Here is a 1153433-nt window from a genome sequence, read left to right on the forward strand (position 1 = left end):
TGGCATAAAGGCTTTTTTTTTTTTTTTTTTTTTTTTTTACTATTAATCCTTCTGTGACAGTTTGCCGTGATACAAGAGTCTCAGCGGCGGTTGTAAGTTCTCAGCGTAATTGCTCAGCAGTAAATTTCTTGTTTCGACGCGCAGTTATTTGTCAGATATCGATATTGAAAAGCAGTTGTTATTTGCTCGACACGTACGAGCTCTTTCGTTCATGAGTTAAAAGTCAAATCCATATGAACCTCTGTTTGCTTTACATTTACGACCTAAATACAACAGTTACACAGTTTTGAAATTGTTTCCAAAGCGTACTATCTTGAAATATTCACACATCTGAATGCTTATTTGATTGTCTACCCTTCGTCTAAACGGCCATGATTCGTCATTCACAGAGTCATTCAGATGATACTTCCAAACCATAACAAACCATTTTGAGTTCTTACACACTGAAACCAAACGCTGTATTGCAGAAATTCACTCAGATATTCACTCCTATGCACATTCTCTGAAAAAACGGATCACCTCGATTAGATATTTAATAGAATATCATTACCTTGGGTATGACCAGATAAAATTGGAATATACTGATGGGTAGTTAAACTGACTATTTTGAAAGAGAATTTGAAAACATTAGCACAAAAGTTGGGTATTGAAAACAAATCTGTTATATTTCAAGATAATAACGCTAGGCACAGCGGCTTAAAATGTTCGCTTGCGTTTATTGTATTATTTTTCAGAGAAAATTAAAACACCTTCCTTTCCTGATTCAAATCCAGTTGAACATATCTGGAAATTAGAATTAATGTAGCATTTCATCGAACCATTGAATTTAATAAAATGGGTAACACAAGATTGGAATAAAATTAATGTAAATGTTACAAAACATTATTTTCTACAATACTAAAATATGTGCAATATGTAAAAAATGCAAAAGGATGACTCCCAAATTACTATGCATTTTAAAATTTAAACATTTTAGTTTTTTTTTTTTTTTTTTTTTTTAATTTTTCGCAATGTTTGCGGACTTTTTTCGTTAATTTTTTTATTATTTCAGAGATTGTTAAACTTTTTATGTCACTTTGTAAAGAATAAAATATACATAATACCTAAAATATACAATTTCATTTTTTTTAACAAATGTTATTGTTACAATACAGGAGAGCACTATTACGCTGATTTTGTGGTATCCCAATACTTTCGGGAACCACTATAGATATAATAAACACGAAGTGCGTGCATATTGCTTTTAAATGTCTCACTTCTTTTAAAAATGTATATTTTAAATTTGAAAGGCAAATTAAAGGTTTTACATAAGGAGGAATGATAAAATTCATTGATATCTGATATATCAATCTACTAGGTCACATGGAAGATATATGCCAAGCAAATGTAACAGGACGAGAAAAACCGAAAAGTTAAACTCTAGATGTTACTAATCTTAAGCATCTTTTCTGCTTTGTAAACCAGATATACTTTCTTTGTTGATTATTTTATCCCTCACTTTCAATGACAGTTTGCTTTACATATGTTATTAAACATTTTCTGTGTATGAATCAGTGATCTATAAAGAAATCTGCAATTTTACTTCCTAAAAAAACAAATTACTATTTTCTTTTAAATTGCGACTTTTGCTCTAGTTATACCTCTGTATAGGTTTGATAAATATATTCATCGGTATTGTCTAAGATTAACCCATTTTCTAATGATTTAGAACTGTATTGTGACTTCTTTTTTACGTTAGATCTCACAGGATGTGAAAGAGATACGCGTATTTAAGACAGATTTCTTGAAATTTCAGAGCAGAGGTTCCCAATGGAGTCGATATTGACCCCTTGAGAGGTTGGGGTCGGTGAAATTTTAAAGGGTTCATCAAAGATCAAGGCGTCGAATGGTGGTCGACGGCGAATGTGCATCAGAAGTTGCTAGACATGCTCAAAATCCCATTGATAACAAAAAAATTATTAATAAAATTGATAATTAATTATTTATTGATATAAAGCTGTATCACGTAGTATGGAAGAAATCACATAAAATAAATATAAGATGGTGTATTTAATTATGACAAAGCACACTAGGGCTATCTGCCTAAGGGAAGGGATGCCTTCGTGGAGGACTTTCTGAGGGAAACTGGCTCGTATACACGTTACACATGGGGAAAGCCACGGAAACACCAATGCAGCCAGCCCGTTTGCGGGATTCAAACCTCGGACCGAACTACCAGTGTTCAGCGATTTTACCGCTCGGCCGCTGGTGGGCCAAAATAAATATAAGGAAAAACACATTAAAATTATTTAATATATTTTAAAAATCAATAATATGTTTACAAATATATGCATTTTTTTGTAGCAAGTGCAATATAAAAATGTAAAACGCAAAAACACGAGAAAACACAATTAAAACAATACGAAGACCGCAAAACTAGAATGTAGAATAAGAAACAGGTTGAATGTTTTAGAATGAGGGGATTTAAAAATCAAATTAAGCAGTTTATGCCAAATAAATAAAACAAATTATGCATACAGTGACCAACAACAAATGCACGTGTGCTGCAGAAAACAAGAAAAATGCGAATGTAAATAAGCATCATATGTAGCAAAATGAATTCACTTAAAAATAACAAAGGTAATGTCTATATCCCCATTGTAGTAAATAAAACAATAAACTGTACAACTATACTATTCAGTAAAACAGGAAGTTACCCAGATGAACATGTACTGCGGAATATATAGTACAGTAAAAAGAAGCTGAAGAGTACCTATATGCTAAATAATACTATGTACATGGTAACTAATGCAACACTTGATAGAGTTCAAATGGGAATGCTTCCATCTACACTCAGCAGTTTGTACTAATGGTCCATTGTGGGGTTAATTCTGAAGATAGCTTGTTGGAGCGCTAGATGTGTGATTACGGTGAAGTTTTCTGGTACTCCACTCACTTCTACCTACCTATTGTGATAGTTACCTGTAGTTTTTCAGAGAAGTTTACTACTTTTCATTTGTTAAATCCTTATTGTAACCGCATCATTCGAAAACTATATTATTCACAAAATTTTTCCCTCTCGATTTTCCGATGATATAATTAGAAAAAAAAGGGAGAGGAGGGAAATACGCGAGGACGGGTACGGTATTCTTAAATGAGTCCGCTTATAAGAAATACATTTTTGGCTAAACGTTTATTGTAATTTATCTTTCGCGTTTGCCAGTCGTATTGTACAATTATACTCGTATATTACTTTATTTGTGTATTTTTATACGAGATTCCTTTACAAACGGCATTTAAAAAATTCTTCAACCCGAATAAGCCGTCTCAAAAATTTCTTACCTTCATAAAACCTCACAATTCTTTCAACAAACAATTGAGGGAAGATAAAAGTTACTCAGCCAAAGTAAATAAGAATAAGAAAAAGAAAAGATCCGGCATTTCTTAGAATTAAGTCGCAATAAATCCTTAAGCCGCGAAGCAACGAGCGCTGACGGGATGTATTTTCTTCAGCATTTCCAGACTTTCCTGAAGGTAATCTCTAAAGAAAGTAGGAAGCACTCCGTCCTTAATCCCAGATTGGTTTACTCTTGAAGTTCGAGTCCATACAAACCTTATAGCATATGGTCAGTTGAGTGGGACGTCGTCAAATTTACACTGTCTCCGAGGAAAAGAGAAAGTATTCGGTCAAGATGCAAACAGTGTCGTCCAATCTCGCTTTGCTATGTTAAAGAAAAATTGAAGCTGCTTTCTGACTGAATATTTTGAAATATAGAAGTTTGGTTTGCTTACATAAAATGTAAATTACATGAATTTAAACATTGTGAACTTTAACTAATTTACATAATATTTAGAACTACTAAATTTCTTTCCTTTTATAGCACGTAACTCTTACCTAACAAACTTCACTTAAAGGTAAAACTTAGAATCAATTTTTTTTAATTACTCATTAATCCAGTGCAATACTTTTTAAAATTATTAATTGAAACAAATACAATATTGTCAGAGAGTTGCAGGTGACAGGTGACGGAGAGCAGGAAACTCGAGGTGGCGACTAGAGGTTAGTAGGATTTGTTTCCTCTCTCCCGCGAGGAGTTTATTGCATCAAAAATAGTTTTGATATAGCTAAGCAAGGACTACGTTTTTTCCCCCAGTACCTAATGTTTCGTCCTACAGAAGTTAAGTGTGTTTTCTAAATAAATACGTAACGTTAGAGCATAATATGTAACATAAGTTAGCGAAATTCAAATTAATATGATAATTAAACTAAAAATAAAAATAAATTAAACTAAAAAAATAAAAATAAAAATAAATTGAACTAAATCTAAAATAAAATTAAACTTTCTTTCTTTCCACCGACAGCGAGGCAGCCGGTCCACTGGGTAGTTAGCATATCGGCCAGGTAGCCCCGCTGACGGAAATAACTTGAACAAAAGACACACTTATAAATACATATTGTGCTCAAGACGACTGCTGGGGGGCAGGGCAAACAAATGCTGGACGAAGACGATAGTGCATGATGGAAGAAGGGTGCATTGCGGGCGTGAAGAACAATTCCAGTTACATATTTACAGAGTAATGGATAGGTGGTTACAAATACTAATAAGAAGTAAAATACTAGAAAGTAAAACAATGCATAAAATAAAATAAAAGGCAAAACAGTGGAAACAATACATAAAATAAGGCAAAATACATAGTTCAAGGTTCATAATTCAAGGTTTACAGTTCAAGAAGATAAATATATACAGGGAATAAGAAAAGCTGAATAAGCTAACTTAAGATAAAATTAGTTCGCTACAGGTACAGAGCATACAGGGGCTGTGCTGGTGACGACGATGGTGGCTGAGAATTACTCCAGCCTGTCTGAGATTATGCGTGCAATGTTTATGCAATCGCATATGCGTTTCAATGCATTGCGATTTTTTGAAGTAGCTTCGGCCCATGCATGGATGTGGTTTGCTACTGGTTGCCTAAGATGATATTTAGCGGTCTCTCTGCAAGCGAACAGATAGTGGTCCGGATCTCCTACCATCCCGCATGAGCAATGCTCGTTTTCGCGTCGTCTGAAGCGATGCAGGTTAAGTCATGAAGGGACCATGTCCTGTTAGATACTGAGTGAAGTGAGACGAGCCAGATTTTAGAAGCCGGCAGACTTTTGGAAAAAATCTGTAAACTCTTCTGCCGGTGGTTTCTGTCTCCCACAGATGTTGCCAACGTTTGAGTAATTCTCTCTCGAGCTCAGCTTTTAAGAACGAACCCGGGAGAGGCACGTCAAGTGTGCGAACGTGGGGGTCAGATGCTGCTCTTTTGGCTATTGCATCTGAAATTTCATTACCCAGTATTCCAGTGAGGGCAGGTACCCACTGGAGTTCAGGCCTATAGTATTTAGGTGTTCTTAGTAAGAGTTTTTGTATGGCCCTGACGAGTGGATTTTTACTACATTTGCCTTGGATTGCCTGGAGGCTAGAGGCTGAGTCTGAATATATACTGGAATAGTTATTTTCCAGTGCGTAGACAAGTGCAGCTTTTAATGCAATCAGTTCAGCCTGAAAAACTGAGTTGTGGTGCTTAAGCTTTCTTTCCCAGGTCTTTAAGATCTGGTTCTCAAGTAGAACACAGTATCCGCTACCGGTGCCCCATTCTCCTTTGGAACCATCGGTGTAGATTGCAGTGGCGTTGAACCACGTTGGTGACCTGCAGTTAATCGAGATATTGAATTCGGCCGGGTGGCAAGGTGGCTCGAGAATGTCAATGTGTCGTCAATTATAACTCCAAGGTACCTCAAGTTTCTGACTATTTTAATATTTTTCCCATGAAGGTTGATGCACGGGGTTCTTCGATGGCGCTTACCTAGACAGATAAGCATACCTTGGGTTTTTGAGTTGGCAATAGTTAACTTATGGTCATTGGCCCATTTGGCCATCTTGTCCATTGCTTGTTGTGCCCTAGTCTCATATGCGTTGCGGCTGTGCCCTTTGGTTACCAGCAAAAAGTCATCGGCATAAGCCAGTATTTCCGTGTGAGGATCTGTGTTAAAGAGAGTCCGCGCTGTGTCCGCTACAAGATTCCAGAGCAGTGGACCCAGACAGGATCCTTGAGGACAGCCTCTATTGATGGAACGTGAGTGCACTCCTGCGTCCGTAGTGGCTTGTAAGCGGCGATCACTTAGGTAGCTGTAAATAAGGTCAAAGAGAATCTTAGGGCTACCCATGTCCTGTAATCTCTTCAGTACATCGGGCCACCACAACGAGTCGAAAGCGCCCTGTATATCCACAGAGATAATGAGACTATGTTGGTTATTTATTCTGTTATTTGCTATTAATTTTCGTAGGTGCTGCAGCGCGTGATCCACCGATCTGCCAGGAATGAAGCCGTATTGTTTGTCATTTATGCTTTGTCCAGACAGGATATAGTGTTTAAGTCCTTGAAGGACGACTCTTTCTAATACTTTACCCAAGGCAGGAAGAAGGCAAATAGGCCGGTAAGACGTTGGTACATTAGGGTCTTTTTTCGCTTTGAGGAAGAGCACCACCTCACCAAGTTTCGTGCCGGCTGGGAAATATCTGTTGCGCCAACACGCAGTGATGTAGGCATGCAGTAAATCCGGATGCATACTGTTAATGGCTTGCAGAATGCCATTATCTATCCCATCAGGATCTGGTGCTTTATTGGTGTTTAACGCTTTAACAATGTCGCTTATTTCTTTGGCGTTAGGCAGTGGTTCAAAATCTGTTTTCTTGGTATTGTAATATTGCTCAACGCTGGCTCTGATATTTCTTTGTGCGGGATTATCTGTGTCTGCGTTATCAGGTCTAAAGATATTGTCCAAAATGTGCGCAACTACTTCTGTACTAGTTGCTGCTCCGTGGCTTATTGTGGCAGTAAGATTAGTAGGTGTAAACATCTTCTCATGTGCAATACGGAAGACAGTTCCGAACTTATTCGCAGTGTTGGTACAGTACTCTTTCCAGGATGAAAACTTCGCTTTTGCAATCTGTCTTTTGTAAGCAGCTCTGTGCTTTCGAAAAATTAGCGAGTGTGTCTCTCTTTCTAAGGGATCCTTGCATGCTTGCATTTTGCGCCTTAGGGCACGGACTTTGCTGCGTTCAGCAGTCAGCGTGGTGCTCCACCAAGGAGTGCATTTCGGGGCTGTGTAATGTTTCCTTTTCAAGACTTTTTCGCACACTGAGAGCAGTGTTTGCATAAGATCTTCATGCATGGCGTCGATGTCTTTACTACTGTTGCAATTGTTACATTGTGCCACGAGACTTTCAATATGGGTTGAAAGTGCATCTTTAAATTTGTTCAGGTTTATATACTTCGTTTTCCATCTGTTCTTTGTTATAAATTGGTGCTCCGAATCTATTCTGAACTCAATGTAGCGATGGTCACTGAACGAGGGAGTTTCGCTAACCTTCCAATTGTGAATATTATTAAGAATAACAGTGGTGGCTAAAGTGATATCAGGCCATAAAATTAAACTAAAAATAAATTCGGCTGGAAGCCCTTAAGTGCACAATTACAGAAGTGTGTTAGCATCACACATATTTTTGTTATTGTAACTATTCGCCTGGTAAAAGGAAGTTAAACTCAGAGGATGTTCCTGAGTGCTGCTGGCGGTGTAACGTCACCGAAATTTCAGGATGGAAAAACTCAGACCAGTTTTCTTTTTTTATATTAATTTTAAAATTTAACATAACTTTTCTTAGTTAATTAAAAAGTAACATTACAGTATTATTACATAAGGGGAATGATAATAGCTTTCCCGACGCGTGATGCGTCTTAATACCTCGACATTTCTCAGACAAAAGCCAAGTTTCTGTTTCACTTACTAAATCTGTAACGGATATTCCACCAAGGGAGGTGTCCTTGACGCGTCTTTCCTTAAGCACTCTCATCGGCCATTCCGAAGTAGTTTCTAAGAAGGTGGGAGAAATACCTTATGATATATCTAACAATAAACGCCAAGAACTGCTTTTACATACCCCAGAAAGTAAGTCATACAAAGAACAAAATAAAGATGTAACCACTGTTTTTTTTTTTTTTTTTTTTTTTTTTTTTTTTAAGTAGAAATACCTTACACATTTATTTTTCCTTACATCTTAAGTGATGATAGTGATGATGCATAAACGATAACACAATCGGTAAGTAATGAATAAATATTTTTCAAATACATAACATACTTATTTGTCTACTTGATACTTATGCTTAGGTGACACAAATGATAACATAATCGTAAGAAATAAACAAACGTTCTGAAACGCCTTACATATTTACTTCCCCTTGCATCTGAAGTGCTGATAACAAGGTTCACGAATGATAACTTAATCAGTAAATAACGAGCAAATGTTTATGAAACGCTTTACAAATTTATTTTCTCTTAAAAATTATGATAGTGCTTAGGGTGCACATATGGAAACAAACCGACAATTAATAAACAACGGTTTCTGAAAAAATCTTACATATTTACTTTCACTTGCACCTTAAATAATGATAGTTCTTAAAATGCACAAAAGCCAGGGTAATCAAAAACGTATCAACGAATATTTCTGAAGATTCCCTATGTATTTACTTTGCTCTGTATCCGAACTAATTATACTTTGAACAGTTACAGATTTAAGACTCCAAATATTTTAACTGATTAATGCATTTTGTATGTATAATTAGCTAACTTAAAAAATATTATTGTATTAACCTTCTTGCATTTTGCAATTACAGGTTAGTGTTGAATCGCATAAACCTCAAATCATTTTGTGCATTTATACAGGAAACAATAACTATGTTGGAAACCTAAACAATATAACAACAGCTAAAGATTATTTGCTAAAAAGGAAAGCGAAGTGAGTGTTGAAATGCCATTAAGAAGGGAAACATGAAAATCATTAGAAAATTAATCATGGCTAAGTAACATATTTCATATTTTTCCCTCTCTCCCTTCTCTATTTTCTACTTTTTTATTTTTTGTTGCAAGGAAGACAGATCTTCTGTTACTCTAAAAAAGAAGTATATAATTTAGTTATAGCTGGAAAGCGAAATAATAATAATGGATGCTATTTAATGGATGTTTGAATATTTTTTTAGTTTATTTTAATAATCAGAGATTTTCTTTTATGTCAAATATTTCTTCAAAATATCTGGATTCAAAATGTTATTTTGTTTGTTTCTTATCGAAAATTATCAGTTAATGTACGAGATATAAAAATTGCAAGACTAATTATTTTTCAAGCTATGTAATTAAGATTTACTATACTTGCATTCATTCTTTTTATTGTATTTAAACGAAGATGAGTATTTAAATACAACAAATAAAAGCGGTATAATGAATAAATTTCTGCATTGTGGAATAAAGAATATTTTTTTAAACCAAAGCAATTTTAAAATGCAACATAATACATAATCTTTTGTACTTTCCCAGAAACCTTTTCCTCTTTATAACGCGGAAAAGAAAAATGAATATCACGAGCACTATAATCATTAATATGAAAAATCACGATTTTTCTAATGGTACAAATATTGAAAATTTTCACCTAACAAAGTAATTATGCATTCATGTTGTAGAGACATTAGGTTATTTTTAAAGAGAGATGAAAAATGAACAACGCCCTCGCCAGGAATCGAACCACGGACCTCCGGAATACGCGCCCCGCGTGCAGACCACTACACTACGAAGGCATGCTAAGAAGGTGGGAGAAATACCTTACAATGTATCTAAAAATAAACGCCAAGAACTGATTTTACATGTCCCAGAAAATACGTCATACAAAGAATAAAATAAAAATGTAATCACTTTTTTTTTTTTTTTTTTTTTTTTTAAGTAGCTTTTAGCTATAACATCATCGAGATTCGGATTCTCACCATTTGCGATTGTTATTCTCAGTTACTCCGTGAAGGCAAGTGGGAAGGAAGGCAAAAAAACCTTACATTCCCTCCTCCACCACCACTTAAAAGGCGATTGCTGGGCTTACCCGTCAAATCTTGGGGTTGAGGAATAATCATCTAACGCTTTTTAGTTCAGGAATTTCCGGAGTTGACCTTACCGGGATTCGAACTCCGAATTTTCCGACTTTTAGCCAGACGTGCTTTATAGTTACATCACGAATTCACGGAGTAAAGAGGGAACAAATCTTTACAAAACCTTATAAAGTGCAAATAATATGAATAGTAAAAAAAAATATATAAATAAAAACCTTTCAGATGTAGGATGAATCATAAACTTTCTTAACTCCGAAGCCTAAAACCTTTCGAATCTCAAATTTCCTGAAACCTTTGCATAAAAATAAAGCATTTACCTGACGTTAAAAACATTTTAATTGCGGCAAAATTTGAAATCGGAGTACGAGAAACAAATTTCGAATACAGTTTTTAAGAATACATTTACTGTTATTATGAACATAGGAATGAAATTTCATAAATGATTAAAACATAAAAAAATTCATTCTTCTGATTTTCTCATTATAATTCGATGAAATCATTTGAGCAAAAAATTCAAACTTTTTCAGACATTTGAGCAAGATTTCAGAATCTTTTTAAATCAAAACAGTGAGGAGACAGGGATATATATTTCACGATTCAGATTATTCAGTATTATTATTATTTATTAGATATTCAGTAGATAAACATTAAACATAGAACTCTTTATTTTCTCCAGAAAATTAAGAATGTGTTATTCACGATCGCCAGGAAAGGTGTGATCTCGTTTCACTTACTTTTATAATGAATATTTGTACTGGACTTCTATGAAACAAATCCTTCACAATTTTTAGTTAAAACTGTTAATGAGTTTTAAAATTCGAGTAGTGAAAAAAGCATGCGAATCTTTCTAATACTTCGTCGTGAGTTCTAAGATTCGAATGTTAACTTTTTCAGCATTCACGGAAATCAAGAATTTGGGAATTCGAACCTCCTATTTCTAGCATTTATATTTAGAAAATCTCAAGATAATGTTATGTAAACACATCTTATTTAAAAAAAAAAGAAAGAAAGCCTCAAACCACAAAATACTGTTAAAGTATATAAAACTATAAATAGATAGTTGCTTGTGAAAAGTCATGCTTAAGAAAGAAAGATAGCATTACGTAAGCATATTTTACAATATTAATTTCATGAAAAATTTCCAATGTTTTGGAAATATTTTTATAATTTTTGACAGCAGCCATGTTATATGTAAAATCAGAGCATATTGAGCTGCATTTTAGCAGAAAAGCCTATGGTATATACAACATTTCAGATCCCCAAAGTAATATATAAACTGAATTTGTTAATGAGTAACCCTACGACACAAATGGATAACAATATCGCAAATTTTATGCATTCTGATGAACTTATAAATATATACTTATTAATAAAGATATCAAAGAATTAAACAAAAGGTAATTTTCTCTCCTAAAAGGATCAAAATGTCAAAAAAATTATCAAAGCTAATAGCCACTAAATATTCGTTTTAACAGTAAAACTGCATACGGAAATGCGTTCGCAAGTGTAAGTAATCCCTTCTTAACTCATTTAACTCAAGAGTATTAAATCTCGCGCGTTTCAAAGCATCAGTTTAATTCTTCATTAATTTGACATTCATAAACCCTGGATTTGAAAGCGTAACGTAAACTGTTGCGATCTAACCCACACAGTTGTGTTTACTTTTAATCTCCAGGAATAATTATTTTGTGGCAATCTTTTGAATTCACTCCGACAAAGATTTCAGATTTAATGTACTTAAGTTATTATTATTAATTATCTTATCTTTCACAAATCGGTGGAGCTAAGGTTGGAAGTTGACGTAAACAATAAAATATATTATAAAATGTACCTTTCATGAAAAATAACTAGCAATTAATGTTATACCTAACAGGATTTTAAGTTTTTTTAACTGAATAAGCCATGCTATAGAATGTTCAGTTTCATAAAAAATAATGCTATTAACATTTTATATATATTTCTTTTTTTATGTCAACGTATTTGTGGTGTGGTAATTTTGATGTTAAAAACATATATACTGTAATAAACATATATAAAACCATAATAACGTCAAGAATTTAACGTTATTATGCTGAGTCAAGCCATGTCTCCTTACGCTACTAGTCATTTTACCATCCATTATACTTTGCAAGGATTACGCTGCACCAGACATATCTTTAATTTTTTTTCTTTAAGTAACCTTTCTAAACTCAGTTCTCAGAATATTGCCGCGTAATATTTTCACGTCCTAAATGTATATGCTTAATATACTAAGGTATTTAAAAACAATGATGGCACTTTTTAATAGTTTATGCAATTTATTTTTTTAGAAATGCATCTAGTTTTTATAATTTCTGATACATTAATTAATAGCCTATTTTATTGCTTTTTCTCATAAATATTTAGAGTATTTACTGTAATTAGATTTCTCCACTGTTCACCTGTACATAACCGCGAGATTTCACTTTAAATCAAGAAAGTAAAGTAAATTTAAATCAAGGAATCTTTGAAAAATGTTCAAGATAAAGTCAATGCTGTTGTTGTGACATATCTCACTTTTCTGGTAATAGCATCCGAACAAGCCCAAGAAATTCATCGTGGCATAGAATGCAAGATTGCGCCTCCCACACCTCTTCCCCTACCATCAACATCTCCATAGGAGTTTCGGCTCACCGCGCATTTAGAGCGCCCCATGCCGCACAGACACTATACATTTACAAACATAATTGCCTTCTATTTGATTCCAACCCAGGCCCTTCAGTACAATAGTCGCTAACAACTATCCCGGTTGGGGGGGGCTTCGATCGATGTTTTGACTGTTAAGGAATTTATGGAAGCCATACCCACTGTTATATAGCAAGTCTAACCGCGACTGAAGGAGAAACTTTCACACCACCTTAACACGTTAAGCGCGGTGCCGGTCCTTGGGGATCGGCCGTGAACTTTTCGTGTGGCCGGCGTTGGTCCCTGGGGACCGGCACTGGAATTTTCGTTTGGCCGGCGTCGGTCCCCGGGGACCAGCACTGGAAGTTTCGTTTGGTTGGAGTGGGTCCACGGGACCGACAGTATTAAAGTTAAAAAATAAATATAGTCTCAATGAAATGTGATCAAATTTAGTTTTAATGAAATGTATTGAAACATTCTAAACAAAAATACGGCTTAGCTCGCTGCCGGCTGAACGGAAAAGACAGCAAATTCGGGGCCGCGCTCAACGTGTTTACCAGTTCTTTTTTCAATTATTTATTATTTTTATTTTGGAATATATTTCAACAAAGAAAGGAGTTTCAGAACAAAAAAAGTCATTAAAATGTAGTCATAGCCCTTCTTGCTATCGAACGTGAGATCATCGCATTAAGGGATCAGCGTTCTGTCTATTGCAATGCAATATCAAATATGTTAATTTGCTACAGTGTTAGGAGGATGTGAAACAATGTGTTATTGAATTGAGGGCCATTTTAATACGTAAGAAAGAGCGTATCTAAAAATATATGAAATCATGTTGAAATGAAGAAATAAATTATCCAAATATTTCTGTATAAAATTAAGCCTTAAAAATCTGAATTTAAAAGCACGTTTCTTAGTGTTTTTATAGATTTGCATATTCAAAATAAAATACTAAATTAGAGCATATCATTTTAATTTCCTTTTCATTTGATAATGAAAAGACACATTGACAACCTTGATGAATAATTAAAATTTTTAAAATTAATCACAGGGATTACCTTATTGGCATAATACAATAAAACTCCGATTATGTGGATTGCAGGCATCCCGAATTCCAGATAATTAAACATCTGATTTTTAAATGTTTCAGAGTTTTTTCTTGCATTTAAATCATGTCAAAAGACAATGAAAGAATGATTTCCTTATTTTAAAACAAAATGCTTAGTTTAATTTTAGTTTCATAAAAACAGGTTACGAGCTTTATTTTAAACAAATGAGAAATACATTCTTTATTTATTTTTATTACACTAGAAATAAGAGCAAAATTATGTTTAATTTAAGGGAGGATCTTATATTGATTTTGATTTTGTAGCAAAACTATGTTTTAGAAGAATGCAGATTTAGAATCCCTCATATTCAAGGCACATAAACATTCTGCAGAAGAGAACACTTCCCTGTTTCTTTCGAAATGCGTAAAGCATTTTTCTTTTAAACCAATCTCAATCTGATAATATTTAATTTTGCTAAATTAATTCAATAAACTTTAATTTAATCAAGGCAAAACAATTCACTTGCTAACTGTCTAAAGGGAGAGATGCATTCTAAGAATTTTTAGCAAAAGTGTTTGATATGTATGTAAAATATGGAGAATGTTAAATATGAACATCTGATTTGGTGCAACAAAAATAGGAGATAAACATAATTAATAAACAAATAAACATAATGAGATAATTATAATTATTACTGGCAACACAATGTTAAATGAATTGTTATAATAATGCTAAAGAGGTAGGTGTCCATGGATTATTTCAGATATATTGGTTTATTGCAGTTTATAAAGTTCAGTTCACGAGCGGATCCATTTTGTCCATAATTACAGCGTGTAAAAGTTCACTAAGTTTAAACTGTATGTGGATTTACACTTGACAGAGATCTACGCCGTAGGAAGAGAGTCGTTGCATAATTTTCTGAAACTTTGGATATTGATGTTTATCTTTAATTAAAAATCTTTGGAATGCCAGGAGGTCAGTTCTTGGGAATTTTATGTGAATATCCTCAGTTAAGGGGCATGAGAAAACGTAGTGATCAGGAGTTCCCTGTTCCCCACATATGCAGATGTCAAGAGTTTGCCAAATTTCTTGCGTAGAAATATGTGGGGAAGAGTCCATGTCCTGTTATAAAGTAATTTAGGGAAGGATTCGAGTTCAGAGATGCTAAGCTTACATTGGGCATCAAGTTATATGTGCGTCTTCCCTGTGGAGCATTGTTTCACAAATCTTGCCAAGATTTTGAAGCAAGTTGTTTTAGTTGGTACTTGAAATTCGAGCGAAGCCAGGAATGATGATTTCAGTACCATCTTGATTAATAGCTGCTTCTTTGGCTAATTCATCTGCCTGATCATTACCAAAATGGCCACTATGTCCTTTGATCCATGAGATTTGAATTTTGTAGTTTGGGATTTTTCCAAGAAGAGAATTTATGTCGGATATCAATGGAGAAACTGAAAACAAAAATAAAGGGCGAGAAATATTTAACTGAAAACTGTTTGGTTAAATTATTAAACTATAAAAATCATTAAAAAAGGCCATTTTAAAATGGCGTAAGCTTTGAATTTATGCTATTTTAAAGTTAAAGGGTGATCTAACAAACTCCATCTTCTCCAGAAGCAAAAGGAATTTGCCCAGAAGGGAGATGGAACAACAGAGTTATAGGAAAATCAATGAGCGATGAAAGAAAATGCGTTTTATCTTCATCAAAGTTTTATCTTCATCTAAGAACGTCAAGGAAAAGAATATTGAGACGTGGAAAAAACTAAAATAGTAGAACCTGAAGACGTTGGGCGATTGGAATTAATGTTACTAATGTAAGAACATAAATTTTTGTGAAAGGCTTTAGAAAAATTTCATTTTATTCTTTTGTTTAGTAAATAAGATATTTTCTCCCTCCTTTCCACATGCCTTCGTGGTGTAATTTGAAGCACACTCGACGGGTATTTGGGAGGTTCAGGGCTCGAATCCCGGCAAGGGTACTGCACATTTTTCACGTCTTCTGCTTCAAAACAAACAAAAAAAACCTTAATGACTCTACAACTATTTTCCTCTCAAGTGAAATTCGCTTTCACTTTCTCATTCCTTCACCAGTTGATTTCCCTACAAATTTGTTGTTGCTCATCAACATTTTGCAAATTCCTTTCGCTCCTGGAGAACAAACGATTTTGTTAGATCTGTCTTGAAATCGATAGAATTTTTTCTGTGTCTACGTAAATTCAAAGCTCTTTTCTGATTTAATATTAACTATTGCATTGGTGCTCTAATTACGTTTCTGTCCTAATTACAAAATTATATTGCAAGAGAAAGACATAGCTGAATACAAGTTGGTTAACTGTCGTTGTTATTGCTGTTATTATTATTATAAGAAAATTTTCATCTAAATATCAAAGTGTTTTTTATAAAATTTTTATTAACAGCAAAACTAGTCATGATTCTTGAAAAACTGAATATATAGCTACTTAACAGTATTCTGTTCGAAAATTCTGCTTCTTTCATCTTCGTTTCCCATCCAAACAAATACGTAAAAGCACTGCTATAAATATATGTCCGCGAGTATTTGTATGGAAAAATACATGTTCGTGAAACAGGAAGTCTCCAGGGAGGAAAAATCCCAGCAATATCGTCATGGCCATTTCCCTTGACGATATTGCTAAAACATAGTTCCCTGCATCACGAATCAAAACCCTGTTTTCTAAATGCGATTTATTTTCCATCCATCATTCCCTGTGATTTTTTTTTCTGTTCTTCATCAATTTTGCAGCAAATGTAATTCTGTATTTTTGATGGTTTTGACGATAGTTCCGTTGAGTTTCCCTCTAAAAATTGCAATACTTGCATTACATTTCTAGACTTCAAAGGCTTTTACAGTCGAGTAGGAAATAGTTATATCAAATAAAATTATTCTACAAACGCTCAAAAAATGAGAAGCATTTTCATTCCCATAAAATGTAGCAATTTTTTTTTTTTTTTTTTTTTTTTTTAAATTTGCTGCAGCATGAATAGAAAACTGAAAATTTAAGGCAGTAACTTATAACAATAAAAACCTAGTAGCGAAACAACGTGCTGAAATTTGTATAATTTAGTGGTTTTGCAGAAGTTGTTATGTGCCTGCAATGTTCTTTTTTCTATTTGTATTTTATTCCTGTTGTTTCAATAAAATATAATTTCAAAATTAGGACTAGTTTTTACTTATACTTACATACTAGGTATAGACTAACAATTAACACATGGCTTTACATTAACTATAGCAAACAAATCTCCAAATACTTTCAGAGGATAAAGTTATTGACATTGCAAGTCATATTTTATAATATAACTTTTAAATTAGAAGCTATAGTCTTCTAATTAACATCCTAATTCAATCATCGTATTAAGAAACTCCCATTATTCTTATCCTAATTATTACTTACGTGTTACGGCCTAAGGCTCTATACGGAAGGGAGGGATGCCTCGTAGAGGACATTCTAAAGGAAACTAACTCGTATTAACACGTTACACGTATGAAAAACCATTAAATTCCCCATGCAGCCAAACCGCGAGATTCGAGCCTCACGAAACTACCAGTGTTTTGGGACTTTACCGCTCAGCCGCTGGTGGGCCAAGAAACTCCCATGAATCGAACATTTTAGTGCAATCAGAATATTACTGTGCGAAAGGAAATTAAATTGCTTTCATTTTTAACTATCAAAGTCAAAGAGACAATTAACTGCTTTCATTCGTAACATAGGTAAAATTAAGCATAATTTTACAATTATTAATATTGTTTAAGCTTTCTAGATTACATTCGACTTACCGAGCTCTCTTTAAAACCTAAAATACTGCTTTAGGAGAAGAAGAAGAATAAAGTCAAACTAAAGGTTTATTGCCCCTAGCACTTTAAGTTACAACTAAATATATGATAACTTAACTATCGTTTCTTGCGGATCTAAAAATTCAAAAACGTAAAATATGTACAAGAAAATAGCAAATAAAATTTTCAGTAGGCTGGATTCTAAAGCGTAAGCGTGATATTTAAGTTTAATACTAGCAAAAGCCAAAAACCACTCACCGAAATCGGCACGTCAGAGATGGTTAGAAAGACAAGAGAACACAGTGTTTGGTACTGTTTGCAAAACTCTCTTTCTAACTCGCTTTCTCGTCGCCATTTAAACCTGTCTAATTTATGCTTCTAATGGAATTGACGGAAGACCAAGGACAAACAGGATAGATTTAACATAAAAAAGGATATTAATTAAAGTAGACCTATTCTACCTTTTAGTTATAATTTTGTACGCAATAAACCCACGTTCAGCTGAAAATGTAAAGTCAATTAAAATTGGATCGGTAATCTCCAAACGCTGTTCCTAAATATTTTTAAATGATCATTTTCCACTCATTTTTCAGATGTAAATGCATATTTTATAACATAAGAAAAAGACTGTAGCGTTTCTTTATGAAAATAACTGCACTATGAAATCTGTAGCCTAGAGATGAACTTAAGTATTTACTGTTATTGATGAATTATTTCGATTAAATTTTCATCTGTGTTGAAAGTTATCTCTGAAAGTGAAAAATTACAGAAACATAAAATATTTCACAAATTTATGAAACAAATACTGTAGTGCATTTCATTTGAATTTCTGCCATTCTGTAAAGAACGTTTTTCTCTTCTTCTCATCCAAAATGGCGGAAAAAATAGTTGAAATAACTGTTTTTCTCAGCTCTCCCTTTATAATTTAACATGATTTGTTTATCATATATTCACCAGTTTATTTCATTTCCTTTATATGATGTAGTAAAAGATAAAATTTAAAATTAATTTCATTAAAAATGTCTTCAAAAGTAATTTTATTGCCAAAAAAAAATCAAATCGAAAACGATCGAATAAATGGGTTTCTACCGTAAATAAAATGCAACAGTTTAAAGATTATCCCAGGCGCGTGGACCGATGCTATCACAGACGAAAAAAAAAAAAAAAAAAAACTCAGGGGAAAAAAGGCTGTATTTCTCCAAACGTATGGTTAAACACTGACATTGCAAGACTTAAAAAGAAAGTTAGTAGAAAATTGAAATTTACGGAATGAACAGACATATTAATCACAGTTTTGGCAGTTACACGGCCATGTAATCAGAAAAATGTCAACACTCTGTCTCTCTCTTTGAAAACTGGTCTAACTTATATTACTCGATTAATGATATAATTCGCCTTACGAAGGTCGCTTTGCTCCTCTTGGCTTTTAGGAAAAACTTGTATTAGTATAATTTTTTCGTTTACGAAAGAAACTAAAGTAAGGATTTTTTCTTCACCGAAGAAAGAAGCAAACGTAGGATCAGAAATATTTTAATCTTATATTATAACAAAAACAGGATTAAAAATTATGGCTTAAAAACTTTAATCTTCAAAGGAGATTTTCGTAAAAATGAGTATTTTAAGCAATCAAATATATTGCGATATTCCAAGTTTTTTTCACTTCAGACAGAGCAGATAACAAATTGTGGAATTTAATAACATGACAGGTAGACAGAGGACCTTAAAATTATAAATGACAGTTCTCTTTCTGCTATCCGATAAGTCTCCTACATCTTACATTAACGAATATCCAGCCGTTACACCACAGACGTTATTTCTGTTTTACTGAACTTAGCATTTATCTTACAACTCTCGGTTTTAACGTTATTTTAGATTTATTTGAGATTTTAGATTTATTTGAGATTTTAGATTTACTTTAGATTTATTTAGATTTATTTTATTGATAGTTACAACAGACGTGCATTAGTGCACTGAAACATTAATCATCCATTACATTTTAATCAATAGTTTATACTACCCCTCGAACAATGAGGAATCCCAACAGAATAAACAACTCTAGAAAAAATTTTAAAAACTATTAAATTAAATAAAAAATAATTAAAAAAATCTGAAAGGGTTACAGATTTTAATGATCGCCCAAAAGTATTTGTTAAGTTTTTTACGCTGTAGCTGAGCTCGCAGTCTACCAGTCTGCTTTTGCACTCCACTCTTGCTAACGCACTTTTTTTTTTTTTTTTTTTTTTTCTTTTTTGCTTTACTATTAAGCATCGTTTACTTCGTCGGTACGCCATATACAATTCAACGCCAGAAACACAAAAATTTAAAAGCATCATAGCAGCATATGTTTAAATTTCCCGATACAGTGTTAAGTGTTGGCTTATACTTTTCTACTATTTTCAGTCTTTTCTCAATTCATCATTTCGATGTTCAGTTTCCTTATTAAGATGGATTGCAAATCTTTTATTTTTGTCTTTTTATTATTCACGTTTTGTTTGTTAACTTTGTATATGAAAACTACTTATATCACGTTCTTCTCACAAAATCTTTAAAAAAATCGTATTTTCAGAATTTCCGATAGATAGTTTCGCGGGCTGGAGATAAAAATGTTTTATACCTTATAGTATTGCCACTGATGGCTTTCAAGTTGTTGAAGTTTTACAAAATATGAAACATAAAATTCGAAATTCAAAATTCGGGCTTTCAGGTGCACATCTTCCAGTAGCGAATTACGTTATTCAAAGTTTAATGACTCAAGTTACGACCCTTTTTTCACAATGCAAGCAACATGTTACATAAATAAATTCAGAATCTTCTTTATTTAATTTCTTTATAAATAGTACACGGCGATAATATTTGGTGGGAACAACCTGAAAAGTGTTACAGCCGCTAATCGTAAACGAAGCAAAATTCCGTTTCGAGAATAATAGGCCATTTAGGCTACCGCCCTTTTAGTCTAATATTAAAAGAAAGAACATAAATAAAAAATTTTCGCAATCAAAATAAGCGATAATTTGTAAACAAATATATTTTATCTGCCTAAGAATGAAAGTCTAAATATTATTTTAAAGAACACAGCATTACTGAGCTTAAATGACAAGTACAAGTACAAGTGACGGGGGACGTGGGCACTGTGCCTCTACCATACTGATTAATCAGTACAGCACCACGTCCACCATTAACTAGAACAGTCCCACATGTCAAGAAGGGGGCATATTGGCGCCTCGCCGATTTAGTATGCATTGATTACTAAAAAAATATATTTACAAATACAGGGTCTTATACGCCGTTCAAGATACATGTTACAAGATTTCCTACGGTGACCTTGATAACAATTATAATTACCCGCACAAATTTATAGTTACACATATTGTTACATTGAATAATACTTTGACAATATATGACTTTCTTATAATATACCTTGAAGTACGTTTAAATATGCATAGAAATATGAACGCTGATAAGCATGATATAACACGGTTTATATACATTACATATATATGCAGTAGCTACTTAATATAATACAGAGTAAATGCATAACATTATGCGGTTCAGGATACATTAGCACATAGTAGAGAATACAGGACTCGTCGCAAAATGTTATAATCATAGTGATTTGTCTTGAATATATAAAATCACCTATAACTTGGATTACACTAATATTACACATGCATAGATAAGTAAAGAAATACTGTAAACAGGGATAAATAAATATGCATACATTAAATGCATGTTGGAGACGCATTATGCATTAAGTATATAGTACATGAGCTTAAATGACAGAGGAAAAACTAATCTTCCGTTAGATACAATCCTGTAAGCTCGGCCTATGAAGTTGTACATTTATAACATTATACTCATAGTAAACCCGGCGTATAATGTAATAATAAATAACACTATATATAAATAACACTATATGCTGGGCTTACAAGGTTACATGTTATTTATAACATTATACCAGAGGTGTGCAATGTTAAATTTTGGTTGTGTAAACTTCAGACCAGTTCAACATTTTTCATATATACCATATGATTACTGTAATAAGTAAAAAATATAATTGTCTTTTTTAAATTAACTCGTAAACCAAGCAGTAAAAAAAAAATATTTGACATCTGGGACTAAAACAAATTTTGAATTCATTTTAAATATATTGCCGCGTTCTACAGTTTCGTGGATTTGGAGTATTTGACCATAACACTTAATCAAGAATCAAAACACAATTTATTCGCCAGTTATACACAGGACAGTTCTAAAGACACGGTTATAGTCGTCGAATAACTACGATAAATAAGCTGAAACAATCAGTAACGCAGCCTTCAGGCTATGACGGTGAAGTCAGCTTAACGGCAGAACACTAAAATACAGCTCCTAACTTGGTGAATCGCTCTCAAGCTAACCTCTGAACTCTACTACTCTGCTACTGAAATCAAGATATTACTACTATGTGTATAGACTGGATATATATAGCTTTAGCCTACTTTCGAGAACATTCTTGAAAAAACCGCTAAGAATGTGTTCTAGAATGTTCTCGCTACGTCTATGGAATATCGCCAGTTTTGTAGCCAAATGTAACCAAATGAGCGGTTTCGTGACTTATCTAGCAACCTGCTTTTCCCTGCCAATTTTTGGCAACCCTAATCCCGCTTTGCGAGGAAGCTATCTTACCAAAAGTGGGCATTTCGCAACGATATTTTTAGTACACATAATTATAATCGAGCCTGGGAGATATGTGACAAACTTTCAAGTTCTTTTCGATTTTCATACGTATAACATAGTGTTCTGTACAAGGACTGAATAACAGTACATTTTTTCCATAATTTTCGGTTTCTATAACAGATAACAAATATAATATTACGTTAGGATTCATTTTAATAGATTTTTTTATTTTATATAAATGTGAGCGAATGGTTGAGCTTAATACGACAAAGTCACAATTCCACTTTTAACATTTAACCTTATTATACAATATTCTGTTCTAAATCTGGATCTTCATTACTGTTGTAAGTAATGAAGTAAGGATCTTCATTACTATTGTTGCTCATTATTATTTATTACTATTTACTACTTCATTACAATATATAATGGAGGTGGAACTTCTGTCATTTTGTTATTCCCTTACCCGGTTTAGAGATTGTTATTGATGACTGCGGTTCTACGATGCCTTCTAAGTATCTTCCGAAAAGCATTATTTGCTAGGAATTGGATTATTTTAGATACTTAAGGGAGTCCATACATTTTTCCATATGAATTAACATTTCAGTGCTTCTTAGTTATTTTAGCTAACAAAAGATTTCTTAGGAGTAAATCACTCTTGTACCCCAAAGGGAAACTGTACTCAGAGAACAAAATGTTAATATTAAATGAGTCTAAATAATTTCAGCTGGTTTAAAAAATCTGAGGATAAAGAAAGCGCTAAACTACATAATGTTTTCTATGCACAATTTTGCCTGTGCAAATTTTTTAATCAGGGAGGAACATAAAATTCTACCTTTTTTTCCGTCATGTGCTTTTTGTAATTTATTAGTCCGTCAAAATATAAAGAACTATCATATATTGATGTATGCATACAGTGCCGAAAAATAATTTCTTTTTTAATGCTTATAAATCTTTTACACTTAATTCTAATTTTTGTTAACATGTAGAAACGAAGTTATTTATGATGTTTATTAATTAATTTAAGTTACGCGTAGATTTCAGTGAAAAGGATGTGTTGAAGAAAAGGATGTGTTCAAAGAAAACGACTTTTTGTTTGCACTAAATTAGTTTTCTTGCTTGGTTAGTCAGAATTTCTCGAGAAGTTTTCTGCATAGCTAAAAGCATAAAGCTTTTTGCTTTTTAGGGGAGGGGAAGAATCTTTTTGCTAATCATTTTAATGGATATCATTTTTCGTTAATCATATCTCTTACAAGAAAGTAAAAAATATTTAAAAAATTTCTTTTTTATCATCAACAAATTTAAATTTTTTAACAACAGCAGTCATTTCAGAAAGTCTTTTTTTTCTCCATGTCAATTTAAGATATGTCTGTATCAATCAGTAGTTATCAATAAGGGAATCAATTGATAATTATTAAAGTTATCAGTCAGTAACCGAAGTTCTTGGAAAACTGAGTTATGGAGAGTGATAGGCTTTTTAGGTCAACAACCCATTCTGTTTTCTTAGATTATGCTATTTAAAGGTGAGCGATTGGTAAAAAAGTGAAGTAAATATTTACTCCGGCCCCTTGATCTGAGATGCACCGATGCATTAGAGGCGAGGAAAGGCTCCAGGGACAAGCAGCGCACTACATCTCCTTCCGTTTATACTTTCAGCAACCACCTATTTGAGATGGACCATGTAAGAAACTTTGATACTCTCTTTCTGCTTTCCGCTTATATGTACTGTACGCATAGAGTGGGCAGAGAAGCCACTAGTATCAGTATTTGGGGTAAAAAGATATTTTTTCCTTTTATCTCGTTTTGTGGATCTAACAAAGGTAGAGGAAAAAGGGTGTTTAAGGTTCGCTTTAGGGGAAAGGTGATCTTGATGTAAAAGTGGAATGACTATTGCAAAAATATTTCTGCTCCTGAAGAACTCTTGGTGAGCTTGAAAGGCCATTTGTTCGTCAGATATTAAGATGCCAAAACGATAAATCTCGTACCCTAAGAACATTTATCCCTTTTCCGATACCTAAACTTTTATGTATTTTTATATAATTCCAGTGCATAAAATTTATTGCATTATTAATGCGGTAATTTGGATACTATATGGAGAGATACTTTATAACTTTCATATTTTTCTTGGACTTACACAGAGAAACAACCTTCCCGATCTTCAGGATTTAAGTGTTTTGTGATTATTTTATAAATTTAGTATTTTCAGCATTTATTTCAAAAAGGTGAAAATTTTCTTTTAAATCTAATGGATAGTTATTGTCTTTAATATCATAAAAAACACCTATATCGGAATTGGTTGGGTGACCTTTCTGTAGATGGTAAAATAATCATTTCATCGTTCGTGACTATATTAAAAAAAACTAATTAAATTTTTGTAGACCATTGATAAATGTTCTATGCAGAACTATATTCCTACAGTTTCATTAACATCTCTTTTTTTATTATACTTTTAAAATGATTTTATTTATTTATTCTGTCAATTAGCAAAAAGACATGATTTAAAAGTTGGAAATTTCTGAAGAATTGTCCATTTACGTATTTGCAAATACAAGATAACAGGACAATACTTTAGTTCTTCTTTAGCGAATGGTTGACAGTTGCTGCTCTCTTTTGAAGACAAAAGTTTACGATTGTAGTACCTTTTGTGTTACCTGTTTTGTGTTAAATTAAAGGCGAGCGGTTAACACCATTGAATTCTAGAAATTTGACCCCAGGTGAATCGGTTGCCAATATAGTTGGTTTTTATGGTTTTTCCCTTATGTAATGGGAATATGCGTCAGTTTCCCTTAGGAAAGTCCTCCATGAAAGAATCTCTTAGTCTTAAGCATATGTTCCTCGTTTGCTTTGTCAAATTCAGTTAATCTAATCTAATCTTCTTACTACTGTAACGTCATTTCAAAAGAGTTCTTGGAAGTTGTAATTTCAAAAATACCAATAATACACCGTCAATTGAGCAGAAATTTATAATGATTTTCTCACAAATTTTGCTGTAGTATTTGCTAGGAGAATTAATCAATTTTAATTTTTCCAACATCAAATCAATATATCAATAAATAGAAGTATTTTTTGGCTGTACGTTTTTGGTTTGGTAAGAAAGAAATCTCGTGAGCTCCGTATGCAATTCCAATAAATTTGTTTTACCCTTTACTTCTAAAATTCTCTCCTTAATGAAAATAACTCTGAATTAAGCTAGAAAATGTTTCGTCTATTTTTGAAAAGTGTTTGATGTGAACTAAAATGAGTATGGCATCTTTGCATGAATCCTCGAGGTTTAATAACTTCAACGCTTCCAGAAGCAAATCAACATTTTCCGCCTTTTACAGCTAAATATAAAAAAAATTACTTACATATTACTCCAGAAACAGAGATATTTCAAAATTTTCCCTTAATTTTTAAGTTCCAAAGCCCGTAACACTCGAATTTGTTGTAAATGTTCAGCAAAGTCACTTGAAAAAGGTAATGATACCATTCCATTAATCATTTTCAATATGGTGAAAATACTTACATACTGGCTGAAAGCTTATTTTCAAGAATTAATCAAAATAAAATGTCAAAAGTAAGTTTAAGGAGGATTCATTGAGCTTCCACAGAGAAATACTTCGTCTATAGTTTGTTACAGTTTCAAAAGTCTATGTGAGAAAGAACATTAATCTGCTTGACAGGATGCAGTTCTAAAAGGAACAAAGATGCTTTTAACAGCAACGAATGCTATGATAGATTAAGATCCATTTGATTATTCTACTTTGAGAAGAGACTTTCCAGAAGGCAATTAGCACAAGTACTTACAATGTCCAAGGCGCTTGCGTTAGTGGTGAAACTGTACATTATGCTTTTGTTAAACTCGTGTGATAGAATAAATATCCACTATGGCAATACATAAGGAAAGTTCGTGATCGACTGAAGCGAATATTATACATCTCATTTTTAGGAATAGTGTTGTTGAGTTATGGAATGAGTCATCTTGTCAACTGTTAAAACTCACATGACTGATAACGTCAAGCTGCAACTGAAACTTTTGGTTATTCATTGCAAATTAATCTAGTTGTTTATACCAATAGTTTCATCATGTATTCAGGTTATAATTAATTATCATGTTTATTACATAAATTTAATTCACAATTATGCTTATTATTTGTGATTATTAATTTCAACATTATATTCCAGAATTTCTTTCTGTTTTTCTCAAAATAAAAATTAGTCCAAATGAGCCTATTAGATGTAACACTTTATGAAGGATAAAATGGTTCTAGCTTGTTACACTACGAAGTACCCAGCACACAAAAATAAAGTATTCTAAGTTACAAAATTAGCTGTTAAGCTGTGCACGTTCTGCCACTGAATGTACAATAATTAAAGGGTCTTCCAACAAGAATTATACGATTTTAAAATGAAATAAAAATATTGAAAATGAGAAAGTAATTAAGTTTAAAATGAAACGAAATATCGTATTTACTCGCGTAATCCCCCATTTTTTATTTATTTCAGATAAAACCAAACGTTTTACATTATCTTGATGTTTTGAGATACCTTTTATGACATTAAGATTTATGTAGAATAAACATCATTCAAGTGTCTAAATGCACAGAGCGAATTCATTGAGCCTAGTTTTCAATGACTGTATGCAATTACTCGGGTCTGATGATTGCATAATTCGAGGTTTCTCTTAATCCTTCAAGGTCTGCGGTTTTTTTTCGAAAATACCATTATATGACTAAAATTTCAAAACATTATTTGCATTTTATTTTTCTATTATTGTTTCATCAATCAGAACCCATGCACCCAAAATCCGCGAGGAATTTAGATTCGTACAGCGAAAATAAATACTTTTCCAAATTTAGGACAGCTCGATTTCTGAGTACCTTGAATAAGGTGAAAATTACGTGAATAATTAAAGATTTTCAGAACCTTGTACTGAAATGCTAAAGGAACATTACTCGAGTAAATTCGGTAATATACGTGGTATTATGCTAGTAAATAAAAATAAAATTCTGGCTTACATTATTTAAATATTATATAAAGCTTCAAAACATCATTTAGTTTAATTTTCCTATTATTGCTTTGGGTCCACCAACGGCCTAAAGATGAACTCTGGTAGTTTGGTTCCAGAGAATGATCTGGCTGCATGGGCGTTTTCGCGGTTTTCCCATGTGTAAAGTGTATACGAGTCAACTTGCCTTAAAACATCTTCCACGAAGGCGTCTCTCTTCTTATACAGCTGGCCTTTATGTGCTTTGCGATAATTAAATGTACCATACGGTACCTATTACTGCTTCATCAGTCAGAGCACATGCACACAAAATCTACAAACAAAATCAACTCGTATAACGCAAACAATAACTAAGTCAACAAATTTATTTTAAAACTTACGGAAGTTCGTTTTCTGAACTATTTTTAGGGAGGGAAAAATTATGTAAATGTTTTAAACATTTTCAGAACTTTGTGCTAAATGTCAAAGAGGAAAAAACGGAAGAACAGAAAATAACTCTTTAAAATCCGGTATTCCTCTTTTAGCTAAGGTGCAGAGTGTGTAAGTATGTTAACCATTTGTTCGCCATTTCAGTTGCTCCTGCCGAATACCAGTTTTATCTATCGCTGACAGACTCTCAATAAAGTTAGATAAATCATTTTGAGAATTATTTATTCAGGGTAGTCTTGCATATTAGGAAAGACTGAATCCAAAGATTGAAGAAGTTAATTCATGGATGTCAGGGTACTTTAGAAGCAATTCGTAACAAACCATAAGAGTTTTAACTCTTTAAAGACCTGAACTGATGCACATGATATTTTATTATATTAGGCTACTTACGTAAAATCAAATGATTGCATAAATTTCTTTCTAATTATTCTGCTTCATCAATTGGTCCCCTTTTTCTTCTGGGTACAATTCGTAATCATTATACTAGCTCTCAGCTAGTACACAGGCTGTCACAAAAGGTAATGTCCAACGGCGCATATGGTTGTTTCAGGTCATGAGGAATCAGAATTACATAGGAACAAGGGGTCGGAAACGCGATCGTGACAGTGAAATAGCATCGTGAAAGTCACGCAAAGAAAAGATAACAAACGGTGTAAGTAAACTTTATTTTGGAACAAAAAAGTACTAAATACGAAGGAAATGTGAGGGAGTCCTATCATGCTGGAACCGGAGGCGTGCCGTTGCGGGATCAACCACTAACAACGTGTGCAACACTTCTTCCAAAACATGGCCCACGAAACCAGTCGAGGCATTGAAACATTACGTATTGACCGATCAGTATGTCACCAATAATTATAGCCCAGATGTTAACGATGAAACGTTGTTGGTGATTGTGCGACAGTGGGATATGTGAATTTACAACCAACTACATATGCACATTATGCTGGTTGAGGACACCATCCAGAGAAAAGGAAGCTACATCGGTCAACAGTATCCGTGATGGAAATTATGGGCCTGCGACCCTTGCCTGTAAATACCAAAAGGAAAATGCCACGCGTTAGGGATAATCCGTATCGCTTAGTGCCTGCACACGTTGTTTGTGGTACGGATGTTGGTGATCCTTCCGCAGTATTCGCATAATGGAGTAGCGATCAAACATGTAGGTCACGTTCTACGAGGCGGATACTTGTATGCGGTTTCCATCTCATTGCGTCTAATACAGCGCTCACGGTGTCCGCTGTCCGCGTCTTGCGTTATCTGCTGATTCTGAACGATCCTGCCTCCTGCAATCGGCGATGTAATTATCTAAATAGTCTAAGGCCAGGTACACGTCAGTTCGGGAACCGTTGTCGATACAATTTGCCGCGTCCATTGCATCCACAGCGCCATTGCCATCCACATTACGTGTATGACGCGTCCATTGCCATCCACAGCGCCATACACGTTATGCATGTCTACCAATCCTGCATTGCTGTATTGATTGATCCTTTCCCTGCGACGTCCGCGATTCGACTGCTCCGAATGCCCGCAATTATCGCGGCTTACAAGTGCGTTTCCGATCCCTGTTCCTATATAATTCTGATTACTCAATACCTGACACAATCATATGTGGCATTTGGACATGATCTTTTGTGATACCCTCTATATGCATATGGACCTCTTCTTTCAAAAGCTGTTTGAATTTATTCTTTGAATGCTCCATTATATCTAATGTTGATCTTGCTCTTTATGCCATTTGAGTATAGGCAAAATTGAAATTTTAGATTGTATGTCAACCTTATCCTGATCAATAGTTTTATGTCTTAGTTCATTCTAAGTCAGCTTTTGTGTGTGTGTTGTATGCATATCGTGAAGTGCAAACTTATTTCCACCTTACAGTCTTGCTTCAGATATTTATCTGATTAATTTTCCCATGTTTACTCAAAATCTTATATGCAGAGATTCTTTATTAGGAGAGCAGAAAGAAAAACATTTTACTGAAATCTCTACATTGACTAGAAGAGAAATTTGTCAGTGTTCTCTACTTGTCAAACTGTTGTGTGCCAGTTCATCAAAAGACTTTAAAGAAAGATTTAACAACGCACTTCTTAACGGCTGCCATATCTTCATACTAGATATGTAGAGACTATGAGATACTTTGGATAAAAACAAACATGAAAAATCCCCTATCCGCTTGTCATTCTAGATTCGAGTCATCGACCTTCCACTCGTCAGATGTATGTGCTAATCACTTACACACCAAGAGTACCTACGCGCTAAAGCGATAATTCTTTACAGTATCCCCTTCTTAATGGGCGAATATGGAGAAATAGGATACAATCAGTTGATAAATTACAATCTACCTAACGCAACTAACTTTATTAACACAACTACAGGAGTCACAGAAGCCATACATACAGAAGTTTTAATCACAGAAGCATCCAAAAAAGACAGCACACTCGAAATCTCAGTAGATACGAGTAATACACCTGGACTAGAAAACATTGACGCCTGCCCGAAGAAAATCAAGAACGACGACGGCACTGAACATTTTTCACGACACGTTTATTAATAAACATAATGACTCTACAGCTATAGCATATAACAGAAAAGTTGATTTGTACACGGTAATAAATATCGGTAGATATGTGCATTTCATTCTCTCTGATGGCCAGATTTTGTTGGATGCCTTAATAATCACAACAGTGTCCTAGAAATAATAAATATCGTTAGAAGTTATTTACAAGATACAGCAGTCCAAATAACAACGGATAACAGAAAGAACTAAACATAATGTTGCCACAGGGCTCACGCTTTGGAATTTAGTGGATTTTTTGGGATCTATGGATTTAGTTGGCATGCAGCCTTCCTATATTTTTACAACTCGAAATATGTAAACCTGCCAGCAATCATTTCCTACTAATGGTAGCTGGGAAAACAGATGCAGAAGCAAGAGCACAATATTATCTTGACATTTTTGCAAAACGGGCAAACGGAACAGATTTCAGCAACCATGCCCAAAAACCTGCAATTTGCCAGAAAGGGGATTCCGAGAAGGAACCATCAGTTTGCGGTACTCTGATAAAATATAATATTTGGCAATATACGCCGCATACATTTCTAACAAGACAATTTGCTATCGAAAGGAATATTTTCACGTGTTGATTGTGTTACCATTGCCGAGAAGGCCGTTAATTTTCGCTCTTTTCAAGAAAATTTAGGCATTAAATCAATTATAAACTGTAATTGACGCATGAAATGAAATGAAATTAAAGTGAAAATGTTTAGAGACATCAGCTTATTTCAAAAGCAGGAGAGATGAAAAATGAGCAATGCCCTCGCCGGGACTCTAACCACAGACCTTTCGAATACGCCCTGAGTGTGCTGACCACTACACCACGAAGGCATGCTAGGAAGGCGGCAGAAATACCTTTTAAGGTATGAGTTAAAATTTAACTTCCTGAAAATGCTTTCAAATATTTAAGAACATTCACTCATTTACATTTAATGTGTATTATTAGTGCATTTTAGGTTGGAAGCAATTTTGCTTTTGTTTTCAGTGCTGAATATCTAAGGCATCTGAACATTACCCAAGATTATTTTTTTTTTTTAATTAGATGGAAATACCGTATTCGCTCGCGTATTTTTTCTTCACCCTTTTTTTTACTAATATTATCGCTCGAAAATAACGATTGTAAATTATGCGAATAACTCAATTTTAGAAGGACGCTTAAAATAAGAACATAAAAACTGAAAAGTAGTCATAGGTAAACTACAGGTAACAATCAATATATTATTTCTTTAAAAGAAATGTACATTCCAAAAAGAACACAAAGTAATATTAACATTAGAAAATCTAATGAGATATCTTCATTTCTACTTCCCTGTAACTTGGATCTCAGTTTTTATTGTTGTCTCTGATACTCCCTTAATCGTCAAATCATCCGTAAATAATTAAAGGAGGTAAATGTGCAGCTATCTCAGCGGATCGTAGACTGAATTTCAATTCACGTTCAGTTTGCTGTGGCATGAATGAATTCTTCTATTAGGTAAAGCTAAGTATTTAGAAAGGAAAGTTTCGGCGTGTCCTTCGCATGTAGTTTGCGAGTATTCAGCTTTGTGAGTAAGAGGTAAACAATCATTTCTTTGACGAATCCGTTTTAAAATTTAGGAGACCTCGTTCTTTCAAGACACTGAGGAAGGGAAAAGCTTCGAAAATATTTATAACATTTTCAGAACCTGACGCTAAAATGCTAGGGGAGGAAACTACACAAAAAAATACGATATATGTTTTATCAAATAACGCACAAAATTCAATTCACGACTAGCTTTAAAATACGTATAATCGCTGTTATTTAAAGATGAAAACGCTGTGTTTTGAGAAAAGTTGTTCCTTCCTTTGTAAATCGAAAAGATGATTTATAATTTATTACTTCTCGTAGACGTTTATGCAAAAAATTCAATTTAGGCTTCAACATTTTATGTTTAGGGCATCTCATAAAGTGTTCTTTTGATGAAAGAAGTAATTTATATTTCATTCCAAACATCTAAAATCATTCCTGTTTACTTGTTTAGAAACATTTAGATCTCAGAATTTCTGTATATGTATATATTTGCAGAAACCTATCATATGTATTAATAACATATTAGACTTCTAAGTAACTAGTTAAGGTGACTTAATGCATAGATCACATATGACGTACTAAACATCAAACCATAATATACGCTCAATGTGACGTTTTCTTCTTTCATGGAAAACACAAATAAATACACGTACAACGAAACAGACTCAGATAAAAAAAAATGTATCTTGATAATAAACAAACAAGAAATACAGTATTGAGAAATATACAAATGGGAAGGAAGTCGGGACGGAAGAAGGTATCCCTAAGGGTTTTATAACATGTTTACTTAAGAATCGACTTGTATAAATCCAACTTATTTTGTGAATTGGAAGAGCTTTATTTTTGTGTTTTCTCCAAAGAAAAAATATATTTTCAGGCTTTTCTATACTTAAGAGACTATGATATATTATAGCACTTTATTTATCTGATTTCCTAAACTATTCCTTTAAAATCAAAATCTACTGCATTTTATATATGTCTATTGAATTACAAGAAAGTGTATCTGAACTAACCGGGATCACAGTCGTGAACGAATATTTTAAAGATTAAAATAGTTCACCCCCCTTTCAGCAAATTTTATAATTTAGTCTTTTCTTTTTTCCCTTGGTTACAGATGAAAAGAAGAAAAGGGGAATATTTTTATCTTTATATTTTGCATTTTTATGTTAATTAATGAATTTTGAATTAAATCCCATGAAGGAAACGTAAGCATTCATATCTGAAAATAAGTAGATATTAACGGGACATATAGCAGCTAACAGAATTCTAAACTTACGCAGTTAATATTAAAATTCGTTATTTAATTCATTTCTTTTATAGAGTAATAGAAATGTTTCGTGAAAAATATACTGTTACGAATTTTGCATTTAGTTAGAAATTTTTTAGAATAATTATAACTGAAATTATTTTATTTCCCTGCGAAATGCAGCGCGAGACGAGGTTTAAGAGAAAGCTATGCTTGAAAAGTAAAAATACCGGAGCCTGTGCATTTAATATTGAATAAAAGTTTACCTCGGTAATTTATATTTAATTTGAATAAATTTTATTGACTGCTATTTTAGCTGTAACCGTAAGTCTACTCTTTTGCTTTCCAGAAATCTCGAGAAGCAGAAATTACTAGAACTCTCTCACGACCGATTGAAAGTTTAAAAAGCCGGAGAGAGACATCAGATCAGTTGTTTAGTTAGCTGCTGTTGTCATTTTATTTTATTTATATTTTTAATTCAGCGTGAAATCGGGTTAGCTTTCGATATGACATAATCTTCTTCCCTCCGCCTAACAATAATATGAGGTCTGAACTAATTCATTTAGAAACTTGACTCAGAACATTAGCTCTCTGAAGTTTAAAAAAGAAAAAGAGGTCAAAGGGTCATATTTGAGTAAATATTCGAAAGCTTCTCTTCCCCCCCCCCGCTAAGCTCTAAATACTTATTAGTAACTATAGGATGGAGTTTAAATTAATCTTCGTGAATCCGAAACTGAGCCCTAAGAGGTTTCCGAATATATTTAGTTCTCTAAATAAGAAGAAAATTTGGAGAGAGAAAAATATTTAATAATACTAATTTTTAAGTAAAGCAAAATTTTTAATTTGGGCGTCATATAAACAATTTAAAAATACAGTTTTTAAACTTAAGCAAATACAGTTGATACTTAGCAAATGAAATATTACAATTCGATCTATTAAATTAATTTTTTCAGTGCAATTTCCAAAATATTGTTTGCGTAACAACATAAAATTCAACAGCCTTATCTGAATATTCCAGTAACCTGGTGGGCAGCTAGGTTCATTTATGGTAAATTACATTTATATGCTATGGTATGAGTTGGTATAAAAACTCAGCATTTATTAGTAGCAGATTATCTACATATTCAGAATTATCAAGATGGCTCTAGAGTTAGTTTCAAGAACATTCATTGAATATTCAAGAATATTCTTTCATTTGCTAAATGCCGATCAAAAGCAAATGCGGAAATGATTTCGGCAGCAATCCTTGGACTGATTCAACAATCTTTGGACTAATTCGACCGATTTTGTGCGGCAAGGTTTCACCGTGGATGAGACATGGATCCACCACTGCATTCCAGAAATGAAACAGCAGTCCAAGCAGTGGATGGAAGCCGGTGCTTCAGCGCTGAAGAAAGCGAAGTCGGTCGCATCTGCTGGAAATATAATGGTCAGTGTGTTTTGGGATGCGAAACGGATCCTGTTAATTGATTACCTTGTAAAAGGCAGAATAGTTACAGGCGAATATTACTCCAATCTCCTTGACCAGCTAGATGCCAAAATTCGCGAGAAGAGGCTTGGCTTGAAGAAGAGAAATATCATCTTTCACCAAGACAACGAACCTATGCACTAATGTGCGTTGGCGATGGGAAAACTGCGGGATTCGGGGTATGATTTGTTAGGCCATCCACCCTATTCTCCTGATTTGGCAAACTTAGACTTCCATTTCAAACTTAAAGAAATTTGTTTCTGGGAAGCGCTTCGTATCCAATGGAGAAGTTGAGAGGTTTGTAGAGGAATATTTTCACATCCTTCCAGACTCTCACTTCCGGGAAGGAATACTGATGCTGGACCAAGTGTGTTCAAGTCAAGGAAGATTATGTACAAAAATAAAATCATTTTTTTAACTGAAAGGCGCGGTCTTTTATTGTCAGGCCAAGAACGTTTCACTTTATGCACTTTATTTAGAATTGTTAAATATAATAGAGGGTTATAATATTTGGCGGCAACAATATGAAAAGTGATACACTGTTTTTAGTAATTCAACGCAAAATGCCCTTTTGAGACTAATGTCCTTTTTGGGACTAACGTTCCTTTTGGACTAACAATTATGAAAATAAATTAGTGTGAGAGTTAATTTAAGTGATAAAATAAGGGAAAATTTACTTAAGTGGAATGTAAAATTCATAATGTTCTAACACTTTATTTTATTATGAAAGTTTTTTCATCATTCATTAATGTTGTTGACCGAGCAATGTGTTACTGTTATACAACTGAAATAAGTTGTTGACCGAGCAATGTGTTACTGTTATACAACTGAAATAAGTTGTTGGCACACCACAATGAGCTGAAATGAAATTATTTTCTTCAATCAATGTTGTCACATTTCGCTCGACGTGGATTTTGAGTGTGCCTTGTCGCCCCGATACTATACTCCTACAAACATCCATAGCTTCTACGCGATACGATGAGCTTTTGTTCCAATCCCGAAAGAGGCAGGGATGTTTGTAAGCGCTGTCATTATGTGGCAAGGGAGCACTCAAAATACACAGCGAGTTGAAAGTCCTTTCGAGAGGCTACTAGTATGGGGAGTAGGGAAGAAACCATCAGACCGTCCCCCCCGGAAAGTTAAGGAGGCAGAACTATATCTGTACAACCAATGGTGAAATTCTGGTGTTTTTCTCACTCGCTTCTACCTGTACCTGTACGTTCTCGTTACCTTTTAATCTGAAGAGAAGAATGCGTACTCTGACTACAATTTTAAATGCAGAGTTCTGGGTTATAAAGAGTAGCACATCGTGGTGGGACAGACTAACGAGGATAATTGCATCTGCTGTTTTACAAATATCTAAAATTTAGAATTTAGATACATGAACGGCAGGCACAGCATTGCTGACCCTTGATCTAAAATATAATATATGAAACAAACACTGAGAAATACAATCTATGACCCCAAATTTAAAATTAAACATATTAGGCACCAAAATAAACATAACATTACTAAACAAAATGCAGTATTTAAATAAATTGTTAAAAATAAATAAATAAGTAAATAAATAAATCAAGTTTAAGAAAATAAATGAAAATATTTACAAAAATATACGGTAATATATACTTATAGAAATTAAGACATTTAACACAGATAAAAACAGGTGATTAATATTCGCAGTGGCAGATAAAGAGTTGATACTGCACGTTTTGAAAAGTCTTTGTATTCCTAAAGTCGGGCTTTTTATTTTGCGGTCTAAAAATGAAGGTTATTTTTTTTTTTTTTTTGAAAATTATTAATTTTAGACAATGATCTATATCTCTAAAATAATTACTTGCCACTGGTTTAGAATAAATTGCGTTTTATTTGAGTTTCAACCTTCCTCAAAAATTGAAGAAAGGGGAAAAAATAACTTTTTATTTATTTATTTATTTATTTATTTTCTATTTTTTTATTTCGTGATCATTCGAGAGAGAGAAAAAAAGTATAAATTAAGTAATGCAGCTCAACAAATAGCAGTATTATTCATTTTGAAGTCCCAATCCAATGAGCCAGGATAAGTAATAGATTTTTGATATAGGGAAGTATTAAAAATAGGTTTACAGCAGAAACAAGTTGTAAATCATTAAAGAAATGTGAATAGTAAATATGTTTACAAGTTCCAAAATAAAAAGGGGAACTTCAAAACTAATCATATTTAGTTTTTATATATGCGTATTGCATTCGCGAAAATTACATCATAAAAGTTACAAAATATTCAGTGAATAATGGCAAAATTTTAAGAAGACATATTTTCGTAGTTCTGTTCATGTTCATAATTTTCAAGATTCTCGTATTTAAGAAATTTTCTAAGAGAAATCTCTCATTTTTCGGTTTCCAGTCATTTTGAATTCTTGCTTCGTGTGAGCAGAAAAATTTAAGCAATAATCTTAAAACGGATATAATATATACGGATTTTTTGCGAGATTTTCCGTATGTGTAATGCGAGTACGAGCCAATTTCTCTTTAGAAAGTTCTCCACGAAGGCTTCCACTCTTTCTATAATACTTCTCAAATTCTTCTGCTGCTTCGAATCATACACCGTTTCACTGAATAGGCCACAGTAGCTGAGTGGTTAAGACCGCTGAATACTGGGAGCTCGACCCGGGTTCGGTAGCAAACAAACAAGCTGGCTGCATAGTTAGTCTTCGCGGTTTTCCCTACGTGTAATATAAATACGAGCCATTTTCCTTAGAAAATCCTAATCAAAGGCTACCCTTACTTTAGGCAGATAGCTATCATGTACTTAAAAATATTCATATAACGTAACCTTATCTTTTGACTGTAAAATCCAAATTCCGTTTTTTATTTCAAAATAAAATTAGTTCTGTAAAAAACTGCAATGATAATAAACAAAATGAAATTTTAAACACTTGTTTTACGTTTGTATTTTATTGCAAAATGTCAGAAAGATATTATAAAGGAATTTATTTTATTTTGAAATATGCAGTTTTATATTATTTGTCATAAGGCATGACTGGAGTCATCTTGTGCTTTTTCTGTGCAATACAGTATTCAATATTTCTACTATATGAGTGGTATAGTTTATTCACATCCGGCTACGTGCATATTGCCTTTTTCCAGAAGCTTTTCTCACTAGAGAATAGGGAGCTTTCCTTTATCATCTTTTTTGCTAGCTTTAAAAGAAAGAATCTTTCTAAGACTTTGAAAGTACTGTTCATTTCCCAAACTACTTCAGTTGCAGAATATTCAGTGCAATAAAATGCTTTTCTGTGACATTTTAAACCTAAAAGACATTTCTTCATATGTTAGAAATTGCCAAAATAAGATAACAATTTTGTATTTTTCTATTTTAATATCGGCTGAACTAATAAAACAATAGCAAGTATTTCGCAATGTGAATTAAGATAGTGAGAAAACTACTATTTTACACCGAAATTGCATTTCTAATATGATATGTGTTGACATTAGAAATGTCTAACTTAGTCTGTCCATTTGTCGTGATATATTACGTTACTAGAGCAACATTTTCTAGTGCAATAAGCAGCAGAGAATGGGATATTTGAAATTTTAATGAATTTCTATCATTAATGTAACATAAGATTTTAAATTTACTTAAAAAACTGTAACAGTTCTTTCTAAAGTTATTGCCCCACCGGTGATCAAGGGGTTAAAATCGCTGCATACACTAGTTCGGCGTTTGAGCTAGATCTTGGATGAATTTGTTGGCTACGTGGTTCGTTTTCTGATTTTCCCCATATGCCATGGAATAAGAGCCAGTTTTCCTTAGAACGTCCTCCCCGAACCCTTAGGCAGATAGCCGTTACGTGCCATATCCCAATAAACAAACCATATTCTCTAAATGTACTAAATCTTAACACTAGGAAATTTTGCTAATGTGATTCACCATTACCTGAACTTCAAGATACTTCAACGCATGCGCGAAAAAAACCTCAATCCATTTTCAGAAAAATGTAGTCAATTTTGCTGTAACGTCGGTTTATTTCCTGTTTTGCTAAATCTAGCGGTCTCTAGCTTTTTAAATACTTCATGGGTCACATATTAAAGAAGCGAGAACGTTTTCAGTAAATCAAATAAAAAGAATCTCATTGTTTACATGAAAAAGGAAGTTTTAGAATCGACGTTTTCTGGCACAGAAGCTATATCATCAGTAGGGGGACTGTAGACCAGGGTTTCTTAAATGTTTTCAGATGCGATCCCCTTTTATCACTGATATTTTTTTTCGCAACTCCCCAGCAGCCCATAGTATTTTCAAAAAATTTGTTGACCCCATAAATATTGCGTAAATCCGACACACGCGTGAATGGAACTGTCAATTTTTTCGCTTGTACTGCAATATACTATTGCAGTTTTAGAAGATTACCTTTAATTTCTAATTTTAAGACACAGAACAATGTGAATATTTTAAATAAGTAACAAACTAAATGTGTGTGTGTGAATATGGCAAAGCCTCGAGGGCTATCTGCCTAAGAGGAGGAGTGCCTTCGTGGAGGACTTTCTAAGGGAACTGGCTCGTATACACGTTACACATGGGAAAAACCACGAAAACGCCCATGCAGCCAGCCCGTTCGCGGGATTCGAACCTCGTACCGAACTACCAGTGTTCAGCGACTTAACCGCTCGGCCGCTGGTGGGCCCTAACAAACTAAATGACAGCGTCAAGTGCAAAGCAAGGAAAATGAACGTTTATATTATAAAAAGAACGCGTTGAAACGTTTTCGTTTCTTTTTCTTTGTCTGTATTGCCTAATCTTTATCTATTTTCAGACAAACTGTGTAAAAGTATTTGGTAATTGTAAAATTATTTTAATAAGTTAAAGAAATTTTATAACTGTTAAAATTCTTGGCACATCCTGCTGCAGGTCCCGCGACCCCCTTGGGAGTCGCAGCCCACAGTTTAGGAAACCTTGCTGTAGACTATCGGCAAACTAATTTTTGTTCAAACTACAGTCTAACAATGTGAAATAATAGCTGCAATTGTATAAAAATGCATACAGATAGCAATAAATTATATTAATAAAATTGTAATATAATATATTGGTAAAACGGTTAGTGATGCCACAGAGAATGAACCAAATTTCTTGTATATACTTGACGTTGCGTAATTAAGAATTAACAAAATTTTACGTCCGCTGCTGGCAATCTGTGAATATAGTAATTTGAATTGTTTAATATTTTTAGTAAAGTAGGAAAACAAGAAGAAATGCGATAAAGATTCATCGAAAGAAATAAGGTGTTAATTAAAATAAACAACACAGATTTGATTGTAGCAAAGATCTTAAGAAACTTAAGTCAGATCTTCGAAATGTCCTCCATTTGCTTTGATATGATATTATTCTTCTGAAAACAAAAGTTCAGAGGTTGCTTCGGCTTTCAGAAGCAAGGCTCACCAAAACAGCAACTGTCAAACCTTAAAAACTTTATCGCTTTTCGGATACCCACACGTTTATGTATTTCAGATAATTCTAGTAGGTATTGCATTATTTATGCGGTAATTTTGCATACTATATGCAGAGATAGTTAATATGTTTCCAATTTTTCCTGAAAATTCCACAGAGAAACGAGTTTCCATTTGAGCTGTGATTTTTTATGCTGTGATTACAATTTAAGCATGTTTTGATCAGTTTATGAAATTATTTAGTACTTTCAGTAAATTGTACAAGAAAATAGATAGATATCAGTACCAATAATCTTTTAAATCTATTGGATAGTGTTTGCCTTAATTTGCGTATTCATTTAAAAGGTTTAAATCTAAGAATATCATTGGCTGACCTTTCTGTAGACAGTAAAATAATAATCATTCACGATTAATTAATTGATCACCATTGATTAAATGTTCTATGCAGACCGACATGGCAACAATTGCATTAACTTCATTTTCTACTTCCGTGCTCGAAATAAAGGAAGTATTGCAATTGCGGAAAATTTCGGGTATGATATTTCAACTGAAATACCCATTTGACCGTTCCTGAACCCATTTGGACGATATTTTGCGCCACATCTATACGTACAGACAGAATAAAGAATTATTTTCCCAAAAAGGATTGTAGGATGGATTCGAAAGGTAGTTTTTTTATGTCTGTACTTACGAACATTATGTACGTTATTTATCTCCCATAACGCATAAACAATTAGACGTAGAAATTTGAAATTTTGCATATGGAACTGCTATAACAACTAGTTGTGCACATCCTCTTTTTATTGAAATCGGCAGTACAAAATATACCTTGTTACGTGTCTTAAATGTCCTTATTTCGCATCCGATGACAGAAGTGTTTTAAATGATGAAAATAGTCATATTTTGGCACTGTTAAATTAAAAAAAAAAAAAACTAATTTTCGACAAATAACGAAATCTAACTACATAAATAATAGCCGCTCACATATGCAGTTAGTAAATACCTAATAATAGTTGTTAGTAGTAGTACCTAATAGTAGTAGTAGTTAAATAATACATTATTTTATTGATGTAAATATTTAACAGTACATAATATCAGTTAATTATTATTCTAAAATAAAATTTAATAAGCTGTACAAGGAAGTCGCGGTGTCCACGTCAGGTGTTGTAATTTAAAAAAGCGCTCTTTAAACTGACATAAGTCACATATTTTTTTTTTTTTATATTAAACGTTAGTTTTACAGATTAAACTAAGGATAATTAATGTTTATAAAGTTTTATTTTGCACGCTATTATAATTTAAGTGCGTGTACACAATTTTATTCAAGTTGCAACTAAGTTATTCACATCTAGGATTATTAAAAAAATGTAATTAGGTAAATTAATATAAAATATCATTTGGTATACTATTAGAAGAAACACATACACAAAAAATCAAAATATTTTTCAAGTTCTGTTCAAATGAGCGAGAAATGTATTTAAAAGTTTTCATTTAGATGCGTCTTTAAAAAATATAAATTTTCCACATTTTTAGTCATACCTTCATTAGCAAAACTATCTTGTAAATTTCACGTAGATGTAATAATTAGAATGTTTCTTAGAGTTGCTTTATCGAGTGCCTATCTATATTTACAAGAATACTTTATCATGTGTCCATCTAACTAGATAGACACTTAATGAAACGATACTCGATAAAGTATCTATTTAGACAGAAACATTTTTTTAATTGTCTATCTAAATATATGCACACTCGGTAAAATATCCATCTTAAATAGATATACACTCGATAAAACGGTTTCAACATGCTTTCTAATCATCGACATGAAATTTACAAGACAAACATTTATATCAATGAAAGTTTAACACAATATATGCAAAATCTGTATTATTAAAGAATTTTATCAAGAATTGATAAATATGGAAACACAGAGGTTATTAAAATTTACATCTTTAGTAAAATTTGTAAAAGATGTTCATAACACATTTTATCCAAAATCTGTAGTTTTTCACAAATCTCTTTACTTACATTTTATTTTCTTCTATGGGGACTTTTATTTTAGAATCGTGCTTCATTTAATTTTTATTCTTACTCCGTTAATCTACGAGTCCATAATTTCTCCGGTTTAAATATGCAGTTTCTTTTGAAATAGCACGCACTCTAAAACACAAACGAGAATTGTTTCAGACAAGAACAAGAGCGGAACTTGACCTTTTATCTTAATGACAGAACGCAATTAGAGGGACCAGAAAAATCATTCACTTCCGCTACATCGCGATTGCTTAGAATTCGAGAATCTTTTGAAAAGGAATACCATTGGGAAAACCCAATGGGAAACGGGTGTGGTCGGTATTGTAATTGGAGTTCTAATATTTCCTCCAAATTAACATCATTAGATTCAACTGACCCCCATGAGCTTCCCCGTCTGATGTTCCACAACGAAGTTCAGAATCTTGTTAAATGCTCTGCATGACTAGCTGCTCTTGTGACTGGCTACACGCCATTAAAATATAACTGTGTTTTTCCAAAAATGAAAATGAGAATGTGATCATTTGTAATTAATTTGGAACATCATTTATGGTAATTAGAATTGCATTTTTCTTCATTTTTGTTTCCTAATCAGTGTTATTTCTGCTACGATACTTAAGTATAATTATTCTTAAGTATATCTTAAGTGCACAAGTATATATTATCTTAAGAACATAAAGGAATTTATGTAATCAATTTTGTCTCAAAGGTTTTTACCGCATCCTATTTAATACGTTTTAAATAAAAAAAGGTAAATTTTAGTTTGTTTTTAAATTTCTTAACGTTATTATTATGATATACTCTAGGATTTTATGTTAATTAACTAATTACTATGATTTGAAACTTTACTATAACTTCTCACCATAGTGTTCACCAGATTGCATATTAGTTGCAAAGTATTTGAGCCGAGGGTTTGCAGGTTTTAGTGTCAGAGCTTCTGGCAGCATTCCTTGCAGTTAACGTCCTGTTGTCATATCTGACGAAGTTTATTCTAGCTTTGAGCCACCATGTCCTATGTTGTAAGACGGGGCGTGATATATGTAGCAAACAGTAAATGTACATGTAAATCATGTGCTAAAATGTAATTATGACCTTTATTGTGCGATACACATGTATGGGGAACATACATGTACAAACAAGAACTACAGTCGAACTTCTTTCATTAAGAAAATTGATTTAGAAACAAATTCTAAGGAACGATCTCCACAATACTCAGCATGTAAGCACAATAAAAACAAGTTCTTACCAAGTTCCAGTCAACATTTGAAGAACTTATGTGATCTGACGCGTTCTCTTGACGGATTGCACATGGACGAAATCGCCACAAACATCAAACGCAGCAAGGGGACTGCCTTCATTTCCCTCTTGCATGAAATACCGACGTAAAGTTTCAATGCATTTCCTCGCATCCTGTGTTGTCACTTGCACCAACTTATTAGCGGCATCATCGTCATCACTTTCTTGGTCTTTCAATGCTGTTTTGTGTTTTGCTGCAAATCGAGCAACGATTGCAGCGTCGTAATCTTCATTTTCATTGTTGCTCGTTGTCGATGGACAAAAATTCTTCGCAGTTTTTTACCTGTTGAAGTTCCATATGTCCGTCATCATTTTAACTTTCAATGAACATGTCCACATCCATCTCCAAAATCAAGTGCTTAAAGACACAGTGAGAAATACAGTTCTGAATTGTCTCACAGCTCACTTTTTGCCAGCTGTCGGCCACAAATGTAACTTCTTGTAAGATGTTGAACTTTGCACTGACTTCGCTGGTTTTTGACGATGAGGTCAGAAAATTTTCTTCAATTGCTTCAGGGATCTAATTAACCAACCTTGCACGATAAAGGGTCTTCAAATTTTTGATGATGCCCATATCCATTGACTTGACCAAAGCTGTGGTCCTGAGAGAGAATATAATGGTAGAAATTCCAGTAGGATGCTCTTCAAGCAATCTATATGACAATGTGCGGCGCAATTATCAAGAAGAAGCAGCACTTTTCTCGACTCTCTGTCCCAATCCTTCAGCCATTCTTTAAAATGTTCAGAGGTCATCCGCGCATTTCTGTTCGCACGATACACAATTGGTAAACTGTCCATCCTAGGTCCTTTAAAACAGCGCAAGTCTTAGTGTTTTTTCCTATCACCAACAGCTTCCTCTTGTCCGTTCCTGACATGTTTGAGCAGCACAAGACAGTTACGCGATTCATCGCTTCTGTGGAGCTAGAGAGTTCATAATGTTTGTAACTCGACGAGCCGTCCGGTGTACCACGATAATACAGCCCAGTTTCATCAGCATTGTAGATGTCATCTGCTGAAAAAATTTTCAAGGAGCTCGGGCAGTTTTGTTCATTACCATTCTTCAGCACCTGCATTATCAGCACTTTCTTTCTCGCCATGTGCTTTCTTGAATTTAATGTTATATCTAGATTTCCATCGAGACAACCAATCGTCCGTAGCTTTAAAGTCATCGAGGCCCAGCTTTTTAGCGAGTTCTTCTGATTGCATTTTAACATTGGGCCGCTTACTCGCACAGCTGGTCCAGTAACAATGGCAAACCATCTATTAAGGGCCTCAGCGACGTCTGAATCCTTGCCTCCATGCTTCCGTTTTTTGGAAGTTCTTCCTCGTCCTTCACAGTGTCCCCATTCTTCTCACAGCTCATTCTCTTGTTTTATCAAACGCGAAACTGTAGTTTTTGCCAATCCGGGTAATTTCCACCAACCGACGCTGATTAGTTTTTCGTGGTTGTTGCTTGATCTTATCCAGGAAACCATTTTTTTCAGCTAACGCCAAGTCCCGTCGTGCCATTTTGGCAGTAGAGATAAGACACGCGCAAAGTTCACTGACTAAAGTGGTCTGAAGAAGCCTTGGTGTTTCGGGGTCAAGGTTTTCCGGTCAAGAGGTTGCCATTCAAAGCTTTGGCACTAAAATCATCCCAAAAGAGTGGTGAAATGATACCTTTCTCGTGTAAACTTTAATCATAGTTGACAGGCAGGAATTCCTTTCAGGTACAGCCGAATACTCTATTGTTCATTTCCTCGAAACTCGGAGACTCAGTGGGACCAATAACTGATGGCTCTGTTTTAAGAAAGGTCAAAGAAAATGGTGCGCGTGTTCACCTCCCACTGGTTTTGCTCTTGTCATGCACTTTAAGGAATTCCTGACGTTTGATAAAGCATTCTCCTGGGAAGCGCAGCTACAGATCCTTCCATATGTCGCGGACCACCTGTACATCCACTGTACGCGGCCGACTTATGGATTCTCTTCCTTATTCGTACTAACGTTTTTTGGTCCGATTAAACGGAATTTTGGTCCAAATAAGCGAATAATATTAGGCTTATATACATAGTATTTGTTTCGGCACTTTAGGATTCGGTCCGAAAACGCAGCTGGTCCGATTATCCGGTGGTCCAATTAACCGGATTCGACTGTATTCGCAAATAGCAGAGAACAAATAACAGCGGTTCTATGTCACAAGTGGGTCATCTGTTAATTTAAAGAGTTCAATAAAAAGGTTTTCAACCGTCGTAAGACTTTGTCATCTTAATTCAGACTAGAGTGATAACTTGCTTGCCAGTCTACTATGGCCTAAAACATTGATTAAAACTTCTATACAAGCAGTATTTCACAATACAACGGAATATAAGATTTATTAAGATTCGTAGAGAGAATGGCAATAGCTAATGGCAAAAGCAAAAATTATAAAAGTAATGCCAGAAATACGAAGTGTCCATATTTGTGCGAATTACAGTAGTTTATAATGATATAAAATTCCTAAGGCTAGCAAGCCAGCAAAGATATCAGTTTATTATTTGAACAGTCGTAAATAGTCCTGAAAATTCTGAGCCTCAACTACCTGTGCAAAGAAGTTGCTTCCAGACAGTTACTTTGTACTGCAGACTCAACGTACTTTTCTTAAGTCAGTGGATTTGAAATTGCAGATAAGGTGTTTTAACAACCTCCCTGGTGTTAAAGTACCACTAAAATTTAATTAAATCATTACAACATTTTATTTAAACAGATGCAAGGACGTTTCTTACTTAAAGGTCCACACAAAGGCAATTATGCCTTTGTAAGGTGAAATTACTGACGAATAAAAACTTAAAATTAGCAAGTAACTTTTGTGATTTTTAATAAATTTTAAAAAAGTATATTTATAAGAAAAAGAACTGAACCCGGCCTGGAAAGTTATATTACGTGCTTCAGAGTATTGAAAGCTGACCCCTTTTTTATAAGAGTTAAATAAAATTATTTTACTTAATTCTAATTACCATTTGCAAATGTTTCATGGAAATGACTACAATATTAATTTAGGGAAAATTAAGCTTCCTTTTAAATTTTTGTCTTTTATGGCGAGGAAGGTGGAATAACTCATTTTTTGTTTTGTTCTTGAAAGGTCCTTTTTAAGTAACTCTGTCGTCTTTATGAGTCAGTTTATCCGCAATACTTTTCTGAAGTGAATTTACTACTTCCTTAACCCTTTCGCCGTCCTCTCCTGTCCGCGAAAATTTCTCCCCAGCGGCCGTCTGTTTTTCGTAGCGTGTAATGTTGTTTTCTCCGTGCATCATAACTTTCTATGCATAACTTTGTAGTGGATGAATGTCAATGAATATTAAGTAAAATTATAAGGAAATAAAGCATAATGGAAAAATAATATCTCTGCTTATTTCTAACAGCAGGATCATTTGATAACATCTGTTCTGGGCGGTCCACTCCTCCCATTTTTTTGTTGTAATCTTTTGCAATTATTGTTTTTTTACAGTTCTTTTCCGTGTTCTAACATCAATCATCGAGTTATTATTGACTGCACTCATCAAATGTATATCCTTCTTGTCTTTCCAATTCACAACCTCATTTTTCTCTTTTTCTGCTGAGTAGACGTTGAAGCCATCTTTCACTGTCTTGTATCTTATATAAAATGGCGCGAATATTCATAAAACCCGGGGCAAATTTAATTAGAAATAGAATGCCTGATTAGTGCTGCCCTCTAGGAGGTATTAAAACAAACAAAAATAAAAAATCAAACAAGTAAACATTTAGAAAGTGTTTTAAAAGTTTAAAAGATTTTAAATGTAGAAGAACGCTTGTAGCGGGTTACGGCTGCCCTGCGGAAGTTTCACTTGAACGGGCTAGACGCGTTACGGACGACAAAGAGGTTAAGGCTATATCGGTAAGTGAATGAAGAATAAACATAATTTCCAATAGAAATTTTCTTAAAGTTTGAAATGAGAATTAACTAGAGCAGTACCAAATTTTATTTGCACTTGCATTAATAAATGAGTATTCATATTTTAAAATTTAAATCAAGGAACATTAAAATTAAATGTTCCTTGATTGTTACCTATATATGAACGCTAAAAAAAATTCTTACTCCATATCACCAATAGTCATAAACTAATAGTAATTCAATAAGCATACAACTGTTACGTTCAAGATGGTTATCTTACGTGATTGTTACTTAAACTAATTAATTATTAGCAATTGCTTGTCGTTATATAAACTCATTCATGAAATAATGATGCACATGTAATATAACGATACTTCTGTAAAAACTGATATCTGTAAGAAACTGATATCTTTCATGTACTACTTTAAGTAAGCGTAGGCAGCGATCATATATCTCATAGTAAGAAAAGTATTGTGAAGATGTACATATATATATATATATATATATATATATATATAATAGTAGGTACAAACATTGCAGCGATCTTGCTAAAAAGTTACCAGGAGCTGTTGCTCCACGAAATAGTTCAACGCTGTATTACTAAAATATTTTAGTAATATTTTAGTTCAACGCTGTATTACTAAAATATTACTAAAATATTTTAGTAATACAGCGTTGAACTATTTCGTGGAGCAACAGCTCCTGGTAACTTTTTAGCAAGATCGCTGAAATGTTTCTACCTACTATTATTTCATATCTTTTTGCAGCATTATGCGCAAAAACTTTTTTGAGACCAAATAGGTCTTACGTCTCATTACTAGTTAGCTTTACAATTTCTATTTCAATTATATATATATATATATATATATACATCGCATTGATATAAGAGGAGATCATGTTAACAAAAGATAATATAAATACACTAGGTACTCTTTTTTTCTGGAAACCTATTTATCTAGATCATTTGTCCCCTGTTAGTCCAAAATAAATTACTTTTGTTGCTAATTTATTAACATGTTTTTCACTTTATTTAAGTTATTTGCAGACAGAATGTAGTTTAGTGCATATTTTTAGGAAATATAAAATTAATTTTGCCGAAAGTAAACGAGTTTAACTTTGCAGGAAAAACCGGGCTTTGCGTTTTGTTTTGTGGAAACAGAAAGCCGATCAAAGTGAATAAAACAGATAAGTTCTTATAGTAATCCATCTGGGGTTCGGATCTCAACCTAACGGGTTAGTTTCTTGGGAATTTTGAGATTTTCTAAATGTAAAACAGCTAAGAGAAGCTTTATTCTTAAAGCAGTCCAGTTAAGTATTTTAAGGAAAATTTTCTCACGCTTTTTCTCATTACAATTTAATCAGTGGGAATAAATATATTTATTTTTTAAGTTTCATAGTCTATGTTGTAATAGGTTACTAAGGAAATATGATTCTCTCATTTATACTACAATAAATATGTACTTGTTATATAGAAAGAAAAAATTCAGTTTTCGGAAGATTTTACTTAGTTCATTACAAATTTTGTTTAGTTAGAATATTTGTAGCTATGCTATGCTTTGTTGACAAACGTAGAAACAACTTAATGAAGTTATTAAATGAAGTGAAACTCTTATATTCGACAAAGTACATGGCCAATTCTCTTGCAGCTATTACATCAAACTTTATCTAACATTAAATCCAATTAACACATCAAAGCTAATCTAAGGCTAGTATATTTTCTTAATAATACAATAGAGACTGATAATTACCCTGTTGGGCAGAGTAAGAATGTAATAAATGTAGAGTAAGAGAACATTCTATACGAAACATGAATATGAATTAATATACGAGGACGCTAGTTTTCACAGTTTTGTAAAATCTGCTAAAGAAATTAAGAATTCCAAGTAAAAAAATAAACTTACGCTCTATAACAGAAAATATTAAACAACTTGTACTTATTCTTTTACTTTAGACAAACTCATATTTCTTAAATAACTAATGTAGGAAGCTTGTGAAACTACAAGCTTAAAAAAATATGATTATTTTGCAACCCATCTCACATTAGAGTAAAAGATCCTAAAACTTTGATACAATTTGAAAGTTAGCTGCTAATTAAAAGAAAATACAGTATATTCTATCTGTTCTACAAATTAGAGTCATGTCTACGGTATCGCTAAATAGTACGTCTATGTTACAACATTTATTAGAGAAAAGTTCTCGACAGTTGTTTTGTTTGCCTTTGAAAGGATAATTTGTGAAAAGTTTCCTAAAGAAATTATCTTGCATTCACATCGCACGTTAACAGTAGCCATTAATAATATGGTTAAGAAAACATAAAATGTTGATAATTAAATGCTTAATATGCACACAGTGACAATTTTCAGTGCAAAGAGAGACATTGTACTTTTTCCTTTTTAGGAATCAATACATGCAGAAAAAAAAAAACAAATAAATGTTAAGCTTGACAATAAAAAATTAAGTTATATTCTCGTATATAAAGAGAATGAGATAAATACATAGTAGCTAGCGCTCATTAAAGTCATTTGCGTAACAAACATATGTGAGTCTAATAAGAGGCTGAGTTTAATAGTCGGCGATTTATGTAATGCAAATCATGATGTGAGTTTTAAAATTTTCTAGTAAATAATAACTACCAACAAATACAGTAAGGCATCGTAAAATAAAAATTAGTGCTGAAATTAAACTATTTACGAAATTGAGAAATTAATTTTTAAAAATCTTTTACAAAAGTATTTTTTTAATTACGTTTTATGAAGAAATTTTATAGTCTGCATATAACTAGTATTTTAACTGTGTTTACTTCATATCGTTCAACAAGAGTTTCTCAATTGCATTCTTAATATCAAAAAAACTGTGGGTTTTCTTTTGTCAGCACCTTCCAGTTCAAAAGTCGTACTTACTTGCCATTGCTCGTTTTCAGATTGCTGAGTTTATTATTCTCAATTGCATTCTTAATGTAATAAAACTGTAGAGGATTTTGACCGGCATCTTTCAGTTCAAGAGTTGTTCTCAGACTTGCCAATGCTCGCTTTCAGATCGCTGAGTTCATTATTTTCAACTGCCTTCTTAATATTATAAAACTGTAACGGTTTTTTATTAGCAACTTTCAGTTCAAGAATTGTTCTTAGACTTGCCACTGCTCGCTTTTAGATCGTTGAGTTTATTATTCTTGATTACATTCTTAATACTGTTGCGTTTTACGGGTTTGTGGATTTGGAGTGATTGATGACAACACTTGATGAAGAATCAAAACAGAATTTATTCCCCAGTAAGCACTTTTACACAGGACAGTGCCAAAGATATATTACAGTCATCGAAAAACTATGACAAACACGCTGAAACAATCAGAACACAGACTTCAGGCTACAATGGTGAGGACAGCTTCACGGCAAAGCACTAAAGTACAGCCTCCGATGCCCTCTCAAGCTAATTTTTGAACTCAACATACTACTTACTCCGCTTACAGCGCGGTATATATAGATTTAACCCACATTCAAGAACATTAACAAACACCGCTAAGAATGCGTTCGAGAATGTTCTTGCTCCGTCTATGGCATATCGTCAGTTTTGTTGGCGAATATCGGCAAAAGAGCGATTTCGCGCCAAATGTGACAACTCTACGTTTTTCTACCACTTCCTGGAGAGCTTAACCTCGCTTTGCGGGGAAGTTTTCTCCCCGCAGCGTGGCTTTTCGCATCATAGAACTGTAGGGGTTTTTGACCAGCACCTTTCAGTTCAAGAAAGCCACTGCTCGCTTTCCGATCAATGATTTCATTATTTTCAATTACATTCTTAATATCATGAAACTGTAGCAGTTTTTTTTATCAGAACCTTTCAGTTTAAGAATAGTTCTTAGACTTGCCACTACTCGCTTTCAGGTCGCTGTGTTTATTAAAATTTATTAAATTCGTATAAAATACGAAATAAATCCAAAACAAATTCGAAATTGAAAGTTCTGTCTTCGAGATGCACATGTTCGGGTTGAGGACATCGTGTGGCATCAAGTTTGGTAGCTGTAAATGTCGTCTTTTTTTCGCAATGCAAGGAACATACAAGGAAATAGATTTTTTATTATTTAATGGTACAGATTTATTCCTAAAACTTTAGAGTAATACTACATATTTTTTTAAACATTAGTATCTTTGCAGTATTCAAATAATCAAAAGAAATAGAAGAAGTTTTTGTTAATTTTTAAACAAAGGGAAAAAACGAGAAATTTATATAAAATAATAATAATAAAAGGAAAGTGAGAGAATTAAATTTTGCTTAAATAATTATTTCTTCCGAGTTAGCATATAAATAACATTCGTATCAAAACACACGTAGTAAAGTGTGTATAGCAATAGCAAATATCCTTTCACTTAGAGTTAATTGCATTGAGAACTTACACAATGCTTGTCTTGGAAATTTTCAGAAATATTGAAAGAAACCAGACTATTGTTATGCATAAAACTGAAAACATTATTCCACCATTTTCTTCTGGTAGGTTAAAACGAAAACAATATGAAAATATGAAACGCAGACTAATAAAATCAATATAGCTCTAAAATAAGATTCCAGACATCGAGTAAATTCGGCTTTGTTAAAGTAAGAGCCATAGGCATATTTCAGACTAAGTACATCAAAGAAATTTTATTTATTATATCTCTGTAGTCTTTGATTAACTGTTTTCTTAAATAATTATTTTCTTTTAAGCACGTATTATAAGTTAAATATCGCATACTGTTTTCTCGTTTAGCATCAAATGTGATTGTTTATTCAATCAGTTGATTTACGCAATTCTTATACTATTGTATTTTGCTTTATTGTCGTTCATATTTCAGAATTAATAGTAAATTCTAATTTGTATTCTTAATAAAAAAAACTATATTGATTTTGGAGCTAGAAAAATCACTACCCAAGTAGTATGATTTCTGCATACTACTTGACCTTAAAGACTCCTTGATATATTACAGTTATAGTTATACTACTTTACCTTAAAGACATGAAACATTCCGCGGGCATAATGTTGCAAAGACGTCCCATTATGTAATCCTTAAGGCTCCCAGATGTCTGCGAAATTCCATGCATTTGCGACCGTTGCAAATACGTCGATTCCACGTCTTTACATTTATTTCCAATGACGCAAAAACATCGCTTTAGTGTTTTTATATTCTACATTCTTATCTCAGAAAGATTGGGATCTTAGGTTACATTCACGTCGTATTGCGAGGTTGCTGCAACTTAAGATCCCGTTTTGGCATATTGTCTTACATATTTTGCGACTATCGTGATTTCTAAAGACGTCTTTTAATAACATAATTCCGACTCAACAAAACATTATACTTACAGTTTAATGCAAGCCGAGGAATTTTCTGATTCTTTGGCTTTTTACTTCTTGAAATTTCTTTTTCCATGCTTGCTAAAATCCTGAAACTTATATACTTAACGATTTTTTGGAATATTCATCTGAAACTGTATGATGATGCGCCTTTAGTTTTATATATAAAAACTAAATGTGTATGCATTTAGTTTAATGCATAAAAATAAATGTGTATCATTGTAAAGGAGAAGTAGAGTTCAATTACCTCAGAAAATGTAATCAAAATAGAGTAAAAAACTCTCGTAATTGGCATGTAATTAACCGGTAATTTCAAAATGACTATTTTTTTCAAGCCATGACTTCGGTCGTTTTGTTCTTAGTTCTATTGTTTGTAACCTCAGTTTGTAAGCTTTTAGTTCTTTGTAACTTTTTGTCTAGCCATTGGAAATAAAAAAAAAATTGCAAGTCAAAATTAAAATTCAAAGTTTAGGCCTATGAGACAAACAAATTACACCAAAGGTAACAATCTAAGGAGTTAAATTTGAGATACATTGTGTTTTGTTCCTGCCGCCCAACGCAACAGCTCTAATTCAACCAATGAACCAAGGAATTATCTAGAATATAAAGAGGAACTGCCATTCATTTTTGTGCGTCGACGTTTTTGTGCGTTGACGTAAATTGTGGCCTATGATTATGTCATTTGATAACGACTCGAGTGACGAAAATTCACTTGGTTTTGAAACACGTCCGTCGAAAGGATCCGACATTTTGGATTTAGTTACACGTTTGGAGATGTCTAATATTAGCAAAAAGCAGTTCTGAGTGGATGTAGACAATTGCGTTCCATTTTCCTTCTCACAGCATGCCGACGAAGTAATCGAACATGTGCTAGGAAAGGAGGAAGATGAGGAGAAGAACGGAGAATGAAGATGGTAAAGAAGATAAGCACAGAACGAAAGCTCTGTCCAACTAGTCCTATTTCTTGAGGTATTATCACTTTAAGCTCCTTTCTGCATTTTTTTTTCATGGTTCTTTGAGAGTTCTTTAACTGAGTGGTTCTTTGAGACTTTTCATTGCATAGGTATAAAAAAAGGAATTTTTCAGCATGAAATAATATAAATAATAACTACTGCAGAGTGACCATTGTGTGCCAAGCAAATAAAATGAAATAATTAATATCTGAGATAATGTCAGTGCAGTCAAACGTTTGTTTAGCGGAGTCATAAGATCTCGGGAAAACTTCGCTAAATTGAGGAATTCGCAAACCTTATGTTATGCTCCCAAAACATTTCGCTTTTTTGGATGTTAATATTCTCTGCGGTAAGCACTGATAAAATAAGCCAGTTTCGTCGGTGTTGAGGATATCGTTTTGCCTCATATATTTATATTATTTAGTTTTCGATCAATTCATATTAGACAGTCATCTTCATTAACATATTTGCTTTCGCCGCATACAATTTCTTTAACTAGTCCCTGTTTTTTTTTTTTTTTTCTACAACAACCATTGCTTGCATGGAATTCACCTTGTACTAAAGCTTCGGCAAACTTCCGAGCTTTTTTCCAGTATTAGTAACACTGATACCAGTACATGTTTTCTCTGTGCCAGTATCAGTAACCCTGATACCATAATACAGTTTCTCTGAGTTTCTCTGTGCGCAACCGTTTTAACTTTGCTTCATCAACGTATTCATAAATTCACGTTTTCTTGCGTTTGGCACTTGGATCAATTTTTTTTTTTTATATAGTTCTTGAATCAAAGCTTAAGGAAATTTATACTGATTTTTCAAGATTGTTTATGAATTGTTTTGTAAAACACCAAATTTTATAGCAATGACCCTTTTCTTTGCACCTTATAAAATTTGGTATATTTTATAATAATCGAATATGTCCAAACTCTTAGTAAACGTTAAGAGAATTATTGTCACGCCTAAGTAACTGAAAACTTAAGAAGGCTGTAAAAGACCCTTTTATTTAAAACGAAGAAGAATAGAAGGCACACTTGGTGCTTACAATTCAGCCAGAACTTTTATCGAGATAATTTTAAATAACAATAAGTTCAAAAATAAAATTTAAATTTAAATAAGCTAGTAACCAAAGGCTACACAGATCAGTTTAACACGAAGTTGGCTTACAAATCTAACAGACTTGGAGATTCAATATAAGCAATTATAACAAGAGGCCGAAGACTACAAATCTTATCTGAGCTTAGGCGGCACATGCTCTGTCTTACAATCTAAAAACCTCATGTTAAATACATGCGAGGTAATTTGTATTCTGGCGAGGAAACGAAGAGAAGAACTGATAGAAAATGTCTAATTTATAATAACCGGTTAATTAAAATAATAAAAACTACAACTTTTGTCCTGTTCAGCAAGAACCATAATTTTTTCTTGAAGTGTTAGACACTTTCGTTTCGACAATATTATCATTTGATACACAACTAACTATAGAAAGGTATGCAAAAGATTATTTAAAAAGGATTTTGCAATTTAAAATCCCGAAAAGAAGAAAAAATAATATATAGCTGTTTCCCAACCTTAAACTGGTTTGCGAAACAAAATTGGTAGGGAATTTTTAAAAACAGAATAGGTAAATGCTTTCTTATTCGAGAATCTATTTCTCCTTACTTTATTCCTCATGCAGAATGGAATAGATAAAGAGCCACTTGCTTTTTTAGGACCATTACTACACTCATGTGCGTGTTGCAGCAATCGAATTAATAATTTTAAAGTAGGAAAAAAATCTCGAAAAATCATCCATCAAAAACTTCATTAACTAAAGAAAATACTTCGTTATTTGGACACTTTTATTCAAGGCAATTCACACCTCGGGCAGAATCCCACGAAAAATTTCATTAAATAGATGAATTCATAAAATGGAGTGTTCATTAAATAGCGGTTTACTTTATAATGTGTACTGAAAAATAAATAACATATCAAAAATAATAACATAATGAATATGATGCAGAATGTCTGAAGGAAAGACATAAGCTGATCCAATTCGTATTCCATATTTAATTGTTAAACAATTAGATGCTTTTACGCACTGAAAAATAAAATACTTTGAAACGTTTTTATTCATTCGAGGCCTTTGTATTTAGCTGTCGTAAACTTTATATTTCATATAAAATTCAGAACGATTGGTTAAAGTAGTGTAATAAAAAGCAGTATTTTTCATTTATTATCAATTAGTCAGTCAATATAAATCATTAAATATGTTCATGAAGTTATTCTAACTGAATGTAATGATCTTTTCTGACAATGTAATCAGTAACCAAACTTTGCGATGATGATTCTATTTATTTTTTATATAGTTCTTGATATCGAACTTGAGCTGAATATGGCTATCTCACAGTTCGAGTCATTAACGATTTCCCAGTTAATTGCAAAGTTGAAGAGCTTCTCGAATTAATTTTGCCGTTACGGAGTATGAGATTTCTGCTACATTCTCGCTTTCCAGAGCTTTGATGATATTTAAAGTTGTATCACTGTCACTTAGGACAGTGCTTTCAAACTCACAGCATCCGAAGAAGTTTTGTGCGGTCAGCAGATATTTATTAATTCAGTTTTTGTTGCAAAATTATTTCAGAGATATAAAATTATGGACTGATCATATTTGCAGGACTGTTATTGAATAAGAAAGAAAAAGACAGAATGGATATGTTGGGACTGTGTCTTTGTCATTACACGTGACTAAGGTAATATGGAAGAACTTTGGTACAACCAGTAAATTTAGTTTACCAGCCGACAGCTGGTGGAGCTTCAGTATTCTGAAATCTAGTTTTCCGGGCCAAGTTAAGAGTAAGTTATTTAGTGTGCGAGGATTTATTTATTTATTTGACTAATAGTTAATTTTTAGTTAAAGCAACTTTCCTTTTCGCCCATGCTTTCCAGCCAGCATGTCAATCAATTAGCACACGGTTATTCAAATTAAGGGAGAAAGAAGTGCTATCTAAATTGATTTTAGAGCATGTTATGCCTGCTTGAAGGCCACGTTGTTACTTTGACTTAATAGTGATTTGCTGTGGCGAGTAGCAAATCACTATTAAGTGCTGTGAACCGTGAGTGCTTCTAGCTATTACGCTTGTTTCGCCGGCATCTACGAGTCAGAGCCTTCCTGTGCGATTAAATTATCCTGTGAGCCGTTAGGCGAGTTTCATTACATTTTATTTTAAGATCAGCATTACTTGTTTAAGTTAAGCCAGACGTGTTGGCTTATGGAAACCCAAGTGGGGTCGTCTGTAAAACTGTGCTTAAGAAAAGGGTCATTTACATCCTTCATCTGACTTTGTCTGCTGTCAAGACCAGAGAGTAATTCTTCTACAGACTTTCTAGAGCTCGTTAGTTAATGTTACCAAAGAAGACGAGACTCTATAAATGGTTAAAATAATACCGGAATTACCTGAAATAAATGTCAGTCCAAAAACATTTAGTATTTAGTTGGCAATATGTTTGAATTAGAAGGTATAACCAACAGAAATTTCTTGCAGGTACCAGACCTTTATTTTTCAGATAGAAAATATATATTAATTTGAAGTTTTTCTTTGTGTTATTATTGTGATTGTTTATGTTATTTTGACAAGCATTTCATTCAATTTGACAAGCATTTTATAGGTTATTTTGACATTAAAAAAAAGTGAAATTTAAAATTTATTTGATTTCACTTCTTTTAACAAAGTGTTCTAGCCCGACAGCCTTTTAGATTAAATAATTTGAGTTTCAGACCACACTGACTTAGGATCTTAAGCAATTCGTTTAAAATCGTCAAAGCTTTCTCCATCAATTTCATGAGGCGAATTACTGGTTTCATTTGATGATTTCGATCTTAAAAGGGCTGCATAGTTTACAATATATCAGATGCAAGATGAATTAAACAGTTAAAAAATAAAGGTTTTAGTATTTTCAAATGGCAGTTACTGTTAACGGCTCATGTACTTGTTTATCCAATTTGAACTAATAAGTGCATTTATAGTAATATATTTTAAATATAACAGCTATACATTGATCAAGTGCTTCAAAAACTCTTGAGCTTTTGTTCTGTACAATGGTTAAAAACACTATAGTTGAATACAGGCGAGGACGTAAGTGCTTAACTGAGGGGTCAACAGGTGCTATTCTATATATATACAATTTTCTGAAAGTTATATGCTCTGTAAAGGTTGAATACTTCTCACACTTTAATGCTTAAGAAGATGTGAGAACGAAGTATATGTGAAATTTTTGTAATTATGACAATTCAGTGCTTGCATGGAATGTAACTTATAAGAGATATTGTAACAGGAAGCTAATGACTTAATGTGCATTTTATGTGTTCAGAAGACTTGAAGGGAACTGTTAACGAAATGAAGTTTTTCTTCAGATGCGAAAATTCTGCATCAGCGATTGCATAAATAGTGCGTATGTTTCCTACCATATTCATTATTTTCATGACATTTCTTCTGTGTTCTTTGCTTTTCATAAGGAAGTATATATACTTTGGATTTATTTCTGATGAAAAACGGAAGTAGAAATCTTTTGTTATTTAGCAATTGAACAGATAATGCAAACCATCTCCTTGTCCGCAGATGCAGGTATGTGTTGATGAAATGCTTCTGGATTAAAGGTAGGTAGGAAATGGATCATGGCCTGACAGAAACCAATTTATTGGTTGAGCAGCTGTAAGTATATTGGTATCAAAAGGTGAAAATGTATTGAAAGCCGTCCTTTTCTTCTGTATAATATTTCATTCCATTTGCCATGCCACTACTTATCTGTTTCTGGGGAAAAGTTAGGTGACTTCTTGGCCAAGGTAAGTGTAGTATGTCTCTCTTTGTTGTTGCTGTGCATAGTGCAATTTCTTTCGTAAGTTAACACGCTTATTTGTGTCCATCATATCCTTCGGATCCTTTGCCCGATGAAATAATAATTTACCGTTATTTGTATCTTCTTAATAATTGCTGAATTTTGTTCAATATCGGGCAATTATTTTTGTGCATTTATAATAACTTGTAATGCTGATTGACGGCCGGATGGGTTGTGCATTTTGTTGATGTGGTTTTTTTCTAGCATATTCTAGTATCTTCTGTACTGTAGTCTATTATGCGTGGAATATACTTATTTCGCTCGCTATGTGTCCGTTCAATGTTTTAATAAGTTCTTTGTGCCTCTTGAATACATATGCACAACCTATATTTTCTGCCATCCATTAAAGATAAATTACAAGCAGGTAAAGATACTAATGTCTTTGTGGTGATGTGATGGAGTTCATTTTGAACTGGGTGGCAATGCAAGGCTCATAGTTGCCTGGCTGAAGCTGTTACCAAAGTTATTGGTCGGAGTATTAAGTTGGAAGACTCTGGCTCTAGTAGCTTCTACTTGTGCTCTCAATATGCATAGGTATTGCCAAAGTTATACGCTGGATTATTAAGTTGCAGGACTTGGACTCAAGTAGCTTCGATTTGTGCTTTGATATGCATAGTTGTTATTCCTGTCAAATGTTTTAATGCGAAGTTATAGAAGTAGTTCTATGCATTCTTGATACATTGAGAAGAAAAGGTCATTTTATACTATGAATGGGCAGTCTGTACTTTTCTGACACAAAAATTGCACAAGCTGATATAGCACATGTGACCATTTTTTTTTTTAAAATACAGTGCTACATAAAATGTTTTGATCTTATAGGCTTAAACCCCAACTAGAACTCGACGTTCTACGGAATATTGTGGAAATTAGAAATTGTTTTCTTTTCAGCTCATTAAGGTGGGAAATTCATGAAATCTTATCGATTATTTCGAGGTATTTAATTTCTTTATGAGTTTTGATATTTTCTCCATTTATCATTAATATTGGGTTACGAGTGATTGATTGTCATGGTCTGTGAGATAACTGCTTGAGATTTGTTCTTTGGGAATGAATAATTTTAATTCTTTGCAAACGTTGCTGAAGATATTTATGGATTTTACTATTATTTTGCAGAATATCACAAGTGTGACCACAGGCAAAAATGCTATGTCATTGGCGAATGTATTCTCTGTCGTGTGGGATGGCAATATGTGGGATGTAATCTAATTAAAATGTTAAAATTCAAAGGTATGCACTCGTGCATGAACCTTAAGGTCATCCTCTTTGCTGCTGTCTTCGTATGAAAGTGTTTTTGTAATGGATGAAGTTAGCTCTATTTTTGAAATAATCTTTAATTACACAGAATAATTTGATGGACAATTGACTTTCCTGAGTGCTTCTAGAACACTTGGCCTAAAGAGCGAGTTGAACGTATTCTGCAAGTCTAAGTAGAAAACTGAGGAGTTAAGTTTATCAACTTTGTTCTTTTAACACAACCTTTGAGAAGATGAATTGCGGGCAGAATGGAGTATCTTGGGTAAAAACCGAACTGTTTCGAGCCTTGAGTTTTTATTTTGTAAATATTATGTTTTACTCTTGTGATGATAGTTTTTTTCAAGTAGTTTGCCTATTGAGGAAAAGAGAATAATGGGACGATAAGCCATGGGGTTGGAAGGACCTTTGTTCAATCTTTGCAAAAAGCACAAATTTGGCCGACGTTCAGGCAATCTGGAAAACTAGAAAATTGTTGGCATTTGCAAAGAAATTTTATGGATAAAGGTGGGAAAGCTTTACAGATCAGTTTGATTATTTGATTATGGATTGCTTTGGGTCTTGACTCTTTTTTCTTAATTAAGATTCATATTATTGCATTAACTTCGCTCTGAGATATTTGTGGATCTTCGTTAATATCTGGGATTGAGGAGTCGTTGTCTATATTCTGATTATGATCCGTGTCATCTTCCTAAACGTCTTTTATAAAAACAAAATTTATATTTTTTGAAGTCTTTATTACATCTGCGTTATGATGTAAACCATATTTTTCAGTAGGGAGTATAATCTGAGTGTCGCAGGAAGATCGTGTGCATGCCAATATTTGATACTCTACCATATTTTTCTGAATTATTATAACAATACTCTTGCCAGATTTTTAGTTTTGCTTCCCTTACTTCTTTTTTATAGATTGCTCGTCCTTTGTGAAATTAGCGCAATATCTTCTTGCGATCTATCTTCATCGTTTGTTGCTAGGTTTAGCTTCTGTCTTATTGTGCGGCTATAGATAAAACTAGCTATATAACAGGCTTTATGTTTATTATGGTTTAGGCTTTGTAATTCTTTTGTTCACCAACTGCATTTAAAAACGCTTGTGCTTCTTCTTGTTTTGAATGCTTCATTCTATATATTTTGGGTTGTTTTCATAGTGCAGTTCGTAATTTCATTCAAACTATTATAGTTATTGGACATGCTGATGTTATTGTCCATTGCCAGCCGTTCAATGTCGGAATTTATTATGCAATTTTTATCTGAGATTTAGGGGAATTTGTAACTTTTAACGATTTCTTGGAGACAGGGCACTTTTAGCACACCTTCTAGCCTAGCACACCTTCTAGCCTAGCACACCTAAAATGCTGCGTATGGTGAGGTAGTTGTTTGCAATGAAGTCTTCCAACCTGTTTTCTTCTTTCGTTATTGTCTGAGTACCCCAAGACAGCATTATTAAAGCAGAATAAAATACGTAGGCATTATATGATGGGCAATGACTGAAAGTAACGTTTGTTTTATTTGTTGAAATGTTTCTTCTGCTTGTTTATTGGGGATATATATGCTAATGATATGATAACTTAAGTATCCTTCTTGATCATCGCTTCTATTGCAACAAAAACTCTGTTTGTAAATATTATTGTTGTGTTGGATTCCATTTGCTGGCTGGTAAGATTATTCCACTACGTGCATTCTTGTAGCTGAGGGTGGGATATAAATTACATTCAAAATATTTGGTATTTTGCTTATTATACGATCTTTTTTTCAGTACGTTTTTGGTGACAAAATGAAATCATTTTTTTTTTCTTGCGTCGAGGCGAGATAAGAAGTATGGAGGCTTGTTAAATGTTTATTTTTAGAAATTTTATACGTTCGGTACTGATGCCTTCACGAATGTGGATTACTGGGGAATACTTAGCATTACTGAAAGTAGCTTGTTATCCTTTGTATTCGTTGAACATGTGTTCTGTATGTTGCACAAGTGGTTGAGTAGGCTGAATGTTCTGTGCAAAGATGAAGGTAGTTGGCTCTTGAGCAGATGATACAGCGGATGCGCAATGCTCAGCGTTCATGAATGCTGTAGGGACCGACACAATATAAGCAATAAAAACAGTATTTGCTGTTATCCCTGCAGTGATCATTTATTGCGAGATATGTAACACTTCAATTTTTTTTCGAGAAATTCAAAAGCACAAGTGGAAAAAGTTACAAGAAATGCAACTGATGACACTGCAAAAATGTAATACGTAATATGTTGCAAAAATGTAGCATATAAGATGTCTCAAGAATGCAATTAAGTTTATGTAATGAATTCTTGTTAATTCGAACTTAGTTAACCGGAAAATTCGGGAAACTGGAAGTGGAAAAGTTCTACTAGGAAAGAATGATTTCCAAATCTTGGGAAACTTGAATTTTTGATAATTTGAAGTTTTTCTAACACTTAACAGTTCGATTTATCTTAACCTTGTATCTTATTTTATTGTTTAGTCGTCAGAAAGCTATTGAAATACATTAGCTGTCTAAACATAGCCATGAGATAGGTAAATAAACCCTGTTTAGAGTTATATGAACAGCGGAAGTGTATTAATCAAACAACTGCTGAACTCTGAAAACTTTACGAAAGAAAGAGATATTTCAGGCAAATGCAAGTGCATCAATGGCAGATATTCGGTTTAATTAAATCAAAATTTTTAAGCTTACGCCTGTATTAAAACTTTATCTATATGTTTATATAGATAAAGACTTTTAAACAATGTAAATTTATTTTTAATTACCTATTTCATGTGCACGATAGACGCAATAAGAGCGGTATATGTAAACTTCAACTATTATTAAATTTCTTAGTTAATTTCCTACTCGTATTTCTTCGAATAATTTGAATCTGAAACATTTGGAATATTGAATTACATGTACTTTACAAGGAAAATTATTTAATTTTTACAAAATGTAGCAGAACTAAATTTATTTAGAACTGGTGTAGAACATTTTCAAGTAAATGCTATTGACGAAAAGTTTAGAAAAATGTGAATTCGCTAATAGAATATATTATTTACTTAAAGTAGATGGAAAATTTCTCATCCTGTCTTATCAAAAATCTGTGATTTTATCTTCTCAAAAATCTCATACGTGAGAGACAGAAATGTCTTTATACTGAAAGGAATTTAGAAATATATTTTGCATAGCAATATTTTACATTGCAAAGTGAAATGCATCTTTCTACAACATAAAATCTACTTTGAATCATACTTATATTTCCTTTTAAAGGATTAATAATGACGAGCGCAGTAGAAAATTTCGAGTAACAATATTAAATCAGAAATATAATAAATTATCACCTTAATTTCGAAACATCACTTTTAGATGTATTTTAAGTACTCCTGAATTATGGAATATATGTATTAGTTTTTAAAGATAGCAATATTTAAATATAATGATATTATGTTTAAAAATGTTTATATTCTGTGATGCATTTACTAAATCTAAAGTATATTAATAACATAGTAGAGAACTTCTTTTTATGGTATCAGCTTCCAACAAATATTTATGTATCGTAAATAGCTATTAGACTCCAAATATAGATGACTTTATTTAAAATATTTTAAATTACTATAATAATGTCATTTAAATAGAAAATGATTAATTTCTATACTGTTATGTAATACTTCCAGTATGTTAAAAATGCGAATACTTTTAACAGCAAAGTATCTAACGTTATATTAGAATAATTAAAGTTTTCTGGAAATCAAAGCTCACATTTATATTATAAAAATGACTTGAATGTGATAGACTAATTGAAAGAATTGAAGTTTTGAAGTCTTGAGTCTTGAAGGGTAAATGAATTTTTTTATGAACAATTATTTAAATATGCTGCAATATTCAGAATTTATTAAAATGTCATAATTATAGAAAATTATGTAAAATTAATGCATTCAATACGTTCAGAAACATTTTTAAAAATACATTTAATGTAAAGAAATATATCCACTAAATCTTCAAAAGAGAAAATAATTATTTTTTTCAGATAAATTTAAATAATTGACATTTATAAATGCTGTGTATACTATTCAAAAAATTCCTAACATTATTTCCCCCCTATAGAACTCTTATATAGCATTAATTCAATTGGAATATTTATTAAACATAATTTTCCGCTTCTCCTCCTATTCTGAGAATCATAATGAATATTAGAGAATTATTATGCATTTATGAAATGAAAACTTTAATTTTTTCTTTCTCTGTAAAACGTAAATATTTATTTTCTAGAAAAGAGCTCTTCTGCATAGAACACATTTTTATTAGTTCTAGAAATATATCTGACAACACACCTAGTCTAAATTTTAAGCACAGTAAATAGAAGTTAAACGTCATTCATTTTATAGTACGCAGGGTTCATATAACATGTGCAGACCGCTAGTGGCTGAGTGATAAAGTTTGAGCACTGGTAGATCTACCCAGCCCAAACTTTGGCAAAGACCGACCAACGGTCGTGCTATAAAATCGCTGTACACTGGCAGTCCAGTCCGGGTTTCGAATCCCAGTAAATGGCTGCGTAAGGGTTTTGGTAGTTTCCCCACGTGCACAGTGTATACGAGACAGTTTCCCTTAGAAAGTCCTCCTCGAAGGCATCCCTCCCCTTGGGCAGACAGTCCTGGAGTGCTTTGCCATAATTAAATAAACCAAGCCAAATTTTATCAAATGCTGGCTGCATGGGTCATTTTATGGTTTCCCCCATGTGTAGTATGATTACAAGCCATTTTCTCCAAAACGTTCCTCACGAAAATATCCATTGCCCTAAGCAGATATCCTTCATGTGCTTTACTCTGATCGTCTAATCCAAATAATTCAATCATTTCTACATAGCATGTATTTATTCTCTGTCAATAACTTGAATAGGTTTTGGAAGAATAATTGCTATTGGCAATTTATATTTTGAAATGGAAAGTGTAATAATCATTGACAGGTTGAAAAGTTATAAAGTTGGTAAAATGACAGAATGCAAGTCCTTTTCCAGAAATCTTCCGTGAAAGAAGGAAACTTATGCAATTTTCGCAAGGATTTTTTTTTTCAGTTCTTATTTTATATTTCACATCATATTAAACCTATAATTTGAAATGTTAAATAAAACCTTATATTTCCTGTGGTGTAAGTGTAGATAAATGAATTAATTAATGATAAGGAACACTGACGAAACAGTATGAAGTACGGTAAGTTAATAAAATAGAAGTTAAAGACTAGACATACGCTTGATATAACAAGAGGAGTCAACATTCATTATTAACATGTTAAATCAGTATTTCCTTACTCTTTTCTGGATGCCTTTGTGGCGTAATGGTAGCATATTCAGCGCGTATTCCAGAGGTCCAGATTCAAGTCCCGGTGAGGGCATTATCTAATTTTACGTATCTTTTGTTTAAAAAATTCCTAATTTCTTTACAGTAGTACCCTGTGGTGTTGGTGTAAAACACTAACTAGATACATACAAGTATCAAATCAAAGTACATGTGCCCAATATTTACTCATTATCTGGATTAAATATACCAATTTGATAACATATCACACAAAAAAACACAACAATATAATAGCATAAGAATGGAAGAACGGCGCCGTCTATAGAAGATCGAAAGCAAAATTTATATCTTACTTCATTGTTCTCTTTTCGTATTGGAAATACTTCCACGTTATCTAAACAACTTGGAGATGTTCCTTTATATACGCGTATATTATTCTTTTCTTTACACACATTCTTCTGGTCAGCATAAGGTAAAATCCACGAGAAAACGAGCGGATGACAATAGCAGCAATTTCTTAATGCGAAACACACATTAGCACTTTACTTCAAGACGGTTCAAATTTTAGCATAATTATTTTATAGCTGGATTAATTTTCAACATAATTTTTCAGGCTAATTTGTGCAATTCTCATGCTGCTTCGCTCCTTCTTCTCCATAAAAAAAAAGACATTCTTCCATGTGTGTGAGATATGCGCAGCCTCGCATACTCGTGCGAGCCGTAGTCAGCAAAGAGAGAGAAAAACCTGTTTGGAGGGTATTTATATGCACGTGTAGTTCTGCGATTGCGATTAATGTTACGATAGTGTCCAAGATGATGAACTGCGTGGTGTGAGAAATTTTCATTCTCACACGCGCGAACTAAACAAGGTGGTAGATGATGATTCTTTACCACCAGGATTTGGTGACTCGGTCTCTTAATCTCCAGCTGCCCTTTAAAAGGAAGAATATATAAGGTATTTTCTTCCTCCTTTCCGAATGCCTTCGTGGTGGGTAGCAGACTCGGTGCGGTTTCGAAAAGTCCTGGTTCTAGTCCCGGTAAGGGCATTGCTCACGTACTCCTGCTTCAAAATAACCTAAAGATTCTACACCATTATAATCATAATATAGCTCCCACAAACACAACAATTGCCTATTTCTAATATATATATATATATATATATATGAAATAAACACGAGGAAATTTCAGTGCAATGTAGATGCCTACTTAGATCCATACTGAAGAGGTAGAATTCTGATTGCGTAGTATGCTAACATGTTGACTTCGTAGTATCTAAAAAACTTGGCAGTCGAGGCGATTTTAATTCCATTTTTATTTGCAACTGACATTTGTGGCCAAGGTACGCTTAGCACGCTAGTCGTGCCTATTCAAGAACACTTTACATTTTTGACATTATTGCAATAGGAAGCAGCATAGTGAAATTACGTCAAGCAGAGAGAGAGAAGCTGAAGTACGTAGTTATGCAAGATGGAAGCACACAAAGAGTAAAGTTTTGGTTTGAGTTAAGTTTCAGTTTCCAATTATTACGTCATCGGCGCTGCGCAGACCATGCAAAATGGAATGATCTAGAAATGACGCAATTCAGAGAAGTCATTACGATTTTTAGAACCGAGAGAAAGAATTAAAGATGTACTGTTAGTTTAAATTATAATTTTTATTCACATATTTTTTATCGTACACACACACACACTCTGCCTTCCAAAAGTTAAGGAATAGTATATTTTTCGTGTCTAAGTTGAGAATGAAGCAACATACATACAATTAACTTAGAGGACATGTTCACTAAACAGTGTGTGTGTGTATGTATATATATGTACTCGTAAGATATAACAAAATACGATAACTGTTTCAAAAAAAAAATTGGCGACCGCAAAATTAACATTCTAGATTTGAATTCGAGATCCTTCCATGTTACGTAACGCTTGATTCAGATACCTCCTAACCACTGAAATAATTTTATACCAAAACCTTTTTCTAAATACTAACATTTCCATCAATTGGCAGTTATTGTAGAAAAGACCTCAGTTCCTTGGATAGAGGAAACTGGCATTTTTCGAACTGGTATATCATTTCATTATAAAAAATTAAATTAACAACACACTCTATTTTGTGAAAAATACAAATACTTAGATTTTAAAAAAATGTATTTTTTCATAAGGTGAGAGCCTTCAACGTTTATCTTGAAAACATTAAAGAAATTCATACAATTTAAAATTTGCAAACAATAATTTCATTCTTAAAATACCGCAAAAATTCAAAAATATAAATTCAGAGACATTTAAAACAATAGCACAAAAATAATTACTCGTATTAGGAGCCTTCCCTAAGTAAAGTCTTCAAGCGCTTTACCTAATTTTTATCAAATTTAGTATTTTTCCCACTTGAATTTTTCGTGTATTAATTGAAATACACGAAACTACATTTTAAATAAATAATAAAATTTTTAAATTATTAACTTTCGTCTTAAATTGACTTAAGCAAAATATTATCATCTATAAATCATAAAACAATGCAATTACTTATAAATGCAAAATAACTTAATTAAAAACTTTGGCTTTCTATAGCACTTCAGCATCACTTTTGATCATATTCTATTCTTTGAATAAGAGCACTGAAATTTCTGAAAAATTTCCCGAATAAAACACTGAACACGCAAAAGAACACAAAATACTATTTGGTATTTCATATTTCACTAATAATCGTTGTGGAACTTCGAAGCACTCTGGATTTCAATTTTCTCATATGCGATGATCATCAGGTCAGGAAACGTGCGGTCTCTTCGTATACTCCAGACACGCACACGGCCATCAGAATGCTGCACGTAGAAATGGGACTCGTTTGAAAAGACGACAGTGTGCCACTCCTGTATCCAACTGTGTCGTTTGGCGCACCAGAGTCGCCGTTTCTCTCTATATTGCACTGTCAAGAAAAGCCGAAGTAATGTTCATCGTGCTGATAGTCCACGAGGCTGCAAACGTTCAGCACCTTACGAGATGATATGTGATGAGTATGTGAAACGCAATTCGAAACCTAGTTAGGTTAATAGCAATTCTTGTTTAATGGATCTAAGAGAGGCCGTATTGCTTAAAGAATTCTGCTCTAGTCTATTATTTGCTGGAATCTGCAGCGTTTCTTATTTGCTGCATGAGATTGGTAGGTGTCTTCATAGCGATTATATAAAGGGGGATGTGTAATTGGCAAAATACTTTGTGATAATTATAATACTCCAAGATAAATCGCCCAATTTTTCCTGTTATTGCCAAAACCTTTTTTTTTTACTTTTTGAGTTGCTTATTCCAGCTGTAGCAATAACCAATCAGTAAAGGTTAAATAAAGTTTTGTTGAACTTTAAATCTACATTTGTGTTCAATTTAATTGTAGTAAAAGCGATATTAACTACAGTAAATAAGTAATTCTGCATGAAGTATATTAGGCAAGAATATATTGGAACAATGTATCCAGTAGTAGAGTGGTAACTGAAGCAGTAGGACCAGGACATGACCAAAATGTGCCAAGTTATCATCCTACACACGCTTTTCATTTTCATGTTACACGAAACGTGAAAGAAACATAAAATAAACCGTAGAGGCATTAGGTTATTTTGAAGCATAATTTATGAAAAATGAACAATGCCCTAGCCAGGATTCGAACAAGGAACTCTCGAATACGCGGCGAGTGTGCTAACCGTTACACCACGAAGGCATGCTTGAGGAGGGAGAAAATACTGTATAAAACGTTTCTTAGAAACTTTATTCTCTTCATTTTCATCACTTACAAAATAGACATTAAAGCAAATCTTCCTAATTTCATAGAATGGAAAATTCATTTACATGGAGAAACTAAATCTAAGCTTTTGTTGCTGTTAATGAGTCTGATTAATACTAAATTGTATCGCACTTTCAATTTGTACTGGTGTTGCCAAAGGCAATATCCAAACTATACAGGAAAAAATAACACACAACTTCAGTTAACGGAAAGGCGTAAGGACAATACATCGACCTCACAAACGTTGTTATCGTTCTCGAAGAAGAATAATGTTTGTGTTTCACACATCGCTGGGGTGGGTTTCTAGCCTGTAGGCGACAAAATAAAATTATTACCTTTTCTCTCATGTTCGAGCAAGAATCTACGCGTCAAAGATAAACATTAACCTTATAAAATAGAAAGTACATAAGTTTCGACTCTTCTTTGAAAATGTCAAGTCTGTCCTCTTGAATTAATAGAACACTGCTTAATTAATGCTTCATGGCTTAATTCTTTTTAATTTCATTGACGTATTCCAAAAGATAGCTGATTCTAGATCAGCTATCTTTTGAATAATCTTTTGAATGGCATAATTAAATAATTCAAGAAAATTTTTAAAAAAAATTCTGATTTGAAGGCTCATATGTGATAATAGGAAAATTTAAGTTTATAAGAATACAGTGTCAAAGATGAAAAGTATCAGACGGAGCAGAAACATAATTAACTTGCGTTAGTTTTGTTTTACTTTGCTGAGGAGTGAATAAACATTAGACAAGAAAAATACAAGAGACATAGGGGATGTATAATTAATTTGTTTAATTTGGTTTTGTTTCTTTATGACATAAATGAATATATCTAGTAAGTTATTTTCTTATTCGAAGTATTTTCAGTTAGTCATTTTTATTCTTCCCTTAATTTATTTTGCAGAGTAAAAACGAAATGCATTGTTTTCGTAGCAGGAATGTAATAACGCAGGCACAAAATTTAGTTCAAAAGTCTTGGAAACCAGAAATCAAAAATTAAAAAAGACTTTAATTAACGTTTATAAATTTATTATTTATTTAGTTATATTTGTTTAAATATTTCCAAGTATATTCACCAGTATTCCTAAAACATTCAAGTAAACAAATTAATAAACTTATAAAGTTGTGCCAAAATTAACATTGGGCTGAAGTAAATTTTATATAAAACTATCTAAGAACAAATTTAATTTAAAATTACAGATGAATCTAAACTTAAGAACCTCTGCTTCAGATATTTTAAACGAAGTTTATTTTAAACATAATTCATATGTAGATATGAAAATAAAAATGAAAAGATATAATATGATTATTATCAGAACGTGCCTTTTCTTCTGCACTTGGTATGCCAAAAAACCTTTTTTTATGCCATTAAAGCATCTTGGAATATTTTTTATTAAAATGTTTAGTTGCAAATTTATTAGGTACTTACATAGTTCCCCGTCAACCTATTTAACAAACAAAACATGTCACCAAATAGTATTACTTAGCATTAGTACTGAACACGTGTGAAGTTAAAACACTTATAAGATATTCACATTAGTTTTATGTAACCGCAATCCTCAATAATTCAGTTTTTTTTTTTTTTTTTTTTTTTTTGTAAAAGCGAATATAAATTAACTACTATTTCTTTGTTTTGCGCTTGCATTTTGTAAAAGAAAAAATACTAATATTTTTTACCACCTTCTCTTGAACAGCAAGCACAGTAGTGTTTCTAAATTACAGAACTTGTTATATATGGAGCGGGTAGATTCTGGGGTTTGGTTAGACGGAGAGGTAAAAAGCATAACTCAACTGTCTGAAGCCAATTAGATTTAAAAGTATGTATTTTTCAGGTCTTTCATCAAGAAGGTGGCTATTTTGTTGTAATTTTAAATGCTATTAAGGAATTTTGTCGCCGAAAAGATTGGCATAAATTTATTGAATTTGTATTTAGATTATAAGGTATTTCTCTCACCTTCTTATCGTGCCTTTGTGGTGTAGTGGCCTGCATGCTGGGCGCGTATTCCAGAGGTCCATGGTTCGATTCCCGCCGAAGGCGTTGCTCATTTTTTCATTTCTCCTGCTTCCAAAAAATCCTGATGTCTCTACCTTGGCACCCGAACTAAAACGGGTGGTGGTTTATGATTCTCAACACCCAGGATTTGCGTTTGGGTCTCCTAAAACTACAGTCACCCTTTAAAAGAGGGAGAATGTAATTTATTTCTCCCGTCTTCTAAGCGCGCCTTCGTGGTGTAGTGGTCTGCACACTGGACGCGTATTCCAGAGGTCCGCCGTTTGGTTCCCGGAGAAGGCGTTGCTCGTTTTCCATGACTCCAGCTTCAAAAAATACCTAATTTCTCTGGCGGCCGAATTAAAAGGGTGGTGGATGATGATTTTCTACAAGATTTCTATAAGGTATTTCTCTCGCCTTTTAGAGTGTCTTCGTAGTGTAATGGCCTGCACGCTGGGCGCGTATTCCGGAGGTCGATTCCCGGCGAAGGCATTGATCATTTTTCATCTCTCCTGCTTTAGTACCTAATGTCTTTAATGTCTAATATCTTTACAAGATAATCTCAAAGATTCAAGCTATTATTTATTTAAGTATTTTGTGTGCTATATTCTTAATTTGTACCTGTTGATTATTTAATTAATTAAAGTTTAAAACTAAATAAAGTATAGTCTGTTCTTTCAAACGTTTGCTGAAATGATTGGTTTGAATTTGGAGGGGTACTGCCAACTTTCACTTCTGAAGGGGAAATACGCGAACATCATTTGTTATATTTTTTGTTAAGTACATGTTTCACTAAGAAAAAACAGATCGCTCTGTACATTCATCGGAAAAAAGCGAAAAAAATCAAACCTTATCCATTATATTGTAACTAAAATACGGAACTGCCTATACATTACTCTCAACATCATAACAAGAATTAAATTAGAAAATTTGTATTGTAATATGGAATACGTTAAACTTGTAAAATTTGTGATTGTAAGTCAAATATTTATGAAGAGTTGTTTTGATTTTGATTTGTTTTATATTTTTCCAATATTTTAATGATAATGGTTCAGAAGAAACCACAATGAATATGAATCAGTGATTTTTTTTTATACTTAATTTGCAGTTTATCTAAGATATTTTTATATTAGCTAAGTTAATGTTTAAAGACCTCACTAATATCTAGTAAATTATTTAATTTATCAAATTCTGAAAAATGTTACATTTTTGTTCAAATTTTAATTATTAGTATTTGGTTAACAGTTGCAGTAGTATATTTTTTATGTTCTGTTCAGTTTTCCTTTTTGAAAGCTGTGTATTTATTACTATAAATACTTTACTTTTTTTTCCTTCAATCAGCTTTTTATTATTAAGAAGCTATAATAAAGATTAAGAGAGTTTTTAGTTTTCTTTGTAGTGAATCTGTTTTCTTAGCATAACGTCTAGAGTAAGAAAACGGAAATATCATTAAACATTAATTCATTAAGATTTTCTTTACGTAAAAATAATAGCCTTTAGATTATTAACTCTCGTATTAATTTCGTTAATTAATAAGCATTTTTATTTTAAATATAGTGGGTAATATACAATTATAAAGATTTTAATTTTAAAAGTTTTCAAATTATTAATTCTCTTAATAAATTATGATTTTCCCGTAAATTTCGAATTTGTTATATTCTGTTCAGTACGAAAACTTTTGCCTCATGCCAAAATTATTTCAGCTATTCCAAGTTGTAAAACGAAACATTAGAATACGAACTACAAACAAAGCTAAAGTATGTAAATTGTGACAAATAATAGTAATTTTGGAATATTTAAGACTGAAGATTTGACAACACTGCAAAATTAACTGATATGAAATTTTTATCTAAAACTAACACCTTTCTGCAGTTGAAGAAAATTCAATCCTTTATTTTATTGGTTTATCGTCAGATTATTCTAGGATAAGAGATGAGAGAAAAAGAAAATTAATTGTAGAAATAATAACAAACGGATTATTCAAATAAATAAGAAAGCTTTGTAACAAAATTTCTACCTTTTCAAACTTCAAAGCACGCACCCAAATTTACTCTTATTCATTACCATTTATATTTACATCTAGCCAAGGAAGCAGGAGGGAAATTTACATTCAACAAGTTTTGCCACTTTTATCACAAGATATACTCTGCCTTAATAATTATCAGACAGCTATCTGCTATGTGTTTTGTTTCCATTTTCCATCACTGCACTGTTTGCTCACTGAATAAGCAATCAGGAAGTAGTAAATCTTACAAGCTTTGACGCTTCCTCAAAGAGCATAACAAATACGTCCCATTACGAAAAACAAGCCATTATCCTTCCTTCACAATTGTTAGGGAGGGGCTGAAAGGGAAAAGGAAGGCCAAAATAAGGGAGCTAATCCATAAAGACTCATTTGGCAGACCCTCCCCTTTAATTAGGCAAGGGTCCGAAAACGTCACGCTAACTTGGACTATCGGTGTGGGGCAATTTACCTTTCGTTCTCTCCTCGCACAGTTCTCCCTTCGTTCCCTCTTTAATCCCAACCTTTTCTAACAGCAGATGTCGTCTCCAAGCTTGGTGGAAATACTTCAATCTTTCATTTGAAGGCCATCGCAGGGAAGCATTATTCTAAAATTATTAATTTAAAACGATTATATCAATGTTTCTTTAATTAATTTTGTGTTAAATATTAGTATAAATTTTATTTATCCCAATAGTTGTAAAGCAAAGATAAACAGTAGAACTATCTCCAGCTATTCGGAATCCCAGTCACAGGCATCGTTTCTTTCATTCTTTCTAGTAGAAGTAAAATTAAACTTGTTGTTAATTTATTCACACGTTTTTAATTAGTTTCTGTTGATTTAAAGTATACAAAAATGATACAATATATATTCTTCATTAAAAAGGGTGATTAAATCAGTTTAGAAGAACATGTACGACATGTAGAGTAGCTTAAAATATTCAGCAAACACGAATTAATAAAAAATGTCTAATCCTTCTAGCATTTAGTTTATTTTTAATTCAATAGAAATCGGCTATGCCTTTTATTTATTCAAATAAAAGATAATTACTTTATTTTCATTTAAGTGCAAATATTATAGTTTTTGAACTAATAAAAATTCTAATTGTATAATTTTATTAAGTTGGGGAGAAATTATTTCTGTATTAATAGAAATAAAGGAAATTTTCATCTGTAATTCTGCTGGAAAAATGCTTTTCTTATCTTATTTTAAGGAAATAAAAATGTGTTCTATTTTTAACTGCATAATTTTTACCGAAATGAAATTCGATGAACGAAAAACGTTAATTCTAGTATCTCTTGTTCTGCAGTAAATATGATAAATATATATCTGACTATCCGGAGAACTATAAACACAGATTGTATTTTAATATTGGTAATACCCTCTAATCTGTATATTTGAAGTTTAACAACATTTTCTAAGCTCCTAAAATGAAGTAAAGAAGAATTCTGTAGGCAATTTAAGTTAATTGAATCACATAAATAAAAAAATAAAAAGATGATGAGGTATTGAAACGTTTTGCTATTTTCAGTGTTAGGCTTAAAAAAGCAAATTTTTGTTTACCAGAACAAATAATAAAATATTTACTAATATATTCTGAGTACGCCTTCACAAAAAGTAATTACCAAACTTGAAAGCAGCTTTTGTCGAGGGATCTTTTTCATTACAAATTTTTATTAATTACTTTACTCTCAATAGGTTTTGTCATATCTTTCACTTCCCCTCCACGGAAATTGCTAGGACTATTTTCTATAAATGCTAATTTATAATTCAGTCGATCAGTTTCATTCTAATTATTAAAATATAATGAATTCAAACAGTAACTATTTACTATAAATAATGCCGTAAGACAATTTGCCTGAATAAAAAGTAATGAAAGCCAAATACCCCTGATTGTAATAAAAATAATGTTAACTGAACTATAATTTGCTTTAATAAAAGCGCTTTCAGGAGTTTAATGTTATTGCTTTCTCCAGTTACAATTAAATGAAAGATAAGTACCACACACAGAAAGACAGGTTCGCTTGATTAATCAACACGAGATTAATATGCAAAAAAACCTGATTCATATAAAATATTAGATAACAGGGACCCCACCCCCCCCCAAAAAAAGAAAGAAAGAAAAAAAGAAGAAAAGAAAAGACAGTCGCTGGAAAGACACAATGATAAGGAGGGCACACTAAAGTTTGTGGAAATTGAACCAAACTTATAGGAAATGTAAAGTGAGGCATGATACGTAAATGGTTAGAATTACAAAACAATTGTGCATGCGTAGAATGAGAACCGGGCGCTTGTTCCATGTAAAGTTGCGTTGAAATGTGTTCATCGTTCCCTACCTGCGGTGAATGTTTAATTAGTGGTCAATATGCCTCTTCGGTATGCGAGACGTCGGTATGCGAGAGGGTCAGCTTTTGTATAGAGCAATCGCAGCCCGCACGCAGCGTAATGAAATAACAGGGAGGCGTCTTTGAAAAAAACGAACAGAGGAGAACCAAATACAGCAAAATCCTAGAACTCCGGCATGCAATACCACAATGCCACGGGACGACAGACTCCTCATCCGCATGGCTGTGACGGATCGTACAGAGTCCTTTTGTATGTCAGCATAACGTTCGTGAGCACGGCTATAGGTACTGTGTTATCTAACTCCAAGGTTCGTCTTCGTCTGCTGCAGCATGAACTACGTGCAAGGGTTCCTCTACGTGGCATGCCTCTGTCACTGAATCGCAGACAATTCCGACTGCACGGTGGCAACAAGTTGTTTTTTTCGATAAATCTCGCTACAATCTAGAGTACAGTGATAAAAGAGTACGTGTCAGACGTTATAAAGGAGAATGTTTACTCCCACAGTGTGTTATCCAGCGCCATACCGCACAAACGCCTTACATCAAAGTATGGACAGCTATTGGGTATAACTCTCGATCCCATTTAGTGCGGGCTACGGGCAATCTCAACAGTGATTGCTTCGTAAGGGATGTTGTGGAGCCAAAGGTCCTCTCCATTCTTCGACGCATGGCGGGCGCTGTATTTCAGCATGATAATGACCGTGTACATGTTTCTCAGACCGCACAAGCATTTTTTAAGGCAAAACAGATTTCCTTTCTTTCACGGCCTGCTTATTCCCCGGATATGTTGCCCATTGAGCATGTCTGAAATTTCATCAACTGGCGACTCGTTCCTACAGCTGGCTAGCCACAGACTAAAACTGAACTTTGGTGTTAAGTCGAAGTCATATGAAATGCCATTCCCAAGATCACATGTAGAATATATATAATTCAATTCCATTACATGTACGGGCCCTCATCCTCGTGCAGCGGACACACAGAATACTTATTTCCGACATTCATTTTCTTGTGTTGTAAATTTGATTGCTTATTTGTACTACTATCAGTAATATGTGGAACAAATTTCATTCATTTCTGGCAATTCTTTCATTAAGTTGCAATTTTCACAAACATTAGTGTAAAAGTAAATTGGAAATAAAGCGCAAAATATTAAAATCTTTTGAAATGGAAAACAAAGCAAATAAATTACAGCATAATTAAAGTAGAAAACGTACCGAAGCGAGCATTATATGAACTAAATAATAAAATCAATTAATTTTATGTTTTCTATTGTTGGGCTGCAAACACAAAAATTTATTTTCTACAAACAACAAGGCTGTTTTTACAGAAAAAGAAGGGATTTTGTTTGTACTAAAATCACCCAAAATGGCTTTCCATATTAACAACGTCTCTCTACATTATTTAATGCCTCAAATTCTAGCTCATTTTCCCCACCTATCTTTACGTACATCCTTTCTAGTTCTATTTTCCATTCTAAGATGGCGCTATTTGTCTTTCATCATAGAAGGTGTCATAGTTAACTACTACTAAGTTCTTGAAAATTCGTCAATCTCTCCTTGTATAACTTGTCTTTCATTTAGATGCACTTAAGAAGGCTATATTATTAAGTCGATGAAACTGTTCCTGTTAAAAACAAACTTATATCAATCAATCCTGTTTCTCTTACATTCAAGACAGTCGAATTTCATTATTATCTGTCAGTATGTTTCTTTCCAGGATACAGCATTCGCAGTATTCGATTATGCATTTAAGATTAGACCCTACCAGCTGGTCTCTAAGTTCAGGGATTTCTGGCTATTTATGGCCATATATCTCCAGTTTGGCCAGATAAACATTTATCTCAATCATTATGCTCAATATTTTTAACCCTGTTACCTTATTTTCGAATGATGCTTTGCTTCCTGAGGAATTTCAGTTGCATTATATGATAGATATTATATGATATTATATGATAGATATGCAATTTACATATAATTTCACTAAAACTATTCATATAAGTTCAAAATGCGCAATACTGACCTTTTCCCAAAGATTGCACTTCCGAGCACTACTATCCCTGGAAACGAAGCCATAATTACAATCAGCATACTAAATTAATAATTAATAATAGGATTTACGAACTTATATACACATAAAAACGTGGTTATAATAGACTAGTTACGCTACACACACAATAAAGACTACGTAATATGTCCAGAATAAGGGACTAGGCTGACGTAATGAGGTACTTTAGGCTTAGAATTTGATGACTTACGGATCCCAACAACGACGACGTTCATCTTGCTTAGAACTGTATAATTCATCTTGCTTAAACTGTGCAAAAAGACATTCCAGGGTTACTGATATTTAGAGTAAAGTCTTTTCCGTCCATTCGGACATCAAGGTCACGATCGAGGAGCATCTGAGATGGGGAATAGACGGTAGTCTTTTGGACAGTACTGTGGTAGGCCCAGTAAGAACAGAGGTTAGCTTCTAGTCCCAGTCCTGTGTATTTCTGGAAATCATCAACGAGAGAATATTAAGGATGACTCCATTAAAACCTCTTTATCATGCCGCCTGATTCGGACGTAAAAGTGTCCTTTGAGAATAGTCTATGCCGAGTAGTTTACAGAGTTCTTTAATTACATAAGAGATAAAAGTCCTTTCTTAATCGGAATGTAACTAAAGTGGCAGGAAGCCAATCAGAATTGAAGAGGATGCAATTAGCTGCAGAGGTAGATGGAAGTATGCAAGTATGTTAGGTAACAGCCAATCGAGCTTTCATGTCAAGAAATATGCAAAAAAGACAGTCTTATAAGAAGCCAGCTTTATGAAGGGTTACAGAAGTTGATTGTAAGTGCTGATAGGTGTTTGAAACATTCGTACAATTTGTTTTCAAGACATACGTGTTTCTATGACTTCCAGAAGATGAATGGAAGATTCTGAGTGCTGGGGGGGGCGCATTGAAGCAGGACAGTTGATTTCTTCGGCGTTTATCACTCTGTAACTTCACGTTTATGAAAACAATTCCAAACCACACAGACAGTTGTCCGAAGGCCCGTAGCCGGTCGTCCAAAGGTTACATTCCCCGCGGAAGATAGATATATTGCTATTGTAGCCAAGCGGAATCGCAGAGCGACCTTCACACATATTACATCTATGGTTACAGCGTCCATTGGTAAGGAGATATCTGCAAATACTGTACGCCGAAGATTACATATGAGTGTAATGTACGCCCGGGTACCTTGAGTTTGTGTTCCTCTATCCGTCTAATCAAGAGGGGCACGATTACAGTGGTGCCGAGAACATGCCGAGGTTTGCTCTGGAGCCAGATGTATAAGGATATGGCGTGAACAACGAACAGTAACAAAACATCACAGAACATCCGAGGCATTCCGAGGCGAAAGCATTATGGTTTGGGCAGGGATTTCATTAGGATACCGCACCGGCCTGCACATCTTTAAACGGGGTTCTTTGACGGCTGTCCGGTATCGAGATGAAGTTCTAGAACCCATTGTGAGATTGTACGCTGGAACAGTTGGCTCTACTTTTGTTTTAATGGATGATAACGCAAGTTCCCATAGAGCTGACATCGTCGATGACTACCTGGAGAGTGAACGGATTGCGCGTATGGCGTGGTCAGCATATTCGCCCGACCTTAATCCCACTTAAAATCTTTGGGGTGCTCTCGGCCGTACTGTATCTTCATGTTTCCCACATCCAGCCACTCTTATTGAGCTGGAACTGCTCTACAAGAAGAATGGCGATTTCTTAATTCTGCGGTGGTTGACCACCTAATTGAAATTATGGTCACAAGTTGTAAACTTTGTATACAGATGAGGGGGGATCACATACCCTATTAATGTCCTTTTTTTCATTTTATGCTGTTTATTTTCACTTTATACATAATTCTGTGTAAGTCTCCAGTATGTCATTATCTGATAACTTACAAAAATTTAGTATTTTTTTCATTTCTGTACATAATTATCGATTTTGTTTTATGCATAAATATATATGCTACTTTCCTGCTGAATTTTGTGTCAACCAAAGCGGTATTTGTTGATTATTTTGCATTTTACATCTTCGTGCTTAACTTTCGGAAGTGCGTGTATATTAACGTTTGGGAACAAAACCCTCATCATGGTGAAATACATCTATAAGGATAAAATGTAATCAAATTAAACTTCACTTACGAATATCTCTAAAGAGAATGTGAAGAAATGGCTATAAAATATATTACGAAAAACTTGAACCAAATTTGTTTTCCCACTGCTAAATATCAACTTTAGCAATCGAGGCAAATGCGTGAAATTTGAATTCATCATTGTTTTCGCTTAACAAGTGTGCAGTTTCATCACACTGGAAAGCGTTAAAGTCGTTTAAAAGCCCTATATTCTCATTTAGCTTTGCTGTTTAAAAATATACCGCTGGGTGTTAGTGAGTAAAATGCATTGGAAGCAGGTTTTACATTCTAGTGACTAATATGGAATGGAGACGTTACAGTAAAGGTTAAAATCATAATAACTGGTTAATTAAGATTTGTTACACCTTTTTTTTCCGGAATTTCTGAACCTTTCATCTAAACATTTACTGATTTATAAATTCATCTTGTGTTATATATTAAAGTAAGGAAAAACAACTTTAATATACTGTTCTCCATCTTCATCTCCACCTCTCTCTGTATTCTTAACAAAAGGCTACGCAAAGCAAGCTTAGCACCCATTTCTTGGAAAACGAGGACATACAATAAACATATCTTAGAAGCTAAAGAACTGAGCTAAAGAACTATTAATCCAATAATACAAAGAACTTGAATCTGCTGTTTGATTCTATTGGAGATTTTTGACTGAGATTTTAGACAGTACTACATTCAAGGATGATGTCTATTCACAATCGTAAATACATGTATTAGGTGAAAATATGTAATTAGAGGGACGGATTAAACCACAACTTGTATGCTAAGTAATTTTTGGGTTTAAATTATTAACGTACGGTAAAAGTAATAGAATGCGAAAAAAATTTCGCGATGTACGTATGCATATAATAATAATAATTTTAAGTAACTTTTAATTGTAAACAGAGTTACTTAGATTGAAGTTGTTATTACTATCTTTTGCAAGACGTGACACTACGAAACGCTTCTTTGTACGATTCACTGCTAAATTTTTACATTACTTTGTGAGGTAATCACTGCTTTTCTCATCAGATTGGATATAACGAACCAAATTTTCAAGCTCCTGAATTTCGTTATAGCGAGGTTTACTGTAATAACAAAAAAAATACAGGCAGCGAAATGCAATCTGACTTCTCGCTATCCCATTGATATCTTCCTCACCAATCTCGAGAGAATTATTCGTTACAAGCGTATATACCATGAAATTTCTGATACTGAGAAATGATTATTGTTCATTTCTTTAGTTGAGTATGTCAAAGCATGCATGGGCTATCAGCTGTTGTTGTTATTGTTGTAACTTATCTCACCTGACTGAGTTTAATATCAGATTATGTCTCCGAAATTAGAGGAAGCCCACAAAATTCATAGTGGCAAGGAGTCAAGATTGCTCCTGTTGTTGGCAAGAACTTCGACCATAATACAGGTAAGAGTATGACTTTGCTCAGTTCCGTCCCCAATTTAGGTGAAGAGCACCCCGGTGAGACAGGTCCGAGGGTCTCGCACCCCCTCTTCCCCTACCACCAATCTCTCGATAGGACTTTCGGCTCACCATATATTTAAAGTCCCACCAGGCTGCACAGGTACTATACATTTACAAACAACTATGCCTTCTCTGGGATTCGAATCCGTGCTCTTCGTTGCGGCAGTCAGCGTCGCTAACCTTTACCCGGTTGAGCGATGCATATAGTATCTACCTGAGACAGGATAGGGTTTTACAGAGAAATTTATAAGAGGTGTGGTGGTGTGGTGTATTTAATTATGGCAAAGCACACTAGGGCTATCTGCCTAAGAGGAGGGATGCCTTTCGTGGAGGACTTTCTAATGGAAACTGGCTCGTATACACGTTACACATGGGGAAAACCACGAAAACGCCCATGCAGCCAGCCCGTTCGCGGGATTCGAACCTCGGACCGAACTACCAGCGTTCAGCGACTTTACCGCTCGGCCGCTGGTGGGCCTGAAATTTATAAGAGAAAGTGTATTGCGTTTATACTACATATTGAGAAATTCACTAAAAACACTTTGACGGACTTGAATTCTAGTAGAACTATCAGAGTTTAGTATACTTATTCTGTAAGCAGCTCTATAGTATGTATGCAAACAGCATGTTTTAATCACTAATGGACACTTTTTTTAGGTAAAAAGACATAACTCTATCTTTTATTCAAAAGAAAACTGGATCAAAAAATGCCTTATTTTTAACAATTTTTTATTTATTTATAAATTTTTCTTTAAACATAATTCATGAACAACGCAATTAAATTATGCATTACCGTACTAAAGTACCGTTGCTAAAATACCGTTGAAAAGAATAAAATGTCAGCGTGGTTGGCTCTTAACTGCGAAATAATTATCGAACATGACATACATTCGTTTAAATTTTAAGGTTCAAGGAAAAATGTCGACAAAGGACTCTGCAAAGGATTAAACTCGCAGATTTTTTTTTTTTTTTTTTTTTTTTTTTTTTTTGCCTCATTTAATGTTTCACTCTTATTTTAAACATGTAAAATATTTTAAATTTTTTTTTCAAAACTTTATTCAAATACTCTTTTTTACGTTTGAAATTGATGTTATATTTTGAAATAAGTCAGAAGGCTCAGAATACGGATTACATAATTATTGCACCAAGTACATTTGCACCAAGATAAAATGCAACTTCAGTATTCAGAATTAAATAATATACTACGCTAATTAAAAGAATAAAAATACAGCAAAAAATTCGTCATTTTTTTGGCTCTACAGCAAAAGCCGAATTCATCTAGAAACTTCCTTCTTTCGCTATTTTTAACAAAGCTTGTGAAGCAATATAAGATCTCAGTACATCACCCCCTACTTCCTTTGTGACTGCTCATCGTTAGTTGCTATTGATCCTATGAAAGATTGGGAAAGAAACCTCATCTATCCCGGGAAGTCAAACTCGTGAGCAACCTCTCCCACACTCGCAGCAACATTCCTTCCTTCCTTGCAAAAACAGGGAGAACCTAATGACTTGAGAGGGATTTTTATACAGAGGTGGAAGTAAAGATAATTGTTGAATGTTTATCAACGAAAATTATCTCCTTTTTCCCTCTTAAAGTTTGCAGAAAAAGTTTGGTGGAAGCTTTTTCCAAGTTCAAAGCTAATGATCTCTGAAGGGAAGGGAGAAAGTTTTTCGTTATCGTTTGTAACCAGAAGTTATTAAAATTTGCAAAACTTGTCAGAAGTGCGTATGGGATAGAAATTAAAGTGACCATCGGAATGAAAAACCGTGGGATTTTAAACCTAATTAGGAGGATTAATTTTAACATTGCACTTTTAAAGCACTTTGATTATTTTTATTAGTCCAAAGGGGCTTTGTCCCTGAAGGACTATTGTTTCCGTTTTGCGATTTTGCGTTGAATCACTATAAATGCCCGTTTCACTTTTCAAACTGCTGCAACCAAATGTTAGAGTCTTGCATTATATTTGAAGAAATTAAGCAATGAAAAATCTGCATAAATGTATGAATAATTCTCGCATTGTGATAAAATAACGGTACATAGAGCCATCGAATTTTGAATGACGTAATCTTCCTACGAATATGGTCATGTGGAAGACCAAATTTGGAATTTGTTTTATTATCGATTTCATATTTTGGAAAAATTTACGAATTTTTGAGTAACAAACTCAACGATTTGAAAACAAGCAATGGCAACAATCTATGGGGGGGATGGGCGGGAACCTTTTTATCTCCAGCGCGCGGAACTGTGTATCGGAAATTCTAAAGATAGGCTCATTTTAATATTATTTTGCGATATTGCCATTGAACTGAAATTTATGGTTTAAGTGCGAAGAACATGATATTTAATAAATAAAGGTAACACACAAAGCGTTTAAAAAAACTCCCCTTTGGACGTAATTTAAAATTAATTTCTTAATTGTCGTTGTCTTTTAATTTTCATTTTGAAATGTTTGCAGAGCAAACAATCATTTAGATATAATTCAGAATTGGAGCTTTGTTCGAATTCTTTCCCTACTACTCAAAAAAGACCATGTAAATTTCAACAATGTTTGATATTTTTATATGTTTTATTAACTTCAATAATTTTTTATATAAGTTTCATTAACTTTATTATTTTATATAAGTTTTGTTAATTCTATTGAATTGTTTTTGCTTCAGTTCTGAAACGTTTTTGTTTTAATTTTGATATATGTGTTTCCTGTTAGAATTTTTTTCTCCTTTCCTGATCTAATCTTTTACATTACGTTAAAATTAGCCCTTTAATTCCTCTTTTTGAGTTGGGTACCTTCTCTGTCTATTCCAAAACTGGTAACGTTTTCGGAACTGCCTCTAATCTGAAAACAAATTCCGCAGTACGTGATCTTAATCTTCTGCGCTTCATATAGTCCTTAGCCAATCATCTCAAAGAAACATTTTACTATAAATGCCACTGTAATCGAACTACGCTCTCTCTTTCATTCTTCTTTCTAGCTAGCACACCCCTTGGTATTGCCGTATTGACCGTTGTTCGAAGATGAGCTAATTAAAATGCAAGGCATTTTAAAGAATGCTATAAATGTTAAGTTTAAAAATAAAAAACCAACTATTAAGACATAATTTGCTAATAATACTTAATTAATTATTAAGATATAAAACTATGGGATGCATACAGCAGCCATATTTCTGTGTGAAATATATATTGTGTTTCCAAAAATGCTTTATCCAGTAATAAAATTAGGATGATTTCGGCCACGCAATTCTGCAAGTCCGTCATTTAGATCTACATGGCTCTATCGGTCTATCTACGCAATTTGGGAATCAAAAAGGCATCTACACCATCGAATCATTACATACATACATATACTATATATATATATATATATATATATAATTTATTTCCTAAACAGTATTGATTAATTGATTATATTATCTCCTAAATATATATATATATATATATATAAGTATAACTTATTTTCTTGTACATTTATATATATATATAGATATATGTATATATACATTATTTCTTAATTATATATGTAATAAAAGCACAAGGAAAAGCCGGAGCAGTGTCGATGCGTGATTAGACCCATATTGAAGAAGATTTTTGATTGCGTAGTATTTAAAGAACTTGGCAGTCGAGGCAGTTTTAATTCCATTTTTATTTCCAATTGATATTTGTGGCCACAATCACTTGGCACTCTAGTCGTGCCTTTCCACAGAAGATTTACATTTTTGATATTGTTGGGATAGAAAGCAAGCCAGCGAAATTACATTTTAGCACAGTAGAGAGCAAAAGCTGAAGTGCGTAGTTATGAAAGATGGAAGCACGCGAAGAGAAAAGTTTTGGTTTACAATTCGGTGATTGGTCGTCAAGAGGCATCTGGTATTAACGGTTTCGTAAGATCGCATGATTAATTTGAATGACGCAATGCAGATAAGTTATTACGATTTTAGAATAGAGAGGAAGAATTAATGTTTATATTTATATTACAAATCTGATTCATACATTTTTATCTTACATATATATATATATATATATATATATATATAAAATCAAGAGATAATAATTTAAACTAAGTACTTTTACTAAATTTCATTAAGTTATACATATATTTATCTAAAAAATACTCATTCCAACTTCCAAAATAGTTTATTATTTAATTTGTTTTTAAATGAATTTTTCCTTACTTTTCTCATTCTCTTATTATTATCTCATTAAGTTGAAGGCTGCCTTCTCTGTGGTTAATCTTCAATGATTTCACATTCACATTTAAAGCGGATGTACCACTCATAAACTTGCGTTCTTGATTACGATGTATACATTGTTCGAATTATCTCTTAAATTTTCGGTAGCCGAATTTCCTAATTTATAACAAATTTAATATTCTTCCAGCTCGCAAATGTTTTGTGCAATAACATCTCAGTAAATGAAAATGACGTTTTGATATGCGTACGACAAAATAAGAATTTAAACTGGCTTTGGCAATAACGTGAATCGCTCTTTTTAAACATACATTTATTCTTTTTCATTTTTTATATTACCGTTTGGTCTTTTAATTTGTCCTTTTACTTTATGAGCGCTCATTGTATTAATTTAGTTAACTGCTTTTAATTACATCATTTGTTTTTCCGTTTTGCAATTTCAAGAATTCTTATTTTAAAACCTTTCATTTTTATGTACTCTAGAGACATTAGGTATATTTTTGGAAGCAGGAAAGATGAAAAATTAGCATCCGCCTTCGCTGGGAATCGAACCACGGACCTCTGGAATACCGGCCCAGCGTGCGGAACAACTACACTACGAAGGCACGCTAGGAAAGTGGGAGAAATACTTTATAGTACTTTTATTTGTTTAGGCTCTTGTCTGATCAAATTATATTTTAATAATTAAGGAATTATTTTTTAGTTTTAAACTTATATTTAAATTTCAATTTTATTAAATTTATTTATTTTTGCTATTACTTTTGAATCATTTCTAATTTTGTCGTATAATCATCAAGACATGATCCAGAAACGTGACTCTGTTCAGAATGTTTCAACTGCTCCACTAAAAAGACCGAAGAATTTTAAACTGTTTATTTTATTGTTATATTTTTATTTTTATTTATTGTTTGATTTTCTTTTCAATTTTGATTCGTGTGCTTGCTATTAGATATTTGAACACAGATTTTGATTGAATTATATTAAGATAAATGGTCAAAATTAATCATGAATGGAGAGTGAGTTAATTGCCAACTTCATTCTTATATAGCTGCAGAATGATTGGGAAAACATTTTAGAAATGAATCATAAAATATGAAAGATAAAAACATGCATTCATGTAAACGCCGTCGAACTGTCCATAAGGAGACTTGTTGTCCTGCACATGAGCCAACTTCCTGATACAGGATGCGTGACATGGCTGACCCACAATACCGAGTGGACAAGAAGTCTGTCCTCTTGCGCGTTAGTACTTCACGCGCGAGGCAGCTGTGATTATGCTTAGCATTCAGTATGCCCTTCCTAGACTCATCGATTTCATACTCGCCTGACAGCCGTGGGATCCCGATCAACAGGAGTAACAATATCGCGAAAAGATAAACCATAGTTCTGACAGGCCGAGATCCTGCCGCCTTCGAATTTCCACTCGTATTGGTAGGAGTTTCTTCTTCTTATACGAGGCTTAACATAAACTTTACACAAACAACCAACGTTCAAAAGTGATTTCCAAATGAGAAAATAAATTATCAATTCCTAGTTCTGACAATAAGCTGCGAGTGGCTTGCTATACTGCAAGCTATGTTCCGACATCCTAAATTAATATGCCATTAGGGTGATTCAAGGAAATGAATTCTGATGATGTGTCCCGGAGGATAGGCTAATAGTTGAGGAGAGGGATGTCACCACTTGTCACGTGTGCAAATGAGAAACACACTGCAGACTTCCCATTTATACAGAGTGCGAATGACGGTACTCAAATCTGTTTTGTGTGCATGCGCTGTAATGCTACTCATTTGCATATCTCAGCATGCTGTACCTTTCGTTCAAATTTGCAGTTTTTTACATGCCAATTTCACGGTGTAGCAATTTTAATCGCCAGCAGTGTCTCTATGTGACTGGTGACTTTAAAAGTGATACACCGTTAAAAGTGATTAAATGCGAAAGGAAAACTGAGAGCAATAGCTTTTCTGGTGCTAATAATAATGCAAGTGTATCTGAATTATTTGACGAAAACAGACCATGTCTGTCTTTCAAATCAAAAGCTAGGAAGGATATTAATTCCTTCCTAGTTAGGATTCTTCCAATTTTTTTTTAATTATGTAAAAATTGACGAAAGTATAGCGAACGCAAAGATAGGCCTCAAAATTTGCCTTTCTGCTCCAAACTGTAAGGCAAATAAAATGTTCTGGCAGAAAATTAAAACAAAATTCTGTGGAAAGCACAACTGATGAGAAAGCGGATTAGTCTTTTTGTTTCATAGACGTATAAGGAATTTCTAACACCTTCTTGGCGTGCCTTCGTAGTGTGGTGGTCTGCACACTGGGCCGGTATTCCAGAGGTCCGCGACTCGATTCCCGGCGTTACTCATTTTTCATCTTTCATGCTTCCAAAAAATACCTAATATCTCTACAAACATAAGATGTAAACTTTACTTAACTTGGAAACCAAAATAATTTATAAGACATTTTTCATTGCGATATTCATTTTCTTTTCGATCACTAGAAACAAACCTACGATGTATGGCTTTGCGGCCGAATAAACCTGTGTTCGTTTCAAATAAATTATAGTCGTATGTCACATTCACGCTAGCCATGTTCATCCGTGTTTTAATTCAGAACTGAGAGATTTTAATTTTCTACGTTTTCTTGCAATTAAAAATATTTCTTATCAAATTTCCTGATAACACGGTGATATTCCTTTTATTATGTTCTACATTAAAGCATACTTTATTTATAAAAGGAATGAAGTAAATAAAAAATGCTATTGTCGTAAATTTATTTTACATAAGAAGTGTTACTCAAAGTTTGTTAACAATAAGTTTGCACAAGAAAAACCATCAGCAAATATTTTGGCAAAATAAAGCAGTATGAAAATTTTTGACATATCATTCCTGTATTGATAATAGCAGCAGACATAAAGCATATGTTTTCTTTACACCCTTTCATTACGATGCATGGTACAAAATGTCATCATCTGATCTGATCAGAATATTCTGAATCTGTTTTAGATATAGGGACCTCCCATTATTTTACTTTTTGCTGTAAGATGCTATGTGTCGCTATAATGAATATTATTATGAATGTCGATATTTATTTGCATCTCAGAAATAATGGTCATTTTCAGAGACGTCGGTTGGGAGAGAACGTCGCCATAAGAAGTTCATTATATTCTATTATTTGAAATTTTAGATATAATAAGCCAAATAGCAAAACATTTAATTCTAGAAAATGGCAGGAAAATAAAGGCCAATCAAATTTTTGAAATTCCTTGAATTAAGTTGGATTTTCATCATTCAAATAATATCTTTTTATATTTATACACAAATCCTGATATATACATTATCCTACTGTCTGACCGGAATGCGGTCTCAAATTTTGTTTTCATTCGAAAAACGTCTAGCACTTTCTGCGACTGTGCCTAAAAGTATTTTATGGAATAAAAACCACGCTACTCTCACACATGACTCTGTCCACTGGCACCTCGACCATTTTAGAGATCTCCTTGAGAGTTAAATCTACTGTTGCCTCTTTCTGGCATTCTCTTCCGGCTCATGATTGGTACTGTAGTAGGCAGCAGAGATGCTATTGCTTTTGGGAATAATTGTGCTCAGCAGACTACTTTGACGAGGCTCCTAAGTAGACACCTTAAATGCAACAAATTTGACCGGGAAAATAAGATCCACCTCATCTGTAGGAAATGTAATACTGATTATTTCCCTCCTGGACATCTAAAAGAGGACCTATTGAAAAGATATACCTTCGTATTGGAAATATTGTCGAGTCTTGGACTCGTGGATCTGGTCTAGCCTAATGGCTAATTAGGATAAGTAACAGCAACAATACTCTTTTTAGCTTAGATCTCATTCTAGGAAATTTAAAATACCACCGAATGCCAAATAGTCAATTGCAAAGGATGAGGGGCCACAACACTCTATGAAGGTAGCAAAAAAAAAAAAAAAGAAAAAGTAAAAGAAAAAAAGATAGAAAGACAGATAAAATGAAAAAGAAAAGAAAAGAAATTATAAAGAAAAAAGAGAAAATGTACATAATATATGTAATTTGTAGAGTCATAAATTTGTTTTGAAGCAGGGGACGTGAAAAAAAATGTGCTGTGCCCTCGCTGAGACTCGAAAGCTGGACCTCTCAAACACGTGTGGAGTACGCTTCCAATTACACTACGAAGGTATGAGAAAAGAAGGGAGAACATTATTTATATAACCTTTTTAAATGATGACTGTTGATTAAGGAACCCATTCGCCATATCCTGGTGGTGACGAGTTATCGTCCACCACCTTCTAGTTCGGGCGCCACTTGTAGAGTCATTAGGTTTTATGAAACAGAAGAGATGAAAGATATGCAGTGCCCTCACCGAAACTCACCCTGGACCTCTCGAATAAGCGTCGGATTTACTTCCACTTACACCACGAGGGCATGCGGAAAGGTAAGATAAAATACCTTATAAATTATTCCATTTTTAATACAAATTGCCATTTATTTGCACTATGTAACCAGAATACGAGCCATTTTCCCTTCTTCACGAAATCATCCCTTCATTTGAGTAGAATTGTCAGAAACAAAACAATCTAGTCCATTTTTGGAAAACAGTGCAATCAGTAATTATTGCAGCTGCTGATTTCGTCTACTAAATCATTAAAAAAAAAACTAAATTTCGTTTAAAATCTAAAAATATTAATACACTCCCCTTTTATCACCTCAGGTTTCATATAAAAAGAATGTTGCCCATATATATAATGTTTAAAGAAACAGTATAGAGAATATTAAAAAGCGTAGGGATCACTTAAAACTCTAGCAGAAATTGATAGGCCTTTTTTAAAATATTTTGTTATTTTGTTGATGAATTTTATGTAGTATATTATATTATATATTATATAAATATTAAGAAATATTAATATATTAAGAAAGTGATGTTTAAAAATAAAAGTAAAAAGACAGAAAACAAAGTTTCGTAAGTGATCTTGATAGGAAAACTGAACATTGATACGATAAATTGAAAAAAGACTAAAAAATAGAAAAATGTTGAACTTCACTTAATGCTGTATTCGAAGTCCAAAAATATTCTCCTATTAAGAATTATGGGATTTTACTCTTGAATTTTATCTGGCGTAAGTGCGAAGGAAACGATGTTTAATAGCAAAGTTAAACACACAAAAAAGTTAGTCCTTTTGCATATTGGTAAACTGCGAGCTCGGTGAAAGCATTAAAAAAACCCTAAAAACCGTCTGGTGCAGCTTTAAAAAATGAATCCTTACTGATTATTTTATTTTTTCAAATTTATTTTTTAAACTGAAGATCATTTACTACTGCTTTCAAAAAAAGAAACATCTAAAACTTTGTACGCAGCTGACATCTTGAGATAAATAAGACCTAAACATAGAAATTAATAAATATATTAATACGTAAGAAAACAACGCACATCATCAAACCTGTCGAAAATATAAATTCTGAAGTTATTTTTAATTATCAGAAAAATGTTTGTTTTTACAAAATTAGACGCAAATTAATTCCACGTATATTTAATCTTCATTGCCGAAACTAATGAAGATCAGAAACTAACTTTCTTAACGAAGTGCAGCTAATCAACGCTGAAACCCGAAACTGAAACGCCAAGCCACAAAATGGCGGAGACTGGAACTTCGATCTCGTGAAAAGCTTTTGACACTTTTAAACACTGGTACTTAAATAATTACCGATAAAATCTTTTCAACACGATATCTGAAAGCAAGTCGGCCTCTTAATTAAAGAGGAAGATTGTTGGGCATTTCCTGCCGAGCTTCAGATTGTAATTTTAACGGCTAAGCAACGAAAGAGAAATTCCTTTGGCAATGAATTCTTTTCAGAGTGTTGTGAAGGAATTTAACCAATCAACGGCGCTTTAGGCTCAGATTAATGTCTTTTAAATGCAGGATCATACTGTACTGTATAGCGAGACTCAATATAAATGACATTAAAGTTGAAAGCTTTCGGTAGCAGATATGTACATCAGAATTTAGTTTAAGAATATGTATATATATATATATATATATATATATATATAATTTTATAATATATTTATATTATAAAATTAAATTTTGATATATATATATATATATATATATATATATATATATATATATATATCAAAATTTAATTTTATAATATAAATATCGGAACTCAGTTTCAAAAATAAGTACATCAAAATTTAATTTTAATATATGAGTATCAGAATTCAATTTTAGAATATGTCTATCGAAATTTATTTTTACAATGCATACAAAAATATATAGCAGAGTTTAGTTTCACCATACGAACACACCCACACATGTATAGAGAATGCATACCGGAATTTAATCTTAGAATAAGCATATTAGAGTTTTGTTTCATAATACATAAGCCGCAAGTTATATTTAGAAGTTGTATATCAGAATTTAATTTTAGGATATTTAACCCAGATATTATTACGTTATCTTCTTCCTTCACGTTCGTACGTGGTTCGTTGATTTGGAGTGAATAATGATGACACTATTTGATGAAATATCGAAACACAATTTATTTAACAAATACTAATTAGGACAGCTCCAAAATCACGTTTTACAATCGTCGAAGAACTACTATAAACATGCTGACACAATCAGCGACACAGTCTTCACAGTATAAGGCTATAACGGTATAGACAGCTTCTCTGCAAAGCACCAGAATACAGCTCCCGACTCTGCTCGGTTGTTCTCGGAACTCCTCGTACTCTCGAGACTCTGGACGTTTTCGAGACTTCCACGAACTGGCGAAGCACTCAGTCTTTCTCGGAGCTCAACACACTCTCTCGAAGATGAACCAACCGCAATACACTAAAAGATTCTTTCGGTACACTCGACGACCCGATCGGCACTCGTTGACCTTCTATCAACTCGATCGACTCCACACAAACTAACTGACTCAATACTGACGAGACACATGCACTCTCCGCGTACCAGCAGGGTTTATATAGCTTTTCGCTTGTGTTCGAGAACATTCTGAACTAAACCAGTAAGAATTTGTTCCAGAAGGTTCTCCATCCGTCCATGTCATATAGCCAATTTTGTCGCCAAATGGACGATTTCTTGCCAAATGCGGCAACTTTTATGGCAAACCTAAACCTGCTTTGCGGGGAACGCGACCTCATACCTCATCATTCTTACCGCGCTCGACATTTCGTAACAATATTATATCCTCTCAGACGGGACAGTGACTCTGACTGCCGTATTGAAGGGTTCGTGTTCGAATCCTGGAGAAGGCGTGGATGAAAACTGTCTGTTTCTTCACAGGAGGCAACGGTGGCTAACCTATTAGTTGCCTCTACATTAATGTGACCACAGCGTCCGACCTTAGTAGTGGCAACGCCTATTGTGGCTTTGCTCGCCATTGGAATATATACATACATATATATAATTTATTTACTAAAGTAATATTGATTATATTACCTCATAATATAAAGTTAGTAGAATCTGTCTGAATGAAGTAACACAGAAGCTTTGAAATTTAATCCCGAAAATAATATTTTTAAAGAACTTGAATTTAAATCATGAAAAATAAAAGTGGAACCTTTTAAAATGAAATTTAATAAACCAAGCAATTATCGTCATTGATCGGAAATTGGTTGACTTTTCAAGAGAAACAAACCAAGCAGGGCACAATCAATACTTATCATTCAAAATGCTATGAGCATTAAACACAAAGCAATGCAGACCGCATCTAAAGCGCGAAGTACGGACGGAGATCTCTCAGTGCTCCGAAATCTACACAATTAAAAACTCTGAACTTAATTAACTGAGAACTGAAGTTCTCTCTGGTCTTATATATTTTTCTTTTGATCGACAAGAAATTCCCAGTCCTTTCATTTCTCAAATTTACTGAAAGCCGTTTACAGTATCAGTTAAATATAGGGATTAATTACTGTTATTCAGTTACAGTACCAGTTACAGTTTAGAAAGAACAGGTGCAAAATATCGCCAAGTGTTTACAAAATTTGACAGGAAAGGAACTTTAACTTAAAATTTAACCTTTTAATAAAATTAACGTAAACCTGAGACAGCGACTATAAAATATGAGCGGCAGTTAGTCTATCGGGAAGATATGCTGTTTTTAATATTTTGGGATTCTGCTGTTGAATTGAACTGTGAAGAACATAATATTTAACAAATAAAGTTAACAGATAATTAGTTAATAATAAAAGAACAAAATAATTGTTAGCCTTTTTACTAAGAAACCTAAATATTCATATGATGAATCGAGAAAGTTGTATGATGAATTAAGTAAATAAAACACTGTAACGAAAGTAATTATAAGGCAAGGAATTTTTCATCATAATTTTTACCTTTTCCCAACCCGAAGTATAAAATGAAAAAGGAATGTTGTTTATTTTTGTTATAAAATAAAAAGGAATTTTGTTATTTCTATCTAAAGTACAAATTTTTCGTAGTATGGAGTAAGTGCGAAGAAAAACGATGCTTAATAATAAAGAAAAAATACAAAAAAAAAAAAGGTTTAATAGGAGTGAGTGCAACAGCAGACTGATAAGCTCTGCGACAGCGTAAAATACCATAACAAACTCTTTTTGATGACCATTAAATTCTGAAGCCTTTCAGACGTTTTTAAATGGTTTTTGTATTATTACTATTTAAATTTTACAAATATAAACAAGTTTTCAGAAACGGAAATATATATTTTAATTGCACAAAAGTTCGGCTTTGATAAACGTGATGGCTGAGTTTGATTTATGCAATTGTTTTAATATATGACATAAAATCACTTAGCTCTTAAATCACTTCTTTCAAAAGTAGTCAACCTCTCGCTTGTTATATAGTAACACTAAGCTCCCACTAAGCCTCCTGTTTTCACTAAGTATAAAAAGGAAAACATTAATGTTGGTTCGGTAATAACTTTTATTGGGGAATATTTCTCTCGGACGACTTTTAAATTCCAAAACTTAGAACACTTTCTTAATTGCAAAAATTTTTAAATTCCAAAACTTCAAACTCGGATAATATTAAATCCAAAACTTATGTGTTTCATTAAAAACTTGTGCTTGAACACCTTCCTTAAATGCAATCAACTTTTGTTGCGTCATAAAATCAAGATCATAGATATCACATTTAAGCGGTTCAATGAGACATGCTGTCACATTCAAATTTTAAGTACCCTGAAAGCGAGCATTAAGATCTTCTTTCAAATTTTGCGAGTAACTTGTATATAACAACATATTTTCTGATCCTGGAGCCCCAGTGATCTATCCTCTTTTCCGTCTCCTCTCCTTTGACCTGATACTTTTTTCCTTCCATTCTCCCTTGTGGTTTGCCTCTTCGGAGATTGGGGCTTGTCATAAGAAACTGGAACAGCCCTTGTCTCAAGTTTTCGAGTGGCGAGAAAACTGCCCACATGTTCGCCGTGAGTGGAGATCCATGTCGCTGAAAAGGAGGGTCTTGGTAGTTCAGCGGCGAGGTACTGTCCCCAACGCACTACTTTGGCCTCTGCTTCAGCTAAACGAGAGGCACCTTAGTCGTCCTCACGGGTGTCAATCGGCTGGTCACTAGTCCTTGTGTCAGTGGCTTGGGGATAAGCTCTCGGGAGTACCTGCTTTCGAGAAAGCCGACTGTGGGGCTTCAGTCTGCGTATAGGTCTGGCTAGCCCTAACACGGGAATCTGTGTTCCCTTGTTGAGCTCCGTGGTGGGCGGAAGTTTCGGACCCGAATCTTTTATTTTTCAATCATGGCTTCTATTTTTATTAAAAAAAACCTGAGTCAAATGACATCAATCAAGATATCGAAATCATTGACAAATCTGTTAGCAAGAAAATTCGTACCGATGCAAATGCCAAAGAAACTACTGAATGTCCTCGCTTTTTTGTTGTTTCCAGTGCCTCTGAAGAAATGAAAAAGATGTCTCCTTTCCTTATAAGCAAATTTATTCGTGCACAGGTAAGCCAAGGAACCTAAAGCGTCACCGTTCTGGAAACCTGCTTATTGATACCGTTTCGGCAACCCAGTTTGCTCCACTTTTACGACTAACCAAACTTGGGCAGGTATCTGTAACTGTGTTAGCGCACAAAACACTTAACTTCTGTAGAGGCGTGATCTCGGAAATCGACCTTCTGTGTGTTTCAGAAGAAGAGTTCGTCTCCGAGTTAACTGACCGAAAGGTTTGTGCTGCCAAGCGGATCAAGATGCGTAAGGAAGGTCAGTTGATTGACACAAAACACGTGATCCTGACCTTCAAATCGCCTGATCTCCCGAGGAATATCAAGGCTGGATATCTAAATTGCCCCGTAAGACTTTATATTCCAACCCCTATGCGATGCTTCCAGTGCCAGCGTTTTGGCCATTCCAAGATGTCCGGTCGTGGGACCCTGACCTGCGCTCGGTATTCGTCAGTTGGCCACAAGAGCGATAATTGCACCGCTGCAGCACTGTGTATTAATTGCAAGGGCGACTATCCAGCCTTTTCCCGTTCATGTCCAAAATGGAAAACAGAAAAGGAAGTACAGACGGCAAAAGTCTCCAGGAACATCTCATATCCTGAAGCCAGAAAACTAGGTCAAAGCACACATCTGCAATCAAACAAATCATATGCCAGTGCCGTTAAATCTACACGTACCATTGCCACCCAAACTTCAATAAGTACACAGACTCCACCAAATAAAACCCAGCAGACTGCAAGCAAGAAAAAGGAAAATCCAGCACACGTCATACAAAATAAAAAACAGTTATTTCAAGCAAACCAAAAAATATCCCAAGAAAAACAGTTAACAAAAATAGAAGCCCCAGCAATAGTTCTCTAGATAGAATGATCTCTAAATCTCTAGATTCAGATAGTATGGAAGTGGAGGAGGGACTGGAAGGCCCTAAACATCTGCTTCCGCTCAAAACTAAAAAGCAACACAGAAAGAACAAACATCAATCGTAATGGCCACCTTCGTCTCATAGAACTGTCGCGGTTTCCACCGAAATTTCCTTGACATCAAAGCTATGATCAATGCTTATCATCCTGTGTGCTTGGCAATACAGGAAACAAATCTGAAACCAGATTAACAAGCAAAACTTCGGAGGTTTTCTTTCGACAGGAAGGATAACATTGCAGCTGAACGTGCTAGTGGAGGTGTAGGTCACCTCACCTCACTGGACTATCCCTCAAGTTCCTTTCCTTTGACGACATGTTCAAGTTCAAGTTCATTTCCTTTGACGACATCCCTCCAAGTTGTCGCTGTACAAGTAAATTTTCATATTGTAGTTTCAGTCGTTTCTCTTTATTTGCCTCCTAATGAGCGCATTGATCAGCGGGATTTAAATGACCTTGTGACTCAGCTGCCTCAGCCTTTTATCATAATGGGTGATTTTAACGGCCATAGTCCGTTGTGGGGAAGCAAAGACACCAATTCACGAGGAAGACAAATTAAACAGGTAATTGAAGACCATTGCTTTTGTCTCCTGAATAATGGGCAGGACACATACTTCTATGAACCTACAAGGACATTCCACGCTGTTGATCTAACCATCTGTTCACCATCTATATTGCCAATTTGCAATTTTAGTGTTGGAAGTGATCTGTACAACAACTATCATTATCCCATTCTTTTAACTCTTCCACGAAGAGGAGCAAACCCCATGTCGATAATCTCTCGGTTTATAATGAATAGGGCAGACTGGGAACTCTTCTTTTACTCCGCAGAGCTCACAGAGAAAATGGTAGAAGATGTGCTTATTGATGATGCAGTGGAAGCACTTACAACTGATATTACTCAGGCAGCTATGCTCTCCATTCCTAGAACATCAAGAAAAATACTATAATTTTCGAAACCATGGTGGAATCGTGACTGTCGTGAGGCACTGAAAAAAGAGAAAAAAGTATGGGGAATATTTCGTAGATAAACTACTCGGCGAAATCTTATGGCTTTTAAAAGAGCCAAAGCAAATGCACGAAAAGTAAGAAGGCAGAGCCAGAGGGATTCCTGGATTTCATATGTGTCATCAATAACATCTTCTACGCCTAGTAAGCGGGCTTGGGAAAACTTTCGGAAAGCATGCGGAATATGTAAAGACTACTCACTTTCCTTTTTGGAAAAAGATGGCCGAGTGATTAACTCCATAGAAGAAACTGCGAATACTATTGGAGAGACATTTGCTGCCGTTTCTTCCAGCAGAAACTATTCACCCGCATTTCTCTCTATCAAGCTGCACTCTGAAATAAATCCCATCGCATTCAATTCTTCCAAATCTGAGCCTTAGAATAGAGACTGTACTATGCTTGAATTAAGGAGAGCTTTGTTGCCGACACATACGTCTTCTCCGGGTCTTGATGGCATGAATTATGCATGAAATGCTAAAGCATCTGTCCTATAAGTCACTGAATGCCCTTCTCACTCTTTACAAAAGAATGTAGAAGGAGCGTACTTTTCCCAGTGCGTGGAGGAGAGGTGTTGCAATTCCTATTGCTAAGCCAGGGAAAGATCCAAGGAATCCCTCCAACTATCGGCCAATTGCCCTTACGAGTTGCGTATGCAAGCTGTTTGAAAAAATGGTAAACAGCCGCCTAGTCTACTTCGTGGAAAATAATAATATTATATCGCCTTATCAAAGCGGTTTTCGAAAGGGGAGAACAACCATAGATAACATGCTCCTCTTAGAGACATCCATTCGAAAGCTTTTGTAAGAAGAAGTCACCTTGTTTCGGTATTCTTTGATATTGAGAAAGCTTATGATAAGGCATGGAGATACGGTATACTTCGGGATCTTCGCGAGAGTGGCTGGTGCGGCAACCTACAAATTTTTATACAGAATTTCTTGAACACTAGAACTTTTCAAGTAAGAATTGGCTCTGTTTTGTCGGGCGTTTTTGAACAAGAAGGGAGTCTGCCTCAAGGCTGTGTGCTTAGTGTAACGCTGTTCAGTTTAAAAATAAACTCTGTATTAAAAGAACTTCTTCTCACCATCTTGGGATCTCTTTATGTTGATGATCTACAAATTAGCTGTCGAGGGGCAGACATGCGATACGTAGAGAGGCAATTGCAGATGGCTCTGAATAAGATCCAAGAATGGTCAGACAAACAAGGATTTACATTTTTGAAATAGAAAACTTTGTGCGTGCACTTTTGTAGGAAGCCACGTCGCCTGAATTATATCTGAATGGTACAATTCTTCCAGTTGCGCCTGAAGTAGAATTTTTAGAAGTGACGTTCGACCGAAAATTGACTTTCCTTTCTCATGTTTTAAACCTGAGAAAGAAGTGTTAGAAAATACTAAATATTTTAAAAGTGTTGGCCAACACCTCCTGGGGTGCAGAGTGGTGCTCAATGCTTCGCATTTACAGAGCACTTGTTCGCTCTAGACTGGACTATGGCTCAGCTGTTTACGGATCCGCCCGGTCATCAGTATTGTTAAAACTAGATCCTGTTCACCATCATGAGCTCTGCGAATTTGTTCAGGAGCTTTCAAGACTCTCCTGTCCAGAGCCTGTATGTTGACTCTAACGAACCATCACTTATCTGAGGAGTGAGCAATTGTCCGTTTTGCAATGTTTTGATATTCTATCGCAACCTGAACATCCTAATAAGCTGTGCTTACTTGATAACGTGTGTAACACTTTATTTGAAAAACGTCCATCCTATGTTCCTTTCTTTCCTTTAAGAGTTCGCCCTGTCGCCTGAGGAACTTTTTCTCTCTGATATGCTCCCCCAAATAGTGCAGAACTTTGAAATCCCACCTTAAGAAAGTGCACTAATTCAGCTTCTTGATGTTTTCAAGCATCACGTGAAGGCAAGCACCAACGAGATCATTTCCAGACAACTCTTCTCTGAGCACAGGCACAAATATCGCAGTTATTACCCGATATATACAGATGGATCCAAATCAAATGATCATGTCGGGATGGCATTTATATTTGAAGATTACATAGAGGGTAGATGCCTGCACCATGCTTTGTCAGTCCTAACATCTGAACTAACTGCAATATATTGTACATCTCTTTACTGAAAATCGTAAGGAGGAAGTTCTTTTGACTCGCCTCAGAATTGGTCACACTAGAGTGACACTTAACTACCTTTTAAAAGCTGAGAATGAGGCTGTTTGTTTATATTGTAATGTTAGTCTATCAGTCCGTCATATTTTAATTGAGTGTCCATGTTTTAATAGTCTTCGTCAGAAATATTTTAATAGCTGTGACTTACCTCTCGACCGTTTAATCGGAAGAGAGGTCAATTGTAATTTATTTTATTATTTAAAAAGAGACTGGCTTGTATTGCTTAATGTAATCTATTCTGCAGATTGTGTATTGTATTTTCATGTGTACTTTTACCTGATTTTTATATGACTTCATCCTCTGGATTTAGTGCATTTGTCTGTCTTTTTTTTAGTTATTAATAAATATTTGATTTCATCAAATTAGACCATCTCACCTTGTGTTTGGCACATCATAATCATCTTTGGGTTTTGCGCCAAAAATCTCTCTCACTCAACCACTTAAGCCACTTGACAGCTAGAAGTCACTTTATTTTACCACAAAAAACTAAACCGAAATATTTATTTCAATTTATCAGATTTCTAAATTAAACTTACAGCAATGTCTCGAGTTGGGAGGCAGAAAAAATACAATGCAGCTTTCAATACCATTTCTGGCCAAATTTAAATTCATATTTGTCCATATTGTTTGAAGAAAAAAAAATAAAACGTGAGACTGTATCCCTATAAATCTGAATAGTTCTGGAATTTCATTAAATATTCACTCATTTAAAAGAATTTCGGAAGCAAGGAAAGAACATTCAGAAATCGACATTTTTCCTGTCATATTAAATTTAAGTTCTTTATTATGTAAACCTAATAAACATAAAAGAATTAATTATAAAATATTATTTTACATGAAATCCAAGAAATGACAAAACCACCAAATAAAGAAAAATGAGAATTATTTTTCAAAACATTCCGCGCTTTGTTCAAGCGCTGAAATATGAATAAAACTGAATAAATAATGGCATGCAAAGTTTCATCATAAGTAAATGAAATACTGTAACGAAATTAATTACAAGGCAAGCAATTTTTCACCGTAATTTTTTCTTTGGTCAGAAACGGCATACATCTTATGCCTACTCTCTCCCACCCTACAATATAAAATGGAAATGAAATGTTGTTGTTATTTCTGCCTAAAGTCCAATTTTTAATATGACTTTATAATATTAAACTTCTAACAAATTCAAATACTTTCATTATTAATTATACTATATCTAAAATTGCTGCTCGGTTTGTATATTAGCCATTCGGAATGTAATTTCCAGTATGTTGTTCACTATGATTTTTTTTTTCTTTTTTTCCTCATTAATGAATTTTAACGGGTTAAAAGAAATTTATATTCTTAAAAACAGAAACATATAAAATGATATCATTTTTCGGTTTCAGTTATTTATTTATCGAATCTGTATTTTCGACAACAAATATCGCAACATCAAAACAAAATACACCTTAATAAATTTAATAAGAAACAAGACTAATATGGCCAGCACATTGTAGGGTTTATATTTATTTTAAGTTTAAACTATCTTTCCTGTCAAGCCTTACTTTCCCCTGGAACTGCCAATACCAGAGTATGTAAATTTTAGTAGAACGCGCAAGGATTCAAATTATCAGGGAAGTATTCTGATTTAAATAGAAAGGAAACGAGTTCGAGGTGTGATATTCTTACTTCACGAGCGCGGAGGTAATTGGCCAGAAATTAAAGAACCCCGCGTTTCGGCCTGTGTGCTTGCCTGGAAGAAGTGTTAATCGTTCAAGTGATCTTCAAGTTTGCTGAATTAGCAGCGGTATTGTAAAACGCGGTGAGTTAGTTACTTTTAGAGAGCCTCGTAGTTAGAGTCTTGCCTTTAGTATCTTTTCAGGTTATTATTTTTATTTGACCGCCGAGTTGGCGCAGTTTGTGAGCGTCAAGAGCACGCACTTGTAATTTATTACATTGAATAAAAAGGGACTTAAACTGTTATTACTAAAACATAGTCTTATCATTAAATATCATTAAAATAAAAATACTTCCTTCACTCATTCCAGATACCGAGCAATCCAGAAAAACTAAAGACAAAACTTGCTCACTTACCTGGGTAGTGTGATGTTGAATCTGTAATAAAAACTCTAATATGTTTATTTATCTAATTATATTCTCTCTATACTACAAAATATATACATTTTTTAACAATTGTCAGGAAATTTTCCTGGCCCCGAAAGTTATTTCACATCTTAATCAGTTCACGTCACGAGGTCGAAAAGGGAAATCCCCTTTTTTTCTTCCTACTTCAATGACAGCCAACGCCATCTGTGTCTCGTACATCAAAATGAAGAGATTTGTTTTTAATATTTGTTAGATACAGCTAATCAGTTTCACAACACTCCCACCTTTTTGATTTTCAGAAGGAAAATCAAAAATCAAATAATGGTATCCTTAGTACAGGAACACACTTCTAGAGGGTACAGTTTACGTACAGGACGAATCAGTATGCCATTTCTAGTTTTCACTTTTACAACTCTTACACGTCCATCTCTGCTTGTACAAAGTTCTTGGACACGAGCAATTGGCCAGTTCACTCTTTTAAGCTTCTCACAACCTATTAGCACGATGTCTCCAACTTTTAATTCACAGTCCGTCTGTCCATGCTTTTGTACTAACTGTCCAAGGTACTCCTTGCGGAAACGGCTACGAAATTGTTCTCGAAGTTCCTGGCAGAAACGCTGACGAGCCAAGAGTTTATTTCGATCTAAAGCATCCAAATCTGCTGTACCTGAAACCTTAATGTCCTGTAAAAACATGGAAGGCGTTAATGGTAGAAGATCCTCAGAGTCATTTGACACATAAGTAAGTGATCGACAGTTTATTACGGCTTCCACATCACAGATGACGGTGAGTAACTCTTCGTAATTGACTGCAGCTAGTCCTAAGACTCTCACAATCAAATTCTTGGCTGTGCGGATTAGACGCTCCCACCATCCGCCCCACCAAGCAGCAGTGGGCGGAATGAACTTCCAAGTGATGGGATGCAAAGTTTCCTGAGCAATTACCTTTACCCAGTCAACCTTTTTCAGCAATGCAGATGTACCGACGAAATTTGTGCCGTTGTCTGAATAAACTGTAGATGGCCGACCTCTTCTGGCTATGAAGCGACGAAACGCTTGAATGAAGCATTCGGTACTTACGGATGTCACTAGTTCCAAATGTACACATCTATATACAGCACACGTAAACAGTACTACCCAGGTTTTGTTTTTATTTTTGAGAATCAGAGGGCCACATAAATCTATGCCGGTAACTTCAAATGCGAAAGCATCTCGAACTCTGTTTAATGGTAACTAAATGGGTGCAGTAGTTGGAGGTTTTGCTGAAAATCGTTTACAACGGATGCACTGTTTCACCACCGATCTAATTCGGCGTCTTGTACCAATGATCCAGAATTCTTCTCTAATTATAACAGTTAATGCTTGTACGCCGGCATGAGAATGCTTTAAATGGTAATCTCTAATTAAACAGTCAACAATATAATGCTTAGAAGGTAATAAAATCGGGTACCGGAATGCATAAGAATCATCTCGTTCGGTGATTTTCGTTTTTACTCTTCTTAAGCCACTCTGATCTCGTACGGTCAAAAGACCATTGATGGAGTCTCCAGTCACTGGAAAACTCTCCCCCTGAACAAGTGAAAGAAGTATAATTTTAGATTCCTTTATCTCGGAAACAGACAGAAAAGGCTCTTTATTTACAATTTTCTTTTGACAATTTTTGATAAATCTCTTTATCCAACCTAAAACTCTTAACATTTTTGAAAATTTAGAGAACTTCTCACACCACTTAACTTTATCCGCTTTTGTAGTTATACTAAGATTTACATTTAAATTTATGCCTTTCCTGCGCTCTGAAAAAACTAAAGTTTCATTTGGCTTAACCTCTAATTTTGGCCAGCTATCTCTAGGGTCTTTGAGCCAAACAGGCCCTCTCCACCAATTTAATTCGAAAAACTGAAGAGGGGAACAACCACGAGAAGGTAAATCAGCTGGGTTAGAATAACCCTGTACATATGACCACTGATTTGCTTTAGTGAAAGCGCAAATTTCCTTCACGCGATTGCCCACAAGTCCCCCACGCATCATTTCTTTGAATCCAAGATATGGCCGTGGTGGAATCGGTCCAAAAATATTTCGGGATGTCATCCAATGTAAGAGCTTCTGTCACATATTTGGAAAGACGCACGCCCAAAAGACAGGCCATAAGTTCTAGACGGGGAATAGTAAGTTCTTTTAAGTGTGCGACTCTTGACTTAGCCATTACAAAACTGACTAATGTTTCTTCTTTAGTTTCGCATCTCAAAAATATTACCGTGGCATAAGCATGCTGGCTAGCATCACAAAATATATGAAGTGTCCAGGAACTTCTATCTCCAAAACCTATACGTCGCGGTATTCTCAACTTATTCAAAATTTGTAATTTATTATACCACCTCGAAAATTTACTTTTGATACTATCTGGTAATGGAGTATCCCAGTCTGCTTTTATCGCCCAAATTTCCTGTAGCAGTAACTTTGCAGGCAATAAAACAGGTGTCAAGAAACCCAAAGGATCAAACATTGTCTGCGTTACTGACAAAACCTCTCTTTTAGACAAATTATCCGAAACCAATACAGTCTTAATTTCAATATAAAGGTTATCTTCTATTCTGTCCCACATAATTCCTAAAACTGGTACAGAATTCTCCATTGTGGACTCAGTGCACAAAGTACTTTGGGTTAGTTCCACATCTTTTTCTACTGGGCCATAGGTCCACATACGTAAGTCCATTTTTGCTTCAGCTAATATTTCAGTAGAAGATTTCACAAAATTCACAAGCTCCTTTTCGTTATCAACAGAACTCACACAATTATCAATATAAAAGGATTTATTTAATTTCTGAGCAATAGAACTTTGTTCCTTTGGTACTTGTGCCAAATGAACTGAAATAACCGCTCCTAATAGAAAAGGGCTAGACTTTACTCCAAAAACTACCCTAGTATGGCGGAAAACCTTCAGTACATTATCTTTCTCCCACCATAAAAATCTTAAAAAGTCCCTATCTTCTTTCCGTAATTCAATCTGTAAAAATGCACGCCGGATATCAGAGGTTACGCCAATGCATTTTTCTCTAAATCTTAACAAAATTGAAGGGATTTCTTCTATTAAATTTGGTCCTTTTACTAAATAATCATTAAGGGAGGGCGATCTATTAACTTTACATGATGCGTCAAAAACAGGTCTTATCTTAGTTGAGACACTGTCTGGTTTAAATACTGGATGATGCGGTAAGTAGTGCCCTTTATAATTCAGTTCATTGTCTGGTACTATTTCAATTACACCCTCCTCCATCCATTCATTAAAAATTCTATCATATTCTTCATATTTATGTAAAGACTTGAGTTTTCGGGTGACACTGAACAATCTTTTTTCTGCTACATGACGATTTGATGGCAATTCTGCGTTATATACTAACCAAAGTAATCCGACACAATAACGACCATCTTCGTTTCTGGAAAGAGAGTTTAAAAATTGTTCGTGGGCAATTTCTTCCTCAGCAGCGTTAGTTGAATTCTGATGAGCATCTAATATTCCGATCGTTTCTAAGCTCCAAAGATCGGAGATTTTAAAGTCCTGACCCACTAAACTTGCACACAAAATGGAAGCATCTTTATCTTTGTGATTAACAAATTCCTCCGATACACCACAAACTGTCCAACCAAGTTTTGTACAAACTGCTGTTAGTCCTCCTTTTAATTGTTTTACTGATCCCGTGAGAATTTTTCCATAAATATCACTACCGATGAGCATTTCTATTTTTGGACAATCTGCTCCCAGATCCGACAACCAAATGTTATTTCGTTTTAATTCTTTCAATATTGGACCCTTGGGTACCCGAGATATATCCCCACATATTATGTCTTGATCTAAAAATTCAAATTCTAGATCTGAATACTTACGCGGACTGGCTGAACATAATTTTACCAAATATTTGTTATGCATCTTTGCCTCTGTTCTGGCACCTCCAAATAAAGTAAGAGCAACATTTTCTTCGGAAATAATTGGTAACCCCAATTCAGTGGCTAATGATTTCAAAATATACGATTTCTGGGAACCACAATCTAAGAGTCCTCTAACATCTTTATGCTTTTTGACACCAGCTACTCTTACGCGTAAAGTCATTAAAGCTACGTCAGCGGTACAAGTTTGCCTGGCTGTAGCCGTATGTATGTTGTCTATTTCTGATTTTTCTGTAGGAAGTTCAGTTTCATTATTAATGTCCGGATACAAAATAACTGAGTGTGATTTACCACAAGCAAAACACCTAACAAACTGTTTACAGAACTTTGCCATATGATTTGGTTCCAAGCATTTTAAACAGCATTTTTTCTCCTTAACTTTAGAAATCCTTTCATTAAGAGATAATGAACGCGCATCGTAACAATTTTTACTATCATGCATTTTACCACAAAAAATACATGCATGTTCTCTGGTTGTAGGAAAACCTGTGGCAGTGGGAACATTTCCCTGTTTCTTCAATTTAAATTTACCTTTTGTTTCCCTCTTTGCTTTATCATGATATCCTTCTTTACGACTAACACCATCGAGTCCATTACGCGCCAATTTTAATCTCTCCTCACCCTCCACTTCAGACTTTAAAAATTTCATTAAGTTGGTAAGGCGAGAAAGATCAGTTCCTTCAGGCTGGTTAAAGAGCGAAATCCTTTGCCACGCCTTTAAAACATCCTCTGTGAGACACGATTCCACCATCGGAAATAACCACGATGTGTTTTCGCTCGATTTAAGACCTAAAGACTATAAGGCTCTCAACTGAGCTTCAGTTTTATCATACAGTTTATCAAGAGGTAATTTATCCTTTTGATCTGCCTTCACATTAGAAACAATTAATTTAATTAGTTCCCTAACATACACTTCTACTAATAATTCAGGTTTCCCAAAACGTTCCTTCAAAGCTAAAACAGCTTTATCATAATTTTCCGAAGTCACCGGATAGCTTTCAATGAATTCTTTAGCACGTGATCCGGGCTTCATACACTGAATCAAATAGGAAAATTTGTCACTTTCATATAAATCAGGGTCAGTGTGAATTTTCTCAAACTGCGACCAAAACGGTAACCAATTTATCAATTCCCCATCAAACTTCTTAAGTTCGATTTTCGGAAGTCTATACTGTTTAATCTTACTACAACAAATACCAGCACCATCATTTGGTCTTGTTTCTAAATTGATTTCATCTGAAAATTGCAATTTTTCATTAATTTGCCGAGTTAGTGTTATGAAATCATCAGAATACACCTCGCGACTTTCGATTTCTTTAGTAACATCATCCTCTAAAGTTTTCCCGTCTTCAGCTAACAAATCAAGAATTTTATCATCTACATTTTTTATATCTAAATATACATTTTGTAGTTTAGTAAGTTTATCTCGTACTAAATCTACAGAAAAATCTTCTTTTACTAATTCCGTTTTTAAAATATTAGCAGTTTTTGCAAAAGAAGTGCGTAAACCTGCCCGTTTAAGTTTCAGAGCCTTTAAAGCTTCCATAGTTAACTTTCAAAATAAAACAAACTGCTTTACAAAAAAATAGTTTCGAATTTAAACTTAATTATACTTTAATACATCAAAAACTATCTATAACCATTAAAATATTTTTTTTAAAGTTTATTTCTTAAGAGTCCTGTCACGGAACGCCACTTTATGTTATTACTAAAACATAGTCTTATCATTAAATATCATTAAAATAAAAATACTTCCTTCACTCATTCCAGATACCGAGCAATCCAGAAAAACTAAAGACAAAACTTGCTCACTTACCTGGGTAGTGTGATGTTGAATCTGTAATAAAAACTCTAATATGTTGATTTATCTAATTATATTCTCTCTATACTACAAAATATATACATTTTTTTAACAATTGTTGGGAAATTTTCCTGGCCCCGAAAGTTATTTCACATCTTAATCAGTTCACGTCACGTGGTCGAAAAGGGAAAACCCCTTTTTTTTCTTCCTACTTCAATGACAGCCAACGCCATCTGTGTCTCGTACATCAAAATGAAGAGATTTGTTTTTAATATTTGTTAGATACAGCTAATCAGTTTCACAACATAAACCCTTAACAAGACTCTGTCTTTTATCCAGTTTTCACAGTCACCTCTTGGTTGCGTGCAAGTTGGAGGCGCGCAACGCTACAACATAACTTCCCGCCAATTCCATGCTGAGATATGCCCTCGAAGCGTTATGGACGTAAAATTCCGTATAGAAGAATGGTTTCAAATTCATTACATGTGAAAATGTTTCCAAGATTCTAATGCATCCTTTCGGGTTGAATGCACATTGGATGGAACATCGTCAAGGTACAAAGTTAAAGGATCGTTTTTAAATTATAATCAAGAAAATAATATTATTTTTCCTTTAATATTATTTTATGACATTTTTAGGAAACTTTTAAATTTCAGGAAAAACTTCGTAACGCTAAAAGGAGCGCCAAACAGGTAAAACATCTCTTCCGCTTGTTAATAAAATCTAACTTGTGTATAAACTTTACAGCTTATTGGTAATAATAAACATTACATGTTTTTATTATTCTCTTCTCGCATGCAATGGATATATAAGTATACGTGCATATAAGTATACGTGCTTACCTACACATTCGTTTACCCGTTTTGATTCGAAAATATCACATCGACGTCATATATCCTCTGGTCATATTGCGGTACGGATTCGCAAATCAGTGACTTAACAATAAATTTTTTTTTAAGAAAGTACATCTTAAAAATTCCCAATAGGCTGTTAACTGTTGCCATACATTTCTTTTTATGTTAGATATACTATTTCTTTAAAAATTATATTCCGTGATAATATATGGTGGCACCATACTTTTATTTGAAAAGTGATTGAGTGAAACGAATAGAAAGTTGAGGAAACAGACTAATGATTTCAGAGCGAGAGCTCATCTTCTTGACCAGCTTATTCTCGCTGCATTTAGCATAGTCCCAAGAATACGTTTAGTGCTTTTTAATAAAATACTTGTTTTCAGTTATATACCTTTTTTAAATATCAAATTTTAGAAGTTTTGGATTACTTCGTACTATATTTTTTCATAAAAAGTCTCTTTAGAGATTCATGTAAAATATCACTTATGATTTATCTACTATGGACAAAATGAAATATATTATTTCCATTGATATAAAAGGCTTCAATACCAACATTGAAAAGCTTTTGGATTACATTTTAATATACACTCATGTCCATAAATTAAGGATAATGCAAAATCAGGCAAAGGAAGAGTTAGAAGCAAAAGCAAATTTGACTTATTTGTAAAGCTTATTTATTAAACAAAAGGCAAAGAGTAAAAAAAGATGCTATATGTTTGATATTATTAAAAAATTTAGCGATTTTTCCCCTTGGAGCAAATTACGAAAAAAACCTATTCACAAAAAAAAAAAAAAAAAAAAAAAAAACAAATTGGTATGAGTGTTAATACATTGTTTGTCTCCCAGACGATGCAATATAGTCCGTACAACGCCTAGGCATGTTGAATATCAAATTATCGATCTGATCTGGGGGGATATTACACCACTCAAAAGGCAATGCTCTCCGAAGTTCCGGTAGACATGTAGGAGGAGGTTGACGGGCTGTAACTCGTCGGCCAAGCACGTCCCACACGTGCTCTACTGGATTCAAGTCTGGTGAGAATGCTGGCCAGTCCATACGGGTGATATCCTCCGATTGAAGGCATTCGCTTACGATGTTTGCAGGGTGAGAACGGGCGTTGTCATCCATAAACACAAATTGTGCGCCCATGGCGCCACGAAACAAACATACATGTTGTTCCAGAATGACGTCCCGATAGATTTGGCTTGTCATGGTTCCAATTTGAACTTGAAGGTCAGTTCTGGAACCCAGAATAATACCACCCCAAACGAGCACTCCTGCACCACCGTAACGGTGTCGTCCAATGATGTTTTCTTTGTGGTAACGGGTACCTGGAGTTCTCCATATGAAAGTCCGGCGAGAATCGGACTGCAAACTAAACCTGGACTCCTCGGAAAACATCACACAAGCCCACTGTTGCGGTCTCCACTATGCATGCTCTCTACTTCACGCTAACCGCAGGCGACAGTGAGTTGCAGTAAGTGGAACGCATCTGACAGGTCTACGAGCATATAGACCAATCTGCCTTAAGCTTCTGTACACGGTCTGCCTTGAAATAGTCATACTAGTGGCTGAAGAGAGCTGACGAGACAGCTCTGAGGCTGTGCTCCGCCTGTTTCTTTTGCAGTAACTGCCAAATACCGGTCCTCATTCAGCGTTGTAACTCTGGGGCGACCTGTGCTGTAACGTCTACTCACATTACCATCATCTTGGAATTGTTGCCAAAGCCTGGAGATGACACTCTGGGCAACTCCAAGTTCGCTGATACTTCCAGTTGGGTACGCTGATACTTCCAGCTGATACTTCCAGTTGGGATCCTTCTTATAAAGAAATTGCAAATATTTCAAAAAACGTTCTGTCTGAATGCAAATATTTTTCAGTGCAAATATTTTTAATTTTATATTAATCAAGATTGCACACGATATTATTTATTTGCACTTCAATTCTTAACGTCAGTTCTAGTAGAAGTTACAAATCAATTATATTTAATTAAGGATTGGATTGGATTATTTAATTATGGCAAAGCACACGAGGGCTATCTGCTTAAAGGGAGGGATGCCTTCGTGGAGGACTTTCTAAGGAAAATTGGCTCGTATACACGTTACACATCAGGAAAACCACGAAAAAACCCATGCAACCAGCCCGTTCGCGGGATTCGAACCTCGGACCGAACTACCAGTGATCAGCGTCTTTACCGCTCGGCCGTTTGTGGGCCTTTATGAAATGGAAGGCGATAACCTTATTTAAAATGATTGTCAGAAATACCAAAATGTTTCGAAAAGTTGGATACTTTTTAATATACTTTCAGAATGCTTAAAGAAAATGAGAAGAAAAATAAATTTTTTCGTAAAATTTAGTATTTGTATTTTTTTTTTAATTTAAGTCTTTTCAATGTTACGATATTTGATTCTTGCGATTTCAAAAATAAAATATTTGACTAAAATATGAATAACATTTTAAGAAACCAAATGTAGGATAAAATTGTGTAAAGCAATGGGCACAATGATAAAACTGTTTAAAGCAGTGTATGCAAGCCATCCTAAGTTAAAATGTCGGTTATACATCTCTCTTATTTATATATATCTTTTCTGAACGGAACATTGAAAGGCGTGTAAAACTGTGCTTTACTGTATTTTCTCTTTTAATATAGTATGCAGTTTTCAAACTCAGTCTGGTTTAGTAGTCTGGGTTACAAAGTATTCTTCCGAAAGAAACGCAGTTCAAATAAATAAAATCAAATTCTGGAAAATTGATATTAATAAATATATTTAAAATGCTCAGTTCGAAGGAATAAAATAGAAAATTTTAAAACAATTATCTGAAGAGACAATGCAACACAAACAATTAAAATAAAAGTATAAAAATTTAAAAATGACCTAAAATAATAACTATGACGAAAAATATATATAAAGAAAACTATTTGAAAAAAAATAAACGCTGCACCTTTATTTACGCAGTTCGAATAGGTAAATAGAAATTTTTAAAACAGTTATTCGAAAAAAAAAAAAAAAAAAAAAAAAAAAAAAAAAAAAACGTGCAACTTAAAGAATTAAAATGAAATTCGAAAAAGAAAAAATTACTTAAAATAATAAGTTATAATTAAAAATATAATATAAAGAATATTATTTGGAAAAAAGGATCGATGGTGACTTTTTTCCCTCTCACGGGAAAGGAAACTAGCCATATATTAAGAAGTTCGCCAAGTTTAAGTATTCTTGGCGCAAACTGACAAAAAAGTGCCAACATAAATTTGTGAATTTCTCCGTAAATTTCGCTCCAAATTTTACAAAATTTCATATTTAGGCGTAATTTGAGTCGTAGAATCGAAATATGTAAAAAAATTGGTATGTTATTTCAGAAAAAGTCCGATTTTGTGTCAAAATACCTATGTTAAAATAGTGCTATATATAAATCTAATATATATCCTAAGTCGCGCTTTCGAGACATGAAGAACGCAATTTGAATTTTGTCAATCGGCCCAGTAGATCGGGAGATATAGGACTGTCCCATTTTTTTTTTTTTTTTTTTTTTTTTTTTTTTTTTTTTTTTTTTGAGCAGTGTACATTGGTTCGCGGGAGGTAAAATGGGTGACAAAACAAACGGGTAGTTAAAACACCACTGGTTTTAAACCTAGCACAGCACGTTGCAACATTTAAACTGTAACTTTGACTTCTGCCAGCAAAATTAGATAGATGGTCGATGATGGAACAAAATTCAGAAAGAAAATCCTCATCAGGTTCTACCCAAAACTGGCAAAGAGGCTCCGATTAAACCACTCTACGATCTTAGGCACATCGGTCTATCTTATTTCCACAAAGTTCTCTTTCTTTATGTTTTACAACTGAATAACAAAGTTATACTGGACTATATGCTGATTTGGGACTACCTAAAATGCAGGTTGTAAAATTCAAATTCAAGCGTTTCTGATAGTCCAAAGTCGGTAAGAAACGAAGAATTTTATTGGCAACTAAAGATGAAAAGTTCAAAGAAATTTATCAGAATTAAATTGTTTAAAGATTAAGAGTACATAAATGTAGTTACTTGGTAGAGACTCTTATGATAATTAACCAGTTATTATGAATTCAACCTTTACTACAACGCCACCTTTTCATATTCCTCACCAGAATGCAAATTAGTTCCGAATACTTAAACAGAGATTTTGGATTTGAGATTGAGTTTGTTTCTGGTATCGTTAGTTCCCTGCCAGCTCTAACAGTTATGATTATTCGGTTTTGCGGTCTTTCGCTACTTACATTTTAATTCTGACTCGCCCGTAAAGTTATTGAGCTAGCTTCCAGTACAGTATTTAGCTGTGCAGTCTTCGACTGCTCTTCAACGTTTAATTTATAGAGTTTGGCTTTCTTTGGTAACATAAATTCCTATCAAATTCCCAAGAGATTCGGAGCGGATTACTGATTGGTCTTAAGTAACAACGGAGTCTTGGAAACGTTTAAAACATCCTTTTTATTAAATCAGAACTTGAACACAAAATGCAAGTCTCATGCTTACAAATAAACCAACACCTGTAGCGATGGAAGTTAAAGAAACAGTTAAATACAAATTTAAACTAAGCCTAGTAGTCAAAGACTATGCAATAGATTTATCGGGAAGTTGACTGAAAACTTCTAATCGCCGTAATAAATTAAATGACGGAATGCGCAAGCCGAAGAAATATAATCTTATCAAAGTTAGCCAAACTCAGTGACGCGGCCTAAAGAGGCAGAACGCTTTCTCTCTTACAATCGAAAACTCTTAATATGAATACTCTCAACCGATTTACATTTTGGTGAGGAAAAGAGAAGGAGAAGTGATAGTCTAGATGAAATTATAAATAACTGATTACTTAAAATACTAATAATAATCCTAAAAATTAAAATTTGAATGTTCTATTTAATTGCATCACCGAGAGTTAATAATTTTGTTATTAAAAAGACTAAATATGTTGAATTTGTTTATCTTAAAATTATTTATATCATTAAGCAATGTATATTTTCCTCCTGAAGTAAACATTACTTAAACACTCCTTGAGAAATGATAAAATTTTGCATTGACTTGCATATGAATTTCCTTATCAAAATTGTAAACACGGTAAATTTGTTTATTTTATCATTTGCGTCGATTAAATTAGTACATTTTAATGTAATCTATGCCTTTTTTGTTCTTCTCTATCAAAATTATTGCTAATTATATAAAACTGTAAATTTGCTGTGAAAAAATCGGTAGTCGAATATTACTTAATTGCTTACAGTCATGAAAAAATTTGTTTTGATTTGCAGACAAATTCTGTTGTTAAAAACAAATATAGCCTTAAATGTTAAATTTGTTTAATTTAAAGTTTTATTTACAATATTTGCATAGGTTTACATGTTAAATTAATACAGCTTTTAGCTAATTTATATTCCTTCTGTTTTTCTTTATCAAAGTTATTATTAATTACAAGTAACTGTAAATTTGCTATGTGAAAGTTAATAGTGACCATTGCATTATAAGTAATTTTAATTGCACTCTACTACGGTTTTAACAAAACAGAGAAGAAGATTTGAAACTTTTGCTGGGGAGGGCTTCTGTATGCCTATTCTCGAATGATCTTAGCTAAATTAATACATGCAAAATAAAAATTAATTTTAAATCAGCATCATAATTACCTTTTATGCACAGAAAAAAGTTGAAATACGACTCATTGCAAAACTATACGATTGGAATCAATAGCAAAAGTCAAAAAATGGGGGCGGGGGAAACGGAAAGGGGAAAAAAACACATTTCTTGTTGTTTATAAGCGAAAAGATAACAGGAGTTGCAAGATGTAATTAGTTTTTCTACAAAACTGGTTTCAGATTTTAAACAAAAAATTAGGTCCTGCGTACTTCTCAAGATTCCTTTGTTAGTGAGCTCAATAACCAAGATCTTGACTCCTTCCATGAAAGCGCGTTCAATATCTGCAGCAACGTACTCAGCTGCAGTGCTCTCTTGAGTGAAGTAATGAATATACTATACTACCATGAAATCTCAAGTCATCGATGGCTTCGGCAACGTTGCTGACTATATGATGATACTGTTCTTAATGGTCTAAATGGTTTAAATGTAATAGGTATATCTTAAGATTTTATTATCTTTAACAGTCATGTCCGAAATATTTGCATGAATAAAGCTTTAAATAAATCCTTATATATATGTGCAAGCAATATTATTATTTTAGCTGAGTAAATGTAGAATGATTTACTTTGGTAACTTAAACTTCACTAAAAAGGAGCTAAAAATTGAGCACAATGACATATGACTAATTCTAACAGTAAAACTTCTAATTAAATAACAAGGATACTTGAAAGATTTAAAATCCGTGATATTTCTATATAAACTTTCGATTCTATTAAAAAGTATTTCTTCTGACTCCTTAGCATGCCTTCGTGGTGTAATGGCCAGCAAACTAGACGCATATTCGAGGGGTCCGTGGTTCGAGTTCCGGCGAAGGCATTGCACATTTATCATGATTCCTGTTTCAAAAAAATCCTAATGACGCTACACTATAATTGTGAAATTGTGATACTGAAGTTAAGAATAATTAGTTTAAACGATTGTAGAAAGTTATAACATTTATACATTTATAACGTTTAACAAGTTAATAATATTTATTTGTTAATTTAAAAATAATGGATAAAAACTCTACGTCCTCCTGAAAGTTTTAAATTTTCCCCCCTGTGCATTTATTATTAAATCACGAAGGGAAAAAACTATGACATTTTTTTTTTCATCTGCGTACTAAGTGGGTGATTTCTATAACTCTTTGAAAGATAATTATAATAACAGCTTTTTAAATTTAGGCCCCCCCAAAAAAACACCTTAGTTTGGCGTAGTTTTGAACATATATGTCAATTTTTTTTCTGCAGCTATTGAAGAGGAACTTATGTTTGACTGTTATTGAAATGAACAGATTTATTCAAAAATTAACTAATCTATAGTCGGGACCACCAGCGGTCGAGCGGTAAAGACGCTGAACACTGGTAGTTCGGTCCGAGGTTCGAATCACGCGAACGGGCTGGTTGCATGGGCATTTTCGTGTTTCGCCATGTGTAACGTGTATACGAACCAGTTTTCCTTAGGAAGTTTTCCACGAAGGAATCCCTCCCTTTAGGCAGATAGCCCTCGTGTGCTTTGCCATAATTGAATAATCCAATCCTATAGTCAAAATTTGATCTAATCTAAGACTGTTTTTTGGGGGGACCTGATCATGAATTTTACATTGGCGTGTTTCTCTTCCGATTTAATATAATAACAGATATTTTTTTTTAAATTGTCTAACTCACGTTTGTGCACATTACATTTAACTAAATACAGGACCATTCTCTTATCAAACAGCTTTGTTCACAGTATCTAAAGAGAATTATTTAATCTTTCAAAACAGCGCCAAAACAGGAAGATCCTTAGTATGCGAAATAACTTTGACGTTTTATGCCATTATAAATTATTTAAAATGCTGAGCTAGCTTTGTTTTTTACACATTATCGATACAATCTTGTTTATTTTCACAGTTAAGGCATTCAGCAGTATTTACATTCTCATTTGTTAGTTCTATTTTAAAATCATTCGTACCTGATTTATTATGTCTATCATCATTTTCATAAGCGGCCTCAAAATCAATTTTCTTCAAATTTAAGTCGAATAGTCTTCTAAAAGCACTCTGCATTAATTTTAATTTTCTTGACATAGTATTGGATTTCTACAGTTTCTTTTGCAAACAATCTAAGCAAGCGATATTTCATTTCATCTTCGCAGTCATGTTCGCTGCAAGTTCTTACGTTCTCCACGTTAACAGAATCCTGCTTTCGAGACATGCATCCATTTTTTTAACCTAAAGCAAACTGTCCTTTTTAAATATAGGAAATACAATATCCCTATATTTCTCATTTCCGTGAATTTTATGACGCATTGCTACAACGCAGGAAGACATGTTATATAAACGATATTTTACAGCATTGGTCTCAAACTTGCATTGCAGAAGGGCCAATGCACAATTTGAAAATACCCAATGGTCAGCAATTTAAAAAAACAACAAAAAAAGAAACAAAAAACAAAAAAAAAATATAAAAAATCTGAAATGTTTTAGATTTTAAATTACGTCCAAAGTCAGTTTTTTTAACATCTTTTGTGTTACCTTTATTTATTAAATATTATGTTCTTTGCACTTAAACCATAAAATTCAGTTGAACAGCAATGTCAGAAAATAATTTTAAAATGAGCCTAGCTTTAGAATTTCCGATACCCAGTTCCGCGCGCTGGAGATAAAAAAAAGTATTTTTCCCCCGTAGAGTATTGCCATTGCTCGCTTTGCAATCCTAGAGTTTGTTAATAAAAAATTCCTTTAAGTTTTACAAAATATGAAATCGATAATAAAACAAATTCCAAATTTAAATTTGGGCTTTCAGATGCCCATATTCGCAGTAGGATTACGTCATTCGAAATTGGATAGCTTTAGGTACCGTTGTTTTATCACAATGAAAGAAACATACATACATTTATGGAGATTCTTCATTATTTAATTTCTTCAAATATAACACAGGGTGATAGTATTTGGTGGCAATGATTTGAAAAGTGATACGCCGTTTATAAAGTTCCGACGCAAAATCGCAAAACGAAAACAATAGTCCTTCAGAGACAAAGGCCCTTTGGACTAAAAAAGTGGGATTTTTTCTTTTTTGAACAAACCAAAATGTAATACAGAAGTCAAACAAAAAATATCTGCGTTATATTTTCAAATTTTCACAGGACTAGTTTCGATGGTTTTACCGAACCACCATCGTCAGCTGCAAAAGCGCAAATGAACGAGTACGCGCTGATTTTTGTTTTTTGACTTCTGAATTAGTATTTGTTCGGTGTGTTATTGTGTCTTAATGAAACCAAAATTTGTTAATTAAAAACTCTTCACTTGATATTTGTAAAAAAATAAGAATAAAAATAACGGAAAAAATATCAAATTTATACTTATATTTTGCTGAAATCTAAAAGTTAGTATTTGCAAGACATTTCTGGTGGTCCCAGTCTGGAAGTCAAACAGACAGATGAATATTAAAATTTGACTGGCATTTATTCAACTATTTGTAATACATTGAACTACTTAGTAACTTACTTTTAATTTAAACTAAAAAGAAATATACGAAAGCTTCCCAAGAGGGACAAAACTTGAGAATAAATAATGACAACCTATTTATTCTCTTTCTTTTATTTATTAGATTTTTCTATTATCTAAAATAGAAAAAATAATATTTGTATGTAAATTATTTGTTTTTTACCACACCTTTCAGCTACACCACCTCACGACATTTATATTTTCATGAAATTTGTAATCTTGGAGGAAAATTATTAAAAGGTATTACCAAAAATTGTAAATACTCATTGGCAGTCTGGCTTTTCTCGTAGAGTTATTAATTTTCATCCATGGAAAAAAAAGCTGTTCTGATGTAAATGTACTCAAAAACAAAGGGAGAATTATTACTGCAAAAATTCGTAACATAAGATATTTATCTTTTGATAAGTACTAATAAAAATTAAAAAGACTGACATTCTAAAATCTTTGAACAAAATTTATATCACAGTGTAAAGTAATTAGCCCTATTTCTAGATTTTCCGGAAAGTTAAGCTTATTTCATGATTGAAATCTTAAACTTTTTTCTTCATGTTCTCGTCATAATAATGCTAATTAATTTACGAGAAATATATTCACAGGCAGCATAAAATTACTTTGAAGGCCGCATATGGCCAGTGGGACACCAGTTTCACACTGCTTAACCAGAAAACAATATACATGATTAATGGTAATTTGGGATGTTCAGATAGTTTTAAACTGGCGAAGTCAGAGCAAATGCAACATGGTGACATCAGACTGCTTTCTGTTAACTCCCACTACGAGGATCGCTTCGACGAGGTGTCATACAAAGGAATGATCTAGCCTTTCTTTTTAAACCTGGGTTTGACTTTGAAAGAACATATGTTATGTTTGATTCATTCTTCAAAACGGAACTAAGTCGACTGAAAAATTCTCAAACTCTAAAACTTAATTAGCTAAAATCATAAAATACAAATAGCTAATAAAGTAACGGACAAAAAATTCCGCTTTTCTGAATTTTTATTATGAAAATGATATTTTTTAAAACAATTTTACATACATTTTTTAATTACAGACATACAAAAAATCTTTATTTTTTAAAGTACTTTCACAAAACATTTTGAAACAACATTTGCAAGAATGACAGAAGCTTTATACAATGCTTAAGCTATAAAGGCAGCATTTCCTACTTTACATGAAAAATTACACATAGCAGCTTATGAACAGTGAGTAAAAAGGAAGGATGCACCCATGATACATCAGATTTCATCACAATGCAGGTAAACATACAGTTTTAAGATTCTCGAGTAGGATCTTTGCTAGAACAATGCATACATTAAAAAATCGGCTATTTTTCAATATGAACAAGGATATAGTAACAACGGGATGCCTCAAATTAAAGTGTACCCAAATAAAAATCGAAAAAACATGCTTAAAATGATTTGTGTTGTTAGGGACATTCTTTTTCCGTTTATTCTTTGTAATTCTGAGGCAGAAGTATTAGAGGAAGTATTATTAATAACTGTGATTCTTTTTTCGCGTGACAGCAATTTAGGCGAATGAACTGTGCATGAAGCTAATATTAAGACTTAAGCAAAAACAGTTTTATCATAGCGTCGTGTGCTAAGCATACTTCCTTCCTAATTTGTCATGATAATGTTCATGCTAAATTTCACGTTGTATCGCCAACTTGAAGCCGTTGTGAACAAATATATTTAAGAAAAGTCAGACTAGAATAAGAAATCTGATTTAAGTCTACAGGCAGTAGAAGTCGAGTTCCATGACTTTCTGCATCAAAATTGCCCTTACAACTAGTTCGACCGTCTCAAGCGCAACCCTGGTTGGCATTCTGCCAAAACACATAGACTCGTCCAAAAGGGACGTTATTACTTGCAGCGACGTGAAAGTTCTTCTCTTCTCTGGAAAGATCTATGCTGGAGAGAAAGAAAGTTCCCATTCTTCCACTCTATTTTAAGAATAACTCGGTCCGAACAGCGCATGCGTGTTTGCGCTCATGGTCGCGGATGAAGCGGTCGAACTATACCACTAGTACCGCAGTATCGTTAGTAAATCCATGGTTTACTAGCAAAAAAATGTGTCGGACTGAAGTTCGATTTGGGAATTCAATTTTTTGGGACAGCGTAAATGTAAATAAAGAAGTATTTTCTAGTTCAGCTTTCTGTCATATCGGATCATGTAAAAATAGATAAAGTTTACTGCTTTAATTTGTGCCTTTCAAACAAATTTCGTTGTTTAACCCTTTGAGGGGCGGTATATAAAACAATTTTAACTGTGGTAAAATTTTGCATGAAATATAACTTATGGACCCTAAGGACACAAAATTGAGACTTAAAAAAAATCTAGAGCGAAATCCCGAATTTTGAGAGCCGGTATATATTTTATACCGGCGCCCCTCTAGGACATTATTTCCAGGTAGCTGCCAACTGTTAATCTTTGTTTTTAAAATTAATTTTGGGTACTTTTGATGTGCGTCTGCAGTGGTGAATGCTTGAATACAGTTATGTAAGTCTAAAGACAATTTTTTTAAAAAAAATTTGGCAGAAATTTAGAATTTCAAAAATAAAATTTATGTTTTTTATGCACTTTGATGAAGCAACCCAGCTGAACATACTTATGTAAAATATGGGTAAAATGCTTTTCAACTTGATTTAAATTCAATATTATTTTATAAAAAAATTTAGCAAATATAACACTGCAGTGTAAATCGTATCATGCTGTAACTGAACTAGTATAATATTACAAGCAGATGTAACTCAGCCGAAAATTAAAAAAATTGAAAAATGAAGCACTACGGCCGACTCAGCTGAGAAAGTATGTTGCATTTTTGAAGTTGTATTTTATACTTTAGATAATATGTGAAAAAACAACCATGCTTCATACTATGATACGAAGAATCGCCCCCCCCCCTCGACGCACACACACTTAAGATCATCAAGGACCGTAAGGGTCCCTTTTTTATTTTTTGTAAATATAGTTGTAATGTATCTTTTTGTTCAGGAAGAAACGCCGTTAAACAATTTTATTATTTGATACACTTGAAAGGTCTTATTCTGATTTTCAACCCCTTTGGCTTCATAGGGGCTCCTTTTCAACTTTTGGATAAATTTTAGTTTGCATCTAAAAACGGGCCTTAGAAATATTTTTCCTTCTTTCACCAACTGTCAAAATTTATTTCAGAAACAACCTATTTGTATCAACCAGAGCGCAGATTTCTCTCGTGTTCTCTAGTCTTTCATCTGAAATTAACAAAGAATTTTCCTAAAGAATAAAAGCATGCTTTCAAAGCAGCAGTTTTTGTGATTATGCTATGAGATAGACCTTAAGTACATTTCCATTTTAAGTGAGCTTTCCCTTTGTGTGATCTTATCACACCTCACAAAGGAAAAAGGCGCGACTCCCGAATGACAAATTAGTTGTCAATCACCTCTTTCATTTTCCTTGCATTCTAGAATTTTGGAAATCTCGAAGCAACGGGTGTCTTTTTGGGGCTAACATGCCACATTTAACCCCTACAATTGTGTAAAGTTTTGACCCCAGATGGCAATTTTGAAATCGATGAGTCTTTCTCTTGGGAAAGAGGTAAGTGCTGAAATAAAAATTTTAGCTAAACACAGACGAATGAAACTCGAGCTGAGTACACAAAGAATAAATAAAACTAATATACTTGTATTCAGTCCTAGCGCAGGGTCAATAAACTCCCCATTCCTCCATGAACATAATATTGAATCCTAAACAACTTATAAATTAATCATGAAAAATTATTATATCATAAACTGTTATAATAATAAAGAAATTCTGTCATGTCACAGAGTATAAAAGGAGAAGACTCGTGCTGCCATCTATTGGCGTGGTACCCTCAGTGTGGGCGCCGGTATATATAATATACCGGTTTTAAAATCGTATAAATAATCTTCTGTTAATTATCATTTCTGACAAAAGTGAAGTAAATATATAAGATTCAGCATGTGTACGTCATATATTTGCAGATTTTGAATTTTTTCTTTCCCTCCAATAGAATTTATCAATCTTCCAACATGATACCTTGCAAAGAGGTATATTAATTTCATAACTGCAAAATATTGAGCATTCATAAGGTGATGCTACCATTTAGAATTGAAAGGAAACACTAGACACTTAAGATTATAGCTTTGGTGCAGAAAAATTAGCATTTTTTCGGAGGTTAAAAAATTAACAAACAACCGGTATATATTATATACCGGTGCCCTTCAAAGGGTTAAAACAATGTACATTATTTTTAACGCGTCTGAATCTTTTTTTAATATTTTTTTATTTAGATATATAGTGAGAAAAGTTGGTTGGTTGGTTGGTTTATTTTATTACGGCTAAGCACTCGAGGCCTATCTGCCTGAAGAGGGGATTCCTTCGTGGGGGACTTTCTAAGGGAAACTGGCTGGTATACACGTATACATGAGAAAAACTAGGAAAACGCCTATGCAGCCAGCCCGTTCGTAGGATTCGAACCTCCCATCGAATTACGAATGTTCAGCGACTCGCTGTTAAGCCCATAGTGAGAAAGGATTTTGATTAAATATTTCAGTAAACACTGGCATTATATTTTCATTCAGCAAAAGAGTATGCATTAACGAGAAGTCATTAAAAATTAATTTTATAAATTCGCGTTGTAACGGATTATACGTGGTAACGTTTATAGTACAAATTAAACTTAATATTAATTAAATTTTCTTTTTATGATTATTTTGAATTTATAAGAGAAATATAAACAGCTTTTATCAGAAACAAATATATGTTAAAACGTTTTCACTCTCAGCGTCCATTAGACAATGAACTAAAAATGTTGATCTCATTAGCTTTTAATTCAGTAAAAATTTTTCTTTCAAATGGGAAAGAAATATATCAATGAAAAATATATAACTGCGTAATTTTAAAGTTTGCTTCATTTAACTCTTAATGTTCCAATGAAAAGCTAAATTAAAATTAAATAAACTGATCAAATTTGATTGCTGCAATTTTTAAGTAAATTCATATTGCTATACTAAAATACAGATATTTTGTTGCTAAACATTAAAAACCTTTAAAGAAATATTGATGTTTCCAAGAAGATATCATCGGATCATTTAAGAAATATTTCTCGATAATAATTAAGAAATATTTCTCGATTCATGATTTAAATATTGCCTTATAAATGTGATCATAATTGGCTCATTATTCTCAAAATTAAGACAGATTATTTTAATGCGATACGCTTCTACGAAAATAAGAGATACACCTTTAACTAAAGTTAGATATGTTACTTCGAATTTAATGAATCAAATAGTTTTTCTGCATGCTGATTTGTTTAAGGAGTTTATTTACGATATTTGCTATAGATATAAAATGTATATACAATATTTAAAAACGTAAATCATATATTTTTTTTTTATTTTGGGAATTTTTTTTTTTATTTTGGAAGATTCATTGCGACAATGCATGATATTTTTATGACATCACAACTGATTCTCTTGCATCGTAGAAATGAAGATTTTAATTTGCTTTAAATCAGGATTTTATTCGAGTACTTTACAGTATACTAGAACACTTTAGCAATGTATAATAACAAGAGAAATGAAACGCAATGAATTCTCTCTAAAGCAACTTTCTGCAGTTCCAGATCGTCTCGATTTTATAGTCATTTTAAGAGGTTATGTTCAATTGCAATATTTATTTAATGTGTTTACGAGTAATGGTTACTTACAGAAGAAACACTCTCATGATATGCTTCACTGTACTTATTTTTACAACAGTATGTTAAAGAAAACACAGGAATATTTATAATTTTTATACATACATGAAAAGAAAATAGTCGAAAGAAATTATTTTACACCTTTAACTCTGCAAAGCACGTATAAAACATTATGTACCTCGTTTTTAGAGTTTCAGAATCGATTATATTGATGCATTTCCTAAAGTTCTACCTTCTTTAGATGTTTAAATTTCAACAAAAACTTCCTGATCAGAAAAAGAAAAACATATCAGTTAAAGCAAGACAGATTTCTATTGCTCACAGGAAGAAGAATTTAATAGCGTAAATCAATAATGTCATTTCAAATCAAAAATCATTATTGTAGAAGCTTGTTCTTTTACTTACTTATTTTATAAGAACAGGTTTACAGACCAGTGTGCTGTAGTTTCTTCTCGTTCTCCTCCCACCGCTGGGAACGTTCAGCAATTTTTATGCTAATCTCTGACAGACTGAACTTGTCCTCTTTGCTTGTTAGACCTCTAATCCTTAAATAGCTGGCAAACTTTCCATCTTTATATATGCATATTTGCTTTGTTTCACAAGGACAGATACATGGAACATCCTACGACGTCAAAGTACACAATAGATGTCTGTTCCATTATTGGTAGAAAAGCAATTCACTGGTACTTGTCGCTGACACTTTAAAAATTTTCTAGTCAGGTTAACTATCCCTTAAATATTAGGTTTCTACAGATTAACTATCCAACAGATTAACAGAGATAATTAAAAGAGATCTTTATTTCATTGAAACAAAGACTAGAAAGAGACTAAGGGACTAACTATGACTGCACCATTGTTCAAAAATAATCATCGCCTTACATTAGATTGTAAGGCTGGATATATGACTATACGTGCCATTTGGAAAGCCACTTGAAGATCATGTATACATGTCTGTTTGATTGTTAATACATCTATGAGATAATCCACGTTTAGTTGTAATAAAGGAAAAAAAGATTCTTTCACAAAAATAAGAAAAAAAACAATCAGTTCAAATACTAGCACGCTTTAAAAATATAGAAACGCATATTTAAATGGTTATACTGAATGTGCATTTGGACAGAAAGCGGATTTGTTTACTACAGTTGTTTAAAACTCTGTAAGGTTTATCCTAAGTTTTAACTGTTATTTAAAGCTACTTTTCTGTCCATCCTAATTTCAGCTTAAAATTTTCTACCAGAATATATTCTTAGACCCGCGTTTAATGCAAATGAAGAAGGGTAGTATTTATGTCGAAGTTCCAGTGACTTCTAGAGAATTATTCATTTTATTATTCTTATACTTTCCTGGCAAAGCAGAATAAGGACTTTGCAGCCGTCAAAGCGGGTACAGACTTCAAGAATTGTATGATAATGTGCCTAAAATTACGCTAATCGCCGATTGGTCAGATCCGATTAAGCTCCGCTCACTTCATCTACTTACGAAGACCTACATTACGATGTTCAGAAGATCGCTACATTCGTAGCGCTCATGATATGCCAAAAAGATGTACTAATTGCCATAATTCATAATTGCTAATTGCCTGTATAATTGCATCTATTACAGATGCAGCACGGATTGTGTATAAGTAAGTTCCAAAAAATTTGGATTTTTCAATTTTCTCATTTAGGATTCCCCAAAGGGACAAATATAGAGTGGTAAATATAGAGTGTCATACACCACTAATACAAGTGATGACCTAAAACCTAAGACTTCGAGAGAGAACGTCAGAGTTTCTGACTAGCGCGCGTTTGCCTTCCGGCCACGTCTCTCTAAGCTGTTATTACGCTCGGCCGTATTACAGGCCCTTGATATCTTCGCTAGCTTAGTCGATATTTAGGGGCCAATTACTTAGAATTTTGATAACTTCGGCTATATCTATCTTCGGCTATATATATTAGTTAAGTATTAGTTAAGTCTTATTTCTCACTATTTTGAGTTCAAGCCTAAGTGGAGGCTTTGCTGTACGCCCGGAGAAAAAGGCCACATGTCAACTCTTATTTTGAGCAATTAAGCGAAATTAACCCTTCTCGAGTTTACGTTTCTGTTCCTGAACTTAAGCGATTATTCTCTCACTAGATTCCTCCACATTTAGTTGTTAGATAAAAGGGTGGAACTCCACAAATTTATAATACATTTTTTAACTATTCGAGAAATTTCAGGAAAATCTGACAAGGAAAAATACGGCTTTAGTACATCCAATTGCGTTGTTTACCACTACAATAGAATACGAGGTTTATCATCCAAACGCAACAAGGTTTGAATTTAAACTTTCTTGTGTTTGGAAACTAATTTTTATAAAATTTTCTAATAAAAATTATTTCAGAAATGATAATAAGGTTAAAAAAGTTACGATGTTTATAAATAGGTTTCATTTTAATCGTAATTCTTATTTTCTTTCTAGAACTTAAAATCTCAATGACTTATTAAACAAATGACGCAAATTCACAGAAAATATTAGGAAATTGCATATGCTTTTTAAAATAAAATTTTCTTTTCTTCACGGAAGGTAGAACTTTAATATATATACACAACATATTGCAACAAAGTTTCCAAACTATATTCTTATTTCTTTTATTAAATCGAATATACAAAATAAAAACATTAAAAAATAATACAAATTTATTTTACAAATTCGGCAAAATACATAAATTATAAAACGAAAATCATTAATATTTAAGATTCTTTAATATAAAAAGCATAAAAGTGGAAATATATTTTTCATCTTATGGTATAACTGAATGTTAACAATGAGCAAAAAATATCTTATTCAATATCATTTTGATGAATTATGTAGTATTTTCTGTGCCATAAGTTTATTTTTCGGGAACATGTTCATTCCAGCGACAGATTTCAGTACGAAAAATACAAATTAAAGAATTGAATGTCATTATTTTTTCTTCGACTAAAAGTAAATACATCTATACAATATAGATTTTTAAAAGACATATTTAATTTACATTGCATACAGTTCAGCGTTGGAACTGTGTTACTAAAGTATTCGAAACAGTAACAGTTTCATAACGTCCTTTACAACCACATTCAAGCGAACAACTATAGCTGCATAACACGAGCATGAAACTCTGAACTGAGGCAAACAGCACAACAATTGCAGGCGGGATTTTTATATCTTCATTTTAGTCTTCAGTACATGGAATACAAGATACAATTTTTAGGATTTCTTCCCACTAACAAGAGCATTCAAGACACCGAGTAGTAACTTTTCACAAATCATTTCATCAACAGACATTCAGACACTTACTTTGAATGCAAAACGTAGACGATGAGTAGCACACAAACGAAAAACAGCGCATGTTAATGACTTGATAAATAGGTGACAAGTCTTTCTTTCTTAGCAAGTTCACAATACATAGTTTATATTTATAAAAGAGGAAACTTCTGATAATTATCAAAATATCAATTTCTTATTTAATCGATCACATAGAACAAATACTGATTTCGGGAATATTGTGATTGCACAATTTTTATAACTTTACTAAATAAACAAAATCATAAATAAAGTCATTAGTTATTCAAAACGTTTTATCAAGAAATTTCTTGCAATATAACGGGATTCTATCATTTTTATAGAGACTGGAATTATTTCTGGAATGAAAAATATATATTTCTTACATTAATGCCATTGTTAAAAAATGAAAAGCATTTTTATGATTGTGCACGTCCATAACGGGGGAATAAACACATAACCTTAAACATTATTAATGATGAATTAAGAACGTATAAAGGATTTGTGTCAAAGCAACCAATGGAAAATAGTTATAGAAATGAATATGTGTTTTACAACCATAAGCAGTAGTGCATTCAAAAACATCTCACTGGAGTACGTGCGTTGCCAATAAGATAAAATATTACCACATTTTGAATATTTAAAAAAAGAAATGCAGTGACATCACGTTTAAAGGTACCTTCATGGAAAATCATGATTGATTCTAACAATTTACAGCTTTTCCAAATTTTCAGGAGATTCAGATAACTTGTAAATTGACATTAAAACCTTTTATAATCTAATAAACATTAATTAACCCTCGACAATACCAAATGGAACATGCAAAAACTGAAATGTTTGAAAGAAGATAAAAGATACTAGTTGATAAATGGTGAAAGGTGAGAAAACTTAGCTTTGTCGCAGATCTTTCACAAACATTACTTACTTCTGTTGAGGTAAAGCAAAAACATAACTACTGATTGCAGAAATAAGTGTATTTTTTGCCACAATAACAACAAGAGAAAATTAAAGCAACCTTTACATTCAACTTGCGATAATCTTATCTGCTACAATTACATTAATCAAAAGATAATTTTCTGAAATAATAATTATAGGAAAACTAGCATAATTTTTCACTAGTTGTTAGAAAGCATCACATTTAGAGATATAAATTATAAAAGAAAATTAAATATTCCTTTCAAAATTTTAGTCTTAAGTTTTTGTTTGATCAAACCCAGAATAAACAGATCAGTGAATCTGGATCATACAGTTAATAAGTAAATATATTTTTATCTCATTACGCATTCTAAATGCTAAAGCTAATTCCAGATCATGTGAATAAATTGCAAAAGATATAGCAAAACATTTTCAGTTTTAACAATGGACCAATTGTATAATTTTGAAAAATATTAATCTAGTGTAATCATAAGAACACATTTTGCTTATCCGCCCATCAGATTGTAAATATATGAAATGATTTCTAGATTATGAATAAATATAAACTGTTACGAATGAATGTAAAATATAAGAAAAGCTACAAATAATGTAAACTATAATAATTTCGATGCAAAACTGATTTATCCATAACGATAAAATATTGTAAAATAACATCTATAGTGCCAAACATTAAATAATTACTATAAATTTGCAAGGTTCCAACTTGTTTGAAATATGCTAAAAAGTATGCATAACAAATATAAAAACTGCAACCAAATTTCAAATTCAAACTTAGATGTAATTGTACAAGTTCTAATAGATCACGATGGTGTTACTAACTAATATTCATTAAACTAGGTATGTTGTGGAAATATCAAATAAAGGCTTCATGTTCATATTTTTCCAGATTCAAAGATAAAAAATATGATCTAAAAGCACATGTGATTTTAGCGGATTGTTAAAGAAATCAGAAAGTTATGCTATTTACAGAATAATAATCCCTGAAACAAATATTAAATATTTCATTTTTAATGATAACATAAGACATATGAGAACACACAGCACCGACATTTGTCTTTTAATGCCACTGCAAACACTTACTGTAAACTTACTAAATTCATTCTCAGAATTGGAATTAGTCGAAACATACTGTTCAGCATTAAGCAAGTTCATATAAGTATGTTGATGTTATTTTTTCATAAGAACAAATACTGCTAATTGAAAATTCTTTTAGAAAATATAGTTTACATTGAATATTTTACAATTTAAAATGTACGCATTTAAACCTGCTGGAGCAAAGCCACATATCTGTTACAATAACTGACATCAAGTTTGCAGATTTTTGATATAAAATGAGAAAGCTCGGTAGTGACCAAAAATTACAAACGTGATTTTTTTAAAAAAATGTATCACCTACCGACTACTTTGAGCAATATATATACATGCATACACATACGCATCCATAGGCATTCAGGCAATCAAGTCATATCATATTTAGTAACAATCAGCATGCATACCACACATGAGAACATAAACATTTCGTTCACACGAAGGATGCACAACATACATACACACACATCACATGAACTAACTGTAACAAAAAAGTGCTAAATACTGTTGATTTTTTACGTGGTATAATTCCATCAAAAGTTTGAATTTGAAATACTTCATGATTGTTGATGCTACTTAGAACTTACATGCGAGAGCTAGAAGATGGCATAAATTTAAAACAATATTATAAAACTTGAATATCTTTATGCGAATGATATAGCAAATGAAATTGTAGCATATATACACACTTAGAGAATCCGACATCATAAGCAATGTGTTTTCTGTGGAACACGAACTAAATGTTTGTCTCTATCAGATACAAGCTCTGGGTTCCTGGTGGTCCTCATTCTGGAAGCCCACACGGCATGGAATGTACAAGTTCTTCAAATGTATTCTTTTGGAAATATAAAAAGAGCACACATGGATTTCACTGGCAAAATAGACACTAGAGAGAAGCTTGTTCGTAAGTCTTCGGCTGAAATTGTATCTCTGCGTATTCGGTTCTGTCCCTCCGAGGTAGCGGCTGGTGCCTGACTTTTGACTGTCCATTTCTTGTTTGAGGAACTGGATTCGGCAGATCCAAACTAGCATAGACCAGTGAACTCTCGTTTTGGTTATCGTTCTGGTCAGGCTAAAAATAAAACAAAACAAAATGAGATACAGAAAAGACATTTAAATATGAAATCTTGATAGTTAAAATGTGTTAAAAAGAGTAGTTAATAAATCTTAAAAGAACCACAAGGAAAAATTACACACTACGGAATTTGAAAAGTTTAAAATTCCCTTATATTTAAAGTGCATTTATGAAAATTTAAAAGTTCTGGGGATGGATGGAATTACATTAAAGACGATGCTAACTGATAAGCCTACTACTTGTCGTGGCAAAAATATCGAAAATGCATCACCGAGTATTAACGCATACAAGGATGTCTGGCAGATGTATTGCAAAGCTTTCGATTTGTATGTCTGGAAGACGCCATACTCTGGACTCTCCGAGGACTCTTTTCTATGAAAATTCCTGACCACATTCATCCATCGTCATGAAATATTTTATGGCTCATATGGGAGTTGTAGTCTTGAATCCTCTACTGCACTCATCTGATATTGCTCCAGTAGATTTCCTTCCGTTGCTGCACTTTAAAAAGCCCTAAAAAGGAACGATTTTCGGATATTCCGGACATTCAAAGCCCCGTGACAAGGATTCGCCATGGAATACCGAAAGAGGACTTTGCCCGCAGTTTTTAGAAACTATGCAATCATTGTTAAAAATGCATTCGAAACGATGAGCATTACTTCGAAGGAATATTAAGCATTTTACTGATTTAGGTTACAGTCATTTGTTTAAAAACACATTCACTGAAGTTTCTGCAAACCGAAATTTAATTTTGAAAATTCTGAATAAAATCAAAAACGACCATAAAATGTAATCCTAAGAAACCATTTACTCATCCCAACCATAGCGAAAGATACAATTTAATGATATTTTAAGAGGAAAAAGAAGCGATAAAACATATTGTAAAGAAATACTTGTAGCAGCAATCCAATGCTTTTATAAAACCACTTTAAACATACAGAAGCAGCTTAGACAAATCTTACCAAAATTTCTTGCATTACCTTCATCAACATTAGGATACTATTTAAACGAGATTTTCTACGAAATTTCCACGAAAAATATAATTAAATTAGACATACGAGGCATAAATTGATGAGGAAAATTAACACCATGATAAAGGAAGTCTATCGTCTTCGATACATTTACTGGAAATGAGAATATTAAAAAAAAATTCTCGTACTGTTCGAAAAGTAAATTAACCTGCATTAAAATAGTGTTTTGAAACTTTCTGCACTTCGATTACTAATTGATTATATTAGTGTTGATGAGGCAATTATGCGTAACTAATTCCGTAACAGAGATTTTTTTTCCCTTCAGATTTTTGCAATCTGTGAAGCAACCTTCCCTCAGAGCTTGCAGTTATCACAGGAAAAGTGATTTAAGTTTAGCATGTAAATTTGGTATGGAGCATAAGCCTGCTTCTACAAGGAAACGGCCAATCTAATTAAACCCCGGAAAGAAATACCTAGTTATTCATGCATAAATCTGGAAAGAGATTGAAGCAATAAAGTTAGAAATGTAAAAGACTTTTTTTTTTTACTGCGAAGGTACTTCGCATCTGATAATATGTGCGTAATTAACAAATAAACAGTTTATAAAGCGAAGCCACATGCCTCAGTTTGTTTCGTTCTCCGGAAATAATAACTTTGCTGAAAAAAGTAACTAATGTAAAAGTAACCACATTCTAATACACTGAACATGATAAAGTGTTTTAAAATATTTTTCAAATTATACGATTTTAGGTAAATTCATTGAATGTTTTTAAAACCAATATTTATCTCTTATAATATTCTCTTATAATATTCCATATGCAATTGAAAATAAAATCATTGAGCTACAAACAAATGCAGATTTTGAATGAAGATTGTCAAAGAAAAATTTAAGTATATTGAATGCAATCATCCTTATACGTATACGTATCCATTATGAATTCTCAAATGATGTCAAACATTATCATTAACGTTTCAGCGTTGTATTCAGGTAAGGTTAATTTTAGACTAGAAGAGAAACACGCTAATGTGACAATCAAAACCGTAAAAAACAACCTTATATTTAGCGTAGGTATAATGAAACACTCAATCGATTTCGAGGGCAGCTAAAGGTCCCTCCTCATCAGGAGAAAGAAATACATAGAAAGAAGAAAAAAAGGTTAATTTTGCTTGAGACAGCAATAACTGAGAAAATAATAAGCTGTATGTAGTAGATCTGAGTTTCTTCAATTTGTTAGGAAGAATGTTACTTAATTGCTGTAAAGAAGCAGTTTAAAGAAAAGTAAAAGTGAGAACTAATTAAATTTTTATTAATAAATCGTCATATATACATTTTGAAAATTAAAAAATAAATCTTCATTCTGAAAAGGATTTTTTAAAGAATTCATAGTTTGAGGAGTTTTCATCTCACAAAATAACTCGAAAACGGAATATAAAAAATATTTCGCTACATGAAATCTACTCTTATGAAATCTGAGAGAGTTTGTGGAGGTATTGGTCTCACTGGAGATGCTAGGTTACAGGCGAAAACATTTCGGACATAAATTGCATAGAAAACAACGCAAGATGAAAACGTCGTTGTACAAAATATCGTGTGGGGGAATACAAAGCAAGGAGAGAACATTGCAGTTCTAAAACATTGTATTACCAAACATCGTCGTCGAAAATAAAGCTATTCATAAACTTCGCAGTTTAAAATTGTCGTCATCGAATCGTGGTAAAAGCTAAAGCACCTCAAATCATTGCATGATTATAACAGCGCAGGCATGTGTTTTTCAGGCTTTAAAAGTTGTAAATGCATATTTGCATAACCATTTGTGAGCGCAAGAATGAATGAGGAACATTTTTGTTTTTATATTTTTGAATTAATTAATAACTTTTTTGCTGAAAAATTAAAAAGCTTTCAGAAACAGAAAATGAGTAGAAAACTAAGGGCAATATTAACAACTGACAAAATTTTATAACTTGATAATTAATTAAGCAGTTTTGATAGAGGTAACCCCATGCAGTTACTCATTTTCCTTTTCCCAATCTTTTTAATTTTTTTTTCATTTTGAATGAAATTTTACCAATTAAACTTTGTAAAAGAGATTAATTAATGACCTTCATCAATAAACTATATAAGTTTAAAACTCTATTAACTGTTATACTTAGGATTATTTTTCTACTCATTTTCAGTTTTTCAGGAAAAATTTCGGTAAATTCGAAAACATGAAACATATATATAAATATTTACAACGTTTACATATTTTAACACCTTAGAAACGCATGTTTGCGATGTTATCGTTATGCGATGATTTGTAGGTGCTTTATGTTTTACCACGATATTTTTGAGGACTGTTTACAAACTGTTTTTAACCACTTTATTTTTGATGATGACGTCTTGTGCTACGATGTTTTCTTCTTGCTTTATTTTCTTCCACGACGTTTTGTACTACAACGGTTTCGCCTTGCGTTAGTTTCCTTCCGACGTTTCCGCCCGCGATATATTTGCTGCGAAATGTTTTTTTTACGGACACATAGGAGCTGTTAAGCTTGAAGGGTTCTTTTAAGTGTTGATACAAAACGTGATTCATGAGCCAAACCTATGTCTCCTGGAAGCTGTTTTATATTAGTTTTGATAATGATTCTAGTTTGCGTACGATGCTACTGTGATGATTGTCTGACTACAATAGTTTCCACAGGCCTGGCTTCCAAAACGTGATCCTTGACCAATTGTATGTTTTCTGGAACTGACTAATCGCTTTGATGTTGATTCCAGTCTATGTATGTTTCTACGGTGAATATTGTCTCACTGCAATAGTTTCTGTTTGACATGTCTTCGAAATCGTGTTCCTTGAACAAAACCTATGTCTACCCTGAAAACCATCTGATGACTTTTATGATGATTCCAATCTGTGTATGATGCTACAATGAACATTGTATCACCAATATAATTTTTGATTGAGCAGCCTTCAACATTCTTGAAGCCACCTAATGCATTTCATTTTTTTCTCATACAGTTCTTTCTACTCACGATTTACAGCATAGCTATCTCATTTTTCATAAAATATCCAGATGTAATTTTAACTGTACATTTTAATCTGGTACTCTCTCACAATGCTTCATTTTGATTGCAAAAATTCAACCATACTTCTTTCTCGTATTCGCTATATTTTATACGCCATATATAACTTTTACTTTTCAATATTAAATTAGATATGACAACTCTACGGTTTTTCTGCTTGTTAGCAATACACTTATCACACTGGGTAGCCTATAAGATTGCTTCCTCCAGAAGATAACTTAGCATTTCTCATCGTTTTATACAACTGAAAAAAAAGAGAATTTGCCTCACGCAAATACTCTTTGTATATTGAACATATTCAACAAGAAAGACCAATAACGGAACTAAATACTATGCCTTTAGATGAAAACAGTAAATGTTTTCCTGCTCGTGTACCCTGTCTTGCAGTAAGCCTAGTATTTTCTTACAGCAAGAAAGAAGGAGCTTGTATATAAGATGGTCTCACATACATGAGTTTTGTACATTGAACACATTCAATACGAAACATATTTTGTTAATCAATTACCATTCTTGGAATGAAACTACTAAATGTTTTCTTTTTCCCAACGAAGGAAAGGTGCATGGATGTAAATGACCTCATATATACAGGGTGGTCATAAACACTCTTCCCCCATATATGAATCTCTAACGACCTATCCGCTCAGAAATGAAATTTCAGATATAATTAGTTATTAGTTATTTAAAGGTATACGCTCGAGATGATGACTTCAAATTACACAGCGCTCATAGTTACGATTACAGTGAAAACATTCAAAATTTTTTTAAAGATAACAACCACTTTTTTTCTTTTGCGTATTGAAAACTCACAAATGGCTTGACGAAAATTGCCAGTGTAAAACATTAGCAAAGGAGAGCATTGTGGAAAGCCAAACACAGCTCAGGAGAGGACAGGGGGTAAAACTTTCTATTCTAATTACAAATTTTCATTGTGTACAACGTTTCACTATAGAGTCATTTCCCGTAACTTTGCAATTTGGTGGTCACCACAAAGACCTCCTTCGATGAATTCCTCAACCTCACTTCGATGAATTTTTGCTTCTGTGATTATCTGAAATCTAAGGTGTACATATCAAATCTACGAGATATGCCAGACTTGAAAGATGTCATAAAACGTGAAGTTATACATACGTGAAGTTCTCCAGCGATGTTACATTCATCATTGTTGTCAACAATCTCCTGCATGCAATGGATTATCCTCTGCGAAAGTGGGCATGTTGAAAACTGGTAATTCCAATAAAACCTTTTTTTAATCTCCTCTCTTGTGTTGTCACTGGTACTTGACAATGATGTTCTTTGCAAAGGTTACGTCGGCAATTTTCGTTACACTTGTACCGTTTCAACACCATTTAGGGTTTTTCAATCAGCTTATTAATCTCCAAAGGAAAAGAATGATGGCAATATTCCGAAACGTTTTTACTGTAAACGTAAGAGCTGTGTTATTTTAAATCATCACAGTCTCGAGCGCATACTTTCAAATAACAATAGCTGAAATTTCATTTTGATTGGTTCGGCGGATAGACCATTAGGGGTTCATATATTGGAGAAGGTTTTTTATGACGACTCTGTATATACTAGCTCATATTCAACAAGAAAGATAATGAATTGATCCGAATTACCATGCCAAACTAGTAAATACGTTTTCATTTTACAACGAAGATATCAAGACTCTTGTACATAAAGGTCTGCCGTATATCAGAATGGTGCATTGAACTGATTCGATAAGAAAAATATTTAATTGATTAGAGTAACATATCTTTAAGTAAAATTAGTACAATGTTCTCTTAATTCATGTAAATGTAGATAAAGTCTCTTAATTCAAAAGTAAATGAAGAGATGAATTAACCGAATACATTCTTTTGTCTATCAAGTGCGCATTTGGTAGTACGTCTTTCAGAAGGAAATTGAAAGAAACAAATATTATCTTATACTTGGAGTAGCATTATATCACGTATCTTATAATATAATAATACACCTTTAAGTTCATTTAAAATCACACTTTCTTGTAAGTACGTTTTCTTTCTTTTCGGAGCCTACTTTTATTTTATACCATTAAATTCAACTTCGTGGGCAAAAATGCATTAACTGCGAAGCATCCGTAATCCAATTAACGAAAGCATTAGCGTCGTCTAAAGTTCTGATTTTGATACTAATAAAAATGCCTTTAACAGTTTATTGATAATTGAAAATAAACTGAATAATTTATCCAAGACATTAAAGCACCTACCTGCGTGTTTCTCTTAAATCTTGTTATACAGAAACCATAAAGTTTTATCGCCTAGAAAAAGGATTTTAAATGCATGTTTCCCGAATATTCATTTTGTCGACAAATTTGGAACACGAAGTGCACGCTTTGGCTTATCAAAAATTTAAATCTGTTCTTTGTTTACATGAACTAATATTCATCATTTCCGAAAGCATATTTTAAAACATTCATTTTACTAACCATTATATTCAAGGAAAATGTCTTAAGCTACTAATGAAAAGCTTGTGAGTATTAAATTGATTACTTGCAGCCAATATATTTTCTAAAGGACGCCGGTTTACTTCACACAAAAAATGTGCTTATTAAGAAGGATAAAAGCGAAGATTCCACAAAATATAAAAATAGATACAGAAGTAGAAATAGGGAACAGCACTAAGCATACTAATTAGAACTATTTGTATCCTTTTAAAAATATAGTCATATGTCGATAATCTTCTATTTAAAATTGAAATCAGGACGACCAAAGCACAGTTGCTACCCTCCCCCTTGATTATTTCGCACAAACCTTTATTAGTAATATTATTGGTTGAAACACAGTATGCAAGATATTTATTAAGCTCTTAATACTCTCGTGAGCTTTTAAAGTAGAAAAATACATACTTTTAGGTTGCTTGTTCTTATTATAAAATATCTTAAATAAACAAAATGTAATTAAAATCTTAATAAAGGATTTTCTCATACAGTAATTTTTATTGCTTTTTTATCTTTTAAATAGTTCAAATAGATTAGTTAAATAAGTTATAACTCAGGGAATTACATTCCGTTTTTTATGTAGATTTGCTACTGCCATAATCTACATACATCTTGACGGAAGGTTACCAAATTTAAACACTTTTCTCTCTCTTACAACTGATCTCTTAGGTAAAAATCAAATACAATGAAATAAAAAGGCTGCATTACACAAGGCAGAGATACAATAATTCTGAGTTACAAGGGGCTCGATAGACTGGGCAATTACAGATAAACCAATTATAGATAAAAATCACATATAAATAACTCTTTCCTGGAACTAAAGCGAAAGAAAAAAAAAGGAAACTGGAAAAGAATTGCAAGATAATGCAGACAAAAATGGCAACTGCAAACTGTGAATGAAAGCTGTGGATAAATTGATGCAGATGCCCGCTTTCGATAAAAATCCATCTTATAATCTTTTGAAAATGGGTGACTATCCGCAGAAAAATTTTAATTTAATAAACAGATCTCTCTCTCTCTCTCTCTATATATATACATATATATATCACAGTACTAAATTTCATGTCTTTGTGGATCTGGTTTTACATTTCTTACTATTTTGTCTCTCTACATATATATCAAGAAATAATAATTAAATAACAATTAGATCATGAAAGGGAACAACATTTTATTAAGAAATGCGTTATACACATGCATTTTTACTCGATAAATATACATGCATTCTAACTCGAGTATCACGTCAGAGCAAATCGAATCTTGACAATGAATTATATTAAATAAAAATATTTAATTGTTTAAAATTTTTGCTCTATTGACCTTTAAGATCACTTTGATTGTTTTAAATTAAATTAAATACCCTTAATTGACATTTTCTTCTAATTTTTATTTTGAAATGTTTCAAGAATTCACAATCATCTAGATATAATTCAGAACTGCGGCTCTGTTGAAATTGAAAAAGACCAATGAAATTTAAACAGTTTACATATTTCATATCAATTTTATTATATTTATTTATTTTACTGAATTATTTTTGTTTTAATTTTGAATCGCTTTCATTTTAGTTTTTTAATATGTAACACCTATTAGAATGTCGCCCCCTTTCATGATTTAGCTTTGATTTAATTATTTTCTCTTGATTGCTTAATTAATTAATTAACTAATTTTGCGGAATACTTTTCGATTTTAGTAATATATTATACAAGGGCTATCTGCCTAGAGGAAACACGGCTTTGAGGAGAACCTTATAAGCGAAACTGACTCCTTTTCACGTTATACAAAAGGAAAACTACAAAAACCAATCATGCGGCCAGTTTGTTCGCCTGGGTTTGAACCCAGATCGAACTACGAGAATTCAGCGGTCTTAACCACTCGGCCACTGGTAGAATTCGTTAAATGTAAAACCGGAATAATTTGTTATTGTTTGTCAAATTTCGACTTCTCACTGAATTCACCAAAGTGAATGCCAATGTTGGAATCCTCCTAACGGCCGAATACTTTATATTAAGTGTTTTCGAGAATGGGCATAACCAACGGTTATTTAATCATCTCATCACCGATAACGTTCTCCAGGATGTATCACATGGGACGACCGAATTACACTCACGTAATAAGTAAAGCCAGCTCAAGTTTTAAAGTGCAACTAAAAGAGCAACGGATTCGTAGGTCTCAACAACCTCCTACCAACAACCAACCACTCGAGAAGATTTCGGATGGAAAATATTTTAAACGACGCAATGCCACAATCACATTATACTCTTATGATGCAACTTTTTATAAATAAAAAGTTGTTCAGGCAAAGACGTACAGGGGTTGGACAAAAATATGGAAACACCTTTTAAAAAACATGTTTCTTTGCTTAATATGATGTAGGAAACCCGTTGGCATCCAAAACAGCTTGCAGTCTTCTCGAAATGGATAAATACAGTTCCTGTATGTTTGCCAAGGGAATATTATACCATTCTTCCTGCAAAACAGTGGAAAGTTCAGATAACGATGTTGGCGGTGGATAACGAGAACGCACTTTCCGTTCCAATGTAGATCTCAAAGGTTCGATAATATTCAGGTCTGGTGACTATGGTGGCCAGGGGAGATGGGGCAACTCATCCTCGTGCTCAGAAAACCAGTCCTGGACAATGTGAGCTGTGTGAACAGGGGCTTTGTCGTCTTGGAAGACACCATCACCATCGGGGAACAAAGTTTGTACCATGGGATGAACTTGATCGGCCAAAATGTTCACATAAGTCTTGTCAGTCATGTGCCCTGACACAGTTATCATGGGGCTAGCAGAGAACCACGATATAGCTGCCCAAACCATAACAGAACCCCCGGCCATGTTTCACTCTTGGCAACAAGCAGTCTGTATTATAGGCTTGAGATGGCGTTCTCCAGACGTAAACTCGGCCAGAAGTGGGAAACAATGTGAAAGAAGACTCGTCAGACCATATTACTCGCTTCCACTGTTCTATAGTCCAGGCTTTATGACTTAAACACCACCTTTTCCTGTTACGGGCATTAGCATCACCGATGAGTGGCTTCTCAATTGCAGCACGGCCAACAATTCTCTGTTTATGAAGCTCCCATCTAATTGTTTTGGTACTCACAGGGTTCGATAACACAGCATTCATTTCAGCAGTAACTTTTGCAGCTGTGGTATTCTTATTTTTCGTCACAATCGCCCTTAATGATCGTCTGTCACGTTCACTCAGGACACACTTTCGTCCGCGCTGTGATTTAGCAGATGATGTTTTTACGCTTTTCAAATACGCGGAATAAATCTTCGATACAGTACCTCTTGAAACACTAAACACCTCGGCTACCTTGCTTACGGAAGCACCTACCATACGTGCTCCAACAATTTGCCCACGTTCGAAGTCTGTTAACTCTGAAATAATGCAATGACAACCTCACATAACAGTACTCCAACATCAACTGAACTGTTTAGCACATTTACGAAGTTGTATAGGTGGCGTCAGTAGTCAAAAACGCCAGCGCCACCTACATATATCATTAAAATCAATCTTTCTTTTCAAACATGCATTTCACAAGGTGTTTCCATATTTTTGTCCATCCACTGTATATTCCAGGAATTTAGTAGGTTACAAGTAATAGGTTAGTAGTAGTAAGTAATAGGTTAGTAAATTACAATGAAAATTAAAAGTATTAAATTTAGTTTTCATTCGAAACAGAAATGATACAATAGATTAAAAGCAGATGTTAAATCCTTAAAAACCAGGAATAGGAATGGAAATGACACTCCTAAAATTTATTTATTTATTTTTTTAACCTAAGCAAACTACATTTTTTCTTTTTTTGCCTTTCATAATGCTAGAAATAATACGTATAGTAGTTTTTTAACTACGGGAAAAAACTCAATGATTAATTTCACTGGAGTTGTTTTAATTTTGCAACCGAATATTTTTATTAATCCCATACAGACATCTTGTATGTATGATAGAGGATATCAAGCCTTTTAAATTTTATAACACATAAAAAAGAAAACATATATCTACCAAAAAGGATGCCATTTTATATTCATTCTGAACATTTGTTTAAAGTTTTCGTTTTAAGATTTTACCACAAAAATTAATATGATATAACATTACTGGTAGACGTATCACAATTTGAGAAATCCTATGGAGAGAAAAAAAAGCGCGAGAGAAGAAAAGAAAGATATTAAAATTCTAGTTAAGGTACTCCACTTCTTTGATTAGAAATGCCTGGAAACTAATATTTCTGTTTTTAGCGCAACACACTATGAATTATTCACAATATGACACTATAAGAATTATTTATGTTAGTTATTGCAAAAATCTAGTCTTTGGCGAAAGGCAGAATTCTTTAGTTTGTTTTGTAAATTAACATTATAAATCAGGCGAAATAAAAAATTACATATGTATTTTTTATTAACAGTTACCTTCAATTTTTGCATTTATTGTATTTTAATAATGTTTATCGCTATTAAATTTTATGAATTTTAATAAATATAAATAATTTTTATAAACATTTTCGTCATTAGCGTAATTAACAAATCATTCTTCTGACGCCATATATTATGCGCTTGCCAGCACAATTACCATTAAAGCGCTATATAGTGAGACTCTTCAGCATCTTTTTGTGTTCAATTAAAAAAAGAGGGAGAGAAAAGAAAGGGATATTGTTGAAACAAAAAAGAAGCAGGAAGCCTTCAACAGAAAAACACTTGATTAAATTTGATTTTTTATGACTACAGGCTAGGAGTGCTGAAACAGAACTTGCTAATTAGTTAATATAAACAATTTTGTAAACATTTAGGAATAACTTTTATTGCTAGAAAGTAATTGCGAATAAATATAAAACTACTAACATATTCGTTGAGAAAAATATCAACGCCTTACTGAAATAACTAAGCCCGGTAATCTGAATTTTAAAATATAGCAAAAGACCCACAGAAAGGAATTAATTTTATAATAAAAGCTTTATACAAGCTAAATTTAAAAAAAATATAAAATTAAATTTGCTTATTGTATTAAATATTAAATTAAATTACGTGAAATGCCGATATTTTGTGTCATTTATAGCGTATTTCGCGGCTAATCCTTAGAATATGGTAGCAGGTAGTTTGGCGAAATTTTGATAAGGCGATAAATGTTACTAGCTAGGACTTTAGCAATAATCTGAGAAGTACACAGTTCGAATAACAGATTATTTTGTCTCAGAGAAATGAGAGATCATGAGACATGTTAAGTGACATTTTCCGGTAAATTCCGATTGTGATTTTAGCTAATAAGCACTTAGAAACAATTTCGCTGCTAAAGTGCAGAATCGTCCACTTATTTGTTTGGCGCTTTAGAGTAAGAAGAATTGGATTTTTGTCAATTTTCTTTGACTTTTTAAGTGAAAATAGGTGATGTGTACATGGATAAAGTCAAGAGTGTGAGCAATGTCATTTTTGTGCAATTCTGGGATGTTTTTTTAAGTGAAAATAGGTCGACGTGTACATGGATACCGTGTATATGCAATTCTTATAAACACGGCAAGCAGTGGGCAATTCTACACTTTCTCCCAATTTCGCACCTAATCTTTGTCATGATTAAAAACTTTTGTTACATAAAAGTTCTAGCATAAGCGTAATTCGGCTAGCAGATTGTTAAAAAAAATGTTGAGTAAAAAAAAAGCCTTTACTTCGTGAAAACAAAATGGCAAAAAAAAAAAAAAAAAAAAAACTAGCAGGTTGCTGTAGCAAGGTTTGTCGCCAAAAAATCGGCAAGTTACCATAATTTAAAGATTCACCTATTTCGCTATGCTATATGTAAATTCGGTTTCTCCAAGGAAGTCGTGAAATGCAGTTTTTTTTTTTTTTTTTTTTTTTTTCTATTTAGAAGAAGAAAATAAGGTAAGTAAAATGAAAAGAAGAAAAATAACTTTAAAAATATAAATATTTTTACGTGACTTAGGAAAATATAAATAAGTAACAGCTAGGTTGTAAATTATTCAAATTACTTGTTTCCTAAAACTAAAACGCTCGCTTAATGCTTTATGTGAAATGACAGAAATTATTTCAAGATGAATAAAAATGAGTTTAAAAGTACAGTAAAAAATTGTATGTGTTCTCCTCACGGCAAAAACCTCAAGTTTATTAATTTGTTTATATCTGCTTTGTTGATTTAAAAAATGTAAAAGTATAAAAAGGAAATTACATATCTCTTAGGAAATATTAAGTACTCAGGTGAATGTACATGATTAAATAGGCGTAAAATTCTCAGCGTATGTGTAACCTATAAATATAAACAAAATAATCACTTACGAATTATATACACATCTGTTCTATGTTCACTCCGTGAGTCATTTAATAATAAATAATTACATAATTTACAAGCTTGTTTTAAAAGACTTAACCGTTGTAAATTAAACGAATACATGGCTTGATAGCTATGAAAGAACAGACGATGCCTTTGATTTTTGTCATTAAAACCATTAATTTATTAAAAATTATAAGGGAAAATAATAATAGCATATGCCCTATTTTAATTGCATTATTTTGTTTTTCAGTTCATGAAAAATACTTATACTATATATACTTACACTATATATATATACTTATACTATATATATATACTTATACTATATTATATACACATACTATAGTTATTAGCCCAAAGAGGCGATTTGCCCACAAGGGCTATTACTTTCGATTTGGCATTTTGCGTCGTCCACTATTAAACGGCGAAAAATTAGTTGACTGAATTTTTTAACAATGTCTGAAATAGGGAATTTTGTGAAAGTGTTTTAGCCCAAAGGAGAGTTAGCTCAGAAGAGCTATTAGTGTCAAAACGGGATTTTGCTTTGAATCAGTCTGAATTAATTTTCAATGTGTTGCCACCAAATATTAGAGACCCGCATTACATTTAAAGAAATTAAATAATGAAGAATCTGTATGAATGTATGTATATTTCTCGAACCGTGAAAAACAACGGTACCTAGAAATTGCAAATTCTGAATAACGTAGACCTCCACTCGAATATAGACATCTGGAAGCCAAAATTTGGAATTTCGAGTTTTTTTATTACCTGTTTCATATTTTGTAAAACTTTAAAGAACTTTTTATTAATAAACTCAACGATTTTAAAGCGAACAATGGCAACACTCTAAGGAAAAAAAAAACGAAAATTTTTATCTTCAGCTTGTGAGACTGTGTATCGGGAATTCTAAAGATATGCTTTTGTTATATTACTGTTGAACTGAATTTATGCTTTAAGTGCGAAGAACGTGATATTTAATAAATAAAGATAACAATAAATATAAATTAAGATACAAAATCTGAAAACTTTCAGTTACTTTTTAAATATTTATTATATTATTAATTTACTTTTAGTTGAACAGAGAAAAGATTGTTAGTTTTGCTTTATGAAAGTTTAAAAAAGTAAATACTAAAAATAAAAACAAGACTATATAATATAATAAATAGTACGTTAATTTTAGACCTTATATTAAAAAAGCGAGTTGTTTTATTTTAATTAAAATAAACGTAATTTAGTACAGTAAACGAATAAAAATACTTTCATAGCTTTAATATTATGCGAAAAAGTATGATTCATATGTTATTTCAAGGGAATGTGTGATAAATTTGAACTGTGTAATTTCTGTTAAAATAAAATCTATATCTAATTAAAAATAGATATTTACTTATTTGCATCTCTATAAATACGCACGTAGTTTATTAAGAAAACATAACTCATTACATGGACTTTTCTAATATCCGAATTGGCTACTGTCACAGTTAGCATAGATACTTTTAATTGCATTGCATAAAATTAATACCAATTATTGTAGTGAAAGATGTACTTAAACTATCTTTCAAAATATTCGAAAGTTTTTTTAAAACTTTTAATAATTCAATGATAAAGTGTTGTATCAATTTTATACATGATTTCTTAAAACATTCGCAACGTTTTATCTTAAAATTATTTTGTACAAATGGCTTTCCATTAATGCCTATGTCAGTTGTCTTTAAGATATTTTGTAGAAAAAAACATAAAAGGCAATGTGTTTAATATAGTACTTAGCTTCAAAAAATATTATTTCGTAAGTTTTAGAAATAAATAAATAGATAAATAAATACAGTAAAAAGCTAAAATAAATTTTAAAAAAAATTAATTTTCCAGTTTAATATCATAAAATCGTCTCGAATCATAAAATTTTAAACACAATCTTTTTTTCCCTTCCAGAACTTTCCATCAGGCAGAATACGGAAAGAACATTTTATCTATGAAAAGCCAGCTATTCAATAAATAAATAATCTTAGTATCATATTAAGTAAACGGCTCATCCCAATATAGATTTTGGTTTGATTTATTGAGATTACGGCAAAGCACACTAAGGCTATCTGCCTAAGGGAAGGGATGCCTTCGTGGAGGACTTTCTAAGAGAAACTCGCTCGTATACACGTTACACATGGGAAAAACCACGAAAACGCCCATGCAGCCAGCCCGTTCGCGACATTCGAACCTCGTACCGAACTACTAGTGTTCAGCGACTATATCGTTCGGCCACTGGTTGGCCCATTCCAATACAGGAAAATAAATTTAAAAACAAAAAATGAACGAACGATATCCATCAGCTTATAATATAAAATAACGCTTAGACATTTATTTTAAATGCGCGTATATTTTGCCAGTAAAAAATACTTAAGTTCTATAAGTTAGAAAACATAACATTCCTTGTCTGCTAAGATTTATATATATATATATATATATTTTAAGCTTCAGATTTTAAATAAGATTAATGAATTTTTAATGACGTGTATACGTGCATCACGAAACCTACATACATACGTATGTATGTATGTATGTATCTCGCATAACTCAAAAATGATTAGCTGTAGAACATAATTAGCTGAAAAATGAATAGCTGTGAATTTCGATATGCTATAACATCTACTTGTGCACTTCTCTTTTTTATTATTTCCCTTTTAAAATAAAGGCAACATACTAATAATCCCGAGATATGTGATAATTACAATAATTATAAAAAAGTTCTTAATTATTAAATAGATATATTGCAAATTGAATTTTCTTTAAGCTAATAAAATGTTTTAACTTATTAAAATTGCATTTATTAGTAAATCTTTAGGTCTTTAGGAGACTCAATCTGCATCTCATAAACGAGATTCTATGTCTTGGTGATGACTGTATTGCAGTCATCCTTTACCTTAACATTATTGTAACTATTTTTTGTAAATATTCGTGAACTAAACAACGTTTTATTTTCCATGTCTTTTTTACTCATTGTCGAGCACGAAATGAAATAAATGCATACCAAACACGAACGAAAATGATTGGCGTACATTCTGGAAGATGTTACATCATGTTACATACTTCTGCAGCAAAGCTATAATTTCTGGCGACGAAATCTGCATCAGTCAACCTGCGTGTCGTAAACGAGATTCGTCATGCTTGTGATGCAAGTATTGTAGTTTCTGGTCTTTCATTTGAATAATTCACGTAAATATCAAACACTGTTTCTTGAGAATATTCATGAATGAAACAAATTTTTCTTTTTCTTGTTTTGTTTTTCTTTTTACTGTGTTTCCGCATTTCCTACGCTATGTATTATGAAAATTTATTTTTGGCATGTTCTATCAGCTCTACGTTCATCAAACCTGTTACAAGCTGTATAGCATAACGATCCAATAATTCTGAAAAGGATCCCGAAAATAATATTTTAACATTAAAACACAATAAATGACAACGTAAGAGTTCTGAATACATAACAAATAATTTAGATTTTGAATAATGGATTTAAATACAAATTAGCAAATCTTAACTTCAATACTTGTCAATTACTTAAACCGGTAAGTCAGTTAAATTGTTTACACAATTAAAAGTGATTACAGAATCAGACTATCTGCGTAGCATTTACAAACAGAATTAAGAAAGAGAAACAAATAATAAACACAAAGGATATATTTGTTAGTGTGAAGTTTAAATTACAATCCTTACCAGCCACAACGCCTTTAAATTATGTAAGGAATGCAACCTGTCTTCTTTAACGTTTTTAAAAAGATTGTTTTAAGGAAACAGAACATAATTCAATATATTTAACTTGTTAGAAACAGACTTCAATTCCTAAGCAGATAATTACAGTTGCTACAGAAGAGGAATTGAGTCGCTACAGGAAAAGCGAAAGGGGAATTGGAAGTGCAAATCGTGTACCTGTGGAAAACATACAAATTCCTGACATTCTGAAATGGAATAGAATAAAGGTTAATAGCATTAACCTCCCTCCTCCTCCGTTCATGAGGTATATCAATAAACCTTTAATTTTATATTCGCATTTAAGTATGACGCACATAAAATGAAACTGAATCTTCTGTTATTGGAATATATTTTTAACGTTATAATATTCTAAATTAAACAGAAACACTAGCTTATAAAAGTAAATTTCGTTTAAATTTTGTATGCAGTAAAATCTCTCGTAACCGGCACACAGTTAACCGACAATATAAAAATAACGATGCAGAGTCATTAAGTTACTTTGAAGCAGGAGACATGAAAAATGAGCAATGCCCTCGCCCGGACCGGAATCTGGACCTCTCGAATACGCGCCAGAGTGTGCGACTGTTACACCCCGAAGACACACTGGAAGGAGGGAGGAAATACTTTATAACAGCGTTTTTGAAAGTCTAGATTTAAATTCAAAATTTACGCCATGAAATAAATAAATATGTAATAGCCCTGCTAAAAATGCCCCGTAGAAACCCATAAATTTTTTTTTACTGGGAATTGGCCTACGGGTACCCGTACAGCTCTATGGGTACCCGTAGGCCAAATCCCCGTAAAAACCCACAGACAGAAACCCGTACAACTGTACGGGTACCCGTAGGCCAAATCCCCGTAAAAACCCATAGAAAGAAACCCGTACGGTTGTACGGGTACCCGTATGCCAAATACCCGTAAAACCCATAAAAAGAAACCTGTACGTTTGTACGGGTACCCATAGGCCGAATACCCGTAAAAACCCATAGAAAGAAACCTGCACGGCTGTATAGGTACCTGTAGGCGAAATACCCGTAAAAAACCTCTAAACGGAAACCCGTACGATTGTACGGTTACGAGTAGGCCAAATCTCTGTAGAACTGTAGGCACTATAAACAAAATCCCAGTAAAAACCCATAGCCAAAAATCAAAACTTTATATGCATATCCATTGGCCAAATTTCCATTAAAAAAATGGATATTCCGTAGGTCTATGCCTTGTAAAAACCAGTAAACAAAAGCATGTACACCTGTACAGGCACCCATACGCCAAATCCTGTAAAAACCACTACACATAAATCCACAGACCAATAAAGGTACCTCTTGGAAAAATCGCTGCACAAAACCCATAAACAGAACCAATAGCATTATACCATAGTGGAGTATCCATACATAGAATCGTACATAGAACGGGTATCCATATACAGAATCCCTATAAAAAACAATACACAGAAATAGAAATGTAAATCAAATTTCCATAAAAACATAAACCAGCAGAAGTACATAATTAGCACTGATGAAATGTACAGAACTAAATTGCGGAGAAAGCATGTAAAGTAATTTTAAATAAAACTCAATGAGAATAAATAAAAATTTTAAAATATCTAGAAGCCTACAAGCCCGTCCTTCTTAATGCACGTCAATATCTATAAACATATTACAAAATATTTGTATAAATTCTCTTTACAAAATTTTAAACTACCTTTATATAATTCTGAAAATAAAATGAATAGAAAGATAATAACCAAAGTCATGATTCACAACCATCGAATGATATATGTACATATATATATGTAAGAAAAATAAGGAATATGCAAAAGATTAAATTAGCAGCGTAAAATTAATTTTCCTTCTCTATTCTAAAAACAGTAATCTTTCTGCACTGCATCATTTGGAGATTAATTCATGTCATATGACTATTACATAATTTGATGTTGTAAAAGAAACTAAAACTCAAACAGCCAATAGTAATTTTACAGCAGTATTAACTATCAAAGATGAGTAAAAATGCATCGAGAACCAAAATTAACTCGGTCTGAATTAAGATTTCACCCTTAACGTAACGCATTTGCTTTTTACGCTTTGTATTAGCTGGATTGCAGTCTGTCTGCTCCTTGTTTCTTACTACACATTTATCAAAAATGTTAATTTTTGGAATAGGCATAAATAATGTGCCAACTTGTTTGTGGCTGCAACATATTTGCTGAAAGAAAAGTTGAATTAAATCTACCTCGACTGCCAAATTTCTTATTCATTGTGGATTGGAGTTTCAACATCTCTAAGCCATCAAAATTCTTGCTGTTCATTACGGATTCAGCTGCTTGTATTCGACTACAGAATCTATTACATATATATATAATATCATTTCATTTGATGGTTGCGAATCATTACTTTGACTGTATATATATTATTGATTTCATTATAAATATATACATATAGTACTGTACCTCACTGCATATATTTGTATTTCAGTTCTTTAATTGGGAAGTTAAACAATTGTATTTAATCACATCAGCTTGTTTAACAATTTGATACCTAATGAGAAATGTATTGCCAAAGGATGGTACTTTCTAGCATCTTCTTAAATTTTAAGTTACCTACAATGCACTAAACCAAATTAAAAAACAAAACTAGAAGAAACCCAAATTTTCAGGAAGAGAAACATTATTAACAAGCAAGCAAAAAGAATACGGGACTTGCAAATTAGAAACTTAACACAGAGTTCAAATTTAGCATACTTGCTATCCCCTTAAAGCTCGCTTACCGATGATAGTAACACCCTGCAGCTTATTATGACATGCATACACATAGATGTTTTGCGTGGAAGAAAGGATGAATCCAAGAATATAATGTAGTGAAGAAATAATAATATACAAAAACTGTGTCGACCCCTTATTACAATACTTTGAATTTTTAAGAATTGCACATACTTGGTATCCATGTACACATCGACCTATTTTCACTTAAAAAAACATCTCAGAATTGCACAAAAATGCCATTGTGCACTCCTTTGACTTTATTCATGTACACATCAACCTATTTTCACTTTAAAAGTCAAAAGAAAATTGACAAAAATCCAATTCCTTTTACTTTTGTACAAAGTGCCAAATAAATAAGTGGGCGATTCTGCACTTTACCCGAAAAAATATATAAAAATACTATTTACCTATATATATTAATAATTTATTATTACACAAGGTTTTTCATGTATCATCTCAAGGGAACATAAATTTAATTAAAGCGATGCATTATTGGAATAAATTTGAGTCAGTGTTTTAGGTGCAAGTTATTTAGATTTCTATTATAGAAAGAATACTTGAAATAATGTATAGAAATATTATTTTTAACCATAAAAATTTTCAATAGTAAAATTTAAAGTACTGAAAAGGTAGATATTGTTTTTGACAGTAGATTATATAATATAAAAATACCTCATGCTGAGCATTTTCTGAAATTACAATGGCAAATGAAATTTATATAGTGCAGTATTTAGCAATAATTGTAATATTGTTTTTTGTAAACATTTTTGTAAACAAATGTGGCTATATTCGCTTAATTGTAATGACAGTAATTTTAACTGCATTTGTATAAGGCTGTACAGAAGATTTATTTATATGGGTTTTCATCCGCAGAGAAAAACCGGATTCCCTGTGGAAGTGATTCCGAAAATAAATGTTTAAATATTACTCTAACTATATTTGAAAGCAATGCTATAACAGTGCCCTTATAAGACTCATGATCCGAAAAGCTTTGGTTTTAAATGTCTCGTAAAAACTTTCAATTACTTCTGCAAAATTCATACCCACGTAAAAATTACTACACCGAAGTCAATTGATTATACAGCAAAACGTTCCTAAAACAATCAACTCCACAATTCGAGATAATGCGAGTTTCCTGTAGCTTGACAAAACTATGAATGATTTTTAAGTCCTGTTATTTAATTATTGTCCTGACAAATGTGCCATTATCAGAGGTGGTCATTTAAGAAAATAACCACTATATGAGGTTTCAACTAAATGTAATTTTTTTCAAATAAATAATTCACTTTTTATACTCCCAAGACTAGTACATTTAATATTACATAAATCTTATTCACAAATCTACTTCTATTTCAAAAGCAATTTATGAAAACCACATTTGAAATTTTCTTCATCAAACTAATAATAATGAAAATTAAAGTATGCATAAAAATTATTATATGTGTTTTAACAAAATAGCACAAAATATTTAATGTAAAAATGTGGTTCTAGTCTCATACTTGTAAAGAAAAATAGACCAAAAAGAAAAAACAATGTAAGCTACTATGATCATCAAAATTTTCACATAATTTTAGTAGTGGAAAAAAGATTCCTTACGCTTGTATGTCTTGTCTACCCCATTCAATAAGTAATAAACACATTAAATACTTCAATGTTTATTTCATTTATAAAACTTACCTTTTTTGCTCGCGAAATATAATTAGTACATAATTTTTTAAAACATAAAAAAAACATTCTTTTTGCTCGGCTACATCACATTAGGCGAAAAATTCAAAATTGAATCATGCAAGTTCATTTTTAAGTAAGGTATGCTCAAATTTATTAGTACATAATATTCAAATGATAAAGCATCTACATGAACAAGCTTTAAAAAAGTATTTCTAAACTGTAATAAAAAAAAAAATTTTCCAAAATACAGTTTCAGTAGAATGCAAAAACTACATTTCTGCATCTGCACACTAAAACAAATTAGCAAGCCTGAAATTATCACTTTTCAGTCTTTAAGCACATTGTTTTTCAGAATAAAAGTAAAGATGGAAAATCAATTTCACGCTCAGAAACTCCATTTCACAAATAGTCAGTTATCAGGAACGTTCTCTCAAACATTAGACACGATTACACGTGCATGGCTTTAGTGGTATATTCATAGTCAGTGCTGGTATTTTATTATTTATTACTAATTTCTAAACAGTAAAACATAGTAAAATTTGTAATACAGTAAATCCTAGTAAATAATATATTGCATTACTACAACCACGAAGAAAATAACACCACCATCGCACAACAATAACTAGAGCGGCGCCATATTCCTTGTTTGGGAAACTTCTGAGAGTGGGAGAGGGAGGGGGGATTTTTTTCTTCACGTCAGCGTTAACAGGGAGAAAAGTTTTGCGATTGTGAATGAACTTGTTCGCGTTAAAGAGATGTTGGTTGATACCGGTGTTTATTTGTAATATCAGAAATGTAAGTGCTTATGTGTGTGTATTCAGAGAACCAACTCGTAGCAAAAACCACCTCCCTACGACGACCGCCTCTGAAAGAAACCAGTATTTCTGAAAACATAAGTATACTTTGGTATTGAATATTCCCTCTGTAAGGCGACCATTCACAAAGAAAATTCTGCAAGTGTGTCTGGTCGCCTTAGAGAGATTCATTCCGTAGATGCAATCTCCCTAAGACGACCACCTCTAAAAGATAAACGTATCTCTGAGAACGTGAGTATCTATTGGTATTGAGAATCACCTCTCTAAGGCGACCACTTGCAAAGATGAATTTTTATTTGCGGCTGGTCGCCTTGGAGAGACCTCGTTGTGTGTGGTGTATATGATTACTGTTATTGTTTCCGAAAAAAAAAATTAAATAAAAAAAAATAGCATATTTAGTAAAAACCCTTTCTAAAACGACCACCTGCGTTTACAGGTTACTCTGGTGATCTTAAAGAGATCATATTTTCATAATTTTATTGTTTACAAGAAGTATATTAACGTCAGATAAAAAAATAGCACAAACCCATATAAACCAACAGAAGATTTATTATTATATTGATACCAGTAAGAAAACCAGCAAAAGTCAATATAAACCTATACAAACCAGTACAAAGTTCTGCCATTGAATGTTGGTTGTATGGGTGTCAATTGATACCAGTAAGAAAAACCCACAGAGATCAATAGAAACCAGTAAAAGTCAATAGAGACCATCGAAAATTCTATAGGTACCAGTAGAAAGTTTTACTGGTTTCTATGGGTCATTTTGAAACCAGTAAAAAAAACCCACAGAGACCAACAGAAACCAGTAAAAGTCAATAAAAACCCATAAAATCTTATGGGTACCCATAAAAAGTTTTATTGGTTTCTATGGGGCATTTTTAGTAGGGAGGCTAACAATCTAAAGACTGAAGTATTGAAAACATTTGTGGTATGATTCTCCCGCTGACCTACCAAGCCATTTTCAACTAGTGAATCAAGAAGATTTTCAGAGTATAATGTACCACTACCTTTTTAGGCGCCCATGTGGGAAATTTGAAAGCAGTGCCCACGGTTTTCAGAAACAATTCACACTGAATGACGTCATATTTGCTTTGTTTCTTTTCTGGGAAGATTTAAAGAACATTAATTTACGTTGCTGTTGTGTATATTGTGGCCTATGATCCTATTCGTACATGGAAAATAGAGTTACAAAGATTTTCTGAGTACTACAATACGCCCAGGGATCTTCGATTTGCTTACATATTCTGAAAAGTAAGTATTAGTGAACAGAAACAGTCTTGGACGGATTTGGATAATTCTCCTAGGTATCGCCTAGGTATGTGGCGGGGATAATTCTTCCGTCACATTCTTTCTAAGTATCCACGAAATAATCAGAAATTTGCTAGGAAAGAAGTAAAATGATGAAGAGGAGAGGGAATGAAGATGAAGACGAAACGCAGAGCAAGAAAATTCTTGAAAGGAAACTAACGAAGAATTGCAGACTTTTATAAAATTTACCGAGAAATGTTCGTATATAATAATATTGTTACCTTTTTCTCTTCCTGACACCAGTTGTTACGTTATTTTCTTCCTTCACGTTCGTACGGGGTTCGTAGATTTGGAGTGAATAACGACGACACTTGATGAGATATCGAAACACACTTTATTTAGCCAATATTAATCAGGACAGCTCCAATAACACTTTTTACAGTCGTCGAAAATCTACTATAAACACGCTGGAGTAATCAGCGATACAGCCTTCACACTGTCAGGCAATAACGGTGGAGACAGCTTCCTACAAAGCCCCCGACTCTGCTTTCCGGAGTACAGCTCCCGACTCTGCTTGGTCGTTCTCGGAACTCCACGTATTCTCGAGACTCTCCTTGCTATTACTCGCGATGCACTCGACGACACACGAGCACAGCTCCCGACTCTTCGGTTCAGTCGTTCCCGGAGCTCAACACGCACTCTCGACGAGGCACTGCGCTACACTAACAGACTTCTTCGGTGCACTCGACGACGCACTCGGCACTCGCTGCCTGGCTGTCAATTCGATCGACTCCGCACGGCTCGCTAGACGAGGCACACTCTCTGAGACACACACCCTGATTGCGAGCCAGCAGGGTTTATATAGCTTTCGGCTTGTGTTCGGGAACATTCTGGGCTAAACCGGTAAGAATTTGTTCCAGAAGGTTCTCCATCCGTCCATGGTATATCGCCTATTTTGTCGCCAAATGAAAGATTTCTCGCGAAATGTGGGAACCCTACCTTCCCTTGCCATTTTATGGCAACCCTAAAACTGCTATGCGGGGAAGCTACCTTACATTTCCTATATATTTCGAGAAATGCTTAACACTAACTTTTCCGAATAGCGTTAAAAAGCTCAGGCTTATGAATGCTTTCCCTTTTTGAAATGCTTCCTTTTTTTTTTTTTTTTTTTTTTTTTTTGCTTACCCCTAAAAGTGTATCAAATTTTATATTTGTATGTACAGTTAAAAGCGTACTAAAAATTTATATTTGGATGTACAATTCAAAGTGTATTAAATTTTACTTTCGGATGTACTTATTTTGTTATAAGTCATATGTCGAAAATTAAAATTTTTATTTTGGTATATAAAGTTTGACTTGTTTTGGTAGCATAAATAGCTTAGTACAGACTCATAACAGACTGGGAGGGAATTGGTGTTGCGTCGTACATTAACGGAAAAGACCTGAGGAAGTTAATCAAATCCTTTTATTAAATCATACCTTTGAGCATCAATACACGCATCGTGCTTACAAATCGGCCAACCACTTGTGGTGATGTAATTTAAGAAATAAAAAATTCAAATTTCAAATTGAAGCTAAGTCTAATAGCCAAGGGTTACACAAAGGTTTTAATGCGAAGGTTAGCTCAAAACTTCTTACCTGCGTAACAGTGTAAATACACAGCTGGCCACCGTAAATGCAACACCCACCCTGAAGGAAGTATGCACATAACATGAAATTTAAAACATGCATTAGCGGAGGTGAGATATGCAAATGATTAGAATTTCAGCGCAGACGTACATCACGCACGCCTGTGGCGCCACTTCAAAACGCTATTGAAGGCCTGGAGTTTTGTTCGGCAGTTGTGTTTTTCTTTGGTTTCTCAAACAAAAAACAAAAACCAAAAAAACGATCAATTATGCCTCGTAGTAAACAGCGATCATCGTTTCATCAAGTATCCGAGTTCGACAGAGGAAGGATAGTGGCCTACTGAGGGTGCGGATTATCTTTCAGGGAAATCGGTAGTCGTGTTGGACGAAATCAAACAACTGTAATACGGATATGTGACCGTTAGATGCAGGAGGGTACGACAGACCGACGTGTTCGATCGCATCCACCTCAGTGCACCACTTCACGTGATGACAGGAACATTGCGCGCATGGCAGTGACGGATCGAATCACATCACGAGCCACAGCACAGCACATTCAGTCTGTAACGCATCATCCAGCTTCTGCGCGTACCATTCGACGCCGTTTACAGCAGAGTGGTCTGTCTGCAAGACGTCCATTGCTTCGTCTACCCTTGACGCAGAACCACAAACGTCTCCGGCGCATATTGTGCGATGAACGAAGGATGTGGACGGCAAAATGGAATGAAATTGTCTTTACTGACGAGTCACGCTTCTGTCTGCAACACCACGATGGTCGGATTCGAGTCTGAAGACACCGTGGAGAGAAGATGCTGAAGAGCTGCGTTATGCACAGCTACACTGGTCCTACACCGGGTATTATAGTATGGGGAGGTATTGGATATCACTTTCGCACTCCTCTAATACGCATTGCCGGTACTTTAAACAGCCAGCGCTACATCTCCAAGGTGTTGGAGCCAGTTGTCCTTCCTTACCTTCAGGGCTTGCCCACAGCCATATTTCAACCGGAGATAATGAACGACCACACGTGGCACGCATTGTCCAAGGGTTCTTCGCCAATGGCCAGATTGAATTGTTTCCCTGGCCAGCTCGCTCTTCGGATTTTTCGCCGATAAAAATTTGTGGTTCATAGTTGCTGAACGATTGACGCAGATTACATTCCAAGCTGCCACACCAGATCACCTTTGGCAACGTGTGGAAGCTGCTTGGTCTGTTGTACCCCAAGAACATATCCAAAGTCTCTTTGAATCAATGTCGAGGTGTGTGGCAGCGGTGATTTCTAGCAATAGGCGGCTACTCTGGCTACTGATTCAGGAAGGAACCACACTTCACAGAAGTCTATAAATTTAATTTGATACTTGGTCAACATGTTATCTACTAAATAAATTTTGTTGTTATATCTCTTGTCTTTCTTGGTGTTGCAATTTGGGTGGCCACCAGTGTATCTCCAAATGTAATGCAAAGCCGAATAATACAATCTTATCTGAGCTAATATCGTGGCCTCGAGAGGCTGAGCATGCTCTGCCTCAGAAACCAACAATCTCGGCTCAAGTACCCTAAACTATGTTGAATTCTGGTTAGGAAACGGAGAGGAGAAGTGACAGTAAAGATCTAAATCGTAATAACTGGTTAAATTAACGTAAAGGAACGTTATGTTGTTCCCCACTAGAATTTAAGTAATCTAAACGAAGGTCTTTAATGACCTTGGCAAGATTTTAAATTCTAAACCTGAATGGAGTTCACATATTACAATCAACAACTTACAGGTTTTTATTCCTTTTAAGAATTCGTAAATAAAGACTATACAAGAATAGATCTTCGTCGTGATATCTCGTATCAGAGGAGTAAAATTTAAAAAAGCAAGAGAAAAATTTCAAAACAAAAAAAATTAATAAACCCGGGTTTACACAAAAAGCGATTCCTAAACTTGTGAATATATTTAAAAGAACTGAATCTGTACATGGCAAGGTAAAAAGAAGGCAAACAAGAATAAATCCTAATTAACCTGAGTAAATTCGACAATTATTCAAAACTGAAACAATACTTCCTTTTAGGACATAAGACTTTTTACTTTCTTGTTGTTTTTTATGAATCTATGCCTGCTGTAATCAAAACTGAATTTGGAAAATAAACAGAATTATCTTTTTAAAGTACAAAAATAGGCAGTTAATTCTGGATCATATAACAAAAATTTTGGACATTCTGTACATTCAAAAATAAAATTTAGTACATTTTTAAAGTGTTCGATTTCACAAAAATAGGTACTTTTTTTAAGGGGCCCCTGTATAATATGATATGCGAAGACCAGATACTGAAAAATCTGAAATAATTAGTAATCTTCATATATTCTTTTCTAGATAAAAAGTTGCATTTATCTTTTTCATCTCTCAAATAGCCATTTCTCACGTGTGCTGCCATTCGGAAAAGCGAAATATTTTCATATTCTCTTTCAAATTTAATTAACTTGTAATTGCTTAACAGAGTGAGATATTCAAAGGCAATAAAGCACTTCTTAGTAAATTCTTTAATTTTTATTTTTTTTAATAATATGCCAAATTTGAAATTAATTGAGAATACGATCGACTGAGAATTTTATGAACATTTCCAGATTAATATGACAAGCAAAGGAAGTTTTAAACTAGGCACAGAAGCAACTTTAGAGTAGATATTAAATAAAACTCTTCTAATTTTATAAGGCTTAATCATATGTCCTTCTTCTTCAGAAGCAAAAGGTATATTGCAAAATGGTAGAAACGACGACCGTCTTTTGCATCGAAAGCAATGAATGGGACGAGCAGAGCGCAGATGAAATCGCCCTCGTAACTGATTAACATTAGCGTATATTTCTTTCATTTAGTAGCAAAGGGAGATTCCGATGTCATGTATTGTATACCTGCGCGGAAGACAGAAAAAAACGAATTTTTTTCGCATTGAACCTTTTGTATTGTTTTCGGACAGCTGCGGATAAAGCAATAATTAATGTACAGCGTTTTAATTATTAAAAAATGTTTCTTTTATCCCATATAATACCTCGCAATTAAATAACTATTCTTGCAAATATTAGAAGATATTTTAAACCCCTGTAATGCATAACGTGGTGCAGGATAGCAGTTGCACTATTATAAAATTTCATAAAAATGTTTCTGATGTTATACATGATATAGTTCCGAATCTAATAATAATTTACATTTTAACATACATTATAATGCAAGATTAGAAATTTTCCTTTTCACTATTTCACATTCATACGACGTCAGAGCATTTTAACCTGCCTTTCCAAACTGAATTCTGTTTTCAATCCCAATGCTTTTTAGAACGAAGTATATGTTGAATAAATATTTACAGCACCACAATTTAAAGGTAACAAGATTTAAAAGGAACATGAATATTTCAATGTGGATCACCAAAAAATTTTTCCTCGCCGAAACTCTAGTAATATAAGTCTATCCTTCACGTTGTAGAACAGAAGAAGGGAAAAAAACCGAAAAAAATTTACATCGGAATTTAATTATTCAAAACAACGTCTTCGTTGTGACAGGCGACGCTGAAAAGCAATTGCAGGAAACGGCTGCCTGGAAGGAGGGCAGAGGAGAAAGAAAAACAAAAGAATTCAACAGCTCGGTGCACGTGTCTTTTAAACGCACTGAAACGTAACAAGATGGCGTCTGCATTGAACAGACAGTTTTAGTTAAAGCTGAATAATTAATGAAGCTTCCATTAAGGAAGAAGGGCCTTAATTGGATATCCCCCAATGCTGCTTTCTCAAATGCATGTTCGTTCTTTAGGTTTAAGAGCGTGCCCCTAGTGGGGTTTACAGGTCAGCACTCTCACATGAATACCGGAAAATGAAAAATAGTTTTCTGCTTTTACAGAAAGAGATAAACGCTTCTCTTTTACCTTTTTCTATCTTATAAACATCTGATTCGATTTGCTTGTTTTACATTTTATTCAGAAACTTCATACAGTCATTTCATACAATACGTTTTCTTTCTTTCCTAAAGAAATGAATTTAATTTTTGGGTAATTTGCATTCTTCTTAATAAAGGTACTTGAAATGTATTGGTGTAAATTTATGTAAATATTTTACTGCAATTATGTGAATATCGTTTCAGATTTAATTTGCATTCGTTTATTTTAAAGTTTATTTGATAACTTATTTGATATTGATTTTCTTGTCTAGCTTTAAATCTTATTTTCAACCTCGAGCTTTACGTGTATTTATTTGATTTCATTTAAGGGCGAGGCCCCGACTCATCAAGCCAAATGAATGTTTAGCAAAATGTCCGCACTGGGACCATCCAAAATAAACTCCAACAACGTTATACCCAACGTTATACAACAACGCTCTAACAACGTCATACGTTATACCGTCACGCTAAATGATGAAATCTCCCGGCGCAGGAGCCGAAGACGTTTCTCATAGGTCGCCGTGAGATCTTTCCTCGTGCAGACACAGCAGACGTCGAGAGATACATATTCGGATGTATGTCTCCTTGTGTATATGAGCTTCCACATGTGATTCGACAGTAGTAACTTCGAAAGCGAAGTTTACTAAAAATTATTCTAAGTAACTAAACTTTCTACAAGCATTTTCGGTGATTGTTGTGAATACAAGATTGCAATGAACTGTTTACCTGCATTATAACAGTATTAAGTGCCCTCCCTCTATGTATATCACCTATATCACAAAACTGTACATGAGTAGGAGACAATAAACAGCATTTTTAAGTTCAAGGAGAATTGAAATAATATTTTTAATTGAACTAAAGTCTCTGTTGCAAGAAAATAGTTTCCTTTTTGTTACCAATGTTTGCTCCTTTATTTATCTACAAAGCTTGAGATCATACTTAAAAAGCATAAAGTTGTGAATGTTAAAAATTTGCTGAAAGGAATTCCATTGTGTTTATATTGAAGAGTATTCGGCCATAGATTAGTAGCCTAGTGTACAAATTTCAGTAAAGGTAAAATTTCATCAAAATAAATAAACAAATAATAGTGAATTATAACTTTTTAAATTAATTTCTTTCTAAATAAAATTGAAAATATCTTACTTTCACGTTTTCGTAGAGCGGTCTATTATCGGGCGAAGCATTACCATCCCGTTTGCTTGCAGTATACAGCGCATCCGGTGGTATTGCCCCAGGTTTGGATCTTCCATTTCGGATCAGCTCTGCAGAGCGTGCACTGCTATCGCCGTCACTAAACAGAAAAACAAAATTTAAATTAAAGCTCACAACAAAAATCGTTACAAATGGAAAACACATTTTAATCCTTTATGGCCAAAAATTTTTCATTATATTCGTATATTCGTTTTCATTGCCAAATATTAAATCAATGGGTCTTAACTGCCAGTGAGTAGAACAACAATAGAAATATGAGTTAACTAATTGGGAATGTCTCCAACATATTTTAATCAGTCACACCGATTTTATACTGGGAGTTATTATATTCCCCCATCTCATCATGAATTGCTAATAGCAAGAATAAATGCCATTCAGTGTAATTACTGGTAAGCTTATGCTCTGTTTATTACAGATTAGTAACAAGACATTGTTGAGAATGATTCATAATTGCACGAGAAAGCAGTTTTTATAGCTTTTTTCGGTATCCTCCGAAAATATCCCGGCATAAACATCGCGAACGCAAACGTCGCAGAGAAAACAGCGCAAGGCGAAAACGTCGTGATACAAAACATCGTGGGAGAAAAAAAAACAAAGAGCATCGCAGTTCTAAAACATCGCGGCACAAAATATCGTCGTCGAAATAAAGCGGTTAAAGAACTTCGCAGCTTAAAAACATCGCCGTCGAATATACCGTAGTAAAAAATAAAATACCTACAAATCATCTCACACATGTGTTTTTCCTGTAAATCCATTTTCGCATAATGATTTGGGAACGCAAGAAAGAAAGGGGGATATTTTTACTTTTATAGTTCATATCTTTGAATGAACTAATAAATTTTTGCTGAAAAAGTAAGAAGGAAACTTAAGCATTTAAAAACTGAAAATGGGTAGAAAATTAATCCAACTCATAGAAATTAATAGAATTTTAAATTTACATAGTTAATTAACAAAGGTCATTAATAAATTAATCTTTCCCATAAAGTTTTACTCATAATTTTTCATGAAAAATACAGCTTAAACATGCTTACAAAAGGAAGCTAAATAACTGCATGAGGTTACCTCTATAAAAATTGCTTAGTTAACTATAAAATTATTTTCTTTCACATTTGATAATCTGATATTGTTTTGGTAGAAATTGTATCTTGTTTTATTTCCGTTTATTCTAAAAGTGTCGTTAATATTTCTTGAACTTCCAAATCTTTATACGAATATGCATTTACAACTTTTAAAACATAAAAGCGCATGTGTGCGATGATTTATCGTCATGCGATGATTTGTAGGATATTTATTTTTTACCACGATATTTTCGACGACGGTGTTTTTAAGTTGCGAAGTTTTTGAATTGCTTTATTTTCGACGACGATATTTTGCACCACTAGGTTTTAGAACTGCAATGTTTTCTCTTTGCTTTCTTTTCTCGAACGATGTTTGTACCACGACGTTTTCTCCTTGCGTTGTTTTCTCAGCGACGTTTTCGTCCGCGATGTTTACGGCTGTAACCCTTTTCACATAATCATAATTTTGTGGATTTAAATGCTGTCGAATGCTTCACTTACTATAAGAAATTCTTAAATGACTTCATTCCAAAAGAATGGTTTTCTTTTTAAAACTGAAGTAATTTATTCAATAAATGGCGATCCAGCATTATTTATGAGGGTCAAAATGAATAAATTAATTATAACAGAACTGTTTCATTAAATCAAATGAAAAAGTATATTATGAAAGGATTTAGATTTCTTATAGAGAGCAGTTACACAATAAAGATGCCAATAGGAAAAAGTTGTATTATTGTTTTGCATTCTTTCTCATAAATTTATTTCGATAAAAAATGCTTATCTGAGTTTGATTTGGCTTAAAAAGAAGGATTTTTGCCTCATAACAACTGTTACATGTTTCATAAATACTGTTACATTCATTATAAACAAGAAAAAGAAAGCTAATTTGTGTGTGGAAAATTAATTATTCATTCACAGGAACCGAACTTGTATCTTTGAGTTACCTGACACATGATGTTTATCTTTGTATCTTTGAGTTACCAAACACATGATGTTTCTTTACAGCAAGAGCATTCAGTAATTTCTGTAATTCCTCCCATCCACACAAAAAGTAGCATTTGAAATACATTTGAATACGGACTCTGGAATTCCAGTTGATGCACATAATTTGTTCTTACTGGACCAAAGCAATCAAATTGGATATTACTTTATTTATAGAATTATGTAAAATTTCAATCCATTCCAGTTACAAAACCCCTTTATTTGCAGAATTCTAGTCCATTTCAGTTTCATGATTTCATCTTCCACATTTCGGAACTTCAGTAAGTGCGGATTGCTTTTCCTTACTGGGACAAAAAAAAAAAAAAAAAAAAAAAAAAAAATCAAAATTGTTATTATTGTATTTGTATGATTATACAGCATTCCAATCCAATCCAGTTTCAAGATTTCTGTCTCCCGGATTCCAGAAATGTGAATCACTTGTTTTTATAAAAAATAAAACTTGTTATTACTTTATTTAGAGGATTATATAGGCTTCCAATCAATTCGAATTTCAGGATTTTTTTATTTACGGGATTCGAATTTCCCGAATTCCAGACTCTGGAGTTTCAGTAAATGTAGATAGTGCGTCAGGAAATAACCAAGCTTGTTATTGTTTTATTTATAGGGTTATATATCCTTCCAATCTATTACAGTTCCAGGATTTCTTTATTTACAGGATTTCAGCCCATTCTAATTACAGGCATTCTTGATTTTTACAGAGTTATTTATTTTAAGGCTTTCGATCCATTCTAGTTTCATGATTCCTGATTTCTTTGTTTACAAAATTCCAGTTTCCTAGTTACAAGATTCCTATTTAAAAGATTACAAGATTCCAGATGTTGGAACTCAAGATTGCTTGCTTTTAACCGGCGAAAAAAATCAAAGTTATTATCACTGTATTTACAGGATCCCAGCAGAAATCCCTTTATTTGCAAAGTTCTAATCAATTTTAGTTACAAAATTCTTTTATTGACAGGATTCTAATGTAGGAATTTTTCATGGATCGAATTGCAATCCATTCTACAAGCTTTCAAGATAAAGGTCTCCGGATCTCCACTAAACGTAGACCGTTTGTCATTAAACAGCCAAAAACCTAAACTAGTGATAATCAAATATTTACTTATTTAATTAATAAAACTCATTGTAACTTAATATTAAATCTTGTAACTAAATTAAATGGTGATAATTAGACAAGCTGAGGGTTTTAGGACTCGATTTATAATAATTGATATGATTTCTAAAACTTATAAATTTGCTTCGAATCAGAAATGCAAGAAATGAAATACACTACACATTTTATTATTTCATGTTACACTATATAGTTAATTGTGCAATTTTATCATTAAAATATTCTTATTTTCATTACAGGTAATACTCACAGAAGAAAAGACAATCTAATTCATATTTATGGAATCAGCTGCCCGGTTAGCCTGATACCTGATGTTTCACAACTTTTGCATTCTGAATGTTTTTTATTTAACAAATTATGCACGTCAAATACTCAGATATATGACACTGTGCCTACAATTTACAAAAGAATTACTATGCTCCTTCAGTTACAACGTGCTGAAATATATCATAATATTTTGAAAACATGAGTCATTATAATAATAAAGTACAAGCAGCTAAATACACTGCCCTCCAAAAGTTAAGCAACAGCAAGTTTCCCAAGGCTTGCATTACAAAATATCAGTAACATTTAAATTCATAAATTTTATGTACGATAGTAACGAAGTTTAAGAAAATAATGCAAAAAGAATGGCTACTACTTTTATTGTATACAAATGAATACTTACATTGAAGTTGGAGAAAAAATGCAAAAATTGTAAATTTTGTTCACGAGTGTTGATCTTCAATAGTTATTAGCAATATCCAGGAGAGTCTATCAATGTGCAGAAGGAGTCTTTTGCACGATTCGTTGAAGTGGCGGGCGGTCGGATGGATGGAAATGGGGATGTCACAAGCTGATGCTGCTAGACGTCTCAATCAATGTCTCTGCTAGTGTGGTCCACTAACTACGAAAACAGTTTGAATACAAGGATGAATACAAGGATGCTGTATCTAGAAAACCAAGAGTTACAACACCTGAGGGAGACCGTTTTTAGCTCTTTTTGTCCGAAGGAAGAGCAACAGTACCGTGCCTTAGCTCATAGCAGATTATTTAGTGGCAACTGGAAGAAGAATCTGAACAAATACGGCGCGTAGACGCCTGCACAGTAAAGTTCTGCATGAAAGACGACCAGTTGTTTTTGCCCCCTTGATCCAAGGACACCGAGGCGCCCGTTTATGTCCGGCAACAAACACGTCTCCTGAACCAGTCAACAGCGAGCGTCTGTTCTCTTCACAGACGAGCCAAAATTCACATTGGAGAGTGCTTCAGGTCATCAGCTGATCTGGAGGGAAGAACGTACCAGATACAACCAAGGACACATTGAGGAAAAACAGTTATAGTAATGGTGAAATGATGGTTTGGGCTGGGCCGCTGCTATCGGTCCTGGATTTCTTCTGATGGACAACAATGCGCGACCGCACCGAGCTCGGGTTGCTGAAGAATATCTTGAGAGTCTCGGTATGGAGAGGATGGAGTGGTCAGCTCAATCCTCAGACCAGAATCCCATAGAGAATCTTTCGGACTACATCTGAAGACAGGTTGCTACTTTAAATCCTCCCCCAAAGCCGTTAGATGAGCTTGAACAAGAATTACTTCATTTCTGGTCATTGCTCCCCATTTCAATGATCTACAACTTAATTGACAGCATGAAACATCCCTGCCACCAATGTACTGAAATTAGAGGCGGACAGATTTCTTATTAGAACCCATTCTTGTAATGTTACATTACCACAACATTTTTCGTCAAAAACCTGTGTTGTACTGTTTCTCCAGGACTGGATTTCTCTACCAAGAATGGAATTTTTTATTTTAATTCATGTTTGAGTTTAGCTTTAGAAACATTTTATGTCGCATTAATTAAAGAACTGTTTAGTAGACATGTTCTCTAAATTTATTTGTTTGTTGCTTTATTCTCAAATTAGACACAAGAAAAATGTTGTTCCTTAACTTTTGGAAGGCAGTATATATGCAAAATTGCATACAAACAAAAATAACAGGTAAAAAATAATAAAGCACGAACAATATAATGATTTAGAAAAAATAAACATGATCTCACCTTTCGCTGTCTGGTTTAAACCTCTTTCCTGAAAAATAAAAGTTCATTAGGGAGATATAAATTATACTCAAATAATAATAAGTTTCGTGATTGTTGTTCTTAAAAATCCAGATAACTTCTTTCAAGTATAATATTCCAGAGAACAATATTTTTATACTTTGTTCTAATTAAACTTTATCAACTCAGCTTAATTAACGAGTAAATTAACGTCATCGTTTAGAATTTAAAATACAGCATTATTTGCTTTACTTCCATTTCTTAAGAAAATAAGAAATATGAATTTTCCCTTTAAAGATTGGCAAAATAAATACGAGTAATTCTCATATTAGTAACAACATGATACTACGCATTTTAGACGGCAAGTAAGTGAATAATTAGGTAAATCTGCAAGATAATTGAAAAAATAATATAAAAAAGCAACTTTTCAATTCGAAGTAATAGAACTGCTTTACTCAAAAGTGGTAAGTGTTTTATACCACCTTCTCAATTTAATTTGCTGCGGAACATTTTACTTTCAATAATAAAAATTACAAAACTCCAGCTAGAATTATTCTTCGTGATATAATAAATAATCTTTTTTTAAGAAAGAAAAAACAGTTTTTAACAAACTTTAAACCTTGCAACGTATGTAAAACTATTTATAATAAAGACCAAAAAAATCATAAAAATACTTTACAAAACACAATAAAAATATGTTTATTAATAGAATAAGTTATTTTTATTGAGAAAATCATCAAAATCTGTACTATTAAAATCTGTGCGCGTCTTTCCAACTGTCTGTTTGTTTGTTGTTTGCGGCATCATTTCCTGCGGAACGGGGGAGAGTTGAGTTTCGAGAGAGATACCCAACGAATTCTAAAAATTAGAAGGAAACCATTTAGACCATTCTCATCTCTGTACGACTATAATCAGCTTAGATATTAATTAAAACTATGAAAACACTAATTTTCGCTCTCATTTTTACGAGCGCCAATCGTCTCGGGGCTCGCTGGAGATAAAAATGTTTTGCCACTGCTTTCTTTCAATTCGTAGAGTTTGTTAACCAAAAATTTTTAAGTTTGACAAAATATGAAATAGAAAAAAAGAAGAAAAATCTGAAAGGTTTCAGATTTTAAATTACGTCCAAAGGGGCGTTTTATTTAACGTTTTGTGTTTTACCTTTATTAATTAAATATCATGTTCTTTGCACTTAAACCATAAAATTCAGTTCAATAGCAATGTCGCAAAATAATTTTAAAATGAGCCTATCTTTAGAATTTCCGATACACAGTTCCGCGCGCTGGAGATAAAAGAGGTTTTTTTCCCTCGTAGAGTGTTGCCATTGCTCGTTTTGAAATCGTTAAGTTTGTTACTCAAAAATTCGTTAAAGTTTTACAAAATATGAAATCGATAATAAAACAAATTCCAAATTTCAAATTTGGTCTTCCACATGCCCATATTCGTAGAAGGATTACGTCATTCAAAATTTGATGGCTTTATGTACCGTTGTTTTATCACAATGCGAGAAATAGACATACATTTATGCAGATTTTTATTATATAATTTCTTCAAATATAATGCAGGACTCTAACATTTCGTGGCAACAGTTTGAAAAGTGAAACGGATATTTATAAATGATTCAACGCAAAATCGCAAAACGAAAATAATAGTCCTTCAGGGACAAAGCCCCTTGGATTAAAAATACCATGGCCAAATATTAAGTATATTATTATTTATATAAGGTCATAGTCTGACGTTGAAGAAAGCATACGATTACTTGTGACGTCATTGTGTGTCGAAAATTTTTGTTAATGTTAGCATTTTCAATAAATAGCTGCTTTTGGCAACTTTTTGTTTCAGGTTAGGATAATTGATATTGAGGAAAAGATTTTATATTACATCAAATTTAAACCATGACGTCATGCGTATGTGTTTTAATCTGGAATGTCAAAGGTTTTCGTTTCCTGGTTTGGCAACAAGAAAATTATTTACGAGTTGGTTGTTGCATGGAAAGAATGAACTGATTTTATTCATATGAATTTTTTTCAGGTGTATATAGAACTTATCAATTTTGCTTTGGCCGCAGCCCGCTCATCTGGCGAGCTTGCCCGCTAGTGCAATTTAACTTAGGTTTTACACAAAATGGCTCCATGTCTGCTGAATGACATTATATGAATTCCTGATTTAGTTTTATCAGTGTAAGAAACAATGTTCACTTAAATACGTAATACCAAATAATAAAGAAAAATTTAATATCAGGTAATACACTCTCAGTCATGTCGCATTAAAATCCATTTAAAGATGGACATCGAGTTTATCCCTTAGTTGAAAAAAATCACATTTCAAAATGCAATTGATTAGGGGGGAAATTGTGTACTATGTACAATGACGTTTCACATGATAAAAGCCAAGAATATGATTAGAAAAATGGAATGCTTAAAATTTGTGTAGAGTTGAAATGCTAACTAAGTCGTCAGACCCTGAGTTACGGAAACACATAACAGAATGGGTATCAGGAAAGTAGGAAAGAAGTCATCTGTTAACAGCACACAATCATCAGTCAAGTTGGAACACTAACAAATCTTCTAATTACCCTCAACTGCGAGTAGAAAGAAACATTTCCGGGAACCTTCGGTTCCAGGATATCTGACTGGTTGACTTACCCGAAAACTCGTTCTTTCGTGAAGACCTACGACAGACAAATCTGAAAACCAAACATTCCGTCCGGTTTCGTAAAGCATTCCGGGTATGTAACCGCAACACATTGTCCAGCGCAAGTGTTTCGGCTAGGTAGGTGCTTCCTCGGAAAAGTTTCTTTTATTGTCGCGTGTAGATATATAGGTGATAATTCTATCAGTATTTTTTAAAATTTTAAGTTTGTGTACTTTGAACCGGATGTTGATACACACCACCTGCAATGACTGATGAGTTAACTTCAAATAAGACAGTGCACTTTACTACTGAAACTCAGCTATTATTCATAAATTCCCTCATAGAAGTCTATCCTAAATTTACATGGTTATTCAAAATTTAATTATAAAAATTAAGCGCTAGTGTTAAGTCTCTCAATGACAATTGTTTTCTAAGTCAAATTTCCAAACGTCTTTATAAAAATGCAGTCTCATTTTACAAAATAGCACGAATTTTAATATTTCGTTAAAAATAGCAAATGATTCGCTTTGAGTTTGTTTCTTGAAATTAATTTTCCTTATTTTGTAAGTTTATATTAGGAGGTATTTCTCCCGCCTTCTTAGCCCGCTGCAAGCTGGGCGCGTATTCCAGAGGTCCTTGGTTCGATTCCCGGCGAAGGTGTTGTTCATTTTTGAAGTCTCCTGCTTCCAAATAGCCTAATGTCTCTACAATATATATATATATATATATATATATATATATATATAAACTTATGCACATATACGTAGTGCCGGGAGATGTAATATTCAGATAATAAAACGAATTTAAATTAATAATTAGTTAAAAAATAGCTAATTTAAACATTCAAAAAATTAATTATGCGCAAATGCAGCAATAATTAAAAGGAAACTTATTTTTAAAATTTTTCAAAACAAACAACTTTAAATTCAAACTTTCAATTCTTAAATCTAACAAAGTCACTAAAAGTACGAAGTACAAACTGAAGTAAATGATATCGAAAAAGGTTAAGCAAAAACATTTATTAAATTTTAATTAAATATTAAAAAAAAATGGGAAAATGTAATGTTTCAGAATGCTGAGTGCTGATGACAACAAAGTTAATAACTTAAAATCTTAGAATGGGGTTAGTTTGATTGCTTTTATTCCGTTCTTTATGAAAGGGATGGATAAAATTAATACAATTTATATTGTTCTAATTTCAAACAAATACAAAAAAAGTTTCTGAAAGCCATGAAATGTCTAAATTTTAAAACCGGCAATTACAATAATTGCAAACATTTTTAACATTATAATTATTTTGCATATCTCCCACCCTCAACGTTATTTTGCTTCTTGAAAATACGGCAAAATAAACAAACAGCAAATGTATACATATATAAACATGAATTAAAAAAGTCTCAAAATGAGCAAAACATAAACGCTTAATATTCATATAATTTATTTTAGATTTTTCCCTCTTTAAGTCATAACAGTGTTTATGTAATTTATTTTTACATATATTACATTTACTGTCGTAAATATTATACACTTCTACTAACTTATGATTAATGTTTCAAATTGCTTGCAAAGACTTTTAATCTAACTACAGTTTGCGAAAAAAGTTTCCAAAGCAAAAGGATGAATGCAGTTGAACTGTTAACACCAAAAAATAAAATAATTACACGAAAACCAAATCGCTGTTAATGTAGGTTATTTCACGTATACATTTATGTATTGTTAATGTAATTATCTGACGTGAAAAATGGTAGAGATAAAATCGAACGCACAAGAATTTTTTTTTCGGCCAATTCTTTTTCAAGTGCTTCTCAATCACGAAAACTACAAGAGAAAAATTGAAAACTTATGCAAAATCGATAAAACTGTTTTTATTTTCGTCATTTTTGTAATAAGGTCACACAATAAGAATTTAGAAAATTGGGAAAAAAAACCGCTCAATGTCAAAATCACTTCTTATAAGCTTTAAATGGATAGCTGCAAGGTAGGAGAAGCGAAAAAAAAGAAAGAAAAATTTAACGTTGCCATTCCGGATGCGATAAAAAGTAATAAAAATATAATAAATCGATAAAAGCCTCCAAATGGAGGTCTTTCCTGGGGTGACTTATAAATTGCGATTAATCAATTAAAATTTCCCCAATCTGTTATTAGCCATATTAGGAACGGGCTTTGATGTTCACCTTTTTTATTATTATGTCATTTTCTAAAGCTTTTTATTATTTTACTCAGAGCTAAACGCTAATGGAAAATCAGTAATGACTGTACAAGGTCATAAATTATTTCAACGCACCAATAGGAGATTATTCAGAGAAATGTTTGAAGCCTTTTAAGTATGTCAGCCAACACATTATCTAAAAAGCTTCTGAACATAAAATTGCTCGGTTTCCTTCAATCGGTTTCATGAAACCATTCTGCAGCGAAGTGGACTTAAGTAAGTAGGTAAACATATAAGTTACTGGTGTTCTTCATGAATTGGTAACGAGTTATGTTGAGATATATTTTAAGTGTTTTCTAGAAACTTATCTGAAAGATATAAAATAAATGTATAAACATAAAACACTTTAGGAGGAAATGAAATACCTTTCAGGAAAAATTGCTTTGAAATGAAGATTTGACAAAGGGCTATTATGTCGAATTATACGAAAAATTGCATGTGATTTAAGAGCTGTTTCTTAGCATTGTCATTTCACAAACTGACAAGAAAAAGCAGTCGTTCTTTTTAATTAGAAATTGCTATAGATTAAAAGTTCTCTAATATTATTAAAAATATAAACACAATTCCTATTAGTCATTATCTTTACCAAACTGCTTAAAAATATCTAATGTGCAAACAGCTGGTATTGTAAAATAGTTGAATTGAATGTTAGAAAGACAGAAATAATTTGAAGTTTAAATTTTTATGACGTCTTTTGTTGCGTTTTTATTATCTTGGAATATTTAGGAAATATGTAACAATAGTTTGTATATTCATAAAAAATTACTTTATAAATACATAAATTTCTCTTGAGAAACGTAACTAACTAATCAGGATCCTTTAATGATAAAACTCAATGTAATATTTAAAATAATTACTAAAGCATAACGACTATTTATATTTAGAAGCAAATTATGAGTTCAAAGAAAAATACAATTTTTTTTTTTTTTGCACAACGACTGTATGTAAGGTCAGAATAAAGGACTGTTTTTTTTTTCGAAAACGAATTGTAAAATACAATTAAAGTGTATTCAAAAGGGTATTTTCATGACGTACGTACAGACGTCCGTACAAACGGACAGATGTACGCATAAACGTCCGTATAGACGTACATACATACATATGTATGCATGTATGTATCTCTCATAACTCAAAAGAAGATTAGCCACAGAACCTTGAAATTTTGTATATGAGGCTGCTATATAACATCTAGTTGCGGAACTCCTTATTTTACTGCAATCGGCAAATCCAAGAATATATATATCGCTGTCGTTTACCATTCACATTCCTTTCTGTTGCTAGTGGCTATCAGGCTTACTTTAAAGTTACGTACCAATTGTGAGCTACACTTTCAGGCCATTTTGGGTAGAATTTCTAAATTTTTATTCATTCAAGCTTACAAGTATTGAGTTGTGGTATCTGTGCAAATCAAACTACTGAACTAAATGAAAAGGAAACAAATTAGCATGACAATGGACATGAAATTGGAAAAAAAAGCTAGACAAAGAGTAAAGGGTGTCCACTGAAAAAAAAAAAAAAAAAAAAAAAAAAGGCAAGGATGGTCTTAAAATATCGTCGTCCCAAAATATATCTATATATGTGTGTGTGTGTGTGCGCCAAAAAACGATCAAAAACGTTGTCGTCCAAAACATCGTAGAAGAAAGGAGAGCAAACAGAAAACGTGGTATAAAACATCAATGCCGAAAATAATGCTGTTCAAAAACATAGCAGTTTTACATCATCAGCATAAAAATTATCGTCGTATAAAAATCGCATGACGATAACATGGCAGAGATTTATTTTCGATGAGGTTTTAAATTTGTAAATGTATGCTCGCATAACGATCCGTGAGCGAAGGAAGGAATGAAGAATATGTTTACCTCTATATTTTATATTTTTGAATTAATTAATAATGTTTGCTAATAAAGCTACAAAGAAACTTGAGCATTCAAAAACTGACAATGCATGAATCCTACCTATTGGGCAGTTAAACTGAACTCTACATATATCAGTGAACAGAGGTTTAAATATACGCACTTAACTATTAAAAATCATGGTTTAATAAAACTCTTTTAAGAAGTTGTTATTGACAGTAAAATGTAGTTTGAAAAATGCAGTTTAAAATTAAATTAGAAGAAGCATTAGAAAATGGAAGAAGCGTAATTGCATGAAGTTACCTATATTAAAAGTATTTATCTACTCAAGACAAAACAAGATTTAATTTTTACTAGAACATTATCAAACAAACGAAGTGAAAGAAAAATAATCCTACAATTTGCCGAATAATTAAACAATTTTAATACAGGTAACCTCATGCAGTTACTCATCTTCCCTTTTTACCTTTTCAATTTTTGGACTATATTTTTCACGAAAATCTGACAATACAACTTCATAAAAGACATGAATTTTAAGAGTCAAGTACATAAGTTTAAATTTCTATTAACTGTTATATGTAGCAATAATTTTGTACTCGTGTACAGTTTTTTGAATGCTTAAATTTCCTTTTCGCCTTTTAGCAAAAAAATTATTAATTAATCCAAGAACATGAAATATAGAGGTAAACATAGTCGTCATTCCTTTTTAGATCACAAATTGTAACAAACATAGTCATTAGGTATATTTTGATGCTGCAGACGTGAAATATGTACAATACCCTCGCCGGGACTTGAACCTAGACCTCTCGAACACACGCCGAGTATGCTAACTATTACACCACGAAGGCATGCAGAAAGAAGGTAGAAAGAATCCCCTTTTAAAGGGCGACTGGGGATTAGGGGACCCTGTCGCTAAATCCTGATGGCGAAGAATCCTCATCCACCACATTTTTAGTTCGGGGGCCACTGTAGAGCAATTAGACTATTTTCGAAAAGCCTAATTGGTAAAGAATCATCATTAAACACATTTTTTAGTTTGGGTGCCATTGTAGATTTATTAGGTTATTATTAAAGCAGGAAATGTCAAAAAATGTGCAATGCCCTCTTCTAAACTCGATCTGGACCTCTCGAATACGGGCTGAGTGCGCTAACCCTTACATCACGAAGGCATGCTGGAAGGAGAGAGAAAATACCTCATAAAATCATTACGCGAATATACATTTACAACTTTTAAAGTCTTCGATGTTATCCGCATCCGATGATTTCTAGGTACGTTACTTTTTATCATATTCTTTATGATGATGTTTTAAAACTGCGATATTTTTAAACTACTTTTTTTGACAACAATGTTTTACACACGATGTTTTCTCCTTGATTTCTTTTCTCCCACCACGTTTTGTGGGCGATGTTTCCGAATTCCATTTCTTCTCTCCGTGGCGTTTTCAACCTCAGTGTTTTCGTCTGTAATCAGAGTAAAATATTAATAAAATTACTATGGACTTAGGTATAGGACAAAACACAATGAGTTGTGAATAATGTATTGCGTAAATCTTGCCATTTTCGGTGTCACTCTGCCAGTCTCCATTAGGTTAAGTTTGCGATACTCTACTGTACTTCATTTATTAGACGTATTTAATATCCGTCACCCACTTAAAGTAAATATTATAAAAGAGATGGAAACATAAACTAACCACCATCCCTGAAAGTACTGTAAAATAGAAAACAAAAAGGTATTCGTTTATGATTAATTTACGTAGTCAGCTAGGAATCATTATTTGAAGTTTAACATTAAACACAAAGAGCTCTTTACTACCATTTGTGTGAAATTTCCCATCGAACAGTATTTCTCTTAAATGAAAATAATTACGTTTTTTTTTTTTTTTTTTTTTTTTTTTTTGTATTAATAAAACTGGTGACTTGTTCTTGTTTCTTATAATTTTCTCTAAGTAATCTCGAAAATACTTAACTATTATTAACTTCTTCAGGAACTTTCCCAGATCATATACAAAACTATCCTTTCCGTAGCTGCATGCTTTCGCACAATTCTCCTTCTCCAAATCACCTCTTACCGAAAAAAGTGCGCATCCTTAACGAAAACCAAATAAATTACTCCGCTCCTTCATCCTCTACCAAAACAAGGCCCAAATCCCAGGTTAGTTACACAACAACCCTTAAACCCGAGGGAAAGCCACCTTATGCCCGTTGCTGCCTTCCACCTTCCCCCCTTTTAAATCTCCATTCCAAGGTTTTCTCATCAGCCGCAGGAGAAACATTCTTTTCCTCTGGCCAACTCATTAACTAAGCGAACCGCACTACCCAGACGGCAAAAAGTTTTCTGATTAAAGAAGATACGTCATTGCGGAATAGACACCCCATGCTCCCGTGGGAGGTTTAAGGAGCGCAGGAGAGATTGTTGGTCGAACACATAACTGATGTGCTGGTGGTGTACCTTTCGCCGGTTGCCCTTTTTTATATTGTTATTAGAGAGAGCCTCCCTGAATATCTCATTCAATCACGCTCAGAATGATAGAAAAAGAAAGAGAAATCTCGATGGATGGTTACTCAGTCAGCAGTCTCTTACTTATTTACTTTAATAAATGAGACTGGCATCATTCACTACCTTAAACTGGTGTGTTGGTTAGAAATGCAGTACTATACAATACAAAGTTTCGGATATTACGCAACTGTTGGTTAAAACGAATAGATAAGTAACACATTCTCGGAATAAATGTCCGAAGGTTAAACAAATCAAATTAATATCAAAGAAATGTAACATTTTCTAACAAAAATAAGAGCTGAGACAGAGAGGCAGCAGGGAAAAATAAATCACTTTGAAGCCACTACGAATTACCACTTGTGATGGACTAAGAATCAGTGGCATGTATTTCATAAAGTGTATTTCTTTAAACTTGTGCCATTTTATCTGAGAAAATACTGCAATTATTACCAAATATGAATCTAAAATATCTAAAATAGCTGATGAATATACAGCCAAAATAGCTACTTGATTTCATCACGAAGCTAGTGGTTAAGAAAATGTTTAGAAGCACCATAAATCCTTTTGGATTCGATATACCTATTACTAAATACGAAGCTTTGTTCCAAGCTGAAAATGTTCACTCTAAAGGGCATCTCCTGAAACAGACTGAGAAACATGAATCTGTCTATTGCATATGTATGCTACTAGAACATTCTCGCATGGGAACTAGACGTTTTGGTCTACTATATCAAGACAATTAGGCTCCGTTCATATGATAGCGTTTTTGTCCAAAGATGAATAGATTCTGTCAAAGTTTAGATCAAATAGATTTCTGTCAAAAGAGCTCCGTTGTTAGGCAACCAGGCCGTGATACTTTGCCAAAAACTGGATGCTCTGATTTCCCTGTTTAATGACAACGTGATATAAGACCCGACCAATCACAGGGAAACAAACCAGACTTGACATTTGGTTGACAGATTTGTTGAGTCAGTTGCTCATTTAGGCATGAGCAACTTTACCTTTGAAGATTGTAACTAAAAACCTGTTGCACAAGTGTAAACTGATTTAATACAATTATGCCTTAAGCCAAACCCATGAGGTATTTTTCCCTCCTTTCTGCATGCCTTCGTCATGTAACGGTTAGTACACTAGGCGCGTATTCGATAGGTCCAGGTTCGAGTTTCGGAGAGGGCATTGCACATTCTTCACATCTTCTGCTTCAAAAAAAAAAAAAAAAAAAAAAAACTATGAATCTACAAGCCTTATGATCACAAAGCTTTAAAGACTAAAGTATAATGAATAAGCTGGATAAGCTAGTTTTACTTTTTCATTTATTAAATACACATATACATTCCATTCTTGTAATACGTTTCGAACACGTCTTTCAATTTTTCATAATAAGATCTTTTCTGCCGCCGTTTAGTAATCTCCGTGCCTGATTCTGGTTTCGTTAAATAACTTCTTTAAATTTTATCACAGGAAATAGCAGTTTTTTTTTCCGTTGGCACTTTTATTTTTATAGCTCCCCATATTTTTGCTTTATTGTCATTTATTCTTTTATTTCTTTATTAGTACAAAATATTTTTCCTTCATCTTAAGGTTTTGCTTTGACTTTTTCGTTCATGTAATTGAATTTTGAAAAGGAAATCTGCTAATCCAGTCGACAACGTTTTCGTAGCGAATTTCTCAGTCTCGCCTTTTAGAAGAAAGTTTATTTTCTTTACCAAAGAGAAGTTTTGACCTATTCAGAAGCAAGAGTTTAAAATCCACTGGTCACAGAGATAAATTTTTGCAGATTTAGCTGAAGTAAAATTTTCGGTTTTAAATATTTCTGACTTTTCATTAAACTCTGACTAATGACAGCAAATCGGCTAGCGTTAAGTAATAAAAATGTAATTAAAATATCATTACTATTTCCAAGAACAAACACACTTTTGCTTACAAAATGCAACACATAATTTACAAACGAAACTTAGGTTTGTACCTTTATTTTATAGTATAGTTCTTCAGATACTTCATACTTTTCCACTCAACGAGAAAACAATTCGGCAATTTTTAATCTTGTGAAAGCTATGGCTCAGTTTAGAATAGTTTTACAGCTGGTTTATATATATTATACAAATAGAATTAAAGCAAATAAGAATAAAATTCAAGAGAACTTTCCGAACCAATTAGAAAAAGATTGAAAATAATAAATTAATTTGAATTAAACTACTAAGATTTAAGTTACGGAACAAGTCATATAACATACGGATCTTTTGGGAATCGATTAATCCTGTAATCATTCCTAAAGCTATTAATGCTTACAGTATTATTGTTAATAATACCATTAAAGTTTATACCAGAAATACATATGTTAATATTAGATATGTGCCTGGATTAATCGTTCCATTTTCGGATCACTTTATGCTTGGTACAGTAATTAGTGTGGCTGCCATACGTTAGGCTCGATTTGAAATCCCTTTGAAAGCATGGGTGCTTGTAATTATGTACCCCTATCTTGGGGGTATAATGGCTATTCGTCCCTTGTGGTGCAACTTGGGCAACTTTGTCGAAGAAGAGAAGGCTAAATGCTTCGTCGGTTTGACTTTTCCTGACGAATTATTAAAGAAATTAAGAGGTCTAATTTATATTTAATAATTATGGTTTTAGATAATTTGTCGATACGCTACCATGGCATTTGTCTACCACGTGGCCTAGAAATTTAGGCATTCCTAAAGTCATAAATTTTTCCAGTCAGCCAGGGAGATTACCAATTTTCAATAGTGTTGCTATTCAACGTGGCTTTGATTTTATAATATGCAAAACTGGTCTTAAATTGTCAGGTTCATATGAGTGAAAGTTTTTCTAGCCGATGGCTGAAACGTCAGTACTCGGGATCGTATAAAATCCGAATTTCATTACAGAAAACATTTCGAGTTTTGTCAGTTCTGCCAACATCCGTACTTCTTTGCCTATGTTCCTATGAAACAAAAATTTCACAAAAAGGTGACAATCTGTTTTAAAAAAAAAAACATAACATGTGACATAACTATCTTTGCAATATTTGTACATGACTCAATGAATTACAGAGGGGGAAAGAAAGAAGCCACAAAGGAAGTAGTTACTTTTGAGCAAACTAGGAGTCAGTGACGTCACACAAGATCAAATCTTACAGGGTAATAACATTGATTGGCTCACAAACCTAAAGTGGTAAACACCAAAATCAGTCGACAGATAACGTTATGCTCTTTCAAAGTCAAACCTTTCTCTTTTTTGCGCTTGCGACAATAACGTCGCCCCATTATAGAAGTCAGTTCGTTCGTTGACTGGAAAACTGCATACGCAACGCATTCATATTGCACTGATGGAAATTGGGCTTTAGGAGTCAAGTATGTCACCATCATAACGATAGTTGATTTGATCTTGGTAGAGAAAAGTAAACCTTCTAGTATAATAACCTCTGAGTGAAGTTGCAGGATAGGGTTCTAAAACCGCAGTGCCCATCTGATTGATTCACTAGTAGCGTGGGCAAAATTGACGAAATTAATGGTGGTATTATCATGCCATTATCGCGTGCAAAGCAGAGGGAAAGATTGGTATCAATGCCAATTGACAACTTTGGTCAGTATTATCAAGTTGTTGCCTTGCGCAAAGCCGCGGTCGAAGGTATTACCAAACTTCTATGGTATACAAAGCGACGGACAAAGACCAGTGTTACTAGTGTCGCATACAAAACCGGCGACACGTAGTTTGTACATCAAATTGTCTAGACTCTAACGTTTGGTAAACAATTTAACCATACGATAATAGCAAAGTGAGAAGGAAATATGTTTTTGCAAAATGAATCTATTGTTCTAGTTTAATTTCAGGATTCCGAAAAGAAAAATGAATACGTAATACATTCAGATAAAGATGTGGAACTTTTGAACTCCTCCGAAATTGATGGAAAAGGAATTCGACAAATCCTGCCGTTGCTGAATGATACAGTAGAATCAGATGAAGATATTACCATACACAAACCAAAACGAAATAGCATAAGTGAATGTCAAAGTATTAACAGAAATACTAGCTTCAGAGATGAGATGCAAGAGCAAGAGGGCGAAGTGGTACCATTAGCAAGATTCCAATCGGAGAGCGATAGCAATATTTATAGCTAATTATTTACTTCTGAATTCAGTCTAACGCTTTTTATACGCATAAAATCTTAGTAAGGTAGTCATATTTATACTTCCAGCTGAATTTTACCATTTAATAATTCAATAAATAATTCCAGAATAATAATCGACGAAATCGTTCAAAAATCTTTAAACAAATGCCTCAATTGTCGTTTAATGCTTTAGAAGGCAAACAGAAAAATTTTTAATGTTTTTGTCCTTTTCTTCTTTGTTCTTACGTATGCATGTGAGACCTATTATTTTATATCCTCCTCTAACAACATTCTCTAAGAATGCAAATGATAATACCAATTGTTTTTAAAACAAAGTATTTTACGTTCGGTGTCGGCATTTTATACTTTCTCTTTACTATTCATATTCCAACGTCATAATGAATATAACAAAACACAGCGGATGAAACTAAGAATGACAAAGTTTGTTACTATGACCGTTCTTACTTTTATTCACTATTACGAGGCATATTCTTCACAATATTGTAAACGTTTCTTCGTGTGATTTAAAATGCTATTAGATTTGCTCATTTAGCAGAATCTGTTTTCTGTTCAGCGTGTCTTTGCTTAATTTCGAAGCAATCACAAACACCTTTTTTATATTGAAGTATTATAATAAATTTTTCTGCTGTTGTCATGAATGTACCTTAACATGATGGAAATTTTTATTTATAGTATTCTATCTAATCAGTATTAAAATCAACATATTTTTAAGTGGCTGATGAAATTTATAAACAGGTAGCATGAATTTTCAATTAATATCCAACAAATCCATAATAAGTATAAAAGTCATTTTAAATGTGACACATAGTAATTTAATTTATAGTATACGGATATTATCTGTAGATTGGCGGAAATTTTATGAATTTTGTGTTTCAGGGTTTCTTCTTCAGGGTTTCAAGTCTTTTATATATATTACATTAAATTAATTTAGCTTACCAAGCCCATATGAATGATAACACGACGTGTGGAATCATCAGTTGATTCAGGGCAATCAAACCAAACATAGATCAATAGAGTACAACCCAGTTTCTTGTCAGTGTACTTAAGTTCAAAACGTACAGAAGAAAGTGACGCAGCAATGCATAGAATATTGACTTGCTAAAATCACTGATAAAAGGCTGGCTGGCCCTGATATAATGTACAGAATACTGACTGACAAATATGCAAAATGTCTTGCATTAGCTGCAGCCAATTCAAGAAATCAATTGGCGTGCTTCAGATAAAATTGCTTGAATAGTTTGGTAATAGGGTAGGTATTTTATTTAATGGTGAATTCATGTTTATTTTCAGAGTTACTGCTGCCTCATCTTCATTTGTAGAATGCCAGAGACTCGGTGCAGGACATCCAGCTTCCACGATTTGATGGTAGTGCTATACTGTAAGCCGTCATAATGTTGAGTTCACGTACATTGCGAAAAACAAAAGAAGGGACACTTTGTATATCTCCCGTCCTACTGAGCCGACTGACGAAATTCAAATTGCATTTTGCATGTCTCGAAAGCGCGACTTAGGATATATATTAGATTTGTATACAGCAACTATTCAAACATAGGTATTTTGACACAAAATCGGACTTTTTCTGAAATAACATTTCAATTTTTTTCCATATTTGGATTCTACGACTCAAATTATGCCTAAATATAAAGTTTTGTAATTTTTTGTGAGACATTTGCGGCGAAATTTAAAAATTTATTTTGGCGAACATTTTTTCAGTTTGCGCCAAGAATAATCAAATTGGCGAACTTCTTAATTTATAGCAACTTATTTTCCATTCTTTTTTCATTACATAAGAGCGGAGAGAAGGTCATCGTAAACCACATTTGGCGTTATTATTGTTTATAAGGAATTTGAAAAACTTCAAAACGCCCCAAAATGTAAATTCACATATATCTTAGGAAGTTTTGAACAAAAAAACTCTCATTTTTTGCAGGTTTGCTTAAAAATATATCTAGTTTAAGATGATGATAAAAAAAATTATAATTTATAAGGTTTTTCGAAAAAATTATAAAAATTATTTAAAAATACAAATTTTTAAAATAAATCAAAAAAATTGGGTGAATTTTATTTGTAATGAATCTAATTTTCGAAATGTGAAAGGAAGGATTAAATAAGTTTAATAGAAAAAGAGGTATTTATAAATGTATACCAAATTCAATTAACAATGAGGAGCTAAAATTTGAGTGCGAGTTTTACAAAACTTGGCAGTTTGGCATAATTTGAGTCGTAGAATAGAAAAATGGAAAAAAAGTGGCAATTCAATTAAGAAAAAGTCCGATTTGGTGTCAAAATGCCTATATTAGAAGAACGCTATATAAAACTAATACATATCCTAAAACGCGCTTTCGAGACATGAAAAACGCAAGTTGAATTTCATCAATCACTTCAGTAGAGCGAGAGATATAGAACTGTCGCCCCCCCTCTTTTTGCGCAGTGTACATCTCTTTGCTATCTATGTATGGAGACATACCAGTTCGGAAGTAATACTATGCCTTTTCATAATAAGATGTTGAACTCTTTATAGACATTACCGGGACACAAATTCCAGTTTATAGATAACAACAGCTTCATCGAATTTAGAGGAAATAGAGGAATGTTTTAAAACGAAATAATCGAAAATCGAATTTAGAATTTTCTCTATTTATTAAAAATAGAGGAATGTTTTAAAACAAAGATATCACATATTTACAAACGCCAACACTTGAAACTCGCGAATATCTGAAAATCGCAAGCATGTGATAGAGTCAGAAAATGGTTTGGAGAATGTCTTCCACTTTTTAGAATTTTGCTGGAAATTTTGATAGTACTGCTGTAAAAGTGAAACCCTGTACTTCAAGAATTGTTCTATATATCTAAACGCTACTTAGTATTAAATAGAACTAAACGCTACACAAGCGAACAAATTTCATTACAGTATCCTAATATATTCCTTCCAAGTAGCACGGCTTTTCGGATCTGCCCATGAAGTCCACAAGTTAAACAATTGCTATTAGCTATATTTTTATAATTACTTATTTTAGTCTCTGTTTTCATAAACTTGCATTCATTAAGATGATGTCTACATTATTACAGAAAGTAGGAAAGTACGCAAAATGTTTTTAATTGTAATCTAATATACAGTGTATCATGTGACAAAAAATGTCATAACCAGAAAAATGCTGTCATTCCCCTCAGAAGTTAGCATAAATCCATTTATGCCTAGCATGATGATGAGCATAATGCATAATAATTGAATTACTAATTAGCTTCATAGAACTGTGAACTGTTTTACCTTATTTTTATCACCATTGATGGAATCGGTGTTTTACTATTTTAAATTACTTTTTATAGATTGTATAATGCTTATTTAATGTAATGTAATTAAAATGTTTAGAAATTTTAATTGCAGCTTTAGTACAGATAGCATATTCAATTTTTGAGCATAAATGTGTGCAATGTAAGACATTTACTCCGAAAGTACTTTTTAGATTACAAAACAAATGTAATTTTAATAACAAACCATGATTATAGAAATAACTGTGCGTAAATTCAAAAATCACTCAAATTTTAGAAATATATTTTCAAATAAATAATTAATTTAGCAGCCAAATTCTGCAATTTTTAATAGAAAGGCGTGAACTAATATCATTCTACACAAAAAAATGCCGTTTTATAGAATGAGTTACTTCATTAATATGCAGTCGTTCACTGGAACAGGGTTCCAATAAAGAACGTTCATAGTCGAGAATATCCGTTTTCTACATTCTTTATAATAGATGCAGATATACCTGTCTAATTTATCAAATAAGACATACGTCTAAATTATCAAATAAGACATACGTCTAAATTATCAAATAAGGCATACGTCTAAAATATTAAATAGTATTATAAAAATATTGGGTTCCAGAGAAATATTTAATATACCTCTTTCAACAACATCATTCTATTGCATTTTACCTATTCCTCATCTTTGTGCAGTCACAGGCAATTTATCGTACCGTATCATTTTATGTCAAAATGCATATCGCTTTATTTAAAAGTAAAATCCTAGCATCAAATACTTTCGTATCATTTTGATAATATTCGAAAAATCTGCATATAATCTAAATGAATAGAAATCAATTTGAATATCACTGAAGCAGTAAATATAGAGATATCGTAGATAAATTTAAAACTTACGATACCTGTTCAATGCTATTAATATGAATAATTCATCCTCTGAATTTCCCAACTAATATTTTGATTCCGCGGAAACAAATTTGCTTTTAAGCTTAAGGAAATTAAATATTCTCTTTGCAACAGGATTTAAAGAATTCCTCGGTGATTTGAAGATTTAAAGTACCCGTTACATTCGAGATGTTTATTTGAAACTACAGCAGAACTCAAAATATCTGAACTTTAGGTTGCCCGAGCTCCAATTATCCGCATTCTTTGACTATATGAACAGGCTCTGCTCCGATTTAATCTAGATATTTATTAATCTATCGTATTGAAATTGAAATGAAGAAATAGAAATGAATTCATCATAAATGTATTTGAAGTGTTTTGAAAATTAGGAATCTAATATTCATAATCAATTATAACAGCAGTCAAAAATTAACACTTCAACATTTACAAATTATACCTATTTGCTCAGTAATCAGAATGCAAGAACTAGAATCTACTAGCTATGAACATATTTTAATTCATATATATATATATATATATATATATATAATATAAGAAAGGCATACTAACTAAAAAGGACCTGCGAGGTCAAGAATTTTGCGAATTGAGCTGCAAAATTTGAAATAAAATTAAAAGGTAAATTCTTTTAGCTATAGCCTACGAGCTACAGTGATACTTCGTTCTTTTGCAAAAAGTATAAACACAAAATAAAGATCCAATAGTAATGCAAAATGTAAAAAAATATGCATGAAATATTAATTAAGGGATTATGGAATTATTCAGTTATGGCAAGGCACACGAGGGCTATCTGCCTAAAGTGCCTAAAATATTTCATAATGCCTTCGTGGAGGACTTTCTAAGGGAAACTGGCTCGTATACACATTACACATGAGGAAAACACCGATGCAGCCAGCCCGTTCGCGGGATTCGAACCTCGGACCGAACTACCAGTGTTCAGAGTCTTTACCGCTCGGCCGCTGGTGAGCCAATATTAATTAAGAAAAATAGCAAAAAATAAATGCTTAAACTGATTCAAATTTAAAAGTTACAATGTAAGCAGAATAAAGTGTAAGCTATCTCAAAACATATTAGAAAAAAACAACAAATACATCATATTAAAAAACAATAAGTACTGCAAGCAGCGGTAAATGGAATAATTAGCCTAATTCGAATATCATTATGGACGTTTCAAAGGAAATGCATAGTGACACTCGAACTCTGCTAAATTCCAGAACGCGTTTCGTCGAACAGGCATTGAGACTGATAGCTAAAAAATTTTTATTAAAAAGTTAAAATATTAATTTTAACCTAACAGATCTCAATTTCCCTGTTCCATTTCCCGCCGCGTCCGTTATTAACAAGTATAAATGAAATACTTAATTTGTGAAGTAAAACTATAGAAGAAGCCTGGTAAGGCAAATTTACAGCATTAAAATATATAGCGAAATTGCTATTAGTCTAAAATTGCTATAAGCACGAACTTTATGGGTAAACCTTCTCTCTCTCTATATATAATTTTAAATGTATAATTTTAAATATATATAACTAATAAATACAAATAAGTTGCAAATCAATGTTGGGAGTGGGAGCTATGAAACAACCAAATATTTCATAATTTGCTTTCAGCTGTAGTCATTAGGTTTTCTTAATGCGCTCTCCGGGACTCAAATTTGGAACTCTCAAATTTGCGCCGAATATGCTACCGTTACACCACGAAGGCTGATGTACTAATAGGCTTGTGTAGGGTTGCTTATACTTAGTAGCCAGTATTTCCTTAAGAAATACCATGCGATTACTCCCTGATCTCCGCACATAATTCCTAGGATCATACATTTAAGTGACAGGGCAAGCCAATCTTTGCACATACCTCCTTGATCAATCGTTAAGTGAGAAGAAAAAGCCAATTTAAGTAAACAACTTCTGTCATTAACCGTCAGGTGAAAGGACAAAGCCAATTTCTATGCATAACTTTTATGATCACCGTTATTTGAGACGAAAAGTTCAGCCTCTGTATGTAACTTCTGTGATGAACGGTTATATTAGAGGACAAGGCCAATTTCTGTACATAGTTTCTGTGATCATCCATTAGGTGAAAGGATAAATCCAATAGTTATACATAACTTTTATGATCATTGTTGAATGAGGTGACTAGTCCAATTCCTGTAAATAACTTCTATGATCAGCAGACAAGTGAGATGGTAAAACCAGTTTCTGTATATAGCTTCTGTGATCATCCATTAGGTGAGAGGACAAAGCCAAAACTTCTACATAACTTTTATGATCATTATTAGGTGAGACGACAAAGGTCAGTCTCTCTATGCATAACTTCTATGATCAGACCTCAGCTGATTCGACGAGGTCAATATTTATGTATAACTTCCATTTATAAAGGACATAGGACTTCTATACATATATAGGACAAAGCCAATTTCTGTACATAACTTTCATGACCAGCGTTAGGTAAGACGACAAAGTAAATCTCTGTACATAACTTGTATTGATCAGCCGTCAGGTGAGTGGATAAGATCCATTTATGTACATAACTCTTGTGATCATCCGTTAAGGGAGGCAAAGGCTATCTATGTGTATAACTTCTGTAATCAGTCGTTAAGTGAAAGGACAAGCGGTCTAAGTTAGTGTAACGTTACAAAATTCATAACCAAACCATGCTTATTTTAGTACACTGTTGTAAACTGTTAGCAGAATTTATGTTTTCAGATACATAAACTGGCTTTCATATTAAATTTCTTGACATATAACAAACTATAAAATGTAATAGAAGTAGTTATAAAATGTGTAGAGACATTAGGTATATTTTTGGAAGCAGGCAACATGAAAAATTATCAAACGCTTTCACCGGTATTCGAACCACGGACTTCTGGAATACCGGCACAGCGTGCAGAACTACTACAGCATGAAGACACGCTAGGAAAGCAGGAGAAATATTTTTTAAATGTCTCTCGCTTTACAAAAAGATGACGCTTTCAGTTTTAAAAAAGTTTGAAAGGAAAACAACGAATGCTGATAGTAGGAAAATAAATACTCTAAGAAAACCTATTCCGCAAACCCACCTTAGGAAATTTAAGAATGCTTTAAAGTATAAAATTGAAACCACGAAACTTCGTGAACAGCAAGAAAATAAAAGAAGGTACATAACGCACATTTTTAAATAGTTCAGGAACAAATTTATTTATATCCACAGGAATTCAAGTATCAAAAGGTGAAACAAATTAATTATTTACACTTTAAATATAACTGAGCGCATAAAGAAAAAAGCGCTATACGTAGAACAAGCAGAATAAACAGACTAAGAAACGCGATTCGAATTGCCTTTAGAGGCGGAAAAATAACCATTTCTAAAGCATTTATATTAAATGAGAAGAATGTGGTAACGTCTTAGCATCACGTAGTTTTATAAAGCGGAGAAAATAATTTAAGGAAGAATACGAAACAGTGCTTGACTTTCTTTACAAAAGTCGTCTATTTTAGAAGACTTTAGAAGAAGAGTGTTTAAGTGTCAGTTCAGAATCTAACTGGAGAAATTTATTTCAAACAATTTAGCGCACTCGCAAACTAAGTTATTTTTCTTTATTTTTCTTCTGCTCTTAAATGAAAGAATTTCTTTAACTTTTAAAATTTCTCATAAACATAATTTTTTTACAAGAAAGGGAATTTCTTACCAAATTATAGAAATTAAACAAGAAATATGTGAGCTTTTCTCAAAAAGGTTTAACAGCAACTAATATAAACACAAGAATGAAAACCGTGACCATAATATAAACACAGGAATGAAAACTGTTACGTGTATAAAATAAATTTTGTTTCAGTTTAAATTATTTCATTGTATTTACGCAATTGTCTCTAGATGAATTTTTTTCTGCCAGAAAACACATAGAAATCTCATCTTCATAAATAAAAACTTTGTTTTTAAATGATTTAATTTTTATTTCACCCAGTTAATAAACCTAAAAAAACAGTTACCGTCATTTTTAAAACGACTATATTTCATTGCTTCATACCTGAAATGTGGGTTACCAGCGGCCGAGCGGTAAAGTCGCGGAACACTGGTAGTTCGGTCCAAGGTTCGAATCCCGCGAACGGGCTGGCTGCATGGGCGTTTTCGTGGTTTTCCCCATGTGTAACGTGTATACGAGCCAGTTTCCCTTAGAAAGTCCTCCACGAAGGCATCCCTCCCCATAGGCAGATAGCCCTCGAGGCTTTGCCATAATCACACACACATACCTTAAATGGTATAAAAAACATGCAAGCAAATGGTCGCAACATACTGTGTACAAAAACAGCAGAACGGTTTTAAAAATTTGAGAACCAATTTTTAATTCCAAAAAATTATATTCCTCATAAAAAGGTGTAGTTAGTCCCAAATGAATATTTATTATTCTACGAGGAAATCTGTCATCGCCTTAGCAATGATAGTAACTATGATGAAGATTTCCGAAACTTGAAATATACTATTATTTAGCTGGTATGAATTTTTAAATTTAACGTTTTGCAAACAATAGTGCAGTTAAACTATAATACTATTTATTAATTAATATTTTGTAACAAATTTTTCTTAATTATATATAAACATTGTTTCTTTCATTTGAACTGACTTTATTCGCTTTTCTTCCCCACAGAAAAATATAAGCAATCAACATTCTTTTAGAAAATATTTCTTAGTTTTGCAATTTTTGCGTTCATTTCAGTCCAATGAGATTTTTCCTTTCGGGGGAGGCGATTCATTTCGCTTTATTAAATTTTAAAGAAATTATGTATTTTTCATATCTTTTCTTTAATGAATTTTTTTAATTTTGGCTTCTGGCAAGGTCAGTAGACAAATGTTCTTCCCAGTGACGTTAATAAAGGCTTACAAAAGCTGCAGTAACGAAGACACAAAGAGTGCAGGAATAGTTGCTTTGGAGCAGACTATCAAGTCAGTGACGTCACACGTTCAAAGATTTTCTAGTCGGAAAGAGCAAACCTTGTAGTATAATAACCTTGGTTTCTGCTGTTACTTATCTATGTTAATATTTAACCTAAAATTTACCTTTTGTTTTACTAATATTTTAACAATATACATACAGCCTATTAAATTTCCCAACCAAGAAATTTTAAAATCAAGCGAAGGCTCCGCCAGCATTCGAATACCGGACATTTCTTTATACCATGAAGGTACACAGTACAAGGAGAGAAATTCCTTGCATATACACCTGCTTAATTTACTTTCATAGAAATATGTCAATGATAAATTGTTATCTTGATATATTTTCAAATTCCGAGTTGCAAAAAGCAGAGATTTTTCACTCATTTAAAAGAGATGTTAGCATACATGCAGCGCATTCTCTAAATGCTGTGGTTTTAATGGAATAGTTATGCATATATATATATATATGTAATGAAAGCACACCATATTTGAATAATCGATGATATTTAATTTTTAGAATAATAAACTTGCAAATACTGTTTTACAGAAATACAACTGAGGATTAAATGTTCCACTGAGGTTAGTAGCAGATAATCCAATCCTGTCGGGCTAAAAATGTAATGATAGCACAATTTTGGAAGCACTGATGTAAGAGCACTAAGACGTAGAAAAGCAGAAATACTGATTTCGTAGATACTAGATGCTTAGAACATTGACTCATATTAGAGAGGAACAAGTCAAGCCAGATTAAATTCCTCTTTTTACTTAGATTCACATTTCTGGCAACAATCACTTGGCACTCTACTCGTGCCTATCAAAGAACATTTACATTTTTGATAACTGTTGCGAAAGGAAGCGAGCACAGCGAAAACACGTCCAAGCAATGCGTAGACAGAAGCTGAAGTGAAAAAGGATGCATCATTTCAGAGAAAGAAGGGGATAGTCAAGAGTTTCAGTTCGAGTTAAAAAAAGTTTTGGTTTATATTTATTTGATTGGGCAAGAGGCATCTGTATTATGTGTTACGGAATACCGCATGATTAATTTGAATGAAGCCGCTAAGAATTATAGCGCTATTTTTAAGACAAAGAGCTGAAATCTCCAAATTAAATTAAAAAAATCGAAGATGTTATAGCCAATTAAAATTAGAAGTTTGCTTTTATAATTTTTATCTTACACAAAAAATTATGAAAGCAAACTTCTAAAAACCAAAAGTATCACATTGGCAAGAAAGTAATTTTACACTTTTAGAGTGAAATAGAACTGTTTCTTTCTATATAAAAATTAAACTTTAATCATTCAAATATCTTCCATTCTGTTCAATGATCTTTTGTCATCTTTCAATGATTCCGCGCTCACAGAACTTCTGGTCTTTATCAGAAAAACACTCAATAAATTGTTTAAGATCATGGTTATTACTCAAACTTTTACCATTTAAGAAGTTTTGAGAACTTCAAAATAAATGATAAAATGCTGATAGTAGGTCGGAGATATATGGGGGATGCGACACTACTTCCCAACCAAGCTCTAATAGTTCCGTACGTGCTGTGTGGTCTCGCACTGGCGTAGTGAAACACGATTCCTTTACTATTTTTCAGTTCTGGCACTTTCTCTGGGATTACTTCCTTGAGTTTCGTGAGTTCTTGACAGTAAACACCTGAGCTGATTGCTTTTAAGCATCTCAAAGTACACAATACCTTTGCAATCCCACCAAATTGGCAGCATGTTTTTTATGCAATTTAGATTTCTATAAGATTTGTTCTAATTCATCATGCTTAGATCATCATCTCTTTCAATTAAGATTATTGCAGACGATTTATTTTTCATAACAAGTAATAATTCATTTATAAAAATTGTCAATTGTATTACGTTTGAAATGCGTATCGCAAATATTGATTCATTGTGTTAAGTGAATTTCTTTCAATTCATGCGAAACTCAAATACAGAACGAGTCCAAGATATTTTATGAAATTTTATGTTATGTGTAAATACATTTAACCTTTTTGTAATCTCTCGGATAATTATATGAATGTTATGTGTAAATACATTTAACCTTTTTGTAATCTCTCGGATAATTATATGATGATTGGATTCAATTAGGGCTTGAATGTTTTTAACACCAGCTTCATAAGATCGGCCAAAATACTGGATATTTTCAAGCGAAAAATCTCCAGAACGAAGTATTTTAGACCACTTCTGACATATGCCTTCTCCTAAGCAATCAACAACATAAACTTCACACACTTTTTTGCGAGCCTCAGCCGCTATCTGGCCTTTAAAAAAATAAAATATCTCAAAAAACAATTCCCCCCTCAATGTTAATTTTAACCTTAAACTAACAGTTGTAAGCAAAAATACACGAAATTTGTTTCTATATTAACCTAAAAGTTGCCAAATCTTAAAAAAAATATTAAGGTTCACTGAAGAGCTGCAAAACGAGCATAACGATATCGATTTGTGCAAGAAGAAATTACTTTTTTTACCAACCCGATAATTAGCATCTTTCCCTAAATAATTTAATTTTTTACGTAATGAATCCAGCTCTATTTACCACAGTTTCTAGTCCTAACTGCTAACAAATTCAAAAATCAGTTATCAAGATTCATTTACGGAACAGGAAGGAACGACACAAATAAACTGTTTCCTGGGGCCCACATATTCACATGCTATTTAAACTCAACATAATTTGCATTTTGGCGAGGATTATTGGAAGAAATAAAAGGAACAGAAAAGAAATAACTTGTTCGCCAAAATAACTTCTACTAGCAGATTGTGCTAAGGAATGATGATACTCGTTTCATTTCTTTTAATGCACAAGCTAGATTATTCACACAAAACGAAATAAGATTGCAAATGGTTAAATGAGAATATTACAGACCGTAAAGCGGGTTTAAGCTATTTACAACATAAATTATAATGTCTATTTAACGAAATCTTCCGAAATGCTTTAAGTAAAACAATCGATAGGTAATTTCGGAAAAATTATAGAAGCCCCAAACACTCAATCAATCTCCCATAATGGCCTTTTACTACAAAAGAAGTTATTACCTGCTCCATTATTTTGGAAACTAAATCACACGAAAACCAGTGTACCTTTCAAATATTTACATAAGACACATATCAGTGAATCCAGAGAGGTATACCGCACGATCTAACGTGTCTCCATGAATAATTTAATTGCGTTAACTAGATTTAACGCCGATCTAAAAGCCCATTCGAATCATTAACAGCTAATTTTGGAAGAGGGTTCAAAGTAACGCCCCACTAATGGTTCCAAACTAAATCATTCATCTTAGGCTTTTAATTTGAAAGATGACTGAAGGGGAGGTCCACTGTCACATTATTCTTTTCTGTAAAAATCTCTTTTTGCAGTAGCTCCGTTTCCTGTCTCAAAATACTACCACCACACAAAGGTCATTAATTTTCGCAAATAATACATTGCAGTTAGCTTGTTATTCCAAAGAGTTGAGGTGATAGGTTTTATTTTTTTTATCTTCTTGATGGAGTTCAGCCACTTACAGAAGCAGAATTCCAAAACTGCCGGGGAAGAACCTTCTTTATTTATATATAGAATTATACAGAACTGAGAAAGCTTAGAATCAGGGAGTCTTGGAAAACGTCACCTTCGAATTGAAATTTAGGTCTCCGAATTACAAGATCATTGCATTATTACTGAACATTGAAAAAATATCTTAATTCCACACTTCCCCGAATTTAATTGTGCTTGGATGGATTAAGTTCCTTAGATAATAGCAAAGGAGACCTGCCTTTGTGAAGAACATTTTAAGGGAAACTGACTCTTAATTTACAACATGGGGAAAACTATGAAAACTCTCGAGCAGTTAGCATAATCTTCGGCATTTGAAATCAGAATGAACTATCAATGTTCAGCGAACTTACCGCTCGGACGGTGATGAATATGACGTGGATGAATCAAATCCGGATTGGTGTACTGGAAGATGATTTCGATGGATCACTTTCCAATGGATAAATTCATATAGGTTTTGAACTCCTGTTTGGCCCATTAGACGATGACTTGGATGGATAACTTTACAGTGGATCAACCAAATCGGGAATGAATTAACATCCACTATTTGTACTATCCATGTTAGATACACAGAAGAATAAGAGTTTAGGTCTTTGACCGATATCTAACTCGGAACTTTTGAATTATTAGACCGAAGTGTTTAACTTTAGTGAGTAGTATGCCTGCATTCATTGCAAAATTACAAACAAAATTCGCGAATACAAAGACAGATCTTAAAATTTAGTTAACCTCATCAACTTCAGTTTTTCTTTCACTTTCTCTCATTTCAGCTCAGTCCTGCTCAGCATATTCTGATTTACCGCATATTTTAAGAATACGCAGCGATAATCGAAATAGATCTACTACTGACAGAGATTCTCTTGACTATAACATTTGTACTTCTATAGCTGCCTAAATGGAAGGAAACAGTGTGCTTAATATAAGAATAGTTATTCCTGGCAATGAGTAATAGCCAACAACTATAAAATCCGAACCTTCTAAGAAAGTGAGTTGACATACTTATATTTTTTCGCAACATAAACTGTGCAATGTATTTTCGCATCATGCAATAACCACTTTGGTCCAAATAATAATCGATTTGTGGTGTTGTTGGCGTGACCGCCTAAAAGTAACGATACTAAGTGTATCAATTACGAATTAATTCCGCGTAAATAGTTAAACTAAAATTTAGTGGTTAGTACATTGTATGATCTTTACTAATAAGAATAAAATGACTTACCCAATAGTGCATGCATGAGTCGGTAACTCTCTTTTTCTAATCTCACATTTATTTTAATAACACATTTTCTGGATTAAATATGGAACATTTATCACACACATATAAAATATCAAACTATCATAACTTAGATACACAAAACGTGATAAATTAACATGGAATGGTCGGAAAATGCCGAAACGTGACTACTCGTAGATAAACTGCAATCCTCTCTCATCAAAATAATATGCAGTCGAAATTTTCTCATATTCATTTCGTATTGTCGCGCAATCTTATTACACACGTGCAAGCTCTTCATTTTTCACACTCACTTTTTTTAACACACTTATCATCACGTGGTGAACCATCGCTGGTCAAGCACATCTTGGAATCGAACACCTATTGATAATCTGCTTGAGCGTTTTTTTTTTTTTTTTTTTTTTTTAAATGTTATTTACGGCAGCAGGACGTAGTGAGTCTCAAAACAAGCATTTTCCTCTAGATATTACATCTCTTAACTCTGCTTCTTTCCATGCATAATACGACGACATTCCACGTGAAAATATGCAGGAACGATGGCGAGAGCTGTGTGTGGCCCGAAATCCCACACACTCGTTAACACGACGTCAGGCAGAAAGATAAGGGAGGAGGCAAACCAGTCCTTTCAGTTTTTATACACTGCGACGTCGTGGTAGCGCGCGATAATGATTCAAGCATCGATGATGACACTGTAAGAATTCTGTGTTCTCACACGGTTATAATGCTGTATGATAATGATAGTGATTAACATGATAATGGAAATGAAATTCGATGCTTTAAGAAGGAATACAAAGAGTATATATAATGTATTAATAAAAATTTCTAGATTTAGGTGTTGAAGGAAATAATGACTTGTGAACAATTAATCCCTTCTTTTGTACATTTAATGATATTTTCGGCAACTCTTCACGTTCATTACATCAGTAAAATCGTCGACCTAATGTATCTTTCAATCTAACTTAGGTCGAGTTTGCAGAACTCTACGTAACTGCCTCCTCTTCTTTTTTAAAGAAATTATTTTTCATCTAGGATCAGAAGAGAAGTAGAGTCGAATTATTATTTGGCAAAATAAACACGCTTCGTATATTTTACGGAAAAAAAGCAATATGTATTCATGAATTAACATAATATAATAGCTTACAGTAAGCGCAGAATGATATGATGGGTTATGATAGCTTATTCATCTAAAGACAGGAAACTCCATAAGCCCAAAATTTATAGAAAATTTTAGAAATATTATGGAAAATTCGCCAGTCCGTAATTATGTAATGATACCGGAATCTGCAAAAAAAAAAAAAAAAAAAAAAAAAAAACCTCTCTCCAAGTAAATTGTTTTTCCTGAAATTGACACTTGCGTTCAATTACAATCTTCAGTATTTTTAATCGCTTGCCTAATTTTTTAAAAGAAAAACTTTGTAATTTGTCTCTCTAAACATATCGAAATTTTTTGCTTCAAGTTAAATACGAAGGAATGTTGTTAACAAAGAATAACTCATTTTAGAAATGAGCTGAATTCAATATTTTATTTCATGTTTCTAAATTTTATTGATTTATATTGTTACGGATTTTATATTTATTTAACTAATTTTAGAAGAATTTGCAATTAAAATTCTTTCATATTTCCGTGCAATACAGCACGAGACTTATTTGAAGAGAAAGCTTCGCCTGAAAAATTAAAATACGAGAGCACGCGCATTTAACATACTAATAAATAGATATCTCGTAATTGTACTGTTTTGTTATCGAGAAAATACGAGACGTTCTTCGTGCATGATTAAGAATCTTATAAATGCTGGAGGAAAACATCTCAATTCAGTTATATACTAAGTTTTTGTAATTGATTGTAGCGAATTCGCAGTGAGATGTTTGTGAACGTAGAAGTGAGTTTTCTCTGTGTTTTTGAATTGAATTCTACTTATATTTTAGTAGTTCAAAATTTAACTACTGTGAGATTTTGCGATATTGTACGGATAGATCTGAAGAAATTTCAGCATTTTGGTTTACTTCTTGGGTTAAGAATAAATTTTATTGACTTTATCGACTTGTGCATTCAAAAACACGTACGCACGCAACAATATAATACTCAAAACGCCTTTCTTTCACTGGTGCAGACTATTAAGTTTTCCGAAACAAGATACCTGTAAAAATTAATGATGTCCTCGCCGTGATTCAACCCGCTCAGCTATCACTTTGCGAAAAAAAACGAGCTAACTTCTCATACCACAACAACACGCACAGGGAAGGCAACAATTCCTAACATTCATCTCCTATTTAAAACAAGGCTGGCGTAGCCACGAGACAAAATCTGCCAGATCCGAAAGCTGACTATTTATCGTCCACCATATTTGATCTCTGGTGGCCATGTAAAAAGTATGAAATTTGTTGGAGCAGCAAATATGAAAACTGAACTGTGTCTTTGAGAGGATTTGAACCACGGTTTTTCAAATCAGCTAGTTAAATGTAGTTAATCACTTACACCGAGAAAGCACTCAAGGACTAATGCAACACTTCCTTACAAAGTATGCATTCAAAATCTATTGTTGGTAGAATTCAGTTTCAAAGAATAATAACCTCAAATTATAAAGTAAAATTAGCACAGATTTTAACCGGAAACGTCTAATCATCGAAACTGCAATAACTTCCAAAATTTTCATGAATGCTTTCAGAAAATGTTTTCAAATGAGTAATAATCGAAAGACTACAATACATACTTCTAGAGTACTAGGAATTTCGAAATAATACACGAATATATGTTTCACAACACTTCAAAATATTGCTTAAAAGGGGAGTTTCAAGAGGGATGCGCAATTTCAAGTAATGAAACAGAAATAAAATAATTTTAATTACTAAACAGCATTTATTAAATGGTTTCGATAACTGTATTGTTAGATGTTTTCGGTTATCTTTCACTGAATGCATTTGAGAAACTGAATTTAGACTTCAGCTCTGAGGATATTCGAAATCCAGACAATTTATTCAATTGTTGAAAGGCATGAAGCGATTATTTCCAACTAAAACGACGCGTGGTAACTCAGAAATAAATTAAACAGAGTTAAGAGCTCACAATCGATAGTATATCTCATTATTAATTTCCTAATATGCCTTAAAATCGCTAAATTCGTTGCGATTTAATTTCTTCTAATTAGGGATAAATTTAACGATTTAGCAGAAAGCAGAGAGCAACTACCGAGAATTTTATTGGGAATTCAGTTCTCTGAATTCAATTGTTAAAGGCACTTATTAGTTAATAAACTAACATATTTTAGTGCTACAAAATGCTACTGTAGTAAAGTTAGCATACTTTGTTGCAAAATGTACAAAAATATGCTGCATTATTTAAATATAATTTAAATCATTAGTAACATAAGTGCAAAAACTACTGTTTATTAAACTGACACATACTTGTGTTGTTAACGTATGTTTAATATAACAGTCTGTCTTTTGACAGATTAATATTAAAAGAATAAAGATGTTCTTAAACTTTAAATTTAAAAGAAATTGTAGTATTCTCCCCTGCATACCCTCTTATAATAAGTGGTTAGCACGTCTGACTCGCACTGGATGATGATGATTTTATGGTTCCAATGTCAGTGGGTGCAAAGTTCCTGCTTCGCTTCTTTCGTGTTTCCTGCTCCAAAAATCGTATATTGTCTGTACCGTGTCAACCGAACAAAAATATTTATAGAGTCAAACGTTTATTTCGGAGCTGGAAATACGAAAAAAATCAGCAAAGTCCTTGCTAGGGTTCGAACTTCGGATCTCCCTATTGCCAGCCGAATCTGCTTTCAGTTACAGAAAGAGACCAAGAAGGTAGAAGAAAAACTTTAGACATTTGCAGAATAATTCCTCAACACTTGCATTTGGTAAAATGAATCACACGCCTTTTTCTCAGTCGCGTTTGGGGAAGAATCTAAGGAATTAGAGCATCTTCCCCGTGTGTGCTATTGTTACATCAGTGGTTTCAATGGTGTGGTTAACACTCGAAGATAGATCGTTCGGATTTCCCCGAGGGTACAAATGATTTTTTTATCTCTGCCCCCCAAAAAACGAATGATCTGTAGAAGTTAGCAATAAAATAAAGTCTGGACTAAAAAAAATTATTAAACAGAACTAAACTTAGTGGCTCAAACAACCTTAATGTGCCAAGGCCTGCAGTGCCCGAAATCTGCTTTCTTGACCGTGGGCCCAGGAGTGCGTAAGCATATGCCCTGAACAAGTGGTCAGCTCGTGCAGGACCCCCAGTGTTTAGTCTCCACGTGAACTTGGCACTCATTTTATCGACCCAAGGGATGAAAGGCTGAGTCGACCTTGCCCAGCCCGGGGTTCGAACCACGGATCTGTGGTGCTGCTGCGCGATGCATTAACCACTGCGCCACCGGGCCTATTAAACAGAACATATTTCCTAATATTAATAGCCACCATCCACTCAAATTAATAGCCAAGAGATCACTTAAGATGGTGTTGTGGTTGACAGGATGGCAGAGCTATCATACCCAAGATAAATCTATTTTAAACATTTTTATTGTCTGTTTACACTTTTATGCATAAGAGATTTCATAGAGGTTGATAAAATATAGTTTAAAACATATAGTTTAAAAGTGTATATAGTTTAAAATATATAGTTTATATTTATATTTTAAACTATAAGAGTTTGATAGTTTAAAATATTTAGTTTAAAAGCTTTTAAGTCAGGTGCTATCTGAGCACCCTACAGAGTTATACCAAGCATGCCAACTAAAAACAAACTCATATGCAAACATACTGCTAAGGTTCTTGTAGACAGATCTAAACTTCAACTAAAATTTTGTCTCTCTTGCTGGTTCTTCGCTCGTTTCTTCTTTAAAATTTTATTTCTTTGATAATAATTAAAGCTTTTATCCGTACATCTACTATTATTAATTCTACTATTATTCAACTACTATTCTTCTTCTTCTATTATTACATCTACTACTACTAGAAAATATTAAATAGTTTTATTGTATCGTATATCGTAAACTATCTCACGCGTTTTTTCTGATTTTTTTTTTTTTTTTTTATTATTATTTAGCTATTCTAAGCAAATATCTTTTAACCTAAATTTCCAAAGAACATTTGACACTTTTATGGCCATAACATACTGTAAGATTATACTCTTTTACAACACACTGTAAAATTTATAATTTACTTTTCAAATTTTAACATTGTTTAGAGTAATTTTAATTATTTAAAAGTTATACACATACTTCTTAACGATTACAGCATTAGCATCTTGAATAAAAGATATTTATAATGCAATAAATTAAATACGTGTGGTACAAAAATTTTAAAAACAAATTTTTTACTGACGATAGAAAAACCATTATCGGATTCTTTCCAAAATGTTTGAACCATTATGTTGCATTATGTTACCATATATTTATCATCCGCGTGGCTTGTCAAGTGTTGGCTTTGTGCTTAAAGGTAAAATCTTCAATTTGTTTTCCATGCTATTCCCAAGTAGTCTATTCTCAGAATACGATCATTCGATAAATGTTGAGATCTTCTATTGGAGCATTAATGCCATAAACGTAGTATTCATAAATCTGCAGGATTGGTTTCGAAGATGTAAATATAGGACCTCTTTTCATCAGCTGCAGAAGTGCAAATGACGAAAAAGAAGCCAGTGGTGAGATAAGGAGATAAGAATGAGGGGAAGGAAGTCGCCATCTAGTGACGAAAAATGCAACAACTACAAACTAATATCTTTAAAAGCTGAGGGTCAAGAGGGATTGGAATTGGGATCGTTAAATATAATCTGAGCCTTTAAGGAAATATGTTTTGTATATATATATTATATAGTTATTCTCATTTTTCATCAATAGATGGTGCCAATAGCTCGATTTCCATCCTCTCATTCCTACCGCTTTATCATATCTTAGCACTAGCTTCTCTTTGGCCATTTGCATTTCTGCAGTTGGATAAGAAGGTTCTATATTTAAGGTTTCGAAACTAATCCCGCCAAATTTATGAATATTATGGTGATTCGTTTTGCTTTAGCTCCTCCAGTAATCGTTACTCAGCGCGTTATTTTAACTCAAACTAAGATCTTTTAAACACCTTTTTGATTTAATTAATCTTCAATTACAAACAGGAGAACATGGAAAGATGTCTTAAAGTATTTTACGTATTTTTTTCATAAAATGCTTAATTTGTATAATTTAAAACATGTCGAATTTATAATATCTGAACTGATAATTTTATGTATTTTGTGTTAGTCGAAATTGCAACCATATGTTTTCTATGTAAGTATTTATTTCTTATATATAATTATAAATCCTTCAATTATGAGTCCAACAACGTTTAAAATCTAAACATAACTCAAGTAGAAAGCGAAATATAGGAAAATACGCTCCTCACGTGCTAAAGACATAGATTTCGCCAAACTGGCGACTATGACAGTTTTTCGCAAACTTTCTATTTTTTGGAAGATTCGGGAAAACGTACTTTGGAAGCCCTCCGATCTACTCTTCCCGAATCCCGTAATAGCGGTAAGAATTGCTTACCCTTACTTTCTTATGATATGTAAACATTAAAATAATTGAATATATTACAAAATTTTGTACTTGAAAAGAGGATTTGCTCATTTTTAGGTGATAATCAGTTCCTTGCGATAATTGATTTTACAGCCCTATTGCAAAGAGCATGATTAACAAAAATAAGTACTTTAAATATGCACACATTAAGTAAATACGTTAATAATAAAGTGTCTGAATGAGTTTAAAAAGCGATTAAAGAAACATACATGTCAGTTCTTTTTTCTCTGTAATGATGGTTACAGTTACCTTTCATGATTACTTTGTTTCCGCCTATACCTCAGAAACATAGAGAATCCATTCTGAATTATTGCAACATTTTGGTTGACTCTTAAAAAGAATAGCGGTAAACCTCATAAGAAAGCGAAGAAATTGTTAAGTTTATCTGCGCATGACCCTAAGACGATTGCGGTTTTAGCGAATTGCTCCTATTTTTTCATACCCTAAAAGCTTTTCTAACGTTTCGACGTGACTTCTAACGACGTGGAAGTTGGAAACAAAGCCACGCAGTCGTACTTCTTTTTTGCTTTTTTTACCCATTTTGAGAAAGTATTTTTTTCCTCAGCAGAAAAACTTGGTCAGATTACCAGCCAAGGATTTTCACTTAGTATAAAAAAATAATATCCAATGCCAGTGAGCTGGATCAATTAGTACAAATGGCATTAATTGTGATATTTAAATATTTGATTCATAAGCACACATTCATTTTTCATATCAATATGTTTTATGACATCTTTAAAAATATTAAAAATAATGTCGAATCATCAGTGAAGATTTAATAATTTTAGATATAATGAATAACTAAAATCTTAGTACTTCACTTTTAAATATCTACGATCATTAGTAAAATATAACAACTTATGTTATAATAAATATGCGAATACGTATCCTTCATTTTAATCAACCATTTTCTTTTTAATCTTCTTTTTCTCTTTATTGTACCTTCTTTTTCTCTTTATTTCTCTTCTTTTCTCTTTATTTATTTCCGCATGTATTGGCGAGCCAGATAACCTGACTTTAACCCTATACAGCATATCTGGGACGTTCTTGGGAGGACAATTTCATGTCGTAATCTCCCTCCAACAACTATCGCAGAGGTGGAACACTGCCTTGTAGAGTCATTAGGTTAATTGGAAGCAAAAAAGATGACAAATATGCAACCGCCTTCCCCGGGAATCGAACCACGGACCTCTGGAATACCGGTTCAGCGTGCAGAACCACTACATCACGAAGGCACGCTAGGGAAGTGGGAGAAATACCTTATAGCCTTGCTACAGGAATGGGATCAACTGCCACAAGGACCCCTCAGCTGCCTCCTGTCCAGTATGCCGTCCCGCTTGTCTGGCTGAGAGAGGGAGTCATACCCCTTTTTAGATATTTGACACATACCTTTCTTTAAAAACTTAATTTTCTATTTTCCCCATCGGACAAAACAGAAATAATATATTTTGAAAGAAATTGGTATGGCATTTCTAACATCATTGCTGATTTTTTTAACGCATTAGATTTTAATTTGGAAGACAGAATAGTGAATGCGACAGACAGAATACTTAAACGAAGGTTAATATGCAGAAGAAGAATGCAAAATTATGGGTTTGTATTTTGAACCATCTACATTTTTACGTACAGTAAATAAATGACAATCATATTCTATAATGTTTTATAATTAGAATGTGTAAATTAAAATAAAAGAAAAAATTAGCAAACATCTGATTTATTTCAATAACTTCTTTTCATTCAATAAATACCAATATCAGTTCAGATTATTAAAATCAATGAAGCAGAATCGATTTTATTTCAGTAGAAATTTCTTCATTTGGAGCTTTATAAAACACATTCCAAAAGGCAAAAACATTTGTTTCATGGTAAATTAGCTTCGTTTGGATAACGAATATTGATAACGATCTATAATCGGAAGTGGTTCATACTTAGTCCCCGTAATTATCTGACTATCGATATGACGAATGATTTTTATGAAGCGAAGAGAAAAATGACTCATTAAGTAATTTATCAATACTTTGCAAAAGCGGCAGAGAATAATGAACATGCTAATATTTTTATGTTTAATAAGTAATGAATTTTTTTGAATTTATTCTACAACATAAAAATATCCTACAACATAAAAATATCACTGAAGTGCATCAAAATAGTGGTGCAATGCATTTAACTGACATCTTACATGAAAATAAAAAGATATAGTAACCCACCAGTTTATGATAAATAATAACGGAACAGGACTGTAGTGGATTCTTTGACTTATGGCTGTATGTTATAATGGAATTCACTGAATATGGCACACAAAAGCTCTATGCTTAAGCGATACCTTCATGGAAGTTGTTTCTAAGAGAAACAGGTTCCTCTGGAATTGTATCCAAATCGAAATATATGTGTTTATCGCTTTAATCACCAGGCAGCTGATAGGTATAACTGAATGCAATATGAAGATAAGATATGGCATGTACAGTCTCATGAAGGATTCTATCTTTTCAAACAGTGGCCTGTTTGCATAAATGTGGCAGCATCTTTACGACAGGACAACATTATTAAGGTCTCCCTCGCAGGACAAGCATATGCTACATCAGACACTTGAAAACTCACCAGGGCTGAAAAACAGAACCGCTGTAATACTACTAAAACAAAACGTGCTTCCTTTCACAATGGTGCAACAATAGGGTAAAAAAAAATCATAACTGTTCTATCATGTACTCCCATGGGTTTCCTGTATTGTGCAATATATTTGAAAGATCCTCGCAATGTAGAATTTTTTTCTCTATTCTCACTTCAAATGTCTCATTAATTTTTATTTAAAAGATCAAGATTTCGAATTTCCCACTTCCGTACACAAACACCATAAATGAGATTTTAGTATGTGAATAGTGATCTTGTCATAATAGTAAGTGAAACTAAAAGAAATAACCGTTTTTCTTCTATTATCAGATGAACATTTCCCCAAAATAAACGTTTCTGAAAAGCGGTACGTATTACAATTGATGACATTATACAGTCAGAGAAAGTTTCTTTTAAATTTGCAATTATATCAGCTTTCGACTTACGGTTTCTCTGACACTGAACATTCTGAGGTTAATCTTTCCAGTTTCATTTGTATGTCACGTAGACTATTCTTCGTATTTTTGATACAACAAACCACTGTTATTGTATAATAATAGATATCAATCACCAACGGCTAGGATATTTTGCTGCTATTTTTCAAAATACGTAAGCTCAATTACTGTATTTCTTTCACTTTGATTCTTTTTGCATATTAAATTGTTGTCAAAAAGAAGTTGCGTAACAACAGCAGTTAATGTGCGTGCAGAAGAAGGAAATACACAGGGTTCATCAGATAAAATGTATACACACTTTTTACACACGGTATCTGCGTATTGGTTTTGAATTGAATTATCGTTATAATACACTGGTGGGCAAAAATTAATGACAAGACGGTTTTTTCAATATAACTTTGCAAAAACGCTTTCCAAATCAACACATTTAATACCGTAAGATCCCCAATACGTAAGGACATGAGTAATGTAAGCAACACTTACTAAAAAAGAAATCAGAGGGATAAAAAGAATCTTTATTGAAAAAGTAGCATGGAGCGCAATGTGACTGAAGGCCGAAACATCCCTGTGATGGGTGTCCAGCAAGAAACATCCTGTCTTTAATAGGGGATATGATCTCCCCTGACTGCTAGGCAGGTTTCACAGTGTCTGCCCATGCTGAGAATGAGGGTATCAATAAGTTGTTGAGGCATTGCTGCCCATTCGTCTTGCAGCGCCAATCGAAGCTCCGGAATCGTTACTGGTGGTAAGTTACGAGCTGCCAAACGTCTTCCTAGAAAATCCCTTACATGCTCGATGGGACTGAGATCCGGAGATCGTGCCGGACAATCCATACGTTCAATATCCTCACTCTCTAAGAGCTGTTCGGCAGCTACTGTGCGATGACATGGTGCATTGTCGTCCATGAAAAGGAACTGCGGACCCATAGCGCCTCTAAAAAGACGCACATATGGAAGAAGAATCTCGTTCCAATAACGGGTCCCGTTGACTGAACCGGCGTCGAAGATGTGAAGGTCTGTACGACTACCAAGCATGATGCCTCCCCAAACGAGAACACCGCCACCTCCATACCTGTCCCTCTCAATGATGTTCGAGAGATGATTGCTGCTTCCCCGCTCTCTCCAGATGAGTATGCGATGAGAATCGCTACTCAGACTGAATCTGCTCTCATCTGTAAAGAGTACTTGTCCCCATTCATTGTCTCTCCAATTCCGGTGTTCCCGGCACCACAGAGAACGCCTTCTCCGATGGGCAGGCGTTAGAGGTACACACCGTAGAGGGCGTCGTGCAAACAGACCACCACCGTGCAGTCTTCTGGCCACGGTAAAACGCGATAACGGTCGTCCAGTCGCCTGTGTTGTGTGTCTAGCGATTTCTCTCGCTGTCTGCCGCCTGTTTCTTCTGGCCTTTAAGGCAATATACCGGTCATCTGCGGGTGTGGTTCCTCGTGGACGACCACTACTAAACCCCTGGATAGCTGTTCCTGTAGTTTGAAATTGTCTCCAAAGTCGTGAAACGATGCTGTGAGCAATTCCGAACTCTGCAGCCACACTTGTCACACTGCGGCCTTCCACCAACTTCCCAATGATTCGACCTCGGGTAAAAGCATCCAGATGTCGTGTAACAGATTGATTATTCGCCATTTCTCGCTGAGGCACCAACTCGGTGTGATTTTAACTGCTGTACGGCGTGCAATCTCTTTGCCAGAAATACTGATCTTACACCGACAACATGCTTTGTATTACTCAGACACTTCCCCATCACCTCTACCTGCATATCTGCGCATGTGCTACCGTACATCACCTTACTTAATCTCCTGATTGGTCTTTCTGTCCGCTCTGCCTCTTCGTTCAGCTGATATGCTAATTTTCGACTTCGTCCTTAATTTTTGCACACCTGTGTATGTAGTAGGAGTTTTGCTCAACACAAGTCAGAATTCTCATGATTGTAATATCTGACGTGTGATGCATGATAGTGAAGCAAAATGGTCTTGAGTGACCTTAAACGACGTCGTATAGCACAAGAAATCGGTTATGTTGGAAATCCTCCGTTACGAAATTACAATGCTATGTGCAGCAGTCCCGGCGGAAACACCAACCATTGTTGTCCAAACGTCTAGTCGCCGTTATGCTACGTGTCTGGCCGTTAATAGCCACTACACTGATACTCTGAGCATTCTAAATTACTGCAGATACAGGTGTAGGCGTTTATACTTTTTTTGCCGACCCTGCATTTGGGGTTCTATATGTTGGTGTTACAGAAGTAAGCATTCTTTAATGGCTAAATGATTCCCAATTGCACATTCGTACAAAGAATTTAAGCGCGTCTTATAATAGAATAACTCGCTGTTGTAGTTCCTTGATTAAAAAACACATTTTACTCGTATAAAGTAGAAAACGGAGAGCTTCATATAACCGATGATGTTTTATAACATAAAATATTGTATTTCACGTGATACTGCGTTAGGCAAAAAAAAAAAAAAAAGATATACACTTTTTCTCCAACTACGAAAAATTGAGCAGGAATTCCTTTTCAGTTTTTAACTATCTACTTCAATATTGATAATTTCTAGTAAAGTAACTAAACTAAATTTCTTCTACGCTTGGTACAAAAAGAGAAACCTTGTTCCTCATATGTTCTATCATTTAAAATGTCAAACGATATTTAAAACCATCTACGATGATTGTACCATTTTCAAACTTTCACAAAAACGGATATGATCTTCAAAACTATTTTCATAATATTTTTACACAGGAATTATTATCTTCAGCGTAATCGTTCCTCATGAACGTTTTCACAGATCAAAATGCGACATTCATCTTTATATAGCAACTTTGCCTGTTCATCAACAATATCAGTTGTATCTCACAAGAACAACAAACCTTCTATCTCATAAGAACAACAGTCTTTCTACCGTATTCTGTATGCTTTATAGGTATATAAACTGGTGGTTTTCTTAAATCTACATAACTCTCTTATACTGACTTGGGTAAAATACCTGATAAAATATGCATTTTAGTAGTGTAGCTTCGCAGCCTGTTAAACAAAATGCCATAAAATTAATCTGGCGTTTGTGTTTCACGCCGAAAACAAATAATTTTGGATGGATATAATCTCAAAATGATTTGAAATATTTGATCGAAGACGTCTGCAGCTGGATCCCTCGATTATCTAATCTTAATGTATTTTTTATTGATATGAGAAAACCTATTTCTTGAGGAGTCTTTCTTATTTTCGCTGAAAATCTTCTAATATAAATATAAAAATTTCAGGTTTACATTTAATAGTTTAACATAAAGATGCAAGTAAATGCGTTTAATATATTCCCTCAGTGTCGCGTAATGACAATATGAAACAAGCATGAAGTATGTTTGTCTGCACAATGTTTTTAAAATAATCTTGAATATAATACTTTATGAGAATTTATTGCGTAAAATACCACACACATAATAAATTATCACAAAACACAGCATTCACAAATGATTTGAAATTAGTATACGGTAAAAAAAATAATGCTTATATAAGAAGCAGCTATGGTGATTTATGCTTATTGCTGTATTTTCATGGTATAATAATTGATAGCAAAATGCATACTTAAGTTTTAATTAAAAAACACAACCTGATTGCAGTTTTATTTCTAAGTTATATGAAGGCAAGACCACACTGAAAACTTTGCGCTATAAAAGTAGCCTGCGGGTGCTAATAAGGCGTAGTTGAGAACTACGATACCTTTGTTTACTAGACCCTGCTTGATGAAAATAGAATTGTGTGACTTTGCATTATTGTTCTGGGGAAAAAGAGGAACAAATTATTCTTTCTGGTCAGCTCTTATCCGCGAATATCCTGAGCAGTGTCTTTGCTTTATTTACTCACTAGCTATCATTCGAATAGGAAAACGTCTTAGCAACAAATGACGAACGTTTTCCATATTCACATCCGTTTGAACCTGCGACCATTTCTAAGTTTGCGGTGGGCGTTGGCTTGTGTGTTTCCTTCTGTTGATGTTTGCTCGTGACGTATAACGTCATCTGTTAGCTCAGTCAGATGGGAAGTGCAGCGCTACGAGGCCCGTGTCCTTGAATATTGTAAATGACCTTAGCATGGGTCTATTTCGTAACAGTCAAGCATCTTACCATCATCGGGATAGTGCATTCATGCCTCGGACTGACCGTCGGGAACGCGTTTGATTGGTCTTAGGAATTCAAGCAGTCCAAACATTTTTTAATGCAATATAAGGAGATGAGAATGGTTGTCGCGACTGAGCGCGTGCGTGGGTAATTGCGAGCTCTGTGCGCCGATGTTACTGATCTTTGCATCCTGGGCTGCACCTCAGCAAGTGGCCGTGCCTACTGGGGCCCGTTGTTCACTGTGAGATGTGCCACTTGTGACACCGTTCGTGATTTGCCCCAAGTAGGCGGAAGCCAACTTTCTTGTCACGTTCGAAGCACCAGAGCGGCAGATCCAGGAATTAATTTATGTATTCCTTGTGTTTGTTACTCCATTTAGTAGCCCAAATGAGGATTCTGTATCTTTGATAAATGGTCTTGAAAGTTAAACGTAGGTCTGTTTCGTAAGAGTCACTCATCTTGCCACCATGGCAAAAGTGCACCTATGAGATTGCAATGGATACCTGAATTATTTCGCGGTGATAACACCTGATTGACTCTCAGAACCGCTACAAGTTCATCCACATGTTTACATTTATCACAAAATACGTACGTATCAATAAAAATCATTGGGTTATGTTAACGCTTGATCCCTGTATACATTACATAGCATTTTATACATCTCCGTTTCAGTTTTCCGCATTTTGCAGCAAAGATTTATTGCTACCCTTTATTTAACTTTCGGATTCGTTCGAGCAGACGTTCACTGGATCAAAACACACGATTTATGGCATACAGAAAATTCCTTCTGAATGCCGACGATATTTTAGGAAAAGCATATGGAGGTATTATTATAATGAAAGTTATCAATTATTGTTTGGCAAGTTAACGTTTAAATCCCTGAAAGTATTATTTGATCTGAAATATGTTATTGCTTATTATATCAACTTTGGCTGCATTTTGTTTATTGATTCTCTTGTGTTAAAAAATCTGAAGTTTTCTCATGGCAATATTTTAAAATTTTATTTCTTCTCTTTCAAGGCAGATAAAATTTACAGAATGATGCAGAGGAGGCCATAACATCCGATGTATCAAATACGAATCTACCTCTAAAAGTCCAACTACCATGTTTCTATTAAATAGCTATTGCATAGGAATTACAATAATTCTAAATTGAGGATATTTCTAAAAATAGTAAATCATTTTCATCTCTTTAAAAGTACGTACATTTGACAGCCGCCATTAATTCACTTAGCTGTAATATATTAAATTAAAGTTTATACAATTCACAGCTGTAAGCTTTCCAGCAATCGGAATTGAATATCTGTTTGACTTGCAAATTTCAACCACGTGAAACTGCGGGACGAAGATCATTAAGCTTTTCACATTCCGAGCTGTTTCACATATTTTTAAAGTTCTAGAAACTCATAGAGTCAATGATATTTCTTCCAAATGCCATCCGCACTCTTTCTTAATCAATTCACTCTCAACTAAGTCTCGAAATTATTTAAATTCTGTAAAGTTTCAGACTTGAAGGGATGTTACTGGCGTCGTGTTGCCTGAAGATATGATCCTGTCTGGAAACATGCACTTACTTTTATCCTTAAAAAAAGTACCACACTGGATTACATGCTGACATGGTGGGGTACAGCATGATACTTTTCACCAATAAAAATTATGTAGAAACGTATCATATTCAAGTTTATTGGAGTTATTAGTTTTACATCACAAAAGGTGCTTGTTATAAATACGGTTTATTAGTGAAAAGTATCCATATTTGCACATAATGACTTGGGGTGACCCAGTATGATACTTTTCGCCAATAAAAGCAGTTGTTAAAAAGTATTATATTCACGTTTATTGTTGTTATTTGTTATGCATCAGTTTATTGACGAATGGTTATTCCTTACACATAAAGTTTACTGGCGAAAACTATCAAACTGGAAACAAAGAAAATTTGTTTCATATGGCTTTACAGTCAATTTTATATGTTACTGATAACAAATCAAAACAGCACTGATTTCTTAAGCAGTCCTTTGAAATGGTTAGCTCATTATTAGCTGATTGCTAATAATTCATTGTCCCATGTGCATTCATATGTGTATCATATCCATCACAGAGATATTTGAAGAAAAGCCGTGAAATCATTGAGAAATAACTAGTAAAATGGGAAGTAACTTAGCTTAGAAAAGTGCAATACCGTAATTTGAAGATTGCTATAAATTTATTGCGATGATCATCGGACAAATCGAGATTATCCTCATAGTAAAATCCACCAGAATTCGATCCTTCCTAGTAGCTAAAGATGGATCCGTGAATGATAAGTTCAACAACCCACCACTCAATTGTTCATAAAACTCATAAACCGGAATGTGTACATGCGATGTGCGAAGGCTATAAACGTTTCATTCGGAAATAATCGGAAGATTTCGTCATTTGCTTCGAGACCACCATGCCAAAATGATCCTAGGATTGGTCACTCTAAACTTCGGAAAGCATTTCAAACTATTTCTTCGAAATATACAGTCGTATTTTGGCAAACATTTTGAAAAGAACGCCATCGATTTCAATGCTGATGAGCCATAATTCCTACGTTTTTAGAAGCAAGAAGCGTTTGCTCCTAAAAAAAAGAACAAAAAGCAAAAAGTACTACGTCGAAATCGACACTTGCTACTTTAAATTTACTTGCTACTTTAAATTTGCTTTGTCACTTGTCAAATGTCAATTAAAATATTATTAAAGATATACAACATTAAAACGTTTATGTTTTGATCTGTTAAATAGTATATTGTTTTAATTTGACAGGCAAAGATCGTATGTCTGTCGACTGGCAATATCTCACAGAACTGGCAGCTTGAATACTGCCTGTTATGTGAGTTCCTCAAAACTGGAAATTCATTTGGATTAAAATACCGGCAGTTCATGGAGGATAAAAGAAAAAAAAACCGTACGTTTCGTGGAATGTCAACATTTACTAGTCCAAATTGGTAACTATCCTGGTTGGGTAGCATATCGAAATGGTTTTATAAAAATCCTAAGAATGATTTCTGGAGATTTGTAATGTCAAAATTAGCAAACCCTAAAACATTACACGAAGGGAATATAGGATTCAATTCATTGTAAAATAAAGAACTCTGAAGCATGATTTAAATTGCTTTCACAAATTAAATTTAAAACTCATAAATAAATTCAAAAATAATTTTTTTATTTTCAGAATAAACTGAGCGAAGTTATTGAAAAACAATTTTTCTTCCTTTAAAAGTTTCAAAACATTTGTCATTATGATGCTCTACTTGGACTGCAGCCCATTCTGGATTAAAGAAGAGCAATTTTTCAGAAGCTAATTACTGTAAAACCTGGCCATTATGCTATTCACAACTTAGCTTGCGCTACGTGCACGTGTACGAGATGGAGCTTTCCCTAATATCACATTTCGTTACCATACTAAGGATGATTTCATTGATTTCCGAGAGAAAAATATTACCTTGCAAGATGACTTCAACAGTCGGATCGGGAATGATTTATGATCTGTGCGCGGAATGTTGATAAGCATTTCTTACAAGCTTTTACGCGAGGTCATTTCATGAGTCACAATTTATTTATAAAGTCAGTGGATCAGACCAAAAATAAATATGTGACTATTTATGTTAATTGATGATATACATAATTTGTGAGTTACAAAGTGTCGCGAGTTTAACTGATGATGACTGAAAGTAATTTAATTAAATGGCTGTGCGTTATTTTCATGGTTATTTTTATCTTTCGTCAAGTTATTTGTTATCCAACTCTGACTGTCTTTAATGCTAATGTAATAAGTTTGGCTAACGTTTTATTAGATAGCGAATAGTTTCGCTTAATTCTATTGAATTTTTTAATTCTGTTTTCAGAACCCTTAAATTAATTTATTACCAGCTAATACACATACTTGAGTTTTAATTTTAAGAAGAAACAAACTATTTAAACTGTGAGAATGATCAGTTATAATAATTTAGTAGGCATTAACAGGAAGCAGAGATGAAATGAATTATAATACTAACATAAAATAGTACACTGCCATAAAAACGCTTTAGAAATAAATATGTGCTGTACAGCATCTCGAGTAAAAAAAAGATAAATTTGAAAGTTTGAAAAAAAAAACAGTATAATTCATATAAAAATTAAATTTACATTAGAAAAACTATTGAATTAGTTCATTTTTGAAGTGCACATTTTTAACTGAGGCGTATATTGCTTTTGAGCCAATATTTTAAGCTTTACTCTGACTTATGTGCTCTTGACAAATGTTTGAAACTTTTAAAAGAAAAAAAAATTGGTTTTCTAAAAAACTGACTATGATTTCGAACATAATTCCTCTATAATCATTATAAACTGGATTTAGATTTTTTAAATTTAATATTAAAACGATTTTTCGCACATATCTTTGCTTAATGCAAAATCTAAAAACTCAGAAATTTACTGCTTGCATTATTGGATATAGCGGAAGAAAACGTCCAAACCTAATTTGAATCAAATATTTTAAATTCTGATTGTTTATCAAAAATTCGAAAATTGCTCTATTACTTGACAGCAACTATTTGATATAAATAAGGGAATGAATAATCGAATAGCACTGCCAAAAGTATAAGAAAAAGTATTCTTTTAAATTTATCAAGGGCATCAGATACTTTTATTATTCATGATACAAAATTATGTATTTGTGAAGAAAAATATTTAATCTCTTGTTTTCAATAGATTATATAATGATAAACTATTAGTCCAAAAGAGCAATTTCCCAGAAGGACTATTGATTTCGTTTTGGCATTTTGCGTTAATTCACTTTCTGCGTTGTTTCACTTTTCAAATTGTTGCCACCAAATATTATCCCCTGTATTATATTTAAAGAAATTAAATCATGAAAAATCTGCATAAATGTAAGTATGCTTCTCGCACTGTGATAAAACAGCGGTGTACCTAGAGCCATCAAATTTTGAATAACGTAATCTTTCGCCGAATATGGGCATCTGGTAACCTTAATTTGGAATTTGTTTAAACCTATATTATATTTTGAAAAACGTAAACGAATGTTTGATTTAGAAACTCAAGGATTTAAAAGCGAGCAATGGCAATGATGTACAGAAAAATAATTTTATCTCTAGCGCGCCAGACTATGTATCGGAAATTCTAAAGGATATGCTCATTTAAAAATTATTTTGTGATATTGCTATTGAACTTAATTTTATGGTTTAAGTGCGAAGAACATTATATTGAATAAATAAAGGTAACACACAAAATGTTAAAAAAACGCTACTTTGGACGTAATTTAAAATCTGGAGCCTTTCAGGCCTTTTTTTTCCTTCTTTTAATTCATTCATTATTTTTAAGTATTAAATAAAAGCTTATTTTATGACAAATTTTTATTTTTATTTTTAGCACTACCTATTGGTTTCTATCCTCACCTTATTGTCTGTATCACGTTTGTGTCGATATTGATTATCAAATAAAAAGTTGTGGCTACCAAATGTTATCGTCATGTATAGTTTATAAAGCAATAATGTAGCGAATGTAAAAAATGTTACAACACTTTATCCGGAATTCTAAAGATAAGCTATTTTAATATATTTTGTTATTTTGCTATTGAATTTTATGCTGCGTCACTTCGAAGAAAGTGATGTTTACTAAATAAAGCTGAGTAGACAAAAAGTTGATAATGGAAAGGCAAAAGAAGTTGGTTGTGCAAGTCATCTTATTAAGAAAGCTGAACATTGGTGACGAACTGAGAAGAAAACTGAAAAAAATTAACTTTAACATTTAAGATTGCATTGGGAGTTCTAAACATATGCTGCTTTTTAAATTTTTTTTTGTGAATTTGCTGTTGAATTTTATGTCGCAAGTGAAATAAAAGTAATGTTTAATAATAAGAATAAAAAACAATTATGCAGGTTATCTTGTTAGGAAAACTGAAAATTGATATGATGAACCCAGGAAAGACTGATAAAAGTAGAAGAATGTGTGGACACACTTAATGCTCTACCGGTAATTCTAAAAATATGCTGCCTTTAAAAATGTTGTGATTTTACAATTGAATCTTACGTGACGTAGTGCGAAGAAAGCGATCTTTAATAATACAGTTAAAAAGACAAGAAAAAACTTGTGTTAGGAGTGGGTCCAACAGCAGATGGCAAACTGCGAGCTTCGCGGGGGCATAAAAATTGTGATAAATCTTCTAGTGCGACGCTAAAGTCTGAATCCTTTCAGAATTTTTCTTTATTATTATTATTTCTTTTCTCACATGGGTGTTTGCTTTTCATAAGAAGCCAAAATCTTTTGTATCTGTATTTTGGGGCTAGGATCGTGGTATTATTCGATTTGCACACAAAAAAAATTTTCTAGTTTTTAAAATAATTAATAATATTTTTCATACTAAGGGATTAGCTAAGTCCGGAAAAAATCATTTTGATTTTGATGGAAATAATCAAAACGTTTTTAATGGCTTAATTTAAATAAACGAATCTATTTATATTTCCTTGAAATATATTGATTGAGAGCATTGTTTTATTAAGCAGTGATAATTTTTATTAATTTTAATTTTTATCTAATTTTTATTAAGGCCTATAAATGGATTTATGAAATTCTGCCCACTTCTGGAGTGAGTGAATTTCTTATAAATTTCAAGCCTCCCCTCTCGAATTTCCTACCTTTGTTTCATTTTGGAACCATCTTTTTATTTTCCTTTCTCTTTTTCATGGAATTGTTTAAGCCTAGATCTTTTCTAATTCAATGCATAGGAAATTTTCAACTTCCTTATCGCATGCTTTGTAAGTGTAACTGGAAGCATGCTCGGATAACAGTCCGGAGTTCATGCTCCGGAGAAGGCATCACTGATTTATCACATTTACTGCTCCAAAATAAATCTCATGGCTACATGTTGCGTCCGAATTAAAATACGGTAGTCGATAATTCGTCACCACTTGAATTTTATGAGTGGGTCCTCTCCTGCTCGGTTGCTTTTAAGAGTGGGGAGTGAGGGATGTAAGGAATTTTATCCTTCTTATTGCCTGCTTTCGTGCAGTAACTGGCATCCCGTCCGGTTGAAAATCAGAAGGTCCGGAGTTCTTTGCCCGGCAAGAGCATCCCTGATTTTTCATCTTTTTTTGCTCCAAAATTACTTCGTTTACAAAACAGCTCTTCATATTGCGTTTAAAAATCAACGTTGATTTTGTTTTCAGTTATAATTTTGCAAATATTAAACATAGAAATATTTGCTTTTTTTTGGCATCACAGTTATACAAGCGTGCAATTTTATTCTTAATAGCCTTCGTTAAATCGGTGCCATTCTTACTTATTTTTAGCATTTAAATGAAACTGTTTTTGTTTTGAAGAAAATAAATTGCTGTTGCCATGGCAACTTGAAAAATACATATCAAATTTAATCATTGTATTAGTCTCATTAGGTTCATCTCTTAGATGCTCTTTATTCGATCTTTCCTCAATGTGCGATATCTATTACTATAGTTCTAAGTCTTAAAGAAAAAGCTTGTAAGTCACTTAAAGAGCAGATAAGCTAGTTAGCATATAATAAAATATTTCGCGATGCATTTAATAAATCTATGCAGTAAAACATATTTACATGAATTAAAGAATACTAATACTGGCAATAAAACAAATCCCACAAAAATTTAATAATATTTTTGAATGCAAAACTTTAACTGTGCGAACACAATGGAACCATGACTTGGAAACGCATCGATGAAAACACAAGACAGTTAGCTGCTTAATAAATACGCCTTATATCTTTATATCATTGATATTGTTACTTATATGATAAAAATGATAGAAACGAACACCGGCGAGACAAAACATCTACCAAATACGGCTGACTTTATTTACATAGTATACATATTTCTCTATCGAATACTTGATTTATAAACACCAATACAGTTCACGAATACTTATTATATAATGAATGATGCAAATTTTGAAATTTTACATTACTTTGCAGAGACATTAGGTTAGTTTCGATTCAAAAGCTGTGAAATATGTGCAGTGTCGTCGCCGTGACTCGAACCCGGACCTCTCGAATATGCGCCGAGTGTGCTACCGTTACGCAATGAAGGCATGCTAGAAGGAGGGAAAATTATCTTATATACTTCCCCAATTAAACGGCTACTGGAGATTAGGGGTACAAACGCCAAATCCGGTTGGTGACGAACTGTCGTACCCCCTTTCAGTTCCCGTGCCACTGTAGAGCCATTAAGTTATTTTTGAAGCCGAAGACATAAAAAATAAGCAATGCGCTCGCCGAGACTCGAACCTACACCTCTCGAACAGGCGTTGATTATGCATCCAATTACACCACGAAGGCATACGGAACGGGGGAGAAAATACTTTACATACTCCCCCTTTTAAAGGGCAACTGGGGATTAGGGAACCCAGTCGACAAATCCCGCTGGTGATGAATTATCGTTCAGCACCTTTTAGTTTAGGCTCCACTTGTAGAGTCATTACTTTTTTTAAAGCAGAAAACGTGAAAAAATGTGCAATGCCCTCGCCAGAACTCGAACCTGGACCTCTCGAATAGGTGTCGAGTATGCTTCCAATTACACCAGGAAAACATACGGGAGAAAATACCTTTGCTATTTTTACTACTGCTATTTTTAACGGGCAACTGGGGTTTAGGGAACCCAATCGGCAAATCCTGGTGGTAACCAATGATCGACCAACACCTTTTAGTGTGGGGCACTTGTAGAGTCATTAGATTTGTTTCTTGAAGCTGAAGACGTGAAAAATGTGCTATGCTCTCACCGAGACTCGAACCTCTTGAATACGCGTGCTAACGTTACACCACGAAGGCATGCTGGAAGGAAAAGAAAATGCCTTAGAACTTATTCGATGGATTGTATCATAATGTACCAGTATGTAAATGCATTCGTATATTTGCGTCAATCACTTATTAGTATCTCATTTAATTTCATATGATAACATCAGGTGTAAAAAAACCCCTAAAAACGTAATCTGCATCAGTACGCGGTAGAATTGCCAAATTACCGGCATCCCTGTGAAAAAATGGCTGGATTTTAGCTGAAGTCGCAGATGCTACCCTTTTTGTTTCTTCCAGCTTAATAACTGAATAGATTACTGCAGCGGCATGGTAGACTCCTATGTCGTTGCCCACTCCTACGAAGACGGCTTCTACGAGAAAAGACTTTGATTTTCCAGGGATTGTACATGTATTTACATTCCTTGGAAGAAGTTAAACAGTCTGATAAGCCTCATTTTTAAGCGAACCAACTGCCTTGTTTGTGGAATATATTAAGAATCCGTTTTTAAGTTAGCAATAAGAATTAAACAATCTAAACTTGTTTATATGTTAAGATTAAGTATTTAGTTGGGTTTAATTCCAAGTAGGGGACAATCCTTCGATAGTTTTGAGTTTTGTAAAAACGACGAGTTGTAGCAATAAATGTAAGTTGCATTTCATTTTATGAGATATTTCAGAAGTTCTAATAGAGTGTAGAATTTGTATGTCAGCATTAATTCACCTGGAATAATATAAAGTTGTTATAATTCGTTAAAATGTAACGAATATAAAACTTATAACATTATCCACTGTTTTGTTTTGATTAAATGAAATTTTATTAGACCATATGACACCATCTAGAATAGACTAATTTTACGCATTTTATTCTATTCATGCATTAATAAAAATATCAATTTTTATTACTAGTTTATTCAAACATTTTAATTTTGATTAATGATCATGAAAATGGATTATTTTCCTGAATAATTTCGTCGCATTATTCAAATGAACAGAACGGCTTCTTTCAACAAAGAATTAACATTTTTAATGATTCCATTCTTTATAGCCAAATGTATTTTACAATACAATTATGACAGATAATGTAAAACTTGGAAATAAATCAGATTTGCTGAAGAAGTGATACAATTCGAATTCTTATTTCTATCGAGTACACGTAAACGCATACCTATTCCAGAGTAAATAATTTTCATGTATCATACAAATTTTCTCATGTAATGTTTCTTTCAAATAAAATTGGAAAAAATGGAAATATTTAAACTTTGTTGAATTAAACCTCATCGTCAGCAACACCAACTTCAGTACTTTAATAAATTATGAAAAACTATATTTAAAATTTAATATAAAATTAATATAAATTTATAATTAATAAATTTTAATTGAATTATAAATAAAAAAATGGATTTTTCTTTTCCACACTTTTTAATATTTTACCAAGAAATAGTTTCAATTTAAAAAGAAGTTTAAGAAACTGTAGAAAAAAAGCTACAATATATCTAAATTATGTATGATAGTCAAACATTTTTTTTACTCCCTTGTACGAACTAAAAAGGAAGTATTGTAATCACGAAAAATTTCGGGTATCATATTTCAACGAAAATATCCATTTTGACTACTTTCGAATGCAATGTAACGATATTTTTACGTGATATCTGCACAGTGTTCCCAAGACGCGTTGCATAAAGGATTAAAAATTGATTCAGAGCAGATTTTGTTTCGTGACGTATGTACGTACATATGTATGTATGAACGTAACTCACATAACTCAAAAACGAGTAGCTTCAGAACGTTGAAATTTTTTATATAGGACTGCTATAACATGTAGATGTGCTCCTCCCATTGCAATCGGCCGCACCATTCTTTATTCTTATATGTTTGTAAATTGTGAATTTTTTGCTTTAAAAATGATTGAATTATGTTGTTCTGGTTAAGATTTTTACGCCTTTAGTTAACCTGCATGCAACAATTGTGGAATTATCAACAGTTTAAAAGTTTTTTAAGTGCAGCTAAGCCTAATTTTTGATTACCATAGCAGCCATATTTGTTCACATTTGAAACTTAGAAGAATAGTGGATTTGTTGACAATATAGAGAAGCTAAGCTTTGCAACAACAAAGTAATGTCTTCTTTTATTATTGCGAATTAAATAATGCTTAATTCATTCTGGAATTATTGTTTAAGTTATTAGCTAGTTTTTGCGTAGAAACTAATTTTAATTGTAAAACTTGTTCTTTAAATTGTTTTAAGTGTACTTGGTGTTTCATATTTTAACATATCTTTTACATTTGAATGAAAATATTTTGAATTTTTATGTGTTTTTGCCTTGCCGCGAGAACTGATTTAATTAGTAGCGCTTGCGCATTAGGTAAGCGGAGCTGAATCGTCTGCGAAAAACTCTTTCCTTTTTATTTGTTTAATTTCTTTTATACATCGTTCTATATTTATTATAGTATTTGAATAAAACTTGTGGTAATTCTTCAGTAGATATAATTTTTGTGCACTCTGTGTTATGAAATGAATGTTACCGTTGTTAAGTGAACGTAGCGCCGAAGTGTCATCAAGGTAAATAAATATAGTGAACTTTAAACAGTGCATTTATTCTATTGTGGTGTCAACGAAGTAGATTTAATTCAAAATTCGTTAGCTTTACTTTAATATGTTTAAATGAAATGCAGGAAAATTGCCTATAATTTAATATTCCGTTCAAGTAAGTCATGTGGTGTACAGATCAGATTTTTAATTAATAAACATACGAAATGTATAACTTTATAACTTTAATAACTTATTTTAGGTATAATAAATAAACCAACTTGTTCTATCGAAATGAATCCTTAACTTTGGATAAGGCTTCCAAGCACTTTTGGTTCCAGTTCTCACCATTCTTAAATCTTAATATAATGTCTTACAGAAATTACAGTAGGATATAAAAAGTAAAAGATCATATTTTTATAAATTCTGTTAAGTTCTCTAAAAATGAATTTGGGTATCAAAAAAGGTATTTAAAGGAACAAAATTGCTGTGCATTATTTCCGATTATCGTAAAACGTTTGTTTCTCACATTAATTCCGATTTCAAATCAACGAGATTTTTTAAGAAAATATTTAAAAATTTTTAAACCCATTATGAAATGCAACAGAACAATCAACACTTTTAAATTTAATAATTTAATCTCTACGTAAAATTTCTGTAGGAGTCAAATTTGAAAATATATAAAACCAAAGTTTAAAATGTAGAAAGAAACATCCGAGCAGTATAGACACGGATATAATAAAAATATCTAGATGCCTATTATATTAGTAAAATTTAAAAAATGCAATTACATTTTGAATGATAAACCACAGCCATACAGTTACTTCCGCTCAAAATATCGGATTTATGGTTAGAAAATTGCCATTAACTCAGCATTATAGCGATAGTTCCGAAAAACAAATTATGTTATCTCTGCTAAATAAATAAACTAACTACACGTTGTTTGTGTAAGTACATGAATTAGAAATCTAAATAGTCAGTTTCTATGTTCGTTTTAATTAAAAATATTATTATGTTACGAAAACGCAACTTTCAGTTAACGTAGTTACTCTATTAGGCGAAATTATGGATGATTAATTAAATTTTTTCCTGTTGAGAAAATCTATTGAATTACATATAACCGCCGCAAAATATTTGTTTGTAATTGATTAAATTAAAATAGTAATCTACTGCGAAAATAAATGCGATTGATTAATTAAAGCTATCATTTAATATAGAAAATAATTAATTAAAAATAACCTTACAGTGGGCAAAACTTTTCTTAATTAATTAAAGATATTCTGATACGAAAATAATTACCTTTGACTAATAAACGACGTTCTGTTTGAAAAAAAAATATCCGTAATTAATTAAAGTAGACTTCTAGAAATAATGAATAATGGTATTGATCTTATTGAGAAAACATTACTCTAGATTAATAAAGTTTCCATTCTGCCGGGAAAACATTACTCAACTAAGTGAACGAGAAGGTAATTAACTCGAAAATGCATATCATTTTTATAAACATATCTGTACGTTAAGAAAATATTTAGACATGTAATAACATTGCATTTAAATCTGATTAGAATTTTAGATTTTAAATATTAAATAAATCGAACACGCACAACAATAAAACTGTTGAATACAACGGTTAGAAAGTTTTAAAGGAAATATTATTAAAAAAAGGACGAAGAGAGTAAGACTCGGCTTTACAAAATACGTAATACCCCTCAAATAAAGGATTCCCCCACTTTAAAAAAGTTAGCTTGCTATCAATTCAGTTTGAAAAAATTCAAAAAGTCATAATATAAGTACTTTTTTCAATTCCGAAAGCAAAAGACAGAGAGAGAAAGAAGAAGTAGAGGGAGTTTTCGCCGTTGAGTGACAAACTCTGGCGGAAAGAAATGTAGCAATTTGCATTTTTTTTTTTTTTTTTTTTTTTTTTTTTTGTACAGTGATAGTACTTTACATATATTAATAATAATCGATCGCACATTGTGCAATAAAGCCTATTACGGAAGTATGAAAAATATGTGCAATGCTAATAATGTAATAAACATCGAATAAGAAAATTGTCAAACTATTGGACAAACCTACAACTGCACACACGTATATTTTAGAAAATACAAAGACTTCAGGCAAACATCTAGCTTAAGCAAAGGGAATAAGATAATTTTGTTGAATATTTGTTTCAATTTATTAATTCTAAGATTACCTGTTCAACGTTTAATAAATTCTACATAATATTTACAATTAAGAATTGTCAAAAATGGTGTAAAATACCAGTAATTATTTTCAAAAATTACCAAAATATCGCTAAAGAAATTTTTGCTCATGATAATTACTAATGAAAAATTTTTTTAATTAATTTATACAAATGTACAACGCAAAATTTCAACATACAAGAAATTACTGTAATTAAAACATAAAGCCAAATTTCGCTGACTCAAGTACAGTAATTCAAAAATACGATCACCTAATTGCACTGCATCAAGTATAAGCGTACTTCTTACTACTCTCGCGGCCGATGTCACAAGCATTCTTTAGAGCCAAAAATATGTGGGATATTAAGCATTCTTCATCTATTAGTATCACTATACTATACATTTGAGTAACACAAAAGTATTATTATAATCGTATTAAAGTATACACGTTATTTTTGTGTGGTGTTTCAATTCCTTATGATGAACTGTATGGAAAACAAAATTTGATTGTTTAAAAGTCGAATATATACTGATGTAATTTTAAACATTTTCACATCAAACAAAGACTACAGCACATCTTGACATTTCAGATTGAAGCAAGACGACAGAAACTGTACACATAATGAATGACCTGACAGATTGAAGCGATGACGAAATATTAAGAAACGATCTCTGCCCTCTTGCACTTGTATCCTAACCTTGTACTTAGATTTCTTGCACTTAAATCACCTCGTACGAATTATCAGTACAGCAGTTATTATCATAACCAAAGCCTCTAAGACCTTCCATTGTGTTGCTACTTATGAATTTCGAAAGGATGCGCTATGTAATTTCTGCATGTATGGGCAATGTTATTTCTGCGCGTACGGGCAATTTAAAAATGTTATGATCCTTATTTTTTATATCATGTGTCTTGATTTGACAGATATGTTTAAATACTTTGAAGGAAACATCTTCGACGTGCTTGTTTTTATTTGCGGATTTCAAGTCCTGGAGGCCCATTAATATTTGTTGCAAGCACATGCAAGCAATCCAGTGACACACATGCTCAGCAACTCCTTCATTTAATTGTTTTTACGATTAAATAAGTGCACAAGGATTCATTTGGGGTTAATATGTTGTGAAATAACTCCTTGATTTAATTGTTTTTATCACTAAATAAGTGCGCAACCGCAGTATGACAACGCCAAAAGTATGGAACAATTGGTTTCCCCCTCTCTTCTGCTGCTGGAGTTCGGAAGTGGAGGATGGTCTTCTGGCCTGTTCCTCTCCTGCCGACGTGACGTGCCATTTTTTTTCTTCCTCTGCTGCCTATTAATATCATGCAAACTTTTGTGAGAGGAATTCAGCTTGATGTTACAACGCAAGAAAAGCATTTCTTCAGATTTGTATAATATTGCTGCTGTTGATAATTTTCTTCCCAGCTACATCATCTATTAAGATCTCTTCGCCTCGCGAGTGATCTCCGTGCACACGTGTTTCCTCTTCTTTCGATAAAAATAATTGCAATCGTTTACCGAATATGCTTATTGATGCCCTAATTTTGATGGTCCCAATTCCTCCAGAACTTTCATTTTGTACAGATGGAAGACGATTGACTGTAACAATGAGCTCGGCGTTATATTCTTAATGTTCGGGAAGTCACGTGTAACATGTTCTGGGTGTGAATTTGTATAAGTACCTGTTATCGTCTGTCTGGCAAATACCTTCTTTTTTCATTATTTAGTGCTTATTCTGAAGTAGTGATGCTAAAAGAAAAATAAAAATAATTGATTTTCTTGTGATATATTTTAGTTATCGTCTTTTAGGGTAAGTTTACTTTGATTTTATATTTCCCTTCATAGATCACACATTTCTACACACATTTCTATTCTCTTATTTTTTATGTATCTATAGGTTATTGCAGACACAAAGTAATCTCAGTAATCTTTATTTTAATTGACGATTCAAGAATTTAAATAATTTTTACCTTTAGTACCCACTTTTCCAAATTCTATTACATTTGGTCTAATATTATAATACAAAGAGGATTCATTTGAGGAGCTATGTTATGAAATAATAACATGGCAAACGTTTTTACCGAAACTGGCTTTGCAGTTTTGAACAGTTCCTTATCAAAGTTTTTTCCTAAAACTTTAATTTCAGAGATATTAATTCCCAAACTACGAGTAGCAGACTTATTGAAACAGCTTAAAATTGTTTTTGGTGTTAAAACTGGTTAAAATTGATTTTATACATTAAGAACACATTGGAATTCCTTTTCGTTCTTAAGATTTTCTCTTTTTTTAAATTTGTAAACACCTTAAATTTTAACGATAAATTCTTCGATGCATTAAAGTACACTGGTGAAATAAATTAATAGAATTTGCATATTTTATCGAATTGCATGAGAAGAACTAAACTGAAGGAAAAACCACTGCTTCTAGATAAAAATGCAAATCTTGTACGGAAAATACATAAGGCTACACGTGTGTGTATGCGGAACCAGCAGAAAAACAAGCTTTATAAGCGCGTGGAGAGTAAGACGAATTGCGTTCTAGCACACCTCGGCGAATTTCTTGAAGTTATCTTGCAGCAATCGGTTAAATTCACATCGGAACAGTAAAAATGAGTAACCACCAACGTTTAGATCATGGAATGAGGTGGAGAATTGTGGGGAGGCTAGAGGCAGGTCAATCGCAAGTCCAGATATGCAGAGAGTTTTTTTAACGCCCAGCGTCGTGTGTAACCTACGAAAACAGCTCCAGGATACTGGATCCATCCAGATAAAGCCTGGACAAGATCGTCCAAGAGCCACGACAGCCAGAGAAGATCGCTATTTGTCCATTTTAGCGAGGCGTAACAGAGGGGCTACTGCTTCTCAGCTCTCTCGGGACCTGTATGCAGCCTTAGGAACCCGTGTAACAAGGGTGACTGTTTCCAAAAGACTGAATGAGAGAGCGTTGTTTGTCAGAAGACTGGCTGTTTGCGTCCCGCTCACGTCTACGGACAGGAGAGTTCTATTAGAATGGTGCAGGCAGCATAGTGACTAGAGTACGGATCAATGGGCGTTCGTTCTGTTCACCGATGAGTCCCGTTTTAGCCTAAACACCGATTCTCGCCGTACTTTCATATGGAGAAATCCAGGGACTCGCTATCTACTCTCCAATGTCCGCGAAATCAACAGTTATAAGGGTGGCGGTGTAATGGACTGGGCAGGCATCATGTTGGATGGCCGCTCACCTCTCCACGACTTTGACAGAGGATCTGTGACTGGTGTGAGGTATAGGACTGAGATCTTGGGGCCCTATGTTCGCCTTTTCCGGGAAGCACTGCGCTCCGAGTTCATCTTACAGGACGATAACGCGAGGCCACATAGAGCTCTTCTGGTCGACGAATTTCTCGAGGATAAGGATATTCGCCGGATGGATTGGCCAGCCAGGTCTCCAGATCTCAACTGTATAGAGCATGTCTGGGACGCTCTGAGAAGGGCAATTTCAACTCGCAACACCCCCTCCGGGAACCATCCAGGAACTGAAAACAGCGTTGCTGAATGAGTGGGACCAATTGCCACAGGCACTGAACTGCCTTTTTTCCAGTATGACATCACGCTGCGAGGCCTATATGGCTGTAAGAGGGGACCGTACCCCCTATTAACCGATTTCTTTGTGTCTTCTCCAGCCGCTGTTTCAGAACTTCAGACTCCCATGAGTGTTATACACGAACATGTGTGTCTATTATAACTGTTGAATGTTTATTTTGTTTGTATTATATCAACCAATGTTCACACCAAATTTTATTAAAATATGTCCAGTAGTTCTCGAGATCGTAGATCAAATATGCAAATTCTCTTAATTTATTTCATCAGGGCATAATCTAAAATTTCCCGATTGCAGTATTTCGTTTGAAAATATTCTAAGCTTTTCTCGTTATAACTTAATATAATTATTATAATTTATTCTTCCCTTTATGACGTAATTATTATATCCCTTTATCCCTTAATTATAATTCTCATTATAATTTATTCTTTTCTTTATGACATTTCGATTTACGAAAGATTTCCCATAAAAGTTGTGCTTTCATAAAGTCTGTATTTTAATAGTGTTCTTATTCCTTCAAGATATTGCCCTCAAAGACAACAATATGCTGAGGGTATATTTGTAAATATATCTTAATTATAATTTCTTGAACATTTTATTATCGTCACAAAATAAAAGAAATAAACACAGACCATAACATACAACTTTATAAGCATTTTATACACTGCAGAAATATTAATCACAACAAATCATCGAAAACGTTTATAAAAATTTACAGATAGTTTCATTGATTTTTTACTTGCAGAGTAGTAGAAGCACATTTGCATTCTACTCAGCTCTCTCAATCATTATAATTAACGGTACGTACAGATTTACATATCTTTCTGACACAAAATACAATTTACATACGTAAATTCTTGTTTAGTTGCATCTTTTATTTACAATTATTCTTATATATGATATAATCTTGTTAGTAATATTTCACTAATACAATTATTAAAAAATACTCTTAATATCTGACTTGTATTCATTAAATTATAAAAAATTCTGCATATTAGAAATAATTAATCGCATATTATTTTAACCATTACTGTGCATAATATCACATAGTTATCAATCATGAGATTATTCAGGAAGATATTTAAGCTGGAGAGGAGAAGCAATACAAAAATTACTTTTGTAAAAAGTAGATTTTACTTTATGAATTTACCAAAATTCATAACATAAATTGTTAATTTCAAATATAAATTAAAAAGTCTTGATTTAGAGAAGAAATGTTATTAATTTAGATGCATTTAAAACATAAAAACCTTACTCCCGCCTTTACCACATCTACCAGGCAGAAATGTAATTGACTTCCACAAAAAATTTATTATTGATAATTTTCTAATTTACATAACAAACTGCTCTCTGCGTAAACTAAATAAAATGCATATCATTTTAACTTTTTTCAGACTTGAAGCAGGTATATACTTATTTGAAAATAATTGGAAGTTATGTATATTTCAATTAACAATCTAAAATTGAAAGTCTGCAAAATAAATCTTTTACGCAAAAAAGAAATACAAATTACTTTCGCATACAGCATTCGAATTAGTATATGAATAATGTAAAATGCACTCACTGTTAAATAAAACCATTCTGATGAAATATGCATCATGAGAATAAATGTGCGTTTGAAAAAGTTACCATATTTCTTCGAAATTACACCGTACTTTTTGTTTTTGAGACATGTACGGCTTTAATTCAAAGTGAATATTTTAGCATTATATTTTTGCTGATCTCCACTTCATAACATTAGTTTAAATTAATGCTGCATTACTAATGCTTTAATAGGTAATGAAGATGACGTACTCTTGTGCAATAGTAAAGATGAGAGTTTTGAAAGAGAAGAATCAAGAGTAATAAATTACCTGAAAAAATTCTCAATACATTATGCAGCTTACTATATTGATATTACTACTAATTTTAAGTAACCAAACTCTTTCTTATTTTTAAATAACTGTTGTAAAATCATTTTTATATTTTATTATTTTTACATATTTCAAATTTTAAAAACCCACTGGGCTTGAATTCGCGGAAAGCTTATCTTTATTACTTTTCACAAATGTCTGCTTTTAAAATTTTACTGTGGCTGATATTCGAAGTAATATGGTAATTAACATGCAATGAAATATCTAGTTAATGCGTAATTTCCAGAAATTTGTCATAGCCAATTTATCTATTCTATTTTGCAATATTTTCCTAATTAAAATCGGTTTAGCAATGTTAAATTACTTCTAACATTTTTGTAGTAAAATCATTAATTTTACTCTAAATTATTCTGCAATTGTGCAATATTACCTGGATTAAATACGTAACTATAAAATGCTGAATTCAGTAAAATATTTGTAAATAAACAAATAATATATTACTTTACTACAAAATGGATGAATTTTCTAATTTGAAATTAATTTGTAAATATATTGCACATTTCTTTTCAAATGATATCTGAGCATCAAAACATATCTTTTGCCTATATACAATCAATTTTCTTGTTATCGTAAATATATTATTATTTTTTCTAGTATTTATTATCTATTATAAATACATTAGTTTTAATTTTGTGTTTTCATCGCTAAAGAAAAATGAAACTGTAAGATATGTAAACTTTCATTGAAACTCTTTATTCGTGTACTATTTTTAAATAGACACGTTACAAATAGACACAACATTTTTGAAACGCATGTGAAACAGCGTTCAGCGTAATTACATACGCTAATTTAAGTGCATAATTTCCCGCTTCGCACACGGAATGTAATCAAAATGTCATTTATAAGTTAAAAAAAAAATAAGAAACCGCTAATAAAAATTTACAAAAACATTTAAAATAATATTTTCGCAGCCAATTTTTTAAAAGCTCTTCAAAAGAAGGAAAAAGCTATATAAGCTTCATTAAAAGACTTGCAATGAAATTTATGCTATATTTATAATTTATGAAATCACCTATGAAGCTATTGTTTTAAATTTGAAAATGCTGTTTGTATCGATCATATTGTCAATTATTTCAATAGTAATTTGCCAGTAGTTCAAATAACGTATACAAAAGCTGAATACGAACAAACACATTGATTACATTGAACATGACGTACATATTAAGCAAAAAATACCATCATCAGTACACTGGAGTTCATTGTTTACAATATAAAACTTGCACCCACAAGATATAATACTTTCAACATTAGTTTGGTACATATAGCACATACCTTGATTCAAACGTAACGAACTCTAACTTTCATCAAATATTTTGTTCAAAGCACAATAACACTGATTTCTTAGTTCTCGATACACAACAATCACTTTTTACACTCAAATAAAACACTTGCTTAAAACAGTGTAACGTTGCTGACACTCCGATTTGCAAAATCACATATGATTTACTTTTAGGAGTGCTTAGCATATATATGATAATTTAAAGCAAACCACGTTTCATAAGACATCACAAAAACTTCGATTCTAAGCATAACATTTGCTTAGGTAAAAATAAAAGCACTGTTCTTTATTTGCGCTAATAGTTTATGCGCTTCTTAGCATTTTCCATGACACTTTAAGAATATAGCAGCTGGTATCATTACCATGCACGTCAGATATCAGAATTCAATGTCCATTCAGTTTTATTCCTCGAAATGTCACAATACTGAGTCAACAAGCAAGTCTCTTCTTAAATGTAGAATTTTGTGCAATTTTAATTAAACTTGTAATTCGAAAGAGAGCGGTATTCACATATTAAGTCAACTGAATTTCCGAGCGAATTCTTTAGTATATTGTCTCACAAACTCTTGAGAAAAATGTAGCAGTTTTGTGTGACATGAATTCGATTAAAAGTGTTTCCCAATGTCCGGTCTGCCACGAGATGTAGTTTCCTAAACGATCTTAAATGTGATGTGTGGTCATATAATATTTATCACCTGTTATTCAGGTAAGTAGTTAGCAATCAAAAGCTCTCAGTTTCTGCGTCAGTACCATGTTATATAAAAAACGCTATCTGAAACTTAAATAGTTACGACTTTCGGACGGGTGTTCTATTTTCTTCATCTTGAGTTAAGGGTAGGGCAGCAAGCTTCGTTCCTATGAAATACAGAATACACAGCTAAACAACAACTAACAACATGGTGAGAGGAATCATACCAAGTGTCTCACACATTATGTATTTATGATTTATTAAATAATAATGTAAGAAAGAAAACGTAATAAACGTTAAAGACAAAATTAGGTTGAGCAAATGTTTAGTGTTCTACGGAATATAAAAAAAAAAAATTATTTTTGTATAATGCCAAATAACTACCCGAAAACAGATTTTCAAGTTATATTAAATGTAAATTTAAAGGTATATTAAAATCTATATACTGTTTTAGTAAGCAATAATTAATCATGTTAGAAAGGCAAGCATAAAATTTATGATTTTTTTCCTTTTCCCATGCTTTTTAATAAATGCACAAGAGTTACTTTTTATTATGTAACGACTTTTACCACACATGACTATGTAATATTTTATAAAAAAATACAAGCGTGAATACATCTCGATACTAAATGATGTAAATACTCAACGAATTGTATTACGTACTGTCCACATTTAATACTCATTTCCGTAAAAAAAAAAATTCTTATAAAAATATTTTAATATCTCCTTTAAAAATTTTCGAAAAGAAACTTTCATTTATTGATTCAAAACAGTAGATAATTTTCGCAATTTGAGTACTGAAAATCCTATTAACTGCTACACTCATTTTGTTTCTGTTTTCTGTACTAATATTTAACAAGAATATTATGTATGGAATCGGCCTATTCTTCGCATGTGTTTTAATTTCTACCAATTATTTATATTTTCAAAATAAAATAAAAACCTCTAAGCTATCAGAAAATACGTCTATTGCCTTAAAATCCCTTAAGTTGTTTAATTATTACAAAACAATTAAGTTGGAAAGATAAATTAAAGGACATATATTTTGACGAATGGCAATAAATACTCTAAGAACTGGTCATACTCAAAGGTACATGGTAGATGATGTTCTGCGCTATACTGTAAAACATTATTATGAAGACTAGAGAATAATATGACCACTACTGAGTAACGCATGTAACGTAATGTAACAATATCAAAAATTTCGGAAAGACATTGTTAAGGGACATTTATAAAGTTAATGTTAAAAAATCTATTTAAACTTTATTTTCAACAGAGAGGCTAACTGCGTGAGAAATGAAAAAAATGTACATTCAGCTTGCAATAACTTTTAATTTTTATTATTGCTAATTCTTCATTTAAAGATAGTCGCAAGTTATCAGATATTAAAAAAATTCACATTACAAGTTTATACATTTTTATTAGAAAGGTTCTCAGTGAAATCCTTCCAAAACCCCTTTGGATCCTGTTTTACAATATGTGAAGCTATTAAGTTATACATCATGTACTAACCTTCGCAGATGTAGCCACAAGCCGAAACAAGGTCTTTATTTGATGCATTATTTCTTTAATTTATATGTGCAATTATTTTTTGATGCGGCTTCATGCACATCTAATTTTCAAACAGTAGCTATACAGCAGAATGTAAGATCTTAAATATATTTTTCGAAATTTAGGCTATATAATTGACTGTGTTGCAAACAGAGCGATTTAAAAGCAATAAGTGTATTTAATAATTTAAAACTTCACTTTATTTTTAATAATGAAACTCACTCATAGAAGTTGAAATTAATTTAATGTACGATATTTCCAATTGGTAATTTTTATGAGGAAGTGCAAGTGTTTTAATGCGATACATTTCATATAGGATATAACACTTTTTTTTTCGAAATTCTTTACCATGGAAATTTATTCATCTAAATTTGCGCATCGTAATTCGAAAATATTAAGTTATGAAGGTAATTTTAACATTTGATACAATAAATTGCTTGAGCCTGCCAAATTTTTGCAGTAAATATTTCTTCTTTAAGGAAAACAAAGTAAGCTTCGTTGAATATTTAAGTAAGGGAATTGGAAAATATTTGAACTACGTGATGAAAACTCGAATATGAAATTAAAATATTTCTAATAAATTCTCCACAGTTTTAATAACATCCGTTGGATCATACGCGGTGCTCATGAAAGAAATGCAGTTCATCCAAATAAATCATTAATAATTCCTTAACATAAACTACAATTAAAAGCAGGCGATTGTGGACAGCAGCAAACTTCTAATAAATTATTAAATTTGGGTGGAAGTTTTGAACTTGTGAACGCCGATGTCTTTTTATAATTAATGATATCTGTTTCTTACATTTGAAGAGCAGATTACTTAATAAGCCCCTCTTCACTGAATAATTTATTTCTTATTTATAATTAAGCCATTGAGGTTGATAATTTTTGCATTTAATTTTTAAACAATGCCTCTCTTACGTAATTTCGCAATTGTTTAAAAATTTATGAACAAAATATTGTGATTCGTTATTGGTTTAGAAATTAAATGAAGTGAAAATAAGTAGTTTTTTAACTCTTTCGCATCGAGAGACGACCAAATCTGTTTCCAACAAACATCGAAAACGCCCGTGTTTACGAATTTGTCTTGGAATAGTTTTCCTTTCCCCCTTTTGCGGTTTCATCCATTCATCCATTGTGCGCAGTTTCACCTTAGGGCCGGATTGCACCTGCGAACGTCAATAGCTTTCCGTATTTCTCCTTTATTTGCTTCAAAAGAATGATTGACATGTCTTTTAACAACTCGCGAAACCAATGAGCCATACACTAACGTGGAGGGGAAAGAACTAGGTAGAAAATAAACGAGGCGTTCGGGCGGTTTGCCGTTGCCTGAATGAATAGGCGCTACGGGCGATTTCGATGCGAAAGAGTTAAACGCATGAACACTGACATGCTGTGAAAGATTACGATTTTTTTCATGTCATTTCTTTATTCAGAGGCATAAAGAACCTACTAAAAAGATACATACATATATATCTCCTACATACATTGTTATATTAAACAAAAACGTTATTATTCTAATTTACGTTTATCTATTGGAGTAATTTTATTCAGTATTTGTGTATATAATTTATATATTGCACTACAATGGAAAGTAATTCATTACCTGTGAATTTTATGCAATAAAATCAGAAGACATAGAAGAATAAATCGAGGTATTTCCATCGTTTAGAACTAATAGTGAAGTGCAAAGAAGTAATCGGAAAAATGAATATGTATGAGACACTCAGCATGACAACAGTAGTTAAATACTGTCACATTTTGAGCATAATTACAATAATAGAAATAAAATAACTGCACATTATTAAGTAAAAGTGTATTAAAAAGCTAACTTGTATATAACTAATTCATTATCTTTAATTTAATTAAATATAATTGACTAAAAAGTCAAATTTCAAGTATTTAACTCAAATCTGCTTAAAACAACATTTATTGATAAAATTACAAGTAGAATTAAACTAAAATATTCTGAGCTAATTTAATTTTATTAAATATAATACAATACATATACATCGAATATACTGGTTATTAATATTTTTAATAGCAAGACTAGTAGATTAAAAAAGTTTCACAGTAAATGTATAGTAAGCACAGATTTATTGACAACAACACGAAATTTTGTTTTTTCCCCATGGAATTAAACTGAAAGAATTATATTGATTGAAGCTTGTGATTTGCATTCATGGTATCTATTTTAATACCAAAGACAATCAATAAATCAACGGTTAATCAATTAATCCATCAATTATATTAATAGGGATGTTTATATGAATATGTAGTTTTACATAAACTATTATTAGTGTATTAAGTTATTATGATTAGTTGATTTATTTATTATTTTTGTGTAGGAGAATGTTAACTATGGTAACATGATACTTATTTCCTTCCAGTATTTTAATTAGGCTACTTTCTGTTTAAAATTATAAATTCAGATTAAAAATATCTTTATATTTATACAAGTTAAATACAAATGCGTTGTTCTCTGAAAATAAATTTTACTCAAATTATAATGAATCTCATTAAATATCAATGCAATTAGCGTCTCAGAGAATGATTTTAAAACACTTAAAAACTTTGCACACACATATCAGAAATCTATGCATTTGAATGCGGTGAAAAAGTATATTACATAAGTCATTAAGCTTACGGCGAATTTCAATGAAAAAATCAAAAAGAGTATAATATGACTTAACAAGTACTACGACTTACAACGCTAAAAAACTTGCATATGCTTATAAAGGGAAAAACCTCTAATGCAACTTTAATTGAGTACATTTAATTTTCAGGTGCCGGTCATTTTTTAATTTTAGTAATTTTAATACCTTCTAATCTTCTTTTAAACTAATAACAGATATGTTTCTTGTATAGAAATAGTCCTAACTGGTGTCCATTTGATGTTTATTTAGTATCATTTTGGCAAAATAAGCATAACTATTAGTTCGGAATTTTTTGTTAGTACTAAGGCGTTATATTTAATTATTTACTCCAATGATTACTTACATTAGAATTTACATAGAAATTGTCAACTAAAATCTTCAGTTTGATTTATTAGTACTTTTTCTCAGGCTAAAATATGCAAATGTGTAATAAAACGAATATTACTTAGCATAGCAACCAAGCAAAATGTATTCTGCATCAAACATGTTAATACAAATTTAATCTCATCCATATAAATAGTAATAATATTTTAGTACTTAACTGTAATCTCAACTTTCGTGGTAATAATGATCTAACATTTCATGCTTTAAACATGTAAATAAATATACTTCAAAATTATTTTAAACCTTGATGCAGGTTTCCATTTAAGTTTTAAAAAAGATACGATTGACTGAGCTAAATTGGATTTCTAAGCAATATCTTCCAATTTATTACCTCGTTGTTTTCGTATTACTTATATTTATATTTAATGCTTATAACCTTACTCTCCGTGTTCGCAATAAAAAATATATTTTCAAAGGTGTTTAAAATTGTATTTACAATTTACAATAATTATGTTTATATTCCTAAATTTAATATCTACTTTATAGCTAAAACTTATAACAATTTATTTACTACTTACCAAATTTATCTAATTTCATTTACAAAATTTACTATAATAAGAATTAAGGAATATTTAAAACAAAATAACATACAGTTAACAAAGAAGCTGCACTATGTTAAAATTTCAATAATTATTAAAAATCGTTAATTTTACACAACACGAAGCATGCTGATACAGAAAGCTAGATTTTTATTCATTTCATAAATAAATAAACATTCAGACATAACTAGTATTTACGATATATCACTTAAAAATCTAGAAGAAATACATTTACTTAAAAATAATAATTATTTATTATTTAAGCAGATTATCTAGCAGTCAATGAATTACGTGCCGTTCAAATACATTTTTAAAACAAAAGAATATAGTGCATTCATAAATATTTTAAAATAGTAGTCATTCTTTAAAATATATTCCTAACATTAAACACTTTAAACAGCAAACACTGAAATTAAGAGTAGAGAATATGTAATTTCAAATTTTTCTATGTTTTCATAAATTATGAATTTTCGCACTGAATAAAGTTTATGCATATTTATTAAGCTTCATAATAGCGTATTAAATATTATTTCATGAATCGCAATTTTTTATACAAATCTAATTACATACGTTTTTAGGTAATGTCGTGTATTTAATATTACAATATTTTCATAATACTTATTTACTAAAACCCATATTTAAAAATTTTTCATAATTATGTGTGAAAATATTATTGGTGTGTGCATATGATAAACAAGCGTATAACTTATTATAAATATTTCTTATTTTTCTCGTCTTATTCCTCTCGATGTCAAAGCAATCACAAGAGAAAGAAATACTAGATTTTTGAAATATTTTGCTCTTGCTTATGTGCTGCTTTATAACTGCCAAAGGAAAATCACTTAGAATCCACAAAACATTTAAGTACCATTCATTTTTACTTCCTTGTACGAAGTAAAGGAAGTATTATAATCGCAAAAAATTTCGGGTATCATATTTCAATGAAAATACTCACTTTTGACCGCTCTTGAATACACTGGAGTGACACTTTTTGTGTAACATCTGTATGTAAGGACACAATAAAAGATTCTTTTTTCTCCAAAACGGATTGTAAAATGAATTTAAAACGGATTTAAAAAATATTTTATTTGTCACATCTGTATGTACGCACGTACGTACGTATCTCGCATAACTCAAAAACGAGTAGCCTCCAAACATTGAAATTTCATATAACATTCTTGAACTGCTATAACATGTGGTTGTGCGCCTCCCCTTTTTGGTTGCAACAAAAGTATATATATACTCCCTCTGTTACCCGGCTCGGTGAGGTCAGTTTTTCAAATCTTATCTGTTAATAACTAGTGAATTTTTGGCTTTAAATTGATTACATTAGGTTGTTCTTATATTCCGGTTGTATGCTTTTAGTTAATCTGCATGGAATGGTGATAGAATTATCAACATTTTAAAAGTTGTTTAAGTGCTACTAAGCCTAACGCAGCCACTATTTGTTTACATTTGAAACTCTTTAGTATAATAGTGAATTAAGTCAGTTTTTGCAATTTCAGTGTCTTTTTGCCGAGTGGGATCAAAAGTAAACTTTCACTTTGCTGCACCGAAAAAATCCGCCTTCTTGCCCACTGGCTATTAATTGCTTGTTTTTGTGTAGGAACTCTAATTTTAATCGTAAAAATTGTTTTTAACTGTGTTTGGTGTTTTATGTTCTTCTGTATTTTACAATTTTTAATAACGATGTTTTGAGCTTTTATGTGTTTTTGCCTTGCCGCAAGGTGAGAACTAAATTAACTGAATTCGAGGATATAGTTTAAATGAAATGCAACAAAAATGTGTATAATTTTAAAGGCCTCACAAGGAAGTCATGTGCTGTCCACATCAGATTTTTAAAATAGTGATGGCCAAATAAATACGAACCGAAAGACAGGTGTCTCAAACGACAGTCTACGCTGAACAATTTTGTATGGACAATATTCATCGTGCTTTGGGATGACGTACTGATATTTTCCCTTCTATTGAAATCCCTGTGCATGTTTACACAAACGAAATATTACGCTATTTTAATACATTACAAATACAACTCTGGAAACCGCAAATTTAGGTTCATGAAAAAGAATTCAATTTTAGGCTAAACCTGTAAGTTTTTGAAAAACATTTAGAAAAATTCGGTATTATCGAAGAGAGAAACAGGAAAAGTCAACGATGCCTTCACCGAGGTTCAAATTCAAGGCTTATCGACTGCCAGCACAACTTGCTTACAGTTACACTAAAATGGAATGAATTAAAGAAGAAAATTCCTTACATTCCCCTCCACTTAAAGGGACCGGGAAGAAGGTACTCAGTCGCCAAATTCAGGTGGTGACAAATTATAGATCACACACATTTCTAGTTTGGGTGCCACTTGCAGATTCATTGTTTTCTGTTTCGGAGCAAAAAACATGAAAAATTAATTGTGTCCCGCCGGAATTCAAACTCCTGCCCTTCCAGCTGCCAGCAAGACGTGCTTCCAACTGTACCTCGAAGGATGCACAGTAAAGAAGAAGAAAATTCCTTGCATAATTAATAAGAGTACATTTAAAAACTTTTTAGAATGTTAATTATATATATATATATATATATATATGTTTGTATGTATGTATATTGCATGTACTAGACACTGAATATATAATTAATTACATAAGCAGGCATGTTCTCTAGAAATTAAATATATACAGTCCCACTTTTTTTTTTATCACAGGATTTTATTTCGGTTGCTTTGAAAATATATTACACTTATTTACTGTTTTAGAACGTAAAATAGAATGCTTAAGGCTTTTGCGTTTTGAGGAATGCATCAATTTTTCTTGTTTGAGAAAATAACGAAATATTAGTTAGTTTCTTTTAAAACTTTCTGTTACATTACGTAATGCACAACAATTTCAGATTTTTTAAACCGTTAAATTGATTTCTATTTAGAATCTAAAATCTGAGCCAATACAGTACGAAGTCCAAAATCTGGACGTCCATTATCCGTAATGATCTAAAATCCGGACCTCAAAACCGTTTTTCTCGTAGGCTTTCGATTTCATAGGATTTCATGCGCATTCGATTCCCCCCTCCCGCGCATAATAAAACATCTGGAGAGTCCCCATTCTTAATTTCACTTCGACACTAAATAAAATAACTTGCTACTGAAGAAACAATTATTTTAGCATATATTTGTGCGATCAGTAATTTGGCTCCGTTGCTACGTGTGTGCTTGGCATATACATCTCAAAACCAAACATTCCACACAGATACATCGCTGATCTGACGCCAACCTGGCGAATCATTATTTATTATACTTTCCTTTTATCACCGCACGTTTATCAAAACATGACAACTTCTGTAATGACTCATGTAGCGATGCCTAAACAATTTTTATGTTAGTAATTGAATAATAAAGGAATATGGTAACCTTGTATGTTGACATTACACTTGGCGATGATTACAGATTTAAGTTAAATGCGCTAAAAAATGTTGACGAGGAAAAATTTAACAAAACGTTCTTTTTATACGCTAAAAATAGATTTTGTTCGTGATACTCATAGACCCAAAGATTACATTTACGGCTATTTTGATTAAGAATAACTGATTTGTTATTCACATAAACCCAGAACCAACGCCAGGGCTTGTATGGTCACACCGAGTCGCAGAATTTAGGACCCACAGAGACTGCATCAGGCGGTAAGATACCTAGCGCCGGCCCTCAATAAGGCTTAAGTAAATGTGGGAATTTATTTATTCAGAACTCTGAGAAGCCTTAAGCATGTGCAAGAAATAGACATAAGTATAATAAGAAACTAAACTAATACAATTTAGGCTTAATTGTCTCGGTGCGCGATAGAAGCAAGATAAAATTTAAGGAACAACTTGTCATTAGTCGCCAAGCTCATGATGCATAGCCAAATATGTATAGTGAAAGATAGCTAAATTTGATGATGATAGCCGCTAATTTTAAAGGTTTTCGGATATCGCAAAGATGAAATTTCCCAATTAACGGATTTTGTAAAAAAATATGGAGATGCGGTAATAAATGAAGATGACATAAAAGATGATTTTCATTGTGATGACAATGCTTCTTAATCACCAATCAATTAATGAATGGCGAAATCTGTAGTATGGTTCTAGATCCAGAAAATACCGCTACCGATAGTGAAGAATGTGACAGAGACGTTACTAAAAAAGAGAAAATTTCGATTGACAAGGTAGTCGGAATTCTCGAAACAGCAGTTACAGAATTTCAAAAATGTAACTAAACAAGATATTATTTCTGTCTACAAAATTAAAAAGAATGTATTAGCACAAAAGAAAAAAACGAAGCAACTTAAACAACTTACTTTGAAAGAAACTTTTAATAAGGTAACCAAATAAATATTAGGCTTTTTTTGTAAATTTTGATACTCTTTAGATATGTACTTCATTACGTCATAAATCACGATTTCATATTTTTAATTTTACATTTTCTACATGGCATCTTACTATATTTAAATTGATAATCTAATATCAGGAAAAATCCCAGATCCAGAATCGCCGGATTTCGGACTTTGTACTGTATTAAAAAAATTATAAAACATTTTCCCTTAATTTAATTTCTGAAAAATTATGTAACAAAGTGTATTAAATTGTTAAACTGATATTTTTATTTTTGCGTTAAAACTGGAAATAGCACAAGAATGCAATTTCTTAATTCTACCTACTTTTACATTTCACTTTTTAAATACGGAAATAATAACTTGAAGACTATACTAGATGTTCACAATAAATATTATAACAAGTTGTTTTAAGAAAATTTAGACATATCTTTTTTTTTCATAGAATAGATTGCAGAATTGAAATATAGATTAATGCATGTCAAATATAAGATATGATACTATCATTTTAAGAATAGCGGAGCTTAAATCCTAAAGCAACCACAGCTTAGATCTTAAAGAAACCATAGAATTCAAAACTATTTCAGATTTGGATGGAATATTTATATTAGTCAGCGAAACTTCTAGGTCTACAATAGCTATAATTCTAGTTTACAGAAACGCATTAAGACCTTATTTAGTACATGTCACTCTTTAGTCTTCTATTACAAAACGCGTACTGTACTAAACGTTCAAGAATAGGAAACAAGGAAACACCGAGATGTAAAAGGTTATAAATATGATATATTGCAAACTTTAAGAAGTTAGTCATTGGAGAAGATTCGCGGAATTTGGCTTTATAGCTCTGTCTACTCTTAAGAAGAATTCAGAATACATATATCTAAGCTAAAATTCTTGGAATAATAATCGCAAGCTGCTACCCAATGCATATGCAGAATACAAATTGGCTAGCAGCAACAAGATGTGTGCAACGATAAATCAGGCTTTTAAATTACAACTTGTACAACACATTTAAGCTACTTCTAAATGAGGTATCTCAGACTGTAATCCTCTTCATCGCTCTCATCAGGGTTTCAGCGAAGCATAAACTCTCGAAATGATATGCCAACCTTTTCTATGTTGAAACTAGGATAAAGATATTACGCAAAAAGTATTACATACAACAAAACATAAGCAGAAATGTATTAAGTGTTCCAAAAGCTTCGGTCTCAGAATCAACGAAACATTTTTTTTTTTTTTTTTTTTTGTTTCGTAAAAATAAGTCGTTTTTAAAAAAATATTGTGTTACTAATTAACTTCACATCTTGTTCAATATAATACGCTCATAATCCCCAATTAAACAACTCCTATAGTTATTTTTATTTATATATATGCACTGTACATACCAACTACAAGGTAAGGTTTAGTTTAAACAACAGACCTTGTGTCACTTTATTATCTTTCCCGCAATTTTCCGTTAATCGCACCAAACTGCAAATTAAGTGAATTTAAATAATAAACAACAATGGACGTTTACAGACAAAGTAATGGCGAAACGAACCACTCTTTAGTGGTTGCCAATGGCACTTCATTTACTTATGCCACTTGTGGTAGTAGCTACCCTACTTTTCAAATTTTGATTCTTGCTAGCATTTACATTAAAAATCGCACTTGACTTAGGGAGCCGGGTTTTGGTCCACGTTCCGTTCAGACGGTGGTATAAATGCCATAACTGGTTTAAGCCGAGCTTCGTTGCTAGGTGCCGATCCTTGTTACGACACAAAAACTGGTTTAGGGATTTTGGTATAAAATTCGAAGTTTTCAACCTTATGCCGACGTCACAGAGACATCACCGAGTCGACCAGTCACAGAGAAATCTATTGAGAGGGAAAGCTGTAGACACATTTATGCATGCACAAATTTAGCTTCTCTAATTGGCTACGGCTAAGACTCTGTCTCGCAGGTGTGAATGGAACTTGCGCATTTTTATACCTTATGACTATGCTTCTCTGGCATTTACACAACCGTCTGAACAGAGTCTGATGTGCGTTTTGATTTATAAATAATTAAAGTATTTTGCATTCTGAGACGGCAAGAAGTGGTTCTTAAATTTTATTAACGTTTTAGCTTGTAAACTAACATCCATTGCATACAAATAAACTTTTAACTGACTTCACGTTTATTATATTCACTTAGTGCATGTGAATTCCAAGGTAAGACGAAACGATAGCTCCTCCTCATTCTAAGCTGATTCAATAATTGCTAAAGTGAAAATAAGTTTAATAAATACGAAATGATAATTAGTTCGCACCATTCTAGAAATGTTAAATAAGTATTAAGGTGAAATTAAGTTTAATGAAGACGGGATGATAATTCGTCCACATTCAAGGAAGGTTAAATAAGGATTCAGATGAAATTATGGTTCATAAAGACGGGATGATAATACCTTCGCATTCTAGTAACATTGTTTACGTGTTTAGGTGAAATTAAATGTAATAAAAACGGGATGATAATTCGTTCACATTCTAGGAAAGTTAAATAGTGTTTAAGAGATATTAGGTTTAATATAGCTGGAATAGTAATTTCGCGCTCTGATAGGATTAAATAAGTTTTAAGTGAAATTAGGTTAATGAAGACGATAAAATTAAATAAGCGTTCAGATGAAATTAGGTTTAGTAAACGCAGGATAATAATTAATCCTCATTATAAGAAAGTTAAATAAGTGCTTAATTAAAACTAAGTTTAACCATACAATCATAGCAGAACTACTGAAGAAGCAAATTTCAGCAGTTAGGTAAGTGCATACATAGGCGAATGAGACACGCCACAGATAAAATTACTTACGGTAGGCGATAATAGCAATAATGATTTCCTTGGTAAGATTAAGAAAAGCACTACTTATCTGATTAAGATGCAGGCGTATTCAAAGCAAATATGATGATGGAGAACTTCACATAATTTATCAGATAATTAAGGCTGATCGTGTTACATTTCCCTCCCGTTTTTTCTTCATAATATAATGTTTCGATGGGAAAATTATCACCTTCAAGTTACGGAGTTTTAAAACTGCATCAAAGGAAAAAAAAATCTGCAGTCGGCGCTTTATAAGAAATTTTGTACATCAAAAACTCGTTTTCTCAGACTTTTCTTTAACATATTTTGCGAGGCTATAAATTAAACTGCGATCATTCATAGTTACAGCATGGATGATAAGTTGTATACAATGTTTTCTTTTTAAGCTCTGAGAAATGACGCAGAAAAATTTAATGTGGCGAGAAAAGTAGGCTATTAAATAGATATTGGGTAGCAGATATTTTTGTTAAAAAAATATGTGCACGCCTAATTAAAACAAGAAGTTTTTGATACGTTGTCTGCCAGACGCCTTGAAGGAAATGAAAAATGTCTGCAACAGAAGTGCAAAGTATTGATATAAAAATGTTACATTTATTAGATATTATCTCTTCGCATTATAATCAAACGGTCTAACACATGTTCAGTAATATGTAGTGATTCTCGTTTGGCTAACTTCATTAATAAAATTAATTTTTGCTTAGTAATTAGTTAGTGCGAAACTATATTCTTTACTAAAATTTGCAGGCCGCTTTTTAAGTTTTCTGTTTATTTATAACACTGATACTTTTAGTTATATCTATTTCTTTACCGGATTTAAAAGAACTTAATTATTGCATATCAATTATATAGTAAGTAAAATAGACATGCTATTGTTAAAATAGATTCTTTAAGCTCTATTACACTAAATTTCATCACAGAGCTTAAAATATATACATCGTTGATTAGAAGAAATATTTAATTTTATTCATATTTCCTTCAAAATTTTCCAAACTATTATACATTTAATTTGAAATAACTTGATTTTAGCTTATCCATACTTTTAAACACACTTTTGATTATTAAATCCTAGTAAATAGCGTTTCTAGAAAGTTCTATGCATCATCTTTCCATATGAAAACACAAAGCTTTTTCATAACACAAAATATAGCCATTTTATCGGCTTATAGTTATAAAACATTACGAGGAGTTTTATATTTTTATCGGAAAAATTTTAATAATTCATATGAAAGTGTTATGAATTTCAATGAACAAAGAAATTTATGTTTCTATAACCTTCTTCATAATACGCATAACTGGGCATTTTAATAAGATAATGCGTTGAACATATGCATAATTTTTTAGAGATAGTAATGGATAGATTAAGCGGTAAAAACATTATCTCTCTCTTATTATATATATAATCGGGAAAAGCAAAAATCTGTACTGCATAAAATTACATAGAAAATAAATAATAATTTATTAGATGAAATGCAATTTTCACCAGTTTATACAAAAATTTCCAAACTAACATGGCTTTAATGGCCTTAGGAAGTTGTCAAGATCAGACTGAATTTTCACCAGTTTCAATGAAAGGATTCACGTATAGAAAAACTCTTACAAAATTTACAAAATTACACTTCAATATTTCCTTGTAAACTTATTGGCAGGAACTTAAAAACAAGAGGCGCTGTCTTGTTAAAATATGTTAATAAATTATAAATTTGTTATGAATGTTTAAAAAACTATTCTTTTGATATATTTAAGCAGGATTATTATAGAGATGTTACTGAAAAAAAATATTCAATGTCGAATTCAGTACATGGTTGATAGTTTGTTATAATTATGATCACCAAGCTCATAACTATAATTTGTTTTTTTAACTGAAATCTGCTTTAAACATTTTATAAATATTTTTAAGGATTTTTGCTCTTATTCAAATAAAAACTAAACAAAATGTATCCTGTTAACAGTATAAAATCAAAACTAATGCATTAACCTCACATAATATTTATGAATGCACACAATTTCTATGAAACTAATATTGATAATAATATTAATAATATATAAGATAAATAACACTTGCAAATATCATAAATCCAGAAAGAAAATAAAATCCAAACTGATAAATTTCATACAGTCAAAAATACATAAAATTACAAAGCTACAAAAAAATAACATTCATGCAAAATAAGATGAACTTAACGTTGCAAAACGAAAACATTAATATATCTCGAAAACAGAAGTCGCATGCATTGAATTAAAAAAGAAATAAAAAAACTTAACTCAAACATTGCAGAGAAGTGTAACGACAGCCTTTATCAACAATTGTGTAAGGGGACTTTTATATACATTTTAACATCCTAATACCAAAATTTTAATGAGCAAAGAAACGAAATCAGATATGAAGGAAATATTTAACGTGGTATTTTAAACCACATATTTAAATAATGATGATACATTATTTATGGTCAAATTATGCTTAGTGAAACAGTCCAAACTAGGATAAAACAACGGAAGTTAGATGAAACATTTAACCATATTTTGCATAATATAAAAAAGCTTGTGAACTGTTGGAATTACATTTAAAATAATGACTGAAAATGATATATTACCATTTATAAAGTATTATTACAAAATGTCCATAAACGGTAAGATGGCTTTCCCGCAAAGCAGATGTAGGGTTGCCATAAAATGGCAAGGAAAGGCAAGGTTACCGCATTTGGCGAGAAATCGCCCATTTGGCGATATTTAGCTACAAATGTGGCGACATGCCATGGACCTTCTCGATGGAGAACCTTCTCGAAAGAATTCTTACAGGTTTAGCCCAGAATGTTCTCGAACACAAGCCAGAAGCTATATAAACACTGCTAGCACGCAGCGAGTTAGTATCGAGTCATTTAGCTAGTCAGTCCGTACGGAGTCGATCGAGTTGACAGTCGGTCAGCGAGTGGCGAGTTGGTCGTCGAGTGCGCCGAAAGAGTCTCTTAGTGTATCGCGGTTAGTGCATCGTCGAGAGAGTTTGTTGAGCTTTGGGAACGGCTGAATCGGTGCTGTACTCTAGGGTACCGTCCAATGCATCGCGAGTTGTAGCGTGGAGAGTCTCGAGAGTATGTGGAATTCCGAGAACGACCGAGCAGAGTTGGGAGCTATACTCTGGTGCTTTGCAATGAAGCTGTCTTCCCCGTGATAGCCTGGTAGTCTGAAGGTTGTGCTGCTGATTGTTCTAGAATGTTTATAGCAGATCTTCGAAGACTGTAAACGTTGTTTTGAAGCTGTCCTGAAAATATTGGCCAATAAAGTGTGTTTTGGTACTTCATCAAGTGTCGTCGTTGTTATTCACTCCAAATCCTTACAAACCCCGTACGCAACGAACGTACTAAAGGAAAGAAAATAAAATAACGTAACAGTATATTACATCTGAATACAGGCTGAATGTATCGGGGAGTTACACAAGCAGTCACCCGAAGCACTGAGGTTTACGGAGCACCAAATCCAACAAATGAGTCAGAATCAGAGATGCCTTCCACCCAAGAAATTTCGAAAATTTCTTCTCGACACTGTCTGTATCAAATGAAAGGTATTCCTCATATGAAGAAAAAAATTTTCCTAATGGTTCTTCACACAAAGCAGATATTAGAAAGTCATTCTTATTTGCTTTTTATTGTTATTTGCTTTTTATTGTTATTTGCTTTTTGCTTAACCCTTGAACTACCAAGGCCTTTGAAAAGCTCGTAATGGTCAAAATTTGGTTCGATATAATTCAAACTTCTTCTTCCTTCCTAATAACTGAACAAAAAGATTTAAAGCTTTCATCCAAGAAAGCGATGCAGAGATTTATAACATTTCTGTTAACAACAACCAGAACCACCCCCCCCCAAATGTTTTCAAATGAAAGGGAAAGAATGTTTGCTAGATGAAGGCCGAGAGGGCAAACTTTTAAAGGTTTTCTTATAAATTCGATGATTTAATTCAGGCAATTTTGCTATGAAATTAAGCAAATTTCTTAGCGCAATAGTTAAAGCAATAAATAATTACTAAATACCTTCTGAAATTAGTTTCCCTTTTACAATGAAACTATACTGAAACGTCCTTGAAATATGAGGTGTTTTAATCCAAGACAAAATTTTTAAAATAGAATGTAAAATATGTCTAAATACAGAACTACTAAATAGGAAACAATTGGGCACTTTTCGATCAGTGATGATTAATGAAAGGAAGGAACACATCATATGGTACATAGCCTTTCTCTCAAGTTCACAAAAACGAAAAATGTTTGCAGGTCAGTCTTCAGATGTCGAGATTCATGTAAAGCATCGCAGGTAAAACTGCGATTCGTCCTAAGATTTGTTAGAGTTCTTAAATAGCCATATACAGTTGTCGCTGTACATACTGTGCCTAAGTGAAACACTGCATATAATATTATATATACATTGTTTACTGCTATACAGATCAAAAGCAATTTCTCAACATGTCCCTGATCTTTGTTTGCTAATCGATTTAACCTCCTTCGCGCAACGTGAGTCTTAATACCGTCTTCGTGTTGCATAATCATGAATACCGTCGCTCTCAGCATACTGCATGCAGCAACCCAGTACCGGATGTGCATGCCATTTTCATACTTTTCAACAATTGTTTTGCACTTCTGTTCAATTAGGCAATCAAGGGTAGGGCAAACAAGACGTTTAAAAGAGCTGGATCATCTCGTATGTTACATCTTTTTATATTACCTTATATTTCAGCCAGATGAAAGATAATGAATTGTATGGAAACATTTGCAGTCACTCCACGAAAGAGATTCAAATTTGAGCCATTCAATTTATTTAAGGTTAAATAATCCTGCCTTTTCTATTACCACTAGAGCAAAAAGGCCTTTGTAAAGTATTACGATAACATAATTAATGTATTTTCAACAGACGTGATACAAAAAGGAAGAAATTCGAAGTAAAACTAGTACAGGGAAACGCTAAAATAATTATCCTTGGGATTGAATTAAAATTAATTACCAGTAAATGAAAAGTAATATTACCCAAGGCTGTTTTAAATTTTTGTTAATTATGTACATACAGCATTTTAATATTTTCCCCCAGGAAAGAACTTTTACGCTTATGCAAACTCTTCTTGAAAATGAAGTACTTTTTTCTTACATCACATATTACATACAGCGTTTAAATCAAACCTAAAGACTTAAAATACACATATTTTTAAATTAGTATTTTATAAATCTGAAAATTTTAAGCAAATCTTTAATGAATGAACTAAAAATATTATGTTACTATAAATTACCAAAAAGAGACAACTGGCATAATTTAAGATTCTGTCAGACTGTCCATTAATTTTCCAGTACCATAATTAATGAATAAAAATGTTTATCATTTCTGGAATATTTTGTAACTCAGATATAAAATGTACGGTCTACCTTTACTTTTCCAATATCTGACCAGCAAAATTAAATTACAGAACTTCATCATAATAATGCGCATCTTCATAGAAAGCTAAATTAATTCAAGTATCATCTATAATTTAAGTTATTTTAAGAAATTGCATACAAAGCTAAAATTTATGAATGTTTCATGTAAATGTCAGCTGCTTATAATATATAATTTAAATCATAAATAAAGGGAAGTAATATAAACGGGGTCAACTAAGCCAGCCTGGGGCTCTAGGTACAGTGCTCTTTGAAAAGTCTCAAGGAGGCATTCAAAATACAAGGCGAATTGAAATGTTCTCGTGGTAGTAGGGGAAGAGACTCGAACTGGCTCTCCCTCGGAATTCCATCCCAGTGGAAGCTTAGCAACTAGCAAGGGGGCATCTATCTAGGCATGCGGGGACATATCCCGCATGCCTAGATAGATGCACAGATGCGGGCCTTGCTTAAACGTTTACCTACAATTTCGGAGCTCCTAAAAATCTAAAAACCATACCCTAAATATAGAAGCGTAAAACCAATTTTCCATACGGATGCGAATTAGTTTTTTTTGTCATCATAAAGTATAATACATTTCCAAATTAATTCTCAATTCATAATTAGTTATGCGTAAGCATTTACAGTTAAAGATGTTTTAGTTATCAATTACTATATTTATTCATCATTATTTTGAATACTTAGTAGAGTAATTATCTCTCATATGAATACACGTAAAACAAAATAATAATTTTAATTCGTGTTTAAACAATAAAAAGAAACTAATATTGTTATGTCGACATTACCATTCACGAAAGTAAAGAATAAATTCTTAATTTTAAGAACTAAAGATTACAATCAACTGTAGAAGGTATGAATTATGTTTTAAACCAAAAGCACAGTTCAAACTTTAAACCAAAGAAAATATCTTGAACAAAAAGGCAAATGTAGACAAAATGAAATATTCTCTTTGGAACATTTTTTATTCTAAACGCAAAATTTACATTTTATTAGAATAATGAAAAAAAATTAATTACGTTTTTAATTTTCATAAACTTAAAGTGAATTTAATAAAAATAATTTAATTCTAAAACGTATATGTCATTATAAAACATTCTTATGACTCAAATAGTAATTTTAATAATTATGTGGATGCAAATTTAATTATTTTATTAAACATTGAAATACTTGAATTGGAATAAACCATTTCATATCATTTTAAGGAATTGAGTTATTTAATAATAATTGCATGAGTTATTTTTACTTTGAACTGGCTATTTTAGAACCACAATTCTGATTGTTGGTACCTTCTTTCATTCATATTCATTTTAAGTAGTTCACGTGCACCATAAATTATTTAGTGAGGCTTGGACAATTTTGAGCAAATGCAATAATTAAGTTAAACGTACAATTCTTTTATTATTAAAACATTTGAAACATAATTTATGCTTTGCACGAACTTTATAAATCCTATGAATACCAAATTTGTTGCAGGTAACAAAATTTAAGTTCCTTCTGTTTATTCATTTATGAAAGCTAATTGCATAAATGTTATTCTGAAATTAGAAAATTAAAAATAAAATGAATTAGGAATCAGTCATTTCAAAGAAGCAAGTGTCTAAGTAATTTTAATGACAATGAAATGCATTTAAATTTTATTGTCATTAATAAATCACCCTTAATTTTTAATTATCTTAAATTAGAATTACTTCTAAATACGAGGAGACAAAAATAATTCATTTATTCTATTTCACAGCATATAAAGTTCTTTGTTCAGAAATTAATACAAAACATTCTTCTTTTGTTTTAATATGTAATTAAATAATCATAATACATTATATTTGCATTGTCTGTGTTAATAGATTACAAATTAAAAAGAAAATCAAATACGCCATTCCTACGCCTGCATTTTCAATTTAGATTTACGAAGATATTAAAATTTTTGAAAAGAAAATTTATTTACCAAATAATAACATATATTTCGCGATGGAAAACTTTAAAATTACATTGGTTGTAAGTAGACGCCCACAAATTCTAAACGCAGACTATTTAATACTGACTATCTGAGTAGAAAGTTATTTTGATTTTGCATATTATACGAATGAAATCGTAAATAAATATATTTCAGTCAGTTTATGATGATATTAAAATATCAAGTAATGATATGCTTGAAATTACTGAAGAAAATGTAAATGAAACATTTCGATGAATTTATGAAGTAAATATTGAAATACAAGCCTTATATTACTGAAACGAAATTGACTGACGAAATAACAAACAGACATGTTTTCCAACTCTGCTACATTTGCAAATTTATATGGAATTCACCGTATTAGATCAAATATAAAATGGCCATACACTTAAAATAAACCAACATTTTCTACACCTTGAAGATGATGCATTACTTTCAGATAACAAATAAAATATCGTCCTATTTTAATACAGTCTGTAAACATGATCACGCCTCAGAAACACATTAAAAAAGAATGGAAATTCAAGAGGCAATAGTTATCATCAATGAAGTTCAAGAAATGTTGCCACTGCGCGTAGCATTAAACCTATATAATTCACCTTTCATACACATTTCCGTGTAACCGGATACCTGAGAACCGATATTCAGGAGAACAAATAATCTTCCATTTATTTTCCAAATTTTAATTTATATTGATTAACACATTGAAGTATTTAAAAACACTAAACGCCTTTTGTAATAAATGTGAGTTCTTATTTTGTATTTTTAATTATGTATCTAATTAATGCAAATTAAAATACATTCAACTCATGCCAAAGTACATTTTATGAACGCTTTAGTTCTGTTGTAAATAATATTTAAAAAATGCTTCTAACGCCATAACTTACATAACTCGTATGATTTTTAAAACGTTTTATGATTTTCGTTTTTAAATATTTTTTTTTATTTCTGAAATTTATACTGATGATCTCTTTTTAGAAATGTTAGATTGTACTCTGAAGTTTTAAGACCACAGCGTTTTTGAAGAACCCGTTCTATCAGAAAAATAAAAGGCAAGCTTCACATAATCAAACCTCAAAATACTTTACGATTAGATTAATAGTTTTATTTGGGCCAATACGGAAGTACATTTTTCTGACTTCTTTCGTAATTCAATGTGAAACGGTTTGAATCACAGAAAGACAATACTAATTCTAAACTCTAAGTACACAAAAGTGACTTGAATTCCTAAGAATATCATGTAGTAAAAAATTATGACATCTAGCAAGACACTATTTCATCATTACTTCATTCAAAATGCCAATACAGAAATTCATAGAAACTATAGAGTACAACCAACTTGCACTGCGTATTAATAAATAAATCCAGAAAATCTGAAGCGTATTGGTATAATTTTCACTCTATCTTCTTGGCAATTAACGCGTAAGTCTAAGATGTTAATTAATTTACGTTATGAAATATTCCAGACTTTTAATTAATTTAATACAAAATCAATATAATTTACTTTTTTGCTTTTGAAAAATTTCTAGACCCTCGAAATACATAACGTGTTAATTAATACACACACAGAACTATTTTAAATAAAATGTTGATTTCGAAGTAATAAGCAGAGTCCTCATAATGAAACTTTCCTGATATATGGACACCTAGGAGCCTATCCGCTAAACCAATCGGAATGAAATTTCAGATATTGGTTATTTGAAGTTATGTGTTATTGTGATGATTTAAAACAGAGTTCGATAAGCTGCGGCCCAAAGCCTGTTTTTATTGCTACCGCTTGTTTTTAATCCGTTCATTAATTTATACATACATGGTAGTGGATTAGTATATATATATATATATATATATAATATATACTAACCCGCTACTCATACGGTATTTACTCGAGTAATTCATGACACTACTTAAATTTTATCATGAAATACGGAGACAAATATATCCTCAAATAAGTTTGATATTTTTAAATTTTGCATCATGAATTAACAAGTATGCATAATGATGCTTCAGCAGCCTTCTAATGATGTTTAATAGCAGTAATATGTTAATTAAATTTTCTGTAAAGCATATAATAATTATTTTAATCGTTGAAAATGCACCCTTCATCTCAAAATTTAAAATTTTAGTAAAACTAGCACAAAAAGCCTTGCAGGAATTTACACACATATAAGGAAATATCAAATTGCCCTAATCTGCCATATATAATTTGTATATATTTTAAATACAGACAAATAAATAATATCTTGATTTGAGGATAAGGATGTACAATATTAGAATTCAGATATGCCACTGAAAACTTTTCTAAATACAACAGAGCACGCCTATGTATATGACTTCACTGTGAAAATACTATATTTGCGGAGAAAGCAATATTTAAGGAACCTGAAATCATAAGTTTGGTTAACTTTAGAGATTTAATTTAGCTTTAAAGAAAGCTTTCCGCTATCCCAATGTAAATGCAATAATTATTATAACGTTCGCGTGTCTAAAACTTTCGCTTTTCAATACTTATAAAAGTGATCCCAGTAACGCATTTTATTTGTCTTTAACACTGATATATTCTGTACCTCAGTCCTCTTTGTGATCTTAGATTACAGTAAATGAAATCTTAAGATAAAACAGCATGAAAAATTCGTAATATGAACAGAATCTTCGTATCCTTGAATCACAACAAAAGGAAATCTTATATTTAAAAAAAATAACATCGGACGTGTTTCTAATACCCCGTTTCTTTCAGTTTTGCGATTAACAATCTGTAAATATTAATAAACCCTCTTCAATAAATTTTCGTCGCTAGTTGTTGTTGAGTCTCTAGAAAAAGTGCAGTGTCAAATTTTAAATGCAAAACTTGACAAACTGAAGTAAGCTAGGGAAAAATTAATTATTTATGAAATAAAATTTTAAAAAATATAATATTAATCAGTGTAGTAATAATTTAGTTTATTATTAGCTAAGTAAGCTTTATAATAGTTAATGGAGTTATGCAGGATTATTTTTATTTATTTTAAACTTAAATATGCCTAATTTCAATGCTTATCCAGATACATAATATGCATACCAACAAACGCGAAATTCATAGAGCACAAATTTTTATCAGGTTAACTTTAAAAAAGTATTTACAGGATATCCAGCAAATGACTACCTGATTTCGAAATTAAAAATTGCGAAAACAAAGATCGATAGAGGAATAAAATAAACAGTACATCTATTGAAAAAGCTGTGAGATAGTCATACTGAAATTTCAGAATAATAGGTACAAAAGCTGCCAACAGATAGCGCTGGACATTGGCGCCTGATAACTTTGAATTTTGAATGAAACACGTTTAGGATGTTTTTCAGTATTTTGTGCATACCGGAACTCTCCAAACCAGTCACTGCTGCAATTCTTCGGGCAGATTTCCTTGGATTTTGCTGATTGATTCTAGAAACTGTTGTGACATTTTCAGGAGTGACTAGATTTTTACTGCGACCAAACCTGGCTCCCAAATCATCGGCCAAGCTGACCTGTCCTTTGGACATTTAACCAAGAGCTTAAGAACTGTTTTCACAACGGGTCTTTTGAGAACATTTAATCGTATTTGAAAACTACGCCTTGTTGCCACAGAACTGGGATCTAACCTCTGGCTCAATGGAATACATGATTTGAACCAATTTCTTCTATACGCTGACTTCCTGTTACATTGCTATTTTAAGGGTAGAACTGGTCTTTTGAAGCGCTATTTAAACGCACTATGTATTGCGATTACAGCAACATCTGTTAGCGTCTCTCGTAAGCATTATTTGGAAACTTCTGTTTAACAATCTTGCAGCTTTTACAATAAATGTACCACTTGTCGTATTTTTCTATCGACCTTTGTTTACAAGAGTTTTAATTTTGAAATCAGGTACTTCTTTGCTGGACACCCTGTAATACATTCCATATAACTATATACATTTTAAATGTAGAACTGTTTTCCGTTAATTTCTTTATTACCTTCACCAGGTTAGAGAAGTTTCATTTCAAATTATTTAAAATTTTTAGAATAGTTCAGTGGGTTAAATGAAGTTATTTTTATGTCATTTTTTCATTTATTTATTTTTCATTTTTAGCCCAAAAAGCCCAAATTTTTAGCCCAAAATTTCACTTTTCATTTTTGTCCCCGAAGGACTATTGTTTTCGTTTTGCTATTTTGCGTTGAAGACTTTAAAAGGCTGTATCACTTTTCAAAACGTTGCCACCAAATACTATCCCCCTGTATTATATTTGAAGAAATTAAATAATGAAGAATCTGCATTAACGTATGTATGTTTCTCGCATTGTGATAAAACAACGGTATCTAGAGCCATGCAATTTTGAATGACGTAATCCTACTGCGGATATGGGTATCTGAAACCCAAATTTTAAATTCGGAATTTGTTTTATTATCGATTTCATATTTTGTAAAACTTTAACGAATTTATGATTAAGAAACTCAACGATTTGAAAGCGAGCAATAGCAACAATATACGGGGGGGGACATTTTTATATTTTATTTTTTATCTTTTTATTTATGTTCCCTTCAGCCATTTTTCCGGTACATTTAAAAGCCAGACGAAGGCTGGCAGCGAAGCTGCTAGTATTTGATAAATAAAAGTAACACACAAAACGTTAAAGAAACGCCCCTTTAGACGTAATTTAAAATCTGAAGCCTTTCAGATTTCTTTTTTTTTTCCCTTCCAAATTTGGAAAGGCCTTGTCACACAAATCTTAAACGTGTACCGCAGCTATAAAATATTGTGTTTCTCAGCTATCCTTTAATTTAATTAATAATAGTCTGCAATTTATGTAAATTAAAATTAAACATTTAACAATGAGTGTTCTTTAATTTAATTAATAATAGTCTGCAATTTATGTAAATTAAAATTAAACATTTAACAATGAGTGTTCTTGAGGTTTATCATGAAACACGTTTACCTAATTAACATATAACGTCTTCCATTTCGTTCATCGTGTATTAGAATTGGCATTAAGACAGAACAGAATATGAATCTGCGTATTTCTTTAATCAAAACGATAAATAGTTGCTCGTTCGGATATTCTCTCTAGAACTGAATATTTCTGAAACTCTCAGTACATTTAATTAAAACAAATCGAATATTCTCCCTTGTAAAGATAGCTAAAGCTATTGGATACTAGAACCGGTTTATTTTTTCAGTATTGATATAATTCATAAATTAATAGTTCTCTGCATTTTTGTGTTCATCTTATTACGACTTTTTGTCTTTTTTCATTTAGCTTTCGAAAGCACAAAATTAAAACAAAGCAAATTTAGCGAGCGTCTGTAATTTAGTTTATCAGTAAAGAGATATATAACTCATTATCTTTTAATATTTTTGTGCCCCATAAATGAAGTGATAAAATTTTTACTAGCTGCTCGCAGAAATCGAGTTCTCGCTCATACCTAGTATGTGATTTCATAAATAATGAACAGCAGATCCATCACGTAAAATTTAAAAGCTAGAATTAAAATTATCGGCAAATGTTAAATCTTTTTTTTAGATAATTATATCATGGAAAAATATGGTTGAATTTTATTTGGTACATGAATTTAGAAGAGAAAAAAGACAACTACAATAATTTATTTTAAATAAAACATTTAATGTTAAGCCACAATAATTCAATTTCACTGTTTAACAAAATAAATCTTCATAGATTTTTATCCCGATATAACTGAAAACTGTAGTTTATGGATATGTGAGATAATGAAGGTTTTGATGACAAATTATTAAAAGGAAAAACTATATTTCTTTTTATATATAAATTTAAATATATATATTATTTACACTTAAAACCAATTACATGTTCAGCTACAAAATATAGACAGATTGATGTATACTTTCTTATGGTAACACGTATGAAAATGATAAACATAAATCTTAGCCCTTTTATCATACAAATTTTGAATATAACAGTTTTATTAATATCAAACACATAACATACGCATTCTTGAGCGGTAAAAATAGTTCGTGTATAAATATGCAAGTATTACAAGCATTTTCCCATAATATTTTAAGATTTAATATATATATATATGTTAATTATTTTTAATATATTTAGTTTATTATATTAACAAAATTAAAGCATTTATATTTAATACAAATTATTCATTGAATAACAAAAACACACTGCAGATCATTTTAATATATCATTTAGTTTTGATTATACGACAAATTTGGAAATATGATTTATTTCCTTTTGAATATTACGAACAATTCAAAACTTATTAAATGGTAAATTACTGGTAAATTAACATTCTTATAGCTCACATTTCCTAGTTATTCACTGCATATAAAAGAAAATAACATTTAACATTTACTAACGATATAACAACTAAAAGGAAACAATTTTCTGAAATGGTTTTGTTTGGAAACATATTCGAAAATTATAAATTTTCCTATGTACTTTTTATCTAAATTGTGATGCTTATGTAAAACGTTTCAGAATAAAACATTTATTATGGAGTTCATCACTCTTAATTATTAAGGAAGTAACCTCAGATAAAGGGAAAATATTTATAGACAAAGCCTCTACCCGAGAACATAAGCTTATACCATTTATATAACATTTTATTAACTACATAAAATTGCTAAATATTTATGATCAAACAATAATCAAAGTCTCTTATACTCTTAAATATTTCAAAAATCATATTTCTGAATTTGATGTCAACATTCATTAAGTAATTTAAATATTTGAATTTCATATATTAACAATGTATCCATCTTAGTTACGATAAGAACTAGGCAACCATCAAATGCTTATCAAACATTTGCTGATTCAATATGTATACAAGATATGAAAGAGATTAAGTCTATATTACATTCCTTGTCTGATAACAACTGTTAGAGTCAAGAGACTGAAGACTGAGTTATCTTTCTCTTCACTTAATTTAAGGCAGCTGCATTCCTCTAATTTCAGACTGTATTAATTAATGATTTAAGATTGTGGTTACTTTGGTAATATGATAACGACTGATAGAACCAATATATTTTAAATTTCATAACATATTATTACCAGCAAAGTACATTACTTCTTATGCTTCATTTTTTGTCTTTATTTGTATGATATGCTTGCAAGTCGTTTCTCTATATTATAATGAATGATTATGAATTTACAAATCACTTTCTTTAAACAAGCTAAATTATAAGAATTGCAAAAGAATTAAAACGTTTTGGAATTACTGCATGAGTTAGAAAACATTAATGTAAAGTGTGATTACCAGTTCATGAACAGAAATGAATTTTAATATCTTCTTTCGAGAAATTGATATAAATATAAAATCTCTACGGTTTTCCCCTGATCAATAAGGTACATATATATATATCCCTGATCAAATAGGCATATATATATATCCCTGATCAAATAGGCACATATATATATATATATATATCAGGGGAAAACTGATAGTTTATTGTTGCCACTCGGAAAAATGAGCGCGAAAATTAACGTTATCTCACATATCCATCATATATATATATACACATTTTTCTGGACACATTCAAGTGAAGAATATTTCAAGGAGGGAAATGTAAAGTCATTTACGTTTCTGATTTTAAAAAAAATTCTGTTTACGACATTTCTCGATTTTATTAAATTGTGTTTACATCGAATTACGTTTTGAATTAGCTGTGCTGTATGTGAATATAATTTTTGAAATATATCTGGGCTTAAATTGTATGACAAAATTATTTAATTTAAAAGAATTTCTTCAACTTATGTAATATCGTGCAGTGATTAGTTATACTGTTTTGATGTAATTTCGTTTCTGTTTTACTTTGTTATATCTCAATAGGATCTTTAAGCTTATTTTTAATTTTACTTTTAAATTATCACCACTAGCCTTCAGCAGCTCTCAGAGCGTTATTTAGCTGCCGGTTTATTAAAATTAATAATAATAATACATATATATATTTAAAATATAAAAAATAGGACGGCTTTGCTCTATGCGAACAAGCAACCTCTAATTAACTTTCCGCAATTTCAGGATCTTCCCTCTAGATCAGTACTTTCGAGAACATTCCAGCCTATTACGAAACCGCTTCTATAAATACAGAACTCGCACCATTTTGCGTGGAGAGACCGCTTCTGCCTCTACTGCTGTTAGAATCTATGCTGCTGCTGTCATCTTCCCCCCTTTGTTAGAATACTATGACGCATTGAATTTAATATTATTTAATAAAGAATAATAATATGCCTTTTGATTTGAATAAAGACATGGAGCTGCAAATTTAAATCCTTCTGTATCATCATTTCATTGCCAAGCTTCATTCATGTGTCCGACTGCCAAAATGTTACACACACAGATATATATATATATATATATATATATATATATATATATCTTAATTCTACCTCTCTATTCTAAAAATAGTAAAAACTTTTTTGCACTGCGTCATTTCTAGATCAGTCCATATCATTGCATAAGGCTGATGACGTAACAAATTCGGAACTTAAACAAACCTCTCTATAGGCTGCCATATTGAATAACTGCGCATGTTTCTTCTATCTCTGTTGTTACTAAGATGTTGCTTCGCTATTCTCTTCCTATCACAACAATATCAAAAAAATAAATGCTCCTTAGGCACGATTAGAGTGCAGAGTGAACTGTCATCGCAAATGTCAAATGAAATAAAAGCGAATATTTAATCTTACTCGGCTGTCAAGTTTTCTTTTCAATATGAACCAACATTTTACACCATCAATTACTCATAAGTTTGTTTTATTACACACACATATACCTTTATATCTATAAATATATATATATATAAACGGCTTAAGTGTTTGTCGCAGATAGTTTATTGTTGCCACTCGGAAAAATGAGCGCGAAAATTAACGTTTCCGCAATTTTTAATTAATATCTCGGCCGATTAAAGTCGTACGGTATCGATGGATTCGGAGAATTTTTTGAAATCCGAGGATACGCGTCTCGAATTTCAACTCGGCGCCGTTCCGTAGATATTCGAGAAAAAAGGAATTTGACACGTAGCCAAATCCCTATAATAAAGAAAACCCAAGAAAGAAAGTGGAAAATGTAGGGAAAACGTTTTTCATTAATATTTCGGCTAATTAAAGTGCCAAGAAGACGCGAATGGTCAAAATGGTGTGCCACGGACCTGCGGAATCCAAAGGTGTGTTTCGTTAAGCCCGGGAGCCAGATGTTTCGGAGGAGATGATGTTACTTCATCCCATATATATATATATATATATATATATATATATATATATAGTAGTTATATATATATATATATATATATATATATGCGGCTTAAGTGTCTGTTTGGTTGCTTGCGTAACTGTACTATCCAATGCGGTGAAGTTGCCACGGCACAGGGTTGCCGTTTCAATTGTGACGTAGACAATTTCCTGTAAAACTTGCCTTTGCTATGACCATCAATAAGTCTCAGGGCCAAACGTTTAAGGGTGTTGGCATTTTTTTACCTGAGCCGTCATTTGGACTCGGTCAACTTTATGTTGCCTGTTCAAGAGTTCCGGAAAGAACAGACGTAAAATTAAAAATAATGGATGGTGCTCTGCAAGGCGAGCTTACAAGAAATGTTGTGTACAAAGAGATCTTTGACATGTGAATTAACATTTTATTATTTAAATCACCTTTATTTATAGAGATAGCAATGGCTCTTAAGAAATGCACCGCCAGTGGTTTCCTTCATTGCATTCTACGTTAAGCAATTAAGCAAGTAGAAGGGGGAAAGCCCGTGGGGCAGTAAGCAAAGGGCGTCCTCGCCGCCTGCCCTGGATAATTCAATTTGAATTGGCAGACACCTTTGCACAAATAATTTTAATTACAATTTATAATATCTAAAACAGCGGTCATTTCGTATGACCGCCGGGATTTCTAGTGTATATATATATATGAATAAATACAAAGTAAAAAGCAACTTAAAACCTAATCCATTTACCCGTTGAAAGCAGCAACACGTGATGCTAATAATTCAAAATAAATTAAAACAAATAATGCATTTAAAATTTATATCATATTCAATTTGGAATAAACCATACACAAAAATCAAGAAATAATCTACGTAATTCGATGCTTTTTCCTTTTACAAATTATTCATTTTTGCTGCAACAAGTTTAGGATTACAATAGAAGTTCCGTTTAATTGATATTTATGGTATTAGTTTATTTATCAGTCTAAAATTCGTGGTTTATCTAAATTCACTACTTAACCCGTTTTAGGCTTAGGAAGAATATTTTACTATTAAAGACGATGAATGCAATTTTTCACTTCAAAACGTTTGTTACTCTAATGTTACGAACTATTCCCTCTCTTTATGTTATATGTTTTTAGTTAAAATTATCATTTTTCCCCATATGTCGGACAGCTTCTGCTTTACATGTTTTCTGGACTCGATCCACATAAGTTGTAAATTGAGGGAGGGGAAAATTGTGTGAATATTTTAAAATTTTTCAAAACCCTAGCGATAAAACGCTAAGGAGGGAAATACGGTATATGCCGTCAACAACAGAAACTTGTTATAATACTGTTACGTGAGTACGGGTTCCTAATAGATAGAATGCACAAGCCCAATAAAAGATTAAGAAAATTTATTATTATCAAAAGAAATATAACAGAATGCTGGAGATTTCCTCAGAGATATTTGTACAAGTCTAATATATTCAGTAGTAATGCTTCAAACTACAAAAAGCGTTAAAATACAACGCAAAGCAAAGAGAAACAAAAAGCTAATTCAGATGTCTCAGTTCACGAGGAACGAAACTCGCAACAACCGTAACTAAGCAATGTCTCTCTCCGTCTTTAAGTAGTTTTTAACCGCCCATGCGAGATAGTTCTAGCATTTTCTGCTTCTCCAGATTTCTGGAAACCAATACGAAGATGGAATTACGGTTACAGTTAACATATTGGTCAATTACATTTATTCAATTTGAAAGCAAATTACCAAATTATCCACTTATTCAATGTTACATTCATGTGCTCCTGTATTTTTACTATTCCGGCATAGCTTTCTCTTAAAATTTGTCCCGCGCTGCATTGCACGAGGAAGAAAAACAGTTTTAATTATAATTCTACTAAAATTAAATATTTGAATACAAAATTCTTAGCAATACTTAATGAGAACATATTGCATTATTTAAATTCGCCCATAGCTTTATTATACATTTTGATCCATTATTTACCTTCTTTTTGCCATTAACGTTTCAACTGTGGCAAGACAGTCGTGTTTTAAAATTAAACTAATTTGAAATGACTAGAACTCGCATTAAGTCAAATAAGTAACCAGAAAAATCTAGAGTGAATTTCGTACAAAAAAATCTACTAAAATGTTAAAGGTTTCCCGTTTATCTATTCATTTCAAGACTTTAAAATGCGATTTTTATTAAACAACGCATTAATTAACAATTTAATAACATCTTTCCTAGAAAGTGTTAATATATAACATGTACTTGAAAATTAATTTTCTGAAGTCTGGACATCGTAATTTGGTGTTTGTTATAACATGGGTTTCCGCTTTATTGTAAGACTGTTCGCAAATTTGTTAGAAAATTTTCATTGCATTTGAAAAAACATTTTACCAACAATTTGTGCGTTTTGAATGTTTTATTTGATAACTCTTATTTTTCACTATCGTTTTATACCATAATTTCGAAGACAATAAAATTTTATTTAGTAATGAAAGAGATACGTTATCCCGTTCCTTTTGAACAGCTTTCTAAACTCCAAGGAGAATTGTAGGTTAAAGTCTTGAAAATCCGCTTTTTAAAAGTCCAAAAGTGCAAACATCGACGGATGATATATCAAGAGATTTAGTCGGGATGTAAGGGAAGGGTATAGCCTTGATACACGATTCTTGTTCCGTTTTTTCCAGGATATTGACAGTGGATTTCCACCTGCATGTGCTTGCTTTGTCTTGCAGTTCTACTGATTGATGGCCCTATGGCTAAATCGAAGGTATTTCCTATTGAAAAAGTGGATATAACATATATTCCTGATAATATGCGCAGTTGACTTTAACAGTTTTCTGCAATTTCTTTAATTTTTATTTGTCGTTTAATCAAAAACTAACAACAATAATAAATCCCTTAGAAAAACTTTCTTTAGGTTCTTTGAACCGCGTTCAATGATTTTTTCCTTCTCTTTAATGATAATAAATGGATCTCTTTTTATCGTGGTCATTTAAATATACCCAATATCTCTGTATTGTAACAACATTTTTCCATTTTTGTCCGAATAATTGCTTCTCATAGAGAATACTCCAGTCTGTTTTGCTTTCGGCGATATGTCGTGGATAAAGATGATGCACATTACGTTTCTTCGCCTTTTTAAGGTTCAAATCGATATTAATCACTTTGTTTGCAGTTTACACCGAGCATTTTAATGATTATTCAACAGTCCTTTGACTTAGAAGATTTTCTTTTAACATTAAAGTTCTTATCTTTGTAAAATTCTAAACGTTACGTTGTTTCCTTGAATACGTACACTGGTTATCATAAATTAAGGAAAAATCACAAAAATCACGATTACTGAAAAAGTTACATGTAGAATTTTATGAAACGTACCCACAATATACAACACACAGTGAGGTATCAAATAACATAAAAATAAATTACCAGATAATTATGGTAGTATAGAAATTAGCCCATGTATAAAATAAACAATTCGAAGGTGTCAGTTTGCTATAGGAAAAGTACCTTCAATATGGAATATGGTCGCCTCTAGAAGCAATGCAGCACATACAGCGATGTGTGATGGTTTCAATTATGCGGTCTATCAGTTCCATAGGAAGCGAGAGCCATTGCTCCTGCAATGCAGTTGCAAGAGCGGCAAGGGTCTGAGGGGGCGGATTGAGAGCAGCTAGACGTCTCTCTAAAGCATCCCAAACGTGCTCGATAGGATTCAAGTCCGGGGATCGAGCTGGCCACTCCATGCGCATAATTGTTTCCTGTTGAAGATAATCAACTACCAGGCGAGCCCTGTGTGGTCTTGCGTTATCGTCCTGTAACAGGAAAGCATCACCTATTGTCCCGGCACATGGGCGTACATAAGCATCAAGGATGTCATCTCTACAAACCGGAGCCTTCACGGTTTCCGTTGGAAAGACATGGAGGTCTGTGCGTCTACCCAAAGAGATGCCACCCAAACACAAACACTGCCTCTTCCGTATGCATCTCTTTAACGGATGTTAGACGGATGATAACGGGTTCTTTCCATATCAAATAACGCCTACTATCGCTTTCTACACTAAACCTGGACTCATCCGTAAAGAGAATAGCCCTCCATTGCTCAGGCGTCCAGTAGACCTGTTGTCGTGCCTATTGCAAACAGTCTCTCCTATGGCGTGACGTGAGCAGCACGCAAATGGTTGTTCGCCTCGTATACAGATCACCTTCGTGAAGCCTTCTACGCACAGTTGACGTTGACACAAACCTTCCGGTGGCTGCAGCAAGGGAGGATCTAAGAAGAATCGAAGCAGTGGTTCTATTCCTAAGTGCACATAATGTCAAATATCGGTCATCGGCGCTCGTCGTAGCAGTTGGCCGCCCTTGGCTGAACCTCCTAGGTGCTGAATCTGTGATTTGAAATAGCCTCCATTGTCTATGAATCACAAAAAGACTCACATTTAGCCATCTGGCCACTTATGTTTGACTTTGTCCTGTCTCTAGTCTCCCAATGGCTCTCCATCGTAGTTCTGCAAGCAAATGATGCCTGGAGGTCATTGTTACGAATTGGCTATCTCAGATTTCTGATGTCACTATCACAGTGAAATATGTGGGCTTGCTCTCAAACATGGACTTTTATTCTCTTCGCATATGACGTATTCGGAGTGCAGCGCCACTAATTTGCATGTTGCAGTTTTACTCAGCTACTCTTAATTGGGAACATATTCAAATTTTACACGGTTTGGCTTATTTTTGAGGGAGTTATCGCTATTTTTGTGATTTTTCCTTAATTTATGATAACCCGTGTACTTTGAAAAATATTTCACCTTGAAGCGAAACTTTGACTTCTTTTCCCTGTCTTATTGAGATTACTATTTATCATTGCTTTATGTATCAAAATCTAATGGCTTTCACAACATTTTGTAATAAATAGATGTGAATAATTTTCTTGAAAAAGAGCACAAACATAGCCGTCCGTGCATTGCTTCTTTAAATGCGTCATTTTGCATGAAAACAAAATTCTCAAGCAGTAGATGATAATTTAGACTTTCAAAAATATATTTGCAGTTAAAAGTGGTGGTGTATTTAATTATGGCAAAGCACACTAGGGCTATCTGCCTAAGGGGAGGAATGCCTTTGTGGAGGACTTTCTAAGAGAAACTGTCTCGTATACACGTTACACATGGGGGAAAACCACGAAAACACCCATGCAGCCAGCCCGTTTGCGGGATTCGAATCTCAGATTTTCTAAGCAGGCGATTGTTTTATAGCAAAGCAAAATCGTTTAAAACGTGTGCGAACAACCTCTGTGTTTCGCTTAAAATGCATATGGCAGTCGAAGCTTTTCTAAGCTGCAGTGAATTACCGCCTGCTGTTAAAGAAATTTACGGAAGTTGATCACCTTCAAAAGTTCGCACGCTTTGTTTGCAAATCTTTTAATTCTCCTAAGTAGCAAAATGTATCATGGGAGCCTGGGTTTGAATGACTGCATATGAATTTAACTCGAAGTTTATTTATATTTGATTTATATACATATAAAAACATTTCTAGTAAATTTATGTAGTCAGTTATGAGAATGAATTAATTTCTTCGAAGCGTCTTCAAAATTTTGACAAATACATTCTCGTATACTAATGTTTAAATAAATTTCAGAATAAACTGAAATTAATTACTTTGGAATTAGTTTCCGAAACGTATTTATAAAATTCAGCTTCATTTCTCTTCAGTGTCGTTTGTTCAAGGCTTAGAGCTTTAAGCAAGGTTTATTTTAGATCCATATGATATAAGGCTTATTATAAGACGTAATTATACAAGTGCTTACATTCATTTAGTAAATGCTAACAATTCTAATTCTAACAAAATAGTCTGGAGAAACTCTTATTTACACTAAGCTGCGAACTTTATTTACATTTAATAAAAGAGTTTTCTAAATTTATTCTCAAAGTTTCCTTTTAAGTTATTCCAAACTTTCATGCATCAATTCAGTTAATTTAAACATACATTTCTCTGAAACATATCCTTCATTAAAAATCTAATTCTGAACAATTTCTAAACTACGGCATATAATTAATAACATGATTTATGAATTTCGAATTTTTATCGAAAAATTAAAATATTATTAATAATATATAAAACTTATATTTTCAAGTGTTTTTATAAGTATTTTTCTCAGTAAAACTTGTGTCTTAATTATAAATCTTTAACAAAAACTAATTTTCAATTTCCATTATCATTTCTTAATAAACTTAGAATTCAACATTTTTAATATCTATTAAATCTACTTCAAATACAACAAATTGGATTCATTTCAGTTCCCCTTACAGTTCTTTAAAAATATCGTGTTTTATTACAAATATCAGGGAAATTTGCTCACGCTGTCTCCTAGTGGAAAATAATGCTTTGACGCTTGTCAAGAAGCCAGTTAGTTTTCGTATTTTTTTTTTTTTTTTTTTTTAATTATAGATTGAAAAAAACGTTTTTTACACATTGACATATAACTGCTATTTCATGTTTAGCACCATTTTAAGAACTGTATCTCAAATACAATTATTACAATCACGATAAAAAATTTCGTCAAAATTATACTATGTACCAGAAACCATGAGACTTGGTGTACATTTTTGTCATATGGTAACCATTTTATTATAGGCAAAATTTCTTCATGTTATATACAGTTAGACAGGCCAGCAAGACTAGCTGCACCTAGAATGGATCTCAGAATATATACACATACACCGTGCATACAAGAGTTCTTATACGACCTCTAAACTAGCAACCGTTGGTCCTAGACATATTGATGCAAATATTCATGATTTGGCTTTTTTAAATTAAAAAAAAAATTTTGTAAAAACTACAAAACTTAAACTTTTATAGGTTACAATTATCCTAATCGAAATTTATACCTCTGAGAACACAAAAAGTTTGACTTCAAAAAGTTAAGTTAAGACAAAACAAAAGGTTAAGAAAAAACTTGACCGAGGTACTTAATTTCGAAATATGCGATTTTTGACGACATATTCAAGTTGCATTGAGGGGTCGATTAGAGTAATTCCAAATTCATTTTTTCACCTTAAATGTTTTTCAATTATATTTTTATGATTTATTAATGCCTTTAATTTTTAATATATTACATTTGCTATGCCGAAAAATGCTATATGTAATATATTATCAATTAAACACACTAATAAATAAAATAATTTATAGGTAATAAATAATAATTTAGGGCTCTCAAAATCTGAAAATGCGTTACTAATATCCTTATGAAGTTTTATTTCTTTAGAATCATAATATGATTATAGTATTAAAACTCATTAAACTACGTATATTTTAAATTTTTAAAAACTGCAAATAATATTACGGTTTGAAGGCTGCGAGAGTTTTCTAGAACATAAATTCTGTAGGATTCTATGAATCAGACTTCCATTTTGAAAACAATAGCATTGATTAAGGGGTGTTGGAACCCCAAAATCTTCAAAAAAATCGTGATTTCGGATTTTTGCATTTTCAAATTCTCTATACTTTCATCTTTCTAAAAATACCATTCTTTAATCTCTATGAAAATTAGAACTGTAAAAAAAAATCTAGTTATAATTTGTCATCTACTGCTTTGATCAATGAGGATTTTTACATAAAAATGCGTTTTTATCCAAACGTGATTTTTTATACTCGATGTACCTTTTCTCAGGAACTACTGCTCGCAGGTATCTAAACTTTTTATGGCTTATTTATTAGGTTCCCTAATATTTACTGAAATGAGCGTTTTGTAATAAACTTAGGAAAAAAAATTTAATTTTTTGTGTGAGAAAAGTGCTAAATTTTACTATGTCTAACAAAATATTCTGTAATTTACTCTAAAATTCAAAATGTTTCAAAAGCTCATTTCAGTATAATCAGATAGGTATACTTTAATTACAGAAAAAATTTCAAGCTTGTATCTACAGCAGATTTTGAGAAAAGGTTCATCGAAAATGGCCAACTTAACATTGTCGGTATAGGTGTTTCTGATACCCCTTAATATTTTTCATAATAATTTGCATTGAAATGCTTGTTACCTAATCTCTTAACATCAGAAACCTTTCTCTTGGCTCCTATTTTCATTTTATATACACAGAAATGCGCACATTTCGCTCTTCAATTTGTATGCGGACCCTAAGTATGATACTGGCAGATAGCCTTCGTGTGCTTTGTTATAATCACACGGACCAGCCTAAATACGATCACCGATTTTAATACGAAAAAATATCGCTGTCGTACGGGAGTCATGATTTTGTCTTCATTTTTATAACGTTTATATTTTAAGTTATGTGAATAAAGTCAACACTTTCCTAAATATAAGTAAAAAATTTATATTTCATAGCTATTCTAAATCTAACCAATTAAATTTAAAAATACCAAAACACGTAACGCTTAAAACATAATTTAAAACATTTTCTTAATTGGAAGTATATGTCTCCCAGTTGCTAAACTAAAGGACTGGTAAGGATTTCTTGGACACGGTGTATATGAATATACGTTTTTAGCTGGTAGCCTTTTCACTTAGCAAAGGTAAAATAATGACTTGATTTCTTAGAGAAAATACCCTTTTATTTAAAATACCTGGCTTACTAATAAAAATAAATTTCACATCCAGCTGCTTAGCGTAGATTATTTAGAGTGCATAACGCATACTAAACACATATTAAAACCATAAAATTATGTAATTAAAAATATCATTTATATTCATGCAATGAGAAAAAGGAATCCTTTAGGTACTTGAGAGACAGAATATATTTTACCATACATTTTACCTCTATGAACTGTTCTAAGAAAAGCGCGTAGTATAATTTTATTTTTCGACAGAAATCTATTTAAAATACTAATTACATTTTATGCAGAAATATAAGTAAAAATGCGGTATGCGATCTACCGGTTTTAATCAGTTATTTATGGGCGATTATATGTAAAACTGGAAGGAATTTAAATTAAATGGAATTAAAAATTTACTAGTTTTTAAAATGTATTAACACAATCATTTTCATTAATGTATTATAAATTATATGTATTTATTTTTATATTTATAAAATAGCATTTTAATGTTCCTATCTAAGGAATAAATAACAAACTAAAGGAGGAAGATCGCATACTACATCATTACCGAGGTATATTTTAACTAACTGTCTTAACTTATATTCCAATAAAATCTTCCTGCATAAAGAGATTAGTTTCTTAAGTGTGTTATGGGAAACTCACTGTGATTTTTATATTTGGTATTACTATAACACTGTTTGAAGAAAACGTAACGCAAACCTCCTTACGAACTTTCGCACATACGAGCAAACGTGTTCTTAAAGATTGAAATTTGTTCACATTCGGAAAGTGTTCGGAGCATAGTCTTTTGGAACACCAACACCCAAATTCTGAGAGGTTTGCTAAAGTTAAATCTGCTGAGCGTGATGCCATACAGTGTTGTCGTCTTATTTACGGCTAAAGAAAATGAAAAGCTGTTCAAACGCTTATTTTATTCAGGAAAACACTTCAGAAATCACTGTTGTTGTCTCATCTAACATGACAACTCCTCCCACTCCTCATCGCAAATGTCCCTTTTCCTTGTGGAATGAGTATTCAGAGGGAAACTCACACAATGACCCTTTACACCTATCTAAAGATCTACTAGCGTCATATTCACCCCAGCCACACATGACTCAAAGACAAAAATACAAGGTACGTATTGAATGGTAAAGTAATTCTTTACTTGCTTCTAATTTTTTATAATGTACTACATTTAAAATTTGAAATGTGATATTTAAATGTTTAAAGATTTTTATTTGTTTATTTGATAGTATTTATAGTTCCTACCTCATGATCATTGTTAGGAGATATATGAGAGAAACTAATGACATTTTACGAACAAATTCATGGTACAAACAATCGTTCAGGACGTAACTCGTTCGTACGGTGGGAAACGTCTGTACACGTAAATGAAGACTACTGATATGCATCATTCCACATTATTTTTTTCTGTTTCTAAGAATAAACGAAAAGGTATTCTAATCTTATTGGTCATTTTTACATTAAATTTCAATTTCGTAATTTCTATAGGCTAATTATCTTTGTGTAGTTGTCACAGCTATGTTTATTAATTTACTGTTAAATAATTAATTTCTTTAAATTTAATTTTTTATTTGAAACAAATAATTCATCTCCACAAAAACCTAGTTTCTTTATCAATTTTCTTCAGCAGGTTGGATGTCTCGAGCTTGAATTTGTTTTACATAAAGTAATGATACATTTTCTTTCCAAATAAGGTTTTTCATACAGAGTAACTTCAAAACAAATTACCCAGTTACCTTAGCTAGTATTTCATCCACAGTAAAAATATCCCTAATTCTTGTGTAGCCATCACGGTGTAAAAATATTCTGCAAAGAATTTAATTATCTCGTAACAGAAAATTTACAACATGACAAAATAGAAGACAGTATAAAATTTCTGCCTTTAAGTTACTTAATGAGAACGCAGAGTAAAAGACTTTATTTACTTGGTCGTAAGTGTACAGATATAAATCATCATCATTAACGTTTCTTCTCACGAACAAACGTATGAGTGTTATATCTCTGTTGTCTGTTTTTCGCCAGCTTCATCAGAAGTTCCGATCACGGAGGTAATAAATGTCTCCAATAACGGGGCACAAAAATCTGGGATACTCCAGGACCATCTGTTACCAGACGCTAACTTTCTTAGTTTGTTATTTGGTTTTTCAGCTTTAATGAATTTGTCAAGGCAGCGGAATGACGCTTGCTGCTGAAAATGTAATTGAATTGTTTTCATAGTGAGTAATTCATAGTTCTCCAGCATGGGTGTCAAATTTTTAATTTAATTTAACAACGAGAGGAGAAAATGTGCGTTTTTGATTAGGTATTTTTCTTTAATCTTGGGTGATGGATTGCTTAGGTTAATTATTAGAGTGTAGAATGGATCGAATGATGCAGGTAAAAATAAACAGAAAATAAATAAACCAAAGATAATTTTCCAGGCAAAAAGTAAAAATACGTAAACATAGCAAACAAAGAGCTGGCAACTGCAAAATTAAAACGTGAGATAATAACAAGTAGTAATTTGTAAAGAACTTACGGTTGAAGCACATTCTTTCAGCTTTCAAAAGGTAGAGAATAACGAGAGTTATAATAAGTAACAATACGATGCATCCAACGACGATTCCGATGACAACAGACATTGCTACGGGTTCTGAAAACGTAAAATAAAAGTATTAATAAGAATATTTTAGACAAATAAAGGATCTAATCATTAGAAAAATAATATTAATAAACGTAAGAGAGCAAATGTTTCGGCATGGAGCTTTTAAAACATAAGAAAATAATATACAGAATGTATCTTATACAGGACAGAAACACACTAGTTTAAAATGTTACATTAGCCCCAAAACTACTTTAACTGGCAATGATTTTAAATACTTAAGCACTCATACTTTAGTACTGATTTTGAATGAATTATCAATAGTTTTTTAATTTTATCTACAAATCTAAGTCGATCTAAGGTTTTTTATTTCATTTATTATTTTTATTTTATGATTTAGAATACATTAACAAAGTTGAGTAGTTTACCACAGTAGTAACAATAAAGACCCAGATTACACAGAATAAGAGACTTTCTTATTTTCGCACAGATTTCCTGGCAAACGTCTAAAAAGTATGGACCCGAAAAATCACGAGGTTTTGGGCATCAGTAGATAATGATAAACTGGTGAATCATTCTGATAAGATCTTTCAAAGTACTTGCAGGAACAAATAGTATTCGAATTAAACAGAATTATTTAACTCTCGAAATACGAGCTTATGGAAAAAAATTAGGATCATTAAAGAACCTTATGCAGCTACCACATGATTTCCTTGTACGGCCTAATAAATTATACTTATTTTTCCTGCACTTCATTTAAACGTATTTCCTCGAATTTCATTAGAGATACATTTCTCATTCAATCAATTCAGTTCTCATTTCGCGGCAGCATAAAAATACACAAACATCTTCAATAAAAATTATAAAATTCAAAAACACCAAATATAGTTAAAAACAGCTATTTTTTTAATTGAAATCTGAGTTTTTACAAGAAAACAAAGAATGCGTCCAACAGGCAAAAAGACAAAATTTTCGTGAACAAAAATTTACACTTCCGCTCCCACTGGAGAAAATGACATTTAAATTGGTGCACCAACCGACTTAGTACACTATGCTACTAAGAGTTTCAAATGTAAGCAAATGGGCTTACCGCCACTTCAACTTTTAAACTATTTATAATTCTAGAACTCTTGCGTGCAGATTAACTAAAGGCATACAAAACCTTAACCAGAACATAAAAATAACATAATTTAATCACTCTTAAAACAAAAAATGCCCAGTTTACAACATATAGGAAAAATAGCACAGAGCTCACTGAGGCGGGTAACGGAGTGGGTATATATATACATATCACTAAACGCATAAAGTAAGAAATTAGAACCAATTTTACACAAAGACCAAACATTGAAATTCCTAGGTAATAAATTTCCAAGAATCCTATAAACATATAAAAAGTTTTAATATACACTAATATATATATACTATAATATATATATATATTTGATGCGGCCGATTGCAACCAAAAAGGGAGGTGCACAACTTCATGTTACACAGAACAAAATTTCAACATTCTGAGGCTACTCGTTTTTGAGTTACGCGAGATACATACATATGGATGTACTTAGGTATATACGTTAAGAAAAAAACCCTTCAAACCTTTCTCCGTATGTACAGTTGTAACGCAAAAAATCGTTCAAATGGATCCGACAGCGATCAAAATGGATATATTCGTTGAAATATGATACCCGACGTTTTTCGCGATTACAATGTTTCCTTTACTTCGTACAAGGAAGTAAAAATAATAAATTGCTGTATCAATTAACAGTGATCACTAAAATCGATTTATAAAATGAAAAAAAAAACATGTACGCAAATGTTTTTCATTATTCATTATCCTTCAAAGGTCGTAACAATTGTGCTTTGCAAAACCTATGCGCACAGTGATAACGATGATATAAATTCGTTATAATAGGTTGTGTGAAATAATTTTAAACAGTGGAGAAATAACAAAGAACCGAACTGCACAAGTGTACGCAAAATATATAATTATTTCATGAATCGTTTATTTCCAAGCACTTTTATTTCATGTAAAAATTATTTACGAAAACATGAAAATGTACTCAATAAAATCTTTATTCGTACTTTTCGGAAACCCGTTTCGCAATTATTTCATCATACAAATATTATATAAAAAAGTATTTCTATTTGCAGTTAGAAAAAAAGCAATAAAATGTAGACACTTTTAGTAAAATTAAAGTAACAATAAGTACACCCTCAAAGAAGAAATAAAATTCATTTAATAATTGTACATTAGTTATGCATTAGTAAGTCATTATTATGCGTTGCACAAATGTAGACATAATAACAACTGACTGAATTTTGCTTTTATGTCTTAATGAACAAATAATTACGATATCGAAAAAATTTATTCCTAAGAATAAGTTAGATGAAATATTGCGCTTAACAGATTCAAGTTCTTGATGACTGCTTTCGCATATTAGAATGAAAAATAGAACTCCTAGCAAAATATTCCTTTTTTAGATAACAAAGAAGAAAAAATGTATACAATGCACTACTGATCTTTGCATTATTATTAATATATGGAAACTTAATAATAATCGAATCTTTATTATCTAATTAATTAAATCTCTACATTTGTACATAATAAATTAAACGCAAGTAAGGAAACTTCCTGAATTTAATTAGTGTTATAAATAGAGACTTATGTAATAAGTAAATTAACGAATTGCGAACTTTAATGTTTTCGTATCATTAATAATTCGTCGCTTTGATCTAACGTGATTAATATAATTGCATTGTAACTCAAAAAAGTGTCCTAGATAAATATTAATGCTAATTAAAATTTAAGACGAAGACATTAGCTTAGTTAATTCCTTTAGGGAAGGAAATTTATTCTTCTCATTGTAATAATAAATTTTTGTCAACGTCATATACATATTATTAATAATTATAAGTTGCATAAACTTTCTACTTTTCGAATGTCTTGATTGCTGACGCCGAATTATTTAACTGTTACAGTTATAAACAAATTAGTTCTTATTTTATAACATGAATTTTATAAAATGATTTTAATTAAAATGGAAGTAAACATTAGTTTGTTTTAGGATAGTAAACTAAAGTTTTAAAAACTAATTGTTTGGTCAGTGATAAAATGTTATTATCCTTGAACTAAAGCAGTAATTAGTTATATGCACCTGATGGCAAATATATACATTGCTTAGCAAATATAAAACGAGATACTTCACGAAGAAATTGTTCCTAAAACATAATTTTATAAATTATAATTTATATTATATAGAAGTAGATAAATATTTTAGCTATAAGTTTCAAAAATAAACTATTAGTAAAATGTAGAAAATACTGTTGCGTGCGTACGGGTTCATAATAAATTGAATGCACATGTCCGATGAAAATACAAAAAAAAATGTATTCTTATCACAACAAATAAAAACAAAATGCTTAAATGTCCTCAGAGATAGTCGTACAATATCCCAATATCTCACAGTAGTTATCATCTTTTAACTACTACGTTCAACAGAACTCAATTCAAAATAGAGAAAGCTAATCCGATTTCACTGCGAATTCGCTACAGTCATTAACATCAATAAGTAAACAACTGAATTGAGAAATCGAGTGAATGGTTAGGCGGCATTTAGTAGCCTCTGCTACTTTAACCGTCTCTGTTGGAGCTATGCCCTAAAACGTTGGGAAGAATTAAAAATTAAGGTGATTTACACCGCACCTACAAAGGTGAAGCAGGGACATGTGCTAATGCAAGTGAGTTGGTCAAGTAGACTTTGGAGAAGGAGGGTTCAAGCATCTGGCCGCCGTACAAGCTGTGATGTATCTTCACTAGTTGAAGAAAGATGATACGTCGAGGCCAGTCACGTGGGTGGTCACCCACCCAAGTACTGACCCCGAGCTCTGCTGCTGTAAACAGGGGAACCTGTATGTTAAAAAAGTGAAAGAAATCGTAAACATAGTGAAATTCCCTCAAATGCTTTTAAGCTGGTGATTACTCTTCGCTTTCAGCAGATCTCATCAGTTTCATGGCTGCTTTGAACCCGGCAGTAAACTTCTCAGCCGTGGCTTTTGCAGCGCGGATCTTTTCAACGTGCTCAACCATACTGTTCAGAAATTTTTTTTATTTTAGGATCTTGGATCCAGTTTATGATATGCTTGTACTCTGTGGGTGGGTTTTCCAATTTTTTCTTTACTTTATCGCTGTAGAGAGGTTTCATCTGGGTTTTACTGCTGTCTTTCTCTGTTTCGATGAATTTCGAAAAATCTGCCGGCGTAGGGATCTTAGCTGCTGGCTTCGCCTGCTGCTTCTTTGCTTCGTATCGCTTCTTGTACACGGGGCAACCCCTGTATGAACTTACATGAGGTAGTGAGCAGAAGATGCACTTAGGTTTTTCTTCTAACTGAATTGAGATGTTTTCCTCCAGCTTTTATAAGTTTTTTAAATCACACGCGAGACACTTCTCATATTTTCTCGCTTTCTCTGGATATTAAAAGAGTACAATTTCGAGATATCTATTATTAAAATGTTAGATGCGCGTGCTCCTGTATTTAATTTTTCCGTCGTAGATTGCTCTTCAAATAAGTCTCGTGCTGCATTGCACGGGAATATAAAACAATTTTAATTACAAATTCTATTAAAAATAGCTAAACTAAATAAATACAAAAACCGAAACTCTATATTATAAAACTTAAAATTAACCTTTCAGAATTTTGATTTGTACTGAGAACGCTTAAATTTAATTAAATATATTTCCAAAATTAATTTGGCATAAGTTTTAAACATTTTAACTGAAACGGAATATAAAAACAGAAGTAAAAAAATTGGTGTTGCCATTATATGACCTCCTGCAAATTTTAAGATTTAAATAGCAACGAGCGTTAATTAAAATATTACTTCTGATTGATCATTTGGTAAATAAAATCTAATTTGTTGGCAAACTTTATGGCTCATTGTTAATTATAAACACTTCTCAGGTTTTGTTGCCCTGTTCTCATATATAATAGACAATGATAACTATACGTGTTCGTGAACACATTCATTCTCATGCTTTGATTTGAAAATATTGCATCGATTGCAGTATACGCAGATCAAAGCATTAACACTCACGCAACAGAACTTTAGAACTCCAATTAGAGTGTTAAATATTCCCATACTTTTTCCCTTCGTTTATGATATCAGTGATCAGTTTTCTTAATAAGATAACCAACCCTTTTATTTGTGTTTATTCGTATTTTCTTTCCACTCAAGCCACAGAAATTTCAACCAAAAAAAGTCACAAAATCTTTAAGAGCAGCATGTCTGTAGAATTCTCAGTATAGTGTTGTGTTGCAACTCTTTTTTTTATATTCGCTATATCTTTTATATTTGTTACATTACTTTTTTAAAAAAAGCATTTAAGAAATAACATTTGATGGTAGCATCCTTTTATTTGAAAAGCGGTTCGACACAAAACTGAGTATTGAGGCTAATAAATTATTTAAATGCATTAAGCAAATATTTATATGAGTTTAAATACCAAAGCTGACATTTTGTATTTATAATATAATTTTTTACGAAAGTCTGTTCAAAACTTCAAATAAAGTATCACTTCCGGTTTATCAATTTAAGCCAAAATCTAATAAGTTGTTCTCATTAATTGAAAATTCTGGAAAATTTTGTATTATATTTTAATATAATTTTTCATTAAAATTGTTACGGGCTTCAAGTAAACATCTGGGTGTCCATTAAAGATTGTTATGGACTTCCTGTTAAGCATCACTTCCATTTGTTTAAATGATATGAATGTAGAAAGCTTAAATTTGGAATACAGAACTTTTTGGAGGTTTCATTTAAGAGTTATCGTAGACAAAAATTCTTCACACACGTAAGCTTTGTAAAAATAGTAAAAACATATCGTGGGGACTCTAGTTCATGCTTACTCACTGAAAACATAATATAGAATTTTTGAACCGGAAATATTCCTTCCCTGATATATAGGTTGGCGGGAAGGAAAAATAAATTTACTTTAATGAAAAATATATATATATATATATTATAATGCTTCTTTTTCACAAAATCTGAAAAAAAAAAACAGTTCACATTTAATAATTTTCAGAAAACATATTTTAATATTTTTCTTATTATAAATACATAAACGATAATAGTAGTTATTATTTTAATCTCAATTATTATATGTTTTTTTTTTCAGTTTATCTTGTTATTTTCATATTGGTACGATGTGTGGTTAATAATCTAAGAAAAGAGTTTTAACAATAAATCGATAGTAAAATATTTTCAGATTAATCTCACAATGAATACATGACGAATGTCGAATGAAGCTTGCGTTACATGTACAACTCAATAAAATTCTTTGCCAATATGCATTTTTCGATATTATTCTTCAAAATTCTGTTCTTATTGCATTTGTTATAGTATATAAACAAATACGAAAAATTCCAAAACGAGTTCAAAATATGTTTGTGATAAATTACTACACATTTTAACGACTGCTTATCATTTCAACAGTGATTTTGAAGAAAGAAACTCCTTCCATTATTGAAAGCTTAAAAATTCAAAATCTAAAATAATCTGCAATGTAAAATACAGCAGATCTTCAATCATACGATTTTTGCATCATTGAGGATAATTGATTTTCAGATTTAAAATAACATTATTTCAAAAAAATCATTTATTCACGAGTAAAATGTTATTTATATTAGTTAAATATAAATTTAATTTTAAGCCTTATGTATTTTACTTTGATATTAAACTGTGCTTTTCAGCAAAATGCACAGAAAAATATTGTTGTGAATTTTCTTACATCAAACACTCTTGCTGTTTTACCTTTTTAAAGCAAGTAGGTACCGATAACATGCTTTTCAGTTATAATATCCATTCTTTTGCGTTTTAGAAGCATACTTGAGAATATATTCACAATAAAATGGAAGGGTGGGGACAAAAGGAGCGAAATGAGAAGAGCCGGATAAAGCAGAGAAGTAATTATAACAAAAACGCAAATATAGAAATTATGTAAAATTACCACAAAATGGTGACTATATAAGAAAAACTGAACAATATTGATTATCACTAGAGATATCAAAAATACAAAAACAAAATTATGATATACTATAAAAACAACAAATGGAAGATTTAAAAGAATTTTAACCAACATGCACGTACTTAATGTCCACTTCTCCAAAAGTATTCATTAACGAGTCCAAACAAGTTTTAAAGAGTTCAAGTAATGCAAAAACAGTGATTCGATGACTTGAAGAAATTTAAACATACGTGTACTTAATTTCCAGACATTTTCTGAATATATCTATTAAGAGTTCAAATAAGTTTTAAAGAATTTAAGTTCCACAGAATCAGCGACTGGAAAATTAAAAGAATTTAAAATTTCACTCAACATACACATATCTAATTTACCAATTTCCAGAAGTATTCGATAACGAGTCCAGATAAGTTTAAAAGAATTCAAGAATTTCAGAAACAGCGATTGGAATATTTGAACAAATTTCACGCAACGTACATGTACTTAACTTCCAGACATTTCCTGAAATGCTTAATAAGAATCTAAATAAGTTTTAAAATTCAAATACTACAGAAACAGCGACTAAAACCTGAAAGAATTTCAAAGAATTTCATTCAACATACGTGTACTTAATTTCAAGACATTTCCTGAAAATTTCAATAACGAGTCAAAATAAGTTTTAGAGTTCAGATAATAACTGTTCGGATAATTGTCGCCCTAAAGACCATCAAGAATCTTATGATTTTAAAGAATTTAAGTTTTAATTTCTTTTTAAGGAATTTAATTTCTATTTTAAAATAGTGTAGAAGTTCAAATGAATTTTGTTCTGATTTTAATGAATGTACGAATTACAAACTGAGGATATATATTGCAAACAATTAAAGCCTTTTAACGCTTTAAGATAGGAAAATAAGGAAAAATCATAGAATGAACAATATAGAAATAGGCGCCTCTTAAATACCTGGCATGTAAAAGATGTGTTTTCAAGCTATGCCGTGTAGAAAAGACTTCGTAGACAACTTCCTCGCTTGATATAAACAGCAATTAAATGTGAAGCATCTTCTCTTCTAGTTAGGCGTTTTCTAAAAACCCAATCCCGACTGATTCAGAAAAACCTCACACGGAATTTTACGTTCGAGTTGTTAATGAAACCTAACATAATAATGGTCACAGTTACGTAATCTTGACTATCGTTAACAAAGCACAAGCAAGGTCACATATTGTACTCACCTGAAATACAATGCAGTGTTGCATATCAAATAAAAATATATATTTAATTAGTTACTTCCTGGAATTTTCTATAGATATCCTGCATGGTCTGCAGATTGCTTTCAACTGACCGAATTCTCAAACAATTTGAAGTAAAAATATAACCACTCATTTGCTTAAATTAAAACTAGTATTTTAAAGATGCTTGCGCACAATTCTGAGCTTCTATGAGCTAGTTACCGGAATTCATCTACATGGCTACACCGCATCAAAAATAAATAAATAATCAAATTCGTGTTATAAAAATAGCAATCATAAACAATTACTAAGAAAATTTTTCGTATATTATTTCTACGTAATTCATAAAAAATACTACGACAAACGTCTGCTATCAATATTGGAAATGTCATTACCGACCTTGTAGAACACATTTGGACAAATTATCAGAAATAATGTTTGAAATGCATGCATAATAAATAAATAAATAAACTTAAAACATTAAAAATTTCAGATTAAGTTCTAACAGTTGGAAAAAGGAGTTCATAATTAAAGTAATTTTTAAGCATCAAAAATTAAAAGCACTCTTTTGTTGCCAACTCATAAAACAATTTTTGTTGTTGAACAAAACTTAATTTCATATTAGGAGCTCCAGTGTTTGATTTTCGATTTCGTTTTTAACATAATCCGGGAAATATTAAAAAGGGTACTACCGTTTGAATAAAATTTTAAAATGAATTGCATAGCCAATTTTCGTTATGAGATCCCCCACACGTTTATAAAGTCCCATTGTAAAGTTCTAATATTTGTGTTTATAACATATAGTGACAAATTTAGCTAATTGATTTACAGGTAAAAAATCAAAAATTGATTTATAAGTAAATTTATAGACAAAACAACTGATTTACAGACAATAACTTCTGATACAATATTTGCTGTTTAGAGAGAAGATGGTGGTGCCAGGGAAAACTTAGCAAACATGGGAGCCTAACGCATCAAGTATTTTATGCTTTTGACAGGACTTTTCAGCGACAATATGCAATTATCTTGAACATCATTTCAAAACGCTTAATATATTAGACAGAGTAGTTTAGGATTGAAAAAGAAAGAAAACCTGTCATCCTTTTGTCATCAAGTAGTGATTTCAAATATTGTAAAATTTAATTCACATTTCTATACCGTGATACGCATAAATAAAACATGCGAACCTGATTTTAAATGTAATGTCACTATTTATTTAAATTTTAACTGTACTTATTGAGTTATATGCCGAATATTTAAAATTTCACATTATTTAAAAATATGTTTTTCGTCTGTGCTATTGCCTAATTTAATAATTACATTGTTCTAAACCATTTTGTATTATTAGTCAAGTATCCAATTATCTTTCTTTTACAACAACTTTTGCTGAATCCATTTGTTAAATGGTCTTCTGCAAGAAGACCCCTTATAACGAGTTTCCAGTCTATTTTTATTATAAGTTGTATAGTTGTAATAATTGTTTTTGTAATACATTCCTAATGCTTAATAATTTATTGGAGTTACGCTATTTCTACAAGAAGAATTTTGTTTTCCTGAAGAATCTTGTCTGTACGCAGCAGTTATTAAAGGCTAAACTGCCTTACAATACATTTTTGTTTAGCGTCTAGGGCACTAGGCGTAATTATTCTGGCACCAGGCGTAAACTGAAGGTACCAGACGTAATTATTTTGGTTGGTAAATATTTACAGGTGAGCAATTATAACTGCAGTGATTTAAAGCAAACCAAAAACACATTAGAAATGCTGTGAGTTATCCCACCATACAAGCATTTTAAACTAGCACAGAGGACACAAGAAAATGAGCTAGAAATTTTACTCGACTTATTATGGAGCAAAGCAACACAAATTTTCCAAAGAAATTTACTTTAAATGAAAAACCAACTTAAGGAATATCAACTGTTTATACATATATGATTAAAAATAAATTAAAATTAATAAGAAGTGCATTTATTATCCGAAACTTTTTTAAATTAATTTTTCCGTTAACTTCGGGATTTTCAGTTAACACAAATTTTAAAAAACAGATAAATATCTTATGTCAAATCAAACGCCAGCATAATTCATTTTTTGTATTTTCTATTTTTTTCTGCCAACTTTCAGTCGAATATCAATTATTATTAGTTTTTAAAAAGAGCAAAATTGCATTTACAGTGAACATTGTGGCAACTATTCAAGTAGTTTACTTCCTAGTCTGCAAAGCATACCATTACATCGAGCAGACTTACAGTTTGGTGAGTAAATTTTATTTATAATTAAAATGTAGAGTACCCATTAACTACATCGAGTTAGAAGACTGAACGTAGATTAATGTGTTTCTGAAATTCCGAATGCAGAGGTTACGATTGTTTCTTAACTTAAAGTTTTAAATAAACTAAAGCGTTATTCTAATAAAGATTTTAGATGAGTTTTACTTCAGTTCTGAGCATTTCAAACTTAATTTCAGATTTTATGCACAGGTGTAGAGAAAATAACTTGTCGGAACAAAATAGGGTTAAATAAGTACAATTAGATAGTTAATTATGTTTAATCTTTATAAACGTAATGTAATGCAATATAATTTTATGTAACGTAATATAGCTAACCAAACACTTTGGAAAAGACTTCATTATGGGAGTTTTTTATGTCAATAAAATTTTGAAGTGACAGCTTAAAAAGGCTGAAAGAGGTTTTTATTCTTTACGAAAAGTCACTATATTAGAAACAAAACAGGAAAAGTAGTTTACAAAATACTAAAATTTTCATACTAAATTTGGGAAAAACTTAAAAATTAAAATTCTCACAGCTGCGCATGTTTTTGAATGATTTATTACAATACACTGAACATTAGTAAGTGTTCTCAAATTATTTATAATAGCATTTGATAAACAATTAAAAAAATTTAAAAAATTTTATCTGATTTCGTGCTGCTGTTTAAAAGTTGAGAAATAAGTTTTCAAATGAAAGTTTTTTTAAAAAATAAAGTATATTTAAATTCAAATTCCCTAATAGATCTAACAGATATGACATCTAAATTCATACATGTCATTTTTAAAATAAAAGAACGTTTTTAATAATTTAAGATAAAATTGCAAAATGCGCTTCGGGGGTACTTGCTAAATTTTACATAAATTTTAAAACTCAGCATAAGTAAGAGTTTTCCCAGACTAGAATAATATTATTAGCATCTACTGAAAAGAACATAAATATGTATTTTAATATGTTTCACATTAATCTTTAAAAGAACTTATGGTAATTTATAAATCTAAAACAAATCTTACGTAAAGCATAAACTCTAAATTAATGGCACTGAAAAAAATTTAACTGAGTTTTATGCATAAGTTTCGAAAATTGATCAAGAGCAACTAATTTAAATTTTTTATGAGAAATTTTCAAAAAGATGTTCATTGTTTCTAATAACTTCATTCATTTTTAGAATTCGTAATAAGTGTATATTACATAGTTTCGATTGATATGTATATAAATAGCATGTAAATATTCTTCTCCAAGTTGAATTCAAATTACATCATTCAAAAGCAGACGACCGTGATATACTATACTACTTCAGAGAATTGAAAGATTCCCGCAAACAAAGCAAGCGAACTTTTGAAGATAATCAAATTCAGTAAATTTCTTTAACCGCGGGCGGTAATTCAATACATTCTCGGAGAATTTTGATTAGCATGTACATCGTAAGCGGTAAAATAAAGTGCAAGCTTATGTGATAATAAGGAGCTTCAAATTACGATGAAAGGAATGACTTCCAAAATTAGTTTTGAAATAAACAGTGTATTGTAACAATTTCACTAAGAAATAATTCGAGAAATTAAAACTAAATTGTTTCCAGATCTGATAAAAATTTGATCAAATGCTTTGTTAATATTTTAACAAATATATTTTAAAGTTTCTTAGCAAATACATAAGTGCTAAAATCTTCAATACATTTAATATTTTAGAACATGTAATGCAATAGTTTCAGCAGATCTTTCAGCAATTCAATTTCGATTTAATTGGAAATGCTTAAAAAAGTAATTACACAAATATTTATGAATTCTTTTAAGTATATATTTTTGTGTATAAATCGAAAGATTTCAGCACATGTCTTATTACTGAAGCTTACGGCTCGGTTTATATGCATGTTCTAAATGACTTGCATATTATTCGATCACAAAAGTTATATCAGAGTTTAAAATTTAAATGGATATATTTATTTTATTTTATCATTTTATACTTGAATCACACTTTTCAATATCAGTATCCAATTGTAATTTCTAGTATTCTTGGAGGTCTTAGCTACACACAAGTCCGGGGAGGTGCATACCAGCGTTCTCCATTTGACAATTACTTACCTTACCTCCCCATTCTCTCAAATAATATCATCTTCAGTCCGGTCCATAGCATTCCTCAGCAACATTCAGAATTTTTGGTTTCAATATTTCAGTTATTGCTTTTTCTAGATATCTTTACAACATACTTAAAATGAAGCGTTGCATTTTACTCATAAAACCGAAGTGCAACTGAGAGAAAGCAAACCTAGTGATAGTTTAACAATGGTTTTTTACAACTGAAAACCAAAATACAATTCACTACATTATTGCCAAAACGTCAAATAATGAGCATATCCCAAAATAAACGGAAATGAGAATTGTAGATGAAAGTGTCTTTCGATTAATGAAGTTCCTCACATTTATTTTTCGAATGCAAGATAATCACTTTCAAATGGTCTGATAGATCTAAGTTAAATTAGCAATTATTTTCACTTTTGACGCAATACATACGTAAATGTAATGTAATACATGAATGTGTTAGGACGACTTTAAATTTGGATTACATATGGATTATCAGTTTTGACTGAATTTTTGTAGCAAAACATTTCCTGCCAGCTTTGTGTACGAATAGATTTGTATTCAGAAATACACCGTAATCTGTTTTAAAGACAGACAAATATCATAATGTGTAAAAGTAAGATCTTATACTGCTTTAATGAAGTTCCTCACATTTATTTATTTCACTTCGATGAAATGAATCGTCATCGCTAACCGCGAAAGCATAAAGTAGGACCGAACCGGTTTTATAAAACATTATTCCACCGAGATCTGGAAGGGATGAACGCCCTCTTCGCCATTTCTCTTTTATGCGCACGTTGAAGTGAATATCTCGTCGATATATTCTTCAGATTCAAATTTTTCTGCAAATGCATCATGGATGAATAAATGAAAAATCTTCATTGTTTGATTTCCAATGAAAGTTGAGACTAATTATTAGAGTTTAAACTCAGCTTCTTCCATCGTTCACCATGTGCTACAGGTATTGTGAAAGCATACGTAATGCCTAAATAATTCTTCGTACAGGCTAAAATATCACTTGTGATTTGAAAAACATATATTTCGCTGCGATGTGTCAACGTATTTTGTGTTTTCTTAATTCATTAATCAAAATGTTTCAAGATGTGGATCTGTGCATGTGCAAGTTTGCAAACCGAGGCCATGAATTCAAACACTATGTGCCTTCTCTTTCATTCAGTTATGAAGGATAACTTCTGTATAATGATAAAGTGTTATATATATATTCAGAAAAAAGCTACACAACTAACAAAATTACCAAAATGTGCAAAAAATATGTATCTTCTGTGTATCATTTAGATCAAGAATTGGCACTATTCGATAAGTAACATGCTTAATTATAATTGAGGTATTAGTCAATAACTGAGGTATTTTAGCAATTGGGTTATTTCGTCCTCACAACTAGTTGAGATTTGTTTTCTGGTTGAAATATCTTTGCTTACTGGTCACATTCCTTTACACTTTAAGTAATTATTCGTGGAAACGATATCTTGCATGTTAAAATTAACTTCTGCTACAACATTTGGCCGTCTCCATTACATAATATCCACGGAATTTCAAACTAACACTACAACAGGTTATTATGCCAGGAGGAGAATGGTGACAAGCTATCTGTGTCATTCTCACTATCCTAATTTTACGCATATTGATAATAGCGAGGTTACTGTACTACAAGGTTTGCACTTTCCGACAAGAAGTCTTTGAGCGTGTGACGTCAGTGCCTCATAATCTGCTCAGAAGAAACTACTGCCTTGGGGAACTAAATGCAATTGTGTCTTATTTCTCTCATTCATACAAGTGACATCACTGAACTAAAGCGTTATTATATTCATCTAACGACGGATTGTAATACAAATTTAACGGGAGACTTGAGATTCATCATTGAGTTTTACTGCTATTTAATTGGTCGTATTCCATAAGAGCCATCACTTACAAAATAGATCTTCTGCATCGTTATTTTCAATACCATTTCGAAATAGTAAGATCACGGGAATGTAACATTCGGTTTTTATTTTGTATTGCTGTGTTGATCTCTCATATTGCGAAACGCTCGAATACCAAGTATCATTTAAATCTTCGGAGTATTTTATAAAAAAATTTACAGTTAGTATCTCCTACCTTAATTATGAACATAATTGCATTAGAAGGTACAATAGCGTGCGGTGTGAAATATATAGGTATTTCCTCCCTCCGTTTCGCATGCTTTCGTGGTGCAATTGAAAGCATAATCGACGCGTATTCGAGACGTCCAGTGTCTGAGTCTCACGAGGGCATGGCACATTTTTCATGCTTCCTGCTTCAAAATAAACCAATGACTCTACAGTGGTTAATGATTCTACAGTGGATGATGATTCGTCACCACCAGGACTTGACGATTGGATCCCAGAATTCCGAGTCTCCTTTTAATAGGGGTAGTACATAAGGTATTTACTCTCTTTCTCAGTATGCTTTAGTGGTGCAATTGGAAACATACTTGACGTGTATTCGAGAGGTCCCTGCATAAAAAAAAACCAAATGACTCTCAAAATAAAAAAGTCTGATGTGTACACCACATGACTTCCTTGCACGGAATATTAAATCATACGCATTTCTTCTTGCATTTCATTTAAACTTAGTGGATTGAATTAAATCTACTTCGTCGATAGCACTTAAACCACAATATAATAAATGCACTCTTTAAAATTCACTATACTTGTTTGCCATAGCGACACTCTGGCGCTAGGTTCACTTAACAGCGTTACACTTCGTTCATATTATAACTCAGAATGCATATAAATTTATATTATTTGAAGAATTATCTAACCGTTGCCACATGTTTTATTCAAATCCTATAATAAATCTACAACGATATATAAAATAAATCAAGCAAACAAACAAAACAAAAAAGACCCAGTTTTTCACAGACGATTCAGTATTTCTCATTCAATTAATTCAGTTCTCACTTCTCGACAAGACAAAACTACATAAAAACTCAAAGTATCTACATTAAAAAATGACGAAGTAAATCTTAAACACTTATTTCCTCGAATAAATTCCAGAATGGATTAAGCATGATTTAATTCGCAATAATAAAAGAAAATGTTATCTTTGTTGTTGCGAAGCTTAGTTTCTCTAGATTGGCAACAAATCTGCTATTTTGCCAAGTTTGAAATATAAACAAACATGTACGCCATAGCAAAATCAATTAGGCTTATTTGCATTTAAACAACTTTTAAATTGTTGATAACTCCATAAATATTGCACTCAGATCTACCAAAAGCATAAAAACGTTAAGATAAGAACAACATAATTCAATCATTTTTAAAGCAAAAAAATGCACACTTTACAAACATATAAGAATAAGGAAACCGAAATCACTGAGCCGAGTAACAAATTGGATATATACAGTGGTGGCCAAAATTGTGGACACTTTTGGAAATTTTTATGTTTTTGAACTTTGTATGCTTATAGAAAACGTTACGTTTCACAAAATGCAAACTTGTATATATCATTTTAAAGAGATTTTATTACTGAATTCAATACAAAACCCAAAATTCAATTATTTGCAATACAAAAAAGTTAAACGATAATAGTTATCGATATACATTAGATAGTAATGATTGCAGTGAGTTATCAGTACTTAGTAGGGTACCCTTTATTTTTGATTACAGCTTCACATCGACGTTTCATTGAGCTGACAAGAGTTTTAAGCTCTTCTTTCGTTATCACATGACGCCAGGAAACAATAATAGCCTCAATTAGTTCCCTTTTATTTGATGGGCGCCTCATTCGGACAAGAGATTTCAAACGGTGCCACAAATTTTCGATAGGATTGAGGTCAGGACTGCTTCCTGGCCATGACAACAATTTAATGCTCTTTGTACGAAACCACTCTTTCGATATTTTGGCCGTGTGGCAAGGAGTAGAATCCTGCTGAAAAATAAACGAAGCATTGTTGGGAAAGAGATCTCTGATGGAAGGTAGAAGTTTTGGTTCTAGAATAGTGTCAATGTATTTTCTGGCATTCAGTGTCCCATCGATGATATGAAGGCGACCAATACCATCTGCTGACATGCATTATCAAATCATAACACTAACTGGATGCTTCACTGTTGTTTGAATGCAGTCAGGATGTAGCTCTTCTCCTATTCTACGTCTTAAATATTTTCGCCCATCACTACCGAATAACGATATCTTAGTTTCATCACTCCATATAACTTGTGACCACTGATCATCTGTCCAATTAATGTGTTCCTTTGCCCACTGTAGTCTTTTTTTTTTCGTTGCTGAAAATTAAGATAAGGCTTTTACCGTGGAATTCTACCTCTCAGTCCAACATCTGTTAATCTTCTCCTGATTGTTCTTGAACTGACAGAAACACCAGCATCATTCAGATCACTTCTGATGGCCGCTGATGACATTTTTCTATCTTGGAGACATAGTCTTTTTATTCTTCTGTCATCAATAGATGGGTGCACCTTTTTCGGCTTTTTCCTTCTTTGTTTTTAATTGATTTTTTCTCCTGATATCGTAAACAAAACTTTCGGACTCCAGATGTAGTCACTGAACCACCTACCTGCCTTGCAATTTCAGCATAGGAAAGACCATTTTCGCGTAACACAATAATATCACATCTCTTTCTACGTGTCCAATCTACTCTTTTATTTGATGTCATTGCTTCTTCACTAAATATTAAAAATTTTTACAAAAATTCCTACTTATAATTGCAGTGTATAAGAAACAGGTCCTCCTTCTACAGAAGAAAGCAAAATAATGAATTGTTTCAAGTGTAAACATGATGTCAGCTTCTAATGGCAGTTACTAACAGTTGACTGGTTCTCAGAACAAGAACAGTGATTGACCATGAAATCTAGACATTATAAACCACTTCATAACTGTGTTTTTTATTTATATTAAAGTATATGTAACTGTTTTTGCATTGCAAATAATTTAATTTTTTGTTTCGTATTGAATTCAGTAATAAATTCTCTTTAAAATGATATATACAAGTTTGCATTTTGCGAAAAGTAATATTTTCTATAAGCATACAAAGTTCAAAAACATAAAAATTTCCAAAAGTGTCCACAATTTTGGCCATTACTGTATATATATAATTCTACTAAAATTAATCTTAGAAGATAATATAATCAATATTTCTTTAGTAAATAAATTATATATATATATATACTTTTGGTGCGGTCGATTGCAACCAAAATATGAGGTTCACATCTACATGTTATAGCAATCCTATATACAAAATTTCAACGTTCTGAGGTTACTCGGTTTTGAGGTATGCGAAATACGTGTACGTACCTACAGGCGCCACGAAGAATTCTCTTCAGAATTCATTTTAAATCAGTTTTATAATTTTTCTGGGGAAAAAGTCTTTTATTATATCCTTACGTACAAATGTCACGCAAATACATCGTTAAATTGCATGATGTAACTGAAACTTTTCGCGATTACAATACTTCCTTTTTACTTCGTACAAGGATGTAAAAATTAAATATAATAAGTAAAAGAAAGACATCCTAGTAGCACAATACATATTGACGTATTTATTTGGATATACGCTTGTTTCGTATTGTTACCAGAACATTTCAAGTGAATGTTAAGTTTATTATTATGTACCAATCTTCAAACCGTCTTATACACTACAGATACAGTGAGCATTATCACATTTGATTCAGATACTTAAAGTTTTGCTTTCTTCTTTTCAATAAGACATAACTTAAATGTGAAAGAGCTTAAGAACGATAGGCTCTTAAAAAAAGTGCTTTCGATTTCCGCTGTCAGTGTAAGTAGATCTTTTTTTTTAAAGAAATATTCCATAAAAGTAACATTTGCACCGCAGATAGCGAAAATTCAGTAGAACTACAAATCTCTGAAGAAAAAAACTATAACAACCGTAATAGAGGGTCAAAAAAGGAAAACGGAAATCCATCTGAGAGCGACATGTAATTTAGCAAGGATATTCCATCCGCAAACCAAAGGCTACCTTTCCTTGACGCCTAATTGAGTTTTCAAATTCCTTCCGAAAGCTATATCCGCATTTAATGGATGTTGCATGAAATTATTATGGCAATATTATTTACAGTTTGAGCTGACATAAAGACCTTGGATGATTGTGGATTTTTAACATTTTATGCAGAATTTAAACGCATCCACTAGAAAAGTCTTGAATTTTGAGTGTTTTATTTTCAAACAACATCTCTAAAGTAAAAAAAAATATTTGGGGGAAAAACTCATAAAAGCCACACACTTAATAAAACTTCATGAGCTGAAAGGCCAATTTCCACATTTCCAAATCCGCCACTATAATGCTTAAAAGAAACAACGCGCTAGGAAAAAAACATAAAACAAGACGGGAAACATCGAACGAAAAATTACCAGTCTTAATAAAATTAATTGCCTTAAATTTGATGCGTTACGTTGTTGAAGCATGTAATTGGCAATAAATTCAGTTTTCAGCAATGCGCAATAAAAATAAATTAAATTTCCCCATAAACCGAAGCCTTCCCACTAAATTACAAGAGGATTCAGACTCCGGGATCAAGGGATATTTGGAGAAAGTTAAAGAGGGAAAAAAATAATTCCCAGCTAAAATAAAAATTGCGTGAAACGTTATTTTATAAGTCTTTCTCAACAGCGAAATCCGTCGAGTAGGTTCTGGTTCATAAAACGAGTAAATTACGAGTTACAAAAACGGTTGTGGTTGACGCGCGCCATATCCCTGCGATAAACGGGTTATTGCGATAATAGGGATAATTTAAGTGATTATCCTTATTATCGCAATAAGCCATTAAGTTACATCACTAACCTGTGAATGATTAAACGCTGAAATGAGATGGAGACACCGTGAATTATTTAAAACAGAGAATGGGTCATACCAAGATCTATACTTCGTTTTTCTTTCTTTTAAATTAATAAATCTGCTTTTGCATAAATGAAGAAAAATGCATGTATTTGGTACTTTATAATGTCCCTAGAATCTATTATGAAATGCTTTAATTCCAAATAAAGTTTTAGGCCGTTATAAAGACCTTTTCACATTTAATAATGCTTACATATGTACATGCATACGAATAGTTACATATCTTTTTTTCGAACAGAGACAAACAAGGAGATAGATAGATGATTCAGATGCATCAGATAGATATTTAGATATCTCACCAATATAAACTAAGCGTTCGGATAAGTATATCATAGCGAGGAACAAATTAAAACAACCAAATGAAAAAAGGTTAAATATAATGAAAAAGAGAAATCAGATAGATATATTCAAGAAAGCTAAATGTTGTACCTCGCCAAATTTAGGTTGGCAACCAAATTTAATGATCACATCTAGTTTTACTTTTATTTTTCATTTTTATTTAGCATTATTATTTTTTTAGATTTTCTTTTATATAATATTGTTGCACGCGCAAGGATTCGTAATAGATTGAATGCACACAGGTTCGATGATACGTTGATAAAATTTATTTCATTAAAAGAACACTTCAGTTCTGGAAGAGGTGTTTACAGTAACGCAGAGCACAATCAGTAGTTACATTTCAAACTACTAAAAACATTACACACAAAGGCAAGCAAAGAGCATCTAAAAGACGAACCTTTAAGTACTGCGAAAACGCTCTAAACTAATAATTCACAACGACAACAACTCAGAACTGCTGCTTTTTCCTGTCTTACATAGTTTTTACCCAATAGCCGAGACATGTCTCGTACTTTATGCTTCTCGAAACTTCTGGACAGCTTATGAGATCCAGATACGGTTACATATAATATAGTGAGCAATTACAGTTATTAAATTACAACACCTATTATGGTGATACAGAGACCGGACCAAAATGTTGCCAAGTTTTGCGACTTTAGTCAAATAAACCGTAATTTTTTAATTTTAATGTATGTGTTTGTGTTCCCTAAAATTAATTTGATAAATTGTAAGAGTGTGCGAATTTTGAATATGAAATTTTTCTTACAACATCAAACCAGCTATCTTAGTTAAATTTCTCAGAAGATGAAACTAGCGGATTATGGCGAATATGAAATACGTTTATTTGTTACAGTCCGCTAATTTATACACGAATCTGATTACGATACACTAATCTCAATTGACTAACTCACATATATTCAAAAACTGATAAATAATACTCTAACAACGTAGTTCGAGTGGAGGTCTAAGTTTGAGATTCTGTTTAAAGGTACATTACCTATAATTTAGAAGTTTAAATTATATATATATATAATTTAAATTAGCAAATTAATTGAGTATATAATTTGCTAGTTTTGGTTAATGTCAAGGCCTCTCACGTTGGTCAATGAAAAAAAATTATATTTTAGATCAGCTGTTTAAGTAAAAAGCTATATCTCTAAACTCTTGCAAGAAAAATAATCAAGAGAAAAATGAAATCGATAAACGCAAGCATAAATTACAAAGTTTCTTTATACGATTACAACGGAAATTAAAAAAAAAATAAACTTAAATTTATTTACTGAAAGAGAATAGGGAAACAATGAAAATAACAATAATTATTTGGAATTCATGTATATACTAAGACAAAAAATATAGTAGCAATGATAGATGAAATTGCTGAATATTTGGGAAACACGTACGCTAGAGAATTTCATATTTCTTCATTTCCATTTTAACTGAAATGGCTTTCTGTCCCCGCTTTATATTTTACATGCCAAGCAAAGTGTGCCAAGTTTCAAAAATAAACCTGAATGAAAGCTGATTTGATCACTCAAATTCGAAATCTGAAAACACAAGAACGCACAAAACACAAGTACGCACAACAAAACTTCAAGATATTATTTTAGTATTCATACATCAGTTTTCATATTTTTTATTCCAAACTGAGGAGAACAACTCCCGAACAGTAATATCAAGATGGAAGAATCTTAGAATCTCTGCAGCATATGAAATTGTAGAATGCAAATCCTTTAAATTCTGAACAAAATGGCATAAAAAAAGCTCATATAGCAATAAAATCGCAATTTAAATTTCGAAATTTCTACAAAACTGATATTTTTTACTCCGGTAATTCTTAGTTTTAAATTTTATTTTAACTTTATAAGCAAAATATCGTTATCTCACTATCCGTTTTGAGTGCCAGCAATTAGTTTGAACACATGCCATTGTCATATCAAGAGCAAGCTGATATTTTTAGATACAGAAAATGTCACACAGATGAACGTTTTCCATTCGATTGTCATTAGCAAGCTCATTAGGCGAATATAAAATCAGCAGCGACGAAAAGTACATCATTTTCCAGCATTCATTACAGTGCTCTTTCCAGACACAAAAGAGAAAAAAGAAAAGAAAAAAATCCAGAAATGTAAAATCCTTCTTACGCATCGTCCAATCATATTTGACCGCCATTGTATGCAAATAGGAATACATCTAATTAGGGATCACAGAAAATTTTAAGTTTATTTTTTACTTTTACTTTCGTTCAGATATTTGAAATATCTGACGAAATTTTAATTACACTAAGTATTTTCGTAACCATCGAACACTAAATCAATAGTTCTTTTGATTTTGTTGCAAAGCTGCGGTGAAAATACCTTGAAGTTTATCATCTAAGCAGTTTGACGGATTGTCGCCACGGGGAGTTATAGAGATGAAAGATAAAGACATTTCGTCTTTGTTCTTTCCCAGGATCCCAGAGGAAATTATCATCATAAATCTCAGGCAAATTTTAAATGATGTATAAGTAAGAATAGATGGATGATTATTTAATCAATGTTGCAGTCCGTATACATATCTGCTACATTTATTTATTAAAAGACATTTTATGAACAAATCTGTTTACTTTGGTTTAAAAACAAATAAAAATTGTACATATTATAATAAAATTTAAACACAGTATATTACGGTAAAGCTATGATAAAATGTTTAAATGTCCTACAAAGTAATAATAATAATAATAATAATAGGTAATCATGCTTCCTTTTTCTTTTTTAAAAGCTCACAATGAAACATAATAAGATAGTATAAGTTACTGCAGAAGGAAAACGGGGCGATGTATTGGAAATAGAGTGGCTGAGATAGAACTTACAAGCCCAAAGTCTCGATCACCTCTTTGCTCTTTGACGGTGGCATCGTGGAGGAGAAGAACTCCTCATCTATTGACCAGTGCTACGTTCTTCTGGCGCAGTGCAGCCAAAACGCTTTGCAACTGTGACGACTAGACTCTATTGTTACAGTTTTTTATCTTCCTAGATATTCAAAGTAGACTACGTTAGCACTGGTCCACCAAACAAACAGCATTACTTTCTTTTGGTGAATGTCCGAAATAGCGGCCAAGGAGACAGAACCAGAAGTCGATCAATGATATTTCCTCTTCCGGTTATCATATATGATCCATATTTCGTCACATGTCAAGATTTGGTCCATGAACGAGACTTATTATTATGGTTATTATGAAAAAACAGCCACACGTTCAACCGTTGAAGCTTGCTTTTCTCGGACCAAACATGAGGCACCCACTTGCTTTGTTTCCATATCATCCGAAGGTTAGGACCATTTTTGAGCAGTTCATTCACTTTCTCGTAGTCTCTCCAAACGCAGAGTATATTCTTCTAGCAGCATCTGTAGCTATGTATTCTAATCTATACTTGTAAAGGAAAATAGGCCTCAAAATCTCCTTTTCCAATGACGTGTTCTTTCGGAGATCGCGCTTCCTATAAAACCAATAGCGAAACATGCGATGCGCTGAAGAACTCTCTACCGAATAAGGTTTGAAAGGAAGAACTCTCTACTGAATGAGGTTTGAAAGGAATGTAAACATCAGAATCAATTTGACCACCATGCGCCAAAATTAACTCTTCTCAAAAACCGCACGAAAGTTCTTGGTTATCTGGTATAAATAGGATATACAGAAAAATGGAATATCATAGAGAAAGATTATGAAGACTAGTAATTAAAGAGTGGTTGTGAGTTTAAATGGCACAATAAGTGTCGGGAGGACAGTGTTTCAGTGCAATCAAACAGTGCTCAGGTATACAAAGGCACATGACACTTAAAATGTGGAAGATGTAAGGAACATATTTTGTAAAGGCCGTCATGAAAATCAATGAACAACATATGCATTGAACGGGATGCAGATACCTGTCACTAGATTTTATGAGTAAGGGAAACAAAAATTAAATGCAAAAATCGTTCCTCACACACTGAAAGAAATTAAAGGAAACCAAAAGAACAATTATCGTCAAAATGCTGGATAATGCCAAAAATAATCCACATTCTCGTTCAATACTATTGCCAAACATGATGTTAATATCACAAATATGATCCTCAGAGAAGAGAATAAGCCCCGAATGGGGAGATGATATTTCACCAAACTCATAGTATCCAAAAAGGCAATTAATGAAAACATAGTCAAAGTTTTATAAATCGCTTTGTAGGGTTTATATTTATTTTAACTAACATTTATTTTAAGTTTAAACTATCTTTCCTGTCAAGCCTTACTTTCCCCTGGAACTGCCAATGCCAGAATATGTAAATTTTAGTAGAACGCGCAAGGATTCAAATGATGAGCGGAAGTAGTATGATTTAAATAGAGAGGAAACAAGTTCGGTGTGTGATATTCTTACTGCACGAGCGCGGAGGTAGTTAGCGAGAATTGAAGAACCCCGCGTTGCGGCCTATGTGCTTGGCGGGAAGTAGTGGTAATCGTTCCAGTGAGCTTCAAGTCTGCTGAATTAGCAGCGGTATTGTAAAACGCGGTGAGTTAGTTATTTTAGAGAGCCTCGTAGTTAGAATCTTGTCTTTATTTTCTTTTCAGGTTATTATTTTTATTTGACTGCCAAGTTGGCACAGTCTGTGAGCGTCAAGAGCACGCAATTGTAATTTATTACGTTGAATAAAAAGGGACTTAAACCCTTCACAAGGCTCTATCTTTTATACAAGTTTTCACAGTCACCTCTTGGTTGCGTGCAAGTTGGAGGCGCGCAACGTTATATTGGCACCCGAACACTTATCGAACTGAAATGGCCGAAAACTGGATGGAAGCCGCTGGACAACACCAAGAAATGACAAGTCAGTTAGAAGGATTTGGATACCTGGTTCAGACTTTGAGAGCGTCAATCAAGCCAAACGTCTATTTCGACGGAAAAAATTCGGTGTCCGTATTTTTAGAAGGTCTAGAAAACCACTTTTAAGCTCTACCCTGTGCCTGAAAGACAAAAAGTTGCCATCGCCACATCAGCACTAAGAGGACAGGCCGCGCTATGGTGGAAAAACATAGGAAAATTTCTACTAGGTGAATTTGGAAGCCCGACATATATATTTGACAATTTCAAAAAATCGTTAGTAAAGGCCTTCCCCATAGCACGGCTGGAAGCCGAACTATATAGTTTCTACCAACGGGATACAGCAGAATTGACGGACTTTATTTTACGAAAAATCAAGCTAACGGATATGCTGTATGGAAAAAAACCCGATGCGGAGATTATTGAAATAATATTACCAAGATTGTTACCCGCTGTCCAAGACTACTTTGAAATTAGAAACGCAAGCACATTGCAGGAACTTTTCGAATTGGCGGTGAAGTTTCAAAATCGCAGAATAGCGGAAAAAGCGAGAGGGGAAACATATTTTCAACATACCCGAAGGAAGGAGGAAACCAGAAATGGAAATCGCTCATATGGGGGAAAGAACTATCAAGCTAACGCATCGAAACTCGAAGGTCAAGGCCCAAAAAGAAAATTTGAAAATAAGCATCCGCGTACCCAGAAGACACAGATTGAAAGGAAAGCTTTAAACGACTAGAGGGGCCTGTGAAAGGGAGGGTCCAGACCCCGGAAGTTTTAAAAAAACCCTCAAATAGACATTTAAACACGGTCATCGTAAAAAACTCACAGCTAACAATTATACAAGTCCTGGTTGGCGATGTACCAGTAGAAGCCCTCATCGATACAGGAGCAGAAGGAAATTTTATGAGTGAAAAGATCTTCAAAAAGAATTTTTATAGGATACGACTATTTAAAACCAAAAATACGGAAATTATAGCGGCGCAAGGAAAAACATGTCACTGCATCGGGAAATTATCATTAAACTTACAGGTAAAAGAGGAAAATCTCAAAGTATTAATTTTTGTGGTGAAAGACCTACAACACTCTCTTATTTTAGGTATGGACTTTTTAAGGGCCGCGAGGGCCAAATTAAATTTTCAAGATAGTTCCGTGGTGTTGGAGATGGACCAGAGGGTGGTGGAACCGGTGGAGACACCTGAAGTGGACCTTAGCCATCTGAATGACCATGAAAGTAAAGCAATACAGCAAGTGGTGAGTAATTTTTCTCATTTGTTTTCAGAAAAACCAGGAAACTGCCAGATAGTAACTCACAAGATTCAATTAAATGCCGAAAAACCTTGTAGGACTAAACCGTATCGTTATGATAAACAAAAAGACCTAATCATCGAAGAAAATATTCAGGAGATGTTAAAGAATAAAATAATAACGCCCATAAATAGTGAGTACGCGAGTCCAGTCGTACTATGTAGGAAAAAGAACGAGTTTCCTCCCTCGGATAAAAGGGCTTGGAGGTTTGCTATCGATTACAGAAAACTAAATAGTATTACTAAATTTACAGTTTACCCTTTGCCGGTTATAGACGAGATCATTAGACAGATCAAATCGACAAGATATATGTCTACTTTGGACTTAACGTCTGGCTACTATCAAATAGCTATGAGACCCGAAGATATACATAAAACCGCGTTTATAACAAAATCGAGCACTTATGCATTTTTACGCATGCCCTTTGGGTTGTGTGGGGCCCCATCAACATTCCAGAGAGCTATGGACATTGTTCTAAAGCCTGTTCTAGGAAAATCAACTTTAATTTATCTAGATGATATAATTATAACGAGTAGTACGTTGGAACAACACATTAATGACCTCGAACAAGTTTTTAAATTATTAAAAGAGGCCGGTCTTACAATTAACGCCTCAAAATGCAAGTTCGCAACTAAAGAACTTAAATATCTCGGTTATAAAATTTCGCAAAAGGGTATAGAAACGCAAGATTCAAAAATAAAAGCTATTAAGAATTTCCCACCGCCCAACACCGCCAAGAAACTTTCTTCTTTCCTTGGATTATGTTCTTACTATCGATCTTTCATAAAAGATTTCGCTAATATTGTTGAACCACTCTTAGTAATCAAAAGAAAAAAGAGTAAGTTTACGTGGACAGCGGAAGCTAACACAGCTTTTGAAAGATTAAAAGAAGCGCTTATTAATGTCCCTGTTTTAAAATTCCCTGAGGGGGACGAAAACCTGGAAATTGCAGCAGATGCGTCAGACTATGCGGTGGGTGCGGTTCTTATGCAAAATAACCATCCGCTGGCATTTTTTAGTAAAACATTGAATCAGACACAAAGGAATTATACAGCTACAGAAAGAGAAACATTAGCCGTATTAATGGCTGTACACAAATTTCGAGTTTATTTCGGCAAATCGGCAGTAACAGTCTTTTCGGATCATGCGGCTGTTGGTAGACTTTACTCGGGAAAAAACCTAACGCCCAGGTTAATAAGATGGGCTTTAAAACTCCAAGAATATAATATCACAATAAAATATAAACCGGGTAAGGAAAACAATGTAGCTGACGCACTTTCTCGTATAAAACTGGACGATGAAGGAAATGAACTTAAATGCGCTGTGTTGACTTCAAAAATTTTAGATTCTAGAGATACGGTTATTACTGAACTGAAAGCTGATCCTGAATTTGGAAATATCTATGCTTATTTGAAAGACCCCGAAAGCTTTGAGCATACAGATATCGATGCGATAAGAAATAGAGCAAAAAACTATATATGAAATAATAGATAATTTATTATTCTATACGAAAACAACAAACGAAAATCTTGAGTATAAGCCAGTCATCCCAGCCTCGCTTCGATTAAGCATTTTGAAGGAGTTGCACGAAGAAAAAACAGCGGGCCACCTCGGGGTCAGAAAGACTATAAAAAGGGTACGCGAGGCGGTATATTTCCCGCAATTATACAAAATAGTAACGGCGTATGTCAGGTCCTGCAATCAATGTCAGTTAATAAATGATATTAATTACAGCCCAGCCGGGTACTTAAATAGCATTCGCGCTACATTTCCGAATGAAATTTTAGGCATAGATCTCCTTGGTCCCTTCCCCCAGAGCGAGTTAAATAAAAATCGTTTTCTTTTAGTAATAGTAGATCATTTTTCAAAATGGATAGAAATTGTTCCTCTTAAACGCGCGTCAGCCAAAACAGTCGCAGATGCATTCTTACACAGATACATTTTAAAATACGGTGCACCGATAAAAGTCATTAGCGATAACGGAAAACAATTCATTAGTCAAGTATTTGAAAACATATGCAATGGACTTGGCATACGCCATATCAAAATGGTTCCGTATAGACCACAGGCTAACATAGCAGAAAGAGTTAATAAAAACATAGTAAAAATAATTCGCAGTTACGTGAGCACACATCACAAGCGCTGGGATGGCTACATAAATGAATTAGCTTATGCTTTAAGAACGGCACATCATGATACTACGGGAAAAACTCCAGCAGAATTATTCTTAGGCCGAAAATTAATTACGCCTTTAGATAAATTATTCTTTGTGCAACAAAGAGAGCAGGAAATTTAACAAAAAGATGTGCAAAAGTTGATTGATCAGGCGTTTAAAACCTCGGATACGGCAAGAAATAGGCAGAAACTATATTACGATAGAAAACGCCGTGAAGCAGATTTTAAAGTTGGGGATAAAGTATTGAAGCGGAAATTCTCTTTATCAAGTGCCCCAGACAATTTTATGGCAAAGCTAGCTCCAATGTTTGAAGGCCCCTATGTAATTCAGGAAATCAAAGGAGTAGTCTTATATCTTAAGAACGAGAGAGGGGAAATCTGTAAAGCAAGTCCCGACCAGGTGAAAAAATACTATAATCCAAATGATTTGAAATCCTTAAAAGTTTCTTGCAGGACTCAAGTCTAAACGAAGTAGAAGAATCAGAGACTACAACAACTATTCCACCACCCAAGAAACAGAGAACTGAAGAGAGACCTAGCACTTCTACAACCCGGACGTCGGTATCAAAAAGAAAAAATAATTTTCAAACTCCAGCGTTTAAGAAAAACAAAAATACAGATGCACCGGGTAAAGAAACCGTGGTAAAGAGAAAAACACCACCTACAAAGGATAGCAGGAGAAATTACACATCAAGGAGAACGCGCACACGGCCACAGAGTCAGGTGCCAGCAAGGCCGCCGTTCCGGAAACTGAAACGCCAGCAGGAGGCACAAAAATACGAGGAACAGGAGAAATTCAAGAAGGACTCAAGACCGGAGGACGTCAAGACCAGCCGTCCCAGGCAGAAACGGAAAGGCCAACAACCAGACGATTACTCCGTCAAAAGGCCAGCATGTGGAGGACGCAAAAGAAAAAGCAACCTGGACGACACTCGGAGATCAATAAGGAGAAGATTGACATCCATGAAACCTCTAACTTGGGACCAATTTTGCCAAAAACGATTGACGGAGTTTCAAGCATCGAAAACTCAAAGATAAGTTAAAACCTTCTATAATTTTTTTTTCTCTTTTGTTCCGAAATGTTATGCATAAGTACGAAGTTCTATGTTTTGACGAAAGTCAATATGTCTCGGTTGAGACTTAGTTTTGTTTTACTTTATTTAGCTAAGGCAAAAGTATTATTTTCTTTAAGTGTAAAAGCTAAAAACAAGCATTTTCTGTTTGTCGAAAGACTAATTCTGTTATGTTAAAGCCAAAATTTGGCCGAAGATAAAAATAACTTCGTATTCTTGTTTTAATAAGAATTTTAGTTTCAGTGCCGCCAGCTTGGCGAAGAATGAGTAAAGTAAAAATTTATTTTCTCTTATTCATTTTATGGTAAATTGTAAAAAGCATATGTATTAAAATTTTGTAAATGTACGTAAATCCTCGAAGGTTATGTAAAAGTAGAATTTAATCTAGAAGCATAAAATTGTAGATGCTAAAAGTGAATGCTTAAAAGCAATGAAGTCAAAATTTAAGTAGTAAATTGTAGATAAAGTCATGCTTTAGAGCGAAAGCCTGCATGTTTAAAGATGAATGAGGGGGAAGTTAGAATGAATGTGTTTTGTAGGGTTCTCCACCTACATTTGAATTTTTAAGAATATTAAAGTAGCTCATTGAGTTGTAGAATGTCGAGTAAGGTGTGTCTATTTGGTCGTTGAATTCTAACAAATCATGGTGGTTAGGGGAAGTGTTGTAAGACTAAAACACGAATATTCCCGTTTGACACCACACACGGTGGAGAGCCAGGGTAAAGTTAAATTAATGCTTGAAAAATTGAATGAATGTGAAGTAAGCAATAACTAAGAAAAACGAATCGTTTAAAAACAAAAATTTATTGTGTCAAGAAAGTGTAAATTATAATGTATTTAGAAAGATACTGATACTTATTCCTTCCAGATGCTGGAAGGAAAGACCAAGATTGATTGATGAAGTCCAGGAAAAGTTGCTGTAAGAAGAAAGTTATAACGAGCAACAGAATTTTAGTATAGAATTGTTACACAAGATTTTTTTTTGTGTAAACGAGGTTCTCGCCAGTTAGTTCAGAATTAGAGAAACTTACAACAGGTCGTTTGTAGGACCTGCTTCCAAGTTTTCCAAATTCTGGCAGCGGCAAATGTAGGGTTTATATTTATTTTAACTAACATTTATTTTAAGTTTAAACTATCTTTCCTGTCAAGCCTTACTTTCCCCTGGAACTGCCAATGCCAGAATATGTAAATTTTAGTAGAACGCGCAAGGATTCAAATGATGAGCGGAAGTAGTATGATTTAAATAGAGAGGAAACAAGTTCGGTGTGTGATATTCTTACTGCACGAGCGCGGAGGTAGTTAGCGAGAATTGAAGAACCCCGCGTTGCGGCCTATGTGCTTGGCGGGAAGTAGTGGTAATCGTTCCAGTGAGCTTCAAGTCTGCTGAATTAGCAGCGGTATTGTAAAACGCGGTGAGTTAGTTATTTTAGAGAGCCTCGTAGTTAGAATCTTGTCTTTATTTTCTTTTCAGGTTATTATTTTTATTTGACTGCCAAGTTGGCACAGTCTGTGAGCGTCAAGAGCACGCAATTGTAATTTATTACGTTGAATAAAAAGGGACTTAAACCCTTCACAAGGCTCTATCTTTTATACAAGTTTTCACAGTCACCTCTTGGTTGCGTGCAAGTTGGAGGCGCGCAACGTTATAGCTTATTGCAGCAAAATATATTGTCCAGGAATTTCTCTTTCCGGGATAAGCAATGAATCTCGACTTTTTGAAAAACTTTGCATCAGATAATTCTGCTTTCTCGAACTGACTTATGTATATCTAGGCAACAACCACGATTTCATTGACAGAATTTTGACACAAACATAGCATTACTATAGTTCACGATCCTTCATATAAATCAGTTTGTCCCTTCGTAATTTCCTTTTGTTTCGCAGAGTGAAATTGTCGTTCAAAGGGAAGTGACAAGAAGATATTGCAGCAATGTTTACAGCTGTGAGAGATATGCTGAGAAGCATCCTAGTAGCTTTTAATACTCAATTCCGAGATTTCTAGAAACGTTGGCATCTGTGTATAGATAGATATAAGAAAGGACTAAGTTTGACAGAATTTAGAACTTTATTATTGAGATGAAAATGTTATATTCTGTAATAATACTCTCGGAACCTTTCTGAAAAATACAGCAGATAGGAAGAAAACCCCAAATTTATAATTGGTGATCCAAAATAATAAAACTGTGGATGAATATTAATTAACTTAATGTGTCTGTATCGTATCATCACTAAATACAGTAATAATACAATTAAAAATCATACGTTTAAAATGAATGCATGTAAAAATCACCTAAAATGTGACAAAATGTGTTAGCGTTTGAAAATCAAACTGAATACAGATCTACAAAGCAGTTACGCTTCTCGAACATTTAAAATACAAAACCAATTCAAGAAATATTCGAGTATTTTCATCAGCTCAGCCGTCTCCTGCAGGTTTCTCACATCAGAAACAGACAATAGCTTTTTTATATTTGAGCCAACTAAGAAAAATAAAGTCATGCGACCATAGTAACTGTAAACCGCGTCTTGCGAACCTATGGCATGTCGTAACTTTGACATGTCCCTCGAGCGGGTGCACTTGACAAGCACTTTTCTTATTTTCCTTGCGGCACTCTTCGGAACGAAATCGAAATTCTTACTTCAGCAGCCACACGCAGAAAGATCTCATGCATTTTCGTTGAAATTCTTTTAACTATTAACTCCACGTATCACAGATATTTAAAAGTCTTGCTTTATTAATCTAAGATTGCGACGAAGTCTCGCAAGCGATATCAGAAGCAACTCAAAAAGTTGTCGCTCGTAATGAATTATATGAGCGAGATAAAAAGAAAGAAGCGACAGTTACAGTGATTGATCAGATTCAATGAATAAAAGAAGTCGAGTAAGAAAGGATTTTCTATTAAAGATTGGGAGATTAGTGGAAAACATAATGGCGGAATCAATCTTCATTTATTTCGAATTATAAAAGCAAAATCGGTTATTTAATAATAAATATCCCTTTCAAGGAGGCATTATTCAAAATATTCGTATTTAAATGCGATATTAAAAAGTGATTTGAATACTTCTGCACTGCCAGTATGATAACTATAATTACTGCAGTTAAATGTTTAGAGTAAGTTACTTTATTGCATAGATTATTGTTAGAATTACCTCAAGGCAGCCCGTAAAATATTATTCTGCACCCATCTATGCATTATATAGCATTAGAATTATTTTATTAATTACAATAATGTTCAAAACATTTCTTATTGGTATAAAATCTAATTGTTTGCGAATTCAGTTATATGTATTATTAAGAACATCATATGATTCAGGACACGTATACTTCTTCAAAATTGCTTAATTAGTTAAGCAAGGTAGAGTTTTCATGTGGAAAGTCAACTATAAAAATCGTTCCCTATTGAATGGAAAAGCTTCTGGGGACTATTAATTTCACTAAAGATTTTATTGATTACTGTAGGTAAAAGTTGCAAGTTCATGTGGATAATAAATACTTTGGCAGCAAAAAAATAATGAATATATCATAACTAATGTATCTTAAAGAAAACTGGAAAAGATGAGAAAACTAAGTAACAGAAATTTTAACGTTTAGCTTTTTTCAGAAGGATTACAATGTGCATGCTGATATTGTAAAGTATAATATATACACAAGAGGATATATAGACAGACTGACTGACTGCAATCATTATTTACTGATCAATTTTAAATAAATAATAAGGTTATATGATTAACAGTTTTTAAAATAAAACTTTTGTATTGCTTTAATACTAACAGTATTCATATGTATATAGCTTTGATATGGTAAAATTAATGAACACTTAGTACTCAAAAGAAATTTAACAATAGATATAATTTCAGAAAAATTCCAAAATTATTATTATTATCTGTTTCATTGACTAAAATAATGCAGCAAACGTTCTTAAAATTTATTAGTTGCTCATAATATAAGTTCATTATATTAAAAATCACTAGAAATTAAACATTTTTTCACAACTGAAAGCCATAATACGATTACATAGAAAATTAATTATTAATAAGGAATTTCATTTTTTTAATTGCTATGACCGTTAAGCAGTCACAATTATAATCCGAAAAATTTACATCTTTTAGTAAAAGGTAATAAAGATTGGAAATATTCTAAATCATAGGTCACAGGAAAGATGAAGCAGCAACTTTATATCTCGGACTAAAGATAAAACTTGCTTAGCGATACCGATGAAAACTGCCTGGTGCTGTAATACAACATGGAGTAGAGGCTTGACACTTGAAAAACTTCTAAAGCCGAAATTAATTCGCCCGAAATCAAGAAACTCTTTAGTTTCCAACGCCCATTACATTTTCTTTGAGCAATACTTGATAGCATGCTTAAAGCTTATGAAATTCAAAAGTTTCACATTTATACGAAAATCTAGACCCAAATTGTGTTTATAAAAATTTGCCAATCAATCAAAATGCTCCTATCACTTTTGGTGAAAAGTTCAGAATAAAACATTTAAAAACTTTTCCATCACATCAATACAAATAAATATATCATTCAATAATTTTTCGTTTTGTGAAATTCAAGCACATCATCTTAAAGCAGCTTTATTGAATTAACATTCTTTCTCTATGCACTATGCAAATTAAACAACAGATTCCGCAATGTTATTTCATTTAAATGAATATCTGAATACCATATTAAAACATATATTCATTGTCAGATACAACTTAACCAGAATTCGTTCCATCTTAACGAAGCAACGATCCATTAAATGAATACAAAAGCAGTTTGAAACGACACCTGCCATTTTCAGAGAAAACATTAACTTTCGTGATTCCTTTACTGTTCCAGCTGTCCTCTGTGAAAGCAACTCTCATAAGAATATGATTTAAACTTTTATTTTCCAGCTGGGTGACTCTATGACTAAGTAGCAGTGCAGTTAAAACTAAAGTTTAATCTTAATGCAGTTTAACTACTTTAACAAACTGTCTACTTACTATCTATTTATATATCTCATAGCATGACATTCTGCAATATTCAGGTTATGTGTAGACTTCAAGGAAATATCATACATTTCTGGATTAAGTTGTTTAATAAAGCAATGCTCATTTTCTAAAGAAGAGTTGAATATGCAGTGGCGTAGCTAGAGGAAGATGGAGGAGGCGGTCCGCCCTGGCGGCAGATTTCTAGAACCGGCACTTTTTGTGTGAAATTTTATTTTATAGGGGCTAGTCAGGTGGATCGCCAAGGCAGGTGATTGGTTTGGTTTTGATTTGTTAGTTCTGGCAAAGCCCTCGAGAGCTATGCCTTCGTGGAGGACTTTCTCAGGGAAACCAGCTCGAATACATGTTATGCATGAGGAAAACCACGAAAACGCCCATGCAGCCAGCCCGTTCGCCCAGATCCGATCTTTGGACCAAGCTACTAGTAGTTACCGGTTTTACCCCTCAGCCGATTGTGGGCATTAGATCGCTTACACGCAATTAATTAAAAAAAAAGGAAGTTTTACTGTACATAATATACTCAAAGAAATCACCACATGATTTCAACAGCTGCATACTTTTGTTATATCTTCTTTATTTCACCGAAACATTTGACTGCAAATTATAAATATCAATTAAACTATGATCACGGTGACATTAATAAGGAAAAATTTCTTATTAAGAAAATTGTACTTATAAGTTTTCTTTTCGCTATTGCACGGGAAATCGAAATAGGAACGTGTTAAAATAAAACACGAACGATAGTTCTTTTGAGTTTTATTATAAAACACTATTTCCAGAACAAAATTGTTAATATCGTAATACAACTGCGAATTTTCTAATTGCTACAAGTGTTGGAACTACAAATATATATTTCGCATTTAAGAAGTCTTTCATTGGTATCTACATAAGAGCTATCAAACGGACATCTACAATGTCATTGGATGGCTTTGCAAACAAGAAAGCAAGCAACATAAGAACACACTTTTAATAGACTGGAATTAAAATTATTTCCCTACATATCGTTTTAATTTTTTATAGTTACTTCTTTGTATATCAAGAGAGGCAGAAAATTCAGGAACTGGCTCAGATAGCAAATTCAGGTATTACTCCAGGCTCTAGCAGCGCCACTGTGAATATGTTCTGTATGCCCTAATACCAGACGTTCAAGATTAGCCCAGACAATCCGGGAGTTATAACTGTATCATGCATTTTTTCAAATACTGAAAAATGCGCGGGATTTTTAAAAGAGACTGATTACATGTCTAGTTAATCAGCTTCGCTATTAAAAGCAACAGATCTAATACATTTTTTTTCCAGCTATGAACAACATTTGATCTTCAGAAAGAAGTTGACTGCTGGTTAAAAGAACACGCTGAATAACAGTTATTGGACATGTTATGGTGACAAGAATCAGACTGTTATTTCATAAATTTGCAAGACTTGTTTCGAAAGCTTAAGTATAGAAACTTGTTGTTAAGCAGCAAAAGTGCAAATGATGATAGAGGAGACTGTGTTTAGGCGATAACAATGAAGAGAAGAATGAAGTCAAGCTACTGACGCCATCTATTGTTGAAAAAGGAAAACAATGAAATAAATTCCTTAAAAACTGAGTAATATGGAGTGGAATTGTCGTTGATGGATAAATTTCGTTAACTAGAACTGAAAGATTTTTATGAATGTCAAAAACCTCTAGAAATCTAATTGGCCAACAGAAGATGTTCTTGGAAAATGGAAAATGTGATTTTTAACCAACATTATTGGGCAACAGAGGTCTCTTTCTTCCTCTACATGCCCGAAATTTTAAGGTTCTCCTAATTTGACCATGGTAAATTAAACCTGATTGGTACAGAATCATGTATATATTCCAGAAGTTCGTATCTGAAATGAAGTCTTTAAGTACGGAACTGCGAATTTATGAATTTTTCAATATTACGCTGATTTTTGTTGCCTCATTACTTCCAATAAGAATATTAAGTCTTGGAAGTGGATTCCAAATATTCATGCAGTGATTTAAATAATCATATAAAATCTAACAAAACATCATAGCATTAAACAAATTAAAGAATAATAAAAATGAAAGGAATTCAATAATTGTTTCAAATGAATAATATTATGACCTGCAGAAATAATTTAATAATAACTAATATTTAAGCCAATACTTCTGCACCTGCGAGTACATTTGCTCTTTGTAATAGAAAGGATATATAAAATAAAATTTTTACATAAAAAAAAAACACATACACAGTTTCAGAATTTAGAAAACTTCAGGGCGAAAAACTGATTTATACTGAAAAATAAACTGCTTGATCTTACATAAATTTTTACATATTTTATTTTTTATATATAAAACCTGTGCAATATTCTATACAGCACATGTCATATGGTTTATATCTTAACAATTTGAACACAGAGCAGATATTCAATATTTTTTGTACATTTCAGTATATATATTTTGAATTGAGAGGAAGAGTAAAAATAACAAAACCATAAGGAACATACTCTTCGAAATCAATACCATGAAGAAGAAAATATTAAATATATTTAAAACGTCAGCTATTTTCACAGATGTCAGCTAGTTTTACAGATCTCAGCCGTTTCTGCCAGACGTTGGCCATTTTGAAGCTTTTGTATGAGTTACAATCGCATATAAAACGAACACGCCAGCGAAAAACGGTACGTTTGCTTATTGGCCACTCTAAAATTTCCGGATCTGATCTGGATAGTTTCGTATCAGGAGGATTAGAAATAACAACAGCATTTTCATCTTTGATGTAATTAATGAAAGAACTTTTAACACTGTATGTTTCGTACTTGTTTTGTGGCTTATCTCACTTGCCAGGCCTAATCAGAACAAGACCACGAATTTTACCCTGGTAAGGAGTAAAAAATTGATTCCACCGTTGGTATGAACCTTGAGTACGGTATAGGTGACAATGAGAATCTCAAATTACGCCCCAGTTCTGAAGAAGAGCATCGTGGCGTTGGATATGAGATTCCTACTCCTCTTTCCCTAGTACCAATCCACTCGAAAGGACTTTCGACACACCGTATATTTTGAATACCCTCTGCCGCAAAAAGACTATACATTTACAGATATCCATGCATTTTGTGGGATTTGAATCCGCGTCCGTCGGTACAGCAGTCAGTGTCACTAACCAATATACCCTCTGGGTGGCACATTTCATACTTAGTTCATATATAATAATTTTTTTAATTTTATTATTATTGTTATTACTGTTGTTGTTGTTATGTTATATTTTACTTTTTTAATTTCTGTTTTATTTTTTTTTTCTATTATTAGATGTTTTATTGTTAGTATTCTGAAAACTTTATTGTTAATTTATTTGAGTAATTTTATAATCTTAAATCTTCAGACTTTTTTTGCTTATTTTGCTTTGTATTTATTTAAACGCAAAGTAAAAACTGAATTTTCGTTAGTATTAATTACTTTAAAAAAATGTTTGCAAAATGTGCACAGTGAAAGACCTTTTTATGCCATGTATTATTATGTATGTAACTTATTTACAGACATTCTCTCGAGTCCATATCTTTACTGCTTATGTTTAAAATAAACCTTTATAATAAAAGTAATAGCATTCTGTCATGGTATGTTACATGCACACTTCTTTTTTTGCAAGCTTTAATAGTAAACTGTAAATTTACTTACGGCAGCAGTCGGTAGAGATTTACAAAGAGAAAAACAGCGTGTTCTCTTTTCTCTTAACGTTCAGCAGAGATGCTTCCTTAGGATTTAGAACCTTCACATTTAAAAACTATTGAAAATATCAGGTTAATTTACGCATATTTTACGAATTCTAAATCTTTTTCATTTTTAGATTCTTAGATTTTTTTTAAGATATGTGATTCTAATTTTGAGACATTTTATTTTGCGAATTTTAGTGCAAATTTAAAATGTCTTCTCTTCAAAATATTATAATTTTCTGTCACATAGTAATTTCAGTACCTATGTTAGTCAGTTATCAACGGGTTAAGACTACTCTTACAAGGTATATCTCAGGCCTTCTTGGCATGCCTTCGTGGTGTGGTGGTCTGCACGCTGGGCGCGTATTCCAGAGGTCCGTGGTTTGATTCCCGGCGAATGCGTTGCACATTTTTCGTCTTGCCTGCTCCCAAAAAATACCTTATGTCTCTACACTCTGATTAACATTGTATATTTTTGTTCAATTATGGTAATCCTCTCAGCTGATTTAATTCAACCGTACAACGTAAATATGTTGCAGCATGTAATATATATGTTCCTGGGTGAAACAGGTTAACAAATTGCAAGGAGTTAATATTCATTCGGAACACAGCATTTACATTTTATCTGCATAATGTTAATTCACATTTTAATTCAAAACATTCAACATATTAAACTTGAATTAATTTTTAAAAAATTACAATTACAATTATTTGCATTATTTTTTTATTGTCACAACTGGCATATCCGAATTAATCTAAAAAATTTGCATTGTGAAACCTTCAACTTATAATCTATCTTTTTACAATGAATTTTGAATTAAATCTAATAAAGATAATACCTACATTTACAAGCTGATCAACTAAAATCTTTATTATTATATAAACTAAAAAATTCACACTAAAATTAGAACTTCAATTTTGAATGTCATGGCGCTTGTTTCGCCATTTCGTTTTTGAAGGCAAAATAGTGTAAGCAGGTGATTGTTCAACGTTAAAAAGCAGAAACTGTTTGAGAAAATGATCCACTTTGAATCAAATAAGAGACAGACAGATAGAAAGGTTTGCATTCAGTTATAAAATTTCATCTTTATCATTAGATTTAATTTTTGATGCAGACATTTTCAAAAATAAGATAATACAATATTTACAAGATTAAAAAAAGAACGATTTAGAATTAAGATTTAGAAATATAAAATTTTATAATCGATATATTACATGGCATTATAAACGTATTTCATTTACGACGCTGATAATATATAAAACAAGAGTTATAGCAATTTATTAGTAAGCAGTACAGACAGAATTTGCTATGATGATGAATACTTTACACTATACAAGATAAATGAAAGATATTGGCAACATCTTGTAGGAGACCAAAACTGTTAACTTAAAATAAGCAAGAATTCGAGTTACACGTAGTGGTCCAAAATGGCGAAAACAGTAGCTTGGTATTTCTTCTGCTCTCAAAAACACAGCCAACTATCATCACTGTTTCGACTCAGAATATCCTTTACCAAGCTTCAGAATATTGTTACAGTTACCTGTGATTTGTTACTCCTCTATTTCATGATGATGACTATTCGAAATAAGTTTCACATAACGTTTGTTTTTCATTTCTTCAGCTGTGCTGTCATATTTGCATGTGAACTTATTCTTTTCTCCTATTCCGTATTATCCCCATCTCTGTCAGATGTGTTATTATGGAGGGTAATCAAGAAATTCTCCAGTCTTGGGAATAATGTATGGGAGAAATATTCGAATCATGCTGTATAAGCTTCAAGGCAAAAGAGCTTCCGGGAGGAATTTTTTTTTCATCCCAATTCCTTTCATGATTCATTTTGTTCGCAGGTTACATATAACATCAAAAAGATAGTAAATTCAAGAAATGTATCTTAAGAAATAAGTGTTCGAATAACTCATACTTCCTTTCAGGAAATTCCCTAGCTTAATCAAGGCTTCACAGAAAACTGAACGCATTCTTTATCTGCGAAGTACAATGAATCTTAAGTACGTATACTATTCATTACAGCCATTGTAGTTATTCATCAAAGGAAACAAAAGTTTGCTTTATTAAAAGGGTTGCCAGTGTTACTTTCTTTGAAACCACTTTCAGAAGTTATGTTAATATCCAGATACACATGTTCATATGTATATGTTGAATTAGTTCCTCAAATACTGGGAAACGTGACATTATTTAAATGTAATAATATCACATAGGAAAAGGGAAAGTTATCCAAAGGAAAGATAAAATTTTTTCATAAATGTATTATTATATAAAGCTCTTATCAATAGCAAAAATTAAGGTTACTTAAATAACCCACATGTAACGAATTTTTTTTTAAATGTTTTGCTGCATTTGCATTCAAAACGACTGCGGTGATGAAATCCAAATTGTCATCAACATGCGATTTCCAGAGAAGTAAAACCATCGACCATAACGTAACTGGAAACCGTGGATTTACTGAAGTTCTCATCTGAATTTTATGACTGGAAAAAGAAACAGATTTCCTAATGTAAGCTAATGTTCTTCGTGTATAACACAGATAAAGTGAAACGGTTCAACTTAGACTATTCGGAAAGATGACACTACTTAGAAGAAAGTTCTCCCGTGTTTTTGTTTTGTCAATATATGTTACTTACTTATTATGTTTAAAATCAAAAGCATAACTAAAATTAATTTCAACATAAAATAACTGAAGTCTGAACTGAAATATTCAAACTAGCTTTTAAAATATAGGATTTATGAGAATGCCACATAGGAAATGTACACCTGAAAGTTTTCAGATTTTAAATTACGCTCAAAGAGGAGTTTTGTTAACGTTTTACGTGTTACCTTTTTTTTATTAAATATCATGTTCTTCGCACTTAAACCATAAAATCCAATTCAACAGCAATATTACAAAGTATTTCAAAACAGCATATCTTTAGAATTCCTGATACACAGTCTCGCGCGCTGGAGATAATTTTAATTTTTTTTTTTTTTTTTTAAATTTAATTTTTTTTTTTTTTTTTTTTTTTTTTTTTTTTTTTTTACGTACAGTGTTGCCATTGCTCGCTTTAAAATCGTTGAGTTTGTTAATCAAAAATTCGTTAAAGGTTTACAAAATATGAAACAGATAATAAAACAAATCACGAATTCCAAATTTGGGGTTCCAGATGCCCATATTGGAGTTGCGGACTATGGTACTCCAAATTTGATGCCTCTAGGTACCGTTGTTCTTCCACAACGCGAGAAACATACTTTGCATACATTATTTAATACATACCATACATTATTTAATACACTATACATTATTTACTTTCTTTAAATATAATGCAGGGCTCTAAAACTCCGTCTTATAGCGGGCGACGCAAAATGCCGTAACGAAATGAATAGTTCTTCTGGGCAATTGTCCCTCTGTGCCAAAAATTTAAAAAAATAATAAATTGAACGGGTTCTTGTAAAATGACAAAATATGATTAACTACATTAAAAATTCTGAAAAGTCCTGCTTTGGAAAATTATATTTGGATCTAACTGATAATATACATACGGAAATTCTCCAATATATAATTTTTTTATTAGAAAGGATGTGTGAGAAAATATTAACACTAAATTTAGAAAAAATCTCGCGTCATAATTTACAAAAAATTCTTGTGATGTATTTTATTTCCATCGTAAATACTTATATTCGAAATACTCTGAGATGTCTGGTCAGTAAAGATGTTCAAATATTAATTTCGCAATATAACTTTAGCAAGGAAATAGAGACCTTCCATTTAAACACGATTTAAATTTAAAAAAATATGCAACAAAAATAGAAACAAATTGATTAAAATCATAATCGTGATCTAATTCATCGTCATGTGCCAGAAAACGATCATGCGCAATATAAGTAGTCAAGCCGAAAATGAACTTAGCATTCGATGTATTTATTTCATTCATCTTTCATCCGTTGGAGATATTTTTCTTACTAAATTCCGTAAATTACGATCATCTTTTCACGTTATAGCATTAATATTTCTAAGCGACGAGATTAAATCTCAGCTAAGCTAAATCTCAATGAATTTCTCATTTTCTCTTTTTAAAAAAATATTGCAAGAAAACAAAATAACTGTTATTACATCTTCCTCCGAAAGCCATCATAAAGTCATCAACGAAAATGCTTGCATAACATTTAAATCGACTTCTTCCTGAAAAGTAACCAACAATTAATCACTCGACAGAACTTCTTGAAGTCACAATTAGAGACATTTTTACGCAGCGCGCATTTCAGTGGCAGAGAGGAAAAGCATTAACAATAATCAATAAAACAAGAAAATGGTTGACGGCGGGCAGAAAATGTCTTTATTTGCTTAAGTAGAGGTATGGGACAAAAACATATAATTAAGTTTGGATTCAGGAAATGAAATGAAGGGGAGAAACTGGATTACTTCGACAAATATATCCCGCAAGAAGGGCAAACATTTTAAATCAAATATAACGAAATGATGAGCATTAATTATGACAAAAATGTTGGCATCGGTGAATGGGGATTTTGTTTTATTTAGTTATTTATTTATTTATTTTAGTTTTTGGTTGAAGATTCTTTATTATAATTCAGAGCCGTCGTCTTTGAGATAAAGAGAAAAATGCAGATTCCAGCTTTCATGTTTGATTTACTACTTTTTAACCCAGTTAAATGACATTCGGCTTCTGTTTGTGAATCTCTTTTAACATAGCTATATTCTATTCAGGGAAGCTGGAAAGCATTAAAAAATAGAGCCTATATACAGACAAACGCGTCTCTCTCGACTCCACCGGGAGATTAATTTAATAGAAAAGGGAAAAGTAAATAGAGTTCCGACGTTAGAGGGAATATTTATAGCTCGAGCTCAGGAAAGTTTGCAAATAACGATCCCAGTCTTTTATTCAAAGGATTGGTAAATATCTTACTTAAGAAAATGTTTTGTCTTATAAATCATACATGGAACGGATTCTGGAAATGAAAGAAGTTTTTGATATCATCAACTCTAAACATGCATTTCTTTCCGAACATAATGGAGAAACGTTCCTTTCAATGCATTTAGTCACGCACAGATTTCATGATTAGAATCATAAACCGCAGGCAAGTTAAAGAAAATCTATGATGAATTCGTAATTCAAAATTATTTTTACAGCTCTCACATCAAAGTAATATTTTCAGTAACGTTAATATTGTGGCTTACATTTCTCGAAGCTGAAAAGAAATACCGCATATTTTTGTGCATATTCTAGAAATTTTTGCAAATATTTAACTCCTGAAATTTGGCGGTAGGCTTTTATGTGCGATTTCAAAATGATTCTCATATTGCATACTGAATATTCAAATTCAAGTTCAAAACAATTTGCGTGTAATTCACTCACGGAAGTGATATTTCATGTTAAATAACTGATTTTTTTATATGAATCCTAATATAAATTAATCAATTAATATACATTAATTAATTCTTTAATGCGAATATCCTACTTGAAATGTTTTAAGAATTCTCAAAAGTCTCTCTTTCTGTATAATAGAAATCCGGGAGAATGATATCGTCCTGCATTTTATAATTTCACATTAATTACGTTGTCATCACTTCCTAGAAAATGTCATCTTCAGTTCCGTCCATAGCACTGCTCAGCAAAAATGATACGTTTAAGACTAGCAGATTAACGACTGCTTTTAGATAAAAACAACCTTTCATTCAGCAACGTCCCGTCAACAGACTAAAGAGATTAGGCTCGTCCCGTAACATTTTATACATTATCACTTTCAAGTATATTTTTACTTAACATTCAAAAGCATTCATAGGAACAACATTTTACCTCCAATAAAACCCCGCGCCATTCGAGTATAGTTGGATTTTCATGTAAATGGAATGCGTGAATGGCTTCAATTACGTGAATAAAGCTCGAGTTGCGTTGGTTCTACGTAAAGGCGGACTAATTCGTTTCTGCATATTCCCACAGCTGTCGTAGACATGCTGTTAACTACTGGTGGTAAGTCATAAGAAATGTGATTTTTCAAATGATTTTTATAAGCGAAATTAAATCAACTTTTAGTGCTATATTTTAAGATTTGTCTTCGTAAAAGAATCCAAAGTAAAACATATTGATGCAGTAATTCTAAGTTTATACTATCTAGAGGGAAGCGTTACAAAACACTAATCCTCACACAAAATGTCATTAAAGAGCACACGCCAAGCAACCATTGAAGCCACTTCATGGTAATGCGTTTCATCAGTTGTCAGTGTCACAACTGTAAGGTTTCGATAGTTTTCCTATCATGTGTTTTAGTATATAACATACGTTTCAAAGACACAAAATTGATGACAAAAAGTAGAGCTACTCTACGTGTTATTTGTCCAATTATGAAACATTATACATATTATTCAAAAGTGAAATATTATATAATTTCAAAATGATTAATGATACGCAAACTAAAAAATAATCTGTTTTGCTGGCCTTATCCTCTTTCCAAGAAAATTTTATATTGACGTGTTTCTCTTCTAGTTTGATAAGAACCATTTTTTCACTCATTAGTATTTATATTATATAATATGTCGTTGTACAGTAATCAATAAACTTCGTGAAAACCAACTTCCTAAGATGATTACTTCTGAATAACACCAGTATTTCTGAGAACATAAATAAATACCCGGATGAATTTTACCTATCTATAACGACCACCACCACTATTCGTGCGCAGTCCTCTCTGGCACAAACCCTGCTTTCGTTACATAGCAAAAATAAAGACTTGCATTTTACTTCTAAATGCGAGAGTAACCTGCGGAAGAGGGGAATAGCGACTGTTTGAGAATATTTGCAATATTTATATAGCGAGATATATGGAGAAATTTTAAATTGATGTTATAACAGATTTTCAACTTTGTTTAAATTTGCGAAGTAAAACTTTGCTTTTATACACGACTCGTCATTTGGAATTCACCTGCAAAAGCTATAATTACGGCAGTCTACACATTTTCTCAGCTGAAGCACAATTAAAGTAAACTAGAACTCTACGTTGCTTTTTAATTTGCTCCCATCTCTAATTTCCCATGCTTTCATGAGGCAGAAAGGTTATTAGAAATTACACATGAATTTGAAATCTCGTAAAATCTAAGACCTTAGACCACAGCTTCGCTGTCCTATGCAGTAAGGCCCTGTTTCCAAATCAACAAGATATATTTAGCTAAAAAGGACTATTAACCTCAAAATGGGGTTTTTACGTCTTTTGATCAATGGATTGGTTCACTATGAATGGTGCATCGCTTTTCAAATTACTGACATCAAATATCGTTGTCCTGTATTTTTTTTAAATTAAATAATAAAGAATCTGCATGTATGTATGTACGTTCCTTGCAGTATAATAAAAAATTACGGTTTTTTTACAACAATCAGAGTTATAATAACATAGTTCTCCCCCCTCCCGAGCATGTACACCTGTAAGTCCGAATTTTGAATTTCGAACTTATTTTATTATTTATTTCGCCTTTTGTAAATTTTTAACGAATTCCTGATTAACAAACCAAACGATTTGAAAGCGAGCAGTGGTAACACTGTTTGAAATATTTTTATATTCCGCGTGCGACACTGTTGCCATTCGGAAAAATGTAAGATATTTATCTTTCACGTTTAGTAAACAAACTAGGTTCTACGTCAGTAATGCGTTGCCGCGGCTGGAAATAAAATATTTTTATGTTCACGTGACAGCGTGTTGTAATTCATTAAATCAGGCCCTGTTTCTGAGTCAACAAGATATTTTATTCCGTTTATAGCCTAATTCCACTTAATATGAAACCTATCAAGTTATTGCTAATAATGTTGAGTTATACAGTTATGATAGTAAATTACTGTGAGTACTAGACGATACCTCACGCTTAAAGGAAATCCCTAGTAACCCGCACCCAGTTAACTGGAAATATCAAAGTAAAAGCACTTTTGAAAGTTCTAAAAATTTAAATCCGAATTTTAAGACTATAAGATAAAATATATGTAATGAGTTAACAAATTAAATAATTAAATGTACAAAATATTTGTACCGTGTTTCTCCCGCCCAACGTGACAAACCTTATGCACCAGAACATAAAGATGAAGTACTGTCTGTCCCTTTGTATCCGTCAAATTGTGAAAGCCAATTCGCATCGATAGATCCCATATTTATTTTAGATCTTGTCTGGAAAATGTATTTTATGTGACTATATTTGTAAATTGTGGCCTACGATCATGTTCGCAGATGAAAGTCGAATAACAAAATTTCTTTTGATTTTAAAACAAGTCCGTCATTTTGGATTTAGTTACGTGTTAGGAAAAGTTTAGTGTTAGTGAAGAGGAGATGCAGGCTTTCTGTCATAGTCTGTAAGATGACGACGAAATAATCGGACACCTGCTGGGAAAAGCGAGAGATAAGGAACAGAGAGAGAAGGTGGAGATCAAGTTACGCAAAGCAAGAGAGTTACGTGAAAAGAAGTTGACGAAAAGTTGAAGATTTTATAAGATTTGCCGAGAAATATTCACTTATGTGCATCTATGATGTTATGAAGCTTCAGTAAATTTTTTTAAATTATGACGACTTTCTTGTCAGCACTCATATATTCGAAGTTATATGCCTTTATACAAAAACATTCATAGGAATCAAGTGATGACATGTATGGTAATTTTAAATTATTAATTAAAAATTTGTTTTTCTGAAACATAAAAAAATCATAAGTTTGTGCTTGAATTTTAAATAATCTTAATGATTTTCGATATTTTGGTTTAATAATGGCCGACAGAGCATACGGAATCAGTGAGGTTTCGTTGTTGCCGGTTTGGAGAGATTATAGCTTATACTCTAAAATATCAGAACTTAAAGAAGTTTTAATAAAAATAATAAAAAATAAAAGCTAATTACTAAATATTAGGTTTAAAAGAGTTTTTAATCTCTGTATTTTAATTATTTAAAGAAATTTGTTACTGTTTTAAAAGAAAGGAAGAAGCATTTTCGCTTTCCATTAATAAATATAAAAAATATAAAATAAGAAGCTATGCAGGCGTTGCTTCTCTTGCCTTTACATCTAAGTCGTGAATGTTAAAAATTGGCAGTACTACGTTACCAAAATTAAAAATAATTCGAAAAGGTTATATCTTAACTCACTCTAAATTGCTAACATTTTCTTCAATCATTTAATCAGACACTCGCTATTTATAGATATTTTCTAAGGAGTTTCTTAAAGAAAATTTATTATATTTATTATAGTTCTTTGGAAAAAATAGTTATATAATGTTAATATAATTGTTAAATAGTTTCTTAATTTGGTTAAAAAGCAATTCATTTTTATTATAATTTTAAACGTAAAAGAAAATATACGCACAATTGAAAATTATTATTGTTATCGAATAACATGGCAAAACATAAAATTCACACTAGCAACGCTTCTCATCAAAATTATTAACTATTCTCGAGAGAGAATAAAATGAATTTTTCGTGACGAAAATTTATGACTTTTACAATTCTCAGTGGAGAGCGAGCAGTAACAGTAAACGATATGCTAATGAGTCATAGAATGAAAATGAGTACTATCTAAACTTTAATGCAAATATAGGGATGATCTACATATTACAGTATCCACAAAAGGATCATATTCAGTGATACATATACATGTAAATATTGCCCATAGCAGGCAGCCAACTAAATGTACCCTTTGCAGAACTCATTGTTGGAAGAAATAAAGAATTATCATTAAAGCATCTTCATTAATGAAAAACGCTTATACATTGCCTGAATGTTTGTTACTCATGCGGATAAATATTATTTTAAAAAATCAAGTAATGAAAAGCTGCATGTCTTTAAATAAATAGGTAAATTTAGAATACAAGCAGTGAAATACTCCAAAATGTATCCTTGATGCCGATACAAGTCCAAACAATTAACACTTGTGTCAGAAATATTTCTGATTTTTTAGATAAGAGTAAATACCGCGCATGTTTCACATTTAGCGCATATATTTCTCAATTATTGGACCCTCCCATAAATAATGCAGTTTCTTTTTATTTTTCAAACATAAGCTAAACAAAGTTATTGTTTAACCTAAATACATTTTCTTTCATTCTGTGGTGGTTCCTCGACAGTTAACGATCGGATGTTGTTCCAGCAGGATTGAAAGAACGTTCTCATCGAGATTCTATACATCTTCCAGGACGAGGGTCATCTTCCAGGCTGTGATTTCCTGCTCGTAATTTCTGAACCCGTCTTTGACACCGGTTTACACTTATTGTCATACTGCGTTTATAGTCCTTTAAATAATTGTTTAACTGAACTCATAAAGCAAAATATGGCGAATATTCTCATTTGTCGCTTCCATTATAGCTTTAAAATTACCTATTAGAATCCACTAATAATTTTAGTAAGATTAAAAACAAGGTAAAATTACTACTTGCTTTTATAGCAAGTTGATGCAGGTAGATCTTCTTAACCCCTCTTATTTTCCCTGCAATTCAAGAAACAGCATTACTTTGGGGATAACTCAATATCTCTAAGCGAAAATAATGTCTCAAAACTCAGTCCATTGGGGATGTGACAATCCAGTGGATATAGAAAAATAACATTAAAATCAATTGTAATGCCCATAACCCGATCATTGTAGTTGACTGTGGTAGTCGTGCCGAGACAGATAAGCATCGTTGTGTTAAACCGTAGCGTAGGGTTCAGTTGCTTCACACATGTCACCATCGATCGACGCATAGATGACACCCATTTTTTGTTTGTTTAACAATAAACTTTAATAAGTAAACAATTCTTGATTATTATACATTATATGTACAAGCATGAATAGGTAAGTCCGGCATGGTCTCCGCCGGATGAGAAAAACAATCTCTGCATCACGGAAGAAAATGGCGACTCTCCTCCGCCCAAAAAAAAACTCCGACCGTCCCGTCCGACAACCAGGGTGCAAAGTCCTCTTCGCCCCCCTCGTCTTCTTGTTTGTCCTTTCTACTTCCGTCCAACGAACCACCTGCTCCGTCGGACTAATTATTCCGTCGGGTTTTCCTTCTCCTTCTCGGGTTATTGGCATTACACGCCCCCACCAAGATGAAGATTTGCCTCTTAAAGGCTAATTTTCACAACAGGTTCAACCGAACCGTTCAGCGTTCATTAGAAATAATGTAGAGTTCATTAGATACAAAACCCAGCGTTCATCCTAAGCAATTCCGAATTCGTCAGAATCATAGTTCAGAGGTTTATTAGTTGACACACTTGATTTCATACAAAATGTCAAAGTTCCTGATGGCTGACATGGATACTGAAATTTTTCAGCCTCCTACCCGACCAAGTGCAGGGGGTACTTAGAAACGAAAATCTGATCAGGATACAAAAGTCTTCTTACCAGTTTTTTTTTTTTTTTTTTTTTTTTTTTTTTTCGTTTAACAAATACCAATATTACACTAAACATAACTGCATAAATACATTCTACATTAGACAAACATTTTTATTTACCAACATCATTTAAACAAATTATCTCGAAAAGTATTTTAAGGCAAGAATTACGAACTTCTGAATATCTGTGGTTCCCTTTTTTCTTTTTCTTTTTTTTAAATATTACTATTATTCACACCAATCGTGACAACGCATCTGCGGCTCGATGTTGTACTCCTGGACGATAAGTGATTTTTAAATTCCATCTTTGCAAAGAGAGAGCCAAACGCGTTAATTTTGGACTTCTAGGTGTAATTTCAGTGAGATATTTCAAAGGATTATGGTCCGTAATGATTTCCACCGTTCCCCCGAAAATCCACTTATCAAATTTCTTGAACCCGAATAACACTGCCCAGGCCTCCTTTTCTATGGCTGCCCAATTTTTTTGAGCCCCAGAAAATTTTTGGGATGCAAAAGCTATTGGTTTAAAATGCCCTTGTGCATCTCTCTGAGTTAGACAACAACCGACGGCCACATCTGATGCATCAGAATGCACCTGAAATGGAAAATTAAAGTCAGGCGTGGACAGAGACGTCACCTGACACAGCATATCTTTCAACTTCTGGAAAGCCGCGTCTTCAACTTGACCCCACCGTACATTATTCGGCGCATTCTTTTTCGTCAAATCCGTCAAAGATCCAGCTATCTTGGCATAGTTCGGGATATATGTGCGATAAAATCCCATGAGACCCAATACCGAACGGACTCCCTTTTTATTCGTGGGCCTTTCTAGCACTTTAATTGCTGCAATCTTACTAGGATCTGGGCCGTGTTTGCCGTTTCCTATCTTATGTTCTAGGTAATCTATTTCCTTAGCTGCAAAATCACACTTACTGAGCCTGACAGAAAATTTTAACTGTTCCAGTATCTTAAGGATCGTTTCTAGATGCTTCAGGTGTTCTTCAAACGTGTTTGAAAAAATTATAATATCGTCTATATATGCTTGGGCGAAATCGCTGTACCGGAAAAGAACCTTATTCATTTCTCTTTGAAAGGTACCTGACGCTCCTGCCAAATCAAACGGCATGACGTTCCACTGAAACGTCCCGTTGTGCGTTGAAAACGCTGTCAGTGATTTACTTGATTCCTCCATTCCGATTTGCCAGTATCCTCTGCGCATATCTAAACTTGATAGCCATTTTGAATGCCCAGCCACATATATTAATTCATGCATATCCTTCATAGGAAATGCCGGCACTTTAGTGATCGAATTCAATGCCCTGAAATCAACGCACATCCTGATTGTCGCGTCTTTCTTGACCACACACACAACCGGATGGGCTATGTCCGCTTCCGACGGTTCAATGAGACCCAGCTCTAGAAGTTCCTTGACTTGTTTGTCCACCTCCTTGCGATATGCCATCGGAATGTCATAACAGTGAGGTTTTTTCCTGTCTGCTCCAGGCATAAGATCAATCTTATGCTGTCCTACTCTAGCAGGTTGAACATGTCTCAAAAATAAGTTCTTGTACCTTCCCAACAGTAGTTTTAGATCATTAATCTGCTTGTTGTTAAGATTAGCGGTACTTAGATTATTTAACCTGCTTTCAAAACTACTATCCTGGTCTAAAGTAGAGGGAATATTGTCTACCTCCCCGAACTCTTCCCCGTCAAACATTACATTGATTGCATTTGACCGCACAATGAATTTCCTTATTTTATTTTGATGTACATGCTTAATGCTCCCGTCTGCCAATTCTACTAAACAAGAGTGTGGGTTTTTCCTTTCCTTTATCACTGCATCAATGAAATCAGAGATTGCATCAAATCGATACAACTCGAATTTTACGAATCAACACAGCTCAAAATTTATGTCGATAACTGCAGTCACGAGAATAATAATTTTAATAACTAGAATGTAATTCTATAAATGTCTTGATTTTTTTTCCACAACTATGAAGTTAAGATCGTTATTGTCATAGCATAGAAACAAATATTATCATTTACAGCATTCGAATATGATATATACATATATTCCATTTCTACACCAGTTCCAAAACTTATTATGCAACACACAAATGCTGCAATGCTGCACTGTACTATGTCGAGAAGGCAAACACAGTTTGCGTGAAATCCGATGCCTTACGCTATGGTAGACTTTTTTTTTTTTTTTTTTTTTTTTTTGGTGGTAAAATAACATAGAGCGCAGTATGACACTACGATCATTTAGAAGAATACGAACTGTTCTCATACTAATAATTAATTGTAAGCTTAGTTGCAATATATCATTATTAATTTTTGATAAAGTTGAAGATCGAATGTTAATGCTGTAGCAAAATATTTTTACTGCGAAAATATGGTCATTTTGTTTATGTGAATAAAGGCAGTTAACATTTTCTAAATAGAAAATCTGTCACTGGGTTTTGAAAAACTTTTATGATTTTGAAGCTAGTAACATAATATTGATTTTATGCTACTAGCGTGAAGATTTGACGCTAGTAGCATAAAATCAACTTCAAAGTGCATGCACAATCTGAAAGTAGCTGACGGGTCGAATACTTTTTTAATAAAATTTAAAACTTTCTTAGAAAGAAAAATCACATTTTAAATTGTCATTTACTAAATATTTTCAAAACATGTAGAGAAATTAGGATTTTTTGGGGGGCGGGAGCAAGAGTGATGAAAAATTAGCGACCGCTTTCGCGGGAATCAAACCACGGATCTCTGGATACACGTTAAAGCAAGGAAGCCGCCTTTGCATCCAAATAGGCATATTAGGTATCGTTAGCCTTGCTAACTGCTAAGCTTACCTCGGATGGAATTCTGAGGGAGAACACCCGTTGCTGAGGTCCGAATGTCTCGCACCCTTTTCTCCTGTCACTCACCTCTTAAAAGGATTATTTACCCTCCTCAATGCCCGTTTGCCGAACAGATAAGTTACACTTACAAATATCCCCGCCTTCTCCGGGAATTAGACTCATAGAAGGCGGGTACCCTTTGGTACAGCAGTCAGCGTCGCTAACCACTGTCCCATCTTGTACTGACAACAAAACATTACTTTTAAATTGACATTTATTTCAATTAATTTTAAAACGTTAATGAACCACCTAATAACTTACTTTTAACCTAAACCAGAAACGTCAGAATATTTAAACGGCACTAGCTATCGGCTGGCAAACTAAATTTACTGATTGTACCAACAAGGGAACTTCTTAAAGCTTATCCTAATCACGTGGCCTGGCCTGTTGTAAGTATACAGGGACAATTCATGGTATCTTTCTATTCCTTTTTTTTAAATTCATCATTCTATCTTTTTTATTCTACTTTTTTTTTCAACAAGCCATCTTTTTATGTCTGAAATTTAAAGCACCATATTAGTAACAAATACATAATTAAAACCTAATCGCGAGGCGCATTAAATTGTATCGGGGGCCGCGAGTTTGAGACCACTGGTCTAAGCTTGTTTTTGCTGAATAATCTGTTAACCAATATTTTCGAAACAAAAATGTTTTCATAGTCCAGAATAAAAGCCTATAAATGCGATATAAAGATTTAAAGCAATGTAATGAGAAAAGTAGCACTTATAATATACAAAACAAAAAATAAATAAATTTCCAAATATATGTAAATATCTTCCTCTTACCTCTAACTTCTAAAGTCACTGCGAAAGCTTCACTTCCTCTTTCATTTTCCACATTTAGTGTATACTTCCGGGAATCAGTTCCGTCCACACCCCTTACTATCAGCCTGGCCTCGTAGCAGTCTTTTGCTCCTTCATCCTACAAGAGAAAAGTGTTTCTTAGAGTATCGCAACACAGACAGAAAGCAATACTTTTTGAGAAATTAAATGCGTTTCGTTAAAAAATGGAAACAGTAGGATAACACTGCATAGGCATTAGTACATACACTCATACTCATACATTACTACATACATTCATACTCATACATTACTACATACATACATTCATGCATATTCATTACTACATACATACATTCATACACATACATTACTATATACATACAGTCATAGTGTTTTTTTGGATGAGTTTTGTTTTCAGATTTTAACTTCGACAAGGCCGAAGATATCCTTGGCCACGAATTAGTTGCTGCCGTTACATTCCCAAAACTAGTAGTGAGGTCCTCAAAATTATGTTTTGATAAGACAGAGACGAGATTCTTCGAGAACTCTGACAGCGACACGTGGCACGCAATCCTACTGGAAAATGACTTCCGATTGACGGATGGGCAATTGTAATTAATCAATATATTGAAGTAAACTCCGCCTGCTATTGTTTGTTCATGGAAAGAAAAATGGTCTTAAAGTCTTGTCATGCAGCATTGCACGACAAGCAGTCAATTTTGGGGTTGTCACTCTTCACGTTCTTTGTAGCATGAGGATTTTCGGATGCCCAAAACCTTACGATATGTGTATATAAAACCAATACAAACTCTTACGAAAACACTTTGATATACGTGTAATAACACGAAAACGTACCTACCGAACTACCTCTTATAGAGTGACCACAATATTAGGGTGAAATTGTTCAGAACCTTTGTGGAAATCCTTTAGCTTTGATTGTGGTATGAACGAATATGAACTTCCTATTTTTTTTCTTTTTTACTTTCACTGAAATGGGATGTATCTTGACTTTGTTTATTAATGAGATGAAGTCCAAGACTTTTGCACAGTCTGGCATTTTTTTCCCAATGATGGGCTCTAACCGTTTAGAGGCGTTGGCCACTACTAAGGCCGGAAGCGGTGGTCTCTTTATTACGGAGGGAACTAAATGATGGGCTACCGTTGTTTTCTATGAAGGAATGGAGAAATTACGTCCATGCCTTCTCCGTGATGTTAATTCGGGCCCTTCGATACAGCAGCCTAAGTCACTAACCACTTTCCCGTTTGGACGGCACAGCCTGTCATTACTTCGCGAATCTTAGGTCTCAAGAGCATTTACTTCGCGCAAAGCTGTTTTTTTTAATCAATTTTGGTAGTTTTCCGTTTTGCCGGCGCAGGCGATAAAGTCGCCAATAAAGGTACAACTGATGTCAAACGGAATAACCTCTCTGGTAACCTTTTATGTCTCATTTTCAAAAGAAGTCGTGGCCATTTCTTATCATATTGATTGTTTCTTTTAATACTGGCATAAAATTACATAGAATTTTTACAGGATAGCTCAATTTTATGCCCTAAAGCCATTCGCGCCGGCAAAAGGGAAAAGTACCGTTTTATCTAAGAAGCATGAATAAAAACAATATCTTAAATGCGTTATTTTTAGATTTTTTGTGATAATAAATGAGTTCCTTGATAAGATCATTCATAAAAGTAAAAATTATGTGCACATTGAAATGATCATTCTGATATCTGAAGCAAATTAAGGATTTCTTAATTCTGACAAAATTTGTATGTAAAAAACGAAAATAGAATAATAGGTACTTTTCTAATAGGTTCTATGTACATAAAATAACATAGAAATTTTACCAGATAGCTCAATTTTATGCCCTAAGGCCATTCGCGGTAATTAAGTCAATTAGGATGTAATCATACCGCTCACTTGAAGGCCAACATATAGAAAAAGCAAAGTCAAGAGTTAACTTCATCAATTCTAATGAAAACGCACTAGCTAAGTAAAGTACTGCGCTTTTAATTAATTTCTCAGTAAGCTAATCATACGAATTGAAATAATTCTTGCATTTTAAACTTGTATTCAAATTAAGATTTAACTTGAAATTAATGTAGATAATTACTGAAAGTGTTACATCTAAACTCCGGACTATCAGCGCCACCACATCTAAACTCCGCATTATCAGCACAATTACATCTAAATTCGAGAATAATCCTACGTAAGAACGTAGTTAGAACTCTGAACCCGAACTTGAATGACTGTTAGTAGAGCGCGTAAATTTCATATAACCTAATAATTTTATATAAAATGTATAAATGTATCTAAATATAATATCTTTATTTATACAGAAGTGTCAGTCTTTATGCAAAAGCTTGCAATTATTTAGATATTTCATCGAATAAGAATTTGGAATGGAACAAGCTCGGCTCCCGGGTGAAAGAAAAGGTAAGAGATCTTTTTTTACCTTCTAGAATTCTATTGAGAGATACAACAAACATTTTTGGCATCCCTTTTTGGCATTCCTGTCGTTCTGTTGGAAGACAGCCAGAGACGACGCATACATTGGCCTTTAGCCAAGATAGTCGAGCTTTTCCCCAGTAAAGACGGAATAGTTAGACTAGCGAGGGTCAAGACAAGAAATGGAACTCTGCTTCGTCCAGTGCCCCGGCTTTTCCCGTTGGAGATCTCTACTTCTGAATCCGTTGGGGCCCTCCGTTCCCAAACAGAGCACCTCGAGATAGAAACGACCATGCAACTGGCCAGGCTGATCAGGCTGCTAGTATTCCAGAATCTACTTCAAGTCCTCAAGTGATGACCAGAGCAGGACGAGTGTTTCGGCCACCTCATCGACTGGACCTGTGTGTATTGAGTTCCTCTGCATCGTCGGATGTCAATGGTGGGAGGTGATGTTACATCTAAACTCCGGACTATCAGCGCCACCACATCTAAACTCCGCACTATCAGCACCATTACATCTAAATTCGAGAATAATCCTACGTAAGAACGTAGTTAGAACTCTGAACCCGAACTTGAATGACTGTTAGTAGAGCGCGTAAATTTCATGTAATCTAATAATTGTATATAAAATGTATAAATATATCTAAATATAATATCTTTATTTATACAGAAGTGTCAGTCTTTATGCAAAAGCTTGCAATTATTTAGATATTTCATCGAATAAGAATTTGGAATGGATAAGCTCGGCTCCCGGGTGAAAGAAAAGGTAAGAGATCTTTTTTTTACCTTTTAGAATTCTTTTGAGAGATACAACAGAAAAAATTAGATTTTTGTAGCGTAGTTTACGTGAGATGAGATCACTTGGGGGTCACGTGATATGAACCGGCGAATCAGGATGTTGAACCATGAAAGCATTGTAAATTCTTAAATTAATGTATTTTTACAAATTTATTGTCTTTATTGGCCTTTATAAAATTTTAACCGATATTAAAATGTTATGCCTTCAAAATAAAAATTCTTAGAACTAACATTTGTTAACATTTTTTATGTGTATACTGTAACGTATCACCAATAAAGTCTGCTTGGCGAGACTTGCGCCGGCAAAACGGAAAAGTACCTCAATTTCTATGAAGGAAGAGTCCGTGAGAACATATGAAAGCGCGAAACAATGAGGGTGCATATAGCGACCAGCGATAAGTTGCATCGGATATTGGTGCCAATCCATAAATGTAGATTAGGAAAGCAGTGACTGTGTATTATTGATAAATATGTGTTTCCTAAAGATGCAACATTACACACGTAAACTATAAATAAATTTTCTTCGTAAGCGTAAAAAAGTAAGGGTATCTATAGCAACTATCAGTGATAACAGAAATACGAAAACAAGTCACTTACTATGTCCTAAATAAAAGTTTATGAGCGGGCAACACTCCGTTAGTATCCTATGAAAATTATTACAAATCACTGCGTATACAATCTCATTGCTAGAATGAATTTGCATCCATCACTCTTCACGGTACGCTGTGATTCGAAAACATCAATTAAAAATTTTAATTACGTTAAATTCTTTAAAGATTTTTAAAAATTGAAGCTTCTGATCTCTAAACTACAATCATATGACAATGAAAATGCGTAAGCTATTTTTCTCCTCTTTACTGCGTGCTCTCATGATGTAATTGGGTAGCACGTTCGGCGGTTAGCAATCAGAAGGCCTGCATTCGAGAACCGGCGAGGGCACTGCACATGTTTAATGATCTTCTGTTCCAAAATAAACGTAATTACTCTACACATGGAACTCATTTACCGAAAGTAAGTGAACATTTCAGAAGCAAACTGATTAGCAAGCTTCCGCAACCTGAATAGTTCGGACTTATTACTAGTTCCGGATGATTAGTGTACTGGTTGCGTACTGTATTCTATTTGTTTGTTTGGTTATTAGCTCATGCGATTCTTCAGTAAACTTTAGTCAGACATGGTTTAAACTGGATGTAAAGTTTATATCTTTACAAACAATTTAAAGAAAACCTTTCGCTTAAGATCAGCATGCCTATGAGGCAAACAGCCAGAATAAATTAACACGAACTCGCTTAAAGCAAACATTTTAATTTATCGTTTTTAAATTTTATTGGTTAACGCAAATTTCGGTTAGCACGAATTACAAACTGTTTTTTAGGATTTTCAAACATTTAAAATGAAATTTCAAAGTGTTTCATACATTTTTCCTGTTGCTTATATGCTAGAGCTGCGTTAGAAAACCTCTTATGATAGTAAGTGTACATAGCCTATAGCATACATGTTTTGAAATTAATCAATATAACGTTTCACTTTTTCCTCCCAAATGCAACATATCGTTCAAAGCATTACTGTAGTTATGAAGAGCTTTCATTACAAGTGACATGGGAGCTGCAATTCGCACTGCTGAGAATGAGACGGAAACAGCAGCCTGAAGCGCGCTTCATGCAATGAAAGCTATTGCCGCACTCTGAGAATCCCTGTCATCATATTACATACAGAATTGTTTTAGCAGAGCCTGGAGACATTAAGATGCTATTTCCGTTTATGAGTTAGATGGTGACAATGATACCACTTCACCTAGCGAATGGAATAGTCTGCAAGATAGTCTCTGACGTTAATTTTGAGAAATTTGCTCGTTCACATGACGATTTAACCGTGTGTTCCAGTGTAATCTGTCGTATAAGCAGTTATGCCTGAGGTTAAGACTTGTTATAAGAAAAAAGTGAGGGACACAATATTAATCCGCCCACCCGCCAGGAAATGTTACACCCCTTGGACACTGCATAACGTTTTGCTGCAGTATCCGAATTTACCTCTAGTTTTACGGAAACCATAGGCATAGTTGCTCATAAAGTACTAGGCAGTTTTGTTCATGGCTGCGACAGCGCAATATACAGAAGTTTCGCGCCCAAAATTGTCCGTAAGAGACATTTTTCAAGTTGCAGTACAGATGTTAGTGTAGTACTGTAGTCTTTTCTGTGGCGACATACATTATATATTATAGTACTTTGTAACTATATACTGTAAATGGTTAATGTGTAAAAAAAATATTCGGAAAAAAAATTGAGTCACCAGTTAACGAGAATTTTCAATACGAACTTGATTTTTCTGTCCATTGAGATTCGTGTTAACGAGAGTTTACTGTACATTTAATCTATTAATTCGATTTCTTTATGTATTGTTATACATCTCTACGACATTTAATACTCTTCTACAATTTAGAAGCAAAAATGAAACAAAAAATATAACGCACATAAATAATAACGGAGCTTGATCTGCTATAGAAATGCCATTTCACCTTTTTTAAGCTTCAGTACTACATCTTTAGCAAATATAATAAAAAATTACGCACATATACAAGGAATTACTTTTTTCATCTCCAAAGAATTAAAATATGTGATTGAAAAAAAAGTATTATAATTGAGTTTCGACCTCTTACTTATAAGTAAGTCATTAAGTTTTTCTAAAAGCTTTCGACGAAATCATAACACGGTTGATTAAAATTTTTGATCAAAGATTTAAAAAAACAAGGTTTCTTTAAGTTAGCTTTGTAAAAAAACACAGGCATTTAAAGCCATTATTTTTTTTAAAGATTACGAAAGAAAAGTTATTTGATTAGATTTTCTCTTTTGCAGATATAATTTAATCCTCGTAATTCGAATATCAATTTCAAGTTAATTAAAGTAAGCAAAAATGTGATTTCTTACATTTTACTCCTTTTATCTACAATATTAAAAAACAGTCATCGTGGACAAAAAAAATTGCAGAACTTCATAACTCTAGTGCACTTTGTTGTAATCCAAATAAAATATTCTCGTTTAAGCCAGTTTGTGGAAAATATGGCTAAATTTTTTTACAATACTTAACACCACGTTTAGGACATATATGGCACTGAAAATTATGAGTACAACGTTTTGGAGGATCCGTGATTGTCATCAACGAGCTTCAGAACCGAATGTTCTGAGGGATACAAAGAAATGGAAATTATTTGAAGCCGGGTACATAAGAACACTGGATACCATATATCATAAATTACTATCAATGCAGTTTCATAAATATGAATCTGGTAACTCGCAGGCCCTTTAACATATGTTCACAGTAGTTAAGAGCACAGAACGGAACAGCAGCGCAATGAGACACGGTATCTTTTGTTGAAAACAGTAAATTAAGACACAGCGTTGATTTCGTGAATCAGATCAGCTACCCTGACAAGATACTGGTTTACGATATTGCCTCTTAAATACTGTAGAACCATGAAAATTGTGTAAGCATATAGAGTCATGTGAGAATTAATCATGAAAAACCAACCAGGAGCTCGTTGCGAACTAAATCTCAGACGGCCCAGTGGAATTATCTGGAGTGCTGACAACTAAAAAAGTATTCTTTTTAACTCCTTGGAGAAGTATCGATATGGTTGTCGAAGTGAATCTGAGGAAGATGTGTGCTGAACAGTCATGCACAGCTTTAGATACAAATTATAAAACCCCTCATTCGAAAAATACATATAAAGAAGGCCGGGAAGTGGTCATACTCCTTACTGAAATCACCGTTACTCATTATACCATTTCTGACAGTCATTTCTCAACGTCAAAACAACGATTTGATTTAACCACATCTGAATACAGGGTTTTTTAATATTTTTAATGCATTGCTGATCTCATTATTCTGATATCTTCAACGTAGTTTTAGGATGATTTTCAAGCATTCTCGTTACTCCAGCTTCATAGAGGAAAAAGTTAATTGTATCTTAATTTTTGCACGTCAGTAAATAATGAACCATTTCTTGTAATATTAGCTATATCATATAATACAAAAAGAATAAAAAATAACATATACAAAGACTAAAAAAATATAAATACAGAAAGAGACAAGCATATCGAAAGACTGCCATACGTCTGTATCGATTAAAAGTTTGAAAACGATCTCTTCTGGGAAATGGATACCTTCATTGATATGCAATTATAGCAGTATCCTTAGCACAGCCCGTTGGAACGTTACTGTAGATTATATGAAGATATATTTATTACATGATAAAATAAGCATGCACACAAACCGTAATTTTCAAAGTAGTACTTACGTGAACACTTGAGATAAAACGAAATGAAAGATAGATGAGACGAGATTGCATGAATAGGAAAATGAGATGGAATAAAATGAATAGAGGAAAGTAAAAAAGTAACAGGATAGAGGCTGTACGGTCGTACAAAACAAAACTAAACGCACCAAGAGATGGTTCTGAAATTATCATCTTGGAGCCTTTTGCAGCACACATAAAGGCTTCTCGTTATTGCTTCTCGCTATGTTTCGTCACGAATTGCATAAAAGCAAAATTTTACATTAAAACCTAAATGCGATAAAATTAATTGCCATGAAACTAGCTGGAATTTAACTACTTGAAATATCTTAGACATAAACATAATGCAGAATCGATGAACCAAGAGCAGTTTTCAAAGCATAAAAATTTGAAATAAACTTATAATTAAACAAGGGAAAATCAAAGCATTTTTCGAATAAGATGAAATAAATACTTTTCTTTAAGGTTAAAACAAACATTAAAATATTTAAAGTTACCACTTTCGATAACAAAAATAAACTACTGTAACATAGCTTTTGATAACAAGACTGAAAGAGATGCATAATTTTTGATAACTGAATTCTCTTAATATGTATTTTCACGATATAAATAATATACTTAATGCTCTTAAATAGGAAGACATCTGAACACTTGCATGATGAAATAAAGATTAAATTACTGACCTAATGCCAAATCTGCCAAAGCCCCTATTTTAACGTTTCTAACTATACTGATACTATTTTGTGACTAATTCCTAAATCGAATATAAAACTCAAAAATAAATGAATTCCACTTCAGGCGAGTATCTTATCATCTGACGCCTAAAGTCAGTCATTTCGTGGCGGCGTCATCATTGTGACCATCACTGAACTGTCTTGTTCCTGCGCTCGTGATGTGTCATTCTCTGTCTCCCTCGTTTAAGTCTCTTGTAGTTAATTAGACCTGCCAACTGGAGATATCTAGCAGTTTCTCGTAGCTTTAGAATCTTCTGAATAATTTCAAAATGGCCTTGTAATGCTATGTTATTCATTACGTTTAGATTCGACTGCGCGTTGCTTGGCCATGGGGTATCCGAGAGTTCTATCTGTATTGGATTAAAGGATCAGACATCTCAGAGAAACTGACAGATAAGTTTTGTAACTTCTCGAAGTGAGGAAATTGGTGTCAGTCTGAAGTGGAACTTGTCAGCTATTGTTGATTAAAACGTTTGAGATTCGTTAGATTAATTGGAGGGTTTCCAGTTGTAATGTAAGTGGTAGTTATGTATATGCCGTTCACTGAAAATGTTGAAAACAAGGCGGAGATACGACAGATGTCATTTTAGGTAACTTTGAAATTTTGAAAGCATGTATTTGTCTTGGCAAACACTCCTTGTAATTTCACAGTAAATAATTATTATCTTGCACCACTTTAAAAGCTATTCACGTTTCAAAAAGCTATTCAGTCAAATAAATGGAAATTAACAGAAAGGATATCTTTTGATCATTTAATGAAATATTTCGTCAGACTTTAATTTTCCTTTAATTGGAAAGTTACTTATACTTTTAAAATTTTTTATTTAACTTTCACTGCATAATTCATATAATATTTATTTAAATAATGAGAGACAATTTAAATTTAGAGAAGGAATTTTGGTTACAGCCGAAAACATCGCGGACGAAAACGTCGAGGAGAAAACAACGCAAGGCGAAAACGTCGTGCTACAAAACATCGTGGGAGAAAACATCGCAACGAGAAAACATCGCAGACCTAAAACATCGTGGTACAAAACATCGTCGTCGAAAATAAAGCGGTTCAAAAACTTCGCAGTTTAAAAACATCGTCGTCGAAAATATCGCGGTAAAAAATAAAGTATCTACAAATCATCGCATGACGATAACATCGCAGATATGCTTTTTTCAGACATGCTTTTCGCCGACATTCTTTAATAACTGTAAATGGATATTCCTATAATGATTTATGAGCGCAAGATGGAAAGAAGGATAATTTTTACTTTCATATTTTTTTATTAACTAATAAATTTTTGCTGAGAAAATAAGAAGGAAACTTAAGCATAGAAAATTAATGCAACTTATAGCACTTAATGGAATTTTAAACCGACATAGCTAACTAATAAAGGCCATTAATAAATAATTTTTGTAATGCTTTTACTGGTAATTTTTCATGAAAAGTATAAGCTATAAATTGCATTTAATTATCTATGCTTAAGTTTCCTTCTTACTTTTTCAGCAAAAATTTATTAGTTATTTAAAAAATGTGAAAGTAAAAATTATCTTTCTTTACATCTTGCGCTCACAAATCATTATGGGAATATCCATTTCCAATTATTAAAACCTGAAAAAAAAATGTCTGCGATGTTATCGTCATGCGATCATTTGTAGATACTTTATTTTTTACCACGATATTTTCAACGATGATGTTTTTAAACTGCGAAGTTTTTGATCCGCTTTATTTTCGACGACGATGTTTTGTTCCACGATGTTTTAGAACTGAGATTTTTTTTCTTTGCAATGTTTTTTCCCACGATGTTTTGTAGCACGACGTTTTCTCCGCGACGTTTTCGTCTGCGATGTTTTTACCGCGATGTTATCAGCGGACATCGGAATTTTGGCCACCTTGGCGGAGACACGATGATCCTGTCTCTTCCGTCTGGTATATTGAATGCTGATAGGTGAAATTTGCTCTGGTATTTACATGAGAAGACACTTTATTTCAGGTTATACTTACTCTGATTACGGAAGAGTACTCGAAAGGGAAAGATGCCTTCGTGAAGGATTTTCTAGCGTTATCTCACGAGTCAGGAATTAACGCTTTGTATTGTAAATACCGAATAACTATTGCATCATCAAACCACAAACAGTTTTAAACAATTTCAAATAAAAGGGTAACTTATTGCATTTATTGCTCTAAAATAACTCAGTTTCTTCAGCAGCTCAGTTACAAATTAGACATAAATTAAAATCCATATACCCCAAAAAATGTCAATATTCTGAAAACTAAGAAATTTTTTAGACCGCGTGAAATTGAAAACTTTGGAACATCCTAGATAAATTTCCTGGAACATACTGTAATATCATGTGTTATAAGAATTATAGAAGTGTTATAGGAGTATCAAATGTTGTAAAAGTTGTTAAAACAGTTTACAACATCTTCGTAAAATTAAAACCCTTAGAAAATTTGCATACACGCGATTTTAAAATTACCTATGTCTAATCATCTGGCTATATAGTTTCTTGAAGAATAATTTTACATTATAGAGGCTTGATGAAATTTATTTACAAGTCATCAATTTAGATAAAATTATAAGCGTGAAAAATAGAACTCGCAGAATAATTAAATCGTTCAGAAGCTCCTGAATATCCATTAAGCGAAGAGGAAATTCTTTTATGGTAAATTTAGTGGCGAGAAATCATTTGGCCATACTCAAGGCGTGCTACCTACCATTTATGAAACTAAGTCCAAAAGTAAGCTAACAGCGTTCAGTATTTATGAAGAATTAACATTTTTTGGTGCAAACGGTTTTCTCAGTCTGTTTGCATCACAGTTTTATTCCGATATTTGAGGGCGAATCTGGTGCTTCGCATGCTTAGTGAATAATAGATAACATACATATTACGCCTCGACTAGAAGAACCTTCAAAGAGCATCCATTTTAGCAATAAGGGTGTGCCTGGAAATCTCATCATAAAGGAAAAGTGACAGATGAAAGGTTTCCGTTGGCCAGCTGCAATTATCAGAAACTCTAGAAATCAAATGTTGTTATTACAAAAATGTCAATGTTCATAAAGTTAGGCTTGGCACCAGATGCGAGAACATTTTTGCAAAGTTTTATAACGCCTACACAATGATGCCGCGCTCACAGCAGTTGTGTACATGTTTTTAACCTGAAAGTTTGTTCCTTTTTCCGCATTTGCAGGTGCATCCGACGCATAAGGTGATATGAAGTATGTCCCCAAAAAAGCGCAACATTTAAGATGCCGAATAAAATATTTTTAGAAAACGGAAAATACTTTTGCATATGTAACAACAGGTTCCGAATTAAGAATGAAAAATAATGTTCTCCACGACTTGTTCTCCACACAGCACTTTTCGATGAAATTTATAATCACTTTTTCTCATATCTGCCTATCGCCGGTGGCTAATGACACACTGAATGTCCTCCTTAAGTCTTTCATTGATAGTCTTTTTAGGATTCTAAGTTCGAAGTTTTTGGGGACACTCAACAACACTGTCTCGTAGAAACGCGACGTTCTTATAAGTTTGGCTGTATCTAGAACGTGGTCATTTAATGTCTGCTGTTCAGCTTAGGTCCTCAAATTTTGATATTAGTCTGTGAACTGTTATTTCATTAGATGTACTTTCACGATCAAAGATTTCACGAAACTTCCGAATTCTCTGATTACCCCGCCTGGCATTCTAATATATGAAGCACATTTTTGCAACTTAAATTTTGTGAAAATTCACAAGTGACCACATATTCCATTATTTATGTTTTACAGCTTATAAACTTCATGAAATTGTTGGGTCAGCATCCTGAAGATTTCCAGTTATTGGGAGTATCAATAACTGGCTAACTGCAAAACTGATCTTTCAGTATAAGGAAAACTGGAAATCTAGCCTTTCGATACAGTCTAACGAAAATTGAAAATCTAATCTTTCAAATATAATGTATGAAAAACTGGAAATCTAATTTTTTAATTAAAATCTACAGAAAGCTCATAAATTTAATCCTTTAAATGCAATACTTTGAAAACGGATTACCGAAGACAAGTAAGCTATTCTTTCAACATAATCTACAGAAAACTCGAAACATACTCTTTCAACATAATCTACAGAAAAGAGGAAATTAAATTGTTCAGATATAATCTATGGAAAAGTGGAAATATAATATTTTAAATGCTATCTGTGGAAACTGAAAATCTAATCTTTTAATATAGCCTACAGAAAGCAGAACATTTATTCTTAAACTAGCAGCTTCGCTGCCAGCCTTCGTCTGGCTTTTAAATGTACCGGAAAAATGGCTGAAGGGAACACCAAACGTTAAATTTAAAAACTGCATAGAATTTTACTCTGCAGAAAAATTTCATAAGAAAAAGTTACTCGTATTACGTATAACAAAATTACAATGAAAGAAGCAATATTCTTTAATACAAATATTAATTATCCTAATAAATAAATTAACCAACTTCCCTTTGCAAAATCTTAAGAACTCAAATGGTATAAAGGAGGTTAAGATCTTTGTTTCCTAAAAAAATCACTCAAAACTTTTCAATATCTTAAAAACAGTGAAATGAGCAATAAATAACATAAAAGAATACAAAAAACAAAAAATTCTGAAAAGCAAAGTATAATTAATGATATTTTATGTTATATTTTCAAGAGAAAAAAATTAGGTGCTACTTTGGTAGACGGTTGCACGGAATTTTGGCGATTTACATAGTCGCAATTGTTGGCGCGGTTTTTACAGTCATCAGGCATCTTGAAAAATGCTGTTTTTACGTATTTTACGCATACAGCAAAAGTATTCGAAACTTTAAAAAAATATCGTTAAAAATAATGGATTAATTTTTTGTTGAAAACGTTGTTTTTTAAGATGGCTGGCAAATGTAAATAAATACATTTACTAAGAGTATAAAATGCTAAAGTAAGGTTAAATTATTACTTTCATATAATAGAATAAAAACATTGCGCCAACATTTAATTGGATTAAAATATTACTTAAATTGAATATCAAATTAAAAACATCATACCAACGTTTAAAAGAGTTAAAATATTACTTAAATACTTTAAAATAAGTTTTATAGGAATTAATTGTTTAACATTAAAACATATGTGGCAATAAATATCTCAGGAATTTTTGGAAACATTGTATTAATTTTTTATTAAAAGTTGAAGTATACAATTATAAAGTGAAAAAAATTATGTACTTACATTTTTTAAAGTATTTTACCTGTCGTATATTGATAAGTACCACAAAAAAAAAAGTCTTCTAACGATCTTCATCAGTGATCCACATCTCTTGCACTTCATTGAAGAAGCAATTAGCGAGGTTTTCTCCAAAAATTTAAAATAAATCTCCTCTGACGCTATTAACAATTTATAAACAAATCTTTGATTAGAAAAGCCAGGTTGGCCAAAATAAGGTCTCAAAGGTCAATTTTTTTATTCCGATACCACTAATTCTTGATAATTACCAATAACAACATTCATCTTCGAAACGGACATATCCATTCCAGTTGAAATCTGAGGAATTCGAAGAGATGAATAATAAAATTTTAAAATGGCGCGGTAATTCACAAATATTCAGTAACCAATCAGGGAGCTGATTACATCACGCATAGAATTAAAATTATTTAAATAATCATTCATAATAAAATCATTTTTAAAATAAATGCAAAATTAAATTTTATTTTAATACTTAACAGCCATAAATAATATTTAAAACATTAGATTAAATTTATAGATATTAATAAAACCAATTACTTTTTAAGTAAGGTGACGTCATTGATTATAAATTATATAAAATATTATAAATAGCAAAATTATTTCAAATAAAAATGCAAAATTAAATTTATTTTTTATATTTAGAAGCCATAAATAATATTTAAAACACTGAATTTATGCATAATAAAACACATTACTCTTTAAATAAAATGACAACAAAGTATCGGTTACCATAAGTAACTTATCCAGTAAAGGGTTTACGATAAGTCGTATTACTCGCCAAACGAAAAATCGGCAAAATCCGTGCAACCGTCTACCAAAAAAAAAAAAAAAATGACAATAAAAAATAATAATAAAATGAAATACGCCAATCTCTTAAAAACAGTGACATAAGAGATACGATGAAATATTGTTGCCAAACCCATATTTCTAAAAGAATGAAACTATTAAAAATAATGCGATTTCATCAAAAATCTATCAACAACAATAAGAAAGGAAAATTGTTGCCAAAATCACATTTTTAAAGATGTGCGATGTGAAAAGTGTACTCGGAAGCTTTATTAAAAAAATTTTTAAATACAAAATATTATCATTTTTCCAAAATTCTTTTTGTAAAAGTAGTCGCAAGGATGAAAGTTTAACGTGTCCAAAAATCAAAGAAAAATAAACTGTACATTTTTAAACATAAACTTTTTTAGAAAAAATCACGCTGAAAAGGTGTTAAGCTCACTTTGTTAAATAAATTCTTATTTAATCGATTTATTGAAACACGAAATTTATTTTAAGTTCGTAAAATAGCTAAGTGCCTACGTTTCATGACGATGTGAAAATGGAGTGCGTAGAGTAAAATCTCGCTTTCCTATAGCCCATTATGTCTCAAAATGATGCGATTTCATCACAAAACATAAGATTTAAAAAATTCTAATTCGAATTTCGAAAAACTCGTTTCGAGGTGCACTGGCTCTTGTCTAGATGCACACATGTACAAAATTTCGTAGCCGTGGGTCTATTAGCTTACGCGCAGTGCGAACGAAAAACACATACACACAGACACACACACACCATCACAGAGACAGACTCTTTGTTTTATTATATGTAGAGAAGACTACAATATACGGAAAACGTATTTGTTAGTGGTGTGGTGTGGTGTATTTAATTATGGCAAAGCAGGACTTTTTAAGGGAAACTGGCTCGTATACACGTTACACATGGGGAAAACCACGAAAACGCCCATGCAGCCAGCCCGTTCGCGGGATTCGAACCTCGGACCGAACTACCAGTGTTCAGCGCCTTTACCGCTCGGGGGCTCGTATTTGTTAGAAACGGTAAATTTAATCTCTGAAAATATTATGTTTTGAATATAATCGAAGAATAATTCATTATTATGTTAACAACTATAATAATTATATTTACACGCGTTAAATACTAAAGAAGCCATTGAATTCATTCCACAATTTCTTTTGTAAGTAAAGTAACTGATTTTAAGTGTGCTGCTTGAGTTATGTGTTTGGAACTATATGACTACGACCAACAAATGCGAAAATAAAGGCTAGGTAAAAGCTTTTAAGCCGAGTAAGAGGGTGGATATGTGCGTGTACTTAGATATATAAGTAAAGTACTGGCGATTGCAATAAAAAAAGTAAGCGCACAATTAGATGTTATAACACTCCCATATATACGGCTAACCATTTTTGAGTTATGCGATATACATACATTCAATCTGCATTGAAGGGACGGATATGTCATGCAAACAAACAAATTAAAATTAATTTAAATGTATTTTCACCCTCTAATTGCCATTCAATGATATTATTTCATGATTAACTGAAGACTTACAATTTTATTACATTTAGCTTGAAAAAAGAATTTTCATACAAATAATTTATAAAATTGCAAGATCTACACTGCATTAATTTTCTCTTGAAGTCTTACCATTTTAGAATCACATTTTTTTTAAATCTTGCAAAACTCATTAAACTCAAATATTTTCTCATTTAATACATGAAAATAATATTAAGAGTTTGCTACATGTATATATTCAACCTACCGGTGTTTTCTGCAGCATGAATTTTATATGATTATGTTAAAAATAATATTGCAAAAAATTAATTGTTTTTAAATATTGTATTGTTCAATAATTTTTATAATAATCTGTTTACTCTTCACTCTATCCTCGCTAACCGTTCTTGATTTACTCCTCATTTCCAACGTTTTTCATCAGAATTACTGTTAGTGAGATGTGAGTTAATGAAAGAACAGATTCATTTCAGTGATCAAACAGTCCTGATCCGATCCCATTAAAGAGCGGGTTTGCCCTTCTCTAAGCCACCTCGTCGATGTAAAAGAAAGGTTTATTAAAAAAAGCCTGTCAATCCGTCTCGGCATTGTCGGTGGAAAGGTCTACGTCTGTCATTTTAATAGCAGTTGTCTTTGATTTGTCTTCTTATATTTGTACCACTTTTTAGCCGGTATTGTGGTTAGTGACGATGAGTGCCTGACCCATGGGCCCGGGTTCGAATTCCAGAGAAGGCATAGATGTTTGGTTCTGAGCGCCATGGGGGGCCCTCAAAATACCCGGAGAACCGAAAGTCCTTTCGAAGTTAGATGGTAAGGGAAGAGACGTGGCATACCGTCGGACAGTCTTCAAAATTGGGGCGAGAACTTAGCAGTTAGATAAATTCAACAATACCTCAATCACCTGTGTTATTACAGAGGTGCTGGTCTAGCTTTTAACTGTACTCGTGCTACTCTTTTCTTTCTTCATGTGCGCCATGCGATTGTTATATACTACAACATAAGACGTGAAAATTATTTCTTTTAATTTTGCAGAGTAAGAAATGTGAAAAATCAAATTTGCCCTAGCCAAGCTTCGAATCACGGATCTTTCACTTGCCAACTGAACACGGTAAGTACACGCATCAAAAAAACACGCACAGGAAAATGCAACAAGCAACAATTCGCACTTGAAATTACATAAGGAAACGCAATAAATCCTTATTTTCTCCAGAATTAAAGAGTAGCAGAGGCGAAGCAGATGATCTAGGCTCCACTTCTATGTGGCGATGAATTATTATTCTCCAAATTTTATATCGGAGCCGCTATTATGCTTTTTCGTAGTAAGAAACGTGAAAAATCAGCTTTGTCCTCGCAGGGATTCAAATCATGGATCTCCAAGCTGTTACCTAAGCGATGATTACTTAATGCTTTTCCATCTGACACATCTAAACGGAAATGGGACAATTTCTTAAAACTACCCCGACACAGAAATATAAATTAGAGATACTAAGAATTTCAATATATATATATAATATGTCATGATTCTGGGAACATGGAATAAGCTTGCAGTCGTCGTAGCTGAGCGTGAAGGCTTACAGATAACGATAACTAAACAAGAACTTGAAGAATTTTCAGTCTTTATTTTCACACATATAAAATAATCTCAATAGATGTTTATCCAATCATAATGAAATCCGATACATTTCTATGATTCAATCATAATTAAATACGTTAAATTGTTATTTACATTGATTCTTAAATTTAAGACGCAGGCACTTTAGACGAGGAAACAAAGCGAGGAGATATCAACAAGATGGGAGCTAGCAGAAGTAGTGACGCAATTAACTTCTATGGATTAATATACCAGAGTAGGTGCGATTCTAGAGATAAGCAATGATTGGCTAGTTATTAGTTTTGGTTACCATTTTCAAGCAGCATTACGTAACGTAGAAAAATCTCGATCTTGGGAGAACAGATGAATTTAGGGGTAGAGCACTAAATATAGAATGTTAATTTTGAGGTCGTCAATTATTTATTTAAAGTAGCTATCGTATTTTGTTATATCTTACATATATATAGTGATATATCTAAAGAAAAATACAATGGTTTAATTTTAAAAATTCAAGGAATAGTTTTTCGTCTTACTGAAGAATTAAAAATATCGAGTTTGACTATAGTGAAGAAATAAAAGTACCTAAATAATTATACTTGGAGACTGAAAGAAAGAAATCATATGATTTTACATCTTACAAGTAGCTTTAAATTATATCCGTCTCACACGCTGTAGCAATGAGTTGTAGCACTAGCCATGGTTCAACAGTATGTGCCGGATAATGTGAGTGTAGAGAGTACAAGAAACGTCTAAGATTCTTTTTATTATCTATGGTTGGATAGTAAGTCTCGTAAACGCATGTGTCAAGTATAAATAACATCCAAGTTCTCTCATATTATCCGTGATTAGACAGTAAGTATCGGAAAATACGTGTGCCAAGTAAAAATAATATTCAAGTTCGCTGGAATTATCTATAATTTGAAACTAAGTATCGGAAAATGCGTGTGTAAAGTGTAAATAACCTTTAATTTCCCTTGCAATTATCCGTGGTTACAGAGTTAAATATTGGAAAATGGATGTCTACAGTGTATAACATCTAAGTACTTTTTTTCCAATATTAAGAGAAGAGATAAGTAAAAAATACAATGAAAATAGCATTTCAAGTAACATGTAAAAAATTATATAAATGAAGATAAAACTATTTTCTAAACGATTATTACTTACTTTCAGTGGTTATACGGAACTGTTTTTTAAGTACTATTCTTACCCGAAAAAGCTGTTTTTTACTATTTGCATTCGCTTTAAAAGCTTTTTGTCATCGCTCTTTGAAAGGTTGCTCTAATTATTAATAAAGAAAGAGCATTTTTAAATGCAGATTCGTCGTGCTATATATATATATATAAAGAAACAGTTAATTCTTTTTTCAGCTCTCTTAGATTAATTTCTGGTCTGTAAATGCATTCTATTTCTTTTATATTTTCGTGTCTTTTGTTTTTAGAGCGCAAGTCATCCGCTTAAGGAGATAAAATATCATGCAAAGGTGTATTTTTCTTTCTTTCTTTTATGAAATTGCTGGTTTTTATAGCTCTTGCAATTTAAAGCTCTTTAATTTGATAAAATTCCGCGAGGCGCGCTGTTTCCCCTTTCGCGATTTAGTCGGTTAAAAATGTTTTTCCATTTGTCGGGTCATTTTCGGTTTTCTATGCACTTTTTTTAATTGTTTTTATACACTTAAGTGCCTCTTTTAAGAAGCTTTTTATTCAGAATATTCTGCCTTTTTATTATTCTCATGTGCAAGTAAATGAATAAAACATTCATTGGTTCAAATTCGTTGTTATAAATTCGGTAAAATAAATTTCTTGACATCAGCAGTATTTACAGGGAAAAAATATTTCTTTCATTTAACTTTTTTAAACAGTTGTACATTCAAGTGGAAGATAAAATAAAAGCAAGTATTAAATATATCTTATTACTGATTACAAAGAAGAAAGCTACGGAATTGCCACTTGCATAGAAATTATTTGTCAGACAAAATTACAACTTTAAAAATGGGTGTATTTTTCGTTTTAAAGTCCTATTGTAATATTTAAACTGCACATTCTGCATAAATTTTGCACACGTTCTGCTCTTCATGAAAATGTTCTTTGAAAAGCGCTAGGCAGTATCAAATGTGGGAGATTAAGCAAACAGGAAATAGAATTAATGTAAGTTTAAAAAAAATTGAAAGCTTTCAAATTTTATATTACGTCCAAAGGGGTCTTTTTTAACGTTTTGCGTGTTACCTTTATTTATAAAATATCCTGTTCTTCTCACTTAATTCATAAAACTCAATTCAACAGCAATAGCAAAATATATTTAAAAACAGTATAGCTTTAGAATTTCGGATACTTAGTCTCACGCGCTGGAGATTTTTTTTTTTTTTTTTTTACAAGGTTGTCATTGCTCGCTTTTAAATCCTTCAGTTTGTTAATAATAAATTTGTTAACGTTTTACAAAACATGAAATAGATAGTAAAACAAATTCGAAATTAAAAATTCGGGCTTCCATGTCCCAATGTATGGGTGGAGGATTACGTTATTCAAAATTTGACAGCTCTAGGTACCGTCTTTTTTCCTCTTTGCGATACACATTCCTATTTTCATGACACTCTCCTTTATTTAATTTCTTTAAATATAATACATGGCGATAATATTTGGTGGCAACAATTTGAAAAGTAGTTCAGCCTTTTACAGTGATTTAACACAAAATCTCGTTTCGAGACTAATAGCATTTTTGACGTAACGTTCCTTTGGTTTAATAAGCCTATAATTTTGAATGAGTGTTATCTAATATTCACTTCTCTTACTAATTTTGGGCATTTGATAATGGTACACTCAAATACAGAATTTATCATTTTAATTAAGACGTAATTCTGATATTTTAAGGCATTACTAGATCAATTAAAATCATCGAGCATTAGGATTTTAATCCGTTTTCTTTTTTCTTGATTGATAAATGAGCTGGTGAATTGGATTTTCTTAACTTTTTTATGCCTAATATAAACTGACTATAACGTTAAAATAACCTCTAAGAATGCTTTGAATTCCGCACACAGGTAACTCTTTCATGCTTTGTCATTATAATAGAATCTAATCTAACTTAATTTTAATTAACTCTTTCATAAGGAATTATTGCTTTCCTCTGAGTGTGCTTCCGTCGTGTAAGCGATTAACACTCAAAGAGTACAACTGATTTTTCATACTTCATGGATCGGAAAACTCATTACTCTCTACGTTAATGCCTGAATTAAACTGTGGTCGACTATAGATTGCCCTACCTGTTACTGGTCGACTGGGCTTGTTTCTCTCCCCTGTCGTTCTTTAAGTGGAAGGAATGTAAGATGTTTTCGTATTTGCCCATGCCTGCTCCCGTGATGTAAGTAGTTAGAAAGTTTACCTAACAACTGGGAAATCCTTGGTTCGAATACAGACTGGGAGATTGACTTTTCGTGTTTTCTGCTTCGAAATATCTGATAGTCTTTACAGTTTTTCATGGAAGTTTAATATAAAAATAATACATACACATACACTGTGTCCACAAAAGTTTTTATGTGGCTTTTGTTTACGAAAACGTTGGTCGTAAATATACACTATTTACGGTTAGATAAATATTTTATATGATGCAAATATCCCTGCGAACAAATTTTAAAACGTTAGGAAACCTAACTTTTTAGTCGCTCCCCGTGATCCCTATATTTAACATCTGAGAGCATTTTATGCTGATCAGAAGTCAACAAATTTGAGAACTAAATTCGATAATTCAATCAGAAAAGAATGCTCTATTAATATTAATTGTGCAGTAATATTAGCATTAATTTACATAAATAATTACTATTAATAATACTGGGTCTTAATAATATTAATGCTACTAATCATTTAATATTAATTCTGCGCAACATTCATATTAATAATTTACGTAAATAGCCGACTACATAATGTAACTATTATTCTCAAAGCATAATTTATTATTGTGTCCACCTATGCTGCATTAGCTTTAACCATTGTGTCTCCAGCCATTACAGGAATTTCCGTTCCTAACTAGATCATGCATATCAACAACATAACATGTGTAATTCGCTTCAATAGCCTTTGGTGACTTAAGCGAATCAGAACTGCTAACAATTCTCCAGGAACTTCTACATTCCGTTCCTTGAATAAATTACATGAAGCGTAACATAACGAAAATCAATGCAATTGCATTTAACAAACACACAAAGGAAAATAAATGGGGAGAGCGTTCCTGCTCAGACTCACAACAGAAGATAACATGCATTTTACAGGTCACGTATAACTCTACATAAATGGCTCAAACGTTCTTTCTCATGTTAATTTATTTACTCATAGAATATTAACTAATGTAACTAATTAACGAATGTAACTGTATAAGTTACCGATAAAGTTTGAAACGCATCCCATTGTTTAAAAATGTAAAATGTTTTTGTGAGAAAAAAGTAATTAATTAATTCAAAATGCCATTCAATCCTACTATGTTGCAACAAAGAGGTTAATTTTAATACCTAAATTTTAAAGTAAAAAATTTGCATTTTTTATATTTTCTCGTTTAATGTGTGTATTTTTAATAAAGATCTTTTCATGATTCTGTTTTTACGTTAATAAGGAACAAAAATACTTGCAATTTTGTTCAGGATTTGAATACCTTGTAGACACATTAGGATTATTTCGAAGCAAGAGAGACTGAAAAATGAACAAACGCCTTCGCCGGGAATCTAAAGACGGACCTCTGAAATGCCGGCACAGTGTGCTGACCACTACACCACGTAGGCATGCTAGGAAAGTGGGATAAATACCTTATATACTCCTCATTTTAAAGGGCGACTGGGGATTTTAGAGGACACAATGGCCAAATCCTAGGTGTGGAGAATCCTCATCCAACACCCTTTTAGTTCGGGCGCCACTTTAGAGACATTAGGTTAATTGAAAAAGCTGGAGAGATGAAAAATTAGCAATCGCCTTCGCCAGGAATCGAACAGCGGACCTCTGTAATACCGGCTCAGCGTGTTGACCTCTACACCACGAAGGCACGCTAGGAAAGCAGGAGAAATACGTTGAACCTGACCGAACTACCAGTGTTCAGCGACTTTACCGAGAAATTGTGCCTCTATATATTATAATTTTGACATCATCATACGAAACGTCGTGGGAGAAAAGAAAAAAAGGAGGAAACGCAATTTTAAAACAACATAGCATTAAATAACATCGTAGGAAAAAAATGCGATTGAAAAATTTAGCAACATTAAAACATCGTCGTATTAAATAATATGGTAAAAATAGAGAGCACACAAATCATCGTGTAATGATAACTATTAAAAATTATTATTTAATTAAATCTCCCTTATAAATGTGTATATATAATTTTTCATGAAAAAGTTAATGAAAATATAATTAACGAAAATTAATGTATATATATATATATATATATATATATATATATATTATTAATGTATATATATTATAATTAATTATAATTAATGAAAATATAATGTATATATAATTTCATGAAAAAATTAATTAATGAAATTAATAAATTTCATGAAAATTTTTCATGAAAAAATAGAGTATTAAAAAATTGAAAAAAGTAAAAGGAGTAATAGCAGGGGATTATCTATACTAAAATAGTTTAATTAAATATTAAATTGTAAAATGAACTGTAATTAATTCATACATAACATTAATTTCAGATTTTTAATGTTTAATCTTTCTTCTTGCTTTTTCAGTAAACATTTATTAGTTATTTCAAAGGAATAAAAACTACAGAAAAAATATCAGGCTATTATCATCACACGATAATTTGTAGGTGCTTTATTTTTACTAGATATTTTGAACAACGATGTTTTAGAACTGCTAAGTTTCTTAACAGCTTTATTTTCTATACAATATTGTTATAACTCCATATTTTAAAACTGAAATGTTTTATCCTTGCTTGATTTTCTCCCACGAAGTTTTGCATGGTGATGTTTTCAATTTGCGCTGTTTTCTCCGAGACGTTTTAATCTGCAATGTTTTTGCCACGATGATTTCGCCTGTAACCGTCGCATTACGTGATATCAATGCTGTAATTTGTATTTCATTTGAGCTTAACACTCGCGGTAAAACTGACTCGCTGTCATATTTGTTTCTCATTAAGCGGTTTCTTAAAAATTCTTTGATGTTTAAATTTATTTCATCTCTGAAATTCTTCAGACTAACAGCAAGAACAGCTGAAATTTGGGACGCTTGATGATATAGTAATAGAAACCCATTCCCTACTTAAATGCTTAATTTCTAATAAATCTATAAGCTAGTCTTTGCGAGAACAGTGTCAAAATCTAGATGCTATTTCATTTTCTTATAGTTATATAAATATAAATATTCATTAAAGTTGCAGAGTGAAAAAAAGCTATTTTTTAAAAAGGGTTGAAGCCTCAGCCTTAGTTTAATAATGTCAATATTATTAGTAAACACAACTGTAGACATGAAAATACAGAATATTTCCTTTCTAACCCGCGCATCTTAAGGGGGTTCATACACCTTAAACGCCTTATGATCTTCGAATTATGTGACTGTTGCAAGAATTGGAATATTTTATTTATTTTAAAAGCAATTACTTCCAACTTTTTACAGCTACTAATATAGCTGCTTTAGAAACTAGTAACCAGAAAGTTTGTGTTGCCACAAATATTTTTGTAATTTAACCCGATTTGTGACAAAAGTTTCCGTCATGTTTCCACCTTGCGCGCATAATATTTTAAAAATGGCTAATGGTACGTACTTGAAATTGGATGGAATTCTTTATATGGGCTCTATTTTCTAACTGAACCAAAAATCTGATGAACATTTTAATATTAAAAAATTTCATATACGAAAACATTGCAGATTTTTTTAATAAAATACATTTTATAAACTGAACTCGAAATAAAGTAAAAATTTAACATGGAATTCTTAGAATTTTTGGTTCGCAGTAGTTTCCAAATTTTATAAAAGCTATATATTAAATATGGAATTAAATTTTGCAACAAAATGTTTTAAGCAGTGCGTGCAAAGTGGATACATGTCGAAAAAAGGTTGTCACAAAGCGGATTAAATTATAAAAATATTTGCAGCAACACAAACTTTCTGATTACTATTTCAGAAAGCAGCTATATTATGTAGTCAGCTGTAAAAAGTTGGAAGTAATTGCTTTTAAAATAAATAAGTTATCCCAATTCTTAGAACAGTCACATATTCGAAGATCTTATGGGTTTTAAGGTGTATGAGTCCCCTTAATATCGTTTTCTTCTTCTTTGAATTCTTATACAATATTGTTGCTCTAATGCAAATCAATCAACAAATGATTTAAATTTATTATTAGTTTCATTTTCTTTAAAACCCTTATTCATACATGCTACCCACTTATAAAACTTACTATATTTAGTAATACATTTCATATTTTATTTCAATGCAACAAGCTGAAAAAGTAAAAACACTTACATTGTGCAATTTTTCCGCAATATATCTAATATGGACTTCGCCTGACTCTAGCTTGATGCTTCCCCATTCCCAATATGTCCTCACCGGGCTTGGATCAGAACAAAAGTAGACGGCGATGACAGCGTCCTCATCCTTTTCTACGACGACTCGTTTTTTCGTTCGAGCTGTGTCAGTCAAAACTTGAGGTGCACCTGAAAAGCACAAAAGAATGTCAATTTCCGAAGACGTCATACGGGAATTTGTAGGAATCAATCAGATGGCAGAAGTAAAAGATTACTTCATCATACGTAAAAATACCTTCTCTACATATATGTAACATAATTTATAAGGATAGATGTAGAACATGATGTTGAGTGCTGGGTGATATTTTCTTTAACGGGAAGGTAAACCTCAGCTATTTATTTAAGTATAATTAGAAAAATAATATAATTCAAGTGTCGGAACGGACGCACCGGCTGTTCAGAAATTTCTAGCACACGTTTCAAATATTTGTTGAATTATACCAACGGAAAGAAAACAGCAAGAACATATTTATTGGTTATGTCCCATTTGAGTCTTTCTCAAATCAGGTTTTTTAAAATCGTTACATTTCAACCTCTCTCGATGGAGGGCTGTGCCACACTTTAAGATTTCCCAGATAAGAATTTCTTGAAAACAGTTCCAATTCAGCCTCTTCACGATGGAAGGTTATGAACCCAGGGTTTCGCAGATAAAGCATTTTTGAAAATCTTCCTATTTTAGACTTCGGAAACGAAATGGGTAAGAAAGGTTACTATTTCCGCCTTTTCATTCATGTTTCAAGTTAAAGCGAAAACGCAATGCGATACGACTGACAAGTATGTATAACGTGTTGTTACTATTAATCTCCACCCTTTAAAGATTCTTTTCAGATACTATTTAGATACAGCTTTTAATTTTCCTGGCGTTGGCGTACAATAGGGTAACATGCAAAAAAGTATTAATTAAAAACACGTGATGAATCACATGTTATTATTTCGTCTACCATCTATCTTTGCGCATTTGCTGCCCAAACGCCCTTTACGACGAACAGAAGAGATGGAAAAAATAATTGAAATAGTTCGATTCCTGATCTCGAACATCTATAGAGAGAAGAAGCACGGAATGGCATGTTACCGCTTCCAGAAAGCCTGAAGTGGGAAAAGTTGAAAGGAGACATACATGATGGAGTAGGTTAAAGCATTTGCCAAATCATACTTTCTTTTAAGGGTTGATCCTGAATCTGAAAATGTAACAGGAAGTCATGTGACTACAAAATATGTACGAAATGATGTCACTATTGTGAATTCCTTTAAACTTTGTGTTTAACTAACGTTTAAATGTAATATCACAGCTAAAATATTTTGACAATTCTAAATCTAAAATGGAAACTTTTGCAGATTGGACTAACATTAAACCTAGTTTAAAATAAAATAGCACAAAAAGAGTTTTTATATATTAAGTTTTTATTTAAAATTTGTAAAATAATTATTGAACAGAAAGAATAAAAATAATTATCAAAGATAACAGCTTAAAAATTAGAACCCATTTTCTTCCCTAAAACGAGAATTGAATTTTTTTCGCCCGCTTCTAACAAGAGGTCTTCGATCGGTGCGTAGACTATAGTGTTCTGCTGTTGAGAGATAACAGGGAATAAGAATTCATCCGACAGTTTATAAGATTAGAATAATGTTTAGTTTATGTCAAAATGCGCTTAATCATAACACTACGACCATTTACGTGAACTCGTTTAGCGAAATCAGTTTTCACTGACATTGTTGACATTTAAGTACTGTACACAGTTTTTAGGCACGGCTAAAAGTATAAAAATATATGTATATTCGGAAATCAGCATTCAGTAATAATACATTTTACTAGCCATCAGTTGCCCTTTACCTAATACAAGAATCAGTTGCCCATTACTACCTAATAGCACAAAATATAAATAAAATGAAGAATTTTAAAATGTCATTAACGTCTGTTTCAATGAAACTTTTGTTTAGCATCAAAGTTTTCTTTAAATTGGAGTTTATCCAATAACGTTACGGTTAATCTAATCTTATGCTATGTCTCGCTTTAAACAATTAATTCAACTGTACTTCTTTCCTTAATCTTTTCCGCCTCCAGTTTATCAAGAGTAATTAGCGAAGGAGAAATGAAATGCGTCAACAAAGAACATACAACATTTACACGCAAATTCAACAGCAAATTATTAACTAAACAGGAGATGCATTGCAATTTGCCGGAACACTTAGAGAAGGCTGCATAATGGAAATAATCTCTCAGACAAATAAAGAAATACATACAAATTATTATTAATTTTGACTGTTTAGGTAAATAATGCATACCATAACAGTTTGGTGATGAGAAGATAAATCCTATTACACTTTGCTCTTACTAAACTCTAATAATTAATCAATTCTCTAATGAAATTAGTTAAAATCTCTACTTAATTCCCGTTGATAGGAACTTAATTTAATTATTTCGAGTTTAGATGAAGAGACGGAAGAGCTAAGCTAAGCCTAACTTTCTCTTAGATTTGATTGGGTGTTATTAGATTTGATTAAACGCTAAATTACTAAAATAGTGTTTTAAGAATCGAGGAGTTTAAATGGAAGCGACACTTAAAAACTGGAATTTTACTTCGAGCTATAGTTTGGATGAGAATCATAATAAAAGATCTATGAAATTTTTAAGAATATATTTTTTCATCGATACTAATTGCAAAAGTAGTAATAATAAAAGAAATTTTTAGTTAGCAAGTAGCAGCTCTCGTAGTAATAATAAAAATAGCAGTTAATTAATTAACAATAAGCAACTGTCGTAAGAGTAACAATAGTTATAGCATAGTAGCAATTAGTTGGTTAGTTTTAAGCATAAATCCAAATCTAATTTACTCCTGAACATCATCATAATAAAAATAGTTACAACAGTATAACAATTAATTGGTTAGCGTTTAGTTGGGAGGTGAAACTTTAGTAACTCTTGAACTATACACTTGTTTAAAGGAACTTTTTACAGACTATCTCTCCCTTTAAACTGAAGTCTGGAACCCTAATGAATACAAGCAAGAGTAAAACTTAATTAAAACTTTATTCGCAACTAAGGGTTATAGATAGAAGTACAAATATAGTAAATTTATTTACCACTTCGTGAGAGGTCTTGTAACACAAAAGGCATAAATATAAACAAAAAAATACTATACTATATAAACACTATCGAATTCCAAAAATAGTCAGAGCCATCTAAGATTACAGGTGATGGTTTAAGAAAGAACAGCTTTGCAAAATTCCCTCTATCAATTTAAACCCTTGTCTGCTATTTAAATCCCACCTTATTTATATTAATGTTTACAAAACATACAATAACAGGAGAGAATTAACATGAAAATAACATGTTATTTAAAATAAATCACAGATGAATAGTTAGTTCATTAGCAGTAATAATAAACAAAAGTAGTCGTTACAGTAAAACAAGTAGATAGTTTTAGCTGCTAAATAGAAGCAGTGACTGGTTAACGTATTAAGACAAAACATATCTGGATATGGTTAAGCATTTGAGGGTAGTTGCCTAAGAGGAGGACTTTCTAAGAGCAACTGGCTCGTATTCATATCGGATATGAGGATATCTACGAAAAATACCCATGCGGCGTTTTACCTGGAATCGAATCCGGTTCGAACTCTCGATCAGTGATCTTAATCCCTGAATCCCTGAGCCAAAAACACACAATGACATGCAGCGTTTGTATGCGTCTGCCTAAGATTAGCCATGGAGCAGAAAGTTCTAAGAGAAACACGTTCACCTTTAATATATATATATATATAGGGAAAGCACTAAAATAAACAAGTAAGAACCTAGTTCGCAGGGATTTGAGCCCGGGTTCAGTTAGAAACGTTCATTGGCCTGTCTTTTCGACCACTGGTAGATAAGTAGCAGCGATAATAATGATTATTAATTCGTAGTAATAGTCAAAGAGTAATAAGGAAAGGCAGTCGTAACAATAATTTTAATAGCACAAAAAAGCAACACCAGATAACTAGTTGTAAGAAAGACAACTTTGATCGTAGTAAATAGTAATAATAAAATGTTGTAAGTTAGATAGCAGTAGCAGTAATAATAGTTATTATTATTAATATCAGCAGAAACACAATAAAAATCTCATGAGCAGCCATTATAATATTTCTACTTATAATATTAATAACAGTTACTATTAAAACTAACTATTAGTTTAGCCAGCGAAAGCATCGGAAATCGTTAAGTGCAATTAGTTTAGTTGATAGGAGGGTAACAGCAGTGGTTCTGTTGTAATACGACTAACTAATAGTTATTGCACTAACTAGTAGTTAGGTATTAGGAGTAGATCTAACCTTACTACTTAACTGAGATTACTCACAGAAAAATCTCTATGTTAATAGAATATCATTTGCTAATTTCATAATGTTCTGGTGTTAAGCAATATTTTATCTGTCAATACCAAGTATCTGTAATTTTCAGTTACTTCTATAGTTTAAGGTATTCTTAAAAGCAAAAAGAATAACAGTCTTAAAAAATATAAACTCTGTTAGGTTCTTAAAAATAACTCACCTAACTTTAGTACATTTTCTAGGTTGTTGACTCAAAAGCCGCAAGCAAAGAACAGATATCAATTTCATCTTGAAAATAATAAGAGTCGACAAGTTTTCGGTTCTCTCTTTGCTCCCCTACTCTCTCCTTGTCATCTATCCCACCCCGACCATGAGTCAATTGACGTAAAATGTATCGATTGCAAAGAAGTTCCCTCGGCAGGCCACTGTTCTGGAACCAGCTCCACTCATGATTCGATGTGTAAAATCTCCAATATGTCAGCAGGGTACTGCGAACTTTGTTCTATTCTTTTTCCGATATTCAAAATATCTATCATTGTAAGTTTCGCGAAAACAGTGTTTCTCCGACAATAGGTAATAAAATATATCGGTTTTTCAATACAAAAATGTATATTCTTTTGCCATTGGTTTAGATTTTTAACATTCGCTGCTCGCGCAAAATTGTAACAATGGTTGCGCGGCAATGCAATTTGTGCAGACTTCTTATATTGATGGGGCGTAACTTCAAAGTTCAGAAATCGATCTAAGCTAGCTGTGGTTGTAACATGCCTCTTCTGGTAATAATAACTGAGAAATTTAAAGGTAAAATGATTAGTTTATAAGGTATTTCTCCCACCTTCGTGATGTGGTGGTCTGCACACTGGGCTGGTATTCCAGAGGTTCGTGGTTCAATTCCCGGCGAAGGCGATTGCTAATTTTTCATCTATCTGGCTTTTCCAATTTACCTAATGTCTCTACAGTGGCGCCCGAACTAAAAAAGGGTGGTGGATGATGATTTCTCCCCACCCAGGATTTGCCAATTGGGTCCCTTAAAACCCCAGTCTACCTTAAAAGGGGGAGTATATAAGGTATTTCTCCCAGCTTCTTGCCGTGCCTTTGTGGTGTGGTGGTCTTCACACTGGGCCGGTATTCTAGAGATCCGTGGTTCGATTCCCAGCGAAGACGGTTGCTAATTTTTCATCGCTCCGGCTTTTCCAATTAACCTAATGTCTCTACAAGTTAACTATACTATGAAAAGTAATGTTAAATATGTGGAGGAACACAGTATTTTCGGATGGAATATTTCAACAATTTTAAGTTAAAAAATGTTTAAGCAGTAAGGTAGATATGTTGCATATTTTCCAACCTTAACGAGATAATGCAGTTTATACCGCCTTGCAAACTGATTTACGATTCATTCACTACGTATAACATATACTGCACAGCATTGACACGAGGTAGACTCGACACCGGCACATGATCCGTACCAATTACAATGGATGGGGTACAAAAGCAAGTTTTTCAGTATCGTAGTAATGAGTTAAAGGTTTAATGCACATTTTGTCCCTTCCCCCACTGAATATCACAATTGTATGACTTGAAATTGCACAGGTTCAACATCGGTACATTATTGACATTACGTAGGATCCAAGCAGGCGTAAGTCAGATACTGTACAGAATCGACACGGTGTAAGATACACAGACAAAAGGACAGACTCTGCGTAGGTTTGAACAAACATATTATCGACACCATATGACGGATACAGACATATAATCTACACGGCGAAGGATTCTCATAGGCATATGACAGATACTGTGTATGAACGACACCGGAATAAGATCGACATGACGAAGCATTGACACATCACATCATCGAAACGGCTAAGGATCGAAACGTATAGGAATGTCACTATACAATTGGCAGAGTGATCCATATAAGTATAGTAATTGATCCATATAAGCACATGGCTGAGACTGACACACACATAGGCATAAGATTGATTGACATTGTGTAAGATCGATATCGGCAAGTGCAGGTGAAGGTTAAAGTTGATAGGACATCAAAATGTCACTACTAGTAGTATATGTACAGCACTACCGTACTAACTGTGCAGCTCCGTACCAATTTCGATGAAGAAAAGTCCAAGGGTCCCCTACCAGCAAACCATTCCACAGACCTTTCGGATTTGCAGAAATTTAAGTGCCTGAATGTTCCACACACATTATACACTTACAAAAAAATCTATGTTTTCTCCGGGACTCGAACCCGGGTCCATCGCTACGGCAGCCAACGGTGCTAATACTGTAGAGATCATGGTGTCACGGACAATCATCAAGACATACAATCAATGCAAAACATAAGATCCACACAGACATAGGACCGACAGAGTGCAGATCGATACTGGCATGCAGTCAGTAATGGCGTAACGACGACACAGGTTTCATATAATTAGCTTTGGAACATAATCAAAAGATGGATACTGTCATAAAATCAAAACCGAATTTGAGCTGCTAAGTTGATCAGGCGCCAGCAGAGAAGCTGTCGATCCTGCGTTAGTGGACAAGAAGTCAATTTCATACGCATTATATAAAAATACAAAACTTTGTCACAATGAATAAATTTAGCGTTTTTAGAGGGCATACTTTAAAAAAATACTATAAATTCAACAAAATTATCCTAAAACTAATGATTTCATTCCACTTTTCTATAGGTCTGGTCTCATTACTGAGGTTTGCAATACATCATGCATATGCATTAAATTTAATGAATCGCCATAAATGTGTGACAGGTACGTTTGTTAATTAACAATCCTCACAACATCAGTTGATAATATATTAGCGTAAATTCATGATTACCATGAGCAATTATTTCAATCTCAATGTGCACGCATTTTCCGTGATATATAATTATAGGCATAAACTGTTATTACTCTGAATTCTAATAATCTTCTATAACGTATAAATAATTAATGCTTTTGAAATTGCACTAATATATCTAGGTCATAACTATTAGAGCAATATTTGCAATTGCTTTAATATATCTAGGTCTATATATTACGCACTAACTCATTTTCATTCGATACATGTTAATGATAAATCTACATTGTTTTTGAAACACATGAGGTAACTTAGCACCAACGTTAAAGTAACATGAATTAGTTGATCTTTGTTAACAGATAATGAAGAATCTGTAGGTATGCATGTATGAATCTTCGTTGCATTGACAAAATCAAAAACGACAGCGCCTAGAGTCACCAAATTTTGAGAGCACATAGGTTTCCACCGAAACATGTTTAACTCAAAGCCCGAATTTTGAATTTCGAAATTTTTCATTTATCTTATGTTCCATATTTAATCACAAAATCCAGTGATTAAGAATAATAGTGTTGCTACGCTTCTCTAAGTGTAAGATATTTGTGTTTCAGATTTAAGCAACAGACTCAACGATTTAAAAAACAAATATTGTGCCACTGCCCAAAACCAAATATTTTTATCTACCATGCGCTATTGTCTTGCCATTCGGCACAGCGTAAGATATTTAATTTATCTTTTTCAAATTTTACCTATCTGTTATTGGTTAACAAACTAAGCGATTCAAATGAAAAACAAAACGCAATTATTCATGTCTATTATTATTAATTACTAGTTGGAGCCGTGATACAAAACCAGCTTAACTGATCAAAATCATTATACACCTTTTTCTTTTTCCATAATAATTATTTTAGGAGACTGGCCTCACGAGCGGAAAGTAGTAAAATAAAAATAACAAGGTTCTGCTATACACTAATTCTCGCATATCCCTCTTCTTTTTTTACTCATTTTAAAGTGCGAAATTTAAGTGGGTAAATTACGAGAATAATTTAATTTCCGAAGGACGCGGTTTGAGTAAGATCATAAAAATGAAAAGTAGTCAAGGAAAAAAAATGCACGTTAACTATCATAATATCATTTCTTTAAAAAATCCTACATTCTATTAAGAATACATAGTAATATTTACATTTTAATATCTAAAAATATATCTTCGTTTCTATTTCCCTGTAATTTGAATCGCGGCCGTTCTTATTGTTGTCTGTGCAAATCCTTAGGTATCAAATTATCCATAAATAATTAGAGAAGGTGAATGTGCAATTGACTGATCGAAAATCGTAGAATGAAAATCAGTTCATGTTTGCTTTGCTGCGATGACTTCAGTTCATGTTTGCTGCTTCTCTTAGGCTGGCATTAAGTTCAACAGTTAGAAGTGAAAGATTCGGCGTGAACATCGCAAGTAATTTTCTAGGGTTTGTCTTTGTTAGTAAGATGAAAACAATGACTACGTGAACGAATCTCTTTTACAATTTAGTAACGCTTGTTCTATAAACGCATCGAGGATAGGGAAAAATTACGCGAATATTTTTAAATTTTTAGAACCTGGCGCTAAAACGCTAGGAGGGGAGAAATACGCGAGAAAATACGACGTTTATTCATTTGAAATAAAAGAAAAAGTTTTAATGCACTGAACACAGAAATGAACATTTTTTTGCCGATTGGTAATATAGAGAGTGTTAATATATTTTCCCCAACGATCCAATACGGATAAAAACTGTGTTCTACAAAAATTAATTTTTGTAGAACACAGTTTTCGAACAACAGCAATGAAATGAGAATTATCGCCAGCTACATTTATATTCTTCTTTATAAAAGTCGCATGCAAACAAACTGTATATCGACGGATTTGTTCTTGCTTTTTCCAAACAGAAATATTCTTGTTCCAACAAATTCAAAACATCATGAAACACATGGTTTTGCACCATCGGAAAGAGCGGAACAAAATTTTTAATGACATTTTTATAAGGTATTTTAACGTGATTTCCGGTTGTTTAGCAAAATCTCTGGATTGACGTAAGAGAATGATTGGAATTAAAAGAATGATTATTTATTGTTGAAAAAGGATTTTTCAGTTGAATAATTTGGTTCATAACGTATCACTAAGACTAAAACATTTTTTTAAAATAAGGAAAAAAGGTTTTAGTAAAAAAGTTTCCATTTATAACTGCTAAAATAATTAGAAAACGGAAAATAATCACTGATTTAAAAATTTAAACTCGTAATGTAATTAATGAAATAAACGTAATCATTAATTTTAAATTTAGAAAATAAGTAATGAAATAAAAATAATAATTTATCATATAGTTTAAAAAGAACAGGAGATTAAATAATTTTTCTACTTTTAGTTTATTAATTATTTTGTGAGCTTTAAATAAAATCCCAGTTTATAAAACTTTTTAAATTTTTTATTTATAACCAATTCTGAGAACGATACAACATTGAGTTTTCACTTCGTATACCACTTTTAAACGGGTCAATACATTTTCTAAAAATACTGTCAACTTCTTCTAATAAAAATCGAATCAAAACACGCTTTAAAAAATTAATGTAATTATCTCATGTATATATAGAACTGTTTTATTTTTCTTTGGCATTCTGTTATAGCTCATTCAATCATTTTCTTCCTAGATACACATTTACTAGTATTTAAACAGAGCAATAAAACATAAGCCTTTGAACATTTCAAAGCTGTTGGGAAAAAAAAAAAAAAAAAAAAAAAACAACGTTACTCAAAGCGCCAGCTGCGAATGTTCTTACTTAGTTTCTTACGCCTTTTATTTACTTACTACAGAAAAATAAAATCATTTGAGTAAAAGGTTTCTTTCACGGTGGCAACATGGATTTTAGGGCAGCAAATAAAGGTGCCATAATGGACGAGTTCGAACGAAGAAACCAAACACTACTTTCTTCGATTTTTATTTTATTTTATTTTCATTGTGACCGTGACTAATGGTTCTTGCTTCTATAAATATCGTCTGCTATAAATGTGTGGCAGTACGAAAACGCAAACCTTCGATACAAGAACGGAAAAAAAAAATTGGTCAAAAAATTCTTGGACTTAGCAAAAAGAAAGAAAATGCGATTTGCAGATATAATCCAAGTCCAGTGATTGTTTTATCTTGCTTTTTTCTTTTCACTCGGATTTCTATTCCTTTCGGAGGTTTTTTTCAGAGAGTTTATTCAATAGATGTCACATAGAACGTTTTTTATCGACTGCCCTGTAAGGTTCCTTCTACTTACGCGTTTATTTTATTTTATTTGCTTTTGTTTAAGAACTGGGTGAAGTGGACATAAGGCAAAGTGTTTCTAAATCAAAAGAAATAAAGGGTGAGTTTTGTCCTATTATTATCCCAGACTGCGAGCTATTCTATTTTTATAAAAGACTTGAATTTACTTCAGTTACAAAATTCCGTGATAAATTTCTTCTTCCTTAAAATACAAACACAATCTAAATTATGACATTTTTTTCTATTATCAGATGTCAAACGATGTAAGCATATCGAATTATTTTACTTCATGTTATATTATTTTTTAAGTAATAAATGTTTTAAATAGCTTGGAAATAAAATAGATAACTCATTTAGAAACATAAAAGTAACCTAATATCCAGAATTACATTCTAAGTGATTTACAGTGAACACATATGCAATTTAAAATAATGTAAATCATCCAAAGCATATTTTGAATATATATATTACAGACTGTTGTTATAAAATTTGAGAACGATTTCGATAGAGAATTTATAGAAAAAAGTGTTTTGGAATGAAAGTTTCTAGCAAGAGCTTAGTGCATAAAATGAAAAATATCGTATGCTACTTAAATAAATAAATGTATTCTTCCAAAATGACGCATATAGACAAGATGGATTACAGATGGGTTTTCGCGCTTTCCAAAGAGAAATATTCCTATTTCGTGATTCAAAAACGTTACAAAAAGTAAAATTTAAAACTTCTAAGTGCAAAATAAATAACATTATTAATTGGAAACAGAAAAATAGTGAAACAAAAAATAAATAACATTATTCATCGGAAAGGGAAAAGCAATCAAATATTACTTTTACATGGAAAAATGACCTCAAACAAATACTTAAAAATGGTACATGTTGCTTTTAATGTTTCTAAAGTTAAATCTTTTGTACCAAGAGAATCTACGCTGACGCAGAAATCAATTGCAATCAAGTCTATAAATACAACTGTAGCAACACTAAATAAAATAATAAACCGAGATTTACAACTTGCGGATTCTACACTCTGTATAATTCTGTATGAAAACGATTTAGCAGAAGATAAATTGAAATACATTGTGAATACTGCAATAAAAATGATCCAGTCACTGTCGAAAGCGAAGACACAAAGTGACAAGTCATGCTTCGAAAAGTACCACTGCATTCCTTGACAAAATGAAGACTGACTCACGTATTGCACACATATCTTTACAACGTAGTCCTGAGAAATACCGATCGGTATATCGCCGATTTTGTCGCCAAATGGGCGATTTCTCGCCAAATGTGGTAACCCTAAAACTGCTATGCGGGGAAACCATCTCATTTCGTAACATTTCGTACAATATTACATGTATAATTTTAATGTTGCACGCAAATATATGTCATAAATGTACATTTAAGTTTGGAAATGTTTTTAATGACGCAAAATATTATGTTTTGACATTTTTAAGTTTAAAGAAATAATTTTGAAAAAATTACAAAATCAAATTTTTTATAACGCTTTTTCGATCCCTACATTTATGCGTAGAAAGTCTTAATAGAAATAGAAATAAAATTTTAATTTCTGTACGTTTAATAGAAAATAAAACGTACAGAGTGACTCCCCTACCATAAAAATTGACGGAGATATTTAATTTCAAAATTTGCGATTTTCGACGTCATATTCAATTTTCATTGAGGGGGACCGGTTCATAAACAAATTAAAATAATTCGAGGCTGATTTTTCCCTCCTAAATTCCTAGTAAATGAATTGTTTTGTGATTTACTAGTGTATTTAATTTATAAATGTATTATAAATGTTATGCCGGAAGAATACTCACACAAGTAATTTACAAGTTTTTAATGTCAAAAATACAGTATTATCTCAGGAAATGTTATTACTTTAGAGTCATTATCTGGTAATCATACAAAAAATTCATTAAACTACAAGCATTTTTCACTTTTAATTGTTACAAAATAATATTGAGAGTTGCCTCCGCGCCGATACTGAAGCCTGAGGATCTCTATATGTTGAAAAATCTTATACTGATCAATACGTTTCACAATATTTTTTACACCGATATGCTGAACATTCAGTCTTTTAAAATCAGAAACTGTTTAGCTAAACTGATAATTTATTTTTAGTTACATTCACATGCAAACATTTCGCTCTTCGATTTGCGTACGTCCTCTAAAGTTTGATCCGCGACTTTAATGACAAATATATCGATCAATTCGTGTCGCATGAGAGTAAAACGTTATGTATTTAATTTTTTTATTACTACTTCAAACTATTCTTAAATATAAATATAGGGACCGGAAAAATGCAAAAAAAGTCTGATTTCGTACTTTATACAAAATGAGTTCCTTTAATCTAAAAATGCCAAAACATGAATCTTTGCGTCTTTTAAAGCGTTTTTGTAGCTAAAAGTATAATTCTGTATACCAAGGATTGTGAAAATAAAGGATAGGTAAGGCTTTTGTGGACATAGTGCATACCGCAGAATTTAAGGGGTGGATTCTAAAAACTACCTCAACCAAGAGTGTATTTAAATAGCTAATGAGAAACGAAGTAAATCTATAGTGCAACAGTGTATTTTTAATTGTGGTCAATTGAGCTCATTTGTTAGTTTCATTTTCTCTTTAACCGAATACAACAAATGATACAAGATCTATCTGCCTAAGAAGAAAGAAACTTTCGTGGAAAGATTTTCTGGAAGAACGAATTTAATTCAACGCGAGTTTAATTAAAGTCTCAAATTCGTTGTTTTAATGAGAAAGTGCTAAAGAATAGAAATGGAGCTATCCGAAATTCAAATTATCACAAGTGCTTTTCTGGGAGCAATTTAAAATCAAGAATACTATTAATTTATAACTAAGAATTTTTAATGTCAAAGAAAAAAGTTTAGAAGAAATAAGTTTTTATTTCTTCGTTAATCTACATAATACAATAGTACATAGCAGTGTAATGTATATTTTAATAATTTGTTAAATTAACTATAATGAACGTGTATGACATAATTGGATTGCAACAAAAATAGGTTATTGTCGCTAAGTAAACTCGCCTTATAAACTTAATTAATTTAGCAACATATTATCAAATACCATGTCACTGTACAATACATGACGTGATTTATCAAATATGTAGCTTATAAATAGACAAACAATTAATGCACTGTATATAAGGCTACCTTTCTTTACAATACGACTTGACAATATTAAGTGCATTTTTGTAAGCAAACTAAGCAATCGTAGTGATATTTTATATCTGGTTTCTCGACATGCAATGAATTTCTGTCTTATATTGATATATAAGTTACGTATCATTACAAGACGTAAGATAATTTTGCCCGTTATTCTCTATAACCTTTGTGAGGTCCGTTGTCATGTGATTTTTACGTGAGCCTTCTTATTCTAGAAAATAATGGGGAAAGTTTTTCTTAATGTAAATAATGCTTTCCATACCATTTTATTTATGAAACGCTTGTTTTCTGAACACGAATTTTGAAGACATCTTTAACTATGTATGGACCTTACATAATAAACTGGTTAATATGGAGATTACATATTAATTGGTTATAAGGACGTTATAAGAAAATAATCTAATTTTGTAAACCCCCTATATAACTATTAATATATTAATAATAATTTAAAGTTAAGTAGTAAGAAAAAACGAAAAAAGACCTATGTGGTCAAAAATTTTGCGCATTGTGCTGCAAAATCAAGGAAATTAGAAGATGAATTTAGTACGCACGCTAAATGTTACCAAAAACTGTGGCTCCGTGAAAACTTCAACATAAGCATATTTAGTTGCTATGAAATGTGTGAAAAAAGAGAAACATACAACATTTGAATATTTACACGTAAAATTAATAAAAATAGTAAGCTATATGTTAAACGAATTAAGTAGATTTAAAACACAGTAAAATACTAATCAATTGATTCAATATATTAATATATATATATATATATTTATAAAAACAGCTTTCTAAATATTTAATGTTGTAATCTTTATGAAAATAAACCAAGGGAAAAAAATATTGCCCTACCCCCCATTATTTAGATTTTGTAATTATGTCGAAGAAATGAAGTGTCAATAAGTAAATAGAATTCGATCGCTAAAAATACAAAATTAAGTGATATGCAGACTCTGATATTTCTTCAAACTTTTACCAAATTTTGTTCATGTTTTCCGTGCTTATGGATAATTTGTACTCCGAACAAGAATCTTGCGGATTTTCGTTATCTACTAATAACAGACTTTATGAAAGGAAAATAATTATAAATTGGTTAATGTAGATACTTTTTTAGCTTAGGATAAAGTTTCGCCCTAATGAATTTATAAATTAAGAATACCAAAATGCCTCTGATGCACCTAATCTAAAGAACTAGTCTTAATTTATCTTAAACAATTTACATTACCCTACAGTCGGACATAATCATTAAAGTTAAATTTATATTACAGTAAATGCTCGACTATCCGGCAATCAACTAATTGGAAAACTCAAGTAACCGAGATATATTAGAAATTTTAGAAACTCTGAAAAGGTAAGTGAGCGCGTATTGGGCACTGAATTCAAAAACAGTATGAACTAGTGTCTATAATAGATAAGTGCGACGTCACAGAAGATCTTGGCCATTGTTTTATGTAAGCCCAATATATTCAAGTTCATAACAAACACAATTCTAGAACGGGAATTTTCTTATTCCATTCATTTGGCTTCTCCACTGTGACTGGCTCAACAATTCACAACCTTGCCTTACTTGGCATTTGACTCTTACCGAGCTTTCCAAAAGGTCTAGCCCAGGGATGGGCAAACGTTTTCGGTCGCGGGTCAAAAATCGAAAACAAAAAGTTTGGCGGGCCAAGGTAAATTTTTCTAAAATTTTAAAAACGGTATACAAGTATAATGATTTAAATAGGTTAATGAGATGCATGAAATTGAAATTTCACTTTTAAAAGTTCCTTATATTGAGTTTCGAAGTGAGATGTACTGATTCTAAGGAACGAGGCTAAATACTCATCTTTCAGTCTACTTTTGAAATAATTCTTTCTAAGTTCCATAGTTAAAGACACTTGTTCACATATATAAGATGAAAAAACATAGCACTGATTTTCTGGGCGTGAGATATTAAATTTGGGAAGCTTACTTTCGATAATGATTTATAAAACTCTTAACTTTAGCACATTTAGAAAAAAACTGCTTGAGATGATTGTTAGATTGTAACTCAATTAATTGAAGCTGCAAATCTGACCTCACTGCTTCACAGTTTACGTTGAAAGGCATGGTAAAAATATCCAGTTCTGTTTGAATGACGCTGCAATCTTGAAATCTGCTTTCGAACTCAAAATACAGTTTTTTTCAAACAATCTTTATAATTCTTAAGTTTCTCTTCATTTACTGGGGGTATTGAATTTAACCTCGGAAAATGAGACAAGGCGTTCTTAGCTAGCTGCCCAGAAAGCAGGTTAAATTGTCTTATCTTATTTCTTATTCTTTTTTAAGTTAAAATAATTAAGTTAAGATTAAGTTAAAATAATTAAGTTATCAGGTTCAATGTTTCTTCTAACCTTCTTCGGAAACATACAATGACCTGACTAGAACAGAGAGCTTACTAAAGCTATGTTCACTAATTGTAGTAAGTAGACAGGATACAGACGAAGGGTATACAAAACCCTTTATTTTTTTCTTTATATACAATGACTTCCGTACTTCGGAATACAATGACCCTCCACTCGGGGTCTAACTTAAAAGATATCAAAATAAAACTAAACTCTAATTTAACTTTAGAATAAGATTGGCCTTATAATAACAGAAAGCGTATGTAGCACAGAGACTGTGAACACTACAATACGTTTAATTTATCAAGAGGATTAAAACCTCTGGCCTGGAAGGCAAAGTAGCAACTGCGTAACTTCTAAGGTAAGCGGCCTGCTTCGAACTCACGGCTTCCTCTCTTCTGCTTGGCAAAAAGGCCACACTTAAATACTTGGCGTTCGCCAGACAACTTTGCATAAACTCCTTCACGCTTATAATTCTGGCCGGAAGTAGAAAATAAGAAGTGATAGTAAAGATTTAAAATAAAATAAACGTTAGTAAAACTTAAGATCCTTACAAAGTTACGATTAAGAAAACAGGTTAAATTGTCTTATCTTATTTCTTATTCTCTTTTAAGTTAAAATAATTAAGTTAAGATTAAGTTTTTTCTAAGAGGTCTAATTCACCTATATTGGATTCCCATATGTCTGCTCCCCGAGAAAGTGATAACGCTTGTTGGCGCCAATCTACAGCTATAACTAACAAGGAACTTCCACTTTTAACACTTTACCAATTGAAAGCTGTCTGTGCTTGCTATTTCCGTCAATTTTTGTTTTATAGAACAAAAATAGAGAAAATAAAAATATCATCAACACTTTGGAGGAAATTAAGAAAAAAATAATATTTAAGCAAAGTAGAAAATGAGATGGTATATATAATAAATAAATACATATTTCTTTTAATTTACCCCAGATCGGCAAATTAAAATTATATCCGCGGGCCGGATAGAGACTTCCGGCCGGCCATAGTTGGCCTATCCCTGGCTCTAGCCTTTACTATAAAATAAAATATTGAATAGTATACTTAATTTTCCGAATACTGCATAAAAAGTGAAAACTCTCATGACTCAAAAGGGGCCTAAGAATGCTTGATGTAATCAATTTCCTTGCTGGACGATGGTACTGAAACAGATAGCTAATCAATTTACCTCCCATATGATTAGACTCAAGAACAGATAGTTGAAAGCACTGGTGAAGTTTTACTCAGCGTTTAACAAGCATTAGAGTTTTCAGAAAGATATAGAGAATCGATTGCACAGTTTGCAAGCAAAAAAATTCTATATATGATTGCTGCATGATTACCCGTATACAATGTATATTTCCTATAATACGGCTTACAGGAAAATTCCAAACTGAATTATGGTTTCCTTTGAATTCGCATAGCTTTCATATATTAAAAAACGTGCGAAATGAATCCCTGTAAGTCAAAGACTACCTGTACCTTAATAAATCATTACACTCATATCAATCTGCTATTAATCATTACAGTATATTTTATCCGTTCCTAAATATGCCCTGAAACTGGGAATCCTTAAAGACTGACATGCAGTTACAAGCCATTAAACAATAACTAAAAATATGAAATTGAATGTTCCAACACCACGATGGATTAGACACTGACATGCAGACATGGTGAAACGCTCCCAATCATCACGCATCACATCTAGCAAAAGAAAGCGACAAGCTGCTAACACCCAATCACTACAACATCCGATAAATCAGCTTCTGTAGCACGCGGCAAATCAGTTTCCTCAAAATATTTTCATAGCACGCTCTCTTTAACTCAATTTACTCCTCCCCACTTTTCCAAGAAAAAAAAAGGAATTTACTCCTTGACAAATGGAAGCAAAGTAAATGAAAAGACTCCGTCGGTGCTCAGTTAGTTCTCCACAGACTCGAAGCTGGGACAAGGTAAAAATGAAAAGAGACGCAGTAATGGAAGAAGGAATGAGCCCTGATTTATGGTCACCTCAGTCCAACCCCTCTTTCTTTCCCACCTTCCATTACTGTCAAGCCACGTGATTAAGGATTTTAGTAGCCAGAACCCGGCGGAATGAAAAGCTTTCCCCGGACGCTTAGCAGGCTAAATTCGTCAAATCCAAAGCTCAGTTTTTGAAGTAGTTAAGCTCTTTTAAGTTTTTGACAGCTTTGTATTTATGGGAGTCGGGAAGTAACGAAAAACATGGCAAACGTTAAAGATAATTGATGCAGTAAAAAAGTCTCACTTTTCTATTCGTTCCATAGGCTTAACTTGCAAACATCTCTCTTGCATTCAGCTGCAATAAGCCTTAATTTATATTTTACTTTATTTGGGTTTTATATTACATACAAATGCATTAAGTACAGTAAAATGAAGATTAATAATTATGTTCAATTAACAGCGGTTTCACCGAAGCCCAAACTTTGTAATCAGCATAATTATGCCTTAACGTTTTTCCATCGGATGTTTTGATTCCACAAAGTAACAATAAAACCAACTTAGTTTGGTTTCTTGAGAGACTTTTGTGGTTCCTCTTCAAGCATTCTGGCGATAGTCAGCATCTAAATTTACGATTCGCTTCGTAAGACAACAAAATGTGATCAAAATTTCAGCTTCAGTGTCCACTATTCATGAGTTAAAACTCCGTCGAAACACGTATAGTTAAACATTGTAAGTATTATCAAAATGGTTAGAGATATCATATAGGAATACATAACAAATACATTAATATAGCGGGCAGTACGACTTCCAAAACGATGAATTTGCAAAACTGTTATTCCAAGAAAAACGTTTCGAAGCTTTGGAAAAAGCCGATGTCAAGAATGTTACACTGTAATTAAGCTGTGGAGGCACCCCAACATCGATGGGCCAATTTTCCAAGGTAGGCAAAGTGTGGAACATTATGACTATGTAATCTCTATTTAATCTTTTGTCAATAGGTATATTAAAATTCCTTCCACAGCTATGAAAATCTTTTCGAAAGGGCTGATGCTACAGACAGAGAGAGGTACAAGATTATTGTATTCTACTCCATACTGGTGTATTCTACTCCACTGCTCTCAAAATCAGGAATTTTTAAAATTGCTATTTGAAGAAAAACATTTCGACATCTTGTGAAAAACAAGTTCAAGAGGTTAACACTGCATTGTAGGCCAAGGTGAAGGTTGCCCCTATGCCGATAGTTCAGTATTCCAATCCACATATAATATGGACCTTTAGATCTTAAATCTGTTTTCTGGACTGGAAAGCTGGAATATTAAAATTCCTTCTCCTGGTCTGGAAGTGTTTTCGGAAGGGCTGATGCTACAGAAAGAGAGGAAGAACTACAAGACCCTTGTAACCTCTCTTCCGTGTTCTATACTAGGAGTAACAGTGAGTTAGTCAAAATCGTAGAGTCATTATAATTTGTCATAATGCGCCATGAGCGTTTACGCTACGTTTTAATTAAATTACAACAGACGCAAATGACCAACGACGGCAAAACGTTTTCACCCACATAATTACCCATGACTCTGTGCCGAGGACCAGATTGAGTGAGATCTCACTTATCATTGGGATTTAGTAATATGAAACAACATCATCATACTAAATATATTTTTGTATATGTATATCGTTATTTTAGGCATATTCTAATGCACTGGAAAACAGCTTAGAAACTAAATTTAAGAGAAAGGAGACAAAAATTGTAGTTTCGAAGACTCTTCGGATGAAATAAATCCAAAAGGGCATTAACACATATTCTATATGTTAACTCAAAGAATATTTTCAAACACAGTCTTATTAATTTGTTTCTAAATTATTATAAATTTAATGAAAGTAATTCATTTCAATTCTTCTATTCAGAGGACACATCTCAATAGATCGCAATATGGCAGCTGATTTAAAGAGTTACAAGAGTTCCATAGAATTTACTATCGATGCAAAAGTGAGGATAAATTATAAGCGTCGTTGATAAAATTTAAATTGTCACAGTGAGTACAAGTTATAAGAGTTATATATGATAAGATTTAAATATTTACAGAAATCTACAACAAAATCAACAAAATCAATTCTATTAGCGATTGTATAGCTATAGGTTGGTCCACAGCGGCGTGTACATTATATACGAGCGCGTACATTATTCGTATATGATCTGAAAAATGATACGGACAAAAAACGTAACAGCCTTTTTGGTTTTAATAAATCTAAGGTGAGATTAATGTAAGTTAAGATCTCTTAATAAACCATTCTACTCGTTTTTTTTTTAATTCTATTAATGTCACAATAGAATAATAGAATACTTTCAAAAGTTGTTTGTTTACATATCATCAAAAATGTTATAACTAAATATATATATATATATTACCTTTTGGTACATTTTATAAAACTTTCATGAATATTATTTTACGGTACAAAATATTAATGAAACAAAATCACTTTAGAAACGCAGAAAAACTACCTGCTGTATAACACTGCAACGCAATTTATGATATCACGTTTCTGCTAACGTTTACGGTTTTCTAGCGATATTACGTGAGCAACGTAAACCTTTACTGTTAAAACTTAACTGCTGTTAATACGTCTCCTGATCTGAGCATCAGCGAAATCAGAAGCACAAACTGCATACTTTACAAGAAGCAAGCAATTAATCAACAACGCCGATGAATAAGGCCTCAGGTACCTTATAGGTGACAGAGTGATTGCCAAATTCCGTTCATGGAAGTTTTGATGGAAGATATTCCAGAGGACAGATCCGAATTTTCCTATCCTTATTCTCCTACTAGCAACCTCTCTACAGTAATGCAAGCGAAGACATACTGCAAAGACATATTATATTTTCACATATGAGTGCCCCGTTTGGGATTCGAAATTGGAGCCAAAGCTGTGGTACCTGCCCTACCACCACGCCAACTAGGAGGCACTGTTAAACAATAATATAAAATATTAAAATAAGTAGAAAATATCCTAATTAATATTTTATCATTAAAAAGCGGGCGAAGAGAAGACTTTGTAATCTGCGAAAATTCAAAATGTTAAAATGACTGTTGTTCTGATGTAGAAAATTTGGATATCTAATGATAAAGAAAAAAGCGAATTTTTGGAGAAATCGCCAAAAAATCGGTAAATTAAGCTCAAAATAATTTTTATGGCAAAGGAGCAAAATTTTTTAAATATTATTTTTTCCTTATGCATGCAAAATTCTCAGAAAAATTCTTTCAATATTAAATAAAGATATTTATTTACTGAGAGATAGGATTCTGAAAGATTATTTATAAATTTACCGCTTATTTTCACTGCATTTTAGGATTTTGAAAAAATTATTTATAAAATTAACTAAATCTTATATCGTTAGAATTGTTTTAGAAATATTGCGTAAGTACCGTAAATACACGTATGTGACAAATTTCAAGAAACTTGGCTGGATAGTTTTTGTAGTTTCATTTGACTACGAGCAAAGCATACGAGGACTATCTGCATAAAGGGAAGTATGTTTTCGTGAAAAACTTTCTTCGAGAAACAGGCTCATATCCAAGTCACATATGGGTAAAATTAGGTAACGGTTTCGGTTTATTTCAACATGACAAAACATTCGAGGGTTATTTGCCTAAGGGGAGGAATGCCTTCGCGGAAGACGTTTTAAGAGAAACTGGCTCATAAATACGTTACATATGGGGAAAACCACGAAAACATCCACAAAATTAAAATCAATGTAGGAACTTGGAAGGAGTTACTCTAAATGAATAAAACGGTGATGAAAAGTTTCCTCCAAATTGAGCTTCGCATTTTGGTGTCCGGCGTACTGAATGGCTGGTTAGGTCATAGCGGTAGAGTAAAGGAAGTGGGGTTACCCAGACGGTACAGTGATTAGGAGAGCCTACTACGGTGCCGAAGGGCCTGGGTTCGAATTTCAGAGAAGACATGGATGTTTGTAAATATGAGCCGAAAGTCCTCTCGTGTGGATGGGTGGAAGGGGAGAGGGGTGCTCATGTTCAAAATTGGGGTGGAAAGTAGAAGTCCAACCTCTCTTGGAGTAGGCTCTCGCAACCAATGTTCTATGTAATTATGGAGTAAACAACAACAATAAAAGAAGTGGGGAACGAACTACCAGTGCACAGCGACTTCACCGCTCGGTCGCTGATGGGCTGCCACAGTATTAAATTAACAGTATTTTCAAACGGTTTAATCTAGAAAATAATAATAAAAAAGCAGTGTAAATATAATAAAAATAATAAAATACACATAAATTATGTCCAAAGAAGCGTTTTTTTAACATTTTGTGTATTACCTTTATTTATTAAATATCATGTTCTTCGCAATTAAACCATAAAATTCAGTTCAAGACAAATATGGCAAAATATTTTTTTTTTTTTTAAACAACGTCACCATTGCTCGCTTTGAAATCCTTGAGTCTGTTAATCAAAAATTCGTTAAAGTGTTACAAAATATGAAATCGATAATAAAACAAATTTGTCTTCCAGATGCCCATATTCTCAGTAGGTTTGCGTCGTTCAAAATTGGATGGCTCTAGGTACCGTTGTTTTATCACAATGCGAGAAACCTACATATATTTATGCAGATTCTTCATTATTTTATTTCTTCAAATAGAATACAGAGCGATAATATTTGGTGGCAACAGTTTGAAAAGTAAAACGGACATTCAGAACGATTCGACGCAAAATCGCAAAACGAAAACAAAAGTCCCTCAGGGACAAAGTCCCTTTGGACTAAAAATTATAATAATTCAGTTATGTTTGGCATTAAAAACAATATTTACAGGAGAATTTGAATAATGTCATTGAGTTAAATCTACCGTTATATAATCGGTTAGAAGACTTTGTTTTGTTTGGCAGAATTTACCTAGCAGATACCGTCTGCTACCATCGCTATCATTCCATGCATTTGAAGTTTCCGAAAACAGTTTTATTTTTCATTTATGGTTTTTTATCATTGTTCCGCTATTAGCAAATTTTCCTTTTAATAACTAAGGCTCGGTTAAAGGAAATTTAACAGTAATTTTCAAAACAATATTCAATTTATTTTAAATTATTTTCTAATATCGTTGAAGGAAATTAACTTTTGTCATAATACCTATAAAAAATTAAATGAATGCCAACAGAAATATATTTCCTTAGGATGCTTTTTAAAAATATTCAGTAGGATTTTTTAAAAGTCGCAGGGAAAATAATCAGACAGCTTTAGTTTAGAAAACGAAATTTCCGCAGAACATAAGAAAATCAGAAAAAAAAAATAGTAATAAGGTATAAAATAAAGGGAAAAAAATTGAAATGCAGAATTTTTGAGAATGTATACTTCGAATTTTTCAGGTAAAAAATTAAACAGAAACCGTTTTCAAGTACGTTGCAAAGTATTTAATATTTCAGTTTAATTAACGTGGAAGAGGAATACAAAAAACCATTTTCCTACATTAATTATCAAGAACACTAAATTCCTTTTCCATCTCCAGCAATCTTTTAAATGCTCTATTGTTGCGTGTTCAAACTCTACACTTTTTCTTTTCCTTTTTTTCCATTTATATAACATACAAAATTAAAAAAGTAGTTTAATATTTCTTTCATAAAGTTAAGCTTTAATGAAAAGGATAAGGTAATTTCACGCAGTGTATTATAACAAAAAGTGAAAAAGAGTGGGTTTAATTTCATATAAAGAAACAAAAAGGCGGATAATTAAAATTTATTACTTTTTGTCTTAAATTACCTTTATATAACTTGAGACAAAATTCTTAGTTGTATCTCCGAGCATTAACTCAGTTGGGTATGAAAGAATATAATGTGAGACTAAATCTCAAGATAAAGTTCAGTTTTAATTAACTTCAAATGAATAACAACAACTTGCAACCTATTCTGCACTAATATTCATCATCCTACATTTTTTAATGTTTAATCTTACGAATTTGAATCATTATTATGTTTGCTCGGCGCTAAGCGTTTTTTAAGTTTTCTTAAGGTATTAGAATTTGTGCAATGCACAAGGAAAATATTTCTCCTGATGAAGAAGGTTCACGGTTTACTTCGAAATACTTTATTTATTTATTCTTTAAAAACATTGAAGTTAATCTTGCAACAAGAGTAAATTTTGCAATTTATGAAAAACAAAGTCACATTCTTACGTTTACTAACACAGAAACTAGGTATGCAATTGTTGTGAATAGTTAAAGCGTTTCATCTCAGCACGGGAATAGATATGCAAAAGCCTGATTATAAAAACAATGGAGGTGAGAGGCTGTTAAAAGACCACCTTTGAATTTTTTCAATGTAGCAGACGCCACTGATGCAAATTACATAAATAACTTGAAAATGAAAAATATTAAATGGTACGGTCATTTAACAAATTATCTTTATTGAGATACTATAAAGTACTAAGTTTCCTCGCGTATTTCCCCCTCCTTTTGTTTTCACTAATTTTGTCTTCTGAAACTTCACAATTAGTTTTATAGGTACAGTTGCACCGTACCAACTACACCCTTCCACCCCAATTTGGATGCAAAATACCCCAAAGAAAGGATTGGAGAGTCTCAGACCTCTCTTTCCCCTGCCAACGAACCACTCGAGAGAACACTCGGCTCTTCAGCATTTTAAGTGTTACGCAGACACTATACACTTAAATACATCTATGCGTTGCCCAGAAGTTGAATCCAGACCCATCGATAAGGCATCTAACGTCGCTGACCACTATATCAATCAGGGCGGTAGTCTAATATTACAGTGTCCGAGAACAAATTCTCTCACACGCTAAATCTAGTTATTTCTTCCAATTAATCTTTTAAAGTCACTTACTAAACTCGAACGGCAAACGAAAACCACTACAGGCTTCTACTAGTGCTACATTTTTAAGGCACTCTACATAAGCTTGAGCTGAATGTTACTTACCTAGCTTTTAAACTCTCTTCGGCGTACTCTTAATTTACGTTCTGTTCTGAGTGAATATATGCAATGTGAATCAAAGAGAAAATAGGATATTTAAATTCAATTTCAATTTAAATTCAACATTTAAATTCAATTTAAACATTTACAACACTTAAAAATAATTTTCTTAAATAAAAAAGAATTTTCAACAAAAATAAAAAAATATTTCTTTAAAAACAGAAAATAAAATGATGCAAGTACGAACTATTTATTTACAGCAGATAATTCAGGAAGGTTCAAAATGTAATTTATTTATTTATGCAAAGCTGAAAATGTAAATAAGCAATTTGTTTTTATTTATTTTGTTTTGAGTAATGAAGATGGAAATACGCGACCAAATGTGAAACATAATTTATCTTTGATAGTATAGTTTAAAGAGAGAAAATTTAGTTAATTATCTTGATCATTAATTCTTCAGAAATGAAGTTTTTCTTTCCACTACAATCTTTTCTAATGATATACTTTTCTCTTTCATTCATCTAAGTTAATCCTCTGCACATTTATCATAATGCAGAAAAACAATTCGTGGAAAAAGTATTAAAATATGTGCTAGCTAATCAACACAATAAATATATCAATAATATACATGTAGACTGAATTACATAAATATGATTTCGTAAATTTGAATGAAATAATTTAACCAATTAAGATAATGAAGCAAGTAGTGACAATGAAAAGTAATGGTGTCCAAAAGTGATTTAATATCTCAGGAATAATTTAAGCATCCTGCTATTTCCTATTCATACGGTTCCTTACGAAATATTAATTAAAGAACACTTTTCAATTAAATTCCTGTTGACTGCATGAAGAAACACGATTAATAACTTTCAAATTGAAAGATTTAACTATGTATTTAATGTTTTTCAGTCTATTAAAGTGTTTTGAGATATTTTTTGTTACACTCTTAATGTAACGAAACTGTGTTAAAAATAGTCCATGGTTTGAGCGAATTTCCCATACGGATTTTGTATCTTTCATGAGGTCTAAAAGGAGTGTAGCGATTACAAGCCTTTTCTAACTTTTAAAAATAAATATATAAACGCAAAAACAGATCTAAATGTTTAAACAATAGATGCATACAAGCATGAAAGGGTTTAACGCATTAAATAATTACTATTCTAATATCATCTTTTAATTTCCCCCTCCAATGGCCGAGTGGATAAGATCGCTGAATGCTGACACTTCAGTCAGGTAAACATTAAGAAAGCCAGGCAAAGGTTAAGAAAACTAGGCGAGGCTTCACGGTTGATTTTTCCGTTGAGTGACGTGAATACAAACCAACGTTCCTTAGAAAGTCCTCCACGAAGGCATTCTTACTTTAAAGCAAAGCATGCACTTCAAATGCAAGAATTTCAGGAGCAGAAATTTAAAACTTGTGTATAAAACTGACATCACCATAAATTCGAATTTTTCCTAATATGACTTGTTTCTTTTCGCCTTTATTAGTATTAATCCATCATGCTATTACCATTTTCCCACATCGTTGATTTATATTTTATTTCAAATATCTTCTATTCCTTTTTACTACGTCTGCTCCCAAATAAGCGATTTCTCTATGCAGTTTTATACTACTCGTAAAATGTTTTCACCATTCTTATTAGAATCGTAACGTTTTATTCTGCGGGGCAAATACATAACACACCACTAAACAGCAAATATTATACTAACACCTCTCAAAAATCAACGAAATATTTGCTTCATAAAAATACAAAATAATACTCTGGAACCTTTAAAACATTCCCCCGTTCTTTGTTTTAAAACCTAAATGCATGTTTAACCATCCGCTCCCAGCATAAACATGTTCACTGAAACCCTTAAAAGCAACATTAAATTGGAACATGTACGTCGAATAGAGGGTTTAAGCTTGTTTTCCTGCATCTCTATTCTTCAGTTACGGCAATTTTCTGTACTTAGGAACATAATGCGCAGTTAAAGAATTGTTACGACTTCAATTTCCTGAATATTTCATGTTATACAAAGGGAAGAATGTGTTCGTTGTATCATTTCTGTACAGGTAGTTCAGACATAGTTTGCTGACTAAACACGCTCAAGTTTAAAGAAGAGTCTTCATATAAATGTTGATGGCTGCGTGAAAGATTTCAATGACTAACTTTCACGATTTTAAAGTGGCGGATTCAAAGTATATCGCTCCTTGAAATGAAAGCATCGAAGAAATATCCAGGAAAAATTTCACACAACAAAATTGCTTTTTAATAATACAATGAGTCCATAAGTCCTTACTCCGCCTTAATTTTCACAATCGTTGATCGCAGACTTGAAATGCAATTTTTTTTTTTTAAATATCGCAAGTATACATGTTTTCTTAATTTTAAAAAATTATTTTATAAATAATTAATTTTACATAAAATACGAAACTATAGCTTTCATACGTTTCTTTGGTACCTGTACTTATGTTTATGAACATTTTCTAGGCGTTATAAAAAATTAAACACAAAATGGCTGACACTCGTATGACAAATTTGACAGAGATATTTAATTTTAAATTTGCGATTTTTGCTACCATAATTAATTTTCATTCAGGAATCAGTTAATAAATACATTAAAATAAGTCGACGTTGATTTTTTTCTCTTAAATGACATTTAATGATGTTCATTTTTGATTTACTGGTGTGTTTCATTTTTCTTGTCTTTCATTTATAATTTTGTTGCATTTTGCATACCAAAGTAATTTGCACAAAAGTGTAAGTTTTTAATGTCTAAAATCATGTCATTGATATTTTTCCGCTACGACATATAAAAAAGATGAAGCTTCCCTAAATTTTAAAATGGATTCGTCCCCGCAGTGATTAGTTTCCTGTTATTAAATTAATTGTTCGTTGATTTTTGGATGCACGGACTCTGATGTAACAACAATAGTGAAGAGCTTCAAGAAAACGGATGATCTTTTTGGTTCTGAAAATCATTCATTGCACGAAGAAACATAAACTAAACGGCGAAGAGGAAGACTATGATGGCCTGAACTTGGCAGCTTGTTGCAGACGATATAGGGGCTAGAAGAATAGCAGTGAACAACAATAACAGCGACTGAGATTCAAGATACATGAAAGCAGAAATGAAATATCTTATTAAGTACTGTAATATAATCTTATTGGAAGGCAAGATTTTAAATAAATAATATTGCCATAGTTACCTTTTGTTTATCCATGAATAAAGTTCATTTGCTATGTTCGTATAAAGGGGGGAAATACGCAAGTAAATGACTACTTATTTTACAAATAAAATACCTATCTGCCTTTTACAATGTGTCTGTTTCTGATTAAACAACTTATGAATTCTAAATAATTTCTAAATACTAAACCTTATGGTAATATGATTGAATACAATAGCTTTTTTAATAAATATACTTCTAGACATTTTTAGGCTCTAGAATCGTCAGATCCTCCCGTTCAAGTTCAAAAGAAATAAGTTTAAAAGGAAGGGGGGGGGGGGAATAATTTTAAATATTTCTTCCTTCACATTAAAAAATGCCTATAAGATAGAGTTAGTGATAAAAATGGTAAACTCAAGAAATTAATTCATATTACGTATAAAATCATTCTCTTTCTAAATATAGCTATTGTTAAAACAGAAATAAATATGCACGCAATTTCCAGGCTTATTGAAAGCAGCAGTTATTTTTAACTAATCGCGACTAAATTCCTGTGAGAAGTTGATGCTAACTTTTATTTTGTTAGTATTTCGTTATTCTCTTGATTCCATTCAATATTTTGCATTTGTGGGACAATGCAGATAAAAATTACACATTGTGAAAATGCATGTTTTTTTGTTATACACAAATATCGCGATAAAAGTAGAGATATACGTAGAAAAACTGATACCGTCCAAGAAACGCACTGGTATTCAATTACAATTCGGATTTAGCACGCATACGATTTTCTCTAACATTGAAAAAGGCCAAATATTTTATTTTCTTCACATTTTTTAAAGTGAATAAAAATGTCTTTTAATCTAAAAACCAATTTTTTAAGCTCAGAGGAATATTTCCTTTATTAAGAAAAGGAGACCCAGAAATAAAAAAAAAATTACATAAACGCAACTTCCTCGGCTAAATTAAATAGAATTTTTTCTAGCAATAACACAGCAACTTTCCTTCGCAGACGAGTTTAAAACAGAAAACAGAACTAAATTCTTTGACAAGCACTGCAACTTTCACTTCCCGTTGAAATCCGAAACTATCACCAGGGCAATTACGTGATTAAAACACCGAGACAGCCACGGCTATATAGCCAGGCTTGACATCATTTTTCACAAAACAATGACGTTGTCCGTTTCGTTTTTCGGAATTATTAGTCTCCTTTACGATCCCAAGTGGCAACGAAACGCCGTTGCCACTCGAGAGAAGACTAACTATTTCCACTTAGCATAATTTGATTCCGTTCTCGGAAATTCCAGTTATTCTTTCGAAATGCGTCTGTTGTATATGCCAGACACGGAACGGCAACAGCATCTAGCAAAATAGTCTTGATATAATAGACCTAATCTGCAAAGAACCGTTTGTAGTCATCAGCTGATACTAAGCCACGCCTTACGGTCTGAATACCCATTATGTTTAGAAGTAATCAATACAACTCACGTACAGAAAACAGGAATTTATATAATTTACATAACTAGCCGCTTGTGAGGGCAGCCACTTAAAATGCTTATTGTAAGATATAAACTTTACTGGTTCAGCCTGTAATAATAATAGTGGTGGAGACCTGCGCTTATTGCTTTTAAATTCCCTTCTTTGTTAATCAAGAACAAATTAAATTTGCAAAAAATAATTAACTATCTTATGTTTTGCTAAATGACAACACACTGGTACGTCGAAAAAAAGTATTTTATTTCGGTCTGTGTAAAACATTTCTTTTAAATCGCTGAGTTTGATTAAATTTGAATGGCAAATATCTTAACGCTTTGCCGAGAAGCAACACATTTCTGTTAAGTGGGTGAGTTTGCTGATCAATGGATTCAGTTTGTTCAAAACATAAAATAAATAAAAGAATCGGTATTCAAAATGTATGCTGGAGTTGCGCATACTCTGGTTGAGGACTAGATCTGTTTAAAATTTTGAATACTCGATGAAATCCAATTTTTAGAATGATGAATTTCCTAAAAATGTAAAGAAGCATAAGTTAAGAGTAATAAAAAACAAATTTGGAAGCAATGATGTAAGAACACTGAGATGTAGATTATTTGCAGTGTTGCTCAGCGTAGATAGTTGATGCTAAGAACGTCCATCCATTTAGATGAAGAAGTAGTCGCGTCAGGTTAAGTTCCATATTTATTTAAATTCACATTTTGTGGCCACAATTCACTTGGCATTCTAATCGTATTTTTTTCCAGAACACTTTACAATTTTGATACTATAGCGACAGAATCGAAAAAAGATGATTACAGCAAAGCGTCTGGCCATGAGAAAAGCAGAAGCGAGAAGAGAGAGTGTGTCGCAGTACTTCAGAGGAAGAAGAGAAAGAGATAAAAAAAGGTTTACAAATTAGTTTGACTGGGCAAGAGATATCTGCATTAAGGTTCATGTTCTTTTGATGTGACTGTACCTCATCATCTTAATATAATGTAGATCAACAGCTCTGTCATTTCTTTCGTGTTGCGTTGTCGTGATCAATTCTCGTGATGGAATCATAATGCAAATCAATGACTGATTATTAGAATTTTCCTCATATTTCGCTCTTCACGTTCTATTGTTGCGACCAGTCTTCGTGATCTCAACGTAATCCAGACCTTCGGCCACTCACTGTATAAGGTATTTCTCTCACTTCCCTTGCGTGCCTTCGTGGTGTAGTGGTTCTGCACGCTGGGCTGATATTCCAGGGATCTATGGTTCGATTCCCGGCGAAGGCGGTTGCATATTTTTCATCTTTTCTGCTTCCAATTAACCTAATGACTCTACAACTGTACCCTCTTATATCTCTATTAATAGTGTGTTGCTGATATCAATGCTTGCGACTAAAATATAATCCATATAATTCGCTGAACACTAGGTTCTCTTGTTCATCTATTCATTTTGTGTTGTTGTGACCAATCCTCGTGATCGGAACATAAACTAAATCACCGGATCTCTCATTTGTCTCTTCATGTTTTATTGTTATGCCCAGTCCTCGTGACCGAAAAATAATCTAGATCATCGGCTGATCACTAGGCCCTTTTATTTCTATCTTCATGTTGTTTTGCTGTGACAAATCGTCAAGATCGGAACATAAGCTAAATAAGTAGCCCTATATGTAATAGGTTTTCAAGTTATACTACTATGGCCAATCCTTGTAATCGGATAGATCATCGGTTGATGACTAGGCTCTTTTATTCATCTCTTCATGTTCCATTGTTGTTACCAATCCTCGTGATTTGAATATAATCTAGATCAAGTCCGTGAATTCATAACAGCCAGGCTGTTACGAATTTGAGGGCTTAAGTTGTCGTTGGCAAAGGCCTTGGGCACCGTGCAGGTTACCGTGCAGGCTACAGTATTGCGTAGTTTCGGTGAACAATTTCCAGAAGACAGATCCATCGATTTCTCATCCTTCTTCCTTTATCACTTCGTTTCATTTTGCTGAGAAGAGGAAATTCGACCCTATAGATGTTAGGCCGCACGGAAATCTTACCAACTCATCGGAATTTTATGGCAGTTACTAATTTCTTTACGTTTTTAGATTTCTTTACATTTACTAGATTAAACGTTACGGTATTATATTCATCAATATAAAAACGCACTAATAATAACATAAAAATAAATAAATATATCTAATTAACTATGCAAGGTAGAAATATCAACAGATATGCTTTAAAGGTTTGAGGTAAAATAACAAACAGAATATTAGTAATTGCAGTCTTACACCTAAATGCAGTTAGTCCATGTCACAGAAATTACCCATTTCATGATTTCAAGTCACTCATTTCAGTTCCGAAAATAAAATATAATATATAAAATTAAATTAAGAAACATATAAACACTCTAAGTTACATATATTATGAAAAGAACACTTGAAGAATACATGTAAAATTAAACCGAAACTTTATAATAACTATAGCTAATAATAACTATATTTTGTTTGATTACAAAGTTGCAGTAACGAATATGAATTTTTATTAAAAAAAAATAAAAGCTTGTAACATAATTTCAAGGAGAAATCTATGAGACTGCAACGTCGGTACGTAATCCATAATTCCAAAAAACTGGTTTTGTCATTTTGTCCGCATACGGTTCAACTTATAAATGGGAGCAAATATTTTCACACATGAAACTCATTTTCAGTAAGAACAGGAGCAGCTTAGTTACTGAAAATTCAGATGCTTAAATTCGTCTTAAGACGAAACTATAAGCCAGACCATGACTAAATTGGCGTTACAAGTTCAAAATTAGGGAAGCCATTGATATCGAAGAGAAAAATTTCAGTTCAGAGAGTTTATTCAGTTATGCTTGTTTTTATTTTAATTAAAATTTCAGTTTTTATGTTTAAAGTTTAAACCGTATTGTAATAATTTTCTCAATTAATTTTATTTTATTATTCACCAAGAAAGACTGTTTTAAAATGAAAATGCCACTAACCCGAAACGTCTTCTTATTACACACATTTTGGTTGATTTTGACTCGCAGCCAGAAAACGCGACGGCTACCTTACATTGTTAACAAAAGATTAAAAGAAAAGCAAGCATCCTCGAATATATGCAAGGAATTAAAATTGGAGGTATTTTTGAAAGAAATATTTTGCTATGCATAGTAACAATAAAAATAGGCAAATGAACAATTTTGTTCATGTAAATGACAGAGAGAACAAAATTGTTTATTATGATAGTTTATTCTTCCCCCTCCTACAAAAAAGAAAATAAGTGCTGGTTTAAAAAGTCTAAATTATGGCAGAACGAGCAGCTATTTGATTCGTCAGCCAATACACTATTAAAAACAATCGACAGCATTTATTCCAGCGTTTTTTAACCAAATACGCAGAAAGAACAGCTATAGTCATTGTAATACGTGCATTGACATGCCGTACATTGCTGAAAGCTCAAAAACAATACACGTAAATGCTTCTATTTAATTTTGAGATTACCCAGTACTAAAGAAAATGCCTAAAAACATCGAAAACACCGGAAGGATCAGAGAAAAAAATTATTTTTTACAGCATCATAAATCTTACTTTTACCGCCAATGCATTTCTCCACTTTATGGATAGTAATTGATCCCAAGGAAGCTATAACACTCAATAAGCGACTGAAAAAGGACGTTTGAGGATACATTCCCAGTGTTTTAGATACAGAAAATCCCGTTTCATTGGATATTACACCTGAATGTTGAGAAATAATTGGCAGTAAGAAGCGCGTCTGAAAGGGGAAAGTTAAGCAAACTCAGTTAGAAAACAGAAACTGAAAAGGCAAAAATAAAGCTGGCTCTCAAATACAGCTTTTAATTTCCATGTCAGAAAATGCAGCTGCTTTTTTATATTTCGCAAACATTTTATTCTCCGAGATATTTTCCAGAATACATGCTTTTAAATATTACATAATGTAATATGCTTTTAAATGTTACATAATGTAAAATATATTAAATAATATATAAACAGTAATTATAGATATCAATAACATAATACATTATAAAGCACAGCAAGACGTTTTCATTTTAAATTCTGCGGAAAGAAACCTTTTAGACGTAGATCTTCCAATTTTCATTGCAAAATAATGGAAGATGTGAGTTATTTTATTCTTGATTTAAAAGCAAAGCATAACTCCAAATATCCGGGCTCTAAACATCCGCATTATCCGTTTCTCTATACTTCATTTTAGACGACAATATTAATTTTATTTACAATTTCTTTATGCGTTTTCAGTTTCTTCATCAATTTAAATTATATATATATTATTTTACGAAGCGAATTTATGACTTTTATCTATGAAGGAAAAAGTTAATGTATCTAAACATGCAAACGTAAAAAGGCTGGCTTTCAGAATCCAGAATTTATGGGAATTCTTCAGAACGTGTTAAACGGAAGTCACAGCGTTAACCAATCTATAAAGTATTACATAGCATAAATCAAAAACAGACTTCACGTAAATTATTTTAGAAATTACAAACATTTCTTTTGAACATCGCTCATCATAACTGTCAAGTAACTTTTAGCAGTAGAATTAAAGAACAGCAAGGAAAAGACTTACCACTAGATTGCTCTCGTGTCTAAATTTGTAAGAAAACTGATCTGCATTTTTGTTCGCATATCACAAAAACATCGAAGTTACTTCTGCAGCTACTGTTTCCTTCAGAGTTCAGTGGCTTCAACTACTTTGCGACAGTATTGCAGATCAGACGTCTTCAAGTACAGTTATACATTAAAACTTCTAAGATGACTAAATGTATGCTTGATACGTTTTGAGATTATATCTGCACATTGTAATGATATATTTGTAGAGTTATTAAATTTATTTCAAAGCAGGAAAGCAAGAACAAGACATTGCTGAACGAAGATATTGCTGAATCGTCAAGATTTGAACTGGACCTCGGAATCTTAAATTGCCATCAGTTACTCCACGAAGGAGGAGAAAATTCTTTAGATATTTACATAAAGCAGAAATCCATAAGATGATTCTCATGTACCAAGCAAATTCAACTAAAAATGCTTTGGCTGGAAACCAACTATTAGAAACAAGATTTTTAGCTCAAATATTTTCTTCTTTCATTAACTACACCTGAAATTAGCTTTTCTCCCTCCTCCCCTCCCCCAGAAAAAAATGCTAATGTGAAGAAGAAAAAACGCATATTTTTGTTCCATTAAATTACTTTGTAAGTGTCAGTAGCCAAAAGCATTTTGGAGAAAAGAATTTCATTTATGAGAACCATTTAAAAATGTCCGATAAGTTACAAAGCTGGAATTAACTTTTAAATTTTATGTCCAAAATGTTTAAACTCTCATAAGTCTTCGGAATTAAAACCACCGAAAACTCTTTTCCAGGGTGCAAGTAGTAAAACCCAATTAATGCTGCCATTCTTCTTCAAGGAAAAAAAGGGGGAATATTCATCGTGAGAAAGTTTACGCTGCCACACAGAATATTCGTTAGTTGTTTCAAGACCAGAGGTTAATTCTAACCAAGTTTGATCCTCATTCAACTGCAGAAAAAAGCTGAGTTAATTGGACTTCATCTGCTTAATTCATTTTTCTAAGTTCCTAAATCCGCTGGACCGTGAATGAAAAAGACTGGAAAGGGGAAGCGGACCAGAATGTGACTCTCCCAAAACGAAAATGTCACAATGGCGGAACAGTCATTTGTAAGAGAGAAATAATAAATCCATTAACGCACGTTTCTGCAGATGATTTCGGCGTTGCCTGTTTCGAACAGAAGTTGCGCATTTCACTTCATTTATCACGCAAAAAAAAAATTGCAGCACAAATGCACTTCGCATTACACCCCATAAATCAAAGCAGATTTGCCGTTAGTTGCAAAGGAATAAATTGTTTCAGAGCGGAGTTGGAAAAGTTGTTTTCTCCCATTCTTATATGTAATAATGATTAGCTTCAATTTGTGTAAAAGTTCGTGGATCGAGGCTTCGTAATAGTGCCAAACCAAAACTGAGTCATACAGTTTTACCTCTTTTCTGAACTAAAGGGGAAAGGGATCATAGAATCTAACGATGAAAACTGCATTTTAGGTTGCGTAAAACAAGCTTAAGGTATTGTTAAGTACAAACACACAAGCACACTTGAGATACTTTTAGAGTTTCCTTTAAAAATTATTCTTCAAAGCGAAGACAACGTGAGTCAAACAACTATGAGCATAATATCATTTAATACAAAGAATGTTGCCTTTGTAGTAAAAGTGGAAAATATCTGAAGCTTATTTTGCAGTTTTATACCTTGAAATTTTGTTATTTTTCCAATTTAAATCTATTTAAAATACTGTTATTTTCCAATTCTTAGTTCTTGAAAACTTGGCGCCCATAAAAGCTTCAAATCTCCAGAAAAACAGGATTAAATTTTTCTCCTTTTCATAAAGAAAAAATTACAGTTGAAATCTTCTTTCAGATAACCACCTAAACAAAAATATGGACAGAAAACGGCTTGATGCTAGAAACTAAATTTATTTTATAGTAGAATTCCAATATTAATAAGATATTGGAATATAGCTCATTAATTAAGTCTACTGCCATAATCAAAATACTCTTTTCTTCTAAGTACTTTTCTTCTTAATTTGATTAACAAAATGTCTTTGGTTATTCATTCAGCTTTTATTTAAGTGATGAACTTAAGCGGAACAAATTATAAAATTCTTGCTTCTTCAAGAAAAGAGGTCCATGTCAAATTTTCTCTCAATGGATAGATCATTTCCTTTTAATGCAAGCGAGTGTTTAATTTTGCCCATAAAACAAACAGATACAAAAATGGCGTCTTACGTTTTGTTATTCCAACATATTGAACTGATTAAAACCTTAATTTTTATAGTACCAAACCTTTAGAATCTGTTTTTTAAATAAGAATGTGCCGTCACATGTCATTTTCTTACATGAGCTATCAGACTAAGAATATTATAATAAATATAATATCGAACATTATAATGACGGCAATAATTCTACAACTGATTAGATATTGAGACTGTTGAAGTTTTATGGAATAAAAGCGATTTAATACTAGAAGTTCACTGATAGGATATCAATGAATGATAGTAGAAGAATGATTTGATATTAGAAGTTCATTAATAGGATATGATATTAATTAATCGTAACACGACTGTCAAAACACTTTTTGCTTCTTTCTGCTTTTCCTTTCTGTTCCCATAATTTCTATTTCCAATAATAGTTTCGTTGTTGATCTATGTCTGTCTTTACACAAATTGAATTTAAAAAATTACAATAGCTCTTACATTCCAATTAAATGAAACAAAAGAAAGATTTAAGAAGATTATATCGTATTTCTTAATTTTGCTTATTTGCTTAATTTTAAAACATTGGCAAGTTCTCTTCCAACGAGGGATGAACTCCGAGTATTACGTTTACAGGTGCACCATTCGCCAAATAATTTCCAGAAACTTTAACTGTTCATAAATGAACCTTTTCATTATGTTATGAACAAGTCATAAACAAACTTTTGTATCTTCCTAATTAAAATGCTATGAAAGTATTTATTTATATGCTTCTAGTTATATTTATATTAAATTAGTTAAATTCCATTGTTGTTGAAGAATATTTTTTCTCGGCGTTTAATGTTATGATTCCGTCAATGTGTAAAGTACTTTACGTTAATTAACTAGTTATTATAATTTTGATCTTTACTACGACATATTCCTTCCATATTCCACACAAGAATGCAAACTAGCTTTAAATATATATAAGCTGAGGGTTTTAGAATCTTTACAGACCTTCTGACACTAGCGTAGCACTGTTAGAATTGTGCCAACTTTATTAAAAATTGCTTATTTCGGTTTTGGCACTTTTTGCAATGCGATTGTTTTGAATTTATGTACCGGTAAAACTAGCTGAACCAGCCTGTAGCTAACTTTATTGACTCTGTACTCTTAGACTGTTGTTTTCGTTTAAATTGAATTTAAAACACGAACCCTTCTTAAATATTTCTACGCAAAAAATAATGTGAACTCCAACACCTGCATATGTGGGGAACAAGAAACTCCTGATCATTACACTATCTCATGCTGATTAACTGAGGGTAATCACATAAAATCCCCATAAACTAATCTCCTGGCATTCCAAAGGGTTTTTTTTTAATTACATATAAGCATCAGTAACCGATGTTTCAAAAAATTATGCAACGATTCTCTTCCTACGGTTTGACATTTGTCAAGTATGAGTTTTCATACTTCATGTATTTAATAAACTTTTACATGCTATGAATATGTTCAAAATGATTCCACTTACCACCTACAGTTTATTAACTGTAATAATCTTTTATAACTGTAATAACGTCGTGGACATCTCTTTAGTACTTATTATTATAGTTCATTATAACACAGTGTTTGTTCCCAGTACTTATTATTAGTTCAAAAGGGCTTTGTTCCTGAAGGACTATTGACTTCTTTTTGCGATTTTGGGTTGAAAACTTTAAAAGGCTGTATCAATTTTCAAATTGTTGCCACCAAATACTATCGCCCTGTATTATATTTGAAGAAATTAAATAATGAGGGACATGCATAAATGTATGTATGTTTCTCGCATTGTGATAAAACAACGGTACCTAGAGTTATCCAATTTTGAATGGCGTAATCCTACTGCGAATATGGGCATCTGGAAAGCGCAAATCTGAAATTCGGAATTTGGTTTATTATCTATTTCATATTTTGTAAAACTTTAAGGAAGTTTTGAGAAACAAACTCAAAAAAAAAAAAAAAAAAAAAAACGAGCAATTACAACACTCTACGAAGGGGGAATACCTTTTTTATCTCCAGCGCGCGGAACTAGGTATCGGAAATTCTAAAGATATGCTCATTTTAAAATTATTTTGCAACATTGCTGTTGACCTGAATTTTATGATTTAAGTGCAAAGAATGCGATATTTAATAAATAAAGGTAACACACGAAACGTTAAGAAAACGCCCCTTTGGACGTAATTTAAAATTCGAAACATTCAGAATTTTTATAGAATTTTTTAAATTATTTTTTATTTATCTTATTATGTTTCTATGTTATTTTTCTTACACTAAAACAGATGTTCAATTTAATTTGCGAATTTCAAACTTTATTGAAACTATATTGTAATATCTTTATGTCTTAAATAATTATTTTTAATAAATACTGGATGCGAGGTGTACAGTAGGATAAATAACACAACGTACTATAATAGGTAAAAACTAGATCCTTTGGAAAGTTTCAGTTGCTCATTTCCTCAACATTTCTTTGTAAACTCAAAGTACCTGTTATTTTTTAATTTACACTCATGTCCATAAATTAAGAATAATGCAAAATCAAGCAAAGGAAGAGTTAGAAGCAAAACAAATTTGACTTATTTGTAAAGCTTATTTATTAAACAAAAGGTAAAGAGCAAAAAAAAGATGCTATATGTTTGATATTATTAAAAAAATTAGCTATTTTTTCTCCCTGGAGCAAATTAAAAAAAAAAAAATATATTTACAAAAAACCAGTATTACATGGTTGGTATGATTGTTAATACATTGTATGTCTGCCAGACGATGCAAAACAGTCCGTACAACGCCTAGGCATGCCGGGTATCAAATTATCGATCTGATCTTGGAGAATATTACACCACTCAAAAAGCAATGCTCTCCGAAGTTCCGGTAGACGTGTAGGAGGAGGTTGACGGGCTGCAACTCGTCGGCCAAGCATGTCCCACACGTGCTCTACTGGATAATGCTGGCCAGTCCATACGGGTGATATCCTCCGATTGAAGGCATCCGCTTACGATGTTTGCACGGTGAGGACGGGCGTTGTCATCCATAAACACAAATTGTGCGCCCATGGAGCCCCGAAACAAACGTCCATGTTCCAGAACGACGTTCCAGAATGACGATAGATTTGGCTTGCCATGGTTCCAATTTGAATATGCAGGTCAGTTCTACGCCAAACGTCCAGAATAATTCCACCCCAAACGAGCACTCCTGCACCACCGTAACGGTGTCGTTCAATGATGGTAATGGGTACCTGGAGCTCTCCATATGAAAGTCCGGCGAGAATCAGACTGCAAGCTAAACCTGGACTCGTCGGAAAACATCACACAAGCCCACTGTTGCGGTGTCCACAATGCATGCTCTCTACTCCAGGCTAACCGCAGGCGACAGTGAGTTGCAGTAAGTGCAACGCATCTGACAGGTCTACGAGCATATAGACCAATCTGCCCTAAGCGTCTGTACACGGTCTGCCTTGAAATTGTCGTACCAGTGGCTGAAGAGAGCTGAAGAGACAGGTCTGAGGCTGTGCTCCGCCTGTTTCTTTTGGCAGTAACTGCCAAACACCGGTCCTCATCCGGCGTTGTAACTCAGGGGCGACCTGTGCTCTAACGTCTACTCACATTACCATCATCTTGGAATCGTTCTCAAAGCCTAGAGATGACACTCTGGGCAATTCCAAGTTCGTCTGATACTTCTAGTTGGAAACGCCCACATTCCAGAAGGTCGATAATTCTACCACGTAAAAAATCATCCAAATACGTCCTTTCTGTCGTAACTATTCGGTTATTGCACTGAAATGCTTATAAAGCGCCTGCGAACAATTTTACTTCTTTATATATCACTCTGTATTCCTTATATATCACTCTCTTACACTCTCGTCATTGTGACGCACCATCGGTGTCATCTGGTTACTTCCTGAAATTTGCATATGATTCTTGAAGATGTGTGTAGTGATTTTACAGGTGATATATTTATTTTAGACTTCGATTTCCGCGTGACTCCGAATTATCCTTAATTTATGGAAATGAGTGTATATCGCCACAGTAGGGGATTATCTGTAGCAGAAGTCGTGCCTTTTATGCTAAACGTTCAGACTAAATAAAAAGGTTATTTTAATACTCGCAAGTATTTTTCATACTATTTCAGAGGCTGTTATAATTCACTAATTTGTCTAGTAGAGTTGTAGGATTTAAATTCAGTTTCCAGATGAATACCAGCCTTACAAATGTTATTAAAATAGCCGTGGAAAACTTTAAAATAACAACAAAAGAATCCCCTTTGTTATTATTCCCTTTTACTGCGTGCGTAGATAACTAATCTTTTCTGAAAGCGAGCATTTACTGCAGCGAATTCTTAATAAGAATATCAAACAGTCACGTGAACCTAAGTATACCTTATAAATACTCAAAACTGAAAGTAACAAGCCATTACATCAAAACAAAACATCAGAAAAATTTATATGCACTTTATAACACACACGATAAATATTCAAAACGGTGTCATCAATAACATCATCTTTCGCGGTTGAGTAAGCGTTCCATCAGAGCTGTTACTTTTTTTCGCATAAGGAATCAAACGCTCGAATTTTGTCGGCAGTTACACGAAGAAGAAATAAATCACAGATCCCGAAGCGCTGCTGAAATTACAGTAATTGAAAAGTTTCTCTCGTTCTCGCCCTGCTATCCAGAACTGCAACATAGCAGGAGGTTCATCAATCACGAAAACTATTGCGGTTGAATAAATAAGTTTTCGCCAGGTTTTCTCTCATCATCTTTTAACCAACTCAACTTTACTCAACTTTTAAGGTAATGAGAAACAATCACGAGGGAAGACTTTCACTTTTCATGCTGGTTTTAAAGAAACAAGCGATAAAAATGGTATAAAATATACTTTTTTCCCCTGATAAATGACAAAATTTGGTAAAAGATTGGAGTTCTTACCGGTTACATCCAGGATTATTTCGTTTGAAGTGGCTTTGTATTGGTGGCCATTGATTACATTTGATGCTTCGCATACATATTGACCTTGGTACTGGTATGTGACGTTCTGTATGTGAAGAGAAGCTGTATGACCCCTCAGTTGCCAAGCGATCGGATCTCCACCCATCTTTTGTAGCCACGAGTACCTTGAACATAATTCATAACCTCAGATTAATAAAACTTTAATTATTAAAATAAAATACAGAATAATTTAAATTAGCTATTCCATTCACTAATTACCTTACATAGTACCTTGTTATACATAATACTGTAGTTCTAAGAATCAATATTCTAAGAATATTTTTAAGAAAGAAAAGAAAATTTATTCTGCCATACCTGGAGCAGAGTGCTGTTGACAATATATCCAAGGTTCATGTTGTGAAAGCATGCAACTTATTAGATTTGGTGATGATATATAATAGAATGATTAATTCGCGATCAACGCACTTTGCATATCGTAACGTATAACTGAATAACGTATCGTAACTTTGCATAACAGCATATAGTAACTCTGCAAGTCGTATCGCATTGCGTTCAATAAATGGTACATTTACTCCTGACCTTTAAAGTCTAAAGTACAACCTTCGAACTAATGCTTTCAAAGACAGATCTGCATTCTTTTCGCATCATCTACTGATAATTTTGCCGTATTTTTACTTCCTTGTTCGAAGTAAAAAGGAATTATTGTAATCGCGAAAAGTTTCAGGCAGCATATTTCAACGAAAATATACATTTTGACCGCTATCGAATGCAATTTAAAGATGTTTTTGCGTCATATCTGTACGTAAGGACAGAATAAAAGACTCTTTTTCTCCAAAAAAATTATAAAACTGCTTTAAAATGAATTCTGAAGAGAATTTTTCGTGGCGTCTGTACGAACGTATGTATGTACGTATGTACGTACGTATGTATCTCGCATAACTCAAAAACGAGTAGCCTCAGAACGTTGAAATTTTGTATATAGGACTGTTATAACATGTAGATGTGCACCTCGTATTTTGGTTGCAATCGGCAGCACCAAACGTATATAAATATATTTATATATATATATATATCCTCTCTGTTACCCGGCTCAGTGATCTCAGTTTCTTTACTCTTATATGTTTGTAAATTGTGCATTTTTTGCTTTAAAAATGATTGAATTATGTTGTTTTTATCTTCCGGTTAAGGCTTTTATGCCTTTAGTAAATCTCTAAGGAACATTTTTAGAATTATCAACAATTTTAAAGTTGTTTAAGTGCCGCTAAGCCTTTTTTTATGGCGGCCATTGATTGTTTACATTTGAAACAGCAGACTAGTGGATTTGTTGCCAATCTAGAGAAACTTAGCCTCGCAACAACAAAGATAACGCCTTCATTTATTATTGCCAATTAAATCATGCTTAATCCTTTCTGGAATTTTTTTCGAGGAAATAAGTTTTTAAGATTTACTTCGTAATTTTTAATATAGATATTTTGAGTTTTTATGTATTTTTGCCTTCTCGCGAAGTGAGAACTGAATTAATTGAATGAGAAATACTCAATCGTTTGTGAAAAACTGTTTCTTTTTTGTTTTGTTTGCTTAATTTCTTTTATACATCATTCTAGCTTTATTATAGTATTTGAATAAAACATGTGGCAACGATTAGATAATTATATTCTTTAAATGATATAAATTTTGTGCATTATGATTTATAATATGAACGAAATATAATACTGTTAAGTGAATTTAGGGCCAGAGTGTCGCTATGGTAAACAAATACTAGAGTGAATTTTAAAGAATGCATTTATTCTATTGTGGTTTATGCGCTGTCGGCGAAGTAGATTTAATTCAATCCAATAAGTTTAAATGAAATGCAAGAAAAAATGCGCATAATTTAATATTCCGTACAAGGAAGTCATGTGGTGTACACATCAGATTTTTTAAGAGAGGAATATAACTAAACCGTAGTTACAATTCATATCCAATATTTCAGCTTGAAAATAATTTGTAAGAATAACTTTAGAATGAATTTTAAATTATGAAATTTCGTCTCTTGAAAATACTGCTTCTCTGCGTATTATTTTCAAACCCATTGAAAAAAGGCCTTGTTTGACCAACAGCATCCACTTCAAAATGCTGTCTCATTGTATAATTTCTTAACTTGCCTCAATACAAAGTCTCATAAAAACATCGAATTTTCATCTGAACAAAATTAGCCAACATTTTATAGAGATATTAGATTTTGTTTTAAGCAGGAGACATGATAAATGAGAAATGATCTCAAATGATCCTCAATGAGCAATGATCCTCAAATTTTGGTCACAAAACATTTGTTATCATCACGGTGTCGCTCACATCTCCTCTCCCCTTTTTTAATAGTCACGAAGAGTAAAGATCCTTTCACATTTTTCAATGATTTGACGAATGCATACCACAGAACAGAGATTATGTTGATCATAGTTTCACAAAGTGTATGTTGAGTATTCGCAAAAGAACATTTATTTTCATAAAAGTTTTGGATAATAATCAAACATTCTTGAAGCGTGTATCTAGCCACGATAAATTCTCAAAGCATAATAAAAAGAAATAAAAATTAGTGGCATTTTAAACATGATTTGTAATATTAATATTATATTATTCTTATTTTAATATCCTTTACATCACAAATAAAATCAACTAACAATATATAATAAATTTCACAAAAAGTAGACAAATTATCAGACTTCTGTCAAGCTGTCATCTGCTGTATGTCCCATAGCATTTCACAGCGGAAAAATGATGCCTCGAGGCAACATTTAAGGTCAGATGTTTTTAATCTCCTTCTCCAAATGTTCCACCATTTTGCAGTAGGTGCAGCGTTCACTATGGCAGCTTTCAACAATATATCCAATACATATATTGTTGTATTGGATATATTGTATCATATCGTATTGGATATTGGATATATTGTATCATATGTTGTATTGGATACAATACAATATCATAGCGACAGGTAGCTTCATGACGATCGAAGCAAAGGCTCCGCAAAATCTTTCCAACAAACCTCAAATGTAAATGAGTTCAGCGATGGTGGAATCAATCTCTGTATTCAGTCACGTTTCACGGTCATTATTAAAACAGATGACTTTCGTTTCGCCGAAAGAACAGCCGCCGGTTTAAAGAGGCATTAGCATAGAATGTGGCCGAAAATAACCATTGTTGTAACTGTCTGCAATACAATTTGCTACGATGTGAATACTTAGAACAGTCTTTTCCGAATACATATATACTCAAAATGTCGAAATTAAAGTAAATAATTGAACAAGATTGTAAGATGTTAGAAGATATAAATAAAGTTTTTACCGAATACATAGTGATAAAATCAAACTCAGAAGTAATGACCAGCAGGAATTTTGATGGCGTAGAAATGTTGATTCATGATGAATAGGAAATTAGAGTCGAAGGCAGATTAAATCTTCATTTTTTTAATTTCAGCAAACATCTTGCGGCCACAAACAAGTTGGCACATTAATTGTGCCTATTCCAAAAAAATACGTGTTAAATAAATTTGCAGTAAGAAATAAGGAGCAGACAGACTGCAGTCCAGCTAGGCCAAAGCGTAGAAAGCAAGTGAATGTTCAGAGTGAAATCTTAATTCAGACTGAGTTAGTTTTGGTTCACAATGCATTTTGATTGGATAGTTAATATTGCTGTAAAATTACTATTGGTTGTTTGAGTTTTAGTTCCATTTACTGTTGTGTAGATAATTCTCTGATCGCGTTATAAAAACTAGGTGAATGATTTTCTGATTTAAGAAAATCTTAATTTTATTTGATTCTGAATTATTTATTTTAATGCTTTAATTTTGGGGAAAAACAGATGCTTCTGGGAATATTATTTAGTTTCAAAGAATATTATTTATTTTTCCTTTATTTGCAATTTTTGTCCAAGCTTTGATTCATTGTGAAAAGAAGCAGGGAAAGGAGGCGATTTTGCTAAGTCATGATTTCGCGCGCTTTGTCCTTTAGAATGTTCTAGAAGAAATTTCATTGTGCAATTGACCTTAGGACAGGAAGTACGTGACAGAAGGGTCAGAGGTTGCCACTTAATCTTCGATGTAAGTCATTCAGGTTTTGGCGATCGAGGGTCCGGTTGTTGGCTAACTGAAGAAGGGCGCGCATGCGCGATCACCCTTATTTCCTCATTCAGGGGCTGAAACGCAAATTTTGCCCAAATTAAGGGGGCGATAATTGAAGCCATTGTGGAAGCCCGCGTCTGTGAAGGAGACGAAGAAAGTTCGAGTTTGAATCACTTACTTCCTAGACTTACTCTTTGGACGTTACTTTTGAAACTTGCTCTTGGGTTGAGCGATAGAAAGGACGAGATGTAATTTAAGTCGTGAGATTGTGCTTCCGGCGGAAAACGGCAGTTATGCTATCCGGCCGCCGACTTGCTATCGGAAAAACCAGGGATGATGAGGACTTTCTCCAGTATCTTAAAAATAAGAAAGTTTCCTCCAGCGTGTATTAAATTCTTAACATTTATCGGTCAAGTTCCACCACGTCAATGTGAGAGTCTATCCTCGACAGCCGGCCAGCGAACTTTGAAGATTCTGCTCGGGTGCTTGTTCCAGTGGCAAATTTTCTTCGATGCTGAACTTGCGGATGTGTTGCTGAAAAATGATGGAGGCGGCGTTCTACTATATTTCGGTCAGTGATCCTGAAAAACGTGAGACTCATTAGACGTCAGTGTTCCCCTTACGGAATGTATTACTCCCAGGACTTAAGGAGGACTATTTATCCCTGATTTCTCCTAGGATGCAAGGCCAGCCCGAGACATTTCCGGGGGCGTTTCAAGTCGTCTACATAACAGATAAGTTTTGTTTTGTTATCAATTTTCCTGTGAACTTTTGGGAATTGGAACTTTACTTTAAATTGAATCTTTAAATTAATTCTAAAGGACTAAATTGCCTCCCTTTTCCCCTTCTTAATTTACCAAGACAAACCTTAAAGTCTCTTATGAAATAGGATGTAATAATATAATTTGTTTGTGTAATCTTCCTTAGAACAGATGTTGAATTGCAGATAATATGTTTCCTTTAACCTCTTAGAAATTACTGCACGGGTACCTGTTAAATTAAAAGAGTCATGTAATAGATTTGCAAATCATGGATTTAAATGTAACAAAAGAAAATGATAAATTGAAGAATTCACCTGTGTCTAAAATAAGAAAATTGAACTGTAACAAAAATAAGAAATTTGAGTTTTTCATTAGGATAAGATTTAATTTTAATTGTTGAGGAATTTGAATAAACTTGTATTTAATCTGGAAACCTATTACTTATGTTTTCTTTATATCTTTTATGTGTTTTTCTCATATATATATACATAGATTGATTTACATCTTGTTTATTCGATCCTCTCACAGCGCGGTCCCGGATGCATTTTCACAATGCAATGCACTAAAATTTCACTTATACGATCACTAAAAGTGTGGTAATTAGCTAACTCTTAATAGTTTAGTTCTCAGTTGATATTTAGTTAGTTACGGTTTCACCTGTCTGTTTCTGCATTAGTTTCCTCCCTAAGAGAAAGTAGTAACACAGCATTGGTGCCATGATTGTCATGGCACGATCAAGAAACAGAACATTACTTCATCAGAATTGCGTAAGAAACATACGACATGGATTAGTCTCGAAATGACGCAGTGCATATAGAGGTTACTATTTTTAGAATAGAGAAGGAAAATTAATTTACGCTGATAATTTAATCTTTTACAAATTATTTATTTTACTTACATATATAATCCAACTGTCGAAGTTAAAGTGAATAACTGAACAAGACTGTAACAAATTTCTAACGACTAAAGGTCGAAAATGGCAAGTGAGTAAATAGTCGCACTAAGCAAGCATATTAATAAAAATAATCAGTTTTTTTTATTTCACATACGCTTAGACGTACTCCAGTCTACTTATTTATAAAACAACTATTATATATAAATGCTAACATTTACTTACTTTGGCGGTGGGTTGCCTTCAGCTTCGCACGTAAGCGTTGTGCTGTTGTAGACTGTAACAGTTGCTCCGGGATTAGGAGAAATCTTCATGATCTGAGGTTTATCTGTGTAAACAAATTACTTGTTAACAAAAACTTCTTAAAACACAAACTCGAATGAAACAGAACTCATTGTTTAAAAAAATGTTGAAGTACAGAATGATTAACATAATTGCGATCCTGACAAAGATATCGCAAATTACTGGGACCACTTAATTCATTCCTATCAAATATTAAAATAAAAAATAAAAAAAAGCAACACAACATTTTTTCCAGGTGAACTTCAACACAAAGACGCTGAATCTAAAGAAAAGTTAGGGAAAAAAATTAACCTAAGTTTTCAGGCTTTGTGCCGATTAAAATAAAGAAGCGGTTGGTTCTAGAAAAAAAAAAAAAAAAAAAACGTTAAGTTAAAAGGAGTAATTAATCTTCTCCAGTTTTTCTTTCATCCCGAAAAATGGATAGCGGTACTTTTACTTCAATTAAAAGAGAATTAGGGTTTGAGATTATGATTATAAGAAAAGTGATGTAAGTTCAACAGCTCCTTAACGAGTAAACACAGCTGCAGAATTTGTAACACTAATTGAGATAAGCGTCATATCTCACTTTGCTTGGTTTTAAAAATAATGTTTTAGACCACAGTGGGTTTGGGAGCCGGAGTGACACGGCACAAAGACCACGAGACATAATTGGTACTGTGAACGAAATAATAAATTGGAGAGTCATTCACAAACATTAAAGGCTACATCAGTTCTACTTCCGACGCTACCATATTCAGCACTACTTTATATCACACGTATATTACTCTATACCATTTATACGGTCCATACACTACTTTATATCATTTACCATTAAGTAGAGTATGTTTCTAGTATTTATAGTTTATTAATAATTTGAGGTATTGAATAAATTCTAAATTTTCTCAAATCTTTCAATGAATCAGCAGTTTGAAATCAATCCTTTATGAAAGGATAAAAGAAGCAAGTAAAAAATGACTTTTTAAAAGAGACCTTTTAAAAGGTCAAAAGTGTAATATTAAAAGCAAATTTTGAAATTTGGTTTAATAAAAAATAATTTTAAGATTACAGTGTTTGCATCTATATTTATCACGAAATTATTTTTATTTATTTTATTATTTTATGTTTTGATTTTTTATTAGATTAAGTATTATTTATGAGATTAAGTCTAAATATAATTTGACAAAGAACATTTTAGTAACAAATCAAATTTTTATTTTTAGTCCAAAGGGACTTGAGTCCCGAAGGACTATTGCTTTCGTTTTGGCATTTTGCGTCGGACTCCTATAAATGTCGGTTCACTTTTCAAACTGTTGCCATAAAATGTTAGAGTCCTGCATTATATTTGAAGAAATTAAATAATGAAAATCTGCGTAAATGTATGTATATTTCTCACATTGTCATAAAATAACGGTACATAGAGTCATCGAATTTTGAATAACGTAATCCTCCAACGAATATGAGCATGTGGAAGACCAAATTTGAAATTTGGAATTTGTTTTATGATCGATTTCCTATTTTTTAAAACTTTGACGAATTTTTGATTAACAAACTCAAGGATTTCAAAGCGAGCAATGGCAACGTTGTGCAGAAAAAACATTTATATCTCCAGCGCGTGAGTCTCTGTATCGGAAATTCTAAAGATATGCTCGTTTTAAAACTATTTTGCGATATTGCTGTTGCACTGGATCTTATGGTTTAAGTGCGAAGAACATGATATTTAATAAAGAAAGGTAACACACAAAATGTTAAAAAACGCCCCTTTGGACGTAATTTAAAATCTGAAACATTTCAGATTTTTTTTTTAATTTATTTATTTTTAAGAATATTTGAAATCAGAACAATTGGATAGAGGAGATAATTAATTTTAAAAATGTTAACGTAGATGAACACTAAATTTTCTTCAATAAATTAAGAGTATGTAATCAGCACGACCATGAGGTGATACTGGTGATATAGTTTCACTAAATCAGAAATAGTCCCTTTTTTCTAATGAATTCTTCTGATGGATATCATAAAATTGTTATTTCCATACAAAATTGCTATTCTATATTATTTTATTATTTATATATTTATTCCTTTTATTTTTTTATTCTTTATTTGTTGAATTGGAAAGGTAAGAATGACAAAAAACTGAAAAGATTGTATTTTTCGACTTTTGAATATTTCTCAAAATTCTTTGGATCGAAAGATTTTTACCTAACACAGCGAAAAAAAATTTTTTTCGAATTCCATACGTTTAAATTTCTTTCTTGAAAGATATCTACGCTTTCAAATGAAAGCATAAGGTTTATGTTTCTTAATATTTATATATAGTATACGATGAACGTAATGGTTTAAAGAAGTTTTTCAGATTGGATTCAAATAGTAATGAACTATAACACTGATAATATTTATGATGTGTTGAATGTTGAATATATGATATATTCGCAAGATCTTATAATCTCTCGGTTCAGCGAACCATTAATGATGAGTATATCCTTTCGTAGTTTGGATGATGTTTTCTTTTGAAATTAATACTGCTGATGTAGATATCGCTTTATAAAAGATTCTTATTGAATTACAGAGAAACGAAGTAACTCCAACAACGTTCAAAGTTGAGAAGCGTGATATGTGGGAAAGAGATGACGCTGCTAAAAATATTTATTACTCTGAGAAAAACGAAGAATATATGCTATTGATTATTTATTTCCTTACCTTTTCCCTATTTATTATTAAATCTGGATTCAGCCTCATATGATTTCGCATGAGATGTTCATAATAGACTTCACATTGTAAAAATACGTCATTTTGATCTAACAAAAGGTCTTTCAATATGAATATTGTAATTTTAAAATGAAATAAAAACTATTTTATATACAACTATTTTATATACTTTTTAAGTACAATTTATGACATTAAGTTTCGAATAAAATATCATTTACGTATCCACCTCAACCCAGCGCACATGAGCGAATTCGCTCAACCAAATTTTCGATGTCTGTATGCTAGAATTCGGGCCCAGTGTCACGCATTTTCACTTAAAAGGCAACTGAAAGGGGAACCCAGTCGCTGAGTCCTAATGCTAACGATATCACATTTTAGTTCAGAAACCACCTGCACAACGATTTACCGGAGCAAGAAATAGGAAAAATCAATCCTATCTTCGCCGGGATTTGAACTCCGTACCTCTCAATTGCTAGCCGAATGTGCTTCCAATTACATCAAGAAGACACACGGTAAGGAAAGCCAAACATTATAACTTGGGTCATTTTATTAGCTCTATACCATAATATTAATACAGGTAACGCGTTATTGGAAAACGTCCTTAGTCGATGGCGCGAAGGTCTTTTCTTCCTCAGCATCGAAATACAAAAACGGAAAACATTTTTATACAGTCTGCGTGTATTATATTAAATAAACGTTTTCGCTTACGGAATACCAATTTCGCAAATAAAACTCTTGTCTCCCGTTCGTCTGGATCTTTTCCAAAAAAGAAGCGGGGATTTTTAATTCATCCCGAAAGCAAAAAGGAAGTGTTTCCCCCAAGATTTCAGAGAGTTAAGAAAAATCCCTCTCTTTTGATTGTCTTTGGAAAAGCCTGGCAGTTCGGAGATTGCCTGCCAGAAGAAGGATCTCTGTTTCAAGCTTTAGGGAGGCTAAAATTTCTTTTTCCCTTTCTCTTTCGTTCAATTAAAGAAAAAAAGGGTAAAAGAAAACTAAACACACTTACGGCTGAGACGAACATATAGCTCTGGACAAGAGCATTATTTTGGAGACATTTTTTTTGGTATGTGTGTAAGAGAATACTTGTAAATTCAGTTACCAGCAAATCTTCTAATTACAATTTTAAACATTTTCGATACCTCAACGCAAACGCTGAGGGTTTTTGAATGTCGCGCAAAGGCTTATGCGGTAAAAAAGTAATAACAAAGCTTTCGGAAGGAGATTTTTTAACGCTTTTTTTTTCAACAATTCTCTTTTTTAACTTACTTTAATTTTTTCTTAATAGAGGAATGAAACACACTTTCCCGCCGTGAAATAGAGTAAAATTTACTACTTTGTTTATTTACAAACCACCGGCTCTTCAGCCCATATTCAATGCTTACCCTATTTACTCGCGTATCCCCCTCCTTGCTTTAACACGAGGTTCTGAAAATGTTTTAAGTATTCACTTAATTTTCCTCTTTCTCAAAGTGTTCAGAAAGCAAGCTCGTCTGAACTTTAAAATGGTTTCATCCACGTAATGATTGTTTCGTCGTCTTAATTGATTTTCTCGTGGACTTTGCATAGATTCTGACTGATGGAGCAGTAATAGTAAGCCTTGAAGAAAACAATAATATCTAATGCCCTTGATAGTGTTGAAAATCATTGCACGAGGGAAGATAGATTGAACAGTGACAAAGCTGATGACAACGGCGACGACTTGCAAGTTGCAGCAGACGACACAGACAGCAGTTCATGCAGCACTGAATGATTTGAGGGCTAAGAATTAGCAGTGGACAACAATAACAAGTATTTATATGTTCTCTGTCCATGAATTGTTCACAGTCACAAAGAGAATCCGCAGAAGAATTCCTGAGGCTGATGTAAAACTGATGAGTGTTAAATCAATCATATGTAGTCGACAATGATGTAGTTGTAACATGAGAAAGGAATCTGAGGTATCTGTTCTGCAGAAGACACTGCCTTATCCTCTTCCTACAAAGTTGAACCACAACTCTTGCTAAATGCCATGTTTGTCAGTGTCTTAGTAAAATGAAAGTCAGGAAATACATTGAACTTGTTACAAGTTTGGGAATACCGGAGAGGGAGCGAATGTTTATAAGTGATTAGTCCTTAAGTCTTTTTAATGCATAAATAAAAATCACTATTATCTGAACTTCACACTACTGAAGTAACTATTACATTACCGCGAATAAATGTTCATATATTTTACCGCCGTGCTTGGTACAGTGGTGAGCGATGCTGGCTGCCTTATCGTTGGGCACGTGTTTGAATCTTGGAGAAGGTTTGGATATTTAAAAGTGTGTCTGTGCGGCATGAGGGCATTTAAAATATTGGCAAGCTGAAAGTTCTGTCGAATTGTTTGTTGGTAAGGGAACAGGAGGGAATACTCTTGGAACCTCTCCCCGAAATGTTCTGCATCAAATTATCAAAGGTGGGTGATTAATGCGATGTGATTATACCTATAATGACCAACGGTGAAATTCTTGTGTCCTACCACTTTCTGCTCGTATCTATCCCTGCTGGCAGTAATATATGTTATAACGCCCATGTGTTATAACGTTGTTTGTTATAACGCCTATATGTTATAACGTTGTATAAATATTGATAGCATAGATATTGAAGATGTTAACCCATAATGAATAGGAAACCTGGCAGTCAAGGTAGATTAGATATTCATTTTTATTTCATGATATTAGCGGCCGCAAATTCTTGAGCTGTTCGAGAACAGTTGCATTTTTGATATTGTTTCAAATAAGATGCAAGCAGCGCAGTGGGAGTCTAAACACGCCGAAGACGGAAAGGAAGTATCTTGTGTCCAGGCTGAAATATTAATTCAAAGTAGGTTAATTTCGGTTTCAATGCATTTGATTGTACATTAATAATGTTCTAAAATTAGTATTGACTGTTTTAGTTCCATTTACGTCACCAGAGTTAAGTAAAAGTCATAGCGCGTTATGGATTACTCTCCAAATGAAGCAGTGCAGAAAAAGGTATTAGAAAGGAGAATTTTTAATTTTTTTAAGAATAGAGAGGGAAGTACCCAAATTAAAAAACAGGAATTAAAGGGTTGTTGCTAATTTAAATTACGATATATTACCCCCGCCCTTTCAAAGAGAAAAAGGCTTGGCGACAGAGAAGCCGTTTTAAGAGGTAAACCTCGAAAGCATTAACAAATAAAGAGAAACATAATTTGAAAAATACAAATCCTAAAATGTTGACCAAAATATACACTTGAATAATTGCAAAATATATAATCAGAAGATACTTTCATGCTTAAAAATGTTTTTAACATTAAAAATATGGTAATAATATTGCTCAAATTATGGTTTCTATGCTATTATCTTTCATTTGCAATTCTTTGTTTTACCAACGGTAAACCTTTCAGTACTTCAAATTAAACATTTCCATCAACTGGGCATATCCACGTGAACTAACTGATGCATTGATATTCATCAGTGGTTAAGGGCGGGCCGCTAGTCAGTTACTAAAGATCACCGTTCCTTGCATAAGGTGCCTTTGTGAATTGTACTAATACATTCCAATAAAAACATAAAATAATAATAATATATAAAACAAATTATATTTAATCACAAAATAACAGCCTTCAACATTATCTTGTAAGAGTATGGTAGAAGGAAAAATTGCAAAGAGGTTATAATAGGCCTCTGTTTAGAATTAGAATATGCAGCCGAATTTTTTAATAAACAAACACTCGTTACAATAATATTCCTTTACAATGACCTGTCAAAAAGTTCGAAATTGATACGAACGTATTAAATAGATTCTCGCTATAGCAACTTCTTGTTATAATTTTCATTGCGTGGAGAACAAAATGAGGTTGTTAACAAGATTGGTATATTCTGAATATGTCAAAGAACGCGAAGGCTATTTTCCTAAAGAGAGAGAAATGTATGTGGAGGACTTTCACACCGGACCCCCCCCCATGTAAAGTTCATGGCTCATAGCTACGTTCCACATAGAAAAATTCATAAACTACTGGATTGACTCCCGACCCAATATATTTTCTGTTTAGATTTTGTACACTTTCAAATAACAATAATGCATTGTTTATCCATAAACACAGATCTATAACATGATTCACAGTCATAAAAAAAGTATAGCTCATAGTCAGTCTGTATATTTTATAGTCATTTTGATAAAATGCGACAAACCCCGAAAACGCATATAAACGTCTAAGGAATAAGGAGTTTCATTAAAAACATTAAACGTAATGCAGAAATTTCCTGTTAAAAATGCGTAAGCTAGCTCCATTTTTTAAAACTGGAATACAAAACACCTCTGAATTTTTTCCCTTCTTGGAAACTAATTTTTACAGATGTTAATTTAGCCCATTCGCCTAGAATCGAACCTAGGTACCATTGTTCGGAAACGTTACTGCTCGGCCGGTGGTTTGCCGCTATTATGCTAATAATAAGAATCAGCTATTAGAACCAAGAAATTTAAATGAACCGTCTCAGGGGAAAACAATGAATGGTGTTAAAAAAATGGTTCTTAACCATATATACAATTAAATATGCGCTATTTGTTACACAGAAATCACAGGTATACATTACTGTATTCATATAGTTCTTTCAGTTTGCAAGAAGGTGTAGAATATCTCTAATTGATTCAAACGGTACCTATGTACTGAAATCTAAATTTTCAAATGATATCCAACCAAAAATCATTAAAACAACCTAAAAAATTTACATTTAAGAGATGTTAAATTTCTTTTGAAATTTTAAATCGTCAGATCAAATGTTTAGCGATGCATGTTTATTAATCACCCTAATTCTCATAGTGCAGTTTTCAGTCGCTCTGCCTTTACTTATCAAATTTCAAAAGCCAACTCTGCACGCAGAATTTGCATCTCACAAACATTTTCACATCTCCTAGCTCCATAGAACTCATCTTTACAACACTTCGATAATGTATACAGTATACTACTTACACTTATACGCATTGATATTGCATGAGTAATGTTGATTGTACATTGCTTTTACCGAATTTAAACTAAGGTTAATGAATATAGGCAGTTTTGACTACAAAATCTGTAATTTGCATCCTCTTTTATATGCATCCATACCTACCTACTCACTTATTTTTAGTGTGGTTTTAAATCTAGGCAAAACTGATAAAATATAACGTCGTTTTAGAGCTTATTTAAAAGATTTATCAGGTTGTTGTTAATTTTCTATAGGAAACTGATCAAGAATTTCAGTATTTAAATCAGAATCTTTTATACACAAAAATTTTAGAAAAAGAAAAATTTAGAATATCAAAGAGCAAATCCTTTAGAGAAGAAAATTATCTTCTTAACAGAAAGCTACTCAAACACCGTTTAAATACTAGAATCAATTAGGTGGAAATTTGATCATACAGCATAGATGTAAAATGAAACTTATACAAACCAGCACTGGCATGGAAAGTTTTATAACTGCAACTGTGTCGTAAAAGATAAAGAAAAAATATCGAAGCTTTCGAAAGTCAAAAATTTTAATTACCCCAGTGCAATAAGTTTAAAGGCACAGCACTCTAAAATAAAATATCTATAGTTTAAATAAAAGGAACTTCAGAATGACTATATATTGATAGTTCGACCAGGGTTCAAATCCATAAGAATGTGGTGGCTGCCTAATTGGTTTCGTCTTCTTTTCCTGCTGTAACATGAATACGAGTCGGTTTCTCTTTTAACTTTCTCCACGAAGACATCCCTTTCCTCAAGCAGGTAGCCCTCGTATGCTTTGCCCCATTCAAATAACCTAACCAACCTACTTGGAGAGAAATTAGAATTATTTCGGAGCAGGAATGCTTTCATCGAGATTCAAACTCTGGATCCCTCCACTGCTAGCTAGGTACGCTTTCAATTATACTATGAAAGCATGCGTTAAAGAAGGAGAAAAATTCTTTAGATGCTCTCCTATTTAAAGGGCAAATGGGAAGATGGGGACAAGATCACCTAATCCAACGGATTATCCTACACCACATTTTAGTTTAGGCGCCACTTGTAGAGTCATTAGGCTTCGTTCAGAACTGCAACCACAGGATGTGTATCCAAATCACACAATGAAGACAAGCAGTAAGAAAGGAAAAAATAAGCTTATATATTCAGAAAGAGTACTTGACTAAATGTGTCTTTATGATTGCTCGTAAAGCTACGGTTATAGCTTGGAAAATTAAATAAGTAATGGAAACTTTTAGATTAATGCAATTTCGGTTACCTTTTAGTAAAACTATAAGAAATTTAAATTTCATACACGGCTTTCTACTACAGAGAAAATTTTAATATTACCAATGTGGTTCTTATGTTACCGAAAACCTTTAAATTCAGTTTTCTGTATTATTCAATATTCCCTTGAAATATGACAAAATTTCATGATTTAAACCATTTCTCTCCAAAATGAAAAAATTTTGGAAACTACTAATTTTTTGCTTTCTTTTCCGTAAAATCCGGAATCTTTCTTTTCAAAGAATAGAAGCAAGAAACGCGGATTTCAGGCGCTTAATTTAATTAGTGATTAGTTATTCAACTGGAACTTCAATATTTCTATAAATAATCAAATTTAAGTCACTGTTTCAATATTGATGTCTTTCTGTTATAAAAATTATCTTTTGTAAATTTGTATTGAGTGACTTATATAAATGATTGTTTTCTGCGTTATATGCTAACGATTCTCAGATTTGTTTTTATTAACAGTATCTTAGATGAATTTGATCGTGGGAATGAGAAGCTTTTTTTCAGGGACGGCAAATTCAACTAAAGAAGAATTTTTAACTTTTTCTCATCAAGGAAGACTTTTTACACCTTATGAAGCCCATATAAAAATATATGTTTCGTATACTTTTAGTCAAAGATATCACGCAACAAAACTTGTCACAGAATAGCAGACTATCTTACTTACAGAAGACACCATTTATTATGATAGCGGTTAACGCTATCAAACGGCTATTGTTATTGAATTGCTGAAGTACATTCCTTTAATATACGAAGATATGTAAAATACATGGTTTTTGTGATCAACAATTCTATCAATATGATCAAAATATTATAGATAAAATAAAGGTTTTAAACTGATTTACTTTAAACTTAAGCCAAATAAAAGATAAAATCATTAGAAAAGTTTAAAATGCATCAGAAAAGTAACCAAGCTGTAAAACAAATATGTCGCCAAGTAAGGGATTTAGTCGCAAAACATCCTGGTTTCTATTTTAGTCAACCATTTAACGTTAGACCGAAAATAAAACGTAATTTTACATAGATTTTGAATAACTCTTCGGATTCTGAAATGATCAGACACAGTTCTCTCTTCTTCAAGAGCAAGCAAAAAATTTGCAAGATGGAAAAATATTTTCTGAAAACATTTACCCCAAATTAAGGCTGGTTGTCTGTCTAATTTTAAATTTTACATTGGCAAGTTCTTCTCCAAAGAGAGATACCCTCTGAGTATTAAAAGTAGTAGTTCCGCATCGATCAAATAATTTCCAGAAATATTGTGAGCCATTCATAAATTAATTTTTGCATTAAAAGCATAACTAACAGTTCATAAGCAAACTTGCCCACCAGCGGCCGGGCGGTAAAGTCGCTGAACACTGGTAGTTTGGTTCGAGGTTCGTATGCCGCGAACGGGTTGGCTGCATTCGCGTTTTCGTTGTATTCCCTATATGTAGCGTGTATACGAGCCAGTTTGCCTCAGAAAGTCCTCCCTTACCTTACGCAAATAGCCCTCGCGTGCTTTGCCATAATCGCATAAAGCAAATTTTAAAGAAACTTATGCATTTACCTAATTAAAATGCTGTGAAAGTGCCTATTTATGTTTTTCTGGTTATACTTTCATTAAATTAGTTAAAGTGTATTCCTATTTTGAAGACATTTTTTCTCATCCTTTAATCTTATTATTTGGATAATATGATGAAAACACATTTGGACTACCGCGATCGCATTAAGCAGCGCATACTTTATTGCATTTCATAACGTGAAGCAATGCATCTACAACCAGTCATCCAAAAACTTTTAATTACGAAACCCTTTTCAAACACCTCGAACACAAAGCCTGCGAAAGAATCAAGAGCAAAGCAATATAATGAAATTAGAAAAAAAATTAAACTATTACTAATTAGAAGGCAAATATTTTTGTGCAAAGATACCGAGTTTTACAATTCCATATAAAAAAAAACGAAAAGAAAAAGGAAAGAAATAAAAAGAAGCTCAACTTCATTTCACTTTGCTTTTACATGACATGTATGACTTCTATGCTTTGCAAATTTAAATATGCATAATAAAAACCTTCTTATGAAAACCTGAAGGAGAAAAAAATTTGGCTTATTTTCCTTTTCCATTTCCGGTTCTAATTAATAAGTTAATGGCGTTTTTATAGATCTGCATAAAATACCATTTAACATTGGATTAGCACACATTTCACGAAAAATTGTACATAAATAAATAATAAAAGAAAATCAGAATTCTTCTGGAAACCAAAAAATGATTCTTTTCTGAAAAAGTTAATCTTTTAATAAGCCAAGACTCATTTTTTTTTTCGGAAAATAAAAGCCATTTTGATATGAAAGAGAGAGGAATAAATTCCGTTTTCACCTTAGTTAAATAAAAGGATATGCATTTAAAAAACAGAATTATTTTTCACTGCTGATCAGCTCGAAAAGTCTCATTAAGCAAAGAATGCAAACACAAATTAAATGCAAAAAAATAATAATCATTAACTTTTACTTCTAAGCAAAAAAATTAAATTATTTATCAGTTTCCTATTCTAAAACACATGTCATGTACTACAACACCACTGGAAAAGTTGTAATTGTAAAAAAAAGAAAAATGAACAAAAAAGGGATGATCTTTGTGCTCTTTAACAAGAAACCCTTTTCCTCCAAACTTCGAAAAAATATACAAACAAAAAAATTCTACAAAACGATTTAGTGCTCAATAATGGGAGAATCGAAACTAATTTAGGCGCATTTGGAATTAACTAATTAAAGCTGAAGAAAGCGAAAAGAGTTATTCGAGTTTTAGGTGCGATGTTTAAAAAAATGCACCTTTTTCTCCATTAATTTCTGCATTTCGAGTTTTCATCAATAAATAAGGAAGGAAAAGTACTTACAGAATATTAATAGGAAATACATTATTGACTAGCCAGAATAGAGAAATCAATTTTTGGTCTGTTCAGGTTACTTCAAAAAATAAATAAAATTATGAAAATCTTTAAAATACTTTTTTCTTGAAAAGAATAGGGCAAAGTAAAAGAACACTAATGCAATCTGAAAGATAAATAATTACAAATAAATGTCGATATAAACGCTCTTTAGGCTGCTATCACGCGTCGGTTTGTTTCGGAAGAACAACTGTTTGGAACAATTTTTCTGCTTTGTCACAACAGCCAATCATCATAGATCGCTTTGGGGTTAACACAGGGAAAACTGGTTCCCCATTACAAACAAGATGATAGCATTCGAAGCTGACAGCTGATTGGTTGAAAACGAACAACTTGCAATTTTTTTGGAAAGGAAGGAAAAAGTCGCACGTCTTTCTTTCAATAGTAAACCAGTGAAAAATATTGTCCGAAACAGTTGTTCGAGTGAAACAGTTGTCCGTGTGATATGGGCCTTAAATATCCTTAAATCTAGAGTCGTAGCTAGGGTTTTCAGCGCCCAGGGACAACTGAAGATTTCGCGCCTCCTACTGCTTGCCAAGGATGGAAAACATTTAATTCTAAAATGTCGTAACATCTGTTTGGCGCCCCTTGGATTCTGCGCCCAGGGACAGATGCCCCCCTTGCCCCCTCTAGCTACGCCCCTAGGTTTTCTGAATGTATAAATTGGATATAAGTTATATCCAATTTATACATTCAGAAAACCTTTCTTATTTCCTAATAAAAATAGCAAAGAAGAAATAATACTAAAAGAATATAGAAGCTAACGAATATCGAGCACTGGCTGGTAAGAAGATACACGATTACAAGATGCCTTAAGATACTAAAATCTACTAGCATTTGGACTGAAAGATTCAATAATAATAGTTCATCATCGCATATAACTTCATTTAAAATATCATGGATACATATATAGTTAAAGAAATCTCAACGAGCGACAAAGTAAAAATATAAGCGCAGAAATAAGTTAATACAATTTCTCATCAACACTTTCAGTAAACATAATTTAACTTACTAATATACTAATATACACATTTACGATCACTAATATAATTTGGATTTAGCATTTGGATCACTTCGGTTACTGATACGTATGCCATCCTGCAAAAAAATATATAAATATATGAAAATGATACTGATAAAGAAAGAATCCAAATCAAAATAATATGTAATAAGTTTGATTGTTAGTGATTTTAATATTACTGTATTGTAGGGATGTACTATTCGCTCTCGAATTAATTCAAAAAATAGATTCACTTTACAGAGCTAATGAATATCGATTCATCAAAAAAGAGAGGTAGACCTTTTTGAATTCACTCATCGAAAACTCTTGTTGGAGGCACACCAGAAAAGTTTGAAGATCATTTTAGGTTAAAAAATGAGAAGTTTATCCTCTAGTGCTAAAAACGAGTTTAAGATTTATCATTTCCCAATGTTCTTAAAATGTTTTTATTCTGCAATTTTATCGTTAGTTTTATATTAACAGGAGGTTTTAGGGAATCTTAAAATACAGTTGAAAGCAATCAATCCACGAATTACAGATTCTTCTGATCTCTTTGCTCGTTCGATTATCTGCACTCCATCTTCGTTAACCGTTTCTGATCCCTCTGCTCGTTCTTCAGCTCTTCGTTTCTCTTTCGCTAACCGTTTTGATTCATTCCCCGTTCCCGATCTTATTCATCAAAGTTACTGTTAGAGGAAAGTACGTCATGAAAAAGAAACGATTCAGCTCTTCTGATCTTGCCCCATAAAAGAAGGGTTTTGCCCACTTCCCCTCCTGCAACATTGGCGTGTATTATCTAGTGCTGAAGATGGAGATAAGAATACCGAATTTCATTTTTTCACATTTTGAAAGATAAATAAAAAGACTATCAAACATTCAAAACTTGAAAACCAAAGATAATCAATTATAAGTGGAAGATAACTGCCTCAGGTTTAAACTTAAAACTAAGTAGAATTCAGTTTCAAATTGGTATTAGTTTACACTTGTAAAAAAATAAGAAAACAAAAACAAACAAAAAAACAGGGGGGAAAGCTTTCAGATTTGACGTTACGCCCAAAGGAGCATTTTTGTAACATTCTGTACGTTACCTTTATTTATTAAATATCATGCTCTTCGCACTTAAACCATAAAATTCAATTCAACAACAATATCGCAAAATAATTTTGAAACAGCATATCTTTAGAGTTTCCGATGCACAGTCAAGCGCGCTGGAGATAAAAATGTTTCTTCCTTCCGTAATAGTGTTGCTATTGCTCGCTTTGAAATCGTTCAGTTTGTTAATCAAATATTCGTTAAAACCGTTACAAAATATGAAATAGATGATAAAAAAAATTCCAAGTTCCAAAATTTGAGTTTCTAGATGTCCACATTCGCAGGAGGATTACGTTATTCAAAATTTGATGGCTCTAGGTACCGTTGTTTTATCACCATGCGAGAAACATACATACTTTTATGCAGATTCTTCATTATTTAATTTCCTTAAATATAATACAGGTATATAATATTTGGAGCAACGATTTGAAAAGTGAAACGGATTTTAAAAGTTTTCAATGCAAACTGCTGAAATGAAATTAATAGCCTTTCTGGGGCTAACGCCCTTTGGGCTGAGAACATTAACCCTCATGAAAAGAAACATTCAAGGTAGCAAAAATCAAAATTCTTAAAAACAACTTCTGTAGCCCAAGTTACACAATGAAATCCATCTCATAAAGCATAAAATCAAACGAGTTTTGATGAAACAAAATGCAAAATGAAAGTTTCTACAGGACAACATTTTGTCATCTTTTCCGGTTGCTTTCTTTAAGCTGCTTCTAAACGAATTTATAATAAACTAAATTAAGCAGGATAATTTGAGTGCAAAATTTTAAAGTATATTTTTTTAATTATAATTACATCCTTTTGAATAATGTTGCTGTTTCAGCGTCCAAAAAATGCTTATTGCTGAATTTTGAAACTTTGCTCGTTAACTTGAATAAAAAGTCTAATTTTTGATTTAAGATTAATTTAATTTCTGAATTGTTCATATGTTAGTTCAGAAATAAACCTTCTCTTTTTGCATTTTAAAGTATATCATTTCCCTGAAGGAGACGTGTCGGGAGATGAAAAATCCATTTACCTTTATAATTTTTACACCTTTCATATAATTGATGAGATTTTTCGTTGATATTTATTTTACACTCACTTAATATAGCAGCTGTTTTCATTTTCCATAATTTCGCAATTTTTGTAATATTTTATATTGCTAAACTAAAGACGATATTTACATTTGCTTCGACCTTCTTTTGATTTTAATTATATATATAAATATATATGTGTGTGTGCGCAGAATCTTTCTATGCTATTTTTTCTAATTTTAATTCCTACTTAACAAAAAATAATCGAAATCGTAATTATCGCAGCACAAGCACGTGTTATCATATATAGCGGCAGATTTCACTCTGGCTTATTTTTCAAGGCTACATAAAAGACTATTAAATTCTTAGAACTCTTAAACTAATTATAAATGAAAGAGAAGCATTTCAATTTTGAATTTACAGCTAATCAAAATTAAGCTTCAGATTGTTGTTGATATACAGGAGTAAAAACACATGCGTAAAAATTTCGTATGAAATCGTTTGCTAATTTTCATAAACTGTAAACAAAAAGGATAGGATAGTTAATGTTGTTTAAAAATTAGAAAATTTTCTGATTTCAGGTCTAGTAAAAAATAAGCTGAATGTGTAGAGCTTGAAAACGATAATTATGTAATAATGTCATCTTAAGTCTACTTCTTGGAAAGCATTTTTTCCATTTCAAATGGATTTTACTATGCCGCCACAATAAATAATAAACTCAAGATTGGACTATTTCTGCAGACTCGAGGGCTGGTTTAAATTGTACCCGAAAGTCGTGGTCACATGATACGCTTTCACGTTCAAATATAAGACCGGTCATTTCAAAATCACTGTCGAATTGTCTTGAAGTATGTTCCGTATGAAGACACATACATGATGATTAGAACAATGAAAATATATACAAATTCAGAAATTTCACTAATACTAATAAATATTTTTAACATGACAGCGTGATGCAAATGGCCTGCAGTCTACAAATAGGCCATTAGTGATCTAACTTAATAAAATTGATGTCAAAAACATTTAAGTATAAATTGTTTCAAAGAATGATTGGTATTTCTGTGTGATAAACTTCGAAAGCAATCTTGATGTGTGTCAACTGGGTTCATCAGCAGCAAAGTGGTAAAATTGCTGACCACTGTTTATGAAATTCGGGTTCAGGTGTTGGTCAACTAACAGACCACATGTCATGTTTCGTGGAGATTTTGTGTGTAACTTAAGTACGAGCCAATTTACCTTAAAAAGTATTTCACGAAGACATCCATCTCGCCATAGGTACTTTGCTATAATTAGTTAAAAGTAGGGAGGCATATTAGGTAAAGATTCAAAATTTGTCTTTATTTGAATCCTTCAAATTTTAATCCGATAACCATTAATGGTTTTACCAATTATTTTTAAACATTACTTTTACTGAAGTCCATTACAAGAATTAATTAAAAAATCTGACGTGTACACCACATGACTTCGTAACATGGAATATTAAATTATACGCATTTTTCCTGCATTTCATTTAAAATTATTGAATTGATTTAAATCCACTTCGATGATAGCGCATAAACCACAATAGAATAAATGCACTCTTTAAAATTCACTATATTTATTTACCAGAGCGACATTCTGGCGCCAGTTCACTCAATAGCGTTACATATCCTTTATTTTATAGCTCAGAATGCACAAAAACTATACCATCTGAAGAATTATCTAATCGTTGCCACATGTTCTATTCAAATACGATAATAAATCTAAAACGATGTATAAAAGAAATTAGACAAATGGAAACGAAACAGTTGTTGTTGCGAAGCTTTTAGATTGGCAACAAATCCACTATTCTGCTAAGTTTCAAATGTAACCAAATATGACTGCTATGGTAAAAAAATAAGCTTAACCGCACTTAAACAAATTTTAAATTATTGATAGTTCTATAAATATTGCATGCAAGTTAACTAAAGGCATAAATACCTTAACCGGAAGATAAGAACAACATATTCAATTATTTTTAATCCAAAAAATGCACATTTAACGAACATATAAGAATAAAAATGCTGAGCTCTAGAAGCCGATTAACAGAGTGGGTATATGTATATATTTATTTACTTTTGGTGCGGCCGACTGCTACTAGAAAGGGAGGTGCATAACTACATTCTATAGCTGTCCTATATGCAAAATTTCAACGTTCTCAACGTTCTCTAATCGTTTTTGAGTTACGCGAGATACATACATACACACGTACGTATGTATGTACAGACGCCACGAAAAAATCTCTTCTGAATCCGTTTTAAATAAGTTTTATAATTTGTTTTGGGAAAAAGAGTCCTTTATTCAGTCCGTACGTACAGATGTCACGCAAAAACATCGTTAAATTGCATTCGATAGCGTTCAAAATGGATATTTTCGTTGAAATATGGTACCTGGAAATTAAATGTTTGTTAAATGTTTTATGGTAAACTCTGATAAATTTGAACTATTGAAATAACTATGTTCTTACTACACTTACTTAAGACTCTGAAATATTGTATTTTGTGTTTTAAATTGAGAGAATGAATTTAAAGATTCCAATTTTAATTATGTACCTCTTTTATGAAATTTAATTTGTATTTTCTTTAGAGATATAAGCTCAATTAAAAAAAATATGTTCTTAATTTTTTCTCTTTTAACTAAAGATTTCAAATTTTGCTTTAATAATAAACTTTTACGATTAAGTGTAGTTTTTTATTTTCTTTATCGTCATCCTAATTATCATATTCATCATTATTATTATTATCATTATTATTATTATCATCATGACCATTATTATTGTTATTACTTTTATTACCATCAGTATTGTCATCAATATTTTTACTATTATTATTTTTTATCATCATCATCATCCTGACCTTTACTATTATTTATTATTTTTATTATTACCATCAGTTTTGTCATTTGCATCTTTATTATTATTATCATTATTAATATGATTTTCATTATTATTATTATAACTATAATTATTGTCATTATAATTATTAATAGTGTAGGATGACATCGTCCGCAATAATGAGATGAGTTTGCAAGCTGTGTGTGTGTGTGTGTGTGTGTGATTATGGCAAAGCCTCGAGGGCTATCTGCCTAAGGGGAGGGATGCCTTCGTGGAGGACTTTCTAAGGGAAACTGGCTCGTATACACGTTACACATGGGGAAAACCACGAAAACGCCCATGCAGCCAGCCCGTTCGCGGGATTCGAACCTCGGACCGAACTACCAGTGTTCAGCGACTTTACCACTCGGCCGCTGGTCAGCCAGTTTGCAAGCTGTGTGAGAGAACTTTCTTTTCGCGTGATAAGATTCAGACGATTCCTCCATTAATAAGACGATGACGTGATTGAAAGATGTCCGCATGTAAAAGACGGTTACTTCATCTGTAAATAAACTTCATCTCTTCATCTGTAAATAAACTCATGTGTTTCCTACCACGCATGTAATCATTTTGTAGTTTGTATCAACTATTCATTTTGCTGTTAAATTTTCGATTTTTTCATAAATTCGATTAGTTATTGAAGAACCCCTAGACAGACATCTCAGAAGTAAATCCTTTAAACGTCATACTCCTAGACCAGTGGTGGCGAACCTTTTTGGAACCGCATACCCCAAACACTTTTTTTTTTTTTTTTTTTTTTTTTTTTTTTTTTTTTTTTGCGGGGGAGGGTGTGCCCTAAACCTCTTTGATTAAATTTCCATCACAGATAGGTTTACCATGTTTTGCCAGGAAAAGTGAAATTTGATAGCTGGTCGTTGTTAGATGATTTGTTTTAAAAAGATAATTGCAAAAACGAACTTTCTGGTAATTATAATTCCTCAATTTCCCTTCAATAAACACCTTCCGTTCAGCTTCATCAAATTCAGCAACGACCTTGTAGTTGGTGTTTAAAGATGACACTAGATGTGCGAACACTTTCCCTGCACAGAATTTATAATGCTTTCCTGATGCCTTCAATAACTCCAAATGATTCTGTCCGGGTCTCTTGAAATGATCTTCCACTATCAATGTTTCATTTTGCTCTTTTTGTTGGACTCATTTGTGAGGTTTCAAGACCTGAAGTATAGAAAATCTTCAATAAATTTGAATTTGTTTAGAAAGCATTAGCTGCTTCAACTTTGGCGTATTCTTTGCCATGTAACAAGTAATATGATTGGCATAAACAACTGAAACGTTATAAATTGGGTCAATAAATATGTATATCATTTCTATGGCGATATATGGAAATCTTATATCTAGGCTCAGACCCTATGCCAGTGGCATTATGCGATACGTAAGTGAAACGTTCAAGAACAGACTACAACACTTATTTAAATTACATAGTATCATGTTATTGTGATTATTGATCAAGGAAGAAATATTTTAGTCGAGTGCGGCTAATGAGGCTCCGAGTGCCGACTGTGGCACGCGTGCCATAGGTTCGCCATCACTGTCCTAGACAGTAAGTATCGATTCTACAATATTATTATCATTGTTACATAAAGCCCATCAGAGTTTCGAGAGCTGAAATACTCAAGAAACTTAGTATTATTTCGCCTTCTAATTAAACAAACAAACGAACAAATCATGTCGTTTCCCTAAGGTTTTTGTGTAATTATTTAATATGCTCTTTATTAATGCACCCTTATAAAATAAATTAGAAAATATTTTATTACATAAGATTAATTTTTGCATTTTTACTGTTCGCATTATTCGAATAGTAACTTCATTGAGCTGACAATTATCAAAAATATTGGATTTAATTGTATTTCGCCTCGATGCATTTTAAGTTAAGTTTGCACACGTCACTGCTCAAAATGTCATTCACAGAATGCAATTTAGATTGAGGATCATTCAAAAATCGACGCATTACACTTTTTTCCTCAAATTTTCTGGAATATTTCCCTAACAAATTCCATGGATATAAAACAAGGGGGAAAGAAGCCTTAAATAATGGATTGTAGAAGGCACTTGACATATTGATTATAGCAGAAATGGGTAAAATGGGTTTTCACTATCGAAAATGGAAACCGCATTAGTGAGAAATGACAAAAGAAAAACGTTCTTTATTTTTTTTTTAATACTCCCTCCCGAATCTATGGAAAACTTCAGTATCATGCCATAAAATCCCCCCTAACAAATTCTTTAGTTCTCTCGAACTAAAATAAAATATAATAAAGTAAAGCAAAAATAAAATAAAAAATGGCATAAAGAAAAAGAAATCCTTTTAGTCAGAATCCATTATGCAAAACTGGTAAAAAATGTCAAATGTTACTCAAAGTCTTTTTTTTAATATACATAATTTTGAGAAGAAATAAAAATAAAGCACAACAGGAGAATCAGTACGTTATACGCTATTTTTGCTAGATGTATTATAATTACTCAGGCATGATACAGTTACAAAAAAAACAATGAGAACAGTAATTCATAATTTAAGGGCTCATTACAAAATGTGCAGTGACAAAAAATATCTAAACATCAAAACACTTTTAATGCAATTTTTGAAAAACTGGAAAGCCTTCGTTCGCTCTCAATTAGTAATGAAACGGAGATATTATTTAAAACCCAAAGAAACAAAGATAAGTAATTAGTTTCACGTGTCGGATCCTTTTATTATAAAAAATGTGCCATGCAACTGTATCGAAACGCAAATATTCCTGAAATATTTTAATCAATTCAAACAAGCAATGTAAACTGTTATATTTTTTACTTATCACATAAAATTTATACGCTTTTTTAACTTATTTTACTTGTTTGTTAGCATTTTCGTTGTTTATAAATGTATTAATCTAAGTGTAGTCTTAAAAAATATGTCGGTATTGCTTACCGGATAATGATTAAAAATACATACATCTTATGGCATAGCAAAATTGGATAAAATAATATAAATAGCAAAATCGGATAATTCGACATATTCGGGATTTTAAAGATGACAAATTTTATCAGATATGCCGATTATCAGACTAAAATGTAACGAATGGTACACATGGCACACATTATTTATTTATTTATTTATTGCATTACTGAATATATACAGAAATGAAAACTATATGTAATATAATAATTATGAAAACTATTTAATGCGTTAAACGAACTACAGCGGAACCTCCCTATAACGAATTTCAGGGGACTGGAAGTTTGATTCGTTATATCGGATTCGATAGGTAAGTAACATATTTTTCAAAATATAGAAACTGTGTTCTTATATTTGTATGAAAACAAATAGAAAAAAAACACTTTTAACTTTTATGTAAGATATGTATGGTTGTAAAGGAAAGGTTCAATAACTTTAGTACAGAATATATTATGTCTTTCAAATGACCTAGAGAATGCAAAACCTCGACTCGAAGGACTGAACTTAACTAGCATTCATAGTTAAACATAACTAAGCAACCTAAATAAATAAAAACTTGAAAAGATACGAATAAAAATACTTATTGCTACAAGATGAATCAACTGTATAATCCAAGCTCACAAGAATCACTACTTCCCCTTTCCTTGAATAGTGAAGCTTTCAAAATTCCTCAGAAATTCTCGTATAGCATACGTTTATATATATTTCTTGATAATAATTCAAAATTTATATAGTTCTTGATAGTTTAAAAGAAAAGCAAATTTCTAGACAGATTTTTAAAAATTATGTTTCTAAGAGGAAGTTTTAAATTTTGTACTTCTAGAAAAACTTTTAAAATTCATTTTATTGTGAAACAAGAATGGACTGAAGTTAATTATCAGGAAATGATAAGTTTTAAATTAATTTTTGTAATTTCTCAAGTAACCTCTTTTTTTCATTCAACTATGTAGTCTCAATTTCAGTATACCAGTTCTACTGTTGCTACTACTGCTAATAATAATAAAACATTTATTCGAAGAAAATAAAATCAATGGCAAAAAAACAAGCATCGCTAAAGGAAATCTAGGGCCTAATTTTAATAATAACCTTTCTTTAATAACAGGAGCAGTATTTTTACTTAAACTAGCAAAATGGGGAAATAACTGTTTCGGGTACTTGGAGAAAAATATAAAAAATTAAGATACTAACTGTTCTTAGCGCTGATTAGTAAACAATGTATCTGAGTATTTAAATAATTAACAGCTCAGAAAATTTTGTTCCTGAGCAAATTTTGATGCCTTCGAAAGGGTTTTCGTTAACAGTTTTTATTCCATACACAGAAAAATCAGAAGTATTTAATCAGAAGTCAATAAGGCATTAGATCTGTTCATTATCTTCCAGATTAAAAACGAGCGTTGCTAATTAGCATAACAAGTATAATTATAATATAGTAGTTATATATGTATTACTTAAGCATATTTTTATAAAACTTATTTTACACCATTACTTTAAAAAATACAGCTTTCTATCACTACATATCATGTCAACAGCAAAATTTCTAATTTTTATGCATTCTATATCATATGCAGTCAAACAAAAAGCTAAAACTAAAAACAAGAGAGAGAGAAAGAAATAAAAAACAAAAAGAATAAAATTTTTTGGAAAGATATAGTTTAGAATCTTGAGCATATATTTCTTTTATTTAACTTTATTCAAAAAGCAACCTTCTTTTACAATCGGAATGCACTTTTTTCACATTTTCTATTCGCAGAAATTTACATTCTAAAATGAAAACAAATATAGATGGTTTGGAAATTGAAATTCGCTTTTTTAATGGAGTTTTAATTTAATTTAACGTTAAAGATTTAATTTTATCACTTGACAATAGCAAGTATTATTTTCATATATTTAATGTTATTTTTTTCTCTCTTTTTGGTTAGGCTGCAAACTGAAGTTCCCAGACGTAAAAGCTTTATTTAAATAAATTTAAAAGGTAAACAGTTTCTACAAATAGATTTTCTATCCAGCGACATTTTGCGTTAAATAATATTTCGCTAACTGAGATTTTTTTATTTGTAATCATATCCAGTGACTATTTCAATAGTGTGCTTTGAATCTGCTCAAGAATCTTGAACTTTCTGACGTTCTTCTTTTCTTTTTTTAATTATTATTTTGAATTCGTATTGCAGAATTAAGGGTAGCAATATATTATTATTTATATATTAAATAACATTAAGTTCATTATTGCTTATATAATGCATTATATATGTAAGTGCTGGCTGGATAAAAAATCATTATAATATTAGATCAAAACCTATATTTTTGGCCAGTTTTAGACCATCTGATGCAGGTTGTCATGCCTAGCTTATTTACTTAGTTTTATGTTGTGCTTATATAATAATTTTAATTCTTAGTTTGTTGTGTTTATACTTGAAACTTAAATAACACATATTGGACATAAATATAGACCAACATTCAAAATATTGGACTATAATTAAAAATTTTCAGATTAAAACTGTTTTATATTACAAATCTTGATTGCTCGTTTTCATGTGAGTTTCATTATAAGGTATTTTCTCCTTCCTTTATGCATGCTTTCGTAGTGTAAAAATAGCACACTCGGCGTGTATTCGAAAGGTCCAGGTTTGAATCCCAGCGAGGTCATTGCTCTTTTTTCACGTACTCCGGATCCCCCAAAAATTAATGTCTCTACAGTGGTGACCGAACTAGAAGATGGTGGATGATAATTCTTCACCACCAGTATTTGGCGATTGGGTCTACTAATTTCCAATTGGCATTTAAAAGGAGGAGTATATAATGTATTTTGTACCTCCTTTCTGCATGCCTTCATGGTGCAACGGTAGCACACTGGGCGCGTATTCGAGAGGTCCAGGTTCGAGTCCCAGCGACAGCATTGCACATTTTTCACGCCTCCTGCTTAAAATAACACAATGTCTCTACAACGTTCATTAATCTTCTAAAATCTTTCCAACAAACTTATTGGGAAAACATCTTCATATAACTGGTTCTTTGAAGCTCAAACCCACATTGTGAAAGAGGCTGCTAAATTTACACATTCTATTTCACTATAACACTTCAACTACCTCACGTCTCTTTCACTTAATCTTGATAGCCTACCTTTTTCATAAAAATAAGTCAGTATTAACTGAAATATGACCTATTATACGCCTCCAAATAAAAAGCCGCAAAACCAGGAATACACTAAAAATTTTAATAATCAACAAGCCCTTAAACATTCAACAGATGTGTTACGTACGAATCAAAGTAGTCATCATAGAGTTAATATACTCGTTAAGAAGATTCCAGATAAACTAATGTAAAGGACCTGTTAACCTCTACGCTTTCGAAATCAAAGATGCTAATTCTGCTCTCCAAACTTGCAAATGTATCTGCCGGACCTCCTCTTTCCTCAAGTACATCGAGTTCTTTCCTTATTACCTAATTAAACAATTTCCGTTGCATATAATGTATGCTTCGTAGCTCGAATTTCATGGATAATTATCAGATAATACATCCTCTCACAGTATGATAATACAAATCTATGCAATATTTCATTCATGTTAATACATACCTTAACTCTCAGACAAAGGCCAATGGTGCAATTATACAAATGGAATACAGAAACTTGTCAACTTTAATGTATACCATATTAAGTCACTTGTGACAGAATTCAGATAGAAATCGTTCCATTCCTGGCATAGCATATTTCATAAACCACAGTTCCGGTAATGAATTTTGCCAAAATCCAGCGCTTTTAAGAGAATTCGTTTTGATTCTGCAGCTTTTTTGATACGAATAATAAGCCAATTTTCAATTGGTTATGGAACGAGGAATTATCTTCTTTAGTATATTTATTTGCAGTTAATGTAACTTTATTTGGAGCCCATAAGTTTTTGATGAAATTAAAATATAACTCAAAACTATAATCCACAAGTTTCTTTTTGAAGTTCTGAACAGATTTTCACGGAATAATAAATTATGCTATAATCCCAAACTTCTCAGATCTTGTATTTGAAACTCGGATATGTTTAAGAACATATTAGATTTTGGCTATGTATAATAAAACTGAAATGGTACTTTACATGGAACTCTTAACAAATTTTTATGGAAAAATATAGAATCATTATAATAAAAGTTTGTAAGACAAGTTTGTCCAGTTGTGTCGCTTGGTGATTGGTTCCGCTATCTATATTCAGACTTCGAGCAGAGGCAACCAGTCACATTCAAGGATAAGATTCAAGGAAGTAATCCATTACGGCAGCGGTTGTCAAGATTTTGATTAACGTGTATCATCTAAACAAAAACTGAAAATATTTTGTACCACCACCTACATTTTACAATCATTATTTTTCAATAAAAATATTTAAAGAATATGTATATTTTGCCATTTCCACAACCTGTTGGCTATTTGTAATAAATGTGCACACATAAAAATATTAGATTAAAACGTTATTACCATTTTAATTATCAAACTTTAAGTTATAATACTTTAATTATAAATTTAGTGTGAAATTTGAGCCTGTTTAAGAAATATTAGTTTCTTTATGTCTGATCTTATTTTACTTAGTTTTATTCGTAAATTAGGATCCACTTTTAATTTTGCACTGGGTTTATTTTTCAAATATAACATGGAAGAAAATCTTTGTTCACGCAAATAGGTTGTGCAAAATAACAAAGTACAAAAAGGCAATAAAAATTTAATAGTTTTATTTGAAATGTCTTTAAATTTTTTTATCGGTTCAGCCAAAAGTTAAAGAGAGTATTATTTTTGAAATCTTCATTTAGAGTTCGATTACAGGAAATTTCTATCAATTGTTCTTTTACTTCACGAGATTTTTGAATTTAATAGTTAAAAATACTTTATTTCTTTGCGTTCCACCTATTTTTCACTTGAGTACCACCAGTTGAGAATCGTTGCATTACGGGATTAGCGAAAGAAGGGGTCCCGAAAATAGGATAAAATTTAATGTCAAAATGCCAAAAATTTGGTTTATAAAAACACTGTCTTCCACAGTGAAAACAGATAAACTTTTTATTTACATTTTTTTGTGTCGAAAAATAAGGATCGGATACAATTTTGGATTGGTAAATCATAATAATTTTGCATAAATATAAAAAGGCGATGTTTCCTTGATCGACGATCTAGCTGAATCATAAATAGGCAATGCATGTATCCCCGGGTTCTAATTCGAAAAACATAACCTTAGTTTCAAGTTTCAAATATACCTGTCTGTATTTGTTTTAGATACAATAGTCATTCTTTCGACAGGGCCCAAAAGGAAATGGTGGAAAAGTAAAATTTAAGACCCAAATTTTTATAAAAAAAATCCGAAAAGGTTATTTAATAACATGCAGTGCTTCTGCTAAACTTGAAGAAACCTGCCATAAACTGCACGGATGTCCTAAATCGTTACTTTACGTATTTGCAAATATTTAAAGCCAATTCATAAATCAAAAGACACATGTGAGGCTGACAACGATGGAAACGCTTCAGACATTATGAAAGCAATTGGTCGCGTAGATGCTTATAACTGGTAATTCGGTTAAAGACTGTGGTTTCAAGGATGCCTCAAAGGGTTATTTGGTTAAAGACCATAGTAGGTGTTTGGGGTAAAGTTAACATTAGTAATGACACCTTCAGGGGTTGTGTCGCGTTAGTTAGCTAATGACTTGACAACATTCCGAGGTGACTGTAAATTATATCCTGAATTTCGAGAAACTACACAGACGTTCTGAGCGACACTGAGTTTAAACATTATGCAAAGACTAAACAATACAGCTTGCATTGCAACAATTTATGCAAATTCAATACACGATAGCTTATATAAAAATTCGATGTGGCCAGCATATGACATCCTGCCAATTTTATGTTTCAGACAGCAACAAGCTTTAAGTAAAGTATAACTTCAGGCTGATCGTTTATAAATAATATTCTCCAATAAACAAAGAAAAGTTTGTAATATGAAATTTCGGATTGTATTTTACTAGATATAACTGGCCATGTATAAAAATTGGTTTTCTAAATTTATATAAACATAGACTTATCTCAATTTTTTTATGTTTTTCTGAACATTTTCGGAGATTTTTTTAAAATTTAATATTTTAGTTTTCCCTGATTTTCTTTTTTGCTTTGTCAGAAGAAAGATTGTTGAATCTATAACCTTTACAGACTGGCATTGTGATAGTTGAAAAAGGTTATATTTTTTAATGTGATTGGTTGCCTCGGCTCGAAGTCTGAATATAACAACACCAATCACCGAACAACACAATTTGACAAATTTGTCTGCCAAACTCTTATTATACTGATTCTATATTTGTCCATAAAAATCTGCTATGACTTCCAAATAAAGAACCACTTTCAATTTATCACATAAAATCAAAATTTAATATGTGGCTTTTAATTATATATAATTTTAAATACCAAATTTGGGAAGTTTTGCATTAAATCATAATGTAACTTTCCATGGAAATCTATTCAGAACTTCAAGTAAAGTTTTAATTCTAGGTTATCAGTTTTAACCAAAATCTAATGTTGTTTTCATTGACACAGAAGTCTTAAATATTAAAATTGAAAAATTTTGGTTTATATTTTAGTATAGGGTTTTATTAGAACCTGTTACGGACTTCAAGTGAAGTATCACTTCCAGCTGTTTACTGAAAACGGTTATGGACTTAAAGTAAAGTACCACCGGTTGCTAAATTTTACCTAATACCTAATCAATTCTATATATAAGTGCAGAAAGCTTATGTAGAGAAAACAGAAATTTTTGGAAGTTTGATACAAGAGTTTTTGAGGACAAAAAATCGTCACACACATATAGACCCATAGATAGATAGATATCATTGTAAAAATAGTCAAACCCTGATGTTGAGACCTTAATTCATGCTTATTCATTGAAAGCACACCATCAGATTTTTGGACCGAGAACGTTACCTCCAACTGTAAATATAGGTTTCAGGAAATAAACAATGGGCACATTACTGAATGAACTACAGCTTTTTCACCATACACCCGTCATATTATTTCATTAGATTCCCGCATTGTTTTCCTAACAAATACAATATGAAATATCAGTGCATTTCATGAAGTACTTGAATAAATATAATAAAACAAAATTTATTGCGACCATGCACCTAATGCTAAATACAGGGGAAAAAAGATATTTTTGCCATTGCTCGCAGGTTTTATCTCTCCTATACAAATCGAATACAGGATAGAGGTAATATACTATGTGTTCAAAAGTTAGGATCTTATTCTGACCTCGGAATTTCGGAAAAGAATTCGAAAACAAACTCAAAATTGTTCTTTACAACGATCTGAAACTGATCCTTCTGACTATACTGTAAAACTATGCCTATAAAAGTTTTTTATGCTTGCGAATTTTTGTGTGTATTTTCTTTCAAAATAAAAGTTTCTAAGCAAATTCAGAAAAAAATACTTGTATTGCTATGACTTTAGTGCATTGCTATAACAAGCAGCTTCAGATTGTCATACCATAATATTACATAAATTTTAAACTGTGCATCATTTATAAAGGAATTTATAGCACTAGCTAGCAAATTAAAGCCCGAACCATAGTTAAATCGAAAAATCAACCACCAACAAGTACATATCATTTTATTGTGTCTCGCAGATAGATTGCATCTTTTTTATAGATCGAACTTGAATGACAAAAACATTCAAGTTTGAATGAGTTGTTTGAGAGTTTGTAATTATCCTACGAGTGGCTATCTCAGCGGTACTCGCATAGTAAATACGAATATGGGAACTTCCGCTGAATGTCTCACACACAGTACCATTTTATCTTAATTTAATTATCATAAGTAAAAGGTTACGTTAGAAATAAAATCAAGAATAAAGAAATGACTTTATTTCATAATTATAAATGTTACTTACATTTAGTTTACACAGTTTTCACAGATAGCGTATTGATGTTCCATATATATATTTTCTTTTCATTTTTCGCAAATTAATCATATCTTTCTGCCATTTTTGCTGGGATAAAATGCACGTTCTTTTAAAGTTTCTTTAAATTTTACACACACTAAGTAGTTCATTAACAAAAAATCCGATTTGTTTTCTTTTGCTACTGTTTCTGGGTTATAATGTGGTAATTCTCACGAGTGAATGTACGAAGAAATATCTGTTTTTTCGCTCAGTTTTGCTTGTCATATTATGCTTTCCCAAATCTTACAATATATAAAGTTTTAATGCATTATTATATTACAGTTATACTTAATTAGGGCTTTAAAACCTTCAGAAACTAATATTGAAATGTTGAGTAGTTTTGACAGTTTTACGTTTAGTGAAATATTTAAGTGTTCAGTACTTAAATTCAATCTTCATATATCAGCGAATGATATTTAAGTTTGCAATATTTAAGCATTCAGTGAATAATATTTTTAAAAAGTGCGTTCAGTACTTAAATGATCAGCCTTAAAATGTTTAATTGATAATATTTAAATATTTAGTGTGATCTGTATTATTACTATTCACTATGTACTTAAATATTCAGTTAGAATTTAGACAATCAATAAATGCTATTTAAATGCACAGTACATAAAGGTTCAGCTTTAAAATATTCAATAACTAATATTTAAATGCTTAGTGCGATTACTACTGAAATGTTTAGAATTGAAAGATTTATAAATAATATTTAAATGTTCTGTCTTAAAGTATTTAATAAGAGAGTATGAAAATATTCAATACATTCCGTACTTTAATTTCCAGTCTCAGAATGTTTAATGAACAGCATTTAAATGTTCAGAATGTTCAATAGTAAATGATCAGTAACCATATCTAATTGTTCAGAATGTTCAGTATTTGAACATTCAGCCTGAAAGTATTCGGAGCATTTAATATTTGAATAGTGAAGAATGATTCATCTATTTTTTAAATTTTGATTACATGAAAAGAGCTTCCCTGAGAATTGTTTTCATAATATTACAATATTACAAAACATTTTAAGTATCTAATACACAGAATGCTAATTCCCTCAAATATATCAAAATTGCACCGAAACTTCTGAGAAAAATCTCATCAGAAAGCTTTAAATTTAAACCAAATTACTTTTATTTAAAATAAAAAGCTAAAAGTTATGAATTTCTATTATTAAATAGTTAAGAATCTGTATATATGTATGTCTATATGAATGTATGCATATATATTCCTCGCTCTGTGGAAAAACGGCGACATCTACAGCCCCCCAAACTTTGAAACACAGCCTTCTACTCGAACATGGGCCTCTTAAAGCCTGAATTTTGAATGAACATTATGCATGAACACAAGCCTGAAATTTGAAACTAGATATATTTGTATATATATAATGCTCTTGTGTTAGGGTGACATTATATTAAGTGTAACACTAATTTCATAAGGAATTCTCAGGATTTAACAAATGCACCAATTCCATAAATATTTAAATACAAATTTCCCTTGAACACAAACACATACATACACTTATATAAATACAACGCATATATTGTTACAAACACAACTGTGTAAATATTCTGCAGTAGTTTTCGTATAGGGTGTGCGAATCAAGTACAGGGTGTAAAATAAACCTAAATTTTCATATTCAGATCTTTATATTTATTTTATGTTTTGTACAAACTTGACGAAATTCTGATCAATAATCTCAGTGATTTGAAAGCAATATATAGCTACACGGCAGAAAAAGATATTTATGTTTAATAATTTAATCAGAAAACTCGGCAATTCAAAAGAAATGTGCAACTACTTGGAAAATATTTGTCTTTCCAATTTCATCAACAAACACAGAAATTTAAAAGAAATGTGCGACCATTGTCCAAAATAAAATATTTTTAGCTTCCATGCGCCACTGCGTTGCCATTAGGCAAAGCGCAAACTGTTTAAGATTTTTTTTTTTTTTTTTTTTTTAGATTAAGATTTTTTCTTTTTTTTCTTTTTAGATTCTTTTTAGATCTTGTTTAAGATTTTTCTTTTTAATTTAACATATATGTTACTGGTTAACAAACTAAGCGACTTCAAAGCAATAAACGCAATTATCGTCTCTGTGTGCTATTAATTACTAGCTGGACCCATGAAATACTCATTAAATCGTTATTATTTTTTTAAATTTTTATAATAACAATTTTTATACGGCTGACACTCAAGTAGCTAATATTATAAATAACAATAACTGGAATTCTGAGACAGGCCGTAAAACTACATATGTTGCGTCAAACAATAAACGAGTTGTGAAAGCATTCAGGTAATGCATTGTTACAAATTTTGTATAACGCAACATGAAAGGCTTCAAGAAAAGTGAAACTCTGCCTATTAGTAAAAGACTACAGAGCGATTGTGGTAAAAGGTTACCTCGCCAAGCTGGTTGGCGATGGTTTACGTGACTAATTTTTGTCACCAAATTTGGCAAGAAATCGCCAAATGTCGCGACATTTGGTTATAATTTGATCTGGTCCCTATATTACTGTAATTGGTTTTGTAATTGAATAACTGTAATTGATCATTATGGTTAACTGTACGCTTATCCGGCACCTATATGCTTGCTTGTTTGTATATGCCTTCCAGTAATTTCGAGATAAGCAAGGTATTAAGAGATTTCTTAGCGGCCGAGGAAGACTTATAAAACGGGAGAAGGCATTAATTCTCAGTTTTTTTAGCTCAGAGTAGATTTAGGAGTAATGAGAGATTGCAAGCTTAGCTCTTTAGATGCGCTTTGCATTACGTTGTGTTTAACGTTCTTAGTAGTTTGAAATGGTAACTACTGACTGTGCTCTGTTATAGTAAACAGAGCTGGACGAGTACTAAAGCTGTAAGTTGTTTGCTTTGGGAAAAATCATTCGATCAAGCTACCATCGGTTCTGCGTGCATTCCATCCATTACGAACCCGTATGCACGCAACAGTATTAATGATTAGAAAGAAAGACAGCATGATTGTTAATTTAGAGAGTACAATATGTATACTGTGAACATAATCTTTACTGTGCGCTAAATGATTTCCCGATTCATTTTATTTTGATATTTGCTTTACAGCGAATGGGATTGAAATGGTGGTAAACTCGAAATACCTCTAGGTATGTCTGAAAATAATGCAGAAACTTGAAAAATGTACTTACATTTGACATCAATGTTGACTTCCAGTTCATGACTTTGTCCAACGTCGTTGGAAGCAGAACAGCTGTATATACCAGAGTCGGATCTCTTCACTGGCATGAACTCTATCTGGTCTTTCAAAGCGTATATGCTAGAATATCCAGACTTTTTCCAAATGACATTCGCTTGAGGATTGGCATCAGCGACACATTTGACGGAGACTGTCTCCCCTTCTTCGATATCTTTCACGGGTTGACCCTCCAAGCGAATTTCAGGAACATCTGAAAAGGCAACGCATTTATAAATGAATATTCATTCGCGTTCAGAGAAAATGCATAAAGACGGGCATAGTTTGGACATATCCAAAAGTAATATATTTATTCAATAGAGTATTTATTGAAATTTATACGAAGTCTAGTTCCTTAAAAATTTTAAAATGCATTGTTAGCAGATTTTTAAATCATCTATTAGAAAAGTTGAATAGAAAGAACAATACATGGCGTGGATGCACTCAGTCTTTAAGATGCTTCCAATTGTCAGCCCCTTCGGTAGTTTAACACGTGTTGTAGTTTTGCAAACTTTTTTTTGGTTAGTGTTAATAAAACTTTTTATTCCAGTCCGTAAACAAAAGAGTACCAAAATAGATATAAAAGAAGAATGTCTTCCATAGCATTTCATTATTAGGTAAAAAAATTAACTTTCTCTTCTGAAGGCTAGACTTATCTAATAATTTAAACTTAATCACGTTTTAATTTTGATTTCTTAAAAGCTTCGGAATGATGCATTAACCACGGGAATGAGATATCTTTATGTCGTTCCTGTCGGCTCTACCCTTCTTCTTTCGACCTAACACTCTAACTTCCTCTAACACTCTAACTTGTGTAGCATTACAAACTTCTAATGGAAGCCATAACAACAACGCTTTGGTAGAAATGGATTGAGTTTTAACGACATTACATTCAACAATAAAATTCTATGCTTTTCAATAATTTTACGTTCCTTTTCTTCATTCGTTGATGAATAAACATATTGCAAATTTTTCCTTTTTATAAGAATGTGGTCTACATATATAATACATTTAATATGCAACTTTATCAAATATAATACAGATTTATTATATATAGTTTGTTTAGTAAACAGCACATATTAAAGTGATATTTCAATATTATATATTTTCATTACATTTTCCCTGCATACGTATGTGGAGAATATATTACTTTATTTTATGGCGCTATTAATTTTTATTCGGATGCTTTGAAATAAAAAGTCAGGAGAATAATTTAATATTTAAGGTAGATTCTGATTATTCTTTTGAAATATTTCAGATAAGAAATTTTCCCTCTTTCCTTATCATTTGCAGTAAGTACTGCTTTAAATATAATTTTATCTTTTATAGTTTAGTCCTAAGCTAACGATTCTTTCCTTTTTCTTTCTTCTCATCTTTCATTCCTTACTATTTCAAGCTCTCTTTTCTTCCTTTTACCGTAATTTTAATTTAATTTCTTTACAAACTAGACAAGATATAGTTCAAAATTCTTAGAAAGAGGAAATTCATATTTACAGCATTTGCGGAATATGACTATGAGCTTTCGAACCTTACATCGATCTTAAACATATATTTCTTAAAAAGTAAATTCAAATAACTTGCGCGTTTTTATGAAATCGTCTCAAAACTGTTGGGGAGAAAAATCTTCTAATTATCATCTAGCATTTTCTGTGCTCAGTCTAGAGTAAACTTTCCAATTATTTATCTTCGGTATTGTTTGACGAGCTAAAACAAAGCAAAACAAAAAAAAAACTTCCTTACATTTAGGCTCAAAGTTTGCAGAAATATTCAAGAAACGTATTGACTTAATGCATTTTTCATGACTATCAGCAACATTATCCTAGATATTTTAAGATGAATGAAAGAGATACAAAATCAAATAAAATTGTAGCGTCTACCTTGAAATGTTTAATAAACATATTTCAGCAAACTTTGATCTTAAATATATGGAATGTTGGGGTTTCGGCTAATAAAAGCAAAATGAAGGTTTTATTAACTTGAATGTTTACTTTGGATAAGAAGTTAAATCCCCTTTTTACAGAATTTTTAAACACCGAATAAATATATGTTAATTTAGTCCTCTCAATCATTTTCAAAACGACTACTTAGTAATAACTTCAGTTTGAAATGAGCTCCATTCTTTTATATATTCTTGGAAAATTCTCATTATTGAAGCCTTCTTCCTTCCTGTTCTATAATTTGTTACTTTGTAACAGGCATTTCAATACTATTTTCTCCCTAAACGATGATTTTAACCATTGTAGAAAAAGGGTGAAATCCTCTATGCTAAAATCCTTTAATTCCGTCTGCGCGGTAATGACGGCACACGTTACGCGGAAAGGATTGCTGAGACCTTGAAGATACTATCTAGAAACTGGAGATGTAAATTGTTTCCCGCGTGTAAAGGATTTTCTTTCTTTGCATTTCATTTAAATTCATCCTTACGTGCTTATGTGTAATTTTGCTTAGTTTCTAAAATTTGTCCGAATTAGCATTTACAGCCATTAGGACTAATATTTCTTCTAATCTGCTTGGCGAACATGTGGGTGTCCTGAGTAGAACAGTCAGTTTACTTTAAACTATGTCCGATGAAATTGTAGAAGATATGACAAAGATGGGAAGGGTTTTATTACCCTTTATTCTTCAGAGTTTACAGCTGCTCCCGCACTTCGGGATACAAAGACCAGTACTTGTGGTCTGAACATAAAAAAATAAGAACTATAAACTAACTAAATTTAAATAAGAGGTAAACTCAAATACCTTACAAAGACTAGTAACACTAAGATTGGTCTTTTAGATCTTTACGTATGTAGTACGCAGAATGCGGGAAAACGAAATAAGGTGGCGAGAAATATATATCTCTCTCTTCATGGCTAAAAGCCACAATTTAAATACTCAAGAGTTTGCAAGCACAATTTAAATGCTAAAACTAACCTCGTTTATTCTGGCCGCAAGTGGAAAACAAGAGCGGACAGTAAAGTTTTAAAAGTAAAATAAACGTTAGTAAAACTTAAAATCCTTATACAGCTTCTAAACAGCTGCGACAAAGCTACAGAGTACAATAGACGTACGAGCTATAGTCTCGTAAAAAAGTGTCAGAATCATTGACAATTCCAAATTTGACAGAAACCAACGGCCAAACGGTAAATGTGTTGAACATTGATAGTTCGACTGGATTTCAGATCCCGGCTAATGTCCATTGAAATGTCCTCCACGAAGGCTGCCTTTCCCTGAGATCTCGCGGCGTTTGCTCTTATCTAAATTACCACTCCGACCACCCCCGATTACGCACAGTTTTGGATTCCTCTGCACGCTTTTTCAAAATATTATTGCAAAATGCCCAACTGCTGTGAGATAGCTTCCCTGCAAAGCGAGGTTAGGGCAGCCAGTAAGTAGCAGGAAAGGGCAAGGTTGCCATATTTGGTGACAAAATTGGAGCTATGATATAGACGGAGCGAGAACATTCTAGAACGCATTCTTACCGGTTTTCTCGGGAACAATCTCGAAGGTTGGTTAAAGCTATATAACCCTGCCTGTACAGAGAGATTAGTAGTGTCTTGAGTTCAGAGATTAGCCTGAGAGCAGTACTTTGCCGTGAAACTGTCTTCACCGTTATAACCTGAAGGCTGCGTTGCTGATTGTTTCAGCGTGTCTGTCGTAGTTTTTCAGTGAGTGATTAGTGTTTTTGGATCAGTCCTGTGTAACAGTGCTTACTGGCGAATAAAATGACTTTTGATTCTTCAAGTGTTATCATCAATTACTCCAAACCCACGAACTTGTAGTATGACACGAATCGTAATATGGCAGTTACTTTTGTTATTATCTTTTCAGAAATACTAGTTCTTTTCACAACATTTAAAAACCATGGGCACAGTATCATTTACAAGATAATACGAAGGCATTTCTGCACATTAAACTTCGTCAGAAATTAAGAAAAGGCGCCAAAATTCAAGAATAAGGCTAAAAATTCCGTAGACGATTTGGAAAAATTGTATAAAAGTGTCTTAATGAGAGTTGAAAGAAAACTCTGTGTAATATTGCATTGTAATCGCAAATGAGTGTGTGTGTGTGGAATCTTTGAAGAAACTAGGATTGGTAGAAGATTACAAATTAATTTCATATTTTGATCCAAAATAAACAGAGAACTATTAAGAAAGGCAGTGCCTTAGCGACCGTTGTCATTCACTTTATTTGATAAATAAACAGGTATGGGCTTGCATTTCCGTGCTAATGCCTATGAATTAGTGTAGTCAAAAAGTAGACAGTACAGGATTTCTAACCAGTGCCACTAAAATGCCTTAGGACTAAATTCATATAAAATCGAAAGTTGACAAAAATGATATTCTTACTTCTAAAACCGTTATCAGACCTACTAAGCTACCTAAACTGCTCATTGAAAGAAATATTTCCTGGGTTGACATCTTCACCTGGGAAACTTGAACGCAAACAGAAATCTATTACCGCTCAAATTGACAGACATAATCATAATAAAAACTTCCCCTGATCCTTCATAAGCGGGACTTTTTTCCTGACTAGTTGACATCGAAGAGCTATGCCACGCACAGCTGCCATCGCAGTTTAGTTTTCCAGGTATCATACAGAGTTGCGACTATAATAAGAAAAACAGATCGCTGACAACTTAAAATGCAACAGTTCCCTCATTCAAAATAGTGCTGGCAGAAAAGCGCTTTTCGAAAACGTTTGTTATTGCTTCGTGCTTTGCTAATTTTGATAATTACCGGCATTCAACATATAAACCTTGCAACTATATACAACTCTTGGCACATTCGTATAGCTGCTTAATTGCTTCGTACAATTCATATTTTGAAATATTGTTTAAGTATGTGGTTAAAGTTTCCTAAATCATTTAGTGTTGTCAGTATACGAACCTACGAGAAAAGACTTCAATTTAAGGAAAAAAGAAGTCTTCGTGTGTCAAATCTGGTAAATAAGAGGGATTAGCTAAATAAAAACTGTGATTTGTTTTTTGGCTAGAAGCTGCTTGATGAGAATGGATTTGATTAATGGGCCATCGATTGAGTTTCCTTGAAATATGTTCATTGCATCTCGCTACAATACAGAGTTCACCATCTATTTCCTTGTGAGCTATCATTCTGCAATCAAAGAACTCATCAAAATTATATTTTCTCAAAATTCCAGAAACCGAAGTTTTTGTGACCGCGGTGAGCTTTTTCAACCCATGCTGACTATATCCGTTTTGTCTTCAGGATTACAAGTAAAGCATCATGTTTCCTCTTTATTCACAATTCTCTCGAAACAATCAGAATTAATGAACGCCATTTGGATCGAATCATTTTCTCAGCTTCCCAATTCACAACAGCAGATGTTCATTGGACCAAAAAAAAAACGATTAAATGCACTGAAATTTCCATCTGTAGACATATAATGGTTTGAGAAAAACAACTTAAGATGGCTTAGTAACAAATGTTTAGTTACGTTTAGTTTAGTTTACGAGTGTGCTGCAGCCCTCCTGGCCGATAATAATCGGCCTACGCAGCACACCCGAAGCAAACAAAATAAAGTAACAAATGTTATCAGTTATCGCTTGGCAGATATGATGAAATTAAAAATAATTCCAGTCGAACCTCGCTATAACAAACCTCACTCATAATGAACCCCCCCCCCCCCCATGTAACGAACGAATCTCTTGGTTCCATAGAATTTTCTAAATTTAAAGTAATTTTATACTGCTGTAGCAAAATTTCAATAATGGAAAATCGGATATATGGATATCTTCGATCAAACATTTTTGTATCTTTTTTTCAGAATTTCGGGACGTTTTAGCAAAACAATTACTATCTCTTAAAATTATCCATGTTTAGGAAGTAATAATCCATATTCCATATTCCGTCCGCAAAGGAAAATACTTTTGCATTGCTTTTCTTTTTTGTTCAACTTCATTTTTCACTATGTTCTAAACAAAGACTATACCAAACAACTGTGACACATAATCTCAAGAGAACGAAGACGCCATATAGCGCTCTTTGTATAGGGTGCATGTGACCATTAAACCAAAGACCGTAAGTGGGTTCTTTTTAATTCATTCAAATTCTTTGAGTGAGTTGTCAGATACAGTTCTATTCAACGTTAATACTACGGTGAAAATTTCAAATTTCCACTATTCAGGGAAAGAGGAAATGGTGCATGTTATAAGTTTGGTTTATACAATTGATTCGTCTTTTAGAGAATAAAATCTTTTTATTCTTCTTATTTTTTGTTTATTTATTTATTTTTCTTCTTTTTCTTACTTTTTTCTTTTCTTTAAATCCAAGTTCATCTTTTCGATTGGGTTTCTTGCATTCTTTAGATCTTTACAATCATATATATCTTACGTAAAAGTTAAATTCATCAATGTTTTTGTTATTCATTTTCATACAAATAAAAAAAACTATTTTTACATTTTCGTGAGGTAATCTTCTTTTCTTAACGAATCGTATATAGTGAATCACTGTATATGACGAACTAAAATTTCGATCTCTTGAAGTTCATTATAGCGTTATTCGATTGTAGCCCTAAAATTCTTTAAACGCATTCATATTTCTTTAAAGAAATATAAGCTTAAAGCTCGTCAGCATTAATATTTATTTTTCTAAAACTCATTTATCGTGCAATCTATTCAATAGCTTTTCTATCGGGTTGAAAGTAAAAAATGAAGGAATGAACACCGCTTGAAATTTAAAGATAATATTTTCCCACGAATAAATGTTAAGTACTGCTACGAAATTCTAATGGCAGCATTAGCTTAGAAATTCAAACAGTGCTGCCAAAAAAAAATCAACAAACTTATGAATAAATATTCCAGAATACTTCCTGATAATATCACACTCCAGTAAACTAGCAAAGTTTTTCTCCTCCAATAAAATCTGAAGCTTCTTCACGTAAAAGGGTGTTCAAGCAATGGCAAGCAACGAAAAGCCTCGTGCATCATTTCAAAAAGAAGCCTATAATAGAAAACTGCACAAAGAGTGAAAACTTAAAAATCACTGAATTGGAAAAGGAGACGGTTGAATTTATTTGATGTTATTCAAATTCATTGAATTCAGATTCTTTAAGAAAATATTTTTTTAAAGAAACACATTTACTGCGGATATTATTGGAAATAAATGTACCAAAAATGTAAAAATGAAATAAAATTAACGTGGGAGAAAAAACTGCTCTAGCGGTGCTCATTCATTTGAAAATTAATCGGAACCACAAATATGTGAAATAAAGGAAGTTTTGATGAAACAAAATTGTTCTTTATGAGTTTTGTTAAACACGGCAGGCTTTTAATTTTTACTGTATTTAAATTTTTCGCTCTGAAATTATCAATAACTCTTTGCAGTTTCTGTACAACTAATGAATTAAAGTTTACAAAAGCAATAGAAGTCTTTGAAGTAGACAGATTATATTGATTTCAGAATACTTAACGCTATTAACTCGAGATGAATGCACATAACAACTCAATTCTAATTTTAATGGGTACAACTATGTGGGGGGCATATAAAATCCGTTTGCTGCTTTTTAGCGTTATTGACATGATGCTTTAAATTCATTCCTGCTTGAAATTTAAACATGACATAAAAGGAGATAAAATACTAATTAGTATACATTCATGTACCAACTCAATGCACCATTGTACTAGTATAACAGTAGGTAAATGTTAGAGCACGATATAAATAATGGGAAGACTCTAATAATTAAGACACTTGAAAAAAAGTAGTTTTTAAGGGTGTTTTGTTAATTTAAAATACTTCTAATGTTAATGGAATTTAATAAGAACGGCTCTTTAAATGCAACATGAAAAAACTAAAAGATGTTCGCTCGGAAACCGGAAATTTTGGAAGGTTTTTCTCGTTACACGGCAACGCTTTTTCAAAAGAATTCCAAACTGAATTAAATTCCTTTTAAAATGCATGATTCAGGTTATTGAACTATTTACTATGTGTCTCTCATATAAAATATATAACCGCCCTGGTGGTGGGGTAGTTGGTGACGATAAAGCGCTGAACTGACTGCGGACCCAGAAATAATTCATAAATATATGCGGAATTGGTTTCCAGCCCAGCAGGAGTTAACCATTAACTTCGAGGCCACATCCCTGGACTGTGCCGGCATAAAAAACGGCATTTATTGAATTAAAGAGAAATATTTATATGGGCATATAAGGCACTTGAAGAAGATAACACTCATAAATATATATGTTCCGTTCAAAATTTGTTATCGGTAACGTTTTAATCACAATTCGAGTGCACAGGGCTGTATTACATTAAAAGGGTTGTAGAATAATTAGGAATTTTGATGCTGTAGACGTGAAAAATGTGCAGGAATCCAAACTCCAGACCCCCAGAATACGTGTAGAGTGTGCTTCCAGTTACACAACAAAAGAAGAAGAAAATACGTTATATACTCTCTCTCTATTGCAAAGGGGCAACTGGAGATGAGTGCACCCAATGGCCAAATTGTGGTGGTGACGAATTAACGTCCACCACTTTTTATTTCGGGCACCACTGAAGAGTCATAAGGTTTTCTGAAGCTGGAGATGTGAAAAATATGCAATGTCCTCGCTGGGATTCGAATTCTGGACCTCCCGAATACGCGTCGAGTGTGCTTTCAGTTACACCTCGAAAGCATGCGGAAAGGAGGGAGAAAATACCTCATAAGGTTTGTTAGCACAGTGTTGCCATTCATACAGATAGTTCTTGAATACATGTGTTTTAGTATAGCTCTTGAATATTAACTAATACAAAGAAAGTTTAGAATACACCGTGCATAGTAAATTATACTCATACCGCAAAAAAACATTTTGTGTTCGATTGTGTTAAAGCTTAGGCTTATTATATGGTGTCCAAAACGTGCTGACCTATACACGTGACCAATGTAGGATGACCTTATTCCGTTAATGCAAGTACCATTGTATTTTTTCCAGGCACTTCTACATATTATTTACAAGTTACTGTAATATTTATACAAAGCAACGATCAACAGTTATAAACTAATCATACATAAGCAAATATTTCTATGCAATTCAATGATACCTACCACTTAGACTACATTGCATAGATTATAAACAAACAATTAAGCAATACTTAATAAAATATATGAAATATCTGAAACTTCTTGTACTAATAAAATTATCGTGCATTAATAATTGGCAATCAAAAATCAAATTCAATTGCTAGGCTAAAAAGGACTGCTAATTCTACACAAATATGTTAAAACGTCTGCCGCAATGTTCAGCAGAGGTGGTTTGAGACGCTGGCGCCCCACCTATCGCTCGTTTGGAATCTCGGAGAACGCATGGATGCCTGTCAGTGTAAGGTGTCTGTGCGGCATAGGGGCACTAAAAGTGCACGGCCAGCCGGCTAATAGTACATAGTTAGAACCTTATAGATATTCTGTGGAAATACCGGAAGGGTGACGGGGTCATAGACTCTACAGGAAGCGTTCGAGATACTTTTTTACTCTTTAATTAAAAAGATTTATTAAGGGGTAAGCGAAAGAAAACAGATTGGAAACTGCTGCATTATACTTTAATTACTAAAACACGAAAGGCTGCATATCTCTACATGCAGAAGTCATAAAATGCAACCATTCCCGAATTATTAGTTACTACCATTTAGAGGACTGTTCGCTTCTTTTTACGTAATTTCAAGTGAATTCATCTGTTCTAGAGAAACAATCCACATCTAAAATAAAAATACAAAATTCTTCCTATTAGATAAAGTCTACCTATTAGATAAATATTGTCCATTAAGGCTCTGTTATTGTGATTAGCCGTAAATTAAATAACAAATGCTGCTTTACTAAAATAGAACTGTTAATTACATAAATGAGCAAATGTTTGGGAGTGTGTGTGCAGTCGCATTTTAAACCTGTTCTGAAAAGTCTTAAATTTAAATAATAAAAACATAAGAATAGAAGAATAACTTAAGTCAGTTTCAGTTAATTCATTCTCGATTATTTACGCTAATTTTGGACGTACGGATATGGAATATTTCCCTTTTAACTGATTTAGCATAATGAATATTTTATAAAAGCTAACTTTACTGCACTGAGATGGCATAAAAAATAAAATTCTATTTCACAGAAACCTACTAGCAAACAACAGCTAAAAAAATTTTATATAAGACTTTATTATTATTATTATTATTTATGCACTACACGGAAGGGAGAGATGCCTTCGTGGAGGACTTTCTGCAGGAAACTCTCTTGTATTAACAAGTTACATATGGGGAAAATCAATAAAACGCCCAAGCACACAGCCCGTTCCCGGAATTCGAACCTCGGACTAAACTACCAGTGTTCAGGGATTTTACCGCTCGGCCGCTGGTGAGCCTCATATAAGACTTAAAACCTCATATTAGAAATAGTGTAACTGATGGCTTACATAGGGAAGAAATATTAAAAAAGTAAGGCATAGCCATACTTTCGAGCAGCTTGCATATATTTTGCCCTGAATATTATACGGTATATTTTTCCATAAACTGCTCTAAAGAAAGCATTTTTACTTTAACTCATGATATGGTTTTCTTAGTAAAGAAAGTAATAGTAAGAATAAAATTAGATGCTGCCCAACTGAAATAGTGCTTATTGTCGCTGACTGACGTGCGAAAGGGCCCGGGTTCGAATACCAGAGAAAGCACGGATGTCTGTAAATGTATAGTGTCGGTGCGGCATGGCGGCACTCTAAGTATGCGGCGAGCCGAAAGTCCTCTCATGTGGTTTGGTGGAAGGTGAGAGGGGTAGGAGATCCTCGGACTCGTCCCCCCCTGGGTGCTTTCCATCAAAATAGAGGGCGGAACTGAGCCAAATCGCACTGTCACCTGTTAGGTGCTTAAGGCTGTTGGCAACGACATGCGTAATCTAGCGCTCCTTCCCACGAGGAATTACGTGGCTTGGGCTGACTATGTCAGACATGTGAGCATAGGCAACAACAATACATAAAATGTGATACGAAAATATAGTAAATATAACAGTAATCACTTAATTATTGCTCTTGTAAAACATTTTGACTTGTTAAATTACACATGCGAAGCTCTCTTAAGCCAAGACTATTATTTTATTGCAGGTTATGTTAGCTCAAGGTCTAAAGTAAAACTCACGAGATATACCTGCTTATGAGGAGGGATACTTTCGTGGAAATTGGTCTAAAGAAAAATGGCTGGTATCCATGTTGCCTATGAAAGACGCTACGAAACTCCTGTGCAGCCAACCAGGATTTGAATACAGATCGAAATACTAGTGTTCAGTTCTGTTATTCACTCCATCACAGATAGGCAATAACTTTGGTGCAAAATACATTAAAAATGTAGGATCACTTTTCACATATTGCGGTCTTATATCCATTAAGTAAAATTACATTTTTTTGGGGGGGGGAATATCCTAAACAGTTGCCATGTAATATTCCGTAGATTATACAGTCGAAAAGTTCTTAAAATTTGCTTGAAATTCATTATTATATACCTCTTCAATCGAAGCTCTCACTTCAACACTGTATGAGGTTCCAGAAAAAGTCAGTTTTAATAAGGTCAACAGAGAAAAATAGTTTCTAAAAAATAATCTAAAAGAAATGCAATTTGAAAATTGCAGTGAATTATTTCCGTATGTGTTTCGAGGAAGCTATTAATTATGTATGTAAATATTTGTTCAAATCAGTTTCGCAGGAAATTTAAAAACAGAAAATAATTAATTTTCCTAGGTTATGTGCAAGGAATAAAGAAAATAAAGGTTCTATTTTTAGCATGATTTCTCAATCAGTTAATTAGCTTTTGGATACCTTTTTCCCATTAAAAGTAACGGAAAACAACTCAGTGTTAAAAAATAATAACAAAGTAAAAATCGGTAGGCATATAGAACTATGCTTTTGACCTTTTTTTAAATGTTATGAAACTCTTTATGATCCAGATTCTAAAGCAGATGGGGAGAGAAAGCTGCAGGCGTGATATCAGCATTTGAGTATATGATTTAAGTTGATTAAATATAAGTTTATGTGATTATCATCACGAACTCGTAATATCCAGCCCGTTATGAAATCTAGTGCAAAGACATCTTCATCTCTCTCCTCCCTATTTTGTACGCAACTACATTACCGAAATTAACAGCAGAAGAGCACACCTATTGTTACAATGTATATGAGTATATATACGCATGACAATGCTAGCAGTCAACCTAAGTTGAGAATACTATATATGCTAGAAAGCATGTGCATCCGCCAAAGAATATAGTTCTATCATTTCTAGTAGCTTTAGAAATGATAAAATTGAATTACGATATATAATTAGTATTTACATAAAACGATCTATCGAGAAAAAGAACTTAGGGAAAAAACGTTTCATACGTAAATTCTTATTCGAAAATGAAACACTATACAAATCCATCTTTTGTTGACCAATATGAAAAGATCCCGTTTATAACATACTTGTAATTTTTATAATTGTAATGATAATTTAAAAAATCTACTTGGAAGGGATGTTCCGACCTGTTGTGTCTTGCAAACAATAAGAGCACAGCAAAAGATCGTCACTACCCTGCCCGAATGATGCACTAAAAGAGACATTTTTGATAGATTATTTTTGACCGTCATAAAAATTATTTTCCCACCTTAGTGCTAAGGTGTTTGTAAGTTGTTCATTACATATTTTCTATGATTTTTTAGGTATTCTTAAGGTATCTGAAGGATGAAATTTGTTACCTGAAAATTTAAGTATGGATTTCAGCTGATTAATTATAAATTTATGTGATTATCATCACGAACTCGTATTATTTCAGCTAAACCTATCTGATAAATTTAAGTGTTTCTTCTGGACAAAGAGAGTACGAAAAAATATGAATACTTGTGGGATTAAAAACTAATAAAGGATATTATATGTTTTCTACTTTATATATATTTCACTTTTATTTTTGGCTTGAAATAAATATTTAGGTAAATAAAAATATTTTTCTTTGTGTTTTAATGTAAGGCTTTCTTTAAAAGTTTAAAGGCTTTCGTTAAAAGCCTGAAATACAGTAAATTTCCAATAAAGAAAAAAAAATCTGGAATTTCAAATTTTATATTACATCCAAAGGGGCGTTTTCTAAAGTTTTATGTGTTACTGTTAAACATGTTTATGTGTTACTTATTAACTATCATGTTCTTCGCAATTAAACCATAAAATTCAATTAACAGCGATATCACAAAATATTTAAAACAGCATATCTTTAGAATTTCCGATACAGTCTCGCGCGCTGGAGATAATTATTTTTTTTTTCTGTACAGTGTTGCCATTACTCGCTTTGAAACCGTGAAGTTTGTTAATCAAAAATTTGTTAACCTTTTACTAAATATGGCATAAATAAAAAAACAAATTCCAAATTTGGGCTTCCAGATGCCCATATTCGAGGGAAGGACCACGTTATTCAAAATTTGATGTCTCTAGGCACCGTTGTTCTATCACGGTGCAAGAAACATACATATATTTATGCAAGTTCTTCATTATTTAATTTCTTTAAATATAATGCTGGGTTCTAAAATTTGGTGGCAACAATTTGAAAAGTGAAACCCCGTTTTATTTTGGACGACGGAAAATCCAAAATGAAATTTATAGCCCTTTTCATCAAATTGCTCTTTTGGACTAATAAAACATTAATTTAAATATTTTTTCAATGACTATAACCATTACGATTCTTATATACTGTAACATATCTTCAGAAACATAAATCGTCACCGAAAAAAAAATTATTTCCAGTTGGCATCACATATGGCAAAGTAAAGTAGAAAGAATTCTAATGCGATGCGATAACATTTGGAATCATTAAAACCACATCACCAATTCCGAAACAAATTCGAAAAAGGAAAAAAAAAATCTATACTCCTCTATATCTATCCCTCGCAAATAACAACATTCGGAGCAAAGGCAGAAAAAAAAAGAAGACTGCCGACGTAGCGCGACAATAAACGACGTATGCAAAGTAGCCGCAACGAAACGCCCGTTAATATCCGCCCTGCATAAATATATGAGACCGGCACCGGCATATTTATGCTTCCTTAATCTACCGTACATACTGAACTTCCGACTGAACCGTCAAGGTAAAGAGCAATACGGGAAAGAATAAAATATAAATACTCTGTTAGGATCGGGCAGCTGCGAATAAGATGTAAAATCGGTTGCCCGTCATCGTCTGCATATATATGACCTTTTCAAGTTCGAACGAGACGGCTGAGATAGCAGATCTAAGGAAAATATATATTAGGAATATTTGTGAGGCAAGTCGCTTAGCATGTTATAGGAAAGTTCACAAGAAAGATAAATTTAAATATGATTAAATAAAAAATTAATGTAAAGCAAATTGGATTTCCCCCTTCCGAATATGCATAATTTGAAATGAATAAAAATAACCTCATTAGTTTACTGTAATAACGCTCGTTAAAATTTTAATTAACTTTACGTTTAAAGCATACACTCGCCTTGTGTTTAAACATTTATCCAAGCATACGTTTACGGGACAAAGTTCTAAATAGCTTAAGTCGTGCATAGCGATTCCTCAGACAGTTGTCATTAGGAAATTCAAAAGATCTCAAATTTATTTTTCAGATTTAATCGGTCTTTAATTCCTTAGCAAACTAAGAGCAACAGACGCAGAGTTTAATAAAAAGAACTTTTTTTTAATTTTGTAAAAATAAAATGCAAAACCGGCATAAATTAAAATAAATTTATTTTTCATAATTATTTCCTTTCCGTGGTTCATCTAACTTGCATAATTTTAAATAAATAAAATTCAGAATATGTCTACTGATAATTCGTAAGAATATACGCAATAAAAATGTAATTAATAAAATACATTTCAAATTTCTTCTATGACATATCAAGTAATACATCAGTTGGATTATGTGAATTTTCCTTCTTATAATAGAAAATGTCTTGTATCCTATATGTAAATTGTATAAGATCACAAGACCTTATATTAACTAATCAGTCGTTATGATTTAGATCTTTACTTCTCCTATCCGTATTCCTCACCAGAATGCAATTTAGTATGCAGTGTATTTATGCAGTATTATTTTTTTCGGGGGGGGGGGGATCTTAAGAAACTGAGTGTTGGTGGCATTTGCATAATGTGCTTAAACTTCTGCCAGCTCTCACGTTGTAATTGTCCCGGCTTTGCATGCTCTAGCAGCCAACAAACTTATGCTCCGTTAGATTATATTTGAGCCAACTTGTAGCTTAGCGTTTAACGGTGTAGTCTTACACTACTAAGCAACGTATTAAATTTATTTGATACTTATTTAATTTGCATTGCCACAAGCACTGTATTTGTACCACGAGTCGTGCCCTGTTTCGTTAAAAGTTCAGTTTAAATAAAAAGACAATTTAAATAGCTTCCTAAGCTTTTGTTATACTACCTCAGACATAGCGATAACTCGCTACTTGTCTGTCAGGGTTAGACCAAGTGTAACCTTAAGTGGCGCCTGAATCAATTACGGGCTATGTCTCAAGACTGAGCAATACTTAGCATTCAAGCTCCACTGGCATCAAGAAGTTCGACAGAAGGCTTCGTGTTCATCTTAGATACCATGCGAGCATGCATGCAACCATCAATTACTTTCAATAACAGAAGTGCAGTAATTACACTTTGGGCACAATTAAAAACACATTTTCTACTATACCTTTTGTCGCAGAATTACAAACCACCCTTAATTTGAAATCATCTTATTTCAAATTCATTTTAACTCAAACAGAAAACAATTTTAAATTCTGACTTAATGTTCTATGATCAGCATATGTATACAAATCTACGTTACGCATGGAGTCATTCACAAATGTATTCCTATACGATTTTTATAAAACTGAAAAATATTAGATGCGTATAATACTTTATCATCGACATCGGTTAACCCTTATTACATTCATTTCAAAAAGCAATTAGAAAACTACTATAATCTGATACAATTTAGCAGCTTTTATTTTAAGTTAAGCTTTTGAAATCACTAAATTATGTTTAACGTCTCATAGTCAAATGAAATTCATGTTTCTTAATTGTATCAACCAACTCAGTAACACTAAACTGCTTTTAACTTGAAATATTTTCCAAAATTAAGTTTAATTGCTAGTTTAAACTAAAGACATTACTTAAATATAATGTTCTATCATAAATAAATATAACTGATAGTCGAATTATTTGTACTCAAAAGAAAACCACTAGCACGCGAATAAATAAGCTTTTAATGCATTTGTGAGCATTTGCCGAGAAAAGGGTTTTGATAACGCTAATCTTTTATTAAGATGAACTTATAAGGGCTACAATTAAGATGAATTAAGGCTTTAAAATTATTACTTATTTAAAGTGTAACAGCGAACAAAATCCTAACTAACTCCTATTTCAAATTAAAACAAATGAACTGTAACAAAATGGTAGGTGGTAAAAAGTGATTGCACTGTAAATGAGTATATATCACAGAGATTTAGAAGAGTTTTTATTGACCATATTAATGCCAAAACACATATTATATATTACACTAAGTTAATATACTCTATTATTCAAAATATTCATAGAAAATGTCAAATCAATAGGTTTCGAAGCAGGAAACTAGAAAAAACGAATGCCCTCTTCGGTACTCGAACTCTGATCGTTCCGACTGCTCGTCGTGCGCGCTTTCCGATCACACCACGAAGGAACGCAATAAAGAGAAAGAAAGCTATATTGCCTAATATACTTGTCTAAAATTATTATTGGTTGAAATCTCATGTATTTCTTTACATCATTAACGTTACATCAGAATCATTCGATAGCAATTTCTTTTGAGATGACGCAGTTTATAGATATTTATTATAATCAATTACTATTTTTAGGACAGAAAAGGGAATACACGAATTAAAATAGAGATATAAGGGACTATTGTAAATTAAAGTTAGAAATTTGATTTACATTGTTCATCTCACACAAACGCATGCATACCATGAATTGCTACCATGTAATTACTAACTAAACTGCATCTTATAACTGCAGATAACAAATATTTGGTAACTTTATGAAAAAAAATATTTCTTAATTAATTAAAATTGATTTAATTAAACTATTCTAAACTGAAGGTTCTAAATTGTAATCTTCCAATTTTTATTAAGGTTTTGTTCTATCCTTGAAAGAAGTTAGCACAAAACATGTAACAATTTTAACTCTATTTAACAAAAAAGAAACAAACAAGAGAGATGTTTGAAAATTAAAAACAGTAAATAGCAACAATAAGGATATCAAGGTAAGGATTATTGGTTAACACTGTGCAACAGAACAGAAACTGGAGTGAAGTTTTATCTTTAATATCATAAATATTTTGATATTATATCAGTTATTTTGTATATTGTGTATACTCTGTGCCTGATTTAAGCATTCCACGTTAGGAATCTTTCAAACTAAGAAACAAACACTGTCTCATAACTTCAGCAAAGAAGAATATATCACTTGTAATATATCATTTCTAATATTGTTAGTAAAGAACACTTGTAATATAACAATCACATAAATAAATAAATAAAAATGCAACCGTGGTCTTAAAATAATTTCATACGTTCATAGTCTTTAGTTAGCAAAATGGCAATTTGATGATTTTTAGCAAAATGGCTCAGAATGTTTTGCTTTTTGAAAATAATTAACTGCAATATTCCTTGCTTCCTTATCAGCCATGGTTTGGTATGTATGCACCAGATTAAGAGACTGCTACCATTTTGCACAAAAAATATGGAATGTTCATTATAAATCAAAAATTTCATATACTTTTCACTTACAATCATTATTAGTCTTTCAACCCTTGTTTTAGCTTTAGTTTCTTCAAAGTATTTCAGCGCTTGTATAAGTCAGTGAATTAAGGTTTCTTGAAACCTTTCATATCCACTAAAAATCTGGCAAATTCATTTAATCATTTTATCAACAGAGTATTCTCAAAATGTTTAAAAGGCCTTATCTTATAATTTTTACCCCACCATTTCCATTTTTTTCGATAGATGGCGCTCAGATTGCTATTTCCTCTATTATAATCTATAATATATATTTATGTATTTCATTATCTTGAAGAAACACCAATTTTCTAAACTTTCCCCAGAAGACCAACGACAGAACAAGTTCCTAATTTCTCTTAAGTAAACGCAATTCTAAGTTACTTAATTATAAAACCAATATATTAATGTAACTGGACACTTTTCCTACTTTCTTTTAACGTTAAGCACCTGTTAAATAAAATGAGTACCTTCTGAGGCGGCAAATACCACAGCTTTAATGGTTGAAACTGACGCTATTCACATGTCCTACTCCAAAAGAAGCAGAAAGTATGAATACGTACGTAGCTTTTAATTTTTGTTCCAAAATTTTCCAAACTATCAGCGTTTATAGCTCGCATCTTTTACGAGCTCCACTTTAATGAAAGCCACAATACTTTACGCCAAGTAAAAGGGACGAGTTGGAAACCAGCTTCTGTTTCCTAATTAATACACTGAGGCGAACAATGTTCTGGCCATTACCTAAAATAGAACTGCTGTATTGTTCTTAAATAATTATAAACGCTTTCCGAAACTGGAGGAGGATTCTCAGCTGCTACAATTGACGTAAAGTGTAAAAATTATGAGACAGATTCTTTGTGTCAAGCACCGACAGCGGCGAAGTGGACGTCATATGAAAAGTTTCCGGAAAATTCTGAATGTAGATGGGAAATAAATAATACTTGAACAATAAATAGTAGTTCTTTAAATAAAGGAACTTCCTGATATCGATACAATAGAAACTTCACCATTTCTTTAAAAAATTGTATTATATAACATAATATCGCAAATTATGTAAATGTTCGTATTTTTTTAATAATTTCTTTTTACATATCTTTGTATTATTATGTATCTATTTTTATTTATTTGTGTCTTTAAACTGAGTAATTTTTTTTTTTATAAATTTTACTTATTGCGTGTTTTATTGCATTTTTAATTTGGGCTCACTTACTGTGTTTGTAAATGTTTGCTTCATGTAGGTATACTATAACTCTCTTAACTCTAAGTAGACTGACGTTAAATTGTACAGATAATTCTGTTGAATATCTGAAAATTAATGGCGTTTTAATACTTTTTAAACTTAACTGAAACTAATTCATGGTGCCGGACAAAATACTCAAATACCAAATAATTCAAAATAAATCTAATTCATAATAATCAAAAGATCAATCAAATAAACAATCTTATATCATATCTATCAATCGTATAGTGGTATTTGTCTAGTACAAGGGCGCGTTGTGAAGCTCACTAGGGAAAAATCAATAACCTCAATTCAATAAAACTCCATGTTTCTTAAAAGCCTCCCGGCTCAAACAAATGGAGGGACATGACAGACCACAGTAAATTATACACTAAATTAAACAAATGAAATATAAAATATATATCAAACACATTTATTAATTTCTAGAATATTATTATATTACTAAATAATGGATAACTGATCAGTAATCCTACCACATATTTTACTATGAAAAGTAACACATTATGTCACACGCAATTAGAGCTTACAAAAATTAATATACCTTAAGAAGAAAAATAACACATATCTCATTCCAAAATTAACATACTCATATTAATTTGTAAGTTTACTATTTTATTATTATTTATCTTATTATTTATCTAACTTTATGAACTTTGTTTACTCCAATAACGTTTTAAATTCTTCCTGTATGGTGAGATACGACACAGTATATATTAATATACTATGACATAGTAATATAAAGTATCAGAGACATTCATCTGTAGTATATTTTATGTAACGTATAGGTTTCATGTAACGTAGCCCAGTATGTTTTATGGTATATTATACTGTAACATAGTGTTTTTCCCAATGGCGGGCACAAGTCATCATAGACGTTGGACACTGCTAAAACCGGAAACGGGGATCACTTTATGATGGAGGCACCTAATAAGATGGGCCACCTTTGCCTCCCATGAAGGAACGGAGAGTTACAACCATGCCTTCTCCGGAATTCGAGCCCGGGCCCCTTGGTATAGCAGCCCGCTTTCCTTACCATTATACCGTCTGTGTGTCTCTAATACAACATAGTATACTGCTATATAATATGGTATGATATAGTATTTTACATATACTCTAGATTGGTATATACTGTCAGTTAGTGCCGAGAACGTCTATATGATTTTTATAAACATAAATGAGGTGATAGGGTGCTTAGAAGCAAATCGCAATACGGATTGCAGATCGCAGCTGGAAGAGGCAGATAGCAATTAGGCTACCTAAACGTTTTTGAAATAAAAATTTAAACACGTACTTCGTCATACAGATGGTATAAACATGTACTCTTACAAGAACTATGCCAAATCACATCAGTCCGACATTTTACATATTGCTCCAAAGTATTTGCAGGCTCGTTTCATTATTCCAGAGGACGAAATTTGCAAATTATCAGTCAATTAAAAATTATAAAAATTATTATCACAAGTTATATTTGAAATGCTATACAGAACATGTAACTAACATGTTCTTCCCATACACACCTCTTCAAGTTCCAAAGTAAGAATATGCACATTTTGTTAAACCAACTGCTATGGATAATTTTGAGAAGCTTTTAGTCGTCACTTTAGTCGTTTCTTTCTCAGTATTTTGCGGTAAATTTCGATTAATAATACTATGCAGTGTAGGTATAAGTGCCTGAACATTTCAAAGCTTATTAAGTTATTGTCTATAGGCCACATTCAAAGGACTTTCAAAACATTATTGTTGCAAGGGAAAAGGGCGCTAAAAAAGATCTCAAGAAGAAGGCTCTGAGCCAAAGCATGTTTGGGAGATATGTTATTGGTGGTTTGTATCAGGTTCTCATGTCATTTCTCAATTACTTCTTCATTCCTTTGACACTTAATCTTTTCAGCTTTTTTCGCTTGGAGAAAGATAGTCCGAGAAGGCATGAACACAAGCAGACTATTAAGTAGATAGATCCGATAGCAAAGCTTAGATGGATGAAAAGCTACTACCCCAGTGGATAATTACCCATTGTACTTGACGCAAATTATAGTACAATATGCTATAATATGGTTGTGACAATTTAGTTTAATTAACAATTTATTTTAATTCGCCTCTTTGCTGTCCTTTCTTGCTTCAGTTACGTAACTGATTCCTTCCAGAAAGTTAGGTAGATTTTTACATAACAAGCATAGATATGTAAAAGACTCAATGAGATCAATATCGAGCGAGTGAATGTGTAGCGAGAAATCACGGCTCCGCTCTCAGAGTATGGAATTAGCTGCTGGTAAATGTCTGGCGGTAAACGTTATCAGTTTTGAATAGCTGTTCAAATGGTAAGCAGCAATGTAAATTTTTAACTCCAAATTTTTATGCTTATCAATTAGACTGTTGCCTTGTAATATATTTTCAATTAGATCCTAGAGACATATTAAAGCTAATTTGATGTCTATTCAGCATTTCTGCCTACATGATCTGTCAAAAAATCTCATGATGCGTGATGTATTGACACCTCACGCATAGCTGTAAGATGATTCTGATTATGCACAAGTAGTTTAAATTGAATACAGGTGTCACATGGTATGGTATAGTAAGCATAACACAGTAATTATGTATGACACATTATAATACGTATGTTATAGCAAGGCTGGCTGTAGACTAGCGAGCCATGTGCGGCTCCCATGTGGATAAAATGCGAGTATATGTATAAAAATGTAGTAAACTAAAATTACTCAATGCCTCAAGAAAAGTAACTGATTTTATTTCATTTCTTTTTACAAATTATCAGACGTTTTGATCCATTTCAAACCTGTTTCATAACTTTTAAAATGATGTAAGTATAGACTTGTGACTTTCGGAAAACCTAGTTTCGGCTCTCGAACTTTCCGGAATTCCAACATCCGGCTTATGCTGACATGATATTAGGCCACCCTGTGCTATAGTAATACAATATAATAAGGTAGTTTATGGTGTACTTGTGGACTTACAACGTACTTGTAAGGTAGAACTTATAAGGTACTTGTGGTGTACTTATAGTATATAACAGTATTTTATTGCATGACTGTCTTGCATGTTTCTTAGTTCTCCGCTCTATATCCTAAAAAGAATATAAATTGACTTGATTAATCCGGTAAGTTATAGCCATTATAAGGTATTTCGCCCGTCTTCCTAGCATGCCTTTGTTGTGTGGTGATCTGCACGCTGGCCGCGTATTCCAGAGGACCGCGGTTCGATTCCCGGCGAAGGCGTTGCTCATTTTTCATGACTCTTGCTTCTAAAAAATACCTAATGTCACTACACTATTACTACAAAATAAAATCTCTGACAGTTAATAGTTAAAAAGTATATTTTAAGTCCGAAAATCGTGGTAAAAAACTAAAACCATAACAATTTATCTGTTGTCCTGCTTTTGCAACGTTGAATTTATAAATAAATTAACTGCCTCTCTAGATTCTGAAAAAAATCAATTTCTCAACAATATTCTGCAACTGGCAGCACATGATTTCAAAAATTAAATAAAATTGTATTCTTAATTATTAAGTATCATTCCTTAATACTATATAGTTTATAGTATTAGGAAAATACTATAAACTATATAGTATTTTTCCTAACACTATAAACACAACATAGAGAAATGATAGTTAATAATAATCTGAGAGGCTTCATTTTGAAGTTATACAAGCTAGAACTTTTTCAATAATTTCGAATTGTAGATAAATAGTAGTAACACGCATCAAATATAGGCCCATAAATCATAATAAAAACTACGTCTAAATATAGGCAGTTGCATGATATATTTCATGTGTATTGCTGATTCCTGCTCGTATATTACTTTAGCAAAACTAGATATATTGTACTCAGGAACTGTTAATTTTGGTGAAGTGGAATTTTTGAAGTGCTATAGATCTTTAGTGTATTAATTTGGAAAGCAGGTATTGAATGTTCCATTGTTGAAAACCGTTTGCTAAAATTAGAATACTATTGTGAATTTGAATGAAAATAAATTAATTTTAGAACCAAAAAAAGAAGAAAAAAAACTTAGAATGTGAGAATTTCAAATTTTTTGTACTATAAGCATTTGACACAAACAATACGCATATTACTCCGTTTTTAAATATTTTATTTATTTTAAGCTGCTTCTATGTAAAAATGATTTAATTGTTTGTCTCACTAAACATCATTGGTGTCTATCTCATTTTAGATGTTCATGCGTTCAGAGTTTCAATGTTATCGCTACAACTACTACTAACGAACATACTTCAGTCGAAATTAGTATGCACTGAACTCTCAGTCATCGATGTTGACTAGTGTATAGACAATCTAAAAATGATCTTATAAATTTGTAATTAATTTATAAGATCTTTTAAGATGAATTCCTAATCCTTATAAGATGAATTATTATTATTATTAAAAACGAATTCTTTATATATTTCAGATGAGCAACATACATTGAATTACTCAAATCAGGATCTAAATAAAATAGCCATAAAAGAGAAAAAGAATGAAAGGAAATCTATCTGAAAGGATTCAAATTTTATCCTCGCAACAGAGGATTTGTTACTTTTTTTCCTCTCGCTGAATATCGTAGATTACCAACCTTGTCTTGAACTCACTCCTGCTAACACAATGTTTTGTTCTTTTTAGCTTTATTACTAAGCATCGCTTTCTTCGTATTTATTCTGCACAAACTTCAAGAGCATAATCACAAAATATTTAGAAACAGTTTATCATCCGAAAGAATTCCCAAATGAGTGCTAGGGGCTATCGCCTTTTACTATATCATTTCTTTAAAAATTAGCCGCAGTTGTCCTAAAACGAAAAAAGTATAAAACGATTTTAATGAGGTCCAACTAATGTCACTTCATAAAAATATTTAATTTTTCTAGTTTGATATATCATGATTTAAATGGATTTTTATTTTAATCAATCAGATTAAAAATCAGAAAAAATAATTTTAAGAGCTGCCTTTATTGCTTTTCAATTACTTTGTTTACTACTCGGTAACAGGGCGGTTAAATTTTTAAGTTAAACATCTTACGCTTTACTGAATGGCTAAACGTTGGTGCGTGGAGATAATAAGAATTTAATTTGAGGCAAAAGCGGAATTTGTGGATTAAATTGAAAGATCACATTTCTCCGAATCTTACATCTTCTACGAATGGCAACTGTGTGGTGTTCCGGAGATATATATTTTATTTCGAACAGTGTTATCACTCTTCGCTGAGTTTGATAATTAATCAAAATTTCTTTCAATTTTCGCTAAATAAGAAATAAATTAAAAACAAATTCGAAATTAAAAATTCGGGTTTCGAGGTTCACATGTTTAGGTGGAGTACTATGTGTAAAAGAAATTCAGTGATTTTAGGTGCCGTCATTTTTCCACAACGCGAAGAACACATATGTATTATACGTACAGATTCTTCATCATTTAGCTCATTTTAAATAATACGTCTAGATAACATTTAGTAGCATTAATTTGAAAAGTGATTTGGACAGATAATGATACAGTTTGGAGAGTAATAGTATCTCCGGGGCTAAATATTTCATAGATTTTAAAACTTTTCTTTTCGATGAACGTTTGATACATATTCCTCAGAACCATGCTGACATTCTTTGCAACAATATGAGAAATAGTACGCAAAATTATGATTTTTTTAAATTCGAGCTCCACTTATTCACCCATATAGTATATAAATCTGCATATTCCAGTATGCCACCGAAGCCAACATTGCTGTTTCAGCTCCGTCTTCATCGCTGTCTTTTTATTCTTCTATTTGGCACATTTTGAATAGTCGCATAAAAAACGTTTTGGTTTGATAAAATTCTTAGATTCCTCATCATTCTTATCTTCTTGCATATTGAATTATTTGCTCACTCCACTTAAGTTTTTAAATCTTTCAATACGAAAAATAACTTCAATGGTCACTGAAGTGTTATGGTTTTAAGGACAGAACTCTAACGCTATCCAGAGCTCAATTTTCCCCAGCCATGAAATTTTAACCTTAGTACAGAGCCACGTTCCAAGCCTTGTACAGATTATCATTGCACGTGGAAAAAACAGTTTCATCCGAACTATCATATATTTTTCATCTTTTTTATGCACTAATGTCAAAAGATGTTTTGTTGACGACGCAGTGTTAATCGAGATTCAGTAAAATTAGTTCGATAAAATGGAAAGGCAAAAGTGGCCTGGCAATCTGTTTACACTGCAAAATCATATATTACGCAGTGAAGCCCAAAACACATGATGACAGCTTTTAATAAAAACTTAGCGTGAGGCGAATACTATGTTTTCCCGTATCCAAACCCTAAAAAGTTCTGAAATCTTTCGAAATGAAATAAAGAATTGAAATAAAACATTTTAACAAATTATTTCATGTAAATTTCAAGGTCAAGAAAAACTAAAAATGAAATACATTACCTCAAAGTAGCGAAATTGGAAATATATCGATTTTTCTGCTTTGAAATTACTGAAAGTGGAAAAGGAATATTTTATAAGCAAATGGCTGAATAAGAACCGACAAGAAAGCAAATGAAAGAAGCATTCCCGTTTTTTCTTTCTCTCTCCCTCTCAATGAAACAATAGGTGAACATTCAAAAGAACGAAAATAGCATAATAAGTTGCATTCTTAATTACTTGGATATTATTCAGCGCAGAACATAAAAATACAAGAAGCAATAAACGCCAGAGGCATATAATAAAAATAGCGCTTTCGGCAAAGCAATATCTACGGAATAAAATAAAGTAAGAATGAGGAAATTTTCAAGAATCCTATACATTTATTACTCCAGGCCTTCAATCCCTTCTGGAATTTGTACACTGTTATGATATTAAAAATATCAAAAGCAAATATATAATAAGAAAATATAATAAGAAAATAAATCATAAAAATGCAAGATTCGGTACAACACGTGCATGCTTTTTATGTCTTATTTATTCAAGAAAATATGCATGAAAAATCCCAAGGTACATGCATTCATAAATAAATAACAGATAAGTCTCGTAATGGAAGATAAAAAGACACACATTCTAGTCTCTGAGAATCTGAATCAAAGATACGCTGCTTAATACAGAATTCATACGTGATTCTATAATATAACTTGAAAGCACCTTTAAAAGATACATGAGAGATTAGTAATAACATCAAATATTTTCTTAACAAAACAAAAAAGTGAAATCTCGAATAAAATAAGTATAATTCAAGAAAAATAGTAAAACGTAGTCTAAAATGAACAAAACAAGCTTCAGGGAATAGAACATTCTGATAATATTTCAAAATAACTGACATAAGTATTTTTTTCGAATATTAAGCAGAAATATTTCGTATAAAGTATTTACAGCAAGACTTATTGCTTTTGACATGAAAGAAAGGCTTAATATACGAGAAATGTAAAACAAAAGTCTATTCCTAGAATTTTTGAAATATTTAAATTTTTGGATAAACAAAATTCTATTTGAGTGACAAAGAGAATAACAACCGGATGAAAACTTGAACATCTTTTTAAAAACATCTCAGAATGTTTAAATAATTTTCTGGAATATATTGCAGTCATAAAACCACCGAATTTAATTATAAGCAATCTAAACATTTTAGCATTTCAGAGAAAGATTTGCTTAGTAAGTAAAATGGTCAATCAGACTCAGTATCTATTTCATAAATCTGTAATAAACCTGACAACAGCAGCAGGAAACAACAAATAGAATTAAATAAATATGTGATATTCATTAATTTAAAGCGCAAACATTATATTAACTGCATACTTTCTGTGTCGAGAAAACCCAATCACGTAAAAATACTATTTCAGTTTGATAAATCTTGACATAGGCAATGAGAATAGAATGATGAAAAAACAATCAAAATTTGATAGAAAATTCTTTGTATGACATATACTCGTCTTTGGCTACAGATCACGAAGAAATTCGGTTGATATAGTTTATTATACATGTCGAATCCTGTTGTGTGAAAATTTAATGTAATATATAAAGTAGCTGCTCAGAATACTTGGACATGTTACCATGCCGCATGTATCTTCGATTGGGTAAACGATTTAAGATCTGATAGGACGATGAAGAACTGTGATATCCCAAAGACATTCCGTGAAGATCTTTATTTTCTGATAAAGAAAGCGTCTTGCTGGAAGAGTCCCGCAGTTGACATAGGTTTCGCAAAGACATTCAGTGAAGATACTAATTGCCATGTAGTAAGGACATCATCTTGCTGAAAGACATTCCAGCGAAATAAGGCACTGTTAAAAATCTGGATTATGAGAATATAACCTACGTATTACCGAGCCATTCAAATGTTATGAAACGTGGAGCTCTTCAAAATTTACTTATAGATAATATAGACGAAATCCACTATACCGCGACATGATCTATGCACTGGGATATTATCACACAGGTTCTCCAATAATCAAAGCAACTTGAAAATCGTGATTTCTCGCTGAACCTCCGAAGGACAGATCGTAATATCTCTGGTAACAGGCACTGGGTTAAAGAATAATATCAAAATAACTGCCCTTTTGAAGTTCTAAATTTAAATCCGAAATTCAGACCTATTAGACAAAAATATATAATAGGTTAATAATCTGAAAACTTATATTTCGGAAACATTTGAACATTCGAAGGTAATAAACTTTATATAACCAATGAACCAAGGAATTATCCAAAACATACATATGAACTATTGTGCATAACTTTAGGTCACTGTCCCTCATCTTGAAACTTTGAAAATATATGTATATGTATGCTTAACTGTAAATAAACAATGGCTATTTAATTAATGGTATAAATACCATACAACTCTTTGTATATAAGTATTACAATTATATCACTTATATTTAATCACTTATATTTGTATATAAGTAAGACTTATATTGTAATATAAGTGATTTTTACAAATTTGTAAGAAGTGTGAATTTGTGAGAATTGAAAATTGGTGCGTAATTTGTTCTACTCGTGAAAAAAATCAAGAAGCCAGTCCATTCTATGGGAAGCGAATGCTGAGCAAACTACCAGTACCAATGGTTTACTCATTCGGTAACTCTTAAACGCGATTAAGTACTAGATAGGCAAAAGCCAATTTATAAAAGTCTATTAGAGAATACATAGTATATTAAGTTCAAATTTGATTTAATACTCATTATTATATTATTATTAGATATTTAAGACATTTGAGAGGTATTTTCAAAAATCTAGAATTAAAATAAAATTTCATACTCAGAAACCAAGGAAGAAATATAAAACTTCCTTACATATACGCACATACAAAGATTGAAAATATGCACTCAAAATGACACCCACAATATAGAAATAAAACTTCAAAAATTTCCCGTAACTTCAATCATTAACGTTGTAAAATTCTGTAATATCCCATAATTGTTTTAAAATATTCATTCAAAAGAATATCTGAGATTTTTCTAGTATATTTTCTAAAAGATACTACATGAAAGAGATACTACTTTGAGGAGGGGAAAAAAACTTCTATCTTGTTAGCATACAATTTTTCCTTTTTTCCTGTTCAGCATGCAACAGGATTTCCTTCTTTTAATGGATTTTATAGTTTAAAAAATTTGAATCTAAAGAAAAATAAAAACAAGAAGCAATTTCACAGAAATAAAAAAAAATAAATAAAATAACCATGAAACAACCAAATGTGAGGGCGTTATCTGGAAGGGTAGAAAATATTTCAAACTAGCAGAACTTTTTAATCTGTTCTTAAGTTTGGAAGATAAATTATCGTTGATGATTAATGAAAAACGCTTAAAAACACTGAAAGATTACCTGTAAGCATTGCTTAAGTATTTTTACAGCTTTAAAATTCCAAGTAATAAAGTGCTGTGAAATACAATTTTTAAAAATTTAAGTTCTGCTTCAAGAACAACATTTCTGCACCGTGTAATTTCTTCTAAAGTACAATAGATCATAAGTTATATTATAAGGATATATAGCTTCTTTTAGCTTGATTCAAATTATAACAACTCTTGTGGATTTCAGATAACTCAGCTGCGGCAATTACCATAAAAATAATATTCTACGTATATTTTATAAGCTGAATTTTCACTCCTAGAATATGTAACAGTCAAACAACAGACAAAGAATAATAAAAGAATAATAACATTTCAAGTTTATTCTACATCACCAGTGAGGGATTAAATTAAAATACGCAAACATAAATGTACCAGTCAGCCTGGTCCTGGTTTAGTCTCAAAACTCCCTTTCAAAATGGCTATAAATTCAATAAGTTGAATAAAGAATAAAGCTTGCCTTCACCACGACAGAAATTTAAACACACATTTAGGTAACAGGATCTAATCCCAGTCTACAATGCTCACAGGAAGACCAGCATAAATATCGCCAGTAAACGTTTCTTTTACCGGCAAGACAGCCCAAATCTGACACCTATTCGTAATTTCTCTATCTCTTTACAGTAAAACTGATTGCACTCAAATCTTTATAAATTCTGGAATGAGCGAACCTCGTGGCGAAGAGAGACAGAAAGGAAGTAAATTAAATAACATTTGCTCTTCCCCTCATGGTTTGTTAGTAAAAGTTAAATGCCATAATTTCAATTTGGAATTTGAGATAATATATAAAATCAGTCTTTCAAAATTTGTAAGTTGCTTGTTTATCTAAGTTGCTTTAAGTTTGGCTCAAAAGCTTTATATTAATAAATACTCACACAGCACTTCCAGTGGTAGTTTAATTTCCTTGGTAAGTGTCTCATAAGCCGCATGAATGGCAACGCATTTTAGAAGTTTGCCATTATGATCCTTCTGGAACACATAGTCGAGGACGCTTACAGCCTGCCACGTCTTGGCCTTGTCCACATCGGTGGCATTCGTCTGGTTGGACATGGTCGTGATATCTGTATCCTCTATGAACCACTTCAGCTTGGCAGGAGGGTTACCTTTCCTGGAGATGCAATGCAAGCGTTTTGGCTTACCAGCCTGGGTAGGATAGGGCTCACCAGGAGGAAGAACATTTGTGTTGTCCTCGATCCGAGGTGGCATTGGTGGTTCTGAAAGAATATAAACATAATTGTAATATATATTCAACAACTGTTCCGAAATACTGAGCAACTTTCCTGAAGTTATCTAGGAATATTAAAATGCATTTAAACATTCTGAAAATGATATTAAAGCGACAGTACTAGAAGTGGCATCATATTACCCCTAATGTTGTTATCATTTTTGCCATTAAGTTATACATGAAACCTATTGTGAGGACGCTGCACTAACTGTACAGCTCCGCTTCAGATTTCACAAATATTCTAAATATGTTGTTACCGTTATTGAACTTGAGCTGATTTGTTTTGCAAGTGTAGCAAGAAATAAATTTTAAATAGTATTCCGGGACGCGAAGATATCTAACTTAATTCTAAGCACTGAAATATTATTCTATCCTTGCAAATAATAAGCCGTTCAAATGTCAGCAGTAATGTAGATTTGGCACATGTATAAATGTACAAACAGATATAGATAAATGAGTCACCTTCGTTAAGATTTTAACATTACAGATTGTTAAACTAATTTTCATGTATAAAACGTAAGTCAAATTGCATGAAATGATAGTAAATTATATACGCACTTCATTCACATTCTGCAATCATAAAAACAACTAGCACTTACTTTATGGATATACAATAATATCCAATTACAACAAATTTGTGTCGGAATGAGAGAACACAACGTACAGAGTCCTTTTTCACGTATGGTAACCGTATCCGCAAGAAGACACTTTTAAACTAAATTATTTAATAGTCATCTTGCCACGCACGGTGTCAATAATCAGGCAAAATGAAAGAAAATTATTTTCGTTTATCCTAACTAACTGTCTTAATTTTCTTCCAATTTATCAACAGTCAACGGACACCTCTCAGTATCAAGTACCCGCTCGACGGATTTTCCGACTAACTCATGGACGAAGATGATTATGCGACGCTGAAAGCCGATATTAGAAGGATACCCCATTACACCACCCCTAAATTTGCAAATTAAGCATCGGAGAGTCAACCGCAAGCCGTTCCAACGTACGAAAAAGCTTTCTTGATCCATTTAAGCGTTAGGAAGTTAAGGGAGAAAAACCGTCCTGGGGCGCACCATGGCTTCATCATTATCATTATGTCATTGAGTACCGGGTATTGCTTATTCATACAGCGCAAAGAGTTTTCGAAGATACGCAAGAGGGGTGGTCTTGGGGAGGGAGAATAACAACAGTAGTTTGATAAATGACTCTAAGAACTCCCATCGGCGAAGCACAACTTTGCGCCCTATTAAAACATGCAAATTATTCATTCGCCGGCGTAAGCAAGTAGTTCCACTTTTAGGAATTTTTAAGGGGTGATTGATGGTTTGGGATGGGGGACCTAAAAGTGAGCTTTTGGTCGAGTTTATGCCCAGCAATTCCTTTTAAAAACCTACGTGGTTCTGAATATTTAGCACATTCATGGGTATGGTATCATTTGCGTGTTAGCTTAATGGAAAGAAAATTTGGAAAGCACTTTTCTTTAGATTTTTTCCAAGCCAGGAACGTAATGATGCTCTGATATGTAATCCATTCGAAGTAATAACAAATATTTTAGACTACACAATGTTTGCTGATTGGTGCAGTAAAAGATGTAACAGCTTAAGGTTACTGTACTAAAAAACCTTCGCTAATTTAAGCTTCGAATTACTAAATCTGCAGTAACAATTATGTAGTAATAAAAATATTCTTTTAGCCGAATCTTTTTGAGTTACTTTAATGTACGTAACGTAACGTAACTTTTTTATCTTAAATTCGAACTGTATGCGGGTCGAATACTCGATCTGAAACCAGGTGAAGGGTCAGAACATTTCTTTTTAACAAAATTTTAAAAACATTTTAAACAAAAGATTAATTAATTAATTTTAAATTTCGCTTACTGATGATTTATTAAAACATGCATTAATAATAATAATAATAATAACAGCACAAAAAAATTTTGTTTATTTTCTACCTGAAATCTAGAAGGTTAGAACCTGCAAGAAATTTCTGTTGGCTATGCTTTGTAATTAAAACGTATTGACAGCTGAATATTACATTTTAAACGGACATTTGTTTCAAATGCTTTCGAAATGATGAATTAATAACCAAATAACTTACTTCAACCGGAAAACTGACAGAAGCACCACCAGCTGTCGGCTTACAAACTAAGTGTACAAAGTGCACGAAAGTAGAAAATGTTCCCAGATTACGCAAGTCACGTGACCTGGCGTACAAGTACACAGTGACAAAGACGAATTCCCAATACTTTTACACCTCAATCCATACTTTACACCTCTAAAACTTTAAGAGCCGTATTTGCAAGAAATACAAAATTTAAATACATTCGCGACCCGCATAAAATTACTTTGAGACCCCGCGGACCGCGGTTTTGAGACCACTATTTAATACATAAACACAAAAATCAAAAGAGTTTAGAAACGTATCGTCTTTCCTTGTTTGATAAGTGTTATTTGCCCTTTTTTCTCTTTGATTTTCCCAATATATGGCCCCATATATATTCTGTTTCTTTATATGAGTACATAAGCAAAAACAACGTACCATTCCTCTTTCATGAGACTCAATTCGAAGTAAAGTCAACAAAGTGCTCAATAGATTTTAAAACAACTCACAACAGGAATTAAAAAATTGAGAAGATAAGTCCTGCTAATCTGCACATTCCAATTACGCAGGCCAACTATGACCGCATTCATCTTGAAATAGTCTAACAGGCAGAGTATATTACAGACCAAATCATATAGAAACTTTCCCAGTTGAAAATTTACTTTCGGATCCCAAAGTTTTCTCAAGATGATAGGATACGACGAGGCTCTTAACGTAGTTATGCAGCTAAAGTCCAGCAAAGACGTAGATCTCTACCATATGTAATAAAAATACAATATGAACATTTTAGTATGTACTAAAAATATGTTTAACTCACCCTTACTTTTTCTTACTTAAACACTTTTGTTTATCATAGCACTCAAGGTAATTTTGAAGTTAATAAAATTGTTTTCAATGATTTCTAATACTAGGCAATGACACGCCCTACCACAAATATTGTTTTAATATATTATTTTTTATTATTGGCAACGTTTACGAGTAAAAAATCTTTAACAGAATAATTCCATATTTAGATTAATTTCTATGTGATTTAAGAAGAGAAAAGAACAATTACAGGCATACTGATAGCAGCGTCGCAGCAAAGCTCATTATTTTAGTTTCTGGAATTCGGAATCTTGTTATTTTCTGTTTAAATTATACTACCCGACATTGAAAATGCAACGCCAAGAAGAAGTGGCCCGAAAATTGTGCAAAATTCAGCGTAGACGCATATCACTGAGTTATGCAAATGATGTAAAATGCGCAGCTCTCCAGCGCACGTTTAAGAAGATATAAGGGAAAGAACCTGCAGAATGTTCAGTTTTCATGCCGTTAATTTCTGCTAGGGAAATTATCGTAGCAAATTTGTTCTTGTCTCGAACGCGTGTAATAGAAGAGAATGCCAGGCCGTTGACAACGGAAGCAGTTGATCCATATGGCAAATCTAAGCTGACATACATCTGGATACGTCCACAGTGCACCGGCTGCGGAGACGACGGTTGGAACAAGGAAATGTGATAAGTTCGAGGGGTACCGGTGCAATCAGAGTAATATACGCGTGGATCGACGCATCCGCCGACAAGCGGTGGCGTTCCCGCAAGTCACTTCTACTTCCATTCTGCAGCATATTCAAGACACCCTGGATGTTCCCATATCGACCAGAACAACTTGCCGTCGTTTGGTGGCTAGTGGTCTGCACTCGTAGCGTCCGTTGAGAAGACTGCCATAGACCCCATAGACATCTTTGACGCCAACGTCCGCAAAGGTTCCGGGCTCGAGCGATGGGGACTATGGTATGGCACAGGGTCGTGTTCTCAGATGAGTTACGCTTCTGTTTTCCAGTGATAATCGCTAGCACGAATGTGACGTGTATGCGGAGACAGGTCCAATCCGGCAGCAAGACAACGTGACATCATGATTTGGGGCGTAATTGTGTACGATTCCAGGTCACCTCTATTTCGTATTCAGGACACTGCTATGGCCCAAACCAAAGCTACGTGGATGATGTTCTGTGACCGGTGACACTCCTTCACCTTCAGAGAGTGTCCATTGCCTTTTATCAGCAGGATAACGCCAGCAGTGTGATGCGAGCAGTGTGTGGTCGGGCATCCACACACTGCTCGCATCAGCCAGCGTACTCTGCAAGGAGTACAGATGCTTTCCTGGCCACCTTTCTCTACTGACCTCTCACAAATCGAACACACTAGGGATGTGATTGCACGCTACTTGTAAACGCTGCCATTGCGCGTTCAGAAGACGAACTGGGGCAAATGATTTACAGGGAATGGAAAGCCATTCCTCAGAACACCATCCGTAGTATCATTGACTCTGTACCTAGACGTGTTGCTTACTGTACCGTCTTCCAAAGTTGTCCTGCAACCTACTTAGCCAACCATTAACCAAAAACATAAACCGTAAATCATCCCCTCATTAATCAAAATTCGCAAGGCATGATATACTAAGTCAGCACATAATTCCACGTGCGCAGACACATAAGTTTACCCATAAAATTTACATAAGACTCTATACTGAATGTTTTATACCTATGAGCCTGTATTTTAATTATATTACTTTGTAACTGTATTTGTATTTTTAATTGGATTTGTATTTTATTTGAATTTTATTAAGAATATGCATCCTCACCATAGCAAATAGCAAAAACAAATGTCAACAGAGTAAAGCAAATGCAATCTGCCCTTGTATGGCCATGTAAATAATCTTGTTAACATCCTAACAAACTCTCGAGGTGGCTTTTTGAGGCCCCAAGGAGTTGTTTCTGATTAGTAGAGGGCGCGCGACGCATACCTGTTTACCTCTATTAAACATCAAGCGTCTCCGCCCTCCCTCACCAACCAATGTACCTACTGAGCTACCACTGCTCTCGCTCTGTATTATGCATATCATTTCGAAAGAAAGAACACTTATTGTTAATTGCTGTCTCTCTTTGCTTGCCGAGTTTCATCACTTTCTGGCCACTCCTTATTGGTGTCCTATTCGCTAATGGCCAACAAATGTCAGTTCTACCTATGAAATTTTACAAGAACAGTATCGGAGATGACCATTGCAGTAGTTGCTGATAAAACACTGAAATCTGTTGTACCCGTTAATTATATTATGACACACCAGTTAACATGCAGAAATGTTGTTGGAAAGTAGCCTTGGCGAGTATGGGTTTTCTTACCCCGCAGACTTTCGAGAATCGAAACACAGAATGACGACATAATTTTCAAAGTTTCAGGCCATGAAGCTTCAAATTAATTCCTGCAGTGAAAATTTAACTTTGTGTACCAATGGGCCCAGGTTCGAATGCCGAAGGCATGAGCATTAGTAAACGCATAATACCTCTGCAGCAAAAGGCCACAAAATTCTCCTTGAGCCTAAAATCATCTCGGGAATTTGGTGGTAGGAAAACAGGAGGTAAAAGATCGTCGAACGGCCTCTCGGGATGCTCTCTCTCAAAATTGGGCGGAAGCTTATCAATTAACAAGGTCTAATGATACCTAATAATCATAGATTAATGCATAGATGACGATCCTGCTGCAACCTGTACCTGTAGAGATTGAAGAGATCATTAGGTTTTCCAAATGCAGAAACGTGATAAATCTGTCGTGCGTCTGATTCGAACCACGGATATTCTATCGTTAGCTGAACGTCTTAACCACTTACACTACGATAGGATACAGATAAATGCACTAATTCCTTACAGAAATACCGAGGCTTTTGTCTTTTTCTTATTTGTTGCATAATAAAATGTCATACATGATAACGATGTTATACATCTAAAAATAAAACACATTTTCAACTTTCTTCTTTCAAGTTAAAAATGTTATATAGAAGAGTTTGATTTAAAAATATCGAATTAGATTTTTCTCTCAAAAATTACAACTGCAAGCTCCTTTTAATTTACAATAATTTTCAGTATTTTTATTAACATTATTTCCACAAGAAAATTAATTTTTTATTTTGATTCTACAAGGAAATTAATTTCCTATTATGTTTTCAAAAATACATTTAAAGCATAATCTGAACTATATACAACCTAGTTTTGGTTAATATACCTTAAACTATTCATCTTAAATGCAAAATCTATTAATTTCTTGAATATATGAAATAAATACTTCATTCTGGATATTAGTGGAATACTTCTAAAAGTAATGCTCTGAAACCAGCGCATTTAGTTGTATAATTAACATCATCAGGAATACTTACTTATACTGGACATAGGTCTCTATTTTATCCCCTGCAATCTTCTTAACCTCCAATAAAAGTAATAAATCCTTATACATGTGCTTGTAGGTAATAACCAACCTCAGTAATAAAAGTATCTGTATTAATGCCTCCTGCTGTTCTGAGCGGGGCCATAACTTCTAGTTTTATCATACATTATATGAAAATTGAGCTCATAGTGGATATTTATTAACACTGATATGCCTTGTGTTCGAAGTTAGAGATCATAAAAAATTATATAGCAGTGGGTAATGCACTTCTTCCATTATAAGAATCATAACCTACAAAGAATGTATCAATTCGGAAGAAAAGAATTTCTTACTGAATTGGAATATACACTGCGATGCCTGAAAGCAGGATTAAAGATATTATAAGTAATGCTTCCTGGTCGAAAGTATTAGAATGCAAGCAGTTTTTCAAATGTTATGCAACCTAATACTTGTTAAGAGAGCGGATGGGTTTTTTTTGTTCAGCTTTAACCCTTTCCGCACGCTACCTTTCAAAGTTGGAGTTTTGATTTAAAAAAAAGGTAGGCAGTCTAATTAGGCCTAGAGGAGTACGCAAATAAAATATTGTGAAGATAGCACTTATCGTTTAATTCTGTGGGTGTGCCCAAAGTGGGCACATTGATTGAATAGAGCTTCGAAACGAGTGCTGACACGAGCATTGTTGTCAATGAACTGGCCGATGAGATGCGTAGAAACAAAGAATACAGACTCTCAGTTGTCCTAGATTATCGGTGAGCCCGGTCTGGGCACACCTAGGGTTCTCCGTTTGATTTTAGTCAAGATTTCAAGGTAAAAATTTAAAACTAATATAGAATAAGGAGATTAGCATACAGCCAAAAAATAACATACAAATTTCTTTTCAAACAATTCCTTTTATACCTTAAAAATAATCTGGAAGATTTCTTTGAAAAATGAAGGTCTTAAAAAACTAAACATGGCTAAAATATATGGACTGGTTTGTGTTGAGCTGCCATCTACTATAAATAAAGAAGGCTTTGAGTAACCTATAAATCCTTTTTCCTTCAATTTTTCTGTGCGTACAGAAGGAAATTTTTAGGTTTGTCCACACTGTGCCGCAGAGTTTTAAATAATAAGACTGTTTCTATTTGCCTTTAATTTTGTGAAAACAAATTTATTCAGAATAAAGTTTCTAAAGGGATGTTCATAAATATAATTGCACACATATTCATATGCAATGGTGCCTCGGTATACTTTCGTTCTGAAGTAAGTTTAACTGGTACACGATCTGTGTTCGGGCGCGGAAATTTTTGTTTGCTATAAGACATTTGTTTGGACTACGACTCGAGTTTGATGTTCCCACTTGTTTACCTCTTTCGAGACAATGCTAAGACTGCTCATGAGACTGTTGCTACTGATCAGTAAACAACTCTAGCTTAAACTTTGAATTGTTGATAGATTTTGTATTATTTCGACTAAATTCATTACGAGTGAGTTTAAGTAATGTTAATCAAATGAGTGAAGCAAAAACGAAAATGGTTAGGATCACCACGTGGTGCAAAAAGAGACTGTTTGAAAGCAAGAAGATGGTATGTCTATCCGGAACTCAATTATTGCATACTGTATGCTGAGTACGATGGTGTCAATGATTGTGCAGAGAAAAAGATGCTATTATAAATCGGCTAACGTTGCAAAGGAGGTGAAACGTCACAGATACGTTAGAGAATGCGGAAAATTTTTTCTTCATTTGCATAACAGAAAAACATTTATGTATAGTATTGTATTATATTGTATATTTAACATATAACATAAACAGTAACATAGCTCATCGCTGCAGTCAACAGTGTGACATCATAAATGCTTTTCAAAACTAGGATGGAAGTATAATATCCGCTAGCCCTTTGCAAAGCCACCTATGGAACACAATGTACGCGTCATTGCTAGATACATAAAAACTTGCCGATGTTTTTTGCATAGAGAACAAAATGGTGCTAGTAAAGTATGGCAACTTACACACCCTTAACGGGGGACGAAGAGGCTATCAGAAATATAAAAAATTTCCCGAGGCGCTGGGGACCGCACGTCCGCCCTTTCAGCTGATATCCATAATTTAAAAACAGATGAAATATTAATCACAACTGCGAATTTCAAGCAATAAAAAGCAATGAAATCGTTGAAAAAAAAACAAGATTTAATGACATTAAATTTTTTAAAAAAACTTCGGGGGGGGACTAATGTTAAATATATTAAACTCATGGAACATCATCAGTATCATAAACATCGTCATAAATATCACTAAGCATCATTAGCATTAACAGCGAACTTGCAAAAAGGGGCAGGCACCTTTATGCAAGTAGGTAACTGTTCACTTAGATCTTCACATGAGCGCCCCGACATCTTGATAAAACTGGCACTGCTCAATGACAAATTGAACTTCATAAGAGTGTCAGCCGCCCCTTGTGTCCTGGCCAACAACGGCCAATTCGCGAAACGGTACCGGCACCTAGTTGGCCGCGTCGATCAGACTGCTGCTCATCTGCTCTGGTGCGAAGATTTAAATATATGTATTGTCTTTTATTAACGATTTGACAGAAATATCCTACACTTATATATTCCAAGCGATTTGACCCCGTGGACATCTCCTCAGTATTATTAGTACAGATCATTACAGTATTGTGTTTCCAGTACTTAATTATATTGATCTCATTAAGTTCATCTGTTACTTATTATGTTTATCTGCTGTTTTTGAAACATCAAAAGAGATGTTGTTAATCTAATTTGTGAATTTTAAATTGTATTGAAACTGTGTTGTAATCTCTTTATGTCCTAAATCATTATTTTTAATAAAAACTAGATGCGAGATGTAAGGCGGGACTGCACAATGTACCACAATAGGTAAACTCTAGAGCCTTTGGAAAGATTCAGCTGCTCATCTTCTCAACCTTTCATTGTGAACTCTTATAAAGCTTGCATTTTTTTAGGGGTAATTAGTACGGGTAGGCATTACTAGTTGCCTAGCCGTGCAACGCTTTGGCGTTCCCAATACTTTTCAACAGTACCTGCGTTTACATATTGCTGCCCAGCTGCTATAGTAGCTAGAGAAGCTGATCGCCGTGCCGATGGGTTCGGATCTCGGGGAAAGCATGGATGTTTGCAAGCCTATAGTGTCTGTGTGGCAATGGAGCACGGAAAACTTAAAATAGACGGCGAGGTGAAAGCCCTATCGAGAGCCTATGGTTGGGAAGGAGGGGTGAGAGAGCATCGGACAGCCCCCCTTTAGGACATTCTCTCTCAAAACTGCGGCGGGACTGTACCTGAATAACCAATGGTGAATTTCTGGTATCCCACCTACTTCTACCGAAGCATCTGTTATATATAAGAAAAGCAGGTAATTCAGGATAAAAAATATTTTAGCTACATACCTCTAACTGTGAATTTGACTTCAGGTGCCGTCAGCGTTGGTTCCGTGAGGGCTATTTGTGTCACTTGGCATTGCCACATCCCGTCATCCTCCTCTATCTTGGCATTTCGGATCCGTATACTGCAGTCGCCATCAGGGGGTTCTCTATAAAATTCGTATTTGGTATCGATGCGCCCCATCACTTTGCCATCTTTCAGCCATGCACATTCGCCTTGGCGGTTGTGAACTTTGCAAGTGAGCATAGCTGTGTCTCCAGGGTTCACTTCCACGCTGCTCGGTTTGACTTCAAACTGTTGCGCTCCATTGACAACTGATGAATAATAAAAGAAAAATGCTTTATATTATGCACAAATATATATAAATATGATAGTAATATGAAATATTACAAAGTACAGATACAGTAAAGAACTACAAATATATTATTAGTGTTCGACGTTCACTGCATAACTATTATCTGACCTCATTCCAAGTTAATAATAACGAAATTGTCAGAAATTCATGGTTAGGCGATGTGTAAACGATTATTTTGTACGGAAGTGTGAAACATTTTAAGTGTTAGAAAAGTTTTTTCTTAATTGACGGTAAAAATATTTACAAAAATTATACGTCAGATTGCTCCGTATTCACAAAAGTCCTCACTATACCTGTATTTTTGCTGCTGTTGCTGTTAACGCATTACTTCCGTCATAAAAATATTTTAAATGATACAAAAATTGATGAGGTGACATTTTTTAATTTTATAAAAATAGCGAAATCTAACGTTTTATACAGTAGCCCGGTCAATATGCTTAGAACATTTTTATACTCATTATAAAAAATAAACGAAAGGTTAGGCTCAAAAAATTGACCCAGATATTAAATTTCAAAATTTGCGATTTTTGACGTCATTTTCCATTTGCCTTGAGGAGTCGCTTAATAAAAAAATTAGAATAATTCGAGGTTGATTTTTTTCCTCTTAAATGCCATTTATTGTTTTGTTATTTACTATTGTCTTTAATTTATTTTGTTACATTTGGTAAGGTGAAGAAATTTTGACACGCCAAAATACGTTATTAATATTTTCTCATACAGTTTTATTACTTAAAATCACAATATAATAATCATAAAAAATTCATTAAATTAGTAATATTTTAAATTTTGAATGTATGCACATAATGTTATGATTTGTCTATGTGCCAATGCTAAAACTTCTCTGTATTTTCTAGAATATGATTTCTTTAAGATTCTCTGAACCTTATAAAAATTAGAATGATTTATACTTTTCACAATATTCTGCCTAGGAATGCCTGTCACTTAATCTATCAACTTAGAACCCTTTTCTTAAACTGATATTTTATTTTATATTACGTAGAAAAGCAAACATTGTGCTCTTTAATTTGTGTACGACCCCTGAATGTTACCTTCAATTTTAAAATGAAATATTCCGATCGTTTTTTGATGTACGGGAGTGGCACCCTTTGTATTTTGTTTTCGATTCGATAATGAGTATAAAACTCTCTTAAATATAAATATAGCGAACAAGAGGATGTATAAAAAATTTTACAATATTTTTCAATATTATTTTTTTTAATTTAAAACTGTTAAACCATAAATTTTTCCTCATTTAAAACACGGGAAGTACATGTCTAATAACCACAGTTTGCGAAAACAAACGCACAATGTTTGCTTTTCGAAAATCTATTTCAAGATTTCTGTGGGTGTGGTGCATTATAAACTTTACAAATAACCTGCATCATTAGATGTATAACAAAAAATAAAATACAGATGCAAATTACTTTAAATTATATATTGTTTTTTAAATTACTCAGGCTGTTAAACAAGGTAGATTTGCAACTGGAGAGAAAAATTTAAATTCTTGTACTGCGTAGAATGAAAATGACTATCATAATAATCTGTTTTCTAGGCTGCATGGTTATGGTATAAACTTAGAGCCAAAAATATTTCATTTAGAGGAGTTTGGTAACCGAAAAAATAAATTCATAAGCATTTTTATTGCTCAGTTTTTATATAGGTACAAACCTTTACTGGAGGATTATTGAATTATTATTTATCTTATATTGCTAATAGTATAGAAATAAAGATAAATACATTTATATTTGTTTCTAGGAAACTCTACTAATTGGCTGAAGTTAAAAATAATTATAGATCTTCTATTCAATTTAATCTGTAATTAGGAATTACAAACTGTAACTAAAAGATCAAATTATTTGATATTATGAGATTCATAACAGATAATGATTTATTACCTGTTCATTACAGCCGGAAAAGATCATAAAATATTTGAAGTTCTGCATGTTTAACTCCCATTATTTTTAAGTGTCAAACTAAAGGAGGGCATATAATTTTTAATATACAGTTACAAAAGATTGTTATTTCAAATACTGAAGAGTCATAAAGAGTATCTATGGCGCCATCTCTTATTATTTTCTTAAAGTAACTAAGATTGCGGGAAAGCTAAATAAATCACTATAACGTCTAGTTACACAACTCCCTTATTATAATATTGGGGTTACCAGAATTAAACTTGTTCATACCGAAATTGAATAATTTTTCAAGATCTATTGCCTAACTCACAAAAGTGATAGGCTAGAGATGGTTTACTGTTAGTGAATTGGTTCAAGGAACTGAGTGAATTGGTTTCCTGAACGAGAGAATGCTCATTAATTAAAAAAAAAAAAAAAAAAAAAAAAGAGAGAGAAGTGAAGTCTGTTAAAGTTTACCTACGAAGAGCTTTTGTTTGAAACGTGCCAGAAAAGACCTATTCCCATTTTAGAAGCTAAAAGAATGTTTATATTCCCATGCTAAAGGTCAGGTTAAGTTTCATCATTTCCCAACTTTTTTAACATCATTTTACTAGAATTTTATAGTTAATTCTACAGAGAAAGGTAATTGTAGGAAATCTCTAAACTACAGTTGAAAAATATCAGTTCAGGGAATTAGCGGTTGAACTGAGTCAATTCTTTGGAACCCGCTGCTCTTTCGATTCTTTCAGCTGTTCGCTAAATATTCTTGCACACCGATCCTGCTTCATTTCTTCCGATGTTAGTCATCAAAGTTACTGTTAGTGAGCGGTGAGTTATACAAATGAACCGACTGAGTTCAGTGAGAAAACAGTTCTGATCTCATCTCATAAAAGAGCGGTTTTGTCCACCTCTAGGTCCTCCTCAGCAATGGATTAGAAACTATCTTCTTACCACTTCTTTTTTCTCTTCCGTAGCCAGATCCTATGCTAGCACTATTCTACCGCAATATACTTACTTACAGTTATTAAAAGATGCATGCTTAATGCAGTAGAGAATATGTACGCTTAATGCAGTAGAGAGTATGAGAATCGTATACTATATACTGGGCAGTGTAATAACAGTAAAATTCTCTATATGACGTCAATAAAACTCATGACGCATTTTATTAATCAAACCGTGTTAGGGTATTTTCAGATCCGATGGTTAGGCAGCGTTATAACAGGAAAGTTATGTATATAAGGGCAATAAAACATATGACGAATTTTATTATCCAAAGCGTGTTAGAGTATTCACGATTCGGATGGTTAGGCAGCACTATAACTTGAAAGTTCTCTACATAATGTCAGTAAAACCTATGACGCATTTTATTGATCAAAGCGTGTTACCGTATTTGTGATTCCGATGGCTAGGCAGCGTTATACATTAGACATTTGATTTCTGTCTTTTGCACAGTCACTTCTTATTTCTCATATTTTCATATTCACAAAGGCCCTAAGGGACAATTTTTATTTCATGTAGGGATTTCGCACATATATATCATACATAGGACATATTATGACACCCTCACATCTCCGTGTTCTTGCAACACAATAATTACAGGCAAGGGCCTATATTTTTCCTTCCTCATCTAATTCACCTATTAGTGGTAATTCAAATAAGGTCTCATACGCGAGGAATCCCTGTTTTAAGGGGCACCTGAGGTGCTGATAAGAGCGCGATGAAGTTCGCGCTGAGACCAGCCTAAGAAACATCACAGTATCACAGCAGCGTTATAACATGAAAAGTTGTTAAGTAAGGACAGTAAAACACATGATGCATTTCATTAATCAAAGCGTATTAGAGTATTTACAATTCCGATGATCAGGCAGCATTATAACATGATTTTCTCTAAATAAACTAAGTAAAATACATGACTCATTTTATTAGAGTATTTACAGTTCCGTTGCATATTTGTACGTGATAGGATACATGATTACCAAATATATATATTTTCTAGCTAAAACAAGTTTAGCTTCTCTAAGAAATTTTTTAAAAAATATTCGAACTTCTAAATTTGGAAATAATTCCTTCTAACGCTTACAAGTTAAAACAGATTTGCTTAGCCAACTTCAGTAAAAGGATACTCTAAGCAAACAACTTTAATTCTTCTCTATGTTCTCGTTCAATTCCAAATGCGGGAAGCAGTTTTCGGTAGAAGAAAGGGGGGAGGGAGAAAAACGGAAACTTCCCTTTTCCCTTCTCTTTGGCAGGTGTGTTTATCGAAGTGCAATCCAATTAGGAAAACTTTTATTCTTATCCCTCTCTCTTTTTCCCCAAAGCAAGGAAAGCACGCACCAAATTACTCCTACAACAGGAGTAGAAATATTTATTTTTGGATGCTTCTTTGTTTCCCCTTAAATGATCCCTTTAATTGGAACTTCTTTTCCCTTTCGGCTCTTCGCACTTACCTCTCCGGTTTTCACAGTGAATTCCAAATTTCCGATTGGTGTTCGAGCGCCACCTGGGGAAGAACGCGGGCATACTATGATGAGAGTTGCGGTTCGAATTTTTCTTCGGCAAAGAGAATTTGAAATTAAATGGAAGCCCCACGTTAAAAACAGAACAATTTTAAATGGCGCATATAGAAATTAGAGAAAAATAGTATATAGTAACATACTTGATGTGAAAATATGAGAATATTTATAACAAGAATACCGTATTTCCCTCCTCCCCTCTTTATTTCCTAATTTTACTGTCCGAAAATCAAGAAGAAAAATTCACGCGAATAATGTAATTTCGGGAAGGTGCGATTACAGTAAGAACGTAACAAATGGAATATAATCAAAGATAGAAAAACTACACGTAATTAACATAATATTATTTCTTTAAATCAAACCTATATTCCACGTAAGAATATACAGCTACTTTAGCATTACAATATTTAAAAAATATATCTTCCTTTCTACTTCTCTGTAACTAGAATTTCGCCCGTTATTATTGTTCCCTCTCCTGCTCCTTGAGCATCAAATTATCTATAAATAGTTTGAGAAGGTGAATGTGCAGCTGATGCGATGAAATCGTAGACCGAATGTCAGTTCGTGTTTGCTTCGATGTGATGGGTCAGTTCTTGTATTAGATGTGACCTTCTGCGAGGATTCGTCTTTGTTATTGAGGCCAAAAACAATCGCTACGTGGACGAATCCATTTTAAAATTCTCTGAATGTATTGAGGAAGAAAATATTTTTAAGAACTCGGAGCTAAAAAGCTAGGAGGAAAATTACGCGTGGAGGGGGAATGAAAAGGTAGCCATCCTTTGTGAATATCCTAGACAAGGTATAAATTTATATTACTTTAAGCAAATGAGAAATTTGATATGAGAAATAAATACTTTGCGGTAACATTTCATTAATTTTAAAAAGTTAAACATACTCAGCACAAAAGGAAATACGTTCTTTTAGATAAAATACAGTTACAACGTCTTTTTATACAAGCAGCATTACATTGCTCCTTTTTTTTGTGATTACGCAAATTAAGAAAAGTAATAATAAAAGACCTCTATAGAATACATTATATGGCTCTGAAAAGAGCTGTAGATAAGCAGCATTGTTAACAGGATTTTCTTTTTCAGATATCTTCTTAGAGAAAGTAGATGCCATGCTGAATAAAATTACCGTATTATCCCGAATTAGATGCCTTCTCATGTAAAGTAATTCGGAAGTTTTTGAAACTGTTTTGCAATAAATATAAGATAGGATTTTCTATAAAATAGCCTCTCTTTAGAGAAGCTTGATACGTCGAAGAAAAAATGTTAAAATGAATAGAAGAAGGATAATTAAATTATCTGAATAATGTTCCTTTAAGTAAAATTAAGTAATTAGGCTCTTATTTTTACATAAAATAAATGGTATTATAAATTCAACGTATAAATGAATAGTTTATATATTAATACCAATAAAAATAGATATCTGCGTATCATCATAATAGAGATAAATATACTGATCTAAAATGCCTTTCCAACATTTCTTAAAGACTGGTAGTAAAATTCATTTATAGGTTATTGTAACATTTGCCACGATTAACATTTTCTTTGGATTTATTACCTTCTAATCTTCTTAATTTACTTGCATTAAATCAAAATCTGATATTTTGTAAGGCAGATTTACATCATAAATAAAACCAGTAGAAAAATGACTGCTGATTTTAAATAATAGAACTAAATACATAAAAATTAAGACGAAATTTCTTATTTAACGGTAATTTAACTGTGGAAGAGTAACAGTTTTAATTTATAACTTTAAAATATTTAATTGCGTTTCATTAATCAATACTAAAAAATCAAACCATTTTGTGCCAGGTACATAATATATGACATCAAAAAATTTACATTAATTATATTTACGTGTTTTAATGCATTTTAACTCACATCAATTTGATGTGTTATTAAAAAATAAAATAAAGCTGTAAACAGTTAAAAATACATTTACTGCTTGGAAATCACTCAGCTTGTTACGTAGCTTCAGCTTAGTAAAAATCGAAAGGTACATTTACTTTCCCCCGAATGGCAACAACATACGAACTAGTAATATGCTTCTTTGGGTAAAAGATAAATTAATCATGATTCGTAATCGGTATTGAGTTGTCATAAGCAGAGTGGATGACATAGTCACAAATGGACGACAAATTTACACAAATGGAAACACAGTCACAAATGTCATCCGCGTATGGTCACAAATGGAAACACAGTCACAAATGTCATCCGCGTATGGTCACAAATGGAAACACAGTCACAAATGTCATCCGCGAACAGTCACAAATAGGAACATAGTCACAAATGAAGGGGATTACATAGTCATGAATGGATGACAAATTTACAGTCAACTCCAACATTATATTGAATTGCTGCGGGCATGGCTTACAAAGTAATATTAATAAATCAAATGCTATTTTTTTCGTAAAGTATATTCACTATCTACTCCCTCATTACTTGAAGAAAAATATTGTTGCGTTATTTTTCTTCCTCTTCTTTACGCTCGTACGTTACGTACGGATTCGTGCGGATTTGGGGTGACTAATGACCACAGCACTTGATGAAGTATCAAAACACACTTTATTTAGCCAATATTAATCAGGACAGCTCCAAAATCACGTTACAGTCGTCGAAGAACTACTATAAACACACTGACACAATAAGCGACAAAGGCTCCGTGTTATCACGCTATAAGGTGGAGACAGCTTGCAAAGCATCAGAGTACAACTCCCGACTCTGCTCGGTCGTTCTCGGAACTCCAAGCACTCTCGAGACTCTCCACGCTACAACTTGCGATGCACTCGACGATACACAAGAGTACAGCTCCTGACTCCTCGATTCAGTCGTTTTCGGTGCTCAACACACTCTCGACGATGCACTAACCGTGACTAAGAGACTCTTTCGGTGCACACGACGACCCACTCGGCGCTCGCTGACCGACTGTCAACTCGATAGACTCCGCACGGACTAACTCGACGAGACATACTGACTCAATGCGTACCAGCAGGGTTTATATAGCTTTTGGCTTGTGTGCGAGAGCATTCTCGGCTAAACCGGTAAGAATTCGTTCCAGAAGGTTCTCCATCCATCCATGGCATATCGCCAATTTTGTCGCCAAATGTGGCGACCGTGCCTTCCCTTATCATTTTATGGCAACCCTAAAACTACTTTCCGGGTAAGCTATCTTACCGCGGCTGCCCATTTCGAAACACTGCCTCCTCCCAAGGACTGCACGTTCTCGGCAGTATAATCCTTGGCAAAAGCAAATCCTATGCAAACAAAACATAATAAAACAAAAAAATAACATAACTAAAGAAACAAATATTTATACTATGTACAAGTTATATACACAAATTAACCACATAACAATTTTAAATTACACAAATTAAAAAGTTCATAGTTGAAATGTTTTCGCAAGCCACATAAAATTGGTTCGGGGCAAGCATGCGGCCAGCGAGGTGACAGTTTGAAACCACTGACTTACGGGACAAGAATGTTATTCTCTAATAAATGTTTCATAGCATTAGAGAACATAATGTTTCATAGCATGAATCCCTGAAAAACAACAACAAAAATATTTACCGAAAACGTTTTACATAATGCACAATTCGAAAACGCTTAGTTTTCATTAAAGTAATTAACAGATTAATAGCTTACTAGTTTTCAGATTAAATTTTATGCTCTTAAGCTTTCACAATGAAGCTAAAAGGAAAGAATAACTTAAATAATAAATACTAATTAGCAAAAAGAAATGAATTTCTGTTTATTTATAATTGGTCAGCTTTATAAAAAGAAGGGGAAAAGACATAATTTCTTTCAAGCACAATGAAACGACCTTAAGTAATGTATTGCCTAAGCTAATGCCAAAAAATAACGTGAAAATGATATTTATCCTCGGAAAAAAGAAAAATCCACTAATGAAATTCAAGAATCTGTTTCGGATCCAAAAAGAAGCTAATCTAAGATGGTAATAAAAAAAGTAAAAAGAATGAAACTAGGGGGGACTGCAAAAACTGCTGTTGAAGCAATTTTCACCAGCGTTATGGGAAATTAAACTCATACTAAAATCTATCGCTCGATTAAGTACATCTTGCAAGAAGGCGGTTTTCAGCGAAATTTTATAACGCGTCATTCAACTCGCCGAGAGCTTTAATTTTAGGCGCCACTGGTTTAAAATTCTGATTCTTTTCCTCGATCACAAAATATGCAAACTTGGGACTAGATGGCAAACGATGAGCATCACGTGATTACACAGGCTTGCTTTTATACTTCCGCGCATGTGCAAAGCTCGGCGTAATAAAACTCTTATCAGGGAATGGCTTTCTTTATATACGTTTTTGTTCGAAGTAAAAGAAGTTTAAATCAAAAATAAACAAATAAAAACATGCCTCGTATGCAAATGGTTATTTCACAGCTAAAGAACATAATATATGTATGGCATCAGAAACTTTTTTATTAATTACGTTAACAGTATAAATGTTTATAAATTTATTTTAAATACATTGTGATACCTATCACTTTTTTAATAAAATTAAATATTTTTAACTTACATTAGTTAGCTATGATATTAAAAAATGATATAAAGATTTAAATCATTAAGAGTGAGCTTACTGCTTTAAAACCTCACAGGCTGTTAAGCATAACTTAAAGATTGTGCCGTTCCGCGTGGCAGAAGCATTTGTACACTTTCGTGAAGGATAATTTGAAAATCTTACGTCTTACGCAAAAGCGACGTTTATCATGCCACGTTGGTAAATAAATGCACGGTGGCGTAGCATACCGTGACAAAACATTCCAAAAATTTTTCAAAGAATCTGCTAGGTTAATTTAAATGTCCAAACTGCTTTTAAACTTTTAATTTATTATGCTAATAGGTAATATTTTAAGGTATTTTACGTTAATTAACCAATTATTATGATATAAACTTTTACTATAATTTCTCCTTTCCACAATTATCATTGGAGTGCAAATTAGTTGTTTGAGTAACTTAAGTCGAGGGTTTTGAATGTTTTAGTGTTAGAGCTTTTGCCAGCCTCGCCTGTAGTTTATATCCTATCCCAGATCTGCCTGAGTTTAATCCGGCTCTAGCTATTTTCGCTAGCCAACGTTAAAATGCGCCGTTAAAATATTTGAAGCAGCTTAAATAATACATTTTGTATAGTATCCGACTACGTTACTTGATTTTAAATTCCAACTTTGTTATTTTAAATACTCGCAAGCGCCTGTGGGTTTTTGTGCGCACGAATGGTGCCTTTTGTTTGGTTTAAAGATTTTAATAAAATAATGTTGTTTAATAAAAAGGTAATTTTAAATGTTCTTCCAAGGTGTGAAATATAAATTTAAATGAACGAAAAATGTAAATTTAGGTGTAAGAATTAATAAAGCTTAAATTTTGTCTGAGTTAGCTCGAGCTTTTAGATTTGAGAATGCAAATTCTCATCCAAGATCATTAAGTTCTTCGTTTGAACGATTATGAGGTGTTTCATGTTAATTAATAATTATTAAGATTTAAAACTTTACATTAATTTTTACACAATTAGAACCCTACAGTAACTTTATATCGCTTTAAACTGAAAAATAAAATAAATATCTTATGTTCAGAGAAGTGCAACAGCACTCAGAAACGAGAATGTTTCAACATAACATAACAGCAACCACTTTCAAAATGGAAACCTGCGAGCCCACGTAGATGATAAATTCTGTGGTTCGCTAACTTAAAAGTAGATAAAATATGAATGGATATTGCTTTAAAATATTAAAAATGAGTAATATAAAAATACACTTACAAAAAGTGATCCTAAACATGAAAAGTAACACATATATCAAAGAGGGAATCTCCCTTTTTGTTGAGAAATATTTCCGTAGGGAATAATTGGGGAGCGAAAAAAGAAAAGTAAAAGCATGTGGAAAAGTCAGTCATGGTGACATGTTATCACGCTTTCCGATCAATTATTGTTATAACCATCTTCGGCTTTCAGAGCAATGAAGTCGGCATTTTTCTAACGGCAAGGTGTCACGGAATGGACAATCATTCAGGTGAGAAAAGTGCGATTATCTATATTCAGCTTTCGAATTCGAGGTCATTTTTCTACACGAAAGAGAAAGAAGGCAAACAGGGGGGAAGACTGAAATACCATGCAAGATATGGTTCTATAAAAACGGCTGCTACGTGAGTTTAAATGCTTCTCTATCCTTTTACTGAAATTACTAACAGAAAATAACTACTAAATAAAAAATTCCCTCTATTGGATAAATGCAAACGTACAAAAAGCAACATTACAAAATACTGCTACAAAAAGTTCTTTCAAAATATGTGCAAAAACATTAATTCAAAATATGCAATAGGGAAGTTAAATAATGACGGTGTTCTGAAAATGTAACATTTTTCATTAACGTGTAGAGCCGCGGATCGGTAAAATCAAATCTGTAAGCATGATGTTGCATCGGAAAATGACAGACGAGAAAAATGAACAAAAATCTAGTGTTGCCACTTCGCGGACCTCCAATTTACCACTCACACGCATTCGAGCATAGCGGATTCTCACAGCGATGTCACTTAGCAAAGCATAAGATAAGTATTAAACATACTAAAGCATCAAGAAACAGAATTAGTCGAATAAATTTCCAGGACTAGTTTCAAAGATTCAAGAGCCTTCGTTACCTGCGGAAAGGAAAGTAAGGAAAGAGAAGTATGTGCTCACACGATAACAACAGACAAAATATTCCAGAAAGTTTCACCTAAGGATTTAAATTTCGATTTCGCACTAAGAAGCAAAAAAAGACAGATAGAGAGGAATACATAATTCTCTACTGCCCACTGTGCAGGCTAAAAATTTGTAATTTCCCTTTCTCTGCAACCAAAATTATTCAAAAAAACATCTTACGTTGATGAATTAGATCTCTTCCAGGTGTTTCACATTCGTATGATAAAAATCTTTCAGTTCTAGTTAATATCCCCAATTCTAATCCCGCTTTACATTTCAGCTTTTAAAGAAATAATTTCCTAAATGTTTTCAATTTTTGTTACCAGATGGCGCTACTGGCTTTATTCCTTTCTTTAGTCTGAACTTTCTCGAATTTCTTGTCCATTGGCATTGCGTGAACACTTGCTTCCTCTTCGTAATTTTCATTCTTGAGCTGAAGAAGAAAGTTCAGTTTAACTTTCGAAATTAATCCTGCACATTTATGCAATATACGCTGATTCTTATCGCTACGATTTAACAACTGTTCATCGGTGTATGATTTTAGTTAATAAAACGTAAGATCTTTATTTTATTACTCAGTTTCAATATAAGAATCTAAGATTTTGAGGAGTTCCGAAAATAATCCTCTGTAGGTAGTGAGGATCAAGTGTAATACTGATTATCAGTGGGATGTCCTTTATGTGAAAGACGGTTAACTGCTGCTTTAAAAGCATGATGACTTTTATTAAACAAAAAGTATTGGCTGATTATGCGTTCTTTGTTGTGGTCGTAGTTCACAATCTTAAATTGAAACTTACAGAGTGGTTTCAGGATGCATAACATAGTAATAAAAATAGTGAGCAGATGCATTATCTGATGATTTCGTTTTATAAATTGATACATATGCTTTTCTTAATAAACAATTGAGTGTTGGGTATATACCTAAAATGACTAATCCATTATTCATAAATGAAACTGAGCAAATGATGAAAGGCAACATGTTGCTTGTGAAATGTAAAGTGAAATGAAAGTTTGTAAGTTTACTTTCTACACTTCTTCGCACATATCCCGTTCAAAAGGTCCATTCAGAAAGCATATGGTTCTGCCTACCTAACGCTTTATGTAACACATCTAAGGCAGTACTGTAAAAAGTACGAATAAGAGCAATATGTCTTATGTCTTCATAAAGTAAATATTCTAAAAACAAAAGATTCAACACTTTTTTGAGTTAAATATCAACGGATATGTTGATATTGCTAAACTAATTGCTAAAACAAACAATTCACATTGTGTGCCTTCTCTTTAAAATTACTATCAAAGTCTAGAATTAAGGGCATGGAGCATGAAAGCATGAGAAATTCCTCCAAATTAGTAACTTTTTCTCGAATATCTTCTGGAATTTCATACATAAACGTATAGAAATTTTCTTGGCGTTTAAATTACATTTCACTATCAGAAATTTTAACTCTACAACTATTCTGGTAAATGTTGCATTTTATATTCAGAAAAAAAAAAAAAAGAAAAGAAAAGAAAAGAAAAGAAAACTTAAACTGTTTTCATAATCTTGCTTACCTGACCTTGAAAAGCGTTGTAAATGATATTACCTGCTGAGATCATCAATTAAATAAAACAAACTTATGTTCATGTGGAATATTTAATTAAGGCAAGGAACACGAGAACATTCTACAGCAATTAAAATTTGCAGACACTCGCGGAATAAAGTATTTTTCTAATCGGAATTAAACTAATCTGAATATAATAAAAATCCATTAATAATAGTTGATGTACGGGGTAAATGACTCCTTTTTAATTTCCGTAGCAAAATTACTTCGCTGACTCGAGATTTATTATGTTTCCTATCATTTAATAAAATGTTTTGCAGCTGAATTACACTTAGACCGCCTACGTTGAGTTTCCGCTCGATTTAGGCAACTGAAGGTTCAGATCGATAATGAACTCTATGTTTAATTTCATTAACAACATTTCTGAACGTAAATAAAGCATTTTTTAGATTTTTAATTGATGAAAAAATTTATTATTGTGGAATTTTAATCTTTTCAAAAAATGTTGTTTCAGATAGAGGAATGCCTAAAAACGTGGATTTTCCCCCTGTATTTTTTCTTTTATCCATCTGTATTTTTTCTTTTAATTTAATGAAATTAAAAGATTCTTATAATAAATATTTTAGTGTTGTATTAATATTTTATAGTTTTACGCAAGTAATCATTATTTCTTGTTACGAAATTTTACGAGACAGGTAATGACAGGACTCTCATTTCCATTTTCCTACCAGAATGTAAATTTCTAGATATTCAAATGAGGTTGAAAGAAGAGCCTACTTAAAGGAATGTCTTAAAAGGTAGAATTAGAGCGTATTCTGTCTGCTTCAAGGCCACGTGCTAATTCGATTCTCTTGCGGCCTTGAGTTATTCTCGCCATTAGATTTGCTACGCCGTGTTAGAGTAACGTGCAAACAGTCACACGTTACTCTAAGTTAGCAGCTGTTGAGCTAACTTACTTTCATTATCTTTAGTTAATGCATTATCTTCGAGTTAAGCTATAATTGTTGACTTCTGTAAACACGAGCTGGTGCCGTCTGTTGACCTTTACTTGGGTTAATAAAAGAGTCCTTACACCCTTTCTCTGTCTCTGTAGTACTTACAAGACATAGCGATAATTCGCCACTAGTCTTTGCAAGAGTTCTCGTAAAAATGATATTACGTAAAATACGAAATTCTATAACATGACCGATAAAGCAAGTATCAGATCTTAGCAAAAGTGTTACATTGGTGCCGTATTAGTTACACTGTTCTACAGTCCGTTTTCCAGCTTGATAAAATTTTGAGCAGTTTAGCTTAAGCTAAATTACGAAGAAAATCATTACCTACCGGATATTTTGAAAAAACAAGCTTCATCCCCCTAATGAAGATTCTTCACTTTGCATAAAGCCCGGTCAAAGCCGGGTACTTCAGCTAGTATTATACAAGTAAGGTCTATTTTATCTTGCCCATTCTACTTAAGAAATGATCATTTATAGTATTTTTTTACGTTCAAAATGTCATAATTATCACTGCTCAGCATCCACTATAAATTCAGATTTTTAGGTTTTAGTTTGGTTTGGTTTACGTAACTAAGACAAAGCCTCGAGAGCTATCTGCCTAAGGAGAGGGATGCCTTCGTGGAGTATTTTCTAAGGAAAACTGGCTCGTATACACGTTACACATGGAAAAAGCTTTGTCCATCCAGTCAGCCCTTTCGCGGGATTTGAGCCTCGACCGAACTACTAGTGTTCAGGGACTTCACCGCTCGCCGCTGGTGGGCCCCCAGATGTTTAATTTAATTAATGAATTAAAAAACGGATTAATTATAAATATATCAATTTTAAGTTAAAATATCAATATGAATAATATTTGTTTCTTAAACATAAACAAAACAAAAGGTTTGCTTGCATAAAATTATGAGCTGAGATATTGCTCATACAAATATGCACTTCAAAATAATCTTTCTTTACATTAAAATATGATATTAAATAAAAGTTGCGTATACAATATTATACGCAGAAATAATCTGTATAAATGGTCCAAATCAGAATAGTCTTTGTTATATATGAGTGCACAAAAATATGGATGTATTGTATAAAATAAAAATCCACGCTTATAATTAATCCACATTTTATTTTACTAATAATTCTAAAATCCGGATTTCTGCTGAATGTGTAAAGAATAATATATTTTAACATAAAAAATTGGTTAGAAATTATCTTTTCTTACGTAAAAATAAAAGCAGAAATACATTTTGTTTGTATGAATATGATTAGATATGCGATTATATGAAAAATATTACTAGAATTTATCTACCTCGTATAAACGCATAAAAAGAAATAATCTTCGCTGCGTACAAATGAGTAGAAAACTTCTTCTTGCATATATTACATAACGAGCCTTCGATTTGAAGATTCAAGCCTGGACTTGAGCAGCAGCATTGGAAGAAAAGAGCACTGTCTAGACTTAAACTCCCAAGCTGGAGGTTCGAGTCCACGCAATGCTCCTTTTTACATACTGGATTATTTAACTACAAAGGTGTAGTTTCATTTCTTGTTTAAGTAATATTAAGGACTATAACAATTCCCAAATGTATCTTTGAGACAGAAAAATTTGTGTATGTTCAAGATGATAAAATAGACATTATGTGACTTTGTTCTCGTTCGTCTGATTTCTAAAATTATAAACATTTTCAGCCTGAGCTAAAAATTCAAGAATTAATTAAATTACCTTGATCAGATTTAGAGCTTTCCATTTTCAGCCAAATTTGTTAAATTTTAATCTCAGAAAAATATGACTATTAATAGTTTTCTTATATAAAAATGTCAATACAAATAGACTTCGCTTACATAAAAATATCAGCAATTAATGGTATCATATTTTACCACTAGACAAATTTAGATCTCTGAGAAGTACCTCAAAAGAATCAGGAATAACACTTCCTATTTTAAATAAATTATCATTCAGACTCTTTTCTATTCCCAAATTCTTTATTTTTCACAATTACTTATTTTCAGCTGTCAACAATCATCTGCTTCCAAGCTGTTATTCGACTCAATAGCGGCCGAGAAATCTAATCGCTGTAAAACACTGATGGTTCAACCCAGGTTCAAATCCCGGCAAACAAGCTGGCAGCATGAGTGTTTTCTGGGGTTTTGCATGTAAAATCACGTTTCAGACTGCAGATAAGTCAAAACATTACACTACGCCAAATTGTTCGTCCTCGCTGCTTCTAGTGTAATGCAACCGTACACGAAGAGCTTGGAATAAAACCTATTACTGTATTTATTGCAAAAATTTCTAAAAAAACATTTTTAACGGGATTTCCAGCGTTAACAACCCCTCAATTCCAATGTTAAATTATGATCCTTATCATGTAGTTAACAGATAACGGCCTGGAGCCGTTCTTAGCTCTAGACCAGTTCTTAGATCTAGACAAGAGTTTCTTAAACTGTGAGTCGCAGAACCTACACAAGGGTCGCCAAAAATTTTAGCAGTTTTGATATTCTTTAACTTACTATAATACTTTTACAATTACCAAATATTTTTACACTATATATCTGAAAATAGATGAAGATAAGACAATACAGACAAAGAAAAAACGAAAACTTTTCGACGCATTCTTTTTATAATATAAACGCTCATTTTACTTGCTTTGCAAGTGATGCTGTCATTTCGTCTGTTACGTATTTAAAATTTTCCATTGTTCTAAGTGTTAAAATCAGAAATTAAATTTAATGACCTGAAACTGCAATAGAATATTACAGTACAAGTTAAAAATTGAAAGTTTCACTCACACGTGTGTCGGATTTGCGCAGTGTTTATGGGGTCACACAAAATTTTGTAAATATTATGGGGTTCTGGGGTCGCGAAAAAATCTCAGTGATAAAAAGGGGGTCGCGACTGAAAAAAGTTTAAGAAGCCCTGCTCTAGACTGATTATTATATTCATGTTATTTCTATTATTTGTATGCTATTATAAGGTGTTATATAACATGTTATTCCTGTTTGTGTTATTATTTGTATTTTATTATTTGGAAGAAGCCTGTAGTTTTCTGTGCTCTGATGCTTTCCTTACTTTCAGCCGATAGCTAAGCTTCCGCCAGCCAATCGTTAAATCTTCAATCACGTGTACCATTTGACCCAGCTCATCGCTCCCACTTCTCCATCGGTGCTTCTTATACAAGCTTCGGCATCGACGGACATGCTTCCGTTTACGTTTATTACGAACATTTTGCATCGTTTCTTTTTTTCACCCTACAAGGCCGGATTTGCTATAAGGACTATTCAACTTATTATACGTTATTATATTATCTATACGTTATTTTTTCATGCTACGGTAATCACATATCTTATTAGCTCCGGACCAGGAACTTGTGTTTCGTGGCATGAGGCCATCTAAGAAGAAGACTTTCAGCTCGCAGCATAGTTTGAATGCCCTCATGCTGCACAGACGCATACATTTACAAATATCCATGTCTTCTCCGGGATTCGATCCGAGCCCTTCGGTACATTAGTAAGCTTTACTAACCACAATCCCGTCTGAGCCGCTGTTGCTTAATAAAATACTCAATAAATTATAGCATTTTTGTGATTAATTTCAAAAGTATTGAAACTACTGAACAATAATGAAATCATGAATTTATTAACTGCTTAATAAATTAATAAATCTATTACGTCATTATTCTTCCGTAGTTTCAATACTGTTCAAATTGGTTTTGCAATATGCAGTATCAAAACGGTCCATCAACAGTCGAACGAATTTCGAAAAACAAGGAACGAATTTCATAGCAGAACGCAAGTTACCCATTTAAAAAAAAATAAATAAAACTTAGAATCGTAAATATTCCGTTTCTCCTTCTGGCAACCACCGGAACGACGTTAAGTAAACAGGCAGGCAAAGAGGCATTCAAAACCGATTGAAACTCTTTTATATATGGCTGAAATGCAAGAGCAAAAAAACCAAAAGGTCTGGCATTTAGAGAAATGTTTGTTTTACAATTTGTTTCTTGTACGTCCACTCTCCCCCTTATCATTTAACATAAATATATTTTAACATAAAAAATTTTAACATTTATGTTGATAGATTACTTTTTTTATATGAAAAAAGCAGCAGTTAAAAGCGAAAAATAAAACTTTCCACGTTTCAGCACCAAAAAATAAATTTCCATAAGAGCTGTATTGAAAAAGGTTCCGCTTTTCAAAATGAAATGTCTTTCGTGGTGGCTTGGCATTGATTGGCGAGTGAGGTGAGTGGGACAAAAAGAAAATATATTTAAATTCAAGCAACTTGGCGCTAGGTGGCGCTCCGGAAACGGAATCTGAATTCAGATTCTGTTCTTCTCAAGTGTTTTTGAGAAAGGTGTATTGCTGGAATCCACGTTCTGTGACGTCATTTCAATCTTTAATCAACCGCGTGGAGTCCAGAATAACCTTTTGTTGAGATTCCTTTATTACGCTGATAAAAGAAATTGATTTTATAAAACTTTTAATGTCTAAAAGTCAAATAAATGTCTTAAATATTGTATAACGCACATTAAAGTGCAGAGTAGGCGTTCTAAATGAAAAATACAGAACTAAAACGTAACTGAACAGTATAAGACGACCACCCACGGTTCCAAAAGATTTGCGTCTTCTGTGGGGGAGGGGGGTCTTAGATAAGTTAAGCTCATAATGGATGTATATTTATGTTCCTGGAAACACTGGTCATTTTCAGATGTCTTAAACAGGCGTTTGCCAAGACAGTGTAATTATTTTAAAACAAAATATAGTGAAATATTTAATTAAAGCCTACAAGTAACCCTCATATAATACGGTAGATAGGTTCCTAGAATATGCCGTGTTGTATGAGACCCAGAGCCAGTATAAAAAGGGGGGTTACGTACCGAAAACTTATTAAAAACAATTTTTTTAATTATACATAACCAACTTAATTTTTATTAAAAAATATATGTATATACAACACAAAGTAAAAAATATTACATATTTTAATCAAACGCAACTTTAGTTTAATAAATTTATTCATTGTTATTGCTCAGTATAATCAACAGAGAATTTCTTTCTTCATTTAAAGTTCTGACATTTTCTTCCCTCTTTAAAAAATCTGTAATTTTACTTTGCTTACTAGTTCTTACCGGATTATTTTTAAATTTTCGATATAGAGCTACACAGTTTTACAGCTCCATTTTGAGTTTTCGGCTTATTTCAGCGGAAGGGTCTGCACTCAAGAAAAACAACTCAATATTTTCAGCTAAGAGGCCTTCTTTTATTTTTTTAATGTTAAATTATTAACTTCACAATCTTCATCAGTGGTAGTGTCCTCAGAAAAGATTTGATTTACAGCTTCGGATGCCATTTTTATCATATCTTCTTCAAATTCTTCTTTCGCTAATAAATCTTGAACGTCCTCAATAGCCATGTTCACAAAACCTTCGCCTCCGATTGATTTTCCAAGTTCTAATATGCCATCAAGTTCATTTTCTGATGATTCACGCACGTTTCCTGCTTCAACTGAAGAGGGCTATATCTTCTTCTATCATGCATTTAACGTTGATGCTTTCAGTTCTATCAGCGATATATACGAAATATACGATGTCGATTAAGTTCTAGATTGAAAATCTCTTCCAAGCTTCCATTACATTAATTGATTTTGAATCGGTTACGTCTAAAATCTACTGCAATGCTCTTCTTATGTAATATGTTTTAAAGGTATAAATAATATCTTGATCCAATGGTTGGAGTAACGAAGCAGTGTTAGGTGGTAGGAACAGTATTTTGACACTGGGATGATTCAAATCCTGTGGGTGACATGCAGCATTATCTAAAAGTATTAAGCGCCTTGAAGCTCGGTTTTTTCTGCCTTAAATAACGTTCAGCGTCTGGCACAAAACAATTTAAAAAGCAGTCTTTATATATTCCCAGCTACCCAAACTCTTGGATTTGCTTCCCAACATACCGGTAAGTAATTATCCCCCCCCCGTACCAAAGCCGAAACTAAATAAACAACTTTTCTTCCTTATATGGAACGTCAGATGGTGAATCATACTCCCGGAAATAGCTTTTCCCCCTTTCTCTGCATTGACGTAACCTATGGTACGCGCGAGAGTACAGACAGGTGCACGTCGTTGTATTGGTCAAAGAATTGCGAAAACCGTAGAAAATTCCGGTATTCTTTCCCTCCCACCCAAATACTACACACGTTTTTATTTACGCCTTTAAGTGCACGAGGATTTAAAGATCTATAAACTAACAAAGGTTTTGTTATAAAGTCCAAAGTCATACTGCACAGAAGCGGCGTTAGACATTTTTTTGACATCTTGAATCAGGATGCATTTTTTTTTTTTTTTTCTTTTTTTGATATAAAGGTTTTACTGGGCATTTTTTTCCCACCAAAGCCCAGTTTTGTCGACATCGAAAACTTGAAACTATTAAACTTTTATTTGGATTCTATAATATTTTGAAATTTTTCAGGAAACGTCTCAGCAGCTTCATAATCAGCCGATAAAGATTCTCCTTGAATTCTTATGCTATGAATTGCAAAATGTTTTTTGAAATTTTCGAACCAACCTTTACTTACCAGAAAATCTGGGTTGACAGAGAGTTCTCCATTTCTTTGATGTACTTCAAAATTTCGAGTGCTTTTTGTTTAATGATATTTCTATCCACCGAAATTCTTTTTTGACAGCTATCATCAATCCAAATGCGGAGTGACTTTTCTATCTTCTCAATTATTGCCGCACTCGGAGGCGAACTGCACGTTTTGAGGATGTCGAAGGCCCTCCAGCAACTGCACTTCTTGTTCCTTTTTCATTTTCCTAATAGTCCGGACTGTTTCTTCATTCTCTTCATTCCAATTAAAACTTTTTCCAATGCGAGATGCAATTTCTCATTTTAAAAGACTGTCCAAGATTTGCATCTGTACTTTTAAAGAAATGATTTTCCTCTTAAACGTTGTTTTTATCTCTATCGGACATGTTTCGACATTGAAACTTAATGTCTTAAAGAAGAAAAAGTTATTCTTTAACACACCCTGGCTCGACGCAGACTGCCGACCAGCAGAGTGAGACACTTTTGTTAAGGCCATGGAAGACGAGGATTCGAATTTAGGAAGACGAACGTGCAAGTCGTGCGTTTTAGAGCACTTATTGTGACCTCATGTTGTTAACCTTCGGCGATAGTGAGGTTTATTCATTGTTATCTGGGAACATTTGTTCATATGGATCATCGGAGGACATTTGTTCGCACGAGAAGCGGACCTTGGAAGGCAACTTGAAGAAACTTAAGAAACAAGGATTCTTATGTGTTAAAGGACTATATGGGTGCTTTGCACAATATGGAAAAACTTCGTGCGGAGTTCGTTAAATTTCTTCGATTGCTTGGACAATTTTTTAATCGTGTTAGAGCGAAACCGTGTTATAGAAAAACCGTGTTGTAGGAGGCTTCTCGCAATTTATGAATCGTGTTACAGGGAAACTGTATTACAGGATGTCGTGTTGTAGGAGGGCTAAATGTACTTTGGTTTTAAATCACTTAAATATGATTCATATTTAAAATATTTTAGAGGTTTATGAATGGATTTATAATAGACAATGAAGTATTCTCCGTGAAAAAATTAACGCAAATTTGTGCTAAAATATTATATATTTAATACACTGTCATTTTATTTGGATTTTATTTAATGCATCTTTTTGAGTACTTCTTGCCGCTTCAATCTGAATGAAGTAAATTTTATCTCATAAATACGTTCCTATAATTACTAAAATATTTTTATCATATTCCCAAATTCATCATTAATTTATTTTAGACGTTATGATTAACGATCACTACGATTATGTTTTACAATGAATACGATCAAACAAAATAGCCCGAACATTTGTTAAACCAAATATTAGACGGCGCGAAAAAATATTTTAGTTTTAACAAATATTTTTTATTCGATTGTTATTTCAACATCACCCCATTTGAAATAAAACTAGATGTTCTAAGTTCTTGATTTTCATTATTTTATAACTATTTTAATATTAAATAGATGCAACCTCAAAAATACACTAACAAATATCACAGCATTTGAATATTTGTGCTCAAAAAACGTTTATTGACTTCACTATCTAATTTTAATAGCCTTTCGGCTTAACTTTTACATTAAAGCGAAAAAGCGTAGATCGACAGTATGAATGTATCTAGATAAGAATGAAGCTAGAAAATTAAACTCCTTTTTTCCACATGACAGCCTTATGAAATCTCTCATCATGCCATGCATGAGATCATGGACAACAATTTACTAACAAATAATACAGCCAAGTCATTCTACAAGTTGCAACAAACAAGCACAACATCTTTTAACGACTTTTACTAAGACCGCCCATATATCATCCAGACACGAAGCAGCAACTATTCCTTGATCGAGCCCAGAGTTGAACTTGTTATCGTCACTGGCAAAGATCGGAGTGAAATCTCAGCAGCATTCTACGGGTGGAGAGGTGTCAAATGGCAGCTGAACAGCGCCATCTGACAGCCGAGAGTGCTCCCATCAACGACGTGACCCCAAGGCTCCTCCACCGAGAAAAGAAATCCTCTGATACGCTTTGAAGCAGCAGTCTGTCGCCAAAATGGATAAGAAGATTAACTTCCCTCGTTCTGACGGGTATGAGAAGAAGAACATTTAGGAACTTACTCTCGGCATAACGGGAAGAAGAACGAACCAATATTTGTTCTTGTCTTAATAGCTTCTGATCCTGTCATGCAACAGGATGGACTGCTGCTGTTTAAAGATGACTCTTTTCTCTCTTGCTAGATGGTTTCAGTTCCATTTTGCGTAACTACTTGTTAAGGACACAATATTTGGAGCAAAGCTAACTTTAAAGTACAAGGAAACGTATGGCAAGCGGTATACATTTGAAAAATAATATTTATAAATAATTTTGCCATGCAGTCTCGAGCACTTGAAAAGTTTTTACGTTAATAGATGAAAGTAATGAATAAATTTATTTTTAAAATATTAGTTTAGATACAAACGGTTAAAATTCTATTAAAGCTCTAGAAATCAGACGCAAGAATGTGAACGATATTTTTCAAAAATATTTCTGTCGCTGTTTTCGTGGTCTTCGATAATTTAGTTCTAATGTAATCCCCCTCCTAATCGGTATAGTGATTAGAGACACAGACTGCTATACCTAAGGACCGGTTTCGAGTCCCGCAATAATCATGGATGTTTGTGTGCCATTTGTTATACATTTAAATATATTCTGTCTGTGTGGCGTGGAGGCACTCTAAATATGCGACAAACCGAAAGTCCTCTCGAGTGGTAGATGGTAGCGGAAGAGGGATAAAGAAACCCTCGAACATGTTCCCCTGGGGTGCTCTCCAACAAAACTGGGGGCGGAACTGAGCAAAGTTATACAATCACCTGTATAGTGCTCAAGGCTCTTGCCAACGACAGGCGTAGGTGAAGATTTGGAATTTTCGAAACACTATGACCGATTTTTCCCGAAGAGCCCATTAGCCCATACTATACCATTCGCATGCTTTGCAAAACTACATAAATATGGCTTCGAAAGCTAGGACGAGGGTTAGTAGTTAATCAGGTTTGGAATTCAACGACAGTCAACTGAATTGCGTTATAGAGTTTATTGTGTGGGTGATTTGGGAATTTAAGATTCCCCTTTTCGCTCAACAGGAATTTCTTAATATCTGTTATTCGCGTTCTACTTGAGCTACTTATAGATATTTATTTTGTTATGCATCATTATTATTTACAATAAATTAACAATTTCTTCCAGCTCACATGACGATAGTATAAAGGCACATTACAATTATAAATAATTTACATTACAAAATAAATTTTCATTCAGAAATTTGTACAGGATCTACAACCAATCCACATTCTCGCAAGAGCGTAATATATCAACTATACTATATATTACGCAAGAGCGTAATATATCAACTATACTATTTTCAACTACATTTATTGCATATATCTTTAGACTATATTTAATCCATTTCGACTATATTTTATATTATATTTATCCTATGATTTATTTTTGACAGTATAATTAATTAGTAATTTCCTAAACCACGTTTTAGGTTTTGTTAATTTCACATAATAAACTGAAACAGTAACACTTATAATGCATATTCCTTCTAAAGTTTTATATCGAGCAGTTAAATTGTAATTAATAATCCATTTATCATATAAAACGTCAGAAATTCAATTAAATTTCGATTACTATATAACCGATATTCATTACGAAACTGCAGTCCAATTAAATAGCCATTTTAGTTTATAACAGATTCCGCGTATAATGGAATTCGTTCTTATCCAATGCCTTTGCTCCAATATATCTAGCACTCATCGACGAATTATTAAAACTCATCAACTGCTTTCATATCCAATACTGATTGAATATTTGGGAATTTAATCAAAGTGCAAGAACTGAGAATTCAGTATACGCATAATTTTAAATTACCTTGATTACCTACCAAAATTAACTGTAATGCGCATTCGTTACGAAAGTTGCAGGCAGTCCAATTAAGTGCAATTTATGCGTATTGCCCATTTGTTGCCATTTTCAAGATGTCCAATCATTTCCGGAAAAGTAATGGAACATTTTCTCACGTAACTAAGTAGAAACGTTTCTATTCTATGAATTTCAATTATATTTAAATAGTTATTTAGAATTACCGGACGATATTAATGAATTTCTACTGCCACTTGTGACAACTTTAAAGCGATTTCAAATAACAATTTAATCATAAACGAAATATAATAACTTCAATAAGTGTTCTAACACTCATTCTATAACTATGCCGGATGTGATACGGGTTTGGATACCTTTGAAACCGCATGTAAATAATCAATAACAGTGCTCCTACACCACACAAATACTCATTCAGGAAAGAAAGAATTTCTCTAAGAATAACACGTCAATTCTTATTAAAGAAATCTGACGCGGACACTACATGACTTCCTTGTATGGCCTATTAAATTAAACACATTTTTTTGCTGTCTTTCATTTAAGTTTATTTTCTAGAATTTCATTAGACATATATTTCTCATTCAATTAAGTTCAGTTCTCACCTTCGCGGCAAGGCAAATATACATAAAAACTGGAAGCATCTTAATTGAAAATTGTAAAATATAGAAAACCATTAAACACATTACATTAACTTAACACTAAATAAAGCATAAACATTGAATAAAGAAAAAAGAAACTTGCTACCACAGTTTTGAAATTGACTTCAACGCTTATTATTTCGAATGTCCAGTCATTTAACAATACTTTTACTCTATTATCACGTCGTGACAAGTACAGGAGTATTTTAAAATTGTATTACGGCACAGCAGATAATAACGGAATAAAAAATAAACAGAAAAATAGCCGTTACAGCATATATCACAATAAAATCAGAAATATAAAGAGAAAATCATTCATTACAGCAAATATTACAATGAAACATTATAGTTTCACTACAACATAAAGAAGTCATAAGAAATAATGGTTGTAAGATTACAGTACAAATGTTTTTGGTTTGGTTGGTTTATGTGATTACGGTAAAGCCTCCAAAGCTATTAGCCTAGGGGGAGGGATACCTTCGTGGAGGACTTTCTAAGGGAAACTGGCTCGTATACACGTTACACATTACAGTGCAAATGTTGTACTAATTGAAATTTACATTACAAAATAAATTTTCATTCAGAAATTTGTACAGGATCTACAACCAATTACATTACATTCAGGGATTATTCTCTATTAATACGTTGAGCTCGGCGCCAAATTTACTGTCCTTTCCGTTCAGCCGACGCGAGCTATCAAGCAGTGCAATGTTGCAGGGTGATCCGCGACTTCATGCACTGAGTAGAGCTTATTTGTTGGTGAGCTTTGTCGGCTACCGACATACAAGCTCTGTCTGTGCGTGACAAAGCTCGTGGTCGCGAATGTTAATATTATCGGTCCAGCGGACCGACGCCAGCCAAACGAAAATTCCAGTGCCCAGGGACCGACGCCGACCACACGGAAAGTTCACTGCCGGTCCCCAGGGACCGACGCCAGCCACACGAAAAGCCACACAGATGCCATAATTTTCAATACATTGATTTGCAGATGCCTCAGTGTTCGCAAGCAAACTCCAGTGGTGTTCGTACCGTCTTCAAAGTTCGAAAGTTTTGTTCACCACTTCGTCTGACCTGCAATTCCTTTTCATTTTCTTTTTTTTCCAGGAAATTTCATTTCTACATCGCACAACATCTTAATAATGGGCGTCTTCTCTTAATTTTAATATCAGTTCAAAGACATTTGAATAAGAATTTCTCATGCCATCATTCAGTTTATTATGTCATCCTTCAAAAGCATTTGTTGTCTTTCGCCGTAGCAATTCCAAATGTCTAACTACTGCTGCATCATACAATCGTTAATTCTCTCAATTTGGTCAGATGTGGAAGAATTTTCCATTATTTTCATCCTACCATCATAAATGCTTCGTAGAGGTAAGGGAGTTAAAGAAGCTCACATAGGAATATGAGCTTTTAGACTTTCGTTTCCCCTGAATTGAGAAGTCAAATTTATGCGTCGTACCTCTCGTTATAAGCACACATTAAAATGGAAATCACTGGCTTTAAAAAATATTTGGAAACACATTGATTAATGCTTTTATTACAGCAATTTTTTAAGTTCCTAGTTTTTTTAAAACGTATTTTTCACTTTAAAGCCAAAAACCGTTTTTCATGAGTTAACAAAGTTTAATCAGGAGAAGAGCATATACAAAACGATACACTGCTGTTTCATCAATGGTCTGCTGCAATCATTATAAATACTATATATTTGTTTAAACTGAGGAAAATACAATTTAAAAGTTATATCACAATTTTAGGAAAATCTAGGAAAAAGCAATATTTGCTTTTTCCTAGATTCTATAATCCGCTGTTTGTTGCAAATAACAGTATTTTGTCCAGCTCTACCTCGTTTCTAATAACGAAATATCAGATTTTCTCTGATTTGTGACAAAGCCGAAAATACTAAAACTTTGCGTCTTTCTCTGTAGAGAGAGATGTTCAAAGAAGACAGAATACTTCAAAGATCTGTATCCGGTATTTCAGTTAAGAAATCTAATTCAGAATACTTAGCTCTGGAAAACAAAACTTATAAATTGTCGATAAAGAAGTTAATTCCGCTTAGGCAAATTTCTTGCATAAATAAACACATTTTAGACCTTCCCTTTAGCAATATTCGGGGCACATGTATGTTCATTCGCTTCCAATATACGTAATATTGTTTTCATTGGGCGGCAAAATTTCGAAACAGTTCGATTTTTACCATACTCATCTTGAGTTTCCAAATGCATGCTTTTATTTAAAACGTTAAATACAATCCTCATACGCCACAGATGACTTCTGGAAGTTTCGAAAAATTCAGTTTCAGCCATTTGCATTAAAGAGTCACTTGCATCCTTGATTAACGTAATTAAAACTGAGCGGAGACCTGAATAAAATGATAACATGTGCTTTATTTAATCCATCTTGTTTCTTTGAATACTTGAGCTTCCCTTTCCAATGTCTTCTTAACAGTTACAATAAACAGAAAGTTAAAAACAGAAGGGCTGAAATGGTACGACCAAAACATCTGCAGAAGGAGAGAAAAGGGATTCGGGCACCACAAAATATCGCGATCTGGAGTGACAACTGGTGAATGCCTGGCAGAATGTGTCGCAGGTTGAAATTAGGAACCTCTACCACTCCTTGCCTCGACGACTTCAAGCATGCATTGCCGGCAGGGGCGGTTCGACCAACTACTAATTTGAACACTCAGTTGGTGATTGTGAGCCATGAACAAGTACTATGACCTTGATTTTTTAATCATTTTATTATCTGTGTATGAGCTATACACATATTCAATTTCGTCATAAACAACCATTTCCTTCATGGTATTTTTTTTTTTTTTTTTTTTTTTTTTGCAAAAGAGTGTATTTTTTGGCTCGTCAGTAACCTTCACTTACATTTTGTTAGCATAGTTTAGAAACTTGTGCATCACGACAATTACCCATATGTTATAAAATATTTCTCCCGCCTTCTTAGCGTGCAATCGTAGTGTAGTAATCTGCATGCTGAGCGCGTTTTCCAGAGGTCCGTGTTTCGATGGCCGGTGAAGGCGTTGCTCTTTTTTCAAGTTTCCTACTTCCGAAATACCTAATGTCTCTACAATGTAAGAAAAAGAACGGAAGATGCTGTAGCAGCATTGCTTTGTGATAAAAAAAATTGTTTTATACAGCTGAATTTTATTCTGTGAATAATCATCGTAGGTATAGTTTTTTGTGCAACTTACCATTTAAACCTATGACACAAGGCGTTAATTAAAGGCTTCTTCGTATATTATTCTGCAGTGTGATGCATTTCTTTCTTTTGTGTGTTAATGAAAGCGGAAAAGTCGGCGACATTTTTTACTTATGCTTTAAGACTGCATCTTCGCTTCTGAGTACTAAAGGCAATTAGTAAGAAAACGTACAGATTTCGCGTCCAGAATATTTACCATTTAGTAACCCTCGACCAGTTTTAATTGGCCATCATAATATTAAAATCAAGCAATCGCAATCACCTAGCAAAAATTTGATCATAAAAAATCGCTGAAATAAAATTAAAAGATAAAAATATCGCCTTTGGATAAATTCAGTCATTCCTATTCATCTCCTCCCGGTATTTTTCTTTCTTTCCTTCCTTGCTGCTTATTATTCCCTACGCTCCCCTACTCTTTGTTTTTCAAGCAGTCACCAGTGGAAGAGATTTGTTTTCGTCAGTGATCCGTGCCCAGTATAAAAGAAAACAATTCGGAGCTCTCGAATAAACATGGACGAGGTACGAATTTCTAGCTTCCGCAGAACTTATTTTTCTAATATCTTCATATCCTTCCTACCCTAGCTAGAATGAAAGAGTTGAAGTCGATCTATTCCACATCTTAATATTTTTTTTTTCCCTTCGAATCTTTTAATATAGTTCTTTTGTTACAATTTTACTTTTACTGTCGACAGCGAAATTAGTTTTATATGTGTGGCCACGGTTTTTATTTCGTTGGCTTTCAGACGTGATTTTTATTTTGGAATCATCTGTAACAGTATTTTCTCCTTTTGGATTTGTATTTTATTACTTTGCTATGAAACAGGTGACGGAAATTACGCAGAATAATATTTCGGTGAAGTTATCTTCTTTTTCCCCGCGACTTTATATTACAAGAAAGTGCTTTGTCGAAATATGAGGGAAATAAAAAGTAAGCTTAAGGAAAATTTGTTACATTGATTTTACAAAAATGTTTCCTGAAGCTTCAGATTGGAAGTTCACGATTGGTTCACTATTGCTAAGTTCACGATTGGTATGCTATAATAAAACAAATTCCGAAATTATTTAAAGGTGCTAAAAGAAAATCATTAACTATTTTAAAATCGGTAATTTTGCTAGCAAAATGTCACGATTTCTCAACGGCAACTGAGCGCTGAAAACATACACATTTTAGTAACATTAGTAAAATTTCATTACAACAACGTATGCAGGCTTTTAAGCATTGTGGGAATCATTTTGAAAATGGTGTTCAAGTACAAAAATGTCATAAAAACAAAATACAGTTACAATTAATATGTTGTTACAGACTTTTTTTCTAAGTTGCATTAAGATTCTTTTTTTTTCCCCATTTCGACCGTGGTCGCATGTATGATGTTTACAAATATGAAAGAAAGATATAGTTAGAAAAGTCTTGAAAATACATAAAATATTTTAATCTGCGTGCATTGGCAACAGTTTCTATCATTGCCTCGAACATGATTTAAGGTAAGAAAATATTTTAAATCAAGTTAGATCCGAATTCAAAAATTAAAACGAAACAACAAATTAATGTAAAAAAATCAACTGCTATTTTGTTTGTTTATTTATTTAATCGATTTGGAGGGGATGGATGGTTTACCTGCTTAATGGAAAGGATGCTTTCGTGGAGGAATTTAAGTGAAAAAGGCTCCTATTTATGTAACACATTAAAAAACAACGAAAATACCTGTGAAAGCCAGCCTATATGTTGAGATTAAATACCAAAACAGGATTAACAATTTAGCAATTTTATTCACCTCTAGTCATGGAATTAAGTGAGGTCTATTTGTTGGCTGATTAAATAGTTACGATAAAGCACATCATAAAAAAACTCTCATTCACGTTACACACAGCAAAAAAAACACAAATTATTGTCTGTTATTTAAGAATAGGCAATTCTGGTTCATTTTCCCGCTCAGCTTATTTCATAACCATGGTAACGACAGCTGCGGTAGATGATGGAATTTTTAAATTTCATATTGGTTTAGTTTGTTTCGCTTTGTCAAAAACGCACGAAAGAAGGCCGGCTTCAACAACAATCGTAAATGAGGTGGAGAAAATACGAGCTGTGCGGTGATGACGAGAATGAGGCAGAGTCGTAAATGAGGTACGATAACAAATATGGGAGGGTTAGAAAGGCCCTGAAAAGCCTATTTTAAAGTAACAGGTAATATATATAACTATCCCATTCAGATATAGGAATCGGAAACCGAGACAAGCTGTGATTTTTTCTTGTATGTCTGTACGTGAGCCTAATAAATCAAGCATAATTAATATCATTATCTTAATCGTCGTTTCCTATATTTATCAGTCTTGTAAATCGTACTAATCTCTATTATTAAATAATGAAGGTTCGATATGTGTGCATGTTCCCCGCACGGTTGGAAAATGTCAACCCCTGGAGACAGCAAATTTACAAATATGTGCACCTCAAAGTCCGAATTTTGAATTACGAACTTGTTTTTGATTTATTTCATATTTTCTGTGAATTTAAGGATACTTTAATTAAGAAACTGGATGGTTTACAGGCAATGTGTTACCATTTGGGAAAGCGTAAGATATTTATATTTCAACTTTAATAAAAAAATCTCAGGATTAAAAAAAAAAAAAAATGTGTTGCCCTTCTGCGAAGCGTAAGATATTTATGCTTTATATTTAATCAGAAAACTTAGCAGTTTAAAAGATATATGTTGCCACTGCCCGAAATAAAAAATTTATATCTTCCACTCGTCATTCGTGGATTCGTAAGGTATTTATTTGTTTTTCAACTTTAATCTATCCTATTGATTAACAAACTAAATGATTTAAAAGCAATAAACGCAGTTTAGTTTTATTTCTATTATTATTAATTAGTACAATTTTTATAGTAATTAATCGATTTTTTCTATTACTATCAATTCTATTATTATTAATTATTAACAGGAACTGTGTAATTAAACTAGTCGGGCTCATTAAAATCATTATATAGCTTTTCTTTTTATAATATCTACTTTAGGTGGCTATCTACGCTATCCATAAAATTTACAAGTTCTATCATAAAACTACCATAATCTACGTATAAAAATTCTATCTTCTATAATTGGATATCGAGTTTCTAATAACTCGTAATAAATTCGTACCAAATAAAAGTTAAATAAGCAAGAAGCATCCGTTATGAAGTACGGATGAATTATCTTGTGCAGGCAAGCCTCCACATTTATTCAACATCAAGTCTGTTCACTGCGACCGCTCAATGACAAAGCGAGATTGACCACTACAACCGGATTTCTTTCTTCTGCTGCTGTTTTCCGAAGGTATAGGACTGCTTGTGTCCGTTCTCACCGATGATGACGCATGTCTGCAATTCTGTTCTTTTTCGTGCCTTTCTGACGACCATCTCCATATAGTTTGAAGAGAATGCAATTTGCCTAGAAAATAGAAATTGGTACTGAAGATTCAACTAAATTTATCTAGATGCTGACTTCTGCAGTAAATTAATGATGTTCTACGACTTGAAATATCCTCGAAAGGACTTCATGTGCACGTGTTGCACCTCCCAGATGGTGCGGAAATTCGCCTTGTGTTTCTTCAAAAATATATTGGAATAACCAATCAACTTAAGTTCCTCCGTTATAAAAATTGATTTTTGTTATCATGAAACTTTGCTTAGCGAAGATGAACTGAGGTTTACCTTGCTTGGAATATTACACATTTCTTGTACGAAAGGTTACGATGGAAAATGGTAGGACTCACACGTACTGCAGCTGCTTAACCACGGTCTATTATCTTCTGTCTGGCGATGTTTTCTTGATTTATACTGGTATTAATTTAAAATTCCATGATGCCAAGATATAATAAATTTCTTTTAATACACATTATTTCAAGTGTCATCCTTTTGGGGTAAGTTACTTTAATTCCATATTTTTTTTTTTTTTTTTTTTTCAGATCACACATTTCATCCTGCACGTTATCAAGTATTTCTGGCTTATTACAAGGCCACCATATTATTATTACACATCTCAAACACATTTATGCATGTAATATAAAATTTATACTTATATCAAAGCAAATTAGAAAACTGCATCGCTTTATTTAACAACAAGTTACCATTGTATATTCAACGTAAGCGGCAAATGTGCATTCTACCTGTTACACACAAGATAAACACTCTGCAAGCAAGTATCAAGTCTGCTGAGCTTAAGGCTTAAGCAATTTAATAATAATTAGCTTCCGATGGGGTAAAACTACCCGAAATTTGTTGCGCGTCACCGATTTCCAAACACCTGTGGCGCGTCACTTGATAAGCAAACAACTGAACGAGTATACCTGTAATGTTCTCTCACACACACTTCCCGCGATTTCGCTATAAGGTGTTTCATTACAATGCCCGATCAAATTAATCCACCGCACACACCCTCTGCCCAGTGCGTCGAAACAGAAGGCGATAATTGATTTTCCCTAGCCCCCTTAAACTCTCCCCCCCCATTAGAGCCCGTCTATCAATTGAACGCCTGATTCCCCCTGAGCTCAGTTAATGCGTTAACTGAGTAATTCCTACTATTTTCCAGATCTCGAATTAGTTCTGGCTACCGCTGCGGCCATTGCCGAATTATCTCCGAAAGTGAGATGAGTTGCCAAAAAAGAAAACTTCTGATAGCCTTCACCAAGGAGTATAGTATAGTTAATAAGTTGAGATAGTTAATTGGAAAGGATACGTATAGGTGGTGGCGATATATTAGAGAAGGCATCCGAAAACTAATTGATCGGTGCTTGGACACTTGTCATGTGCATTTGGGTTTATTCCTGGAAAACAGATTAATATCCTAACTCTCCAGTTGAAAGTAGGTACGACTGTAATAGACAAATTAATTGAAGGTCCTATCTTCGTGATGATTGATTATACACAAGTGCAAGATAGCCTATCATTACGGAATATCCTTCTCGCCTCGCTTGATTGGATATCACTAATGATGATCGCTGTCGCATTCATCACAGACACAACGGTAGCAGACTTAAAGCTCAACTCCGATTCATATTAATAAAGGGCTGCTAAATTCCGATTCAGACTTGAATTGTTGCAACAGTATTTGCTTTACATTTTGTATTGTATTTAATCATTTTTACATGCATTCCTCTGAAGGAGCTAAAGTGAAAATGTACTTACTTTTTGCATCGTAATCCGGTACAAGCCGCTTCAGCGATCTCCTGTATCCACGTCTGTTTACCAAAACATTAAAATAACATTAAACGATGAGAAAAATATTATTTAAAAACACCTGAAAGCTGAAATCTAAACATTTTTCATTTATATACACATACACGTTTTGAGAACATTTGTGCTAAAGATCCTTTTGGGATAAAAATATGCAAAATCAGCATATCTTTAGAATTTCCGGTTCGTACAGTGTGTTGCTACTGCTCGCTTCGAAATCGTTGAGTTTCTTAATACAAAAATTCGTTAAAGTTTAAAAAATATGAAATGGATAATAAAAGGAAATTCAAGATTCGGGCTTCCATATGCCCATATTCCGGTGTTAGTTATTCAAAATTATTCAAAATTTTATGAGTTATTCAAAATTTTATGAGTCTAGGTATCTTTTTTTTTCACAGTGCGAGAAACATACATAAACATTCATGCAGATTCTTCATTATTTAATTTCTTTAAATATGCCTTTTTGAAACTAACAACTCTTCTGGGCTAACGCCCCAAAGGACTAATAACAATGGAATTTGACCAAGTTAATATAAATATAATTAGAACTATATATACTTATTTAAATATGTATATTCACAACATTTAGGAAAATGCAAAAGTTTGTTTATAAACCGTTCAAAATATCTTTATTGCAAACATTCATTTATGAACTATTCGCAAAATTTCCAGAAATTATTTGACAGATGTTGTACCCTGAATTTTAACACTCGGACAGCATCCCTCACTGGAAGAGAACATGCCAACGAAAATTTAAAATTAAGCAAAAAAGCAACTGTACTCCTTCAGGGAAAATTTCGGAATCTCCATTCTCTGAGGGTTTTTTTTTTTTTTTTTTTTTTTTTTTTTTTTTTTTTTGAGAGAGGGGAAAATTCTGCAGTTTTTCTTCTCCTCCTGAAGACAGCGACCTGTACTCGATCGCCTTTCAAAATCGATAAAGTTATTGAAAATCTACATCAAACTAAGGCTACTTTTATGCTTAAATTTAAATAACTGACTAAAATCCCAACCAAGCTCTTTAGCGGCCCGGCCACATTTCTCCGTCACTTGACAATTTTTATAATTTATTTTGGATTTATTTGGCTACTTTCAGTTTAAAGAATTTATTCAGTAATATTTTGTGCATATTAATCGAACTGTTCATCCCAATAAGCAATGTATTTTAAATCTTTCCGTATACAAACAAGCGGGACTTTGCCAATTCGATAACATTTATCCGAAATTGAAGGATGACCACAATCACATTAAGCAGCATCAACTGTATTTTGGGGCAAAGTTTTTTAACCTCAAAATAAAGGACACGAGAACTATTTTCTATTTCCCATGTTCTGTTTCGTACTGTTTCAGTGTCAAACAGTAAACCAAACACGGGTCCCAGAGTGTCTAAGCGGTTTAGACAACTGAACACTGAGAGTTTGACATCTGTTCGATTCTAGGCGATCGAATTGGCTGCATGTTTGGTTTCCCTGTCAACCCCCCCAATGTCCTCCACAAAAGTACCCCTACTCTTATACAATAAACGTACGTGTGCATTGCCGTATTCAGTGTAAATGAACCAATCACCTGGACTTGAATTCAATCACTTTGTAGGGTTTATATTTATTTTAACTAACATTTATTTTAAGTTTAAACTATCTTTCCTGTCAAGCCTTACTTTCCCCTGGAACTGCCAATGCCAGAATATGTAAATTTCAGTAGAACGCGCAAGCATTCAAATTATCAGCGGAAGTAGTATGATTTAAATAGAAGGAAACGAGTTCGGTGAGAGAGTTATTCTTACTTAGCGAGCGCGGAGGTAGAAATCGAGAATTGAAGAACCCCGCGTTGCGGCCTATGTGCTTGGCGGGAAGTAGTTGCAATTGTTCCAGTGAGCTTCAAGTCTGCTGAATTAGCTGCGGTATTTGTAAAACGCGGTGAGTTAGTTATTTTAGAGAGCCTCGTAGTTAGAATATTGTCTTTACTTTCTTTTCAGGTTCTTATTTTTATTTGACTGCCTAGTGGGCACAGTCTGTAAGCGTCAAGAGGACGCCATTGTAATTTATTACGTTGAATAAAAAGGGACTTAAACCCTTTATAAGACTCTGTGGTTTATACAAGCTTTCACAGTCACCTCTTGGTTGCGTGCTAGTTAGAGGCGCGCAACGTTATAACTTGAACCAATCCATAAAGTGTCAGTTTTCGGTATTACCTGTAAGATCACATGTTTTACTTTTATCTAGGATAAACATTGCTTTCAGAGTTTTATAACTATATTTGAAAACAATAATATCTGGATATTCTAAACGCTTTCCCTACGTATTCCGCTAAAAGGCACCATATGTGCACTGCACATGTCTTTCCACTTCGATGTTTCGACATGTTGCTTCAACTTGAAAATAATTAAAAAATAAACCTGGCTTAAGAAATAAAATGGAAAACGAGATTTGCTTTCTAAAAATTTACATTTCATAAGAAACTATTAATGTTCATTATGTAAAAATTAACAAGAAGTCCACCACTTTGCCTGCCAGATACATAATGTATAATGCTAGAAGCATCTTTTATTAATTACACTTTTACTACAAATATCCATAATTATCCTTTGCATATACTGTAAATTAAATGTATTTACAATAATTATATAATTTAAATTTGCTAAAAGTTACATTTGATATTTTTAAAGTCTCAGTTTTTTAAGGGATGTAGTTGTAGAGCCTATTATGCTTTCGAAGAAAGAAATCTGAAAAATAAGCTATGCCCTCACCGGGACTCAAATTCCAACTGCTAGCCGCCTACATTTGCAACTGTACCACGAATGCATGCGGTAAGGTAAGAGAAAATTTCTAACAAAGTTCTTATTTCAAAGACAAATTCAAAGTCCCCATAAGTGTAACAAACTGCAATCTCCTGGCTATAATCAGGCCCTACAGAGGATACATTGAAGATTTTATATTTAGTGAATTTATAAAGTCTCGTGGATGATAAATGCACATAGCTTAAAGTATAAGGGAAAGATATTGTTAAGCATATCTTTAATATCTTTTCAAAAATGCTTAACCTTTTTTTTAAGATTAAATTATATTTACAAGTAGCCATAGCAAACTACTAAGCTAATTAAAAGAAAATAAACTTCAATCATCATGTGAATTCATAAGGAAATGATATTGTTGCGTTTCTTACACGGGTTCGTGAATTTGGAGTGATTGACGACAACACTTGATGAAGATTCAGACAAAATTTATTTAGCTCGTATTACCCAGGACAGCTCCAAAATCACGTTTACACTCATCGAAAAACTACGACATACACGCTGAAACAATCAGCAGCACGGCGTTGAGGCTATCAAGCTATAACGCTGAAAACGGCTTCACGGCAAGGCACCAGAGTACAGCTACCGACTTTGTTCGTTCGTTCTCTGAACTCAACGTACTCTCGAGACTCTCCACGCTACAGCTCGCGATGCATTCGACGATACACTCGATAGACTCGATGATGCACTCGCTACACTCGCGATACTCCAACGACCAACAGATGATCAACTCACTAGACGAGGCACTGAGTGACTGACTGACTGACTCCGCGTGCAGGATGGGTTTATATAGCTTTTGGGCTGCCTTCGGGAATATTCTGCTCCAAACCGGTAAAAATTCGTTCTAGAAGGTTCTCCAGCCGTCTGTTGCATATCGCAATTTTTTTCGCCAAATGGGCGATTTCTCCGCAAGTATGGCAAACCTGCCTTCCCTTGTCACTTCCTGGCAACCTCCAATCCCGCTACGCTATTACCACAGGTGGACAGACATTTCGTAATAGTATAAACTCAACGAATAGAAATTTTAACGTTTCATTTTCACTCGTCTGCTTTCACTTGTCTTTCAATAATATGTTTATAAAACATATTATTTTAAACTTTTCCTTTACTATAGATTTAGGAAATTTATTACGTGGTTGATATGCAAGATATTCAATTTAAAAACGACAGAAACGCACCCTCAAAGAATAAGCGTACTCATTTTTAGACACATTTTTAAAAATTTCAGCATATTTCATCATATTTTTACAGTCTTTTACTTTAAAATAGGCATTTCAAGTTCATACCAACCCTACTTCATTTATGATCGAAACGTGTTACGTCATCATGGCAGAGGGGATAATTAGAGGATTTTAGTAAATTACAGGATTCGAACTTCTTCTCGCAACAGTCATTGCCATGGTTATGAATGACTGTTTGGGAAAGGATGGCCTCGAAATGCCTGTTCTAAAGTAACATACTACAATAACCTACGGAACATTCTGTGATCTGTACTTTGAATGGCACCAGTGATGTTCATTTTTAATTCTGCAGAGCTTCCTTTCCAAATTCATTGGAAAATAATAGTGAATTTTGCACTAGCAAAGGGAAATCAACTGGGTAGCATTTCTCTTTAGGAAGCTTTACTAAGGGAGCGTTTCTCTCATTGTGATCCGAGGACTCAAACTGTGGTCCTGCCATTGTGGTCTTTCTAGATTTGCAAAAGAAATAAATATTTTTCATCATTTTTAGTTGATGACATGAGGCTAAGTACATTGGCATATATTTGAGATGTATTTTCAAAACGAAATGAATTAAATATCTCTCGGTAAGATAATTCTTTGACTGCTCTCGACGGCCAATATTAATGTCAATATTATGTCAATATTATGCCAATGTTATTTCCTTCTATTATTATCAACATATTATGCATTTTAATAAATATGCATAAATATGTTAGTTACAAAAGCTTTTGATTATTTATATTCAACAACAAGTGACTCCAGCCCCTTTATTAGACATGTATTCATTATGTCCTTATAACTTTAACATAATTGAAACAGAAACGAAAGATCTTCAAATATTTAACAATGCGTTACCCTTAGGTTTCTGGTAATCCTTTCGACGAGATCTCTACAAACAAAAGCGCAAAGAAAACTACCAGCAAACTCATTTCTCAAGCTTCTAAAACGAAATCAATACCAAATTCTAAAGACATTTCGAAGACGACAAAGCCACAAAAGATCTCGGGAAATGTCAGCCATATCATCGTGTTAAACCTGTGTTAAAAGCTGAAGACGAGTTCGTGAAGGACTTTGCAATCAAGAAGGACAGGTGTAGAGAGAAAGGGATGGAGAGACAAGTAAAACGTGAAACAAAAGGGGAAAAATCTGAAGCGGAAACTAATTCTGCAAAGGATAGCAGGTATTCTCTCTCCTATAAAAGAATGGGAAGAAGTCCGCTAAGTCAGCATTCCTTCTCCGAAAATTTTCTTCCCTTTTAGTGTTATTTTTTACTTTTTTATCTACTCCACTCGAGGTAACGTTTATAGAAAATGCTCTTTTGTTTCTGGAGATCTTTCCTGGAAATAGGATTCTCTAGAAGAACAGAGTGCTCTCCAGATGTTATGAAGGTAAGAAAAGAATAACGAGGATTTGAAGACACAGAGATTCCACTGTTTTAGGTGGATTGTTTCATTACACGAAAGAGTTTCATAAAGGAGAATACTGCGCCGATTGTTCGGCAGACCTTCTCCCCGTTCTAGAATAAAGAAACAAAACATTCCTTAGGGAAACCGTATGATACTTTTAAAGACCATGTAGACATTTAAATAAGATATAAGTTAAAAAACGACAGTATTTTAAAACTCGAAAGTTTAAAAAAAATATAACAAAGTAATTATTTTCTTAGAAGGTAAATTTGCTTAATAAACTTTCCAAGAATGAAAGGTGATGCTTCTCTGTAAAGTATGTATTATGTACAATAATATGGATTTGACTTTTGAATACTTTTATACACTCGTCTTCTCAAATACCATACAATATCTCTAAAGAAAAATGTGATTCTTTATTCAAGAATATGGATAAATGCTGTCGAACAATGAACGCAGTATCCTTTTTTATGGAACTGTTTCCTGTAAAGAATGTTTTATTCAAACTCAGTGGCCGAGCGGTTAAGACCGCTACATGCTGAGAGTTCTGTGAGGGTTCGATACCAGGTGAGTGGAATGCCTGCATAGCTGGTTTGCATTGTTTTCTCTATGTGTAAAGTGAATACAAGCCAGTTTCCATAAGTTATCCACGAAGGTATCCCTCTTCCTAGTCAGATAACTCTTGTGGGCTTTGCCATACTCTCGATAGCCTAATCCAGTCACTCTAAAACATCACAAACACAAATTAACGCATCTCATAGAAAACTTGCCCAATATATGAAACCACAGCGGTCTACCCACTCAACCAATCGAAGTAAAATTTCAGATATTTTTACCTGAAGATATGCGTTCGAGATTAGGATAATTTTAAATGATAGAGCTCTCCCCGTTAAGGTTACAATGAAAAGACTTCGATATTTTTGAACGCCAACACAAAACGTTCCCCGCGCAAATTGATCAACGCATTAAAAATTATAATGGCATTTTAACGATAAACGTATGCCGAAAATTGCCGACGTAAAACATTTGCAAAGAACATATGCTTGCGCGTATAACCAAACCTCCTCTACTTGCGGTTAGTATAATAGCATAAAGTTGAATTTACGAATTAAAAGTATCCTAGCCGGAGACCATATAATATAATTAGATATTTCTTCTAACAAATTCTCCATAAACACATGTAGAGAGTGGAAAATCTTTTATTGAGCTAGCAAACGTACGAAATCATTTATGATTTCTTTTGGAATCGGACTCATAGATCTTCCAGAGCTAGCTGAATCACTTACGCTACAAGAGAACGCATGGTGAAAAGCGAATGAATCCTATCTCCTTCCACTTAGACTGCGATTGGGAAGAAAAAGGGAACCCAGTCGTTCAGATTCATGTAGCGATTTGCTAACGTTCACCTTTTTGTTCGTAATCCACATTTCACCACACAGACTTTTAGATATTTCGAAGTAAAACATATGAAAATTCAGCTGCGCCTTTGCCAAGATCCGAAGCATGGAACTTTAAACTTCCCAACAGGGTCTTACTTATACCGCTGTAGTACACATGAGGGAACGATATAATTCTTTACACGTGTATTTTTCGAATCTTTTTATCGCAGAAAATAACACAGTTCTTTCAGTTTTACATTACGTCATGAAAAAGTGCAGAAATCGAACGATAGATTAAAATGGATATTTGCACGTAGCCTAACGATGAAATTTGCCCTCTAATAAGATATATTTTCTTAAGACATTTAGTCAGTGGAGTAAGTCGACCAGTCGGCCGAATGGTTAAGATTAATTGAATGCTGATAGTTCGTCCTGATCTCGATATATATAATCCTCCTTTGCTTTGTCATATTCCAATAAACCTTTTTAAACATATGTAAACTATAATGTTTAAAATTGAAAATGATTACTCGTGCTTACGTAATGTTACGTTAGGTTAGGCTCTGCTAAATTATTAGAATAGTGGCCGCCCAGACGGTATACTGGTTAGTGACTGAAACGCCGTCGCATGGACCTCCGAAACAAGGTTCCACACCAATCAGAGTTATGTCCATGCGACGGAAAAGAACCTACCATAGTGACCAAAACGCCGGCGCATGGACCTCCGACCTAAGGTTCTACACCAATCAGAGTTATGTTCATGCGACGGAAAAGAATCTACCATCCAGCCAGGGTTCGAATCCCGGAGAAGGCATGATTGTAACTGTCCGTCCCTTCATAGGAGGCAACAGTGGCCACCTATTAGGTGCTTTCATAATGAAATAGCCACCACTTCCGTCCCTTTTAGTGGCGCAAGGCTAATGGATATTAAATAAAGTGCTCGTCCATGGAGCAGAAAAAAAGAAATACTGGAATACGAGCAGAGCACAAGAGCACTATTTGCCTAAGGGAAGGGATGCCCTCGTGGAAAACATTTCTAAGGGAAACTAGCTCGTTTTCTAATTGCCCATGAGGAAAGCCATCAAAACCAACTATGCAGCCAGCCCGTTATGGCACCTAATTAAAATTTGAAAGATTACACCACAGTGAAGAAGCGAGCATAACTTGCGCTGGGGGCAAAATACCTTTTTGGCGCCCCCCCCGGAACCAACACAGTGATATGAAAATCTTGTTTGGAGACCATTTGGCGCCCCTCTGCAGGCGGCGCCCGGGCCATCATATAACCCCTTGTCCCAGCCCTCACTACGCCACTGTTACACCATGACTCAAAACTTGTTGAAATACAATTAACACAAAATGTGTCTTCTTTATTCATTAGAAAAATCACTATGGTTTCTTTCCCCCCTTTTGTGGCGGGTTTTTATATTTTTTTAAAAGGAGGAAAAGTTAAAAACAATATTTAATTTTTCTAAGTGTCAATTTTTAATTCTGGATCAAAAAACTGAATTTAAAAATAAAAAAAATATTAAAAGTCCTTTATCGCATTAAAATCTTATTACAATTCCTAAATTAAATATTTACGAAGAACCTGATTTCAGAACTAAGTAATGTCTTAAAAATTTTTTATTTTAGCTTCTGCTCCTAATTCAAATACTTACTGCTTCAATCTTTTACTACTTAGTTTGTAACTTCATTAATCACTACTAAAGGTTCTATTTTGCAACGTTCTTAGCCCAAAATATATAGCAATAATAGCATCGTTTCATTATAAAGGACGAATCGCTTTTCAAATTGTTTTCGATAGCTATCATTATTTTTATTTTTTTCAATCTTCATTAACTGAAAACAACTTCAATACCAATAAATTTTTCAAACAGATAGCTAAGAGATATGGATCTCAGTCATCCAAGTTTGATTACACTAAACTTAATAGACATGTTACTCTCCAGCACTAACTAGACGATTGAATCTCAGCAAAGATTTTGCCCCAAGTCATGTCCGACTTTGCAAGATTAAACGAAGCCCCCGGATCCAGCGACATTTGCATGTTAATGGGGCCGGAATAATTCTGGCTCGAGAGGAGCAATAATTCGCAAAGCCCCGCAGTTAATGGACCTGTTCCTTCCAACGCTGACGGGGGATTAGCTATGTAGCCTGGTTACCGAACCTCGACAAGGGCGCGGCGGTTGTCCACTCAGCCAAAGATATCTTCGCAGGCGACATTTCCGGATATTGCTTTCAGGAACAGTTCCTGGCTACTGCTCTCGTGCCTGGGTGCTAATTCCAGACTTCGGCTGACCGACTCCCGCTTTCGATTTCTTGCGGGAAATTTTAAGGAAATGGAGTTGGACAGTGCAATGTTGGACATGAATATAATTTATGAACTAACAGAAACTAGATCACGTAGAAGAATGCGCTAAGCAAGGCAGTTTTAATTACGACAGTTCACCTCGTAATTAATTAGTTCTTAATGAACTGAAATCATAGCTATATTTATTAAAAAAAACTAGGAAAATATCTAGATTACTTTTATAGAATAATTACACACTCAATTCCCGATTTACAAATGTAATACTGGAGACGACGTCCACGGTTAATCCGAAGGCAGTTGTATATTAAAAAAACACACAAAAGAAGACTAGCCCATATTATAATTCACTTAAAATTACTATTAACAAATTACCCTGTGCTTCCAAGCAGTATAACTTGAAGAATGTGCGCATTTGATTGGGCAAATTGGATAAACTTTTAAAACAAAAAATAACGCATTTTACATATTAGAGATATCCACGAAAACCTCCCATTAGCCACCTAGTTTCCCGTAATTTGAATCTGATGGAATTACTAGCCTCCACTCGATTAAAAGACGTAAGAAATGGTAACACAATTAACAAAAAAAAAAAAAAAACTAAAAGTAACATCAAAAAAAATCTGAAAGGTTTCAGATTTTAAATTACGTCCAAAAGGGGCGTTTTTTAACGCTTTGTGTGTTATCTTTATTTATTAAATATCCTGTTCTTCGCACTCAAACCATAAATTTCAGTTCAACAGCATTGTCGCAAAATATTTCTAAAATGAGCCTATCTTTAGAATTTCCGATACACAGTTCCACGCGCTGGAGGTAAAAATGTTCCCCCCCCCCGTAGATTGTTGCCATTGCTTGCTTTCAAATCGTTGAGTCTGTTACTCAAAAATTCGTTAAAGTTTTACAAAATATGAAATCGATAATAATACAAATTCCAAATTTCGAATTTGGGCTTCCACATGCCCATATTCGCAGTAGGATTACGTCATTCAAAATTCGATGGCTCTATGTACCGTTGTTTTATCACAATGCGAGAAATATACAAACATTTACGCAGATTTTTCATTATTTAATATCTTAAAATATAATGCAGAACTCTAACATTTGGTGGCAACAGTTTGAAAAGTGAAATAAACATTTATATTGATTCAGCGCAAAATCGCAAAACGAAAACAATAGTCATTCAGGGACAAAACCTCTCTGGACTAAAAATATTAGGAATTTACCTATATTTTCAAACAAATTAATCTAGAAGAAAATGTCGTATAGACTAAACGTATTAATAACAAAATGAACATACTGTAATTAACGGCAGAATAAATACTTTGAGAAATGAACTGAACATAATATATGCAGCACATTTGCAAAAGAACTTAAACAATGTCATTGAGTTCAAACTCGTGCGAAATCTCAATTGGAACTTCACATACTTTTTATTATACAATGTTCAATATACTTGTATTTAGAATCACGTTTAGATAAATTCTATACCCATGAAAATAAAATCAATTCCCAAACACTATGGAATATCAACTGCTATTCCAAGAACGCCCCCTTCATTCTTTTTTTTGCTTTCTACAGACAGTTTTGTTTTACGCTTATGATATGCAATGGCAATTTTGCAATAAAAGATTGAAAAATAATTTTACATTAGTACAATTAATCTGATATTAGCACAAATAACGGCTAATCCGTTTCCGGTTAATCAGAAAAAGGTTGCATTTGTACTACAGGGAAAACAAAGTTAACACTCCCAGGAGACATCTTTTAAGTTGTAATTTGAAAAATGTGTACGTGACTAAGTACCTCTAGGGATTTCCCCTATTTTTTAAAGTCAATGTAATCAACATACTTAAATACCAGATTGAATTATTTATTTTAATAGTTTTTATTTAAAACTGTATTCACGATATTCACGAAGTTATTTTAGAATTTAAAAGATAAGATATGATTTAAATAAAAAAGATGTATGATTTTATTTATTTTTCATTAGTCCAAAGGGATTTCAGTCCCGAAGGACAATTGCTTTCGTTTTGGCATTTTGCGTCGGACTCATAAACGTCGGTTCACTTTTCAAACTGTTGCCACAAAATGTTAGAGTCCTGCATTATATTTGAAGAAATTAAATAATGAAAAATCTGTATAAATGATTGTCTATTTCTCGCATTGTGATAAAACAATGGTACATAGAGCCATCGAATTTTGAATGACGAAATCCTACTGCGAATATGGGCATCTGAAATCCCAAATTTGGAATTTGTTTTATTATAGATTTTATATTTTGTAAAACTTTAACGAATTTTTGATTTACAAACTCAATGCTTTAAAAGCGAGAAATGGCAACGTTATATAGAAAAAAAAATACTTTTATCTCCAGCTCGCGAGACTGTGTATATCGGAAATTCTAAAGATATGCTTAATTTAACATTATTTTGCGATATTGCTCTTGAACTGAATTTTATGGTTTAAGTGCAAAGAACATGATATTTAATAAATAAAGGTAACACTCAAAACGTTAAAAAAAGCCGCTTTGGACGTAATTTAAAATCTGAAAAATTTAAGATTTTTTTTTTTTTTTTTTTTTTTTTTTTTTTTTTTTGTCCAAAGGGACTTGAGTCCCGAAGGACTATTACTTTCGTTTTGGCATTTTGCGTCGGACGGATAAATGTCGGTTCACTTTTCAAACTGTTGCCATAAAATGTTAGAGTCCTGCATTATATTTGAAGAAATTAAATAATGAAAATCTGCGTAAATGTATGTATATTTCTCACATTGTCATAAAATAACGGTACATAGAGTCATCGAATTTTGAATAACGTAATCCTCCAACGAATATGAGCATGTGGAAGACCAAATTTGAAATTTGAAATTTGTTTTATGATCGATTTCCTATTTTTTAAAACGTTGACGAATTTTTGATTAACAAACTCAAGGATTTCAAAGCGAGCAATGGCAACGTTGTGCAGAAAAAACATTTATATCTCCAGCGCGTGAGTCTCTGTATCGGAAATTCTAAAGATATGCTCGTTTTAAAACTATTTTGCGATATTGCTGTTGCACTGGATCTTATGGTTTAAGTGCGACGAACATGATATTTAATAAAGAAAGGTAACACACAAAATGTTAAAAAACGCCCCTTTGGACGTAATTTAAAATCTGAAACATTTCAGATTTTTTTTTTTATTATTTATTTATTTCCGCACTTTTTTATTTTAATTTTAAGTTTCAGAATCGATTAGTTTGACGTTTCAATATCACTCATTTCAAACTGTAATAAATTCTGATTTATTATCATAATTTAATACAAGTCTTGCCAGAAAAATATTGAAAAATCTGGAAGATTTTGGAAAATGATAATTGATTAAAATTTGCCGCATTAATATTTTCACAATGTCGGTGATCGCAGCAAGCTAAGTAATAACCTAAAGGGAATAAAGTAATTAATCAGCAGATCTGAAATTTGGTCTAGAAAGTCCATTAACTGAAATGAACCAAAGTTTTAAATAACGTTAGAATCCCCTCGATCGTACACTAATATATTCCAACAAATTAGAAAAATGATCTGCAACGTAAACCTATTTTCAGAGGAATATTCCATTTAGTGATTTTAGGGTATAAGGTTTTTTGTGACTCTCCTTTCACAAAAATATACCCTGGTTAACTCAGAAGCAAATAACCAGTAAAATGATTCAAAAAATAGTAAGCAATGGAAAAAAAAATTCAATATGCTTACAAAAATCGCCGTTATTTTGATTTTAACTATTAACTGCGTGCCGGTTGCGAGAGATTTCGTTGCATATTTATAATCTATACTTCACACTTTAAAATATGAAGTCAAGGTTTTAATTAAAAATACAGTGGTGCCTCGGTATAGGTCTTCTCTGAAATATATCCAATTTAGTATACGCCCTGTTTTAATGACAAAATCTTTGTTTGAAATACGACATTTGTTTGGGATACGACTGTGCAAACTTCACTTCTTTACCTCCTTCGAGACAATGTTAAGACTTGTGAGTCGGCACGCCTCTGCTAGCAAACACCACGTGCTATAACTCTGAATTTTCAAGGGATTTTACGGTTTTTTTTTTTTTTTTTTTTTTTTCAAATGTTTTGTAAATTTATTAACAATGAAATTTATTAATAATGAGAAGAGTAAAACAACGTAGAAAATAGTTAGAATCACCATGGAGGAGATAAAAGTGACTGTTGGAAAAGAATGAAAACTGCATATCATATGCTAAATGCGATGGTGTCTATGATTGTGAAAAACAAACCGGTTTAAATCGATTAACATTGCGAACGGCGTGGAATGAAGTACCAAATAAATACCGTTGACCTCAGAGCATGTTCAAGATTGTCCCTTTATTTATTATTGCAGAAATTAGTTTGGTCCAAAGTTCTGGAACCAATTAATAACGTATACCGAGGTACCAGTGTTTATTTACAGTACAGTTTGAGAAGATATACTTGCCGCCCATCTCCCTCCCCAAAAGCAATCAAACGTCACGTACTTACGTTTGCCAGTAAAGTAAAGAAAGCGACCATCCCGATATAGAAAATTAGGATAGGACTTGAAACACCTCCAATCTGTGGCAATTCAACAGCGAAAATTAGATTACCATAATTTAATTAACGAAGCGATGAATTCTTTCCTGCCATGTAGAACTTTCATGAAAGAGCTTCTTTTATTTTCGCTCAAATAAGAGGTGCTTACCGCACTAAAATTTTTCTGAAGAAACAACTGCTTAGTTTAGAGGATTTTAACTGCATAGTATTCAATAACAGTCCAAACTGACAAGCGAATTATCTCTCCGCCTGAAATACTACAATAAAGTCTTAAGAAGAATTTAAATAACATATTTATTAACACTTGAAATTAACAGAAAGCACAACGTGCGTATGCAGACAAACTCCACCACTTTCGGATATGTAAAAGCTGAAATTTCAGATTAAAAATATCGCAGTCGGAGATTGTAAAAACTGGCCTACTTCAGCTGGGTTAAAATCTTAATGGCGCGAACATCGTCTAGCAAAATGGCTAATTAAAGCAGAAATATTCAATGCCCCAACTGTGCGATAGAATGTAAACTACAAGCGTCCCTGACAAGAGCTCTGTACCTAAAACATTCGAAACCCTCGACTCTATCATCTAATTTGCATCCTGACGAAGGCTACGGAAAGAAGAAATTATAGTAAAGGTTTAAATCATAAAAACTGGTTAATTAACCCAAAATACTTACAAATTTACCGTGACATACGTTGGCTAATATGACTACACATTAGCCAGGATTTGAAGCTTCACACTTTTGACTAATGCAGTACCTCTTCTTATCAAAATTCCGGAAAATGCGTATATTTTAACATGATAAATAGCTTCGCAGGTACATTCCATCTTGTTTATCTGCAGTTATAGTAAAATATTTCGCGGATTTGTTACTGTTAATATTTAAAGCCATTTGGAATATTAAGGTCAGGCTACAAAGTTCTGGCATATCCAGATACTTAGCGAATGCTTAAAGTTTTATAAATGCGATAAGTCCCTACAAAATATTAAATTCCACACGATGGAGGAAATTTCCGGTTAATTCCTCTAAGAAGTAGAAATTAAAATCTTTTGATTAATAGCGCGGCGCCGTCGAGCTCTTTTCTTACTTTTTGAGCCGATTAATTTTAATGCTAATTACTCCCGCTTAAACGTAAGCTTTCTAATTATTCACTCACAATTTAAAGGATGTTTCTTACCCTTCTAGAGTATACATTATTTTCTACACTCTATTTACTCAGCCGAATGGCTGAGTCGTTACTTTTGCAAAATTTACTCTGCCAGAAGTTTGAGTATTGATTGGATGGAAACTCGTTCCAAGGTGTGCAAATTCTCAGCTAAATTTCGGAAACTAAGAGATATGGTTCCAAGTTACGTGACGTGGTTTCATTGGCAAATCGTGATGGTAACTATGGTAACGTGTTTTTATTTAAATTTAGGGATAATATCAGATATTGACTGCCTCGCCGGCGCGAAGAATTACGTGTGAAAGCCGCACACCGGATGAAAAATTCCGGCACGTTGTTCGGTAAGTTCGGTTAATGTGCATGTTTAGACACGTCTCCAGCAACGAAATAGTTTACTGCGCTTGTTGTTATTCAGAACGCTTAAATCCTTATCAAACTAGACTGGCTTTGAAAATCAGCACGAAAATATCTTATCTCTAAAAGCTCGTTTATTTTTACGTCAGAATATTGGATATAAACCATTCATTATGGAGTTTTAAATGAATATTTTTTAAAGTATTGACATATTAGATTTAAATGGAGAGTTTTGTCTAGAAAAAATAAAAAGAATGTAAAAGTGTACATGTAAATTGCTTATGAAAATTTGCGAATATCAGTTATTAATTCTGAATTTTTAACAATATAATCGGTTAGTAAATAAATCGACTCTTTGGACACGATGGAACCAATTTCAGCTATTTTTGATTTATACACATAATGATAATCATATTATGTCTGCCTAGATTTTAAAATATTGAATTTTCTGGATAATACTGAAAGGAATTTAAGCCACTTCTGTCTTGTGCTGTTAGCATTGGTTCCATAATTTGGAAAACCTGAGTGCGAATCCATGGTCAGATCTCCACTTGTTAGAAATTCAAACATTCGAAATTCCGGAGAGTACTAAATGGAAAAAAAAAAAAAAAAACTTTCATATAAATTTATACACTTTATTTTAGTTATATTTTATATTCACATTAATTCTTTGATGGGCCTTCTACAGCTTATGTAAGGTGTTGTCAGAATACAAGTTAGACTAAGTTTAAACAGAGAATGAATTTGTATTTTAAAAGGAAATAGTGGCAACCAGCCAGTGAAGCTATTTAGCCTGAGTCACTTACCCAGCCAACTTGTGAAACTGATTATTTATAGCGTATTACTTGGATTATTGACAAAGCATATCACAGATATTTTTCCAAGGGAAATGATGTGCCATTGTAGAGGAATATTTCAAAAGAGATTGGCTTACATTCACGTTACACATGGGGAAAACGACGAAAATATGCATTCTGGCAGCTTGTTCGCCTGGATTTGAACCCGGTTGGAACTAACAGAGTTCAGCGGTCTTGCCGATCGGCCACTGGTGGACGCTTGTGGACCTCACGTGTGAATTTTAATCTGTTAATATCTATTAGAGTATACGGTTAAAGATTTAATTCCCGATGACTCGATGAGCTCTGATTCTGAAATTTATTAATGTTTTAAATACTTGAAGTGATGAGATCTTAAAAGTTGCGGTAACTAGTAATTCCTTATTGTTAGTTTCACCATAAGATGTAACTTTAATAAGCTTTTTAGCTACTTTATTTCTTGGCTGTCTTACTGAAGTTTAGTTAGAAGAAAATTCGTCAGCCTTGTGTATTTATTTAATAAACAAAAAGTCTTAATTATTCAAGACGTAACTGTGTATTCCTTTCATAGAATCACATACGCATGAGACTTTTTTTTTTCCTCAAATGGGAATGTTTTCTAGGTTGTCAGGACACAAAATCCGCGCGCTGAGAGCAATAAAAACCTCGTTTTCGAGCTTATATTAGAAAAGGCGAACAGAAGGGAAAAAAAAAGTATAGCACAAAAGGAAAAATTCCTCTTCCCTCTTAGTCACCAACACAGTGAAGACGCGGTCTCTATCTGGCGCGCTTATCACATCTAGTGCACGGTAAAAAAAAAGTTCGCTCTTTACAGGCAAAAGTTTTGTAAAGTTACAGAAATCAAAAAGTTACACAAGAATTTCCTGTAATGGTAACAGGTTGAAAGCAAACTGTAGCGGTAACAGCGGATTTGCTTGTAGCATTACAGGTAATGTTTTAGAAGCCGCGCGGAAGAATCACGTGACTGACTGGAAATTAGCCAATCAGGAGAAAAGTGTTTGAAAGCTAGTTGCAGAAAAAAACATGGCTGAATGCATGTTGGTTGTATAGCGCAGGTAAGTAAGAAAATGTTTACAATTACTGCTTGAAATATTTTTTGTTCATTTTATGCAGATTATTCTCATGCACTTTGCATTGTTATATGTAGTGAGTAAGTATTTAAACGTTTAAGTTTTGCGATTAATTAATATCAGTGTTCGTAATGTCTAATGAGTTGAAAGAGTGCAAAATATTCATTCCAAATGCAGATCTAATAGTAGTATTTTGTCATTGTGCATCCGATAAATTACGCCTTAAATTGCCCGTATTATTATTTAAAACTAATTATTCCAAAATTTAATCACTGTTTGTGGTATTTAACTGAAATGGTAATGTGGTTGTTGAAAACAAAACTAATCATGTTAGCATTCGTTTATAATCGTCTGACCAAAGAACGTATGACATCTTTTTCCCGGCAGGCCTTGCGAGAAACGTTTATATAAACATTTAGAATTCTGAATGTAATACATATATGTTTTGCTTACTAGGTTTAGTTTATTCTTTTTCTAGGATTACCTAATTAGTTATACTTGGTTTATAATTCAGTCTAATATGTTTATGTACGAGTGCGTCATGAAGTAAAATTACAAAAACTTGAACAACGCGATAGAGAATCTCGTTTATTCCTTTAGTGTAAAAATATTTTTTTCAGTGGTATTAATTTCTTACGAAAATATTATAATTCCAAAATGAAGTAATTATATTGATTAAAAAAATGCCGTATCATACTTTTCGTAATGTTTTGTTTTACTAACTAGATGCAACTTAATTATTCCATATATTTTAATATACCAATATGAACAGGTTAAAAATGGAAATGACCTAAAATATTTTTCTAACAATTCGTTAAACTAGTTACAAAAGGAAATTAAAATTTTGTACATTATTTCCAAAAATATCATTTCATTAATGTGTTATAAATGACAAAATTTAAGTTATTGTGTATATAACTACCATTGCATACTTATAAGTTTTTAAACATTTAATGTAGAATTTATGTTGATTTTATTTTGCCCAGTTTTAATACAGTTTTGAAGTATGATAGTCTTGTTACTAGGATAGCAGGAATCTGCTAATACAAGTTTAATACATTTCTTGACAAATGTTTCTCTTATTCATGTAATATAATATATAAATCATAAAATAAGTTTTCTTAAAAATAAATTATTATTGTTTATTGGAATTTAAAACAATTCTGTATCTGTATGTTGTATTAAAAATAAAATAATAATGAATTTTTAATGAAGCATTGATTTTAGCATTAACAATGTAAATATATATATATATATATACACACATGAATAAATGGAAATGCAAGCTACTTTTCCTTACAAAACCATCCATGAATATATACTTCCCTTTAGGCTGATAGCCTGTGAATGCTTTGCCATATTCTATCAATCCAAATGATGCAAATATGCAGAAAATTTTACTTTCTTTGAAAGTTAATACCGGAAATAAAATTCAGTGCATTTGTAAACTACATTAGTTCCCTTATAGCTTGGCATTTAATTGCCCAATGATTTACTTGTCCAAACTAATGCAGAATTCAGATATCGTTCAAATAAAAGAAAATTAACAAGGTCTGATTTTTAGACGTATATATGAAGATTTATTTTTTTTTTAATACTATTTTAAGTCAACCCAATTAATTTCAAATATAAGTAAGTATTCATGCCTTTCAGTAGCATTATTTTTGATAACTTAAATTAAATAACTGAATGCAATATTTCTTGTTAATAAAAGAAAAGCAGTGTTATGAAAAACTAGCGAAGTAGATTTGCAAGTTCTAATTACGAAAGGCCCCATGCTTTAAGGGGTCATTTTTGAAAATAATTAAAAAAATATATTTAACGTCAAACTTCACACATGTGGAATATTAATTCTATATATTTTATCTCATTCTTATTTTATTAATTAATTTCATAGCATTTCGTGTGACACTAGTAGTAATTATTAATTAAATTTTATGCAGTTTCTGATCTATGTTTTGATTTTGTTATTAATTACATAAGATTTAAAATTATGTAAAGTACAAAAACCTTCTGCACCTATTAATATATGCTGAAGTGAATGAAATTATGCCAGTGAAATTTTTTAAAATCAAAAACAAATTTCTGTGGAAAATTAAAGTTATAAATTCTAAATGCAAACAAAGGAGTGAATTTGAAAGTTATCAAATAAGCCAAAGTATTGGTCATTTTTTCAGTTTTGCAGAAGAATTTTTATACTTTGCAGAATGGGAATATGATGTTTGGTTTTGTTAGTATTAATTATTACAACTGAATTATTGCAACTTACATTGCAACACGTAATTTAGCTTAAAATTTATTTGAACTTAATTTTCTAATTTATTATGATCATGTATATTTCATCTATCATAAGTCTTTGAAATGAACTTAATTCTCATCCTATTTATTTAAACAATTTTTTTAAAGAAGAAAAAGTCACATTTGTTTTGCTTAGTTGCACACGAAGATACATGTCTATATATATATAGAGAAAAAGTAGTTATGTTTACTTGCAGACTTTTTTCCTCCTTTTATATTATAGTATGAAAATCAAGGGGGAAATTAAGCAATCAATTTAATTTTGAAGGATGTGATTACAATAAGATCATAACCAATCAAAAATATTCATCAATGAACTACTGGTAACTATCATAGTATTATTATTTAAAAGAAACCTACATTCCAATAAGAACGCTTAGTAACATTAACATTTAAGTTATCTGATAAAAGTAATTTTCATTCCTACTTCCCTATACCTTGAATTTCACTCTTAGTATTGCCCACTGCTACTCCCTAGACCTCAAAGCATTTAATGCATCTGGAACTGCAATTTGTGTCTTCTTCTACAGCATACAAGTTATCACCGTTTAGTTTGTACTGCCACGAGCAATGATCTTCAGAATTACCGTATTGCGTTGCATATTCCACCCCACCCAGCTTTAGAACCAGATTCTGAAAATTTTAAAAATATTTGCGTAATTTTCTCCTTTTTAATGCATTCAGAAAATGAATATCCCAAGATTTTAAAATGGATTTATCAACATAATGATTGTTTTCGTCATACTAACAAAGGAAAACTTTTGCACACTTAAGGCCCTGTTGAATCTTTCTCTTCTAGCTGTTGAATATTATGTCAGCCTAATACAAAAAATGATCTATGATAGTGAAAGCAAATACCAACTGCCATTCACTGCGCAATTTTGCCATATCAGCTGAATGTTCACCCTAGCAAGCATCGGACCACAACCTTCTCTAATTATTTATGTATGATCTGAGGCCTAAGGAGTTGCAAGAACAACAATGAAATTGACAGAAGTTTAAATTATAAAGAAGAAATGAGATAACTTATTAGATGTTGCAATTATGTGTATTCTTATTGAAATAGAGGTTTCTTTTAAATAAATAATATTGTGATAGTACTAGTTTATCCATGATTACTTTTCATTTGTTATATTCCTACTGTGACTGTGACCTTTGGAAATTAAATTATTCGTTTAATTTTTCCCTCTTAATTTTCGGAAGATAAAATTAGTAAAAATAAGTGGGAATACGGCATCAAGAGCATTAGATATCCCCATTTTCTTGAAGCTGTTCACTATTATTGTTTCATCAATGATAGGCCATGCACCCAAAATCCACTAGCAAATCAGTTAGTAAGATGAAAATGACCACAATGCGGACAAAAAATTTAGGGTAACTTAAGTGACAACTTGAAGTTAACGGGGCCTTAAGTGAGCGCTTTAAGGAAGACAAACATTACCTAAATCATTAAAACAATTTCAGAATCCTGTTGCTAAAAGAAAGCTAGGGGGGGGAATGTTGTCTGAGTCTCAGTGATTCATTTGGACCAATATGTAATATTGTTTTAGAAATTTAAGGTAATAAATATAATATTTTTCGAATGCTAAAACAGTTGGAGAAATTTATTCAAGTTATGAATTCTGAACATAAGTATACTGTATATTATATTTAATAACTATGGTGGCTTCATTTATGAAAATATTTGAATATTGGCTGTTTTTGTACAATGAACCTTCTCTAAGCTAGCTATACGTGATTCCTGAAAATTTTGATCTTTAAATGATAGTGGGCATCCTAGAGAAGTTATGTTTACTAATTAGTTATTTTATGAGGAATGCTGGTTAAATTTAAAAAGTGATTGACTGAGGTAGCTTGTCGTAATGAGACGGTTCACTGTAATCCAATTTTTTAAGGAATTTAAGCTGTTCTTGATTAATTAAGATATTATAAAGAAATATGATTAAAAGTGTTATATAAGCACATGTTTAAAACATCTATTATAAGCTTTTTAAGAGCATGATTATGATTTTAAAAGAAATGTTTTTTTCTTTATTTAGGAGACATGGTTTACAAAGAGGGGAAAAACCATTCATTTTTTCCAAGCAGTCGAAACGAATTTTTATGAAATGTTTATTAAATTATATTATGTCATTTTTTAATTAATTCTTTTTTTCAGGTTTTATGTAAAGTTTATGAATTAAGTAATAAATTATTTTTACTTCTGTATTTTCATTAGCATATTATTTGCTTCATAGTGTTTCACAATAAAATTATAAATTCAATAAACTTCTTAATTAACATGCTGTAATATAGAGAGAGCATAAAATACGAATCTCGAAATTTATAATAACTAGGAATACTTTTTTAGTATCACTTTTGAAATGGTAAATATTAAGCTTAGATTTATTACATATTATGTCTGTAAAAGATTATAGGTAAAATTAAAATGCATTAAATTTTAAGCTAAACTGAAGTATTAATTTTAGAAATAAATTTCTTAAAGGCACAATTGTATTAAGAATTTTAAGGGAAACAAGGCTTTAAAAATTAAGGTCAGTTGGCAAAGTTTTATGCTTATATTATTCAAAAAGCATGACATTAGGTTTTTAATGAAAGACTTCTATCTGTTAATTCAAAGGAAATTATTTGAAGGTAAGTAAAAATTTATGCATTATTTCAAACAATAGCAGACTGTTGACAAACACTGAGTGCAGATAAGAATAAAAAGATTAGTTAGACGTTGTAATTCAAGCGTATGAACAAAATTTTGAATTCCTTGTAGTAACAAAATGAAGTTCATTGCTATGTTGAATTCTTTAATTTACTGAAAATGTCATTTTTTAGAAGGAGAGAATATATTTTTGAAACATGAAGAACAGCTGTTCTGAGTTCTTCATAGAAATATTTCACAAAATGTCTTTTACTGTAATAATATGATCATATCAACATGCAACACGTTTACTCATATAAGTTAAATCTAAAGCAACATGTGTCTATTTTAGCTAAAATTACTAAAAAGAAAGTTCTAGAACATATCTTATTAATTGACACTAAAACATGCAAAATAAACATACTATTTTTTCAGCTATTTTACAGAGCAAATATAAGGAGTAGCATATCAATTTGAACTTTTAAATTAATCAAAATGATAATATGAAAGGCCTTTCAATAACATCAGACATAAGTTTCTCTTCATAAAACAAAAATACTCTGCAACAGACTAATGTTACTTTTTGAAAAAAGAACATTGCTGTTGAAAGCACATCTTTTAAATTAATGCTATTCTGAGGTCAAACTGACTAATTTAAAAGGCCAAACCATTATGCTTCACTTGCATATATCTGTATAATGATATACACACGCAGATATTGTTTTACTCAAAACATCTTGATTTCAATATATTATTTTATTATAATAAGCATCATTTTAGACAAAAAATCTATTACTTTTATAGACATATCCTTTAGTATTTCATCTATGAAAAATATATTCTACACACATAATTACTTAATGGGATATTAGAAGGAAATAATCTGAAACCTTTACAGATACAACCATTGGAATTTTACGTAAGAAAAGTATCTTCTACTCACATAATAACTTGCTATAATAATACAAGCAAATAACCTGTAACGGTTACAGATATATCTGTTGAGATTTTACATGAGAAAAACATGTTCTTTTTACATAATTATTTGCTGTAATATTATACGCAAATAATCTGTAACCATTACAGATACATCGTTTGGGAATTTACATGAGAAAAACATGTTCTTTTTACATAATTATTTGCTGTAATATTACACGCAAATAATCTGTAACCATTACAGATATATCGTTTGGGAATTTACATGAGAAAAATATGTTCTACTTACATAACTATATGCTGTGATATCACAAGAAAAAGATCTGTAACCATTACAGGCAAAACTCTTGTAATGTTACAAAGAAAACACCTGTTTCTGTTACTCAAATAACCCATGGCATCCCAGTTTCCATGAGTTTTCTTAGTAACCTTACAGATTTTTTTTTTTTTTTTTTTACAGTGTGGAAGCGCACTTTTTGGCATTAAATTTGGTGCAGTTTATTATTAAGTGTTAAGCATCATTATTATTATTAGTGTTTAACAATCTTTCTACTTGAAGTTTTTGATTAATTGCATAAGCTGATTCATATTGTTAACTTTACCGCTCACAGATGCATAAAATTTGAGTAATGTAGTAAAAAATAAATAAATAAGAAAGTTTTCGGATTTTAAATTACGTCCAAAGGTAGGTTTTTTTAACATTTTGTGTGTTACCATTATTTACTAAATATCATGTACTTGGCACTTAAACCATAAAATTCAGTTCAACAGCAATATCGCAAAATAATTTTAAAATGAGCATATCTTCTGATACACAGTTCATAGAACTTCTGATACACAGTTCCGCGAGCTGGAGAAAAACAGGTTCCCGCCCCCCCCCTGTAGAGTGTTGCCATTGCTCGCTTTTAAATCGTTGAATTTGTTAATCAAATATTCTTTAAAGTTTTGCAAAATACGAACTAGATAATAAAACAAATTTCAAATTCGGGCTTCCAGATGCCCATATTCGGATGGAAAAACTGGATGGCTATAGGCACCGTTGTTTTATCATAATGCGAGAAATATGAATTTATGCAGATTCTTCATTATTTAATTTCTTTAAATATAATACAGGGCGATAATATTTGGTGGCAAAAATTTGAAAAGTGAGTCGGACATTTATACTGAGCCAACGCAAAATGCCAAAAACGAAAATAATAATACTTCAGGGCAAATAGTCCCTTGGATTAATAAAATAAAATAACTGATCCACCTTCATTTTAATCTTTAATTAATATAATTTTTTATAATTTAATTTTGTCGCCAACTCTCAAAATGTATATATAACTTTAAATTTGGACTTATTCTCTAGTTTTGAATTCTTCCATTCTCATTTCCATGCAGTTCATATCATAGCGAATTCAACACGTCCCCTAATTGGATTCGTCAAAGAATCGGAGGTTTTCTAGTTTAAAGTATTTTCTGGAAAGAAAAAAGGAATTTCATAATATTAATGATATTTAGAAGCATTATTTTACACTGTCAGATTCCTTTATTGATTGCTATTATGATAACTCCCTAAATCTAAAATATAAACATTTAACAAACATTAGACAGTTTAAGAATTTACACTGACACTGAATTTGAAGTATATTTTAAAAATTACAATAAAATTAATTTAAGACTCTGCCAAGAATGCTACAGATATCTTAAATAGTTAGCGAAAGTATTAAATCTTACGTTAAATTCTCACAAAATGAATATCCTGATAAATAAATATTTGCAGTACTTAGTGTACTTAATTAATTTCTTCCGAGTTATAGTGTAAACATTTCGCGAGTCTTTACTAAGTTGTCTCAAATTACAATTATGTCTTAATTCCTTATTAAAAAGTTTTAATTATTGTAACGATATTTTAAATCACTATTAAACGCAATTTAGTTAAAGAAATCAACATTTACCACGTTATATTAATATCTCGTTAAATTGCGAACGTTTGCGCAAAACATTAAGGGTGGAAAATTTAAATTATTAATTTAAAAGAACATATTATAACAAACCTTGCTGAACCAGTGCAAATCAAGCATTTATGTCATATTTCTCATAAAAAAAGTGAATATACTTAGATGATGCTTTAATTTTGTTAATAAACTAATTATTCAGTTAGGAAAACGTCCTATATTTCTTTGATTTTCCTATTTTTAACGTGGATATCAACCGTTTTTTTCTTAATGAAGGTATCTCTGAAAAACGAAATAGCAATAGAGAATAGAAATATAATAAAATAATGTCAGTATGTTTTTCTCTCTGTAAGCAACTCCAGCAAAGTAACCATAGTCCAATGATTCAGAGTAAAAAAATCAGGTTTCAAAAGAATGAAGAATGTTGCTGCTACATCTTAACCTGATTTCCTTTTATTTCATCAAGCAGCTGAACGGATAAGATCTTTGAACACTGGTAGATAGACCTGGATTCAAATCTTGGAGAACACGCAGGCTGTACGGGCATTTTCGTTATTTACTCCATTTGCAACCTGAATTCAGACCAGTTTCCATTAGAAAAAGTAATCCAGGCTGATAACTCTAGTGAGTTCTGCCATAATTTAATAAATGCAAACCAATATTCAGACGTTTTACACAGAAAAACCAAAAAATAGTCAAGCGGGACAGCAGATAGTCACCTATAACTGGTTATTGACCTCTTGACCTCTGTCACTGGTCAGTGAGTCAAAAGTGACAACAACATTTTGCACAATTGCACCTTAATTTTGATTAAGAGCAGTCCTAAAGACAGTATCTCAAAACTTCTTTTTCCACCAACCATTCAGGAAAAAATATGTTGTAACGAATTTGAAGTGCCGTACTCAGCATAGATATGGTATTTTCCCCCCCTTTCTCTTTTCTACAGATACGATTTTCGATCACCGTCTTGAATGTAACGTCTGTTAACTACCATACTATAGTCTAGTGATGATGGACCTTTTCAGCTCGGCGTGTCAAAATTTGGAAAAACCCTAGCTTAACTTTGCCACCATGTAGAATCATTAGTTGCCATCCGTGTCATCTGTCTGCAAGAATGGACTCGAACGCAACTTGGTTAGCGCAGCACCTGTTGATAACCGCGAGGTCTTTGGAAGAGACAGATATTTTTTGTATTCTGCAATATCTTGTCTATGCCGATGCCTCTGAATAGCGTGATACGTGTCACTCAAAATGGGTTCGCGTGTCATAGCTTCGCTCTCACTGTTATAGTCTGTTACTTTAAACTGGCACTTCAAGACCCTTCTTCCTTCCCCAGCGGCCAAGCGGTAAAGTCGCTGAACGCTGATAGTTCGCTCCAGGGGTTCGTATCCTGGCGAAATGGCTGGCTGTATAGGCGTTCTCGTGATTTTCCATATGTGAAAATTGTATAAGATCAGTTTCCTTCAGAAAACCCTCCACGATGGAATCCCTTCCCTTAGCCAGATAGCCCTCGAATGCTTTGCAATAAAATAAACCAAACCAAGCCCTTTGATCTTATTCCACTTTACCTTCCTTCCTCTTCCCTTCGACCTTCTTCCGCAACACGTACCGTCATTACCGCATACTACTTATTTACTGCAGCTCATCTAAGACCAAAATTCAAGTCAGCCTTCATTCGTGTGTACTTTTTACGAAGCGAAACTCATTAAACAGAAATAAAATGAGAAAACACTTTTAGGGAAACCAGCCATTTGACTCAACAGTCGTTACCGTGATTGAAGTAAACCGGGCGGAAAAAATTTGGCATGCTTATTCTAGGTCCACCAGCGGCCGAGCGGTAAAGTCCCTGCATACTAGTAGCTCGGTCCCAGTTTCGAATTCCGCGAATGGGCTGGCTGCACGGGCGTTTTCGTTTTTATCCGCATGTGTAATGTGTTAAAATATGAACGAGTTTCTCTTAGAAAGTTCTCCACGAAGGCATCTCTTCCTTCCGTGTAGTGCCTCCTTAGAGCGGAACACGAAAATAATAATAAAAGCTTACTCTAAAATAACAGACGAATGGCAAGAAAGTATAGTAGCAAGCATGTTATAACTGCCCTACAGACTTACTTTTAGACGATTACAACAAAATTAAATAATAACCAATATATATATATATATACATAGGGATTACCTCTATTATTGGTGCGACCAGTGCGGCAGAAACTTAGGTAATTATTGCATAGGGCGGCGCTGATCGTATATATACGCATTTTAAATTATGCATATTTGTTATTATTATTATTGAAAGAATTGAAGTATTTATATGATTTCTGACTAGTTTTCTGTAACAAAGTAAAATTCGTTTCTTTAACTGGAATATGAACAATTCCTACTCTTAATTCATATATACACGCCGTACGTATTAATATTTTTCATCATCAAATCTAATCCGTTTAGATAATTTAATGTATTTTTACGTTTCGCTCTCCGAACAGCAGCGATCTATGAAACAATTCAGTATTAATCAAAACAAAACAAACCAAAAAACAAAAGAAATTTTTTTTTAAATCTCCCAATTTTTCTTTCGCTTTTAATTTTTTTTAAATAAAATTATAAAGAAAGACAAGGCAACGATATTGCCAAAATATATATTTTGTACCAAACTCTAGTTACATTCTCTGTTTTCTAATAAAGACCAACTATTAGGATCTAAAAATACATTTTCCCTCGCAGAATATTATTCTCAGCCAATACATCACCATTAAGCCGACATCCGAATGTTAGGCCATCAGAACCGAAATAAAAAGTTACCGAGAACGCGATGTTCTACGGAATGTTTGTTGAATCTAACCCATAAAAACAGCAAAACGGCATTTCGCCTCCAACGACATCGAGAGCACCAGGTGATCAATCTCAATACAGATTACAGCTCTTGGGGGAAGGTAAACAAAAAACCCGAAAAGTCCAAGCACGGTGAACAAAGCGGAACAGCTTTCCAGAGCACGTTCAACAAGAGGAACTACCAAAACGACAACCTCCGTGTCTTCCCCACCCGAAAAGAAGAAAACCATTTCTCTCTTCAAGAAAGAAAAGGCTCCAACAGCAACCACTTGGTTGACGGTCGTTATCGGAAGAGTTCAAACTCTGCTAAGAAGATGGGACGAACTTAGGCTCGAAGGCAAATTTATCGACGGAGATTTGCAGATGGTGCACATGGATTGGATCGATCTCAACCAGCAATCCTTGTTGGTGGGGGTGGAGGAGGAATTTTAGCCTTGGGAAAAGCGGTGCTCTTATAGAAGGGGGAGGGGACTCTTGTGTTGATGATACAGTTCCATCATCCCAACTGACACCCGTAGGAGAACACAACTGCTGTGTTGCAGGCGCGAGTTTTGTTTGTAAGAAAGGGGAACTTTAATCTTCTTGTGATAACTTTCGCGGAATAGATTTGTTTGATATGCTGTCTCGACCGAACAGGGAATGTTGTTGTTCTTATAAAAAGTATTGCATTGCTCGTGTAAGTGGAACAGATGTTCCGCGGCCCCTGCTGCTGGAAATCTTTCTTTTGTTGCAGATATGTATCAAATACGGATGAAAAATGAATATCTGAATTTCGTTTCCTGCAGGAAAGATTTCTTCAACGCTTCGTATGTCCACACCCTACGCTATTGCTTATAAAAAAAATCCTTGCTCCTTGATATCTAAGCATTTTTTGAGACGGTATTGAAAAACGTGAGTTTTTATTGATTTAAAAGAAAGGAAAATAGAAACGCAGATCCAGACAGTATTTGATAGAGCTTTACATTTGAGAGGATACAGAACTTTTGAAAAAAAATGCTAGTAATGAAAATTATGTTCATTAACAGAGATGGGAATTTCGTGATACATTATTAGTTTTGTTACAAATGTCACGTGTCTGAAATTTCCCGCTTATGTTTCACAATTTGTAATTGTTATAGTTAATAATGGAAATGGATTTTTTATGATAAGTAGTTAAATTGCAGTAATAAACATCTCAGTTTTAAACGACAGTTTTAAAACTTTCAAACTAATCGTTTGTATTTTTATTGTTAGCAACGGAAGAAGAAGTATTCAACAGGACGTATAAATCGAAAGATTACCGAATTCAATAACCGATTAATTATTTTAGATTATAGGGCATTAAAAATGAAATTTCGGAATTCCAAAAAGAAATTTTATAGACGATTTACATGATCTACGTACTTTCGCCTAGTATTAGAATGACAAGTATAAGAGCAATTACATTGAAATGTCAAAAACCCTTGGCAGATCAAGTTGCATGTTTTCTCCTCCTTCCCTGGCACGTGGCCTTCGGCGCACGATTGGAAGCATGTACAGTTGGCTGTCGGGAGATCCGGATTTGGAATGCTGGCAAAAGCATCGCACATGTTTACTGCACCAACAGATATCTAATAACTTTACAGTAGCACCTGAAGTAAAATATGACGGACGATAATTGATCACCACCAGAATCTAGCGATTGGATCCCAGTCTCCGTAGTGGCATTTCAGTGGGGAGAAAGTAATGTATTTTCTCCTTCCTTGCTGCATGCCTTCATGATTTAATTGGAAGCACTTCCAGCTGGCAACCAAGAATTCCGGAGTTCGAATGCCAGCTTTCAAACGTTTCTTCTTCTTTTTTTTTCCCAGATTTTCAGTCGTTCGATTTTAGATTTCCGACGGGGGTCGCGGTATCTTAGTTGAACAGGTATCAGTACATGTTCGGTTGTACTCGAGGCACTATCTATGTTTTTTTTTTTTTTTTTTTTTTTTTTTTTATCTGAACCTGAACATCAGTTAACAACTCGGCACTAATGCATTATTCTTCTTGTGACTAAATTAAGAATATAATATTAGAATACAGAATAATAAAATAATAATCTAAATTATTATCTTATTTTTATTAAGCTACATTATCGTGCTATTGCAATTGAAAAGTCATCTTTTTCTAGCTAATTCTAATTTCAAAAATAACTATATCACATTAAAAAACTGTCAAAGAATAAATTAAAGCAAGATTACAAACATTAAGATTAGGATAAATTAAAAGAAAAAGCTGTTAAATTTGTTGTCTTAAATACTGAAAAATTGGTACACAAATGAGATTACAAACACATTCTAGAGTATGACGAACACTACGAACTTTTTATCCCTAAAACAATTCTATGCCGTGTTGCCGACACTTAAAGAGATACATTAATGTAAGAGTAAATTAAAGTTTCAAACGTTTTTATTTTGAATACGAAGAGGAAAACTTTTTCATGAACGCAAATTAAAGTTATGTAACGCACAAAAGCTCAAAACTTTAATGGATTGTTGCCAACAATTTTAAAATAGTTCCATATTCTGATTGTAACTCTACTTTCTCCCAAGAAAAGAAATGTACCAAAAAAAAAGAAAATTTTTAGATTTAAATGGCAAATATTTCGCGTGTTTCTTAACAGAACTTCGCGTGCAACTCCAACACATGCGTGCCAGCATTTGCGTCTTTCGTAATAGAGAATCCCATTCAATTTCAGCTTTATATCGATCTGCAACAAAACATGATGTGGAAGGAGGTGGTTCACGTCATTAGAACTCGGACGATGATAATAGGTTAAAATTCTTAGGACTAATTTCATTTGAAAGGGGCGTGCTTCAAGAGAACTTAATTTAAGTTTTGAAGATTGCTTAGGACGTTGTGCAACTGAAATAGAAGATTATATTCGTGATATATCGCGGGTATAAGAACTTATGAAAGGATGTAAGTTATGCAAGCTATAATATCAGTCATTAGCTGATATCATTTTTCTTTGAATTTTAATCATTCAAAATAGAGATTTAGAGAAATATCTTCAAAGTTAATTGAAATTTATAGAAAAATATATTCTTTACAATTTCATAATTAGCATATTATACTCGCAAAATATTAATAAATTCTAACCAGGAATAAGACATTCGAATCCTCGAAACTGAAGAAAATTTTCGGAAAGGTTGAAGAAAATTTTCGAAAGGACGCTTTTTTCTACATTCGAATCCTTCAAATCATAACATAAAAAACTCCTAAAACCTAAAAACTAACCTAAAACTGTTAGCCTTCTTAACTTAATAATTCAATTGACGTCCACTAGAAATATTTATAAGGATTAATAAAGTCACTTCCTAATGGCTTTAACGCCATTTGTAAGTGTGCTTTTGTGAACTCTTGAAAACAACAAATCTTTGATTTAATCTCAATTTCCAGAATATAAACTATCATTTATCTATGTTAATTTTTGAAATAATCATCATCTCTACACACTTCCTTCGACTGAAAAGATTACGTAAAAATTAAAAAAATATCAGCTACGACTCGTACATTTTTCTTAATTTAAACTAAACTATTTTAATTAAAGAGTGCCTCAAGATCCAAGAATTTAAATTATGTACTTCACTTGCTAAATTCATTTGCATCTTTATAATAAATGTAGTATTTTTTAATTACTGCCTTATTTATTGGTTTTTCATTAAAGGTAAGTTTAAAATGTTGTTTTAAATATTATTAGTTAGTAGTAGTAGTAATAGTAGTAGAAGCAGTTATAGTAGTAATAAATAACAGTAGCCTGGTAGTGATTAGTTGCTGGTGGTGGCGGTAGTAGTAGTAGTAATATTAGTAGTAGCAGTAGTAATAGTAGTAATAGTAGTAGTAGCAGCTAGTGGTGGTGGTAGTGGCGGCAGTAGTTTATGGTAGTATTAGTAGCAGCTGTTCGTAGTGGTGGTGGTGGTACTAACAGTTTTTGGTGGTTATAGCAGGAGTAGTAGTAGTACTAGGCTGTCATGTTTTGTGGTAGTAGTAGCAGATGGTGGTGCTAATTAGTAGTTGTATTTTAAGGTGGTGATGGTAATAGTGGTAGCAGTCATAACAGTAATTCCGCATAGTGTTGCGGAAGCCAGCTGTCATAAAATTATGGTCGAGCTAAAATTCCGGAGAGTCATGGATATTTATCCCCTCTTCTAGTGGACAGGAAATCGATAGCCCCCGTAAATGTACCTTCAGTAAACGTTATCGGTGATGAAAAGATTGAATGACAGATGCGTTTGGTCATTCCCGACGAATTCTTGTCCTAACAAGTGCTTGACCATTGCATAAAAATTTATTATTATTATTAGTCCAAAGGAGCAATTTGCCCAGAAGGACTATTCATTTCGTTTTGGCAATTTGCGTCGATTCACTACAAGCGTTGTTTCACTTGCCAAATTGTTCCTAATATATATTTCGAAATCTAAAGTTAAAACTTATTTCTCTAAATTTAAGTCTCCAAACTAAAATTTATTAAAATGTCTTTAAAAATAAACAATACAAGTTCATCTCAGACTCTGTTTTTAATGCAAATAAAGTTAATAATTCCATTTTATATTGGACATCGTTGATTTTAGCACAACAATAAATTCAATAATGGACTCTAATTCCGATTTATTAATGTCTAGAGACGGATCCCTATCTAGGAACATTTTGAGATGGAAAATGATTTTTTTAGCATAACCGAAAGTAACTAGAATAAAGAAAGCGAAAAAAGAATTAATTAGTAATGAAGTTAGTTCCATGTGTTTTTGTTTTGCTAAAACTCACTATTTTTTAGCCCAAAAGGGCAATTTGACCAGAAGACTATTAATTTCGTTTTGGCATTTTCCGTTGATTCACTACAAGCGTTGTTTCACTTTTCAAATTGTTGCTACCAAATAATATCGGCCTATATTATAATTTAAAAAAATTAAATAATGAAGAGTCTGTATAAATGTATCTGTGTTTTTCGCACTGTGATAAAACAACGGTACCTAGAACCATCCAATTTCTAATAGCGCAATCCTCCTGCGAATATGGGCATCTGGAAGCTCAAATTTGGAATTTGTTTTATTATCAATTTCATATTTTGTAAAACTTTAACGAATTTTTGATTAACAAACTCTAGTATTTTAAACCGAGCAATGACAACGTTGCACAGAATAAACATTTTTATCTCCAGCGCGCGAGACTGTGTATCCAAAATTCTAAAGATATGCCCATTTTAAAATTACTTTGCGATATTGCTCTTGAACTGAATTTTATGGTTTAAGAGCGAAAAACATGATAATTAATAAATAAAAGTAACATACAAAATGTTAAAAAATCGCCCTCTTAAACGTAATTTAAAATCTGAAATTTTTCAAATTTTTTAATCTTCATTATACAGGATTAGACACACTAAATTTTCGTCTATGTAGCGACTGTTGATATAAACAGCAAATAAATTTCAAAAACAGGTGGGTTCGTATAGTTCACATAACGAATAAGTCAACCGAATCAACACAACACAAAAAAAAAAAAAAAAAAAAAAAAAAAAAATAGGTTAAGGAAAAAAAATCCTGGCGAAAGGTCAAACTAGAGATAATAAAGAAATTGTATATTCCTAAACTTTATAAATTCTAACGAGCATTTTATTTTTATTTTTTGTTTTTTAACAAATATTTAAACGATTTCTAATTAACTTTACTGACCATATTACTTTGTATACATACCATTGAATATATCCCCATTAGCCTGAACTTATTTACTCCTTAAACTAATTGGCGAAATCCCACGAAATCTTACCCCATTTTGAAAAGTATCCACATGAGAGAAAAAGAATTCCTGTTTCGATGTGCGGAAATGATGCTTAAAATCTCCGGGCGGAATTAAAGAGGGTCATAACTCAAATTTCGTAGAAGGATTCGCTTCCGCGTCTAATCTCCTTGTCGCAAGACCACCAGAAGACAAGAGGGTATGACACTTAATTTGCCATTAAACAGTCGTAACTACCGATCTCACGCTTAGGCCTTCCGCACCGCAATGCCATTAATAATAATCACAGCAATTAATGTCAGCCGGCACAACGTCTAATGACGACGGACCTTCTGAATCGCAAACAAAGGAACCACATCTTACGTAGGAATAAAAATTTCATGTGACGTCAACCGCATTCTCATTAAGGGAGAACCGATTCCTAAAACTGGGATTTCGAACATTACATTATTCTAATCGTTTAGAGAAATTAAACGGTTTCCAGAGCGAAATGGGAGCAATCCACGAACTTTCAATTTTATTTTTTAAGGAATATACAAGATTTATGGTAGAGATCATTTAGATGCTTAATATTCGTGTTCTTTTGCCAAACAACTAACCATTATCAGAATTTCTTGGATTATTATAATTACTTCCAAGTTCATTCGGTTTGATTACTTATTTATCTAATGTCTAACGACGTGTATCGATGACTTTTAAATGACCACAAATACAAAAAGTCCCAATATTCGGCAGCCAATTGCTATTTTGTATTATATTTGCTAATTTTGAGTCACTGTGACAAATTCTGGTAATTTTTACAATAGTTCAAATTTTTAAATCTTTTTTGTACTGAACTTAGGTCAAATGAAACTGTGGCGTATTCTGTAAGAAAAACTGTGCTTACCTTTAAGCTTTCGCAAAAGACTAGCATTCATTTAACGTTAAAAATATCAGTTTCTTTAATTTTTATTTTCTACACGGAAGTTTGGTTTCCATTTCTACATGGTTTTACTTTTAAGTGATCATAAAACCCTTCAATGAGAATTATTTCTTGAAATGAATTACTGGCATCAAACTAATACACTTTATATGCAAATCTACTTATTGAAATGAGACATACATTGCAAAAATAGAGGAAAAAATTAAGTGTAACGAGTTTAGCAATTTAAATGGTTAAATTCTTAAAGAGAAAAATAAACCGTTAATGTATCAATATGTTAACTCATCATATGTATAATGTTAACTCGTCGTGAAATAAATGGAATGTAAAACGAATGCATATTGATATATGTTAATGATGCATGTATAAAAAAATAAAGAAATATCTGACTAATTTACGTCATCAGAAAGACAAATACTACCTTAATAGACCGTAATTCTGATAGATGAATTCCCTTGTTTATATATAAAAATTACATATTAGAATTTTTTACAATTAGACTAACTAAGAAAGGATTACGTATGCTTGTGTAAAATTTCTTGTTTATGCCGGAATGATACAAAAAAAAAAAAGTGTATTGAGATAGTAGCAGCGATAATAGATGACTGCTTTCAGGAGACATTTGCTTAAAAACAAAAAATTCTAATTGATAGTTTTATGCGAGTTTGAACCCAAAGGTATTGTTTAAGTTCTCTTATAAGTATTGTTCTTTAATGCCATCTGTTACAACTTGGTTTCTTCATTGCTAAGGGCGTTTATTAGCCTAAAGGAGAGTTATCTCAGAAGGGCTATTAATTTCGTTTTGGCATTTTGCGTCGATTCACTGTAAAAGTCCGTATCAGTTTTCAATCTGTGCCCACCAAATATTATACAGCTGTGTCATATTTAAAGAATTAAATAATTAAGAATCTGCCTAAATGTAGGTACGTTTCTCGCATTGTGATAAAACAGCGGTACCTACAGTCATCAAATTTTGAATAACGTAATCCTCCTCCGAATATGGGGATCTGGAAACCCAAATTTTAAATTTTAAATTTGTTTTATTATCGAGTTCATATTTTGTAACACTTTAACGAATTTTTGATTAACAAATTGAACGATTCCAAAGCGAGTAATGGCAACACTATGCGGAGAAGAAAAAATATTTTTATCTCCAGAGCGCGAGACAGTGTATCAGAAATTCTAAAGACATGCTTTTTTAAAATTATTTTGTAATATTGCTGTTGAATTGAAGTTTATGGCTTAAGTGCGAAACAAATGATGTTTAATAAATAAAGGTAACACACAAAACATTAAAAAAAACCTCTTTGGGCGTATAATTTATTTCTTTATGTATTTTATTACTTACACTACGTTCTCTTTACTTTTATTACCGATTTAATTTACCAAAGCAAATTATTTTTAACATTTTGAAAACACGGAAAAATTTTAATAATAATGTTATGTTCATTATAACGTGATTTATTCCTTTCTTCTCTGAGCTTTAACTACCTTCGGATTAACCTTTGATTTTGAGTTAATGGTGACGTCTTTTGTGGCATAACGTAGTTTACTGAAAGTTGATTATATCTGAAAGTTCAAGAATTGCTTAATGTATAACCCATAGCTAACAGTCCATTCCATCTCAACCAAAATGCCACCGAACCCCAAAAGACCAAAAGTTATTGTCATAAGATATTGCCATGCTCGCTTTCTGAGGTCATTTAACGTCACTTTTGGGGTCACTGTTTGAGTTAAAAAAATATATGAATATAAACGTAAATGCAAACAAAACAGCAGAGGCACGTAATGTTGACAAAACAAAAACGAATTCTACAAATATATTTCTGTATTACTAATCATTAGGACTGCCATTCATTTCAAATTTAATTTTTGAATACTTTCTATAACGGCATCGCATCACATGATTTTCCCATGATTGCAAAGAACCGCCGTAGATCGGAAACAGAAGGATGCGAAATATACACAGCCAATACCTGTTCGTGAAAATTCATCGAAGTTTGAAACAACTTTTCTATCAAGTCTTCCTGAACTGTCCTTCGAAATGCAACTAAAGTAAAAAAATTGTCAATGTCTTAAAACATAGGATTCTTTTCAGATTCTTTTATGTGCAAACATTTCGAGTCGTTTCATCAAATGGTATCTGCGTAAAGATATACAAAAACATGCAAGTCATTTCGCTTTTGCATTTTAGTAAAAACTAATCAATCTAAATTTATCTCCAGTTTAATTTTTATGACTTCTGAATTCCCCCTCATTCAAATTATTGCTAAAAAGAAACGAAAAAGGAACTAAAGAATACATTTTCTAAGTTTCCCATTGACATCTTATACCTGAAGTAACAACAAGTCGATACTTAATTTCGCATCAAGAAATATATAGGGTGGGTCTAAATTCAAAGGAAATCACTTTGTAGGCTTTGGTACTAAAATCCTGGGACTACAGTGAGGGGAGGAATAAAGCCTTTTACTTTTATGGGTCCTTCTTAGAGGAGGAAACGGATAACCCATGGCGCTTACCCGAGCAAATGGGTTTTTAGCAGGGAAAGTCACAAAGATGACAAACATAGACCTTCTTGAGCGTTTGGAGGTCTAGGGGAAATGAAGAAATCTAGAAGCTGAACTTGATGATTCAGATTCCATTTCAAATGAAAGAAATGTAGCCATGTTAACATAAAATGGTAATGAAGACAAAAGTTATTATTATACATAACGAACTACGCTGTCATATGAATTGCGCTGCTTTTTCACGGCACGCTCATTTCATACATCCGTTGCTGCACAATATGTGCGAATGCATGTACGTTAAATAAGTCACAAAATACATGGCTCGTCAGAAAAATCTATGCATACTTTAACAGATAGTAGTATCTAGGTATTGCTTTCGAAGTTGCATTGAATTATTAATACACTACGGAGTAATGTGTTTGCCCAACACATATCGGTATTCTCGCGACTTTAATATATGACGTATGACGAATCATATGAAACCAAATGGCCGCGAGGAGCCTTGAAGGACACCCTGTAGCGCAGAAATTGGTTATGCTGGAGATCGGTTGCCAAGGAATTACATGGACGTGTGCAGCAGTTCCCACGGATCCATTCACCAACGTTGTTCAAACATCCTCTCTTCGGTGTGCTATGTGTCTGGCCACTAACGGCCAACACATTCACACTCTGAGCACTTTGTAACTGTACAGATACAGGTGCAGGAAGATAATATTAAATCACGATATATATGATTACATCAGCCTATAACTAAATTTGGTACTAACACACAATAAAAAATTTTCTTTTATTAATTTTTTTGTTAAATTGTGTAAAACATTTTTTGACAGACCCTATATATTCTAAGCACCATTGAAGAACTGAAGCACCAAAAGCATTAGTATAAGATCCAAATATGTAGTAGGTTCTTCAAAAAAAAAAAAAAAAAGTAGAAATCCAGGTATACATAGTATCTCGAAGGACACCAGCTTCGTATAGTTAGTCATCAAGTATAAACTTCCAATACTGGTCGTCTTGAGATGTAGTGCCCCAAGTTCAACTTAGTGAAACAGTTCATGGTATAAGGTCTAAAACATGAGTTTCTGTTGCATGTTTCAGACCTTTACATGTAATTGTGCATATCACTGTGTAAAAGAAAGAAAATGTGCTTGATTTTCTTATGCATAGTGTATCTATTGGCATTTAATGAACTGGAATGTCTGTTTCTATGATTGCTTGTAGGGCTTGTAGGTTTGTAAAATTAGTTAACATGGCTTGTCTTTTGGTTTGTAAATGTTTCTTCCTAGGACAGTAATTCATCTCATGATATTCATTATTTTCGGCCTCAGGAATTCCGTTTTTATCAGGTATTTTTACGTGCTATGATTTCTGCTGAGAGTGGTCTGCAGTGCAGATCTTCGGTAGCGTAGAAATACACAAGATGCGGAAGTATCATGTAGGGAATGCATTCTTGCAAAGTTATACATAATTTTGTTGTATTCCAAGGCTTAATATTTACTCAGAGGGTTTCATGGTATTCATATGTTCAAAAACGTTCAGAACCTACGACTTAGGAGGACATGGTAAAACTCGCAACTGAGATAATTGATCAAACACAATTTTAGACATGTCGGCTATGCTTTATCCTATTAGAAGAGACCAAATGATCAAATTAAAAGCAGGAAATAGGGTTAACTTACCAGAAAGGATGCTTGTGCATTATTCATGTATCAAAAATTACTTGTTACTAGGCTCTTGATTGAAAATTTCAGATAAAAAAAAATCATTATCCTGCGGAACCACCACAGCCTACCACAGTCGCTACAGCATAACAGCCACTACAAGCCACCACAGTCTCCTGCTGAAATGGAGGCTCCATGGATACATAGGATTAGCCCCAAGTGTAGATCCTCTCAAATGTAAGAATAATATTTTATTGCTTATTGAAGAGAAAAGAAAATGGTTTTTAAAAACGAGTTACACGTAAAAACGCATTCAGGCAAAAATCCGTTTTCGATCGTTTAAATAACTTTCAGACACCCTGAACTATCTTCTATTCATTTTTCCAGTCACACTACTTAACGTTACTGTATCTAAGTATCAATATTACATGATGCGTGGCAGGTTGCCAAATCTGCGACCAGTTTCCAATCTTTTAATTTGTAGATTTAAATTATAACAATGCAACAAACTAAGCAGTTAAAATTATATACGTATTTCTCAATAATTTGCAGCTTTAGTTTTAGTTTTTAATAATATATTTCTTTACCAAGCCTAATTCAGACTTAATAATTTTCGCAAGCTTTCATACATTCATACAATCAATAAGGATATGCTTTCTAAAGCTGTATATGACATACATAATAGATTCAACTTGATAAAGAGTTCGCAGTTTTTTTATTATTATTACTTAATTTTACAACAGGATTACATTTCCAAGAACAGCAAAAATAACAATTGAAAAGCGGTATTAAGTTTCGAATAAACGTAAATATGAAAATTTACAAAATCAATGGAAAATTATTTTCTACCACAGATACATTTTACTTTTAAATAAAGAAGGCTATAAAATAACAATGAGGATAAATATTTATAAATTCTTCTTTCATCTCTTCCCTCAAGAAGACAGGAAATTTTCACAGTGTAAAATCAGAACACAAGCTCTCGAATATCTTTAAAACAACACTAAGTCAAAGTAATATTTACGTTCACAACTTTCCCTGAAAAAATATTTTTTCACCGAGAGATTTCAGTAAATAACTTATAAGGAGAAAGTGAAAACACAAAGGGCACTCCGTTTTTCCCTCGCCGCCAATATAGTAGTGAAGATAAATATTAATAAAAAAATCCCTCGCAGGGCTTGATAGGGGAAAATAACGGTACCTATTGGATAATCGAGGTACTTTAAATACCGGCGTTCGACATTTTCGTTCAACAAATCAGTCACGCTTTCCATAGAGGAAAAGCAATATTCCAGCCAAATATTCAAAAGCACTTTTCCCTCCACCGATCGTTTACTTCGCGCGTTACTTTTTTCCCCCAGCAATTTTCCCTCCATTATTTTTGACGCACCAGCTCTCAGAAGCTCTTTGAATATTGAGTTATTCAGAAAATGAAAATAAAGAGCACTTCATTTAATGAAAGTAAAAAATAAGCAAGAAAACTATTAAATAATATCAGGAGGAGAAAATTTTAAAGGGAAAAAAAGATCCTCAAAGACAAGATGATGTCATAATTTTTATAACAGCTGTGTTGCTTGGGAATATTTACATGATTATTTTTTTCAACCTATTGGAAGCTACTAAACGCAAAATAATTGACGAAACTGTTAGAATTTATTGATTATTAGATTAATTGCTAAATGATAAGAACATAACACTCAATTTGAAGTAAGTTTCATTGTTTTTATACAAGAAAATTAATATAAAATTAAGTAATTACAAAATGAAAGCAAATCATCCAGCGAAGCAGCACAGATGGGACAAATATGCATTTAGTAAGATAAAAAAAGTAATTAATAACACTGAAAAATAAAGCAAAATGGTTCAAAACATGATATTTCATACGTGGTACACAATCCCGATCAGACGAAGTACGCATGAAAAGTTATAAAGTACACGCTGATTGAAAATTCATTAAACAAAATACTGAAGTATGTTATATTTCAAAATAACTCTATGGTTTAAATCGTTACTTCTGAATTCAATACTCAATGAGCTTAGTTAAACATTTACTCAGAACCTAAGAAAACATGTCCAGGTTCCTGTCGACACACGCCCAGTGTTGTAGATTGGCAGAAAATGTTAGTCTCGTGATCTAAATATCAGAGCTAGTACGGAACTGTGGTTATGGATATAGAGATTTGGATTAATAGTTGTAACTTGTGTTCCTTTGTAATAAAAAATCTGATGTGTACACCCCATGACTTCTTTGTATGGCATATTAAATTATTAAATTATACGCATTTTTTCTTGCATTTCATTTAAACTTATTGAATTAAATCTACTTCGCCGACAGCGCCTAAACCACAATAGAATAAATGCATTCTTTAAAATTCACTTTGTTTACCATAGCGACACTCTGGCGCTAGGTTCACTTAACAGTATTATGTTTCCTTCATATTATAACTCAGAATGCACAAAATGTATATCATTTAAAGAATTATCTAATCGTTGCCACATGTTCTATTCAAATACTATAATAAAGCTAGAACTATGTATAAAGGAAATTAAGCAAACAAAAAAAAGACAGTTTTTGACAGACGATTTAGTATTTCTCATTTAAATAATTCAGTTCTCACTTCGCGAGAAGGCAAAAATACATAAAAACTCAAAATATCTATATTAAAAATTACGAAGTAAATTTCAAACGCTTATTTCCTCGAAAAATTTTCAGAAAGAATTAAGCATGATTTAATTGGCAATAATAAATGAATGCGTTACCTTTGCTGTTGCGAAGCTAAGTTTCTCTAGATTGGCAACAAATCCACTAGTCTTTGTTTCAAATGTAAACATCAATGACCGCCATTAAAAACAAGCTTAGCGGAAATTAAACAACTTTAAATTGCTGATAATTCTAAAAATATTGCACACAGATTTACTAAAGGCATTAAAACCTTAACCGGAAGATAAGAACAACATAATTCAATCATTTTTAAAGCAAAAAATGTACAATTTACAAACATATAAGAGTAAAGAAACTGTGATCACTCAGCCGGGTAACAGAGTGGATATATATATAAATATATTTATATACGTTTGATGCGGCCGATTGCAACCAAAATACGAGGTGCACATCTACATGTTGTAGCAGTCCTATATACAAAATTTGAACGTTCTGAGGCTACTCGTTTTTGAGCTATGCTATATACGTACATACATACGTTCGTACAGCCGCCACGAAAAATTCTCTTCAGAATTCATTTTAGAACAGTTTTATAATTTTTTTGGAGGAAAAGTCTTTTATTCTGTCCTTACGTACAGATATCACGCAAAAACATCGTTAAATTGCATTCTATAGCGGTCAAAATGGATATTTTCGTTGAAATATGCTGCCTGAAACTTTTGCCGTTTACAATACTTCCTTTTTACTTCGTACAAGGAAGTAAAAAACGAAATTACATATAACTTAGATCAATATGCTTTGATAGGTAAATTGTTGTTGTTTGATACATATGCTGGAAAAATGCCCCATTGTCATGTTTAAATATTTGTTTCAAAACTATTTAGGTAACCAAGTTTTAAAAGCGTGCTGTTAATGTCATATGTTCCTTAACGCCCCCTTACTACCTCTTGCCCACCAATTAGCACCTCCCTTTCCTCAGATTTCCCCAGTGCGCACGTAGGTAAATTACGAGTTTGGTATAAGAAATTTTCGATTAAAGAAAGAAAAATAATAATATTTTGGAGCAATGGTAAAATATAGAATATCAGAGAAATTGCTGTGCATCCTGCTGTGTTTAGACGAAATACCCGAATTTAATTGGAAGAAAGGTACTTTAATGTAAAATATAAACAGCATTCTTCGACCAGCAATTTGACATTTTTACAAGATGTTCATCATTTCCCGAGAGGACTATCTGACTAAGAGGAGAGGTACTTTCGTGGAGATCTTTCTAAGGGAAAATGGCCAGTATTCAGCTACTCTATTTTGGAATTCTGTGGGTGGAAATATCTTCCATTCTTTCAGAAATTAAAGGGATTATTCACTAATGGTAGGCGAATCTCTCAGTGACGTTTCCGTAGAATCCTGAGTTCAGTGGTGAATGGTATCCAAAAAAAAAAAAAAAAAAAAAAAAAGAACGCGACTGAATTAAATAAACGGAGCTTATATGCCTCAAAATTAAATATTTCATTTGTATTTAACAATATTTTAATCGAAGCTGCTTTCTAAATAATAAAGATACAAGGGAAGAAAAAGAGTGATGTCAAGATGGATATGCTAATAATCGCCTCCTTTTTCCCACGATTATAAATCATTTATCGTGATAGAAGCCACAGATCTAGTGATTTAGGTTCTTTTCGGGAAACGTACTAACTCAGAGTGAAGATGGCAACTTATTTGCTAAGTGAAAAAAAAATCTTGATGTTCATTTTTCGTAATGAAACATCTCACGTGATAGATCACGCAACAGAGTTACTATCTGCCACACAAAATCAACACCATAGTGATACTTCCCAACAGTGGCCCAGTGGTTATGACAGCTGAATGCTGGTAGTTCCACTCGGGTTCGAACCAGGAGAACGGGCTAGATAAATAATTGATTTTCAAGACTTTTCCCATGTGTAACGTGAACACCAGCTACTTTCCCATAATGTCTTCAATGACGGCATTCCTTCCTTTGGGCAAATATCCTTATGTGCTTCGTAATGATCTAACCTAATCTTCTAAAACCCTGAACTTCATTTACTACTTTCTCATTCAGTGCAAACACGAGCGAATATTGCATTCAATTTTTATAATATGCGATTTCTTTTAGTTCAGAACTCAAAATTTCTTTCCGAGCTTAAATATACATGCATACACATATGGAATAATTTGTAGATATTTATATAGATGTATATTTATAATTTTTATGTATATTTGTAGATATAGATATAGATGTAATATAGATGCTGATGGCATAGTGTTTAATGAAGGCAGCCGAAGCATAAAACCAAAGTTGCACTCATAGCCGATTTTAATATTTCTTTATTCTCATTGGAAAACACTTTTGAACAAACACAAATAACGTGACACAATGAGCATCTGTTCTTGGGGAACCTTTTTGGAGATTTTAGTTTTGAAGAAATTGAGGTAGAAAAAGTATATCTAGTAGTTCGCAAAAAAAGTAAAGAGAGAATTCAGCATGTCTAAGATGAAATCTTCGCTTAGAATGATTTGGTTTTGATTCGCATTTAATTCCTATTTCTTAACTGAAACTCTGTGGAATTATTATTAACTGAAGTGTTATATACGTAAATGCCTGTGTCCTTAGCGTCAGGCAAGAATTATATAGCATGCATTAATTTTAAAGTGCACCTGTTTAGAGAGAGATATTTTTAGAATGGAAAGGGAAATAACCAAATGAAAATGGTCAGTTAAGGGGCTGTTGAAAATTAAATTTAGAATTTTGCTTTCCATACGTTTTATATTATACACACACACATTAATATAAATATTTGTTAGTTTATCCACTGTATCTCATAACTATGACTCCCAACAAAATATTGCATTAAAAAGACATTAAGGCATTTATTTATCCTTAACACTAATCGCTCTATGACTGTCTAAAGTTAACGCCATAACGGCACCGAGCATAATGTATTTCAAGTTTAAAGGGAGTAAGAGGGTTTTGATAGCCAGACATATAAAATTTTAATTGATTTGACTATTTTCCAAGTAAAATTCATAGCTAAGTTAACAAATTAATATTTATGAAAATTAAAATGTTATTAATTTTACTACTACTATTACAATTGGCGATCATTCTAACGGCTCCTTCCGCCCTAAAAATGACGTCATAACAAGTGATCCCTATAACAAAAGTGAATTTAATATATTCCCATCACTTAGAGAATTTTTGGGTTAATTGGTATATAAAGCAACGGTCGCTATAAGAAGAAGTCGTTATAACGAGCGTCGACTGTATTATTATTATATAAACTAAGTTTTAATGTACGTTATTGTAAATAGTTTATAAAATAGAAAAGTGTTTTAAAAATACATTATTATAATTAAAAACTTTTCTTCTGAATAAAAGTACCTTTCATTTGCGCAGACATCTTCAAGTTTATTGAAAAGTTCAAGCAAAGGTACTTTTATTTTAATATTCGTAATCTGTAAATTTGAAAAAAGTTTTCGAATGCAGTATATTTTGTAAATATAAAAACAGCGGCGAAAATAAAGAAAAGAAAGAAAGAGTGGAAGATAATTACAATTTCAAGATTTAAAATTACAGTTTAACAACTTAAAAAAGAATTTACTATTAATCCTTTTTAGTTTTAAAAATAATAATAAATTACAAAACGCAAAACATCACAAAAAATTAGTGGTTTCCTATCATTTAAGTAACGTATGATTTTAGTAATTCCTTATTATACAAACGTATAAATACTCATTAAAATTATCAGACAGAAAAACTGTGAGTTAAATGTATTTTAGTTTGCATCAATTAGACAGACACATTATTAAAAGAGTAAAAATCATTAACTAAATAATTAAGAAAACGTTTTAGTTTTAAATGTATTTTAGTTTATATCAATTAGATAGATACATAGTAATTAATACAAGAGTAATTAATTAAGAAACGCGTTTTGTCTCCTTCATTTCAATGCCTTACTCTAAATTAGCAACAATTAAAGGTTGAACAACAAATTAAAGATCGTAAAATTTGTTTAGGTTTTTCTTCAATTAGTTTCAGAGATATGATGGTGTCTTTGGAATTTATTTTAGCAGGGCAGTATTTTATAAGTTAAATGTAAATACCGCGTCCCAACCGGGATAATGGGATAGTGGTTAGCGACGCTGACCCCGTACCGAAAGACCCGGATTCGAATCCCGGAGAAGGCATGGATGTTTGTAAATGTACAGTGTCTGTGCGCATGGGGCACTCTAAATATGCAATGAGCGAAAAGAGGTTGGTGGTAGGGAAAGAGAGATGGGGACCCTCGGGCCCGTCCCCCCCCGGGTGCTCTCCATCAAAATTGGGGGCGGAACTAAGCAAAGTCGAACTGTAACCTGTATGGCGTTTAAGGCTCTTGCCAACGACAGGTACAATGTTTAAATCCTTGTCATGATGAATTTCGTGGGGTTGTTCTGATGTTACTCTCCTACAAGTGATATAAGTCACAACACAAGCTTTTAGATTGCCATTATTCGCGCTTTTGGAGATTTATTATGTCTAAATTTATACAAGGCTTTTAAATTTTTTTTATACTCGGGTTTTCAATTTTGGTTCAGTTCTTGAAACAAAATTTTCCTTCTCTGCTTACAGACGAACGTATTAGCTATTTTTAAGAAATATGCAGTAGTTATCTATACATTTTACAAAAATAGTACACCATCAATAGAAAAATAACACTGACCAATCAGAGAAAATATTCTTTAAAACTAACCCTTTCAAAAATTTCCTTAAAAAAGAGGCGGCCGTGTTAGTTTACAAATTAATACTCTGACATTAGTCTGTTTAGGCTTTAAACATGTTAAATTCTGACGTTAAATAAGCCAAATCTTACCAAAATTTTTGAATGTTTTAGTTACCATGTACTTATTTTCCACTGCCCTTGTTAAATGTTGTTACTATACGAAATATGAGATCTTTTATGATAGGTTCAGAGGTATACAGTTCTCAAAGTACTGCCATTCGTCAAAAGAAAAGTTAATTTATATTTCAAATTTAATCGGTCTGCCAGTGATTTACAAAATAAGCGGTTTAAAAGCAATTAGTATACTTTTTAATCATATAAATCTTGATTTTAGTTTCCTGTGTTGTGACTTTACTCACTTGTCTGACAGTAACATCAGAACAAGCACACAAGATTCATCGTACAATGACTGTGACTTGTATGATTCTCATGACGCTTGCTAACAACAGTCTTGAGCAGCATACAAATCACAATACGATTTCGCTCAGTTCAAGCCTAAGTATCTAATTGTAATGCTCTCCTTCTTTAAAAATAAACAAACTCACTCACGGTTGTCGGTCTCAACTCAAAAATAATATTTAAAGTATGATTCCTGTTTACTTCATCGGCCATCTATTTGAATGTCGTTTCTTACCTGCAAGAAGAAAACAAAAATATTAGAAAATTCAAATATGCTATTAATAGAAAGATAAAAGCTATCTGTATGCAGTCTAATAAAACTTAGTCATAAAAAGTACATTAAAATAAGTTTTTTTCTTCACAGAAATAAAAAAAGGATTAACAGCTACAAGTTGTTGATGTTATCTATGCTGCTACTTATTAATTATCTCCTAGCAGTAGAAAGGTTAATAATTCTCCAATGAAATATACAAAATAATGGGAGATCCTATAATTAAAAATTTAATTTAAAATCATTTGTCCGAAAATATTGCTCACAACAGAACTTTAAAAATCAACATTTCAAACAATATTACACTTTTCAAATCGGGCATTAAAATTTTCCGTTACAGTTCTCGAACGAAAACTTATTTGAGGAAGGTGGATGAGGGGTGTGGAGAGTAGCTGACGCTAAGTGCATTGCGCGGATTAAAACACAGGAAATTAAAGATTGGAAATCTTTATACTCTGCCACATTTAAAATAGTCCATCAATAAATACAGGCTTGCAGTATTCAGATTAAAGTAATTATCCTTAAGCAATTACAAATGCTAAGATTTAGAAGTAGACTCACTCGTTTAGAAGCAGAGACTACTTAATCATAAATTTTAAGCATCTTATAAAATAGACTTCTTAATATATCATATTTATGTATTTAAGCTTCGATGTTAATTATTTTTCAGTTTAGAAGAAATAAAAAGACCATGGTGTTGGGTGATACAGCTTAAAGATAAATAAATAAAATCTTCATGTAGAAATATCAGGCACTGCCCTTTCATGATGCTTAGATGATATTAAAAAATAAATAGCATTGGGGGGGGCTTAGAAATGGATTTTAATGTTAGAAGTATACCATAACCGCATTCCTTTACAACGCATAGGGTGATCCAAAAATATCTGGCAATAATGTAAATGCAGGTAGAGGAGACTAAATTAATCAGATTTTGTAATGGAATGTGCGTGCCTAAATGGCATAAGGCAGTGCAGACTCTGTTGAGAGGTAAATCAAACAGTTCTGTTGGCGTAAATCGTCATTTCCCGTGGGAATTTCTACTGTTATGTATTGATATACGAACGCGGAACACAGCTGTTTGCTTTTTATTTATAGTTATCCTACGGAAATGGAGCAGTTGCTCAAAAGGAAGGGCAAAAGGAAGGAAAATGAGAAGAGGAACCTTTTTTTTCGGGGTGGTAGAAAGAGGGTGTGAGAACTCCAGAAACTCTTCAACGTTTGCGAGGATTTTTTTTGTTCCAACATCTGAAAAAACCTTAATGATTTAAGATGCTAGTCATGCCATAAATAAGTGAACTGAAGAGACACTAAGAAAGTTATTTGAGGACAGCTTAAAAAATTAAATTTTTCTTTGGGATATGTGTATCAAATTCAATGGGGATTTTGTTGAAAAACTGCGCTGCAATATTGACGAAAATTGCTGAAATAAGAAACTTTAACTAAATTTACAGAATTTTGAAAGTATCCTACATATTTAGGCAACTATTTCTGGTGCACTTTCCAGCTAATTTAAGTTGTGGTGAATTCATTATAGTTCTGCAGATAACTAACTGCTTATAGACAGACACTCAAGTCTTCTAGTTCTAAGCAACTATATGTCCAAAATATCAAAGGCTAATAGTACGTAATATATGTTTACACCAATTGTTAAAGAAGCCATTGTTGTTAAACTCTGACATACTCTGCTTCATTATCATTTCCCTGAGGTCAAGTTAAGTAAGTCCTCCAAGATTTCTGAAGCTAGTCTATATGTTCCCCTCCAAATTCGATTCCCGGGGCTATATAAGACCAAGTAGAGCCTCAGAGCAGTAAGGAATTCTTCATGTATAACACAAATATATTCTGCTTTCCTTGGAAAAGAGATTCCTCTTCAGACAGATAGCACTCGAATACTTTGTCTTAATCTATTCCAATTTCCGTTAACCACCGCCTCCCTATTACCACTTCCCAGTTCGCCTGTTTACCACTTTGATTGGTGCCTAACGAATATAATCTGAAGCGAACAATATATCTTCGAAAACAATTCGAATGGTGTCACTTCTTCATTCCAAATCTCCACGGCAGACGATACCAGGCACAGAGGGGTTGGAAGAGTTGTCGATAACACGTGATTAATACGCTCGCAACGGACGGAATATTCTATCGATGGTGGCCCCTAACCATCGAATGGAAAACAGCCTCATTGATCTGCTTGCTAATGATGAGCAGAGGGAAAAATTTTCATCGCCAAATAATACAGTGAAGAGACATTAAAGCGAGGGAAACGAGAAACACAGCTCTAATTATCTACAGCTGTGGCTTCGATTCGAACAGCCGAATTTCTTCTCTCAAAATCGTTTGCAGAGAAAGGGTGGGCGTGAAAAAAAAGGGGGACAGTTGCTCCTAGATGTATATTGCGTTTCTTATAGCACTGAATTTAAAACGATGTTTTAACGACTCTATTATTTGTAAAGAAAGAACTGGAAAGGATTTTGTTCAAAAAGTATCGGTTTCTGGTGAAACGGTAATGGGCTTGTACACAATTGTTTTGGAAGTTTGTCATATTTGTGAAATATCTTGATTCTGAAGTTTGTAGAGTGGATGCAAATCATTCAGTGGCTACTAGGCAAATGGCTTTACAAAAGTGATCGGACGCTAATATTAGTAAGAAAATTAAATTAAATGATTACAACGTAAAAATATAAAAATTATTTAAAAACACCGCACAGAAATATAGCATACGCACTCTAGTTTAAGTGCAACTATTCCAAGTATTGGACAATGTATGTTTCTGTATTAAAGAAAAATTTGTTTTTTGATCTAGTGAAAGTGCGAAGAAAGCGATTCATAACAATAAAGCTGAAAAGGGGGAAAAAAAGGTGTATAAACCAAGACCTTGGTGTGAGTTCAAGACCAGACTAGTAAATTGCGAGGTCAGCGAGAGTATAAAATCCCTTAAGAGACACTCTGCTGCGACGTTCAAATCTGAATTTTTAGTCCAAACGGGCAATTTGCCCAGGACTATTAATTTCGTTTTGGCATTTTGCGTCGGTTCACGGTAAGTGTTGTTCACTTTCCTAATTGTTGCTACCAAATATTATCGCCCTGTATTATATTTAAATAAATTAAATAATGAAAAATCTGCATGAATGTAGGTATGTTTCTAGCATTGTGATAAAACAACGGTACCTAGAGCCATCAAAATTTAAATAACGTTATCTTCCATAGAATATGGCCATGTGGAAGCCCTAACTTGAAATTTGGAACTTGTTTTATTATCAATTTCATACTTTGTAAAACTTCAACGAATTTTTGATTAACAAACTCAAAGATTTCAAAGCGATCAATGGCAACATTGTACGGGGAAAAAAATATCTCCAGCGCTCGAGACTCTGTATCGGAAATTCTGTTGAACTGAATTTTATGGTTTGAGTACGTTGAACATGATATTTAAAAATAAAGGTAATACACTATAAGGTATTTCTCCCGTCTTCCTAGCGTGCCTTCGTGGTGTAGTAGTTCTGCACGCTGGGCCGGTATTCCAGAGGTCCGTGGTTCGATTCCCGCCGAAGGCGTTGCTAATTTTTCATCTTTCCTGCTTCCAAAAATATCTAATGTCTCTACAACACAAAACGTTAAAAAAAAGCCCCTTTAGATGTAATTTAAAATCTGAAACCTTTTAGAATTTTGTTTTAATCTTTTCAAAAATTGTTGTGTTTTATTTTTCACGCAACAATGTTTTTCCCTAATTCTAATTTTACACAATTTTATTAGTAACATTATTCTTCAAAATTATCTCTGCAGTGAACTCTTGTCTTCACCTGATAATAGATTGCGTAAAAGTAGCAAACTTCGGTTTTTTCTGTAGCGTACATGACAGATACTATGAAACTGCGACAATAGTAGGAGTTAAGATTTTTATTCCTTTCCAATTCCTATAAATAACGAGAGAAGAAAATTTACGCATATACGGAACCGTTCGGCGTCTTCTCTTATCCATATCCTGTTGAAGTTAACTGAAGCTTACGTTGATGCGGAAGGAAAATCATATTTATGAGGAAAAATAAGAATTCAGATTTTCTCGCTACCAACGCATGCAGGTGATGCCATCGAAGAAAAACTAAATTAAATTACACATCGAACTGGAGAAATTCTACTCCGCTACTGAAAAATAAAATACAACAAGCGAGGTAGAATCTTTATAGGTCTTACAAGAAATGCGTTAGGAAAGGAATGTTATATGAGAAAACCAGATTTTGAAATTTTCTGTGAAAAGAAACAATAAATGGACAGCTTGAGTACGAATGCTATCTGAGATATCTACTAAATGCAAATGTGTTTTTTCAAAATGATTGAAAACTTTGAATGGTATGCGGTTTGCTGCTAAATGAAAAAGGCGAAATATAATTCCTAAGGAAATGTTATTAGTGATTCTAAAATATATACAGTAGGCGCGACTAATGTTATCACTTTTGCTCAGGATTATTATAATAACGCTGATCTAATGATAACATTACAGGACGTGGAAAAATATCCTCGAATATAGCAGTGTAACTTAAATAATTTCAGGTAACTAGAAACATATAAATACGCTTTTTTACAGCATTTTAATTATAAAAATGCAAAAGTTTGTTTATAAACTGTTCATAATCTTTTTAATACAAAAGTTTGTTTATAATAAACTGTTCATGCTCATGGGTGTGATTCATCGAACTCTAGTTGTGCTCCATCATACATTGTTTTTAAATGTAGAAAACCGCACAATATAATATCTTTCTATTATTCTTGCTGTAAAAGAGGTGGAAGACCTTATTTTAGAATATGTAAAAATTTCAAAACTTTGCAACTAATACGTTTTAAATGCTGAAACTTTAAAATCGCAGACGACAAACAGTTGAAAAAAATTGAGCAAATCATCAAAAAATCAGGAATTCCGTTTAAAATTTGATACAAATTTCATTTTTATTATTATTATTATTATTATTATTATTATTTTTTTTTTTTGGGGGGGGGGGCTCTGTGCAGTAAATTTCTGAGATTCTTTGAATCATTTCAAAAGTGAATTTTAAAAAAAGAAAAAGCGAACTTTGAAAAAATTTATTCACTACAATGTATTCTCGGCCGCAAACAGTGGGTATTTAAAGTTTCATTTCGATAGCCACTGTTTGTGGCCGAGAATACAATGTAGTGAATAAATTCAGGAGGTTTTTGTTTACAAATCGATGACAATGTCTTGGTCATAGCAACACAGACCATCAACGAACTAAGCTTATAAAAAGAGATATCAGCCTTACATTTTTGTTTAAAGAAACAAAGTTCTTCAGTATTTGTTTAAACACTCTTAGCTTCAATCAACCATCAAATATCTACTCATGTATTTTTATGCTACTAGATGGCGCTAGAGCAGTCTCAAATTAAATAGAAAATTAAAACTTAGCAAATGGTTTCAAACTAAATGTTGCAAAGCAGCAGGTAGCTCTGTCAGCGCTATGTTACCCATTTAAGTCTTAGGGAGCTCGCAGCAATTAGCGTACCAAGATTTAGATGTTACCCAACGACCAGAAGAAGTAATTGTATCCTAGATCAATCACTCTGCTGCTAGGCACTCCCTTGTCGTCACCCAAGGGTCATAATCACGAACGATGACGTGCACGCTATCGTCTGCTATGTGCTTGAAGAGTTTCTTCGAGATTTTCAGCCACACCGATGAGTTGATGTCACGGTATGTGAATGCAACGTGATCGATATACATGACACTGAACACCATAATTAACTATTCAGTAAAGAACACATGACTGTTATGTATTTAAATGGCATGGATATGACAACTTTATTGACAAAAACAACAGTATTTGTCTTCATATGATACAAAAAGAAGGAAAAAGGTACATGAATGTTAACTAAAAGTAATTTCCGTTGTGTAGCTGTATTATACTGTTTCAATAGATAACATTGCAGAGTCATGAGATTATTTATATTAATATTTTAATTTTCCTTCCAACAATCCTTTCTTTCTTGATACACCTGCAAGACATTTACAGCAAACGGAGACCAGTGTATGGAAACTTGATTTACAGTAACTGGAATCCACATTATGTTAGAAAGAAAATACTATTGTCCGCTACTTTAAAATAGGCACTTCAAGACCTTTTCGAACCTTCCTCAATTACAATCATAACGCATATTATTCTAACCGCATAGCACTTTTTATGCACATCATTTGAGGTTATAGTTCAAGTCAGCTTTCAGGCACACGGTTTTCATGAGGGAAAACATGATAAACGGAAACGGAGTGAGGGAGAAGACAATTAGACTCGGCCACCTTCTTGCGCTGTCGTTACCATAGTTACGAGACACGTTCAGGGAAGAAACTGACCTTGAAATGAATATTCTTAAGTAAAAGATTATAGCAAGTGGTCGAGATTATTAGACATATACCTGCCACGAAACAGAATCAGAGTTCTAATCTGAAGTCTTAAAGTAAATAAACATCAATATGTTTAATATTTTGCGACTAAAAATTATTTAGATACATTAAGAAATATTGTATTCGTAATGCTGCATAACTTGAGTTTTCTAGTTTAAGTTGATTAATTTTGATTTGCCATATTTAGTTAAATTAATATTCAAACCTTTTTCTAGCATGAATTCGAATTTTTGTGAACTGCTTATCCGCAGGATTCAGTTAAAATTCGAATCTCCTTTTTTCCCACTTCAGGGGGCGTAGAGCTATTGTATTTCTTAATTAGAATTAGTTAAGGTAAAATTCCAATGTTTTTGTAGTTTGAAATTTTGCCAACCGCTTAACCTATTTCAGTTAAATATAGAATTTTATTAATTTTTTTCACTGCTATTTTCTTGAGAGACGTTAGTTTCTTTTTAGCTAAGGAAAAAACAGTTAAATAAAAAAATAGTGTCTTAGTTCAAGAAAAAATATAACTACTCAGAGTCGGAAACATTCTATACAGTTTTTTTTGCGTGCTTCCATTAAGAAAACTCGTATTTAATTAACTTGCACTCTTTTATTAATAAACTCATTTGTACTGCGAATATATAAGTCTATTTTCTATATTTAATATTAAAATTATAATATCAAAATATTAATAATATTAAAATTTAAATATTAAAACTAGAACGTCATTAACTTATTCAGGAGTAATAGATAACCTAACAAATACTACTTTCATAAATGCTATGAAACGTCAGAAAAAATGTGCGGTATTGTATATTGTTGTATCGTATACTGTTGTTGAACAGCGTTAAATATTCCCTGCGGGTATGTCCAGTTAATTAAAGGGAGCACCAATACATGAAAGTTAAAATGAAACTTATGATTAAGAAAAAAATACGGAATTAATTAACGTTTTCGGATAATTCAGTTCGTAAAAGCGACTGCTCGCACTGAAGAGATCCTGGATTTCATTCCTAAGCGGAACATAGAAATTTTTAGTAATATAGCAGCTACTGATGACTTATCAAGAAATAAAGAGAAACTTAGGAATGGCCATTTGAAACCTCGAATCTTGCCAAAGATTCGGGATTGAAACACAAACTTTCACAACATTTTCGTTAGTCGATTTTTTCGAATCCTATAATGAACAGACGTTAAATATTTTAACTCAGAGCTTTGGGGAAAATAGTCTGATTGACATCCAATAGAAGCATTCGTGGGAGGGGGGAAATGAACGATTACCCAATTCTAAGAAAATTTTGAAAAACTGTAAAAGCTTTGAACAATTATTCAACTCTGACTTAAAAAGAATCTATCTGAAAAGCTGTAAAGAAATTTAACAGTTACTCAGCTTTAAGAAGATTCGGAAAAACTAAAACTTGAGCTAATACCCAACTAGTTCCCCCACTCTCCAATTTTATACTAGAGCAATGAACGGTTTAAAAAATAAAGACTTTTGTGGGAATGGTGTAGTATACATACCATAGTATACATTTCTTTAAAATTTTCAGAACCTGCCGATAAAACGCTAGAGGTTAAAATACGCGAGCAAATAAGATATATATTTCGAACATAAAATTTTAGATTTTTGGTGGTATTCAACTAATGCATGGAATATTAAAAATCAAAGACAGATAATTATAATATAAAATATAGATAAAAGTACGTAAATACTTTCTTAGACTCGTAAGAATCATGTGATAAGGAACCAGATAAAAAGAAAATTATTCTGTATCATTCAGCTCACAAGAAATAGAACGTCACGTACACTGAAATGACAGCTGCCTTCAGATATTCATCAAGTTGCATGAGAAGCTGCAATACAGCTGCTCTTAACTGAATCACCTGGAACTACTTTGATAGTGAGATAGCATATGCAATAAGATATATCTGAGATTGATAGTCGGATATTGGCATAAGTAAAAAAAAATGTATTTTGGGTCTAGAATGTGATAGGTAGTTCCTAATGCTCATTTATTATTTTGGAGCAAAAAAAGGTTAGACCCAGAAATATAGTGTAACTGGAAATAATCTGAACTATCTCGGAATACAGCACATCCAGACATTCGAAAAATCCTAATGAATAATTGTATTTAATTCCCACCATCTTTAGGTCAAAAACGTTAAATTAAAAGCGGAAATACTTTATTTTTCCGTTTACAGTATTTTCTGCTTAACCGATTACAGTAAAGCATTCAATTGCTGTCTTCCTAAAGGGAGGAGACTTTGTCAAAATTGGTTTGGTTTGGTTGACTACTGCGAAGAGCGCAAGGGAAAGATACTAAGGAACTAACTAATGGAAGAGATACTTTCGTGGAGGTCTTTTTAATTGAAATTGGAATTTCCCAAGTGTAATGCATCCATGTTAATGATTAAAACAAAACAACTCGAAGATATCAGCATCTGCGGAAGATGCTTTCATGGAGGATTTTTAAGGGAATTGGCAACGATTACAGATTTAAATTATTATAGATAAAATATTATTTTTCTTACCTAAAACAATGAATGCACAAAATAATTTTTTCGAGGTAAAATGAAACATTGCTTTATATAATTATTTGCTTACGCATACAACACATTTCTACTCAACTAAAATAAGCAAATGCATCAATGTTCATTAACGTAAGACATAAAATTAGCTTGTTTTCTTATTCCTGTACTAAAATTAGAAAAATTATAACCTCTTTCTGTTCAACTAAAATTAAATTTAAATGCTTTCCTCCTCCACTATATCCACCACTGCCTGGATGGATAAAACAGCTGAGCACTGGTAATTTGTTCCAGGTTTAGTTGCTTACAACGAAAAAGGCTCGCTGCTTGCTGGAGTTTTCCCCCAAATTATGCTCAATATTCCTTCCGCATCGCGAAAGCAAAATACACGATTTTTTTTTTCGATGTGATGTCGAAGAATCTTGATTTTTTTTTTTTTTTACTAAAATACAACAGCTTCTACTACCAGGTGATAAAAATTTGAATTTCAGAAGAAAACAAACCGAAAATAATACCGGATCTTAGCATCTATTTGAAAATTAATGTGAAAGGTATTTTGTGATTTGGACCCTTACCATAACTTCTCCTTTCCGTTAGCTCTCACTAGAATGCAAACGAGATTTAAAACGAGGGATATGAATGTTTCAAAATTAGAGCTTTTGGCAGCGGTGCTTTCAGTTTTATTATCAATCACCTAGCTCTGCGTGGTTAATATTACAGCTATAGCCATTTTGCGAATTGACTTTAAAAACACGCCATTAAAATTTTGGATCAGCTTAGTTAGGCCAAATTTATGTAACTTTCGGCTAGTATTATTTTATACTTTCAAACTGTAAATTCAACTTACATTATTTCAAATACCTGCAAGAGGCGGAGTTTTGTTTGTATGCACAAGTGATGCATCCTGTCTAAATTCAAATTAAATAGAAAGTTCATTTTAAAATTTCATAGGTCTTTGTTGTGTTCATATTAGACAGAGCGATAACTCGCTTGACTGTGTACTAGGGTCTAATGGACGTTTGAGTTAATATTATTAAGCAATTAAGACCCTATAAATGTTTAACGTTTTCATAATGTAAAAAGTCATTCCAAAAAAACGTCAAATTATCCTCGAGATGGCTCTGTATGTGTGTTAATAATGGGAACGGATAGAAATAGAAGACAATAATTAAGATAACTAACTAAACTAGTTAAAATGCATTCGTATGAAAACAACAATGAAACATTACAATCAAGCTAAGTATTAAAATTTGAAACTTGACAGAAAATAATAGTTAGTTCGAAAAAATTAAAATATTTAAACTCTGAGAAATTAAATAGATACCAAAAGCTAATTCATTTTTCCTTTAGATAGATTTATTTTAAATCAAAATAAGTTATATAAATGGAATCAAATATTTCATTCCCAAAAACCCATGTTATATTCAAAAATCAAGATTTACCGTTTCTCCTATAATGATAGGAATAAAATTATAGCGTCATAACTATTAAAACAACCGTGAACACACATTTAACAACTCTAGCTGAAATTATACATATAAAATAGTTTTATGGCGTTGATAGTTTTGGAGCCATTATTTTTCCTTGCATTATACAAAAAGAAGACATTGCTTTCTTATTTAAAATTTCTCTTATTTCTTCCACTTACAAGTAATAGGAATCTGAATCATAAATTTTAATTTTTGTATATTTACCAAAATAAATTTTCCTAATACATATTTCGAAATCTAAAATTAAAACTTATTTCGAAGTCTCCAAACTAAAATTTATTAAAATGTCTTTAAAAATAAACAATACAAGTTCATCTCAGACACTGTTTTTAATGCAAATAAAGTTAATAATTCCATTTTATATTGCACATCGTTAATTTTAGCACAACAATAATGGACTCTAATTCCGATTTATTAATGCCTAGAGACAGATCCCTATCTAGGAACATTTTGAGCAGGAAAATGATTTTTTTAGCATATACGGAAGTAACTAGAATAAAGAAAGCGAAAAATGAATTAATTACCAATGAAGTTAATTCCATGTGTTTTGTTTTGCTAAAACTCACTATTTTTAGCCCAAAGAGCAATTTTACCAGAAGGGCTATTAATTTCGTTTTGGCATTTTATGTTGATTCACTATAAACGGCGAATCACTTTTTAAATTGTTGCCACCAAATATTAGAGCCCTGTATTATATTTAAAGAAATTAAATAATGAATAATCTGCCTAAATCTATGTATGTTTCTCGCAATGTGATAAAACAACGCTACGTAGATCCATCCAATTTTGAATAACGTACGTTTCCACTCCAATATGGGCATCTGGAAGTCCTAATTTGGAATTTGTTTTATTACCTATTTCATATTTTGTAAGGCATTAATGAGTTTTTGATTAAGAAACTCAACGATTTCAAGGTGAGCAAAGGCAATACAGTGACGGAAGCATTTTTATCTCCAGCGCGCGAGACTGTGTATCCGAAATTCTAAAGATATGCTCTTTTAAATATTTTGTGATATTACTGTTGAATTGAATTTTGTGGTTTAAGTACGAAGAACATGATAGCAACACACAAAATGTTAAAAAAACGCCCCTTTGGGCGCAATATAAAATCTGAAAGCTTTCAGATTTTTTTTCGCAATATTTCTTTATTTTATCTCAATTCATAAAATGAGAAATAACATCTGTTTAGGAAAGCACAAATTTCTATATCGCTATACAGCTAAAAACTACATGCTCTGCTGCTAGGTATTTCTTTACTCTCACTACCAAGATTACTGCACTACAGAGTTTGCTGTTGTATGATGTCGCTGGTTTCTAGACTGTACACAAAAGCAACCTCCCTTTTGAGTCCGTTTTTCTGCTTCTGTAAGTGACATCCGCATTTGTAAGAGTCTAATTTTGTCTACTGACCTTGTTCACTACCTTAATACCGACAGTTATTTCGTTCTTTATACATCGCTAGAGTTTGGCTGTTGTTGCTTGTACCCACCAAGAATGGCGTCGAATGTTGACGATGATTTGCATACTCTCGATCCTTTTCAAATAGTAGCAACGATCCACAGGTATCAAACGTTTTTTTTTTCCAGCAGTGGCACTGCGAAACATAAAAAGAATGGTAAGCAAGTAGTCTGCGACTCCAGAAACTGAGTGCTAGCTACAAGCCGGAGTGCCAATCTTAAGTAGCCAAGCGGCGTTTATTCCAGAGGTCAGAGGAGGGAATCCGTAGTGTCTATTGAACTGAAGGAGCCGAATCAGACCAAGGCCTCAGACAAATGCTAAAATAATGTAAGACAAAGGCGCCAAGTGTTAGATTCAACCACCTTCAAAACTATTATGTGACGTAGGTTCCTCTTACTTGTTGAGGACACTAAGCGGTATATCATATCCAACTTTTTGTGTTCGGCCTTGGCAGAGGAGGAGGAGATCCTTAGAGAGTTCATGATGGAAATCCAAAGGAGATACCTTAATTAGAAAATGCGATGAAAATGCCGCATTGATGTGAAAAAGCGACCACACCAAATTATAGATACACCTACTTTTATTTCTAAGTCCCAGCTATAAACTGATTTGCACTGTGTTGTGCGCACCGTATTTTGAACTTTTAGTGAAATTCGATGGTGCCTATTCACGTTAAGTTGTGAAAGTACAGAAAATTATCATAATTCTACCGGTAATAAACTTCAAAAATGGCGGCACATACCATATCTAATAGGGGTTGTAACTCTCAATCATGTGTTTTAACGTCATGCTTCATACATTATTGGCGATAAGTTCTACTGTTTGGCAACATTATCGAAAATAGTCGATGACAAATACGTTCAATACCTTTTGTTGTTTTTTATTTTTCTACTGTAACTTCTACACATTACAGATATTTATTTTGTCTACCCGATAAATTGCAGTTAACAGTCGAGTCTACCGAACTACAAGTTGCTTAGCTTATGAACATATTATTTTGAAATATCTGCTCTTTCGACAGCTTTCCTATTCAATTTATTACATATTTTATTTGAAAATATAATAAACTACTTTTAAGCTGAAATACAGATGACGAAACAACTTAATATTTTTTTTAATTTCTTACCACGTTTAAAGGTACAATAGAAAATGATGAATCGATATTAAACAAAAAAAGAAATAAAATAAAGCTTACAAAGATTGTATTGTCAAATAATCTAATTTCACATTCTAATGGAATGCACTTTTAAATATAAACACAGTTAAGAAATTGTCAGCGTGTTTCAACAAACAATGCATAATAAATAAGTATAATAAGGCAAAGCGAATTTAAAAAGGCACTTTAAAGATAATCTGATTAAGAAAAGATACATTTCCTGAAACACGAATTTAAGTCATCCATGGAAACGCTCCAAGAATTACGAAAGAATGAAAATCCAAGCATTAAACCTAACCTTTTTTCCAGTTTCTTTGTTTCCCGCTAAGATGGGGAAGAAAAACTAACACATTCCAAGCAGAACCGAATTATGAAATCAGAATGACTCATTGTTTACACTACCATATCCTTCCCCCTTTTCTAAAGTAGTTAGTGCGCCTAACTGAAACGTTCCAGAATCATTCTTGTCGTTGGAGGAAATTTCAGCCTCCTAATTTCCGCTGTCACAGTATAATTCTTTGCTCCATTTGAATCTCTGCAAAGAATTGGAAAATGCGAAAGTGGTTATTACGTTCATGAATATGTATGGGCGTTTTTATTGAGAACTCTTTTACTTTTTATTGTGTTGAGAAAAATTACGATGCAGGCTAAATCAAATGTTCTCACGCAAAAATAAATGCTCTCAATTTCCATTTCATGCAGTTTATTTATGTCTCTTGTGTGTTTGCCTTATTTTTTTCTTTTTACATTAGTCTGCCTAGGAAATTTGTCAAACCTGCATAGATTTTTAATTACATTCAGCGTAAAACTTTCCATTCACTGCTTTAATATCATTCTGATTTCATATTTATTATTATTTACACAATGAGTTCCCAACAGGGTGAATATTGAACCCCTGGAGGTTGATGAAATTTTAGGGGTTGGTTTGTTTTCTTTCGATTTGGATTATGTGACTATGGCAAAGCCTCGAGGGCTACCTGCCGAAAGAGAGAGATGCCTTCGTGGAAAACTTTCTACGGAAAACTGGCTAGTATACACATTACACATGAGGAAAACCACGAAAACGCCCATGCCTTTCGCGGAATTCGAAACTCGTACCAAACTACTAGTGTTCAGCAACTTTACCGTTCGGCAGCTGATGAGGCTAAAATTTTAAAGGAGTTCAATGATGACCAAGGGGTCGACTGGGGGTCGATAGCTGAATATGCACTAGCAGTTGATCAGCATAATCAAGGTCCCATTGATTACCAAAAAAATATTACCAAAATTTACAATTAATTTTTATTGGCGTGAAGCTGATACGTAATCATTTTCAGCGCCACATAAAATAAACTGAAGGGAAGGGATATTAATCTCACGGAAGCTAGAATTATTATCTTTAGATTTCGTTCCGAAATTGGCATGTTTATATCGACACCAAATCTAAAACGAATCCCGTTAATTTGATAACTTAATGCGATTGTTGGTTATTGAAAAAATTGCTTTTCCTCCGAAGATATATTGTTATATACATCCACATGCGAAATTTAAAAGATTTTAATGTTCCAAGACACTGAAAATTTGAATCAGCCAGCACGGATCATACACTAGCTGAACTGCGAAATATCTGGTCTTGATATTACGATGCAAGAAGCGCTGATTGCATTGAAGAAGAATGCTCAAGCACAATCTTATTCAAAATACAAAAGTATATTAAATTTTGGAATTTAGAAGTCATCTATAAGAAATATCGCAAAATAAAAGTTGTTACCGAACTAACTAGTTGCATTTTACCTCTTCTTACCTTCTCTCAGTAAGCAGGCTTTAGTCAAGTCAATAATTTACTATTGAAAGCAAGAAACATGTTGAATATTTCTGAACGAAGTGATTTAAGAATTAAATTAAAGAGATATATGCCAGTTATTTAAAAAATGCATCAGTACATCAAGCGCAGTCATTGCATTAACTAAACGTGCAATTAGAATCATTGGTATGGTTTCCGAAAATCTGTTTGTATTTGTAAAATTAAAAATAATAAAAATACAAAAAATAATGAAACATAAGTTTGTAGAGACATTCGCTATTTTGAAGCAGGAGAAATTCAATGTGAATTGCTCTCTCCGGGACTTGAACCCCAGACCTCTGGAATACGCGTCGAGTATGTTTCTAGTTAACCACGAAGGTCTGCAGAAAGGAGAGAGAAAATACCTTATAAATTTAATAAACCATTTTTTTTTCAAAACGCCTGTTTATAATCTTGGTCTAATTGTCTTTAATTGAGTGAGCAGTCATTTGTATTATGATTATGATGAATGCTGTGTACTATAGATAAAAATGTAAGGAGATTTTCAATGATGAACACCATCTTTTAAAAGAGGTCGATGCAAAAAAAAAAAGGGTTGGGAAGAATTGATTTCGTAACTAGGATCTATTGTTAGAAAGGAGACTAGTTGCTGTAGCGGCGGTTTGATGAAGTTTGAATTCCTGTTTCGGAAAATGATACAAAAGAGACAATAATCCACAGTTAAAAAGTTATAATAAGTTTTCTGCTTAAGAAATGTGGTCGCCCTATACATACATACATATATATTGTGTTTTAATATTACAGTATTTGTGAAGGTAGTAGCAAAAAATGCCTTATTTTGAAAATTGGCGAGCTGTGCGGGATTACAATTGTGCAGGAGAATCCCTGGAAGTAGATCCCCTGCGTTGAAATGCCTTCATTTCCTAACAAATTGTTGATCCGATCAGGAATCACTAATGTTATTTGAGAAAAGAAAGATCATGAACACTCTTTCATACTGTAAAACTTCCATATAAAAAAAGAGTCGTGATGGAATTTTATTACCGGATGGTGTCAAAAGCCCAGACACCAGACTTTCAAAAAATGTGGAATTCTAAATCGGATATTGACAGAAAATATTTTCAATGGATGAACATCCATACTGTTACAAGTAATATATCAGTTGAAATTGCAGGTGCAGTAGCTTTAAAAACTGTTTGTTTGTTGCAAAATGGAGACACGTTTTACTCAAGCAGAACGAATGTCTGTGATTGCGCATTACTTCGCAAAGCATAAATTTGATTGTGAGGCCATCTTTCTCACGTTCTTTGCTGCTGACTGCAATATTTTATTAATGACTTCGCACATTTTCTCGAACTCAGAAGAAACTGGCGTACACTTCTTTTCTTATGGTGAACACTTCTGTTTTTCTCGAAATCGGGTTACCAAAAGGCAAATCATTGTCTTATTAAGTTCACGAACATTTGCAACGATCTCTTTTAACACGCTTGCAATACTTTTTTCCATGAAAATGCGTTGCAAAGCAATGCTCTATCATAAAAATTTATATCCATCTTCTACCAAACAAATAGTTACTTAAGCATAAACTGCAGCTGAAAATTTCAAATGAATTGTTACTTCTAACAGTATATGTTCATCATGTACTGAAATAATTTCCCATTAATGTCGATTTTGAATTTTCCACAGTTTTTGACAGCTTGATGAGCGCGGTTTTGGATCACACTGCATTGTTCTATATATTATTTATTAGCAAAATAAGCGATTTAAAAGGAATAAACGCAATTCTCCGCCTGTGTCATAACTAATTACTAGCTGAACCAATGAAATTACACGAGCAGGACTCGTTAAAACTAATTATGTATCTCTACTTTTTTATTATAACTTTTTAAGGCAGCTGGAGCACAAGTGGGTCGTGATTAAAAATAACTATGCCCTTAAAATAAAAATAATTGTTCGAAGGAAAAATACGGTTACTTAAAACTGTAAGTCGATTTATTAATGAGTTTTGTTTAATTATAAGTTGATATACTTGTCATTTAGATCAACAGCAAACTTAGAGAGTCATAGCTTATATTCAATTTTTTAAATAAATGATGGTGCATCTCTCAAGAAAAAGCTCTTGTATCCATTTTAAGTCAAAAAATGAGTGAAATGTAAGTTTCTGGGATAAAAAATTTAAATCCGCTTAAATTTTTTTTCTCCTAGTACATGACAGAAAAGAACTCCCCTTCCCCCTAAGAAAACTCAAGACTGCTAAAATGAGTTAAAAATGTTTCTTCGTGAAGATTTTTATATTAAATGAGAAACTGTTTTAATAACATTTTACTCGTTCCTCAGTTGCCATGGTAACACAGTTGCAAAGTGAAGACTACTTCACATATATCATAAGAAAACAGCTTTAGATTTATTACACATATATGAATGAATAATTTTCCTGATCCTACTGCACATGCTTTTCTAAAGATATATGAGAAAAGCATAAAATTTTAACAGTTAATACTAGCAATTTTCACATTTTAACTATTCATCATATCGTACAATGTAAAAGCAAAATGTTTACTTTATCTTTTAAAACATGGATCGCACATATATATATAATGCGTTCACTTCGGGAATTGGAAGCGTAAATTCTAATCTCCTACAACACTGACATAAATATCCACCTTAAAGATGAGGGTCGACTTTGAGATGACCTCCAGTTGAAAACTGTTTGAAATATTATATGCATATGTAAGATATTAAAATATGAAGAAAAATGTATTACCAAATTAAACTTAATTGGAACCAACTGGCGACATGGCTTTAATATTCAGAATTAATTAAACACCCCTCCCCTTCAAGGATACGTTTTGCATCACTTTGCAGGACATTACGTCACGCTTTCCCTGCAATTTCTCTGCAATGCGAAAAACACTTTGTCCAGTCGCTGCTCAGAATTAAAACAAAGACTGTCTGAACTTATAAATACGACTGCAGGTTGTACGTATCACTTTTTCGCCTGCTTGTTCTGCGAAAGAAAGTTAAGGTTCTTCGCTAAGCTTCTTTCTATGTTATCTAAAATAACAGTAACTTTAAATTTAATTAATAAATAGTTAAAATCATATTATACTAATAGTACACAGAAGGGTCTAACGAGCAAAAATTTCAGGAGTCAATATTTTGAAGTTTTATGAACGGACACAACAGCCTTCGTACAGCAATTTATAATACGTATATATAAACGAAACCATAACCAAACCACTAATTTATAAAATTATTGTTTCGAGAAAAATACATTTAAAATTCTAACATACGTCTTTTTTTTTTTCAAATGATTTCTACGCACAAATGTTTACACGCATTTTACATAAAGTATCACTCTCTATTATTACATAATGTAAAACATCGAAAATGCATGCGGATGAAACTAAATGGTAAAAAAATGCAAATCCTTAGTTTGGGCGTAGTGACCACGATATCATACAGTCTGATGCATTCATAAAACTCCATCTAAAGTTTGCGATGAAGACAAAGTTAAGCTTTCGTTTATTTATTTACATATTAAATTATCGATGCTTTCATGCAGAACATTATACAAATACAAAAGTAAATACAAAGGTTGCTGACATACTAACATAGAAGGCTGAACAAAGCATTTGTCAAATAGCAGCATGTGAAATAGTCTTGGCTCGTTAAATACAGTAGAACCCACCAACAATCGCTGAATTCTAATACTTCTTAACCAGAGTCAAATATCGGCGAACTGGCTGGATCATGGTTTCCCTACGTTTAACGTAAATTTTAATGTGCAACACTCCATGTAAAATGTTAATTTTTATTTAACATTAGTTTCTATAACAAAATTCGCCAAGAAGGCATCCTATACTTTAGGCACACAGTCCTGCATGCTTTGCAGTGATCAATCAAACGATAAACATAAATCGTTGAATACAAGGGGAATTGTAATAAGGGCATTGTAAACAGAGGCACAGGGTTGGTTAACAATTCCATAGCTTCATTTTTGATGTGAATGATTGCACACAGGTTCATCAGAAATTCAGAAATAGCTAATAATAAATTCAGAGAGAAATGAGGAATAACAATAGTATAATAATATAAACTAGCAAACTGCAAGCGTTAAAAAACACGCAGTCTGATTCTTTCGATTTTAGCTTAAAATTCGAAGGCTGGCACATATAATATATATATGTTTTATTTCACAAAAACCTGAAAGTGAATCAAAAGAATCTCAATTGGAAAGTATCTCAATTGAAAAGTATCTCAATCGAAATCTCTCGTCGAAGACGATCTTTCAAACGCCCTTCAGTGTAAGTATAATATTTTGTTGTGTACCTTTCTTATTGCATTATGAAATCACTGGTAAGTGTTTGTCTTGCTTTCTTCATATAGTTACATTTTGTAACGAGACTAGTTCAAAAATCTTCAAGTTTTTAACCTGAAAGCTGTTAAACTTCAAGTTGATAAACTGAGAGCTTACGTTTTCAACTAGAACATATTTTATTTTGCCAATTGTATAGGGAAACCAATACTTCTAAACTTAGTTCTCTGTGAGACTGTCAGGTGATTTAATTCCCATTCAGAAAAAGATTTAAACAACATTTCTATTAAAACTTCAGATTGAACAATTTGCACAGCTCATATTTATAATTAAATTCCTGCTACTTTAGGGATTTTAAACAAAGTAAAATGTAAATTAAAATTTAAATTTAACGCCGTAAATTCACACAAAAAAGGATGTCAGGCTCAAACTATTCTAACTGCGCGAGCTTTAGTTCAAACTATTCAAACTCAGTTAGCAAAGGGTTAACGTCAGTAAAAAGTAATTCTCAGAGCTGGCCGAGAAATATAGTCAAGCTCCGCTGTAACGAACCCTGTATAACGAAAGAACTTTTTTGTCTTGTCAAAATTTATACACACTTAATGTTATTTTATACTGCTATAGCTAACTTGCAAAGGTATGGGAATGCGATATAGCGAATGAATAACTTCGATTGAAATTTTCTTAATTTTTGCATTTTTTCCAGAATTTCTGCAAATTTTAAAGAAAAATTTATTAAGCCTTAAAATCATCTAGGTTTAGTTATTAGGATCCACAGTTCACCCATAAAAGGAACCCCTTTACATTTATTTTTTTATATTCAACAACGATACTTTTCTCTGTAATCTACACAAAGGCTGTGTGCAACAGGTGTGATACCCAGTCGCCGAGAACGAGCAGACAATAAACAAATGTTAGGACATCAATATGATGTTCTTTGTACATGGTGCATGTAAACATAAACCCAAAGATCTCCAGTGTATTCTTTGATTCCATTCAAATTCTTTGACAGAGTTGTGAGAAAAACTCTATTCAAGGCTGACACTGTGATTGAAATTTTGAAATTTTCGCTTTAAGGGAAAGAAGAAATAATGAATCTTCTGAGTTTGAATTAGACAGTTGGTTCGTCTTTTAGGAAACGAATAATTTTTATAATTATAGGTTTATTTGAGTGGGTGAATTTAGTAATGCTGTCCAAGTTCTGTTCTTCGGTTGGAAGTTTTGCATTCTTTACGACTTTTCAAAAATGTAGGATATTCTACACAAAAGTTATTTAATCTTTTCTTTGCAACAAATACATATCCTAAGTAACAGTTAACGGTCGCCAGCATTTTTTCGTTATGCACTTTCATACATGTGAGGTAACCTAGTTTTATTATCGAATCGGATATAGACAACAAACTCCCAGTCCTTAGAAGTTCGACAGTTTTATGCTTAGTTAAAACATACAGCGGTGCACAAACTCAATTCTACACCGGCCATAGTCCCTTTCCACATTATCTTAAGATACTCGGCAAACGAGTCGCAGAACTGTGTGAATGTGGTGCGGTGATGCAGATCGCTACCTCTTCAGCTGCCCGCACACCAATTAATTGCATTTAAAAATACCGAGCAGTGAATACTAGCCGAAATGGGCGGAGAAGAGGTGATCAGGCTATGCTCAGCAGTGTATTAAGGAATTCCACCCCCTTGAGAATTGTATCTTCGCAGCATAGTTTCAATAGCAAATCAAAGTGGTGGGAGAGGTCTTACAAAAGTGGAGTACATTGAGCTGACAACTCGCAGATACCGGAGCAGCAGATTAGTGTCATTAGATAGTCTTTCGCAGTAATATCCAAGTAATTGAACAGTAACAAATATACTCCCTTTATAAGCACTAACTTTAACAGCAGTTGCAACTATTCCAAACAATTCAGCTAAGGAACTAGAAAATGTATCACGCAACTCCCTACCCAGTTTAAGCCAAATAGTACAACAACAACTGAAAATCAGCATTAGAAAAATAGCTCTTCCCGTAGAATAGTAACTGGACTGTAAGAGCAAAAACTATTCTAATGTAAGCTTATTACTAAGACTTTTACAACAAAGTCACGTCAGTGGTTATCTCACGCGGCGCTCAGTCCGTAGAAGTTCGTTATTCATCTGTATTATGAAGGTCAGCGTACCTACCAAAATTCTGTAAACCAAATTTCAAGAAAGCTGTTTTTAAATATGCGTAGCTATTTTACATCCTGGTGGCAGCAGATGGAAGTAGATAGTGATAATGCAGAGAAAACTAATGAGGTAATGGATTAACTACTTTCCCCTTCCCCGAGATAGATTCGTCGATTTGAAATGATTCGTCCCGCGACAGCAACTGCCCATATTCCTCGGGTTAAAAGTGACCTGGATCGTTACGCCCGAGAGAGATTCGTTACTTCATATTTTCCATCCCTCCAGATTACAGAGAAAATTAAAAGACGTGATGGAGGCGTTAAAAGGCCACTCTCTCTCCACAGGGCTCTTGTAGCAAGATTTTACAAAGGAGAATTCACTTAAAATGACGGGGAGTAGGAATGGGCTTCAGGAGCTCTTTCAGCTGACATTGCAATGGAACTTCGTTAATTTTTAGATAAAAGTCAAGGGTACACAAAAGAATTTTTTCTCCTAGGTTGGGAGACGATGATCAACATCCTTGAGTGAGCGGTTTTCTAAATGGGTCTTGATACTGGTCAAAGGGGAAAAGAAACATTTCTAACGGCAGTTTCAGATGCACACAAAAAAACTTATCTTTATGGAAAAAGGAGAAAGAAGCAAATATTTGTATTTTGTAGGACGGTGAAGTAGATAATTAACATAAACCTCACAACTGAAGCACTCGCCGCTTCTTGCTCATAATTTTGGATAACAATTCGTTTTTATTTAACATACCAGATATTTGTATTCATTTAGAATGTCTTATTTTACAAATTTGGTAATACATTTAACACGAATTTTGAATCATTTACATTAAACAGGAATTTTAATTGATTTACAATTTTTATTGATTTCCATTAAACTTTTGTTTAAAGTTTTGAGTGAATTCGATTGAATTTTTTATTGATTTGCACTAAATTTTGACTAAATTCAAGTGAATATTTTGCTAATTTGCAAAATATTTTTTATTAAATTTTAACTGCTTTACATCGAATTTTTGATACATTAAAAATTGCCACAAGAATTTAAATTTAGAAAAAAATTTGTTTTTGTTGATATGTACAAGATATTTTTGCTTATGTTTTATTCATTTATATTGCCTCATTTTACAAATTCGGAAACATAGATTAACAAGAATTTCAATGGAAAGTTATACACTAGGAATCTCTATTTAAATATCATTCATAATCGAGGTAACTCGATAATAAACGTTATACCTATTTAAAGCTGATAACCCGTCCATTACCATGCTTGTTACAAAATGAAGCATTAAACTGAAGAAGTTAAATTTCTGATATTTTTTAAACGAACATGAAAAGCACAATGTAGTAAAGGATGATAAATTCCAAAGTTTGAAAGGTATTTTTTCAATCAATCGTAAATGTCTTCTTAGCGTAAAAAATCTAACCAGCAACTGGAATGTCAGTAGTAGTTTTGGAAGGGCTGAGTCGATTTTCTAAATTTCTTATTCTTAAAGTTTTAATATCTGTTAATCTCAAGTAACTAATTACAGTTGCCGCTGCAGACAGAAGACCAGTTATTAAAAAATGAATTAAAGGTTTTATGTGGCAACAGTTTCCTATTTTAAAAAGATTATCCACTTCCACAGCCTCTACCTAAAACAGTTATTATAAAATCGAGATGAAGAACTGCGTTTATTGCGTTTAAACTATTGAGTTTGTTAAACAATAACAGTCAGATTAATGTCGCAAAAAATTAATATCTTACGCTTTGCCGAACAGCAACACAGTCGTATGCAGAAAACAAAATATTTATCCTTTATCTGAAAGATAATATTGTGCAGTGGCAGCACATTTCTTTAAAAGGCTGAGTTTTTTCATTAAATTTAAAACATTTTGCTTAGTGCTTTCACTTTTTGCTCAGTGGCAACACTCTGGTTAAGGACAAAGTTTCTTGAAAAGCTGGTGGCTGTAGGTGCCGCCGTTTATCCACAGTGCAAAGAAGAATCACCCATATCTACACGCTCACATAAATATATATTCTTAAATTATTAAATAATAAAAATGTAAAATTTCTTCTTATAATGGACACAATAACACCTACTTTCAGATAGAAAAAAAAACTTTCAGGTGTTAATTTAAAACAAACGATATCAATGCAGCCCGATTTTAATTTTAGAATTGTAAATTGATCTGGCCGAGAATTTTCTCTCAAATGTTAAAATAAAAATAACCTTCTACATTAAAAAAATTCTATTAATGAAATAAACTGAGAAATAAGACTAAATTGCATTAGTAACATCGAAAAATGGGCATTATTCGGAATAAACGCATAAAGAAAAGAAGTACTTGAAAACATTCTTTCCAAATGCTTTTTCATATTTGAAAAGTATAAAACAATGATCTGGGCCCAAAAATAAATACCAAAGATATATTACGCGTATTAATCAAAATTAAGTACTAAAGCTTTATCTGCATTTCATTTCAATGAATTGGCGATGTAGGAGTTAGCGCATTTTTATCCTCTCATGCAATTTTTCATAAAATAAATAGCATTTTGCTTTGTTTTAAGTACCATTTCATTTCATTGATATTCCCTGAATTACTTGTAAGCACTCAAGACTTGTACTCCATGCTCCGGAAGCAATTAAAGTATTAAAGAAGCTGACGTTTTCTCAAAATTAGTCCTTAATTACACATCTTAATTAATTACACTTTAGTTTGCAAACAGCAAATACTTTAAAAGCGCCATTTAATCAGATGTTCCAGAACAACTTAAGTACTTTTATTTTTATGAGTGCAAAGCGATGTCAAAGCATTTCTCGAATGAAGAGAAATTTTCGTTGATTACGATTGTATGCTTAATTTTTGAAACTTGGATTTCAAGTGTCTGGAGTTCTGCGAAGTAATATTTATGTACTAAGGAACTTTAAGTGTCTTACATGAGGTCAAATATATTGCATATTTTGCTAGCTGGCAATATTGTATTTCAGAATTTTCAAGTATAATCATTCAAGAACTTGGATCAATTACGTCTGTCTAGACATTTCGAGGACTGGTGTTTGTCTCCACTTAGCAACACTAGGGCGACGCCAAAAGAAAACAAAAGCAACTGGAGTACATTTTGTCTTCAATATAAGTTTTACTTTGTGTGATAGATATAATGCGTATATGTAACTGTTTTATACATATTTTGCATAAGTACTGTCGACAGGATGGAGTTTATCTAAGTTTTGTTTCGAGAGATAGAAATGACTCGAATTTGTAAATAGTTTATAAAATTTTTGTGCACGTGTGCATAGTTGATAGTATGGAGAAAACGGACGAGTTATCATGAAACATTTCTCATCATATTTATAAGATATTTCTCCCGCCTTCTCAGCGTATCTTCATGGTATAGTGGTCTGGACGCTGGGCACGTATTACAGGGGTCCGTAGTTGGATTCCCGGCGAAGGCGTTGCTCATTTTTCACTTCTTCCTGTTCCCCCAAAAAACCTAATATCTCTACAATACTAGGAAAGGATGGATTTGTTAAATATTGATCTGCGTGTATGGAGAATATGTAATGTAATGGTCGTATCATTGAACGGTATTAAATGGTTCCAAGAGATCCGACAAGACGTGTCTGTTGATGTGAGACTAAACAGCCATCAAAACCATTGACAAAAACCTCGCTTATGTACAGTCTCGTGTGCAACGTGATCGATGACTAACTATTGGAGTTATAGCTGAAGAGATAAATTTTAAAAATACGACTATTTACACAATTTTAGTTCAGGAAGTGGAAATGAGGGATTGATTGTATGCAAAGATCGTCTCAAAAATTTTTTTAGGGAACAAAAAATGAAATAGAATGCGTTCATTGATGAAACCGTGATTTTCGCAATAAAGTAATTATGGGTCATAAGTCTTGAGTTTGAAAATACAACAGAAAAGCAGTTTATTTACATAAATAATTTACTATGATACAAAAGCAGTTTACTGCATAAATAACTCGAGATATCAACGAAATAACATATATGTGTGAATTATGAATATCAGACACGTGCCAGTTACAAGACGAAAGCAGATGAATTTTGCATTATGACAATCGCACAAAACATTAGTTGTTTGTGAATTCTAGGCTCAAAATTCTATGTGCTGCACTTTGAGTAACGTCAAAAAATATGGACCGGAATGATGAAGAATTTGGAGGATATGCCAGAAAGAGACCTGTAGTACTGTTTCCAAGAATGGAAACTACTTTAGCAAAAGTGCATTCATAATGCAATGTTCTATAATAAAGGTAACCATGCTGATATATTAAATGAAGGTAAAATCAGATTAAATAACCTTTTTATGTACGAACTCGCATGAGCAAAGTATTAATAAGAAATAAAGTTCTCATGAAAACAACTTGTAGAGCGACTTTTTCATATTACAGCCTATCATTCACAATTACATTCTAGCGATCGTTTTAAAAATTTACTTTGAAAATATTCAGTTTCGTATTGTGTATTTTTTCACAGATACCCTTTATTAAATTTTAATCCTTACCGACATACTGTATCACAGTATGCTACCCAAAAGGAAATTGGCTGTACAAGGAACAAGTCGCACAAAAGAACACTATATTAAAAATGAACAAGTTTTTTAATTCGCGAGAAAGTATATTTGCAAAAGTACATTTCTGGATAGTCACCAAATTTGTTCAAACATTTATCTTAGAAAGGTTCCAATATGTCTGCCTCTCGTTCAAAGAAATCTCGTCTAACTTTCAGTAACCATTATTACCTCGCAGTTTTCATTTCCTCATCAGAACGGTATTGCCTCTTCGCAAGTTCTTTCAAAAGCCAGAACAGATGGAAATTACGTGGTGCAAGATCTGAATTAAGGTGCTACCTTAAATTCCTATGGAATTTTTAGGAAGCCTTTTTAGCATGAAATTGCTTTATCACTATACAATTCATAGTACACTCGATAAAACTCAATAGTGATACACCTTCTTTTCCACAAGAAACTATGTTCACCACTGATATTACTCAATCTTCGGTTGCCATAGCGCAGCTGTTCTCACCTCATTTTTTAAGAATAATATGTAGCTCGAATTAAACAGATTCACTGGATTCTGTCCGTAACCCGTCATTTTGCAAAAAATAACTGGTCTAAAGCAGACTCAGATCTCAGTCGCGTACCATTCTGCTCATGAAATGCCCACCAGTAGCCGAGCACATGAGATCTCTGAACTCTGATAATTAGGCCAAAATTCAAATCCCAGCGTACATGCTGACAGCATAAGCGTTCTCGCAGCTTTCCCCACATGCAACGTGTCATCTGCTGGCACATTCTTATGTCTCAAAAAGAAACGCCAACCTTGCTTTCTTAACAATAACTCTATAGAACATTGCGTATTTTGCCATATTTCGAGTAACCGGTCCTAGAGAATGAAATAACAAAAGAGTAAACACATGAAAATGACGGGACTATTCTATTCAAACTCCACATCCAATCAATCGGCTCAGAAAATAGTGTTCTAAATAACGGCAAATATTCATAGAGCAATACGAAGAAGCGCGGTTTTGCTGGATAATGATGTCTGAAATAAGCTATCGACACGGAATAACAAACTGTTTCAACATGTTGCAATATATTTCGTCGTAATGACACTTTTGACGGTACTCTTAATTTTTGAAGCATTTCCTATTACTTTGAACATTTTTAAACGTTGAACCATGTATTTTTAAGCAAGCGGTTCTCTTTTTGCAGTCTATTTTAAAGTTTGGCACTTGTGTTAGATATTTTGAAGTAATAGAGCCTAAAGCAAATATTTTTTCTCGGGCGGTGGCACCATACCATTTTTCGATTCCTAAAATAATTTTAAGACATCAGACTCCGTAAATTTTCATTTCTGCTGTTGCAGCAGTTAGTGTTCGTAGGATAAGGCAATTTCTATTTGTGCGAAGGCATTTTCTGCTTTCTTGTAATCTGAGTTTGCACGAAGAAATGTCGTTTGTTGTGGTAAAAGGTAAACTGTTACGTGCTGCAGTTTTTTAATAAATCCAACACGAAATTAACATGATATCATTTTATTCATGAAGACTTTTAATAGGCAATATTACTGTTGTAGTTTATTCTGAAGTACGGAGAAGTCCACTATACTGTGATACTGCTAGGAATTTTGTACTTAGATTGGTAATTTTAGTAGAATTATAAGCACAAGTGTTGTATATTTTCGTATAATGTACATTGAGACAAATTTTCAGAAAAAGCTCTGCTGGAAAAGTAAGAGTACAGAGACAAGTGCATTTAACATTGAGTAAATTTTTATCTCGGTCATTTGCCAAAATATCGCCAAGCTGACAACGGTTTTGGTGACATATTCTGCTGCCAAATTTGGTGAAAAATCGCCAAAAGTCGCCAACTGTGGCGACATTTTGGTCCGGTCATATCAACGTAATATGTATTGAAATTAAAATTGAATAAATGTAATTTACCACTATGTTATCTGTAACCGTAATTCCACTCTTATATTGTTTTCTAGTGAAGAAAGTACTATAAATATCTCGCGGCCGGTTGAAAACTATTTAAGGTCGAAGAGAGAGCATCTGCTCTCAATTGTTAGTTGTTGTTATTGTTTCGAGTTCAGCGTGAGATTAGATTACTTTTCTTTATAGATGCAGTTTGCCTTGCGTTGTGTTTAACATTCTTAGTGGTTTGATGTGTAACTACTGATTATACTGTGTGATATTGTGAACATTCGTACGAATATTTCTGTGGAAAATTTCAGAGTTCTGAAATATCGCTTTTGATAAAAATAAATTTTTATTAACCTATTATCGGACTTGCGCAATCAATCTGTTACGACCCCTTACGCACGCAACAATATTATACATAAATATATATATCAAAAATAACAGCGAAAAGAAAGATATATATCATACGTATGTATTGCATGTGCAGCGATAATAAAACAGATTCTTTATTAAATTCTGGGAGCATTCTATATGCCTCTTCCCCGGGTGAATTCCACCAGGAACAAGGTCTTATAACTTTGTGGTATAGCAGTTAGCATTTTTTAATATTGACACAGATTTTTATTAAAATTCTCTGCATTATTTTAATTAAAATATGGTGACCCTATTACTATCCACATTCATAAATGGAATTTCTTAGAATACCATTAAGTTATAAGGTACTTTCTCCCTACTTCGGACATGCTTTCGCAGTGGAATTGGAAGCATACTCGATATATTTTTCACATTCCTATTCAAAATAACATAACGACTCTGGAAGTGGCGTCCGAACTGAAAGGGCGGTTGACGATAATTCATCGCCACCAGGATTTGACGATTGGGTCCCCTCATTCCCAATCGCTCTTTAAAAGAGACAGTATATAAAGTACTTTCTCCCTCCTTTCTGCATGCTTTCGTGGTGTAATTGGAAGTATACTCGACGCGTATTGGACAGAACCAGGGTTCAAGTCTCGGCGAAAGTACTGTACATTTATCACGTTGCCTGCTTCAAAAAAAAAAAAAAAAAAAAAAAAAAAAAAAACCTAATAACTTTTACAAGTAATTATCCAAATTTTATTTTTAATACCCTTTCCCAGGTGTAAATGTAAAAAAGTGCTTAAAAGCACCTGTTTGCAATTAAAAGTAAATCAGTATTAGTCTTTTAATGAAATAGACCATTATAAAAATTAAAACAATAATAACAGCAACTGAAATAAATGAATTATTTTAAAAAATCTCAAATAAAAATACCAATTTAAATAGAATATTGTTTCGAATACCCATTTTAATAGCAAACATTTTTTTTTTTTTTTTTTTTTTTTTTTTTTTCAGAGAGGGACAAAACCACAATTCGAGAAAACAGTTTCCATGTAATTACTCCCTTTAGCAACGCTTTTCAAATAAATTACAAGAAACGAGCTTGTGTTTTATGTTTAAAATAGCTCGCAGGCACAAACATTAGCTCCCTTTCCTTCCAGCAATTCCATATTTTCCCGCCACTACATTTGCATATTTATCCAAGAACAGGCCAACATCAAAGGCAAGCCTGGAGAGGAAATTAATGTACAAAGCAATGCTTCCGGAACGAGGCACATTCAGAAATGGAAAACTAATCAGTGACAAGAACATCTATTATGCCACCAGCCTAAGACGCAAGGGTTAGCGGCGGCTGCCACAAGCAGCTTTCCCTGGCTCACAGTTTTATTATTAATGACGAAGCATAAGTTAAAAGTTGCGACACTTTGATGCCAGTTGGGTGGAAGTCTTTGCACAGCTGTTAAGCCAGACGTATTTTCGGCATCTCTTGCGCCGGTTATTGCAGAGTGGTATGAATGGGGCTGCAGTTGCCAGTTATCCATACCGGCTCGCTTCGTAAAGTGATAATTTCCTTATTGTAAAATGGCCACGACCAAGTTGCCAGGCTGATCTCTTTGAACCAAGTTCACCAAATTAGCTTTTTGTTTTTAGCTGGCAACAGATTATTCATTTGGCTTCTTACAAATAGGCATACTTACAGCTGGTTGGCATACTACGTAGTGAACTCAGTCAAGGAGTTGAACTCTTCAATATAATAATGAGGAAAACATTAGAAATTTTAGAATCTCCAAAACTGAGATACAGACACAAACTGAGTAAATGTAGTTAGAAAAATGACGTTCAGTGACATGATTTCAGTACTAGATATCACTTTGCAAAACGGCATAATATAGGCGAAGGGCAATAAAACGAGGTATCCTTATAGGAAACCACGTGCTTTAAAAAGCTAACAACAATATATTTGAGCCACACACGTGACTAAACATTTTTGCCTCTAAAATTAAGTATTCGGACTTGTTTGGTTTACAGCCAACAGGTTTTTCTCACTGCAACTGTAATGATAGCAAAATCAATATTCAGAAAAGCAGTTTGTCCATAAACTCCGATATGTGTGAAATTCATAATCATACAAATCATCCCGTTTATAATTATCCTATTCATAATCATCCCTTGGTTTATTTAGTAAGCTTAATTTTGTTTAATAATCGCAGTTAGTAATAACGTAATCGAAGGATATTGCCTTTGCTAAGATTTTTCTGTCAAATCTATAAAAAAAAAATAAGATAACATTCGAAAACACCTGATGTCGTGAGAATTCAGAACAGACTATTGTCTTCAAACGACTGCCGTAAAAAACATCAATTTTAGTTTAATGTAGTGTTTTAGAGTTTAATGTAGTGAATAGGAACCAATTTGTCTGAAAAGGTGCTCCACGAAGGCGTCCCTCTTCTCAGGCAGACAGGCCTCCTGGCTTTACCATATTCAAATAATATAACCAAACCTAACCTAACCAGAGAAGTCATTACAAGGACTTTATTTTCGCAACTGTTGATCGTGCCCATATAATTTCAGTTACAAAAATATTTTTAATTTTTCAAATATTCATGCTTTCGTATTTTTAAATTAATAAAACAGATTTTGGACAAACCACCAAATCTAAATTTATACACGTTTCTCCGGTGTCTATACTTATGTTTAGAAATATTTTGTATTAGCTATAAAAAAATAAAACACAAACGTTGGAATCGTGTAACTGTGTTTGAATTGTGAGAACAAAATTTGACCAGACATAAACGTCGACAATCATATTTAGGGCCGTACATAAATTTAAGGAGTGAAATGCTTGCATGTGTGCTTAAATAAAAATAAAATATCAGTTTAGAAAAAGGTTTCTGATGTTAAGATTTCAAGTGACGCGCATTTCCATGCAGATTATCATGAAAAGTATTGATCAATGTAATACCCCTATCCAAAAAATGGCAACCTTATCGACAAAATCTTACAGAATTTTAGAAAACACTAGTAGGCTTCAGTATTGTCACGCACCCAAATCGTAATATTAGTTGCATGAATCAAAATAATAATATTCGTCAGTTTAATGAATTTATGGTCGATTACGAGATTATGATTCTAAAGTAATAAAACTTCATGAGAATATTAATAATATATTTCTAGACTTTGCAAACTTATAAATTACATGTAAGAAAACTCTTTCGTTATATTAAATGCAAAAACATTTTACGTAAAGACACCAGTAAATTATAAAAGAATAGCACTAAATCACATTTACGGGAGAAAATATCAACCTCGATTATTCTAATTCATCTATTAGCCAGCCTCTCAAAGCAAATTAAAAATGAAGTCAAATATGGTAAATTTTGAAAGTACGTAAATATCTCGGTCAATTATGGTCGTACTTGAGTCACATATCTTGTGTTTTATTTCTTACGAAGAGTGCAAAATTTTCTAAAATTTAATATTTTATAATATATATATATATATATATAATATGTTGGGGAATGGCTATGCAACTGTAACTGTATGACATAACTTTCACGTGCAAGCGCAATTTAGATGAGATGTTAACGATGACGAATGAAGACGCGTGATAGAAGATTCTTTTTAGTCCAAAGGGACTTGAGTCCCGAAGGACTATTACTTTCGTTTTTGGCATTTTGCGTCAGACGGATAAATGTCGGTTCACTTTTCAAACTGTTGCCATAAAATGTTAGAGTCCTGCATTATATTTGAAGAAATTAAATAATGAAAATCTGCGTAAATGTATGTATATTTCTCACATTGTCATAAAATAACGGTACATAGAGTCATCGAATTTTGAATAACGTAATCCTCCAACGAATATGAGCATGTGGAAGACCAAATTTGAAATTTGAAATTTGTTTTATGATCGATTTCCTATTTTTTAAAACGTTGACGAATTTTTGATTAACAAACTCAAGGATTTCAAAGCGAGCAATGGCAACGTTGTGCAGAAGAAACATTTTTATCTCCAGCGCGTGAGTCTCTGTATCGGAAATTCTAAAGATATGCTCGTTTTAAAACTATTTTGCGATATTGCTGTTGCACTGGATCTTATGGTTTAAGAGCGAGGAACATGATATTTAATAAAGAAAGGTAACACACAAAATGTTAAAAAACGCCCCTTTGAACGTAATTTAAAATCTGAAACATTTCAGATTTTTTTTTTTTTTTTTTTTTCATTTTTATTTAGGTAAATAAATTATGTGTATACAGTTAGATTTCATCAATGCTCGAGATGATCTTCACAAGGAAGCTAAACAACGTATTTTGAAAGCGCAGGCTGAAAATCGTAATACCTACGATCTACCACGTCAACCATACCGTAAGTTCCAGCTTCGTGATGAAGTGGCAGTCAAGAGTACACAAATGAACCTGGTCTTAAACTGAAACCCAAGCTTCTAGGACCCTACAGGATTCTGAGAATCAAGCCAAATGGCACTTATGATTTTGAAAAATGTAATTTCTTCCATAGGTCTATGAAAACAAGCACTTGCGCCGAATCTATGAAACCATGGATTTCATCAGAACATGTTGTCTGAACTTTAGTGTTTTATGGACGTTTTCTCATCTGATCTTTTACACCTTTGAATTTTAATCCTATCATCAGTCTTTTTTTTTTTTTTTTTTTTTTTTTTTTTTTTTTTTTGATAATGATTACAAACTATCCATTATCACTATTTTTTTTTTTTTATTTTTCTATGTGCTGCTATTAGAAGATCCTGATTCAATACTATTTTCATTTATCTGTATTAATATAGCATTTGCATTTATCGTGTAATAGTATTAGTATTTTTCTTTTTAGTGTATTTTATACGTTATTAAATTCCACTGTTTGCTCTTGTCATCTGAGTATTGATGTACGATGACCGAATTATACAGGAAATGGCCATACTACTGCAATTGTAACTGTATGACGTAACTTTCACGCGCCATCTAGATGAGTGTGAGATGTCCACGATGACGAATAAAGACACGCGATAGAACATTTTTTTCTTTTCTTTTCATTTTAATTTATGCAAATAAATCGCAGTTTAGTAATAACTCGATGAGTTTTAGTTATGATTATTAGTGATTTTTTTCTGTACATTAATTTAAAGCGGTTTAAAGTCTTAGGGAATTCAGTTGAACGAAACACGTTTTCGTCACTCATTAATGAACTTTGTTTAAAGCTTCAAATACCTTTTCCCTTGACAAAGTTCTGTTTGAAGCGTTAAACAAAAGGTTTTTTTTTTTTTTTTTTTTTTTTTTTTTTGTTGTTGTTGTTGTTGTTGTTGTTGTTGTTATTATGTCCAAATTTCCTGTTTTTTTATATATTTTCCTCTTTGAAGTGAAAAATTTTTTATTACCATTTTGTAATTTTCTTTAATTTGCGTTTTACCAGTTTATAATGTAACACGGAGAAAATTGGATGAACCTTCATAATTTTAAAATACGAAAACATGAATCTTTGCATCATTTGAAAACTTTTTGTAACTGAAAGTATAATCTACGAATAACGGTAGTGAAAATAAAGGCCGGGTAAGGACATTTGTACACAGTGTGTATGATAAGAATGCAAAGTCTGAAAATTATGGCATCTTTCTGAATACGACAAGAGGTATGAACTGAATCCAAGTCAGACCCCAGTTACGGCAATATGAGGCTTTATACGTATATAGAATTTTCGGATCTAGAATTTGGCGTTCCTAGAGTCTTGTAAGCTTAGACAGTAATCATTATTGATATTTGAAAAATGGCTATATTCGAATGATTGGGTGCAGTATCCTAAAAATTTCTAAAAAAGGGCATGTTTGCGAAACGGGGTGAAATGAATCCCAATGAAACGAGGTATGCATCTATGTTTGATTTAAATGATAACGTTATATGGGTACAAGTAAAAGTATGGGGGACATCAGCGACGTACCATGGGTCAACCATGGGTACCATGGGTAACTGGTAATACCTTCCCATACTAACTCGTAAGACAAAAATGCAAGCTTTATGAGAGTTTCCAAAGAAAGGTTGAGGAAATGAGCAACGGTAGCTTTCCAAAGTATCTAGAGTTTACCTATTATAGTACATCGTGCAGTCCAACCGTATGCTCTGCATTCATTACTTATAAAAAATAATGGTTTAGGACACAAAGAGATTGCAGTATAGTATCAATACAATTTGAAATTCACAAATTAAATTGAATATCTGTTTGGGAGTAGCAAAAATAACAAATAAATATAGTATGGTGTTCTAGATAGCATCATATGCCCAGGAAATTGTCCTTGCTGAATGATTCTTACTGATGTTCAAACAATAGACAAAGCTGTTAACTGTGCCGCCGACCACCTAAACAGGATAATGTGAATTAAATCATTGATTAAGAGTCTAAACGAATATTCAATAAAACTTCTAATTGAATGTAATGGAGTTAGCAGCATTAAGAGTTCTAACCAGAGCCAAATGCAAGTTACTAAAACCTCGGTAAGAACAGGTAAAATAATATTTTCGCTAAAAAGTAAATTTTTCCTAATCTCAGACCCTCTTTATTTTTCTTAAGAAACAACGTAAAAGGATAAAAAGACTCATCCCACGATTCTCCTGAGACATTAAAGGGACACAATTTCTAGAAACTAATCGCCTGAGATTCTTTTTTTTTTCATCCTTGTTATAACACGTGCTGTCAGAGGTACTCAATCATCCGACGTCCAGGTGGAACTTGGCAGAGGGCACCTAAAGCATTCTCCGAGTCTCTGCTGTTGTTATGAAAAAGACTCTGTTCCCGGACGTATGATTGTTCCTTTTGAAGGGAAGAATACAACTATTTCTTTGGCTGAGTTGGAGGTAGGGGGAAATAGAAGGAAAAAAATAACTGGAATTTGCTCCTCGCTCGGGAAAGGAACAAAGCGGAAGAAGATAGAGCCAGATGAGAAGGGTTGAAAGTATTGGAGGAACTGTCAGCATCAGAAAGGATGATTCGTCAACGCAAAAAGAAGAAAGGGAAAAAAGTATTATTTGGCTATTTTGTGCTTAGAATTTTGCAAGGTTTGGCAGAAGAATAACGACGTATGTGCACTTTTTAATTATGTATAATTACGTACATATATATGTTTATGTATTTGATTATGTAAACTAAAACGAAATACAATATTTATTAATGCGAGCTTTTCCTCATAGCTACTTTGTTAATCGCAAGCTGTGTATTTCGCGAAAATTGAAGCGTATAAGCGTGCGTTTAAAAAATAAAATGCATAATAAATAAAAACATAAATTGTAAAATACCAGATTAAGTTAAATACTGACGTTGTTTGTTGTACTGAGACTGCTTGAAATTTGAATAGCAATTTATGATGCTAGCTTTGTTCTTGTTATTGTTGTTGCTAATCTCACTTCTCTGATCTAATCAGAACCAGCCCACGAGTTTTATAGTGGCAAGAAATGCGTCTGCTTTGGCATGACCCTTGAGCACCATATAGGTGGCAGAGCGACTTTGTCCCTTTTCGTGCCAATTTTGAAGGCCAGCACCCCGAAGTACGGATCCGAGGTTCTCCCTCCCCTACCCCCAAACCACTCGAGAGAACTTTCGGCGCGTTGTATATCTTGAGTGCCCTCATGCCGCGCAGGCACTACACATCTACAATTATCCATGCCTTCTCCAAGATTTGAATCCGGAACTTTCGATACGGCAGTCCACGTCACTAATAATAATATAAATTACGATATACTAATTAGGCAGAACAGAGTTTTGATCATCTATGTAACCAAAATGCCATAACCTTCAGCTTAATTTCAATAGAACACTCATTCATAAAGAAATATTCAAAACAATCTACGGAAGCAATAATAAACTTAAACGATATCTGAAGCCATAAATTAATGAATTAAGCACTAATCTGAATGCCTGTCAAACAGAGGGAGATCTAGATTTTGCCCATGCAGAAATGATATTTATTACTATAATAGCCTATCGATTGTAAATGATGTAAATGGACTGTAACTACCTGTTCAGGTAAAATAGACAGTAAATTTGAACAATAAACGTAAGACTGTAAATGGACTATAAATATGGACTGTAAATGGATTGTAAATGCTAGTGTAAATATTTGTTCAGATATACAGGGTTATCCAAATTAAACTTCCCCAACTCAGAGGCCTGTGCAGAGTGTTGTATGGGTCATAATGTGATGAAATTTTAAAAACAGACACTTCAGATCATGCGCTCGAGATTTATTGCACAAAAAAAAATTAGTACAAGAAGTTATCGATAGGTGGCACTGTAACACTAGTAATGTGCATATTGCAGCAACGTGATTTGCAGAAATAAAGCAACGTATCCAAAAGACGAGTCCTACAAAAGTGGAAGACAGGCCTTGCACAGGCTCGTCTTCTACTTTTGTAGCTCCTGATTCACAATGGTTCCTGATACACAATTTTCCAGCTCGCTGATGCACAATGGCGACTTTGAAAGACAAAGCTCTGTTAGTGAAACTTTTCTACCAGAATGACGAGAACTCCTATGCTGCGATAAGAGCATTCCGTCGGCTGAAGATCTTACGCCGAGGACCAATGACACCACGCGCTCTACGAGACATGATTAAGAAGTTCGAAAGAACGGGACAGCTGGGAATTTTACCAGGTAGAGGACGACAGATTGTGGAATCTGCACGTGTAGAGGACGTTGCTTTGGCGGTCAAGGACCCCACTTAGCCAATCGCCACATGGTGTTGCCAGTGTGCCATCTGTTTCTCGTGCTGTTGATATGCCCTAAACGACCGTCTGGCGTGTGATGCGTCGAATCCTCGGTTATTTTCCCTACAAAATCCATAGTCGTCATCAGCTGTCCGACGGGGATCCTATAGTTCGGGAAACATTTGCATTACAGTTTCTTGCCAGAATGGAAGTCGATGCTGCTTGGCCGTGGAACATCCTTTGGACGGATGAGGCCCATTTTCACCTGAATGGTCAAGTGAATACGCACAACTGCCGCATTTGGGCAAGTGAAAACCCCCGCGCAATCCATCAAGTGCCCTTGAACCCTCCAAAGGTTACTGTATGGTGCGGTTTCACTGCAACATTCGTCATTGGGCCTTATTTTTTTTTGAAGAGGTGACTCCAACAGGGTTCAAAACCTGCTCTGTCACAGGAAAACGGTATCAGGACATGTTGACGACGTTTGTGATCCCTGAACTGCAACAACGTGGCCACCTCCAGGATACGATATTTATGCAGGATGGTGCACCTCCCCATATTCTTCGTGGCGTTCAACAGGTGTTACGGGAAACTTTTACCGATGCACGTGTGATAAGCTGCTGTTTCCCTACAGCTTGGCCTCCCCGCTCGCCTGATCTCACATTATGCGACTTTTGGTTATGGGGATTTTTAAAGGATCGGATCTACCAAGAACACCCAGCAGCCTTGGCACAGCTGAAAGACGCAATTATTCGACATTTTCGTGGAATTAATGTGGACTTACTGCGTTCCGCTGTGGAACACACTGCTTTGCGAATGGAAAGAATTGTGGAGAACCACGGCACACATATAGAACATGTGTAGAATGCCTTGTTGATCTGCAGCGCCACCTATCGGCAACTTCTTGTACTTTTTTTTTTTTTTTTAATCTCAAGCGCATGATCTTAAGTGTCTCTTTCTAAAATTTCATCACATTATGACCCATACAACACTCTGCACAGGCCTCTGAGTTGGGGAAGTTTAATTTGGATAACCCTGTACTTATCCGGATTTTATTCCGCAAAATTATGGACTCTATAAAATGTTTCTGATTATGGGAAATAAAAGGCTAGTATATAATGATTTTTCCACAGAGATGACACTCCCCTGCTTGGTATCAGGGGTTATCTCGGGCGATTATCTGTCACTAACCGCCATCTCATTTGAACGTCGCTATTAGATTTAAATAGTATTAGTTTGGTTCAACAAGGAAATTAGTTTTTTTCCCCAAGAAGAACGAGTTTTTATATTGAGCTTCCATCTGTCTCACACACTTTGTTTGAGACTGCAAAATTTTATTCTTGACTTCCTCCATTTTGCCCAAACTCGAAACAGACATGCGGCTTCTTTTCTTATGATGAACGCTTCCAGTTTCTCGCAATGAGGTTAGAACCCAGAAGACATAGTCTTGTCAGGTTTCCGAACATTTGGAAAGGTATCTTTGCATGCTTCAACAACTTTTCCGTGAAAATGAGTTGCAAAGAAATGCTCAATTACAAAAGTTCGTTTTGCATGAGAAAAAATTATTTCCTCTTGCGTCAAACAAATAGTTTCTAAAACTGACAGCATAAATTGCAATGAAATTTCAAGGGATATATTACTTGTAACGGTAAAGAGGTATCATCTATTGAAATAATGGAATTTCCATAATTTATATTAATAAAAGTTTGATGCATGTCACTTTGGATTCGCCTACCCTTGTAGGATAAAATTCTAGCTTTAATAAGTGACAGCTTGTTAAGCTTCCTTTTTTAATTTGATTATCTCCAATGTCAGTCGAAAAAGTATTAATATGCTCGTAATAAATCATTATGAAGTTCACTATTTCAAAATAATCGCTTTCGCATGATACCATGCCACTCATATCATGCTAATAACGAATATACTTACCGCGTAAGCGAAACAGAAGTGGAAGTTCATAGTGGATTTATAGTGGACTCTCGATTATTCGGGTGTGGAATGGTCGGATTTACGGATTATCTGTGCGTGCCGGTGGTCACACACGCACACTCAACGCTATGCGCGGGTGTATGTTAGAAACACACAAGCGCACATCTGAGAGTGGCGAAAACTTTTTGTCAATGTAGAATTCGGAGATTTACCTAAATGTGAAGAAGTTGAGGTAATAACTGATTTAATTACTATAACTTTTTTTTTTTTTTTTTTTTTTTTTTTTTTTTTGATTTTGCAAAATTTTTCGAAAATGTCGATCACGAAAAATCGAGGAATGGTTCGATAGTTGCTCGACTGAGCCGGAATTTCAATGCTTGAGTGATGCGGATATCGTTTCAAATGTCACAAGAACAGAAGAGGCAGAGAGTGATACTAAAAATGCAAGCGAAAAAGATCCTGACAATTCATTACGTCAATTCCGAGAGAGCAATGACCTTTATTGAAACACTAGAGTCATTAGAATTTTTGATAACAGAGAATGAGCAATGCCCTCGTCGGGACTCGAACTTATCGAATACGCGCCGAGTGTGCTGTTGTTACACCTCGAAGTCATACAGAAATGAGGGAGAAAATACCTTATAACTATTAGTAATAATTTTTAAAGGTAGGAATTGTAACTAAAGGTAATGATTGCCGCTTGCTTGACTAAAGGTGACTTCTTTGAATCTTGTAGTTTTACCAAAGACATAATTCAGAAACACCAGTTTGATATAAATAGGGATTTTCAAAATTATGAGAAATTTAAACAAGTAGCTGAAGAAATTATGATGAGTATTAATCAGAATAGAGAAGCGATAGCGATTTTGATATGCTTGGAAAATTTGATGGAACATGACTGGCTCGCTGATCTCCGTTATTGTTTGAAGGGTTGGCCCTGTTATAGCCTGATGGCTGAACCTGCTTCGGCCCGGAGCGCCGAGGGTTTCACCCTTTGCAACAACAAACAACAACCTTGTAACTACTGGATTCGTCAACTAAAGGGAATTTGAGTAAAATAATAGTTTTTCGAAAAATACGCAGTGACATCTGACAGATATTTAAACGTTCTCAAAGTAATTACTGACTTTTTTATGAAATAAATGCATAAAATATGCATGAAAATTAATAACTTGGACTATCCGTGTTTTTCAGATATCCATGAGCTTCTTCCCGGTATTATTAGGCTGGATTTTGTTTATATTTACTATTGATCATTTTATTTATTACATTATTGAAACAGCTTTCATATGCACTGACTGATCGAAAACACGATATTTAAGATGATTCTGATGTTTAAAGCAGCTGAAATCACGTGTTAGCACAGAATACTAACTGACGATAATTAAAAAAGCAACTCCGCTCTTCTCTTGAAAATTGTTGAATATCTCGAATTTCAGTTATCCATAATGAACACCAGTCTGAAAACAAATTCTGATTTTGATTTTTAGCTCCAGTTTGGCTTGATTCTCTTTAACGTTAAATCATTAATTTATTCACTGAAAACAAAATCAATATTGATAAACATATTATTCGAATGACGCTTTACTACAGTGATGCAATGACATCTTTTACATGACGTCACAATTATGTTAAAAACTCGATATTTGAAAAACATATCTGACTAAAATATTCACCAAAAGAGAAAAGTTGTTTGCCTTTTTGATTACGCACGAATTTGATCTGATCATCTGCATCATATAACAGGCCTTCTACTGATTTCCTCCTCCACGGCAGTTCTGCTGCTATAATTTGTTTCTTCATTACATAATTAAATATTATTCCAACCTCATTATACTTTTCGGCAAAAATTAAACGCATTTTAGTAGCTGTACATTAGTTACTAATAACCATGATTCATCGATTTTCATTTACAACCTGAGACTTATTTCATGCTACTTTTGCGGCTCCACTTGCCTCGCTGATCATGTTACTTAATGCATTAAGTTGCTGAAAGAACACGTGTAGAATACAGAAGAAATGTAGAGCTAATTTTCGAGCCACTGACAAGTTATAAATATACGGGGTCATTTGAAGTGCGTGATGCTAAGTTATTAATTAATAGGAGAAGATCGTAAATATTCTCTTATATGATTGCTAAGCCTTAATGAATAGTAGATGTACTTAAGATGCGATAAGTGTTCCCGATGTAACAGGGATTATATTGTAGATATTTCGAATAACTGCAATACATAACGCTAATATAAGTATTGATTTAAGGAATTTATTTGTCGCGGTAAACTACTCAACAGATTGCTGTTTCTATAAAACATACTTTCACAAGCCTCTTTTTATAAAGTTTTTGTATATACGTTTTTAAAAATTTATCGTTATTTATTATAAGTATTTAATTTAATTTTACAGCAGTTTTACAACTTTTACTAAGATTATTTAATTTTATAAAAGTTTTACAATTTTTTAAGAGCATTTAATTTATTTTTACAATAGTTTTATTATTTGGAAGTGACAGTACTTCATTCATTTTTGCGCTATTTTATCATTGCCGTGCTGTGCTAAGATAGCGTTTTGAGATAATATAAATCTTACGAACATAACTAACTAAATTTTTACCCTTCTCAGTTTTTAAGGATTATTGCCACAGCTAATTCTGAATTATGCAATTAAATCATAGGCTTTCGTTAGAAAACAAGTCTCTAACAGGTACAAGTTGACGCAAGGCCAGCACCTGTACACTCCCATAGATATATTAGTTATGCGATTAAACATCCAATGACTTCTCCGAGATCCGAACCCGAACCTATTGGTATGGCAGTCAGCGCTACTAACCACTACACCGGCTAGGAGGCATAGTGTCTCTTAATAGTATTTCTTTTTTCTCTTACAATATAAACAAATTAACGATGCAGTTACCTTTATTATACCTGTCTGTATAAATTTTATGACGACAGCATTTAAAGGTATGAAACAGAAAAATGTCACGCTATTGATTACGCTAAATCCAAGCATTGCATTTCTCATAATGGACGTGAAATTCTCGAAATAGTGAAACCTTACACAACAAAATCAGATCGATGTAGAGGTTGTCCATGGAATGATTAGAAAATAATCAGCATCATTCCGTATTATTAGCGGATCTAAACGATAGTAAACCACCACATTTAGGGTATCTTAGATATCATAACTATAAATGCATCGATCATTTTCAAATTCGTGTAAGATAAATTTTTAACAATTACACTAGATTTTTTATCTAACTTTATCTATTATTTCCTCTTTTCCACTAGAAAATATAAATTGATCTCCTGACGACATGCCAGTGCACAGATAGAAAAATTCCCATAATAAGGACCCCGATCTCATATTATAAACCACATGCGAATGTGACGCATTAAAAAGCGGAGCTAAATTCGCTTTACTTTCTCTCTTGGTGATGTCTAGAAAAACACTTGTGCGTAAAACGACAATGAGCAATGATTGAACAAATAGACACATTAATTTAGAAGTCAAACAACAAACATCAGCTTTATATTTGCAAATTTTCCAGAACTAGTTTCGATGGCTTTACCGAACCATCGTCCTCAGCTGCCAAAGTGCAAATGCACTAAATGGAAAATTTGAAAATATAACGTTGATTTTTGTTGCTTGGCTTCTAAATTTATCTTTGTTCGGCCTGCTAATTTAACCTCAAATAGACACATTTCTTAATTTCTTAATATTGATTTCCATTCAGGAACAACAGCAATCCTCCATGAAACACACACAAGAAACTCCATGTTTCTTCTGGCGAGATGAAGGAATTTTCTTCATGAGGGATATTTCTTCTAGCGATGCGGAGAACAGCATAAAAAAACAAGCCTATTTGAAAACTTTAAGCACTCAAAAGTGTGATAAGAAATCCAGTGACATCCTTGTCAAACTGCGATAAACAGAATGGCTGATCTGTCCAGTGATAATGTTGGGACTATCGTAACGGAATAAATAACCATTTTGGACAACTTCTTAAAACCTTTGCTGCCCAATAAAAAAGAGCTGGTGTGTAAGAAGGGTTAAGGTCAACTGATGCTTTCACCTTCTTCCACTCATGAAAAACAGCAACAAGTTTTTCCTTATATCAGTGAAGTGCATTATATCATCACTGTTGCTGCAATAGATCACGCGTCAAAAAACGGTCATTTTTAAATTAAGGCTCCTTTCAACTAAAAATAACGATATCTAAGCTTTTTCAAAATCTTGACTGTAACGGAAAAAAGGAAATTGAGTCGAAATTTATCATTTTAAGTGAACGCAGCGTAAGCAAATCGTTAAAAAATTATCCAAGATAAACAAGAGCTTCTTTATGTACTGCCTCTAGAAAGAAAACACTGAAGGAAAACTTAATTACAATAACCGCATGAGCTTTAAAACAAGAGTTTAGAAAATAAATCATTAATTATAACAAAACGATTTCAAAAGTTGAACATACAGTTTCGCAAAAATACCCATTAATATTTTGCTTAAAAATGCTTCGTATTCTTTAAAGTAAAATATTAATGCACGCCTCACTTTATTGATTATAATAAATTCAACTACAAAAATTCTTCGAATTTTAAGTAGTTTTAGAAGGTGAAAAAAATGGCTTATTTAAGATTAAAACGAATTTTAAAACGAGAAACCTTTCATGAAGTAATAGAAAAACTAAATCTGAGGATAATATAGATATTTTGTCCTGAGCATAAAAGAATGGGATTATGAACTAGAGACTGTGATTTTTTGTCACATGAGTATATGTGAATTTGTGAAACTAGAGTAGACTCCCGATTAAATGGTAATATTACTTAGGAAATAATGGTGATGGCGTGCGTGGTTAATGCAAAATCACAGCTAATCCGAAGGCTGCTAAAAAACACTGCAAAGAAGAATAACCAAGATTAATTTAACAGAAAAATAGTAACAAGAATTTACTTATATTTTAGGCAATTTAATCTGGAGAATTAATTAATTTAATTGCGTATATCATCAATCACAAAGAATATTAAATAAGCATCATAAAAAATGAAGATTTAAGTTATAAGACATTTAAAAACAATGCTTGCGAGGGAACGTGAACAATAATATCATTGAGTTCAAACTTTAATTATCAGTTAGAACATTTTTCGGCAATTTTTTAATCGATGATCTTATCACTCAAGACATTACCTTGTTGCTCAACAGACTATCGCAATGCTCTTACATGTAATCGAAAATAAAAAATTACTGGAAATAATATCGCTGAATACCATCAGAACTACTTGATAGTGAAACAATCATAACCAAAGCTAATATGCACAGGACCTGTTGTTTGTTTTTGTTATGATTGTTGCAGTTTAGTCAATACGAATCAACGCGAAGTATAAGACAAATGGCTGAATACCTGATGTTTTTGTTTACTCTTTGGTTATGTTCTATTTCAGGCTTTCCCATATAAGCCTTTTTTAAATATTCCATTTCAGGCTTTCTGGTTGGGGTAGGTAAGAAGAGATTCCATTCATAATCAGCATTAAATCCGAAAATGTGATCGCGAAATGTGGTCACATTACTGTAAAATGATATCACAATGACACCTCTTCATATTCAGACAAAGTTTCGATACGACCAATCAAAGTTACTAAATGTTATTTATATGTCCTCCCTTTTCCAGCTGAAATTAGTGTTCTCTGTCCACTGTAAGAAGACCTCCTTATTTTGATTTCCCTTGTTTGATGCACCCTTTATTACGATTTAATTAAAATATGTGAATTTTATCTTTCAGTTTCTCTTCTAAAACAAACAGTTACATGTATCTCTTCCGCCTTCTTAGCATGCCTTCGTGATATAGTGGTCAGCACATTCGGCGCGTATTCGAGAGGTCCGTGGTTCGAGTCCGGCGAGGGCATTGTTCATTTTTCACATCTCCTTCTTCGCAATAACCTAATGTCTCTACACAGTAAGAGAACATTGTCACTGAATTTATAAACTTTCGATAGCCAATGTGTGTCCAATGAAGTCAGCCTGATACGCACTCAATACAATTTTACGCTGTGATGTGGTTTGACTTCTTTGAGGAAAGGGATAATTACGTAGTAAATAAAGCAAAGAATTATTTTACGATGTCAAAGAAAGGCTGAAGTGGCATAAATTCTGAAATTCTCGCCACGAACACAGGCAGAATGGAAGAAAAAGCTTGAAATAGCATGATTCTAGTGCCACTTCCAGAAGCCTGAAGTAGAAGAAGTAAAACCGGAGATCACGTTTATTTTTACGATTGAACAATTTATTTTTAATAGATGATATAATGACATTTATATCATAATTTCACGTCTATAATGTCGTCTTAAAATTTGTACCTCTATTTTTAAATGGTTCTAGTTTCCAAAATTTAGTAAACTCTAATGTGATAAAGTTATAATAAATTATAATCATTCGTGTGTATATGCCGCATCCTTGATTTTCATCTGCATTTTGTGAAAAAAAGCAGTCTTGTAACATGACAGGATACGGTACATTACGAACAATTACTTCCCTAACATTATAACACCATCTAGTATCACTGCTGTTACTCAAAGCTTTTTTTTGGGGGGGGGGGCAATATCACTTTTTGCAAACAGTTTGTTTTACTCTGATGGTTTGCCATAGTTATTTTTTCTATTACTCCTAAATAAGCAAACTTAACTTTTTTTGATCGAGCCCAGTTAATCCGCTCCCCAGTTAGTTAAGAATCTACCGCATGATCGGATTTGATTACTCAGATCGTAATTCAAAAATAAAATTTCCAGATTGAACAGCTATAATCAAATAAAAGATAAACAAAGCAGCTGTTTCGAAATTTCGTGGACTGGCAATAACGGGTCAATTCTATGACAAATGTTCTGTGATTGACTCTTGTAGTTCCGGGTTGACTTCTAAATACACCCTTTCTTTTTAACTTGTCTGACTATTATTCCAAAATGACTCTCTCGATTTGCATTTTTACTCCTTTTCTTCCGATACACATAGTACATTAAATTTGATACATTTCGAGATTTATGTGAACTTAAAAGATAATATGACAAATATTTTTGAGCGCATATGTATCATTTGGTCATTTGGAGGATTTTAATACAGTTCGCAGTTGTCACTATAAAGGTCAAATTTCAGTAGATTTTGATAGTAGATGAAAAAGATATGTCATTGATTGCCAGACAAAGCATCTCTAAAGAATACTGTGTAAGATTAGAAAAATGCTCCAGGAACCGTTAGAGATGGACAAATCAAAGTACAGATGTGACTGAATTCGCAGAATCTTTGTATTCAAGTAATGACCACATGGAAGGCAAACGCATCGTGAAGATGAACCAAGAAGGCCTGTATTCATATGTGTGAATAATGAGAATATTGGTAAAGCAAAGACAGGGTTGAAAGATGACAAACGTCGTTACTTGTTCGCGAACTGTTGACTTTGGAGCAATTTAACGTTAAGAAATTCCTAAAAAGCATTCGAAAATGTCTCTGTGCAAGATGAGCGCCGTGTTCACGTAATGAAGAACATCGCATTTGGTCATACTTCGATGACTGAAATAAGACCTTGAGCTCTTAAATTAAATAATTGTCATTGATCATTTCTGAATCAGGCATTATGATCTCGAACATAAACAACAGTCTAGTGCATAGAAAGGTGCTAAATAATCGTCTTCCAAACTACACTGACGGAAAAAATTAAAGAAACAACTATAGAAAGATGATTCATAAGTGAAATATAGAAAGGTAGATCAGCGATATCACGTGTTTCAATGGTATTCACTTTCGCTACACACCAAATATACGAATTCCTGCGCCCATTGCTTCGGCATGTATGGAAAAGAGGCAGGGGGCTGCTTTAAATTCTAATTTAAGAAGCGTAAAATAAAATTTTCGCATGTGGAAGGTAAAACATGTTTTTAAGAAAAGATTTCGTATATTGTGAGAGACAGCATGCGATTGGGAGAATGGAAGCAAGACAGACACAAGTGTGTACTGATGTAAACGTACCCAAAAGCATCATGTCAAGGATCTGGAAAGGTGTTAAAATCAGTGAAGATGTATATAAACAGACAGTTGAAGGTCTAAAATGTGCCACAACAAACTCTCAGACCTGGCAACGTTCTCTAAAAGAAACAGACAACCGATGTCAACACAGATGCAAGGAAACTCGCTAAAGTTACCGGAACTCGATTATCCAGATATATCGTAAATGACAAGCTCTATCGTAAAAGAGAGCTGTATACAACGAAACTCATAATTTACGTTCCATTAACTCAGGCTGCAAAATGTGTCCCGTTACTTGGTGCCAAAATCATAGCGATTGGAGTACCACAGACAGTTCTCTTTCTGATGAGTTATGGTTGAAAACTGATTGCAATGTGTTATAATCTGGAGGGAGCAAAATGCCTGCAATAAATCTCAAAACGTTTGTGAAAGGCACCGGTACAAAGGTGTTGGAATCGTGGTAGGGGCAAGACGTCGCATTGACACACACCTTTTTACCACAGCAGCTATGAACGTGAAATATAAAGTGGTGAGGTTCTTAATTCTTGATCAAGTTGTTAAGGAGAGCAGCCTGTAATAACACCCTTCTAAATGGACAACAATTGTCATCCCCATGGCGCTACACTAATCACTGTTTATCTTGAGGGCGAAAGAATCCAACAGATGAAGTGGCGTGCATATTCTTCGAATTTAAAACCGATAGAACGTGAATGTGATGCTTTATGATGCCGACAACTCGTAAGTATACAGATGAAGCTAATTTTTCCTTCTGTTTTCAAACTTATTTATTTATGTCCTTTTTATTACTATTTTATATTCTTTTCTAATTTTGACTGCTGATTGTAAATAATGATGTAAACAAGTCATGATTGTAAACATGATCTACAAACTAGAAATAAGTTGCATCTAGCCACCACAATTTATAATGTCATGATCAATCTTTACATATAAATAACAATGTACTGCTAGATAATAAAGTAATTTCTGAAAAATCAATTATCACAAAAACATGCGCTACAGCACATAATGAATCGTCAAAATTGAGCTGCTAAAGTTTCAGTACAACTTTGCAATAGTATTTAAATGTAAGCTTTGCAAACAATTTTTTTTAATTCTAACTTAATTCTGATAGTAAACACCGACGTAATCAGATCGTGTTTACAAAAATGATTTGTAACGTGGGAACATCACGCCTGTTTCTACTGCAATATATAATGTCCTGAAGCATGATGCCTGTACCCACTACAATAGATAATATCTTGAAACATGCCCCTGTATAACTATGTATATCACAATATATATCAAGTAATGTAATCCATTTTACTTGAGCTAATTTAACGGTGAATGGTAGGAATGCCGTTGATGCCGCCGAGGGTAGCAGAACTTGTAGTGCTGGCTGGAGTCACAATTTCCATCACGACTCGAGGAATGATGCCGGAATGTTGTTAGTTTTCTAGTTAGTGTGTGGGGATAATACCTACTTACTTAGGGTAAATATTAGGTGCCCCCCTTACTTCTATATAACATAACATAACATTCATCATCACTGCATTATATACCTAGCACTCTCCAGGAGCTTCAAGGCTTTATCATCATGAATACACTTTCTTAACAGTGGAATTCTTGGACAATCTAATACAGGCATAAAAAATTACTAACAAACTTGCATTTCGCATAGAGAAAACACATGTCTTATTAATTTTTTCTACGTATCTGTAAAACTTTGGCCAATAGCAACATCATCAGCTTTTCTGTATGCTATTTTATATCTCATTTTCTATAATCTTAATTAAATGTTTTGCAGAAATAGGTTATTCTGAGTTTACAACAAATGTCAAGTCTGACAAAATAAAGATTTTGCGTAAGTTTCGTGTTTTTAGCTCCGAAGTCATTCAAGTTATATGAATTTTTTCAGTTGTTCTTTCAATTTTTTCCTTCAGTGCACGTTGGTTTTCTCTTTCTTCACAGAAGTTAAAATTCTTCTTTTCCATGAAAACCTACATAAGCAATCAACTATTATCCTGAATCAGGCACGTTTATTTGTGCCTTAGGTCAATATTATTCCAGAAAGTCATCAAGGCAAACACATGTAAAGAAGTGCACACACAAATACACGTAATCAAAGAAAAGCCAGACTGAACTCAGAAATTCGATTAAACATAGCATTCAAATCAATGTCTTTAAATCTGCCCCAACTTTTTCAATTTCCAGACTTAATTCCAGCATGAATCAATAGACAATTTCATTTTTTCCTCAAAAAAATAAACCTTTAGACGGCAGGGAGAAGAAGTCCCTATCATAGGGAATTTTGTCTTGCTAGGGATCCCTCATCCTGTATTCACAGAACCGAGTCCGGCCGAATCCCAAACCCTGACTGACGCGGCCCGGCGAAACCTACCCGACTCCGATGACCAGATAGGTCCCGAATACATAATCAGGTTCCGATTGATCCCTAGACGGAAGGCGGATACTCCGTGCGCAGATACAGTTTCTGCGGGACTCTTCCGCAACTCTTCGATAGCGGATTACTCGAAGACTGAATCCCGCGGGAACTCAGCCTACTTGAATACGAATGAAAAGAAAAACGAAGGGACCGTCTCTAAATGACGCGATACACGAAGTTCTAGATCTAATTCTCTAAAATTTAAATACCAGAAATAATACTAACCTTGGCTTTTTCTTACTTCACATCCGCCAGACGCCTGCTGGGAACATTTGTGCAAGGTGGCCACTATTCGGAAAAACAGAAACCTTCATAACGAAACACTAGTATAAAGCTGCCTGTGCCCTTACACTACTAACAAGTGTATAATTTGAAAAAATGCATGTAAGTATCTATAAAATAAGATTTTATTTAAAATGTATAAAATAATTGATGAACTAAAAGCATAAAAATAAGTTCTTATCATAACGTTTAATGGAAAGGAGAGATTAAATAATTACCTTTACAAAATCCATCTACAACTTTATATTACAAACAAAAATAGCCCGCGGCACGCTTATAAATTTTATAAACACAATGGCTTATACTTTTAATAATGAAATTCGATTATTCGATTTAGTACCCTTACCTCCACATTATGAAAATAAAAATAGCAAACCGAATTAGGAAAAAATATATGACAGTCGTTAAAGAAATTAATAAAAGAAAGTCAGCATGACTTATGAAAAATTAAGGAAACAGAAAAAAGAAAACTTTTAAGAACATAAAAAGCTTGTGAAACCTAACACTGATTATCTGGTATCGATCACGGGACCCTTTAGTCTGGAGACGAACTCGTTAACCACTGAGCTATGAAGCAGACACATCTTTCTTTTCCCCCTTTTATATTTTATAAGTTTTTTCTTTGTTTGTTAGTTTTTATAATGCTCTATCGCAAGAGTAGTCAACCTTTCTCTACCGTCCACTTTGTAGATAACAAAATTTCTTTACCGTCCCATCGGTTTTGCAGTAAATTAGTAAGTCATTTTTTGAGTGAATGCTTAGCAAATATTATATATATTTACTATATATATTGCTGTTGAATTGAATTTTATGTGGTTTAAGGGCGAAGAATATAATATTTAATAAATAAAGGTAACACAAATATGTATATAATTAGAAAACGTTTCATATACCATCTCCAAGAAACAGAAATTCAATTAAAACCATGAATATTAAAAATCAAAAAAACTTTTAGTCAGTATTTTAATTAATATTTTAAATTAGTATTTTCTAAACCTGTATAGCTTTAAAAACATAAAAATCTGTAAAGGAAAATCCTAAATCGCAGAAAACAGATTTTTATGTGTTTTGTTTTCCTTATATTTTTTATGTTTTTAAAGCAGTAGAGGTTTAGAAAATGCTAATGTTAAATACTAATTAAAATATTGACTAAAAATGTTTTTAAATATTCATGGTATTAGTTGAATTTCTGTTCCTTGGAGATGATATATGAAACGTTTTCTGATTATAAATTATTGGTTTATTACTCTGCAGCTTTAGCGCAGTTCATGAACTTTTTATTTTACTCATAATTACTTTTATTTAGAATATATATTTATTTAAGAAACGTCATAAGTTATATTTTTAACGTATTTATGCAAAATTATGTATCTACTCGAGGAATGGAATAAAAAAATTATTTCTTTAAGGACTTTAAAGACACTTTAAAAAAGTGCGAAAGACTTGGGGAGGGTAAAAAAGAACGTTGACATAAAATTACTATCGAAATTTTAGTCGCCAAATAAATAATCAACAATAACGCATTTATATAATTATGAATTTTGCATTAATTTGCGTTTAGAGCTCATGTATTTATGACGTCAACTTTTTCACAACAAAAAGAGAGCTCTTTCCTGTTCACTCCTCCAACCGCCCAAATTTTTCTGATTAGTTTAACGTAATGGTCCTAAACCTGCTTTGCCCCACGCACCTAACACACCCCTTCCTTTCCAAAGTTCGAAAACTATGCACATTTATTTAGACATAGACTGCTTTTTAACGTTTTTATAAATTAAACAGAAAAGTGTAGAAAACACTGAAAAATACCCAAACTTGAATGAAGCTAGTTTCTTATATTCATAAACTAAAACTAAATACTTAACAGCTAAATAAAAGGCTGACCGCATTCCGCCTTGAAACTACGAAACACCACTCAGGGATATAGTCCCTTGTTTGAGAACGTAGTTTAATGCATACATACGTAAAAAAGTATTGGATTTAAGTGCAAAATCTTATGTTCTAATCTTTTATTTCAAAACTGGATAATACTGCAAGTTTTATAATCTGTCACTGAAACGCCTTAATACACTCTTGAGGCTCCCCGAGTGGATCAAATAGCTGACCAACTGGTATTTCATTCAGGTCTCGTTTCTTGGCAAATTATTGGTTGCGTGAAATTTTCATCATTTTCTTCATGTGCAAAATAAATACGAACCATTTTTCGTTAGATATTCACTCATGAAGTTATCCCAATAGTCCTCGTTTGCTTTAAGGTAGTTGAGTAAAACAAATAAATGACATTTTAAAGGCTTTGTGTACACTATATTTCAATTATTGGCGAGAAATGCAACGGCGTCCATTTATCGTGAACACTATTTTATACACCACTGAAAACAGTTAACACTTCGAAGAGATTTTTCTTCGACACATTTTTTAAACTGCTTTAATGAGATCTATAAATTCATTAAGCGTTATACGGCATTACAGATACATGTAGAAGCTAGGTCAGTACCTCTAGAGTACAACATGTGATTTAAGTATTGCGGAACCTAGCCAATTGTTAGGCTTCCGCCACAATTTTGAAGGAAATCACCCTGAAGGGCCTTCCAAAGATCTTCCATCCCTCTTTCCGTACCACTAGACACTCAAAAGGACTTTTGGGTCATCGCGTATTGAGTGTCTCTTTGCCGCTCAGACACTATACACTTACAAACAAACATCTATAATTTCTCCGGGATTCGAACTTGGGTCCATCGGTACAGCAATCAGCGTCTCTAACCAGTTGGCAATATGCGGGAATACAGCATTTTCATTAAAATCTTGTATGCAATTATATCCAAGATTACTTTTCCCAGATAACTTATCTAAAACAATAAAGTCAACATCGACGGCTTAAAGACAAAGTATGATAAAAGGAATTCGAGAAAATATCCAGAATAGCTGCGAGAGACAACAGTCCAAATATCAGTTTTCAAGGAGATGGTACTCGACGTGTATCTATCCACCTACCCAGTTTTGGCTTAGCATTTGCTATTTTCTGAAGCATCAAAGCTCGAGCAGACGACGAAAGAGCCTCGAGGAAGAACAGAAAAAATAGAAGCACAGACAAGTCTCTCCAAGTAAATAACAAAAATCCCTTTCTAGCTTCGAAAATCATAGATTGGGGAAGAAGCCGCGTAGTAGCAACTTTTTCACTTCCCAATTTTTGCCCTTTTACTTTTTTATCCGCTCTGTTTTTCCCTTCTTCACTTTCGTACTACCGCGTTTGAGATTTCTAACAAACAAGACTTTTTTCACACGCTTTAGCGCTTCAGAGAATTGTTCTACAGCAGTGATTCTCAACCCTGTTTTGCCCTATGCACCTCTCTCACCATTATTAGAAGATCATTCCCCCTTTCCTTTCCAACTCAAAGTTCGAAAATTAAATATATACATTTTATTTACATATATATTATTTATAATGTGTTCTATAATTTAAACAACAAAAGTATAGAAAATATTAATAAAGACTAAAACTTGAACTAAAGCAGTTTTTTTTTCTTTTATATTCATACGCTAAAACTAAATAGTTAACAGCTAAATAAAATGCTACCTAAATTCCCCACCCCTTTCTGAAACTATGAAATTCCCCCTAGAAGCTATTCCCCTCTAGTTGAGAAACCCTGTTCTAGAGACTTTTTTTAACTAAGGATAAAAAAGCACTAAAATTAATCGCTAAAATGTCCTATCGGGGAACGATAGTAATAAATAACATCAATCATATATAACCTTCACGGGACCCAACAAAATGCGTACAGAAAGATGTCGAGCTTTCCCTATACATAAGTTAATAGTTTAATAGTTCATGCATGCTGATAGCTCTGGTGGAATGAAGATTAGGGATTGGTTTCGTTTGGTTTATGTGTTTACAGCAATGCCTCGACGGCTATCTACAGGAAGGATGCCTTGATGGAGAACTTTCTAATAGAATCTGGCTCGTATACACGTTACACATGGGGGAAACCAGAAAACGTCCATGCAGCCAGCCTGTTCCCGGAATTCGAACCCCGGACCGAACTACCAGAGTTCAGCAACTGTACCGTACGGCCGCTAGTGGGCCGAAGACTATGGAATTTCGGTTTATAATTTGAAGAAATATTGTCAGGCTTCCAGTAACTCCCAATTATTACTTCTTGAGTACATAGTTATAGTTTCTAAAACTATGTATTCAAGAAGATTATATTTCCAGAACTCCTCCTACTTCGATGATATCCTATATAAGATCGGTACCAACAGGCGCTAAGTGAACAAATCGTAATTTAGTGAAAATCGGACGTATATCACATATATAGCTACTTTTGCTCCTATATGAATGGTTACCAGTGCTATTTTTGTTGGATAATTTGTTAATATATTAATTCAGCATTAACTGCCTAAGCTGCAACATATTGTGCGAAAAATGGGAAGATTATTACTAAAATCTAAATATAAAGCATATTTTTTTTAACGAATGAGTTTAAAATTGGGAAGAATGTCCGGTAAACGGTTAGATAGAAAGTTTTCAGCATTTCATAGCACATATATTAAATTCGACACAGCGTTCTTGAAAATATGTGCACATCCACTGAGTTCTCCTCTCCTCCTTTCTCTCCTCCCCCAAAATTTTTTTTTACTGTGTTTTTTTTTAAGGAAAAAAAAGGAAAAGCAAAACAAAAGTAAGGCGTCAGGGGAGCTCTTTTAGCTGCTTTCCCAAACCAACCAACCACAGCACAGCTTATCCTTATCCGATTCGTCAACACTGGTTCTTCCCCCGCATGGGGAAAAGTTTTAAAAAAATACAAACTTCCGAAGCCAAGCAGCAAGTTTTATTTTCAAAGATTAAAAAAAATAACTTCGCTGGTTTAATACCAAGAGAGACGACCTCGTTATAAGCAGAGATTTTTCTAATATTTTAGGATGAAATTTGAAAATAAACACCAGTTTTAAAATTCATACATGAGTTTAATAAGGAAAGTCTTAAATTCTTACGATTAATTAATAGTGCATTTTCTCCCATTTTAACAATAAGGAATTTAAAATAAAAAAACCATGCATTCATTAATTAAAAATATTATGATTTGGTTAACTGATTATGGTAAAACACAAGACAACAACTTCCCTTAGAAGAAATGTCTTCGATGACGACTTTCCAAAAAGCAACGAGTATGTAACTAAGAATACACAGTAAGATTCGGCTTAATATGAATTTTCATATTTATACTTTAGAAGATTAAAGAGAACAGCTTACTTCGACTGTGGAAAAGAAAATGACAGAAAAGAAACATATACCTTCGTCAGAACAACAGAGAAAATTTGAGAATGTTCTAGATAAATTATCAGGTTCAGTGTTCCGCCTTACTTGCTTGGGGAACATTCAAGAACCTGACTCGGAACAGGGAGCTTACTAAAGCTATGTTCAATAAATGTGGGAAGTAGACAAGATACACAGGAAGGGTATACGAAACCCTTTATTTTTCACTCTTTACAATAATTTCCGTACTTCGGAATACAGAGACCAACCACTTGTGGTCTGAACGTAAGAATATAAAAATATTAACTAAACTCTAACTTAACTTTGGAATAATAAACAAGGGCCTACGTGGAACATTGGCCATATATTAACAGGAAGCCGTATGTAGTACAGAGAACTGTTTAACACTACAATACGTTTAAAATTATTAAGAGGATTAAACCTCTGGCCTGGAAGGCAACCAGCAACCGAGTAAAACTGCTAAGGCAAGCGGCCTGCTTCTACTAACTCCTTCCTCTCTCTCGCTTGGCAAAAAGCCACAACTTAAGTACTTGGCGTTCGCCAACAAATTTGCATAAATAAGTTAAAGCTTTTAATTCTGGCCGGAAGTAGAAAATAAGAAGTGATAGTAAAGATTTAAAATAAAATAAACGTTAGTAAAACTTAAGATCCTTACAAAATGACAAAGAAAAAAGAAACCCCTGACGTAATCTGAAAGTCTGCATTTCAGAAGTAATCTGAAATGCCTCTAGAAAATCTAATTCACAAACGGAAGATGTTTTTTGAATAATTTTGGCTGCAGAAAAATTGAAAATGTGGAAATCACACTTTCAATTTAGCGGTTACAGCAGTTAAATCTTGGCTAAGACATTATGTGACAGTCCGAGTTTGCCCACAAATTCATTGCGGCCAAGACGGAAAGAGTTCTACATGTCGTTCGCTAAGATCTTAGGTGAGAGTCTGAGTTTGACAACGAATCCATGACGACCAAGATGGAAATACCATGCCTGTTGTTGGCCAAAGCCTTAGGTAACAGGCCGAGTTTGCCCATCACTATCACTGTTTTGATGCAGAACACCCGAAGGACAGATACAAATTTATTCTACTCCTCTTCCTCTACTATCAGACTCTCGAGTCGACTTTCAGCTCGAGGGTATTTCAGATGCTCCATACCACAAAGACACTGTACGGTCATCAGTCACAAACATTAATGATTTCTCCAGGATTCGAACCTATAGCCAAAGATATAGCAGCTGTTCAGTAGTGACTTTCCGCTGCCGTTGTGTGCTGTCCGCTTCACTCGGCGATTAGTGAGACGTCATAAGCAAACATAGATTATCCTGTCGTAAGTCAAAGCTATAGCAGTCAACATCGCTAACCACCACATCGAATATGGCAACATTTAATTGCACTAAATCGAAGTACAGATGAATCGTTTTTAACCAGCAGCAACGGCGCCTCGCTGATTCCGGATAATTGAATATATATTCCAAGGCCTCACTTATTTATGTTTTCTTATGACATCTCTAAAAATTGCAAAGTCCATCAATCATAGGTATTTCCTTTTTTGCTAAATCTATCAGCCACAATTAAATAAATTATGTAGAAAATTGTATAAATCGTATTTTATATTCAAGAAAAAATGAAACAAAATTTTAAAATTACCATATATATTATCACACGAAAGTTAGAAATTTCTTAGTGTGATGACATATAGTTACCAAAGTTTGCCTGCGTAATGTTGTTGCTAAAGTTTTAAAAATTATGTATACCAGTGATTTCAAACTGGCTGCCCACGGGCCGCATGAAGCCCCCGAAGCAATTTTATGCGGTCCGCGAAGATATTTCAGTTCTGAAGAATTTAATTATTTGAAGTCAGAGTTTATATTTTATTCATTATCATTAAAATCTCACGTGAGTAATGCATTAAAAAATCTATAACTGAAGCTAACTATCTTACAGTGTAATATAAATCTTATTCAAAAATCTAAAGATACAGATTTGATTAACATTTACTCTTAGTTGTCAAAAAATAAATAAGCTCAGTTACGAATTTTTGAACTAAGAATAATCACTTTGTTCGGGAATACATTTGTACGTGAATAGCTTCTTTTTCATAGTTGAAAATTAATAAGAAAATAACCCGACTAACCGACGAACATCTACGATCGTTATGAAGATAATTTCTAGTTTTTTCTCTCCAAAGCTACAAACTTTATCAAAATAACCGAAACATAATTAAGCGTCAAGCTACAATGAGAAATAAAATTAACTTAAAGTAACGCACAAGGAAACATACTATATATTTATACTTATGCGTCAAAGAAAAATTTAATGTATATGAGAAAGAGACTGAGTTGTCGTTATTTATTCTTACGTTGTGTCTTATTTGAAGTTTCTTTGAAAAAATAATAAAGTTTTCATAATTATTTTCAGTTTAAATTAAAGTAAGATGTTTAATGATTAATTAAACATGTTAGAACTAGTCAGTCTGGAGAAGGTTTAATATTTAGCTGTCAGTATATTTGAATATCAAAATGTAATTAACAAAAATATCTTAGAGGGACTAAACTTTAAATTTCAGATCAAAAATAAATATAAGTTTGAATTGTTTGTTTTTCTGATATAACTTTTACTGCTTATGTATGTTTTAAAAAAATATTTAGTAAGCGAAATTAAAAATTTATTTAATTTTTATTTTGTCAAAAAAATTATGGCTAGTCTGCTGTTCTCAGATTGCGCATGCGGCCCGGGGGGCAGTACGAGTTTGACCACTGGTATATACAATGAAGCTTCATAACACCATGCACTGACAAAATGAATATTTCTTTTCAGATCTTATCAGAAGAGAAAGTTTGCAATCCTTCGGCAGTTTCCTTACTCAACATGTCGTCTTCATCCTCTCTTCTTCATCGGATTTCTCCTTTCCCAGTATATGTCAGATTATTACTTCGTATCTAGAGACAGTGTGACCGAAACAGAATTGTTTATATCTACTCAAACCTTCTCCGGATATGTAACTAAATCCAAGATGTCAATCACGAGCGCCGGACGTATTTTAAAACTAAGAGAATCTTCGTCACTCGATTCGTCAGCTGCGAACATGATCATAAGCCTCAGTTAACGCTAAACAACGATGTAATGTTCTTTATATGAATCCAAGCAAGAGACATATATAAATATAACGTCTTTCAATGAAATTTGTTTATAAAATCATTGATATTACTCCCAAAGTTCACATAAAATTGATAGTTCTTTGGTTCTGAATAATGTCATGATTCACTGGTTGAAAAAGGTTTGGTATGTTGGGTGGCAGAAACATAACAGATATCTTTTTTGCACATTTAAGTTGTTGTTTTGTGTACATTACATGGAACAATGGTTGCTAGAGCCTGCTCCAAAGGAGGTTGGACTTCAACCCCGCCCCCCAGTTTTGAAGGAGAGCACCCTGTGGGGGATCCCGAGGTCTCGCACTCCTCTCCCCTTTCACCAAACCACATGAGAGATCTTTCGGCTAGCCGTATATTTAGAGTATCACCATGCCGCATCAACACTATACATTTACAAGCATTCATGTCTTCTTCGGGATTCGAACCCGGGACCTTCATTACCGTAATAGGCTCCCCTAACCATTATATCGTCTGGGCGAAGCACGTTTAAGTCTTTATATTATTAGCCCATTGCATACACATTTTATCTTAAAGAGTTAAATTTCTGATTTAAATTTAGACCCTTTTGTACTGACGACATTTTCATATTGGCGGTTACTTTTTGTGTTGGTTTGGCTGAGATTTTACTGTAAATTAAAAAGTTCAGCTCTTGAAAAGAGACAGTTTGAGCTATTACCTGAATTTGTATGTCAAGTATATCTTTCATATAGAAGATAAATATTTTTTTTAATATAGAAGCAAATACCGGTTATCAAATTAGCGCTATAAAATAAATATTTTTCCTGCTTGAATTCAGTAAAACTATAATAGTGAAGAAATACAACACTATTAAGTTTATACTCATTAATAATAGTAGATTACTTTATCCAGCAGGAAAAGATTAAGTGGCATAACATAGAAAATAAATGCACAGATTTCCGCATTTTGTTTCTCACTGGCTTAGAATTATCTTCTTCGTAAGGGAAGCTAGCAAAAGCAGGGGCCCCAAAGTACGTACAAATAAAATTCAATGTCAGGTTCACGTGCAATGTAGGGCTGGCACATGACCTAGGAGATCTATCTGCGAACACTTCCAGAGGCTGTAGATTAATCAATGAAGATAAATGAGCAAACTTATGTTGTGGCTTTTGACCTTGAGTACTTTTCAAGGGCATCTGGAGAAAGGGTCAGTAATTAAGTTTGTTTTTCCACGCCACTGGTGATCTAATTTATTGAGCAGCTTGTAAGAGGATTAGAATTCCTATTATTAATGAATCATTAGTTTTACATAGCTTTCATTGTAGTTTACAGAAGGGTAAGTCGAAGGCAAATTAATCATTCATTTTTGCACTTTTTACTCATTTTAAGAAACCATACTCTTCTGACGGAAACTTTATATTATCCACTGAAAGTTCCTGCCCTGTTTATTACCTACGTATGGAAAAAAAAAAAACTCATTTCGACTTTTTTTAGCAGTTGAACTTATATGCTACAGAATCTATACATTTATATTTTTTTAACGCTTTTGTATTTTGAAATGCTATGAAATCACAGTTTTCCAATCAGAATATCGTGTTATGCCTCGAAGAATAAGCAGGAATGCCAGGTGTCGAAATTCGATAGAGGCAGGATCATTGTCTATCGAGAGTGTGGATTATCGTTCCGTGATATCGTCCATCGCACTGGTCGACATCCGGTGACCGAAAAATTGCTCACAGGAAAAAAGCCCACAAGAAAAATGCCCACAGAATAATGCTCACAGGTATAAATGCTCACAGGAGAAAAGCCCACAGAGAAATATGCCCACATAGAAAAAAGCTCACATGCAAAAATGCTCACTTAGAAATATGCTCACACGGATAAAAGCTCACGTGGATATATGCTCACTAAGCCCACTGATAAATAAAATACGTAGAAATATCCTTACATTAGTCAATCAATAATTAATCGATTTGAACATCGTACACCTACTTGAATTGTTTATATATATCAAAAACTGTATAACTTATGTATAGATTCAGTTGCTATATAAGATACTGGGCCGTTTTGAATTAGGAAAAGGAGAAAAAGAAGGAAGAAAAATGAAACAGAATTATACAGTGAAAAATTATTACAGTTTTAATTGTTAAAAAGATATATATTAGATCGGTTTATTTCTGACGCCTTACATCCAGTGGTTGGGCCCTATCTTCGAGGCCTACCAAACGCCATCTTCCAACAAGATAGTGCAAGACCCCACGTTGCACGTCGTGTTCTGACCTTCCTCGATACACAGGTTATTTGATTGCTGCCCTGGCCTGCACGATCTCCAGATCTGTCACTCAGTGAAAACGTCTTGTCATGGGTTGCTGAGAGACTGGCTACCCCTCTCCATCTAATACGGTTGATGAAGTGTAACTTAGACTTGAAGCAGCATGGAATGAGTTGCCGATGTCTGTCATCCAAGCAAAGTTCGATTTCATGCCTAACCGGGTAAGGGCCGTTTTAGCTGCCAGGGGTGGCAGCTGTTTCTATTAATTTCGCCCCCCCCCCGTAAACCTGCAAACTGCTTTAAAATTTAATCATTTTGTCTTCCTGCATACTGTTTACTTACAATGAATATCTTTTTTTATATTTGCTTCATGGTACTACAATTTTAACCGCTAGCAGTCTATATGAAGTAGGCACGTTCTCAGTTATTAAATAATGAAGAATCTGTATGTATGTATGTATATCCCTCCCACTGTAGAAAAACGGCGGTACCTCGAGCAACCAAATCTTGAACTCACGTTCCTTCACGAGAATATGTGCACTTCGATCACAAAATTCTGAATTTTGAATTTTTCTTTTAAATTTATTTCGTTTTTTGTGCGATCTTCACAAATATCTGATTAACAAACTCAATAATTTAAAAGAACTATGTTTCCAACTGGAAAAGCGTAAGATATTTGGCTTTCGAATTTAATCAACGAACTCCGCGATTTAAAAGAAATGAGTTGTTACTGCTCGAAATAAAATATTTTTATCTTTCACGCGCAAGTGTATTTCCATTCATCAATGAGTGGAACACTTAATTTTTCTTTAAAACTGAATTTTTCTCTTACCGATTAACTAATCAAGCTATGTAAAAGAAATAAATGCAGTTCTCATCTGTTAAATACTGGTTGGATCCGTGAAATTACATTATCTGCACTCATTGAAATCATTATATATATGATTATTATATAATGATGTTGTAAATATTATATAATGATTTCAATGATTCCAGCTAACGGGAAAATTTTAGATTAAAATCGTTATAAAATTAGCGCTATGCGCAAGGGCTCGCGGAAGATAAATTGAAGGAGTTATGTTTAAGTGCAAAGGCAACATTGGAACCTTATTTTGCGAGGCATTATCGTGTGTAGAGGTTCTAATTCTGCCACGTTTATACGTTAAGAGAAACCACTATATGTCTTTTGAACTCATAAAACAAATTTTACAAAAAGGAAGAAAAGAAAAAAAAATCTGAAAGCTGTCAGATTTTATATTACGCCCAAAAGAGCGTTTTTTCAACGTTTTGTGTACCACATGAATTTATTAAATATCATGTTCTTCGCACTTACACCATAAAATTCAATTCAACAGCAAAATCACGAAATATTTAATAGCACCATACCTTTAGAATTTCTGATAATCTCGCGCGCTCGAGATAATTTTTTCTCGTACAGTGTTGCTATTGCTCGCTACGAAATCGTTGAATTTTTAATCAAAAATTCGTTAAAGTTCTACAAAATTTGAAATAAATCATAAAACAAATTCGAAATTCAAAATTCGGGTTTCCAAGTGCCCACGCTCGGTTGGAGGACTGCGTTATTTAAAAGTGGATGGCTCTAAGTTCCGTTGTTTTTTCACAATGCGAGAAACATTCATGCATTCATGCGGATTCTTCATTATTTAATTTCTTTAAATGTAATATACGGCATCAGTCTGAAAAGTAAATCAACGCAGAAAGTGAACCGACGCATAATCCTGTTTTGAGGCTAATAGCCCTTTGGGTCCAACGCCCCTTTGGACTAAAAAGAGAGAGAGGTAATCTAGAAATTATAAATAAAGCCGATCGCACCAAGCAGCTATATTACGGTGAAATGAATAAAACAGCAGTATGTATCCAAATATGATTCATCGGTTTCTAAAACAATGCTTATCACGTCTAAAAAAATAGATGGAAACGATTCGCTCCAACTTTGCTAATGCTCTCACGTAGCTTTCTTTAAGTAGCTTTTGCATAATACCCAAATGTTTGTCGTAAAAGTATAAATTCTTTCAAACTAAAATGCAATTTCTGCACATACTTTGGTGACAATTTCAAATGTTTCCTCGCCAGAGCTTCTTTATTGTAAATTTCGAGAAGAAGAAAAACGAACTGTCAAAGAAGGTGTGGAAAGTCAGATGGAAAACACATTTTGCGTATGTAAAAGGATAAGTAAATTTTCCCATGCGGGCGCATTCGTCTGCAAGGAGAAAACAAACAATCGCTTGGCATTTCGAATTCTCTTCTTTGATCTTTACACATCTTCCAATTTTTTCGTATAACTCCTTTCCCCGTACCTTCAGGAAAAGTGTTATTTTTGCAGCTTCAGAGCATGCTGTTGTATGAAAATAACAGGGATGATATTTTTGTGAGATTCAGTTACATCTGCGTGAGAAATGTCTTCCTTGTCATATGAATACATAAGCAGAAAATATTAAACTGCAGTTTATGATAAGATTTAATAAAACGCTAAGACTTTTTTATTCAAAATACGGTGCTCTCTCGTTACAACGTTGCTGAAATATAAATTAAATCCCCTTAAAATAAAATTGAACCTCTGTTAAAATTAATTAATCCCTTACAATGAACTTCCATTTCCATTAAAACGAATTGATCTGTTATAATGAATCTTCTCCTTCTTTATAATGGGAGAGGATGATTAATTTGAGCAATAATTTTTTGCAGTTGAGTCAACAAAATATGTCAATAAAAAGCAACTCAAAGTACAGTTTATGATAAAAGTTGACTTTTATAATTAAATTGAAGTTTATGACAGATTCAGTAAAATTTTTAGATTTTTTTTTTCATTTAAATAGGGTGCTCTCTCATTATAATGGAGTGTAAAAACATATGAAATCGTCCTTATAATAATAAAGCTGAATCTCCATTATAATAAAGCTTCATCTACCGTTAAAATGAAATTTCACCTTCACCTACATAAAAATAAATTAATTTGTTATAATGAAGATTTACTTTCGTTAAAAATGAACTGATTCGTAATAATAAATCTTTATCTCCCTTAAACTGAATTCATCTCTTACAATTAATCTTTCCCTCCATTCATTATGATGGAAAAATATTTACACATTTTAAACAGTTTCCAACTAAACGCATTCGATGCTTAATTTCAGAATGAAGTTTCTGTAATTGAGTCAACAAAATATGTCAGTAAAAAAGCAATTCAAAGTGTAACGCATCTATAAAATAAATACGTGTTATTATAAAGTGTATACAGGGGATAGTCAATCTAGTTCCTACCGCCTACTAGCGATTTAAGCTTTAATGGTGGGCGGTAGAGGCTTTTGTCTATCCGATAATGAAAGTCCGTTCTCCCGCATGCAGCCCTCTCTCTCTCTCTACTGTTTCCATTTTGCCACTTCTCTCAGGTGTTGTTCTGTGAGTAGAGCACGCATAACATATTAACTAAGCGTGAGGCTAGGAGAAACTTTCTCGTGAAATAAATTTCTCATTTTCCTACCACTAAAGGGCTCCTAGCCGAAACAGTTTCGCTGGAACCGATGTCCCGGCTATCTACTCGGGACATAAATATTCTGTCTGTTATAAATGTACGCAAAATATAAATAAATGGATAAATTTAACTATAAATATTTTATTAAGTCACCACTCAAAAAAATTACTTTGCATTTAAGCTAAATTAAGTTACTGCGAAAGCAGTGGGCGGTAAGGAAATTTTACTACCTACAAAGAGAGCGGCAGGTATAAAAAGGTTGACTACCCCTAGAAAATATTTTGGATCACTGCAAAATATTTTTATAGTAAATGTCAGTCAAATCTTTTAAAATGTTATGTTGTTCATACAATGAAAAATTTCATCACGTTACGCTACCATTTCATACCGTTACGCTACTATGCAGTTATCATCCACACGGTAACTGTGGTCATTGCGTGAAAGATGAGACCATTATTTAATCTTCTACACGGCCTTACATTCAATGTGATTATATCTTACATTAGATATACGGAAAAAAATTATCTCCAGCGCGCGAGACTGTATATCGGAAATTCTAAAGATATACTCACTTTAAAATTATTTTGCGATACTGCTCTTGAATTGAATTTTATGGTGCAAATACGAAGAACATAATATTTAATAAATAAAGGTAACACACAAAACGTTAAAAAAACGCCCCTTTGGGCGTAATGTAAATTCTGAAAATCTTTCAGATTTTTTTTCCTTTTCTTTCCTTTTCGATAAGTACACATTTTTTTTATTATAACACTTTGATAGTATTAACAGAATTTTTTATCACAGTAAGAGATATATTTTCTATATTTTCGTACAAAACGGGCGGAACTTCGGCAGTTCGATAACAATATTGAATGCTAACATTCACCGCGATCACATTCAGCAACATTTACTGTATTTATACTAGAGATGAGAAAAATAGATCTGAGTAACTGGAATTAAAGATAGTTGTAAAATCAGATAGTTGGAGTTAGTTTATTTAAAGTTATGCGTTGCTTGTACGCATGCTTTATAATTTCTTTTTAATATCTTTAGTTGTCTGGATCTGGATCGAAAGGGAACAATTTGGTCACTTTGTCCACGGTTCTTTATAGACTTCTGGAACTGAACGACAATAGCAATCCTTCCAGAATATATAATTTACAAACAATTGTACGCATAAAAAAGAAAACCCTTTTAGATAACAATCAACGTGAAATGAGGGAAAACATTACTCATTAATTAGACTATCATCATTTTAAAAATATTTTGCATTTCTATTTCACGAAGGACAGGCTATTATAGTTTGGAGAGACGGGCAAAACAAACCAGTTGTTAACTCTTGTTATTTTTTTTAATATTTTTTCTTGATTCTCAGCTTCTTCTCAAGCACCAACGAAATTTTAATACCATTTTTTTTTCAGTCTTCCAAGTCGTTGGCTTCCAAATCGTATCGTCCCGAACGAGGCTGGAACAAAGAAGAAATCCAAAAGAAAAACAAACAAAAAATACTTTCCCAGACTTATCACCAAGCCGCGTAACTAAACCCTTCCCTGCTATTTTATTTCTATGTGTTTTTTTTTTTTTTTTTTTTTTTTTTTTTTTAATTCTAATACACTGGCTTTACGATTATCTGCGTTTTCTGCGGGCGAAAAACCGAGAACGTTCTTGTTACCGTAGCATCATTAAGCCTGGAAAAACCCGACGGATTAACTCGTAATGGTGGCGAAAGCTTAGTTCTCTCGCTATCCCTGAAAGTGACATATCTTTTTTTTTCACTTTCTTAAATCATCGCCATGCGCTTTTCTTTGGCTTCTAATCTAACTTTCCTTTTTGTTTTACTTAAGTACATCATAAAAAGAAAAGATACCTTCTTCTTCTTCCTTTCTTTAACCTCCCCCACCCCCACTCGCTATAGTTTTTTAAATCGACATACCCTGCTGAGTGCTCCGAATGTTTGCCTAAAAGCCATAGATTTCGTATTTTCCAGTCTGATGCCATTGAAAAGATGTTCGAGAAGATGATGATGTGATTTTTTCTTAACGTCTCTTTCTTATGTTGCAGTAACCAGTCGATATAAAAATGCTCTCAGAAAATATGAATCCATATGACAGCCTGCTCAGTGTCTTTTCTTTTCCTTTTCTAGACGATTGTGAATAATATTTCGCAAATAATTATAGTGACTCAATTTTCTCCCCAGACATTTCTTCATTTGTCTGGGGAAAAAAATTGAGTCACTATAATTATTAATGAGTGTTCTTCATTTTTATTTGAAAATATCAGTCACTAAATATTAGCAAATGACTTATTTTTGTTTCACATTGGTTTGGTTTACTTTATGTGATTACGACAAAAACTTGAGGGCTACCTGCCTACGAGAAGGTATGACTTCGTGGAGGACTTTCTAAGGCAACTGGCTCATATACACGTTACACATAAGGAAAACCACGAAAACGCCCATGCAGCCAGCTCGTTCGCGGGATTCGAACCTCGGACCGAACTACCAAATGTTCAGCGACTTTATCACTCGGCCGCTGGCGGGCTTTTTTTTTCACATATTACTATCAAAAATCTGCTTGTTTTTTAAAATCATTATTCAAAGTGTTCTTATCAAATAAAATAATTTGTTTGAAAAGACCTGAAAATGGACTCTTTTTCAGGTCTTTTTCAGATCCGAACACTTTGAGTAACTATGGACTATAGTCCAGACCAAGGATGTCAAACTCGTGGCCCGCGGGCCGCATGCGGCCCACAACAAATATTTTTGCGGCCCGGCCAATATATCGGCAAATAATAATATATAATAATAAAATAACATATCGACGAAGAAAAAAATGAAATGTTTACTGCTAAGTAATTAACGATAATTTATTCAGTGTTGTTAGATTACTCACAGCGAGCTGACACACACACTACTTAAATTACAAATGCGTGTGAGTAGCTTGCGTTCAGCTACCTTCGGCTTTTGGGGGACACGTGCACTCAGAACTTGTACGCATCCCCAGATAACCGAATGTGGCCGAACTCATGGTCTCAGTTTTCCAATCATAGTTTTGTACGGCACTTTGCTTTATTATTAATTATTACTTAATTCATATATTGTTATGGATTTCATAGTTATTTATTTAGTTAGTTTTTTTATTTAGAATTGTAATTAGATTTGCTTCATGTTGCCTTAGCAACGCAGACGATTTTTGAAAAGATAGCTGCGTTGGAAGGTTAAAAATAGAACAGCGCGTGCATTTAATACCTAATAAATAAATATCTCGTAATTGCTGTTGCCATCCACAAAAATCCAGATATTTATAGATGTTTCCAGTATATTAGAGAAATTAATTATAAAGCTTATAAAAGCCGAGAACAAACAACTCATCTCAGTAGTAGCTGTAGTTCTAGCGAACTGTTTGTTTACTTAATGCTGTGATTGATTTGTAGTGATTTCACTGTGAGATAGAATTAGTTTATCTGTTTTGAATTGATTTTTGCTAAACGTTTGACTTTTTGTGATATTGTTAGAATATTTTTGAAGAAATATTTCAGTATTTTGATTTATCTCTTGTGGAAAGAATAAATTTTTGTTAACTTTTTAACGTTTACCGTGTTTATTCCAGCCCTTTGTATTCAGTATGTCTGTATAAAAACCAACTGGTAGTAAAATTAAACGAAAAATCGCTGACGAACATAAAATATTCCAAGTAAAATGGGAATTAGAATATTTTTGCTGTGAAATAAAAGATAAAATAATCTGCTTGATATGTAATAATACTATTAATGTACCAAAGTTATATAATATTAAACGTCATTACGAACAACACAAATCGAAATATAACAATTACAAAGGATTAATGAGAGAAGAAAAGTTGAAAGAGCTCAAGTTAGGAGTGAAAAAGCCACAATCCATGTTTAGTAAAGTATTGCAAGAAAGTGAAGCGGCGGTACATGCAAGCTACGTCTTGTCCGAGTTGATATCTAAACATTCGAAGCCTTTTACTGACGGTGATTTCATCAAGGAATGCGTAATGAAAGCTGGAGAAATTGTTTGTCCTGGAAATGTGAAGGCTTTTCGATCAATTTCAAAGGCTTTTCAATCAATTTCATTGTCTCGAAATACAGTTGCGGAAAGAGTTACTGATTTAGCCGCGAATTTAAGTGATCAGATCAAAGCAAAATCATCTAGTTTCGAAAGTTTCTCCATTGCCTGTGACGAGAGCACGGACATTAGTGGCAAAGCTCAATCAGCAGTGTTTCTTCGTTCTTGTGATAAGAATTTTTACATTTTTGAGGAATTACTGGAACTAATACGGATGCCTGGTACTACCACAGGAGAAGATAAATTTACTTGTGTTTTTGGACTTCTGCAGAAATACAATCTACCTTTGGCAAAATTAAATTCTGTAGCTACAGATGGCGCTCCATCAATGACCGGGAAAAACAAGGGCTTCGTAGCATTACTAAGGAAAAAAATTTACTGAAATTCACGATTCAAACATTCATCATATGCATTGTATTATACATCAAGAAGTTCTATGCACGAAAGTAATAAATATGGAGAATGTTTTGTCATATATAAAAAAAATTATAAATTTTATAAGATCTCGAGGTTTAAATCAGCGTCAATTCACTGCTTTCTTAAGTGAGTTAGATAGTGAATATTCGGGTTTGTTCTACCATACCGAGGTACGTTGGTTATCTTGCTCCAAGATTCTCAAACAATTCTGGGATTTGAAAGAAGAAATATGTCAGTTTTTAAAAACGAAAAATCAAGACGTAAGTTTGTTTTACGATCCAATATGGATACAAGATTTATCTTTCTTGGTTGATATAACCAAACACTTTACCGATTTAAATTTATCGTTACAAGGAAAAGATCATATCATTACTAACATGTTTGACATAATTAAAGCTTTCAAATGTCAACTAGTTCTTTGGGAAAAACAACTTAAAAATGAAGATTTGACGCACTTCCCGACGTGCAGCATGCACAAATCAAGTTTAGATGATACTTGTTCGTATCAAAAATACGCAGAAAAAATTGCAAATTTAACAACTGAATTTGAAACGAGGTTTAATGATTGATTTTAGTTCCCTCGAAGACAATTTTTTTTTTATTTTCTTCGATTTTCTCAATAAGTATTGACTCAGTACCCAGCCATATGCGGAGGTGATCGAGATTCAATGCAACTCAAATTTGAAAGCAAAATTCATTGAAGTGGGCGTGCCTGAATTTTACAAATATTTACCAGCCAGGTTTGAAAATACTCGAAAATTTGCATATGAAATTATTTACATGTTTGGTAGCACTTATCGGTGCGAACAGTTATTTTCAGTCATGAAAGGTAATAAATCTCCTATTAGAAACTGTATTAATGATGCTCACCTTGGGTCAGCGTTGAAAGTTATCACTGCAAACAAAATTTCTCCCGAAATAGGAAAGATAATAGCAGGGAAGAGATGTCAAGTATCAGGACGTAAACATTAATTTTTTCTTGTTCTTTTCTATATAAATATGTTTATTATTGTATTATTCGAAATAAATCTACGTTTCTATGAATATTGATTTTTTTTTTTTTTTTTTTTTTTTTTTTTTCCCGGCCCGCCTAAAGTTAAACCTTGTTTGTTTGGCTCAAGTGTACCTATGAGTTTGACATCCCTGGTCCAGACCATGGAATATAGTCCAGATAAGAAATTCACGAATAAGAATGTCACGTTTTGCCATGTTCACTTTACATATCGAAAGATTGACATATTTTGCTAAACGAGTAATAATTTCCAAATGCAGATGATAATTCTTGCGATGTATTTTCATTTAAAACAAAATACTGTATTCCAAAACATTCCGCCAAACTTTTGAGTATCCGAATTATCATGCGAGTTACTTGACCAACACTTTTTGAATAAATTATTTTATTACAAGGACTATTTTGATGATATTTGTATTGTAATTAGCAACGCTTAAAACAGACAAAAGATAATGCATCACAAAAAAATCTGAAATCTGTATTTCAATATTTGATAAAAGATGTTTGCAAATAAATTTCATCAACACAGCTGTCCAAAAATAAAAGCCATATCGGAAGGCAAAATAATGATTGTATGTGTCAAAAATTCCTTCGGATGCGGAAAAATAGTCTTACAATAAGTAAGGGAAACCTTTTACTCATCTATAACACTACGGCGTTTGATTTTTAAAAAGGGGAGGAGAAAGGGGAGGAAAAAACAAATAAATAAACATATATTCCGTGTTAGGTTAGGTTACGTTATTGATTATGAGATGATCAATAACGATGATCCTCCACTAAAGGAAGATGTCTTAGTGGAGGATTTCAGTTTCGTGAACATCGGGGAAAATATTCATGTTACACATGGGGAAAACCATGTACACAACCATGCTGCCAATTCATTCGCCTGGGATCAAACTTGTCGAACTCCTAGTATTCAGCTGTTTTAGCCACTCAAACCCTGATGGGGTGTGTATGTATTGTATAGCGTTTAGAAACAACTTGTTTTAATTTCAATAAAACTGAAGATTTTAATAAAATAATACCAGTTGTATATATTAAAAATGAAACGTATTTTGATTTATATCGGTACCTACGCACTTTCCCATCGACCTTAAAAGTTGGCTAAGATCGAATCCATAAAAGTTGCGCAGATGGGGTGTCTGCCGATAACATCGCTGCAAAAACATCGCGGACGATAACAACACAAAGCGAAAACGTCGTGCTACAAAACATCGTGGAAGAAAATATCGCAAAGAGAAAATATTGCAGTTCTAAAACCATCGTGGTACAAAACATCGTCGTCGAAAATAAAGCGGTTCAAAAACTTCGCAATTTAAAAATATCGTGGTAAAAAATAAAGTATCTACAAATAATCGCATGACGATAATATCGCAGACATGCTTTTTCTCAGGCTTTAGTAACTGTAAATGGATATTCCATAATGATTTGCGAGCGCAAGATGGAAAGAAGGATAATTTTTACTTGCACATTTTTTTGATTAACTAATAAATTTTTGCTGAGAAAAAAAGAAGGAAACTTAAACACAGAAAATTATTGCAACTTAGAGCACTTAATAGAATTTTAAACTGACATAGTTAACTAAAAAAGGCCATTAATAACTCATTTTTATAAAGTTTTTACTGGTAATTCCTTCTTTACATCACAAATCCTTACATGGAAATATCCAGTTACAGTTACTAAAGCCTGAAAAAAGCATGTCTGCGGTGTTACCGTCATTCGATCATTTATAGATACTTTATTTTTTACCACGATATTTTCGACGACGATGTTTTTAAATTGCGAGGTTTTTGAACCGCTTTATTTTCGACCAGGATGTTTTCTTTTGCGATGTTTTCTCCCACGATGTTTCGCAGCACGACGTTTTCGCCTTGCATTGGTTTCTCTACGATGTTTTCGACTGTAACCGGCGCAGATCCCGTAAAAATTACGCCGCCAGTTTCTGTAGAATTCTCATGGAACCGATGCTTTTTTATTCAATAAATTACCGATAGTTGACCCGTTTCGAAAAGCATACGTTCATTTCTACTATTTTGTCATCCTCCTCGATTTTACCGAAAGTTTCATTTTAAATCTGATGAGTACAAACTCCCCGCAGGTAACTGTTCTAATCTATTCATATCTGGTCGACCATATCCAGATGTTCTTTTCCTCATTCAAAAGACGTTAACTCTCTGAAGTCCGCTCTAAATGATCCACGTTGTAGTCACAAGTATGATTCTACAGTCCTTTACGAATTGATATTCTGTTATTAACATTTATTATTATTATTATTATTATTATTTCAAGTTGCGTCGCCATTGTTTATCCGTTTTCAAATAAGGTATTATATTCCGCCCATTTATATACACTTTTCTGATGATAGGCTCCTAGAACTTTAAAAGTAGTCCACGGCTGGCTGTTCTATGGATGGCAGGTCTCAAATTTTAATCATTCTTTTTTTCCCCCAAACAGTAAAAAAAATCAGGAACAACAGTTAATTTACAACCTTGTTCATAAAAGCAAAAAGTGTCTTATCCAGAATCAATTGGGATTACATGAAACGTAGGCGCTGGTATTATGAGTGTGTTGTTACATCTCCCTCATCCATAACTGGCACTAAATCGCACTGCTTGCCGACAGATTTACGGTCGACAGGATAATACGAAATACCGACATCGGTTACACATATCTTAAAAACAAAATAAAAAATTAAATTATTAAGAAGCGCTTTCTAATATCTCGGTTTTTTAAAGCAGTTACGGAAAAATTAAATTTATGAGACAAATTAAAAATATCGTGTTTTGACAAACGGCAGCTTTCTAACATCGTTAAACACTACTTGGATGATAAATTCGAGATCTTATGTTTTGCGAAGTGGTAACGCTTGCCAAAATAAGTACATGTTTATAGGCAAGGCATACTATAACAGTCCAAAATGTCTGTAAAGGTCTTGTTAAGGATGTTCATAACATAAACAGATAAAGCTAGATGCATTTCGACTCCTTACCTTCATTAGCAAAACATACCTTTCCATTAAATGCAGTTCTATTTTAACGTGAGTTTTAAAAGAGGAGAAGAGTCAGTTTTTGAAACGGATTTCCTTCGGAAAATTACAGGTGTCTTCCGAAGGCGAAATATATGATCTTTCTTCCTTTGAATAAATATTATATTAATTTTAAATACCGTATTTACTCGCATATTTCCCCTCTTTTTTCACTTATTTAATCGTAATGAAATCGAAAGGCAACAATTATGAGAATAATTTAACTTCCGAAGGACGCGGCTACAGTAAAAACATAGTAAATGAAGAGTTATTCATGGCTAAATTACTAAAAACTCATTATTGTGCTTTTGTTTATTTTTAAAAGGAATCTACATTCCCATAAAAATACATAGTAATAATAGTATTACATTAATAAGATATTGTTGCGAAATGCCCCGCGGTTACCCGGTCAGATAGTTTCCCCGCAAAGTAAGCTTAGGACTGCCAGATTTGGTGCGAAATCGCCCATTTGACGATATTTGGCGACAAAATTGGCGATATGTCATAGACGGAGCGAAAACATTCTAGAACGCGTTCTAAGCGTTTTTCTCGGAAATATTCTAGAAGGTAGGTCAAATATATATATATATATATATATATATACCCTGTTTGCACGGGAAGAAAGAGTGTGTTGAGTTCAGAGATAAGCTTGACAGCGATCGACCGAATCGAAAGTGCTTTGCCGTGAAGCTATCTTCTACGTTACAGCCTGAAGGCCGTGGGCCGTGTTCCTGATTGTTTCAGCGTGTCTGTCATAGTTTTTCGACGAGTGTAAAAGTATCTTTGTAACTGTCCTGTGTAATGACGAAAAAATTGTCTTTTTAATCTTCATCAAGAGTTGTCATCAATTACTCCGAATCCATGAACCCGTAGAACACAACAATATGTTCATTTCTGCGTCTGTATCTTGAGCCTCGTCCGCTCTTATTGTTTCCCATTGCTAATCCCTAGACCTCAAATCATTTAATACTGTTAGAATAGTGTCTGTGACGTCTCCAACAAATTGCATGCCCTTGCCATCGTCACCGTTCAGTCTGTCTTCCCACGTGCAATGATCTTCACAACCATTAGATATCTTCGCTGGCTTGAAGATCTTCACTATATTATTGCTTCATCAATCAAAGCTCATGCACCGATATTCTGCAAGCAAATCAGTTAGTAAGACAAAAGGAATGACTACGTGAATGAATCCATTTTAATATTCAGGACATCTCGCTTTCTGAACGTTTTGAGGAACGGAGAAATTAGGTGAATATTTCAAAAGTCTTCAGAACATTGTGATAGGTGGAGAATACGCGAAGGGAAAAATACGCCAGTAAATATGGCATTCCTTATACACACTGTTATAATATAAATATCATTTAAAGCTTTTCATTTAAAGAAGAATAACTTAACTAAAAAATGAATTATTGCATCATTGCTAATTTTTTCTCTTGAAATTTTTTTCAGTTCTTATTTAACTAAACGCCTCACATTTATCAAATCTGTCAGTTTTGCCTTATGTTTTCCCTTTTTTCTCGTTTGCTTAGCAGATGGCAGTAAAGTCTACTTACATTTAATGCGCATGCCTTCTTTTCACATACGCATAATCATTAAAAGTACATGCGGAATTCAGACCCAATAAAGGAATTCTCCTGCGCAAAGCATGACAATGATCTTTTGGCTACATCAGTTTTTAAAAATATGCAAAACTCGATGAAACTTTAAAAATAAAACTCTATTAAAAATTTTATTCCTATAACCTTAGCATTCAGCGAAATATATATGTAACCATGAAAAAACATCGATAACCCACAACAAGTTAGTTTATAGAACGAAAAAAATATATATACGAAATCGAATTCTCTATAACTGAATCGAATAAAGAAGCAGCAGAAAATATAGATTTCAAATGCACCTAAAAAATTGCTACAACAAGAAAGAGAGAAAGAAATACTATAATGGATAAAATAAAATAAAATAAAATCCTGAAATAAAAGCAGAATATATATGAAACGACGTCAAAGTACTGCGGACACAACGAAATTGATTTGAAAAAGAGGAAAAGGAAAACTTCGAAATACATCGTTTGGAGGAGGGGTAAAGGATGGAAGAAATGTAGTCCCCCTTGACTTCGTGTTTTTTTTTTTTTTTTTTTCCCAAGTATTTTTTTACCAGATGGTTTATTTCGTTTTATAGGGATAAACACGTACGAATACTTATTGGATTCTATATTGCATTCCTGGGCCCGTGATCATAAAGATGGGGAAGTACAGCCCCACAACGTAATTTGATTCAAAATCAGTCGACCTTGCAAAATTTGTAAATGCATAACCGCTTTTCAAAACATTAAGAATAGCAGGAAGAGCTGGTAAAACTTACCGTAAGTAGCAGAAACAAATGGCCAGGAGAAATGCAGATTATCCTCGAAAAAGCCAATCGTAAGATACACTAATATTAATTTATTGATGGGTTTGCGGCAAAAAGAGTAGATACAAGACAAATGGATGGAGATGTGTGTTTATGCAGTGCAAGTATAACCCACTTTTCTTGGATTTTGCAATTTCAGTGCTATTTTATAAACCGGAGATCTGTGACATTCTGCATCTAGACAATTAGCACCATTTTCCCAAGGTTACTAAATAAGGTTTTTCTCACGCATTCGTGGTGTAGTGGTCAGCACGCTCGGCGCGTATTCTAGAGGTCTGTGGTTCGAGTCCCGGCGAGGGCATTGCTCATTTTTCATGTCTCCTGCTTCGAAATAACATAATGTATCTACAACCATACCACAAAATTTGCTTGTGTCTTATATGATGTCACGGACTTTTAGTCTTCTCAAAAGCAACTTATTTCGTTTTGTCTTCGTTTTCAACTTGTGTTAAGTAATTGACGTCAGTAATGGGAGAGCCTAATCTCGTTTGTTCACTTTAACTCGCATTTTGCGTCTGTGTGTCACATCCTTGCAAATGTCATTGTAATTTACAGAGTAATTGAAAAAAAATCAACCCAATTAAAATTTTAATAATTTTGAAAATTGATATACAAAATAATAAATAATATCTGAACGAAAAAGAAAAATATTTAAGTTTTATTTACAAATTTTCTTCATTTGCACATACAATACGAGGGGTATATGAAAACTAATGCTAAGTGCATGCCAGCGTGTCAGTGGAGGACGCCTCCTTAAAGGTAAACCCATTATAAAGGTGTCGGTACAATTATACCGCTTGAACACAATTCGAGAAAACAAAAACATAAACAAGTTACACCGTCATAAATGTTCTGGCACTCTTTTTTAAATTTTTAAACGCGTTCCAATGTGCCAGTGGGAGACTTCTTCATAAGAGTACCTCGTTATAAAACTGCCAATATATCTATGCCGCTTGGCCCCAGTTTGGAGGGGGGAACACAAACTTTCGTAAAATTTCGTGACATAAAAGTGCCCTCACTTTTTTGAAGAACGGTTTCTAACTTTGAAAAAGATTATGAGTAACGCCGGGTCACCACTATGGAAGTCCGATTTTGTTACGTTACTGAAAAATTGTCTAAGAGGGGATGAATTAAATCCATCATATATTTGTTGCAAAATCGCTTAACTTGCACAAAAGTGCCAGCAGTTTATATGAAACCACTGTATAGAACCTATCTATTTTAAATGTTAGTCTCCGGATCTAGAAGATAGTCATGTGACTTATTGTCTATTCTAACTGTCTATTTTAACATGTGACTTGTTGTCTATTAAATTTATAATAATTTATTCCCAGTGTTTAAACCTAGGTGCACATAAAATGCGACCCAGTAATGTTTAATTATTAATGTGTAATATTTATGTACAGCTGCAGTGTGTGCCTCAGTATACAATTATTGTATTGTAAAATGTTTAAATATCAAACGCTCAAATTTCAATATATAACACCTATTAAGCTCCTGACGCCGCGCTTCTGGGGCGCCAAAGAATTATCGCGTTGTACAGTTGCGGATTCCGGACGATACCCGAATAGCTCTAATAAGCCGCCCGAGTGTCCGAATCCGCTCTTACCTGTCACCTGTCTATTTTAAATAGGATAAAACTTCTACAAAGGATAGAAAGGACATTTGTTCATAAATTTAGACTTTTGGAAGCATCAGTTGTTGAACTTTTCAAGGATAGTCTTTTCTCAGTATGATTTGTATACACGAATAATACCAGAAATCAGTGATCTCAGAAAGTCCTGGCAAGCCTCTTTTTTAAAAGGGCGGGAGATCCTCAGACCGCTCGCCGGGGTGATCTCCCTCAAAATTGGGGTGGAAAGTTTAACAGTTAGCTAGGTTCAGCAATACCTCAATTAATTGTGGTACTACGATTAGGTTAGGTTAGGTTAGGTTATTTAATTACGGCAAAGCCTCGAGGGCTATCTGCCTAAGAGGAGGGATGCCTTCGTGGAGGACTTTCTAAGGGAAACTGGCTCGTATACACGTTACACATGGGGAAAACCACGAAAACACCCATGCAGCCAGCCCGTTCGCGGGATTCGAACCTCAGACCGAACTACCAGTGTTCAGCGACTTTACCGTTCGGCCGCTGGTGGGCCCATGGTACTACGGAGGTATTGGCCTAGCTTCTACCCGTACCTGTCTATTTTAACTCCTACATAAAGAGAGTTTTTTTAATGGTTTATCAGTTTGACATTTTGCCCAGCCTATGTAATAACAGAACCAGTCTCTGAAGCTTAAAGGAATAATAGAACAAAAAAAAGTTGTGTAGTTCATCTTGTTAAGAAACCTGAACACTTAATATGCTAAACTGGGGGCGGGGGGAGGGTATGGCAAAACACTCTTTCAGCAAAACACAATTCTAAAAATATGCTGCTTTTAAAAAATACACCATTTTACTGTCGAAATGCATGTGGTATAACTGCGAAGAAAGAGATGTTTAATAAAAAGTTTAAAAATTTGTGTTAGCAGGAGTGAATTCAGGAGCAGACTGGTAAACTGTGACCTTAAGGAGAGCATAAAAAACCTCTGATGGAAAGTTAAAATCCTTTCAGACTTTTTTGTTAATTTCCGATATAAATGATACTTTCCAGCAGACGCATAAACAATTCGAAAGTAAATATTTAAAATTACCCTCATTAAAAACAAACGCTTAAACTTGGCGCTTGGTTCATGAAACATATATTTCTAACTGATTATATTACGAAAATGATTTTTCTTCGCTCTAACATTTAATTTCTATTAACGAGAATCGTGAATAAACCGAAGTTTCGAAACAAAATAAATGGGAACTCATATTACACCACGTTCGGGAATGTATAATTAGCATGATTTCCAGAAAACACAATCAGGATGAGAGAGGAGTAACATATTTCTCAATTGCCAGTGAAAGCCTTCATTAAAACATTCTTTACTTGAAGAAGCCTCAACATAATAATAACATTAAAGTATAATAAGACGAAGGACAATCGTTTTTGATGAAAGTTTAATATTAAGGTAATAGTGGTGTACGTCATTAACGAGGTAAAGGTATATCTCAGGTCGGTTGTCATTAGTTAAGTACCATAATTACTGAGTTTTTGAGATATAATTTATTTTATGGTTAAAAAAATTATTTTTAAGGCAATATCTTACTACTAAATACTTAGTCCAATTTTTAAAGAAACAGTTCAGTTTAAATTAAAAATTCTAAAAAAGTAGCCAAGTCTGGTGTAGATTTTTAATAAAACTATAGATTTCAAGGAGATCTGATACCTGCCCCTCTTCTTCAGCAGCAAAAAAAAGTCCTTTAAGTTCACGAACTATGAGAATTACTCGTATAAGATCACAGAGGGGGAAAAAATGTATGATTTTTCTTCCTTCTAACATTTAATTTCTATCAACTCTATAATCATAAATGATTATAATCACTCATGATTTATCATTTTTATTATGATGAATTATCATAATAATAATCGTCATTAGTTTTTTACTACTAATAATCATAATAATAAAAAACGGATTACGTTTCTTCCTCTCTAACTTTTAATTTCTATCAAAGAGAATCATGAATATTTTTTAATTAGTCATGATATATTATTATGAAAAATAATAATAATAAAGTGTTTTTAATTTACTATATATCATTAATTTGTTCATACGTATAAACATAATGACAAAAAATAACATTACTTTAAAGATAAGAAAAATCCTTTTAATTTTCATCAAAAAGAATCATGAATAATTAAAATTAATTATTCATGATTTATTATTATTAATATTTAAGAATCATTATTTTTTATTATGAATAATCATAATATTAACAATATAAACAATATCACCGAAAGGGGCGAAAAACATGCAATCTTTTTAATCCCTAATTTCTTTCTCTCTAATTTTTATTTTCTATTAAAGAGAGTAATGAACAAGTATAATTATGATTTTTCATTATTATGATTATAAGTAATCATAATAATAAAGAAATATGAATGAATTATTAAGGATAGCCATGATAATAAAAAATAACATTACCTTACAGAGGGGAAAAATATGTGATTAATATATAAATATGTGATTAATTAAATTTAATCTCTAATTTTTATTTTCTACCAAGGAAAATCATGAATAGTTGTAACTAGTTCATTATTCATGAATTATCAAATAGTTAATTATCATGAATAAGGAAAATCATGAATAGTTGTAACTAGTTCATTATTCATGAATTATTAACTAGTTAATTATCATGAATAATCATAAATAGTTAATTATTCGTGATTTTTTATTATTATGAACAATCATAACAATAATAAATTATTCATTTATTATTTATCATTAATTTATTATTATAAACAGTTATAAGCTAGTAATTTATTTTTGTACTACTATTATAATTATTATATATTTATAATAATAATTATTAAAGCATTAGAAAAATATACAGTTTTTGAACTTCGAAATTCTATCGAGGAGAATCAAGAAAAATTCAAATTAGTTAATTACCCATGATTTGTTATAATGAATGATCATTTTTATTACCATAAAAAATCAAAATAATAAAAAAATTATTAACTCGTTATTACGAAAAATGATCATAATAAGAAAATTATATTACGTTAAAAAGATGAAAAATAAACGATTTTTCTTTTCTGTAACTTCTAATTTCTGTTTAAGAGAATCATGACTTAACCGAAGCTCAGAAAACAAAACAAATGGAATCTCATATTATAATAGTATGTTCAAGAATGCATAATTAGCATTAACTTCCGGAAAACACAATTTTCTTTTCCTCCTGAAGAAGGGCTACTTCTGATTGATTGTCTGGTCTTCAAAATCGATTTGAGTTTTATTCGAAATTTAAGCCAAACTAAAATTGCTTTTTTGCTTAATTTTAAATGTTCTGTAAGCAAATTTAAAAAAAAAAAAAAAAAAAATATTTAGAATCACAGTGGCGCTATTAAAAAACAGAACGTAAAACACAGGGCTCAGCAGAGACAATTGGAGTCTTTAAATCTCCAGGGTAACCCTTAATCCTTAATTAAAAAAAAAGAAGAAGAAGAAGCTTCGTCACAAGCAAATGTTTTCAAGGACTGGCCAAATCACCTAATTTGCATTACAATACACGATTCATTATTTACTAAGCTGAAAGCCATTATGATAAGAACCTTACCCTCTTCCACTAAAAAATTTGGTCGTTAAAAACTTCCTCCCACATATATGTAGTTCTACTATTAATAATAGTTTTTAGATACCTTTTCTTTTCAAAACAATTTTAATACCTTTATTCACATGTTGCTGTTGATACTGATTTTACTGATACTGATTTTACTGATCAACAACAAGTCCAAAAACTCAACGAGCAGAAGAGAAACTGTGAGGCGTCTATCGTTGACTTAGACAGTGGGCACTTTATAGATGGTAGGACCGTCTTTGCCCACTTTTGCCCCAGGTTTGATGAAGAACTTCCCTGTGATCGGATTCCAGATCTTCTACTTTCTTTCCCAACCACCAACCACTCGAAAGTGTTCTAACTGCGCCAATACCACAAAAACATTGTACATTTAGACCCATGCTTATCCAAGAATTCTAACTCAGTACTTTATCAGTACAAAACTGTTTGAATGCAGAGGTGTCTACCAACAGTATGTCTGCTGCCAGTCAATGCATTCGGAGTTCCCTTAAATTTTAAACGGTTCGTCGACGTAGTAATTGTTGTATCTTACTAATAAAGACAAACTCTCGCAAACTGCCATCGAAAGTCACGTGGAACCTTCCCCTTCTAACTATCAAACTAGCTTCTAACTGCCAGCCGAATACAAGAACCGATCCATCACAGCGAAGCAAACATGAAGAGACATTCAGTCTATGATTTCACCAAGTCGGCAGCAAATTCGCCGTCTTTAATTATTTATGAATTATTTAAGGCCTAAAGAGTAGTAGTGACAACAATGAAAACGGGGAAGTTCATGTTACAGGGAAGTTCATGTTACTCACCCACCCCTTTTAAGGAACATTATTATTTCCAGAAAAGGTCAGGACATTTAACATTAAGAAAAATGCGATAATCTCGGAAAAGAAACTATCGCACACGCAACGCCCCCCCCTCCACTCCGCGGGCCAGTTGCGTCCCCCCGAAACAATTTTTCACGAACTGCAAATACATTTCCCGTAAAACAATTAGCATATTTATGGCAGGTATAGGTAGACGGGAGCGGAAAATCAGAACTTTACAACTGGTTGTGCAGTATGGTGCCACTACACTAATTGTGCAATTCCGCCCGAATTTTGGGGAAGAGCACCTCGGACGACGATCTGAGGAGTCTCCTACTTCTCTTCGAGAGACGATTTTCGGCTCGCAGTGTATTTTGAGTGCTCCTTGCCGAACAGACCTACACACTTTTAAACATCCATGCCTTTTTCCGGATTGGACCTCGAACTTATCGGTACGGCAGTCGGCGTCAATATCCACTACTCTAGCTGGGCGGCCACATTATTATGAAGAAAAAAATTGCGATTTTAATGATTTGGCGCCTAATTTTATTTTATTTCCATTACCAAAAGCTAAAGTGAGTAACGCCTAAAAATATCTACGAAACACCTATTTAATTTACACACTGTGATATAAATTTTATTCAAACATTTGAAAATACAATTTTGATTGATTTGTATTTGTATTTGTCAAAGGATATTTACCCTCAGTTATGAATTTCGACAATGAGAGCAAGCCCTATGTTTGGGAATACATTTACAAATGAACAGTTTTTAGTCCAAAGCGGCTTTGTCCCTGAAGGACTATTGCTTTCGTTTTGCGATTTTGCGATGAAAATTTTAAAAGGCTGTATGACATTTCAAATTGTTTCCACCAAATACTATCGCCCTGTATTATATTTGAAGAAATTAAATAAGGAAGAATCTGCATAAATGTATGTAAGTTTCTCGCATTGTGATAAAAGAACGATACCTAGAGCCATCCAGTTTTGAATAACGTAATCCTACTGCGAGTATGGTCATATGAAAACCCAAATTTGAAATTTGGAATTTGTTTTATTATCGATTTCATATTTTGTAAAACTTTAACGAATTTTTGATTACAAACTCAAGGATTTAAAAGCGAGCAATGGCAACACTCTACCGAGAGGGGGGATATTTTTATCTCCAGGAACTGTGTATCAGAAATTCTAAAGATGTGCTCATTTTAAAATTATTTTGCGACATTTATACTATTCGTGAAGAAGATACTCGTTAGTAATATTTTTCCAAGATTGCAAACTTTATGAAAATCGTTAAACACCATGAGGTGTCGTAGCTGAAAGTTGCAGTAAGAACTATAGAAATTTATAATTATTTACAAGTCTTGTCCCTCTTGGGAAATTTTCGTAATTTGTTTACTTTAGTTGACTTTAAAAATAAATTATTTAAAGGTTATTTCAATACATTAGAATTATTTGAATAAATTTCACTTTGAAAATTTAATGTTCAGCTGTCAGTACGTTTGAATTACAAAGTGTAACCAAGAGAAATTTCTTGATGATACCAACATTTAAATTTTAAGCAGAAAATATATTCGAATTTTTTTCTTTGCGTTAGTATATGTGTGCTTTGACATATATGTAAAAAATCTTTTAATTTAGTCTCAAAGTTTTATTTTGTTAATTATTTTATTTTGGCCCGTCAGTTGCTTTCAGATGATACATTCGACCCTCTTGCAATTTGAGTTCGAGACACTGTCATAACCGATACGGGCACACAAAAAAAGGCAATAAAAAGTACCCTCCGTTCGTATACCACTATTTCACGTACTGCTAAGAATCGCACGCAACTGCGCGAAATTATTCTCTAATTATTTTAAGCTTTGTTTTGAGTTCTGTACCCCTCGCAGCTCCGGACTATGCCCCGAGGGCGCCCTTTGTTTGATTGTAAGTCACTGGATGTGTATTAACGTGTAATGGTCTTTTAAAGAAAGAAAGGACGACTCGTTCCTCTTTCGGGAGCAAAGGGGGAATGCCGGAAGCGCTTCATCTTCAAGTCGTCGAGATGACGTCACGGAACGGAACGACAATGCACCCCCTGCACACGCGAGGAAATAACCCAGGAACTCAATTTGTCAGCTACCCTTTCGCTACGGAAGTATGCGGAATATAAGCTAGGAACATTCTACGACGATGACTGGCATATCATTAATGCTTTCGGTACTGGTAAAAATGTTTCTGTGCAATGCGGTAAAGATTTACACATCGCAGTTTAGTTTTTGAAAATTCCGAAATAAAACTCAAAGGGTACACATAAATTCTTCCACGATATTAAGTTCCTGGTTGGTAAATTTCTCTGTTTAAAAAGTCCAATTTCATTATCTGCATTGTATTTTTATGACATTTTACTAGTTTAGTATGGACTAAAGATATTCAAAAGCTTTTTTTTTCAAAAGTTTAATTTCTTTAAAGATAAAAAACATGTTAAGTTTCATATGATTGAATGATTGCTTGCCATATCTAGCTATCATGCGAACTGTCTCTAATCGCGTAGCTGCTTGATAAAAGGCATTTTTTGGTGGTTTTCAAGTGATGTACCGGTACATCCAGGACAACTATGTGCTGGTAATGTTAGTTAACAGGCCGATAATAATCAATCAATACATACGTGTTAATGTGTGCAACCTTGACAGCTATGGGCTGGTGACGTCAGTTAACTGGCGATAAAATCAATCAATATACTCGTGCATGTGTTAATATATACACTTTGGACAACTATGTGCAGGAACGCTAGTTACTTGGCCAATAAAATCAATCAATCCATATGTGTTAAAGCATACAGCCTGAACAGCAATGTGAAAGTCATGCCGTCACGGACGTAATTTTAACTGTTAACTAGCCGCTAAAATCAGTCAAAGGAAATTCTTGAAGGACACTTCGGTTTGAAGTGTTACCTAGTCATCTTCCAAGCAATATCCATGGGAAGACATACATTCCAACGCTTCTCGTATTCATGGAAGCACTTATAATATGCCTCGTTAACCCTTCAGTACACGCGCGGGACAAATTTTACCCCAGTGTTTGTTTTTCGGAGTTCAACCCACAAAGTATAAAAAAATGCATTTTCTTTGTTTTAAATGAATGTATAAATGACTAATAGCTTTGTGAATTCTTCCAAACCTTTTTTCCAGTTTTAATTCGAGATAATCTTACTTTAAGTTATACAAACATTTCCATATTGGTTACCTAAAGTAAACCATAAAAATCGAAATTTATGCAAAATTATTAACTTATATAAGCTACATATATGATTTCTTATATTAGAAAAATTAGTTTTCACATGTACATATTTTTTAAACATAAGTGTTTATTATATAGAGTGGTTTGATAAAGTACTAGAGGAATATGAAACGGCTGCATTCTTACTAGCTTTTTTCCTTAAAACTCAATATAATGTCATACAATTATTCATATCAAAGAATAGATTCTAAATACGAATATTAAAAAATATAAATAACACATAGGTTTTCCGCCTCCCTCCTACCTAAGTTTAATTATTCAAATAATCTCGTTTTGAACAATCCTCACATAGTGTGACAACATATTTTTACAAACAATTTCTTAGGCTGAAGGTCTGCAGCAACTTCTATTCCTGCCAAACTTTTTACTCCAATTTCAAGTTCTTTCGAGAGAGACAGAATTACAGCCCTTTTTAGGACATGGTCTTTTACAAGCTCTAATGCTAAATCTTTGAAAAAAGCTTGTTTTGGCCTCCTCGGTGATAGCGGTGATTTGTGCCCAGAGGGCGCACCGCACAAAAAGTTAGTTGCGTTACAGAACGTAAGGGAAGCGGACACGCCAAAATGTCGGGCGTATTACCGCTAATTGAGGTAATTGCATCGTATCTGTCAGGTGGCAGAAAACTAATATGATGTATCAATTCACATGCCAGGTGGCAGAATATGTCTATCATGTACATGCCAGGAGGCATAACGCTTGTAAACATGCCAGGTGGCATACGACTTGTAAATAAATTGTAAATAAATGTACAGTAAAATATCTTGGTGCAATAGATCAAAGAACAAGCATCAACAACCTTCTGATCATTTGGATACGTACATTTTTTCTGGTGACACCGGACTTGATTTGTGGAGATGAAGAATGGACGAAGAAAATTAGTGAGTTCATGACTGAAAAGCCAGGATTTCACGCGAAGAAATTCGAGGTAGGCCCTTTTTCATTTTTCCAGTTTTGAATAGAATTGTTGAATAAAAATCTTGGTGATTATTATAGTTGATAGAATCTAATGGTAAAATGGAGGCTATGAATAAGGCAAAGAAGTTGCGAACGGTGACGCGTAGCTTGACTACTAAGTTGATGAGTAAAATAGATTCTGCATTGTTAGAAGAGGGTGAAACCGCGGATGAGAAATTAAAAGAATTACTCGAAATGTTACTTGAAAAATCGCAGTTGTTGAAACAATACGATTCTGAGATTGAAAAACTTATAATTACGGAACAGGAGTTGGAAACAGAAGTAATTTCCGCGCAGGAATATCAGGAAAGAATTATAAGTTTTAAATGTAAAATTCAGGAAAAATTAAGAAAAAACGCGTGTAAAGTTGAATCTAGAAATTCTAGTGAGGAAACTATATCTCCGAAGTTGAAAACTTGTGAAGTTAATACTTTAAAATTGCCAAAATTAACGATTACAAAATATTACGGTGATCCTTGTTTTTGGCTTGAATTCTGGAATCAGTTTAGTAATTCCATTCACCAAAACGAAAGTCTCAGTTCGGTTGACAAGTTTTGTTATTTAAAATCGCTTTTGGGAGGTTTAGCTTTAAATGCTATTAGTGGATTAACTTTTACTAGTGAAAACTATACGGTGGCTGTTGATATACTAAAAAACCGTTTCGGCAGAGATGACCTGCTAATTAATGCGCATATGAATAAATTGTTGAGTTTAGAACCTGTAAAATATTCCGGAAATACGGCTTCTTTGAGGAAGCTTTATGACGATATAGAAATACAAATAAGGAATTTAAATTCTTTAAATGTTACTAGTGGTTCTTATGGACATTTATTATCCCCTATTTTGTTAAAGTTAATACTCGAGAATTTAACTCTAGAATTCACTAGGAAAAGAAGTGATAAACAAAATTTCGATGTTAATGAACTACTAACGTTCTTGAAAACTGAAGTGGAATGTAGGGAAACATCAATGATGTTAGCGCGTTCTAAGAATTTTGATGTAAATGAAACATCAATACGAAACAAAAATTCCCATCAAGGTTATCAAAATAAATCTTACGTGCATTCTAAAAGAAATGATTACAGTACGAATAAGCAAGGTGCTTCGGTATTAACTAGTCAAAGCGAAACTCCTGAATACTTTCAAAAATCACATTTTAATCCAAATCGAAAGTTCTCTACCCCGCCTAAGAAAGAGAATCAAAATGTCTGCATATTTTGTTTATCTGCTTGTCATATGAATCATGATTGCGCACTTGATTTAAAGGCTCGCCGAAAAGCATTAATGGATCGAGGTTTATGTTTTATTTGCTTTTCGAAAGGGCATCCAAGGCGTTTCTGTGCTCATAAAGATGAAAAATGCAGACTGTGCAATGTCCAAGGTTTACATAATTCGTTAATATGTGACGCCGCATCGAAAGGTTTAGAGACGGATACTTCCAATCAGACAAAACAAACGCCAATCCCTGAAGCTTCTCTTTCGCTCTTATGTAATGAAAATAATAACAAAATTAAACCACCGACTTCCGTTCTTTTACAGACGTTTTCGGCAACAGTTAGGTGTAAAGGGGGGAATGAAAAGGTATTACGTTGTATGCTAGATTCAGAGTCAACAAAGTCATTCATCTTACGAGAAGTGGTTGATTCACTGGGGTTGAAAATTATCAATAAAGAAGCGCTTATTATTTTCACATTTGGATGCAAAGATGCAAAAGAGCGCTTGTATGATATCGTAGAAATCATATTGCAAAATGTAAGCCATCCCAGTAAAAAGATAAAAATTAACGCAATAGTCATTGATTCTATAACACTAGGGCAAGTAAAAGTTCCTTCTCGGTGGATGCGAAAGATGGCGTTTGAGAAGAGAATAGAATTAGCAGATGCTGGTACGAGTGACGAAATTCAAGTGTTAATAGGTTCGGATTATATTTGGGAAATTTTAGGAGAACGAAACGTGAAGATTTGTAAAAAATTAGTCGCAACAGTTTCGGTTTTGTGATTCAAGGCAAGGACGAAGGATCAAAGTGTAAGGACGCAAGAGTTAATCATATAACCGTTGTAAATGAGGACTTAGATTATGAAAGAGTTAAAAAATTATGGGAATTAGAAGCAATTGGGATAAGTTCGGATAAAGAAATATCTCTATCAGATAAAGAAATTTTAGAGTCATTTGAACGAAATACAACTTACAAGAATAAAAGGTATGAAACTCGATTATTGTGGAAAGAGGGTGTTGAAGGTTTAAATAACAATTATGAAATCGCGAAACAGCGTTTACAATTTTTAAATAATAAGTTTCAGAAAAATAGCGAGCTATATTTAAAATATAATGAGATAATTAATGAACACTTGAGAGATGGTATAGTGGAACGGGTAGATACGTATTTAAATAGTAGTTTGAAAACGGGGTATTACATGTCTCATCACGCGGTAGTGCGCGAGCAGAAGGATTCTTCAAAGGTTCGAATAGTTTTTGACGCTTCTTCTAAAAGTAAGGGAAATTTATCACTTAATGATTGTTCGGAAAGCGGACCTAATTTAAATCCTGATTTGCTAAAGATTATCATTAAATTCAGGGTACATTCAATTGCGTTTTGTGCCGACATTCAGCGTGCATTTTTAGAGGTAGGCTTAGCTAAAGAAGATAGGGATTTTTTAAAGTTTTTGTGGATAAATGAAGAAGGGTCAAATCTCGATCACAGTAATTCCAACTTACAAGTTCTTCAACACAATCGAGTTCCTTTCGGGGTCAAGTGCTCACCTTATTTATTAACAGCTACAGTAAGACTTCATTTAAAAAAGTATGAAGATGCCTACGAAGAGGCATGCAGTATGTTAAAAGAGCTTTACGTAGATGATTTAATTTCTGGAACAGTTAATGTAGCAAAGGCCTTACATTTAAGCAAGGACATGATTTTCATTCTTAGCGAGGCCAGTATGAATTTACGTAGATGGGTTTCAAACTCACCTGAGCTGAATGAACTATGGAAACTTAATGGAATTGACTCTCGTGAAACATCTGAAGACTCTTTGGTACCGTTGAAAGTTTTAGGTCTTATCTGGGACAATGTCAATGATAATTTGAAAATAGATATATCTCAGTTTGAGAAGTTACAAAATCTCAAAGTAACTAAACGCATCATTTTAGCAGCATGTGGTATGCTCTTTGATCCCTTGGGAATTATGAATCCATTTACTGTTCGAATTAAACTCTTAATGCAAACTATGTGGGAAAAGGGTATTCAATGGGACGAAAATGTTCCCCTTGATACAGAATTCATATTTCAGGAATGGTTAAAGGAAGTTGAAAAAATAAAGTTTTTCGAAATTCCCAGACAGTACTTCAGTGATATGTGTTGGAAGTTTATAGAAGTTCACATATTTTCTGATGCCTGTCCCAAGTGTTATGGTGCCGTAGCATATTTTAGATTTAAGAAGAAAAATAAATGTAAAACAAGTTTCATAGTGTCGAAATCCCGTTTGGCTCCATTAAAAAGGGTAACACTCCCTAGGCTTGAACTTTTGGGAACATTAATTTCTGCAAGATTAGGTTCGTATTTGCAATCGATATTTCCGCAGTTGGATAAGGGAAATATATTTTACTGGACTGATTCCCAAATTTGCATTCACTGGATCAAGGGATCTGCCAACGAGTGGAAACAATTTGTTAGAAATCGTGTGGTAGAAATCAAGGAGAAAACAATTTTAAACAACTGGTACTTTTGCAGTGGGAAGACAAACACTGCTGATAAACTTACGAGGGGGATGGATGCTGAAGCTCTAATTAATGATAGTGATTGGTTTTCTGGGCCACCCTGGCTTTCAGAAGTAGATATTCGACATCACATAAACGAAATGAATACAGAAGCTGACTTGCAAAACGTTAGTGAAGAACGAAAATGTGTTACTTTGAAAACACTTGTGGAATCTACAGAACCGTTACTAAATCTTGAACTGTACGGAAATTTAAACAAAATACTGGGAATAATGGCTTATGTTCTGCGCTTCGTGAACAACTGTAAATCCGCTCGTGAAATGCAATCTGGTATGCTTACCGCCTATGAGTTACGGAAGGCTTCAGAATTTCAAAGGTGGTTAGCAAATGAAAACATAAGGTGGATATTCAACCCGCCTGCTGCTCCACATCATGGTGGTATATGGGAGGCAGCTGTTAGATCTATGAAGCTGCATCTAAAGAAATGTGTTGGAACTCAAATTTTGACTTATGAAGAGTTTCTAACTCTAATTGCACAAATTGAAGCATGCTTAAATTCGAGGCCAATAACACTGGTCTCCAGTGATCCCAATGATTTGACAGCTTTGACTCCTGGACACTTTATTATAGGGACTTCTTTAACAGCTATTCCGGAACAAGATTTAACCGAAGTACGAGTGTCTCCATTGCAAAGATGGCAACTAACACAGCAGATGTTCCAAGGGTTTTGGAAGCGGTGGTCTAAAGAGTACCTGTGCCAACTACAGCAGCGTAGCAAATGGAGACAGCCTAGCAGAAATATTCGTCTAAATGACTTGGTTCTCATTAAAGAAGATAATATGCCTTCATTACGTTGGAAACTCGGGAGAGTAATAGAAGTGTTTCCTGGAAGAGACAATAATGTCCGAGTGGTTAGACTAAAAACTGTGCACGGGGACATTAAACGTCCTATTACCAAACTGTGTCTTTTACCAGTTGAAGAACATTAACTTAAGTGTTTGTTTCATATTGAATATGTTTTATTATTATTTTCATTTCTTATTGTACTAATAATTTTATTTGTTTGTTCTAGTTTAACCCTCATAGTTAACTTTTCAATATAGTAAGATATAAGATGTTTTGCTAGAAGATTGGTAAGTGTAACATGTAATTTTATACTTTTTGAAGGTTTTTGTATGTTTTCAGTTTCTATATTTTTCATTTACTTGTTTGCATATATTGAAGATTGTATTAAGATGAATGTAATTCATCGGGGGGGGAGGATGTTTTGGCCTCCTCGGTGATTGCGGTGATTTGTGCCCAGAGGGCGCACCGCACAAAAGTTAGTTGCGTTACAGAACGTAAGGGAAGCGGACACGCCAAAATGTCGGGCGTATTACCGCTAATTGAGGTAATTGCATCGTATCTGTCAGGTGGCAGAAAACTAATATGATGTATCAATTCGCATGCCAGGTGGCAGAATATGTCTATCATGTACATGCCAGGAGGCATAACGCTTGTAAACATGCCAGGTGGCATACGACTTGTAAATAAATTGTAAATAAATGTACAGTAAAATATCTTGGTGCAATAGATCAAAGAACAAGCATCAACAACCTTCTGATCATTTGGATACGTACAAAGCTCTTCAGTTCATATTCACTTGGTCGTTATTTGATTGATGAATAATAAAGCATTTATACCTGCAATGTCATTAGTCCGAAAAATACCGTTAGGTGCCAGCGGCGGCATTTTCTTGAAACAGACTAAGTTCCATATAACTCATCAACAGTATAAACATCTCGTTTTGAGAGACCCTTTAGACAATGGATCGATTTGATTATACTCATGCATGGATGATAGAATAAGAAGCAATTTACTCTTTTTTGGAACATATGAAGTAAGAGTTATTTCTTTACTTCTAAACCCCAAACGCGAAGAGTACAGAAGCCTGTTCTATTTGGCAGAAATTCTTCTGGAATTTCACGCTTATCTTTTCGAAGCATGTCAATTTGCTCTTTTTCAATAATTCATTGGCAACATGGCATTCATTCATTGGCAACGTTCAATAATTCATTGGCATTTATCCAAACATGTCAGTTTGTGCTTTTTCAATAATTCATTGGCCAAAGGAATGCTCAAGTACCAATTGTCCATAGTTATATTTCTTTCAGTGCCACTTATGGGTGCAATAAGTCTTTGTACAACATCCAATGCCACATTTGATTGTCTATATAGTCCGAAAGACTGCTGACCTGCTTAAATTTCTAGGTTATATCCGTAAAATGTATGAGAATCGCACAAAGCAAAATTTTTTATTCCACGTCTTGAGAGCTTACTTTATATCAGTGCTCCGCAACCGGTGTGCCACGGCACACCGGTGTGTCATGAGTAGGATATAGGTGTGCCGCAATCAAATACATGTATTTGACATTTTGCAATTTTTTTATTATGTATTTAATACACAATGACAATTTTTTCCCTTAATAATGTTTATTTTAAATGTTTTTATATATTTTACTGTTGTGTCGTTGTGTGTGTGATTGTAAGTGTGTCAGCATTTGAATTTTTTCGGCACTTCCTTGATAACTCGGAACTCTTTGGTGCGCCACGAAATTCCAGAAAGATTTTTTGTGCGTCGCAGGTGAGAAAAGGTTGCGGAGCACTGCTTTATATATATAATCTGAATTGACACCTTTCTCGAAAAGGTTCTAATTTTTCGTTTATAGTACAATATTCAGATAAAGAATATATTTTTCGTATGTTTTTGATAAATATTTCAAAAACATTTCTAATAAGTGCAAGTCTAGCCGTCATCTTTCGCTCTGCTCGTACATTTATGTCATCAAACCTAATACACCTCAACAGGAAGTGGAATCGGTTGATAGATAAGTGGAATCGGTGGTTATTTGAAAAACAGTTATTCCGCTTCTGTCAGCTGACCACAAATCTTTGCTTCTCAGCACTCCAGCGTAATATAATTGGAAAAACAACGCCTTCAATTCAGCTACGTTTGTCTCTTGCGCATCCCGTTCTCTAGAGAATTTGTTTCTTATTTTCAAATGTAAATGTTTGCTGATTTCACAAAATCTTCCATTATTTCTTCATCAAAAATTTGCAATAAACACTAAGTTGGATTTTTCAAATTTCTAAAGCTTTCCTTGACACCAGGTAAATGTGTCACTATATTGTGCGGCCGTGTCCGAACGTTTTTCGAGTGTAATTCTTTACTTCAAATTGTTCCATCTTTTCAAACATAAAAATCATCTGATGTCAAAGAAGATATACTCCCTAAATCATGTGAATCAACATATTACTGGTCAGAATCAGTTTTGTGAGCCACTTTCAGAAATATTATCGCACTCAGAATCGGAATCTTCAATTTCGCTATCAGTTTCAACACTAGCGAGAAAACCCGCAGTCGTTACTATTCTCGCTCCTACTCACTCATCTCAATGAATGTCTCTCTAGAAGTGAAACGTTAGTAAACGAGAAAACGAGAAATCTGGCAAATAAGATAGCCGCGGCACGAAATGGATCTATTTATGGCCACAAAAACCAGACCTTCTTTGCCCAAAGTGTGACATCGCACCAAATGGTCGTAAGATGCTTTAATTCCGATTACATTCTAACACAGCGAATTACACTACCATAAATGATGTCACTTCTACATTTTGCTCTACAGAAAAAATGCTAACAGCCAATATTTAAACACAACAGAACTAAGACTTTTAGAAGACATAAGCATTTAAAAGATATTGGTGACCCCCCACATACATTTACAATATAATGCCTGTTTTACCCAATTTCTTCCCTATCTGTCTTGGTTTAGCAAGTATGTTCCACAGTAAACACAGCAATGGAAAATTTTATTCATGTCTCCTTTCCTTAAGCACCTAAACACCATTTGTGATGCCACCTTTCCTTGATGTCCGTTAAGCAAAATCCACCATTAAGCAAAATAAGCCCGGGCTTATTTTGCTTAATGGTAAATCTAGCTCTGATTCCAAGCTTCACGTACATGACAGAACTATACAGAGAACTATTTAAAGACAAAGGAAAAAAGATTATAAGGGCATCTGTTTCTGGTTCTAGATATTACCAGAAGAGTATTGAACATACTGAGTCTTCATAAAGTCTTTGAATAAATTTATCAGCTTGTTGTTTGGAAATGGAACAACTTATACCTCTGGTATTGGTCACACTTTCGCAAGCAAAATTCAAAGTTTTTGTGACAAATTATACAACCTGGAAATGTGACAAAATGATTTCTGTAACTGTGATTTTGACTGACATTTTAAGAGAAACTATCTCGAATTTAAGTATACAACAAATTAACAGATTCCGCGTTTTGGCATGGTGCTGACATTTTTAGAAAAAATCTATGAATTTGAAGGTCTATAGATTATGCTATGGCTATACCTATCAATAGCTTACTCTTTCCATTTTTTGTTGTTGTTACTTTACGAATCCAGGACACATAACATCCAGAGACCTAGCAAAAGCTGCAGTTCAATAAAATATAAGATCTTTAGCGTACTATTCACGTTACCTGACAAATTGCCTATTCTCCCACCTATGTAAGTTCATTAATCTATCTTTTAAACAAAAATTATATTCAGATATAACTGAGAAATTCAAAAGCAACACGCATACTTTTTTGATTATTTTTCAGTAATACCTCCAATTGACGTAATTTATTATATCATAATTCATGCGATGTTCATACCTGATTTATAACTTTTATAATTATTTGACCCATTACTGCAATTAGCGCAATTTAGCAAAACGTTTTATCAACCACACATTTTACACACTTGCGCTACAGAATAATCGTTTGAGCCATTTGGAAACTATACACGAATACGGGCAACTAAGAAGTAGAAGCATTTCTTCAGTAAAAGCCATTAGAGCGGACATTTAAAAAGAAAGCTGAATAAATGTTATTTTTGTAGTTGGCAAATAATTCTTTTTTCCTTTCTGCTAAGACTTTCAGCTTATATGACTTTAATTAAAGCAGTACTTAATATACTTACGTCAAACACACAATGTGAAATTTCCTACATTTTCTGATCTTATTACCTTAATTAAAAATCGTCCAGCTTTAATTAAAATATATGGCAGTGAGACGAATAATTAATTAACATTTTACTTATTCTCTTGTTGTTTTATTAATTTTCTGCCCTAATAAATAATAAAGAAAAACTGCGTATATTTTCAGAAACACCTATCAATTACACTTTTTTAGACAAGAGGGAGGAATTGTCCTTAATTGTTAAGTTTAGTAAAGTATAATAAATAAAATTTAGTAGCTCAATTAAAACATCAATTATTAAATATAAAATGCCTTTTTTCCTTCAAAATATCTACCACGATGTAGCATGATTTCATAAAATTATACTTAATAAAATGACTGGAAAGAGTGTAAAAGTCTTAAATTCTTTGACGTTTTTATTCGCTAACAAAAAATAAATAATAAATAAAACTCTCTCTAAAAATTTGTATTAAAATACATTTTCATGATTAAAACGGAAAATGATAGGATTACAGCTGCCATTAGTATCACAAGCACTAACCTATATGCTCTACATTTGCGTTAACATTATTTTGTTTGAGTTAATTTTTTTTAATTATTTGAATTTTACTAACTTAAAACTATCTGCAAAACGTATCTACAGATACACAGACAATATTATTATTCTCAATAATTTTGTATCTGTTGAGAAATTTCACATATGCCCTTCTTACTCAACCTTAATAAAACTATAGAAATCAACGAGAAATAGGTTTTCTTGATCTACAGATTATTCCGTACAATATAATTAAACTGCTTAATAAAAGAACAGAATTTAAATTTATTACCATTAAACTAATTAATTGGCATACCAACGTATCAAAAAAGATACTAACAACACAATAATCAATCAAATTAATAAAATCTAAAATATCTACACAGAAATAGACAACTCAAACTAATTTCACTCACACAAGTTCTTATAGACAAACCAATTCCTTCCCATTTTATTAATTATTCACTTATTAGACAAGCGTCAACTTTCTGTTTAATCTTTAAACTTTTAAACTAGTAAGTTATGATGGACTTAACTAATAAGTTATGATGGGCTTAACCAATAACTTCTGATGAAACCGTCAAAGGAAGATGAGTCCGGATTTTTCGTCAGCTTTGAATATTCATATATTCTGTATTTAATTGAAAATTACTTTAATGCAAATAGCTCAGGCTACTTTCCTTTTATTAACAAAAAAACATTTAGTTTCTGAAAAGCCAAAGATTGCTGATTATTAGTAAAGACTTTCTTGGTATTCTTGCTATTTTCTATTTCCTTCACTTTCGCCAGAGGTTATTAAAATTGTTTAATTTTATTTATTTGTTTAAATCCAAAGTAATTTACTTACATAATATCCAAAAGAGAGACTAAAGCACTCGTCTATCACTCTCACACTCAACATTTAGATATTTTTGGTGTACAGGCAATCAGTGGACTTCATTTGAACTCTTCTCGCCATTCCTATCTACGTATATAGTTTCAAATCTCTCTCCCACTTCTTTTAATGGTAAACCTAAGCGTTCTTCAAGGGTCGGTTCCAACGAACATTCTTTTCGATGAAAAATTTCACAATAGCAGCTATTGAATTTAAATTTAATTTAGGATTAAAATTATATATTTTTGTATGTGCACCTAATTAAGGCATTACAATTAAGTTTCAACTCTTTAATAGTCTTACATTGGTTTTTATATGCATTGATACTTCTAAATTCCCCGTCAGTTTTTATAAAAGTCATTCTGTAAATATGTTGTTTTTGATTGCGTTGGAAAATCCATGTCTGAAAATTATTACTTATTCATTTTAATGAAAATTTTATATATTAGTTTTTAGTGATCAAATATACGAAGGAGACGCAACTTAAATTTACAATAGTCCCTTCCTTTTAATTTGGGTATTTCCCTCTCTGTTCTAAAAACAGTAACTGCTTATAATAAACCCTTCTGAACTACGCTTTTCTAGATTAATCCATGAAGTGACGTACGGGTTTTATGAACTAAATACTCAAAACAGCCAATAATAACTTTAGAGCTTTATTAATTAGCCAGCCAAATGGTATCGAAATCGAAACAAACCCACTCTAAATTCAGACTTCGTTCTGAACACCTGACACTTCGCGTTTTCGTTCCTCGGTCAAAATGCAGTGCTGTTTGCTGCGTCTTTTCTTAATCGACAAAGCACAAAGCGAAAATGGAATATTCGAGTGATCTAACAATGTTTTTGAGACTCCTAAATATACAGAACCAAACTTATGTAAATCTGACTTATATAAAAGCCTAACCAAAACACGAACAAGTCAATTAATAACTAAATTAGTTCGTAAAACTGATCGTAAATGTAAAGTAAATAATTTAGCTAAAACCGTAAATGTTCGTAAACCGAACTGGTACTGTGCTTAAAATATGAAGAAAATAATTTCATTAATAAAGGGAAACTACTTCTACAACATTTCTACTGATAATGTTATTCCAATCTTACGTTAGTATATGCGACGTTTATTGCTAGAAACTGAAAGGGAATAAAATGTTATGAATAAAACACATTTTTTTTGGGGGGGGCGGTGTCATTATGTCTCAGGTACATTTACTTTAATATCAATTTCCATTACATATCATCACATGTGCATTTTGTTGAAACGAAATTATAAGCTTAAAACGAATATTTTCAGACTTTTTTTAGACTTGGAACCAATTTCCTTTTCTTCCATAAATACAATGCTTTTTTTTTCCACGGATTTGTTTTTTACACGTCTTTTTCCCCGAACATACCTACTGTCTAAAACCTAAATTAGGTGAACTGCCAAAATGTGGAACTAAATTTCACATATTACAAATTTTCAGATTATATACCGACTGAAACTGACAGCATTGCCTTCCACTGTACAAGTGTATGAAAATGAAATATAAATCAGATAACTTCTTGATTTTCTCAGACATTTAAAAGATCCACGATCTTTTGAATCTTGAATTCGTCATATAAAAAATAACGATGAAAAGAAAAAAAGAAAGTAAAAGGTTTCATGTAATATTAAAAGCTTTAATTGAAACAAAATTTAAAATCTTTGTTTAATTTAAAACAAATTTTAAAATGCTGCTTACTTATTACAAAGATGCAAACACAATTTAGTAAACGAAATATATCATCTAAAACTCTTAAATGTTTAAGTTCATTTTTCTCAGCATAATTTGAGAAAATATATTTGAATAACATAGCAGTTTTTTCCCTTTTTCTTTTGAGAATCTTTCAAAATCAAATCAAGAGTACAGCAGAGAGGTCGATTTCGGGAGTAAAACGCTGGAGTATTCTATGTTTGGACAAACACGTATCATAGAATGCTAAATTCTTTCCAAAACAAATAAGAAGAATATGATACTCAAGGCTGCCTCGAATTGATACTGAAATAACCATTAAAACTGTAAAACTGTTCAACGGCTTATTATGTTAGGATTCGAAATATTCGAATTTTAAAATCTCCCATCTTTTTTAAGATTAACTGTTTTCTTAAGATCAACTGTTTTCTGTAAGTGGTATTTTCTTGATTATAATTCCAAAATAAATCTCCCACTTTGCAACTTGACTAAATTTCTTCCAATAAATATGTATATAGATATACTTACTATAATTGTTTGGACACATTTTGAGATGTATATCTATATACTTAGCGTCACGGCTAATATTTTTGAAAGTATACGTACTATTTGGCAGATTAGAGGATCAATAAAAATGGCGGTCACACAAGAAACATCAGACACTTCAGCAAAAGCAAAATAAAAAGGCAATAGTGCAATAATTCCTGTGAAAATTGTGGACGAAGTGTAAGGTAAAGGTTGTTCGAATATTTGGCAAATGAAAACAATGGTTCAGTAAATTCAACAAGGAAATCTTAGCTTGAAACGTGCCAGACGATGTATTTTTTCACAGCTGCAATTGAAAAAAACCAAGCAGCTGTCGTAGAGATAGCAAAAGAGGTTAATTCATCATCAACAACTGAACGTTCTCTTCGGAAGAAATCTGAAATTATATCTAAGTTTGATATTAATTTATTGAGCCTTAATTGAAAAGAGCGTATGAACATCAGCAGTTCTCTTCATTCGCGTGAATAAATTGTCCTTTTTTTAACCGTCTAGTAACTGACGGTACGAAGCTTACAAAATTCCATTAATGGAAAGAACACATCAAGACTTTTACTCCAATAAGCTGTCAAAATTTCATCGATAATAAAGAACAGACTTGTAATAAAGAAGACTTGTATTCCAATAAACAGTCAAAAATTACACTGATAGAAAAGAAAACACCAAGGTTTTTACTCCAAAAAGCTGTCAAAATTTCTTGATGGAAAAGGCCACAATTCCCATGAGTTATTTCAAACGGATCTTTAAGACTTTTCCTCCAATAAGCTTGTAAAGTCATTAGTTTATATCAATGTTGGAAAATGAAAAGTGTGCAATGCTCTCGCCAGGATTCGAATTGCGCCCCTCTCGAATACGCGCCGAGCGTGCTTCCGTTACACCATGAAGTCACACGGAAAGGAGGGAGAAAATACCTTACAGTCTGTGAAACTTTCATTGATAGAAAAGAACAGAATTCTCATAAGGCACTTAAAGCGGACATTCAGAACTTTTTCTACAATAAGCCTGTCAAAATTTCCTTGATGGGAATGAAACAATTCCCATGAAGCATTTAAAACAAACGTTCAAGACTTTTTCTCCAATAAGATGTCAAATTTCATTGATGGAAAAGAACACAATTCTCCTGGGACACTCGAAACAACTCTTCAAGCCATTTTTTTTCCAACAAGTCGGCTAATTTCTTCAGAAATGGCATAAAAGAAACCTAACACAGCGGTGGAAGAATGTTATTGATTCAGATGGGGAATACATGTAGATGATTAAATTAGTTTTTTATTTATTTTTTTATTTCTTCGAAACCTACTCCAAGGAACGATATTACTTATTGGATTACCTGATGCAGCAAATCACGTTCACGGTCCCCTTTCTGATCTAGAAATCAGGGAGGGAAGCAAAAGGAATTCGAAATAGAAGAAGGAATATTAAACGCTTACTCTGAGAAACGGATAAAGGAATCTGGAGATTAAAATCAATTTCTCAGGAAGAAAATGCAAGGATGTGGTAGCTGATATATTTATTTCACCTTCACTTCCAAGTAACTCCCACCTGTTGATTCAAGGAATGGAATAATTGTGTATTGATATTCACAAGTAAAGCACATGATTCTGCAATCACCGATTTCACCCAAAAAGGAATTTAAAATACGAGGGAGATTTCCAAAGTTCAGAGAATTTTAGGTATATTTTTTTTTAATTTCACCAGTTTTCATAATATTACTCTGCAGTTTTTCAACATAATCCCCATTTAATTGAATATAGTTACTCCAGAGAAAAACTATTCTTTAAACCGCCCACAAACAGAATCCTCCTCGCAGACGTTGAACAATATCTAAAGATTTCACACTTTCTTTTTTTTTTTTTTTTTTCTCTTCTCTTTGCATCAACCGCGGTTGCATAAACAGTGCTACAAAAGCACGCCTGTATCAACCAAACAATTGAATCATACTAAACAACCCTGCACGGGGAAGCTGCATAAAGACTTGTCCAAGATTTGGCTCTGGCCGATAGCGCTGATAAGTTCTAGGAACTGAACTAGAGATCAATTCTTAGAACCTTTGAAACGCCTTACGTAAATTACGTGAAATGACAAGCCGAATCTCTCAAATGTGAGCTAAATTTCTAAGAAATATTCAAACTAGCTAATGATTTTTTTTTTTTTTTTTTTACTTTGCCAATTTCCCTCATGGATTTGTGGTAAGGTGCTAGCGCTACTAACTAGCAACATGGAGTTCGAATAAAAAAAGTCATGAAATTTTCTTCTACTGTATTACAGTTACTGATTTTGCTATGAAATTCTTTTTATTATTATTTTATTTATTTATTATAATCTAAAGAAATACTTTTATTATTTAGTTATTTATCTTAAAGGAAAAATTAGTCAAGATAAATAATTTTTAACGAGCTATTGCAAAAAATTTAATTCTTGTTTTATAAAAAACCCAGTAACTTTATTCTTGCAATTTTTTAAATTGACGCTATTCTTGCAGTTCGAGTTTCTTACAGTTTTGCCATTATTCAGTCTTGTAGGATTTTGATGTCACAAATGTCTTACGCGGAGTTCTTCCAAATTTTTAAAAGATAACGTTACGTTACATTACTAAATGCTAATTATTCACTGCTTTATCAAGTAATTCCCTTGCAAAAAAACTGCACTACGCTAGTAATTGAAATCTCATAGGTCACCAGAGACAAATGGCCTTCACGATCACCAGTATCCGTTTCGATCTACGGTATTGTTTAACTTCTTTTTATTTCAACAGGAGCATTGACCCACATATGTTATATGTCTTACTCTTTCAATTAAAACTATTAAAGGAGCTAAAAATAATGGTCTTCCTTCAGGAACTAAATGAGCTGCACTAATATAGAATCTTTTTCTTCATCCTATTAGAAAAAAAGTAACTCAAAATACTAATCCTAAACCTATTGTAATTATAGGATGAGCTGTAGAAGTAAAAACAAAAGGAAATAAACCAATTATATTTCTAATAACTAAATACAAAAATGTAACAACACAAATAAATACTATTCCTCGATAATTAGGACTTGAAACTTCATTAAAAATTTTATTTAATTCTCCAGAAATTATAGTCCAAACTCTTAAATGGTCACTAGTAACTGTAAATCATGCTGACCAATGCATAATTCACCAGTAACTCATGAAAGCTGTTGATTACTGTAGATAATCAGTGGCCCGCACCGGCACCTTATATGGGCACCGGTGTCTGTAGGTGTATTTTTTCCCTTCTATATATTCAAATTTACTTTATTGTTCCACATAGGTAACCAATGGATTGATTCCTTGCATGCTTCGTTTTGATTTTAATTAAAAATATCTCTTACATTTCTGCGTCACTTTATACTGCTGATCCATCGCTTGCTGGTGTCGAGCTGTAGGGGTCATCCAAAGGTCAGGTGACAATGACCGTCAATCTGAAGGTCATCGATGACTAACTTCCTTCCCTGGTATATTGCTTCTGTATAATTTAATTTAAATATCAGTCTAGACTGAATGTACCGCCACAGACCAAGACCCACCGGCTAACGCCAAAAGACATTCGGACCCTAGTGACCAACACCACCTACAGCGGTTGTTGTGATCAATAAAAATGTTCCTAACGCCACACATTGTGTACATGGTACGAGGTATTTGGGATATAGCCCACAGATCTATAACCGCTTTTATATTAGCTTTTTAGTGCCTTTTTAGTACAGCGGTTAGTAATGCTGGCTACCGTATCGTTAGGTCTTCGAAGTTAGCTACTAATCGTAACCCGAAGTTAGCTATTGATACTTATAAATGCATACCATGTTTGTGGCGTGAAAGCACATAAAATACTATCGAGCGAGAAGTCTTCTCGAGAAATTAAGGGTAAGGTAGGAGACACTTGGATTCATCTTCAAGAGTATTCTCATCAGAACTGGAAAGAAGATGAACAGATTCGCACTGCCACTACAAGGTGTTCAAAACTCTGGGCAAAGATACATTAATCCCTTCCCTTATGGCCACGATGGAATCATGCACCTGACGACTAAATTCAGTAGGATTACTGACAAGAAGAAGAAGAAGCTTTTTGTGTCATTACGCTCAGTTTGGGTGAACCAAGATCAAGCGTAAGATCTTATAAAATAAATACAATAAGACTGTCTAACGTTGTTTCAGTATTTACGCCGTAGAATTGGGATTCCCTGAAATCGCACGTGGTATCGGTCTTATTGAGTTGATTTAGGATTTAAAGCTCCATTTAACACTTTTACTAGGTAGTAATGCTAATAGAGACTAAATTAAGCCACTGCTTGTTTATCATTTCAAAATCCCTAGAGCAATTAAGGGAATTACAAAATCATCTTTACCAGTAATTTGGGAGTCCAATAAATAAAAAATTTTGAGAATTATTTTATCAATCATTTTTGCCCGTCTGTTAAACGCTACTGCGAATTTAAAAAACTGGAACGAAATGATTTATTTTTGATTGATAACGCTCCAAGCATCCAACGCATTTTTTCGACTTAACAACATGCATTCCAGCATGCTCTTGAGCTAACTATACTTTTTTACTAGTTCTTAACTAAATTGCAGTTTGCAACACTTACATACCGCTTTATTTATAGCGTTACAATACGAATCAAGGCAGAAAATGCTGGAAATATTGCATAAAAAATGAAAAATTAATGCTAATATAATTCGCTTTTAAACGTCTCTAAAACGCATATAACCAGCATATGCAACTAGGTGCTAGTGCAACAAATTCAACACATTTTCTCACGCATTTTAAAAAACACAAAGCCCTCTAATCGCTTTCTTACCAGAAAAGCAAATGCCAAACATCAGGCTTTATATATACCATTCCAACAACACAAATGGGCAAAAGATTTCGAAACGTCCCAGAGAATGATATATCAGTCGGAAGGGAGGTAAAAATCCTTTCCTACTGTTCCCTATTTCCCAATAAATTCCCGATTTATATAGCCACACCCACTCAACCCCCCATACTATTCTTTTCTTTTTTTGCGTAAGCGTAGGATTCCAAAAGCGATGCAATTTTCCATCGAGTTTTAAAAAAATCAATAGCAGAAATGCTAGAGGGGAAAATTTGGGTGGAGAGCGATTTTTTCCCCCATTATCGTCTGCACGCTACTTAATGCGTTTAAAGAATACAATGAATACGTTTTTCGTGTTTACTTATTTAGTTTAGTGCAGAAAACCGAATAAATAATGCATCTTAGTGATTCACTGATTCTTAATGGTTGCAGTTAATTGATTTTGAATGTAAATAAAAAGCATCCGACGCATTTTTAGACACGATGCGTGATTATGAAAGCAAAATTGCTAGATGTGACAATCACGAGACTTTCACTTATGGGGTTAAAAATTAAAGCACTATCTACACCACCTACCAACAAAATAACAATAAAATGGAATTTGACAGGAAAAACACCAAGTTTTATACTTTTTTAAAAATTTAATTTAATTTTTTTTCTTTTTTTAATTTTTTCAAGAAGTTTCACTGCAATTCTTTATTTAAAAATAATTAGAACGCTGAGTTTTCTATTTTTTAAAATTTTTGCCATATTGCTACTTTTTATTTCAATTAACAGATAAAAAATAATAATTATTAGACATTTTTTATTTCCTAAAATATAAATTCTTATTTTCAATTTAAAATTTAATTCATATAACTTTTCCTTCTGCAGCAATAAATACTAAAAAATACTGTAAATACTAAATAAGTTTATTAACGCACGAATATGTTATTTTTAATTTAATTCTGATTCGAATTCTTCATATTCTGATTGTTTTATTTATCTAATAAATGTAATATTTATAACATACTTTATTACGTTTTGAAAATTCCAATAATTCTGAGCGGTAAAAAATTAACAGTTTAATAAAAAAAAAAAAAATATGAAGTAATTTTTCTCAGCATATAATATTAGGAACTAACACACAGAAAGACGAAAGAATTTTGTCAATTTCCTTCTAAATTATACGAATTTTAAATGCTAAAGCAATGAAAAATACAAATTTAATGTATAATATTGCATTTAATATGTTTAACTTGAGAGTCCTTTAATGAAGATTGAGATTCACATAATCATCTCTGAAGTTTGTACTAGTTATAGCACTGACACAAAAAATTACCAGGGTTATTAAAATGACGTCTAGTGGCCAAAATTTGGAAAATCAATAATTTTTAATGATTTTATTAATATCTCAAGACACTGAAATTATAATATATCAATAACATCATATGGTTTTTATACACTTGTGTGGAAAATTAAAAGAATTTTCAAATTATGACTATTTGTACGTATAGATTGTAACCAAAGGTACTAATTATGCCGTCAAAGAATTATGCAAATATTCAAAGTCGAAATACACAAGCGTACGTGTCTACGGAGCTGTGATTGTGCAGGGGATGTAAGTATACAAGATGTTTTAGGCAATCCATGTGCTCCTATCAGGTAAAACAATTAGCCACGTTTGGATGACGAAATGAGATGGAGAATTGTCGGTAGATTGGAGACAGTCCGATCACAAGCATTGGTGACTGCAGAATTCAGCGTAACGCCCAGTGTCGTCTACAGTTTGAGAAAACAATTTCAGGACATTGGATCCATATCCAGAATGAACAAGCTCGACCAAGATCCAGAAAGGCGAAAGAGGAGCGTTATTTGGCACTTTCAGCACGGCAACACAGGACTACTACAACAATAGGTTTTCTTGAAAGCTGTTTGCTACCATTGAACCCGAGTTTCACAGTTCTTAGTTGCGCAAAGGCTGCATGAGATAGCGCTGTATGCCAGAAGATTCAGTGTTTGCGTCCCGCTCATTGCAGCACCCAAGAGAGCGCGTTTCGCCGTGGCCTTCGAGAAACAAGGCCGTCCAGCTTTATCGTGACGTCACCGTATGGAGTGCGAAGAAACGTTTCTTCTCCACTGAAAGCGAGCGATTCCACTGCGCGCTTATTTATTAGTAAAAGCTAATTTTATGTTATTCCGATGTAAAGTAAACAGGAAATTATTAAATAAGTGATACTATCTTAGCATTTAATTAAATATCATGCTTTAAGACTTCAGGTATCTGAGCCATTCCCGTTAAATTACGCCCTTTATAATCAAAATAAGATTTTACATGAATTTCATCTATTAGTAAAACTACCTTTTTATCACTTTCATTTAAAAATCCGAATTTCTGTTTTGTGTACAATAAGAAATTATAATCCATTTGTTCTTGTTTAGGATCAACATTGTGCTTTAAATTAATATTACGAATGGTATTTGGATGTGGAAGTAAAATGTATCCACTTTGTCTCAAAAATTTGTACAACTGAGGTGATATATAGAAACATATAGAGGCAAAAATTAGTATATCTGGATTATACCTTTTCGAAGTTTGGAGAAGAATTGAGATTTGTTCAATTATAAATTTAATAATATTTTCTTTTTCATTATCAATGCAGTTAATATCAGAGAGTGTATTTAATGCAGCAAGGAGTTTTAATCTTATGACTTCATCTTCATTACTGCTAGCATGTTTAATTTAAGACTTCATTTAGCATATTTATGTTAGTAATTTTCATGGGAAATTTTAATTTACCAATATTTTTCAAAGAAGCATTATTAGAAAATGCTTGTACCAACATTTCATGATTAATCTTTATGGAATATTGTATTTGAGGTACAGGTTCATCTTGAATATTAAAAATCAAGACATAATCTTCAATTTTCAAAAATTTCCAGAAATCCGAAAGCTGTAGCATATTTTTCTTATTGCATAAATCGTTCAAACTTAGCAGTTCTCTGTCTTCATCATACTTTTGCTTTTCCTTCATGCTTCTTTGAATAGCGGCAGCAAGATTTTTATTCTCTAGCTCTATCTTTTTTGTCACAGGATCTTTACGGATTGCTTTCGAAGTAGTCAAATATGATGGGCAATTAATCATAATCGATGATGGCACTCCACCTTTTACTAATCTCGGAACCTTCAAGCATACTGATATAGTATCTTTCCCAGTTTTTTCATCGAAAGCCCTTGCCTCACGTATGATGTCAGCTGGCTGAAAATGGAGCTCGCATACCTACATATCCCGAAAATGAAACAATTGAAACACATTTAAGAAGAATTATTTTTAAACACGTCATTCATTCAAACAGCTCTTTAAGGGGACACAGTACTAAACAATATCGTCAAACTATCGAATTTTTTTATAGGCTAAACTGCAACTTTTTAAAATACATATGGAAAATCTCAAAACTGCACCTTCAATAGTTATTTTTGAAAAATTATTTAAATTAATAAGATTTCCTTTTTTTCTAATCATGACAACAAAATGTTTCATTAAATCTTGTAACAGAAGCATACAGTATTCCAAGCACAGTTTTGTTTACATTTTCAAGGAATACACAAACACACACACACACACACACACAAAAAAAAAAAAAAAAAAAAAAACCGCTATTTAAAGCAAAAATATTAATATAAAAAACGTAATAACAAATTTATAAAAATGAAATTTTTTAAAAAATAGTTCTATGTTTTATAAACAACTGGTTTAACGATATTTTTTTATAATTTTTTTTAGATATAATGTTAATTACAATTTTCAGAATAAACTTGAACATGTGACAAAAAAAGAGTTGAAAGGGTAATGTGTTCCCTTAAAATATTATAAGCACACGAATTTGAATTTTTAAATTAAAAACATTATTACTTTCATATCTCTAAAACTTACAATGACAAGTGGTTTTAAAATAAAAGTCGAGATAAATTAAATATTACAAATGCTATTTTAAGTTCCAGATTTTGTTATATTTTCCCGATTATTGCTTTATATTAAGCACTGAATTTTCTACTGAATATTTAATCTGCAGTATATGAAGTAAAATTTATTATACATTAAATAATACTATAGTATTATGAACTTAATTACTCATTAAAATATTCACATGCAATTTATGAAGCAACATGCATTTATTAAAAAAATTATAGAATTCACTTTAAGACAAATTGCAGGAAACAAAAGCTAAATATACTGCTTATTTACATTGGCAATGATTTATTGTATACTTTTATATTTTACATTAGTTATTGTTTACTATTATATTTAACACTAGTTTTTCATTGGAAATGATTTTGGGTTTAAAAACAGACATATTAAACATACTAAATATTTAATTTACTTAATTTTTCTTTGAATATCAATGAAATCATAAGAATAAAAGCTCACCCTGCTATTTTTAGTTGGAATGACGTCCTTTCGCTTTATTGCACGGATCCACTTTTCAGATCGGCATCATTAGGAAAAGCGAAAATGTGCACTTTAGGTCCAGATTTGTAATTGCCGTTACATCGCGGCACTGAGCACATGTAAGGCATTATATTGTTTCTGGAACCACTCACAAATTGCCAAAAACCTCAAATTTAATATATCCAGCTGCAGGAAAATCCGGAATGCAGTTAATATCTCAAGATTTTAGGTCAAGAATTTCAGTTCAACCTCTTCTTTCGAAGCAATGGCGACTGAAAACCTTTGACCCAGCGTTGCCCTCACCCCACGAAGGGGTGCACTCTTCACCCCAAGAAGGGATGCACTCTCTGGAATGACGTCACACGCTCAACGTCACTGAGCTGTAGGGCCTTGTTTCTCGAAGGCCACGGTTTCGCGCGTGCAGATACCATGCGCACTGAACCAGCCTCCTGTGGAGCACCGTGCGTTTTACACATGAGTCAATATTCAGCCTGGACACTGATTCTCGGCGTATATGTGTCTGTAGAGAGTGATCACTAGGTCCCCTCTACAATGTAAGAGATGTTTTGGCGATTTAAAGCCTCGTATGATAGTCAGAGTGAAACAAGTGATATATTTAAATATGAATGAAAATCGAATTTCAAGACTTCCACATCAGCCGAAGAAGATAGCGAACATCAGTTTTATTTTACATTACGATTGACAGAACAGGAACTGTGGATATAAAGACTAATGGATACAAAAGATGATGTTATAAACCCTTTTATCACGATCACCTATATTTTTGTCAAGATTATCTCCTACAAATGCATCTCCGAAAGCGCAGCTCACAATTTGTTACGCTTTTGAAATCTACTCAATGTCTCTACATTTTGATACCCTGTGTATGTCGATGTGTATTTGTATTTATATGGGTTGTATAATTTCAATTTCACTTTACTTCACTTCAACGTGATGCGTTGTATATGTGTTATTTCTATTTATATGGGCTGTGTTACTTTTGTTTCACTTTCACGGGATACGATGTGTATGCATTACTTCTATTTATAAGGTTTGTGTTATTTCTATTTCACTTTACTTCTATCCCAGTTTCCCGTGATATGGTGTATATGTGTTACTACTATTTATATGGGCCGTATGCTACAATATCATTCTTTCTTTTAGTGCTATTTGGTTAGGTCTGATACGTTATCCTCTTGACTGGGCTTAAAACTTTTAGGCTTAAAATTTTTTGTTGTATAAATACTTCTACTTCACTTTCTAGTGTATGGAGAATGTGCATTTGTTACTTCTATTTATATGGGATCTTTTATTTCACATTCACGTGATACACTGTGTATGTGTTACTTCTATTTATACGCGCTGTGTTACTTTATTTCACTTTAATTTACTTTCATATGATACGACGTGTATGTGTTACTTCTATTTATATGGGCTACATGTTACAATATCATTCTTGCTTTTAGTATTATTTGGATACGGTCTGATATGTTATCTTCTTCATTGAGGAGGATTAAAATTCCTTCCTGTATAATTACTTCACTTTCAAGTGTACGGATGTCCATGTGTTATTCTATTTATATAGACATTTCTACTTAACTTTCACGTGATACACTGTGTATGTGTTACTTCTATTTATGTACTGTGCTACTTCTGTTTCACTTTACTTCACTTTCATGTGATATGATACATGTATGTGTTACTTCTATTTATATGGGCTGTATGTTCCATATCATTCTTGCTTTTAATGTTGTTTGGGTATGGTTTGATTGGGTATGCTTATCCTCGTGACTGATAAAAAGTTCTTCCTTTATAAATTAATGGCACATACTTCCTTATTTTGAGCCATATCAACTTAAAGAAAAATGTTTAAGCAAAACTATACTTTCATAAAGTGAAAAACGATACACAACCAGCAATATCACAGTCATTTTTCACAACAGATATGTTGATATCATTTTATTTCGTTCTTTAAGGTTATGTTCTGCCACGCATTCGTTGGGCTAAATTTTGATGAATTTATTCCAATCGAAACCTAATCGAGGAAATTTTCTGCTAAGCAAATAAATCACACTTAGAATTCTCTATCGAATATTTTTTAAACCCTCAGGGAGTCTTATTTAATAATCTTTCTTAATAAAACTTCGAAACGCTTTCGGTTTCTATTGGAAATTAGTAATAAATTTCTCTATACGTTGAAATGTTTGAAGAAGTCTGAGCATTTATCTTATTTAAATGTCAGAAAGTCAATATATTATAACATATTGAAAATCTAACTTTTTTTATAACTCCAGATTTATTTTACCCTAAGCGAAGTTTATTTCCGTATGAATTAATCTTTTCTTGAAAAGCAGATATTTCTTCAAAATTGTAATATCTTTGGAAACAATATTTTTGCGTTATTACAGTGCTCTATTACTTTTCTGAGCTTCTATTTGGGGGTACTTATTTCTCACATTATTTTACTTAAAATATTTGAGAAACGAAATATATTTTGCAAGTATTTATATTATAACACATTAGAGATATTATCATGTACGCTACAAACATTATCATACTGATGTTATTATAGTACGTTGCAAGTATTTATTACAGTATTTATTATGAAATGAAAAAATTCTTGTCTTGCTATATATATATAATAATTTAATGCGTAGGCGAGATTCGATACTTTAACAGCTTTCGATATCCGTCATGGTTGATGGTTAAGGATACCGATGAAGATAACAGAACTGGATTTTTATAAATCATCAGCCTTTATTTTCGCACATATCACTTCTTAGATAAGATATTACTAGATCATAAGCATTTACAACATTTTTATATGCACTTTATATCACCTTAGAATAAGAACAAAGGAGGACATAACAGCATAGCGATGTTTGCAAACATCGCTATTCTCCCGTTTTTTTAAATTAATTTTATCGTATGGAAGTGGAGAGGCGAATAATTGAATGTGAATATTAATTTCAGAAGGACGTGGAAGGATTTTTAAGGATTTAGACAGCATAGCGATGTTTGCATGGCGGAAGCTAGGAAAAGGAATGACGTAGTTATTATGCCAAGAGTATTTATACTAAGTCTGATGTATAAGTACAGCTAATCTGTGATTGGTTAATTTTAAGTTGTTATATAACATGGAAGGATCTCGAGTTTGGGAGAACAGATGAATTTAGAGGGAGAGCACCAAATCTAGAATAGTTGATTTTGATGTCGCCAATTATTTTTAAAGCACCTATCGTATTCTGTTATATCTTTACATGCATAAATATTTATTACCTTCCATTTGCCCGGAGAGAGCTCAAAATTTTATAGTAGTAATAGTTGCTGTTCAGCGTGAGTTCGGAGCACTGAGAGATATCAGTAGAAACTTAGCGTTTTTAAATCCGCTTTGCAATCATTTGTACCTAAAGTTAAGTAGTTTGAAGTGTAGCTACCGTTTGTGCTCTGTGATGCTAAGAAGACCTGTAGGAGTATTTTTGTAGCAAATTCCTGAACCGATAAGTGTTCTTTTCTTAAAAATAAATTAATAATTCGTAAATTACATGTTTCGTATAATTTATATTAAAAATCCTTCCACGTCCTTCTGAAATTAATATTCACATTCAATTATTCGCCTCTCCACTTCCGTACGATAAAATTAATTTTAAAAAATGGGAGAATACGCGAGTACATATGGCAATTCAAATACTAAATCAATCTCAATCAATAAAACAAGTCGAGCACATTTTCAAATTGTATTCATGATTTCTCCTAATTAATTAATTTATAATGACTAAATTAGTTAATATTTATTTTTTATCATACATCCTATCGTACTATCACACTTCCTTCTTCGTAGCAAAAAGCATTTTGCGCGTATGCAATACTTGACAGCGCCATATCTTGAGTAAAAGAAGAGGAAAAAAGGAGAAAGAGGAAAATATGAGACAAAGCTGTAGACATTTATTAATAAAGAGAATCAAAATTAATTTCAAACTTCTGTTAGATTTTTTGCTTAGTGATTTTAACTTATGCTAACTACGTTAGTTTCTATTCAAATAATTGTTCATTTTGTAACGCTAAACATACGGAACTACAGTGGCACATCGGTATACGTTCTCTTTGAAATACGTCCAACTTCGTATACGCTCTGTTAAGACGCGAAAATTTTAGTTTGACATATGATATTTCTTTGGAATACGACTCGAGCTCGATGAATCACGATTACGCACACTACACTTGTTTATTGCTTCCGAGACAATGCTACGGCTGCCTATAAGCATCAGTACGCTTGATGCTCTTTTTCACTAAACAACCCGTTCTATAAATGGAATTTTCAAGTGATTTTGTGATTTTTCAGATAAATGTTTTGTAATCATTAGCAACGAGCTTTAGGAATGTTATTGAGAAGAGTCAAGCAACGAAGAAAATATTTAGGATCACTCTAAAGGTGAAAAGAGAGACTGCTGAAAAGTATGAAGATGGCATGCGTTGGCTTTTGTATACCGAACGCCGAGTGCGATGGTGTCTACGGCTATGGAGAAAAAAAAAAGGCGATATTAAATCGGTTAAGATTGTGAAGAAGGTGAAATCGGTTACCAAACAAAGATCAGAGACGTTAAAACACGTTGAAATGCTTTCAAATTGCTCGATATGTTTTTGAATTGGATACCAGAACAACATTTATGTACAGTGCCATGTGCAGTGCATCATTTATATACAGTTTCACCCACTGCATTTGTATAGTAGTATCAAAAGTGTTATAATAATAACAATCTGATTTTTTATAAAAGCGAATAAATTATTTTCTCTTTATTTCACTGGAAAAGTTTGTTAAGTATACGTCCAAGTACGTGAAATGTATTAATGATACATACCAAGGTACCACTGTAGCTGCCGGCACATATGCAAATACTGGCATAAGCATTTCCTTTCATATATTTGCCGAAAGGCTATTCCTCAAGTTTATGTTCCCATAGTCATTCGGAAGTTTACATATTATTCCAAGCTCAGGTACGTACGGCGCATAAAATTGTCTGCCTGATTTATACGATGCTATACCAGAATGTCTATCCAAACAACGTTCGAATGATGTTCAAGCAGAGTACTCAGAAAATGTCTAACAAATGTATCGGGATTATGTTAATCATACACTTGCATTCAGAATATTCGTATAATGGTTCAATACATTTCGCCCAATAAGCACAGCTGGCCTAAATTACGAAATACTGAAGACAGAGAATGGAAATATGTTTGATACTCGACTACTAATTAATAGGATTTTTCTAGCTGTGTGATTATTACTAGTTATCTAGCGTGATAAATGTTACTTTTCTAAAAAAAATTTAAATGCCTATATAATATCAGCACTTGAATTTACTTACAAACAATTTAAATTTTCGGAATTAAATTTTAACTTTTTTCCCCTTAATTAATATGAAAACTTCTTTGCATTTGCACTTAGTCGATTTAATAGCCAGTCGCACTTTCTCGACATGCCATAACTACAATTTTCACCAACCTAACATTTTGCTGTTCTCTTTAAAACCTCGTTCGTTGTTGTAACTAGCACGTTGTACAATGTTACTAAAGTTTTGGCTTTTAAAATTATTCTGGCCTAATATGACATTTCATATAATTGAATATTTTTGTAATATAGCATGTATAACATTACGTGAATTACATTTGCATACTAATGCTTTATCTTCACATTTTTATTTTTGATCGTATCATTGATTCGATACTTACGTTTTTGTTCTAACGGTTTTTTTAGCATTTAAATAATGTTTTTCATTCCAAATATTTTTTTAATTAATTTTCATCGTGTAGTTTTCAAAATGTAATTCTTTAACTTTATTGGCTTTTTTAATTTTACTTTGAAACACATGAATTATAAATAGGAGTATTCCCTTTTAAATATGATTACGTTTAATTAAATCATTGCAGTCTACGCGCAGGATTCTTGATAATTCTTCCTTGCATATGTTTATTATCCCAAAGGGGCAATTTGACCAGAAGGGCTATTCATTTCGTTTTGGCATTTTGCGTTGATTCACTACAAGCGACGAATCACTTTTTGAATTGTTGCCTCCAAATATTAGAGTCCTGTATTATGTTTAAAGAAATTAAATAATGAAGAATCTGCATAAATGTATGTATGTTTCTCACATTGTCATAAAACAACGACACCTAGAGCCATCCAATTTTGATAACATACGTCTCCACCCGAATATGGGCATCGGAAACCCAGATTTGGAATATGGAATTTGTTTTAGTATCTGTTTCATATTTTGTAAAGCATTTATGAGTTTTTCATTAAGAAACAGCGATTCAAAGCAAGCAATGACAACACTGTACGAAAAAAAAAAAAAAAAAAAAACACTTTTATCTCCAGGCGCGCGAGACTGTTTATCGGATATTCTAAAGACATGCTCTTTTAAATATTTTGTGATATTGCTGTTGAATTGAATTTTATGGTTTACTGCGAAGAACATAATATGTAACAAATAAAGGTAACACACGAAACGTTAGCAAACGCCCTCTTTGGCGTAACATAAAATCTGAAATCTTTCAGAATTATTATTATTATTATTATTATTTTTAAGAATTTGATGTTAGGGCACACAATATTTGTTCTCTTAAAGATCATAATTTATATTACTTCTTTATTAAAATTATTTTTCCCTTCCTACCTATACAACGAAGATTGGCGAATCTTTCTCAAAAACTTAAGGAAAATAGCTTAACCCGCATCACAATATATAAGACAGACTAGACGGACTAAATGTAACGAATACTGAAAAATTTACGTACGAATTATTAGCATGAGCAAGGCTAGGCAATAAAATTGCGTCGAACGTCTTCCAATTACAACATAACACTTTGAAGAAGGATTTGCCTTTAAAAAATATGTAAAAGACAAGAAAATAAAAGATTACTGCATCATTTATGTAGCATATGGTGCTAGAAAATTCTTTTATAAACTACAAAAAAAGTCCTGAAAAGTTATTAATTAGAATTACTATGAATTAAATGTATTTCATCTAAATCAAACTATAAAATTTTAAAAAATATTTTATTGCTTTTAGATCTCTTACTTTGTTAATCAATAACAGAAGGATTAAATTTTAAAATTAAATTTCTTACGCTTTTCAGAATGCCAAAGTAACAGCGCGCGCAAAAATATTTTGTTTCAGCCAATGGCAACATATTACTTTTAAAGTGCGGATATTGTTGATTACATTTGAACAGACTAATAATATATCGACGTCAAGAAGATAAAAATGTTTCATTTCGAGCAGTTGAGTTTGTTAATCAGAAATTCATTAAATTCGCATAAAACATTAATAAAAAATTTAAAGATTTTAGATTTTAAATTAAGTCCAAAGGGGCGTTTTTTTAACGTTTTGTGTTACCTTTATTTATTAAATATCATGTTCTTTGCACATAAATCATAAAATTCAGTTCAATAGCAATGTCGCAAAATAATTTTAAAATGAGCATATCTTTAGAATTTCGCATTCTACACAGTCTCGCGCGCTAGAGATAAAAATGTTTTTTCCGTCTAATGTTGCCACTGCTCGCTTTGAATCATTGGGTTTGTTAATCAAAAATTCGTTAAAGTCTTACAAAATATGAAACAGATAATAAAACAAATTCCAAATTTCAAATTTGGGCTTTCAAGATGCCCATATTCGCAGTAGGATTATACGTCATTCAAATGTATGGATGGCTGTAGGTACCGTTGTTTTATCACAATGCGAAAAACATACATACATTTATGCAGATTCTTCAATATTTAATTTCTTCAAATATAATGCAGGTTTCTTAACATTCGGTGGCAACAATTTGAAAAGTGATACGCCGTTTATAGTGATTCGACGCAAAATCGCAAAACAAAACAATAGTCCTCCGGAGACAAGGCCCTTTTGGACTAATAAAAAAAAATCGATGTTTAAAATTCAGGCTTCGATTATGTGTTTTTTTTAGGTGGTGGGTTAATTGTGTTCAAAATTTCGTGCTGCAGTTTTTCCACAGTGCGAGAATACTCTTTTAATATAATTCTACTAAAATTAATCTTAGGAGATAATATAATCAATATTTCTTTAGTAAATAAATTATTATTAACTTACTTTGCAGCAATTGCGCAAGTAGTAAAATAACTCGATTTCGCACTAAGTGAATTTAAGACCATACAACATTATATATATATATGTGTGTGTGTGTGTGTGTGTGTGTGTGTGTGTGTAAAATATAAAAAATACGATGGCTTTGCTCTCCGCGAACAGGCAACCTCTAATTAACTTTCCGCAATTTCAGGATCTTTCCCCTAAACCAGTACTTTCGAGAACATTCAAGCGTATTACGTAACCGCTCCTAGAAATGAAGAATCCGCGCCATTTTGCGTCAGAGAGTGCTTTCTCCTCCTGCTGCTAACAGACGTTTACTGCCGCTCTTCCCATCTGTCTCCCTATGTTCGAATAGTATAACGCAGTAAATTTAATCTTATTTAGTAAATCACAATTGAATATGTAATTTTGGAGAATTTAATTTAAAATAATAATAATCTCCGTTTGAACTGAATAAAGATATGCAGCTATAAAGTTAAATTCTTCTGTGTCGTCATTGGATTACACTCAGCCACAACAATGTTCGGAATTCTGATTGTAACCAGATTCCTAAGTTTCACTCATGTGCCCGACTGCCAAAATATTATATATATATATAAAAATACATACATTTATATATAAATACAGATTCTTTAATTAACAAAGATTAACAGCTCGACTATTCTCTTATTAATCAACTAAGACTATAACTTAAAAAGTCTTTTTTTTTTTTTTTTAAATATTTAACCAAAACCGTGAACTTTTTCTTTTGAATGTTTATTTTATTTTAATTTTCATTTTCACTTAATCAATTTATAAGACATCATGGTTACACAGGCCTTGAAATATAAGTTTAAACATATTTTAAACTCATACACCAATTATACCCTTAAGTTAGAGAACTATGCCTCTACAATAGGAAAATCTTTTAGCGAAACTGTCGCATAAGGTCGATATCTGTGGGCTACGTGTTTTAATTTCGAATATTTTAAATGCGTTTACTTCTATTTCCTTTCCACTAAACAAATATTTTGCAGCATTGATAAATAAGTGATGCGTAAACAGAAAATGTCGATTTTTTTAAAAATCGAACCAATGAATGAAAACTTGCTCAATATTCTAGTTACACATAAATGAAAACAAACATAAAAAATTCTAATACGGCATTTTTAGATATTCATGAAGCAGTTTTCCATCGGAAAAGTTCTTTAATAATAGAAAAGGAAAACTAAAAAAAAAATAATAATAAATAATTCTGCAGACGACTTTCCTTCGACTTATCGATACCAAAGTTGTAGTTTTCTTTTTCCATTCCTGCAAAACAAAAATAAACCGAAAAGAAAATTTCCAGATGCGTTATTTAGTTTATTCCAGAGTTCGAAATTTCAGCGCGCTACCAGCCCGAAGGGGCGCAGATGGTATTTCCCCCCTTCTCTTACCACCCCCTTCCTATCCCCCAGTTACAATTTATCTTTTAGTTTTTCCGGGCGCAAGATGGCATCACTATTCGAAATGAAATTTCCAAAAAGAGTCGACTAGTCCTAGGCAGGTTGTTTCAAAATTCTGAAAAATAGAAAAATGGTAATAAAAACAGCACCAGCGAATCAGTAATTTGCAGTATATTTCGGTGAATGTAATTCAAACCAAATAAATTGAAAGATGTGTTTGTTATTTACGAAAGCCTGCATGTCGTCAAATTTCTTAAGCATCGCAAAAAAACAGAAGAAAGAAAAAGTTTCGGTTTTCGATTTATTTTACACAGTACCTTTTCACACGCATTTTAAACTGAAAGCACTTTTCTTTAAATAAAAGCAACTATAATAGTTTGAGTGTTCTTAAAATAATGTAAAATGTTATCTTGCCCAAAATTGGATTCTATACAGAACAATGTACGACACAGATGCTGCTATAAAAATTTCACGTAACATTATATAGGTAACTCTTTGCTGCTCAATCAAATGCTAATTTTTATACTTTTCTTTTGATTGTAGAGCCGTACTTAGCGAAATCGTTACAAAATTTTGGGACGTCACATGATGCTATATATCATTCCCTCTCCTCAATATGTCATCACTATATGAAAACTACAATCTTTTATCTTTTCCGTATCTTTCCGCTTAACCAATTGTCAGACTGTTGCCATTCTGCAAAACATAATACATATTTCTTTCAAATTTAATTAATCTATGAGTCCTTAAAAAACAATTAAAAAGTAGAAAACTTATTTCTTACTAAATGAAATCTTTTATTTTTCGTTATAAGTTAAATCTAGAAAACATAAATTAAAATACCGATGTATTTAACGTATATACTACATTCAAATGATAATTTGTATGAACAATTTCAGTGCTATTTTAATTAATTTTTTTTTAATTTTTGAAAAATTTTCTTAAACACTTTCTGCAAATTTTGAATAGTTAAATTCTCATTTGACTACTTTTGTTTTAAATTTTAAAGAGAATTTCATTTTATTATTTTTCTTTTCAAATTCATTTGGATCAGAAACACTGCTCTGCTGCTGATTCTTTCCATAGTTCCTTGACAAAAGTCTAGGGCTTATCCACTTCCCCCTTCCCCTTTTTATTAAACTGTTGATATTATATTTATTTACTTTCATTTCAGGTTTTATTTCCAAATTTTTTATTCAAATTATTTTCAATTTCCCCCCTTTCTGTTAGCCACTCTTGATTGATACTATATAATTCATCTATTTCGTATTTAATTAATTTCGCAGCATTTTTATATATGGGTTTTATGGTATATATATGTATGTAATATATACCTTATACATACAAATATATACCTCATCGTACATTGTTCTCTAAAGAATCTAATCCACACATTTCTGTCGTACATTATTCTCTACATAATCCAATTTTGGGGAAGATAATATTTTACATTATTTTAAGAATACTTAAAATATTATAGTTGCTTTAATTTAAAGAAAAGTGCTTTCAGTTTAAAATACGCGTAAATGTAGGCCATCTGTTAATAAATGTATAATTAAGAAAACTGACAGTAATTAAAATTTGTATTACTGTAATTTTTCTTGACTATACGTTTATTAACAGAGGGCCTACCCTACGATAGTCACGATAAGGCTGTGACATGAAGACTTTATTCTTTTCTAATCTTTGTTTCTTTTTTTACTCTTTCTTACTGTTTGCTTGCCAAATTTTAAAAAAAATTAAAAATTTCTTTCTTTTAATTCCCCATTTGGGAGATTTCTACTTGTTTAATTAGTTTCGCCAATGACGCCGAATTGGTAAAGACTTTGGCGTCCTCTTTAGAATTTCGATCTTTTGTTTCTTCGTTAGCATAAAAGTAGGTTGTGGTGCTTCCAGTTCTCTGTTAGTTTTTATGTATATTTTATAATTACAATTTATTTACGTTTATTTCAGTAAAATATGTCTAATTATTATTCTTTTCCTTTATTAGACATTAAATTAATACTGAAAGATTTGTTTTTGTACTATGTCATTACATTTGGGTATCAACTGCGTTGAGGGATTCAGAATTTTCGGCTGAACCGTTAAAATTAAATAGTATAGAATTGTTCATCAGCCAATTATGGATTAACAGAAACGCATTGACTTTCCAAGGAGAGAGAGGTTCAGTTAAGCCTCCTCTTGATAACCTTGTACCTATTGTACATCCTCTTGATAACGCTGAATCGGATTTTATTTTCATTTCTTTGATTATATTTTTTGTGTTATTTTTATACTTCCTTTCTCTGTATTTCTACTGATTTGATGAATGTTAATTGAATTTTACAAAGTTATGGGGAAATTTGGATTTTATTGTTTTTAATTTCATTTCATTCATGTCTTTGCAGATTTGACTCTAAATTTCGTTTTGTCTATAACTGATTAGTTTTCAGCAGCATTTGCGCGGAAATGGTATTGGTATAGTTTGTTCTAAAATTAAAACATTCTGATACTCTTATATATATAATTAATATATGTTTAAAGCTTAAAAAAATTTAATTTTATTAAATAAAAATTAAGCAAACTAATTATACACAACATAAAATGAATTGACAAAGGAAATTAATAACATGAATTAATTCGACAAACATTTTTTTTATTTAATTCTTTACAATGAACAAAAATTACCGAAGTATTAAAGTTAAATTTAAACGTATTCAAAGCCAAATATATTATTAGAAAAGAATAAACAAGACTTTCAGCCAAGTTCTTTATGAAGAACTTAGACCCAACTAAATAAATTTACAGGCGTTTTTTTAACTTTATGTGCAGACAGAGATTTAATTTTAAACTCAAATATATAAAAAAAACTACAATGAATTAATTAATCTAAAGAACTCAGTTGCCTCAATCTTGTTAATTTTTTATACGAATTTATTTGGTTTTGTCAACTTGCAAATTTATTTTTAACGCTTTCCTATTGTTTGTTTCGGGTAGGAATTAAATTAAAAAGGTTTTAAGAATGAAGTGATTTTATTAATTTTTTATCTATTTATTATATTAGTTGGTTTGATTTGCGATCTTAAAAAAATTCAAATTTTTTATACTTTTTAATATTTTATTTTAAATAATAATTGCTACATCTACCCAAAGTAAGCAATTTTCTGGGAAATTCCCATCAAATTTGATCTTTCTTTAAATAGAGAGATTTCAGATTACCATAAATTTGTGTTGCTTATCGTAGGTCGATAATAAAAGACGGAAGATTTCACAATTTGTAGAATGATAATTTTTTTTTTTTTTTTTTTCTAAATTTCAGATTGCCAAAACATGAATATTTTCATTATTTAAAACACTTCCGTAACTGGAAGTAGATGTCTGCGACCAACGATTAGTTTCCAATTTAGGCTAAACTTTGTTAAATTTAGGCCAATTTAGGCTAAACTTTGTTAAATAGAAAACTGCACATTAACAACACCTTTTGACTTACATCACTTAATACTTGAATTTCCAGCCATTTGGTACTAAAATTTTTAAGGCAAGTTTGTTAATTTTAACTTACTATTTTGATCTTTAAATTTCTAATTAACTACATGTTTTAAACTATAATTTTAAGGTTGCATCATTTTTTATCTTCTATCGATTTTGAATTAATTTTTAATATTCTAATATGTTTACTTCTGTTTTTGAGTTTGAAAATGACAGTGTATGGGATATGTCTTCTAAAGTAAGCATCTCGTTCAGATTAATTGTTTTCTTCGTGAGAAACTTTTATTTTAGGATTATTTGCTATTTTGTTTTAACTGAATTCTTTGGGCTTAATTGGACTAATGGTCTTTATTTGGATTGAGTAATAATTATGACTTTTGATATTGCCGACTGCAATAAAAAAGAGAGGTTCACAACCAGATGTTATCGCTGTCCTATGTAGAAAGTTTTAACGTTCTACGATCTTTTTGAGGTATGCAAGATACATACTTACGTACGTAGACATGTCACGAAAAATTTTGGAAATTTTTGAAAAAATTTTGGAATAAAGAGTCCTTTATTCAGTAAGTACAAACGTCACGGAAAAAAAAAAAAAAAAAAAAAAAAATCACAATTGATTCGGGAATGGTCAAAATAGCTAATTTCATTGAAACCTCATAATCTAAATTTTTCGCGATTAGAATACTTCCTGTACTTCGTGGAAAGAAGTAAAAAATGTCTATCTTCCGAAAAAAGGCTTCTCACTAATTAGTTCTGATAAATAGAATACTACTTTTTTTTTTATTTCAATAAATATCTTACCTCCTTTAAAATCATATTCTATACTGTTAACGTAATTTTATTCTTACGAAAATTTCGGAAGAATTTTGTAACAAATAAACTAGATATAAGGAAAAATAAAATAAATCTTTTTGTTCAGATGGTTAGACGGGAGGGGGATTCAATTTTTTCCCCTGATTCCCATGATACCGTTCATAATATGTAAACATCAATTCTTTTGTCAAAGTATCCATAAGAAAAATTATTCTTTTTTAATGAGCTCACTGCCTTTTTTTCATTCTTCTATACTTAAAGAAACTATATTCTTGCGCTTGGGTATGTATGATTAAAGGGAAGTGCCTCATCAGTTTTGAGTTACCGGGTCGGGTATGGATACGAGCCCTCGGCTGCACAATTTCTATAATTAGAGCGGAATGAATGCTGGCTAGAAAACTTCTTCCTTCATTACGCCGAAATATCATTCAAGAATCATGGTGCTGAGGGGGGGTTTTCGAAATCCGTTCGCAAGCGACGATCCTTTTGTTCTCCCCCCACCTGCCTATGCCTCCCCTCCCCCTCTGCAATTCGCTACTCAAACCCTTTTCTTCGGCTTATTCGCCTTTGTAGAAAATTTCGATTACTTTCATGCGTTCGTTACTTATCATCTGCGGCAGTCCTTATGCGAATAAAAAACAAAAGATCTCATAGAAGGGGTTGTCCAGAAATTAAGAGCTAAATTCCCAGCCGCGCCTGTATTCCTATGTCAGCTTACGGACGCGCGGCAGGGAATGAAATGTAAGAATGTTAAGTCGTTCCAAAATACATTCTAAAATTCTGTTAAAACAAACACGTTTTAATGGATAATTTTAGAATTTAATTGCTCTGAAAGAATAGAAGTTTTCAAAGGCTCAGCTTATTTTAGAAATTCGGGGCGGGGGGAGGATTGGAAGGAAACCAAAAAATAAATAAATAAAATGGGTTAGGAAAAGGAGAAAATATTATAAAATATAAACTAATAAATAAAAAGATACTTGCATTATATACATAAACATACGATCATTTCGATTAACAAGGTTCGTAAGCGAAACACCCTCTATTAATTACATGAATAGCGTAAAATTTAAAACCATTTAAATGTATTGTGATTTATGAGCGAAATAAGAAAATATAAATAATCATCTAATAATAATTTCAAAACTGAATAGCTCGTAATCGATTCAAAACTAAGAAAAAAGCTGAGGTGATCGACCGATAGTTCGCGATCGACGAGCTGGTTATTCCCGCTATACGCACTTTTAGCTTCAAAAACAAAAATTTTTGTCTTAATAAAATCATTTTCATAGCAAGAAATATTCAGCTTCTTTGAAACATCTGAAGAAATGCCAGAAAAATTCAACACCATTTTAATAGATTTTTATTATTTTTACAGAATATGCGAATAATGCGAATAAAATTAGTACGAAAACTGAAGTCTGTAGTATAAAAGGAATAATTTCATAATTATGTAACAATTTAATGCAGAAATGCTTCAGCTATATCCCGCTATTTAAAACGTCTCTCTTATTTAATCCGCTATTAAAAAGGCTACATTGCCATTGACGGAAGTAAAATACTTTTAACTTCTAGTTGCTAGTGTGTTGCCATTCCGCAAAGCATAAGATACCTAACTTCCAAATTTAATCTGTTACCGAGTAATAATATAAGCGATTTAAAAGCAATAAACGCAACTCTTAGCATTTAAAAAAAGTTATTAATTAAAAAATGCATTTAGTTCATGGTACTTAACTAAATGGATTTGATTCATGGTATTTAAATGCATTTAATTAATTTTAATTACAAATATTAAATATTTTTATAAAATTACACTACCAGCACTCATTAAAATTATCATATATTTTTCTTTTCTATAATAAATATTTCATTCCGCTAGCCATTGGTTAAAAAATTTTATGAGCAATTAAACATTACAGTTTCAAATACAAATAATAATAATAAAAACTGAATGTTTTCAGATTTTGTATTACGCCCATAGGGGGGGGCGTTTTTTTAACGTTTTCTGTGTTACCTTCTTTGCGCTTAAAACATAAAATTCAGTTCAACAGCAATATCATAAAATATTTAAAAGGGCATATCTTTAGAGTTTCCGATACGCAGTCTCGCGCGCTAAAGATATATTTTTTCTTTTTCCCCCTTTCCTCTTCCCCCCCGTACAGTGTTGCCATTTCCAAATTTGGGCTTCCAGGTGCCCATATTCGGGTGCATTCGGATGCTGGAGATAATTTTTTTTCCACGTACAGTGTTGCCATTCCTCGTTTTGAAATTGTTGAGTTTCTTAATCAAAAATCCTTTAAAGTCTGGCAAAATATGAAATACATAATAAAACAAATTCCAAATTAGGGCTTCCAGACGCCCATATTCGTTGGAGGACTTACGTTATTCAAAATTTGATGGCTCTAGGTACACCGTTGTTTTATCACACTGCGAGAAACATACATACATTTATGCAGATTCTTCCATTATTTAATTTCTTTAAATATACTACAGGGCTCTAATATTTTGTGGGAACAATGTAAAAAGTGACTGGATTCGCCGTTTACAGTGAATCGACGCCAAATGCCAAACCGAAATTAATAGCCCTTCTGGGCAAATTGCCCTTTTGGGCTAAAATCTTACGTTTTGTGCAGTGGCAACACCTGTTTATTTTTATGGTAATACAATATACAGCTATTTCGCTGAAGTCAAAATTTCCTTCATTATTAAGGACGTGAATCCAGAAATTAATGAGGATGCCGCTAGGAGCAGAGTTAATGGAAATGCTACATAGCAATAAATTATCATTGGTCAAGATAGTTAACGGTCAATTGGGGAAATATCAATCTTTTAAGTCATTAAAGCTCATCAGAGGAAAACTATTGTTTAAGGAACCGAACTAATAATTATAATACTAGCAGCAAATTCAGATAAATTTGGAGAGCTGTCAGATTTTACGGATGATAATGATGACAAATATGGTTTAAATTATACTACTATCGTTCTAAATATATTCGGAAAATAGTTCTTAAATATTTTCAATAAATAGTGATTTTGCCTTACTTTGTAAAGAACATTTCTTTGCTGTTGTTCTTTATTGTAAAAGCACAGATATATTTCAAATTCACTTCTTACCTGTAAAAGAAACATCATTTTAAAACTGATAAAGGAAAAGGAAAAAAAAAAAAAAAAGAATACCTGGTACTTACGTATTAACGCAACGACTTCGGAGCTATTTGGCGATTTTTACAGATGAAAACGTAAAAGTTACATATGAGTGCAAGCAATATTCGCCACTGTTTTAAAAATGATTTTAAAACTGTCGATATTTATCGGCAAATAATTATCAGCAATCCAAAATAAAACATATTTTATCAATTTAAAATACAAATTTTAGTTATAAAAAAATATTATGTGATATTTTAAAGAAAAAAAACGCCAAATCTTTTCGTAATTCTTTTTTCTGTTCATCTCCCTACATACACGGCGATCTGTTTTCGTTTAAAAACATCAAAGAATTGCACAGCCTCGACTTTGCGCATTGGCTGTTTACCAAACACTTCTCAACGTTGATTTCTTCAGCGATTTTGCGCAAAATACTACATTCCTACCGAAATTTTACTCTAACGTTTTCTGCTGTTGGCAGATTCACAAGCACATATTTTATTTTAAAATTGAATTTATCACAAAATTATCACTGTTTATCCATAAAAGAATGTTAGAACTTTGACTACAACAAAAAGAGCGCATACGAAAATAATGACATTGCTTGACTGAAGGACTGTCATGAGCATGGTTCCCTAAAGAATGGTTATACGCATGGTTGCCAGAGTTTAGCACATTTTGAAAATTTGGTGACTTTTACTTAAGTGGTTGCAATAATACGTAAGCACTAAAATATTTCAGTCATACATAAAAAATAAGCAACAAAATATTGATAAACACAGTAAAAATTTGATTTTATACTTACACAAAGCTTTTCTAGGGTAGAAAGTGTATCAAAAGATATTTAGATCATTTTTAAAACTTCGTAAACAGATGTGTGGAGCTTCAATTATCCGTTAGCTCTGGACTGTCATTATGATGAACAACAGACAGATAATAGAAATTCCTCACACTTCCACGTACTAGACTCTCGTACAATTTCTGTTACTTGATTGCTGTGAATTATTTCATCAACATCCAGTATACACATTATGTTCTGTAATCAACGTTGATGAATTTCATAGTTGGTCACAATCAGTGAGCAGCCGTTTCAAAATGGTGGCGCATTCTAACTTCTGATTTAACAAAACGAAAAGCAGATATTATAATTCAACGCACTGCTAAAATGTTTAAGTTCATTACGAATGAAATAAAATCACGTCGTATAGTGCAAATAACACAAATTTTGAGGAAATGAACGAGCAATGAAAAAAGTAATGCATGCCATTTTCTTCAGAAGTACAGGACTAGTCAAAGCCCTCAAGCTAAAACGACAGAAGATAGCTACAGCTAATTACTAGTACACCTATTCAACAAGACTGACAGTCGAATTTCCTGAACTAAAACAAATCTCAGTGATAGAACATCCACCCTATTCTCCTGATCTTGCCATGTGAGACCTTTGGCTATTTTTTAATCTAAAACAAAATTTAAGTGGCTGCCGTTTACAAAGTTATCTTCCTTTTTTGTCTTTCTGTACACAGGGTCTGAGAATTCGCAAAAGACTTTTGCAGATTTGAAGACTTTGAGTACAAAAAGCTGCTGTCATAAAGGATTGTAAGGTGCTTTAATTTGTTTAACAGCTCTGCCTATGACTGCGGTTTGCCTATGATTTGGGCAGAGTTGAAATCTTACTCCTTTTTCACAATTTCTTTATATATTTCAAGCTGATCGCAGGATTTCTTTTTTTTTTTTAAGCCTTTCCTCTGTTTAAGAATTTGTGTCAACTTTTGAAAACACAAACATTAAATATCTTCCATAAAAAAATTAAAAGCATAAGAATTGAATAAATTGAATTCAATGAAATGGTAAAAAGATTACCTCGAAATCGATAGTTGTGCTCAAAATCTACATCAAAATAAGTTTGTTGTTTTGCCTAATTTTGAGTTTACACCACTTTTTGTTCATCTGTTTACAGTTTATTGAATTTTGATAAATTAATTATTTTACTTATGAATAATTAAATGAATAATTATTTAATTACTTAGTCATTAATTAGTTTACTTTTCTTGTTATTTCTTTTCTCCCCCCCCCCCCGTCTTTCCTGACGCCCTTCCATAGCACTCCGACACTTCTGATTTTACAAACCTGGAGCAAACGAATATATGTATGAAACAAATGTGTCATATCTTATAATTCCAAGCCCGGTAATTAATACATTTTTAGGCCTTTTTTCTCCTTCCATGAAGCAGACGACAATAAAAAAATATTCTGCCAAAATGTAAAATACTCAGTCATAATGCCGTTAAAAATTAATTAAAAAGAGAAAATCATCAATGATATATAAACGCCTTGGCAATGCTGTGACATGCAATCTACCACTTTTAGTTAGCTATTTATTTCTTAGGTGGCGCCACTAAAACATTATTTTTAATACAAAAATTAATTAATACGAATAATTGAGATTGCATAAATGAAAATTATTTCATTAATTAATTTAATAACTCGTTACATTTTTTCATTCCATTTAATTTAAATTTTAATAGTTTCTGAATTCAATAAAAAGGTTTATAAAGTGAAAAGTTCAATAGCTTTCAGCTTCAAACACTCGATAATATAGCAGGAAAAAGACGTGATTAAAACAATAACCAGTTTGAATGCCGCGATCTAAAAATAACTAATTAATTAATGAAGATGAAGGCATAAACGAAAAACGAAGTGCACTTATTTTACAAAACACTAAAATATAAATGGGCACTAATTTTAAAGTTCTGCAGTTATTTTTAGAAATTCTCATGCAAAAATTTTCTTTCCTCAATAAAACCCATAATTCCATGGCAGCTGTTTGATCAGCGGAAAGTGAAAGAAAACAATACTTTCCTGACTCGTGTTTAGGCGAAATGATTCAGAGACAGAATATGTACATGTTGATTTTGACGCACATCTGTTAAATGCTCGGAATGATCAATATGAATTTTTCTGAAAACACGCATTCGACATGGCATTCGTTGCGAAGCCTTATTTTAAATATAACTCGTTGTTATGCGACGAACAAACAATTATTCTATGCCGATTGCTAGCATTTTCTTTTTAAAAATTAAATTTTAGTTATTAGATAGTTTTCAAATTCTCCATCGGCAGCAGACGATATATGTTACTGATTTTTAGAACAACATATGTATGGATCAGCCGTTTGAAATGTAATTTAACGTACACTTAATTATGATAAATACGACATTTATTAAACATTTCCTCTTTAGTCAGATTTCGTAATTTTTACAAAATTGATTCCTTTAAATATACAAATCCCAAATATAAATATTTTAATTGTTTAAAACATTTTATAATTGGAAGTAGATATCTAAAACCAGGGAAATAAAACTGCGAAAATAAAGGCGAGATAAACATTTTTGTATATATAAATAAACTAGAACATATGTAGAAGAGATTGGGAATACTGTTTACTTTTCTCAATTTTTAATTTTTTTCCCTCTGTTGCAGTTGACATTGTAAAGAAAATTTTAACGTAATTATTAATTAACTTTCTAACTAAATACATGTTTTTACTTCCTTGTACGAAGTAAAAAGAAAGTATTGTAATCGCGAAAAGTTTCAGGCAGCATATTTCAACGAAAATATCCATTTTGACCGCTATCGAATGCAATTTAAAGATGTTTTTGCGTGATATCTGTACGTAAGGACAGAATAAAATACTCTTTTCCTTCAAAAAAATTATAAAACTGCTTTAAAATTAATTCTGAAGAGAATTTTTCGTAGCTTCTGTACGTACGTATCTCGCATAACTCAAAAACGAGTAGCCTCAAGAACGTTGAAATTTTGTATATAGGATTGCTATAACATGTAGATGTGCCCCTCGTATTTTGGTTGCAATCGGCCGCACCAAAGGTATATAAATATATTTATATATACTATATCCACTCTGTTACCCGGCTCAGTGATCTCAGTTTCTTTACTCTTATACAGTGTCTCAAAAAAGTGATGGGACACTTGTGCTTTACGAAAGGAAACTGCAATAAAATAAATTTTAAAAATATGTAAAATATTTTGTGGGTGTGTTTCATACTTAAATTTAGTAACGATTATTACATAACATACATTTTCTCAAAATATTAAAATATTAATTTAATAAAAATACAATTGTTTAGAACGGAGCAGAAAATGGCTCACTTAATTGATGGGACACTTACTTTTCCATCAAATATTTATCCAAAAATTTTACTTTTTAAAAGGTTTTAATATTTTGTTGGATTTCCTTTTACTTTTAAAACATGATTTAATCTTCTTGGGATGGATTCGACTAATTTTTTTGTGATTTCTGGAGTGATTTTACCCCATTCTACTTGAAGCACCGATTTTAATTGTTGTTTTGAAGAAATGGTGTGTTTGCGAATTCTTGATTCCAATTCTTGCCAAATTATCTTTATGGGATTTAAGTCTTGAGATTGTGGTGGTGTTTTTATTATTTCAGAATAGTTATACAGCAGCCAGAGTCTAACGTTCAAAGCAATGTGCTTGGGGTCAGTGTCCTGGTAGAATTTAAAATCGTTATGAAGGTTCAATTTTCGTGCTAAAGATTTCAAATTTTGATTTAAAATGCCAATATAATTGTACCGATCCATTATACTGTCAATAAAAACAAGATTACCAACTCCAGCGGATGACATACACCCCCATACCATAACTCCTCCTCCACCATGTTTTACTGTTGGCACCAAGTTCTGTTTGCGAAATTCTTCCCTGGGTTTTCTCCACACCAAGATTCTACCGTCAGAACCAAATATATCAAATTTACTCTCATCAGCAAATATAACTTCATTCCAGTAATCAGAATTCTTATTTATGTTGGATTTTGCGAAATCCAGTCTGAGTTTTCTATTCTTTTCACTTACAAAGAATTTTTTCCTGGCTGCTCTACCGTGATATCCAGTAGATCGAATTATTCTTCTAATAGTCTCAGAATTAACAATTACTCCATAAAATGCTTGTAAATCAGCAGCAACTTTAGGAGCACTCATTCTTGGATTTTTTTTAACTATTTCGAACGATAATTCGCTTTATTCCATTGGATAGCTTTGATAGTCGGCCAGGTCTTCTTTTATCCTGAATCATGTGACTCTTTTTATATCGTTTAATGATATTGAAAACTGTTGAATGACTGAAGTTAACTGTTTCAGTAGTTTCTCTAATAGATTTTCCACGTTCAATATGCAAATTAATAACTAATTTTCGAATTCCAGGCAAAGTTTCTTTTCGTTTAGCATTCATGGCTGCACAGAGCTAAAAAACACAAAAATTCCAAAACAAACTGGAGAGAAATACTGCAGACGATTTTATAAATTATTGGCAATTGCTTTTGAGTAATAATAAATACCCCAAAAGATATTTTTATTGCTTACTTCAGATGATTTTTGTTCCATAGTACGTAGTGTCCCATCACTTAAGTGAGCCATTTTCTGCTCCGTTATAAACAGTTGTATTTTTATTAAATTAATATTTTAATATTTTGAGAAAATGTATGTTATGTAATAATTGTTACTAAATTTAAGTATGAAACACACCCACAAAAAATTTTACATGATTTTTAAATTTATTTTATTGCAGTTTCCTTTTGTAAAGCACAAGTGTCCCATCACTTTTTTGAGACACTGTATGTTTGTAAATTGTACATTTTTTGCTTTAAAAATGATTGAATTATGTTGTTTTTATCTTCCGGTTAAGGATTTTATGCCTTTAGTAAATCTGTGTGCAGTATTTTTAGAATTATCAGCAATTTTAAAGTTGTTTAATTGCCGCTAAGCCTTTTTTAATGGCGGCCATTGATGTTTACATTTGAAACAGGAGAGTAGTGGATTTGTTGCCAATCTAGAGAAACTTAGCTTCGCAACAACAAAGATAACGCATTCATTTATTATTGCCAATTAAATCCTGTCTAATTCTTTCTGGAATTTTTTCGAGAAAATACCAAGTTTTTGAGATTTACTTCGTAATTTTTAATATAGATATTTTGAGTTTTTATGTATTTTTGCCTTCATGCGAAGTGAGAACTGAATTAATTAAATGAGAAATACTCAATCGTCTGTGAAAAACTGTTTTTTTTTTTTTTTTTTTTTTTTTTTTTTTTTTTTTTGCTTAATTTCTTTTATACATCATTCTAGCTTTATTATAGTACTTGAATAGAACATGTGGCAACGATTAGAGATTAGATAATTCTGTTCTTTAAATGATATAAATTTTGTGCATTATGAGTTATAATGTGAACGAAATATAATACTGAAGGGGAGTCATCAGTTTTGCGCAACACAAAAAGTGAGAATTTTAGCTGATTTTCGAGTTTTAATAAGTCAAATTGTTTTTGTCATACATATATGAAATTTTCAGTGTGTCATCTTTATACATAGATGATTATCTTTCTTGATTTATTTTACTTAATAGTGTATAAGAATTTGTTTTATAAAGAAAAAACTAACTGTATTTTCCGAAAATTTAAAATTTGTACTGAAGCACTGCGCGCAAACTACCAGTAATAAAAATTTAGTTACAGTAATAATTTTTAAGTGAATCTAGCGCCAGAGCGTCGCTATGGTAAACAAATACTAGAGTGAATTTAAAAGAATGCATTTATTCTATTGTGGTTTATGCGCTGTCGGCGAAGTAGACTTAATTCAATCCAATAAGTTTAAATGAAATGCAAGAAAAATGCGTATAATTTAATATTCCGTACAAGGAAGTCATGTGGTGTACACATCAGATTTTTTTTTAATTTGCAATAAATCGCCATCAATGTTTCAATGGGCTGCAAGTTTCTATTGTTCAAAAACAGCATAGCCTCATAAAGAGAGATACTTGATTCATATATGCATCTATGGAATATATTTCATCCCAAAAACATTTTAAAAAATTAATCTTATGGATTTCATTTTAAATTTACTTTAATTGTAAGTAACATTTTAAATAACTTAGCATTTTAATTTTTGGTTTTCTATTGTGATTAAGAATGGGCCGGTAAGCACTGTTTTTGTTTAATATTTAAGTGTTGCAAATGCGCCTGTCATTGTGATAAAAATTGCGAACACAAACTAATTAACAAAATTAAAATTTCATTACACAAAATTAAAATTCTAATTACATAAAATTTAAATATTTTATTTTATTAAAGCACATATTCTTACAAGCAAAAGCATTAAGTGAAATTTAAGAAATTAAAGGCGCTAAAATTTAGCAGATATTTTCAAATAGTGAAAGTCAAATTAAAAATTTACATCTGTAGCAGTTCACAAGAATCCACTTAATATTGCAAGATTAGAAAATATTTTACAGTCTATCTCACTAACTATACATTTGTTTCACCATTTTCGATCAAACCTAATATTTTCTTCTTTGTTTCTTCTGACAAAGTCGCTTTTATATTTATAAAATCCAGCTGTTTTTTTATTGAATTAACATAATGAACAATTGATTTTTTCTCCTTTGCTGAGATATCACTGTAATAACATTACTCCCATTCAAGCAAAAAATCATCTTTTTCTTCACTTTCGATAAGTTGATTAGGAAGAAATCCACCTTCCTTTAAATCCTGTAAACTCTAGCAATTTAAAATAATTTACTATAAGCACTGCCCTCGGCTGTTAAACTTCATCGGATATTTGTTTTGCATTTGACGACCAAAATCATAGATAGTTAGTTACCAGCTTCCTTGGGTGTAAATACATTTAATACAAAAAATACATTTAAATATCACAGCAACTAAATCTGTAAATTTGGCTACGTAAAAACAAGCGTTTTATAGCCATTATACGGAACTCAATTTGTATTATTGTGCAGGTTTCATTTCACCGTGTTTTTTCATTACATGGAGTTTGCTCTTTGGGATACTTAATTTCGAGGCTTCCTTCCCTCCCCCCCCAAAAAAAAGTTGGACCAGATATATTTATTGTGCGTTTTATGCAAAATTTGGATTTTTTCCGTTATAGAACAACACGCGCTAAACAGTTATCTCAAGAAAGACATATGCGTTAGCTTAATGCTTCCAGCCATAAAACATGCATTCGTCAACAGCTCATTTCGAATGTGGTAAAGTATTTCGCTCTTATTTTAGAACAGGCATTTCAAGATGCTTCTTACCCAGACCTTGCCTCATAATCATGGCAACGATTACTACTGAAAAATGTCGAGTCCTCTAATTTGCTAGAAATCCACAATTCCCTCTGTCCAGTGATGATGGCATGCGTCAAAATCGTAAGTTACTGGAAAGTCACTAGGACTTTGAAATACCTGTTTTAAAGTAACACTAGGGAACTGTACCTGTTTAAGCTCAGATGTAACCTGCAAAGTACTACTACCACCTGTCACTGTGGTAAAATATTTTTTAAACAAAAGAACTATATCTTTTAAACAAGTTAATAAATAATGAAAGGAATAGAATGATACACTTCAAGACAGTGGTTCTCAATATATTTTGCCCTACGCACCCCTTTCACAATTTCTAGAAGATCATCTCTCCCTCCTTTCGGAAACCTGAATAATACATATATACATGCACTTTTAGATTACTTTTATCGTGTTACGTAAACAAAAAGAATATAAAATGTTGATAAATACCCAAACTTGAATAGAAATAATTTTGCATATTCATAAACTAAAAGCTGAGTCCCTAATCCCTAAGCTGACCACATCCCCCCCCAGGGAAAAAATCTATGAAATTCTTTCTCCTTTGGTTGAGAATCCCTAATTTAGAACCTTTTTAGTAAACTTACTTCGAAACCAATAATAGTGTTACAAGCAAAATAAAAATGCATTTAATTTAACTGTGGCAAATAGGCAACGATGGCACACCCGTCTTTCTACAGAAAACTGCTTGTTTCCGGTGGTCTTTCAACGGAAAAGGTCCCAAAAATTTTATGTTGGACAATAAATAAATAAAACAAAACAGGTGCTTCAAGTGAAAGATTTAAAACGGCAATAAAATTCCAAAACGTTGCATAACTGATTTTTAGTGTTGCCAGGAGTTATATTTCTCGCTCACAAAATAGCCAGGAATTTGTAACATGATACTGCCCGTATCAATGAAGAAAGAAACAGCATCAGTACAAAGATAGCCACTCATTTGTCGGCATACGCTGTGTTACAGCAGCAATCTAGAAGAAATTTCTGAGTAGTAAAGGTGTTAATTGAAGTTCATCGCAGACTGAAAGCGCAGTGCGGTGATTTGTGTGTGTTCCTGCAGCATGCACAAGTGGTGTTGAGAGCAAGGTTACTACACTACCAGATTTACTCTGGCGTGATGTTGCTGACTCCTAGTCTGCTCAAAAGCAATTACTGTGCCATCGTTTTCCTTACTTATGTAAAGTGGCGTTAGAGTTGTGAAGAGCCTAAGCTTGTTTGTTTACTGACCTTGGTAGAAGCGTTAAGAACTCTGTGGAGAAACTCATTCCATCAGCGGGAAAAGTCATTTCGCTCTCTTTTGGGATAACAGCGAGCATAATAAGATGGAACAAGGGACAAAGGATGTACTGTTGGATGGATGGAACAATGGATAAGATAAAAGGGAACGTTTCATGTAAAACAAAGAGACCATCATTTCTTAAGCAGATCTACTCCGAACGCCTTCGTTTTGCATTCAAGAGTAACCGCAGACTTCAGGTGTATTGTTACTGAATGACAGTGCTCGAGTATATATTGCCTATTTAACGACTGCAAGAATTCAGGATTATGAAATCTGAATGTTTCAAACATCCACCGTGTTTACTAGACATCCATCGCACCCACTCAACTTCATGTGTTCTAACCGCTGGAATAGCCGATGAGAGGCCAATATCTTTGGAGAGATGAAAACAGCTCAAATAACTGTAATCACAACCAAAAGAAATCTTCTCACGATGTATCTCTGTGCGGTGCTCCAGTGGTTATACTGTGTTTCTCCAGCGATGGGAAGTTCTTCCCAGTTAACCTAAAATTAGTCCATATAGGAGTCTGGTGATGGAGACACGTGACTGTGATCTCGTAAAGACAGAACAGAACACGAGAGTTCACAGACGCCTTATCTCAATGACTTTAGGCTTATTTGATTATGGCAAAGCACACGAAGGCTATCTGCTTCTGGAGAAAACTGCTCACCTGCCGAAAAGGTGGCTGGATCTGCTTCGTAGTTTTGGCAAGGGAGGAATACATAACTTTACGACAGGAACGTCAGGTGGCTTTAGAGAGACAAGTAAAAGATGTAGAAGAATGAAGCTGAGCTAGCTTCTTCATTCTTCTGAAGCTGAGCTAGCTGAGCCAGCTTCTTAAGCTTCCCATTTTCGATTTGTCTGTCATGTCTACCTGGACATGACAGACAAATCGAAAATGGGCTGTCAAATAGAAAAATCAAATAACATTTAACCAAATAAATTCAAAATGTGCTTAACGAAATTATAAAAAGTAAAGTAAGTAGAATATGTACACTGAAGTTGCTCATCTCCAGGTCCGTAAGGACAAGCGAAAAGAGCAACATTGTTGTAACTGGCTGAGACTCTCTCAAGTATTGAATCAAAATGCAGAAGTTCTTTCAAATTGTAAAATTCGAAAAATAAAACTGTAGAAGAGGAGAAAATAATATCCATGGTATAAGGTGAAAACTGAATAGATAAGTAACTTTACAAGTCCAGAGTAGCTAAAAGAAGTAAAAAATGCTACAGGTAAACATCAAGTTCCGAACTCACAATCTATGAGGTATTCATGCACTTCCAGAGCATTTCAATACATCCATTGCACATCATGGGGAACTATGTCCAAAATTGACACACTTATAATTTTTCTATATTTATCATTTGCTATATAATAAATAATTAAGTTTTTTTATTTTGAATCATCCTCGTAGTTATCTGAACAAATTATTCTTGTAGAGCAAAATTTGTATTTTAAAATAATGCAAAATTGCATTTCTTAAGTTACAAATAATAGAAAATAACAATCAATGTATTTACATTTAAGGAAGCTGAATTTGATACATTTATTAAATCACTTTTTGTATTGTCAGTTTTTGCGAAAGGATACAAATTTAAATATGTCGCCAGTTTGAGTTTGATGTACTTTTAGTTCATGGATGAAGTATTTTTAGCATTCACGTATTCACAGTCCCCTCTACATATAGATAGATTAAAGAGTTATTTAAGAGACCTGTTAACTGAATAATTAGAGAAAATTATGACTAATTTGAAGCGTTAATTATACACCAAGTTATTCATGGTACCTTTCGGCGAATACCTCCATCTAGGAGCTATTAAATCCGATTGTTCATATATCACTTCAATCGATGGTAAGTCCTTCACCCATGAACGAGAACAAAACGAGCAGTCAAAACGATTAAAATGAATCGATTCATTTCGCCTGCAAATCCAGAGGCTCCCATACCTCGCTGTCAAATGTCTGAAAACAATTCTTGCTCAAGGAAGATTGTCGACGCTCATAATGAAAATAAATTACCCATGTCAGTTGAATAACCTTTAAAATGGCAACCGATCACCATTTATGGAACTTAATGGAAAATGAAGAAAAAGGAAACGGAAAAGTAATTTAGAGAGTAATCTTGGATTCGTATTTTCAAATTAATGACTAATTACTTTTCGTTACTCTGTTCTATCTTGAAGTGCCTGCCTTGTAGAAATGTTTCTCAACAGCGGTGGTATTTCTTAATTTTAGTTGCTCTAAATTACTTCTTTGTTTTCGTAAAGTAAAACATAATCAATAGTTACTATGTTCCGGAAACTTTTCTGATTACTTTATCATGTTAAGAGTATAACTAATTAGTTAATATGATATAGTAGAACACCTTTTATAGAGAGTAATTCGAAAGGAGCAATTTCGGGAACTCCAAAGTCATGCTTGTTTACAAACAAAATAGAAATAGCTGTCTCTCCCATGCACATTTGCATTTTTTAGTCAGAATATTATTTTAGAATACATTTTGAATACAATAAATTTTAAAAAATTCTGTTTTAAACTTATGCTACCTCAAAGACGATATATATTATTTTACTTAATATTCTAAGACTGATGCTATCCGATAAAGCATAAGATCTTTAATTTAACTCTCAAATTTAATTGGTGTATTAAGTTATTTATAAGCAATATCAATTTTAAATATATATCGCCAATGAGCGAAACAAAAAATAGTACTTTTTGATTATCCGCACGTTCGGTTTCACCATTCAGTAGATGCGCCATATTGTTGGTGCATTAATTATTGAGGATAACACAAGAGCATTGCTAACTTATGCGTGCAGGTACCACGCACGTATTTATACAAATGTTTTATAATTAAAGTCAAAATAACACGGTAATATGAATATTAAGAGAATTCAGACAACAGAATTCAGCCGTAATCGGTATCAACAGTAATCGGTAAATCAGCGGCGACTGGTATCACGTGAACACCAACTTTCTCTTTTATCATTTTCATTCCTGCAGCTGAAGAAGCAGGTTCAGGTAGTAAAACCCTGAAACTAGTGCTTCAGATCTATCCAAACTACCTCTGACTCCTGTTATCTGAACTCTCTTATCATTCTTATAATATTGAAATTATTATTAAAAGAATTAATATTCTCTTATTAATTCTTTATAATATTCAAATTTTATTCCACTAGCTGTAAAAAATGCAAATATCAGGTTACTTATCGGCTGTACCGGATCCCATATTCTTGGCCATAAAATTTGGTGGCAAGAATTATTTTCGCAAAAAAAAAAAAAAAAAAATTCTGATGACGTTTTGGTAACCCTTCTCTATTTGCATCGAATATTCTTTCCAAAATCCGTAAATATTTTTGAGTTGTCGGACATATTTTTTGCAACAAATGAATTTGACGACTTTCAAAATAAAATTTACTTTTAACAATTTCCCAACACCCTCACCAAAAGACTAAATTCTTTACATGCTTTAAAGAAAGCTGATCCATTAAAATCTGTAAAGCTTTATTAAATGGTTAAATTTATTATTGAATTTTGAAGAAAAATTAACTGAAATTAGGAACCGATTTTTTAGAATGAATTCAGATTAAAAAATAAGTTATATTAATCTTCTCAACATTTCTTCTTATTCCACAGTAACCATAGGAGGAGGACCTGAGACTATCTCTGAAAAATACGTAGGTTTTAGACCATCCCAAAAAACCTTTACACACGTTCACTGGAATGGAAGGAAGTTTGCTGGGATGTGTTGTTAAGCGCAGTAGAAAATACGTGTTTAGAAGATTAAACGAATAATCCAGGATATAGTAACTAGTATTTCAGTGTGTGTGTGTGTGTGTGTGTGATTATGACAAAGCCTCGAGGACTATCTGCCTAAGGGAAGAGATGCCTTCGTGGAGGACTTTCTAAAGGAAACTGGCTCGTATACACGTTACAAATGGGGAAAACCACGAAAACGCCCATGCAGCCAGCCCGTTCGCGGGATTCGAACTTCGGACCGAACTACCAGTGTTCAGCGACTTTACCGCACGGCCGCTGGTGGGCCTAACTGGTATTTCAGATCCCGATAACATCCCATATACTGTCGATAGGAACTAGATGGGATGGCCTAAGGATATACTGGGGTGTGATATTAAGCACTCTGAAGGATGAGTTTAGGAGGAAACTGGGATATTACGGGATGTCCTGAGGTTGTAATAAGTAGGACTTTAAATCCTAATAACATCCCGTATGCTGTCGATGGGATCTAGATAGGATGTTCTGAGGATATAATGGGATGTTTTTGGGAGGTTCATGGTATATTTCGGGATGTCCTGAGGATGCAATAAGTAGGACTTTAAATCCTAATAACATCCCGTACGCTGTCAATGGGACCTAGATAGAATGTTCTGAGGATATAATGGGATGTGTTTGGGAAGTTCATGGGATATTTCGGGATGTCTTGAGGATGTAGGAAGTAGGATTTTATATCCCAATATCATACCATACGCTGTCGATGGGACTTAGTTAGGATATTCTAAAGATATAATTTCTTTCTTTTCGCCATCGACGTAACAGCTGGCCCACTGGGTTAGGTTCTTTTCAACTTGTTGGATCCCGTCGATGGAATTAAAAATAAATATAAATAAGGAGCTTAAGTACTGTGTCCTCCGGGGATTGGCCACGAAAGGCCTGAGGATATACTGGGATGTGACATTAAGCACTCGGGAGGATGTGTTTCGGAGGCTCGGGGGATATTCCGGGATGTCCTGAGGATGTGCGCTTATCCCACGTGCAACATCCTCAGGATATCCCGAGGATGTTTTTGTGCTATATGATTAGTTTGATAATAACCCTCCATCATGGCTTTTCTCGTTTTGTGCAACTACGCGCGATGGTGAAAGTTTGAGTATTTCGAACTCGCTTCTGTTATTCATGATATAAAACTGTCGATGAATTCTGTTAAGAAAAAAAAAATTAATCTCTTCTTACCATTAAACTACACGATAAATTGTTTTTCTACCTTTAAATCATTAATGAAGAGTTTAAAAAATATTTTATAAAAACATTTTTATTATTTATTAGCACAAAAGGGACTATAAGGCTCCGTTCAGACATTATTAGGACTTTAAATCCTAATAACATCCCGTACGCTGTCAATGGGACCTCGATAGAATGTTCTGTAATATAAATGACCTTCTGTAATGTAAATGACCTAGATAGTAAAAATGTCATAACTGGTTTAAGCCTAGCTTCGTTGTTAGGTAACCAGACCATGCTACATCACAAAAACTGGTTTTGGGATTTTGGCCTAAATTTCGAAGTTTTCAATTTTATGTAGACTTGGTATAAAAGTCGACCAATCAAAGCAAACGCGTGAAACCTTCTGAAAGAGAAAACAAAGAGGGAAAGCTGTAGACACAAATCAACGCTTGCGCAAATTTAGCTTCTCTAATTGACTACACCTGAGACTCTCTCTCGCAGGTGTGATCGGAGCTCCCGCATTTTACGCCTTTATGACTTAGACAGTTCTATATTACCGAGCTATTGCAGGTGCAACGTTGCCGGTTCCTTAAATTAAGCCCAAGGGCACATGATATAATGAATTCAGGAAATGGAAAACATTTCGGATGAGAAAACGGAGAAAGGAAAAGTGAGAGGGGTACCAAAAAGAAAAAGGCCAAAGGCATCTAGCAGGAGAACGGAACTTGACAAGATGAAGAAAATCCGAACAGATCCTTCACAATTCAGAGAAACGACAAATGCAAAACATGGTTGAAAATGCTATACAACAACAACAAAAGTTCAATACCAGTGGCGTAACTAGAACTCTTGGACCCCTATGCAAAAATTTTTCCTGGGCCCCCCTCAATAAATTTAATGTGCTTAAAAATAAAAATTTAAATTAAAAATTTTTAAAAAGTTAAAAAAAAACAAGGCTTTCACGAGCCAGTGTTTTAATGATGAATTTTACTACATCTGGATTATTTGTTAAAAAATAAAAGCATATCCTTAGGGAACCAGTTGAAAGGTACGTAACATGAAGAAAGAATGAAAAGGAAAATATTTTGCCTTGATCAACTGTGAAATTTGCTTTAGTCTGGGTATTTGATAACAGATGATTTTAATCAGTTATTTAAGACTTTTTGTGTGCGTGCGAGAGACTTCTCTCTCCTTTCACTGAGATACATACTGATAATAAATGAATAAGTCTATATAAAAAAAAGAACATGTCACGTAAAGTATAGCATTAAGAAAAGTAAGAAAGCATAGTTTTGCGGAGATTTTTATATAAAATCCAAGAGGTTTTACATACAAATATGTTTTTAATTTTTATATAAAATCTGCACCAATCTAAGTTTTTTTCGCTTAATTTAGCAAACTTAAATAACTGGTTATATTATAAAACATTGAAAACAATATATTCTGTGAAAATAGAAGAGAAACACGCCGAATGAAACAAATTAGTAACACAATAACCTTAAGTTTGGTGTACATTTATGTTAAGATCTCAAACAATTTCTAGGGCAACCAGGTTTAGGTCCCTCTTCGTCAGAAGTAAAGAAATCTACAAGACTGAAGAATAGTCATATTTTTCAGTTGCGCCAAAATATGTGTAAATATTTATTTTTGAATGAATTTTTTTTTTACCTGGGTAACAACTTTTATTTTATAATATTAGCTATAATTTTATAAAAGCTCCTTGCATTCATTTCCGAAAACTCTCGAACATAGTCAGAAAGATAAATTTCTTTAGGTATATCTTGCTCTATAGAAATTAGAGCAAGATTTGTCAGCCTAGTGTCCGTCATAGAAGATCTTAAACAAGTTTGTATGTATTTTAATTTTGAAAAATATCTCTCTCCACTTGCAACTGTTACAGGAAAGGACAGCAAAATTCGAAGTTCCACTCCAGTATATTTGGAAAACATTCAAGATTCCTACGTCGTACAGGACACTGTACCGTAGTATGCTCCGTATTCCCGAGTAAGTTCAAATCTTTCTTCTACAGAACGAATAGCAATGTCTAACGTGTAGAAATACAGTTCTACTTTAAATTCCCCTTCCAACAATTTGTATGTTTTCATATGAAGCCTCGTACCCAAACAATTTACGTCGCCTTCAGTGGCGTAAATAGAACTCTAGGGCCCCAACGAAAAAAAAAATATATATATATATATATATATATATATATATATATAATAAATTAATAAAATAAAAAATCCTTCCCCCCCAAATAAATTTGCAATACTCCTCCTCCCCTCAAAAAAAAAACCGGGTTTCCAGGAGCCAACATTTTGATAATGATTTTTATCAGATCAGGATTAATAAGTTAAAAATCTGATATGGAGACAAATGACTTTGTATCGTTTATTAAATTACACACATTTTTTTGCTGCATTTCATTTAAAGTCATTTCCTCGAATAATTTTAACTTAATTACCCGATCCTTCAAAGCAAGTTGAAAATGACATCAAAAATTGCAGTTTTAATTAAATATCCTGTCGGTACAAAACCTATAATATAATATAGGTTTTGTCGTACGGGAGTCAAATTTCTTCTAATTTATTTTTTCATAACGACTAGAAAACTTTCCCAAGTATAGGAACCGGGAGAATGAATGAAAGTTAAATTTCGTTATTTGTCGAAAACTATGTTTCTTTTAAAATTTGACATAGTGTCATTTGACAGTTTTCGCGTCAGCGACGCTAACCACTATACGCCCACCAGCGGCCGAGCGGTAATTTCGCTGAACACTGGTAGTTCGGTCCGAGGTTCGAATCCAGCGAACGGGCTGGCTGCATGGCTGTTTTCGTGGTTTTTCCCATGTGTATCGTGTATACGAGTCAGTTTCCCTTAAAAAGTCCTGCACGAAGGCATCCCTCTCTTAAGGCTTTCCCCATGTGTAACGTGTATACGAGTCAGTTTCCCTTAAAAAGTCCTGCACGAAGGCATCCCTCTCTTAAGGCTTTCCCCATGTGTAACGTGTATACGAGTCAGTTTCCCTTAAAATGTCCTGCACGAAGGCATCCCTCTCTTAAGGTAGATAGCCCTCGAGTACTTTGCCGCAATCTAATAAACCAAACCAAACCTAACCACTATACTACTATATACTGGTTGGGCGGCGAAAGCTCTCCTCTGAGGGGATCAAAATAAAAGCATATCTTTTCTGCTTCGTATTCAGTTGAAGTTTTGGTGTATGTAACGCTGAATTCAGCTTTTTTTTAATCTGCTTCGAAGACCCCCTAACTATGTCATATGACGCAGACGGCCCCTGGAAATTTAAAAGAAGACGGATTCTATTATATATATAGTATTTATAAAAGAATCCATTGTCTTTTAATTTTAAACATATAAATATAGTTCTGCAGGGCATTCAAGGGCCCTCTAAGCCTTCAGCCCCTATGCGACGGCATTCTTTGCATACCCTTATTTACGCCACTGTTCAATACTACTATAAAACTACACAAATTCAACCCATACAACAGAAAATCAATACACAACGACTATTACAACATCATATTAGCAATCCAAACAACTTAGAGTACAGCACTGTCTTTATCAGATAAAATGAAATAAATTACCGCCTCCAATTGAGGAGCAAGAGAAGAAGCAGAAGTCTCATCCCATGAAGGTGTGAGCAGCAAGTGGTCTTATGTTGCATAGTATTTCGTAGTTGAAGATTTGGGAATAGTTCCCATAGTCGCATTGGACAGCTTTAGAGAAGAATTTCTCATTTGTTCTTTTAATAAATTCTGTGATGGTTTCAATCTTAAGATCTCTATGAAGAAGTTCATTTCGGATGAGAAAGTCAGCATCAGTGATAATACGGAGAAATTTATTCTACACTAGTTGAAGTTGATGTAATTGATAAGGGGTGGCAGCATTCTAAGCTGGAGATGCATAACAAAGAATAGGTCGGATACAAGTAGTATAAATATGGCTCTTGGTTCTTAGGCTAAGATTAGAAAATTTTCCAATTACTGGAAGAAATCTGCACATAATTCCAATTGCTTTATTTTTAACATTCTTAATATGGTTGGTCAAAGTGAGGTTATGGTTAAGAATCACTCCTAGGTATTTGGCTTTTGTAACTACGGGAACAGGCTCTTGAAAAAGGAAAAGTTCTTTAAACTTAATGCGTTTTTTGTTTTTGCGAAGGATTAAAAGCTGAGACTTACTAGCGTTAATTTTAACTCTCCAATTGGTGCATCAGTCCTCTACATTGTAAAGAAAATCTTGCATTTTATCAATTGCATGATTAGCGTTGATACATTTGATGGCTATCGCCGTATCATCGGCGTAGCATGCAAGAAGACAGTAGTTGTCAAGTCCAGGATGAGGAAAGTCTGAGATAGAAAACAGGTAAATAACCGGTCCGAAGATGCTTCCTTGTGGGACACTAGATCTTATAGGTCTCAGAGTAGAGGTTTCATTGCCTAGTGAGACGAAGGAAAATGTTGCAAAAAGGAATAAATCAGGAGAATTAATTCTCTAGGCAATCCAAGGTTGATGAGCTTGAAAACAAGCCTCTCATGCCAAGCCCCTCATGCCATACGCGGTCAACCTTTATGACTATGCGTCTATGACATTTATACCACCGTCTGAACGAAGTCTCGAAATACAATTTTGCATCGAATCACCATAAATGCATTGCTTCCTTTTTCTTTCGAGTCTGTTGGCATTCGGCAAAATGTAGGATATTTATCCTTCAAATTGAATCTGTTTGTTGTGGATTAACAAATTAAGTTATTTGAAAGCAATAGAAATAATTAATTAAAGATAAAAGAAATTAAGAATATTCGTTTCTTACTTTTGAATCGGATTGATGTAAATAATAAAAATGCATTTAATTCGCGATCTATTGAATTAAAAATATTCAATATTTTCATAAAGTGGCGTTATATATTTTTTTTTTACTTCCTTGTACGAAGTAAAAAGGAAGTATTGTAATCGCGAAAAGTTTCAGGCAACATATTTCAACGAAAATATCCATTTTGACCGCTATGGAATGCAATTTAACGATGTTTTTGCGTGATATCAGTGCGTAAGGACAGAATAAAAGACACCTTTCCTCCAAAAAAAATTATAAAACTGCTTTAAAATTAATTCTGAAGAGAATTTTTCGTGGCATCTGTACGAACGTATGTACGTACGTGCGTATCTCGCATAACTCAAAAACGAGTAGCCTCAGAACGTTGAAATTTTGTATATGGGGTTGTAAAAACCATGGAGGTAGGAAGTAAGAAGGAGTCGCCCTAAACAAGTTTCTCCGTACCCTGCTCTGAAGCACCGGCGATCCCTACGTGGTGACCAAAACATTGGGTCATTTTCCATTGAGTTCTATGGGATTTGACGCGTTCGGGTGTAAATATTTTGTAATTACGTCGCAAATATACATATAAATGTATATATTTTCTTTTTCTACAACACTTCAGAGTCCTAAGTATGTGAAAACAACATATTTTTAAACAACATTTCATTCTGAACGGAATTAAATGCTATACTTTTCACAGGACAGTTTTCTCAGAATGGTTTAATTTGAATGTATTTTCACAAGTTTTCGTTAATTACATTAGAAAAAAAAATTAAGGTAATTCGATTTTATTCGGTTAAGGTACAAAAATTAAGATCAAAGTTTATTGCATTATTAATATTAAAATTATGCATTATTTCTTTTCTATTTATAGAGCTTCTTCCTAAAATACTTTCTTAAATATGACATGATTTTTTGGCTTCTGAGGCATCTTTTAAATCGAAAAATGTAAGTCAATTTATAATTAATGCTCTATTCGGTTCATTTTAAATTAGAGAATTATTAGGAATTAGTGAAATAATTTAAATAAGTATTTCGCTAATTCCTAATAATTAAATAGGTATTAAATAGTATTTGACTTTCTCTGAACATTTCTCAAAAGGAATAAAATAATTTTTTTTTTTTTTAAGTATTATTTAAAACTTGTAACTGAGTTATTATAAAATGTAAGGGGAATAATTCTTTTAATTATACTATCAGATTTTTTTTTTACCCTTCATTTCAACAATACATATTCCAAAACTCTTTATTACGTTCTTAAGTGCGCATCTCATAGCATTTGCTTTACAATACCTTTTAACAGATTGCTTTCCAATACGAACAATTCTTGCTTAAATAGTTTTATAACGTATTTGTCAACAGGATTTCAGTTTATGTTTTCAACTCAATATTAAGGTTATTATATATTTAGATAACATTTATAATCATTATAAATTAGATACATTTAATCATTAGATTTCTTCACAGTACTTTCACAGTTGTTTATAAGTGAATAAATTCTTCATTTCAAATACATTTATAAATAATTTAATGAATATTTAAGTATTTTGTCAAAGGCAGATACATGCTTTTTGCAAGCACATGCATAAATACCCATACATATTTCCTATTTATCATTTCCGGCATGTGCAAATCTTTAATTTCTGTGCATTCACTATATTTTTCGTGTAAAGTAATTTACACTAATTTAGCATACACCCGAAAGTTTTACATAAAAAATATATATGAATATACGAGTAATTTGAATGAAAATTATGAGTATTATTTTTAATACCCACTCAAAGGTCAGATTTTCTTCAAAATTCCCCCACGATGGCATCTCTCTCTTTAGGCAGATAGCCCTTGCATGCGTTACTCTATTTAATAAAAACTTAATCTGACCTATGTGCATAATTACAAATATTTTAACGTACATAATTTTATATTTACATTTAGCCATCAAGTTTCAAACTTTTCAAATCTTCTAGAAAATAAATTTTGGCAGATCTCTTTTAGCAATTTTCTTAAAATCCATATTTTTGTAGTGCAACAGCTTAGAATTTTATAAAACAAATTCATAATCAAAATCGCTGTTGTTAGTTATCGAAAAATAACCAAGATGTGATTTTTGCGTAAATGTCAGTAAACTATACAAATTGCTATTATCCATCACACTATGAATGTTTCTTTCATGCGAGAGTGTCCCTTTTTCGATTTCTATGGAACTGTCGTGTGTCGAAATACTATCAGAATCTTATCAAGCGAGCTTCTGAATGTAAACAAAGAACACCCAGTCTGGTGACCCAAGCTTCAAAGCAGTGCTTCACTTCTAGCGCGGAATGGCCCCTCCTCCCTTTCCTACCTCCATGGTAAAAACATGTAGATGTGCACCTCGTATTTTGGTTGCAATCGGCCGCACCAAACGTATATAAATATATTTATATATATATCCACTCTGATACCCGGCTCAGTGATCTCAGTATCTTTACTCTTATATGTTCGTAAATTGTACATTTTTTGCTTGAATTCTATTGTTTTTATCTTCCGGTTAAGGTTTTTATGCCTTTCGTAATTCTGGAAGCAATATTTGTACAATTATCAACAATTTAAAAGCTGTTTAAGTGCGGTTAAGTTTTAAATAACATGGCGGACATATTTGTTTACATTTGAAACAGCAGAATTTTAGATTTGTTGCCAATCTAGAGAGACTAAGCTTCGCAACACAAAAATAACGCCTTCATTTATTATTGCGAATTAAATCATGCTTAATCCTTTCTAGAATTTTTTCGAGGAAATAAGTGTTTAAGATTTACTTAGTAATTTTTAATACAGATATTTCGAGTTTTTATGTATTTTTGCTTTGTCGCGAAGTGAAAACTGAATTAATTGAATGAGAAATACTAAATCGTCTGTGAAAAACTGTTTCTTTGCTGTTTTGTTTGCTTAATTTCTTTCATACATCGTTTTAGCTTTATTACAGTATTTGAATAGAACATGTGGCAACGATAATTCTTCAAATGTTATAAATTTTGTACTTTCAGAGTATCGTTATAGTAAACAAATATAGTGAATTTTAAAGAGTGCATTTATTATATTGTGGTTTATGCGCTGTCGACGAAGTAGATTTAATTCAATCCAATCAATTTAAACGAAATTCAAGAAAAAATGCGTATAATTTAACATTCCGTACAAGGAAGTCATGTGGTGTACACATCAGATTTTTTATTATTTGTTTCATATTTGTAAAATTTTGATGAATTTTTGATTGACAAATTCAACAGTTTGAAAGCGAGCAGTGGCAACACTAAACGGAGTAAGACATTTTTATCTCTATCACGTGCGACTGTCTATCGAAAATTCTAAAAATATGTATGGCTAGTAAAATTCTGAGAGTTTTAGTTCATCCACTAAACGAAGACATGTTTGAAAAAACGTTTCAAGGTTAAATTTAATAAAAAAAATCTGAATCAACTTTTGAAAAAATCGAATGTGCTTGCAAAATTTAATTTCAATGTCTTACCAGGAAATAGATAAAAAATCGACGGTCATGATTTGGCTATACTGACAAAAATAGTTACTAGTTCTCTTTCAGGAGATTAATTTCGGAGGGGGGAAATTCTTATGTAAAATTTCGAATAATGGAAATTTCAAGTCTCTAAAAAATTTATATTTTTAACTTTAATTTACGAAATAAACTGAGTAGTTGTAAAAGGTTATTGCTTCAATCTCCACATATATTTAAAGTATATTGAAATACGCATATTCCCTTTTCCCACGAAAATCACTCTTAAGTCGCATGTACCTGTTCTTTCCCCCCCTCCGACATTATAGAATAAAACCCAGAATACATAACTGTTGTAGCTAAAATGCTTGGTTCATTGACATAGCTTACTAGATCATTTTCCTTCTGAACATAAATGACATTTGCTGATGCCACCGAATTCTTCAAAATGCTGCTATAATGAATTGAGTTTTTTATGCGTCGGTATTTTTCTGTATCTCTCATCAGTGCTTCATTATTATTGTTACGATGGATTCGTCAATACAACTTCCTGCTCATAAGCTACAGGATATCCGTTTGAGGATTTTATTATCACAATTCATTAAAATACGTTGAAAAGAAAAAGAGCAGCTCGTATACGAAATAATTTTCAAGAGAATATAAAAAAAAAAAGAACTATTTTTCAGGTTATTATAACGATTTTTCCATAGTGAACCATTAAAGGAAAACCAGATAGGAACATTTATTGCAGATCCATGTTTTAAATTTGCATTTATTAAGCACTAATTTCAAATTCGGTATTATGTAACAATAATGCAACAATCCACTCAATAACCCTGATCCAACTACTTCTAAAAATCGATTTTTCAATTTTGATTTTAAATAAAATACAGTTAAAGAAAAAGGCTTTTACGCAATCAACTTTTATTTAAAATGGATATAATAATTAATACATTAAAAGAAGAAAACTAATTTATAATATTATAATAAACTAATTTAAATATAAACTAATTTATAACATATAATGTGAATAATAGATTAAATAATTCATCTCAAATTTATATCGCGAATACAAAAAATTGGGAGGCGGCCCTGATAAATAAAAAAATACATTGGCTTATCGATGCAATTTGGCAATAAAATAAATTTAATATAAAATTTAAAAAGATAATGGAAAATTTAAAAAATTTGGCAATGCAATTAAGTTAACAGATTTCGCTATTTAGGCAGCCCACATTTTTATTATTCGCGAAAGCTTACTAGGTCTACTTACTAGATATAAAATTGCAGATGGATTCTGTAAATAGAATTATTTAATCTATTGTTTCCATTAAACTATATGATAAATTATTTTTGTCTTACGTTATAAATAAAAGCTTATTGCTACAAACAATTTTTTTTTTCCAATTGTATTTTATTTTTTGCTTTTTAATCTCAATTGCACGTTATCAATGATCAGTCATTATTGAAACACAATTAATATAAACTATAAAAAAATTATGAAATAAAGCAAAATAACCTAAAATCATTCAGAGAATGAACAAATCGCTTTGAATATTCAATTTCGGAAATGGGATATAATAACAATGTTTCTTGATCAGCATTTTACTTAAACTGAAAAAACGAATGTTGCCACTTCGTCGTTGCTATTGTTGCTTATGCTCACTTAGTCCACGAAATACCTCCTGGCAAAGAGAGCTAGATTACGCCTGCCGTTGTCAAAAGTCTTGAGCCCCACTCAGGTGACAGTGCGATAAACTCAAGTCCACCCCCAATTTTGACAGAGAGCACCACGGGAAGGACGGGTCCGAAGGTCTCCCACTCCGCTCTCCTTCCACCAAACCACACGAAAGGACTTTCAGGCTCGCCGAACATTTAGAGTGCCGCCATGCCGCCAAATGCACTATACTTTTACAAACATTCATGCCTTTTCCGGGATTCGAACCCGGGCCCTTCGGCACGGCATCAGCGAAGCTAACCACTATACCGCCAGTTCGTCATTAAATATGGCCAGTTTGTCATTAAATGCGTCAAGAGGGCAAACTCAAAAACAAATTTTCTACGAGATACGTTTTCTGCTCCCGCCTGCTTCAGACTACTACACATTTTTAAACAAAATGTATAAAATCGCCCAGTTAATATCTTTTTATCATTCTTGTAAAAGAGAACGAAAAGGTTCATTTATAATCTGCAAAAATTTCAAAACTTAATCGCTGATACATCTTTAGATGTTGAAACTTTAAAATCAAAAACGTTAGATAATCTAAAAAATCGAGCGACGTTCAAAAATTCGCTAAAAATTCAGAAATAAGTTAATTTAGGTAAGTTATATTTTCCGCACAAGTTTCACTGCAAAGAATGTTCCACTCTAGTCCATGTTGCAAGCACAGATATCCTTAGTTTCCTATCCTTAGATTCAGATATCCTTAGTTTGTTCATTAAAAGAAAGATACGTGCGAAAAATCCATTAAACATTGAATAAAAAAAAATTTAACTGAATTTTGAAAATACCGCTTTAGCGCACTGCATTGTCATCGATCAACAATGGGTGTGCAAAATTTGAAGTCGATATTATCGGGAAGTTGATTAAAAATCGATAACAAAATTCCAGTCAAAGTGAAACACCATGAGTGAACTAAATAGAAGCTTATAAAAATAAAGTGAGCGTTGCTGATTCCGAAAAAATGTATAACACGTTAAGTTTTGTAGCTGCTAACGCTTGTAAATTAACGTAACAAAATGCAAATTAAGACAGACACGACTCCTTTAAAGAGTAAGATTTCAGAGACAATTGTAAAGAGACACGGATGTCTTTCTGTTCAGAATTATGTCTATTAACAAATACTTTTCAGGGATCTGAATTAAAAAAAAAAGCATTTGCATGAGCATATGCATGGGCGGACCGAAGTTTCTAAAAATAACCTTGTGGGTGTAACATTATTGAAAACTGGAAGTATGATATAGTTTATATGTGTGAAAGAAGTGACTTTTCGTCGAACGTATTTAATTTTTTTCTTTTAAGAAGAAATAAATTATTGAGGCACTGATTTTGTTTAAAAATAAGCTATATACATTTTTTTAAGAATTTAAATTCGCTTGAATAATTTTTTCCCCAAATTTGTCACCTCGAAATCTTAGAACAAAAATAGCTTCACTTAAATTTCTAAATATAATTGTAGTTATCAATGCAAATACGAAGCAGTTATATTTAATAATATTTTTTTTTCATATATGTACCAAAGTGTAATCGTGCATCTGAAATCTACTATTTCAAGGAGCTTCGTGATTTCTCCTCCAAAAATGTAATACTGTGGATAAAAGTTAAAATTTTACCCAAGCATTAATAATTATAATAATGCACAGTTTCTAAAAATAAAATATTTTAGCTATGCAATGAGTGTTACTAGGAAAATTCATGTCTGCAGTATACGTCATAATGCAGTTTTAGAGCATAAGAGCCACTTTTTCATTAAACATGAATTCTCTCAAAGTATTTTCTGGGCTTTTTAGATGTCTAACTCCGTAGTCATCAAATCTGTTGTTGGCTAATGCAGTGAGGTCATGTTCAACGATAGCATCAGACGATGGGCGAAGTCCACCTACCCTAGTCACGATCCGGTGCGCCCCCACAATAGGCATCCGGCCCTCCCCACCGAATGCACTACGACCAACCCAATTTTATTTATTTATTTATTGCCGGAGGTGGGTGTTCCTCATTCTGTGTGAAAAAAGGAATACAACCGGCGGATGCCCTGAACAGGTTTCGAAACTTGATCGGCCAAGCGTTCTCATTGTTGCAGAAAATTCGAAGTAGCTTCTGTGGCTAGATTTTGAAAGTTTTGTTTCTGCTCGTTAGTTGGAAATAGGATTCTTCCGAAGCATTCGTTTTTAATTGCGTCGCGATTAATATGAGTTCAGCTCTGATTCTAGTAAGAGATCTAATAACTAATAAAGGTATGGCAAGACTGCAGAGTTTTGCCTCAAAGAAAAAGAAAAAAAAAAGGCTGTCCTAATAAAAGCGTCGGATTTTTCGTATACTCAATAAAATATCTTATTTTTAGAAAATGGCAAACATTTTTTGTATATTTACAACTGATAAAGGTTCCGATTTAAGAACAAAAAAAGGCCGGCACGACTTGCCCTGCAGCACCACACTCTTTCGATGAAATTCATAATTACGTTTTCATAATCTGCCTGTTGAGGTTGGCTTAAAGGACACAATTTCTTTTTAAGTTCTTTCGTAGTCAGTTTTTCTCGAATTCTAAGTTTAAATTTTTCGGGACTTTCAATAACACTGTCATGCACAAAAGCGACGTTTTCACCAGACCGGCTGCATGGAGAGCGCGATGATTTAATGTCTGCTGTTGAACCTGGTTTCTCAACTTTCACCAATATGCTGTAATCAGCTCTAGACAATATTCCGTAACCCTATAACTACCAAGCTCATCCTAGGTACTTAGCCTGCGCTAGCGAAACAGCAGTGTGTTCTACGTTATGTATCAATGAGAGAGATGGGAAGCTCCGCCTGTAAGCTGTCTACCGAGCCGTCACCATCGAGATAGATAAGGCCTGCGCTCTGAAACGAAACTGGCTTGTGACGTCACGGTTAAGGGACCCTCAGCAAACTTTTTGTTGGCTTTTATAAGTTGTAATTTTTTATTCATTATGTTTTAAGAATTGAATTTATGTTTACTTTTGACATCTGAAGCATCATCCCTTGTAATAATTACTAACACTAGTAATATAAAAATTGTCAGCAAAATTTATGATTATTTATTTTAATTGGAAACTAATTTTATATGAAATAACTGTCCTAAGGGGTTAAAATCATAACACTTATTTCATTACATAATATGTAGAATATCAAATGCAGAGTAAATTTGATTCTTGACAGAGTACTGTGTTCTTAAATTTAAATATCAATGTTTTTTGCAAATCATTAAATATCATTTTATCATGATGAAACTTAAATGCATATGTTTAGCTAATATAGCTTCTGTTCACTTTTATATATGTTATTATCATGCAATCAGTTTGTTTAAAATTTGTTATGCAATATAAATCTTTCTGAGAATGATAGAATTTCTAAGTAATGTATATAAGATTCATATTAAGGTAATTAAATTGCGAAACTGCAAAATGAAATTTTAAAAATATACAGTAATTGAAGAAGCAGTAGTAATTGAATTCATATGTAGACATACTTGTTTCCATTGTATTTCAATTCAAGGCAATTTTAAAAACAATTTTTTTAATTATCTTTTAAATTACAATCTTTAATTTGAGTACGTGGCAGCACCAAAAGCTATGTAAGTTAAGTTAAAAAAATTGCTTACATTATACAGAAAAGTTTTGAACATGATGTTAGGATTTATATTTTCTTTTCATGTGGATATTAATAGAAAAAGTATTTTCAGAACAGAGGTAAGAGGTAACGCTTATAGTTAAATAGGTATGATGTAAATATTTGCAAGAAATTTCAGTTTCTAAAAGTTTTTTAAGTATTTCGTATATTTTAAAAATATTTTCAAAACAATTGTGTATAACTTTATTTAAAAAAACTTTTGTCCTGTCTTATTTGGAATTTTAATATTGATTGTCTTCAGAGCTATGTAATAAACATTATCTCAATTTAACTACAGATTCTGTCGAATAATTATGTAGCATTAAGAGGAAAACATTAACTGTAATACAGATGAACATACAATATGTAAGTAAGAAATAATTTTAAGACTACACTATTTAGTAATTTATTACATTCAGAAAAATTTTCTGACTGATATAAGGAATTTAAATGTTAGTCTAAATATTAAGTAGTCTCTTGCATTCGTTTGATGTTTTATAATCCTGCTACATTAATATGATAGATATAAAAAATATGCAATAATTATAGAATGAGAGATAACATGTGTTCCCACTGGCAAACATTTTGTTAAAGTAGTGGGTGAAACAAAAAAATTTGATGCGGTGATGAGAATCAACGAGAGACACAAAGACAGTGCAGAAAAATCAAAGTAAAAATTTTAGCTACTTGAATTTTAAAACCAATTTTTCTTCAAAGAAATTATTTGCTTTTAAAAGCACCACACCATTCTCAAATAATTTTGTTTTGAAAATAAATACTAACGAAAGAAAATGAAAATATTTCATATTCGTATAAGCTTTGTAAAACATTATATTGCCGCTTGTAATTTTGTTTTAGACTGATTTTATAGTATGAGATACCAATTTCATAGAATAGGTTTAGAAAAACGGGTGTTTAGCAAGGAAGCTAAACTGCGCGAAGACCGGTCCCCTAACAGTGACGTAGTAACTCAGCGCGCAGGCCTTATCTATCTCGATGGTGACGACCGAGCACAGGTGTGACGGATGTCATCCATTATGGCGCGTTCTTTTCGTTTCTGCATGCAGCACAAATTCGGAAATCTGTTAATTTTTTAAATGTGCGTAAATTACAATTTATATTCGCGCATATGCGTTGTGATAGTGATGTGAATGCAAGGTTGATGCATCACTTCGGCTAACTTCCTTGTGTCTGCGATATTCACGGCAGTACAATGCCAGCGGTTGTTTCATAAGGTGCACTTCGTGTCCAAAAATCGCACGAAGCTTCCTAATAGTTTGCGCATAACACTCGTTATTTTTGTAATGAATTTTCACTATCAAAACTTGCTGCTCCTTTGCGTAATGCTCTATGTTGACTAAGCTGCGAAATGAACTGACAGTGATAAAATGCCAGTGTTGCCAGGTCAAATCAAACGCGGCATTTTCAAATCGGAACTTTTACCTGTTTTAAGTGAGTAAAAATATTTTCCATTTTCTAAAAATAAAGTATTAAATCCTGCGCTTTTGTTGAGGCACACAATCAGTTTTTAAAACACAAGAATAAGATTTTTGCTTTAATAATGTATACTATGTAAAATTTTTCTGCAATTTAGAGTAATATTTTACTTTCGTAAATACAAACTACAACGCTGTCTTATAATACAGGTCAATATACCGCGCTTGGATATTACGCATTGCTTAACACCGCATGTTCATAGCATAAAAAATGGATTGTACTGAATTGAATTTCTTAAATTATGGCAAGACACACTAAAGAACATTTGAGTCGAAAAAGGGAGCCTTTCTTGGAGGACTTTTAAGGGAAAATGACTTGTATTCTTGTGAGAGAATTAAAAACGATGTAAACGTTCATGCTATTATCCTCTTGTGTGGGATTTGAGTCAGTCTTTTTTTGAAGCGGCCTAGTTCGAACATAATATGGAAAGAACATATTTTAAACTTTCACATTCCGAAGGTTATTCTAATATCCGAAACCTTATTATCATAATCATATCAAAACATATATCCAACCAAAATTACATTAACAGTTTAAACTGGGAAATTAAAAGCAGAATCTTTCACAATTTAATTTACACAACTTCCAATGGCGTAGCCCGGATCAGCTAGATTCCGAATTTCTATTTTTGAATTGGCACAAAAAGCGCCATCTAGCAACCGGTTCCCGAACACTAATAACCCTCTCCCCGGCAAAGTTCAACAACAAAAAAAAAAAAAAAAAAAAAAGACAGCTTCCATTTCATTTAATTGTACTAAAATCCCTTCCAAGCATTAACGCCCTCTGAAAACTTGTTTTACCCCGTATTCGACCCCTAGTAATGAAGGGACAGTAATATTGCCACTTTGTTATAACAACCCTTTACACTCTCTTGAAAAAGAATGACGTAACAGCGGGATATGGAGGGAGAAAGAAGGGAAGTTTGCGGGAGTGCGAATCAAAATCTCATCAATCGTCAAAACGCCATGGGGAGGTGTTGTGACGTCATACCACATGGAAAAAAGCTGCCTGTTAACAGATACACCTGCAGTGTACTTTTTCATTGTCATTTTTTTTGTTTCCCTCCCCCCTTCTTCTAATATCTATGTCCTTGCTCTCTGCTGGGGGCAGAATTTTGAAAAAGAAAGTGAACAAATTTTACTGTGGCCGGCACGTGTCGGTTTATTCACCGTAAACAGTCAAGAATAATAATGTCTCGTAACCATTTAGATAAACTGATGAAATAAGAGAAATTTTACATCCGAAGTAGCTTAACGATAACTAGGTTTGGAACATTCCAATCCTGGAATTCCATTAATCTTGAAAATGGTTCGAGATATTTATTTTCTAAATTTAATCAGAAACATCAGGAATTTAAAAGAAATATATTACCGATTTGTTTTAAATCGCTCTCGGTTCGAGGTTCTATCTTTACGGGTTCGAGATACGTATGTTTAAATTTAATCTGGAAACTCAATGATTTAAAAGGATAAATATTGCCACTTGACAAAGCGCAAAATCTTTATTTTTCAAATCTAACGAGAAAACACACAATATAAGAAAAGAAAAAATATATTGCTACTGCGCAAAGTGCAAGATATTTGTCTTTCAAATTCAATAAAAGAACGATTTAAAAGACGTTGACATTGTCTGAAATAAAATATTATTATCTTCCACGAAGAAGGTTACAATAGATGGAATAAGCCTGACGCCACAGTGAAACCAAGGAAAGGTCAGCAAAGTGACGTCACGACTTATCATGGCCATCATATAACGTACGGGTAAGACTAGAAAACATATTGTTTAATAAAACTACACTGACTTTGAATATTTTCGACATCCATATTTCATTTCATATATTTCCGCATGCTCAGAAAAGTGTCTTTAGGCATAATTTGCATAAAATACCATTGAAATTCCAGGTTTTACCATGTACACATTTGTCTTATAGTTACCATTTACACATTTTACCTAGATTTTATTAAATTTGAAACAATTATTTACAATCTTTGTGATTATATCTTCTACTGTCATTGATGCTGAGGCTTGAGTTTTTCATCAGTGTCCAGCCAAACGTTAAATTTCTCTCAATTCATGCTAATTACGGACGTTTTTAGTTAATCAGCTTCTTTAATTTCATTACTTATTAAAAGATTCGCAACTTTAAGACAGTTGTTGCCGGAAATCAAACTCAAGATTTTGGGCGACTTAAATCCTCAATCGACATATCTCTCTCATTTGAAAATATCTGTACTCTATTTTGATTTATTCAGATATTTTATGTTTTATTTGATACTATTACTTCAGTTTAAAAATTTATTCTATAATATTTTGATAATAGCCTCTCAGACGGTATAGTGGTTAGGGGAGCCGACTGCGATACCGAAGGCCCCATGTTCGAATCCCAGAGAAAGCACGGTTGTAACTGTCCATCCCTTCATAGGAGGCAAAGCTGGCCCCCCTATTAGATGCCTCCATAATATAAGAGAGTGACCACAACTTCTGGCCGTAGTAGTGGCCAAACCGTTTGAAATCATTGAGTTTGTTAATCAAAAATCCGTTAAAGTCTGACAAAATATGAAATACATAATAAAACAAATTCCAAATTAGGGCTTCCAGATGCCCATATTCGCTGGAGGATTACGTTATTCAAAATTTGATGACTCTAGGTTACCGCTGTTTTATCACAGTGCGAGAAATATACATACATTTATGCAGATTCTTCATTTAATTTCTTTAAATATAATACAGGGCTGTAATAGTTGGTGGCAACAGTTTCAAAAGTGAATCGACGCAAAATGCCAAAACCAAATTAACAGTCCTTCTGGGATTTAAAAAAAAAAAAAAAAAAAAAAAGATAATTATTAAGTTACTGGATGATCACAACAAGCTATTTTCTATGTTTTCGTACAGAGACGGGGGGGGAGGGGGACTTCGGCACCTCGATGAAAATAGTTTACCGTGATCACATTAAGCGGCGCCTACTGAATAAACCTGATTTTCCCTAATTGAAGGAATATAAATCACTCACAACTGTATCTTAAAATAACTATGGTACATTTATAAATGTGCCCTACAATTTCAGCCCCATACACGCTCTCACGCAGAGTTCACGGTTGAAGTAGTAACAAGAGAGGAATTTTTTTTAGCATTTTTTTCCCCTTAACTTCTCTCCGCTTCTTTAATAGCTTAGATTCTGATGTCAGCTAAGTTTACAATAAAACAATCACAGCCTACAACTGAAGTGACTTTATTTGAGAAGCAATTCAGCAAGGCTACCAACTCTGATTGCCCCAATTCCCCCTTTCATATGCTAGCTCTAATTATGATATAGTAACAAAAGCAATATTTAGAAAACAAAGGCTTTGTGGCATGTAACTGTGAAGGCCCGCGGACTGTATGCAGCTTCCGAAGCAATTTTATGCGGCTCGCGAATGCATTTCAGCAATGTATTTGTTGCAAATATTTCAAGATTTTGGTTAAGATATTGAAAAGTTCGACTTTGCATTATTCTCATTACTATTAAAAACGAACATTAGTAAAACTTTAGAAAATCTATTAATGGATCTAATTAATTTACAGTATGATATAAATCTTATGAAAAGATTTGAAGATACGGATTTATTAACTTTTATTCGTACTTGTCAAAAAATAAATAAGCTCAGTTACGAATTCTTTCACTAAGAATAATCGCTTTGTTTGGAAATATATTTGCATACGAACAGCCTTTTTCCACAGTTGAAAATTAATCAGATGATTGGTTGATTTAATCGATTATTGCAAAGTTCCCGAGGTCTATCTGCCTATGGGCAGGAATACCTTCGTGGAGGACTTTCTAAGGAAAACTGGCTTGTATACACGTTACACATGGGGAAAACGCCCATGCAGCCAGCCCGTTCGCGGAATTCGAACCACGGACCGAACTACCAGTATTCAGTGATTTTAGCGTTCGGCCGCTGGTGGGACCGAAAATTAATAAGAAGAGAACTGGATTGATCTACGAAGATCTACAATCCGTAAAGATGATTTCTAGCAGTTTCATACCAAGAGTATGATTTTTAGAATCGAAATACTTTCAAGTTGGTAGTAAAAAATAAAGAATCTTGCAATTATTTAAGGACAAACATGCGTATTTTAATTTTTGCGTCGAAGAAAAGTTTAATAAATATGAGAAAGAGAGTAAGCTGTTATTACTAATCCACAAGTTTTGTCTGGTGTTAGTTACTCCATATACGAGGAAGTCTCCCTTGGAAATTTCTTCACAAAGGCATCCATCCTCTTAGGCAGCTAGTCCTAATGTGTGTTGTCATAGACAGCGTGAAAAACAATGAAATCCCATAAAATGATCATGTCGGTATTTGAAAAGATACACATCAGTGCATAGAATTACCAGTTAGTAACATCTTGACGTGGCATATATGAACACAATAAATAAAAATGAACGAGGGAAAAAAAAGTATGTTTCAAGGCACGTGTAAATGCCGTATATCCGTGTATCTTGCCCCCCTTTTTTAAACTAATTTTATTACCTAGAAATACAGAACAGAAAATTATGCAAGTAAAATTTCAAAAGAACGGAACTATAGTAATAACATAACAAATGAAGAGTATTCACGAATAAATTACTAGTATTATCATAATATTATTTCTTTAAAAATTACTACATTCCAATAAGAATATAGTAATATTAACATTATAATAGCTGATGGATATTGAGTCGATATCTGATGATAATTGAGCCGAACACGTCGTACTCCAACTTAGTTACCTTGTAAAGCCCCACGGGCACCTTACATAAAAAAGTCTTAACCGCTCTTTCCAAGAGAAATATTGAAGGAACGAAGGGGGCCGAACAAAAGACCTAGACATTGAAAGATCAAATACATCAGCAGTAAGTAAATAAGGTTACAATAAGCTGGAACGTAAATAACAGAATATGATGAAAACACATGTTTGGGAAGTTCACATCCAGTAACCTGCCACATCCGAGTAGCTTAATGAAATATCTGCACAAAATACCTGCACTACCTGCTAAATGAAACTATTGCCATATGCACAAGATAATGTAATTGGCACGACCATCAACCACCTCTTGACAGTATTCCTCCCGACACGGCATCAACGTTAGATATCGCATAAATCACAGGCTTCCTACATTATTAAAATAAACGAATTACCAATTTTTATATTTCTATACTACTTTAATTTAACTGCAATAAAAATAAACAAACAAAACCGGAAACAAACCGAGTTATTGCAGATATCCTTCAGAATCAAATGTAGAAGAAAAGGTCACGCTAACTTGTCAATCATAAAATCTAATAACATCTATAACACAATAAAAACACACTAAACTGGTGGCAAAACTATCGCCATAAAATAAACTATCCAAACATTATGCGAAAACATCATTATTACTGACTTTCTCTATATTATTATTATTATTATTACTACTATTACAACTACTGCTCCAACTGGAACAGAATTCTTTCTATTTATTTTTCTTCCCAGTAATGTGACCTATAAGAACGCCATAAAAACATTTATTTTTTCATGTTTAACGTTTCAATAACTCGAAAAAACTTTGCTCGTGGTAGCATTTTCGAATATTTGGTCTTGGACGATTACCTGAGACGAGCAGACGATTCTTTGATTGACGATAGAAGGGCTTTTTATAGCCCATTTATGGGGATCGAAAATCGTAAAGGGGGGTGAGAAGAGAATGTGGTGCCAGGTGACTGTTTTTACTCGATCACTCGGTTATGATCATGCTGTTAACCTTCTCCCTAAGAAAAAAATTTTCGCTAGAACTTTTTTGGGAAACAGTTGAAGATGTCTGATCACATATCTTCTATCAAAAGTTTTAATGGTGAGTGTGTGAGTGTATACACACATACATACAGAGAGATCAATATAGATAGGAAACTATATTTTTTGCTCGGTTCCAAAGATATGTAGGGTAAGATAGAAGTTATACACGACTACTCTTATATCTAAAGAAGTTGGATAAGATGCAAATGTTTTTTCCCACCTCACCTCTGACTCGTTCCTTCTTGTGAACGTTTACTATAAACGCCATAAAAATTTCCAATATCTAATAAAAGGATTAGTTCGGATAGGTGAGCTTTTCTTATTCCTGCAACCTGCAGAATAAGCTAAAAAGGATGAAAGGTTAAAGATGGAAAATTTGGAAATCAACATTTAATTAGGCTTCAAATGCTTTAAAACGTTTAATACGTCACTTAATGATACTTATATAGACCTTCTTTTTTGACATACCGCTAAAAGCTCCCGTGAACTGAGATATTCCCTACTTTTACATATGAAAACCCAAGAAGTTCCACCGCTTCAAAACAGATAGGTACAAGTGGGATGGACACCAGAATTTCAACATGACAGCTCAAAACTCTGCCCTTACAATTCTTCCTCCGGCCAAATGGTCATAAATTATGCACTTGAACATTATATGTTAAATCTACACTGAAGCAAAATTGCTAAGACTTGTAACTGTCATTTCACACACCTTTTATTCGGCTATAACAACTTCAATGGCGCAGGATATTTAGTTCAGAGTTTAAAGTAATATATACTTAATGTTTTGTCATTTCAGTTTATTTTAAATACATATTATTATACTAAATTCTATGCTTTGACATAAGTATTAAGATGTGTTTGATGTTTTGACATTTCAGTTTATATTAGTTTTGTATAACAAATTTCAAGCAGTATATCTTGAAGTTTCTTACTAGAAGTATAAACTAAATAAATTCTGAAAAACTACTGCAATGGTTTAACGAGTTGGCCATTTACACCCTATTTGCCAGTTTTTTTTATGGTCACAGATCGAAATTTCATTCAACTTATTCCTACGATTCGAACAAGAACTTTCGGGATATCTGCAATTGCTGCAGTGTGATTGCTTTCTTCAAAGTTAAAAAATTCTAAGTACTTTCACAGTACATTAATGTTTTCACATGGTCCAAACCAAGAAAAACACTGAGATAAGATTCTTACATCTCATAACTCAAGGATTGAGTCTGTAACGATCCCAAGAGCCAATTAAACGCTCGCACCATGAAACAGCTCAAATTGTGATAGCTGTAAGGTTATTTAACTGTCTTGAAATAGAACTAGGACCGTTTACCACCTTCAAGAACATGGAAAACTCGTGCTCATTTATGAAAAATTCCTGCTCATTCAAATTCTCATCTGGGCAATTAGATGGCAACACGGGCAAGCAACAATGGGCAAAGATGCACAAGAGAGCATTACCAACACCCTCCTTACAAAGGTAAATAAGGATTAAAGGATGTATTGGCAAACGCCTGATTAATACATGTAAGGTATTTCATAGGGTCACGACTATAACAAGTTTGAATAATATTTTAGGGGGAAAAACTTCTATTTTAAATTTTAAAGATTTATACAAGAGAATAAAGGAAATTAAAAGACGAGTTTCTCGAAGTCTTTGCTATTTGAAGAAACTGTGGAACGAAGCCACAGCTCGAAATTTTCCATAACCTGTTTGAGTTGGACTATTGAAACCGATCCTTTCACCCTTGATATCGCTGATTTCATTTTTCTGTGACTTTTTTGTTGATCTCTGTAGATTTTAAATTTAATAAATCCCCATAAGAAAAAATCAAATGACAATTAGTCAGGGTTATAGAGACGTCCAAGCAAGTCTTTAGACAAAGCTATTCGGGAAGCCTCTTGCAAAGTGAATTTTGAGCATGTTTAGGGCATTTTCTACTGGATATAAAAGAGCTCCATCCTGCTGAAACAAACTGTCTTGGATCCAGTTGTAGTAGGCATCAAGGACGAACCTCGTTCCCATGAACTCGATATAACATTATTATATATATTAAGTGCTTTAAGGTGTTATATCAGGATTCCTCAAATTATGGTTACATATACCACTAATGATAATTTTACATTATATTTGCTTGTACAATTTTTACACAAAAGGTTTAAATGAATGAAAAATGGCGCTCCTTTTGCTATGCATATTAGTATTTGACGATACATATATTTTTTTATTCTTATTAATGTGGTACAAAAAATTAAAAGTTTTGAGAAAACACTGCACTAGCCCTTTGCGACACGCATATTTAAAATATATTTTAATCTTTAAAAAAACGCCTTAGAATAAGTCAGATGGACCTACTTAAGTGCCTTTAAGGCTTGAAAAAAATTCTGCGCTTTTAGTTTTTACGGGGGAAGGTGGGATACCGTTTGTCCCACCATGCAACTAGCACATGTCTTATAGCATATTGGTGTATAGCAGGGAAAAAAAATCATATGTGGAATGAATAAACAAAATAAAGCGTGCATTCTAAAATATTCATAATAAACACTAAAATGCATTTTGTACTTATTGCATATATGCATGACTTGTAAAATTTTGCATATGCACATTTTGCATATATATATTTAATATTTTTAAATTTTAGGAACAAAAGAAAATATTTTCTTGAATATTATTTTAAGATTAAAATTTGATACACGTACATATGATACTAAATAAAATATTAAAATTGGTACTTGATTCAAAAACATTTATATATGATTAAAATTGAAAAAAAGTCATTTTTCATGAAACTTTGAAAAACATGTTGTTTCATTCTTTTGTAAGCATAGAGACACTTCACACGTTTCACACATCCAAAATGTTCGTCGTTCTTCTTTCGATGTGCTGCAATATGCACATCTTCTCCTGCTCGTTCTGTTTGGCGTGTGACTTACATTTTTTAGTCTCTTTTCTGGTTGTACGAACGGGTTTTTAGTTTTTATTTGAACTGGGGATTTCAGTTTTCTTTTCAGCTCTTTCTTGCCTGCAAGTGAGTGCCATTAGACCTTCTGTAACTGAGAGAAGAAAATCTTTCATTGTGTTTACATCATGATCGGGTTCGCAAACAAACTTAAATAGAATAAATGCGTTTACGATACTCACATCTAAAAAGTAAAAAAAAAATCATGTGCCACCATTTCTTTCAGTTGATCAATCAGTAGACATATCCCATGTTCTTATTGTATGAAATAATGCTGTTTGGGCACAGTACTTTTTTTGTCTTTCCATCTCGTTCTTTTCTATTAATTCCTTTCATTTCAGTTGCCTTTTCCAAGCAAGACAGGATAGAAACGGATCTCTTATCCTTCCATTTTATGCAATAAATTGAATCATCGCTAACTGAAAAGTCTATATATTCTCTTGACATAAATTTGTGGGTAGATACTTCCGATTCATATTTACAGTGCCACATGCATAGATGGCAGCGATATGCATAGATGGGTCTGTGTCTTTAAAAAGCGAAACAAATTATAACTATTTCCCTTTCTTCTTCAGCAATAACTTCAACCTCAGTTATTCTCTCCTGGATTTCAATTTCATCTGAATCAGAACAGACACCTGAAGCATTTGAGTTGCAATCGGATGGGAAGCATTTGAGTTGCAATCGGATGGCAATTCAGCAAAAAGATCCAAAGCTTCCTCAGTTGTTAATTTTTTTCTAGACATTTTTGCACATCAGAACATACAACGGATGTAAAAGCGTGCGCAATCACGAAAAAAGTAGATGCAAAAAAGAAAAAAAAAAAATAATCGTGAGTGCTGCCATCTATTGAGCGGAAATTCAAGTGTGTGGTGGGACAAATTTTAACCCACTTATTTCAACTGCAAAATTAATGTTATAAAATATTGAATCCAATAAATATTTTTGAAAATAAAATACCTTTGAATATTAAAAAGAATCATACATATCATAAATTGTATACCAAAATTTTTAAAATATTGAAAAATGCGAGATACATGGATATCACTCTTGTGATCCTATTTTGAATATTTTTTGCTTATAAACTTAAGCCCTGGTATAGTAATGACATCTACTGAGAAAAATAATAACTAAAATAGATTATTTTTAAAAGATTAGAAAATTTCTAACGGAAATTGCTAACTGAGAAAATAAATATTAATTAGGTGGGACATATATTGACCCACCATGCCGCAAAGGGCTAGACAACTTCTTAAGTGTTTCTGCAGGTCTCTGGTCACAAGGATAAAACGTTTTGACTAAATAAAACATGGCCTTCCATTGAATATCGATCCTTTTTACCGAAATAAAAATTCCAGACAAAAATAACCAAACTCCATCAATAAGTTCCTTTTTGAATTCTGCGCAAGTGAGCAAAATTTGGCGATACCAATTCAAACCATAGACTAGTTAACTCAAAAAATAGTCAAACGAGACCTATGAAGAAAGAGATAATAATTTTATTAAACATTTTTTTAAAATGCCTCCATTTACTGAAAGGTTGCATATGCTATAGCAAGTTCCTGATAAGCTGTATTAGTTTTGAAAGAGTATATGTATTATAGCTGTACATATTGGGAACGGAAATCGGCACATAAAAGTTGAACTCGAAACAATATAAACGCATCGAAAAACAAAAAGCTACTGAAATTGATGATGAAATTTATATTCACGAAATACGAAAGCTAAACCGATACTAAAATCAATAATTTCGTTTCCTCAATTCCCCATTTCTGAAAATAAATGTGTAAAGAATCGTGAATTTCAACTTTTCAAATCGCAATTCAATTGGGTTTTCTTATTTACCTTAATGACGTTAAAAATTGCAACTCGCTCATGTAGGTAATTAAAATTTTACCCTATTAAGGAAGAAAATTTTTTCTTTACCAGTTTATGCGGCAATAGCGCGAGAAAATACATTTAAATAAAGAAACTGCTTAAGATAGGTTAATAATCTTTCAGTTTTCTGAAAATATAGACAAAGCTACAGTGATACCTTAGTATAAGTTAGTAATTCATTCCAGATCCTCGGAAATATACCAAATGAGCTTTTCCAGTAAGAAACAAAGGGGAAATAATTAATCCACTTTTATAAAACAATCTTATTGTTATTATTATACCATTGTTTAATACTAAAATACTACCGCGATGAGTGAAATACTTGTGCAAAATTAAGAGAATTTGCACATTACGTCGAATTTCTGTAAAACTAATGGGCAGATTTTGATGAAATTTGGTACGCATATACACTTATAACAGAGAAAGAGATCTATTATTCAAAAATCATTTTATGAGCAAACGATTCTCAGTAAAGCTCATAGTGCAATGACGTCCAAAATACATGTTGTTGGCCAAAATACATCGAACAGAAAATGAATCAGATATGTGGTAAGGTCCACTCTCACAGTCAGACAGATCGCGCGCGCAGCGCGACGGCATAGTGGACAGATGGCAACTGAAGAGTAAACCCATATGGCAGTTAATCCCACTTCTGCAGCAAAGCCGTTTCCAACACTGGAATTGTTAGTTCTCGGAGGGGGATGATTAGATGAAATTGCTTTCCCAAGAGCTTCCCAGACATGCTCTATAGGGTTAGGTAAAGAGATTTGGCTGGCGAATCCACGCAGCGAATATCCCCACATTCCAGGCAATCGTCGACGAGCTGAGTCATATGTGAACGAACGTTATCATCCATTAACAGAAGCCCAAGACAAACTGCGCCCCTGAAAAATCGAACATAGAGCCCTAAGATCTACTCTTCATAGCATACAGGAAGCTTTTATCAAACACATATAAGGGTGTTCGGCTATTCAAAATAATGCCTGCCCAAAACCATTACACCTCTACCACCGTAATGATCGTTTTCCCTGATAGGAAGGGAGGGTATCATGTTTTAGGCTCTATCCACGTAGTTACTCCGAGAAACAGTGTGTAGACTGAATCTAGATTCCTCTGTAAAAATCATGGTGCTCCACTGAAACGTATTCCAAAACGGATATTGTCTGAACCATGCTAAATCCGCTCTCTTGTGCTGCAGAGAGAAGAACGCAAGTAACGAGTCTTCTGGCATACAGCCCTAACTCATAAGCCTTTCGATAACAACTGACCGTGAAACTCGGTTTCCAGTGACAGCATAGTCCACGTGACAGCTGTGAAGCTGTAGCTGTCGCGTAGCGCCTGAGACTGCCAAATAACGATCCTCATTTCGTTGGGTGAATCATGGTCGACGTTGTCCAGGTCTTTTCGATATGGATCCAGTGTCTTGAAACATTCTCTACGAATTGCAGTCGACACTAGGCGTTACACTAAGCTCTGTAGCCACCTGCGATTGTGATTGGTCTACTTCCAATCTACCGATAACACACAAAACGTTAACAATAACAATAATAATAAAAAAATTCTGAAAGCTTTCATATTTTACATTACGCCTAAAGGGGCGCTTTTTAACGTTTTGTATCTTATGCTTATTTGTTAAATATCATATTTTTCGCACTTAAGCCATAAAATTCAGCTCAAGAGCAATATCGCAAAATAATTTTAAAATGAGCCTATCTTTAGAATTTCCGATACAATGTCTCGCGCGCTAGAGATAAAAATGTTTTTTCCGTATAATGTTGCCACTGCTTGCTTTGAAATCATTGGGTTTGTTAATCAAAAAATCCATTAAAGTCTTACAAAATATGAAATAGATAATAAAACAAATTCGAAATTCAAAACTCGGGGGTCCAGGTGCCCATGTTAGGGTGGAGAATTACTTTATTCAAAATTTGATGGGTCTAGGTACCGTCGTTTTCAACAATGCAAGAAACATACATACATTCATGTAGATTCTTGATTATTTAATTTCTTTAAATTTCATATAGGGCGATAATATTTGGTGTCAATCATTTATAAAATTATTCGCTGTTCATATTGAAACGCCGCAAAATGCTATTTTGAGACTAATATCCCTTCTAGGCTACCACCCTTTGAGCTAAAAGGTTTTGTAAAGCCATCTTAATAACAAAACTGAACAATGGTATAAAGAACTGAGAAATACTTGGAAGAAAACAAAAAAGAACTTAACGCTGCATCGGGAATTCTAAACGTATACTGCTATGCTGCTGTTAAAATTTTCGTGATTTTTCTGTTGAATTTTATATGGCATAAGTGTGAAGAAAATGGTGTTTAATAATAAAACTACGAAGACAAAAAAAAAAAAAAAAAAAAATCAGTTAGTAACAGTGAAGTGCAACAGCAGATTGATAGACTGCGAGCTCTGCGAGAGCATAAAATACTTTAACAAAGCCCTTTTGGGCGATCGTTAAAATGTGAAACCTGTCAGATTTTTTATTTATTTATGTATTATTATTTAAGAAACAAAGAGGGCGCACTTTTAATTATTTTATTTATGTACAAGGAATTTTAGGCATGATACAGAACCACAATACTAGCATACTTCTATATATTCTATATACTATATACTTCCCGTCTGTTGCCATTTAAACGCTACTAAATTATAAATATTACGTGCTGCCATTCACACATTACAAAATTCTGAATGTTACAGTTGTAGATTGTAAGATATATTATTTTTTTTAAAATTTTATTCAAAACTTTATACCGTTTTTATTTATTTATTTACCTTTTTACTTCTTTCTATGAAGTAAAGGAAAATGTTCAAATCGCAAAAAATTTCTAGTATGATATTTCAATGAAAATATCCATTTTGACCGCTCTCGAATCCATTTGAACAATTATTTTGATTGACATCTGTACGTACGACAGAATAAAGGACTCTTTTTTTCCAAAACAGATTAAAATTGATTCAGAAGGGATTTTTGTCCGTGACTTCTGTACGTCTATACGTACGTATGTATGTATCTCGTGTAACTCAAAACGATTACCCGTAGAAAAATAAAATTTTTTACATGGGACTCTTATAACATCTAACTGTTCCCCTCCCCCCCCCTTTTTTTTTTTTTTTTTGTTTTTTTGTTGCTATCGGACTGACGAGCTCTGATTTTTATTCTTATATGTTGGTAAATTCGTGGTTGTTTTTCTTTAAAAGATCATTGAATTATGTAGATGTTATGTTCCGGTTAAAGGTTTTATGTCTTTAGTTAATATGCATGCAACTGTTGTAGAATTATCAACAATTTAAAAATGTAAGTGCGGCCATAACGTGGAGCTGTTTGTTTACATCTGAAACTCTTACTCGTATAGTGAATTAAGTCAGCTGACGCACTAACTTCAGTGCCTTTTGCCCAAGGGGATCCGAAGTTAACTTCATATTTGAGCATCGATAATTTTTTCTTTCTGCCCGTTGGCAGAATTACTTGTTTTGTCATAGAAACTCTAATTTTAATTGCAAAAATTGCTTTTTAAACTGTATTTGGTGTTTCAAGTTTTTCAATATTTTAAAATTTTTAAGGAAGGTATTTCCAGTTTTTATGTATTTTTACCTTGCCGCGAAGAAAAAATTGAATTGATTGAATGAGAAATGTATCTCTAATGAAACTCGAGGAAACAAGTTTAAATCAAGTGCACTTAAAAATGTGTGTAATTTAATAGGTCCTACAAGTCATGTGGTGCCCACATCAAATTATTTAAACAAACGAATGGAAAAAAAGTTGTTACAGTCAACAATTTCATTTGCAAATACTATATATCACCCAGTGACCTTCACTATTTTATTTTGCTAATTTGACAATTTATCTACAGCGCCTTGCGCTCTCTTGAAAACTTCCCAAATTATGAGAAGTTTATGGAACCATGCAGAGAATCACATAACCAGTATATATATTATTTCTAGACTTTTGATACCTCGATTCAGTACAGTTACAGTAACGAGAACCTGAGTTCTCTTTAGTAAACAAATGCCCTAAGGATATTCGTTCTCCATAACAAGAGTCCAATTTCTAGGAAATAATTATAGCATACTACGCTGCCCTTGTTAAGGAAAACTCCAAATCGTCTGCGAAGTTTGCTACGAAATATTCTGCAGCTGGCAATGCGGATCGAATTTTCTGTGACATGGAACATCTATTTAGTGTATCTGGCAACAGAACAAAATATGCTTGTTATGCAGAATTCTGCGAACGTAAAGCGACTAAATGAAAGGAAAAAGTTTACAATTTATTTCATACATAGCGAAGAGGTTGCATGAGGTAATCGCTATAGGATTTTAAACAGTCACGGATATTAGGATTCATCAATGTCTAACGCGTTCAATCTTAGATCTTCTGATCCAAATCTGTTGAATTTAAGGTACAAAGTTATTTTAAAACCTAATAGTTGCTGGTATTGTGATATGTGAATAATGGCTATTATAATAAAATTCACGCTTAATATCATTTAAAAAATTTTAAAAAGGTCACTGCTTTCTTTTAGATTTAAAATTTTATATTAATAAGAAATGAAATGTTGACACTTAACAGTTTTTTAATGCACATTATATCCCTTTTAGTGCCTTCCGATTTCTTTTAGAAGATTAAAATTCTGAAACCCCAAAACTAATTAGTAAAAGAGAAAGAAATTTCGAGCAGAATTTGATATTTAGATACGAATATGCACAACACAAATTTTCAAGATTTCAATATTCTGTAAATAATTAATATAAATTTCGAAATACAGAAACATCCCAATTCGATGCCGCCTCGAATAACTGAAAATGCATATAAAATCAAAGACTACAACGATTTCGGATAAAAGACTGCGCGTATTCTATAAGAAAACGTATCCGTAATGTTATCCCAAACACAGCCTGTCGGTATAGAATAATTATTTCATTAATCTTTTCACCGAGAGAGGGCGCTATAACATAAAATGATGTATAAATGTAATCACACAATAAAAATATATATTTTACCAACTTAAAGGAAAAAAGTACTAGATCTGGAGGAAAAAATACTATGTATTTATTTGCTTTCCTCACACTGCTAAGGATATTTTAGCCCATTTCTGTTTTATTATTACAAATGAACTCGAATTAAAACTACTAAATACATTCGACTGTTAAATATATACTATAAGTGTTACATACATTCGGCAAATATGAAAAGAAACCCATTAAAACTCTAGTGATCTACGAATTCTAGACATCCATGAGCTGTAATTAACAATCCATATAACATCAGCTCAAATTACAACTGTAACACTTAACTTATGTATTAATGTTATTGAAGAATTTTTAATCTTATTTTAAGGCTTAAAATTATGCAGCATTAAATTTCATTTATTTAATATGTTAATTAGATATATACATTTATTTATATACTAGAAAAGTGCATTATTTTATATACAAAAAAGTGCCGAGAGTATTTATTCGGTATTTTATAAAATCCTAATAAATTAATTTTTCTTTTGTGAAGAAAAAATTCAATTTATAATAGTAAAATTAATTTAAATTATTACTAAATTTTTATGCTAATAATTAATTTATTTTATTTGGTGGTTAAAAATAAATAATTAATTTTTCAGTAGTGGTCAAATCTGCAAATGATGGATATTTTAATTTTCCTTTTATCAAAAGGATTTCATTTGTCAAAGGCCAGCGGTTCTTATTTTATCGTTATTCATTACCATTGATAGAAAAGTCATTCACTTGCTGCTGATGAATAAAGCAGGCTTAATACATATTTATCTAATTAATCTAAAATCAGGCTTAATACATATTTATCTAATTAATCTAAGTTAAATTAGCATTGTTTTCCAACAGTATATTTTCTTTCAAATTATTATTCCAAAAGTCAGATATTTTTTATTTTTTTTAATGCAATTTTTTGCAATTCTAAATCAAATTCTTCATAAGTATTTTCGTCAAAGTTCTGAAATTTTTAAAGGAAGGGATATTGAACTGCAAAACAATTTGCAAATATAAAGTGCAAAGTTAATAAAAATATCAACGTTTCTACTTACGTTAACATCTAATTAACATCTTTCTACTTACGTTAAATATAAATATATATATTTATATTTAACTTAATTATATTTAAATATAAAGTCAAATAAAAATAGATATAACGTTAATATAAATATATATAAACGTTAACTATATATATTTAAAATATAAATATAACATTAAATATATATATATATATATATATATATATTAATTAATATTTAACATATTTAAATATAATATATATATATAATACATTTAAATATAAAATTAAATAAACATATATATATATAATTAACTTAATAGGAATATATATATATTACGTTAAATATAAATATATATATAACGTTAATACAAATACTAATTTAAATATAAAGTGAAACGTTAAATATTTTAAATACACGATCTTTGAAATTAAGAAGGAAAATCAAAATTTCACAGTAGGTTGCACAGGTTGCATAGCACTAATTCTGCAGTTCCCATCCGATTTTGAGAGAGAAGTCTCTGGAAGGTGGTCCAAGGGTCTCGAGCCCACTTTTTCTACCACCAACCACTTGAGGAGACTTTTTTGTGTATTTTGAATGCTTCCTTGCCGCACAGACACTAACCCGTCCCCATCGGTAAGAGTCACCCGAACTCCATCATTTAGAGTCACTAACCACTAAACGGTCTGGGCGGCAAGGCTCAGCGAACAGTGATGCGCTCATCCATATCCAGATCAAGGTCAGTTCGCTATTTTTTCGACTCTTCCTGTCTCGATTCCTCAAAAGAAACGAGTGGCCATTCGAAGTATCCCACGCTGGGAAACCTTCTTTCCAGTCGTTTGATTTGAATTTGAGAAAAATCCCCGGGGCTTGGACTTTAAGACTTTGTAGTGAATAAAACTGTTAATTATAATAAACTGATGCTGAAATGTTACAAGGTGTTAACCACTTACACCATAAAGCGGGTGTAGGGAAAATGCGATATCCTCACAAAGAGACACTTAACATTAATAAAATATACCACACCATAATATACCAATCGTGGTTGTCTTGGACATTCGTGACTATTATTGAAGCAGTACTGAAAATGATTATGTCATATGCAATATATATATAAAATAAATGTACTTATTGTCCAGAAAGATTCACTAACAAAATTTACTATTTTCCTTAAACATTTTCCATAAACATTAATGATACAAATTCCAATCCATCTTTACCTTCAGCTTTTAAGGAAATAATTTCATAATTATTTAAATTTTGTATGAATAAATGGCGCCAGTAGCTTTGTTTCGTTCCTTAATAGGACTTTCTCAAATTTTCTGCTCTATTAATATCGCGTGAGTGCAGGCTTCTCATCCGTTATTTCTACTTCTGCGGCTTAAGAAGCAGGTCCTATATTCAAACCTTCGAATCTAGTTCTGCAAATTTATTGAAAATTACGTTGATTATAGTTTCATCTCCAATAATTCTCCAATAAATCAATGAATTAAAGTGTAATCGATTATAATAAAACGCAAATGATTCTTGTTGCTGTAGCATCTTCAATAATTCTTCAATAAATCAATAAATTAAATTATAATTGAGTATAATAAAATGCAAATGATTGCAAAGAAAATGAAATTTTATGGAATTAAATACTAGGCCATAAAATTTCGCTTTTTCCAATAACAAAACAGAGACTGTGGAAATTCTACAGACAACAGCCTTTCACGTTAAATAACTAGTAAAATTACTACCAAATGCAACAAAGATATTCAAGTGTCATTGGAGAAAATAAATATTATCCAGCATAAAATTATCCTAATACTTTTCATTAAATAACATTTGAAACTAAATTTCACGCTCCGATGCTTTACCTCATTAACAGTAGAATAAATCGTTAATTTAAAACCATTTTTATCAGCAGATAGGATATTTAATAATTACATTTATTCTTAAGACTGTTGCTTCTGAATGCAAATGAAGACAAAGAATTGCTTAAAAATGACGTCAGATCGTTCTCTTTCTCTTTTCGATCTTTTTTTTTTTTTAATTTTAAGGCAACAAGAATAAGGAAAAGAGGTGCTTGCAGATCACATTTTGAGTTAATAATTCATTTCCTCACTCAAATTAATCCAGAAAAAGAACTTGGCCAAACACCAGAATTACTTCTTGAAGTCAGAAAATTCAAAACATTTAAGCATAAGTTTAAAATGAAATTAAAAAATATATATATTGTTCCCTCGCATATTTTCTCCCTAGCTTTTTCACGCCAAAGTATTCGCGTAATTTTTTCTTTCCTCAGCGCGTTCAAAGAGCGAACTCTCCTAAATTTTAAAATGAATTCGCCTGCGTAGTGATTGTTTTCGCCTTGCTAACAATGGCAAATACTTGCAAACTGCCCGCGAAGGTCACGCCGAATATTTTCCTTCTAAGTGTTAAACATTATCCAGCCTAACACAAGAACCGACTCATCACAGCGAAGCAAATACAAACTGACATTCAGTTTATGATTTCGCGGTATCAATTGCATGTTCACCTGCTTTAATTATTTATGAATGATTTGAGGCCTAAGGAATAGCAGGTGTAACAATAAAAACGGGCAAGATTCAAGTTACAGAGACGTATAAATGAAGATATCTTATTAGATATTGTAATGTTAATATTATTATGCATTCTTACTGGAATGTAAGTTTCTTTTAAAGAAAAAATATTGTGATAATTATCTGTAATTTATCCATGACTACTTTTCATTTGTTATGTTTTTAGAGGTGCAAGGCGCACTTATTTACACAACTATGTCTTTGAAAGAGTAGTCTATTTAAGGGATTATGCCAAAGCAAGCGAGAACTATCTACTTAAGGTAAGAAGAAGCTTAATGTAAAGATTTTCTAAAGGACATCATGGGAGACTTTTGTACTCATATCCACAAATGGAAAAATCACAAAACAAATAAGCCAGCGAGCCCATTCCCAAAATTCGAAACGATCTTGTGTCAACGATCTTTATTATATAATAGCACATGTAGAGACTGAAAGATCTCGTGTTCGAATATTGGTCAAACAGAATTTTTATTCAAACAGTTAAGGGTAATAATGTGAAAGGGTAAGTCAGTTCTGATTTTCATAATTTTGAATGTCAAGATCTTTGTAACACAGTATTTGAAGTGTTCGCATCCTATAGTTTGTTAATTCAGACCAAGAACTTCAAGGTCGTTTTCCCTTCTGACTTCGCAACCATGGTAACACTACCGATGTTGATCGAATGCTGTAATTTTCGAAATATTCTCCTCTCTATGCGGCAAAAAAATGACCAAAGTAAGTCGGCTACAGAATTTTAAGTGTTTTATGCATAAATATGCGCAAAAATGGAAGGATTAGTTTTTGGAAGAATATGCCCTGGAGGGAAAACTTAAGCAATAAATAAAATGAAACGAGAATAAATCCTGTTGCTTTCTTTCTAAAAAGCTTGACATTTGAGCGAAAGTTTTGCATATAACTCATGAAAGTAAAAAAATAAACGATACACTATTTAGAAGTCGACCAAATGATTGAAAATAAGAACGAATAGGGAAAAAAATCCCAAATAAATGTACATTTAATAAATAAACAAAAATAAATAATTTCCACTGACCGAAACACCACAATGAAAAGACTACAATTTCATTATTTATACTAATTTTGAAAAGATTTCGGAATATGAAACGCAACTGCTCCTTAAAATTATTGGACTCGTTAGCTCTTGAAATATCCAAGAAGAAGGTTGGAATATTCTGTTATACAGCCAGCTAAAGAATCTCAAACAATTTCAATCAGATTTAAATCTATGGCAAGTTAATTCATTCTCTGGATATTCTCTCTTTTCAAATATTCAGAAATCTGCAGTGTTCAATGAGGATATGCATTATTGTCCATTAAAAGAAATTCATCGTCCATACCTACTTTAAAAGGGTTCACACAGAGTTCCTAAATCAATAGACATTCAAGGAACCATACTGGAAAGTAGAGTTGGACGATCCGCTCCGGAACTAATTCAAAGAACCGATTCATTTTACTGAGTGAATTTACTTCGATTGAGGAAAAGGAAATTGTAGCTCTTTTACAGTTCACGGGTCGTTCACAAACTGAATGACTTTACAGAGCAAGCAAACGCATGATTCGCAAGGGAAGCATGCCAGGAAAGTTCAATTCACATTGCAGAAGAGAAGGAATGTTTATCCTGCCATGTTAAAAGTGAGTTTAATTTTTTATCATTCCTCAACATTTTCAAAAAATTTTATTCGAGAATTTTATTGTTCATTCTGTGTAGAAATGAGGTTTTAAGAAATCTCAAAACTACAACTGAAAGAAAACAGTCAGGGAATTAGCGCTTGATTAAGTTGATTCTTCCAATCCAACGGCTCGGTCGATTCTTTCTTCGCTCCATCTTTGCTATCCGCTCTTGATTCACCCCTCGTTCCGGATCCTTTTTCATCAAGGTTCTTGTTAATGAGCGGTGAATCACAAAAAAGAAACGATTCATTTTAGTCAGCGGATGGTTCCAATTCGATCCCATAAAAGAACGTTTTTGCCCATCTCTACTGGAAAGTAAGCAAGTCTATTCGGCTATTTGACATTATTCCACTTAAACCTTAATTTCTCCACCTTTAAACATATGCCTTTCTAGAATATGTCTTGTCAGATTTATCAACATGTTAGAACTTTCTAAAAATAATAGTATTCTTAACTGATTTCGAGAATAAATAAATCTACATGGACAAGAGATTTTAAAATCATCATATTCCAGTAGACATTCCGTATTGATACAAGGGTCGAGAAATGACTCTTGTGCCCAAAAAATGGCACAAGCTGACACGAAATACTTGTTAGAAATATAAACTGAAGTTGCTGAAGTTTCTTATCTTCTGTGGTTATTGATCTCATTGAAAATGCATGTAAGGTATAAAAATGAATTTTAAGCGAAGTGATATATACAAGACCGGAATTCGTCATAAATTTTATGATAAAGCACTATTATTCATACAAAAGAAAACATATAGAAAAACTTGAAGAATTAAAATACTAATTTGCTGATAAAAGATATCATTGTTTACTACGCAACGATGTTTGGAGGGTTGGATGAATATTGGCGGATGACATTTTCCAAAATATATCTTGAAGTGAAACACTGCATTGAAATGCGGGACTCTCCTGTATAATCCTGTACGACTGGTCACTTAGCTAAAATTATATGGGTGTCATATTTGCCAACTCCAACCGCAGTCATTCGCCTATCCTAATTCTAACAAAAACAGTTCTTGCCCCCTATAATATGAAAGAAATATCGTATTTTCTTCCGTAATTTTCTCTCGTATTTTTTTCTCCCTCTTTTTTTTATTAATTTCATCGGCCGAAACTTAAACCTACAATCCAATAAAAATAGATAGTAATAATATTGCCATATAAGGTATATGTATTGCCGCAGCAAGTACTTATTTTCTCCCTCCTTCCAGCATGCCTTCGTGGTGTAATGGTTTGCACACTCGGCGCGTATTCGAGAGGTCCAGGTACGAGTCCAGGCGAGGACACTGCTCATTTTTCACGTCGCCTGCTTCAAAAATAACCTAATAACTCTACAACTATTGCAATATCTAAAACAGATATCCTCATTTTTATTTCCTCAAGGGTATTGTAATTCCGGCCGAATCCACTTTAAAGTGTAGGGGAGCTCGTTCTCTGAACACACTAAAGACGTGGAAAATAAAGCGAATATTTTTAAAATTTTCAGAACTTGACGCTAAAACGCTAGGGGCGATAATACCCGAGGAACTACGGTACTAAAAAGTACAAACGACTTTTTAAAGAAATTCTACTTTTACAACATGCATTTCAATATTTCATCATCGGAACAGAAACATTCGTAATTATAACAACGAAATTTAAAACCTTCAGAATTTGCAATAGCAAGAACAAATGTTAAATGAAAATGCCCATATAAACTAACGGAACGAAATTCAAATTTAATTCTTTAGTGTTACATAATCCATCACTTTCAAACTATGCTGTCGATTACGATCGGCCAATCACCATCAATTTTAGAGCTTTCATTAAATACAAAACGGTAGTTACTTCCTTGCAGGAAAGAAACCACCACATACCGCAAATGCCACTATAAAACATCCATTGAATTTTATCACTTCCCTCTTCCCAGAGATGGAACGTCGACTGCGCGATCCGAAACAAAACAATTAAGTCGAGAACTCGACTCTGATCTCTTCTCGTGAGAAGCGATAACAGCATAGCGCTCGTGAACGTTATCCATTGCCAAACAAAAGCAAATAAATATCCCCACCACATTTGCTTTGTCATCGATTTGTTTACACAGCCGCAAAGGACCGGGGAGATACCATCGCGGTGGGGAGTGGAGGGGAATCGAGAGGAAGATGATAGCACGCATGGAAATGAAGTTAAAGATAAAAGTAAATGCCATTTTTGCTCCGTGGTTCATTAAAGGTCAAGGTCGCCAACGCCCAGGCGAACACTTTGAGATAAGGAAGTAGCCGTTGCAATTTTTTTCCCTCGATTGGTAGTATATTCAACGTAGCGATAAGTTGGACAGTCTACCAGTTCATCCACACGTACCGGATCATGCACGAAAAATCTGGAATGGATGTCAAAATGTACTGAATCATGCGGGGTAATCCCGGATTTTAGTGATGAAATATTACCCATAATTAAATTAGTAAATTTATAGATTCAGAAGGGGGGAATGATCACAAAAATGGAAAAGATTTTACATCAATTTAAGTTTTACTCTTAAAACAATGCTATTTCTTTAGTTGATTGAAATCCTTTTACATCCCACCAACCTGTATACATAGGTAAGGGAGGTAATTTTTCGGTTCAAAAATTCGATAGTGAGTTTTCAGTGAATAAACATATCCCCACAACACGGTTTTACCATTTTTACAATGATATCTGCTTGCCTGTGTGTGACTATTTTTTCATCCATGAAAACTTCCAAAAAAGTCCATTTTCCGTATTTAAGCTTTCTACTTTTATATTGTTGCGTGCCTATGGATTGATAATAGGTGTTGGTGTATTTAATTATGGCAAAGCACAGTAGGGCTATCTGCCTAAGAGGAGGAATGCCTTCGTGGAGGACTTTCTAAGGGAAACTGGCTCGTATACACGTTACACATGGGGAAAACCACGAAAACACGCATGCAGCCAGCCCGTTCGCGGGATTCGAACCTCGGACCGAACTACCAGTGTTCAGCGACTTTACCGCTCGGCCGCTGGTGGGCCGATGATTCATAATAGATTGAATGCACACAGAATTGATACGGTTACAGCTGCATATGGAATCAATTACAGTTATTCAATTACAATATACATTACAGTTATACCGCGTACTAAAATATCGCCAAACGGTAGCCAAAGTTGGCGACAAAAATTACTTGCCAAAACCATCGCCACTTTCGCGATGTCTCACCAATTTAGTGAGATAGTCATTTGCTCGGTGTTAAATAGACTTGCCCCTGTATTCTTATTTTTCTTCGGCAGAGCATCGTTTCTTTCAATTTTCAGGTTACATTACACACACACACATACACACCCAGACACACTAAAACAAAACAAACAAACAAAAAAAAAAAAAAAAAAAACCCTGAAATTTCACTAAAATTATTTACATACGTACAAAATTCGTAACAATACAAAGAGTCGACTAGACTTTGGGTATAATAGGAGGAATGCTACTTTACAAGAAGCCTATAGCAGTCTTTAGACAACCAACAGCAGTATTTTACTTGAAGCCTGCAAGTGTTTTTACTGAAAAACTATATTAAAATATAATTCAAAACGTTTCAGTTTTAATATTTAAGATTTTTATATTAATAGGAACAATATATTAGATTTGGGCTAAAGAAATCGCAAGTGATACTTTACTTGAAGCTGTGAACTGACTTTCTAAAAGAAAATATAGTATAAGTGATAATTTAAACATTCGCAGTCGTGGTATGTTTCACGTTTTAGTCATGGTCGAAGTGGTAACAGATGCGACGCACGACGCACATGCAGACAGCGTACTACACTCATGTCCATAATTTAAGGATAATGCAAAATCAGGCAAAGAAAGAGTTAGAAGCAAAACAAATTTGACTTATTTGTAAAGCTTATTTATTAAACAAAAAGTAAAGAGCAAAAAAAAAGTTGCTAAATGTTTGGTATTATCAAAAAAATTAGCGATTTTTTCTCCCAGGAGCAAATTACAAAAAACACCAATTTACAAAAAACCAATATTACATGGTTGGTATGATTGTTAATACATTGTATGTCTCCCAGACGATGCAATACAGTCCGTACAACGGCTAGGCATGCTAGTGTATCAAATTATCGATCTAATCTTGGGGGATATTACAGCACTCAAAAAGAAATGCTCTCCGAAGTTCCGATAGACATGTAGGAGGAGGTTGACGGGCTGCAACTCGTCGACCAAGCATATCCCACACGTGCTCTACTGGATTCAAGTCCGGTGAGAATGCTGGCCAGTCCATACAGGTGATATCCTCCGATTGAAGGCATTCGCTTACGATGTTTGCACGGTGAGGACGGGCGTTGTCACCGATAAACACAAATTGTGGACCTATGGCACCCCGAAACAAACGTACATGTTGTTCCAGAATCACGTCCCGATAGATTTGTCTTGTCATGGTTCCAATTTGAACATACAGGTCAGTTCTGGAACCCAGAATAATTCCACCCCAAACGAGCACTCCTACACCACCGTAACAGTGTCGTTCAATGATGTTTTTTTGGTGGTAACGGGTACCTGGAGCTCTCCATATGAAAGTCCGGCGAGAATCAGACTGCAAGCTAAACCTACACTCGTCGGAAAACATCACACAAGCTCACTGTTGCGGTGTCCACAATGCATGCTCTCTACTCCAGGCTAACCGCAGGCGACAGTGAGTTGCAGTAAGTGGAACGCATCTGACAGGTCTACGAGCATATAGACCAATCTGCCCTAAGCGTCTGTACACGGTCTGCCTTGAAATTGTCGTACCAGTGGCTGAAGAGAGCTGACGAGACAGGTCTGAGGCTGTGCTCTGCCTGTTTCTTTTGGCAGTAACTGCCAAATACCGGTCCTCATTCGGCGTTGTAACTCACATTACCATCATCCTGAAATCGTTGCCAAAGCATGGAGATGACACTCTGGGCAATTCCAAGTTCGTCTGATACTTCCAGTTTTGTACGCCCACATTCCAGACGGCCGATAATTCTACCACGTAAAAAATCATCCAAATGCGTCCTTTGTGTCATAACTATTCGGTTATTGCACTGAAATGCTTATAAAGCGCCTGCGAACAATTTTACTTCTTTGCCTGTATTCCTTATATATCACTGTCTTACACTCTCGTCATTGTGACGTACCATCGGTGTCATCTGCTTACTTCCTGAAATTTGCATATTATTCTTGAAGATGTGTGTAGTGATTTTACAAGTGATATATTTATTTTAGAGTTCGATTTCCGCGTGACTCCGAATTATCCTTAATTTATGGACATGAGTGTAGATGTCTTGAACTCTTAGGAGAACCATAACATCCTTGAATAATCACAATATATATTTACCACTTAACGATTACGCTGTTCGAACATCATATTGAGTAGCACAGCATAAGAGGCAGTCTGCTCCCAAAAATTTCTAAATAGGCTTTTACATTTTTTTTAACATAGAGAAAGAAGGCGAAGCGAGAGACATGGTTCACTCAAGCTGCAGCAGACAAAAAAAGGTGATGCGTACAAACTGCGATCGTATTTATACGCCGTAAAGTCTTTATTTTAATTCTGAGCAGCGACTGAACTAAAGATTCCATAGTGCACAGAAATTCCAGGTAAAGAGTGATGTAACATGTTGCAGAGTGGCGAAAAATGGTGCAAAGAGTAATCTTGAAGTGAGGATGTGTTTAATCAAAACATTTTTGAATTTAAAAGGTCTGTTGCCAATTGGTTCTAATTAAGTTTAATAATTTTGTTTCATATTTTATATTTTATATATCTATTATGAGATAATCCGAAACTTCTAAAATTTGGTGTTAAAAATAAGTATATGATTGAGAACAACATGTTACATTTAAAAAGCGTTAAATGTATTCTTGGAATTATGCTAAATGCAGTGAGAAAAAGTTCATTATGAAGATGAGCTCTCATTAGGAAGCAATTAAATGTATTATAGCCCTAATCCTGTGTTCGTTTCACTGTTGTGTCGAATCACTTTTCAAATAAAAGAATGTTGCCACCTAATGCTATCTCTAAGCATTAATTTAGAAAAATAACACAGCAAATATAAATAATACAGAGAATATAAAAGGAAATGCATGGCAATACATAACAATCTACAATGAATTCTAAAGTCATGATGCTTTTAAAACATTTTTTGATTGTAAAGTCATTTCAGAATCTGAAACACTATATAACCAGAGGATATACTACCAGACGATATTTTCAAATCAAAACACTGATGTGTAGAGGAGCAAGTATAGTCATCACTGTCCATTACATGGGATAATAGAATAATAAAAAATGAGTAGTGTTTATAATTAACATATAAAGACAACGTTTGTGAACAAATTAGCTTTTATTTAGAAACAATCAAACGGAGTAAATAGTTTACTTAAGTTCTTCCAATTCCACGTTTTAACATGGCGGAAATTCATGTCCTGGCCATATCGGATTTTTTTTAATATCTGGTTGAATAATTCATGAATAATTCTCCTCCGCCAAAATATTACATTTTCTTGAAAAAATAATTAAACTTTCTCTCGCGACCTTTCATTTTACCATTTCATTTCAAGGTGACCCGTTTAAAATGTTCTATAGCTAAAATGAACAAACTTTTAAAGAACACAAAATGATTTCGGATAGAATTATGAATGCTTTCCATAAACCATTCCTCTTGTAGTTCAATAAAAAAATATTGTTAGAATGCAGAAATATTTTATTCTAAATCTATAATTTCCATTCAAATCCAATAAAAAAATCTTCATCTTGACGCTGCTATAAAATTCACGTCGACTATTAACAAAATCCGAGACTATTACAGAATGTAGACATTTCGCGAAATATTTTGAAATAAATTAGTGCACTAATTCGGCATTGTCTCGTAGAATCCAGGACGCTTGCTCTCCTAAGTATGTATTATACATGGCGGCCTCCCACTTTTCTTCCTTTTGTGGCTGTCAACTGAATATGTTTAATTTAATTCATTTTACATATTCTTTCTCTCTAGAATCGTTAATTTCTGACCACAGTTCTGTCCCTACTAAGTGCAGAGGCATCTTAGTTGGAAGGCGTTCAAATACTTTGGCTTACAAATGAATCGTAATATTTATTATCAAGTAAATCTCTTTTAATGTAGGCGAATGAACGTTTTGCTGCATTTACCTAATGAATTTGATGTAGATGCTTTTCATGTATGTGTACTTCACTTCCATCTACAAAAGAAACAATGAGTCGGAATCCCTCTTTCTCAGAAAAGGAAAGAAGAAGGTTTGTTTAATTTATTATTTGTAAATGAACACCGAAAACTTAGAAACTGATTGTCAAATATTTTTAGAAATCCGCTTAAAACTAAATAAAATAAAAGACAAATAATATAACAAACACAATGCAAGAGAAAAATATGAAGTATTTTCTTTCTCCTGCATGCCATCGTAGTGTAACGGTAGCACATTCGACGCGTATTCGAGAGGTCCAGGTTTGAGACCCGGCGAGGGCATTGCATGTTTTTCACATATCCTACTTAAAATAACCTAATGATTCTAAAAGTTAAAATCATGAAGCATAACAAAATCGGAGTAAGTTAAATTTATCTAAAAGGCTAAAATGATGTATGATACCCTTGCAAAACACATGAATATGAGGACGAAGAAATCAAACTATAAAAATATATATAAAATAGAAGAAACAAAATATATTTATTGTGTTAAATTGCCTTTTAGGGGAGGATATTACTGCAATTCATTCAAAATAAACCGTTGGATAAAACACACAGATTGTGAAAACTTTCTACGATTTTCATTAATTTTACTATCACGTTCAATTCTTTGATCCCCCCCCGAAACACAAAGCAAAACAAAAAAATATCTTGAACAGTTCTATAAGCACTTCGGACAAGGCTGAATAATTTCCTATTCAAACTTTCAGACTATCTAAATATATGTTCAACACTTTGGAAATTAAAAGCATTTGGATAACTTACTCACTTCTGTTACTCATGTAATCTGTGAATCGCAAATTAAAAACAATTAACCGTATGAAAGCATAACACAACATTTTGAATCCAGATCTTTTAGATGCTAAATTAATTCTATATTTAGTGCCTCTGGCTAAAACTTCGGAGCACTCGTAATTCTACCCCCTTTTCCAAATTTAGTTCCCGATGACTTGCGAAGGGTATTGATTTTATTTTACTCATCTGTATCAAATATATAAAACAACTTCCCCAACAAAATGCTCCTTAAAAGATCCGTTTCATATACAGGTGGCCCCTAAAGCGTTCTGCAGTAAACAAACGTCTAACAAAGTTTATATTCAAATCAGCAAATGTCTCCATCAGGTAGCAAAATGCTAACGCAATGGTTACTATTAAAATAAAGTTTTAGGTTTTAAAACAATCTTTTTATTTAAACAGAAATTTGAACAAAAAGGGAACGATATTGAGCTATCTGGTTGTCTGAAAAGCCATGATGCATTTTTTCTATGTCCTTAAAACGCCTTTTATTTACATAAAAAGAATGAGCAGTCAATAGTATATCGCCCATTCTGTTTGATGACTGTTTGCCTCCTTATTTATAATGAGCTTCGTAGCTCCTCATTCACAAAAGAACCTAGCTGTATCAGTGAAAAGCTGAACAAGGTGTTGATTTACAGCCTCATCTGAATTGAATGCTATACCACAAAAGAAATTTTGAAGACAGCGAAACAAGTGAAAATGTGAGGGCACAAGATCAGGTGAGTACGATACGCGTGGCAACACTTTTCGTCCAAACTCCAATAATTTTTGTCAGATGATCAAATTTACGTTTTGTCTCGTGTTATCAAGATGGAATGCAGTTCCTATATGATTAATGAGCTTTGGAAGTTTCTGGAAGATGGATTCATTGAAACTATCCCGTTTGCGACAGCACGCATTCAAACAGACTTTTTGGTTTGTTGGTAGGAGTTTGAAAGCAAGACAACACACTAGGTTGGTCATTGATAAAAATTATTTGAGTTTGGATGAAAAATGTTACCAAACGTATCATGCTCCTCTAATCTTGTGCCCTCAGACTTCCACTTGTTTTGCGCTCTTGAAAATTTCTTTCGTGGTACAACATTCAACTCAGATGAGGTACTTTGTTCAGTTTTTCACCGATAAAGCTAGATTCTTTTGTGAATGAGAAATTACGAAGCTCATTAAAAGAAAGTAAAAAGTTATCAAAGAAAACGCGCAATATATAATTGATCGATCTTGTTCTTTATATAAATAAAGGACCTTTGAAGAACATAGAAAACATTCGTCATGACTTTTCAAATAACCTGATACAAATAACCACAACTTATGGAAATTCTAATTAAAATAACAACAGTCAATTCAAATTAAACGTTGATCCGTAGTCAAAACTGCACAGTTAAATAATAATCTACAAATCAGCTCAATAATTTAAGGACGCGTAAGTTTAAAATGTCGGCTGCGAGAGAAGACAAAGCCGATACAGTTACATAATAACTAAAGTTTGCAGAATCTAACCTCACAGCCGCACATGCCAAAAACATTTCTCTCAAGATCCTAAAACCATAGTTTAAATACCCAGCTAACTAATTAGCATTCAGGTGAGAAACATGGAAAGACAAATTAAAGTAAAAAATTCAAATCATAATAACTGGTTAATTTAAAATAAAAACCTTACAAAAGTCATGAATGAAATATAGTTACAATGATGAAAGCACTGCATTACTAACGAAACGACAGCATGATAGAAATGATAAATCGTTAATCTGAAACTGTATTTTTCATCTTGAAATAAATGTATTCGTGGTTTTTTACATCACATTTCAAAACTTGAATCTTTATGTCATTTTCTACAAAAAGAAAATTTTATTTTAATTTTAAACTGGGTGTATTTATTACTTTATATTTTTTACTTTTTATTAAGTTATTAGCTTTTCCGCAAAAAAAATTATAGCAGGTTGCAAATAACAACAATATGTAATTGATCAGAACGTGATTTTTCAATGATTGATAGAGATCCCGTTTTTTAAAAATTAAAAAAAAAAGACTGCACTTACACAAAAGAAATTCAAAATACACACTTTATCACAATGAAACAGTACTCCAGAAAGCTTTTAGAAAAATTTTATGAAACTGTTTTCTTTAAAACATAGTTAAAAATTAAAAATGCAACTGAAAATAAAGTTACCTACCTGCAGAGAACGTGATAGAAAGCTAAAAGTTTAGCTAATGAATAAAAATAAAAAGAAACAAAACAAAAACTTGAAGTACCTTTTTTTAAAAGTGATTTTAAATTTTTTATGACCGTTCTGAATATGAAGAAAATAAGTATACGATGGAGTAAAAATAACAGTCTCGCTTCATCAATTTTCACTCGTGAAATTGCGACAACTCTTGATTAAAAAGGAAAAGAAATTTGCAAAGTCACTAAAAACGCTTTTTATAACTGTACATGAACCAATCGCTGTTGCCAACTTTAAAAAAAAAACTTCCATACAAATTCTGTTTCCTAGTTTCTTGCTTGGAAAAAAGAAAAAAAAATGGAAATATTAAACCACGCAGAACTTCTTAAAACCGAATTTTTCTATTTCCAAGTTAGCAGCTGCTTCTGAGAGTGGAAAGTTCTAGAAAAATACATCAAGAATAAAAATCACTTAAGATTACTGAAAAATGTACTTATATAAGATATGTTACTACCGAGACGGTGCTTAAGGAAAATATCCTTCCCCCCCCCTTGTAAATTTTGTTCTTTTTATTTTACAAGAAGTGGTAAAATGTTTCGTAAACATTTAAGTCCGTTATTATTTAGAAGGGGTTAAGTTCATTCTTCAATTATTCCTCTTTTTTTTTTAATTTAAAGAAACAAACACTCATGTAAAGCTTTTCCTTGGAGGAAAAAACGTTAAGAGGACAGGAATACTTTGTCTCATTCAAATATTGCGCTTTTCTTTTTCATTTAACAAAAAATAATGTTTGCGACAGACTCGAATTATGGCAATCAATCAACGCCTTTTTGCAAGTTACATGAAGGATCAAGTTGTGATTTGAAAAGTCAGTTGTTAGTTTTTAACCGTTTTTGTTTTTCCCTCACTTGAACTACAAAATTACAAGCAAGAAAATTTTTTACAAAGAGTTCCACTTCGGCAAATTTTTCAGAACCGATTAATTTCGATGGTAGCTGAAACTTAGTATAACCGAATTCTTCAGTGCTGCAGATGCAGTTTAATGACTTATTTATAGCTGTTCCTTGTACTAGGAATTCTTCGCTCCCAGAATAGTACTTGGAATAGTATAGCTATTGGATGTGAGGACTTTATACGATCACCAGTGGTATTGAGATGATGTAGATTAAGGAGTATACAAGATGGCCAACGGTACGGAGCTGGTATAAACTTTTGAACCATTGATCATCAAATAAAGTCCTCATATGTGTAGCTATAGCAACAAAAGCATTATTCTGGGAGCGAAGAGTTCATGGCACAAAGTATAGCTATAAACAATTTATAAGATTTACCTGTACTTGCAGCTACTGTAGGATTGGGTGTCAATGCAGTATCCAGTGTACATCAGCTTTGAATACTACTATGACCATTGGTCATCATGTACAGTCCTCATATCTACATAATCTCATTACCACTCATGTATAGCCTTCACATTCAGAATTATAATACGCCAAATATTGCTTTGGGATCGACGAATTCATGGTAAAAAGTCCATTGAAATGCACACGAAATCCTTTTTTTTTAAATGCCAAGTACATTAATGCACTTATGACATATTAGACACCGTTGAGAACAACTGGCTTGTTTGTTTGTTATGGCGATTGGATACAAAGTGGAAAAACTGAGGTTTAATGAATTGAGACACATAGTTCTGTTACTACTAACATACACAGATTCTGTGATACTGGTAAAACAGACTAATCTTCCGATTTCCGGAGGACAGAAATTCTAACAGTGCATATTTTGTGGTAAACTTGATGCTTAAAATTTATATTAAATAGCAAGTCGCATGTATTAACTGAAAAGAAAACTTTAAATATCAATTTAAAATTTAGAATAAAAATCTGTGTAGCTCCCTCTGAACAAGTAAGTATGTTTTTCTTTATACACAGAATACATTATTACGCTAACATATCAATCTGTTTCGAATCAAAGACTTTTCACGGATGTTTGTTTTAATGAGAGTTAACTGTAGGTCAAAAGGGAATGACCTCCAGTGTTCTTCAAGGTCATCTAGATTAACTTTTTCAATGGCGTAAGTAATATGAACATACATCAAAACAAAGCAATCCATTTTTAGCATTTTTATTGTCAATTCTGCTTCGTTGTTAGTATTTGTTACATATACGTATATGTCCGTAAGAGTTTTCGCAAAAACAGGAATTAAATTCAGGTATTTTTGTCCAAGAAAATCAAAATCGAAATTAAATTTCCTTTTCATATATTAAATTTTCGACATCTAATATACTTAGATTTGAAACTCGTCCTTCTTCTAAGAAGTAATGATTAAGATGCAACAAACTGTTATTATATAGAAAGTAGGGAAAGATAGAATATAAGATAATATTCTACTTCATGCGACAAACTTCGTGCTTTTCTAAAACAGGAAATTTTTCTGCAGTAAAATCCTAACATTCCAGATAAATGAAAAATACAACCCACCTGAAACTTGAAAAATCTGGATATTGTGTTTTACGTACCGAATATTACTGCAATATCAGTTTATCTTTTATTTATTGCATTTTATTTTAACATGGTTAAAAATTATATATTTTTATTTCGGGAAATAAAATACTTTTTTTAACACTGTTAAATAAACAATAAAATTAACTTTTATTTGCGTACTGCAAAAAGGCTTAAAGAAAATACCTGATTCAATTGAGACTACGAATATTCTTGGTCAAAAAAGTTTTGCTATAAGGCCGCCACTAATTTTATCTTCATTTAGTCAGTTTTTAAAAAATGTAATAATTCTTATAGCTAAGCAAATACGCACAGAGTAAACAATAGATAATAGTAATCCAAAAGAGAACAATTAAATGTTTTTCGATTGACGTAGGCTATATTACGGTCTGAATAGTATTGTATTTGTTTACATTATTTAAATAAAAAAAAATATTAATTACGAAAATCAGTTAAGCATACGTTTAATTTTAGTTGGTCTAATAAAAAAAAAAAAAAAAAAAAAAGCTATCCGTTTATCTAAGTGGAGTTTTTGGATATTTGAAATCTAGATAACAGGACTTATATTGCATTCCTATTACAAGAAATTTAATAATGGAATGAAAGTACTTGTATATATAAAATTTTAAGATTGATTACCACATGGAAAACTAAAATCGTACCGCATTTATATTCCAAGAAAAACAGAAAACGGGAGTTACACTTTAATGCGGATAACTGGAATTATACCATATTTACAAGTCAATAAAATTAATAATGAAATGAAAACGTATATCAAGTTACGAGTGGTGAGGAAACGTGAAACTTTAATCAAATTGCTTAATATATTTACATTTAAAGATTAAGGATTTAAAGCTATCATTAAAATTTTTATATAATTATTAAAATGAGCATTAATAACAGATAACTTTCAACTATCAGTTGGCTTTACTTTTAAATGCAAATTTTCCACGCAATTTGACAAACGACTTTCATGATTATAATTTGTTCCAGAAGAAGGGTACAACCGTGACATTCAAACGGATTTAGTCTTCATTTGAAATTAAAGGCAAGCTAAGAGCAATTTTACTTCTTTTATAACTCAAATTTTTCTAATAAAACTGTAACAAATAGAAAAAAATAAAGTATATTAGAAAATAAAATGTTTCTTTAAAAAAAAAAAAAAAAAAAAAAAAAAAAAAACCTTTTTTTCATTTAATCGAAAACCATATTTTTTTCATTTATTAAAAACATAAGTTATTCATTTATAATTTAAAAAAAAGAAATTTCACTCATATTTCTCCTTTAATTTTTTAAAGGGAGGATATAATAAAGCACACAAGAAATAAAAATGAAATTTGTCGCTTACGCTTCAGAAATAATTCCAGTTCTCGGTGATCACTTTTGTAACAAATTTTACGCCTTGCAGTTACATAAAATAATATTGATTTTACTATTTTCTAAAAACTGTTACGATGTTAAAATATCAGTTAGAAAATATTTTCATATTTATTCAGCAAGTGGTGGCAGTTTGTCTGCTGATTTAAACAACAGTTTAATGCGTTGTTTCGTGCGTGCGGGTTCGTAATAGATTGAATGCCCAAGTCCGATAATAGGTTCATAAAAATGTATTTTTATTTAGTCCGATAATAGGCTAATAAAAATGTATTATGTATTTTTAAGAAATATTTCAGAACTCTGGAATTTTCCACAGAAATATTCGTACAAGTGTTCACAGTATCATACAATATAATCAGTAGTTAAACAAACAGATGACTAATAATGTTAAACAAAACGCAACGCAAAGCGCATCTAAAGAGAAAGCTTATCCGATCTCACTCTAAACTTGCAACAATAGTTTTCAACCGCTACGAGATATTTCTAGTACTTTCTACTTCTCGAAATTACTAGAAAGCAATACGAGGGTGGAATTACGGTTATAGCTAACATAGTCTCGCGCTACATGACATGATATTACACAGAAGAATACAACAATTTTAATTATAATTTTATTAAAATTACCTATTTAAATACAAAATTCGTAACAACATTTTGAATTCTATCTATTTAAATATTTCGGAATCTTTATTCAAATAAGTTATAATGGAACATATTGTTTTTACATATTACTTTCTCTCAAACACAAACGAAGTTTTGCTAAAGTGTCAAATATATACATTGCAAATCTGAGAAGCTTTACATTACAGTCTAATACCTCAAAAAAGAGCTTGCCATAAGAAATTCTAAAAATTAAAATATAAGTAAAAATTTTTAAATGTAAACAAATCAAAAACATTTTAAGTTTTCCTTCTTAAAATAATAATAATAATAATAATAATAATAATAACATCTACTGTAGCCGAGTCATGAATATTTCAAAACGACTTTCATTTCAAAAACTCCGTTTATTTCTGCACTCTTTTTTGATCATATAATACAAGCAGAAAAATATAAAACTAATTAAATAGTATATTATTTCAAAATCAGGCAAAACAGCAAACTTATTTTGGCGTAGATTTTGAAAAAAATTGCATCGATTTCGAGCGCGATCAGACACAGGTCCCACTTCATCAGAAGCAAGAAAAGGGTCTGTGTTCAGGCTTTGTGGAATGGCAACAAATCGACACGTGAAGATAAAAATAAATTTATATCGGGAAGTGGCAACATATTTTTCTTAAATCGATCGCTATTTGTTTAAATTAAATTTGAAAGGCAAACAGCTTACGCTTTGCGAGTGGCAACATATTTCTTTTAAATCGCCAAGTTTTCTCATTAAATTTGAAACACAAATATTTTATGCTTTGTCGAGTAAAAAACACATTGCTTTTAAATCGTAGGTTTTTGTTACTCAAAATATCATTATTCTCACAAAATACGAAATAATTTTTTTTTAAAAAAAGGAAATCTGGAAGTTTTCAGATTTTATATTACGTCCAAAAGAGCGTTTTTTTAACGTTTTGTGTGTTACCTTTACTTATTAAATATCATGTTCTTCGCATTTAAATCATATAAAATTCAATTAAACAGCAATATCACAAAATACTGCGCACTGGAGATAAAAAAATTTTCCCATATGGTGTTGCCATTGCTCGCTTTGAAATCGATAAATTTGTTAATCAAAAATTCGTTAAAATTTCACAGAATTTGAAATAGATAATAAAACAAATTCGAAATTCAAAATTCGGTCTTCCAAATGCCCATGTTCGAGTGGAGGACTACGTTATTCGAAATTTGATGGCTCTAGGTACCATCGTTTTTTTTTCACAATGCGAGAAACATTCATGCAGATTCTTCATTATTTAGTTTCTTTAAATATGTGATAATATTTGATGGCAACAGTTCGAAAGGTAAATAAGCGCAGGAAGTGAAATGACCCAAAATGCCGTTTTAAGACTTTTGGGTCTAACGCCCCTTTGGCTAATAAAGTCGAAATAAAAAATTTGGCTTCCGAGGTACTGATATTCAGGAATTTGGTGACTCTAAGGTGAAGCCATTTTTCCACAGCACGAGGAACAATCATACACAAAACAGGCAGATTGTTCATCGTTTAGTGTTAAATGTTAAAGAATATTTTATACCTGGAAAATAGCAACAACTTTGACACCTGGTAATTCGCTGGTTCGCGTGGACCACGAGACTGTGAATGTTTCTAATACAAAAAGCTAATACGAAAAATACACGTCGCATCTAACCCCCCCCCCCCGAAATATTCGAAACACAGATTGGCTGACCTCATACATATCGTCTACAAAAAGTAACTCGAAGAAACATCCGACACTTTTTGAATGAAGTAACAAATGACCCGAGAAGAAACGAAATCAACTTTGTTAATTCACGTCCAGCCTGTGAAAAAAAGTCCACGGAAGGCTTAACATGAATTGAATAGACAAAAAGAAAAATCCGTAAAAAAAATATTTATATACGGAAGTTTTAAAATTTTGCAGAAAGTCATTACAATTGGTATGGATAGGGAATGTCCTAATGTAGAGTTCTGCCCCAACGGAACCGTTCTTCCGTTAAAAGCAATTTGCGGGCGAATGTAAGGCAGTAATTGGCTATTTCTTCTTCCCCCAGCAAAGTATATCAAGAAATGTTTAAAAAACATTAGGATAAAAATACGCTGAGGTTTCGTATTGGGAGGGAGGACATCAAATGGAACAAAGAAAAGAAAAAAAAAAAAAAAATTGTAAGAAAAGATTTGGTGGTAGGCGGAATCGAGTTGCGAGTTCTATTTCTCCTTCGCTATTTAGTAAAGGTCAGAATAAGGCTACTGGATAGCACAATGGGAAGAGATATTACTTCGTTTTTCTTTCTTTTCCACCCTCCCCTCTCCCAACGAAATATGATTTGAAAAGAAATGCGAGATACGTTCTACCGTAGAACTCAATACCCGATTAAATACCAGTAACGATGAACTTAAGGTTATACTAATGCTTCTGTAAGTTTCCTTACATCTGAACACTCCCTGACTTTTCTTTGCAGTTTGCTAAGCGATAATTTCGAACTTCAGTTTATGGACCATGCATCTATGATTATTCCTGAAATGAGTTTAAAACGTTTTAGGATTAATTTTTTAATTTAATCGAATACGCGCCGAGTGTGCTGACCACTATACCACGAAGGCATGCTAAGAAGGCGAGAGAAATACCTTATAGTTTATAACTTCATTAAACTTCTCTCATACTGCCATGATATATATTTTTCACATTAAAAAAACTGGTAGCTAGGATTAATTGTAAGCGCATTATGAAGCGCATTCTTAAATGTCACTTTTATTTACACGTGTTTCCATTATTTTGATAACCATCTGTATATACAAACATGTCGCCAATATTACTATGTATTTTAAACTTTTTATTGCATATTTTGTTCTATATTTGTGCGGTGTTGTGAATTGTTTTACTTACTTATTTATCTGTTTATTACTTTTAGGATGATAATGTTTATTTGGCGTTTAATCGAATTTGTGCTCACATATTTTGTATATAAGTATTTGCTTCTTATATAGAATTGTATATCTTTCAATTCTGAATCCAACAGTATTTAACTAACTCAAAGTAGAAAACGCAATATGACCAAACACGCTCCTGATGGGCCTTAGCGACAATTTTTGTCAATATTTGATGATTTTTCGCCAATTTGGCAACTTTTTGCAAGATTCGGGAAAGCACATTTTCGAACAATTTTCCTGGAAGTTTTCAGAAGCCCGTGCTGCACTATGTAAACACGGTTCCGAGGCTAGAACTAGTTAATTGTTAATCAGCTACGAGGGTTAGCTGCTCAAACAGAGTAAGCTAATGTTATGATATGTTTCATGTGCTAAGGATGAATTGCATAATGTCCAAGTTTTTGATTTTAGCTATTTATCGTGTTGTGTTTCGTTAATTTTTGTAATAAATTGTTTTTCTCGGCCAGATTATGTGGAGCGATTATTTAAAAGAGATATCACACGGTGCCCAGAATAATGTATATAATTTAAAAGGGCGAATTTGAAAAAATGAGGGATTACCCATGAATGTATGAAGAGTTGAGGTAAAACTGGAAACTGCAGTTTATGCAGATTGTTGTATAATTCTATAATGTATTATAAGTTAAGAAAAATGTTTAATTTATAATTTTATGAGAACAGAGAAGACAGCAATACTTGAGGGGTGACAAAATTGTAATCTATACATTAATATAAGGGACACAGAGATTTACTTTTCTGTTACGAAAACACTGTTAATAACGGAAAATTAATTCTGAATTTTGGAAGCTAGCATTTCACGTCATTTTTCTTCTCACAAGAATGGCGGCTAACAAGAAGAAAATAAAATTCAAGACAGAATTTTTAAAAGACATGTTGAAATAGCAAAGGAGACAGTTCAGTTATCAAAGGAAACAGCAACCAATTCCCCAAATCGCGGTTTCGTAATCTGGCAACAGCTGTAAAATTACACTTCGTGTACCTTGTTCCACCCACAACGCCTCTAATAACCAAAAAATCATTTTTTGTAACCTTTCCACTTTTTTCGTCGAACGCAAATTTTCGCTTTTACCGCTGACAATCAGAAACAAAGCACAACATCAAAGAAAAAAAGTTGCTGATCGAGTTACACCATTAGGAACTTTTAAAAATTCGCCACTCTCTCTTAACGAGTGGTGCCTACGTGAATAATTAAAGGAACATATTAGCAAGTAGTGAATGGAAACACGAAAAAAACGACCCACAAGCATCCGTATGTTGCTACAAAAAGAAACTAATTAAACATGCTGCTTTTTTGTTTTGCCGTAAGGAACCTATGTGCATAATTGCGTAAAGTAGATAGATCTCAGCTTTTTTGGATCACAGTTTTATTTTTAAGGTTTCTTTCTGTAAAGAATTCGTGCGACTGTGTACAAGAACTGAATTTTTAAATCTCGTTTTTAATACGTCTTTTCTTTCGCACCTCACCTGATAGATAAGCGGCTAAGAATTTTGTTTCCTTATGCCTTTTTGTAACTTCTTTATTATCTTCTTTATGTCATATCTAGTTTTTCAAAATATTTATTTAAGATGTAACGTAATTTATTTTCATTCCAAAATAGTCATTAGCAGAGCTCCTGGCATTAACCATGTGTAACGTAAATATAATGCAGTTTTTCTTAAAAAGTCGTCCACGAAGACATCACTTACTTTAGATAAATAATCCCAGTGTGCTTTGGCATATCTATTAAATCTACGTAAATTGGGCCTGTGTTCACAAATGTCCTGACCCGGCTTTGTTTTTACAACCATTGGTCTTAGATATATATTTCCGATTACAAAAATGTATCAAATGACGAAGATTCGTGTTTTCGCATTTTCAATTAAAAAAAAATATAGCAATTTTGTATAAAATAAGACATCTAACTTTTCATTTAGCTAACATCCCAGAAACAATTATGCGTCTGATTTACGTATCTGCACTATGTCTATTCATTTTGCAACCACATTAAACAGCGATGGAGGAACAGATCAGACAGTGGTACCTTCTACGTGACAATATCGATTTTTAAGGCTCACAATGTTTGTTGTCAGAAACTATGATAAGGTATTTCCACATTCTGCAAATTTTTCCAACTTCGTCCAGCTGTTATCTTTAGTTGCTTGTGAAACAACATCTGCAGAAACGTCACTTCTTTTCCGCAAAAGAGGTAACAGTGGAGAAGAAGGAAACATTGCGGGTGGTTGCAAAAGATGGCTTACAACAAAGTTTCCAAACATTCTACAAAAGCTGGTTAAAAAAAAAAAAAAAAAATTCTAGGCATGCCTTCATGGTGTAACGGTAGCACACCCGGCGCGTATTCCAGAGGTCCAGGTTCAAGTCCCAGCGAGAGTGTTGCTCATTTTTCACGTCTCCAGCATCAAATATCCGAATGTCTCTACATGGTTTATTTAATTATAGTAAAGCACTCGAGGGTTTTCTGTCTAAGAGAAGGGATACCTTCGTGAAGGGCTTTTTAAGAAAACCTGGCTGATATTCGCGTTACACATGGGAAAATCCACGAAAACGCCCAAGCAAATAACCCGTTCACCAGTATTCGACACCCGTATCGAACTACCAATGTTCAGCGATTTTACCGCTCGGCCGCTGATGGAAAAAGCCGCAAAACGTTAGAGGAAATCATGTAACTTTTTAACTTTTTATACTTAATTATGCTGTTAGAGAACAACTCTTTATAGTAGAAATTTAAATAGTGATATCATACGGAACAGTGCAGTAGTGCAAAAAGCGCTAAGAGTCTGTCGACCATTTGGCTCTATGTCGTATTTTGAGCAAAGGGACTTTCGACAAAGAAATATGGATTTCTTTGATCAGAAACAGATCCTTGTCAATACCTCAACCACATTAGAATATTTCTAATCTCCTAACTGGGATATTCTCTCTTCCAATATGACTTAAGTAATATAGGAATAAAATAAAATAAAAAATAAAAGTTTCTAGAGAATTGCATCTATCCAAAATAAGTTGATATCCAGTCTACGATAGACACAAATGCTTTTAGGAATGTCAAGAGCACAGAAACGTATTCTGATGGACGTTATTTCGAAGGTGAGTAAACAATACTTTTTTAAAACTTTACATAGAACTGCCCTAAATGTATAGCCGTAAGAAGAGTGTAGATTTACAATATATCTGTCCTTTTTCCATTTCTTTTCTGTCGGCCTTGGTTTTACCTGCACCAAACATTCCAAGGTAAAACCAGAGATGAGAAATTGTTGTGGTGCCTCCTTTCCTTCGTTACTAAGTATCTTTCTGTGGTACCCCTATTTCTTGAAGCCCTAAGTACGCACTTATTTTATTTAATGGCTAATCTAACTCTTCTACATGCATATTAAGAGAATGTTTTCCACACAGAAGTATTACTTGAATAAGACTTCGAGAATCGGCTTTCCTAAAGTCCGTGCGTTGTGTTTATAGTGCGTTAACTCATTTACTCATTACATTTGTCCGGAAATTTAGCCATAAAATTTACTTAAAAAAAGAGGACTAAAACACATCTTGTAGCGGTGAAAACTGGGAGATGGCGTGATTAAAACTTAGATATTGAGGTCAAAATTTTAATTTAAAGCAAAAATCATAATGGATTACCAAATGGTGTAATGCAATTAACTCTCTCCATTAGTTCGTGAATATGAACCAGATTCCCTTAGAAAGTCCACCAAGAAGGGATCCCTGCCCTAGCCCTTATTTGCTTTGCCATGTTGAAATAACCCTAAAAACATTTCTACTAATTTTTACAAACCTATCTAAGCATATAACTTGCGAAAGTTATCAATGATTAATTAATAAATAAATCCATGCTTATAAACGCAGACAATATTTAAGCTAAAATATTGCGTAAATACTTTCTAATTTTCAGAGCCACTACTTTCATAATTCACATCAGTTAATTACCAAAACTCGATTAACCAAGCGGAATATTCCCCCTGCTAAGGGAAAAGACATAAAATTCCCACAAGTCGCTAAATCACTAAACGCTTTTAAATACCATGGGATAAAACGTAACTCAAGCAATGAATGCAAAAGCACGCTGAACTTTGACTGCAATTTATCACGATATGTGCAATGTCAAAGGAACGTTAACATTTACTGAAATTAATTCATGAGCTGTCCATTTAACCACAACATGAAAGAACCAATAAAAACAGGTTTGCTAGGCGTAGGCGGGGCAGAAAATCACGGTTTAGAAAACATGTCACGTAGCATCATAATAAAATAAAACTAAAAACACGTATACATTTTTTTCTCCCTGCCGTAAGGAATCATGGTAACCCCGAAAAACACTTTTTAGGTGTGTAATAAAGTCTAACAGCCGCATCTTGTTTGACCTTCACAACTGGATTTAATCCTAGTCCTTCGTTCTCTTTTCTTTTTCTTGTACGATGAAGAGAAAGTGTACTTTTAACGAGAAAGGTAATCGTCTATTAGCTTCCTTTTCAATGGTCTCCAAGGAAAACCCTTTGCAGTATTAGAAGCAGTTTTTCTCTGAAAAATCTATGTTTTCTTTTACAAATGTTATCTTCTACAGTATATGTTACGTCTGACAAAATTTCTAATATTTTGACAAAAATATACTATATAACAGAGCAGGGCACAAGTCCAGTAGCAAACTAAAAAATTATTATTACTGACAGAGGTAATTTTAATATACGAATATTTTTATATATCTCACCATCCTGCAATACGCCAAGACGGGAAAGTGGTTAGTGACTCTGACTGCTGTACCAAAGGGCCCGGGTTCGAAACCCGTAGAAGGCCATCGATATAAATTGTATGTTCCCTCAACCCTGTTGCCTAACACCGTTATGAATGACCTGAAACCTGTCCATGACTGAGCGCCCAAAGAAACATTTCAGGCAATTTTGGCTTTCGGGATATCTGACTGGTTAGTTCACTCGAAAACAGTTATCTGAGGAAATCCTACGCGGGACAGAGTTGCAAGCGAAGCGGCCTCAGATGCAAAATGTCCTGCGTACATAGTAAGGACATCGGTTCCTGCGAGACTGTTTCCGCTAGACCCCCCTCCCCATTGGTAGCAGAAGTGACAATTGACAGTGGACGTGGGCACTGTCCCTCCTTTACCGTGCAGAAACCCGTTTCTCGCAAAAAAATTTCCTAGTGTCCCCGCTTCGCTAGCTGTACTAACTCCATAAAAGGTGCCCACAGCCATGGCCAACGATAGCGTTCCTTCTTCTTATTATCCATGATAATCGGATTATGGTCTGATCGGAAGAATTATTTATAATGATAACTATTTATAATACCGATAAACCTTCTCGGAAATAGTAAGATATAAATTGTTTAATCTCTGAAATTTTATGTAAATACACGCCGAGGTGAAGACTTCTCGAGAGGCTGATAGTAGTGGGAGAGAGGTGAGAAATCCCGCCGGGGGTGTTCTCCCTCGGAATTCCATCCGGGGCTGAAACTTAGCGGTTACTATGGACAGGTGACACCTAATATGCGTAGATGGATGCCCGCCTTGCTTCAACCTGTATCTGTTTTCAAGAAAAGAAAATAAATAATGCTTTACTGAAGAAAAGAGAGTTGGAATAAGAGTTGGAATTCATTTTTAGTGAGTTTCTTACCAACGTAACAAAATGAATCATTTGAAAACAATCAATATTTTTTACTAACATTTATATCATTCAAATGATTAATATATAACATTTCTAATGTGCTGCTATAAAGAATTATCGTGCACCCCCGTACGAGCTGTTGCGGTGTACATAGTTATCCCACCTACCAATCAAACTAAAAATGGCCTTGATACCTGTTTCTTGTTACATTTTTTCCCAGGAAATTAACAGTAGGTTTCGACGTGTGTCTGCTTGCTTTGTCTTGATGCAGTTCTACTGATTGATGACACTGTGGATAAAGGGAAGCTATTTCATGTTTGAAAACTGGGTATAAAATATGTTTCTGATAATATGTAGAGTTGACCTTAACACTTTTCTGCGCTCTCTTTAATCTGTATTTGCCGTTATATACAAAACCAGCAACAAGCATAAATCCATTTGAAAAAGTTTCTTTAGATGCTTTGAACCATGATCTAAGACTTTTTTCTTCTCTTAATAAATGGATTTCTTTTTATTGCGATCATTTAATTATACCCAAGGTTCATCTACTGTGACAACATTTTTCCATTTTTGTCCGAATAATTGTTTCTCGTAAAGAATTCTGCAGTGCGTTCTGCTTTCGGCTATGTGTGTCGCGGCGAAAGACAATGCAAATTACATTTTTTCGCCTGTTTAAGATTTAAATCAGTTATAAATCAAACAACAAAAATCAGCGTTATTTTTTGCAAATTTTCGCAGGACTAGTTTCGATGGTTTTATCAAACCATAAGCCTCAGCTGCCAAAGTGCAAGTGAACGGCGTTCATTTGAGCGGCTCTGTATTAAATTTTATCAAATGGTTTCCGTAAGTATTATTAAACACTTTAAAAAAGTCTCGAGGTATTTTGTTGTTAATTCACAGATTTCGTGTCCTCATAAAATCGAAAGCATCGCCACTTGCAGGAAATGATTGTTCCAAGTTTCCTGCACGAGGGATCCAGTAAAATGGATTCCCAATTAAGCCTTGAATAATTAATTTTTTCTTTATTAAATACATGCACAAGACTTTATGTATGGCATACATCTTCCCTATTATGGTGAAATAGTATCACAGTACGTTTTTAAACATTTGTCTTAAGCATATTGAACTGTTTATTTGTAAGGTCTTTTTTAAGTTCTTCCCGCGTGCTTTCGTGGTGTAACTGGAAACACGTCTGAACAGCAATGGGGAGTCCGGAAATCAAATCCCGGCGAAGTCATTGCTTTTCATGTTTCGTACGTCGACAAACTTGATGACTCTGCACATTTCAAATCAAAAATTTATTATTCTGTATTTTGAATTTTTTGGATACTCATTCTTAAACTAATAAAAATATAAATAAATTAGTTTAAAATTGTTCTAGAAGTTGAAATGGGATAAGCATGCGAAGATTATATAGAACACACATTTTTAAAAGCTTCTTATTTTTTATTTTAAAAATATTTTAGGCTGGAATTTTATTGTAAAACTTTTCAAGGTGTTAGAATATATTCTTAAACATTCAAAAGCATTTTTTTAAAACATATTTCCGTAACTTAAATTTAGTTTCATATGAATAACCCAATGCAGCACAATTCTCAGCACTATAAAATTTCTCTCACAACGGTTGGCAACGGCATGAAGGGCTGAACAACACAATAGCTCTTTGCCAAAACTGTCGTATTTTACTAAAATAAAACGAAAGAAAACTCAATACCTACATTGGATTATCAGATAACGGCATCAGTTCTTAAAGACACTTTTCTCCATAATTACATTTTCTTTAGATGGAAAAAAAAAATTAAACAGTCCAAAAACAGAGAAATTTCTTTGGAGATGCTTATAAAGTGACTAAAGTATCCAAAATGGAAGACCGGACACAGTTACTCAACATCGATTCCGATGCAAACCATTAAGCGTCATCATTATCCTTTCTGCTGCCAAAAGAGAAATGACTTTTTATCATAGTTCTAGAGAACACCTACGAAAGCAGCACGAGAACTATTTTCCGAGAGACCTTTTTTTCAATCTTTCCCCCCCCCCCGTCTACCTTCACTTTTCTTTTACTTTTAAGGAAGTATTCACCCGCTTCATTTAACTTTGCTTTCTATTCAGGGAATTTCTTTTCCTTTTTCCCCTCTCGGAAGAAACGAAACTACAGGAAGAGAGAAAGAAGTTTTTAGGGGGCTAAAACGTATGGCTACTATTACCTCATGTTTTTAAACTTTTCCAGTTTGCCGTCAGCTGCAGTGTATTTGAAGGTGCTATCAGGATGAAATGTGTTATTATACTGCTTCTAGAGATTCGTATATTTTTTACCTTAGATCTCGACGACGAAAAAATGTCCGATACACGTATCTTGAACAAACCCTTGATTGTATGAGTCTCAAGGGACAGGAAGCGAGTAAAGGGAAATATTCCCTGATGTGGGGAAGTTTTTATAGCAAAAAAAATTCCTATAGATAAATATCACAGACATAAAGATAAGCCAAATAGAAATGAATAGAAACCAAATGATTCTCTACCGAGAAACGTAAAATATTTTATTAGAAATATCTTTAATAAATTGCAAAAATGTTGTAAATGTAAAATAAAAACTCTGAGATAGATTATTATACATTTTTATCAATTTACTACGTTCTTTTAAAAAAGTAAAATAAAGATTTAAGTTATTAAGAAGTGCTTTTACAGAGCTCCGTTTATTAATCATTAACAGATTAATTAAATGTGAAAGGAATTTTACTGAATGGCAACAGTCTGAAAACTGGCTTATTTGCGAAAATGAATAGGATATACATTAAAGATGTTATATTCCGCACTATCTGTCACATCGTGGAGATTATAAATGCATCGTAACGCAGCGTAACGTAGCGGTTCAAGATATTTCCAAAGCCTCCGATAAAGACGTTTCAAATGCCAATTGAGAAATATACAGTCTGTAAAATAAATAATGAAAACAGAAAAAAGATCCACGAAACTTTTTGTCGTTGTAAACTTCTAAAAGAGCTAATTGCGAATAATATACAGAGTGTCTAAAAATTTGGATACATTTTAAAATATTTTATAAATATAGTAAATATGTGTATTGGAATGCAGATAGTACCTAAAGACTTATCGTACAGGTGAATTTCTATTGAACGCATTTTGGTTCAAAATATCACTGATAGATGGCTCTATAGTGCTACTGTTGCGAAAATGAGCAAACATGAATCTTTCAAAAGACGTTGTGCGGTTGAAAGCTCAGAATAGGATGCTACATTGTTAATTGTATTGTATTATACTTGCAAATGCAAACGAATAAATGCTGTACAATTTTAAATTTTCTTATTTTAATCTCCTAATGAAATGGTAATAGCGCCACCTCTAGGTGAAACTATCAATTGAAATTAATATTCACGGGAAGAGGCAAGAGAGAACTGCCTTCTGATGCGTCTTTGTGAGCAAATTCCATGTTTCTTCCTTTTTTTTTTTTTTTTAATAAGATTTACTCAAAAGTTAGCTAATTTATGGGATATCCTATAAATTAGGTAACTATCTACTATAATACTACTGGAAATAATAAGGTAACAATAATCAGCACAATTGCCAGACAAGCTCCTAAATTTGCCAGACAAGTTTCTAAGGCTTGAATATAGAACCTCCTTCTTCAGCAGTAGAAGTGAAATTGACGAAGGAGAAGCCCGTGCTCACGCGATAACAGCAGACCAGAAAAATTTCTGTTAAGGAAAAAAGCAAAGCAACAGTAAGGAAAAGAAGTAGCTTTGCTTCTTTTGTTGTCGAATTTTCTGGTCTGTTGTCATCGGGTGACGACAGGCTTCTCCTTCGTCATTAGGAAAGTTCTATATTCAAACCTTTTAAAACTAGTCTTGCAAATTCAGAAAATACGCTAATTTTTGTTGCCTTGGTATCTTTATCTTTACTCGACGTTTTATTTTAACTTAAATATATATTTATAGTTAATGAACAGGAATTAATCGTGTGTAACAGAAAGGAGAAAAAATATTCTGCTTTTTTCTTCAAGGAGTAAAAATCTTAGGGGAAAATACAGGTTTTCCTCCCTTCCTTTTTTTTAAAAATTTATTATTTATTTATTTATTTATTTATTTATTTTCCTCGAATGTGAGGAACATTTATGAAATTCCCTTGAAATTCGAGAAGGTTTCTTATAAAACCAAAGCTAAGCTAGAGTAAAATTTTGCTTAATTTTAAACAGTGCAGTTCGTTTCTTCTTACTATTTATTTTTCTTTAATAAGCATCCTGTACCTGCCTTCGTAGCATATTTCCTTTTATGCGCTACACATAACATATTCACTGCACACTGTCAGTCTCGAAAGCTGTTAAGAGTACTCTTCATACCTATTGCGCAATGTTTTTGCAATAATGTAAAATCGAAAAATCATAAGTGAACTTTAGGCAGTTAGGAGCAGCTTATACACATATCAATTATCTGATAAAACTTAACAGTTTGAAAAACAGTAGTTATGACTATGTTCCTGTCGAAAATTGATTAGCCATTTCACAAGCAGGAAATGTAAAAAAAATCAGCGAAGTGCTCGCCAAGATTTAAACTCTGGACTTATCGATGTTAGGGCTGTCATTCCGTTACAAACCAGAGGCTGTCAAGTCCCTGATTTATGGGATCAGAACAGAATCTTTCGATTACTGAACTGAATCGGTTCTTTTTTACGACTTGCCGCTCATAAACAATAACCTTGAAGTATAGATCAGAAGCAGGGAGTGAATCAAGAACGGCAAGCGAGGATGAAGAGAAAAGCTGAAAGAATGGAATGAACAGTGGGATCCGAGCAACTGAATCAAATCGCTAATTCCTTGAACTGATTTCTTTCAACGGTAACTATGAAATTCCTTAAAATCTCCTTTCTACAAAGAATTAACAAACATTTTCAACAATAATAATTATAATAGTAATAAAGCGCAGTAGCCGAGCGCTGAACACTGGTGGTACCGACCTGGATTTGACTCCGAGCGAACGGTATGTGTGCATAGGTATTTCGTGATTTTCCACATGTGTAAAGTATACACGAGCCAGTTTCCCTTAGAAACTCTTCCACGAAGGCATCCCTTCCCTTTAGGCAGATAGCTCTAGTAGGTTTAATCACAAACCGTAAATAAACGTCAACTCAAAACCCAGAAAAAAGTTCCGAAAGTTGGGAAACGATAAAAATTAAAAACATAGGCGGATAAACATTCTTTTCCATAATATGATAATTGAACTTTCCTGGTACGCTTGCAACAAGTTCTTTCGGTTGGTGAACTCTAAAACAGTCACCTCCCTTTAGAATGGTGAAGTGGTGATGTTGGTAAAGTTTTAAAGTGGTAAGAGTAGAACTCTAAAAGAATCACTACTCTACAAGTCACCGTTCTCTCGTTCATTTAATCAATAGCGCATCTCTACTACCTATCAAGCGCGACACGAAATCCGGGAGTGACAAGACCAAAGAATATTTAGATATATTAAAGTATTATTAAAATTATATTAACTAATAATTAGATATACTAAAGAATTATTAAAATTATATTGAAGAATAATTAGATATAATATAAAAGAATATATTCCCTACGAAATCAAGTGTGCTTAAAAAAAAAAAAAAAAAAAAAAACTCGTTTGAAATGAAATTAGAAACTATCAAGAGGTCACAAAATTTTAGGTTCGCAGCGAAGCCAAACCTCTTTGTGGAATTTTGCGCTCATAGGCGTCCGAACTAAAAGGGCGGTGGATGATGATTCTCCACCCCCAGGATTTGGTGATTGGGTCCCTTAATCCCCAGTCACCATTTAAAAGGGGGAGTATTTTCTCTCGTCTTCATATTTTTTCATAGCACGCCTTCGTGGTATTTCTCTCGTCTTCATAGCATGCCTTCGTGGTGTAGTGGTCAGCACGCTCGACGGGAATTCGAGAGGTCCGTGGTTAGAGTCTCGGCGAGGGCACTGCTCATTTTTCACGTCTCCTGCTTTCAAAAAATAACTAATGTCTCTACAATGTATTTACAAAGTTTTGTCTTGTTTGATTTTTAGTACTTTCCAGTTAACAGCAGCCAGTTTAAAACTGAGCACCAAAGCACCAAATAGGGTCAGTTACATCACGACAGCACGGAGGGAAAGGCGGAATTTCTTTATACCGTAAAGGTGCTATTACATTATTAACACTAACTGTATCGAATCTTAAACATCAGATGGTATAAATTTGAATTACTATCAAAGCATTGATAACATTTTACAAAAATGGTTATACATAACTCTACAGCGAACTCATGTTGTAAACATACCATTTTAATGCTTCTAGCGTAACGTCCGAAATTTCATCATATTGACATCAAGAAAACATGAACTTGCTTACCTGCAAAAAAAGAAAATAATCAACATTACAGAATCCCGTCATTTCAGCATAAAACGATATTAAATACAAATAAAATCAGCCTCAGTTAAAAAGGAATTCGCAAAATTTCGATGTTATAAATACAACTCAGTATATCCGTACAGAGTTTAGATTGGTACCAGAAATTAGTGATGAAGTACGTAGTCCAGAGTTAGATTTATGTTGAGATAATGCTAATAAATTTTAAATGAAAAATGAAATCTGTATAAAAAATTAGGTACAAACTAAGAATTTCATAATTAATGCAAATATAAAATGTAAAATATCATCGTGATTTTTTTTTCTTTTGTTGTTTTTTTTTCTAACAGCTCTGATATTACATTTATGCTTGTTGTAACGAAATTCGAAGATCTAATTTCAATTCAAAATATGATAGGTGGGGATCATTATAATTTTATTACCAAAAAAACAAATCATTTTAAGCTATACAGAACATTTATTTAATTAATACTGTTAAAAATCTATTTCGCTGGGTTCATTTAAAATATCTGAAATTATTTAGCTCAAAGCAATGCATCTTATTCCCGCTTCCCCCAAAATATGTCGTATGTTGATTCAACACAAAAATTCAGAAATCATTCATGTGATATAATGCAAATATCAAAGAAACAGAAGAAATATTATGTAATATTATAGAAATATTTAAAAAACTTTAATTTATATTTTATTACAATAAAAATAAGTAAAAATAATTTAAAAAAAAACTGAAAACTTTTAGATTTTATACTACGCCCCAAAGGGACTTTTTTTAACGTTTTGTGTGTCACCTTTATTTATTAAATATCATGTTCTTCGCAATTAAAACCACATAAAATTCAATTCAATAGCAGTATTACAAAATATTAAAAAAACAGCATATCTTTAGAATTTCCGATACACAGTCTCGCGCGACAGAGATAAAAACGTTTTATTCCGTACGATATTGCCATTACTCACTTTGAAATCGTTGAGTTTATTAATCAAAAATTTCTTAAAATTTTTAAAAATATATTAAGTAGATAGTAAAACAAATTTGAAATTCAAAATTCGGACGTCATGCCGATGTTCGGGCGGAGGATTACGTTATTCAAAATTTGATGGCTCTTGGTACCGTACAATGCGACAAACATACCTACATTCATGCACATTGTCCTTTATTTAATTTGTTTTAAAACAATACAGGGCGATAATATTTAGTTGCAACAATCTGAAAAGTGATTCAGCCTTTTAGAGTGACTCAACACAAAATCCCGATTCGAGATAATAGCCCTTCCGAGCTAATGCTCCTTTGGACTAAGAACTGTAATTATTAAAAAGTGTATTTAACGCTTTTAAATCACTCAGTTTGTTGATTTATGATCTTATGCTCTGCTGAATGCCAAAATTCTGAGAACTGGCTATGCGAAACAGAGCACAGACAACGCTAAGAAAAATTGAAGGTTTTATGCTTCGCACACTGGCAACACTTGGCAAGAGCTGCTTTCTCCGTCACTTTTAATTTACATGTCTACAACATTTACACATTTTATTGTGCGTGCCCAAGATTTTATATACTACATAAAAATAATACACCTCCTTCGAAATTTCTCAAGTGCGAAAAAAACTGTAGAAATGCATATGATATGATACATTGTTGTCATAACATACATAAATATTTCCGGCTATTGAAAAATTCGCTTTATGCCAGTTCGAATATATATCTAAAGTTTTCCAGTTCGGGAATGCGAAATAGAATGGTCGACTGGAACAAGAATAAGATTCCAAAAATAGAGCGAATTAAAGTAAGAAAGACATTTCACAATATTTGCTCAATCTATTCCGCATAGCGAAAATAAATAAATAAAAATAAAATATCTATCTCATTTCATATAATAACCCAGTAATCTTTCCGTCGTTGAGTGAAAAAAGAATAATGTTCAAAGAATATTGTCTTTATTCGACTTAACGCCTATAAACGTCAGCCTCTTACACAGCTTGTATCAGTTTACTTTGCAATTTTGTAAAGTTAACACGTGGTCACAAAAAATAATATTATCCGTTTTCAAAAGTTATCTTCGAATTGTCTGGTGAGTTAAGTGATTGCTATAAAATATTATATTTTAAACGTAGTTAATAATTTTAAATGTAATGTAATGTAATAAATATTAAATTTTTCTTATAAATAAATATTACATTTTACTTCATAAATGGCTTATTTCGTTGCGTTTAACTCATGTTGTCTATTTTGGGTAGAATATTGGGTAAAATATTAATATCTAGTTATCTAATAGATAATATACTTTCGTACTTCGTATTATATATATTTTGTACAATTGACCAATTAAAATGTTTTTTTCTACATTGAACGATTTCGTAGTGAAACAGTTTTTGCGTAATTGAGAGGTCCGCGGTTCGATTCCCGGAGAAGGCGTTGCTAATTTTTCATCTTGCCTGCTAAAAATAACCTAATGTCTCTACAAGCCTTCAAATTTTGAATAACGTCATCCTCCACCCGAACATGCACATCTGGAAGCCGAAATTGGAATTTGTTTTATTATTTATTTCATATTTTGTAAATCTTTAACGAATTTTTGATTAAAATACTCAAAGATTTCAAAGCGAGAAATGGCAACACTGTATGAGAAAAAATCTTTTTCTCTAGCGCGCGAGACTCTGTATCGGAAATTCTACAGATATGCTCTTTTTAAATATTTTGCGATACTGCTGTTGAAATGAATTTTATAGTTTAAGTGCGAAGAATATGTAATAAATAAAGGGAATATACAAAACGTTAATAAAACGCCCCTTTGGACGTAATATGAAATTTGTAACACTTGAGATTTCTCTCTCTCTCTCTCTCTCTCTCTTTTTTTTTTTTTTTTTTTTTTAAATTTTATTTTTCAGAAACAATTTTGACTGGAATGTTATCCTTTTCCAGCTCAGCTACAAATGCACTACAAATGCAATTGATGACATGTTCTATTTACTGGATTTGAGTTATTATCATATTCCTATTTTAGGTTTTATATGTTATTTGGGATGCTTTGATAGGTTTTGTTTTGCGAACGCTCAAATATTTTTTCTATACAAAATAATGGAAATTGCTGCTACATTTTATGCTGCTTTGGTCAACGAAAGGTTTTTCAGCCCCAGTCTAGTGAAAACTCAAAACTCAAACAGTAAGGATGCATTTTTTAGATGCAGCTCAAAATCTTCTTTCATAAACATAAATCGCTGGCAATAAATTAAGTGTTCTGATCATTGTTCCAACTTTTCAACGACGGTAGTACGTCGACCCAAGAATACCGGGATGCTAGAATCTAATCCGGAACAGTAACCGACAAGTTTTTCTTGACACTCGCCCTTAACAAAAGATATGACGTAAGCAGTCATGACGTCATAACGGAACGTGAATTTTATTCATCGCAAAAACACTCAGCGCGACTGACCTTGGCTCTGTAACCGGAGGTGAAAATTGTGGGTGTCAATCCTTGAGTTCTTACTGAAAGCGTCACGCCGACAGACAATTATTACCACATCCTTCTTTTTTCTTGACCTATGATACTTTTAAGGGTTTTATAGAAATAGAATAAGTGTTTGTTGTCGAAAAATTTCACAGTGACGCATATGTGCATCAAAATGTGACGCATATGTGTATTAAAATTACATAATTTTAGCAGTTTTTTCTTCCTTATTTTTAAACTTTTATCCGCGAAATAAACAAGTATCCAAACTTCTTTAGCAATCGAAATTTGATCTATCTAAGAGGGTGAGGTAATCACCATTGTAGACAAAGTAAAGTAACATTTCTAAGAAAGTCACTTCTTTGAAAATAGCGGCGAGCAGTGGCCGAACGGTAAATTTGCTGAACGCTGGTAGTTCGGGCCAGGGTTCGAATCCCGGTGAACAAGCTAGCTGCATTGCTGTTTTAATGGTTTCCCCCACGTGTAACGTGTATACCAGCCAGTTTTCCTTAGAAAGTCCCAACCCTCCTCTTAAGGACGATCAATAAGCAAATATCTGGACGGTCACCACGCAAAGGACAATGTATGACTTCCTTTAAAAAGGTATTTTTTAATGTAGTGTATTTATGTTAAAAATAATAAATGTTATTTATTTAATAATTTCCCAGTTTCATTATTTTTCCGCATTCACCATGTTTTTCCTGCACTTGAATTCTATAGGTATATACTTTCGGTTTCAATAATGTTTCAAATGAGGCAAACAATTCATGTTTTTATACTTGTAAACAAAAAAGGAAAAACATTTAGAGAAATTTCGCAATTATTGTTAAAACAAACTACAAAACGTTTGACTCTCGTAATAAAAAAAAATGACCGAGATATTTGATATTAAAATCGAAGATCATAATTAGGGACCGTACGCGAAGCGAAAAGAGAAATGTTTTCATTTGTTAGTTTTTCTTAACTAAAAATAAACTAGCGTTTAGGAAAAGGTTTCTGACACGCCATGAGCATTCCTATAATAGATTATTGTGAAAAATATTGATTAATGTAATTTCTTCCAAAATAAGAATTCTCATTCACAGAATCACATAGAATTCGTGTTCTAGTATCTAGTAAACACTGATAGACTTCAGTATTGGGATACAGCCAATTCGCAATATTATTTGCATTAATTAAAAATAACAATATATTTGTATTTCAATGATTTTTTTACGATTACCAGATTATGATTTTTATGTAATAAAACTTCATGAGAATAATAAAAAAAGCATTAATCAACCTCGAATTCTTCTAATTTATTTATTAACCAATCTTTCAATGCAAAGTCAAAATGACGTCAAATATCACACATTTTGAAATTAAATATCTCGGTCAGCTTTTGTAATACGGGAGTTCGTTTTAAATGTTTTAGTACAAAGTTTTCCTGAGCATAAGAACCGGAAGAGTGTGTAAAACATTAGATTTTGTATGTTATATAAAATTAATTCTTTTTTTGAAAAAATTAAAGATACGGAAACACGAATCTTTGTGTCATTTAAAACATTTCTGTAATTAAAAGTACATGTGTATGGCCAACGGTTGAAAAATAAAGTTAAGGACTTTTGTGGCAACGGTGTGTAATAAATGCATAATAAAAATATATAATAAAATAAGAAATATATATTATTAAAAATCTAAAAAGATTTTACATAAAAAGGAAGAAAATGGGGGGAGAGGGCGGTGGATAAAATTCAGAAATCTTTAATTTCTTATGCCCTGTTTCTAATTTCATAAAACTCACGACTGAAAATATATAGAAAATTTTATATATATATTAAATAATGCAAGAATATTTGAAGCCCCTACCCAGAAAGTTACATGTTCCAACTGCCCTCTCTTAAGTCTGGCCCTGCGTATATAGAACTCAACAGTAAGTCTGTTGTATTTGCTGCATATCTTAGCCGCTCAGACAGGACGCAAGTTAATGAGTTTGACTGCCACATCGAAGGATTCAGGTTCAAATCCCGGAGAAGGCAGGTCATTGGTATGAGAAAAGGGATGAGGTGATAAGTCTATTTTCCCCTGTTGCATTTCTCAAATACGTCTTCTATCTTTTTAAAATACCGTAGCTCCTCTCTAGAGCTGCTGTTGTCACTGGTATTGCTACAACTATTCTAAAATGCTCGTGTATTTTGAGAAACATCTCTTTTTCACATCTATTTAATATTCAGATAACCAACGATTTGGTTTCTCCACACCCGGGATTCGGCGACCTGGTCTCCTAAACCCCAGTCGCCCTTTAAAAGGGGGAGTATATAAGGTATTTCTCCCGCCTTCTTAGCAAGTCTTCGCAGTGTAGTGGTCAGCAAGCTAGGAGTGTATTCCAGAGGTCCGTGGTTCGATTCCGGGCAAAGGCGTTGCTCATTTTTCACTTCTTCCTGTTTCAAAAATAACCTAATGCCTCTAAAGCCCCATTTTCAAGAAGGTCACCTTCATAAAATTTGATTAATATGTCGAAATCGGTGATGTTTCTTGAACCAGATACCAAATAGAAAACGGAAGATACTAGAATATCTTTATGGACTAAACATTTATTCTGAATTTCTATAGTCATGGCATCCAAAAATGGGAGAAAGAAGAAATACGATAGTACGATTCGGTGTCAGTAATACACATAAATGTTAAACAGTATGATTCGGGATCTTTGGACCGACTGGCTTGTCATTTATTTGTCCTCGGAGTAACGATTTTGACATCTCATGTTTTTCACACGTTGCTCTTACTTTAGAAAACAGTGTCTCAAAATGGCCATCTGCAATTTTTCTGATATCCAGCAATTGATATTGAAGCATCTGAGTATGTTTAACCCTTCACATTCAAATCCAAACTTTATTTTTGTGTATTCAAATAATTGTAGGTAGCTACTTAACAAAATGGTGTTGCTAAATGAGAATTCGCTCAAGAAAAGGAAATCATAAATTTCACAGCGCGGATGGAATTGATTAATCCAGTGGCACCAGTCGACGCGGCACGATCAGTCCAATGACTAATTCCATCCGAACATTCGCATACAGCATCCAGAAGTTGAACGAAAATCATTATAAAGTAGTGCCTCTCCCCCATCTTAGGCAGTTTCTTTAAACGCAGTTTTCTTATTCGGGGCAAAATTCATCGATCTTCTTTCATAAAACTTCTAATCTCTTTGATGTGTGTAATGTCTTTTCAATTGTCCTAAATTATTTCCTGATGTTTTCGCAAGAATTCGAGATCGCAAGATTTGAACGGTGTGACAAACAGTGCACGTAAACGGCTTTTCATTGATGTAAACGGCAATACTGTCAATACGAACTTGCGACCCTTTAATTGTCCGTCATAACACGAGAGCGTTGTTCTTTAAGATATTTGATGTCCAGACCCAGACCTTTCAAAGTTTTCAAAATTGCTCGTGAAATACTTTGCGTAGTTGTAGAAGTAAGTGGTACGAAACACAAAAAATGCTCACATACTTTCATCTCGTCCCGGTCGAAATACCTAAGGGGGAAAGAAATTTGCTCGATAGCTGGAACATCAGTGGTCCCATCAATCAGGATTGAGACATATTTCGATTTCTTCTGTAATTTTCTTTCTATGGGAGAACTGGTGAACTTTCTGGGCAGGTTTCAAGTACGTCGTTTTGATCTTCAAACTTGCATATAGTGCATTTTTCTTTCAGTTTGTAGATGGCCTTCCAGGTATTTTCTAAAGATTTAGAGGAATAAATAAATTGGTTCCTGATCTCTATGCTCGTGCAATGTCAAACCTCGTTTTCTACACAATATTATGGTTTTCATTACGGGCTTCAGTCGCTCTCGATTGATTCTCTTTTGCCTCTTTGATTTTATTTTGATCCGACAAAACATCCACAGATTTTTGTTTGTTGTCGCGTAATTGCCTTAAGTTTGAGTAATGCAAAATCGAATATTTTGTGTGAAATATATCTGATTCCAAGGCATTATGGTTACTAAAACAGTGTAAGGTGCATTTCCGTTTCTTAAATCCTTCTTCCACCAAACAGCCTACAGACTGTAAATATACGTTCACCATAATGGATAGCAAAGAAATACACAATATTTGCAGTATGCTGCGTCTTCTACATCGGTGTGCACAGCCAGAGATACTTTCTGAACCATGCATAGTGAAATTTTCCGGAGAACCTCTAACTTGAAAAGCTACTTGACGGAAACTCGTAATTTTAGGACAACTTTTATGTAAGTTTCAGATAATCTGAGCTTGTTGCAATTTTTTTTTCAATTGCTCGACTTCTTTGTCATTTAAGTTTTGACGTCACAAGAAACTCTCCTCATTCTTCTTATTATTATTAATACTAATATTACGCAGAAACTGGAACTAGATCTACTATTACCCGTTACTGGAACCCAGCTGTCTACTACCAATAAGGAACTACTTATGATCACCACCGCCTCTGTTCTCGACTACTTCTGTCTCCGCCATATAACCTTTTGTTTTTGGCTTGAAAAAATTCAACAGAGAAGCTTTCGTTCATTCTTTTTTTATTTGGAATAATAATAATATGCTAATGCAGGAATGTAGGAATTTATATCATCACAAAATGAAAAAATTAATGACTCAAATTGTCATAAAATCGTACTTAATTATAATAAATGTTATTTTCATTAACATTCTACATTGGAAATTAAGAAATGGCAAATGGCAGAGGATCAAAGTTATCCAGTATCAAACCTCATGGCTTATGTAAATCAAACCATTTTACAGACTTTACTCACCTGACAATAAGAATCACAAAGGATACTAGAATACTTCCGATAATTGAATAAAAACACAATGAAACAACTAGTCATACAATGTTCTCTACCACATCAATGCTACAAATACGAGTGGAAAGACAGCAAGAGCAGGAAAAGTTTCAGGCTTGTCACGACAAAAAAGCAATGTTGTCACTTTTTTTATTTTTTTTTTATTTTTTTTTTTTTTTACGGAGATTCAGAACAAACTGGTATAGTGATTTAAAAATGTTAAAAATTCTGGTTTAGCTCTGGCTCCACAGCAATCCCTTGGATTCGCTACTGAATCTACATAGTTTCTGCCTGTCTTTTGCTAAGGATTGCATAGAATTTTATTCTAGAAACTATGCACTCATTAAGCGCTGATTTCACGCACATCGAAATGACCGATCGCAATTGGAATTACTGGCCCAACAATGAAAGACAGTAAAACCTTCTAAAATTGTTATCGTCTCTTAAATCACAGGAACCAATAAGGAACTACTATGATCACCACCGCCCTTGTTCTCGAATACTTCTGTCTCCACCATATAACCTTTTGTTTTTGGCCAAGAAACTATTTTCAAAGATTTCACGTAAACAAAATCATAGAAGTTTTCCAAATGAGCCCGCTAGCAAGTAAATATATAACAGAGAATAAAATTAATTGAGATCCATCGGATGCAATGAACCCACCCCCTCTGACATCACAAATTAGCCTAAAAGTTACTGCAGAGCACAGAACAATGCTCGAATCGAATCCGTGAAATTCCAAGCAACCCCTCCGGAGAGATTCCACCATTACGGTGGCGAGTTAATGAAATGAGAAAGTTAATTTAAATGCAAAGCGAAAGCGCAGTTAACTCTCTCTCACTCTGAACGCCAAGTTGAGATATATCTACGATTCCGTCGATAGAGGGCGCAATTTCCGCTTCATGCAAAACAGGAAGCGGCAATGAGTTTGAAGAATAACTCAGCAGGCTAACTATCCAGTTCTTCCGTGTTGTAAAACGAAAGTGCCGATTTGACAAGTGACGAAAACTGGCATAATCGATCATTAAACTTCAAGCATGACTGCCGCGCAGAAATTTTAAACAATAAATTCGATGATGATGCTTCAATAATCGTGTATCGATGAAAGACGCGCAACTTCATTTTCTTCCAAACGTAATTACTGCACGAAAAGCAAGCTATGTTGTGATAGATATTAGTAGCTATCAACAACTCATCAAATAATAATTATTCAGTTTGAATTTTGTATTTTCTTTGCCTCAGCCGAGCGCGTAATTATTTAATGCTTGTTTGACAACAGAAATACGTTTAAATGTTTCTAATATCACTTTTTTTTAATAAAGAAGATATATTTTGATAGAAATTATTTTTTTCTAGCAGTTAAAAAAAAAAAAGAAAAGAAAAAATAGCGAATTCGTTGCGCCAGACGATGCATGAACATTATTCGACGGCTGATTATTAAAGAACGAAGATTTGGACTGCGTGGATATTAGCTCATATTCTAATTTCTTTTTGGACACATATTAGAAGAAATTCGAACATTTAGGGCAGAGATTCCCAAACCCTCTTAAAAGAATGGTTTTCTTCATCGACTGCCTTAGAGTTTTCTCCATAATATATAGAATACAATGTAATCATAATAAAAATAACTGCACGTAAATAACTTAAAGATAACAATTAGACTTAAAATATGAACAAACGTTTTATAAAAACGGTTTTTTAGATTTCTGTTTTATTATTTTTTGTATTATTATTATTTTATTTTTATAAATATAAACACGTTTTCAGAAACAAAATTACAGATTCTAGTTGCACAAAAGTCCGATTTTAACTAAAGTGATGGTGTAATTTTTTTAATATTTTGCCTAAAACTGCTTAATTTAATTTAAAAATCACTTTATTTAAAAATATTCAACTTGTCTTCTTGTTTTCCGCTTCAGTTTTGCATTCTTCGTATTTTTCATTGTATTTCTTTCTGTTGTGCTTGATGTATTGATGCAATTTATTATTTTTTATTCGGCATAAAATTAAAAATACAACAGGAAGATTACCGCCTGCATAAGATTTCTTAAAAACAACTCCACGGGATCCGCTCTCTTTATATACACATATTTTACGCTAATTTAAAGAAATTTACTTTAAAAACTCAACGATTTAAAAGCTTTTCTGTTGCCACTCTGCAAAGCGTAAGATATTATTTATGTTTCAAATTTAACCAGAAAACTGATCGATATAAAAGAGTATGTTGCCATTCGGGAAAACGTAACATATTTATCTGGATTTCGAATTTAATAAACAATACAAGGATATTCTAAGCTCCTTGAAACAAACTCAGAAATTTATAAGAAATACGTTGCCACTGCCCAGATTAAAATATTTTTAAGTGTGTTACTGTTGAGCAAAACGTTGAGATATTTAACTCTTCTTTCAAATTTATTCTGTTGTTAATTAACAAACTAAGCGATTTAAGAAGAATAAACGGTGATTCGTTTCAGTTATTATTAACTGCTAGCTGGATTCCTTAAAACTGTCTAAATAAAGAGTATCCATTTTTCCTTGTGTGTGTGTTTCATTCTTACAAATCTTCCCACAGCTTTTTTAAATTCTTGATAAAATTTTTTCGCATTTGATCTTCAAAACAAGAGGAACACCACTATCTAAGATTTCGAAAAATCCCCCCCCCCACACACACAGCTCAAGGCGTTTGTATTAGAACATTGCACTCACGACACTCATTCTGCGTACAACCCACGGAGGTTGGAATAAATGAGGTAAGCGTATACACAGTGCATTGAAGCCATGAAACGTCATGATTTGACACACAACTTAACTACGGTCGCTGCCATACGCGGATTTCTGGTTGGTTTTGTTTATATTCTAGTCGGCGTTGTCCTGTTAGCTATTCATCATTAAACGTTTATAAATCTCCAGTTCTAATTTTAATACTTAATAGCAAGGATTTTCTACTTAGTATATAGAAAAATCGCAAGGATTTCAAATAACTCTTTTAATTTTAATAAAATCCAGGCATATGAAAATGTGTAAATTGTAACTATAACAGAACGCATACATGATAAAACCTAGAAGATCAGTGGAAGTTTCAATGGTATTTTATGCAAATTATACATAAATCATTTTTCTGAGTCTGCGGGCGTTGCTATTTGCTCTCAAATTAAGGCTAATTCTATTTAATAATATGTTTCGTAGTCATACCCGTGCGCTGTATGGCGGCCATGATAAGTCTTCACGTCACGGCGCTGACATTTCCTTGACTTCACTTCTGTGACGTCAGGCTTACTCCATCTATTAAAATATCCTTGGTACAATCACCAAATTCATATTTACGTTGCGTTCCTGCTATCAACTCTTACTATAATCATTAGAATGACATCGCGTTCGTATACTGTTTGAAACAATGTAGAACCTTTTAACCAGCATTTAAGTCCGCGTTGTATCAGGGTTTCGCGAATATTTCGAAAATCGTGAAGAAATTATCCAAAGTGATGGTTATTTCCCGAAAGCTGAGCCAAACCTTCTAGATAGTTCATTTGTGTTTATATTTTATTTAAATTACTCACACACTATTAAAGAAGCAAGTGCCCAAGCATTTGCGGAAAACAAAATTTACACACAATATTTATATTTTTAGTTTTTCTTAATTTCTGATCAACTTTCCAGAAAGTTTTAGAAATTTTAATACAAAACTAGGCTATAATACAAAATAAGCGTTATCACGGACGAAACAATCGCCGCACACAAACACACACAAGCAGACATCATTGTAAAAAATAGTCTAAACGTGTTGTGGGAAGCCTTCTTCACTGAAAACTCACTATCGAATTTTAGGAACGAAAACATTGCCTTCCTTTCATGTATAGGTTGGCGGGAGATAAAAATAATTAAATAACGTTATCATAGATTTATTTATGTAACGTTATCAAGAATTTGCTACGAATGCAAAGAAATTATCGTCTGCGAGAAAATTTTCTTACGATTACTAGAATCCATTGCAGTACAGACTATAAGCTATCATTATGTAATCATATTGACTGTATTTGCTAAAGCAGCTGTACTGAATTTGCTTTGTAAGCAATGTGCTAATCATTATTCATGCAAATAAATTTAACATCCATGTTTCACAACATCTTTGCAGTTTTTATTTTGACGGTTAATAATGCGTATATATTTACAGTATATCTTTTAAGAAAGCGTTGACATAAATATTGATAGACGATGTATCTTTTAAACAGACCTAAATTTACGATATTGATGATCACAGTTCAGTACTATAGAGGTAATTTATCTTTCTTATGTTTTCTTCTTAAAACATTATTCTCTTTTCTAGTTTATTTTATTCAAAGTTTACGGTATATTGTTTGACTCCATGCCCAAATCACGAATCTGCTTTTTTTGTAGCACCAGAGGTGATATCAGTTACGGAACTCACTTTTTGTTTATATAACTTTTAAAATTGTTGACACTAGATGTTATCACTATGTATTGTTTAAAAAAATTAAATAATATGAATCTGTACGTATGTATTTTTCTGGCACTGTGTAAAAAAGTTTTAATGCACGTATTTTTCCATCAATCAGAATATAGGCAACTCTAAGTCCGAATTTCGAATTTGTTTGATAATATGTCATATTTTATAGAAAATTAATTAATTTTTTATTAACAAACAGCGATTTGAAAGCGAAAAATGGCAGCACTATTCGAAATAAAACAGTTTTACCTCCAGCTTGTCAAACCGTTGCCATTCAACAAAATGTACAAATTTATTTTTTCAGTTTTAATCCACAAAGTCAGCTATTCGAAAAAAATGTGTTGCCAGTGCCTCAAATAGAATATTTATTATCTCCACGCACTAGCATGTTGCCGTTCAGTAAAGCGTAAGATATCTAACTTTCTTAAACTTTCTGTTATTGAGTAGCAAACCGAGTGACCGAAAAGCAACTTAAAAATATTTTTCTACTTGTTAATCAGACTCATTTTAATAAAAATGCATTTAAATCAGGAGATGTCTTATTAGAAATATTAACTACTTTTTGAAACGACACTAGCTGAACTCATTTTAATAAAAATGACATATTTTAATAAAATGTAATGGACATATTTTAATAAAAATGTATTTAAATCATGAGATGTCTTATTAGAAATATTAACTACTTTTTGAAACGACACTAGCTGGACTCATTAAAATCATTGTATACTTCTTTCTCTTTTAACTAATTTGGGAGGCCAGTAAGCAATAACATAGTGAATACATATGGCAAACTTTAAATTATATCGAAAATTCTAAAGATATGCCGTTTTTAAATATTTTGGGATATTCCTGTTGAATTTTATGTGGCGTAAGTACGAAGAACATGATATTTCAAAAAACAAACAAATAAAAAAACCGCAAAATGTTATTAATAAACATACGAAAAAAAGTTGTTAAAAACATCGATATGATCAACTGAGAAAACACTGAAAAAAAAGTGGAAAATATATGCTAACACTTTAACACAGTATTGGGAATTCTAAATACATGCTGGTTTAAGAAATTTTGTTTTGATTTTATGTGGCGTAAATGGGAAGTAAGTGGTGCTAAATAACAAAGACGAAAAGACGGAAAAAAGAAATTGCGTTAGGAGGAGTGCGTCGAAGAGCAGAAATAGGTCTTTTTCAAATATTTTATACTATGTTAAAAAAAGTGGCGAATATTTTAGCCGAAAAATGCATAAAAAGTCTTGTTAGATGTCATAAGTAGCGGTTTTTCTTAAATACAAATAATGTCAACTTGTGCCAAACATTTAAAAATGTTTATCATGAAGCAACAATTTCAAAAATTCGCGATTTTGGCACAGAAGAGACGATAAAATACATATAACATGCAAAATGTAAGTTAATCATGTACCTACCCCCCCCCCAAAAAAAAAAGCCACTCGAAAAGACTCAACCACCGTTTCTTCAGAAAACTAATTAATTTTATTGAGTTTTCATTTTGGTAATTATAACTTCATTTTCTTTTACCAGAGGGTTTTTAAGAGCTTATTTTCCGTGTTCAAGACTTTAAAAGCATTACAACTATTTAATATTTATAGTCGTCGAAATATCTATGTAGCATAATACAAATTCCAAAGCCGGGACAAGGTTGAGGCAAAAAACCGATGTGGACACCGACTTCCTTGAACGGTCAGTTAAATAATACGATTTTTTTTGCTGCACTTCATTTCAACTTATTTCCTTGAATTTCATCAGAGATATATTTCTCATTCAATAAATTCCGTTCTCACTTCGCAGAAAAGCAAAAATATATAAAAACTTAAAACATCTTCATTAAAACTGTAAAATATAGAAAAGATAAAAGCACCAAAAACAGTTAAAAAAACTTTTACATATGAAATTAAAGTTTCTACGCAAAAATAGGCAATTCGGCCAACGTGCAGAAAAGCCAAATTTTCGGTGAAAATTGAAAAAAAAAAAAAAAAAAAAAAAGGAAAGACCACTGTGCGTAAAGACACTGATGTTGATGCATCAACTGACTTATTTCACTATTTTACTAACAATTTCAAATGTAAACAAATGGTGGTCTCGTTAGGCCTATCGCAACTTAAGCTTTTAAACTGTTGATAATTCTACAACTATTGCATGCAGATTGCATACATATACAAAATATCAACGTTCTACAGCTACTCGTTTATTATGCAAGATACATACATACATACGTACGTACGAAAAAAGTCTCTTTTGAATGCATTTTAATTCATTTAACAATTCGTTATGGGAAAAAGAGTTCTTTACTCTATGCGTACTTCTATGTCATGGGGAAAAATATTCAAATAGATTCGAGAACGGTCAAAATAGATACTTTCGTTGAAATATGATACCGGAAATCTTTCTCGATTGCAATACTCCTCTTACTTCGTACAAGAAAGTAAAAAGCTTCCTTTAGTCTATCTGTATGTATAGGTAAAGAACTGGTCAAAATGGATTCGGGAGTGACTAAAATGGGCATTTCCGTTGAAATATGATACCCAAACTGTTTCATAATTACAATAATTAATAATTTCTTTGCATTCCATTTTGAAACATACCGAGGAGCACCATTTTGAACGAGCACATTTAAAGTAATGGAAAGGGAGCTATATTCTTCAGCACTTGCGCAATCGTGTGCTTTTCCTTAATCAATTAACAAAACCAATCCAAAACTCAGTAGAGTGTTAACGATTAAACACTGTATTTAAATTGAAACACAAAAATCATTATAACGTATTTCATATAACCTTCAGCTCGTTATTATAATTTTATACACCGTTCAAATTTGTATAACGCATCGGATGATAAGTTACTGTCATGATCTGAAACTAATAACCCCTTTATATGAAAATAAATTTGTTTCACACATACATGTCTTCGTGCAATTTAAAAGTGAAGGAAAAAGGTAAATAAAATCTCGGAATTAAAGATTTTAAAGGTACAAAAATTGCAACAATAAAGAGAGATTAACCTAATATCGAAGCTGGGAGACGGGTATGTTCATGCTTTCCCTCCTTCCATGTGTAGCGGAAATACAAGGCAGTTTTCCCTAGAAAATCATCCCCGAATGTATTCCTCTCCTTAGACAATAGTTCTTGTACACTTTATTCATAAGAAAAACTAAAAAACATTATAGGAAGAATATCTCTTTCTTTACCAATAATAATAATAATAATAATAATAAATAAATAAATAAATAAATAAGAGAAAATGTTGTTGAGAAATATGAATATTTAGCTCTAAAGGTGAATATATCAACAAAATATGAAGAGAAGTGAAAAAGAAAACTTAATAAATAGGACTATGAAAAATTAAACGAAAAAGAACTAATTTTGTCAAATTTTTTTTTAACAACAGAAATGAAACAAATCAGAAAGATTATAAAGTCACAATTAATGGAGATGTAAAAAATTAAACGAGATAATTTACGATTCCCAGTTTCTAATTAGTAAAGAATTAAAATCATTGAATTTTAAAAAGGAATAACTTTTAACTTACCTATACAAATTATACAAATGATTTAGCAATTACCTCAGAAATATCTAGTTTTAAAAAACAAGGTATTTCAATATTTCTGTCACTAAAGCAAAATCAAAAACTACTCCTGAAATCATTGAAAACAACAGGATATAAACGACTGAAAACAACCGGAAGCAAACGTATTGCAACTTACAACGAAATAACATTCGAAAATGATGCTAATGATGCAGATGCAGCATACGAGGGGCCATTCGCTAAGCGGTACAGCATTAATTTGTTGCCAGACTTATAATCCAAAGAAAAGTTCTATAAATAATAGATACGTACTTAGGTTCTTCCCTCCCCCTTTCAAACGATGCATGCGAGAAATGCTGCACTGGGTATGTGACTTTTAAATGATTAATGTGGTTAAACGATAATTCGAGGAAGGATGAATAAAAAAAAATATTTACATAGAATATTTACACATAGCTTTATTTAGGGCCAAAATAAAGGCAGAAAATGACCGTTGCGAAAAGGACGAAGTTCTATCGATCACGATTATAAATTCTTAGTTTTGGATTTTTGGTAATTATATTCAAATATTTTTGGAATCAAACTAAATACCGCAACGTGTTTCTTAAACTGTGGATCGCGACCCCCCAGGGACCTGCAACAGGGGGTCGCCAAAAATTTAGTAGTTTTGATTTTCTTTAACTTATTATAATAATTTTACAATTACCAAATATTTTTACACAATATATCTGAAAACAGATAAAGATAAGACGATATAGACAAAGAAAAAAAAGGAAAACGTTTCGATGCATTCTTTTTATAATAGAAACGTTCGTTTTACTTGCTTTGCACGTGACGCTGCCATTTCGTTTGTTACGTATTTAAAATTTTCACATTGTTCTACGTTTTAAAATTAGAAATTAAAGTCAATGACCTAAAACTGCAATAGCATATTACAGTACAATTGAAAAAATTGACAGTTCCACACGCGTGTGTCGGATTTGCGCAATGCTTATGGGGTCCTACAAAATGTTCGTAAATATTATGGGGTCCTGGGGGTGGCAAAAAAAATCTCAGTGATAGAAAAAGCTCGCCACTGAAAAAAAACTTTAGGAAGCCCTGATATATGGTATTTACACGTATATTTATCGCATATTGTGTTTGTTTTTTCAGCACATGATTTAGAAACTTCTGATTTATATCAGTAAAGCAAAATAATATGTATACAAACCGGAAAGTAGTTTAAGTAAATAAAAAAAACATATTTATGAAATTGTCCTTTGAAATATCTAATGTAACGATAAAAAATAAAATCTGAAAGCTTTCATATTTTATATTACGCCCAAAAGAGCTTTTTTATACGTTTTGTGCGTTACCTTTATTTATTAAATATCATGTTCGTCTCACTTAAACCACATAAAATTCAATTCAACAGCAATATCACGAAATACTTAATAACAGCATATCTTTAGAGTTTCCGATAGACACTCTCGCGCGCTGGAGATAAAAATGTTTTTTCTGTACAACGTTGCCATTGCTTGCTTTGAAATCCTTGAGTTGGTTAATCAAAAATTCATTAAAGTTTTACAAAATATGAAAGAGAATGAAACAAATTCAAAATTCAAAATTGGGACGTCCAGGTGCCCTGTTCGGGTGGGGAATTACATTATTCAGGATTTGAAGGCTCTAGGTACCGTCGTTTTTTCACAATGCGAGAAAAATACATACATTGATGCAGACTCTGGATTATATAATTTCTTTAAAGTATAGATCAAGATCAAGAGCGATTACATTTGGTGGCAACAATTTATAAAGCGATTCGCCGCTTATAATGAAACGCCACAAAATGCCGTTTTGTGACTAATAGCCCTTCTGGGCTACCGCCTTTGGGCTAATAATACTAATCATGTCTTTATGTGTGCTTTTTAATGTTCTGTGTCTCTTCAGAAATAATATATACCGCGTACTTTTTACTTCCCGGTTTTTAACGGTAAAATTAACAGGAAAAGGAGGGGGATTAAATACGGTATACGGATACTCAGTTAACATTTTAGATGCATGCAAAGTGAAATTTCATTTATCTGAAATTTGCTTTTGTTTCTTTCAGTTTCACTTTATGGACGACCGATTATAATTCTTACTTTTCAAATTACATATTAAAGAACTAAAATACCTTATGTATAAATATTAGAAATTCAAAGAGGAATTCTTAACATATTCATAACAGAGTTTAAACATAGATATCACACAGCTGATCACACAATTAAATGAATGCAATTTTATATGTATTCGTGAAAATTCTCTAAAAATACAGAGTTTCTTCGCGAAAATACATCAGAAAGACAAAAAAGAGCTAATATATTCTAACGGCATAGAATAGAATGCTGGCAGAAACCTTTAGCAGCGAAAGGGCAGCAGGTGGCACTCAACAGGTGTTTCTACATCGATGGCGTCGCCCTTTTGAAGGGTAGCGAAAATGTTCTACTGAGGCGTCAATGCCTCACCATTAAAAATGCATTAGCTTCAAACTTTGTTCCTTAATATACGGGTCTCTGCCCCTACGGAATTGTTTCTTCCGCTATAAATTTAAACTCATCTTTAAACTTCAAGTGAATCTGCAGAGATTTCTCTTATTATTTATAACATTCTTTAGAGATCAAAAGGAAAGAATCAAGAGAAATTCACAGTCTTGAAAAAGGCACATGTTCTGTTTAAAAGAGTCGATAAGATGTGAAGACTAAAAGCAGGATGATATTGTATGATCATTGAAATTCTAAACCTACTTCGAGTAACAAGCCTTGACTGCACAGTATTTTATTTTCAACACATGAACATGTAAAAAACTCAAATAATGTGTTATGCATACTTCAGGCTCTAATTTCCTTGCGTCTTGAAAAGAAAAAAAAAGTACTCTAAAGTAGCGGTTCTCAACTTGTTTTGCTCCATGCGTCCTTTTTACCACTGTTAGAATATCTACATTAGCATTATTACGGCAAGAATTTAAAAAGAAAAACGTTTTAAGACCCTAATTATCTGTAATCGAATTTTACATTATTTTCATTACCATTAAAAAGTCTCAGAAATGCCTCATGAGTAACGCCTCAGAAAATCTACAAAGAGCTAATTGATTTACACTGTAATATAAATCTTATTCAAAGATTTAAAGATACAGATCTGATTAAAATTTTTTCATACTTGGTTCAAAATATTACCTTAATTACGAATTTTTTCGATAAGATTAATCACTTCGCTTGGGAATATATTTATATATGAAAAGGTATTTTTAATAGGAAATAAATAAGTCTAAAAATGAACCAGGTTGACCGATGAACATCTACAATTCGTTAACGAAGTTTCTAATAATTTTTGTCCAAGGTATTTTATCAAAATCGGAAAGCCATGAGGTGTTGTAGCTGAAAGCTATAATACGAAATAAGGATGTTCTGAATTATTTATATATAAATACATGTATTATTCTGTATGCTTCACAGGAAAACAGTATATAAATGAAATAGAACACATGTTGTCATTGTTAATATTATCGAGTTTTGTCTCATATGGAAAACATTTGTAACGTGTTTATTTTTAGTTTTAGTAAGTTATTTAGTAGTTAATTAAATGTATCGGAGTTATTTGAAATAAATGTTAGTCTGAAAATTTAATATTTAGTCATCAATACAATTGGATTATAAAGTGCAACCAATAGAAATTTCTTGCACTTCAAGATTCATTTTTAAATGTCAGAAAGAAAATAAATATAAATTTAAATCTTTTCTGTTCCGTTATTATTACTACTTTTTATGTAAGTTTTGATAAAAAATTAGTAAATATAATTTTAAATTTAGTTAAAAAATTTATTGTCTCTGAAAACTTTTTATTTTGCTCCCCCGCCAAAAAAAATCCAGCCCGTCAACTGCTTTCAGATGATCCATTCGGCCCTCATGAAATTTGAAACCTACTTTATATATTACTTAATTTAGAGTGTTTCCGAAGTCCTAGAAATTGGACTTAGACTTCCGAAGTCCTAGAAAGGCAAGGTTTCAGATTTGGCGTGAAATCGCCCATTTGTCGATATTTGGGGACAAACTTGCCTAAATGCCTTTGACGGAACGAGAACATTCTAGAGCTCACTCTTAGCGGTTTTCTCGGGAATATTCTAGAAGTTAGGTTAAAGCTATATAAATCCTGCTTGTACGGGTATAAAGAGTATCACAAGTTCAGAGATCAGCTTGAGAGCAGCCACCGAACTGGGAGCTGTACTTTAGTGCTCTGCCGTGAAGCTTATATGAAAATTCACCGTTATAGCCGTGAAGCCATTAACCCTGAAGGCTGTGATGCTGATTGTTTGCGCGTGTTTGTCGTAGATTTTCGACGAGTGTAAACGTGTCTTTGGAATTGTCCTGTGAAATAGTGCTTACTATTAATAACTTGTGTTTTGATTTTTCATCAAGTGTTATCACCAATTACTCCATATCCACGAATCCGCAGAACGCAATAATATGTTTATGCCGTTATCTCGTACAATATTGTCTAACCTAATTCAGTTGTTTAACTGATAAAGGCACATTTTGGTACCACTATTTCTGCAACCACGGAAGATGGAAAGAACAAGCATTTTCCTTTTGGGGATAAAGGGATGCGAAAAGTTCTGAAATTGTTCAACGACTGTGAAGAATATTCTTTTCCCAGATCTGTTCCCTCATTTGAAAAAATCTTTATTATTTGAGAGTTTAACCATGCCATAAAGAGGGGGACTGAGGAGGTACAGGAAACATTCTTTAAAATTAAATAATTAAAAAATTAGCTTTTCTATGGGATAAGTGCAAACAACTAAATGGGGATCATGTTGAAAAACTACATTGTAATATTGATGAAAACTGATGAAATAAAAAAATTAAACCTTAATTTCTAGAATTTTGGAAATATAACAGCATCTAGAAAGATGGCAACAATCCCTGTTGTGTAATAGTATTGCAAAACTAAAAAGACAAATGTCATATATGCAGCATTAGAAAACCGGAATTTTTTTCAACATGGAACGTAGAAAATATTAACAATGGAGGAACACCAGAAGCCTGATAAATTGCATCGAAATAAGTGTTCGATATGAGTCATTTCTAGGTTCATTGCTTATATTCTTTCCAATTATTTAGAAACAAATGTATGATTATGTATATCGTGAACAACAAATCCACTGAGAACCAACCGTTCGATGTTGATTTTACGTGAAAATAGAAAGATTCTACGTCAAATGAGTGACTCGTTGGCAAGCATCCAAAACGTTCTAGATTCTGCAGCTATAGGGTGTAGAAAGTACTCTTCATTGTATTTTGAGAGACTGTAAATATATTTACCATGAGATTATGAACTGTAGCATTCGGCTGACCAAACTTTATTAAAAGAACAGGAAAAAGAGAAAGAAAAGGAGTTCACCAGAATATTGCAATATACTTATTTTAAAAGGATACTTCCTAGTTTCAAACAATGTATTTGCGTTCGATCCAAATTTTTTTCGAGATGCATTCAACTAGCTATGTCTAGACCTTTAGTTCTTTCTGGAAGAAGCAGTGCTCCTTTCTGAAGCATGTTCCATTTTCAGTCAGTTTAGCTATCCGCAGAGAAATAATAAACACGGTTCCTTCATGCAGACCAAGGTAACTATAGTATAGTAAACGCAACCTATTGTGATCGTGGATACTGCTATCGAGTTGCCGGAGAACCGTCCATTTGTATACGAAAATATAGAAAACACATCGCTTAGTGTGATGAAAAATTTTTGTTAATATGATCAAACTATTATAGAATATTTTTTAACTGAATTGAAGTAGCCAAATTAGGCTAAAATCGGTTACAAAATTGCCAAGGGTCAGAAAAATATCGCAAAATAAGAGGTGAAGTCGCCAAACAGCTTGTTTTCGATTTTAGTCAATCAATTAAAATTAACTAAAAAGCAATCTTAACTTTAGATTTTCAATAATTCTATTCATTTTGACGGTGATCAGACACAGGTTCCTCATTTTCAGCAGCAAAAGAATTTCTGTAGAATTTTTTTTCACTGTTTCTGCAGTAAGAAAAAAATGCATGAAAACCAAACTAAGGTTTCTTTTCCTTCTCTCTCTCTTTTTTTCTTATTTATTTATTTTGACTAATTTAAAATTTTACATTTGCAGGTTGTCTTCCAGTAAGGAAACAATGACCTCTGAACATTAAGTTTCCAGAAATGTTTTAAACAGTTTAAAAATGAATTATTGCGTTAAATATATGATAAACAGTTCATAAACAAATTTTTGCCTTTTCCTAATTAAAATTCTGTGAAAGTACTTATATATATGTTTCTTGTTGTATTTATATTCCATTTCTGTTTTGAGGGATATTATTCCCCTCATCCTTTAATATTATCACTTGGTTAATGCTGTCAAAATAACCCTGGACAAAACGCGATCACATTCAGCAGCTCCTATTGTAGAAAGTTTGCTCTTCCGTGACGTCACTGACTCTTCCGTGACGTCAGTAGTTGCTTAAAAGCAACTATTTTCTACCCCTTTTGTGTTTTCGCTTCTCCCGTGTCTGAATGTCAAGTTACGTCATTAAACTCGAGTACTGGAAAGCACTTAACCTTGTTTTATCTACTGACCTTCCAAGCAGACCAACTCTGGTAAATGACCACCTCTTAAACCGATCAGTATTTCTTAGAACTTGCAATGAACTTTCTTACATTCGTAAGACGATCATTGATTCCTCTGAAATTGACAAAGCTCCTGCGCTGGAAACACCAGTCTAAGACGATCACTTCCAAGGAAAATCAAAATCATGTGGAATCCTAATAAATCGTCTTAGAAAGGGTTCGCTCCATAAATACTAGTAGCAATCATCACCTTTTTAAGACGATTACATGACAGAAATCTCAAATAACCTCATCTGATGATGATCGGAAGGAAGATTCATCGTATTTCATTATTTCTGTACTGTTCCATATGTAAGCAGAGCTGGGAAAATACTAGAAATTTGCATTGTAGGTGGAATTTTATACTATGATTAGGCATTATTGAAATATAACATGTATATAAAGTATGATTTTAATACATGGTAAAAGGGCACTTAATTTTTTTAACCCAACAATTAGCATTCTAAATAGAGATTGCAGTCTTACATTTTAAACATACGTCATGTAAATATGAAATACACAAGAAATACACTAATATTCTTATTACCACATTTTCACATCTAAGAAAATCGATTTTCAGTTATAATGAATTTTGAATCCACTATATTACAATTCATACTGTGATACCATACAGACAATTTAGTGTTTGTATGGTATTATAGCCCACTAGCGGCCCAGCATTAAAGTCGCTAAACTCTGGTGTTTCGACCCGGCTTTGATTCTATGTGAACGGGCTAGTTGCATAGACGTTTTTGTGAATTTCCGCATACGTAACGTTTATACGAGCCAGTTTTCCTTAGAAAGTTCTCCACAATGGTATCCCTTGAGTGTTTCGCAATAGCCAAATAAACCGAATAAAAAAAAAGGAGCAGAAATTATTCAATTACAGAAACTGGATAGTTTAGTCGCAAGTTTGGGAGGAAAGTTTAACATTAATAAAAAATACCTTTTAGCTGAAATTTTCAATTAAATACACACTTGCCACATACATTCAATGATTAGAAATGCTGACTGATTCAAGTTTATGATCGTATTCATAAATGGTTGTATGACTTTGGGGACAGGTTTGAAATAAATTATAGTTTTTTAATGAGGTTTTGTTACTAATAGAAATAAAGAAACCTTCTAACCCATAAAATACGCATTTCGAATAATTTTATTTTGTCGGTAATTCCTTAAAAAAAATCCATGTAACTTTCTCTCCTCATTTTGAGGTTGAACTGGTCAGAGGGACTTTCTCTTTACCCGTAAGTTTTGAATTTGGGCTCTGTCGCCATTGGCGGTTTGGCGCCGCTATGGCATAAGGATATGTAATCCATTCGAATCTGCAGTCTTAATGTTCTCTATAAGTCTTTTAAGTTGTGTTTCGGAAGTAAATTCTGTTAAGGTACTTGCCGAGTTATTACAGGAGAAAATTACATTAAAGTAAATATTATTGTCACGTTACACTACTGTAAATATTACTGCCTGTATTTGAAATACATATCATTTGTCAGTGGGTCACGTATTATCTTTAAGGACACGAAGCAGATCGATATTCAGTTTGGTATTTAAGCAGTATGAGACCTATCTTAAACGAAACATTAATTTCTACATGAATGATTATTTCAATAAGTACGAGATAGTTTCCATTTTTTTGGGACGTTGTTCAACGAAAGCCTTACCCTGCGGATGTTTTCTTTAAAAAGCAGAACATTCTTAAGCGAAAAATCCAAGCTTCATTTCTAAAACGTATAATCAACAAGACATGTTCCAGGCAGATAATTAAGCTAAATACACAGTCACACGGAACGCCATACAAGAAAAGAAAATGGCCTCAGTGATGTTTACTACACTGGTCTTTCATACTAATGTAGGTTTTAGCAGCATTTAAACTCATCAAGTGAGCATTTCCCATGTCGAAGCTTAATTCTTTAATGAATCAAAGGAATTAATTTAATCCCGAGCCACAAGCAGACCGTAGAAGTCCCATTCCAAAATGTCCTCCCAGCTACAAGACAAAAGGACTATGACCACCAACAACAATCATCAGAAGTTCATCAATTACTTGGAAAGGATTCAAGTTCTTTATGCACATCATCACTGGAGCGAGAATAACGAATTTATTCTCCGAGAAAAAGGCGGGAAAAAATCGTTCTATCGGTTGATTTAGAGTCCCCTGTCAAGGACGTTCAATAGTCGTGGAAAGATAAACACCCCATTTTTCACGGGAGTTCACTTATTTCGGTGTTTTTTTTTTTTTTTTTTTTTTTTTTTTTCACTCTGTTTGCTTCGTGGGAGAAAAAGGAAGACCACTGTGGAAATAAGCTTACGGTGAAGTTTTCTTGAATTAGAACTTCGGTCACGGATGTTGAAATATATGACATTGTTCCGTTCCGAGCAGTATGACCTGACTTTTTTCTGCGAAATTTTTGCCATAAATGTCTATTAAAACAACTTAAGGTTACTGTCATAATTCCATTAAATTTATTTTGAAGCTGCTGACGTCCTGCTATGGCGAAATTTATGAATCTTACATTAAGCTTTTACAAAAGTCTTCTCGTCACAAGGTACACATGGTTTCATCATCATAAATTTCTTTGACATTCTGAACACAATTCTTACGATACAGCGTTACAGATACAAAAGAAATGTCTTAAAATTTGTGTCATCATGGCCATTGTGATTGTTCTTTTACAATCACACTGTTTTTCACACTGCACAATCAAACTCCTAATAGTTTGGAAAATATATATTCAGAACTCCAAATATACAGATGAATTAATTATAAATTAAACTTAATCAGAAAACTCAGCGATTTAAAAGTAGTGCGTTACTACTATGCAAAGCGTAAAATAGCTGTCTTTCGAATTTAATAAAAAAGCTAAGCGATTTAAAAGAAACGTGTTGCCACGGCCCGAATTTAAATATTCCACGCGGCAGTGTGTTATCATTCATCAAAGGATAGGGTATTTTTCTTTCAAATTTATTCAGTTATCAATTAAAAAGTTAATCGATTTAAAAGCAATAAACGCAGATTCATTTTAGTTATTATTAATTAGCCCCTGAAATTACATTAGCTGGAGCCAGTAAAATCGTTATATATATAAAAATTTAAATAAAGCTATTTAAATTATTTTATTGCCAAATTAATTATTCCAATAAATAAGCCATGCCAAAACGAAAGTTTACATGCAATGAAGAATTAAATACCAAATAAGAGGATTTTAAAAATGGTCGAATCCTTGAATAGTCTTCAAGAAATATGATTATAAGTATCACTTCAAAAGTATGTCTTGGCAAAGATCTTCGTAGAATACAAGAGGGTGGAAAAGAAGATATAAAATTGTTCTTACATGGACGAGAAACAGAAGTGGATAATTCCATTTATTAAAAGTAAGACTTCATTATACAAATGTTATTTTCCAGTATCTTTGATGTCCTCTTTTCTATATCCGTTAATAAAGAACAAATAATGAAAGATCCCTCCTCCCCCCTCCGAAAAAAAGGGGTTCTATGACAACATATTGCTCAGTCGCTAAGCAAATACTCGGTATTCTTTTTATTGCTTTAAATTATATTGTTGAAATTAAAAAATATTATTATTTAATATTTATATTTTAAATTACAGCGTCTGCCGTTTTATTTACGGAAATGCCATAGAATCTGTGACTTTGTTTGAGTGAAGTTTGGGCATTTATGCCTATTTCTGATTTATTTTCGTTTGCTAAAGCAACCACAGGAAAAATTATAACAACGCTTTTAATAAAATGATAAAAATGACAAATGCATACGAAATCTTTACTCACATCTAAATGAACAGATTATGTCTACAGCAGGAGTCTCAATCAAAGCAACTTTATGTAGCTCACAAATACATTTCAGTCATCTATTTGTTGCCAATACGGTATTTCAAAAATTTTAAGATTTTAATTATTTTTTGAGTTTACTTAATTTTCACTATTAAAAACTAGCCGGAATAACGAACCCACCAGAAAATCTGTAAATGGAACTAATTAATTTGCAGTGCGATATGAATCTTACTCAAAGATTTGGAGATATAGATTACATTAACTTTTATTCGTACTGTCAAAACGTAAGTAAGCTCGGTTAGGAATTTGTGCTCTAAGAATAATTGCTTCGTTTAGGAACATATTTATGTGAATTTTTTTCCCAGTTTAAAATATTAATTACAAAAGAACCCGATTAACCCATTAGCAACTACATTGCGTGATCAAAATAATTTTTATAATTTTTCTTCAGTGCATGAGTATCATATAAATTATAAGTTTACATTTGCATAAAAAAATTATAATTATTTAAATACAAATATGTATGCATTTTTATTTATGTGTCTCAGAAATATTTAATAAATAAGGAAAACAGACCAGGTTGTCATTACTTAATTTCAAGCTGTCTCCCACTAAAAAAGTTTTCTAAGTTAAAGTGAGTTTTTTGATAATCAATTAAATATATGAGCATTATTTCAAATAAATGTCGGTCTGAAATATTCATATTTAGCTGTCAGTATGTTTGAATTACAAAGTGTAACCCCCCCTAAAAAAAGGGTCTCTCAGGTGCCAATCTTTACATTTCAGTTAGGAAACAAATATAACTTTGAATTTTTCCTTTCAGTTATTATTATCGTTTACGTATATTTTGAAAAATATTTGGCAAAACGAAATTTAAAACTCTGCATTCGGTCCGCATACAGTTACAGTTCACGAACCACCTGCTCTGCAAGATACGGAAACCCTAAAAATATCCGTCAGTAACGCATTCCAAGATATACCGCAATTATGTGAAACCACGTTTCATAGTGTTATACATAGTGCGACAGATATGTAACATACATTCATATTGCTATACATAGTGCGATCGTTGTGAAACATAGGTGAATATGGTAATCAACCTTGCTTCATTAATTATATGCAATACAACATCTGCCAACGTTACATAAAACGTAACGTGTGCACACACTGTTTATTTATGCGTTCTTCTTTGGTATGAAATTAAGGCATCGTGAGTATCATACACCGTGTCCACAAAAAGTCCGGGAATTTATTTTTTATTCATGCCATGTCCGCTCTTTATTTCCGCAACCATTGGTCGTAGGCATGTATTTCTAACCTAAAAGTATTTCTAAAGCGACCTAAATGTATTAGCTCAACAAAATTTTTTTAAATGATGTAAATATTCATGCTTTGGAATTTTTAAATTGAAAAAAATTAATTTTGTAAAAACAATATTTTATATACATTCCCCCGCTCTTTTAACTTCTTTGTACAAAGTAAAGGAAGTCTTGTAATCACAAAAAATTTACGGGTATTGTAGTTCAAAAGAACTATCCATTTCCGAATCCGTTTGGACGATTTTTTTGGGTGATGTATGTACGTACGAACAGAATAAAGGACTCCTTTTTTCCAAAACGAATTGTAAAATAGATTTGAAATAATATTTTTCGTGACTTTTAAATGTATGTATCTCGCATAACTCAAAAACGATTAGCCGTAGAACGTTCAAATTTTGTATATGGGACAGGTATAACATATAATTGTGCACCTCCATTTTCCACTGTAATCCCCCCCGTCGGTACTAATATATATATACCCACCACTTACCCGGCCTTAAGTCTTTATTTGGGCTTAATTTCCCCAATCGTGGGTCGTAATCATATACTTAAACTTACAGAAGTGTTTCAAATGACGAAAATATTCCTGTTTTGGCAATACCAAATTAAAAAGAAAAAAAGTTTTTTCGAAAAAAAACGAAATCTTTCTTTTAATCCGGTCTCGCGATTCCTGTACGTATGTTTGAGAAAGTTTTACACTCATTTTGAAAAAATAACATTATAAGAAATTTCACTCCCGTACGGTAAAAACTGACCGTGAGACATTACTTCAAAATTTGCAGTTATTGATGTCATTTTCAGCTGCCTTGAGGAATCGCTTAATTAAGTTACAATAAATATATCGAGCAAATACGTTTAAATGAAATGCAGCACAAAATGTGTATAATTTTATAGGCCGTACAAGCGAGTCGTGTGGTGTCCACATCAGACATTTCATACTTAGAGCAAAGTTATATTTCTAATTAGCGCAAATTTTGGGCTCCACAGAAGTTAGAAATAGTTGATTAAAGATCAGAAGAGTTCTTCTTAGTAACCAAAACACACTTTTCAACACTTACCTTCCATATGCACAAGTTAAACAACGTAACTTTTATGCGCGATGGCCCTATAAAAGGCCCAAGAGCAGGAGAACAAACGTTCAAAATAATCCGTGATGAGCACAGATCGATGACGTAATGGAGTTGGTAGCACTCGCCTGACGCACTGAGGTCATTCCTGCCTCGCTTTCCACACGACAGAACCTTTTTTCTTTACGCGAAAAGCGAGAAAATTCGGTAACGGAACAAAGGGCAGGGGGTTGATAGTTCGTTCCTAGCTCTGATGACTCATTAATTTTGCGTGAATTTCGTTGAAATATGTAAAATTTGATTTCTTAACGGGAAGCAGAATCCTGGCTATCCAAGGCATTTGTAAACTTCGCTTCCTAACGGTACCCAGGTAGAAAAGTACCAGCGCTTTTAGGAGGACATCTACTGTTCTATAAAGCAGAATTCTTCAATAGGAAATCCCGGCATTCAGAGACACTTTGCACAAAAAAAGGGACAATTCTGTCTTTCCCGTTCTACTCGGCCGATTGACCATTGGGCATTTTTCATGTCTCGAAAGCGTGACTTAGGGTATGTATTAGTAAGGTTAATCTAAAATAGGCATTCTGACACTAAATTGTACTTTTTTTTTAATTGTACTACTGAAATGAGATACCTATGTTTTCGCATATGTCGATTTTACGACTCAAAGTATGCCTAACTGCCAATTTAAAAAAAATCGCACCAGCAGTTTTTCAAAAATTAGCTCTCAAAATTTTAGCTCCTCACTGTGAATTGAATTTGGTATATATTTATTGATCTGTCTTTTTTTAATTAAACTTACTTTATTGATTCTTTCACAGTTCGAAATTTAGGTTCATTCCAAATAAAATTCACCCATTTTTTATGATTTATTTTTAAAATTTGTATTTTTGAATAATTTTTATATATTTTTAAAAACAATTGAATTATAATCTGTAAAATTTTTACCATCGTCTTAAAGTAGACCTTGTAGAGTTCCTCACTGTGTAACTAAGTTACTGTTGGAAGTGAAGAATCTTAAGAACTGATAACTTGAGTTCGTGTGACAGGAAACAACAAAATAGAAGGGTAAACTAACCCTTTATTATTCCAACTAAGGTTTAACAAAACTCCGTCTTGGACTGTATAATAAAACCGACACTTCGGCTTGAACTTAAGAGACTAAGAATAATACTAAACTAACCTAAACTAAAGAGGTATAGTTGAAGCTATCAAAATTCTAACACGGTTGGCCCCTTAACGTTAATAGACTGCGAAGCTATCAAGAGCGTAAAGTACGGCCGAGCGTGATAATAGCTTACGAGAGAGTAGCCTAAAATAGGCGGACGCGAGCAGACAGCATATACCTGGTATCTCTCTCACTAAGACCAAAGAACTTCGCAGTAAAATACCGCTCTTCCTCATTATGTATTCAGACGTGATTATAAAACTACGTTCTGGCCGGAAGTAGTAAGTGGAAGTTAAGAATCGATAGGAAAGGAACTTTAACTCAAAATTTAACTGTTAATGAAATTAACATAATCCTTACAACGTATTTCTATGTATACCTGCAAAAAATTACAGTTTTTACTTCCTTGTACGAAGTAAAAAGGAAGTATTGTAATCGCGAAAAGTTTCAGGCAGCATATTTCAACGAAAATATCCATTTTGACCGCTATCGAATGCAATTTAACGATGTTTTTGCGTCATATCTGTACGTAAGGACAGAATAAAATACTCTTTTCCTTCAAAATAATTATAAAACTGCTTTAAAATTAATTCTGAAGAGAATTTTTCGTGGCGTCTGTACGAACTTATGTACGTACGTACGTTCGTGCGTACGTACGTATCTCGCATAACTCAAAAATGAGTAGCCTCAGAACGTTGAAATTTTGTATATAGGACTGCTATAACATGTAGATGTGCACCTCGTATTTTGGTTGCAATCGGCAGCACCAAACGTATATAAATATATTTATATATATATCCACTCTATTACCCGGCTCAGTGATCTCAGTTTCTTTACTCTTATATGTTTGTAAATTGTACATTTTTTGCTTTAAAAATGATTGAATTATGTTGTTTTTATCTTCCGGTTAAGGATTTTATGCCTTTAGTAAATCTGTGTGCAATATTTTTAGGATTATCAGCAATTTTAAAGTTGTTTAATTGTCGCTAAACCTGTTTTTAATGGCGGCCATTCATGTTTACATTTGAAACAGGAGATTAGTGGATTTGTTGCCAATCTAGAGAAACTTAGCTTCGCAACGACAAAGATAACGCATTCATTTATTATTGCCAATTAAATCATGCTTAATTCTTTCTGGAATTTTTTCGAAGAAATAAGCGTTTGAGATTTACTTCGTAATTTTTAATACAGATATTTTGAGTTTATATGTATTTTTGCCTTCTCGCGAAGTGAGAACTGAATTAATTGAATGAGAAATACTCAATCGTCTGTGAAAAACGGTTTCTGTTTTGTTTTGTTTTCTTAATTTCTTTTATACATCGTTCTAGCTTTATTATAGTATTTGAATAGAACATGTGGCAACGATTCGATAATTCTTTAAATGATATACATTTTGTGCATTCTGAGTTATAATATGAATGAAATATAATACTGTTAAGTAAACCTAGCGCCAGGTTTATATCAATCTAATAAGTTTAAATAAAATGCAAGAAAAAATGCGTATAATTTAATATTCCGTACAAGGAAGTCATGTAGTGTACACATCAGATTTTTTATTCAAAATTTCCGGAAACATACGTTAATTTATATATTGGCGCGTTTTGAATTTTGGCATATTTGTAAGCGATAATAACGCCAAATGTGGTTTACGCACTTTATTAAAATTATTTGAAAGACTGAAAGATGCAATTTGTGTTTCGCTATTACACAAGGAGAAAACGGAAAGGGAAACAGCTTACTATAAATTAAGAATTCCGCCTAGTGAATTAACTGCTTTTGGCAGAAACTGAAAAAAGTGCGCCAAGATAAATCTCTGGATTACTCGCTAAGTTTCTCACCAGATTTTATAAAATTTATCCTTTAAGCATAATTTGAGGCATAATTTGAGAATCGAAATACGGAAAATATTAAGTACATTATTTCAGAAAAAGTCCGATGTTGTGTGAAAATACCTATGTTAGAACAATGCTATACATAAATATAACATGGTCGCGCTTTCGAGACATGAAAAACACAAATTAGATTTCGTCGATCGGCCGAGTGGAACGAGAGAAATAAAATTGCTCCCTCATCTCGCCCTTTTTTTTTTTTTTTTTTTTTTTTTGTGTGTGTGTGTGTGTGTGTGTGAGTGCGAAGTGTACCAACACTTTTTTGAAAGCTTTTTTAAAAGCCAAAAAATGATCTTTATAAGAGTGCTGGCATTTTTAGGTGAAGAACGAAGAGCAGAATCTTGGCTATTCAAGGTATTTGCGGCGAAATCGCTTCCTAACGGTGTCCCGGCATAAAAGTGTCAGCATTGTTATGGAGGTCCGTCAATGATCCAAAAGACAGAAACCTTCATCAGGATGCCTTGGTATCACGAAGCCGCACTTTTATGAAAATTTTTATTTATTTATTTATTTATTTATTCCAACTTAGAAAATGCATCGGATGGACAAGGGTTGGGTATCTTTATGTCGGATATTCTAATGACGATTTCTTTCTTTTCGAAGCTTTCATGAAGGTTCCTTTTTAGAAGTTAAAAATTGATCTTCATACGGGTGGAGGCACCTTTAGACGAGGGCATCCTTCAGAAGATTTCTGTCTTTTCTAACACTGGCTAACTTGCATAAGGATGTCGGTGCTTTTATGACGGAGTTACGTTATGAAACTTGCTTGTGAACCGATGCGACATCGGATAGCCATAACTAGGATGAAACACTGTATCGTTGCCATTCCAAACGAAAAACAATGTATATAAAAGATACCTCCAATTTATTATGCTGCGACATCGCTTTTAAAGATCTCTGCATGTTTTAGTGAATTTAATGTTGCATAAAAGCAAAGAAAATACACATTTGCACATTTTCATACGTTAAAAAGATACTCTATGTCTACTCTACTATACTCTATGTCTATACGCCATACTCTATGTCTATGTTACCAGACTTGTTTTTCTCTTAGTTTTTATGTTTTACTTTTTTTATATTTTTTATTTGTTCATTTATTTTAATTTTTATATTTGTTTCATTAATTTTTTGTTTATTTACTTTTATTCTTAAATTTAAAAAATATTTATTTTTTAATTGTGTTAATTTAATTATGCTTATTTTTAACATTTATTAAATTATTTATTGTTTACATATTTATTTTGGAAATTTTTGATGGTATACTTACTTTGGTACATATGTAATTTATTATATTTAATAGATATATAAAAATAAAGTATATTTTCCTCGGACTGTGGTATGGTATATTTTGTTTGAAATGTAATCTGAAATCTTCATATTGCATCTTTGTTCTTATTATTTTATAACCATTAATATTCAATTTTGAGGCGCCCGAAAATTTAATTTAGTCTATCCTTTCTATATCCGCCCGAGAATTTGATGTAAAATTAAACACAGTTTTACACAAGTAATTTTACACAAATAAAGTTGCCCCAACTAAACACTAGTTTCATTCCTAGAACTTAAAGACGACGCTATCGGCAACAGAAAAGTTTTGACATGTATTTTAATGCAGCCAACCCGAGCGACCAATTCGGTTGTTTGAGACTCAATTTTTAGAACTGTTACTGCAACTATGGAAGATGTGAATTGCAATCATTATCTTTTTGTGGAAAAAGAGTGCAAAACTCCAGAAATTGTTTCAACGTCTTCGAGGAGTATTGTATTCAGACATTTGCAAAATCCTTTACGAGATGTTGTTCAGTTTGAGAGTTTAACCCTACCATAGTTCTTTGAGGACGGCTTAAAAAAATTAGTTTCTCTTTTGGATAAGTGTATTCAATTAAATGGGGATTATGCTGAAAAGAAAATTGAGGAAATAAAAAATATATACTTAAATCTTAGAATTTTGGAACCATCGACTGTAATACAAAGAGAACGAAAGAGAAAAACATTTCATGAAGTTCTTTGAATGCTCCAATACAGAAAATTGCTCGAAATGGAGAAAAACACTTGAGGAAAGTTTCATCGGAAAACTGTTGCCACTTAAATTTAGTAGCAATATTAATACAACCACTTAAAAAGAAAATTGCCAAATAGATTGTTGTTCGAAATTTGCTGAATTAAAGTAAACTATTGTTAATTACTTTATTTTTGACAATACACCGTAAAAATAAAAGTATCTCAAAAGACATACAAATATATTTCAGAGCGAAAAAAAGGGCTCATCAAAGCGCTTTCCCTTTTGAATAATCAAAACATTAATTATCAAATAATTCTTAATTTATCCCTCTAGGTAAGAGTTTTTTTAAAATTTTTTTATTTAAATTGCGTAAGCCTAATATTATTCAAGAATATAATCTTCTAAGAAGGAAAGTTATCGTTTGTTCGCTGCACTTTGAAACTTAATTACCGAGAAAAATGAACAAAAAATGCTAAATAAGCGTTTTAGAAAAAGATTAGGATATACTATTATTAAAAAAAAATAATGATATTCGATATTTCGTATCAACAAGACAGTTCTGTGAAAAAGAAATGCCTTACCAAAAAAAGTTAATTAATATCATTTCTCCCAAGCTTGAATGAAAGAATAAAAAAGTACAAGTGTTTTGATCTTTAACTTGGTAGGAAAAATATAATTTATTTGTGGATAAACGCTAAGAGTAATCCATAACTAGTTTACTTATTAAAAAAATTAAAAAAAAGCATTAAATTACAAAAAACAAGGGTAAGTAAATTACCTTCAAGTTCTTTTATAGCGATGGAATTCTTTCCAATTGTGATTTTTAGATAGAGAATTAATTGATAGTTATAAAAAAGTAATTGATAGGGGGAAAAAACTATCAGCAGTTTTCTTTAGATAACAAGACTGTAGAAGTTCGATAATTCATTGGATAATTGGAATAGGATGATAGCGAAGCATAACAACATCACAAATATTTGAATAGTAATTCGAGTTATCATTAACCATTTTTTTCATATGAATTTTATTTGAATATAAATTACCATTTAGACATATGCTACTATTACAGTAGCCGTCGTTTAATGTGATCCAGCTTATCCACGGCTTTTTGATAACTTTAAACGCTGAAAAAATATCCCTCAAATCAGCAATGGAATTTAACAAATGTAATCTAACAAATCCGGTAAAAAAAATGCCATAAAAAACTTTTAAATAAGAACTTTCACAGAATTTTTAATTACGGAAATTCAAAAGTTTATTTATGACCTGTTCCTAACATCTTTGATGCAAAAGTTCATTTATGAAATGTTTATATTTAGGTAGTACAGAAATGAATGACACAAATGCTGCCACAGAGCGGAATACAATTTATTAACAAAAATCTGATAGTACATTAGTTAGGAATAATCCCTGCCCATGTAAACACACTTCTGCCATCTGGCTGGGAGGTCCCGAAGGTCTTTGGTAAACCAGTCTGTGGGGTGTTGGTGCACCATCTATGGACAACTGCATGCAATTCTGCAGAAGATTCAACATGTTGGTCCCTGACTGCGTCCTTTATGTTATCAAACAAGGCGTAGTCCGAGGCCTTGGATTGAGGTCCCTCAATTTTGCATACACATTTGTCATCTCCAAATCATCACGCACAATCGCCTGCAATGTTCCTTGCATAAGCCCTGTCTCTTCCTGCATCATTTTTAACGTTATGCGCCTGTTCGCCATGATCAAATCCGACACGGTTGCCACATTTGCTGCGTATGCGATGTTGCTGGTCGTCCCGCACTAACACCTTTGGCTGAGGTCTCCACTCCACTGCTGAACTTGGCCAACCAACGGGATACGGTACGCTTTGAGGGTGCTTTGTTCCCGCACAACGACACCATGCGACGATGGATCTCACTACCCTGTATCCCTTCCTTCCATAGGAACCACGCTGTCCAACGCTGACCGTGATAAATCACCTTCCATTATTGCTGTCCACGTTCTCAATGACGATGACGAAAGGGACGGGCCCTGACTTATACCGTTCGCTTGCGGCCAGCTTCATCTATACATTCTGAGTAGCTCACGCCCCCTTGTGTCTATTTCACTTGTTTTCCCTTCGCATAGTGTAATAGTTTCGTTGCGAGAGCCCTTGTATCAATCCTTTCTGTACGAACCAAACAATACTTTTGGAAATTATTTGACCGATGCTGTACCCTAATCTTAATCCTTTGACTGCTAACAGGACATATATGTTCCTCTAAAAGTTTAAAAATTACTTAGAATCTCCTGAATGTTGGGGTTCAGTACCCAATAGTTGGAAAATCAAGACGCCGCTGTGCTCGTTGTACACAAATAAACACAGAAGAAAAAAACAAATATGAGTTCCAATGTGTAATGTTGAGTTATGCAGAGAATGCTTTACCCTGTACCATGCGATGTAAATCTATTTCATATAAATGTAAACTTTTCCATAATAATAGGTGTATTTATAAGTCGATCACTACGTGTGGGACATATGTGTCCCACCATTAACTACGGCTGAGCCTTTGGCTTGAAAACCGTTTGTAAAAAAATTCCAAATTCTAGATTTACCTTATTAATGACATATTTTGTTTACTTGGATAGAGAATTTTCAATCTAAGTGAACATTACAAGTGATAATTTCCTTTTAAAATTCGTAGTCAAAGGGTTAAGACTCGGAGATTGTTTCTCGCTGGCAGAGAACTTACCAATATAAAATTTAAAATTAGGCGAAAAGCTAACTTAGTTTGCCCTAGATGTTTTCAGAGAATTTTTATTTCAAAGGGGGGGGGGAATCTGGAGAATTTTATTTTTCCTCAACTTCTGAAGATGAGATACTTATATTTCACAGCTATAAAAACTGACAGACTCACTGAATATCTACGCCAAACAAGGTTGTTTTTTTGCCTAATTTAAAAAAAAATGACTGATTAAAATTGAAGCCAACCTGCTTAATCCCTTAATTGGCAATATTTCTCTGTCACTTGGTAAATTTTGAATCTGCCGACTTCACTACAGTTAAAAAAATTATTCTGTAATAGTTTGATAATATTGTCAGAATTGTTAACCCTAACAAACAACATATTTTCCATGTCCCATTTCTAATGGGACTTTGGGAATTCGATAACAATATCCGAATGATAATATTAACCTCGGCGTTTAGTATAGAAACAATCTACTGAAAAAGAACTATGTCTGCTGAATCATTATCACGTGATGTTAGTGGAAAACAAAATCAAACTAACTTATCCTGTTAAATAAAGAGATTAATGCTATCGAGATCTGGAATAAGTCTTTTTAATAAAAGCGACTCTCTTTTATCGCGTTTAGAACTTTCTTTAATACTTTGCCTAAACAACATATGTTATTATTTATATTAATGCCCAAGTATTACATGCAAAGTCTAGGGTAAGTATATATGTACATCGTATTCAAAAATGTCCTTACCCGGCTTTTATTTTTGCAACCGTTGATGGTAGACACATACTTTCAGATACAAAAATGGTTTAAATAACGCAAGTATTCGTGTTTTGGAATTTTTAAACTTAAAGAAATCAAGTTTGTAAAAGCTCCCAAATGCGTTACTCCGGTCTCTAGATTTATATTTAGGAAAATTTTGCACTCGTTATAAAACATAAAACACAAAAAGGTTTGACGCCTGTGCAACAAAAATTGACATATATTGACAAAAAAATATTTGATACTAAAATTGAGAATCATTTGAAGAGCGAAATGTTTGCCTACGTAAGTAACTAAAAGTAAAATATCAATTTAGAATAAAGTTTCGGATGTTAAGAGATTAATAGACGAACATTTCTATCCAAATATTTTTGTGAAAAATATTGATGAATATAAATTTTTTCAAAACTGAGATATCATTAAGAGAATTTTATAAAATTTGTGTTCAAAAACATACATATATTTGCGAGGTATGCTTCAGTATTAGCAACTCTTAGTATCATTTCCATTCATTAAAAATGAAACATATTTGTACTTTAATGAATTTTTCGCACGATTACCAACAGATAATGGTTCTAAAGTGATGAAATTTTATGAGAATATTATTTACGCATTTTTGGATGTTTAAAAATCATACATTATTTGCGAGGAAATTTTTTGGCATACCAAAACCTAAAATCTCAAATTTTAAACTTAAATATCAGTCAATCTTTGTCTTATCAGAACCAAACTTTTTCCGTTTCATCTTTTTATAATGAGAGCAAAAGTTTCTTAAATAAATATAGGAAATGCACAAAAAGTTGGTTTTCGTAATTTTTTATAAAACTGATTTCTTTCAATTTTAAAATGCAGAACATGAATATTTGCGTTATTTAAAACCTTTCGTATTTAGAAGTACATGTCTATGACCATAACCATTGCAAACATAAAAGCTGGGTATACTAAAAGTGGATGTATATTAAAAAACATTCACATATTTCGTACTTTTACCCAAAACATATGACATTCAATATATTGCCTAGATATCATGCATGCTTATTTTTTGTACATTCCCAGTAAAAGATAAAAAAACAAATAAAGATTTATGTCATTAAGAATTGTTTTTACTGCATTTAAATCGCTCAATCCAGTTTGTAGGAATTACAGACGTAGATCAAATTTGAAAAATTAATTTATCTTTACTAATTTACCTTTCAAATTAGCAATTTATGCTAATTAAAAGTTTATGCGTTTCCGATTGACAACACTATAAAACCTGATTATCTGCCAGACTGCGTAGAAAATAAATTAAAAATCCTACATATTTCGTACAATGATAACACATGCCAAATCGCGCGGATTGTGTCATAATGCAACGGTCCAAAAATTTTGCAAAGATCCTGATAAAGACATCTCTAAAAACAAAATGGCTAAAAATGTCTTTGTATCTTTAAACAAAATTGGACAACCCATTTCCATCTATAACATCATCATCATTAAACTTACCCATTGAAGGTAGAAAAAAAATTACGCACTTGTTCATAATATTTACAATTGTGATTTTACACAATTTCCAACAAAACGTTTTGCAGAGTTTGAATTGCGTGCTCAAGCAATTGCTCAGCATAAAGACTTTTAATAAAAAATAAATAAATAAAATAATAGTTCATCGCTATTATGAGAAGAATAATTACGCGGCAAGTAGCTCAGAAGGTGTTCACCTTTCTCCACCATTTTTATCATTAAACCGTAGCCTGAAATAGGAACATTTACAACAATAGCGATCACGTGATTATAATGCTTCTTTTTTGCCCTTCGAACTTTTCACATAAACAGCGGAAAGAAAAAAATTCAGAATGTTTTTGTGAAAAGTTCTTTAAAAAAGGAAGGGGGGTAAAAGGGGAGAACTACAAATATTCATCGCTGCAGGACGGAAATAATAGCCAAAGCAGATGCTTAAAGTCGTAACATTAGGAACTCAAAATGTGCGGAGAGAATAATAATAACAAAAAATGCTTGCACATTATGATTTCCCCGTTAGGAAGAGAAAGCTGCGTAATTAAGGAAAAGGGAATTCCTATTATCCCTCGTTTTAGATTCTGTGGTTTCTATTTTTTGCATATAAGGAAATCCCTAGACAGAAATGCGATAAAAAAGAGCATAACATAAATGAAAAAATAACTGGGAAGAAAATTTTCTGATAAATTTTAAATACAATGTAAAAATAATCGCAATAATGTTTCCAAATTAACATAAAGAATAATAGAAAAGCATTATTTACGTAAGCAGACAATTATTCCGACGCACAGTTACGAAATGCAAGGTGCTAATAAAAATTCCAGTTGGTTTGTATACCTAAAACGTTTCATTATAGATGCATAGATTTATTTTACTAAATTTAACGCATGTTCTTTATTAAAATAAAGTTCAAATTAGTAAGCCTATTAGTCTTTGTAAAGAAACTTAATTCTGTAGCATGTTCAATAAACTCTGAGAAAACTATTGGTATTATATAAATTAAAACATTTTTCCTGGTGAAAACAAACAGTGGAAACGAACTAGATAAAATTAACTTATTAATATAATAAACAAACAGAGAAAAAAAATCTGAAAACTTTTAGATTTTATATTACGCCCGAAAGGGCGTTTTTTAACGTTTTGTGTGTTACCTTTATTTATTAAATATCATGTTCTTCGGCCTTAAACCACATAAAAATTCAATTCAACAGCAATATCACAAAATATTTAAAAACAGCAAAACAGCATATTTTTAAAATTACCGATAAACAGTCTCGCGCGCTGGAGATAATTCCCCCCCCCGTACAATGTTGGTCATTGCTCGCTTTGAAATCGTTGAATTTGTTAATCAGAAATTCGTTAAAGTTTTACAAAATTTTAAATAGGTAATAAAACAACTTCGAAATTCAAAATTTTGGCTTCCAAGTGCCCATGTTCGGTTAGAAGACTATGTTATTCAAACTTTGATGGCTCTAGGCACCGTTGTTTTTTCACAATGCGAGAAAAATGCATGCATTCATGCACATTCTTCATTATTTATTTTCTTTAAATATAATACATGGCGATAATATTTGGTGGCAACAGTTTGAAAAGTGAATCGACGCAAAATTCCGTTTTGAAATTAATAGCCCTTCTGATCTAACGATATTTGGGCTAACAAACAAAAAATTCAGATTTTAACATCGAACAAGAGGTTTGTTAAGGTTTTTTATGTTCTCATTGAGCTCGCAGTTTATCAGTCTGCTGTTGGACTCCTATTTTCTGACACAACTTTTTTTGTGCCTTTTTAACTTTATTACTAAGGGTCACTTTCTCCCACTTATGCCACAAAAAATTCAACAGTAAAATAATAAAATTTTTAAAAGCAGCATATTTTTAGATCTTCCGATAAAGTGTCAGATGTTGGCATACATTTTCCTGTTTTTGTTTCAGTCTTTTTGAAGTTCATCGTATCAATGTCAGTTTGCTTAACAAGATACCCTACACAAGTGTTTTGTCTTTTTAACTTTATATTTAAACATCACTTTATTCCCACTATGCCACATAAAGTTCAACAGCAAAATCGCAACATGTTTTAAAACAGCATAAATATATTTAAAATTCCCGGTAGAGTATTCAGAGTTGCTATCATTTTTTAGCCCAGAAAAGCCATTTGTCTCAAAACCTTACTTTTGCGCCCAGCAACCTGACAGAATTGCTCTAAAAAGGAAAAATATATGTATATATGGTGTTTTTAGTAATATAATTTCCCAGATCCAGTTAGTAAAGAGATAAGAACTGCGTTTGTTGCTTTTAAATACCTTAATTTGTTAATCAGCAACAGGCAGATTACATTTTAAAGAATAATTATCTTATGCTTATTGGCTAAATAAAGAATAATTAATTATCTTACGTCAAATGGCAACAAACTGAAGAGTGCAAGTTAAAAATATTTTACATCGGGCAGAGGCAATACATTTCCTTTAAATCGCTGATTTCTTTTATTAAATTTGAAAGACAAATGTCTTGCACTTTGCCGAGTGGTAACACATTTGTAAAGTGATAAGAACATAAAAATGATACAAACAAAAATGGCGAAGTTCGAAAGTAATAGCACCTGTGGGTCTAAAAGAAATTTAAATAAAAACTTTAGGATTCCTACAAATAGGAATTTGCAATCGACATTAATATCGACACGTAGGATTGTTGAAGTGACATAAAGTCGACACTAACGTGATGTAGATAAGGCATATGATTAGCAACGTCATATTTTTCTGCACCATTTGATCCACAATGGGAGAACTTGATTAAATTATTTCATTTTACGATACATACGTGGATTCGACATCCAACAGCACTGATATGATGAAACTGGCTATGGAGTTGGTATGTTAATCATGTGCCAACCGTCTGCCGATCTTGTGCTGCATTCCCAATGTAGTGCCTACTTTTGTTAGTACCAAGCACGTATGCTCAACAATTTCCTAGTAATTGGACTGCTTCCGTTCCAGTTGGTGTTATAGTCTGTTTCAATAGTTTTCTACAATAGCTTCCGTATCGTTTCTCTTTGGTTGACATTTTCTGTGCATTTCAGACATACATACTCATACCAATGCATATGGAGGAAGCATTACTGCATGCGGAGGAAGATATTTCGAAAGGAAGCATGTAAATGAAAGGTGAAGAATTGTAGTGATTCAAAAAAGCTTTTCATTTTACTCAGCGAATGAACGATGATCTAACAAAACGGAGGGGTAGTTCTTTCAGAGTTAACAAGTGAAAACTCGTGCTGGAAGGGTGACAGGAGAGTTCAACTGACATGTTACTGCAGAAACAAGTTTCTCCTCCCATAAAAAGTGAGTTTAATTTTTATGAAAAGAGTTTCTCCTCCCATAAAAAGTGAGTTTAATTTTTATCATTACCTAACATTTTGAATACGTTTTTTATCCTAAAATTTTATTGTTAGTATTATGTAGAAAAAGGTTTTATTAAAAAAACAAAACTACATTTCAAAAAAGAGGTTGATTGATTTGATTCTTCCAATCTCACTCTTCGTTTGATTCTTTTCCCTCTTTCTTCCATCCTCGTACTCCACTTTTGATCCTCTGCCCGTATCTGTTCTTATTCATCAAAGTTATTGCTATAGTCTGTTACTTTAAGGGCGTAGTGACCCTCTGCTCAGTTAAGATTAACACATGTAATCATCGGCGCCCAGAGAGAATTAAAGGATTTTAGCAAATTAGAGGATTCGACCTTTTTCCCGTAGCAGTCGTTACCATGGATACGAAACATGACTGGAGGGAAGAAATGGCTTTGATATGCCTATCCTAAAGTAATGGATGGTGGTTATTTATAAAAGAAATTATTCAGTTCAGTCAGCAAACAGTCCTAATATGATCCCATAAAGAGTTCTTTTCCCCACTTTTATGTAAAAAAAAAAAAAAATACAGTCCTGATCTGATGCCATAAAAGAGCGGTTTTCCCCAGAAAAAAAAATAACGATTATCGAAAATGACGATTATATTTAATTTTTAAAAACTTTATTATGATTTGGACCTATACTTTAACTTCTTTTCGTAACCCTCACCAGAATGCAAATTTGTTTGATTGTGCATTTAACCTGAGGTTTTGGGATCTTGAGAGTGTGTGTAGCTATCCGCGCTATGAGGTTATATTCTGCCAGCTCCAGTTATTTAAATGTAACTATTTCGGCTTTGCGTTCTTAAGCCGCGGTTACCTTAATCTGACACGCCGGTAATTTATTGAGCCAGCATGTAGCTTAGGGTTTAATTATGTAAATCTTAGACTATTAAACGGCGTTTAAATTTATTTGAGTGCTCTCATTTATTTGCGTCATCGTAAGCTGTGGTTATTGTAGCACAAAGTCATGCTCTTATATTCAAAATTCTGTTTAAATAAAAAGGTTGTAAGATGTGTCTCTTCTTTTCCGCATACACTAAACCAGATGCTACAATGAACCTGACGAATTCTCGCACAGGCGTGAAGTAAATACCAGCACAGAAGAAGGGTGAAAATAATCCTTTATTAATTCTAAGTATTACTTGCGGTGGAACTTAAACGTTATTACACAATCGAATTCCAGTCTAAATAGAATAGTTCTAGATTAGCACGTTAAAGCATGGCTAATTTAGGTTGACTCAACAAAACCTAACAGGCGTGACAATAATCCGAAATGGGCAAGGGACGTACCAGCGTAGCAGCAGTGTCAGGAACGAAACGTTTTGTCAGGAACGAAACAAACGAACTTGCTTTGGCTAGAAAAACAAGCTTTGACTAAATTCAGAGATTCACCCCTTTAAATACTCACTTCACTTAACTTTTAATTTGCATCCAGGCGAGGAAATGCGAGGGGAAAATGAGAGGTTCAGGAAAGATTTCAAACTTAAAACAATTTGTTATGCAAAATAAGGAAAGCCCTACAAGGTTGCTTTAAAACCTTAATTAGAGTTTTGTCGTACTATCTGAGACATATCGAAAGTTTGCCACATATCTATTAGGGCTACAGACTGAAGTAGTAGAAGTATATTTTAAGTATAGCTCCAAGTATAATCTTCCAAGTATAAGCTTTCTTTAAAAAACAAATGTAATTTAAAAAAAAAATTAAAGTTATTAAATACGAAAATTACGTATTTTATTTTTTGTATTAAAAGAAATCCCTAACCAGAAATGGTATAAAAAAACAAAGAAATACTTCGGGAAGGCAGGAGGGAAAAAATTAATAATTTCACTTACAAGATTCCAAGGTGTGGAGAAGAAATGTTGGAAATGAAAAGTTTTCAACAACTGGTTATTACATCTTCAAAAAATCAGTTTTTTACCAAGCAATTGAATTAAATTCTGGGAAAAACGCTCAATCACAAATCGACGAATTTTCTGATATGTTTTAAGTAAAATATGATTCAAGCCTGTTCCATACAAGAGTTCATTCGAAAGGAAAAGTAGATATAAAAGATTTCGAAAGAAAAAAAAAAAAAAAAAAGGCTCTCTCGAAAAGAAAACTGGGAGAAAAAAGAACTCATACAAAAGAATCCTTCACTTCCAATTTTCCTTCCCGTTACTTTGCTTCTTCTCCATCCAAATGTGCAAAATTGGAATTCTGTGGTCTGATTATTTCGCTCTAAACCGATTAAAGACATAGAAACGTTCTATAAAAAATTCATGAAAAAAATGCACAAGTCTTCTTAAACAAATTCAGAGAAACGTTAAAAAAAATCCTCCATACCTGTAAAAGAAATCTAAACTGGAAGACTTTCACGAGATTGTTTTTCCTAATATATATTTTTTTCTTATTTAGTCGAAGCTTTTGTAATTAAAAAAATAGATTAGCTATTAGCAAATTTACTTTCACATGCAAAGAGAAACTAAATTTTTTCCCCTTTTGATTATGTACAATTATTATTATCTTACTCATTGAGAAAATTATTTTAATTTAACCTTCACGAATTCAAGGTATTTGCGATAAGTAGAACATCAATATATAGCAAATAAATACAGTAAAAAAAATCTCTCGTAACCGGCACCCAATTAATCGGCATTGAAAATAACTGCACTTCTGAAAGTCTAGATTTAAATCTGAAATTTAGGTCTTTGAGTTAAAATTGAACTGAGGTAAAATTTGAGGTTTGAAATTTAGATTTTTGAGGATTTATGTTATGCTTTTGCCTCCCAATGTATTAAGCGTTATCCAACCAGTGAATCAAGGAATTATGCAAAATATCAAGACGAACTATCGATCCCTTTTTAAGGTTCATATTGAACTTTGAAAGTATTGCCCATGATTTTCAGAAATAATTCATTATGAAGGATGCCATACTTACTTCGTCTCTTTCATGAAAAGATATAAAGAACATTACTTTACGTCACTGTTGGTGTAAATTGTAACCTCTGATCGTGTTCGTAACTGATGAATCGAGTGACAAAGGTTCTTTTTGTCTGGAGCTCCTGTCAGACGTCTTGGATTTACCTAAATCTTCGGAGAAGATTCGTGTTAGTGAAGAGGAGATGCAAAGTTCCCGTCGCAACGACTCAGTTCCCGTCGCACTCTCTCGAGATAATAGCGAAATAATCAGACATGTACTGGGAAAGGAGGAAGATGATGAAGAGGAGGAGGTTGATGAAGAGGAGGAGATTGATGAAGAGTAAGACGATAAGCAGAGCAAGAAATTTAAATGGAAGGAAGCTGATGAAGAATGTGACCCAACTCCCAAATCCTAGTTTGTCCATCACGAGTTATTGTCCATCACCTTTTAATTTGGGCGTCACAGTGGAGAAATTAGGTTATTTTTAAGCAAAAGACGTGAAAAATGAGGAATGTTTTCGCTAGCTCTCGAACCTGGACCTCTCGAATACTCGCCGAGTGTGCTATCGTCGCCAAGAAGGCGTGCTGGAAAGGACGAAAAAATGAGTTTTCGGTGACTTTAACTCCGAAGACTTATCAGGGTTTAAACACCTTAAACATTTTGGACCTTATATACTCCCCCTTTTAGAGGGCGACTGGGGATTAGGGAACCCAGTCGCCGAATCCTGATGGTGACGAATTATTGCCCACGACCTTTTAATTCGGGCGCCACTGTACAGTATTTTAAAATTTTTGGATGCCAGGAAACTGAAAAAATTCGCAATGCACTCCGCGGGATTCAAAATTAAACCTCACGAATATGCGTTGAGTGTGCTTCCAGTTACACCACGAAAGCATGCGGAAAGGAGGGAGGAAATACCTGTTAAATTAACAAACTAAGCTACCTAAAAGCAATAGATGCATATCATAAAAACACTATTTCTTTAATTTTTAATCTGATTGACTTGAACAAATATTTGGAAAAATGACCGATGTGCCACCGGCTCTGTGACGCTTTTTTGTCACCTGATATCGATAGTCTAAAAAAGATGAAAAATTGAAAATATTTGTAATATTCATGCAGAAAAAAACGATATACCTACTGATAAGAAGAAAAAGATTTTATCTCTAAAAATGCGGAAGATAAGCTAATGATGACAGCATTAAACTCGATGTTTTTACCATGTTGCTGTTAGCTTGTCACAAATTCATAATAATTGGATCTAATTCTTCACTCAGTAGGATTTTGCAGCAATTAGAAGCTTGTGTTTAAGTTCTTCAGACCCTACTAGAATGCTACTGAGTCTGAAACAATCACAAAATCGAAAGAAGGTTGAGATAAATTTTTTATTCAACTCTTAAAGTGAATACAAGGCTACAAACGAACTTCCGCTACCTTGCGGCATTTAAATGGTGTGGTGAAAAGAAAGTGGGTTTCATAAAAATGTTTCCATGATACCGGTACATTTATGCAAGTAGGCAACTGTTCGCCAAGATTAAGACCTTCATATTGGTGAACTGGAAGTCTCGGTGAGAAGTGCTTTCTTCGTGATACCAACCTTTATACGGATGCTGGCTCATCTGAGTCTTTGTTTCAGGGCAACCTTTTGTTTTGGGGAGTGGCTGTGAACGTGAAAATATGCGGGCACCTTTCTGGCATGGAAACTTGAGAACGACAGGAAAGTTGAAAAAGTGACAACACCTCTTCCCTTGTTGTCTGAGACGATTAGACCAGTTCCATTCCTCTCTGGTTACTGAACCGTGCCATCTTGTTTCAAAAACGGTATCGTTCAAACCTTTCCTTCCCATGGTATACAGTCCTGAAGGCAAAACCTCACGTTTCATTTAGCTGTCCTTGCCATGTCTTGAAAGTGTTATAAATTATCTCCAAGATTATGCTCCTGGATGGTCTGAAGAGCGTGGCAGCCATTGGATACTATCACGTTGTAACATCAGTCCCTGAGAAGAGAGTTTTCTCAGGACTTCACTATAAGCTATTGCTATCCAGCATTATATTATATTATTATGGCAGGTTTGAAAAATATCACACAGTATTTCGCCTTTTATTTGTATTATAAAAGTGTCTATTGTTGTGAGCTACGGATTCGATGTTATTTCTTTAAATAATCATTCCAGATGAGCAGAAAAGAACTGGCAATTTATTATAAAGATTCACAACACACACTACAATAAAACAGGTACAAATTGCCCAAGGAGAAAGCAGATATTAAGCAATTTCTCCTTACGGCATGAGACATAATTCTCAAAATTCAGTTGCAGTATAAACCCTAAATTGAAATTCAGTTAACTTCTCGGTCTCATAGCTGATTCATAACTGACTGCCTAGGATCCGTACTTAAATACTGCAGCATGAGCTCTGGAACCGATCATAGTGCTTCACAAATGTGTTGCTAAGTTGACGATAAACTGCTAAAAGTCGCCAAGGTCAGTTAAAACGAACTTTGTCTCTTTCTCGCCTTCCACTTGAGTTACTTTTACAATTCATATGTTGTTGCACTCACAAATCAAAGATTTACAATTTTATATAAGGAATAAATACATAAATGCAAAATATATGGCTATAAATTCAATTAAACACGATATAAATCCTTAAATTATCATCCTAAAAACAACAAATAAATAAATAAATAAAGCAATACAAAACATTGCAAAAATACAGAAAGAGGATTTGAATATTTAAAAGTATTTACAGTAATATATTGAAATACGAATTTCAGAGAAACCTTCTGAAACCCGAAGGAGAATATTATTTTCACCTAATATATAAAAGTCTTGGAAAAATAAAATCTGTAGATATGATATTTCTCGTAAACTGATGGACTACAAAAACGGAAGAATCTAGAAGCAGCCCTTCGCAAATATTGGGTCAGCAAAACACTCAAGACCTTAAATTTGTTTTCCACCCGCATTCCTGCATAGAGGATTCTTAGAATGTCGTCATTCGGCAAAGCACAAGATCCCCATTCATCTTTTAAATTAATTACGGTTCTTATTGATTAGCAAATTAGCAGATTAAAAAAAGTTGCCTGTGCATCAAGCGAAAGATTTTAAACTATTTTCGACGTGTTTTTTTCCAGAGTCGGTTCTCAAACTTTTGGAATGCACTAAAGCAAAAGAAATTTAATTTTATCTTGCAGATGTAATATAGATGATTTTGAAAGAGTGAGATTTAAAAGCAATATGCACCTTAGAAATTTAAATATTTATTTTACTTCTTAATAATGTACCTAATTGATGTAAAGTAAATGGTTTGGTTTGGTTTATTAGATTACGGCAAAGCACTCGAGGGCTATCTGCCTTAAGGAAGGGATGCCTTCGTGGAGGACTTTTTAAGGAAAACTGGCTCGTATACACGTTACACATGGGGAAAACCACGAAAACACCGCTGCAGCCAGCCCGTTCACAGGATTCGAACCTCGGACCGAACTACCAGTGTTCAGCGACGTTACCGCTCGGCCGCTGGTGGGCCGTAAAGTAAATGGATTTAATTTATTTCGCTCCCTACTGATAACTCTTATGAACAATTGTTTGCAACTCTGGTATAAGTAACAAACAGATGAGCATTTTCACTGCGGAAAACAAGATTTTTAATTTATCGCCCACGTGTCCTCGCACATAGCCGATTCTCAGTTCATTCGACAAAAAGGAATAGTAATTTCATCCTCTGCAATTCCATCCATCTGTTATTGTTTGACCAATTGATCTATTAGAAGTAATAAATGCACTTCTTAACAATTTTAATCTTTATTTTACATTTTTAATAACATAATTATTTTATATAAATTAAGATACGCTTAGTTTATTACACATATTCAATTGATAAATTTTATAAAGATTTGAAACTTTAAAGTATTTAATAAAAGATGCATTCTAAAACCATATGTTAAGTAACTGGACCAGAATCCAGTTACTTAACATATGGCGTTTGTTTGTTAAAATATGACTTTCATGATAGTTTACATAGTTTAAACCTCTTAATATATTTTTAATTTTCGAACTTTTTAACGGTAAACTCGTTTTTTGAAGTGTTAGATTGCAACCGCAAAATTTAAAACCACCCCTACTCCATTGGTCGGATTCAGCACTTTTCCCTGTTTTGTCAAGTAATGATATATACAAGAGAACTATGAAAAAGAAAAAGATTCAATTTAAGTTTAATGCTATTTGGATATATATATATATATATATATATATATTACGCTTAAAGTTATCATTTTATCATTTCTGAAAAACAAAAGTAAAAGACTGGAGGTATTCGAAGCGTCCAGAAAATTTGTTTAAAAAAGGGGAGTAATTTTGTTCTAATATTAATGGACCTTATAAATTCTTTACCTACTCAACTCTTCCTCTCATATTAAATCTCTTAAAGGAACCCGGAATTAAAATTAATTGTGTAGGAATTTTAAAAATGAATATAATTTAAAGCTCATATAAAAATATAATAACAATAATAAATAAATATTGCTACAAACTTTGTATATATGTAAATAATTTTATTGAAATTACATGTGAGATTGTAGTATTTTTTGTATAATGCAATATTAAATGCTTGGAAGAGACGAAGCTATTGCTATCTCGCTAAATTGGCGAGATATCGCCAAACTGGCAATGTTTTCCCCCCTTTCATCGATTTCTGTCACCAAATCTGGCGAGAAATCAATAAAAGTCGCCACGCTTGCCCTCCTTTTGGCGACATTTGGGTCCGGTCCCTGTATAGCTAATTGCTACTGTGACTGAATAAGTGTAACTGAATTGTAACCGCATCCGGCCCTTATTCGTAAATTTAACCGCATATACCTTTTAGTAACTTTGAGAAATAGGTGCTAGAGATTTCTCGGCGGCCGGGGTAAAACTATATAAGCCCGAAGACAGCATCAGTCCTCAGTTTAGATTCGACTTTGGAGTACTGAGATTATCTCCGGGTAAACTTCGCTGCTCCGATGCACTTTGCATTGCGTTGTGTTTAACATTCTTAGTGGTTTGAAGTGTAACTATTGATTGTACTCTACGATATTGAGAAGAGCTGTACTAGTATTTTTATGGAATTTTTTATAACTTCTAACTTTAAGTGTTTCTTTGATAAAATTTATTTGACCAGCTGTCATCGGTTCTGTGGAGATTCAACTGCTTACGAACCCAAACGCACGCAACAATGCAATATATTAAAACAATAATACGAATTACATTTAATGTATAAAAGATTTTATTAAAAAATCTTTAGTTAAAGTATATACGATAAATTTTAAAGCTTCAGGGATTTGCGATTATTACACCCTACGAAATGTGTGTTTTTATAAATTAAGGAAATAAAAAAAAATATTTAAAACTGGTTTATGATATTTGTGAACAATATAAATTAAATTTTATGTACGTTATGAGCTGCTTTCAGAATTTCCATATATATAAAATTCCTCCACAATTAGTTGTATCTCTAAACGAAAAAATTATGTATAGTATTTAAAAAATTCTATTTTTACATAAACAACATAAAAATGCGAAGAGACCATAAATTTATAAGTTTATATTTGTAATTATTATACGTTAAGAAATTTACGTTTACGTAAATAATGCAAATAATAAATTTATTTAAAACTGGTTTAGGGCATTTGTAAACAATATAAATTAAGTTAATTTTTAAAATTCCTTTCACACTTATGCATAAAATAATTTAAATTATAATATTAATTCTTTGGGTCATTATTTATCTTTATCACAAATAAAATATTTCATTTTAAAAATGCACGTCTTTATTAAATAACGTCACTAAAACATCTGATGTCACTTTAGAACATTTTTTATTTCGAAAACTGTTTGTATTAAAACTAAACACAAAAAGTTAGGAAAACTACCAAGAAATAAAAGTTAAAAATTGTTTTGATGATCCTGGGTATTCTTCTTGACAAGCAACAATTTAAACAATGTTTTTGTCCTTTAAAAAAATTTTTAATTTTAAAAAAAAAGAACTGTTTCTTAGCTGTCTTAACTTAAACAGTATTTGTGTCATTGTGACTTCAATTTGTCTCCCTACATCCGTTTTATAAAGGCAAAATTTATTTAAAAGAATAGCTTCGTATTTGAGTGGAATGTTACGTATCAGACTTACTGGAACTGTAGTCTGCTTGGATATTCCAAAAAGCTGGATAAGATGTTTTACAGCAGGCCAAATATAGTTTACTGTAACGCGAATGAAAGAATTTTATTTAAATAAAAAATGTACAGCTTTAAAGAAAAATATTTTTATTTAAGTAAAATCAAAATACAGTACACGACGCTTACTAAGATTACGGTTAATGTTATCATCGGGATATTGTTATTGAATTGTTGTAGTGTCGTCCGTTTGTACAAGAAAATGCATTGTTTATTGTTGTCAACAATTCCATTAATATGATAGAACACACTTTTGAAATGAAATAAAGTCTCCAAAGGAAGTTAAAATATGTTATAAAACTGCCACTACACATATTTACGCATCTAAAAAACTGATGTCAACACTAATTTACTTCAGAGACATTAGGTATTTTTGGAAGGAGAAGAGATGAAAAATTAGCAACGCCTTCGCCGGAAATCGAACCACGGACCTCCGGAATACCGCCCTAGCGTGCAGAACCTCTACACCGTGAAGGTACGCTAGGAAGGCGAGAGAAATGACTTACATACTCCCCCTTTTAAAGGGCTACTGGGGTTTTTAGGGGACCCAGTCGTCAAATCGTGGGTGTGGAGAATCATCATCCAACATCCTTTTAGTTCGGGCGCCACTGTAGAGACATTAGGTATTTTTTTGAAAAGTTGGAGAGATGAAAAATTAGCAATCGCCTTCGCCGGGAATCGAACCACGGCCCTCTGAAATACCTGTATCAAAACTAAGCCTGTTTTTTGGCCTAATTTGAAATGACTGACTAAAATCGAAACCAAGCTGTTGGCGGCTTAATTCCTTACTTGGTGACATTTCTTTTCATTCGGCAATTTTCATAATTAATTTCGAACTTACTTGCCGTCCAGGACGGTATAATAATTAGGGCAGCCTACTGCGGTACCGAAGCGCCCTCCCCCTGGGTTTGAATCTCGGAGAAGGCTTGGATGTTTGCAAATGTATAGCGTTTTTTCAGCATGGGGGCACTCTAAATATATGGCGAGACGAAAATCCTCTCATGTGGTTTGGGGCTACGGGAGAGGGATGGGAGACCTTACCTTCCCCCGGACTGCTCTCCCTCAAAACTGGGGTGGAGGTAGAAGTCCAACCTCCTTGAGACTCTGGCAACCATTCTTCCATGAAGTTTGTGGACAAGACAACAACAGCAACTTATTTGGTGACTTTATTTGAGTTTAAAAAATTTAATCTATAATATTTTGATCATATTATATATTGTTTATCACAATAAGCGTAGCATTTTCTACGTTTTCGTATGTAAACAGGTGGCATTGCAGCAATTCGATAACATTATCCCAATGATAACATTAAGCCCAATGATAACATTAAGCCCAATGATAACATTGCAGCAATTCAATAACATTATCCCAATGATAACATTAAGCCCAATGATAACATTGCAGCTATTCGATAACATTATCCCAATGATAAAGCATTTTTAATTCTACTAGATTCTTACATGATTATAAGAGATAGTTTAAAAAACTCCAACCTAAAACCAATGCATAGAATACCCCCGAACGTAATTTTTTTTTTTTTTTCTATTACTAAGATTTTAAAGTATTGAGTAAAAAATAAACACTGAAACTTTTGTTATTACATTTGCAAAAAGTGCGATAAAAAATAAGAAAAAAGCTTTTTTCCACTCGCACTTTTTTCCAGCTGTATGTTGCTGATCTCTCATTTAAAACAGATATCCACGTTAAATCATCTAACAGACTTAACTGCTTTCAGCATGCAATGATAATTTATTTACTGTTGCCATTTCAGTTTTTCAAAAAGATTAGGGGGAACTAAAAAGTATTTTCTTTGTAGAAAAAGGGGGAAAAAAACACATACACACACATCATAGATTTTTACACTTTTTTCCCCTCCCCTTTCACGTCTCGTTTTTAATGTTTTAACGCCTTTTTAGACTAAAGAGAAAAACCAAATAAAGAAATCAGATAAAATATTTCTAAATGGGGTGATTTAAAAAAAAAATTTAAAAAGAGAGGAATCTCTGTTTACATTTTCTTTTACTGAGTTTTGGAGTAAATTATATCCACTATTTTACAACTTTTGTTTCCCAAATGTTATTAAGCATGAATTCGACGTTAAATAATAAAAAGAATCTATGTTACAAAAAGAATCTTTGAAACAAATAAAAGAACTAATCAGCATAATTTTTTTTAAATATTCTCCATTTTGTGAAAGCCTTCTATAAATCATAAGAACATACTTAAGAAATAAATTATAATTAATTCATTAAATATAAATTATTTTTTACTTATATTTAAAATTCATAACTTTGCTTTATCTACGAAACACTTATGCTTCTAACTTCTCATTAAATTTCAATTGCATTAAAACATATGTGTTACCGTTTTGTTAGATCCAGTATTTTGAATTTCAGCCATGTTACAAAGAAAATCAGAGAGATTGCTTACATAAAATAACTAACACATTGGTGAAGAACAACAAAAAATACAGCTGTTTTTACTAATAACAATAAATGAACAATAAATTTCTTTGGCATTTCTAGAGATTTTTTTCATTGACCCACCAGATACATCGCGGAGAAATCACATTGTATTATGTTCGTATGGATGAAAAAATGTACTGCCTTACTTTATTTTTCTTTTTTTTTGGGAGGGAGGTATATAAAGTATTTGATAAAAACTACCAAAAATAAACTGTGAAGAATATCCAATCTTATGCTAGAAAAGACGAAGAGAAAAAAAAAAAAAAAAAAAAGAAAAAAAAAAAAAAAAAAAAACTGTGACGTGGACGCACTCATCTGTTGTTACAAGGACAAAATAAAAAACCTCTTTCCTCTTGTTCTTCCGCAACCTGAAAGAGAGGCCAGATTTTACCCTATTTGCATGCGGTGCGCTTATCGCATCAGGTGGAAGTGCAGTTTTTAACTTTAAACTATGCCCAATTTATTATCACGTTCTAGGTATTTTTAACCATGTTTAATAATGTTTTTACCTGAAGCATTGTGTACAGTGAAGTTTTTAACGTAAACGTTAATTCAAAAGACGAATTTTAAATTTCTTAAAGAAAGTTTTTGTGTTAAGAAAACCTAAAAATATACTTGTAAATGCGGATTAAAAAATTTCATCAGTAGAAATGAAAAATTTCAAGAAGTTTTATCCAAATGATATTAAGTTTTTATATAACCTTATCACTCATTATTATCAGGTGAATGGTTTATTTGACTATGGTAAAGCATACAAGGTCTTTCTGCCTAAGGGGATGGATGACTTCCTGGAGTATTTTTTAAGGGAAATTCGTATCCCTATTACACTTAAGAGATAAACACGAAAAGGACCATGCAGCCGCCCGAGTTTCTAGAACACAGATGGAATTTACCAGTTTTCAGCGATTTTACTGCTCAACCGCTGGAGGGACTTTCATCCGGTGAAATAGGTTAGACTCAACCAATGAAATTAAATGATCAGTTTTTAAAATGCTTAAACCAATTTCGCATATTAAAAACTAGATTTTTTAAAAACTGCTTCGCTTTGTTCGAAAGGACTGCTTTGTTTCCACTTAATATATAAAATCCTCTCCTGGAAAAAAGTGACAAATGAGACGAGCAAAACGAATCTAGAAGCAAGTGTTATCATTGCGCGAAACATACCACCTTTAATTTTTCTCCTGTACGTCGTTCTGCATAGCAGATTCTCAGAGTATGCATATTTGGCAAAACATAAGATACTTAATTTATACTTTAAATTTAATCAGTCCTTATTAACAAAAATCAGCGAATTAAACATAATATTTTGCTACTGCACGAAACTAAAGACTTTTATTTTATCTTCCAAGCGCATGTAGCCGATTCTCAGAGAACTGCCTTTCGGCAGAACATAAGAACTTTAATTTAGCAATCAAATGTAATCACTCTGTTATTGATTAGGAAACCAAACTATTAAAAACAATAAATAAACTTCTTAACAATTTAAATACTTATTTTACCTTTTTAATAATGCATTTAATTGATTACAGATTAAAACACATTTATTTTATATATACCTCCAACTAATAAACTTCATGAACGTTTGCGATTTGGGTGTCATTAATCAAATATATTTCTAATGCCACGTTTGTTACCTAATTGATACAGATTGTTTGTTTTTATATTTTTATCATGTTTCGCTTTTTTGACAATAATTTTTTAATACTCTTTTAATTTTTTCAAACTTTAACGCTTTACTCTTTTATAATGTAGTTTGAATTCTGAAAGCCTGTAATTTGAGTCCTAATATTACAATTTTTTTAATGATATTCAATAGAAAAAACTTCAGTTTTGTTGGGGGGGATGGGAGTATTGTCTAAATAAATATTTAAATTCTGCATATTTTTACTAAAAGTTTTGCGTGACCAAATTTGCCACTTTCTGAAAGTCTCCATTATTTGGTTTATTTTTGAAATTTAACAATAGTTATAACGATAATCATTTCAAAGATATTAAGCTCACGCAAACGCTTTATATCCAATATGATTCAAAACCCTTTATTCAATAAAACATTATTTTCTTAGAATTTATTTGGAAACAATTACAATGCGTTGAGATTTCTCAACAGAGGAATCACGTCACACTAAGCAACATTCAGGACGTAACAAGTCACGCAGTTTGCAGCGAATAAAAGAAACGAAAAGGCATTACTATCCAAAAAGTATTTTTCAAATGATAACCTCCTTAATCTGATAAAACTTTCCTTGTTTTTGCGATATTAAACGTATGATAACAAAATAATCCAAGCTTATTTGTAAAATTTATATATTATGTATGTGGGAGTCATCAACATCCAATGCCGAATTAGAATACCAGATGACGTCATTAGTACAGCCCAGCGCAGTAAGAATCATCCCAGACAGCGCTGAGACCTGGTCGAGAGTGGAGGGCAGACGTGAGCAGACGGCTCACACGTCTTCAAGAGCTTATAAAAGGACTGTTGGTGCATCATTATGTTAATCCTGCATACCGTTAACTTCATCTTTATATACTTTTTTTATTTACTTTTATTTCTTTCTATTAAATAAACCATTTAAATATTACTTCGTGATCTCATGCTGTGAATCAAGTCAAATTCTACAAAAAAATATGGCGACCAACCGTGCGGCCTCGAATTCCAAAATGTGCGAGTACTAGAACTGTGCTTTGAACTGTGAACTAAGTGAACTGTTGTCGCAAGTTATTCGATTTATTGGATTACTCGTATAAAGTGTGGATTACCCAATTGACGACGATCATCTGTCGGGTGAGTACAAAACTTTCTTTCCAATATGAAGTTAGTAGAAATTCCAGAATTGGAAGCAGCTTTAAAGAACCGTAAAAGTTCTGAAATCAAAAGTTTGCATAAGCTTATTTTTAATACTGATGGAGATCGAAATAACCGGAAAAGATTACGTGAATTTTCTGGCTTTATATTTAAACCAGATTCTGAAGAATTTAATAAGAAAATAGATACAGTGCAGAATAGTTTTACTTTGAATGAGTTAATTAAAATTTGCAATGTACTATGCATAAATTCAGAAGGTTTAAAGACGGAAGTCGTAACCCGAATTGTCTCTTACCTATGTGATTTATCTGTATTATTTGAAAATATTTTGCATGAAGAAAATAGTGATATTGAAGATGAAACTATTAATAAAATTTCTGAACTAATGCTTGATGATAATCAAAGAGACAATCCTGGTTTTAATGAGTCTCAAGTAAACAACAGTATGCAGCTTCCAATTCAAGATCATTTTAAACCTCGTCTTAGTTTTTCTGATATTGAAAGTATTGTTAATCCTTTTTCTGGTAATGCATATGAAAATGTTGATAAATGGATTGATGAATTTGAAGATGTTATAAACTCTTTGAAATTGAGTGATTTGCATAAATTAGTTTTTGCTAAAAGATCATTAAAAGGTAAAGCGAAACTATTTATTCAGAGTGAACCTAAAGTTAATGACTGGTGTAAGTTAAAAAAGCTTTTGAAATCTGAATATGGTAAAGCTTTTAATTCTGCTGAGTTGCATGAAATGTTATGTAAACGTAAATTAATGCCTAATGAATCTTTAGATGAGTATTTTTTGAAAATGAAAGAAATGTGTTCGCGAGGTAACATTGAAGATGCTTCATTAATTAAATATGTTATTGATGGTATTCCCGATTCTGTGGTTAGGAAAACTATACTATATGGTTGCGGAACAATATCTGAATTTAAACAAAGGCTTAAAATTTATGATAAAATGAGATCGGACAATGATAAGTTTAAAAATCCGAAACCGAAAGTAGACACTCAAGTTAAAGATAGAAGTAAGCTTTCGTCATCAAACCGAAATCAATCTAACGTTAATAAGGTCAAATGTTTTAATTGCCAGGAATTAGGGCATTATTCTAAGCATTGTGTAAACAAATCAAAGGGTGTAAAATGTAAGAAGTTCGGGCATTATTCAACGAACTGTCCAGAGCAGACCCCCGAGACACATCAAGCAGCTTTATTACAACGAATTTGTGACAAGGATAGAATTAGGAAGACTGTAGAAATAAATAATCATTTAGTTGATAGTTTAGTTGACACTGGTTCAGATGTAACGATATGCAGCGTAGAGTTATACAAGCAGATTGGTTCTCCTTATTTAAATTGTAGTGATATCACATTAAACGGAATTGAATCAAAACAAACGTACCCTATCGGCTTTTTTATTTCTGATATTTCAATTGATAGTTTTTCACTGCGTACGAAAATTTATGTTGTTAAGTCATTATGTAATCAAATTGTATTAGGTTTGGATGTATTGAGTCAGTTTAACTTCTCTTTTACTGAGAATGGCCTTCAAATAATTTCTCATCGGAATAAAAGTAATGTAAACTTGATAACTGCTGAGTAATATCGAAATTCTAACGTTAGTTGCGTTATGGGAAATTTGAATATTGCTATCTCATTGAAGAATGCTTATGATCCTTCGCGATCGTCTGGCGTCTCTGTTAATGTAAACAAAAGTCCCGAAAGCGGAAGTAGCTCGACGTTTAATTACCTTTCACATCTGGTGAATGCTATTTCTGTCAACGAGATTGATTTATCGCATATTTCGAATGCAGAACATAAAGAAAGACTGTGTAATTTAATTAATTCTTACCAGCCTCGGAAAAATAGACAATCTGACTTCAAGATGCAAATAAATTTATGCGATGATATTCCTGTCTGTCAAAATAGAAGATACATGTCTTTCGCGGAACAAAAAATTGTTGACGATCAAATTAAGGAATGGTTGAAAGAGGGCATAATAAAGCCTAGCAATTCTAATTATTCGGCGCCTATTGTTTTGTGTAACAAGCGTAATAATTCGAAACGTTTATGTATAGATTATCGGAAATTGAATAAGAAGATTATTAAAGACAAATTTCCACTGCCTTTAATTTCGGAAGTACTTGATCGCTTAGAACAGTCAAAAGTCTTCACGACACTAGATTTGAGAAATGGCTTTTTCCATGTAGACATAGACGAAAATTGCACCAAATATACCGCATTTGTAACACATAATGGTATTTACGAATTTCTTAAAGCTCCTTTTGGTTTATGTATTAGTCCAAATGTTTTTCAAAGGTACATTTATTCAGTATTTCGTGACTTGCTAAATGAAGGTGTACTAATTATTTATATGGATGATATAGTCATACCGGCTAATGATGAAGCTGAATGTTTAGACAAATTAGAAAGAGTATTCAAAACTGCTTCGGAGTATGGATTACAAATAAATTTCAAAAAGTGCCAATTCTTAAAACGTAAAATTGAATTTTTGGGACATGTAATTGAAAACGGAACTATTCGACCATCACCTTCCAAAACTGTTGCTGTTCGAAACTTTCCACAACCGCGTAACTGTAAACAACTACAAAGCTTTTTAGGACTAACGGGATATTTTCGTAAATTCATTCCTCAGTATGCTAAAATAGCTAAACCTCTTAGTGACTTACTTAGAAAAGGTATTGGTTTTAAGTTCGATTCCGAACAACAGGAAGCTTTTTGCAGATTAAAAGAAATTCTCTCTCAGGCACCTGTTCTACACATATTTAGGCAAGGATATCCATTAGAACTCCATACTGATGCTAGTAGTCAAGGCTTTGGTGCGGTATTACTCCAATTGTCTGATGATGGTAATTATCACCCAATCCAGTATATGAGTAAGAAGACTTCACCGCAGCAAGAGAAACTCTGTAGTTACGAATTAGAAGCCCTTGCAGTAATAGAAGCTCTGAAGAAATTTCGAAACTATTTGTTAGGGACTAAATTCAAAATTGTAACTGATTGTAGCGCTTTTCAGAAAACTTTAGATAAGAAAGATTTAACTCCTAAAATTGCAAGATGGGCAATGTTTATTGAAGAATTCGATTACGAAATTGTACATCGTTCAGGAAGCCAAATGAAACATGCTGATGCTTTAAGTAGAAATGCTTTAATTTTAACATCATACACATCCGATGTAACTGAGAAGATTCGGTTAGTACAACAACAGAATGAAGATGAACATGTGAAGTTAATCAAGAATTTAGTTGAGAAGGGAGAAGAAAATGGATTCTTCGTGAGAAATGATATTTTGTACAAATTTGAAAATGGTAAAGATCTTCTAGTAGTGCCAGAATCCTTACAGAACGAAATCATACAGAAGGTACATAAAAAAGGTCACTTTGCTGTAGATAAAACTGTGAATGCTGTAGAGCAAGAATTCTATATTCCCAGACTGAAATGTAAAGTTGAAAAAGTAATTGCTAACTGTATAGAATATATACTGTACAACAAGAAGCAAGGAAAAGCAGAAGGATTTCTTCATCCTGTACCAAAAGAAAACGTTCCTTTGAGTACGTATCATATCGACTTTATTGGACCTCTTCCATCGACGAACAAGAGATACCAACACATTCTAACTGTTGTCGACGCTTTTACGAAATTTACTTGGTTCTATCCAGTGAAATCACCAACTACACAAGAAGTTATTTCAAAATTGAAGCAACAACAGACTGTATTTGGAAATCCAGCCAGAATCATTTCAGATCGAGGTAGTGCCTTTACATCGAAAGAATTTTCAGCTTATTGTACTGAAGAAGGAATAGAACATGTCAAAATTACTACCGGTATTCCAAGAGGTAACGGACAAATTGAGCGAATTCATAGAATTTTGATTCCTGTTTTGTCAAAATTATCACATGAAGATTCAACGAAATGGTTTAAATATGTTTCAGATGTTCAGAGAATAATCAACAGTACAACTACGAGAAGTACAAAATATTCACCGTTTGAGCTTCTCATAGACCCGAAAATGAAGGACAAAGAAGATTTGAGAATTAGTGAGATATTGAATGAAGAATATCTAAAACAATTGATGCAAGAACGTGATGAAATGAGAGAAGATGCGAAAAACAACATTTTGAAGATACAAGAAGAGAATCGAAAACAATTCAACAAGAAACGTAAGAAACCGAAACTATACAAGATTGGCGACTTGGTAGCCATTCAGAGAACTCAATATGGGACTGGTTTGAAACTACGACCTAAATTTCATGGACCGTATAAAATCATAGCTGTAAGATTAAATGACAGATATGAAGTCGAGAAAGTAGGATGCCATGAAGGACCAAATTTGACATCTACTGCGGCTGACCATATGAAGCCATGGTCAAATTGATTTGATGTTTGTATCAGCTCAAAACCTAAGGACCTGATACTCTCTTTTTTCTTTTCTTTTTTTTATTTATCTTTGCAGGTACATGATAGTGATGTCCATTCAACAGACATCGAGGACGATGCCTCTTCAGGCTGGCCGAAGCTGTGGGAGTCATCAACATCCAATGCCGAATTAGAATACCAGATGACGTCATTAGTACAGCCCAGCGCAGTAAGAATCATCCCAGACAGCGCTGAGACCTGGTCGAGAGTGGAGGGCAGACGTGAGCAGACGGCTCACACGTCTTCAAGAGTTTATAAAAGGACTGTTGGTGCATCATTATGTTAATCCTGCATACCGTTAACTTCATCTTTATATATTTTTTTATTTACTTTTATTTCTTTCTATTAAATAAACCATTTAAATATTACTTCGTGATCTCATGCTGTGAATCAAGTCAAATTCTACATGTAGCAAAGCGATTGCAGAAAAAGATAAGAAATACTTAACCACCGGATATATTTGCAATGGTAATTAGCATGACTATATCAGGAACAGGCAGGTAGAGATTAGAAAGATAAATTTGCCAAAAGACATAAGCTGTCATATGGTTCAAAGTGAATTTAAATAATCCAAATCACTTACAAGAAGTTTTTCAAAACTTTTGACAATGCAAAGAATTTGTTCCAATTCTTCAAATATTAACTCTTAATTTTTTATTTGCTTATGTAAACTTTATTAAAATTTTATTCTTTTATTTCATAATCTAATTTTTATATCTACTTTCCCTAGATAAAATATTTAGCTTAAAGTTATCAGAGCAGGTTTTTTTTTTCTTAATATAATGGAAGAAAGTAATAAGTAAAACGGTGACACAGAAAAGCGCCGAATCATTACTAACCACATGCTTGTTTTAAAACTGATCCTATACGCTTTTCAGTCATATTTTGATACTTAGTCTCTTGAGGTCTTGAATTCTCAATATTTATAAATAATATATGTATAGGAATCAGCTCATGTAGAATAATGATAATAAGAGACACATTAGCTGCTAAAATGTTGCAGATAAAAATTGCATAGGAAAAAAAAATTAAAAATACATTTGGTGACATAATTTGCGATTTTCAAAAATTTCCATATGCTGTTTGATGTCATGATTGATTTTTGGAACTAAAATAGATAACTAGCAGATATTAATGGAATTTAAACTGGCCCATGTACCTATTCATTTATTTTTATTACATTTTATGCTCCATCATAACAGTACATACTATATGATTATTGACATAATAGTTTTCAGTTAGAGTTTGCTTATGCTTTAACCTAATTCATACAAGGCTTTTATTCACTTTGCCAATCGCAGTTTGCCACTCTCCATTATTAATAACGCCACAAAAATTTCAGCACTATCTTCCACAGGGTGTTCACAATAATACGGTAAATATGTTCAAAGACTTTGTTAACATCCTTAACATTCGTCGAAAAATACATTCAAAATATCCAAAACGTTTTCATTACGCAGCTGCAATAAGTATCGCTTAAACTTGGAAGCCTTAAAAAAAGAATGGACCGAGGAAGGCAAAAAAAGATAGGGAGAATGTATAAATATATGCAAAATACTGAGATTAAAGAAAAATCCTCACTCTAGCTCAGAATCAAATGTATAAAAGTGAAAAAAAAATGCTTACTTTAAGGCAAATTAGAATAAATTGCTGAAAAAAGGTTAAACAAGTTACAGTCTTTTAAATTTTTTTCTTACGTATCCCCGCTCACCCCCAAAAAAGAGAGAATTTAAAGCTTTGCTCAGTTAAATTTCTTCTCTCCATTAAAAGAGGAGAAGAAAATGTTTCAGTGGAAGAAGGCTTCTCGGCCGCAGATTTGGGAAGATTTGCTAAATTGCTAGATTTGGTGCGCTATTTGGCATTCAATGCTCAACCAAAACTCGTGCACAGTCAAAGCAACCAGCCACCCGTTCACTGATCCGCAATGCAAATCCGAAATACCGATGATAACAACTGTATCGTAACCATCACCATTCTGAAAGCCAACAAACATCATGGCCATAAAACATGGAAGACGCGGGAAAAAAAAAAAAATTGAACTCATTTGATCGTGAGGGGGCGAGCAAATATCAACTGCCGCAATTGCAGTTTTACTGCAGAACGACATTGAGAGTTATATCATATGTTATGCGTACGGTCCCTCAACTTGAGACACGTTTCCCAAAATAAACCACGTGATCAAGGTAGTACATGATTTCCTCTGTTTCTTCATTCTAGCGTAAATTTTGGTTGTCGTGAAATACGGTATCGTCTGCGTGACGACAGAAAATTGCACATTCGGATTTGGTGACCATCGGAACACTTGCCTGTCATTAAAATGCTGGAATTGCTTTCATAATTATTTGCGAAATACCGTCAGGGTTTTAATTCATTTACGACGTTTGAAATAAAATATAACTACTCTGAACATCTTACCTTTTAAATTAATAAATTCTTACCAGCAACTTTACGTTTATTCAGTATTATGGTACTATTACATTTACTCAAATCATATTTTAATGTAAGAACTACTCCCATTTTTTTTTTTCCAGTTTTATTTGCAAATATCAGCTACTAAGCATTAGTAACATGACTCTGTTTTTCTTTCACGTAAACTGTTGGTCATATTTTTTAAACCTGTCAGTTTTTGAAAAAGTTATTCGAAGCTTTTTTTGCAGAAAAAGTATTTTATTCAAAAAGTTCTAAATATGAACTCAAATAAGTATTCGGACACTTTAAACATGCAGCATATATTTAATAAAAATATGAAAACAGCAGGACATCCAATACTTCGTCAGATATTCTGCAGCTAAAATTTCACTTTTTAAACGCTTTGGCATTAGACTTTTTTTAACTGAATTCGACGCGCACACAGTATTTTGCGGGAAACTAGCTCGTATCCACGTTACACATGAAGAAAACCACAAAAACGCCCATGCAACTAGCCCGTTTGCCGGGATTCGAACCGAAAGATCAAACTACTAGTGTTCAGCGACTTGTCCGCTCAGCCCCTGGTAGACTTTTATTATGGATTTAACTAATGTTTTCGAGTAAGAATGCTCCATTCCTCCTTAAGAATTAAAGAATTGCTTTTAATAGAGCTTTAGAAGAAATGTCATGTTTACATATTCCTTTCTTCAAATCACTCCAATCATGATCGTTGTAGAATGTAAGTCCTATGTCGTTCTCTACACAAAGGATTTAAGTCCGAAGAATATGGAGGACTGTTGATAACTTCAGGACACCTTTATAACAGCAAAAGCGAGCATTTAAAATTGTATGAGTATTCTGCATTTTAAGTTTTCTTGCGCTGAAAGTATCCGCAAGTATCCCTGAGATCCTGAAAGTATTCCTGGTTTCAAGTATATTATATTTATAATGATCCATAATATTTTCTATAAAAAATAAATTTACGAAACATACCCAAACCATTACGCTTCCACAATTATGCGTAACCGCATGCAATATGTTTTTCGAATTTAATTCTTCCATTTGGATTTCCGCTCACTGTCCGTCCGTCGGACCCAAACATATTGAATTTTGACTCGTCTGCAAATATAGCATTATTTCAGTATGATGACTCTTTGCGTACCTTGAATTTTTTGAATCTAGGCATATTTTATTGCTTTCTGATTGTCCAAGAATTTTCTTCTTGCTGATTCTTTATTGTATCCATGTGCCCTAATGACCCTTCCAACAATGTCAGGGTTAACTTTTAATGAAATCCGTTGTTGTAAATCCGCTGCAAATTTTACAGCACTAATGTTAAGTTCTGCTTGATTTTTCATAGGCTAAATCTCCGATTTCTTCGTATTAGCTTAAAATGTGGTTCAGATTTCAATGCATTTGAAAACGTTTCACGCAATTTGTATCGTTTTACTGCATGCGCGTTTTCGTGGTTACCCCCAAGTGTAACGTACATACGAGCCAGTTTCTCTTACAAAACCCTTCACGAAGGCCCCCCTTCCCTTAGGCAGATAGCCCTAGTGTGCTTTGTCATAATCAACCAAACCAGCAACTATTGATATTGGCAAAATCAGTGATTTAGTCTTAGAGATTTCGCTTATCATGTTAGGAATATTGATAATATTTACATATGGTATAAATTTACGTGCAAATTTATTTTCAATCTCAACAACAAAACAGAGAATATTCAATTCAAATAATTCGTAAGACTAGAGTTAGATATATTTAATAAAATTTCGGATAAATTGAAATTAGAAATTTCCCTGCGTTCACAAAAGTTCGCAGATCAAATTCTTACTAGAATCAAGCTTTTCGCTTATTTACAGTTTCACAATACAGATAACTGATTTCGCATATTTCAATAAACATTCTGGTTGGAAGGGGGGAAGTTGTTTCTTTCGTGTATTGGCTTTTGGTGATCTGAAACTGTGCTTTTTAATTGAAATAAACCAGGTTTCTGAAAATATTTTCAGTCGCTATCCCTTTTAATCAGTGAAATTTTTTCGCGACCCCCAGCACCCCATAATATTTACAAAAATTTTGTAGGACCCCATAAGCATTGCAGAAATCCGACACACGCGTGTGTGAAACTGTCAATTTTTTTCACTTGTACTGTAGTATACTATTGCAGTTTTAGGTCATTAACTTTAATTTCTAGTTTTAAGATGTAGAACAATGTGAAAATTTTAAATAAGTTTCAGACGAAATGACAGCGTCACGTGCAGAGCAAGTAAAACGAACGTTTCTATTATAAAAAAAAAAAAAAAAAAAAATGCGTCGAAACGTTTTCCTTTTTCTTTGTCTGTATTATCTTATCTTTATCTGTTTTGAGATATATTGTGTAAAAATATTTGGCAATTGTAAAATTATTATAATAAGTTAAAGAAATATCAAAAGTGTTAAATTTTTTAGCGATCCCCTGCTGCAGGTCCCGCGGCCTCTTGGGGGTCGCGACCCACACTTTAAGAAACGCTGTTAAATAAACTAATAAATCGTCATTTCCTTTATATGGTATTCATATCATATTTTAGTCGCAATTTATAAAATCCTTCAGTTCAAGCAATTAGAAATATTCATGCTAAATCGTACCTACGTTTTCTATTTAATTGTCAATTTTCTGTAATTTTTATCTGTTATGCGTAATCAGCAGGACTGATTATGTTAGCTCTTGTTTTATGAAGCTATATGTTTATTTATCAATCGATTTAATATCTTGTTTTGCTTTTATTATCTTGATTGATTTACAAATATTTTCATTTGATTAATTTACGAAAGATCTGTCGCTCATATACGTAAAGTACTAAACGTGTTCTAATACTACACTTTCTAAAACTAGAAGTGTGGAATTCTAGAGAATGCCGACAGGAATGAAAAATAAATAAATAAAATAATAGATAAAGCAATAATAATAAAAAATAAATAAAAAATATAAACGGATGAAAATATTAATAATTAAGTAAGTAATGGGTTAAAAGATCATAAAAATTAAATGAAAATGAGTAAAATAAAAAAAACCCCGCTTTCTTGTGCTGCAGTGAGCGGTACACAAGTAACGGGTCTTTTGGCATACAGCCCTATCTCATGAAGCCTTTCCGTAACAATTGCCAAAATATATTACGCAAAAAAAGGCGTTTTTTAAACGCTTTTTGTATTACTTTTATTTATTAAATATCATGTTCTTCGCACATAAGCCAAATTTCAGTTCAACAGCTATATCGCAAAATAATTTTTAAATGAGCCTATCTTTAGAATTTGCGATACACAGGCTCGCGCGCTGGAGATAAAAATATTTTTTCCCCTGTACAGTGTCGCCATTGCTCGCTTTGAAATCATTGAGTTTCTTAATCAAAAACTCTTAAATGCTTTACAAAATATGAAATATATAATAAAACAAATTCCGAATTTGAGCTTCCAGATGTCCAAATTCGGGTGAAGTCGTACTGTATTCAGAATTCGATGGTTCTAGTTGTTTTATCACAAAGCGAGAAACATACATACATTTATGCAGACTGCAACTTCTTCGTTATTTAATTTCTTTAAATATAATACAGAGCGATAATATTTTGTGGTAACAATTTCAAACGTGATTCGCCATTTATAGTGAATCGACGCAAAATGGCAAAACGAAATTAATAGCCCTTCTGAGCTAATGCTCCTTTGGGCTAATAATTAAAGAAATGAAAGGTAAGCAAGTTCATAATATTAAGACATGATACAGAGAATAGAAGGTAAATTTTCTTTCTCTCTCCTTTTTTTTTAAATGGCTGGACACATACTTCTTCGCATTTGTTGAGAATAGCCGAACCAATCAGTTATACAGCCACCTCATCACCGAGAATGTTATACAGGGTACACCACTAAGGTTGGTCTAATATTACGCTCGCTAGAAGGCGTAAGATCACATAAATAATTTTTACGTGGGATTCATATCCTTACCTAGCTATTCAGACTATAACTCCGCCTCAGCTAATCGCTACATGGTCCAGGGGGGGCTATAAAACAAAAATAAATATTTTCGTTCAGAAAAAAAACAAAAATGCACTTATATCTCAGTGGGATGAGAAATACTTTTCTTCAAGCTGAGATATATGTATATTTTTATTTTGGCTTCAGTCAATTTAAACACATTCTAACCAAATGATTATATATAGCCATAAAAATTTCTTTTTGGGTTGGCATTTTTACTGGGCGGATTTTCTTTCTCAGCTGCTGAAGTTTTCCTACACATTTTGGTCTTCCCATGGAACTTGAGTCGTTTATTCTGTTTCTAGTACCAATGTCGGTTTTACTAACTGCTAAATAAAATACGGCATTGATATTCTCTGTTAATGTTGCAATTCAGGTGTACAACGGAGTTTGCCTGATTTGAAACTTAGATGCGCTCTGGTTAAAACTATGATTTCACTCGAAAAATTTAGAAGCACAGGAATAAGACACCAGCTGAATTCAAGCCTTGATCTGAGGAAAATTTTTCATGTCTTAAAGAGATACTAATAACACACTGACTTTGTTAAATTCATAACTTAGAAAACGATCATGGCAAAAAAAAAAAAAAAAAAAAAAAAAAAAAACCTGCTTTAATATCATAAATTATTGATTAACCAGTTTCATCGCATTATATGTCTCGTATTTTTATTTTTATATTTACTGCACATGCCCGTTAAGTTTTATCATTTTAAAATATTTTTTTTATTTTTCAGAGTATTATTAGAATCGAAATATCGGCTGAATTAAATTTTTTAAAGGCATTCAGGCTGTTTTATCTTCGGCTATGTTTCAAATCTCTTAAAAAATTCTTCACTTTATATTAGAGGTTTAATGAATTATCACAGGGCGGAATTCTCAAAGAAGGCCAGAAATAAGAATAAACATATTTCAAATTAGCCAAATTTAATTAAATATTTTTAAACACTAAACAACTTTAAGTGTAAATTTTGAAACAAAAAAAAAAAAAACTCGCCTTTAAATAACAATAATCCCTAAAACATGATATTAATTGCGCTAAATTCTAATTTTGCGGATAAAAAGGAGAGATAAATTTATCCCTTTGTCCTTGAGAAATATGTTATTTTATTAATGATGCTGTCATATAAATAGCATGCAAAGGCAGAATTAGAAAAGACAGAGAGCAATTCGTTTTTTTTTTTAAATAACTGATTATAAATAAATTCGATGACGCAATGCAATGCGTATTAAAGTAATTAATAAGGATTCTACTATGCGAATGAGTTAATAATAATTGTTTCAAATTTACACATATGCGCCGTATGTATCGCATGCTCTGAAACGACCCCCTGTAATATATGTAAGATATAAAAATGTGGCAGAAATTTATTAACAAATTAAAATTAATTGGAAAAAATTGACAACAGACCTTTAAATTATTAATTTTTAATTAAAATACAATCCTTTAAAGGCATCTATGTTTTCCCTGCAGTAACCGCATTGCTGTAGACGTTTGTCCAGTAGCTGTTGCAAGATTAAAACAAAGCGCTCTGAGATTATAATTACTGCTGCACCTACTACACACTCTCTTTTGATGCCTACGTTTGCTAGCTAAAGGACGTCTCTTGCTTGGCTGCCTCAATCCATTAGTAAAAATGCAATGCATATTAATTGAAATTGTGGAATGCAGATTGTCCCATTGTGCTGTGACATGTACAGTAATCAACAAGTAATAAAGATATGTTTGGATTATCAAGTGATTTTGTAATTCTTCAAAAGTTCTTGGCATCTTCTACTACGTAATTGATATTCTCAGTGATCGTCTAACTTCAATCCACTTACGACTGTAAAATAATTCTTGTCTCTCTGAACAAGCACTCATCTAATATCAAATTATCTACAACGAATTAAATTTTCGTCGCACATACACACACACATACATTAGGGATCGTTTTGAAAAAATAATTAATAATTATTATTAATGTCGAGCAAAATGCGGTGAAATTAATTAAGCAAACTTGCTAACAGGAAATTACAAAAACATAATTAAAAAGAATTGAATCAAAAATGAAAGAAAAGTAAATTAATGTAATAAAACAGAATTCACGCAATAATGAAAAAGAAATAAAATTCACACTTTTTCAAGAAGCAGCCAAAAGAATTTCCAACAAAGCCAAGTTTCTGATTTTACCTGCAACAGAAAGAAAAATAATGTAAGATAGTGAAATTAAATGTATAAATATTCAATGCAGAATTAATTCTTAGGCAAAAATACAAAATTAAAAAAAAAATTAAAAACTAAAAAAATTATAATAATGATAAAATTGGTATTTGAATTCATTCATCAAGATATAACCTGCGTTAACATGCCTCGAAATTAGTTACACAACACACAAAAAGGATCAAAAGTTTAAAAAAAAAGTTTCATCAAGAGGAAAACTAATTAAGCAGCTTGTAAAAGCAAAATGTAAAATTGTACAAGTCATCACGTGAACTCCAAAATCGCAGAAGAGGCAGATTTGTCCAAATTCTGTAAATGTGGAATTGTTTAAGTTAAAATCTAAAATTAATGTTTTCATAGCATTACGTCGGGAAGAAAAGTCAAAAATACAGGAAAATAAATATTTCATAAATACAGGAAAATAAATATTGCTTTCTGCTGATGTAAAACGGAAATTATTGAAAAGTAAATGTTAAGCCTGTAATAATTGAAGCGATTCGAAATAAAGTAGGAAAAAAAAAAAAAAAAAAAAAACACCACACCCAAGAGGGTGTTTTTTTTTTTTTTTTTTTTTTTTTTAATAAAATCAGTAAATTTAAAACCGAGATGGTATAGTTTAGAAGCCATAAAGCAAAATATAAATCTACAAATCACAAAAAAGACAAAAGTACTACAAATGTGTAATTCATAAATTAATATAAAAATTAATTTAGATTGAATATGAAATAGATAAACTCAGTTCAAGTAGTAAATACAGTTTAATAAATAAACAATAGTTAATGAAAACTGAAAATGAAAATTAATTTTAATTAATTTTTAATATTACCATCTGATCCCAAAACTCCAAGGAACAAACCGCATATTTTGTGAAAAATGCAGCAAAGCAACAAAGCTTGCGAAAAAAAACGAGTTGAGTAGGACGAATGCTGCTGCATTAAAATGTAAAAAATATTATTGTTATTTAAATTAGGATAAGATGTAAAAATATTAAATGCAGCAAAGCAACAAAGCTTGCGAAAAAAAAACGAGTTGAGTAGGACGAATGCTGCTGCATTAAAATGTAAAAAATATTATTGTTATTTAAATTAGGATAAGATGTGAAAATATTATTATTATTATTACTTAAATTTAAAGATGTAAAAAATATTAATATTCGAATAATATTAAATTGAAATGGAGAAACACATTTTAAAAGAACGTGCAGTTTTCATTTTACTGTTTTGGAATCATATGTTTTGTGATCTCCTGTTAAGTTTGCCACTGTGGAAGGACATTAATTTTATTTTATTTATCTCTTTCTTTATTATATATACATATATATTTGCATTTTAGCCCTTAATATATTTTTTTCTTTTCCTCTTTTTTTTTTACTTTTTCTTTCCTTTTCTTCTATTAGTAGCATAAAAATGAGAGTTCTGCGGAAGCGGATTAAGGGCGTGGCCAGTGACGTCATATAGGGGGCGTGACAGGTGGTGCCTCGTGCAATGTCATCAATGACATCTCGCCAGGGGCGTGGCCAATGACGTCACGAGTTAAGTTGTTTTAGACTGCTGGTTGAGTTGTAAACCTCCTGCTTTTCATTTAAATTTAGTTTTTCAGAATTGGCTATGGGAGATATTTTCTGCATCTTTGTTTTGATGATATGCCGATGCTGCTCTCTGTTGATGAAAAAATTATACGTTTTAGAAATATATTTGTAAATCTAGTGTTAAAATTATTCAATGGGCGACTCTGAAAACAATATAAGAAAAAAAAATGTAAAAAAGACTTCCCTTTCAATTCACTTTAAAGTAACATGGTAGGAAACGCCTTTGTATTCATACAGCAAGATGGCTGCACTAACAACAGCATAGAGTACAATACACACATACCAAATATGAGAGCTTTAATATCCAAATGGAAAATAACAAAAGCCCCTTTTCCCCTTGAGAGACAAACTATGCTCTCGCATTCAAAACTACTCATCTTTCAATTGATAACAAGTGTACAAGTTAAAATTATACACGTTAATTGCAACTCGGAAAGGCTCAAATGGGTTTCAAAGCTTACATACATTTGCATTGCTCGGGGATAATTTAGGCTTAGTGCATTCACCCTCACATTTTAATTACATGTAAATCTAGATAATATTTGAATTGCACAACACCTGAGACAATTTCAAAAATATTCCAAATCTCTCTATGCTACGCACAACTCCAGTTCGAATACATTATTATTTGGGTTGGATTTACGTTAATTACATATAACCTGATAGTTTCGGTGTGATAATATAATTTAAGGTTATTCTCCAAATCAGCATGAAATAAAAATTTTACTCTTCTCTTGTCAATAAAGTTTTAAAAGCATTTTTATATTAAGCATAATGTTAAAAGATGTTTTAACTCTTAATAAAACACAGTCACCCATTAAAATAACCGCAGTACCATAATTATTTCATTTTCTTAAACCTCCATAAGCTCAAATTTTCTCTTCCTATTAAAAATTTTTCTCTTCCTATTAAAAAATAGGTTTGTTGTTTAATCCCTAAAGATCTTATTTCAGGTTTCCATTCTGGAGAAATTTATAAAATTAGTTGTCAGTGTGATTTAACATGTCACTGAACACTGATAATTAATTTTAGAAATTTCTCCAGACACAAACTAACAATTAATTCTACAATGTTATTTCGGTCAAAAAAAATTTAAATTTTCCATTGAAAGATATATAGACTTAACACCAGCAAAAGAGAAATCGATAAATGTTTTATCGCTAATCATTGTTGGTCTCTTAATTCTGCTTTCAGCTTGATTTCTGTTAAAATTGTTCTGAAAATTTCTTCAATAGGTGAAATATGCATCCCTGAAATCTGCTATATCAATCAAAATTAATCAAAATGATTCAAAACCCAATCTTGCTATTAGCAAAATGTTTAAAAGTTTATCTTATATATTTTTTAACATTCTCCTTTTCAAAATATAGACTCATTAGGATTTTTGAAGTGAGACTCACAAAAATGAACAATGCATTCGCCGGTACTCAAACCCGGACCTCTTGAATACGTGCCGAATGTGCTACCGTTACACCACGAAAGCATGCAGAAACCCGGGAGAAAATACCTTATAAATAGGTGTGCTACAACCGTTACTTTTGTTATTACTTTATTTATTTCATTTCTCCTATTTAAATTACGAATCTTCTAAAAGGGCGCATACGGGCTTCGTTTCTTGAAGAAAAGCGAAACGAAACAGCAGGCGCTGCTTAATTGTCATCACATTTGTCCACGGCTTTTTTTTTTTTTTTTTCCATAAAATTACACGATGAGAGAAAATATCCTTCAAAATAGCAATAGAATCCAACTAATTTAATATACATGCAACTAGAAACATATAAATAAAAACGTTCGTAGAATTTTTGTTAAGAAAATGCAAAAATGTGTTTATGAACTGTTCATAATGTCCTTAACTGCGCATTTACGAACTGCTCAATACAATTCTGGATATGATTTGACCAATGCAATTACCCCTAATGTTAATACTCGTAAGACACCCTTCATTCAGTTGAAAAAGAGAACATGCAAATGTAAAACTTAAAAATAAGCAAAGGGAAAAAAAAAAAAATCCTTGGTTTGAAAGTTTTTTTTTTTTTTTTTTCCTTTTCTTTTTTTAATGGATTAACGCAAAGAAATTTTTTGCTCCCGAAGAAGAGTTAACCGAGTATTTATCTAATTTTAAACGGTTGAATATAATTGAAAACAAGCTGCTTGGCGACATAATCCTTAATTTAGCGACGTTTTTTACACTTGGTGATTTTTCATCTTACTTGGCGATTTTATTTCAGCTAAAAAGTTATTTGATTATACTTTGATAATATTAATCGAACTGTTAATCACGATAAGCGATGTATTTTTCATATTTTCATATATAAACGAGCAGGACTTCAGAAATTCGATAACAATTCCGAATGATAACATTAATCGTAGTCACATTAATCGGCGTACTGTACGACGTTCCACCAAAACATAGAGTTCTAAATCTAGCTAATTCTAAATTTAGCCGAGTTAAACTAAATTTTGAATAGCAAATAAGGTATAATTCTGCACGTCTAATGAAGCATAATTTTGAAGTTTAATGGAAAATAGACTGACTGAATTTTATGTGGTATATAAACGAACAGACAGCTAATACAATTTATATGAAAAATAGACAAACTAGAAAAATTTTAAATGAATAAATAAATAAAAAAACGAAAAGAATTACAAGATAAACCTTATCAGACATATGTTAATTAATAAATAAACGTACGAATCTTAATATACGAGATTTTCCGAAAAGTGTTCCGCTTCTAGTTATAATGATACAAATTCAGTTTTTAAACGCAGCAGCTTTACGATTACGTTTACCGGAAATTAAAGCCTTCAGAATTACAAAGTAAGCAATGTCTTCAACTTCTGGAGCAAATTGTAATCTGTCTTGAAAATATTGAATTGTCATGCGTCTAACACAATTATTCTTCTACACTATAGAATCTACAGAAAAATATTTTTAGTTAAAAAGAAGTATTCTCGGTGTTACGGCGATTGATTCTAAACTGCATGAATCAATATCGGGAAAAGCTACTGTGACATCGAACTTTAGGTGCATATTTCCCGCCCTAACAACTTGCCGATAATTCTGCTTAGAGACAGCATCTTCTGTGAATATTGGACTAGTCACCCTTTAAGAAGATATTTCATACTAAGTGATAATATTTAGTGGTGCAGAAGCGCTATAGCATTGAGATTTGAATTCTAAGATTTCCTGCACCGTCAGAAGTATTTATTTGCAAACATAACTATTCGGTTGGAGTGGAGCGTCGTCGTTAAAATAGATTTTAAAATTTCCAATTTTCAGTCATTTTGGCCATTAAATTTACATAATCCTTTCGCTTACAGATATTTTACTTTTTTAGAGGATGAAAAAAGTTGCATATCATTAAAAAAATGTCGGATACGCTCTGCGACGTTTAAAAAACTTTAAAAATCTTACGTTAGGAAGATTATTAAGTCTTTTGCAACAATGAATTTATGTACAACAGTTTATTCTGTTAGGAAAATAGCAACAACGAATTTAAAATTTCTTATGTCCACTTTCTGACTGGTATAGTGATTAGCGATGCTGGCTGCCACATCGAGAGGCTCGGGTTCCAATCCTGGACAGACTTGGGAGGGTGCAGCATACTTAGAACTGACCGGCTTGCTTAACCGTTCTTTGGAGAGACTTAAGTGTACGGAAAGAAGGGTGGAAGACCTTTTGGATCCTCTTTTTTCCCGAATGGTGGTGGGGGATTTTCCTTCAAAAATGGAACAGAACTGGGCGTATGATGATGAGCCGAAATAGCCTTATCCCAAAAGGGCCTTGTTGGTTTTTATTCTCGATTTACCTGAAACCAGAAATAACTTTTGACCACCTTTTCCACATTTCCTTTCGTTTTCTTATCCCTCGTATAAATATAAAGAAAGGTGAATTTAAGAAATTCCCTCCTCCGTTTGTTAAATCAAAACAATCACGTGATTCGCTGTCACTTATACGGTGCCCCAGGCCCATGCTAACGACATACTGAATCCTGTACTCCTCACTATGACACAATTCGCGGACCTTTTGTGATGTTACTCTTATACAAGCAAATTAATTCACAACAAACTTTCTTATTTCGCTACGAAAATTCAAGAGAAAATATCAACAACAAAACGTAAATCGATTTTCACTAGCTTATGAGAATGACATGGGAGAATCAACAAAAAATGAAAATATATCGTCATATATGGAAATACAAAGGTCTCCAGGTCTCTAAACATAAAAGTTTTGACAACCTTAAACCCGATTTCACTGATTTTATTTACAATGGTGTTTTCATTTGCGCATTATAATATCTAGTTCAACTTGATTGATAACTTCAAAGAACACATAAAAACCTCGAAATTTACATATACCTATATATACACATAACATCTAACATTATTTCTTATTTCCACGGATATTTGGTCTAGAAAAGGACTTTAAATTAATGAGATGGTTGAAAATTTATTCAGCGTGAAATAATATTTCTTCCCTTATGATGCGTTGGTCCAAAAACGGATCTAAAAATTTTATCGTAAATAAAGTTGATACATTTATTTAGCTATAACGAAATTTGAAAGTCAAAGTTTTATTAGCAGCATGTATGACCAAAAAGGGTGAGGGAAACATCGATAGCATTATAATCTTTCAGAAATGTCTATAACGACATAATACCGATTTCAGGAATTGATATGTATAATATACGCTCAAGAAAGGTTCCATTCCATTACCATCTCATTTTTATAAATCCCCCATCAATCACCGTGCGATTAAAGTCGCTAAATATTGGTACTTCGAACCTATATTTCACGAACAACTTTGCCGCCGCTGAGAACTACTTAAATATTATAACAAAGTATATTGCGCAAAACTGTTGCTCAGGTAAGCAGTAACACTATTCGAATTTTAAACATAAACTAAAGCTTGTTTACATTTACAGATTATTCATTGATCTTTAAGTTTCTTTCTCTTCCACGACTTAAATTTCTTCTTTCCCATGGAATTTAAAAATTAAATAAAAAAAAGGCTTTCTTTGGCAATTTCAAACTAAGCACTGTAAATAAAATATTTAATACCACGTAAATACAGTGTACCTCTGAAACCACTTGGATTTATTCTGGGATAAAATATTCAATTTTTGCCTTACCGAAGCTTTACCGTTTCTCCAACTCACATTTTTTAGTAACACTCTCAATGTTTTTGATACCATTGTTTATTTATGCTCTCAGAATGCTTACGTTTAGAAGTAATTACTATTTCGATCTGAATAGACATTATAATAATACAAACGCAATAAATAGTAAAAGTCCATTATATTTAGATAAACAAAGAGTGGCAACACTAGAAAAAGAATATTCTTTTTGATTTGTGGTTAGAAATAGCGCGCACGTCAGCTATTATATTCTTTAGATAAATTTATTTCCGATATTTCTAATACATTAAATTCATTTTCAAACTAGATTGATTATTTATTAAAACAGGTTTACTACTGAACCATCAGATTTAGAATTAGATGCGTTCATTGAGTTTAATTACATTTGGATTTATTACAGAATTCGGAAATCACTACGTCAATTTTATACAATCGCCACAGGCAACTTTATTTGTAATCGAAACATAAGCTGTCTTACTGGAATTGATAACAGGAAGCAAAGTTTAGTTACGAAGGTTACAGATTTGACAGAATTGTGTGTGTGTGTGGGTGATTATAGCAGAGCCTCGAAGGCTATCTGCCTGAGGGATGCCTTCGTGGAGGACTTTCTAAGGGAAATTGGCTCGTATACACGTTACACATAGAGAAAAACTACGAAAACTCCCATGCAACCAGCCCGTTCGCGGGATTCGAACCTCGGACCGAACTACCAGTGTTCAGCGACGTTACCGCTAGGCCGCTGGTGGGCCACAGATTTGACAGAAATGTGCCTGTTTCGATTACGGGGAAAAATAGCGGTTCATTTCGCTAAATTTATGTTCTATATTTTGATATAAAATTATTTAATTTTTCACGTATTCTATATTTTTCACGTATTCTATATTTTTCTAAACACAATATTTTATTCAATAATTTGTTATCAAACTACTTCTTTCGTAAAAAAACATTTTCTTTTCGAAGTCAAGGTTTCATCTACATGTTTACATGTTAAAGTATTTTCAAAAGAAAAGTGCCATTTAAAAATTTTCAGACGATTTAATTTCATTCTCAAATTTCAAAGTACAAAACTCATAAAAAATATAAAAAATAAAATAAATACAAAGTTAATTCAGAAGTCAAACAACAAAAATCAGCGTTATACCTACAAAATTACAAAATTTTGTAGGTATAACGCTGATTTTTGTTGTTTGACTTCTGAATTAGTATTTATTCGGCGTGTTATTGTGTCTTAAATACAAAGTTCTTTCACGAAATTATCCCCCCCCCTTTTTTTTTTTTTTTGGAAAGGGGTTTTTTGAGAGTTCTTTAAACTAGCTACCGCCTGGTCGGCCTGAGGACCACGAAGCAATTTTATGCGGCCCGTGAGGAAATTTCAGTTATGTATTTGCTGCAAACACGGTGCTTCAAAGATTTCAAGATCGAGTTTACATTATCATCATTGCTAATAAAAACAAATGTGATAACGCATTATAAATTTAAAAATGGAACTATTTAATTTAGTGTAATTTAAATCATATTTAAAGATTTAAGATATAGATTTAATTAAATTTTATTGATACTGGTCAAAAAATAAATATGTTCAGTTATGAATTTTTGCACTAAGAATATTCGCTTTGTTCGGGAATATATTTAGATGTGACAGGTTTTCTCATAGTTGAAAATTGATAAGAACGTTTATTTATTATTATTTTATTTATTGCGTTTGTATTATTATAATGTCTATTCAGACTGACCAATGAGCATCCACAAATATTAATTTCTAGCAGTTTTTCTCCAAGGCTAATTAATTATTTATACGCATTATTTAAAACAAAAACTAAAAATTATAATTATTTAAACGCGTGTTTATTGGTTTGAATCGCAAATCTTGTTGGTCAATAACAGATTAATTACATTTGAGAATAAAGTGAAAACTTTTCCGAACTGGCAGCACTCTGGATCTAATAATCTACATGCAAACCTATTTATTTTTAGAAAAATTTAAAAATAGGAGAAAGAGCCTAATTCTCAAGTTTTGCCCCACTTGGAAAGTTTTCACAATCTGATTATTTTTAGCTAAATTTAAAGTAAGTTAATTATTTAATGATTAATTAAACATATTAAAATTATTAGAAATAAATGTTTATCTGAAAATTTAATATTTCGCTGTCAATATGTTTGAACTGTAAAGTGCAACCAACAAAAAAATATCTTTCAAGCACCAAACCTTCAGATAGAAAATAAATATAAATTTCGAATTTTTTTCCGTCAGCTGTTTTTATATTCTGCATTCGGCCCGCATGTAGTTTGAGACCCCTGCCTTAGAATGTACCGTTATTTAATTATCAAACGTATTTCTGATCTCATAAAAAACGCTCTACGATTGTGTGGAGCGGCAATATAAAATTCAAGTCGATTATTTTCAAGAACTGTAAAGTTTACAAATCTGAGACATTTTCCGGCAAGGCCTGTGATACGGGACGTTCCAGACGTGCAGGCAATAATGAGAATCTACGCATTCGTAAATGGTGAACAATTGCGCACAGTAAAGTCAGATCTTGACGAATTATGAGATTATTACGAATGGCTATTTCAACACAGTATAAATAAAAAAATCTGCTGTGTACACCACATGAATTCCTTGTACGGAATGTTAAATTATACGCATTTTTCTTGCATTTCGTTTAATCTTATCGAATAGAATTAAATCTACTTCGTCGCTAGCACATAAATCACAACAGAATAAATGTACGTTTAAAATTCGCTATATTTGTTTACCATAGCGACAATCTGGCGCTAGGTTCACGTAATAGCGTTATATTTCGTTCATATTATAATTAAGAATGCAAAAAATTTATGTCGATTGAAGAATTATCTAATCGTTGCCACATTATTCAAATACTACAATAAATCTAGAACGATGTATAAAAGAAAATAAGCAAAAAAAAAAAAAAAATTCCCAGACGATTTTGTATTTCTCATTCAATTAATTCAGTTCTCATTTCACGACAAGGCAAAAACACATAAAAACTCAAAATATCTATATTAAAAATTACGAAGTAAATCTTAAACACTTATTTCCTCGAAAAAATTCCAGAAAGGATTAAGCATGATTTAATTCGTAATAATAAATAAAGGCGTTATCTTTGTTGCTGCGAAGCTTAGTCTCTCTAGATTGGCAACAAATCTACTATTCTGATGTTTCAAATGTAAACAAACATGTCCGCCATGTTATTTAAAAATTAGGCTCAACCCGCACTTACACAGCTTTTAAATTGTTGATAATTCTACAAATATTGCTTGCAGATTTCCTAAAGGCATAAAACCTTAACCGGAAGATAAAAACAACATAATTTAATCATTTTTAAAGCAAAAAATGTACAATTTACAAACATATAACAGTAAAGAAACTGAGATGACTGAGCCGGGTAACAGAGTGGATATATATATAAATATATTTATATACGTTTGGTGCGGCTGATTGCAACCACAAAACGAGGTGTACATCTACATGTTATAGCAGTCCTATATACAAAATTTCAAAGTTCTGAGGCTACTCGTTTTTGAGTTATGCGAGATACGTACATATGTTCGTACAGACGCCACGAAAAATTCTCTTCAGAATTCATTTTAAAGCAGTTTTATAATTTATTTGGTTGAAAAGAGCCTTTTGTTCTATCCTTACGTACAGCTGTCATGCAAAAACATCGTTAAATTGCATTCGATAGCGGTCAAAATGAATATTTCCTTTGAAATATGCTGCCTGAAACTTTTCGAGATTACAATACTTCCTTTTTACTTCGTACAAAGAAGTAAAAAGCTTCGCTTATAGGGATAGCAAAAAGCATATTAGTTAAATGTAGGAAATTTATAGAAAATATTACTTTTACGTATAAACATATAAAAACCTTTCCTTACAAAGTAAAATTCGTAGACATTCGTACACGACCATGCCTCAAAAAGTAAGGAACGAGAAGAACCGGAATTTAATAGAAACCACTGGCAGGTGTTGCCATTTGCGCGAATATTATTCGCCAAGTGCTCTCGCTCATAGCGGGTTTCCAGAGTGCTGCCAGTTCGGAAAAGTTTTCACTTTATTCTCAAATGTAATTAATCTGTTATTGACCAACAAGATTTGCGATTCAAACCAATAAACACGCGTTTAAATAATTATAATTTTTAGTTTTTGTTTTAAATAATGCGTATAAATGATGTAATTTTAAATTACTTTAATTTGTAATAGATCCAACAGATAATTTTATAAGCATTTCAGGTTTATTTTGTTGTAATATATCTTGCCATATATTACGAAACTGGTACCTTAGCATTTATTATTATTATTATTTTAATTTCTATGATGTTTAACGTTTTTTAATTCTTTAAAAGCATTTTGTTATTATTATTTATCTCTCTTAACAGTATTACGGGCCCTTGGGCAAACTGCGGAAGGCCCCTAATGCGACAACCACTAACAGAAGTATAATGTAATTGGATTAGCATGGGGCCAAGCTCGTGCCCTCCCGCCGGGCAAATGTTGAGCAGGCCAATGCGTTAAGATAGCTCTGCAATGGAATAGTTCAAAGTAAGACTGCTGTTAAATTTTGATTTTACAGAAAAGCGCGCTAAATATGGGAACAGTCCCCGACAAGTTCGCGCCAATAATCGCGAACAACAAATCTGACTACATCTCGTTCGGCTTAACCGTCTGCCAGGAAAAGGAAATAACAAAAACAAAAAATAAAAGCACAAATTTATTTTTATTTTGTTTTGCTTGTTAGGGTAAGGTCGTGACAATCCAGTGATGAGCATACTAGGCGGTGTCCAGACCGGTTTTTGAGGCCCCAAAGTAACTAATAAAAACACAAAAGAGGTCACTGGAAGATTCGACGCAGACGACAGCGTATTTTGAAACATTTTTTGACCTTACCGTAGCCGCAGCTTTAAATCACGTGACAATGAGGTTTTTTTTTTTTTTTTTTAAATACTAATGAACGACATGATATTTTGCAGATGAAACTCAACCCATTCATTCATTCGGTGCTAAAGCACTTTATTTTTTTGAAAATTCTTAATTATTTATTTTTAGAAATGAACTTGAGTAATAAAAAATAAACGCAGTCAAATTAATATTTACGAAAGAGGGTTTAAATCTCCTCCCCCCCAAAAAAATTTTTAAACATTTCTGGGTTTTTTTTTTTTTTTTTTTTTTTTTTAGTTGGAAGTGGACATTATATTCCTGGAAGATTTTAAAATTTGAATTATCGCGCGTTTTTCAGCGTTTGAATTTTACTCTTAAACCGCTGAAAATCCGGAACTCAAAATTTAAGAGAAGAAAAAAAACGCGAATGTATTAATTTCAATGTTTTTGATCAACAATATTATTTCATGACGCCCTTCAGCAGTGTCGACCTTACTATATTTGGTGCCCTGGGCGAAAACTGTTTCGGCCTCCTTCCCTAAAATTAAAAAATAGCGAAATCATGATAGGATGTTTCTGATAAAAATGATTTTAGTGTCCTAAAAGATCTTTATCAGCGCGGCGCCCCTCTGCGTTCTGTGCCCTCAGTGCCTCATTCCTTTAAATTCACCCCCTACCTTGAATATCACAATTTCATGTTTTTGGAAAGACTTTAAAATTCCCTGTTTAGCAATCATTTGATTCTGAAAATAATCACTTTAGCTTTGATTTAAAAACATATTTCAAAAGTACTACCTAAATATCACTCGCTCCCACTGCTGCTTTACTCATGCTGGTGCACGGACAAATCTCTCTCTTGAAATTACGTATTCTCTTATTATTTAAATTTCATCTAATTTATATTCTGGTGTAGACAGACAGAATAAGGAATAGAAGTTGTAGAAAAGAACTAACATTAAAATAATACGTTATCTAAAAAAAAAAAAAAAAAAACTCATATAGAGACTCACAATTGATTTCAGACACTTGTAGCTTTCAATTTTACTTGCAAATATCAGTTAATGCATATTAATGAAATGACTTTATTTTTTCTTTGACATATACCATTGATCACCTATTCAAAAACTGCATTTTAAAAAAAAAAAGTTATTCGAAACATTTTAGTTAAAAAATAATAATAATTAATTCAGAAAGTTCTGAAAAGGAAGTCACGTAAGCATTCGAACACTTTAAACAAACATTTTGTATTTAATAAAAAACATGAAAATAAAGATCATTCCATATTTTATTGGTTACTCTTTAACTAAAATTAAACTTTTCATGAGCTTTAGAATAGATTCTATTATTATTATTATTATTATTATTATTATTCGTTTCAAAATATTCCATTTCTCCATTTCTTTCCATTCCTCCAAAAGAATTGGTTTTAGTAGAGCTTTCAAAGAAATATCATGTTTCCTTATTCTGTTCTCTAATTCACTGCTTACATATTCAATAGGATTTAAGCCGGAGAATATGGAGTTCTGATAACTTCAGAACATTTACATAAGAATCTTACTGTATTCAAAATTTTGTCTCAGATGCTTTCAGGTTTTCATTGAGAATAGTTTTACATTTACACTAATGCATATTATTTTCGATAAACACTAAATTCCCCATCCACGAGCAGCGAAACAATTCCAAACCATCATGCATGTATCCTCCTGTTAACAGCAGGCAATAAGTTTGGATTTAATTCTTAATCCGCTTTCCTCCTCCCTTGCATAGAGGCCCACCAGCGGCCGAGCGGTAAAATCGCTGAACACTGGTAGTTCGGTCCGAGGTTCGATTCCCGCGAACGGGCTGGCTGCATGGGCGTTTTCGTGGTTTTCCCCATGTGTAACGTGTATACGAGCCAGTTTCCCTTAGAAAGTCCTCCACGAAAGGCATCCCTCCCCTTAGGCAGATAGCCCTAGTGTGCTTTGCCCTATTCTCAATACACCACCTCCCTTGCATAGCAATTTGCCCATCCCAACCAAATATATTAAATTATAATTCTGCTGCAAATATAACATCATTTCAGTGTGATAATAAATCTTTACTTAGAGTGGATTCAGTGAATGCTAGGCGTAAGTTTTTTTTTTTTTTTTTTTTTTTTTAACTAAAAGCGAGTTTTCCCTCCCTACAGTATGCAAATGTTTTTACGACTATTTTAACATCAATTATTGCGTGTGGCAGATTTTAAAGACTCTTTAAAATGTATATTATGGGTATGACCATACATATAGATTTCATTCCGAATGGACATTATTTGGTAGTACAAGAAATATTACAGCATGACGTTACATTGTTCCCTAAAGATTCATTTTCTCAAACGTAAATAAAAAGACTGAAAATGTCAGAATCTGAACTCTATAAAGCTATGCCTTAATAGGTGCTAAATAATAAATTAACAAACGTTTAAACACAATTTCATTATGATTATACTCTAAAACCCATACAATATAGCTCATTGTTCTCATAAACTCTATTTTTTCCTTTCTTCTTCCTCATTTAAGAAGAAAGAAAATAAATGAAGTTACCTGAATATTCAGCCATGATTACGTACTTAAATCCTCACGTGACAGTTAAACATTAACCACCTAACCACTCAGGTGTCATGAAGGCTTTCTATACATTATGTCCATTCCCTAAGGTAATTAATTTTGCAGTCTTAGAAAGCTTAAAAAAGTAAAACCACATAAAAGCTAAAATTATTCGCTAGGAATCCATACAGCTTCGAATGAGTAGTCACTGCTGCCACCGCCGCATTATAAAATATCCGCATTAAATTCGATTCCTTTCTGCACGAGAAACGAAATTTCTAGGCTTAATCCCCGACTTTCCCGCCGACGGCAATCAAAAGCCACGTAAAACCCTAACATAAATCCTGCTTCCAGTACCGTTGACGTTATTCGTTTACCAGAAATCTTCATTAATATTTAAGTATTCGATTGGCAACAGCAGCTGCAGCCATTTTCGCGTGACGTAAAATACATCGTTTTACAAAGAAACGGAAGGAAGAGCAGACGACCGAGAGAAAGAATTAAAAAAAAAGTTACTAAGAGAAAGAAAATTATAAAAGAAAACACAAAAAAAAAAAAAAAAAAAAAAAAAAAAAAAAAAATTATAAACGAATAAATAAATAAGAAAAAAAGGGGAAAACCAGAAAAGAAAACGCCACAAGAAGAAATGTTATAATAAAATGGTTGAGATTTGGAAGGCTGGAAATTTTGGGATGACAGAAGCAGGTGGTGTTAGGAAAGATGATTTTGTCATTTCTCGAGTGTTCTGTTCTAAACACGGACGAGAGGGGGGGGGGAGAATCTGAAAATATACCAGTGTTTCAGAAGGTACTTTTTATTTCCTATAACGCTGAAGGGAATACAGCAATCATATGAATAAAACTCGAGGAAAAGTGTGTTTGTTTACTCAGTCCCGTTGCCACTAGAGATACATAAATAAAATTGAAAATTATGCGCATTATTTCTTTGCTTGGCTCCAAAATCATTGAATAATAAAAAGAGAAATGCAAGGTTACATTTTACTAGCAATATATATTCGAATGGCTTCATGATAGAAACAGTTGCTGACAGCAAACGGTTAAAATATTTTTAAAGATAAAAGAACTTTTTCTGCATTTTCTGTATCACGTTATTTTTCATAAACTATAGTATAGCACTTCGATGATGGCATTCTATAATAACACAGCAAAACCTTAATTTCTTAAATTATTTTAAGACGAGAACTAAAACTGCCTGAGTTACATAATTCATGGACTAAGAAATCTCATATACAATATAACTTAAAAAACAGCATTAAAAATGTTAAAATTTACAAAATTTAAAAGTTGCATATTGTTCGTTGCTCGAACATTTAAGTTAAATTTTTTTTTCGTTCTACTATAACTAAGAATGCTCTTAATGCTGGAACTTAAGTTACATAAATTAATATATCAATTATAAACGGTTCTTCTAATTATTTCTAGTTTACAAGTAATACTTTTACTTGCAAATTATTAGGATTATCAAAATATCTACATCGAAATTGTTTCTGTATTCGTTGTCTGCCATACTTGATTACACCGAATTTGAGCGATCACGTATTTTTCAAATCCAGTTAAAGTTCTTCAAGAAAGTGTTTCTGCCATGAAATAAGAATAAAATTAAATGGTTGCGCTAGGAATGCACATGAGTCAGTTCAGAAAAGAATCGAGAATTCGCGATTTCTTAAAGCAAATAGCTTTGATAATTAGCGCTTAGTGATGTATGTAAAATTCGATTACAATAGAATAAATTTCTTTAAAATTCGATTACAATCAAGTCAAATCTTTATAGTTATGCAGGCTGCTAATACTTTTCTTGAACGAAAAATGGCAGTGCTGTTTTCTTTCCTTAGATAATATCGCGTGATGGCAATTATTCAAATATACTCGTTGCATTATTACTCTGTAGATAGCCCTAATGCGCAAGCTCTCAATTCATTTTTTATTTTATCGCCAATATAGCCAGTCCATTCGCCGGAATTTGAAACCACGTTCAAATTGCCAATATTCTATGGTTTTCGATTCCAAAATCAGCTCGGCCACTGATGAGCCATTTTCAATATAAGATTCGAATAAACTTTTCTTGGTCAGAAGAAAATTGCTATACAAACTCTGTTACATCGGTGACATTCCTTCTTCTTTAAACACTACTAAAGTACTCATTCAGTTTATATTGTTTTCATTTTCCTTAGACCACGCCCGAAATCAAAATCAAGATTGGGGGGGGGAAGGTGCCAATCCATAATGCGCCATTTATCTTTCAGGCCATAAAAGAATGAACGAGTTATAAAATAAATGACTAATTTAAAAGCAATATGTGCTTCATAATAATATATTCTCAATTAAATATTTCGAAATAAGTGGCGTAATAAAAGTTGTTTCTAATGCCATATTTTATGTACCACTGCTTTAGACTTTTCTCCAGCTGGATTATGTCATCTTCATTAAAAGTAAAAAATCTGATGTGGACACCACATGACTTTTTGGTATGGCCTATTGAACTATGCACATTTGTTGGTGCATTTCATTTAAACTTATTTCCTCGAATATCATTAGAGATCTATTTCTCATTCAGTTAATTCAGGTCTCACTTTGCGGCGAGGCAAAAATACATAAAAACTGGAAACATCTTCATTAAAAATTGTAAAATACAGAAATCATAAAACACCAAATACAGTTAAAAACAATTGAAAAATCGCCCAGACGGTGTAGTGGTTACGGAAGTCTACTGCGGTACCGATGGGCTTGGGTTCGAATCCTGAAGAAGACATGGATAGGTCTGTGCGCCATGGGGGCACTCTAAATATGCGGCAAGCCGAAAGTCCTTTCGTGTGGTTTGGTGCACAAGGGAAATGGGGTGGAAGACAGCCGGACAATCTCCCCGGGTGATTTCCCTCAAAATTGGGATGGAAAATAGAAGTCTAGCCTCTCTTTCGAGCAGGCTCTGGCAAGCATTGTTCCATGTATTATGGACAAGAACAAGCAATTCAGCCAGCGGGAAGGAAAGCAGATTTTTCGGTGCACAAAACTGAAAGCTTACTTTGGTCTCACTCGGCAAAAAGACACTGAAGTTGGAGCAAAATCTGGCTTACTTCACTATTCTACTAAGAGTTTCAAATATAAACTACTGGCGGCATCGTTAGGCTTAGTACCTCTTAAAAACTTAAAAACTTTTGAATTGCTGATAATTCTAAAACTAGTACATGCAGATTAAATAAAGGCATAAAAACTTCAACCAGAATATAGAAACAAGATAATTCAACACTTTTAAAGCCAAAAATGCACAATTTACCAACGTATAAGAATAAAAAAACTGAGCTTAGCGAGCGATTTTATAAGTATGCAATCTTCAACTATACGAAGTCTTTGGAATTCGCATATTGCAAAGCCTTTAGAGTTTCAATGCAGTACCTCTGTCTTTAATGTTTGTTACTTTAGAATAGGGATTTCAAGGTTTTTTTCTGATGCTCCCGCAGTTGCGATCGTTATAAATGCGTTGCACTTACTTTTTCCACCTTATTCAAGACTTGAAGTTCAAGTCACCTTCCATACGCGAGCTCTTCACGAAAGGAAACACACAAATGAAGTGAAAAAAAGAATTAGATGTCTCGTCATTTTCCGCAGCTCCCGTTACAGTAGCAAATTATAGTAACACCTAGCAAACCATTCGTATTAGTAGTAAAGCAGAAAAAAAATTCAAGGATTGAACTTCTTCAGCGGCAGCTGTTACCATGATCATGAAACTTGATAAAGGAGAATGAAGTGACCTTGAAATAATCGGTAGAAATGTTTTATGGCTTAACGAATGGTAACAATCTTTGGTTTACATTTTAATTTGGCGATCATTTTGGCGAGGTTTAAAAAAACTCGCCAGCGAGCTTAGAATTTTAAATATATAAATTCAAAGTGCAGAATCAGATTGCAAATTGTTTCCAATATATTTTACTCTGATCTCCAGAAATGATCAACCATACATCTTACTACTTTATATTCATAGCTTTTTAATGTTGCCATGGTGATACGCTCGGAAATAGTAATTCAGCGAAGACACATATCATTGTAAATGTAATTAAATTCAGAAAACGGAAGTGTACACTTCCATTAAAATCACACAAGCGAATTTTCCTATCATTTGTTGGCGTACACTTACTTGACTAGCGGCAGAAAAGAAAAGCTGCAGCTTTACTCCAAATAATTACGACGAATTTCTCAAATGAAATTCGATCTTTTTATTTTTTTTTTTTTTTCCCCCACTTACAATGAGGAAGTGCCTTGACTGCTTCTGCCTTTCGCAGAAGGAAAAATCTCTCAAATGCAGCGAAAAGAAAATGAATTTATCTGCGAATTTGCAATGGGGGAAATAAGATTTGCATCCATTTGCATCTAAATTCGAAATCACAAGTGGGTCTGACGTAAAAGTACAGGGAAAATAAAAATTATAAAAATTTAATAAAAGTACAGATGAAGAAGTTGTTATTTTGTCAGACTGGGGGGGGGCGAGGAGATATTACTATAAGGCGTTTGTTAGAATTTTTTAGGGAAGCAGGAGGGGATGAATGGTAAAGTGTAGCAAATTTGCTAAAATCTTGTTGTGAGAAATTTTGATTTTCTCGGACTGAAACTACATTAAGCATGCCTTTCGGAGATTGATTTAAATAACAGGCTTGATCTTTTGCAACTATTTTACATGGTCATCCAGCAATTTGAAAAGCAAGTTTTTAAAGGCAGTACACTTCTATCTCCGTAAAAAGAAATAATACTTCGATATTTGTAAATTGAAATTGAAAATTAGGTAAAATGCAACTTTTTTATCGACTTTTCACCGAAAATATGCTTATGCATTTCGAAAGAGGTTGACATGGGACTCTCGCCCTCGGGGAAAACAACCTGAAGAAACTACAATGAAAAGAAAACACAGCGGGAGAAAAAAATAGCAAAGACACAATTTAAAATTAAGTAGGAAAGAAGCCAGGTGCAAAATAAAAAATAATGCTATTGAATGAAAAGTTCGAAGCTTTTAAACGATGAATAATACAGTCTCGTCGAGATATTAGTTGTTCTTCCCCCAAAGCCGAAAATACAAAACAGCAACAATACCCTTGCGAAAATTCGAATTCCGGTTTTTCCGACTATTAGTTAGATACGGTACCAATTACACTATGGCAGCATGCACGGAGGAAGAGATAATTCCTTATATTCTCCCTTACTTAAACGGAGACAAAGCAAAGAGGAACAGGATCCAAGTCGTGAGAAGTTATCAACTACTACAGTTTAGTCTGACACCACTGCACACCTGTTTGATCTTTTCGAAACTGGAAACATGATATTTACAGGGATTTGAACCATGGATTTTCCAATTCCCAACTGGTGGAATGATGCAGCTGGTGGCGGGTGTGCCACCAATTGCATCATTCCACCAGTTCGAAGGTGCATCATGAGAACATACACGGGGTAGAAGGAACAAGCCCATATATACATAGAGAGAGACAGAAAATCAAAAGATAGCTCCATATCTGAAGATACGGTCGACAAATGCTTCGTAACTGCAAGAAGAAAATTTCGAAATTTCTACTTCCACAATGCATGTTAAAAGTTAAGAATTTCCACGGCTAAAGCTTTAGACAATAGATAGCGAAATTAGTTACAATTGAATAAAAAAACTTATTCTTTAAGATCCACGAGTGGCTAAGTGGTAAGAATGCTGAAGCATTGTAATTTGACCCGGGTCTGGGTTGCAGCAAATACTGTCACAACATAGGAGTTTTTGCCCATGTGCAAAGTGAATACGACCGAATTTCTCTGAAAAAGCTCATGCAGACATCCCTTCTCTCAGGCAGATATCCTTCACGTGCTTTGTCATAATCCGCATAATCTTAGAATGTCTTCCATGGAGATGTCCTTACTCTTAAGCAGATAGTCCTCGCGTGGTTTGTCATAATCCGCATAATCCTGTCCTCTATGAAGACATCCCTGTTCTTGGGCAAATAGCCCTCCTGTGTTTTACCATAATCTATATAATCTTAAAATGTTTTCGAGGCATTCCTGTTCTTAGGTAGATATCCCTCGAGTGATTTGCTATAGATCTATAAAACTAACATCGCGGACCGGTTAGTTTAATAATTCGACCCATTCGCACAATTTTTTCACATAAATAAATCAAGAAGACAAAATTAATTTTTAAAGCATTTTATTTGTTATAATGTCCATATGTATACATTCAATTTACTTTAAATATTGCATCGAGAATAAAACTACCAAAATGTAACTAAAAGAAAATTCCAATATGAATGATATGATATGAATATGATAACTGGCAGTTTGTTATATTTTTTATCATCGATCATATTATTTTCTAAACTAGTAAACTATTGTTACTGTAATGTAGGTGCTGTTGTTATATCAGTTGTCGGCCGATGACACTTTGGATTTTGAACAGAGAGCTGGTTATTTCGCGGACCGGCAAATATTTCTTGCGGACCGGCGGTTGAGAAACACTGCCTTATACTACAATCCATCGGCGTCGATACATCCGTTATAGGGATTACGCGTGAAATAAGGAAGCGTATAGATTCAAAAAGAATAAACCTTTTGGTTATACGTAGTTACACAAATTTAACATATTAGACAAAGGAGTAGAAAGCAGCCTACCAATTACTTTTATAAATAAAGCAAAGACTGGAAGTGCTTTCGTACAAAACGTTAGAAATAATTGTTGTGGCACAGAAAAAAAAACTGCTACAGATACGTTTAAAAGAGATGAAAGCAAACATAATTTGTGTTGTTTACAATGGCTTTCCACTTCATTTCTCTAAAATCTTGCCACCCTTTTTTGATGCATAAGCCAACTCTTGGTGAAAAAGAAAAGCTCTAATCGTTTCCTGGCAGCAACCCAAGTATCAAGCTGAACGCTCTCCAGAAAATGAAATCATTAAACAAAGTTAAGCTCTTTCTTTAGTGTAGTTCAGGCATGATAAGACACCGTCATTTCGACTGGGCTACTGCTACAGCAGTTAGGATTCCCCGCCGTATAAAACCATGGCGCATCTGTGCGTGGTATCTTATCTTCACTTACATGCTTGACTTAGTTTAACCAATATTGCAAATATACCTATGTAATATATGTAATAAACCGTTTTTAAGATAATTTAATGGAGAGAGAAATTGTGAATGCAACTATTGAAAGCTTTCCCGATAACAGTTTTTTGTATGGAAACTTCAATCTTCTGGACTAAGCTTCCAGAATTTTTAGCTAATGCACAGTTAGCATTTTGAAGGGCTTTTGGTAATTTACTTCACAGCACTTTTACATAATGCATACAGAAATTGATAGGCTGCATCAACGATGTGTAGGGCGCTACCGCATACATAACATTAATGTAATTCAAAGTACGTCTTCAAGACTGAATCATTCCAATCGAAGAATTGTAGAGAATTATCAATTTCCCAGTGCGTATCGTGGTGTACGTGGCTAGCACATTCCAATAGCAAGCGGAAGATCTGTGGGTCAAATCTTGGTGAGAATACAGCTAATTTATTACGTTTCCTAGCTTCGAGACTCTCATCCTGTCTTCAGATTTCATCCAAAGCCAGACCTAAGTAGATAACAAAAATCTGACTGCACGAAATCCGAAGCTCTGGGTTCATTGCGAATATGTCTTTGTACGAATATACCACCCAACCTCTGTAATATTAAGAGCTCCTTTCCATCATCGCTACTTATGACTGGGACACGATCCACATTAAACAGAGTAAGAAATCCGAAGGCCATTCCAGCCACCTTAGTAGTAGTAAGTGCACTTTCAGTAGCATAATAAATCAGGTCAAATAATTGAAGACTACCTATATGTAAAAATTATTCATAAAGTAATCTAGCTACGCGAAGCAGGTGACTCAGGCTCCAAATCTCAGCATAAAGTGACTGCATCCATAGGTACCTCCGTTGTTCGTAATCAAATTTAATTCTCTACTACAGCATCAAGAACTATGGCATCAGGACTATAATATCAGGAAATGAAAATATGGTAAATTATTTCAACTGCATGCGTTAACTTCTGCAAAACTTGAGCTGCAATTAGAACGCTGAGTCAGATTTATGATGTTTTAAGACAAATCCTCTACCATTGCATTAGCAAAGCCGATGGCCGCACTTTCTTAATTTAGATTCAGAAGTCGTGGACCGCTATCCGTCTGTGTTTTGGCTTATCAGAGTTCCTAAATAATCATAGGTGGAGGGTGTATTTGCATCTCTTGGCACTTTGATGACACTTACATGCTTGGGCACCAGTGATAATATTTACATACTTAACAATTCACGTGGTTTTATTTCAGGTTTGAGCACTTTAGGAAACGGACTCTCATTGCCCTCATACATTACGCATCACTACCTATTACACACATCTCAAGAGAATTTTAGAATGTCCTTGCCCTGCAAAGACTATTAGGCATTTTATTTCGAAGCAAAGAGGCGTGGAGAATGTGCAATGCCCTCGATGGAACTCGAAATCTGAATCTTCCGATTGCAAGCCGACGTGCTTTCCAATTACACCATGAAAAGCACGCGGGAAGAAGGGATGAACTATCTTACATTCTTCCACACTTATAAAGCGACTGGGGAAAAGAGGACCCAATTGCCAATTGCTGGTGTTGACGAATTATCGTCCATTATCTTTTAGTTCGGCAACCACTTCTTGAATCCGTAGTTTTTTATCGGTACAGGAGGCGTGAAAATGCGTAGTGCCCTCGCCGGGATTCAAACTCCGGATCTCCTATTGCCAGCTGGATATAATTCATATTACAGTAAGGAGCGAGAAATTACTTTACCAACGATGCAAACCCGAATCCTTCACAGTTAGCCTCCTTGAAAGTTATTCAAAGCTTCGACCATCAGGCTTTCAGAGCAATGGGATTTTAATATCTTCTGTCCGCAAGGACATTACGATTATAAACGCCTTTGCGCTATAGTGAAGGTTCGTATTTCAGAATGAAAGTAGCCTCTTTTGACACCAGGTTTACGAACTAATGGAAGGGCCCAGGAATAATATAACCACAAACCGCATTACCTTATCGAAGGTTCGAACCCGATTCCACCATTTTGAGTATCTCCATTCTGCAGGGATACTACAGGTTGAAATACCTTTTTCTTACCAAAGGTTTCAGCGCGGTTCTTTTAAACAGAAAGTAATTTTTGTTGATCCCCATGCTAATTAGCATCTGTCGAGTCCTTAAACGCATAACGAAATATTTAAATCCCATTTTGGCTTTTATTTGATACCAGCTGACATTCAAGAATAAGTTAAAAAAATATTCTACGGAGTCATAATGCAAAGTCAAATATAAACAATCGCGCTTACTAAACGCACTTTGCTGCATCTGGATCTAGGTCAAATGGAAACAATAGATACATACTCTTCGTTTATTTACTTTAAGTTAATGCGGGCCACAAATTTACACTTAACCAATAACACTACGAAGTGTATATAATCGTACAATCGTAACCGTGAAATTAAGAAAAGTTTTCTAAGCCCTGAGAAAAGGTCTCCTGAGAAAAACCCCGTTACGATATCCCCGCAGGTGCAATTGCTAGATCTCTCAACTCAACTCTAAACGAAGGTATACGGTTGATAATTGCTTCTGATTGGAAGGAAGTCCAGACTTTCTTCCTAGATAAGGAAAGAGTTCATGCTCTAGAACTATTTCTCCTTGTCTTCATCTAGAGCATGCGGTAAGAATAATAATAATAAAAGAAGAGGGAGGGCTGGAACGTTTGGGCCTAATTATTTTCCTCTTCGATTTTCCGATACGCAAAGAGCAGCTGTGGTAGAAGACCTCGCTTTTCTCTGATAAGACCCTTCCTCACGAATCCGCACCGCGATCTGCAAATATTCCCTCTTTGCCGGCGTTCCATCGATTTTCGGGATTTTTCTTTCCTTTTTTCTCCTCCAACCTATCTTTCTTTAGAGCTTTTCAAGGAATGCGGGCTTTAGTTTGACCTGGAGCGAATCCCTATGTGGTAAAGCATCTGAGAGTGCAAGCGCCTTAGGGGGTAAGAAATGAAGATAGTTTTTTGGAAGGAGGGGGGTATGTGACATACGAAGTTGGTTACCGGTGTATGTTTCAGACTCGGCAAATATAAGTAAGTATCTGTTTGTAGGTCAACGACAAAATTCCTCCTTTTATCTTTCTTTTCCAATTAATTTTATGAAGGACGTATATTTTAGGATTTCAAAATCCCAAGTAAGCTTCTTCGTTAAACTCTCGGAGTCTACGCGTCTTTGGCAATGTACCAACTTATGCATCAAAATGCTACGTCCAGACCGCTTCTCAGATTTTGCCGCTTCTCGTATTTGCCGGCGTGTAAGACGTACTCCCTTTTTTATACACATTTTTGAAGGATAAAACTTTATTACTGATTATTATAATGAATTTACAGTATTTTAAATATAAATACAAAGTAGTACTTTCTGCAAATACCCATTCTGTCTAGCAAGGAATACCTATAAATCTTCTTCGTCAAAACTCAGACACTCATGTCCAGAGCTAAATGAAGAGTCACCTGAAATTTCTTCTAAATCCGCGTATAAGGACTCAGATAACAAATTGTCCTCTATACCATCCAGTGCATTAATACCTCTTCCTGTTTCGCAAGTTATCATCATTTTCTCAGTTGAGGGAGGCCCAAAATGCCTCTCTGCAGCCCTGTTTCCCCGTCCTTTAGCATGCGCAATCACACGTAGCTTGTATGCTATGTTATAGTAATGTCGACGTTGTTTTTGAGCCATAACATTCCAACAAATTTAAGAAAACCGAACAGTAGATATTTCACACATATAAAAGTCGTTCACAAAAACTGGAAAGTTTAAACGAATCCAGCTGTGATCGTCGATGACAGTGCATGCTCATTCACTGCTCTGCGTAACTGCAATATTCCCACACTCCGGAAACAAGAAAAAATCGCATAACTCCGAATGAACTAAATATCGACGTATAAGACGCACCCCGTTTTTCAAACCTATTTTCAAAGAAGAAAAGTGCGTCTTATACACCGGCAAATACGGTACCTTACAGGCTGAGAAACGAGCAGCACCTATTGCGATAACTCTGCTGCAACAGCAACAAAGCTATATTATATTAGTTTGGTAATCGATTAATATATTAATTAATTATTACATTAATTAACACCTTAATCGGTGGACAGTGAATAAATTTCACTATGCAGATGCTGTTGAACATATTTATTGTTCACTATTTAACGACATCTTTATTTGTATAAAACAGTGAAACGTTACCTTTGTATCTCTTACTCCATCACAAGCAAAGCTAAATAATAGGCTCGAAATTCTGGAGACACCTTGAAAACAATACCTCAAAGTGTTAGCATTACAAATCGTAAAAGTTTCAGAAAATCAACCGTTGTTAGAAAGCATAAAGGACATCATAAAATGTGCTTTGACATAAAGGTGATGGCAGTCTTGTGAAGATTAAGTTTCTAACTTACAAAAAGCTCTTCTCATAAAAATACCAGCATCCTTATACGGGGAACAGCTGCCCAAATAGGATTTAAGTTGGTTATTCTGAGCAACAAACGCAAAACCGAATTAAACCGAATGTTCAAAGAGATAGATGTTGTGGATTACATTAAAATAAGCCGCCTCAAGTTGGGTCGGATATGTTATCCGTATGAACGACAGTAACATACTAAAAGAAATATTTTCGGCTAGACAAAGTAATACAAGAAGATGAGGAAGACCTAGACTTCGATGGATAGATGGTAGAAAGAGGATTGTTTAGTCTTTAAAACTAAGAATTGGAGAAGTTTGGCTGCTAGTTGGGTAATTCAGAAAACCTTCGCCCACCCTGGGCTGTCAAGGCTTGGATGATGATGATGACTCTGAGCAACAAAGCAAATAAAACTTCTTCTTGCATTAGTGAGTCCGCGCAAAGGCCTGGGCACCCTTATGAAGGTTTCTGCGTTTTCGAACAATGAACATAATGGTGCTGGAAAATTTATGATGTGGTGCCACTATAAAGATGCCACAGATAGTTAGTAGCTGAGGAAAATACCTGCTTCACATAAAAGTGCCCAGCCGGCTATAAAGAGCCAAAATACCATTATTAATGTGTCAGCACCGTCATTCAAGGGGACACGAATATGCCAACAGCTTTATAAAAGCTGACTTTTTAAAGTTAGAAATTATATGTTCATAAAAGTGTGGTTGGTCACCTTTATATCTAGACATCCTTATGCAACTTTCTGCGTTTTCGAAAAGTGGCCTACTTTCATAATGTGTTGTCACATTTGTAACTTCATTACACAGTCCCAGATTTTGCATATTTATGTTTCAGCTCGACAACCTGACAATTTTCAAGACTATAATCCGACGACATGCAGCAGGAATACACAGAAATATTCTTAGAAATAGAAAGAGATTAAGTTGCATTTTAATGAGAAATAATCATGTCCTAGAAATAACATCAGAGAATTAGGTAACATTGAGATTAATACAGACTTACATAAAAATTGTATATAATGCGCTGTAATATAACAACATATATCTGTAGAATTTCGGATAGCACGTCACTGAAGTTTGTTTAAGATAAAGAAATACAGCCTTGATTAGGTAGCAGACACTTTGCACCTGACGCAACATTCTCGCTGATGAGATACCAAATAACTCACCTTCCCGACGAATGCATCATGTTTTAAGTGTCCAACCATCTGAAGTAATAACAGGAACCTATTATAAAACAATTAAGGTATACCGCGACTTTTAGAACCAATATGTGACTATTTAATTAATGAAATTTCATCAATAGTATATTTCAAATCGATTCATTGCAGTATATTTCATCACAGTATATTTCAAACCGAATTGGAAATATTTCATGCAATTAACAAGGTCTTCCCGTCCATCCAAAACAATTTGACTGGACAACATGGTTCGATGATGAAAATAAATGTCACAAATCCCAATGAGGAGAAAAAGAAAAAAAAAAAAACTGCATACAGCCATATATAGAAACCAAATGGGCAAACCAATCTGCATAAAGCCATATATAGAAACCAATCTGCATAAAGCCATATATAGAAACCAATCTGCATAAAGCCATATATAGAAACCAAATATGCAAAACCAATCTGCATAAAGCCATATATAGAGGCTATATATATATGCATTTTAACAATGACATCTATGACAATACACATCATAATAAAAATTATGATATTGAATTTGAGTATGGTAAGGATTCTTTATTTTTTATGTTAAGCAGTCGACGGTATAAAAAACACATTATTATCCTAAAAATGTTCAGAAATGACTTAATAAAACTGAGAACAACATATAAATAACGTGATATTCACTAATTGCTAAACAAATAAAAATGTGCAACACGCAAATTCCACCACTAAAAAAAAAAAAGGTGATACATTTGATGCGTAAAATTTATACTAACGTTATTAGTGAAATGCAGTGGGACTAAGTTAATTCAGTATAAGTGTGTGTGGGGGGGGGATACAGAGAGGCCAAAAAAAATTTGACGTAAGGAGAATGCAAAAAGTGATGATGCTTCCAGAAACATGAATAAAACACATTTTTTTGCCATAATTTCAGAAATCATTTTCTATTTAACTATCTCAACAGTTATCGAAATAGGCTTTTACTTTGACGTAACAAACAAAGGTCTTCGATTTTGACACAATAAACAAGTTATTGAGAGTTATTACGCAATTATGGAGCAGACGTTAGATCGAACGTAACAGATAAAACATTATTCGGAGAAATACTTCATGTATGGTTGTATTTTCTCCTGAGCATTTTGCGCTTTCGTACCGAAACAAGATTTGTTTTATGTATAATAATATTAAATGTTCAATTTGTTTCAAGTCTCTAAATTTTAAATTAAAAGAAACAAAAGAAGTGCAATAGGAAGAGAGCGAAGGATATAGCGACCAAACAGCACAGAAGTCAAAGCTGAAAGAGATGCATTTATCTAATATGGAAGCTCGCCAAGAGGAAGGTTTTGGTTTAGTTTAGAAAAGTTTCAGTTCTCAAAATTGTGAATTTAGGTTCCGAATTAGTTACGTCAGAGCGTTACGCAAGCCAAGCAAGAAGGACTAATCTGACGCAATCCAGAAAAGTTAATACGATTTTTAGAATAGAGAGGGAGAATTAAGAGGAATTAAGGGGTTAGTTTAAATTATAATTTTTATTTACATATTTTTATCTTATATATATATTTGGTGCATTCGATTGCGACCAAAAAGAGAGGTGCACAACTACATGTTATAGCAGTCCTATATACAAAAATTCAACGTTCTGAGGCTACTCGTTTTTTAGTTATGCGAGATACATGCATACGAACGTACATACCGACCCGAGGAAAAAAAAAAAAAAACTCTTCTGAATCCATTTTAAATCAATTTTGTAATTCATTTGGGGGAAAAAGTCCTCTGTTCTGTCCTTACGTACAGATGTCACGCAAAAACATCGTTACATTGCATTCGATAGCGGGCAAAATGGATATTTTCGTTGACACGTGATATCCGTCATTTTTCGTGATTATAATACTTCCTTTACTTCGTTCAAAGAAGTAAAAAGAGTCCTTTATTCTGTACTCATCACGCAAAAAAATCGTCCAAATACATTCGGAAAGGGTGAAAAATGGACATTTTCGTTGATACCTGAAAGTTTTCACGATTACAGTGCTTCCTTTACTTCGTACAAGGAAGTAAAAAAGACTAAAAGGTTTTTTTTAGACATCCATCATACGAAGAAAGAAATGACACCTGATTATCAGATTTATTGATCAGTCCTTTCTTGAAATTTCCCGAAGAGTTGCAAGTGAAGCGGTTATCTTTAATATTTCGTGACTTTTCTTGAGAACGTAATTTTCTCGTGAGATGAACGTTTTATCAAGAAATCATACTCACTTATAAATTTCTTTCCAACAAGCAGAGCCCACGATCTTAAATTCGACGATTCTGAGCAAAGCCGGCGTGTGTTTAAAAAACGGGTGAAAATAAAATCGTTAATTGTTGGTATTTCGATGCGAAAGTCAAATCCCAAAGAACCTGCTGGCTGCACAGAAGCTTCGGTAATTTTCTCCTTGAGTAGCGTGAATACGTGTTAGTTTCCCTTAAAACGTCCGCCACGAAAGCCTCATTCCACTTAGGCAGGTAATCCTCACATGGTTTGCCATTATCCAAATAATTCAACTGAATGCGCCTGAAAGTAGACACAACTATGCGTAGTATTAAAATTAATGCATTTGTAAAAGCAAAGGCACGCTTTTCAGAAATAAATAAGTCCGTTACTTGTTTTCTTGTCTGAACTACACATATATTATACCCAATACATTGTTATTACATATCTGAATTCACGTATTTGAAACGTAATATGGCTCCGTGATAGCATTCGACCACTGCAGATAAATGCACTGGAATTTAATTTTCAGTTCCTGCAACTCTTTGTTACTGTTTTCCACTTTTTACTTATCAAAACAATTAATTAACATGAAGCCAGACGATTCTATACGTAATATTATGCCTTAAGAGACATCTACAATAATGCTGCAAATGTTCATAAAAAGTATTATTTGAATGCACTGTAAATGGAATATATTATTAATTATATAATTTAAATTATTAATATTAAAATACAGTTGTGAGTCATTAAAATTATGGTACTTGAAATCTAAACTCAAATAACACCCCGAAGAACAATGGTAAAGATACTATAGCAGTAGGAATCAGCTAAGTTGCGTAAATTTACATGACTAGTTTTTGTACGTTTAACAGAACCTTCTTCTTGAGCTTCAGGAGTGATTCCTGCAGCTGATTCTTGTTGCGATAGTATCTTTAACAATAGTGTTGTTTCTCTTAAATTATCTATTAGTAAAGCAGTTATAGGCCTGAGTTGAAAAATACAGATCTTATGAAACATTGAATGTCAACACTCTGACACCTGGCTGTTTGTCCTGCTACGTGAAAGATGATTGAAACATCTCGTTTTTATGTAGTGACAACACTTACTAATCGCAAATGACACATAGCTGGTAGCGCAATGTCCGTATACTTTTCTTATTGTAATTCTATGTCAGTAACGGCTTAAAACTGAAAACGTTTCGCTACAAATGTTTTTTAATGTCAAAGAAGCAATGAAAAAATATAAATTTCTACTTATCCTATTCTAATCACTGTAATTACATATTTAACAAGCTGCAACTTGTAATAGTAAGATATTTGTCATAAAATATTCAAAACATAAAATACTACTGCGTCATGTAAGAATTAAAACCTAAAATATTCCGCGTCCTTTTCTAAGAGATGCGCGTCGAGGTTTTAAACAATGCATTTCTTTTTAATAAATTGATAAAATTAGGAGTTCATGATCATGTGTTCTCCTTTTAAGCATGTATATGTTTAAGTGAAGAATGCCGCGCAGATGGAATAGTGGTTAGTAAGGCTGGCTCCTGTTCCGCTGAGTCTGGGTTCGAATCAAAATGAATGCATGGATGCAAGCATATAAAATCCGGGCAACAAAGGGATGGTGGTATGGAAAAGGGGTGAGAGACTCTAGGACCGCAATACGGGTGTGTCCTCCTTCGGAATTTTAAACTGGGATGGGAGCTGATCAGGTACAGCAATACTTCAATCACTAGAAGTCTTGGCCTAGATTCTACCTCTACCCATAGGTGGAAGGGGCTATCGAAAATTCGGGAAATTTCCCGAGGCGCTTATGCCTGTGATACGGCTTTGATACCTGATATCGATGATTTCTACGTCTTAACCCCGTCGTCATTAATTCCGTGCAACTTCATAATCATTGCATTTGATTCTTTGCTCCACTGCATAAAAACAAAGAATTTTCCTATCCCGTTCCTGGATGATTTTATACGATGGTAGGCATCGCCAAGACCTTCACACGGGTGTACCAGCGGCCTTGATGAGGGTTGTTGCTTTCATGATAAGATACTCAGATAAGAATTGCTTTTTCTGTGATACTTACGGCTGCTGACACATTTGCGTCAGGGTACCCACATGTCTTGGCGAGCGAGTTTCATCTTGAAAAAGCGTCGGGACTTTTGCGTAGGTTGGTGTCTGTTCGCTAAGATTAAGACTTTCAAAGGGCTCCGGCAGCCTTACTGAGGTCTTTCTTTACAATAATGAATTTCATATCTTCATTTCTTTGTATCAGGACACTATTGATGAGCTGTCAGCACATTGGGGAAAAGATAACGTCAGGTTTATGGTGGTTACTCTAAAAAAGTACCGCCACTTTTCAAGCTGCCCATGCCATTTAGACCAATATCATCTGCCCCCTGCCTTCCCCTGCGTAAGTGCAGAATAACAGTTTTACAAACATTTTTATTCTTCTAAATTACAAATTAAGTAATAAAGATGCAAATCCTTACAAGCACGTAAGAAATTACAACCTATAAATATGAATCATATTTTTACACCCCCGAGCAGCGAAAAAAAACAATGAAATAAAATAAAGTAGGAAAAAAATGAGCATAAAACAGCACATAATAGTAACTGATTTTTTATTGATTCCTCGAAACGAAACGGAAATAAAATGTATCTGTATCTGTTTCAAGTTGTGACATTTTTACCTGTCACCCCAAAAAGAATGTTCTGCTGAAACAAAGCACTTTTATTCCATTCTTCGCAATTTATTCGACGACCACTTCCCCTGCAGCCCTTATCATCACGCGAACCGCTAGACGACAATAATTTCTCGAGCACTCTCTCTCTCACACTCTCACACACAACCGCCGCTCGATGCGGTTAAGAACCGGAAATGACGTATAAATGTTGGACGTCACTGTTGTGTGTCATTATCGTAGAATATTTCTTTGCTGTTACCTCGACAACAGAACCAGGAAGGACCATTCTCAAGTTTTAAACACCGGCAGGAAGCTTTTAAGGGAAAGAGATTGTCTCAGAAGCAAAAACCAACGTGTGAAGCGGAAATATCTGCAGGAACAGACGCGCTTAGCTCGTATAGGTGAATTTCATTTAAAAGTTAGAGCGTAACTGTTTAGGAGTGAACATAAATTTTTACAATCGCTGTAAAGCGTTTCCACTTTATGCATCAATTTCATTGGGCTATACGCAGACTTTCCGAAGTGTAGTAGTAACCTGAAATCATTCTTTAAGGAGAAAATATAACTCGGATGCAGACGACATCGCTTATAACATCGGTATAATATTGGTTACTAGTTTAACGTTTTTATCTATTGATAATAAATACATATACTTCCAGCTACGAATTTCTTTAAATAATGTAGAATATTTTATAATAATAGTTTCAGCGGAGGGTAGAACGTGTTAAAAAGTGCAAAATTTTATATGGTCTCTTTACAGCTAAATGAATACCCAGGTAGAAAATGCTTATTATTCATAAGCTGATCATTTGAATGCAAAAACAGTTTCCTAGCTTTATGCAGGAAACTTGAGGAGATATTAAAAAAGCAAATTTAAGGATATGGTTAACTTTTTAATTTAAATATGCTATTTTTTAATATACACAGTTTTTTTAATTTAGATAAATAATACTGTTGCGTGCATACGGGCTCGTAATAGATTGAAGGCACACAGGTCCGATGATAGTTTAATAAAATTTATTTCATCAAAATAAATATATCAAAGTTCTGGAATTTTCTGAAGATTTACTCGTACAGGAGTTCACAGTATTACAGAGTACAACCAGTAATTACGCTTCAAACTACTAAGAACGTTAAACACAGCGCAATGCAAAGCGCATCTAAAGAGAAAGTTAACCTGGAAATATCTCCAATCTCACGCTGAAATAACAAATCGCAACAATAACAACAACAAAATTGAGAGCAGGTGCTCTCTCGGTCCTTATATAATTTTAAACCGGTCGCTCAGATATTTCTAGTATTATCTGCTTCTCGAAATTACTGGAAAGCAATAAGAAGGTATAATTACGTTTGCAGCTAATAACATAGTTATTAATTACAATCATTCAATTACAGCACCTATTACGGTAATACAAGGACCGGAACAAAATGTCGCCAAGTTTGGCGATTTTTGGCGATTCCTTGCCAACTTCGGTGACAAAGTAAGTCGCCAAAAACGTTGCCAGCTTGGCGATATCTCACCAAATTATCGAGATACATATTTACTGAATGTTAAATATATTGCCCCTGTATACTTACTTTTCCGGCATAGCTTTTTCTTGAGATTTTTCGCGTTTTATTACACAGAAAAATACAACAATTTCACATATAATTACACTAAAATTCTCTATTTGTGTACAAAATACGTAACAATATTTATCTAAGTGTTACCCGAATTTTAGGAAACAAAATTGGCTGGTTTGGCAACGAAAACAGTTTCGTAAGTTAGAACTGTTTTAACTCCAATTACGTAGGCGAGAGAATATTAGTTAGTGAATTTTGAAGGAAAGGATACTTAACGTTTTGCATTTAACTAACTAAAACAATAATGATCATTTTTCTAATTGGGCTTTTTACTCTATAAGGATCATACAAAATGGCATACAAATTTGCAAGAGCGTTGAATGATGTTCAATATAACTGTACAATGCAGAAACAGAATTGCGAAGTTCATTTATACGGTATTATCGTATTCTCCCGTCAGTGCTGTCGTGGTGTAAGTAATAGGATATGTATCTGGAAGATTCGTGGTGCGAATTTCGACGATTTCTAAAGCTTTCCGACTTCAAAACTCTAAAAAAAGCATCTAAATCAAATAAAACAGAAAAAGGAAATAAATACATAATAATAAATACACTAAATAGAATGAAATATAATAAAATAACTAAATATGTGAAAAAGCGATTCCAAAAAATCATTTTTACAAGTTATTTGGATGATCATAAATGTTTTGTACGTTGATGTCCTGCAGCAATCTGTGTGCACGCTAGGTAAAAACACTTAAGCAAAAAAAAAAAAAAAAAAAAAAAAAAAAAAAAAAAAAAAAAACAAGAAATCTCTCTAAAACAGCATGCGCGCCGATGACCAGAGGAAAATTAAATCCATTATAGTCGAATATTAGACAATAAAATTTGGAAAAGTAATAACGTAGAAAATTTCATTGCGCAAACGAGATGCGCAAATAAATAATACATCTAAAGCTGGTGGAAATCGCGAAATATTTGACAAAAATGTTCTAGAAGAAAACGACATCTTTTTTTTATTACAGTTCTTTAAATTCTAAAAATATCCGCATTCTTTAAATTTTTCGCAGTTCTAAAACAATTTGAAATTAGCTGAAACAGAAAATAGCTGAGTTTAAGATCGGCATCGTCACAGAACACGTTGTCTATCAATGAACACTTAGTAGGATAGCGCTATTTAAAGGAATATTATTATTACCAGAATTAAGCGATAATGATGTTGTTAAAGAGATTTTTTAATGCTAAACAAAATTTTTGCTGCCAAACATGCATGGATAAATTTCTTTTAAATCCGGCAGCTTGGGAAAAAAAAAGCTATTATACTAAACAAATTTTGTATAAGAATGAAGATTTATGATACATAATCGGGATTTTTTTTAATAGAACGTAAAAACATTTCTCATTCATTTAAAAATATATTTTAACTTTCAAGATTAATATAATTTACTAGTAAACCCCGATGCTCTAACGAATCGAATAAGAGAGCGCGCGAAACTCGGTACGAATTACATGACACTGAGAATGGGGAAACTAAAAATTATAGAATAAATCCAACTTTAAAATTGTATACACATTTTGAGACTCGGCGATAAGATTAAACAAAGGTGGATCATATTACATAAATTAAACGAACTTATTTTATTGTTTTATTTTCCAACATAACTCAAAGTTTGCGCAACAACGCATAAAACATAATAATAAATTGCGCCAAATTAATTTAACGCTAAAGAATGCTTTTCCACCTGATGTGATAAGCGCACCGCAAGCAGTTAGGGAAACATCTGCTTGTTCTTTCACGTCGCGGAGGGACCGGAGGGAAGAAGTTTTGCCCTTTGACCTTGTAAGATCAGGTGAGTGCGTCCACGACACACACACTTCTTTTTCTCTTCGCATTACCTAATATAAAATTAGCAATAATAGTCGTTAAACATCACAACATATTTTAATGATGCTAAAATCTTTCCTTCTTTCTTTTTAATAAAATCAAATGTTTAGAGGTATTAAATAAAGTTATCAAATAAATATATTAAATAATTTTTATTAATTTATGATTTTGTTATTTTTCGCAGCTTATGCTTATTTTCCTACTAATACTAACTAACGTATAGATTTTAAATATTCCTATTGTTTGATTTTGCTTATTTTTCTTTAACTAAGAGTTAATTGCGTTAAACGAATTTCCCGCATTCATTTATACAACTAAAGAACAAGTTCTGGTTTTAATTTAAATCGTTCAATCTTTTTTTTCCTCCTTCAGAAATATATATAGACAAAAATCTGAATAATTGGAATTAAAAACATTCATAAAACTCTTGGAATATTAAATATGTTCCCTTATCAAATATCAGTCAAAAAAGGTTAGATTTCTACATTAGCGAATAAGAACACATGAAAACTGTTTCAAGGAAAAAAATAATACTCAAGAGAGAATATTAAAAAGCATTATTTGCAAATTAAATGCTTATTTGCAGCTTAAAATTCTTCAGAGAGCATAAAAATCATTTTTATTCATTATTTCAAAAAGTCTAAACAAAGATTACGGTCAAAAAACAAGACATCAATACTTATCCAATTATCAACCATTTCAAAGGCTCAATGTTCACAAAAAAAAATAAATAAATAAATAAATAAAGCTTAAGATTTTAAAGACCTCCACACGAGATATGAACGGTGTGTTATTTCCGTTTCGAAAACAGAGGAAGTAAAAAATGTCATGACACCATTTTTCATTCCGAAAAAATTACGCGACTAAAAAAAAAGCACTTGTGTGGGATTTATTACTTAATGCTTAGAACAATTTTTTCTTTGTTCTTTTTCTTTTCGGTAATTATCTTCACTTCGTTATCTATACTCCTAACTAGGGTATTAAGCAAAATGTTGAGTTCGTTCCAAGTATGTATGCAAATATCTTGGCAGCCTAAAGCATTCTTAGTTAAGAATTTCTCAATGCGCGTTGGCATTGCATAAACAGTACAGAATTTTGATTCATTTTTGTTCTGGTCGCACCACATTCCATTTAAAAAGGTTTTAGGATTAACTTTTTTAAACGATTTCCAGAAATATGCGAAACGATAACTGATCGTACGCCATGAAATCTGAACTTGTTTTCTTCTAAAATAAGTTAATTATTTGCTTTAATCCAACGAATATCTGCTACCATGGATTCAGCAAAGGACAAACAAACGTTTTTTAAATTAGGTAAAAAAATACACTTTTTTTTACGCAGATTTTGAATACAACTCTATGAATTTGAATAGATCAGATACACGTCCATCTTTTTTCAGGATGGAAAACAATGAAAAAAATCTGGAAAACAGGAGGAGCAAGGACTTTATTTATATGGAACACAATGAGCGGAGAAAAGCGAATGCGATCTTAGACTCATCTGTCGAAGAAAACAGTAATGAAACATAAAAAATTAAACTATTAGAATTCTAAAAACGTTAGAAATGAGTGAACTGGAATTAATATCATTAACTAAAAACGATAGATTAGACAGAAGACAGGTCAAGTTTTATGAATGCAAAAAGCTTTCAAGGAAATTTCAGTCAGCAGCTGAAGAAGCTTTCTACATAATTTTCGCAAAATCAAAATTGTGATTAAATATCCAACAATGATTAGTTATCGAAGATATGTTTATTTCTCCTTCCTCAAATATTTGATAGCTAATCAAAGTTTTCGCTCACCCACTGTCATCGATCTGAACGAAATTTTTATTGTACAAATATTTTCTTGCAGGGAAATTATTTTTAAAACAAATATACTCAGATTTTTTGATCATCTTATGACCGAAGGTAAAACCTGATGAGCATAGTAAAATAATATTTTTATTTTACCCTTTTACATTTTAGAATGCTAATAATTTAAGTGCATAACTTCCTAAAAGTGTTAGAATGTAATTAGAAGATTTCAGATGGTAAGAAATTGCATGGTTACAGTGGAATTCCAAATTTAAGCTTTACGCTCTAATAAGCTTACAACAGCACGTGCCTTCTAATGTGAACATGCCACTTTTAATATCTCGTCTCTTTCTCCTATCTCGTTTATAATTCCTAGTTTGATCAAATTAAAATTTCTTTGCCGACACTTTGGATAGTTTTGCTGATGATTATTCCAGAAAAGATTTTTTTTTTTTTTTTTTTTTTTTTTTTTAGACGCGGTTTAAATCAAACGCCTAATAATCTAAACTACGATACACTGAGCAACGCTATATCCAGAGGTATCAATGCCAACTGTCAATTTACGTCTTCATTAAACATAAATTGAGCTACTAACGCACAAGCACACGTTTTCCACTTATTCATCGGCACCACGCCAAAGGCACGAATCTGTAGATTTATTATTTAAGAGAGGGAAACATGTTTGATATTTCGAAAATCATTAAATGTTGTGAAAATGCTTATTATCACTTTGACATAAAAGAATTTAACACATTGCATGACTATGTGTGGAAATACATTCATCTTTGAAGCATAATTATGAAGTCGTTTACGTGGTTGAACAGAAGCTTGCAAGAGAAGTTTATTGTGGAGGACGTTTTCAGTTTTCGGAGATTTCTAAAAATTTGCATAAGGTAATATTACCGATTGGTAAAAAGTCAAGGTCATTCATTCTATACAGCTGAATTCTCGATAAACAACGGCGCGCCTAATATAGAATACGTAGGATTTGTTTGTCTAGAGGTGCACCTAGGAACTGCAGATTATACTCGTGGGTTGCAGGTACTACAACTCTAGCTTGGGGTGGCGTATAACATTCATCGCAATAATTTTTTTTCTCTTTTGATTTCAATACTAAGCTCTGACTTAAGTCCATTTAGTAGCGACACGGTCATTGAAAGCGCTGTTCACTTTACTTGCAACTCAAGTAACATGCTTTTCAAATGCATATCGTGTGTTAGTGAAATCAGTATTCATTATAATACCTACAGCCAGAGGAGGATGGAGCTGTAGGGAAATCGGGAAATTTCCTGACGCGCTGGTTACTGTAAGTCTCCTAATAGTAATGGTTTAAAAATGGATGAAACGTTAACCATTATTGCAAAACTCATCCAACAACAATAACCAAAAAATAAAATTAAAATTAAACTAATCTGAAAGCTTTTAGATTTTGCATTACGCCCAAACTAGCGTTTTTTTTTAACGCTGCGTTACTTTTATTTATTAAATATCATGTCCTCCGCCCTTAAAACATAAATTTCAATTTAATAGCAATATCGCAAAATAATTTTAAACTGAGCATAAGTTTAGAATTTCCGATACACAGTCTCGCGCGCTGGAGATAACTCCCCCCCCCCGAACAGTGTAGTCATTGCTCGCCTTAAAATCGTCCAATTTCTTATTCAAAAATTCATAAATGCTTTACAAAATATGAAACAGATAGTAAAACAAATTCCAAATTCCGGCTTCCAGACGCCCATATTTGGAGGAGGATTACGTTATTCAAAATTGGATGGCTCCAGGTACCGTTGTTTTATCACAGTGCGAGAAACATATATACATTTATGCAGATTCTTCATTATCTACTTTAAATGTAACACAGGGAGATAATATTTGGTGGCAACAATTTGAAAAGTGAAACAACGCTTGTAGTGAATCAACGGAAAATGCCAAAACGAAATTAATAGTCCTTCTGGGCAATTAGCCTCTCTGGACTAATAAATTCGAAAGATACACTAAATGTACTAAACTAATTGGTAATATATAACCCCGTCGTCGTTAGCGCTTCGCAAGTTCACAACTGATGGATCTAATTCTTTGTCACATAACAAAAAGTAGGATCCGACGATTTAATAACGATGCCTGTACCTTAATGCAAGTCGGCAATATTCACTTAGAATTTCAAACGGGCGTCTCATCACCTTTGTGAAGGCATCATTTTTCATAATATAAACTTCATAAGCGTGTTGGCCCTCTTCGCGTCTTGACGAACAACAACGAATTTTCAAAAGAGTGGCAGTACTTTTATGCAAGTCGGCAACGGTTTACTTAGATCTTCACAGGAGCGTCAGAGCATCTTGATGAATCTTGGACCTTTTTATGGTACAAATTGAACTTTATAATGGTTCTGGCACCCTTGTGTCTTGGCGTACAACGGCCAACTTGCAGAAAGGTGCCGGCACCTTTATGCAAGTTGACGGCGCCGTCAGACCAACCCCATCAGCCCCTGCACACAACTACTTGAGTTTAAAGTCATTTCCGAACGTGACATCGAAATAGATATGTTTGAAACATTGCATGAAATTACACGTTGACATGTTTGAAAACAGTGAATACAATTACATAATTAACATTATAAATTTCTCAAGTGTAATTAGATGAAGTCTGATTTGTACAGAGATCTAAAGTTTCATGAATATTATATGTGTGCGTTTTATTTACAGACGCAGCTTGCATTAAGAAGGGCACTGGAAAAAGTTTCAGAAACTGTGTTAGATGCCATTAAACGTTCGTCAAAACGAACTTGGTTTTAAGCATACGCAGTGTTATGAGGACACGCTGAAATTCATACGCAGGCATTGCTCGGATTTAGAATTCTATGTTATCAAATGAAACAGTGGGAAATGAAGACTTAGCTGAAAATGGAATGAAGAATCCTTTGTCGGGACTTTCTTTTTCTTTCATTCAGAATTTCATAATAAAGGGCACCAATTAAACTTTTCTTTATATAATCATTTCATTCCTGTCATTGTCATTTTTGCTACGCTGTTCAATTATAACTTTACAGAAAGCAAAGAAATTTTTTAAGTCGACAGTTTCAATTACTTTAATGATTTCCTCTTCTTTATTTCTAGAACTGGTCTGTATTCGACAAAATTTTTAGTAGTAAAAAAAGTAGTAAAAAAGTAGGAAAAAAGTAGGAAAAAATTAATTCAAGAAATTAATTTTTTTCCTACTTTTTTAATATATCTTCATATTTTTTGTAGAAATTTTTCGTGAGGATTCTTAAGTACAGGAAAGCGACTTTAAGAGAAAAATAAGAATAATAAATAATAATAAAATATAAAAAAATAATATGAAATAAAATTTGAAAGCTTTCAGATTTTATACTACGCTTAAACGGCTGTTTCGACAGCATTTAGAGTAAGAACTTTTAAAACAGCATATCTTTAGAATTTCCGATACACAGTCTCGCGCGATGGAGATAAAAATGTTTTATTCTCTACAGTGTTGCCAAGGCTCGCTTTGAAATTGTTGAGTTTCTTAATGAAAAATTAATTCAAGTTTTACAAAATATGAAATAGACAATAAATCAAATTCGGACTTCCAAGTCCCCCTGTTCGGATGGACGACTACGTTATGCAAACTTTAATGACTCTAGGTACCACTGTTTTTCACAGTGAGAGAAACATACATACATTCATGCAGATAATTCATTATTTAATTTCTTCACATATAATACAAGGGGATAAGAGGTACTCTGTTATCAGGACCGGATTCAGAAACGTGTATATATATGCATGTGTGTATGTATGTGTTTATGTATATATACGTACGAATGTATGCGCATATATACTGCCCACATATACGCACATCCATCCATCCATCCATCCATACATGCATGCATGCATACATACATACATACATACATTTCTGAATCTCACCCCGATAAGAGAAGAGTACTCGATAACATTTGGTGGTACAATTTGAAAAGTGCTAGATCGCATGTAAGTGAATCAACGCAAAACGCTGTTTGACTAACAGCCCTTCTGGGCTTGAAAAATAAATAAATGAATAAAAACCTGAAAGGTTTCAGATTTTAAATTATGCCCAAAGGGAATTTTTTTTAATGTTACCTTTATTTATTAGATATCATGCGTGTTACCTTTATTTATTAATGTGCGTTACCTTTATTTATAAATGTGTGTTACCTTTATTATGTAAGGATCTTATGTTTCACTAACGTTTATTTTATTTTAAATCTTTACTATCACTTCTTATTTTCTACTTCCGGCCAGAATTATAAGCGTGAAGGTTTTTATGCAAAGTTTGTCTGGCGAACGCCAAGTATTTAAGTTGTGGCCTTTTGCCAAGCGAGAGAGAGGAAGCAGTGAGTCAACGCAGGCCGCTTACCTTAGAAGTTACGCAGTTGCTGTTTGCCTTCCAGGCCAGAGGTTTTAATCCTCTTGATAAATTAAACGTATTGTAGTGTTCACAGTCTCTGTGCTACATACGCTTCCTGTTATTATAAGGCCAATCTTCCACGTGTATTATTCTAAAGTTAAATTAGAGTTTAGTTTTATTTTTATACTTTTACGTTAGACCCCAAGTGGCGGGTCAGTGTATTCCGAAGTACGGAAGTTATTGTATATAGAGAAAAATAAAGGGTTTTGTATACCCTTCGTCTGTATCCTGTCTACTTACCACAATTAGTGAACATAGCTTTAGTAAGCTCTCTGTTCCGAGTCAGGTCCTTGTATGTTCCCGAAGAAGGTTAGAAGGAATATTGACCCTGATAATTAAATATCATGTACTTCCCACTTAAACCATAAAATTCAGTTCAAGAGCAATATCGCAAATTAATTTGAAAATCAGCCTATTTTTAGAATTTCCGATACAGAGTCTCGCGCGCTGGAGATAAAAATAGTTTTTCTGTACAGCGATGCCATCACTTGCTTTGAAATCCTTGAGTTTGTTAATCAAAAATTCGTTACAGTTTTACAAAATATGAAGTCGATAATGAAGCAAATTTCGGCTTCCAGACGCACATATTCGTAGGAGGATTACGTTATTCAAAATTCGATGGCTTTAGGTATCGTTGTTTTATCACAATGCGATATATATATATATATATATATGCAGATTCTTCATTACTTAATTTTTTCAACTATAATACAGGGTGATAATATTTGGTGGCAACAATTTGAAAAGTGAAACAACGCTTATAGTGAATCAACCTAAATTGCCAAAACGAAATTAATGGTCCTCCTAGGCAAGTTGCCTCTCCGGACCTTTAAAAAAAAAAAAAAAAACCCGGAAAAGACAGCATCTACCTGATATTTTACAAGGAATAACAACATCTTACACCTTTAACTTCATCGTTTCTTCTTATGCTGTCAACTTTTCTCCGTAAACATCCGGTAAAAATTAATTCAAGTTTTTCTATATTTGATACGTTTAGTATTGTGTTAAATATAATGAATTCGACTGGCTTCAGCATCTCGAACTTACATATTAAGTACTTTTTTTAAGGAATCATTGCCTGCCACCGGGCAGACTATGAACACTCGGACCGGGTTTCGAACCTCAGTGAAGGGGGCTGTCTATGAGTGTTTTCGTGGTTTTTTCCAAGTGTATGCGAGCTACTTTTCCTTTAGAATGTCCTCCACAAAGGCCCTCTACCAATCCCTCCTACCAGGCAGATAGCCTTTGAGTGCTTTGCCATAAGTATATGAACTTGAACCTAAGCAAACATTTAGATATGGGAAGGGATTCAATTTCTTTTACATTTATTTCTATGGGAAATATTATTTCAGTTTACGAATATTTTGGATGACAAATATCTTCAAGAACGAGTTAAGCTCGGAAGAAACCGTATTTTTCAATAAATTTTCTAACTTAAACTAATTTCTAAATTCAGACTATTTGGTAAATAAGCAACAATATAAACGTAATACAGAATATTAAATTTCCTGGGTATGTTAATCTGTAATAGATAGTACATTATAACAATGCATCTATTTCTTCTGACTCAGCAGCTTCAAAGCGTCTATTTAAATAAAAATAAATTTAGTTGAATGAGTTAATTATTTTCCGTTAATGGTTTGTAAGTTTCTGTTTTGCAAAGCGAGTATTTCAGAGCTGATATTGACTTAATGTAGCCTACATAACGGTGAAAGCCAACAAAATTCGATACAAACAAATGACTTCCGTTCAGTGCTGTGCTAATATTATTTTCCAATAATATTTTTATTTATTTATTTTTTGAGCTGTGTAGGGTAATATTATTGTTTTCTTTGTTTGCGCAAAAATACAAGCAATAAAGTGAGCAAAAATAAACCACCAAAGCGAGACCAAACAAATAAATTCAAAAAAATGTCAGCTGAATATCAATACTCAATAACTTATACACCTAGATTTTGGCTTGGTTAAATTTCTAAACTGAGCAGTTTTTGTGACCACATTCACTATTTCTAGAAGATAATAAATAGTTCGTCAGAAGTGTTCGGAAAATCAAAACCGAACCTTTTTATCAACAGTACAGGTGTATTATTTTTCCCTCGCCTAAACAAGTTTTTGAAATCATTATCTGTTCTTTAACCATATTTTTGAAAAAATAAATTAGAGTTCAGCTCCAAAACTAACAAAACGAGATAAACATTAAAAAAATTAAAATTTTAGATGCAAATCTGCATTTTATGTTAAGAAATTTTGTATTTCGAAATAAACTTAATAGCTAAATAAAATTTTACAGTATGTGCTCGACTGCAGGTCGGAAAATAACAGCTACCACATTTTAGTTTCATTTATTTATTTACTAGCCAAAAGGGGCAATTTGCCCAGAAGGGCTATTAATTTCGTTTTGGCATTTTGCATTGGTTCCCTATAAACGGCGTTTCACTTTTCAAATTGCTGCCACCAAATATTAGAGCCCAGCATTATATTTAAAGAAATTAAATAATGAAGAATCTGCGTGCATGTATGTATGTTTTTCGCAATGTGATAAAACCTCGGTACCTACAGCCATCAAATTCTGAATAACGTAGTCCTCCACTCGGATATGAGCATCTGGATGCCCAAATTTGGAGTTTGTTTTATTATCTATTTTATATTTTGTAGAACTTCAAGTAATTTTTAATTAACAAACTCAACAATTTTAAAGCGAGCAATGGCAACACTGTACGGAATAAAAAATATCTCCAGGACGCGAGACTGTGTATCGGAGATTCTAAAGATGTTCTGCTTTTAAATATTCTGTGATATTGCTATTGAATTGGATTTCATTCGGTTTTAATTGCGAAGAACATGATATTTAATAAATAAAGGTAACTAACACACAAAACGTTAAAAAAATGCCCCGTAATATAAAATCTGAAAGTTTATTGTTTTTAATATTACTGTGGTTGCGTATTTTAAAATGAAAACTGGATTTTTAAACAAAAACTAGAATAAATATCTGAGAAATAGTTTAGCAGGTAGTCTAGAATTTAGAAAATTCCCAATAATATATTTCGAAATATTCTTTTCTTAGGTCAAATATTTGTAACAATACATTTTAATATATTAGTCTACAAATCAGTGTTTCTTAGAACCAAGTAAAATTCGATTTATAACTAAAATACACACGTAATAAACCGAAAATGTAAAGCTCAAACGCTCACAAAATGACAAACGTTTTTGCAAGACATCCCTTTCTTGAACAAAACACAGAAATATCAGTCTTCATAATTTAATTTTTCTTTCTCTTTTCTTTTCAGACCGCTACGCAAAAAATACGTTTCAAGCTTCCGTATATTTTACCACATCCTCTCCTTAAACACATTGATTTTTCTTTTATATCTAAATAAATGTCATCTTATTTTTTTATAACGTCAACAAGGGAATCTTCTCCGTTAAAAATTATAAAGCAGAAAATAAAAAAATAGGTCAATTTAGAATTTTTTTTCCGCTGTCTCTCCTTATTCAAACGTTTCTTTTAGTAATTTTTTAAGGGGGAAAAAAAGAGCTTTCTCCCTAGTGAGAAAACTCAAAACAAAAAAACGAACTTCCATGCAAAGAAAGAAGAGGAAAAATCCCTACTTTTTTCCTTCATCTAATTTTTCCCCCTCTCTGGATGTTTGTTTAGCGTGCAATAAGGATTACAGAAGCTCCAAAAAGTAGAAGCTGCAGATATAGAAAGAGGTAGGACTTCTATGAAAGTTTTATGAGGCAGAATTATTCAACAGCCCCTTCTTTACAGATGGTAGATTGGAAGGGGGGAGGAAATATTTTATTTCTTTTTATTTGGGTTTGGAACTTATTCGGATATATATCTATATATACTATATAAGGAAAAGCGTCGCACTTCAAAACTTATGTGTCTGCGAGCATAATAAATGACACGTGACACACGTATTCGGATATTTCACAAATATATAAAATCAGAGATTTTTAAATTCGGAAAACAATCCATTGGACGTTAAATTTACGGAAAGAAAAAATATTGGATGAACCCGTTTATTTCTATTTCAACATTCATAAAATATTTTTTTTAATGCAGGAAATTTATTACTAGGTAAAGCAGAAAAGATTACGTCGTAGAGTCAGCTGATAAATTATGGTTTTTCAAACGTCCAGTTTTCGCATTTCACGGATTTCCCGTAAATTTTCCAAGAGGTTTCATTTGCTCCTGGTAATCGGAGAAGTTGTTATAATATATTGTCAAAATATAGGATAAGTCAAATTTGCGTGTAACTGAAATTAAGTAAGTTATAAAGAATAAAAATCGTACGTACCTTTCTGCGGTTAAATAAATTTGTGTATACAATCAAACTTCGCCATAGAGACCTCAGTTTACAACGAAGAGTGGAAATAATGAATAAAACCTGGTCAGTTTCAATTCTTACGTACTTTGTTATCTTATATGGCTATAACAAAGCTGTAAACGTATAAAAATCGGATACAAGAAACTTTCTGTTCCCGTCAAATTTTCTATATTCTATATACATATATTTATTTTATACAGTTGTAGCGAACCTGTAAGTGTGTAAAAATCGGATACAATGAACGTTCTGGTCGAGTCTAATTTTCAATATACTTAGTTATTTAATACGGCTAGAGCGAGCCTGTAAAAATCTGCTGAAATGAAGTTTACCGTCCAAATTCTATATACTTAATTATTATATGTACTTAACCTGCAAACGAGTAAAAATCGGATACTACGAATGTTCAGGTCCCATCCAATTATCAAAACATTTAGCTCTTTTATACGGCTATATAAAACCTATAACGAATCTGTAAATATATAAAAAAGTCGGATATAACAAAACTTTCTAGTTATCTCTAGGCCCACCAGCGGCCGAGCGGTAAAGACGCTGAACACTGGTAGTTCGGTCCGAGGTTCGAATCCCGCGAACGGGCTGGTTGCATGGGCGTTTTCGTGGTTTTCCCCATGTGTAACGTGTATACGAGCCAGTTTCCCTTAGAAAGTCCTCCACGAAAGGCATCCCTCCCCTTAGGCAGATAGCCCTAGTGTGCTTTGCCATAATTAAATACACCAAAACACACACCTAGTTATCTTTAGCAGATTTTTTTCTGAACTTTTCAAAATATTTTAAAAAATTTCTGCAAATTCTAACAGAAAATTACAAACTTTTAAACTCATCCATGTTTAGACTATTAAAGGCAGTGAAAAAAAAATTACATTACCGTTTTTTAATCTCCCTCCTTTCTCCGCCTAATATCTATTCTCTAAACCAAGAGGGAATTTCCGCTTGGGTGGAATTTCATAATTTCTGGGGTGGGAGGAATACGGTCAGCCTTTAAATTTACCTTTCAAGTTTTTAGTTTTAATTTACAAATATAAAAGCTACTTTTATTCAAGTTTTGGTGTTTATTAACATTTTCTAAACTTTTTTCCTTGTATAATATATAAAAACGCATCAAAATTTATCTAAATTTAAATAACTCATTACAAATTAATAAAGTTTAAATAATATATATTTTGGGAGTTTGGGAAAGGTGAGGAGGGATGATCATCTAGCAGAGATAAAATAGGGCAAAAAGGGCTGAAAACCACTGCTCTTAAAAAAAAAAAAAAAAAAAAAAAAAAAAATTACTTTTTTTTTTTGGAAAACCACGACACACAATAAGCATATTTTGTGAGATCATATTATATTATGAAAATGATTATTCATAATTATAAATGTGTATTTTAAGGGGAAATATGTATTCTAGGGCGAAACTAAAACCAGGATTTCTCACACTGTGGCACATGACCCAGTAATGGTACATTACATTATTTTTGTTGGTACAACTTTTACTCAAAAGACTGAAATGCAAATTCAGAATGAATACAAAATAACGCCCGTTTGGGTAAATACAATGGTACATATATATTTTATTCTTATTTAATTGATACAAATTTTAGAAGTTTGAGAACATCTGGGTTAAAGCGTGGTTCTTATTATTTTAGAAGTCAAACGACAAAAATCAGCGTCATATTTGCAAATTTTCCAGAACTAGTTTCGCTGGTTTAATTACCGAACCATCTTCCTCACCTGTCAAAGTGCAAAATGCACTTTTGTAGTACTTAAACCATCACCATCGAAATTAGTCCTGTGAAATTTGCAAATATAACGCTGATTTTTGTTGTTTGATTTCTCAAACAGGCGTTGTTCGGCGTGTTATTTTAACTTAAATCACGGCTTTTATGTATTTAGTAATTTATTTCATAAAATTATTCACGTATCAAAAAACTAAAAAATCTGATGAGGACACCACGCGACTTTCTTGTAGGTTTACTAAATTGTATATGTGTATGTGTATATTTAATTATGGCAAAACACACTAGGGCTATCTGCCTAAGGGGAGGGATGCCTTCGTGGAGGACTTTCTAAGGGAAACTGGCTCGTATACACGTTACACATGGGGAAAACCACGAAAACACCCATGCAGCCAGCCCGTTCGCGGGATTCGAACCTCGGACCGAACTACCAGTGTTCAGCGACTTTACCGCTCGGCCGCTGGTGGGCCCGCTTACTAAATTATAAACACGTTTTTTCTGCACTTTTTTTAAACTTATTGCCTCGAATTATTCAACATTTTTTATTAACTTCGTTAATTAAAATGTATTAACTTCAGTCCTAAAATTTGGCGTTCGTTTAACTTTGTCTAATCACTTTTTAAATAAAAGGATGCTGACACCAAACTTTATCGCCATATATTATTTTTAAAGAAATAACATAGTAATTATAAATAATATAGCGAATATACAAAGAAATGTAATACTTTACCAAGTATGCTGCTTTTATAAAATTTAGTGATTGTTAAATCAATTGATTTGTGAATATGAAAACTTCCAACACTGAGGATATATTGCGATCGATGAGATATTTTCAAATCAAAGTATAAGAACAGATGTGTATATGGAGCCCTTTCTGATATCATTGTCTATTGTATAAGCGAATATAATGATAAAAAATTAGCAGAGTTTATAATTAACGTTGAGACATAAATTTTATAAACAAATTAGATTTTATTTACAAAAGATCAACCGGAAATAATAGTTTACTTAAAGTTCGTGGGTAATTCCATGTCTTAACATTAAATTGGCAGGAGGTTATGTACTAACCACATCAGTTTTTTTTTTTTTTTTTTTAAATTCATCAGTCAAATTTTACACCTTTTTTGTGAGATAACCTTTTTTTTTAAATACAATTTTAATTAAAAACTTTTATTTTAAGACAATTTTTTATTCTGTTGATTATTTTTACATGATAGATTCGAGAACATTTTTAGGATTCGGAGTCGAGAAAATTTAGAATTAGCTCCTCCCTATTATAGATATTTCTAACGTCATACCAAATATAAGTACATCGAAAGCCAATTTTCCATTCCAAAATAAGAAAGTTCTCATAATATGATAAAGCCCAGATAGCAAAAGGTATATTTCTGAATACGCGCGCATGAATAAAAATATCAGGGCAAAATCGGAAAGGAAAAAGATATCTGCCAATGTAAATCCACTGAGCACTTTTTGAAATGAAAATTTTCTTTCCCGCCTCTTTCATACGGAATAGGAGCAGAGAGGAAGGGAAGAATGAAAGCTCAACATATCTGAATGACACACTAGTATTTGTCATAAGTCAGAATAAAATGATATCACAACCATAACCCTCCTCTGAGTATTCCAAGAAACCGTGTTAGCATTTCCGGGCGCATAGTCAAAATGTTAGCGCGAATCTACCAAATGTACTTTATTACAGCATTTCGTCATCTATGTAGAACATCGATATACGAAAAAAGAGAATTTCATGGAAGTCAGCTGTGAGCAGTTTTAGAACAGGTATCGGCATTTGCTAAGCATATTTGAAAAATATTGCGAATATTCGCTTTTCTAAGGCGAAACTCGTGCAAAAACAGATGAAGTTCTTTTTTTTCCCTGCCAGAAGTAAATGTCGGGATGGTACGGTATTTGCAAAATATAATCAAGAAAAATATTTGAGAATACCTGCAATACATTAAATATTCCAGGAAAGAAACTTTCTATTTCTTAGACGCTCAAAAAGATATGCATGATAACTGTAAACGCTAGCTAGAACCTATTTTTGTTAGACATTACGCATGATTGGCAAAATTTTGGGAAACTCACCTTAATTAAATGTGATTTTTAACTTTCACAAAGTAATATTTTCATTGGCTGGCAAACTCATAAATGCTACTTTCAACAGCAGATATAATTTCAGATAAGACTTCAAATTTAGCTAGACTAGACTAGTTCTCTGTGATTAACGAAGTAGGGGCAGAATGCTCAAGGTTGTTAAACATTAACGATAGGAATGATAATGATGGATTGTGTCAATATATCTTTTGCAGTAAAAATCCAGAGTGGCCCACGAAACCCATCTCCGGCGATAATATGACAATATAGACACTATCTTTTACAGTAGATATGCACTGAAGAAGTACACAGATAGACAAAATAAAACTGAAAATATGTTCTATCTGGCGACACCAAATCACTGACAAATGGATAGTCGGCAGAAAAAGAGAAAAGGACTACGGCTTCCTTCAAAGAATGTGGCATCGGTATTGAAGGTGAGTAACCTTTTCCTAGGTTAGGTATTTTTTCGTTACTTTTCTACCGTATATGTTAAAGATAACGACTAGTTCTCCCTTCAGTGTAACTGAAAGTCCGTGCGGCTAGCATAGTGAGATGCGGAATTAAAATCCCGGAGAGGACATAGCTGATTTATCATGTTTATTTTCTCCCAGAATGTTATATGACTGTACAATAGCACCCGAATGTTAGGAGATTTCTCCCTCCTTACTGCAGCTTTGTGGTGGAATTGAAAGCAAGTCTGACTAGCAATCGGGGATCCATAGTTCGAATCCCTGCGAGGGCACTACAAGATTTTCAAGTCTCTTACTTCGAGATACAATGCCTAATGGTCTGCAAACACTACTACGTTAATTATAACAGCCACGTCTAGCTGAGAAATTTCGATTTAAGTTGCATCCCCGATACTGGTTACTCGTTCACCGAAAACAAGCACTAAATTTTTCTAAATTTGTAAACTTGTTATATTTAATCATGTAGCTTATCTTTCATTCCAAACAGATTGACAGTTACTCTTATTCACCTATATTTTTATTTCTTAAACTTTATCTTAAAAAAAGAAACATTCAAAAGAGTCTTATTTTCAAGTAAATATGACATTATTAGTTAATTATACGAAAGTATATTCCGTTTCTGTTCTGAGAAAGTTTACCATTTAACTGCCTACCTTTACCGGAAAATTGTAGTAGCTTACGATAGTATTACTGGCCCAGAAATGTTATATTTCCTTGAAGGTAAGAATCTTTCGGTATCAGAAATACATTTGTATCAGATACAACTACCACCATATTGATTACTTGTTCTCTCCTTTCTCTCCTCTCTCTCTCTCTATATGTATATATAGAGAAGATGTATCAGTCGTCTATCCTCTAACAAAAATTCCTTATAATGCGTATTCGTTAGTGGGCGGAAAGAACAATATCTTCAACAAATAGCACTTTTGTCCAGCTGAAGGCTATAATATCTGCAGCGTGGTTTTTTTCAGCTAATGTAAATTACGAATTATATACTATCGGAATACTCTCTGGGAAAGGCAAATTTTGAGAGTTTTGTTGCAGTTTAAATAAGTGATTATGAAATTTTCAGTTTAACATTAACTTAAAGATAAATTGGTACTTTTCCGTTTTGCCGGCGCAAGCGATAAAGTCGCCAATAATGGTACAACCGATGCCAAACGGAATATTCTCGCTGGTAACCTTTTACGCCTCATTTTCAAAACAAGTCGCAGCTTTTTCTTATCAGATTGATTGTTTCTTTCAATGCTGGCATATTATTACATAGAATTTTTATCAGATAGTTCAGTTTTATGTCTAAGGCCATTTTCGGTAATTAAGTCAATTAGGATGCAATCACAGCGCTTACTCGAAGCCGAAAATATAGGAAAGGAAAGTCAAGGGTTAAATTCATCAATTCTAATGAGAATGCATTAGTGAAGTTAAGCACTGCAGTTTTACATAATTTCTGAGTAAGCTATTCGTACGCATTGAAATATTTCTTGCATTTAAACTTGTGTTCCAAATTAAGATTTAACTTGAAATTAATGTAGATAATTACTGAGAGCATTAGATTTTTGTAGAGTAGTTTACGTGTGATGAGATCGCTTGGGGTCACGTGATATGAACCGGCGAATTAGTATGTTGAACCATGAAAGCATAGTAAATTCTTAAATTAATGTCCTTTTACAAATTTATTGTCTTTATTTATTGGCTTTTTATAAATTTTTAAACGATATTAAAATGTTTATGCCTTCAAAAAGAGAATTCTTAGAACTAAAATTTTTTAAATATTTTTTATGTGTATACTGTATGTTGTCGCCAATAAAGTCTGCTTGGCGAGATTTGCGCCGGCGAAACGGAAAAGTACCGATAAATTTTATATCAACGTAACTATCATTTTCGTAAGTGATACACAATAAATAATTATACACGGTGACTAACTTTTGAGCTAGTATATGAAATAAAAAAATGAAATTTTCGAAAACTACAGAGTTTAAAAAATTCTGTTCAAATTTGAAAAGTAGATATAGATATTCGAATTTAGTTTATGATATGATCGATATTCTTGCCATCAATGACTATGACGTGGTGCAGAACGAAGAGTAAAATTCTGTAAAACTTGCTGGAAGTGTCGAGACATGGATGCTTTCGATGACCTCCTTAAATGGCTGTTTTGAGCTCAGCTATGGTTTTGAGGTTATTTGCGTAATTTTATCTTTAGTTCTGCTCCACAAAAGTCAGTCACAAGGGTTGAGATCAGGAGAACATGGCGGTCAAGCGATTCTCATTCCAGTAGCCTCTGAGTAACCCAAAGCCAGAATACGCTGCAAATTGGAATATTCTTTGAAAATCATAAAATGCTTTCTCGGGATATGTCTCGAATATTGCAAATAATTTACGAAAGTTTCGGAAATGCTCAGGGAAGATATGGAATGAAAATGGAATGTTCCTAAGATACTGAGTGGTATAAGATAAACCATACAAGTTGCAAACAAAAGAATTATTTTATTGTTTCATAAACATTTTCATATTTTCTATTAAAATAATGCTTTGTAGAATAAAACTGTAACAAGGATGAGGCTGCTTGCACTATAGCTGAAGTTTAAAGTCTTACAAAATAATTTTTTATTTCAAAGCTAAACAGCCGCGTGGTTACATTGCAGCTAAACCTTTAAATAACTTACCTACAGCACAGCAACTTTTCCGCATTATTCCTTCAGCCAGAACTAGTGCTCAACGACTTAGCGGAGATGGGGCGAAAGTTCAAACATGTCAACAACATGTCTGTTCAAACATACTAGAGTTAAGTTCTTACTTTTAAACAACGTCGCATGTCTTTAAATTTGCATAACTTTTGAATTGAGCAACTATTGCGACATGAGCCAAGGAAGACAGTGCAGGGTTTAACTCAAATCTAATTGTTACCAAATTTTAAGAATAACTGTCATACATTGAACTTTGGTAGTATGTCTCGATTTCAGATCTCGGCGAATGGCTTGCTGCATAGGGTTACCACGATTTGCTCCATGTGTAACATAAATGTAGGCCAGTTTCACTCTTACTAAGTTCTCCGCCAAGCTATTCCTCCATTAGCTGGATAACCACTGTATGCTTTTTTGCTTGCTATTAATTAGACTAGCTTTTCCGCGCCTAATCCTACTTTTAGGTTACAAGGCTACGGCAAAGAAGTGCATACATTACTAAGTAAATACATTATAAGACTTAAGCTATTCGTAAGAAAGAAATGCTCTTACTCATTATTAAGACTTCTTCGAAAGAAAGAGGGGGAGGGAAGACCGATTAACTCTTTTAAGGATTCGAAACTCAATTTCAGCGCAATTGCGTCACGGACCTTCCTTCAAGATCACGATATAGCTGAATGAGATTAGCCTCCATTAAGCGCAATCGGAAGCAGATAACGGGAAAAAAGGAATGTCGAGGCGACGAGGGGCTTTCCTGAAATGAGGAAATTGAGGGAAAAGGGTGTGTGAGGAGGGCGGGCATGCGACCCCCCCCCCACCTTCAGTTCGCTCCCTCTTCTTGACTCAAGTCGTTGACATTCGACACCACGTTCCTCCAATCTGCACCCGGACGGACGAGAAAACAGCGGAACTTTTGATTTCGTTTTTAATCTTTTCTTTTGCTGTTTTTCTTACCGCCTATCTTCACAATTGAAGGGAAAATTTCATAAAATGAGTGATGTTCCAAAGCTACCTGTCAAGCATTTTAAGGTGCATGGACAGACCTTGTCATTTCCATTTAATTAAATATCGATGATTTCATTTTGAAATGTAAAGACGCCTTATGTTAAATTAAAAATTCCTGCCATTTAATAAAAGAAAGACAAGTTATAATAAAAAAATGTACTCTGACTACCTGCTTCCACGGAATGTCTACAGTTAAGGGTTCTACAGAATTGCCTCATATTTCCAAACTATATAATCGGAGAAACTATAAAAACTACAGGAAGCCACACTTTGAATTGTATGTAGAGAATTCAGTTCGGAACGAAGTTTCAGTGATCTTATCATCCTGGCTATTGGCTAGCCTATCTTTGAATTTTATTTTCCTCCTTGATTACGCCAAACGTCAGCCTTTCCAGCCATTAATCTTTGTCGGGCAGCCCAATAAAGTTTTGAAACGAGCAAAATGTTAACATCATCTCCAGAATCACTGCCTGCAAATATTTTTAAGGTCAGGGCACTTGTATAGATGGTTGCTAGTCATGTCAGCTAGGTCACAAAACGGGAACTTTGGCGAGTTTATTAGTCCCATACCATGGAAATATTTTTACAAGTAGTCCAGGACACTTTCGAGACCAAAATGTTTCTTCAAAGTATAAAACGCACTATTACACACCGATAACATAGCAGTACTAGACGAAATCCCCAACGATAAAGCGATTAAAAATTCGAAATACTGATGATCCCTGATGTGGTTATTGAACGAGACTATAAATACACGAGGATATTCTATAAATACAGAAAGCGCGATTCTGAGTCACACATTGCCAAAATGTTTAGATTCAGCAAAACAGTTTTTTAGCAGACATTTTCATTTAGCCATTGGAAGGCCTCCTGGCTAACAGAATTGGTAGAAGAGATGAACTTCATGGTCACCCAGTTTTAAACAAAATATTTCTTGCGCTTTTTATGTATGTAGGGATGAGAGAGAAAATATAAAAGAAAAAATCATATATAAAGTTAATAAGGTATTTCTCCCTCCTTTCCGCATGCCTTCAACGCGTGTTCGAGAGGTCCAGAATTCGAGTCCCAGCAAGGGCATTGCACGTTTTCACGTCTCCTGCATCAAAATAACCCAATGACTCTACAGTAGCGCCCGAACTAAAATGTGGCGGACGATAGTTCGTCACCACTAGGATTAGCGATTGGATCCCCTAATCCCCCAGTCGCCCTTTAAAAGGAGAAGTATAAAGGTATTTTCTTCCCCCTTTTCCGCATACCTTCGTGGTGTAATTAAAAGGTGTATTCGAGAGGCCCAGGGTTCGAATCAGGGTGCGAGGGCACTGCACATTTTTCACGTCTCCTGCATCAAAATAACCTAATGACTACAAAGCAAAGCTTCGCAGAACTCAAAACTCGAATAAATCTGGCAAATCAGAAGTTTTTGCGATCATCTGACGAATATTTAGAATGCAAATGAGCATACTTTGAGCAATATTCTGAACGAAGTTTATAAGGTATTTCTCCCTCCTTCTTAGCGAGCCTTCGTGGTGTAGTGGTAAGCACACTCAGTGCGTAATTGAGAAGTCCGCGGTTCGATTCCCGGCGAAGGCGTTGCTAATTTTTCATCTTGCCTGCTTCCAAAAAATACCTAATGTCTCTACAAGTTTAGTAAAGATATAATTTTAAAGAAAACTTTTATTGCTTTAACAAACTCCAAACTTCGAAATTCTGTTGCTTATATTACTATTTTGAAGATGTTATCAGACTACTATTGGAGTCGCTGTGCTATTCGGAAACGCAAGTAATTGTTACCTTGGGACCCCCGAGGTATCATTCTTGACACACAAGCATTTGTTGCAGTGCTGCTGACTGAAGCTACTATACTATACACCGCGAAGATGACATCCGTCCTAGTTCTGTAAGGTGTGCTCTTCCCGATCACAAATCGTTGAGCGGGTGACGTCAATGACTCATAGTCTGCTCTGAAGAAATTCTGTTAGGGAACTAAATGTAATAGTGTCTTTGTTTCTCTCACTTGTATAAGTCAAGTGAGGCCACTACACTCCAGTATTGGCGGTAACCTTGCTCCTGACATTCCTGGAAGCACTAGAAGAATACTCCGTGTGATGCATGTCTTTGATTGTCCGTTGAGCGAATTGTCTGAAAGCATTAACCCTGTAAAACCATCTGGAAAAGACAGTGTAAAGATCGTGACTTGTAAAGATCATGACTTGTGAAGATCGTGACTTAAAGAGAACGTGAAATATAAATAATAGGACAAGAACTTGCATTTTACGGTGTGGCAACAAGAAGAGGATTCGAAAGATTTTTATATATTTTGTTTTAGAGAGTTTAAGGTTTTTTAATTTTTGAATAGTTGTAAGAGTTTTAACTGCAGCAATTAAGAGTTTAAAATTTTGATAGTTTAGAGCTGCAGTATTTATTTTTTTTTTTGGTTCTGTTTTAAAATTTAAATAAAGGTATTTTGTTTATTCTGAAAAATTAGCTTTATTCTTCCTACAAGATTCAATATTCATTATATTGAAAAAAGGAAAGGGATTTTTACTGGCGCAGTCGACAGGATCGGAGTTTCCCCGCATATAATTACGAACCAAAATAACTCAGGTGAGAGCTCAATTTACCTTGGAAACGTAAAATAGTTAATTAAGATTATGAAAAGTTAATTATTGTTTCCGTCATGGAATCTTAGTTTATTTACTTGTCAAAGTAATGAATACGCCAGTGTTCAAATGTAATTTTCAAAGTAATGAATACGCCAGTGTTCAAATGTAATTTTCAAAGTAATGAATACGCCAGTGTTCAAATGTAATTTTCAAAGTAATGAATACGCCAGTGTTCAAATGTAATTTTCAAAGTAATGAATACGCCAGTGTTCAAATGTAATTTTCAAAGTAATGAATACGCCAGTGTTCAAATGTAATTTCGTTTGACTCGCCAGAGTAGGTGAACAACACATTAAGTATTGATTCTACTGATTGATTTTCGTGTCGAATAAAATTAAATTCATTGTGAATTATATTTAAATAGAAAAAGAAAAGAAAAAAAAATAGCTTTTCATAAAACTAAGAGTCTATTGGCTGAATAAAATCGAGACATGGCTTTTATGGGACGTGGGAAAAAAGAGGATTTGCTGGCTTTAGCTGCTGAATTAGAAATTCAAGTAGATCCAAGTATGAAAATCGTGGCGATAAAAAATGAAATAATTCAAAGTGATACATATGATGAAGCATTTGCTAAAGAAGTGTTTTTAACGATTATTGAAGAGACGAAAAGAAAAGAAGAGGAACAGCGAAGAAAGGAGAAAGAAGAGATTGAGGAACACCGAAGAAAGGAAAAAGAAGAGATTGAGGAAAGACGAAGGAAAGAAGAATTAGAAGCACAGCAGAAAAGAGAGCAAATGGAATTTGAATTGAGGAAACTCGAAATAGAATCTCGTGTTCGACTAACACAAACTCCACCAACAAATGAAAATGGACATCATAATTTTGATTTAATTAAGCTTATTCCCAAATTCAATTTAAGACACGATGATATTGTGATTTATTTATCCTTATTTGAAAGACAAGCTAAAAGGACAAAGATTGATCCTAAAGATTGGGTTTCATGTTTATTGACTTTAATGCCATCTGAAATCATTCAATTAATTGGTAGGGAATCTGAAGAAAATTTTGAAGATTATGAGTACATTAAGGCCATTTTATTGAAGAGATTTAAATTAAATCCTGAAAGCTTTAGAAAAAAATTTGTGATGCACCAAAAGAGCGCTGAAAAATCATGGAGAGATTTTTGCTACGAAATTACAAGTTATTTTGAAGAATGGATCAATGGTCTTGAAATCACAAATTTTGCCGCGTTAAAAGACTTGATTATTACTGACCAAATTAAGAAAAGAGTACCCTATGAAGTAAGAGACCATCTTCTTGACGACTGGGCGAAATTCGTTTCTCCAACCAAATTAGCTGATAAACTTGACGAATATGACAGTGTTCATAATATCTCAAAACAGAATGGTGGTAATCCATCAGCAGATAGAACTAATAAAAAATGGCAACCTCGTTCTCCACTTCCAGAAAGAGCTTTCAGAAATAAATCGCTGTACGCTGAAAACACGCCAAGAGTGTACCCATCCCGTAAGAGTGACGAACCACAAAAGACTAATTTCAAATTAACTTGCTATAATTGTGGAAAAGAAGGTCATACATCTAAGTTATGTACCAAAAATCGGATACCAAGAAGTGCTTCTGCAACAGCACAAAACAACTTAATACAAACACAAGCACCCCTAGCAGAAAAAGAAAAACCAGAAGTGCTAACTGCCAAGATCTCTATTCCTGTCTCAAAATCAGTGGACGTATCTAGAAACATAGATGAATTAAAACTGGTCAAAGTTAAATGTGGAGATATTATTCTAAATGGAATCGTAGACACGGGAGCACAAATTTCAGTAGTCCGTGAGAAATTGGTTGACAACATACCTTGCGAAGGAGAAAGTAAAATAGAGATATCTTCTGCTTTTGGTGAAAACGAAATTACTCCACTAAAGATTTTCCAGATGAAAATTGACGATGATTTTCACGGTAGAGTGTCCATTACGTGTGCTGTTTCAAAAAAGCTAGTTACCGACTTGCTATTGAGTTCTTCAGCTTATGAAACACTCTGTGGAAATATCGAACTGTGGAACTGTGATCGTCATTGGGATGCATCCCCCTTAGAGTACAAAGAGACAGATGATAAACCCTCACCAGTTGAAGACATTACTACAAATTTGGCTGTTGTTAATCAGATTTCCCAAGAAAACATAGAGTCTCTGAAAACAACGAACAAGGTAAGACTAGAATTCAAGACACATCAAGAACAAGACGAAACTCTGAAAAAATGCTTTGAATGGGCAAATAAAAATCAAAATTCATATACTTTCGATGATGGCATATTACTTCATTCCGAATATATCTGTGGTGAAAACATTAAGCAAGTTGTATTACCTTTAGAAAAAAGAAGGGAAGTCCTAAGAATGGCACACGAAATCCCTCTTGCCGGCCACCTCGGTGAGAAAAAGACAATTCAACGAATCAAGTACTCATTCTTTTGGCCTACTATTAAGCAAGATGTTAAAAAATTCTGTGAAAGTTGTAAAGAACTGCCCTTTACAGAAATAGAGAAAACAGAAATGATAGAAGATAAAATTGTTGAACAGAAAGCACAGAAGGAAGAAATTATAACTGAAGAAACTAAGAGGGTAGAAACAGAAGATGAACTCAAAGAGGAAAAGTTAATTGACAGCAAAATAGCATATGTAGAAATTATTCCACCTGAAAGTAAAAGCAAATTTATGGGTGAGACTGAAATCCCAGTTGAAAAAGAAACTGTCAATGAAAATAAAACTCAAGTAAATCTTGATTATGAGAACATAGAAGAGAAAGAATATATTGCTGAAATTGGAAACGAGAAGGAAAAAGTAGATGATAAAAGGAATGACTTAATAATCCATAAGGAAAGTGTGAAAGCTGACTTAGTAACTGAAAATGAAAATGTAAATCATACAGAAGCTGCAGATCTTGAAACTGAAAATAAACTTGCAGATAACAGTGAACTATTACAATTTACTGAAAAAGAAATTCTGGATGATAACAGAAAGAAAAAGTACAATAAGGACAGCATAGATATTGTTGAACTGGGAGATCAAAAAGAAAGTGTGGATTATACAACAAAAGTTGAAACTGAAAAGGAAAATGTCATCCACAATGAAACTGAAAACCACAGAAACCTCTCAAGTTCAAAGGTGAAAACATGGAAGATTGAACAGAAAGTTATTCGGATGAAAGCGAAGAACTGGAAGACGAGAAAGAAACGGAAGGAATTGCTGAATTAATAGAAGAGCCCGAGTCCGAGGTAGACAATCTACATCATGTTGATGAAGAATTATTAGAAAAAGAAGAAGAAAAAAATTGCTGAGATTTTTTTAGTTTATAGGACTTTCACCAAGCACAGAAATCCCATATTTGAAGAAATTGATAAAGCTGAAACAATTGAGCTACTCGACAAAGCCATTGGAAAGATAGAAGAGAAGAAAGATGATAAGGAACAACAGCTACTAGAATTGCCTACCATAGGTGAGAACGATAATGAAGATAAACCATTTACAAAAGAAATGCCCATAGCATTTTTCAGCAAGAAACTAACGCCCTGTCAACAACGATGGTCAACCTTCGAACGAGAAGCAGTATGTGTCATCGAAGCCTTGAAAAAATTTGACACATGGATTTTCGGTGCCAAAGTGCAGATTGTGTCTGATCACAATCCCCTCACCTACTTGACCCAAAGCGCCCCTCATGGTGCTAAACTGTCTCGTTGGGCCTTAGCGTTACAACGGTATAACATGACTGTGACATACCGCAAAGGAAGTTCACATGGGAATGCTGATGCTTTGTCAAGGTTAGCTGTTAACTCTTTCTCTCTCAATGAACTCTGAGCAACATTGTCTCTACGGTGACGAATGTGCTTCTTGTGGGGGGACTTGTAAAGATCGTGACTTGTAAAGATCATGACTTGTGAAGATCGTGACTTAAAGAGAACGTGAAATATAAATAATAGGACAAGAACTTGCATTTTACGGTGTGGCAACAAGAAGAGGATTCGAAAGATTTTTATATATTTTGTTTTAGAGAGTTTAAGGTTTTTAAATTTTTGAATAGTTGTAAGAGTTTTAACTGCAGTAATTAAGAGTTTAAAATTTTGATAGTTTAGAGCTGCAGTATTTATTTTTTTTTTGGTTCTGTTTTAAAATTTAAATAAAGGTATTTTGTTTATTCTGAAAAATTAGCTTTATTCTTCCTACAAGATTCAATATTCATTATATTGAAAAAAGGAAAGGGATTTTTACTGACAGAAACTATAAAAACTACAGAACGAGAAAACCTTAAGAAATCTATCAAATAGAGGGGTTATAGCATAATAAGAATGTGTTGCTTACACAAGAAATTCAAGCTTTTCTACTTGACCAGCCTTTGTATGAAACCAGACATCCGGCCGAATGGTCGAAAAAGATGCTTTAACTACGTTTGTACTACATCATGAATTACGTTTCAGGATTATACCACTACATAGATTTCTCCTACAGATTGTATGCTAGCACCTTCTAACAGCCAAATTTAATTACTATTTGTTTCATGTATATAGCATGACATTTCAGAATTGTTTTGACCAGAAGAGTATTTGATTCGCAACTATTTTTTTTTAAATGTGTCAAGGACGTTTCGAAACTCTTTTACAATGCGAAGCTGCTTTTTTTTCAATTATTTACCCTTGCGAACCGTTTCCAGTAATATTATTGTCTTAGCGATTCCTTTTATAAAAATCACATATAATACGTCATACATTAATGTATGATTAATACATTCATTGCTTTCTTCCTCGGAACTCCTACTGACTTCTCCTGAGTCCTAGAGCTCCAAGGAGCCTTAGTTTTGAAACACTGGCGTAAAATGTGGGGGATAAAAAAGCAACACAAATCAACGTGAGTTGCATAAATTCGCAAGATAACTTCGAAAGTTTAAACAGAATCTTCTTATTCATTATTTCATTTTCAGTGAAGAAAAAGGTCCTATTCAAACCACTGAACCTAATCCTATAAATATATACAATTTGTGTTGACTCTTAGTATTTCCAACATTTGTTCTTCGGCGTGTTATTTTATTTAACAACTGTTCTACTACATTATAATCTGAAACGTCTTTATTCATAACAAAGGTAGCAATTATTTATGTGACGCATTTTCCCTTTGCATGTAAATATTAATTTATAACATTATAAAAAATGTTATATAATATCTAAAACAATTCTGTTACGTCAGCAGTTAAATAACGGCAGAAAGTGTTCTCTCAAGTTAATTATGGGAAATATTTAGTAAAGATTTATCTCAATTCATCTTCATTCCGTAACAAAAATAAACTTTAAGTCAATGCTTTCCCTAAAAAGATTCGTGTCAAATTTAAATTAGTAACTGTTTTCATAACTGACAACAAATATCCAAAAATGTAATTAACATTGACCGAAAGATTCATCATTAAGTAAATTTTACTCTAAATTTGTTTAGAAAGATCAGCTTTAATAATTCTCCTCCGCTGAGTTTCATTAAGGTTTAGTAATATCCGCATATCACTCTGAAAAAGAAATATCTTTCTAATACCTTTCGTCACGCATACGACGGTAAGATTAATTTTCAGCCTTCACTTTTATTTGAAATAAATAAAGGAAACAATTAAATGTCTGAATAGTTTTATATTAAAAGATTATAATAATTTGATAATACAAGATAAAAATATTTTGTGTCTGGTTTTCGTTTCCTTCTTCGCACTGTATTTGAAATAAGAGTACAATTTAAATAATAGCGAGTATTTTCTATATACAAATTTTAAAAGAAATTCACGCATTATCACAATATTTATTATAATGTATATTACTTATTTACTTTGTTACGTTTGTTGTAATCAATTTGTTATAAAATAATAATAAATAAACTGTTATACAATAACTTGCATATATACACACATGAATAACTACAGAGTAAAAAACAGATTAAAACCTAATCCAGTTGCATGCTGATAGTGCAAGGAGTCGGACTAATTAAAGATACAGATTACTTTTATTGTTTTTCTAAAATATTTTCAAACTTTAGATTTTCATTTGTATCTTTGCTGGTTTAGAATCAAGCTCTTTTTATTTATCCACTTTTTTCTTTCCACGAACCCCCTGAAGACGATGTAGCGAAAGATTTAAATTTCATATTTCACGTTTGGTTTTCGCACATTTTGATCCCCTATTTCTTACAACTTGCCACTGTCACTCTGTTTTCTTTTTCTTTTCTTTTCTTTTATTTGTGTGTATGTGTGTGTGTATATGTGTATGTGATTTATTTCGAGTTGACCATGTCATGAATTTGAAACGCATTTTTTATTCTACTTCGCATTAAATATAAGATAAAAAAAGTAAATGTAAATTAGCAATAACCTCTTAATTCCTTTTACAAATTTGGGTATTTCCTCTCTCTATTCTAAAAATGGCAACAACATTTTTTGAAAACTATGCCACTAATCTGCACTTATAAGGTATTTTCTTCCCTCTTTCCTCATGCCTTCGTGGTGTAATTGAAAGCAAACTCGACGCGTATTCGAGAGTTCCATCAAGCGCACTGAACATTTTCCACCTCTCCTGCTTTAAAAAAAAAAAAACTCTTGAAGAATTGTTTCGTTTAGAAATAAAATGTGTTTAATCATCACAAAGGCTACATATGATTGCAACTACGTAGTTATACATTGCAATGCCATCCCCACCTAGAAACTCAACCATAAGTGGAATTACCTATGTTTCCTCTTCACCGAAATATTACCTATATATATTGCGTTGTAAATATCTTTTATTATGGCTGTAAAATTTCACAACTATAAATTTTACATATTAGAAATTAATTGTATTATAAATTACAACTGTATTTAATTATAGGTGAAAACACTGCGGACGAGAACGTCGTGGAGGAAACACAGGAAAGGAAAAACATCGTCGTACAAAGCATCCCGGGAGAAAAGGAAGCAAGTCAGAAATACTGCAATTTTAAAACATCGTCGTAGAAAATATCTTGATAAAAAATAAAACACCCGAAAGTCACTGCATAGTGATAATATTGCAGACATGTGTTTTCATACTTTAACAGTTTTAAATGCATGTTAGCATAATAAATCTGTGCGCATAAGAAGGAATTTGAAATACTTTTACCTCTTATTTCATATTTTGTTCATGAAAAGCTATGAATGCAACTTTGTAAATGAAATTAATTAAATGGTGAACTTTAATAGTTAACTAAATACATTTAAAATTATATTAACTGCTATATTTAGCAATAATTTTCTACTTACTTTCAGTTTTTGAATTTAAGTTTTCTTTATAAATTTCAGTAAAAATTTATTACTTGATTCAATTCAAAAATATGAAATACAGAGGTAAAGAAATATTCCTCATTCCATTTTGCAGTTAAAAATCATTATTTGGACATGCTTTTAATCTGAAAACATATGTCAGCGATGATATCGAAAAAGAAATAAAATTTTGACGCCTCGTGCAGGAGCAACATTTGCCAAGTCGCGTGGATTGTAAATGCGTGCTTGCGTAATATGTGACAAAATGATCCAAATATGTTGAAAGGCTTCGATATAGGCCCTCTTAAAGTTAAAAAAATTATTTTATTTGTTTATCGCATTTCGCAGAATCTGTGCCTTTTTTACGTATCGAAGTTTATTACAACGCAAAACCTGTTCAATTATCATAATGCGAGTTATTAAGCGGCGACTATTGTAATAATAATTAAACGAGCTTAGTTCTACAACGAAATAATAATAATCAAACAAGTTTTGTTTCATAATGAGTACAATAGACTCCATTTAATATGGATCGCGGTTACAGTTATCATTCGGACACTTATAGAATTGCCGAAGTTTTGCTTGTTTATATATGTAAATGTGGAAAATACATCGCTTATTGTAATCAACAATTCGTTAGCATGATTGAATATTACAGAATAAGTATTTTAACCTAAAGTAAAATTGCCAAATAAAAGATAAAATCACCAAATAAGTTCAAAATAGACTACAAAAATTCCCAAGTGACAGAGAAATGTCGCCAAATAACCGACTAATTCACCTAATAGTTTAGTAGTGATTTTAGACAACTATTTAAAATTAGTTCCCCTCCCCAAAGAAAAACTTAATTTGAAGTCGATTTTCAATAACTCTGTCGATTTTGAGGGTGATCCTACGCTGGTCCCTCTTCTTCAAAAGAAAAACAATTTTTGCTGAACATTTTATCCTTATGAAAAAAGATTCCCAGAAAATATCTACGCCAAACCAAGGTTGCTCTCCCCCCTAGTTTTAAATTTCATAGTGACAAGCGACACCTTTCCATTGAACGACGCCTTCCGAGTGTTAAGACAAAGGCTATGCCACTGGTCAAATAATTTCCAAAAACGCTACGAACAGCTTATAAATGAATTTTGTATTTTCTTAATTAAAATGCTATTAAAAGTCACTACGAAAAAAGAATTGCGACAGTTCTGTATCTCCCGTTCTATTGGGCCGATTGACGAAATTCAACTTGCGTTTTTCACGTCTCGAGAGCGCGATTTAGGATATGTATTACACTTATATATAACATTGTTCTAATATAGGTATTTTGACACAAAATCGAACGTTTTCTGAAATAACATACCGATTTTTTTTCCATATTTCGATTCTACGACTCAAATTATGCCTGGATATTAAATTTTTTAAAATTTAGTGTGAAATTTACGGAGAAATTCAAGCATTTATCTTGGCGCATTTTTTTTCCAGTTTGAGCCAAGATAAATTTTTTTTCAATTTTTAGTTGATTCACTTGGCGAACATCTTAATATATGGCAAACGATTTTCTTTTCCCTTCTATTATATTTTCACGAGATTGTTTATCTCAATTATGATCTTTGTCACATAAGATTAGAAACGTTATGCCTTTTTCGTACGAGTTCTACACAAGATGTGGTTTTATAACCCGGGTGCCTGCTAACAAGTGTTTCTAACACCTGAGTCTTCTTCTATTATGTCGAAGTGGAAAAAAGGCACCTTCGTTCCTACCTTTTTACATTGTGCATGAGGGGGGGAAAGTCACTTCATTCCTACTTTCAACTAATTTTACCAAAGTGTGTACACCACATTTGACGTTACCATCACTTTCAACAAATATGGCGAATTTCAAACCGCGCCAATATATAAATTCACATATATCCTCGGAAATTTTGAATAAAAAACCGTAATTTTTTGCAGGTATGCTTAGAAATACGCCTACTTTAAGTTGATGGTAAAAATATTATAGATTATAATTCAAAAAATTTTTTGACAAAATTTTTAAAGTACAAATTAAAAAAAAATAAATCATAACAAATGGCAAATGAGTGAATTTCATTTGGAATGAACCTGAATTTTGAAATGTGAAAGGAAGAATTTAATAAAAAAAGATATTAATAATTGGATGTTTGGCGTAATTTGAGTCCTAGAATAGAAATATGGAAAAAAATTGGTATGTTATTTCAGAAAACGTCCGATTTTGTGTCAAAATACCTATATTAGAACAATGCTATATATGAATCTAATACATATCCTAAGTCGCGCTTTCGAGACATGAAAAACACAAGTTGAATTTCGTCAATCGGCCCAGTAGAACGGGAGATATAGAACTGTCGATTTTTTTGTTTGTAGTTGTTTTAATGCTAAATTACTTAAATTCCTTTGCTATGTTGAAGTGATATTTTTTCTCGTCGTTTAATGATATTAAGCCATTGCTGTTTTGTAACATTCAGTTTATGGTTGATAACATTAACTTATCAAAACAGCCGTGGACAAGCCACATCAGATCAAGCCACATCTATTGAAATAATAATTAAACCAGTTTAATTCTATAATGAGTAATTAAACACGTTTAATTCCATATCAAGTAATAATAACTAAACAAGTTTAATGCCAGCACCCTGTTTGACTTGGTTTAGTTTAGTTAATTATAGCAAAGCATAGTAGGGCTATCTGCCGATGTAGGGAAGGAATGCCTTCATGGAGGAGGTTCTAAAGGAAGACATCCTTCTGGCGTTATACTGAGGAGTACATAACATTCACGACATTACATTTAAAGGTTTATATACACAAAAAATGTGATATGATTATCGTAAATAATATTAATTAATACGTTGATAAAACTTTAAAAGCACAGTTTACTTTCAAAAGCATAGCTTTCCCATTTTTTTTTATAATGGAAATTTGGGGGGGGGAAATAAATAAAAAGTCAAAAATGAAGTTTCTGAATGAAGTACGCATCTACCATAAAATAAATACTAATGTAATCCAAATTTAGTTCCTTTTATTTAAATAATTTCATCTTCTCAACCCCATAATCCTCCATTTTGTCTCAGCAATCAAGTTATGGCGGGAGTTAGCATTCTAAAAAGAAACAACTGCGAAAAATCAAGCGAAAAAAAAAAAAAAAAAACAATGACTCCTTCTCTCCAAAGGACCTGTTCATTTTTTACAGCGCCCTCTACGGAGAAGGAAAAATCAATATATATTTATGCAAACGCTTTTTTAAAAGAAAATCAAAGCTCAAACTGTAGAAGAGAATAATAATGACATAAAGAAAACGCTACCCCTGACACTGTATTTGGAATTTAATGCGGGTTTCTTCGGAATGTTCCGGGTATTTCCATTTTATCGATTAAATACATGAAAAAGAATCTTAATCATATCTGGAAATAAAATTTTTGACTGTGACCGCCTGCAGTTGGGGATTTTTATGTCTTTAATCCTTAAATATATGCCTATGTGCCCAATAAATCAAAAGAAGCGGCGATGGAAGCATAAAATTAAAATTTCATGACTACATATAGAGTTGCATATCAATTTAAGGGCGTGTTGTTATCCTGGCATTCATTGTTCGCATGTAAGTGGGTAATATTTAACATAATAATTGCTTTGCGAACGGGCCTTTTATACGATTTAGTCTGTAGCTACTAAATATAGCAATACTATTACAATATCGGTTTATATTTTATATCATTAAAATGATTTATATCTTAAATTTAATATCCATTTTTAAAACTCAATATGTAATGAATATTTTTACTGCTTGCAATTTTTGTTCTTTTTAGACTATATAAAAAGAGCTTAGTCATTTTACTTATTTATACGTGCGTAGCGACGCATTTTAAAATGTAATCATTTCGCCTTGTATATTATCGTCCTGTATTATATTTAAAGAAATTAAATAACACATAATCTGCATGAATGTATGCATGTTTTTCGCACTGTGAAAATGACGCATTGAGAGCACTGCTCAGTGCATCATTTTTCACCGTTATTGCTCAAAAAAAAAAAAAAAAAAAAAAAAAAAAATTCTTAATGACTCTAAATTTTGAAAAGTCATATATTTTCAACTGAGACAGAATTTAGTCCAGAAGCAAAGGACAATGTGTGACTTATTGTTAAAAATAAATTTTTAATGCAATATATTTGGAATAATCGTTTTTCTGCGTTCAGCGATTTCTACCTCCATTCCATTGAAAAGGATATATTGAGCTCATACCATATTTTCCTACGCTAATACAGACTTAGACTTTCGTTCCCCCTTTCAACACACATCGCGTTACTAATTACGCCACTGGAGGGAATCTGTGGTAGGATAATGGAAAGTGACGCAAAAATAATAAGAATGCAGACATTTTCAACTAAAGTATTACTGCTGATATTTCCTGAACTTTTACAAGTCGTTCATATTGATTCATAATATATTGTGTTATTGAATATAGTCGTCATAATATGAACGACTATATTCATATTGATTGTAAACTTTGTTAGGTCATTTGCGAAGTCAAAATAAATTAAGTCATTTTTACTCAATACTCGATGTTGGCGCATTTTTACGCCAACGAATCTCCCCAAATCATCGCCTCTTACGATTGAGGCAGCAGACTTGAAAAAGAAATCTAACCGGTCTGACGTGAGCAATTACTTGTAACCGAAGCTCACAATTAAATTGTATTTTGCTTCACTGTAAATATTTGTATATGATGTTTTTCTAAATAAAATAATTAAAAAACGAAGCAGTGAAGCTGGTCCGTCGATGAAAAATAACCTTTAAGAAAAATAAGCTTATTCACTCACTAAAAATATCTAAAGACAAAAATTTGGAGCTTTTATTGATTGCTTTTCAATTTAAGCTTGTTTTTGCACATAGCTGCAAACTGTAAAACTTGAACATTTTATTAGAGGTGGGGATGTCCTATGTTTTCCGAATTCTAAAAGGTTCTCGAATCTTTTAAATCGTTAATCCTTTCAATGAAAAATTTAAAAAAAAAGTTAATATAAAAAAAAAAAAAATTAGTTACCAAAATTTAAAAACACCCGCTTACAGAAATAAAATAATAAATAAATAAAAAGTATAGTTGGAATTTATACTTACCAAATTTATCACCACGATACAAAGAAAATTTAGTAAATTAAATATATAATTAAAGTTTATTATTTACATTACTAAAGTTTATTATTTACATAGTTATACATTATTAAAGTTTATTGAATCTTAAGTTCAAAAAATACTTGAGTCATAACTCAAAATTCAAATAAAAATTGAAATTCAACAATCGCACCTGAAAAATTTAACGGATAATATTGAGGTGTGCGGTGCTACCGTTATATATCGATTTATGATTAGTTAGAAACATCCAGGGCCTATTATTCGCAAGTTATTTATACCAATACAGTAGAACTCTAAATATCCTAATCAACTGGGATAGGACCCCATTTGGATGATAAAAAATTCGGATAATTGGATTTTTTCCCCGAAGAAAAGGTCTACGTACACTTTAATTAATTACTGTATGTACTGTATGTTGAAAATGGAAGAAAAAAACTATTTTTAAAGAAAAAGAGGTTTTAATTAATTCAAATGAAGAGGCAACACTTTTTCGTGCATGTTATATAGCGTACTGTACAGTACTTACAAATACTGAAAGTCATTGATTGCTGGACATCTCTGTCAAAGTACGCTGTTTGACTGTCTTATCCGTTTTCGAGCAGCCAAATCGCCCATCCGCTTGACAGTTGCATGTGGTCACACTCGGTTTGACGCTCCATCCAGTTCAACGCAGTTTCAAGGGAGGCAAACTCTTCACTAGCTGATGGTCCCGTGTCTGCTTCAACTTTGACATTAAAGTCATCTTCTTCTTCGACACTTTCTTCTCTCGCACTTTCAATAAGTTCATCATCATTTAGAATTTGAAACTCAAGGTCTGAGGAATCGCACACCATCAATTCTACTGTATCCTCAGCACTAACTTCTGAACATCCAGGAATTTTCAAAAGAATGTTTCTTAATTCCTCAGGTGAAACGTCATCCTCATCTTCTCCTGTCTCTTCCCTTTCTCTTTCTTGAGCGCCTTTTTCCTTTTCCTTCTCTTCTTCAGCTGGTACTGAAAATTTCCGAAATTCTGAAAGCTATTTGGATAGTCGGAGTTCGGATAATTGGAGTTGTACTGTATTTATCGAGAAAGTTCAAGATCAGGTTTCGAGAATTTCCGAGAAAACACAGCGGACCTGTTAATTAAAATGTCCTACATATTTCGCTAGATAACATATTCATAGAGTGGCATTTACAGTCACGACAGGATAATATTGATGTCAGAGATACACTAAACATGCAATTACGTTCCATTTCAAGTGTTCCTAGATGAGGCTTTTCTAAAAGTCGTCCCATTTCAGGCTTTTTTGATGGTAAAAATTAGAGTAATTAGTAGATAACAATGATTCCCATTTCAGCATTTGTCATTCAAAGTAAACGTTAAATCTGAAAATGTAATCAAAGGTCACGTAACTATGAAATATGAATGAAATGATATGACAATAACATTTCACCTCTGTTTAAAGTTTCGATACAGCATTAATGTAACATAGTGACGATATCTAGTGCATGGAAATATTTTTTATTTGATTGCAATTCGGCGCTGTTTTCAAATATGTTCACACGGAATTTAAAATGAATAATCACAGTTAAAATATTGCGAGAATTCTTAAATGAAAAAGAAATTTGAAAACTTTTAGGGATTGGATTAGCATTAAATCTAATTTGAAAATTTAGTGCTCGAAAGGCTTAAACATAAATAATATTGCTAGCCGAGTTTTTCATATAAGAGATTCATTATTTTACTGACTGTTTAAAAATCTGCTCTTCGGTTATAAGAATATTAAGCCGTATAGGAAGAAAGCGATTTTTTACGACAATTTGCCGAACAGAATTACTATATCGTGTTCAAATAGAAGATATGTCTTCCTTTTTCGGCTGAAATAAGTGCTCTCTGTCCACCTTAAGATACCTTCTTTTTGGTTTCTTTTATTTTACGCACAATTCATTTCAGATTATTCAAAATATGCGAATTTTACTTTGGAAGTCCTGCTTCTAAATCTGAAGTGAGAAAAGCTGAAACGGGATATCATGAAAACTGCAACAGTCAATTTATTTTTCTAATGAACACAGAACAATACTAAAACTAGTTTTTCTTATGTTTTTAGTTAAAACGTTTAACTTGTTTTAAGCTTAAGTTTCCAAAGACTTGAATGACGGAAAAAACACGAGGCTTTGCGGTTTCGAATATCGAAAGATCAAGATTAATCAAGACTCACTGATTCAAATGCTTCGTAAGAAATTATAACTGAAGCATTATTTTTGTTTCTCAAGGATATATACGATTACAAGGATTCCCATTCACAAAAAAATCTTTACAAGTACCTAATAAGATAATGACTTCAAATGATTGTTTTCAAGAAGTTCTGAAGCTTTCTGTAACATGAAAACTCATCTGTTGATTCTAAGAAAATCTAAAGGTACCGATGACAAAAGAAAAAAAAAAACCACCTCTTGAAATAATTAATAATGGATATATATTACTTATATCGCTTTGGTTTCTTCATATATCCCTTACTACAAATCTGAAAGAAATCTAAAAGAGTTACAACGCTATTCTCTATCTCGAATGTAGCAGTAATGCACTCCCAATAGGCTTTTTATTGTATTTAGTAAAGCAATACAGAACGAATAAATTCCAATAAGCCTGGTCACGTGAGTGGATTGCGTGGTAAATGTCTCTCACGAGACTGTTGGTAAAATTCTCCCATTCAGTGACACAGTAGAAATTGCCACACGATATAAATTAAAGGCCGCACCCCTAATTTATCGAAAAAAAAATGTACCAGAATATTGGATTCGGAAATGTTAATACATAATTTGGCGTTTTCCTTTTCACACTTTGCCGTAGAGATATTTGCTAAGTGGTATAATAATGCACCATTGGTATTATTTACAAAGTGATTATAGTTTTGTTACTGTTTTGTAATTCTGATTACCTAATACGTATAATTCTGTACGTTTAATATGCATGTAGTATGTGATTTCATCTTTTATTTATTGCCTTAATGGTTAGTCGTTACCACATTGAAAAATCACATAACTTACAACTATAAAAAAACCGACAATTTACGAATAATATTGTAAACATTCGTAAATATTTTAATCCTTTCTGACTGTATTATTGTTTTCTATATTGCTGTAGTGGTTTGTATTGTTTCATTTATTTATTGTTTTTAGGTTGAAAATTTTTGGGTTTACTTTGTGTTTGGATCCACATATCTTGCATTTAAGTACGTACTGGTCAATTAAAATTAGTTCAATTAGAATGCGAAATATAGGCAATTTCGTTCCAGATGGGACTTGCCGAGATTTGGCAATTTTATGTCAACTTGGAGACTTTGTGGAAGATTCGCGAAAACCCATTTTCGAAGCCTAGTGACCGATTCTTCCAGGAAGCTTCCAGAGCCCATGCTACAAAGCATAAATACTGATCCCTCTCACTCACTCACTATCTTCATTTTTATTTTCATTTTACTTATTCTTATTCTTCCACTTCAAGTACTACAATTTCTTCTAACAGAATATTAAATACTTCACCAATTACTACCACGTAATAATAACTCATTTTTAATAGTAGCATAATTGAAATTAATTTAATAAGCTCATAAGGCAAATTTGTTACATGATTTTTTTAAATATTAATATTTGTGTTACAATAATTAAAGAGCAGTACCTTTTTATTTTTTGGTCTTTTGGGGTGGTGACAATTGATGTGAGATTTGTTCGAGCGCGCTGCAATTTCTTATGTATGTAGTTATTATCAAAAAACTGCATGCACATTGAGTTGGTTCAGAAACATTTTCAGTCGCACTTCTCAAGATGCAAACCTCTTCGTTTGGTTTGGTTTATGTGATTACAGCAAAGGCTATCTGCCTAAGGCCACATTTACTGACATCTGATTACATCATTTATTTACATCTGATTACAGCACAGACTATCTGCCTAAGGGGAGGGATGCCTTCATGGAGGATTTTCTAAGAAAAACTGGCTCGTATACACGCTACATATGGAAAAAACCACAAAAATGTTCATACAGCCAGCTCGTTCGCGGGATTCGAACCTAACTACCAGTGTTCAGCGTCTTTGCCGCTCGGCCGCTGATGGGCCCATTGCAAACTTATTGTAAAAGATGTCCCGAGAAATGTGAAAACTATCTGTTTTTATTTTTATTCGAATTTAATTTTTATAATAGTTTATTTCTACTCTCTGGATCTGAGTATGATATCTGCATTTTCTTTACTTTTAATGAATGCATAAAATATTTACATACACCAGTCTATTTTATTATTTTAATGTCATAAAATAAACACATATCTATAATAAAAAGATCCAATTTGCATGATACAAACACAAATCTTAGTTCTTAGTCTATAATATTGTAAATATTAGAATACAGTTAATCCACTTCTTTATTGACAATGCTTAAATTTTGTACCTGTAAATAAAAAATAATTACCTTATTATTTGAATACATAGGGTTAATTTTTATTTATTTTACGCATTTAGACTAACATGGGAACATTATATATCTTCTGCATATTTAGAAAATGGAAAAATATGTAATATAAATATTTAATGTTTTTAATTAGATATATCATGAACTAAATGTATTTTTAATTTAAATCAATCACAATGGTTAGAAATAAATAGTCTTAAGAACTGCATCTATCGCTTTTATATAGTTAAGTTTGTTAATTAATAATAAACAGATTAAATATGAAAGAATATCTTACGTTTTCTCCAAATGGCTACAGGCTCGAATGAAAAATGAAACAAAGTATTAAAGTGAAAGAACGCAATTAACGTCATAATATCATATCATCAAAAACATTTTCCTGAACAATACTTTATTTTTAGTTATGTACAAATTCAAACATTTCGCTTTTCCATTTGTGTACGGCCCCTGAGTGTGAGTCTCGAATTTTATATCAAATACTTTGGCCAATTTTTGTCGTACCAGAGCCAAATATTTTGTGCTTGATTTTTTTTAACGAGTACAAAATTTTCCCAAATATCCTATTGCATAGAGACCAGAGGAACGTATAAAAAGTCACATTTCGTAATTTTTACAAAATTGAGTTCTTTAAAATTAAAAAATGGCAAAACATGCATATTTCTGTAATTTAAAACACTTTTGTAGTTGAGCGTTATGCTTATGACCAACAGCTTCGAAAATAAAGGGCTGTTAAGGACTTTTACGGACAAGGTGCGAATGTTATTTACAAAACTGCAATCTGATTTTCTAGATTCCAACAGAACCTTCACCTAAATTTACACCTATGTTCCCTCGATAAAAAAAATCGATTTGGTTCAATAATATGAAATGGGAAATATTTACGCCAAGAATATATATATATTAAGCAGATATAATACATGATAAGCAAGCTACAAAATGTGAAAAAAGACTTTTATAACACGTGGGTTGGTTAAAACTTCCTGTTTATAGATGTTACGGCGCGTGGGTTCGTGAATATTATGCACACTAGTCGATAATCGGTGAGCTAAAATTAATCTCCCATTTATAGACAGTAGACACGTGGCTTTTCGATGTTTTCTATTTTGAAAGAATGGAATTTTTGCAGCGTAGTTGAAACAATAATACCTGTTTTCAGACATTTTAGAAAGTGAAAAACGTGCACTATTTTTTTTTTTTTTTACTTTGTAACTTATCATTTTAAAATTGACATAAATTTATATTTTTGCAGTATATAAATAAGTCATCAAAAAATTTAAATTTATGTATTTAAGACAGTCAATTCCGGTTTAAGATTAACTGCGATAATACCGGCCAAGGTTAACTCGAAATTACGGTTAATATAAAGCCGGTTAAAAAAGAACAGGAAAAAGATATAAACCACTTTAAAACTAACAGAGAAATATTAGTAACAATTTGCTCGTATTTTTAGTTTATTCAGGAGAATAAGTATATTTCGTTATGTAAATTATATCGATATTTGAAACAGAATACATTGAAATAAAACGAAATAAACGGGAAAAAGTTGTAATAAAAAGAAGAAAAATATCACAAGAAATTAAAAAATGAAGATATAAATGAAAAGAACATCAACTGTTATCACTGCTGTATATCCCAAGCATTTTCCTCTTAACTTTTAAATATTTTCTGTAGGCAGTTTCGTTTCTTGTTGATGGCTTTTGATATCAATTTTTCTATCATTCGTTAGTTAAAATATAATATATATATTTAATAGAGCGGCATTTTTTATTTCTCACGTTTTTCTCAATATTTAGGTCGGTTTTTAAAACATCATATTCATCAAACAAACCTTAAATTTCATTTTATAATGTGACTTACTTACATGTATTAAGCAAACCTATTTAAATTTAACCGAAAGAAAAAAAATTACTAATTGAGTCACTATTTTTTTAAATACATTACATTTTTTAAGAATTCAAATTTTCTTGAAATAAAAAAAAACATTTTCCCCAATGTTACTCTACATGTTAGAATAAAAATAGGTTTTCTTAAATTTATGCATTTGTAAATATAAATGCAAATTCGAAGTAATTCTATGAAGAAGAAAAATTTTTATGTGTACCTAAATGTACCTGAAATATATCACTTCAAAGACCTTCTACGATTTCTTCCCCAAAATAGTATACTGAAGTTATATACTTTTCACTTTAACAATAATAATAATAATATATAGTTCCTATAAATAATATATTTTAATTATGCAATAAGTTTTACTAGAAAAATAGTCAAGTTATTAATAATGGAAATTTTTCTGTTCTTCGCTGTCGAGGATATACAGTATAAAGCTGGTACCTATAATTTGATTTTAGAACAGATTGGGAAAAAATAAATTCCAAGATTATGGCGGACGGATTAGCAACACTATAAATATTATCGAGCGTAAAATGAAAATTACTGTTCACTAGCTGTCAACTAAACATTCTCCTATTGGTATCTAACAAAAGCATCTCCAAGGTATTATTATAAAGAACACTCACAGGCACAAAGAAAGTACACAAAACTGTTCACTAAATTGAAAAACAAAGTTAATCAAAAATTAATTATGAAGATAAATAAAACACAAAAAAATCCAAAAAGCAGTGACTTTTATCATTTAATTTCTTATTTTCATTTGAAAGAAATGGTATCCAAAATTTGCTCACATGAACATAATATTTTCATGGCCTTTCTCTACAGTTTTAATGCTTTGAAAAAATAATGTATTTCTCTTTGATTTTTCTTCCCTTTCTTTTAACCGGAGGAGCCAGCTAAGAAACTATATCATTCAATTCTTCTTCCATAATTAAAAAATATTATTCTTACTGGCATTTGCTTTCGAGGTATTTTTTTGTAAAGGGGTAGGAAAAGATCACTAATTAAGAATGCAAGTAAAATTTGAAATATAAATAATTAAAAAAATAATCACAAGAAAAAATTACTTTGTCTGCATATTTTTCTCGACGAAATTCAATACATTCTCGACAAATTTCAATTTCGAAATGAAAAGCTTATTATTTCACCAAAATATTCAAATAATAATTTTTTAATCTGAAGAATTGTTATCTAAACATTTGAGTAAAATTTAGATACATGGTGAAGGTTTAAAACAAGTTCTATTATCGTTATAAAATTGATATTATTTGTAAAATTCTGTTATATAATATTACCGAAAATAATACAGATGAAATGTCATTCCTATATTTTGATAATCGTCTGAAATATTCACAGATAATTTTATGTTATCTAAATATATTAAATCGACTGAACAACTACTTTTATCAAAAAGCAAAATTGCTCTTAAAAAGGATGTCTTTTGAATACCTAATAATTTATTACACGCTTCAATGGATTTTTTACGATTTTCTGTCCGATTTTAATAAATTTTAAAAGACTTCAATTTTTATTAGATGGAAACGTGATGTTTCCATCTTAAATTTCTTAACAAAACTATTTTCCTTTCTATGTAAACAATTAAATACTGATTTGTCCAGTTCAGACAAATGTAGTTAGAGCGAAACTTCAGTAATTAAGTGTTTAGTATGTAGTTAATGTATATAGTATGTAGTTATTCAATATATATTAAATCTGAAGTGTTTAGTATGTAGTATGTAGTTATTCAATATATATTAAATCTGAAGTCAAAACTTCAAGTAATTAAATCAAAATTAAGGTTGAATTTCTAGTTAGCCACGGAGCAAAATTAAGTTATGTTGAATGGCAAAGGTACAGATTTTCTGTTCTATATTTTTATACCAGAAGCTTTGCCTAGAAACTATTCTTACAGCTACAAAGAAATTTTAAGTATACAAGGGATAAGTTTTTTAAAGCCAATTATTAAACACAAACTTGCCAAGTATGCACCGGCTAATTAACCACCACAGGGAGGCAATTGATATTACACCCGCACTAGAGGGGATAGACAATTACAAGCATCTAAACTATATTTAGGATTCGAACCCGGGATCAACGATACAGCAGCCGATATCGCTAATCATCAAATCGGCAAATGTAAATACTCGCTTTTGATTACTTTTGATGACATCGACATTTATTATGAAAAAATGAAATTCTTGGAAACATGATTTCGTTGCTGTCAGACAATTTCAAATTTCAGAATAACTAGTGATGAAGATACAGAATGCTACGGATACACATTATTGGTTCAGAAACATTTACAGATTGCTATACCTATACAGGGTGTCTTACAAGGTCGCTGCCAAACTTAACGTGCTGGTTTGTAATGCCATGACAAGGAAGATTTACAGAGGGACTTGCATCCGAAAATGCGAACGGCGACCGCTAGAGGGCTATGATCGCAAGCGTATAAGGGAAGAAAGAAAAGGACGTCAAAAGAGGTGTTAATATGACTTTTGTTAAAGAACATAGTTAAATCATAGAAGATATTCAAAATTCCTTCCATTCATCACAATGCATGCTTCACAAAGTCGACGCATGGATTCACGGACCCGTTCAAAATGGGCAGGTGTATCACGGGCACGTGCCGCCGCTTCTAAGATTCTGGCGACGAGATCCATGTTCGATGTTACGGTCGTCTTGTACACCATGGACTTCGCGGATCCTCACAGGTAGAAATCCAAGGAAGTCAGGTCGGGAGATCGCGGTGGCTATGCGACTGGTCCGCCTCTACGAATTCAGCGATCAGGATATGTCCCATCGAGGTATTCCCGCACAGTGCTGCTAGATGTGCAGGTGCTCCATCATGCTGAACTAGATGTTTCGGCGTGTAGCTGTTGAAACGTCAACCATGAGACCCGGCAACACTCTTTCCACAAAATGTCACATAAAATGTTAATAACGAAACGAGTCAGTAAATCGTTTCATCCTTCCCCTGGAACGTCTTCGCCTGAAATAATCACACTTCCCCATAAGCCTGCGAACCGTTCGTATCCCGGTCCCATAAGCCTCCGAACCGAACCTCTAGCTGTCACCGTTCGCATTTTCGGACACAGATTTCTATGTAAATCCTGTTTGTCATAGTATGGCAGGCCATCATGTTAAGTTTGACAACGACCTTTTGAAACACCCTGTATTTCCCATTTCCACATCACATTTCCCTACATACGAGTATAATGCTAATCAGCGGCCGAGTAGTAAAACCACGGAGAACTGGTAGTTCGACTCGGGTTCAAATTCCGACGAATAGGGAGGTTGCGCGAGACTTTTTGTGATTTTTTAAATTTTATTTTGAAAATTACGTATATAAAGTAAAGAGCCAGTTTCTTTCAAAAAAATCTTTCCCCAAAGCATCATTTCCTTACGCAGATGGGTTCCGATCAATGGCCGCGTGGTTAACATGCGAGGAATTCGAGCCGGGTTCGATTTTAGTCGAACGGAGTGAGTGTATGGGTTAGAGGTTCTTGTAGTTTTCCGTACGTGTAAAGTGAGAAGGAGCCAGTTTTTCTTAAAAAGTCCTCCATGAAGACATTGCTCCCTCTTGCAGATAACCCTCATATGCTTTGCCGCATTTAACTATTTGCCGCATTTAATCTAACCTAGCCTAACCTTTAGGCAGATAACCCTCGAATGCTTTGTCATAATGTAAAAACGATCCTAATCCAAATACTTGATCCAATATCCTAACTTTTTATTTTTGGATCCTAATCCAAAAATAAAAAATTATCTGTAACGCTGCCAAATGGGTTCGTAATTCTATAGTAATAATCGTCATATTTTAGGAAATCTTTAATTCGGAGAACTTCTGCCAGTCCATCTTCTCATAATATCTGATTTACATTTTAGAAAGGATATTTTTTATCAGTATACTAAATTTTGAGATTAAATGTAATGAATAAAATTATGATTCCACGTCGTTGCTGCCGTTCAGATTTAACAGTACACTGCTTACTTATATAGTCGATTTCGTCTTCAAAAATAAAATTTAGTTTTATATTACTAAACAATACTTTAAACTTTATACCATTAATAATATCAATAAAATATTTCTAACGCTATATATTGTTATCTCTCATACGTTATTTTAATTCATTATTTAGAATTAAAAGTAATAAAGTTACAAATGTGTAAAAGAATATATGCATTTCTAAAAATTATTATTAAGAAATACAAGTTTCCTAATGAAAACATGAATTAAAATTTTTGATCTAGTTATAATGTCTTATACATACATTGTTGATACATTTATCTATCTTGTTGTTTTATACAAGAACCAAAAATGTAATTTGAATAACTTAACATTAAATTTTTCTTGAGTAAACAGATAACCGTTGTCTGAATTCCCTCAACTCCGAAGAAAGTTCTGTACCAAGAGACAAATCTTCAATTCTTTTCTTTAACGACTAAGAGAAGGAAATATCAGTATTTTAAAGAAAAATAACCATGATATGTTACGAGAGAATGAATGATTATGGTTATGATGAAAAAAGAAAACATACTAAGCCTTTTAAATACTCCAGATATTGTCAGCTAGACGTTAAGAAGCGTCTAAACTTTTTTTTCAGCAAACACTGGCAGTTTAAAAAAAAGCGCCAAAATTTAGCCATTAATTTCAACTTGTCTGGAATTTTCCCACTTCTCTCGCAATGGATAGATGACTATTTTCGTTTTCTTTGGAGTGATGGTGACGTATTACGACAAAAATATATTTCTTGGTATTAATGACCTAAGATTAATGACTGCATTCTGGAAAAGGAACATTTGTTTGTCTATTTTTGGATTCAATATAGCTTGTAGCAATATCATTGTAAACATACAAGTTGCGATACTGGATGAAGGATTTAAAATAAACAAACAATCTGTCTTGAATAGGAACAAAAATTATGACGACTTTTATAGATTAGTTAGTTGGTGTTTAATTTTTCTGAGTATTTTTGGGTTTAAAGCATCTTGTAACAATATTATTGAAGCCACAAAGTTTTGCAAACTGAACGCATGGTGTAAGATAAATAATCTGTCTTGAATAAAAAGAAAATTATGACAACTTTGACAGCTCAATTAATAACGTTGAAGCTCAGTCAATAGTTCAACTTGTCTGCCTGTTTTTGGATTAAATACAGCTTACAGCAATGTCACTTAACTACACACATTGGCATGCTGGATGAAGGATTTAAAATAAATAACCTGTCTTCAATAGCATATTTACCACGACCGTAAACCAGTTTATTTTTGTTTAATTTGTCTATTTTTGGATTCAATGCAGCTTGAACCAATATTGTAGTAATAAAACAGATTGGTGAACTGGATGCAAGTTAATTATGAGAGGACTTTCACAGATCAATTAATCGTATTTGTTGAGCTTGTCTGTGTTGATCATGTCTAATCGTATTAACCGTGATTCGTGTTTGTCTGCCTAATTTTGCATTTAATGTAGTTTGCAACAATACTCGCAAAGATGTCCATACAAGATTAAGGATTTAAAATAAATAGGATTTAGAATAAACAATCTGATTTGAACAACATTATAAAGACGACTTTCACAGAATACAACTTTCAGCAGTGTTATTGTACCACACAGGTTGAGATACTGGATGAAGGATTTAAAAGAAACAATCTACCTTTAATAAGAAAACAATTATGACGAAGATACATAGTTTATATCCACTTTCTTTGATAGATCAGTTAATAGAGTTCATCTGCCTATTTTTGGACTCAATATAGCTTGCAGTAATATTACTGTAACCATACAGATTGGGTTACTCGATGCAGGTTTTAAGGTAAACTATCAGTAAGAAGAAATTTATACCAACGACTTTGATAATTCAGTTAAACTCAGTTGTAGATAGTGTTGACAGCTCAGTTAATAATAGACATGCTTTGAAACTATACCTTGAAACAATACTTTTTTAACCACCCAAGTAAGGATGCAGTGTGTAAGATAAAAAATTTGTCTTGAAAAACCTATGGTGGCGACGACTTAGACAGCTCAGCTAACAGTGTTCAATTTGTCTGCATGCCGCCCAACTGAGATAGTGATTAGCGACGCTGACTGCTGTACCGAAGGGCACGGGTTCGAATCCCGGTGGAAGCATAGATGTTTGTAAATGTATAGCGTCTGCGCGGCATGTGGGCACTCTTAATAATTTCAAAAATTATTTTTGTGGGCACTCTTAATGTAGAGTCTTAATGTAGCGAGTCGAAGAGAGGTTGTTGGTAGCGGAAGAGGGGTGGGAAACCCTCGGATCCGCCCTCCCAGGGTGCTCTCCATCAAAATTGAAGTCGGAACTGAGCAAAGACGTACTGTTATCTGTATGGTGCTCAAGGCTCTTGCCAATGTCAGACTCAGTCTTGCGCTCCCTGCCACGATGAAATTTTGATGTTACTATCAGACAAGTGAGATAAATCATAACAACAACAATTTGTCTGCATAATTTTGGGTTCAATACAGCAATATTATGCTGTATTGCAATTTATACAATTGTATACAGCAATTTATATTATTATTGCAGTTACACAAGTTGGGATACTGAGTGAACGATTTAAAATAAAAAAACTCTCTCGAATAAAAATAAAAGCACTATATCGACTATGCTATCTCAATTAATAACATAAAAATCCGCTAGTAATTTCATAAAGATCGGGTTTAGTCACTATTTGAATGGCTAACTGATTGAAGCAAAATTTTCAAAAATAATCTGGCTAAAAGAAAGGGATGCTTTCGCGGAGGACTTCGTCAGGGAAATAGATTCATATTCATATCACAAATGGGAAAAATGATAAAAATGCCCATGCAACCAGCCATCAGTCGGAATTTCAGCCGAGTTCTAACTACCTAGTATTCAGGCGATTTACCCGCTCGGTCACTGATGAGATTTCTGGAAGATGCAACGTTCTTGTAGACGAGCACGTTGGGTTTAAATGCAGGATCCTTCATGACAGAGTCCCAAAGATCTTGTTATATTATCTTCCATTTCTGCAGCATTCAAGCGAAAACTGACACGGAAAAAAAAAGGATATGAAGAAATTTATTTAACACATATCATTTATAACTTTGAAAGCCAAATTATAATACGAAATTGAACCGAAGCGAAAGAAATTAATCTATTTTCAAATTTAGTATTCTTTGTAAGAGTTTACAAACCCAACAAATAAGCCAAAGAAGTCGCAAAAATTTACGTGAGAAAAAACACATTGCAGCGATACAACAATAAACAAACAAACAAAGATACCAAGTCAGGAAACAAAATATCATATCAGATGTTAAGATTCGGAAACCGAAGGGAATAAAATACAAAGTAAATACTGTAGCCGCAACTGTAACAGTACAAGACTTCTGATAAGAAAATCATCAAGAAAAATGGATTTATATTTATCAGATTACGACAAAGTACACTATAGCCTCTTATTTAGAACAGGCATTTCAAGATTATTTTCGATTCTCCGGCTTGCCTCGTATCCGTGGTTACGACAGCTGGGTATAATGGTTAACTTCGCTGTCAGAAAGGACTTGAAATGCTTATGTAAATGTGGCAGACTATAGTGCTACCTACTTTAGAAGAGGTATGACTTAGTAGAGGATTTTCTAAGAGAACTGGCTCTTATCTTCGCTGACTCACGGAATCCATTAAGCCAGGATTTCTCAAACGTTTTAAATTTCGTACCACATAAAACACAGTACAAATTTATGTACCATCATGTATTAAAAGGGACGCAATTTTGTAATGCACCATTAGTGGTAGATGTACCTTAGTTTCAGAAAGGCAATGTTAAACTATATATTTTCTTTTAAACCTTATCAATCGTAGAAAGGTAAATATTGAAATAGCATTGAAGATATACAAATGTTGCGTTTAATTTAAATAATGTTGCATATATTTTACTGTTATTTAAATATTATAAAACGTAAATTAAAATAACAATATTATTAAATTAAATTTTCAATATTTAGCTTTGCGATGCTCATTCAAAAATTATTTTGAATTTTGATTCTGACTGGCAGAATACCCAGCGAAGTTTCACGGAATCCAAGGATTTCGCGGATTGAAAATCACTGGTTTATACTATGATATAAATCCTTTAATCTTAATAAAATGAGTGAAATTACAATAAAGCAGAGACGAACGGAAATCGAAAAAAAAAAAAAAAATGTTAAATACAATTAATTTTATTAAAACTTTTCTGCATTAGAGAGAAAACAATAACTATTCAATGGTCATTAAAAAAAGATTATTATCAAATTAAGGGAAGCACTGCATTAAAACATTCCCACAATTAATCGAGAACAAATGCATAAAATAAATTAAGTTAACTAATACTTAGGGAAAGGAGGGGGAAAAAGACGTAAAAATTCAGCTACATAATTACTTTTAAAATTATTTATATCGCAATGAACATAAAAGTATTCAAGCAGTAAAGCATATTATCGGTTTATTTTTAACATGACCTTATTAATTAAATTAAACATTCTTGTTGAGTTATCTTACAATATCATCAGATCTGTTCGACTAGTTTTACCGTGGGTAAGTAGCAAGGATTGCGCCTATCATTGGCTAACGCCTTGGGGCAGAATATAAGCAGGGCCGGCGTCAAGCATTTTATCGCCTCATGTAACCTCTGCGGAAGAAAATTCTGCCTCTCGATGCCTCCTTTAATTCTAAACATTTTTATTCCTAAATTTTGTTGCTTGATTCACCTATAAATTTTAAAATTCTGCCATCCAGTGCGGCCGCACCGCCAACCTTGCCTATAGATAGATGACAATGTGAATCTGCCTACCTCCGTTCCAGTTTTGAAGAGAAATGCTTCGGAGAAAGAATCCTAGGGTCCCCTAGGGCTCAAATTATCCAGTGGAAGTCTCAGTGTCATAGCTTGCAACTCATCCCTATCAACACCGTTAAGTCTAAGTCTGTCTTTCCATGCGCAACGACCTTCAGAATCATCAAGAGCATTAGATATCCCCGTTTTCTTGTAAAAAAGTAAGTAAAAAAGTAATTGAGTTAAAGAAGTGCAAAATGTATTTGGGAAATTATCTATCAAGTGGAAATGTATCATCGAAACGGCCACCTGGTGAGGTGCTTTGAGGGAACGCTTAGTGAGGTCAGTTAAACGTCGCTGAAAAGTGTCTTAGGAAGAACATAAATTTCATTTTAAGAGCTAGAAGTTATATTGATAGAGATAGAGGCAATTATCAATTCCATGCCTCTCACTTATGGTTTCAGTCAACCAAATGAATCGGAATCGCTAACACCTGGAGATTTCTTGACCGGATAACAATTATTGACTTTTCCACAAGCAAGTAAAAGGCTTCCTTGATCTGAAAACCGAATTTTTAAAATGAGGAGATAACAAGAACATTTACTTAACCGAATTTCGAAAAGATGGAAATCATCTTATATTCAGGTTAGCCATCAATCACGACCATTCAACTGGCCCACAGAAATTCAAGAAAAAAGACTACGGGTTTGATAAGCGCCTAGAATTTTACTACGAATGGGCATTATGAGAATGGCGAATGGGCATCCTAGGCGTGGTGGCTGTATCCGTACATGCACCGTCAGACTTCCGAATGGAACTCTCATTAGGAGACCTGAGAAATTGTTACGTCTTCTGGAACTTTCAACCAACACTTATGGAACTTTTTGTCTCCTGACGAATTTTCGGCTCCGGAGGATGTTGCGAGTCTAGAACTTTTTTGCGATCTTTAGACGCTAATATACTATAAATAAGGTGTTCTGAAAGTCTGCGCCGCGGTGAAAGCCAGCGCCGCGCCTTACTCTACGGACAGACAAGACTTGCATTGAACCGCCGGCCCCCGGGGTGCTCTCCATCAAAATTGGGGAGCGGAACTGAGCTAAATCGCACAGTCACCTGAATGGTGTTCAAGGTTGTTGCCAACGGCTGGCGTAATCTAGCGCTCCTTGCCACGAGGAATTTCGTGAGCTTAGGCTGACTACATCAGACAAGTGAGCATAAGTAACAGCAGGAGCTTAATTCTTTCCATTTGCAATAATTCTACATTGTTGCATCAGACTTGTACTCGATTATTCCGATAAATATTTTGCTTTTTGCGCCTGTTACGTCCCGTCACAGGATTATAGCAATCTTGTAGTTACGATTTGGCTTCTCAGCAATGGAATTTATTGGCGTTTCTTTTTTCCGTCCGCAACCGTCAATATCAAACTCATGAACGGGTGAGGAAGGTCGTATAATCTTATACGTCTTCAAGAAAAACGTAGATTTCTCGACGAAATATTGGAATAAATTAACAAGTCCTTGCTGGTATGTCACAAAATGAAACGATTTTCATTAAGCAAACAAACGATAGTTCAAATTTGAGTGACAAAACATCTACAATTGCCGGAGGAGTAAAGAAGCGAAAATTTGGTAACTTAGAAGGAAAGTTATTTCGATTTTGGTTTTACTTCTGTAGAAGTTAACAACGATGACAAATGTCTTGTCTGTTTAAAAAAATCTTTGCACTCAAAAGTATGCTTCCGAGTAAGGTAAAGTGACATCTCGAGACTATTTACCCTAACTCGACGAATCTTGTGATTTTTTTTTTAGTAGGAAGTTGCAAGATTTTACGTAAGCAAAGCAGTGAGTTCACTTAACAAGTGTCAGTTCCAAGTAATGCACAGCTAGCGTCTTTCAAAGCAGAGCACACAGTGGCGAAGTGCAAAACAAAATAAAATATTAACAAAAATCTGAACGCTTTCAAATCTTATATTATGCCCAAAGGGGATTTTTTTTAACGTTTTGTGTGTTACTTTTATTTATTAAATATCATGTTCTTCGCACTTAAAGCATAAAGTTCAGTTTAACAGGAATATCGCAAAACCATTTTAAAATGAGCATTTCTTTAGAATTTTTCGATACACAGACTCGCGCGCTGGAGATACAAATGCCTTTTTTTTTTTCGTACAGTGTTGCCACTGCTGGCTTAGGAATCGATGAGTTTGCTAATAAAAAATTCTTTAAAATTTTGCCAAATATGAAATACATAATGAAACAAATTTCAGATGCCCATATTCGGGTGAAAACGTACGTTATTTAAAATTAGATGCTTCTAGGTACCGTTGTTTTATGATAATGCGAGAAACATACATATATTTATGGAGATTCTTCATTGTTTAATTTCTTTAAATATAATACACGGCTGTAACATTTGGTTGCAACAGTTTGAAAAGTGAACCGACATTTATCGTGAATCAACGAAATTAATAGCCCTTCTGGGCTAACGGCCTTTAGGCTAAAAACCCGTATAGTATCGCAGAAGAGCTTATTCTACCAGCTATTGTCGTTATGCTTAATATTACAATAAGGAAAGATGTGGGAAAACTCAATTCTAAGGTACTTCTAAAAAATCCAATAACACTATTAGTCGAAGAATTCAATGTATAGATGAAGATCTCAATGGTCAGTTGATAGAGAAAGGTTATTAGTCGAAGAATTCAATGTATAGATGAAGATCTCAATGGTCAGTTGATAGAGAAAATGAACTCGATCTTTAAAACTGACAGTTGCCAAAGATGCAAATCATCCACTTCCTGCGCGATCGCTAAGTATTTTGTCGAACCAGACGTTTTGCTGAAACTATGATTCTAGTGCGACATATTTGACAAATTAAATATCTTTAATCTATTCCTACAAGACACTGTAAGAACATATTGAAACTTGTAGCAAAGATTTCAGCGTTTAGGAAAACGCTGCAGTTGTGGATACGAAAATTTAATGACGGGTGAGCTCAAAATTGTTTTTCTGCATTGTAAAAATACACAGTTATTAAAAGATTCGTTGTTCTACAGAAATTGCTCTCTTTGTATTGAACCAAGCTCCCTGACTGGTTCGCAAAATATTTTGCGGAAAATAATATAGAGTAATTTATGTTTTGATCCAAGACCCTTTTCATTCTCAAGCTCTCCAGGAATTTTCTTCGCAAGACCAAGAGAGTTTAATTGAACTATCTTACGACAACAGGTTGGAAAAAAAAATTGCTAGCTTAGATTTAATGACGTTCTGGATTTCAATCAAAATTGAATTTTGACTGAGTTCTAAACCTCTCCCTTTACGACATAGTATCCACGTGAAGCTGGACTTTCAGCTGTCGATCTAATAAAGAACAAATATCGTTCGAAAATCAGTGTGAAGCAAGAAATGAGAATAGCTGTAATCAAGCCGTCTTTCGCAGTTTGTAAACAGCAAAACTATAAGCGCGCCGCGTACTATAAAAGTTTAAGAACCCCTGCTATAACCGATTACAGTTAGTGTTCTGATGTAGAGCGTAAGTGTAGTGTATCGTCGAAGAATCGTGTATGTCTCCCTATGTCTTGGGCCAAATAAAAGATGAACGTTTAAACCAGGTTCAATTACTCTCTCTTTTGAAAAACTCAGAAGAACCAGGATTTCTGAATCTCGCTTGAACTGAACTTTGACGATTGAATTTCGTTTTATCTTGAAGTTTTCTTGACGATTGATTTGCGTCTTATCTTGAAGTTTTCACTATTACAGCTTCATTGGTTAGAATCTATGCACCTAAAATCCACGAGCAAATTAGTAAGATGAAAACAACCACTATGTGGACGAATTCATGAGTCCATTTTTAAATTTAAGGGAGCTGGCTTTCTGAATCTCTTGAAGAAGCTTAAAATTAGGTGAATACTTATTTTCAAAACCTTGGGCTAAAACAAATTCGAAGGGGAAAAACGCAAGGAAATACGGTATATAACCTGTATCTAATTTTACACTAAAAGTACACTTTTCCTCATCTTTTCATACCTAATTAATGAAAAATTCAAATAAACTGTTCAGATATAATTATTTCACAGATCAACAAATAATATTTTAATTTACTCAATTAAAAAACATACATATAATTGCTGATATATTATTTTGTCATTGCAGTATTATTATGAACTTCAGACAGTCTAAAATTGAGGATATTACAAAAATTATTGAAAAATAATCAATTCGCAAACTATTCAAAACATTTTACAGACATTTAAAAATCTTCCCCAGGCAATTAAAATTCTGTGCAAGATGTAGAAGAATAATCTAACTATTACTAACAACAGACTATTCTTAATATATTTCACACAATTAAAAATGTTTTTAATTAATTATTGCAACATTTTTGCTGTGCACAACCAGCTAATTTAACGTAACCATTATAGTCTAGGGAAAAACAGTTCAAAAGCAAACAGTTGCGACACTAGTGACTTCGAAATCACCATTTTTCACCACAAAATGTTTGCGCACTTTTCATGAATGCTGCCACTTAATTGTCCCAATAAAGCTGTTTCAACAGATCGTCAGACGATCAACGACGAAAAAATGGGTGGAGAAGTTTCCTTAATTAAACTAAATTGTTTGGAATACTGAAAGAGAAAAACAGTTTCTTCCATGTTTATTCACATATTGGTTATTACTCGAAAAATTATATTTCACATGAACAGACGATAATAAAAATTAATTAATTCTGCGAAAGAATTCTATAATGGTCATTAAACTGATATATGCACCTGAAGGATTTAAATATAACATCACAAGAGTAAAGAGTTTTCAATTAATCTTTAAATTACGCAAGCACCTGAAACGCACCGCGCACCTGAAAATTTGAATACAGTTTTAGCTTTCTAAAATTTTAACTTTTGATAGACTGTTTTCAGACGTAAACGTATTCATCTCGATTATTAAATAATGAAGATTCTTTATGTATTCAACGTATTTTCCTTACATTGGGGAAGAACGGCAACATCTACTACCACCAAATTTTGAAAACAAAAAGTATTACAATCGAACACGCGCATCTCGAAAGACGAATTTTTGAATTCCAAATTAGTTTTTTTTTTTTAATTTATTTTATATTTAATGTGAACTTAAGAAAATTTTCATTAAGAAAGCCGGAAATTTAAAATCAATCTGTTGCCAATCGACAAAGCGTAAGGCATTTATGTTTCAAATTCAGAAAACCCGGTTATTTAGAAGAAATGTGTTGCCACTTGGAAAATGGTCTTTCAGCCGCCCAAACGAAACAGTGGTTAGTGACTCTGACTATCGTACGAAAGGGCCTGGGTTCGAATCCCGAAGACGACATAGATGTTTGTAAATGTATAGCGTTTGTGCGGCATGAGGGCACTCGAAATGTGTGGCAAGCCGAAAATAAGAACACTTCTGAAATGGTTATATAACTATACAGTCTCCCTTTTGCTTTACAAACTAAATGGTACTATTTAAGCACCCCCCGAGCGCTCAACCAAGATAGTGGTTAGTAAAACTGCCTGCCGTACCGAAGGGCACAGGAACTTGAAAGATTCGGTACAAATTGTGTCGCCATATGGAACTTCATCGAGCGCATAATCAACACGTAATGCCACTTAGATAGCTTCATTGCAGAGTTCTACCTACATGTCATTATTGGTGTAGGAAGAAACTTGAATGGTTTTAAATTTTCATTGCTGTTGTACATGTACACGAATCGAAAACGAACCGCACTGTTAGTTTGAGCTCTTTCCTGAAGTAAGTCCGTGATTTGTTTCATCCTGTTATTATCATATTTCCTTTTGTAGCCCCCCTACTATTATTAATTTGAATTTTTCAAAAATCGAGAGAGGGAAAATTATACGAATAATTAATTTACGAAGGACGCGCTTATAGTAAGAACATAGCAAATGATAAGTAGTCATTGGATGAAATACTAGCAACTATCACAATATTATTTCTTTAAAGAAACCAATATTCCAACGGAAATATAGTATAGTAATATACACATCACAATATCTAATGATATCTTCATTTTTATTTTCCTGTAATTTGAATAAGCCCGTTCTTATCATTGTCTCTGCTACTACTTAGACCTCAAATCATTCATAAATAATTAAATAATTAAAGAAGATTAATGTGCAACTGCCTCAGCAGAATTGTAGACTGAATCACAGTTCGCTTTTGCTTCGCTGTGATTGTAGGTTCTTGTATTAAGCTGGCATAAAGTTCACAGTTAGAAGAAAAATATCCGGCGTCAAATTCGCAGATAGTTTGCGAGGATTGGTATTTGGTAGTAAGATGAAAACAATCACTACGTAGATGAATATATATTAAAATTTACCGGGAGCTCGTTCTGCATTGATAAAGAGGAAAATGAAGAGAAAATGTTTTAAATTTTCAGAATCTGGCGCTAAAAATCTATGAGGAAGTGAGCTAACTTGTTTGGTATAGTAGTTAGTGCTTCTAGATATAACAGCATTGGACTCGGGTTCTAATCTCGGAGAAGGCATGGATGTTTGCAAGTGCGCCATGAAGCATTCAAATTACATGGCAAGTCGAAAGTCCTGTTGTGTGTTTTTTATGGTGTGAGAAAAGGGGTGAGAAACCCTGACTGTCTCCATCAAAACTCAGACGGAGCTGAGCAAGTCGCCACACTATCACCTATGTGGTGCTAAAGACCCATGCCAGAGGCAGTCTTGCGTTCCTTGCTGCGATAAGTTTCGCAAACTTATTCTGATTAAGTCAGACAAGTGAGATAAGCCACAACAGCATTATTTGGTGTGATATTATGTGTGAGTTATGTGAGTTATATGTCAGTTTGCTGTATGCAATATTTGTGTGCTTATATCCTCGTAAAATTTAAAAAAAAAAAAAAAAAAATTCTCTAAATATGATGCCATTGCGGAGTTCGTAAATGGAAAACTCAAGTCCTTGCACCGAGAATACTTCAGGCAAACTTCTGGTACATTTTATATAGTACTAAACTTTTATGTAATAAATAAGAACAACGTAGAGATGCAACATCCAATTTTGTCATAATTTAAAAACTAAAAAAAAAAAAAAAAAAGGAAAATCTGAAAGGTGTTAGATTTTAAATAGATTTTAAATTACGTTCACAGGGACTTTTTTTTAACATTTCGTGTGTTACCTTTATTTACTAAATATAATATTCTTCGCACTTCAACCATAAAATTCAGTTCAAGATCAATATCGCAAAATAATTTTAAATTGAGCATATCTGTAGAATTTTCGGTACACAGCCTCCTGCGCTGGAGATATTCTGTACAACGTTGCCATTGCTCGTTTTGAAATCTTTGAGTTTGTTAATCCAAAATTCGTTAAAGTTTTACAAAATATGAAATCAACAATAAAACAAATTTCAAATTTAGACTTCCAGATGACTATATTCGCAGTAGGATTACGTCATGCAAAATTGGATGGCTCTATGTACCGTAGTTTTATCACAATGCGAGAAATCTATATTGATTCTATTGATGCAGACTTTTCATTATTTAATTTCTTCAAATATAATACAGAGCGATAAAATGTGGTGGCAACAGTTTGAAAAGTGAAACGGACATTCAGAGTGATTCGACGCAAAATCACAAAACGAAAACAATAGTCAATCAGGGACAAAGCCCCTTTGGACATTTTAGTTACAGTAACTTAGTACAGAAAAAAAAATGCAATAGTCATTAAAATCAAGCTAATTTTCTCTTTCTTTCTGAAAAAAAATTTAAGACATTGGATGTCAAATACTTGATCTGATTTGCCAAAAATCAAAGGCTATATAACCATTATAATTTTTTCTGATAGCCAAAAAAAAATCACATTAAATTCAAATTTCTATTTTTAAAAATTACAAAACTATTACTGCGTATCACATTAAGTGTATTAATCTTATCATATTTTAAAAGGAAACACTGCATTAAAAATACAAACAAGAAAGTTAGAAAATCACACTATTCGAAAGTTCTTACGAGTGATGTTTTCGCAGAGAACTGTCTAAAACAGTCTTTCTCAACTGGATTTACTCCAAGGACTGGTAAAATATTTCGGTACGTTCTCGCGGACCGGTAACTTTAATAATTCGACCCATTGGTACAATTTTTTCACATAAATAAATCATCGATCATATTATTTTCTAAACTAGTAAACTATTGTTATTGTAATGTAGGTGCTGTTGTAACAGCGGTTGTCGGCCGACGATACTTTGGATTATGGACAGAGAGCTGGATATTTCGCGGACCGGTAAATATTTCTTGCGAACCGAACCGGTCCGCGAACCGGCGGTTGAGAAACACTGGTCTAAAAGAAACCAGTTTAACCATGTGTTTTCCGCATCATAACTTTTCGGGTTATGAGATAGAAAATCCACCATTCATCCAGCCATTCTAAGAAAACCAATTTTATAGTTAAGGGGTGTTCCAGAAAAAGCCTGGGATTTAATATGCCCAATAAAATGCTTTGTTTTTAGGAAATCAAAAATACTTTTATACAGACTTACAGATTAATGTTCCAATTAAAGAATGAAAAATAATGTCTGGCATATGTCCTCCACGACTTGTTCTGCCACACCGCAATCTTTCGATGAAATTCTTGAACAGTGTTTCATACACCTGCCAAGTGAGGGTGGCTAATGACACAATTTCTCTTTAAGTTCTTTCGTTACTAGTCTTTCTCGGATTCTACTCGTAAGTTCTGAATTTTTTGCACTTTCAATAACATTATCACGCATAGAAGCGACATTTTCAACAGACCGGATGGATTGAGAGCGTGTGGTGTTTCTGTCGAACCTGTGTCTTCCATTTTAAGTGCATTTTCACGTCCAAAAATTGCACGGAATTCCTAACAGCTTGTGCATAGCACGTTCCATTGAGTTTTGACGGTAAAGACTTGCCTTTCCTTTGCGTAACGCCCCTTTGCATAAATGACATTGGTAAACTAGCAGTGTTGCCATGTCAAACCAAACTCAACATTCTTAAATGGAAACATTTGCTTTCTTTAAATAGCTTCCATTTTCTAAAAATAAAGTTTTTTTGCGGCATATTAACAGCAGATTTACGGGACCTATCAATTTTACGGACTTCGGACTTGAGCTACCCCAAAAAAAAAAACACTATTATTTTTATTGTTTTCTAATTTATTTTGGAAATTATAGATGTTAATAAGATGAATGACGAATACATACCCAAATTCATTTTCCCTTCAGCCCTTTAATACCAGAGTTCTGCCTAACGTATCTCTATGAATACCCGTCAAAATGACGGGACAGCTAGTTTCAGAGTTAATCGTTATAAACCAGTTTTTATTTTACGAAATTATTTTTCTGGTACAAACGTAAAAGTATTTAAAACGTATAATGGAAATATCATTGTATAACTTCGAACCAAATATCAACGCACTGCGGTTCGCCAGAGCAAGGGATACGTCAGGTGTGATTATCTGTTAGTCAGACGTGTACCGTAAACATAAAGGCGTTAGGCTCCAGACTGGGACGATCTGCAGTCTCCCGTCAATTCTTTCAATTCAATTCTTTTCAATTCGTCAATTTCATTCGTCATTTCGTCAATTCAATTCTTTCAATGTCAACAAGTTTTAAAAAAACGTTTCAGTTAGTGACAGTAGATTAAAGTATTAGATTATTAGCAGTATCATTATAATATCAAAAGAAAGTACTAGTTTTACTTTATTCTAACGAAATACCCTTCTTAAGTCATCATGAGTAATTTAAGAAGAGATACTGAACTGCTAGAGGATAATAGTTAAGTACTAGCGAAGATTACTGTGCTAAGTCTGTTAACATTAAAACTACCTTAACTTTTTTTATAGACCAGTATTACAAATTCTACCACACATGATGGTTATCGGTAGTTTTAATGTTGAGATTACAAGCGTTTTTTACATTAAATTAATCTTTTAATGGGCTATCAATTTCGTTTTTTCAATTAAATTCATTTTCGTTTGGCATTTTGCATCTGTTCACTATAAAAGTCTGAGTCACTTTTCCAGTTGTTGCCACCAAATATTAGAGCCCTTCATTATATTTAAAGAAATTAAATAATGAAGAATCTGTATAAATGTTTCTCGCACTAAACCAAGATATAAATCTATATATACAAAGAGAATATAAATATTCATATTTTTGTATATGACCTTTTGCAAATAATTTTTATATCGATGATTATGCATTATACCAGAGTATCCTTAGTCCTCTTGTTAGAGCTTTTAGTTTAGTTCAGTTTAGTATTTTTTAGCCCAAACAGGCAACTTCATCCAAAGGACTATTATTTTCGTTTTGGCATTTTGCGTTGGTTCATTATAAATGTCCGATTCACTTTTCAAATTGTTGCCATCAACTATTATCGCCCTGTATTATATTTAAAGAAATTAATTAATGAAGAATATGCATGAATGTATTTATGTTTCTCGCATTGTGATAAAACAAAGGTATATAGAGGCTATCAAATTTTGAATAACGTAATCCTCCACTCGAATATGGGCATCTAGAAGACCAAATTTCGAATCTGTTTTACAATGTATTTCATATTTAGTAAACCTTTAACGAATTTTGGATTAACAAACTCAACGATTTCAAAGAGAGCAATGGCAACACTACACGGGAAAAAATACCTTTTTTTCCAGCGTTTCCAGCGAGCGAGACTGTGTATCGGAAATTCTAGAAAATACACTCTTTTTAAATTACTTTGTGATATTGCTGTTGAATTTTATGTTTTAAGTGCGAAGAACATGATATTTAATAAATAAAGGTAGCACACAAAACGTTAAAAAAAACCCTTTGGGCGTAATATAAAATCTGAAAGCTTTCAGTTTCTTTTTTAAAGAAAATACGTGGTTTCCTGTATTGTCAATTTGATGGGTGTCCGTAAGTACAGTTATACAAATATGCCCGTAAACCTAGTGTTAAAAACCGCTGCTTTACATGGGACACCTTATACTTTTCCTTACCAGCAAAAGGTGAAAAAGCAGGCATAGGTATCTGGATCTTTCTGGAGTTCGATTGTCTCCCCAACCTTTACAATGTAAATCTGGCTTTAAGGAATTAGGTATACCTTGATATCATTTAACAGTTCCAAGACACTGATTTTCACTAAATTCTTTGAATGAAATGAAAATTCTGTATTTACTCGACACAAGTTGGATCGCTCTAAAAAATTCATAAACATAAAAGAATTTTCACATACGAACAATTTTAACAATGAATGTTTTATATTTATTCAATTCTTAAATTTTCAAGTAATAAAACTGTAATAGAAGTTTTTAATGCCTGTTCCAGTTTCATTATAAATATTGTAAAATGATATACTATAAATGTATCATTCAGAATAAACCTAGTGTTTTCATATTTTAAACATTTTGTACCACATAAAAAGAAGAATAAAAATAATATTTGTACCATCAGGTGCTAAAAGGTATGCCATTTTACATTCATTTAAATATTTTGCGTAAAAATTGTACCACCAAAAATAATGAAACCAATGACAAAAATCACGAATAATAAAATAATTCGGAATAATTAATACATTTCTATTGAATTATTAATAATGATGTATTAATTGCTTAATATTATTAGCAGAGCGCACTGAAAATCAAAATGAAGCAACGCAGAATTTCGCCTTCAATCCGTTAAGATTAGACCCCCACCTCAGGATATTTTCATTTTGTCACCTTGACGTACAGTAAAACTTTTATTCGTACTAGTCAAATAAAATGAACAAACTTCATTACGAATTTTTGTACGAAGAACAATCGCTTTGTTTGGAGATATCTATGAACAACTTTTTTTCACATTTGAAAATTTATAAGAAAAAAAACTCGACTGACCGATGAGCATCTACAACCTGCAATGAAGGTAATCTCAAGTGATTTCTCGTCAAGACTACAATTTTTTTTCAGAATCGATATGTCATCAAGTGTCAAGCTATGGTAAGAAATAATAATTAACATACAAGCATATGCATTTTTATCTATGCGTCGAACAAAATTTCTGCCCCACTAAAGAAATTTTCTATAATGTGTTTATTTTTAATTTAAATAAAAATAATTTATTTAATGATTAATTAAACGTATCAGAACCATTTGAAAAGCACATTAGTATAAAAATTTATTATTTAGCTATCAAAATACATGAATAACAAAGCGTAACCAATAAAAATGCCTTGTAGTTACCAAATTTTAGATTTCAGATAGAAAATAAATATAAATTGGAATTTTGTTCCTCCGCGATATTATTACTATTGGTTATGTATGTTTTGAGAAATATTTAGCAGGCAAAATTTAAAATTTACCTAATTGAGCAAAACGTTTTTCTTATTTTGTTTATAAAACTTTTTTTTATTATTTTGCTGATAAAAAATTTTAATTTTGTTAAAAAACATTTTTGACAGCAGTTTTCAAATCATGCATTCGTCCCGTATGCAGTTTGAATTTGAGACCACAGCAGTAAAACATTCTAGCATATCGCACGGGACAGCAAATGGGAGTCGAACCTGAAATGTACATAATTCAAAGCTAGCCAAAAGTATCCACCCCACAACCACTGAGGAAGATTCTATACGACAATCCAATATTCTTAAACCCTGCGCCAGCATAACAGGCTGATACAATATTGACAAAATGAAATGCATTACTAGAAACATACTTCCGCTACTTGCTACTGAAAATACATCGCAAACGCAATTCATTAATTTTTTATTTCAAATGCTTTTCCCCAAATTCTAACAGCTGGAAATCAAACACGTAAGAAATCATTAAGAGCAGCTCAGACAAAAACGCGAATTACTTTGAACATAAATAATAGTTTAAACTCAGGCTCATAAATCAATATTTATATACCCCTAAAACTATTCGAATTTAAACAAACTATTTATTACGGAGAAACATCCCAGCAGAGAAACAAAACACGGAAAGGTTTATATTCAACGTCCTTGAAGAGATTGAAGATAAGAATTGATGCAATCACCAGCGTTTAAGTTAGCGAATAGCTTTGCGTTAAGAAAAAGGAAGGAGCCATAAATATGCTTTCGGGTGCGATAGAATCTACAGACGTGTTTGTAATTTAAATTAAACTGAAAAATATAAACAAAGAATTTATCCAGTAATGTCTTCGAGATTTGCATTCAAAATACACGGAAACAGAATACGTAAACTCATTTGGAAAGACTATAAAAAATAATTTTGTATTATTTTAACAAATCGAATTCCGAAAATGTATTTATTTTATTACATAAATAAAATATTGTTATTATAGAAAACGTACAGGTACTGAATAATTTTCTTGTTTCAAGTCAAAAAATAGATTAAAAATAAAGTCGTAATTGAAAACAAGTAGATATCGAATTAAATACAGGAAATATAATTTCAATTCGTATCCGCGTTCCTGTAATATTTTACGGCTGTTTGAGGAATTTAATATATACCGTAAACGGTTAACTGAAAAAAATTGCACTTTTTATCCAAATACAATCGCAACGGCGCGATTCGAAAAACCGGCCGTTCAAAAAGCAAAACACAGATGTTTCCAGTAGGAGAGAAAAAAAAAAGCGCAAAAAAAGTCCAGCCGAAACTGTTTTTTTTTAATTTTCCTTTAGAATGCTAATCCTACCTGTAATCCAGTACGTCTGCATAATCCACACTAATATGCCGAAATACATTTCGATTTTGTAGGTGTCGCAAAAATTCCACAAACACTAAAATCCACACTCTGCGGTTAAAAGCACACCCAGTACGCAGAACGTTCGCATATCAACTCTAGCAGCGCGACTGAACGCCATTTGACGGCTGCGATTTTGGCCTGCGGCGATTTAGTGCCATCTAGCGGCCCGAGACGGAAACAGGTGGTTTCGATATTTTTTTAGTTATTGTTTTGCTCAACCGCTGCTTTTGAGATACCGTCGCATTGCCACGACCTCTATGTGAGCTCACAGTAAGGTGCAAAGGCCGAGAAGGACTGCCAATTAAATTGCTATGCGTATAATTACATAGCTTTCTGCTGTAGCGTCAATAGGATAGTAGGGAAGTTGTTACAGAATACGTAGGTTCGTTAATAATGGTTGTTACATAGAGCCTCTTTATATGTGGAGTTTGGCGAATTATAATACCGGCATGAGGCAATTTATAAGTGCATATTTTTAGCATTAGAAATGCATACAGCAGAGGCGTGATTTCAGCAGGACACGCATTTTAGAATTCAGCTACATTTTCTAAAAGTCCCAGTTAGATATTTACGTAGTTGTAAAAGTAAAGAAAAATTTTGAACGGTAAGACATATTTTAAGTAAATTAGGAAAAAATTTGCAATTCTTAAATAATATTTTTATTACTAATGCGAATAAACAGTTCTAACTATTTTCCCTAACTATTCAGTGAAGTATATTCCGGAATATATTCAAATTTTAAATTAAATATGAAAACGAATTAAAATTTTTTTAAACGTACTCAATCTCTTTCATTATGTTTTGTAAGAATTCTATTACTTTCATTTAGCATATAAAGTATTTCCCAAGCAATATGAATAGAAAGAATCTAGAAGCAGCTATCACCAGGTATTACTACTACGCGTAACCAAATGACTTTAATTTATATTCATTCCATTGCCAGCTTGGGTAAAGGCCTCTGCCTCTAGGTGCCTTTATCTTGTTAACTTTATCAGCATATTACAAATTAACAAACCAAACGGTTTAAAAGCAATAAACTAATTTCTATAATAATTTAAAGGCTTTATTTCAGGGATTTCCAACCCTTTTCTTTCAGCTACCCCTTTTAAAAGAATGGTCTTCATCGACCTCCTTACATTTTTCAGTGTAATATACATACCCCGGGGTTCGACTGGGAGCAATTCCGATGTCTGGCTAGATCAATATCTAAACGGACTCGACATCTGAGAAAAAATTAACAGTCTTCACAGTGACTAGAACCATCGTTTATGCGATGGTAGGTTCAGGCTCGGCAGGTGGAACCGTGTGGCAGGGATCTCTTGTTTGCTCCTTGGTTTTGCGGACGTTACATGGTTTTGATACTGAAGGTTGTCCGTGGGAGCTTGGCTTCCCTTAATCAGTTCTGGGGGACAGTCGATGTCGAACTGTGTTCTATGCTTCCTTGGTGGGTGGGTGCGCAGCCGTCTGCCATTAACTTTGTGACTTTTTTACCCAGACTTAGTGAAACAAAAATTGTCGCCCTGGGTTGACCGGGGATTGTGCCTCTTTGGATCGCCTCTAAGGGTTGGGGAGTTTAACTGTGCTAAAGCAAGCCATCAGCTAGTCAGGTCTGGGTGTCTCTTTCTTGTTGTGTATTGTATAATATACAGCAAATAACATAATCACAATACAAATAATTGCACATAAATAACTTAAAGCTAAAGCTAATAATTTGATTAAAAATACGAACAAAAGCTTTGGGAAAAAATGATTTATTTGATTTTTTTTATTATTTTGTTTTTAACCCAAAGGGCGTTACCCCAGAAGGATTATTAATTTCGTTTTGGCATTTTGCGTCGAAAACTTTAAATGTCCGTTTCACTTTCCAAATTGTTGCCATCAAATATTAGAGCAATGCATTATATTTAAAGAAATTAAATAATGAAGAATTTGCATAAATGTATGTATATTTCTCGCATTGTGTTAAAACTACGATACTTAGAGCCATCCAGTTTTGAATAACGTAATCCTCCACCGAGGAAGCCCTTTAATTTGGCATTTGGAATTTGTTTTATAATCAATTTCATATTTTGTAACACTTTAACGAATTTTTGATTTACAAACACAACGATTTCAAGGCGAGCAATGGCAACAGTGCACGAAAAAAAAAAAAAAAAATATCTCCAGCGCCCGAGACTCTGTATCGGAAATTCTAAAGATATGCTCATTTTAAAATTATTTTGCGATATTGCTGTTGAATTGAATTTTATGACTTAAGTAAAAAGATTGTGATATTTAATAAATAACGGTAACCCTCAAAGCGTTAAATAAATGCCCCTTTGGGCGTAATGTAACATCTGAAAGTTTTCAGATTTTTTAAAAATTTTATTATTAATTTTAATATATTTTTGCTACGTTTAATTTTAGAAATATAAACAAGTTCTTTCCGTAGTAAATTATTGACTTAGCTGAAACCTGCTTCCATCAGGTAAGAAGACGGGAAAATTGTAAACTTTGATTCTGTATAACTTTTACTTCGGGATATTTGCTTCGGATGACTTTTAAATTCTAAAAATTAGCTTACCCATGTGTTTTGAATAAGACTTGGGTTTGAACATTTCGATGTTTCTTGCAATGTGCAAAGTTTTCTGTTTCAATAGCTATATTTCAATGTTTCTTGCATAATAATATAAAAATCAAATGCATCGTAGTTCAATGGTCCTACGAGCCATGCTGAAGCAAATAAATTTTCAGGTCTTAAAAGCGAACATTAAACTCTTTAAATTTTGCATATGGCTTATATGGTACAAAAGTATATCTTCAAAGCAAGTTTTGAGTTCTTTCTTTCTTTCTTTTTTTTTTTTTTTTTCTTTGTATGAGATTGTGTTCTCGAATTTGCATTTTTGTATTGTCCTTTTAAGTTATATATGTGTATTTAAAAAAGCATTATCGATTTTTAAAATACATTAAATCATTTTTGTGTATTTTTCCCTTATATTTATTTCCTATGATGTCTTCTTTATTACATGATATAGCTTTATATCAATAAACAATAAATTACTAGTTTTACAATATTAATACTTTTTTGTAATAAATGACATATATGCCAATCAATGTGTCTTGCATATTCGACTATCGACCAACTGATAACCACTGACATTCTTTAAAATTTCATGATTTCCCAAGCGACCCCGTTGGGGACTTTTAATATGCTTTATTTTATTTTTTAATAACGTATAAATTAAAATGCATTTAATTTATAATAAATCCAACTTTCATAAATATTTGCAGCTTTAGTGTAATTACCAAAAGAAGAGTGTTACATTACGCGAAACAAAAGACTTCATTTATCTTCGCAGCAGACTTTTAAGGTATTGCTAATCGTCAACGCATAATATCTTTAATATGACTTATAATCAATTTCAATTAAATTGAATTAATGTTTAGTCATCGAAATTTAATTAATGTTTAGTTACTGCAAACTGAACGATATGAAATAAATAAATGAATTTCTTTTATAATTTAAATCTTTATTTCAAATATTTAATGAATGCATCTGATTGAAAACGTATCTCCTTTACAATATATACCGAACTGATAATTTTAAGAATATTTCAGCCTTATTATAAATAATAAATTACGTTTCGAACATCCATATACTATGTAACTTATGATCAAAGAATGTCTTTTTAATTTCAATCAAGTTTAACATTTTTAAAAATATATTTTATAACTTAACAAATTTTTTAATGATAAATTCTTATTTGCGGCGGTAAACTGTAATCTGATTTTTTTTTGGGGGGGGGAAGATTTCTTCTGATGCCTTGCCCTTACCAGATTATAATTACGAACTGATTCTAAAAGGATAACTTTAACAGTCGTAGAAAACTAAAATCGAAAGAACCGGTATACCCGCTGGGCGGCTGGCCGTTAAACTAAACACGAAGAAGTTAAAAATCGCACTGGTTACGAACTAAAATAAAATGGAATCTCAATAAAGCAAAGTATGCCTATACAGTTACTGGACATGCCCTTCTTTCTTGCACAGTGGAAAAAAAAAAAAAAAAGAAGATACCAAGTTCATAAACGATAAAATGTTATATTTCCGTCGCAATTTCGAACTCCATAATTTTCGAGATATAAGCTCCTCTTGTCACAGGGAGAGGAAGTAAAAGTTGAAGTTCAGATAATCGCGCTTGTGAATCTGAAATATTTGCGTGCTATAACACTGCATTTTGCACCGCCTGATACTATCGTATCCAAGGACTTCAGTTATTCAAAGAGCGTTGCCTTTTCAAGCGTGCTTCGAATGCGAGCAAGTTACATATATATATATATATATATATATATATATAACTAATTAAAACTCTTTTCAGACTCTTCAATTTGAGAAAACTGACACTACACGTTTCGCAATGCACTTCGTTGAAATAAAGTTTAATAAATGAGGTTAAATGTTGGATTTATAATTTCCTACGGCTGTGATAGTTAGTGTTCCGTGGGAATAAATTTTAGAAATACTTCATCAAGTAAGTGAAGTGAGGATAATTTTTTTTTGTGAACTTATTGTGGGACTGGATAAGAATAATAAAAGGCTTCAATGCAAAGTATTTACTAAAGGGCAATCTTACATAAAGAATGTCCCACTAATCTTTCTATATATTGATGATATTTTTTCTATTTTCTTCTAACACGTTATCCAATAATACTACTTCGGATGGATACCAATTCAGTGATACCTCGGTAAACATCCGCTTTGAAATACGACCAACTCGGTGTACGTTCTCTTTGGACGTTAAAATTTTTGTTTAGTGCACCATATCTTTTTGCAGTACAATTAGAGTTCGATGAATCCCGGATGAGGGTGCGTTCGACGAATATGCAGATCACCCGTTTACCTTTTTCGAGACAATTTTACATTTTATCATCTACTCTAGAACTGCTGCCGCCGGTACGATTAGGCGATCGTTATAACAACAGGAATGCTATATATTCAAGTAGGATCAGCCCTGTGAATGTTTTATTGCTATTTGTTTTTGGCGAATGTTGGGCGCGAGAAAGAATTTACTATTCACTAAAGGGCTCGCATATCCGGCGTAACCATTTAGTAAACAACTCATATTCAGCCAACAATCCGAGCTATGACGTTGATTTTTCGCATAATTTTGCTTTTTTACTCCCAAAAGTTTTATAAATTCATTACCAGTTAGTTTTATGAAAGTTAATGAGAAGAGTCAAACAACGAAGAAAATTGTTAGGATCACTATGATGATGAAAAAGAGATTGTTGAAAAGTATGATGGTGGCATGTTATGTAATATGACGCAAATTATAAACGTGTTCCGCTTTCTATGGCTAAACACTAGACGGACTGGACCCAACTGAGAACCCCGTATTTGGGGAGAGGTGGATAATTCAGTTGAAAAGTCCCCCCCCCGAGGTAAGAAGAATGCAAATTATGCCACCGCCTGGGGTCCCAACTTCAAACGGTAGAATTAGTTTCTCTTAGACTACCGCTGAATTGGGCATCCGGGGTCACCACGCCCAGCGCCCAGAGTCAGAGACCACGGTGGCAGGAATGAAAGTCTGGAGGACCTTGAAAAATGCTACCTACCAGTACTAGGCGGCTAAAACCCATACTTTGAAGACCAACTGCCAAGGGAATATAGAGATATTACCTCTCTTCTCACCAAAGGCTGTATCGCTTCCTGTAGTGGGCCAATCACCTGGCGGATTACAGATATGTTAACTCTCTCTTCACAGGTTTTGATTTTTCTCTAATCCCCGTACGTTCAACCGTGTAAAACGATCTTCGCTTGTGTTCTGGAATCACCAGGCTCATTATTTTTATCTCCTGGTGCCGAGACTGCGAAGGTACAGACCCGAGCCAGTACAATAAACGATTGCCGGGGGATGGGGTGATGATGACATGAGCGTCTGGGACTTGCCTAATGTGTATCGTATTCCGAATAGGATGATATCAACGATTGTAAAATCAAAGACGGTATTAAATTGGCAAAGCAGCGAAAATAGATGAAGCTGATTACCAGACAATGATCAGGAAAGATAGAACATGTTGAAAAACTGCTTTTGACCTGGATAGCAGCAAAACATTTATGTGTAGTTATTACACCCATCAGACTGACGGTACAGCAAACTACGTATTTGCTTTTAAAAAAAAACTGAAAGCTTTCATATTTTATATTACGGCGTTTTTTAACGTTCTGTGTGTTACCTTTATTAATTAAATATTATATTCTACGCATTTAAACCATAAGATTGAGTTCAAGAGCAATATCGGAAAATAATTTTTAAATGAGCATATCTTTAGAATTTCCGATACAGAGTCTCGCGCGCTGGACATAAATTTTTTTTCATACAGTGTTGCCATTGCTAGCTTTGAAATCGTTGAGTATCATAAACAAAAATTCGTTAGTGTTACAAAATATGTAATCGAAAATAAAACAAATTCCAAATTCTAAGTTTGGGCTTCCAGATGCCCATGTTCGGGTGGAGACGTACGTTATTCAAAATTTAATGGCTCTATATACCATTGTTTTATCACAATGCGAGAAACATACATACGTACACACATTTATGCAGATTATTTATTATTTACTTTCTTTAAATATAACACAGGGCAATAATATTTGGTGGCAACAATTTGAAAAGTGAAACGAATATTTAAAGTTTTCGACGCAAAACTCCAAAACGAAATTAATAGCCTTTCTGGGCATATAACTAATAAAATAAAAAAACATCTAATTGAAAAAAAAATTACGGTCATCCAAAAGCGTTTGTTAATATTTTTTACGCTCTCGCTCAGCTTGTAGTCTTGTATTCATTCCTGCGAACCCATTTCTTTTTGCCTTTTTAGCTTCATTATTTAGCATAATTTTCTTCTCACTTTCGCCATATACAATTCAATAGCCTAATCACAAAAATTTTAAAAGCAGGATAGCAAAATATGTTCCCAGTATTCCCAATACTGTTATAAGTGTTGGCATATTTTAAAAATTGTTTCAGTCTTTTCTCAATTCATCATATCGATGTTTAGTTTCCTTTAACTTGCAAAACCTTTTTTTTTTTTTTTTTTTTTTTTGTGTCTTTTTATTATTAACTTTATGTGTGTTATATTTATTTATTAAATATCACGTTTTTCGCTCTTACCCCACATAAAATTGCATTCAATAGCAAAATCACAAAATATTTAAAAACAACGCATTTTTAGAATATAAGATAGTCAGTCCCGGGGACTGAAGATAAAAATGTTTTATTCCGTACAGTGCTGTTCCCTTTTAGATCGTTTAGTTTGTTAATCATAATTTTATTAAAGTTTAAAAAGTTTGAAATTTAAAACTGGAAATTCAAAACTCTGGGTTCCAGGTACACATGTTCGAGTGGAGGACTCTATTACGTAAATGTGATGGCTCTAGATACCGTCCTTTTTCACAATGCGAGGAACATCTGTGTTTTCATAGATAGCATGCCGTTAAACATGGAATTTGTTTTTGGAAATTCAAAGAAGCCTAGATATGAAAAATTAAAAAGAATTAAATCAGATATTCGTTATGCTGTGGTTATGGCCCTGCGTAACTAAAACGCAATCATAAATCCCACTTCAGTGAGCGAAATGACAATCACTCTTTTCTGCTTAGTTCGGAGACACCGCATACACACATGAGTTGATCGAGTCTGATTGATTAAGTATTTATCCCTCTCTTTTCCCGCAATAACTTCTGACGTTGAAGTGCACGAAAAAGTGCCCGCGCAGTAATTGTCATCTGTTGAATTACATTGAAGCGACGAATTTGGTTATTTCATCTGTAGTCTAAGCAATTATTCTATCATTACAAATCAATTGAAAATAAACCGAGAGAATTTTTTTAACATTAAGTAGGAACTAGATAAATTTGTTGAATTTAGTATTTTGCTTCAAATTTTAAGAAAACATATTTTCCTTAATATTACAAAATAATAACTATACTGTCATATAGAACTTTGAAAGAAGCAATAATTGAGCTTTAAAACGTGTAGTTCAAAGCAAACCTGACAGCTGACATGTTGTAAAAACAGCTATAAATTGCTCTAAATTCGATGCTAAACAATGAATTTTCTCTGTTTGTAGCTTTGCCGCCATAGCATGCAAGAGCGCGATACCTACATATATTATCCTTGTGAAGAATTTCCCTTGGGGGGGGGGAGATGAAGGGATACGTTCCGTTTTGCACGTTGTGAATATTTTGTCAGCTGAATGTTGACATTCTTCAGCATGCAAAATCCTTTTTTGACGAGGAATGCGTAGAAACGCACTGAAACTGTAAGTAGACAGCGGCGCTTCGTTTTGAATATCTGATTCAAAATTTGTGAATCAGTGACGGATTTATTATGATAGAGTTTAACAAAAAATTATTTTTTATCAGATACAAATTGATAGGCATGCCTGTAGCGACGCCCCTGATGTATACATACATATGCATGAGAATTCTTCATTACTTAATTTCTTTAAAATCAAAACAGGTTGATAATATTTGGTGGCAACAATTTGAAAAGTGGTACCGCTGTTTATAGTGGAATACGCAAACCCCGTTTCGAGACTTTAATATCCCATTTGGGCTAAATTTTTTTAGGTTAATAAAATAATTTATAATTAAAAGAATTAATTAATGAAAATTAAAATACGACAAAATATAAAGAGATAAATAAAAATTTAGTAATTTATTAAATTATTGGTAAGTAATTATATGATAAAATAAAATGCCGTAGCTCGTTGGCATTACAGTTTCATTCTAAAACTAAAAAAAGCTCAACGGGCTCTTGTTATGTTTAAGCCCTGAATATGCAGTAAGTACTATATTGTACTAATTCAAGAGATGATAGACATAACTACCATTCTTTTCCCAGACCACCAAACCACGAACTCCCTCCAATATAATTCTAGCTGGCAAGCAAAAAGCAAAGGGAGAGGGGGAACTTTCCCCGAATGCAAGGCAACAAACTGACAAGTGACAATTTTCGTCCTCGGTGTTTAATTAGATCGTTCCAAAATTTTTGTAGGTCTCTTTTTTCCACGGGATGATAGTAGAGTTGAAACGAAAATTTACCCGGTGTCATAAATTCATTTGCGCTTCCTAAAGAATAAGCCTTTGACATGTTGGGTGGGAGTTTTTCTTTCCTTAAAAGTCTCAACCTCCGTCTAAGGGTTTGTTTCCCAGGAAAAAAGCATGCATTCACAAGTTAGAACTGATTTTAAATTTTATTTTATTTTAAAATAAAACTTTCGAGATCAAAAGAATTTTCTAAGGAAATTATGATTTAGTTACATAAAACAAACACTTCACCCGCTTATTTATGTCTCCGGTGCGCCCTGGCTAGAATTACGATTTATCTTGTAGAGACATTAGTTTAGTTTGATGCGGGAGACAGGTAAAAGCAACAATGCCCTCGCCGAGACTCGAACCTCGGACCTCTCGAATACGCGCCGGTCGTGCTGACCGTTACACCACGAAGGCATGCAGGAAGGAGAGAGAAAATACCCTATAATCTAAAAAAATTAAGAATTACCGGGGCCGGGTTCAGAGTTTAAACTCTGTTGAACGGATGCCTGAATTTAGCACGTTTCCTGAAATATTTAGCTTAATGATATCTATTATCCTGTAGTAACACTAGCTGCTAATTAATTTCAATTTCTTGGCTTAATGAGTATGAATGTCTTAGAAATTACATACAAATTAGCTCTTCCTAAATATTATCAACTTCGAATTCGAGGCAGAAATAAAAATGTAATGATGGTTTATTGGATATGCTTAAAAAATTATAAGGTTAGGATCAAAATTAAAAAAATAATGGCATTTAAAGATAAAAAACTTCATCATTATCCAGCTATTAGAGCTACTAAATTTTTATTAACAGAAATGTAAGGTTAAAAAACAACCTATATCCTAAATTTGCAGTGAAAAAGTATGGAGTATTAAAACTAAGATTCCACAGCTCTTAATTGTCAGAAATTATTCTGAACATTTGCTACCAAAGCACTGTAGGATCTGCTCACAAAGCAGATGGAAAATTTAACGATTTTCAGAGTTATTGGAAATGAATGATAATTTCAGCTTCTTACTATTTATTTTTTAAAAGTTGGTGTTGGTATATTTAATTATGGCAAAGCACACTAGGGCTATCTGCCTACGGGGAGGGATGCCTTCGTGGAGGACTTTCTAAGGGAAACTGGCTCGTATACACGTTACACATGGGGAAAACCACGAAAACACCCATGCAGCCAGCCCGTTCGCGGGATTCGAACCTCGGACCGAACTACCAGTGTTCAGCGACTTTACCGCTCGGCCGCTGGTGGGCTATTTTTTAAAAGATAACCTAACTTCTCATTCTCATACAAGAACGGAACAGAGTAACTAAAAAAGGTCGAATTTTCTTATTGAATAATACACTTAAAAGTTTCTTTGATTAATTCTCTACATATTCATATTAGGTGATTATCATATTCTGATCGAATAAAACTTCTGAAAACTGGTAGTTCGACCCGGATTCGAATTTGGCAAATACATTGCCTGAATGGATGTTCTCCTGCTTTTTTCTATTTAAAGATAAATACGAACTTGTTTCTCTTAGAATGAGCTTTACTAAGGCATTCCCTAAAGGGATTAGTTTATGGGAACAGAAGAATTAATAGCTTTAATTCTGTTTCTGCCAACAGAAAATACGACATATAATTACTCGCTTTCAATAAAGTTTAATTTTTCAATGTTTGAAAGCCAAAACTCGGTTTATCAGAAACCAAAAAATGAACTGAGTTGAGAAAAATCATAACCGAAGCGAAGTGATCAAGGAAAAAAGAATAAAAAAGATTTTATAAAATAAACTTTTATTTAAAACTAACGAAACATTTGTGGACTAAAACTAGAAGTAATTTATCCCATAGTTTAGTGGGAACAACAGTTTAAGTAATTCTCTTTACAAAATTAATCTGCAGTCTTGCATCACGAATAATAAAAGTGTGCGAACACAGTGACGAATTTATGAAATTAATGGCTTATAGCTTTGACATTGCAGTTTCATTGTTTTTTCACTTTTATTATTCGTGATATAAAACTGTAGATGAGTTTTCTAAAGAGCATTATTTAAACCCTTGCTCCCATTAAAATATATGACAAATTATTTTTCTACTTTTAGCTGATAATTATATTATGACTAGCGGGTTACGGCCAAAGCAATATTTATAAGTTCTATGTATTGAAAACCTGAAAATAAAATGAACTATTAATTTAATGTATTGTATACAAAGTTACTAGCTGCGACCAAAGTAAAATTTATGAGCTCTATGTACACCTGTAAAGCAAATATATAAAAACAAAAACTTTTGACACTTCAGGTTAATAGTATGACATCAAGATTTAAATTTAATGTAATATAACAATATTTTTTCAATATCGGTAAGGAATTAACGTGGCAATAACATATCGTGTCAATTATTATTGGTAATTATAGTTGTATTATTATTGGCATTAGTATTTGGTAATGCTATTTTATTTCATATTTTGTAAAACTCACGAATTTTTCGCTAACAAATCATCTACAATTTGAAAGCGAGCGGTAGCAATATTTCTCGAAATAAAGCATTTTTATCTCCAACGCGCGAGACTGTTGTCACTCGGAAAAATGAGTGCGAACATTAGTGTTTTCAGAGATTTTAATTAATATCTCGTCTGATTAAAGTCGTACGAAAATGAAAATAGTCGAAATGGTTTCCCACGAATTTTTGAAATCCGGAATAATTTATTAAATGTTTGGCACTACTATATTTTGTAAAACTTACGAAATTATTATTAACAAACTCGAATTGAAATTACGATTTGAAAGCGAGCAGTGGCAACACATTTGAAAATAAACTAGATTTTTATCTCCAGCGGGCAAGACTGTTGCCACTGGAAGAAATGAGTGCGAAAATTAGCTTTTTCAGGGTTTATAATTAATATCTCGGCTTAAAGTCGTGGGTACCTTTTTCGAAACTTAATTTCCCGCCATTCCGGAGGAAATGCTACAGACAAACAAACAGTCAGACGCACACAGATTTTAATAGCATAGATATTCGAATTTATATAAAAGTCTATTTAAAAAAAAACTTCAATTTTTTTATAATTCATAATTTTTATCTCAGTTATATGTTACTAATGAAATCATTTAATTGAAAAATCATTTTTCAACTACGAATGATCACTCTCTTACATACAACAGTTCTGTTTAGTCAATGGGTCAAAAAATATCAGGGATTTTGTCAGAAAACAGGAATTACGTTAAAATATATTAATTTAATTTAAAAGATATTTTTTCCCGCTGTCCGATCGTGCAAACAGCAAAATTCTGAAACTTTTTAACTGGTTTGTTAAACTATGTGAGAAAAACCCGTTTAAACACAAAATTTAAAAAGCAAAATCTAAATCGAATTTTGAAAACAATCGGTTCGCTACCGTGTGTTTGCCATCCATATCCAGTTGTGTATACTACATTTTTCACTGATTCAAGATCAATTTGGAAACATTACTATTCTCTGTTAGACTCTTTAGATAAGCAAATTTCGAGCCTTCCGGAATGGGTAAATCTAATTTCTCAGTCGTCCTTGTTTGAGTTAGCAATTACAGACAATTATAAACGAAACTAAACAACAAAAAATTGCGCTAACCTCAAATCTCTTGGATCCCTGATTTATATCCTTTGCCTACTTACTAGAAATCGAAACACAAATAGGTTAATTTGAATATAGTGAAGCCACGAGGGTTATCTATCTAAGATGAGGGATGCCCTTGTGGAGGGCATTCTGAAATAAACTAGCACGTATTCGCACTATATATGGCGAAATCTACGAAAACATACCACGGAGCCACCTTGTTTGTCTGGGTTCAAATACAAAGCAGGTTGAACTACCAGTATTCATAGGTCTTAACCACTCAGCCGCAGCTGGGACAAGCACAAATTAGATTCATTAACGCAATGACATAATAAACTTGAAACAGTTTTCCAAGCAAGAGAAAGAACCTACAGTTTCTCTTCTGCTCCATAGCATAATTTTTTTAAATGTAGAAAATCCCCTAATTAATATTTTTTAATCCTTCTTGTTTTAAAAGAGGGCTAAAATTCGCAAAAATTAAAAATTTACGTTAAAAGTTTCATACAAATTTCATTTAAAAGATTTTTATTTGCTCTACCGATGTTAAGTAAAATTCTGTAGATTTTACTTTGTTCGTTAAACGCTAAAAATCAAATTTTGAAAAGATAGCTTCATTGCATTATGTTATCATAGACAAACAACAACATTTGAATACGATAGCTTATCAGAAAGTAGTTTAAAAATCGATAACAAACTTTTATCCGTAGCGAAAAACGTCATGAGTAAACTAAATAAAAACTTATAATAATATTGAATAGCGAATGTTAAAAAATGACTTCTGTAAACTATTTTTTAATCAACGTTTCTCACTGATTCTTTCTATAAGACATTTTTAAAAGAAATTTTAAAAGGGAAATATTTGAACTCATTGCAAAGTGTGCCAGAATAGAAAAATGCAAAATCTCTGTCTAGGAGATGATTTTCTAGTTTCTGCATTTTTATTGAAAGAATTACGTCAGTTCAAATCGATTGTACAAAAAGATTTCTCTGGGAATAAAGAAAGTGTCCAAAATAGAAACATCAAAGATTCCAATAAATTCTGAAAACGTTTTCAGTATACTCCAGGAACTATTTTGCCATTCTATGGGGAAACCTTATGCAATATAACACAAGTGAATATTTTGCCATTCTATCACGACAAAAATTTTAGGACATTCCAAATGAATTTTTGTCTACCACTCACTGATGTCGAAAATATTCCTAAAGAGGTTTTCCGAAGTTGGAAGCTTATAGTTATTTATGGATATTACAAAAATTCTTTCAAAATTTCAAAAAGAATTTACCATAATTCTTTCATATGTGTTACGTATTCTGAAAATAATTCGCTAGTTAGTCAAAGGAGGAAACATGAAGAATCTGCAGTGCTCTCGCCGGGATTGGAACTCTGGACCTCCCATCTGTGAACTGGACATGTTACCAGTTAGACCACAAAGGGACGCAGAAAATAGGGAGAAAATACTTTATAAATCAATTACGTTAGCATTATTATGAAGGCTGTTTGTACATTTTTAAAACTAGGCTCTTCTTAATGTGATCACGTTTTATCCACGGCAATTTTTAACCGAATGGTAACTTTAAGCAAAGAGAAAAAATATTCTTCAAAACAGCAGTGAGATTTAACTAGTTTAATAGAAATAATAATAATAATAATAATAATAAAAAATCTGAAAGCTTTCAGATTTTAAATTGCGCCCAAAAAGGCGTTTTTTTAGCTTTCTGTATGTTACCTTTATTTATTAAATATCACGTTCTTTGCACTTAAAGCATAAAATTCAATTCAACAGCAATATCACAAAATAATTTTCAAATGAGTATATCTTTATAATTTCCGAAACACAGCTGGAGATAATTTATTTCCGTACAGTGTTGTCAGTACTCGCTTTAAAATTGTTGAGTTTCTTAATGAAAAATTCTTTAATATCTGACAAAATCTGAAATAGATAATGAAAAAATTCCAAATTCAAAATTAGGGCTTCCATATGCCCATATTCGGTGGAGGATTGCATTACTTAAAATTTAATGGTTCTAGGTACCGCTGTTTTATCACAGTGCGAGAAACATAAATACATATATGCAGACTCTTCATTATTGAATTTCTTAAATATAATACATGGCTGTAATATTTGACGGCAACAGTTTGAAAAGTAAATCAACACAAAATGCCAAAACGAAATTAATAGTCCTTCTGGGCTAACGCCTTTTGGACTAAGTAGAATATATAGAAAAGTAATTTCTCAGAATTTAATTAGGAAAATGTAAAAGTTTGTTGTGAGATTTCAGGATTTTAATTTAAGTTATTTTATGAACGTTTCATGATGTTTCTGAAAGTTATTTGACTGATGCTGCAACCCTTAATCTTAATACCCGAAAGTCATCCCTCACTGAAAGAGAACTTGCCAAGGTTAAATTAGCCAACAAGGACATAATAGAGCAATAAACGAATAGTAAATCAAGTGTAAATTTGCTTTGAACTTAGAAATCTATATTTTATTTCCAAAATAGGAGGCCGTTTCTAGTAGTCAGTAATGATACCTGGTTTCGCTCTATCTTCTACTGTTTTTCTTAGTCCATTCAGTATGTAAGGTTTGCGTTTAGCAAGCATGTTTTTTAGAAGCCTAATATTCTTTGGAGTAATAACGTGGAATTATGGGAAAAAAAAAAAAAAAAAAAAAAAAAAAACAGTTAGAATTAACACATTTTTCATCTATCTTTTTTTCCATCCTGAAAATTTAGCAATGGGTTTGGATATATGGCTGATAGCTTCATGACAGTGAAGAGCAATGAACTACGGGCTATTTGTTGATGATTGGGTAGGTAAATAGATAGAATTTCTTCCTTAAATAAAGGGTTAAAAGCGCATCTTAAAATGCGAAAATTTCATTTTAATATTTATTTAAACCATCTGGAAGGAAAACCGTTTGAACTGTTTAATTACTTTCTGTTCACTCGAGTCCTGGGACAAAATAGAAAATAGTGCCACTTCGGAGAAATACCTTTTTGCGAGCCTTGTGCGCATATGGTGAAATAAATGCATAACTACGTTCTGAATATTAATTTTTTATTAAATAAATGCACAAGCACCCACATAGCATTAATTTATGATGAAATAATATTATAGAACTTTTTTTTCCGCTACCATTTCGGTTGGCCATTTTGAACAACTCGTTTTGAGTACAAGATTTTATGCTCTGTGCCAATAATTTCTTGGGGGATTTATTCTTGAACTAATAAGCTCATTATAATTGGTTAAGTTAAAATTATTTCGATTATTAAACTAAAATCTGCATGACAAAATTAAATTTAAGCTTATTACTTTGTAAGATTTTCCCTGTGTAAATCTCAGTTACTGTAGAAAGTGACGAGCCTTCAGAACTAGTTAGCGAATAATCGCTTAAGTTCGTGTGACAAGAAACAACAAGATGGAAGGGTAACTAACCCTTTATTATTCCAATAAGATATAACAAAACTCTGTCTTGGAGTGTACAATCAAAGCCGACACTTAGTCTTGAACTTGAGAGACTAAGAATTAAACTAGAACTAAGATTAACTAAAGGAATATAGCCGAAGGTATCAAAGGCAGACGCGCGTAAATCAGAAACTCTGATTCTCTCTCCCTAAGACCAAAGAACTTCGCGGTTAAATACCGTTCTTCCTCATTATGTATTCAGACGTGATTCTAAAACTACATTCTGGCCAGATGTAGTAAGTTGAAGTTAAGAATTTGACAGGAAAGGAACGCAAAATTTAACTGTTAATGAAATTAACATAATCTTTACATATTTTATATTTATAAAGTTTTTTTTGAAAAATTCTTTGAATTATTAATGATAAACTGTATTAGATTGTAATCTCAAGTTTTCAGATTGCAAATTTTTAATTTGTGGTTTTTGAACTTTTTTTGAATTTTTTTCTAAAATGCAAAATCTTTTACTGAAACATTATCTGAAGTCTTTAAAATTACTTCTCAGGTCGATAAATATTAGAAAACCGTCCAAAAGTTGTATATGCATTAACTATAGAATTTCAAAGAAGACTGCATTTGTAGATGAATTATATGCGAAATTAATTCATATTTAAAAATAAAATATATATGTAGAAGTATAAAATTTACAATTACTCCCCCGTATTGTTGCCGTTTGTATTTATTACACATTTACATACATATTTACATTTAGTATTAATTACACATCTGAAAATTTTAGTTATAACTTAATGTTTCATTTCAGTATGATCTATTTTAAAACGAAGAATGGTGAAAGAAGGCTATTTTAGGTATATTTTAAAAGAAGGAACGATTAACGATTATAATAATATAATTTAAAACCTATTTTATATGCTTTTAATAATAAGATTATAAATGTATATTAATTTGTTGCAGAATTTTCGAGAGCGAAACCTTCAGCAAATGCTACACAATGTTTCAGTAAGAAAGCAGATGGTTCTCCACAAATTCAATAGCAAAAAGAAAAAGAAAACCTACAAATTTGTTCTTACGGTGAGACTACGTTACCTAGAAAGGCAAAAATAAATATAAATAAATAACATGAATAGTCAAAACCTGAAATTTTTGAAATGAGATGCCCGTAACTTACACGGGGAAATCAGGCTACGCAAAAAAATAGTTGTCCGTATAATTTACGAGGAAAACCGTTTAGCGGTTAATCTACACTTATATGATTTTTTTTATTCACACTTATGGTAACAAATAAATTTTTTACAATAATCAATTTTTTACAATAAATCAATTTTTAATCGATTAAATGTACAATTAATCTACACTTATATGATTTTTTTATTCAAACTTATGGTAAAAAATCAATTTTTTACAAATTTAAAATATAATTAATAAATTTAATATCTTTTTAATACCTGAAGAATGTATTCAAGAACAACATTGTTTTTTTAAAAGGATATGGACTCAGAACTGACCGATTTCCCTTTTTTATGGAACAAGCTTCACCATGGCTTATTTGAAAAAAAAAAAAAAAAATTAATATTATTTTGTCGTATTTAATTTATTTGAGCTACACATTCGAATTTGGAATCGTTATTACTACAAGGGATATCACTCTAGATCCTCACCTTTTCTATTTATCACTTTATGAGAATTTAGGTTATTTAATTGACAAGTTTTTTTTAAAAATTATTTGCTATCTCTTTTTGGTTAGTCACGCGGATCGTTTCTTCCAGGAAGTTTTGTATATTTTTTGAAACAACAGTAGGAGTATAAATAGGAGATAATCGTAATCTTAGAAGTTGTCTGAACAGCTTCAGTCCGAGTCGGCATTCTAAATATGCGGCAAGTCGAAAGTCCTCTTGAGAGGATGTGGTAGGGAAAGAGGGATAGGAGACCCTTGGATCCGTCCCCCCGGGAGGCTGTCCTTCAAAATTGGGGGTGGAACTGAGCAAAGTCGTACTGTCACCTATAGGGTGCTCCAGGCCGTGGCCTTCGAGATTAGATGGCCTGGTCAGCTGCAGAATCACGTGATTTGACGTCACGTAAGGCGTCTGAACTTTCACCCTTCGCACCAAGGATAAATAGTCCTGCCTTCGTCTTCTAAGTCCTGCCTTCGCACTGCATTGTGTGGACACTGCAAGCGAAGACTTCTTATTACGTTGATTGCGTGCTGTATTTTTTTTATTATTTGTGTCTTTTTATTGCTAAATTTAAGTAATGTTGTTAAGGATATTTTCGTTTTTAAATTGAGATTACTAGTTAACTTATTTGTTAACAAGAATAACGATCGACGTCTATGTAGAGCTGTCTTCTTCATACCTGGACAATGTTGCGTTCCAGCATGCAAATCCAATTACGATTTCACCAATGAATAAGTATTCAAATTTCAAAAAGATACGATAAAACGGGATTTATGGATCAAAAAATTCCAAGGAAAATTTTTATTCCAAGCGATCGCAGCGTTGTGTGTGAAAAACATTTTCGAAAAGATGATATTATTCGCTATGATTATTTACCAACAAACGAAGGTACTTTTATTCAGATGTGCAGAGGGCATCCTAAATTAAATAACGATGCTTACCCATGCAGTTTTTCTGGTTGTCCAAAATACTTATCTGAAAGTCCAACCCCTCAGAGGATAAGCAGGGAGGAAAAAAGAACTAAGATGGAGAAGCATATTTTTAATGAATTTTTGAGAAAGGACAAAATAGCATCATTTGAGGATTTTTCTTCTATGTTATCGAATAAGTTTCCCCTTGCCACGATGAATTTCGTGGTCTTGCTTTGATATCAGAGACATAAATCTGATATTACTGTCGATCGAGTGAGATAAGCCACAAACATACTTATATTAATACTAGCGGAAGTACCCGATGTCAGTCAAGTTAGATTGAGAGTAATGTAGAGAGAAGATACCGCTGTAAACAGCAGAGAGAACGATACCGCTTTAATCCTTCTCTGATAACGATGCAAAAGTGTGTACGATTCATAGTAACTATACATTTTTCACTCTGATGCGATATGGAACTCACACAAAAATATCGATAGAAAAATAATCTAATTCTTTCTCTCATTATATTCGCAACAATGGAACGCTGTTTTTAATGATTTTCGTCTTTCTAATCAAATGGTCGTAAAAGCTCAAGTTCCATCCAACGTTTCACCTATATTCAGTTTTGGTCGATTAAATGTGGCAAAAAATTGATCATCATTGATCAGGAAACAATAACGAGGCGAACAAACAAACAAACAAAAATTCTTCTTTATATGTATATATTTTGCAAAACTTATAAATTTTTGATTAACAAACTCTACGACTCGAAAGCGAGCAGTAGCAACATTTTTCGACATAAAATCTCCAACGCCCGAGACTGTTGCCACTCGGAAAAATGAGTGCGAAAATAAGCGCTTTCAGAGCTTTTAATTAATATTTCGGCTGATTAAAGTCGTTCGAAGAAAGGAACAGTCGAAATGGCTTCCCAAAAATTTTTAGAATCAGGAAAAGTGTACTTCATGTTCAATAATGCTATTTTTATTTCTTCTTAAAACTTAGAAATCTTTTATTAACGAACTCTAGAATTTGAAAGCGAGTAGTGGCAACAACTTTCGAAATAAAGCAGATTTTCATCTCCTGCTTGCGAGACTGTTGCCACTCGGAAAAAATGAGGATGAAAATTATCTTTTTTCCGAGTTTTTAATTAATATCTCTGATTTTAGCTACTTTTTTGGGGAAAACGTGGACGTCGATCTTTTCCATAACCCAGAAAAGAATCGTAGAAAGTTTGGCGACGATAGCTTATAGTAGTGACTGAGTTGTTAGAGGATAAACACACAGACTTTCTTCTTCATATATATAGATATATAATGTGTTTATTATACATAAACAATACAATTTTGTTTCCTTCATGTTTACAATGGTTATAATAAATTCATTTGTGTGTTAGCAGTACTCAGTTCAGGTTGTCAATCAAAAAAAAAAAAAAAAAAAAAAAAAAAAAACATTTAAATTTTATTTCGGCGAATGGTGCAAATGCAAAAATGAGTACTTTTGACTAAGAACAAAAATTTATCGTTCGTAAAAATTTTCAGAAATGGGAATAGTCCGAAGAAATAAATGGTTAGTTTTCCTTTCTTCTTTCCTTAGAAGACGATTCGTTACACATGGGCAGGATTTTTTTCATTTTTTTCCTTTGCTTTACACTGTCCTGTATGAGTTTTCTTTTTCTCTCATAATAAAATTACTTCTTTTTCTTACAAAAGTTACGGAATACATGGAAGACTAATTTCAGTGTTGAGTTAACTAAAAGTGCGGCTTTTAATCGTAAATAAAGCGTAGCTTTTCATTAAAATCGTTAAGTAATACATAAATAATGTAATTGTAAGAAACGTTTTATGCAGTATACTTTCATATAACCTATTGTTTCTTAAATATAATTTTAAAAACTTAAAATTGAAACTATATTTGAAATACTCTTTTTAAATCTTGTTACTGACCGAAACCTTCTAATATAGCTAATGTAAAAAAATGCATTGCAGAATTTAATACTCTATCGGAAATTTTAAAGGTATGCTACTTTTAAAAGTTTTGTGATTGTTAAATCATTGATTTGTGAATCCGAAACACTGTGGCCAGAGGATATTTTGTGATCGATGCGATATTTTCAGATCAAAGCATGAAAATGGATGTGCATATGATCACGTGTGGTTATCATTCTCCATTGCATGGCAGAATAGAATGATACGAAATGATTGGCGTTTATAAATTAATACTGAACTATAAATTTATAAATAAATCAGATTTCATTTGCAAATGATCAACCGAAAGTGATAATTTACTTAAAAAGCTCGTTGCTACTCCGCCGATTCCATGTCTGAATATGGAACTGGTGGAGGCCATGTGCTGGCTACAGCAGATTTTTGAGATCTTTAATGTAATTTCCATAACTACATTACCCCATTTAGCATTTTTAACCATACATGTTTTGAAATAATCCGCTGCAAGCTGAGACAGTTAATTGCAGGTTGCTCATAGGCTTATACAAATTTTCAAAATGCTTGATCAATTATTCCCTTCTCAATAATAGCACGTTTGTATTAGCACCGCAAGTTTTTATTTCTTCTGGTAAAGCAGTATATTTTTTATTAAAATATCTAACTAACTGATACCATCGTAGTCTAAAAAACCTACCTTATTTAGTGCATTTGTTAATTGATCTTACAAAAAATATAGGAACTCTCTCTGCACAATCGACTTGAAAAAAGTTACCTTCTATGCAATTTATTGTAAAACAAAATAGCCAACATTTTCGTAGTCTCAAAGAAAACTTTATTTGATTAATTTCTTAAACTATGAGTGTAGAGACATTAGGTATTTTGGAAGCAGGAGTGATGAAAAATGAGCAACGCCCTTTGCCCTTCACTACGAAGGTGGGAGAAATACCTTATATAATCCCCTTTTTAAAGGGTGACTGCTTTTTTTTTAATTGGCAAATCCTGGGTGTAGAGAATCGTCATCTACCACCCTTTTAGTTCGGGCACCACTGTAGAGACATTAGGTATTTTGGAAGCAGGAGTGACAAAAAATAAGCAACGCTGTCGCTGGGAATCGAACCACGGATTCTGGAATACGCGCCCAGCGTGCAGGCCACCGCACCACGCTAAGAAGGCGGGAGAAATACCTTATATGTATTTACAGAAAACCATTAAAAATATTGTTGGAGTTTATTTTCATTTCCTAATAGTTATTTTTATTTTGGAACAAGCTTTCCTTTACTCTCTTGTTTCCCACCTACTAATTCCTACCAGAATGAGTTTTCCGGATCGCGTTTTATGTAAATGAGGTAGAAACCAGTATTTAAGTTGAAGTATCAGTCACTTCGGTAGAAAAGCTTATAAATTGCTAGCACAGCTCGTTCTGCCTTTTGGTCACGTCGTTGCTTTAAGTCTAATCTTACGACGTCTTGGCTGTATTGTTACATTTTTGTTTTATTCAATATCTTTCAGTATTGTAACTAATTTAGTAATCCTTAAAAGCTAGAATACTGTGTTGAATGAACTGTGTTGCGAAGTATCTTTATTAAGGACCAACTCTGTTAGTTACTTCAGTGCAGCTTCCGCTGGTTTTAGTTTAGTTAGCATTAGATTAGTTTCTTATTTTCTATCTTAATTTAAAGCATAAGTGGAGGCTTACTGTAAACCCAAGAAGGAACCATCCATGAATATTCTTGAGTTTGAATAAAAAGTAATTTAACTCTTCTTTGGATTTTTCACTGCAATACTTCGCGACACAGTTCATAAGTATTCTATAATAGCTTTCAAGGATTACTAAATTAGTTAGAATATTGCAAGATACTGAATCATGCATTTTTTTAAAATTCTTTATATAGTCACAGGAATAGTGCAGGTATTTCAAACTCATCCTTAAGACCCTCTAAGGGTTACGGAGAAAAATTCTGCGTTGAAGACTGCTTTTAAGATTCGGTACACACGAAAATTTCTGACAGCTGCCAGCGTCGAATGCATACTGGAAGAAAAAGAATCAAGGGTCAAACTGATAGGGTCATTTTGGAATTAAAATCAAGAAAGTACCACTTTTGTACTCCCACATACCATTTGGGAGAATTTTACTGTTTCAGGACCAAACCCGTAACGGTTGGAGGGTTAAACCTAAACTAGTAGAAGACTGTCGAAAAGGTTCGAGATTTACTCGACCTTAACTACTCGCAGAAATACTATATGTTCTTCCTTCATTTGATGATCATTGTACTCTGAGTAACGTCAATTCTAACTTTAGCGATTTTCTTTGGTGGCTTTTCATAGTTACTTCGCAAAGGGACGAAACCAAAAGGCGATTTCTGCAATTTTCTTCTTACATCCTCCAGAATAGAAGAACACCTTCCGCGTTTACTTCAATTTGACAAAGACGCAAAATTTAGTAATACTTTGTCATTTTTGGCCTTATTGGTGTCAAGTTTTGCTGATGCCAAGCACAGCAGTTTTCACAAATTTCAGGCATTCTATCTACCCAAGGCAAAATATTTTGTAACGAATTATCAGCATTTCATTGTTTTATTCTTTTGGCCACTAGTCTTGCTGGAAAATGGCGGGAATTCCTCTTCAGTCACCTGTAGCTATTTAAAATACTCCATTGTTATCTATGCGGAATTAAAAAAATTAATAAACTAATTTAATTTTAGTACTAGTAAATCAGTATAATTAAAATATGTAAAAATGTGCTTAAATGTACTATAATAGAATATACAAAACAACCTAGAATTTGCGGTAATTTAAAATAAAAACAAACAGATATACCAACACACGTTTGTTTTTTGTTTAACCACTTATAGAAAAAATTGAGGTGATTATTTAATTTAGCAAACAATATATATTCTTCAGCGCAGCGCACACAGTTATAAATTGCAAGAGCTTAAATATAAGGTAATCGCCATTAAAAGATTAAGTCTTCAGAGACTTTTAACAATATATGTGTTAAATAAAACAAAATCAGAACACAACAACTATGGTTAAATATTCTTTGGAATGTAATAGTTTAATTTATGACAAGAAACAAAACAGTTTGCTGAGATTCACTTCCATTTAATCTTCATCTAGCTCTCAATTTAAAATTTTGCTAACAACAAAATTGTTTAACACTGCTGCCACCAGGGAAAATCTGGCTCTAAAAGGAGGGTAATTTGCATAATCTTTCTCTTTTTATTGCCAATTAGTAGATACGAGGAAAATGGAAAATGATTTATGTCATTTTGATAATCATCTCACCCCAAACGTGCTTCGCTAGTGATATTTTATTATTAACAAAGTGCAACTTTAATGTTACCTTCGAGAATTCCAGCGGGTAACAGACACTCTAACGTGATAATACAAAACTGCTTTCACTACATGTACTTTTTGTGCAATACAATGCTTTGAAAATCGGTTCCAGCAAACCATTCCTTAAATGTGTTGCAAGTGATGAATCGGTCAAATGACACCAAATTTCCTTTATTCTCTCATTCCATTCTGATTGAGGAACCTGCACCTCTCGAATACTCGTCGAGTATGCTTCCAATTACACCTCGAAGGTAGGCGGAGAACGTAAGGAAGGAGGACGTACATCATATCCTTTCTGAAACAAATATTCTAATATTCGATGAAAATCGATGTAGGAGCTTTAAAGTCAAGACATCTAAGACGACAACTAACAATGTCATTTGTAATGAAGTATAGTATTTTGCAGTGTTTTTTCAAAATTCTGTGTAGACAAGCATTTTAATTTTGAGACTAGCTCCAGCTAAGAAATTTCTGCCATTTTCAAGCACGACCAGTCACCAGAAAAATAAAGAGAAAAACACTGATATAAATGAACCCCACTTTAGCGAACCCGGATTATAAAAAGCTTTGGGATATAACGAACGAACCTTTCGTCCCGCCCAATTTCCTATACAGTTAATGCTATTTTATGCTGCTTCCACGGACATAAATTCGGATATAACGAACTATATGGATATCTTTGATTAAAGCTTCTTTTGTATTTTTCGTATTTTTTCCAGAATTTCTGGAGGCTTTTCATGAAAAATTACTTATTTTTAAATCATCCACATTTAAGATGTTCGGATCGATATTCCAAATTACATCCGTAAAGGAAAATACTTTTATATTCAACCCTACTTTTCTCTGTATTCTAAACATAGACTATGCAAAACAGGTGTGACACCCAATCCAGGAGAATAACGAAGTAACCAAATTTTAAGACGCCGTATGGCGTTCTTTGTATATAGTGTATATAAGGATTAAACCAAGAACGTACGCGGGTTCTTTCACTTTATTCAAATTCTTTGACTGAGTTGTCAGCCAGAGCTCTATTCCAGGCTGATACTGTGACGCAAATTACGAAATTTTCGGTATCCAGGAAAAAGGAAGCAAAGAATCTGATGAGTTTAGGTTATACAATTAATTTGTTTTTTAGGAAATGAAAGTTTTTTTATCCTTAGCTTTTTTTTTTTTTTTTTTTTTTTTTTGTTTGAGTATAAATTCTGTGCATATTTTATCCTCGAAAAGGGTTTTTCTATATTTCAGGTGTTTTTAAAAATTGTAACAACATTAGAATTTTTTGAAAGCAGGAGAAATGGAAAATGAGCAATGCCCTCGCCGGGACTCGAATCACGGACCTCTCGAACACGCACCGACTGTGCTGACCACTACACCACGAAGCCATGCTAAGAAGGCGGGAGAAATACCTTATGAAGTTATTGATTTTTTTTTTTTTTTTTGTAACCATACATAAAAGTAAGAGTGTAACCCCCATGGCTCAACGAGCACCACCAATCAAAATCTTTACAATTAAATTTGAAGAAAAAATGGAAGGTAGCCGAGCATAAACTGTATCCTTTTTATAAATATTCCAGATAAGTCCCTAGCAGTAATACCGATTGAATGATGTGCTTTCAGAATTCTAAAATGGGCACTTCTACGCATTAACCAAAGATCATAAAAAACAGCCCAAGAGAAGGGAGAAAATTTCAAGTGCAAAAAATAGACTTTTGCCACAAAAATCAAGGCGCATTTTGGCTGTTAAATAAAAGTCATACAAGATTTGTTGCTTAAAAATAATAATTGTAATACAATTAATCATTTTGTTGCATTAATATCGTTAAAAAATGCACGAACATGTCCCCTGTATACTACAAAGAAAATCATATGATACCTATATAATTAAAGGTAAAAATTTATTCTGACAAGAATGCCTAAAATTCCTAGATCAGGTTTACCAACACCTTTCTTACATCAACCCCTTTAAAAAAAAAAAAAAAAAAAAAAAAAAAAAAAAAAAAATTCCCCATCAAGTCTTTTACAGTTTTCTCTATAATATACACATATACAGCGTACAACATAATACAAATAATTGCATATAAATAATTTAAAGTTAGCATTTAGATTAAGACTATGGAGGAAAATAATAATTATATTTTTTTGAAAAGATGGTTTATTATATTTGTGTTTTATTACTTATTTATTATTAATTTAATTTTATAAGCATAAATAGTTTTTCAGAAAGAAAAATTCACAAATTCTAATCGCATAAAAGTTCAATTTTAATAATGCGTTTAACATAAAACTGCTTACTTTAATTCTTAAATCACGTTGTTTAAAAATGCTCAAACGTTTTTTATTTCGTTTAGTAACTTATTAACTTGCCTACAGCTTGATTCTCTTAATCACGCAAGTTCCTGTAGAAAAGCCTGTAGAGACATTAGTTTAATTTGAAGCTGGAAGAAGTGAAAAATGAGCAATGCCCTCGCCGGAACTCGAACCACGAGCCTCTCGAATACGCGCCGAATGTGCTGACCACTACATCACGAAGGTATGCTAAGAAGGCGGGAAAAATACCTTATAAGCCGACAACCAGGAATATACGCTGAACATGATTATATCGCTGTTCTGTGATCGCTGGTATCGCTTCAATTGCGTACGTTTGTTGTTGCATACCAGGCAGTATAATGGTAAGAGACGCTGACTGCCTACTCATGAGTCTGAGTTCGAACCCCGGAGAAGATGGATGTTTATAAGCAAATAGCGTCTGTGCTGTAAGGAGATATTGCAAAAACATGGCCAACCAAAAGTTATTAAGATAAGTTTCAATGGCTTGCATGGGTGTTCCTGCATTTTACTTTTTATATTGGACTTGTTGGATACTAAATTTATGTATTTAAAAACATTATTGATTTAAAAAATATATTGAATAATTTTGTTTATTTTCCCCCTTATATTTATTTAATATGATTTCTCCCTTACTTGAGATGTAGCTTTATATCAACAAGCAATTAATTATGAACTTTATTTAACAGATATTTTTTGAAATGAATGGAATCTTGAATATGCCATTAAATTGCCGGTGCATATTCGACTGTCCATCCCCAGCCGACCCGTTATATTATCATTGACTGTTTTCAAAATTTCAGGACCCATAGGGAATCAGTACCGGCCCCGTCGAGAACCTCTGACTTAGATCGATGCAGAGGAAGTTTACGAATTTCAGAATGATTTTGATAAATGATTAAAAAAATCAAATATGCTGAAATAAAAATTGATGGCAACAGCTTATTATTTGAAATGAGAAATTTGGTCTACTACTTGTAAATTTATTCTTTTTACAAAATGTTGTACGTAAACAAGTTCTGGATTGCTTTGCCAGCTTTTGCGAGGCCTGTGGATCAATGCAGAGCAGTTAGTACAACCGTGCATGAAAACTATTTAGCAAGAAATAAATGGAAATACGTTGTGAGAAAACATGGATTTGCCTAAATGACTTCAACAAAAAAAGTTCAATTTATGATCTAGAAAAAAATGGGCAAGCCTGGTTCCGTAAATGCAAGAAAAAATTCAGAAAGAGATTTATGATTGTCGCAGGATTTTCTTAAAACGAAAATTAAAAATAAGAAGACATGAAAAAAATGTTAAAATCAACACAACATACTATCAAGAGAAAGTTTTACGTAAGATAGTTACAGAAGAAATTCCATTTCTTTATCCCAATGACTTTCAACGAGTGAAACTTATGAAGACAAAGTAACAAGTCATACTTTGAAAAGTATCACTGCATTCCTTGAAAAAATGAAGACTGACACAGATAGTGCATACATATCTCTTTAGTGTATTTCTGTGATGTCCCTTGATATTTCACGTATGGAATACTATTGATGGACTAGGGAAAGTAGCGGAAGATGTATAGAATTTAATATCCATGGAAATTTTAGGAAAAGCCTTTCTATCATGGAAATTACGATTCGGATTTTATAGTTCAGAAAAAAAGGATATCAGATCGAATACTTAAAAAAGTACTCTTAACACTTTAAACATTAATTATAAAGACCCCGGGATCTTTCTAAAAATATGAGATGGCGAACCTTTCGGCTAAAGAGGGTACGGATATTCTCCAAAGATCTTCCAGAGTCTTCTTCACTCTGCTAATCTTGAAATCAATAGGATTTATAAAAACTGCTTTCATAATGCTGTTGTTAGTGCTACCGAAAATAAGTCATGGTGGATGTTATTAAAAGCCGACTGTGTCAGACTCTCCTTGTGCTGTGACTGAGTTTAGACTATTGACTGGATATGCTTGCCTTGGTGTTCAATTGTTTTATTTTAATCTGATTGCCTCCTCTTTATGTACTTTGTGTGATTATGGACTCTGCTCATCTGGACGTGTGCTCTGCACGTAAGAGTTTGGACATGTGGAGAATGTTTTAAAGAAACTGAATTTTGTTTGTTTTATACATAACTACGTAATCCTCTTCCAGGCATCCCATCGCAGTGTAAGGAGTAAATTACCACTGGTTCATGGCTTTTATTCATTTGGTCATTGGTCATCCTTGAAAATGCCGGAATTTCCTCTCAGGTGCTTAAGATCGAATTATTCTTGACATTCTGGGATACAATCAATTAACCTTTACTTGAGCAAACAATACCTAGTCGAATAATTTAATTACAAGCAGGGGGATTTTAATTGCGATTATTTATTTAGTTCTCTTTCACCGAAGGATTATACAATACTCTACGTCAACTGCAATTACGTTAAATATTTTGTGATATCCGTGACTCCACGCCGTATGATATCAGCCGCAATTCCTCAGACAATATCTCCGAGTTATGATGTGAACGCTCCCTGTCGTTTAATTTAGTTCCCGGATCCTAACGTTCTTTGCACTGTGCCAACGATACCAGTGTTTAATCGCTCGAGGTTCGATAAACAAAGAGGGAGTAACGTGGACCCAGCGCGAGAAAATTTTGGCATTTTGCTGGAGACCATTAATCATGAGGTTGAGGGGTAAGGGTCGCATGACGTTGTAACTCCCTTTGCTGGTGGGGTGTCGGCGATAATGAAATGTGTGTTTAGTTGCAGAGAAATGAATGACATAGATAAAGTGAAAGCGTTATCTGGTTGAAAATTTTATGGATTCGCCGGCTAGCAGCTGTGGTAAACATTACACAGCTATCATTGGATTGCTTGAAAAATTTATCGCATTTAAATTGTATGTTCTGGCTTTCAGATCAATATTTATGATAATAGAAATGTTTCCCAATATAGAAATCTGGAGGTAGCAGTACCTGCCTTTCGTTTGTATGAATAATGAATTATGCTTCTAACAGTGCATTTGAAAAAAGAATTCACAAATAAATAAATCTTTCTGGAAGAAATTAAGTAAATGAGCTAAGTTTTCTGATTATGGAAAATTGGATTGCATGAAATTACTGCAGTTTTGATAATTTTAAGCAGCTTTTAATTTAGAATTAAAAATCTTACGCCTTCCTTACTGCAACAACGCCGACCAGAGCCCGAGCGGTAGAGTTGCTGAACATTGATAGTTCGGTCCGGAGCTCGAATCTTGGCGAACGGGCTGGTTGCATGGGTGTTTTCGTATTTTCCTCATGTGTCACTTATATACCAGCCAGTCTGTTTTAGAAAGTACTTCACGAAGACATCCCTCCCTTTACGCAGATAGCCCTCAAGTGATTTCCTATAATAAAAATACAAACCAAAACTTACTCCATCGAAGATTTTGAACGGAAAATACGGATGACAGTTAAATTATGTTCTCAATTATATAAATAAAGAAGGGTTCACACTGAGAGAGAACGTTGCATTGAACTTTCACAATTTATTTTAAAATACGTATATTCACCAAATTAATTCCAGATTTTGTAACTCCATTTCGAATTTTCGTTACATTAGCTGTAAATATTATTTATTGTGTATGGAGTCCCTATGTATACAAATCGGTTAAGAAGCCCTTAAGACCTAAAAATAAGTATTTAAATTTATTGTACTATCTAGAAAAAAACGACTGCAAGGCAAACTTCTAGAATGTCATCGACGTTTTGTTAACCGAAAAGCAAGCAAAAAAGCACTTTAAAATTTTGGAATTAAAATTTTTGTTCGAAAATTAATTAACACAAAGCTTTTGTTTATTTTCCGATATGCCGTTTTAACATTTTATAAATTGGATTTTTTTTGGGGGGGTTGTATTGAGAAAGGCGTCAAACGATCACCCTGGGCAGCAAAAGAGCAGCTATATTATTGTGAAAATGAGCTTCAAATGAAGCAAAAGAACCTTACTAAACTAAAAATATGCTTATTTGATTTTTACTGAGCGATTATGTCTTCATTTACTTATAAATCGCTTTTATATGTTTGTATTTGCTCCAACCTCCAGGTATTAAGACTATAGAGACTTCTAGGATTTCTGAAACCAAAAAACATGAAAAACCAACAGTCCTCTCTTCAGGATTCGAATCACAGACCTTCCAACTACTACACGGACGGGCTAACACTTATTCTAGATCAGTACTCACGGGAACATGAGATATAACTAACTCAACTGTTCTTCTTCTTTCAGAGAGTGACTGACACAAACTCAGTTGTTCAAGTCCAGATGACAATCATTCATTGCCCACCATACTGTAATTCGAGTGTCATCATTAAGTTTTCGGAGCGCAAAATGTCAGCATCAATTATGCTACTCATTAAGAGTCTAATTACAGACGCTGAAATTGCCGGTTGGACGTGCTAACTGCTTCCAGATTATGCAAGGAAAAATGCGATAATACCAAAATATGTCTCAATTTTTAAATCTTTCGTGCAAATTCAATTAAAATATTGAGACTATTAATATAAACTTTCAGGATGTAAAAGCAACTACTAGTTCAGTAATACTGTTAAAAAGAGAGTTAGGTTTGTGATACTAGGTTTAAGGCAAAGCTCTGTATTCTGTTACTTTTAAATAGGCACTTCAAAGTCATAATGACCCTTTCTTCATTTACGACTGTAATGGGATTGTCAAATCTAATGACGCTTGAAACTCGAAGAAACTTTCCACCTAGCTACTCGGGACTTTTCGAAATTGAACTGAAAATATTTTGATGCTTTGTTTCTCGTCCGATTTACCCAAAGGACTGGTTCTCGCATAAGTAAACCAATCAGATGTCCAGGAAAAAAATTATGGGAAGTGTTTCTTCCGATGTTGTTGAGCGCTTGTAGATGTGATACCATTTTAACGTGTATCGTCATCATCAAGCAGAAAATATTAAGGTATTTTAGCAAAACAGAAGATTCGACCTTTATTTCCATAGTAGACGATACCGTGGTTGCGAAGCACGGTTTGGGAGGAAATGTCCTTGAAGTTCCTATTCAAAAATAATACACCCCAGCAGACCACTAATGTTTTATAATGCAGAAAGATTCCAATACGCAGAATTTTGACTAGAAGAAATGCAGAATAAGAACATATTCAGTACATTATTACTTAACTATGTAGGCCAATATTTACGACTAGGTATAAAGTCCGATTCTTACAACAGTGCTGCCCGATTTCTAGAAGCAGATTTAAAAGTGGATAATGTGCTTCAAGACGCTTGCTTGGTATGTCCCATGCGTGCTTAACCGAATTTAATTCGGAATAGCAAGCTGTCCACTCTAAGCGGATGATATCTTCATCGAACTACCTTAGTGGAGGACTTAATTGCTCCTCCAATAAAGCGCCTATATGAGGACGTGTGTTGGCATCCATAAATGGGAGTTAAGATTTCATTGCATAACTGAATAACGGAGTATGTCGCTGTAGACTGACAGTGGGATATCTTCGGGTTATAATGGTTTGCCTTTCGGGTTATAATGGCTTCATGTATATTCATGGAGAGGTGCACGTTTAGATATTTTGGAGTTATTTTTCCATCGCGGCATAATAAGATCCTTTTCGATGCATTCATTGAATTATTAATAGCAAAATACGCGAAAACAATCTGAAATTATTCAGATTTTAAACTTGCATAGGGACGTTTATATGTATATTTACGTATGTGCTACGTATAAGCGTTATAAGCGATATACGTATTATTTGGAAACTGATACACCGTAAAAGGTATTCCCGCAAAAGTGAATTTAAGTTATAAGCCTTAGAAGTGATATACGTTAGCTTCTGAAAAGCAAGCATTGGATAGCATGTTATTTTTGAGCGTAATAAGCATTCATGCGTTATAAGCGTTCTAAAAATAACTTATAAACCACAAAAAGTGATGATAATTCCAAAGTTTTATTTGAGAAGTGATACACCGTAAAACTGATTCGACGCAAAGTGAAGGTACGTTGTAAGAATTATAATCGATATATGTTATAGTTCGAAAAGAAAGTATTCAGAAAAATATTTTTGTGCCTTATAAGCATCAATGCGTTAAGCGTCATAGCAATAAGTTGTAAGCATTTATAAGCGTCTTTGATACGATTTAAGTGTTTGCATTAATTTACAATAATATCGATTGTTAGCGAAAATGAGTCAACCCAAAAGTGAAGATTGAGGGTGATATCCTCTTTGGTTCTGCTATTACTGCTACGATCTTATTTATAATAATCTGAAGACTTCAGAATACAGTTAAAACTTCAATGAAGGGTTTATAAAGATTTTAAAAAATTAAAAAATTTGATTGAAATGTATAAAACATTACAAGATAAAAATAGAAAAAAAATCTGAAATGTTCCGGATTTTGATTTACGTCCAAAAGATACTTTTTTTAACATTTTGTGTGTTACCTTTATTTATTAAATATCATATTCTTCGCATTTAAACCATAAAATCAGTTCAAGAGCAATATCGCAAAATAACTTTAAATTGAGCATATCTTTAGAATTTTCGATACACAGTCTCATGCACTTGAGATAAAAAATTTTTTCTTGTATAAATTTGCCATTGCTCGCTTTGAAATCCTTGATTTTGTTAACTAAAAATTCGTTTTACAAAATATGAAACCAATAATAAAACAAATTCCAAATTTTAAATTTCGGCTTCCAGATGACCATATTCGCAGTAGGATTACGTCAGTCAAAATTGGATGGCTCTATATACCATTGTTTTATCACAATGCGAGAAACATACATACATTTATGCATATTCTTCATTATTTAATTTCTTTAAAAATAATACCGGACGATAATATTTGGTGGCAACAATTTGAAAGTGATATAGCCGTTTATACTTGAAGACGCAAAATCCTATTTCGAGACTAATAATGCGGATAACGCCGTTTTGGGGTAATAAAAGAAGGAGAAGGAATTTTGTAAAAGTCGGGGAGGGAGCTTAATATGGCGTTAGAAATAATTTTTATTTATTATATTAATTCCGACGAAGGCATAGTTTAGTTGTTGATGTTAAGTTTTACTAATAGAAATACAATTCAAATTCAAATAAATTTCATGATACAAATTATTAAAAATTAAAAATTCAATATTCAAATATAGAAATAAAATTCAAGATACAAATTATTAAAAAATGCATTTTATTCACTCAGTTATCTTATTAAGCAATAATATCTTCCATTTTACCGAACGGTAACACTCTGAGAATTGGCTATTTTCGAGGGCGCATGAAAAAATAAATTGAACACTTAATATTTCGTTGAATAATAACTCTTATAAAGGGCTTCCTCCAGATTTCTTTCGTTTTTTTATAAGTCACTACCCTAGGGATACTTATATTATTTTTATAGGAGAGAATTTTATATATCGAATGAAAATATTATTTCAGTTCCTTAGAGAATTCAGATATAATTATGATTATGATAAAGAAGAAAATAATAAAGGAAGATAGAGGAAGATGGTACGATGAAAATTTAAACTCTACTATTTGGTGAAATAACCACTTAAAAGAAAAAGAAAACATTAGCAGTTTAAAATAATATGAAAAATTCTACATGTTATTAAACTAAAAACCGCATTAAACTAAAACTTATATTACTATTATTATTTCTCTCATAGTATTTTCGTTAAATAAATTAATTATTTCGTTAAATAGTCGAATTTCGTTAAAATAGCCCTAGGTATTTATTATACGGTGTTATGATCGAAGTAAAACGTGACCGAGCTAAATACGTACAGGAATGCAAACGAATTGAAATCGCTGCTGCTAAAAACTTATTTTTATATATTTCCTCATATAAGTCATATTAGAAAAAGTAATATTATAATAAAGAGATCCATAATAATAGTATATAACAGGCATGGCCAAACTGCGGTTCGCGAGCCGCATGTGGCTTTCAGGCCTGGCACATGCGGCTCTGACTTCTGCTCGCTAACCGCATGAGGCTATTTGACACCTTAAATCTGATTCGCTTGCAACAAACATTAATTTTGTTTGTGAAAAACAGGCACCTTTTGAAACAGAAATAGTGCAATTAAACACTTCTTTATGAAATAATGATTTAGTTTCTTAAATTAAATTATGTATGTAATATTTTAATTTATTTCAAACAGTTCCACAATGTGCTAAGCATCAGAGTAACAAACGAAACAGTACATAATTCGGTTTCAGCGATTCTGTATAAGTATTTTTTTTTACTCCTAAAGAAGAGTGAGTTGTATGTGATAGCTCTCAAAAATCGATAGAGTTAGTAAAAAATCTGCGTCAAACTTTGGGTTTTTTTTTAGTACTTTGGAATGACTGACTAAAATCCAAACCAAGCTAGAAGATGACTTAATCTTTTTGACAATTTTGAACTTATCTGGTGCACTGGCTTCAGCTTAAAAATTTTATTCTGTAATATTTTGATGATATGGCTTGAATTATTGCTCACAATAATTTTCCACGTTTTCGTATATGCAAGCGGAAGGTACTTCGGCACTTCGATAAAATTAAGCGAATTCTAACATTAACCACTGTCACATTAAACGATGTCTACTAACTAAGCAACCTAATACTATAATAAAAGGATAAGTTTTTCGTAAGTTTAACATACATGATTTCCATTATAAATGAGCTCTGTTATGTTTATAACTACTCATGTGATATGGTTTAACTATTAAAATAGGTAAATATTATTCTTTACATTAACGCTGATGTTTGCTAAACCCTTTATTTATTTCAAGAGACGACCCAATTTGGACCCCTATCTTCATGAAACCAAATTCTTCTAATTAAGAGCATATAAATGTATACCAAATATGTTACGCTCTTCATGTTAGTATCCACATGATATTTATGCAACTCTAGAAGCATAATTATTATGCAAACACGTTTAGCCTCCTAGGATACTTCTACAGGAAACAATTATTCCACGCATGCGTGTTAAACCACAAACTATTTGCAGAATTTCGTGACTGCTTCTACTTAGGTGCCAATGCCGAAATTGTTAACAATGTTAATCCTTACACCCGGCCGCCGCAAAGGATATAAAAGCCTAATATTGTTCGCAGCAAATAGCAACGAGCTTTATCAGCCAGACCAAACCTGTGACCGCACGGCCTTCTCTCATACCACGGAAGACACTTGATTTGTGGACAAAATACTTGACTGCTGTGTACTCAGCTGACATCCGCTATGATTAATGTTCCCCGGAGTAAATGGAGCCTCTCCAGATTTTAGTATCCAGCTTCTATGGTGACCAGTGGATACCCCTTCCTCTTGACACTATTCTGTGCCACATTGCCGATATCTCGGCATTCGCAAAATAGTTAAGAGCTATCTGTAGAGGCTTAAGTTAACGCATATTGTAGTGTTTGCAGATAATTTAGAAACTATCTTCATAAGTGTATTATAATGCTATAATAATTTACGTAATGTTACTGTTGCAGTGATCTGATTCATATTTTGCATAAGATCTGCTGGGTGTCCTGTCTCTGAAGGTGCTCAAAAGATAAAATTCTTTGTAGACGTCATTAAATATGTACATTTTTATTTAAAAGCTTTAGTTTAGTTCATGCATTGTGTTTTTGGTTATGGTGAAAAGTTCGTAATCGAGTTTTGATCTACTTCCTGATAAGCTATCTCATTAAAATTTTGTACACACATTGTTTGCCGATGATGTACACACACTGATGCCAATATAATACAATGAAGCAATCTTCTCAAAATTCGATTAAACGTTTTTAAAATTTAATCTTAAAACGATTTGCCGTGCATATCTTTGTTTAACAGGCAAACTAAAAATCCCAGAGTTTTATAGTTTGCACTATCGATAGAGAGGAAGAGTATCCTTTAATGAAATTTGTATGAAATTTTAAACATTCATTTCAGATGTTTTAGAAAATTATAGAAAAATCTCGATTTTCCATTATTTGTCGCCTATTATTTTTAAATTTCAAATCTAAAAATGTGTCGATTACATTTTTTTTTAAATTTACGAATTAGGAAAGAAATACTTCGCCCTCCTTGAAAACAAAAACGATAAAAAAAAGTATTAATTCTGCATTCTTTTCACTTAAAAATAAGTATGCTATGAAGCTAAAGCGGAACTATTGGTTCTTCTTTTTCCCGTGAAAACCAGTGTCAAGGTTCATGAATAAATACAAGTACCCCCTCCCCCCAAATTCGAGTAAGTCGATAAAGAATCTAATCAAAGACCCCAGTGATTTGAGATGAGAGAGCAGTTTTTCTTTCTATTATTGTTTAGTTTTATTTATAGTTTAAAGCTAGTCTGTAATTCCTAAATTAAAGAAGGACGAACCAAACCTCGTTGCAGAGGAATTAAACTTCACATTTAAAAAAAGCGTCAAAATTATTGATCTAAAGCAGTGGTCTTCAAACTGTGTTCCGTGGAAACTCGTGGTTACGGCAGTAAAAATAAAAATCGAAAAGAAAAATTTTTAAATACTCAGACTAGTGTTTATTGGCTAAAAATGTAAAGATACATTTAATTGTAAATTAGTTTTAAAACTTAGCATGTTATCATCATATGTCAAAGAGAATAATGTGCAATGCTTTACAAAATTAAACAGGCTTCTAATGGAAAATGAACTGAAGTCAGAAGACTGTTTTAAAATTTTTACAATCGAACACCTTTTCCAGTTGAAGAAGACTATAGGAGAATGTTGCCCAGAAGAAAAACTAAGTATGACTAGATAAAAAATATGTTCGATTACTACCCTAAATCAGACGCGAAAGATTAATCAAACAACTTTCCGGACTTTTGTGATGAGGATATAATATAGCGAAGGGATTTTTTAAAGATTCGATATGTATTTTTTATAATTTAATATTGAAATGATTTTTTGCACATACTATATTCGTTAACGAACAAATTAAAATGTCTCAGAATTTTACTGTTCGCATCATCGGACAGAGCTGGAAAATAATTTTAAATTAAATTTATATGGGATTTTAACTTAATTCCTGATTCACTGGATTTTTTTTTCGACCTTTTGATGCAACAGAATTCTTTGAGACAAAAGAGTGATTATCCATGATTATTATTATAAAAAATGATCTTTCAATTGAATAATTTATTTTATAGCGTGTCATTGAGACTAAGATATGGAAATCAAAATGTTTGGATGAAATCAACTTTTATTTAAAATAAGCAAAATCCTTAATGAACTCGAAGTAGAATAATAATTTATGATAGTTTAATGGGAACAAGAAATCTAATGGGAAATAATTATTCTTTAATCATTATTTAATGAAAACAATAATTCTATTTAGAAAATTCATCTGCAGTTTTATATCACGAATAATATTAGCGTGGGCTTCTAAATAACGAAATCAAATAATCAAACTGAAGTGTCAAAAGCATAAATTATTAGCTAAAGAAATTTATCAAAAGCGCCCCACTGTTTTGTTATTCGCCATATAAAATTGTACATGAATTTTTATAAAATGAATTATTTAATCTTCTATTCAATTCATCTAAGGAATGAATTAAGTTTCTATTTTTAGTTCATTACATATATTATGAGTTTACGTAAATGCTGATATTTAAAAAAATATTCCATTAGTTATTCAAGAATAAATTTAGCTTTCTATCTATCGACATAATTTGTTTTGGCGAAAAATGAGAAAAGGACTCGGAAATAGGAATTAAAAAAAGGAACTTTCCTGGAAAAGCGCTATTTTCGTTCAAGAACCTAAGAATATAGTTCTTAAATATTTTCTGCAGTTATTTTGCTCTTATACGCACTCACCCACACGCCTATGCATTCGCTTGTTTGGGAGATTAGAGATCAAAGTTTTGTGAAAAAGCAGAAATAATTCGAAATGCAAATCTATGCGTTTTATTCATCGAAAAATCTAAAAAGATAATTTTCTATGAAAGGCTAAAAGCATAAAAACTGATTTTCCTTCACACACACACACACACACACACACACACAAAAAAAAAAAAAAAAAAAAAAAAAAAAAACAGAGTATTTTAATTCCAAAGTTGACGTATTAATGCAGCCAAAGCTGCTTCATATAATTTAATAAAAGTTTTAAAATAACATTTTAAAGCACCATTTCTTCCAGAAATAGCATTAGTAAACTATTACGCGTTAAGTTTGCGATTTATCATAAACGCTTTACTTATTGGGCTATGAATATTTCTATTTATATGTAATACAAATTTTTTTAGCTGCATCTTTTAATTTTTAAAATAGTAAATGTATAAAGTTATGAATGGGAATAAGGCTAATGTATACAAAATTGAACGTTATGTTCGCGTTTACTAGTTAAAAATTATTTAATAACCTTACAGGTGATTCTACACACCATCTATAATATTGAAAACAAGGCTAAGGTAACAACTTTTACTGTGATTAACACTGTTTCATTTCTCAACTTAACCAAGTTCATCATGTATTAATTTTTATTATCAATACCTTTAATTAAATTATTACATGTCATTCGGGAAGTTGTCCTGTTTGTCAAACCGAAGGGCATTTTCTTCTAATTATTTCGTTAATGCTGACTAAAGGAGACTTCGACCGAAACATATGATAAAATAAGGTCTTTTCTGAACATGTTTCGTAATTCTAACGTAGGTTGAGGCATAATTTTTGTTTTACTGCAGTGCTAAGGTTAAAAATAGAGAAACTTAAGGAAAAAAAAAAAAAAAAAAACCCTCTGAGGGGGGGGGGTTTCATTTACATACTCATTAACGTTTCGAGAACATTTGGGCTAATGTTCCTTTGGCATAAAAATATCTAAAAACAGCCTGATAGTCTCACGCGCTGGAGATCTAAATGTTGTTTTCCGTACAATCTTGGCATTCCTCGCTTTGAAATCGTTGAGTTTGCTAACCAAAAGTTCACTAAACTTTTACAAAATTTGAAATACACAGTAAAATATTTTAAAACAGTGTATCTTTAGAATTTTCGATAGACAATCTCGCGCGCTGGAGATAAAAAAGGTTTCCCGTACAGTATTGCCATTGCTCGCTTTGAAATCATTGAGTTTCTTAATCAAGACTTCATTAAAGTTTTACAAAATATGAAATACACAATAAAAAATTTTCGAAATTCAAAATTCGGCCTTCCAGTTATTCATATTCCGGTGAAGGACTATATTATTCAAAATTTGATGGTTCTAGGTACCGTTGTTTTTTCACAATGCAAAAACAAGCATACATTTATGCAAATTCTACATTATTTAATTTCTTTAAATATAGCCTAAGGCGATAATATTTGGCGGCAGAAATTTGAAAAATGACTAACACTTTTATAGTGGTTCAACTGTAAATCTTGTTTTGAGACTAATAGCCCTTCTGGGCTAACGCTCCTTTTGGTCTAAAAGTTCATTTTAATCATATTATGTTCTTTTATTTTGAAAATGGGAGAAACGCTACACTGCTCGTAAAATTGGTGTTATATATGGATAAAGTACTGTTTTTGATGACACGGTAGACTTTTTCTTTCCGAAATGGCTTATTACTGCAGATGTGAAGTGGATACTTTACAATAACGTTGCCAAAACAAGATCAAGATATAAGACAAAAGAACTTCCTTTAGTAATATAAAGAAGGGACCTGCATCTAAAAAAAGTAATGCTTTGTGTATTACTTTTTCTATATGCAGGTGGACATACAAAGGAATTGTGTACTGTGAACTGTTGCCACCAGCCACCAAATCAGACAATAAATTCGGAAAAATGCTTTTCAAAATGGCAGTTTTAAAGGCAGGAAACGAAGCGAAGACCTCTGAGCAATTCTTGTAGTGTTGTCTTCCATCATGGAAATGCTTGGCCTTACATTTCGATGAATGTTGAGACTTTGATGAAAGTTAAAGGAAGACTTATTGAATTATGGCTAGGATGTGTTGTGTGACTCCTCCTTTCCAATTTACAAGACTTTGTTCCTTTGGATTTTGATCTCTTCAGGTCACTTGAAAATGCTCTGAAGGGCCTTTAGTTTCATCTCTGAAGACTGTCAAATAGTACTTCGATAGCGTTCTTACAAATAAACCTTAGACTTTTTTTTTAAAAAAAAAGAATTTCCTAACTTCCGGAGAGAAAGTATTTTGTCAAAAGATGACAAAAAAATGGGAGCTTATGTGACTCAATGAAATTTTATATTTCTGTACAGTTTCACATCGATTTATCATGAAAAACGCGGAACTATACGGATAATTCAATATTATCAATTATTATTATTTATGAATTTTTTTTTCTTAATGTGCAATAATAAAAGTTTTTGAAGTATAGATGACATCGAAAAATAGAGGAGGCTGCTGAATGACAGATGATCATTTTCATTTAAGTATATTTCTTTAATAACGAGCAAAACCAAGCAATAAAGGTGCAGAAACAGTCGCATCTGGTTTTGAGAATTTCATACGTTGACAACATAAAAATTGGCAAAACGTGAAGTAGCAGACGTTATGTGAGCAGAACCAAAGACAAGTGCGAGAAAAGCGAAGAACATAATTTTGTCGTTAGATTAATATTAGTGTAGGCAATATATCACTATAAATAGAGAGACATAGATTATAGAAGGTCATACTATTGCTGCGTTATTATTGGCTAATAAAAGTTTGGGTTTAATTATGATCGAATGAAAGATTTTATTTTCGCTTTTATTGTTATGCAAGTAACTGCATCAGTTGCGTTATATAGGAATTATGCAATAGCGATTAATTTTGCTAGAAAATTTAAATTATCGATTGGATTAAAACAGAAATTTTATTTAGTTCAAATAAGATATGTAAAGATCTATTAATGTTTTTACTTATTCCATAATTGCGTAGACGCGCATGAAAAACTGCAAAATATTCAGAAAATTCTCAAAAAATAAACAAATAAATAAATAAATAAATAAAAATAAAATATAAAAAATCTGAAATGTTTCAGATTTTCAAGTATGTCAAAAGGGGCGTTTTTTTTAACGTTTTAGGTGTTACCTTTATTTATTAAATACCATGTTTGCAATTAAACCATAAAATTTAGTTCAATAACAATGATGAAAAATAATTTTTAAATGAGCCTATCTTTAAAATTTCCGATACACAGTTAGACGCGCTGGAGGTAAAAAGGTTCCCTGCCTCGCAGAGTGTTGCCGTTGCTCGCTTTTAAAGCGTTGACTTTGTTACTCAAAAATTCCTTAAAGTTTTACAAAATATGAAATCGATAATAAAACAAATTTCAAATTTGGTCTTTCACATGCCCATATTCGGTGGAGGATTACGTCATTCAAAATACGATGGCTATAAGTACCGTTATTTTATCACAATGCGAGAAATATACATACATTTATGCGGATTTTTCATTATTTAATTTCTTCAAATAGAATGGAGGACTCTAACATTTTGTGGCTACAGTTTGAAAAGTGAACCGACATTTATAGGAGTCCGACGCAAAATGCCAAAACGAAAGTAATAGTTCTTCGGCACTCAAATCCCTTTGGACTAAGAAAAAACTTTTTTTTAACGTTGTTTAAAAAACAAAGGTTTTAAATTTTAAATTACGTCCACAGGGGCGTTTTGTTAATGTTTTGTGTGTTACCTTTATTTATTAAATATCATGTTCTTCGCACTTAAATCATAAAATTCAGTTCAACAGCAATATCGCAAACAAATGGCAAAACGAAATCAATAGTCCTTCTGGGCAAAGTGTGGACTAAAAATATTGAAAATAGAATCTGAGAAATGTTTAGAATTTCCCATAAAATTACAATTTTAGAATTTCTGCTGGGAAAAAAAATTTCCTCCCCCCTACAGTGTTGCCATTGCTCGCTTTGAAATCGTTGAGTTTCTTAATCAAAAACATAAATTCTTTACAAAATATGAAATAAATGATAAAAAAATCCAAATTTGGGCTTCCAGATGCCTATATTCGTGTAGAGACGTACGTTATTCAAAATTTGACGGCTCTAGGTACCGTTGTCTTATCACAATGCTAGAAACATTCATACATTTATGCAGATTGTTCATTATTTAATTTCTTTAAATATAATACAGGGCTCTAACATTGGTAGCAACAATTTCAAAAGTTATTCGTCGTTTATAGTGAATCGACGCACAATGCCAAAAAGAAATTAATAGTCCTTCTGGGCAAATTGACACTTTTAAAAAAAAAAATAATAATAATAAATTAAAAAAAAAAAAAAAAAGAAAGGGGGGACCTGTTTGACTTTTGAAAAATCCTCAAATCCATGTAGATTTAAAATTGAATTCTGTCCATAATTATATACTGGCTAGCTTGCATAACTTCTTTAAGCATATAGATAATTCCAGCTAAAAAGCACTTTCTCTTATTAAATAATGAAGAATTTGGATATATGTTCCTCAGCATTGCGAAAAAATGGCGACTATAAGAGCCACTAAATTTTGGACACACGTAATCTTCAACCGAATGTACTGCCGGGATTCTGAATTTGTTTTTAATTTATGTCTTGTTTTATCTGAATATTATGCTTTCTCGGTTAACAAACTCTCGAATTAAAAAACAATGTGTTGCCATTCTGCAAACCCTAAAATATTTATTTATTCTTTCAAATTTAATCTATCCGTCATTGATGAACAAGCTGAACGATTTGAAAGTAATAAACGCAGTTCTTTATCTCTGTTATGATTACTTATTAAATGATTTGTGAAATTACATTAACTAGACTTATAAGGTATTTCTCCCGCCTTCTTAGCATGCCTTCGTAGTGTGGTGGTCTGCACGCTGGGCGCGTATTCCAGAGGTCCGTAGTTCAATTCCCGGCGAAGGCGTTGCTCCTTTTTCATCTTTTCTGCTTCCAAAAATACCTAATGTCTCTACAGAGTCACTAAAAGCATATTTTTCATAGTACATATTTTAGGCGGCTGCCCGATCCAGAGGCTAGGACCCCCAAATTATGATTTTTCTATATGCGGAAAGTTCTAACATCTCACAATGTTTTTCACGACTCAGATTGATACCCACAGTTATGACAAGCTTCAATATTAAATTTCTTCTCCTTTTATAAATTAAATATAATGTTATATTATTATATATAACATTTATTTCGCTGTTTTAGTAAAACGATTATTACTAATTTCACTAATTTTAACTTTTAGTCAAAATTTACCACAAAATGGTTGCGACTGTTACCTCCAAATGGCAACAGTAATCAGTGTGACTATTGGATCTGGTAATCCAAATTTTGTACGAAATTAAGGACCAATTTTCTTCGAACTTTGAAATGATCTTACTTTGCGGCGATCCTTTATGCATCATTTATAAATCGTATAACTACGTCGTATTGCAAAGATTGAAGTTTAATACAAAATAAAAATTCACTTCTGTCGAGGGGCCTGTGGTATAAATAAAACGATTTGACTTATTTTTTGAAATAATATATTTAAGAACGATTTATTACAGACAGTTTATTACTTTAAAAATGAAATGGAAAAATAACCAAATTAAAAAGAATTTTTTCAGGAGACATAATAAATAAAAATTAAATTTTTATGTTACACATCTATAACATTATATGTAAAATGATGATTGTCACATGTTATTAATATTATCAATGCGTGATACAAATTTTAACTTTTACTTATAATGTCTTTTAAAAATCTTCCTATTGAAATAGCTGTTACAATAACTACACACATTCTACGGTATTTACTCGTTTATTTTTAGCGTTTTAGAAGAATGTTCCAAATTCACTAAATTTTAAAGCGGATTCTTCAATGTAATGACTTTTTTTGTCTTTCTAATTGATTTTTTTTTTTTTTTTGTGAATTTTGGGTGCAGCGGCTCTGGTTGATAAAGTAATAACAACAAGATACTTAAAGAAAATAGAATATCTAATGCTCATGATAGTTTTGAAGACCATTGTACGCGAAAAGATATGGAATGAGCAGTGATGAAGACGATGACAACGGTGACGATGGCGACTATTTGTCAGCTGTGGCAGATGACACAGACAGCACTTTAAGTAGCATTAAAACATTAAAAGATTTGAGGCCTAGGGAGTAGCAGTGGACAACAATAGCAGCAAACGAGGTTCAAGGTTCAGAAATTAGAAATGAAGATATCTTATTATGTATCGGTAATGTTAATATTATTATGTAATCTCTTTGAATATAGTTTTCATATAAAGGAATTATATCGTGATAATTACCAGTAGTTTATCCATGAATATTTTTCATTTGCTTTCTTCTTACTGTTTATCCCTCCCCTGTTGTAAATTATTTATATAATTTTATCTTTCTATAAAATTAGCCCCCAAAAAAGCGGAAAAATAAGTTAATGGTATATGAATGCCATCATGATTATACCCTCATGTCTATAATCGGAAGAAAACCAGTAAATAATAATATAACAATTATTATTAATTATTAGTATTTTGTATTGGTTAATAATAGTATAATCTAATAGATTCAACCTATAAGCAAAACATTGCGTGTGTAACAAATCATTCGTCATTTTCGTGCACATCAAATGAGACGCATGGTATAAATCCTAAATATTAATAGTTTAAAAAAATTGGAATTATTAAATGCTCAACTTTAACTTCGTTGGTTGTGAAAATCGCTTCTAAAAATTCTTATTACATTAAAATGCACTAAATTACTGTTAATCATATTACAGTATACAGTCATATTTAAATTAACGGCTTTAATACGAAAGTTTATAAATAGTTTGATTGTTTCTAATATTTTAAACTGTCACTGACAATTTAATTACTTTATTATAGTATATGCTAAATATAAACTAGCAAGATAATGACTAATAGTGTCATTCATCGAAAGTCTTGTCTGCGGACAAATTAATTCGTTCAGGAACTTTAGTTTTGCTAAAAATTGAAAGTAAACTATTCAGCAACTGAGAAAGTGTTATAAAGAAATAAATTGCATTAATATTTGTAAGCTTGTAATTCAGTACGCTAAGCTTTCGTGTTCGTGCGTCATTCCTTCCTGACTGTGAATAATACATTAATTCCGACTTCTAAAAAAATGCATGTCTAGGACACGACTAACTGTCTAAGAAGCAATTAATCATGCCTTTTATGAACATTTTTCAAAATATTAATTTAATTCTCTTAAAATACCTTATGATTCCAGTAAGTATGGTATGTTTACAGAATTATACATAAGTCCATGCTGGAGCTTTTTAAATGTTCATAATAAATAAACTTCGCAAAGCGTAACAAATTTTGCGAGGGTGCCTTTGGAATTTTTGAGATACAGTTTAATGATACACGTTAAATTTACCAAATTTTAGGTCGGTTCAAAATCCTTTCTTCCAACATCAAATAACATTTGTAGGCGAATTTGACAAAGATTAGATGCTTCAAACTATTCATGACTTGGAACTGATGAAAAATATGCTTTTACAACTTCGTAAATCTTATCATCGGAATGAAAATGAAGGCCACGTAAATTTCGCTTAAAAAGTAGCTTGTACAATCATGAGGTTTTTGTTTTTTTAAAGCGGGAGACGTGAAAAATGAGAAATGACTTCTCAGGGACTCGAACCTGGACCTCTCTAATACGCGCCGAGTGTGCTGCCGTTACACGTCGAAGGCAGGCTGGGAGGTGGGAGAAAATGCCTTATATATCCCTCTTTTAAAAAGCGGCTGGGGACCCAATCTCCAAATATTAGTGGTGACGATTTATTGTTCACTGTAGAGTTCAAGCTCCACTGTAGAGTCATTAGGATATTTCGATGCTCGTAGATGAGGAAAATGTGCAATGCCCTCGTCGGGATTGGAACCTAGGCCTCTCAGATACGCGTCGAGTGTGCTATCGTTACAATTCGAAGGCATGCCGGAAGGAGGAACAAACTACCTTATAAGCTAAAGGCCACACATAGCAAGATAGGGAGAAGGGGCTGGATTTTTATCACTTTGATGTGTTTTATTCACGAAATTCGATTTTCAATCTTGCTGAATAAGAAGATGCATTTTCAAGGTGAAGCATGTGTCCTCTAATATTCATTTTCTAAAGAACATCTGGGAGACACTTAGGTGTACCCATTAACTGTAACTGTCTTTTGTCCTTTTAACTTGATGGCTTTGACCAGTTCCGTAGTTCTGAAGAAATGGCGTACATTACTTTTTTCAGTGCTCGTGGCCTTTTGGCCATTGTTGGTTAGAAGTCATCTTCGAAGGTCCGTACTTTACTTCGTTAATGTTTGGAACGTCAGAAACTGGTACGCACATTTCCTCACAAGTTTTGATTTCAGAAATAATGCGGTGTCCATTATCATAAAGTAATTTTAGAATTTGTTTACCGAATCTGACGCGCTCCGGTTTTTGGTATTCTGTTAATTTCTATTCGGTTGTTCTAACTAATTTTTTCATATGCAGTTCTTCAAGAAGAATTTTGTGTATAGCTGTGTGTCCAATGTTAAGTTTCTTCTATAGCATCTGGTAAGTACAAATATTATTGATGAACATTTATCGTATGGCCGACAGATTTTCTGGGATTAGAGTTGACAGTGGATTTCCGATATCTGCTTCATCCGAGAAAGAATTTGGACCTATACGAAACAATCTCAATACAAGATGGAGTTTCATTTCCATATGCTCACATTGAAGACATTATTGTTGATTTAGGACACTTTAAAATCAAAAGAAAATCAAAGCAGGACAATGCTTTTGCGTCAGCTTCATTTTCCTTTCTTTCAAAAGTTATTTTACGATAGATAAATTGCAATTATTGCCACAAATTATCGTCACCGAGCTTAACAGTATTCAAATTTACATATCTAACAAATAATAGTTTTTCAGCGTATATTGTCTGTCCCTGTCTTAACAAAATTTTAGAGTTATCTATATGCTATACTTAAAAGTAAAAGTAAAACTCAGTAATTTGTTTTACATATTTCACAAACACTAGGTGTGTCCACCTTTGTTGGCACTGAAGGTTTTACTTTCACATACTTGTGAGTTGGCAAGGGAGCAGTTGAATGAAAACAAGTCAAATTACCCTGCTCCCTATTATACAGACTGTTACAGAGGTAATTTTTCAGTCAAAATTTGTCACTAAGGTGAATGGGATGCTCATGGAAAACAGATGGAACCATCATGCTGTGGCCATCGCAGCCTTCGGATTTAACTCCATGTACCTTTTTCTTATAGAGATTTGTTTGAGCGTTCATTACTGTTAGTCTTTAGGGCCTTTATAATAGAATCACCGATGCTGTGACTCTTATCAGCCATGCAGTCACTATGTACTAGCACATCGGTGAACGAAATGGTTTATGTCTGCAATAGGGATATTGTTAGATTCGTGGATGTCTCTTTAAATAATCATTCCAGATGAGCAGAGTGAAACTAACAGTTTATTGGGAAAATAATCATGCACAGCAAAAATTAATAGTTGTAAATATCTCAACGCAGATAATACACAAATCCTCTTTAAAAGCCAAGAAATATCATAAATTCCAGCTATATAGTTACACATAGTAAACTCTAAAATGTAATCTAGTTAACTCTCTTTGGATGGCAGTTTTCTTGAGAACTAACAACGGACCTCCAGCGTTGTAAACTTGACGATAAAAATTGACATCAAAACCCGTTAGAAGAAGCCTTCCTATTCTTATGTCTAGTGGAGTTATTTTCTAAATTTAAATGTTGTTGGTTTCAGAATCCAAAAATCTACAATTCTACACGAGAAATGAGTACAGCGAAATCTCAGATCACTTAATCTTTCCAGCACGAGCAATTCAGTTCACGAACAAATTATCTGAAGAAAAAATGTCTCGGATGACGAAAGTTGTCTCGAATTACCAGCACTCAAGTCAACAACACGTGGTTTTCAAAGGTGTTTTGAAGTTATTTAGGCAACATAATTAACACTCAGCGACTTCTATTTAATATTTTCTGTTGCTTAACTGTCATTAAGAACCTTGACAGAAAATGACTTACGGGGCCATGAATTCGGCGCAAAGGAAATTATGCCAGGGGGAATTGAATACAGAGAATTTGAGTACTTCGACTTTGAGTACTTTGAGAATGAGTACTTCGTATTCTTATTTTTCCTATGATAGTGTGTCTCGAAGAAAAGCTGTCATAGACTAGGAAGTTAACTGTGAAAATTTGGAGAGGTTATTAAAGAATCACAAAAACACTCTCAACAAGAAAGAACTACAACAGTTTCAACAACAAATGGAGATTGTGAAAGAAATGTTTTCTGTAGCAAAGAAAGAAAAATAATTTTAATTCTTTAATCAGCGATACTTATGGATAAATGTTTGCAACATGCAACATTTTCATGTAACGTGTTACCATGTTAACGTGTATGCTGCAAGCTGCAGCATAAACTTTTCAATCACTACGCCATGTCTCACTTCAGAAGCTCGTTAAAGAACAAATCATATTGGGCAAATTTCGACTGAAATAGAACTCAGTGGGTCACAAACAGAATCGAATGGTGCTTTAAGATCCTGATGACAAGACAGTTAGTTGCCTGATATTTTCATGAAAGGAGACGCTTTATCAAAATGATAACATCTTCTTCATCATTGCCGCTGGCTCTTCCGCATAGGGTTTGGTTGTGTTCGCATAGAGACAATCAAATTAAATTTTGATCTATTTTATTCATTTAGTTTGTGTTTATTTTATAGTTAACGATTTCTATTGGTTTTATGTTATTAACATTTTGTGTTATGAACTTTACAACAGCACAAGTAGTGTTGTAAAATTTAAATAAGCAATCTCGCTTGTTATTCAGGAACGAATGAACTCATTTTACATTAATTGTTGAGGAAAACGATTGTCTTTATTTATGTACATTTCAGTTCATGAACGGCTTTCAGGAACGAATTCGTGAATCTATATTTCACTGAACCAGAGCTGAAAAGTTCTAATGTATGAAAGAATTAATTCGTGAATGAGTTTTATCAATTTAAAAAAAAAATTACAGAAATTTCACATTTTGTGAAAAATTACGCATACAATTTGTACAGATGTCTTGCGAATGCGAGCAAAAGTTTGATATATGTTATACAAATAAAAAGATTGCTTTAGAATGACCAAGAGATGACCTTTAAATTTAAAATCACAATTAAATACATAAGAACAAATTATATCTGTATATACCAGCAGGGGTGGCCCATAGTGCGGCTCTCGCAAGTGAGTGACGGGCTTTTATGCAAATGAAATATATGTGCTAAACATGATAAACTAAAACTTCTCAATGTGCAGGAGACAGTAACTAACTTATTTCATTTCTTTTTCTAAAATTATTAGTAAATTTACCAATGTGTAAATGTAATTATTTTATTTCATTTCTTGCTAGTTAAGAAACTTAAATTCAAACTTAAACTCAATTGCTTGGGGGATGCTTTTCAGATGAACGGATGGATGTTTGTGGATGCTTTACAGGAAAGATCTGCCGAATTTATGAATCATCAAATCGGAGTGACCTGTGAACCAGAGCTGTAGCTAGGGTTTTCAGTTTCTGCGGACAACTGAAGGTTTCGAGCCCCCTCCAGTTTCCCAATATTTAATTCTAAAATTTCGTAGCATCAATTTGGTGCTCTCTGGATATTGTACCTGGGGACAGATTTCCTCTCTTGCTTCCTCCTAGCTATGCCTTTATTGTAAATGGAACAGAAAACGGATGTAATGCATCAGAAACATATATCATGCAGAATTTGATGCAAGTTAGAAATTGCTCCGACGTCCGAAATGATGAGAAATCTATGACAGTAGAAAGATTTGGGAATTTCTAATAAATCTGATGACGGCTAAGAGAGATCAACATTTACAAGAAGGTATTGCGGAAGAATCGAAGTATTTAAAAACTAAAAAAAGAGTATATTTTACCGCATCAAACTGTAATTATAGAAAATAAAGCTATCACAAAACTTCGCGTTTTCTTCGACGCATCATCGAAGGCTGAAAATAAACCGCCACTGACTCAGTATTCAGAATCAGACTTTTCTTTCCATTTGAATTTTGTTTTAAAATAATGTAAATGCGAACTCTTGGCGTTTGGAAAGTCTTATTGCGGCTCTCCATCTTTCCGGAATTCCAACATGCTGCACTTTCTGACATGAAGATTTGTCACCCCTTTTATACAGGATCCTGATATTAAATGAAAAAGGGGATGGACACAGAAAATTGTTTGAAAAACGAGAATTGTTGGTTGCTAGCTGTCGTTAGGTTATTTTAATATGTCAAAGTAACGAAGATTATCTGCCTAAGAGAGGTGCCTTCGTGGAGGATTTTCTGAGAGAAAGTGGCTCGTATTCATGTTACACATGGGTAAAAACCATGAAAAGAAACCATGCACCAAACCCGTTCACCTGGGATCGAACCCAAGCAGGTCGAAATACCACTATTTAGTTGTCTTAAACACTCGTCCACTGGTTAGACTTGTCTGTCGGGACACAAAGGAAAACGCATGTGCGTTTTTAATAATGCAAGGTTCCTTTAAGTTAATTAATCCGATATTTTATGTTTTAAATCCTTACTGTCAGTTCTACGTTCCATTTTTCCGCCAGAGCGCAAATTATTTCCCAAGTATTTAAGGTGAGGTTTTTAGATTATAAAACAGAGAGTGTTCTGCCTCTCGAGATCACATTACGGGTTGCTAGATCAAATAAGATTTATTTGCAATGTAATTGCCGATAGCTGTATATGCACTCCGGTTACGTTTGGAGCCAACTTCACGTTAACTGATCTGTAGACCTTTGGTTATTAACTTAATTAAATTAAATTTTACATTTGACTTACTTTTATTTTAAGATATCTCGCCACGAGTGTTTTACTGAGTTGTAAGCACTAAGTGTGCTTCTATTCTTATCTAGTTTTAAATAAACGATATTTAACGCCCTTCTCAAGTTTCAATTGGTACTTAGTGATAATTCGCTGCCAGTCTGTCTAAAGTTTTGTTACCCATCATGATACCAAAGAAAATTGCAATATACATATAAACATAATTTTTAAATATGAAAAAGAATTTTCCGCTTTATAAAATTCGTAGTTTTATAACCTAGAAAATTGGAATCAATATTTTGAGTCTTTTTTTAATTATTATTATAAATTCATCTCAAATTCATTTTCCTTTTGGATGGGCAGAAACTTTACATACCCATTCATTAATTTCCAAAACCTCATGAATGAACAATCTCAATATGTATAACGAAGTCATTAGCTGTAAAAGCGATGCAGAGATAGAAATATAATATATATGGTATTGTAATTAAGCAAAAATTAGAGAAAACTGCTAGAAATTTCGTATAAATAAATTTGTGAAAATACTGATAATCATTAGATTAACATGCAAAACAGTGAGCGATTGTTATATAGAGGTGATTTTCTTAATTCTGTATGCGAAAAAATTAAGCGGTAAATATATATTTATAGTTTCTTTTAAAATTTTCTATTCTATTACTGTTTGATTACAGAGTAAATGCAGTCACAATGCAAAGTAAAAATTCTCTAGTTTTATGGCAATTTTTTATTTAGAAACACCAGTATTATTATTTCATATGTAGACATTCTCTATTAAATTGACTTATATCGTTCATTTATAAATCTTACTTCCTAGAGAATATCCTTAAGTAATTTTTAATATTAGAATATCCTTAAGTAATTTTTAATATTAGAATATCATTAAGTAAATATTTGAATTTTTCGAAAATTCAGAATAACTAAGAAATACTCAAACTATCTACTTACGAAATATAAATATTAATAATTGCATTTCTGTTGAAGTGCATTATTTTGAAAATAATTTCCATTGCAATGCTCATCGAAATAAACATGTTACGTAAACCATAGAAAGCGTTCAATTTATGGAAGTTTTATAAAATTAAAAGAACCCTCTTGTAATCAGTATATCTTTTTATAATAAACAGTAAATATTAAAAATCACATTTTTGATCAAAATACATTGTTTTGAGAATACATTTCATTACAGTGGTAATTACTATAAAAGAGTTATGCAAAATATTCAATTTATACAAGTTTTGAAATTAAAAAATACAAAAGAACTCATATGTACTCAGAATATCTTTACGGAATAAGTGATGAATACTAATAATTGCATTTTTGTTAATATAATTTATTTTAAGAGCGAGGTTTTTTCCCAGAATAATTGAATTAAATATATTGTCGTTAAACATTTCTGGAGATTTTGCGCAATAATTGTAATAAAATAGTTAATGAGTTAACTCTGGGAAATACTCAATTTAAAAACTTTTTCCCATTTAATTTTTTCCTATCTTAGAAAATTGGATGGTAAACAATTTATCCATCTGTGGTGCGTTCATAAATTCTAGAATTTCCATTTCGTAGCCCTTTTTTTTTACTAAAACTGGAAAATCCCGACAAATTCAGGCCATTTTGCAACGAAATATTCTCTACCTTTTGTAAAAAAAAAAAGATTTTACTCAAAATGTTGAACAAACTTTCTCCCGCACGCTTATTTGAAAAATTTTTTACTTTATTTTCAAAACCGAAGAAAAATCATACGTTCCCTTAGCGGAGAGTTCGAATATTTCGCACACATACACACATATTTGTCGTTCGAAACTTGACAAAATTCGAAAACTAACAAACAGCAATGCAAACAATAGCCAGCCCCAAAAAAGTAATAACAAAAAAGGTGTGCAGTAACGTCTAGAATAAAAATGCAATTCTGGGTAAGGAACCTCTAAGGTGGAAAAAAAATGGCGCTTTCCTTGGGAAGCAGCTGCTAAGATAGATTGAACCAAAAATGTTGGATACTTCTTTCCGGCTTCAATATGTCATTTTATTGAAACTAATGACTCTTCAGTGCGTTACCATTATTTGGTACTGTGTCTGAGAATTTTATGGCTTGCGTAAATCTTTGAATTCTGTCTCTTACGACTTCTTGGCATGGCTTGACCCAATAAAAAATTCTCTTTATATAATCTCCTCCTTTTCTGGGTTATGGTTTCAAGCTGGGTTGGAATACTGCTCCCGTAAAAAGGAAATTAGGAAGTAACGAGTCTAACGAAATCGTTACAAGGTCTCTGGATAACTTATCCATTGAATTTATGTCCTCTTCGAATAAATTTTATTCAGTGAGTGACCATTAACTTTTATACCTCGCCGCAATTATACTAAGAAGCTTTTTCTGGCGTACGTAAAATGGGTATTTCTTTTCAAATTGTAGAAAAATTACGCAGTGAATTGTTATGTTAAATTACTGTTTTCCTACTCCAGTCGTCATCGCAAGACATATACTGAGGGGAAACACTCAGACCCTCCTGGCCCCCCACCTTCTTAGCATGGCTTCATGGTGTAGTGGCCAGCACACTCGATGCGTATTTGAGAGGTTCGAGTCCCGGCGAGGGCATTCAAAATTTCTTCACATCTCTTACTTCAAAAAATTCTACCGTGGCGCCAGAACTAAAAAAGGTGTGGATGATGATTCTTTACCACCAGGATTTGGGCGATTGGGTCTACTAATTCCCAGTCGCCCTTTAAAAGGGGAGTATATAAGGTATTTCTGCCGCCTTCTTAGCATGCTTTCGTTGTGTAAAGGCCAGCACACTCGGGGGTATTCGAGAGGTTCGAGTTCCAGTGCCGGCGAGGGCATTGCACATTTCTTCAATTTCCTGATTCAAAAAATAACTAATGTCTCTACGCTACTAATTTCAACCCAGATAAACATTCATGTACATTTTTTTTTCAAACACAAGCCGAACTACTTATGTTCAACGGTTTTGCCGCTCAGCAACAGATGAGTGCTTACTTGTCGCACTTTTCGTAGTTAAAGAATATAGAAAAACTCCAATTATTGGAGTACCAAAGAAAAATCAATTTTACGTCGTTTTAAAATTTTTCGTTGATATAAATATTATAAAAAAAAGAGAGTACAATAAATATTTTAAAAATTATTAACTTAATCATAGATATATGTAGTAGACTGGCGCACTATGATTGTCAAATATGTAGCTTGTAAAAATGAACATAAAATAAAATGATTATGCACTGCAAGTTGTTTAGTGTTTTTTGTTTATTTTGTAATCCATTGTGTAGCTAAAGAAGTGTTGTTTTTTCAAAAAAAAAAAAAAAAAAAAAAAAAAAATACAAACAAAACTGGTGATAATATGTTAACTATTCTTTCATTCAAGGTAATTTTGTTTTACAATATGCAGTAGATAAAGCTCGAGATCAGTTATGCTAATTCTCTTTTATTGTTATTAAAGGTGCTTATATTTTAAAAAATACAGTAAACAAACTTGGTGCTGTTACATAATCTCTCTTTTCATTTAAGGTATTCTTATTTTATAGTACAAAGTAAGGAAGTTGATAGTATAATGTTAATTCCCTTTAAATTCGAGATGTTTTTATTTCATAACATGCAGTATAATTTGTTTTGTTTAATTTTAGTAAAAGATTATGTATTTAGTGTGTTTATATGAATAAAAAAATCATTGTTTTATTTTTATTGTTACAAACAAATTGTCATGAGGCATAAAAAATAATTTTCTTTAATTTTACAGAAAAAATTGTGTATTATATTTTTATTTTTTGTAAGTTCATATATTTTTTTTTATTTACTTACTTTGTGAACGACTATGAACTTGGTTGAATTAAAACATGACAAAGGAAAAAAATAAATTACGTTTCAGTGAATGCATATTTGGGCTATAGAGAAAATGACGTGAGAGTGGATTTTGAAACATCCAAATAGCTGTATTAAAAATTAATATTGTAACATACTGCGCACATTTACAGTGTTAATGTTGACGCAATCATATCGAGGTCGTCAAATCTTTAGCATCTCCGAAGCCATTTCTCAACTTTAATAGCTTAAAGAGGTAAGGATAGCTTCAATACGCGGAGCAGAGAATTCGTATTTCACGGACCACTCAAAACGGACCATTTCAAAAACACCACGGACGAAAATGTCGCGAAGAACGCAAGGCAAAGGAGAAACGTCGTCGTACAAAGCATCGCGGGAGGAAAGAAAAAAAGCAGTGTAAATTCCTTGCAGTTTTAAAACACCGTGATATAAAATATCATGTTAAAAAGCAAAGTATCTATAAATCATAGTAAGGTAAACCTTGTAGACATGCGTTTTCTGGTTGTAAAACGTTGAAGTGAAAGTTTGAGTAATGATTTGTAAGCACAAGAAGAAATAAGGAATACTTTTACCTCCATATTCTTGTTTTTGGATTAGCTAATAAATCTTTGCTGAAAAATTAAGAAGGAAGCTTAAGCATTCAAATTCCAGAGAACAGTAAAAATTAATGCACTTGTCAAAAGGTAAATACTCTCAGTTACGAATTTTTGTACTATCAGTTACGAATTTTCGTAATAAGAGTAATTGCTTTTTATTTGGAAGTCCATTTATATGTGAATAGTTTTTTTCTACTGTCTTTGAAAACTAATAAATCGAAGAAAAGAACCAAATTGGTTGGAGATTATCCATAATTCGCGATGAAAATAGTTTCTAGTAATTTTCTCCAAGGTTAAGGTCTGAAACTAAAGAAGTTCATAATTATTGACATACAAATATATGTATTTTTTCCGTATACGTCAAAGGAGAATTTAATAAACAAAAGAAATATTATAGATTGTTATTATTTGTTCTCAAATTTGGTCCTTCTTTCTTTGAGAGTTTTCATTATTTGTTTTAGTTTACGTAAGTTATTTGGTGATTAATGAATTCAACGCATTAGAATTATCTGAATTAAGTGTTTGAAAGCTGAACATTTATCTGTCAGTATGCTTGAATTGCAAATTGTAACGAACAGAAGTTTCTTTCAGATACCAAACTTAAAAGTTTAGCCAGAAAATAAGTATAAACTTTAATTCTTTTCTTTGAGTTATTATTGTAACTATTTATGTGTGTTTCAATAAACTTTTATTGAAAAAATTTTTAAATTTAATTAAATGTTTTTAAAAACTTTTCCATTTTATTAAAAAAATTCCGTCCTATTAGCTGTTTCCAGATCTGCATTCTGTCCACAATGCAATTCGAGACCCACGGCTTGAAGTGTTTCTACATATCAATTTTTCCTTTTTTTTCTTTTCAGTAACGATTTTCAAATACGAATATTTCTAAAAGAATTACAGACATGAATGTTGGGATTGTAAACAAAATTGTTTACGCAGACTAAGGGATTATGCACTAGCACAGAAAGAACTTAGCCAACCCTTTTAAGCTAGTTATAAATTTGTATTGTACTTAACTGCGCTGAAGCAGAACCAAATCGGAATCTCTCAGTTGCAATAGCCCATAACTCGCATAAACATCCAGTAAAATCACCTTTATATCCAGTCAGAATGTCAAAATATAAGACTCTGTCGACCATCCAGTTCTCCTTAATCCCTTTTACCTAGACTCGATTCCCATTATTTTCATCCCACGATCTCCTTTCCCTAGTCTCCCTTATGAAGATTAACGTATGCTTTACCTCTCCGTAGAGTTATGAGCAAAGCCTTCTGCAGAAGTCATAGCTTCCAATCACGGAACGGGGATTTGGGAACGTGGACCAAAAACAATTCTTTGAAACTTCACTTACAAGAGCTTGGCACGCAACTAGTGCTGCGATTCAATAGGGGAGGTCTTATTGCATTGCTTGCGACAGCCTGTGAAGCGATATTGAGTGTTCAGGCAAAGCTTTGGAGGAGGAAGAATTATTTAAACAATACATACGAAGGTAAAGTGTTTATTAAAATGTGGCCATATCACGAGATTACAGAAATTTTAGGCCATATTACTAGTTAACTGAAGGTTTACCATTCCGCACTGATTTAACTCTATTCAATGATGCTTTGCTGAAATTGCTTAAATAGACGTAAATTAATTATGAGATTAAAAATATTATTTGAAAAATAACCGTAAAAATTTATGTAATCATCTATTGAGGTTTTTAAGACTTTGAATAAATTACTGTATTGGCCTAGGTAAAAGGCGCCTGTATACACCGTGCCCACAAAAGTCTTTATCTGGCCTTTATTTTCGCAACCGTTGGTCGTAAACATATACCTCTTTACAGAAATGTTTTAAATGTTGCAAATATTCGTGTTTTGGCATTTTTAAATTTAAAAGACTGAATTTTGTAAAAATTTCAAAACCAAATTTTGTATATGTTTTCCGGTTTCTACAGTTCCAGTTCCTATGCGAAACCTAATTTTGTACATGTTTTTCCTAATTTTTTCTAGTCGTGATCAGAAATAAAACGCAATAAGTATGAACTCTCATGCGACGAAAATTGACCAATCTATATGATATTAAAATAAGAGGTCCAATTCAGATGCTGTGCATAAACTGAAAAGCGAAATGTTTGCATTTGTGCAGAACTAAGAATAAAATATCTATTCAGAAAATGTTTCTGATGTTAAGAGATTAAGTGATATGCATTTCTATGTAGGTTATTGTGAAAGTTACCGATTAACATGAATGTTTCAAAATGGACATCTATTGATAGAATCTTTCAGAATTCGTACTCTAGAAAACATTGGCAGCGTTTAACATTAGCTCGTAATGCTTATTAATTCAAAATGAAAAATATTAGAAGTTCAAAGAATTTTTTGTAGCATTATCTTATTATGATTCTAAAGTAATAAAATTTCATGAGAACATTGATAACGTATTTTAACGGTAGAAAAGGTAAACACAGGTAAAAGGGACGGAAATAAAACTAACTTCGTAATGAAATGTGTGTGGTGAAATGGCGCGTAGATTTGGTTGAGTAGGAGATAAAAGCGTTCTGCTGGGGTGAATTGTCATTACCCGTGGCGTCATCGTTTCAAGCGGTGTAAATCGTTACTCAAAAGCATAGTTTTTTATTTATTTAGGTCTGATTCACCTCAGGTATACAACTACTTTGAGTTTTGACCTGTTCAATCTGTGCAGCCTATGAAGGCCATTCACGGTTTTTAGTACATTAAAGTGCTACTGCACCTCGTCCGAGGGCGTGACATTAGAACAAGGTGCAATCATTCCGTGGCGAAGTCAAGCTGAATATACGAAAATTGGGAAATTAGTACTTGGAAAACAAAATCATCCAGCAATCAAGTCCATGCATGATGCATTCGGAGCTCGCTGACACGCATTTTATCTGTAGGGCTACAGATAAAATGCAGTAAATTAAAAGAGGTTTACTAGAATCGTCCTTTTATCTCTTTTTTAGTCGTTGCTTCGTTTTAAGGGCTGCTCTGTAGACAAAATTCTCGTCGGCAAGCTTCGCGTTCGCGAAGCATACTGCTCGAAATCCGCATGGGGAATAAAAATTTACGCCAGCTCAAATTTTTCTTTCCATGAGCAGTGTCTATCACCTCAACGATCCATTTTGGCACACACATTCTATTACAAAATATGCTCGTGTCGATCTTCTCTATCTGCCTTAACATGTTTGTCAGATATTTTCAGAGTACCTGCATGCTTTGATATCAGTCGTCATCTTGCGCCATTTTCTGTTGTGTTAGTTAACATCACTTGTCGAAATTCTTAGGTTCTTTTGCTTGCTAAAATTTTTGAATAAACGAAATATATTAAATTAGCTTCCCTTTATGAAACATTACATCATTCTAATGTTCATATTTCTTACTTTTATAAAATTGAGAAAGAAAACTAAAGCTTTCTGCTCTTTCAGTGACGTAGAATTTTAAATTTACCATTGGGCGATTATATATCTATCATATAGGATGAGAACATTCAATCCTTAGTTATTTAATTTATTACAATTAATATTAAGTTGCCTTCTAAAATACATCTTCGACTTTCTTTCCATACCTTTTTATTTCCAAAACCTCTGCCAAGCTTTTAATAACATATTACTTTGAAAAAAAGGCAAACTTTGCAAATAAATTAATTCAGCAAATTTGCTAGTAGATTTTACTTTTTCTTGGTGCACATTAAGAATTTACACTCATAACTGTTACCTTGAAAAGAGTTATAATTAAATGTTAAAGTAATAATATAGGGTGGCCCAGAAGTCACTTTACATTTTGAAAATTAAATAACTTTTTTTCTATTAATATATTTCTTTGTCTCTTTTCAGAATTAAAAAATATAATCCCTCGAAATTTTTGTTTATAACAGATAAGTTTACAACAGATAAGTTATAACAGATTGGATAAGTTTACAACAGAACAAAGAGTGAAGATAATTGAATTTTACTTTGAAAATGGACGGTCAATTGTTGCAACGCAAAGATATGCGCCATTTTAATGTTCGACATCCCCCTAGTAGGCCTGCAATAAGGAACTTAGTGACGCGTTTTCAAGGTTCAATTAGTGCAATCTTTAAAACCAGCAGACTTTCAGAAACAAGTAAATTATGCTGTCAGGTTTCAGAGAACTGCAAGAAATGACAATGAGTTTATTCACAAGTTGATCATGGGAGATGAAGCTCATTTCCATTTGAATGGACATGTGAATAAGCAAAAAATAAAAAAGAATTAATTAAATACAGTCATTTAAGAAAAAGTTATTTAATTTTCAAAATGTAAAGTATTACATTTTGTATTACTTTACATTTTGTATACAGTTTGTATACAAACTCTAAGGAACCTTTACTGAAAAATTCTAGAAGACCAGTTTTCAGATATTACATGCAAATAATGTACATATTACATTTATCACAGATATTTTTGTTTGAAATCCAAGTAGTATCTGAAAATTTCTTGATATGAATTTCTAGCTTTAAAGAGAAGATGATAAATTTTTAGCTAAATAGTTGATTCTTAGAAACAAAAATTACAGTAAACTTCACATTTACTTCACCGAAAATTCCACTGTATACAGGGTGATTCTAAATTGTTTTTATAAATTAAGAGGGGTGATAGTACCCATCCAGGCGACCAATAATTACCGTAGAACATAGGGTCGCATTCCATTCTGAGAGGCAGAAAAGAGGAATATTAGAACTCCTACCTAAACTAACAACAGTGTTGGGAAAGCGAATGAACGAGACCAGAAGTTGAGCAAAATCAGATTTATTGTTTAGTGAAAAACTCGCAGAAAGTGCGCAAAATGCCAATAACTTGCTCTTCCATTTCTGGCGTTCGTATATTTCGCGAACTTCCTACATTGCTTTTTGAGATGGCAATAGAACTGGTTTCTCGCATTCTTCGATGAACACTGGAAAAGGTTGGATGACTTGGAATCCGACCAGTGGAAACTGCTGATCGTACCATCTTCGTGCTTCGCGTCCATTCCCTTTTGCTTCATCGTATATGAGGTGAATATCTGCCAATTCCTCGCACGCGTACTCCGCCATAGCATTCATGAAAAGTTTCAGACGATGTTACTAAGGTAATAACTTGAAGCGATGATGTTGCACCATTTTCAAGGATATCGATTGCCTCTGATTGGTTTTCCCGATACCAATTAAGATCAAAATGCTGCTTCTTCACACTGCAAATTTGCATACGGCTAATTCTTGATAGTCCTTAGGATATAGTCTCTTTGTTCTTCCTCGATGCGTTTCTAGTATCCTTATTTCTGCCTCTCACAGTTGAATGCGATTCTATGTTCTATGGTAATTATTCCTCGTCTGGATGGGTATTATCACCCCTCCTAATTTGTAGAAACAATTTAGAATCCTCCTGTATGTATCAGATATGTAATGCACTTAAAAGTTTTGACGTTATTTTCGGAAACTAGACCTGCCATACGGAAACTAGATTTTTTTTTATATTACATTGTATCGACAATGTAATATAAAATAAAAAATCTGAAGTGTACACCACATGACTTCCTTGTACGGAATATTAAATTATACGCATTTTTTCTTGCATTTCATTTAAACTTATTGGATTGAATTAAATCTACTTCGCCGACAGCGCATAAACCACAATAGAATAAATGCATTCTTTAAAATTCACTCTATTTGTTTACGATAGCGACACTCTGGCGCTAGGTTCCCTTAACAACATTATATTTCGTTCATATTATAACTCAGAATGCACAAAATTTATATCATTTAAAGAATTATCTAATCGTTGCCACATGTTCCATTCAAATACTATAATAAAGCTAGAACGATGTATAAAAGAAATTAAGCAAACAAAACAAAAACGAAACAGTTTTTCACAGACGCTTGAGTATTTCTCATTCAATTACTTCAGTTCCCCCTTCGCGACAAGGTAAAAATAGATAAAAACTCAAAATATCTGTATTAAAAATTACGAAGTGAATCTTAAACACTTATTTCCACGAAAAAATTCCAGAAAGGATTAAGCATTATTTAATTCGCAATAATGAATGAAGGCGTTATCTTTGTTGTTGCGAAGCTACTTTTCTCTAGATTTTCAACAAATCCATTATTCTGCTGTTTCAAATGTAAACAAGCAATGGCCGCCATCAAAAACATTATTAGGCTTAGCGGCACTTAAACAACTTTAAAATTGTTGATAATTCTAAAAATATTGCATACAGATTTCCTAAAGGCATAAAATCCTTAACCGGAAGATAAGAACAACATAATTTAATCGTTTTTAAAGCAAAATTGTACAATTTACAAACATATAAGAGTAAAGAAACTGAGATCACTGAGCCGGGTAACAGAGTGGATAGATATAAATATATTTATATACGTTTGGTGCGGCCGATTGCAACCAAAATACGAGGTGCACATCTACATTGTTATAGCAGTTATATATACAAAATTTCAACGTTCTGAGGCTACTCGTTTTTGAGTTATGCGAGATATGTACATACATTCGTACACACGCCACGAAAAATTCTCTTCAGAATTCATTTTAAAGCAGTTTTATAATTTTTTTGGAGGAAAAGAGTGTTTTATTCTTTTCTTACGTACACATATCACACAAAAGCATTGTGAAATTGCAATCGATAGCGGTCAAAATGGATATTTTCGTTGAAATATGCTGCCTGAATCTTTTCGCGATTACAGTACTTCATTTTTACTTCGTACAAGGAAGTAAAAAAATCTATTTAGATCACATTTTCTAAGCATACAATATTTCGATATATATGTAAATATTATCTGGAATTACAAGTTGCAGTTTCAGTATGGCAGCATGCTCGAAACGATACAAAATGTTCACTTCTAAATCTTAAAAGGCACAACTTTGTATAAAATATATCTGAAGCGAACGGAATTCAGCAGAAGACTTCAGTATACCTATTAGATTGCGGATAGCCGTAGGATTTTGTGATTGTAGGAGTTTCGGTGAGTACATTTTTGCAATTTTCAAGTTATGTTTATGTTTTGTACATTTGGATATTGTGCTTTGCTTGTCTGATTTCATGCATTTTGCTTACAAACATTTTGTTTTCTATTCATTTCAGTGAGGGATTTTTCTGCTATTTTGTGTGTACTTTATTATTGCTCAGTTAATTTAGTTTGATTTTCTGCATTGTTTATCATGCCTTCATCCGTTAATCGTTTCACTAAATTACGCCTGAAACGGCAAAAATTCCTGAATCATCTTGACTTTTTACTTAAATGTAAATGTAAAAAATTGATCCCCAATTTTATTCAAATCAAATCTAATCAAAAACCTTCGAGTCGCGTTTCAAGAATTCTGTTAAATTGCAAACTTGCCTTACTTCGGTCCGTGATAAGGGATACACGTCAACAATTGTCCAAAATTGAACATGAACTCTATAAGCTTCATCTGGAACTCGCTAAATCATATCCAAAATTCACTGCCCTTGAACAAAAGTCTTGGTCTAGAACGGAGAATGCAGTTAACCGTCATAAAAACACCCTTGCAGTTAAATTCGAAAAACTTCTTTTACAGTCTTCCAGTTCAAGTAGTTCAAAAAATCTTCCCATTGTAAACATCAAGCCAATAGTTAATATTTGTAATGTTAGTCTTTCAGAAGAACAAGAGAGAATTCTAAAATATAATTTTAACTTCTCACAAACCTGTAAACCCTCGATTCCAAAGATTTTGGCTCCTATCGAAAAAGCTTTCAAGTTCAGTAAAGTTTCAGATTCACAGAAAGAAATGATTAGGCATCTTATCGCTCATAATGTGAAATTCAATAATAAACCTTTGAAACAAAATCTAACTGCGAGAGAAAGAGCTACAATGCGCGAGATTCATTCTAACCCGGATATTGTCATTTCAAAAGCCGACAAAGGTGGCCAGATAGTCGTCATGGATAAGAACACTTACATCGATGGTGTCACTAAACTCTTAAACGAAGGACCATATAATCCGATCCCTAAAGATCCTTCACCTTCGGACTTATCCAAAATAAAAACTGCGATCAAATCTTCGCAAATCATTTCAAGCAACTTAAAACATTCGCTTATCCCATCTGTTGCGAATTGTGCCAGATTATATGCTCTTCCCAAAATTCATAAAAGTGGTATTCCTTTCCGCCCTATTGTATCAAATTTAGGTACTGCCTCGTATCCATTAGCTAAATATTTAGTTTCTAGATTTTCCACTCTATTAGACAATAACATTTACACCATAAAAAATTCAATAGAGTTTGTAAAAAAGGTTAAAAACATTTCTCCTCGTAATTTACTCATGGTTTCTTTTGATATAAAATCATTATTCACCAATGTCCCAGTGGAGGGTGCATTAAGATGTCTAGAAACCAGACTTCGCGAATTTCATTTCTCTTGCATCGAAATTGATGAGCTAATTTCTCTCACTCAACTCTGTTTGAAACAAACACATTTTGTTTTCCAAAATAAATATTACAAGCAAACTGAGGGATTAGCCATGGGAAGCCCCCTCAGTCCCATCCTGGCTGATATCTACATGCATTATTATGAATCAAAATTGTTTGAAACTTTAAACTTCTCGGCATGGTTCCGCTACGTAGACGATACTTTTACCCTGTTTGAAGGTAATAAAGATGATTTAAATAGAGTTCTTTCAACAATGAATTCTATTGATCCTGCTATTCAGTTCCCTTTTGAACTTGAGACTTGCAATTCTCTTCCGTTTCTCGACATTCTGGTCACACGTAACACATCCAACTTCAGTACTACAGTTTACCGTAAACCTTCATCGGTTTGCCTTCCACCACACTTTAAATCATGTCATCCGACTAAACAAAAGTTAGCTTCATTTTATTCCTATGTTTTCCGTGCTCTTCAAGTTTGCTCCTCCAAACTAGCCCTTGATGAAGAACTAAATTATTTAAAAGCAATAGCTATTGACAGGGGCTTTTCACCCAACATTATTAATCAAGCAGTTAAAAAATTCTCATCTCAACACACTAAAAGCCACACTCTTATTTTAGGAGATTATAAAAATTCTGTTGTCATTCCCTTCTTTCCATCAATTAGCTATAAAGTTGCACATATTTTGCAGAAATTTAACTTTCGGGTTGTTTACTCTCCCATCAATAAAATTCCAACTTCTATACTCAAGGACCCCATTCCGGATATGAATTCCTGGGGTATTTATAGGATTCCTTGCCAGTGCGGTTTAATTTACATTGGCCAAACTAAGAGAGCCTTAAAATTTCGCGTCAAAGAACATGAGGCATATGTTAGAAAAAAGGAAACACAGAAGTCTTCTGTTGCTCAACATTGTTGGTCCGAAAATCACACTTTCAATTTTTCTGCTGCCAAAATTATTCAAAAAACATCTTCCATTGGAGAACTGGATTTTATAGAGGCATTTCACATTCATAAAAATCTTTCTGTTCTAGTTAACGATCCTAATTCCAATCCAAATTTGCCTTCGGCTTTTAGAGAAATTATGTTTTAGTTCTGGTTTCACCAACAGATGGCGCCACTTGCTTATTCTTGTCCAGGCTTTCTTATCTTATCTAAACACTATTTCCTATCTTGTTCATTTGCGGTTTTGCAGCTGAAGATGATGGTTCGGTAAAACCATCGAAACTAGTCCTGTGAAAATTTTGTGAATTAACGCTGATTTTTGTTGTTTGACTTCTGAATCAGCCGTAGGAAATGTTTCAAAATTGAGAGAAATGGAAATCAAATTCACTTGAATCACGATTATTTTACAAATCTGTATTCATTAATTTAAAAGAAAATGATACGCAAACGGTAAATTCTTGGGTGAATTCATTTCTCGTTTAACAGATACTAGTTCTCCAGCCTTTCTATATAATTGCTTCCGTCATCCTAGAGTAATTTAAAATATGCAGTTCAGTATCTTCCGTTATTGTCCACTTCAAGGGATACGCTGCAATTTTATACTGAAGTTTGGAGAAGCTTAGGTAAAAAAATTAGGAAGCTTAATCTTTTTAGAGCAACTTTTCTCAAACTGCAGGATACTATACATTAATGGATCAGTTTAGGATACAGAAAATTTAAGAAATGTAATGTACATAAAAATCAAATAAATAATTTCTTAAACTTATTGAAAATATTTAATGAGATACTAAAATATAAATAATGTTAAGCGATGAAGAAAAAAGTCTATATATCAAATATGTTATGTGTTACATTCAAACCTCGTACTATATCATTCTGTGACTGTTGTTACTTCTTTAACCTATCTTAATAAATTATGTGAGTTCTTTCTTACCAATGGGGAGGGGAATCTCTTCTCGTAGAACGTTCTAAAAGAAAGACTCGTTTTCATATAATAAATGGGAAAAACTCCGAAACGTCAAATAACCACCCATTTCTAGAGAAGTGAAATCGGATTGATTCCTCGAAAACGTTTACTGAATTTAATAACTTAGCCACTATGAAATACCTCTAATAATATGGTGATAACACTAATATTATTTATTACTGGTGGAAGTTTACGAAACAAGAAATTATAGCGAAACAAAAAATAATCAGATTAATTAAAATAAAATTTTACAAATTCAGAGTCTCAGTTCTCAACATGTTTAGGGTTCGTTAGGTAACTTTCTTTTTAAATCGAATTGCGGGCACTTGCACTATTCTCTTAAGGTCAGAAGTTATGGTCTTGTCGAGGCACCTAATGGACGGCCACCGTTGCCTCCTATGAAAGAATGGACAGTTACAACCATGTCATTTCCGAGATTCGAACTCAGGCCTTTGGTATCCCGGTCGACTATCCTAACCACTCCACCGCCTGGGCGGCATTACATTTTCACTTGACTTTTATTAGCCCAAAGGGACAATTTGCCCAGAAGGGCTATTAATTTCGTTTTGGCATTTTACGGTGGTTGACTATCAACGGCGTTTCACTTTTTAAATTGTTGCCACTAAATATTAGAGTCCTACATTATATTTAAAGAAATTAAACATTGAAAATCTGAGTGAATGTATGTATGTTTTTCGCCCTGGGAAAAAATAACGCTACCTAGAGACATCAGATTTTGAATAACGTGACATTCGAATATGGGTGTCTGGAAGCTCAAATTTGAAATTTGTTTTATTATCTATTTCATATTTTGTAAAACTGTAACGAATTTTTGGTTAACGAACACTCAACGATTTCGAAGCAAGCAATGACAACACTGCAGCGGAGGGAAAAAAAATTATCTCCAACGCACGAGACTGTGTATCAGAAACTCTAATGATATGCTATTTCTAAATTATTGTTTGATTTTGTTGTTGATCTGCATTTTACGTTTTCAGTGCGAAGAACATGATATTTAATAAATAAAGGGAACACATAAAACGTTAAAAAAGCCTTTTGGGGCATAATATAAAATCTGAAAGCTTTTAGTTCTTTTTTTTTTTTTTTTTTTTTTTTTTTTTTTTTTTTTTTTGTAATTTTGGCATTTTATTGTAGAGCGACTGGCAAGACCACGATTTAATTTTCTTTACTTCATAACGATCCCGAGAGCCAATCAGACGCTTGCACCACAACATAGTTCAAATACTCGGAATTATCTCACCAGTACACTTTTACGACAGTTTTAAGGTGATGTAATGTAATATAACCGGTGTCCCCTCCTGGCCGATAATAATCGGCTTCATGTCTAACGCAGCATACCCAACACAGACAAACAAAAATACAGTTAAAAGATTAAAATAAGTACAATGCTAATATTAAACTATTTAACAGCAAAGCAACAAATCCTCTAATCAACACCGAGGTCACTTGTTATCTTCAAGGAATATGAGTTCGTATCGCCGCATTTCCTATCTGTGCTAATAGATGTCAACACACACAAACAGTAGCAACAGACTGAGGAGCACAAATGAAAGATGTAACATTCTCGAACCACCACAGCGGTTAAATACGAGCGAGATAATAACATGCACCTGCTCCCTCCTGGGAACAAATGACAAACTATGCCACACAAGCCACGGTGCCATATCCCCAGTACAGCAAACGGACTCAAGTAAGTACGTTCACAAACTGGGACTGCAGTCAACGCAACAATCAATCACAGTAACTCACAGGCCTCGCAACTACGCCAACATATCGGGCTCAATCACGAAGACCAGTCGCATTCCCTTACATCGCATTAAAACGCTCTGCGGAGTCGTGTGTAGCTACTCCGATGGCCAATTAGACGTTTGTACCACGAAACAGTTCAAATATCTGAAACTAGCGCACATCGCTAATTGTGTCGCCAAATGGGCGATTTTTCGCCAAATATGGCCTTTCCTTGCCATTTTCTGGCAACCCTAAACCCGCTTTGCGGGGAAGCTATCTTACCGCGGTTGGGCATTTCGTAAGAATATCAATTTTCAATTTTCTCAGCAAAATGGCTAACAATTTTTTTACTTTTTATTACTAACTTTTTATGCATTTCCTTTTGTTATTTAATATCACGTTCTTCGCAATTACGCTATATAAAGTTCAATTCAACAGCAAAATATTTAAATGCAGCATATCTTTAGAATTGTCGATCGAATGTTAGAGGGTTGCAGTACATATTTTGTATTCGCTATATTATTTTTATAAAAACTAGCAGTTTGCTAGTGAAAATCTATGCAATGATTTTAATGAGTCCAGCTAGTGCAATTTCATAAAAATATTGAATAATTCTAATTAGGCATCTCATGGTTTTAATACACTAAACGTATATTTAATTCAATCACATTAAAAAACAGAAAAAAAATGTTCTCATTGCTTTGAAATCCCTTTGTTTATTACTTAATAACCTTCCAGATTAAATTTGAAAGTATCTTAGTCTTTACTAAATGTCAGCATACTGATAATCTTGCATTTTTCTGAATGGCGTTCAAAAGTCTTGCGCGCTAAAAAGTGTTTTATTTCGAAATATGTTGCCATTGTTCGCCTTTAGATCGATGAGTTTGTTCATAAAAAATTTATTAAAGCTTTGCAAAATATGAAATAAACAATAAGACAAATTCGAAATTCAAAATTCGACCTTTCAGCTGCACATGTTCGAATGGAGGACCATTATTCGAAATTTGACGGCTCTAGGTACCGTCGTTTTTTCACAGTGCGAGGGAAATACATGCAAATTCTTCATTCTTTAAAAATAATACAATAAATAATATTCTGTGGCAACAATTTGAAAAGTGATACTTCATTTATAGTGAACCAACGCAAAATCCCATTTTAAGACTAGGTAGCCCACTTTCTGGCTCAAAAAATAAAATTTAAGGAAAATTAATTATTTTAAGCTTTCTATGCACCTAACCTTCCCTGTCAAAATATAAAAAAGCTCATAAGCTGTAAGACACCTAATATGCGAAAAATGTTTAATGCTTGTTAATTGATAATATGTTAAGCAAAGGCATAATTATTTTTCCATCAAATGCTAAGAAAGGCAACCCGGAAAATAATAAATCAATGAATAATTAAAACAACGGTATCTGGCTTTACTATCTATAATATTTCCCTAACAATAATTATTTCCTTCTCTGGAATTATTCCCAAAACACTTGCTTCCAACCATAAAATTTAGTTTTCCGAAATAAAGAAAACAATTTGCAGATACTTCAGATAGAGGGCCGATCCGAAGATATTGCTTCTGAAGGAGGGGTTGTTCTTTAATTACTAGATCAAGCAAATACGGAAGTAGAATTTTCTCCAACAAAACATATCAAGAGTTTGGGGGTAATTTTATCGCAGACGGAATTCCGTAAATTGTATAGGGGAGGGTAGTGTATTTACGTGAAATGAAATCCTATTATAGGGTTATTAGTGGCTAAAGAATTTCCATTATTTACCCTATGCTTAGTGATATATTTAAGACGTTTTTTTTCCTGAATTGTACATATATTCTGAAAGTATCATCAGAAAATTTACGAAAACCTGGGTCTATCAAACAAAATCAAAAGAATCATGATATAATGTTTTTCTTCAACTCTGATTAGTTTGAGATTAATGTACGTAAGCTAATTAATTATGAGCTTAGCAATTATGAGCATCTATTGGCTTTTTAATTATAATTAAATGTTAAAAATTTCAGTTATAAAAAATGAAAACTATCATGAATATATTCTCCTCGAAATAATATCCATTCATTGTGCATAACAGTGTTAAAAAATATGTCATTAAAAATTAATTACTCAAACGCTTATCGCTCGTTTTCCCTCCTCTAACTCTAAATAACGAGAAAACTGTAACTTTTATTAACACTTTATACTTTTCTATAACAACATGATTATTGATAAGCGATTTATTGTCTTTAGAGTCATCTTCAGATGTTTGTATCGCTGTTATTTGAAAACAGATATTTTATAAAAATTATTTACTATTTTATGATATACAAACCATTCCCATAATTAATCAAAAATGTTCAAACGTTAGACGCTCTTTACTTGAATTCCGAAAATTTGCTCTAACTTACTTCTCTATACGTTAATTTCTGCGTCAGAAATAAAACCTAAAGATAAATTCTGAAGCAATTATACACTGAAATCGTGCTTGTTTCTGTTTTTCATTTTCTTAAAAAATATACATTTAAAGAATAAAGATTTGGCTAAATTAAAAAGCAATGATTAACGTTATTTTGATATTCTATAAAAAGATCTATCATCGCATCATTCCAAAACAACGAAAATCGTTATTACGAGAAAAATGCATTTAAGGATAGGAAATACCGTTAAATATTGGAGAAATCATGCTATGACTTTTACATAATAATTCTCTTACGGTCATCTGACAAAGCATGCATATTTCTCTTGACACAGAAGAAAATATCGAAGAATTACATGAAAGCATCTAAAAATACGGATTTATGGATGTTTGTCGTTTTGAATATCCGTAAGATTTCCTTCTTGCATTTAATATGTTATAAAATTTTACTTTCGTGGAATTTGGAATATTTATAATTCCTGTTTAGCTTACATATTATATACATATAAATGAGTTAACTGTTCTCGCAATTAAAAATAGCAGATTTTTTATAGACATTGGTTTATGCACGTTGTACGTTGGAAAGATACCTGACCCTTTTTAACACTTCTATCAAATCCCAAATTTGTGTTTATCATATTGTAGCGTCATTAGAATTTTTTTCGAAGTCAGGGAACTGTAGAAATCCGCAATACCTTAGCCGTGATTTAAATTCCGGACCTCCTAAATACACGTCAATTGTGCTTCCTTTACACCACGAAGGCACACGGAAATGAGAGAAAATACCTTATATGTCCCCGCTTTTAAAGGGCGACTAGGGAGAAAGAGACCCAAAGACAGTCACTGACATTTTAAAGTAGCGTTACCAAGTAACGCTAATTGGCTCACCAAAACCGAGCGGTAAAAGCCACAGAACACTGGTAGTTTGTTCCGGAGTTCAAGTCCCGGCGAACGGGCTGGCTGCATGGGCGTTTTCATGGTTTTACCCGTGTGTCACGCGGATACAAGCCAGTTTTCTTTAAAAGTCCTACATGGGGCATCCTTCTCTTTTCGCTTAAGTACCAAATGGTGGAGCACTAAGTAAGTAATATTAATTCAATTTTATATCGATATTAAGTAATTAAATTAATAGAAGCAAATTTATATTTGTTTTTATAAGTCAAGGCTATTAGAGTATGGATAATCCTCATCTTATGAACTAAAAATTAGTACTTTTAATATTCACATTAATAAGATTTAGCTTAATAAGCTGCCGATTCTAGCACAACTATTTTTATTTGCGTGTATGCTTTAAAGCTTAAGTCTGAGATCAGTACGTACATGGAGTCGAATTCGGGTACTTTGTTTTCATCTAAGTTAGTGATGAAAATTCTTTTTCTCATATAAGTAGAAGCAAACTAAATTATAATTTTAAAGGACCATTCTACAGTTCCCTATATTTCGTTTTCACTGGTAATGAGGTCCAAAAATTAACCATACTTGGAATTTTATTTTGACTCGTGTATAATTCGAGAGTTCAATTAACTGATCTTTCTTGTTCAATGACAATGCTATCTTTGGTATCTCAACGAAAAGGATCATGAATCCATGAAAATTCGTTATATTCACCATTTGGGAATAAGTTGGAAATAACCACTTGGGAATAACCAAGTTTCCTCTTAAACTTCGTCATTTTTTCACTGGATTTTATTTTTTATTACATTTGGAAATCTAAGCGGACAAAGGTGATAATCTTTAGGGACTGCCTATACTGTACTTCACAGATCACAGATGCAAAACCGCTGGCCTAGAGAATAATGTTGATGAGAGATAAAATATGTAAGGAAAATTTATTGGCAAATTCTAAAATTCTTAATTCAATAAATAGAGTTCAAACTTTAATGATATCAAGACATTTTCCAACATTAGTAGTATTGTTTGAAAAACATCAGCGTAGCTATAAAAATGAAAATTAAAACACTTTTTCAAAAGCAAAATGTAAAACTAGCTATGATTTGACTTCAATTGACAGAGACTAACAGTCGGCTCACACTAGAAGTCGGCCCAATATATTTCAATTTCATAGATACTCTTTACAACAATGTTAAACATTTTCACACTGAATACGCAGTTGAAGATGGATTATATAAATACGACGTATACAAAATTTACAATGATCGTTAACAGTCGGTTTCAAGATTTAAAAATAAGTCTAGTATCCAAAAGCTATACAATTAATTTAACGCGAAGTTGTCTAAAAGTTCTCACCGGCGTAACAATTTAAACGTCAGCAATTATGGTGAAAGCCGAAGAATTAAATCTTGTCAGAGCTCACTAAAACTAGTAACGTGGCCTCCAGAGGAAGAAACACTCTCTGTCTTACAATCCGAAAACCTCCGCCTTAAATACTCTTAACCTGGTTTACATTCTGAGAGCGAAACAGAAAAGGAAGTGGCAGTAAAGATCCAAATCATAATAACTCGTTAGATTAACTTAATGAAACGTAGAAACCCTGTTATAAACGGTACAGTGTAATTAACCACGAAAAAGTTTCAGTTTCCGAGATCCGAGTGTTAATTAGACAAGGATATAATTCCCTAGTTATCCGGCCTGCCCTTGAATTGATTAGCAAGGCGAATCCCTAATCAATGAATATTCACTCAAGTTTATTAGTTAATATTAGTGAAAACTGATTTGACATCAGAAGGGATCAGAACTGGATTACTGATTACCACGGTAAATATCTATGTGCATTTGCCTCTTTTTTATTTCCCCCTTAGTTGAAAAATTATCTCTATAAATGCAAAAGTTACTGGAAACCTGTAATGAACGTAATAGTTTGTTCATCTTTTACATTTCACAGCATATAGTCATTAAAATTGGAATTGCTGAAAATTTATTACCTTTGTGAATGCGTTAGTAAAATCATTAAAAAATTCGTTTTAAAAATGCCCGAAACATACGTTCGAAAAATGGAAATTAATAACTTTTACGTTCCTGAAATGTAGTTGATGTTTCGCCTATTCTTTGATTTTTGTTTTAGCTAAAAACATCCAGAAAGCTTTTTCAAACGTTATTTTAATATTTCCATGCAATTTTCGATATTCATCAAAATCTGTCAATAACATTTAATCATTTCCATTTCATTCCTCAATATCCAATATTCTTTATAACCCTTGCTTGATGAATTTTTTTTTTCCGTTTTTGTTTTTAGCATATGATATGAACGATTGGTCGTTTGACATGTTTAAGGTAACTGAACTGATGCAAAATAATTACTTCTAAGGAAGAAAGATTTCGAACGACTCGAAGAACGGAATTATTTGATTTTAAAAATAATTCTTTTCTTTTGTTTTTTCTAATATATTTTTATTTAAACCAGCTCCAAATAACGATTGAATTTTGTAAATTATTGGAGTTATTTTATGAATATTCGATACCTCAGATTGCCTCCAGAGTAGTTCGAATTAAATATTACAAAAAAAGTTATTTAAAATAGAATTCTTACCGAAGTATGTAATAGACACAGGCTGCAAAGTTTTAGAAGTAGGTTTATTCAAAATCAAATGTTGAAGAAAACAACGCCAATTGAAACCTCAAGTTACGGTTTTTTGAATTAATTTAAGTGCAATTAAAATAATGACCTTTGAGCTAAGATTTTATTTTAGGGAACAGAAAGTACTATACCAGCTGCCAAATCTGGCGAAGCAGTGGGATGGATGAGAATTGTGGCACATTTCATTGCTAGAGACTGCTTGACGAGAATGAAGTTGAGTGACGGGGCATCGTCTAATCACATGCTTGAGCTAAAACGCTTAGTTTCACTCCCATTTGAGAAGGTGGAGGTTTTATTATTATTATACACCGTATTTTATCTTCTGAGAAATAAATCCAATACCTTTGTCTGAAGAATTTGAGGACGAATTAGAATGGATGGTTTATTCAGAAGACGTACAGGGAAATTTTCACGAGGGAACTCATTTTGTTAATTCCTTTTTCTTACAACAGTACTGTTTGTATTCTTTCTTCCGTCTTGACCTTATGCTGCAATTTTTGTAAAAGGATTCTTGTAGCTTCCCGGTTGATTGCTTCAATGACCATTTTTTAATGTTCTTTCATTGGTTAAAAAATTTCTTCAGTATGCACAAACTTTTATTTTACAAGCACAAGTTGAAAAGTATTTACCATTTACAGTGTGCAATAATAATAAAAAAAAAAAAAAAAAAAAAAAAAAAAAAAAAAAAAAAAAACTTTTGTTTTTCTCGGCCTATTCTCGATATGAAGCAACTAAATTTTTGAATTATTAAGTATAAAATCTTTTCTCAAATGTTTCCTAATAACGAGGTATTTGATAAAATTCTCTCACTTTACGTAAATCTTGTTTATTAGAAGCAACAGGAATAGAGCTTTTTTCTAATAAAGATGCATTTTTCTAATTATTGGTGAGCACACAACAACCAAACTGGGCTCTTCTTGAAATTTTATTAAGAATTCCTGTCGATTGAACAAAAAACAAATTTATTATGTCCTCAAATTTTGGTGGCACATTTTAATTAGCAGATTGTAATCAAACCACAACACGGGGCATAGAGTATCTAATTGTGCCTGAGACATGTATATAAGTTGAGGAAAACGTCAATAATGTTAGTTCGATAACAGCTTCTGTTTGCGGATATTTCTCTCGGATGACTTTTAAATTCCAGAATTTAGTATACCCATGTGTTTTGGATAAGACTCGTGCTTGAACACGTTACTTCAATGCAATCAATTCTTCAATTACATCAAGTTGTTGCATTTCAGCAGTTTTATGAGCCTTGGTGGCACTCCAAATTTTCAGTATCTTCGAAGCGAACATAAAAACCTTCTTTTAAATTCAGCAAGTAGCTTGTGTATATGTTTATATCTTCTAAGAAAATACATTCGTCTAATTCAAATTAATTAAAGCTGTGTTACGATTTAAGAAATGAAATATGATAAGAACAAGCTCACTGGCAATCAGCTTATTCGAAGAAATCCGAAACTACCGGATGCCAGTGTCTGTCACGAAGTACGATACCGCTTGACATAGCTTATGTAACACATAAGCATATAAAATTTCATTTAAAGTTGAAAATATGATATAGCTCAGATTTCGAATATGAATAGGCAAACTTTGGAGTAATTGCTGTAAAGGTGAATTGCTTAGGGATATTTTGTCGTATTGAGTCTAATTTATTAGAAATTATACAGGCTAAGCGTATTTGATAGAAGGTATCTTTTTCACATACAGGCATTTAAACCTCACTGTCATATTTTTTTCACTGCTTTGTAATACCTACATGTGATAGTACTAGCTGCAGAACAAGTTTCTGTTATCCGTTCATTCTGTTACCTATTAAAACAATGGTTTCGAGGCTGACGGCTAATTGAAGTTTCGTTGCAATCTTCTTGTGTCTTGAAAAATTCATTGAAATGCTGGTTAATTAATTATGAATAGCATAATAAAAAAGAACTTGAAGATTATCTTGCGCATTATCTTATATATTTAAGTTAATAAAATAAAAATATTAACAAAAATTTAGGTTTAAGGAACTTACCAACAATAACACTTGATTAAATTTTTTCACCACACTTTATTGCTCATATTTAATAGTATATATTAATTAATAGATATAATTCGTTTTATCCGATTATTCTATTAACTTTCAAAACAACATTTTTGAGGCAGACAGATAAACAAAATTTCGCTTCAGCGAATTTGCCTATGACTAGAAAAATTCGCTGAAATGTTCACTGATTTTAATGACTAGCATAATAAAAAGAACTCAAAGACTAGCTTGCGCGTTGGCCTATATGTTAAACGTAGCAAAGTAACAATATTAGCAAACATTCGGATTTAATGGAGCTCACCACTAATGCACTTTATTAAATCACTTTCTATTCTTCTGGCTCAGTCAGAGAATGCTATTCGTGGAATAAGAGAAAAATAAAGTTGCCTAGATAAGATCAACACGGAATCCTGGGAGTCAAGTAACTTCTCTGTCTGTAGATCCTGGAGAAGCTTCAGGCGGTATCTTAATGGGGGTGAAGAACCCCCTCGCGTCAGGCAGTCGATATTGGATTTCATGGCAGAAGTAGGAATATGACGACCAAAATGCAACAGGAGAGGTCCGTAAAGTGAAGAAACGAAAGATCGGAAAAGAAGTTTAGAAGTTTTAGTTGGTACTGTGAGAAAGATGAATATTTTTTTAACCAGATGTGAACATGCTTAACCATCGATTTAAAAACGTGCATGCGTTAATTTTCTCTTTGTTATGTCTCTAAAATAAATTACTGATTTTGTATTTGTAATGGAATGTAAGAAAGTTTTGTAAGATTTATGAATCGAATTTGATTTATGCAAAGTATTATATTACGAAGAATATTATAAAATACATTTTAAAAGGTTTATTACTTTTTTTTGAATGTGAACTGAATAAGTGAACTTATTTGTAATCTCTTGACAATAAATAGGGATGTGATATTCGAATTCTCAAATTCCTCGCATCTGGAAAATTGTTTGAAAACTTTTATCTTCGATATCTTCCGCCAATTCTGTTTTTAAATAACAACAGACTTTAATAAAGTAGATTTCCGGTTCATCGTTTGTAAAAAAGATCCTATTCGTTGTTCCAATAATTAGAAATCTGTGTAATACGAAATTTTGAATTATATTTGAACTAATTTGAACTATATTCGTGTCTAGTTGGCGATGCTTAAAAAAAATTAACGTTTATCCTAATATAATCAGATGTTTGCTTCTTATCACTTTTTTTAGAAACTCAATTTTGTTGTGCACTTGAATAATATATAATTTAATTGTTTAATTAAAAGAAATTAGGTATTCCTAATATATTTAAAATAAATGCTTTGAAACAAGCAACATAATTCATTTTTCTTCTGTGTTATTTCTGTTGTATCAGGGAATCTAATTTCACTTTGATATCGCATATTTATGTAAACAATGCTCGTTAGCTTTTGGAATTTAAGTGAATAGTGACAAGAGTCCATTTCGAGATCAGTAAGCTTTCGAATTTGCTATTAGCTCTTGTGCTTCATCATCATTAACAGTGCAAGACGATAACACGTGCATTATTTGATAACATTTTTTGGTGGCATTAGTAGATAATTTAAGTTCTGTAAATGAAATGCTGAGGTAAAAATCATTTTCATCTACGGCTTGAAATAAATAACTATCAAGTCTAGATATAATGAAAATAGCTTTAGATTAAACTCTTGTTATACTGATTCTACATTTTTTCATGAAAACCTGTTAAGATATGCAAATAAAGTACATTTTCCTCTTTATAATACATAGTCAAAATTTAATATGTTGTTCTCAGTCTAGACCAAACGCTCTCAACAAGGGAAAGATGTTATATTATCCGGGGGGGGATGCGGTTAGCCTTTTGTTTAGCTGTTTAGTATTTAGTTTTAGTTTATGAATAAAAAACTACATTTATTATTTAAAGCTTAAAAGTTTCGGTATTTATGGGTATCTCCTACACCTTTTGTTGTTTAACTTGTAAAACTCGTTAAACAGCCCTTTAAATATAAATAAATATATGTACTTATTTTTCGAGTTTAGGAAAGGGGAGGAGAATGATCTGCCAACAATGATGAAAGGGGTGCACGGGCAAAAATGCTTGAGTTTTGCTGATCGAGACTGTATATACATCTTTTATGCATATACGAATTTTAAATTCCAAATCTGAGAAGTTTTGGATTACATCACAACATATTTTTCACAAAAATATTTTTCACAAAAATATGTTAAAAAATGTAAAATATCATTTCCGATTTATCAAATTTAGCCAAAATCTAACAAACGTTTTCCTGTGAATATAAACATTTTAAACTGGGAAATTTTGGTTTGTATTTTTAATGTAGTTTTTCATTAAAAAGTGTTAAGGGCTTCAAGTAAAATACTGCTTCTGGTTGTCTGTTCAAAACTGTTATGGGCTTCACGTAAGGTACCACTTTCGGTTGTCTAATTTTATTCGAAGATTAATGAACTCTTACATGAATTTAAGAAACTTCAAAACGGAAAATTTTGGAAATTTTTGGAAGTTTGATATAAGAGCTGCCGTGAACGTAAACCTCCTTACATACAGACAGATGTGCATCATTATAAAAATATCAAAAACGTGTAGTGGTATCCTAATTCTTGCTTATTCATTGAAAACTCATTATCGACTTTTTAGACCAAAACCACTACCTTCCTTACCTATGTATAAAGCATAGGGGGAGATAATATTTAGGTACTTTAACTCACACTTTTAGAAATCTCAGCTTTATTGACCTCAAATATGAGCGATCATTATAAAAAAAGGCATCTGGTTGTTGAAAATCGATAAATCAAACTGGGTCACCAATGTCCCTTTTTAGAAATTCTGAGTAAGACACTAAGTTATTAAAATGATTTTTTTTGTGCTCCATATTTAATATGCATCTATGCTAATCTTTAATTAATTAATAAATCCTTCAGCCTTCCATACTTGTCTTGATTTAAAACAATTCTTCAAATTGTAAAAAAATTCATCTGTTTCGCAAGTATTTATATAAATATATTTTCAGAAACTGTATCAGGTTCAATGTTCCTTCTAACCTTCTTCGGGAACATACAAGGACCTGACTCGGAACAGAGAGCTTACTAAAGCTATGTTCACTAATTGTGGTAAGTAGACAGGATACAGGCGAAGGGTATACAAAACCCTTTATTTTTCTCTATATACAATAACTTCCGTACTTCGGAATACACTGACCCTCCACTCGGGGTCTAACGTAAAAAAGTATAAAAATAAAACTAAACTCTAATTTAACTTTAGAATAATACACGTGAAAGATTGGCCTTATAATAACAGGAAGCGTATGTAGCACAGAGACTGTGAACACTACAATACGTTTAATTTATCAAGAGGATTAAAACCTCTGGCCTGGAAGGCGAACAGCAACTGCGTAACTTCTAAGGTAAGCGGCCTGCGTTGACTTACTGCTTCCTCTCTCTCTTGCTTGGCAAAAAGCCACAACTTAAGTACTTGGCGTTCGCCAGACAAACTTTGCATAAAAACCTTCACGCTTATAATTTTGGCCGGAAGTAGAAAATAAGAAGTGATAGTAAAGATTTAAAATAAAATACACGTTAGTAAAACTTAAGATCCTTACATACTTCCCGCCAGAGTTAATTAGTTTGAAACTGAGGTCTAAAACGACCTTGTTGAAAACTTTTAGCTCTAGAATATAACGCGAGGCCAACCTTTTACAAACACAACTTCGCTAGAAACTAGAAAATTTAAAGAAAGAAATTTGTTACAATAGCAGCTCCCAGGATATACAACAATCTTTTTTTCATCTGTACTGCATCTAAACAGGAGCTTTATTCAATTCTGGTTCCTTCCAGAGATCTGGAAGGAAAACTAGTTTAATGAAATGTTACAGAATGACATTGCAAATAACATATAGAATATACTTCTCTTAACATTCTTATTTAATTCATGACTATTTTAATTATCTCTCCCCGTGCTCTCTGACATGTGTTGTAAAAGAACACCAAACACGAATGTGTTTCTGTCTACGTGTGCCACACTTCCTCCTACAATCAAAACACTAACGTGTTAAAATTCAACATAACGAGACCTCTTAACACACCCTACTTTCAACTCTAAACCCTGAGGTACTATTCTAAAAGTGGCTAACTCTAAAGTGTAGCGTCAGAGAGCCTAACTACATCATTCAACCTTTACCACATATTCGCCATGATTTAATCTTTACAGTCACACGAATAACAAATTTTTAACATTACTTTCACTTTTACCATATCACGGTATTTCTTAACATTTAAAATAACAGTTCACATGTATATAAGAACATATCAACATGCCGTTAATTTTACACATTTGAAAACATACATTAGTAGTACATTGTTAACTTCTATTCTTTTCAAAGCAAGTGCCAATTCTTTCTACATTGAAATAATACTACATTTCAAAAAGTCTTTCAGACCAAAACTTCTTTCTTGCTAGAATGTTTTAAATAAAATTTATACAATAACTTTTTACAATATTTAAGTCTTTACACAACGCTATTATACATCAACTTTAGTTTTACGTACGAGTAATTTAAAAACATAATACGAAAATCGGTCACAGCTCATTTCTCGCCCTTTTGGCGATAAAGGTAGACCTCGCATGAGGTAAAACTTCTTGAAATCTGCCACTTGCAATAAGAATGAAAGATTAACTTAAGTTTGCAAAGTAACATAAAATTTTACTTATCTTTGTAAAATTCGGACATCCTTTTCTGGGCCCAGTCTTTAAAGGTACTGCAGATAGTAGCTTGGTTTATCCTCCTTCTTGTACGGGCTCGCCCTTCAGTGCTTTCCTCTGGAAGCTTCCTTTTTTCACCAGTACGGCCACCCTTGAATACTTTCCTTTTCTCCTCTGCTTGTGGTCTTTGCCGTTTGATGGCAGCTGGTCTGGGCGGAACCGAGAAACTTCTGTCGTGATCCTGCTTGGACCTCGTTGTTGGCCGTTCAAATTTTTCTTGTACTTTTTCCTCCGCCGCTGATGGCCCTTCCGCAGTTCGGCGACTTTTGCTGCGGAGAGTTCTGTCGGATGAGTAGATCTTCCGTTTTAAAGCCGGGTTATAGTTGCCGTCATTTCTCCTGGTTCTCTTCACATACGTCGTCCTTCTCCCTTCTTCATTCTGGGGGTGTTCGTGAACTCTGTTTTCTGGACGGTGGAACGGCTTCTTTTTCTTGTTACCTTCCATTTTTCCGCGGGGCAATTTTCCTTTCACTTGCTTCTGTCTCTCATTGGCTTGCCCTTGTACTTGTCGTTTTTTCACCTCTGGAACTTGTACCTGCGGTGTCTGCCGTGCCGGATCCTGCAAAAGATCTGAAAAGATTTGCATTTTATTACGATCGAAGTAGGGCTTGATTTGATCAATGTTTGCGGAACAGGTTTCACCATTTCTGGCTTTTAACACTACAACAGCGTGAGTTATTTTTTCTATAACATATGGTCCTTCAAATCGTGGAAAAAATTTGGCAGTTTTATCTTCTGGTGCTGAAGAAAGTGAATGCTTAATTTTTAAAACTTCATCCCCTACTTTATAAGTTACTCCCCGTCGTTTCAAATCATAATATAATTTCTGTTTTCTTTGTGCTACTTCCGTATTCTTTTTTGCTTCTTTTATTAGTTTTTCTATATCACCCATTTTAAATTCTGGGGCTCTTTGTTGCACATAAAATAGTTTATCTAACGGTGTTATAATCTTTCTGCCTAGAAATAACTCAGCAGGAGTTTTGCCCGTTGTATCATGTTTTGCGGTCCTAGGGGCGAAAGCAAATTCATTGACATAGTTATCCCAGCTTTTATGAAAATTTTTAACATAACTACGGATAATTTTCACTATATTTCTGTTGACCCGTTCCGCTATATTTGATTGCGGCCGATACGGGACCATTTTTAAATGAAGTATGCCCAGTTTTTGGCACATGTCTTCAAATATATTACTTACAAATTGAGGACCATTATCCGATATAACTTTTAGCCCCGTATTTTAAAATATATTTATTTAAAATAGAATCAGTAACTAATTTCGCGGAGGCTCGTTTTAAGGGAACAATTTCGGTCCATTTACTAAAATGATCAACCATAATAAGGAGATAGCGACTTTTATTTAACTGACTTTTTGGGAAAGGGCCCAATAAATAGATGCCAATTATTTCATTTGGAAATTCGGATTTAATACTATTTAGAAACCCGGCCGGGCGGAAATTAATATAATTAACTGCTTGACATGTTGGGCAGGACTGGACATACGCCCTTGTTAACTTTTGCAGTTCAGGAAAGTAGAGTGCCTCGCGTACGCGTTGGATAGTTTTTCGAATACCAGCATGAGAAGCTAAAGTGCTGTCATGGAGCTCATGCAGGATATTTAATCTAAGACTAGCTGGGATAACAGGTCGAAATTCGTTGTTGGAATTCGTAGTTTTTGTGTAGAATAATAGACCATCTATTAGTTCGTAATGGGCCGCCCTATTTCTTATCGCCACAATATCTTGGTGGCTAAAATTTTCAGGATCCTTCAAATACTCATAAATACTTCCAAACTCAGGATCCTTACCCAGTTCTGTTATTACAGTTTCTCGGGAATTTATTGTACACGCTGTAAGCATTGCAACTTTTACGGTATTACCCTGTTCGTCTAATTTAATTCGTGATAGGGCATCTGCTACGATATTTTCCTTTCCGGGGGTATGCTTGATTACCAGATTATATTCTTGCAGCTTGAGTGCCCATCTTATTAACCTTGGGGATAAATTTTTCCCTGAGTACAATCTAGTTACCGCCGCATGATCAGAGTATACTGTTATCGGCGCCTTTCCAAAATAGACTCGGAACTTTTGCACTGCTAACAGAACTGCAAGTGCCTCTCTCTCGGTCGCGGAATAGTTTCTTTGTGTTTGATTTAAAGTTCGGCTAAAAAATGCCACGGGCTGCTGATTTTGCGAAAGTACCGCTCCTACCGCATAATCCGAAGCATCCGCTGAAATTTCTAAATTTTCATCCTTTTCAGGAAATTTCAACACAGGGGCTTGCGTTAATGCTTGTTTTAATTTTTCGAAAGCACTATTGGCTTCGGCCGTCCACGAGAATCTTGCCTTTTTCCTTTTTAATTTTAACAATGGCTCAGCGATAGCCGCAAAATCTTTTATAAAGGACCTATAATATGAACAAAGTCCTAGAAAAGAAGAGAGCTTCTTTGCCGTGTTTGGAGTCGGATACTTTTGTACAGCGATTATTTTTGATTCATCTGTCTCGATCCCTTTTTGAGATATTTTGTAACCTAAATATTTTAATTCAGGGGCTGCAAATTTGCACTTTTCGACATTAACTTTTAGACCGGCCTCATTTAATAAAGAAAACACCTGTCTTAAATCCTGTACATGTTGGTCTAGATTATCACTAGTAATAATGATATCGTCTAAATAGATAAATGTGGACTTTCCAAGAACAGGTCTTAACACAATGTCCATGCATCGCTGAAATGTTGCTGGGGCCCCTGAAAGGCCAAACGGCATACGCAAAAATGCATAAGTGCCAGACTTGGTTATAAAAGCAGTCTTAGGCACGTCCTCAGGCCTCACCCCTATTTGAAAATAACCAGTCGTTAAGTCTAAAGTCGTCATAAATTTGGTTGATTTTATGTTCCTTAAAATTTCTTCTATGATCGGTAACGGATATACCGGATATTTCGTTATGGAATTTAATTTACGGTAATCAATAGCGAATCTCCACCCTTTTGGATGCTCCAAAGGATAGTCATTATTTTTCTTACATAAAACCACCGGGCTAGCATAACTACTTGAGATGGGCGTTATGATCTTTTTACGTAATATGGTAATATGCCATTCTATAATTTTTTCCTTATACTTATCATACCGGTATGGTTTTTGACGAACTGGCAATGCATCTCCGGTGTCAATACTATGGTTAGTAACCTGAGTAAATCCTGGAATATCACTAAATAACGAAGCAAATTCACTTACCACTTGTCGGATTCTATCTTGCTCGTCATTAGGCAGGTGGTCAAGATTTAACCTTGGCGGTTCAGCCTTTTCTACACGCACTGGTTTCATTGTCAGCTTAAGGGACGCTTCATTAAAATCCAGTGTAGCTTGTGCGTCTGAAAGAAAATCTATTCCTAAGATCAAATGTGCTTGCAGATTCTTTACTATAAAAAACATCACCTTTACTTGTTCGTCCTTGATACGGATATACAAAGGTACTTTACCTACGCACTTACATTTTTCTCCTTGCGCCGCTAATACTGTCGTATTATCCGCATTATATATGCGGTATTTGCGAAAATACTTTCTAAAAAACTCTTCTGCCACACAGGAACACTGCGCGCCGGTATCCAGGAGTGCGGTGGCCGGGATATTATTCACCAAGACTTCGATCTTCGGAAGAGTCAAATTTTTCACCATTACTGTATTTAACTTGTAGGAAGAGGGGTTTTCGTGGCCTTCGGATTTCCGCACCCTCTCGTGAGCAGAAATCCGTTTTAGTTTAAATTATTTTTCCTTTCCGTGCTTTCCTTCTTTTTCCCCTGGCCTTGAGACTTTTTTCCTGGGTTGCTATTGAACTGTCGACGTTCGCCGGCTGTTTTTGAATGCTCGGGTTTCCTTGCCCACTGATTCGCTTTTTCTCCGTAGCCGTATGCTTGAGTTTGCTGTAGTCTTGGCGTACCAAATTGGTTTCGCTGTTGATAATGGGGTCTTTTTTCGATGTCCGCCGTTCTTGTACTTTCAAACTGGATTGTTAGCTCAAATAACTTTTCCAGTGTAGTCGGATTTCTTAATTCAATAAAGTCTTGCACTTGGGGCAGTAACCTCGACAAAATCACTTGAATTATTTCAGGATCCGGACGGTTTCCATACAAGAGCTTGAAAACGTGAATTTTTCTTAAAATAAAGCTCGAGAGGTTTTCGATTCTTTGTTGTATACTAAAAAGTTCCGTTTCTAATTTCGCACGATCCCTTACAACAGGGAAGGCTTTTAGTAGGGCAGTCTTGAAATTTTCGTAAGTATAGGTGGGACTTCCTGCTTGACCCAAGAGACTTCTGCCTATACATTTGAACCAGTTAAGCGCTTGGCCCCTCAAAGTGCTGGTAGCTAAGGTAACTTTTTGAAACTCGTGCACGGGGTAGAGCATGAAGTGGTCATCCAATTTTTCCAAAAAACTGGTTACCGGTGAGTTTCCGTTAAACGTTGCTTCTGGTTTCATCGAAGCGCGCATGGTCTGGACGATGTAACCGAATCCTTCCAGGGCGGCAGCTGGCATTTCTGGATTCTGAGCCGTTTCTGCAGGCAGCACAGGTTCTTCTTGAAACTCGGCCATGGTTATTCTTCTTCGTTGGGCGCCACTATCAGGTTCAATGTTCCTTCTAACCTTCTTCGGGAACATACAAGGACCTGACTCGGAACAGAGAGCTTACTAAAGCTATGTTCACTAATTGTGGTAAGTAGACAGGATACAGGCGAAGGGTATACAAAACCCTTTATTTTTCTCTATATACAATAACTTCCGTACTTCGGAATACACTGACCCTCCACTCGGGGTCTAACGTAAAAAAGTATAAAAATAAAACTAAACTCTAATTTAACTTTAGAATAATACACATGGAAGATTGGCCTTATAATAACAGGAAGCGTATGTAGCACAGAGACTGTGAACACTACAATACGTTTAATTTATCAAGAGGATTAAAACCTCTGGCCTGGAAGGCGAACAGCAACTGCGTAACTTCTAAGGTAAGCGGCCTGCGTTGACTTACTGCTTCCTCTCTCTCTTGCTTGGCAAAAAGCCACAACTTAAGTACTTGGCGTTCGCCAGACAAACTTTGCATAAAAACCTTCACGCTTATAATTCTGGGCGGAAGTAGAAAATAAGAAGTGATAGTAAAGATTTAAAATAAAATAAACGTTAGTAAAACTTAAGATCCTTACAACTGACGGTAAAGATTTTGAAATCTTAATTATGCATTTCATTTACTAAACTCCGTAGGCATCTCCTTAATATATAGGTACCTTTTATTCATAGGTATATTTGATTCTTATATTTGTTTTTTATTAAATATATACTTTAAATGTTGGTTTAATTGAAAAACTTTTAAATATTAATTTAAAGTTTTATCTTTCTTTCAGTAAATGCATATTTCAAATTATGCTTTAACTAAAACTTGTTTGCCTTCAATCAAAGTTTTTACATTCTTTCATTGCGTTCATATTTCATATTTTGTTTCAGTGAAAAGCTTTTAATATTAATTAAAACTTTCTAAAAGTTTCCTTTTTTCTTTCTTTGATAATTTAGAAACATTCTAGGAATTTCAAATTCAATAAGTTTATGAAAATTTATAAAAATTAAATAATATACATTTTAATAGACTCATTCATTTCATGCTTGAGAATTTTGTTTAAAATAAGCTTTTTTCTTATCTAGTCGAACATCGACCAAATAAATTACGCAAATTCATCCTGCAGTTTTATGTATTATCATCAAAGAACATGAATTTGTAAGCATGGAATACAGAGAAGGTATTATGATAAAAAATAAAACTACATTTAATCAGTAAGCTGTTATATTATGCTTTGATACGCGTCCAAAGGGATTGAAAGGATTGAAAGTAATCGCATGAAATTTACGACACAGACTAAACCAATGATTTGTCGTATAAAACTATTACAAAGGTAAAGCTGCTTAACTAATATTCATATTTGTATAAAAACGTTCTGATTCGAAGCTAACCGCCTGATAGATCTATACTGAAATTAAACTTTTAATTCTCTCTTCAAAAGTACGCCTACTGTTTAATTTCTGACCTTCCACAAATTCAGTAGGGAGTAACTGTTACGAGACAGCGGCAAAACGGCGAATGCTACAACAGACCACAGGTAAGTTCGGTGTCCGCCGATAACATCGCGGCAAAAACATCGCGGACGAAAACGTCGCGGAGAAAACAACGCAAGGCAAAAACGTCGTGGTACAAAATATCGTGGGAGAAAAAATCGCAAAGAGAAAACATCGCAGTTCTAAAACATCGTGGTACAAAACATCGTCGTCGAAAATAATGCGGTTCAAAAATTTCGCAGTTTAAAAATATCGTCGTCGAAAATATCGTGGTAAAAAATAAAGTATCTACAAATCATCGCATGACAACTTCGCAGACATGCTTTTTTCAGGTTTTAATAATTGTAAAAGGATGTTCCCATAATGATTTGTGAGCGCAAAATGTAAAGAAGGATAATTTTTACTTTCACATTTTTTATTAACCAATAAATTTTTGCTGAAAAAGTAAGAAGGAAACTTAAGCATAAAAAATTAAATGCAAATTATAGGTTATACTTTTCATGAAAAATTACCAGTAAAAACTTCATAAAAATGATTTATTAATGGCATTTGTTAGTTAACAATGTCGGTTTAAAATTCTATTAATTCTATACGTTGCATTAATTTTCTATGCTTAAGTTTCATTCTTATTTTCTCAGCAAAAATTTATTAGTTAATAAAAAGTATGAAAGTAAAAATTATCCTTCTTTACATCTTGCGATCACAAATCAATATGGGAATATCCATTTACAGTTATTAAAGCTTGAAAGAAGCACGTCTGCAATGTTATCGTCATGCGATGATTTGTAGATACTTTATTTTTTACTACGATATTTTCGACGACGATGTTTTTGAACTGCGAAGTTTTTGAACCGCTTTATTTTCGACGACGATGTTTTGTATCACGATGTTTTAGAACTGCGATGTTTTCTCTTTGCGATTTTTTCTCCCACGATATTTTGTACCACGACGTTTTTGCCTTGCGTTGTTTTCTCCGCGACGTTTTCGTCCGCGATGTTTTTGCCGCGATGTTTTCGGCTGTAACCGTAATGACAACAGGCAATTTAACGACAATTTACAATTTAACGACAACAGGCTCCTAGTACCTGTTGTATCTACTTTGATATATGATATGTTCTCAAGGCCACTGAATGGGGAAAAAGAAACCTCGTTACGTGCTTCACAATAACGTGATCAAGCCTGATAGCTGGAAAATATTATGCACTAATAACACTGCTATTTGAAACCAGTCGTCTAAACTATCCCATTGGAAGTGTTTTTTAACGAAAAATATTGGCTCATGTAGATACATAATATACAAATTAAAAAGCGGTTGAACAGATTCCGAACCTAATTTTATTGAAATTAAAACCAGTAGAGAGGTCTTACTGCTTTTTCGGATTTTTCAATAATATGTAATAATAAATTGAATGTTGTTAATCAGTGTCTTTACTAAATAATTACATATTTTATTAATTAATACGATTTTCGGCTGTTCTGTATTCATAGTCAGACTAAATAAGAGGTTCCCAAGGGGTCGGTATAAAAGTCGATGAAATTTTAAGGGGCTAGTGGTGATCAAGGGGTTGATAATCGAATATGCACTGGCAGTTGACCAGCACAATGAAGATCCCATTCATTACCAAAAATTTAAAAAAAAAATGATCATTTATTGTTTATTGATGTTAAGCTGTGCCACTGAATAAGGAGGAAATCGTATAAAATAAATATACAAGAAAAATACATTGAAATTATTTAATATATTTTAAAAATCAAAAATATTTTTAAAAAAAATGCATGAGTCTTTTGTGCAATAAACGAAAATAAAAATGTAAAAATCAAAACACAAGACAACGTAATAAAAAACATGCTAAGGCTCAAAATGAATGCAAAACAAGAAAACCTTCCTCCCGCATTTTGGAAAGAGGTTGCCCTCAAGGCTCGGTTTCCGGACCTTTATTGTGGAATTTAATTATGAATGATCTACTCAATAGACTCTCACATTGTCCGAGTTGTAAAACAATTGCTTTTGCTGATGATCTACTAATTTGCTTTCAAGAGAAGTGTCCCATTACTCTCTTTAATACGGCTCAAAACACCCTTACTATTATTTCCAATTGGTCCAGAAAACAGAAATTGGAATTCAATCCTAATAAATCTAAAATTATGATAATTAAAAGAAAGCATGTCAGCTATACAAACCAACAACTGTACTTGGATAATACCTTACTCGAAACGGTGAATGAAATTAAATATTTAGGCGTTATTCTTGATCATAAGTTTTGTTGGAAAAATCATATTATGTATTTATCCAATAAGTGTGAAAATATACTTAGAGGACTTAATCGTGTCTCTTGCAATACTTTTGGTTTAAAAGTTAATGTTATTGATATGATTTATAAGCAGGGTATTGTCCCCTTTATTTGCTATGCTTCTAGAGTGTGGGGAACAGCTTTAGAAAAGAAGATTAATTCTCGTATACTTCGCAGAATTCAAAGAAGAATTTTACTAAGAGTTGTGCGTGGCTACAGAACAATTAGCTATGAAGCCTGTTTCGCAATTTCAGGATTTCCTCCGATTGACCTTCATGTTTTGAATGACAAAAAGTTTAAAGATACCATCAGCAAATTTATGTTCGATGCCAAGGTGTTGTTTGAAGATCTTCCTCATCCTGCCAATCGTTTGCCAATTCAAACTATCATTTATGACAACTCTGTTGATGATAATTTCCCTGTTGTGTGTTATACAGATGGCAGTAAAATTAATAATCGAGTTGGATTAGCTTATGTCGTTTTCCATAATGGTTCTGAACTGGAATACAAACTCTTTAGAATTCCCAATGAATGCAGTGTTTTCCAAGCCGAATTACTGTGCATTAGTGAGTCAATTAAGTGGATATCTAACAACTGTTCGCTAAGTGATAAATTTCTTATTCGCACTGATTCTCTTTCATCCTTATTTTCTCTTAGGAATATCTTCTCATATAATAAATTAATTGTGACTTCCCATGCTCTTCTTAAGGACCTTAATAATAAAGGTGTTGATGTTATCTTTTCTCATGTACGTGGCCACACTGGCAATCTAGGAAATGAACGGGCTGATTGGTTGGCAAAACAAGCTACACATCTTCAAGTAATTACTCCAATGATACTTCCTAAGTCATTTTACAAGAAGAAAAGTAGGGATGATACAATACTCGAGTGGAATGAACTATACAGGAATTCTACTACTGCCTCTTTGACTAAACTATATTTTCCTTCCATTCCTCACAGACTGAATAATAAACACTTTTTCTACAATTTTGAAGTTACTCAATTTCTAACTGGACATGGTAAATTCAATTCATATCTGAAGAGATTTAGATTATCTAGTACAGACTTGTGTTCATGCAGTTTCGGGGGAGTGCAAAATGTCGAACATTTATTGTTCTATTGTTCAAAGCTCAAGGAAGGACGAAAGGAACTCATTTCTAAGTTAAACTCTGTGAATATTTCATTTCCTCCCCCTCTTCATGTTTTTGTTCAACATAAAATGGCTTTCTCTTTTTTCTGTAAATTTATCTCTTACGTATCATCTGTGAATTTGTAAGTTTATTTTATTTTGTGTTGTGTTGTTGTATTTTTTTTTTTACTTACCTCTGTAAGCCTTGTGTAATACTATGTGGTGCACAAGGATTTAAAATTTTCAATAAAAAAAAAAAAAAAAAAAAAAAAAAACAAGAAAACGGTTGAATATTTTAGAAAGAGGTGATTTAAAAATTAAATCAAGGAACTTTATTCCAGATATTTAAAAAAAAATGCGCACTTACTTCAAGCGTAGCCTACGTTAATTAAAATCGAACTTTTGTACAATTCGTATTTGTGACTTTGTTTCCGAAAACTTGTTTACATTTGTAAAATTAAAAACAATGGTAATGCAAAAATAAACAAACAAAAGAAAGTCTGAAAGCTTCCAGATTCTATATTACGCCCAAGGTAGTTTTTTTAACGTTTGTGTATTACCTTTATTTATTAAATATCATGTTCTTCTCACTTAAACCATATGAACATCAATTCAACAACAATATCACAAAATATTTAAAAACAGCATACCTTCAGAATTTCCGATAGACAGTCTCGCGCGCTAAAGATTAAAAAAAAAAATTCGCACAATGTTGCCATGTGGAATTGTTTACATTATAATTATGCTGTGTACTCTATATTATAGAGAAAACTATAAGGGTGTCGATTCCTTTAAAAGGAGCCGATACAAGAAAAGAATTGGGAATCCCTGTGCAAGACCGACTCCTCAGGTTAGTCACATTTTTAACTGTCAATGTAATTCCAGTTTTTAAACGAATTCTTTATTGATTTCTCAATAGGAAAAGAATAATATTACGTACGTAAGCGTTGATCATTGATTCAGCAGTGGACTTTGGGTTTGTAAAGCATTTAAAAGTAAAGAAAGAAGATTTTTAAACTTTTCAAAATGTGGCAAATGAATTAGCAACCACACCACGTTTAGGTTAAGATGTTTATAAAGTCATCACTTGTTATGTTGAACGTTTCAATTCCATTAGCGTCTTATACTAGCGGGCTATATTAGAGAGCAGGAATCGGTATACTTTTGCAATTCTTTTTAAATATTAGCTATGGTTTATTCTCCATGTAGACGATAATATATAGGTAGGAAAAAAGGAAGCGGAATTATAATCTCGAGTCGACGAATATATTATTACGAATTTTGTATATATGTAACTAATTTCAGTGAAATTGTAGTGTCTTTTCCATAACGTAATATGAAATACTTGAAAAAGTGTAGCTTTGCCAGAAAAATAACGTTACATGGGCAAATCTCTTTAACACTGAGGTAAATGGCTCTCTCGCTAAATTGGCGAGATATCGCCAAGCTGGCAAGGGTTCTGTCAGCTAATTTTTGTGACCACATTTGACGAGATATCGCCAAACTTGGCGACATTTTGGTTAGGTTCCTGTATAACTGTAATTAGTTCTGCAATTGAATAATTGTACTTGATCCCTATATGTAACTGGAACCGCATCGGGCCTTTATATGTAACTTTAAGCATATATCCCTTCTGGTAATTTCAGGAAATTAAAGGTACTTTAGGTTTACTGTTTTCAGTTCTAATATTTTATATCTTTTCAAAATAAAATAGCAACTTGAGAAAAATTTGTCGCAAGCTTCCCATGCAAAAGAACCAGGAAACTAAACACCGAATTAATTTAAGATGTCATAATACCAGAGTAGCTCAATTTAAATATAAATGCTTATGTTTAACATCTTTAATTTTTGTAAAATTAATGCTTAAACTTGTAGAGTTGCGCGCCTCCAACCTGCACGCAACCAAGAGGTGACTGTTGAAACTGGAAAATAGACAGAGTCTTGCTAAGGGTTTAAGTTCCTTTTTATTCAACTTAAGAAATTACAATTGCGTGCTCTTGACGCTCACAAACTACGCAGACCCGGCGGTAAAATAAAACTAAGAACCTGAAAAGAAATAATAACAAGTCTCTAACTACGAGGCTCTCTAAAAGTAACTAACCTCACCGCGTTTTACAATACCGCTGCTAATTCAGCAAACTTTGAATATCACGTTGAACGAATAACAATTCTCCGAGGCAAGCACACAGGCCGAAACGCGGGGTTCTTCAATTTCTGTCTAACTACCTCCGCGCTCGTGAAGTAAGAACAGCACATCTCGAACTCGTTTCCTTTCTATTTAACTCGAAATACTTCCGCTCATAATTTGAATCCTTGCGCGTTCTACTAAAATTTACATACTCTGGCATTGGCAGTTCCAGGGGAAAGTAAGGCTTGACAGGAAAGATAGTTTAAACTTAAAATAAATGTTAGTTAAAATAAATATAAACCCTACATTTGCCGCTGCTAGAATTTGGAAAATTTGGAAGCAGGTCCTACAAACGACCTGTTATAAGGTTTCTAGAATTCTAAACTAACTGGTAAGAGCCTCGTTTACACACAAAAAAAAAATCTTATATAACAAAATGTATACTAAATTTCTGTCAATACTTATATAAATCTCTCTTCTTACAGCAACTTTTCCTGGACTTCATCAATCAATCTTGTTCTTTTCCTTCCAGCATCTGGAAGGAATAAGTACCAGTATCTTTCTAAATGCATTATAATTTACACTTTCTTGACACTGAATAAATTTTTGTTTTTAAACGATTCGTTTTCCTTAGTTACTGCTTACTTCACATTCATTCAATTATTCAAGCATTAATTTAACTTTACTCTGGCTCTCCACATGTGTGGTGTCAAACAGGAATATTCGTGTTTTAGTCTTACAACACTTCCCCTAACCACCATGATTTGTTAGAATTCAACGACCAAATAGACGCACCTTACTCGACATTCTACAACTCGATGAGCTACTTTAACATTCTTAAAAATTCAAGTGTAGGTGGAGAACTCTACAAAACACATTCATTCTAACTTCCCCCTCATTTATCTTTAGACATGCAGGCTTTCGCTCTAAAGCATGATTTTATCTACAGTTTAATACTTAAATTCGAATTCATTGCTTTTAAGCATTTACTTTTAGCATCTAAAATTTTATACTTCTAGACTAAATTTTACTTTAACATTCAAGTATTTACGTATATTTACAAAATTTTAATACATATGATTTTTACAATTTACCATAAAATGAATAAGAGAAAATAAATTTTTACTTTACTCATTCTTCGCCAAGCTGGCGGCACTGAAACTAAAATTCTTATTAATACAAGAATACGAAGTTATTTTTATCTTCGGCAAAATTTTGGCTATAACATAACAGAATCAGTATTTCGACCAACAGAAAATGCTTGTTCTTAGCTTTTATACTTAAAGAAAATAATACTTTTGCCTAACTAAGTCTCAACCGAAACTAAGTCTCAACCGAGACATATTGACTTTCGTCAAAACATAGAACTTCGTACTTATGCATAACATTTCGGAACAAAAGAAAAATTGTATAGAAGATTTTAACTTATCTTTGAGTTTTCGATGATTGAAACTCCGTCATTCTTTTCTGACAAAATTGTTCCCACGTTATAGGTTTCATGGACGTCAATCTTCTCCTTAGTGACCTCCGAGTGTCGTCCACATTAGTTTTTCTTTTGCGTCCTCTGCATGCTGGCCTCTTGGCGTAGCAATCGTCGGGTTGTTGTGGTTTTCGTTTTTCCATTGGACGGCTGGTCTTGACGTCCTCCGGTCTGGAGTCCTTCTTGAATTTCTTCTGTTGTTCCTGGTATTTTCGTTCCTCCTGTTGTCTTTTCAGTTTCCGGAACGGCGGCCTTGCTTGCACCTGACTCTCTGGCCCTGGGAGCGTTCTCCTTGATGTATAAGTTCTACTGCGATACGTTGTAGGTGGTGTTTTCCTCTTTACCAAGGTTTCTTTACGCGGTGGATCTGCATTCTTGTTTTTCTTAAATGCTGGAGTTTGAAAGTTTTCACTTTTTCTTTTTGGTACCGTCGTCTGGGTTGTAGAAGGGCTAGGTCTCTCTTCAGTTCTCTGCTTCTTGGGTGGTGGAACGGTTGTCGTTATTTCTGGACCTTCTACTTCTTTTAGGCTTGAGTCAAGAAACTTTTAAGGATTTCAAAATCATTTGGATTATAGTATTTTTTCACCTGGTCGGGACTTGCTTTACAGATCTCCCCTCTCTCGTTCTTAAGGTACAATACGACTCCTTTGATTTCCTCAATTACATAGGGGGCCTTCAAATTTTGGAGCTAACTTTTCAGTAAAATTGTCTGGGGCACTTAATAAAGAAAATTTCCGCTTCAATACTTTATCCCCAACTTTGAAATCTGCTTCACGGCGTTTTCACTTTTGCTTATTTCTTGCCGTATCCGAGATTTTAAGCGCCTGATCAATAAGTTTTTGCACATCTTTCTGTTTAAACTCTTGCTCTCTTTGTTGCACAAAGAATAATTTATCTAAAGGCGTAATTAACTTTCGGCCTAAAAATAATTCTGCTGGGGTTTTTCCCGTAGTATCGTGATTTGCCGTTCTTAAAGCATAAGCTAATTCATTTATGTAGCCATCCCAGCGCTTGTGATGTGTGCTCACGTAACTGCGAATTATTTTTACGATGTTTTTATTCACTCTTTCTGCTATGTTTGCCTGTGGTCTATACGGAACCATTTTGATATGGCGTATGCCAAGTCCAGTGCATATGTTTTCAAATATTTGACTAATGAATTGTTTTCCGTTATCGCTAATGACTTTTATCGGTGCACCGTATTTTAAAATGTATCTGTGTAAGAATGCATCTGCGACTGTTTTGGCTGACGCGCGTTTAAGTGGAACAATTTCTGTCCATTTTGAAAAATGATCTACTATTACTAAAAGAAAACGATTTTTATTTAACTCGCTCTGGGGGAAGGGACCAAGAAGATCTATGCCTAAAATTTCATTCGGAAATGTGGCGCGAATGCTATTTAAGTACCCGGCCGGGCTGTAATTAATATCATTTATTAACTGACATTGATTGCAGGACCTGACATACGCAGTTACTATTTTGTATAATTGCGGGAAATATACCGCCTCGCGTACCCTTTTTAAAGTCTTTCTGACCCCTAAATGACCCGCTGTTTTCGCGTCGTGCAATTCCTTCAAAATGCTTAATCGAAGCGAGGCTGGGATGACTGGTTTGTACTCGAGATTTACGTTTGTTGTTTTCGTATAAAATAAAAAATTATCTATTATTTCATAGTTTTCTGCTCTATTTCTTATCGCATCGATATCTGTGTGCTCAAAGCTTTCGGGGTCTTTCAAATATGCATAGATATTTCCAAATTCAGGATCAGCTTTCAGTTCAGTGATAATCGTATCTCTAGAATTTAAAATTTTTGAAGTCAACACAGCGCATTTAAGTTCATTTCCTTCATCGTCCAGTTTTATACGAGAAAGTGCGTCAGCTACATTGTTTTCCTTACCCGGTTTATATTTTATTATTAGATTATATTCTTGGAGTTTTAAAGCCCATCTTATTAACCTGGGCGTTAGGTTTTTCCCCGAGTAAAGTCTACCAACAGCCGCATGATCCGAAAAGACTGTTACTGGCGTTTTGCCGAAATAAAATCGAAATTTGTGTACAGCCATATACGGCTAATGTTTCTCTCTCTGTAGCTGTATAATTCCTTTGTGTTTGATTCAACGTTTTACTAAAAAATGCCAGAGGATGGCTATTTTGCATAAGAACCGCACCCACCGCATAGTCCGACGCATCTGCTGCAATTTCCAGGTTTTCGTCCCCCTCCAGGAATTTCAAGACAGGGGCATTGATGAGCGCTTCTTTTAATCTTTCAAATGTTGTATTTGCTTCCGCTGTCCACGTAAATTTACTTCTCTTTCTTTTAATTACTAAGAGTGGTTCAACAATATTAGCGAAATCTTTTATGAAAGACCGATAGTAAGAACATAACCCAAGGAAAGAAGAAAGTTTCTTGGCGGTGTTGGGCGGTGGGAAATTCTTGATTGCTTTTATTTTTGAATCTTGCGTTTCTATACCCTTTTGCGAAATTTTATAACCGAGATATTTAAGTTCTTTAGTTGCGAACTTGCATTTTGAGGCGTTAATTGTAAGACCGGCCTCTTTTAATAATTTAAAAACTTCTTCTAGATCTTTAATGTGTTGTTCCAACGCACTACTCGTTATAATTATATCATCTAGATAGGTTAAAGTCGATTTTCCTAGGACTGTCTTTAGAACAATGTCCATAGCTACCTTGAATGTTGATGACACAACCCAAAGGGCATGCGTAAAAATGCATAAGTGCCCGATTTTGTTATAAACGTGGTTTTATGTATGTCTTCGGGTCTCATAGCTATTTGATAGTAGCCAGACGTTAAGTCCAAAGTAGACATGTATCTTGTAGATTTGATCTTTCTAATAATTTCCTCTATAACCGGCAAAGGGTAAACTGGGAATTTAGTAATACTATTTAGTTTTCTGTAATCGATAGCAAACCTCCAAGCCCTTTTATCCGAAACTCGTTCTTTTTCCTAAATAGTACGACTGGACTCGGGTACTCACTATTTATGGGCGTTATTATTTTATTCTTTAACATCTCCTGAATATGTTCTTCGATGATTACGTCTTTTTGTTTGTCATAACGATATGGTTTAGTCCTACAAGGTTTTTCGGCAGTTAATTGTATCTGATGCGTAACTATTTGACAACTACCAGGCTTTTCTGAAAACAAGTTAGAAAATTACTCACCACTTGCTGGATGGCTTGACTTTCATGGTCATTCAGATGGCTAAGGTCCACTTGCGGTTGTTCCACAGGTTCCACCACCCTCTGGTCAATCTCCAGCACAACGGAACTGTCTTGAAAATTCAATTTGGCCCTCGCGGCCTTTAAAAACTCCATACCTAAAATAAGAGGATTTTGCAGATTCTTCACTACAAAAATTAATACTTTGAGGCTTTCCTCTTTTACCTGTATGTTTAATGATAATTTCCCGATGCAGTGACAGGTTTTTCCTTGCGCCGCTATAATTTCCGTATTTTTGGTTTTAAATAATCGTACCCTATAAAAATTCTTTTTGAAGAATGTTTCGCTCATAAAATTTCCTTCTGCTCCTGTATCGATGAGGGCTTCTACTGGTACATCGCCAACCAGGACTGTATAATTGGTAGATGTGAGTTTTTTACGATGACCGTATTTAAATGTCTTTTTGAGGGTTTTTTTAAAACTTCCGGGGCCTGGACCCTCGCTTTCACAGGCCCCTCTACTCGTTTAAAGGTTTCCTTTCAAGTTCTGCCTTCTGGGTACGCGGATGTTTGTTTTCGAATTTTCTTTTTGGGCCTTGACCTTCGAGTTTCGATGAGTTAGCTTGATAGCTCTTTCCCCCATAAGAGCGGTTTGCATTCTGGTTTGCTCATTTGAAGATTGCCTTCGGGTACTTTGAGAATACGATGCCCCTCTAGCTTTTTCCGCTATTCTGCGATTTTGAAACTTCACCGCCAATTCGAAGAGCTCCTGCAATGTGCTTGGGTTTCTAATTTCGGAGTAGTCTTGAACAGCAGGTAACAATCTTGGTAAGATTATTTCAATAATCTCCGCGTCGGGTTTCTTCCCATACAGCATATCCGTCAGCTTAATTTTTCGCAAAATAAAGTCCGTCAACTCTTCTATATCCCGTTGATAGAAACTATATAGTTCGGCTTTCAGCCTTGCTCGATCTTTCACTATGGGGAAGGCCTTTACTAACGATTTTTTGAAATTTTCAAATGTATATGTCTGGCTTTCAAATTCCCCTAATAAAAATTTGCCTATATTCTTCCACAACAGCGCGGCCTGTCCTCTTAGTGCGGATGTGGCGATGGCAACTTTTTGTCTTTCAGGCACAGGGTAAAGCTGAAAGTGATTTTCTAGGCCTTCTAGAAATATCGCCACCGAATTTTTTCCGTCGAAATTGACGTTTGGCTTGATTGACGCTCTCAAAGTCTGGACCAGGTATCCAAATCCTTCCAATTGGCTTGCCATTTCTTGGTGTTGTCCCGCGGCTTCCATCCGATTTTCGGCCATTTCAGTTCGATAAGTCTTCGGGCGCCAATGTAGAGTTTAGCGCCTCCAACCTGCACGCAACCAAGAGGTGACTGTTGAAACTGGAAAATAGACAGAGTCTTGCTAAGGGTTTAAGTCCCTTTTTATTCAACTTAAGAAATTACAATTGCGTGCTCTTGACGCTCACAAACTACGCCGACCCGGCGGTAAAATAAAAATAAGAACCTGAAAAGAAATAATAACAAGTCTCTAACTACGAGGTTCTCTAAAAGTAACTAACCTCACCGCGTTTTACAATACCGCTGCTAATTCAGCAAACTTTGAATATCACGTTGAACGAATAACAATTCTCCGAGGCAAGCACACAGGCCGAAACGCGGGGTTCTTCAATTTCTGTCTAACTACCTCCGCGCTCGTGAAGTAAGAACAGCACATCTCGAACTCGTTTCCTTTCTATTTAACTCAGAATACTTCCGCTGATAATTTGAATCCTTGCGCGTTCTACTAAAATTTACATACTCTGGCATTGGCAGTTCCAGGGGAAAGTAAGGCTTGACAGGAAAGATAGTTTAAACTTAAAATAAATGTTAGTTAAAATAGATATAAACCTTACAAACTAATCCCCTGTCGTAACTGCTTAGAGTAAAATTGTTTCTGGTGCTAAACCGAAAACTAAATGGAAAGGTAAGATCACAATTTTTTTTAATATTATGATTTTTTACATTAATTTTGTTTAACTTTTTAAAAACTTATTAATATTGTTGTGATTTTTTTCCTGACACCAGTTGTTACGTTATTTTCTTATTTCACGTTCTTACGGTGTTCGTGAGGATTTGGAGTGAATAATGACAATACTACTTGATGAAGTATCGGAACACACTTTATTGGTCAGTATTGTGATGCCAGCTCCAAAACACGTTTTTACAGTCGTCGATGAACTACTATAAACACGCTGACACGATCAGCGACACAGCCTCCTGGTTATCAGGCTACCACGGTGGAGACAGCTTCGCGGCAAAGCACAGCTCCCGACTCTGCTTGGTCGTTCTCGGAACTCCACGTACTCTCGAGACTCTCTACGCTACAACTCTCGATACAGTCGACGACACACAGAGCACAGCTCCCGAAGCGCAACATGCTCTCTCGATGATACACTGCGAGTCTCTTGGGGTGCACTCGATGACCTACTCGGCACTCGCAGCCCCGCTGTCAACTCGACTCATAGGGATTGACTCGCTAGACGAGACACCAACTCGAAACTAAGTATCTTCCCCTCTAGAAGAGGCACTCTTGACTCGCTCTCTCGACAAGGCACACTCACACTGACTGCGGACCAGTGGAGTTTATATAGCATTCGGCTTGTGTTCGAGAACATTTTGGGCTAAACCGGTAAGAATTCGTTCCAGAAAATTCTCCATCCGTCCATGGCATATCGCCAATTTTGTCACCAAATGGCTGATTTCTCATCACATGTGGCAACCCTGCCTTTTGCTATTTTATGGCAACTTTGCTATTTTATGGCAACCCTAAAATTGCTTTGCGGGGAAGCCATCTTACCGCGCCTGTACATTTCGTAACAATATATACTTAGAAGTGCAAACTGTAAACTGATGTCTTCGGTTCGAAATTATTTTGAATTTCTTCTTTGCCAACATAAAATTCCTTTTTTTCTTGATTAGTTCAACTAAATTCTATTGGCAAGGAATATTCGGAATATAAAATTATATATTGGAATTATTGATTGCATTTCCAATTCCGTTTTCAAAGGACTATCTTATGATGAAAATTTGAATCGTTCTTTTTTTTGCTTAGTTTAATAGCTGGAGGTAAAATAGTTGATTTTTCTTTCTTTATTTTATTCAGTCTGTTTAAGTGACTCATTTACGCTAAAATTCCGCAATTTAATATAACTTTTTTTTTTTATTTCTTGAAGAAAAAGTACTTATGCCAGTCGTTCTCAAAATGCATCGAGTTTTCTATAAGACCAACATTAATAGAAGGACATTAACATCCGATTGCTTCATGTATCCTGAGCTCAGATAAAAGCAATTCCAAACTAACAAACATTTAAAAAGTTCCATCCTGAGTAAATTGATTTCAGCATTGGCTTTATATCTTGACAAAATAGAATTGTTTAATTTTGTTCTAGGATTAAAAGAACCTCAAACCAAATCAAACCATAGCTCACACATAGATTTCTAGACTGAAAAAGCTACAATTTTGAACATAGCAAAATTCGGGGTTTTTTTTCTTCCCTGATTTGTCTTCCTGGATTGTTATTGTAGCGATTGCAAGGGCGAAATATACTCTAGCATCGCGAAACTGCTCAAATAGCCAAAACTAACGCAAGGATGAACTTTTGCGATAACAGTAATGTGCTAAACTACCACGGAAAGGTCGCACGATCGAACTTTTTTTTTCCAAGGTCATTAATGATCTTCAAACACATGAGCATTTCCTCCCTGTCTTATGGCGACACGAGCAAGCATCAACAGACCGAGTCGCAAAGCGAGCATAACCAACACCTCCTAGAACTACTGTATGTACTCAGGGGGTGCTGGCATAACGCCCCGGGACTACCACAGTAATGCTCTTGACGTAATAAATGTACGTATTTGCCCCCACCTGGGGTAAATGCCAAGCTACGTCCCACGTGCTACGGCACCGAGCCCCACTGTGCATCAACGGGACCAGCTAGGCACGCCTACCCATTGAGACTGCAGCCCACAGCGTAATGATCAGTCACTTCAGCGCACAGGACTCACAGCTAGGCCCAGAACACGGCTCAAATTACGAAGACCAGTCGTGTTCCTTCATACGGCATTAAAACTGCTTTGGAGTGTGTGTATAGTGATCACGAGAGCCAATCAGACACTTACACCTAGAAGCAGCTCAGCTACCGTAACTACACTGGTGTGCAAAAATTAAGGACGAGACGGTTTTTTCAATATAACTTAGTACAAAAGCTTTCCAAATCAACACATTTAATACAAGATCCCCAATACGTAAGGACATGAGTAATGTAAGCAACACTTACTAAAAGAGAAATCAGAGGGATAAAATGGAGCTTTATTGAAAAAGTAGCATGGAGCGCAATGCGACTGAAGGCCGAAACATCCCTGTGATGGGTGTTGAGCAAGAAACATCCGGTCTTTAATAGGGGATATGATTTCCCTGACTGCTAGGCAGGTTTCACAGCGTCTGCCCATGCTGAGAATGAGGGTGTCAATGAGTTGTTGAGGCATTACTGCCCATTCGTCTTGTAGCGCCAATCGAAGCTCCGGAATCGTTACTGGTGGTAAGGAACGAGCTGCCAAGCGTCTGCCTAGAAAATCCCATACATGCTCGATGGGATTGAGATCCGGAGATCGTGCCGGCCAATCCATACGTTCAATATCCTCACTCTCTAAGAGCTGTTAGGCAGCTACTGTGCGATGACATGGTGCATTGTCGTCCATGAAAAGGAACTGCGGACCCATAGCGCCTCTAAAAAGACGCACATATGGAAGAAGAATCTCGTTACAATAATGGGTCCCGTTGACTGAACCTGCGTCGAAGATGTGAAGGTCTGTGCGACTACGAAGCACTATGCCTCCTCAAACGAGAACACCGCCACCTCCATATCTGTCCCTTTCAATGATGTTCGAGGGATGATTGCGGCTTCCCCGCTCTCTCCAGATGAGTATGCGATGAGAATCGCTACTCAAACTGAATCTGCTCTCATCTGTAAAGTGTACTCGTCCCCATTCATTGTCTCTCCAATTCCGGTGTCCCCGGCACCACAGAGAACGCCTTCTCCGATGGGCAGACGTTAGAGGTACACACCGTACAGGGCGTCGTGCAAACAGACCACCACCGTGCAGTCTTTTGGCCACGGTAAAACGCGATATCGGTCCAGTCGCCTGTGTCGTGTGTCTAGCGATTTCTCCCGCTGTCTGCCGCCTGTTTTTTCTGGCCTGTAAGGCAATATACCGGTCATCTGCGGGTGTGGTTCCTCGTGGACGACCAGTACCAAACCCCCGGATAGCTGTTCCTGTAGTTTGAAATATCTCACAGCATCGTTTCACGATGCTGTGAGCAATTCCGAACTCTGCAGCCACACTTATCACACTGCAGCCTTCCTCCAACTTCCCAATGATTCGACCTCGGGTAAAAGCATCCAGATGTCGTCTAACAGATTGATTATTCGCCATTTCTCGCTGAGGCAGCAACTCGGTGTGATTTTAACTGCTATACGGCGTGCAATATCTTTCCCAGAAATACTGATCTTACACCGACAACATGCTTTATACTACTCAGACACTCCCCCATTACGTCTACCTGTATATCTGCGCATGTGCTACCCTACATCACCTTACTTAATCTCCTGATTGGTCTTTCTGTCCGCTCTGCCTCTTCGTTCATATGATATGCTAATTTTTCGACTTCGTCCTTAATTTTTGCACACCAGTGTATATCGCAAGGATTAACATTTGGTGCGAGAAGGTGTTAAAATGCCCCAGAACAGGCCAAGCGATCGAACCCCAGTACTGTTTACTATCTTTAAGGATATGTTGAACTCAAAAGATATCACTTTCCATCTCTGCTAATAGATGGACACACGAGCAAGCAGCAAAAGTCCAAGCCACCAAACAAGCATACATGGGAATCGCCAATCGCCGCTCTACAAATGAAGTAATGACTATTGGCAGATAGATGACTACAGCAGAGTAACCACAGAAATATCAAAATCATTAATTATTCCAAAAATCTAATCTAAGTATTCAGATACAAAGGCAGTTACTGTGACTACAGTAGAGTAACAATAGAAATATCAAATCATTAATTATGTTTAAAATCTAATTTAAATTATAAGGTATTTTCTCCCATTTTCCACATGCCTTCATGGTGTAATTGGAAGTATAATCAAGGCGTATTCGAGAGGTCCAGAGTTCTAGTCCCGGCGAGGGCATTGCTCATGTTTATGTCTCCTCCTCTCTAATTTTTTATTAAATAACTCTACTTCAAAATAACCTGATAACTTAACAGTGACGCCCGAACTAAAATGTGGTTTACGATAATTCATCATCCCCAAGGATTTGGCGACTGAGTCCCCTAATATCTAGTCGCCTTTAAAGGGAGGAGTATGTAAGGCATTCTCTCTCTTCCTCCAGCACACCTTCAGAGTGTAACGGTAGCACATATTCGAGAAATCCAAGTTCGATTCCCGCTGAGGACATTGCATATTTTTCATGTCCCCTGCTTCATTAAAAAAAAACATAACGATTGTACAAAGTATTCAGATTCATTTATGACGTTTTTTTTCCCTTTTTCGTAGGTATAAGAGTTAAATTATTTTCTAGCTATCCAACAGATGGTTATACAGTCCGCTCGCATATTTATGGTCCGAAATGTTACGACAATCTCGATAAAACCATTCATAAGGTAATCACATTTGAGCTTCGTTTAGCTGAAATGCAATTTTTTCTTTCACTGTTAGCGTCTATTAACAGAGCAGATTTGACATGATGTATGAATAAGGTTGTATTAAGAAAATAATACTTTTTGCCTTCTGACAAAAGGAATTACTTTCCTATCAAAAATATAAGTCCTTTCATTAATTATTTCTTTAAGAAGCAAATAAATACTTGAATTATTTCCTTAAGAAGTAAATAAGTCCTTAAAATTCTTATGAAGTAAATAACTCTTTTTCTTTTGAGGTAAAAAGAGAGAAAATTTAACTTTAATTATGCCTATTGCGTTTCTATTTCATTAACTGCTGACTAGTGGACAAAATCTCAAAACACTGGTAGTTCACTCCAGCTTCTGTTCACTGTGGTGAAAACGACTACTATTCTGTAATTTTCGTCACGGACAACAGGAATAAGGATCAGTTTCGTTTAAAAAGTTCTTCACGAAAGCATCATGCCTCATGTGCAAGTAGTTTTAATAACCTTTGCCATAATTAAATAATCCAAACCGAACGAGCGCATTAATCGTGAGTTTCGGATTTTCTTTTGTCAGGAAAACAGATAAAAGGTTATTTTTACTGTTCTATATGTCTTTGTACGTTATTTGTACTTTAACGAATGTAAATTATTGACATCATTTTATCACTAATTTACATTTTGCTTCATTAATAAAAGAAGGAATAAAAGAAGGATTAAATTTAAACACTTTTACCCTACATACTGAAACTTTGAAATTTGAAAATTTGTTTAGAAAGAAAAGAAAGTGGAAGTGAATATTTTACATAGATTTTATTTGGATATTTTGCACTGTTCTTTATTCTTTAAGCTTCAGAATATAAAATCCTTTCTATACTATTGAAAGCAATTACATACTTTGGAAAATGGAATAAATTAGCATTTAAGATATTAAAATAATCTAGCATGAGTCGTGTAATCAAATAAGATTTATTTATTTATTTATATACTTTACAAATTAATTGAATTAAAGAAAAATTTCGGAGTACAGTTTTTTTTAGTTTACATATTTTTACTTAATTAATATAATTAACATATACATTAAGTATTTAAATTGCAATTTAAGTTCTCGTTCATTTAAAGTTTTAATGGAATAACATTTTTTAAACAATTTTTTACCAGCTTTCATGTAATATTTTAAACAACAGCCATTTGATATAGTATCTCTCTTTTCTCTCGATCAAAGAGTATCCTGTAACATGAGTTTATAGTAGCAAATAAAAAAGTTAAAAGATATTACATTTGAAAATACAATAATATTTCTAAACAACATTTTGTCTTGGTATATAAATAAATAAGAGATAATAAGAAAGAAACTTGAGGCGAAACTAAAATAGTTTAATTGAATTTTAATGAAACTGAACATTTTGGATTAAAACTTTAGTTAGACAAGTTTGAATGTTAATTTTGTGCTAAAGTGGTATCTAGAATTAAACCAACTAACACAGTTTTTTGCAGTGATTTAAAATAAGTTCTATGAATCCTTAAAGAAGTTAAATTATGCATAATTTGGTGTATGAAAAATTCAATGTAAGTATCTAGTAGTTAAAGCTTAAAAGAATGCATTTACATACAGAATCGCAGTTCTGTTATGTACGAGAGGCGGAGAAAATGTTACAGAGCAAGTCTAATAAACATATCAAAATAAAAATGTTATAATGCATTTTGCATTTCTTTATTTAATCATGCAGTTCAATATAGAAAAACTGAAAATCCTACATTGTAAGACACGGCTAACATATACAAGGCTGTTCGCACACTTTTTAGAAGATTTTCATCGTATTTACATAAATATTTTACCTACAATTTTTTCTGTTTTAAATGTTTTATTTGATAATCATTATTCTGTCTTTCTATACCCCAATTTAAGAGACAATAAAACCTTTTTTGGTATCGGAAGAAGAGTTTATCGCATTCCCATTCAGTAGCTTTCCAAAGTCCAACGAGGGTTGTAGGTTGATTGATTTATTTAATTGCGACAAAGCCTCGGGGAGGAATGCCTTCGTAGAGGACTTTCTAAGGGTACTGGCTCGTATACACGTTAAATATGGTTGGAGGTTGACGTTTGGACTATCTGCTTTTTAAAAGTACAAAAACGCAAAAATCCATGGGGGATAAACCCCGGCGATGTAGCACAGATGTGAATGATGGGATTATCTTGATACCCGTTTCTTGTTCCATTTTATCCAGAAAATTAGCAGTGGATTTTTATGTGTGGCTGCTTGTTTCTCTGTAGTTCTACTCATTGATGGCACTGTGGGTAAAGAGAAGGAATCTCATATTTGAAAACTGGTTATAAAATATGTTTCTACAAATATGTGGAACTGATCTTATAATTTTTCTCCATTCTCCTTATTTTTAATTTGGTGTTACTGGAAAGCCAGCAAGGATCATAAATCCCTTTAAAAATATTTCTTCAGTTTTTTTGAACCATATTTTATGATTTTTTTCTCCTGTTTGATAATAGTAAATTGATCTCTTTTTATTGCAGTCCAAGGTTCATCTGTTGTAACAATATTTTTCTATTTTTGCTCGGATAAATGTTTCTCATTAAGAATTCTGCAGCGCGTTCTGTGTTCGGCGATATGTCGTGGAGAAAGACTAAGCACATTATGTTTTTTCCCTTTTTAAGATCGAAATCAGCATTAATCACTTTGTTTACAGTTTACAAGCATTTTAATGATTTTGCAAGTGTTAGAGTTAGCAGATTTTTTTTTTAACAGTAAATATCTTACCTTTGCAAGACTCAAAATATTCCATTTTTTTTCTTGAATACGTATCTGGAACAATGTTTCCACTTGAAGCCAAACTCTGACGTTTTCGTTTCTTTCTTATTGACAATATTACCTATCATAGCTTTAAATACAAAAAAACTGTGACTTTTACAGGGTTTTTTTAATAACTAGCTACGAATACAGCCTTTCATCTATTGCTTCTTTAAAAGCATCATTTTGCATGAAAACTTTCAAGTAGCAGATGATAATTCATGCTTTCAAAAATATAGTTGCAGTTAAAAAAACATTCAAAGCAAACGATTTTTTATAGCAAAGCAAAATTGCCTAAAAATGTGCGAACAGACTCTGTAATCAGGTAATACATAATGCATTTTGTTATTATTTTATTTAATGTTAGTAAAGAACTACCATTCACAATTTAAAATTATACTTGAGCATAATTATACTTGAAAATATGTTATTTGAATATGAGCGTAATTATATATGAAGATATAATACATATGTTATCATATTTTGCATAAGTTTCTTTATTATTTGACTTATTTTATATTAACATAAGTTTCTTTATTATTTGACTCTCTTAATTCCCATTCTTAAATTTTTTTCTGTTTTTTCTTTTATTAACATCTCAAAATGGGGGAACTTGTTTTTACAATATGAAGTTTGCATCTTGGCGAAATAGAAATGCTCCACCTGGGAAATTACAACGGAGTCCTAAGAAAGTTTAAACAAATATTTTATTAGAATCTTTAAACTGAAAAAAAAAAACTATTTGTACTTGAATACTAAGTGAATATAAATTCTATAAATTATTTAATTTGGAGCTGGAGATCAGCAATCAACAGTTCGAATTTCACAACAAACTTTGAATTGATTTTGCTGATATATTATCGATTTTCATCTAGGAGTTCAATTTATCATAGATATTTCAGTGTTTTTCATTGTCATATACTGTAAGAGACTTCTAATTTTTATTGCTTTAATTTATATTATTGAGAAAAATTTTGATTATTTTCAAAAATATTTGTCATAGAATTAAATTTTGCCTCTTTGCCCTTGAACGAAACACACTTTTTAGTGAAAACATAAAAATTGTTCTAAATTCCTCGTCTAGAGGTGTTAATTACCTCCACTACAGGGAGAGCATTTAATGTATATTATAACTTTGAACACTGCTTTCAAATAGAAAAACATCCTTATAGTTTCTTAAAATAATATTATCCCATAGACTTTTAAAATTTTAGATAAAGTTTAGTAACTTGAATCTCTCACATCATGGCTACAATATTTCCAACAGAAATGATCTAACATGCCACTCTCTTACTTCCAATTAATTTAAAAACTTCAGGTTACTTTAATCAATGAAGAAAATATTGGAAGTTTTCTTAAAATTTATCACATTTATGGATTTGCGTAGTTTATAAAACAAAGAATTTTATAGAGTAAAATGAGAAAAATATTATTATTTAAGCATGTGGGGACGTCTTTTTAATAAACGAAATCACTCTACATTTTATGCATGATTTTAATCGCTTCACATCATACATTTCAAAATCTGAAAGACTCTTAAAACTTAGTTTTTATGTGTTCAGTAAATTTATATATTTCAAACTATTTGCCGACCATTGTTGATGTTCATTGAAAATTTACTTTTTCATAACACTGATGTTAACAAAAAAATTACATGCTAAATCTGTAGAGTTACCATCGTTTAAAAATCATGTAGAATCTGAACATGGGAACATTCTTTATTGAACAAAATTCATTTTTTAATGTTAAATATAAGATTATTCTTTTCTTAATTTTATTTTTGTCTTTTATATTGTAGAGAACATTTTTCAAACATCTACAGTCATTTTGTTTATATATTTTTTAAGTCATTATGTATACATATATAAAGTTTAAGTAAATTTCTATAAAATAATGAAGTATTCACTTCACCAAAAAGCTTTTCTTTTTCATACATTTATTTAGTTCTTTAAATTTTCTTTTTAAAACATACTTAAAATTTTCTTTCATTGTTTGGTAACACGTTAAGAAAAATACCCATTTACTTATATTTGATAAGAAAAATAATAATTTATATGCATATGATTTTCGATTTAGAAAAGTCAATGAATTCTATTAAAAATACATTAGGTAAAGAAAAAGGATACAAGGGAAAACATATGTATAACATCAATAATGCAGAAATTTAAATAAAATAGCTGTACTTACACCACATAATTTTTATAATCTTCGCAACATTTACATTAAAAAAAGGGTCATAAAATATGTGAATATTTTTTCTGCTTTGAAGAATCTCTTACATTTTTAAAGTTTATACACAAAAATACATCTTCATCAATATCGAACGTAAACAACCCGCTAAAACGAATGTAAAAACGAATGTAAGCAACACGCCAGAAAATCTATGAATGTAATTCATTAATTTACAGAGTAGTATAAATCTTATTCAAAGATTTCAAGATACGGATTTCAAAAAATTTTATCAAAAAATAAATAAGCTCAGTTACAATGTTTTAAACTAAGAATAATCGTTTTGTTTGGGATTACATTTACGATTTTTACTTCCTTGTACAAAGTAAAAAGAAGTATTGTAATCGCGAAAAGTTTCAGGCAGCATATTTCAACGAAAATATCCATTTTAACAGCTATCGAATGCAATTTAACTATGTTTTTGCGTAACATCTGTACGTAAATACAGAATAAATATTTTCCTCAAAAAAATATAAAACTGCTTTAAAATGAATTCTGAAGAGAATTTTTTGTGGCGTCTGTACGTACGTATACGTATCTCGCATAACTCAAAAACGAGTAGCCTCAGAACGCTGACATTTTGTATATAGGACTGCTATAACATGTAGATGTGCACCTCGTATTTTGGTTGCAATCGGCGGCACCAAACGTATATAAATATATTTATATATATATATCCACTCTGTTACTCGGCTCAATAATCTCAGTTTCTTTACTCTTATATGTTTGTAAATTGTACATTTTTTGCTTTAAAAATGATTGAATTATGTTGTTCTTATCTTCCGGTTAAGGTTTTTATGCCTTTCGTAAATCTGGAAGCAATATTTGTACAATTATCAACAATTTAAAAGCCGTTTAGGTGCGGTTAAGTTTTAAATAACATGGCGGACATATTTGTTTACATTTGAAACAGCAGAATAGTAGATTTGTTGCCAATCCAGAGAGACTAAGCTTCGCAACAACAAAGATAACGCCTTCATTTATTATTACGAATTAAATCATGCTTAATCCTTTCGAGAATATTTTCGACGAAATAAGTGTTACTTCGATTAAGTTTTATTAAGATTTACTTCGTAATCTTTAATATAGATATTTTGAGTTTTTATGTATTTTTGCCTTGTCGCGAAGTGAGAACTGAATTAATTGAATGGAAATACTGAATCGTCTGTGAAAAACTGATTTTTTTTTTTTTTTTTTTTTTTTTGTGTGTGTGTGTTTGTTTAATTTTTTTAATACATTGTTCTAAATATATTAGAGTATTCGAACAGAACATGTAGCAACGATTAGCTAATTCTTCAAATGATATAAATTTTGTGCATTCTGAGTTATAATATGATCAACCAAGATTTTATTTCATTTTCTTTAGTTATAGTTTTACTTATCAAATTACAAAGCGCTATGGACTTTGTTTCTGCCAAAGCAGGTAGACTTTGCGTGTAAATAGTTTTTACTCTTGTGAAACGTTTCAATGTACTGCAAATTGTTTTCCCATCATTTTACTTACCAATTATTGCTTATCAGAAGAATAATTTTTATGAAATTTTAAAAATGTCTTACAATACATCCTCCAAGAGATGGCGCCACCAGAGCTCCAGTCAACTAAAATGCTTTTCATCCCTAATAATAGACGAGCTCCTATTATATTCCCTAATAACGAGCTCCTCATTTGTTCAAAGTTTACTTATTCTACGGACAGCGGCACCGGAGCCTCCGTCGCTAGTAATCTCTGAGTTCTAGCACAACATGCGCACAAGTACTTCCATATTATTGGATACAACTTAGTCGATTCTTCACGCATTTAAAAGTCAAGTATAATATATTGGTAAAAGCCATTACTGGTCGATTGTCTCTTACTAAGTGATAAGACATAGACATAGACATAGTTATAATATGAACGAAATATAACGCTGTTAAGTGAACAGAGTGTCGCTATAGTAAACAAATATAATGCATTTTAAAGAGTGGATTTATTCTATTGTAGTTTATACGCTATCGACAAAGTAGATTTAATTCAATCCAATAAGTTTAAATGAAATTGAAGGAAAAATGCGTATAATTTAATATTCCGTACAAAGAAGTCATGTGGTGTACACATCATATTTTGTTTTAAATTCTCGAACAGCGTTCCGTATATGCGAAAAGCATTTATTCACAGTTGAAAATTTTAAGAAAAGAAAAAAAAAGTCCGAGTGACGGACTGGCATCTATAAGCCGTGATGTAGATAATTTCCAGTAATTTCTGTCCACGGCTACAAACTTTATCAGAATCTAATACCTTCCAGTGTCAAGCTGTAATAAGAAATAAAGTGCCTGTAATTATTTGCATACAAGCATACGCATTTCAATTTATGCATCGACAAAAATTGTGTAAATAAGAGAAAAAAATAGATTTTCGTTATATATTCTCAAATGTTGTTCCACTTGAAAGGTTTCAATGAAAATTTAAACTAAGTAAATTATTTAATGATTAATTAAATATGCTTATTTGAAAAGAATGTCAGTCTAAGAATTTAATATTTAGGTGACATTATGTTTGAATTGCAAAGTGCAGCCAACAAATATCTCTTGCAAATACTAACTCTCAAGTGTATTAAGAGTAATCGCTAGATTTCAGATAGAAAATAAATATAAATTTGACTTTTACCCCTTTATCATATTATTATTATTTATATCATGTTTTCATAAATATTTAGGGAACAAAGTTTAAAATTTTATTCAAAATACTTTTTATTTTGTCAATAAAATTCTTTGATTTTGAAAAAAAAAAGGAGGAAAAAGAAAGAAATTCTGGCCTCCTTACTTGTTTCCGGGTCGTACATGCGTCCCGTATGTAATTCGAGTTAGACATCCTTTGTAATAAAGGATATATTTTTCATATTTTTGGGTACAAATGACGGGGCCCTTATTAGTTCGATAACAATAACATTAATTTCGGTCACATTAAGTGACATTTAGTGTTTTTACTTCGATTAAGGTATATCAACAGTAAAACAATTATTGAAAGGAAACTTGTCAAGATTTGAAAAACCGTGGAACTTTCCAGACGACCACATTTTGCCAGGAATACTTCGTTCTGCAGTCAAAAATTTCTCTTTAGTCTCTTTTCTTATTGCAAATAATACAGAGCACAGATGTGATTTGTCTGAATATATTGTCTGTCCTTCCTGCTAGACCTCTTACCATCAACTGGCCGGAGAGTTTCCTTCTTTAGATATACACATTTAGTTTTCATCCCAAGGACATACTTGTTGGATGTGGCACAAGAGTGGCGTTATTAAACAGCTCTGATGATGGGCTCCTGGCCGGAAAGCTAACTAAATCAGGTAGATGGCTAACTCATTATCGCTTGAAAAGAAAAAGTACATCTTAACGGGTTTTCCGTTCAATAGCAATTAAACACAGCATGTTCAACAACAAACAATGAAGCATGAAGTTTTAACTTAAACAATGAAGCATGAACTTTTAATGCTAACGCCACATAAAACTTTTCTATGCTATGCTACTTTACACAAGAGGCTCCCAACGGGGTTGGTATTGATCTCCTGGTGGGGGTCGATGAAATTTTGAACGGGATGAATGATAATCAATAGGTCAACTGGGGGCGATATCCGAATGTGCATTAGCAATTGATCGGCACAATCAAGATCCCATTGATTACAAGAAATTTATTAATGAAACTGATAATCGATTGATATAAAGCTATATCATATAGTAAGAAAGAAATAAAGTAAAATAAACGCAAGGGGGAAATACACAAAATTCATTTAATGTATTTTAGAAATCAATGATACTTTTTTAAATATATAAATTTTGTACACAATAAGTGAAAACAAAGTGAAAAAGTAAAACGCGAAAACACAACAAAAGAAAACACAGTAAAATGTGCGATACCTCTGATACTGATATTAAATGATGCAAAGAGAGTTGATTGCATTGAAAAAGGAGGTTCGTGGTAACACATGGGTAAGCTAAGGTCTAGGTAAGGGGCTCTCAGCGAGGCACGAGCTCCCTTAGGGGCTGAATTCTATAGTTTCCGGGGGTGCTGTCAGCTTTTTATTTAGCTCTTAAGCATTCAATTTTAATTTATGAATAGAAAAAAAATTACTTTTATTTAATTTTTGGTATTTATCAATATTTTCTGTGTTTTTATTGTTTAATTAAAAACAAAACATGTACAGATATTAGGATTTTTTGCAAGCAAAAGAGATGAAAAATAAGCAGGGACAGGGAAACGTGGAGGGAGCACCAGAACTTCGTCAGTGACTTTTACAGGTATTGCTCCGCCGCACTACTGTACCCGCTGGGCTTTCCGTTGGCCCGCATCGGATGCCAGCCTAACATGACATTTACATAGAAACTTTACATTAATACTAGACTTACGTATTGAATATACAATTACAAAGACATAGTATACAATTATTACAAAAGAAATTAACTTATTAACAAAAGTTGGATTATGGCAGATTAATATAACATAATTACTTTGAACATATATCATACAAAATTTCATTGTACATCGGACATTGTACATTGTACTTCACAAACAATATATTTACATTAGTATATCTAATTAAATCGAATTACATTAAACATCTTTTTAAGGAAATAATTGGTGAAGAATTTTTTGTGCATCTCATGGTACTTTGTTGTATTCCTAAGGCAAATTATCTTGTTAATACATTTCCTTTTATTTTTTAACTTGTTACACACAATTGCATCAGCACTGAAGTCTTACATTATTTTTTTTGTAAATTAATGTATCATAAACATAGAAAATACACATTAAAAAATCACATAATACTTACATTTACACTAATATATCTAATAAAGTCATATATTATTTTTTAATTAATGTTTTAATTATTACAAGATTTTTCCCCCTCATCTCCTACGCCTTCGCCAGGAGTCGAACCTCGGACCTCTGGAATACGCGCCGAACGTGCAGACTACCACAGCACGAAGGCATGCCATTGAAGGCGGGAGAAATACCTTATAATTGTTTGTACACAGTCCCTAAGATATATAAAACATAGCCGTCACATTGATTAAACCGAACTTTTGCTGAATTGGAATCTACGATTCTGTATCTGAAAACTTATTTATATTTGTAAAATTAATGATAATAGAAATATAATACAACATATTTCTAATAAAACCTTTTTTTTTTTTCAAATCTTACGCTCATATTCTAAGTCTTATTGTTAATCTCATTATGATTACGTTGTGTACTGTATATTATAGAGAGCTACGTAAGGGGGTCGATGAAAAAGACCATTCTTTTAAAAGGAGTCGATGCAAGAAAAGGTTTGGGAATCCCTGCTTTACACAGAACTCCGTACCACGTGTAGAACGTGCGCAACATATGTGGCAGACCTGGATTTTTCTCATCTTTCTAACTTTCCACCTCTGAGTGTGTATATAGCATATTCCCACGATGTTAAGGATGTGCAGACTTGGCCAGTCCACTTTCAAGAAAATGATTTTCGTGACCAGGTTTCCGAAATATTCCCATGCTTTCGGGCTGGAGAGGAAATATCAAATTTCAGTTCGCTTCAAGGATTTTTCTTCAAGAACTGGATTTTATCATTTCATGAAAACTGGAAATGTTACGACTTGAACTGGGCAAAAGCAGGAATTTTACTTTTTTTTTTTATATTTTAGTTATAGTTTTCATGTTTAGGTAGTTCTTTTTTTTATTATTATTATTGTTATTTTCCCCCCTTCGTGTGTGACTTTCTGAAAGGTTATGGCGCTTGACGAAAAGTTTCCTTTTCCAGAAGTGCATTTCTGCATTTTACTTTGCTTTTTTTTTTATCATTTTTTATTTTTTATTGAAGCAGCAAGGAAAAAAGAAGTATGAAGAGTAAAAATTTACGCTCGGTTGACTTACTATATCTGAAAGTTCTTCAGATATATGGATTGTACTTAAGAAATGGGAATCGGTAAGTTCCGTCAACTTGTTTCTGTGTAACATTTTTCAGTGAAATGCCTCGACAAACCGGTGATTCTCTAGTTAACCGTATCAAATTATTTAGAATAAAAGACTTTAGAGCCGAGGTTTTTTACTTATGGAAGGGCTGCAGCAAGCGGGATAAATTTTAGTTTTAATCAGGGATATGGAAAGTAATTAGATTCTTTTCTAAACTGCAAAATTATTGCATAATTTTGAAAATCCAAAATTTTTCTAATTTTTATCTAATGTTTAATTTACATTTCAAAGGATTAGATTTTCAAAAAATCAAGGTCAAGTATTAATATCTTAAACAACTTTTAAATTAGACATTTTACAGCACGAGAGTACGCGTGGGGAAAATTGGTAATTCGTTATAATATTCCTTAAAAATAATAAATCCAAGTGGTGAAGAGTTACCATTTACCATATTTTTAGTTCGAATACCACTGTAGAGACAATAAGAATTTTTTAAGCCGTAAAACCCAAGAAATTAACAATATCCTGTCCAGGATTCGAATCTCGGATGTCTCATTTACTAGTGGTGTGTACTAACTGCTTACACCACCACAACACGCACGGGCTTCATACAAAGTAATAAATAATGAACAACGATTTCTGTGCCTAAAAATAAAGAAGGTGAACTTGTGAAGATTATACACAGTATTTTGTATCAGACATGATTAACTGATGATACTTGTGGTCTTCTTACGCATTCTAGCGTAATAATGTAATAATAAAATTTATTATAAGATACTTAATACTTCCTGACACTTCCTGTATATTACGTCATCCTATAAATAACGCTGTTTTTAAATTGAATTACAAATCGCAAAGCGACTAGATAAACTATCTGCATCAACTTCCTATAAAAAAGGTAATAATCTTACCATGCTCTTAGTGCAAGTTTTGAAGTGTGCATTTTGATTGTAACAGTCATTTTTCAGAGTTAAATGGGAGTGACAAATGAGCATTCTCGGCATATTTCGCTATAGGAGTTCAATTAAACTATTATAAGTAGGAATATTAATGCGCTGCATTAATGTCATGAGTTTATTGAGATCGGATTATGAAGATAATGTGACAAAAAAAAAACCGAACAATAAAGATAAGTCAGCTTTATAGGTGGTTTCAGAAATTTCGAGCTGGTAACTACAGCCTAGCATATCAGCAAATTTCTGGAAAATTTGTAGAGCTCGATGAGGGCGTTGTGCTAATCCTGGTGAAACAAAATCTGTCGTAACTTTTAAAGAACTAGAAAAAGAGTGTATTTTAGACTAAAAACGAATCCCGTTTACCTTAAAAGTGAAAAATAAAAGAAGTATAAAGAATTCACTAGTTATGGGATGAGCCAATATCATCATATCAATAGGTGTGATATTAAGCCATTTTAGTACCATCTTTAGAAATTACTGAAAATTTATTTTGGTGAATATGTTGCTTAGCGTGATCACCCACGAAGTTCTCATTAGCTTCCATTAAGTTTTGATTGCCGCCCAATTGAGACAGTGGTTAGTGACACTGACTGCTGTACCAAAGGGCCCGGGTTCGGAGAGGGCATGGATGTTTGTAAATGTATAGTGTCTGCGCGGCATGGACTCACTCTAAATATGCGGAGAGTCGAAAATCCTCTCAAGAGGTTGGTGGTAGGGAAAGAGAGGTGGGAGACTCTAGGACCCGTCTCTCCGGGGTCTTCTTCAAAATTTGGGGCGGAACTGAGCAAAGTCGTGCTGTCACCTGTATAGTACTCAAGGCTCTTGCCAACATCAGGCGCATTCTCGCGCTCCTTGCCACCATAAATTTCGTGGGCTTGTACTGATGTTACTATTAGACAAGTGAGATAAGTCACAACAACAACAAGTTTGTATTATTAAATATTTTACGGAAAATTGTATTTAAAATGGAACTTTGCGCCATGTGCAATTCTTCGTTTGGTTTCACCGTAGTTTTATTTGCAGCAGTATTAGCAATAACGATTTAAAGCAGGAATTCCCAACCCTTTTCTTTCCCAGACCCCTATTAAAAGAATGGCTTTCTTCATCGACCCCTTTACAATTTTTCCTACATATATATAGCACGCAACATAACCATAATACAAACAATTGCATATAAATAACTTAGCCATTAGAATAAGAAATAAACAAAAGTTTTGAAAAATATTTATTAGACTAATGTTGTATTACTTTCCCAATTATTATTTTTTATTTTACAAATTTGAACAAGTTTCGGACACAAATCCAGATTTTAATTACACAAAAGTTCGATTTCAATTATTTTGAAGAGTGCGTTTGATGTACTGATGCCTTTTTTTAAATATTTCGCATAAAAGTGCTAAACTTAATTCTTAAACCACCTCGTTCAGAAATATTCGAATTGTTTCTTGTTTTCCTCAGTAAAGTATTAACTTGAGTTAAAGCTAGCTTCCATTAGGTAAAAGGAGATAAGAGGCAATAATGTTGATTCGGTCAACAAGCGAAGGAGAGGAAGCAGTGAGTCAACGCAGGCCGCTTACCTTAGAAGTTACGCAGTTGCTGTTTGCCTTCCAGGCCAGAGGTTTTAATCCTCTTGATAAATTAAAACGTATTGTAGTGTTCACAGTCTCTGTGCTACATACGCTTCCTGTTATTATAAGGCCAATCTTCCACGTGTATTATTCTAAAGTTAAATTAGAGTTTAGTTTTATTTTTATACTTTTACGTTAGACCCCGAGTGGCGGGTCATTGTATTCCGAAGTACGGAAGTTATTGTATATAGAGAAAAATAAAGGGTTTTGTATACCCTTCGTCTGTATCCTGTCTACTTACCACAATTAGTGAACATAGCTTTAGTAAGCTCTCTGTTCCGAGTCAGGTCCTTGTATGTTCCCGAAGAAGGTTAGAAGGAACATTGATCCTGATAGTGGCGCCCAACGAAGAAGAATAACCATGGCCGAGTTTCAAGAAGAACCTGTGCTGCCTGCAGAAACGGCTCAGAATCCAGAAATGCCAGCTGCCGCCCTGGAAGGATTCGGTTACATCGTCCAGACCATGCGCGCTTCGATGAAACCAGAAGGAACGTTTAACGGAAACTCACCGGTAACCAGTTTTTTGGAAAAATTGGATGACCACTTCATGCTCTACCCCGTGCACGAGTTTCAAATAGTTACCTTAGCTACCAGCGCGTTGAGGGGCCAAGCGCTTAACTGGTTCAAATGTATAGGCAGAAGTCTCTTGGGTCAAGCAGGAAGTCCCACCTATACTTACGAAAATTTCAAGATTGCCCTACTAAAAGCCTTCCCTGTTGTAAGGGATCGTGCGAAATTAGAAACGGAACTTTTCAGCATATATCAACAAAGAATCGAAAACCTCTCGAGCTTTATTTTAAGGAAAATTCACGTTTTCAAGCTCTTGTATGGAAACCGTCCGGATCCTGAAATAATTCAAGTGATTTTGCCGAGGTTACTGCCCCAAGTGCAAGACTTTATTGAATTAAGAAATCCGACTACACTGGAAAAATTATTTGAGCTAGCAATCCAGATTGAAAGTAGAAGAACGGCGGACGTCGAAAGAAGACGCCAATATCAACAGCGAAACCAATTTGGTACGCCAAGACTACAGCAAACTCAAGCACATGGCTACGGAGAAAAAGCGAATCAGTGGGCAAGGAAACCCGAGCATTCAAAAACAGCCGGCGAACGTCGACAGTTCAATAGCAACCCAGGAAAAAAGTCTCAAGGCCAGTGGAAAAAGAAGGAAAGTACGGAAAGGAAAAATAATTTAAACTAAAACGGATTTCTGCGGACGAGAGGGTGCGGAAATCCGAAGGCCACGAAAACCCCTCTTCCTACAAGTTAAATACAGTAATGGTGAAAAATTTGACTCTTCCGAAGATCGAAGTCTTGGTGAATAATATCCCGGCCACCGCACTCCTGGATACCGGCGCGCAGTGTTCCTGTGTGGCAGAAGAGTTTTTTAGAAAGTATTTTCGCAAATACCGCATATATAATGCGGATAATACGACAGTATTAGCGGCGCAAGGAGAAAAATGTAAGTGCGTAGGTAAAGTACCTTTGTATATCCGTATCAAGGACGAACAAGTAAAGGTGATGTTTTTTATAGTAAAGAATCTGCAAGCACATTTGATCTTAGGAATAGATTTTCTTTCAGACGCACAAGCTACACTGGATTTTAATGAAGCGTCCCTTAAGCTGACAATGAAACCAGTGCGTGTAGAAAAGGCTGAACCGCCAAGGTTAAATCTTGACCACCTGCCTAATGACGAGCAAGATAGAATCCGACAAGTGGTAAGTGAATTTGCTTCGTTATTTAGTGATATTCCAGGATTTACTCAGGTTACTAACCATAGTATTGACACCGGAGATGCATTGCCAGTTCGTCAAAAACCATACCGGTATGATAAGTATAAGGAAAAAATTATAGAATGGCATATTACCATATTACGTAAAAAGATCATAACGCCCATCTCAAGTAGTTATGCTAGCCCGGTGGTTTTATGTAAGAAAAATAATGACTATCCTTTGGAGCATCCAAAAGGGTGGAGATTCGCTATTGATTACCGTAAATTAAATTCCATAACGAAATATCCGGTATATCCGTTACCGATCATAGAAGAAATTTTAAGGAACATAAAATCAACCAAATTTATGACGACTTTAGACTTAACGACTGGTTATTTTCAAATAGGGGTGAGGCCTGAGGACGTGCCTAAGACTGCTTTTATAACCAAGTCTGGCACTTATGCATTTTTGCGTATGCCGTTTGGCCTTTCAGGCGCCCCGGCAACATTTCAGCGATGCATGGACATTGTGTTAAGACCTGTTCTTGGAAAGTCCACATTTATCTATTTAGACGATATCATTATTACTAGTGATAATCTAGACCAACATGTACAGGATTTAAGACAGGTGTTTTCTTTATTAAATGAGGCCGGTCTAAAAGTTAATGTCGAAAAGTGCAAATTTGCAGCCCCTGAATTAAAATATTTAGGTTACAAAATATCTCAAAAAGGGATCGAGACAGATGAATCAAAAATAATCGCTGTACAAAAGTATCCGACTCCAAACACGGCAAAGAAGCTCTCTTCTTTTCTAGGACTTTGTTCATATTATAGGTCCTTTATAAAAGATTTTGCGGCTATCGCTGAGCCATTGTTAAAATTAAAAAGGAAAAAGGCAAGATTCTCGTGGACGGCCGAAGCCAATAGTGCTTTCGAAAAATTAAAACAAGCATTAACGCAAGCCCCTGTGTTGAAATTTCCTGAAAAGGATGAAAATTTAGAAATTTCAGCGGATGCTTCGGATTATGCGGTAGGAGCGGTACTTTCGCAAATAAGCAGCCCGTGGCATTCTTTAGCCGAACTTTAAACCAAACACAAAGTACTATTCCGCGATCGAGAGAGAGGCACTTGCAGTTCTGTTAGCAGTGCAAAAGTTCCGAGTCTATTTTGGAAAGGCGCCGATAACAGTATACTCTGCTCATGAGGCGGTAACTAGATTGTACTCAGGGAAAAATTTATCCCCAAGGTTAATAAGATGGGCACTCAAGATGCAAGAATATAATCTGGTAATCAAGCATACCCCTGGAAAGGAAAATATCGTAGCACATGCCCTATCAAGGATTAAAATAGACGAACAAGGCAATACCGTAAACATGGCAATGCTGACAGCATGTACAATAAATTCCCGAGAAACTGTAATAACCGAACTGGGTAAGGATCCTGAGTTTGGAAGTATTTATGAGTATTTGAAGGATCCTGAAAATTTTAGCCACCAAGATATTGTGGCGATAAGAAATAGGGCGGCCCATTACGAACTAATAGATGGTCTATTATTCTACACAAAAACTACGAATTCCAACAACGAATTTCGACCTGTTATCCCAGCTAGTCTTAGATTAAATATCCTGCAGGAGCTCCATGACAGCCCTTTAGCTTCTCATGCTGGTATTCGAAAAACTATCCAAAGCGTACGCGAGGCAGTCTACTTTCCTGAACTGCAAAAGTTAACAAGGGCGTATGTCCAGTCCTGCCCAACATGTCAAGCAGTTAATTATATTAATTTCCGCCCGGCCGGGTTTCTAAATAGTATTAAATCCGAATTTCCAAATGAAATAATTGGCATCGATTTATTGGGCACTTTCCCAAAAAGTCAGTTAAATAAAAGTCGCTATCTCCTTGTTATGGTTGATCATTTTAGTAAATGGACCGAAATTGTTCCCTTAAAACGAGCCTCCGCGAAATTAGTTACCGATTCTATTTTAAATAAATATATTTTAAAATACGGGGCGCCCCTAAAAGTTATATCGGATAATGGTCCTCAATTTGTAAGTAATATATTTGAAGACATGTGCCAAAAACGGGGCATACGTCATTTAAAAATGGTCCCGTATCGGCCGCAATCAAATATAGCGGAACGGGTCAACAGAAATATAGTGAAAATTATCCGTAGTTATGTTAAAAATTTTCATAAAAGCTGGGATAACTATGTCAATGAATTTGCTTTCGCCCTTAGGACCGCAAAACATGATACAACGGGCAAAACTCCTGCTGAGTTATTTCTAGGCAGAAAGATTATAACACCGTTAGATAAATTATTTTATGTGCAACAAAGAGCCCCCGAATTTAAAATGGGTGATATAGAAAAACTTTCTTCAGCACCAGAAGATAAAACTGCCAAATTTTTTCCACGATTTGAAGGACCATATGTTATAGAAAAAATAAATCACGCTGTTGTAGTGTTAAAAGCCAGAAATGGTGAAACCTGTTCCGCAAACATTGATCAAATCAAGCCCTACTTCGATCGTAATAAAATGCAAATCTTTTCAGATCTTTTGCAGGATCCGGCACGGCAGACACCGCAGGTACAAGTTCCAGAGGTGGAAAAACGACAAGTACAAGGGCAAGCCAATGAGAGACAGAAGCAAGTGAAAAGAAAATTGCCCCGCGGAAAAACTGAAGGTAACAAGAAAAAGAAGCCGTTCCACCGTCCAGAAAACAGAGTTCACGAACACCCCCAGAATGAAGAAGGGAGAAGGACGACATATGTGAAGAGGACCAGGAGAAATGACGGCAACTATAACCCGGCTTTAAAACGGAAGATCTACTCATCCGACAGAACTCTCCGCAGCAAAAGTCGCCGAACTGCAGAAGGGCCATCAGCGGCGGAGGCAAAAGTACAAGGAAAATTTGAACGGCCAACAACGAGGTCCAAGCAGGATCACGACAGAAGTTTCCCGGTTCCGCCAAGACCAGCTGCCTTCAAACGGCCAAGACCACAAGCAGAGGAGAAAAGGAAGGTGTTCAAGGGTGGCCGAACTGGTGAAAAACGGAAGCTTCCAGAGGAAAGCACTAAAGGGCGAGCCCGTACAAGAAGGAGGATAAACCAAACTACTATCTGCAGTACCTTTAAAGACTGGGCCCAGAAAAGGATGTCCGAATATTACAAAGATAAGTAAAATTTTATGTTACTTTGCAAACTTAAGTTAATCTTTCATTCTTACTGCAAGTGGCAGATTTCAAGAAGTTTTACCTCATGCGAGGTCTACCTTTATCGCCAAAAGGGCGAGAAATAAGTTGTGACCGATTTTCTTATTATATTTTCAATTACTCGGGCGTAAAACTAAAGTTGATGTATAATAGCGTTGTGTAAAGACTTAAATATTGTAAAAAGTTATTGTATAAAGTTTATTTAAAACATTCTAACAAGAGAGAAGTTTTAGTCTGAAAGACTTTTTGAAATGTATTATTTCAATGTAGAAAGAATTGGCACTTGCTTTGAAAAGAATAGAAGTTAACAATGTACTACTAATGTATGTTTTCAAATCTGTAAAATTAACGGCATGTTGATATGTTCTGTTATTTTAAATGTTAAGAAATACCGTGATATGGTAAAGGTGAAAGTAATGTTAAAAATTTGTTATTCGTGTGACTGTAAAGATTAAATCATGGCGAATATGTGGTAAAGGTTGAATGATGTAGTTAGGCTCTCTGACGCTACACTTTAGAGTTAGCCACTTTTAGAATAGTACCTCAGGGTTTAGAGTTGAAATTAGGGTGTGTTAAGAGGTCTCGTTATGTTGAATTTTAACACGTTAGTGTTTGGATTGTAGGAGGAAGTGTGGCACACGTAGACAGAAACACATTCGTGTTTGGTGTTCTTTTACAACACATGTCAGAGAGCACGAGGAGAGATAATTAAAATAGTCATGAATGAAATAAGAATGTTAAGAGAAGTATATTCTATATGTTATTTGCAATGTCATTGTGTAACATTTCATTAAACTAGTTTTCCTTCCAGATCTCTGGAAGGAACCAGAATTGAATAAAGCTCCTGTTTAGATGCAGTACAGATGAAAAAAAGATTGTTGGATATCCTGGGAGTTGCTATTGTAACAAATTTCTTTCCTTTAAATTTCTAGTTTCTAGCGAAGTTATGTTTGTAAAAGAGTGGCCTCGCGTTAGATTCTAGAGCTAAAAGTTTTCAACAAGGTCGTTTTAGACCTCAGTTTCAAACTAATTAACTCTGGCGGGAAGTATGTAAGGATCTTAAGTTTTACTAACGTTTATTTTATTTTAAATCTTTACTATCACTTCTTATTTTCTACTTCCAGCCAGAATTATAAGCGTGAAGGTTTTTATGCAAAGTTTGTCTGGCGAATGCCAAGTATTTAAGTGTGGCCTTTTTGCCAAGCGAAGGAGAGGAAGCAGTGAGTCAACGCAGGCCGCTTACCTTAGAAGTTACGCAGTTGCTGTTCGCCTTCCAGGCCAGAGGTTTTAATCCTCTTGATAAATTAAAACGTATTGTAGTGTTCACAGTCTCTGTGCTACATACGCTTCCTGTTATTATAAGGCCAATCTTCCACGTGTATTATTCTAAAGTTAAATTAGAGTTTAGTTTTATTTTTATACCTTTACGTTAGACCCCGAGTGGCGGGTCATTGTATTCCGAAGTACGGAAGTTATTGTATATAGAGAAAAATAAAGGGTTTTGTATACCCTTCGTCTGTATCCTGTCTACTTACCACAATTAGTGAACATAGCTTTAGTAAGCTCTCTGTTCCGAGTCAGGTCCTTGTATGTTCCCGAAGAAGGTTAGAAGGAACATTGATCCTGATATCATATTTCAACGAAAATATCGATTTTGACCGCTATCCAATGCAATTTAATGATTTTTTTGCGTGGCATACGCAAGTAAGGACAGAACAAAGGACTCTTTTCCCAAAAAAAATTTTAAAATTGATTTAAAATGAATTCTAAAGAGAATTTTTCGAGGCGTCTGTACGAACGTATGTACGTACGTACGTATCTCGCTTAACTTAAAAACTAGTAGCCTCAGAACGTTGAAATTTTGTATATAGGATTGCTATAACATGTAGATGTGCACCTGGTATTTTGGTTGCAATCGGCCGCACCAAAAGTAGTTTACAATATATCCACTTTTTTACTCGGCTCAGTCAGCTCAGTTTCTTTATTCTTATATGTTTGTAAATTATGCATTTTTTGCTTTAAAAATGATTGAGTTATGTTGTTCTTATCTTCCGGTTAAGGTTTCTATGCCTTTAGTAACTCTGTGTGCAATATTTGTGGAGTTATCAACAATTTTAAAGTTGTTTAAGTGCCGCTAAGCCTAAAATTTTTGCCATGGTGGACATGTTTGTTTACATTTCAAACTTGGCAAAATAGCGGATTTGTTACCAATCCTGAGAAAATAAGCATCGCAACAACAAAGATAACGCCTTCTTTTATTATTGGGAATTAAATCATGTTTAATCCATTCTGGAATTTATTCCAGGAAATGAGTGTTTAAGATTTACTTCATAATTTTTAATACAAATATTTTGAGTTTTATGTATTTTTGCCTTGTCGGGAAGTGAGAACTGAATAAATTGAATGAGAAATACTGAATCGTCTGTGAAAAACTGTTTCATTTTTGTTTTGTTTGTTTTAATTTATTTTATACGTCGTTTTAGATTTGTTATAGTTTTTGAATACAACATGTGGCAACGATTAGATAATTCTTCAAATGATATAAATTTATATGCATTCTGAGTTATAATATGGACGAAATGTAACGCTGTTAAGTGAACCAGTGTCGCTATAGTAAACAAATATAGTGCATTTTAAAGAGTGCATTTATTCTATTGTTGTTTATGCGGTACCGGCGATGCAGATTTAATTCAATCGAATAAATTTAGATGAAATGCAAGAAATAATGCGTATAATTTAATATTACGTGCAAGGAAGTCATGTGGTGTGCACATCAGATTTTTTTCCCAGAAGTTTAAAGTTATTTTGTCCCCTCAAATACTGAAAATTTGATTCTATTCATTATCTTCTACCAGTTATTGACAACTTATTAACAGCTTACGACAACTTAACTTATTAACAACTAATGACAGCTTCTGAAAACCAATTTTCATTGTAAGCTATAAATAACATCCTCTATGCTGAATAAAACGGATCTTACAATCTAATTTTGATCTTACAATTCATTACTTTTCTTTTTCTTTTGTGAAGTTATATCTTTGGAAATTTTATGACTCCGACTTTACACCTTGCTTTCGTACCTGATGCTGTATTGTTGCTTAGCAACAGAGTTGCGCTTACTCGAGAAACTAATGCTATTACCATTGCATGGGTGTACTTTTATTAGTACAAAGCCGGTGAAATCTATCTGAGAAAAAAATAAGAAGTAGACTTTTATAGTTTCAATGAATGATTTATTGTTAAATCAAAGGTGTTATTTATACCAGCCATTTTAATGCGCTGTCAGACACACCCGTGAGAGAAAAAAAGATCAATGATAACAAAATTTAAGCGATATGATAATTTTGTTTTGTTTAGACATCAGTAATGGTCTCTTTATTGTTACTGATTTATCATATGATTATATATGTAACTAAATATATATCTAATAAAAAAGAACTTTGCAATCTTAATGATGTAGAATATAGAAGATTGAATCCGTAATGAAGATCAAGATTTTTGGCGTAGAATGCTAAAATGCCGATCCAAAATGAATAGGAAACTGGCAGACGAGGCAGAAAAAAAATCTTCATTTTATTTCATACTAGCAGCTACGCGGGCCAGCCTTCGTCTGGCTTTTAAATGCACCGGAAAAATGCCTGAATGGAACACCAAGCTTTAAATTTAGACACTGCGCAGAATTTTACTCTGCAAAACAACTTCATCAAAAAAAAATGTATTACATATAACAAAATTACAATGAAATAAGCAATATCCCTTAATACAAATATTAATTATCCTAATAAATAAATTAACCATTTTTCGGTTGCATTTTCACAACAAACGTTCAGTATCCAAGAGAAACATTCAATTTAAAAACTGCGCAGAATTATCGCCCTCAATTTTCCAAATGACAACAGTGCTCATTTTGAACAGTACAGTATACAACTGAATGAAAAAATGCTGCCAAAACCATATTTATGAAAGAATGAAACTATTCAAAAGGATGCTCGAAGGAAAAAAGGATGCTAAAAATTCGAAAAGATAAAATTAAAAAAAAATCTGATTCGAATTTTGAAAAATTCGCTTTGAGGTGCACTGGCTTTTGTCTAGATGCACCTATATACCAAATTTCGTAGCCCTGGGTCTATAACCTTACGTGCAGCACAAACGAAAGACACACCGATTCTTTCTTTTAACAGCAGGTAGCAGTCCAGTGAGGTCGAAGAGTAGCAACTGAGGGCATTATGTTCAAGATGGAATCTTACCTCAGACTTAGTTTTGGTTCTCAAAGTATTATGATTGGATAATTGATACTGCTGTAAAATTATTATTGACTATTTGAGCTTTAGTTTCAGTTACATCATCAGAATTACGTAACAATCGTATGGCATGTTTTACATCATATGACATGGATTAGTGCAAAGAGGGCTTACTATTTTTGAATACACAATGAAATTAATTTCTGCTACTAATTTTAATTAGAATTATCTTTTACATATTCTCTATTTTTATTACACACATATATATACCCCGATAGCACAAAACATCCTCAGGATGTCCTATTTAAGTCGCAATATCCCGGGACATACTTAGGATGTCCTAAGGATGTTGATTCTCAGATGTCCTGAGGAGATCGTAATTTAACATCCTGAGGATGTCTTTGTCGCTATGTCCCGGGATATGACAGGATGTCCTGAAGATGTTGATTCTCAGATGTCCTGAGGAGTTCACCAATTTCACATCCTGAGGACATTCATTCAGCATTGTCCGGAGGACTTTCGTTGTCAAACATTTTGAGGATATTTGTTCTCAAATTTACCAGTTTTAATTTTTTGACATTTCACATCTGAAACTTGCACATTATTTTATTTTTCATATGTATTTTACTAAGTTGTTTCTAAATGCTGTACATTAAAAATATTGATATGATTGATGATTTATTCTTGTTATTTTGTTATTAATTTTAACTGCTATTTTTTCTGACGTTTATAAAAATTTATTTAGTCATGGAAAAGATTTTTTTCAATGGATTAGCATTTTCTAGAATATTTGCAAAATTCTAAATAACATATATTTTTTTTTATAAAAAATGTATAAATTACATGTATAATTACTTACAGATTACAAACCCTACTACAAATATAGGTAAAATTAGATATATATATATATATTTAATTACGGAAACGAATTTTTTTAAAAATTTGGGTATAGAGACATTAGGTATTTTTTTGGAAGCAGGAAACATGAAAAATTAGCAACTGCCTTCGCCGGGAATCGAAGGACGGACCTCTGGAATACCGGCCCAATGTGCAGAACCACTACACCACGAAGACACGCTAGGTGTGGTGGTGGTGTATTTAATTATGGCAAAGCACACTAGGGCTATCTGCCTAAGGGGAGGGATGTCTTCGTGGAGGACTTTCTAAGGGAAACTGGCTCGTATACACGTTATACGTGGGGAAAACCACGAAAACACCCATGCAGCCAGCCCGTTCGCGGGATTCGAACCTCGGATCGCACTACCAGGGTTCAGCGACTTTACCGCTCGGCCACTGGTGGGCCGAAGACACGCTAGGAAAGCGGGAGAAATACCTTATATTACTTCTCTTTTTAAAGGCCGACTTTTTTTTTTAAGGGGATCCAATCACTAAATCCTGGGTGTGGATATACCTCATCCAACACCTTTTTAATTCGGGCGCCACTGTAGAGACATTAGGATTTTTTTGGGAAGCCGTAGAGATGAAAAATTAGCAACCCACTTCGCCGTGAATCGAACCACGGACCTCTGAAATACCGGCCCAGCGTGCAGAACTATTACACCACGAAGGCACGCAAGGAAAGCGGGAGAAATACCTCATAAGGAAAATTTTTTTCCTCTAATTACAGGACAGAAAATGGTTTTCAATCGCGCGATCTGTTATTGATATTGAATTACAGTCGTGCGATAATTTCGCAGTAAAGATACATCTCCGATGACTATCCAAGATTCTAGAAACTTTGGTCTTATATAGAGATGGTCGTTTTATAGAAATAATGCTTAATATCAATATTTATTTATATTGGTCACTTTCAGAAGTGGTCGTTTGAGAGGCGATATTCTATATATTTATTTACTGATACTCTCAGATTCCAAAATTTGTTTATATTCTCAGAAATATTGGACGGAAGGTGGTCGTCCCATACATGCAAAATTTTACATTTCATTAAAAATGAATTCGGCATTATTTAACTATTTCCCTATTAATTAATTAATTAGATAAAGAAAGAATTAGGAAATAGTACTGTTTATTACGGAATAATGTAGGAAGTTCTACAGAACTATATTCTTTCGCGTCATTGCACATTGTATCCGGCGAACTACTAGTTCCTCGTATTCTTCCGCAAATCCGTAAACATCTGTCTGATTTGAAACGAAATCCAAAATGGCTGCGCCATGAGGTTAACTTGTATGGATATTTTTTGTTGCATGAAAGGTAAGTTCAGTTGCAATACTTGTATGTTTACTTTTTTTGCTTTTCGAATTTATGTCATTTTGACAGTTAAATGTTTCACAGCTTTATGAATTGTTACCATTCTGTCGTGAATTACGTGTATTTCAATGGCTGGCTGTCTTTTCAAATATCTAATTTGCCCTGCTATCCAAATGTTTATGACTGAATTTTTTTTAGTCTAGTTTATGCATTCAGTTTCAAAATAATATGTGTGATCAGATTGCTTATTATTTTATTACAGCAATAAATTTATGTTAAATAGTTTGAACAATTGTATAAAAATAAGAGTTTGCATTGTTTTGTCCAAAATATGTATGGTTGAAACATTATCTTAATCTAGTTTGTAATTCAAGTTTTTTTGGGGGTACTGTTCTGTTATTGGGACCAGAATCGGAAATGTATGAACCTGTGTTCGTAAGTATGTGCATAGATGTGTATATGTAGACACACAAACATACACATATACAAGCATACATAAATACAATTCTGAACCCGGTCCTGATAACAGAACAGTACCTTTTTTTTAATCTATTTTGAATATTTTATAAAAGGATTAAGCATTTTTCAAACTGCATATCATTTTAAGATTCGACTTGCAGGAAGACAAAATATGGTCATTCAATCAAATGCTTATGATTGCTTTTAACATTTTCTCATAAATATTGTTTGCATTTTTATTGTATTTTAGATACTTTAGTTATGTAAAGTAAACATGAGAATATTAGGAGAGCTGAAGAATATGAATAGCTACCATAATACATGTAGTTTTTCATCGAGCCCATTGTTTTAGAAACCAATGCACCATTATTATATGCTGGCTTATTTTATAGTTATATGCAGTTTAATTTTATGTTCATGTTACTGTAGTATTGTCATTATAATAAAAGTATTGATTAATTTTTGTTGAATCTTGCAAGTTGCCTAACATTCAGAATTATTACTACCGAATTTTACTGATAGGTTTTTTCGAGTTGACATAATCTGTCTGATAAATAAAATAAACTGGTGTTTAAATTATATGCATTTCTCTTGATGTTTCATTGAAAGTGAGATGGAAATATAAATGCTATTCAGAAAAGTGAATTCTTTTTGCCTGAAATAACAAACTGTACTAAATGATTAATGTTTATATCATTTTAGAAATGTCAATATTAAAGTTTCTCCCCCTTCTCTCCTTTGATTTTGAAATAATTTATAATAAAATAATATATGCATAAATGTAATTAATGTAAAGTGTCATTCAATAATATAATTTATTTTTACTGATATTTTTATATTTCTTATCTGGGTTTTCTTTTGGTGTTAGAAGGAGGAAAAGATTGTAATGTTTTAATTAAGGAAATAATTAAAACATTACAGTCTTTTAAATAACACAGTTACAGTAATGCTTATTGAAGCAATCAGTACTGTGTGATTGCCAGTGATTGAATAATGTTAAAATGCATTGTTCATAAGGAAATTTGCTTATCTTTGTGTTATAGATTTTATTTTGACACAAGCTGAAATTTGAATTATTGGAAGCACTTTGAAAACCCGAATTATTTCCTGAATCATTAATCAGGCCAATATATAACATACAAATTTTCAAACAAAATTATTTCTTTGAGCATATTATAAAGAGCTGATTTAATTTTATTATTTGTACAAATTTTAGACAAAAGTAGCATGTAACAGTTAAAGATTTATTGAAGCCTACTTGTTACTTGTGGTAACAAAGAAGTGTGAAAGATATTGCCACATTAGCGAACATGACGATCATTGATGCTTAGTTTAGTAATTTAATAATATATTGAGAAATGCTGGGAACTTTCAGAAGTAGACATTTTCCGTTTCGCCAGCGCAAATCTCGCCAAGCAGACTTTATTGGCGACAACATACAGTATACACATAAAAAATATTAAAAAAATTTTAGTTCTAAGAATTCTTTTTTTGAAGGCATAAACATTTTAATATCGCTTAAAACTTTATAAAAAGACAATAAATTTGTAAAAAGACATTAATTTAAGAATTTACTATGCTTTCATGGTTCAACATCCTAAGTCTCCGGTTCATATCATGTGACCCCAAACGATCTCATCTCACGTAAACTACTCTACAAAAATCTAATTCTATCAGTAATTATCTACATTAATTTCAAGTTAAATCTTAATTTGGAACACAAGTTTAAATGCAAGAAATATTTCAATGCGTACGAATAGCTTACTCAGAAATTATGTAAAACTGCAGTGCTTTACTTCACTAATGCATTCTCATTAGAATTGATAAATTTAACCCTTGACTTTCCTTTTCTATATTTTCGGCTTCGGGTAAGAGCTGTGATTGCATCCTAATTGACTTAATTACCGAAAATGGCCTTAGACACAAAACTGATATATCTGATAAAAATTCTATGTAACTATATGCCAGTATTGAAAGAAACAATCAATCTGATAAGAAAAAGCTGCGACTTGTTGCGTAAAAGGTTACCAGCAAGAATATTCGTTTGGCATCCGTTGTACCATTATTGGCGACTTTATCGCTTGCGCCGGCAAAACGGAAAAGTACCCATTTCGGAAATGATGGGCTTGATAAGAAATTTACATGGTTTTATTATTTATTCTTTAGTTAAGAATGGATTTTAGATGTTCATGTGAAACAATTCTGTTTAATTATATGTGAAAGAATTGTTAAAGTTTGGCATTTAAAAAAATGAATTAATAATATGCAATTATCTTTTTATTATACATATATTACTATATATTTCTAATGCGCTATGTAAATGTCAGTGCTAAACAATTGAGATACTATTGTCAGGGCAATCTTTTCTTATACATGAAAAATTCTGATACTTTCTTATCATCTGCCCTCACAGCTTCAACTTATGCTAAAACAGCAAGAGTATGCACACGATGATAGCAAACTATGAATATGCATACCACACACATGTATTTACATGCTTTATATTTAATCTTTATTTCTGAATAGTATTCCATTGGATGAAAAATATGTGAATATTGACCCAATGTATATATTTTTGTGTGTGTGCATCCTAAAATTTCTTGTTTCTTATAAAGTGCTTATTTGAATTACTACTTGTGAACAGAGCAGTAGATATGAACCATAAACTAACCATTTTGCCAATTTTCACAGCTTTGCAGATAGTCAGAAAGCACCAAAATTTGTAATAATGTTAAGTTTAAATGATGTTCTATACTTTTGTGTTAATTTTTCTATTCTATTAATTCTATTACTGTGTTATCAAACTTTCTGCAGGAATTTCAACTGGTTAAGATGTTATTACCATGTGGAGAAGAATTTGGTTTTCAAGCTAGAAAAAATTACAGCTGAAGGATTTTGTAGAAGGTCAGTCAAACTGGTTTTAGTTAATTATAATTTAATTTTGGGTGAAGAATTCTCAGATTTATTTATCATAAGTGTCTAAAGGTCTTCTAAATTAAATTCTGCTTGTTTTTGAAATTTTTCATGACATTAATTCTTTGATTATTATTATTATTTTTTTTTAATTTACTAACTTATATCCAGGCACATAATGTTGCATTTAGTGCCATGCCTTAAATATTGTAAAATGTTAAAATAATACATTTCACTTAAAAATGTGGTTGCGACAGTAAATTTCTGTTACATTTAATCATATCTATAAACATTGGTATACATTATTTTTCAATAATCTGTATATTATTTTGTGCATTTCTTTTACATACAAGATCTGGCATATGACTTGCTTTTCAAACTGATAACATGGTGTAATAATGTAATCTAATGGTTAAAGTTTACTATGGAATGGGCCAAATTTAATAAATTATTCTTTGATAGAAATTTATTCACGTGTTCGGTGTGTCTCATCTTTTTAAATTGCTAAAGTAAATTTTATGTACTTGCATTTAGGAATTTTGACTGTATCAGAGTAATTTTAATTCAGTTATTATAACATGCAAGGGAAAAAATTAATTCATAGCTCTGTATTTAAAATTAGTTAATTAAAGTCCTTAATAAAGAGGGACAGAGTTTAATTCAAAAATATGCCACATTAAGGGTTACTTTTTAACCTAATTTAAAATTTTCATTACTTTAACATGTCCAATAATTGTTATTTTAACTCCGATATTGTAATAATATCAAAATTTCTTACTTTTTGATAGGTAATCTAAATGTAAAACAAGAAAAGAAAAGTTAAAATCTAGAAGTATATTTATTTCATACCTCTAACAAATAAAAACAACACAAGCACTTTTTACTGTCTACCTGCATAGTGTGGCATGTCCCGTAAGACTGAGATTTGTTTGGTAAAATCCATGTTTCAGTTAAAGGAAAATGCATGCACAGTCTTCTGATTTTCCCTTCGATTAAGGATTTTGTATATACTAGCATAAGAAATATATTAGTTAATGCAGTGTTATACATCAATATTTATAGACAATTATTGTGGCTATGTTTATTATAATTTTGTTCACTGTAATGGCTGGAGTGCCTAAACCATCATGCTGTGTAAACAAAACTCAAATCTTCATCTCTGCATACTGCTCCACTAGTGTTTAAACCACTGAAATGGTGATTATGGTAGAACATCTTTGGTAAAAATTTACTCTACTGTAACCCTTGGCGAATCGTTTCTTTTTTTTTATATCAAGATCGGCACCAATTTCAAGGTGGCCGCTACACAAAACCAAAATAAGAAGTCAAAGACATACACAAACTCTGTGTCCATGTACACATCGACCTATTAAAACAGAGAACTGCACAAACTGGGCATTGTGCACTGCCTTAAGTTTGTCCATGTACACATTGATCTATTTTCACTTTAAGAAAATCAGAAAGTTAAAAATATCATAGTTACCAGAAAAAATTCGCCACTGTCTTAACACACAGACAACCAAAAATACACAAATAGAGAGGAATAAGTTACCAAAAATACATATTTCCTAACATAAAAACATTAAACAACAAATCTTCTAACAAAAATTAACACACAGAGACAAAAAATAAATGAAACGTCATTTTTTTAACATACCTTTTTTTTTCACATGCATATGTTTAGGCTTCCCACCACCATCCTCCAGGTAAGCAATTCAATTAAATTTTTCGTCTCTTAGTCACCTCAGACATACTCAAACGATGGTATTCACACCAAAATAATAAATAGCATGTTCAAAATACAAGACCATACCACTTCCGTGCAACCAAACACAGCAATTGAAAAGAATGGTAAGAACCAAAAACCTGGGACCGTACAAAAGGTTTACTATTAAAAAAAGTAGCCCAAAACTAAATTTATCACAGCACGTTGGCAATATTTGCAGAAATAACTCCTTTTTATTGACAAAAAAAAGTTTTTTTTTTTTTTTCCCCCAAAGGCTACTTTCGCCAACATTATCAACATTAGGGTTACCAAAAAACTTATTTGACGCAATGGGCTTCCACATTTCACAAACAACCAATACCACTTTGCAATTTTTTTTCAGACAGAAACCAAGGTGTACCATACAGTAAAGATTAGCCACATCTTCATTTACTACTGTTACAAGTACTTCTTTGGTAAATTTCTGCGGTTAAATTCAAAAGTTTAAAATTGCATTAACATGATCAGATTCAGAGTTATAGATAGGGTTTTCAGCGCTCAGGGACAACTGAAGATTTCATGCCCCCTACTGCTTGCCAAGGATGGAAAACATTTAATTCTAAAATGTTCTAATATCAGTTTGGCGCCCCTTGGATTCTGCACCCCGGGACAGATGCCCCCCTTGTCCCCCTCTAGCTACGCCCCTGATCAGATTTTATTTTCTGCACGTAGCTAACAGTTACTTATGTGTTGTCAGATAAATGTTACCAGATGCAGTTAATTATTTTTTACTTGCCAATCTCATGAGACAAGTTTTCTTTGCTCCTGCAAGACTTTACTTTTTGTTGCAAAATAAATTCATTCTCACTCTTTTTGGACTTGCCTACACATTAAATTTAAAATAGTTTTATGAATAGGTAAGATGTGATTATCATAATTTTGTTTCTCTCTTTATCTTGGCAACTTTATATGTTGATTCAGTATCCAGGTTACCTACCAGTGGCTGATTGATAAAACTGCTCATATATTCAGCTGGTGGTTTGAGTTTATTTTCTGACATAAAAAATTTTAAAAGGCATCCCCCCATGTTTATTTTACTATAATCGAAAAATCAAATAATTGCTACTCTGTTTATAGGTACTAAATGTTAAAATATTTTAAATGCTTCCTTTAATTTGCATTCTAATAGTCATTTGTTTAAATTTAATTATGAATTATATTCACATATAGTAATTGTGAGTGTTTTTTTTATTTTAGGTGCTGTGAAAGGCAATGACAGAGATCCAATTTATCAAGAGTTCTTATATACATAAGAATACATGGATATAAGATTGTTTTTCATGAATTCAAATAAAATGTGATAAATTGGATTAATAAAAACTATTTTGAATTTTGAAAAGTGTTTTTCCTCTGTTAATCATAATATAGTGCCTTAAATTTCTGAATGTGTTTATTTTTCATCCAAATAAATTTGTCATATTAATAGATATTGCATAATTTAGCATTATTATAAATATTTATTATAGCAGATTTAGCTGAACTACTTTTTTAGTCTCTTTGCAGATAAAGTCACAAAGGTAAGTGGTTAGATATTTTTCTGTATTCCCCATTAAGTAATTTTATCTGGTAAATTACCATTACTTATATACTAAAGGTGAAAGAATAAGCTTTCCTTGAAGATACAAAATTTTGCAGATATTTCAAAAAATTGGTATACATAAAAAAGTTCTTAAATTGCCACATATGCGAAACTGAAAATGTTATATATGAAATAGTTCAGAAATATAAATATTTTAACTATAATTCACTGCATTTGTTATATATAATCACAGTTTAAGGTAGCAGTGCTTTTCTCACTGTGATTTCTGTATTTTGATTTCTCTTTTGAGACCGAATAAAAAATGAACTAAACATTCTCGTTGACATTGAGAGTTGAATAAAAACCTCACCTCAAAACAAAATGAATTAATAAATTTACGGAAAATTTTACATTGCATATATTGAGCAGAAAGAGTAAACTGAATATACTTAATGGAATTAATAATTGATAGAGTTGATAGCAGAATAAAATGCCTTAATTGCATGGTAAACAGTAGATCTTTTGAAGTTTTTCTATGTTGCGTAAAATGCAGATTTAAATTTTTGATATTGATTGTCATATAAATGGCAATTACTGTTTTATTTTGCTCTGAAATGAATGGTTAGTAATAAAATTCTGGATGAGACAACCTTTAACATGCACTAGAATTTACAAAGTTTAATTTGGTGCTGATTTCAACGGGTAAATTTCATTTTACTGACTTTTGCGTAAAATAATACCAATGAACCATTGCAAATTATTTTCACAACTTTTTTTTTTAATCTAAAAGGGCTATTAGTTTTGAAATGTGACTTCATATCGTCAGTCGTAAACTTGTTTCGCTTTTTATTCAAGTCTTGCCATTTGGCAAAATTTAACATATTTACCTTTAAAATCTAATATATTATTGACTAACAAGCCAAGCTATTTAAAAGCATTACACACAGTTCTTAACAATGCTTTTTTTAATTTTTAATCTGATTGATTTAAAATGCATTTAATTCATGATATATCTAATTGAAAACATTTTAATATTTCTACATAATTACATGATATATTTCTTCATTTTTCAAATATATAGAAGATATATAACTTTCTGGTGTCAGTATCTTATAAAATGTTTTGCTATTTCCACTGCCCCATCTGTATTGATAATCTATGCATTCATAAACTTTTAGCCTCTTTGAGTGACTGCTAAAATCTGAGGCTTTCAGATTTTTTTTTTTTAATTGTGTGAGCAGAAAGAATTTTAGAAGAGCTTCTTGAGTTACCTTTTGAATGATATAAAGAATTGTTAACATAATGTCAAATTTTTACAACTAAGTATTAAATATATAAAAAAGCCTGCAGCATTCTCATTTTACGAAAACGTATTTATTTATTCTGAGGCTAGGAATTGATTTAGTTTTAAAAATACAATTTATTCCTTTTAACAATTTCCCAACAGTGTCATCAAAAACACTATAAATTCCTTACATGTTTTAAAGAAAGATGATTCATTTATGTAAAGATTATTAAATGGATAATTTTATTATTCGATTTTTAATACAAATTAACTGAAATTAGAAACTGATTTTGTAAAATAATTTAATTATGAATAATTCAATTTGGGGGCTATTGGATGTTTAAAAATGATCAAAAAAGATTTTTAATATCTTAAAAATAAAAGCAAAATTTTCAGTTTTAATATTTTGTATTAATAATTCATTTTAATTTCCTTGCTCAGTTTTAATATATTCACAAATTCAGATTTAAAAACAAAATAAGTTGTATAAATATTTTCAACATTTCTGATTTTTCCATAGTAACCATAAGAGAACGATTTGAGACTATGTGTAAAAAAAAGTAGGTATTAGATCATCACACCTTCACATACTTTCACTGGAATTTTCCTCTGTATATATACTGGGATGTGACACTAAGCAGTTGAGAGTATGTATTTAAGAGGTTAAAGGGATATTGTAACTAGTGTTTCAAATCCTGATAACATCCCATACGCTGTCGGTGGGACGTAGATAGGATGTCCTAAGGATATACTGGGATGTGACATTAAGCGCTCAGGAGGATGAGTTTAGGAGGAAATTGGGATATTACGGGATGTCCTGAGGATGTAGTAAGTAGGACTTTAAATCCTAATAACATCCCATATGCTGTCGATGGGACATAGATAGGATGTTTTTAGGATATAATGGGATGTGCTTAGGAGGTTTGTAGGATGTCCTGAGGATTGTAGTAAGTAGGAGTTCATATCCTAACAACATCCCGCACGCTGTCGATGGGACTTGGTTAGGATGTCCTGAGGATATCCCGGGATGTGACATTAAGCACTCGGGAGGAGGTGTTTAGGAGGTTCGCGGGATGTCCTGAGGATGTGCGCATATCCCGCGAGTAACATCCTTGGGATATCCCAAGGATGATTTTGTGCTATGTGGGTATACATATAATCATCACATTATTAGTATATAAGGTGCTTCTCCCGCCTTCGTGGTGTAGTGGTTCTGCACGCTGTGCCGGTATTTCAGAGGTCTGTGGTTTGATTCCCGGCGAAGGCGTTGCTAATTTTTCATCTCTCTGGCCTCCAAAAAATCCTAATGTCTCTACAGTGACGCCCGAACTAACAGTTGAGGATGATGACTCTCCACACCCAGGATTTGGTGATTGGTTCTCCTAAAATCCCCAGTCGCCCTTTAAAAGGGGAGAATATAAGGTATTTCTCCCGCCTTCCTAGCGTGCTTTCGTGGTGTAGTGGATCTGCACGCTGGGCCGATATTCCAGAGGTCCGTGGTTCAAATCCTGGCGAAGGCGTTGCTAATGTTTCATCTCTCCAGCCTCCAAAAAAATCCTAATGTCTCTACAAGTAATATTAGAAACATTTTCTCCAAAATATATAAATAAAAAAAAGATAAACAAAATTTAAAATCAATCAATAAAAAAAAAAAAAAAAAAAAAAAAAAAAAAGTATTGGTTAATTCTTCAGAAAATTTTCTTTCCTTTATGCAGGACGTTATTGTTCACTTTACAAGTAATTTGCAGAGTGAACATTAATGACGAGGCTATCTCCAAATCTCGCAGCCATATTCAAGTTCTACATACAGGATTTCAGTGACAGTTCTATCTAAAATTACAGCTCAGTTTAGTTTCAAAAAAATTATTGGAATATAAAAGACAAAATAATCTAATATAAAGACTCTAATATCTCCTCAGCAGCATTCAAGCTGCATCATAACAAATCGAAAGAATGTTCTATTTCATACTGCTGCCACTTATCGATTTCCGAATCAATGCCCGTCTACTACTTTTTGTGTTGCAATTCAAAAGTCTAAAAAAGTGTCTGTTCAAACCGGAACACACAGAATATTATATTTTTTTTCCAGTAGAAAACATGAAAAATATGTTAAAATGGTTTTATATATAAGGTATATATACAGTGGTGGTCAAAATTGTGGACACTTTTGGAAATTTTTATGTTTTTGAACTTTGTATGGTTATAGAAAAACGTTACGTTTTACAAAATGCAAACTTATATATGTAATTTTAAAGAGAATTTATTACTGAATTCAATACAAAACACAAAATTCAATTATTTGCAATACAAAAAAGTTAAACTATAATAGTTATCGATATACATTAGATAGTGATGATTGCAGTGAGTTATCAGTACCCTTTATTTTTGATTACAGCTTCACATCGACATTTCATTGAGCTGACAAGAGTTTTAAGCTCTTCTTTCGTTATTACATGATGCCAGGAAACAATTATAGCCTCAATTAGTTCCCTTTTATTTGATGGGCGCCTCATTCGGACAAAAGTTTTCAAACGGTGAAACAAATTTTCGATAGGATTGAGGTCAGGACTGTTTCCTGGCCATGACAACAATTTAATGCTCTTTGTACGAAACCACTCTTTCGATATTTTGGCCGTGTAGCAAGGAGCAGAATCCTGCTGAAAAATAAACGAAGCATTGTTGGGAAAGACATCTCTGATGAAAGGTAGAAGTTTTGGTTCTAGAATAGTGTAATGTATTTTCTGGCATTCAGTGTCCCATCGATGACATGAAGGCGACCAGTACCATCTGCTGACATGCATGGCCAAATCATAACACTAACTGGGTTCTTCACAGTTGCTTGAATGCAGTTTGGATGTAGCTCTTCTCCTATTCTACATCTTACATATTTTCGCCCATCACTACCGAATAACGATATCTTAGTTTCATCACTCCATATAACTTGTGACCACTGATCATCTGTCCAATTAATGTGTTCCTTTTCCCACTGTAGTCTTCTTTTTCGTTGTTGAAAATTAAGATAAGGCTTTTTTCATGGAATTCTACCTCTCAGTCCAACATGTGTTAATCTTCTCCTGATTGTTCTTGAACTGACAGAAACACCAGCATCATTCAGGTCACTTCTGAGGACCTTTTTCTATCTCGGAGACATAGTATTTTTATTCTTCTGTCATCAATAGATGTGGTGCACCATTTTCGGCCTTTTCCTTCTTTTTTTTTTTTTGAATTTGTCTCCTGATATCGTAAACAAAACTTTCGGACTCCAGATATAGTCACTGAACCACCCACCTGTCTTGAAATTTCAGCATAGGAAAGACCACTTTCTCGTAACACAATAATATTACATCTCTTTCTAGGTGTCCAATCTACTCTTTTATTTGATGTCATTGCTTCTTGACTAAATATTAAAAATTTTTACAAAAATTCCTACTTGTAATTGCAGTGTATAAGAAACAGGTCCTCCTTCTACAGAACAAAGCAAAATAATGAATTATTCAAGTGTAAACATGATGTCAGCTTCTACTGGCAGTTACTAACATTTGATTGGTTCTCAGAACAAGAACAGTGATTGGCCAGGAAAGCTAGACATTACAAACCACTTCATAACTGTGTTTTTTATTTATATTAAAGTATACATATAACTTTTTGTATTGCAAATAATTGAATTTTGTGTTTTGTATTGAATTCAGTAATAAATTCTCTTTAAAATGATATATACAAGTTTGCATTTTGCGAAACGTAACATTTTCTATAAGCATACAAAGTTCAAAAACATAAAAATTTCCAAAAGTGTCCACAATTTTGGCCACCACTGTATATATATATATATATATATATATATATGGTATCATATGTTCACCACTTTATATGTTATCGCCTATATTTGAATCATTCATCGTTCAATTTCCTAGTTGGACATGATAACCACTTACACCACAGAATCACTTATGGGAAAATACTATAACTTCCTAATGCTATGAACTTAAATTTTTCAATGTAATTCTTGAAAAGATTGCACTTAACCACTGTTGTGTGCAACCATTTTACATCTAAAGTTTCTACGAAGAAATATATTATTTTGGGGACACCTTTTCATTTAAGGAGGGGTGGGTCATGTAAAATCGAATTTTTTGACAACTTTTATTGTTTGTAAAATTTATTTAACATCTGAATAATGCATGTTTAATATTGTAAACCTAGACGGGGAACATACAAGTCTCCAAAGAGTCATTAAATTGGCCAGATCAAAAGGGGTTTGGACATCTTGGAGGCAAGAATTAGCGGCAAGAATTAACATGGATGACTTCGCAGAGTAGAAAGGCATATTTATATGGCGCTGGCATTGCAAACTAAGTTTATATATTGATATGTGTATTTAGTCATTACTTGGGTACTATTTTCTATCGAAAGGTTTAAGCGCTTTTTTGCGCGCGGTGCAATCTAGCTCAAAAATTAACTAATCGATCGACTTCAAATTCCATAGAAATATTCGTTAAATTTTTGACCATATCTTGCAACTAAAATATCATTAAAATAAATAATAAATATTATTTACTATTATTTACCGAAAATTGTTTATCCAAAACGTAAATATATATTTACATGCAATTTTGATATCTTAAATTTAGTTTCAAAATCTACGAAATAGAATATTTTAACGAAAAGTGTTTGGATTTTTTATTTCAGGTACTAATCAGAATACCTTGTACCCTGCATCTCGCAAACAAAGGAGTCAACTTCAAGCACCTGTAGAGCGGCTAATTGGAATTTTTACGACATAATTTATTTTCTTATAGCATTAATTGTCATTATTATGATGTTCTTTACCAAAATTTAATTAACTTTTTTTGATAAATAAAATTTTAAAAATAAATATAGGTTGAAAATATAGTTAAATGTAATATATTTTAAACAGAATATTTATTATACGTTAGCTACATTTAGCTGCTGACAATAACTAAGGAATCATGCAGTAAATTATGTTGAGTCAGTACGTAAATTATGTTGAAATAAAATATAGGTATTAGTAACAATTCGTACCAGAAAATTTCTAGAAACTTTTAACTTCAGAAATTGTGACCGAAAATTTAATTGTCGCTGTGCAGTTTTTGTATAAAAAATTCTTAGAGAAAATTTCTGTTCTTATTTGTAACGTAACTCGTTGACGCCAACGTACAGTTTTCCCTAAATTTATGTAAGCACTTTAATTTTTAATTCTGAAATGTGTACCGTATTTCCTCGTGTAGATTTATACAATACCGATCCTCGTGTAGATTCTCTGTACCAATATCCTTGTGTAGATTCTAGCGCTTTAATACCGGGTTTTGAAAATTTTAAAAATATTCGTGCAATGAAAATTCGCGCCCTTTTCTCAGTGCGTTCAGAGGACGAGTTCCCTTGAATTTTAAAATTGATTCGTCCATGTAGTGGTTTTTGCCTTACTAGCAAAGACAAACCCTCGCAAACTACCTACAAAGGTCACGCCAAACCATTCCTTTCCACCTGTTAAACTTTATGCCAAATTAATACAAGAACGGAACCCATAGCAGTAAAGCAAAGGCCAACTAGCATTCCGTCTACAATCTCGTTCAATCAGCTGCACTTCTCTCTTGTATGGCTTTCTTCCTGACAACCTGCTGGATAAGTCGATGGCAAAATGTCAGGCAACGTTGCCTTAGTTCTAATTATAAAACCACAGTCAGTTACATTAAAATAATCACGTTAAAACGTTGCCAGCTACTCCTATATTTATGATTGTAAATGTATTGTCATCACGATGCAGCATTTATATTCACCACGTCACATCAGACTGCATTTCAAGTCAGCTTTCATTTGCGTGTTTTTCATGAAGCAAAACATGCTAAACGGAAATGAAGGGAGGAAAAAATTAAGCGAGTCGACCTTTTTCTTTCCGCAGTTGTTGTTCCCATAGTTACGAATCAAATCGGGTGGCGGAAAAGGAGCTTGAAGTTTCTATTTCAAAGTAACAGACTATAGTCGCGAGAGGATAAGAGGAAGCTCAGTTCAAACGAAGGTGCTTAAAACACGAATAATCATATTTTTCCCCTCTGTATTTGCTGTAATTCAAGTGGACAAATTAAATTCTTTCATTGAAAGTATTTCATTCAATAATGCTTTGCAACCTTTGTTAAATTCCGTTAAACTAAATAAAAAATAGTTTTCACTGACAAAACTAAACAGTACAATTATTTATTGGCTTAAATACACAAACTATTTCAACTAAAACAGAACACAGCCATTAATTCTTGTTTACGTACACAGTAAATCTGAATAAAGGTGCCTGGAACATGCGTGGCCCATAGGAATCAGTAGCACTTCCGCAAAAATTAACATGCCGGGAAATGGCTAATATTCTCATATTTTTACTTGTAAATCGTCAGTTTTTATCGGCAATCAGCTAATCAATATCAATCTAATATGCATATGCCTTTTCCCATCCCCTAAAAAGATATTTTCCATATAAACTTAAGTTAGAATAAATCCATTTTACATTTCATAGATGAGAAATCTGAAAAATTTTGATTTGCCGCTAAATTTCATTCACTGTTTTCCTTTTTAACTGCACTGATTTACAATTTTAAAATTAGCATACAGTGTTTTTTAAATATCTGTTCTTTCACAAATGGAAACAGTCACACAGAAGGAAAAAAATGTTTTAAAAATACAATGTCTTACATTTGTTTTTGGAAACTCGTGTTTTTCAATTTTATTTCCAAATAGATTAATTCTAAATGTTAGAGGAAATGATTTTATTTTCTTTTACATATACTACCGATCATCTTTTTTGATGCCTTGATGAAGCTTGGATTTAACTAAATGATTACAATAATTTTAAAAAATGTCGAATTAATATCGGAAACGAAGATAAAAAGTGTTCAAAACAAGTTCATTCAATGTAAAGAAAGTCTCAGTAAGGGATTTATGATTGTCGCAGGATTCTCTCACGATGGAAAATTAAAAATAAAAGCTGAAAAAATTTAAAAATTAACTCTACGTATTATCAAGAGAAAGTTTTACTACCCATAATCACAAAAGAAATTTCATTTCTAAAGAAAGGAAATGTTAGAATGACTTTCAAAGAATGCAACTTCATCAAGACAAGGCAACAAGTCATACTCCGAGAAGTACCGCTGCATTGTTGAAAAAATGTAGACCAATAAAGGGACGGCATATATACCTTTTTTCAGCGAAACTCCTGTAAAGTCTCCTGACGGTTTGTCTGTGGACTATTATACCTCCGGTCTCTTGAAAAGAGCTCTTTATAAACACAAACCCGCCACGATTGATGGACTTAGGAAAGTAGTAGAAGAAGTATGGAAATCAATACCTCTGAAAATTTTAGGAAAAGCCCTTATATGAGAGAAACTACGATGCAGAGACTTAGTGTCCAAGAGAAAAATATTATCAGATCAAACATTTAAAATCAGTACGATTTAAACATTAATTAAAGTGTTTTGTAACAGTTCTAAACATGTGTAAACATCTTTTGTATTATGTGAGTTTCTGATTAACTCACTTTGAATAAATTACTTATTACAGGAATATTTTGATGATGTTTATTTTGCAGACGAACAAGGCTTAGAACAGAGAGAAAAATATATCAGAAAAAAATTGAAGTCTATATTCGAATATTTAATATAAGATCTAAGTAAATGAACTTCAAAAATGCAAGGGTCCGAAAACAAATGTGAGCTACTATTTCTTATTTACTATATTAATTAAATATTCTTATTTGCTGCATATTCCATTTACTGCTAATGAAAGTGAGAGCTGACGGCATTCTAACTTTTCAAAATTAATACGTCATATTTCATTTTTCTCAACTGATCCTTTTGTTTCACTATGATGTTCTCTCGTTATGAAACTCGCACTAATTTTTTGTTCATTACAGTCTTTAGAAATGAAAACATTTCCTTCTATATTCTTGTTTTTGTCTTCAGGTTTAAGCTCTTTTAATCTTCTCAAATCATTGCCACTTTCGTGGAACTAATACTTGTTACAGACTTTTAAAGAAATACTGCTAGCGAATAATTCAAGGTCACGAAAAGAACTAGAACAATGAGTTTTCCTCTCGTTTGTTCTACAGCTTAGAATAAAAGTTAATGTTTTGCATCTGGAGACAGCTGTTCAAGCGACGGCCTTTTCGGCGGCGACCAAGTGTGACTAATGCTAAATTCGTGCAATAAAACGGAATTTTGTGTTAGCACTTTTTATTATTATTGCCAGATATTGGGTGGAAAGTTGTTTCAGAGTGAGATTAGATGAGAAATTATTTACGGCACAGTTACTCTACTAAACTGCCGGGATAAAATTTGATGAGAGTGGTTGTAAATTTAGCCCAGATGTTGAATAACATTACGCTCGCAATTTAATAAATGTAAGAACTACTGATTAAATGAATATAGGAAGATGCAGGAACAAATCTGAAAAAGTAAATATTTGTTTTCTTGCACAATAGGAATCTGTTATAACTGCTCTTTGAAAAAAGGACACAGAATTGGTAACAATAACAAGAGAGCATACCGCTTAGCAAATGTAAGGCAATGTTGAATTAAAATTACACTATTTTATGCTAAAAATACCATATTTTAAGATAAGTTTTGAAATTTTGCATACTGAAACTTACAAGATATTTCCTGTTAGTTAGCTAGTGATTATGATTAGAATATTTTCTACTCTCTTCTAGCATTACTATTTTCTACCAACCCTCGCAAATGATATTAAAGAGTATTTAAAGTGAGGGTTTGAATATTTTAGAGATAGAGTTTTTGGCAGCCCCGCTTGCAGCTGTTTTTTGCCATACATTTCAGTCAATTAATGTTACAATGTAAGCCATTCAGTAGCCGATGTTAAAACTCACAATTAAAATTTTCAGGCAGCTTAGTTAGGTTAATTTTGTGTTATCTCAGGGAACTATTTTTTTCAAATTGTAAATTAAATGTAGGTACAGCAAGTATAGAGGTACCGAGAGGTACTTGGCTGTCGTACCGATGGGCCCGAGTTCGAATACCGGAGAAATCATGCATATTTTTAAGCGTATAATGTCTATGAAGCAAAGGGGCACTCTAAATGCACAGTGAGCCGAAAGTCCTCTCGGGAGGTTGGTATTAGAGGAAGCGTGGTGACGGACCACTCCCCGGGGTGTTTTCAAATCTGAGGCGGAACTACACAATTAAGTTTTATAGGCCTGTACTATTAATATCGAACTTCTGGTATCTCGCCCACTTCTACCTGTATCTGCTCTTTAAATACCTAGAAGGTGTAGAAATTTGAGTGTATGCAAAAATTCTGCGTTCAGTTCAGTTTTAGCTCAAATACTAGAAAGGTTATTTTAAACCTTCATAATCCTTTCAACTTTCATAATCCTTTTAAACTTTTATAATCTATTTTAGACTAAGCAATTATTTGTTTGCCAGTCTAATAAGGTCTGAACAACTTTAAGTAATAATACGCACCAAATGTAATAATGTATGGGTGCCAAATGTGATGATAGAAGTGTGTGATCTGGAAAAAATAGAATTAAAGTAACTTACCCCCAAAGGATGACACTTCAAATAATGTGAATTACGAGAAATTTATTATACCTTGACATCGTGAAAATGTAAACTAATATTGGCATAAATCAAGAAACATAACCAGACATTATACAATATACCACGTGCTACCATTTTTGAGTCCTAACCATTCGTGCACAAATGCGTTAAAGATCCAATCTAATAAATCTCAGTTCATCTTCGTTACACAAAGTTACAAGATAACAGAATTCAATTTTTATAGCGAAGAACTTTTACTTCAATGATTATTTCAATATATTTTTGTTGAAACATGCGGCCAACTCAAGATGCGACACGTGCACGAGAATTCAAGTCGTAAAACACCATTCATTTTCCGCAGAAGCCAGCATCTAAATCAATTTAGTTAATTCTTCATCCGCTTACTATTATTTTTTGACAAAACTGCATTCTCTTGAAACTATATGGAGGTGGTCGTCATAAATGCACGAAAAGGAGCAAATTGCAGACACGCATCATCCCCGGTGAGGACGGGCAGAACGGCCTACACAATCGGAGTCTCGCAGCAGAAGAAAGCGAAAACCGGTTGTAATCGTCAACCTCGCTCTGTCACTGAGCGGTCGCAGGAAAGAGACTTGAAGCTGAATAAATGTGGAAGCTTGCCTGCACAATATTACACAATTAGAACCCTATAAACAAAGCAACACAATATATATTTTCATAAATTTATGATACTATTCGTGTGTATTTTACTGTATCTTTTCATTTGTTTTGCAGCAATAAGACTTACTGTTTCGACATAACATATAAATCTTATTCTGGAGAAATTTATGTCAGAGAAGAGCACAAAAAGTCCAGATGCATTCTTTGACAAGTAATGTCACTCCGCCATATTATCTTTTATATGCTTTCACAGATAGCAGATTCTCAGATTGCTTTCACTATCTTTAATTTATGCATCAAATGCTTGTAGCTTGTTACTAATTAAGAAATTGGACGATTTAAAGCCAATAAATGCAGCTCTTAGTAATTTAAATTTCAAGTTTACTTTTTAAAAGTACTTGTAAGTGACACAAATTAAAACACATTCCTTTGAATAAATCCAAATGATAATTTTTTTTTGTTTCAATATTTACCTTCATTATTGCAGTTAATAAAAGATGCTTCTAACCATGTATTACGTAATAGTACAAAATCATTTGTTTAACGTATGTAATGTTTCCATTTTATAATATTTAGCACCAGAGGGGCCATTAGTTCCAAAACCCAATTTTCATTGCCTCACTTTTGCGATGTGTCAGTTTTCAAATCAGATGTCGGCGTATGTATATATTATATATATACGTAAGTTGCCATTCATGTGCTATAGAACTGTTGTTATTCTATTATTCCAAATTTCAGTAAAAATTAAGTAAATTCTATTAATGATGCTTATAACGCATATAATGATTATAACTTATTTTTTTAGTTCTTAAAACGCCTGAACGTTTATAAAGTTAAAAAGTATACTGTTGCCAAATGTTTCCATTTCTAACAATTACTTATATTGCTTAAAACGGTTATAACTTATCGTCACTTTTGAAGTGCATCAGTGGTTTTCGAATAACACGTGGATGATGATAACGCTAAAAAATACCATGCTGTCGAATATTTTCCTTTTATGAAATATTTTAAGTATTACGAAATATAAGACGAAAACGTGAATCCTTTCCAAGCCTTATATGTTATTCCTGGAGGGGGGGGGGAGGAATTCAATTGAATATGATCTACCTCTTCTTTATGACGTTGAATCACAATTTGATTGCAATCCTCTTCCTATATATTTTTTGTAATTTTTGCATTTAACATACCTGTAGCATACTACAATTTATCTGGTTTAGTGACAACAGGTTGACTATTTTACGTATTTATGGGAATTTTAGACTTACTGGTGTTGAATTTCATTTCTTTTGTGCCTTTGCGAATTTGGTTCAAAATTTCTTAATTTTTGTCTAGAATTGATTATATATATATGTAAGAAAAATAAATAATATGTAAAAAATTAAATTAGCAACGTAAATTTCCAATCTTAATTCTAAGAATAGTAACCTCTCTCTGCACTGTGTCATTTCTAGATTAATCCATGTCAAATGACTCTTACATAATTCTGGTGATGTAAATGGAACTAAAACTCATGAAGCCAATAGTAATTTTGTAGCAATATTAACTATCCAATTAAAATACATTGAGAACCAAAACTAATTCAATCTGAATTAAGATTTCACCCTGAACATTACTCACTTGCTTTCAACTCTTTGGCCTAGCTGGACTGCTTTCTGTCTGCTGCTTCCTTCTTACTGCAAATTTATTATTTATAATAATAAGTATTTTATTTATGTTTCCTAAATGTAAAATTACCATTTTGACCAATTTATTCTTTCTTCGATCCAATATGATGGGGTGGTCATTTATTTAATGGGGTAATTTAGTTCAGTCGATTTACGCAAACACTTTGCCTTTAAATTAACGCTATTTAGTAAATCCTTTTAAAAATATTTTAATCGTTAGCTGAAATGAAATTGCTTTAAAATTTGGGAAATAAGAAATTACAATAATGGCACTGCGAGTTCAAGAATTATAATTTTACTACGTCTGTTTCAGTTAATTGGTTAAATAATAAAAGTAAGCGCAATTTATGTAGAAAGTACCCTACATTATACTAAATTCTAATGGGGAAAAAATGAAATAAAATGGAAGAGGAAAGAAAGCATAGTTAAAAAGGAGAAAGAGAGAGGGAAAAAATGCTTCTAGAAGAAACGGAGAAATTGAAATATATTGCGCTGCGAAATTCCTGCTTTGTTAATTATTTGTATTGAGTTCTTGTTTGCATTTGAGTTTAATTTGATTACAGAAATAATATTTTCTATTTTAAAAATTAGTTTTAAGTGTTAATTAAGAAAACAGAAAAAAATGTCAATCATTTTCTTTTCTGTAAAAAATGATTGAATGAAAATAAAATGATTGACATTTTTTTCTGTAAAACTATATTATATGTTTTCATACTCTAATTTATGTCTAAATATAGACTCTTTTCGCTCAGTTTTTAAAGAATTAGAGCATTCCACCATGCGTACTCTCGTAGAGTAAATTTTTAGTCTTTCCATCCATGGTTTGAATTCCATGGATATTCCAGCCTTTTAATGGGAAACAACAGCGGCTGATGTTTCAGGTTTTCTGTTTGAAAAAGGTGATAATTTCTCTAATTGTGATTGAGTTGAAGTAAAGTAAATGATGACACCGTCATTAATAAGATTTGGTCCTCGTACCTCTCCCCTATCATGCTTTAAGACTGATCATTTCAATTAAAAAAATTAAATACGATAGAATTTTCAGAGTATAATTTTGAATACGTGTCATCTTCCAGTAAAAAATATATGAAAGTGAAAACTTTACTTAAGTGAAAACTTAAGTCTACTGCGAATGTAGATTCAATAAAAATATCTGTACACATTCTTCTAAAGATTTTTTAAAAACTTTCCATAAAACATAAATATTTTAAAGGTTTAGCGACGCAAAAATTTGGCTTTGAAATATTCTCAAAATTTCGCGTTCAAACCATTTTTATCTCTATTGAAATCTCTGATTTTATGGGCTGTATGAATTTAAATTATATGATATAAAAACATTTTTGTGTTTTAATATAAGCATAAATGGAAATTTTAAACCGTTAAATATATTTACGATCTCTTGGTACATACATATAGTATCATATATAAATGTGACGTTGAAAGGTTAAAAGCATAGTTATTTTTAACAATTTCGCATATTATCCTCAAAATGAAGATTATCTCACGTAAATTACAATTTTTATTGTACCCGCTCTCGCCCAAAAAAACATTTTCATCGATTCGGCTATGAAAAACATTTTTTTAATTGACGACGATTTTTCTGTGGGGGCGTACAAAAATTATATTAACCGTAATTTTGCTAAAAGTAGCACATGACTAAAATACCCGTAGCTAAAAACCAAGTTTATTTAATCCATTTTTTAAACTAGCAATAAGGGTCTCCGAAATTAAAACTGATTATTTTTTAGTTCCTCTACGATGGCGCTGTAATGCGCTGTATTGTCATTATGATTTCTATAAAAGGGCTGAACTCAATTCATTACATTCAATAAAATAAGCAGAATTCGTATTTTCTGCGTTAAATTATCTGTGAAAAAAAAAAGTTTTAGTTTTAAACGGACAGCAGGGGATTCAAACTGGCGAGCGTCATGCGGCACTCGAAACAATTTTATGCGGTCGACAAAGACATTTAAAGTATATATTTGCTGCAAATACTGCGTTACAAAGATTTCAAGATTGCAGTTACTTGAAGACGAAGTTTATATTATTTCTATTTCCTTTAAAAATGGAAATGGAATCCGTACATCTATGCAATGGAGGCCCACCAGTGGCCGAGCGGTAAAATAGCTGAACACTGGTAGTTCGGTCCGAGGCGAACGGGCTGGCTGCATGGGCGTTTCCGTGGTTTTCTCCATGTGTAACCTGTATATGAGCCAGTTTCCCTTATAAAGTCCTCCACGAAGGCATCCCTTCCCTTAGACAGATAGCCCTAGTGTGCTTTGCCATAATTAATTACCCCATCTATACAATGGAATTTTTACCCACAGTAAATCTATACATGTAATTAATTAATTTACAAATATAAATATACTTAATCTATATATATATAAAGAAAAACGTCTGTGTGTTTCTTCGAGATTAAATCAGTCACTACTATAGCTATCGTCACTAAACTTTCTACAATTCTTTTCTAGGTCATGGGAAAGGTAAAGGTCCACTTGTTTCCAAAAAATGTAGCTAAAATCAGAGATATAATTTAAAAACTCAGAAAACGCTAATCTTCGCCCTTATTTTTCCGAGTGGCAACAGTCTCCCGCGCTGGAGATAAAAATCTTCTTTATTTCGAGAAGTGTTGCCACTGCTCACTTTCAAATCGTAGAGTTTGGTAATAAAAAATTTTAAGTTTTACATTGACATAAAAATAGCATTGCCAGACATTAAAAACATTATCCCCCGATTCCAAAAATTCGTGGAAAGCCATTTCGACTGTTTCTATCTTCGTATGTCTTTAATTGGCCGAGATATTAATTAAAAACTCTGAAAACACTAATTTTCGCACTCATTTTTCCGAATGGCAACAGCCTTGGACGTTGAAGATAAAAATACTTTATTTCGAAAAGTGTTGCTACAGCTCGATTTCAAATCGTAGAGTTTGATAATTAAAAATTTATAAGTTTTATAAAATCTCTCTAAAATCTCTTTGTATAAAGAAGAATATAAGGAAGAATATCTGTTTGTTCTCATTATTGAGTTTTGATCAATATGATAATTTTTTGACTAAAATTGAATATAGGTGAAATATTGGATCGAACTCGAGTTTTTACGACCGTTTGATTAGAAAGACGAAAATCCTTAAAAACTGCGTGCCATTGTTGCTGATATAATGAGAGAGTGTTTGTATTTATTTGTCTATCGAAATTTTTTATGTGGGTTCCATATCGAATCAGAGTGAAAAATGTATGACTATGAATCGTAATTTTTTCCATCGTTATTAGAAAAGTAGTACAGCGGTATCGTTCTCTCTGTTGTTAGATACATTACTCTCAATCTAATTTATTGGCATCGAGTACTTACGCTAGTTTACAAATATAAATATACTTAATAAGATATAAATCTTATTCTAATTATGTATAGTAAACTGGAATATAGATTATATATTCTTCAAATAAGATTTACATTTCATATAAATAAGATCTAAATCTTATTCACCGATTTTAAGATACACATTTCATTAACATTTCTCAAAAAATAAGTAAGTTCAGTACCGAACGCTTGAGTTAAGAATAATCATTTGTTTTGGAAATATATTTACGCATTAACAGCCTTTTTTCATAATGGACAAGTGAAAAGAAAAAAACGTGACTGACCGATTGGCATCTACAGTCCATGATGAAGATAACTTGCAGTAATTTCTCTTCAAGCCTACAAATTTTATCAGAAGTTAATACCATCAAGTGTCAAGCTGTAGTAAGAATAAAGAGTTTATAAATACTGGCAAGCAAGTATACGTATTTTTATTTATGTGCCAAAGAAAACTTTAATAAACATCAAAAGACCGAGATTCAAGAAATTAAGACCTAGTTCAAGAGCTCCTTTCGCCTGCTGGAGGAATTTGCTTTATTAGTTTAAGCTTCGCCTAACTACGTAGGCTGAAGAAAGGTTTCGTCGGGTGCATTGAAACTGTATTTCAGACTGGGTTTATACCCATGTTCTGAATAATCCACGAGTAGCAGAATTTTGTTTATATTATACTCTTCAGTATGCGCAACTGGTAGTTCGGTCCGAGGTTCGAATCCCGCGAACGGGCTGGCTGCATGGGCGTTTTCGTGGTTTTCCCCATGTGTAACGTGTATACGAGCCAGTTTCCCTTAGAAAGTCCTCCACGAAGGCATCCCTCCTCTTAGGCAGATAGCCCTCGAGGCTTTGCCATAATCTCACACACACACAGTCAGTATGCGCAACTGTTAGGCTGATGCAGTTAATAGTTTTTCTTCTAAACCTTCATTTCGAGGTGTGATACCTTTATTTAGAAGACAGATGTTCTTTCAGACTTTAGAGTTCTCTTGACGTGATTTGTCTGTTCAAAGTAATTGATGAAATGCATAAATTTAAATGACAAGTATACGCTTCAAAGAAATCGAATTTGCCAGTATATAAAATGCTACTACTATTAGAATTAAAAAAATATTATGAAGTCCAATATAATTAATAAAATTAGATTTAATAGTCTAAAGTGGCATGAATGAAAAAATTTGCATGAATGTATGTATGTTTCTCGCAATGTGATAAAACAACGGTACCTAGAGCCATCAAAATTTGAATAACATAATCTTCCATAGAATATGGGCATGTGGAAGCCCTAAATTGAATTTGAAATTTGTTGTGTAATCGATTTCATATTTTGTAACACTTCAACAAATTTTTGATTAACGAGTTAAACGATTACTAAGCGAGCAATTACAACACTGTACGAAAAATTTCGTTCTGTTATTTTATTTATTTCATTTTTACTTTTATTATTAGTCCGAATTGACAATTTTCCCAGGAGGACTATCAATTTCGTTTTGGCATTTTGCGTTGATTCACTATAAGAGCTGTTATTTTTTTTATTTTTTTTTTATTTACAAATGGTCTTCATTAATACAATATCTATCAATCGCCGTTTATAAGAACTTGTTAGCACATGCACTTCATTAATATACACACAAAAATGATATGAAAGCTGGGGGAAAAAGAGGCTTTGTTGATTGAATCATAAAGTGCAAAAACCATACTATTCAATTTTTGAAACTATCTTTTTTCGCCAGTGAATTTCCATAGTTTGACATGTAATAATATGTTTAGAAACCTTACTAGTCCACGGTTTTTATTAGTAAATATGCAGCCATGAAAAATAGCATTAGGTACAGAAGCCAAACGAGTACTTTATTGACTTGTTTAGTTTCAACTCACGGAGTTTTGTTGCGATATACAGGAAAAAAAGGGCCCACCAGCGGCCGAGCGGTAAAGTCGCTGAACACTGGTAGTTCGGTCCGAGGTTCGAATCCCGCGAACGGGCTGGCTGCATGGGCGTTCTCGTGGTTTTCCCCATGTGTAACGTGTATACGAGCCAGTTTCCCTTAGAAAGTCCTCCACGAAGGCATCCCTCCTCTTAGGCAGATAGCCCTCGAGGCTTTGCCATAATCACACACACAGGAAAAAAGGAGTAGCGCTTATTTACATTTTCACTCTTACTAAAAGATTTAGTAAACATGGTGAAACTAAGGAGCCCATCCGTTTGCCTCTTTTATCTTCTTATGCTCTCTAAAAGATTTATTAATGAGGTTATTTGAAGACCCCCCAAAACAAAATTAATAATTTACTTTAAATGACTAAACAGTTTTACCAATAAAACATCACTTTATTTGAAATTATTATGCATTGACTACACGACAACATAAAACAAATCTGATTTTTGCTCTTAAAACTTATACGCGATAAGATTCAACAAAAATTTATTAGGTAATGTATATTTAGTGTATCTTCAAACGTTGAGTTTAAGAAAATTCCTTGTAATCAAGTTTTTGAAACAGTTAATCAGCTTTGTAAAAAGCGGCTGTTACTATTTCTGCATTCACAATTTCAGTTATTTTTGAGTTATAAATAATGCTTCAACAAATTTTAATATTATTCAAATGGCGAACAATCTAAGCTTGTTATTATTGCTTTATATTTATAAATGCTTCAGATTTATTTAAGACATCATAAATGCTTCTTTTAATAAATAAGTTTAAAAGTTCATGTATATATTCGTGGAATTTAATACTGCAAAAAAGGAAAAGGTTAATTAAGACTTGCAATAAAAAATTTTAACTATACATGAAGCTGCAATCTTAATAAAGGGTTTAACTTAACACTGAATTCTCGGGAATGTGTTTGCCTGCATGGGTTTTCGCACTGTAACGTCAATACAAGTCAGTTTTCCATAGAAATGCCTCCATAAAGACATCCCTCTCCTTAAGCAAATAGTCCTGGTATAATCTAACATACTAAATTAAATAAAAATGCAGTAAACGGATTTTCTTTAGAGAAATAAGAGACAATGCTCTTAAAAATGCAAAAATTCAGCTTTAAAGAGGAATATATAAAAAAATAGGAAGAAAAGGGAAGAAAAAACATTGATAAATAAGATTGCAAAAAATTCAGTGGATAGTAAAACTAATTTTTCAGAAAAATATTTTTGATGGTAAAAAAAAATAAAAGTGATAAATATATTAATTTTATAAGGTATTTCTCCCACTTTTCTAGCGTGCCTTCGTGGTGTAGTGGTCAGCACATTGAGCCGGCATTTCAGAGGTCCGTGGTTCGATTCCCGGCGAAGGCGGTTGCATAGCTTTCATCTTTCCTGCTTCCAATTAACCTAATGACTCTACAATTTCAAAACTAAAAAGGGAGGTATAAATTTGTAAGAAGCAACTTATAATTTAGAATTTGAGCGTCCAAAAGATATAAATGCCCTAGATATTCCATCAAGAATACCTAACTTTTAAATGCACGCTATTTTAATAATTCTGGTTGCTACAGCAAGATCAGATTTTTTTTCTTTTTAAGATAATTCAAAAATACACTTTAGTTCAACCATATACGAATTCAACATTTGGGCTAAGAATACTTTTTAACTTTGCCTATTATTGTGAAAGAAAGATGCAAAAAACTTAAATTAATAAAAAAAGAAGTTATGCAAAATCTTTAAACTGTATTCGATAGCGCTCAAAATGGATATTTTCGCTGAATTATGATACTCGAAAGTTTTCACGATTACAATACTTCTTTTACTTCGTACAATGAAGTTAAAAAGCGAGATATCTAACAACTTTGTAACATGGGTTCGCAGTATGTTTAACGCATATTTTATTTTAATTTCACTATGCCTTTTATGTCAGGGTTTTAATTTATAATGGAAAGCAAAATACTTATCAAGGATTAACAATAGTCATTTTAGTTAGTTATTCCATTTATTAATATATAATAAAACAGGAATTCGAAATTTGTGATATTTCAGTACAAATCTAAATACATTATTGACATTCTCACAATGCGGTTGTATATTCTAAATTTCTAATTGCTCCGAATATCACCCAATACGGTATGATGCTTAAGTAATGCTGCATATTTCTTAGGAAAATATGATTGCTTAGAATATTGCATTGCGGCATTTTTTTGTCAACAACCAAATACGTTTTGCTTTATTTTACATGTAATAATTTACTGCAATAATATAACATATGTTTCTCGTCATTAAAGCGTTGGTCAAAAATTTTCAGAGCTTTCTCAGTTTTGAACATATATTAAATATATATGTTATGCAGCATATATTAAATCTCGCTAATACTGGATTCAAGCAGAAATGCTACAAATTTCCCAACAAATTTAACGCATGACTCTAGACTTATTGATAATTTTTATTTATAGACCAAAGAATATTCTTGAAAGCTGAATCCTTGGAGATTGCGGACGCTTTAGTTCTTTACAACTAACTGCCCAAACATCGTATAATCGATCCAACGCAAAATCAATCTAATTCAAGACAAGAAACAATCCTCTCGGGTATCATTCATCACTTCCTAACATTTTCCTTACTTCCAACTGTGTTCTAGTAGAATATTCTAAAAACTTCGAAAGATTCTAATTCAAATTCCCTGCTCGCCCCATTTGACACTGCCCATCCTCTCAAACACCATCCATAGATTGCTGAGAAGATCGCGCAGCTTAGGTTCGGATGAAGCACTTGAGTTTCTCCATCCAGAAGGTCCTGCTCTTTCTAAACTTACTGGACCGTGGCCCAAGGGGTCCATCGTAAACTCGCATGCTCGGGCACGCCTTTTCGTTGTTTATTACTGGTAGTGCGTTTAAGGACGTTTCTATCATTTCGAGTTCTCCTGCGCTTTGGTATGACAGGCTTAGAGAGTAGAGTAGTTGACAGAGGGGGTGGTCAGATGTTGAGGGGCTATTACACGCAAGATATAAAATCCGGTTGTCTTTATGACAGACTCGTTGGGGAGAGTTTAGCCTTTTCCCGTTATTGCTTCTGGAAGAGGAAAAGGACTTCGGTCGTACTGGACTCGTCTTTCTTAGATCAAATTGTGACTTGAATAATTAACCAGTAAACTTTGTGCATTGTAGCCTACTTAATACGTCAAAATTGTCCTTTTTTATAAAGTATGGGTTCGTTCTATCGCATAAAATAATTCTGGGACAGCAGAATTTGCTACTTTTCTAAATATAGTAGTAATAAGTTTTTGAACCACGTAACGAAACTGATGCTTCTAAACCAATTAAGGATGTAAAAACAGGTACATTGCGGGAAAAAAAAAAAAAGTTCTATATCTCCCGTTCTAATGGGCCGATTGACGAAATTCAACTTGCTTTTTTCATGTCTCGAAAGCGCGACATAGGATATGTTTTAGATTTATATAAAGTATTGTCCTAATATAGATATTTTGACGCAAAAATCGGTCTTTTTCTGAAATATGCCGACTTTTTTCGATATTTTGGCTCTACGACTCGAATTATGCCAAAATGCCAAGTTTTGTAAAAATCGCACGAGTGGGTTTTAAAAAAATAGCTCTCTAAATTTTAGCTCCACAATGTTAATTGTATTTGATATAACGGGTAGCCATAATTAAACTGAAAGTGCTCACAGTGTTTTGTAGCGCGATCTATTTGCGAGAATGACGCCACATTTTGTAGGAAGATTAAACAAGACGGGGGACGAAGGATTCCGCGAAAAAAAATAGTTCCGAAAGTCACCGCTAGGGGAATATTTGGCGCTGTGTTATAGTATGCACAACAGCAGAAAGTAACATGTCTGTGTTATAGAAAATGAGTGTTAACAAATGCAAATCAATACGGAAATTACCTTTTATTTTGAATTCAAATGAGGTTCAATGTGGCTGCCGTTGTTGTGGACCACATATTGCATTCTGTGCACAGTATGCAGAACAGCAGAAAGTAACATGTCTGCAGGAATCTCCTGTACAGTCCGTGGTATGTTATCATTCAACGTAGCCAGGTCCTGGACCACTCCTTGATAGACCTTGGACTTAAGGTAACCCCATAGCCAGAAGTCGCATGGGGTAAGATCAGGCGACCGAGGGGCCCATGCAGTTGGAAAGTAGCGGCTAATGACTCTTTCTGTTGTGAATTTCTGTCGTAGCATCTGTTGCACCCGTACAGCAACGTGTGGAGGGGCTCCATCTTGCATGAAAATGATTTCTTCCCGGCATTGTCTTTGCTGAAGTGCCGGAATAACAAAGTTGTTCAACATGTGGCGATATTTCTCTCCGGTAACAGAACATGCTTCCAGTCCTGTCGGGGTAATGTTCTCATAGAAGAATGGACCTACGATAAATTCCGCTGTGAACCCACACCAAACAGTTACCTTTGGTGAATGTAAGGGAATTGCTGTGACTGCATGTGGTGATTTGTCATCCCACGTTCTGGGTATTCACAGTCCCATTCAGGTAAAAGTGGGCCTCGTCTCCCCATAAGATCATCCATCACAGCCAAGCATCACCCACCTCCATTCTGGCAAGAAAGGTGAGAGCAAAAGTCAATCGCTTATCATGGTCGGGGTACAGTAACTCCTGTACACGGCTGATCTTGTACGGATAGAAGTGGATAATCTTTCGTAAGATTTTCCATTTTTTCGTAAGATTCATACCGTACTGTAAGGCATATCCATATTCCATAAGGCATATCCATAATAAAAGGTAATTTTATTCCGTATTAATTTACATTTGTTAACACTCTATTTTCTATTATACAGCGCCAAATATTTCCCTAGCAGTGAATTTTGGAAGTAATTTTTTTTTCGCGGAATTCTGCATCCCCCGTCTTGTTTAATCTTCCTACAAAATGTGGCGTCATTCTCGCAAATAGATCGCACTACAGAACACTGTGAGCACTGTCAGTTTAATTATGGCCACCCGGTCTATTTATTAATATATCTTTTTATTAAACTTATTTGATTCTCCCTTTCATATTTCGAGATATAGGTTCATTCCAAATATAATTCGCTTAATTTTTAGGATTCATTTTTAAAATTTGTATTTTTAAATAATTTTTATAACTTTTTCGGAAACATTTTTTAATTATATTATAACCTAAACGTTTTGCCATCCTCTTAACGTAGATGTATTTTTAACTATTTCTGCAAAAAATATTTTCAAAGTTTTTATTCAAAATTTTCTAGGATATACGTGAATTCATATATTGGCGCGTTTCGAAATTTGGCATATTTGTTATAAGCGATAAAAACGTAAAATGTGGTTTACGCACTTTGTTACAATTATTTAAAATAATGAACGATGACTTCATTTCCGCTCGTGTGCAATGGAAAAAAAAAAAGGAAAATAGTTTGCTATAAATTAAGAAGTTCGCCAAGTGAATTATTCTTGGCGCAAACTGAACAAAATGCGCCAGTATAAATTTTTAAATTTCTCCAAAAATTTCGCACGAAATTTTACAAAATTTAATATTTAGGCATAATTTGAGTCGTAGAATCGAAATATCGAAAAGAAATTGGCATGCCATTTCAGAAAATGTTCCGAGTCTGTGTCCAAATTTTTGTATTAGAACAGTGCTATATATAAATCTAATATATATCCTAAGTCGCGAGTCTAATATATATCCTAAGTTCGAGATACAAAAAACTCAATTTGAATTTCGTCTATTTTTTCCCCCAGTGTACATTGGGAAATGCATTTCATTTTAAACATCTTACAAAAAGTATGCTTCTTAGATTTCGGCGTAACACATGTAAATGTTTAAAACTTACCAAATTAGTTCAATAAAATATTAATATTTTGTTTATCTTTCTATGATTACAATAAATCTGACAAACATTAATTCAATGGGTTTTAAAGTAAGGAAGAAATTTAATTTAATATTATACTTTTCTGGTGCCGTTTAATGTATGTCGCCCAGGCGAGATAGTGGTTAGAGACTCTGATTGCCATAGCAAAGAGCTGGGCTGGAATCTCAAAGAAGGCATGAATTTTTGTAAGTGTGCAGTGTCTGTGCGAAGAGGGAGCTATCGAAGTACACGGCGAGCAAATATTCTTTCGAGAGGATGATGTAGCCTTCCCGGACCACATCCAGGTGCTCTTCCTTGGAATTTCACGCGGGGTGAAAGCTTAGCAGTTAGCAAAGCCTGGCTGTACCTCACATACCCACTTCTATGCACAAGTGCGATGTAGCTTCATCATGTAACTTTATTTAATTTCGAATTACACCAAAATATCTCTTCTTCAAAGAGTTACCATATTCTGCTTCTTATAGATTAAGAACCAATATAAAAGTAAAAAATTGCTGTTAAGTTGCCTCATATTTTTCCATCTCATTTATCGCTAAATCCATTTTTTACTTAGAATAATAGCTTTTAAAAACTTTTCGTAAGTTCTCAAAACTGATTCCATTTCGGCCAACCATTTTCAGTTCAGAAAATGCCTAATAAATGCGGCTTTCTTGTGAAAATTTCCATTTATTAAATTGTAATATAATTACCACTGTATTTGCTTGAAATTATGCAGTGCACTTTAATGTCTTTTAAAGTTCTTAGATTATCTAGTTTGGTTACTATATGTTCTATATTGTTTTCATACATATTTACATCATCAAAACTCCATTAAGCCCGAACATCTCTCCTCTTTGAAGAAGAGGTATTCGGTGAAAACTTCGCTATTCATTGGAAATTTTAATGAAAAAATTGACAACCAAATCTAGTACTGAGTTTTTGAATCGTATGTGCCTGTTCCATATATAACTATCACAATTCTCAATTTCATATCATTAAGTGACGTAGAGAACGTTAAGTGTCTTATCTCTTTTTGTACTTTCATCCTTAATATTAGGGTGTAACCCCATCTGTTATAACTTCAAGTTTACCTTTTTTTTTCCTATTGCTCCTTTTCTGTGAAGTCTATTAAATGAAAACCCAATTTCCTATGAAAGTTTTAGTATCACTTGTATTTCTTCCTTCTCAATTCTAAGATATTTTCGCCAAAATATCCTTCCGACGTCACCCGTGAAATCTATCATTATGATGACTTCTTCCCTTAATATTTATCATAATGATTTTCATTTAACATATGAAACAGTTAGCTTATATTTAGATAATAGTTTGCTTTGCATTTTCGTCTTATGTTACCGTAATATTGCTGTTTCTTAGATAAGACGTTTAGAATTTCTTAAATTTTTATATGCTTCTCTAATAAGGCAAAAAAAAAAAAAACCGAGATTTTCTCAGAGCTTCTGTTTTTATACTATGTTTTTCCTGCTTAATTTCCGAAATAGGGTAAAAACAAAGTGAATGCTAGAGATAAAGAAATATTACGTGTAGTAATTCATTCTTCTTTGCTTCACGTAAAATATTCTGTAACACATAACGTATCTCCTCCCTCCTTTCCTCATACCTTCATGGTGTAACAGTAGCACACTCGGAGCATATTTGAGAGGTCCAGGTTCGAATCCCAACGAGGGCGTTGCTCATTTTTCACGTCTCTTTTTTAAAAATAATCTACCTTAAATTAAAATTAACTGTAACTTTGATAGCAAAAAAATATTTTTGAATTTTTTTCCATTCGATTAAATCCAGTTCACACCTTTTCACTTAAATTGATCTTTTATGGGATATTAATATATATCCCATAAACGATAAATTAAAACGTTAGAGCTTATGTTGTTTTTTAATTGAGTGTCAAATAAAATTAATAATTTTATATGTGGATATGTATCTTTATTTTTCTAATAAATTACAAATTCATAAACGAGAGGAAGATATTTACTAGCCAATTGCTAGACATTTGGTGATTAACCATTCATTAGGAATAGATAAACCCGTTGGTAATTTAGCTGTCCGGTCACCGAGAACAGAGGAGTGAACAGGGGATGGCCAATTATTACGACCGCGAAAAGGGACATGGTCAGCTACAATCAGTCAGTCTGCTTCGGGATTCAAATCCGGGCTCAATCATATAGCAACTAACATCACTAACCACAGCAGCGAATAGATTGGCATGCAGGAAAGATAAACCAGCAAATATACTTACAGAATTATAAAGCGAAGTAATTTTGCTTATGTTAAAGTTTTCACGGAACCACAGTATTTAAGCAGCATTTTAGCGTTCGTACTAGAATTTATCTTTTAATTTCTTTAATTTTGCAGCACAATGCGCAAAGTTTTTGACCACATAGGTCTTTTATCGTTTGTTCTTTCTACTTTACTTTAAATTAATTCAATTAAACTTATAGCTTATAGCACAAAAATATAGGCTTAAACTATGCATATTTGTTTTGAAGGAAGAGGATTAAATATCTTCTTTATTACGTGTAAGATCTAGGGTAAATATACATGAATCCATTTACATGGATTTTTCTCCCGTCAGTTTTCACTGATTTCATAAGAATGTAAGAGTAATATCTTAGGTTAGAAACAGGCAACAGAATGGCTACCTGTTTCTAACCTAAGATATAATTTAGACATTGTGAGAGAAAATAAAGATAATCTAGTAATACGTGATTCTTTTAGCTATTTGGAACAATCCTCTATATTGTATGAGACTAAAGAAGGCCATAAAAACTTCCATCTTCTCCTACATGCTCCATGACACAGCAGAGAAATCAAGAAGATTTCAATCTGTTAGCAGTCATTTTGCTTCCTTCTCAGAGTAAACGTACTAAAACAGTTGCCAACAACCTTTGGCAAAATGGTGATCGTGAATGGTTGAAAATGCCCGATATTGGTCATTCCAACAACTTGCCTCAACTGGGAAGAAAGCTCGTTATGCTGGACACTAGAAGTTCCCGAAAATGACCTGCAACAGCGGACGTCAATGACGAACGGCCAGACATAGAAACGTATTCAATTCTTCGCAAAATAGCTTCCCTTAGTATTTTTTCTCTTGTCTTTTACTTTCTTTTCGTTCACCACCTAGCGCATTATACATCAGAATACCAAAGATTCTTCTATATCTTCTTTGGATTTGGCGATCGAGATTTTTTTCTTGTTCGTGGTTTCTTTTCTACTTCTTATGCGCTTCTTTTTGTTTTGCTTTGTATTCTTCACTCTCCACACCCCTGTTCGTCTTTTCTTCGACCAATCCAAGAAGTACATTTTCGATAAGCACTTGCAGTTCGACTGTCCTTAAGAAACTGCTGGTGCTTTCCATTTGTTTCACAAAGCATTTGAAAGTCGTCTTCTTACTCTCGCTTTACAGCATTCTTTTTTTTATCCCATCAGACCTTGTGCAAATATGCTTTTCCTCCCTTGCAAACAACAGAACTCTTCTTTTAAAATTCAGGTTTTAGAAAAAATAATAATAAACACTACACTGTTTCCAAGTTTAGAGTTGTTTTGAGAATAGAAGGGATCTGATGTAAAGATTTAATTTGTTTTAATTGAGTTGCTGAGAGTCTAGTTTATTTTCCTTTGTCGTATAATAAGTAAAATAAATTCTGAACACTGATGGCTTTCACTCAGCCTGCGTGGAACGGAACTCTGCCGAAAACATTTATTAAATTTTTCTATGTCGATTTCATTAAAACAATAGCGCTGAATATTCATATCTTACTAGACTCACTAATGTACGAGTGGTAAAGACCGCTGGATTCTGATAATTCGAATCGGGCTTGAATTGTGACAAAATGGTTGTCTGAATGGTTGGTTTTCTGACATTCACTGCACGTAATTTAAGTGTAATCTAGTTTCCCTTAAAAGGTTCTCCATGACTTCGCTACAGAAGGAATGTTGAATTCCTGAATTCAAATCGAGGTCAAAGTCTTTTTCTCCTTTGACCTACAAAAAACACAGCAAAACTACTAAATGTATCACCATTAATTATCATTTATAATTAAATGTTTAAAAAGAACTATAGTAAATAGTTTATGCAGTATATTGTTGCTTTTTTCAAGTTGACGAATCTCGTTGGCAGGAAGCACGAGCACCATTTGGGTATCAGTGCCGCCTTCCACCCCAGTTTTGAAGAATAGCGTCCAGGCAGATGTGTCCAAGTGTTTTTTACTCTTCAACCCCTACCACCAAGTAATTAGAGAGGGTTTTTGGATCGCCGTATCTTTTGAGTGTTCTATGCCGCACATACATTTTATATCCACATCATCCACAAACATCCACGCCTCCTCTGGAATTTCAACCTTAGGTATGGTTGTCAGAGTGACTAACCATCATACGCTGGCTGCTATGCAATACTTATTCTCATTATGCATCCCTATCCCACATATGAAATATTTTAAGATTATTAAGATATTTTAAGATTATTAATATATTTTAAGATTATTAAGATTATTAAGCTCCTCCCTGATGATAAATACGTCACAGGAGAAGTTTATGCATTGCAAACGAGTTTGCCTTGAGTTCCTCGTATTCAAGGAGCAAAGTTATTTGGCGTTATTTTATTAAAAACAGTGTTTTTAATAAGATCAAATAAAATTAAGATATTAAAGGAAGCAACAATCGAAGTGTCATCTATTGAGCAAAAGGGAGAGGGAAAGGTTAAAATTTATGAGATAAAATAGGGAAAAAATATTTAAAATAAAAATACTAAACCTGTTCCTATAAAGTATTTTTAAGTCTTATCACCTTAAAGGATCGGATATAGAAATTCTATTTTCACCATCTATCAGCTGTAGTTCGAGAAATAATACTTAGTAATTTATAATATTCCTTTAGGTTACTGCTTTTATTAAAATTATGATAACAAATTTCTGCAATTCTTCAGTTAGCTGTGAATAAGTATAAATTTAATCATGATATGGATAAAGATGCCTTCAAAGGAAATATAATTTATCAACTAAAGTTAGCACTTCCTTTTTCAATCATTTTAGAGAAATCAAAGTTAAATAATGAGTAAAGGATTAACAATGGTTAGATGAACTAGTTGAGGAACTTTCTTGATTTTTGATTTTTTTTACTGGTAAAATTTTGCTCTTTACTGCAAATTTTCAAACATACATCTTAGATGGGCCATTATATGTTAAAATATAGTAAAGGGAATTTTAATAAGATCATTAAGGACTGAATAATGGATTTTTGGGAAGATTATATATAGGTCTCTCTTTTTTAAAAGGATAAAGTTATGCAAAACTAGGAAAAGTAATAACCATGCTTATAAGAAAACCAGTGTATGGAAAATGGTGCTATGCGCGCTTTTCAGTTAAGCTATGTTTTTGAGGCAGCATCGATAAACCTGGAAAAAGCTAAAATATTAGAATTTTGGAAGAAGTAGATTAGAATGAATTTAATTTAATAATGAAGCTAATTTTTTTGTGAATATGAAAAGCTTTAAAGAAATTCAGTTCATCAACTGAAGAGCCTTTGTCGAGGATGTTCGTAAATTCAAAAGTTAAAAGTGAAGTTAAGTGACCAATACAAGGCTGGTTAGAATACAAGCAAGTCATGAAAACATCATGATACTTTGCGGACGTTCACTGACCTGCTGAATATAGCCTTGCGTAAACTAAGTGCTTGAAGAAGCTCTGCAGAAGTTATTAAATCTCGTGAGTGTATCGAGCTCTTGCTATATTATTACTAAACTAGAATGTCGATCATTAGAACTGATAGATCCTAAGACTTCTAAGATCCTCCTAAGATCCTAAGAGCTGATGAATCCATTCTACTTGAGCTGAGCATTCTTCAAGTCTACAGGTATTGTCTTATTCTTTGTGTCGGTGCCATAATTCTGCTGCCTTTATTTTTCTCCTGAAGAAAGCAAACTTGTGTCAATTACCCTTAAGGTAAGTATGGTTTTTTTTTTATAAATTCTGCCTGAGTGTAGAGCTGTTTTTACTTCCTTGTACGAAGTAAAAACGAAGTATTGTAATCGCGAAAAGTTTCAGGCAGCATATTTCAACGAAAATATCCCATTTTGACCTCTTTCAATTTAACGATGTATTTCCGTGATATATGTACGTAAGGATAGAATAAAACACTCTTTTCCTCCAAAAAAATTATAAAACTACTTTAAAATTAATTCTGAAGAGAATTTTTCGTGACGTCTGTACGAATGTATGTACGTACGTACGTATCTCGCATAACTGAAAAACGAGTAGCCTCAAAAAGTTGAAATTTTGTATTTAGGTTTCTTTACTCTTATATGTTTGTAAATTGTACATTATTTTCTTTAAAAATGACTGAATTATGTTGTTCTTATCTTCCGGTTTTATGCCTTTAGTAAATCTGTATGCAATATTTTTAGAATTATCAACAATTTAAAAGTTATTTAAGTGCTGCTAAGCCTTTTTTGATGGCGGCCATTGCTTGTTTACATTTGAAACAGCCGAGTAGTGAATTTGTTGCCAATCTAGAGAAACGTAGCTTCGCAACAACAAAGATAAACGCCTTTATTTATTATTGCGATTTAAATCCTGCTTAATCCTTTCTGGAATTTTTTCGAGGAAATAAGCGTTTAAGATTTACTTCGTAATTTTTAATACACATATTTTGAGTTTTTATGTATTTTTGCCATGTCGCGAAATAAGAATGGAATTAATTGAATGAGAAATACTCAATAGTCTGTGAAAAACTGTTTTTTTTTGTTTTGTTTTGTTTGCTTAATTTCTTTTATACATCGTTTTAGATTTATTATAGTATTTGAATAGAACGTGTTGCAACGATTAGATAATTATTTAAATGATATAAATTTTGTGCATTATGAGTTATATTATGAACGAAATATATTACTGTTAAGTGAACCTAACTCCAGAGTGTCCCTATGGTAAATAAATAGAGTGAATTTTAAAGAATGCATTTATTCTATTGTGGTTTATGCTCTGTGAGCGAAGTAGATTTAATTAAATCCAATAAGTTTCAACGAAATGAAAGAAAAAATGCGTATAATTTAATATTCCGTACAAGGAAGTCATGTGGTGTACACATCAGATTTTTTTAACTAATTTTGAATTTTAGATGAGAATTGTATATCTCTCATATGTAAAGATGTTAAGTTTTACAAAGTGGCAACTCTCTGAAAAGTAGCTACACTGTTTCGCCGAAAATAAGACTTCATAAAAAAATAAGCCTTAGGATGATTTTTCGGGGTACACCTGATGTAAGTCCAACCCCTAAAATAAGCCCTAATTAAGACAGTCAGCCAGATTGTTGCCCTATTATTCGATAGCCAGACGGAGCCTTATTGTTTTATGATAATTGAAGTCGCAACATACATGCACATTTGAAACCAACGGACAGTGGTTGAGCCAAATTATAATCTTCAGTATTTAATACGTGCCGTCAGCAACGGATGTGTAGCACTTGATTTAATATTAAAATTAAAAGCTAATAAATTATAAATAATTAAAATAAGACGTATCCTTAAAATAAACCGAAGCGTGTATTTTACAACAAAAATTAATACAAGGCCTGGTCTTATTTTGGGGGAAACACGGTGTTTGCAAAGGAGTTCGGTAACGTAACAAACATATCGCAAAATAACGATCTAATCAGAAGGAAAGAAAGGGTTCACCAAAGAAAGTTTTGAACAAAACTGCAATGTTATCTCTTAATATTGGATAAACTGTACAAAACTGCCTCAAAAATAAGCTTTTGACAAATTTATGAATCTGAAATGATAATGTAGGTAGTCCCAGAGATGAATTAATTATTAAATAAAATAAGCACGGACTTAGGACATTAAGAGAAGGCTGCATAAACAAAGTGCTCACGGATTCAAAGCAAGGAGACAGTACGAAAATTTCTTTCTTCATTTCTGTTGGATTTACCATGGAATGTACGGAGCAACTAATTTAAGGTGGATAGAGAACAAATGGAAGAAAAAATAGTCATAACTATATACGGTTACTCCACAAACTTTTAAATGCTTAATGCCTCTAAATATATTAATTCGGCTCTGGCCTTTCCATTATGCTTTTGCAGAGAACATTACGAAATTACTTCAATGTCGCCATATATGCTTAAAAATATATTTTTTAATATTATCGGAAAATAATTTCTATTGCTTCCATGACATTTTCCTCCTTTTCATTCACGATAGCTACAAAAACATTTTAAATTGATACCCAGAATTCTTTTACTTCGGTTGTAAAATTTGGCATTATAACGCTAAGAGCATTAGTATTATTACTAATAAGCGAGAATTCTTTTTTCTCAGAGGTGAGATCTTCAGTTCTGCTTCATAAGCAGTAATAAAAAGTATTTCTGCTGCCTTATTCACTGATTGTTTTCTATTATTTTAGTTCTTCATTTGGACCGAGGATTTAACACTTCAGTGACCTCGTTGTTTGATTTATTTAATCTGAGAAAGAATCCAAAAGGGAAATATTTATAGCCATATTAGTAAGGTCAAAGAAATGAGGGAGAATTATTCCAAATAATATAGATCAGTGATTACGAACCTGTATATGCGTACCCCCAGGCCAAGAACAAGGACATTTAAAGATATGCTAGAAAAAATGAATAAAAGCAGGGAAAAAACACTGTTTTTATGTCTGCAAGTAAGCTGTGATGGACTGTGAAGGATCGCGTAACACGGAGTTTCATGTACCGGAAATAAGAGCTGTCATAACATCTAACATGGAATTTCTAAGAAAGCATTGCAGTAAAGTCATACGAAATCTTCTTTACTGTTACTTCTTTACTGTTTATAAACAATGTATATCAGCTAAGCAATAAAGGAAAGCATTTTTTTTTTTTTTTTGCGCTACCAGTACCATTGGCATTGTTTCTGCCATTAACGAATCCTTTTTATGACTTGATTAAAAATAAAAGTAAATAAATAAATACGTTTATACTTAGAAGAAATTTTCTCTGTCTTTACAATGAATCTTCATGGTGTAATTCGAAGTACAACCGGATAGCAGTCCGGAGGTAAGGAGTCCATGTGAGGGCATGGAGGATTTCTATAGTTTTCTCGCTTCGAAAACTCCTAAATGGTTCTACTGTGGCACCCGAACAAAAATATGATGTACGGTAATTTGTCAACGCCAGGATTTGACAACTGCGTCCCCACCACATCAATCGCTCTTAAAACGAGGGAGATTATAAGGAATATTCTTCCTCCTTACCGTGAGCCTTCGAGGTGCAGGAAAGGCAGGGTCTATTCCTGTTAAGACGAATTTAAAGACACTACAAATCGAATGCAATTGGGAATTTAAAAAGTGCATCTTGCAAATTTTTGAACTGATTTCGAAATATTACGTCTGCAGACAAACTCAAGAATTGTGTGTGGACATTTCTTATATGCTTTACAAATAGTATCTTAGAAAATATTAAAATGTTTTAGGTATTAATTAACTTAAAATAAAAACTGTAATGTATAATGTTTTCTAAATTTATACATTTATACACAAGTGAGCAAAAATTTATACCTAAGCTTTTAAATCAAATATGTATACATCTCATGGAAAGCAAGTTAAAGAGCAAACGTTAAATGTAATAAAAAATAAAGACTTCAAATTCTAAATAAATGGAAAAGGAAAAGAGTGATTATGATATATTATTGTTCGTCAGCAGGGAGCAGCAATTACATATGACAATCCACCGCTGTTCTGAATTCGTCTGTTGGTGAATTTTCAATAAATTACAAAGCTGTTATTTTTTGTGCTAACCTTTATATAATTCCTTTAATAAGGCTATGTTAATGTTTTGCTTACTTATTTAAGTTATATACTGCAGCAAAAAGCACGTAATAAACGCAACTTAATTTTTCTTCCTTTTTAACAATTTTCTGGATTTTCATTAACATATATATAGAGAGAGAGAGACAGACAGAGAGAGAGAGAGAGAGAGTTGTGAGTCTATATGTATGTATGCGCATAACTCTAGCAGGCTGTATGCACTGTATTCCTTCGCGTATTTCCCCCTTAGCGTTTTAGCTAGTCCCAGGTTCTGAAAATTTAAAATTATTCATATAATTTCCCTCTTCCTCAGTGTTTTCAGGGAAAAAACTCCTCTAAACTGTAAAATGGATTTGTCCATGCCATAACTGTTTTCACCAAACTAACGAAGACAAAACCCTCACAAGCTACCTGTAAAGACTCTGCCGAAGCTTTTCTTACTAACTGTTCAACTTTAAGCCAGCCTAATGCAAGAATCAATCTACCACGGCGAAGTAAATGTGAACTGATATTCAGTCTACGATTTCGCACTATATTTCGAACTAAATATTACTATATATTGGCCTGCCTTTTATCCAAGACTACTTTTCGTTTCAATTATTCGTGTAATTCCCTGCTCTCAAGTTTCGAGCGATAAAACTGATACAAAAAAAGAGAAAAAATAAAAGAGGTTAAAGGAAAAAGGGTTTTTATATATTCTTTGCCATTTTCACATTTAGTACTTCTGCTTTTTTTTTAAGTATGCGTGCTGTCTCATTCCGAGTATATATATATATAAAATCTGAAAGCTTTCAGATTTTACATTACGCCTAAAGGGGAGCTTTTTTAATGTTTTGTGTGTTACTTTTATTTATTAAATATCATGCTCTTCACATTTACACCATAAATTTAAATTCAAGAGTAATATCGTAAAATAATTTTAAACTGAGCATAAGTTTAGAATTTCCGATACACAGTCTCGCGCGTTGGAGATAAAAAAAAATTTTTTTGTTTTTTCGCGCAGTGTTGTCATTTCATCTTTGAAATCGTTGAGTTTGTTAATCAAAAATTCTTTAATGTCTGTCAAAATATGAAATAGATAAAAAAAATTCCAAATTAAGGCTTTCAGATGCCCATATTCGGTAGAGGATTATGTTATTCAAATTTTGACGGCTCTAGGTACCGCTGTTTTATCACAATGCGAGAAACATACATACATTTAAGCAGATTCTTCATTATTTAATTTCTTTAAATATAATACAGTGCTGTAATATTTGGTGGCAATAGTTTGAAAAGTGAATCAACGCAAAATGCCAAAACGAAATTAATAGCTCTTCTGGGCTAATAACTAGAGTAATTACACGCACTTGCTAATTTGAAGACCGTATATATTATGGATGTATGATGTGTTTACATACCAGGTGGGCTACCGTGGAAAAGAAGATTTAACGCTTCTAATTAAAGCTCTACCTTTTAATCGTTAATGTACTTATGTGTGCTTTTTTAAACAGGATATAAATTACATAATGGAAGTTAAAACTAAACATTTAAATTACTGCAGCTCTAAATCTTAGAAAATTCTTTACACCTTTCTGCCTGATTCTAAAGAATTACAGAATCCGTACTAAAGAATTTCATTTAATAAAAAAAGCAGAAAAATATCCAGGATTGAAAACATTATCCTACACTGTAACCGTACTTGTGGAAAAAGCATAGCGCGAAATAGAAAGGATACTGTCTACTCAAGATGAAGCGATCTGAGGGAAAAGAACTTCGTTGACATAAAAGAAGCACATTGTTCTCGCAAAAGTTCTCCTTTCAGCGTATCTAATGCCTCGAGAAATCTCCTTTTAAATCTGCTTCTGTGATGTGTGTCCTTAAATCTAAAGCAGATTTACAAAATCGGATGAAGGGAAACAAGAGATTCTATTTCTGTTTTGATAACATTAGTCCAAACTCGATTCCACGGAGGATTACAGGGAATTCTTCTATATTTTATCTCCCCCCTCCTCTAATGTCGCCTTCGGTGCAGATTTTGATTAAAAGAAAGGGAAAATAGGGATCTAGAAAGAGAGCCGAGAAATTTCTCTTGCAAAAATGCTTTCAAAGTTATTATTTTTGTCGCCAGGTGTCGCTAATCCTGTTAAAACATTCTATTTTATTCTAAGTAAGACGAATTTGGCTGTTACTTAAGAAGAGTTTTCCAGAAAATGCATAATCTCGAAATCTGCAACGCATTTAAAAATGCTTATGTTTTTGTTGCATTTTTACCTGTTTGTATATCATTTTGTTGCATCAGGTTCTTCTATTTACAATAAAATTAATGTAAAATTCCTTACCTGCTGCATCTTCAGTGTTCTCGACGCCAGGCTTCTAATAATCACGTTTTCCAGTAAGAGTTTCTATTACAATTAGCAGGCCATCTTGTCTTTTAATTATTTATTGGAATAAAAAGCTAATATACACTATTTACAAGGTAGGTGATAATTATTTTAAGACAGTACATTTTCAGTTCTGAGTCTTTACGCTCCTCAGAGCGGTTCCAATCTCGACTGCCTCTCGGAACTTAATTACAGCAAAAGTAAAGGAAGAGACGCCCGCCACCTAGTGGCAAGAATGTGACATCCTCCCACCTTTTGATTTTACCTCGATAAGATGGGAAAATCAAAACAAAATTTATCAATAATCAAACAAAAATTCAAGTACAACTTTCACAAATATGAAAAGTAACTAATGCTCTAAAATTAATACTTACAAAGAAGGATTACACATCTAAACATTTTCTGCATTACATTCATACCATATCCAGATAACATGTTCCAATTGACTACTGTTAGGACAATTAAATTTCTAAAATACTGAAAAGAAACAAAAATTAGTATAGCAATTTAAAAACATGCAACAGGTTTTACAGTTTTACGTCCATATCTAGTTTGATAGTTCATATCAATGTCACACTTATCGGCAGAGTTTTTTCTGTTCATGGTGAAGTCACTAAACAAGTTAGGTCTATCAAGTTTGAGAGGATAAATACGTTTCACAGGTCTTAGGAGTTCACCCGTTGCAGTTTTCACTTTGACAACACGTACTTCGTTGTCTTTCCCAGGATATAGTTCTACAACACGACCTATTGGCCAATCTATTCTCTTCTTGTTGTCGCTGCCGACAAACACCAAGTCATTTTTGTTGATAGTCCGAGTCGATCGTTTAGATGGTTTTTGCACTAGGATAGCTAAATATTCATCACGAAATCTTTTGCGAAAATGTTCTCTTAAGTTCTGCAAGAACTTGTATATTTTTGTCAGATTGATGGTATCCAGGTAGTCTAAGTCTGGTACTCCGACGTCGTGCACATCTTGTAGAAACATTGAAGGAGTTAGTACCGTCGTAAGATCATTTGGATCTTCTGAAAGGTACGTAAGGGGTCTTGAGTTAATCACTGATTCGATATCACAAAGTATAGTCAACATTTCCTCGTAGGAGACACAGGACTTGCCGAGAACATTTCTCAACATCTTCTTCACTGTTTGTATCAACCTCTCCCACCAACCGCCCCACCATGAAACAGTTGGGGGATTAAACTTCCACTGTATTCTCATACTAGTTGAATGACATTCTATTTCTTTCCAATCTATCGATCTTAACAGATTTTCAGTTCCAACGAAATTAGTGCCATTGTCGCTGTAAATAATACCTGGACGACCTCTTCTGGCAATAAATCTCTTTAATCCCAAGATGAACGCATTTGTTGATAAACTTTCTATCAGCTCAAGATGTATCGCGCGATAGACCGCGCAAGTAAAGAGCAAGATCCATGCCTTTTTTCCTTTTCGTAAATAAAGAGGACCGGCTACATCGACTCCGGTCACTTCAAACACCAGAGCATCTCGAACGCGATCTTCAGGAAGAGGTGCTGGAACAGTCTCTATATTCTTTGCGCTATATCTTCTACAGCGAACACACTTCATAAGAACTTTACGTACTATTTTTCTTCCTCTCAGGACCCAGAATTTCTGTCGAATATTGGCTAGTACGAATTGCACACCAGCGTGGGATAGTCGCAAATGGTAATCTAAAATTAACCTATGAACTAAGTCATGATTTGAGGGCAATACAATTGGACAGAGAAAATTTTCTTCTTCCTCTCTTCTAGTAATCTTGGTCTTTAACCGAATAAGGCCATCTGAGTCAAAAAAGGTACAAAGGTTGCTAACTTTAAGTTCTTTGCCAAATGCTTCTATTTGTATTATCTTGCATATTTTCTTTTCTACAGTTTCTATTTCAGGGACCGTGAGTTCTCCTGATTCTTTAGAATCTGGTCTTCTGCAGTTGTTGATAAATCTGCATATCCAAGCAGTTATTCTTAACATTTTATGGTAAGATGAATATTTCTCAAAAAAATGTTCTACCCTTTGCGTATTTAGTGCAGAAATGACTGATTTCCTTTTTTCTGAATTCACTATTTCCATGTCCGGTATTTCCCTTTGTCTAGGCCATTCTTCCTGATTTTTCTTCAGCCAGTCGGGGCCCTCCCACCATCTAACTACTAAAAGTTGTTTGGCGGTGCAACCTCTTGATGGGAGGTCAGCTGGATTTTTTGTTCCAGCAATATGTTTCCACGTTTTTGGATCCGTCAGTTTCCTAATTTCCCTGACTCTGTTTTCCACAAAGACAGCCCAGACAATCTCTTCCCTTTGAATCCATGTCAAAACTGTTGTAGAATCCGTCCAAAAATGCGTTTCCACATTTTGCCATTGTAAACCATTTAAAACAGAAGAGCATAGTCTGGCACCTATCGTGGCAGCTATCAATTCCAGACGAGGGATCGTAATAGATTTTACGGGAGCTACTCTAGACTTCGATGCCAACAGATGAACTTCAACTCCAGAATTCGTCACAGTTCTCAAGAAAATTGCAGCAGCATACGCATTACTACTGGCATCACAGAATGTGTGAATGCTGCAGAACTTCCTATTGTCCTTGCTGGAATGTATCCAACGTAGGAGGGATATTTCTTTTAAGAGAAAAAGGCTTTTATACCAATTCACAAAATTTTGTTTTGTACTCTCGTCGACTTCAGTATCCCAAGAAATTCCTGTTTTCCACAGGTTCTGCAACAATACTTTAGGATACAAGAGAACAGGACTCACAATACCAATAGGATCAAATATTTTGTGTGTTACAGCGAGAATTGTTCTCTTCGTTATTATACCCATTTCAAAATCTTCTAGCCAATTCAGATTCAAAGTTAAATTATCTTTCTGACAGTTCCATAACAGACCCAATACGGGTGAAATAGTTTCCTGTTTCAGGTGATCTCCATTATGTAACCAACCTCGAAGATTAAACTTTCCTTCATTCATTATTTCTCGAGATTTTTCGATGAACTGAATCATCTCGGATTCTTTGTCAAAACTGGCAACAACGTTATCTACGTAGAAGCTACGCAAGAGTTTAGCTATTATCTCCGTATCATATGAAGAATTTTTCATGTACTTTTGTAGATGGAATTCTATAACAGCTGCCAAAAGGAAAGGACTACTCTTAACCCCAAATACTACCCTAGTATGACGAAATATTTTCGTTTTCCTTTCTTCCACATCATTCCACCAGAAAAACCGAAGCCAGTCTCTATCTTGAGGCCTTACACTGATCTGTAAGAAAGCCTTTTCAATGTCTGCTATAGCAGCAAACTTGCCTTCCCGAAATCTCAACAAAAGAGATGGAATTAGTTCTATCAAATTTGGTCCACACTCCAAACACTGATTTAGAGAAGGAGACGATTGTTTCCTCGAAGACGCATCAAACACCGGTCGAATTGGTGTTGAGCTATTTTCTTTGATCACCGGTCTATGCGGTAAATAATGTCCATAGTCAACCGCAATATTTTCTTTAACTTCTTCGATCACTCCTAAGTTACACCAGTCATTAAAAACTGCATTGTATGAAGAAAATAAATTTTGAGATAAAAGTTTCTGGGTGGTAGATTGTAGACGTTTCAAAGCTAAATCCTTGTGGGTGGAAAGTGGTACATGATTCTCCGCCCATGGAAGTGCGACTTCATAACGCCCCTCTTCGTTCAGAGATACAGAATTTTCGAATTGCAATTTTGATTGCAAATCCCTTTCCTCTCTAGCCTTCTTTGTAACTGGATCTGTTATTCTGACAACATCAAGCCTCCACAGTTCTGACAGAGTGGCATCAGAAATATGTAAAGATAACGAAAGCGTGGAAAAGGAATTTTATATTTCATAATTGTCAGTGTTCGCTTTCCCCATGACTGTCCACCCAAGTCTTGTACTTACAGCAACTAATCTTCCCCAAGGAAGAACTTCGATTTTACCTGTAAATAAATTTGCAGCAACATCTGCCCCTAACAACAAATGAATCTCTTGGGGGTTCTCCTGAAATAATCTGCAATTTTCAAAAACATCACTGACGTAAATTCCTCTTCTTCTAAGTTCCCTAATCCAGTGTATATTTTTGATTTTAGGGACCGAAGAACATATTTTTCTTTCATCCAATACATTGATTTCGCAATTATACCGTTTATCTACGCTACCCAATTTTATTCTATAACGTTTATGTTTTTCCGAAACTTCTATGCCGCCGAAAAGTCCGTGGGTTACACTTTGTTCACCTAAGCTTCTTAATTGTAACCTTTTTGCTGCATACCTGCTTATGTATGAGTTTTGATTTCCGGTGTCAATTATCGCTCGAACAAATTGGTTATTCCCTCTTCCATATATGCGAACAATTAAAGTTTGCAAATATACTTCTGAACATCCTGCTTGATTTGAAAGTACTTTATTTTCTATCTGTTCGTCTTTTTTAATTTCCGAAACCTCGACAGAAGGATTTTGTTTATTACACATAATAGTTGCATGTTGTTTTTTACAAATAGAACAAGTTATTTTTGTTCTGCAGTTTTGAGCCAAATGGTGTAATTTTAGGCATTTATAGCAAGCACATTTTCTTTTTAAAATGTCCCTTTTTTCTTGTAATGATAAGCCGGAAACGAAACTACAGTCATAAATCTTGTGGAATTGATTACAGAAGACGCAGTTCATATTTTCCTCTCTGCATTCGGATTTTGTAAACAAATCTGTAGCGGTCGGAATCTTTGGTTTATTATGTCTATTTGAGAGACCATATGCGCTTTTCGTTGCAGGGGGGGGGGAAGAAGACTGTCGCCGATCGGATACTTTTTGCTGTTGCGAAACCGTTGACCTCGTGCGTTCACGGGATGAAAGTTCTGCATGTAAAAATGACATTAAATCTTTTATGTTATAATCGGTGCCAACATTTTGTGTTCTATGAAATTCAAGCGTTAATTCTGAAGGCAATAACTTCAAAATCATCGGACACAGCAAAGCGCTGTAAGATTCCGATACAACATCTAACGCTTCGAGACATCTAATCTGTGTTTGTACTTTATCATACAGGTTACGAAATGTTTTTATGTCATTCGCATTTTTTAATGATTCAATATTCAGCAAATTATTCATGTGCGCATTAATAAGAGTGTCTCTCCTTCCAAAACGGTCGTGTAAGATTTGAATTGCTGAATCATAATGTTTTGGCGATAACGGAAATCCTTGAACGCAGCTAGCAGCTGTTCCTCCTAAATATGCTTTCAGGTAATTAAATTTGTCTACTTTGTTCAATGATTCGTTATTATGTATTGAGGACTCAAAACTATTCCAAAAAGTAAGCCATTGACTACTGTTCCCATAAAATACGGGAATCGATAGTTCCCATAAAATACGGGAATCGAAAGTTTTGGTAATTTAACATTAGGTGTATCTTTTATATTTTGCTGTGTGTTCGGTGCATTTAAGTCATGATTAAGTTCCTTAATCCGTTTCTTAAGCCTGAATTTCCATAACGTTATCTTCTCGCGATATTGTTCTGTAATTTCGAATTCATTTTCGAATTCATCTACACTCAGAATTGGTTCAACTTCCACATCGGCATTAGATAGCGTTTCGGTTTTAGCATTAAGCTGTTCTAACAATTCTTCGAGCTCATTAATACTACATTCAGATTTATTTAATTCACTTTCGATTTTCTTAAATAGTTTTGTAACGGCAGTTCTTAAGATACTTCTTTTCTTTTTTAATTTATCTACTTCAGCCATTATCTTTCTTAGATTCAAACACTTACACAAAAAATATACGTCTCATGAAAAACAAATATTTAACTCTTACTTAGAAAACAAAATTATTCTTCTGCTGAATACTTCAAGAACAAGTATTAAAATCTTCAATTTTAATATTCAGCTTTTGAATTCACTTTATTAGAACTTTTCAAAAAACCTGGCGTCCCTGTTCGGGCGCCATAAAAATGTTGCATCAGGTTCTTCTATTTACAATAAAATTAATGTAAAATTCCTTACCTGCTGCATCTTCAGTGTTCTCGACGCCAGGCTTCTAATAATCACGTTTTCCAGTAAGAGTTTCTATTACAATTAGCAGGCCATCTTGTAATCTTGATCATCTTGACCATCTTTTAATTATTTATTGGAATAAAAAGCTAATATACACTATTTACAAGGTAGGTGATAATTATTTTAAGACAGTACATTTTCAGTTCTGAGTCTTTACGCTCCTCAGAGCGGTTCCAATCTCGACTGCCTCTCGGAACTTAATTACAGCAAAAGTAAAGGAAGAGACGCCCGCCACCTAGTGGCAAGAATGTGACACATTTTTTTCTATATATCTATAAATCTCTTTATTTATGATGTTTTATACATATGTATGTACAGCTAACAACTTATCATTTTTTATACATTTAATCCAGTCGCACATAACATCTTCACACGCATTAAATTTACTTTAATTTAAATCTTGTATTTATATCGCAAATGTATCTATGCCTGTTTATGTGCGATTCATACGAAATTTAACCGACACTATTACTATTAAGTAACGTTCAAAATGTTGCAAATTTGACAACAGTGGTTTAAATGTTAAATGGAATGGATTAATTATAAAGCCAGCCTGGTAGTCTGTTTCATGCAGATTTGAAATACCTACAGAAAGTGATTCAATATGCAGAGCTATTAGTATCAAATGAAAGCTTAAGTTACGCAGGAAAATGAACACACATAAAATAACTTAATACTACTAAATAATTTTATAATTTACCAATTTAGTTTTGACATGTCTTGCATTTAACACAGTTAAGGCGTTTCAGTACACTGTCATCTATTTAGGACAGTTTTATTAAAGAATCATAAGTTAGAATAACTATGAAATTCATTTAACAAGTTAGAGAGCTTTTTTAACTGAGATAGAACACAAATAAAATGCAAATCAAAGTTAACAGTCTTTACAAACATTTAAATCGAAGTGTTGAAATAAAGAACTTATACAAGATATTCATTTATAAGTTATTAATAGCTTTAGGCCTACCAATTAGGCAAAATTATCAGGAGTATATTCCGTAAAGTGAAGTCAAGATATCTGAAAAAAAAAAAAAAAATGAAGCATAAGTGTAACGTTAGCACAGAATCTTTTAAAGACTTCTGCATCTGAGTATAAATAGAATCCTCTCTCACTAATATATATCGTTTGGCACTCATTTGTTTTTGATGTTGCCGGGTTTCATTACGCAAAAGTGACACTAATTTATTCTAACATATTTTTATGATTATTTTTCATTTTAATAGATTTTAAAATTAAAAAATATTCCGAAAAGTTTCAGATTTTCACAGTCGCCTAAAGAATTTCTTAAGTTTTAAAGCTCTCGCTGAGTTCACAGTCTACCAGTCTGTCTAGTCAATTTACTCTTGCTAACCCATTTCTTTTTGTCTTTTTATCTTTATTATTAAGCATCGTTTACTTCCTACCTACTCCATATTCAATCAAAATCTCAAAAATTTAGAAGGGAGAGATGATTTCGCGGAGGACTTTCTAAGGGAAACTGGCTCATATTAGCACGTTACACATGGGGAAAACGACGAAAGTGCAGGAGCCCATTCGCGGGATTTGAACCTCGGACCGAACTATCAGTGTTCAGGGACTTTCCACTCGGCCGCTGGTGGGCCTAAAAGGTGTGAAGATGGCATACGTATCCGAGACTAGCTTACTACATACCGTATTCCGAGAACGACTATATCTACGGTCGTGAAAAACAAAGACGCTATTAAATCGATTAATATTGCAAAGGGAGAATGTGTATTACCAAAGAATTATTAAAGACATTGGAGCATGTTCAGAAATTCCTTTTGATCCGGATAATAAAAAAATAGCTATGTACAGCATTCCATTTATGTACAGTATATATTTCATCCACTGCATTTCTATTTTGGTATCAAGCAGCGTACATTAATAACAATGTATCTTTTTATAAGAACGCATTTACTATTTTCCTTTTATTTCTTACTGTAAAATTTGGTTTGGTATACTTCTGCGTATCAAGGTACCACTGTATATAATACAAGACACGGATTATTTAATTACAATACGAAGATTTATTAAATCATAAACTAATTATGCGCTTTTATAAATAATGCAAAGTTCTTAGCTTTTTTAGCTAGCATCGAAGAGGAATTTTGGGGCAACGGTTCCATCATGAACAGGAGTTAGACCGATTAAAATGCAAGTTTCCATCAATACCTCCAATTCGTTTTGTCTTCAAACCTAACAGATATTCTCTTGCTATACAAACAGAGAGGCAAATTCATTGTTTACCGTCTAAAGAGCAGGAAAAGGACTATAACATGAAACATAAAGGGAAAAGACGCATAAACATAAAGGGAAAACATGAAACATAAAGGGAAAAGTCATGGTCATTACGCGGATTCTGCAAATGTAGCCATTAAAGGTAACGAAGAACTCTTGGAACTTGACTCCAATATGACCGGAATAGGTTGCTATCTTCACTGCCTTTATCAAACAACGCGGTATTTATTTTCATTTCATTTCTTTACTTTTCCCTCTGCTTATTATTAGATCTTTGTTGGCAATGGTTTGTCCCGCCCGGATCCCTGGAGAAATTTTTATGTCGCCTCATATTCCGAGAGGAATGGAGAAAAGGTTTCCAGGCTTCTTCTGCTGTTGGCTGTCCTGATGCCTTCCCGTAATCAGTTTCCGAACTAAGTAATCTGGATGAGAATGACGTCTATTTGCTTCTTTTCTTTGCTCTGCTTGGAGGGCGAGAGGAGTAAATATGTCGCTGTGATAGAATTCGGAAATTTCTGTTTTTCCGGTTGATATTCTATCGTGAAGATTCTATCGTAGATACTGATTTAGTATGAAAATGGCTGTTGTTGAGAAAAGTTAAAACAAAAGAAATGACGTTTCTGCAAACATCTAATGTTAAACAATGTAAAAATGTTGTAGAATGAACGAAAGTTTGCTTTAAATGGAAAACGGAAGGAGAATATTTAAGGATTAAACAATTCTGTAACCATAGACATGATATATGGCGTTACAAACATCACTTTCTACAATTAAAATCATAACCTAATTATTTAAAGTAACCAACTATTTATAATTTCAGCCTTTACTATAACTCTTTCTTTCCGTTTTCTCATCAGAATGGAAATATGTTTAGCAAGTATTTAAACTGCATCTGGATTTTAAGATGCAGTGTGTTTCTAGCCTGTGCAAGCATATTACGTTTATTTGTTTCTGGCCTGCGGGTGCACGTTACGTTTGCTTCCTGCCAGCTCCGATAAGTAGTAATTATTCGGCTTTGTGTTATCGCGGCCGACTCTTGAATTAGACACGCAGGTTAGAGTTACTGAGGCATCATAGTTTAAAATTTAATTAATTAGTCTGTGACTACTATACTACGATTTGAATTGAAATTGACTGTTTCTTTCGCTGCATCACCACGAGCTGTGCTTGAGTTTATTAGTACAAGAACATGCATTGATGTTTTAAGTTCTGCTTAAATTAAAAGGACTTGTTTAAATAAAACCTTTATCTGATTTTATGGTCATAACTATAATTCGCTTCCTGTCTGTTACGGCTTTCGGGCTGATTAACTTTTACCAGATCAAGGAAGACCTTTAAAATAATAGAAAGTTCCTTAACAAAGTTATCAATTAGATTTACTATCAGTTATGCATATATATGAAAATAAAGATCATTTCACAATTTGTGAAAATGAGTTTAACCAATAATAATAATAATAATAATAATAATAATAATAATAATAATAAAGAAAAAACTTTCAGATTTCATACTACACCCAAACAGGTTTTTCTTTGACGTTTTCTGTGTTACCTTTTTTTATTAACTATCATGTTCTTCGCACTTAAACCATAAAATTCAATTCAATAGCAATATCGCAAACTATTTGAAAGAGGATATCTTTACAATTTCCGACGCATGGTCTCACGCGCTAGAGATAATTTTTTTTCGTACAGTGTTGCCATTGCTCGCTTTGAAATATATTTAAAAACAGCATATCTTTAGAATTTCCGATAGACAGTCTCACGCATTGGAGATAAAAATTTTTTTCTTTCCGTGTAGTTTTGCCATTGCTCGCTTTGAAATCGTTTGAATTTGTTAATCAAAAATTCGTTAAAGTTTTACAAGATATGGAATGAAGCAAATTCGAAATTCGGGGTTTCAGGTGCTCATATGCGGGTAGAGGACTACGTTATTCAGAATTTGATGGCACTAAGAACCGTTGTTTTTTCACAGTGCGAGAAACATACATACATTTCATGCAGATTCTTCATTATTTAATTTTCTTAAATATAACACAAATCGATAATATTTGGAGGCAACAATTTGAGAAGTGAAACGGACATTATAGTGAACCGAAGCAACATGTCATTTCGAGAATAATATTCCTTTTGGGCTGATACCCGTTTGGGCTCAAAGTTCATTTTCACCATATTCATAAAGTTATTCTTCCATCGGCATTAAATGTAAAACATAATTCAATATCATTAAAAAGTACAAACGCTGTTTTTAAGAAACTCAACAGTTTGTTACAATGGCAAAGAATCCATGCTTATCTAACACAATCCATTATTAATATTAAATCTATATATTTATGACAAATGCCGTAAAATTTGTATTTAGCACTATTTTTTGTAGATTGAGAAATATTTATGAATTCCCCTTTCTCTCCCAAATTATTGTAACAAATTTCAACAGATAGTCTTAGCCAAAATTTCTTATGATAAAATATGATTTTAACTGTCACAAATGTTTAACATTAACAAAGGAAAGTGTCCTTTTATTTACCATTTTATAAGAATATGAAAGTACAACCCGGCAAGTAATACAGTGTCTTCATATTCAAATTGCTGCAGAGCTAAATTTTGCTCATCACACGACAATGCACAACAAGGCAAATATGTGGAAATCCATTTCTTGATCATAATGGACGAAAAGCTTTTCGATGTTGAGCAAATACGTTTGCTGCTTTCTTTAAAAAGCGTAATAAAAACTACTTTCTATAGTATTTCTCTTTTTTTCGCAGTTGCATGTACCTCTGGGCTTATCACACACTTTTTCTTCTGTACCTCGCTATAACAGCAGCACTCTACATCGTTCACGACCGCGTTCTTTTTTTTTTTTTTTTTTTTTTTCCCAGCAAACTATAAAGAAATCTAAACACGCAGAAAAAAAAAGATTTTTTTTCTTTCTCCAGCTCTTTTTTGTATCTTGTTTATAGCTGTTGTAAAGTTGTACGGAAAGCAACGATGAATATCATGAGTTGAATTTAATGTCTCAACCCTCGCCACAGAAGGAAAAAAAAGTACGTGACCCGAGGGAGCTTTAAAAAGCAGATGTCCGAACGTTAGAGACTGTTTTCTTCCGCCGAGGAATTTCTGTCGAGGCATGATTGTGATTACGTACTGTTGCCATTCCCTGCTAGTAAAATATTCCGACTTTAATCTCGATCTGCTTGCCATTTTGCAATGGGATAAAGTGATAAATTTTAAGGATCCTTTGCAAATGCTTTCCATGGTCCCTTTGTGAACAATGTGTTAATAAAATAGAAGAAATATTATATTATTTAGAAGCGATAGATCCATAAATATATTTAGTATATCTCCACAGAATTCAGACTGCAGGTGGTGTATTATTTTCTAAATATCGATTTTTTTTCTCAAAAGCAGATAAATGAATAACATATGTCACAAAGTTTGAACTAGAAAGCTCGTAGAATCATTAGGTTACTTTGAAGCAGAAGACGTGCAAAATGTGCTATTCCCTCGCAGGGATTCGAACTCCGGACCTTCCGAATACGCGTCAAGTATGCTTCCAGTTGCATCACGAAGGCATGTCAAAAGAAAGAAAAAATACCTTATAGACTGAAGACAATAACATTAAAAAATATAAAGTCAATAAAAAAAGCTAGCAGTTTTTATGGAAAATGTATTAGGCTGGCAGTAACGCCAACTCCACACAAGCAGTAAAGTCAGCTCCTTCAAGGGGGTCTTAAGGGAAGAAAGTGTAGTCTCACCTGATCAAAAAGGAAGATAATTTCAATATCGGTAGACAAACAAGGTTAGGCTCTTCTCAACACTGACGTCACTGCTTACAGAAGGCAGAAAAGGAAGCCATAGTGTTTGCTTTTGAGCAGATTAGAAGTCAGTGACGTCACACAAAAGCAAACCTTGGGTTATTCATCACATCCTTTGTCAAAATGGATAATTCAAAAGAGTAAACTGAGAAAGGAGTGTATTCAAGAAGAACAGCGATTTTTGACGGCATAAACAGCTCATCATAATTCTGTGGTACTAGTCCCTTTTATCAATATATGTTTCTTCCTTTATGAAAACTCCAACATAGCCCTCCGTTTCTTCTTTCGGCATGAGTCAAGAGAATACGAACCAGTTACTTTAAAAAGTCCTCCATGAAGGTGCTTCTTTCTTTGGGCAGCAAGCCCTCGAGTGCTTCGTCAAAATCCAAACCAAGCATACCATTCAGTCAAAATTAATTTCCATTTGGCTTCCTTATTTTTCAATTCTGGTATCTAATAGCTGTTTTAACACAATATTACAAACTTTGAGTTCAAAATCTTCTTTTGGCAGCTTAAAAAAAGAACACACAACGTTGCAAAATGACAGTTTTTACAACAGCCTGCGGGAGTAAATTTGTTGTCAAACATTATATATAATCTTTTCGAGAACGTATTATAGTATTGCATTAGGTCTCTGTGAAATACGTACTGTATTTCCTATGTACCATATTTCCCCGCCCCCCATTTTTAACACATTTTATCGTTTGAAGATCGAGAGCGGAAAATTACGATCTAGATTAATTTCCGAAGAACACGGTTGCAGTAACAACATAGCAAATGAAAGTATTCATAGATAAACCACTGGTAACTATCACAACATTATTTCTTTAAAATATATGGGTAGCAGTCGAAAGGGTAAGATTCTCGGCATTGGCACTATACACATTTCCTTCTTGAATAAACATCTACACTGGCGTAGGAACTAAAAGGTGCTGGACGATAATTAGGTACTACCAGAGTTTGGTGATTGGTTTCTGGCCTCTCCAAGTGCGCGAGGTTTAAGTGGAGGAGGATGCAAGAATTTTCTTCCTCATATACGCATATCTTCGTGGCGTCGCTGAAAACTACGCGCGGCTAGCAAACGGAAGGTCCAGAATTCGCGTTCCGGCGAAGGCACAGCACAATTTTAACATCTCCTCTTCCGAAATAAAATGCCTAGTGGTTTCTACAACTAAACCTGCGATCAAGAAACGCCGACACTTTCTGTAGAATGCTTTCGTTATTTTGCAGATCAGTTTTCAAGCTCATGAAACGCATAGTATGGTTGATTTATTCGCTCGACGACGCAAATAAGTGCCCAATAATCCATCATTCTCTTCAGATTGGAAACCTTATAAGAATGATTTGATATCTAAAATATAGGAAGCACTTCGTGATAAATGCTCATGAACTGTTCGAGAGCCTATTTAATTACTAGACATCTCCATTAGAAGTTTCAACAACTACGATTTCCACACCTCTGGATACATGTTGTGCAAAACGTTGGTGACATCATCAAAGGACAGTAAAATTTTCCCAGATATATTTTTTGCGACAGTGGCAAACAAACATATAGTTATCTCTAACTATCTTAGAGTTCAAACTTTCACGTACACAGGATAAGGAACACTACTCTAAAAAACAAAACTCTGAACATGAAATACGCTTTATTATTAATGAAGATACAGATAACTGAAAGTTAAGAAGCATTAGATTATAACATCAGTTTAGGAGAAAAACGCTGTGTAGTACATTTACTAATAAATACGTTTTATTATTATCAGTAAATAGATTTTTACTACAAATGATAAAAATTTTGTTAGGTGTATTTTAAAGTGTGGAATACCTGCTTAGGGTACTAAATAACTTTATTAAGTCTAAACAATAAAAATAAAGTGTTACTTATGTTACGTGAGGTGAATTATCTCCAGAATATCTAACAATCAATCATCAAACAGACACAGAATTAAAACACTTCAAGTTCGTTTCACTTTACCATTAGTGAGTGATTAAATTAAATGTATAAACATAAGATTACCAGCCAACTTGGACCTGATTTTAATACAAGCTTTCACAATTTCTATCATTTCAACAATTTTAATCGGAGCTGGGAAGAACCTACAAGCTTTTTATTTATACCGACAAAAATTCAAACATCCATTTAACCAAATCGAGATCTAATCAATCTAAAACTCATAAAAAGACCAGCATTAGCGTTGCCAGCAGATTGTTTCTTCAGTTGGTAAGCCAGGGAACCGCAGGCCACACTCTCACACTCTTATTCGTTCTCCAAACTCTATGTTAAAATTGCTTGCTACTCAAATCTACACAAATTCTGAAATGTAAGAACCTCGGGTCAAAAAGGAGCAGAAAAGAAAGAAGCAAATTAAACAACAGTTTGTTGATCAAACTTAAATACCACACAGTTTATTTTATTTATTTTATTTTCTCAGAATCAAAGTACTGAAATTAAACATTACCTCACACAATCGATGGCGGCTTATAAACGAAGAAAAACCAAACATATAATTATATATATTTTCCTCATTATGTACTTTCATTACATCACAATTTTTAAAATAAATTTAAAATGCAAAATAATAACCTCTTCAAAATATCTCGCAATTTTATCTAATAATTACCGTAAGAAAACGTACCAACCAGACTAAAAGCTACCAATTTTTTAAACTCTTAAAAGTAGTTACATTTTTAAAATTGCTCTTGAAATATTAGATTCGGTTTTGCTATAAAAATCATTTTTTACGTGAATATGAACACGTTTCTCAAATCGCTACATTATTTAATGACGTTGCAGTTTACGTTTATTTTCTTTATAATTTTTCTGCGCTTCTAATAATGATGTACTTCCAGTTTTCGTTCGCAAGAAAACACGATTATGGGACCAGCTTATTGGATAATTAGTGTCGTCCTGTTTTTAAGCATAACGTTGTTCCCTTCAAATTAATGCACTTTTATTATTTTAGTTTTGACCAAATCGAACGTTAAACGAAAGAAAACGAAGAAATTGACCTTTTTATACTTTAATTTAAAGTTACCATAAACACTGTAAATACGTGTTTTTTTATTCACAAAAATTATGTTTACATAATTATTTTTAAGTGTACTTAATTTTTTTTGCTATAATTTATTAGGAAAAAAAAGAAAATTTTCAGCTTCCCATCTTAACCCCTCCTTGCGTTTAATACTATTATAGGCGATAAAAATAAATTTCTTCGTGAACAAAATAATGTTTACATTCTTTTATTCGCAAGTTAAAAATCTGTTAGTCATTTTTAAACATATTATAACATTTAGATTAAATTTCAAGTTACTTAAAGTGGTAATTGGTGTAAATAATCTAAAATAATATTTAATGCCCTAAGTAAATGTCTTCTTAAAGGTTTTTAAGGCTTTGCATATTTTTTTGGTACTTAAATACATCCGTATTCTTCATTTAAAATATTTAGCTTTAAATCGTTACGACATTTTTTTCCTAAAGGAAGAATAACTTAAATAAAATAAACAAACAATATAAAAGTTTCGTCAAAAATCTTTAACTCAGTATCATTCACGCATTATCCTCAATCAGTTGCTTGAATAATAATAATAAAATTTTTATCTGTGACATATAATTAGCCAATATGCTGCTTAATATTTTGATGCATTTCAGTAGCAATGAAACTAATAAAATGAACCTTTTAAACAGCGAGGTCTCGATGGAAGTTTCTCTAATATTTACATACATTAGTACTGCAGTTACTTGGATTCCTCTCATTAAACAGAAACAAAGAACCCAGATAATTTTTCGGGTAACAAGATAGGAAGAGAAAAAAAATGGCCACTAAGTTTACATTTCTAGAAATTTGTAAATACCGTGTCTTTCTTCAGCGGTATAGATCAATATTGTTTCCTTCTACGTGTTCGTAGAGGTAATTGATGATAGCACTTGATGAAGAATCAAAACACAATTTATTCGCCAGTAAGCATTATTACAAAGGAAAGCTTCAAAGACACGTTTACACTCGTCGAAAAACCATAACAAACACGCTGAAACAATCAACAACACAGCTCTCAGGCTATAACGATGAAGACAGTTTCACGCCAAAGCACTAAAGCACAACTGCTGAATCGGTCTATCGCTCTCAAGCTAATCTCTGAACTCAAGACACTCTTTCTCTTCGTGCAGGCAGGCTATATATAGCTTTAACCTACCTTCGAGAATATTCACAAGAAAACAGCTAAGAATGCGTTCTGGTATGTTCTCGCTCCGTCTATGGCATATCGGCAATTTTGTAGCCAAATGGGAGGTTTTGCGCCAAATCTGGCAACCCTGTCTTTACCTATCACTTTATGGTAACCCTAAACCCGCTTTGTTTGGAAGCTATCTCACACAGCTGGGCATTTGGAACAATATTTACCATATGAAATTTACCAAATATTTACGAAAGGCACCTTAGAAAACTTATTTGACAGCTTGTAAAGTATTTTATGGTAACTAAAAATTATTATGATTTCAACATTTACTATAACTTCGCTTTTCCGAAGCTCTCACCAGGATGCGAATTAGATGTCAAAGAATTTAAAGCGAGGATTTTGAATGTTTTATATAGAGATTTTTCAGCAGTGTCGCCTGCAGTTTGCCTTCTATCGGCGAACTCTGCCAGTGAATTTCCCGACTTGAGCATTCTGCTAGCTGATGTTTAAAACTCACTATTAAAGTATCAAGTCAGTTTAGGCAAGTCAAATTTGTAGTCTCCGATTACTATACCTTGAATATGAAATTTCAGTTTATGTTATTTATCCTCAAGAAGCAGAGTTTATTTGCACCCATGAGTTGTGCTTCTATTCATTTAAATTTGTATTGTTGAATATGTACGGGTTAGTAATAGAAAAGGCGAAGCTAATACGGAGATGTCTAAATAATTATTGTCGATTCTGAACTAACAACAGAGATCAAATGCTCTTTCTGGTCATATATAGTTTTTTCTCGGCAGCAGAGAAATCTCTAGTACTTCTCTAAATTATTGGAAGATGTAGGAGGGCCATATATGGTTACAACTAAATATGGAATCAATTACAATATACATTACGGTAATACAGGGCCTAACCTTGGCGACGTTTAGAGATATATCGACAAATTTGGTGACGAAAAACTAGTTGCCAAAACCGTCGGCAGCTTGCCGCTATCTCACCAAACAAGCGAGATAACCGTTTCTCAATGCCAAAGAGACATATCTCTCTATTCTTAACTTTCCGGGAAATCATCATTCTTTACATTTCCATGTTACTTTATACAGAAAAATACAACTATTTCGCATATAATTTCACTAAATTTATTTAAATATGTACAAAATTCGTAACATTGCTCCATTCCGAAGGGCTGCACATCTCGGACAATACAGTGCCTGGACAGGAAGCCATATTTACAACAAAGGGAAAAATCAATCCCATATTAAAACAATAGTTTCAAGACATGACATAAAATAAAGTGCTAAACCAACAAATAAATGCACAAATTTACAAGTTTATATACAAATATGACCATGGTCTTGGTATAACTACTTACATTATGTATACTACGGAGTCTACGTACTTTGATCATAGTAAGGGCTAGCTTATAGGAGAGAGTCGAACAAGATTCCATAACCACAGACTATAGTATCTATCCTTATCTAAGATCTGTTTTTAAAATGTTGGAGCAAACCTGTCTGAAGAGTTAACTGATCTCAATTCGTGGATTCTGTATCCTAAAAAAGAAAGTATTTTTATTTGAAACAAAAATAAATAAGATAAATAAATAAATAAAATCTGAAAGATTTCAGGTTTTATATTACACCCAAAGGGGCATTTTTCTGAAGTTTTTTGTGTTATCTTTATTTATTAAATATCCTGTTATTCGCACTTGAACCATAAAATTCAAAAATTCAACAGCAGGATCACAAAATATTTAAAAAGGTGCATATCTTTAGAATTTTCAATACACAGTCTCGCAAACGGGAGATAATTTTTTTTTTTTAAATTCCTCGTAGAGTGCTGCCACTGCTCGCTTTGAAATCGTTGAGTTTGTTAATCAAAAATTAATTTAAGGTTTACAAACTGTGGAATACATACTAAAACAAATTCCAAATTTGGGCTTCCAGATGCCAATATCCGAGTGAGGACTGCGTTATTCAAAACTTGGTGTCTCTAGGTACCGTTTTTTTCACAGTGCGAGAAACATACATACATTCATGCATATTCTTCATTATTTATTTTTTTTAATATAACGCAGGGCTCTAATATTTGGTGGTAACAATTTAAAAAATGAAACGCCGTTTTATAGTGGACGACATAAAATGACAAAACGAAGTTAATAGCCCTTCTGGGCAAATTGCCTCTTTGGGATAATAACGAAGTATTGCTATTTGAAGGAGATACTAGTCCAAGCTTCGTGGGAAAGAGATCTAAGGAACTAAATGTAAAGCTGTTTTGAATAATGAAGTATTTCTTTAGAATTATAAAATAATAATAATAATATCATAGCAATTGCTTTTCTATCATTTAAATTTGCGAATTTAAAAAGTTTTTTTTATGTATAAGATTTTATGTTTTATACCTTTGATTTCTGGGAAACTATTCTTTAAACTAGGCAATTTAAAACTCGTAAACTGTTTAATTTAATACTGAAGTGTTTAAACTTAAGTTTGCATACAAGATCATCTGCAGTTTCGTTTTTTAGACTCAAAACTCACAAATCTAAAACTTTTTAAAATATTTTTTTAAGGTTTTGAAAAGGTTTTAAGGTTTTTTAAAGTCCTGAAATGGCATAGTTTAAAACTTCAAGGTTAAGCTGTAATCTGAAGTTTGGCAGTTTTCTCCTTTTTACACTTATTATCACGTTTATAAAAGGACAACTGTTAAGTTTTCTCGACTAATGTCTGCTAATAATATTTCCGTCGTTATTACCATTTTTCGATGCTCTTTCGGAAGATTTGGTGAACACCTAAAATTAGAGATTATTTGTGTTTTATTTTTCGCCGGCCTTTCCAACAGTATAACAGGTAAATTAAGTTCTCTCTAAAATGTTATATTTGTAAAATACGTTATTATCTTCATTAGAAATTTTGTTAGTTTTGGAAAAGAAACAGGGTTTTTCTCACCTGTCACTTCCATTCGATTTCTAGAGTTGAATTCCCATTTGCAGTCACCCGCGGCATTTCAAACTCACGTTTCTTCAGAATTTAAGGGTAGATTATTGAAGCGAAATCAACGAAAGTTGCTCTGAGAATACATTGATGGATTCGAACTATAGAAAAAGGAAAGAAAAATGTAATCAAAAATAGAATTATTTTCTATTTTCGTTTTACTTTCAGTTCAAAAATTAGACTGAAGTTCCAGAATATTGGAAACCCAAGCTCATTCCATCTGAGAACGGACAAAGAAGAGGAAGGAATCGATCGATTCCCTATTCAAAAGTAGAGGATTGAGAAGAACCGCTGTTATTTCGGATGATTTGATTTTTCGAGGAATCAAGGGAACAGTAATCAGATTTCAGAAAGAAAAATACAAAATAGGATGTTCTTTGATGAGTCGCATTTATTATTTAGTTCCGCAACTTTATCTATTGAGCAAATTCCTAATATCCTTTTCGGAATATTAACTTTAAAAGAAACCAAGAACTAGTACAGAATGCACAGTCGTGACGCATGTTTTTAATCTTGTAAATGCATTTTGAACAGGGATTAAAACCCAAAGGTTTCTGCATACCCGGCGAAAGCGTTGCTCATTTTTCAAGTCTCCTGCTTCCAAAAAATATCTAAAGCATGAGACCTAATGCCATTAGGTATTTTTTGAAAGCAGGAGACTTCCAAAAAAAAAACGCCCAAATTAACAGTGGCGCCCAAACTAAAAGGGCGCCTAACTAAATGTGTGGTGGATGACGATTCTCTATACCCAGGATTTGGAGATTGGATTCTCTAAAAATCCCAGTCGCCTTTTAAAATGGGGAGTGTATAAGGTATTTCTCCCGCCTTCTTGGCATGCCTTTGTGGTGCGGTGGTCAGCGCACTGGGTGCGCATTCCAGAGGTCCGGGGTTCGATTCCCGACGAAGGCGTTGCTCATTTTTCATCTTGCCTGCTTCCAAAAATACCTTATGTCTTACATAGTCATTGATGTTAAATTACTAATAAATAATGTTAAAAAAATGCCAGCTTCAATGTTGCTAATGTCAAACGAAACTTTCTTCATTTTTATACCTGCTTTATAAATGTAGCTTATATGTAGAAATCTATATGTAAGAGTTACCTCTAAGAGTTTCTTTTTGTTCTCTTTAGAAGAACACTGCGGTATCTTCAGTGAGATATCCAAATCACTGCCTCATATACTACCCATTGTTCAAGGCAAGGTCTGTGCACAAAGAAAGTTGTGCTCTTTACAACGCTTGTAAATCAAGTGACTCAAATCTGTAAATATACTTACAACTCTGTCACTTGATTTACAGAAGTAGGAAAAACAATGATGCAATTATATTTAATTCTCCAAAGGATAGTTATTTTGGAGCAGACTTTGAGTCAGTGACTTCAAACATTTCTGGTCGGAAAAGAGCAAAATTTCATTCAAAGAAGAAAGCAGAGAAACGAGATGGAAAGAGTTGTGAAAATCATTTTGAATAGTAGAACCAACAAAGTCGGGCTACGTAAGAATGTAATGAATAGTTGTTGCCTAAACATTTGACTGTATTCACTGAAAAGTTTGCAGAGTTCCTTTTGCAAAATATTCTAATTGCTTCCAAAGAACTGTGAAAAATTAAACCTAATTTCACTTAATCTAAACACATATTTAATCTTTCTAGATTACAAACAAATTATCGTTTGGGCTTCGATACCTAAAACTATATGTGAATACAGCAACAGTAAAAGCAACTAAAACTTTGTTTGTACTTCATGCTGGTATGTTAAAAATAAAAACATCAACAAAATTTAAATTCCGACTTTTGCCGCTGAGAAAATATATCTTAAATGTTTATAAATCAAATGTAGCTAATTAAAGGTTAATTCCTAGTTCCTAATCCTAGCGCGACTTCTGATTGCAACTGTTAGCAAAAGCTAGAAACTCACAGAAAACCAGCGTAACTATTCAGTTGGGAGGAATATGAAAGATACAGACCCACCGGCTAAGTTATCAGTTCTCTCTCTAAATTTATATTATCGTTTGTTGTTTAAACCGATTTAATTAGCATTTTTTTGTGAAGGGGACGGAAAATATAGACGTTAAAGAAAGATTTAACATAAAAAATAACTTTTGAATTCAAATAAACCTTTCAACTGTATGCAAGGCCAGTTTTAATCATAAGCGACATAGGCAGGCCTGTTCTTCAGAGGGTACTAGCCATGTTCTCACAGATCACAACTAAATTGAAATATGTTTTTTAATTATTACTTAATTTGCACGGGACAACAAATATACTGATCGCCTAGGGCGCTGAAATGCTGGACCCAGCCTACCCTATATGAAATAAAAACATATATGAAAATAAAAACACATAAACATGTCATGAAAATAAAAACAGATACAAATGACAACAAAGTGTTCATAGATGGTCCTCGTCGTCTTTTCCATATGCTAAATTTCCATTAGCTTATCTCGGAAAATTCATCTCAATGCACCAGCGGAACAATTATCAGCCCTATCTTTCTCATTCTGCGCATTGTCCTTTAAATTTGGAAGCTAGAACTAGATTTTTATTTATACTGTCTGTATCTTTGAATAATTCTTGCATTTTATCAGTATTTTAGATTTTATTTGTTGTGACTTTGTTGTGATACGGTAGATTTCCCTTTTTGGAGGCCACGGAACGCCTATGATTGTTTCCACATTCATTAACAATAATTGATCTTTGCTTTACGCCATTTTGATTTACGGAAAATATCACAGAAACCCGTTTTACCTTCTTTAACCGAAAGAAACTTCTAACTTTGTTATGCCGACACATACACCTACGTTGTGATATCTTATGATTTTTTAAAAAAAAGTTAAAATATCTTAGGACAAGTAGATTATCAGCACGTGGTTGTCAAGATATTTTCAAAATGTAGTGACGTACTATAGAAAAACAACTGCAAATACTATGAATAATAGCGTTCCTAAGATTAAAAAGAATATAAAACTGAATGCCTGTAAGCTGTTCATACACAAATGTGAAAATTGTTTTGTTGGCATTTAATACTGAACCGTATGTTATTAAACGGAAATATGAAACTCAAAATTATTTTGAAGAAAATGTTATCGAATTCTACATCATTAAGAAGCTATGGTGTAACCTAAATTAACTCAAAAAGAATTAAGGTAATTTGAGATTACCTTAATTTTTTTTATTTCTAAAAAAAAAATCGACTTTCTAGACGATTCCCTCCTCTCGCGATTTAATTTCTGAATATTTTTTAAAGTATTTCTATAAATTTCTATAAATAATTTTTATAAAGTGTCAAGTAACATCAGGCAAAAATTTTAACTTTTTTCTAGTTGGGTGTTGTAAAATACAATTATTGTTTAACAAATTTAGCATATTAGGAGAAAAAATGCGCTCAGGGAATTAAGGTTATATATAAATATATATAATAAATTAGAGTTTTATTGCATAGACAGAATGATAAAATTTGCAGCAGACAAACGCAGTCGTAGGTACTAAACAATTTATTCCTGAACAAATATTTCGTGACAATATATTCCGATTCGCACATTATCATGGATGCAAAACTCACCCCACGGTGACGAAAGCTTAGCACATCTTCAGACAACAGTTAATATACAGCAGCGCGCAGCGAAGTGCTGGTTTGAAACTAGGAAGCAGGAAAGTGTATGAAGCATTCAGGAGACGCATGGGAGCGACAAAAATATTTTGGTTTCAAACGGAATTTTGTTGTGATTGGATAAGAGGTGTCTTACATTGCAATGTTACGTAAGATGTTGTGATGCGGATTTATTTTGAAATGACGAAGTTTAGATTGATATGTGAATTTTTGGACAGAAAGGGGAAGTATCCAAATTAAAATGAAGAATAAAAGGGACTTTTTTCAATTAAATTAGAAATTTGCTTTATATATTACATATGTATAAAGAGCGAGAATAGAGAAACAGAGAGAATATACAAAGAGACAGAGAATAAAGAAAAGGAGTCAAGGTACAAAGAATGAGGTTCACTTTGAAATTATAATCAAGAAAATAACATTACTCATTGTATTGTTTGGGAAGGACTTTGGCGTCAAATCCCTAGTCGTTTGGATAGTTTTAATAGATACCTTAACGTACAGCTACAAAAAAATAATATATCTCGGGAAATGAATATGATTATTGATAGTCATTATAAGAAAAATAACAAAAATATGATGCTTACAGTAAATATTTTCTTTTGCTAGCAAAGTTTATAGAATATGTTTTAAAACCTTCCTCAAATTCTGCATTTATATTTTAAATTACAGTTATATACGAATATCCTTATATTGTTTTCCAATCATGTTTTACTGTCGTATCCTTGTTAACGATGCCTTAATGTAAACTCTCACCTTATTGTTCGTAGAATTTAACATCGCACGCAGATTATTGCATTGATATCTGCTCAAGATAAGGATAAATTTCTCCAGGTGTTTCAAACCAGACTGTGGATTTTGTAACCAGAGCTTTGATGAATTGCTTCATTAAGTTTAATCTGATGTCCGGAATGCAAATCAGTCCTTTCTGGGAACTACCAAAGGATTTCCCTTGATAAAGATCCCCTTACAGGCAGCTAAAGCTGTCTCTCTTGTGGTAGTGCGCCTTCGTACACATGCTGTTCCAAAGGCAAAATTAACAACACAGATCCAAACTTAAAGATTCTTTCGAATTTGCAGATATGCTTGTGGTAGCTTGAAGCAAAGTTTTATTTTTATAATTTATAAAAGTTTAGAGTTTCGCAACGATGTTGCTTAAAATCCGAACACAGGTAATCTTTGTAATTTACACATGACATTCCAAATGCCAATTAGTATCTTTATCTAGTATTCAGCATTTGTATAGTTTATTAATCTACGATTAATAATAATGAACAGCAATTAATAATTAACAACAGGAGAAAATTTTAAAAGTATTTTTATGGTCTCGCTAAGCTCACAGCTTACCAATCTGCTTTTGGACTCACCCTTGCATTTTTGGTCTTTTTAATTTTATTATCGAATATTGCTTTTTCTCACTTTCCAAGAGGGAAATACCTCACTTACCTATAGTAAAAATTTCAAAAATTGTAAAAGTAGCATACTTTTACAATTCCCGATAGCGTAAGTCCTTCCTCACTTTATCATATCAATGTTCAGTTTTCTTAAGGGGTGATGACTTACACAATGTTTTCGTTTTCTCAACCTTGTTGTTAAATATATAAGTCATATAAAATTCACAAGCAAAATCACAGATTTTTTAAAGCAGGATATGTTTAGAATTCCTCATTAGTGTGTTAAATGTTGCCACTAATTTTGGTTTTTTCTCATTTCATCATATGAATGTTCAGTTTTCTTTCAGTAGGATGGCATACATAAATTTTTGGTCTTTTTATTATTATATTTTTGCCTTTTTAACTTATTTATTAAACATGACTGTCCTTGCACCTATGCAAAAAAATTTAAAAAACGCAATCATAAAATATTAAAAAACAACATATCTTCATAATTCCCGTTAGAATGTTAAGTGTTGGCTTACATTTTTTCTCTAAAAATAATAAATGACAATAAGATTTGGTATAAATATCCTTTTATTTCTGTTGCCATGCAGGTTTCTACATTCGCTTTATTATTTTTTTAAAAGAAATACATGGGGATAACATTTCATGGCAGCATCCTTTTATTTGAAAACTGATACAGACACGAAAGTGAAGACTGAGACTAATAACGCCTCCTGATGCTAAAAACTAGAGCTTTCTTTGGCTTTCATTCCAAGTTAAAAATTGTGATTGCATTTAATAAGATAGAAGAGAACAGTATTACTTCAAGAAAAATTACTTTGCCTTGCTAAAGCATTGGTTCAATCGTATTTGTGACTTTTAGCTTCCTCTGTTAAGAAAAAAAAAAAAAAAAAAAAAAAAAAAAAAGAGAGAGAGAGAGAGAAGGTTATTCAGATATTGCAAAGCATGCATGCAGTGGTTATTTGCCTATGTGAAGGGACGCCTTCGTGGAGTTTTTCCTGAGGGAAACTCGCTCGAATTCATGTTACACATAGAGAAAACCGAGAAAATCAACCATGCAGTCAGACCGTTCACCTGGGATCGAACCCGGATAGAAATCCCATGATTCAGAGGTCTTAATCCATCGGTCACTGACGCGGCCATTACAAAAGTAAGACAGAAGCAAGAAAAGTTAGAAGCGGGATATTAATGAGGTATGACATGATTAATCAAAATCCGTTTTTGTTAACATATGACAAGTTACTAGAAGTAAGAAAAAGTAGTAAAGTTACGAACTAAAGATTATCAAAATAAGCGTTAACTATTAAAAAGGGCTAACGGTAAATGAAAGAAGGAAATAAGAGAAAATTTATTGCATCTCTATATCCTTCCGTTATCAAATAAGTGTCATTAAATAGAATTTAGAATGAAGTCGAGAACAAGAAATCCCGCAGAGTTATTCACAGCATTAATATTGTAATAAACCTAACAAATAGACTCAAAGAACAAAATAACTGTCTAGCAACTCTACAAAATAAATTGTCAACGAAATGCGATGTATGTATTATTCAATTCCTTTTCCAAGAATAAAACTTTTTGGCGAAAGGCTGTCACATTGCTTTGAAGTAGCTGAAATTCTCGAAAAAATTCATCGCCTACTCATGTGAAAAGAAACCTTTGGAGTAGAACTTTCTTCGATTTAGTTTACGACTATTGCTATGGCAAAAAGCGTATTATTATGTTTTCCTGTTTATATCTTCTAAATAACTTGATTTTTCGATACCGTTTTCGTTTAATTAGGACACTTTGCAAACTAAATTAATTGAACCCTAAAATTTGTACAGACATTTAAATATTTCTGACCTAAGAATTTCGGTTGACTCAATTTCGCAAGAAAGTAGACGATTCGATGGTATATTCAAAAGCGAAATAATAATTTAATTTATTAATTCTTTAAAAATATATATATATTTGTAATCACATATATATTTGTAATCACTTATACATGCACGTCAGATTTTAAACATTATAACAAACTGTCGCTCATTCAAATAAAAACATTTACCTTAACGAGGAATGTAAAAATCATATGACTAGTACCTCTTCATTACTGCGAATCGTCAGAGCTTCACAAATCAGTGTTCACAGCTTATCTTATTATTTATTTTTACTGCTAATAAAGTTGTTATAAAACTTTCAGTCATCTTTCTAACCAGACCAAATTTGGATTTCGAACATGGCGTGCCAGTCACATCATATGATATTTTCAGATTTTTTTCTACAAACACAGTGTGTTTTAACTAATGAAATTGAAACACACATTTTGAAGCTCAAAACTTGGGTCATTTGAAAGTAATTTAGGTAGGCAATTTCCCTTTTACTTTCTATTAGTAAACAACACCTTTTTGAAACTCTTAAACCTGTGGGTTGACGGATTTGTAGGGCCGTACCGGGTTTACCTGTATTTGTAGACAGTTACACTTTTAATAGCGAATTAAACATTTTTTCCTTTCGCAAGAATTCATGACATCTATTGAAATTTACAAAAAGGCAATAGAAAATTTAATTTAAGGACGCAAAAATAAACGCATCTTTCCCTTCTTCTGCTGATTTAAAATCCGATTTCAGATACTTTACCACCCAAAAGAATGAATTTTAAAATATAAGCTGTTCATAGCTTATGTCAAGGATCTCAACCGCTTTTTTTCACAAAATGAAAAAGTTTTATTGACAAATAAGAAAGTATTTAAAATAAATTTTAAGTTTCCCTTACTAAATATTTATCAAAACATACATAAACAATAACAGCAACATCCAAGAAAAATTTCAAAGTTATATTTATTTTATATGGAAAATCGAAATGTCTTGTGTTTAAATTTCTAGTTAATTCGATGACTTTTAACCTGAATTTTTCCTTTTTCGCCAAATTTTACAAGCCCAGTTTTCGGCTTAAAATAACAATAACAGCAACATCCAAGAAAAATTTCAAAGTTATATTTATTTTATATGGAAAATCGAAATGTCTTGTGTTTAAATTTCTAGTTAATTCGATGACTTTTAACCTGAATTTTTCCTTTTTCGCCAAATTTTACAAGCCCAGTTTTCGGAAGCTTCAGTTTAGTCTTATTAGCACTAAAGAAAGTGGCACTTTGTTACTCTAAATTAGAATTCTGAGTCAAATGCTTGACACGGATTTTAGTTTCATAAAACCTTTTGTTTAGCTTTGCATAAATCCGTACTTCTCTGGGTATTTAGTTTCTGATTCATTGTTAAGCAATAACTCCAATGCTTATTTAAAGGTCCATTAAATTACAAAACATCCTTTCCAAAGACGAAAATTTTAAATCAATGTTTTCAATAGTTATATCGGTATCTTAAAGTATTGTGTTCATGCTCTTATATAGCTCCGTGAAGTTCGCCATTACTGGCGCTGTTTTCTAATTAAAATGTTCATCATGCAATTCTCAAGCAAATAAAAATGAAAGAACTTTTCCAAACTTTTCCCCCCGAACGGCAGGTTTTATTTTACCTTTTTTTGACATTGGTCACTCCTAAGGCGGAAGTGGCGGCCATTTTATTGTGGAGGCACCTAACAGGCGGCCACCATTACCTCATGCGAAGGGGACGGACAGTTACAACCATGGCTTCTCCGGGATTCGAACCCCTGTCCTTCGGTATCGTAGTCGGCTTCCCTAACTGCCATATCATCTCGGTGGCACTTTTCCAAACTTCAAGCATAGATAACAAAAGTAACTGACCTTTCAAATTCGGATCACAAATGACATACTGGATCACCAAAATGTGGAGTTGCGTGAACATTTGTAGTTAATTAGATGACTCCTTCTTTGAATCAAACAAGTTTATTCAAAAATATAGAGCATAACTCTCTCATGGTTAACTTATTTTTAATAAAAAAAAACAATGAAATTATCATACATAAAAAAGAAACTTGTGATTGGCTGCAACTACTGCAGGCATACGCCCCACTTTGTGAGCCATGTTCTGGAGGGTTGTTGGCGACTGCAAAACATCCCACTTCGTTTCAGTAATTCTGTTCACATGCTTGATCACATTTGAACTTTTCATGGCGATAGTCGTGGGAAGTCCATAAATTTTTTAATAAGTGTAAAAAATTTTAATCTCTTACTTTGTATATGTGAGAGAAATAGAGGAACAAAAATGTATAATGCAGTGTATAAATATATAACGCAGTGTATAGTACATTTTATTATTACTTAGATAAAAACTATATAGGTTATGTTACTGCTCGTAATTTATCAAGTAAACGTTATCATGCTTTTAATTACTTTAATAGCATTTCTTGATATATATTCTTGATATATATAATATCAAGAAACGCTATACCTTAATAACGTAGAAAATGCAATCCACAATATGGTTAGGTCCCGAAATATATGGTTCTTGTCCCGAAATTTGTGCATTTTATAATGTTCATTATATTGCATAAAAAATTAGGAAGCCAAACAATTATTCCAAACCTTCGTATGCGACGTATACCTTTAGAAACATCTTTTATTAATTATAAAAGTGGTGAAAAATTTTCATAAAATTATCAACTGCATAAATTATAAATTTAATAAATAGTACATTGAAGTAGAAAATCAAACGTTCTATACGATCTGCAGTTTAGAGAATAAGAATCACGCCAAGTACTGCAAATTTGTTTCCATCAATTTTGTATATCACTAATTAAATACATTTTATGATACATCTCTTACGTTTATTAATGAAAGTAAAAGACATCTAAATTATTAAGAAATAACATTTTGAGCGTTTAAATTGTTCTGTTTCTCAAATAAATTTGAAGACAAACTAAAAATCTAAATCTTGTGGCAGGCAACTTTAGAAACCGGCTATTTCCAGAGCTGCTCGGAAAATAATTTAAAGATATTACACTTTTCTGAATGGCTAAATTTGCTGATGTCGTAGGCGATAAAAGAATGGTAACGAAACGTGACGTAATGGCTGAAAAATTGGAAAGCACATAAATGTTTCATATTGTTGCGTTCTACGTGTTCGTGGAAATGATTGACAATAACACTTGATGAAGACTCAAAACACAATTTATTCGCCAGTTTTACACAGGATAGTTCCACGTCTACGGTAGCCGAAAATTTACGATAAACACGCTGAAACAATCAGCAACATAGCCTTCAGGCTATAACAGTGAAGAAAGCTTCGCGGCAAAGCACTGAATTACAGCTCTCCACTCGGTCGATCGCTGTCAAGCTAATATCTGAACTCAAGCCGTTCTTTCTCCTCGTGCAGGCAGGGTATATATATATATATATACCTTTAACCTACCTTCGAGAATATTCCCGAGAACACCGCTAAGAATGCGTTCTAGAATGTTCTCGCTCCGTTTATGGCATATCGCCAATTTTGATGCCAAATGGGCGATTTTGAGCTAAATCTGGCAACCTGCCTTTACCTGCTACTTTATGGCAACCCTAAAAACGGTTTGCGGGAAAGCTATTTCACGCAGCTGGGTCTTTCGCAACAATATGTCAATACTATCTGTTGCGTGGGATATAATTCCTGTATTTTCTTAATAATTCATACACGACAGAATTTCTGCAAACATTTATAATTTCTCCTAAAACTTGTTTTCAGAAAAAATACATGTAAAAATGCATAAAGCAATATGTTATTTGATGACTCATACTATTTTCTCAATGATAAGAAATGAGGAAAATTACCCTTATGACCTTTATAAATTACCTTCATGGGTTTAGTCAGCTCACATAGAATGCTAGATGCTAGATTATTTTTAAACTAGCCTACAGAGGAAAAGTTTAATGCAAAAATGCAAAAAATAAAATAATATTCACGGAAAGATTCCTAGGAATTCCAAGAATAGACAACATTTCGAGAAAATGAATTATATTTCGTTTCATAAACGGCGACTGTCATATTAAATTACATAATGGGCTAAATAGATTGCATATGAGGAAGGAAAATGTAAGGAAATTCAGCTTATGTCTTTCTCCCAGGGCTTGTCAAAACCTAATTGGTTAAAATAGTTTGGAAACTAAATGTAGTTAGTAAAAACTAAAATAATAGAATGGAAGTGCACATTAAAACTGACATAGTGTTTTCCCTTGAATAATAAAAAGGATTAAATTTTATGGATGAAGGATTGATGTAATTTGTGTTCTTGAACGAACCACGTGATAAGGGAGATGACGTATTGCTCAGGCAGCTGTTTGCAGGAACATGACTTCAATGCTTTCATTACGGAATAGTAATACAATCCGCATATTAAAAAATAGATTTCTTAGCTTTTGAATACAAGCGTTACCATCAAGCACGAAATGAAGTCATCAAGCATAACTTAATGCAAATTAAAAAATCAATACCCATAAATATAATATACGAATTTCAATGTGAAGCAAACGGAATCTGGAAAACTTCCAAGAAACTTCACTTTTCTTCAAAATGACTAAAAAATCGTGCTTTGAAGAAGACAAATAGACATCTTATAAAACTGCAACAGGCTGAAAATGATAATGTATTTGTAGAGTGTATATATTTTGTTTATGAAGGCAAGAAAATAAAACATGACTATTGCATCATACTTTACACATCAGACATTCTGAAAACGTGGAATCGTTATACGGAACGAAATAAAACCTTTAACGACCTTCGAAGGAAGATATAATGGCAGTATGTTACGCTTTTCCACAATAGTTCTTGGAAAATTCTAAAGATGTCTGGAAAAGAAGCGAAGAATTTCCCTTCATCTCTTCGAAGTATTTCTATTAATATTAAATTTTATAAAATTTTAAGTAATATTGATGGCTTCTTTGTATAAAATAAAAGATGTGTTGAAGTTTATAGGAGCATAAAATGTATGAAATGCTTCTCTATATAAAAGAAAGGAATGCTGAAGTTTAGAGTATGTATGTTAAAGGTAACTTAAAGTTTGAACAATCGAGAAAATAACTTACTCCTATATTTAATTGATGTTTTGCCTCAGTTCATACAAATTTTCTAATAATAATTATATTTTATCCCAGAGCGCTGATGCTGTAAATCTGGAATAAATTTTAATATACATTTGTTATGCAGTAAACGAAATTTGTAAGCGTCCTATATATGCAACCGTTTAAAGCTTGTTAACAGCTCTGGTAAAACTTGAAACGCAAGATTTAGAAATCTAGTGATTCTTTACAATTATTAGAAACTTTGACACACAGGTAGATGGTTCAGTTATCAGGGGCTGTGTATGAACATTTCTGGAAATTACTCACCATAGTCTATTATTTTAAAATAGGCACTTCAAGGCCGTTTTCAATCCTCCCTATTTTCAAACATAACGCATGCAGTTATCATCGTACATCATTTATTTTCTCCACCTCATTTGAGACTGTAATTCAAGTCAATTTGTTCGCACACTTTTCATGAAGCGAAATACTCTGAACGAAAATTGAATGATATAATTAGGCGACACGAACTATCTGCTGCAGCTGTCATTCCCACAATTATGAAGCAACCCGGGAGGCAGAAAGTAACCCTGAAGTTTCTATTTTAAAATATGAGACTATAGGCAAGGGATCTTGACATCAGTTAACGCTTAGTTAGACTAAACCATATATAAATTCATACATATTTCAATGAATGTGTTACATTTACACGCAGTGATGTTACTTCCACTGACAAAATTTAGTGTGGATTTTTAATGCTTCTGCAATAGGGATTTTGAGGCGCTTACAGGCGCATTTTGAAATAGATCTTAGCTATTCATTTTTTCTTCTCCTTGTTTCGCGTAAAATTTTTATAGGCTGCAAGCAATGCATTCTGATTAAATGAATGATAAATGAAAAAATCCTATGTTGCGATTGCTAAAATTTACCTTTTTTGGTCCTGGATCTGACAAGAGAACTGAAAGAACTGAAAGAGCCTTTCAAGTGTTGAAAGCCACAAATGAAAAACTCTGTTTGGACGAGAAAATACATTTATAGATGATTATAAATATGACTTTAGTTATGTATTATTAGTAGAAAATAGATTTGTTTATTATCAGATGACGATGATCTATTAAATGGTTAGAAAATTCATTGAGCTTTTAAATATATTTATTTATTAAAGTAGTAAACGAATGCCGTACCTATGTTCATGCTACAAGTTCTTTATAATTTGCGTAGAGATTTTTAAATTCCTAGCAATTCATCGCTTTTAAATGATTTCGGTCTTCAATGATGTCATTTGTCATCATTTTCCCCACTTCTGAATCGAAATTACTTTTCGCTGAATTACTGAAGACACAACATGCGTTCTGTGGGTTATAACTGGCACATTAAATGAACATAATGCAAAAGTTTTTTACGTCCTTTAAGAACTAATATTTAAATACAGAATGGAAATGGAAGGATTAACTGAAACATTTTCCTTCAGAACGTCGTACGAAAGTTCCTTGTAAAACGTTCTTTACAGTTCATTCCAGAACTGCAACATGTAGACGCGATTTAAAAGTTTTGCCTGAACGTTCCTGACACGTTCGTGAAACACCTTGAACTAAACATTCTATTGCTAGTTGGGTTGTTTTTCGTTCATTTTTAATCAACAGATGGCATTCGAAATTCGTCTCATATCATTTGTTCAGTAATTTCTAGAAAGTTCTTTTGTAAAGACTTTAGCACTTTTGTATAAACACTATTTCTAGTTTTCTCATGGTTCCTTTAAGTTAAGAGTAAGATAATGTTTTACCTTTGAAACTTAATACTGAATATTTCCTTCACATTGCACCATTATCTGAAGATAATTTTTTCTGTTTTTAAGTTTATATTTTCTTCATAGATTTTTAAATATTTTAATGAATTCTCACAATCTTCATAGACACAACGTTCTCCAAGTACTGCATTTTATTATGCTTCTTTCCTCAAAAAATTTCATTTTTGTTTTGTTTAAGAAAATAGCATTTATTTTAGATTTTTTTATTGTGAATTTAGCGGATGAATAGTACTGTAGATCCCCTTTATAAGGTTCGATTTTTATCTACAATAAAAATGCGATTTTTTTTTAATCTAAGATACCTTAGTTAAGTGAAGTAAGAAAGTTCTCTCTCTCAAATTCATGTAATTTCGAAAAACCTTTGTGAGCTAAAAATAAGTTTACCTTATTTGAAATCCAGCGAAATTTTGCAAATGAATAAGTTTTATCAGAAAACTAATGATAGATAACAATAAAATAAATTAAATTTATCTTAAAGTACAGTAGAATCTCATTCAACCGACAGCAACGGAAACGCGCCGATTCCGGATAAGAAAATTTTCCCAATAATTGAATATATAATTCTAGAACTTACTTTGCCCGTATTTTGTGATGCCATATATAGAAAGTTCAACATGCGAAGTCCATCGGCAGTGTTTTTGATCTATCGGCCACAGTTAAATAAATAATATCGAAAAATCGTACAAATTATTTAAAATTAAAACACATAACATGATTTTATATTTCAGAAAAACAAAAATCAAACAACATTTTTTAAGTCCCAAATTTATTATTACATGAAAGTTACAAATTTCTTAATATGATGGGATATATCTTCGACTATGAATTTATTTACAGGATTGTCGCCATAGTTTTAAAAATTCCTTTGCATACAATGAAGCATCATAACATCATGTATGGATGTAAAGGAACATTTCTAGGGAAATAGTATGAAAATTAGAAATTCTTCATCTCATCCTTGCAGAAGACTTTCGTGCTCTTCACCACGTCTTAATCTTCCTCCAACCTTAACTTCATCGTCTCAAATTATTATGTGATTATTTCGTCTTCGTCTTGAGAGAGTGCTACTGGAACACAATTCTCTACAACTTCTATTCACTAACATTAATCTTCTCCGGACATGAATGCAAATCCAAAACGACTGATATGGGAACCGGACTTAACAAACAAAAAGAATCTTCATCACTCGACTCATCTACAAACATAATCGTAGGCCACTAATTCCACCAACGACGACGTAAAGTATTACCCGTTATATAAGGAAAAAAGTAACAAAGTTAAATATAGTAGTGACCTTCAGTTTAAATTATTTTGAACATTGCAGACTTATCTTTCAAAGTTCACACATGCACGCATAAAAAAGGATCGGTAATTCATCTTCATATTCTGGATAAATCTTTGATTCATTAGTTGCATAAGGCTTAATTACTTTGGCGGCAAAACCATAACACAAACGTCTTTAAATTTAAGTCTTCATATTGTTCGTCCATTACATATTTTCTTACCTCACAGGCTTAAATTCTGGATTTATATTTAGACCTTCAAAAGTGCCGCTATTTTGATATTGCGATTAACTTGGTACCGATTGCAAAGGATTTTACTGTAATTTTATTGCAAAGAATTTTACTGTATTTCGAATTTTGCAATATGACAAGAAATAAAAGCTATCTTTGCTTTTATGAACCCACTGCCCCCAAAATAAATAAATTAATTAATTAAAAAATTTAAAATAAATAAAAAAATCTGAAAGGTTTCAGATTTTAAATAACGTCTAAAGGGGCGTTTTTGTAACGTTTTGTGTGTTACCTTTATTTATTAAATATCATGTTCTACGTACTCAAACCACAAAATTCAGTTCAAAAGAAACATGGTAAAATAATTCTAAAATGAGCATATCTTTAGAATTTTCTTTAGTCTCGCGCGCTGGAGATAAAAATAAGGTTTTTTTTTTTTTTTTTTTTTTTTTTTTTTTTTGGGTACAGTTTTGCCACTGCTCGCTTTGAAATCGTTGAGTTTGTTAATCAACAATTCGTTGAAGTGTTACAAAGTATGAACTGGATAATAAAACAAATTTTAAATTTAAAATTAGGGTTTCCAGGCGCCCATATTCGGAGGAAGATTACGTTGTTTAAAACTTGACCGCTCTACGCACCGTTGTTTTATCACATTGCAAGAAACATACACACATTTATGCAGGTTCTTCATTACTTAATTTCTTTATACATAACACAGGGCGATAATATTGCTGGCAACAATTTGAAAAGTGAACCGTCATTTAAAGTTTTCAACGAAAAATGCCAAAACGAAATTAATAGCTCTCCTGGGAACGCCCTTTGGGCTAAAAACTAAAGCTCTAACAAGAGTACTAGGGATGTTCTGGTTATGCTGGATAATGATCGATATACAAATTATTTGCAAAAGGTCATATGAAAAAAACATGCCTATTTATATTCTCTTTGTATATATAGATTTATATCTTGGTTTAAATGTGATACCCATTGAAAATATCTTAAATATCTTGAACGCTTTCGTGGTGCCGATGTTGAACGCCAGATGGCGGTAAGCTGCAACCCGTGAGAAATTCTCTCTGACGTATTCATTTGGCAACTGGACTGGAGACGAGTTCAACGAAAAGACGATGATTGTATTATGTTAAAGTGAATTGAGTTTGTTCTATATTTGTGAAAATATGTGTATATTTTAATGTGATTAAATGTTTTGTCCACGATGAAGAAGTTCCGTAGATGTTTCGACCACCCAGAACAAAGTACTATTACATATATATTACTGGAGTTAAATAAAACAAGTATTCCCACACATTTGTTTGTTTAGAAGCAAAAGAAATATATAAACAAATTTATGAGATAGGCTACGTAAATATGTTTGGATAGGAAAGAAAGAAATTATAGTAATTATATAAAATATATAAAGCAAAATTGAATGCGAAAAAATTGTTTAAACTTAGTTTTTAAGGAAATTTTAGGAGAAAAAGATCGAAATAATGGTCGAAAGACCGATTATCAGTAATGAAGAAAGTTTATTTTTCCACGAAATATTAAATGCATTCCTTTGAGCTATTTTGTATTCAGCAACAGCTCCTAATTTTGCTAACTCACTTAATTTCTAATATTCAAACCAAAACGGCTTACATATTAGCTATAATCAAAATTTACGTCTAATCTTTCATTGTAATCTTGGTTATGTTTAAAACGAGAAATTAAAGTCCCATAATGATTGAATTCCACACATAATTATCGTGTTAAGTCTATTATATCATAAAAATAAAGTGGTAGCTTATTTCCTTATTGTGCCTACCAATGTCCAAGTAGATAAAACCCCTAAACACTGGTAGCTCGATCCAGGTTCAAGTGCAACGAATAGGCTGGCTTCATGGGCGTTTTTGTGCTTTTCTTGTAATATATGTGTGAGCTAGTTCCTTAGAAAGCCATCCAAGACAGCACCATTCTTTTAAGCGGGTCTTACTGGGCACCTGAAATATTTTGGGAAATGATTTCAGGGTTACAGATTTATTCAAATGGTTGACTATTGTTTTTTCTTATATTAAGCGTAATACTTTAGTTGAACCTTTTACTATATTTCAATTTATTATTGTGTCAAGATTAATTTTATGTCACTGCTTTTGAAAACCTTTTATTAGTCATAATAACGGGAAGAAAATAGCTTTGATAATTCTCATATCATTACGTTGTTAGATTTCTTTATATGCGTTGAATTCTAATGTATTTTAACCAGTAAGTTTTACGAAGACTGCGTTTCCGTATTTATTTAATAACAGATTGCTTTACATCAAAGTTTCACTTCGTATTCGATATGAAATAGCATTACTATACTTTCAATCATTTTGCGAAAGTTATTGAGTCAAATTCTCAATTGTTAGAAATGTTAATGCCTAGTTGCAATTACAATTTATTCAATAGGAAGGTATAAATAAAGGGTAGCCTCTGACTATAAACTGCACACTAGTGCAACGACGAGGCAATAAATTAAATGAATTTCGTCTGCGCTCCTTATTATCAAAAGTATTGTTTGCAGACATAATTCAGTGTTATAACAAAATATTTTAAAAATCATTTTAAGTAGTATGCCTTATAACTGTCTTCTAAGTAAGTATTTTCTCTAGGTACAGGCATATCAGGTTCTGTGTACATGCAATATGGCATGAAACTACAGCTTAAAAGGTGTGGATGATCTCCACTTAATTTTTCAGAATTAAATGAGGCTAAGGTCTAAAGAATGACTGCTATCGTTAAATTTCATTCGATACCTGTCAAAATGGATGTTTTCGTTAAAATATGACACCCAGAACTTTTCATGATTACAGTACTTTTACTTTCGTACAAGGAAGTAAAAATGGAAGCATTTTTAATGTCATTTTGTTTAATTAATAGTGGGTCATTTATTTCAGAATCACTGTGTTTATTTCAGAGCAGGTAACATGAAAAACAGTGATACTTTTGTCGGAATTCGAATTCAAGGCTCCCTGATTATTAGCCTGACGTGCTTCCAATTACACCACAAAGGCACGCGATACGGAAGCGGAAAATTCCTTGCATTATCCTTCACATAAAGGGATAGTGGGTAGAAGAATACTCAGTCACCAAATTCTGAAGTTGACGAGCTATTACCCACCACATTTTAGTTTGGTCGCACTTGTAGAGTCTATTAGGACTATGGAGGTAGGAAGCATCATAAATGAGTTATGCTCTCGCAGAGAATTGAACTCTTGATCTCCCGATGATAGCATGACATACTTCCATTGAACGCACGGTAAGATAAGGAAGGAGAATATTTCAGCGCAATCCTATACAGTGTAAACTTGCTAACTCTCATTTTATAGGAAAAAACAATCCTACAGACTCTTTTTTAGCAATATGCTTACAAAACAAGTAACGAAATCTTCCAAACCAGTCTTTTTTGGGGAGGGGGGCTGAGGGAAGGCGGTTACGTATTAATGTATAAAAATGCATTAAAGCATTTTGTCACTTGAATAATTTGACACATTTCTTTAACCACATATTTATTTTATTTTGAAAATTTTTTTAATAATATAAGTTTTATTTAATTAATATTTTTAAGACAATTAGTTTATCTTCTTTCTTATAAAACCATATTTATCCAAGTAAACTCATTAGCCTTCGTTCCCTTTGATTCATTTTGCTTTCCAATTAGACTGAAAGTTGTTTTCTGTTCAAACCTCTTAGCCATTTCCTACCAATACGATTTGTCAGATATTAAACGATGTCGATAGAGCTAACAAATCTTTGATTAACATTTCCTTCTAAGATATCATCTTAGCCGTAACAGCAAACTTTATTACATTTCCCAGAACCATCAGACGAAAATAAACACAAGTCGTGTCCTTATTGCAGGATTGCGTTCGCCTTTTGTTCAGTCCCATTGACGACATTGTAGTCTTTATTTCTGCAATTCCTTTGCCTTAATCTGACGGACACGAAATTCCCTAATAGTAGCTTCGTTACTTGTTGGTTCGGCCAAAAGTTATTTCCCATTCCTCGATCAGACGATTCCGCGAATTCCTATCGTTATTTAATGTATCGAGCGCCTGTTGTTCGAAGTCATCAGCTGCCCCTTCCAACCCGTCCCTCCACCTCCCCAATTAGATTTGGGTTACGCCTGCGGCAAGGCAATTACCGGCCTTACATGGTCGCCTGCGATAAATCATTCGAAATTAGAAATGGCAACGAGGAATGGATGGCCATCGTCTGCCTAACATCCACAACAACATCGAAGGGAGGAGAGAAGAGTATTCCCTTTCCTTCTTCGAACGAAACAGAATAGCAAAGCAAAATCAGCAGCATCTTATCAAAGGTATAAAATTTACTTCTAATTAGGACAATTCTGAAAATCATTTTTAAGATAGATGCAAGAATGAATATGATACGATTTTTTCATTCTGCTTAATTCAGTACATAACATACAGTGTTAGAATCATCTTTGATTAATTGCAGTAATGATGTAAATATACATGAATTTAAAATATATATACATTATAAATTATGTAAATTAAAATATTATAAATCATACCAATTAAGTACAGCAAGCACGAAAGATAAATATAATGTGCAATTTATTTCTCAGGTTTGACTAACGAAAGTATTTTAATTATGCATATATATTAATTAATATTCTGGATTTCGAATGTTATCTTCTAATAAGTAATTACATGATTATAAAAACTTGAATTTTATTGAAATTTTAAGCGATACATGCAGTGCTAAGAGACCGTAAAAATAAAGGTTTGGTATCAGTAAAGATAATTTCATATATTAGTTCAGAAAATGCGGAAAAAATTCCTTAATTTGCTATTCTAAAATCCGAAATTTAAGTCTAGATATTAATAAGCACCATAACAAAAGCTTTAGTTGACCGTACTTCCTTGAGCTCAATCTTCGGGTTATGAAGTTTTCTAAAAAAACCATCAGATCTTGAGGAATATAGGAAACTTTGAAGCCAAAGTGTCCAGGTAACCCTATTAATTATTCTTTATCTACCAGTCACCATTAATACACTATGTATACAATTTCTGTTACACATAAAATTTCTTTTACTGCAGAATAACAAAGTTACCTTCATGAATACAAAACAAATAACTGGAAATCTTTTGCATACATGATATTTTCCGGATTTAGCGTAGAAAAGATATTATACATGAATGTAAAGCAAAAAATACAAAAGAATAGAACAATGTACAAATTTAATAACAATACGAAAGAACATTGCGGGAGAGTACGGGTTCATTGATATCCCCTTAAAATATTTACTCTAGATAATCTAGAATAAAGTGAGAATTTATTATAAAAATTAAGGAAACAGCACAATAACCAGCTGGAAATAGCTTAAGAAGAAAACTGATATTAACAAAAAATACTTCTTAGCGCGTTAGAAATATCGGCAGTACACAAAAGTACTTACAGAACAAACTTTAAATTTCAATTGAACTTTCTTTGAATATTTAAATCTCGCAGTTGATTGCCAACTATTCCTTAGCTCTCGAGCCGTATTTACAGTGGTGGCCAAAATTGTGGACATTGTTGGAAATTTTTATGTTTTCGAACTTTGTATGCTTATAGAAAATGTTACGTTTCGCAAAATGCAAACTTGTATATATCATTTTAAAGAGACTTCAATACAAAACACAAAATTCAATTATTTCCAATACACAAAAAGTTATATGTACTTTAATATAAATAAAAAACACAGTTATGAAGTGGTTTGTAATGTCTAGCTTTCCTGGCCAATCACTGTTCTTGTTCTGAGAACCAATCAAATGTTAGTAACTGCCAGTAGAAGCTGACATCATGTTTACACTTCAAGCAATTCATTATTTTGCTTTGTTCTGTAGAAGGAGGACCTGATTCTTATACACTGCAATTACAAGTAGGAATTTTTGTAAAAATTTTTAATATTTAGTCAAGAAGCAATGACATCAAATAAAAGAGTAGATTGGACACCTAGAAAGAGATGTAATATTATTGTGTTATGAGAAAGTGGTCTTTCCTATGGTGAAATCGCAAGACAGGTGGGTGGTTCAGTGACTACATCTGGAGTCCGAAAGTTTTGTTTACGATATCAGGACACAAATTCAATAAAACACAAAGAAGGAAAAGGCCGAAAAAGATGCACCACATCTATTGATGACAGAGGAATAAAACGACTATGTCTCCAAGATAGAAAAATGTCATCAGCGGCCATCAGAAGTGATCTGAAGGATGCTGGTGTTTTTGTCAGTTCAAGATCAATCAGGAGAAGATTAACAGATATTGAACTGAGAGGTAGAATTCGACGAAAAAAGCCTTATCTTAATTTTTAGCAACGAAAAAAAAAAAGACTACAGTGGGCAAAGGAACACATTAATTGGACAGATGATCAGTGGTCACAAGTTATATGGAGTGATGAAACTAAGATATCGTTATTCGGTAGTGATGAGCGAAAATACAGGGGTTGGACAAAAATATGGAAACACCTTAAAAAAAAAACATGTTTCTTTGCTTAATGTGGTGTAGGAAACCCGTTGGCATCCAAAACAGCTTGCAGTCTTCTCGGAATGGATAAATACAGTTCCTGTATGTTTGCCAAGGGAATATTATACCATTCTTCCTGCAAAACGGTGGCAAGTTCAGATAACGATGTTGGCGGTGGATAACGAGAACGCACTTTCCGATCCAATGTAGACCACAAAGGTTCGATAATATTCAGGTCTGGTGACTGTGGTGGCCAGAGGAGATGGGACAACTCATCCTCGTGCTCAGAAAACCAGTCCTGGACAATGTGAGCTGTGTGAACAGGGGCTTTGTCGTCTTGGAAGACACCATCACCATCGGGGAACAAAGTTTGTACCATGGGATGAACTTGATCGGCCAAAATGTTCACATAAGTCTTGGCAGTCATGTGCTCTGACACAGTTATCATGGGGCTAGCAGAGAACCACGATATGGCTGCCCAAACCACAACAGAACCCCCGCCATGTTTCACTCTTGGCAACAAGCAGTCTGTATTATAGGCTTGAAATGGCGTTCTCCAGACGTAAACTCGGCCAGATGTGGCAAACAATGTGAAAGATAGTCCAGGCTTTATGATTGCTCTATAATCCAGGTTTTATGACTTAAACACCACCTTTTCCTGTTAAGGGCATTAGCATCACTGATGAGTGGCTTCTCAATTGCAGCACGGCCAGCAATTCCCTGTTTATGAAGCTTCCTTTTAATTGTTTTGGTACTCACAGGGTTCGGTAACACAACATTCATTTCAGCAGTAACTTTTGCAGCTGTGGTCTTCTTATTTTTCGTCACAATTGCCCTTAATTATCGTCTGTCACGATCACTCAGGACACATTTTCGTCCGCGCTGTGATTTAGCAGATGATGTTTTTCCGCTTTTCAAATATGAGGAATAAATCTTCGATACAGTACCTCTTGAAACACTAAACACCTCGGCTACCTTGCTTACCGAAGCACCTACCATACGTGCTCCAACAATTTGCCCACGTTCGAAGTCTGTTAACTCTGACATAATGCAATGACAACCTCACATAACAGAACTCCGACAACAACTGAACTGTTTAGCACATTTACGAAGTTGTATAGGTGGCGTCAGTAGACAAAAACGCCAGCGCCACCTGCATGTTTCATTAAAATCAATATTTCTTTTCAAACATGCATTTAACAAGGTGTTTCCATATTTTTGTCCATCCACTGTATGTAAGACGTAGAATAGGATAAGAGCTACATCCTGACTGCATTCAAGCAACTGTGAAGAACCCAGTTAGTGTTATGATTTAGGCATGCATGTCAGCAGATGGTATTGGTCGCCTTCATGTCATCGATGGGACACTGAAAGCCAGAAAATACATTGACACTATTCTAGAACCAAAACTTCTACCTTCCATCAGAGATCTCTTTCCCAACAATGCTTCATTTATTTTTCAGTAGGATTCTGCTCCTTGCCACACGGCCAAAATATCGAAAGAGTGGTTTCGTACAAAGAGCATTAAATTGTTGTTATGGCCAAGAAACAGTCCTGACCTCAACCCTATCGAAAATTTGTGGCACTGTTTGAAAACTCTTGTTCGAATGAGGCGCCCATCAAATAAAAGGGAACTAATTGAGGCTATAATTGTTTCCTGGCGTTATGTAATAACGAAAGAAGAGTTTAATAAAAAGTCATATCATAAAATAAAAAGTCATTGTCATCTCAATGAAACATCGATGTGAAGCTGTAATCAAAAATAAAGGGTACCCTACTAAGTACTGATAACACACTGCAATTATCACTATCTAATGTATATCGATAACTATTATCGTTTAACTTCTTTTGTATTGCAAATAATTGAATTTTGTGTTTTGTATTGAATTCAGTAATAAATTCTCTTTAAAGCCTGTCAGGAATATATTTGCCCATATCTCGTGTTCAGCTTCGCTATTTTTGTAAATTAAACATTGTCAACCTAGAATTCAAACACCTGTAATTCTATGTAAATAAATAAACACTTAAATACAAAACACGTGGCCCCCAACTGAACTACATACAACATCAAGCCTAAAATTGAAAGCAATAAATAATTTCTCAGCATTTCCTCTTCTAGATTTTTATCGCCAGATTCTGAAAACTTTCAATACATTCGTATAAGCGTTTCTTTCAACAATGCGTTCAGAGAGAGAACTACCCTTAAATCAGATTCGTCCACGTATTGATTGTTTTCGGCTTACTAGCAAAGACAAATCCTCGTAAACTTGTGAAGGTCACGCCGAATTTTTTCCTTCTAACTGTTGAACTTTATGCTAGTCGAATGCAAAACCGACATATCAGAGCGAAGCAAACGCGGACTGAGATTTAGTCTAAGACTTTTCAGAGGCAGCTGCACATTTACCGTCTCTCATTGCTGACACGTATTTTTCTACTCCAAACTGCAAGTTGAAATAAAAGCGACTTAGTAACTGCAAAAGTGCTTATAAACTGCATAGTAGAATGATTTTATCCGGTGCGCTTCGCACATAATCTGATTACGAACATCAAACAGAACACAATTAGAAACAGCATAATTTTGTCTGATTTAATCTACATTCCCTCGGTTTGGGAGCTCCAACAAACGAATGAATAACAAAAAATAATGCTCATAAAAAAAAGAGTAAGATCAGCACTTTTAAACATGCAGATCCATTTTCCTTCCCTATTAATTAAGAACAACGATATTAAATAAAAACTATTAAAAAAAAGCTATCTCGAGTCCTTCCACTTACTTATTTTTGTTGAACATTCGCAGTAATTAAATGCAGGGAGCGCTTCCATAGAATGTGAAAGGAAATTCTATTCTTTAGTCCGAATTCCCACAAAGTTTCTTAAATGAGATTTTTCAACTAAAGCTGGAGTTTTTCTTCTTTATTTTTTTTTCTCCTTTCTCTTTTGTTTGGCAGACGTAGAAAGGAATACATTGCACATTTTTCTATTATCTCTGGCCGGTAATGAAGAAATAAATAAACAAAAATAAGCGTGTTTTCGACAAAAGGTGGGATCGAGTATCGTTTCAAAGTATGGAGGAAAAGGAATTTTTTCCCCAACCGTAAAAGAGGTTAAAATAAAGAATTTTGCGTTTTTTGCTTTTTATATCGAGGTAAACTTTTTAATTTTCTGGTAAATGTATTTTTTATTAAAAATTCACCTTTTAAAGGACTGTAATTACGTAATTTTTAGGTAATATGCATTAACATTAAAAGTTGCATTTACATTTAAAAAAGAGGTTTTAAGAGAGAATTTTTTCCCACATACACATACATACGTAGTAAAACCCCGTTTAACTGAACTTCGTTGAACAGAAATAATAGGAAAAAATATAATCAAATCAATAGTCAAAATATCAAACCATCTGAGTCTCAAAACCAAGTTAGTTACTTTACACAAAAATGTTTATCTTAGCATTCAATAGCAAAAACTATAGGCGCCGCTTAATGTGATCACGTTTGCCCACGGCTACTTTGATAGCATTAACCGAATGATAACATTAAACAATTGGGAAAATATCGATCAAAATAGCAATCGAATGTAACTAATCTCTCTCTATAAAGAAGAATTTCTGTTTGTGTGTTTGTTTGTTAACTGTTAACTCAGTCACTACTATAGCTATCGTCACAAAACTTTCTACAATTCTTTTTTGGGTCTTGGGAAAGGTCGATGTCCACTTAAAAAAAAGAGCAGCTAAAATCAGAGATGTTAATTAAAATCTCTGAAAACGCTAGTTTTCGCAATCATTTTTCTGAGTGGCAACAGTCTTGCATGCTGGGGATAAAAATCTGCTTTATTTCGAGAAGTGTGGCCACTGTTCGCTTTCAAACAGTAGAGTTTGTTAATAAAAAATTTCTAGGTTTTACAAAATAGCATTGCCAAACATTAATTAAATTATTTTCGATTCCAAAAGTTCGTGGGAAGCCATTTCGTCTGTTTCCATCTTCGTACGACTTTAATCGGCCGAGATATTAATTAAAAACTCTAAAAACACTAATTTTCGTACTCATTTTTCCGCGTGGCAAAGTCTCGCGCGTTTGAGATAAAAATGCTTTATTTCGAAAAGTGTTGCTACTGCTCGCTATCAAATCTTATAGAGTTTGGTAATAAAAAATTTGCAAGTTTTATAAAATCTCTCTATATATAAAGAAGAATGTCTGTTTGTGTGTTGTTTGTTCTCATTATTGATTTCTGATCAATTATCTGATAATTTTTTTGACTAAAATTGAATCTAGGTGAAATATTGGATCGAACTTGCATTTTTACGACCGTTTGATTAGAAAGACGAAAATCATTAGGAATTTATGCTATTTTTGATGATATAATGAGAGATAATTAATTCAGAAATCAAACAACAAAAATCAGCGTTATACTTTCAAAATTTTCATAGGACTAGTTTCGATGGTTTTACCGAACCACCATCCTCAGCTGCAAAACCGCAAATTAAGATAATTAGTTTATTTTTCTATCGAAATTTTTTATATAGCATCAGCCTGAAAATGTATGACTATGAATCGTATTTTTTGCATCGTTATTAGAAAAGGAGAAAGCGCGCTAGGAAATTCTACAATGACCTGAACTCTGTCAATAACTCTGCTATTGAAATATATGACTTTGACATTCATGATCTATGCATAGCAAGAGGCCTATGACCATCCTCAATAATGTTGCGTACATTGTTTAGTACCAAATACCAAGTACTATAGCGTACCATGTTTATCCATCTGTATAATATGCTTTTGTGCTCATTACTTTATATGTTTTAATATTATTTGAATATAAATTCTACTTTCTGCACACTTTGTCTCGCACTTGCCTGTATTTGTTAGACATTTTTTTTTCTACAGTTGTTCTCACCGGCTCGACGAGCTTTTCTGATTTTTCCAAATGGCATTTTTACCTTGTTTATCGACCTGGTACGCGCTAATTCTGTTATAATTAATAACCTCTACTTACTTACCTCTTATTGTAATCTTATTATATATAAAAAAGAGGTCATGTGTATATGTACATAATTAAATCTTTATCAATTATTGTTTGCCATAATTCGCAATTGCTTACCTTTCACGCCCTTATTTTCTCTCTATTTTCATTTGAGAAAAATTAGTAAAAAAAAAAAAAAAAAAAATGGGAGGAATACACGAGTAAGTACGGTTCACATTAACATGTTAAATTTCTGTTGTTTCAAACTTCGTATATTGTAAATAATTTTAGTGAAACTGTAGTATGTTTTGTATAACGTAATACGAAATGCTTGAAAAAGCAAAGGTCTGACGGAAAAATAAGGTTATAGGGGCAAGTCTATTTAACGTTGAGGTGAGCAGTTATCTCGCTAAATTGCTGAAATATCGCCAAGCTGATAACTGTAACTGGTACTATAATTGATTCCTATATTTATATGGAACTTTAAATGCATATAAGTTTCAGTAATTTCGAGTACAAATCTACAGCACTTACATTTGTACAGTGCTTACATTTGTACAATACAAAATCTACAGTACTTACAAAATACATCTTGTACAAAGTGTTACAAAATACATCTTGTACAAAGCGTTACAAAATACATCTTGTACAAAGTGTTACAAAATACATCTTGTACAAAGCGTTACAAAATACATCTTGTACAAAGTGTTACAAAATACATCTTGTACAAAGCGTTACAAAATACATCTTGCTTTTAGAATATACATCTTGTAAAATACGTTACAAAATACATAGCGTTACAAAATACATCTTGTAAAAATCTACAGTACTTACATTAGTTTTCGAGTACAAAATCTACGGTACTTACATTTGTAAATACTGTAGACTTCTCGGCGGCTAGGAAAAAACTATATAAGATCGGAGAAAGCATTAGCTCTCAGTTTTTAGTGCAGAATTTAATTCGCAGTACTGAGAGATCTCCATGCGAGCTTCGTTCTTTAGATGTGCTTTGCACTGAGTTGCATTTAACTTTCTTAGTAGTTCGAAGTGATAACTGTTGAATGGGCTCTGTCATACTGAGAAGAATTATACGAGTACCTTTGTGGAAAGTTCCAGAACTGTAAAGTATTTCCTTGGTAAAATAAATTTTTATCAAGCTATCATCAGTTCTGCGTGCATTCAATCCATTACGAACGCATATGCACGTAACAGTATATTTTCTTAACTCCCCCTTTCACAATTAAAATATTTTCTTCTCTCATTATTATCTTGTCAATGATGTACATAATATATTTCGACTCTTTCATTAACTGCCGCTACTTGTATGTATAATAAGCAATGCTTTAGGCGCAACGTTCAGGCTCGCTGCATGTCTGCATTATATTAAGCTTAAATGGATCCCATCTATGTCAATCAATTCGTTACTGTCGTCATTGAGATTCAACTGACTGCCAAACGGAGAGACGTTGGGTGGTCGTCTGCAGTCGGAATCGCCTGGGAAACACTATAGCCCAGCGGTCAACTGCGAGCATCTGGATAATGGATGACGTAATTGCTGGTAGTTTGAGAGACATAGGGAATCCTATATGGCTTCGAACAGCTAAGTTCGCAGTGAATTTCTGTAACATGTTGGAGATAGTTCTAACTTAAGAGAGTTTGGTCGCATATTTGTAGAAATTTGAGTCAGAGTTTTGAAAATAAATCAAACGAATTAAATTATCAAAAGTATAATTGATGGCTGATCGAAAAGGAGTAGAATAAAATGATTTAGAATTATTATGCGGATATATTAATAAAAATGATAGTCACTCATAAAATAAACTGAATGAAGGGTGCCCCTAAAAAGTGCTAATTTTAATACACCCAATAGAATGTTTTATTTTTAGAAAATGCAAAATATGTTTACTGCAGCAGGAAAATGTTTCTATTTAAGAATAACAAATAATGTCTTGCATACGTCCTGCACTACTGCTCTGCAGCACCGCACATTTTCGATGAAATTCGTAATAATTTTTTTACATATCTGCGTACTGAGTGTAGTTAATGACACACAGAATTTCTTCTCAGAGTTCTTCCGTTGTTAGTCGTTCTAAGATACTAAGTTCGGCTCCTTAAAAACTTGCAAAAATAGTGATATTTTCAATAGATTGGCTATATCGAGAGCGTCGTGATTTAATGTCGGCTGTTGAACCCGTGTTCTCAGATTTCTTTACCTGTCTGGGAACCTTTGTTACATTAGATGTATTTTCATGTCCAAAGATTGCACGAAACTTCCTAATCGTCTGTGCAAAAGATTCGCCATGATAATTCACAGTCAGCACTTGCTGTTCCTTTGCATAGCGCTTCATTTCGGATAAGTTGCAATGAAACTGCGAAATAAAGTGACAGATCAAATCAAACTCTATATTTTTAAACCGGAATAGTACCTTTTTAAGTGTGCAAAACAGTTTTCATTTTCTAAAAGTGAAATTTTTTTTTAGATGCATTAAATGCGATGCTCTTGCTATGATACTGTATATGTTATACGGAACCATACTGATGTGAATTTTCGAAAATATTTGTATTTATTTATTTATAATTTGGTTTTATAGTTTAATTTTATAGCTTATAGTTTTTCTCTGCATTGTTATGTATTTGATTTTTGTTATTATGTAATATTTATTTATTTAGTTCCTGCATTTGGTATACTAATTTTATGTTTATTTCTTATGCAATTTATTAAAATTTGAAACTATGTTTCCTTAATATCACTGTATGCATTTTTATGCATTATATTACGAATACGCTTGAATTGCAAGGATAGCTCACATAAATAAAATCTAAAAATAGGCAGAAATTTTCCTATTGGAGCCTGGCATAAATTTTTATTGCTGAGATAGAGACAAATGACGATTTCTCATCAATTTTTCGTTATCGGAAATAGCGTTTTAAATTTCTTAGCTGAGTTTATTTTCAACGCTTTCATTTGTGCTCATCTTTTTCCTTTAGGAGCTCTATAAATGCAAGATTGCAAGTAGCAGAAAGACAGTTAATTAAAAGTTTGCAATTGTTATGTAAGAGCATCTTGTTTGGTAATTAACGGAGATATGTTTGAATGACGTAATGTTTTTAAAAAGTTTCATTTTTTATTTTGTGGCAACGACAATGTTTCTTCGGAGTTTTATTTTTATAGGAATAACCAATTTTTTTTTTCTTTTTTGTGGGAACGATCTCGTGAACCATGTGTTTGGAATGACATCAATTTTAATTAATTTTCCTTTATTATTTTTAATTTTTTAATATGCGATTATTTTAAATTAATTAACACTTAATAATTTTAAATTATTTAATATGTAATTATTAATGATTGAGCATCTCATCGTTTAATATTTATTGATTTTTAGTAATTAATTGATTTTCATTAATGATTTTAGTAATGCCTTTTTCTTGAATCCTTTAATGTTTCTTTTCCTACATCACTGCTAAATTTTCGAATATAACAACTTAAAGCTTTGAATATGCTTTTTTAGCGCTTAAGTTTAAAATGCTTAAAATTTGGAGATTCATGAGCTTCTTTGCCACAGGAAATATAGAATGCATTTCACTTCGAAAAAAAGCAGACAAATTGTAAGCCTACATCCCAACTAAATTTTCGAGCACAATTTTTTAAACATTTTCATGTTCTACAAAATTCATATACTTGCAACATTACTGTTTTTTCACAAAAACTTCTTGAGACTGCGCTCTCAGTAGTCTTTTAGACACTTCGAATCAAGTAGCTGGTGTTTAAGAGATGAGCGTCCAGTCCATTATGATGCTGGATTTTCAAGGAGGATCAGCACAATGATTTCAAGGAACGATTTAGATTGTATCAGATCTTTTCAAGAAGCAGTGCACAATGTGCTGGGAAAACATATGCTACTCCTGTTGCTCGTCACAAATAGCTAAGAGAATTGTACGGCAGTGAAAATAAAGAAATTTATGATTTTGACTGGAGTTTGGGGGAAACGAAAATATTAATTTCATCTCTTGCCAACCTGAACTCGCGGACGCCGAAAATACCTTCACGGAACCCAGATTGAGAAATTCTGCTCCATAGAATAAATGTAGACTGTGAAAAGTCAACCAATTATATTGCGTAAAATTGTTTTATAATTTGAAAACTGCAAAATGATCTGGTTCCATGAACTTATCGTGATTTTCCAGAGGATTCGATCCACTTTCTCTTAGAAAGTCCTCCACGAAGACATTCATCCTTTTAGGCAGATAGCTCTCGCGTGATTTGCTGTAATCAAACTAATAGAACCAAACTTTAAAGCCAAATCTTACGAATTCCATGTATAAAATGAAGAACACAAAGGCAAAAAGGGCACCCTCCGTTTTATTTTACGTAATAATTTTATGCGTATTTCACATCATATTATTTTTTAAATACTTTGGTTGATGCTTGTATTCACCTTGTACTCACGTTGTGGGTATTTTAACATAGATTTTCTGTAATAATAGTTTGAAAGGTTTTTTTGGTGTGAACGAAATCACAGTTGTGTCATCGTCAAATGCAGATGAAGACAGTTGCTGGCTTCAGCAGCTCAGTGGAAGAGCTATTTGATAGTATGGAGCAGATGTCCCTGATTGAAATCGAACTAGAATCTTAGGTTTAAAATTCATCAATAAATGTTGAAATTGTTTGATCACATATAGAGATCCTTTTCCCCATTCTTTATTATATTCACTATTCAAACCAAATATTTACCAAGTAAAACTGAAAAATAACCCTGGTTTTTGATCACCATATGAAGAAGTGATAAATAATGGGAAGAAATGATACAAAGTGAAGGTTTCAACAAGTTTTTTAAAGTGAAAAAGTTGATAATCTGCAACAAACAGTTTGAATATGATAAAATGAACTAAAAGACGAAAGGTATCCATTTCTAGTTGTTTTGAAGGATGCATCAATAATGATTCTTTACAAGGTCCAGACAGAGTTCGTAAATTCTTCGAAAAAACAAACAGAAGAGAATTCTGCACCCCGTCGTCAAGATATAGGTTAAGTAGGGTAATTCACAGATACATCAATCAATGCGGATGCTATCCACAGTACATCCGCACGAGCACTTTTCTACAATTTGTCATCGGATATAATCAATCCTCCACATCCTGAGTTTCAGAACTCCAACACCCCACGCGAAGATAATCAATCTCAAGATTGAGGATTTTTTCATGACACCATTCCTGTGTAAATATATTTTTTTCAGCGCGCGGCATTCTTTCCAGTGACGCCCAAGACAGATAATTAAATTTTGGTCTTTTTTCCTCCAGAAAATTTTCTTTCAAGTATTCATTTGCTTAGAAAGTTCTCTGGTATTTTTTTATCGTTTCTTGATCGTCTTGATTATCGACACACTTCGATGAAGGAGTTGAAAGTTCGTTGGAGTGAGTGGGAAATAGTTTTTCATTGAATCCGTTAATATTTTATTAGAATTGGATGATCGTTTTCGGATACGATATCACATCGTATTTTTCCCGTTAATCATTTTCCTTCTTCTTAATTATGCTGATGCTTTTGAATTGGTAGTAAGGCATACAATTTGTATTAGAAACAGACGTATAAAATAATTTTCTACTCTTCAGCGCATTAAGCTGCGCTGCTGTGTTGGACAGATTTCTGCCTACGGATGCTAAACTTTGGAGGTAGGTAAATCAATATACATAAGTCAAGATAGTAAAATACCTTGCAGGCTGTTTCAAAATTCCGACTAATTCTGCAAGTATTTCTATTTAGCAATCTATAAGTCTTTTATACAGTGTGACATATACATAAAATTGTGTGAATAGTGTGACTAGTGTGAAAAATAGTGTGACTTTTATACATAAAATTATCGCATGTCTTAAGCGACAACTGTATAATAGGCACTAGCAACCAAATGCCGGGGATGTGGATGAGCACCACCAACCTCTGCTGCAGCCATTGTCTAATTTCCCTTCATTGGACTAGAGGTTTATAAGTATGGAGACCTGGTCCTTCTGACTGGGGGTTCGGCTGATTTCTCCATACTGTAAAAATTATCTAGTCTCGAAATCTAAGGAAAGGAATTCTTATGAGCTATTTTTTTTAAAAGATAACTTGGGGAAAAATTTGTATTTATGTGTTAACCTAGAAAAGAAACAAAATTCTCCAAAAAGAGTGATAAGTTTGACACCACGACACAAACAAATCCCTATTGCAACCGTATGACGTAGCTAAGTTTCAAGAATGTCAGTAAGCTGCAATTTTAAGAATGGAGTTTTTGTAGACGTTTATAGTTCGATAGTTGGTCTGTGGTCTCCATCAAACATTGAAACTGATACTATTGTTTTCTTAGAAGAGTTATATATTGTGGAGTAAACATCAACGCTCCAATTTGCTCTAAATGAAGTTTTATTCGAATCAATCGAAGAGCTCATTGCGATGTTCAAAAGACGTGAAATCGATAGGAGTGCAGGTCGGCAACTGGTTTGAAGCAAGTGTCTCTGCCATCAAATTCATGTGTTGCTGGTTTAAGCAAATAAAATCAATAAAAGTTTTCATGGAAGAACTCCACATGGCTGATACTACTTTTATAGACTGGATTAATTATTTGAGAGATATATGCACTTACGAGATGCAGTAAATAAAAAGTAAAAAAAAAAAAAAAATAGGTGGTAAAGGCTTAATCGCAGAGATTGATGGAAGCCCGTTATTGAAAAGAAAAACACAATTAGCCATGTTCTGCCTTCTCAATGGATTTTCGGCGGTTGGATTTTTGTCGGGAAACTAAAGAAATCTTTCTTGATATTGCTTTGTCCAAAGCAGCAATTTTCTTACTTGGAGTAAAAGTAAATATAAAAAAACGAACGATTATGTGCTCCAACCTCTGTCTTGCCTATAAAACAAAGGCTTCCAAAACGCTGGTTTTGAGCTTCCCAAAGTGAACCAAAAATTCAGTTTCGTGGATCACCATTTCGGCGTTAACGCGCAAAATATCGAGTAGGTATGGGGTTCTTGAAAATGGCGGAGTAAGGAACATAGGGATACAGCATGACATCATTTGAAGTTGTACATAGAGAAGTTCAATGTGGCGGCCAAAAATTGTAGTTCAGAGTAAAAAAAAAAAAAAAAAAAAAAAAAAAAAAAAAAAAAAAAAAAAAAAATTCCACGCTTTGGTTGGATTGTCCATATTCTGGCGCAAAACCTAACAGGTTATACGCGCCCAACCACATGTAGTGACACAAGGGAGACGTCCAAGTAGTCAGCCAGTTCCGCGGGACTCGACCCCGAACCGAACTACCTGTGTTCAGCGACTTTACTACTCAGCCTCTGGTGGGGCTACTTAGATACCGAACATGTATTTAAGGGCCGCCCAGACGGCATAGTGGTTAGGGGAGTCAACTGCGGTACTGTAAGGCCCGGTTTCGAATCCCAGAGAAGACATGGATGTTTGTAAATAATGTATAGTGTCCGTGCGTCATGGGAGCAATCTAAATATGTGATGAGCCGATAGTCCTGTCTAAAGGTTGGTGGTAGGATAAGAGGGGTGGGGGACCCTCGAACTCCTGCTCTTCATCAAAATTGGGGATACAACTGAGCGCAGTCGTACTGTCACCCGTAAGGTGCTCAAGGATCTTGCCAAGGATAGGCGCAATCTTACCCTCCTTGCCACGATGAATTTCGTGAGCTTGTTCTGATGTTACTGTTGGACAGGTGAGATAAGTCTCAAGAAAAACAAAAATAGGTACTTAAGTAAGTTAAGTCTATTTTGATTTACGGGTCGCTTAGTAAATACTTAATGTAAATACTTGTTAGTATTTATAAACGTAGTGTTTAAATTAGCATATTTATGAGCATTAGTGTTTAAATTCAAAACAAATTATATCATTGACAACAACTATTTGTTGCTGATAAGCCATCGCAGTGGCACAAAAAAAAATTCATACCTGAATTCTGTAGGATTTGGATCCAGCGGGTGTGGATGTAAGTACTGTTTCTGAAAAAGAAAGTGAGCAAACGCCAAGCGACAATTCAAGCTAAATATAAACATTGGGGTGTCACTTTGTGAGGGGGGATCATTTTAGATAGGTTCATAGAAGAGTCGGGTATAGTGTAACAAGTATTTATTAACAGGTTTTAGGTTACGCACAGACATTACATTTAAAAAATTTACAGAGCAAGAGTCTGATACAACCTATTAGGTTAGACACTTGGCTTTTACTAAAGTCCTTCTCTGGCTAATCACCAGAGGGCTCGCTTGTTGTCACAGGTAGTCCAACAGTTTACGTTAAAGGATAGGTTACAATACAAAATTTTAAGTCCAAGATCAGAACTTTAGAACCTTTGTCTAATGATGATATAGCAGAATATGAGCAGGATATTTTTGAATCTTTCCCACAAAGTCACTTCGCAGGTGATTCATATTTCTCTGAGAAGGTGCTTCGGATAAGGCTAAGTGTTCCATAGTTCCTATAGAATTCTGTTACCTACACTGATTTTAATATTAGTCATTTTAATAACGTTATTACTTCAATCATATATTAATACTCTGAACAAACTGAGAATTTCAAAGATCAGAAAGTCAATTCAAATAATTATGATCCTAATATTTATATTTAATTGAAACATCCGTGAGCGATTTTTGTCATACAGTTTGGCAGTTGAATATATTTTAAAATGACCAAATTTTACCCAATTGAAAGGAAAAAAGCGAGTTTTGGCAACTGTGGTAAGAACACTTTGTTTGAAGCATAATCTTATTACACCAAACACTAGTGGGCATTTCTTCCAGTTGCTTACATAGTAGAGCGAAACTCCCTAAAAGACCGCATGATTTTAAAGTGTTTCGGTCTTTACCCTGTATGGTTTTAAAGTACTCCGTGAAGTTAATTATCTTTGAGCAATGGTTCTCCAAACTGTTTTGCCCTATGCACCCCTTTCACCATTCATAGGAGATTATTGACCTCCTTCCTTTCCCAGACTCGAAAAATACATGTGTATTTATTCAGATTTATACTATATTTTAACCATTTTTAAAATTCCTACTATTAGCTTACACTCTCCCTATATTTTGTTCAAATTTTCAATCGTTAATAAAATACTTTTTATTCATTCACTTAAGTTCAAATACCTTTTTTTAAACTTGTAGTGGATGTTACACTACAAGTAGTACAAGTAAACTTGTAGTGGATGTTACACTTAATGTTAATACATTTTTTTCACATTTTAAAACTTTTTAAAATATAAAATTATTTTTTTTTTGTATTTAATTTTTTTTTTGTATTTTTAAAATTTTTCTTTGATGACCTAATTAGGAAAATTGACTTTTAATTTTTTTAATTAATTAATTATAATTTTCAATCGTTAATAAAATACATTTTATTCATCCACTCAGTTTCAAATTCAATTTTTAAACTTGTAGTGGAGGACACTTGATGTTAATTCAGTTTTTTTAAATATAAAAATTTTTTAAAAATTTAATTAATTTTTTTTTACCTAAGTAGGAATTGACTTAATTTTTTTTATATTACTTGTTATAAATTAAACTACAAAATAATTTAATAAATGCCAAAATAAAAGTAGTTTTTTATATTGATAAAACTAAAATTAAATATTTAACAGCTAAGCAAAAAAAAAAAAAAAAAAAAAAAAAAAAAAAAGGGGGGGGGGCGGAACCGCATTTCACCTAAACTATGAAATTTCCTCCAGGGGTAATATTTCCTGGTCGAGAATTTCCGGTTTTAGAGACTATGACACTAGTGACGTTCATCAGAAGTGTTTATTTGTTCTTAAATATGCTATCCAACTTTAGACTTGGTTACTTAAAGAAGTTTCGGGGCATTTAGTACTGAAATGCATAGTTTATTGATTCAATGATTCTTAGTAAGTGGAATTATGGTGTTAATGTCACAGGCATGAAGGAAAAGGAATTATTCAGATTATTAGTAAACTTTCGTTCAATTTCAATTTTATACATCCAGACAGCTTATAACGAATTTCCTTCTTCGTTACCGCGTACCTTTAAGGTGTAATTAGCAGCACAACTAGCTGATAAGTAGCAGATCCGAAGTTCGAATCCCAGCAAATTAATTGTGTTTCTTCTCTGTTTCTTGCTCAGATAAATAAACCTATATAATGGAGCCCGAGGAAAATGTGTTGGACAATAACTCGTTGCCACATGTATTTGATGACTGAGTCCCGGTCTCCCCATTCATCTTTTAAGTCTGGGAGAATCCAAAGAATTCTCCCCCTCGTCTTTATCGTGTGCCTTTATGGTGTAATTGGACAGCCCGAAGGCACCTGTCTAACACACCTGGCTAGGAATCCGAAGGACTGGAATTCGAATTCGGGCGAAGACTGTTTTCTCATGTTTTTTGATTCGATAAATAAACGTAATGATTCCATGAGCCATGTAATTTTTCATATATTTTATCAGCTTTTTAAACACAATATTTCCTTGAATAATTTATTAAATCGGCCAAATATTTGTTTTCAGAAGTTCAGGCTTCTTTCCAATGTTTACATTTCATATTAGGTTCAAAGGGTGACCAAATTAAAGTTTTTCCAGTGAATGAATTTCATTATCTATTTTCCAAATGCGAAACGCAGGTGACCTAGAAATGAAGAATGTCTTCTTGAAACCATTCTTTTCGCGAACTTCTATAGTTCCTCAAAAACGTATTTAAAAAAAGAAATTGATTATTGAATACATTTATGATCACTGAGAGATATCTTCATAAATGTAAGCAACGATATCAGTAAAACTCATATCAACTGTATTTAGGAAGTCCAGGAATTCTTATGTAATTATTAACATAATTATCTATACCAGGGGTTCCCAACGGTGCCGGTTGAGACCGCCCCGGAATCAATGAAAATTTAAAAGTCAGTGATGGTCAAAGAGACGATTAGGGTCCGATAGCCAAATACGCATCGGTAACTGATAGGCATAATCAAGATTTCATTGATTACAAAAAGAAGTGCAATGTAAGAAAGTAAAACGCAAGAACACAAGAATGGAAAATGAGAAGCAAGTTGAGTACTTTTGAGCAAGGTGACTTAAAAATTACATTAAGAAATTTTGTTCAAAATTCTAAAACAATTGCATCACTAATCAAGGGGAGCCATCACATAAATTAAAATCTAGCTTTTGTGCAGTTAGAATCTGTGATTTTGTTTCTGAAGTCTTGTAAAATTAAAAATAGCAACATATAAAAGTAATTAAAAAATCAATCTAATAAACCCTTTTTTCCGATTTTTATTTATATTCTTAATCTAATTGTTATCGTTAATTAATTCATTTAAAATTATGTGTACTATAATTATATTGTATACTGCATAAAAATGGCATTAAAAATGGTCGATGGAAGAAAAGGTTTGGCAATTCCTGATCTACACTTTCCATGTTGCAACACACTTTGCGACATTTTCAACGTTACACATACATACGCTCAGCGAATTCAATCTTAATAACAAACATGTATGTAGAATTCTTATAGAAAACTTACAAGAGGATAAATGTTACTACAGCCAACGTTATGTCCCTTTGCAAAATGATATATGAGGCCTGATTCCCTCGCAAATATTGTAAGTGCACGTATGTCGCTTCTGAAAAATCACCTAACTAAACCTCACTCCAATCGTCTTCAAACAACAAATATCTCAGGTTATATACCATAAGTTAAATGTTAACCGAATAGACAACGACATATATGATACTGTTCAATAGAACAAATTAAAGGTTGCATATAAATATACTGTTTTTACATTTGCCATAAATGGGGTTTTTATTTAAAAATATTGCATAAATATCAGTAAAATATTGTTCTAAACTCGTGTTAACATAAATTTCACCTCCCCCACAAAAAAAAAAAAAAAAAAAAAAAAAAAAAAAGACAAATTATAAGGACTGTTTTCTTTACTCAAAATGAATCTGGAAAAGTGTAATATTTCTAACAGCATGATGTGACAGACAAAGTGTTATTAAAGTAAAATTAAATTTGAAAATCATAATTGTAAAGCATATGACAGAGATACTAATGATACTAAGCAGAATACATAAATACTTTTTAATCAAAAACTCCTATTCCCACACATTTGTTGCAGAACCATCATTTTAATAGAAGGAAAATTACTAAAATGATTTTGCAGTACTGAGAATTTTTATGTTTCTCGTAAATGCTCCGATGAATAGCTATGCTTAAGATTTATTTAAATTATTTTTCGTTATATTTCTTCATTGTTTTCTCTTGGTTAAATCTTTTAGATAGGTTACAGTTCTTGTCTACGTTCTCAAAGTTTCAGACTTTTAGTAAGTGTAAAAATTTCTTTAAGCCAGGGCAGATTAAACAGGAGTACAAACTAAGTATCCGTAGGTTTTAAAGTAAGTACTTAATCTAGTATAGCATCATGATATTACTGTTTTGTTATTGAGCGACTTAACGCATAATACATAATGGTATACAGTTTTAAGCTTGTTTACTTTAGTAAAGAAAAAAGTGTAAATGAAAAGTTTCTTGAACAAGATTTTATTTAAAACTCTCAGAATTATTAATAGATTAAAAGAAGTAAAATACTTTATGGTGTAGTTTGATGGGAATAAGAGATTAAATAAATTCCCTTTGTAAATTTTTCTGGCTTTATAGGACGAATAATAAAGCATATGCTACCTTTGATAAGTGCACTATAATGATTTATACTAATTCCATTATTATGATTCTTTTTTCAGGCACCGACGATTTTAACTTTTGTGATATAAAATGTGGGTAATTTAGTAAAGAGAATTTTTTAATCTTTTGCTGCCATTAAATCATTCTGTAGAGTCACTATGAATTTTTTGGGAGGTTGATGGGAAAGCAGGAGACGTCAAAAATGTGCAGTGCCCTCATCGGGACTCAAATCTGGACCTCTCGAATACGCGCCGAGTATGCTTCGAATTACACCACGAAGGCATGCGAAAAGGAGGAAGAAAATACCTTATAATAAGATAAATTAATTTTCGACTTCGAATTCATTAATTGTTTTGGAAATTTTAAATAAAAACTTATTTAAAAAACATTTTTATATATTATTTTCATCTTTTCATCTTTTTAGTCTCAATGGCATGTTTCAAATTATTCAATTGAAAAATCATTTTTCAACAATCAGTACTCACTCTTTTATTTCCTGCAACTTTTTACGTCAAGTGATCACAAAAATCCAGCAATTTTTGAAAAAAATCAGATCGTCCGTCAAAATCTCATATAAACTTTATTTAAAACATTTTCTCCGGTATTTGTTGGTGCGAACAGTAAATACTGTTTTCTATTACAGTGTTTCTCAGTTTATAGTCAGCCGCCCACAAGTGACTCTCTAAGTTCTACCCTTGTAAACCTTTCAGATTTCCGGAAAAGGCAAAAATTAAAATTCAGATTAATTCATGTGACAACTTAAGCTGAAAATCTCAGCGTTTGGAAATTACACATGACAATTGTCTAACGCTTTTTATCTCAAGATTGTATTTTTTAGAATTTATTACGGATATCATAACGGCGGACTCCTCTTTCTAATCTTAGCAATAAAAGAGGGACTGTGGTACTTTCCTAACTACATATACTCAAACACAGTACACAGCTTTGCAAAAATCAGCAGACTAATCTATCTCGTTAATGTGTGTGCCACAATTTATTTAATTTTTAGTGAATAAGACAAAGTTTATCCAAACACTAAATTAAAGCCTTGAATTATTAAAGATGAATATGAATTTTCTACTACTAGCTTGATATTAAATCTAATGAACTTTATTTAATGGTATTTTAAAAAATACAAGTATACTGATAGCAACATACGCTAAAAATTTGCTTTCGAAGAGAATAAGGGTTAGGTGGTCCGTAGAATATTCTACTTTACAAAAGTGGTCCCGCTTGGGAATCCTTGATCTGCATTTCACTATTGTAGAATCGGTACTTACTGTCTAGGAATATGATGTCTGTAAACTTACTTCCGATGTGGCTGTCTAGGGGCTAATAAACTAGTCCGATTTACAAATAACTTGAATAACAAATAACCTGTTTATTTTAGAACCAAATTCAGATAAAAGATTTTCTTTTAATTTGTCCCATGATATTATACCCTTCAAAGACCTAATAAATACTTTAGCAGAACCATGAAGCAATCTTTTAATAAATACTTTAGCAGAACCATGAAGCAAACACAATTTTCTGTAATTCTGATAACTTAAATAATTTTAAAGATTCTTCTAAACCACCAATGAAGGATTCAACTGGATATGTATCAGTGCCATTAAATTCAGAAACAGTTTCTAAGATATCACGAAAATGTAGGGAAATATTGCTAGGCATTATAATGTTTTCATCCACTGAGTTATTTATGAGAGGTGATTCTGACCGAACAGAATTAATATCATCATCTTTATCAGAATCATAAACACTTTCGTTTTCAGATAACTTATCAGCGTCATCACTTTCGGATATTAAAAGCTTAAAATCACAAAGACTATTCAATATTAAATCACAGTTTTTATCAGGATTTGAATCATAATTAAGATGTAACAAATTACACACAGAAATAAAATCATTTGCAGTAAGAGTTTTAAGTAATTTTTGTTTTGTTTCTTCGATATTAAAATCAGATGGAAAACCACAAAAATTACGCAATCTAGCTCTATTTTTTCGATCACCCAAAGTTCCAAACACAATTTGATGTAAAAGTTTAATTGACTTAGTAGGCCCAGTCTTTAAAGAATTTGAAATTCTAGATATAGAATTTAAGGTAGTCATCTTAATTCACAGTATCATGGAACACTATTCTTAGAAGTAAAAATGTGGAAATAATCGAAACAAAACTTACTTCTCTTCTTTTGTAATATACATCATGCTTCTTCCTAGGCTCATTCCGGCTGAGCCCCCAAATTTGTAGAATCGGTACTTACTGTCTAGGAATATAATGTCTGTAAACTTACTTCCGATGTGGCTGTCTAGGGGCTAATAAACTAATCCGATTTACAAATAACTTGAATATTTAATGAAACATGAATAGTTGCTACAAACTACAAAATGATTACATGTGTAGAAGGAAATAGATGAGGTTATTTACAGATGAAGAGAAGGAATCATCTTTAATATGCAAACATCTTTAATCGCGTCATCGTCTTAATGGCGGAATCGTCTGCCTTCTATCATCGGAAAAGTAAAAGATTTTTTTTCACAGCTTGTCGCGTCATCTGATTATAATGAACGATGCCATCCCACACTATTTTATCATTTTGAGAAACGCTGCGTTGTAAGATTCATTAGTTCAACGATTCTTGCGCCTTCCGGAGTGGTTAATTCCTCAGGAACCAGTTTTAATTCTTTGCAATGAAGACATACTTTGTTCTCACCTGAAATCACTGGGCTCGCTGATTTATGAATAACCACTCGAAATCGACACTCAAACTGAATTCACTGATGTCATACTAATCAAAAACCGTTGAATCAAAAACCGGCCTTGAAACCGTTTTCCAAGCGAAAGGAAGAAGCAAAAGTAACGCTTCTGATTATCAGCATATACATTGCAGAAAATTGCTCAATTAATATTTTTTTCATTGCTCTTGTTTTGAAAGAAGGCGAAGTGTTTGTTTTATAATTTCAAAATTTCGTAATTAATACATTTTAAGATGCTGAAATTTTAAAATAATAGACGACAAGTATTCAAAAACAAACAAACAAAAAACATCCAAGCAATGAAAATTTGCCCAAAATTTTAAAGTGCATTATAAAATTATATCGTCTTTATACAAAAGATTTTTTTCTCCTTTATCTGATGGTGCAGATAATAAAATTCTGGGATTTTATGTTTGTTTGTTAAACAAAGATATGTTCAAAAAATGGTTTAAAAATCAGTTTTAAAACATGTAAAGCAATATTTGATCCATAAACAGTGTGTGCACAAAATTTGAACAAGATAGCTTATCAGGTCGATAGTTTAAAAATGGATGACAAACGTTCGACCATAGCAAGAGAAATCATGAGGGAACTAAATAAAAGCTGATTATATATATGTCTATCACCTGCGTGGAAGTGTTTTGACATAGAATAAACATAATATGGAATGTTAATTTTAAATTTCCATATTTCATAACCAAAACACGTTTTTAAGGAATTGATCAGTACATAAATAGCCCTTTATGGGATGACACATTTTCATCGGGAACTTGTTTGCTTCTGAAAATGCAAATTCAATTCCAATATAAAAATGAAGGCAAAGCTTTGCAACAACCTAACCTATCGCAATCTATCATTTCACACGTCACCACCACGTTGTTTCCAACTCACATTAATGTTTCTGGCAGTTCCGGTCTCTTTAACCCCAATACTTCCTGTTTATCTCGTCTTCATACGGGCTTCGCGTTGCCGAGTTTAGTGAACATTGACGACGTTGGTAAACATTAAGCTGTCAGTTGTATTGATTGAGGAAAAATAATTTTGCTAGTTAGGAACCCAATTATTTGCTTTTCGTGTCCAATATTTCTAGATTTACGGGCGAAAAGATTTCTAATTAATGATTTTATTTCATCGTTCTTGGAAAAGTGTTTGTCACGTATTACCCTGTTAATACTTTAAGCAAAGGGAAAAAACTGTTTACATTTAATTAATTAGGTAAAGAGCTGTTAAGAATTTAAAGAAACTAAGTTATAGTAATAAAATGTAAATTGAACAAGTGAATAAAGATAATTAAAGTTTTTACAGTTAGTATTATCAGTCTTAAGCTGACGTTTACTGAAATTTTATCGCTTCAAATAAAACGCAATAATGCATTTTGTGAAAAAACCTTTAAGAATTTTAAAAAAGAGAGAGAGAAGAAAAAAAGAAAAGAAACTTTGCAAGGATTCAGATTTTAGCGTCACACCAGAGGGCACCATAAGATTTTTTTATGTTTTCCTTGAGCTCTCAGTTTCCAAGTCTGCTCTTGGACTCCCTCCCGCTAACACAGCTTCTTTCTTCTTTCTAACTATATTATTACATCGCAATTGCACAACATAAATCTCAACAGTAAAATCATAAATTTTTAAAAGAAGCATATTTTTAACATTCTTAATAGTGTTAAGTATCAACATGCATTTTTTCCAATCCTTCCTCAGTTTATCATATAGTAAATGCTCAATTTTAACAAGATGACTTTCACAACATTTTCTGTCTTTGTAATTTTATTATTAAAATTCCTTTATTCACGCTCATGCCACATCTAATTCAACAGCAAATTGGCAAAATGTTTAAAAGGAACGTATGTTTAGAATTCCCGTTAGAGCTTTAAGCGCTGCAATACTTTTTTATAGTCGCTAAATTATTTCCTTAAAAATAATGCATGGCGAAAACATTGATGGCAACATCCTTTTACTTGAAATCTCACACGACAAAAGAGTAAAAATCGAGAATAATAGCACCTCCGTTGCTAAACGGTTGCATAAATTAACTTAACTATATGAAAATTTAGTGCATTGTAAGATTTTAATTTTATTGTTGTGTGCTTCGAACTTGTGTTTGAAATTGGCAATATAATTTTGTGTCTTTATAAACAGAAGCCAGGTACCAATGCACATAGACTTTTCTGTGAAAAAAAAAATTTAGACTCAGTTTGAACTAATATTTGTCTTATACAGACAGTACGTAAATGTAAAATGAAATTTCTATTTGCAATGGTGCATAAAAGTCTTTCTCTTTCATGACTTTCGCCTCCAGTTAAAAAAAAAAATAGCAACACTTTTCCAATTAATCTTCCTGACGTGCTCCTACCCTAAATTAATGTTTTCTGTATGTTATTTATGTAACGCTGCTGACTCATAATCTTCCACAACGGAAACAAATAAAAATGAACTTTCTATCCAATTAGATCTAAAATCAAAATGCTGTTACGAATTTCGTATTAAGTAATTTTTAAGACATTTTATGTAAGTCTTAGTAACATGAATTGTCTTGAGAAAACAAAGTTTCGCCGGAAAAATAGATTACAGGGGCAGGACTTTTTTTAAATGGCTATCTTGCCAAATTGGCGTTGTTTTAGGCATTAATTTTTGTCTGCCAAATTTTTGGAGTCGACAAATTGGCGACATTTCGATTCGATATCTGAATCACTGTAATTAATCTGATCACTGTATCTAACTGTAACCGCATATCCTTCCAGCGTTTTCAAAGTATTAAATTTGTCCCATTTTTTCTTCATGGCCTTTTGAACTCATATAAATAGTACGAAGTTCCTTTTTCTATATACCTTCCCTTCGCACCTAAGCTTGATTTTTCGCCCATCGGTGCAGAAAGACTTAGCGGGTGCAAAAGAAGACTTCTGTTTACTTTGTTTGTCTGTCAGAAATTTCAATTTAAATCAGATTTAAATTCGGAGTATCGGGAGGTCTTGGCGCGAGCTTTGCTCTTTAGATGCGCTTTACATTGTGTTGAGTTCAACGTTGTTAATAGTCTCAAACTTTTATAAAAAGATCCAGAACTCTAAAGTGTTTCTCTTGAGAAATTAATTTCATCAAGTTTCATCGGTTCTGTGTGCATTTAATCCATTGCGAACTCGTACGCACGCAATATTTTTAATAAACAATAAGTTTGTTGTGGGCTACAGGTTCGTGGATGCCTTTTAAAATATTTACCTTAGGTTATAAGGTATTTATCCCGCCTTCTTGGCATGCCTTCGTGGTGGGGTGGTCTGCACGCTGGGCGCGTATCCCAGAGGTCCGCGGTTGGATTCCCTGCGAAGGCGTTCGCTCATTTTTCATCTTGCCTGCTTTCAAAAAATACCTAATGTCTCTAAGGTGAGCAGGAAAACAGTTTATTGTAAAAACGCTGAAAATTTATTGCAAAGTGAAAATTGATTGCTGTAAATAGCTCAAAAAGACGGATAATAAACAAACATTCCTCATCCCACAAGAAATATTGTAAATTAACAATATTACTCATAAAGTAAACTCTAAAGCGTAATTCAACTGATTTTCTTACAGCCGCAATCTCTCAATCCCGTACGGCAACCGACTCATCCTTTACTCTGTGGGTATTATGGCCTTTAGTAAGAGAACCTTAACTACAAGAGAATTTAAGCCTGCTTTTACAGAAACCACAGTGACTCAGCGAGTTCCTTATAGAGCTTAGCGCTTGTAGAGTCTAGCATGCGCATGAGAAGAGTCTGAAAAAATAAAAAAAAAATAAAAAAAAAAAAAAATTCAAGCTCTTTGCCTTTGCAGTGGACTTGCCTAGAAGCGCCGTGTCAAATCGATTACATCATACTGCGATATCGCACAATTTGCTATGTGTTCTGCTCAGTTATATGGTGTCGTGCTTTACGCGAATAAATGCTTCCGCTGAGTTCCTATAAGAGAAAACTACTAGAGGTTGTAAGTAAAGAAAACATTTTCTAGTAGTTTTAAAAACCAAAATAAAGTTAATGACATAATCAGGTATAATGAACTGAACTGTAGAATGAAAGTTCTAATACAATTACAAAAAAGATACACAAAATACAAAAAATACCTTTGAGATAGGGACAAAAAATAAACTATTTACAAAATATATACAAATGCAGGCGTGCATAAGCTGCCTTTACGCGGGAGAGTTTAAGTCACTTAAAAGTTGAGTATCATATGAATGTAATTCTTTCCCCTCCAGGAGTATTTCTTATTGAAACAAGTTGACGTGTTTAAAGCTTTCTTGTAAAAATTGGTTTTAATTTTATTTAAAAACTTGTCATTTGTTGCAATGTTAAAATCATTATGCAGGTTTTGATCACTCTCGTAGAATTTGTGCATTAGTAATGATACGAAGATATTTCCTTGATATCTGCCGAAGTTTTAGTAAATCTGTTTTGGCCGAAGTTTGAGTATATCTGTAATAGTAGTCTATAGAGGCTATGCATTTGTGAGGATCTGACGAACAAACGAGGTATAAATTACCCATTTCTTTCTCAGATTTAATTTAGAATATTTGCCTATAATGGAAAACAGGCAGTTAATGACATTCGCAGCTTTTCTCCTAATAATCTTCCTCATTCTGTAAACAATTGTTGCTGTACAATATGACACAAATGCGGGTAGAACAGTTGTTTGTAACCGAAAAAATGTTACGAAGAACGTAATTATAAAAATATTTTTATAAAAAATTCCAAGTTAATTTCCAAATTGTGTAACTATTTTAATTTTGGTATTAATTTTTAACTATTGTTTTAGGATTCAATAATGAAATTATTGTTATTTATTATTTTACTTAAAAAGTGTAAAACTGATACCACGGTATACAGTTCACAAATCGCCGTTTACTAAATTCATCCGCTTAATAAACTCAAATAGATTTAGAAGAGAAGTGATTTCAATAATCAGAGAGTACTGTATGTACGAGTATATACGTTGAATGTTCAATTTAATTATATTTTAAGCATTTTATTTAACTTTATTATGTTCATTTACTTGTGTTTCAACTGTATATATATATATACGAATATAAGTGCACTGTATGCACTGTATACACATCTTATTTTGATCTGTATACTATTGGACATTACTCTGCAAAAACAAAAAATTCTTGTATATGACCAGAATCTCTGCCATCTCCATATTTATGTATATGCAAACTGAATATGTTAATATACTTCCGACAGACCGTTCTTATGGGCCTTAGGGAGGCATCGGCATCTATAGATAGTGGAAGACCAAGGAATTACCATGCTGAACATGAGGTATTTCCATCTTCCGTCATGTGTTTCCTGTACTTGTCGAAGCGGATTAATGATCTATTATAATTTTTACTTAATTCCCTGAGTGGCATGACAGGCTTTATCCGGTCATGAAGCTTTTTGTCACGTTGTATATATTCGTTTATAATTTAAGCTATTTTGCTTCCTGACTTTCTTTAACAATGTAAATAAGTAATTTTAACAAATGCTGCTTAAACACAGGTCTTCATGACAGATCCCAAAACTGGTGATTTGACGTGAGCAAATCGACTAACGGTAAGTTTCTGTTTCTAGCTGCTTAAATTGAGCGGAACTCCTTTACGAAGGAAAACATATCCTCGTATTGGTAGTGAACAGTGTAGTGGTGTTTCGGATATATCAGTTTGAAATCTAGTTATAGATGACTAAAAATCTTTCGATTCTTTGAAAATGAGAAATCTTTCGGCTTAAGTCCAGTTACAGAGAAATAGTCTTCTTTCTCAGCATAAAGTAATCAGAAACCACATAATATCATATTACATTTGCAAAGGAAGTCAGAGAACAACTTCCATGCACTGTTACTTACAGTACTTGTCAAATTTTTTTAATATTTTTATCTCACAAGGATTATTGCAAGAAATAGAAGAACTTCCTGTTTGACTGTCTATATAATATTAAATTCTCGTGATATCATTTTGATATTGATGTCTGGTCGTATTTTGTTACAAATAAATAGTAAGCTAATTCTTCTTTCTAATTCTAAATATTTTTATGGAATTACACACATTTTTATTCTCTTTTTGAATATACAGATGACATATAACGTTCGCATTTTAGCCTAAATGTGCATTCATGAAATATCCTATAAAACGTTTTGCTAATCCCCCTTGTGTCATATCTGCTGATAATCCCTAGTGATAAGCCATATTAAAATTTAAAAGAGCCCTTTTGGGCGAAATCTTAACACTTTTTACTTTTTATTGTTATTATTATTCTGAAAAAAATCATTCAAAATTGCAAAAATCTATCTCATTTTAAGAAGTACTTTTTTATTGTGTAAAAGAATTCCACATGGATTTAAAATTAGTGTTGTGAGTGAAGATGAGTGTAAGACCAATCATTATATTATTATTAAAGTCATTCAGTTCAGATGATTACAGTTTGAAGGTGATTTATTTAGAAAAATCATAAATTTATAGTCCATCTGAACGAAATCACTTTAAAAGTGTAATAATCACTACTAGAAAAATTTGAAAGCAATTAAATTACTCAAAATAGTAATTATTATTAATAATATGTACCAAAAATTACTTTAATAACATTTGGGTAATTTTTTACAACATTAATAGATACCAAAAGTTAAAGATTTAATACATTTATTCAATCAAAACGAAATACTTAGCCGAAGTTTGGCACTTTTCCCAGTTTTATAAATACTCCAACCCCAAACTACTTTCCACAGAATCTTAAGATTCCTAGTAGGAACATTCGAAAAGGTGTTTGGTGTATTTAATTATGGCAAAGCACACTAGGGCTATCTGCCTAAGAGGAGGGATGCCTTCGTGGAGGACTTTCTAAGGGAAACTGGCTCGTATACTCGTTACACATGGGGAAAACCACGAAAGCGCCCATGCAGCCAGCCCGTTCGCGGGATTCGAATCTCAGACCGAACTACCAGTGTTCAGCAACTTTACCGCTCGGCCGCTGGTGGGCCGGAACATTCGAAAAATCCTAATTTAATAGAATGCTTATATAGAGTGCAGAAAGAAAATTTTCAGCAATTCATTATTGCAGGCTACGGGTTTTGATATATTTTTAAAATAAAAATTTCAGAATTCCAGATGAGTATGAATAAATTGACAATTTATTATAAAAATTAGCTACACACGTTACAACAAATAACTGCAAACGGCTCAAGTAAAACGTGGGCATTAAAGTATTTCTCACTAGTGTACGAGAAAGATGCTCTTCCTAAACTCACTTGCAGAATAAACTCATAAGTAACTTACATAGGTGCAGAATATAAGTGGTAGCTGAAGCTTTCACACTTACAGGATACAAGCGGTAGCTGAAATCGCAATTCAGCTACCATTCAATGAGACCCTAAATCTCACAATCGAGTAATGACTACTTGTCCTAGCTTTCGGAGTCATATTCATATGGTGTAATACAGGTATAAGAAGAATTAGTCGTACAGCTTCAAACATGTGTTTTCCTGAGTTTCCCAGAAATCGCCAAATTGAATTTGGCATCAAAATTGGTCGCCAAGGTCCGTCAAGAGCTTCTTTGGCTATGTCTTGAGTTCTACTAGAGCTATGTTTAAGATTTAAATATTATTGGTTTCAGTACTGAAAGATTTACAATTCTATCTAAAAAATAAACACTTATGTATACAACATGATGCTACAAATTCAATTAAACATAAAACAAACAGTAAAACTATCATTTTAAAAACAATAAAAAAATAAATAAAGCAATACACTGTAATACAATAATATAGAAGAATAATAATACATTCAATAAAAATTTAAACATTTATAGAAATTTACAATAGTATAAAAAATGCTCGCATTAAAAACATTTATTTATTAGAAAAATGTTAACTGCATTTTTCAGAAAAGAAAGAAACTTTTGGTATACATATAATTTATATTTATGAAAGCAAACATAATGTTATCAGGTTCAGTGTTCCTCCTTACTTGCTTGGGGAACATTTAAATGACCTGACTCGGAACAGGGAGCTTACTAAA

General features: G+C 32.9%; 1 protein-coding gene, 1 long non-coding RNA gene and 2 other non-coding genes across 5 annotated transcripts; 3 read left to right on the forward strand and 1 right to left on the reverse strand.

The window, feature by feature from the left end:
- Positions 1-117314: 117314 nt before the first annotated feature.
- Positions 117315-912947, reverse strand: LOC118183052 (kin of IRRE-like protein 1). 2 transcript variants are annotated; one of them, XM_085820807.1, is made up of 12 exons: positions 912784-912945; positions 461695-462003; positions 451654-451992; positions 421983-422240; positions 390002-390104; positions 384007-384191; positions 342823-343013; positions 318018-318153; positions 265136-265249; positions 163367-163394; positions 158092-158239; positions 117315-128414 (listed from the first exon to the last, which is right to left on the reverse strand). In XM_085820807.1, the coding sequence occupies exons 1-12, from the start codon at positions 912830-912832 to the stop codon at positions 128229-128231; spliced, it is 2046 nt and encodes a 681-aa protein (XP_085676933.1). In that variant the 5' UTR covers positions 912833-912945; the 3' UTR covers positions 117315-128228. The 2 variants fall into 2 exon arrangements, with proteins under 2 accessions (XP_085676933.1, XP_085676934.1); XM_085820808.1 differs by lacking the exons at positions 117315-128414; positions 158092-158239; positions 163367-163394 and adding an exon at positions 221962-225383 and having other exon boundaries at positions 912784-912947.
- Positions 744776-744848, forward strand: TRNAS-GGA (transfer RNA serine (anticodon GGA)). The gene has a single exon. It is a non-coding gene; the product is annotated as a tRNA-Ser (tRNA).
- A 127947-nt stretch (positions 912948-1040894) lies between the features above and the next one.
- Positions 1040895-1047446, forward strand: LOC146996346 (uncharacterized). The gene is made up of 3 exons (XR_015041907.1): positions 1040895-1040976; positions 1044247-1044336; positions 1047308-1047446. It is a non-coding gene; the product is annotated as an uncharacterized LOC146996346 (long non-coding RNA).
- Positions 1047447-1067344: 19898 nt separating this feature from the next.
- Positions 1067345-1067417, forward strand: TRNAA-GGC (transfer RNA alanine (anticodon GGC)). Its single transcript has one exon. It is a non-coding gene; the product is annotated as a tRNA-Ala (tRNA).
- The last annotated feature ends 86016 nt before the right edge of the window (positions 1067418-1153433 follow it).

The sequence above is a fragment of the Stegodyphus dumicola genome, chromosome 7, assembly GCF_044657685.1.
Source record: "Stegodyphus dumicola isolate Sdum_Otavi_A_Nest chromosome 7, ASM4465768v1".
Classification (NCBI taxonomy): domain Eukaryota; kingdom Metazoa; phylum Arthropoda; class Arachnida; order Araneae; family Eresidae; genus Stegodyphus; species Stegodyphus dumicola.

What these genes read in the sequence shown, in the direction of transcription:
- LOC118183052 (XM_085820807.1), bottom strand. Translation starts at nt 912,832, where the DNA reads ATGTATTTCGGCATATTAGTGTGGATTATGCAGACGTACTGGATTACA. An exon ending in ACTACCACTGGAAGTGCTGT is followed by an intron (nt 422,241 to 451,653) that starts GTGAGTATTTAT and finishes TTGCCTTTTCAG; the next exon opens with ATGTTCCTGAAATTCGCTTG. An exon ending in AATAATCCTGGATGTAACCG is followed by an intron (nt 343,014 to 384,006) that starts GTAAGAACTCCA and finishes TGTGCTTTTCAG; the next exon opens with GTGCACCTCAAGTTTTGACT.